Raw genomic sequence first — 1037604 nt, 5'->3', positions numbered from 1 at the left:
TCAGGGAGACCAGGCCGGGCCGAGGATGCAGGTGGAAGGCGGCCGCACTGCACGCCACCCGGGAAGATGGGAGCCGTTCCTCCCCGGACCGGTCATGGAAGGGATGCGATGGAGGAGCACAGGAAAGGCTCCGTGCTCTGTGGGCTTGCAGAGCCCGTGGACGGGAGGAGAAAACATCCCCATTTTCTTGCAGGACACCCTGTGTTTTCATTTTATGCACGCATCACGCTTTGCAATGATCTGTTTACTGGGAGAACTAGAGCAAGGTTGTCTGAAGAGTGAACTCAGATCAGACTGCCTGGCTCTGACTTCTGGGCAACTCGCTTACTTCTGACCAGCTCTGCGATGTAGGGCAAGTCACGCAATCGTTCCCAACTTCAAGTACATTCTCTGAAAACCGGGAGGAATAATAGAATCCACCTCACGGCGTTGTGAGAGTTAAAGGGACTAAGGCACCGTAAAGCACTTAGAATAGTACCTGGCACTTAATTAGAACAGTGTCAGCTGTAATTATTTGTTTAGTATTTGCCTCCCCACTAAATTGTAGGCTCCGGTAGGCAGGGTCTCTGCCTCCCTTGTTCACCAGTGTGTGTATACCCAGCCCCAGACCTCTGTAAATATTTGTGGAATGAACTCCCTGGGGCCCTGGCAGAGGCAGCTACCATCCCTTCCTCTGTCCCCACTGTCAGAATATGGTAGGACCCAGGCACATACTCTCAGCGGTTCTCAACCTGTGGGTCGCGACCCCTTTGGCGGTCAAACGACCCTTTCACAGGGGTCGCCTAAGACCATCCTGCATATCAGATATTTACATGACGATTCATAACAGTAGCAACATTACAGTTATGAAGTAGCAACGAGAATAATGTTATGGTTGGGTCACAACATGAGGAACTGTATTTAAAGGGCCAGAAGGTTGAGAACCATTGGTCTAGGTAGAGGGGAAACTGGCTGGGCAGGTTCCTGACCTGCCGGGACCTTTATACCCCAAGTCAGGGGCCAGCCCCAACTGGGCAGGCAGAGCTCAGCCAACTGCTGCAGCTCAGTCTTGATTACAGCAGGGCGCCCACTGGGAGTCAGGCCTCCTTTGTCAGCAGGCTGGCTGGCCTGCAGAAGGCAGCTGGGAGGCTGAGAGTCCTCCCAGCCTCCTAGGCCACCTCCCTGAGGGGTGGGTAGAGCAAAGCTCCCCAGGAGGGCTCCTATCCTTACCCAACAGTCCTGGGAGCTAGTCCGAAAACCCAGCCTGCCCAGTGGGGAGGGTGAAGCAAACAGGAGAGGGAAACTTTAGCAGATTGCCTGGGAGGAGGGCAGAGAGGACCAAGAAGGAAAGGGTTGAGGTGACAGCACACCATGCCCCACCCCTCCCCAGGCAACAGGAAGTACGGCGCTGGGGAGTAAGGCCACTTCCTCTCCTGAACCCGGGTGAGAGCCTGGTTTCAAGTCCCAGCGCGGGGCAGTGAGAGTGTACGCCTGGGAATGACAGTCAGTCATGAGTTCCTGTCGTTCACGGTAAAGGCAGCGTGCACTCCGAAGCAGGGGCTGCCTGTGGTTAATCGTCAATGTGCCTTTCCCAAGCCTGACCTCCAGATGCTGAAACTTTAGATTCATTATCACCAGGTGGAGTGAAAAGACAGGGAGGTCAGCACAAGCACAGGCACAAGCACAGACTCAGGGCGCCCTGGAGTCCCCGAGGGAACCCTGGGGGGAACCGTCAAGCAGGACCGTATCCTGACCTTCCCCACGCGCCCGCTGTGCGAGGGGATAGCCATGTCAGGTGTTTTAGAGGAACCACATAAAGCGCTTCGCATCGAGTTTCTGGGTAACAGTAAGAGTGGTGAGAAAGATATTGGGGTGGGGCCTCGGTTGCCTCACAGTCATGCGTAAGGAGACCCAGCCTCCTTTCAACACAATTTATCAACTGCCTACTGTGTGCTTGGCACTGCCTCTTTGTGAAACCTCCACATAAAGTGGACAATTAGAATTGACGCAGTTAGAAGGAAACTCAAATCATTCTCTCCTTTTCCCTTCCCAGGACTCCCTCCCTTCTCTCTCCCCCTCTCACTACCTCTCTCAACAGCTCAGACTCCGATGTGGCCGCAGTGGCAATTTACACACAAACACACACCCTCCTTGATCCCCATTGCTATAGCACCCACACAACCTCCAGCTACCCCACAGCAATTAGAGGGAAGATACATTTAAATAATGACGAGTTCACTGGCTCCCTGCGCCTCAGTATCTATGGCAACCTCCTGGGGTCCGGGAGCTGCGCTGTTCCGGTTGCAGCCAGTCCCCTGGGCAGCACCAGCACTCAGGCCGCACCGCAGCGCTGAGCCGGAGCTGGGAATTACACAGGAAATAGATGCCCTGATAATCACTGGAGGGCCCACTGGGTGGACCCTCCGTCATTCTGCCGATCTTTCTCCCTGAAGGCTCAGAAAATTACACCCCGGGACTGCCCTGAATGAGAGGAGCTTCCCTCCCTGATTTTGGAATGCAGTTTTAGAGAATGAAAGTACTTATTCCTCAAACATGAGGAAAATGAGCCGTTGGAAATGAGGTGCTTACATGCAAGGGGGCTGACACTCTTGGAAACAAAGACTAGTCACCTGCTTGTTAGGGGACGTTGTAAAATAAATTTGAAGAGAATTCAGTTTTGTGCCCATGAAGGGTTTTTAAATCCACAGTACACAGCACCCTACAACTGCCCTAGCAGTTGCTCAGCATATATTGGGGTTCCACATAAGATTTTGTTAAGAGTCCCTGACTTAAAAAAAAAAAAAGTCCCTGAGAGAAGTGTGAAACTCATTGGACCAGTGGCTTCTGAGGTGCCCTCCAACTTTAAGATTCTATGACTAATTTTGGAGAATTAGGGATGATGAGGTCATGGCCTCTCTCCAAGGACTCTGAGGAAATCATTTGTGGTGAGGCATTTGAAACGAGTGAGAAATGTTATGACGGGGATAGAAAAGAGCAGGAGCGCGGCTGGCGTGGGTCAGCGGTTGAACATCGACCCATGAGCCAGGTCACGGTTTGATTCCCAGTCAGGGCACATGCCTGGGTTTCCGGCTCAATCCGCAGGAGGCAGCCGATCCATGGTTCTCTCTCATCATTGATGTTTCTATCTCTCTCTCCCTCTCCCTTCATCTCTGAAATCAATAAAAATATACATATTAAAAAAAAGAGAGAGAAGGAAAGACAAATGAAAAAAAATTAAATAAGCAACTCCCAAACTTAGGAGGGGGTGAGAGACGCCCTTCTCTCTCCTGGAAGGCACATCAAATTACCACCACGGAAAAGGTGATATGACCCATCCCCAGTGGGACCTACTCCCCACCAAGTATTGTGGTCCCACGCCTCCCATGTCAAGGAGCTGAGAAAAAGGATTAAGAACCGCAGATTAAATCAATGGCTGCTGTATTCCTTAAAAGAGAAGCTGAGATATGAAGGTGAAGGGCTAAAGGGCTGGGCGTAGGGCATGAGAAATGGGGTGAGAGGCTGAGGATATTTGGGGTGAGGACTGAAGCAGATGGTGTGAGGTGTTTGCATTGATGAAGTTGTCTGAAAAGATTAGCCTCTTGTGGATCTTAACATTTTCAGATTTTCAAGTGACTTGTAGGAGAATGTCATGTGAGGAACTCCCATTTTCCCGCCAAAGAGCAGTGTGGTTCCAGCCTTCCCATCCCCAAGCCCAGGCCAGGGCTCCCTGGCCTCCGACTCTCCACCAAGCCCCTTTAGATTGTGCACGCCTTAAGGGCAGAGGGTATCTGATCGTTCTTGTATCCTCAACACCCAGCATGAAACCTGGCAGGCACGTGGTAGGTGCTCAGTAAATATTTGTGGAATGAATGAAGAATTGGGGCAAGAGGCCAAGATATTTGGGATGGAGAGAGAGCACTGGTGGAGAGGTGACAGAGCTGTCATCAGAGGAAAAGGGAGAGGTACGGAGGCAAGGGGCTGGCTGCCTATACAAGCAGGAAAGAGCAGGCAGGAAGAGCAGTGTGTGGGGCCCCCTGGTGGGCAGACCGGAGGCACACAGGGTGCTGCTAAGGAGCAAAGGGAAAGCAGGAGGTGTGGTGAAGATCCTTAAAACCACGATGGTAGCTAGAGTTTAGGGAGAGCTTGCTACATTCTAGACACTGGCACTGAGCACTTTACGTAGCTATTCCCTTTAATCCTCACCATCACCCTGTGAGAGAAAGGAGCCTCAGCCCCTTTTACAGAAGGAAACTGACGTTTAGAAAGGTGGAGGGCCTTGCCTAAGGGCAAATTGCTCACGGTAGTACGTGGATGACCGATTGACAGGAAGTGAATAAAGAGTAGCAGCGTAGACAGCCTCTGGATCTTTGTTGTAAATGGTGTGGAGGTTCAATTCAGACATGCTTCTACCACCCATGGGATCTAGATTGGAATCTTAAACCCAAAGTGGATTTATCCCAATCTAGTCCCAGTCCCAAATCCAGGCACTCACTTAGAAGTGACTCACTCACTCACTCATTCATTCATTTCATGTCATTTTATTGAGCACCTCCTTTGTTCCAGTCACTTAGGAAACAAGAGAACAATCCTATAAAACGCCTGCCCTCAGAATTTACATTCTTGTAGGCAGGCAATGGGCCCAGAAAGAGGTCATTTTAGACTAGAGTAAATTCTACAGAGAAATAAAATAAAACAATGGGACAGAGAGTTGGGGGTGGGGGCGGGGGGGATACAGACTTACTTTAACTGAAGTTCTCAAACAGGCTGCTCTCAGAAAGTGGCTTTCAAGGGAGATCTAAATGATGACAAGGAGGTAGTCATTTGAAGATCTGGGACAAAAGCATTCCTGGTGGAAGGCACAGCAGCAAAGGCCTGAGATGAGAATAGTCGCGTTGTATTTAAGGGGTGGGAAGAAGGCTGGTATGACAGGAACAGAGTGGGCAAGGCAGGAAGCAGTAGGAGAACAGGACTGAGAGGCCCTAGTAAACCCACTGTCGTTGCACAACCACCTCGGTGCTGACTCCAAACTCCACGGGTCACAGGGCGTCCACAAGGGCAGGCCGCCTCCACGCCCACTAAAGCGTGAGACTAGAGACCCAGCTCACTGCCAAGAGATACCTGTATTAAGGACGGACATCGATCTGGGCCTGGGGCAGGGAACGGTGCTGTCCCTTGGCTAACACAAGGAGGGGAGGGGAGACGGACTCAGGACGACTTCCCAGAGCTCTGGGGACTCCGGGGTGGCGTGCCGAGGGGTTCTGCAGAAACAGCCAGTGCCCCCTTAGTCCTGTTAGACAACCATCTCCCTGCTCTGGGTAAGCTTCAGTCCTAACTCCTATAGGGGAGAGAGAGACACAATTACACAGGTCAGAGAAGCTCAGGCTTGTGTAAGATCCTATGAAATCACATCTTGCCCTGTCTTAAAGGAGCTTTACTCACTGGGGGCAAGAAGACAAGCCTGAAAATAGAACAATGGTACTGTTACCAGCAAGACAGGGACCTCTTGAGGGCAAGATTGCAATCAAGAGACCAAGTGTAGCAAAGCAAGAAATAATTGATTGATGGCAGCAAAATATCATGGGGACCCTTAGAGGTTAGGAGGTACCAGTGAGTGCCAGAGGGGCAAGGAGAGGGGGGAGGGTTTGGGATGGGCATGCTCCCGGAGGGAGAGTGCACTGGGACCTCCATTTTCAGGTTTGTTGTTGTTGTTTTAATTTCAGAGAGAGGGGGAGAGAGCGAGCTAGAAACATCAACGAAGAGGAGAGTCACAGCCCCTCACTGGGGATCAAGCCCACAACCCGGGCATGTGCCCTGACAGGGAATCGAACCCTGACCTCCTGGTTCATGGGTCAACGTTTAGCCACTGAGCCACACTGGCTGGGCCATTTTCAGGGGTTTTAAAGGCTGGGCATTTAGGGGAGATCTTAGGGGCAGATCAATAGAATATTCATCAACTTTTTGCTGATGCGCCAAATTGAGATTTATTCTCTTAATTTATCTGTCCTTGGGTGTGGTTGGCAAGTGGCACTAATTGGATTTCTGCTACCTGTAGGGTGATTGAAGCTAGTTCCCTCTGGTTGGCGAGAAGAAGGGCAAACCATTCACTCTTAAGTACCCTTGGTTTAGGGAAGATAGGATTCACTAGGTGGCTGCAAACTGCTGTTTAACTATCTGTCTTAGTTTCCCCATCCCGTTGGTTCTGGAATTTTCCTAGCTTCTTACAATGCTATGACAGTACAAGACAACAGATTAGTAACATAGACAGTGTCTGGATCTTTGTACAAATGCTGCTTGAATCATACCTCCCTCCCCAGGGCCTCGCCTCCAGTTCTCTGCTCAGGTGTCACTTTCTGATAGCAGCTCTCCCTGGCATACTGACCAGACCAAATCCTTCTAATGACAGCCCTGAAGGTCCCAGTCACCATTGTTTCAAAGCACTGCCCACGAGGATAGGGTCTGCGCCTGCTCACGGTCATGCTGGTATCCTCAGTGTCTAATGTGCTTGGCGCGTAGTAGGTACCGCAGGGGTTCAGAATGGTCACTCCAAGATGTGCTTCTGTGGCATGTGGATCATTCTGAGCCAAAGGCAACTGGGACCCTGCAGGCTCAAGAGAAGCTTCTGTCCCTACCCCTTAACAACCTAGAAGAATCTGAACTAGGGGACTTGCTCATAATAAGAGATGATCAGAGATAACCCTCCCTGACACAGCTACAGGGTAGGGCAAACTTCTCATTCCTGCAATGGCCCTCTAAGCCCCAGGCACCTTACCTCATCGGCAGCTCAGAATGCCATGTGTACCTCATTTTAACTCTCTGTCCCTGCGTGTGGGTGGGGTCTCTGACTCATGTACGTGGGGTTCCCAGATGTATGTCTGTAATTAAATTTGGTAATTTTCTCTTGTTAACGTCTTTTTAAAAATTTAATTACTAGATCGGCAGAGGGAAGCTTCTTCCTCCCCCGCAGGACTCAATTCATGGAAGGTAAGGCAAAGTACGAGGAGAATTTTAAAGGGAGAGCAGTCAGAGAAGTTGGAATAATCTGAAGAGACCTCATGGAGGAAATGGAAGGAGGGGGGATGTTGGCAGTGGAGGTGGAGGTCAGGTAAGGCATTGCTGGTGGAAAGGAGAATGCGAATCAGGCCCTGAAACACAGAGGACTTGGCAGGAAAACTGGGTGCCGAGGGGGGTGGGAAAGGAGGGTGTAGAGAGTGGAGAAACAGGACATGAGCTGGGGACCATCCAGACGTAAATAGTTGTGGGTGCGCTTATAGTCCAGGTGGACCCCAGGACGGACCAATGCCCAACTTTCTGGTTTCCAGAGCTGGTCCAGAGGCTCTTAGATCCCAGACCTGAACTAAAGATATTACCTACTGGATATTCCCACTTGAATGTCCCGTTGTCCCCTCAAATGAAACATGATCCAAATCCAAATGAATCCAATTGAGCGGCAGTATCACAGTGGTTAAGAACACTGAAGCCAAATCCTGGCTCTGCCTCTTACTGACTGTGGGAGCCTGCACGTTTTATAACTTCTCTGTGCCTCAGTTTTCTCATCTGCAAAATAGGGATAATGATAGGACTCATCTCACAGGTTTTTGTTTTTGCTATTTTATTTTTAGAGAGAGAGAGGAAGGGAGAGGCAGAGAGAAAAAGAGAGGAAGAGAGAGAGAGAAACATTGATGTGAAAGCAGAATATTAATCAAGATGGATGGGCTGGGCTGGCTGGTGTGTCTCAGTGGTTGTGCATTGACCCATGAATCAAGAAGTCCCAAGTTCAATTCCTGGTCAGGGCACATGCCCGGTTGTGGGCTCGATTCCCTGTAGGGTGTGTATAGGAGGCAGCCCATTGATGATGTTTCTCTTTCACTGATGTTTCTATCTCTCTATCCCTCTCCTGTCCTCTCTCTCTAAAAATCAATAAAAACATTTTAAAAACTTAAGGGGAAAAAAAAGATTGATTGGCTCGCTGCCCCCTGCACTCACCCCACCAGAGATCAAGCCCGCAACCCCAGCCTGTGCTCTAACCTGGGATTGAACCAGCAACTTTTCAGGGCACAAGATGATACCAGCCAACTGAGCCTCGCTGGCCAGGGCTCACAGGGTTCTAGAAAAAGCAAATTATTAACATGTAAGAAGAGTAAAACAATAAGGGCCCAATAAACATTAATTATTATAATTATTCCCCAAACCACCCTTGACTCGTTTTCTTGTCCAGTTTCTTTTGCTCAGACAGTGACATCATTATCCTGGCAATGACCTAGGTTCAGAATCTGGGAGTCAACTTTGACTCATTCCTTATCTCACTTAGCGGGCAGAGCCGGGTTTGAATTCTGCCACTTACTAGTTGTGTGACTTTCGGCAAGTTACTTAAACTCTATAAACTTCATGTTTATATATATATATATTATTATTTTTTAATTTTTTAAATTTATTTTTTATTGTTTTCAGAGAGGAAGGGAGAGAGAGATAGAAACATCAGTGATGGGAGAGAATCATTGATTGGCTGCCTCCTGCACACCCCCTACTGGGGATTGAGCCCACAACCCAGGCCTGTGCCCTTGACCGGAATCGAACCTGGGACCCTTCAGTCTGCAGGCCAACGCTCTATCCACTGAGCAAAACCAGCTAGGGCAGCTTCATGTTCTTCAATGGGAAAATAAAGATGTCTTAACTTTCACTATAGGGCTGTTAAAACAATTTACTGATAATATTTATAGGTGAATGGCTCAATGACTGATGCTAAATAGATGGTAGTTGTTATTATCATCATCTTGTGTATCATTAGAAACCAATACCAGTATATTTTCTTCTTTAAATGTCTTTGTATTTATTCCATCTTTTCCATTTCCCTCCTACCATCCTAGACTCGGCCTCCTTACCCTCCAGTTACTGCCATAGCCCTCTTAACTTGGCCAACTCCACTTTATATTTCCTTTCCTTTCCCTTCCTTCCTCCCCCTCTCTTCATTGAACACCTACTCTTTTCAGGGCACTGTCTCTGCCCTCAAGAAGCTACCTCCTGTTGAGAGGACAAACTATAAACAAATATTTAATATGTGAGTTGGTGATAAGTGCTATGGAGAAAATTAAAACAGGAAAAGGTGACGGAGGTGCTATGTAATATAGACAGGCCAGGGGAGGCCCCTCTGCTAAGGGGAACATGGAGGCAGAGATCTTCAGGAAATAATATCACTTTCAGTAGGTCACATCTTTGCTGAAATGCTGCTTCCTTCAGAATGAAGTGTGAATGCTCACTCATGTAGAACTGTCTGGATCCTCTGCAATTCTAGTCAATCTTGTGATTCTGTACCACTTCCAGAATGCCCCTGCTTTTGCAGACATGCTCAACATGCTTACGAATGTACATTGTTAGATTAACTGTACTTATCTCTGAGAGTGGTGGTAGTGTGAATTTTGTTCTCTTCCTCAAACAAGCTTTCTAAATATTTAAATAATGAACATAGACTGCTTGAATAACAACAATAATGGGATATTTTCTCCCCATCATCTTACTTTAATCTCCATATAATCCTGCAAGGTAAATTTTATAAACCCCATTTCACAGATGAGAAAACTGAGGCACAGAAAGGTTGTGTTGATCCACTGAGCTCAGCTCTTGTCAGGCTCGCTGTCTGATTTTTTAAAATTTAGTTTTGCCTTCTCAATTAGATCATAGGTTTCTTAAGGGCAGAGCCCTTGTCTTATTTTTGTATCTCCCTTTCCCCTCTCCCCCTAGATTTCATCAGAGTACTATGTACTGTACATAATGGGTGCTCTTTAATGGATTGGTCTGTTGGGTGGCTGCTCTAGTGTTCTATATGGTCCATTATCTTGCTGGTGGTGCCATCTTGTACTCCCTGGGCCCAAGGATGGAGATCCTGGAGGTCCTTGGGGTGAAGAGGTGAGGAAGCTGGACCTCCACCCCCAAAGGGCAGTGATTCCGCTTGTCCACTAGAGGGCGCCGTAGGCCCGGTTTTACAGAGCCAACAGGCTTGTGGCTTACTCAGCTGACTCCCCGCAGGAGTCATTTTCAACCCCAAGACTGCCCTCGAACCCAAGGCCCCAGAGACAGCCTCTCAGTATCCGTGGCTTCAGGTTCTTCCAATAGATCACCAGATCCCCGGACCTGGGATGAGCTAGCGCCAGAATAAAAGTCGCTGATGAGAGCTAGACAGCAGGAGTGTACGGGCAGGTTCCAGATGCCCCTCAATTAGCCAAATCAACAAGCAAGCACAGAGCACCCACTGAGCGCCTGCTGTGTACCACGTGGTGTGTTAAACTCGGGGACGAGCTCAGCGAACAAGACAGACTCTGTTTCTGCCTTCCCAGCTCTCCTGATCTAAGGAAGCATGCAATGAAACAAAAAGTTACCGTATTGTGTGGCAAGCTGCTGACATGATTTCTGACCCAGGTTCTCCTTGGCTCTCATTTCCCTGGGGACTAGCCCCTGGGATAGCTACCTGCTTTAGAGAAATTAAAAGTAAAGGTGAGATGCAGAAAAAAGAGCCTTGCCCACATTCAGAGAATCGCTGCAGAGCCCCCTGCTCTCTGAAACGGAAGGGTTCCCAGAGGCTCCCGCAGACCTGAGGGCATCTGGGGTTGGCGTGGGTGCTGGCAGCAAGGATGTGCCAGGCCACCCCGCACAGCTTCTCTGCTCTCTCTCCAAGTGGTCCCCAGACTTGGGGGTGTGGCCCAGGCTGCTGGCCTCCTCACTGTTTCTCTTTGCCTTCTCCTCTTCGTTGCTCTCTTTTTTCAGATTATCAGTTGATCGAAATACTTATCAAATCTTCCGTTCGAGGCATCCTTTTTATCCTCCCCCCCCCCCTCGCCCCCTAGAAGCATGAGGCCAAGGAAATGACAAGAGTTGAGGAGATAAGATAACTAAAGAGAGGGGTAGAGTGTCAACCCAGGAGGTCACAGGTCAATTCCGGTCAGGGTATATGCCCAGATGCGTGAAAGAGGTAGCCAATCAATGATTCTCTCTCATCATTGGTGTTTCCATCTTTCTCTCCCTCTCCCTTCCTCTCTGAAATCAATAATAATAATAAAAAAGTAATTTTTTTTTAAAGAGAGAGGGGTAGAAACAGATAGACACCCATGAAATGTAGCATTTTGATAAGTGCCAATGGGTTGCTACAGACAGTGGTTGCTGGGGTGGATCCCTGGGTGTGAGGTGGTCTGGGAAGGTTTCCTTCCTGGAGGCGGTGGGCAGGGCCTTCCCTTGGATCTGCCCCTGGTGGGGTTCCTCTGGGAGAAGTATTTTCAGAGAAGAGAGCGGAGGGTGGAACAGCCCCACCCGCAGCTGCTCATTGCACTGTGCCTGGACGAGAGGCTCAGAGGCCCATGTGCTGGACATTCCTGAGAAGCAGCTTCTGAGTCAGAGCCCCAGAAACAGCTGAGGTGGCTTCAGGCTGGAGTCTTGGCTCTCTTTCCTTCTTTTCGTTCCAAAAGCAACTCCCTCCCCAGCCATTTGGCTGTGACCAGAAACCCAAGCAGGGTTCTGGGGTGGGAGCCTGGCTCAGCCAGTCTAGAAAATGTATTTGGTCCCTGCATCCCCTCCTGGGCTGCAGCCCTGAGGTGGAGGCAGGTGCCCGAGGCCACCTCTGCCAGGAAGCCCGAAGGGGAAGGGAGACTCACCTGTGCCTGCAAGCCACAGCTCCCAATGCAGCCATTGTTGGGCTGCCTCTGGGAAGGGGGTCTTCGCTGGGACTTGGCTTGAGTTAAGACAGCAGCATTTCCCGGGCAATCTGCCAGCACCTCTTCACTGCCTGGGCGTGGGGCCCAGGACATGCCAGGGCAATGCCAGAGAGCTGACTCAGGGGGCGGGCGGAGGGAAACAGAAAAACCCTTCGCACCCACTAACGAAGAGGGGAGCTGAAGCTGCCCCAGTGCCCGCTGGGTCGCCCTGGAGTGCCAGACCACCAGCAGGATCTGTGTGTGGGGAGGCCATTCCTCGCCCCTGACCCTTGCAGCCCACATTTCCCGTAGCCACAGCAGAAGCCCAGGGCTGCTCTTCTCTCCCTGTGTGCCCCTCTTCCAACAGAGACTTCTAGATATGCAAGTCCGGGTTTCCACACCCCTGTTGGCAATTGATTCAGTCTCTGCCATTGTCACTTAAGATTGTGACCTTGGGCAAGTCACTTACTTTTGTGTATCTCAGAGTCCTTCTATTTACGATGGGGTGAGTAGTATCTGCTTGCCTGATAGGACTGCGGTGAGGAACAGATGAGGTCATGTCTCTGGAGGTATCTTAGATATCATAAAGCACCTTTATAACAAGCTATTATTATTGTCATGGTTATTCCTGAGACGGGAATTACAGCGCGAGCCCCTGAGCCTCAGATTCCCTCTCTTGGTCTCTCTGGTCTGACAAGTTGCTTGCTCCTAACTCAGTCCCGAGCCTCAGAAGCCTTGATATCAGGCCCTTCTGCCTGGCACTACGGTGCCAACTCGGGGAAGCAGTTCCCAACGCCCCGGCTCTGTTAAACCGGTTCTTTCCCTTCTAATCAATCTCCTCCAGTCCAGTTTGCCTGCAGTGATGACAAAGGAACCGAAAATAGCGCAGGCCCTGCAAACGCTGCTGGAGAAAGCTTGGGCATAAGGCGCTGCCTGTCACCTGTGGGCCTGTCTGGGCATCCCAGCCAGGTGCAGCCCTCCATCCTCCAGGGCCTGGATGACAGGGCCTCCTGTCAGCACTTTGGGTGGCTGAGCTGGATGACTACCTGGAAAACTGGCTTGTCCAGAGGTGTAGGAGGGGGGCTCATGGTCCCCCCTACCAGCTCCTCACACCCACACTCTCAGGGCCTTGCCCTGCACCAAGAGGCCAGGCAAGCTGGGCTAAGGTTGTGCGGAACAGGAGCTCTCTTGTGGGCCCAGGGAGGGCTGTGGACTAGCAACTAGGAGGGTCTGATTTCTAAGACCCTCCGGCCAGCCTGTCCTGGCTTGTCACTCTTGCTGCAGAACCAGTTTGGTGTGGGTGGCTGCTGGGCTTGCCTGGTTCTGATACTTCCTAATGTGACTTACCCTGGTGGGAGTGGTGGCTGCTGAGGCCGGATTCAGAGGAGGAGGAGGAGGAGGCGCTCAGCAGTGAACCATGAGCTGGAACTGCCATTCGAGCAGCAGCATTCATCACTGCTCAGCTGCTCTCTAAGTCTGTGTGTTGCAAGCAGTCATTTCCATGCGGCACGAGTCTCCTCCACTTTTAGAACTTTCTCATGCAAATTTTTCTTAAACACTTTTCTGTAGCCGATGTGTTCCTTTCCTGGTTGATTGCTATAAGGAAGACAGGTGAAGTCTTCATTTACATCTCCTACCAAATAAACGAATGGTCTGTTGGCCAAATCCAGATTTCAAACCTGTTTCGGTTGACACGCACCATTTTAATCGGAAAGTTTTAACATAAAAGGGAATCTAGCCCAGCCAGGGTGGCTCTGTTGGCTGAGTGTCATCCTGTGCACCAAAAAGTTGCTGGCTCAATTCCTGGTCAGGGCACGTACCTGGGTTGTGGGTTTGATCCCCTGTTGGGGCAGGTACAGAGGCAGCTGATCAATGTTTCTCTCTCACATTGATGTTTCTCTCTCTCCCTCCCTCTCACTAAGTATGTCCTCAAGTGAGGATTAAAAAAAAGAAAAAAAAGAAACCTAGATTTCAAATATTTCCTTTTATTATTATTATTTATTTTTAGAGAGAGAGGAAAGGAGAGGGAGAGAGAGAAAACCATCATTGTGAGAGTGAAACATCAGCTGTCTCCAGCATACCCCCTATGAGGGATCAAGCCAGCAACCCCGGCATGTATTGAACCAGGAATTGAACCAGCAACCTTTCAGTTCAAAGCATGATGCTCAACCAATTGAGCCATTCCTGCCAGGGCTCAAATATCTCTTTCTTTCTTTTTCTTTTCTTTTTTTTGTTGTTGTTAATCTACCCCAGGATATTTTTTTCATTGATTTTCTTTTAGAGAGTTTGCAAGGGAGGGAGGGAGGGAGAGAAAGAGAGAAACAACAATGTGAGAGAGACACATTGATTGGTTGGTTGCCTCCCACACATCCCCCAACTTGGGCCAGGGATCAAATCTGTAACCCAAGTATGTGTCCTTGACTGGGAATCGAACCCACGATCCTTCCATGCACAGGCCAATGCTCTAACCACTTAGCAACACTGGCCAGGGCAGGACTCAAATATTTCTTAACATTTTTTGTCCTTAGGTTGGTCTCTCCCAGAAGCAGACCCTGAGACAGGCTGCAGTTGCAATTAGTGGATTTGGTAGGTGACCCTAGGAAACTCCAGTTAGGGAGTGGAGAAGTGGACAGGGAAGAAAAGAGAGGGGGTCATTAGAGTAAGTTGTCAAGAAAGTTACCATATGGGCATCTGGAGCTTAATTCTCCTGGGGATCTTGGGGAAATAGTACTTTGCCTAAGGGCAGACACCACATTTGCCTCCCTCATTGCTGGGTCCTCAGCGTCTAGCGGAGTGCTCACTAGCAAATAGTAAGTATTCAATAGACTTCTGTTGAATGGATGATGCCAGCTGGTGGGTGATGGAGGAGGGATTATGAGAGCTGTGAGAAGCAGTGCTGTGCAGGATGCCACTGGAGGTAGGCTGGTACTTAATGTGGCTTAGCTACCTACCAGGTTGGGGGCGAAGGATGAGGGAAATGAGGTGGCTGAACTGTTGCAATTAGACGGTCTCCCTAAAGGCCTGCACTTCTCCGAGTCTCTCAGGATTTGTTAAGTCTTGCATTCTACTCTCCCTCAAAGCAAGACCTCTGGGTTAGCGCCTATGCCAACAGTGCAGTCACTGCACTGTGAATCACTGCCCAGGACTGCTGTATCCCTCAGGGCTCAGACAGTGCATACCATCCGCTGGGCTTCCTAGCCCAAATCCAAACCGCCACCCAAACCCCTACCATGACCCTGCTCAGGACTCCCTCCCTATCCTAGCCCAAACCTTTGCTTTGGCCCCAATACCAATGCTGATCTTGATCACAATTGCTTTTACAGCCCTGGTGCCAATCCCAACTTTGATTCCCATCCTGACCCTAACCTTAGCCCAGATACATTGAAGCTTCTGATCCGAGTGCATTATACATCTGTATTTTATTGTTGTTGTTATTTATAAATCTTTTATACATGTTATTTTAGTTGTCATTTACAACTCTATGTAATTATTCCCATTTTACAAATGAGAGAACGGAGACTCAACGTGGAAAATGCTCAAGGTCACACAGCTAGTAAATTGGGGAGCCCAGATCAGACTGAGGTCTTGCAGCTCTAAATCCAGGACTATAGGAGTCTGGGTTACTGAAGCCCCAGATTTAGGTCTCCATTGCCCTTGTGGCAAAGTGATCCTAGATAATCAAAGACCTCAGGGTACTAATCATAGCGGTGATAATAATAATGGCCTTAACTACTGGGCAATTTCTTGGTGGCAAGCAAAAATGCTAAGAGTCATTTCATACATTATCTCATCTAATCCCCCCCACAAGGCTACAGAGCTCTGTAGCCCCATTTTACAAATGAGGAAACCATGGCTTATGGAGGTTAAGTAAATTGCCCAAGGTCACACAACGTGTAAGAGGCAAGCCAGAATTTGAACCCAAGTCTCTCTGACTTTAAATGCAGTTCACCTGAACCTTTACAAAGAAATGGCATGGTGACAGGAAGCGGCTAGGAGCATGGGTCTTGCAACCGTGTTCCCACCATACCTTTTGAGCCGTAGTACCAAATTCCAGGGTATGATGCTTGATTACCAAAACTGGGTCAAAAATGAGTCAAGCCTTGGTCGGACTGACTCACGGTGGTGTCTCTTAGCTCTAAAAGGAGACAGGAAGCCGGCTGCCAGCTGACCACTGCGGGGGGATGAAGGTCCCAGAAGCACCCACCACAAGCTCTGTGGCATTGACACATGGAAACCCATGCGCCTGCCAAAGAGAAGGCCCAGCCTTTAGACTCATTTGAGAAATAAGACCTGCCGTTCCTCACTTATTTCTCCGTACTTAGCTCTATCCCCTAACAGGGCTCTATTTTGATCTCAACTTCTCTGTCTTTCATTTCTGACTCTCACACTATCCTTTTCCTTCGTGAATAGGTTTCTTTGTCTCCTCCTAGCCCCCATCCCCATCTCCGCTCATAACTTTTAAAAAAATATGATTTTATTGATTTCAGAGAGGAAGGTTGAGGGAGAGATAGAAACATCAATGATGAGAGAGAATCATTATCGGCTGCCTCCTGCACACCCCCCGCTGGCAATCAAGCCCACAACCTGGGCATGTGCCCTTGACTAGAATTGAACCTGGGACCCTTCAGTCCGCAGGCTGACGCTCTAACCACTGAGCAAAGCCAGCTAGGGCCGCCCGTGACTTTGAATATCTTTGCAGCCACCTTCTCATGCCCAGTGCTTCTGAGTGTCAATCTCAGCGCCTGGTGGATCCCTGGTGTTATGGGATTCCCACACCCTTCCCTTTTTTTGGCAATTATTTTTTTGGGGTAAAATATATACAACATAACATTTACCATTTCAAACATTTAAAAATATTTATTTTTTTATTGTGGTAAAATAGACATAATATAAAATCTACTTTTTAACCATCTTTTTTTACTCCTCATATGGGGATATGTTCACTGATCCTAGAGTCCTAGGGAGGGAGGGAGAGAGAGAGAGAGAGAGAGAGAGAGAGGAACATCGGTTGCCTCCTATACAAGCCCTGACTGGGGATCGAATCTGCAACCTTTTGGTGCACGGGAGTACACTCCAACCCACTGAGCCACACCTTCCAGGGCATACTTTTTAACCATTTTAAGTGTATAGTTAGTTCAGTAGCATTAAGTACATTCACACTGTTATGCAATCATCACCACTATTCATTTCCAGAACTTTTTCATCATTCCAAACGGAAACTCTGTACTCATAAAATATAACTTCCCCCCTCCTCCCCCTCCCCCTCAACTCCTGGTAACCTCTATTCTACTTTCTGTCTGTATGAACTTGCCTGTTGTAGGTTCCTCCTATAAGTGGATCATGTAAAGATCACAGTATGTTAGAGCATGTATCAGACTTGCATTCCTTTTAAAGGTTGAAACATATTCCATTGCACGCATATACCATACTTTGTTTATCCATTCACCTGTCAATGGACGGTTGGGTTGCGTCACCTTTTGGCTATTGTGAAAAATGCTGCCATGCATATGGGTGTACAAGTATCTATTTTCAATTGTTTTGGGCATATACCTAGGAGTGGAATTGCTTGATCATATGTTAGTTCTATTTAACTTTTGAGGATTTGCCAAACTGTTTTCCATAATGGCTGTACCATTTTACATTCCCATTATCAAGCAATGCCCAGGGTTCCAATTTCTCCTCATCCTCACCAATACTTATTTTCCATTTTCTTTTGTAATATCCATCCTAATGGGTGTGAAGTGGCATGTGAGTAATCTTCACCTGAGGATATGTTTATTGATTTTAGAGAGAAGAGGGGGCGGAGGGGGGGGGGCGGGGAGGGAGGGAGAGAGAGAGAGAGAGAGAGAGAGAGAGAGAGAGAGATATTGACCATTTGCCTACTGCATGCGTCCTTGACGGGCTCAAACTTGCAACCTAGGTATGTGCCCTGACCTGAAATTGAACCTGTGACCTTTTGGTTTACAGGATGATGCTCCAACCAACTGAGCCACCCAGGCCAGGCCTGAGATCCCTTTTGAACACAGAGTTCCACAGTCCAAGTGTTCCAGACTTCCAGGGTCTGCTCCTCCCCTGGCTCTGAGGATTGGCATTTCCCTGTGGCAGAGAAGCCACCATGGCTGATCAGCAGCCAACATGCTTCCTCCTCCTGTACCCTCTGGTCTCTGTTTCACGCTCTGAAGAGCTGCTTTTCTCTTCCTTTTGCTTAGGGAAAATTGGACTAAAAAATAATACAGACTCTGGGAGGAATGCAAATTCCATTTCTTTAGTTCTACAATCTTCTGGACTTCTTTTATTTTTAAAAAATATACTTTTATTGACTTCAGAGAGGAAGGGAGAGGGAGAAATTGATAGAAACATCAATGACGAGAGAGAATTATTGATCGCTGCCTCCTGCACTCCCCCTACTGGGGGTCAAGCCCGCATCCTGGGCACGTGCCCTTGGCTGGAATTGAACCCTGGATCCTTGAGTCCGCAGGCCAACGCTCTATCCACTGAGCCAAACCAGCTAGGGCTGGGCTCCTTTTCCATGTAGTCTTCCAGACTAGAGACAACTGTGCTGACTCTAAGGGGACCAAATTTATGGCTTTGACCTGCCACTGACACCAGAACTATAATAGCATCCAGAACCTTGGGCAAAACTTGGCCTCATCAGGACCCAGGGGAACGCTTATATTTTAGCTACAACCCCCACGCTATTTCAATCAAGCTTCCCTCTAGCCCCTTCCTCTGCGGAGGCTCATATTCAGTGGGTTAGGTCTGTAAGAGAGATTCTGCGTGTGTGATTCACCCCTGCATGAGCCTCATGACTCCATGAGGGGAACTCGGAGACCTGGAATTTTGGTCAGGATTCCCTGTTCATATTCCCAGAATCCAGGCTCTCTGGGGCAACATTTGTTTATCTTGTTTAATACTTACATCCTCTCCACGGACTTCTGATGTCAAGAGCATGGTACGTCAAGCTGGCCCCCATGTCCTCAGATATCCTGGGCTTTGTTTCAGCTCAGGCCTCATCCTTTGCTTAAAGGCGTCTGATATAAATTTCTTTTTCTTTTAAAAAAAAATACTAGAAGCCCGTTGCACGAAGATTCACGCAATAGGCCTTCCTTCCCTTGGCTGCTGGCACCAGTTTTCCTCCGGCACCGGGGACCCAGGCCTTTGGTCTGGCCGCAGTGGAGAAGCCAAACCTCTTCAGTCTTCAGTCTTTAGTCTTCAGCCTTCACTCCACGCCTGTGTATGCAAATTAACCGCCATCTTTGTTGGGTTAATTTGCATAGTCGCTCTGATTGGCTGGTGGGTGTAGTGGAGTGACACCAATTTGCATGTTTCTCTTTTTTTAGTGTAGATATATATGCATTTGCTTGAATAAACACACATTATCTCTTTTATTTTTATTTTATTTTTATTGATTTTAGAGAGGAAGGGAGCGGGAAGGGAGAGACAGAAACATCAATAATGAGAGAGAATCATCGATTGGCTACATCCTGCATGTCCCCTACTGGGGATCGAGCCCGCAAACTGGGCATGTGCCTTTGACCAGAATCAAACCCAGAATCCTTCAGTCTGCAGGCTGACGCTCTATCCACTGAGCCAAATCAGCCAAGGCTAAGTTTCTTTTTCTTCAGCCACTTTTGTCTTCTGCAAAAGCAGGTGGAAAAAAGTCCTTCTGCATTCCACATAAGAGAAAACAGAGGCCGACAGAGGGAAGTGATTCACCAAGGTTCACAGATGGAGTCAGCAACCAAACAGGGAATGGGGCTCCATTCTCTGACTCCGAAACCACAGCCCTCACCACGGGCAATCACCTCTTCCTCAAGAAGAAGCTCTCAGCTCATGCTCAGAGATACGGCCTTTGTACTTGACAGGTGCCACTGGGATTGGGCAGTGGAACTCTCTACCCTCAGTCTTCCCACTCTAATCCATGAGACTATTGGCCTTCAAATATGGGTTTCATGGCACAGTCCTTTAATGGAACCTTCTAAGGCTCTTCGTAAAAGCAAAACATCACCCTGAGAGTCTGGGAAAGCAAAGACTCCTAAAGAATAGGAACAAAGACAGCTGTAGGAGTACTTAATCTCTTCCTGTGCATTGCCACTTCCCCTGTGTCTTCTCATTTCAATTCTTACCCCCACTCATGCACCCAGCCCCAGCGGTTTATCATTCCCCCACCCGCTCCAGCTCAAGCCCAAAATATCTTACTCTACTTTACTCACTCTTCTTCTTGTGATGGTGAGATGTGATGGTGTGAGATGATACAAAATCTACATGATGAGATAACGAAGGTGAATGACATGGGCATTGTCATGGAAAGTTAGGCTGCTACTGACCGGACCAGACCGTAAGGGTTACTTGAACACAGGCCCTGTGCTACCTCCACAATCAATCTGATAAGAGGGCTATTAAGAGACTAATAGATGGGTAGCATACACAGCGTGGGGACTCCAGACAAAGGATGATTCCCAACCCAGGTGGGATGAAATGGGACTGCCTGAGATGTCATCATGCTACTCAGAATGGCACATAATTTAAACCTCACGAATTGTGTGTTTTTTCAGGATTTTCCATTTAATGTTTTTGGACCGTGGTTGACAGCAGGTAACTGAAACTGCACACAGGGAAACTGTGGATAAGAGGGGGACTACTGTACTTGGGATGCCTCTGTACCTAAAGCCGCATGTGGCATCAGACACTGTTGGTCTTTTTGTGACTGGGTTATTTCACTGAGCGTGATGTCCTCCGGATTCACCTATGTTGTAGTATGTGACAATCTTTCCTTCCTTTTTAGATGTAATAATATTCCACTGTATGTACAGACCACATTTCACTGAGCCGTGTATCTGTCAATGGATACGGGGGTTGCTCCACCTCTTGGCTATTGCGTATAGTGCTGCTATGACACGAGTGTGCAAATATCTCTTTGACTCTCTTTCAGTTCTGTTGGATATATACTCCGAAGTGGGATTGCTGGGTCATTTGCAAGTTCTACGTTTGTTTGTTTGTTTGTTTATTTATGTATTTTTAGGAACTGCCATCCTGTTTTCCATATTGGTTTGCATCATTTTACATTCCCACCAACAGTACACAAGGGTTCCAACTTATTTTCTGTTGTTTCTTTCCCCCTAAAGTAGCCATCTTGCTTAATGGCTTTTAAAAAAATTATTTTTAATGATTTTCTTTTTTATTGAACTTACTGTGGTGACATTGGTTAATAAAATTATATAGGTTTCAGATATAAAATTCGATAATACGTCATTGTATTGTGTGTTCATCACCCCAAGTCAAGTCTCCTTCCATCACCATAGCTTAATGGCTTTGTAATTGTTTTATGTATAGTCCTTTTGTCTCCTTTATCAGATTTTAAACTTTTTCAGGGCAGGGATCTCAGGGCCTAGCACAGGGCTAGGCATGCCTTAGGTATTTGAAAGTAATTTTTAGTTGATTGAATAAAATTAACTGTTTGAACTGAGCTGAATCCTTTTACTTTTAGAACTTGGGATAGAATTTTCTTTACGAATAGAAGAGGCTGACTGCTGTGAGGCAGACTGTAAACATCTTCGGACACAGTGCATGAGGAGAATGTTACTCTTGCTTTCTTCTTGACTAAAAATGCTAATCGTGGTCATCCCATGAGCAGCTCGGTCCACTGTTGTTGGAGGTCGGTCCCACCCTCCTTGCAAAGGGGTGATGCTCTGGAACTCCAGTTCTACTCAGATGGAAACAGAAGAAACTAGGGAAGAAAGAAGAAGCTTGAGAAGACTTTCTTGAAGCTTGGAAAGGGGCCAGCACAGGAGCTGTGAGGCGCTATCACAGACAGAAAGGTACTAGCAAGTTCGGGTGTTCTCAGTTCTGCTGGGTTCTCACCTCTACTCAGTTTCTCCCAATTTTCCTGAGGTTTTAGGAAGCCAAGCTCTCCTTCACTGCCATGACTTTGAGCGTTATCTGATTCTCCAAACTCAGTCTCCCTATGGAAAAGTCCCTCGGTTAGCTATCCATTTGGCGTTTTAAAAATGAAACGATCGCTAGGATCTAACAAAAGAACAAGTGTAAAGGTGCTGAAGCAATTAACGTTTGGAGATGAGGTGCTTTAGAAAAGCCGCCCCGGGGCGGCTGGGTTGGCACAGGCTCTCAGGCGTACATCCCCGGCTTGATTCATTCCTGTCTGGGAAGCTCTGCCTAAAAGTTGGTCTCCCAGCTCTGGGCCTTTTCCACCGCTGTGTTCACCTCGTGGAGTCATGCGGCTCCTGCAGGGTGGAGTAGACACCCCAATAGAGAGAAAGTTCCTAATGGCATTGGCCATTCCCAGGTGAAAAAATCAACCAACACTCCTTCCATATGCATTGGCTGTGATTTCCCTCACACTTATTTCGTGGTAAGCATCCTGGACCTAATGAACCAGAATTTCTGAGGAAGTAACCTGAAACGCTGTATTTTTTAAACCTTCAAACCAGGTGATTTTTATCATCAGATAAGGCTGAAAAAAATACCATTCGTGAATGTTTCTTATTACAGAATCTGACACCTACTCGACAGGGTACTGTTTTTTCCTCAGGAAGGGGTAAAGCGATAACACTGTCATAGTGATTATCAACACAGCGTGTGGAGTCAGAAACCTGGGTTTGACCATAATCTCTTAGAAACTCAGCTTCCTTACCCATAAAGTGGGGAATGACATTGCATCTCCCTCAAGGAGGATTAAATGAGAAAATGCATCCTGTTACCCAATGCCTGCCCAATAAAATGCATGTTCAATAAGTAGGTGCTGCCCTATCTGGTCCGGCTCAGTGGATGGAGTGTCAGCCTGCAGACTGAAGGGTCCCAGGTTCGATTCTGGCCAAGGGCACCTGCCTGGGTTGCAGGCTCGATCCCCAGTAGGGGGTGTGCAGGGGGCAGCCGATCAATGATTCTCTCTCATCATTGATGTTCCTATCTCTCTCTCCCTCTCCCTTCCTCTCTGAAATCAATAAAGATAAATTTTAAAAAAATAAGTTGGTGCTATTTTTATTTCTCCACAGAAGAACCCTAGGGCATCCCCATCATATAAACAAGGGCGAATAATGGTTGTGAGAAAGGAAGACTAGACATTGACGGTTCCACACAGACATATGAGCATAACCAGAAAACCCAGGGATCACTTCTCTGTCTAGACCCAGCAGACACAACTGTGGCTGGCTATATTAAGCAAAAAGAAGAACGTTTTTCTCAAAGTCTGACTTGAACTGGGCACGCTTTTTTGAAAATATATATATTTTTTATTGATTTCAGAGATGAAGGGAGAGGAAGAGAGAGAGAGAAACATCAATGATGAGAGGGAATCATTGATTGGCTGCCTCCTGCACGCCCCACGCTCAACCACTGATCCATGTCGGCCGGGCTGGGTACGCTTCTTGAGACTCACTCTACGTATGCACTTGTGAATGTCGACAGTGTATTCTCTGGTCACTACCTTGCTGGTGGCAGGACAGGCCTTCTTTTTCTCGCCACTATTCTCTGCAGGGCCCACGTTGGAAAGCAAGCTGGTTATTCTCTTTTTTAGTCCCCGTCACACTTCCCAACAGGAGCCTCCTGGTTAGATGACTTACACCCTATTCCTTCCACTCACTCTGCATACACACCTATCACAGGGCCCCCTGCTGTGTCCTTGCTCCTTGTATCCACAGACGTCCATCTATTTGGTCCTACGGTACCTTCCAAAACTCCTTGAAGAAAAAAGCACCTTCTGCAGGTGGGTAGGAAGCAGGAAGAGACTGGAGGTGGGGATTGAGAGTGACCAGGAAGGGAGGAGTGAGGATTCAGAATAGGAGGAGAGAGGGTGGAAATGTGTCATGAGGTTCTTCAAAATCGGTGAACTCTGATTCTCATCATTTTCAGTGAATGAACTCAGATGATTCACTTCCCTGTATTGGCCCTCTGTTTTCCTCTCAGTGTAATGGAAAGGGAAGTGCTTGCACTTGCTTCTTTTGTTTTATTTTATTTTTAATTTTTATTGATTTCAGAGAGGAAGGGAGAGGGAGAGCTAGAAACATCAATGATGAGAGAGAATCATTGATTGGCTGCCTCCTGCACACCCCCTACTGGGGATCGAGCCTACAAACCCGGGCCTGTGCCCTTGAGGAGAATCGAACCTGGGACCCTTCAGTCCGCAGGCCGACGCTCTATCCATGGAGCCAAACCAGCTAGGGCTGCACTTGTTTTAAAGACAGAGTAGCATATAGAATCCAACTTCGGAGAGCCACGAGCACATGAAATTATACATCATATGGGCTATGAATGTTATGTTGGTTTTCTTATGAACAAGTTTTTTAGAATACTAGCTCCTGGCTGAACATATTTCCTTAAACGTCCTTGACTTCTTGGCACTTTTTGGAAACCCACCAGTTTCTGGTTTCCCATCCTAGCCCTTGGTACCCCCTCTACCTTCCAGTTCAGCAGCCATTGCCATCCAACATGGTAGCCTGGGCTCGGAGCAAAAGTTCCAGGGCCTGGGCCTAGCTTTGGTTCCTGGTGGGGACTTAGAATTCACAAAGTCTGGAAGTCCATGACCAACACTCCTTTAAGGTAACATGTTCCTGACTTAGGGAGTAACTGGGTTTAGGTTAGGGACCAAAAAAAAAAAAAATTTTTGACCAAGTCTCCAAATAATTCGTGCAGAGATCTGGCTAGGAATTGGGTCAGAGATGGTGAGGAAGAGAAGAGTAGGGAGCATGGGCTAAGGCTGGAGGGCTGAGACAGAGCGTAACCTCAGGGAGCAGCCCCTGGGGCTCGCTGCTGTCCATGAGTAAGGAGGCAAGTATGTGGCTTCCCCGCCCCACTCTTTCCACAGGCCACCGGGGGCCTAGCAGCTTCCCTATCGTGTTACAGGCCCAGACCTGGCTTTTAGTGCTGCTGCCAGTGAGAACAGCATCTTCCTCTCAGAACGAAATAAGCAGGGAAAAGGAGTCCCAGACCCCAGGAAGCTGGGTGACCAGCATTCGGTGCCTTCTTCCTAACCGCAGAGGAGTCTGTCTGCCCCAGGTGTAGGGAGGAGAGAGAAGAGCTTCTGGCCAGTGAGAAGGGAGAGGAGAGGCAGGGAGTAGGAGTCGGGGCTGCGGGGGCGAGCAGCACATGCAGCTGGCCAGTTGCTGGGAACTGTTTGCTAAGGACACAGCATCCCCACTTAATCGGAATTCTGAGGTGGACTCCAGAGAATGCCCTGGGTCTTCTGGGTCAGTATAGCCATAATCAGAAAGGTGAGGCAGCAGGCACTCGAGGTAGGAATTACAGTTTATAAAGTCCATCCTTCTATCTCTAGCATCTGGAACTATGCCTGGCACACAGTAGGTTCGTGATAAACATTGAATGAATGAATAAATAAAGGAATGAAGAAATGCTTTCATCACACAAGCCTGATCTCATTTAATCTGCAAAGTAAGGCACCGGCAAGGCAGGCATTGCCTTGTTTTGTGGATGGGGAGCTGAGATCAAGGGTGTAAGGTCATTCATTCTCTGTAGTACCACGCGGAACATTCTTGGTATAGCATCCTGTGACTCCATATGAACTTCCTTTTGGGTCATGCTGGTCAGAAAATAGCCCTTCAGGGGAGGAAGTGGAGGGTATGGGTGGGGAGTGAAAAAAAGAAAAGAAAGACAATAGCCCTTCAGGGGAGGAAGTGGAGGGTATGGGCGGGGAGTGGGAATAAAAAAAAGAAAAGAAGAGAAAAAAAAATAACCCCTCAGGGACCCAGTTTCCTGGACACAGCCTCAGGACTAATTTCTGACATCCTCGCCCTCCTTGAACACCTGGCATCTGCCTGTTCTTTTACGAGCAGCTCTGGGAAAGCGGCCCTTCCGTTAGTCTCTGTGGCCACATCTGACTTAGAAGGTCTGGACCTCTGAGACCCAGGGGACTGGTGGCTTGCCTCTGGGAGTCAGGAACAGAATGAAGTCACACACATTCAGTTCCTTATTCTCTCACTCTTGACAGCAGTGTCAGATAGCCTAGATCACCACGCTAGTCCTGGATCTCAGGCAAGCAACCAACTCGCATTGCACACCACAAGGGCGTCCCGGGAGTCAGAGCCCAGCGTCCCAGGAGTGTTTCTGGAAGGAGCTCTCCCAGGCCAGCAGGAGGGCTCCCCTGAGCTGCAACATCTTTCATCACCTGGCCCTCCCCTGGCGGCATTCTGTCTTGTACCCCTCTCTTCTGGAGGAAGTGAGGTAGAGAGCACAGGAACAAGGATCAAGTTCTAATGATCCTTGCTGGCTTTGCCACTCATCAACTATATATCTCCTCTCCGCCTCATTTTTCTCATCTGCAAAATGGGAATGTTTCCTAATACATCATAAGGCAATTGTGAGCTTAAAGAGGATTTGTTGCAAAGTGCTTTTTAGCACAGGACAGAAACAATGCCAGTATTATTATTTTTTTATGGCAAAAAGAAGAGAGAGGGAGAGAGAGAGAGAGGCAGAAAACTTCCAAAGTGCCCCAGAGCTCTCTGTTTCTACTTGTTCACCAATTCATTCATAAGAAAGCACCTATGTGTACCAGGAATGCACAAACACCGAGGGAGAGACAAAGATAGTTAAGATGTAGTTTCTGTCCTTAAAGAATTGAAAGACTAGCACAGACTGTGCACCAAAAGACGGACACAGGGATTTCAGCGAGCTCAAAGGTCACAGAGTGGAGGGGAAGTTTTGTGAAGAGTTGGAGGCCCCAGGATTGTTCAGCCAGGTGAGGAGGCCGCAGAGGGAAGGAAGGAGTAGAGGGGTGTCATGCTGGCTGCATAACGGTCTCCAAGCCTCTTTGTTGGGGAGGAAATGAAGTCATCCTGCTCTTAAAAATCAGCATGACAGCCTCCAGCCAAGTAATCTGGAGTCATGAGAGCTGCCGGGGAGCTCTGTGAATCATGGCAGTCTGCTGGGAATTTCCTGATCACTAACCTGAGTTTCGGGGTAAGTCCTAGGGCTGCAACATCCCTGTTTACATTTGATCACGTTTATTTACAATTAATGGACTCTAAATCCAAACAGAACATGTCACCGTCTTCTGGAGGAAGTAGTGAGGCCGCTCTGAGACTATTAGCACTCTGACTCAGTCCATTCCCGCCCCCCCCACCCCCCCAGGCTGCTTCGCCCGGTTAGCCGGGCGTGCAGAAGAACTCTCTCTGGAGGACGGTGGGTCACCTGCCTCCCTGTAGCCCAGTGGTTCTCAACCTTCTGGCCCTTTAAATACAGTTCCTCATGTTGTGACCCAACCATAAAATTATTTTTGTTGCTACTTCATAACTGCAATGTTGCTTCTGTTATGAATCGTCATGTAAATATCTGATATGCAGGATGGTCTTAGACGACCCCTGTGAAAAGGTCGTTCGACCACCAAAGGGGTCGCAACCCACAGGTTGAGAACCGCTGCTATAGCTGGATGGTTAACTTACACTTTCTGCAGGCAGAGGCTGGCGCCCTGAGACCTCTGGCTGGAACAGGGCAGAGAGGTCTGGCACTGTCCCTGCCCTCCTCCACCTGTCCCTGCCCTCCAAGTGGACCCAGACTGAAGGTCCAGGTTTGCCAGGCAGCAAAATGCTGCAGGTGTAGCAGGGAGAGAAACCAAGTCTTGGGTGTGGTCTTGGGCCTCTAGTGAGTTTACAGGGACTCAGACCTCTCGTCTCCCATCAGGGGGGACAGTCTTGGTGGGTAGGATCCAAGTGACCCCCAAGCCCAGGTTGGGGGTGTGTGTTGTCGGGGGAGGCGGGTGGTGAATGAACCCCAGAGTCGCCACTGTGCTCCTTCAACTATGCCAGAGGGATATGTACGTGTGCATGTGTCTGTGTACAAAACTCTTTGCCTTGTACAAGAAGAGCAGGCTGAGTCCTTTATACCTGGTCAGTCGTACTGGAGGTCAGTCTTACCTGACAAGCAATTCCTTTATCTTATTAGAAACAATGCCCTGTGATGAAGTAGAACACTAAACAAACATGCATTTGAAAGTCTGTCTTTTTGGGGAATGGATGATACAAAGATGTGTTTTCAAAAACTTACACAGTGTTAAATAAATCTTTTCTTTCTTGCCCTCCAGTTCCCCAATTCCTCTCCTTACAGGTGAAAACGGAACGTCCTACCCCTTTACAGCGCACTGTCTATATCAATAAGACTTTACTATTCCATTGTCTGTGTTAACTAACTGTACGCTGGCCCAGGCATATAAATGGATTGCTCAGTCCCACCGGTGTGGCTCAGTGGTTGAGCTTCCACCAATGAACCTGGAGCTCAGGATTTGATTCCCCATCAGGGCACCTGCCTGGGTTGGGGGCTCCATCCCCTGTAGGGGGTGTGCAGGAGGCAGCGGATCAATGCTTTTCTCAACACTGATGTTTCTATCTCTCTCCTTTCCTCTCTGAAATCAATCAAAATCTATTTAAAACAAAAGAAAATCAATAAATGGATTGTTCATTACAGGAACTTCCTGAAAGACCCATCAACACTTCCACAGAAAGAAAGCATCACCAGTTTGTGCCCTAAGACTTCGTTTTCACACTCCTACAATCTTGTGTCAGGACCCTAATCTAATCCTTATCAAGCCCTCGCTTTCTTTTTTGCTCGATCCCCCGCCAAACAAGCCCTCACTTCCAAAGAATGCCCTTTGACCAAACTGCAAATCCTCAATAAAACCCGACCTCGCCTTCCCCCTTCCTCATGCACTACCAGACTCGCTCCCCAAGGTCTCAGCTTGGTCTTATCCACTGGGTGTGCTGATAATTTTGGGGAGAGCCGGCATTCGACACAAGCAGCCTCTGTTACCAGTGTTTTGTCTGTGTTTTCAGCGAGGACGTGACATATGCACTTGCACCCTGAGAAAAAGACTCCACAGCCCTGAGACCTGCGGACCGTGCCCGGTACCCGGGGTCCTCACGCACCCTCCCGGGCAGGTGGAGGCCCAGGCGGGGCGGCTGGAGAGGAGCTGACCTCGGGGCCTGGGGGGAGGCATCATCGCCCCCCGGCGCCCCTCCTCTCCGCAATCGGGTGTGTGGGTGGGGGGTGGGCTGCCCCGGGCGGGGCCCAGGCCTGGGGATGTAGGTGCCTCCGTATCCATCAGCTCAGACCCGGTGCGTCCCCACCGCCGGGACGCGCTGCTGCTCACGCTCCGTCACCGTCGAGGAAACGTGCAGGGTCAGGGCGGCGGGCGCCCGGGAAGGGAGGGGGGGTGCGGGGGGGGAAGGGAGTGGACGGGACGATCCGGGCCGGGGCGGGGCCAGCGCCTGGGCGGGTCTTAATATACAGCCCGCGCCTCACAGCGGGGAGACCGGAGCCCAGAACCCGGCGAGTAGCACCGCTTCCACCTGTCCGCGCCGCCCGACCCGCGCCGCTGCCGGTGAGTGCAGCCGCCCCCGCCGCGGCCGGAGGATGCGCGCCCCTCTCCTGCGGCGTCCCTTCCCCCCGCCCGCTGCCCCGCTGCGCGCCGTCTCCGCTCCGCGTGTCCACGCGTCCCCTGCGGGTGCCGGTCCCGGCGGTGCCGAGCCCCTGAATCCCAGGGAGGGGAGACCACCGCGGGCTCGCCTCGCAGGTGACCCAGGGGCACCACCCTGCGCTGCCGCGGCCCGCCCGGCGCGCTTCTCGCTCCTCGGCTCCTCCCTGACTTCTCCTTCCCGCGCAGGCCGCTGCCCAGAGCCCCAGCCTCGGCACCATGAGAATCCCGCGGGCGTGCCTGCTGCTCTGCGCTCTGGTCGTGAGCAACTGCGAAGTAAGCGGCGTCCCTGCTTTGACTCATGGCGGTGGGAGGGGGCTTGCACGACCCCCCCCCCCCCCAGAACAGCGCCAGGGGAAGGAAGGGGCTGGTGGGGAGCTGGGCTCTCCCCGCCCCGCCCCCCCCCCCCGCCATTCCACCCACTGCAGGGCCAGACCCTCCGGGTTAAGGGGACAGGTGTGGCCGAGGGGGCCTTGAGAACCAAGGGAGTTGCAGGCTGGAGAGGAAGAAGCCTTTGCAAAGGCCCCAGCCTGTTGTCACCTGATCTGTGAAGCTTGCTTGAGTCAAGCCGCTTCTCTTCTCTGGAAACCCATGATCGGCCTTCCATTGGAGGGCTAGTTAGATAGGACCGGGGTGAGGAGAGAGGCAGCTGTAGGGAAGGATGAGTTTTGGGACTGGGGCCGGTTTATCCACACCCTGAGGCCCCCGGGGTGTGGGGCCTTCGGTGACTGTTCCCCTCCCCTTATCTTTTCCAGGACAGCCATGCAGAATCGGGTGCATGTGAGTATCCGTCCCTTGCACAATATCTGGCTGCACAAACATCTTGGAGAAGCCTCGGGAGACGGCCCTTCCCTGTCCCTGATGCAGGGCTGGCTCCCCACTTACCTCCTCCCTACTCCTTGCGTACTCACCCCCGCCTTTGTGATTTTCAGCAAGCTGTGGCTGTCTGAACGGAGGAACATGTGTGTCCTACAAGTACTTCTCCAACATTCATCGATGCAACTGCCCAAAGAAATTCCAGGGGGAACACTGTGAGATAGGTATGGAGATCCTACTCTTGTCTGGAAGGAGGAGGGGGCACAAGAGATTTGGGGGCAGGGAGAGATGAGTTGGATGCAAGAGCAGGCAAGGGGTAGGAGGTGGAGTGGGGGGGGCATCATCCCTATGCGATGGGATAGACACATTGCATCCTACCAGCACACCTCCCAGGATGACCTCGGACCCTAACGGACCGAGTGATAGACGGCTGCGCCCTCAGCACTGGGAGGTCAGAGTCAAACACGTAAACACACATTGTCTTGTAAGCTGTGGCTGCACACATGTGAAGTGGGAGGGAAGGAGACTTTTTCTAGTGTCTTCTGCCAGGCCTGAAGTCACTGAGGCCTGGCAGGATCTCTGAAATGCCTGCCTGAACCTCCTCCTCTTTCTGATATTCTCTCATCCTCAAATCCTTCCATAGATACGTCGGCCACTTGCTACCAGGGAAATGGTCATTCTTACCGAGGAACGGCCAACACTGGCTTCACGGGCCGGCCTTGCCTGCCCTGGAACTCTGCCAATGTCATTCTGAAAACGTACCATGCCCACAGACCTGATGCCCTCCAGCTGGGCCTGGGGAAACACAATTACTGCAGGTGAGGTGGGGGCAGCAAGCACCTTCCCTATGGCCTCACAGAGCCCTTCTGAACACGCCCTTGTGCTCCCAGAGTGCTGGCCATAACGTGAGAATAGCCAGGCCTCTGGTTGAGTCTTTCTTGGAGGGGAGGATGCAGGAAAGACATTCTGTGTGGAAATGACACCCCTTTCCTGTCTGTGCTGCCAGGAACCCAGACAACCGGAGAAAGCCCTGGTGCTATGTGCAGGTTGGCCGAAATCAGCATATCCAAGAGTGCATGGTGAACGACTGCTCTGCAGGTAAGTGTCACCAACCTGTTTATGATAGTGGGTGAAAGGGGACACATTCATATACCCCCTTATTCCATCACAGGAGGGATGAGGAGGGAGGCTTGCCTGGCCCCCCAAAACTGGCAGGTCAGAGGATGAGGAGAGGGACACTTTATCCTACCTATCTTCCTAAGACACCCCTCTCTTTCTCCTCCAGGAAGAAATCCTCCTGCAAACGCAGGGTTTCAGTGTGGTCAGAAGGCTCTGAGGCCCCGCTTTAAGATTGTGGGGGGAAGATTCACCAACACTGAGGACCAGCCTTGGTTTGCAGCCATCTATAAGAAGCACCGTGGAGGTTCTGTCACCTACGTATGCGGTGGCAGCCTCATCAGTCCTTGCTGGGTGGTCAGCGCCACACACTGCTTCATGTACGTCCCTCTGTCTCTTCTCCCTGGCCCTCCTGCCCTACCCCAGACACATCCCTTTCGCCTTCCCGGCCAAGGATTTCACTTCAATTCTACCCTCTTAAGCCCTTTCTTATGGCCCAGAGCCTTGGGGACGAGTCATGTTCCAAGGTCACTGTGGTGGGAGGGCTCGGAAGTGACAGGACCTCCTTTCCCACAGTAATAACCCAAAGAAGCAGGACTACATTGTCTACCTGGGTCGGTCAAAGCTTAACTCCAACACACGGGGCGAGATGAAGTTCGAGGTGGAAAAGCTCATCTTGCATGAGGACTACAGCGCTGACACTCTTGCTCACCACAATGACATAGGTGAGTGGAAAGCCCTCCTCTGCCATCATGATGATGACCCAGAGAGGAGGGGTTCAAAAAGAGACTCAAGTGGGAGGTTGAGGTTGCAGGGGAACTTGAAGACCCTACTTTACACAACAAAGGGAGCAGTGGGCAAGGGTTAGGGTGCTCCCCTGTAGAGTCCCTGGATTTCCAAACAGGGAGCCCTCCCTGGGTGGCAGTGGCCCTGTGGGCAGTGGCTTAGACTGGGATGCCCCTTCCTTTGTTGGAGGCAGACTCTGTCTCAGGATAGAGAACTCTGATGGAGGATGGGGCTGAATTTCAGCCCATCTACCTCAGTCAGGGCTTTTTGTAGGGAAAAAAACCCAGCACCCTCGTACAGCTGTGTGCAGTAGCCCTGGCTGCCCACGCCTTTGTCCGTGGCTGCAACAAAGCCCATGAGGGATGGGACAAGGGAAACTTGTTTCATCCTACCGGCACACCTCCCGGGATGACCTCTGACCCTAACTGACCGAGGGATGGACAGCCGCTCCCTCAGCATTTGGAGGGCAGAGACGGTGACTGCCTGACCAGGGGGTGACCTTTCCCCTCTGACCTCTTCCCCCTCCCCCAGCCTTGCTGAAGATCATTTCCATCTCGGGCCAGTGCGCACAGCCATCCCGGTCCATACAGACCATCTGCTTGCCCCCAGTGGATGGGGATGCTCGTTCCGGCACAAGCTGTGAGGTCACTGGCTTCGGAAAAGAGAATACCTGTAAGTGACCTTTGGGGCTGGCTGAGGGGTCCTGGGGGAGTGGTGTCAGCTGGAAGTGAGCGCAGCTTGATTAAGGGAGGACTGTGGAGATAGAGAAGGACCATTGTGGAGGTAGCAGGTGGGTCCAGAGATGGAGTGGGGATCACTGTTTAGGGAATGATGACCCATAAAGGTAAATAAGTGGAGGGTGAGGGGCTATAACTGGGCTAAAAACTCGGATTTGGGTGGAAAAAGAATAGGGGCTTTCCCTGGTGGGAATACTTTTTGGTCCCCTCCCTGGCAGAGGGTCCCATTAGAAGGGCTGGGCAGACACGGCTTAACAGAAAAGTCTCCATGTTTCTTCGATCTAGCCGACTATCTCTATCCGGAGCAGCTGAAAATGACTGTGGTGAAACTGGTTTCCCACCGGGAGTGTCAGCAGCCCCACTACTATGGCTCTGAAGTCACCACCAAAATGCTGTGTGCTGCTGACCCAGCGTGGACAACAGATTCTTGCCAGGTGAGAGTTCCAAGCATCTCTCTCCATGATCCCCACCTCTCTCCAGGGCTCCTGAGCCTCTGCAGCCAAAGCCACAAGAAGCCAGAATCAGGGGCTCAAGTTTTAGGTTTAAACCAATTCTTACGTTTTTACCAAACACTTGTCAGCCTGTCTCTGTGCTAGGCACTTCAGGTGGGGGGAGAGAGGAGGACTAAGAAGAAACAGTAGAAAATAATATAGCTCAGTGTTCAGAGTGTGGTGTTAATGATAAATGATCAGATGTTTAGGAGAGGGAGCTGAGTGCCAACTAGATGGTCACGGAGGGGAGGATGTGGCTCAATAGGGATTTGAGGAGGCAGAGGGAAGCCTGGAGAGCATTTCATTTGCAAGATACAGAAATGAGAGTGAGCACAGCATATTCCAGGATGGGAGAGAGATAGGGTCTGGGAATATCGGTGGAATAGTGGCAGATAGTAGGGCTTTGAAAGCCAACCAGAGGATTTTGAACTTGATGTGGTAGGAAATGGGAGTCACTAAGGACTTTGACTTTGGAAAACTCTCCCGTCTATCTTGGGTATGTTTGGGTCGTAGGATCCAATGGCCCCCTTCCAGGGCTTTAGGAAAATCACATTTTATTAATCATTAACTTCTAATTAGTTAATCATTAATTTCCAACTTCTTCCAGGGCTCACTTTTTGTGTTTTTGGCTTAACAGGGAGACTCAGGGGGGCCCCTGGCCTGCCCTATTCAAGACCGCCTGACTCTGACTGGGATTGTGAGCTGGGGCCGCGAATGTGCCATGAAGGACAAGCCGGGTGTCTACACGAGGGTCTCACACTTCCTGTCCTGGATCCGCACTAACACCGGGGAAGAGAATGGCCTAGCCCCCTGAATGGCCTAGCCCTCTGGGGGCCCCCAGGGAGCCAAGGGAGGAGAGGAGCATCACCCACTCCCACGCTGACCGTCATTTTTGCAGTAGCTCCATCTGCACCAGCCACATATAAGGAAGAGACTGAGGAAGATGGGCTCTGCAGAGATGGTTTTGCTTGTGCTGCCCACCAGGGTGAGCAACAATGGCTTTATCCGCAGATTCAGGACTGGGTGCTGGATGCCCAGATCCCCTCTGGCCAGGATGGAGGGGTGGTCCTGGTCCAAGATGGTACTGACCAGTAGTTTGTCTTTTTCTGGATTAAAGCCTTCTGGAGATAAACATGACATCTTCTATGCATGGGAAGGAGAGGTAGCTCCCCCAACAGAGGGCATTCATGAGGCCTATTATTGGGAAATGAATCATTTCCCAATTAGGAAGTGTAACAGAACTGAGGTCTCTTGAGGGAGCTTGGTCAATGTGGGAGCAGTGGTTTGGGGAGCAGGAACATTAATAACTTGAGGGTAGGGCTCTGACATTCCATGAATGTATCAGGAAACATTATCTATGCATGTGTATATTTGCACACTTATGCTCAGGCTGTGAGGAGTCAGAATGAGTAAGAGCTGGTGTTCCTGTGTCTAATTGTAAGTCTAGATATTTCCCTAAACTCTATGGACTGTGATGCCACATAGAATGGCCAGTCAGGAGAGGTCACGGGTCACTCTTGGGGCCTCTGGGTCTCCCATGATGCCTAGGAATGTATCATTCTGGGCATGGCTCGTGACCAGCATTACACTTTCAGTTTCACTCTCACATAAATGTCCCTTTCTTGGACAGTTATCCCTTCTGACCTTTCAGCCAAATGCATCCAATCCTCACTGAGTGGGGTGAGGACCACTCCTGTACACTGAATATTTAATAATTATATTCTGCTATTTTTATTTATATCTATTTTTATAATTTTGAATAAAGATGATTAATAAAATGTGATTTTTCTAAAGACTTTCGTTCTTTCCCGGTGTTGGTATGGGAGGGAGTTGGGGAGCAGAAAATGATCGTGGTGGCATGTACCGCAGAGTTTCTTTGGGGGCTGCATCTCTGGAGTTAATGAGGCTTTGGGAAGTAGCTAGGAGAGTTCTAGGTTAGGCCCTCCATGGCACATAGGTACAAAAGGAGTTGTAAGCCAGGGACCCGCAGTTTGGTCAATGGTGGCAGGCTGGGTATCAACCCCCAATGCCCTCCTTGGCCTGATGCTTTTGCGCAGTGCACGTCTTATACATCTGCAGGGTGATCCTCTTTAGTATTAGTCTCACCACATTCTCTGCACTCTGCCCCCAACAACCCCAGAGCTGACCTCAACCAAGCAGAACACCTGTATGAGTGAAAATTATTGATCCAAAACCCAGCTCAGCTCGAGTCTGTTGGCATTCAGGGAACAGAAAACATAACTGCCCATTCACTGTGTGGAGCTGGTGCTGAGTTTTCTCAATCTGTTCATGGAGCTCATGACCTGCCATTGCAATTCCTACGATCAGGTGGCTCAGAGTCTGACGCTGGTTGGTATCCTAATGGAGGTGAGCATATATTTTGAACCAAACATCAGCTTCTAAAGAACTAGAATATAGAAGGCAGGCTGGGAGATAGGGTTGGATGCCCAAATACTGGAGTTTCCAAGCGGTGTTAATGGGTTTGGCAGTGTTTCTTACCCAAGTCACCTGAGAGCCTTTTAAAAAAATATACGTGCCTATATTCCACCCACAGAGATTGTGATGCAGGTCAGGGCTCGTGCCAGGCTTTGTGGGTTTGAAAAGCTCAGGTGTTTCCGATAAGCACCTGAGTGAATATCTTTTGGGGGCAATTGGCCAGATTATGTGAAGCGCCCAGTAAATTCAAGATGTGGCCAGCGTGTGTTCTCTGCATAAACAGTTTTCTGCGTGGGGTTTGGGGGTGCCAGGTCTCCTGGGCTCCCTAGGGTCCCGGGAGGGCAAGGATCCAGAGTATTCAGCTTTTTGTTTTTGTTTTTGGAAAGTTGGCTGATACCTTTATTGCTTTGGGGGTGGAGGGTGTTCAGGAGCTCTTGGTGGGGCGGCGCTTCCTCCTCACCTTCACGGGCTTCTGGCTGCACAGGGTGCAGCTGGCCCTGTGCATGGCGGCCATGGGCCGATCCGGGCGGTGATTGTTCCTGTGGATCATGTGCCGGGCCCTGAGTTCTTGTCGATGGTGGTCCGCATGTAGGAGGTGCCAGTTTTCACTACCCGATTCTCCACTTCATGACGACCACACCTTTGCCGTGGGCCGCAGGCTCCACGCCCACTGTCTTGTGGTGAATCACCCTGTTGTAGTGAAAGGAGTTGTGGGCTCTCAGATTATTGGGTTCACATCTGCTTGTTCCTCTTGATCCGAAGCTGATGGACCACCCACTGCAGGTGGAAGGAAAGCGCCCAAATATTCAGTCTTTAATCCCCATAATCTAGCATGTTGTCCTATTCAGTAAGATGTAGTGGTTTCAGAGCATGGATTTTGGAGTCAGGTGGCCAGGACTGGAATCCTGGCTCTAACACTAGCTGTGTGATTTAGGAAAGAATCTTAACCTCTCTGTGCCTCTGTTTCCTCATCTGTAAAAGAGGTAATACTATTTCCCTTCTGGGATTATTATAAGGATTCATGAGTTCATAAATCTCTCAGCATAATCCTGGCTCCTAGTAAAGGCACAAAAATAGTGGCTATTATTGCAAAGCCACTTAAATTCTTGGGGAACTGAATGGACCCCACTCCCCTCTACCACCCTAGGATTGCATTGGTGTGTTTTGGGTGAGCTGAAACACACCAATGCAGTGTGAGGAGAGAAAAGGCGTGCTGTGAAGCTAAGGGGCCCAGCCCAGACTGAGTTGCTCTCAATCTCTCTGCATTCCCCCCCAGGGGCCAAGAAGATCCTGTTCCAACATGAGCAGCTCTAGCATCAGGGCTCACAGACACTGAAAACAGGAAGCGTGAGCTCCACTGGCTGGATTGAGCAATGACACTGCTAACTCTCTTCAGACCATTTCCCAGCCACCACCCGACCCCCAGCCAGCTGCTGCCTCTTCCCTGAATTGTGAACGTCACTCAGGGCTGGCAGACATCAGCGACTCCTCCACAACCAGTTTCATGGCTCCAGATACTACCCTGTCCCTCACTGTGGGGACTGCCTCCTTCCAGTGCTCACCATGCGCTGGACGCTGTATTAAGTTCTTCACGTATTGTCTGGTTTAATCCTCACAAAGATCATAGAGGGAAGGTGTTATCCTTGGCCCCATTTTACAGTAGAGAAAATGGAGGCACAGAGAGGTTGAGTGACTTCCTCAAGGCAATGCAGCTGGCAAGTGGCAGAGCCAAGCGGCTGTCTGCAGAGTATCCAGGCCAAGCACTGTGACATCTGACCTGTCAGCAGGGCCCTCTTTCCGAGGTCCCTACTTCAAGGATGTTGGGGGTCCAGGGTAAGTGTATCAGAATTTCAACCCCCTACCTAGATTATAGTTCTTTCCTCTTAAAGGAGACCACACTGAGCCACCAGTTTCAAAGGAAAACCACCTTCTCGAGCTAACCTCAGCCTTTTTTGTTGAAACCTGATTTCATTGAAGTGGTTTCCGTTTTCACCAGAACTCCTCCTTCTGAAATATTCTGTAGCCCATTCCATTATCAGGACTCAACTTGATTTCCACTTACACCCTGCGTTCCTCAAACCAACCCTCCACAACCACCCCATCCCTGCGTGCACCCCTCCAAACTCATCCCCGTGTGTCCACCTTCTTTCCTAGCAGAAAACATTTGAGCCTTCCCTTTGAATCAGGCACAGTGAGAGATGTTGCTGAGCTGTTTTTAAAATAACAGTATTATTTTTTAAATTTAAAAATAAATAATTTTAAAACCACAAAAAAACAGTATTTGCCCTGGCCGGTGTGGCTCAGTTGGTTGAGCATTGTCCCATGTACCATGGGGGTCACTGACTCCATTCCCGGGTTGTGGCCTTGATCCCCAGTAGGAGGCAGCTGATAGATGTTTCTCCCTCTCCCTTCTTCTCTCTCTAAAATCAATACAAACATGTTCCTAGCCGGTTTGGCTCAGTGGACAGAGTATCGGCCTGCAGACTGAAGGGCTCTGGGTTTGATTCCGGTCAAGGGTTGTGGGGGTCCCCAGTAGGGGGCATGTAGGAGGCAGCTGATGTTTCTATCTCTCTCTCCCTCTCCTTCCTCTCTGATATCAATAAAAATATATTTAAAATAAATAAATAAAAATGGTTATATTATATAAAAAAATAAAAATCAATACAAACCTATTTGGGGGGAGAAAGTATGTATAAAGTGCGTGGAATGATGATGAGAAAGCAAATAATTTTGCCTTGGGAAGTCAAGGAGGATTTTACAGAGGAGGTGGTATTTTACCTTGGTCTTCAAAGATTCAAAGGAATTTGCCAAATAAGGAGAAGAAAGGCATTCTAGGCATAGGGCAGATCATGAAGATGTGAAAATGCAAGGAGTTCACAAGAAATGATGAATAAATTGCTGTGGTAGATAAAAGAGATTGGGGAAATGAGCAGGCAGAGAGTGTGTGCGTGTGTGTGGGAGGGTGGGGGGTAAGGCGGGTAGGAGATTGCTGCTAAGGATCCTTAGGCAGGGCTTGTATTCAGTAGTAAGCTCCAGTACTACTCAATCACTGAATAGCAGCTGCCCCAAGGTCCCCTCTATGTTGTCCCCTGCCACCCAGCTTCTCTGCACTTCTTTGGGATCCAGCAATCACAGAGGTAGTGCCTGGCAGGGGGCCTCTGAGACCCCTCTCTCCTCCAGCTGCCATCAAAGTGTTGGTGCTCCGAAGTCCTGCTATTAAAATATTTAGAATATCACCTCTTGCCCTCAGGTACTATTTCAAAATCTAGAAAGTTAATTAATGTTAGGAGTCATAAAAGGGTTTTGTTTTTTTCTTTAAAAATTTCCACTCAATTGTAAAAGTAACTATAAATGCACAATGCTTCCACAGCATTCCACAGTCATTGTTAACATTTTTGGCTTCTTGGGTCTCCTTTGCAATCTCAACCTCCTCTGCTTGATTCTAAATATTGAGTCCCCAAGGTTTGATCCTACACTTTGAGGAAAGAGTGAAGAACAAAATGGAGTCACTATAGTCAAGCTATTAAATTACTAAAATCAAGTAGGCTGAAGCATGAGGAAATTATTCTACTCTTACTTCAACAAGCCTGGAAACTTAAACTTTTAAACTCTCCAATTATGCCTGGAGATGATCTCTCTCTCTCTCTCTATCTCTCTCTCTCTCTCTCTCTCATCTCTATTTGTCTCTGTATCTCTATCTGTACCTATATGTACATCTATATCTATCTCCTATAGATAACCCTCTGATTACCTTTTTCCCCCAACCAAACATCCTATATAATAAAAGGCTAATATGCAAATTGTCCCCTTGGGAGTTTGATCCACCAGGAGTTCAACCGCTCGCTATGACATGTGCTGACCATCAGGGGGCGGCATGAAATGAAGGAAGGCCCCGGCCGGCAGCCAAAAGGCCCCAATCGGCCCTGATTGCCGGCCAGGCTTACGGACCCTACCCATGCATTAATTTCATGCATCGGGCCTCTAGTATCCTATATAATAAAGAGCTAATAAGCTAATTATACAGGACAGCTGAACGACCTTCCAGATGAAGCTGGGGCTGCAAGGGCTGGCTGAGGCAGCCGGGGCTGTGAGGGCTGAGCCCCTTGCACGAATTTCGTGCATCGGGCCTCTCGTTTCATATAAAAACCCATTAACACTAGATTGCCCAAGGAAGTCATTTTGACTGCTTTTTAATTTCAATTAGAAAAACAATTATGTATATAAGGACCCAATGTCTTAGAATTTTGTGACTTTTTGTACAACATATAAATGCGTTTGTTAATAATTGTAGTTACCTCTCCCTCCTTCATTTCCGGTATATATATATGTGTTATACCTATATTGCCCAAAAGCAGTCATTTTGACTGCTTGGGGGGGAAATTTTAAATAATCAAATGACTCTTATTATTGAATTGCGTAATAACAGTTCGGCTCTGTATTGAAATAACAGTTTTCATTTTTTTTTCAATTACCGTCACATGATAACATACAAGTACATGATAAATTGTCGATACTTGATAAGTTGCAGTTGCTCAATAAGCTAAACTAGTACTTGTTATTCGAATCTTTATGCAGTGATACTTGTTCTAATAAGTTGTTTATTTTATTTCTTTTGCGCCCTAAATTCATGAAAGAAATGTCGAATAGAAGTGAGTTATTGGAAAAGCTAAGGAACATAAGTGAAGAGTGCTCCGATATTATTCTTTCACAATGCAGTCATTTTGACTGCTTTTGGGCAATATAGGTATATACTAAATTTCAGTCTTTCTAGTGTTAATATACAAATTGTAATCACCAACAGCATCCACATAGCAGTGAAGGAACAGGGAACATGGCAGAGTATGACAGGGGAAGGAGGTTTTCAGGGTCCCTACTGTTTCCCATGCCTGCAATCTGACTATTACCTGTAAGAGCATGAGGTCTTAGCAGAGGGCAGATCAAGGCAGCCAGAGGCAGTGGGGCCCTGATGCCAACACAGACAGAGCACGGTAAGCTGCTCTACATGCCATCTCTCCATAGTGACAGCCTCCAGGGAAACCCAGATCCAGTAAGGAGGTAACAAGAAGGTGGCTGTGACTGAGAGCAGAGTCAACATCATTCCTCAGCATCTTGCTTATCACACGTTTGGAAACAGAGTTTTCCAGGGGCTGCTGGATTAAAAAAACATAAAAACTGTTCTGGGAAAAGGACAGAAATTGTATCCGAGTTTACCTTCTAACCCAGATTCCTTGTGACTCCAGAAAGCTGGGTAGATCTACTTAGATGTTTGGGAAGGGAAAGAAATGACCGAGCCTTTGGCCCAACGGGGCTGGGACCATTGACCAGGAAAGCCTCAAGGCAGGCCAGGGAGGTCGGTGGGAAGAGCTCTGGGTCAATGGTCCTTATATGGGAGCATGGTGACACAATGGCCTATGTGTGGAAGAGAGAAAAGACACAAGTTAGAGAGAATTAAGAACTAAAGTACCTGCTTTTTATAGGCCTGGGCAGTAAAGGTGAGATAATCCTTCTGGACTGAGGCTGGGAGAGACCTGAGGCCCGATCTTTCCTCAGGGACAAGTTTGACAGGCCTGAATGTAGTTGACAGCCCAAGTCCTCCAGATAGCCCCGCAGGACTCCAGGAGGCCTGACTGCCCACTCCAGATGTGTCGGGAGACTGGCCGTAGTCCTAGCTGGGCTCAGGTAGGGCCTGGAATCCCCCACTTGGACCCCAGTTAGATGCAGCCCATGGAGCTCTCCGGAGGAGGCCACGGATGCAGCCAGGGAGCCCCAGGCCCTTGACAAGGATACAGTTGATGGGGAGGCTGCTGCTTGGGGTGGGGTCCTGGTTCTCTACGGCCTCCAGCCTGTTTGTGTTGTTGTCCCAGTTGATATGGAAACGGGTCACCCAGGGATTCGTGGCCAAGATGTTCCTTTGGAGCTGAGAGAAGTCTGGCTTTGGGGGTGGGTTCTCCCCCAACTCTGGGTCAGAGTACTCGTTGACATAGTAGCCCACACAGGTGAACTCTTGGCCACGGGAGGTGCAGGTGACAAGGGCCACCGTCACACCAATAGCGTCAGTCTCAGGGATGAGGGATGGGTTGGGAGCATCGGCCTGAAAGAGGAAGGTGTCTCCCGGCTGGGATAGGACAACCAGCATGGAGTCTACGATTTGATCAAACTCCTCTCAGCTGAGCCAACATAAGTGATCTTCCACTCTAGGTCTTGGCCATCGCCTTGCCAGGTCCCGGCTCAGCCGAGGCTGGGGCCAAGCCCACATCTGGGTCCTATGGGTCAGCGGACAGCGTTGCCCACGGAACCTCCTGCCGTCTCTGTTGGTGGACTGAAGCCTGATGACCTTTAGAAGGACTTGGGAAACAAGTTCACATGACAGTTATTATCTAGGCCTTCCGGACAACCTGCAAGATTTTCATCCTGGGCCAATTTAGAAGCTAAGAATGCAGGACTGATTCTTCTCAAGAGCGCACCTTTTACTATAAGAACTCTCAGCTTTTCCTTCTTCCTTGGAACACCCTGGGCACTGCCTAGGTGTGCTTTTGGTTTGCAAACACTAAGGCTTTCGAGCAAAAGCCTCCTGACTCTTTTTGTGCTCTGTTGACAACCTTCTCCTCTTTTCACCCTCAACTTCTTCCCACAGTCTCATTCACACCCAGGCTTAAATTACCACCAATACACAAATGCTTATCTCCAGCCAGACTTTTCCTCTAAACTTCAGACTCTTATTTTTCATCGCCTACTTGCCACCCCCTTTTAGCCGTCACACATAAGGCACCTCAAACTCAGCCTGCCCCAAACTGGCCCTGTCTCAGGTGCCAACCTGATGGACTGCTTTCATCACTCTGTCTCAGGTGTTGACAGCACCTCCATTCACATCCAGAAATCTAGGAGTCATTCCGATGCCTCTTTCCGCTCACCTCCTCATTCCATCCATTACCAAGTCCTGACAATTTGCCAAACATCTCTTGACATCATCCATTTCTCTCCATTTTCACTACCACCGTCAACGTTTGTCTGGACTGCCACAACAGCTTCCCAACTGGCCTCTCCCACTGATTTGATCTCTCCTTCCACCCCTCCCCACAGCACCACCAACCCTTTCTTTACACCTGAAATGAAAAATCTTTTGAAAGTGCAAATGTGCTTAATGCCTCCTTGTGCTCCTGGCTGGCTAGCTTGGGTGGGTCTGGCCCCTACTTCTTCTCTAGCTCCACTGGGCATCAAGCTCTCCCAGTCTTGCCCTGCTCAGCTATTCTCTTCCTGGGCAGTCCCCCTCTCACCACAGCGCCCTGGTTCCTGATGTTCCTTTTGTTGGGGACTTTCTTTCTGACGTTCTTTAACTAGCTAAGTTCCTCCTCTTGCTTCAGAAATCATTTCTTCAAGGAAGACTTTCCTAGGTTGCCTGTATCTATATAGAATCCTGCTATTTTGTCTACAGTCTCATTATAGTATAAGACTATTACCTCTTTGACGCTCTGGTCACTGTTGCAATTTTACCTTTGCCGCATCATTACTTGATTAGTGTATGTTTTCCCTCAGCAAATTGTAACCTCAGTGAGGGATAGTGTGTTTTTCACCACTGTATCCCAGCTGATATCTGGGGATGGGGTCTAGAATAAGGCAGGCATCAAGTAAATATTTATTGAAAGAATGCATTCTGATGTATTTCTTTCCATTTGTTTCCTCTATCTGCCTATTTTTACATAGCTGTGTTCACACTTTCTAGATAGTTTTGTATCCTGTCCTTATCCTTTGACTATTTTGTCACAAGTGTTTTCCTATGGTATTGCAAATATCTCCAAGCCTTAGGTACACAACATAGTTAATAATGACACTCATCCAACCTACCTTTCTGAATTGAGGCATCACAGATAAAGCATGCAAACGCTCTTTGTAAAGTATGCGAACGCTCTAGTGCACCTATGAGACACTATTTGCATTTAAAAGAAAATGTGGGTGAAGTTTGTCCCTGGTGCCCTCTCCATCCTTGGGCATTTTTTTCCCAGTGCCCTTGCTCTGCTTGGTCACCTAGTTAAGGTCTAAAATAACTCATTAACTTTAATATGCTACCAGTCCAAGGAGGTTTGCATTTTTTTTAAAGGCTTCTAAAAGAAGGTCACTCATTCCAAGTTGATGAAGTTTGGGGGCTGGGAAAGCACTCAGGATATTAATTTATCATTGATTCACCCTTCACTCAGTCATGTAACAAACACTCATTGAGAGTTGGTCATGGGCCTGGCACTGTGCTGTGTACTGGGTGTGGAGACAAAAGCCCAAGTCTCAGTGGGCTAAAGGTCAAGTGGGGGAACAGATAACTAAGTGATTACGGTGAGAACGTTGCTATGAGGAAGATGTGCAAGATGGTCATGGAGGGCTAAGAGCACATTCTGCACAGAGGAAACAGCATGTGCAAAGGGGTGATGAGGCTGGTGGGATTGGTGAGGCTACAAGGGGCTAGAGGACCTGGAGTGCCACACGAAGGACTGTAGACCTTATTGTGATGGGGAGTCTTTCAAAAGTTTGGGGCGTGTGGCAGCCAAACTTCCCAGGTTAAAGGAAGATTCTCAGGCCTAGATGAGACTATGGGCAGGGAATACCAGTTCAGAAACTACTACAGTTAGCCAGGAGCTGAAGAGTGTCCGAGCCTGGGCACTGGCAGGGAGGTAGAAGGGGAGGGTACAGATATGGGCAGATTTTGTGGAGACAGAATAAACTTGGTGCCAGGCTGAGGGTATAAGGAGAGTATCATTTGGTTTAGCCTCCTGGCTTCAGACAGATATGATACTGCATAATTTCACAGGAGTTTTCACCATAAGTGATTTTCCTAAAGCCATATCTAGTAGGTAGCTGATGAGTCCAGAGTTACTACAGGTGGACTTTCAGGGATCAGTATCTACAGGGCAACCCAGGCCTGCTGAGGACCTCAGTGACTCTATCCACTCAATTGGAGAACTTCCCTGTCACCATAATCACCAAATGACCATGTCATCCAAACCTTCAGGGGTTCATGTTTTTTTTTTTTTTTTAAAACACCAGGTCTGTGACAGTGGTTCTGACTCCAGGAATTTCTCCAAAACCTCCCAGTTCTGCTATATATTGTCAGTAAATTAGTGGATTGGCCTGTGGATGATAAGGGGATTAGCAGGCACTAGATCTGGTTAATTGGCTTCTGGCTTCCTAGACCTGAGAAGTGACTTCCGTATGAAAGTGAAGTGGATTTTGTAAGAACTCTGGTACTGGGGAGTCCAGTCCAATCCCTTCAGCCCCCTTTTCTGTGATCTGCAAATTGACTTTAATTTCTCTTACAAACAAAAACAGTCTCTTTAGCCCTCTCTCCAGAGCATGTGTATAAGCTGGTGTCACTGCGGTTGGTAAGCAGGACACAATAGCTCCAGTTTGGCTTCTCCCAGGATTAGCTTGGTGACAAGGGTCAGCTCCAACCTTGGGTTTTCTCTTATTCCTCACTCACCTGCACACCCTTTAGCAACAGAAGCTGAGAGGCTCAGCCAGGGAAGCTTTAAGCTCTTGAGTGCTGGTGGGTCCTGCTGGGGCTGGATATATATGTGACGCTAACAGCTATTGATCAGATAACTTGTCTTCTCCACTGGAATTTGGCCCTTGTCCCTGGCCTTAGAGGGCTATTAGAATTATGCCAGGATGCCCAGTGGTGAGCTTATCAGTTCTTCTTTGACAGCCCCTTTCTTTTTTTTTTTTTTTAATTGATTGATTTTATTTTTTATTAAAAATATATTTCATTGATTTTTTTACAGAGAGGAAGGGAGAGAGTTAGAAACACCGATGAAAGAGAAACATCGATCAGCTGCCTCCTGCACACTTCCTACTGGAGATGTGCCCGCCACCAAGGTACATGCCCTTGACTGGAATTGAACCCGGGGCCTTTCAGTCCATAGGCCGACGCTCTATCCACTGAGCCAAACCGGTTATGGCAATTGATTGCTTTTAGAGAGGAGGAAGAGGAAGAGAGAGAGAGAGAGAGAGAGAGAGAGAGAGAGAGAGAATTTGTTGTTCTTGTCACTTATGCATTCATCAGTTGATTCTTGTACATATGTGCCCTGACTAGGGATCAAACCTTGGCATGTTGGGACGATGCTCTAACCAACTGAACTACCCGGGCCAGGGCTGACAGCCCCCTCCTTGTAGCTCCTTCAAGTCAGGATTTCCTCAGACACTTACCTCAGCCTTTTCTCCTTGGTTGGACTCCTTCATGGCTAAGAGGATGAGGAAAAAGGATGGAGACACAGGGTGGGATAAATACTTTGTTTAGAACATCAATCGGAAATGGTGATTCTCCAAGTATGTTTCTCCAATCGGCAACTTCAGCATCACCTGGCACTCGTTAGAAGTGCAAATTATCGGGCCCCACGCTAGAATATTAAACAGAAACTCTAGAGATGGGGCCCAGCAATCTCTCTAACAAGCCCTCCAGTGATCCTGTTACGTACTCAAGTTTGAGAACCACTGATCTGAGTTGATTCTCAGGCTTCAGTATAATTCTGAACCACCCGGGAAGCGTCTTAACCATAAACTGGCGAAACCAAGCTGGATTGGTGTCTGGGAAACTGTATTTTTAGCAAGCTCCCTAGGTTGAGAATGATTGATCTAAGGAATTAACCTTATGCCCTAACTGGTTTGGCTCAGTGGATAGAGTGTCGGCCTGCAGACTGAAAGGTCCCAGGTTCGATTCCAGTCAAGAGCATGTACCTTGGCTGTGGGCACATCCCCAGCAGGAGGTGTGCAGGAGGCAGCTGATCGATGTTTCTCTCTCACTGATGTTTCTAACTCTCTATCCCTCTCCCTTCCCCTCTGTAAAAAATCAATAAAAATATATTTTTTTAAAAAAGGAATTCACCTTATCACTTACCTGAGTCAACCGGGGAGGGCTGTGGAGATGTCTCTCCAAGTTCCAAATGCCACCTGTATCTGAACCTCTGGGGAGCTTGTTAGAAAAGCAGGATCTGAGGATCAGATGTATTGAACCCGATTCTCTGGGCCTGAGGCCCTGGCCTCTACAGTCCGAGTTCTCTGGGTGATTCTTACACATGTGAAAGTTTGATAACCTGTGAGCGACAGATTGGCAGGTGTTCTTTTTTTAAAAATTTTTTAATACATTTATTATTGTGCAGCACCAGTTTTCCACTGATAAAAACAACGAAGACATAATATAAAAACAGGTAATGAGTCATAGTGAAATAGATTACATTAAAATCAATAAATTTTACCAATGGAAAATACAAATGGGACAAAGGTTTGTAAGGTGTTCATTGCCTAGAAATAGAAGCAATTCAAATATATTAAGAAAAATTAATACAAATATAGATGTTATAAGTTGAGTCTACCTAGTGTGCAATTATGCCATGAGAAGGGGGTCAACTCTCCGAGTCCAGGGAATGCGATAGGAAAAGCACGAGGAAGCCGAGAGTCACGAATGTGCACACTCGAAAAGCTCACCCAGTCCTACTGGTTCCAGAGCACACGGCCAGGAGGAGCGTGGAGGCTGGGCTGGGTCCTGGGAAAGTTCTGGGCAGCAGCTCTCCAGTGGATCCCCACACCAGCAGCAGCTATTGTGCTCCCAGCCCTGAGAACTGGCAGCGAGGCCACATGAGCCCTACTGGGTGCAGCCAGGACCTCAGAGTAGCCTGAGATTGCTCCCATGTGCGGTGGCCACGAAGGGAGCAGAGCCCAGGCCACCTCCCCAAGGTAGATGCTTAGAGGTGCGCCGACTCTGCACAAGAGCAACTGGCGGCCGAGACGCACTGACCAGCGCTTCTCGCTCGCACCGGCGTGGGCGCACACCCAGGTCCCCTCTGGTCCCGTGGCATCTGCAGGACTTGGTGGGGACAGAATCCCGTAGAGATCCAGTAACTTGTAGAAGTCCTCATCGCTCTCATCCCAAGGCGTGCAGGAGGAAAAGAGGGCCTCGAAAGGGCTTCCGGGTGAACGCAGCGCTGTGTATCCCGGGGTCACAACAGGGTCGGGAAAGAAATTGAAGGTATAGGGGCCCTGAGGCCCAACTGTGTCCTTGGCTGGAGCTGGAGCTGGAGCTGGAGCAGGTGCTGCGAGGACCACGCTTTGGGCACCCTGCTCAGGGTCCCACCAGGCGTGGATGGAGCTGAAGACTCAGGGTTCTGCTGCTGGGAACTCTTGGAAGGTGCTGTCTGGAGGGGGGCTGCAGAAACCTGGGCCAGCGCGGTGCAGGGAAGCGGCGGGGAGCACTGGGCCGGCTTGGAACACAAAGCCGGTGGGGAGCACAAAGCGGGCTGAGAACACTGGCTCCTCAGCGGACACAGGTGAGGAGTGCAGCACAAGCCCGGCAGGAAGCACTTGGCCGGCCAGGAGCACAGAGCGGGCTGGGAGCACTGCGCCGGCAGGAAGCACAGGATTCTCCTGGGGCGCAGGGCCCGCAGGCACAGGCTCAGGTGCGGGCGCGGGCGCAGGCTGCGGGGCGCAGACTCCCGGTTCCTGGGGCGCAGCGTGGGCTCCCTGGTCTTGCTGCCCAGGCAGTCCCTGCAGCCTGCGCTCTTTGGCCCTGCGGTTCTTGAGCCACACCTGCACTTGGTCCTCCCGCAGGTTCAGCTTGGCTGCCAGGGCCTCGCGTTCCTCATAGGTCCCGTAGGGTTTTCTCTCAAAGAATTCCTCCAGGACCCGCAGCTGGTGTGCGCTGAGCACCGTGCGCTGCCGCCGCATCTTCTTCCTCTGGGCGCGCGGGGACAGCCGGGAGCCGGTGGGAAACCTGGGTTCTTGGATCCGGGATGCTGTGGGCCCTCTGTGTTTGAGGCTCGGGCCCCCAGGCCTGTATGTGCCGCCTTAAATTCCTGTTAGTCGATTGGCAGGTGTTCTTCATGATGGCTCACCTGAGGAGTTCTAACAATGACCTCAGACGGGCTGGGGCCCCGCCTTCAGAGAGTCTGATTTAATTGGTCTGGGCTGGGGTCCCAATGTTTTTCACAAATCATCCCCCACCTCCATGCAAGTGATTTTACTGTGCAGCTAGGGTTAACAATCATCAGGTAAAAGGATGATGCGGGTCTGGGAAGGGTCAGGAAACGGGAAAAAGTGAAGGGGTGCCAAGGAAATAATTGGTGGAAGTCTGTGTTAGAAATGTCAAGTTGGAAGTCCAGAGGCGATAGGAGGGGCCCCAGAGGGGAGAATAAGTAGGTTAGCTTGAGTGGTGTGGAGCTGGTGTAGGAACAGGGTTAGTGTATCAGTTCCCTACTGCTGCTATAACAAATCACCACAAACTAAGTGACTTAAAATAACACAAATGTATTGTTTTACAATCCTGGAAGTCCAAAGTGGATTGGCAGGGCTGGGTGCTTCCTAGAGGCTCTAGGAGAGCCGCTGTTTCGTTGCCTCTTCCAGCTTCTAGATTCTAGAATCTAGAAGCCACCCACGTTCTTTTGGCTCATGACCCATATCACTCCAACGTCTGCTTCTATCATTACATCTCCTCTCATTCTCACCCTTCCATTTCCCTCTTATAAGGATCCTCTTATACATCGTGATTACATTGGCCCCACCCAGATAATCTAGGTTAATTTCCCCATCTCCAGATCCTTAACTTAATCACATCTGCAAAGTCCCTTTTGCAATGTAAGCTTAGCATACTCACAGGTTCCAGGAGTTAGGACGTGGCTATTCCTAGGTGTCATTATTGAGCCTACCACAGCCTGCCCTCTGGCCCCCAAATAGTCACATTTATCTCATATGCAAAATACACTCCATTCCAACAGCCCTCTGAATCTCAACCTATCAGAGCATCAACTCAAGGACTAAAATTTCACCTAAATCCCATCAGCTCAAAAGCTCCAAATCTCGCCATCCAAATAATCTAAAGTATGAGGGAGGCATTGTATGTGATCCATCCTGAGGCCCATTGAAAAAAAAAAAAATCCCGCCAAACCGGTTTGGCTCAGTGGATAGAGCATCGACCTGCGCCTGCGGACTGAAAGGTCCCGGGTTCGATTCCAGTCAAGGGCATGTACCTGGGTTGCGGGCACATCCCCAGTAGGAGGTGTGCAGGAGGCGGCTGGTCGATGTTTCTCTCTCATCGATGTTTCTAACTCTCTATCCCTCTCCCTTCCTCTCTGTAAAAAATCAATAAAAAATATATTTAAAAAAAAATCCTCAACCGAGGATGTATTTTTTATTGATTCCACTAGTAGAAAGAGAGGAGTGGGGAGAGAGAGAAACATTATTGTGAGAGCATAACACTGATCTGCTGCCTCCTGAATGCACCCTGACCAGGATGGAACCCACAACCTGGATATGTGCCCTGGTTGGGAATGGCACCTAAGACCCTTCGGTGCACAGGGTAATGGTCTAACAGCTGAGGCAGACTGACCAGCCGGGCCCACTCTCTCTCCATCTGTGAACCTGTGAAATTAAAGAAACAAGTTATCTGCTCCAAGGGACAGGAATCGGATAATAGATCTAGACATTCTCATTCTCATTCAAAAAGGGAGAAAATGGGAGGAAAGAAGAAGTCATTGGTCCCTAGAAATTTCAAAACACAGCTGGGAAAACTCCTTAGGTTTCAAGGCCTGGAATAATCCTCTGAGGCTCTGGGCTTGCCCCCTTTCCTCTCAGAATCACTCTTCCTTTTTCTTGAAGGGTAACTCCTGTTTGCAGTTGAGTAATTTTATCACCCTGCTTCCTGCCGGTATAGAAGGTTGGGAGTCTGACAGCCTTCTTTCACTTTGCCTTCTCTCTGTCCCTTTCAATCCAAGCTGGCAGTGTTTCTACTGCTATAAGATTTTTAAAACCTTGCGGGTCTCCCATGCATGTCACAGGCATTCACTCCCCACAGATTTTTCCTGGATGATCCCATCTTTGTTTCTTGGATTCTGCTGAGATGGCTGTAGGATCCATGAGTCACATGCTGAACCTCTTCTAAGAGCTCTCTGTGTGAATGAATACTCTGCTCTTTTTATCCATACAAGGCATAATCAAAAAGTTGTCCAGCCAGCATGAAGCTCTCTCTCCTCTCCTTTCCTTTCTGTGAAATAAATTAAAAAAACATATTAAAAGAAAAAAGTACCAGGGAGTCAGGGGTGCTGCCCAACAGGACACATCTGTGATTATATTGAGTCCACCTGGATAACCCAGAATAATCTCACTTCAAGATATTTTACTTAATTTCACCTGAAAAATTGCCTTTGCCATGTAAGGTAACATTCATAGATCCCAGGGACTAAGATGTGAACATCTTTGAGAGGCCGTTATTCAGCCTACTATGGTTAGCACAGCTTAATAGGAGTGGAAGTGGTTGCTACAGGACAGTGAAGGTCAAACAGAGGTCAAGACCCCCAATCTAGCCCAGCAGGCATGGCTCAGTGGTTGAGCATGGACCTATGAACCAGGAGGTCACGGTTTGATTCCCAGTCAGGGCACATGTCTGGGTTGCAGGCTTGATCCCCAGAGTGGGGCATGCAGGCGACAGCTGATCAATGATTCTCTCTCATCATTGATGCTTCTATCTCTCTCTCCCTTTCCCTTCCACTCTGAAATCAATAAAAAAAAAATATTTTTTTTAAAAAGATCCTCAATTTAGAGTCCAGCCTCTCTCAGGCCTGGGTTGGCCACCTCTGGCCAGCTTCGGGAAGCCCTTTGTATGGCTGAGATGTTTGGTCATCTCAGTCTGCCTTGGGATCAGCATGCTATTGGTGCTCCTCAGGCCTTGTGCTTTCCCCTCAACTCACAGAGAGGAGATGGGAAATACATTTGTTGAGAGCCCACCAAGTGCCTGGGAATGTGGGGCCTTCAACCAAGCCCTCTGAGGAGGGTTGTGGCTTTGTCTACTGAGTTACTGCGAGATTCAGGCCCAGATGGCTGGTTCCTCATGGGTGGAGAAGGATGAGGAGGAGAAAAGAAAAGCTGTTAGACAAGCAAAGGAGCCCTGCACTCTCAGTTCTTTCCCCAAGGCCTTGTTCTAGGACTGGGACTCCTAGGTCCCTCACAGAGCCTGTGCTTCTTAGCACCCAGGGCCAGGGTGGTGGGCCCTGCACCCCAGTGGCTAACTAACCTCCTTTTGGGGCAGCAGATGTGTCATGTTGGGCAGCACCCCTCACTCCCTGGCACCTAGCTGGTGACTCAGACTCACAGGTAAAGCCCAACCTATGGGAAATGACTAAGCCTTGGGGAGGGAGGAGGAAGCCTGAAGCTGGACCTAACCCCCTCCCCTCCCTTAGATTTCTTAGGGGGCTCTGCAAGTGACAGCGTTACAGGGGTGTCCCACAGCCTCTGCTTTTATTGTGTGTGTGTGTGTGTGTGTGTGTGTGCGCGCGCGCGCACGACATTTGGGGATAGTAGGCATGCTGGGATCTACCAGACTTCCCCCTTGTCATCTCTGTTCTCCACCATCTCCTACTTTGCTGCCTTTTGAAGAGAGCCAGAAGTTTGTTTCCTGCCTCAATGAGTCCATATTCTTCAATATGGGAAGTGGACTTGGGACAATGGGGAGCACTCTGCAGACTGCACAGACTGGAAGCCTGATACTAAATTACAAAGGCTCCATTTAAAATTCACAATTGGTCTATCTTTGGAAGGTTTGATAACTTTAAAAAAACATTTTATTGCTTTTTTATTTTTATTTTACGAGAAAGAGAGAGAGAGAAACATCAGTTTGCTGTTTCACTTAATTGTGTATTCATTGGTTGATTCTTGTGCGGGCCTTGACCGGGGATCGAATCCAAAACCTTGGTCATCCGGGACACACTCTAACCAACTAACTGCGTAACTTGACCAGAGCCTAGTTTGATAACTTTTAAACTTTGTTCCATTTGCAAGTACGATGCAAAGTGAAAGAACACATGGCCACCTGGGAAAGAAGAGAAAAAGAATCCTTTTCCATGTTAGTTCTGAAGCAGTTCCTAAAGTTAGCTGTTGACTGGACAAACGATGGAGTCCCTATTGGACGGGAGGCACTGTGCTAGGTTCCGGAGACCTGGCTTGGAGCAGCACTGTGTCCTTTTAAAACAAGCATTGGAATGACATTGGCTAATAAAATTATGCAGGCTTACTCAGGGAGGCCTGCCTGGACATGGTGCCATCCACGCTGAGGCGTGAAGGGTAAACTGGGAGCTAGCTGGGGGAGGGGAAGAAAATTCCAGGCACAGGGAACATAACAACATGTGCAATGACCGCAGGGGCCATAAAAAACTTGGCTACTTCCCTGGCATTGAAAGCAGTCTCTAGGTTCGGAGTGCTGAGTTTGGTTGGAGTGTTGGAAAAATAAAGTCGGAGAGGTACGGTCGGGTCATTGAGTGTCTTACAAGCAAGTTTAAGGTCAGTTAGTGGTCACTTTGAAAGAAGGTGTAGAGCCCCGGGGGACAGGGATTAATAATAACGCTCAGGTACTGGAATCGCTCTTTTGTGCCAAGCACTGTAATCCTTTTACACGAGTTACCTCACTCAGTCCTCCAACAAGCCTGCGAGAGATTTACTCTCATTTTTCTCCATTTTATGAGTGAGGAAACGGAGGCTCAGAGAGCTTAAATTCAGAGGGAAATGCTGCAGGGTCACGCAGGAAATAGTACAGATGTCTGGGCACACAGCTAGCCCAGGGCAGAGCAGGCTTGGGAGAGACACCTGCTCTGCCCTCAGGGGAAAACGGGTTGTCATGATTGGGAGGATGCTACCGGCATCTAGTGGGTAAACAACATCCCACAGTGCACAGCAAACAACGACCTGGCCCCAAATGCCAATAGTGCCGTGGTTGAGAAATCCTGAGGTAGAGAACAAGCTGAAGAGGCCAGGCACAGGGGGTCGCCGGGGCGTGTGCACGCCCTGTCCTGGGCCCTCATGAGCCATCAAAGTCTTGCCTCACCCTTCCCTCGTCTAGTGTTTTGTCTTCCCCGCAGTCCAAGGCCTGAGAATAAGGAAAAACTGTCCTAGGGCCTAGGATCTAAGGAAGAGCCAGCTTTTCCTACGTCTGTTAGAGTGAAATTCTTTCAACATCCACGTTACCCAAAGTGTCCACACAGACGTTTTGTGAGATGTGAATAGCTGTAAATTGGGACAAAGGGTTTTGTCGCCAAATGCGTTTGGGGACTGCTGTGTGAGGTTAGTTTCTTTCCTGTAACAGGACTTTCCAGAGACCTTGAAGTGCTCTGGACAGGATAAATTTCCAGGGAGGGGGTAACCCCTTGGAGCCAGATGTATTAGTAACCAGATGAACTAGTAACTTTTCAGATTTTAATAAGGTGATATGGTGACTATGCTATTTATTCCATAGCATCCCCAGCAGAGTGAGACAGGCCCTGTAATCATACATTTTCTGCAGCAAAACCTATGAACATTCGCACTAAATAGGTTAAATAAAGAAAATGAACAACTACACATCTATTCAGGTCAGGTTTTGCCCTGCAGTTTATGAAAACAAACAAACAAACAAATGAAAAACACATTGTTTTTAGGACTTTTTAGACTTCAACATTGTGGAGAAAGGATTGTGGACCTGCGTATGATATCCCCCAAATATATTTGACCACAGAACCCCTTTACCAGGGGCATCCAGCAGGACTAGCATTCTGTAATCTCTTTAGGATGCCCTGAGCTAGTAGTCTACAATACAGCCAGCCTTCCCAAGAGTTGGAACGCCCTGCAGTCCTTGCCAGCCACCACATTAGCCTTATCATCTCCCGTGATGAGCAGATGAGATGGGGATTTTGACAGTTGAACAAAGAGGAAGAGGTTGAGAGCACTGAGCACTGACCACAAATAGCAGATCTGGTTGGGGAATCACGATGCTCGCAGGCCTACGTGCAAAAAAGGCCAGAAGGAAAAGAGCACTGTGCTAATGTGGCTTATTGTTTCCTTCTTAGCTTCTTCACACTTCTCAAGTTTGTTTTTTTTTTTTTCCCCTCCTCTATTGTTTTCTACTGGAAGGAGTTGCTGTGGTGAGTGGTGCTGAGGAAGGGAGGCAGGCCCAGGGGTGATGCTCATCCTTGAGGGCAAGACTCCGAGGCCCTGGGCAGGCAGCCTCTGGTCCTGGCCTCGGTGTCCAGCCCAGAGCTGAGGTGGGCTGGGCGGGGCGGGGTGCACGCCCAAGGCCAGTGTCTCCTGGGTCAGGAGGAGGATGTTGAGTTTCTGGAGGACTTCCAGGAGGACTTCCTGCTCTGACAAAAACAACACAAACACAGGAAAACACTCAGGGGCCTACGGGGAGGGAAGATGGACTGAAGGGAGACTCTGGGGATGAGGCTTGTGCAGAGAACAGCCAGGGGCTGAGGCGCCTCCCTCCCACCACCCGGCAAGTTCCTCTGGCCAGCGTGGGAGCATTTCTCCACAACGGGGGTGGGGGGGGGGTGGTTGGGGGGAGGACAGGTTGGGATCTGGAAGGGAGGAGCAGTAACTTTTGAATCCTCCCTCTTCTTCTCCACTCTGCACTTGGTGTAATATTTCTCGGAGGCCTTGTCCACGGAGGGTAAGGGTTGGCAGTGTGGACTAGGAAGGCCATTTGCAAAAGGCCTCAAATACAGACCTTAATGTTTGGGGTTATGTGTCCATCCCAGAACTCCATAGCCTCACTCACGGGACCAGCAGAAGGTATGCCTCTGCAGCTTGTCCCATTACCAGACCATGTGGGCAGAATACAGAATAGAGGGCTATAAGTTATCATTATTTCCATACAGCTTATGAATTGTACCATGATGTTGCATGCTGTTGCAGTGTATGTGTATGTGTATAGCAGAGGGGTGGTGTTACAAGCTTTAACTTACTAAGTATAGACATTTGAAGTAGACCACAGTTTTAGCAACTTTGTTTTGACGTTAAAAAACACAAACACATCAGGACCCTTGAAAAGGAAGCTGTAACATATTTTTTAAAATAATAAAATGAACGTATTCCTGCCCTACCTGCACCTCTAAGGATAAGGGAGCTCCAAGTAGGAGGCCCAGGGAGCCTGTGTCAGCTGGGTGCTTGGACACAGAGCTTCAAGGACAGGTGATCAGGCCTGCGCTGGGCTCTGTGGAAGCCCGATCGTGACTCCGAATAACTCTGGTTTCATATGCATCGCTCTAGCGGCCTCTGCTGGGCTGGGGGTGAAAGGCGATCGAGGATGAAGACCTTGTTGTCAAAAGGGAATCCAAGAAGACAAGCTCAAGGTCATCTAGCCATGCTTTGGGCTTAAGAAATTGTTCTGTTAGTGGTGCTGAGGAAGGGAGACAAGTCCAGGTCTGAGGGCAAGATGGCTGAGCCCAGGGAGAAAAATATATGCTGCTGTTGTGTGGGGATTAATGACCCAGTTTCTTCTCTTCTGCTTCCTGCCTCCATACAGAGGCCATAAAGGGCCTGGCCTCTCCGAGGCGGGCAGTCACCCTCCTCTGCAGCTGGTTGGGTCACGAACTCTCTGAACCAGAGAGAGGGAACAGGAAGGCGTGCTGGGGCCTCCTGTCCACACTCGAGTTCTCTGATCCAGCTTTTACGAGGGAACCTTGTTCCGGGGGCTGCGGGAGCCTTACCCAGACGGGTGATAAAAGTGCTTCTTCTTGCCCATGTGGCCTTTCATCCCTGTGAGGTAGACGGCAGCATTCAGGCCCCCAAACCCTTCTCCGAACAGATTGGTGACCAAATGGGTCCCAGTGACTCTCTGGGATAAAAATAACCCGCGGGAGCCCACAGCCTGGTGCAGCTGCCATGGCCAGTGGTGGGGGCTGGTATCAGGTTATGGGGAGAATAGAACTTTTTGGTCTGGCGAAGGCTCTCTTCAGACAGACAGGTTTTAGTCGTCACGAGGAAAGCAGTTTATGCTCCCACGGCTTGCTTTCCCCCTTCGCCCTTGCACAGTTAAACGGTAGGAAAAGCAGCTTAGTTTCATATAGACTAAGAACACTTGTGTTGTGTTGCCCTGGCCAGGGTTGCTCAATGGTTAGAGTGCTGGCCTGTGCCTCGAAGGGGTGTGGGTTCGATTTCTGGGCCAGGGCATGTACCTGGGTTGCAGGTTCGATCCCAGCCCAGTCGGGGCACGTGCAGGAGGCAACCAATCGATGTGTCTCTCTCACATGGATGTGTGTCTCTCTGTCTCTTTCCCTCCCTTCCACTCTCTCTGAAAAGCAATGGGGAAAATATCCTCGGGTGAGGCGTGACCAAGAAAAAAAAAAGAACATTTCTGGGTGAAGTTTGGGGCCCTTAAGCAGCTAATGGTAGCAGCCTCCCCAAGTTCTGTCCGCTTTCTCTTGTTTTTGATGTTGCCAGGCCTGTGGAGAACTGTGGCAGAGCCAGCCTTGAGCTCCCTGAGGCAGGTGTAGGAGTTCCTGAAGCAGGTCTTCCTCCAGTCCGGTTCCCGGCCAGCCTGGCTGCGTGATTGGCAGGTCCTGGTCATGGTTGTGGATTTCACAGGACAGACATTATGGCTTCACTACAGGAGGGCGGTTGTTTTTTTTCAGTCAACAGTAAAGAGGAAAAGCAGATTTGTAACCATTGGAAAAGCTCGGTCTGTGTTTAGGAATCAGGCTTGCTCCGACGGAGAGAAACTGGATTTGTTTGAAAAACGAGCTTTGGTCTTGCAGTCAGAAGAGTAGCAGAAAAGTAAAAGGGAACTGAGGGGCATACGTTTTTATCTATTTATTGTAAAATAAAATGGAAAACCCCATACAAACAAAACGCATAGCTGACTGATTATTTTAAGGCAAAACTGCCCAGGTTAAGGCATAAATCTTTGCCAGCCTCCCAGAAGCTTTTCCATGTCCCCGTCCCAACCACAACCCCTGCTCTCCTCCCGAAGCAACCTCTAGTCTGAATCAAGATGGATATTTGGGAGGACATGGCGGACAGATAAACCCAAGCTAACTCCTTTTAACAAATGGGATCACAAGTAAGGAGATACTTCAATTGTTCTTGGATCAAGGAGGTGACTAAGGCTGGAGAGATTTATCAGAGGATGAGAGGCTGGATCTCAGCAAGTGAATTGCTTTTTTTTTTTTTGGAGACAGGAAGGGAGAGGGAGAGAGAAACATCGATGTGAGAGAGAAACATGCGCCCTAACCGCGAATTTAACAGGTAACCTCTTAGTGCATGGGACAACGCTCAATCAACTGAGCCACACCGGCTGGGCAAGGGCAGGACTTTTGTTTGTTTTTCCTTTTCTTTCTTAATTGCAGGTGAATTGCTTTGATTCCCTGAGAGTGAGCGCAGACCCAGAAAAGCAGGCTCTCTCCCAAAGAGACCGGGAGGAGATATGTGCAATGTGTGAAGTTAGCAAACGGTTGCTATCTGGAATGTACAGGAAACTCCTGCAGATCAATAAGAAAAAGACCAGATATCCAATGGAAAAGTGAACAATGGAGAGATCAGGAAAACAGAAAGGAAATCAGAATGGCTACCCAGTGTGTAAAGAAAAGCCCAACTCCAGAAGTACTCTGAGCAATGCAGATGAATGCACTCTGTTCATAGGCAAAAGTTAGACAAGTCAGATATTACCTACCAGGCCTCTAGTATATGATACATAAGATGTGTGTGCATACACGTGTTTGATTATATATGTGTGAATTTTAAAGTTTGGAAGAATTTATGCCAACATGTTATTATGTGTGATTGGTTCTCTTTTTTCTTTCATATATTTTTATTGATTTCAGAGAGGAAGGGAGAGGGAGAGAGAGATAGAAACATCAGTGATGAGAGAATCATTGATCGGCTGCCTCCTGCACACCCCACACTGGGGATCGAGCCCAAAACCCCGGTGTGTGCCCTGCCTGAACAGGAATCTAACGTGACCTCCTGGTTCATAGGTCGATGCTCAACCCCTGAGCCACACCGACTGGGCTGTTCTCTTCTGTATACTGCTCGTATTGTCTGACTAGTTCACGATAAAAATGTGTGAGTGTTATAATGATGAGAAGACAAGTCACGGGGGCTGCCTGAAGGAACAGGTGCCAGGCTCAGACGACACCTGACGTCTGGCACAGAGTCCAGCCCCTGCTGGGTCCTAGGCTCATCCTCTCCCAGGGCCCAGCTCAAACCCACTCCTGGAGATGAGCAACTTGCCTCTCCCTCTGCCAGGTCCACAGTCAACAAGAATCTGTGGGCCTGCAGGTGCTCAGGGGCAAGCATGGTGCTGCTATCAGTGGTCAGAGAGCTCTGAGTGTGTTCGCATGTCTGCCGGTTACTGTGCAGGTGTGCAACTGCACAGCATGGACTCTCTGTAACACTGACAGTGTTTATTTTTCCTTTCCTTTTAATTTTTAATATTTCTTAATCACAAAAGTTATTAATATACGTATTTGTACTGTAACAAATACAGAAGATATGAATGTACAAACAAAATATAGAAATCTTCCATATATGGCTCAAGGACTTCAAAAAAATAGACTTTTTTTTTTTTTAAAGAACAGTTTTAAGTTCACAGACAAATTGAGTCGAAGGTACCGAGATTTCCCAATTATTCCCCACCCCCACTCACTCACAGCCTCCCCCGCTATCAACGTCCCACACCAGAGTTGCACATTTGTTACAACTGATGAACTTATACTGACACATCATTATCGCCCAAGTCCTCGGTTTACATTCGGATTCACTCTTGGTGTTGTACATTCTATGAGTTTTGAAAAATGTATAACGTGTATTGATCATTTCCTTATCATACAGAGAAGTTTCACTGCCCTAGAAATCCTTCGTGCTCTGCCCATTCATCCCTCTCTTGTCATTTTTCACATCAGCACTGTATATATATTTGTCATTCTCTTGAATGGTTACATAGTACTCCACTGAACAATGTATTATAATACGGTCATCTGCTAACACAAATGATGCATCCATGAGTGCACTTGAACCTATATCTTAGTGCAGTTATGCTATTTTTGTAGGATAGATTCGTTCAGCAGGATGACTAAGTCACACACAGTATTGCATTTAGCATTTTGATAGAGGTTGCCCTCTAAAAGCATTCATTCATTCAACAAATATTTATTGAATGTTGTCAGACATTTATGAGACCCTGGGAATCCAGCTATGAATAAAACAGACACGGTTCCTAGTGGCGGACATCATCACTAAACAATCACACAAAACAATAAATCATTGCAATTGTGGCGATTTCTCTGAAGGAAAAGAACAGGGTTGTTGGGGAATGTTGTTGGGGAATTCACACTGGGTGTTCAGAGGCAGCCTCCAATAGGCTGGGACTTAAAGAACGAATAGGAATAGGCCAGGAAGACTGGGGTGGGGGAGGGGGGGAAGCGGGGTGGGGGGGGCGGCAGGAGCATGACTGGGAGAGAAGGAGGCTTTCAGACAAAGAGAAGGTGTGTGTGGAGGCCCTGGGCCAGGCTGCCCTTGGCCCTGTGGGCTGCCTGATTTACAGTCTCCCAGAAGAGCAAGGAGGGCTCTATTTCCTGCGCCTGGGAGACCCCCGATACCGAGAGGTGCTTTTCCCCCTCCATTCTATGACTTGGTGACATCCCTTGATTGTGGTCATCCCTTGATTTTCAGTAAAAGCCCTTTTGAGACGTGTGGGGCAGCTCACTTTGAGATGGTCAGATTCAAAATGCACATTACATTTACTTCACAACATTAACCAAATTCCCCAAATCCCCGCGCATCCCGGCGTTTCTTCTATTTTAGGACTTGAAGAATGAGAGAAATTTCCTGTCTCTGCAAAATCAATTTGTTCATCTAAAGCAAAGGGTGCTTGCTCCATTCAGCTCACATTCCGGAAGCTCCCTCTGGGGGTCCTGGGTCCTGCCTTGTTCGACCCAGTGATGTGCAAGGCCTGGGAGGGAGGAAGGAGGGAGAGCGCGGGGCAGCCGGGCTTTCAGATTCATGCTTTCCAGTTCCACCCTCCAGGCTGTGGGTGCTGTCACGCGAGACCAGCCCGCGGTCTGCGTGTCTCGTCGGGGCTCCCACAGTATCTGTGACAAAGCTGTCACCCAGAGCCCCCCACTCTGTTCGATTTTTCCTATTTGTGCTCAATAAGTATTTATCAAATAGACAGTGAATGATTATTAGAAAACATCCAAATTACGGTACATGATTCAGTGGCACGCTCTGAAAGTATCAAAAGAGAACGAGGTAGATATATATGTACTGATATCGCAAAGATATCCATGAGCTGCTAAGTGCAAAAGGCACGTTCCAGAGCACACATAGTAGGGCCCTCTTTTTCTTTTTAAATATTGTATACACACCTATACACATACATGTATGGAAGACAGCTGCCTTTATTTACACGTTTCTGTATGGTCTGAATTTGTTACAGGGCTCAGTGTGTTACTTTTGTAATGAAAATGAGTGAAGAGTGAAGGAACAAGGAACTTCTCAGAGTTCTCAGAGGGGTGAATGGAGAAGGAAATTCAGTTCGTAAGTTCCTTCCTCTGACCTATTTCTCAAGTCTGAGACCTGTTCTTTCAACTTATAATCTAACAACAATAATAAAAACATTCCCCCTAAGACAGTGGTTCTCAACCTTCTGACCCTTTAAATACAGCTCCTCATGTTGTGACCCAACCATAAAATTATTTTCGTTGCTACTTCATAACTGTAATGTTGCCACTGTTATGAATCGTCATGTAAATATCTGATATGCAGGATGGTCTTAGGCGACCCCTGTGAAAGGGTCGTTCGACCGCCAAAGGGGTCACGACCCACAGGTTGAGAACCGCTGCCCTAAGAGTTCCTGGTATAATAAAGAAAAAACAAGCTCAGAACAGGCTGGTCCCATTTTTTTTTTTGGAGGAAAAAGGTCTGAAAGAAAGTGGCTGACGGGCTAACCCTGGGTGTGCGGTGCATTAGGGGAAACCTCTACTTCTGTTGCTTGACTATTTGACAATTTGCATATGTTTCTTTTACTGTCAGACAATAATGAGCGCTTAATTTTATTTTTTACTACTTCCATATGTCCTTTTAATTTCAGATTTATTCATTCGTTTAACAAATGTTTATCGGGCAACAGCTATCAGCCTGACACGACATAGGAGCTTTCCTTAAGGAACTCACAGCCCGGTGGGAAGACTCACAAGACACAATGTGAGGTGAGAGGCCGTATGCCCCAGGGCAGTTCAGGCATGAAGTTATGAGGCATCCCCCTGGCGGAGGAGATGTTGCTTATACCCTGAGTCTTGAAGAATGAGAGGAGTTTGCCATTTGGAAGAGGTGAGGAAGGGCGTTCTGGAGAAAGAGAATACCTCGTATAAAAACACCTTTACTAAAAATAGGGAGGAATAAAAGTCGGTGTGGCAGAAGCAGAGGGGACATGGGGGGAGATGGGCTGGAGAAACAGACATCCTAGAACTAGCAAGAAGCCTTTGAAGAGCCTTGTATGAGATATAAGGCAGGCATTGTTGCCCCAGCTAATAGTTGAAGAAACCGAGTCGCAGAAAGGTTCAACGACTTGCCCCAGGCCGCAGAGGGGATGAGGCCAAGTTGGAAGATAGTTCTAGGGTGTTTATGCTTCTGGACCAGGCCCCATCCTTAAGAGCCTTCTGATGTGCTGGCTTGAACCCCTCCAAGTTGCTAGTAAAGAACAGGGCCATCCTCACAGCAGGCGCTGACCACACTGGCCACACTCCTGGCACACCAGCGCACCAAAACCACAGGGGAGCTTCCTCCAAGAGAGCTTTCCCTAGAGAAGGGCATGCACACACTCAATCTTGACGTTGGTGGGCACCCCTCAGAAATGATGGAAGAGGCAGATTCCTGGCACCCACCTGTCCTGGGGAGCCACTTTCCATTCTTGCGGCCAGCACGTATGTGGTACGTGGGCCACCCAGACAGAGATCCACGGAAGTAGGAGGATCCTACATCTCCCAGAGCTTTATGATGCTGCATAGAGGCTTTGGAATCAGAAAGATGACTCTCAAACTCACTCTAATGGCTAAGATGAAAATACTGACAATCCCATGTGTTGACAAGGATGTGGAGCAACTAGACTGTTTGGCAGTACTTTATAAAGTTAAACATATTTCTACCTAAGAAGAATGTCCAGGGCAGTATTATTCAAAATGGCCTAAAATTGGAAACAACCTAAATAGTTATCAACAAGAGAATGGGTAAATAAGTTGGGTGGTGCCCTAACCGGTTTGCCTCAGTGGATAGAGCATCGGCCTGTGGACTGAAAGGTCCCAGGTTCGATTCCGGTCAAGGGCATGTACCTTGGTTGCGGGCACATCCCCAGTGGGGGGTGTGCAGGAGGCAGCTGATCGATGTTTCTCTCTCATCGATGTTTCTAACTCTCTATCCCTCTCCTTTCCTCTCTGTAAACAATCAATAAAAAATATTTTTTAAAAAATAATAAGTTGGGTGGTATCTTCATAAAATGGAATACTATTCTGCAATAGAAAGAAAAAACTGATACAACCATGTGGATAAATTCTAGATACATTGTATTGAGCAAAAGAAGCCAGATATAAGAGAATGACTCCATTCATAGGAAGTTTAAAAATACGTAAAAAGGATCTATGAGAATAGAAGTCAGAATGTTGGTTACTTTGGGAGTGAAGGGCAGTGAATATTTGCTGGAAAGGGGCATAAGAGAAGCTTTGAGAGTGATGAAAAAGTTATAATCTTGATCTGGGAGGTGGCCATGTGGGTGTATACATATAAAGGGTATATAAGCGATAGCTCAATAAAGAACCCAGTTCTACCATTGTGACACCCCTGGGCAAGTTATTTAACATTCCTGTTCCCCGTGCCTTATCTATAGAACAGAAATAATAGTACCCCTGCCAGGGGTGGCTTTTTAAAAAATATATATTTTTATTGACTTCAGAGAGGAAGGGAGAGTGAGAGAGAAATAGAAACCTCAATGATGAGAGAAAATCATAGATCGACTCCCCCTACATGTCTTACACCAGGGATCAAGCCCACACCCAGGCACGTGCCCTGACTGGGAATCGAACCGCGACTTCCTGTTCATAGGTTGATGCTCAACCACTGAGCCATGGGTAATGGGTAGTTTTTAAATTAAAATTTTATTTTATTGTGGTAAGAACACTTAACATGACACTATGCCCTTAACAGATTTTAAGTGAACAATACAATATTGCTAACTATAGGCACAAAGCAGATTTCTTGAACTGATTCCTTTTGCCTTATTAAAACTCTAAACCTGTTGATTAGCAACTCCTCATTTCTCCCTCCAGCCTGTCCCGGTTCTGCTCTCTGCTTCTACGTGTTTATTTTGTTTTTTGTTAATACTCACCCAAGGATATTTTTTCCGTTGATTTTTAGATAGAGTCTATGGAGGGCAGAGACAGAAAGAAATATCGATGTCAGAGAGACACATCGATTGTGCCCCTCCTAGGGCCGGGGATCAAGCTTGCAACTGAGGTACATGCCCTTGACTGGAATCGAACCCGGGACCCTTCAGTCCGAGGGCCGACACTCTATCCACTGAGCCAAACTTACTAGGGCTATGAGTTTGTTTTAGATACCTCATATAAATAGAGTCATATAGGATTTGTCTTTCTGTGATTGGCTTATTTCCCTTAGCATAATGTCCTCAAGGCTCAACTGTGTTGCTGCATATTTTTAGGATTTTCTTCTTTTTAAAGGCTGAGTAATATTTCATTGTATGTATATAGTATATACTACATACCACATCTTCTTTATCCATTCATCCTTCCATCTACATTTAGGTTGTCTCCACATCTTGACTATTGTGACTAGAGCTGCAATTGAACATAGGAGTGCTACTATCTCTTTGACATCTGATTTCAATCGCTGGATCGTTCGGTGATTCTATGTTCAATTTTTTGAAAAACCGCCACACTGTTTTTGAGAGTGGCTGCACCATTTCTCATTCCCATCAACAGTACACAAGGGTTCCATTCTCTCCATTTCCCCTCCTACACTTGTCTTTGGCGTAAGGTGACTTTAAGTGTCAAATGAGAGAGTGCACCAAAACCTTAGTCCAAGAACCTGAAAAATGCTAAGAGTTTAGTAAAAGTTATTCTCACTGTGGGCGCCTCACCCACCACCTCCTCCACCAGGAGCAGGCCCTTCCCGCCTGCCTCACCCTGAAGGAGCAGCTCCACCTCTGATTGATGTCAGATCTGCAGGCGGCGCCTCCCGGCCCCGCATCACGAAATGCTGGTCACATTCACAGAATCCACAAGACTCGAGTGACTAGAAAGGAGCCTCATAGAATTCTGAACAGGAAGCAGCAGTGGCAGCTGATAATCTGTGACCTGAATATAGCCATCCATTATCTCACTGTGGTCTCTTGTTTCCCTGACAGAGGAAACGCCCACGACTTTCTTGAAGTTATTCTAAACACTCGGTTCCTTGTTTAGCTCTGGCAGGATAATGTTACCCCTGGGCACTCTTGTGCTTTGGGCCGTGGCCTCCCTGCCAGTCTGAGGTTCCCAGCTCAGCAGCCAACGTGTGGGGTAAATGTCCCCTCTACTGGGGGTGGCGGGTGTGTGTGTGTGTGTGTGTGTGTGTGTGTGTGTGTGTGTGTGCAGTGACAGGAGCTTACCAGGAAAGAGGCCACCAGTATCTAGAGCCATTGGAAGAGAGAAGAAAACAAAGCAAGAAACCTTAACGACAACACCCACTTTTTGTTCCTCTTCAAGAAACCAGCCAGGCAGAACTGACATGCTGGAGACAGTGTGTCACCAGTTTTTTCTCATCATCACTCGTCTCTTTTCCACGCCATCTCCAGTTGCTTCTTTTTTGGTTCTATTCTTATCAGGGAAGCAAATCTGTCCTCCTGATGGATCCGCCCTCCAAGCGAGGGGCAGAGTCCTAGGTCCAGGTCTGAGGTTTGAACAGAAACGCCCTTTGACTCCTGGTCTCATAAAAGTCAGGGTCCAGGAGGTCTCAGCCAAACTGCAAATTTGCATTTGGCTGCTTCTCTCCCTGGCCCCTCTCGGCCCAGCCTGCTCTCTTGTGATACCATAGCACTCACCACTGCAGCTGGGCAATCATTCCTTCTGAAAGACTGAGGATCGCATGTGTTAACCTCTCTCGAAATACTTGTATTTTAAAAGAGAATTCTTGAGCTAATAATGCAAAATCGAAGGACTACATCTCTAACTGACATCTGGGGAGCTGTGTTTGGCAGGGAGGAGGCCTCCCGGCTCTCTCTGGCCCTCTGGTGGCCATCACTTCCCTGTCAGTTCTGCAGAGGAAGATGACACAGCATGACTAGTTTTAAAAGACTGTGGTTTGTTTTTTTCTGCAGAGGAACAGAAAGGTGGAACTCCTGCAATTTGGTCCGAACAAAATGGGGAAGATGTCAACGCAGGTGGCTGCAAAGCCCAGGAAATGTGTTCAAAACCCGCTCTCACAGGCTCAGAGCTTGTGCCCAGGGTCACCCAGGGGCTCTGAGACTCAGTCAACGCAATACCAGATGTGCAGGGGCGAAACCAGCCTTCTGAGGGCCCATCTCTGCCACCACCTAGTCGAGTCCTGAGCAGCCTTGAACCTCTCCAGGCCTCATTCCGTTCAGCTGAACCATTCCAGGCAGGAGGAATGCACTTTGAGATGTTGACAGTGGTCCTCTCTGGGTGTGGATTACAGGTGAATTTGGTTTTCTTCTTAGTGCCTGGATCAGTCAGGGTTAATCAGAGAAGCAGAACTGCTAGGAATGACAAAGAGTAAGAGGTTTATTACAGAGATTTTGTTTTTTGTTAATCCTCACCTGAGGATATTTTTTTTTTCCATTGCTTTTCAGAGAAAGTGGAAGTGAGAGAAGGAAGGGGAGAGAGAGAGAAACATTGATGTGAGAGAGACACATTGACCGGTTGCCTCCCCCCCCCCCGCCCCGCCCACTGGGGGCGGGGATCAAACCCGCACCCCGGGTACGTGCCCTCACTGGAATTGAACTCGCAACTCTTCTGTGCGCAGTCCGACGCTCTAAGCACTGAGAAAACCAGCCAGAGCTATTACAGAGATTTGACGTTACACAACTGTGGGAGCTGGTTAAATAGCTTGTGTGACCATTGCTTATGCAAGAATGACTTGGTGTCCTCGAGGGTGCCCTGGGGCCTCCATCAGTCTCCCACTCTCTCCAAAACCTCCAATTTCAAAGATGTGGGTGACCCACAGAAGGTGCTGGGCTCTTTGTCACGTAGGTAAACACACATTTGGTCCAGGAGTTAAAAGCTGAAGGATGAGACCTGAAGGTGGGAACTGAAGGAACTATGCCCAGTTGATGTCTAATGCCAACAACATGAGCCAGCAGATCTGAGACAATGTGTGTGAGTTGCAACTGTACCTGACTCTGAACTGCCTTTCCGAGCATGAACATGACTGTTTTGCTTCTGCCCCCCAAGTCTTCTGCAAAGTTTCTTGTCGCCAACTCTAACCCAGAACCAGACAAGGAAAGGAATTCTGAAAGGCATAGTTCCAGTTTAGCTAAATTGACATAGTATAAATCTACCATGATTCCTTTCTGTATTTGCCAAACATTTTTCAATTAGCATAAATTACATTAATAACCATGAAAAGAACTTTAAAATGTTCCTAGAAGATCCAAATAGCTAATAAACATATGAAAAGGTACTCAATTCATTAATCATCAGAAAAATGCAAATGAAAAGCACAATAGAACATCCCTACACACCCACCAGAATGACTAAAATGAAAAAGGCAGCCCTGACTGGTTTGGCTCAGTGGGTAGAGCGTCGGCCTGCAGACTGAGGGGTCCTGGGTTCGATTCCGTCAAGGGCATGTACGTTGGTTGTGGGCACATCCCCAGTAGGTGGTGTGCAGGAGGCAGCTGATTGATGTTTCTCTCTCATCAATGTTTCTAACTCTCTATCCCTCTCCTTTCCTCTCTGTAAAAAATCAATAAAATATATTTTAAAAAAATAAAATGAAAAAGGCAGACATTAAATGTTGGTGTGGACATGGAGCAACTGGAACTCGCATCTTTGCTAGTGGGAATGTAAATTGGTACAACCACTTTGGAAAACTGTTTGGAAATATCTACCAAGGTTGAACATATGTATACACTGTGATAAGTGATTACATTTCTAGAAAAACATATGTTCACCAAAAGACATTTGCAAGAATGTTCATAGAAGCACTGTTTTTTTTTTTAGAAGCACTATTTGTAATAGCTAAAAACCAGAGACAATTCAAATGTCCACCAACAATAGAATGAACAAATAAATCACGGTGCATTCACACAATGGAGTATTATACAGCAATGGGGTAAATAATCCATAATTATATACAACAATAAGGATGTATATCATCAATAAAATAGCAAATAGAAGAAGGTAGACTCAATAGAGTACATACTTATTATTCCATTTATGTTGAGTTCAAAAATAGGAAAAATTATAATCTATGCTTTTAATCTATGAATAGGGATTACCCCTGAGAGATTAGGGGCTGGGAGGAATCAGGGGGCTTCTGGGGTGTTAGTGATGTTCTGCTTTTTTCTTTTCGGTGTTGGTTACACGGGGGTGTTTGCCTTTTGAAAATTTATGAAGCTATATATGTATGATCTGTGTACTTTTCTGTATATGTTATACTTCTACAAAAAGTTAAAAGAAAAAATTAGTAATCCCTGGTTTAAGGAACTTACAATCACTCATTATATCACAAATTGAGGGGATCAGAGGCAATAATGCACATTACAGGGCTTGGAGGAAAAAAACACAAGGATTATAGGCTGGGGCAGAAGTAGGTTTACAGAGTTTATTCTTGTATAATTATTTATTGCATTATTTTCCATACAAACAACTGTAAACCTACTTGGCCCCATCTTGTATATAGACAGGAATATAGAGAGAGAATAGAGGGGTCTGGGTGCAGGGGGTGAGGGTGGAGGGATTGAGTAAAAAAGAAAAAAAAAAAAGGAAAAAACTCACAGACAGGGACAACAGTGTGGTGATTGCCGGGGGAAGGGTGGTGGGTGGGAGGAGCAGGCGGAGGGTATAGGGGGGTATAAATGGCGATGGACGGAGACTTGATTTGGAGTGGTGAACACACAATCCAATGTACAGATGGCGTATAATAGAATTGTACACCTGAAACCTATATAATTTTATTAACCAACTAGGGGCCCGGTGCACGAAATTCATGCACTGGGTGTGTGTGTGGGGGGGAGAGTGTCCCTCAGCCCAGCCTGCCCCCTCTCACATACTGGGAGCCCTCAGGCGTTGACCCCCATCACCCTCCAATCGCAGGATCAGCCCCTTGCCCAGGCCTGACGCCTCTGACAGAGGCGTCAGGCCTGGGCAGGGTACCCTCATTTCCCCCCATCACTGGTTCTGCCCCCATCCCAGGCCTGATGCCTCTGGCCCAGGCGTCAGGCCTGGGCTGGGGACCCCCAGACACCTCCGATTGCTGGCTCTGCCCCTTGCCCAGGCCTGATGCCTCGGCCAGAGGCGTAGACCCCCATCACCCTCCGATCGCCTGATCGGCCCCTTGCCCAGTCCTGATGCCTCCGCCAGAGGTGTCAGGCTTAGATAGGGGACCCCCATTTCCCCCCAATCACTGGCTCTGACCCCCTCCCAGGCCTGAGGCCTCTGGCCCAGGAATCATACCTGGGCAGGGGACCCCCATCTCCCTCTGATTGCTTGCTCCACCCCCCGCCCAAGCCTGACGCCTCTGACCCAGGCTTCAGGCCTGGGCAAGGGGACCATCATATCCCCCCAATCCCCGGCTCCGCCCCCCCACCCAGGCCTGATGCCTCGGCCAGAGGAGTTGACCCTCATCACCCTCCGATCACCAATCACCGGATCGGCTCCTTGACCAGGCCTGAGGCCTCCGGCAGAGGTGTCAGGCCTGGGCAGGGGATCCCCAGCTCCCCGTGGTTGCAGGCTCTGCCCCTGCCCAGGCCTAATGCCTCTGGCCTAGGCGTCCGGCTCGGACAGTGGGGACCCGCAGCTGCAGCGGCCCCGCAATCGTGGGCTCCGCTTTAGGCCCAGGCAAGGGACCCCTAGCTCCCTGGACTGCCAGCTTCGACTGTGCCCAGCTCCCATCGCTGGCTCCACCCCTACTTCCTGCTATCACTGGCCAGGGCGGCAAAGGCGCCTGATTCTCTGATCATGGCTGGGGGGCAGGGCAAAGGCGTCCCCAGGGCTGCCTTTGCCCTGCCCCCCAGCTCTTAGCTCCCCCCTGGGTTTCCGATCACTGTCAGTGGCAGGGGGCTTCTTCCTGCTTTCCCTTTCGCCTCCCTGCATTGTGCCTACATATGCAAATTAGCCGCCATCTTTGTTGGCAGTTAACTGCCATCTTAGTTGGCAGTTAATTTGCATATAGCCCTGATTAGCCAATGAAAAGGGTAGCACCGTACGCCAATTACCATTTTTCTCTTTTATTAGTGTAGATGTCTCCCCAATATATTCAATAAAAGATTTACCAGTTATCATATCATTTTTTCTTTCTCTTTTTGTTTTAAGAGAATGCATGTGACTGTGTGTATGGCAGGGCAAGTGCTAGTTGGTGGGAGGTGAGAGGAAGGGCAGGTTTCCTGAGTCCCTGTTAGCCTCCGCCACGGTCTGCCTGGAGGGGACAAGCTTTGGCTCTGCTGGCTCTGCTTCTCTCATGACCGCATGACCGAGCAGGGAAATGTTACTGTCCCCCGAGTCCGTCCCTTCATTGGCTGCGGGTGTTTCTCCAGCCCCTGACAGTCTGGCTGCGCCCGATAACAGGAGCTCCTCTGAGCTACAGAAATGCCACTGAGTCCAGCTCCTGCTCTGCTTCCCTGGCTCCCACAACACAGACATTCAGCCTTGCCCGTGACTGTCGCTATCCCCAAAGCTCTCTCCTCATCAGCAGCCGCAAGAAAGACCATGATGACCAATTCAGCAAGGGCTTACCTGGCAGGCGCAGGACAGCAGGAGCCGCATTCATGTCGCTCTTCAGAGTGATGCCCCGTCTGCACTTCTAGGCTCATCGGGGCAGCTGGTTCTTTTTTTGACGCCAACACCTACACTAGCACCAGCTGCAGAGGGGAGGAACCCACCGTTCTTAAACACCCGCACTGGACAGAGGCCCAGGATCACAGCAGAATCTGACCCCGATGATACCACTGGGGAGAGTTAATTGAGTGCCTACTGCGTGCTTGGCATGATGCTCCCAGCAAGACACCCGAGCCTCTTGGAGACTCAGACAGGAGCAGAGGGCTCAGGACTCAGCCAAGGGCAGATTCCCCGAGCTAGACCTTTTCTGGGGAAGAGAAACCCGAATAAATGATGCTGGATGACTCATTCTCGCTCTTCCTAAAAGCCCAGCCAACCCCAGATTTTATTCTACTAAAATCATGGTAAACCACGCACAAGTGTGTACAGAGAAGTCTGGAAGAACAGCAACAGGGGTCATCTTTGAGTGGTGGATTGACGTTGGTAGTTCTCTCTTTCTTGTGCTTTTTAAAGGCAGCATATATTATACTTAACACAGGGTTTTTGAGATCAAACACTTAGGTTCGAACCTCAGGTTTGCCCCAAATGAACTATGTGAGTTTGGGCAGGTTACTTCACCTGTATGAACTTTAATCTCTGAATCTGTGACTTTAATCTTTATCTGCGGATGGAGTTAAACCTACCTCATAGGGATATTAGCAAGTTTGAATAAAAGGAGACACATTAAGTGTTTCAGCACAGTGTCTTATGGGAAGAAAATACTCCATCAATGGGCGCTGTTACTGTTACATTTCTATATTGTTTTATTTTCAAAGAACACATATTTTAAATTAAAAAAAATATATTTTTTTTAAAAAAAGAAAAAATAAGGCCAGCCATGAAGGGAAAGAGAGTTTGAAAGAGGATATGTGGATCGTCAGGGGGATGTGGGCAGGAGGAGGGAGGGACTCAGCCATGGAGTGGCAGCCGAGAAGTGGACAGCGAGCCTTTTATTTCGGGGTGTGGGGGAATCTAGCTGAGAAGCCATTTCTTTAGGCCTTGGGATACTGACCCCAGCACCCCCAGCTAGGACACAAGAGCAATTGTCCCAATTAGCTTTACCCTGGCAACATCCCTAATTCTCAGGGCATCCTCGGGCACACTGGCCACTGAGGGTTTCACCGTGACCTGGGTCCAGGGTGATTTGACCAGCTCAGCACAAGGCTGGAGTCCTTTCCTCTCCTGTTCTGACGCTGCGTCTGCGAGCACCACGCAGAGGCCTCTAACGGGAGGCCCTTGGTGATGTTTCCCTTTAGTCCCTGGTGCTGGGAATGCCTTTTCCTTTCACTGACATTCACTGCCATGACATCATTGAGGTAACTCCAGAAAAGGGACACAGTCCTCAGGGGTGACGGCCTGTCCCCCCCTTTCCGGGGGTTGTTCTTTTTCCTTTAAGAGGATGCTGGCTCAGCTCCCCAAGCCTGGCGCTCAGCACACGCCTTGGGTTTTGCCTTTGGTCACGGCGAGCCTGCCTCCTACCACCGCGGCCGGGGCACACATTCTCCCATATTTGGGAGTAAGCCGGAGGCTCAGCCGCATGTGGGTTTCTGTTTAAAATTCCAAAGCCAGCAGGGCGTTTATTATCCATTTCCTCAAATCCAACTTGCTGTAAAGCATGAGTCAGACTCGGATAAGCTTCTTCCCCGGGGAAGTTGTGTCAGTTGGGTAGGGAATGTAATTAAACAAGGATAATGTTCGCTGGCCTTAGCTTCAGATGAATGCAGAGGGAAACAAAATCTGCATCTTGAGTTTACAACGTTCCTGCCAAGATACAACAACTTCCCCAAGTCTCCCTGCTCAGAGAGAGCACTTCAACATTAATGTCACTCGTGGGGCACAGGGGACCCCTCGATCCACACTCTCCTTCCCCAGGAATGAGTAATGAAGATAGTGGGACTCATGAGGGGAAACGTGTAGATTCTGTTTATGCATAAGGTATTTGTGGGAGAGGGGTTACCTGTTAGCAAATATTAATGAGGGTTATTGTATCTGCTTTAGCCACCATCGCCCAGGCCAGGTGGCTGAGGGGAGAACAGGTAAGATTTGAGAAGTGCTGGGGTGGGTGCCTGGCTTATGGCGCTGTCACACCAGGCGGCCCTTTGGGAGGTGGCTCCAGGGAGCCAGGAAGCAACAGTAAGGCCCCAGCTCAGGAAGGGCTGACGGGGTTAAGGTCCCAGCAAGGAAGTTAGGAAATGAGGGGTGAGTAGAGGGGCATGGGAAACCCACAAATTCTATTGCACACTTTAGCCTAGACAAACCCTTTCCACAATCAGGGAAATCGGAAAATAGGAAGTTAATTCTGGAAAGGCCATTCAGTCCATCCTCTCCTTAGAGGCAAGCAAACTGAGGTCCACCCAGAGAGGTTTAGTGAATTGCCCAGTTCACCCAGCAGTTTAATGGCAGAATTGAGACTACCAAGCCCCTGTCCAGGAATGCCCAGGAATGACAGGACTTAACTCCACTGGCCCTTCCTGCAAACATCTGTGCGGCTGTGCCTTTCAAAAAAAAAAAAATGTGTTGCCCTGACCGGCTTGGCTCAGTGGATAGAGCGTCGGCCTGTGGACTGAAAGGTCCCAGGTTCGATTCCGGTCAAGGGCATGTACGTGGGTTGCGGGCACATTCCCAGTAGGGGGCGTGCAGGAGGCAGCTGATCGATGTTTCTCTCTCATCGATGTTTCTAAGTCTCTATTCCTCTCTGTAAAAAATCAATAAAATATATTTTCCAAAAAAAAAGTGTTGATTGAGTTTAGAGAGAGGAAGGGAATGGGAGAGAGATATAGAAACACCAATGAGAGAAGCACCCACCCGCTGCCTCCTGCACGCCCCCTACTGTGGAAGGAGCCCACAACCCGTGCAAGTGTCCTGACCAGAATCTTGGTTCCTGGGTTGATGCTCAACAACTGAGCCACATCCCCCAGGCTCTGCCTTTTCAAATATGACCTCTGCTCAGGGTGTGAGAAGCAACGCTAAACCATACCTGAGAAAGTACATTCTCCTGTCACTCAGGCCCCTCCCACCTTCAAGAGCACAAATGATTTCAAATGTACATTTTCTTAACTCCAGGAAAGAGCGTGCTCAATTTTATATCACTGAGATTCAAAGCTTATTGCTAACTAGCACCGCTTCTGGGTTAAAGGAAAACAGATTTGCAAATGTTCTTTTAACTCTACAGTGAAGAACACCCCACGCCCCACCCCACCCCTACTATAACCCGACAACCAAGGGGTCCAGGCTGCCTGTCACCACTTGAGCCAATTAAGCAGAGACAGGGTTAAGTCATACATGAGCGTTTATCAAATACCGGCAGCATGAGAGAGCAGCAGGCCATCCACAAAAATCTGCTCTGCCTACCCCCTCCCCATAAGCCAGCTGCTTATATTGGGTAGAAGGGCAAAGCTTATGTGGGAAAGTAGGAATTACAGGAATGGGAAAGTGGGCAAGGTATAATGGTTACAGGCAATAGGGCTGGGGGTTGCAACGGGCAGGTGACTCCGGGACTAGATTCTTTCAGCCAGGAGTTTGTAAATCTTTCCATAATGACAGGCAGTTCTCAGAAACGGAGGATGGACTGCATTCCGATGTTAGCTCCCAGGTCCCAGGGCGTACAACTCCCAGGCAGGTGAGAATGTGCTTTCTCCAGTCAGAACAGAAGCATCACCGTTAACAGAGCAGGATTAATATTTCTTACAATTGTAGCTAGTCCCCAGTATTCTATTTCTGCCCCTGACAATATCACCTTCCCCTTGAGCAAAGTATTTGAAATATGTTTAATTTGGGAAGGGCATTTCTTTGTGTTTTTGTCAAGTGCTCCTTCTGATGTAGGTCAAAGCATTTTGTTTTTCTTAAATGTGAGATTGTATTCTTTCTGCCCAAATAGGATGGAAAGGACTTTTCCAAATAAGGAAGTTCTGCTGGAGTGTGTGTAGCCCAGGCAGCAGCGTTGCTGGAGTCCTAACTTAGTCACACACAGTAGCTCTACTAAGCCTGCAAGCATTTACAGACTCATTAGCCCTCTGCACAGCTAAACCACTGGGGGTCAGGGGGTGCTGCCAGCAAGTAGTTGTGGCAACCAGGGACACACACAAAAATTTGTAGAGAAGGCAAAGTTTGGCTTTGCACACCTCTCCTCTCCCCATTCCCTCCTTCCCAGCCCCCAAGGATCGGCTCTCTCTCCAGGATAGAATGAGGAGGCTCTGATTCTTTGGACTCAGAGAGATCTGAGTTAGAAACCTCAGCTCTCCACACAAAATCTGTGTGACCTTCATTAAGTTACTTAATGTTTTGAGACTTTTTCTTTTTTTAACAAAAACAGATCCAGAGTCAGAGAAGCATCCATCAGACTGTCAAACCTCAGAGGGAAGGTAGGGGAAGGTGGGGGTAAGGGGGAGAGATTAACCAAAGGACTTGTATGCATGCATATAAGCCTAACCAATGGACACAGACATGGGGGGCGGGGTGAGGGTATGAGTGGGGTTTGGGGGCTGGGGGGTAATGGGGGGAGAAAGACACATGTAATACCTTAAGCAATAAAAAAAGTTAAAACAACCATCACGGTTAACAGAGTGTTTATCTCATGGAATTATTAGGAGTAAATGATCTAATAAATATAACGTAGGTAGTATGTTCTAAATTCCCCTTTTTGGGTTCTAAAATTGCTCCTTTTCTATCCCTCTTTCATTATCCCCTCCATTATCAGAACAATTTTGTTAGAAACAGCTGTCCTAACCAGGGGTTAAGAGGAAAGTGTGATATTAAAGTAATTTGTGCTAAGGTATGAGTGACTACAATAAAAATTTATTAGTTCCTATGAACTTCTTACTTACGTAACCAGGATGTTGTAAGCAGGAAGATTTCCTTGTGATAAAAGGGACATATTTTCTTTTTACATTGTCCCTTAATTTATACCACTATGCCTTACTCCACCCGTCACCAGAGCCTACTCAGCTTCTTAGGGTGAGAAGAGGCAAGTGTTCCCTAAGAGTCTATAGAATTCTAGAAACTTGATAAATAAGACCATTCTTTTTCTTTCTAGACAGACGAATGCTAATCATATTATTTTTTTAAAAAGCCTCCCTGAGCATATGCTTTTTATTGATTTTAGAGAGAGAGGAAAGGAAAAAGAGAGAGAAATATCAATCAATTGCCTCGCATATGCGTCCTCACCAGGAATGGAATCTGAAATCTAGGTATGTGCCCCAATCAGGAATCGAACCTGAAAACTTTCGGTGTGCGGGACAATGCTCCAAACCAACTGAGCCACCTGGCCAGGGCTAATCGTGTTATTTTAAAAACTGTTGGAAACACATACTCTCTTAGATTGCTGAATTCGGATCATAATATAGTGAGAATCTTTGACAGAAGTTTCTTACCTGAACGACCAAGTCCTGTCCTCGAGCCCATACCCAAAAAGAACAACACTTAACCCCCAGACCAGGAAGATCTTAGGATAACCTTGATGTGAAATGGTGGCATCACTTTGGAAAACAGTCTGGCAATTTCTCAGAAGGTTAAACATAGGGTTAACATGTAATCCAGTAATTTCACTCCTCGGTAGTACCTAAAAAAAATGAAAACATATGCTCACACAAAAATTTGCACACTAAGGTTCATAGCAGCATTATTTGTACTAGCTAAGAAGTAGAAACAAGGGAGGAGAACCAAGATGGCGGCATAAGTTAACGCCGGAGTTTGCTGCTTTGAACAACTACTTCAAAAGTGAAACTAAAAGACGGAACGGACATCACCCAGAACCACAGGAACGCTGGCTGAGTGGAAGTCCTACAACTAGGAGGAAAGAGAAACGCATACGGACACTCAGAGGAGGCGCAGTGCTGAAGTCAAATTCTGAGGTGCGGAGTGCGCGGAGCAGGCTGGCGGCGGAGGGCGCAGTTGGCGTTTTCAATCGGGAGGGAGTCGCAGACTCTGAGCTCCAGATACAGGCGAGTCTTTAGGGACCCAGACTCAAACGGGAGAAGCGGGACTGTCTGGCTTCGGTCAGAGCGAGTGCAGCTTTCTCTCCGAGCTTTGCAGCGGGTGCTGGGACTCAGAGAGGCAGAGCCCCTGGGGACAGGACTGAGAGCCGCCATAACTGCTCTCTCCGGCCCACGCTGTTGATCCTGTGCGACCCGCCCTGCCCAAGCCCTGCACAGAGGCATTTGCCGGATAGCCTCAGGCAAAGGCTAGATTAGCACCTCCCTAGAGGACAGAAGTTCTCTCACTGCTGACACAGCTGATTCTCATAGCCACTTGGCCTGGAGGTCAAACCCTCCCTGGTATTAGCTACAACAATCAAGGTTTAACTATAAGACTGTGAACAAAGACCACTAGGGGGTGCACCAAGGAAGCATAACAAAATGCGGAGACAAAGAAACAGGACAAAATTGTCAATGGAAGATATAGAGTTCAGAACCACACTTTTAAGGTCTCTCAAGAACTGTTTAGAAGCCGCCAATAAACTTAATGAGATCTACAAGAAAACTAATGAGACCCTCAATGTTATATTGGGGAACCAACTAGAAATTAAGCATACACGGACTGAAATAACGAATATTATCAGACTCCCGACAGCAGACCAGAGGAGCGCAAGAATCAAGTCAATGATTTGAAATGCGAGGAAGCAAAAAACATCCAACCGGAAAAGCAAAATGAAAAAAGAATCCAAAAATGCGAGGATAGTGTAAGGAGCCTCTGGGACAGCTTCAAGCGTACCAACATCCGAATTATAGGGGTGCCAGAAGATGAGAGAGACCAAGATATTGAAAACCTATTTGAAGAAATAATGACAGAAAACTTCCCCCACCTGGTGAAAGAAATGGACTTACAGGTCCAAGAAGCGCGGAGAACCCCAAACAAAAGGAATCCAAAGAGGACCACACCAAGACACATCATAATTAAAATGCCAAGAGCAAAAGATAAAGAGAGAATCTTAAAAACAGCAAGAGAAAGAAACTCAGTTACCTACAAGGGAATACCCATACGACTGTCAGCTGATTTCTCAACAGAAACTTTGCAGGCCAGAAGGGAGTGGCAACAAATATTCAAAATGATGAATACCAAGAACCTACAACCAAGATTACTTTATCCAGCAAAGCTATCATTCAGAATTGAAGGTCAGATAAAGAGCTTCACAGATAAGGAAAAGCTAAAGGAGTTCATCACCACCAATCCAGGATTATATGAAATGCTGAAAGGTATCCTTTAAGAAGAGGAAGAGGAAGAAAAAGGTAAAGATACAAATTATGAACAACAAATATGCATCTATCAACAAGTGAATCTAAGAATCAAGTGAATAAATAATCTGATGAACAGAATGAACTGGTGATTATAATAGAATCAGGGACATAGAAAGGGAATGGACTGACTATTCTTGGGGGGGAAAGGGGTGTGGGAGATGCGGGAAGAGACTGGACAAAAATCGTGCACCTATGGAAGAGGACAGTGGGTGGGGAGTGAGGGTGGAGGGGGTGGGAACTGGGAGGAGGGGAGTTATGGGGGGGAAAAAGAGGAACAACTGTAATAATCTGAACAATAAAGATTTAATTAAAAAAAATTAAAAATAAAAACAATAAAAAAAAAAGAAGTAGAAACAAGCCAAATGTCCATCAACTGATGAATGAATAAGCAAATGTGGTACAATGGAATTTTATTCAGCCATAAAAGGGAATGAGGTACTGATACATGCTACAACATGGATGAACCTTGAGAACATCATACTACATAAAAGAAGTCTGACACAAAAGGCCATATTTATATGATGCTATTTATATGAAATTTCCAGAATAGACAAGTTTATGGAGACAGGAAATAGGACTGAGGAGAAGAGGGGTGCATTGTTAATGAGTATGAGGTTTCTACTTGGGGTGATAAAATGTGCTAACATTGATTGTGGTGATGGCTGCACAACTCTAAATATACTGAAAACCATTGAATATACTGAACGTTTTAAATGGGTGAATTGTATAGTATATCAATAAAGCTGTTACACACACATACATAAAAATAGCCTTGAGTACAGTACTTGTTACCTTGTAGGTACTTACAAGTTGGTTGGTTAAAAGGCCACAGGTCTCCTGAGGTCTGGGAAATGGCTCTGGTATCCCACTTGCAGATCCCAGTGAGGGGCCACTCGTTGAATCCCAATGGGTCAGAGGAGCCAGGGTGAGGACCTCACAAATCCCTCAGTACTCCTCTTCTGACCAGAAACATGAATAGAGCAATAGAAAACAGGCCGGAAATGGCTTCTAGAGTACATTTTAACAATCATTTCTAGCATTGCTGCTGCTTTGTATTAAAAATCTAATTTCTCTGTAAGCTCTATAAATAGAATAAGCCTTCTTGGAGGGATACCATTATTTAAGATTGGAGCCACAAGAGAAACCACGTAATTACTAATTCTACAGGCAATGAATTAAAATGGAATGTTCAAATCAGCTGTAGGGAGATGAAACAGAATCTTTGGCAAGATGCTAGATTATTAAAAAAGTTATTTTGCACTAAAACAAAAAGCCCTACGGGTCAAAAATTTTAGCTAGAATTGTTTTGCTTCAAAGATCCAAATGATCGTCCTGCCCAGTTTGGCTCAGTGGATGGAGCGTCGGCCTGCGGACTGAAGTGTCCCAGGTTCGATTCCAGTCAAGGGCATGTACCTGGGTTGCGGGCACATCCCCAGTCGGGGGTGTGCAGGAGGCAGCTGATCGATGTTTCTCTCTCATCAATGTTTCTAACTCTCTCTCTCTCTCCCATCCTCTCTGTAAAAATCAATAAAATATATTTTTTAAAAAAGATCCAAAATGATCAATGGAATAATAAAGTAACTCTGTGTAGACTAAAAAAATCTAATATTGTTAGTATTTGTTTTAGGATCAATTTTTAAATTTTTTGTATTGATTTCAGAGAGGAAGGGAGAGGGAGAGAAAAATAGAAACATCAATAATGAGAGAGAATCGAGCCCGCAACTCAGGCATGTGCCCTTGACCAGAATTGAACCTGGGACCCTTCAGTCTGCAGGCAGATATGCTCTATCCACTGAGCCAAACCAGCTCGGGCAGGATCAATTTTGGTATAAATGGCGCCACGGTTTTGTGAATTTTGTTGCCCAGGAAATTCTCTCCTGATTTATAAAATAGAAAAGAATAACTATAGCACAATTGAGACCTAAGTCAGGAGTCTCCATTTCCTCAGTTAATCTAAAACACAGACACCATGGAAGCAGGGTCAAATCTCTATTTTCCAACTTAAAGCATGAACTTATAATGTAAGAATACATTTAAAGTAGTAAACACACGAAATTAAGGTTGACTTCAGACATTTTAAATTGTTTTTAAAATTTCAAAAACAGTGTATGTTCATTATCCTATATAATAAAAGGCTAATATGCAAATAGACCGAACAGCAGAATGACCGGTCACTATGACACGCACTGACCACCAGGGGCAGACGCTCAATGCAGGACCTGCCCCCTGGTGGTCAGTGCGCTCCCACAAGGGGAGCGCCGCTCAGCCAGAAGCCGGGCTCATGGCTGGCGAGCACAGCAGCGGTGGCGGCAGCACTAAGGACTTCTTGGCGGACATCCCCCAAGGGGTCCCAGACTGCGAGAGGGTGCAGGCCAGGCTAAGGGACCCTCCAGTGCACGAATGTCATGCACCGGCCTCTAGTAAAAATATTAAAATGCAGCAGTATATCAATCATTAATAATAATTACTAACAATTAATACATATCTACAATGTGCCCAGCAAGAGGTTTAATCCTCACAACAATCTTATGAGGTAGGTAGAATTATATTTTCCTTCATTTTGCAGATAAGTAAACTGAAGCTCAGAGAGGTCAAATAACTTGCCTAAGGTCACACATCTTTTAAGTGGTATAATCAGGATTTTAAATTATGCAGTTACACTTCAATGTCAACGCTCTTAAATTCTTTCATACTTTTTCTTGTTGCTGTTAGTCCTTACCCTCACCGAGGACATTTTTTCCATTGATTTTTTAGAGAAAGTGGAAGGGATGGGGAAAGACAGAGGGAGCGAAACACTGATGTGAAAGAGACACATCAATTGGTTGCCTCCCATACGGCCCTGGAAGGGGGCGGGTGTCGAGCCTGCAACTGAGGTACATGCCCTTGACCGGAATTGAACCTGAGACTCTTCAGTCCACAGGCTGACACTCTATCCACTGAGCCAAACCTGCTAGGGCAAGTTCCTTTATACTTTGAGTAAATTTCCCATCAACTTCTCTTATCCTCTTCACCCAAATTATTATTTTCTGTTCCATACATATTAGAAAGATGAAATTTAATAACTGGAAAATAACTGTTAGCTTTCTTATTAAAAAATTAATGGATCCAGGTATATCACAAAACAAAACAAAATTGGTTAAATGTAGAAGTCTAATTAATTAATCATATAAATTAAATATATAAAATCAATATATTATAAAATATTCGTGGACTCAGATATCAACCCAAGAAATGAAAACACATGCCCATACAAAAATATGTACATAAATATGTATAGCGGCAGTACTTGTAACAGTCAAAGATTGGAATAATTGAAGTGTCCATTGAGCCGCTGATTGATATAATTGATGAAAATGTATGGTATACTCACGCAATGGAATATTATTCAGCAATAGAAAGGAATGAAGTACTGACACAACATGGATAACCATAAAAACACTCATTGAAAGAAGCCAGTCACAAAGGACCTCGTATTGTTTGATTCCATTTATAAAAGAGCTGTCCAGAATACATAAATCAATAGAGCCAAGAAGGTAGATTAGGGATGCCTGGGACTGGGGGTGGTGGTGGTAGAATGGGGAGTGACTGAAAACAGGTAGTAGTTTCTTTTTGGGGTGATGAAAAAATTCTAAAATTGATTGTGGTGATGGTTATACAACTTTGTAAACATATGAATAACCATTGAGTTGTATACTTTAGATGTATGAATTTTGTAGTATTTAAATTATAACTCAATAAAGGTGCTGAAACTTCATGAGAGCGGAAAACATTGTGATAAAAATCCATTTGTTACTTCAACCTAGAGAATTAATAAAAATATAATCAAGAACGCTTTCATAAATTAAGATAGGCTGTTTGCTGCTCACATATGACAAGGTTATAATGAGAAGAGCAAGCAGATTTTTAAAAACATCAAGAAACAACCAGCCACAAAGTTACCTGTTGATCAGATAGAGGGAAGAAGAGATAACTTATACAAGAATCTATAGCACAGCTTTAATCTATTTTGCTTTGCTTCATACTTGGCTTTTAAAGATAACTTATTTCAATATGATTTTAGAATATAACAAATGTCTGGCAGGGAGGCAGGTAAATGAACATTTCCCTCCTTTTTTGTTTTGTTTTGCTTCATTTTAACCAATGGAATACAGTGAAAGTGACATTGGGCAGGTTCTAGATCTAAGCATTAAGAATACTGTAGTTAAGCCCTAACCTGTTTGGCTCAGTGGATAGAGCGTCAGCCTGCGGACTGAAGGGACCCAGGTTCGATTCCGGTCAAGGGCATGTACCTTGGTTGCAGGCACATCCCCAGTGGGGAGTGTGCAGGAGGCAGCTGATAGATGTTTCTCTCTCATCGATGTTTCTAACTCTCTATCCCTCTCCCTTCCCTCTCCCTTCTTCTCTGTAAAATAATCAATAAAATATATTTTAAAAAAAAGAATACTGTAGTTAAGCTTTTGGGGAGTCAACGTTATATACAGATTTTTGACTGTGTCGGGGGCTGGCACTCCAAGCCTTGTGTTATTCAAAGGTTAACGGTAATTGACAAGTTTTGCTTTTGTGCTTTTTTAAAAAAAATATATTTTATTGATTTCTTACAGAGAGGAGGGGAGAAGGATAGAGAGTTAGAAACATCGATCAGCTGCCTCCTGCACACCCCCTACTGGGGATGTGCCCGCAACTAAGGTACGTGCCCTTGACCCGAATCGAACCTGGGACCCTTCAGTCCGCAGGCTGACGCTCTATCCACTGAGCCAAACCGATTAGGGCTGCTTTTGTGTGTTCTGAGAAGAGTCCTGAACTGCCAGGTAAGAAGTCTGGTTGCCTGCTGGGGAGATCACATGGAGAAATGACAGAGAGGCCATGTAGACTGAACGGAGAAAGGTGCCCTGCCATTCCAGCAGCTCACCGGAGCCCAGCCTTCCAGCCGTCCTCACAAAGGCCCCAGACGTGCACGAGTACCATCTTGGATGTTCCAGCCTCGTGGGGCCCCCAAAGGACTGCAGCCCCATCGGATGTCACGTGGTCACATGGAGCAGAACTGCCCAGCAGAGGCCAAACAATGCACAGAATCATGGCAAATACAATGCAGCCACCGAGTGTTGCAGTGGTGTATTATGTAGCCATAAATAACGGAAATGGATATTTTTGTTTTCTCTAAATCTCCTAATCCCGCCGGGGATTGTAGGCTTGTCTGTTCTTAGAGCTCTTCAGGGAAGAAACTGCTACAGTTCTGCATTTTAAAACCTTTTATTTGGATGTAATTTCAAATTTACAGAAAGAGTTGCAAAATAGTACACAGAGCTTCCGTTTACCTTTCACCTTGATCCTACGCTTACCGTTTCTGAATAATTTGAGAATAAATTGTAGACATGATGCCCCATTACCCTTTAATATTTCAGTTTATATTTCTCCAGTGTAAGGTACAGTTCAACAATCAAAATTAGAAAATTAACATTGATCCAATAACATAGCTAATCTACGGTCCCAACTCAAAGCTCACCTGTTGTCTCAGTTATGTTCCTCACAGGTCTGGGAGTCAGTCTGGGATGACGCGTGGTGTTTAGTTGTCACTCCTTAGTCTTCTTCAGTCTGGAATAGTTTCTCATGACCTTGATAGTTTTGAAGATCCCAAGCAAATGGCTTTGAGAACTATCCTCAATAATGGGTTTTTGCCTGATGTTTCTTTAGAATTTATGCATTTTGTCAGGAATATCACAGTAGCCATGCTGTACTAGCCTCCAGGCATCATCTGAGGAGGCACATGATATCAGTTTGATACATGGTGGTAACTTTGATCCCTTGGTTAGGATGGTATCTGCCAGGCTTTCCGTTGTAAAGTAATTAATCATTATTTTGTGGCGAGAATATTTGAGATCATGTAAATATCTTGTTTCTCATCAAACTTTCACCAGTTTTAGCATCCATTAATGATTCTAACCTGAATAAATTATTACTCTGAGATTACCAAATGGGGTTTTCTAATATGATCATTCCTTCTAGATTTATTGGGTAGGATAAAATTTTTATTTCTCCCTAATTAATTAATTAATTAATTAATATCAATATGGACTTAGGATTTCTCTATTACTTACAGGGTTACAATCTATTATTAACATTATTTATTTTGCTCCAGACTTGGCCAGCCCCTTCAAGCTGCTTACTGTGTCTTGTGGACAAGTCCCCATCAGTCTTTGAAAACTTCTTTACTTTCTCATGTTATCAAATGTTACAAACTCATCTTGTATTTTCCCTGTTTCCAGTCTGAAGTCAGTCGTTTCTTTAAGGAGCCATGGGTCTTTTTAGTGGAGAATAATATCTAGAAACAAAGATCTAAATCTACTCATTCCTATAGGACTACCATTGCTTCTAGACCCTCTCAGTGAACAGAGCTAGAACACACACACACACACACACACACACACACACACACACGTGCACAAACTATGTCTGTCTGTCTAATCAGACTATGAGAATGATATCTCCAACTCCTGTGCAAGCCCCAGAGTCTAATATAGACTTCCCAGTTTCTATATTTGTAACTCCTTCATCTGACTGTGAGAAATCTGTACTTATTTATTTACTTAACCCCCTGATATGACTACCTCCACCCCTGCCTGTGTACCAGTAGAAAAGCTCGGCCCCAATGAAAAGGAAGAGAAAAGGGATTTTTTGTTTGTTTGTTTGTTTTTTCAGTGTATCAGAAACGTAAGCAATATATAGCAGACATTTATGTATATTCAACTGTTTTGACCAAGCATTTTCTTAAGTAACAAAAGGGACATGCAAGTTTGCTTAATACTCCATATATTATCATTAACAAAGATTTTAGCAAACTGGATTTCAGGGGCATTTCTGAAAGCAGTGGAAAGGCTTGAGACGGAACTAGAAAGAGCTGGGTTTAATTTCTGTGTCTAAGACTTACAGTTGTGCAGGAACTTTGGGTAAATTTCCTAACTTCTTTGAAATGCAGTTTCCTCTTCTGTAAAATGGAGATGAATGAAAGACATTATTGATTTTAGTATCAAATGAGACAATGTATGTACATTACCATATCAGAGGTAATTATAAGAATCTTTAGAAAATGTAGTAAAATAAAAATAAAACCTTTTTTTTTATTATTAGTTAAGGTATTACAAATGTGTCCTCATCCCCCCCATTAACCCCCAACCTCCCCCCCTCCCCCACCCCGCACACTCATGCTCCCATCCCCCTGTTGTCCATGTCCATTGGTTTGGCTTATATACATGTAATAAAACCTCTTTTTATAAAGCAAAATGTGTAATGGTCACACAATGGAGAGAAAAAAAAAGCTCTCTTGGGAAATATAGCAATACTAGAGGCCCGGGGCACAAAATTCCTTCATTGGGGGCAGGGGTCCCTCACCTGGCCTGCACCCTCTCACAACCCGGGACCACTGGCTCCTAACCGCTTGCCTGCCTGCCTGCCTGCCTGCCTGATGGCCCCTAACCCCTCTGGCTACCTGCCTGATGGCCCCTAACCCCTCTGGCTGCCTGCCTGATTGCCCCTAACCCAGGGGTGGGCAAGCTTTTTGACTCGAGGGCCACAATGGGTTCTTAAACTGGACCGGAGGGCCAGAACAAAAGCATGGATGGAGTGTTTGTGTGAACTAATATAAATTCAAAGTAAACATCATTACATAAAAGGGTATGGTCTTTTTTTTTTTTTAGTTTTATTCATTTCAAATGGGCCGGATCCGGCCCGCGGGCCGTAGTTTGCCCCTGGCTGCTAACCCCTCTGGCTGCCTGCCTGATCACCCCTAACCACTCGCCTGCCTGCCTGATTGCTCCTAACTGCCTCTGCCTTGGCCCCCGTTGCCACGGCTTCATCCAGAAGGATGTCCGGAAGGTCGTTTGGCTGTCCAGTCTAATTAGCATATTATGCTTTTATTACGATAGATAATTATCCACGATACCCCAATACAATACTATGCTGTTCTCAAAATGAGTTTCCAAATAAAAATACTAAATGTGTACCTAATACTGGAGGGTGTGTTTGGGGTTGGTGAAAAAAGAGAAATAACACCCCTCTTCTTTGGGTAATTTAAAAAAAATTGATTTCAGAGAGAGGGAGGGAGAGAGATAGAAATATCAATGATGAGAGATGCCTCCAGCATGCCCTCTTCTGGGAATTGAGCCGAAACCCATGCAACCTGACTAGGAATCGACCATGACCTCCTGGGTCATAGGTCAACGCTCAACCACACTGGCCAGGCTTCTTTGGGTGATTTTAATGCCTTGACCTTCTTCCTAAGCTGGTGCAAATCAGTTAGTATAGTCTTTCTTCCCTCTTCTCAGACCAGGGATATCGATAAGAGAGGGGAATAGCAATCAGGGCTCTTCTGACTGCAGATGGATGAATCCTATTTAACTTAACTTATTGGTTTCTATATTTGGATGGTTGAGGGCAAGCTCTGGCTTTAGGCACAAGTGACTCAGGGGCTCAAACAACAGGCCAAATCTTTCCTGCCTTCCCTTGCTTTGGATCTGGCTTCATTCAGTGGGTTGGCCTCATTTTCTTCCCTAGATAGGCCTCTGGGGGAAATGGCTCCAACAACTCCAATTTCACATCTTTCAAGTTTAGAAACTCTAATAGAGAATCAATCTCTCTCTCTCTCTCTCTCTCTCTCTCTCTCTCTCTCTCTCTCTCTCCATCAATTTCAGGGAAAGAATTTGATTGCCTCTGCTGGGGTTATGTGCCTACTCTTGAATGGTCGACTGTAATTAAAGAGGTGGGATACTATGATTGGTCGATCCTGGGTCATATTCATTCCACTTTGGTTATAGTGAGGGAAATAATTAGAGAAAGAGGTAACAATAATTAAGAGCCCTACAGGTCATATGAAGCAGGAGAGGAATTCTCTAAAGCAAATGGTGTGTATGTTAACAGAAGAATAGAATAAACATGTTGAGCATTCAATGCGGTAGCTCTCAGAAGGTAAAAGGCAGAGCTCAATATAGATTTTTCTACCTTTGGTCTTTTCTGTGTTTCAATTTCTTGGGCTAATAACTACAACTTGCTTAAGCTGGTGATGTTTTTTTTTCTTTAGCCCCAAACGACATGATAACATCCTCTTTATTATATTTTCCTTACAGTATTTGAAGTTACTGCTCTCTTTCCAGACCCCGTTGGGTTAATTTTAAAGCCCTAATCAAGTTTCTTTAACTTTTCTAAGCAGCAGATGGCTTTAACCAAAGTCTACATAGAAAAGAAATAAGAACAAAGGCAATGATTTAGGCTTCTCTTATTGATTTATTCTTCTTGACCTGGAGAACAGAAAAGAGATAGAAAGGAAGGGCGAAAAAGGTAGACAATGCATTTGCTCTCTCTTCTTTGGCCCGCTTAGTATTGATGAAGAAGAGGAGTGCTCCTTGGGTGGTCCAAGAGCTCTAAACATCTTTTGGCCGAAGGGCAGATAATGATAATACTCAGGTAGAGTATTATTGTTATTGTCTTTACTTTTTCATAATAGCCATGCTAACAGATGCGAAGTCGTATCTCTATTTTGAGGTGGCTTGTTTGGATCTGTTATGCAGTCAACAAAGAATAGCCGCAAAGAACAGAATCTTGGGCTACTACAGGTCTCAGATTCACCCAGGGTTGCAGGGGCAGGGGACCTACCCCCTCCAATCTATCCGTGCGATCCGGTCTTTGTGCTTTGGGCCCCTGCCTTAATGAACGGTTGGACCTTACATAATATGACAGATAATTGCTCTCTGGGTTTCATCTCAATTCCTATGGCAACACTGTTAGTAGCTTAATTCAACCACCACTCCTAACTAACCCTTTCTCCTTCCTCCTTCCATTTCAGAGGTTGTAAAAGCAAGCCACTCACTTTATAGCCTCCCAACTCAGCTAAAAGACTTAAGTAGAAGTCTCCCGAGATGCTCCTAGGCAAGTTTTCCCCTCACTGATAGATGAATAGAAACACTTTAAGAAGAAGTCTCCTTGAGGCAATAAACATTAGGATGAAAAGTCCAACTATCAAGTATGGTAGTTTGAAGATTGAAAAGAGCTGGAATCCTTGAAGACCAATCAGCTGAATGAAAGTCACCCACTATCGCTCTCCAACCTTCCTGTGAGCACAGTAAACGCCTATTTGTGTATTCTTCCCCACATATTTCCTATTTATCATTTCTCGGTTTCTGTGAAGGATTGGTTCCAGGACCCCATGGTTACCTAAATCCTCAAGTGTTCAAGTTCTTATATAAAACTAGAGGCCCGGTGCACAAAAATTTGTGCACTCGGGGTTGGGAGAGGAGGTCCCTCAGCCTGGCCTGTGCCCTCTCACAGTCTGGGACCCATCAGGAGATAAGGACCTGCTGGTTTAGGCCTGCTCCCGGGTGGCAGAGGGCAGGCCTAATCCTAGGTGTAACCCCTGGTCGGGCTCAGAGCAGGGCCCATTGGGGAGTTGGGGCCCCGCCTCCTGTCATGCACAGAGCAGGGCGGATTGGGAGGTTGTGATGCCACCCTCAGTCATGCTCAGGGTAGGGCCGATTGGGGGGTTGGGGCACCACCCCCTGTCACACTCAAGGCAGGGTCCATAGGGAGGTTGCAGTGCCACTCCTGTCATGCACAGAGCAGGGCCGATCAGAGGGTTGGGGCTCCGCACCCTGTCACACTGATCCCGGTGCTGGGAAGCCTCGCTGCTCCGCTGATCCCAGGGCCAGGACGCCTCTCGGATCCCCTGATCCCTGGCCCGGAGGCCTCTCGGCTCCGCTGATCGCGGGGCCTCCGACTCCGCTGATCACGGGGCCTGGAGGGCTCTGGGCTCCGCTGATCACCGGGGCTGGGAGGCCTATGGACTCCGCTGATCACCGGGCCGGGAGGGCTCTGGACTCCGCTGATCACCGGGCCGGGAGGGCTCTGGACTCCGCTGATCACCGGGCCGGGAGGCCTCTCGGCTGATCACCGGGCCAGGAGGCCTCTGGACTCCGCTGATCACCGGGCCGGGAGGCCTCTCGGCTGATCACCGGGCCAGGAGGCCTCTGGACTCCGCTGATCACCGGGGCCGGGAGGCCTCTCGGCTCCGCTGATCGTGGGGCCTCCGACTCCGCTGATCACCGGGGCTGGGAGGCCTCTCGGCTCCGCTGATCACCGGGGCCGGGAGGCCTCTCGGCTCCGCTGATCACCGGGGCCCAGAGGCCTCTCGGCTCTGCTGATCTCGGGCCGGGAGGCCTCTCGGCTCCGCTGATCACTGGGGCCGGGAGGCCTCTCGGCTCCGCTGATCACCGGGGCCAGGAGGCCTCTTGGCTCTGCTGATCTCGGGCCGGGAGGCCTCTCGGATCCGCTGATCACCGGGGCCAGGAGGCCTCTCGGCTCTGCTGATCTCGGGCCGGGAGGCCTCTCGGCTCCGCTGATCACTGGGGCTGGGAGGCCTCTCGGCTCCGCTGATCACCGGGGCCAGGAGGCCTCTTGGCTCTGCTGATCTCGGGCCGGGAGGCCTCTCGGCTCCGCTGATCACTGGGGCTGGGAGGCCTCTCGGATCCGCTGATCACCGGGGCCAGGAGGCCTCTTGGCTCTGCTGATCTCGGGCCGGGAGGCCTCTCGGATCCGCTGATCACTGGGGCCGGGAGGCCTCTCGGATCCGCTGATCACCGGGGCCAGGAGGCCTCTCGGCTCCGCTGATCCCAGGCCCTGAGGCCTCTCTGCCCTGCTGCTTCAGGGCTGTTTGGCTTCGCTCTGCTTGGAGCCTGAGTATGCAAATTAACCGCCATCTTTTAGCTTCTATAATTGAAACATTGTATCTTTTGGAGTTGTTGCTTCAGGAGCTCAGAGCCCTGCAGCTGTGGGGATCCTTGACTTTCTCCATCGCTGGGGCAACCAAGCCTCCTATTCTCAGCTGCCTGGCTGCCAGCCGCCATCTTGGCTGACAGTTAATTTGCATATCTCGCTGATTAGCCAATGAAAAAGGTATCGGTTGTACGCCAATTACCATTTTTCTCTTTTATTAGTATAGGATGAGGCATATAAGCTACATAATCCTCCAGTATACTTTAAATAACCTCTAGATTACTTATAATGCCTAACATAATGTAAATGTTACTTATAACGCCTAATACAATATAAATGGTTGTTATACTGTATTGTTTAGAGAATAATGACAAGAAAACAAAATCTGCCCATGTTCAGTACAGACACAACCATTGTAGGCCTGATTACATAGTACATAGCACACATCAGCAACAATGTAACATTCCCCCCCCCCCCAAAAAAATATTTTTAATCCGTGATTGGTTGAATTGGCAGGACTCAGGAGGGCCAACTGTACTCTTTATTCCTTTGCATAGATATAATTTTCATTTTATCTGAATGACTTTTTTTAACATTCCTTGTATGCACATCTACTAGTGAAAACTTTTTCAGCGTTCTATGCCTGAAAAAGTCTTCATTTTGCTTTCATTTTTGAAAGATGTTTTCATTAGGCATAGAATTTGAAGTTGACAGTTTTTCTTTCTTTCAGTATTTTAAAGAGATCACTCTATTAATTTCTGACTTTCATTATTTATAATGAGAAGTCTGATGTTATTCTTATTTTTGTTGCTCTCTATATAAAGTTTTGTTTTTCTCTGGCTGTTTTTTAATTTTTCATTATTTTTCAATAAAAATTCTTTATTGTTGAAAGTATTACATATGCCCTCCTTTTCCACCCATTAACCCCTTCTAGCCCTCCTCACCCCACCCTGCCCTCAGGTCCTCACCACCCCATTTTCTGTGGCCATAGGCCTTGCATATATGCATACAAGGTTCTTAGTTGATTACTTCCCACCCACCCATCTCCCCCCCCCCTTCCCTCCATGCTTCTGTTCCATGCTTCCATGTTTTCTCTGTGGGTTTTTTTTTTTTTTTTTTTTAAGAAAAATGTTTTTATTGATTTCAGGGTAAGAAAGGGAGAAGGGGAGAGGGATAGAAACAGCAATGATGAGAATCATCCATTGGCTGCCTCCTGCACGCCCCCTACTGGGGACTGAGCCCAAAACCTGGGTATGTATCTTGACTGGGAATCAAACTAGGGACCTCCTGGTTCATGGGTTGATGCTCAACCACTGAGCCACACTGACTGGCCAGGCATATTTTTCAACTTTGTAATAATAGCCATCCTAACAGATGTGAAGTGGTATCTCAATGTGGTTTTGACTTGCATTTTCCTGAAGATTAGTGATATTGAACATCTTTTTATGTACCTGTTGACCATTTGGATTTTTTCTTTAGAAAATGCAATCCCACTTCTGGTTATATATCCAAAGGAAATGAAATCTAGATCTTGAAGGGCTATCTGAACTCCCATGTTCATTGAAGCATTATTCACAATAGCCGACATGAAAACAACCTAAGTGTCCATTGAAGGATAAAAAAAATATGTTATATGTATATAGTGGCATATTATTTAGCCTTTTCTTAAAAAAGAAAATTCTGCCATTTGTGACAACATGGATGAACTGGAGGACCTTATGCTAAGTGAAATAAGCCAGACACATGAAGATAAATACTTCATGATCTCTCTTATATGTGGAATCTAAAACAGTCAAACTCATAGAAATAGGCTAGAAGGGTGGTTACCAGCAGATGGGATGGAGGAGTGATGGGAGAAAGGGGGGCATACAGGTCAATCAGGTACAAACAATTATGACATGAATAAATCTGGAGACCTAATGGTACAGCATGGTGATTATAGTGAACTAGAGGCCCAGTGCACACAATTCGTGAACTGGGGGGAGGGGGGGCGCGAGGCAGGTCCCTCAGCCCAGCCTGCACCCTCTCACAGTCCGGGACCCCTCAGGATGTTTGCCTGCCGGCTTAGGCCCGATCCCCCCCAGGGGTCCCCAGCAGGCGGACATCCTCTTGCAGTCCGGGACCCCCTCGCTCCTTACCACCTGCCTGCTCGCTGCTCTTTACTGCTTGACTTGCTGTATCTCCCCCTGGTGGGGAGAGACTGCGGGAAGACTCCAGGGCATGTCCGGCCCATCTCGCTCAGTCCCGATCAGCCAAGCTAACCTACTGGTCAGAGCATCTGCGCCCTGGTGGTCAGTGCACATCATAGCGAGCGGTTGAGTGGCCTTAACATATCATTAGCATGTTATGCTTTGATTGGTGGAACGGTTGACTGGAAGACCAGACACTTAGCATTTTAGGCTTTTATTATATAGGATAATAATGTATTGTATACTTGAAATTTTCTAAGAGTAGATTTTAAGTATGTTCACCACACACCCACAAAAAAATGGTAACTATATGAGGTGATAGATATATTAATTAGTTTGACTGTGGTAATCATTTCACAACATAATATGTTTATAAAAACATCATGTTGTAGCCTGGCTGGTGTGGCTCAATGGTTGAGCATCAACCTATGAATCAGGAGGTCAGGGTTCGATTCCTGGTCAGGGCATATGCCTGGGTTGTGGGCTCAATCCCCAGTAGGGGGCATGCAGGAGGCAGCTGATCAGTGATTCTCTCATCATTGATGTTTCTATCTCTCTCTCCCTCTCCCTTCCTCTCTGAAATCAATAAAAATATATTAAAAATAAATAAATAAATAAATAAATAAATAAATATTTTAAAAAATCATGTTGTAGCCCTAGCTGTTTTGGCTCAGTGGTTGACCATCAGCCTAAGGCAGTGATGGCGAACCTTTTGAGCTAGGCGTGTCAGCATTTTGAAAAACCCTAACTTAACTCTGGTGCCGTGTCACATATAAAAATGTTTTGATATTTGCAACCACAGTAAAACAAAGATTTATATTTTTGATATTTACTTGATATATTTAAATGCCATTTAACAAAGAAAAATCAATAAAAAAAAATGAGTTCGCGTGTCACCTCTGACATGCGTGTCATAGGTTCGCCATCACTGGCCTGAGGACTGAAGGGTCCCAGGTTCAATTCCAGTTAAGGTCACATACCTAGGTTGCAGGCTTGATCCCCAGCCCCAGTAGGGGTGCATGTGGGAGGCAACCAATCAATGTCTCTCTCTGTCAGTCTCTCCCCCTCCCTTCCACTCTGTCTAAAAATCAATGGAAAAATATCCTTGGGTGAGGATTAAAAAAACACCACAAACCCCCCCCCCCCCCACCACCACCACATCATGTTCTGCACCACACACACACGTTTTATTTGTTAATTATACCTCAATAAAGCTGGGGGGCGGGGAAGAAAAGAGAAGAATCACTTTGTTTTCAAAGAGGCGGGGGAAGTGGTTTTGGTTTTGGGTGTGGGTGAAAGGTGGGGTGTTGCACAGGCAGCATTCGTCGAAGGGAAGGAAGAAACGATTGAGCCACTGTGAGGTTCCGATGTGGGGACAGTGTGGGGAAGGGGCTGGTCAGGGGGCCTACGTAGAGAGGAGGCACCTTTGTGGTGAGCTGGGGGAATACAGCCTACCAGCTGTAAGTTCACTGGGCTTCAGGCGCACTGGAGTGTCCTGAGCAGGTGGAAGTCAATCCTTAGACACATAACCAACATATAGCAGCGCGAGAAGTAATCAGGACGAGGGCACAGAAATATGGCGAGAAACAGCCTCCCCCCTAAATACAGAACACGGGTCTTATATCCAGCTCTACCCCGGACTAGCACGTCCACAAACTGTACTCACACTGACAGTTGCTACTATGTCTCAATTTCCCCGTCTGTGCAATAAAAGAGGTTTGCACTTCTCCTTTCCTACCTACCTCAGAGAATTACTGAGGCTGAAAAGATTCTAACGTTTCCCATGTCAGGCGGCATTGTGTAAAATAATGGCCGTTGCCAAAAACCCTTCCCCAGTTATTTCTGACTGAGAAATGCTAAAGTTTTGCGTATCTTACAACGTTCCCTCTTACTAGTGTGTCCTTCAAACTAATCGCTTGACGAAGAGAAGCCTTGAGCTAGCCACACCACGAGCCAAAGCCCCCCAGTCTTCGCCCTCTGCGGGTTATCACCTTGTGGCAGTTTCCCTTTTCGCCCTTGTCGTTGAGTTGCATGAATATTTATTTGTGTCTGACGAATTTAATCAGCGCTCCCACCTCCAGGCATTACTCATTCTGGAATGTCTGCTGTCCTGCCTGCCTAGCCAACTATTATTCTTCCCTCGAGGCCAGACTTAGTTCCGCTGTCCCATGAGCCCCTTCTTACCCTCAAGCCCATGGAACTTGACCGCTTGGGCTCGAACACGGCATTGTGACTTAGTTCCATGATGGTTCTTCGTCTAGTGCCGGCTGTGAAGTGTCCTTTCTCTCTCTGGCAACATTCTCTGGATGCTTATGATGGACTAAGTGCTTTGTATTCAATGAGATAAAAAAAACACCCATTATTATCCTCCGTTTAGAGGTGAGAAAGCCCAAGCTTTGTAACCTGTCACGTGACAAACTGACACCACGTGGCTAAGTGCCCAGCTCTACATCCGAGGTTCCCGTTCTGTGGGGAAAGAGCTGCCCAGGTACTGAGGAACACCCAGCGGTCTCTGTCATAGACAGGGGAGACATGCACGATGGCCACGCAATAGAAGGACAATCGTGGTAAGTGCGATGAAGGAGAAAGAGTTTGTACAAACAGCTCAAGCCTGGGACTTGTGGTGGGAAGACGTACATGACTAGAAGAAGTGGGTCTAGAAGGTTGATGTTTCAGCTTTCTGTTGTTATGCTTCTGCTGCTTAAATGACCTCTCCCTACCCACTTATTATTTTACAATTGTACAGGTCAGAAGTTCTGCAAGGCGTGGCCGGGTTCTCTTGGCATCACAAGGCTGAAATCAAGGTGGCGAATGGACTGAGTTCTGGGGGAAACCTGTTCCCGAGATCATTCTTCTTGTTGGCAGAAGTCAGTTCCCTGCTGCTATGGGAACGAGGTCCATTTTTTCCTGCTGTCCACGATCAGGGGCCACTCTCAGCTCCTAGAGGTGCCTTCATTGCTTGACGGGCGGCCTCCTGCATCTTCACTCCTGCAACAGCTTGTCAAACCCTTCTTGTGCTTCTAACTTGTAACTTCCTCTTCTGTGACCAGCTGGAGAAAACTCTCTGCTTTAAATGGGCTAATGTGGTTAGGTCAGGCCTGGCTGGATACTCTTCCCATCTTAAATTCGATAATGTCATCTAATTACAGAAGCAAAATCCATCACATTCACACTCCAGGGGATTATACCAGGGGTGAGAAATCTAGAGGGATGTCTCAGACTTTCACCTACCACAGCAGATAAGACTTAGACAAGCAGAGAGAGCTTTCCAGTGAGAAAGAATATAGGCAAAGCTCCAAAGTGGAACGCCAACAGGGATTACTGGAGATTGTAAGCACGTCTGTTGGTGACTGCTCCGATGATAATAATAATAGCTCCCTTTACACAGATCCTATGAGAGTCATATGTCACTTTTTAAAAAAATATATTTTATTGATTTTTTACAGAGAGGAAGGGAGAGAGATAGAGAGTTAGAAACATCGATGAGAGAGAAACATCGATGAGAGAGAAACATCGATCAGCTGCCTCCTGCACATCTCCTACTGGGGATGTGCCCGCAACCCAGGTACATGCCCTTGACCGGAATCGAACCTAGGACCTTTCAGTCCGCAGGCCGACGCTCTAGCCACTGAGCCAAACCGGTTTCGGCCATATGTCACTTTTACAAAGAAGTTCAGGCAGAGAGAAGGAAGCCACTTGCCAGAGGCCCAGCCCAATCAAGTTGTAAAGTTGGGATTATGGCTTGAGCTCTGGATAACTCTAGCTCATCTCCTCTGCACGGTTTAACCCACCTGCCTGTGGGTCTGGGTGGGAAGCAGAAGGTAAGGTTGGTCAGAGGTCAGACTGTGACGGGTATTGACGTGACCATGTATAAAGGGTGCCACAGAAGATTTCAGATGGTGCATGTAGGAACGGGGGAGGGGGAGGGAGGGAGGAGCGGGGAAAAGAAGTGGATATGGATATGGATGGAGGGGAACACATGGTCTGGGTGGGCAATGGTGTAGAGTATGTCCTCACTTAACGTCATTGATAGGTTCTTGGTAATTCTGACTTTGTGCAGAAGGACCTATAATGAAACCAATTGCACCATAGGCTACTTGATATAAAGTAGAGTTAAGTTTCCATGGCATATTTCTGGTCACAAAAATGTTCCCAAATTTCTAAATAGAGACCCAAACACCTCTAATATCAAACATTGAAATAAATGTGAGTTCTGCATACATTTAAGAAAGATTAATAAAAACAAGTAAGATAATGATTTTCCCACCCATTCATTCCAGTTTAGGTTGCAGAGGGCCGGAACCTATTCCGGCAGCTCAGGTGCAAAGCAGGTTCCCACCCTGGACAGGACAAGATCCCACCGCAGGGCGCACTCGCGCATACAGCATGCTCACTCAGACCGGGACAACTTAGACCCGGCAAGTCACCTCACTTGCACATTTTTGGGATGTGGGAGGAAAGTGGAGTACCTGGAAAAACCCACACAGACTCGGGGAGAACATGCCAACTCCATACAGACAGTGGCCCTAACTGGAAATTGTCCCCCCCCCCCCCCCGCCCCCATCAATGTTGTAACAGAACAACATTAAATGAAATGATGTCATTCAAGGAGGTTAATATGGCCAGCCAGGAGGAGCCTGGATTAGAAGACTGGATATGTTGCAGTTAAAAATACTATCACATAAGTATATGATCAGCAAAGTGGAGGCAGAGTGAGGATTACAGGGGGAAAAAATCACATACAGTTCCATCATTCAAGTGTTACTCCATTGGTACCCCTTACCCTTGTGTTCTAGGATTGCCAGTGGATGCCTGAAACCATCAATAGTACTGAATCCTCGACTATGTTTTTCTTATACACACCAATGATAAAGTTTTTTTTTTTTTAATATATTTTATTGATTTTTTACAGAGAGGAAGGGAGAGAGATAGAGAGTTACAAACATCGATGAGAGAGAAACATCGATCAGCTGCCTCCTGCACATCTCCTGCTGGGGATGTGCCCGCAACCCAGGTACATGCCCTTGACCGGAATCGAACCTGGGACCTTTCAGTCCGCAGGCCGACGCTCTATCCACTGAGCCAAACCGGTTTTGGCGATAAAGTTTAATTTATAAATTACACAAGATATTAACACTCAGTAATAATAAAATAGAGCAATTATAACAATATGCAGGGTGGGGCAAAAGTAGTTTTACAGTTGTTCGTATGAAAAATAATACAATTCTTGTAAGGATACAAGAATAAACTCTGTATTTCACATCTAACTGTAAAGCTACTTTTGCCCCATCCTGTACTGTAATAAAGTTATGTGGCCTTTCTCTCTCTCTCTCTCTCTCTCTCTCTCAGTATCTTACTGTATTGTACTCACCCTTCTTCTTCTTTTTATTGTTAAAGTATTGCATCTCACTCTTCTTCTTGTAATGATGTGAAATAATGAAATGTACACACCATGAGATGAAGTGAGGGGAATGAGAGGTTATTAAGTAAAATAAGGAGTAGTTGAACTCAAGCACTGTGATACTGTGACAATCCATCTGACAACCTCCACAGCTACTAAGTGACAAAGGAGTTGGTAAGGATACAGCTTGGATACGGTAGACAAAGGGATGACTCACATCTGGGTGGGACAGAGTGAAACATTGAAAGAATTTTTTCACACTGTTCAGAATGGCACACAGTTTAAAACTTACGAATTGTTTATTTTTGGAATTTTTTAAAAGAATAATGTGGACCTGCAGTTGACCTTGGGTAACTGAAACTGTGGAAAGCAAAACGGTGGAGAGGTGGGCGAGACTGTTGTATGTCCATGTGAAACACTGAGCAGAGAAGACAAGGGTGGGAGCCGTGGGAGGACGAGGCAAAATTTCTATTAGTTTTGATGTGGGTCTCCACAAGGAATGGAAGTTCCTAGGTAGCTGCTTAGTAATTAAAAGTCAGTCCCGGTCAGAACTGGGTTACCTGCTATGTCACTAGGGCCAAGTCATGGGTGTGCAATCAGTGTAGTTACGCGGGACCTAGAGCTTCACATTGGGGTCTAAGGCTCTGCAGTCACTGTTTTGATTCTTTATAATTTTATCTTTGAGTATTTTAGAAGTCCAGTGGGATAATGGAACGTGCACTTGGAGCCTCATCTTTTGCTTAGTCCTGTCTCCAATCATCTCCCTTGGATGGGTTTTCAGCTGCTTGCTTGACCCCACCCCTGTCCAGTGACCACTGCTGCCCTCTGTTCTGTCTTGGGGCAGGGTTCCATGTGTGCTACCCATGATGTGTAGGGGTGAGGCAAGAAGGTGGCCATTCTCAACCCAAGCTCTCAATGCCCCAGGATGAGCCTCTTGCCCTCCGTCCCGTGTGGAGGTTGCAATACCTTTGGAAGTCACCTATTTGCTGTGGGTTGGGGAGGCAGGCCTGTCAGGAGGGGAGATGCCTGGCTTGGCCTCTTTGTCCCTAGCAGGGAACCTCATGTCAGTCCAGCAGCTGGCAGGATGGGTCTTCAGGCAACCAGGCATGGGCCACCAAGTTCCTGTGGGGGGTCTGTATTTACCACAAAGGTATTCCCCTGCCCAGGAAGTGCCACATTAAATAGCAAATAAAAAAATACCATAAAAGCCCTGGTCAGTTTGGCTCAGTGGATGGAGTGTCAGCCTGCAGCCTGAACGGTCCTGGGTGCGATTCCGGCCAAGGGCACATGCCCTGGTTGCGGGCTCGATCGCCAGTGGGGAGCGTGTGGGAGGCAGCCAATCAATGATTCTCTCTCATAATTGATGTTTCTCTCTCTCTCTCCCTCTCTCTTCCTCTCTGAAATCAATAAAAGAAATATATTAAAAAAAAACACCATGACAGGTTGAGAGAGAGAATACCAAAGAAAGGAACAAGGTTTATACTGTAGTATCTTTAACAGTACCATTTCCCTGCTTTTTGAACAAGCAATCCACATTTTCATTTCGTACTGGGCCCCACAAATTGAGTAGTTGGTAATCTTTTTTGTTTGTTTGTTTTGCTAATCCTCATCCAAGGATATTTTCCCATTGATTTTTAGAGGCAGAGGAAGGGAGAGGGAGAGATAGAGAGAAACATCAATGTGAGAGAGACACATCAATTGGTTGCCTCCTGCATGCACCCTGACCAGGGCCTGGGAACCTGCAACCAAGACACGTGCCCTTGACTGGAACCAAACCGGGGATCTTTCAGTCTGAGGGCCACCACTTTAACCACTGAGCAACCGGCTAGGGCCAGTAGTTGGTAATCTTAAACAAAGGGTTTATACAGTGCCTAGAATTTAGAAAGTACCAAATAAATGTTATTTTAAAATAGAGTTATAGAAATACGTTGCCTACAAGGACATGAAAGCCGTAACAAAGAGTGAAAATAAAGGAAAGGAGGGCTGGGTTTGGGTGAAAAAGGTAAAGCGGTTAAGCAGTACAAATTGATAGTTATAGAAGAACCACAGAGATGTGGGTTATAGCATAGGGAATATAGTCAATAACACCCTTATGAATATGTGTGGGGCCAGGTGGGCACTTGGGCAGTGGGGGGGGGGGGGGGGGGGACCACTCTGTAGGATATGTGATTTTCTGGCTGCTTTCCTCTACATCTGAAACTGATACAGAGTGATGTTGAATGTGAACTGCAATTTAAAAATTAAAAAATGAATAAAAAGTGAAGGTATTATGAAAAGGAAAAGTACAGGATTTGGCAAATGCACAGCAGAAAAGGGATATATATTACCAGGTAACAATAACTTCAGAAAATACACAGAACAGCTCACACATAGTTTAGCCTTTTGTGAAATGTGGGCTCTTGAGAAATATGTTAATTTGAATTGAGCATCTTCTGCTTGGAGGTATTAGTGAAAGTGTTTCACTTTGGAATGAGGAAGCAGGGGCGGAAGAGAATTTGAGGCGAGGGAGACACTTAGAAGATGTCTTATACACTGTGTGCTGTGAGAGCAACCTGTAATTTGGTTTTATCTATCAAAATGTAAAATGAACATACTTTAGCATTGTCACTTCACTGCTAGGTATCTGTCCTAGATCAATACAACATGTGTATGACATAGAGGCAAGTACAATGGTGGCCATGCAGAATTATTTTGTTTTTTTAAAAAATATTTTTATTGATGTCAGGGAGGAAGGAAGAGGTAGAGAGAGATAGGAACATCCATGAGGAGAGAGAATCACGGATAGGCTGCCTCCTGCACACCCCACACTGGGGATGGAGCCCACAACCTGGGCATGTGCCCTGACTGGGAATCGAACCCTGACCTCCTGGTTCAGAGGTCAACGCTCAGCCCCTGAGCCACGCCGGCCGGGCCAGAATTGTTTTTTAATAGTGAAAAACAGAATCCAACCTAAATGCCAACTACTGGGAAATTGTTTGATTTCATGCAATGAAATACCATGCAAACCCTTAAAAAAAGAATGAGGTAGAAAGATAACCAGGGGATTTTAACTAAGAGGAAAAAAGATCGAGTTCCAGGAAAATGATTAATTCCATTTATTTTGAAAATATATATGTACAAACACATACACACACACACACACACACACACAAATGGACAAAGGTCTACAAAGCGACCCACCAAACTGTTAATAGTATCTTTGAGGAGGAGAGTGGGTGGAGTGTCTGTGAATGAATGGGACGCTCATGTTCCAGTCTGTGCACTTCTGTTGTTTGCATGTTTTTCTAAAAACGTTCCCACGTCCTGCTAAGAGGGAACGGAGTGAGTATTTTGAGGGCCTCTTGTGAAGGGAAGGTTGGGAAGGGGACGAGCAGACAGACCGGTGGCTCCCGGTCTCAGCCCGCTGCAGCCAGCGGGAGGTGAGGCCCCGCCCCCTGAGGTGACTCCGCAGCGGGGCGGAGTTCCGCGGAACCCGGCCGGAGGCGGCCCGGGGCGGGGCCACCGATCCCGCCGCACGCCCGCTCCCACCATGCCCTTATAAGGCGCGCCCGGCGTTAGGGTTTGGGAATCCAGTCGCCATCCCCGCGGCGCAGCCCGATCCCAGGCCCCTCCCTTGGGAATGGGGGCGGGGCTGGGCGGGATCTCGTTGGCGCGGGGCCGGGGGCGGAGCATCCAGAAGTCGGGCCAATAGGAGTGGCAGCCCGGGTCTGAGCGGCGCTGCCATTGGGCGCGACGACGCGATGGGGGGCGGGGCGCCCGTGAGGCTGGTAACGCCGAGGGAAGCCCGGACTCTAGTCGCGGCTCAGAGTCCGTCTGTTCGCGGGTCCCCGGCCCCGCTGTTCCCAGTTAGTTCTCTGTAGCCCGCGGTTCGCCGCCCCGCTCACCGCCGCGATGCCGGTGTTTCACACGCGCACGATTGAGAGCATCCTGGAGCCAGTGGCGCAGCAGATCTCGCACCTGGTGATCATGCACGAGGAAGGCGAGGTGGACGGCAAAGCCATCCCTGACCTCACCGCGCCCGTGGCCGCCGTGCAGGCGGCGGTCAGCAACCTCGTCCGGGTGAGCGCGCTGGGCCTGGGGTGGGGAGCGGAACCGGGCGGGAGACGTTCCCGGTCCGCCTGGAGGCTCCCCTTTGCCCACTCGCAGCCTGTGGCTTTGCACCTGGGCTCTGGAGCCAGACGGCCACGGGTTCGAATCCAGACTCCCGCGCGCTGTGACCTTGAGCATGCCTCTGAGCCTCTCTGGGCCTCAGTTTCCTCATCTGTAAAATGGGGTCAATCATGATAATGCCTGCCTTGGGGGTTCGTTGTGAAGATTCAGCGAGGCGGCATTATAAAGTGCTCAGCACAGCGTAGGAGCCATACCAAGTGCTTAATAAATGGTAGTTATTTGGCTGAGGGATGGCCCCTTTCACGCTGAAGCAGGCTGTCGCCCCTCACGCCGTCCTCTCGGCTCCGTCTTAGGCCTCCCCTGTCTGGCCTAGGGGCTGAGGGGCTCCCCTAACTAATTCTTTCCCTTTCCTTCCTGGGATTCCAGCGCCACGCCGTTCTCCTTTTTAATACTTCTGCCCCTGACCCGGGGACCTGCCTCACCCACCACCCTTCCTTCCCCCGTGCTCCCTGCCGCCGGCCCTTTTGTCCACTTGTCTTCCTGGCTGCTCATCCGTCTGTCTCCTCCTCCCTTCCCGGGCATTCTCCTTCTGCTCACACCCCTGGCACTCTCAGGCCCCGTGTAATTTCTTTACGTAGTAATTCATGGCCACGAACTAATCCCTTTCGCGGAACCCTGCTGCTGCCTTTCATTTCGTACCCGCCCCTGGCGATTTCCACGTAGCTTTACCTGCTGTCAAACGGCTTCCTCCCATTGGGGCCTCTCCCGACTCCGGGCCCTCCTCTCGGCCCCTCCCCCTGGCGGGAAGCAAGATGGAGCTGCTGGGAGAGGCCTGTGGAGTCTGGGACCTGCGGGGCCCCTGCCAGGGAGCAGGACCGGGGTCCCCCCCCCCCCCCCCAGTCCAGCCTCTCCCGGTGGCTGCGTGGCGCTGCAGGGTCTGTAGAGCACAGCTGTGATTCACCGCAGGTGATGCCTGCAGAGGCAGAGCCACCTCCGAAGCAGGAAAAGTGGTGCTGAGACCAGTCCCCTCCTCACACACACCCCTTGGGCCCAGCACCCTTGTCCTTCCCACCCTGGCTGGTGAGTCAGCCTGCTGCTGCTGCCTGCGAACGACGACGACTTGACCGGCTTTGGGAAAAGTTCAGTCTAGGGGTTGAGCTCTGTAAATAGTGTGTCAGCGTGGCTGGGAGGCAACTGCGGGCCTGGGTGGGGCTTGGTTACTTATCTGATTAGAGCACTTGACTGCACTAGAGGCACTTCAGCAGCTGAAAGTCTTCACCAGTTTTCAGGGGCCCCTCATCTGTCCACGGCAGTTGAGGACACGGGGAAGTAGGAAGACCTGGAGGAGACACTGTTGACCAACTTTCTGATCTGCCTTCTGCAGAGATGTAGCAGGATTCTCTGCAGCCAGCATGTGTTCATTCAGAATGTCTAGTTCTACATTGTTCTTTTTTTTTTTTATATATATAGAACCAATTTTAATCTTAAGACTCCAGAGTACATTCCTATGTGGTGTTGTCTAACATGGCTACATTCCAGGCCTCCATTTTTCAACAAATAGGAGACAATGTAAAGAGACAAGGTAATAGTGTCCCTCCAAGGAGTACTTCAGGAAATGAAAGCTTAAAACCATATGTTGCACTTGGAACAGAGCTATTGTAGTCTAGGGGTTGATATCTGGTTAGGCTATTTAGAGAAAAGTTATTTATGAGGTTCAGTGCATGAATTAATAAGAATTGAGTGTCTGCTGTATAGGGAGCATTGTAATAAGTCAGTGGTTCTCAGGTTGGGCTGTGCATCAGAATCCCCCGTGGGGCTTTTTAAAAATAAAGATGTCTGTCCATCTTCCACCCATTCTTACTGAGGAGCTTTCCCAGGGGGTTGGGTAAAGACCTTTGTATTTTAAAGAAGCTCCATAGGTGGGTTGAGATTCACTTTTAGTTAGGAAACACTGTAATAAATACCGTGAGACAAATATGAAGGAATAAGACCCACCAGTTATAAGCTGAAAAAAAATTACATGTATGTAGTTACATACTTCCAAATACGTACAAAATAAAGGACCTGAGATTGGTGGTCGATATGAATTAGAAAGTGGGGAGAATTGTGGTGACAAATAGTCAATCATGAACAAAAGATACTTGTGAGTAAGTCACTTCCAGGTTACACCAAGTAGATTGTCTGGGTTAGCTTCAGAAGCAAGTTGGAGAGAAATTGGAGAGGGTCAGTGCATGACATACGGGCAGTGTAACAGCAGACCTTATCCAGTAAGATGAACAAAGAGTCGGAGAGAGGAGGAGAATAGAGTGAAGGAGATATAGGTTGTGTTCTGGGGAACCAGAGGACCTACCCGTTGCTTGTTATTACCAGTGTCACCTGTGGCCCTTAAGTCTGTGCTGCTGCGTATTGTGATGAGCCGTGTTCATGTGTCAACGTCCCAACTTGATCCCAACTTGATTGTTTCTGGAGAACAGGCCTCATTTGATATTTCTTTATGTGCTCCTCAGTTCTTCCCCACACACAATGGCTTCATAAATATTGTTGAAGGAAAGAAGGAACTGTGGGGAAGGGAGATAAATTAGGAGATTTTAAAAATTGGTTGATCATAAAGAAAATGAGGGCCTGGATTTTTTAGTATGATGGGGAAAATGGAGAAGGAATTAGAAGTGATATCTATTAGAAACATAGAATAAGAGGAATTAATAGACCTTGATAATAGAACTCAGGAAAAAATGTGGTATCACTATAAAATAATGAAACAGATTTTTAAATAAATATTCTGGAATTTATATCATTCAGGTTTCTTTCAGTTACCTTGGGAGATTATGTCCTTATTTCACTGCTTCTGTTTGGGAATTCCTTACGGGTTATATACATAAATATGTCAAATCAGTCTTGTTTTATTTTGGTCATGAAAGTTTTTTCCAAAGTGGGCATTCCTTAGCCCTGCTACTTCATGGACCATTCTTCAGTCTAAATGACTTTCGGATATTTCAAAAATTAATATTTATCAGGTGCAAATGAAATTCTCAATTGTTTAGCAATCATCATCCACTTATTAAATAGGTTATTTATTGAGACCCTTTTTAATGTCAAAGCAATAAGTTGATACTGAGCAGAATAAGTATAATACTGGACTGGAAGTCCAAGGTGGCCCTCCGGAAGTGAAGGACCAAGGAAGTTCAAAGAAATGTGACATTCCTTTTCAGGAGAGCATGTGGAAGGCTTCATGGAAGATGTAACATTTGAACTGGTCTTAAAGTTAGGTGGGATTTGAACATTTAAAGATGTGATAGCAAAGGTGTTGCAAGTAGAAAGAACTACCCAAATTGAGACTCTGAGGACCAAATTTTGACTTAGGGCACCATTAAGGTAACTCTTTCTTTGGGGTAGACTCATTTGGATTTGTAATTTCATGTATATTTGTTAACCAAAAGTAGTCTGGTCACTTTACTAGTAAATGCATATCTATCCCAGCTGCGTCATTACTTTTACTCCATTCTTAGGGAGGGGATAGGATGGGAATATTTTTTACATGTTCCTTTTTCAACTCAGGAGCCTGAACAAGATCATTGTTTAAAGACAATTATATGTAATTCACATAACATATAATTTGCCCATTTAAAGTGTACAATCAGTACAATCTAATTTTAGGACAGTTTTGTCCTCTCAAAAAGAAACCTCATACTCATTAGCAGCCGACCCCATCCCCACCTCTGGACAACCACCAATCTACTTTCTGTCTCTCCATAGACTGTGCCTAGTCTGGCCATTTCATATAAATAGAATCATAAAATGTATGTCCTTTTGTTTCTCACTTATTTCTCTTAACACATTTTCAAGGTTTATCCATGGTGTAGTATGTATCAAAACTTCATTCCTTTTTGTTGCGGAATAATATTCCATTGTATGGAATAAGGCCATTCTAAACACTTGAGAGTGATTCTGATGTACTAATAAAACTATTTTTTTCGTAATACTTTCCCGTTCTAATTTTACAGATGCTGTAGGTCAGAGAAATTAAGTAACTTGCCCATAGTGACACAGCTAGTTAGTGATGAAGTTTAGGCTCAAGAAGAGAAACTCTGTTTCTCTTACTGTGGACCCTGTGCTTTGTTCACTCTACTATTCTACATCCACTTAGAAAAAAGTTGTGAACTATTAGTGGCATTTTTCTACCTAGAATCAGAAGCAAGAGGAATGCTATTGGTGAAAGAGTTTCCATTTGTCTTAGCCCTGGCAAGAGTGTCTGTTTAAAGCCTGGTTTTGGCCTGGCCTGTGTGAATGGGCCTATATGAAAGGAATGATGTGAAGGTAGGGTTCTGTTTCAGCGACATTCAATTTCATAGCATTTCTTTCTTTTTAATTAAGGAATAAGAGTAGGTACAGGTCAGCACAAAAGTATTTATGCCTGCAAAACAGATAAAGGCTTTTTATAGTGCATATTGCTGCTTAGCTTGAAGCCTACTAGAACTAAATAGCATTTAAAGAAGGTTTGTGGAGCCTTTGGGGAGTCATGAAGTTTCATTTGAAAAACTTTGTCTCAAGATCAAAAGAGATATAAGAATGGGACAGATGTGAACTTTGTTTCCATAATACTTAATATTTATTCATGTGATTGATAGAACAGAAGAGTTTTAGAGATTTTATGTTTCTATAACTATGTTTATAATTTAATGGAGCCCTGATTTAAATATTTAATATATCTACACAGTAGAAAGTTGGGCTTTTCTAAAGATGTTTTATTTTATTTTAAGTATGTTTTTATTGATTTCTTAGAGCAGAAGGAGAGGGATAGGAAGATGAAAATATTGATGAGAGAGAAACATTGATCGACTGCCTCCTGCACACCCACTACAGGGGATCAAGCCTGCAACCCGGGCATCGAATAATTGGTGACCTTGGTTCCTGGGCCCATGTCCAACCACTGAGCCACACTGGCCGGACCTAAAGCTATTTTATAAGCAGTACTGGTGTAACACTAAGAGGACAAAATAAAAGAGCAAAAGTCCTAAGTATCAACCATAATAAGTTGGTTTCTTCTGTTACAGTCCAGGAGTAGGGGGAACATGAATGTAAATACTTTCATGGGTTGGGACTTATTTGGATTTTAATATTTCTTATATATTTGTTTAACAAGTAGTCATTTTATATGCTTTTAAAATTACTGGTCATTTATATTTGTATAAGATGCTTATGTTTCATATGTATCACAATTGAGAGGGTCATTATTTTAAAAGACTTCTGACAACTTTCTGGTCTTTTATTGCACGTTTAAGAAGGGGGTAGGGCCGAACCGGTTTGGCTCAGTGGATAGAGTGTCGGCCTGCGGACTCAGGGGTCCCAGGTTCGATTCCGGTTAAGGGCATGTACCTTGGTTGCGGGCACATCCCCACTGGGGGGCGTGCAGGAGGCAGCTGGTCGATCTCTCTCATCGATGTTTCTAACTCTCTATCCCTCTCCCTTCTTCTCTGTAAAAAATCAATAAAATATATTAAAAAAAAAAAAAGAAGGGGGTAAGGTGGGAATATCCTCATCCACAGTCTACAGGCCAGCATACTCTCTTGTGACATTCATCAAACCTGGTCAGCGTTTGTCTTCTCCACTAGATGGTAGGTTCCTCCGTTGCAGGGACCATATCTGTTTTATTCATCCCTCTATTTCCAGTGTCAGGCTGGTCATACGTGTGTGATATAACTCTTTTTTTCTAAATGAATATATAGTATTTATTTTTTAGGTACAAAATGTTGTAATAGGAATTTTTGTGCAACAAATATTTCCTGTCCCCAGCTTTCAAACATCTGGTATAGCTGAATTTGAGCAGTCTCATCAAATTTATAATGGTCTTTGTCTGAAACAAGTAGAATATATACTAAGAGGGAGGAATGAATGGCCGACTGCCCATTGTTTGAGATAACAGAAGTGTCCAGGCTATTCTGGGTTGTGGTTCTCTGTTTCAGAGTCATTTCAGCTATGCAGGCCACTTACTAAATTCATAACATGAGAATATGTTCTTCCTGTCTGAAAGTGTCATTAGGATTTTGTCTTTTTAAATTGGGAGTCTCTTTTTACAGTTTAACCATTAGACCAAGCGTTGATATAGTTAATTGAACCCCTGCTGGTTACAGTGTGGTATCATACTATGAGCCATGAATTCCCCATTAAAAGGCCTTTATTTACTTGAACCCCATGGCAGGAAACAATGATATCATGAAGTTGATCTGCTGCTTTTTTGCTTTCTGGTTGATCTGGGCCCAGCCTTTCCTTTGAACCTTATGTCATGGTCATGACAGTGGGGTATATTTTTACATTGTAAGCCAGCATTAGATCTGTATCGAAAGAAGTAGTAGTTCTTAATGAGCAAATGTCAGAGATTAGCAAGGTTTCTCTCTAAAACAATGGAAGGACTTGCTGAGGAAGGACTTGTTCTATCAGTTCATGTTGCTTTCAAGAAGGTCTGCCCTTAAATCATCCCTATATATAGACAAAACTAGAAGAAAACATAAATGTAAGGCTTTTGTAAGCCGTCAGTGCTATGTAGTATAAATACTTCAGAGTGAGCTTTAAGGAGTAAAGTTCAAATCTGTAATAAGACTCTGAAACACCCAGAGAAGAATTTGATATATTGGTGAAAGGACCTCCTATTGGAGGCTTTCATTTTCCTTGTACTCTAAACCTTCTAGAATTCTTGCAATATAGGGTGTCCTGAAAAATGTTTACACATTTTAACAGCTAATAACTCGCCTAATTTTCACTCCTTTTCAGGTTTAACTGATTTGAAATAATGGATGAAGCCAGAGTAAGCTTTGAACAAAGAAAATTTATTCTAAAGTGCCATTAGACGTTTAAAATATTTTTTTATGGGGAAACATAAAAGATAAAGTTTACAGTACACAACTGGTAACAGTTAATGAATTGAGGGCGCACAAACACTGAATGAAATGATTATTGGTGTTTGTGATTCCATTGCTTCGAGTTATCAGCAGTGCCTAGACCAGAATGGTCATCAATTTGAAAACAGGAATTGACAAAAAAATTATTTATTTCTGTAGATTTTTTTTAAATTTTGAAAATGAACTGTATGTTAATAAACACTGATTTTATAATCTTTCAAAGTGTGTATACATTTTTTTTGGGACACCCTGTATGTGCTTGGGTATATTGGGCCACATAGAAATGATAATATAAGTTTGAATTTAGGTGGCTGCTTCTCTGTTTTATCAGTCATTTTAGTACTTGTTCAGTTTCATTAGGGATGGTTTTGGAGAGTGAGGCTGTCTTACCTGTTTCTTCTTAACAATTTACCAAAAGGTTTATTAGGGAAGGAAGTTGAGATTAATATGTAAGTAGAGAATTTTTGTTCATTTATATTATTACAGTGTTTTATCTTTCATATAATACTATAATGATACTAAAATAATTCAGTATTTTATTTTTGACTATTATAAAAGTTTACTTAACAAAAAGCTCCCTATGAAAATGTATCTGACCTGATTTTTATATTTTAGTAAAACAGGTGATGTGGAGAGGGGGCATGTGGAAGCTGTTGGCTTTTCTGGTGAACACAGCCATTCTTCATAACTCTTTCCAAAGCTTCTAACATGATGATACTGTTTTCTCATATTACCACCCTTTCAATATTGTTCTGTTGGCCATTAGTTGCCATCTCCACAAGATTCATAAAGGGATCATATCTCTTCAATATTTCTTGGGCATGTCTGCCACCATTTAATTTCAATGATAACTTCTTGACCAAAAATATTTTTAACTTGAGAGGGTAAGCTTTGCTTATGGCGTCTATTTAGTAAGCTCAAAGATTCCTCCAAACGCACAGTATTTTATTGAATAGTGTATTGTTAGTAATGACTTTTTGTCGTGCTTAGCCTTCATTGTCTTCCAAAAGAATAAGATTTTACTTGTTACTAAACTATTACATTTTCATTGTTGAAATAAGAGAATCTATTTTTAGGCACAGTCTCAGTGTTTCTCAGTATTTTTCAGTGTGTTTGAAGTTGATTTGTCTTTTACTCTCTTTGTCTTTTCTCTCCAAACCAATCTATGTTTCCTTGGATATAAATCCAAACTTAACTATATACAGATGCACTAGCTTTTATTCTTGTTCACCATTAAATCCCTCCCGACCCTCCCCAAATGGTGGCAAAGTAACACTGACACTCTCCCAGGACCAAACTGGAAATACAACTAAAATACAGAAAAGCCACTGTGAAAAATCAGTTGAAGACTACCTGGAGAGAACCCTGATAACCAAGAATAGAAAGTGGAGATGCATAGAGACTGGTAGGAAGTGGGGAGATGCAAAAGGGGTGGCTGGGCTCAGACAGCAGCTGAAAGTCCGGAGGGATATCTCAGCTGTGGGGGGTTCCCAACTGAGAACTCTGGGGTCTAAATCCCAAGCTGGGCTCCCCAGCCCAGAGCACCAGAGCTGAGAAAGGTGCCCACATAACATCTGGCTGTGAAAAGCATCAGGGTTGCTATCTGCCAGTGAGAGATGGCTGGACATATAGGAGCCCTCTTAAAGGGCCAATGCACAAAAGTTTGTGTGCAGCCACTTACCTTGGGCTCTGGCAGAGGGAAGGCACAGTGAACTGGAGCTGTGTGAGGAGAGTCCCAGGTTTGGGGCTCTGTGGTAGGAGCTCAAAGGACAGTCACCCCAGTTTCCTGTGCTGAGTCATTCCCTCATGCTGCGAGGACATCTTTCTCCTATGGACCTTTGCAATCCAGGCGGTTTTGGCCTGGGGGAAAGGCAGTTGCTACATCCGGTTGGAAGACCTCTTGCTTCACCCTGTGGCCAATAGCCTGAGGCTACCCAGCCAGCATGGCTCAATGGTTGAGCGTTGACCTATGAACCAGGAGGTCAGGGTTCGATTCCCAGTCAGGGCACATGCCCAGGTTTCAGGCTCGATCCCCAGTGTGGTGTGTTCAGGAGGCAGCTGATCAATGATTCTCTCTCATCATTGATGTTTCTATCTCTCTCTCCCTCTCCCTTCTTCTCTGAAATCAGTAAAAAAAATTTAAAAAAAGAGAAAGAATAGCTTGAGGCCAATAAAGGCTGATAACTATCAGACTGCAGGGAGAGGGTCTCTGGAGGCTTTGAGTCTTTGCCTGACCTAATCCCGGGCCCAGGGCTAGGAAAAGACAACCCTGGTCCACATCTTATACTTTCCAAAGGCATCCAGTCCCAGGAGAGGGAACTACAAGCTGTGGATTGCTGATAGCCCCAAATAGGGTACACAGGGACAGGCAGAAACAGCATCTGATTGTCCTGCAGCAGCTTTACCATGTCAATGGCCTGTCCTGGCTCAGGCTTCAGACTTTGCTAAAATCCCTCAAATAAGCAGCAACTGACATCAGTAGCCCAAACTATCAATAAAAGGCCCCAAAATTTATAGCACTACAGGCCTACCTCAAAAACAAAGAAAGAAAAATAAGAAAAATCAACAATAAACTATTTAACCCTACAACTTAAAGAACTAGAAAGAGAACAAGAAAAGCCCAGAGTAAGTAGAAGGAAGGAAATAAAGATTAGAGCATAAATAAATGACATAGAGACTAAAAAAAAAAACCCAACAAAAACAAAATATCAATGAAACCAATAGCTGGTTCTTTGAAATGATAAACAAGATTGATGAACCATTAGCCAAACTCATCAAGAAACAAAAAGGGAGGACCCAAATAAATAAAATCAGAAACAAAATTGGAGAAGTAACAACTGATACCACAGACATTCAAGGGATTGTAAGAAAATACTATGAACTATATGCCAACAATGTGGATGAAATGAACTAACTCCTAGAAAAATACAGTCTCCCAAAACTGAATCAGGAAGAAACAGAAAGCCTGAGTAGGCCAATAACAACTGATGCAATAGAAGCAGTAATCAAAAAACTCCCAGCAAACAAAAGCCCTGGTCTGGATAACTTCACAGGGGAGTTTTACCAAACATTCAAAGAAGAACTAACACCTGTCCTCCTCAAACTATTCCAAAAAAATCCAAGAGGAAGGAACACTTCTAAGCTCTTTATGAGGCCAGCATTATCCTGATTTCAAAACCAGATAAAGACACTACAGTGCAAGAGAATTACAGGTCAATATCCCTGATGAACATAGATGCTAAAATCCTCAACAAAATATTAGTAAGTCAGATCCAGTAATATATTAAAAAGATCATACACCATGACCAAGTGGGATTTATTTCAGGGATGCAACATTGGTACAATATTCATAAATCAATAAATGTGATACATCACATAAAGAAATTGAAAGACAGAAGCTACATGATCATATCAATAGGTGCAGAAAAAGCATTTGACAAAATCCAACACTCATTTTTTAAAAAAAAATATATTTATATTGATTTCAGAGCGGAAGGAAGAGGGAGAGAGGGATAGAAACATCAATGATGAGAGAGAATCATTAATTGGCTGCCTCCTGCACGCCCCAGCCTGGGGATCAAGCCGGCAACCCCAGAATGTGCCCTTAACCGGAATCGAACCTGGGACCCTTTAGTCTGCAGTCCGACGCTCTATCCACTGAGCCAAACCAGCTAGGGCCCAACACTCATTTTTTATAAAATCTCTCAGCAAAGTGGGAATAGAGGGATCATACTTCAACACGATAAAGGCCATATATGACAAACCTACAATGAACATCATACTCAATGGGCAAACACTAAAACCATTTCCCCTAATAATAGGAGCAAAACAGGGATGTCTGCTTTCACCACTCTGGAAATACAATTAAGATACAGAAAAACCACTTGAAAATCAACTGAAGACTACTTGGAGAGAATCGGATAACCAAGAACAGAAACTGGAGACTGCATAGAGTCTGGTAGGAAGTGTGGAGATGCAAAAGAGGTGGCTGGGCTCACACAGACAGCAGCTGAAGGTCCAGAGTACTAGAAGTCCTAACCACAGCGATCAGACAAGAAGAAGAAATAAAAGGAATCCAAATTGGAAAAGGGGAAGTAAAACTCTCATTATTCACAGATGACATGATACTGTATATAGAAAACCCTAAAGACTTCACCAAAAAACCACCTGATTTAATAAATGAATTTGGCAATGTAACAGAATACAAAATTAACACCCAGAAATCGATGGCATTTTTATATACCAAAAATGACTTCTCAGAACAAGAAACTAAACAAACAATCCCATTTCCTATTGCAATAAAAAATTAAGATAATTAGGAATAAACTTAACCAAGGAGATAAAAGACTTATACTTGGAAAACTACAGGACGTTGAAAAAAGAGATAGAGGAAGATATAAACAAGTAGAAGAATATACCGTGTTCATGGATTGGTAGAATTAACAGTATGTCCATACTACCCAAAGCAATTTACAGATTCAATGCAATCCCTATTAAAATACCAATAGCATATTTCACATACCTAGAAAAAATACTTCAAAAATTTATATGGAACCTAAAAGACCATGAATAGCTGCAGCAGTCTTGAGAAAGAAGAACAAAGTTGGAGGGATCATATTACCAAATATACTACAAAGCCACTGTAATCAGAACAGCCTGGTACTGGCACAAGAATATAGATAAATGGAACAGAACAGAGACCCCAGAAATTGACCCAAACCGTAACGCTCAACTAATATTTGACAAAGGAGGCGAGAACATACAATGGAGTCAAGACAGTCTCTTCAATAAATGGTGTTGGGAAAATTGGACAAATACATGCAAAAAAATGAAACTAGACCACCAACTTATATCACATATAAGCATAAACTCAAAATGTATAAAAGACTTAACTGTAAGTGGTGAAACCATAAAAATCGTAGAAGAAACCATAGCAACAAAATCTCAGACATCTTTCTTAGCAATATGTTAGGGATACATCTGCTAAGGCAAAGGAAACTAAAGGGAAAATAAACAAATGGGATTACATTAAACTAAAAAGCTTCTGCACAGCAAAATAAACCATCAGCAAAACAAAAAGGGAGCCTACTGTATGGGAGAACATATTTGGCAATGATACATTTGATAAAGGTTTAATATCTAAAATATATAAGAAACTCATACAACTTAACAAAAGGAAGACAGACAATCCAATTTAAAAAATGGGCAAAGGACCTAAATAGACAATTCTCCAAAGCAGGCATATAGATGGCCAAGAGACATATGAAATAATGCTCAAAGTCACTGATCATCAGAGAGATGTAAAGGACAATGAGATATCACCTCACACCTGTCAGAATGGCTACCATCAACAAATCAACAAATGACAAGTGCTGGCGAGGATATGGAGAAAAGGGAATTCTAATACACTGCTGGTGGGAATGCAGACTGGTGCAGCCACTTTGGAAAACAGTATGGAATTTCTTCAAAAAATTAAAAATGGAGCTGCCATTTGACCCAGTGATCCCACTTCTAGTAATATATCATAAGAAAACTGAAACACCAATCAGAAAAAAATGTATGCACCCCTATGTTCATAGCAGCACAATTTACAATAGCTAAGATCTGAAAACAGCTCAAGTGCCCATCAGTAGGTGAGTGGATAAAAAAGCGGTGGTACATTTACACCATGGAATACTATGCAGCAGTAAAGAAGGGTCTCTTACCCTTTGACACAGCATGGAGGGACCTGGAGAGTATTATGCTAAGTGAAATAAACCAGTCAGAGAAAGACAAGTATCACATGATCTCACTCAGATGTGGAATCTAATGAACAAAATAAACTGATGAACAAAATAGATTCAGAGACACAGAAGCATAGAACAGACTGTGGAATCTCAGAGGGAAGGCAGGGGAGGGTGGGTGAGTGGGAAGAGATCAACCAAAGAACTTGTATGCATATATGCATAATCCATGGACACAGATAAAGGATGGTGAAAGCCTGGGGCAGAGGTTGGGGCTGGGCTGGAAAGGGTCAATTGGGGGAAGAAAGGGGACATATGTAATACTTTCAACAATAAAGATTGAGCCCTAGCTGGTTTGGCTCAGCGGATAGAGTGTCGCGCTGCGGACTCAAGGGTCCCAGGTTCGATTCCAGTCAAGGGCATGTACCTGGGTTGTGGGCACATCCCCAGTAGGGGGCGTGCAAGAGGCACCTGAATCGATGTTTCTCTCTCATCGATGTTTCTAACTTGCTATCCCTCTCCATCTCCCTTCCTCTCTGTAAAAACATCAATAAAATATATTTTTAAAGAAACAATAAAGATTGAATAAAAAAACACACCCAAACTCCCAAACTCTTTAATTCATGTTCCTGCTCAAGAATTGCAAAGAAGCCCTAGCCAGTTTGGCTCAGTGGATAGAGTGTTGGCCTGAGGAACGAAGAGTCCCGGGTTCAATTCCAGTCAAGGGCACATGCCCAGGTTTCAGGCTCGATCCCCAGTAGGGGGTGTGCAGGAGGCAGCCAATCAATGATTCTCTCTCATCATTGATGTTTCTATCTCTCTTCCCTTCCTCTCTGAAATAAAAAGATATATATATATTTTTTTTTTTAAAAAAAGAATTGCAAAGAAAAGTGAGAAAACTCAATCTGTTAAAATACCCCAAGACTTTCTCTGTCATGTGCTGTTTAGGGAGCCGTGGTCTACTTAGCTAATTGCTGTTTTAGTAAGTGTGGAATGAAACAAGCTCAAAATGGGTTAGGTCCTGAAAGAACTTCTAATCTCAACATACTTATTAAAGATATTGGTTTTTTAAGTTGATTAAATCTATTTAACAATGTGCATTATGTGCAGACAAAGGGATAGAGTATGATAAAGTAATAGAGAAAAGAAAGAAACTCGTATAATTACACATAGCAGTTGGGCATTAATTGCCTTCTTTCCAATTCCTTAGTAAGAGCTTAATAGATACTGTGTTTTTGTGTGCTGGATCAACAGTTTGGGAATGATTGACTTGTTTGTGGTTTTTCTTGCCCCTCACTCCCTACTCCCCTAGGTTGTCTCCCTAAGACTTGGTTTCTGGAAGGCAAGGACTGGGTTATATTCTTGATGTTTCCCGTACTGTGCTCATGGAATTCCTTCCACAGGTGTGTTGTGTTTTGCTACTTACCTAACCAGCTAGTCATTCTAGCTGGTTACTAATGTTGCGGGGCCACAACATTAGTAACAAAGAAACAGAATTTCCGGAGGATGAGGCCCAGAAATCAGGATTTTAAAAAGATTCCCAGGTTATTCTAATGTGCAGCCAAGGTTGAGAGCCACTGTTCTAGGCTATTTCATGACAATGAGGCCAGCTCATTAATCTTGCCTCCATTGGAAAGTATGGTGATTATTTTTTCCTGCCCTCAAATGTTACTACTATACACAAATGTCTAAGTGTTGGTTACATACTTGAACTTTTAGATTTCAAAAAATTCTTTGTTACTTCTGTCAGAAGTCAGTTTATTGGATTGATATGACTGTGGGAAATGTGTGTGTGTGTGTGTGTGTAGAGGAAGACGGGTGGTGAATCTTAGAACTAAAAATGTTTTACAGATATTGTAAGTTGCAGAAAATAGAGTCTTTGGCCTTTAGAGAATTTCCCACTGATAAGATTTCCAGTTGAATTAGTTTTAAGGGAAAAGTGGCTGAATTTCATTGCAACTGGCCACAATCCAAGTCAAAGTCATTCCTTCTTTAGAAATAAGCTTGACTTATCCCCACAGTAAGCTTTCTGTGAAGAAAGAGCAATGGCACGTTCGTTCTTAGAGCTGGGGAGTGGGGACCTCTACTTAGCTTGCCTGTCTTTCCAGTCTCTCTCTGTCCTCGTCCCTGCAGACTTGGCTCATCTTTTATTTGTAAAGGGGATAACATGTTTTTATTCATACCATTGAAGTAGATAAGGATATGTGAGTGGGTTAATAAATCTTAACTTGTATGCATGCATATAAGCATAACCAATGGACATAAGACACTGGGGGATAGGGGAGGCCAGGGGATTGTCAAGGGCGGGGGGGGGGGGGGAAGGACACATATGTAATACCCTTTGTAATACTTTAAGCAATAAAAAAAAAATCTTAAATAGAAAAATATCTGGGCAAGTTGCATGTAAATTCTCACCCTACATCTTTTCTCCTCAAATAGTAACATTAGATATTAAACTCTAGCTATGCACATATCTAGATTGATAGTAAGGTATATAAAATATCATTTCTGGCCTCAATTGTTAAAGTACAGATGAAATTTATAATCTTACAATGATTTATGTTATTGATATCCTCTCCACCAATGAAATTATTGCAGAATTTAAATTATTCATTTTATTTTACTTTTTAAAGATTTTGTATTGATTTTTTTTTTGAGAGAGAGAGAGAGAGAGAGAGAGAGAGAGAGAGAGAGAGAGGAAAGGAGAAGGGAGAAAGAGAAATGTGTGTGAGAGCAAAACCTTGATCGGCTGCCTCCTGCATGACCCCTACTGGGGATTGAGCCCAAAATCTGGGCATGTGCCCTGATCAGGAATCAAACCAGTAACCTTTTGGTGCATGGGATGACACCCAACCCTCTGAGCCACACTAGCTAGGGCTAAATTATTCGTTTTATTTTATTTTATTTACTTATTTATTTTAACTTTTTTTTTTTAATTTCAGAGAAGAGGGAAGCGAAAGAGAGAGATGGAAACATCAATGATGAGAGAGAATCATTGATCCGCTGTCTCCTGCATGCCCCCTTACTGGGGAGTAAGCCTGCAACCCAGGCATGTGCCCTGACCAGGAATTGAACCCTGACCTCCTGGTTCATAGATCGAGGCACAGCCACTAAACCACGCCAGTTGGGGTAAATTATTCATTTTAAAGGGTTGTGTACGTGTGCTGTAAATATAGTTCTTATTCCTTGGAGCCATGGAGAAAACGTGAGTGGGTCAGCAGCAGAATGAGCAGGTGGTGGGCCCCATAGTTAGGAAAAGACCTCTGAGGGTTGGCCTCAGCTGCCCTCTTCTTGTGGTACTCCAGGCACATGGAGGGGCAGGGGTAGGGTAGAGGGAGAGGGGAGGGCGTTTCCTTTCCTCCAAAGCACAGAGCTTCTTGTGGGTCTTCACATATGCTATTCCCTCTGCATGAACTACTCTTCTGTACTTATTTACTTGGGTAATTTCTAACACTCTACTTTCATATTAAATGTTAATTTTCTAGGGACACCTCCCTGACTCTACCTCCAAAACTAAGAGAGGTCGCTCTGTCATATGTTTTCTATAAATGTTTTAATTGTGCCTATCACAGTTGTTAGTTATTACTTGCATGATTGTTACTTGACATCTTTCTTCCCACCAGAGCCCCAGGGCCATATATTGGCTCTGCTGTGTTTGCCCCTGAATTTTAAGCACCCATCAAATGCTTGGCACATAGCAGAGTCTTGAGGAATATTTGTTGAATGAACAAATGGGAAGACCATTTGCTGCTTATTTGGAAAATATCTATCATGCTGTGGATGAATTTTGATGAAATCTAATTGCCCATTAGGAAAGTAGCTATAAATCATTGCTTACCACAGGGCATTGCCTGCAGTAGGACTATTCAATTCATGTTTGCTGAATGAATAAATTCTAGGTAGAGTCCTAAGGTACAGATTGGAATAATCCTTCTCAACACAGTATTATGCATAGTATGTAAGTATAAATAAAAATATAATGTGGATTTAGAATTCTCTATTCATTTTGATCCTTTGCAAATAAATGGAATAGCCAACTTTGGCAATATGCATCTAGTGTGAGTTATCAAATAAAGTCTGACTTTAGATATAGATACAAGGTAAATTAGCTTACAAACATGACAAGAGTTTTGGGAAGCAGTAGAATGTAATGGTTAAGAATAAAGACTGTAGAGCTAAACTCCTTGGGTTCAAATCCCACCGTTGATCGACATCTGCAAATTATGTAACATTGGGGAAATCATTCAATCTCTATTTCTCACGGTCCTCCTCTGTAACACAAAGTGAGTCATAGTACCTGGCTCATAGTTGATTATTGTGAGGATTAATGAGTTCATAAAAATGTTTAGAACTATGCCTGACACGTAGTTAAGAGCTCAATCAGTGTTAGACACAATAATATATTTTCCCATGATTTTAAGCCATATTTTAAATGTTAGTCTAATGAAAAGGCAGTGTTGATTTTTAAAAAATGTCTAAGCATAACTTCTAACTTTTATTCAACAAGGCAAAGTGCCAGTGAAAGCTTTCAGTAGGATTCCATATGTTGTGGAATATACAGTTTTACCAACTGCAGGGAAAATATCACTCACAGTTTGGGTGCCTGAGCCTTTGATTGCCAGTTTCTCATGATCAAAATAAGACATTTAATTCTTTATGGATAACTCCTTTGGCATAAAAGTGTATCCTTTTTTTTCTTCTTTTTTTTTCAATTTAGAAGTAAGAATTGGGGACTTAGGATTTTACCCTAAACATTCATTGTTCTATTTTCTAAAAATGAAAAAACCTCCACAAACAAACAAAGCAATAACAGAAAACTGAAGGGGTAGTCACACCACTCACCAATAATAAGAAGATGAAGTCAGCCTTTCAGGTAGAGTTGAGAAGTATGATGCATTTGTGAAATAGAACTCATCTTATTCTGGAACAGCCAAATTAATTGAACACATATTTAATGACTACATACTATGCCTGATCCTGGATGAGCCTGGTATCTCTTGCTTGAAGGAGGGCTAGAATCCCTTTCATGTGTGCTATTTACATAGGAGTAATAGAGTTGAACATGATGGTCAGGTGACTGTACCTACTAGTTTGGAAGGTATACCTATTATTGCTAGCCTTTCAGTGGTTTTCTGGAAATTTTTAACATACATATTGATCTTCAAAGTCTTCAATAAATTAGCATCTTTATTGTCTTCCCCAGTAATACAAAGATTATAAAATATTTCTAAGTCATTGTCCCCTTATATATGTTTGTTTAAGATTTCACTTTTGTCTTGATTCTTTCTTCTTTGAAGTGTAAGAGAAATGACCTTCCTTCTTGGTACATTTCCTTTCTTCCTGGAGTCCATCCTTCATTAGTATCTTTAGTGGGTCTTTGGGGGGTACACACTAAGTTTTGTTTGTCTAAAAATATCTTCATTTTCCCCCTTTTTTTGTAATTTCATTGGATATATAAATATAGGCTGATGGTAATTATTTTTCCAGCACTTTGAAGATATTGTTTCAGTGTTTCTGCATTTAAATCAGCCATCAGTCAAATTGTTGTTTTCCTGTAGATTATGACTTTTCTCCCTGGGATTTTAAAGATGTTATTTATCTATCTTGGGATTTTTTTGGGCTCCCTGATTTTGAGAGTTGACTTTTTTTTTTTCAATCGTAGAAAATTTTTAGCCATTATCTCTTTGAATTTTTGACTCATCATTTTTTTCACTCCCTTTGGAACTCTACTTAGAAAAATCTTGGACTTTCTCACTCTCTCTCTCATTTCTCTTAACAGTTTATATTTTCCATTTGGTAATTTCTTCAGCTCTTCCAGTTTGCTTAAGTATTTTAATTATGCAAACAAACTCACTTTGACATGCAGGGCAGAAGACCTAGAATCCTTATCAAATCTAAAAGATGTCAGCAATGCTGCTCTTGAAGTTGTATGTTAAACAAGTCATACCCATACCTTTTTGATTTCATGTGGAAGAAAGAAAAATTGAATGCAGTGGCTAGTAGTATGGATCTACCAATAGAGATCTTGGAAGAAAACAGAAAAAAAATAGCAAGTTGAAGCAGGAGTTCGAAGGAAGGTCTATAACAGTGGTTCTCAACCTTCTGGTCCTTTAAATACAGTTCCTCATGTTGTGACCCAACCATAAAATTATTTTCGTTGCTACTTCATAACTGTAATGTTGCTACTGTTATGAATCGTAATGTAAATATCTGATATGCAGGATGGTCTTAGGCGACCCCTGTGAAAGGGTCGTTCGACCGCCAGAGGGGTTGCGAGCCACAGGTTGAGAACCACTGGTCTATAAGGAAGGGCTATACTTGCCCTTGAACTCAGGTATGTCAGTGTTTTTTAATCATCCCAATATGTATTCCAAGCTGGAATGAACAGATATCTGTGCTGTTAAGATGTTCTGCAAAAACAGTTGGGGGCTATGTTTAGAATAACCCCATTTTATGTAGTCCTATATGTGAAAGAGCATAAACTAAAATGTGGTGGGGTTGAGTGGTGGGATTTCAGGTTAAGTTTTTTTTTCTTGCCTCAATTCACTTTTTCTCCCTACCAATGAACATGTACTACTTTTTTATTTTTTAAATATAATCTTATTGATTTAAGAGAGGAAGGGAGAGGCAGAGAGAGAGAGAGAAACATCAATGATGAAAGTGGCCTGCTGCACTCCCCCGTTTGGGGATTGAGCCTGTAACTCCGGCATGTGCTCTGACCAGGAATCAAACTGTGACCTCCTGGTTCATAGGTAAATGCTCATCCACTGAGCCACATTGGCCGACCAACATATACTACTTTCGAAGTAGAAAAGATAAGTCCGGTATTTCTCCACATCCTTTTGTTGATATTATGTGCACTATTCTCATAGCTGGAATTACCCGTCCTCTCTTGTTAAAATGGGCCCAGTGCTTCTGTCATCTTCTCAATGAAGCACTTTCCAGGCTGCTCAGGTGCAATTCATCTCTCCCTGTGCTGCGTTTCCATGAGGCTTGACTGTATTTCTTATGAGATATTATCATGACTTAGAGCTACTTGTGTGCATGTCTCTTTGTAGCCCTCTTTCCTCTGACCCCAGCCAGCTTCCAAATTTGAGTTCTGGAAGGCATGCTGTGCTCCCATAGAGTAGGGTTTCTTTTATTTGATAGAGACAGCAATGTTGAACTGCAGCACTGCAGTTTTTCTCTTTGTTAGAGCAAGAAAAGATAGATGTAAATTCTGAGTCACAGTCAGCAGAGTTATTTTAAAATTCTGAGGGCAATGATATATCTATGTATGCCAATGAATACTCTTTCATAATTTGAAAAGGCTGCTGAAAATTCTCTAGGGTAAAAGGAGCCATAAATAAGTAAACATCATCTCTAAAACTGCCCTTTCTATTGCATCTCTAAAACCAAAACAATGAATGCTACATATATACCAGAAAACTCTTCTTTTTGAACTGGAAACTCCAACCTGGGCTGTTTGTTCTAAAGTTTCCATAAAAAGGCAAATTCCTCAATTAGTCTACTGCAGTCATGTACTGTACTGATGGCACTGAGAAATGGGGATGTAAAATAACCGGTCCCCCCTTCTTGTCTGGAAATTGACTTTTTAAAAATTATGTTTGCCAGATGAATAAACCTTTTGTCTTTTGTAAGTCGTGTTCTATTGATCTTTCCTTCCATGTATTCTTTCTTCTCCTTCCTTAAAGCTACTAGATTAGATTAGGCTTTAATATTATCCCTCATTGGTAGTTAACTACTAATCTCTCACTCCCATTCATTGCTGCCAAGTAAAATCTTCTAAGTACAGCTCTGATCTCAACATTTTCCTACTCAGAAACCTGTACCATCTCCCATTGTCTTCTGAATTAATCTAAATTCCATATATTGAATATATTTTACATGTAATATTGTATAAATTTAAGGTATGGTTCTTTGATACATTTATGTATTGTAATATGATTGCCATTGTTGTGATACTTATCATACATAATTATAGTACGATATTGTTGTCTATCTTATTCTAGCTCTTGAGGGCTATCAAATTTTATCCTCTTTCTATTCTTATTTCTCCATGAGTGGAGACATCAGCAGACTATATCTTGTCAAATTTTTTACTGCCTAGGAGCTAAGAATAGTGTTTTCATTTTTAAATGTTTGAAAAAAAATCAAAGGAATGATATTTTGTGACACATGAAATGATATAAAATTAAAGTTTCAATATGCATAAATAAAGCTTTATTGGTACACAGCCATGCCCTTTCATTTACATATTTTCTATGACTGCTTTCGCACTACAATGGTGTTGAGAAGTTGTGACAGATCATATGGACCACAAAGCCTAAAATATCTACTGTTTTCCCCTTTATAGAAAAAGTTTCCAACCCTGGACCTAGAATCGTACATTTATAAAATTGGAAATAGACCTCAGAGATGTTCTTTATTTTTTTTAAAATATATTTTATTGATTTTTTACAGAGAAGAAGGGAGAGGGATAGAGAGGTTAGAAACATCAATGAGAGAGAAACATCTGCCTCCTGCACACCCCCCACTGGGGATGTGCCTGAAACCAAGGTACATGCCCTTGACCAGAATCGAACCTGGGACCCTTGAGTCCGCAGGCCGACGCTCTACCCACTGAGCCAAACCGGTTAGGGCCCTCAGAGATGTTCTGATCCAAATCTCTCATTTAAAAAATGAGAAAATGTATTCTCAGACATTCTCCTCCTTTGGCAATGGAAAAGCCAAAATCAGAGTCCATGGCTGGTCCTACCTCATCATATGGCCCCTCCCACAAAGCCCCATGAGACTGTTTGGTGTTTCACGAACTCTAGTCTGCCTTACTTCTATGCACAAATGCATTTCCTTCTTCTAAGATGCCTTCTTCCCATCAGAAATTTCATTCAGGATTTAAGGCTCAGCTCAAATACTAAAGACTGCCCTTATCTCCAAAACTGGTTGAGCTCTCTGTCCACCAATCCTCATTAGTGCTGCTTTACCTCCCTATTGGCACTCCTCAGAGTCATATATGTAGGCCTGAATCTATTCCAGGCTGTAAACTTCCTAACTGTGCATCTTTGTGTCACCTGCACAGAATTCTCAGGACATAATTTAAAGAATGAGTTCATCTAAAGATGTCAGTATACAAGCGATGCCTTCAAGATCTGTGGTTTACTTTTCTTCTATTAAAAAAGAAAGAGAAATAAAAATACAATACCACTAACATTTTTTGTGTGATCAGCTATACAGAAGAATTCATAGGGAGTTTACCCATACCATACCCACCTAGCAATTGATGAAGTATGTACACCCTGGAGAGAGAACTTGGATTTATCCTAAGGAGGATTACCTAATTGTGTGGTGATTATTTAAGCCTTCACTATATTTATTAATTACTAGGCTTATAGAAACTTGCCTGCTTAGGTAGGAATTCACACTTTAAAATCAAATTCAACAATGAAAACCTTCCACATACTCTCTCAATCTCCAGGGATTCTCTGCTGTTATGTCTTCCATATAAACTCTAAGTTTGGAACTGTTTCCGTTTATGAATCATAGACTTGTGGTGCTCTATAATTAATATTAGGATTTAACTTCATATTTAGTAGGGAGTAAAGACAAAAAGATTGCAATTACAATGTTTAGGTGCTTTGCCAGCATTGTCTTTAATACTTTATTTATTTACTGGAAGCCTGGTGTACAGATTCATGCACCAGTGGGGTCCCTCGGCCTGGCCTTCAGGGATCGGGCCAAAACCAGCTCTCCGACATCCCCTGAGGGGTCCCGGGATTGCAAGAGGGCGCAGGCCAGGTCGAGGGACCCCACCAGTGCACGACTGGGGCTGGGAAGGGACGCAGGAGGTTGGCCAGCCAGAGAGGGACCATGTCCGGCCTGTCCAGGACATGTCCATCCTGTCTAGCCCAGTCCTGATCAGCCAGACCCCAGCAGCAAGCTAACCTACCAGTTTGAGCGTCTGCCCCATGGTGGTCAGTGCGCGTCATAGCTAACGGTGGAACGGTCACTGAGGCTTTTATATATATAAATTTTTAAAAAATATTTTTATTTATTTCAGAGAGGAAGGGAGAGGAAGAGAGGGATACCTGGTAGAAACATCAGTGATGAAAGAGAATCATTGATTGGCTGCCTCCTGCATACCCCCTACTGATGATCGAGCCTACAACCCAGTCATGTGCCCTTGACTGGAATCGAACCCAGGACCCTTCAGTCCACAAGCCAATGCTCTATCCACTGAGCCAAACCAGCTAGGGCTTTAATACTTTCTTTAAAAATAAAATGAATGAACAGAAAACTAGATAGATGAATGGATTCTCTAGTACAGTGATGGCGAACCTATGACACGCGTGTCAGAGGTGACATGTGAACTCTTTTTTGGTTGATTTTTCTTTGTTAAATGGCATTTAAATATATAAAATAAATATCAAAAATATAAATCTTTGTTTTACTATGGTTGCAAATATCAAAAAATTTCTATATGTGACACGGCACCAGAGTTAAGTTAGGGTTTTTCAAAATGCTGACATGCCGAGCTCAAAAGGTTCACCATCACCGCTCTTGTAATTCCTTCAATTCTGATTAATTCTGTTTCTTCTTTTTACCCAACTGGGAGTCGGTTATCTAAGATGGTGGAGCCAGAATTGATTAATGGGTTTAGTTGTCTGTGGCCACTGTTCAACATCTAGGCTGCAGGATTGATATTTTGTATTAGTTAGCAAAGGAAACAAAGGGAAATAAACTTACACTTCTGTAAAAGTCTTTCTCCTGATTATACCAATCCATGTTACATGAAGAGCAGCGATGAAATATAGCCTGTAAAAGGCACATACAACTGGTATTGCTGGGGATGGTTGGTAGCGTTTTGTTTGTTTGTTTGTTTGTTTTCTCTCTACATCTTGGCCAGTTTGGTCTGAATATGCTGCAGCTGTTCTCTTATTTCACTTTCAGCAAGTTTGGAACTGAGTCTGCACTCAGCTCATATGTAGCACATTGAACTGCTTGAAAAGAAAGTTAAAAACATTAAGAAAAGCCTAACCTGCCCTAACCGGTTTGGCTTAGTGGATGGAGCGTCGGCCTGCGGACTGAAGGGTTCCGGGTTCGATTCCGGTCGGGGGCATGTACTTTGGTTGCGGGCACATCCCCAGTCGGGGGCGTGCGGGAGGCAGCTGATCGATGTTTCTCTCTCATTGATGTTTCTAACGCTCTATCTCTCTTCCTTCCTCTCTAAAATATCAATTATATATATATATATATATATATATATATATATATATATATATATATATATATATATATAAAAGCCTAACCTAAGGCAAAACTTTTAGGTCTTATTTAGTATAGGTATCATAAAACAAGAGGTTTTCTTTTCTTTTTTTCCATCTGTGAGCAATTTAATTGGCAGTCTTAATCATTTGACAGGTTAATATTACAGAACATTGAATTTCCATTTCTGTGTTTGATTTTGCTTATAGCCCTAACTTAATGGCTAAAGAGTGTCTATTTACAGCCTGGAGCCAAATTATAGTTACTACGCTGAATAACCTCCAAGTAGTAAGCAGGATGCTTTTAACATTAGTAACAACACTTAAAGACTTTTGCCATTGGGTTACTTCTTCAAGTTTTGACCACACCTATTAAAAAAAGGAAAAGAAAAGTTACGTTGTTGATCATCCTGGTTGGATTTTAAAAGCTAGTTGCCAGTAGTGGCCAGGTCGACTTAGTTGACCATCCCTGAACAATATCAGTTAAGGAACTGAAGCACCTAGAGCCCTAGTGAGCTTATCTGATGCTGACTGGACATCTTCCAGCTTCTGGGAAGGAAAACCAGAACTAGTGGATATCAGTTGGTTAGACTGCGAGCTGGTGGTTTATATTTGCCTTTTGTGAGCTTGAACTTTTTCTTTTCCTTCTTGCCATCTGGCAGTTCCATTGAATTATAGAATCACACAATATTTTAGGACAAACCTTTAGATATCATTGAATCCCTCTCGCCCATATAAAAAAAAAAGATACAGTGAAGTGGTGTAGGATTAGAACATAGTTGTGTGCTGAAGATGACACCACAATGTGAGTGATTTTAGGCAAATCAGTTAATCTCTCTGTGCCACTGTTCTTCATCTTTAAAATGAGATAGTAATGGTACTTATAAGGATTTGCCCCTGACTTTTAGCATGTGCTCAAAACAAACAAACGAACAAACAAACAAACAAAAGGCCAAACCACATTTTTTAAAGGAGGAAGTGGAGTTCACAAATGACTCAATGCATTGCAATGCAGAGGGAAAGGAAAAGGAGCTGCTATTTAGCAATCTTCCTGGCCCAGTTTTAGGTGATTTATATATTTATTACATCGTTTAGTTCTGGGAGAGATTTTACTTTTCCCATTTTACTGATAAGGAAGCTGAGACTCAAAGAGACTAAGTTATTTGCCCAAGGACACAGAGTTTGTAATAGCAGAGCAAGGGACATACATTTCAGAGCCCCACATCTCTTCCCAACACTCCATGTTACCTCCCAGAACAGGATTCAGGTCTCAGTTATCCTAAGATAAAAATGAGTTGCTTTTTAAAATTCATTTACAAATTGGTTTAGAATTATTTTTTCTATAGGGATGATGTTACAAATGGTGGTTACACACACAGGCAAAGCTACATTGTAATTGAAATTCAGCTCATTTGTGAATTAAGACTGTTAAGAGAAAGTGTGTTTGCAATTCTAGCTATTAAAGCAGAGAAACTGGAACAAAAAGAGTACATTTTAAATTCTGTGGCATGATAATGCTTTGAGAAAAGCAGACTTGGTTAGAGGACAGTGAGGAAGAAGATGGAGACTGTTTTGATGCTGGTGGAGTCTTTGGGATACTTTGAGGGACTAAACATTTAAGGTACTTGATAACACTTTGATGGTGTGTCAAGCACATTCGCATGCATTATTTCCTTATATCATGTATGAGATAGATAGGGCAGGTGGTAAAGTTGACCTAATTTTCCTTTGCAATATTTGGCTCCCTTTCCCCCCCCCCCCCACCCATGTTTTTATTCATGACTAGAGGCCCGGTGCACAAAAATTTGTGCACTCGGGGGGTCCCTCAGCCCAGCCTGTGCCCTCTCGCAGTCTGGGACCCCTCGGGGGATGTCCACCTGCTGGCTTAGGCCCGCTCCCTGGGGGATTGGGCCTAAGCTGGCAGTCAGACATCCCTCTGGCAGCCCAGGAGCCCTCAGGGGATGTCCACTGCCAGCGGGGACCAGGCCTAAGCTGCAGTCGGACAACCTTAGTGCTGCTGAGGAGGCGGGAGAGGCTCCCGCCATCACTGCTGTACTGGCAGCCGTCTGCCTGGCTTGTGGCTGAGCAGAGATCCCACCAGGGGGCAGCTCCTGCATTGAATGTCTGCCCCCTGGTGGTCAGTGTGTACCATAGTGACCAGTCATTCCCAGTCATTCTGCTGTTAGGGTCAATTTGCATATTACCCTTTTATTATATGCCTGGTGCATGGGTGGGGGCTGGCTGGTTTGCCCTGAAGGGTGTCCCAGATCAGGGTGGGGGTTCCCCTGGGGTGCCTGGCCAGTCTGGGTGAGGGGCTGAGGGCCATTTTCAGACTGGCCATAGCCCCTTCAGGGTGAGTGTCCCTGCTGGAGTGCCTGGCCAGCCTAGGTGAGGGGCTGAGGGCCGTTTTCAGGCTGGCCACACCCCCTTCAGGGTGGGGGATCCTACTGGGGTGCCTGGCCAGTCTGTGTGAGGGGCTGATGGCTGTTTGTAGGCTGCCAAGCCCCCCAGCAGGGACCCTCACCCCATGAGGGTGTGGCCAGCCTGGGTGAGGGGGTGATGGCTGTTGCAGGCTGGCCATAGCCCCTTCAGGTTGGGTGTCCCTGCTGGGGTGCCTGGCCAGCCTGGGTGAGGGGCTGATGGCTGTTTGCAGGCTGGCCACAGCCCCTTCAGGGTGGGGGTCCCCGCTGGGGTGCCTGCCCAACCTGGGTGAGGGGCTGATGGCTGTTTGCAGGCTGGCCACAGCTCCTTCAGGGTGGGAGTCCCTGCTGGGGTGCCTGGCCAGCTTGGGTGAGGGGCTGATGGATGTTTGAGACTCAGTTGGGGGCATGCAGGAGGCAGCCAATCAATGATTCTCTCTCTCCCTCTCCCTTCCTCTCTGAAATCAATAAAAATATACTAAAAGTAAAAAAAGAAAGAATAAGAATGGAGTATTTAAAGAGTATATGTGGGCAGGTATGAAAATGGTAGAATCAAATGTTAACCTATTTTATTATCTGTATCATTTTACTTATTTCAGTTGGCACTTATTTTCTGAGCATTTCTTATGCGCTTGTCACTGTGTGTCCTGGCTGTGAGGGAAAAAAATAGTTCAGACCCTACACCTAAGGAATTCATTCTCTGCCTGAAGCATCTACTAAAGATTACATTCAGGCCGCTCTCTCTGGAGCACGCCCATGCCTTTCTTCCTCTTTTCTTGGGTGTGAACTTTCTTTTTCCTAAACTCTAAGGATCCCCACAAGACTTGCAACCAGGGAAGCAGCACATCCTGTGCTAACCCCTTGAACCTGTCTCCAAGGCCCCCTATTCTTTGACTTTTCAGTGAGCTCACAGCAGCCCCACCGTGGCTCACTTCTGTCACTGTGACTTCTCAGTGAGTCAACACAGCCCCATGTGACTCACCTCTTTCCTATAATGTTTCTAGAGAGCCAAACAGCACTGCCTAGGCTCTCCCCTGTTGCTTCTTCTATCGTAAGCCCTTCCTTTGTCTCACTGTCCCCAGTTTTAATAAACATACTCTCAAAAAAGAAAAAAAAGAGACTATATTCTGATCATGCAATACTCTTTTCATCTCCACCAGTATTTATGATTATGCAATAGTTATTTAATTATGAAACTAGTGGAACTAATATTGAGTTCCCTTTTAAGTAATCTTTTTAATAACTAAAAAAGTTTTAAAAAGTAAAGGAAATTGAGTGAAAAACAGTTCCTTTATTTTCCCATAATTATTGCTTGAGTTCCTGCCACTGAAGCAGAACTCAAGTATGAAAATTGGGGGACCTCTATGTTCTTTTATGCAGCATTTTCTTATGTATGTTTGAAACGAAAATGGAAATCACTTTAGGGTTTGATATACTGTACACAAATGTAGGACTATTTGTCATTTAACAATGTATTGCTTGCAAGTTAGGAAGTGTACCTGAAAACACAGGAAGGAGAGTCAAGAGGCTTGGATTAAAATGCAAGTTCTGCAACTTTCTTAGAGCAATAACCTCTCTGAGCCTCATTTCGAAAGTGAAGAATTGGGATTCAATTGCCAAATTCTTTTTCACTCTGAAATTCCCTGTGAAATGGAAGGATCCATACCTTGTGCTCCATTGGGGAGAATTGGGGAGAAAGTGGGTGGTGGAGATCAGTTCCCTGTGTTGATGACCTGTTTTGTTGTTAAATTGGTGGCCACTCATAGCACAAGTGTAGGTGGCTGTGAAGTCTACAGAAGAATCCCGAGTTGAGGGAGAGAATGAATATTTGCTAGTTGGAGGCCTGCCTGACTATCTTCATAAACAGGGATCTGGTGAGCAAGGCTGTTCTGCTAATATTTATCTAGCCTTAATTGATACACTCCATCCCATGTTGAGTTAGGATAAACAGCTGCTGCCCGGGCAGTTTAACACTAGTTCTAAGGAAAGTATGTTGCATCAAATGAGCTTACTTGACATTAAAATTTGTCACCGACAAGGTTCATCTGCTGTTCAACCCATTTGATTGTGTTCACATTATTGTACATTTCAATTAAGTTTTAGCAGTTGGTCAAAATTTGAGCATTTTAGGCACTGGTGGTGTCTTATTACTTTACTAGAGGCCTGGTGCACAAAAATTTGTGCCCCCCGGGGGGTGAGGGGGGGTCCCTCAGCCCGGCCTGTGCCCTCTCGCAGTCTGGGACCCCTCGGGAGATAACGACCTGCTGGCTTAGGCCTGCTCCCGGGTGGCAGAGGGCAGGCCCAATCCCTAGGTGTAGCCCCTGGTCGGGCTCAGAGCAGGGCCGATTGGGGAGTTGGGGCGCCGCCCCCTGTCATGCACAGAGCAGGGCGGATCGAGAGGTTGCGATGCCACCCTCAGTCACGCTCAGGGTAGGGCCGATTGGGGAGTTGGGGCACCGCCCCCTGTCACACTCAAGGCAGGGTCGATGGGGAGGTTGCGGCACCACCCCCTGTCACGCACAGAGCAGGGCCAATCAGGGGGTGGGGCGCTGCCCCCTGTCACTCACAGAGCAGGGCCCATCGGGGGGGTTGGGGCTCCGTACCCTGTTACGCACAGAGCAGGGCCCATCAGGGCGTTGGGAAGCTCCCCCCTGTCACTCACAGAGTAGGGCCGATAGGGGAGTTGGGGCACTGCCCCCTGTCACACACAGAGCCGGGTGGATCAGGGGGTTGGGGCGCCGCCCTCTATCACCCACAGAGCAGGGCCGATCAGGGGGTTGGGGCGCCGCCACTCTCACACTCAGGGCAGGGCCGATGGGGAGGTTATGGCTCTACCCCGTCACACACAGAGCAGGGCCCGTGGGGGGGGGTTGGGGTGCCGCCCTCTATCACCCACAGAGCAGGGCTGATCAGGGGGTTGGAGCACCGCCACTGTCACACTCAGGGAAGGGCCGATGGGGAGGTTATGGCTCTACCCCATCACACACAGAGCAGGGCCCGTGGGAGGGGTGGGTTGGGGCACCGCACCCTGTCACACACAGAGTAGGGCCAATCAGGGGGTTGTGGCCCTGCCCCCTGTCACACACAGAGTCGCAGGGCGATCAGGGGGTTTGGGCGCTGCCCCCTGTCACGCTGATCCTGGTACCGGGAGGCCTCTCAGATCCACTGATCCCAGTGCTGGGAGGCCTCGCAGCTCCGCTGATCCCGGTGCTGGGAGGCATATTACCCTTTTACTATATAGGATAGAGGCCTGGTGCATGGGTGGGGGCCGGCTGGTTTGCCCTGAAGGGTGTCCTGGATCAGGGTGGGGGTCCCCACTGGGGTGCCTGGCCAGCCTGGGTGAGGGGATGATGGCTGTTTGCAGCTGGTCACACACCCTTCAGGGTGGGGGTCCCCACTGGGGTGCCTGGCCAGTCTGGGTAAGGGGCTGAGGGCTGTTTTCAGGCTGGCGGGTGACTGAAGCTCCCAACCGCTCCTTTTTTTCTTTTTTCTTTTTTTATTCTGGGCCAGCTTTAGCTCTGGCTCCAGCTCTGAGGCCTCTGCTGCTGAAAGCAGGTATCTGGTTTGTTTGGGTTCTATAATCGAAACACTCTATCAACTCCAGCTCTGAGATCCCGGCGGGCTGAAAGCAGGTTTCTGGGGTTTTGTTTAGCTTCTATATTTGTAACAATGTTTCAAACTGCAAGCTCAGAGGCCGGCAGCGACAGGCAGGGAACGTTGGTTTCCTCCATCACTGAAGCAAGCAAGCCTCATGTTAGCTTCTAGCTGCCTGGCTGCCGGCCGCCATCTTGGCTGGCAGTTAATTTGCATATCACCCGGATTAGCCAATGGGAAGGGTAGCGGACATACACTGATTACCATGTTTCTCTTTTATTAGATAGGATAGATTATTTACCAAGCATATTGTTGATACATTTTATCTATATTTTCCTGATTATGAAGGCAATGTGTACTTATTTCTTTTAAGAATCTGGAAAGTACAGAAAAAGATTAAGAAGAGAATAAAAACTCATCTGAAATTCTATTTTCCATGTTGTATTTCCTTCTAGTTATTTTTTCAATATGTTTAGGGCAGAGTGGGATGTGAAATTATTTTTTATTAGTGAAATAGCTGAGACATAAGTAAAATTTCACATGACACTCAAGATATTGGGGACCTTGCCTAATGTACTGCGCTAATTAGGACCGAATCCTTTTGTTAAATCAGGTGGCACAAACTCAGATACCTGCAGGGCCAAATAGGTAATAAATGATTCAGGCCCATTGTAGGACATTGGGGAGTGGTAGAGACTGTGGAAAATGGAAAAACGCAGGCCCTGATTGAAGAAAAATGCTACTATCTCCAGCTTATTGTTGTCATGTGGAAACAAGGCCTAATGTTATTAGATCATCCTGATATTCATTAAAATCTGGAAATTTTTATTTCTTTTTAATGTGAAATTTTCCATTAAAAAAAATACTGTAGAACCCTGGCCAGTAGGGGGGTGGCACTCAGTTTGTTGAGTGTCGTTCCATGTGCTGAGAGGTCGCTGGTTCGATTCCTGGTCAGGGCACATGCCGGGGTTGTGGGCTCAGTTCCCAGTGGGGGAGTGCAGGAGGTAGCCAGTTGATGTTTCTCTCTCATTGATGTTTCTATATCTCTCCCTCTCCCTTCCTCTTTCAAAATCAATAAAAACATTAAAAAATTAAAGAAAAAATACTGTACAGGTCAAACAAAATAGATGTGGGCACTTGTTCAATGCACTGCCATTTTGTCATTCCTGACATAAATACTTCTAAATCTTTCTCATAGTTCTCACAAGAAGAGCACTTTTATAAGAGAAAACATTTAGAGAGGAGTTGGATAAGGGCTTTTTAAGAGAGGCTTCAGGAACTTTTCATTCTGTATAAACACCGAGGGGGTGGCCTAGTGTAGGAATGATACCCAGACACCCACAGGAACTGGCAGCGACACGAATGAGTGACATGATCTGCATGTGAAGGTTGTAGGGTGTGATGCAGAGAGTATGCAGGGTGGGGCAAAAGTACGTGCACAGTTGTGAGTACTCGAGACAGCGTTTATTCTTGTATCATTACTTATTGTATTATTTTCCATAGGAACAACTGTACACCTATTTTTGCCCCACCCTATATTCCCCCTATGGGACATTTGGGTTCCAGCCAATTGTTTCCTTGTTGGAATGCAGATCTAGTGTGGCCAAATCTTTTGCTATTTCAAGATATGTCAGGAATTTGGATCTCTGTGAAATTTTTTTATTAAAAAAAATAAGAAAGGACGGAGACCAAACAAAAACCACCCTTGGCCCAAATTCTGCACAAAAGCCAAGTTTCCAATTCCTGGCCTAGATCACTGTCTCTCTACGTATGTTGTACAAATTTCATCATAGGTTAATAGTTGTTAAGAAATTAAGAATTCTGGGTCAAATGTATTTAGAAATGGTGGATTAAACAAAATGAAATAGATTTCCTGACTGCAGGTTACCTTAGATCCTTAAAAGTACTAACATGCCCTGTAAATTCCTACGAGAGAGACATAGTTTATAGAGTCGGCAGTTACAGAAGCATCCCTGTCTCCACTCATTGTCCTCACTGCCCCTCTTGTCTCTGAGAAGAGGGGCCTTTCTCCTGGTTAAGGTTAGTCTCTCTACCTGCTCTCCAGACTCTGTCCCTGCCTACCTTCTTCCCTTCAGCCTGTCAACATGCTTGGTTTTCTTCTGTTTAAACAAAATAACCCTTTTCTTATGCCATATGCAGAAATGAACTCCAACTAGATCATGGACCTAAATGTAAGAGTCAAAATGATTAAATTCTTAGAATAAAACACAGGGATAAATCTTCATGATGTTGGGTAGGCAAAGCCTTCTTAGATATTGAGTCCTGTGCCCCATAATGATATTTTTTGGTCAATGATGGACCCATAAGATTAAATTTAATGGTGGTTCCATAAGACTGTAATGGAGCTGAATTGCCTGTAAGAAATGGAAGGATATGTGGTTCAGGAGGAATTTTCTTTTCTGTGGGGCTTGGCAATAGATCGATTCCCTCTCACTCAGCACCTCAATTTTGCATGCACAGATGACATCCCAGTCAGTCAGCCACTGGCCTGTTTCAGACAGAGGAGCCTGTCCCCCGTGCTACGTATTTAGAGGGCGCTACAGCCTCCCAGATCAGCGTGAGGGTCTTCAGAATATAATGCTGTAAATTCTTGGTTGAGGATCTCAGAAGCTAAACAAGGACGCAGGTCCACAGGGGCTGCCTCAGCGAGCATTAAGTGCCACTTTAGTGAAAGCTTTCTGTGGTAGTGTGGAGCTCCTTTGTCCCTGTACTTTGTGGAAGTCTTTGATGTAAAGCACAGATAAGCTTTATTTTGTCCATCAAGTCAATGCCAGACAGGGTCAATGGAACCCAAAATACGTTTCCCAAGTCAAAATATTGAGTTCTCAGTCCCACGCCCTTGCCATGTTAAACGCTCTTTTGATTTTTTATAAATACCATGAAGTTCCTCAACCTAACCATGGCTGCCATATGCAGCAGCCAGAACCACACTGCCATGACACACCCCTGTGTTCCTTATCTCTCCATCTAAACGTCTTATTCCTACTGATCCTCAGGCCACCTTCCACTGCCTCCTGACAGTCACAACTAAGGTGATCTATGCCTTACCCCGTCAGTTTCTCCCCGAGATTTCAGCCCACATCCCTGTTCATGGGGCAGCATTTCCAGCTTTTGATGTTCCATTCTGACCCTGTCGGGAGGAGGCAGGGGGACGTCCACAGTTGTGCACAGTAATGCCCTACCATTTGGCCTAGGTGTCCGCATACGATGAAATCGCCTATGACACATTTCTCGGAAGTATCCCCCTTGCTAAGGGATGCATTAATATAAACCAAAAATTGATAAATTGGACTTCATTAAAATGAGAAACTCCATCAAAGTGAAAAGAGCTCACAGACTAGGAGAAAGTATTTGCAAAAGACAGATAACCTAATTAAACTATGGTTTAAGGATCTGAACAGACATTTCTCCGAAAAAGATATACAAATGGTCAATAAGCACATGAAAAGATGCTTAACATGAGCCCTCAGAGATGTGCAAATCAAAATCACAGTGAGACACCACCGCACTGGAATGGCTATACTGAAAAAAACAACAACACAAAACATAAGAAAGGACAAGTGTTGAGGATGTGGAGAAATTGGAAACCTCCTGCATTGCTGGTGGAAATGTTAAATGGTTTACAGCCTCTATGGAAAACAGTCTGGCAGTTCTTCAAGCTGTTAAACAGATTTACCATATGATCCAGTACTTGTACCCCTAGATATAAACCCGAGAGAAATGAAAACATATATCCACACAAAACCATGTACGGTAATGTTCATAGCAGCAACATTCATAAAAGCCAAACAGTGGAAACAATCCAAATGTCCGTCAACCGATGAATGATGAAGAAAATGTGGTATAACCATACAATGCAATATTGTTTGACAATAAAAACCACTGATGTACTGATGCGTGCTTCAACATGAAGAAGCCAATCACTAAAGATCACATATTGTATGATTATATTTATATCAAATCTATAGAGATATAAAGTAGTTTAGTGGTTTCCTGGGGCTGGATAGGGATGGGGAGAGGTTGGGAATAAATGCGGGGGGTGGGGGGTGGGGACTGCTAATGGGATTCTTTTGGGGGTGATGAAAATGTTAAAAAATTATGATGGTTGCACAGTGCTGTGAATATACTAGAAATAATTAACCTCTCTGGCCTTTGACATTGTTGGCTATTCTTTCACTTTCTTGAAACTCTCTATTCCTTTGGCTTTCATAACAGTTCTACCATTGCTCCTGCCCCTCTCTCAGACATTTCCTTCTCAGCTCTTCTCACCAGCTTGTTCTTCCATCAGCTGCTTATCCATTCGTGTTGTTTGGTTTCCATTTCATTCACTGTCCAAGGCTTTTAGAACTACCTGATTGCTTGTTACTTTTCAATCTGTTTCTTTAGTCCAGGCAAGTAAACTGAGGAACATTTACTTATCTCCATCTAAATATCCCATAGGTCTTAAGTAGTTTGCCTCTGAGATCTGGCTTTCTTTTAAATTTTTTTTTATTGATTTTAGAGAGAGAGGAATGGAGAGGGAGGGAGGGAGGGAGGGAGAGAGAGAGCGAGAGCGAGCAAGCAAGAGAGAAACATTGATGTGAGAAACATCAGTTGCCTCTGGTACACACCCTTCTTGGGACTGAACCTGCAACCTGGGCGTGTGCCCTGACTGGGAATGGAACCAGTGATCTTTCAGTGCACAGGAGGATGCTCAGATCTGGCTTTCTTAAATTACCTGTACTACCAAGTCATTTGAGTCAGAAGCCTGGGAAATCATCTTGATTTCTCCCTCACCCTACATATGGAGTGAATGTCATGTAGATGATCTCTTACATTTGCCCTCATATCCATGTATACTGCCACTTTAGTTCATCTTTAGTTTATCTTTCACTGCCTCTAAGCTCCTTGAAATGAGGGCCCACGTGTGTTTTCTTCATCACTACCTGCAATACCTGGCACGGTATGTTATATAGATACAGGGCGGGGCAAAAGCAGGTTTACAGTTGTGAGTACGCAAAACACGGAGTTTATTCCTATATTATTATTTATTAATTATTGTATTATTTTCCATATGAACAATTATAAACCTACTTTGCCCCACCCTGTATTTGTTCATTGAATAAATGAACTAACAAGTAAACTTGTCCTCCTAGTTATCTTCCCTCTGGTCTGTTCTTGCTGTATATTTCTTATTGAAATGCAAACCTAATAATATCTTTTGCTTAGAACAATTAAATGATTCCCACTGCTCTGAGAATAACACTTAAGCCCCTGGCATACAAAGCCCTCCTTGATGTGGCCCCTTACTGCTTCTCCAATTTTCTCTCCTTTCCTCGCCTCCTCTTTAACCTATACCCAGTGTTCCAGCTACATGGATCTGTCTTCCCTGAACTGGCCATGCTTTCGCATATGCTGCCTTACTCCTGGAAAGCTCTCCGTTCTTTCATGAATCTCATTATTCCTGGAGAGCTCTTTTTAAAAAGTATATATTTTATTGATTTCAGATAGGAAGGGAGTAGGAGAGAGATAGAAACATCAATGGTGAGAGGGAATCATTGATCGGCTGTCTCCTGCATGCACCTTATTGGGGATTGAGCCGCAACCCAGGCATGTTCCCTGACTGGGAATTGAACCGTGACCTCCTGGTTGAGGCTCAACCACTGAGTCATGCCAGCTGGGTGTGGAGAGCTCTTATTACCCTTCCTAGAGTATCTTCTGTGAAACTCCTCCTACCTCACTGATGCAGAGCTGAATCTTGCATGTCACTCTCTTAAGCATGTGTTACATGTGGTGTAACATGATTTGTTTAAGCATTTTCCTGTCTGTGAAGGGCAAGGACTGAGTCTCACTTATTTTTGTATCCCTAATCGCACACAGTGTTGCAAACAGTGCCTACCGCATAGAAAGTACTCAATAAGTGTTTGATTAAGTGAATGAGTTGGAAATCAGAATAGGTTAAGAGTTCTAGTTTTTCTGGATATGTGGCTTTTTAGCACCTGACTTTGGTGTACCATCTGTGAATGATACACGAAAGGTACCAGTGAGGGAGTGGATGGATCACAAATTCATCATCACTGCAGGGCAACATTCAAAAGTGTTGCTGATGGTGGGTCATATACATTATTCTTGTATGTCCCAGGCATGCTACTGGACACAGCTGCATATAAGAATGGCTATTTAGTATAATGGATTGATCAGCCTAATACTTAATGCCATAAGAAACATTAATTTGAGCCAAACTGAGTACAGGCAGATGGGTGACATTCCCTTATCTGGTCACAATCAATTGGCCTTTAGCTTTAACTGTAAGTTAGTCTTACGTTTTCATTATTTGTATCTTCTTGTCCATTAAGAACTTCTGTTGATTACCATCTCCCTGCCACCCATTTAATATAACACTCTATAGTTACCACTTATATGTACAAATTGGTAACACAAGTCCTCCCTGCTGTGTCTTGTCTTCCTGTTTTCTTATACTTAGTCTAGCTAAGGGAGTCATCTATATTAACCTAAATTTTAGTCTGGATTGTGACTTGAACTAGCCAAGCTTTTTTTGCTGGAAAGAAACCAAATCTCTGTACATCACTGAATCAAATCTAGTAGACTGTGATGAAAGGAGTAACAACAACATCAGAAGACAAGAGGCCTCTCACATAGAATTTTGAACTAAAGTCACATATGGAACAAAAGATATTTAAATTAACTACTGAACAAAGTAAGAGCTCTTCAAAGGAAACAGGGCTTTCTGCCAAGCCCCTAAAAATGCCCCAGGCCTGTTATTCATTCACACCATTATTTCAGTTTAATGTCTAAGGATGCTTTATTTTTTATCTCATTCTCTTCCCACCACCTAGTGGACACATAGTTGGCACTTGTCCCTTTATTGAATTGAATGGGATTGGGCGTCATGAATTAGAGGCAATTCTTTGAAGAAGAAAATAAAAGAAATAATTTTAGCAGTGAATAGAACCAAGAAATTTGAGTTTCAGCAATGGAATAAAGCTTGGAAAAAATAAAATATATCTACTATAAAGTCAGATTATTTTGCAAGGGTTATTTTTAAATGCTGACCTGGAAAACTTGCACAGAACTTAGACTATAATTAAGACCTGTATGTCATTCTTTTTTCTGTATGTGTTTTTCTTTTTTAATATATATTTTATTGATTTTTTACAGAGAGGAAGAGAGAGGGACAGAGAGCTAGAAACATCAATGAGAGAGAAACATTGATCAGCTGCCTCCTGCACACCCCCCATTGGGGATGTGCCCGCAACCAAGGCACATGCCCCTGACCGGAATCAAACCTGGGACCCTTCAGTCTGCAGGCCAACGCTCTATCCACTGAGCCAAACCAGTCAGGGCTGTATGTGTGTTTTTTTTCCAAAAAATATTTTTATTGATTTTTTTAGAGAGAGAGAGGAAAGGAGAGGGAGAGAGAGAGAGGAGAGAGAGAGAGAGAGAGAGAGAGAGAGAGAGAGAGAGAGAGAGAGAGAGAGAGAGAAACATCTAGGTGAAAGTGAATCATCAATCAGCTGCCTCCTGCACACACCCCACCAGGATCGAGCCGGCAACCTGGGCATGTACCCTAATGGGGAATGGAATCAGCAACCTTTTGTTGCATGGGACTACATCCAATCAACTGAGCCACACTGGCCAGGGCTGGTATTTTTTGTTTTTGTTTTTAATCCTTTAACATATAACCCCCCCCGCCCCCCCGAGAGAATCAGATTTATTTTAAGGTTCAAAAAATCAGGCACCTACTTCAGTTTAATTTCACATTCATAAAACATATAGATAGAATATATAGGAAGGGAGATCTTTTAAAATTTGTATTTATTAATCATTTTATATGTCTTGTTCCCCAAAAGAATTTGAGGTAGTAAATGAGGACTTAAGGTAGAAAAGATAAATTTATTTATTTAATCCTCAGACCAGGATATGTTGAGAGAGAGAGAGAGAGAGAGAGAGAGAGAGAGAGAGAGAGAGAGAGATGAGAGAGAAATATTGGTTGTTTGCCTCCCATACGTGCCCTCATCAGGGATTAAACCTGAAACATATGTATGTGCCCTTACCAGGAATTGAGCCCCTGTATAGGACTACACTCAAACCAACTGAGCCACACCAGCCAGGGTGAAAAGATAAATTTAAAGGTGTATTTCCTTTGTCAAAGAGCTAAATGAAACTTGGCCCACTCACAGTAGATAAGTGAGACAACACCTAAAGAGATCACATAGGGTAGAAGAAATATTTGAGTAATTAACATGGTTTATTTACAGTCTCATTGCCATTTAGTAGCTTGGCCAGAACTAGAAACCAAGTCACCAAATTCCCATGCATGTGCTCTTAACATGTATGTAGCAAAAACATTTGGCTTAACCAGCCAAGTGTTTTACTTACCTGGTGCTCAACAGGTTTAAGAAGCATTTGTCAGGATTATAACTGACCTGCGCGTTTGCAGAGTTGTAGCCTATTGTAGGGATCATGTCTTCCCCACACTGAGGCTGACCCCCAGGAATAATCTCCTTCCACGAGTCATGAAGATTCCTGCTCTCTAACAAACAGCATTTTGTGAGTTAATCCCTTTTAAAACTGTTCTTTTCCTCTTATTTGGAAGAGATGGGTGCTGTGGGGAGAGCGGAGGACAGTGCGTTTGCTGTGATCTGGCTGGTGGCCGAGAAGCGTGAAGCTTTGTCCCTGGCTCTCCTAGACAGCCTTGCCATCCTTCACAAAAAGGAGAAACTTTTCTGGTCCTGCGTATTTTTAGAAACCTGGCTTATTTGGAAGTTCTTGACTTGATACTTCAGTGCGTGAACACTGATTTGGAAAGAACTAGGACAGAGGATGATAACCTTTGAATAAATGGGCAGGTTAAGTTATATAATTCTCTCTGCCTTGACTTGGCATTCAGCCTCTCATAGGCTGATTCTGCGTGTCCTTCCCAGCCCTGCCCTCTGCGGAAGCCACACCCGCCTGTCTTTCTTGTCAAGTCAATCACATGCTTAAACCACCGGAGCCTTTGCCTGTGTTCCTCTTTCTGCTTGGGCTGTCTGATCTCTCTTCTCTACCTGGCAACTTTTACCTTTCCAGGCCCAGCTCCCCCTGCCCTGCCCTCCCCACCTTTCTTGTGTGTGAAGATACCACATAGCAAAGGCAAAAAAGAAGGATAATCTAGCAGCTGTGTGAAGAGTACATTAGAAGGAGGAGGGGTCTGGAGGCAGGAAGATCAGTTTTAGGAGAAAAGTGCCATAGACCTGAGCTGTACAGTATGGTAGCCTCCAGCCACAAATGGCAATTTAAATTAAAAGTAATTGAAAGAAGCCAATCTGAAAAGGCTCCATACTGTATGATCAATTGTATGACATTCTGAAAAAGGCAAAACGAAGGAGACAGTAAAAATATCATTGGTTGCCAGGGGTTTGGGGGCAGGGAGGGGTGAATAGGCAGAACACAGGATTCTTAGGGAAATTCTCTGTATGAGACCATAACGATGGATACATGTCATTATATATTTGTCAAACACTGGAATATACAATACCAACAGTGAACCGTAATGTTAACTATGAACTTTGATGATGACGTTGTGTTGATGATAGGTTCATCAATTGTAACAAATATCACTCTGGTGGGGGATGTTAATGTGGGAGGCTTTTGATGTATGGGGGCAGAAAGTGTAAGGAAATCTCTGTATCTTCCCTTCACTTTTGCTGTGAACTTAAAACTGCATAAAAGAATGAAGTTTAATTTAAAAAAATTAAAATTAATTAAAATTAAATAATCCAGTTCCACAGTTGTACTAGCCACATTTCAAAGTGTTCAATAGCTAAGTGTGGCTAATGGCTACTGTATTGGGTAGCACAGTTTAAGTAGAACATTTCCATCACAACAGAAAGTTCTGTTGGATAACATTGCCAAAAATTAACTCCCCAAGTGAAATTGGCAGTCATTCTACATAGTCATGTTTTATGTGTTGTGCCTTGAAACCTGGACCAGTCATTGAACCTGACCTATTCTAGACTGAGTATATTGAAGATGAGAGCGTTTGTGGATACTCTCACTGGAAGTATGAATGCAACTTAGAATAGTAAATCAGATTTAGTTTCCATCACTTGAGTATCTTTCTATTATCTATTTCTCTTTCCCACTTACTGTCACTCTTATAAGAGAGACATAAAGTAGTTAAATAAGACTAAAGAACTTATATGCATAACCCATGGACACAGACAATAGTGGGGTGAAGACCTGGGGAGTGGGGTGCAGGGTGGAGGGGGTCAATGGGGGAGAAAAGGGGACATCTGTAATACTTTCAATAATAAAGATAATTTTTTAAAAAGTAATTAAATAAAATTCATTCCTTAGTAATTTCCTTAACTGGGGTCAGAATATTTGTTTTCACAGTTCTGCCTGGTATATGATTGTTTTATCGAGAGCTTTTTATTTCTTTCCCTCAGCCTGCTCCCCAACCCTTACCTCAGTCTGGCCAAGAACAAGTCCTATTAATTCTGTCTGCTTCCCAAAGAAGTAATTCTCCATTTTCACTTTCAAGTCTTGTTTTAAGTCAGTATCGTCTCTCTCCTGGGTGATTGCAATAGCCTCCTAACTGGTCACCCTGCTAAGATCACTTGTCCATACAACAAGAAAAATGACCATTTGAAAAGAAAAATCAGATCATGCCAACCTCTCCTTTAGCACCCCTGCTTCCTGTTGTGCTTAGAAAAGATTCCCAACACCTGAACCTGGCCCAAAAGTCTCTTTGTGCTTTGTGACCTAGCCTTGCCTTCTTACCCAACCTCGTCACCACACCTTCCTCCTCACTGGCCTCCTGTGGTTCCTTGAATATACCCAAACTTTCCTTCCATGGGGCTTTCTTTCCCCCCCCCCCCCCTGGATTGTTCTTTTCAACCTCTTCATGTGTGGTTCCTTCCCAGCTTCAAAGTCTCAACTCCAATGTTACTTCCTCAGAGAAGCCTGCTTTGTCTATTCTTTCTAAGGTAGGCTCCCTCTACTCCGTTCTATCGCATCATCCTTATCATTATCTGGAATGATTTTGTTTATTTATTTATTTACTTTTGTACTTGCTGTCTAATCCTAGTAGAATATCGCTTTTATGAAGGCAGGAAACTTATTTTTATTTCCTATTTATCCCAGTACCCAGTGTATGTTTAATAAAACTGAATAACTGAATACTTTCTAAAGAAGACATAAGAAGGCCCCTATCTGGTTTGGCTCAGTGGATAGAGCATCAGCCTGCAGACTGAAGGGTCTCAGGTTCGATTCCGATCAAGAGCACATGCCCGGATCTCCGGCTCTATTCCCAGTAGGGGCATGCAAGAGGCAGCCAATCAATGATTCTCTCTCATCGTTGATGTTTCTATCTCTCCCTCTCTGAAATCAATAAAAGTATATTAATAAAAAAAGAAGACATTAGAAAAATTCATTCTCTCGCTCTTTCTCCCTCCCCTGTCTCCCTCCCTCTTCCTCCCTCTCTTCCTCTCTCAGTGTATGTGTGTGTCTAAAATAAAAGGACTTTCCATGTATCTAAATGTGAATCTCCTAGGCCCTTTATAGTTAGTATGAGCTAGTGATTATTTCTGAACATCATCTTTTACTTCATGAAATCATGGCCCACAGCTTTTTACTATACTTGATCTTAGCCAAAAGGCAGAGAAGCGATGGTTCACAGCTTTTTGAATGGTTGATTTTAGTTGGGGAATCTAGTGAACAGTACATCTGGAAATATTCTGTCATGTTTTGATCTGAAAAACTCTACCGAACCAGCTGCTGATTTAAAAGGCTTTTATTTGTATACAGATAGTCTATTGTCTACAAAGCACTGGCTCTTACACAGTGTAATGTGTGTTGCTCTTTCTGAGCTATTAACTTGAGAGAAAAAACTTGTATTTATTAACTTAATGCATGACTTGTACTCTCTGAGAATAGTTTATTGTGTTTTTTGCCTTTAGCTGCTTTACTGTGCGTTTAGGGATTTTTCTTTTCATTTTCATCTTTAAACTCAATCAAAAGTAAAATGGTTAGGTAGTAGGTTTGAGATACTTTCCATTCTGAGCTTAGAAAATTTTACAGATTTCTGCATTAAAGTGGGGTTTATATTTATGATTTAACAGTCTTAGGTAGCTTTATATTGATAGATTTGGTGAATTTCACCATTCACTATATTGAACTTTACTTTTATAATACTTTACAGTATATGTGATATAGTGAAAGGGAAATTGACATCTAAGTCTTACATAGGGATAATTTTGAAGAAGGTAAGTATGTGTACCATTTGTGGTATAATAAATACATGTGCACAGACACACAATCTGGTTAGTGTGACTTTTAATATTTCAATATTTTTAAATTTTTTGGCCATTAGCACTTAGAACAGTGGTTCTCAACCTGTGGGTCGCGACCCCTTTGGGGGGTCGAACGACCCTTTCACAGGGGTCACCTAAGACCATCGGAAAACACATATATAATTACATATTGTTTTTGTGATTAATCACTATACTTTAATTATGTTCAATTTGTAACAATGAAAATACATCCTGCATATCAGATATTTACATTACGATTCATAACAGTAGCAAAATTACAGTTATGAAGTAGCAACGAAAATAATTTTATGGTTGGGGTTCACCACAACATGAGGAACTGTATTAACGGGTCGCAGCATTAGGAAGGTTGAGAACCACTGACTTAGAAGATTTAAATAAAATGACACATAAATTCTAAAATTATTAGGTAGAAAATATTTGTATCTAAGAAACCAAGAATAACATTTTAATATTAGTTTAAATTTTTATATGTTTTTAAAAAAATTGATTTGAAAGAGAGAGGAAGGGAGGGGGAGAGAAACATCAATGAGAAAGAAACATTGATCAGCTGCCTTCTGCATGCCCTCCACTGGGGATTGAGCCCAACCCCAGGCATGTGCCCTGGGAACTGAACTGTCAACATCTCTGTGTATGGAACTACACTCAACCAACTGAGCCACACCAGTCAGTGCTTGGTATTAGTTTTTAAACTAAAAAAAGTCTATATTCACATTCCAGAAAATTAGAAAACAGGAAATAGAGATACAAATTCACTCAAAAATTTCACAAGAATTAATAAAACCACTGGTAACAGCATAAATGTTGTTTTATACTCTTTCACTGTTTTTCCTTATACATATGGATTTTTTGGTTTGTTTTGTTCGTAGTATATTATTTTTTATTTTTCCTTTTAAATGAAATATAATGTCAAATTTTCCCATAGTGCTTAGTCTTTATAACCATTGTTTTAATAACCCCACAGTATTCAAGCTAAAAATATATCTTAATTTACTTAAATATTCCTTGTTGTTGGATAAGTTATTTTAAAAACATTTTGGCTTTCATAACTAACATGATAATGAATACTTTTGTGAATATTGTTATTACCATATTTGATATTATTGCTAATAGGGTATATTCTCATAGGTGGAACTCCCAGATATGACATTTTTTATGTTCCTTAACACACACTAACAAATGATTATCTAAAGAGAATATACCAACTTATATTTCCACCAGTAGGGTGTAAAACTATTCCATTGCAGCATTTAGCATTATATATTTTTTCTTTTTAAGTTGATCTTTAAAAAGAATTAGGGGAAAAATATGCTGATTACTAGTGAAGTTGTATACTAGTATTTTCATATGTTTGATTTCTAATTTCAGAGTCATAATTCCATCACATATTTTTCCCAATCCAATAACATCCCCCCCCACCCCCCCTCTATAAACACGTTAGCCTACCCACCTTGATTCAGGTACTTTGTGTGCTTTTTTAGAGACAAAGCAGTTTGTCAGTTAAACACGCACACATCACCCTATATATTTCAATGAATTTTTTTTCTCTGTGCTCAATGATGCCTTCCAAGTAATTACTCTAGAGATGGTTTAATACATTATGTTTGTACTTCAGATTGTTATCCAAGTGTGTTGTGGAAGCATATATGGGAGAAATCTTGATAATTGTAAAATATTCCAAAATTTTCTTTGAATTTAATTACTATAAAGTATATAAATATAGTATAAAGTATACTATACAGTTTTAAATATGGTTTACCAAAAGTTTTTAAAGTCTGAGAATTTATATTTAAATTGTGACTCTCTTTCCTCTCTAGGTTGGGAAAGAGACTGTTCAAACCACTGAGGATCAGATTTTGAAGAGAGATATGCCACCAGCATTTATTAAGTGAGTAATTAAAGTATTCTTTTGTTGCTAAGAAGAATAATCCTCTTCTTAGGAAGAAAAGTAACTGTTCCAGTTATATTTTAAAATATAATACTGTGTTTAAAATTGAAATTTCAATTTTTCATCTTTTAAAACTTAGGTTTCCTACTGCTGATTTTATTCATTTGTGTTAGGCATTTTAAACATTATTATTATTTTTCAAGACCACTGTATTTGATGTTTATTTTTATTTATTTTTATTTTTTGATGTTTATTTTTAATTATTTTTATTTGAGAGATAGATATTTGTTGTTCCACTCATTTATGCTCATTTATGTATTCATTGGTTGACTGTTGTATGTGCCCTGATTGGAGATTGAACCACAGCCTTAGCATATCAGGATAATGCTCTAATCAACTGAGCTACCTGGTTAGGGCAACATAATTATTTTTAATAAAATCATGGCTTCTGCGTGTTGTTTTCCAGAATGAAAAGGATTCAGAAGCATTCTGATCTTAGCATACATAATAAGCCTGAATTATATACTGAACACCTTTGCTTGGAGATAGGGAATAAACGTAAAAACCATTATTATATTTCAATACCATTTTAAATTTGTTATATTTACATATCACCTAATTCTCTTACAAATAATTTTCAGACATTCTGGCCTATCCTGCATAAAAGCAGAGATACTAACTTTTGATTAGTTAAAACTTCCCAGGTTCTTGCTTATATTGGCTTTGATTAATGGCTTTGTTCTAAATGGCAGTCAAGTCCTAAGTAAAAGTAAAGGTTGATGCATAACAGTTATTTTATTTCTTTTTTAAAAGATTTAAAATAAATTTTTAGAGAAAGAGGAAGGGAGAGGGAGAGAAAGGGAAACATTGATGTGAGAGATTGATTGGGTGCCTCCTGCATGCCCCTACCAGGGATCGAGCCCCACAACCTAGGCAGGTACCCTGACTGGGAATTGAACCGGCAACCTTTTGATGTACAGGACAATGCCCAACCAACTGAGCTACACTGGCCAGGGCCCATAACAATTTTTTTAAAAAGTAGAGCCTCTGCGAGTCAATAAGAATGAGATAAGTATTCAGTTATAAAAAAGGAAGTCAGACAATATCCGTTGTTGATGAGGATGTAGAGCAATTGGAACTCCTATATACTGCTCTTGGGAATGTAAATTGGTACAGACACTTTGAGAAAGAAGTTTGGTATTAACAAAGGAGAAGATAGGAAATTCCACTCTCAGGTATGTTCCCTAGAGAAACCCCTGCACACTAAGATCGATATACAAAAATATTGATATTGACAGTGTTCATGATGATCCTTTTGGTCTATCTACAATTGAATGGATAAAAACAATCATGGTGTAGTCACAAATTGGAATATTAATCAGTAATAAAGGAATGGGAATTTTTTTCTTTAAAGTGATTAATATTATGTTTATTTCACCTCAATTAGAATAAAAGAGTAAATGAATCTCAAAAACAATTGAGAGATATGAATGAATTATTGATAGCTAGATAGATAATTAGGTTCCATTTATTTAAAGTTCAGAAACATTGTAGAAATAAACTGGCATGTTAGCGATGTCTGTTTATTTGGTAAAATGATAAAGAGGAGTAAGGAAAAATGATCATAAAAGTCAGAGAACTGGTACCTCTGGGAAGAAGAAAGAGGGTTATACACAGGGAGAAGCACATAGGGGCTTCTAAAATGGTAATAATGTTCTATTTCTTGACTTATAGTATTGAGTTGTTTCAACTTATAGTGTTGAATTGTTTTGGTTTGTAGTGTTGACTTACAGTGTTGGATGGTTGTGTTTTTTTAAAATAATTATTATATTATACATATGTTTTGGGCATTTTTTCTCTATGTATGTTATACATCACAGTTTTAAAGTGAGATGTGTTTATTTTTATCCTCCTTATGTTCTATTATTTTAATTGAACAGATGCAAATTTTCACCCTTATGGATGTCTTCATATTTCTAACTTACTTAAGTGGGTGTTTCTACAGAACTATGTTTCTGTTAATTCTGCAAAATGTTCATGTGTCAAAGGTACCAGAAGCATCTGTTTTTTGTAGAACCTGTTTTGTGGGAGTATCTTTTTTGCGGGGGAGAGGGGTATCTTCTTTTACTTGCTTGTATTGACCTTGGTGACCTCCAGTGTTTCTTCTAGTTCCAACCAATGTGAGTGTACTTTGGTTATGTGCCATTGCATCAGCATAGTAATATTAAGAGGAATCCTATGCTGTCAGTAAACATATTATAATTAAACTTGCGTTTACCTTACCTTAAAAACACAGCCCCAGCTTGTACCCATTTGCCTATCACTCTCTGAAAGGTATAGAGCATGGTGAGGGTGTACAGGGGATTTTAATGTCAGATGGGTGGTTGGATGAGAATCTCAGTGGTCGGCAAACTCATTAGTCAACAGAGCCAAATATCAACAGTACAACAATTGAAATTTCTTTTGAGAGCCAAATTTTTTAAACTTAAACTGTATAGATAGGTACATTGTTATTAACTTAATTAGGGTACTCCTAAGGCTTAGGATGAGCCACACTCAAGGGGCCAAAGAGCCGCACGTGGCTCGCGAGCCACAGTTTGCCAACCACGGGTAGATGATCCCACAGGAAGTTCTTTCAACCTTGATATTCAAATCTGAATATCATTTGATTAGTAAATGAATTTCTTTAGTAAACTCATTTCTGCTCACTCCCAGAGATATACCTGTGAAATATATAGTGTACTCTCATAGGCTTCTTTGGGAACTTAGAAAAATTAAGGTGTGTGCCCTAATTGTGATAACATCTTTTACAAACTAGATAATTTTAAAGCAAAATAAATTGATCACCCTTGATGGTAACTAGGACACCAACCCCTTATGCTGGTAATTGGTAATTTATTTTCTTCTTTCTTTATTTTAAAAAAATCTTTATTATTGAGGGTATTATAGATATCCCACTTTTTTCTCCCATTGCCCCTCTCCACCCAGTCCCAGGACTTCACTATCCTATTGTCTGTGTCCATAGATAATGCATATATGCATGTAAGATCTTTGGCTAATCTTTCCCTGCCCCACTCCTCCCTTCCTTCTGAGATTTGTCAGTCTGTTCCATATTTTCATGCCTCTGATTCTATTTTGTTCACCAGCTTATTTTGGTCATTAGATTTCTTATTCCTTTATTTTATTTTTAAAATTTATTTATTTTTTGTTTATTTTGATTTATAGATTCAATTGTTGATAGATATGTATTTATTGCTTTTTTAATGTTCATATTTTTTATCTTTTTATTCCTTCTTCCTCTTCTTAAAGAATACCCTTCAACATTTCATGTAATACTTGGTTTGGTGGTGATGAACTCCTTTAGCTTTTTCTTTTCTGTGAAGCTCTTTATCTGACCTTCAATTCTAAATGAGAGCTTTGTTGGGTAGAGTAATGTTGGTTGTAATAGGTCCTTGCTATTCATGACTTTGAGTATTTCTTGCCACTCCCTGCTGGCCTACAACGTTTCTGTTGAGAAATCAGCTGACAGTTGTATAGGTGCTCCCTTGTAGGTAACTAACTGCTTTTCTCTTGCTGCTTTTAAGAGTCTCTCTTTGTCTTAACCCTTGGCATTTTAATTATGATGTATCTTGGTGTGGACCTCTTTGGGTTCCTCTTCTATGTTACTCTCTATGCTTCATGAACTTATAAGTATATTTCTTTCAGCAGGTAGGGGAAGTTTTCTGTCATTATTTCTTCAAATAGGTTTTCGATATCTTGTTCTCTCTCTTCTCCTTATGGTACCTCCATAATGTGAATGTTGGTATGCTTAAAGTTGTCCCAGAGGCTCCTTATACTATCTTCATATTTTTGGATTCTTTTTTTCTTTTTGCTCTTCTAATTGGGTGTTTTTTACTTCTTCATGTTCCAAATTGTTTATTTGATTCTCTGAATCCTCTATTGTTGAATCCTTGTAAAATATTCTTTATTTTAGTTAGTGTATACTTAATTTCTGACTGGTCCTTTTTCATGTCTTTGACATTCTCAGTAACATCCTTGAAAGTCTCACTAAGTCCCTTGAAGTTCTCTTTGAATCCCTTAAAGTTCTCATTGAGATTCTTGAGTTACCTTATAATTATTGTTTTGAATTCTGTATCCAGTAGTTTGTTTGCTTCCATTTCTTTCGTTTCTGACATGTTTCTTTGTCTCTGCATTTTGGCTGCTTCCCTGTTTGTTTCTATATTAGGTAGAGCTGCTATGTCTCCTGGAATTGGTAGAGTGGCCCTGTGTAGTAGGTGTTCTGTAAGGCCCAATGGCTCAGCCACCCCAGTCACCTGAGCTGGGCACTCTGCATGTGCTCTTGTGTGGGCTGTGTGCACAGTCTTGAAGTTGAAACTTGGTTGCTGTTGGTGTCACTGGGAGGAATTGATCTCCCGGCCAATTGGCTGTGAGGACCAGCTGCGACTACAGTGGAAGAGCAGCTATGCAGGAGTCACCCCTATAGAGCAGGACTTGCTTCAGTGGGGTTTTGGTGCTCACTGAGTCTGGCCCTTGAATGTGTCGCTTGTGGATGTATAGAGTTGTAATCTGGTATGGCCTGAAGCTTTCCACCAGGTGCACTGGCTCTGGGACCTCCTGGGGGGTGCAAAGCCAGCCACTACCTGGGGCCACCTGGCAGGAGCTACAGAGAGGTTTGCAGATGGCTGCTACTTGTATTGGGCTTGTGAAGTGCCCAGGTGAGGCCCAGTTGAGAAGCAAGGCAGGCTGATATTAGTGCTGGGTCTTGGGCCTTTTATTGATAGTTTGGGCACCCTGATGCCCATTGCTGCTTGTTTGAGAGATTTTTAGTAAAATCTGAAGCCTGAGCCAGGATAGGCCATTCATATGGAAAAGCTGTTGTAAACAGCTTGGGTGGGGCTAAAAACAACTTGGTTGGGGCGAGGTTTCAAGGAATCATCAGAGCAGAGTGAACAGTGTGAGCCAGGCTGATGGAGACTCAGATACTAGTATGGCTGCCAGTCAGCTCTGCAATGGGGGAGGTCCTAGCACCTGAACAGTAACCTCTGTAAGGACCCCCATCTGGAAGAAAGCCCTGAATTCTTGCCGGGATGCTAGACAATCTAGTTCCTCCCTGTATGTCCCTGGGTCCCCCAAAGCCTCCCAGCACTGGAGCTCAGAGTGATTGAGTCCAAGTAAGTTTGTGCACAGGCCTTTTAAGAGGAACACCTAGTCTCCAGCAGCCTCTGCTTCACTCAGCCATAATCCCCGCTGGTTTTTGCAGTCCGAAGTTATGGGTACCTCTCTTCCCAGCTCTGGGAGCCTGGCTGGGGGTCTGGTGTGGGGTTGGGACCCCTTGCTCCTCACGGGGGGTGGGGGCCTCTGCAGCTCAGCTAGCCCTCCCAATTAAAAAAATGGCACATGTGGATGTTGGACCAGCCTGTTCCGTGCCTTCTCCCCTACAACCAGTCTCAGTGTGCTTTCTTTATTTCTCTAGTTGTAGGACTTCCAGTTAGCCAGCTTTCAGCAGTTCTGAACGATGGTTGCTCTTTATTTTAGTTATAATTTTGATGTGGTTGTGGGAGGCGGTGAGTACTGGTGTTTATTTATGCTGCCTTCTTGGTTCGCTGGTAATTGAGAATTTAAAGAAAATAATTAAACATTTATCCTGCTTTTCCAAAGGTTCCTCAAAAAATTAAAAATAAAACTACCATATAATTCAGTAATTTACTCTTGGATATTCATCCAAAGGAAATGAAATCACTGTCTCAAAAAGATATCTGCACCTCCATGTTCATTGCAGCATTATTTATAGTAGCCAAAACGTGGACACAACCTAACTGTGCATTAATGAATGAATGGATAAAAATTTTATATATGTGTAACATATACACTTTATATTATTTGTATATATGTGTAATATTCAACCATATTATTCAACCATATTATTATTCAACCATAAAAGTGAAGGAAACCCTGCTGTTTGCAACTACATAGGTGGACCTTGAGGGCATTATCTTAAGTGAAATCAGAGCGACACATACTGTATGATCTCATTCATTGTGGAATCGTCAAAAAACCAAAAAAACTGAAACTCATAGATACAGAAAATAGATTGGTAGATGCCAGAGGCCCAGGGTTGGGAGTGGATAAAAGGGTAAAGGTGATCAGAAGGTATAGACATCTAGTTATAAGAGAGATGAGTCTTGGGGGTGTAATGTAATGTGTAATACGTGATGTGACTATAGTTAACAGTACTGTATTTTAGATTTGAAAGTTGCTAAAAGATCTTAAAAGCTCTCATCACAAGAAAAAAAATTGTGACTACCCTGCCTTTTCTATACAGACTTTATTTCTCTATAGCCTAGTAGCTCTAATTGATGGAGGAGAATTCTAATCAACAGGTGTGGAAAAAATGACAGAAAGTCATCATTGTACAACTTCTAAGGAGACTATTGGTTTTGGTAAAGATCATTAATGGATGAAACCATTTAGATCAGTGGTTCTCAACCTTGGCTGCACATTAGAATCACTGGGAATCTTTTTAAAATCCTGATTTCTGGGCCTCATCCTCTGGAAATTCTGTTTCTTTGTTATGGGGTGGGGCCACAACATTAGTAACAAAGAAACAGAATTTCCGGAGGATGAGGCCCAGAAATCAGGATTTTAAAAAGATTCCCAAGTGATTCTAATGTGCAGCCATGGTTGAGAACCACTGATTTAGATGCTTTAACCTTTATCATTCCATGGGGAAAACCCTGGTCTCCTTGGGAAAACATTGGAAGGGAAAATTGCGTTATGATAACTGAAAAATTTAAAAATACATAACTTAGTATGCTATACTCTCCAGAGTACAAAAAACGATATGACTGGTTGTTAAACAAAGTTTGGGGCATATAAATATTCTGCAATTTAAAACATGATCATTGTTAATGCTATTCTTGTTTTTCTTTAGAATGCAAAATAAAGCAGAAAATAACTTAAGTAGATGCCGTGACTGGGAGGGGGAGGGGACAGAGAGGGGAAAACAGATGGAAACAATTAATGACATCCTTGGAATTGTTGAGTAGGACATTCTTTTGGACTGTTTGGTTGATGTTTGAAAGTTTCCAGGGCATGATTGACTGAAGCTTCCTCTGTCATCCAGTTTCACAAGGATTTCTAAGTATATGCTTTGGCAACACTATAGAATAAAATAAGCCCTCGCCGGTTTGGCTCAGTGCATAGAGCACCGGCCTGCAAACTGAAGGGCCCCGGGTTCGATTCTGGTCAAGGGCACATGCCCAGGTTGCGGGCTTGATCCCCAGTAGGGGGCATACAGGAGGCAGTCAATCAGTGATTCTCTCTCATCATTGATGTTTCTATCTCTCCCTCTCCCTTCCTCTCTGAAATCTATAAAAAATATTAAACAATTAAATAAAATAAGTTTTAAACATTTATTCTTAGATCAGTCTCTACTCCTAGAATGTTAGAATGTTAGGGCTGGAGAAATCAGAAGACTTGTGCTCTATCGATAAATTTATACCTAAGCAATCTTATATATATTTAGATATTTTTTGGGGAAGGATATGACATTTTCAGAATTTTTGACATTTTCAGGATTTGGGGGGTCCCAAAATCAAATCATGGTCTATTTGTGTGGCTAGCAATTAAGGGAATGTTTGAATGTTGGAGAATGTTTTAGTATCAGTGAAAGATTATATAGCTGAGTTGTAACCATTGACGAGGGACTTCCAGTGCTTGAACAATTCCTTATTGTAAAAGTGAGAGCCATTTTAATATAGAGCAAGATTTGCATTGTCACAGGAAGGTTTCTTGGGGAAGCAAAAGTTGTCTAATTGCTGAGTCCACTGGCAGATAGAGTTTACAATTTACTAATTTTACCCAAGATTGCATTAATAGCCGTACTGTTGCTCAAAAGGTGTAGGGTTGCATGGCAATTGCCATAGAAGTTGCCTCAATCTCCAGACTCTAGGAATACTATACTATTAAAATATTGGCTAAACTTGCCCTATAAGAAGTTGTTTATTTCTTTAGAGACTGTCAGCAGGAGATTCAGCTACTGTACTCCTATTTGCCTTTTGCTCCATTATCGTCTATCATCATCATCAGACAACAGCAGTAATATGTCTGTGCAATTGATTGATTAATGGGCTGGACGCACTAACTGTTTAATTAAATATTTATTGATTAATTTCTGTGTGTTTAGCATGCTAAGTGCTACATATAATAGCAGTTCTTATCTGTATATTATGAAAGATCACTGGTAAGACATATTACAAGTTATTTATTAATAGTAATAAAGGGCCAAAGCTTGTGAATATTTTACTTTTCTGAAAAGTAAATTGAGCATATTCAAAGTCACTTGTATAATACTATCCCTCTCATTTTTGATCTTGAGGTTTTTTCTTTTTTTTTTTTCTTTTAACCTTTCCTGAAGTAAAATATATCACTGGCTTTTATTATGCTTTCTTTAGTGAGAGAGAAATTAGTGGAATTACAGTTATTGTGGTTGGAAATTGTGCATAATCCCAGGTACACTCATGGGGGTATGTCTCATATGTGAGTTTTATTCTTCTATGTATCATAGAGGAACAAAGGTGGAAAACTGCTGCTGTAGAGAGATTACTAAAAAATGCTTTAAGAATGTCAAATGAAAGAGCTGTAATCTAGACTAACTTAGAAAGAGTGCTATCACTGTAGGGAGGAACAGTAGAAAGGGGCTTCATGTAGGAAGTGGGACTTGGGACAATAGGTGTAGGGAAAAGGAAAATGCTTTGTGTGGGACAGTTGTGGGAGAAAGGAAAACACTCCTAGTGGCTTAGCCAGTCATGGGGGCCTGTGAGGGGAGGGACAGCCATGTTGGGAGCATAGGAACTAAGCTTAAATCGGTAGGTAGGTTGGCCAGGTGATGAAGGCTCTTGGAAGCCAGGCAGAGGAATTTGGAATTGGGCAGCAGAAAACCTTTGCAGTTTTGTTGTTGTTAATTCTCACCTGAGGATATTTTTCCATTGTTTTTGTTTGTTTGTTTGTTTTTGTTTTGTTTTGTTTTTTTAGAGAGAGTGGAAGGGAAGGAGGGAGAGAGAGAGAAAAAAACATAGATGTGAGAGAGACACATCGATTGGTTGCCTCTCACACATGCATTGAACAGGGAGCCTGCAACCCAGGTATGTGCTCTTAACCAGTCCTGAAACCCAAGACGCTTCTATAGGGTGTCCCAAAATTCACGCAAGAAGTAATTTTGATAGAAAACACAGGTTTATAATTAAAAATTGTAAATTTTTTATTGATTCATAAAGTATACAGTATAGGGTTATCTATGGAATAGCACATCGGGTAAATGGCCTCCACGGTTTTGCTGGCATATACTCAAAGCCGTGGTCTTCATTGGTCTTCATTGTCCCTGCTCCTGGGCCATAATTGGTACTTGGTAATGCTTATCAAATTGAAGAGATTGAAATCAAAGGGCAACAGATATTAGAATCTGATTCAATAAACCAAGTAAAATTAGGCTTTTATTTTTTGTTGTTGTTGTTAATGCTCACGCAAAATTCAAATCTTGCGTGAATTTTGGGGCACCCTATATGTGCAGGCCGACACTCTGACCACTGAGCAACTCCAGCCAAGGGCGCTTTGCAGTTATTGAGCATTAGAATGACAAGGTGAAAATGGTTTTTCAGGAAGATTCATGGCCAAATACAGGATGAAATAGGTGCTGGTGAAGGAGAGGAGGCCGTATATCAAAACAACCAGATTCATTTTCTGTCGGTGTGGATTTGTGTCAAATTGATTCCTTACAGATAAAAAAATGTTTATGGCAGACTATTTGCCTTGGAAAAATTGCTGTTGCAGTATACAGTGGAATTTTGTTATTTCTGCAGAAATGGATAAGGAAGGCAGTTCTTGGATCTCATCCAAGGGTGTTCAGTATCTGAACATATGAAAAGGCATCACTTGTGAGGTAGTTTTGTGGTATGAACTTTTCAAAAAGGGCATAATGCTCTTTGTATGTTGGCAGGCAAATGACAGTTTCGTTTAGAACTGTGCCTCAGTGCTGCTCTGAACAGTCTGCTTGAAACCATCAGAACTTTGATTGATTCGCCACTTGGACTATTTTTGAAAAATATTGTAATGTCTAGGCCTATTGAATAAAAGAATGTTCTTAAAATACTCCGTGAAAAGGAGTATGTACTATTGGCAAACTACATGATTCTCATTAATCATATTTTCTAGGAAATTACCTTGTTTTAACCTTTAAAACTTTCTTAGTGAAGCGCAGTTACAGCATATATTTGTATGAATTTACCTTGACTGATATTCATGTACGAAAAAGAAATTTGAAAAAGATTAAAACATGTTTATATTTTATTTAGATCTCTTTTGACTTAAACTAGTAGAGCATTTTTAGAGCACCAGTCTTTATATTTAGCTTTTTCTTTGCTTATGATCATTAACGCTCAAAATAATTTGTGATGAAATTTGTATTTTTAGACACTCTTCTCTGTGAAAGTGCCCAGAATATCTTTTTTTAGAATTCATTCTTAGATCATACCCCTCAATGCACTTTGCTTGTCTGGGCCTAATGGGTGATTCTAATGCTTTTGTTTTTTCAACATGAGTTTTTTTGTGTGTGGTCCTTTTCATTGGCTATCTTAAGAGAACTTTGTCTCTTAATGTAGATAAATAAGTTTCTGTGAGACAGTCATTCAGATCTGCCAGCTGACTTGATGCATTTGTGACCTAGAGGAAGCACTCAAAACTTCAGTTAACCTTGAACTTGCCACATTAAACATACTTGGGTACTACTGTTTTTCACAGACTTTCTCAAACAAAAATGATTTGTTAAGTTTGAGTCTTCTGTATAATAAGCTCTGTGTCATTTTATTAACCTGCAGAACGGGTTGGCAGAAATTTAATCCTTAGTTTACTTTGTATACCCTTCATGATTAAGAAATAAACGGATAAAATTTTAAATATGTAATACTTTAGTTTCCATTGTATCTACAGAGTAATCAAAAATCACATTATTAAAAGGACCCTAGGGGTGGGGGCAAAGAGGAGGGAGTGGGGGACATCTGTAATACTGTCAACAACAAAATAGAAAGGAACTCAAGGGTCAAGGGAACTCACATTTATTGAGTAAATATCAGTGGGCCAGGTATTTATATATTTTCATTTTTGCATGCTATTCTGAGAACACCAACTTAAAGGTGTTAATATGTTACATTTTACAGATAAGAAAACTGAGATTCGACAAACTTTAACTCACCCAGAGTCGCTCAGCTTGTAAGTGGCAGGACATGTTTCTTATTGGTGGTCCCCAGGCTTCCAAGTCCATGTTCTTTCCACAGTCTGACCTTTCAAGAAGTCGTGTAGTCCACCCCTCTCTCTGCAGGCAGTACTAACTTTATACCTAGAGGTTAACCGTTTATACTTTCCCTAAGTATTTCCAAAGAAGGAATATCTATAATAATAAAAGCATAATATGCTTATGAGAGCAGATGTCCTTCTGGACAACCTTCCGCACGAAGCCGGGGCTGCGAGGGAAGCCCAGGTCTCGGGTGTCAGAGGGAAGCTGCTGCTGGCAGCCGGGGGAAGGAAGGCCTACTCTTGCACGAATTTCGTGCATCGGGCCTCTAGTTACAGATATACTTAGTGATGTACTGCAGTGTCTTGCAACTCTTAAACTGTAAAGAAGTTAAAATCATAACATTAAAAATTTTTTTAAAAAATTATTGATTTGAGAGAGAGAGAGTGAGAGAGAGGAGAGCAAGAGAAACATTGATTTGTTGTTCCACTCATTTATGCATTCATTGGTTGCTTGTATGTGCCCTGACTGGGAATTGAACCCACAACCTTGGTGTATTATGACGATGCTCTAACCAACTAGGCTACCCTGCCGGGGCCCAAAGTCGTAACATTTTATTTTATTTTCTTAAATGATGGGGTTTTTCTTCTTCTTCTTCTTCTTCTTCTTCTTCTTCTTCTTCTTCTTCTTCTTCTTCTTCTTTAAAAAAAGTATTTTTATTGATTTCAGAGAGGAAGGGAGAAGGAGAGAGAGATAGTAACATAAATGATAAGAGAAAATCTCCTGCATGCCCCTACTGGGGATTGAGCCCACAATGCAGGCATGTGCCCTGACCAGGAATCGAACTGTGACCTCCTGGTTCATAGGTCGATGCTCAACTGCTGAGCCATACCATCCAGGCCAAAGTCATAACATTTTAAAGTGAAAAGGGATTATAGCGATTATTTAATCCAACTGTTTTATTTTATAGATGAACTAGGGGCCCAGTGCACAAATTTGTGCACCTTGAAAGGAACTGTGGGCTGTGAGGTTGTGGTAGGCACAGAGACGTATCTCGGCCCATCCTCCACACCCCCACCTGGTCCCTCCCACCGTGACCCCTGGTCCCCTGTCTGCTGGCAGCCCCGCTCCTGCCGCCGCCGCTCCCACATGCTGGTACTGCCGGCGCAGGACCCACTTGCACATGCTGATGGTGCAGAACGATTGAGGTCGGCACTGTCAGTGGGTGTGAGTGGTGGCTTCTTCCCTGATCGCCCCTCAGGAGGAGGGGGAGGTGGAAAAGTCCTCAGGGGTGATCGGGACTGGCTGCGGGTGCCGGCAGTGGGTGTGAGCAGGGCCATCACCAGCAGTGGATGCGAGAGGCGGCTGCCAGCCCCGATCACCCCTCAGGAACATGGGGAGGTGGAGAGTCCCTGAGGGGCAATTGGGGCCAGCAGCTGCCACTTGCATCCACTGATGGCGCCAAGCTATTGGGGCTGGCCGCAGGTGCAAGCTCTGGGCGGGACCGCGGTGCACAGGAGCAAAGAATTTTCAGTAACCACCAGAGGCTTGCCCCAATGACAGCGACCAGCTCACCTGCTACACCATCCTGCCACGGCTGACGCCCGCCATGTTGCGCACGCGTTTCTTGGTGGTCAGCACGCGTCATAGTGACCGGTTGTTTGGTTGTTCTGCCATTCCATCTATTTGCATATTAGGGTTTTATATATCTAAGATTGAGGTAATTGCTGCCCCAGCCTTACCCTGCAAAAATGAAGAGACACTTAAATTAAACCACAAGTATTTCTTTAATTATTACCTTGACGTAGATCCAGTCCCAAATGAAGAAGTTCTCAAGATTTAAATTTTTTTCACATCTATTGAAAATCTTTACTGTTCTTTCCTTTTTAGAAACAACAAACAAACAAACCAACAAAACCAAAAACTTGTAAAATTAGCTCCATTTCTTGAATACTTTTTATGAGCTGGGTATTTTGCATTGTGTTATTTTATCTACTTTATCTTGGAGATGAGTAAGCTAAGACTCAGAGAAGCTCAGTAACTTGTTAAAAGTTACGCAGTACATAAATGGCAGATGTAGGATTCAAACCTTGAGCTATCTGACTCCCAGGTTGGTGCTCATTCCAGTTGCTAAGACTCTTTTTTCACTCTTTATTATAACAATCTCTTCTTATAACTAGAGGCCCAGGGCACGAAATTCATGCACTCGGGGGGGGGGGGCCCTCAGCCCGGCCTGCGCCCTCTCACAGTTCGGGAGCCCTTAGTGCTGCTACGGAGGTGGGAGAGGCTCCCTCCACAGCCGCTGTGCTTGCCAGCCGTGAGCCTGGCTTCTGGCTTAGCAGCGCTCCCCCTGTGGGAGCTCACTGACCACCAGGGGGCAGCTCCTGCGTTGAGTGTCTGCCCCCTGGTGGTCAGTATGCGTCATGGTGACTGGTTGTTCCACTGTTCAGTTAATTTGCATATTGGCCTTTTATTATATAGGATATTTCAATATTTCAAGCTTTATGTTCAGTCTTTCTTGTTTTTAAATAAATATATTTTAGCGCTAGCTGGTTTGGCTCAGTGGATAGAGCGTTGGCCTGTGGATTAAGGGTCCCAGGTTTGATCCGGTCAAGGGCACATGCCCAAGTTGTGGGCTTGGTCCCCAGTAGGGGGCATGCAGGAGGCAGCCAATCAATGATTCTCTCTCATCATTGATGTTTCTATCTCTTTCCCTCCCTCTCCCTTCCTCTCTGAAATCAATAAAAATATACTTTTAAAAAAACATATATTTTAAGTTCTTAATTTTGCTCTGAATCCTACATGTTTGGAAACAGCTATAAGTAATTTAATAGTTGTTCAGCCCTAAATATTTTTTAATTTTGATTGCAAATTCCTCTTTAACCATATGCATTATTTAGGAGTGTTTTATAAAGATTTCAAAATTATTTTTACTATCTTTTTATTGTTATTCTTCTAATTTAATTGCATTGTGCTCAAAAGGCAATAGTTGGTATAAGAGAAACTCTTGGAAATTACTTTGCAACATAATAAGTTGTCCATTATGATAAATGTTCTATATGTGCTTGAAAAGAAAGTGAAATCTTTTTTGCTTTTGGGTATAGGGTTCTTTTAATATTAATTAGGTCAGCATATAAATATTACTTATCAAGCATTCATAGACTTACCATTTTGGCTGTTTGAACTCTCAGTTTATGATTGACATATATTGAAATCTATAATAATTGTAGATTTGTTCATTTTTCATGTAATTTTCAGTTTTAAACATATTTCAAAGCAATAAGTGGTTATAAGTTTGTGATTTTCCTGGATCCTAAATTGTGTTAATTATTTTGTTGTTTATTATTCTTTTTTTAGAATGACTGACTGTTGATTGATGTTAGCTTACTTGTATCTCCAGATTGTTTTTTTGATCCACATCCTAGTTTTTTATTATTAGTTGATTAAGAATGTTTAAGAACAAAAGATGCAATGAATTTGTAATGTTTTAAAATAAATTTTTATTTTTATTAAGCACAATAGCATCAACATACATTTGAAAAGTACTGGCATCTGTAAAACATGCTTGTTTATATGCTCCTGCTTCTGCTGTAATAATCCTAGCAGGAGGTGGAGGGAGACCATAGTTGCCAATGGACATGTAGGTAGCAGATTGAACCTTTTTCCTTTACAGATGCCAGATTTGAACAGGAGGTAAAGGAAGTAGGAACAAAGACTAGGACTAGTCATTAAGGATTTGAAGGATTCAAAGGTTGTGACTCATACTCTACCTTTCAAATAAGCTGCCTACTAAGACTTGAGGAGCATATAGCTTTGGGCAGCAGTGACACTTTAAACTCTCTCCTTCCCAGCATGCTATTTACCTTTAGGTATCTCTTGGCTCAGGCAGAATCTTGTTTTGTTTCACTGGCTGCATAATCTTCTAACGTCATCTGAAATAAAGAATTTAGTGAGCCTGTATTGTTTGTGTTTGTTTTAGGTTTGTGATCTCAAATGGACATGTCCTAGCATTGCCCTTAAAGGGTTTCGACTGTTTTCAGAATGAGTCATTGTGCTTTTTAATTTTGGTTTTGGGTTTGAAAAGCAGAGTCCTATAGTATCACCGAGTTAGGACAGGGTAAGAAATTATTTGTGGATGAGGCCTGTAGGATCTTAAATCTAGGAACATGGAGTTGGAGCAGCACGTTTTGGTGTTATCACAGTGTGCACATGGAGTTGGTGCTTTGCACTTGCTGCTTGGCACCAGATTAAAGTGGGTCATGGTACTCTGTGTTCCTGACTCCCTCCTAAACACTGTGACTGCTTGTGGCCTTCACTCAGGTTTCTAGGTGACTAATGGCTGAGGATCCTTGGCCTTTTTCAAAATGGCAACACCAGGAGCAAAGCACATTGACCAGCACTGGGATACCACAGAGTGAATTTACTTTAGCTATTTTAAAGTAAAATTTGTGCCAAAAGGCAAGTATATTAAAAAACAACACTTTATTTTTACATATCTCTCTAGTCTTTTGACATCTTCACATATATTGTTATTATTACCTTTTTAATCCCATGTATAAACATGGTAAGATCTGAGGATAGAATGAATGGATTGCACTCTGGGTTCCGGTACTCCCCATAGAGGCAGGACTTCCTGTTAGAGGGAAGCTGGAAAGCAGTTGCTGATGCTGGAAATTTTACTAGAGCTCATTCCTCACGTTAACAATTTAAATACTTAAATACTTAGTGAAGGGAGAATTTTTGAGGCTTCAGGAGTCATTTTCACTTATCAGACCTTTGGCTGATGGTAGATTCTAAGTAAAGGGCAGGTTTGAAGGCCTGCCCTTCCCCTCATCCCCTGGCCTCTCTCAGGCATAATATTTAAGTAGGGCCTGGACTTTAATAAAGTCATAGAGAAAAAGAGTGTCTTGAAAGAAGATGTTTATTATGCCATTAAAATGATTAAATGTAAACACTTATACACACCATCATATTTGCAGTGGTTCTCAACCTTGGCTGCACATTAGAATCACTGGGAATCTTTTTAAAATCCTGATTTCTGGGCCTCATCCTCGGGAAATTCTGTTTGTTATGGGGTGAGGCCACACATTAGTAACAAAGAAACAGAATTTCCAGAGGATGAGGCCCAGAAATCAGGATTTTAAAAAGGTTCCCAGGTGATTCTAATGTGCAGCCAAGGTTGAGAACCACTGATATTTGTGACCTGTTTTGGCACTTCATTTTTTTTAAAGATATGTTTTTATTGATTTCAGAGAGATGAAGGGAAAGGAGAGAGAGATAGAAACATCAATGATGAGAGAGAATCATTGATCGGCTGCCTTCTGCACTCCCCCTACTGGGGATTGAGCCCACAACCTGGGCATATGCCCTGACTGGTAATCAAACTGTGACCTCCTGGTTCATGGGTTGATGCTCAACCATTGAACAACACCAGCTGGGCTTGGCACTTCATTTTTCAATATGATGGGCTTTGCAAACTTGTAAGTGGTCTGGGCTTCTCTTGATCTATGAGAGACCCTGTCCAGATGGGAAGGGAAGTCTCAACAAGGTTATGGAGAGAGCAGGATTAGACCTTACAGTCAAGTTTGCCTGCCCAATAATTATGCCAGGGCCAGCCTGGTTAGAAATGCAGGTGCAGCCCTTGCCTGGTAGCTCAGTTGATTAGAGCATCGTCCTAATAGGCCAACATTACGGTTTGGGTCCCCAGTCAGGGCACATACAAGAATCAACTAATGAATGCATAAATGGGTGGAATAGAAAATTGATGTGCCCCCCCGCCCTCCCCCCCACACCTTCCTCCCTCTCTCTCTTTAAAAACAAACAAACAAAAAAGAGGTAATGGTGCTGGGTTCAGTGGCTACAGTGGGGAAAGCCTCACCTTCCAGCCAATTGGGTTCTCTTTCTTCTTCTGCCTGTTTACTTCCAGTCTCCCAGGTGTTGTCTGGGCCTTGTGTGTAGGATATGCTTGTGGCCTGACCATCTCTCTTGAAATGACAGGTCCCAAGATGTAAACCCCTGCTGCTTTGGGTGTGCTCCAGGGAACCTGATGTCCATGAAATCAGATTTTCAGGTGTTCTATTCCATAGTACACCGGTCTTTCGCTAACAGAATTTTTTTTTTTTTTGTGTGCGTGAGATAGTATTTATAACCCAAATGTCTAGGGTTAGGTTTTATTAATAGAGGGAATTTGATATAGGATAGTTACTCCCACCCCCAACATATTTTGGGGGGTGGGGTGAAAGTATTAACTTGTTGACTGTTTCAGAAAGTTTTTCAGATTGATTGATTGATTGATTGATTAATCCTCATCCGAGGATATTTTTCCATTGATTTTTAGGAAGAGTGGAAAAGAGAAAGACAGAGAGAAACATTGATGTGAGAGAAATACATTGATTGGTTGCCTCCTGCATGCGCCCTGACCAAGGGCCGGGCTGGGGAGGAGCCTGCAACTAAGGTATGTGCTCTTGACCGGAATTGAACCTAGGACCCTTTGGTTCACAGGCTGATGCTCTATCCACTGAGCCAAACTAGCTAGGGCAGCTTTTCAGATTTAAATTATGGAGCAGTATATATCTAAATAGGTCCATGAGACTGTCTCCTTTATATTATTTTGTCCAAAGCTCTCTCCTTTACTTGACTAAATCCGTGAGCTGGGATATGCTGATTGATATTTACAGAAGCAGACTGAGATAGTTTGGCTTCAAGGTGAGTTACCTGTATATTGAGATAGTAGACTACTCTCCTTTGTTAAGCCAGGACCATTACTAATGCATGTGTTACTTTTTTATAGAAAGGACTCTTGTGTTGGGGGGGAAGGTGGGACGGAGGGAGGGAACGGGGCGGGGGGAGAGGTGGGAGGGGAGAGAAAGAGAGAGAAAAAATATTATTCCATTGGAAAAATAACTCAAAGAGATGCTGTGAAGAGAATCATGTTTATAAGTAGGTCTGAGCTTCTGAGGGCAGGAGCAGTGCTCTCTTCACCTTCTCCATCACAGCTTTCCTAATCTTTCAGGTAAAAATACTACTCTCACTTTTATGTTCCTTCAACACATGCTGAATATACTTCTAAATACTAATTTGTATTTGTTTACATGTACGTCTCTGCCTAAGGTGGTAACCCCTTAAAGCTAGGGACCTAAAAAAATCTATTTCCAGGACTCATAACATGTAGTATGTGCTCGATATGTTAGATGAACAAATACATGAAAGGGCCCTAACTGGTTTGGCTCAGTGGATAGAGTGTTAGCCTGCGGACTCAGGGTCCCGGGTTCGATTCTGGTCAAGGGCATGGTTGCGGGCACATCCCCAGTAGGGAGTGTGCAGGAGGCAGCTGATCGATGTTTCTAACTCTCTATCCCTCTCCCTTCCTCTCTGTAAAAAATCAATAGAATATATATTTAAAAAAATATATATGAAAGGATTAAACTAAATGAATTTAAAATTAGTAACTTATTTCTCGATGCAGTCTAGAAGAATGTTTAAAAATGACTTGTGGCGGCCTGGCCAGTATGGCTCAGTGGTTGAGCGTCGACCTACAAACCAGGAGGTCACAGTTGGATTCCCTGTCAGGCCATATGCCCAGGTTGTGGGCTAGAACCCCAGTGTGGGGCATGCAGGAGGTGACTGATTGATGATTCTCTCTCATCATTGATGTTTCTCTCGCTCTCTCCCTCTCCCTTCCTCTCTGAAATCAGTACAGATATATTTTTTAAAAAGACCTGGCTACTTCTTCTGACCTTCTCCTTTTAAAATAAAATGACTTGTGGCAATCTTTATCATCTGTAGATTTGTTTTCTGTTTTTAATTTTTTAAAAAAATATATTTTATTGATTTTTTACAGAGAGGAAGGGAGAGGGATAGAGAGTTAGAAACATCGATGAGAGGGAAACATCGATCAGCTGCCTCCTGCACACCCCCCACTGGGGATATGCCCGAAAGCAAGGTACATGCCCTTGACCGGAATCCAACCCGGGACCCTTCAGTCCGTAGGCCGACGCTATCCACTGAGCCAAACCGGTTACGGCTGTGGATTTGCTTTTCCCCTTGTTTTTCTTAAATAAAAAATTTAGCATAAGGTTGTTTTTTGATGGGTGATCATTGAAGTCACATGGAACTGAATTTGGAACCTTTACATCTCTTAAATTGTATCAAGTTATACCATGTGGTAATTCTTGGAAGAATGGATTAGTGGATTATGAGTGAGCATATTTCGGGTCCCATGAGGCTGTCTTTGGTCCATTGATCTAAACCATAAGAATTTTCTATTAATTTTAGTTGAAGATTCAAAGGCAGAGGGAAGCCTAGTCAAGATATATAATTATTTAGGAAACGGATCTTAGCCCTGCTGTCAGTCTTTAAAATGATTTTTAAAAAATTCAGATTTGTGTTAAAAAGCAGAATATCACTTTAAGAAGTGAGGCAGCTTTAGTGTTTATATAAAATCTCATTTTCCACAGACAACACAGACTCCTTCCTGTTTCTGACTACTGGTTAGTCATGGTGGGATTTGTTTGGCTTTTATGAATGCCATTAAATTTTAATGTACAGATCAGATGTCTTATTATAGGGAAAAAATGGTGCAGTGTCTATTTTGGCCCTATCATTTTATCACACAAGGGAACCATTAGAGGAGAATCAAATTGATTCCTGCAAAGCTTTCATCTTTCTTTGTTGTTTCCTTTCTCTATGATGACTACTTATTTTTTGTTTTTCCCCAAATTTGAAACACTTATGCAGTGACTAGATCAGCCGTGGGCAAACTACGGCCCGCGGGCTGAATCCAGCCCGTTTGAAATGAATAAAACTAAAAAAAAAAAGACTGTACCCTTTTATGTAATGATGTTTACTTTGAATTTATATTAGTTCACACAAACACTCCATCCATGCTTTTGTTCCGGCCCTCCGGTCCAGTTTAAGAACCCATTGTGGCCCTCGAGTCAAAAAGTTTGCCCACCCCTGGACTAGATCCTTACAAATAGGTGTAGTGCAACAGTTGCATTCTATGATGCTTATGTTTGCTATAATTTCATCAAGATTCCTGTTACCTGGAAATAAAATCAAGTTTGTTACTTTTTAAAGTTAATTTCTATGGGCCAGGTGATTTCATGATTGCCTGTAACCGCTGAAAATTCACTCTTTCATTTAAGTATTTATTGAGCATTTATTATGTGTCAGGCATTGTAGTCTATTAAGGAACAAGATAGACAAGGTCCTTGCCCTGCTAAACTTATAGTCTTGTGGGAGATAGTGAAAATTAAACTGAGAGGGTATGATATGTCTCATGAGAGCACATAAGAGAGGTACTCATAGATTTAGGATAGTTTCCTCAAGTATGAGGCCTTTCAAAGTGGAGTCTAAAAGAACAAGTAGGGGTTAGTCAAGTAGAAGAAGGGAGAGAGAGGTGTTTCAGTTGGAATGGCTATAAAAAAACCTTGAAGCAACAGATAAGTGCTCGCCAGCTAGTGGTCTTTAATGAGTGGTTGGCTATTCTTAAAGGACTTTTGAAATGCTTCTCTGGAATATTTTAAAAGTTTTCATTTAAACATTTTTAAATCATAACTTTAGTTATAAAACATATTTTCTGCCATATTGTATACTATAAACATGTGTTAAAAATGTTTTCATGTAAATTTCTCTCATTAATTTATAGAAAACATCTGCCATAATCATTGTCGAAGCCAGTCCTTGAATGCCAAACCGAATTTACTTTTTTAAACTTTATGTTTTTTTTTATTTTTAATTTATTTTATTTTATTTTATTGAGGTTTTACAGAGAGGAAAGGAGAGAGATAGAGAGTTAGAAACATCGATGAGAGAGAAACATCGACCAGCTGCCTCCTGCACACTCCCCACTGGGGATGTGCCCGCAACCAAGGTACATGCCCTTGACCGGAATCGAACCTGGGACCCTTCAGTCCGCAGGCCGACGCTCTATCCACTGAGCCAAACCGGTTTCGGCTAAACTTTATGTTTTTTAAAGTTCTTGCTTCAGTCAATTATCTCTTAAAGATATTTAAAGAGTAAGGAAAAAAAGTATTTTTCTATTTACCCACATAGTTACCACTTTGTGCTCGTTTTTTTTTTTTTTCCTGTAAATCCAAATTTCCATCCGGCATACTTTTTCTTCTTCCTGAAGGACTTCCTTTAACATTTCTTATAGTTCAAGTCTGCTAGTGATGAATTCTTCCAGCTTTTGTATATCTGAAAAAGTTTTTATTTCACATTAAACTTTGAAATATATTTTCTTTGGGTATAGATTTTGACAGAGTTCCTCTTTGAGTACTTTGCTCCACTGTCTTCTGGCTTGCATTATTTTCAAAGAGAAGTTTGTTGTTATTCTTATCTTCATTACTTAATGCAGCAATTTTCAACCTTTTTTTTTTTTTTTAATCTCTTGGCACACATAAATTAATTACTAAAATTCTGTGGCACACCAAAAGAGATATATTTTATTCTTGCTGATCTGACCAAAAAAAAGGTATAATTTTGATTCATTCACACCAGATGACAGTTGTGTTGGCTGTTTTTTGTTTTTGTTTTGTTTTTTTGACAATCTAAGGGAAAAGAGGTCAGTGCCCCTGACTAAATAGTCAGGTATTGCATGTTTTAAAATTCTTGTAGCACACCGGTGTGCTGCAGCATATTGGTTTAAAATCTCTGACTTCATGGGCACAGAGTGTTTTTCTGAGGGGATGAAAAAGTTTTGACACAAGAGAGAGGTGTGGTTATTCAACATTGTGAATACACTCAATGCCACTGACTTGTACCCTTTAAAACGACAAATTATGTGTTATGTGAATTTATATTGAGATTCTATTTTGGTCTTGCATATTGATGAGGATACATTGTTTTTATTACACACTATGTGACTGAAACTGTGAGGAAACAGGCACTCTAATCCACTGTGCTAGGAATGTAAATTAATAACGTCTGTGGATGGCAATATGGCATTTGTCAAAACTAAAAGTCTATACTTTTGACTTAGTGATTCTATTTCTAGACTGTCTACTATAGATCTATATATTTAAAAATGATATGTATTCAAGGAGATTCATTGCAGTAGGCTAACAAATTATGGGCTAGTTATATAGCTGTATAAAAGAATGAGGAGGCTTTTTATGTATTTTTATACAAACATGTCCACTGCAGAGAGTTTGTATAGTATAATATTGTTTGTGTAAAAAAGGTGGGTGCCTATATTTTTGTTTCTGTATGCATAAAGTATCTTTTTTTTGGAGAATACAGAGAAAACTCTTAATATTGGTTGCAAGTAGATGGAATTAGAATGCTTAGGAGATTAGATAGTGGAGGGAAGATTTTTCACTGTATGCCCTTTTATTTTTATATATGTGTTTGTGTTATGTAAACATACCTATTAGGTAATTTAAAATTACTAAACATTTTAATTTAAAAATGAAAGAGGAACAGTAAACAACCAGTTCTCTCTAAAAGTGATTTAAAAGCCACCTCAATTCACTGATCTTTATTACGTACTGCCTCATGGCTCTAATGTTTGTGACTTAGCTTAGTAAAGTATGCATTTTTGAGAGTCAGAATAGTGTTTTTTGTATCTTTAATATGCATACCTATAGAGTCCATAGCTCAATGCTTTTTATTTAAACTGATAAGAACAGATACTACACTTAATCTTAGCCAAAAGGCCGAGAAGCGATCAATGCTTTTTATTTAGTTGACATTCATGTGTTGGTTTAATTTATTATTTTTATACTTGTGGAATTTCATTGATTTCATTTGATCCTCAAGACAACACTGTGAGTGAGCTTTTATTTGCATGTCACATTTTCTATGTTTTCAAATAAGAATGTATAATTTTGCCCTAACCGGTTTGGCTCAGTGGGTAGAGCGTCAACCTGCAGACCAAAGGGTCCCAGGTTTGATTCCGGTCAAGGGCACATGCTCAGGTTGTGAGCTTGATCCCCAGTGGGGAGCGTGCAGGAGGCAGCCAATCAATGATTCTCTCTCATAATGGATGTTTCTATTTCTCTCTCCCTCTTCCATCCTCTCTGAAATTAATAAAAAAATATTTTAAAAAAGGAATGTATAATTTTGACTAAATATTTTAATTTTAAGAGACTTGTTCCATATCTTTTTAAGTTGTAAAATGATAACATAATGGGTTTATTGGATATGAGATTAGAAGAGATGATCTATCAGATCCTTTTCAACTCTGAATGGATGGGTGAATGAATGAATACATTTTAGTAGTACATGAGGGTCAAGGAAAATACTTGGTTTATGTACTTTGGGTTCTTCTTTTAATTGAACCCCTTCTCCCCCCCCCAAAAAACACCCTACGTTTGCCTGATGAGATCATCTATATTATTAAACTATATTAATATTAAGCTATTAAAAACTGGTTCAGGTATTAATGTCAATGACATTTTATTTTATGTTTTAAATATATTTTTATTGATTTCAGAGAGGACGGGAGAGGGAGAGAGAGATAGAAACATCAATAATGAGAGAGAATCATTGATTGGCTGTCTCCTGCATGTCCTCTACTGGGGATCGAGTCCGCAACCTGGCATGTGTTCTTAACCGAATCGAACCTGGGACCCTTTAGTCCACAGGCTGACGCTCTATCCACTGAGCCAAACCAGCTAGGGCAATGACATTTTAATTAACAACATAGTTTTTTAGAACTGTTTTCAAACAGCCCAGTGGATTTGTCAAACAAATCCATATAGCTAGATGAATGAGAAATTTATGCATCGCCTCATAATTTTCCTTTGTGTTTTCTCCTATTCCTTTGCTTTTCTGATTATTAAATTTCACTTAACACAGTGCTTTGAAAAATTTTTTTTAAGATGCTAAATCTGAAACTGTTGTCAAGGATTTCAGCTCTTGGTGCAGTGTCTTTTACTGGCAGTGTGTATAGGTGAGGAATAAGGAAACAAAGGAGATACAGAGATATAGCAACCTGAAGTAAAAGGTCTGAAACATTTTCTCATCATTTTTTGTTGCCAGGAAATATAAAAAACCAGGCTTAATTAGTATAGTGAATAATAAATGAATGATTGTGCTGCACTTAATGTATATGTAAGCTAAAAACTTCTATTATAAAATAGTCTTGGCTATTTTCCAAGTGGAAAAAAAATGTGAATTTATATCCATTTATATTCTTTGTATTTACACGTGATATTCTTCTGTTTCATTCTGACTCCCTATTCCTTCCCACAGGGTTGAAAATGCTTGCACCAAGCTTGTCCAGGCATCCCAGATGCTTCAGTCAGACCCTTACTCAGTGCCTGCTCGAGATTATTTAATTGATGGGTCGAGAGGCATCCTCTCCGGCACATCGGACCTGCTCCTCACCTTCGATGAGGCTGAGGTAGGCAATCTTAGGCTCATGCAGATTTCTTTCAGACAGAAGCCTTGCCTCAAAGATAATAATGGAGGATTGATGCTTGTTTAGAATGAGAAAATGTTGAATGGCTACACATCTGAATGACTATTGTTTTCTACTTAATTGTTCACTCAGTTGACTACTCTGAAATATATTTCCAGGTTCGTAAAATTATTAGAGTTTGCAAAGGAATTTTGGAATATCTTACAGTGGCAGAGGTGGTAGAAACTATGGAAGATTTGGTCACTTACACAAAGAACCTTGGACCAGGTTAGTCATATCCAATTTTTATATTAACATTTTTATGGATTGTCCATGTTTGATCAAGAGGAAAAGGCACTCCACCCTATTTTTTGCAAAAGATAGGTAATGATGCGTTAGGCTTTTAGGTGTCTGTACTTTGTTGTTGGAGTTAATGCTGTGCTTCTATTGAGTAGATATCATTGTCTATGAAAGCTGAATCTGCTTTCTACAAATCCTGGCCCTGTCTAATGAATTAAACTAGACATTGCAGATGTTGCTGGAGAATGTAGGAAATACTTTTCTATGGCTGTAATGCTTAAGGCCACCCTGAACCCTGGCCTCTCAGTTCCACACTACACAGCATTCCTTCACTGTCTGCCAGCTGGCCTGAAGCTCTTTATGACCTCTTAGCTTGCTAATTAGCCCGCCTACTATTATGAATTCATGCCCTAGCCCAAGGCCACATAATGTAATCAGACCTAGAAGGAGAGAAGAGCTACTGTGGCTAAATCTCATTTTGAAATGACTGTTTAGTCATCTGAGAATTGAATATTCAAAATACATGAACAGATACCAGTTTTTGATGTTTTAGACATATAACATGAACTTGAAGGTTCTTGGAATGTGAATGAGACCAATGACAAGACACATCTGATGTTTAACTTGTAAAATTCTTGCATCTTCTATAAAATGATTTTTAAATTTGATTTTAGAGAGAGAGGAAGAGAGTGGGAGAGGGAGAGGGAAAGGGAGAGGGAGAGAGAGAAACATTGATGTGAGAGTAAAACATCGATGGGCTGCCTCCTGCACGCCCCCTACCTGGGATTGAGCCCACAACCTGGGCATGTGCCCTGACTGGGAATCAAACTGGCAACCTTTACGTGTATAAGACGATGCCCAACCAACTGAGCCACACTGGCCAGGGCTGTTAAATAATTTTTAACTAGCAGTATTTGCATGAGGTTCTGGTGCAGTCATTCTGAGAGCTTATGGCAGTTAAAAATTTCTCTGAGCCATCATTGAAAAGATCACCAGGAGATGGCTTTAGAGCAGTCCTCTTTTAACTTTCTCATAGCACCAGAAAAAGGTTTCATTCCTTCAAATTAAATCTTCTGCAGAATCCCAACATATAAAAGACAAAAATGGAGCTACCCTGGATGAAGAAGGGGCTATCCCATCTTTTCCACCCCACCGTTCCCACCTTCCTTTGGTATCCCTTAAAAAGCTGTGAAACTATTTAAGAAATCTTGAGAACAGCTTGAAAAATCAAAGCTTAGAGTCACACCACCTTCAAATAATACCTGAAGTCAACAGAAAGTGCTAGCAGGCTGATTCCAAAACACCAGATGCTTCCAAACGCTGTCATCACTAATATTATTTTTATAATATTTGTATTTCTAATTGTAAAAGTACTACATTCTTATTTTGGACAAATCGGAAAGTACAGAAAAACATAAAGATGAAAACAAAACACATTATTGTAATTCTTAAGATTTTTTTCAGTCACTAGATTCTTAGTACCAGGCTCACATGAGATTCTTACCTACATGGACACACTGGGCAGATGCATGGTGTGAAACCTGCATACGTGGTAGCCAGGCAAACTGGTGACTCTATTTTTTACAAATATATATCTATTCACTGGAATACCTTTTTATATTTGTGAATGTACTTTTGCCAAACGTGAAAATTATGTCACATTTAGTTTTACATTTAATAAACTACTTTTAATGAAAAAAATAAAGTTGCATTAAGTTAGAAGTGTCTTAAAAAATTCTCTACCATAAACGCTAGAGTTCAGCGGTAGTGTCTGTTGTTTAAATAAGTGAGCTTTCATAGTAATTCATAGTGGATTTAGGCTCAGAAAGCCAGACTCTGGGTTGTTTCACTGCTCACCCTGCTTATTCCTTATGCCCCAGGAATGACTAAAATGGCCAAGATGATTGACGAGAGGCAGCAGGAACTGACTCACCAGGAGCACCGAGTGATGCTGGTGAACTCAATGAACACCGTGAAAGAGTTGCTGCCAGTTCTCATTTCAGGTATTTTCTGCCTATACTTTATCTTATGGGGAAAACATTTTATCATATTCTAGACTCTGATGGTTGTTTTCTTTTGCTGCTTATTTGTATGTCCTTCTGCTTGGGGGAGAATGAGACCCGATGGATTGGGTATTACCGGAAGGCTGTAGCTGAGTATTCCTCTTCTCCAATGCCCTTCTTTTCTTCCTTTGTTTGAAACTGCCCTTTCTGTTGCCTAGTTCTGTTCTCCTGAAGCTCTTTTTCTGGGAGGTGGAATCTCCTCTAGAAACTCTAGTCTTGGATGTTTGGATTTTGACATCTTTATTTGTATTACAATAAAGCAGTTAGGAGATGGATTGGATATTATAGAGCACTATACGATAAGGAAGTAAACCAGAGCCTTTTCATTGTTGGCTAACACGGGTTTTTTTGTTTTGTTTTGTTTTTAGTAGAAAGTATTTAACTTTTCTTTACATTAGAGAGCTGGTGGTCTATGCCACCTGGGGCCACCTTCCCATTGGGCAGAGTCCAGAAATGCAACATGGTGACTCTTCTCTAAACTAGCAACAGAGAGCTGTACTTGTCAAGCAGCTAGTACGTAGCAGGTTATGTAAGTTATCTTAGTCAAGTTGTGGGTTAGGTAGTTTAACTTTCAGAGGGCAGCTTTATTTAACATTTTTTATGAGGCATGCCACTGTGACCCCGGGCTACTGCTTTCCTGCTTTGGCATTTCAAGTAGAAGCTAAAAGGGAGATGCGAGCGTAAGAGTTCAAAAGCCCTCACATGAACTAGAAAACAAACCTTTGTAATTAGAGTCTTATAATCTCCATGGAAATATGTTTTTGAGGCCAATAACTGTTTGATGTAGCAGACAGGCTGTTGGGAAGAGGATTTCTAAGCTGGGTAACTCAATAAAGTGTTGATTAGTCTTTGTTTTTACAATTTTAATTGTTTTATAGGAGAAAATGCTTTTCCTCCATTGCTTCCTATTGTTATTATTTCTTCTTCACTGTTGGGGGTTAGAAGGTCTCTGCTATGTGTTGAGAGAAATCCTGGAAGATAAACTGAACTCCCATTAGTATTGGAGGCAGCAGCATTCTCTAGTTACAATTTTAAGTAACTGTTTTCATCTTGTCCCATTAGGTTTGTGTTAGCTGGGGACCGTGCTAGGGCTGGGATGCCAGGTGATTTAGAAGGATGTTGGGTATTTTGTGATTATAGGTCATCAGCATGTGCATGTTAAATTAGTTCCTTGATCAAGTTGTGGTGATGTTTTGTACCTTCAGTTTTCATTATAGTAAAGGTTGTGATATTGGAACTTTATTGGCAGATTTGCAGTGTTTTCTTCCTTCCTTCCTTCCTTCCTTCCTTCCTTCCTTCCTTCCTTCCTTCCTTCCTTCCTTCCTTCCTTCCTTCCTTCCTTCCTTCCTTCCTTCCTTCCTTCCTTCCTTCCTTCCTTTCAGATCTTAGAAGCCCAAAACATGTGTTCAAGGGGTGGAACATTTGTGTGAATATTGTTGTACAGCAAAATTCAATTCCAACCTCAGTTTCTGATCTTTGGTTTATTTTTTACAGCTATGAAGATTTTTGTAACAACTAAAAACTCCAAAAGCCAAGGAATAGAAGAAGCTTTGAAAAATCGCAACTACACTGTAGAAAAGATGAGTGCTGAAATTAATGAGATCATTCGTGTATTACAACTCACTTCTTGGGATGAAGATGCCTGGGCCAGCAAGGTAAGTTTTATTGGAGGAGAAATGAGCAAAAGCCCAAATTCTCCCCTCCTGGGCGTTTGTCTCACATTTTATCTTGTAACTATGTGTAGCATAAGACTACTCAGATATTATGAAAGTAATATCTTCTTCCCTTTTGTTTCATGGGTTACTTGCTGCTTTTGTAAATTTCCTTTGTTCCTAGGTAGAACAATAAATAGGTGTGTGGGGTGAAAGCTGGTTGAAGGCTGAAATAGGTCGCGTTTCCCTCAGGCTAGAGTCCCAGTGATTGGGTTTGTGGAGGATTCTGGTGTGGTGTGTGCTCCCTGGGGTGGGAGCCCTGCCTTTTATGTGGGCGGTTGTTGCTAGGTAACTAAGAGACTTAATACATCTATGACTGGTTTTTATGGAAAACGTTTCCTAAACCAACCTTTGACCCAGAGAAATCTACAGAGAAAACTTGGCATTTCTAGGTGTGCGCCTTCATCATTCCAGTTTTCCTCAGGAAAGCTTAATTAAAAGATTAGTTTTCACATTTGTCAGTTAGTGTGAGGGGTCCCTTCACTCTTTAGGATTTAATCTAGAATTTCTTCTTGGACTCCAAAAGGGTTGGTGGGTTCCCTCCAGAGCCGGGCAGCAGTAGTTTTGCGTGGCTGCTGTCTGGTCTGCCTCTCCCTATCCAGTGACTATTTTGAGGGAACAGAGATACTTGGGTTTACACTTTCCGTGTAGGAACCCAAGAAACACTGTCTCCAGCACCCAGCTTACCCACGTGTGACCCAGATGTGGCCTCCAGGGCCACGGAGCCGGCTGGTAGCCGACTAGGATGGGATTTTGTAGTATGGCTTCCATTTGGTGCCCAGTGGGGCTCTTTGTCCTCCAGGTCACCTATGAGGTAAGGTCAAAACTGGGGCCTCAAACTAGAAAGTGAATCTAGATATGCAGAAGAAACTAGGCAGCTTATCCAAGCTATGGATTTGTTAATAGAGGCACGAAGTTCTTGAACAAGTTCTAAGACTGTATTTTAAATCTGTATGGTAAAATCATTTTAATTTTACTTAATTTTGCATATTTGACAGCTTTCACTTCCCTGTTATGACATCTTTATGCATCTTTTTTGTTTTCTTGTTTGTTTTATTCTTTTTTCTCACGTTTAGAAGGTAAGCTTTTTGTTGTCCTCTAGTTTTCTTCCTTCCTTCCTTCCTTCCTTCCTTCCTTCCTTCCTTCCTTCCTTCCTTCCTTCCTTCCTTCCTTCCTTCCTTCCTTCCTTCCTTCCTTCCTTCCTTCCTTTCTTTCTTTCTTTCTTTCTTTTTTTCACTTAAAAGAGAAAAAGCATGTCTGAGGTTGTTTGTGCTGTGTGCCATGCCTTATTCTGTGTGCCGGTGTGTAACACTGTGCTCGAATATGCGTCAGATTGTGATTTAATATGGGACTCAAGGCTGTGCTGGGCAGACTGTTTGACTCAAGCTCATCTTGAGCGATGTCTTTGGGGAAAGCAAAAGAAAAGGCATTCCTTTGGGAGCCAGGCTTTCTGTGTTCCAGTGAGTGCTTTCATTCTTTGAGCGGGCTTCTGAGAACTGTCCTGGCTTAGTCATTCCCACTGACTTCATTTGAGGGCAGGCTTCCCCATGTAGCGGGGTGACCCCTACGTTACCTGTGGACCCTGATCTTCGGAAACTTCCAGCTGATGTCATCTCTATCATCAGTCTCCTTTGCAGGCTCTGGCATTTTGCTTTTGGAGATGTGCCATTATGGTGCTAAGCCATAATGAAAATGGGTAGGCTAGAGAGTTTAGATGGGGCATCTGTCCTTCACAATAATCCTTGTCTTCAAAATCAAAAGGAGAAAAGGAAGGTGTATCTAAAGTTTTTCCTGACTTCAGTCCATGGCTCAGTGCATGTTCCGCTGTCTGATCTTTGAGTCAGTCATCATTCTCCATGACCTCGTGGTCCCATAACCTAATCTCTTTCCTTATTCTCTCTGCTTTGCTTCCAGCAGATGACAAATAGTAAAAAGGAGGAGCAGGAATTGTAGCCTTAATGCTTATCTGTTTTCAGAGGGGAATAGCCAGCCATCATTTAGTAAATAAGTGTTACTGAGCTTTTTTTGTGTGTGAGTTGTTGAGAGCTACTTCTTTAAAAAAAAAAAGTGGTCAGTTGATTGTTTCAGGATGAGGATTAGACACTTAGGGGGATGGGATGTACAAGGGCAATGGACCTGGGGTCCACCGTGTAGTCTTGTAGCTGCCTCAGTTTATGCTGCTCTGGAAGGAACCAGGCTGTTAGGATGCAAAACCAGCAGAGTGAAAGGAAATAAATAAAATTAGTTCAGCCAAAAGAAGCCCAAGTACATAATAACATCAGAACGAGCAATAAATGTTTATTTGTAATTTCATTTTGTCTTTGTTATACATTTACCTGGTTCAAAAAGCAAAATGCTATAGAATGTTATATATGACCGATCTCACTCATAACCCCATTCCCATTCACTCTACCTCCTCTTTCCCCCTAAGAGTAATCATTTTTATTAGTTACAAGAGTACTTAGGAAAAAGAAATTTTACCTTGAAAATGGAAGTTGGTAACTTGGGTTTGGGGTATGTTTCCGTTTTAGCAGCATTATGCATCTTACATTGCTCTGCTGTAGGCAGTAGATTAATCAGACCTATTGTCTGTCTGCGACCCCTGGCTTCCTATTCTGTTTAATACACACGGTATCTTTTACCTCCTCTTGCCCCTACCAATAAAGAATTAACTTTGTCTTACCATACTTGTTTCATGCTTCCTTATTGGTGCAGCTTTCTCCCGGAAAGTGATGATTCCTCTAGAAAAGTGGGGGAAGAAGTAAGTGGAAAAAGTTCTTGGTAAAAGCACATCTTGCTAAATAAGTTAAGATTTTAATGAGGCAATAGCTGATCATTTTACCTCCATACCTACATTCAAAATGCATATTTACAAACTTAAAAATACCTCGACTTTAAATACTTAATTTTATTGTTGTTTTTATTTTTTAAAATTATGTTCTTATTGACTTGAGAGAGAGAGAAAAGGAGAGGGAGAGAGAGAGAGAAACATCAATGAGAGAGATACATTGATCAGCTGCCTCCTACACGTTCCCCATTGGGGATCAATCCTGCAACCTGGGCATGTGCCCTGACTGGGAATTGAACTGGAGACCTCTTGGTGCATGGGACAATGCTCAACCAATTGAGCCACATCGGCAAGGGCAAAATGCTTCATTTTATTTTGAGAGTAAAAATTTCCCCCTCTTTAAATCAACAATTATCTGATAAGTGATCATTAAAAATTAGTTTAGCATTTTTCCAGGGAATACATTATGAAACACAACAATTTATGAGTTAAACAATTCTAATTCAACCCCTTTAGCAATCTATATCTATATATATATATATATATATGTTTTTGTATTTTTATTACTTGTATCTTGGTGCATGTGGAGAATCAAGAGGAAATGAGAAAAAAATTTAAAACCTTTTTATTGCTAAGAATTTTTGAGCCCACATAGGTACTCCTGCAACTGTGCCTTGGGTCATTAGATGACCCAGCTAATGATACTGTTACTCAGAATTAGTTCCTGTGGTGAGTCTCCTCCCACCGAGGGCCTAGGCTGGTGGCGCTTGAATGACTCAGATGTCATGCACAGATTACTCTGTTCTTCCAAAGAAGGAAACTTGGTTAGAACATGCAATCTTCTAATACTTGCCCTTACTGCAGAGCATTGGGATTTAAGGGTTGATTTTTATTTCGTTTTTGAAAAAATAAGGCTGCATGTGAGCTTTTTATGAGGCTTCTAGTGTTTTATTTTAGGAGCTAATACAACAAAAGATTTATCTCTTGGAGTTGGAGATCAGTAATTCATCCAGGCATTTATGATATTTTGTCCCCTCTCTGTGAACAGGAGAAAAGACCAAAATGTTAAAGGAATTGAAGTTTCCCTTCTGATCCAAGTGATCTCTAGTTGGTATTCTGACTGTGTGCTCATAGATGGCAAAGAGTTTTAGAGCTGGGGAGGTACCAGTAGTCTTAGAGATGGGGAGCTCAAACCTGTGAGGGGAGCTTGCTTGAAGTCTCAGGGCTGGACAGCCTTCTGCCATTGCTTAATGCAGTTTGTAAGATTTTGTTCTACTGCCCAGTCTCTTCTTTCCAGGAACATCTTTGAGTAGGAAGAGTAGGATGGGGAGGTGTTCATGCAAAAAAGGGAGAGTAGGTTGGGCAGTGAAAGAGAGGGGATCCTTAGTCCTGCATTTACAGTTTTCAAGAGCCTGTGATTGCAGGACCGTACTTTCCTACCACAGTTCCTCTTGATTGTCTATAAAAGGAACTCAGTGGTTCTTAGTACTATTCTGTGTTACTTAGTTCTAACTTGAAATTAAATTTCAGGACTGTTTCAGTTCCGGGGAATGTATGTAAGAAGGAGCTCTTTTAGGTTGTTCTTCCACCTCTTGGTATGTGGGAGGAGTGCCAAGGCACTGTGGTTTTTCATTTAAAACATGAACTCATAAGAGTTTTACAGTAAATGGGACCGTGGTGGGAGGGGACCAGCTGTTGCTGAAGCTGCGTGACCAGATCTGGCCGTTTTTACACCCACTCTTAAACAAAAGAACCAAAGAACTCAGAGAAGAGATCATTGGAGACTTTTCTCTTTCCCAAATTTGAGATTTTACAGAGACGATACTCTAATGAAGGTGCCGTTTTTTCTCTTCTGTGTCATACCCAGATTGTATCCTAGATACTTAGATTTACATGACAAGGTCTAACTGAAGGCTTTGGGTACACAGTATGGTTGACCACAAGAGTTATGATTATTTCCATCCTTTATAAATATATCTTTTTAAAAATATATTTTTATTGATTTCAGAGAGGAAGGGAGAAGGAGAGATCGAAACAGCAATGATGAGAGAGAATCATTGATTGGCTGCCTCCTTCATGCCCCCCATTGGGGACTGAGCCCATAACCTTTCAGTCTGAAGGCCGACGCTCTATCCACTGAGCCAAACCAGCTAGGGTTATAAATATATCTTAATAGTGACTTACAGTCCCAATTGTTCAGTAAATTTGCTTCTATCACATCCAGTGTTAACATACTTATGTTGCATATGACAGAATTCTGTCAATCCCACAATAAACACTGCCCTTCAAAAGAAATATATATGAGATTCTGGGAGATTTGAATATTTGTTCCCACAGACATTTTTCTTTTTAATGGCTATGGCATTAAAATGTATTATGTTTAAAATGATGATTTAAAATTTGCCCTATCCTAGAAAGAATTTAAGGTAGCCCTTTTAGTGACTTTTAAATCTCTAAAATTGTCTAAAATTCACGCTACTAAAAATTTTGGTAACTAACTGAAATCCCCACTTTAAAAATGCAGCTTCATTCTAAATTTGCCATTGATTCTTTTTAGGGGGAAATGAGCATCTCTTAATTTTAATTAAAAAATATTTTTATTGATTTCAGGGAGGAAGGGAGAGGGAGAGAGATAGAAACATCAATGATGAGAGAGAATTATTGATCGGCTGCCTCGGCTGCCTCCTGCACGCCTTCTACTGGGGACCAAGCCCTAAACTCGGGCATGTGCCTTGACTGAAAATGGAACTGTGACCTCCTGGTTCATAGGTTGATGCTCAACCACGGAGCCACACCTGCCAGGCTTAACTTTAACTTCTTGATGTCATATCTCCCACTGAGGAGAAAATTACTCACTTCCTGAGAATTAGAGTCTTTCCTTGAAGTGTGGTAGCCATTCACACTTTATTAGGGAGGGGAAAAAAGCAATGATATTTTAGGATAATAGAGCAAGTCCAATTTTTTCCATTGTGTTTGAAATCATTTTTGGGCAATGGAGAATAAAAGCAGTCATTCAGGTTAGTGAGAGTTATTAATTTGATTCTAGAGCTTATTCCCTGGGCAGTACTAACCAAAGTCAAAATCGACAAGGCAAAGATTGCTGAGTATTATAGAAGGTTAGTAGATTCTTTGGCCACTCTCTTTGTTAAAAGAAAAAAAGCCTAGAGCCTTTGAGTGCTCCCAGCCCGTATTTGTGCTAGTGCCTGGTCTTGTTTGAATTGGAAGTGGGGGTGGGGAGATGCTCCTGGTGCCCCCGTGTGGAAAACAGGTGGTACAACACCTTTAAGAACCCAAGTTTTGCAGGACTGAAAATTGAAGTTAGGGATATGGGGTATTGCCTGGAATCTCAGAGGTTAACTCTGTGGCTTGGTGAATGAACGAAAGGGAGATAGGCTGTGTTTTAAAGTGTAAGAGACTTGAGAGATGGTTAGTCTGTCAATTGTGAGGATGGATACATGGGTATTGGTTATATTGTTCTGTGCATTTTTCTATATTTTAAAAACGTTATTAAAATATATGTATATTTTTCAAGTGACTAGTCTGTTGTTTCACCTTCTCATGTTATGTCCTGGGAGATCTTATGCTAATTTTGTTAGTCATTGTGAATCGTGTTGTAAATATCCGTCGAGACCCACTTATTTCATCCTGCCTTTATTCCAGGTCAGGGATGTAAGGGAGCTAAGGATGAGGAGTGGCAGGGAAGGCCGGAAAAATGCTTCTTTCTTGCATTACATTTAGCGGTTTATTTGTGGAATTAAAACTAAATTGCTTGATTAACAATTTTCATTTATTTTCCAACCAGTAATTCCAATTATTTTAGATTAATTTAATATAGTAAAACATTACCCAGTATGTGTGTATTTCAAAACAAGATGTAAAAGACTGTGATTTGTGGCACCACATGCTAATGAAGCTTCCCCTGAGCTGAGCGGGAGGGCCTGGCAGAGCTGCAGTAGGTGAATGTTGACTAGTGGAAAGGCTGATCCTGAGGCATGTGACAACAGGGCTTTTTCCTGCTGCAGACATTAAGCATTTTTTGGCTTGAGCAATCTTACCAGTTTTCACAGTTTAGCACTAGGGAAGTCAGCAAACAATAGAATTAACTGAAGAGTTGCATGCAAGATGCTGCATTTTGACAGAAATAAGCGTTATGGTGTGATGAGAATATTTGTAAGGCTTTGTAGGATTACCTTACCTCTAGTGTCTGTTAATGCTGTCACTTCTCTGTCTTACGTTGTGCCATGGTATCTCAGTTTTTGCAAATGAAATAATTGTGGTATTTCTCTTCGAAAGGACACCGAAGCCATGAAGAGAGCACTGGCCTCCATAGATTCCAAACTGAACCAGGCCAAAGGTTGGCTCCGCGATCCCAGTGCCTCCGCAGGTAACCCTCTGGTTGTGCTTTTCAAGTAGATACAAGAAAAAGCTAAAAACCAAGCAGACAAAAGACAGTAATCTTCCGAGACTCTCACAATCCTGAGATAACTACTGCAACATTTAGGGGCATATACCATTCAATTAGTTTTGACTAATTGAAGCGTTACTAGTCTTAGAAGGATGGAGGACATAAACTAATCAACTCTTATCATGGGGAATAAACCGAGCTGAACTGGGCATTCTTCGAAAAATTCTTGATTCACCACTTCCCTGAATCAGAAAGGTAATTATTTTGAATAAAAGCTCTTCTCTTCTTATTCCCTTAGGGCATATTTCCGTTTATGTCAACAAAGTACTTAATTAAGCAGATTACATAATGATGCCAATAAGAATTGGAAACCAAAGTTAGCTTATATAAAGATAAGCCCCAAATAGTTTATTGAGCTAAGCTTTATGGATTTTCTCATCTAATATTTATTCAGTTTTAGATAAACATTTGAACGAATGTGAAAAGCCTAATGGAGGTTGGAGGTGCTGAGTACAATTAAATGGTTAGAGCCTATTTTCATCATCCATATTCTTACCACAAGCTGCTTTTTATCTCCAGCTGGCTATGGTTCCAAGGATCTTTTTCAGCAGGATCTGTGGTTGTAGGGCACTGCTTGGCGATTAGCTATCAGATGTATTGTCTTCTGTTCATCTTGTCGTTTGAAAGCATCTGTTCTTTCATGAATGAAATGACTTGTAAAGCATCCTCTCTAAATAATTAATGTGTTAACAATGTAGATATTGAATCTCTCTTTATTTTAGGGGATGCTGGTGAGCAGGCCATCAGGCAGATCTTAGATGAAGCTGGAAAAGTTGGTGAACTCTGTGCAGGCAAAGAACGTAGAGAGATCCTGGGAACCTGCAAGATGCTAGGGCAGATGACTGATCAAGTGGCTGACCTCCGAGCCAGGTACAGTTTCTCCGCTCTTACCAGAGTAGTAGTCGGTCATAGATAGTATCTCACTCCTGACAGATGATTCAGAAGCAAGTCTTAATTTCACTGTGTTGTCTTTGGCTAATAAACAAAATGGTCATCATACTCTTAATTCTTTGGAGAGTGATGTGAACTCTTCCTTCTTTAGCTTGGTCATTTCTAGGCTCTTTCAAGTTTCTGTTTTCATCATTATTCATTTGGTTTCTTAATTCTTTCATCCAGCTCAAGTCTTGGCTTTTAGAACTTTTTCTCCTATACATTAAATATATATACTTTGTTATTAAGAAAACTCAGTATAATATGTATGGTTTTTTTGGGGGGAGCTCATACATAGAGTTAATGAAATTCTAAAAGATCCTAATTGTTATGGAATTTTATAGTATGGACATTGGGGGAAAAATTAAGTAACATGAGAAACTAGTATAGATGAAGTTTAATTTTGCTTCAAGAATGTCATGAAATATCTTTTAAAAAAATATCTGTTAATGATTTCAGAGAGGAAGGGAGAGGGAGAGAGAGATAGAAGCATGCATGTCCCTCACTGGAGATTGAGCCCCAAACCCAGGCATATGCCCTGACCACGAATCAAACTGATAGGTCAGGTTGTCATGAAATATCTTGAGATAATTGGAATATGCAGGATTGCCATACAAACAGGCCTCAGAAACACTCTTTGACATATTGCACATCATTACACCCGGTCTCAAATATATTAACATAATAGACTTAAGAATACAGTTCTTAAAGGAGTAGTTCTTAACCTTTTTATGGACCAACATCATTTTTATAATCCAATGAAAGCCATTAATCTCTACCTAAAAAGTGCATGTAAACAATATTACATATACTTTCCAGAGGTTCACGGATCCAGTGTGGCCTGGAAGCTCCAGGGGCTTCAGGTTAAGAGCCTCTACCTTGCAGGGGGTGGGGGAAGAAACAGCATGAATAAAGGTATCATTGAACTCAGTGAGCCCTTTTCTCCTGCTGCGAAGCAGTCCCCCCTGTCACGAGCATGACAAGAACTTCTTAGAAAGGACAAAAAGAAGTTCTGTCCCCATTCGGAGAAATGCCAGCGCATTTGACGAGATTCTGGCTCTTCTGATTTCTCACTGTTGGCTCTTTTGTCTGCAGCCTTTCACAGTGTGGTAGACAGTTTTCACTTGGAATTCTCAAGTACACAGTCGTATGTGCTCAGAGAAAGATGAATTTGAGCAAGAGAATGAGATAGTTGCTCATGGGATCAACCATTAATCTGTTATGGGCCCAATTCACAGTGGAGCCTACAGTAGCCTTTCATGATGAAAGACTAGAAAGCTATCTCCCTGTCATTCTTTCTTAAATATGCCTCACTATTTAACATTTTAATGGCTGAAGCTCAGAGAGTTTCCTCATTCTCTGATTCTGTCACCTAGGGCTTCTAGTTGGTAAGTATATATTTTCCCCCCATGGGGACTCAATAAACTTTTATTTATTTATTTTTGTTAATCCTCACCTGAGCATATTTTTCCATTGATTTTTAAAGAGAGTGGAAGGGAGGGGAAGAGACAGAGAGAGAGAAACATCGATCTGAAAGAGACACATCATTTGGTTGCCTCCCACAGGAGCCCCGACCAGGGACGGGGATCAAGCCTGCAACCGATGTACATATCCTTGACGGGAATCGAACTCGCCCTTCAGTCTGTGGGCTGACGCTCTATCCACTGAGCCAAACCGGCTAGGCTAACCTTTTAATTTTTAATGAAAAAAACGATATAGCCCATAAATATTTTTACTTTTTCAAAGTTGGACTCATACCAAAAAGATTCCTCATCATAAATTACTGGATTTAAAGAAAAGAAGCGAATTAAATCGTGACCAGTATATTCCTAAAAGTCTTGTACTCCTCTGCCATGTAAAGGGAAGCATCACTTATAAATACAAGTAAAAGGTATAAATGCCTTTTATATACCTTGCAATAAATACTGAGTTTATACTTAAAGTATAGGTATAGATGGAAAATAAGATAAATTTATAAAGTGGATAGAAAAATGAGTGGCAGATTCATACTATTATTAAAGGAAGCAAATATGTTTTGGATTTTATCCTAAAATCAGAAACTCAGGTTAGGACAATGAATCATCCCATTCTACCAAATGACAAATTTGTGACCCTAACACTGAGCTTACCAGTCTGGGTAGATTACAAAATCTGAGCTGGTAAAAAGAGGGAAGGTTTTACTGTGTTATGAGTTGGAAAGTGTCTACCAAGGGAAAAGAAGTTTCTATCAACTCAAATAATTTTTTTTTGGTAGTAGTACCATATCACTTCTTAGGAAAATAGCAAAATTAGTTCTTTAGAAACTTGATGGGAAACAGTGGTTTCTCATCACCATGTGCTTTTTTCCCTCAGTACTATTTTTGATATTTATATATTGCATAGGAGTGGAAGGCAGATATTCAAGATTATCATTAGGTTCATTATAATAATAACTAGTGGCCTGGTGCACGAAATTCGTGCAGGGGCGGGGGGGGGAAGGGGTGGCATGTCCCTCAGCCCGGCCTGCACCCACTCCAATCTGGGACCACTTGGGGGATGTCCGACTGCCGGTTTAGGACATCCCTCTCTCAATCCAGGACCTCTGGCTCCTAACCGCTCACCTGCCTGCCTGCCTGATTGCCTCTAACCATGCTGCCTGCCGGCCTGCTCGCCCCCAACTGCCACCCCCGCTGGCCTGATCACCCCCAACTGCCCTCTCCTTCTGGCCTGATCGCTCTAACTGCCTCTTGCTCGGCCCTACCACCATGGCTTTGTCCGGAAGGACGTCCAGAAGGTCTCCTGGTCTAATTAGCATATTACCCTTTTATTAGTATAGATAGAGGCCTGGTGCACGGGGGGGAGCCAGCTGGTTTACCCTGAAGGGGGTCCTGGATCAGGGTGGGAGTCCCCTTGGGGGGTGGGGCTGGCCTGGGTGAGAGGCCTGGGGTGGTTTGCAGGCCAGCCACACCCCCATTGGAGTGGGGGGGGGTCCTCCCTGGGGGGCGTGGCCAGCCTGGGCAAGGGGCTGAGGGCCATTTGGGGGCGGTTTGCAGGCTGGCCAAGCCCCGGCTTTGTCTGGAAGGACGTCCAGAAGGTCTTCAGAAGGTCTCCTGGTCTAATTAGCATATTACTCTTTTATTAGTATAGATGACAATTCAATAATTTAATAGTTATATATGTGCATTGCTCTATTACCAGAATGTTTTCAAATATGTCTTTTTGCTTGAAGCTACTTTGTTTGATAAGCAAGGGCACCCCTCATTTTATAAGTTAGAAAACTGAAGCCTAGAGGTTACACATCACAAACACGATTCCACAGGTACCAGGAGGCAGAATGTGCACACAGTTCTGTTTGGCCCCAGGATGGTGTGCTCTCAGTAACACTACGCATGCTGCCTCCGGAAACAGTTTCAATGTGTGCTTGCCCATAAATAAGACATCTAATGCGCTGTTTATTTCTAAAGCACACATTACTATGGTAACAAAACCCTCCATAGCAATAAGATCGCAGGCACATTTTCCCCCTGAAGTTTAGAGTTGATTATGTAATCCCCACCAAGAGGCGAATCATTACTATCAAAATCTGCAGGCCTGGTCTTTAAAATGGTTATGCAGCTCCACAAAGCTAATGTGCATTTTTAAAACAAAGGAAAAAGTAGATGGTTTGGGTGGGTTGTTTATCTCTGCATTTTCTTGGGCTGTCTCAGACTTACTGAAGAAAAGGAAAAAGACAAGCGTGTTAGCAGAAATGACAGGTCCTGTGTTTTTACTGACATTTTGCTGTTAAGTATCGGAGAGGGTGCCATGACAGCATCTGTCTGTTTTGAGTAGAGGACAAGGAGCCTCGCCCGTGGCCATGCAGAAAGCCCAGCAGGTGTCTCAGGGTCTGGACGTGCTCACAGCCAAAGTGGAGAATGCAGCCCGCAAACTGGAGGCCATGACAAACTCAAAGCAGAGCATTGCCAAGAAGATCGATGCTGCTCAGGTAGTCGTGACGATTTTTAAGAGGGGTGGGAATAAAAGAGAAAGAAATGTACCGTAAATACCCTCTATCTTCCGCCCCCTTCTCCCCTCCCTCCCTCTCTCTCAGTTACTGTGGGTGGATAATGGATGTTTGTAAGTGATGATTAATTTCCAGCAGTTACCAATGATAACACCTCTCCTACTAACACAGGTTTAGACTATTATTTATGTATATTTTGATAAACATCTTAATTTTGAATACTTCAATTAGTTAATAGTAAGCACTCTGAATACCATGAGAATCCCGGTTCCTGGTATAGATGACAGTGTATTGAAACTGTTCCTCTCAGAATTCGCAGCTGTATTTGGTCACAGCAATGTTAAGGGTTAAAGTTTTCTGATACTACTGTGCTGTAAAAAGTTTGCATTTCATAGAGAAACACAAATGTTTGAGAAACCGAAGAATTAATAAGGTGTGACTAATTCAAAGATGAGATAAAGCTTGTAAGGCTATTTTATTCTAATGGCAAAGGGAAAAATTATTTTTTAAAAGATGAGGATTGATTTGATTTTACCTGAGCTAGGAATGTGTGTAAAACGATTATGGTCAGCATTTCAAAAACCATTCCTGGTTGTGATTGCTTGGGAAATGTCTCTGATGGCCTTGCTAAGTGTGCTGTGATGTGGCTTTTGAGTGGGTCACATTGTGCTTCTTTTCCACGTTTGTGTGTGTAGAACTGGCTGGCAGATCCAAACGGTGGACCAGAAGGAGAAGAACAGATTCGAGGGGCTTTGGCTGAAGCTCGAAAAATAGCAGAGTTATGTGATGATCCTAAAGAGAGAGATGACATTCTACGTTCTCTTGGAGAAATCGCTGCTCTGACTTCTAAATTAGCAGACTTACGGAGACAGTATGTATTTAATTGTTTAAGTTGCCCCTTTATCTCTCTCCTTTCCCCCTAAGCACATACACGATGCTCTTTGCTGTGCTCTCATTGATTCTGTGTTATGTGACTAAGTTAGATATCACTCTGTTTTTGCATGGACACCATTGAAGTTTAATGATTTATTGCTGATCACATAGTTTTAAATTAATTAATGATGGTAAGAACTCCTTTTTTGAGATCTATATTTTCCATTTTTAAGGTAGGACTTTTTCTGCTAGATAGTGTTTGTGACATACCTGTTTCCTGGGTATATTAATTATTATATGTAGCTATGGAAATTAATTTTTGTATGTAGCTATGAAAAGTTTCCTGGGGTGAGAGGAGAATGGGGGGAGGTGTATGAAGATTTTTTTCTTCTTTCCTGAGAAATGACATTTCTTAAGTAGCAGTTACAAGAGATCCTTAAATACAGCTTCTGTTAAAGGCTTTCATGGCATCTACTTTTTTAAAAAAAAAGTTAGTTTAAAAATATATAGTTTTATTGATTTTATAGAGAGAGGAAGGGAGAGGGAGTGGGAGAAACATTGATGTGACAGAAATATCGATCAGCTGCCTCCTGCATGGCCCCTCCTGGGGATAGGTCTGAAACCCAGGCATGTGCCCTGACTGGGAGTCGAACCAGTTACCTTTTGGTGCCTGGGACTATGCCCAAGCAACTGAGGCACCTAGCTAGGGCAATGGCACCTACTTTAATTATATAAGAAGAAGTGTTGCTTTTTCCTTTTAATAGATGTTTTACTCTCTTAAAAATAAAACCTGTAGCACATGCTAAAAAAACAGATTCAGTGTCAAAAGTATAAGTTGCTTCTTTCCTATGTCAGCCCTCTAGCCACTTCCCTAGGGATAACCATAGTCCAGTATCTTGTGAGATTCTGTTTTTCATGTTGCATTTCCTGCTTTTCCCTGGGAGCGTGCCTAACCCTTTTCCAGTGAGAGATGCTTTAACATTCTCTCAAGTCTCACACTAACTAAGGGGGCACTGTTGGCTGAGAAAGCAGACTCTTGCCTAGGATCATGAGGTAGGAAGTGGGTGGGATCAGGGTAGACATACTTTAGGCAGGAGGTTGTGATAGAGATCAATTGAGGTAACAGCTGAAATTTGATTGTATATCAAGCCCAGTCATTTGAGGATCTCTTCGTTAGGCCCAAGTTTTGAATTATTTAGGTTAGGAAAATGCATAATTTGACATTTGTAAAATACAATGTCTATACAGTTAGGTCAATGATCATTAAAATTAGCCCATTGTTATAGTCTGTTTACATTAATTAGATTTTAAAATATTCAAAATTGGAGACTCTATTCTTAGCACCCTAACACAAGTCCATATACATACATAACAGGCACTCATTAGTGTTTCTTAATAATAAGGAAAGAGTTAATGGTAATGGTGATACAACAGATCTATTACTATGTCATACATAACATACATATGTGTGTACATATACATACACACACATCAACGTGCCTTTATAGGTAATTCGGTATAGCCTGTTGCTGCTAGGCTACAAGAGTGTACAGCATATCACTATACAAAACAACATGAGATTAAATTAAGCACAAGAGGAAATGATACGATCAAGAGATACGGTACATACGAGATGTATGAGGCTGCTGCCAGCGAAATAAGGCATACTGTTTTATAGCAAACTTTTTTTAATGCTTTAAAAAAAAAAACAACTACTACTAGTTCTATAACTACTTCAACTACTACTACACAACAAGTATGGATACTTGGGCCCACCTAGTTCCTCAGGGAACTAGTGTTTTCAGAGATGACAGGCTGAAGGGATAGTTAATGTAGTGACGCAGTGACGACTGATTGAGCTCAGCTTACCAATGGGTGTTCTTCATTGAGCTAAACTGATCCAAACTTATATTTATTGTCTTAACTGGGACAAAACTATCTGAATTTAGATGATTAATTTCTTATTTAAGGGCCAAATAGATAAACTACTCTTCTTTCAAACCAAGTTCATAATTATTAGCAATTTGACATCTCATTAGCATTTGTATCAGCAATTACATCATCGCAATGTAAATAGTGTCTGTGTGGGACAGAAGGCTGTTTTTTCTCTGCAGGGGGAAAGGAGATTCCCCAGAGGCCCGAGCATTGGCCAAGCAGGTGGCCACTGCCCTACAGAACTTGCAGTCCAAAACCAATAGGACTGTGGCCAATAGCAGACCCGCCAAAGCAGCGGTCCACCTTGAGGGCAAGATCGAGCAAGCACAGCGGTGGATTGATAATCCCACAGTGGACGACCGAGGAGTCGGTAAGGCCATCAGTGCACTTAACCATCTTCAGACTGGGCTCAGTGAAGATAGGCAAGTTGTTGATAGAGATCCTGTATCATCTGTAATTAAGTGCAGAAGGGCTTCTTAGCCACTGGTGAGTGAGTCATTCTACAGTAACTCCATTTCCAATGTAGCTGATAAGATGTCTGTGATTTAATCAAGAAGCATTAGTGAATAAGTAATTTTGCTATGGGCAAATAGAAAGGTCCTCAGATTGGAAGTGCAGTTTTGAACTAATTATTTTCAGTCTATGTATACTTCCATTTTATCCTATTTCTGTTACAAGAGTCCTTAGAAACTACCCAGTTAAATATAATTTTTAAAAATAGTAATACACACTTAACTACCAAGGTTATTTTCAGTTAGGAGGGCTTCTTTATCATATAGTCACTAGTGGAATTAATAACCTGAAATTTTCACTTCTGGGAGATTTTAGGAATGGACTTATAAGAATTTAGGTCATATTATGACAACAAGCACTGCTGAAGCTGAAAGAGCTGTTTACTTCATTTGCTGTATTCATTGGATAAAAATATAAATTTTTAAATTGGCAATTCCCAGTGTTGGGGAATCAGGCAGATATATAATTTATTGGTGAAAGAATAAATTGGTTAATAGCAAAGTTTCTGAATGACAATCTGATATTATGTGTTAAGAGCTTCAAAAAAGTTCATACCCATTGACTCAGCAATTGGACTTCTAGGAATTTACTCTAATTAGAGGTGTTTCTAAGGAGTTACATACAAGAATGTATATAAACAGAGTAAATGTTAAATAATAAGTAAATGGCCAACTAATTATGGTTAGTATTATAAAATATTACATAGATTTTAGATCATGATTTTTGAAGAATATTTAATGAGGTGGATAATGCTCATCTATCCTATCTAATAAAAGAGAAAAATGGTAATTGGCGTACGACGATACCCTTTTCATTGGCTAATCAGGGCTATATGCAAATTAACTGCCAACTAAGATTGGCAGTTAACTGCCAACAAGATGGCGGTTAATTTGCATATGTAGGCACAATGCAGGGAGGCGAAAGGGAAAGCAGGAAGAAGCCCCCTGCCACTGACAGTGATCGGAAACCCAGGGGGGAGCTAAGAGCTGGGGGGCAGGGCAAAGGCGGCCGTGGGGCCGCCTTTGCCCTGCCCCCCAGCCATGATTGGAGAATCAGGTGCCTTTTCCGCCCTGGCCAGTGATAGCAGGAAGTAGGGGTGGAGCCAGCGATGGGAGCTGGGCACGGTCGAAGCTGGCAGTCCCAGGAGCTAGGGGTCCCTTGCCTGGGCCTAAAGCGGAGCCCACGATCCCGGGGCCGCTGCAGCTGCGGGTCCCCGCTGCCCGAGCCGGACGCCTCAGCCAGAGGCGTTAGGCCTGGGCAGGGGCAGAGCCTGCAACCGCGGGGAGCTGGGGGTCCCCTGCCCAGGCCTGACACCTCTGCCGGAGGCCTCAGGCCTGGTCAAGGGGCCGATCCGGTGATTGGTGATTGGAGGGTGATGAGGGTCAACTCCTCTGGCCGAGGCATCAGGCCTGGGCGGGGGGCTGAGCCGGGGATTGGGGGGATATGATGGTCCCCTTGCCCAGGCCTGAAGCCTGGGTCAGAGGCGTCAGGCTTGGGCGGGGGGGTGGAGCAAGTGATCAGAGGGAGATGGGGGTCCCCTGCCCAGGAATGATTCCTGGGCCAGAGGCCTCAGGCCTGGGCGGGGCCCAGAGCCAGTGATCAGGGGGAGATGGGGGTCCCCTGTCCAAGCCTGACACCTCTGGCGGAGGCATCAGGCCTGGGCAAGGGGCCGATCAGGTGATCAGAGGGTGATCGGGGTCTACGCCTCTGGCTGAGGCATCAGGCCTGGGCAAGGGGCAGAGCCAGCAATCGGAGGGGTCTGGGGGTCCCCTGCCCAGGTCTGATGCCTGGGCCAGAGGCATCAGGCCTGGGCTGGGGGCAGAACCAGTGATGGGGGGAAATGAGGGTCCCCTGCCCAGGCCTGACACCTCTGTCAGAGGCGTCAGGCCTGGGCAAGGGGCCGATCCTGCGATTGGAGGGTGATGGGGGTCAACGCCTGAGGGCTCCCAGTATGTGAGAGGGGGCAGGCTGGGCTGAGGGACACTCCCCCCACACACACACACCCAGTGCACGAATTTCGTGCACCGGGCCCCTAGTATATATATAAAAGCCTAAGTGACTGTTAACGACCAAATGATCGGAACGACCAGATGACTTGCCAGTAGCTTTGACGTCCACTGACCCAGACCTTGCTTCTGGGGCCCTGACAGCCCCGAATCTGGTTCACCCACACCCTAGACTCAGACAGGAGGGAAGTGGGTGGAGGGAGCCCGATTCCTCGCAGAATCGGCCGTTGGTTAGCTTGCTGCTGAGGCTAACCTCCCACAGTCCCTCCCCGTGGCAGGCAAGCCCCAATCACCAGCCCCAATCACCAGCCAGGTGGAGGGACCCACCCGTGCACAAATTCATGCACTGGGCCTCTAGTGTTAAATAAAAAGAAGCAGCGAATAAAAGTTAATGTATAGTATGACTTCTGTTTTGTCAAGGAGAAGTGTATGTGAAATGTGTATGTGCAGAGGAACATGCAATGCATTAAAAACACCAGATGGATATGTTCAAATATCTCAATCTGTGAGTGATGGATTATGAGTGGTTTAACTATTATTTATACTTTTCTGTACTTCCCCCATTTTTCCTATTTTTAGAGGGGAAAACTCAATAAATATTATTATTAAAAAATAAACAACTTACCAGACGGCACTGCAGTTGCCCCCTCAGTCTTTGTGAGTTTCAGTGTTTTCCTCTCGGTCCAGGTCAGGCCGCCATCCGAGGGCTCGTGGCCGAAGGGCATCGTCTGGCTAATGTCATGATGGGGCCGTATCGCCAAGATCTTCTTGCAAAGTGTGACAGAGTGGACCAGCTGACCGCCCAGCTGGCTGACCTGGCTGCCAGAGGGGAAGGGGAAAGTCCCCAGGCGAGAGCGCTGGCATCTCAGCTCCAAGACTCCTTAAAGGTAGAACTCAGGAACACAAAGCATTCCCTTTCTTATGCTTACTTACTAAAAAACGAGGGAAGGAGAATTTTTAAAAATATGTAATTCTTTAATCTAGGGAAAGTGAAAAGAGTGTGACCAAGGAAGTAAGGAAATTCAGAGCTTATTAGGAAATAGCTCACCAGTTGCTTCGCGCAGTGGCAGTATCGTAGCTAATGAGGTATATCTGAGGCGCCATTATTGCTCATTAAAAAGCTCACCAGTGGGTGACAGCAACTAAAGTTGTGTTTACCGTTTTACTCAGTCGAGAGCTATTTTGTGATATTTGCTTTATCCATGTGTCACCTGTACTTTTCAGTCAATATTTATCTTCAAAGGGACTCCTTTTTTAAACAAGTAAGTTTATTTAAAAGAAAACTTTTTAATAATCTTGAAATTGTGAGCTTGATGAGCTACTTATATTTTCTCATTCTTTTTTAAAAAATAGGTTTTTATTGATTTTAGAGAGAGAAAAAGGAAGAGAGAGAGAGAGAGAGAGAAACATCAATGAAAGAGAAACATCTCTCCGCTGCCTCCTGCACACCCCCTCCTGGGGATCCAGCCCACAACCTGGGCATGTGCCCTGAGAGGGAATTGAACCAGTGACCTCTTGGTGCATGAAACAACACTCAATCCACTAAGCCACACTGGCCAGGCTTCTCTAATATTCTTTAAAAGAAACACATAATTATTAAAATAAAAATATTATTTTATATAACATTTAAAATTATCTCAGGTATCACCAGCCAGTACATGCCACCCACCTTGAGAAACTGGGGTGATTGAGACTCTTTGGGTAAATATAGAAAACTTAGATTGGACTGAGTGTGATAACTGTGTGAAAAGAGCATTTGATGACTTCTGAGAATTCTGTTCTTTAGAAATGGATACATGCATTGGTTACCGATTATTTCTAGAAACTCAATTGAAAAAAATGTATAAAAATATTCCCATTCTCGATTTCTTTCCTCTTAATGTAAGAAGAGGCTTAGAAATTTGACACTGCCTCCACAAGTCAATCTTTATAGTTACTGCAGTCCTTATCAGGCCCCTGCAGCGTTGGGAATGGTGAGGAATTCTCTCTCTCCCAGGCCTTTGGGCTCAACCCCATCATTCTCAGTACCATTTCTTAGAGGCCACCAAGAAAGGAAGTAAGATTTCTTGATTGGGTAGAACAGTCTCTAGGGAACTGTGGGCCAAGTTTTACCTCTTCTACTATACACTAATTGTTTAGAAGGCAGGATTCATATCTTATACCTGTTTCATGCTAGCTCAGTATAGTTGTTTATTGAATAAAAGACTGAATGAATGTGTCAGTGAAGTGAAGGCATCAGCAGATGTGCTTTTTAGATATTTTTGGAAATTTTGATTTGTAAATAATGTTTTTAAGGATCTGAAAGCCCAGATGCAGGAGGCCATGACTCAGGAGGTGTCAGATGTTTTCAGCGATACCACAACTCCCATCAAGCTGTTGGCTGTGGCGGCCACTGCACCTCCTGATGCACCCAATAGGGAAGAAGTGAGTATCTAAAGTCTTCCATTTCTTCTGTTGCTCAACCACACACACACACACACACACACACACACACACACACACACACACACACTTATTTATTAATGATTTGTTTGTAAAGGTAAAATGTGTTTATATTGTCCATTAGGTTGGGATACTGTATGTGAAGGGTGGAAGGATAGAAAAGGGAAGGTCCTGCCACCTCTTCTTTCAGTCACCAAGTGTATCAGTTAAGAATGTCTTTAGGACATGTCTTTAGTTGTAAGTAGTAGAAAACCTGACCATCAGAGATGCAAACAAATGGGTTTTTATTTTCATCACATAAAAAGAGGCATGGAGGTAGGTAGCATTGGTATTGATTCAGCAGCTTGACACCATGAAAGCTGGTATCTCTGTGATTTTCTTGGGTCTTTTCTTCATGGTGTGAGATTGCTGTTGCAGCCCTAGTCATCATGTTCAAGGCAAGTACGAAATGAGGGATGGGAGTACTCCTGTTGCAACCACCCCTCTCTTAAGGTGCTCTGTTCTCAACACAGAAATCAGGGTGACCTTTTAAATCATTTGATGTCATTCTTCTACTCAAATCCTTCTGATGACTCCTCCCTGACCCAGAATGAGGCCAAAGTCCTTAGAACAGTAAAGTCGGTGATGTGCTGGTAGACTAGTTCTGCAGGAAAAATCCCCCCAAACAAAAAGCTCTGATTTGTAATGTTTGTTGTTCCCATGATGTAATGTTTGCTGTTTCCATCATGGCTGTTGCAATGTGAAGTCGGGAGGCACAGTTGGGAAGAGCTGGGCACATGGTTCTGGTGAGCTGGTGTGAGCCTCAGCACACCACTGCATCTGGTCCCCCTTCTACTCTGACCTTAGGTGGGACCACTCTTCTGCCTCATGCTCTTCTGTCAACATTGAGCTCCTTGCATTGTATTCCAGTATTCCTTGTTTATGTTTACATGTTCTAGCTTTGGGGCCTTTGTATTTGTTCTCTCATCTTCCTACATAGATCACTATCTGGTACACGTATTATTCATTCATTATTTTCAGCTTTCCTCTGGGTCATCACCTACAATGGCAACCCCACGTCCACTCCTGGGGATTTCCTAATCTTCATATCCCACTTTTCCCCTTAGTGTTTATCAGCATTTGACATATTTACCTTATTTTTTGTTTGTCTATCTCCCTCACATTAGCATGAAATTCCATATGGGCAGGGAATGTGTTTTGTTATTACCTTATTCCCAGTCTTAGAACAATGCATGGCACAGAGTTGGGAACAAAATGACTGACTTATTGACTGACTGAATGAATGAAGTAAAGGCTGTCCTAGGAATCTTCCAGGAGACTTTTGCTTAATGTCTCATTGGCTAGAACTCTGTCACATGGCTACCCCAGATGCAAAGGAATCTAGGAAAGCAAGTATTTGGTTCTAGCATCTAGTATTAGCAGCAAAGGAAAAGGGGTTAGGTCAGGCACCCAAGACAATGCAGAACTGGGGGGTGAAGGTTTGTGTTATTATTTGTTAATGACCCCCATTTTTTTCTCCAGGCTAGGTTACTGGACGTTTATAAAGCTCATGGTCCCCTCAGGCTGGGATGATTTATTATTATTTTTATTTCAGACATCTCTGAGTTTTATGCTAGCAGATCTAACTACTGTGCCTGCGGGTCCTCTCCACCTAGATGTTTCATGGGTACCTTAGCATGTTATCCTTCTGTTCTCTCTCTCAGAAATTTGCGAGTCACCATTGACTGTTTCTTTCCCATCATCTTCCCACATCAGTAAATTAAGACAAGCTATTTTGATTTCACAAGTATTTCTTGAATCCTTTCCATTTTCCACTCATGTTGCCACAGCTCTAGTTCTGAACCTTGTCCCCTGCTGCTGTATGGATGGCTGCTCAGCTCTGGTTGGTCTTCCTTGAATCAGTCACTAGGCCACCAATAAAATAAAAATACGGATCTGATCCTGATATTTTCCTGCTTAAACTCTCAGTGGACCTTCCCTTTCACAGAGGAGAAAGCCAGAGCACTATGATCTATATACCGATTTTCTACCAACCCCTGCCTCACAGACCATGCCCCAGCAATGCCTGATTGCTTATAATTTTCTGAATACTCTGTCCTTTCTGCCTTCCATGTCTTTGTTCTTTCTATCTCTCTGCCTAATTATCTTCTTTCTTATTGTTTTTTAGTTAATTCCTATTTATCTTTGATCCCACTATCCTTTACTTCATGGATAGATTAAATGCCTTTCCTTTTACTTCCATGATATCAGTGCTTAGCTTTATTATTACTGCACATGGCACACTCTATTATGAATATCTGCTTATGGGCCTTTTTTACCCCACTGGAATGTGAGCTACTTGAGATGCAGAAATTTTGTTTTATTCATCTTTGTATCTTCAGCACCTACCGTAGTGTCTGGCACATAGTATGTGCTGGGTAAATTTTGATTGAGTGACAAGAACAGCAAGTGAAGCAGTCAGGTTAATCAGAGGGAGCACCAGACATGGGCTGGGGTCGAGATGATCAACCAACGTTGGCAGAAGCCCTGTAGATCTAGGGTGTGGGCGACCAGCCAAGGAAAGAAACAAGGACTGAGGCCAGGTAGGGAGACTAGGAGATCAGAGATTTAGGTAGAGATTTTGAGCGTTAAATGGCAAGAACCCAGGTAGCCGAGTCCATACAAGAGGCCAGAATGGGGAAGAGACTTGATTGGGTAAACCTAGGATGCTGGCAATGAGAAGGGAGCCTGCTACTGAACCAGGAGACCTGTAGATTGCCTGCCAGAACCAGAGCTGCTCTCCAAGTGTGGGCAGGTAGACCCCAGGGAAGGCAAAGAGGAGGACGATTCTGCTAGGCAATTTCTGACATGCTCTGTGCAGTGTAAACCTGACCAACGACAGAAGATCCTTTGTCACTTTAAGTTAAATCATCCCCTTCATAGTATGCAACCTTGCATAATATCTGTGTCAAAAGAGAAGTTGACTTTTTTAAAATGTGAGAGCTGAAAGAACAATTCGGTAGATTGTTTTGCACTTGGGATAATAAAAGTCAGCGTCCTTACCCCTGGGTCAGGCCTGATTGTGAGCCAGCTATCATTTCTCCTGTGGAGGTCAGGGCAGAGTTTTTACAACATTAATGGTAACTGATCTAGGAGGGATGCTGGCCTGAGGCGCTGGAGCTTGGTTTAAGACTCTGTGGATCTTCTTGCCTTTTAATATACCCAGCAACCTGCACTGGAGCCTGGAGTGGGTTTGTCTGTCTTCTTCAAACTAGGATAAGCCTTTTGAGAACAGAGATTATTTAAATCTTTACATTCTGTGAACCCCTCATTACAGACGACATAGAATGTTCTGTTTGTCCTTGGTAAGCACTGATTGAACTGGAGTTCACGGGCGTGTGATGTAGCAAGGCCAGGACTTGGCATTGACTATCGTGTTGCTCACTAGGGTGTGATGTCATCTCTGAAGTCTTTGCTCGAGTAGTTGCTGCCTCTACTTAAAGAGAGACTCTTTCTTAGGCTGCCAGACCCATTTTATTTAAATAAATTTTCTTAATGTCTTTGTTTATTCCTCAAGGTGTTTGACGAGAGGGCAGCGAACTTTGAGAACCATTCAGGAAGGCTTGGTGCCACGGCCGAGAAGGCAGCTGCTGTTGGAACTGCTAATAAGTCAGCCGTGGAAGGCATCCAGGCTTCAGTGAAGACAGCCCGGGAACTCACGCCCCAGGTTGACTTTTGCTCACTTTTCATCATTTCAGTCTCACCTGACAGTACTCAGTAATGCAGGTTAATTACAGGACAGTCTCCATACATTTTGAGCATTTACTGTAAAATGTTATGAAGAAAACACATACCCGCAATATCACAATTGTTTTTGTATTGCTTGAATTTTTTGCAATGATAATAGATTAGTTTTGAAAGTAGAAAAAATTAATAAAGTCCCCCCCCCCTTCCCTACACACACTCATTCACACTTAGAGAAATATTCGGATAATCTCGGGAGCTTACTTTGTTTTGATTTTAGAGCTTATGCCTTTCCCCATATCCCTGGGAGGGACTAAAAGAAAAAGTCATTTGTGTCCATAACTTGTTTTCTTTTTTCTAATTAATCATATAACCAAAATATAGCTAGTATGCTGTAAGCAGTATACTGGAAGAGTGGGAACAAAAGAAAACAAATTGGACAGGAATTAAAGTTCTAACAGGTAATAGGTGTTCTTAAAAATATCAGTTCAGCATCATTTAGTGTGATGTTTGTGTATTTTTCCTTCTAAGCAAATTATAGAAAACTCATTACTAGTTTTTCATTCGTTTACTCAGCAGATATTTGCTGAGTGCCTCTAATGCATTAGGAGCTGGGCTGGGCTTTGGTGCGAACTTACAGGGAGAGACGGGGAAATAAGCACGTCTTTTAATTGTTCAACTTTTGCCCAAATGGCATGTTAACAAGTTTCATTCTCTTGAAAAGTCACACTTCTCCAACTTTTAAAAAACCTCCCATAAAATATGAACGTCTAATTTTCTTTAAAAACTTCCATGAGATATGGAATATAAAGCACAATAGGTTTTCTGTATACAAATAAGATTTCTAAAAAAGAGAAACAGAAAACTAGACTTCAGACACTGACTTTGGAGCAAGGACTTTGGAGACAGATCTGGACATAGAATCTTCTGTGACCTTGAGTTTCCTCATCTGTAAAATGGAGATAATTCCATCCTAATGGATTGTCCGGGGTTTGGGGGGGGGGGGAGGGGAGGGGAGAAGGTGATAAGAGGATGGGTGTGCAGCCTGTAACTTACAACTTACCGCATGCTCAGTAGACGTTAGTCCCTTCCCCCAGTCCCATCAGTGACTGCGTGGGAGCTCTTGAGCCAGTCACTTAAGTTTTCTGAGTCTTGGCTTTTGCAACTATAAAATGAGAAAGTTACCTGTCCTGTCTCTGGCACGAGGTTGTGAGGGTTTAGTAAGATAATAGTTGTGAAAGCACTTTGTTAACTGTAGACAGTTTTTGTGAATCTTCATTAATGAGTTTTGAGTAGTGTTTAGTATCTTTTTCTTTCTTTTTTAAAAAAATGCTTTTATTTATTTATTTAAAATTTTTTTTTTTGTTTTTTTTAATGGATTTTAGAGAGGAAGGGAGAGGGAGATAGAAATATCAATGAAAGAGAAACATCAACATCAACTGGCTGCCTCCTGCATGCCCTCTGTTGGGGATTGAGCATGAAACCCAGGCATGTGCCCTGCCCGGGAATTGAACCAGTGACCTCTGGGTGCACAGGTCAACACTCACCGACTGAGCCACGGTGGCTGGGCAGTATCTTTTTCAATGGTGCTTTTGAAGATGAAGGGCTTAATAGCCCTTTTGTGTATATTTTGAGGTATCAACTGAACACCCATTTACTTTGTCACTTTTTTAATTTCTTAAAATCGGGCGGTGATAGAAAAACCTTTAGCCTGGGGAGCTATTTATGAGACCAAACCTAATGTATTAGTTCAGGCTGAAGAGACCTCCTGATTTTTGGCTTTATAGTGCCACCTGCAGGGAGCGAGGAGAAGGCTTCGCTGAGGGCTCCTGTTGGAGTGGAAAGGTGCTCTGATGTTTAAAGGTGGTTTTGTCATTGCCAGGTCGTCTCCGCTGCTCGCATCCTGCTCAGGAATCCTGGAAACCAAGCTGCTTACGAACATTTTGAGACTATGAAGAACCAGTGGATCGATAATGTTGAAAAAATGACAGGTAGAGTTGTGTGCAGAGTCCTTGTCTAATCCACGGAGTGAGTCCTGAGAAACCTGAGCAGGACCGGCTGTGCTTCTCAGCTGTAATTGGGTAAAGGACGGTCATGTGCCCGACAGTGTACTTGGCCCTGATTAAGGCTGCGCAGCGCGGCTTCTCATTCAAGCCTTGCAACTTTGTCTGAAGAGAGACTCTTTGAGTCCCTTCCATTTTAATGCCGCCCTCCCGGTGTGATGTTCATTGTTGCAGCTCCTATCTTCTCTTTGAATAGTGTCTTTGCTCGGCCTGAGCCCGAGTTCGGTTTCAGAGGCCGGGAGGCGGCGTTTGTGGACAGTAAGTGTCCCTGTCATTTTCAGTGGGTTCACGTTTCAAGGAACCACAATAGCTACCATTTAATACAACTTGTCTCAGAGTTTCCTCCAACTTATCAACTACGTCGTTTTTGAAAAAAGGAGACAGCAACACCTCCAGACCTGCGCCTGCGCTGTGGCCGTGGCACCTCGGAGTCTCCTTTGCTCAGTGGAGGGAGGGATAGGCCAGGTGGGGGGGACGGATGTAGGCTCCCTGCCGCCTGCAGAGCCTGCTGTGACGGGTCCGGGTCCGCAGCAGCCAGAGATGAAAGTGGAGCTGCTGAGGTGCCTGAAGAGAGGTAACAGACACGAGAAGCAGGCTGTGAGGGCTATTGGAGTCCTCCCGTGGCTCAGCTGGGCCACTACACGCTGCCAACAAGCAACAGATGGCTGGGCGTAAGATGGGAGGGAGAAAACATTAGTAACAGATAATGTGGGAAGGTTTCCGACGCAGTCCTTGGTACCTCCCGAAGCCGTCGCAGTTCTGCTGTCTGCGGGAGACGGGAGGCGGCCAGCGACCGCTGCTGTGTGAATGCCGTGGGTCTAGGTGGCGCCTGGGCCGCATCTCTGTGTTTTTACTGTGGTATTCACCTGGAAGCTTTGGATTGGCAAGGAGGACGTTGAGCTGAAGGAGAGGATTCTGGGTATTGTGCTTTCGCATAAGAAACTTGGACAACAGGGTTTGGGAGTCTCAGTTCTTCAAAATAGAAACTAAATTGCATTTCTGTTCTCCTGACAGGGCTGGTGGACGAAGCCATCGATACCAAATCTCTGTTGGATGCTTCCGAAGAAGCCATTAAAAAAGACCTGGACAAGTGCAAAGTGGCCATGGCCAACATTCAGCCTCAGATGCTGGTCGCTGGGGCAACCAGCATTGCTCGCCGGGCCAACCGGATCCTGCTGGTGGCAAAGAGGGAGGTGGAGAACTCTGAGGATCCCAAGTTCCGGGAGGCTGTGAAGGCCGCCTCCGACGAACTGAGCAAAACCATCTCCCCGATGGTGATGGATGCAAAGGCCGTGGCTGGAAACATTTCTGACCCCGGTAAGCAGGGTGCGGCGCGGGCCACTCAGCTGAGAGGTTAGTCGGGAAGCTGACAGGTGGTGAGAGGATGGGGACCTCCCTGCCATCACATACCAAGTCTGGGAGCAACACCTACCGATTCTTAGTCTGAGAATGCTGGGCTAATCCTTTCCTGTCTACAGTAGTACTGGACAGGATACTTTCTGCAATACTGGCAGTTTTTTTGTAAGCTAGTTTCTCTGCACTTGATAATGTTGCCTGACTAACATAGCGCCTGGCCCTGTTTAGTCATTACTTTGGAAATTTCTCAAAAGATACATGATCACCAATCTACCAACTGTTTAGCTTATGTAACTGGCATCATTTCTCTTCTGCTTTTCTTAAAATGCCTTTTCTCTGTAAAAGGTTCTCTATTTCTGTCAAATCTGGAGGGCTTACTTTGACCTTTGGTTCTCCTGGTTCTACACCAAAAAAATCAGGGTTTTCTTTCGTTGAATTACATCATATTTCCATCACTCCTATGAAAGGTGTTACCACTCCTTTGCTTGGAAACATCTGGATTCCTTTCTGTTCCGAGCATCCAGAGTTCCCAGCCTTGTCTGAGTAGAATGTAGTCATCCCTAGCCCAGGCCGAATCCTGCTAGGATCCTCAACCCAACATCACTACAGACACGCTCGGTTTCCTAAGGGAGTTTCTAATAGTTTGAGTAGATTCCTGAATTCCAGGTAACCGGACACAGTTAGTAGTAGCAGCTCAACGTAGGGGTTAATCGGCTGAGTGCCAAGTGCAGCAAAGGAGCAGGGAGAAAGGTGAGAAGTGCTGCTGGGAATGTATGCTCAGTCGGACACTGTTATCTCCCCTCTGAGTGGGGCAGACTTATCTCATAAGAGAAGTGAGGAACGCCAGCTGAGCCCAGTGTTCACGCCCAGGAATGTCCTGAGTGCTTGTTAGCTGTGCAGGCAAGAAGGCGCCCTGAGCTCGACAGGGAACCGCTGTTCACTGTGACCCTCTGGCTGGGAGGCCCAGGTCGTCCGTCTTGCCTCACCTCCCTTCCCCTCAGTTACTGCCTGCAGGGCTTACTGGCAGCTTGACATCCAGCTTTTGTTCATGGAAACCAGTTCTGCTGCTGGACAGACAGTGCTCCCGGGCGCTGACCTGCCCAGCTGAGAGTGAGGGCGTCTTGTGTTTAGGCCTGCAAAAGAGCTTCCTGGACTCGGGATATCGGATCCTGGGAGCTGTGGCCAAGGTCAGAGAAGCCTTCCAACCCCAGGAGCCTGACTTCCCACCTCCTCCGCCAGACCTTGAGCAGCTCCGCGTAAGTAACCTCAGAGACGGGCGGGTTGAGCAGCAGGGTGTGGGGCTGCAGCAAGAGAAAGGCGGATTGTGTTCTGGGGCCTCAGTCACCAGGGGCCTTTGTTTAGCCTTTGCTTGAATCTTAGTGGCACCGCTTGGTTTTCCCTCCTAAATCTAGCGGAGTCCTAACCCAGTGCTCCCGCAGGGTGTGCGTGGGTGGGCGGGACTCCGGGAGTTGGCCTGCTGCGATGGGGCTTTGCAGGGCGTCACGGGAGCCAAGGAGCTGGCTCGGTAGGTGTGGATGTGTTGAGTGAAGAGTTAGGGGGGCAAGTTAGTGGGTGGGGAAATAGCCTGCACCCTCGTGGTGAGGTTTCAGGTGTTCCCAGTTGATAATGGCAAAACTGAGGTGGTTACAATCTTATGTAGGTTCTTCTTCCAGCGGTTCTCAACCTGTGGGTCACGACCCCTGAAAATACATCCTGCATATCAGATATTTACATTACGATTCCTAACAGTAGCAAAATTACAGTTATGAAGTAGCAATGAAAATAGTTTTATGGTTAGGGGTCACCACAACATGAAGAACTGTATTAAAGGGTCGCGGCATTAGGAAGGTTGAGAACCACTGTTACTTGACATTTTTAGTAAAAAAGCAATACAATCCTTTTGTTATTAAAAAAGTTTTACCCTCCCCCCAACTATAATTTAAAATCTTTTGATGTCTCCCAAAGTACAATGAGTTTAGTCCTCTACAGGTAAATGGTCCAGGTAGGAGGAGGTTGGCTGGGCATTATCTTGCAGATGCAAATTCTAAAATCAGAAATAGTGACTATATTAGACATTTACTCTGATGGTATTGAAAATAGCTTGACTTTGGGAATAGCTTATCAGCATTAATTTGATTTACTTTCCCATAGTTAATGTCAGTAAAAGATATAATTTTCTGAGTTGGTTGAGGACAAAATTGGGTCACTGGGCCATAGGTGAGGAATAGTGCTTCCCTGGTCTCCAGTGCTTCATTTAGTCCTTCCAGCTGGCTGTTGGTGGGTGGTTAGGCCAGGGATGGCTTTTTTTATTTTTATTTTTTATTAATTTCAGAGAGAAAGGGAAAGGGAGAGAGATAGAAACATCAATGATGAGAGAGAATCATTGATTGGCTGCCTCCTGCACGCCCCCTAGTGGGGATCAAGCCCATAACCTGGGCATGTGCCCTGACTGGGAATCAAACTGTGACCTCCTGGTCACACTGGCCAGGCTGGGAGGGCTTCTTATGTGATCAATAGAGTCATGACATTTAGAATCAAGAGGTCATTTGGTCTAGCTGCTCCTCATTATCCAAGGAGAAGTTACTTGCCTATGCAGCTTCCCCTCAACAGAGTCAGGGCCAGCTCTTAGAGCTTCCTTGAGAATCCTTAGTCTGACAGTGTTGTGCACACCTCCCTAGGATATGTCCAAAACAGTAGCTGCTAGCTTTTCGTGGAGGAAGAAGAAAGAACATGTGCTTCTGTTGCGATGGAAGCAGGTGGTCGCTGTGCTCAGTGTGGGTGGTCTTATGTGGAATGCCTGTGGGTGGCTTTTCTGGGGATGCTCTTTAGAGGAAAGGAAAGAATTCCAGGGGGGAGTCGTTCCTGGGGCTTTACTTACAGCCTGGCAATTCTTCCTTAGCTGACAGATGAGTTTGCTCCTCCCAAACCACCCCTGCCTGAGGGGGAGGTCCCTCCGCCCAGGCCCCCACCACCAGAGGAGAAGGATGAAGAGTTCCCTGAGCAGAAAGCCGGGGAGGTGATTAACCAGCCAATGATGATGGCTGCCAGGCAGCTCCACGATGAAGCTCGCAAATGGTCCAGCAAGGTAAGTACTGAGGCTTTTCTTGTGTAGAAAGGATGAGGAACTGCGCACAACACCCAGAAGAAGAGTCTGCTTGGAGACTCACCCCCTCTCTGTGTTGGTTCCTGTTGTTGGCCATAGTGTGAGCCTCTTCTTCACTGTAGCTTAGTGAGATGCTCCTGGTGCCTGACGGTTTCTCCTTCTAGCAGCGCAAGGGAGAGCCGGATGCCTGTGGTGGAGAGGACAGTTCTGTGCAGTAGGGTGTCAGGTGCCTCACCCTGGGTATATGGCATCTTTTAAAAATTGCTTTTCTCTCCTGGGATGGCTGAATGTTTTAGATGCTCTTGCTAATGATCATCTCTCCAAACATGAAACTGTCTCCTGTGGGCTCTGCTACAGCTGGATGCAATGTTGACATTTTCCCTGTTTTTTCATAGAAGCAAGTAGATTGTGTCTTAGGAGCCATGTCTCTCTCTCAGAATCCTCTCACCCCTCAACTCAAGACAGCTCCGGGCTAATTCCAGCTCAACCAACAGGAAAGTGCACATATTAATGTGGTTGGTGGAAATGTGGATGTTACAGCAGTCATGCCCCGTGAATAACTTTGGCCTCTTTCCCCCTAAGTGATGAAAAGTGAGTGGTAGCTTTTCTAGATAAGAGCTAAACGTTGTTCTAACCTTGCAGTGACACGTAGTCCTAACTCAGTTCTTAACTCTCCCTAATATGACCCTCGATCTTTATTCCAGCATCCATTTGCCTTGTTCTTTTCACACCCTCAGCCGGCTCAAGTTCTCGTACTGACTGTTGTTCCCCAGGGTCAACGTGCAGCTGATCTTGTTTTTTTCAGGCTGTTATTTAACTCTATTTTTCTGAACTGTTAGCTCTGAGCCCAGGTTCTAAGAAGGAACGACCTTGCGGGTGTTGGACCTGACCTGTGGCATTATTTGTAATTGTATCTCTGCATCTGGGGCATGCACTCCCCTGGGACCACTCACGGGATGTCAGTGCACATGGGAGGGGGTGTGGAGTGACAATGAAGGTTGGTTTTACTCAAAGATTTTAAAGCGAATTTAAATTACATTGCATTAAACCCAGATACATTGTGCAACAGAACACAAAGTATGCATGAACTGTAGAGATAAAAATAAAACTTGGGGCAAACGGCATTGGCTGTCACATGTACTGCGCTTTGCCATTTGTGGCCAGAAATCCTTAGGTCTGGCTGTCTCGGCAGGTTTGGAGCATCAGATCGCTGGCTTTGAGCTGTGTGAAGTCAGGAGCTGCTTGAACTATGTGTGTTTGGGGTGGTGGTATGTGTTTGTGTGTCTGTTTATCTGTCTTTGTTCACGTTGGGACTCTAAGCCCCAGAGCAGTGAGCTGGCCTGTCCTCTAAGACCTGGGGATGGATGCTGGTGGAGACCGAGTTTAGGTGACAGGATTTAGATGGTACCTGAGTCCACGTTTGTCCCGAATCCTCCAACTTTGTCATCACCTATGAGACAGGTTTCCTGTGCAGGATAAGACCTTAGGAGTGATAACAACCTCAAATAAAACTCCACACAGACTCCTTCTTCCTTTTGTGAGAGATGTTTGATGCAATGAATCTGTGCTCACTGTTTTTCATATAAGTGGTTCTGCTTGGTTGAGGCAATTCCTTTTCTTCCCCCAGCCTATTGTCAGCATCGGATCTTTCGGACTCCTCCCCTGGCCCCTCAGAATCCCTGTCCCTGGTAGTAAATTCATCCTCTCCCCCTCCTGGCTTCTGTTCTCTCATGGGCACCAATGGTGGGCTCCTCTGAGCTCAGTCTGGCTCAGTTGCCAAGTCCATATATTGTCTTACCTATGAAATATGTAAATTGAGTGTGGAGTGAGTGAGAAGCCTATTTAGCAACAGGAGAGATATAGGCTGTACCCACAGACCGGCTCTCTGAGTCAGTGCCAGCAATGGACGCATGTGAGATTGCGAGAGCATTGCCTCTGAAGGCCTCGAGGAAATAGAGAGCTGGTCTGGAGGGCGGGCTTTCCCTGTGATGGAAGGCTGGACCAGGTGTCTCTGGACAGTAGGGAACTTGATGCGTCCTTTTCACTCACCACTGTGTTTGTTTTCTTGCCTCTTTCCTGGCTTGCTGTCCATAAAAATCAATTAAAAAATATGTTTTTATTGACTTTTAGAGAGAGAGAAAGGAAGAGGGATAGAAAGATAGAAAAATCGATGAGATAGAAACATCACTGATTGGCTGCCTCCTGCACACCCCCTACTGGGTTTGGTGCCCACAACCCAGGCATGTGCCCTGACTGGGAATCAACCAGCAACTTCTTGGTTCATGGGTCAATGCTCAACCACTGAACCACACAGGCCGGGCTGATGTATCACTTTTAATTCTGGGACTTTTAAAGGAAATATTAACCCGCATCCAGCAGCTGCAGAGCTGATCCCAGTCACTTCCTGTGTCCTGGAAGGTGTTAAACATCACCCATACGGGCCAACAGGGTGTTCACTTCACTCTGCTCCAAGCCACTTGTGTGACTGAATTTACCTTTTCTCTCTGGATTCCTTTTAAAAGCAATGAGCTATTGTTTGTTTGGTTCCTGGAAAATATTCTGACTTGAGAATTATTCTTGGCAAGTTTAATTTCAGTAGTAAGTGTATAAAAAAGGATGCTACTTGCTTTCGTAGTATAACTGTTTCTCTGGAAACCCTTTGCCACTGGTGTGAGTCTCCTTCCTTCACTCATGTGAACAGGGGGCTTGGGCTGGTGCTGGAGGCAGGGATTCCCCCTCCACGAGCGTGGTCCACCTGGCTCCTGGAGAACATGCCGTTTCCTCTCCCGTCCCAGGAAAGCTTTGGTTACTAAACCAGCTGCAGCCAGTTCCCCAAGTCCTGCTCCTCTTACTAACACTGTCCCTGTTTCTCATCCTTCCTGCCATCGACAAAGCCGGGTCCCCCAGCCGCTGAGGTAGGTATAGGTGTTGTAGCTGAGGCAGACGCGGCTGATGCTGTTGGGTTCCCTGTCCCCCCTGACATGGAAGACGATTATGAACCTGAGCTGCTGTTAATGCCATCCAATCAGCCGGTCAACCAGCCCATTCTGGCCGCGGCTCAGTCATTGCATCGGGAAGCTACCAAGTGGTCTAGTAAGGTACTGGTTAGCACCCCCAGTTGGGGCTGCTCCCTATGCATCCGGCCATGTGCAGCCTTGACACATTGCATCACTCGTGATCTGTGCGGTCCTGTGAGTCTGGGCGGGGCCAGCATCTGTCTGTCTGCACCTTGTTAGGACTGGCTTCACAAGTTTGATAGATCTGCTAATGCCAGGTTAAGGGGCTTGCATTTATGTCTGAGGGCTAGAGAGAGCTGGGGCACTTTTTGAAAGGATTCCTTTTTTTTTTTTACCAACCTCCTGGCTACTATGGGAAGATTATAGCCCATGGGCAGCCATGGAAGCGCCTCTCAATGATTTGCAGGTCAGGAGCCATTGTAGACCATTAAGAGGTCACCTGGCATGTCTCCCCCTCCCGCCACTGGCCTTTCACTGTTGCACTGGTGGCTCGGCAGAGGTGGTCACGGTGAGAAGCAGCTTCGTTATGGCAGCTCTCTGGGAGGGCTGCTTGCTGCCCTGCACTTGGCTGAGGGGCCGCTCTGGCCTTAATGGGAACCCACAGGGAAAGGGGCTTTGTTGATTGCTTGACCAGGTTTCAGTGGGAGGGCCTGGAGTGGGGACAGAGAGCGCTCAAGGCTACAGGACAGGTAGCAACAGAGCTTTTGCCTTGGAGACTGAACCAAAGCTAGTGTGGGGTGTGCGGGTGTGAGTGATCACTTTTTTTCTCCTTGAATGTCGCATGTTGCAAGAAAGGGTTTGAAGAGTGATGGGAATAACTAACCCTGGCACTGCACTGTCTTCTAACAAGGTCATGGAGTCTTAGAATGACCCCAGGTCTGCTCGGGAAGAGGTGGGCCCAGGCGGCCTTGTCTAACACCCTGTTCTCAACTTTGCATACCTGCGTTCTCCGACCTCAAGTCCTGCCTGAGATGTTACACACCTTCTGGCATAAGTGCTCCTCCGCGTCATGGTGCCTGTGAGGTCCGGCACGAGCACTGCCGTGGCCTGGTTTGTGTATGCCTCACTGCATCGCATAGCGACGGAAAAGCATGAGGGGAAAAATAAGTACGGCCTGGCCTTTTGGGTAGTTTGAACAGTGCAGTTGTTATTTTTGGTTGTTATTAGCCAAAAGAGAGCCTTTTGAGGACACATAAAATAAATTGGTTACACATTTCTTTACTGACCCATAGGGTTTTAATGAATCAAAATGCCAAATCTGAGATAAACTGCTGTTTAGTTGGAGTGGGGCTTCCATTTACAGCTCGACTCATGATTTTATTTTCCTGATGCCTCCTATGGCATCTTCTTCGCTGAAGTTTTCTTTAGTTGCAGCCACCTACCTGAGGGGATGGAAGAATTGATTATTGGCCTTTCTTAATGTGAAAAGTTAAAATAATATGTTCCCTAGGCCCGTGGTCGGCAAACTGTGGCTCGCGAGCCACATGCGGCTCTTTGGCCCCTTGAGTGTGGCTCTTCCACAAAATACCACATAATGCCACGTGTGGGCACGCATGTACAGTGCGATTGAAACTTCGTGGCCCATGCGCAGAAGTCGGTATTTTGTGGAAGAGCCACACTCAAGGGGCCAAAGAGCCGCAGGTGGCTCGCGTGCAGTTTGCTGAGCCGCAGTTTGCCAACCACTGCCTTAGGCTAACAGGGCAAACAAGAGGCAGTAGAGGGAGGGTAGGAACAGTCTAGGTCACAAAATACATCTTTTTTCATCGTGGCCAATCATGGTTACTGGGTTTTACATTCTGGTTTGGCAGAGACAGCCCTTGGCTGCTCTTTGTAACCAGGGCGAGGATGAAGAGGATGAGTTCAGCATCTGGGATGGCTCCTCTGTATTTTTCCCCTCAGGCCAGTTCTACTGCTTCTCTCCATGGAAAAGGAATGCCTGTTTAACCAACCTCGTGTCCCCGTTCCCATTTCATTGACATGATTAACCTGGAGATGCTGAAGTGCTTGTCTAGTGCTATGCCTGGGGCGCACACGGGGCCCTTTCAGACTAATTCCCAGTTCTTCCCTTTTCAGCCAAGTGGTCTCTCTCCCACTCTCTCTCAAGAGTGCTAGGCTGAGTGCCCTGGCTCGCTCTCTCTGTCTCTCCTGTGCTATCCATGCCCCTCAAGCACAGTCTCTTTATCTTCTTCTCACCTTCCAGAGGACTGCTGGAGCAGCAGGCTCCCTTCTCTTCTCTCTGTGCTCCTACTGCCTTTCCTCACGTGGCCAGAGTGTGGGCTGAGCTCACCCTGTGTATTTGCCTCTCTCTAGGGCAATGACATCATTGCAGCAGCCAAGCGCATGGCTCTGCTGATGGCTGAGATGTCTCGGCTGGTAAGAGGGGGCAGTGGTACCAAGCGGGCATTGATCCAATGTGCCAAGGACATCGCCAAGGCCTCAGATGAGGTGACTCGGTTGGCCAAGGAGGTTGCCAAGCAGTGCACAGATAAGCGGATTAGAACCAACCTCTTACAGGTACTCAGGAGTGTGTGTGTGTGTGTGTGTTGGTGTCAGGGTGGTGGGACGTGGGAGGGAGAAAAGCAGGAAAGAGAAAAGTGGGCGAAGAAGGAGGAGGAGGCACGTCAGAGTGGAAAGATGCGGCAGAAAGGGGAAATACACGTGTGTTTGGGAAAGGCAGATTCAGGGAAGTTTATTCCCTAATCAAATGAAAGAATCTCAATGCTTCCATTTCTGGACAAAGGGACTATACTGATCCTTAGAAGGAAGCAGGTGGAATCCTGCTGCTAATTTATTGAGTGCCTTCGGCACGCCAGCCACTGGGAATACAGAGGTGGACAAGTTTTGTCCTCAAGGAACTTGCAGGCAAGAAAAACACTAACTAAACATCTGTTTTCAGGTGTGCGAGCGGATCCCAACCATAAGCACCCAGCTCAAAATCCTGTCCACAGTGAAGGCCACCATGTTGGGCCGGACCAACATCAGTGACGAGGAGTCTGAGCAGGTACGTGCCTGCTGCTCTGGCTTCTGGCCGGCAGTGTCTGCGCCACTTCTTAGCGATTTAGTTCTGCTCTGGGGAGATTTTACCTGCGAATGGAGTATTCAGTATGTGGGGTGGAGTCTTCACTTCTCGCTGAAGGGCATCTGTGCTGGAGCCACGTCAGAAATTTGGAAAGTAAATGAAGCTCTTGTGCGGCTTTGGTCATTTTACAGGTGGGAGATGGAGGCCTAGGAGGGTTCAGTGTCTGAATCCGTTGCAGTGAGGACTGGACTCATTCTTTTCCTCCCTGGCTCTCCTGAGCCTCCAGTGCCTGTCCACTCTGGCCCCACTGTAACCTTCCGGCTGGAGAGGATATCTGCTCCTGCCTCCCTGGGGTTAAGCACCTCAGGGAGGATGCCTAGTGCAGGCTTGTCAGGGTCCCGTGCTGACCCTGGGATGACAACTCAGAGGAGGTGCTTTTCTTTGACAGATTGAAATAAGGATGGCGGGAGGGTTCCCTGCAGCCATGCTTCTTGTTTGTATCCTGGCAACCACTTCTTGGAGTTGTCCTCCTTCCCTGCCCCCTAGAAATGTGGCCCAGGTCTTTCAGAAAGCCCCCAGTTAACACCTTTTTCTTCCTGTATCTCCTCTCTAGTAGGCTCTGCTGTGAGCCAGATCCCCAGCTTCTTATGATAGATAGCACGTATTTTGTTGAACTGCTCAGGCAAGCTCATCATACACTGGGTGTGTAGGTAGGACTGAATTAGGCACTGTATAGGGTAGTTTCAAAAACAGACACAAGCCCTCCCCTTGGGGAACTCACAGACAGCTTGGGAGACTGCCCCCGACCTCTAGGCCAGAGCCGAGGCGAGGGAGATGTTAGATGAGACAGTGCCAGGATTCTGCCTTCACTACCATGCCTTAACCCCAGCTCTCCCCTATCTCTCTCTTCCCCCAACCATGGAACCAGATCTTCACCCCTAGCTTCCATGTACTCTAGGCAGGTGTGGGCACTGGGCTGTTTCCTCTCGTGTGGTCTCTTCTGCCCCAAGAAAAGGAAGGTGAAAAACCAGGGAAGGATAAGGCTCAGAGTTTCAGCCTTATTTAAATAACCAACAAAAATGTATCTTGGGAATATCTACTGTGTTCTCTTAAGTAGTCCAATAAAGAAAGATAGAAACTGAACGAGGTAGAAAAACACAAGACTGCAAGCTTATCCTGTTGTGTGAGATTGGTTGGCAAGTCTCCGACCGCTCTTGGCCTTAGCCTCTTTGTTGACCAAGTGAAAAGATCAACTTTCAAGAATTGTAGCCTATTTTAGTTATGCCTCTCAGAGCCCACAAACTCTGATTGCATGTACAAATTTTGCAGATGTGAGCATTTTTCATAAAATTGCAGGTTCTGTGGCTCAAAAACAGTTAAGAATTAAAAAAAAGAATTAAGGGCTAATGGATTGGTAAGTTCTCTGACTTGCTATGGTAGAGCACCAGTGTGATTGATCCCAGTCCTGTAAGTTTGTGTATGTAGATGTACTTAACTAGGTTTTCATGGATTTGTAAGGTAGTTGGTTTGTTCATTTAATTTTTTTTTTTCATTCATTAGTTAAATATTTATGAAATACCTCTATGTGACAGGCACTGTCCTAACACAGAAGTACAAGCGTGAACAAAACTGACACAAATTTCTGTCCTCATGGAACTTAACTTTTAGATAAAACAACCTAGGTAAAACGTGCAGTACAGCAGTTAGTGATAATGGGTTCCATGGAGGAAAATGAAGAAAGAATTGGAAGATGAGGACTGTTGGGAGTTGGGAAGGTGATTTAAAATAAGGTGAGCAGGGAAAGCCTCACTAGGGTGACAATCGAGTGGCGTCTGAAGGAGCTGAAGGTGAGCCATGGGAGACCTGGAAGAGCATTTCAGTGGAGGGCACAGCGGGAGCTGGAGGCGGGAGCTTGTTGGAAGGTCAGGAAGGAGTATACACTAGAGCAGGGGTCCTCAAACTACGGCCCGCGGGCCACATGCAAATACAAATATTGTATTTGTTCCCGTTTTGTTTTTTTACTTCAAAATAAGATATGTGCAGTGTGCATAGGAATTTGTTCATAGTTTTTTTTTAAACTATGGTCCGGCCCTCCAACGATCTGAGGGACAGTGAACTGGCCCCGTTTAAAAAGTTTGAGGACCCCTGCACTAGAGGCCTTTGGAGGGTATAGTGCACAGTGAGGGGCCAGTTTTGGAGTCTTTTTGGTGATTCGGCTACACCAACAGTGACGTGACAAGTACGGGGCCTGCCAGGAGCAGGTCAGGGAAACGGCAGTCCACTCCTGGCTTACGCCGGTCCTGGAGGCAGGGCTGCTGCGTCAGGCACTGAGTGATGGAGAGGTCCTCTTCCCTTGCAGGCGACGGAGATGCTGGTTCACAACGCCCAGAACCTCATGCAGTCTGTGAAGGAGACTGTTCGAGAGGCAGAAGCAGCTTCAATCAAAATTCGAACTGATGCTGGATTTACACTGCGCTGGGTTAGAAAGACTCCCTGGTACCAGTAGGCACCCGATTGAACCTGGTTGGCACAGAAACCCCTACTAAACAGTATGAAAATGATCTGAGCTCCAGGAGCCACCCAGAATTGCTGGGGGGTTGAAAGCCACATCCTGGCCTGATATAACAGAAAGGAATGGGGCCTCTTCACATTAGAAAGCATTTATTCTCTTGTCATGGACACTCTGAAATGTGTCTGCATCCTCAAACAGTTATACTCCTGCACATGCTCCCAATAGGCAGACTGGGTTCTAGCCCATGGACTTCACATAAGCTCAGAATCCAAGCGTGAACACTAGCCAGACACCCTGCTCTGTCCTTGTTCCCAGGGTACAATGCCCTGCTTCCTTTCCCTGCTCCCTATTCCGCCCCCAGGCTCCCGAGACCCAGGGCCCAGGCAAGTCAGTTAAGAAGGAATCACTAGGCCTCCAAAATTGGTTTTGGGCTTTCCATGTTGCTGCTGACCTGCTGGTGTTCCCTGGCTGTGCTACCTGGACCCTTCAGAGGGAGCCTCACTGCTGTAGGGGAAGCTGGCCTCTGGGGAGCCTCAGTGTATGGGTCCTGGATTCACTTCCTACCCCTCCACAATTTACTCCTTCTAGTTTCCCACAGGATAAAATCAAACCTCAGTCTGTCGGGAGGAAATCACAGAATCACGATTGTCTTCTCCGTGCTCCTGAGCAATGTCTGTGCTAGGGGAACCCCTCGTCCCTATCCCCCTGCTACGGCCAGCCAAGGCAGCCACCCCATGAACACACTGTGTCCTGGTGCTCTCTGCCGCTGGAGGGGCACTGGTGCCAGGAGTCGCTCTGCCCATCGTCCCAGCAGGGCCACTCCCAGGCGCTTCATGCTTTGTCACTGCCGGCAGAGGTCTGTGCTGAGGCCTTATCATTCACTCTTAACTCGTATTGTTCTGAGCTGAAATGCTGCACTTAATTTTTAACCAAATCATGTCTCCTATCCTTGCTTTTATATTCTTGCCCCACACCCTGCCTAAACAAGATTTTTAAAGATATATGTTTGTTCTTCTGTAATTTCGAAAAGATCCTGTTTATCCTTTTGAAATTCAGTCCTAAGAATTGGTGCTTGCCCCCCAGGAGTGTTTAATGGACAGGCAGTCCTGTCTGAAGGACACTTCTTACCCCAGGGAGAGTGAGTGGTACTTGCAGACTGCAATTCTGGCGCTGTTGGGGATGAATCAATGGGAAATAATCCTCAGTAATTTCTATCTCCCTCAACCAACTACAACCAAGCCCCTTGCATCCTCTGCCCCTCCCAAGTCCTAATGTTCAAGAGAGTAATGGGTAAAGTATTAAATCATCACCGTAAGTTTCCTATTAGCAAATGAGAGAGAAGAGCTTTTCCTCTTTTGCTTTTATTACTGCGGTCTAAGCATCCCCAGCACACGAAAGCATATTTCTCCCCAAAGCCAGAACTGGGTGAGCAGAGGAGGAAGAACCCTTGCCTGAATCCAACGTGGTAGATCCCAACATGGAATGTGTAAGACCTGGTACTGTACACTCAGGCTTCCTCTATTTCCTATTAACTGATGAAGACTATTTTCAAGGCCCTCAGCATATTTGGATAGTTGCTTACCTGATATAAATGCAATATTAATGCCTTTAAAGTATGAATCTATGCCAAAGACCACCTTTTGTTTTACTAAAGATTACCTAGAGGAAATAAAACACTTCCAGTTCTTCCAGTGTTTTGAGACACTCGTTTACCCTTTATGCCAATGTGCTTTTCTCTAATATCAGTGCTCAAGACACAGTGAAGCAAATTAAAAAAACAACAACACGAAACAACAAAAAACCCCCAAATGATTAGACATCACCACTAAAACTACATTTATAAGCTAGGATTTGTTATATGCAAATATTTTCTGCCTTTTCTTTTGTTCTGTTTAAAACAATAAAGTGCATTTGTATAAATAATGCTTTAAATGATATTTTAGCAAGAACTTTTAGGTCAGGTTTCTCCTTAGTTTTGAAAAACAGCCAGTGGAACTAATCCTCAAGCCTAATGTTGTGCTGTAAGTAGTAGAAACCAGCAGTATGTTTACTTAACAAAGATCTGTGCAATGAAGGACACTTTTGGGGATTATATACTAGGAGCAAAAGTGACAGAGGTTAACAAAAGGAGGAAAGCAGCAGGTGATGCGAAGTAGTCTGCCTCATTTTAGACGATTCTAGCTATCCCTGGAGACTATCACCATCCCCTAAGGAGCTGAAGGTGTTACATGTGCAGGACTGTTTGTCATATTACTCCTGCTGGAGGAAGCACTGACCAAGAGTAGGAGACAGGTTCCTGGAGGAGAGCTGGGCCATCACTGTTTTTGTTTGATTTGCTAGGTCTGAAAGGGGTAAATATCATTAAAAGGTTATAGTTAGTGTTGCTTCAGCTTAGAAAAGTTACTGAGTAGGGAGGCAGAGGCTAGCCTGCTTGAGTCCACAGGAAATGTCCAAAGCTACTGAATCAGCTCAGCAGTATCTGAAAACAGTATTCATGGTCTCATTTTTGCAGTTCACCCTGTGTTCATTGGTGCTGCCTTCCTGCTGTATTACAGGTTAGTCATTTTCTCAAATCAGAATACCCCGAGGGCAGTGAGACAAATGTCTTCCAAAGGCTCTTCTCTAGTACCACCTAAGGAACAAACCCATCACATGAATTCCCTTTGAGTAAAAGGATGGTGACTCCCTTACACAGAAAATGAGCATCTACTTCATTTGCTCTTAAGATACACTCCTTTAACAATTTAGAAGCAGAGCCATTCTGGGATTAGCTAGAATTCTGAGCTTGAAAAATAGTCCAATACTACTAAGTATTACTGCATCTTTGTTATTAGTACATGGTGGTAGGGAGAAGCAGCTTTGATCAATCTGTGGCCAAAAGGGTGATGGGTGATGTGTAGAGAACGTATGCGTGACGGTTAACACACCGAGGTTGAGAGAGGAGCCACCTTCACACCGGGTACGACAGAACAAAGTCTCATCAAGCTGTGCTTGCTCTGACACTGCGACCTGCCCCTTGAATGCTCAATCAACAGTCAAGCTAAAAAGTCAATTTGTTGCTTTCATCTTTTTATTGACAGTATAGCCAGAGCTGGAGGAAGGATTTACTGGGTTCCATCAAATCAATAAATACAATAATTTAATTGTAAAAGGAAATAGTCTATTTGGAAATTTTATCAGAAATTGCGAGAGGCAAGGGACTCTTGGTATACAATCTGCTTGTATATAAGAGGAGATAGCACAGAAAGAAAATCGGACACCAGGTACAGATGGCTGATTAGGGATTCGGCAGAAAGAAAGCAAATGAACTGATTGTTCTTTTGAGGTATGAACTTTGTAAAACACTAAAAATAAAAAGTAGTTTAACTGAGTAGCCAACATTAAGCAAAGGGAATCAATATTTGGCAACATCTTGATTTTAGCTGCCAAGCTGATGATGCTACCCGGGAAATTTTGTTGTTGTTAATCCTCACCTGAGGATATTTTTTCCATTGATTATTAGAGAGAGTAAAAGGGAGAAAGAGAGGTGGAGAGAGAGGGAGGGAGGGAGGGAGGAAGGGGGGGTGGAGGGAGAAAGGAGTGGGGGAGAGAAACACTGATTGGTTGCCTCCTGCATGGGGCCGGGGATTGAACCTGCAACCCTCTGATGCTTGGGCTGACTCTCTAACCAACTGAATAACACCAGCCTGGGCTCTAGAAATTTCAAAGTTGCAAAAAGTGACTTTTCCTGCTAGATGAAAGGTAGGCTGGGTGCCCTAGGCAGGCAAAGGTAAGAATGTTGCTGTATATTGGCCTCCCTGCACCAGCACCAAACACTAGTCCTTGACAGCAGAATGGGATGAGTGTCAGGGCTACCTTTAACATAAAGGAAAGGGAGGCATAAGCTGAGAAGAATGGAAAGAATGGAGTCATAAGAAATCTAATAGCATAGGTAAGAACAAGGAGGAAAATATGAAGAACAAGCACTTATATCTTAACTTTTAGCCTTTCTCCATTCTTCATGTCTAATGAGGCAAAATAACTGGGCAAGGACTACTAAGCCAGTGAAGTTGAGTGGAATACAACTGTAGACTGGCAGCCGACCATGATGACCAAACGGTTTAAATGTTACTGAGGATTTTATTTCTGTCTCACTATGTTCTTCTACATGATTTGTCAGTACAGCAGAGACATGTAAGTACTCCAGTGACAATTACAACAATAGTTTCAGGACGGAAGCTATTGACTATAGCTTTGAGAAACACACAATATGAAAAGGGAGTTCCCCTTGAAGACAAGGGACACAGGCAAATTCAACCCTTTAAGAACAACAACACAGACACAGACAACAGTATGGTTATTTCCAAAGGGAAAGGGGGGTGTGGGAAGGAAGAAGTAGGTTTAGAGGGAATAAATGGTGATGGAAGGAGATGTGACTTGGGGTGATGAACACACAATACAATATACAATATACAGATGATGTAATTATAGAATTGTGCACCTGAAACCTATATAAATTTATTAACCAATGTCACTTCAATAAATAAAAAAGTAAAAATAAAAAGATGAAAGACCATAGTGAGGCAGGCATATTTTCCTCCTTTTGCTGATCTACAGCATGAGGCCTTTAGGCTAACTATGGTTTAATTGGTGTTGGATAAGCTTTATGAAACATGAAGATGGCAAAGGTTCACTTACATTCTTATCTTACTACTTTAATTTATTTAAAATCTCAAACACTTGTGCTTGCAATAATTTCCTAAAAGCAGTAGTGTTCCCTTATATTACCTTAATAAAGCATTTGCCCCTTTCATACAAATGATTTTTACTGTGCTAACAGCTGAACCAGTGGTGCAAAACTGAGATGGTACTTACTGCAGCAAGGTCTCTGTAAATTAAAATCTGCGCTTTACATAGAAATCTTATTTATAAAAAATACAATACCAAGTACAGTGAGAATGGAGCGTGGAGCAGCAGTGCTCCTTGCCAGGGCATGTGGAGGTGGCTTCTGCTACAGTGCTTGCTTAATGGCACAAGTGAAAAGCTGAATAAGGCAAACACTTGAAGAGGCAGTTTTTTTTGTAAACTTCTTGGGGTGGAGGGAATTTCCTCTTGGAACAGATGCTGATTTGGGATGGCTAAGATCAGGTGTGATATTTGGCTGCACTTGACACATCACATTACAGATGAAGACAGCTGCTGGCTGAGATCAGTTCACTTGTTTTAGGAGAGAGGTTATCACTGTAGCCTTCTGCCTTTACTGTTACAATGTGCAACCTCCAGCTGGTGCCCCCTATGGAGAAAATCACCCCCAAAATCTTCCTAAGTAAGAGATACAAAACAAGCTAAGTTATTAAAAAATTACCTTAGCTTAAAGCTCCTTAAGAACCCTACATGGAGCACTAAGCAACTCTGTTAGCGGCGTGTAGCTCACACAAATGCTTTAACTAGAATAAGTATTCCCACCCACTTGGTACCTCATAGTAATAAACTATAATGACACTGAGAAAACAAACAGATCTTGAAGGATTTTGGCCTCTTCTCATGTCCTCACTTGGAACTTTCCAGCTTTTGTGACGTATTTGACTCCTTTAAATGGCTTGTATTTCTCCCCATACATGTCCAAGCGGTTTACTTTTAAGCCTGTGTCAAAAAGAACAGGTGGGAAAAGAATAAATTATTATCCTGGTCACATCAACCAATACAGTATTGGTTAACAGTGAGCACTACACAGTAAATCTGACAGTAACCAGTGTCCCTTATACCACTTGGAAACAATATCCCTTCTACCATATACAAATTACAGCACTGTGGGGATATTACTCAGTTCAGATCCCCTGTGGGCAAGGAATGTCTTTTAAGGTTAAGTCTACTTTCTGAATGCAGAACTCCTTTGGTGCTTGAATCAGGGTTGGGGTAAAGGAAAACTGTGTGAAACAGGTGATCTCTAAAATCACTGTCCCTGAGAGGTTGGCCCCATAGCAATGTGAAAGGCAAACTGGAGCTATTCTTTCTAGAGAGGGAGTGTTACCCTTCTAAGCTCCTAGTAGTTGACCTCAGCAAAACTCAATTACCCTTAAACACAAATCAAATTTATCCTTACCTGAAATAGCAAGCTGCTGGATCTTGAACTGTATGTTGAGGCTTGGATTTTCTTCTGGCTTGGGTGCTCCAGACTGTAAATTCACCAGTCCTTTAAGACTTGGGAGCTTTTGTGGAGTAATTTTCCCCACATCCCATGTTAGTACCTTAAAAAGACATGAAAAACAAACAATCTGAACCATTTAATAAAGACAAATGTTCAAAGACACCACAAACTTTTGTACAAAATGAAGCACAGTGTCTTGGAAACAAGAGACCTGGGACCCTCACTGAGTTCACCACTATTTAGTTCTGAGAGTCTGAATGGAGAGTCAATAGAGAACCAACATTAGTTGAACATTGACTTTTGGATATAGCACTGTGCTTAGCACTACCTGTATGTTATCTTATAGAAGCCTGTGATGTAGATTTTGTCTTTTTACAAATGAGGAAATTAAGGCTCAGAGGTAAAATGATTGCTCAAGGTCACACAGCTAGATAGGGACAAGGCTGGGATTTGAACCTAAGGCTATCTGATTTCAAATGCTCTTTCTACTATGTCACATTCACTGTTTCTGTCTGAGCTTCAAGTTTATTTTTGTGTAAAATGAGAAGACTGACCTAAACTGGTATTTTAATCGTTCAGCTGTGGAATCCTTTGTTCAAAGGAAATCTATAGCGTGGAAGCTCAGTAATAGATGAAAAAGAGAAGCTGGTTTGTGAAGGGCCAGGCATCTGAAGCCCCCCTTCGCTTCTCAGGCCTGTGTGGTTCTTCAAAACCTTAGGACTACATTAGATGATCTTTAATATTCTATGATTTTATTTAAAAATATGCCTTTCTGCCTGGCTGGTGTGGCTCAGTTGGTTGAATGTTGCCCCATGCACCAGGTCACCAGTTCAATTCCTGGTCAGGGCACATGCCCAGGTTGTGGGTTTGATCTCGAGTAGAGGGTGTACAGGAGGCAGCCGGTTGATGTTTGTTTCTCTCTCATTGATGTTTCTATCTCTCTTTGTGAAATCAATAAAAACGTATTTTAAAAAAATATGCCTTTCATTTACCAGGCAGTCCAATGACTCTGCTGTTGAAAATAGTATTTTTTTACCCAACAAGGAAGCTGAGAGAAAATCATCTTTTGCAGTTTCTCTGAAGACCCTCTGCTAGAGGCACATTTATGTAGGGTGAGGACGCTGTTTTCCTAGCCAACACCCCCTGTGGAAAAGTATAAAACAATGCTCTTAAATTTAAAAAAAAAAAAAAGAGAAAGATCTAAATGATCAATTTCTACAGTAAATGTAACAATAGCCTATATATCTTCTTATAGCCACACATGTTTTTCTCTTTTTAAAAAGCTTTTATATCTTCTTCCTCATTAGAGAATGAGTGCCTGGATTATCAATGGAGGAGCAAAGGTATGCACACTCTGAAGGGGGACAGAATGAGTCTGTTCTGTTCTGAGCGGCAGACGCAGTATTTCCTTCACAGCCACTGGCAAAAGCACAGCACAGTATGCTCTCTCTGTTTCGTTAGGAACTTTATTTTTAACCAAGACTCTAAGACAGGGGTGGGCAAACTTTTTGACTCCAGGGCCACAATGGGTTCTTAAACTGGACCGGAGGGCCGGAACAAAAGCATGGATGGAGTGTTTGTGTGAACTAATATAAATTCAAAGTAAACATCACTACATAAAAGGGTGCGGTCTTTTTTTTTTTTTTTAGTTTTATTCATTTCAAATGGGCCGGATCCGGCCCGCAGGCCATAGTTTGCCCACGGCTGCTCTAAGACCTTCCTTCTAGCCCCTGCCCCAAATCACAAAGTAAAGATTGCAGAAACACGCTCACTCTTGATTTGAGGTGGTTATACCTTGGTAACTGGATCAAATGTATAGCTGCCTTGTGTTGGCGTCAGGTTCATATTCAGCACAACTTTTGGCATGTGAACTGTCACTGTGATTCCTTCAATAGTTTTTCCCATATTCTGCTTTGGTCCAATTGTAATATCAAATCTGCCACAAGAACTGTTCTCCTTAAAGCTGATGCTGTGTTTCACATACACTGGTATTGCCACTAGACTAAAAAGATAAAGACACAAAAGCACAGACACACATAATTAATGGTATAAGACAGCTCAGGAAGTGACCTTAAAACCTCAGTCCAGGGTATCTACCCTGCCTCTAAGTTCACTATAAGACCTTATACCCCTAGAAGTGCGGATTCTGCATCTGCACTGGGGGTGGGGGTGCAGTGAGTATAGCACATTGTTCTGGTACCACTACACTAGGAATTATACAATTTCTGAGGAGTAAGTATACAAATCAAGATAGAAATCTGAAACTTAATTATAGTATAAACAATTGTGGCAAATAGCCCTAGTTTAAAGAAATGAATTAAGATCTATAGAAAGATAATTTACCATTATGCAAACTAATTAAGCAGTTTGTATGTGGTAAGAGCCAAGAAACAATTCAAATCTCTGCTTTTGAGTCCTGTCCTGATGCTAGCTAAATAACTTCTGATATTTTCTAGGGACAAACTAGCTACAACCCACAACACTAAATCAATCATTTAAACCCCAGTGCAAAATAATTAATTAATTAATTAAAGAAAATAAACCCCAGTGCATAGAAGAGTGACTTAGAGCCAGTTAGTTGGGGAATGTCCTGGGAGCTATAGGTAGGTCTGTCTCCTTCTGTCAGCCATGAAGTGTATAGACCATAGTAAAATTATGGCATGGGTTCATGGTTTTGCTCAAGTTATACAGTCCCAAATGCTTGCTCTCAGGTACATATTTTACTATGGTCTCAATTACTACTAGTCTACGCTTAGATTCAAGGTACACTGATTATTTTAGACACCTATTTTCACCAGTTCTTGGTTCTCCTGGTGAACCATGGCTAAAGGCAGCAACGATGAACTCAAAAATCCAACTATCAAAATGAAAAGTCAATTCTATTCAGCATATTGATATACGATGGCGGTATCTGGTTGATCAACATACTTTTGTGAGCTGACCCGATATGATATGAGTCGGAAATTTCCATCTGGAGGAATAAATGACAAAACTCTTTCAGATTCCCAACGTTTGAACCGGATGCAGGGGTGGAAGCTGACATCATCTAGCAGCCTGGGGTTCTGCCAGGAAAACAGAACACAACCACCATATTCATAGAGCATAAGGAACATGGCAACTCTATTCAGATATGAGAAATTAATATTCTCCCTAAAGATAAAGCAGTCATGTAAGAGTTTGTTATTACGACCACATCATAAGCATAGTTTTACAACGCTCTAAAGTTTGCAAATATTTTATATCATTATTTTACTTGAATCTTAACTATGAAGTAGAAAATCCAAGAGTTTCATTTCCATTTTATAGATGAAAAAACTGAGGTCCAAAGAACTCAAGGTCAGGACAAGTTAGTGGCAGAGACTGAACTGGAACTCAGTTTTCTTGATTGTTCTTAGTGGCATGTCATGCTGAGTCTAAAATGATGCAAAAGATTAATGCCCTTGCATACCAGCAAAACAAATAATAATTCAATGAAATCAATGCTGCAGAATTGCAGAAGCCAGCTAGCCATTTAAGCTACTTCTAGCACACCTAGACAAAGACCTCTCCTCAGCCTTTCCATACAGGCCATGCTCATCAAGTAAGCTAGTGTCCTGGTAAGCTGTGCTAGGATTACTTCTGAGATAATCTTTTACAATCTAAGATACAAGACTGTCTCAGTGTTTATCATTTCATTTAGTGCTGCATATGTATTAAGCATGCAAGGAGCTATAGGACAGGCGAACAAAACCTACCATGAACCCCCCCTCCCCACCCAAAAAAAAACCACACAAAAAAACCTACCATGAAAGAAAGGGAAAGGTCAGGCATTCCGGATAACTTAATGCAAGCATCAATGACCCCCTGAATTTCTGCAAAGACTGTAGATCCTGAAGAAAGAAAAAAGGTGATAACATTATCGGATCTGCGTTTTTATGAGTTATCACTGTGTTGAAGTGATGGAGACACCTCCTGGATGTCAGATACACTGAACCTCTGCACATCTATTATCAGACCAGTGGACAGAGATCCATTACATTCAGCGTCTTCACTGAGTGCCATGGCCCATACCTGACACAGGCTGGAATACGATAATTCTAAGGAAAATCAAACCTGTCTACATCTCTATAGAGTCAAACTTGTAAAACTGCTGGATATGAAGTTAAAATATTTTTCACAGAATTTTAAAATGAGGCAAGTTTCTCATGAAATGGACTAAGCTACCTGTTAACTTTTAAGAAATAGGAGCCATTATTCTGCAATAATACAGCTATTTTCCGTATGATGGAATTTTATAATGAAAAGGGTACTCACTAAAGAAAAGATACTGGTTATAGTTCACAATAACTCAGTTTCATACCAACTAGCTGTGCTACCGTGAGCAGCTTACTTAACCCTTCTGAACTTCAGTTTCCTTAGGTATAAAATGTGAGGGTTGGAGATGTTTAAAATGTTTGTGATCTAATATAGCACTGTTGTTTTGTCTGGGATCTTTACTAGAAATACTGCACAAAAAATAGCAGCAAAAGTATGGTGTATGGTAGAAGTACAATAAACGTTAGAATGAATAAATGGCAAGAGGAGAGGTGTACAGGGTAATAATCAGCTTAATGTAAGACAACATAAGATCTGATTTACAAAGATTGGCTGATCTCAACTAGTGGTTATGAAAATTATATGTAACCTCTGAGCAAAATAAATTTAAACATTAGTCTTTCCACTGAAACCACACTGCCAAGGGATTTCAATTTCCTCTTCAGCTTATGTCAGCTGAACTGTTTTTTCCCAAATAAGACCACATGCACACAATTACCTGATTTATCTATAATTGCATCTATTTCTTCAACGACATCAAAATAGGCTTCATTATTTGTGTACTTTACTCCTGCCCGGCGCCATGGGATGTTGGACAGCTGCCCAGTGGGGAGTGTGTCCCCAACATTACTACTGCCTAGAAACAGGGAAAGAGAAAGCAAAACGAATGCATAAAATGGTCAACAGAAAAGCTATTAATGGGGGGGAAAAAAAAAGGGAATATTTTAGCTGCTTCTTTAATGTTTGGGTTTTTCTTCATTGAAGTTGTGGATGGTTTCTAGAATTGCTGGAGACATATTCATACCAACATGATCAAATTTCTAGAAGACAGAAATAGGCCGTGTGGTCCTCTATCTGCCAAACCAGGTTAAATTCATTTACTTATCTTTTGCTTCCTGTGTGTTAACAGTAACCTAACCTAATTCCAGTGGCTCAACAACAGACTCTCATCCTGCTGCCACTGATAAAAAAAGAGGATGGTTGTTTCAAAACCTTCTGTCGATAAAATGTCTCCACTGAGAATACAGGGCGATAACTAGGTCCTTTGGTATCCAGCTTGGATTCTACAGGAGATGCTGCCAAGCAGGCCTCAGTGGAGTAACTGCAATGAAGAACATACTCTGGCCTTTTTCCATTTTAAGGTCAGCACACCCTTCTGCCTACAATATGGCTAATGTTCAATATCTGGCTAATTTCCTGGTAAACTGACATAGGTTTGAAAATAAATCTGGTTGTCCTAAACATATATCCTTGAACTTTTAAATAGTTACCAATATGGTTAATTTACATTTCCAATTCAAATGTAGTACATGCTTAACAATAACAACATCTTTCATTATGACTATATCACCTACAAAGTATGTGATGAAACTGCTTTTAAAAATCTTATACTGTTATTTGTGTATTTCAATTTTAATTTTTTTTTTCCAGTTCCCTCCCATCCAGAGTATAGGTTTTAGGAAGGAGCACAGACACGCCATCTTATCTTTCCTTGAATTTCTCCTGACAATCAGCCTTGTACAGAGGATGAATAGGAGCTATGGAATGAACGGTTTCTCATAGGCCTCTCTCACCCACTTTAGATTAGTGCACTTGGAGAGGCATTTACAGTGGTGGACAGTAGAGTTGGAATGGCACATAACATTTCATAGAAATCTTTCTCTAGAAGACTTTAATTTTTTTCAAAAGAATATTGTCATCTGAATGTACCTAATTTCTAGCCCTAATGAAGAATTAAATCAAAATTGGAAATTTATAACACAAGTACAAGGTCCACAATGCATGAGATATCACAAATAGACTTAATTTCTTGTCTTTCTGTCTTAACACATCTTTTTCATGTATAAATGAGCTGCCAAAGGGAGCACTTGCATGTATAAAACAAAGACCTGGAGGAGACAGTATATACTCTGTGGTAGCAAGTCTCACATTTTCTATACTTTATTGATTGTAGGGTAGCAGCATATGCCAGTTTTTTAATACTATTTTTATTTTTTTCTGGTTTTATTGAGTTATAATTGACATATAACATTATGTTAAGTTTAAGGTATACGATAGAGTGATTTATGTGTATATATTGCAAAATAACTATCATAGTAAGTTTCATTAACATCCATCATGACATTTGCTTCTTTAGGATTAACTGTGATCATTTATTTAGTCTTATTATTTAGTATTAAATAATAGTAGTATTATTATGGTTTTGTAGAAAAACCTATAATAAAAAGTAATAACAAAGACATTCTTTAGCATTTAAGACTCAGCAAAATAAATAGATTTTTAAACATGAAAGGAAATATACATCCATTTAAAATTCATCAAACTTTAATTCTGGCCAAATTGGACTATCTTAAGGATCTGCCAGATCATAAGAAATGGTGTTGAGTTGTTTATAAGGTTTTAGTTGCTCAGTTCCTAATAAAGTGTATTTTTGCCTCACCTGTAATAGAGTTGACGACAGAACGGAGAATTGTTGGTGGTTTAATCAGTTCTTTCAAAATGTTAGATTCAGTAGCCAGTGGAAATCCATTGTCTAACATTTCTTCCAAGAGCTCATACACTATGACCACATTATCCTTAATTGCAGCCTCTGAACACTCACCAAAGTAGTCCTGATAAAATACCACGGAAGGAATGAAGAAAGGCTTGCTAAATACTTTTTGCTCTGAAGGGTAAACTTACAGTTGCCTAATTCAATGAATATAAAACAAAGGGGGGAAAAAACCCTTTGATAGTTCTATATAATATTTTCTTAAATTTCTGGATTGAATTGAATTTCTATTACATATTATGCCAGAAAGTACAGTGAAGCATTAAACCAGAATGTGAACTATAAACTCCCCTTGTCCCGATTAGGTACCCCAAAACACACAGATTAAAGTATGTGGCATATTCAGTAAAAAGAAAAAAATAAAATGTGAACATCAGATTTCATGACCAATAAAAATATTGGGAACACTCAGAGAACTGTGTGTGGAAAGCACTATTGTTTCCTGATGACATAATTTATAATACATATAAAAAATAAGGGTTCCAGGCCAATGAGAGTTTTCTGTTCTCCTGAAACAGTGAATGGAGCAGCCATGTGTGCTACTGTATACCCTACGTAAAATGGTTTATGCATAGTTGAAGACAGAGAGAGAGACACAGTAGGACAGACAGCACAACAAAAGCTGGATAGTTAAATATAATAATGTGTCCCCCCAACTATCTTGGGTAATTTAAGTTCAAAGATCTAATGAATAACCAACCTGAAAAGTGTCAGCAACTCGATGTAGGAATTCAATTACAAAGAGAGGTGGCACTTCAGTCTGTATGACAGACACAAAGAAGAGCTTATCCCTATAGATACTGATGAGGTAGTGGTGAGGTGTTGAAATGACAGGTGGTACATTTTCAACATCAGCAGCTTTCTCTTGAGCTTCAAAGAAGTAATCACAGACAGACTGGCTCACAACACTCTTCCAGTGCTTCTCTAGAAATATGTCACCGGAACAGTTTATGAGAAATAGACTGTGGATCATTTTCTGGGGGGAAAAAGTTTAAATTTAGTATACATCAAAGGTATCTTTATATTATCCTGACACCAAACCCAGAAAAGGCAATACAAGAAACTATAGACCATTATCATTTAAGAACATGGAAGCAAAACTTCTAAACAAAATACCAGCAACTGAATCCAGCATCATAAAAAAATATTATACTGATATACCTTGACCAAGTGCGATTTGTTCCAAGAATGCACAGATGGTTTCAACATATGAAAATCAATTAACACAATACACAGTATCTATACTAATAAAAGGGTAATAAGCTAATTAGACCAGATGTCTTTCAGATGCCTTCTTGACAAAGCCACGGTGGCAGGGACAGAAGCAGAGACAGTGATGGGTGATCAGGCTGGCAGGGGAGAGCAGTCAGGGGCGATCAGGCTGGCAGGCAGAGTTGGTTAGGGGCGATCAGGTAAGCAGGGGAGCAGTTGGGGCGATCAGGCAGGCAGGGAGGTGAATGGTTAGGAGCCAGTGGTCCCGGATTGCAAGAGGGATGTCCGACTGCCGGTTTAGGAAGCAAAACTCCTAAACAAAATACCAGTGGGATTAGGCCTAAATTGGCAGTCAGACATCCCTGAGGGGTCTTGGATTGGACAGGGTGCAGGCTGGGCAGAGGCGCCCCCCCCCTCCCGTGCACGAATTTCGTGCACGGGGCCTCTAGTTAGAAACATAAAATACCACCCAATAAGATTTCCTGCAATGATGTATATGTCCTGTATCTGTGCTGTCCAATACAGTACCACTAATCACATGTGACTAATGAACACATGAAATTTGGCTAATGCAACTGATGTACTGAAGTTTTAATTTTAATTAAATGTAGTTAGTGGTTACCATATTGGACTGGGCAGCAAATGTGCTGAACTTATAATTAAGAGAAATAGTTGAAGGGTATGCTTCTTGTATAGTTAGAAGCCAAAGTGTGTTCTAATAAATTATTTAGAGCAGAAATTGTATTTAAAGGAGCTGACATATGTTCTCTTCTTCAACCATTTATCTTATAGAAATAATAGTTCACATGTATCTGTGGTACTCCATTGCTTCAATACACCCTAAAAGACTGCTGTTCTTGAAACAAGCGACTTTGAAGTTTTCTTTATTTTTAGAGGCCAGATTCCTACTCATCGTTGTAAGCTGGTGAAAAATTCTTTCCAGGAAAAGTTTCCACCAAAGCGGCTTTCATTGGCAGTAGTTCAGATCTCAGAAGAATACAGCTCGTTAAACTGGCCATCTGGATTTATTGTTATCCTTAGTGCTGAGATGAAAGCATAACACTTCGTAGCTTTCATTAGTGCTTAGCTTAAACACCCATTTTAACCTTCTAATATACGAAGAGAGAGCTTATTTCCTGTATCCATATTATGACCAAGGGCCTAATGCACATAACAATTAAATAAATATCACTTGCAGCCTGTTTCTTCCGCTACTTACTCTTTTAGTAGCTGCACTTAACTTCTTTTATTATTTTTAAAAACCTCCTGGGAAAAGCTACACACACACCACCACCACAACTATCTTTTTGTTCTTAGTGACTTTGAGCCAGAAAACAGAATTCTCCCAGTTATTTTAAAGCCACCTGAGAAACTGTCTTCAGAGGCAGTCCCATCAGAGCTTTGCCTACAGCTTACATACTTCATAAATCCCCTTTACCAAATGTTGGACATACTCATCCTGATGATACATAATCAGTGCAATTACAATAGTCAAAATATCCTTGGAGGAGAAAAAAGAAAATGTATTCCCTCTATACAGAACAGAATAAAGGCATGGAAGGCAAGAGAGGCCAGGAAAGAATCTGGCTCACCTGATTGATTCTCAGCCAATATGTTGACCGTGTATGCACTCAACAGGTAGTTTTGAATGTTTTCTATATAAATAATGGGGAGACAGGGGTGAACAAAATACAGTCCCTGAACTTAAGTGTTTAGAGTTCAACAAAGAAGGCAAAAAACTCAATACAGGAAGATGTAAATCCTATTATGACAGGGGAAATGCAGTGTACTATAGAAATTCGCAAGGCTTTACGGTGAGAGAGAACACAAGATAAAGAAATCCAGTAAAACTTAGCAACTTTAGAAGGTGAGGGGAATGGTGAGATGAAATACGCAGAGATGGGTTCACTTTGTTCTCAGGGCAACGTAAAATCATTTTTATGGTTTTATGCAGGGGATTCATACAATCCCATTTACAGTTTTAGGAAGATTGCACTGTGGCAAATGCATAAAAGGGAAACTGGCTATTGTGAGACCAGTTGAGAGATGAGTTATGGTTGTGGCCTGAACTAGAATGTTGACAGTAGGGATGGAGTAAAATAAAAAGAGAAACATTTTGGTTTGAGCAAAGACTGGGGAGGGAGAAGAGGGGAGTATGAGAGGGAAAATGAGGCATTGAACCCTAGTTCTGTAAGATTAGACCCAATTCTGGTTATATTTGAATCAAATAGACATATGCAAAAGATATATGGGTCTGGTGCTCCCAAGAGAAGCCGAGTTGGAAATAGATTCGTTTAATAATCATTATTTTTGTTAATGGGAATTGCAATTCTAAGGAGAATAAAACTACAAAGAGAGCGTGTGAATTGAAGAGTCTGTGAAAGGAACTCCAACATCTGAGTAGCAGCTGGGTCAAGGAAATGTGCCTAAAAAAGAATATTTGGATGGGCTCTCCCTCCTGGGAGTCAGCCGCACTTTTCCCTTCCCCTTCTTCTTCCCCCACAGGCATTCATCTCCTGAACGCCAAGGGTCCCCATGAGACTTGCAACCAGGAGAGCAATGGGCAGTGGCACCTCATCCCAAGCCAACCCCCAAAACCGTCTCCAAGGCCCCCTCTCTCTGACTTTCCTGTGAGCGGGTGTCAGTTCCGCCTCGGCTCACCTCCTGCCCATCTGTTCTAGAGCCGAAGCAGCCCGCCTAGCCTCTCCTGTTGCTGCTTCTATCCCAAGACCCTCCTTGCTTCCCTGTCCCATTTTAATAAACATACTCTAAAAAAAAAAATATCTGACTGAAAAAGGATAACAAAAAAGCAGAGAAGGTAATGGTTTTTTAGTAACTATAGTGTGTTAGTGTGTTTCCAGAAGAATGGAGTTTTAAACATTGTAAATGGCACAAACAGTTCAAGCTACAAGAACTGAAAGTGTTAAGTTTCTCAACTTTCTTTTCATTATTATCTGCTAAAGGAGCCTTTTCAGACTCCCCTTCTATCATACCCCTCCCCTAGAAAGTTTCAAACCACAAGTATATACTGTATATTTCTTTATGTACTGTTGTGATATCTGTGCTTTATAAAAAGAATATGATTTTTTCCTGTCCCTACTGAGAATATGTAATTTAACACAGAGAGGATGTTGATGATCTTATTAAAAGCAGTTTCAGTGGCAGTTTAATGGAAAACTGGAAACCAGGTATACTGCAAAGGGCTGAGAAATGAGAAATAAGTAGCAAGAAGTGGGAAAAACAGAGATAAGGAGAGCAGATGATACATTCAAGAACTCTAGCTGTGAAGGAAATGAAAAGACAGGCAAATAAATGGGTGTAGTTCATAAAGTTAAGGAAGAATATTTTTAAATTGGAAAGAAAAGGTGTGAGCAGAGGGGGGAAGGCTGATGATGTAGGGGAGAGAATAACTAAAAAAAGAAAGAAAACCCTGTAAAAGTAGGAGAGGATGGCATTGGTCAACTAGGTGAAAGGATGTGTTTTCCATAAGGAGAAGGGACATTTTTTCCTCTTTAAACAAATGGGAAGAAGGTTTACATATTTGGTTGCAGGAAGACGATGGCTTTTATTTTCTCTGTGTAACAGGAAGGGAGGTAATTTGCAGATGGAGAGAGAATTCCTCTTCTTTACAAATACCATTTCCTACCCACGAATTGAGGTACTACTGAGCACCTTACAAGTATCTACCCTGCAGGGAACTCCAATAGGTGAATGCTTCTTAGAAACACTGCAAAAATCCCAAGATTCAATATGAAAAGCTAATCTGATTGCAAAGAGAGCTTTCCTACTAAAGATACGTTAAGTTTTGGATAATTCTTCATTCATCTCATTTCTCCACTTTTCCTATGGTTTCATGTCCTCCCTTCTTTCGAGAACGAACCCTTCCATTTGCCATTTTGAATCGTTAATGTTATACATTGGTTAACTGGTTTTCTGCACCGAAGATAATGATGCAGCCGGGTCAAGGAAATGGTGCCTAAAAAAAAAAGAATATTTGGGCCCAAACCGGTGTGGCTCAGTTGATAGAGCGTCGTCGGCCTGCGGACTGAAGGGTCCCAGGTTCGATTCCGGTCAAGGGCATGTACCTTGGTTGCGGGCACATCCCCAGTAGGGAGTGTGCAGGAGGCAGCTGATCGATGTTTCTAACTCTCTATCCCTCTCCCTTCTTCTCTGAAAAAAAAAAAAAAAAAATCAATAAAATATATATTTTTTAAAAAAGAATATTTGGACGCATTCCTAAAAACAAACAAACCTCAAGCTCTTCAGGAACCTTGCCCACCTCCATAAGCGTCTGTTCCGTGCTCCAAGGGAAGAAGGTCACGTCTGCACCGGCAGTCTCTCCATCCAGTAGCCGACTCTCTAACTTCCTCATCCTCAAACCCAGCCACCCGGTCTGACTCCCACGGGCTCCCTGAAACCCTGGCAGCATCTCTTGTCCCTGATAACATTCCCCCAAACAAAACCAATACTTCTTACCCTATTGCCACACGAAACTCCACCTGCTTTGTTCTCACCTTGGACGTCTCCTTCCGGCTCACTCCCCATGCTTTCTTCCTGTTATCCTTCTATCACCCCTGCCTAAACCACCGTCGCAAACCCGATACATCCCAAGTTCCACAAAACTCCTCCTCCTCGCGCGAGGGCTCCCGATTTTATCGAGGCACCACCTTCTTAACCACGTACGCTCTCAGCTTCGGCTCCAGATCCAAGCCTCATCTACCAAGTGCGAGCAGCCACACTGGCCATCGCTCTCGCGTACTCCTCGCCACCTCCTGCTTAGGTTCCCACCACCTGTCAGTCTTCGGGGCGGCAACACCCTCCTCACTGTATTCCCCGCACCTGGCGCCTCCAGGCGCCACCCTCTATGCTAACAGGATGTGCGCTCAGGTCTGTCCCGGGTTTGGTTCTCCTAAGCAGAAGCCTGGGGCTGAGGTCCGAGTCGTCGGTACTCCAGCTCACGGTGGGTGACAAGACCTTCTTCCCGCGCCGGAGAACGGAGGGGGACCCCAATGAGCCTGAACCGCTCGGGCCTGGAGCCTGCGAACACAGGGCTGTAGGGGCACCGTCCCTTCCGGCCCGGCTGGCAAGAAAGCCCGGAAGGCCAGGAGGGAGATCGCGGCCCCGGCCCGCAGCGCGGGAGACGCTCCCGCAAGCCCAGGATCGTCAGCTTACGCCCCCGTTTTCCAACCGTCCCCAGAACGCAGACTCCCCGCCCCTCACACTCACCCCGACACCTGGGCCTGTCAGTGATTCGGCGCCGGGTCCTCTCCGCACCGAGACTGAGGCAGCGGAGTAGGCTGTGAGGACCCCGCCGTTGGAGTGCCCAGTAGATTGCCTGACTGACAACTTCAAGGAGACCAACGAGGTCTACAGATTTGGAAAGGTTAAGTAAGCGGGAAGGTGTTGAATGAGAAGAAATACATCTCTTGAGTTTTAGGGTTTAGATTCCCCGAGAATTCAGAAGAATGAGGGGGTTTCGCGTTCCTGGACTCAGGCGCTCATCCGCAACCTAACACAATCTGCGGGGGGACGGGTTGGCCCCCTACGAGGAGGGGCGGGACCGGGAAGGGGCGGTACTAGCCGATGGGTGGAGCTGAGGGGTCGAGCCAATGATTGCGGGCGGGAGAGGCGTGAACTGGGAGGAGCCGAGAGGGAGGGGTTTGTAAAAACGGAGGCGGTGTTACGAGGCGGGGGCGGTACCGCAGCGCCGAAGGGGTGGGGCGCACGCTGGATCCTAAGTGGGGTGGGAGCGCGAAGATGGCCACGGCAGAGGAGGAGCCGAAGCCCAAAAAGCTGAAGGTGGAGGCGCCGCGAGCGCTGAGGTGAGCGCTACCTGCGTGGGGTGGAGGGTGGCGGCGCCGGCCTCTAACCGGGGCCTACGTGTGGGTTGCACTGGGTGGTGGCCTGGCTGCCGGCGTGGGGCCAACGCGTGGATGCCGCTCTTCGGGGTGCAGCCCGCATGGCCGCGACCTCTCGCCGCGTGCCCGCCCCGTTTGGCGGAGTCGCCTCCTGTCTGGGAGCGGCTCCAGCCGCCCTTGGCCAATCAGAGCGCCGGCAGCGGGGGCCGAGCCGGCTGTGGGCAGGCTGCGGGCGCCACGTGGGAGTCCTCCCGCCTGGGCTGCTGAGAGTCCGGAGAACCGAACCGGACCAGAGCAAAGTCACATGCCGCCGCCTCCTCTTTCCTGGGGTGTGACGTGGAGGCGGCCCAGCGAGTTCTCTGCCCTGGGGCAAAGACAGAATTGTTGGGGGTTTTTCGTAAAAGGGAGACTTGGCTTTGCTTTTCTTACACACTCTGGATGCTGGCGCTTTTGCAGAGTCTGCCAGCGACCCAGCCCCAGCCTCCGAGGCTTGGTTGCGGGGTGAAGGTTGGGGGTGGGAGCGGCATTTAGCTGAACGGATAGGAAAGGCTGCTTTTCCTTCTTCTTTTTTTTTTTTTTTTTCCTCTCTGCATTTGCTGGCTGTTGGCTTCAGTGAGGACAGTCCTGGGCCTAACACCTGCTTCACATGTGATTGATGTTGCAACTTTTACTTACAAAAAATTGTTAAATATTCCTTCGTATAAAGGGCAGCGTGCACAGCCCTTGGTGATTTTGAAATGTTCATTGGAAGGCAGTGGTTTTTCTAATTAAAAACAACCATATCAAATTGATTTAAAACTATCGGGACAGTCCTCTTTATACAAGAGGAATCTCATTTCTTCCAACATCATTTACTTCTAAAAGAATGGATCATTCGTAATTGAAAAAAGGGCACGCACTGGCCCAAATCGAGGCCAGTGCCTTGTGGAGGAAAGGGGCCACGTGCTAACCTGACAAGCTCAGGGGAAGCCTGCATGGCAGTTTTGCAGACTCAGACTTAAAGTAACCACAAAGGGTGGTCTGAAATTAAACTTCAACTAAAAGCAGTTATGGTGGGCAGTTACGTCCTAGGCCGGTATCTTCACTGACAAGGTCAACCTTTATCTGTCTTTTTGCATCGACTATAATAACATACCCTTTGAAATGTCTGGGTAACTTGTAACTTCCCTTTTTCTGGACCCCTTGGGGCACAACCTAATGTGCTGGGCCCAGGACAGATACCACAAGTTCCTTCATTGTTATCATGTTAATTGTTCCTGTACCCACCTAAGTATGTGTCTATCATTTTACTTTTTATCCAATCCCAGGGGTTTCCCTGCTCTGCTTTCTCCTGCCTCTCTAATTTATCACCAGTGGATTTCAAGTAACCCACCTACATCCCTTTCCTTTGATTGCAGTGTATAAACACAGATGTAACCAGCCCATTCTTCGGAGCATTATCTCAATTCATTGAGGTTCTGCTTCCCGGCTCAAATAAACTCACAAAAATTCTTTACAGGTTTCAATGTTTTTTTTTTGTGTTTTTTTTTTTTTTTTACGTTAACAGCCTTTAATGTATTTCTACTACCTTCAAAGGGTTAGTGTCCCTACCTTGTATGAAGAAAATAAACCTTTAAGAAATCAGGATATTCTTTTTTAAGCTTTCAAACTATAGCGTAAAGCAGCGATTTTCAACCGGTGTGCTGCAAGAAGTTTTAAAACATGCAATACCTGACTATTTAGTCAGGGGCTCTGATCTCTTTTCCCTTTCATTGTCAAATTAAAAAATGACAATAGCCAACACAGCAATAGCCATCTGGGTGTGAATGAATCAAATTTATACTTTTTTGTGTGTGTGTGTGCTGCAGAATTTTAGTGATTAGTTTATGTATGCTATGAGATTGAAAATCTCTGGAGTAAAGAAAGCAAGGGATTTTGAATCGGACCTACCTTGGTTCAAGGCATATGCTTTCTCTATGTGGTCCATTACTAGAGTACTTATTGTCTTAAAAGGCACCTCCTCCACAAAGTTTCCTTTTTCCAAAGTGGAAATTAGATGCAACTTTTCTCTACTATCCTACTAAACATACTGCTTTTAAGTTTTCCCTTACGTGCATCATTTTCGAAGTGCTTTCCTATTTTACAGATGTGGAAATTAATGCCAAATGAAATAGTTAAGGAACTGAAATATGAACCCAGAGCATGTGGGTGCAAGTTTATTGTTGTTTGACTCCACTGTACCTACTTTTATGAGCCACCCAAGGTGCTTATACATCAATAAAACTAATGATAAACAGTGTTTAATACTTGAGTATGTTTGTGCTAGGCACTGTTTAAGCATTTTACCTATTTTTACTCATTCAATCGGCAACAACACTACAAGGTAGTTACCGTAATTATCCCTATTTTACCGAGCAAGCATAGAGAAGTTAAGTAATTTATCAAGTCACCTATCTAATAAGTGATGGGGTTGGGATTTTAATCCAGGTAGTCTCATTCCAAGTCTGTACTCTGTTACCAGGCTATACTTATTAACTTCAAGCAATTTATGCAAAAACCCTAAATTGTTAACTTAGTTTTTGTTTTTCTATTATTTTTGCCCCCCTTTTTTTGTTAGCGTACATAACTTTTTATGTTGTTGAAATAGGTGGGCATATGATACAAAATAATTCTTAAATATATATATATCATTAGTGTCTATTTCAAATTTGTAAAAGTCCTTAGGCAGCTGAAGCTCATTTTATACACTATGTCCTTAGTGCCACCTGTAGACTTGAAGTTAAAATATTAGACACTTGAGTATTGGGACAAATCTCTTAATTTTGTGTGAAGACCTTTTGGGATCGGCTGCTCCTACTTTTTTTGTTTTTTAAATATATTTTATTGATTTTAGAGAGGAAGGGAGAGCGAGAAAGAGAGATAGAGATATCAATGATGAGAGAGAATCATTGATTGGCTGCCTCCTGCACGCCCCCTCCTGGGGATCAAGCCCGCAACCCAGGTATGTGCCCTTGGCTGGAATCGAACCTGGGACCCTTCAGTCTGCAGGCCGATGCTCTTTCCATTGAGCCAAACCGGCTAGGGCTGCTCCTACTCTTATTTTATTAGTTTGGTTTTAAGTGTCACAGTGTGATAAAGCACTGAGTGACTAGGCTGCATGCATTATCTATGATGACTTGTTTGACAGTTCAGGGGCTAGCTGCCACTTTCGGTGGATTTTTAAGGAGAATGATTTATAAAGTTTAAGCATAGTTTAATGTGTAGATCAGTCATTGGGGAACAAATTTATGAGATATATTTTTAGAGATCAGGGAAAGAGGATTTAGGCCTTTGTGAAAATTTCAGTTAGCTCTGAAATAGGGATTTTCAACCAGAGGACATTTGACATTGTATGGAGTCATTTTTGATGGGAGGTGCTACTAGCACATAGTGGGTGGAGTTCCAGGATTTTGTTAAACATCCTATAGCGCACAGAAAGCTCCCTATAACAAAGAATTATCCAGCCCCAATTGACAATAGTGTTGAAATAGAAAAAACTTTGCCCTAGGGAGAACATCTGACAAGTGTAGCCTTTATTTTTCTAAGTTGGGTTGCTTTTCAGGTTATAGCAGCTACCGAAGTTTCAAAGAAATAAACACTCTAACATGATTTCACATTGGGTTTGGGGAACAAAAGGGAACATTAATTGAATGCCAGACAGTATACGAGTGACTTTATGTATACTATCTTAATTGTTCCAGCAACCTGTGAGGTAGGAGTAATGATCCCCATATTACAGCTGAGGTATTTAGGGCTGAAAGAAGTTGAGAAGCATTTTTGGGAACTGCTCTTTAGATGAAGATGTTCCACCAATATTACCTATATTTAGGTCCTCTTAGTTTTCTTTTCTCTACTTTGGAAATCTCATCCAAGTTCACTTCTTTAGCGGTCACCTCTAAGAGGATACAGTTTCTTCCAAGGCTTGTTCAGCACATGCCAAGTCTGTTCTTTGAATCAGTATTTCAAGTGACTGCTATTTTTATCATGGCACTAAACATTAGGGACCTATATATAGAGAGGTAAGACCCAGGTTTCATCCTCCTGGTGGAAATGAGTGGGGTTTGGGAAAATGGTACCTGAGGATAATGAAGGATGACAAAGAGTTAACCAGGTGTGAAGTAGGGTGCCTGGCTTTGTAGGAAAGTTTGTTTTGAGGTAGAAATGGAAGATAGCTGCTCCTTGGGAAGCGACAGATGATTTGGTCTGACTTGTAGCAGAAGGTGTATGGAGTCCCGACATTGTACTAGATGCTTTCACATGTGTGAATATCCTTTAGCTCTCAGACCAATTTTACTATTTGCTAAATACCTCCTTCTGAGTGTCTTGCTGCCACTTCAAAATCATATATGTCAAACTAAATTAATCTGTTGTCTTACATCTGCACCTTCATCCATGGCTCCTGCATCTGTTAATGGCACCACTAACTTGTCTTTCTCCAAAGTTTGGAACCTAGATACTTGATTCATTTTCTAGTCACACAGAATTTTCTAAGTCTTCTTCAATAATGTCTCAGAAATGCCTTTCCTTTTCAATTTCTGCTGCCACAACGAGTTTAGACTTCATCTTGCTTGGACTTTGTATTGGCTTCCTAACTAGTCTCTCTACTTCCAGTCTCAAGTTCTGCCTAATCTTTTTCAGGCACAACTTTACTTACTCATCATCCTATATAATAAAACCCTAATATGCAAATTGACTGAACAGTGGAACGAACTGATCGCTGTGATGCGCACTGAAGTGCTTGGAGCCCAAGGAAAATGGGAAGACCTCTAGGAAAAAGAGAGACATTGAAAGCTGTGTTTCTGCCCTGGCTGGTTTGGCTCAGTTGGTAGAGTGTCAGCCTGCAGACTGAAGGGACCTGGGTTCGATTCCAGTTAAGGGCACATGCCCCGGTTGCAGGCTCGATCTCCAGTAGAGGTCATGCAGGAGACAGCCAATCAATGATTCTCTCTCATCATAGATGTTTCTGTCTCTCCCTTTCTGAAATCAATAAAAAAAATTTTTTTTAAAGAAAAAGAAAATAAAAAAGAAAACTTTCTAATTTTAGGTCTAGGCCTAGACTAAATAAAACATGAGGCTGATATGCTCCTTTTTACCTGGAATATGGCTTTACTTCCCTTTTCATCAATTAAAATCCTGTGTGCAAAATGTTCACAGTTAAGTAGGGGAAAAAAAGAATCAAAATAATAAAGAGCATTCTGGTCAGGATGGAAACCAGCAGAGCAGTGATTTAGAGCATGTCTTTGGAATCTGACATCTGGTTTGACTCTTGGTTTTTATTAACTGGTAATTCTAGGAAGCTTGCTTACTGACCCCATGCCTCTGTTTTCTCACCGATGAAAGGGATATAATAATAGTACCTACCTCAAAAGATTGTTGAGAGGATTTCATGAGGAAATGATTATAAAATTGGCACATAGTAAGTCTTCATACGAAATATCTCAGGAGACTTTTTCCACTTTCCTGTTAGCTGCTATTATGGAGTACTGTTTATTCTGCTTTTGGCTCCCCACTCTGCTCTAAATGCAGCAGTTACAAACTCAAAAGGAAAATGAAAAGATGTAGATATTCTCAAGAACAGGTAAATATCTTCAGGGACTGAAATGGAAAGGAAATTTACAGTTAGACTTTGGGTTCAGAGGCTGGTAGAAATAACTCTGTGCAGGGGAACTGGAGTTAGACATTCTGGATGAAACTGGGAGCTGGGCTGGGTCTGAATGAAAAAAAAGCTGAAGTCTTCCACTTCCAGCTGTTGCTTTAAAAAGCTGTGGACCTGAGGTGGTGACACAGTGGCTGAACTGCCAGATGGCTCGGAGTTGGGAACTGTAATATCTCCACTGTCACCCGGTACAACAGCACCGAGCTTGGAGATAGCGGGCTCTGGAAGAGGGAGGGGTAGCTTACTTCAGGAAAAAGGAAGGGAAAGTTTGAGCTTACAAACATATGAGGAAGACCATTACTTAGACAATAAACACAAACACCAGAAGATAAATTCACTCAAAACCTAACCGAATTACTAGAGCAATTTCAAAATGACTTCAAGTATTTTAAATATCTTTAAAAAGATAAAAGAAGTAATAGCCATTAAGAAACAACATGTTATAAATAAAAAATAGGTAGATATGAAGTAAATGGTGATGTAAAAGAAAAAAAAAGTTACTGAAAATAAAAAAAAGTAAGGTGGTTAAACTTTAGACCAAATATATTTGAAGGGAAAGTTAGCAAATTGAAAGATAGTACTGAATAATTCACCCAGATGTAGCACAGAGGAATAAAGAGAAATTAAGAGATGTGAATGTAAATTGAGAGGCTCCAACTTAATTTAACTGTGGGTTCCAAAAAGAGGAAATAGTGTAAATGGTGGAGTGGTCATATCAAAAGACATGATGACAGAATTTTTCAAAAATTATGAAAGAACAAAGCCCTCATGTTGAAAGGTTATTTTAGGTATATAGGAAGACAAAAACAAAAAATCCACACTAAAACTATAGGGATTTCAATCATAATTATATTAACTAGAGGCCCTGTGCACAAAATTCGTGCATTGGGGTGGAGGGGAGTGTCCCTCAGCCCAGCCTGCACCCTCTCCAATCTGGGACCCCTCAGGGGATGTCCGACTGCCTGTGGGATCGGGCCTAAACCACAGTCGGACATCCCTCTCACAATCCAGAACAGCTGGCTCCCAACCGCTCGCCTGCCTGCCTGCCTGCCTGATTGTCCCGGACTGCTTCTGCCTGCCAGCCTGAGCACCCCCTAACCACTCCCCTGCCAGCCTGATCGATGCCTCACTGCTCCCCTGCTGGCCTGGTCGCCCCCAATTGCCCTCCCATGCTGGCCCAGTTGCCCCCAACTGCCCTCCCCTTCCAGCCCGGTCACCCCCAACTACCCTCCCCTGCAGGCCTGATCGCCCACAACTGCTCTCCCCTGCAGGCCAACTTGTGGCTGTGGTCACTGCCATCTTTGAGGGTGTGACAATGAGCATATTCCCTCCTTATTGGCTGTGGGCACCACCATCTTTGAGGGTGTGACAGTCAATTAGCATATTCCCTCCTTATTGGCTGTGGGTGCCACCATCTTTGAGGGGGGGCAGTAATTAGCACATTCCCTCCTTTTTTTTTTTTAATTAAATCTTTATTGTTCAGATTATTACATTTGTTCCTCTTTTTTTTCCCCCATAACTCCCCTCCTCCCAGTTCCCGCCCCACCCTCCGCCCTCACTCCCCACCCACTGTCCTCATCCATAGGTGCACGATTTTTGTCCAGTCTCTTCCCACATCTCCCACACCCCTTTCCCCCCCAAAAATAGTCAGTCCATTCCCTTTCTATGTCCCCGATTCTATTATAATCAACAGTTCATTCTGTTCATCAGATTATTTATTCACTTGATTCTTAGATTCACTTGTTGATAGATGCATATTTGTTGTTCATAATTTGTATCTTTACCTTTTTCTTCCTCTTCCTCTTCTTAAAGGATACCTTTCAGCATTTCATATAATCCTGGTTTGGTGGTGATGAACTCCTTTAGCTTTTCCTTATCTGTGACGCTCTTTATCTGACCTTCAATTCTGAATGATAGCTTTGCTGGATAAAGTAATCTTGGTTGTAGGTTCTTGGTATTCATCACTTTGAATATTTCTTGCCACTCCCTTCTGGCCTGCAAAGTTTCTGTTGAGAAATCAGCTGACAGTCGTATGGGTATTCCCTTGTAGGTAACTGAGTTACTTTCTCTTGCTGTTTTTAAGATTCTCTCTTTATCTTTTGCTCTTGGCATTTTAATTATGATGTGTCTTGGTGTGGTCCTCTTTGGATTCCTTTTGTTTGGGGTTCTCCGCGCTTCTTGGACCTGTAAGTCCATTTCTTTCACCAGGTGGGGGAAGTTTTCTGTCATTATTTCTTCAAATAGGTTTTCAATATCTTGCTCTCTCTCATCTTCTGGCACCCCTATAATTCTGATGTTGGCACGCTTGAAGCTGTCCCAGAGGCTCCTTACACTATCCTCGCATTTTTGGATTCTTTTTTCATTTTGCTTTTCTGGTTGGATGTTTTTTGCTTCCTCGCATTTCAAATCATTGACTTGATTCTTGCGCTCCTCTGGTCTGCTGTCGGGAGTCTGTATAATATTCGTTATTTCAGTCCGTGTATGCTTAATTTCTAGTTGGTTCCCCAATATAAGATCGAGGGTCTTATTAGTTTTCGTGTAGATCTCATTAAGTTTATCGACGGCTTCTAAACAGTTCTTGAGAGACCTTAAAAGTGTGGTTCTGAACTCTATATCTTCCATTGACAATTTTGTCCTGTTTCTTTGTCTCCGCATTTTGTTATGCTTCCTTGGTGCACCCCCTAGTGGTCTTTGTTCGCAGTCTTATAGTTAAATCTTGATTGTTGTAGCTAATCCCAGGGAGGGTTTGACCTCCAGGCCAAGTGGCTATGAGAATCAGCTGTGTCAGCAGTGAGAGAACTTCTGTCCTCTAGGGAGGTGCTAATCTAGCCTTTGCCTGAGGCTATCCGGCAAATGCCTCTGTGCAGGGCTTGGGCAGGGCGGGTCGCACAGGATCAACAGGGTGGGCCGGAGAGAGCAGTTATGGCGGCTCTCAGTCCTGTCCCCAGGGGCTCTGCCTCTCTGAGTCCCAGCACCGGCTGCAAAGCTGGGAGAGAAAGCTGCACTCGCTCTGACCGAAGCCAGACAGTCCCGCTTCTCCCGTTTGAGTCTGGGTCCCTAAAGACTCGCCCGGATCTGGTGCTCAGAGTCTGCGACTCCCTCCCGATTGAAAACAACAACCGCGCCCTCCGCCGCCAGCCCGCTCCTCGCACTCCGCACCTCAGAATTTGACTTCACCACTGCGCCTCCTCTGAGTGTCCGTATGCGTTTCTCTTTCCTCCTAGTTGTAGGACTTCCACTCAGCCAGCGTTCCTGTGGTTCTGGGTGATGTCCCTTCCTTTTTTTGGTTTCACTTTTGAAGTAGTTGTTCAAAGCAGCAAACTCCGGCGTTAACCTATGCCGCCATCTTGGTTCTCCCACATTCCCTCCTTATTGGCTGTGGGTGCTGCCGTCTTTGTGACGGTGTGAGTGTCAATTAGCATATTCCCTCTTTATTAGATAGGATGTATATAAAAAGAATCTGAAAATTTAGACACCAAAAATTTAATAGTTGCTCTAAATGGAAGGATTGAGGTTATTTTTGTTTTCTTTTTTGTGTGTGTATGTGTTATCCAATTTCTCTACACAGAATATATAGATTAGGGCTCTTGATTTTAAGCTGGAGAAACGTGATATACACTGAATACATAGTTTGGCTGAGTATGAGTGGCTAAATATCATAGTTAACGAATGTACCTCTGAGATACTAAGTAAATCTGGAACTTCGTAAAATAAGTATTATGATTTTGTTATAGGTTGTAATCTTTTCATTTATACATCTGAAATTCCAAAAGCTCTGTAAACTGGACGTTTTTAAAAAAGTGTGAGGTGAATTAATTTGATAGCAAAACTTGAACTGATACAAGGCTCTTTGTAGTATTTGTCTGACACAAATGTATATGTTTTGCTGTAGAAATATTAGTCTGTTAGTGGTATGCAGCATGAAACCCACCTGAGAAGTTTGCAAAATATACAGTATGTGTAGTGTATTACCTTCTTAAAATCAGTAGATTTCTGAATCCCATAAAATTCTAGCCCCAAACACATCTTGCCCCAGTAATTCAACAAAAGGATTGTGGACCTTTATTAAAAATTTAAATAGTCAGCTTTTTAAAGTTTGCTGTTATGCAGGAACAACAATTTTTCGTTAGAGTCAGTTGCTAGTATTTTCCTACAGTTACCATTATACACTTCTGTGATACTAAATAGATGCTTATTTCAAAGAGCTCTTCTGGCTAGCTCTATCATAGTACTTGTACTGGTTATGTCATTGAGTTATTAGGGTTATCTTCCTCTGTAATAGTAACTGACTAAGGGAAAAAGTTCTTTTTAACTCTTGGATTTGAAGATTTGGAAGGCTTATTTCACTAAAGTGGCCTCATAAACTGAAGTTTCACATAGTGTTTGAGATACATTTTAAATATTTTCGAAGGCAGATTCAAAGTTGTTGCCCATAGATGTTTTATTTCTGATGTGTGTGTTTGTACCTTTTTGTACTTGTAGCTTCCCACAATTGCTTTAAAAAATGTGTTGATCTAGAAAGCAGTGAAATTACCAGTAGCTTTCAACATAAGAACATCTGAGTTTTTACTTACATTTTTGTTTTCATTGATTGCCTGCATTATAGTTTCAGCATATTTTCTAAAATAGAATATGAAAATATATGTACAGCAATTATCATGTAAGAAATTCTTACCTTCTCAAGGTACATCAGCAAGCCACATTTAGGTTCTAGTAAGCCCTGCTATTTTGCAATGTTATTTGAATATATAGGATAATAGATATGGAGGTAGCCCCTGTGATTATTGATCACTTATAAAATTAGGGATTATCAGAAATGATACTGAAGTGGTTGTTTGCTATTTGCTTTCTAGAGGCGGAGGTGGTGCATCACTAGTAGAAGCATTTCTAAATTTCTAAGAGTCTCAATTACCAGCATGACTGGGGAGTCCAGCCATATATGACTCATTCTAGAAGTACATATATTGCCTCTATTGCCCTCTGGCATTGGATTCATTTCTCACACAGGCCATCCCAAAGTAACAAGGAAGATGGTATTTCTCAGCCCCAGGCCAAAACTCTCATGAGCACAATAGAAGAGACTTTCTACGTCCAGATACCAGTTTTGAGAATACTCTGGTCCCACATACTCACCATTGAACCAATTATTTTGTCAGGGGTTGGGATTTGGGTCAGACTTAGATATATTGTCATTGCTCATCCCATGTGTGTGTGCATGGCCATTGTGTGGGTGTGGGTGTGGGTGTTGGTGTATGTGTGAGCCAGTGGATATTATGTATATGGGGGAGTGAATAGATGTTGAGGGGGGCACTCTGATCACCAACTCCACTGACACCAGGACCTTACAGAGTGAGGGAGGGGGTGTCATTCCCTCAGCAAGAGAAAAGTCCATTATAGCCTGTATAGGAGATGTTTATGAAAACAGTGTTCCCACTCAAACCCTCATTCCTGAAGGTCCAGCCTAAGTCTATCTTTCCTTATCACTTAGTCTGTAAATGGCTTCTTCTCTGACTGTTTGTACTTTATACTTTGCATTATTGCTACATACAGTATTTGCATGTTGTGTCTCAATTGCTGCTGCTTAAAGCCAAGAAACCAGTTGAATAACTCTTAGAGGCTCAAGTAATAATTACTTTATTGCAACATAACAGGCTCTGAATTTTTGTTACAAGAATGAATTCTTAACTCTTTAAAGATGTTTTAAGGTTGTTTGTAGTACTCCTTGGTTCAAAAAGATTTCATGTATTAGCTGTAAATTTGTTTAAGTTTTTATTGATTTTAGAGAGAGTAAGGGAGAAACATCAATTTGAGGTTCCATTTATTTATGCATTCATTGGTTGATTCTTGTAGGTGCCCTGACTGGGTATCAAACCTGCAACCTTAGTGTATCTGGATGCTGCTCTAACCCACTGAGCCACCCAGCCAGGGCCTAGCTGTAAATTCTTATCAATTCATAAGAGTTGATAGAATCTTATCTGAAAGTACTTCATGGTTCTTGGACCTTCATTTTTCTTGTTATGTGGAGTGAGTGTGTGTGCAAAATAAATCCAGTACTGGAGGACGGTAAAGGCAAAAGATACACTTCTAGATTGCATTTCTGTTCTTGTGAAATAGCTTCTTCTCTCTTTGTACTTTATACTATAGTGAGCATTGCCTATAATAATCGTTTCTTGCATTTGTGTTCTCCAACAGCAAGAGTTCAACCACCTGGCACCAGCAAGCCAAACACTAAACATCAAGAATTGCAGTGAAGAAATATTGGCTATTTTATTATGGACCAGAGGCCTGGTGCACGAATTTGTGCATGGTGGGGTCCATTGGCCTGGCTGGTGATCTGGGCTGATCGGAGCCATCTCGCCTAGTCCTGATGGGGGCTGTCAGGGCCAGTGGGCCAGGAGGAGGGACTGCGGGAGGTTGGCTGACCAGTGAAAGAGACTGCGGGAGGTTGGCCAGCTACGAGGAGGGACTGCGGGAGGTTGGCTAGCTGGGGGTGAGAGACTGCGGGAGGTTGGCCGACCGGGGGTGGGGGGGCAGGTGGAGGGAGGGACCATGGGAGGTTGGCTGGCCACGGGAGGTTGGCTGTGGGAGCACACTGACCACCAGGGGGCAGCTCCTGCTTGAGTGTCTGCCCCCTGGTGGTCAGTGCACGTTATAGCTACTGGCCGATCGTCCATTCGTAATGGTCGCTTAGGCTTTTATATATAGACTGGAGGCTTTGTGCACAAAAATTTGTGCACTCGGGGGGGGAGAGGGGGATCCCTCAGCCCGGCCTGTGCCCTCTTGCAGTCTGGGACCCCTCGGGAGATAACGACCTGCTGGCTTAGGCCTGCTCCCGGGTGGCAGAGGGCAGGCCCAGTCCCTAGGTGCAGCCCTTGGTCAGGCTCAGAGGAGGGCCGATTGGGGAGTTGGGGCGCTGTCCCCTGTCATGCACAGAGCAGGGCGGATAGGGAGGTTGCGATGCCACCCCTAGTCACGCTCAGGGTAGGGCCGATTGGGGGGTTGGGGCACCGCCCCCTGTCACACTCAAGGCAGGGTCCATAGGGAGGTTGCGGCGCCACCCCCTGTCACGCACAGAGCAGGGCCCATCAGGGGGGTTGGGGCTCCGTACCCTGTCACACACAGAGCAGGGCCGATCAGTGGGTTGAGGAGCTCCCCCCTGTCATGCACCGAGCAGGGCCCATCGGGGTTGGGGAGCTCCCCCCTGTCACGCACAGAGTAGGGCCCATCAGGGGGTTGGGGAGCTCCCCCCTGTCACGCACAGAGCAGGGCCGATCAGGGGGTTGAGGAGCTCCCCCCTGTCACTCACAGAGCAGGGCGGATAGGGAGGTTGTGGCCCCGCCCCCTGTAACACACAGAGCCGCAGGGCGATCAGGGGGTTGGGGAGCTCCCCCCTGTCACACACAGAGCAGGGCCGATCAGGGGGTTGGGGCACTGCACCCTGTCACACACAGAGCCGCAGGGCGATCAGGGGGTTGGAGAGCTCCCCCCTATCTGGCACAGAGCAGGGCTGATCAGGGGGTTGGGGTGACTTCCCCTGTCACGAACAGAGCAGGGTGGATAGGAAGGTTGTGACCCCGCCCCCTGTCACTCACAGAGCCGCAGGGCGATCAGGGGTTTTGGACGCTGCCCCCTGTCACGCTGATCCTGGTGCCGGAGGCCTCGCGGCTCTGCTGATCCCGGTGCTGGGAGGCATATTACCCTTTTACTATATAGGATAGAGGCCTGGTGCATGGGTGGGGGCTGGCTGGTTTGCCCTGAAGGGTGTCCTGGATCAGGGTGGGGGTCCCCACTGGGATGCCTGGCCAGTCTGGGTGAGGGGCTGAGGGCTGTTTTCAGGCTGGCGGGTGACTGAAGCTCCCAACTGCTCCTTTTTTTTCTTTTTTTTAATTTATTCTGGGCCAGCTTTAGCTCTGAGGCTTGGCTCCAGCTCTTAGGCCTCGGCTGCTGAAAGCAGGTATCTGGTTTGTTTGGGTTCTATAATCGAAACACTGTTTCAACTCCAGCTCTGAGATCCCGCTGGGCTGAAAGCAGGTTTCTGGGGTTTTGTTTAGCTTCTATATTTGTAACAATGTTTCAAACTGCAAGCTCAGAGGCCGGCAGTGGCAGGCGGGGAATGTTGGAGTTTTCCGTCACTGAAGCAAGCAAGCCTCATGTTCCCTTCAAGCTGCCTGGCTGCCGGCCGCCATCTTGGCTGGCAGTTAATTTGCATATCACCCTGATTAGCCAATGGGTAGGGTAGCAGAGGTACGGCTTATTACCATGCTTCTCTTTCATTAGATAGGAAGATAGTGCTACACAGGAGAACGGAGCTTAATGCTGAAAAGCCCAAACTCCCCTGTGTAGGTTACAGGCTATATAGGGCAAATCACAAGACACTGTAGATTAAGAGTTTCAGGGTCATACTGGGAGCTAATTGGTCAGTGGTAAGGTATCCTTCTGGTCTTGACAGTTTTGAGGTCTGCTCCAGTGTCCTTCTGACTGGTATCATGGGAAAGTAGCCAGGTGTTCATTCCACGTTAAGGCTCTGGAGGTGAAACAACTTAGGTCAATATGTTATCTTTAGCCTTCCAGAGAAGTCCAGTCTTTGTGACCCTTGGTCTGGTCCAGGGTACTGTTTGCTGCTGCCTTGGGGGTTGCTGATTATCCAGGGGAAAAGCTAGATCTCGGAGGGGTATATACAGAGAGACGATTTCTATAGCTAGGCTTTAAAGCTAAATTTAATCAAAGTTAAAAGGATCCTTGGTTTGATTTGACCATGGGAAAATTCCCTCAGGATAAATATACATAAGCAGTAATATTTTATTAAGGCCCCATGGTCAGTATTTTTCCTTTTTTTATAAAAATAATAATAGAATTGCTTATTTTGGGGGGGGTTCTTAAAGGGTGAGTTTACAAAGATCTTAGTGACATATCAGAATAATGAATCTTTTCCCTCTGAGTTAGCAAGTTCTTAATTAGTGAGGCTATTTGATATGTAATTACAACTCCAAAAGCATTAAAAGTTAGTATTACTGGTCTTAATTTTGTAGTATATTGTGTAACACAGTGTACTATGTAAACGATGGGTAATACTATAAAATGGTCTTTAAAGAAATTTGTTTCTATTGACTCATCCAAGAGAGGTCACTTGAAAACAAAATATATCAAAAGAATCAAATTCAGATGGGTTAGGTTTTCTCGAATTCCTTTAAGTTTGATATAGCAAAATAAACTGTGTTTTTTTTTCTCTGAGCCATAGAGCTGAACTTTGATGAACCATGTAATTTTTGACTCAACAAACTGAAATACAAGAAAATTATCTCCTTTAAAAATAAACAGTTAAAATGTTTTATCTTTGAAGTTAACCACATTAGAGGTTTGAACATTTTCTTGTTTTATAGCTATGACTGAGAAAGTCTTAGATTCTTCCTAAAATAGAGTTTTTCAGAAATTGTTTTTCCTGGACAGAGCTGAGATTTAGTTATCGTTTTGAGTTCTTAGTTTTGTTGAGGATTACAGCTGTTAAGCTGTGGAAGTGATGCAGATTTACACCCTTGGTCTGTCTCTGTTCTCACACACTCAGTAAGAACTGATTATATTACATTTTAGCATGTGATAGTATGTTGATAAACATTAAAGTATGCTGACAAAATTCTACTTTGTCTTGTTTGTTTTACTTAGCGCTTGCTTATCCAGATGTATCAAACTGGATTGTTTCATTTTGAAATATTACAATAAAACATAGTTACATTATGAAATTCAAAGTAGTACTAAATTATTGTATTAAAAATAGTATTTTAATAAAAACAATTTGTCTTTTTTTTGTTGGGGAGGATAGGTTCTTCTCTGCATGGTAGGTTTGACTTCTTTGGGTGTATTCATTCCTTTGAATATCATAAGGATGCTCTGTAGAGAAATATATAAATTTCTAGACTTACACTCACAGATCTTAGAATTGGGAGGGATGTTAAGTTACCTTTGCCTAGCCTCCTACATTAGACAGGGATCCCTTTAGTACTCTTCCCCGATTTGTGTAGCATTCCTCCTCTAGAATCAGCACAAATAAGGGAGGAGGAGTACATTTTTCCATCAATGGAAAAAAAACCCACATACCCCACACACATATCTCAGACCTTTGATCTCATTTCGATGTGAAGCTTAAATAAACTACATTCCTGAGAGAATTGTTGGTATCCTACTAACATGTTAGACTTGTTGGTCACATTCAGAGCTTTTAAAATGATTCCTTGTTGGCTAAGATGTTGCTTCTTTATACTCATAAAACAGGTTAAAGTATTCTCTCCTAGCCGTTCCCTTTGAGAAGCTATTTTGGTATTTCCAATGACAGTGAATGCTGGTGGGAGTGGGGGTAGGAGCAGAGATGGGAGGAGATGGCTAAGAGTGTAAATTCACAGGTAGGGTGGGACCTCCCAGAGCTGAGGTTTCCTGCAAATCATGGAGTGAGGGGTATGAAAACAACAGCAAATTTCAGTATCAGCCAGGTGTGGCTTTCTAATGGTAGTTCATAATTTTATAATTTCATGTGATTTTTGAAAACTCTTTGAACATGTTTTAGATTCTTTAGATTGGATTAATGCTTGATTGGATACTAAAAACCAGAATCTAATATTTACATTGCACAATTGAGAAGAGTGAAGGCCAGTGAAGTTAAGTGATATCAATCAGATAACACAGTTACTTAAAGCTATTAGATATCTGAGGTGAGATTTGATCCCAAGTATATAACTTCCTGTTATACTATGCTCTGGAATGAGAAATGAAGTATCAGTTTTATTTTTTTATTAAAGACTAGAGGCCTAGTGCACGGATTCGTGCAATGGTGGGGTCCCTTGGCCTGGCCTGTAGGGATCAGTGGACTTCCACGCCATAGCAGCCTGGCCTTACCTACCACCTCGTTGGGCTCTGGGTCCAGACTGCTGTCCAAGTCTATCCCTCACAGCACAAAGCACAGCACAAAGAAGTGCGTGAAGCAACAGGAGGCCAGGGAGGAGCCTGAGCCCCAGGCACTGTGCCACTCCACTCATTGGGACCCACCCACTGCCACTGCAGCTACCGCCGCTACTCTGCTGCGGTCTGCATGCGCCCATCCTAGGGTGATACCTGCGCCCATCCTAGGGTGATACCGGCGTGCCCAGGAGCGTGCAGCTGCCACTCATCATCACATCCTCGCTCCTCTCCTCCTGTGGCTCTGGAGAAGCAGTTGAGGGCTTGCGCCCAGTCAGTATGCATGCTGGTCCCAATCCAGGTCCCGGTCCAGATGGGGGAGAGGTGCGCAGGGGGAGTGTCTGTGGAGAGGCTCACACCACCACAGCTGCGCTTGCCAACCGTGAGCCCAGTGTCTGGCGCCCGTTGGTCAACTGAGCAGTGCTCCTGCTGTGGGAGTGCACTGACCACCAGACGGCAGCTCCTGCATTGAGAGCCTACCCCCTGGTAGTCAGTGCGTGTCATAGCTGCCGTCTGGTCATCCAGTCGCTTAGGCTTTTATATATATAGACTAGAGGCCCGGTGCACAAAAATTTGTGCACTCGGAGGGGAGGGTGGTCCATCAGCCCGGCCTGTGCCCTCTCGCAGTCTGGGACCCCTCGGGAGATAATGCTTAGGCCTACTCCCGGGTGGCAGAGGGCAGGCCCAATCCCTAGGTGCAGCCCCTGGTCGGGCTCAGAGCAGGGCCGATGGGGGAGTTGGGGCGCCACCCCATCGTGCACAGAGCAGGGCGGTTGCGATGCCACCCTCAGTCACGCTCAGGGTAGGGCCGATTGGGGGTTGGGGCACCGTCCCCTGTCACACTCAAGGCAGGGTCGATGGGGAGGTTGCGGCCCCACCCCCTGTCATACACAGAGCAGGGCCAATCGGGGGGTTGGGGCACTGCCCCCTGTCACTCACAGAGCAGGGCCTATCAGGGGGGTTGGGGCTCTGTACCCTGTCACGCACAGAGCCAAGCCAATCAGGGGGGTTGGGGCGCTGCCCCCTGTCATGCACAGAGCAGGGCCCGTGCGGTGGGAGTTGGGGCACTGCCCTCTATCACCCACAGAGCAGGGCGAATTGGGATTGGGGCGCCGTCACTCTCACAGTCAGGGCAGGGCCGATGGGGAGGTTATGGCTCTACCCCGTCACACACACAGCAGGGCCCGTGGCGGTGGGGGGTGGGGGGTTGGGGCGCCGCACCCTGTCACACACAGAGCCGCAGGGCAATTAGGGGGTTTGGGCGCTGCCCCCTGTCACACTGATCCCGGTGCTGGGAGGCCTCACGGCTCCGCTGATCCCGGTGCTGGGAGGTATATTACCCTTTTACTATATAGGATAGAGGCCTGGTGCATGGGTGGGGGCTGGCTGGTTTGCCCTGAAGGGTGTCCTGGATCAGGGTGAGGGTTCCCACTGGGGTGCCTGGCCAGCCTGGGTGAGGGGATGATGACTGTTTGCAGCTGGTCACACACCCTTCAGGATGGGGGTCCCCACTGGGGTGCCTGGCCAGTCTGGGTGAGGGGCTGAGGGCTGTTTTCAGCTTGGAGGGTGACGGAAGCTCCCAACCGCTCCTTTTTTTCTTTTCTTTTTTTTTTTTTTATTCTGGGCCAGCTTTAGCTTTGAGGCTTGGCTCCAGCTTTTAGGCCTCCGCTGCTGAAAGTGGTTTCTGGCCTTTGTTTACAATGTTGCGATCCTGCTGGCTGAAGCCGGGCGGACTAAAGCGGGTTTCTGGGGTTTTGTTTAGCTTCTATATTTGTTACATAGTTGCTTAGAGTTGCAGGTCAGAGGCCTGCAGCGGCAGGTGGCAGGCGGGGAATGTTGGAGTCCTCTGTCACTGAAGCGAGCAAGCCTCATGTTAGTTTCAAGCTGCCTGGCTGCCAGCCGCCATCTTGGCTGGCAGTTAATTTGCATATCGCCCTGATTAGCCAATGGGAAGGGTAGCGGTTGTACACTAATTACCATGTTTCTCTTTTATTAGATAGGATAAGAATAACATATTTAACAAATATGTCAAGCACTTTAATTACTTCTTCTTATTGATCCTCACAGGCTAGCTTTACCAAAGGAAATAAACCCAGGGAGGTTGTGTCTCTAAGTAGTGAGCTCCCATTTCACACTCTGGACCTCTAACTCACATTTCTTGATGTTTATATTACACTATGAAGATACAAATTGAGAACTTGTCATAGTGAATTTTTTACATGTTAAATTAAGCACACTATTTAAAGAAAATCTTTGGGAATGTGTTTAGTAGTCATGTTTAGAGTTATGTCTTTGATATTCTTTTATTCACACACATGTAGTTTTCTCTCCGAAGAATAAATATTTCCTTGTGGAATATATTTAACTAGAGGCCCAGTGCACAAAAATTTGTCACTGGTGGGGGTGGTGAGGGTGGGGCGTGGTGTCCCTCAGCCCCACTTGTGCCTTATCACAGTCTGGGACCCCTCGGGAGATAACCACCTGCTGGCTTAGGCCCGCTCCCCGGGTGGCAGATGGCAGGCCCGATCCTTAGGTGCCTGCCCCACCTCCCCGGGTCACGCACAGGGCAGGACCAATCAGGGGGTTGGGGCGCTGCCCCCAGTTGCGCACAGGGCAGGGTCGATCGGGGGGTTGGGGCCCCGCCCCGGTCACGCAGAGGGCAGGGCCATTCCTGGGGTTGGGGGCGTGGCCCCTGTCACGCACAGGGCAGGACGGATCCGGGGGTTAGGGCCCCGCCCCGGGTTGCACACGAGACACCTGGGTGGGCTGGCGGATCACTGCTGCCCTGCTTGGCCGCCCCAGGTCCGGTCACACATGTGATCCCCCCGCCCAGGATCGCAGATAACAGGCCTGGATGGCGGCAGGGCAGGCAGGATGGCGCTGTCACACCCTGCCTGCAGTATGCAAATTAGCCGCCATCTTTGTTGGTGGTTAATTTGCATATCATGCTGATTAGCCAATGGGAGGCATAGTGAAGGTACGGTCAATTACCTTGTTTCCCTTTTATTAGATAGGATGGTATGTTTGGTAAATGGGTTAATTTATTGAACTTGAACTTTGAGCAGATTGTGTTTTCTAATTAAAAGCCTTAGGCAACCAACCTAGCTGTTTTGGCTCAGTGGATAGAGCGTCGGCCTGCGGACAGAAGGGTTCTGGGTTTGATTCCAGTCAAGGGTAGTACCTCAGTTGCAGGCTCCTTTGGGCGCATGCAGGAGGCAATCAATCGATGTGTTTTTCTCACATTGATATTTCTCTGTCTTTTCCCTCTTCTACGCTCTCTGAAAATCAAAGGAGAAATATCCTCCGGTGAGGATTAAAATAAAGGAAAGCCTTGGGCAACCAATTTTGCTTATATTTAGGAGTTAAAATGTTCCAGTTAAGAGGATAATTTCTAATAAGCTTTAATTCACTTTGGAGATTTTGTACTTTTCCCTGATATTAATATCTTGAACCTTATGACTTTAGCATTATAATAATTATATGAGATAACCATTACTGTTCAGGGAGTTTAATGTACCCAAGATTACACAGTTAAGTGACAGAGGTAGGAGTCAAACCTGAATCTGTCTTATTTTAAGGTTTGTAATAATTAGCTGCAATGCTCAGGTATTGTATAAAAACAACAGCAACAGGAATCAACAGTGATTTGTATTATTAAAAAAATTTAAGTAGGCCCTTTATTTTAAAAAACATTCCTATGTTATACATGAAACAATTACTAATGATCTTCTATACTATTTGTAATTGAAAATTCCTACAAAAATGTTCTGCCAGATCTGAGATGGCAGAAATGAGAATTTCTTTTTAATTAAAAATGACCTACAGTCACAATTAACCTTGGACCTTATACAAAAATTTTTAAAAAGTAACCTTTTTTTAAAGAAATGATGAAATATTCAGTTAGCCTACTCTTAAGAATAGAACAACAACATTTTATTAAATTCAACTGATATAGGTATCCCCTGCTTTTAAAAAGTTTACTTTATACCACTTTGCTTTTATGAAAGATCACATTAGTGTCTGATTTTTGCTAACTGAAAGAAAGCCAAGAGGATTTTTACTTTTACAAAAACAGGTGAAAAGCAAAAATAGCATTCAGGGTTTGTTTTGCAGTGAGCTGTGATAGAGGCAGCATGTGCTCTGAGCAGTGAAAGTGGCCCTATCAGTGTCCTTCCCAGAAACTACACTTAGCATCTCAGCATCAAGCCACCACAGCTTTGAATCCTGTCTGTGGGCCTCTCTGCTTTCTCTTGATTTATTTTGTACATCCTTTAGCAAGATGTGTCCTAAAGTAATTGCTTCTTCTTTTTAGTCTGTTTCAGCTTATGAAAGATTTCATAGAAACACTCTACTTTTTGGATAGCAGGGAAACCTGTATTTAAAAACCTTACTTTTATAAAACTTGGTAACCACAGGAAAAGGAAGTAGGGGGAGGGAATTATAGATTTGTGAACAGAAATGGGGAGGTAAAAGGAAGTAGTAAAAAGGAAAAGACTCAATTCCTCTTAGCTATTTCTGATTTCTATATAACTTTCAATTTCAGGACATCTCCGCTTTTCAGCTTTTTACTCAGCTCTGAGGTGTGTATGTGAATTTGTTGGAAACTTGTTACTATGAGCTGTAATACCTATGGACTTTTAGTGTGGTATAAGAGAAGAGGTTTAGGTTAGGAATCAGGCCACTTGGGTCCTTTTTAAGTTTTCTGTCTAGATATGTGTATGCACTTGTGATCAGTATAGACTAAAATGCTTTCCAAACTATATCATGAATCAATTTTGGGTGTAGCACAACTGGTATTTTCTAAAAAGAAAGTAGAATAGGAAATATCAGTGCATTACATATGGTGAAGGCAAGAATTGCGTTGTGAAACATTGTTTCAGTTATGTAACAATAGAATATTGGATTACAATGAAAAGGTATTTTTTTTTAAAAATATATTTTATTGATTTTTTACAGAGAGGAAGGGAGAGAGATAGAGAGTTAGAAACATCGATGAGAGAGAAACATCGATCAGCTGCCTCCTGCACATCTCCTACTGGGGATGTGCCCGCAACCCAGGTACATGCCCTTGACTGGAATCGAACCTGGGACCTTTCAGTCCGCAGGCCGACGCTCTATCCACCGAGCCAAACCGGTTTCGGCGAAAAGGTATTTTTCACAGTAATTTTGGTTTTCTATCCAAAAATTTAGTGGCTTCAAATAACCATTTTATTAGCGTTCATAATTTGTGGATCAGGAATTCAGAGGTGGCCTGACCAGTTTATTCTTCTGCTCCCTGTGATGTTGAGGAGGATCACTGGGAGGCATGTAGCTACCAGCAGGCTTAGCTGGAGGGCTAAGGTGTCTTCACTCACCTGCCTGCTGCTTTGGGGAAGATGGCTGAAAAGCTTGGCTCAACTCGCCATGTAGATTGAGGGCCTCCCCACGTGGTTGCTGTAGTTGGACTCTTATATGGAAGCCCAAGGCTCCAAGAGCCCAAAACATGAATTGGCCGAACTCTTAAATGCTAGCCTGCAATCGGGCATAGCATCACTTCCACTATACCTTATTGGTCAAAGGAGTGATAGGCTAGCCTAGATTTAAGGGGAGGGGTCATGGACTCTTGTCTCTAAGAAATTGTGACCATTTTTAAATTCCACAATTATGGCAAAATAATTTTGAAAGAGACCACTGAATTATATATCAAACATTTAATTCTTCAATTAGTCTTTGAAAGATGATTACTTTTTTGAAAATCCTCACTCAAGGATATGCTTTACTAACTCTAGAGAGAGGGGAAGGAAGGAAAGGGAGAAAGAGAGCGAGAGAGAGAGAGAGAGAGCGAGAGCGAGAGAGAGAGAGAGAGAGAGAGAGAGAGAGAAGGAAACATAGATATAGGAGAGAAACATCTATTGGTTGCCTCCCTTAGGTGCCTGCACCCCTAGTGGGGGGATCAAACCCACAATCTAGGTATGTGCCTGACTGGTAATCGAACCCGCAACCTTTTGGTGCATGGGCCTGAGCCACACTAGCCAGGGAGAAAGTTGATTACTTTTAATAATTCCTCTCTCATTGGAAAAGTGTCTATTTTTTAAATTGCATTTATTGGGGACACTGGTTAACAAAATTATACCGGTTTCATTGAGGTGCACAATTCTATAACACATCATCTGTAAAACGTCTGTTTCTGGTTTCAAAGTTCAGTGTTTAATTTAAATATGCATATTTTCCATGAAATATTGAGAGTTTTAGGTTTTTAATGAAAATTATTTAAGGTTTAAAAATTTCTATGGAGTGTTCTGTGGAGTGTTAAGTTTACTACCTAATGCTACCTAGAAAGTTCATTTGGCGTACAAAAGGAACTACGTACCTTCTTACATGTCTGAAGATTACATTTGGATATAATTGCTCTCTTTACATACAAGCAAGCTGAGACTGTTATGTTTATGTTGAAATCTGAAAGAGTAAGAAATCTGCTCCCACCTCCCATCCTGCTTTTCAGTAAAGAAAACAAAAACATTATAAGTTTTTGTTAAAAGTTCTCGTCACAAGAAAAACAATTTTGTAAGTATGTATAGTGACAGATGTTAACTAGACTTATTGTGGTGATCATTTTGCAAAGTGTGCAGATATTGAATCATTACATTGTACATCTGAAAATACATAATGTGATATATTAATTTACCTCAGTTGAAGAAAAAGAATTCATCCACTCTTACAAAATGTATTCCCTGTGATAGAACCACAAGGATTAAAAAAACAATGCCGATTTCTGAATATCTGCCCATATTTGGAATATTAACAGCAATCTCTTAAGATATAAGCAAAAAAGATGTATCTTGTCATACACCGTGGCTATTGAGAATCCCAAAACTTAAAGCAGTATCTCAGTTTAACCTCTGGCTTTCGTTGGGCTGTTTGTTTGACCAGCTGTGCTGCTGAGTAATTCTCCTTTGCCTATGTTTGCGGCAAATGTTCTGTTTGTTAGGTAAACCACATTCATCTTAAATGTTTCTCTATCCCAAGGTGTTTTTCCCCCCTTTGCCTAGGAAGACATGAAGATAGTGAAGTAATAAAAAATTTTGTCCTTAATGTCTTCATGCCTAATTCTCACATATGTAATGAATCATTAGGAAATCTGCATTTCAACCCACTCCAAAGCTAATAATCCTTCTGTTTTCACTAAATACTACATGATCCCATCAAGGAACCACAGAGTAAAGTAATCTCCACTGACAGTACTCCATAATCTTAATTCCACTTGATTTGGATTGTCTGTTGTGCTATCTAAGGAAAGATACTTCAAAGACACATTATCTCAAATACCACAGTTTTGGTAGGCTCTTTGCACATCTTTCCCTCCCATGTTTCCCAGTAAAACAGAGACTACTATCACTACCAGCTCCACTACCATCACCACCACATAAACAGCCTAGTCTTTCAATTTTAAATATCTACTCATTGCAGAAAAACAGTCTACCCTATTTCCTTAGGGCAGGGCTTTGCGCTCTATATGTCACTCTAATTCTTCCTGCATCCAATTTAAGGTCTCTTTAGGCAGATTAGTCAATGCCAGTCTTGGTCCTGTCCCATAGATTTTGAGAGAAGATGGGCCTCAACCAATGTAGTAGAAAGAAGATGTAACCTTCAAATCTAGGTTGATCCTCATAAGTGCTGACTATGGGATTGTTGGTTCCTGTTATTACAATCTTAGAGTAAAAACAAAAATAAAAACATTGAATAAAAAACCTTTTTTAGCCGAAACCAGTTTGGCTCAGTGGATAGAGCGTCGGCCTGCGGACTGAAGGGTCCCAGGTTCGATTCCGGTCAAGGGCATGTACCTGGGTTGCGGGCATATCCCCAGTGGGAGATGTGCAGGAGGCAGTTGATCGATGTTTCTCTCTCATCGATGTTTCTAACTCTCTATCTCTCTCCCTTCCTCTCTGTAAAAAATCAATAAAATATATTTAAAAAAAAAAAACTTTTTTAGAATTAAATCGCATCATTTATAAAACAACCCAGTAGGAATGAATATTTCTTAGGACATTTCTCAGATAAAACTATATTCAATTTGAGAGCATATTTATTTTTACTTCTATTTAGAAAATGATACGTACTAGGAGTTAGAAAAAGAATATACCCAAACACTATATAAGTAATTTGTTATTATATATATACTAGAGGGCCAGTGCACAAAAATTTGTGCACTCGGGGGCGGGGAAGCGGGGTCCCTCAGCCTGGCCTGTGCCCTCTCGCAGTCTGGGACCCCTTGGGAGATAACGACCTGCTGGCTTAGGCCTGCTCCCGGGTGGCAGAGGGCAGGCCCAATCCCTAGGTGCAGCCCCTGGTCGGGCTCAGAGCAGGGCCGATTGGGGAGTTGGGGCGCCGCCCCCTGTCATGCACAGAGCAGGGCGGATTGGGAGGTTGTGATGCCACCCTCAGTCACGCTCAGGGTAGGGCCGATTGGGGGGTTGGGGCACCGCGCCCCCTGTCACACTCAAGGCAGGGTCGATGGGGAGGTTGCGGCGCCACCCCCTGTCACGCACAGAGCAGGGCCAATCAGGGGGTTGGGATGCTGCCCCCTGTCACACACACAGCAGGGCCCATCAGGGGGGTTGGGGCTCTGTACCCTGTCATGCACAGAGCAGGGTCGATCAGGGGGTTGGGGAGCTCCCCCTTGTCACACACAGAGCAGGGCCCATCAGGGGGTTGGGGAGCTCCCCCCTGTCACGCACAGAGCAAGGCCTATCAGGTGGTTGAGGAGCTCCTTCTGTCACTCACAGAGTAGGGCCGATAGGGGAGTTGGGCACCGTCCCCTGTCACACACAGAGCAGGGCGGATCAGCGGGTTGGGGCGCCGCCCTCTATCACCCACAGAACAGGGCCAATCAGGGGGTTGGGGCACCACCACTGTCACACACAGAGCAGGGCCGATCAGGGGGTTTGGGTGCTGCCCCCTGTCACGCTGATCCCAGTGCCGGGAGGCCTCGCGGCTCTGCTGATCCCGGTGCTGGGAGGCATATTACCCTTTTACTATATAGCATAGAGGCCTGGTGCATGGGTGGGGGCCGGCTGGTTTGCCCTGAAGGGTGTCCTGGATCAGGGTGGGGGTCCCCACTGGGGTGCCTGGACAGCCTGGGTGAGGGGATGATGGCTGTTTGCAGCTGGTCACACACCCTTCAGGGTGGGGGTCCCCACTGGGGTGCCTGGCCAGCCTGGGTGAGGGGATGATGGCTGTTTGCAGCTGGTAACACACCCTTCAGTGTGGGGGTCCCCACTGGGGTGCCTGGCCAGCCTGGGTGAGGGGATGATGACTGCAGCTGGTAACACACCCTTCAGGATGGGGGTCCCCACTGGGGTGCCTGGCCAGCCTGGGTGAGGGGATGATGGCTGTTTGCAGCTGGTCACACACCCTTCAGGATGGGGGTCCCCACTGGGGTGCCTGGCCAGTCTGGGTGAGGGGCTGAGGGCTGTTTTCAGGCTGGGGGTGACTGAAGCTCCCAACCGCTCCTTTTTTCCTTTTTTTTTTTTTTTTTTTTTTTTTTATTCTGGGCCAGCTTTAGCTTTGAGGCTTGGCTCCAGCTCTTAGGCCTCCGCTGCTGAAAGTAGGTTTCTGGCCTTTGCTTACAATGTTGTGATCCTGCTGGCTGAAGTCCGAAGGTATTTGTTACATAGTTTCTTAAACTGCAGGCTCAGAGGCCTGCAAGGCAGGCGGGGAACGTTGGTTTCCTTCGTCACTGAGGCAAGCAAGCCTCATGTTAGTTTCAAGGTGCCTGGCTGCCGGCCGCTATCTTGGCTGACAGTTAATTTGCATATCTCGCTGATTAGCCAATGGGAAAGGTAGCGGTCGTACGCCAATTACCATGTTTCTCTTTTATTAGTGTAGATTTTTTACAGTGGAACCTTTTGTGAATATATGTGGTTTCAACTTCTGAGTCTTGAAAGGTCTTGATAAATAGTTTGTAATTTCACTGAAGCCTAAATTTGATTCACACAACTTGAATGGCTGGGGTGTGGGAGGAAATCTCCTTAGCGTGATAGTACATTTAGCCACTTGGTACTTACTCTGTGCTCCTATCTTGCACAGTAGTAAGAAAGATGTGTTTTATTTTCTAGAGCAATAACTTTTTTGATTTTGACAGAAATGAAATGGTTGAAATTTTAAAAAATAAAGGGGTCCAAGAAGTGGTTCTAGGTCATAGGAATCTTAGCTAAATTAAAGGCAATAATGGCAGATTCATTGGCCGATCAGATTTAATCTGTGAATGAGCATATCCTATCTTATATAATAAAAGGCTAATATGCAAATAGACCGAATGGCGGAACTACTGGTCACTGTGATGCACACTGACCATCAGGGGGCAGACGCTCAATGTGGGAACTGCCCCTTGCTGGTCAGTGTGCTCCCACAGGGGGAGCACCGCTCAGCCAGAAGCTTTGAGCTGGGCGCAGCGGTGGTGGTGGGAGCCTCTCCCACCTCTGCAGCAGCACTAAGGATGACCTAAGCCAGCAATCGGACATCTCCTGAGGCTTCCGGACTGCGAGAAGGCTCAGGCTGGGCTGAGGAACCCCCCCCCCTTCCGACAGCATGAATTTTGTGCACTGGTCCTCTAGTATGGAAATAAAAGAAACAATTTCTGAAAGTATTTCATATGGTGCTCCCACCAATCAGAAAGCTGTCACTAAATCATTACATCTTAGTGGGTGGAAGCATAGTGTGGTGTTCTGGAATTTGGATATTTATAAAAGTCTCAGACTTACATCAGGCTATCTTGGACTTACTCTAGTGACACTGTGTATAATGGTAATTAGCCCCAGTTCTGGAGTCAGACTACCAGACTTTAGATTTCTGTTCTGTAATGTATGGCTTTGCAAGTTATTTAACCTCTCTGAGCTTCAATTTTTTCATCTATAAGATGGTGATAATAAAATATCTCCTGATAGGGTTGTTGTAAATTCAAGTGGGGTAGTGCTAGAAAGATATATAGCATGCTGTCTGGCACATATTAGGCATTCAGTAAGTTTTACCTATTTATTCTACTTATATTTGTACCTGCTAGCATCTGACAGCTGAGGTAGAATAGTTTGCTTATTAGGGTGTTGTTCAAAGGAAACTGCATATACATTCTGGACACTCATTTTTAATATATCAGAAAACAGCAGGTATGCCGTAGCCAGGTAGCTCAGTTGGTTAGAGGGTCATCCCGATAAACTAAGATTGCAGGTTCGATTCCCGGTCAGAGCACATACAAGAATAAACTAATGAGTGCATAAATAAATGGAACAACAAATCAGTGTTTCTCTCTCCCTCTTCCTCTCTAAAATCAATAAATAAAATTTAAAAAAATTAAAAAAAAACAGTAGGCACTATAGAGTAAAAAAAACTAGAAAGAAAAACCTGTTTCACAGTGTCTACCTCCATCCCTGACTTCTCTCAGAACTCCAGTCTTCTGAGCCTCTCTGTTGCCTTCTCCATTTACTGCAGTAAGTAGCAGCACCATTTACCCAATTTAGTCCAAAATCTAGGAGTTACTCTTGATTCCTTTCCTTCCTTAGTTCCCCATTTCTATTTCATCAGCAGATCCTGTCATTCTACCTCCAAATGTCCATCTGTTTCTATGTCCATCACTATCTTCATGATTCTAACAGGAGTGTTTGTCATCTGTATTATTACAACAGGCTTCTAATTTAGTCTTTCCGCTTTCATGCTCCTGTATTCCATTCTTCATACTATAACCAGGGTGATCTTTTAAAACAAAATTAAATCATGTCATTCCTTTGTGTAAAACTTAATTATGGTGGATTCTTGTCATGGTTATAATAAAATCAAAATTTCTTAGGCTTATAAAAGCTAAGATGATCTGCTTCTTGCTCTGACCACAAACCTTTCTTCTCTCCCTTGCCTTTTTTCACACTGGCCTTCCACTTACCATTTTAGTGTTGTCTTTTAATGCCCTTCTCCTACCCGGCTCTTGTCATTTAGTTCTCTCTTGCTGGAGGCCTTCCCTGACTACCCAAATCTGAAGGAGAATTTCTCTACTTTGGTCTGCTGGTTTTTATTCTCTGCATAGCACTAATGATCATTTGATGTTCTTATTTGTTTGATTATTCATTTATATCCCTTCAGTAGAATGTAAATTCTATAAGGGCAGTATATTTTAAAAAAATGTTTTTATTGATTTCAGAAAGGAAGAGAGAGGGAGAAAGAGATAGAAACATCAACGATGAAAGAGTTATTGATCGGCTCCCTCCTGCATGTCCCCTACTGGGGGTCGAGCCTGCAACTTGGGCATGTGCCCTGAAGGGGAAATTGAGCTGAGACCTCCTGGTTCATAGGTTGACACTCAACCACTAAGCCAAATCAGCTGGGCTGTTTTTTAATTTTTTAAATCCTCACCTGAGGTTGTGTTTTTATTGATTTTTAGAGAGAGAGGAAGAGAGAGAGAGACAGAGAGAGAGAGAAAGAAGGAGAAAAAGAAACATTGATGTGAGAGAGAAACATCAATTGTTTGCCTCCCGTATGCACCCCTACCAGGGGGATCCATCCTGAAACCTTTTGGTACAAAGGAGATACTCCAACCAACTGAGCCACCCAGCCAGGCAGTACACGTTCTTGATTGTTGTTGAATATCTATCTAGTGTCTTGAGTAGTAGGGTAGATGCTCATTAAATATTTGTTGAGATAATGAGTGAATGATTCTTAAAAGCTTGTTTGTGAAGTACCATAGATCAGCCCTATGGTGAAGTAAAAAGAAGAAAATCTTTTGTATAGAAAACATACTTCATAAGATTACCAACAATATTTTGGGAAGGGAGAGGGAAAAGGAAGGAGAGAGAGAGGGAGGGAGGAAGAGAGAGAAAGAGAGAGAGAGAGAGGAGAGAGAAACATTAATGTGAGAACAAAACATCTATTGCTTACCTCATACACAGTACCTACCAGGGATGGAACCAGCAACCTTTCCATTGCATATGACAATACCCAACCAACTGAACCACACTGGCCAGGGCCCTTCATACATTTTTTTTTATTAAAAAATATATTTTATTGATTTTAGAGAGGAAGGGAGAGGGAGAGAGAGAGAAACATCAATGATGAGAGAGAATCATTGATTGGCTGCCTCCTGCATGCCCCCTACTGGGGATCGAGCCGGTAACCCAGGTATGTGTGCCCTTGGCTGGAATCGAACCTGGGACCCTTCAGTCCACAGGCTGACGCTCTATCCATTGAGCAAAACCAGCTAGGGCCCCTTCATACATTTTTTATGTTAAAACTCGTAGCCTGGTGCATGAAATTCATGCACATTAAAAGGGAATTAGAGGAAATATTTTAATATTGCTATTTGCCCTTTCTCTATAATAGAAATGTGAGAGATGAAATTAATAAAATGTATATGAAAAAATATATAAATTTATTAATAAATAAACAGTAACAAAAGAATATAACAACAGGCATGATATAAAAATGACAAAAACATGATATAAAAACAAAAACATGATATAAAAACAACAGTGATGCAAACAATGACTGATAAAGTGATTAAACTTATTCTAATATCTCCCTGTACACCACATTAAGAGTGAAAACACTTTCAGAGTGCTTGACTAATTTCCCTTGTGCTGATGTATTTAGAACTTTAACTTTAATGTCACATGCTCTTCAAACTCTAGAGAAAGCAACATATAACTGACCATGTGCGAAAATTCGTTCAGGTAGGAATATGCCTACTCTGTCTAGCCTTTGTCCTTGTGATTTATTAATAGTCATCACAAATGCTGGCATCACGGGAAACTGTCATTGAATCAATTTAAATGGGAGGCCAGTGTCAGATGGGGACAAATAAATTCTTGGAACCAGAACAACCTCTCCGTCTGCGGATCCTGTTAATACTTCAGCTTTTTACAGAGAGGAAGGGAGAGAGATAGAGAGTTAGAAACATCGATGAGAGAGAAACATCAATCAGCTGCCTCCTGCACACCCCCTACTGGGGATGTACCCACAACCAAGGTACATGCCCTTGACCGGAATCGAACCTGGGACCCTTCGGTCTGCAGGCTGACGCTCTATCCACTGAGCCAAATCGACTAGGGCAGGTCACATAATCTTTTGATAATAAATCTGGTACCATTACAAAGACCCCATTTACTATTAAGATTTCTCAATAGCATGATTATTGCACCCACTTTCAATTTTAATTTATGACACGGCATTCCCAAAGGAGTAATACTATTAAGAAATTCGATGGGAAAATTTTCCTTTTCAGCATCATCTGTGGAATCAATGGAATCATCAATCAAGTATGTGTGAAAATCTCCATTGAGTATATCCAAAATTTCTTCATTTAATTTTTGAACGTGCTCATTTTTTTAGGACAAAGAATTGCACGTTTAGATATATTTTCAATATTATCTATAGATAATATTCCAAAGGAAGCTTCAATAATAGATCCATTACAAATTATTTCACAGGGGATTTCAATAATATCCATTCCTAAATGATAACTGCTATCAAGTTTGCCATCTCCAAGTTTTACTAACTATTCACTATAAGCAGAATCCTCTGATCTCGTATTTGTTGTAAGAGACAACTTTCTGAAACATCCCCAAACATTGCAGTACTTTACACTCATTTGTACTATGGCCGATCGCATAGCATGCGGTACAATACTGAGACATTGTCGAAAATCTCCTCCAAGGAGGAGAACTTTCCCACCAAATACAACACTCAAATTCATAATTTCTCTTAGTAATCTGTCTATGGCGTTTATAGCATGACTGGATGCCATGATGCATTCATCAATAATGAGAAGTTGGGCATTTTTAATAGTTTTAGCAACTTCACTGTTTATATCTAGTCTAGAAATTGAAGTTTCATTTAATGGAATTGGTCATTTACACTGGGAATGAAAGATTCTTCCATCGAGAAGTAAATTTGCAGCAATTCCTGTAGACGCTGTGGGTACAATAGTACCACCACAACCTCTAATATAATGTATTAAAACTTTATTGTGGGGAACCGCTACAGTATTTTGAACAGGTTCAAGCCTTGGACTGATGAGAGGGCACAGTCCTCTCATTGCCACGTGCAAGTCCCAGCCTGGAGGGCAGGGCCCTCCCAGCACAATTATAGCCAACAGCTATAGTTGTAAGCTTGAACCAATGGTCCAAACACATAGCCCCACGTGCCTGAGTGATGTAGGCTTGATAGAATTCAGGTGCATGTACTTGAGTAGGATCGAAACCCAGGAGAACGTTGTAAACATCTTGGTCACGCCCTTACTTTGCCTCTTAGCATCTGCTATAAAATAAAGACAGGGCTGTGGGCGTGGTCACTGTCTCAGAGAAGCAGTGTCCCACCGAGACCCAGCTTTCATTCTCTTGTCTGTCTTTTCTAAGCCTTTCAGCCACCCCCACTCAGGTTCACCCTTGGCCATGCTGGGGCAGCACACTTTATAAAGATATGCTTCCACGCTCTGAGGGCGAGTTCCTGCCTCAAACCTCGCCCTTACCGGAAACAGCTCCGGGGAGGGTGCAGCCTTTTCCAAGACAACCCCTGCAGGACTAACTTTCTTCCGGTTGGTCGTGCCTCGGGTTGTGATGTTCCACCTAGGGTTTTTATATAAGTAGTTGTCCTTTTGTAAAATAATAGTGATATTCAGTTGTATAATTTAAAAATATGTTCATGGCAGCATGAATAATTGGGAAGCACTGTTATCCTGTACTTTTAGATGGAGGTCTTTGAGTTTCAGAGATTCGTAGTTCACTGCAAATAAAGAAGTACTGTGTAGGTGTTCCTGGGAGGGAGTTTTGCTAAGAATTCTTACTAAATAAAGTTCAGTCAATCAAATATTATATTCTTCAAATTCTCCTGGTAAATAAATTGTCGGGTTCTATTTAAAGATTATATTCTGTTAAAGTGAAATGTGACATAAGTATCCACAGATACTAATTAAAGGAAGTAAAAATAGTAGACCTCTAATAATGTCTTTTGGGGAAAAGAGTTAATACATTGAGCAATGTTTCTGTGAATAACCTTATCCATAATGAAAGCTAACTAAAATTGCATATATTTTATTAACTTAGAATTGATCAACTTTAAAAAGAATCCAATATTTATTAAGATATGAGTGAATGTTTGTTTTTTTCTTTTCTTTTCATTGTCCAGTAAAACTGAAAGAGACCTGAGATGCCACCTTTACAGACTTCCTGTGTTTCAGATAAGGACACCGATGGTCAAAGGGCATAATGTTTTTGGTAGTTTTAGGATTATAATTTCTATCTCCTTATTCCCAGGCTCCTGAAATTCACACTGTAACATACTACTTATTTTAGGGAGATAAGTCTTAAGAAATTTCTCTTTTTGGAGTATGATTTAGGTTGTTTTAAAATATTATTTCAATCAGTATTTTAATTCACATGAAATGAGATATATTTTTAAATACCATGCAGAGAAGAAATTCCACATTCAGTGTTGTGACAGCTGGCCTCTGAAAGGCTGTGTGAAGCTCTAAAAGTGGTATTTATGCTTTTAACTTTTGTCAAGTTAAGATTTAAAATTAACCAAGAAAATAATAGATATTTTATTTTTGTTATTCCTGTCTTAAAGAATCTTTAAACATGAAAAGACGAGACATTTATAAAGTAAGTCTAATTCCTCTAAAGATGATAGTTTTGAAGGTTTTGATTTTTAAAAAAAGTGTTTTAATAAAGAGTAGGAATAATTTGTGTAGTTTTAAATCATTTCATAGAGATAATTAAAGTTTAATAGTAATTACAAAAATTTGTGCTAATAAAACTAATATATAGTGGAAAATTTATAAGCTAGATCAATTTAAATAAGGTAAAAATTGGACATAATTTCAGTTTCTGGAGAAACCAATAATAACATTTTGGTGTGTTTCTTACCAATCTTTTTTGTGTGCAATTATAGTATGTATTTTTTTTTTTTTTTAACAAAGTCAAGATCATTCTCTATATTCCTTTTGTTTGTTTTGCTTTTTTCATTTCATTGTTTTTTTCATTATATCATGAGCATTTTTGTACATTCTTAAAAAGTTTATGGAAAGATTTTATAATAGCTTCATAACATGCTTATGTAATTTATTTAACCGTTCTGTTTTTGGTTATTTAGGTAATAAATTTTTTACTATTAATGCTGAAATGATTAACTGGTTTTACATATCTTTGTTCACATTGTTCTATTTTACTTATGATAGTAGCCTAAAATGGAATTGGTGACATATTGCTGAGAAGCTTTTTAGAAATGTACTAATTTAAACTCCCACATAATATATGAAAATGCTGTTTTATTGCACCCTTAACAACAAATTGGCTGTGTTTGAACAGGACTTTGTTATTATTTGGGGGCTTGAAGCATTTGTTGAAAAGATTAGTATGGTGGGTCCACATTTGTTATGCTATCCAGAGGCACTTAACTTTTCTTAAAAAGTATTTTTTAATTGATTTCAGAGAGGAAGGGAGAGGGAGGGAAGGAGGGAGGGAGGGAAGGAAAGAGAGAGAGAGAGAAACATATATCAATGATGAAAGAAAATCATTGATCGGCTGCCTCCTGCATGCTCCACACTTGGGATGGAGCTGCAACCCAGGCATGTGCCCTGACTGGGAATGGAACCATTCAGTGGTTCTCATCCTTCCTAATGCCATGACCCTTTAATACAGTTCCTCATGTTGTGGTGACCCCCAACCGTAATATTATTTTCGTTGCTACTTCATAACTGTAATTTTGCTACTGTTATGAATCGTAATGTAAATATCTGATATGCAGGATGTATTTTCATTGTTCGCAACCCACAAGTTGAGAACTGCATAGGTCGATGCTCAGTCCTGAGCCACACTGGCTGGGCTAGAGGCACTTAATTGTTGAAATTAGCAACCTATTTGTTTTTATAGCGGCAGACTAACCACACAATTAGGTAAAGTAGATAGAATATTTACTTATCTTCCCAAGAGCAAACTATTCTCTTTGGGTCACACTTATCCTGGTTCAATTATTTAAATTGTAAAAAAGTTAATGATGGATAAAAATTTCAATTGACTGCTTTTCCCTAAACTATAGAGAATAGGGTTGAAGTAAATTGCTTAAAAAATTGATCAAAAGAGTTTAAATAGTAGTTGCTCAGTAGGGTGTGTGTGTGTGTGTGTGTGTGTGTGTGTGTGTGTGTGTGTGTGTGTGTTGGGAAAGACTGGTTGGTAGAGAGGATAGGGAAAGATTAGAAAAAGAACATGACTGAGGAAACAAAGTTGCTGTGAATAAAAAGAACTTCTGCCTTTACCTGGAAAAAATGTCTTTACTTTTGTCTGTATGTGATTGACTCTGAAAGAACAATTAATTACACATGAGCCTGTTTCCTGAAATAACATTCTTATGCCTGTACCTATCAAAATGAACTGGTACCGAAATACATTTTAAATAAACATTCTGCAAGTTGTGTTGATTATGTAAAAAATCACTTATAGTTTTAAGTTAAATGTAAAGTGACCCTTAACAAAAATAAGTTGTTTTTTTTTTTACCACCCAGAGTGGCTCAGTTGGTTGTGCATCATGCTATGCCCTGAAAGATTGCCGATTCTATTCTGGGTCAGGGCACAACTAGGGTTCGATCCCTGGTTGGGGCATGTGCAGAAGGCAACAGATGGATGATTCTCATTCTTTCTCTCTCTCTCTCTCTCTCTCTCTCTCTCTCTCTCATTTCTTCCTCTCTTTAAGCATTTCCTTGGGTGAGGATTAAAAAAAAAATTCTTTTTTAAAACTTTGAATGTGATATGGCTTTCATTTGATCAAATATTTGAATATTGCAGGTCCTTGTCTTCTCTTAATGACATAGACTTTAGTATGTTTGTTAAAAAATAAAGTTTTAAGTCTAGCTGTTTTGGTACAAAAAAACTTTATTGTTAAAAATCAAAGTGGGAGTTATAAAGTATGTTAGATATGAGCAAAGTGCATTTTAATTTTCTCAGGGCCAAGTTCGTGTTAGCTTTCATGTCATGCTTCCCAGAGATGTAATTTTAACTAGTGTGATAATAAGAAAATAATCACACCATGTGCCAAGAACTCTATTAGACACTTTATTAGAATTAAGTTTTAATCTTGGCAGTGCCCTGAAAAGCATGGGTAAACTGAGGACAAAGTTCCAAAACCAGTCTAAGATCATACAGCTAGTAGGAAGTCAAGCAGGGGTTAAAAAACCACATGTCTTGCTACCTTTACAAACTTGCTACATAGCAGGATCCACAGAAAAGAAGCAAATGATGCGATCTGGGTACATAAAGAATTGCAAAATCTTGGGTACATAAAGAATTGCAAAATCTTGGCCACAGAGAACTGCTGCGTCAAACCCTTGTTTTAACAAGATCCCGCATGTGATGTGTATGCATGTTAAAGTTTGAGAAACACCATACTATATCCCCTATTAAAAGTAATGTTGAAGTTTTGAAATCTTTTCTAAGGATTATTCTTGGTTTTACTTTTAGTTCCATGGGTTATCAACATTTTCCACAAGAGGGAGAGGGAAACTGTTGAATTAGTCAGTGTCTCTACCACTACAAATTGCTATCTTTTTTTTTTTTTTTTTTTTTAATTTGATTCAGATCCTGTGGAAATCCAGAGGAGCAATTGACTAATTCTGTTTGTGGACAGTTGGTCAAAGTCTCATCAGCCAAATATAGCTCTGTTTTTAACAGCCATTCCTCATGGGCCCAACGTGGCAGATTTAGAGTCCATGGCTTCATTCTGGGTAGGCATTTCCCAAATTAAAGAGAGAAATGCTTAAAAGAAAGCATTTTTGAAAGAAACTTAAGATCTTTTAGAATGTTTCTTACTTTAGATGATTAGCAGACCATCTATACACTGGTATCTCTACTAATTTCATTTTATGAACATAATTATTTGGTCACAGGGGCAATGATAGGTAAAAAAGGCAAGGGTAATTTAGACAATAGAACAGCACTTTACAGTAGAAACATAATGCAAGATGCATATAATTTTAAATTTTCTAGTAGCTACATTAAAAAAGTAAAAAGAAACACTTTAATCTTAGTAATATATTTTATTTAACCCAGCATAGCAAAATATTATATCAACATGTAATCAGTATTAAAAGATATTTTACATATATTTTGTACTGTCGTGAAAAAATATGGTATGTATTTTACATTTATATTGTCTCAATTTGAGAAATTTTCAAGTTAAAAAGTGAAATGTAGTCCAGTGAAAACCAAATTGTGTTTAATGGGAAAATATTTTACATTGCTTTGGTTTTAAAATGTAAACTAATTAAAATTAAATAGAATAAAAAATTCAGTTCTTCTGGTTACACACAAGGCACATTTCAATATCACATGTTGAGTTGTGGTTCTGATGTAACTAATTTCGGACTATGGAATTGATCACCATCCTAATGGTCAGTGAATGAATGCCATTGGGGGTTGGAGTCTGTTAATATAAATATTATTGGAGAATAAAGAGGGAATCAAGAAAGGCTATTTAGGTCAGAAAGCGTTTACTGAGACCACCTGCCCCCTACCGGCCCGTCCTTCCCGCAGTTGGAATTAATTTAACCTGCCTTTTATTGGTGGTTCAGGATCAGTTTCTGAACCCTTTATCCCCACTAATTGTAAGGTTAGGGCCAGTAGTGAGGGTCTTTAAACTTTTCCTATGGCATCAGAGGGCTGCACACTGTTCAGAAAAGTGAGGTGATCTGACAGTTAAGTGTGGCCAGCAGGATGGTCTGAGTAGGTTGTTTGGTGAAAAGGTTTTAAACTTTATGTGTGTACCTGGATCACCAGGGGACGTTTGTTAAAAATACCAGTGTCCGGGCCTCACCCTCCTCGATCCTAATCACACAGTTTAGGGTCCTGGGCACTTACATGCCTATTACAAAAGCAGCTCTAACTGTTTAAGCCCAAGAGCGCCTGGGGACCATCGCGCTCCGCACTTGGCTCCAAAGGCTGCGAGTTCGAGTTTAACCTACGGCGCGCCGCCTGGCCTTCGATTCCCCGCTGAGCTGTCAGGCGGGCTCTGCGGGCAGGTGACCCACCGCCGAGCCCTGCCCCGCGGCGCCCCGTCTCAGGTCCGTTAGAGCGACCTGCGCCCGCCTAGGTGGACCGCGGCCGTGACTGACACACCGGTGGCCTTTCGGGCAGCCATTTTTGAGGCGCGCACCCGACCTCACGTCCCGTTAGCTGGGAGTGAGGGGTACGCTGTTCCCGGGGCTCAAGATGGCCACGGCGCCCGCGTGCCAACCGAGCGCGGGCGGGCGGCCCGGGCGTCTGGCCCCTCTGCGGCCGCGGGCCCGGGGCGGGGCGTCCCCTGCGGGCGCGGCCAATCAGCGCGAGGGCCCGGCGGGCGGGGGCGGCGCCGGGGTGTGTGAGGACGCGCCGCGGTCGCTGAGTGCCGGAGCAGGAGCAGTTGCTGTGGTACCTGCTGCTGCCGCCGCCGCGGACGCGGAGCATCGGACGCGGGCGCTGCGCGCGGGGCTGGGAGGTGAAGCCATGACGTCCGTCAGGTACGGGGAGGGCGCCGCCCGAGCCGCTCGCCTGCTGGGTGGTGGGACCCCGACTGCCGCCCCTTCGCCCGGGTGGTCCGCCTCGGGTGGGAGGTCCTCTGCACTTTTCATTCGAGCATTTCTGCTTGCCCCAGAAGTTTTGGGGGTCGGCGGCGCTTGGCGGGGTCTGTCAGCCGCCGCCCCCTGGCGTGACCCACGCCCAGATCCCAAGGTTGGAGGCTTGCCTGTGTGTGTAGTGACTTTTCCATGAAAAACGTGGCTCCCTCCCCCACCCCCGGGGAAGCGTGGCGTGCTCCCGTCCGTCCCTGCCTGCAGGTCACGCCTGTGACAGAACTTCATCGCGGCCTTGGGCGGACCTGCAAAGTTGGCCCTTCTCCGGGGCAGGTAGATTGCCCCCAGTGATGAAACCGCGCGTCCCTAACGTGTTTGCTTCTGACGGGAACGAGTGCGCGGGGAGGCGCCATCTGTTTGCCTGCTGGTGGGAGCCGCAGGTGAAACGCGTGTTGTCAGATAGTAGGTCTACATGAAAGGTAAACATCCCCCAGCGGCTCCCCCGGAGCTCCGAGGTTCATTGTTAATGGCGATGGGCTGTCGCCCTGCGTGTATCTTAGGCTGAATGTTTAACTTGTGCTAACGCAACTGTGTCTAAAAGGAGGTAAGTTACGTTATTTACTCAGTGTTCTCACCTCCCTCTTCTAAAGTAGACCCTGGCCTTCACTGTCCCAGAGAAGGGGAGGCCCCAGCACAAAAGTGAAGAGAATAAGTTAGTTTGTTGTTTTTGTTTTTTTTGTCTGAGCTTCCAGCGCCTAAGTCCTGGCGATTTAACAGTTTCTCTTTGCTTATTGTGACTACACAAATGTAAGAGATGACTCGAGAACCTGACCCTCAGGTAAGATAAGGTAGCATTCAACGGTGCTGAACTCGGATGCAGTTTCTCCTTCTTAAATTGCATAATTCGGAACTAACATAGGCAGAGTACTTCATTATGCAGGAGAAATTCAGGTGCTGAAAGGTTTACAGTGCATATGAGGCCAGGTTATAAGGCTAATAGCATTTTAGGATGAGTAAGGGAAGTGCTGTCGAAGCAGATTAATTTCCCCTTTCCACCGCCACGCCCAGCATCGGAAGCTGCTCTTCATTAGGTTGTGGATCAGTGACTTTCTATATTAAGAACCATTTCTTATGTAGACTCAATTGACCATTGTCTTCCTGGCTACTCTTAATTGGAAAAACTCCCAAATATAAAGCGTCTGCCGCTTGGCAAGTGGCAACAGGCTGCACCTTTTAATGAAGGGTTTAATGGTGGTTGTGTTCAAAAGACTGGTTTAAAGGTTGATGCCAGCCTTATTTGACTTGTGAGAGGATAGGCAACTGCTAATAACGTTACATTTATGCTGTTTCTTCAGCTGTTTGCCTGCGTTTTACATAGTGTTGATCTATTCTATAGTGACATGACTTCAAGATTTTCAAGTGTTATCCAAACCACATTTTACAACTGAGGAAACAGACCAAGAATAGTTGAGTGCCGTGTGCAAAATCAGTTAGTGGCAGAGGTAGGAATTGAATCCAAATATCCATGATCTAGTGCAGTGATGGCGAACCTATGTACTCATTTTTTTGGTTGATTTTTCTTTGTTAAATGGCATTTAAATATATAAAATAAATATCAAAAATATAAGTCTTTGTTTTGCTATGGTTGCAAATATCAAAAAATTTCTATATGTGACACAGCACCAGAGTTAAGTTAGGGTTTTTCAAAATGCTGACATGCCGAGCTCAAAAGGTTCGCCATCACTGATCTAGTGCTCCTCATGATGCCTTTATAGACACAATATATTATTTAAATTTTCTGAAAAAGCTGCTTCGATGGACAAAAATATAAAGTATTGTGAGAGACAACTGTAGTACCTCTTTTCTTTCCTCTTGTCTTCTAAGGAGCTTGATGATTTAAGTTCAGGCGTAGGCAGGGAGATTACTGAAGTTGAAGCCACTATGTATGTGGTGACAGTTTTGAATGAGTTGATAATCCCTGCCAGTTCCCAGTGAGAACTGCATTTAATGCAGTTATGTCATACCTTAGTTTTCACACCATGTTAGGCATGTTCCCATTTTATGTCCAGTCTAATAGCCCAACAGATATATGTTATCGACCTGCTTTTACTGGTAAGGAGAGTGAACTAGGTCACAGGTTATCAAAATCTAACTTCATGTTCAGTGTTCTTTTTTACATCACACTTAAAAATAATTGTTGCTAACTATGTGACAGAATATAGAACTGGAAACCATTGAGGACCAGTGTCAACATACCTGGGTTCTGGTTGAGAGCCTTTTCTTGAATTACTGTTTTTTCTCTTTTTTTCTTCTTCTCTGGACATTTGTTTAATGATATACTCAGTGATGCTGACATTAATATGTATCCCACAGTGTTCTTGAGTAGGTATTCAAGTGCTTTTAAATTTTAAGGCATTTTACAAATGCCTCCTTGTTAAAAGCAATTTGAGCTCTTAGAAATGGTGCCATCTGAAAATAAATGTTGAAATCTTAAGGGTGTTTTTTTAAAATATATTTTATTGATTTTTTACAGAGAGGAAGGGAGAGAGATAGAGAGCTAGAAACATCGATGAGAGAGAAACATGGACCAGCCGCCTCCTGCACACCTCCCACTGGGGATGTGTCTGCAACCAAGGTACATGCCCTTGACCGGAATCGAACCTGGGACCCCTCAGTCCGCAGGCCGACTCTCTATCCACTGAGCCAAACCGGTTTGGCGAAATCTTAAGTTTTTAAACATGAAGGACACTTACCTAATTCCCTGACTTTATAGTTGAAGAAACTGAAGCCAAAATTTGTTTGCATTTATACAAAATAATTGCATATATCTAACTAGACCCTAGATCTCTGGACACCTGGTTCAGTGCCCTTTCCAGGGTAGCACTCAACTATTAGGAATTCCTAAACAATGATTTAAAGCAAACGAGTTGTGTGTGTGTGGGTTTTTTTTTTGTTTTTTAAACTTAAGATCTTTGAATGAATTTGGCTGGAGATACAGTCTCTTTGAACTTTTATTTGTATTCTACTTCATCATTACTGATGAAGAGTCCAATTATCATTGAATAACAACTGTTATACTTTGTTATCAGACTCCAACTGGTCTTAATTTGGGAAATGATAGAACATATTTGTAAATTGATGCTTTTGACATTTTTAATTGGCCCAGTAGGAAACTTGATACTTGAGTTAAATTCAGGAGACAGGAAAACGTAGAATGAGAGGATAGAAGAGAATTTCCTAGTTAGGCAGTGGTAGAGCTTAAGATAGAATTTATCAGCCGTGGGCAAACTACGGCCCGTGGGCCGGATCCGGCCCGTTTGAAATGAATAAAACTATTGAAAAAAAAGACCGTACCCTTTTATGTAATGATGTTTACTTTGAATTTATATTAGTTCACACAAACACTCCGTCCATGCTTTTGTTCCGGCCTTCCGGTCCAGTTTAAGAACCCACTGTGGCCCTTGAGTCAAAAAGTTTGCCCACCCCTGATTTAGGCCATTTAGAATTGAAGGTCAGATAAAGAGCTTCCCAGACAAGGAAAAGCTAAAGGAGTTCACCACCACCAAACCAGTATTACATGAAATGTTGAAGAGGAAATAAAAGGTCAAAAATAGGAACAATAAAATGGCAATAAATGCAACAATTGAATCTAAAAATCAAAATAAATGAACAAAGAATCTAATGAACAAAATAAACTGATGAATAAAATAGAACCAGAGGCACAGAAACATGGAACATGGAATCTCAGAGGGAAGGGAGAAGGGAACCAGGAAGAGATTAACCAAAGAATTTACATGTATTACCAATGGACACAGACAATAGGGTGGTGAAGGCCTGGGGTGGCGTGGGAACCAGGTGGAGGGAGGCAATGGGGAAAATAGGAGGAACATCTGTAATCTCAACAATAAAGGTTTAAAAAAAAGATCTTAGCTCAGCTCTTCTGACTCCTACTTTATGCACTTTTCACTGAGCAACACTATTTCAAAACACCCCTATGCATATTGCCCTTTCCCCCCGCCTAACATCAGTGTCTAGACTGGTTTTGGGCATTGCTTACAGCTTGAGTTTGTACCAGGCAAGACTGGGAAAATGAGGTAGGGAGACAGGGAGAGTGTTTGCTCTAGAGCTGAGGAGCCCTATTCTTTGGCCTGCCCAGACAGGTCAGATTTGGTCAAAGACTATTCTGGGACTCGACATTACTGTGTCCTACACGATGATCCTGGAACCACTTCTGTGGGTTGGCCTACATCGGAAAATTTATGTGGGATGTGGGTGGGGTCCTGGGGTATTTTTCTCCTAACACTCAAGACTTTGAGGTGCATCCAACAAGATCTGCCAACCCACTGAGATGGAGAACATTCCTATGAAGACTAAAATTTGGCTAAGATTGAAACTGCCTTTATTGAGCTGTTTCTTTAGCGCCTTTAAAACAGAATTTTCAAGCTCATTTCAGGACTTGTGTCTTTTATTAGAAATGAAAATTTCAATTACTGCACAGACTTTTATGTATAGGACTACTTAGTGAGGCAAATGAACTTTTAAAATAAAATGAAATTGTTTTATTTATGAAATACTGTATTTTGAAGAACTAAAACAGGAATCCTTTTACAGAACTGTGCAATGTTGTCAGCGGTTAATGCTCTTATTTATAAATAGGTCATCTTTGTTTGAAAAGCATACAAGGTTTTCTAACTCCAAATCTTCCCAGCCACAGTATTGCTACATTAAGCAGAACTGTCAAAGATAAAACAGAATCAAAATGATTGTCTAGACTGAATGTTAACCCTTTCCTGTAACATTGGTTAATAATATCTCTTTACCTCTTCATACTTACTTGTTTTAAATTGTTATTGAAAAACCATTATAATACCCTCCTAGGTAGTGAAGAGTTTAAACCATTGATGTTACTTTCTAAATACCCCATGAGGCCTATAACTATATACCTGATTACCTCATGGAAAATTATTTCTGTGCCTGTGAATGGCAGACTCAGTGAACAGACTGTGTTTGGGTTGGGGGTGGCATGCATTAGAAATATTTATCTAAAGTAATTGATTATTATAAATGTCTGTTAGGTAACTTTTATTTATCTGAAATGCTGAACAAAAAATATTCTCTTGAATTTTTAATTTTTTACTAACAATATTATGTTTATCGTGTTATTTTTCTCCTCTTGAATTTTAACATTATTTTTATGGCCATATTCATTTAGATATTTTTCTAGTATGCGTTACATTAACTGCACAATATCTGATCTTATTCTGTGGAATGACTTTTCTTTCCTCTGGTCAATTCCTATAGGTTATAACATTGCTTAGTTAATGGAACACTCTCTTGGTTTCAGGCATTTATTTAGCTTATCAGTCCAGTGATCAGTTTCTAATATTCTAACCATCAATTTTTAGTAGCACCAATATCCAAGTGTATCTGACCAGATTTAGAATTGGGTCTCTCCTGATAACCTTCAGCCTTTAATCTCTTCCCCAAATGTGAAGACTGGCATGATCCTTGGAATCAGAGTGCTCACTAAAAAAATAAATTAAAAAAAATACTGTAATAAACCATAAGCATGGATTCTTATTTTCAAATAGCAAAGCGAGCTTATAAGTTAGATGACCACATGTCCCAGTTTACCCAGAACAATCCTGGATCATACCTGTTACTCTGGCATAATTATAAATAGCTCTTCCTTTACTCTCAAAAGTGTCCTGTTTGGATAATAAATCATCTAGTCACATACTTATATACTATAATCATTTTGTTATAGTAGATTTGGGTTGTTGAAATGTTATTTGAAATAGGACCATAAGACAAAAATATATATACATATACACACATATGTATTTATATATAATATACATATACATACATATAATTATATATCATTGGTCATTTTATTGTATTAAGATAGTTCTGAGTGTCTAAATGTAGTATATTGAATAAGAAAGCACGTGCTTTGAAGTTAGGAATTATTTGTCTTCTGACCTTTGGCAGGTTATAAAACTTTTCTGAACTTTTTATTTCTGTTAAATGAAGATAATAGCAATTCCTAACCAATAGAATTATTGTAAAGATTTAAAGGTGATAACATATAAAAATATTTTATAGCTTCAAATTCCTATGTAATTGTGAGTCATTTTTATGCCACACATGTGCTCCTGAAAATTGGATTTAAGATGAATAATTTTATCTAATTTAGGGGAACTTGCTATCTAACAGAGAATAGACAGTCTTTTAGAAGTGTTTTATTGTAATGGGGAGCAGGACTAAGAGTAGCTGGAGATATATGTGGAATTAAGAGGGGCTGAATTTCAACATATTTGTATGCTGAAAAGAGTGATCCAATAGAAAACAAAAAAATAGATGATGCTGGACAGAGGGACATACTCCTTGAGTATGCAAGAAGGCATATGATCTAGAATACAAATGGAAAGATTGGCCTTACATAATCTAAGGAGCACAAATATGTCTCTAGTCGTTTCACTTAAATTATACTGTTGGCTTTTTTTTTTTTTTTTTTAATGTGTAGTAGTGAAATCACAGATCCCAAGTTCACTGAATTTTGGAAAAAATTTTTGTGTAGATACCACCTAGGTTAGCATACAAAACATGTTCATCTCCCCAGAAAATTCTCTCCTGCCTCTTTTTAATCCATCCCATTCCCTGTCCCACCAGGCAACCATTTTCTTTTTTTAAAAAATTTTCATTTTGAAACTATTATATATGTCCCCCACTGACCCCTTCTAGCCCCCCCCCCCCAATTTTCTCCCCCTACCCCAGGTCTTCACCATCCTATTGTCTTGTCACATGTCTTCATTGCTCCTGGATATATGCTTAGGACTGGAATTGCTGGGTCACATAGTAATATTATGCTTTCTTTTTTGAGGAACTGACAAATTTTTTTCCAAGCCGGCTGCAGCATTTTACGTTTCCAATAGCAGTGTGTGAGGAATACATTTTTGCCTATACTTGTTATTGTCTGCCATTCTTTGCTGAGAGATTCTCTGTACTTGTTGAGGCATATCTTCAACACTCATTCTGCTTACAACTCTGCCTTAGCCTGCATTTCCTGCTTGTGCAGGGCCTCATGCTCAGAAGGTATTGATTAGGGCTTTTTCTGGGCTTGATCGTGCCCATAGTCCTGGGCACATGTACATGGCATTCTAGATAATCAGGAATATGCAGAACTTTTCAAAACCTTTTATGGCAATCTCATGTCCCCACCAAGAAGATGGAGTTTTTAGCAAGATGGTTGTTGATGAGAGAGAAGAATCACACATGAAGCTGAGGTTTCTGGATTTAAAAAGAGAATGGTTAGCCCTAACCGGTTTGGCTCAGCGGATAGAGCTTCGGCCTACGGACTCAAGGGTCCCAGGTTCGATTCCAGTCAAAGGCATGTACCTTGGTTGCGGGCACATCCCCAGTAGGAGGCGTGCAAGAGGCAGCTGATGTTTCTCTCTCATTGATGTTTCTAACTCTCTATCCCTCTCCCCTACTCTCTTTAAAAAATCAATAAAATATATTTAAAAAAAAGAGAATGATTAGTATAAGAGTTAAGGACACTCGTTATAGTATTTCTTCTAGCACCATAAGTATAACTAAACATTTCTACTGTTCAGAGGGCCAATCAATATTAACATATCAATAGATAAGCAATTTCTTTCTCCAGGTCTTTTTTTTGTTTGTTTTTTACATATGCATAACTTTATTTATTCATTTATTTATTGGTATTTTATTTTTTTAATAGCTTAAAGTATTACAAAGGGTATTACATATGTCTCCTCCCCCCCCCCAGGTCTTTTACTCTAATATTTATTTCAGTGTGAAAAATTTGTTAAGTGTCCAAAAAAGTAATACAATATAGGTTTATGTTGGCTGGAGCCCTGAATTATGAGACTTTAAAAAATTACACCTCCTCTCCACAAAATAAAAGTCATTGAGAATCTTTTATGCTAGCATATATTCCAGGAAAAAGGCACTGCTAAGATTTGCAACAAAAATAGTAATTCCAGTATGGCTCAGTCATAGTTTTTGGCCATAGTAGACCCCATGTTGTTCACATCTAGTAAAGCAAGAAAAAAAATAAATGCTTATTATATAGTGCCTTCATCATTTAAGAAGGGTTATACATATTATTTACTGGCCTGGACTCTATATGTGCTTGCATTTAAGAAACTATCCATTTTAAAGAATTAGTGTTTTTAATAGAGTTCATTTGTCATATTACAGTGAAGTCATACAGTAGTTTGTCAATTATGTATAATGATGGAGAGGAAAACATTACATGAGTAGTTTAAAATCATTTGCTTTTATAAATTATTGAGTAGTTTTTACTTAACTGACTGTATGAAGACACCTTTTATGTGCTACTTTAAGTTTAGGCCTTCTTAGACAGCCACTGTCTGCAATAGTTTCTACAGAGGCTTCGAGCCATTGCAGCTTGACAGCATCTCTCTTGCAATGCAGGACAGTAGTTAATGTCTAAACTCTTCTTCTTTTGTCCTTTAGACAAGAAGCTCTGAATCACATTTCATACGGTTTGCTGAAAAGATTGAGCAATAATCATCTAGCAGTATATGTTTCTTATTGTAAATTATAATATCACAGCAAGGTAGGGGTGACATGGGGACATGAACTTTCATGTCCTTGACTGCTCCAGGACTTGCTCCATGCTCCTTAATAACTTTCAGTAGTTGCGTGTCTTACTAGTTAGAGAGAGTTAATTATTATGTCAATTGAGTATAAAACTTTGTTGTAAGAGATCTTTAAAAAATCATTAAAATTAATTAGATTGAATCATTGACTGTTGAGTATTAGGGAAAAAAATCACAGGATCTGGTTTCTTGTTATATTTTATTTCATCTGATTTAAAAGTCATCATGCTTTCTAAATGGCTTTGTGCTACCTCTAAGTTGTCCTGCATGTAATAGGAAAATAAAAGGTTTAATAAACTAGTATGTTAGGTTTATTTTCCATGATGAGGTAAAGATATTTTTATTTGTGTGCATTTTACGCATCACCTTACTTTTAGAATTATTTCTAACTTGTGCTTGTATTTTGTTTTTTAGTGAAAATATTCTCTTTGGAATGGGAAATCCTCTTCTCGACATCACTGCTGTAGTGGATAAGGATTTCCTTGATAAGTAAGTGTTAAACTCTTCATATGTACTGTGTGAAGCATATCTAAAGAGAAACTGCTGAAAACTCTAGAATTGAATTTACTCTGTAACACCTTTAATTGGAGAAAAACTCAGGTAATTTAAATCTGTTTATTGCAGTTGTACTATCATTATTTATTGAGTGTTTGACCACAATTTTCCCTGGGAAAACTTGGTACATTTGTTCATCCCTATTGTTATTTTCATTTAAACTTTATTTTTTTATTCTTTGTGAGGAAGAAGTATATATGATTTATCTAATGATTTAATTTCTGATATTCAAAATTAAAAAAAATTCCCAAAATTTAAAAAATTAATGTTAGTGGAGCATTTCACCCCAAAACAGCAGAATATACGTTCTTTTCAAGTGCACATTGAACATTTTCTAGGATAGACACATGTTAGGATACAAAACAAGTCTGAATAAATTTAAAAAGATTGAAATCATCAAGCATCTTCTCTGACCAAAAGGGTATGAAATTAGAAATTAATCACAAGGAAAAAACTGAAAAACACAAAGACACGGAGACTAAATAACATGTTACTAAACAATGAATGGGATAAGAATGAGATCAAGGAAGAAATCAAAAGCTACCTTGAAACATGAAAATGAGAACACAACAACCCCAAACCTCTGGGACATAGTGAAAGCAGTTTTAATAGTAAAATTCATAGCATTACAGGCATACCTCAAGGATCAAGAAAAATCTCGCTCTAACCGGTTTGGCTCAGTGGATAGAGCGTCGGCCTGTGGACTGAAGGGTCCCAGGTTTGACTCTGGTCAAGGGTATGTACCTTGGTTGTGGGCACATCCCCAGTAGGGGGTATGCAGGAGGCAGCTGATCGATGTTTCTCTCTCATCAGTGTTTCTAACTCTCTACCCCTCTTCCTTCCTCTCTGTAAAAAATCAATAAAATATATTTAAAAAAAAACCTCAAACAATCTAACTTTACACTTAAAGAAACTAGAAAAAATACAACAAATTCCAAAGTGAGTAGAAAGAAGGAAATAATAAAGAATAGAGTAGAAATAAATGAAATAGAGTCCAAAGAAACAATTCAAAAGATCACTGAAACTAAGAGCTGGTTCTTTGAAAAGATAAACAAAATTGGCAAACCTTTAACCAGAGTCATCAAGAAAAATTGAGTGAGGACCCAAATAAATAAAATCAGAAATGAAAGAGGAGCAGTAAAAACTTACACCGCAGAAATACAAAGGATTGTAAGAAAATAACTCCAAACATCTATATGCCAACAAATTGGACAATCTGAATGAAAAGGATAAATTCCTAGAAACATACCATCTTCCAAAACCGAATTAGGAAGAATAAAAGAATCTGAATAGACAGATTACAACCAAGTGAAATTGAAGCGGTAATAAAAAAACTCCCAACAAATGAAAAGTCTTGGACTGGATGGCTTCACAGGCAAATTTTACCAAACATTCAAAGAACTAACTCCTCTCCTTCTCAAACTATTCCAGAAAATTCAAAAGGAGAGAAGACTCCTAAGCTCATTTTACGAGGCCAGCATTATCTTAATTCCAAAACCAGAAAAAAATACGACAAAGAAAAAAATTATAGGCCAATATCCCTGATGAACACAAATTCTAAAATCCTAAACAAAATGCTAACAAATCAGATCCAGCAATACATTAAAAAGATCATACACCATGATCAAGTGATTTATTCTGGGGGTGCAAGGTTGTCACAATATCTGTAAATCAGTAAACATGATATATAAACAAAATGGAGGATAAAAATCACATGATCATATCAATAGATGTAGAAAAAGTATTTGACAAAATCCAGCACCCACTTTTGATAAAAACACTTGGCATAGTGGAAATAGAAGGAACATACATCATTCTCAATTGGCAAAAGCTAAAAGCATTTCCTTTAAGATGAGGAACAAGACAAGGATGTCCACTCTTATTCAACTGATAAATGAATTCAGTAAAGTAACAGGATACAAAATAAATATCCAGAAATTGGTTGCACTTTTAAATACCAATAATGAACTTATCAGAAAGGGAAACTAAGAATTCTATCACACTTGTATAATAAAAACCTAGCAATAAATTTAACCAAGGATATAAAAGACCCATATTCAGAAACTTACAAGACACTGAAGAAAGAAATTATAAAAGATACAAATAAGTGGAAGCATATACTGTGTTCACGGATGGAAAGAATTAACATCATTAAAATGTCCATACTTCCTAAAGCAATCTATAGATTCAACGCAATTCCTCTCAAAATACCAATGGCGTATTTTACAGAATTAGAACAAGTATTCCAAAATTTTATGTGGAACCACAAAAGACCTCAAATAACCACAGCAATCCTGAGAAAGAACAAACTGGAGGAATCGCACTACCTGAAATCCAACTATACTACATGGCCATAGGAATCAAAATAGCATGGTACTTGCATAAAACAGACATATCTACACTAATAAAAGAGAAACATGCAAATTGGTCATCACTCTACACCCAGCAGCAATCAGGGCGAGTGTGCAAATTAACCCAACAAAGATAGCCCCGTCCATAGGGGCCAGACAGTGCTTCGGGCTGCTGGGGGCCAGATGGGAGACACAAACACACAGAGCCCAGCACCCAGCAGCCCCAAGCCCCGCCATCGCGGTGCTGGGGCTGCTGGGGGGATCAGAGACATAAACCCACAGGACTGCCACCCAGCAGACCAAAGGCCAGCCACTGTGGTGCTGGGGCTGCTAGGGGCATGATCAGAGACACAAACCCACAGGCCTGGCACCCAGCAGCCCCAAGTCCCGCCACCTCGGTGCTGGGGCTGCTGGGGGCCAGATTGGAGACACAAACCCACAGGAGCCGAGGCAGAGGTGATTAGAGGCAATCAGGCAGGCAGGGGAGAGCAGTTAGGGTGATCAGGCCGGCAGGTGATCAGTTAGGAGCCAGAGGTCCCGAGGGTTCCCAGATTGGAGAGGGTGCAGGCCAACCTGAGGGGACCCCCCCTTCCCGTGCGCGAATTTCGTGCACCAGGCTTCTAGTCTATATATATAAAAGGCTGAGATCTGCTGGTAGGTATGACGCACACTGACCACCAGGGGGCAGACAATGCAGGAGCTACCAAGCGACAGCAACTTTGCACAGTGCCCTCTTGCACTCTGGAACCCGTTGGGGGATGTCAGACTGCCGGTTTTGGCCTGATACCCGCAGGCCAGGCCGAAGGACCCCACCTGCCCGAGGGACCCCGCTCACTCCACAGATGCCCTTTGAGCCTCGGTGCCGCCCCAGGTGTGGCCGGCCTTGGAGGTACCGCAGGAGGTTGGCTCCAGGGTGTGTCTGGTCCATCTTGCTCAGTCCTGCCCCACCGGCCACCTTCTAATTAATTTACTTTCAATGTGCATGAATCCGCACAGTGGGCCGCTAATAGATTAATAAAACAGAATAGAGAATCCATAAATAAGCCTTATGGTCAATTAATATTTGACAAAGGAGACAAGAACATAAAATGGGGTAAACATAGTCTATTCAAGAAATGATGGAAAAATTGGACAGGTACATATAAGAAAATGAAATTAGACCATCTTCTTACACCATGCACAAGAGTAAACTCAAAATGGATTAAAGAGTTAAATGTAAGACTCAAAACCATAAAAATCCTAGAAGAAAACATAGGCAGTAAAATCTTGGATATTTTTCCTAGCAATATTTTTTCTGATATACCTCCTTAGGCAAGGGAAAAGAAATAAATGGGACTATATCAGAATAAAAAGTTTTTTGCACAGCAAAGAAAACTATCAACTAAAAGAACACACTGAATAGAACATATTCACCAATGATACATATGATAAGGGGATCATATCTAAAAATTATAAAGAACTTATAAAACTCAACACCAAAACCCCCAAACAATCCAATTAAGAAATGGGTAAAGGACCTGAATAGACACTTCTCCAAAGAGGACATAGAGATGGCCAATAGACATATGAGAAGATACTCAACATCACTAATCATCAGAGAAATACAAAATTAAAACCACAGTGAGATATTACCGCGCACTTGTCAGGATGGCTGTTAGCAATAATTCAGCAAACAAGTGTTGGGGATAACATGGTGAAAAGGAAACCTCCATGCACTGTTGGTGGGAATGTAGATTGGTGCAAACACTATCGAAAACAGTATGAAGGTTTCTCAAAAAATTAGAAATGGAACTGCCGCCCTAATTGGTTTGGCTCAGTGAATAGAGCGTCGGCCTGCGGACTCAAGGGTCCCAGGTTCGATTCTGGTCAAGGGCATGTACCTTGGTTGCGGGCACATCCCCAGTAGGGGGTGTGCAAGAGGCAGCTGATCAATGCTTCTCTCTCATCGATGTTTCTAACTCTCTATCCCTCTCCCTTCCTCTCTGTAAAAAATCAATAAAATATATTTTAAAAAAAATGGAACTGCCTTATGACAGAGCAATTCAACTTATGGGTATATATCTGAAGAAATCCAAAACACTAATTCGAAAGAGTATATGCATCCCTATCTATGTTCATTGCAGCATTATTTACATTAGCTAAGGTATGGAAGTAACCCAGGCGCCCATCAATAGATGAGTGAATAAAAAAGCTGTGCTATATATATACACAATGGAATATTACTTGGCCATAAAAAAGAATGAAATATTATCATTTCTGATAGCATGGCTGGAACTGGAGAGCATTATACTATGTGAAATAAGTCAGAGAAAAACAAGTGCTGTGTGATTTCACCTACATGTGGACTGTAAAGAACAAAATAAATGAACAAAACAGAAACTGACTCATAGATACTGAGAACAGACTGATGGTTATCAGCGTGGATGGGATTTGGGGGCCTGGACGAAAAGGTGAAGGGATAAAGAAGTACAAATTGGTAGTTACCGAATAGTCATGGAGATATAAAGTATAGCACAGGAAATACAGTTAATATTGCAATAACTATGTATGGTGTCAGGTGGGTACTTGAAATATCAGGGCATCACTCTAAAAGGATATGATTGTCTAACCATCATTCTGTACACCCGAAACTAAAACAAAATAATATTGAATGTAAACTGTAATTGAAAAATAAAATAAAAAAAGAATGAAGCCATACAAAAAGAATACATAGTGTATGAATCTATTTATGAGACTATATGAAATTCATTTTAATCTATACAGTAATAAAAGAGGTAATTGGTTTCACATGCATTGACCAGGATGTGGTGGAGGGTGGGAAGGAGAGATTGCAAAGGGACAGTTGAAAGCTCTTAGGGGTGTGTTTCTTATCTTGATTTTGTGATGATTTCATGAGTATATACATGTATTAAAACTTGAAATATAAACAGTATATTGTATGTCAGTTTTAACTCAAAGCTTTATAAATAAAATCAATTGAACTTGAGTTCATGGATTTAAAGTTTGCTTAATGTGAGATATTTTTTCCAGCTGCCTCTTGCACACCCCCTCCAGGAAGTCAACTAATGAATAGTCACTATTTTATTTTATTAAAATTACTAGAGGCCCGGTGCATGAATTTGTGCACCAGTGGGGTCTCTCGGTCTGGCCTGTGGGATCGGGCTGAAACCAGGTCTCTGACATCCCGCGAGGGGTCTAGGATTGCAAGAGGGCGCAGGTCAGGCTGAGGGACCCCACTGGTTCACAATCGGGGCCGGGGAGGAACACAGGAGGTTGGCCAGCCAGGGAGGGACTGTGGGAGGGCTCCAGGGTGTGTCCGGCCAGTCTCGCTCAGTCCTGATCAGCCAGACCCCAGCAGCAATCTAACCTACTGGTTGGAGCATCTGCCCCCTGCTTGTCAGTGCATGTCACAGCGACTGGTCGACTGTCTGCCCTCTGGTGGTCAGTGCATGTCATAGTGAGCGGTTGAGCGGCCTTAGCATATTATTAGCATATTGCGCTTTGATTGGTTGAATGGATGACCAGACGATCGGACACTTAGCATATTAGGCTTTTATTGTATAGGATTTATTAAATTTATTCAGGTGACCTTGGTTAATAGGATCATATAAGTTTCAAGTGTACATTTCTGATTCAAGATCTGTATATTGCATTATGTGTCCACCACCCAAAGTCAAACCATCTTTTATCACCATATATTATGCCCTTTCCACCTCTCACCTCCCCACCTCCCACCTCCCCAGCCCTCTGGTAACCACCACACTGCTGTGTCCAGAGTTTTAGTTTTATATACCACATATGAGTGAAATCATATGGTTCTTAGTTTTTCTGACTTATTTCACTTAGCATAATATTCTCAAGGTCCATCCATGTTGTTGCAAGTGGCAGTATTTCGTCTTTTCTTATGGCAAAGTAATATTCCATTATCACATTTTTTGTTGTTGTTAATCCTCACCTGAGAATATTTTCCCATTGATTTTAGAGAATGTAAGGGAGGGGAGAGACACAGAGAGAAAAACATCAATGTGAGAAAGACACATCCGTTGGTTGCCTCCCACATGAGCAGGGCTGGGGATCAAGCCTGCAACTGAGGTACGTGCCCTTTTGACCAGAATAGAACCCGGGACCCTTCAGTTCGCGGGCCAATGTTCTATTTACTGAGCCGAACCAGCTGAGGCTATACCACATTTTTTTTATCCAACCCTCTATTGAAAGATACTTTGGTTGTCTCCATGTCTTGGCCTCCATGAGTAATGCTGCAACTAACTTAGGGGTGCATATATCTTTGTGAATACATGTTTTTGAGTTTTGTTTTGTTTTTAAACTTCACCTGAGGGATATGTTTTTATTGATTTTTAGAGAGAGAGGAAGGAAGAGAGAAAAACACCAATTGGTTGCCTTTCATACGCACCCCGACGGGGGATTAAACCCGCAATCTTTTGGTGAACAGAACGACACTCCAACCAACTGAGCCACCTGGCCAGGGTCATTTTTTTGTGTTTTTCAGGTAGATATTCAGAAGAGGGATTGCTGGGTGATAAAGTAACTCTATTAATTTTTTGAGGAACCACCAGACTGTTTCCCATAGTGGCTGCACTAGTTTACATTCCCACCAGCAGTGAATGAGGGTTCCCTTTTCTCCACAACCTTTGCAACACTTGTTATTACTTGCCTGCTTGATAATAGCAATTCTAACAGGTGTGAGGTGGTATCTCATTGTAGTTTTGATTTGCATTTCCCTAATAGCTAATGTAGTTGATCCTCACCTGAGAATATTTTCCCATTGATTTTACAGAATGTAAGGGAGGGGAGAGACACAGACAGAGAAACATTGATGTGAAAAATATATCTGTTGGCCGTTTGTATGTCTTCTTGGGAGATGTCTGTTTAGGTCCTCTGTCCATTTTAATTGGGTTGTTTGGTGTTGAGTTTTATGAGTTCTTTATATATTTTGGATATTAAACCTTAAAATCAAGTACCATATAAAAATACAAAGAGAAAGTATAAAATTTGAAATATGATGTGTAACTAGTGTTACTATTTTGATAAGATATGCCTTTAGGCATATCTTAGCTTATGTAACCTATTAATATATGTTTGTGTTTATGGGATAATACTATGTTTAGTCTTAGGTAATTTATTTTCATTCTACACTATGGTTTTGGATGTTTGTTTTTAAAAGTTCATGCAAATGTGATCAGAATGATTATGATCTGGCAGCAGTGTGCTAACACTACTGGGCACTTAAATAGTTTCTTTGTTTTATTAGCTGTTGATCCTGAAATGGCCAACTGAAGTTCTATTTTTGTGGGGGGAGGGAAGATTTTTTTTAACTTTTAAGAATGATTTTTACATTTATTACTTGGAGTCTAAAAAGCAAGCTTTTGCATCCTATTCATAAAAGGTAATCCTTAAATTTCTTCCAAAATATGCTTGAAAATATTTCCTATTATTTCAATAAACCATGTTTAGCTTACATTCCAGACCATGTTTAGATAACTGTTTTGCATTTGAAGCCTGTGAATTATCCAGGAATGGTTGCTAGGTATTATAAAAAATGAATTAAATATATGCTTATTAATATCTTACACTATGAGAATGAGTTAACTATCGAAATTCTTCTGAGAAAATATTTATTATTTTGATTCTGATTTTTAATGTATTTGGCATTTCCGATAGAAACTGATCAATATAACACTAGTACTAGTTAAAAAGTAAACTAGTATTAAAGGTTTTTGAAGGAAAAATGTTGGTCCTTTGCTGCATCTTCTGCCTCTGCTTTTGCATTTACCCCATTCCCCATAAGTGCTGTTTTTCCAGAAGAAACCATTTTAAATTTCTATTAGCTATTTTTTCCTGGTATCTATCTATTTCTAGGTAATATACTTAGACATATTGCTATGGTGTGATTTTCATAAAGGTGATTGATTGGAGAGGCAAAGGATAGAGTTCCTTTAGTGTAAGGAAAGGGTACAATAACATGATTCCATTAGGATGACTTCCAGATGAGAGGACAAAATAGCACTTCGTGTCCACACTTGGTCTTCAAGTCCCTATGGGATGAGATCACCTAAACTGGGTAATGATAGAGATAATTCCCCCTGACCTTCTGAGAACTTTAGTTTTGTCATTCTTACAGGGATTTTTATATTCTCTTGATGGTTTTTGAGTTTCTGATTACTTACCTTCTTACTGACCAGGTTCTAGTAACTGGTAAAAACCCCTGATCATTCCTGAATGTTTACTGTGAGATTAGGTGAATTGAAGGTTAATTTTCCATGTCTGCCATCTACCTCACATTCTTAAATGTAGGGGCAGTCTGAGTACTCTATGTAGCTTTTTCTTGGCTTGTCAATTTTAGATCTTATATATTGACTGCCTATTTTGATACCTAAAGATTTAGCTCTTTCACCTACCACCACTTCTTCATCTTCCCCTTCTTCACCTTTCCTATTTATATTTATAAAAGGCTAATATGCTAAGTGTCCAACCATCTGACCAGTCACTATGATGCACACTGACCACTAGGGAGCAGACGCTCAAAACAGGACCTGCCGAGCTGCAGTGACTTGGCAGCGGCGGCTCTCGGGTGACACACCCCGAAACCAGAGCGGAAGGAGCCCGATTCCTTGCAAGGCTGCATGATTCCACCTTTTGTCTGTGGGTTATGTTGTTGCTGGGGCACTGTTGGCCCCGAATCTGGTTTATTGGACACTTGCATTTGTGTTCCACACCCTGTATGACAGCAACTTTGCAGAGTGCCCTCTCACACTCTGGGACTCCTCGGGGGATGTTGGAGAGCCAGTTTCAGCCCGATCCCTGCAGGCCAGGCCGAGGGACCCCACTCACTACACAGATGCTGGGGAGGGACCATGGGAGGTTGGCTCCAGGGTGTGTCCTGCCCGTCTTGTCCAATTCCGCCCCGCTGGACACCTTCTAATTAATTTCCTTTCAATGTGCACGGACCTGTGCACTGGTTTACTAGTATTATTTAGTACATTAAAACAAGTCATTAATCACTGTGAATGAAATTGTGGACTGTGATTACATTGTATATATATATATGTATATATATTTATATATTTTTATATATATATACACACACTAGGGGCCCGGTGCACGAAATTCGTGCACTGGGTGTGTGTGTGTGTGTGTGGGGGGGGGGGGGAGTGTCCCTCAGCCCAGCCTGCCCCCTCTCACATACTGGGAACCCTCAGGCGTTGACCCCCATCACCCTCCAATCGCAGGATCAGCCCCTTGCCCAGGGGACCCTCATTTCCCCCCATCACTGGTTCTGCCCCCAGCCCAGGCCTGATGCCTCGGCCAGAGGCGTAGATGCCCAACACCCTCTGATCGCCTGATCGGCCCCTTGCCCAGGCCTGACGCCTCCGCCAGAGGTGTCAGGCTTGGACAGGGGACCCCCATCTCCCCCTGATCACTGGCTCTGGCCCCCGCCCAGGCCTGAGGCCTCTGGCCCAGGAATCATGCCTTGGCAGGGGACCCCGATCTCCCTCTGATCGCTTGCTCCACCCCCCGCCCAAGCCTGATGCCTCTGACCCAGGCTTCAGGCCTGGGCAAGGGGACCATCATATCCCCCCAATCCCCGGCTCCACCCCCCACCCAGGCCTGATGCCTCGGCCAGAGGAGTTGACCCTCATCACCCTCTGATCACCAATCACCGGATCGGCCCCTTAACCAGGCCTGAGGCCTCTGGCAGAGATGTCAGGCCTGGGCAGGGGACCCCCAGCTCCCCGCGGTTGCAGGCTCCGCCCTTGCCCAGGCCTAACACCTCCGGCCTAGGCGTCCGGCCCGGGCAGCGGGGACCCGCAGTTGCAGCGGCCCCGCGATCGCGGGCTCCTCTTTAGGCCCAGGCAAGGGACCCCTAGCTCCCGGGACTGCCAGCTTCGATCGTGCCCAGCTCCCATCGCTGGCTCCACCCCTACTTCCTGCTATCACTGGCCAGGGCGGAAAAGGCACCTGATTCTCCGATCATGGCTGGGGGGCAGGGCAAAGGCGGCCCCAGGGCCGCCTTTGCCCTGCTCCCCAGCTCTTAGCTCCCCCCTGGGTTTCCGATCACACTCAGTGGCAGGGGGCTTCTTCCTGCTTTCCCTTTCGCCTCCCTGCATTGTGCCTACATATGCAAATTAACTGCCATCTTGTTGGCAGTTAATTTGCATATAGCCCTGATTAGCCAATGAAAAGGGTATCGTCGTACGCCAATTACCATTTTTCTCTTTTATTAGATAGGATTTGTTTTCCTTACAGTTACTTGCATCCTCTGTTCATTTGCACCATTTTCTATATGGGTTCAAATTTTCAAGCCACTCTTTAAACCTTCATTCCCCTTTCTCTGTTCCTCGAAATGATTAAGTCTATCATCCTCTTTTCCTCAGGTGACCTCCCTTCCAGGATTCTCTGTCTTTGTGCTCTAAACTGAATTCTTTGTGCTGTTAGATTTACATCATTCTTCCTGGAACTTTATTTTGACTTTCTCCTGTTTGGATCTCTTGTTTCCTGCGTCTCATAGCTTCTTTACTGGTTTCTTGTTTGTGTGTGTGTAGTATATCCTTCAGTAGCATCCTAAGAAAAAGAGTGCATGAGTACATGTATAGCACATTTTTTTGAATCCTTGTGTATATCTGATGATCCTTTAAAAAATACCCCCTCTCCCCTTGCACACCTTATTGCTTGGTTAGTATAGAGCTTTCTTTGAGAATTTTGAAGGCATGTGTCATTGTCTGCCAGCATGGAACACATCTTGTCACATTGTATATCAACAGTTTTGTTTTGTTTTTTCTCTATAGAAGCTTGTAATAGCTTTTTTTTTTTTTTTTTTTTTTTTTGGTCCTTGCTATTAGTAAGTTATTATGTAACATTTTGTTCTTGTGTTATGAGTGTAGTTTTTTTTCTTTTGTCTGTCTAGACATATTAATCAGAGATAGTTTTGTTTGGTTTTTGAAGGGTTTTCTTCTGTTTCCTACTTTATCTCTTTTCTGTGGATTGCTTTTTTTTGATTGTTTATTGTCGTCTTTCTTGTTCACAATGGAGACTTTCCTCCAATATTTAAGGTGACCTTTGACTTGTCACGTGTAAGGCTAAAACATTAAAAAGTTCATTCCATTTATTTACATAGGAATAATATAAAGTCTAAGAGGATATGTTTTAAACTCTGTCATGAGAGGGTAGGGTGGCTAGAGTGGGTACTTCTATTTCCACATCTATACATATAAAGAGGTAATATGCTAATTGTCCATTACAGTGTCCCAGTAACGACCAATTTGCATATTGACAGACCAGCAGGAGGCTGCACATGCAGCAAGGGGCGGTCGGCTGGAACCAAGTTCCTGGGGGTCTGAAGAGAGTGCCTGGCAGGAGCCCGGACTGCAAAGAAGGAAGAGGGAGTGGCCATGGGGAGCTCTTCCAATCCCCCTGCATAGACACCCTACTTCAGCCCCTGCACCCCAGTGGGGACAGACGGACACCCTACCTCAGCCCCCGTACTCCTGGGGGGACAGGGAGGCTAACCGGACATGGATAAGACCCAGCCTCGGGGGCAGCTGCAGCCCGCACCTCCGACTCCTGATCTCTTCCCCTGCTACCCCCGCCAGGGGCGCCCACAACAATAGCATGCTGGCAACCACCTGTCAGTGCCCCTGAGGTCCCCTGAGGTTCCCTGGGGCCCATGGCCTGCCACTGCCGGGCCCCCTCCGCTGGGGCTGAGGACGCCTCTCCTCCCTACAACTCCAGACTGGGTGGAGGCAGGCCTGAGCGACCCCCTAGGGTCAGACCCTCCCTGCCACCCCCACAGCAGCAGCGCTGTCTTCACAGTGGAAGTGCGCTAAACCTCACTGGGGGCACGGCTAAACCCGCCCTCCTAGCCCGCCTGGCTCCACCCTAGCTGGCCCCCACCCTGCTCCAGGAGATTGGAGCCCCGCCCTGAGCAGGTACAGCTGCAAAACAGCCATGTACAATTTAAAGAATGGCGTCAAGCGGGAAGGTTTGACAGTTACTCCCCCTTCGGCCTCGCTGCCCCCCCTAACGCCCTGCCCCCTGCCAGTGCCTCCAGGGGCTACCACCGCTACAGGGCTGCTGGCCAGAGCCTGCCCCTCCAAGGCCTGCAGAACCCTCTGCAAAGCTTCCATAGCTACAGTCCCAGGAAACAATCATGCCCTCCTCCCCTAATCAGCACCTGCTACCTGCGAGGGTACCGTGAGCTTAAAAATAACAGTCCCTTCCCATTTAGACATCACTTCCTTGATGAAACATTGCTAGGTTTATTGGCTCAAAACCTCCTCATGACAGCCCAGTGAGGTAGGCGGAGAAGAGATTACAGTTCCCATGGTATATGCATATGTATTCAGAAATGAAGCTCAGAGAGGAAAAGTGTCAAGACCACTGGTTCCCAAGGTGCAGCACACGCCCCATGGGGGGGGGGGCAATTTGATTTTAAGTGGGGCAATTCGAGAATGAGTTGACAGTGAATTTGTTTGTATTTCTTATGGTTCTAGGGGGCCTCATCTACAGGGTATCCTACATAATAAAAGGCTAATATGCAAATGACTGAATGGTGGAATGACCGGTCATTATGATTTGCACTGACCACCAGGGGGCAGACACTCAGTGCAGGAGCTGCCCCCTGGTGGTCAGTGTGCTCCCACAGGGGGAGCGCTGCTCAGCCAGAAGCCGGGCTCATGGCTGGTGAGCACAGCAGCAGTGGTGGGAGCCTCTCCTGCCTACATGGCAATGTTAAGGATGTCTGACTGATGGCTTAGGCCCACTAAGCCATCAGTCGGACATCCCCCCAGGGCTCCCGGACTGCGAGAGGGCGCAGGCCAGGCTGAGGGACCCCCCCGCCCCCTGTCAAGTGCATGAATTTTGTGCACCGGGCATCTGGTTTTGTAATATTTAAGATTTTTATAACAATCCTGAATTGCTTTTATAAGTTTTAAAAATGCCTTAATAAAGTTATCACTTACTGTGTAATGATAATTATCTATTGCTGAGTAATGCATTACCTCAAAACTTGGCTGCTGAAAACAACAAACATTTAGTATCTCGCACAGTTCCTGATGATCAAAAAGTTGGGTGTGTGATAGCTGAGTGGTTCTGCTTTAGGGTCTCTAAGTTGCAGCAGTCTGTTGGCCAGGGTGGCGATCATTTCAAGGCTCAACTGTGGCTGATAGATTTGCTTCCCAGCTCACTCATACTGTTTGTTGGCTGGCCTCAGTTTCTCAAGAATTCTTGGACTGAGGTCCTCAGTTTTTTACCTCGTGGCTCCTCTGTGTCCTAAAAACATGACAGCTGTTTGCTGCATTGCCAGTCATTTGAGAGAGTGAAAGAATAATTTTTCCTAGATGGAAGCTGCAGTCATTTTTATAACCAAATCTTGGAGGTGACATGCCATTATTTTTGCCATAGGCTTGCTACTGTTCATATGATGAGGGTGGGCAGTACACATGGATGTGAGAAATGGAGGCAGGGGTCTTTGGGGGCCAGAGGACAGACTGTGATAGCCAACCTTCAAGATAGCTCCCAATGACCCCCTCCTGGTGTTCTCTGCGTAGTCCCCTCCCACATCACACCAAGGCTGATCTACTAGTACATAACCAGTGAGAAATGGCAAAAGTGATGGTATGCTGCTTTAGAGGTTAGGTTGTAAAAGACTGTCTTCCGTCGTGGGTGCTCTTTCACTTGTTCATATACTCGTTCACTCTTTCTCTGTCTCTTTATCGCCTTCTTTTGGGTTACTCGTTCTGGGAGAAGCTAACTGCCATGTGCTCCCTATAGAGAGGACCGAGGCTGGAGATATCAATCAGGCCTCTGGCCTGCAGCCAGTGAGAAACCAAGACTTGCCAATAACCATGAAAGTGAACTTAGAAGTGCATTCTCAATCCTCTGTTGAGCCCTAAAATGATTGCACCAACTACATGAGAGACTGTGAGCCAGAAAACTCAGTTAAGGCACCCCTGAATTCTTGACCATCAGATACTGTGAGATAATGACTATTTGTTAACCTCCTAAGATATGGATGACTTTGTTACAGTGCCAAAGAACATTCATGCATGAATTAAAAGTGGGTTGTTTTTTTTCTTCAAACACATTCACCCATCCCATACCTCCCAATATCTCATTGGAAGGTTGATATGAATGGGTTGGGCTTATTTACTAATGGGAATTAATTGTGGCTTGGTTACACTAAAAGCCCATTTTGTGTGTGTGTGTGTGTTGACCCCTGATATTAGTGTCTGGAAGTTTATTCCCTAAGTCTTTAATTTCTTTATAGAAAAGTCTTCCAGTTTCCTTTCTGAAGGTATTCTGAAGAATAGAGCCTGGCTGTTTTAGGATTAGAGCTGGCCAGGAAAAGGGGCTACAGGTACCATAATTAAATTGGCAGTTTCATCTGTCCCTCCCTACTTCTACTGTTTTGCCTGTTGTTCCTTAGTTCAGAGATCCTTTTGTTTGGTTTCTCAAGAGAATAACCCTGATTTATTTTAGGAATTGTAAGTTGTGATGGTGAGATGGTATGGAGTTCCTCACTTTTAGCTCCATGTCTTATCTGTTATTTTATAACTAAAGCTTTACAATAATTCTTAAAGTTTGATAGGGCAAGTTCTTATACTTTCAATAGTTTTCTTAGTTATTTTTCATTTTTTTGTACATAAATTTTAGAATGAGCTTGTCAGATTCTACAAAAATTCTTTCTATAATTTTGTTTAGAATTGTACTGCATTTATAGATTAATTTAGAAAAGTGGAGATTTTTATCATGAGTTTTAAAAATGTGTATGTATGTCTATATTTCTCCATTATTTTAGGTATTCTTTTATATATTTCCCTAGTGGCCCAGCGTGTGAATTCGCATGCAGTAGGCTGCCCACCACTTCCGCGGGAGCTGGTGGAAGCCACTGTATGCCCACGGGGGTGGCGGGAGCCATGCCACTTCTGTGGGAGAGAGACGGACGGGAGCCGCTCCATGCCCTTGGGAGGCGGAAGGGAGCTGCCGCTGCCTGCGGGTGCCGGGAGGGGGCTGCTGCTGCCCATGGGAACTGGGGAGGGGGAAGGGACTGAGAGGTACTCCATGCATCTCCTGGTGACCGGTCATGCATGCAGCCCCGCCTACTGCGCATGCTTGCTGCGCACGCAGCCTCCTGCTGATCGGTTGTTATGCGTGAGGGCATGATGACTATTTGCATATTAGCCTTTTATTATGTAGGATTAATACATAGGTGCTAAGTGCATTAAACAAAATGGTTAGGTTTTTAAATATTTATATATCTTCTGTAGTGATTATTGCTAAATTTGCTAGCTTCAAAAATTATAAAAACAAATGTTTATTTGAGAAAAATTCAAACCACATAGAAGTGATTAAAGTAAAAACAAAATCTGAGGTTAGTTACTCTATCATCTCTAGTTTTGTACACTAGAATTTTCTGTGATGATAGAAATGTGTATTGTACTGCCCAGTATGGTAACCTAACCAGTAGTCATATTTAGCTTTGAACATTTGAAGTGTGATTGTGCAACTGATGAATTTAAAATTTTTTTTTAATTTTAATTAATTTAAACTTAAATAGTCATATGAGATTAGTGGTTACAATATTAAACAGGGTAGCTTAGGTCTTATTGTATAATTGTTTTCTTCATATATGTACATTTTTTATTGGCTTATTCTAGGTATTATACTATAAAAACAAAATTGTTGCTATAGTGAGTACCATATTTGTTAATAACATTTTCTAGATTATTGCTGGTATTTGGAAACAATACAGAATTTTGAATATTTGCTTTAACTTATCTTGTGACCTGCATTAAAAGAAAGATGGTTGTGGGCTATTTTGATTCTGTCTTTTAGAATACTAGAGTCTTACAGTTTGAAATAAACTGATATTTGATTTTGAATCTTTATATTATTTCACATATTAAATGATTAGTCTTGAGTTGCTCTGAGGCTTCCTCCAATAAGACCTAAATTATGGATACTAAATGATCATAGAGTCATTTATGAAGTCTTTGCTTTGCCCTAGATATAATTAGATGGTGGTCATTATAGATTCTTTGTTATTCAGACCTGACTTTGAATATTAAGAAAAATGGTATTCATAAGGCTTACCTAAACATGGATTTTTTTAAAAACTGATTTTAGAGAGGGAGGGAGGAGAGACATAGGGAGAGAGAAAAATGCATTAATCAGTTGCCTCCTCCTGTATGCAACATGACCGGGCATAAACCTGAAACCTAGGTATGTGTTCTGACCAGGAATCAAACCTGAGACCTTCTGGTGCAACAGACAATACTCCAACCAACTGAGCCACACCACCTAGGGCAACATGGATTCATTTTTAACAGTTCATTTAAGCTTAATACAGATTTTTTTGGAGCACCTGCTTTGTGATAAGCATGTTCCCAAATACTGGAAATACAATGTTGAGTAAATTTCTTGCCTTTAGCATCTAGTAATCTAATTGAGGAGACAGAAGTAGGAAGAAGTCACTTTATTACTGTGGCATTATAGAATAGAGGTTAATGATGAGTGTTCTCTGAAGCCATTTACAGTTGTGTGACCTTGGCTGTGTTTCTTAATCTGTGGAAGCTCAGTTTCCTTTTGAATAAATTAGGAATATTATAATGAGGATATTAGAGTATGAATATTATAATATGAGGAATGAATGAGATAATTTATGGATTTTCCATATGTTAGCTAATATTATTTGGCTACTAAGGAATTAGAATGTTTCTCATGTCCTTGTTACAGGCAGTAGGTTAAAGTAGGGGGATGATATGGTTGGATTCACATTTAGAATTATATAAATCACTGTGTCTCCAATAGGTCAATGGATTTGAGGAGATAGATTAAAGGAAGCTGTAGTGATAGACCTGTTGAGAGATTTTAGGTATGGTAGAATGGTTGGGAGAAAGTTCAGTAATATTTTAGTGTTATAAAGATAAGACTTAATGATTGATTTAATGATCAGAGCAAAGGACTAGGGATGATATTCCAACTTTGGGTTTTAGTGACTCAGTAGATGGTGATACTTACAACTGAGGGATTATGGGTGGAGGACATGTTAAAGGAGATAGAGAAGTTGAGGTTAATTTTGTTCATGCAAGAGATGAATATGTGATATGTAGGTGGGCATGTTTAGATTTTTGATTTATGTTTCAGGTAGATAGAGAATTTGTGGCTGGAGAGATAGACAATAAATAAACATTATATTTGTACTTTTACACAATGCCATTCAATAATGTTAGCTATTATTCCCATCAGCATCAGCATCATTATATAGTTGGTACTTAAAGCAACCAACAAGAGCCTTTCTAAAGAAAGCGTATAAAGTAAAAGGAGAAGTGGACTGGAAGATAGAACATTCAGTAGATGGATAGATGAAGAAGAACTGTGGGAGGAATTGAAGGAGAAATAGTGAGCTATTAGCAGAAGAACTAAGGCAGAGTCTCACGAAGTATAGTGAATATGACAAGAGTACTTAATAATATCAGATGTAATATGATTAATAACTTAAGGACTATTAGAGTCCAGTAGAAATAAATCAACAAACAAGGGTTGGCGAGGAAATGGAGAAAAGAGAACCCTGTGCACTGTTGGTGGAATAGCAAATTGGTGCAGACATTATGGAAAACAGTATGGAAGTTCCTCAAAAAAAAAAAAAAAGAATTATTCACGTCTGGGTATATATTCAAGGACATCCGAAACAATAATTTGAAAATGTAAATGCATCCCTCTGTGCATTGCAGCATTATTTACGATAGCAAAGACATGGAAGCAGTCAAAGTGCCCATCGATGAGTGGGTAAAGATGTGGTACATACATGCAATGGAACATTACTCGGCCACAAAAAGGAATGAAATCTTATCATTTGTGACAGCATGGATGGACCTGGAGAGTATTTTGCTAAGTGAAATAAATCAGACAGAGAAAAACAAATACCATATGATTTCACTTATATGTGAACTGGAAAGAACAAAATAAATGAACAAAACATAAGTAAACTCATAGGTACAGAGAACAAACTGAGGGTTGCCAGATGGGAGAGGTATTGGGGGGGTCTGGGTAAAAAAGGTGAAGGGATAAAGATGTACAACTTGGCACTTACAAAATAGTCACATGATGTAAAGTACAGCATATGGAATACATTCAGTAATATAACAACTATGTATGGTTCCAGGTGTTTACTAGAATTACCAGGGGAATCACTGATTAATTAAATTATACAGTTATCTAACCACTATGTTGTACATCTGAAAATAATATAAAATGACATTGAATGTCAACTGTAATTAAAAATCAAATAAACTAAGTTAAAAATAGATCCTCTAGTCTGCTGTTGGAAGTCTGTATAATATCCTCTATTTCAGTCAGTGTGTGCTTAATTTCCAGTTGGTCCTTTATCATAACATCGAGGGTCTGACTAGATTTCTTGAGGATCTCACTACATTTATCGGCGGTCTCACCAGTCTTTTCGAGGGTCTTACTAAATTTATCGGCGGCTTCTAGAAAGTTCTTGAAAAACTTTAAAAGTGTGGTTTTGAACTCTATATCCAGTAGTTTGCTTTCCTCTATTTCTGTCATTTGTGTCCTGTTTCTTTGTCTCCACATTTTTTATGCTTCCCTGTGTTGATAAAGTGGTTTTCTGTGCTAAGTGTCCTCGAGGGCCCAGTGGTTCAGCCTCCCCAATTACCTGAGGAGGACACTCTTGGTGCACCCCCTTGTGGTGCACAGTCTTGTTGTAGTTAAGCCTTGATTGTTGTAGTTAACACTGGGAGGGAATGACCTCCAGGCCAATTGGCTGTGAGAATCAGCTGTGTCTGCAGTGGGAGAACTTCTGTAAATCAAGTCAACAATTTGAAATACAAAGAAGCAAAAAACACCCAACCGGAAAAGCAAAATGAAAAAAGAATCCAAAAATACGAAGATAGTGTAAGGAGCCTCTGGGACAGCTTCAAGCGTACCAACATCCGAATTATAGGGATGCCAGAAGAAGAGAGAGAGAGCAAGATATTGAAAACCTATTTGAAGAAATAATGACAGAAAACTTCCCCCACCTGGTGAAAGAAATAGACTTACAAGTCCAGGAAGCGCAAAGAACCCCAAACAAAAGGAATCCAAAGAGGACCACATCAAGACACATCATAATTAAAATGCCAAGAGCAAAAGACAAAGAGAGACTCTTAAAAGCAGCAAGAGTAAGAAACTCAGTTACCTACAAGGGAGTACCCATACGACTGTCAGCTGATTTCTCAACAGAAACTTTGCAAGCCAGAAGGGAGTGGCAAGAAATATTCAAAGTGATGAATGCCAAGAACCTACAACCAAGATTACTTTATCCAGCAAAGCTATCATTCAGCATTGAAGGTCAGATAAAGAGCTTCACAGATAAGAAAAAGCTAAAGGAGTTCATCACCACCAAACCAGTATTATATGAAATGCTGAAAGGTATCCTTTAAGAAGAGGAAGAAGAAGAAAAAGGTAAAGATACAAATTATGAACAACAAATACACATCTATCAACAAGTGAATCTAAAAATCAAGTGAATAAATAATCTGATGAACAGAATGAACTGGTGATTATAATAGAATCAGGGGCATAGAAAGGGAATGGACTAACTATTCTTGGGGGAAAAAGGGGTGTGGGGGATGCTGGAAGAGACTGAACAAAAATCATGTACCTATGGATGAGGACAGTGGTTGGGGAATGAGGGCGGAGGGTGGGTTAGGAACTGGGTGGAGGGGAGTTATGTGGGGGAAAAAGAGGAACAAATGTAATAATCTGAACAATAAAGATTTAATTAAAAAAAAAATAGAACAAAACCAACAGTCCAGTGGATTTGACAATAGGATGTCAATATTGACCTCAGCTACGTAAATCTCAGTGAAATGATAGGGACAGAAGCCAGATTAAATTGTATTTAGATTTGCATTTCCCTGATTGCTAGTGAGGTTGAACATCTTTTCATATATCTATTGGCTGTTCTCATGTCTTCTTGGGAGAGGTGTTTGTACAGGTCCTCTGCCCTTTTTTTGATTTGGTTGTTTGTTTGGTATTGAGTTTTATGAGTTCTTGATATATTTCAGATATTAAACCTTCGTCAGAGCTACTGTTTGCAAATATCATCTCCTGTTCGGTTGGCTGTCTTTGTTTTGCAGTCAATTTCTTTCACTGTGCAGAAGCTTTTTAGCTTGATATAGTCCCATTCATTTATTTTTGCCTTTACCTCCCTTGCCTTTGGGGTCAAGCTCATAAAATGTTCTCTATGACCAAGGTCCATAAGTTTGGTACCTATGTTTTCTCCTATGTGACTTTTTGTTTCGGGTTTTATACTTAGGTCTTTGATCCATTTTGAAATAATTTTTGTATCTGGGGACAAACTGTAATCAAGTTTCATTCTTTTGCATGTGGCTTTCCAGTTTTCCCAGCCCCATTTATTGAAGATACTATCTTCATTGTGTGTTTCTGGATCCTTTGTCAAAAATTATCTGCCCATATACATGTGGTTTTATATCTGCACTCTCTATTCTGAACCGTGTGTCTGTTTCTCTGCCAATACCATGCTGTTTGATTATCGTAGCTCTGTAGTATAATTTGAAGTCAGGTAGCATGATACCTCCAGTTTCATTCTTTTTTCTCAGGATTGCTTTGGCTGTTTGGGGGCCTTTTGTGGTTCCATACAAATCTGATGATTTCTAGTTCTATTTCTTTAAAAAAATCGCATTGAGATTTTGATGGGGATTGCATTAAATCTGTATATTGCTTTGAGTAATATGGCCATTTTAATTATGTTGATTCTTCCATAAATACGGGATATTTTTCCATTTTGTTGTGTCATTTTCAATCTCTTTTAATAATGCTTTGTTATTTTTCATATATAGGTTGTTTCACATTCTTTGTTAAATTTATTCTTTTGGTTGCAATTGCAAAAGGAAACTACAATATACCACCCCACACCTGTTAGAGTGGCTTTTATCAACAAGACAAGTAACATCAAGTGTTGGAGAGGTTATGCAGAAAACAGAACCCTCATTCACTGCTGGTGAGAATGTAGACAGGTACAACCACTATGGAAAACAGTTTGGCAATTCCTGAAAAAATTAAGAATAGAGCTACCATATGACCTAGCAATCCCTCTCATGGGTTTACACCAGGGGTGGGCAAACTTTTTGACTCGAGGGCCACAGTGGGTTCTTAAACTGGACCGGAGGGCCGGAACAAAAGCATGGATGGAGTGTTTGTGTGAACTAATATAAACTCAAAGTAAACATCATTACATAAAAGGGTCCGGTCTTTTTTTTCAATAGTTTTATTCATTTCAAACGGGCCAGATCCGGCCCTCGGGCTGTAGTTTGCCCACTGCTGGTTTATACCCTAAAAACCCCCAAACATGTATTTGCAGATATATGCACCCTGTGTTCATTGCAGCATTATTCATGGTAGCCAACCATGAATACAACCCAAGTGTCCTGCGATAGAGCACTGGGTAAAGAAGATGTACATATACACAATAGAATACTACGCAGCCATAAGAAAGGATGAAATACTGCCATTGGCAACAACATGAATGGACCTTGAGAATATTATGCTAAATGAAATAAGTTAGTCAGAAAAAACTAAGAACCATATGTCGTCACTCATATGAGGGATATAAAACAGAAACTTGTGAACACAAACAGCAGTGTGGTTGCCAGAGGAAAGGGGTTGGTGGAAAAGGAGGTTCTAATATATGGTGACAAGAAACGATTTGACTTTGGGTGGTGGGCACATGGTGCAGTATACAGATTTTGTAACATAGAAACCCACACCTAAAACCTCTGTGATCATATTAACTAATGTCACTCCAATAAATTCAATTAAAATGTATTTAGAAATAAATGGGAAGTGTCATATAAAGTGTACTAATTCTCTTCATGTGGTCCAAGAGCCACGCAATGACATCTCACACCTACCAAGTTTTAAAAAATTTCTTTAATGATAATATGTGGCTAGTCATTTGGAGTAATTATCAACTTTTAAAAAATAAAATCATAGGGAAAGAAGAATTTAAGAATACAAGGAGTATAATTCTATTTGTTTAGGTTTAAATCTAGTTTAATTCGTTTTATTCCCAGCTTTCTCTAATTGCGTTTTAATCCTCATCTAGTTTACTAATGAGAATTTAAGATATTATTTTCATAATCCTTGCTATTATTTTCATTTTAACCCTGAGGTTTACTGTTAATCTGTTTCTTTATAAACCTCTTAAATTTTAGCTTCTGTTTGAAACATTGTTGTGGTGATTAACACTTTGGACTCCCTTTTCTTCCTTTTTAGTATGTTTTAATCAACCTTTATTTTTTAATTGCAAAAGCCAATTAAACAAGTTTAAAATTTTACTGTATATATGCTGTCTACCTAATTGATTCTGCCAATTCTGTACAATTTTGCAGAGCACTATTAGGATTCTTGGGACTATGTGTTAATGTTTGTAGATTTCTAGGAATTTTTGTTTAATTCTCTGAAGGCAATCTTAATTGCAGGTATTTATGGAATAATTTTTTTCACCCTATTGTATAGCAAGTTCTAGCTTTGCATTAACTCCCTGTGTGACATTGGGTAGGGCATTTCAATTATGACTGGGCTGTTTCTGGACTTTATAATCTCATAAGGACCTCCAGCTTGAAATTCTGTTACGTTAATCTCCAGGGAAAAACCACGTTTGAATAACTAGTGTTTGTTTCAGTTTCTTATAAAAGGCCCAAACTTTATTTTATTATACTACTAATGTTCTAGCGTATCATAATAGTTATCTATAATGTATTAATACATTTTATATTTGTTTTCTAATATTAAATTGTAAACCTAAATGACAATAGCATTTTCCCATTGCCTGTGGTGGGAATGCCATTACTGAATTTTATTCTTTTTTGCTTTAAGCATGTCTTTCCTAAACAGCCCAGGCAGGGTTAAGGAAAGTACTCCTCTTTGTCCTCTCCTCTCTTCTCCTCTCTCTTCCCCCGCTTCCTTTTCCTGTTGCTGTCAATATTTATTCAATAACATATTTTAAATTAAGTTTATTTTAAGTTTTTATATAAGAAAAGTTTTGAACTACTCCTTGTTGAAGGCTTACATGTTCATTGATAAATGTAAGTGAAAATTATATCCAGATGAGCTGATGGGAGTGTATGTGTTTGCCTTCTGGTAAATTCAGACAGAAAAAAGTTTAAGAATTACCACTATCCCTTTTTGCTGTCTCTGTGTGTTTTTTTTTAGGGACTATGCTCATGTCTGAATCAAAGAAATGGATATAAAAGCAGAACATCTATCTAATCATGTATTTAGGAAACAAAGCCCACCTTAAAAATAGGGTATGCTCTGTATCATTCTGGGAAAGGCACGGTAGAAAATTGAGGTATACCTTTCTACTTTCTGCTAAGTTTAATTTTTCTTTGAAGTTTATGAATATAAAACATCGAATGATCAGAGAGTAAGTTAAAGTGATAAAGGGATTCAAAAGGCTCTATATATTCTGTTCTGCCAGCCAGCAGTAAGGTTGGTATAATAGGACATACTAAATGAAAATGAAAACTATGTATGATTATAAACCCACATTTAAACATTTAACTGTATGTTTCAATGAAAAACAGCTCCATTTCATTAGTAAGGATTATGGTCCTGATGGATATTTACCTTTACACTTGTAATTATAATTTATAGTCTACCTACTTTCAAAATGAACTTTAAGCAGTTGCTTTAGTTTATAGCATAACTACAATTGTAAGTGTGAACTATTTCTGGTGTACATTTTTAAAGGTGTTTGATCAAGTTTTTATTCCTTTACAAATAACCCTCTGTAAATATGGAGATTATTTGTATGAGCTTTGGAAAGGTATTTAAATTGCCTGGAAGAATAAATCACCTCTCTCCAATAGTGCCTTTTTTCTGATTTTCAAACTAAATCAATATTCCATTTTAAAAATTAGAATATTATTCTTTAAGGCAGCAATATAGAACAAACAAACGTACACATAGGCATGTGTAAAGAATTTGGCCTTGCCCAAAGAAAGATGTTGCCTTTGCTTTGGGCTTCTGGGAGGTAATCTATATCGTCCATGTAGAAGCATCTTTTTGTTTAGGGGTTGGCCACACCCAGTAATGTGACCAGTTATGTGAACTGGGGTGAGGCTTTGGGTGATATGGTATCAATCCACCTGGCAACCTAGTTAAACCACTTGGGCAATCAATTGATTAACCATGCTTAGGTAATGAAGCTCCAATAAAAACTGGACACTGACTGAAGTGCAGTGAGCTTCCCTTGTTGGCAGTGCCATATTATCACATATCGACAATATGCCATGTTGATGCCAAGAGAGTCATGCATCCTGGAAGCTTCGTATTTGGAACCGTCCCACACACGGCCCTCCGTGTATGAGTCTCTTCCCTTGGCTGATTTTGATTTGTATCCTTTCCTTGTAACCTGTAACCATGAGTCTAATAGCTAGCTTTCAGTGAGTTCTGTGAGCCCTTCCAGTGAATTATTGAACCCGAGGGTGGTTTTGGGAACCACCTGAACTTGCAGCTGGTGTTAGAAGTGAGAACCGTCTTGATGACTGTGTCCTCAAACCTTGCCATTTTATACAGGCTAGATTTCTATGTGGGCAAGAGTCAAGGTAGAGGTAAGGAAAATAAAATTGAGAAAAACCTAGCAAAGATGAAGAAGAATAAAGGTAATTGAGATCTGATGGAAGGTTACCTGGTTTGGGGTAGGGGGAAATCAGATCAGAGAAAGAAATACTATAGGAAGAGTGACTGCTTGTTTGAGGTTAGAGAGCTAATTTGCCTAGAGAATAGTTCAAAATGTATCTTGGAAATTCACTGTTGAGGACTTGGAGGTATACTGTGTGAATTAGGAGAATAAAATCTTCCTTTTGGTAATTTGATCAAAATCAGGCTATCCTTGCCTGCTTCTTCCCTCTGTGGACCCTTTGTTCAGCCTCCTTCACTATTCCCTTCAACGTCTTATCCTGAAACTTTAAATTGGAAGGCTGTTTATGGGGAAGGAGCCACAAAGGGAGATATTATGGGGGAAGGGAAAGTTGGGGAACAGATAAAAGATGTCCTTTTCTTGACTGACTTATTCCTCTTTTGTATGAACAATATATACTTCAGTTTTTTTTGGAAAACTTAATCACACTGCGAACAGTTATTTTATTTTGATTTGCTTACTGAATTGTGAGGTCTTTAAGCCAGACGTGTTTGCTATTTCTCACTAGCCAGCTAAAGAAAGAAAGAAATGCTGATCGAATTCCTGTTGTATTACGTAAAAATATTTTGATAAAGAAGTACTTTCTGACTCATTAAGTTAATCATTATGACTTTTTATTGTAATGTTAAATAAAACTGACAAATCGCTCTTTTAGTGGACTCTAAATAACATAGTGGGTGTGATACCTATCATCATCCATTTTCAAAAACACATGAATAAGCTTTTTTTTTTAAAGTTTAACAAAATCTTGCTTAAATTATTGGGGTGACATTGGTTAATAGGATCATATAGGTTTCAAGTGTAGATTTCTATGATATAATATCTGTATATTGCACTGTGTTAAATAAAACTCTTCTTTAACATTTAAAATTTTATATTTTTTCTATTTAAATTTGTATTTATGTTATGCTTTTCCTCACCAGATTTTATCCTTATGTAATGTATTTTTATGTAGGAATTATATTTTGCATGTAGTGTATTATGAAAGTAATATATTTTATGCATTAAAGCCTTTATGCGTATTGATCACCCTGCCATGGCTCTTCACTAAAAATAGGTATGTAGATTGAATTTAAAAAATATCTCCTAGTCATTCAATTATAATTAGCATGTAGTTAGTAAAACAACATAAATGTATTAAAATGTTGTTAAGTAATTATGAAACAGAAGAAAATGAAGTTATTGGAAATGCGTCTTTTGAGACATGGGTGAAGCTAATCTTTAATTATTTTTAGTTAACCTTTTGTGGATAAATAGTACACATTGCTGCAATAAGACAATGTTCAGCATCATTTTATTTCCCTTTTTCCATTTAGAGGTATAAGTGCAGAGAAAAAAGTTGACATAATTAGTTAGAGGGTAATAGATTTTTGTTTCAGCTTTATCACTTAATTATTTGAACTCTATCATAAAAATTATTTTTATTTATCAGCTGGTAATTTGATTAGGTTCATCTTCAATTTTGTTGGAAGCAAAGTAGGCCCTCCCTCCCCCAGCTGCCAGCACCGGCTTCCCTCTGGCACCCTTGACCCTGGCTCCCCTCCAACCGCCAGCAGGCACCCAGAACGCGGGCTCCCCTCCGGCCGCTGGCAGGCACCTGGGACCCAGGCTTCCCTCATAGCCCCGGCTTTGTCAGGAAGGTCGTCCGGAAGGATGTCCAGTCTAATTAGAATATTATGCTTTTATTATTATAGATTAGAGGTTGGAAGCAAAGAATTAGAAACCACCTGACTTGGTCATTTATTAGAGTCATTAGAGACATGCAGTTCTGGGATGTTACCAAAATTGGCTTTATTAAGGCTTTTTAAATAACTAGTAATTATGTCTATTGGTTTTTTCCTTATAGTTGTATGCTGACCTTAACAGTTCAGGAGGTGATGGTAAAAGTTAAATATTGTTAATTTCAATATGCCTTTGACAAAAGGATTCTTTTTTGGATAAAATGTTTTTATCAAGTACCTTAAATTTGTTTTAATTAAAGCCATTCATTCAGTTTAAGGCCTTGGAACCTTTTTGGCAAAATTGTTCTTCATTGTCAAACCAATCAGATTTATTTTTATGATAGAAAAGGTCTGGCCTCATTTTTCAGTTCAAATTAATGGCTTGATTCTGTTTCTGTGACAACCATCTTTGATATTTAATCCTCGATAGATAAATGGAAGAGCAAGGAGCCTTTTTTTTTTTTTTGTTTCCTAGAAATAAGGTGACACTTGTCTTTCCTGTTTCTTTTTTTTTTGTTTTTTTGTTTTTTTCCCCCCTGTTTCTTATTGGAAACTGTCTTACAGTTGTTTAACAGGATTCTTTCTGAAAAGTAATACATTCTCTGGTGATGAATATGGGATGAAAGAGAGAAACTGTTTAAATAAAATTGCAACCAACTTCTTCCCCATTCCACTATGTGTCTGCATAGAACACACTATCACAGTTCCCCATTTATAATTTCTGGCTTCATTTTTTATAGAAATAATGTATAAAACAGGAACTTTGTAGTCAGTTTGTGGTATTAAAGAAGGCTTTGTGGACAAAGTATGAATCATTCCTAGCTTAGTACTTCAGAGATTTTTACATGCTATGCAGTGCAATATAGATCAATTCAGGGTGGGTGATAGATATGATATTCTTTTTATTTAGTTGGTAAAAGCACTTGTGAAAGGGGAGGCAAGAAAAGAGAGTCTACATGGTCACTCCACTTGGACCTCTGATCTATTGTCAGATAGGTTAGTTTTAGGAAAGGATGGAATACAAGTGGAAATTCAGAACCTGGGAATTGCTGTCCATTGTTTTTGAACCTATTTCAGTAGCGTACTTCTTAGAAATTCTGTTACCTTCTGCAGTACTTGGAAAGATCCCTGTTCTAATATTTATAGCAACCTCTAATCTATAATAATAAAAGCATAATATTCTAATTAGACTGGACGTCCTTCCGGATGACCTTCCTGACGAAGCCGGGGCTGTGAAGGAAGCCCGGGTCCTAGGTGCCTGCCAGCGGCCGGAGGGGAGCCCGCGTTCTGGGTGCCTGCTGGCGGTTGGAGGGGAGCCAGGGTCAGGGGTGCCAGAGGGAAGCCGGTGCTGGTAGCTGGGGGAGGGAGGGCCTCCTCTTGCACAAATTTTGTGCATTGGGCCTCTAGTTTATAGATAAGGAATTTGAGATGTAAAGGGGAGAAATAATTGCTTATAGTCATTAAGGCAGTAAATGGTTCAATCAGAAACTTCAAAACTTACTTTTTCTCCTGTGTCACACTATCTAGTACATAGTCAGGCATACAGTAGATGTTACTATGTGTTTAATGAATGAGTAACTGCATATTTAAAAATATGTTTTACTGAATTTTTAAAGAGAGAGGAAAGGAGAGAGAGAGAGAGAGAGAGAGAGAGAGAGAGGGAGAGAGAGAGAGAGAGAGAGAAACATTGATAGCTGCCTTCTGCACACCCCCTACAGGGGATTGAGCTCACATGCTGGGCATGTGCCTTGACAAGGAATTGAACCAGCAGCCTCCGGGAGCATGAGACGATGTTCACCCAACAGAGCCACACTAGCCAGGGCGAGTAGCTGCATATTTTTAATGAACTCTTAAATACTTACCATTGTAGTGACTTCTTGAATTTGACCTGCTAGATCAGTAACATTATAGATGATTCACTACAGAAGAATATTGAAGATATCTTGTGTTGTCAAAGCATGGTCAAGTCGATTTCTTCAATTCTTGTGGTGTGTGTGGACGTGACTAATTGAACAGCAAAGAACTTGGGCATTTTTAATGTTTTACAGATTAAGACAGAGATCTATAACAGTGTGATAGTACTTTTTTGATAGGTGTCAACTATTGGTACTATAATTAGATGTCTGTTAGTCAAACATCTTGAATGTTTATATGACCACTATATTTTTGTTCTGTGTTACAGGTATTCTCTTAAAGCAAATGACCAAATCTTGGCTGAAGACAAGCACAAGGAACTGTAAGTGCATTAAACTTGAGATTGTACATAGTTGACCCTGTCAATGGAGTAGATGTATATAAATAATCTGATCTTTAAAATTATATGAACTATAAAGAAATAATTAACACCGTGACTTTAATCCTCATAGGATTAGGATATTTATACTACATAAGGTTAACAGGAAATAATTGTTCCTGTATGCACATTAAAATATGTAGTATTGTATTCCATAATTGGGAAATATGTCATTTCATTTTCTTTCCCTAGATAAAATATTAAATTGTCACTGTTAATTTTTGGCTCTTACTTAATTGACTTCCCCTCCTCATGCTTATGATAGAGAAATATATATTTTTTTCTTTTGTTGCCTTATGAAAAAATGCCTAGTCCTTATTTAGCATAGGTAAAGCATCTTAAAGGTTTGAAATGTGAATAAAATGTTCTTTTTAAAGATTTAATGTTCTTAGGGTTCTGTCTTTCAGATAAAAACAACTTTATATATATATATGATTCTGGGATTTTCCATCTCTATTTTGCTGTCCTACAGTGGTATTTTAAAAATTACTATCTCACAGGAACTGTGAAGTTTTTAATTAAGAATTACTAATTTGGGAGTTCTTTAAATTCACCTTACCTTAACCTTTTTAGTATCATTAGACTGTCTGAGAGGGAAACTAAAAATATTTTGTATGTTTCAATTTTCTAGCTTGGCAACTCAGAAATGAATTGACCCAGTGCTGTAAGAAAATTTCGATAATCTTGTTATGCAGCTACCTCATGTCAAATAATACTATAGAATTAAGAATTTGAGGAATTAGAGGCTAACTCCAGATTGAACCACACTTGATAATACTGTAATCCTACCTTTTCCATGGGGGATACATTATTAGACCCGCAGTGGATGCCTGAAATCACAGATAGTACCAAATGCTATACATACTATGCTTTTTTTCATACACACACACACACACACACACACACACACACACACACACTTATGGTGAAGTTTAATTTATAAATTAGACACAATAAGGTTAAAAATAAAAACTAATAAAATAGAATAATTATGACATACTATAATAAAAGTTATGTGAATGTGGTCTCTTTCTATCTCATTGTACTATACTCACCCTTCTAATGATGATGATGCGAGATAATACAATGCTTATGTGATGAGATGATGTGAGGTGAATGACGGAGGCATTGTGACATAACAGTAGGCTACTATAAGGTTTACTTGAACACAAGCATTGTGATACCGTGACAGTGGGTCTGGTAACCCAGAGAGCTACTAAGTGACTAACGGGTGGGTAGATCTACAGCTTGGGTACATTGGGCCAAGGGAAGATTCACGTCCTGGGTGGGACGGGGCTGGACAGCATGAGATTTTGTCATATAACTCAGAATGACACGACATATAAAACTTATGAATTGTTTATCTGGAATTTCTATTTCAATGACTGGAAAAAAAAATGAAATAAATTCTAAATTCACTAAATTTAAAATGTTAATTTAATATACTTATCTATTACAAGATGAACTTTTTCAACTTTATAGTCATAATGGTGAACTAAGTAAGCAAATATAATGTATGTCTAAAGGTTGAAAGAGCACAATTTTATTTATTATTTTTTTAATCCTTACCCGAGGATATATGTTTTTTAAAAAATTGATTTTATAATAAGAGGGAGAGAGAGAAAGAGAAACATGGATCACTTGCCTCCCATAAGTGCGGTATAGGCCCTGACCAGGAATCTGACCTTCAACCGTTGGTGTATGGCTGATACTCCAATCAACTGAGCCACCTGGCCAGGGCCACAATTTATATATATATATATATATGAGAGAGAAAGAGAGAGAGAAACCTCATGAGAGAGAAACATCGATTGGCTGCCTCTTGCACTCCCTCTACTGGGGATGGAGCCAAAACCCAGGCATGTGCCCTGACCAGGAATCAAACTGGTGACTTATTGGTGCCTGGGCTGATGCTTAACCATTGAGCCATACTGGCCGGGTGAAGTCTTCCTTCTTAATAACTAGTACTTACATAGCAAGGTTCTTATACTTATTAGTATTGTGACTTAATTGATTTAGCATTAGTTGATTATCTTTGTTCTTGTGACTGCTGGCTCTCTGCCTTGTAATTTTTGACCTATACACTAAAGAAAACTTTCAGTTGATTATGCCTGCCACTGCAACACTAGCCCTTCATAAGAGCTACTTATAAATAATCTCATTGTGTCCTTACAATTAAAATAGCCAAGATCTCTTTGTGCTCAAGACTAAGCTTTTTAAAATATCATAAGATGTCTGTATAAATAAAATTTAATTCTCCAGTTACTAATTTCATGCTTTATTTTCATAAAACATTATTGCTTCTAAATGCTAATCTGTTAAAGACAGTCTTGATTCATCATGATATTGCAAAAAATGCAGTGACACCATCACATTAGCTGCCTTTTGAAAATGTACCTTAATTCTATGTGTATCAATAAGACTACAGTAACTCTAATTGTCTTGATAATACTTTATATATTAAATACTAACTGTGTTTTTATTTAAAATATTCTTAGCTTCTGAAACGTGGTGATTCAGATTCCACATACCCTTAGTCACCCTTGCTTTACAAATATACTTGTTATTTGTCTGGGGCAGACGGATGGCATTGTGACATAACAGTAGGCTACTATAAGGTTTACTTGAACACAAGCATTGTGTTACCGTGACAGTGGATCTGGTAACCCAGAGAGCTACTAAGTGACTAACGGGTGGGTAGATCTGCAGTTTGTATACATTGGGCCAAGGGATGATTCACGTCCTGGGTGGGACGGGGCTGGACAGTAACGACAGTGTCAGTTGTCTCTTTAGCAGGAAGGTTTTTCTCAGGTTCTTGTTTTCTAATCTACATACTGATGATCCCGGGGTGATTTTAAGTAGGGAAAGCTAAGCAATTTGTGGTGGGATTAATATGAAACTATGTAATTTATACTTTGCTCTTTATGTGGTCCAGTAATCAACTAATTTCATTAGTCTTCTATAGATTTTCTCAGTCTATTAGAGTTTTAGTTTTTGAATGGAGTAATTTAAAATAAATTAGTAAAACATCACTTTTCATTCAATAAATATTTTCTACCCAGTTACCAGGCGCTATTTAAAGAAAAGATACTGACTTCATTTATAAATGGAGACTAACTCTTCAATTTAATATTGCTTCACATTTAAAAATGTTCATAATTGAAGATTTTGTAATTGTGGGGTCTTCCTATTGGACATATCTACAGTTATGGAACCATTTTGTTTCCATAAATTTCTGTTTGTTTTATGAATAGCTAAATTGTATATTACCTTGAATGAAGATTAAGATAAGGAAAGTTAAAAGTTGGCTGGAGTTAGGGACAAATACCAAATGTAATATAAATAAATTCAGAAGTATCCCTGCCACTTAGCACAGGCTGAGTAACTTGATAGCTGAGGATTTTTTTTTGGTTTGCTGTACTATATAAGGCATGGGGAAGGCCTCTTTAAAAAAGATTCATGTTTATTTACCTGACTTTTTAAGATAGCTGCCAAGATAAAGAATGAATTTTTATAAGCAGTGTACGCTATTGTAGATATGAGGTGTATTTTCTCTTCAGATCTTGAATGAATTCTCTTTTTAAAAAAAAAAAATATATATATATATTTATTGATTTTAGAGAAGAAGGGAGAAGGAGAGAGAGAAACATCAATATAAGAGAGAACCATTGATTGGTTGCCTCCCACACATCCCACACTGGGGATTGAGCCCACAACCTGGGCATGTCCCCCAACCGGGACTCAAACCATGACCTGGTTCATAGGTCGATGCTCAACTGCTGAGCCACGCTGGCCAGGTGAATAAATTATCTTTTTTTAATGTCAGAAAGTAATTATTTTTTTTCAGAATTATCCCTTTAAGGTTTAAAATTTTGTCTTGTATTATATTACATTTCAAAATTTTGGGGTCAATTTATGATTATTAAAAAATGGGAGAAAATAAATGAGTTATGCAAGGGGAATGAATCCTGAGTATTAGAAAGGACACTGTTAGACCTTAATCTTTGGTTCAGTGTAAAAGAATTACAATTTTTTTAGGGAACAGTGCCCAATTTTTAAACTAGCAGGGGAGATTTACAAGTATTTAAGTATGTTAAGAGCAGTTTGGTTTGAGATCATCAGTAACATCTGATATGCTCTTGTATCCATTATTATTAATTTTGTTACTTAGCAGTTCTTTGAAAACCTCAAGATTGTTTTATAAGAATAATATAAGGACTGATTGCTTGTAAAGCTAATAGATTCTGTTGATGGTAAAATGTATTTGCTTAATCAAAAAAGGGGAAAACAATCTGGCAAGCAGAAAGTCAGAATTGAAATAATGAACACCTAGTACCAGCAAGGTTAAATGGTTATTATTTTTCAACTAGAGGTCCAGTGCACGGGCTTATGTGCCCAGCGGGGATCGGCCTGCTGTGGGAGCACCGCTCATCCCAGTCAGGTGAGCGGTGCTCTGACCGTGGGAGTGCACTGACCACCAGGGTACAGCTCCTGCGTTGAGTGTCTGACCAGTGCGCGTCATAGTGACTGGTCAACCAGTCATTCTGCATTCTGGTCATTCCGCCTTTCGGTTGCTGGGTGTATATATGTATATATAAATGAGATACAGTATTCTAAATATCATAACCATTTTTTAATGGTCTCTTTCTTAAAGGCCACTTTTTTCATATCTTTTAAATTACAGAACTTTGAATCTAGAAATGAACTTTAGAACTAATATCTGTAATTTATAGTGAAATTCACAGTAATAAAGTGACTTGTATAGGTTGCACTTTAATGACAAGTGCTGGACCAGAACTCAAGTTTCCTGATTCCCATTTTAGTGCTTTTACTGTTATACCAGCCGTTCCCTAAATATGCAGTGATTTTTAAAAAAAATACTTTTTTCTTTTTTACTCACATTTTCTTGAGCATTCAGAATCTTTATCATTGACATCTTTGTCACCATTAGAACCCTTTCTTCTAGAACACAACAATTTTTTTTTAATCTAAGTTGACTACATGTATGATGTTTTCTTTGGAAATTTAATCCTAAGCTACAAATGCCTTTTATATGAGAAACATTTTTTAATTGATTTTTATATATAGTCTGATCTTACGCTGATCTTTGTAAGATAGCCTTTATATTGCTTTTAAAATTAATCTTTATAAAGCTTTGTATAATAATAATTACCATTTTTACTAGTGAGACTGTGCCTCCAGGAATAAGAACTAAATTTGTGTTTGATTTCTTTGCTTCTTTTTTACTAATACCATTACGTGAGTACTGTGAGAATTCCAAACTAGCATTGATTGAATTCATTTCAGGCTTTTATACATATTCCATAAATGGTTCTCAAGTAACCAGAATTCATCCTTTTTGTTGAACTTTTGACTGTCCTCTCACTTGAAAATTCTAGGATTTCATAGTTTTTTTAATCGGTTATACCTGGATTATAAATCTTCTGAAAGGTTTGCTTCAATATTTTATTGTTTAAAAGAAAAGTATTAACCCTGTCATAAAGGACAAGAACTCATTACAAGAGATAATTTTAGGATTCAACTAGATCTTATATTCATGTATACATGATAGGTGAATGAAAAATATTTGTCATTAGTGGTAAATCTTAAAACCCTTTGAAGAAATTTGTGGTGCCTTGTCTTAGCATTAGAAAAAACTTAGTTTGTGTATGAGTTTTGCCATGGACTATAACCTTGATGTATCTGTTAGGATTCAATTCTGCTATGAGTATTAAGAAATAAGGAATTTATTATAGGAATTAAACCTTTTTCAATTGTGGGAAAAACTAGAGAAGTAAAGGCCCAAAAAGGATCAGAGAAAACTCACTAACCACTTCTGGTGTAGGTTAATGAATTGGAGCTTTTAAGAAGCAGCTATGCATGTCTGCAGGAACTGTGTTACCACCTGTATGGGTTTTCATTGACAATCTGGTGATAGGCCTGGGCCTGATTGGAAAGGTGAGCTGGAGGTAGAGTGGGATAAGTAGGACAAACTGCCCATCCCTTTATGTCTGTCTTTTACTACCTTTGTAGTGAAATGGCAGCTGCTTTACTTGCAACTCCCAAATTGTATACAACTTTCTCCTGTGGCTGATCCTAACCTGAAACCATATAGGGAAGGAAATTCTGGGAAATGTAACACAGTATCAAACTATATTGTTTAGTTTAATCACTTAATCTGAATATAATATCCTTATTTGTAAAATGGTGATACTTCTATTTTATTTCATTAGGGAAAGATTAGATGAAATTATATATATATGAAAAAGTTTTGAACTGTAAAGAATCATGCAAAGATTTGTTGTGATATAGGTGTTTGTGAGTACGATGATGTTTATAAAAACCTCTTGAACTGGCTTCTGCTCTTTGAGAAGATGTCTTTCAAATGTCATTGTGAGATTACATTAGTGCTTTGCTATTTTATTATCCATTTAGCAAATGATTTATTTAATTAGCTGTTTTTCTTTTAGTTAACTCACTAATCCATGTGGGTATAGTTTGAGTTTCTAGCATAAAATTCTTTAGAAACAAAAAAGGATAATGGTCTTATTTGCCCTCTCCCTCTTTGATTTTGTCGGGGAGTGGGAAGGGTAAGGTGTTACCTGGAACTTTATTCAGAGCTTTGCAGTCCATGTGTAGTTCATTGATTTTTTTTTTGCAGTGAACAGTTTACTTGACAGTATTTCACTATGTGATATCTATGGGGTGAATACTCAGTGGGATCAGTATGGGACGGAGAGAACAGAAACTGCTGGTACGTTGACTTATTTTTCTCCTGGTTCTAAAACAAGCAGGAATATTTGGAGACTGAAACTATGACAGAGATCTGCCTGAAAAATAAAGTGAGGGTATGCTAACACTGTCCATATCCCCTGAAAGATTGAATTAGTCTTTTGGAGGATTATCTGGATTTGGGAGTTTGGGGAAAATTTTAGTATCTATTAGCAACTGATCTAATCCTTGAAAATACTTTCTCTACTGAATATAATTATTGATTTCTTTTTGGAAAGTATTGAGCAATTAAATAACACTCATGTATTAAAGAACCAGAGAAGAGAACATTATTTTAATTACTTTCATGCTCTAATTTAATTTTCACAGCAACGTTTTGAGGTACATATATACTTCCATTTTATAGAAAAATTGAGGGTTGGAAAGGACTTTAACTTGTATAGTAGAAAAGGATAGACTGTGATTTAATTTTAGATCTTTTTTGTTGCTTTTTACTTAGACTAAGTTCAGTGACTTTGGAAAGAATATTTTTTACATTTTTGGAGGAATGATATTTAAAACAAATATACCTACCTCACAAAGTGTTTGAAGGTATTTATGATGGATATTACATTTTATAAGCTTTAATATGGTTTACTAGAACTGTGCCCTAGTTTGTAGGTAATACTGTGTTTTTGATGGCTAAGGTAAAATCTTAGAGGATACTCTGAGCTCACGTTGATGAATCCAGTATTTCCAACAGGCTAGGTCTTTTCTTGAAATTCTGTGTTAAAAATTTATTCTTTATGGTGCTAGCTCCCTCTGTAGAACTTCGTTAAGATTGCAACCTGACTTTTTCAGTTATTTAGCAAAGTGATTGAAACATTATCTAGAATAGATTTTAAAATTTTCTTTTAAATTTTGCTTTTATGTCTTAATCACTTTCTAGTGTTTTTCTTATGAAAATATTATCTCTATAAAAGTGTTTCACTTTGTATATACTAAATTTTAATAGCATATATGAAGTTAAACTACTTTCTTCAAACATTCCTACTACTTTAATGCTTTATTTGGGAATATCAGGGAGACTTGTGATTTCTAGGTCTGTAAGTCTGTGTTGGGTAAGACCATAGGAAGTGGAAAAAAAGCCTGATGGAAAATTTCGGGGAAAAATATCCTTTTGCAGGAGTGTGGATGGTTACTTCTTTTACCATTACTTTATCTCTGTTCTTTCTCAAACTATTTTATATTTAAATATTAAATTGTATAATTAGCTCTTCAAAGATGTTTTCCCTACTAGAATGAAGGCAGAGAAAATGTGATAAGGCTTCCTAGATGGAATTTAGAAACATGGGCAAGCTCATGTCAACCATAAAACTAGGGACTATGTACATAACATAATAATGAGGATAGGCAAGAACTAGGACCATGCATGAATAATTTTTTAAACAATTTTGTAGGGTAATTATCTTTAAATCCTTTGTTAATACTAAACATTTATTATATTGTTAAAGTATGATATAGTTTTCATAAGCACTGGCATGCATTATGGTGACACAAAGAATAAGGGTGATTCTTAGTCTTTTTATATTTGTTGACTTTGATACATGAGAATTATTTGAAAGAATGTGATCGAACCATATTTATTAATATAACAAATCCATCCTTTGTTATTTTTAAAACAAATATTATCCTCTTGAAATAGTAATATTGTTTTCCTATATCAGTAAAATGTTTGTATCAATGCATAAGTATTTTGTTGGGAGTTTTTATAGTTTTTATCTTTTAATCAGTTACCTTTTCACAATCTTTAAGGATAACTAGCTCATCTTCCATTAGTCTCAGAAGAAATCTGGTGTGGACTTCCTTTACATTGTTATTGGCTACTTAATTCCATGTCATTTTGAATTTGGTTTAACCTGTGTGTCACATGGATAGTAGTACTTTCCAGTGTTAATACTTTCTTTGTTATTTATTTAAAGTTTTCTTTATGTTAACTTAAAAATTAGCCTCATCTTATTAATAATGAATTTTAAACATTTACTTAATTATAAAAGTATAAAAATAAAAACATGTTTGCCACTTAAAATTTCTCAAATACAAATTGACATCATGTGCTTTCTGATAAAGGACAGACTATCATGTGTGGTATTCCTACCAAAAAAAACAAAAAACAAAACAAAACACGGGTCTGATTGTTAGGGAAAATCAGAAAAACCCAAATTCAATGAAACAGCTGGCCTGTACTCTTTAAAAGAGTCAGTGCTGTGAAATATAAAGACAGAAATATTTCCAGATTAAGAGAAACCAAGGAAAATAACAGGTAAATGTAATCTTGAGGGGAGGGGTGTATTATGAAGGACGTTGCTGGCAAAATTGAATATGGACTATACATTAGGTAATAGTATTGTTGCAATGTTAAATATCCTAATTTGATAAATGTACTGTGGTCATGAAGTGGTCTTATTTTTAGGAAATAACACTCAGGTATTTGGAGGTAAGTGGTGTTAATGTCTGCAACTTACTCAAATGGTTCAGCAATAACTAAGTGTAATAATAAATAGCATCCTATATAATAAAAGGCTAATATGCAAATCGACCCAACAGCAGAATAACTGGTCGCTATGATGCACATTGATCACCAGGGGGCAGATGCTCAGCGCAGGAGCTGCCCCCTGGTGGTCAGTGTGCTCCCACAAGGGGAGTGCTGCTCATGACTGCTGAGCACAGTGGCATTGGCGGGAGCCTCCCCTGACTCCGTGGCAGTGCTAAGAATTGCTGACTGATGGCTCCTGGACTACGAGAGCGCGCAGGCTGGGCTGAGGGATCCCCCGAGTGTACGAATTTTGTGCACCAGGCCTCTAGTATGTGTATAATGAGAGAGATAAGTCAACTTGTATTATAATGCTAACTATTAAGTAAATTTAGGTGAAGAGTATATAGGGATTATTTGTACAATTCTTACAATATCTTTGTAAATTTTAAATAATTTCAAAATAAGTTAACTATGAGTCTGTTAAGTTTGTTCATTTACATTGTTCTTTAGATTTTACATATAATGAAAACATATGGTCAGTTTTATTTTTTTATATCTAAGTTATCTCCTCATAAATATAATAAAATCTCACAGCAGATTCCTTTAAGAAAATCAGCTAGACTCCTAAGTTATAAAACATTGCCTCTTTCATTATTCTTTAATTATTACCAACTTAAGTTTTTTTTTTTTTTTAGCAGAGAACAAAAGGCATTGTTTTTCTCCAACATTTGGGTGGATTTTTTATAAGTGCCTCTAATTCTAGCAGTCTTCTAGTGTTGGTGATAAATTTGGAATAATGTCTGTGACTGCCCTCTTATAGGGGTCTGGATCTGGGAGAAAGTTTGGGTTAATTAGAATTTTTTTTAACATTAATTTTTTTTAAATCCTCACCTGAGGATGTTTTTCTATTGATTTTTAGAGAAAGTGGAAGAGAGAGGGAAATATGGAGAGCAATATCGATGTGAGAGAAACACATCGATTGGTTGCCTCCTGCACATGCCCCAACCAGGGCCCAGCCAGGGAGGAGCCTGCAACTGAAGTATGTGCCCCCCCCCCCTTTTTTTTTAATACATACATACATATATATCCACCTATCAACACTAATAAAAGAGAAAAATGGTAATTGGCGTACTAGCTACCCTTTTCATTGGCTAATCAGGGCTATATGCAAATTAACTGCCAACTAAGATTGGCAGTTAACTGCCAACTAAGATTGGCAGTTAACTGCCAACAAGATGGCGGTTAATTTGCATATGTAGGCACAATGCAGGGAGGAGAAAGGGAAAGCAGGAAGAAGCCCCCTGCCACTGACAGTGATCAGAAACCCAGGGGGGAGCTAAGAGTTGGGGGGCAGGGCAAAGGCGGCCCTGGGGCCGCCTTTGCCCTGCCCCCCAGCCATGATCAGAGAATCAGGTGCCTTTTCCACCCTGGGGCCGCCTTTGCCCTGCCCCCCAGCCATGATCAGAGAATCAGGTGCCTTTTCCGCCCTGGCCAGTGATAGCAGGAAGTAGGGGTGGAGCCAGTGATGGGAGCTGGGCACGGTCGAAGCTGGCAGTCCCAGGAGCTACGGGTCCCTTGCCTGGGCCTAAAGCGAAGCCCACGATCGTGGGGCCGCTGCAGCTGCGGGTCCCCGCTGCCCGGGCCGGATGCCTAGGCCAGAGGCGTCAGGCCTGGGCAAGGGGCCGATCCTGCGATTGGAGGGTGATGGGGGTCAATGCCTGAGGGCTCACAGTATGTGAGAGGGGGCAGGCTGGGCTGAGGGACACTCCCCCCCGCCACCCAGTGCACGAATTTCGTGCACTGGGCCCCTAGTCCTATATAATAAAGGAGAAACATGTAGTGACCATCCCTTCGCTATGCTCACCAGCCAATCAGGAGTGAAAATGCAAATTAACCCGACAAAGATGGTGGGTTAATTTGCATACACAGGTGCCAGGCAGAGAGCAGAAGTGGGAGAGCCGGCAGCTTGGGGGGATGTTGCTCCCTCGGTCGCTCCCTCAGTTGCTCCCTTGGGGGGATGTGGCTCCCTCGGTTGCCGGGCGGAGAGCACAGCAGGAGAGTGGGAGGCTTGGGGGGTCCCTCGGTCGCTCCCAGCGTGGGGAGCACCAGGAATTCTGGGAATAGTAGTTCTGATGGCAGCCCCAGGACTGGAAGCGGAAGCCCAGAGCATGGGGAGCACCAGGAATGCTGGGAATTGTAGTTCTGGTGGCAGACGGCTCTCCTAGAACAAGGGTCCTTAAACTTTTTAAACAGGGGGCCAGTTCACTGTCCCTCAGACCGTTGGAGGGCCGGACTATAGTTTAAAAAAAAACTGTGAACAAATTCCTATGCACACTGCACATATCTTATTTTGAAGTAAAAAAACAAAACGGGAACAAATACAATATTTGTATTTGCATGTGGCCCGTGGGCCGTAGTTTGAGGACCCCTGTCCTAGACACTAGAGCAAAGTGAGCCTGGAGCAAGTTACTGTTGCGGTGGCGGATGGAGGGAAAGCAAAGGTGAGAGACATAAGTAAAATCAGAGTGTCTAGGAAAAATTAAAGGGAAGATATCCTAAAACTTCAGGAAATCTCCACCAATGAAGCAAAGAAAAAAAAATGCCCCTATTATTCTGTGAGCAACAAACCAAACTGGGTTGGGGGTCTCAGACAATTCGCTCATATGATTTCAAAGACAGAAAGAAACTCCCGGATTGGAGAGGGTGCAGGTTGGGCTGAGGAACCCTCTCCCCCCTGCACGAATCTTCGTGCACCGGACCCCTATAAAAGGCTGATATGCTAAGTGTCCTTCCCTCCGTCCAGGTAATGATGTCACATAGCAACACCTGGCTTCCTCTCTCTAGCAACAACTAGCCTCAGGTGGAAAGACTTTACACTGTAACCAAATGTCTGTGAAGCGTTTTCTTGTGCCTCATCTCATTTGATCCTCTCAGAAGTCCTGGAGCAGGTAGATAAGAGACTCAGCGGAATCCTATTTTCTTTTCATTAGCCAGAAAACGGAGATTTAGAAAGCTTAGAAACTTGACCTGACTGAAAAGAAGTAAGAAATGGTGGACCTTGAAAATGACTTCAGGTTTTCTCACTGTGCAGAATATAGTCAAACACTGCTGCAGTTAAATATTTTACACTTTGTTCTCCCTGCGTGATTTACAATAATAATCTGCTTCCTGTTGATATTTACTGTTGTGTTGCTGACAATTACCTGAAAGAGAAGTTGGGGTGTTTCACTGGGCTGGCAAAAGTTTAGCTAAATCAGAAAGCAGGTCTAATTAACACATTGTTTGCGGGTAGTTTTTATCGCGCGCTAACAGGTGGTGCGGGCCATTTTTGCTAATTTTTTGCACAAATGGCAACGTTCAGTAAAATTACGATAACTTTAGTTTACGTATTTATATGTTACCCGCATTCTACCGCTAGTCTATAAAAAACGTATTAATACGTGTCCCGCGCTCTACTACCGGTCAATGTAAAACATATAAGTAAAACGTATAAATACGTTTCCCGCATACAATGTGTTAAGCAAGTTTATTTTATATCTATAAAAGGCTAAGTTGACTCACACATGCGCAATACATATAAAGCTCTTGCTGGCGCCAATCGCACGCGTGTGTTTCGATCTGTCATTGTTGATCGTAAATTTGGTTGGCACTTCTATTATAGGGAAAGGGCAAATAGTGACATTAAAATATTTCTTCTCATTAATTTTCTTATAATGTGCATGAATTTGTGCACTGGGCCACTAGAGACATAGAGAGAGAGCGTATATATATATATATTAGTGGCCTGGTGCACAAAAATTTGTGCACTTGGGGGGGCGTCCCTCAGCCCGGCCTGTGCTCTCTCGCAGTCTGGGACCCCTTGGGGGATGACCACCTGCTGGCTTAGGCCCGCTCCCTGGGGGACCGGGCCCAAGCTGGCAGTCAGACATCACTCTGGCAGCACGGAAACCCTCGGGGGATGTCCACTTGCCAGCGGGGAGCAGGCCTAAGCTGCAGTCGGACATCCTTAGCGCTGCTGAGGAGGCGGGAGAGGCTCCCACCACCACCACTGTACTGGCAGCCGTCTGCCTGGCTTGTGGCTGAGCAGAGCTCCCCCTGTAGGAGCACACTGACCACCAGGGGGCAGTTCCTGCATTGAGCGTCTGCCCCCTGATGGTCAGGATGTGTCATAGTGACCAGTCATTTCCAGTCGTTCTGCTGTTAGGGTGAGTTTGCATATTACCCTTTTATTATATAGGATAGAGATCTGGTGCACAGGTGGGGGCCGGCTGGTTTGCCCTGAAGGGTGTCCTGGATCAGGGTGGGGGTCCCGCTGGGGTGCCTGGCCATCCTGGGTGAGGGGCTGATGGGTATTTGCAGGCTGATCACACCCCCTTCACGGTGGGGGTCCCCACTGGGGTGCCTGGCCAGCCTGGGTGAGGGGCTGATGGCTGTTTGCAGGCTGGTCAAGCCTCCTCCAGTGGGGACCCTCTACCCATGGAGGTTTGGCCAGCCTGGGTGAGGGGCTGATGGCTGTTTTCAGGCTGGCCACACCCCCTTTAGGGTGAGGGGTCCCCACTGGGGTGCCTGGCCAGTCTGGGTGAGGGGCTGAAGGCCATTTTCAGGCTGGCCAAACCCCCCTGATGACGGAAGTTGCCAGCCTCTCCTTTTTTTCTTTTTTATTCTGGGATTTATTTACCTTCTATAATTGAAACTTTGTAGCCTTGAGAGGAGCTCAGAGAGGGCCACGGCAGGCAGGAAGCTTGACTTCCTCCATCACTGGAACAACCAAGCCTCCTGCTCGCTCCAGCTCCATGGCTGCCGGCCGCCATCTTGGTTGGGTTAATTTGCATATAGTTGCTCTGATTGGCTGGTGGGTGTGGCTTAAGGCATAGCAAAGGTATGGTCATTTTGCATGTTTGTCTTGTATTAGATTATATATATATATATTGATTTTTTTTTACAGAGAGGAGGGGAGAGGGATAGAGAGTTAGAAACATCGATGAGAGAGAAACACCCATCAGCTGCTTTCTGCAGACCCCCTACTGGGATCAAGCCCACATCCAAGGTACACCCCCTACTGGGATCAAGCCCACATCCAAGGTACATGCCCTTGACGACAGTTGAACCTGGGATCCTTCAATCCATGGGCTGACGCTCTATCCACTGAGCCAAACCGGTCAGGGCTGAAGTACATGCCCTTGATCAGAGTCGAACCTGGGACCCTATGGTTTGCAGTCCGATGCACTATCCACTGAACCAAACTGGCTAGAGCAGAACTTTTTTATTTTTAAAAAATATGTAGTAGATGAGGGCATAAACTTTCAGAACTAGTCAGGAGATTTATATACTATTTGTATTATGATGCCTTTGTAAGTTATAGACACCCAAAACAAAATGACAGTCTATAAATGGAAAATTTTATTTAGCATAATAAATATGGAGGTGAGGGCTGGTTAATTGGTTGGTTAATTCAGTGCTTCAGGAACATCATCAAGGAACCCTGGGTCTTTATTTTTCTGCTTCCCATTCCCATTGTCTTTTAGGCTGAAACTTTTCATGGTTACAAATGGCTGTTGCTGTTCTTAGAGCTCTGATATAGTTGAGAATATCTAGAGACTTGCAGAAAAATCTTGTGGTCTTTTTTAAGAGCAAGAAGAGCTTCCTCAGAATTACCTCAGCAGATATTTCCTTAATCTATCATTGGCTTCCATTGCATCATATTCCCATTCCTAAACCAGGGACTGGCAAAGAAAATAGAATTATTATGATTTCTAATCAAGCACCATTCCATAGGCTAAAGCACAAAGCCTTCTATTCTAATAACTGAAGAAAATTTGGAGTTCCTTTGGAAAAGGGAAATCGCTGTTGGTTTGGGAACCAACAGTGTAATACACTGTTTAAAATAAAGCATTTTATTTTATTTTAAACATTGTAAGTTCTGTCATACAGATTTCCTTGGAAATACAGCGATCAGGGCCATATCTACAAACTGCCTGAGTGAGAGACTTCCTAAAATTATCTTCTGGTGTAATCTTTATTTCTTATTACTGTGCACATTGAAAAAAATTAAAAAATTTTAAATTAAAAAATTTAAAATTTAAACTCCTTCACTGACAGTAACCAAGATATAAAAATGTGTGAAATTTAGTGAATATTTTTTAAAGCATGGAAGATTTTTGTTCAGATTTGAAAGGGGATATACATACTTAGGTAGCCCCATGGGAAATATTACTTCCTTTTGTCTTGACATAATTTTCAGCTCCTCTTTGATTTTATCCTTAGCAACACAGCAGGGCACTTTTTAAAATAGAATTTTTTACTGTCTCTAAACCAAGGAAGGTAGAAAAATACATTCTGAAAAATTGTATGCAGTATAAACAGCTGCTTTGGTTAATGCTTTGGTATTTAAGAGGAGATGCTGCATATTTTTAGGGGATCACAATGAGGAAGCTGGTCACATTTCTACTGCCTCCTGAAAACATTATGATACAGTCGTGCTCAGCATAACAATAACAAAGATTCCATTGATGATGGACCGCATGCACGATGATGGTTTTATATATCCCATCTAGTAATAGACAAACATGGTAATTGACTGTACCTTCGCTATGCCTCCCATTGGCTAATCAGCACGATATGCAAATTAACTGTCAACAAAGATGGCGGCTAATTTGCATACTGCAGGCAGGGCAGATCAGCGCCATCCCGCCTGCCCCACATCATCTGGGCCTGCTATTTGCCACCCGGGGCAGTGGGGTGGAACAGCGCCATCCCGCCTGCCCTGCCGCCATCCAGGCCTGTTATCTGCGACCCGGGGCGGCTGGGCAGGGTAGCAGCGATCTGCCGGCCCGCCCGGGCGTTCTGTGTGCGACTCGACCCAGGGCAGTGGGGCGGGACAGCGTGGCTCCTCTGCTACCCCAGCTTCCTCATCATAGCTCCCTTGGGGTCCTAAGCCTTTAGTCGGACATCCCCCAAGGGCTCCCTGGCTGCCAGAAGGATGTCTGACTGCAAGCTTAGGCCTGATCCCCTGGGGAGTGGGCCTAAGTTGACAGGTGGACATCCCCCAAGGGGTCCTGGACTGCAAATGGGCACAGGCTGGGCTGAGGGACCCCCCCCCCTCCCGAGTGCACAAATTTTTGTGCACTGGACCTCTAGTATATATATAAAGGCTAATATGCTAAGTGTCCCTCCCACCGTCTGACTGCTCACTATGACGTGCACTGACCACCAGGGGGCAGATGCTCAACACAGGAGCTGCTGAGCTACAGTGATTTGGCAGAGGCAGTTCTCTGGTGACTCACCCTGAAACCAGAGAGGAGAGAGCCCAATTCCTCTTGGGGCTGCACGATTCTACCTTTGGCCATGGGTTATGTTGTTGCTGGGGCACTGTTGGCTCAGAATCTGGTTTACTCCACACCCTGTACTACAGCAACTTTGCAGAATGCCCTCTCGCAGGCCAGGCTGAGAGACTCCACCTGCTGGAGGGATCCCACTCACTCTGCCTTGGTGCCGCCCCAGGTGTGGTCGGCTGGGGAGAGACCGAGGGAATTGGCTCCAGAGCAGTCCCACCCCACCGGCCCCTTCTAATTAATTTCCTTTCAATGTGCATGAATCCATGCACTGAGTCACTAGTAACATTATAATGGAGCTGAAAATTTCTATCACCTGGTAACATTGCAGCCATCTTAACATTGTATAGCACAACACATTATTCATGTGTTTGTGGTGATGCTGGTGCTAAAAAAACCCCACTGTGCTGCCATTCTTATAAAGGTATAACACACATTGCCCTAGCTGGGTTGGCTCAATGCATAGAGCGTTGGCCTGTGGACTGAAGGGTCCTGGGTTTGATTCTAGTCAAGGGCACATGCCCCAGTTGCAGGCTTGATCTCCAGTAGGGGGCATGCAGGAGGCAGCTGATCAATGATTCTTATCATTGATGTTTCTATCTCTCTCCCTTTCCCTCTCTGAAATCAATAAAAATATATTTTAAAAAAATAAAGGTATAGCACATACAACTATGCACGGTACATAATACTTGATAAGATAGTAAACAACTATGGTACTGGCTTATAGTATAGCATTTACTAGACTATACTTCTTTCATTATTTTATAGTATATTCTTTTTACTTATAAAAAGTCTTGTAAAACAGTATGTTGTGTTACACATATTGTGTTTACTGCCTCTCTTGATTATATTGTTTTTATTGTATGTGAAGGTGAGTGGTGTGCCTGTGAGTGCTGATGTAAAGGCAGCTGAAGAATTTTTGCAAACTGTAGATAAGCATATCAGTAAGCACACACTGCCAGTGTACTACAGGAGCAATAAGAAGTTATGGATGACCCAGTTTCTCTTTCAAAATGTCCTCTTGAGTTGCTAGGTCAGTGAAATGGAGAAGTACTGTTGTTAGGTTAATAAGATGCCTTTCAAGATTTTGCTTATTGTTGATAATGCTCCCAGACATCCTCCTTTCCATGATTATCTTCATCCCAATATCAGAGTGGTGTTTCTGCCTCTGACACCACCTCTTTGATCCAACCAATGGATCAGGAGTTAGAGCAGCTTTTAAGCCCTATTATCTGAGGGGGACCTTTGCCCAGGCTGTTGCTGCAATTGAGGAAGAAACTGAATACAATTCTTGAATGATTACAACATCGATGACTGTATACAGAACCTTGCTTGGGCTTGGGATGATGTGACCAAGCAGTGTATGAATGGCATCTGGAAGAAGACACTCAAGAGGTTTGTCCCTGACTTCAAGTGATTTGCCAAGGATGAGCAGTTGCAGAAATCAACGAGGCTTTGGTTGAGATGGCAAACAACTTTAGCCTGGGTGTGGGTGAGGATAACATTGAGGACCTCCTAGAGGTGGCTCCTGAGGAACTAGATAATGAGTTGTTGGAACGGGAGTGATAGCTGAAGAAGAGGCAAGAGGAAAGGAAACAGAAGAAGAAAATGAAGAATAACCTTAAAAAAATTAACAGTGAAGGGTTTAGTAGAGGTTCTTACAGATTTGAAGAAGCTGCTTAAAAAGTTTGAAGTATGGATCCCAACACTGAAAGGTTTTCATTAATAGAGAAATGCTCACGGTGCATTATCTGCTTAAAAACAAATCTATGATGAAAAAAAGAAACAGACACAAATTGTAGTGTGGTAGAAGGTCTGGGATGGGGTAGGAACTGGGTAGAGGGGGGGAAAATGGGAGGTCTCTGTAATACCTTCAACAATAAAAATAAATTAACACCCCACCCAAAAGAAACAAATGAAGCAAACCACATGGACATATTTCTGAAAAGAGTGACACCTCTTCAAGAAGAGCCTGGCAGGAAGAAGGCAGGCATTGTTATCATAGGCGAGCTCCATGCATGTTATTGCCCCTGAAGACCTTCCAGTGGGACGAGATGTGGGGGGACAGGGGGGGATGGGGAAGACAGTGCTATCGATGATCTGTGTAGGCCTAGGCTAATGTGTGTGTGTTAGTTTTTATACATTTTCTATATATTTTTATTGATTTGACTTCCTCGTTCATAGGTCGGTGCTCAACCACTGAGTCACACCCAGCTGGGCTGTGTCTTATTTTTTATTTTTATAAAATATATTTTTATTGATTTTAGAGAGGAAGGGAGAGGGAGAGAGAGATAGAAACATCAATGATGAGAGAGAATCATTGATGGGCTTCCTTCTGCATGCCCGCTACTGGGGATCGAGCCTGCAAACTGGGCATGTGCTCTTGACTGGAATCGAACCTGGGACCGGGCTTAAAAAGTAAAAAATAAATAATTATACAATCAATTATAATTAATATAATTAATGTAAATATTAATCATAATAACGATGCAATTAATTATATAATTAAAATAACTATATAAAAATAGAAAAGATGTTATAGAATAAGGATACAAATAAAGATAATATTATTGTATAGCTCTACAGTGTATTTGTGTTTTAATCTAAATGTTTTACAAAATAGTTGAAACATTTAACAAATTTTAAAGTTTCTGAAGTAAAAAAGTTATAGCAACTTAAGGTTAACTTATTGAAGAAAGAAAAATATTTTTTTATAAATTTAGTGTAGCCTAATGTATCTGTTTATAAAGTATGTGGTGGTGTATGGTACATTCACTCACCACTCACTCACTGATCCATCCAGAAGAACTTCCATTCCTGCAAGCTCCATTCATGGTAAGTGCCCCGTATAGGCGTACCATTCTTTATCTTTTATAACACATTTTTACTGTACTTTTTTATGTTTAGACATGTTTAGATATACTTACCGCTGTTATAACGGCCTGCAGTATTCAGTATACTGGTAGTAACATGCTGTACAGGTTTTTAGCCTAGGAGCAATAGGCTGTACCATATAGCCGGGGTATGTAGTGGCTACCATCCAGGTTTGGAAATATACACTCTGTGATCTTTGCACAATGATGAAATTGCTCAATGACATGTTTCTCAGAATGTATCTCCATTGTAAACAATGCTTGGCTGTATTGTTGTGTTTTGGTTTAAAGTCTTTAATAGTTGGGGGAATTTTATTCCAGACTGTTATAAATTATTACTCAGTTACTTGTTTGGAATTATTTTACTCAGTCACTCAATAACGGTAGCATTAGCTCTTCATAAGATGAAAATATTATCTCCTATCCTAAAAGGTATAGATTAGCAATGGATGAAAGAGATGATTATAGGTCCAGTTCACCTTGAAGAAAGAATAAAAGTAGAATTGAGTAATCTCTGGAAAAAGTAAGATTATAGTAGTGTCTAATTTAAAATATTGCTGGAAAATTGGTAATTTTTAGCCTCTCTTCAGTACTTCCATATTGTTTTTAACTGTTATTGTCTTTCGCATCTTTTTTATTTGTTTTCCTTGTTCATTGTAATTATGCTCTCAGGCATTAGCATAGTCTAAATTTATTGTTTTTCCTATAGGAAATCTCATCAGATATTTAAAAATGATTAAACATTATTTAGGGATAGAAACTGTTATTTGTATTCCTAGTACTTAGTAGGCCTTTATATTTGTTGATCAACTTGAGAGCTTAATTTTACTGTCTTCCATTATAAATGAGGGGACTTTTGTTGTTCTATCTGAAATTTGTGATCTATAAAAAGTATGTTCTAAAATTACATATATATTTTCATAATTGTTTTAACTGGGAAATACACCTACATTGTAAGCTACAGAGAAAATGGGTTTATATCTTTGTATGTTTGTGCTTGCTTTCCATTGTATACATAGCGTAACATAGTATGTGCTTAACCAGTAGTTATTGGAAAAATATAATTTTAATTATAATTGTCGATAAAAGGGCATACAAATATACTTTTTGTTGGCTTCAGTATTTTGATCCTGCTGTTCTTCATTTCACCTTTAAGAATCTGTTGCCGAAACCGGTTTGGCTCAGTGGATAGAGCGTCGGCCTGCAGACTGAAAGGTCCCAGGTTCGATTCCGGTCAAGGGCATGTATCTGGGTTGCGGGCACATCCCCAGTAGAGGGTGTGCAGGAGGCGGCTGATCGATGTTTCTCTCTCATCGATGTTTCTAACTCTCTATCTCTCTCCCTTCCTCTCTGTAAAAAATCAATAAAATATATTAAAAAAAGAGAAAAGAATCTGTTATAAAATTTACCACAATAAATAACCTCACCTTATTTCTAATTTTGTCTTCAGTTTATGTTCCTTTTCATTTGTTACATGTTTACTTAGCTCATAAAATTATGACCTAAATTATGTTTTTATCATTACCAAACACACTATTAGGATTCAGAAAGCTTTTATTGTTAATAAACCTTGGGATCAGTCTTGTTAATCATGGTTGATGATTTAGACACACCTATTGAAAGCAAAATCAACCCTAATGCAAACATGAATAACAGATACTATCTTTTGTGAGGATTATGTTCATATCTCATCCTCTTCATTGAACAGTATTTATAGATGTAGTATATGAAAAATGTTATTTTTGTATTAACAATTCATACTTTTTTAAAGCTAAGACCACAAGGTTAAAGTACTGAGGAGATTTTATCCTTAATGGCATTACAAAAATGGTTAACATCATTGTAATAAAAAAATAAAACAACGCCTGCAACTTTGGTTCAGTTTTCAAGTATACACTTGGCTGCTAATCAAGATAGTTTTCATTATTCATTCATTCTACTTTATAATAAGTCCCTATTGTTGTGCAGTTTTTCATAGATGTACGAATAGGGTAAATGTAGAATATTTTACAACTAAGGTGATACCCACCAGATGGTGCTATTTCACCTGTTTTGTCTGTGAAAATAAGGAGGATAAATGAATATAGAATTTTTAAAAGGCGTATGGAAGATCTCCTTATATATTGGGGGCATAATATTTAGGAGGTGGAGGAGCTCAGTGAAAAGAAATATTCAAATGTAAACTTATATTCAGTACTGTATGTTTATCTTAATAAAGATATTTACCTAAAAGGAATATTGCTAGAGTTAACATGGCAGAAAACCTTCTACTTAGTTTACAAATATTAAACAGATATCATTTCTCAGGTTGACATAATACAAAGCCTATTAACTATCTTAGCATGAAAAATGTAATTATTCATAAAAGGAGATGTGTATTACCAAAATTTATGTTTCAGTTTTCTTTAGATTTTTAAATAAACAATGCTAACATTATTCTCAGAGTTAGTGTTATTTACAGATTAAAGGGAAACAGTTTGATTATTTTATGTGTTTATTTTATTTCTCCCAAATAAAGGAGAAAAAATTAGGCCTGAGTTCATTATTTACACAGGAAAAAGATGATTCTTCTAAATTAATTTGTATATTAAAGAGAAAGCAACTATATGATACGCTATTCATTTATATACTGCAGTTGAGTGACCATCCATTATATAAAATGTCTAGCTAATGAAATATACTTTTTCAGCGAAGTGTGAAAGGTTCAGTCAGAGTTTCTAAGATTTTAATGTACTTACTTTTCTGATCTTATCACTCTGTCAGTTGTGTCTGAGTATGAGATTGAAGAATAAAGGTATTTAGGTACTGTTAAAATTATTTGCCAGAGTCACTGTTAATTCTGCCAACAATGATATTATTGCTATGTGCAAAGTCAGAGGTTAAACTTGCTTTTATTTCTTATATTTGAATTTTTCCTCTGGAAAGGTATGTGTATTACTTTGAATTCAGTTAATGAAACACATCTTTATAGACAAATATATAGAGAATAGATTTTCTTGTATTTATAAATGAATATTTTAATCATAATCATATTAACATTATCCTCATGATACCCTTAAGATTATGAATGACCATATTGCTTTATTCTAATTTATTTCATGGTATTTGCCTTTTTTAAAAAACTTTGTATCATATTTTTAGAGTATATATCAGGTCTCTTCTGTGAGAGTATAAAGTTCTTCCTGCTTTGCACTTAGCATAGTACTTTACATTTAGTAGATGATCTGTATGTGTTATATAAAAGAGTCATTTTTGTCATGCAAAGTGTTATTACTAGTGTTATGATATAAAGGAAATTATTTAGATAGCCTTTTCTCCTTGTAGGAATTTTCATAGTAACAAAGAGTATTCTACATTGTTTTTATCTTATGCTTCTTTCTGAAATGGCTTTTTATAGTTGGTTTAAAAAAGAACATCTCACTGAAATCTCTTAGAATCATAATAGTGGAGCATTCTTCCTGGTGAAGATAAGCATATTTTCAGTTTTTTTAACTTTAAAAATATCTTGTTATCTGTGTGGTTTCATGTGGATATTGAGAATTAGAGCTGGTCTAGTCCAGCAGTGCTCAAAGTGTAGGTCAGGGCCTCTTTGGCAGAGGACGGAGGGGGTGGTGTGTGACTTTTTCAGGGGGTCTGAGTGGGCAGAGCTATTTCAAATTGATACTTAGGCATTGTTCACCCTTCTCTTCATTCTCTCCCAAATGTACGTGGTTTCCAGAGGTTATATGACGTGATAGTTTGACTCCCTAAGCATACAATAATCTGGCTGTCTTCTATTAAGTTAGACATTAAAGAGATTTGCAAAAATTACAAAACAATGTGACTCTTATCACTAATTATTTTTTAGTTTGGAAATACAGTTATTTTTCTAAAATGTTATTTATGTTGACATTTAATGGTTCCATTATTTAAAAATAATAAACATTTAAGATATTATGTTTTAATTTCTAATATGGCAACCAGGGATAGATATAAAAGCTCTTTGAAGTACTCAGTACTTTTTTAAGTATAAAGAGGTCCTGAGATCAAAGCATTTGAGAACTTCTGATCCTAATTCTTTATCTTCATTTAACGGATAAGGGTATTCTGAGGTGGTTTAGTCAAGTACATTCAGCCAGTTTTTGGTTTAGCTGGTACTTGTAGCACTGAGTTCTGACTGCTTTGATTTATTTTACTAGTGTTACACTTTTTAGATATTCTCTACCCTAATACCAACTCCGAGCTCCTTAAACTGTCTTTTAGTTTCATATTTTAGCTATATGAAGTATATGAGTACATTGAGAATATTGACCTGATTTTTCAGCTACAAAAAAATAGTGGTTTTCTTTTTAAAACACACACACATAAAATGTCTAGTATAACCTTGCTATAAAGTATGCACTAATCTAGCAGGAAAAGAGAATTGATACATGAATAGTGTAGTCTGAGGGCCTCTTATATTTTAGAGACTTTTTTTTACTGTCTTCTCTACTTTTTTTTTTCTCCCTCATCAACAATAAAACATTGGTTATAAGCTTCCCTGGACAATTATGGCCGTCTACTCATAGAAGAAAAGGGTATTCTATTCTTAGGTTTCAAAAATTAAGAGGATAACAGTTCCATATTACTCTTTTGGTTGATATGCATTCTCACGTTGAAACTCATGGTTGGTAGGGTGGATGCTAAAACATTCCCTCCTTTTTTATAATTATTGAAGGAATTTAAAAGCATGCCATGGAGAGGCATTGAAAACCTGGATAGTTTTAACTTGAACAAAGAGAATCAGGATATGTATGATAGCTTTCTTCACTTGAAGGGCCTCCTTCATATGGGAATGAAATTAGATTTATTGATTGAGTTGTGAACCGTCAAGGATAGAAGACAAGTAGGTGGATGCCAAAGACTAAATAATTTTAGCTCAGTAAAGGAAAACTTTCTAGTAGTAAAGAAATAAAAAAACAGAATCAGCTTGTTTTGGAGGTATGAGATCCCTTTCTCAAGAAGTGTTAAAGTGTATATCAGATTACTTGGTAGGAATGTTAGGAAATGAATCAATGAGATATGGTTAATTAGACTAGATCAGCGGTTCTCAACCTGTGGGTTGCAACCCTTTTGGCGGTTTGAACGACTCTTTCACAGGGGTCACCTAAGACCATCCTGCATATCAGATATTTATATTATGATTCATAACAGTAACAAAATTACAGTTATGAAGTAGCAATGAAAATTTTATGGTTGGGGGTCACAACATGAGGAATTGTTTTAAAGGGCCAGAAGGTTGAGAACCGCTGGGCTAGATGACCTTTAAGATTTTTTCTATTATTATATACCTGGGTATACTTATTGAAAATAACTTGTTTTACTGATAAGAGTTTATTTTTAAAGGGCAGTGGTTTAGCAGAGATATTTCATTTTTATACCAACTAGTCAATAAACCTGAAGACTTTATGGATCTGCGGACTTGCCATGAGTAGTATAATCGATTCTCCTAGAAGGAGTGTGTGTTTTGTTTGTTCCTTTTCCTGCAAGCCATTTGAAGTGACGATAGATTGGTAGTAGGACTTTGAAGAAAAGGGGATGATACACATTAGTAATGAAAGTATATTTTGAAGTTGTACATTGGATAAATGATATTTTTAACAGAATATTTGCAGAGAAGAGGGGAGGATCTAGTCTAATATTTTAAACTCTTGTTTCTTGGCATGTGAGAGGGAAATACATGTTCTTATTGTTATTACAAGTAAATGGCTTGTAGCAAAATATTGGGATTTATTTTCATTTGCTAGTGGGTGTTTTTTTCTGTGTCTATGCATATATATATATATATATATATACTAGGGGCCCGGTGCACGAAATTCGTGCACTGGGTGTGTGTGGGGAGGGGAGTGTCCCTCAGCCCAGCCTGCCCCCTCTCACATACTGGGAGCCCTCAGGCGTTGACCCCCATCACCCTCCAATAGCAGGATCGGCCCCTTGCCCAGGCCTGACGCCTCCGCCAGAGGCATAGACCCCCATCACCCTCCGATCGCCTGATCGGCCCCTTGCCCAGGCCTGACGCCTCCGCCAGAGGTGTCAGGCTTGGACAGGGGACCCTCATCTCCCCCCGATCACTGGCTCTGGCCCCCGCCCAGGCCTGAGGCCTCTGGCCCAGGAATCATGCCTGGGCAGGGGACCCCCATCTCCCTCTGATCGCTTGCTCCACCCCCCGCCCAAGCCTGACACCTCTGACCCAGGCTTCAGGCCTGGGCAAGGGGACCATCATATCCCCCCAATCCCCGGCTCCGCCCCCCGCCCAGGCCTGAATCCTCGGCCAGAGGAGTTGACCCTCATCACCCTCTGATCACCAATCACCGGATCGGCCCCTTGACCAGGCCTGAGGCCTCCGGCAGAGGTGTCAGGCCTGGGCAGGGGACCCCCAGCTCCCCGCGGTTGCAGGCTCCGCCCCTGCCCAGGCCTAACACCTCTGGCCTAGGTTTCCGGTCCGGGCAGCGGGGACCCGCAGCTGCAGCGGCCCCGCGATCATGGGCTCCGCTTTAGGCCCAGGCAAGGGACCCCTAGCTCCTGGGACTGCCAGCTTCGACCATGCCCAGCTCCCATCGCTGGCTCCACCCCTACTTCCTGCTATCACTGGCCAGGGCAGCAAAGGCGCCTGATTCTCCGATCATGGCTGGGGGGCAGGGCAAAGGCGGCCCCAGGGCCGCCTTTGCCCTGCCTCCCAGCTCTTAGCTCCCCCCTGGGTTTCCCATCACTGTCAGAGGCAGGGGGCTTCTTCCTGCTTTCCCTTTCGCCTCCCTGCTTTGTGCCTACATATGCAAATTAGCTGCCATCTTGTTGGCAGTTAACTGCCAATCATAGTTGGCAGTTAATTTGCATATAGCCCTGATTAGCCAATGAAAAGGGTATCGTCGTACGCCAATTACCATTTTTCTCTTTTATTAGATAGGATATATATATATATATATATATATATATATATATATAATCACTTATATTCTGACTACTTTCAAAAGGATTTGAGCTCTTATAATGTCTTATTGTGTATACACACACACACAGTTTTATTCATCAGATGTTTATTGAAGGCCTGGCATAGGAGTTAAGTTAAATTACTACAGAGTTTAGGTAGGAAATGGATGAGTGAAATGAGCCAAGTTGAAGCAATAGATATGATTAATACATAGATCATACTTCTTTTCAAAATAAGATTCCTGGCACTGTAGACTCTTGCCATCAGATATACAGTGTAAATAAGGTTGCTGTATATAGTAATTGAACCAGAGAACTGAATGAAAGGGCTTCCTGGTTAACCAATTATTAAACAAAATTAACTGATTGCCCCATTCTTCAAGTATGCTGATGTTTTAGTTAGAAATTAATTTAGGTATTTATTCATTTAACTAGAATATTTATTGATATTCTACTCTTAAGGCCTTACTATAGGCATTGGGCTCATAGTGGCAGACAGTAATCTCCTTTCACTCATAGAGTTTACGGTCTAATGGCGAAGACAGATTTGAGGATTAAATTTCTTATTCAGTACATATTTCTAGTAAAATGTAAAGTAAAAAAGCTTAGAACTTGGAGTCTAATAACTTGAGTTCTGATTTTGTCACTATTCTTCCAGTTAATGCTTAATATTAAATATTTATTGTATATACTACACCAGAAATAGATTTTTTTGAAAGTGGACTTCCTTTTCTTTCTTTTACTTGTTTTTATTACTTTTTTGTTAATCCTCACCTGAGGATATGTTTCTAGTGATTTTTTTTTTTTTTTTAAGAGAGAGAGAGTGGAAGGTAGAGGGAGAGACAGAGAGAAACATTGATGTGAGAGGCACACATTGATTGGTTGCCTCCTGCACACACTCCTACCAGGGCTGGGGAACCTGCAACCGAGGTATATGCCCTGGACTGGAATCGAACCCGGGACCCTTCAGTCCGTGGGCTGATGCTCTATCTACTGAGCCAATCCACCTAGGGCAGAAATGTAGAGATTTGTAAGACATAACCCTGCCCTGAAAAAATTCAGTCTCCAGGATTACAGGCAGGCAATAATAGCTAACTGTCATACAGTATGATAACTGCTATGATAGAATTACCTATAAAATCCTACAAGAGCAGTAAATTCCTCTAGTTGTGAGGGATGTAAGAAACTATCTCAAAGAGCTGATTTTAAGCTAGTCCTTGAAGGATGTGAAAAATTAGTTGGGAACAGAGTATGAACGTGAACAAAGGAGGAGTTACTTCTATGTCCCCAAAAGAGAGATCTTCATGGACACAGAGAAGCATGAAGGGATAAGGTGTATTTGGAGAATGATGAGGTATTACTAGTATATGGTTTGGTTAAAACACTACATATGTCATAATAGGAGAGGTAAGAAAAGAAGCTACATGTAAAGGTTGGAGCCAAATTGTCAGAGGTCTTATAAACTAGGCTGAAGTTGTTGGGTTTTTATATAAGCGGTCCTTGGGACCTGTGGAACATTTTTAAGCAGGCAAACATAGTCTGCATTTTACAAAGATATTTGATAGAATACAGGATTAAGTGGAGAGAAGTTGAGGTTGGAGGTGGGTATTTTAGTTTGAAAACTCTTCATAAAAGATATCAATAAATTAATGAGGATCTCTTATAATAATAAAGTAGTAGTGACTATAGAATACAGGGGATTCAAAATATAATTCAGAGGATTTTAACACTAGATTGCCCAAGGAAGTCATTTTGACTGCTTTTTAATTTCAATTAGAAAAACAATTATGTATATAAGGACACAATGTCTTAGAATTTTGTGACTTTTTGTACAACATATAAATGCTTTTATTAATAATTGTAGTTACCTCCCCCTCCTTCATTTCCGGTATATATATATGTGTTATACCTATATTGCCCAAAAGCAGTCATTTTGACTGCTTGGGGGGGAAATTTTAAATAATCAAATGACTCTTATTATTGAATTGAGTAATAACAGTTCGGCTCTGTATTGAAATAAGAGTTTTCATTTTTTTTTCGATTACCGTCACATGATAACATACAAGTACATGATAAATTGTCGATACTTGATAAGTTGCAGTTGCTCAATAAGCTAAACTAGTACTTGTTATTCGAATCTTTATGCAGTGATACTTGTTCTAATAAGTTGTTTATTTTATTTCTTTTGCGCCCTAAATTCATGAAAGAAATGTTGAATAGAAGTGAGTTATTGGAAAAGCTAAGGAACATAAGTGAAGAGTGCTCCGATATTATTCTTTCACAATGCAGTCACTTTGACAGCTTTTGGGCAATATAGGTATATACTAAATTTCAGTCTTTCTAGTGTTAAAAATCCTCACGAGAAGATATGTTTATTGATTTGAGAGATGTGAGAGAAACATCGATCGGTTGCCTCTTGTGAGTGCCCTGACTGGGATTGAACCTACAACCTGGCCAGGGCAAATTGACAGGATTTAGTGACTACAGTGGGGACTTGATTTACAAGTTTAATTCGTTCTAAGACCAAGCTCGTTAACTCAAATTACTCTATCAACTCAATGCAAAAAAATCGGCCAAGAGACAACTGGTATCTCAAAAAACTCGTTAGTCGGGACACTCATAAGTCAAGGCCCCACTGTATTCAGTAATGAGAGAGTACATCCAAAATCCAGGAAGATTTTGAAGTTTTTTCTTTGGAATCTTTATATATAAAGGGTGATGATATTGACTTTGAAAGGAAAAGCAACATTATTGGGGGAAGTCATGAATTTAGTTTTGTGATGTTGAGTTTGAAGGAGTAAATCTAAAGGAATGTTGGAGATATTTATGTTGTAAGTGAAGGAAAGAAGAATTAGGACAGATAGCTGTTAGGTATGTGATTAAATCTCTTAAATTCTCAGCTCATTATTTATAAAATATGGGAAGTGGAATCAATTTTTCTGATTTTGAAATGTTTTAGTTATCACAAATTCTAAATTAGTGGTGCAAAAACCATAATAATTATGGCTATCCTATCTAATAATAGACAAACATGGTAATTAACCGTACCTCCGGCACACTTCCCATTGGCTAATCAGGGAGATATGCAAATTAACTGCCAACCAAGATGGCGGCCGGCAGCCTGGCAGCTGAAGTGAACAGGAGGCTTGCTTGCTCCAGTGAAGGAGGAAGCAAAGGTTCCCTGCCTGCCGCTGCTGGGCTCTGAGCTTGCACTCTAAGAAACAATGTTGCAATTATAGAACCTAAAAAAACCCCATGCTTTCAGCCATTCGGCTGAGCTGGAGTTGCAACAGTGTTTTAATTACAGAAGCCAAAAAACTCCAGATACCTGCTTTCAGCAGCCGAGGTCTCAGAGCTGGAGCCGAGCCTCAGAGCTAAAGCTAGCTCTCAGCTCCAGTGACAGCCATAGAAGGTAAATAAATCCCAGAATAAAGAAAAAAAGGAGAGATTGGGAGCTTCAGTCACCCGCCAGCCTGAAAACGGGCCTCAGCCCCCCACCCAGACTGGCCAGGCACCCCAGTGGGGATCCCCACCCTGAAGGGGGTGTGACCAGCTGCAAACAGCCATCATCCCCTCATCCAGGCTGGCCAGGCACCCAAGCGGGACCCCCACCCTGATCCAGGACACCCTTCAGGGCAAACCAGCTGGCCCCCAGGCCTCTATCCTATATAGTAAAAGGGTAATATGCAAACTGACCCTAACAGCAGAAAGACTGGGAATGACTGGTTACTATGACACACACTGACCACCAGGGGGCAGACGCTCAATGCAGGAGCTGCCCTCTGGTGGTCAGGGCGCTCTCACATGGGAGGAGCTCTGCTCAGCCATAAGCCAGGCTGATGGCTGCCAGTACAGTGGTGGTGGTGGGAGTCTCTCCTGCCTCTTCAGAAGCGCTAAGGATGTCCGAATGCAGTTTAGGCCTGCTCCCCGCTGGCAAGTGGACATCCCCCGAGGGCTGCCGAGCTGCCAGAGGGATGTCTGATTGCCAGTTTAGGCCCAATCCCCCCGGGGAACGGGCCTAAGCCAGCAGGTGGTCATCCCCTGAGGGGTCCCAGACTGTGAGAGGGCACAGGCCGGGCTGAGGGACCTCCCCCTCCCCCCTGAGTCGGGCCTCTAGTTATAGAATAATAATATTAAGATTTATTGAGTGAGTTAAATTTTATGTAGTACTTCTTATGAAGCATTTTGTGTTATCCTATTTAATTCTCATAACAGTATGAGTTAAATTTTATTACTATCCATATTTTCAGTAGAGAGGGTATCTTACCCAAGATTTTACAGCAAATAAGTGGCAGGATGCAAATTCAAACCCAGGTCAGCCTGACTTTAAAACCCAGGCTCTTAACCACTAAGCTGTATGCCTGTCTTATAGAACATGAGAGCTGTAATGGATCTAAAGACATCATTTGCACTGTCTTATAATCACATGTATGTCATAGCTGAGTTAATGTCAAGATTAACTATCCAATTTACTTAGTAAAAAGCTTACACTCCCTCCCACAAAAGCTTACTCCCCCAGCAGCTATTCATTACTGCTATTATCCTTGTAGATCGTGTGTGTGTGTGTGTGTATGTGTGTGTGTGTGTGTGTGTGTGATTATCCCTCTACCATGTGGCTTGAGTAAAATCCTGTGTGTATGTGTGTGAGAGAGAGAGATTACCCCTCTACCATGTTGAGTAATCCTGATCCCAGTGGTCGGCAAACTGCGGCTCGCAAGCCACATGCGGCTCTTTGGCCCGTTGAATGTGGCTCTTCCACAAAATACTGACTTCTGCACATGGGCCACGAATTTTCAATCGCACTGTATGTGCGCGTCCACATGTGGTATTTTGTGGAAGAGCCACACTCAAGGGGCCAAAGAGCCGCATGTGGCTCCCAAGCCGCAGTTTGCCAACCATGGGCTCTAGGCCAATCATGGTTCAATTTTTGTACTAGTAATTAGTTACAACATAGGCATATGGCTTGTATCTGGCCAATGAGATATATAGGGAGATTTAATGAGGGACTTCTAGGAAAGGGTTGGTTTTTATTTTTATATTTCTGGATGTTATCTGTTTTAATGGGTGATATTTTGTAGTCATATATGGGCTAGCAGAGTATAAAATAAAATACTGTATGGCAGAGTAAGAAGATGGCAAGAATGCATCTAATTATCATGTTGAGCTGCCAAATTATCCAATCCTAAATTACTCAGTTCTAGTGTCAGTGTACCTATGTAATTGGGGTAGGAGCTAGAGATGATCATGTTCTAGAAAATAGATGCTATATTTTAAACTAGCAAAGTGTCATTGTTAAGTTAGGGTAGGAACTAGAGATTGCTTTACTTTGTAGTCAGTTAACTTAAGTTTCAGGGATCTCAGTTACAAAGACTCTTCCAAGACCCTGGGAGGATCTCAAGCAATGTGTTTACACAGTTATAGTTGTGTTTTGTGTGTGTTTTTTGTTTTTGTTTTGTAAAATTTGCAAAAGTTAGATATTTTAACCAATTTAAACTGTTGTTCCTTTTCACTTTGACTTTCTATCAAACCCTCATATTGGGTGACATTAGAGTGACCGGAGGCATTTTGGGATCTAGTTAAGGGCAAGTTTATTAAGGGATATATTTAGATGGAATATGTGGCTTGTAGTTGTTTCTATGTGTAGTTATCATTGGTGGCGGAGATGGCACCAGGTGTTAGACCTGTGGAGTCCGACCTGACCTTGGTTCAGCAACCTTAGTACTTTGTACTTGAGTTCTGGCTAAGAAAGAGTTCAGAGGCAAGTTTCAAACTAAAGAGAAAGTTTATTTAGAAAGTCACAGAGGTAGAAGAAGTGAGCTGTAGAGGGAATCAGAGTAGGAAACAAGTTACAGAGGCCAAAGAAGCCCTTGTCGCTTAGGAGAAAGAGAAAAGGAAAACGTGCGGGGGAGGGGGGTTGGAGGGGAGGAGCAACAGGGTGGGGAAAGTTGCAGGTGTGCTCCAAGGAAGAGTTGAGCTGGATTCTCTGCCCTAAGGGCTTTTAAGTGTCGGGATTTTAGAGCAAGTCCTAGGAGCGGATATCAATAGAATATTCATCAGCTTTTCAGGTGTGTCTTTTCAGGGTAATGGTCTCCATTGATTGGTCAGCATCAGAGCAGGTGGCCATTAGTCAATGCAACGGGTTCTGATGTCAGCTGTGGTTTCACTTGTCTGGTTTTGCTGCTTTTCTGGGCCTGGAGCTGAAATATGACTGAAGCCTAGATGTATTTGATGTGGGTCAGAACGTTGTTGTCTTGGGGACTTAATGCTTAAGGGCTGTTCTCTGCCCTCCTTATTTGTTCCCTATATAAGGGGGTATAACCCACATGACTAGCAACATGCCAGGGAATGAAAAGTCAGGGGAGGGTCCAAACTGCATGACCAGTGATATGCTGTGGGGAGAAAAGATCACACTATGGATGAGGTCCCAGTTTTGCCCATTGCTAGGCACCAGAGAGGGGCATCAAATTTAATGTACTGTGACCTTCTGTACCTGGCCCATCGTCCTTGATCTTTTTATGCCTGTGTAACTGCCTACCACAGTTATGACTAGTCATTCAGGCATAGGTATGACTTCTAAGAATAAGCCTACTGTCCACTGTGTCAGTGATTTTGTGATATATAGATGCAGCTCATATATTAAAGAAACTTGATATGGTTTTCCTAAATGTGACAACATTCTTAAGAATGTACATGATCTTAACAAATTGAGAGATAAAAACCACACAGTCATATCAATTGATGCAGAAAAAGCACTTGACAAAATCCAACACCCTTTCTTGATAAAAACTCTCAGCAAAGTGGGAATAGAGGGAGCATACCTCAACATAATAAAAGCCATATATGACAAACCCACAGCCAACATCATACTCAATGGGCAAAAGCTAAAACCATTTCCCCTAAGAACAGGAACAAGACAGGGATGCCCACTCTCACCACTCCTGTTTGACATATACTGGAAGTATTAGGCATTGCGATTAGACAAGAAGAAGAAATAAAAGGCATCTAAATTGGAAAAGAAGAAATAAAACTGTCCTTATTCGCAGATGACATGATATTGTACATAAAAAACCCTAAAGACTCCATCAAAAAATTATTAGACTTAATAAATGAATTCGGCAATGTAGTAGGATACAAAATTAACGCCAAGAAGTCTATGGCATTTCTATACACCAGTGGACACAAGACACTGGGGGGGTGAGATGAGGGCATGTGCCAGGAGGTAGGGGAGGCTGGGGGAAGGTCAATGGGGAAAAAGAGAAGATATAGGTATGACTATTTGTAATACTTTAAACAATAAAATAAATTTTTTTTAAAAGAACGTATATCTTATCAGTAATAACTGTAAAACTTATATAAACTTTTCTAAACTATCTACACTAATAAAAGACAAACATGCAAATTGACCACACCTTCACTATGCCTTAAGCCACACCCACCAGCCAATCAGAGTGACTATATGCAAATTAACCCAACCAAGATGGCAGCTGGCAGCCTCTGAGCTGGAGCAAGCAGGAGGCTTGGTTGCCCCAATGATGGAGGAAGCCAAGCTTCCCGCTTGCTGTGACGAGCTCTGAGCTCCACTCAAAGCAACAAAGTTTCAATTATAGAAGGTAAATAAATCCCAGAATAAAAAGAAAAAAAGGAGAGGCTCGGAGCTTCCGTCGCTGGGGGGCTTGGCCAGCCTGAAAAGGGCCCTCAGCCCCTCACCCAGACTGGCCAGGCACCCCAGTGGGGACCCCCCACCCTAAAGGGGGTGTGGCCAGCCTGAAAACAGCCATCAGCCCCTCACCCAGGTTGGCCAGGCACCCCAGAGGGACCCCCACCGTGAAGGGGGTGTGACCAGCCTGCAAACAGGCATCAGCCCCTCACCCAGGCTGGCCAGGCACCCCCAGCGGGACCCCCACCCTGATCCGGGACACCCTTCAGGGCAGACCAGCTGGCCCCCACCCATGCACCAGGCCTCTATCCTATATAATAAAAGGGTAATATGCAAATTGACCCTAACAGTAGAACGACTGGGAATGACTGGTCACTATGATACACTGATCACCAGGAGGCAGACGCTCAATGTAGGAGCTGCCCCCTGGTGGTCAGTATGCTCCTATAGGGGGGGCTCTGCTCAGCCACAAGCCAGGCTGATGGCTGCCAGCACAGCAGTGATGGCGGGAGCCTCTCCCGCCTCCTCAGCAGCGCTAAGGATGTCCAACTGCAGCTTAGGCCTGCTCCCTGCTGGCAAGTGGACATCCCCCAAGGGCTCCTGGGCTGCCAGAGAGATGTCTGACTGCCAGCTTAGGCCCAATCCCCCGGGGAGCAGGCCTAAGCCAGCAGGTTGTCATCCCCTGAGGGGTCCCAGACTGTGAGAGGGCACAGGCCGGGCTGAGAGACTTGCCTCGAATGCACAAATTTTTGTGCACCTGGCCTCTAGTTAATAAGAAAAAATGATCACATTAGCAGAACCAATGAATTATTTTTATATTTTCTTAATATTACAAAACTGTTATATAAAGAGGCTATGAAAAGTATGCATCCAGAAATAGAGCATTATTGAGATTGGTCAAGCCGTTGATAAAGCTTATAATTGTTATTTATTTTCACATTCTTTTTTTTAAAAAAATATATTTTATTAATTTTTTACAGAGAGGAAGGGAGAGAGATAGAGAGTTAGAAACATCGATGAGAGAGAAACATCGATCAGCTGCCTCCTGCACATCTCCCACTGGGGATGTGCCCGCAACCCAGGTACATGCCCTTGACCGGAATCGAACCTGGGACCCTTCAGTCCGCAGGCCGACGCTCTATCCACTGAGCCAAACCAGTTTCGGCTATTTTCACATTCTAAATAAATATTTGCTTCATACCTAATTTTGTATTCTATTCCTGAAGGAGAGTTCCCTAAATTGTAAAAAATTCTGGCCCACAAAACCTAGTTCAATTCCTCATAGGGAACAAACGCTATGATTTTTTTTTGTGTGTGGAAGTATTGAAATAGGTAAGTCAAATGACAGTGAAGCATTTACCATGGTTCATATTATGGTAGAAGAAGATAGAAATAAAAAATTTTAAATGAACAGGAGGAATTGGAGGGTTTTAGTAGCTATAGAGGGTTTGAGTGATAGTATCTTCCCTTAACACTTTTATCAGATTATTTGTTACATGGCTGTAGTAGTCTTGACTCTATTAATGATAAGTTTCTTCATTAATGTTCTTTAGAAATTTGAATTGTAAAGATTTGATAAGGGGGAAGAAGTGTCAGCCAATGAAGAACAGACAGAATCCCCCTGTTGTATAATAAGGAAGTTAGACTGGTTTCTGTCCTGGATTCCTTATACAGAGTTTCCCAAGTGATGAAAGTATCTTTGTTATTCATGAGCTGTTTGGATCACAGGTGCCATGAGTATCATGCTAAAGAGGTAACTGTTGGTGGATCCTTGAAAGCTTCAGGAGGGGCTGGTCACCCAAGAAGATGAAATTATGTGATTAGAGGGTTGCATTTTGGAGCCAGCTCAACTTCTGGGAAGCAGGCTTGGAGATTTGAGTTCTGTCCATCATTGTAATGAAACCCCAATAAAAACTCTGGACACTGAAGCTCAGCAGGAATGTGTCTTGCTCTGACTCCAGGAGCAGAGAGCATGGAAACTCTGTGCAGACCTCACCTTATCTGTCTCTTCATTTGGCTGTTCTTGAGTTGTATACTTTATAATAAAACCACAAGTATAGCATTTTCCTGAGTTATGTTAGACATTGTAGTGAATTATTGAACCTGAGACGGGTAATGGAAACTCCCATATTTGTAGGCAGTCAGTCAGAAGTGTGGGTGGTATCTGATGTGATAGAGTCATTCTTGTGGGTCTGTGCTAACTCCTGGTTATTAGAGCCAGAATTGAATAGTAGTACACCAGTTGGGTTTTGAAGGGAATACCCCCAGAAAGACAGGTTTTAAAATTAAGTGCTGAATTATTGAACACAATTTAGGACATGGTAGTTTGCAGTGCTAAAACCCAAAACAAAAACATTAACAGACAACTCATATTTGAGACAATAGATGTTCAGCTTCATTCATAAGAGATGGATCATTTCATTTTTTGGCCTTCTATGTGTTGCAGTGTTTCATTATCAGGAAATGTTAGTCACCCATTTACATGTTGGAATTAAATTTGCATACACTAGAAAGTCCAAAATCACAGTGACATAAACAAGGTAGAACTTTATTTTTAAAATTTTATATATTTTTTTTATTGAAGGGAAAAGAGAGAGAGATAGAAACATCAATGATGAGAGAGAATCATTGATTGGCTGCCTCCTGCACTCCCCCCACTGGGGATCGAGCTCGCAACCTGGGCATGTGCCCTTGACCAGAATCGAACCCCAGATCCTTCAGTCCGCAAGCCAACACTCTATCCACTGAGCCAAACCAGCAAGGGCAAAACTTTATTTTCTTTTCATGTAGAAGTTTGGAAGTAGATAGTCCAGGTTGTGTAACAGCTTTACAGGCATTAGGAATCCAAGCTCTATTTTCTCTATGCTGGCTTCCTTTTTCAGGGTCATTTATAGTGACTGTTACTTCAAGACATGTTAGGTCTTGCACTAGGTCCTGTCCTTAGAGCAGTCTATAAAACAGACCCAGTCCCTGACCTTACGGAGTTTATAGTGAGTGAAGAAGCAGCTTGTAAAACTGAAGGTTTGGTAGGCATCAAATACTGGCTTCTCTTAGGGAAGGGTGGAGGCAGCTGAGGAAAAGGATGCTTTCTGAATAGACTAGGAGCAAAGTAATGATAATTATGATGAAAATAATCAGAGAATTGTGAGTGAATTTAAACAAACAGCAGTAAGATAATCATACAGTATGCTAAAGGAAATAAAGGACTCTACCTAAGATACAGAGCTTTCAGATTTCCCGTGTGCTCCTTCTGGATCTCATCCTCCCAAATCCCCTTCAGAGGTAACCATTCTCCTGAATATAGAGCCCTCCCCCCCAAATATTAAAACTTTTTTATCTCTATAGTTTTACCATAAATGTGTTATTTACTTTTGCTTGCTTTTAACCTGTATAAAGTTTTGTATATTTTCTATGACTTATGCTTCTTGGTATGTGTAATTGTCGTTAATTAATGTTCATTGTTGAGTAACCTGCATTCCATTGCATGAGTATACATCATTTTATTTTTCTACTCAGTTGTTGGACATTTATGCCATTTCCAGGTGTTTTTTGATTATGAACATTCTTATATGTGCCTCCTGTTGTACATATGCAAATGCTTACTTAGGGTAGTACTTATCAAAATACTGTCAGCACCATCTCATAGCAATAAATACATTTTACATTGCAGTGCACTCCACGCGCACACATACATACATACACACACACACAACACATACACAAACACATCCACCCCCACAACTGAAACTAAAATTTTATGGAATAGTGCTGAGTCTTACATAGTCTTAATAAAATAAATATATAACAAAGTTAATGACAAGTAAGATTTAAAAGTCTCCAAAATGAAAATAAAAATGAATGTTTTAAAATAATTTGTTTTGGAAAGACATACAATATTAGACATTTTTATGATGGATACTCTTACTATTCATAAATTAAAATCACTGCATACAAGAAGAATGCAACATAAATATTTGATACACTGTTGGCCTATTGTTTTCCTATGTTTTTAAGTAAATCAAGGTTGAAATCCTTGTTCATACTAGTATGTTGTTATCAGTGGTAATATGTCCTTTCAGCTTAGCAATAGAAATTTCTTTCTGGTCCTAATCTAAAAAAATTTTAATCTGTTTGGCCATCAATTTTACTGTAATCATGGATTCAAGGTTAAAAAAATGGATCTTCTAACAATGTTTTGCATTAATATTTCAGATTTCAGAAATTAATCATGAAATGTTTTATACAGAGAAATAAGATTTACAACATATCTCATTTAGTTCAAAACTTTTCATTAATAATGTTCTCTTCAGTAAGCTTGGGAACATATAGTATCTAGGGTGTTTACTTCTAAGTTTTATTTACTATAGCATTAATATCTTTTGGCATCATTGGGTATGTCTGACACATTAAATATACCATTTTTTGTTCTCTATAATTTCACATTTATTTCTTTGAAAGTATTGAAATAATCGATTAAATATGCCTATTGTGTTCCCCAGTTTCAACAGTATTTGCCAGGTGAGATTTCGATTCACTTGAATAAAAAAGGATATCTTGCCAGGCAGGGTCGCTCAGTTGGTTGGAGCCTTGTCTCATACACCAAAAGGGGTTTGGGTTTGGTCCCTGGTCAGGGTGTGTATAAGAGGCAACTGATTGATGTTTCTCTCTGTCTCCCCCTTCCTCTCTCTCTCTCTCTCTCTCAAATCAATAAAAAATATCCCCGGGTGAGGATTTTTAAAAAAGAATATCTTATTCCCACATTTCATACTATCCTGTCTAGTGTTTTCTTAACAAACAATAAATGCACTTTAATATTGTATTTTTTTGTGGGTAGTGTTAGCTCCAATCTCTGAACAAAATATTTTAGAAAGTCGGCTGTTCACTGAGTGTTCTTTCATTACATCAGCAGCTTTTATTACATTTTACCCCTGGGAGTTGGTGGAATTTCTCTGCTAAAGCTTTATTGTATAAAAAAGTGATTCTAACCAACTCTCTGTTTTAGTAGTCTTCTGATTTTTCAGAATAATTCTGCTCTTTTCCAGTCATATTTGCTGCTCCATCATTTATAATAGCTGTAAAATTTTTAGTTTAATTATTGCTTAGAAATGCACTTTATAATTATATAACCATATTTAAACCAGTTATATGAGAGGTTAAAGTTTCAAAAATACAAGAATCTTAAGTTGGTCTTCCCACATGTATCTGACATAAATGGAAATAATTTCTATCAAGTTGGGTCATGAAATTTATGCCAGACTAACAGTGTATTTTACATTGTTACATCTTCTGCAAGAGTATAGATTTTACATAATAGTGTATTATCACTGAAATATATAGCTTTTAATTTATTAGTGCTTTTATTTAAAAAAAATACTCTCAAGAAAATACATTTTCTGTCTCCACAATGCTCAGAGAAAATGTTCAGTGGCTATGTGAGTCATTTTCATTTGCTATGAGTAAGGCAACTAAATGATAACAAGGACTTAAGCAAAGAAAAAAAAACCCCAAACAAACCACCACTCATAAGCCACCGACAACAGTGTGGTGATTACCAGAGAGGCAGCGGGAGGTAGAAACGGGTAAGAAGGATGAATGATAATGGAAGGAGACTTGACTTGGGATGGTGAACACACAGTACAGTGTACAGATGATGTATTATAGAATTGTACACCTGAACACTATATAAATTTATTAACCAATGTCAACCCAATAAATTCAATAAAAATTTTAAAAAAAGAATGACTAAGAATTGAGCTAACTGTATTTTTTCTTGCTCTGAAAATATTTTTAGGAATGGAGAGCATGGTGTTTTCCCAAATCTTTTTACTTTTGAAGGTTTTAATATTTCATTTTCAAAATACCACTACACTGTTGGTGGGAATGCAGATTGATGCAGCCACTGTGGAAAGCAGTATGGAGTTACCTCAAAAATTTTTAAATGGAACTGCCTTATGACCCAACAATTCCACTTTTAGGAATATATCTAAAGAAACTCAAAACACTATTTTGAAAGAATATATGCATCCCTGTGTTCATTGCAGAGTTATTTACAGTAGCCAAATTTTGGAAGCAGCCCAAGTGCCCATTGATAGATGAGTGGGTAAAAAAAGCTGTGGAATACAATGGAATACTACTCAGCCATAAAAGAGAAGGAAAGCTTACCTGTTGCAACAGCATGGATGAACATGGAGAGTATTATGCTAAATAAGCCGGTTAGAGAAAGTCAAGTACCATATGATTTCCAACATATGTGGAATCTAATGAACCAAATAAACTAACAAAGTGGAGACAGACTCATGGATACAGAGAACAGACTAACAGCTGTCAGAAGGGTGGGGGTTAGAGGCTGGATGAGATTGGTGAACAAATAAAGCAAAGAAAAAAAAAGGACTCATGGGCAGACAGTTTAGTGAGTGGCAGAGGGAAGGGAGAATGGGGGGAGGGTAAAGGAGAGATAAATGGTGATGGCAGGAGACTTGACTTAGGGTGGTAAACACACAATACAATATGCAGATAATGTATTGTAGAGTTGTACACCTGAAACCTGTGTAATTTTATTAACCAATGCCACCCCAATAAATTAAACACACACACAAAAACAGAATACCACTACAAATACTTGGGGTTTATAATTTTTATTAAATTTTCGCATAGTATTTTCAATATTTACCCTTACAGATTCAGCAACTGAATTTGAATATGCCTCTTTATTTTTTACTTTCTCATTTAAAATAGATGAATTTATTTAATGTCAGTTTGCTTTTCTTTAATATTAAATTGTTGTGAACTTGAAAAATGTTATTCTATAATGTATTTCAGAAGAAGATTTTTTTAAAAGCAAAACAGTTGACACTTTTAGGCCCAATGGATAATAGTTGTTTCAAACATTTTGTAACTACAATGAATTATGCTAATATAAAATTATAATGTATAGTATTAACCCTTCTATTATAGTGATGATAAAAGTTGTAGGACTTCCTTTTAGCTAGATTTCAGTTGATTCTGAAATATGGTTGTTTTATATTTTAGTTGTAACTTTGATATGGTTGTGGGAGGCGGCAAGTGCTGCATTTACCCATGGAGCCATCTTGACTGGTAATCCAAACTTTTAAAAAAATATATTTCTTTTTATTGATTTCAGAGAGGAAGGGAGAGGAATAGAGATAGAAACATCAATGAAGAGAGAGAATTATTGATCGGCTGCCTCCTGCACACCCCACACTGGAGATCGAGCCCACAACCCAGGCATGTACCCTGACCAGGAATCGAACTGTGACCTCATGATTCATAGGCAGATGCTCAGCCACTGGGCAACACTGGCCGGGCATACTTCTTTATTTTAACACCCTTAATTTGGTACTTTATTTTTCTAGACATTTGTTTATTTGTCACTGAATGTCTGGTGCTAGGATTTCAGAGGAAAGTAAGACAGCTTATGCTTTTGAGAACTCATAATCTAGTGGGCAGTTAATGAACAGTCACAGTGGAGATGTGGAAGCAGTTTTGAGGGAGTAAAAAATTCTTTGGGTCAGGAAAAACCTTCACAGTGGAGATGGACTTAAGCTGATGATGGAAGAAGAGTAAGATTTCATCAAGTAGAAGTGGCAGAAAAAACATTCTGACATGGACACGAAAAAGGCACGGAAGCCTGAGTGCAGCTTATTTATTAGTTTTGTCTCCCTGGAGCATTTTGTAAGTTGTATTGAGTATTCTGAAATGACAGAAAAGCAGGCAAGGGATCACTTCGTGTAGGGTGATACTAAGGAGATTAGAGGATTTTAAGCATGATGCATTCAAGTTTGCAGTTTTGATATTATCCTAGCTGTACTTTTGGCAGATTTGGCATGAGCTGATTATTTTGATATGATAGTGAATTAATAGGAAAAGAAATTTGGAATGTTATTTGTCTTCAAAGACCTTCATGAATATTATCTAACCTTTCTTTATAACCTACTTAGTGAAGAAGTTAAAGTTTTGGAGAAAAAAATAGTTTGTGAAATTATTTTCATTTTCAATTATAGTTTACTGTCAATATTATTTTGTATTGATTTCACAAGTAGAGCTTAGTGTGTTTTTGAAAATTTTAAAAATTTAAATTTTTTTCAAGGTTTAATTTTCTCAGATAATTGGGCAGAAATGAAATCTGGTTTCCTAGGCCGGAGCGTTTTATTTCCAGTGCAAAGACTGTCCAGGGCTGTCTTTCCATCTGCCATGTTGACTGACAGAGGTTGAGATGATGATTGCTGCATGATTTTTGGGTATTGAAATGAACAGATATGGAGAAGAGCCTTTGGATGACCCATGAACAGCTAGCATAAGCTAGAAAAGATCTTATTGTTTTAAGCCACTGAGATTTTGCAGTTTAATGGGACTTTACCTGACCTGCATTCATTGATGCAATCAGCATATCAAAACAGTTTTAGCTTAGAAATAGAATGATTTCAGAAGGAATTGTACAAGTGTAAAAATTTATAGAAAAACATTACCTAATTTAGAGATACTGAAACCACAATAGTTCATGTACATAGTAATGTAAAGTTTTCATACGATATATACATTATGAAATGAGTTATTGCAAGTATCTATAAGAAAGTCATTTTGAAAGAATTTAAAATTACCCTTTTTTTAATTTGTTAACATAAATACAGCTAGTGTGACATTAATCTATTACAAAACTGGGTAAAAATTGAAGACAATTCAATTTCATAGGTCACTGAATTTAATCTTACATTTGACATTATTTTATTTAAGTATTTACATAATACGGAACCTAAGTGGCTCATTTGTACTTTGATAGTCCTAGTTCCAAAGTAACTATATGTACATTTTAAAATAAGTAGTGTGGTGATATTAATACTTATCTGAAAATATGAGTTACTGTAGCAATTAATAATTTATTGATATCAATTAATAGCCAATATCATTATTATCCAATATCATTAGAATAATTATCCTATATAATAAAGAGGTAATATGCAAATCTGAAATCATTTAATTCAAAGTTAGTTGGAAAAACTATAACATTGAGTTCATAATTCAAATTCTTAATTTTGAGGAACACTTTAATCACCACATTGACAAGAATAAAATCATAACAAAAGATCACATTACTAAAAATTTTCAATTTAATTACTCCAACACACAAGATGGCCACCCCCATGTGGTCAAAGATGGCCACCCCATGTGGACATAAGATGGCCAGCAGGAAAGGGCAGTTGTGGGCGATCAGGCTGGCAGGGGAGGGCAATTAGGAGTGACCAGGTCGGCAGGGGAGGGCAGTTAGGGTCAGTCTGGCCGGCAGGGAACAGTTAGGCGTCGATCAGGCTGGCAGGGGAGTGGTTAGGGGGTGATCAGGCTGGCAGGCAGAAGCAGTTAGGGGCAATCAGGCAGGCAGGCAGGCGAGTGGTTGGGAGCCAGCAGTCCTGGATTGTGAGAGGGATGTCCGACTGCTCGTTTAGGCCTGATCCTGGTCCTAAATGGTGCAGGCTGGACTGAGGGACACCCCCACCCCCCGTGCATGAATTTCGTGCACCGGGCCTCTAGTATCACTATAAGTAATTTAATTTTATGACAAGACATTCTCATGGTGTTTTATAATCATAGTTAATTATGGATGAATAAAAATCATACTACAAATATACAAACCAATATATGCTTAAGATTATTATCGTTTACTTATAGTGAATTAGATTTCCACACTAAGTAATCCCTATTTATTTAGGTAATAAATTTAAACTATATAAAAAAATGCAGTGTAACTTGTACTGTAAATAAACTTTTAGCAATGAGTTTCACAGTGAGAGCTGGTAGTATATGAATTATTCACTGCAAACTTATTTTCTATGTATCATTAGCATGTAAGATAATGAACCTAATTACCATGGCTTTAAACTCGGGGGGAGTTAGCAATTTATGTGTAGAACATTCCAGGCTGTAGTTACCACCCACAAGGGTATTGAGAGAACTAAAGGCATTACTTCTTTACTCAGCTTTGTTGCTGTGATAATTTTTCTCCTTACTTGCTTCTTCATTGGTCAGTTTGTTTTTTATTTCTTTTTTATTTTTAGTGTAAGACTTAATGGGATTTTCTTTTCCTTGAATACCTTTTAAAGGAGTTATGAGATATATTTAGTATTTTAATGAGTTATTTTTAGTGTAATTTAGTGTTGTAGGTAGACAAAATATTATTGGGAAGCATTTTTTCATTTACTCATGAGCTAGCATCAACTATTATAGTAGATTACCATAAATAGTCTAATTACTTGAAAAATCTTGGTTAAAAGATTAATAATCAATTTTCTCCTTTTAACGGATCTAGACTAAAATGATTTACTTTCAGAGTACTTGGTATTAGCATATGGTCCTTTCTAATTCATAATACTGCATCTCTGTTCTTATTATAAGGTTTTGATTAACTTCTTGCTTCTGTAGTGTAAAATATCTGTAATCTATTCTAATTAAAGTTGGTAAATCTACAACTGCTTCAATTATGCACTAATCAATTATGCACTAATTTAATTCCACTTAAGCAAGGTATAGTACATCATTAATGGATTTCAGACTTAATACAACAGATTTAGCAATAATCAAAATTTGAAGCATTTTATTTAGCTGGGGAAAAGATAAGGATCATAATGTCAAGTAATTCACATATCAACTCTGATAAACTAAGAGTTTCATCTCTTTAAAAATGAAGGGATACATCTGCCATTTATGTTCATTGTTGAGTGCTGTAAGCTGAGAGATGGTAATTTTAATAATATCTTTAATGTATCAGTATCATAGTCTACATTTTTCTTAAAATGTTTAATTTTTTTAATGTTAAAAACAAAATTTTTATAGCATGGCTGTTCGACATATATCATAAGGACATACCTAAATTCATTGGTTTTCAACCTTTTCCTTGTCATGGCCACACAGAATATTTAGTAGTAGTTTGTTTTGAACATGTAAGTACATGCTCAAGTGCATTTCCCCAGAATTATGTTAAAGAAATAGATTATTACATAAAATTAAATTGAAAATTTTTAGTAATGTGATCTTTTTTTATGATTTTATTCTTGTCGATGTGTTGATTTAAGTGTTCCTCAAAATTAAGAATTTGAATTATGAACTCAATGTTATAGTTTTTTCCAACTAACTTTGAATTAAATGATTTCAGATTAAATTTCATTACTCTCTTTTAATCCATATGCTTATATTATTGGGAATACTGCCCAGCTTTCTTCTGAATAATTTAGTATTTTTTGTATTTCTTTATAATAATGTTCTAGATGGGGTTTTTCTAGGTTGTGAAGACTGTTAAACGCATTTTAACCTTTTGAGAAAGTTATTTTTGGTAATAAGTTTCAGGGTACCCCATGGACCTGTGATCCATTATATTTCAGGGACCCTTTTTAAAAACTCAAAGGTAAGGTATGCACATGGTTAGAAATCAAGTAGAACAGATGGTCTTATAATGAAAAGCAAGAGAAATCCTGCCCCACATTTATTTCCTTTTGCCACTCCCCTAAAGGTGCTCACTTTTTAAAAAATATATATTTTTATTGATTTCAGAGAGGAAGGGAGAGGGAAAGAGAGAGAGATACACCAACAATGAGAGAGAATCATTGATCGGCTGCCTTCTGCACTGGGTATCGAGCCCACAACCTGGGCATGTGCTCCTACTGGAATCGAACCTGGGACCCTTCGTTCCATAGGCCGACACTCCATCCACTGAGCCAAACCAGCCAGGGCAGGTGCTTATTTTTAACTAATTCTGATTTGAATGCTTACTGTGATTATCTCTAGTAACATAGGATTGTTATTTTTTGATATTTCTGCTTTTCTGTCTATAAGTGTCATATGCTAATTAGATCGGGTGTCCTTCCGGACAACCTTCTGGATGAAGCAGTGGCTGCGAGGGAAGCCTGGGTCCTGAGTGCCTGCTGGCATCCGGAGGGAAGCCCGGGACCTGGTGCCAGATGGAAGCTGGTGCCGGCAGTTGTGGGGAAGGAAGGCCTACTCTTGCATGAATTTCGTGCATCAGGCCTCTAGGGTTCTATAATTAGATGAATCTTCATTTCACAAAACCTTTACCTTTTCTTCACCCTTCCTAGTTTTGATTACTGTTTCAGTTCCAAAATTGGTTATTTTGTTTTTCCAAATAATAAAGGGAAACATATATTTCATGTTTTATTACCTGTGTTCTCTACCCTCTCCTAGAAGCAACTACTTTCAACACTATTAGCTTCTTCCTTCTGATATTACCTTATTTGTAAATAATATGCTTATTCAGTTTTTCTTGATTAAACAACTTTAGATGTTATCTATTGACCATTTTTATGGCAATTTGGGGTTCATATTATATATGTAACTCTTGAGTTTTGAAAAGTCTACACTAATAAAAGAGAAACATGGTAATTGGCATACAACCGCTACCCTTTTCATTGGCTAATCAGTGAGATATGCAAATTAACTGTCAGCCAAGATGGCGGCCGGCAGCCAGGCAGCTTGAAACTAACATGAGGCTTGCTTGCCTCAGTGATGGAGGAAACCAACGTTCCCTGCCTGCGGCTGCAGGCCTCTGAGCCGGCAGTTTAAGAAACTCTGTAACAAATACCGCCGGACTTCAGCCAGCAGATTCACAACATTGTATGCAAAGGCCAGAAACCTACTTTCAGGAGCGGAGGCCTAAGAGCTGGAGCCAAGCCTCAAGCTAAAGCTGGCCCAGAATAAAAAAAAAAAATGAAAAAAGGAGGGTTGGGAACTTCAGTCACTCCCAGCCTGAAAACAGCCCTCAGCCCCTCACCCAGACTGGCCAGGCACCCCAGTGGGGACCCCTACCCTGAAGGGTGTGTGACCAGCTGCAAACAGCCATCATCCCCTCACCCAGGCTGGCCAGGCACCCCAGGGGGACCCCCACCCTGATCCAGAACACCCTTCAGGGCAAATGAGCTGGCCCCACCCATGCACCAGGCCTCTACCCTATATAGTCAAAGGGTAATATGCCTCCCAGCACCGGGATCAGCGGAGCCGAGACGCCTCCCGGCACCGGGATCAGCATGACAGGGGGCAGCGCCCCAACCCCCTGATCGTCCCTGCTCTGTGTGTGACAGGGTGCGGCACCCCAACCTGCCCCCCCCCCCCCCGGGCCCTGCTCTGTGTGTGACGGGGTAGAGCCATAACCTCCCCCATCGGCCCTGCCCTGAGTGTGAGAGTGGTGGCGCCCCAACCCCCTGATCGGCCCTGCTCTGTGGGTGATAGAGGGTGGCGCCCCAACCCCTCCTGCCCCCCCATGGGCCCTGCTCTGTGTGTGACGGGGTAGAGCCATAACCTCCCCATCAGCCCTGCCCTGAGTGTGACAGTGGCAGCGCCCCAACCCCCTGATTGGCCCTGCTCTGTGGGTGTTAGAGGGCGGCGCCCCAACCCACTGATCCACCCTGCTCTGTGTGTGACAGGGGGGAGCTCCTCAACCCCCTGATGGGCCCTGCTCTGTGCGTGACAGGGGGCAGTGCCCCAACCCCCAGATTGGCCCTGCTCTGTGCGTGACAGGGGGTCGCACCGCAACCTCCCCATCGACCCTGCCTTGAGTGTGACAGGGGGTGGTGCCCCAACCCCCCAATCGGCCCTGCTCTGAGCCCGACCAGGGGCTGCACCTAGGGATTGGGCCTGCCCTCTGCCACCTGGGAGCAGGCCTAAGCCAGCAGGTCGTTATCTCCCAAGGGGTCCCAGACTGCTAGAGGGCACAGGCCAGGCTGAGGGACCTCCCCTTCCCCCCGAGTGCACAAATTTTTGTGCACCGGGTCTCTAGTTATATAATAATTTTGGTTAAATCTATAAACAATCTATACTCTATTTACATCATAATGACCATCTAAGTATTGAATAACAATGCATTATATTACATTCATTTATTTAAATTTTGTGCCCTCCCTCCCATATTATTAAATGTCTTGCTTATTCATTTGCTTCACTTGCTTATTCATTCTTATGTGCTAAATTGCTAATTTCCCCTTCTGTTTGAACGGATCTCTCAGGTACTGTTCATTAATGTTTTTCAAGTCCTTAAATATAGGTCCAAAAGCTTAATTAATATATTTTTCTTGGAAACTTCTCTCCCTCAACCCTCTATTCTGTCTGTCAGAGTTTTTTGTTTGTTTTTAACTCTCCATAGCTCTGATCCTGTGACTTCTCTTTATTGTTCTTTTGTTGGGTAATTTGCCTTTTTTGTTTGTTTTCCTTCTTAGTTTATTCCCTTGTTTTCCTGAAGCATATCCTCCAGGGATTCTTGAAAAAGAATGGGTGGAAAATAAACTTTACCTAAAATGTCCTTATTCTACCTACACATTAGATTGATATTTCAACTAGGTGTGGAAGTGTAAGTTGAAAATACTTTTTCCTCAAAAGTTTGAAGTGTTTGCTTTATTAGTAGCCAGTGCTGCCCATGAGAAGACTGATGTGCTGATTTTGAACTTTTTTATGTGACCTATTTTTTCTTCTTTGAAAACTCTTAGAAAGAAATCTTCTCTTTACTCCTGGTATTCTGAATTATCTTTATGTGATTTTTCTTGGCTCTTATTTTTACTGTGCTGAGCACATTATTAGCACTTATAATCTGGAGTGTACATTTTTGTTATACAGTTTTGGTAATCTTCTCTCTACAATTTTCTCTGTCTTTTCTAAAACTGGGAATTATTTTTATTAACCAATTTCATATTAATGAACACTTTGAATTTTGCTTGTTTTTCACTACCAAAACTACTCACTTTTACCATCTTTTTACATATACTTTTAAAAAATTATGCTAGAATGAAAAGGAATACACATTTTAATTTTTGAGAGATGCCAACTTTACTTTCACAAAAGTTGTATTAGTTACTTATGATAGGGTATAATAGTGTTTATTTACATAAGTTACCAATGTGATAAGTGGAAATGTGACATTTAGCAGTTCTAATATACTTTCTTTCCCCTGATTATTGCTGAGGTTGAGAACATTTGATTGCACTTCAATCTCATTTGATTGCACTTCACTTTGTTGCATTTCACAGATACTGCATTTTTTTATTTTTTTTTACAAAGTGAAGGTTTGTGACAACCCTGTGTTGAGCAAGTCTATTGGCAACATTTTTCCAATAGCTTTTTCTCACTTTGTCTCTGTGTTACATTTGGTAATTCTTGCAATATTTCAGACTTTCCCATTATTATTGCATTTGTTATTGTGACCTGCCATTAGATCTTTGATATAACTGTTGTAATTGTTTTAGAGTATTACAAACTACATCCATATATGACAGAAAAAAAATCAATAAATGTTGCATGTATTCTGACAGCTCCATCAACCAGCCATTTGCTCTGCTTCTTTTTTTTAAAAATTAAATCTTTATTGTTCAGATTATTACAGTTGTTCCTCCTTTTCCCCCCATAGCTCCCCTCCACCCGGTTCCCACCCCACCATCTGCCCTTACCCCTGCCACCAACTGTTCTCATCCATAGGTGTACAAATTTTGTCCAGTCTCTTCCCACACCCCCACAACTCTTTCCCCCCCAAGAATAGTCAGTCCACTCCCTTTCTATGCCCCTGATTCCATTATAATCACCAGTTTATTCTGTTCATCAGATTATTTATTCACTTGATTTTTGGATTCACTTGTTGATAGATGTGTATTTGTTGTTCATAATTTGTATCTTTACCTTTTTCTTCTTCTTCCTCTTCTTAAAGGATACCTTTCAGCATTTCATATAATACTGGTTTGGTGGTGATGAACTCCTTTAGCTTTTCCTTATCTTTGAAGCTCTTTATCTGACCTTCAATTCTGAATGATAGCTTTGCTGGGTAAAGTAATCTTGGTTGTAGGTTCCTGGCATTCATCACTTTGAATATTTCTTGCCACTCCCTTCTGGCCTGCATAGTTTCTGTTGAGAAATCAGCTGACAGTCGTATGGGTACTCCCTTGTAGGTAACTGACTTTTTTTCTCTTGCTGCTTTTAAGATTCTCTCTTTGTCTTTTGCTCTTGGCATTTTAATTATGATGTGTCTTGGTGTGGTCCTCTTTAGATTCCTTTTGTTTGGGGTTCTCTGCGCTTCCTGGACTTGTAAGTCTATTTCTTTCACCAGGTAGGGGAAGTAAGTTTTCTGTCATTATTTCTTCAAATAGGTTTTCAATATCTTGCTCTCTCTCTTCTTCTGGCACCCCCATAATTCGAATGTTGGTTCGCTTGAAGATGTCCCAGAGGCTCCTTACACTATCTTCTAATTTTTGGATTCTTTTTCTTTTTCTTTTTCCGGTTGGGTGTTTTTTGCTTCTTTGTGTTTCAAATCTTTGACTTGATTCTTGCAATCCTCTAGTCTGCTGTTGGGAGTCTGTATAATATTCTTTATTTCAGTCAGTGTATGTTTAATTTCTAGTTAGTTCTTTTTCATAACCTCAAGGGTCTCACTAAATTTATCGGCGGTTTCTAGAAAATTCTTGAAAAACCTTAAAAGTGTGGTTTTGAACTCTGTATCCAGTAGTTTGCTTTCCTCCATTTCTTTCATTTGTGTCCTGTTTCTTTGTCTCTGCATTTTTTATGCTTCCCTGTGTTGGTAGAGTGGCTTTGTGTGGTAGGTGTCCTATAGGGCCCAATGGCTCAGCCTCCCCAATTACCTGAAGAGGACACTCTTGGAGCACCCCTTTGTGGGCTGTGTGCACAGCTTGATTGTTGTACGTATCACTGGGAGGAATTGACCTCCAGGCCATTGGCTGTGAGAATCAGCTGTGTCCGCAGTGGGAGAACTTCTGTGCTGGAGACACCCTTCTGGGGCAAGACTTGCTTCAGTGGGGCTTTGGTGCTCACTGAGTCTGCCCCCTGAGTGTGTCCCTTATGGATCTGAGGAGTTGTAATCTGGATGGTCCCACTCTGACCACTGGGTACACTGGCTCTTGGATCTCTAAGGAGGTGCTAATTTAGCCTCTACCTGAGGCTACCCAGCAGGAGCTATGGAGTGATCTGCAGATTCCACTTCTTTGTTTGGGATTTGGAGGTGCCCAGATGAGGCCCAGCTATGAAGCAATGCAAGCTGCTGTGGGACCTTGGGCCTTCTTTTGGAAGTCCTGAGTCTCTGACCCAGCTGCAGTTTTTTAGGTAATTTTCAGATTGCAAAGGGCCAGAGCATTCATATGCAAAAGCCTCTTGGCACAGCTTGGGTGGGGCGGGGTCTCAGGGAATCAACAGGGCGGGGCAAACAGCTATGGCTGATCCTCAATCCTACCCTAAGAGACCCCGCGTCTTAGTGGCCCAGTAATCACTGCAAGCACCTCTGAGAGAAAGCCGCCCTCAAGTTCTGCCTGATGCCAGACAGTCCAGTTTCTCCCCATATGAGTCTGGGTCCCCAGAGACTCTCCCTGAACTGGAGTTCAGAGCAGTTGGGAGCTTGAGACTCCCTCCTGATTGAAAAAGACAACCGTGTCCTCAGTTGCCAGCTCTTTTCCACGTGCGCCTCCGTACCTCTGCACTTTACTTCCGTACCTCCTCTGAGTTTCACTGTGCTTTTCTCTTTCCTTCTAGGTGTAGAATTTCCACTCAGCCAGCCTTCCTGTGGTTCTGGATGATGTCCGTTTTGTCTTTTAGTTGTATTTTTGAAGTGGTTGTGCGAGGCAGCAATTTCCGGTGTTTACCTATGCCGCCATTTGGTTTCTCTCCATTTGCTCTGCTTCTACCCCTCTCCTCTGGCCTCCCTCCCTGAGATACAACAGTAAAAATTAGGCTAGTTAAAAATGGCATCTAAGTGTTAAAGGAAAAGTCACATATCTCTCACTTTAAGTAAAAAACTGGAAGTGATTATGCTTATCGAGGAAGGCATGTCAAAAGCTGAGATAGGCCAAAGGCTAGGCTTGAACCATATAGTCAAGTTGTGAATACAAAGTAAAATTCTTGAAGGAAATTAAAAATGCTGCTCCAGTGAGCACATAAAAGGTATGCTGATAAGGACCAAGTTTCAGTGGTCTGGATAGAAGATCAAACCAGCCCCATTTCCTTAAGCCATAGCCTAATCCAAAGCAAGGCCTTTTTAACTTTCTTCAGTTCTGTGAAAGCTGAGAGAGGTGTGGAAGCTGCCATAGAAAAGTTTGAAGCTCGCAGAATTTGGTTTGTGAGGTTTAAGGAAATAAGCCATCCCTGTAACAAGAAAGTGCCAAGATGAAGCAGCAAGTGCTTATGATGTAGAAGCTGCAGCAAGTTATCTAGATCTAGTAAAGATAATTAATGCAGGTAGCTGCACTGAACAACAGATTTTCAATGTAGATGAACAGCCTCATATTGGAAAAAGATGCCACTTAGAGCTTTTCATAGTTTGAGAGAAGTCAAGGCCTGGCTTCAAAGGACAGGCTGACTCTCTTGTTAGGAGCTAATGAAGCTGGTGATTTTAATTTGAAGCCTGTGCTCATTTACCATTCTGGAAATCCTAGGGTCCTTCAGAATTATGCTAAATGTACTCTGCTTGGGTTCTAAAGATGGAACAACAAAGCTTGGGATGATAGCACAGCTGTTTACAACACAGTTTACTGAATATGATAAGCCCATTGTTGAGACCTACTACTCAGAAAACCCCCCAAAACATTCCTTTCTAAATATGACTGCTTATTAACAGTGTGCCTTGTCACTCAAGAGTTCTTTTTTTTTTTTTTAATATATTTTATTGATTTTTTACAGAGAGGAAGGGAGAGAGATAGAGAGTCAGAAACATCAATGAGAGAGAATCATCGATCAGCTGCCTCCTGCACATCTCCTACTGGGGATATGCCCGCAACCCAGGTACATGCCCCTGACCGGAATCGAACCTGGGACTTCTCAGTCCGCAGGCCGACGCTCTATCCACTGAGCCAAACCGGTTTCGGCAAGACTTCTGATGGATATGTAAAACAAGATTAATGTTATTTTCTTTCTTAAAAAAATATTTAGTTTTAGAGTGAGAGGGAGAGGGATAGAGATAGAAGCATCAATGAGAGGGGAACTGATCAACTGACTCCCACACAGTCTCACACCCTCCTCCTTCTCCTCTCCCCCTGCCCCTCCCCGGGATTGAGCCTACAACCCAGGCATGTGCCCTGACAAGGAATCAGCTGGTGACCTCTTGGTGCATGGGTCGATGCTCAACCACTGAGCAACACAGGCTTGGGGGTTAACGTTATTTTCATGCTGCAAATACAATGTCCATTCTGAAGCCCATGGATTAAGGAGTAAATTTGATTTTCAAGCCTTATTGCTTAAGAAATACATTTTGTAAGGATATAACTGCCATAGATAGTGATTTCTCTGATGGATCTAAGCTGTTGCAGAAATTACCAGGTGACTGGAAAACACACAATCAGTACTCGGAAGATTCAGGAAAAACTCTTTATTTGCAGATGCACTAGTGTGTTGACTCATGGGAGTCATTCTCCAGAGCCCGAGTGATGAATATGGAGGAAGCTTTCCCTCAGTTTCTTTGTCTCCCCAAATATGGACCAAGCCTCCAGACTTTTCGCGGGCTTTGCAGTCCCCCATGGGTGGGGTTACTCCCAAAGGCCTGGCCTGGCTGGCGCCAGTGCTACCAACCCCTCCAGAGGTTGTGTATGGTTCATGGTTTATGGCCTCTGTAAAATGGGAGTATTCCGGGAAACAGGTTCTGCAAGGCTGGACCAGCTTTACAGATAAGAATGGGGCTTAATTATACTAGCAAGAATGTGCCTCAGAATACTGGTTATTGGCACAGATTCAGATTGCTAGGCCCCTTTCCCCCCAATCGTCTTATATTCCCCCTCCGGCAAAGTAAGTTGAAAACTTCTGGAAAGGATTTACCATTCTAGATGCCATTATGGACATTTGTGATTCACAGGGAAAGGTCAAAATATCAACATTAATTGGAGTTTGGAAGAATTTGATTCTAAACCTCATGGATGACTTTGAGTGGTTCCAGATATCAGTGCTGGAAGTAATTGCAGATGTGGTGGAAATAGCAAGAAAACTAGAATTAGGAGTGAATCTTAAAGATGTTACTGAATTGCTGCAATCTCTTGATAAAATTTTAATGGATTAGGAGTTGCTTTTTATGAATAAGGAAAGCAAGTGGTGTCTGGATATGGAATCTGCTTCTAGTGACAATGCTGTACAGATTGTTGAAATGACAACAAAGGATTTAGGATATTATATAAATGTAGTTGATAAAGCAGCAGGCGGGTTTGAGGGGAATGACTCCAATTTTGAAAAAAATTCTGCCGTGGGTAAATACTATCAAAACAGCAACTCATGAAATCATTCATGAAAGGAATTATTTGATGCAGCAAACTTCATGGTTGTCTTATTTTAAGAAATTGTCACCCCAACCTTCAGCAACCACTACTCTGATCAGTTAGCAGACATCAACAGTGAGGCGAGATCCTCTACCAGCAAAAAGATTATGACTTGCTTGCTCAGATGATGGTTAACATTTACCAGAAAGTATATTTTTAAGATACAATGTTATTGCATACTTAATAGACTACAGTATAGTATAAACATAACTTTTACATGCAGTGGGAAACCAAAAAATTTGTGTGACTCTTTTACTACAATGGTCTCAAACTGAACCATTACATCTCCAAGATATGCTTGTATAGGCCATTTGTATTCATATATTTTGAAATGGCTCCTTTTGTACTCATTGTACAGGCAGAACTTTTTGGCCATTTTCTCCTACATTCTTACTCTGATATTGGTCTTTACAATCAGCGTTCTAATGGGGAGAGGCAGCATGAGAATCAGTACAAGGGTCAAGGAAATGATCTCTGTTCCTTTCGGCTGAGAATGTCTGGCCGGAACCATTCACTTCAAGCTTTTCTCCTGGTTTTGTCATTTTCAGACAGAAGGATTGTTCTCATGCATAAGTGCACCAACCAAATGGAGCACTGAGAGAAAACCTTGCCATAGACATGAGATTTTAACCTCAAAATCAGGTTTTGACTTTTCACCTTATTGTTCCCTCAGAGAGATAGAGGGTTGGGTGCATAAGGCAGAGGGAGGGAGAAGCTTTGAGATTCTACTACTTGAACTTCAAATTCTGGTATGACACTGCAATATCAAATTAGATTTACTTTTTTGAGAACGTTTATTTCCAGTTTTTATATTATTTTCTCTTACCAAGACATGAAGGATAACAAACCAACATGGAATGCATTTGATACTGATGATAAATAGGTAGTTTCATTCATTGATTATTCATGTATTCATTCATATTGTGTTAGTCTTCGTGGTTATAGTAGTGACACTATACTTGCTCTCATGGAACTTACAGTCCCACAGATTGGTAGGAGTCTAGTTGATAAACCATGTATTTTGTACTTCTCAACAATAGAAGGATTGACTGATTCAGAAAAACTTTTGAATCAGAGACAGGCTTTTAAAAAAATGGAATGTGATATTTGCTTGTTTCTATTTTTATAAACGCATTTATTAGCTTTTGATTTTTAAAAGTAGGAGAGAGCAAAACGTCTTGGCAGAAAGACGTAATATGCCATTCTTATGAGTTCTTCAACTGTTGCAAAACATAAACATTTAATAAGGGGTTTAGCAAAGAAGATTAAATGTTATTTAAAACATATGTTATAATTGACCTCATGGCTAAGTGGCCTGGTTCAGGAATCCATGAATTATTCCAGGGGAAATTCTTATATAGCATAAAGTTTTTTGTTTTGCTTTTTCTTCATGCTGAAATACTTGATTTCCACAAATACTTCACAGGAGAATTGAATAAGAAGTCAAAAAGTCATAAGAAAAAGAGAAACTTTTCCTTTTTACTGTTTTCACTAGGAAGTAGAATACATTTTTAGTGACTGGCTATGCTTTATCATGGAAATACAGTTGGGTAATTTAGGCCATCACAAATTTGATTTCATTCTGTTTAGTGATGGATATTAGTAAACTGAATGAGATGGGGGAAAATTAAATAATAAAAGGAACTTTCAAACTTTCAAGTAGTTGTGTTCTACAGTTTGTAGCAAGGATTTTCTTGTTTTTATATTTTCCTTATGAGATATTTACACATACATATATGTACACATAAATATCCATAATCAATATGAAGGATTGATTTGTAGGTTCTGAAACATTATGTAAATGCTGTTTTACTGTGTCTCTTCTTCATGTTGCTTTTTTTTGGTGCAGTGTTAAATTTTTTGAGATTTATATGTGCTAACTTATTTTTTATGTATGTACATAAATTTATTTTCTGTTGAATAGCACTGTATGAATATGTCACAATTTATTCTGATAAGTTTTTCATTATTAGAACCACTACTACAATTAAAGTTCTTGTAGTCATCTGTTTATGCCTATATGAAAGATACTCTAGGGCTGTTCTGTTCAATACACTAGCTACTAGCCACATGTGGGTATTTAAATTTAAATTAATTAAAAATAATGAAATTCAGTTCCATGCTTGCACTAACCACATGTAACTAGTGGCTAACGTATTGGGTATTGTAGATACAGAATCCTTTTATTATTCTAGAAAGCTTTTTAGAACAATGCTGCCTGGGATTTGTGCCTGTGTGGAATTTTTGGTCATGCACATCTTACGCTTATTGCTGAATTGTTTTTGCTAGCGGTATCTGAGCGTTCTCTTTCTCAATTGTCTTGCTAAGAATTGGTATCAATAGAAATTTTAAGTTATTTCTGTTTTAATAGGTGTGAAACATATCATTGTGGTTTTAACTTGCACTTTAAAAATGTCTGAAGTTTAGCATATTTTTTTATATGTTTATTAGAGGCCTAATGCATGAAATTCGTGCAAGAGTAGGCCTTCCTTTTTCCGGCTGCCGGCACTGGCTTCTCTCCGGCACCCGGGACCCGGGCTTCCCTCCGTCTGCTGTCAGGCACCCAGGACCTGGGCTTCCCTTGCAGCCCTGGCTTCGTCTGGAAGGTTGTCCAGAAGGACGTCTGGTCTAATTAGCATATTATGCTTTTATTATTTTAGATTTTCTTAAAAGCTCCTCTTTTATGATTGCGTCTTCGTATTCTTGCTCATTTTTTTCTATTGAAATAGTTAAAATTACTAATTTATAGAAGTTATTTATATTTTATGGATACTAATTATTTGATTATATTTGTTGCATATATCTGTGCTCTGTGTGACTTATATTTAATTTGTGATGTCTTTTGTTTCATACACATTTTTAAAAATTTGAAGGAATCCAATTTATAAATCTTTTTGTTTATGCTTTATGGTCTTAATGCATTGTTTAAGAAATTCCTTCCTACCCCAGAGTCAAAGAGTTTCCTGTATGTGCTCTATATAGTTCTTTCACTCAATTGAATATAAATAACATTTGTGTATGCTGTGAGGTAGAATTTGAGATTTAGTTTCTTTGCATACAGATAGCCTGCAATGTTTTGAACATCACTGTTGTATATTGAGTTTTCTGTATATGTGTGGGTCTATTTCTGGGCTTTAATGGTTCCATTGGTCTGTTCAGCCCTATACCAATGTTTCATCATATACCAGTTTCCTTAAAATAAAAGAAAGCAATGGTAGTTAGGTCTAAGTCCTCCCCCCAAATTAACTTAACTGATGATAAACTAGAGGAATGTAATTCATAATGAAAAATACTAGAGAATGATATTAGTACAAGAAGCAGAAGTGAACAAGAGCATTTTTTGTGTGTGATGGCATTTGAGGATATCTTGGCTTAATTTTTGAAGAGTGGAAAAAAAAGGATGATAACTTGAAAGTCAGACACTTTCAAGAGGTAGATTGAAACTAAAACTTTTATTTTTTAAATTTTTTAAAATATATTTTATTGATTTTTTTACAGAGAGGAATAAAGGGATAAAGAGTTAGAAACATCAATGAGAGAGAAACATCGATCAGCTGCCTCCTGCATACCCCTTACTGGGGATGTGCTGGTAACGAAGGTACGTGCCCTTGACTGGAATCGAACCTGGGACCCTTCAGTCTGCAGGCCGATGCTCTATCCTCTGAACCAAACCGGTTAGGGTGGGGCTAAAACTTTTAAATCTAATGTTCACTTTAATGGCTTTTGTTTTCTTCTGAGATACAGCTGAATCACTACCAATTTTGTAAATTGGTTTTGTGGTTTGGCCATTGTATGAAAAGAATTATTAGTAGTCATTCTTGTATGAGTAGTAATTAAGCAAGTGGATATTGGAATTGCACGGCCTGCCCAATGATCTGTGATTTGGGGCTTGTGAATAGGATACCCATAGTACCCATCCATAGTAGTAACTTTACAAAGTGCGCTACATAAAGCACTAGGTATCTGGCAAAAATCAAGAGCATAGTATTCCTAAAGTAACTGGACGGTTGTTGAGAGAGGGATGAGAGGAGATGTAGACAATATATATGTACATATGAATAATAAGGAAATGGATTTTGGAAGAATTATTAAAGACAGAACAATGGAAAACTAGCTTGTGTTCATACAGCAGCAAAAGAAAATGGAAAACAGTGTGTCAGATAGTTACCAGTTTAGAACACTAGGTGGTGCCATTAGCCTAGACTGCTTATTTGATATCTGCAGGCTGAGTAGCCTCAGGGTAGAAAGATAGAAAGGCAAGCATAAATTAAAAGATTGGTTAGGAATTGCTTGTGTATTAAAGTAAGAAAGGGTTAGGTTATTTTATTGAGTATATTTCAAATATTATAGTTCTCGATACTTTCTCTTCGTCAATTTTTTAAAAATTTCCTGTTTTAAAGCAGTTTATCAACAAAAATGTTTTAAAACTAACTGTATTTCTGATTTAAAATGAAAAAAAATTGTATTTAGAACCCTGAAGATAACTGAAGTTTTCATGTTAAATGATGCAGTCAGAAGGAACACATTTTAATAAGCTATAGTAGCCTTACCCCGGATCAGTGAATAACTCCATTAAACTTTCTGAAATACTGAAAATAGTGCCTTGATTCCTGTTAATATTTTATTTTTAGATTTCAGATTGAGAATAATTAAGTACATGATTTGATTTTTGAAAATGATTCATGCCATTGAAATTTTACTGATGGGTACATTGAATAAGTGAGAAATCCCCAACTCAAACTAAGTTAAGCAGAATGGATATTATTGGGTCATATAATTAAAAAGATCATGGTTTGGCCCTGGCCTTTGTTGTTTAATGGTTCGAGCATCGCCCGTGGACCGGAGGGTTGTGGGTTTGATTCCCAGCCAAGGGCATGTACCTCAGTTGCAGGTTCATCTCTGGTCCCTATTGGGGCATGTGAGGGAGGCAACCAATGGATGTGTCTCTCTCATGTTGATGTTTCTCTCTCTCTCTCTCTCTCTCCCCCTCCTCCTCCTCTCCCTCCCTTTGTCTCTCTCTAAAAAATTAATGGGAAAAAATCCTTAGGTGAGGATTTAAAAAAAGAAAAAAAAAAAAAAAAGAAAGGTCATGGTATGGCTGATTTCTGGTGAAGCTTGATCCAGTGGCTCAAATGTTATTTGGACCCCTTTCAAGTCTTAACCCAGTTTCTCTTAGTATTGGCTCCTTTTGCAAATAGGTTCTCCTCTCCTGGAGGTAGGGTAGCTGTCAGCAGCTATAGGCTTATATCCTTCTCACTTTTTTGCATCTGTTCTAGTGGCTCAAAGAAAAGTTGTGATATTAGATCATATATTAGGTCTGTTTGGCTTGGCTTGGGCTATATACCCTACCCCTGTAATTGGAGATAGAGTTAGCACTGCTGGAAATTTATGGATTAAGAGTTTTGGAGCGATGGTTCCCCAAAAGCAAATTCATTATGGAAATAAAGAATGGTTGTAAAATGACAGTTGTTTCTTTAAGAAAGTTGTCTTAACACTGTTTAGATTTCTTTGATGTTATTTCACTAAAATTTGTCTTTACTTTAATCTCATCTCTGCTGGTTATTGGTTGTGTGTCTTCTCAGAATTCATTTTCTCATTGGCAAAAGTGGGGACATGACACCTATTGATATAGTATTATGATAATGAAATAAGATAATATATGTCAATAGTTAGTATAGTGCCTGACATATATTAGATATTCCAGAAATGTTAGCTTGCCTCTAAGCATGGGTATTAGCAAGGCACTTTTGAATTTTATCAAACTTGCTGCATGTCCTGTTAGTCTATAATCTCTGAATAAGACAAATTTAGTACCTTTATAATGGTGAAATTTTAAAATTATTAATTTAATTTATTGATTACCACTTTAATTGCTTAAAATGACAGTTGATAAATATTGTCCTATTCATGACATACTGGATTTTTATACTTGCACTGAACGTGCGGATTTAGCTCATGCAAAGTTCTTGTAATTAATCTATGCTAGGAATTATAAATTATATTTAAAGACAGAAATAAATATAGTGAAATTATGATAAATGGTTTTATTGTTTAAGGAAATAATAAAAACTGCTTCATATGTTTGAAGAATAGAAAGAAGTTGGCAGCAAGAAAGAAAGATGAATGATTAAATGTGGTTTAAACTTGTTTTTTAATTAAAGTGCTTCATTGCTATGTACAATATTCAGAAATGTATTTTAAATGTAACATTAATTTTCCAATTACCATTCATCTTTATTAGAAAATACTGCTTATATTTATCATATTTTTCACCAACTATAAGGTTTTTAAATCCATTTAGTTGTGTGTAATATCTAGAAGAGAACCTCCATAATGATTTTTATTTATTATTATTATTTTAAAATATATTTTATTGATTTTTTTACAGAGAAGGGAGAGGAAATAGAGAGTTAGAAACATCGATGAGAGAGAAACATCGATCAGCTGCCTCCTGCACACCCCCTACTGGGGATGTGCCCGCAACCAAGGTATATGCCCTTGACTGGAATCGAATATGGGACCCTTCAGTCCGTAAGCTGATGCTCTATTCACTGAGCCAAACCGGTTAGGGCACCATAATGAGTTTTAAACTGAACATTAGATAGTTGGTAACCCACATTTCCAATAACTAGCAAATCACATGAAACTCTTGATAGTGATGGAATTATTTTCCTTATAAAATAGCATAGTGGTTTAGTAAATCATTATTTGATTAAGGCATGCTTAGATATGGCTAGCTACAAGCAATGATATATTGGTATCTTTTATTCAAAATTGATAAATATAAATGTAAAAGTAATAAGTATTTTTGTTTTTAATAATTTTCACTCTATAAAATTTTGTAAGCAAAAATACATGTATATCATGCCAAAGGATGTTTTAAACTGATTTGGCCCCTCATTTTATTGTTGGTTATTGTATTCATTATTCTGTACTATGTTTGTGTTTTAATTGCAGTCTATTTATTTATTGCAATTTATTTTTAAGAACACTGTATTATGTAGGTGTAAAAGCATTAAGAATATGAAATGCTGATAAGGAGAAAGGTATTAATCTGATGGTGATTAAAAGTAGAGCAATTTTTAAAAAAATTCAAAATGGTGAAAAATTGATATGCAGCAACAGGAATTATTTTGAAGACAAAACCAGTGATTGAACATATGTGCCTCTGCCTGAAAGAGCCATTGCTAGTGGATTACACCTATGCATACTTATCATATAAAAAATTAAAGTGGAGACATTTGAAAATATGTATTAACACATTTAAAGATAATTGCAATAAATATATGCTAGCATAAGTAATATATTTTTTGTGAAAAATAGCTATATTTACCAAACCAAAAAATATAGTGAAAAGAGTGGTATTGTTTTACCTTTTTGCATATCTCTTTAATAGCTGACTTGCTAGAAGGCAGTTGGAGTCTCATCTGCTTCTGCATTCAACCTGTTGCAATATATTGTTCTGATTAAACTATACAAATGCAGAATGGCCTCACTCATATGCGTAGCTTATAGCATGCATAGCTAGTAAAGCACAGTAGAAGTACCAAGGATAAATTTAGTTGATCTCTGAAAACACGTATGTTAATATCCTAGATCTAGTACCATAAAAAATGCTCAAAACAGAAATATACAGGCATTCATTCCATTAGTCACCAGAGTGATGTCATTACATGTTATATAATCTCTGAAAAACTTTGCTGTACAGTTATGCAAGAATAACATTGTAAAGGGCACATAGTTTTAACCTGTGGATTCCCTGAAAGAATTTTAAGGACCCTTGTGAGCTATAGGCCACACTTTGAGGACTGCACAATTGAAAGTAATCATTAAGAGACACTGGTAGAAAGTCTTTTGAATTTATAGCAGAATCTGAGCATCAATATCAGATGTCTGTTCACCTTATGTTAAAAAGTCCAAGAGTTAGAGACTTTGAAGTCTAAATCAATGCGTAGGCACTGTTGATCAAACTTCTCACAGTCAGAGATAGTTCTGCAGGGTAAGGTCCTTTAAATCCACATAATTCCCAAGTAAGTGGCAGGATGGATAACATAGCTGCTAAAAAGTTTCTTATGATTTGTGCAGAGATCATCAAGAAGAGAAATGATCTCTCATGACTCATTTTTAATGTAGAAAAAATGAAAACATCTTAGAGAAAGAATACCAATGGAGTACATGTACCAGTAAGTTAGAAATAGAGAATAGCAATGTAATCTTCTATTCGATAGGACTATGTATATAGGGACTAGACACATTAGATTAAGGAACAAATGGGACGTTACCAGCTTATAAATAGTGGCTTTTGTACTGATAATTTTTCTTAGTATAACATATATTTATCAAGTTGTAGAGGTTTTTGATACCTTCATATTAGCAGTTCAGGTGAGGCATGGAGATAGGACAGACCTTGATTAATAACTTGCAGTAATTTTCATTTTGAATGTTGGAAATTTTAGCTCTAACATTACGGATAAAGCACTTTAGCCATTTATGTTTTCATGCTTTGATATTAAAACAATTACTGTTTTTTAATTTTTATTTAGGCATATTTTAAGGCAATTTTTTGTTTTATAATCTTTTTATTAAATATAGCATATAGGAATTTTTTCTTTCGAATGAATATTAATCTTCAGGATTATTTACTAGAGGCTTGATGCACGAAATTCGTGCAAGGGGTTCGGCCCTTGGAGCTGCGGCGGCTTGCTTCGGCCCTCACAGCCCTGGCTTTGTCCGGAAGGATGTCTGGAAGGTCGTTCAGCTGTCTGGTCTAATTAGCATATTACGCTTTTATTATTATAGACTAGGGGCCCGGTGCATGAAATTCGTGCACTGGGTGTGTGTGGGGGGAGCGGGGGAGTGTCCCTCAGCCCAGCCTGCCCCCTCTCACATACTGGGAGCCCTCAGGCGTTGACCCCCATCACCCTCCAATCGCAGGATCGGCCCCTTGCCCAGGCCTGACTCCTCTGACAGAGGTGTCAGGCCTGGGCAGGGGACCCTCATTTCCCCCCATCACTGGCTCTGGCCCCCGCCCAGGCCTGAGGCCTCTGGCCCAGGAATCATGCCTGGGCAGGGGACCCCCATCTCCCTCTGATCGCTTGCTCCACCCCCCGCCCAAGCCTGACGCCTCTGACCCAGGCTTCAGGCCTGGGCAAGGGGATCATCATATCCCCCCAATCCCCGGCTCAGCCCCCCGCCCAGGCCTGATGCCTCGGCCAGAGGAGTTGACCCTCATCACCCTCCGATCACCAATCACCGGATCGGCCCCTTGACCAGGCCTGAGGCCTCCGGCAGAGGTGTCAGGCCTGGGTAAGGGACCCCCAGCTCCCCGCGGTTGCAGGCTCCGCCCCTGCCCAGGCCTAACGCCTCTGGCTGAGGCGTCCGGCCCGGGCAGCGGGGACCCGCAGCTGCAGCGGCCCCGCGATCGTGGGCTCCGCTTTAGGCCCAGGCAAGGGACCCCTAGCTCCCGGGACTGCCAGCTTCGACTGTGTTCAGCTCCCATCCCTGGCTCCACCCCTACTTCCTGCTATCACTGGCCAGGGCGGCAAAGGCGCCTGATTCTCCGATCATTGCTGGGGGTCAGGGCAAAGGCGGCCCCAGGGCCGCCTTTGCCCTGCCCCCCAGCTCTTAGCTCCCCCCTGGGTTTCCGATCATTGTCAGTGGCAGGGGGCTTCTCCCTGCTTTCCCTTTCGCCTCCCTGCATTGTGCCTACATATGAAAATTAACTGCCATCTTTGTTGGCAGTTAACTGCCAATCATAGTTGGCAGTTAATTTGCATATAGCCCTGATTAGCCAATGAAAAGGGTATCGTCGTACGCCAATTACCATTTTTCTCTTTTATTAGATAGGATTTTATTTTACATTTTTAAATCGTCAAGTACATATAGTTTAGTTTCAGGTGTACAGCATAGTGGTTGGACAATCACTTTACAAAGTGTTCCCCTTGATATTTCCAGCACCCACCTGGCACTATATATAGTTCTTACAGGACTAGTATTATTGACTGTATTTCCTCTGCTGTACTTTATATCCCCATGACTATTCTGTAACTACCAATCTGTACTTCTCAATTCCTTTACCTTTCTTACCTAGTCCCCCAACCCCCTTCCCCTCTGGCAACCATTAGTCTGTTCTCTGTATCTAAGTCTGTCTCTGTTTTGTTAATTTTTTTTTTTTAGATTAACATATATGTGAAATCATATGATATTCGTCTTTCTCTGACTGACTTATTTTACTTAGCACAATGCCCTCTAGGTCCATCCATGCTGTTGCAAATGGTACGGCTTCATTCTTTTTTTTTAGGGCTAAGCAATATTTCATTGTATATATGTACCACAGCTTTTTTATTCACTTGTCTATTGATGGGCACCTGGGTTGTTTCCATATCTTGGCTATTATAAATTATGCTGCAATAAACATAGGGGTCCATATGTCCTCTTGAATTAGTGTTTGGGTTTCTTCAGATAAATTCTCAGAAGTAGAATTCTGGGTCATAAAGCAGTTCCATAGTGGCTGCACAAATCTATTTGCATTCCCACCAACAGTGCATGAGGGTTCCCTTTTTTCCATATCCTTGCCAATACCTGTTTGTTGATTTATCGATGGAAGCAAATCTGACAGGTCTGAGGTGATATCCCATTGTGGTTTTAATTTGCATTTCTCTGATGACTAGTGATGTTGAGCGTCTTTTTATGTCTCTTGGCCATCTGTATGTCCTGTTTGGAGAAGTGTCAATTGATGTCCCTTGCCCATTTTTTAATTGGATTGTGAGTTTTTTGGATGTTGAGTTATATGAGTTCTTTAAAAATTAAGGATATTAACCCCTCATTGGATGTATCATTGGCAAATATCTTCTCCCATTCAGTGAGCTGTCTTTTCATTCTGTTAATGCGCAAAAATATTGTAGTTTGATGTAGTCCCATGTATTCATTTTTTGTTTGTTTCCCTAAGGCAATTTTGTTTTAAATATATCATTTGTTTTTCTTTCTAATAGTGTTTATCAGAATTATAATTATTTGATATGACTAAGACAGTTTGTATTGTCATATTAGCTTAAAGTTCTCTTTATAAGTCCAGCAAAAAAATACTTTTTTTTGTTTTGTCTTTTTTTTTTTTTAGCAGAAACCAACTACACTGCAAATCTATTGATGTTAAATTATTTGCTGAAATTTAACATACAGGGAAGCCTTAATTATTTAGAATATACTTATACTATGATGTGTAGATGATTTGTTTACTGTCTTTAATGTGACTCAGTCAAAATATGTATAGATATTTGTTTAACTGGAAAGTATTGCTAATATCTTTTGCATTTCTGGATGTTACATATAAAATAATTTTCCTTGGATGTGGAAAGTTTTCCATTTCTCTTTTTTATTTCTACAGTTTCTATGAAAAATGCAGATATAATCTTTTTATGACATAAGGGGAGTTGAACAAATGTTATGAAGTAGCATTAGTTATGGGAAAGTGTTTGCTTATCAGCATTTACATAATTTTCCAACAGTAAAGAACAGATTAAATAGGAGGAAAGATGATTGATTCTTACATTGACACTTTAATTCTTACCTCATATAAGAGCCTTCTTGTGCACAATGCTTCCATGACACTGTTCTGCTCATTCCTACCTTGGAACCTTTGCATATGTTGTTTCCTCTTTCTGGAATGTTCTTTCTTATAGTTCTTTTGGACTTCTTTCCATTCTCAGTTCAAATGACACTTCTCAGAGCACTTACTGATCCATATCTGCAGTGACTGTGTCCTTGTTTATTATCTGCCTACTCTAACTGGACTGATAGCTCCTTGAAGGCCGGAGCTTTGTCCTTTGACTTCTGTATCCAGCTCCTAGGAAGTGGTTGGCACACAGTAGGACTTTAAATATTGTTGTATGAAGGAAGGTTATATTTAAACTAGAGGCTTATTGCACGAAAAGATTCGTGCAATAGGCCTTCCTTTCCCTTGGCTGCCGGCACCGGTTTTCCTCCGGCACCTGGGACCTAGGCCTTTGCTCCGGCCAGAGCCGCCTTCAAGCCTTCGCTGCTCTGGCTAGAGCCGCCTTCAGTCTTCCCTCTGCTGCTTCGCGCCTACACATGCAAATTAACTGCCATCTTTGTTGGTGGTTAATTTGCATATCTTGCCATTAGCCAATGGGAGGCGTAGTGAAGGTATGGTCAATTACCATGTTTGTCTATTATTAGATAGGATAGTGTATGATGAAAACACAAAAAATATGCCGCATTTTATAATCCTGATTATAATTAAAAAGATAGTATTATACATGCTTAATGTTATAGCCCTCAAATAGTGATATTTTACTGCTCCTTGTTGTGTTTAATTCCAATCGACTTTGGTAGAAAAGTCTACTACTTACAGAGATTTGCAGTTATATCATTTTGTTAATTATTCCTATGTAATTACTTATTTTATACAGCTTTAGCCAGCAGTTTACAAATAAACTGAGATCAGTAGGGCTTCCTGTTGCTCTGAGTAGGACTTCTTCCACCCATGTCCAACTTTAGTCTGCCCACAGTCTGGAGTGTACCTCTTGTGAGGCCTTCATAGTGTAGATCCTCTCTGCTACAAATTATTGGGCTTTTGCCTTAAGCAAGCACAGTGGTATAATTAGAAGAAGTAGATAGTACAAGAGAGGAGAGGATTTTAAAATGGATGAAACAGGCATGTAAGTGAAAGTGTGGTAGTTATGAAGTTATGCAGCCCAGATCCTCCTTCAAGGAAGAATTACAGCCCAGCTGTGGGGAGGAAGGTCATCGGGAAGCTTTCAGCTTTCAGCACCTTCAGGCTGGCCTCTGCTGCGTAGAGTCTCCTTGCCCAAGGTCCCAACCTTCCCAGGGCAGCTCTCACCTTGCAGTTGATCAAGCTGGAGATATAATGGCCCAGCCATTTTATTCATACCTGAGACAGATTCAGACAAGTAGTGTACCTCCAGCGATCCCTTACAGGTTGCCTGAGGCTTTGTGAGGCCTGTATCAGAATTTGCCTTCCTGCTTTGCAATCCTGCTTTTCCCCCTTTCTTCCATAGGGGCTGATCTCTAATAAGCATCTTGTGCCCAAACTGTTTCAGTGACAGTGATTTCAATGATTTTGATCAACATTCAAATCAAAGCTCTGTTGATTTGGAAGCATTCTCTCTCCGTGACACGGCAGTTATCTCCGTGACAAAGGCCCCTGGAGCTGGTACTACTTTGCTGCTGCAATAGCTCTTGCTTGGAAACTTACAAAAAGTGATGGCTCATATTAAATGAGTAGACATTATAAGACCCGTATGGCAGATAGTGGAGCAAGGGATCAAAGGCTCAGAGAGGTGAGCATGTTAGAATGGATCTACTGTATAAGACACTGTTTATCAGTAATGTGATGAGGAAATGCGATAGTGAGCACCAGCATCATAGAAGAGTCTCAGTAGTGACTGCTTACTGTAGGTAGGGGCTGATGGTCGAAGATGCTTTTATAAAACTGGACTCTATGGTAGCAAAGTGGCTGATAGGACTGTGGAATAGTAAAGGCTCAGGAACAGCATTTATCTGTCAAGCAAGGAGGGTGTACCATATTAGTTTTCTGTTGCTGCTGAACAAATTTGGCAGCTTAAAACAACAATTTATTATCTCATAGTTCTGCAGGTCAGAAGTTGGTACAGTGTGTCTCACTCAGCTGGTTCTCTGCTTCAGGATTCACGAAACTAAAATCAAAACATTGGTAGGACTGCATTTCTGGGGGAGCGGGGGCGGAGCGTGTCCTAAGGATGAATGCTCCTACTCTCATTCAAGTTGTTGGGCTGAATTCAGTTGGAGTTGTAGGGCTGTGGTCTCTGTTTACTTGCTTTTGGTTACATGAGTGTGTTTTAAACAGATCTCTGTTGTACCGTTGCTTTCTGTTTTATAGTTTTGCTCTTATTTCCTTCCTTTTACTTCTTTGGGTTTCTCTATTGTTCCTTTACTGCTATCTTAATATGAACACTTAGCTCACTCATTTATAGCTTTTTTTTTCTTTTCTAATATTTGCAATTAAAGACTATACATTTTTCTCAAAACACCTTTTGTGTTCTACCATCAAGAGTTTGAGAGATAGTGTTATAATTATCATTCATTTCTAAGTATTTAAAATTTTACTTTGGATTTCTTTTTGACCCATTAATTATTTGGAAATTGTTTTAAAATTTGAAATATGGGTTTTTAAAGAGTTATGTTTATTTTGTAAATGTAATTGCACAATGTGGCTAGAGAACAAGTTCCAGGCGATATCTGCACTTAGAAAAATTTGAAATTATGTACCAGTATATAGCTATTTTTGTAACATTTTTATATGTACTTAATAAGAATATACATCTCTAATTGTTGGATGAAGAAGTCCATATTTTCCATATGTCATAATGAGGCATGATGGCAGTCATGCTTGGTGGGAATTGCTGTCTAATATTTTAACCCTGTTGACTTGGCTTCTGTCATTATTTTCTTGATGAAATAATAGAAAAGTTATTTTGATTTTCTGAATTATATAAATCATCCCATTCGATTGAATACCCTATTGATTGTAATTTGAATACCCCATTGGTTGTGGTCATACTAGTTTTAGAAAACACGTTCCTCTGTACCTGGAGGCCAGGACTGCACAATTACTCTAAATTGCCTCAGTGGCTCCAGATAATGTGTTTCCGTTGACTCAGTGGCCCCAAGACCCGAGAGCTCCAGATAATGCGTTCCTGTCGACTCAGTGGTCCCAGGACCCAAAACTATAATTGATCTTTGTAGATAACTAATCGGCTCAATCTAGCTTCAGTAACAAACTGCTTTTTGGCAAACCAGGTTCCTCATTCCAAACCCTGAAATGTAATCAATACCTTTGGAATTTTTGCCTATATATATATATCTGGTGTTGGGGCTATTTAAGTACCATGAGATTTGGAGAGCGAATTGCCCCCTCGTAGTCCCGGCTTTGAAATAAATGTGACTCCTTCATTTGACTTCTTGAGGCGTCCTTGTGTGATTTGCGGGGTACATTACAATAGTATGATTCACACGAGATTTGGCTTGTTAATTACTTCTTGAGTATACTTTTTTGTTTACTTGTATGCTAGTTGTGATGCTAGATTTCTCAGTTGCTCTTTCAGATTTATTTATTTTTGCTTAATATTTTTGAGATTATTTTATTAGGTGCATATACTTTTTAAATTACTATGTATACTGACATATCCTTATATAGTGACCTTTTCTATCTTATTTAATATCTTTTTATTTTAAAATAGATTTTTATTGATTTCAGAGAGAAAGGGAGAGGGAGAGAGATAGAAACATCAATGATGAGAGAGAATCATTGATCGACTCCCCCCACTGTGAACAGGGCATGATGAGGGCGAATGGTGGCCGGATCTCCTTTAGCCTGGGGGACCCAGGGAGGCTTCCCAGGAAGGGATGTTTGAACTGAGATTGCAAGACCGAGTAGGAGTTTGCCAGGCAGAGCCTTCCTCATTTAGTCCCTGTGACCACCCCCTTTGGGTACTATTAGCCTCATGTTCCAGGTGAGGAGACTGAGGTTTCCAGCCGTAAGGAAACTTGCCGGTGAAAATGGATCTGGGAGTTGCCTGAGAGGATCTGTGAAAACAAAGGATAAAAGCAACCAAAAGCAACACAGAGGCCCTGTGTCTTCACACTTGCAGCTCCAGCCATGGAGGCTGCATTACAGTCTCTCGTGCACAGAGATGCAGAAACAAGGATGTCAGCTACAGCTCTGATGCTAACGGGGGGAAAAGGTGGAGTCAAGCTAAATGTCTACAGTGGAAGGAATTGGTTAAAATGGAAGTACATCCTTAAACAGAACGCTATATAAATATTGTTTTTTTAATAAGTGAAGTTGAGGTTCTCTTAAAAACATTTGCTTGCCCGGCCAGCATTGCTCAGTGGTTGAGCGTTGACCTATGAACAAGGAGGTCATGGTTCGATTCCCTGTCAGGGCACATGCCCGGGTTGTGGGCTTGATCCCCAGTGTAGGGCATGCAGGAAGCAGCCGATCAATGATTCTCTCTCATCATTGATGTTTCTCTCTCTCTCTCTCTCTCTCTCTCTCTCTCTCTCCCTCTCCCTCTCCCTCTCCCTCTCCCTTTCCCTTTCTCTCTGAAATAAATAAAAAATATTAAGAAAAAACCCAAAACATTTGCTTTTTTAAAACAGTACAAATCATTTGAAAAAAGGAAACAAAAAAAATTGCTTTTTCTCTTTCTATGAAATGTCTGTTCATATCTTAGTCTTCTGTATCATACTTCCTTTTCTGGGCAGAATGATGTTTTTAGTGATTTTGGGGGAGCGTTTTGTACATTAGGAACATATGCCCTTTGATATATGAGTTGTAAACATTCTTACAAGAGTATAATTTTGATTTTTTTTGGTAATTTCTTTTTTTATTGTTAAATAATAGAATTATTTCTTTAAAGACTTTAAAATTCAGATTTTTACTGTTAAACATTTGATCCATTTATAATTTATCCTCATACACAGTATGGGATGTAGATCCCACAGTATTTTTTTTATAACTGGTTATTCATTTATTCCTCTCACCTTCAAAAATATGTTTTTATAGGTTCTTTTTAATGAATTTCCACCACTGTGTCCTCTTGCCACATTTTTTACTTGCTCTTCCTACTGCATGGCAACTACTCTTGACAGAGCTTACAATCTACATTTATAGTTCTTCCATACCATCATTGATTACTACATCTTTTCTTTATTAATTTGCAGTGTCTGCTGAGTATATTTGTCTTAGAATTTTACTGAAAGTTAAATGCTATTTTCATTTCCCTTAATTTTTGCATGGTTTCCAATAGGAGGAAAAACGTATTTCATGAACATTAGAAGTTATAGTCACAAGTTTCAAACTGAGAGTTGGGAGCATTTTGAATTAAACCATGCCTTCATTTTCCTTTTTCTCTGTATAGAATTGAAATATTTAGAGTTTCTCAGATTTGAGTGATCTTATTCCTCTCTTGGGGTACTGGCTATCATAAAACCAGCCTACTTAAAGCAGACATTTTTGGGTGCAGAGCTATTCTAAGTCTCAGTAGTGTGTTTCATTTTTGTTTTTTGTCAAAATTGCCTTTGTAATTTCAAGGCAATGTTCCATTGTCTTCTAACTTTCAATGTTGCTATGGTGAAATCTGGTGCCATTTTGATTCTTGATCTTTTGTTTTAAACATTTTTTTTTTCTACAAAAAGTTTTAGTCTCTTCATCCTGGTAATGTTTTTGCATGAGTCTATTCTGATCCATTTTGCTATACCCATTGGTGGAGAATTCTTTTGATATGGATCATGTCCTTCAGTTCTGAGAACTTTTCTTAAATTGTGTATTTGATTTTTTCTTATTTTCTTTTCTCTCTTTTTTTTTTTGTGGGGAACTCCAGTTATTTAGATATTGGACATCTTAGATGGGTCCATCTAAGATTTTTTTCTCTTCTACTTTTATACTCTTTTGAAAAAATTTTATTTCTACTGTCATATTCGTAATTTTAAAGGGTTCTTTTTTTATTCTGATACTCTTTTTAGTAGCATTCTTTTTTGTTTCATGGATATAGTATCTTCTCTCATGTTTCTGAGGATAAAAATAATAAGGTATTTTTTTTCTCAAGCTGTTTTCCTGATGCGTGTCTTACTTTCCTCCAAGTTGTCATTTTAAATTTTGGGGGTTTTTGGTTTCTTTTCATAGTAGAGATTTTCTTTAAATGTCTGGCAGTATTTGCCGCTGCTTAATTTTGAGAATGGGAAATTGAAAAACAATAATTGCCTGGGTAGGAGTTGTCAGCTGTTTGTGTCACTATTAAATGATCTTACTGGGCTTTTTGTAGCAGTATTCCATGTTGATATCATTACATTGTTTCTTAGACTAGATCAATTATATAGTTAGGTTTCTTTTCCAGCTTTCTGGATTTTGGAGCCAAGAAGGAGAAGAATATTGGAGGTCTCAAAGTTTAATGTGTCAACTTTCAGTTAATCTTTATGTTTTCAATATGTTTTTCCAACCCTCTTTTTATTTTCTCTAGAAAATGGACCTTTGGTCTTCTGCCTGGATGAGAATGTGCAGACTACAGGGCAGGATCTGGAAGTCTAGCTGCTTCTTTTAAAAAAATATACATATTTTTATTGTAGACAGTATTATAGATGTTCCCCATTTCTAACTGTTGCTTAAATAAACTTTTATGCCCTACTTTTACTCTCAGTCCTAGAGATTCCTAATACCAATCAGCATGGTGTCTTTGGGAATATAATTAGTTGCTTCCCAACTTTGTTCTACCTTTCTCCACTGCTGTTTAGGATTTAACTTTCTTGAGTCTGTTGAGTTAATCATTACTCCTCACTCTCTTTTCCAGTATCCAAATTTTTGTCACTCTTGTGTTTTTTTCCCCCCCTGTCATTTTTGTCTTTGATAGTAGTTTTAGTGGGGTACAGGAGGAATCAGAAGTTCGTGCATGTATTCAATCCTTTGGGTTTTACTGAAAGTCTGAGACATAGTTTGAATTCTTGCTTTTATATTATTTGTGTATCTTTATTTAGATGGTAAGTTATTGCATTCTATAATTATATTTTCTAGTGAGATATTCAGTTGATCAGAATTGAGATATTAAGGGTTACAAGAAGAGTTTGCCGCCTAACTAGTTTGGCTCAGTGGATAGAGCAACGGCCTGCAGACTGAAAGGTCCCAGGTTTGATTCCGGTCAAGGGCATGTACCTTTGTTGCGGGCACATCCCCAGTAGGGAGTGTGCAGGAGGCAGCTGATCGATGTTTCTAACTCTCTATCCCTCTCCCTTCCTCTCTGTAAAAAATCAATAAAATATATTTTTAAAAAAAGAGTTTGCTACATTGGTACATATAATGTTCATTTGAAGCATGTAAAGAAATTTATGACTTGTGTATTTTTGTATGCAGTGCATGAAAATTGTGTTGATTTGATGCTTCACTTTTGATCCAGTTGATATTATACTTTATTTTTTAAATTTTACTATTTTTTTATTGTCTAAAGTTTTACATATGTCTCCTTTTTCCCCAATTGAACCCCCCCACCGCGAACCCTTGAACCATTTGCACCCCGGGCAAGCCCCCACTGCCCTAGTGTCTTGTGTCCATTGGTTATGCTAATTTTATACTTTATTTTTTTAATCACCCATGTGCTTTATGAGAAGCTGGATTCTTCTGCACCTTCATAGGCTGAATCTAAGCCAATCATGGATATTTAATTCCCTTTGCCAGTGATTGATTTAGTAATATGTGTCCAATAACACTGAGAAGTTTGGCGATCTGTCTTCTAATCTTTGGACATTAGATAAAGTGAAACTTTATTGCAGGTATTTTAAATTGTTAAGGAGCAAAAGTCATCACAGTAAGGATGGCACAGGGAAAACCTGGAAAGAAGTCAGGCCCCTGGTGATGTTGAGTCATAAATTAGTTAATCCTCAAGCTGCTGTAGCTCTGAATGTTTTGTGACATGACATAATAACTCCTTTGTCATAGAAAACCAATCAACTTAACCATTACTTGCAGCTAGTTAAAAAAAATCCTAAGTAAATAAACATCCCAAGGCTCAAATTTCATAAATATTAAAGCTTAAAACTGCAGGTTTTTGAGAAGTGATTCTTGTTTTTCACTAAAATCAGCTGAATTGGAAATTTATATCATTTTTTTTTATTGTTGTTGTCTTTGACGGTGACTTGTGTGGATCTGACATTTTAGTTGTTTAGATAAACTGGTCATTTCAATTTTTTGTTTTGGTATGATTCAGGTTGAACTGACATTTTAATAAATCTGGCTCCTAGGACTGATTAAAGAAACAGCTTATTTCTTGAAATCTGTACATTTTCTTCATGAAATAGATTTTTTTTTTTAAATCTGTGGCTTGTCTTGCCAAAGCTTTAAAAGCATATGTTTTTGATATGGTGTTACATTTTTAATTAATATTTTCGATGCAAAGGTGACAGTTTAAAAGGTTGTTTTGTTAGTGGTTTATCCTTAAAAGCAAAGGGCATTTGGTTTTATTTTACAATAGAATTTAATCTTACATGTTTTTTGTTAAAGTAATGTTAACCAAAAAATCTCTTACTGAACTATTTGTGGTGAGCTTTTTAAGGATGTTTAAGATTTCACATGCAGTTTAACTGATCACAGATGAAGTTGTAAATTAATACCTCATGAGTATTTGACTGCAGGGCATTGTTTGTGAATCAAAACTGCTTTGTTCTGTAAACTGTGAAAGAGGTTTAAGCATATGGATTAAAATTGCATGGTGATACCAATGTACTTATGAAAAGACACCATAGTTGGATCATTTAAAATGTACTAAAATATTATGAAGAGCCATCAACTGTAATAATTCCCTTAAGCTTTTAAAGGTTGTAAGATTTATTTTTATTCCTTTGTTGGATTTAATCACCTTAATAAGAAACTGTTTTGTTATTTTTAAAGCTTTATATAGTAATAAGAACAATCATTGACACAGTATGGTTATGAGAATAGCTAAAGTTTCCCAGAAAACATGTATTTTTACCGAAGTGTTCACAGTTGTGTCAAATATATACATAAGCTTTTTTCTTGTTTTACTTTGTCACTCTCTTACTAGAACCTAAAGAATGAATAATTGCTCATTGGTATCTTTTAGTATATGATTATATAAAATTTACGTTGTTTAGTGTAAAATCAGGTTATTTTGCTGTTATTTTTGTTTTACAATATATGAAAGTCACCTGGTGTAGAATGTACTCTTCCAGCCATTATATGTGAGAATTATCTATTGAAACAAAATACCAGATAATAGCTAGGTAAGTCTTGTTCTGGAAGACAGTAAATTAGAGGAAGCAAAAGCAAGCTTGAATTACCTTATTCCATAAGGTGAATACTAGATCATGCTGAAGAAAAGGTTGTTGGGAAGCTTTTGGAATGTCACCCTTTTAAACCTCTTCACATTCTTTGAAAACTTTGGTACCTGTTTTACAAATATTATATTTTCTATCTTCTTAGTTCTCATGCAGAAGACATTTCCAGCACCAGTTTTCACACTTCCTTAAACTCCTCTATTTAACTACCTTTTTCTCCATTCCACTTGAGCAACCATCTTCTCATATTCTGAACCTAGTTCCTGCCCAGAACTACTTTAAATAAAAAGTCTGTATCAGCTTCCTGTTTAGCTCCTTCCTATCGTCCTATTTTCACAGTACTCTCTGAGTGGCATGGTCAGTTATTTCAACTACATTTTACCATTACCTTCAATTCTCTCTTCTTTTTGACCCTGCCAATTTTCTAAATCTGGGTCAGTTTAATTGTGTGCCTTGCTTCATGACTTTTTATCACAGTTAACTTTGTCATACTAGACATTTTCAGCCATCTTTGATCCTGCTCCTTAAACCTTCATAAACCTTCTCCAGCTCTTATTACCATTTGAAATGGATCTCCAATCTCATCCCTCTTTGCTTTCATGTTTGTTGCCTGAATCATCATCTTTTGCATTAAGTACTACAGTCCTCTCTTAATCTGGCTCCATTTCTCCAGTGGTTCTCTCCACCTTCTTCTATCCCAACCACACTAGAGGGATTGGATCTCATCTAACCATCCCCCCTTTATTTAAGAGCAGTTCCCTTCAGTAGTATTTCTCAATTGATGCGCCAAATCTTCAGGGTCTGTGTGTAGCATGTATTTGGTTTTGAAAACACCCCAAATGATTCTTTTCCTTCTTTCGTCCTAAAGGGCCTATTGCAGGAATTCCTAGTTCCATCCTCTATAGTGCTATAGGAGTCATCTTTCCGAAGTGTGCATTCATTCACTTGACAGATGTATAGTCACTTATTTTTTGCCATGGAGTAAGGAAGATGAGTGCTAAGGTATTTGCCTTTGAGAAAAATATTAATGACACAGTACATCTATCACTTACTGGGACTTATTATTAAGTGCTAAGTACTTCCTGTAATTTTCCTTATAGTAGTTCTTCAGTGTGGATACTGTTAGTCCCTGTACAGATAAGTAAAGTGAGTCCCAGAGAATTCTGAGTAGTCACACAGCTAGTAATTTAATGTGATATGTTATGAAAAATACTTGAAAAGGTACCTCTGAGAGCATAGATGAGAGATATCTTAGTTTGAGATTAAAAGATTGACAGTTAAGATAGGCTTCACAGAAGATGATGCCTTAAACTGAATATTTAAAGACAAACTATGAAGTTAGTTAAACAAAGAAAGTGATACACATGTAGGAAGCTTGTTTGTAGCATGGTTATACTTGTGGACAGTCTTTGCAAAAGATGTGCAGGGATGTGAGAAATAATTTTATAAGAACACCAAAATATTACTGAAGTGCATAGTGTGTGAGTTGGGGCATTGAGAGTTATTTTAGTAGATATAAAGGCATTAAACCAGGTTGTATTACATATATGTATATCCTGTTAAGAAGTTTAGATTTTTTTTAGTGGGTGATGGAAATGATTTTAAGTAGGAGAACTAATTGATTAGATGGTGTAGATGATGGAATAGAGCCATTTTGCAAATGACCTGTTAGCCCAAATAGAAATGAGGCCCTGAAATGTGGCAGTGAAATTGAAGGGGAAAGAGGTAGAACTCAAAGCTATTGGGATGTGGAATCAACTAGACCTACTGGTGTAAAAAGTGAATGAGAGAAATGATTTTTCAGGTTACTCAGCTGGAAAGAGTGGATGTATCAATCTGAGATAAAATATATTAATAATGATATAGTACAAAATGTAGGACATCCTTAAGACCTTAATAGGCTCTGAATAAATCTACATAAGCTACTTCTTAAATTGTCTCCTAGATTTTTATCGAAATGTATTGTTTAAATATCTTGACCAACTGTGGGCATTGAGACTTTCATTTATCAGGCCTTAATTGAATGGCCAAGGGCCCACTTACATTCTGGGTCCTGAGAGGAGGTACAGTAGAAGTTCTAGAACTTACCCATCTAGGTGAACCTTTTAGTTTAAACAGTTTCTGAACTTCGAGTTTCCATATTTTCCAGCACTGAAAAAAAACTTTTACTAGAGATTCTGTAAATCTGTATTGGGGCTTAAAAAAGAAAAAGAAAAGGTGACCATGATATATAGAAGTGAACTTTTAAAACTTTACTATAGATTTATTCACCTGAAAGTTGCATTTTTTAAATTTTTGCCTAAATTAAACTAGTATAATTAAACTATTAAAATAGTATAGTGAAGTTGAGCTGTACTAGAGGTAAGTAAAGGTATCTTTACATGCCTTTGTAGTGAAACCTTGATAACTAGAGGTTCCCCTAAAAATGTATGCACACTTTAACAGCTGATAACTCACTTAATTTTCACTCCTTTTCAGGTTTAATAGATTTAAAATAATGGGTGAAGCCAGACTAAGCTTTTAACAAAGAAAATTTATCCTAAAGTGCCACTAGACTTTCTTTTATGGATACATAAAAGATAAAGTTTATGGTACAAAACCAGCAACAGTGGGTGAATCGAGGGTCCAAATACTGAACGAAATTATTCTTGAAGTTTGTGATTCTATTGCTTCACTTTATCTGCAGTGCTGGACCAAAACAGTCATCAGTTTGAAAACCGGGATTGACAAAAAAAAAATTATTCATTTCTGTAGGTTCTTTTAATTTTTAAAAATGAACTTTGTGTTAATAAGCACTGATTTTATATTTTATAATCATTCAAAGTGGGTATACACTTTTTGGGGATACCCTGTATTAATATAGTAGTAAATAGGATCTAAAATGGGTAACATTTCTTTTTTTAAATCCATGGAAGTTATTTTGCCTTAAATTATTGAATAGGTTATTTATATGAAAAGGAAGTTATGTTTTATAAGCATGTGTTGCAACTGATTAGGGGAGGGCGGATACTTTGAAAATTGTCAGTAGGTTGGAAATGAAAATATCAGAGTGAAGCAACACACACTTGATTGTTGAATTGAACCATAATAATGTTGTAGCATAAAGCCTGGATTAAGCCAATTTATTGCAATTCAAACACCACACACACACACACACACACACACACACACACACACTCCCCTATGTAAACAAACATACATTCCCTGAAGTCTTTCTTAAACTGCGTATCATTTTTCTTATGATTCTTGCTTTACATATTGCAGATATTTGTTGAATTGAACTAAATAAACATTGCACCTCTGAAAAGTACATGAAGATTAAGCCTAAGTAAACATGTCTTTTGAACCATGATGGTTGAAATCACTTAAAATGTACACTTATTTAAAAAGTAGCATTATTCTTATTGATTGATGAGACAATACATTAAAATAAAATGAAAAAATACAAAGATCATCCAGTAATTCTATCATGCATAGAATACTCCTGTTATCATTTCTGATTCACTTCCAACTAATTTTTCTGTTAAAATGGCCCTACAGCCTGGCCGGTGTGACTCAGTGGCACATGCCCAGGTTGCAGGCTCGATCCCCAGTAAGGGGTGTGTAAGAGGCAGCCAATGGATGATTCTCTCTCTCATCATTGATGTTTCTATCTCTATCTCCCTCTCCCTTCCTCGCTCTGAAATTAAAAAAAAATATTTTTAAAAAGGTACTATATTTTTTTTTTAAAGAGATGAGTACTTCAGAAAAGTTGCTATCAGTTGACTTAAATTGGTACCTTTCAAAAAAGTTGGCTCTGAAGTGGTCTCCTATAGTGAATCATATTTTGATGACTTTTGAAAGCCTCCTCTCTGCTGAAAATAAAGGAAAGAATATTCTCCTTTGTGGGAAAAGGAGAAAAGTAGAATATATTATGTCATAGTACACCTGAAAATTGATGCATTTCTGTAGATAGATGCACAATTGGTAGTATACACTTTCTTAAAATATTTTTACACTCAGGATTCTTGGTTACATGTGCCAGGAAACCTAAATATCACTGCTTAGACTAAAAAAGGAATTTAATAACTCAAGTCACTAAACTGTACTAGTACACACATACAAGTATGGGTACAGTTGGGCCTTAGGGAATACTAAATCAAATGACTCAAAAGCTGTCAGGCTTTCTTTCTTCAGTTCTTTCCTTTGTCTGTCTCGGAGAGTTATCTTCAGTTCGTCAGACTGCGTTTTTATACTTCTTCCTTGTTTTACTTTGACTTACTGTGCCTGTGATGGTCTTGTGCTAGCTTTTCTTCTTGCTCATTTGAAAAACTATTAGTACTGTTGATTAACTAGTAATTTTAGATGTTTTTTACTTTATTTATATGCAAAATAAATGTCCAGAAAAAGATAGTTTGGTTTAGTATTTTTATAAAATTTACTATGTATTTCACTGTTTTTCCTCATAAGAATAATCTCAAGTGAAACAACCGTGATTTGATTCTCATTTGTTTAATGGGTGAGAACAACTTTTCATTTTACACAAAGGACCTATAGATAAATTTTAATATTTGTGACCAGTATTTGTATCCTACGGTATTAAAATGCATATATGAAAGAGATTAGTGTTTTACCTAGAGAATGAGAAAAAACTACTTTTATGTGATTTACTAAGTTTACCTCATTTTTGCTGAATGCTTTAAAAAAACACTTTACATTGTTCCAGGTTTTTTTTTCTTGCTGATCACTGAATGTGCTAAATGTGTTTTGTTAAGATGACTCTTTACGATTGTTCTTATAGACTAAGAGAGGCACTGAATTTTCTAATATTGTAGAAGAGGTTATATTTAGCTGTTGGTATTTCAAGTTAGAACACTTCATTCTACTGTGCCTTTAGTTAATGAGTCATCTGGAGAAAATGGGCTGCCTCTTGCTTTTAGGAAGAGTGTAGCAAATAGTAAGTTAAACGCTGTGGGAGATTTTCTGCCAAATAAACTTAAAATGGAAAATGTTTTGTAGTACATTTTATTGCTCATATGTAAAATATATGCTAGAGGATATAGAAGCATTGTGCTTATTATTATCTTTAGCTGATAAAAACAAAGAAATAATAATACTGATGTCAGATGTAACAAAAAGAAAGCATTTTCTGTTAAAGCATTCTGTAGATTTTTATGAGTTATAGACAAGTGGGAAGCCAGGGTAATAAGCTCTATGAAATTCTTTTATATACAGTTACAGAAGAGTGGTCAAGTCTTAATGATAATTGTCAGTAACTGAGATAAATATTTTGAGTATTAAAGTATTGATTTTAAAAAAATCAATATTACATCTGCTTAATTTTTTCTCTAATATTTGTTGTAAAATACACATAAAATTTCCCATCTTGACCATTTAACAAAAATTTTGGCCCACTTGTGTGGCTCAGTGGTTGAACGTTGACCTTTGAACCAGGAGGTCACGGTTCAATTCCCGGTCTGGCACATGTCCAGGTTGCGGGCTTGATCCCCATTACGCGGGGTGCAGGAGGAAGCTGGTCAATGATTCTCTCTGGTCATTGGTGTTTCTATCTCTCTCCCTCTCCCTTTCTCTCTGTAATCAATAATAAAAATATTTAAAAAATTTGAAGACCTAATTGGCTTTATTTCATGAATTGAGCAGAATCCCCTCTAGTAACTAGAAGGGCACTCCCCCATCTTAACCATTTTTAAGTGTATAGTTCAGTGGTATTAAATACATACATACTAGTAGTGCTGTGCAACCATCACTGTCATCCATCTCATAACTCTTTTCATCTTGTAAAACTGAATCTCTATACCCATTAAACAGTAGCTCCTCTTCCCCCCTTTTCTTCAGCCCATGGAACCACCACACTACTTTTTTTTATCTACGATTTTGACTACTCTACATATCTCATGGAAGTAGAATTATACAGTATTTGTTTTAATTTTGTGATTGGCTTATTACATTAGCATAATATCCTCAAGGTTCATCCATGTTATAACATATTTCAGAATTACCTTTCTTTTTAAAGCTAAATAATATCCCATTGTATGTATATACCGCATTTTGCATATGCATTCAACCGTCTATGAACACTTGAGTTGCTTCCACATTTTAGCAATTGTCAATAATGCTGCTGTGAACATGGATGTATAAATATCTCTTTGAGACCCTGATTTCAATTCTTTAGAGTATATACCACAAAATAAAATTGCTACATCATATGGTAATTCTATTTTTATTTTATTTTTTTTGAGGAACCACTATACTGTTTTCACAGTGGCTATACCATTTTACATTCCAATCAACCATACTACAAAAGTCCCAATTTTTCCATAGCTTTGCCATCACTTGTTATTTATTTATTTTTTATTGTGTTATTTCCCCTGCCAGGTAAGTATTTCCTTCTTTTTTTGGTTGGTGTGTGTGTGTTTTATAGTAGCCATCCTAATGCTGTGGGTGTGAGATAGTATGTCATTATAATTTTCATTTACATTTTCCTAATGATTAGTGATGTTGAACATTTTTACTTGCGCTTATTGGCCATTTGTATATGTGCTTTGGAGAACTGTTTATTCAAGTCCTTTGCCCATTTTTGAATCAGGCTGTTTGGTTTTTTTGTTATTGTTGTGTTTTAACAGTTCTCTCTATATATTAATTAATGCCTAATGGAGCATGTGGTTGAAGTCCAGTTTATCTATTTTGTTGTTGTTGTCTGTGCTCTTGGTGTCATACCCAAGAAATCATTGCCAAGTCCAAGGTGTTGAAGCTTTTTTTGGCTTATGGTTTCTCCGAAGAGTTTTATAATTTTAGCTCTTAAATTTAGGTCTTTGTCCATTTTGAATTAATTTTTGTATATGCTGTTAGGTTCAAACTTCATGATTTTGTATGTAGATAATCCATTTTCTTCAGTACCATATGTTGAAAAGACTGCCCTTTCCCTATTGGATGGTGTTAGCACTATTGTCAGAAATCTCATTGAGTATCCCACGTGAGGATTCATTGCTGGCTTCTTCCTATAAGTCTGTCTTTATGCCAATGCATACTGTTTTGACTATCATAGCTTTGTAGTAAGTTTTGAAATCAGGAAGTATAAGTCCTCAGCTTTGTTCATTGTTGTTGTTTTTTTTAGTTTGTTTTGGCTATTTGGGGTCCCTTGAAATTCCATATGAATTTTAAGAAAGGTTTTTCTATTTCTGCAAAAAAAAAAAAAAGTCATTGGGATTTTGATAATGTGCTAAATTTTATGATTGTCTCTGTTATTGAGTATATAATTTAGTATGAAAGCTTTACAATATTAGAAATATTTTGATCCATAGTGAAGGATCTGTTGACCTCAAATGGGAACTGTGAGAAGCTACACAACAGAAACAACTCTCTTCCATTCCTCTCAGATCTAACAGAAGCTCATGGGTTAACCTATATGATTTAGAAGGGAGAAAATCTATACCTACTGCTTAATTTGTACTGAGCTTGAACATCATTCACATGCTATATGATGTCGTCATTACTATTGTAAATAATAATATTTATTGACCTGCTGCTGGTAACTCTTCCCTTTAACTTCTAAGAACTTGCACAGTGTAATATCCTCATCAATGAAATTGAGACCCATATATTATTTTCTTCTATTTCTACTTGTACTCCTGACCAGTAAGGTATGAAAATAGCAGTGGGAATTATTTGTATTAGGAAAAATGAATTCTGACTTGTGTAGCATCTTCCTTTATTACCCTGAAAACCTTGCCTTTCTAACTTGGACTGACCAAAGTTAGAAAGGATCCAATGCTTATGGAAGGGTGTGGGAAACCAGTTGGCCACTGTATAGTAGGAAGTGTGGATGGAGAAGAGGGTGGGAAGGGTAGGAGAAAGAGCATAGAGGATACATTGGGATGGTCTCTGTTTTACACATACTGCAGTAAATTTTCCAGGGAATGACTGCATGTACATTAAAGACGGCAGGGTTTGCATTAGGGTGAAGAGACCTGTGTATGGGGTCCAGCAACATCCTGCCCTTCCACCGATGGATAAGGACAGGAAGGCAGAATGACCTGATATCAGTCTAAGAGGAAGGCTGCAGTCCAAGAACCCTAATATCTTTATTTCTCAATCAATTTTTTGTTATCTTTGTCCTCATTTCAAAAAAACAAAACAAAAAACAAATGTAGAAATTATTTGAGAGTTGGCAAAGGATGTGGGAGATACCAATTCTAATTTTGGCTATTTTTTTATATTATATATGTCACAGAGATTGCAGACTTTAATTTTCTCATGTACACAATATTTTGTTCCTCCTTACTTGCAGAAATGAGATGCACTAACATGAAATAAAGTAAATCATACTGAAAAAAATGGGAAATTTTGAAGTCTTAGAGTTCAAATTTTTTATGCAAGATGTCTATTTGAAGTAAACTTGTCAGGTCTTCCTTGGGCACAGAAGACTATATCGCTAGTACCATGAACTGTGGAATTTTTCCTTTTACTCAAATTTATAATAAATAAATTTATTTATTTATTAAACTACCTATCATCTACCTACCTATTGACCTACCTATCTAGAACTATTGTGAGCTTAGTGTTACCTGCTATTCCAAGATACCAGCCCTTTCCTTGTTTTATTCATTTACAAAGATCATATGGAATACTAGAGGCACAGTGCACAAATTCGTGCACAGGTGGGGTCCCTCGGGGTGGCCTGTGGAGATCAGGCCCAAGTTCGCACCTCCAGCCTTGCAGCCCCAGCTCACACCCCCAGCCTCGCACCCCGCTTTGGCCTGGTACCGCCCCCTCACCTGCTCTGCTCCACCATCCCACCTGCGGGGCGATTGATCCGGGTCAGGCCCCCCAACCCTGCTCTGTCAGTGCCTGGGAGCTGAGTGGTGGCCCCACCCCCTGCCAATTGGTGGGGCAATTGGGCTCCTGCTCGCATTGGCCTTGACCTGGCACTGCCTGCTCAACTGCTCCACTATCCCGCTGTGGTCCCGTTCTCATCGGGGCCAGCAGCGCCTCCACTGCCACCTGTTGCCAGCGCCACGTCGCTGAAGCCTGCTGTGTTCCACGCTGCCCCCTGGTGGTCAGCACTCGTCATAGTGAGCGGTCGAATTCCAGGTCGAACTCCCATTCAAACTCCTGGTCAAATGACCGTCAGAGGGGACAATTTGCATATTAGGCTTTTATTATATTGGATATGGGAGGGGAATTTGAGCTTTTTGGTTTTGCCTTAGTAAAGCCTGTATTTTGGTTCTCCCTGCACATGACAGTGAGGATATAGGCCAGTTTCTGCCATGGGAAGATGGCACCTGCTGTGAAGTCTCTGTCTTTTCTGCGAGCCTCAGAGAATCATTTCTTCGCAGAGAAGTGTGTCCTGTGGCATAACTCTGTGTCCTTAATCATAGAAATTTTGGAATATTGGAGAATCAGTCATGTTTGAGAGATTAATTAATTGATCTCTTCATTCAGCATTTATTTAATGAATGTGCTTATATTTTTGATATCTTAAACTCATCAAAACTAAACTCTTAATCTATCCCCCCAAACTTGCTCCATCTGCAGCCTACTCTGTTTCACCTGACAGCAACTTTACCCTTCTGGGTTGTTCAGGCTAAAAAACCTCAGTTATTTTTGATTCTTCTTCTTTTGTCATAGCACATGTTCAGTCTTTCAGACATCTTACTGAACCACCGTTGAAACATACCCTGAATCCAGTAACTTCTTATCTATACTGCTACACTTCTCTGCTCCCCGCTTTGTGCCTTTGCCTGCATTTTTACAGAAGCCTTTTAACTAGTTTCTCTCTTTCCACCTATTATATTCTTTTTAAAACCATCATCCGAGGATATGGTTTTATTGATTTTAGGGAGGGAGGGGGAGATAGAGATGAGAGATGAGAGAGAGAGAGAGAGAGAGAGAGAGAGAGAGAGAGAGAGAGAGAGATGAGTTGCCTCCCATATGCGCCCCAACCGGGGTTGGAACCTGCAGCCCTGGTATGTGCTCTGACCAGGAATTGAACCCGAGACCTTCTGTGTATGGGACATCACTTCAACTAACTGAGCCACACCAGCCAGGGCCCTATGTTATATTCTTAGCACAGCAGGCAGGTTGACTTTTTAAAAACAAGTCGATTATGACTGGTAAAAATAAGTAAGGTACAGATATGGTAAAGAAAGGAAATATTTGCAGTTGGAATGATTGCATTATTGTAAATCTCAAAAAATATCAAGGGAAAATAATTAGAAATAAGAACATTTACTTGGTGGGAAGTTATAGATGATAGAGCCAATGTATTTTTTATACTTTTCTTTGTACAAAGAGTCACAAGTGATAAATCAATAGCAGTATAAACAGAATACAACCATATACCAAGAGGCTAGTACAAGTGGGGCTTATTCCAAAATGAAAGTATAGTTTAGAATTAGGGAGTCTATTAATATGATTTAACATGCTCCCCTCAACTGCTTCCCAGAGGGTTTCTATAGTTTGCTTAGCAACTCCAGACCAGCTAAACTAATGCACTCTCCTATCTGGAGGCTGAACCACACCTTCTCAAATGAGGTCCGATCTTTTATAAGTTCTTCCTTCCTGGGATTCTCTTTAGTCAGCCCTAGAAAACCATATAGAGCTTTCTTATATCTTACAGATATTCTTATCACAGTTAAAAAATTCTTATATGTTAAATTTCTCCTATTTAACTTGCTGTGTGGTTTTAATTTTCTGTTTGGACCCAGACTAATATACCATATTAATAGATTTTTTGATAAATTTTAAATGATTATTTTCATAGATACTATAAATGCATTTACAAAATTCTACATTCATTCTTCTTTTATTAACTTTTTATGAATTGAAGTATAACCATAGAAAAGTATGCAAATCATAAGTGTACAGCTGAAAGAATTATCTCAAAGTAAACATACTTGTTTAACCACCATCCATTTCTAGAAATAGAACTTGGCCAACAGCCCAGAAGTACCCCTGGGCCCCCTTCCCAAAAGGTATCCACTATCTTGACTTTTATAACACCAGTGATTAGCTTTGCAGTTTTTGAACTTTAAATAAATGAAATCATAAGTGTATATTTTTTGTCTCTGGCTTCTCTGGCTCATCTTTGTTTGTGTTACTTATCCACATTATTGCATGTAGTAGTAGTGCTTTGTTCCTTTTTTCTGTGTCCTATTCCATGGTATAGATCTATCACAATTCACTTTTATATTCTACTGTTGATGGATATTTCGGTTGTTTCTAGTTTGGCTTTATTACAAATAATCATAGTAATGAACATTCTTGCATGCATCTTTTGGTGATCATGTGCACACAGTTCTGTTGGAGTTATAGGTAGGAATGGAAATACTGGGTTATTGGGTATGCGTGTCTTAAACTGTCAAAAAAATTTCCAAAGTTTTGTATTCCCATCAGCAGGGCTGAGAATTTCAGTTCCACTGGTTGTATTCAGTTCCATTGATTTTTTTTTTTTTTTTTTTTTTTTTTTTAGGGAGGGAGGGAGGAGAGAGAGAGAGAGAGAGAGAGCGCGAGAGAGAGAAGGGGGAAGGGAAGGGGGAAGGGAAGGGGGAAGGGACGGGAAGATAGATGTGAGAGAGACCCAGGCTAGGGATTGAGCCTGCAACTTAGGTACATGTACTTGAACAGGAATTGAACCCGTGATCCTTTGGTACCCAGGCCGATGCTCTAACCACTGAACAAACCAGCTAGAGCTGGATATACTTTTTTTTTTTTATTTCATGTTTAAATTCTCTTTTCCCATTTTTCAATTGGGTACTTATTTTTTTTTTTTTTTTAGCAATTTATAAGAATTCTGTATATATTCAGGCTGTGATCCATTTTGATTGGTAAATGCCTTCTCTGACACAGAATTCCTTTTTCACTCTCTTAATGGTATATTTTCATGAGTAGATGTTCATTTTAATGTGGATACTCTTTTTGCTGCCCCTATCTGTTTTTACTCTTTGGATAATTTTGTCTATGGTTGGTTTTTATTTCCTTCTTAAATGTTTGATAGAATTCACTAATAATGCTATCTAGACCTGGAGGTTTCTTTGTGAAAATATTTCACTAAAAATAGTTAAAAGGCCCAGCCAGAGTGGCTCAGTTGGTTTAGTGTCCTGTGCACCCAAAAGTTGTTGGTTCTATTCTGGTCAGGGCCCATACCTGGGTTGTGCGTTTGATTCCTGGTCAGGAAGCATAGGGAAAGCAACCAATTAATGTTTCTCTCTTCCTCTCCCTCTCCCTCTTTCTCTCCTTCTCTCCCTCCTCCTCTCCTTCTCTCCCTCTTTCCCTCTTCTTCTTCCTCCCTCCCTTCCTCCAAGCATATCCTCAGGTGAGGATTACAAATAAAAAGGGTTTTTTAGTTTTCCACTTATTCCTTTATCAGCTTTGGTAAGATTTGTCTTTATAAGTATGGGTACATTTTGTCCAAATGTTACAATATATGGGCATACCCTTGTTTATAATATTTTTTGTTATCTTTTAAGATGTATGGATCTATGGAGATGTACTCTTGCATTTCTGCTAATGGTTATTTGTTCCTTTTTTTTTGTAAGGGTTCATCAGTTTTATAGCCTTTTCAAAGAACCAAGTTTGGCTTTGTTGTTCTACTGTAGAACATGCTTATTTTCTATTTCTACATATTTATCTCTTCTCTTTGTTATTTTCTCCTATTTTATTTTGCAGGTTTTTTTGTTTGTTTTTTTACATCCTTGCAATGGATGCTAGACCATATAAAACAAATTTTTGATACATGGCAAGAAAGTTTGCATAAAGTCAGAATCCAATTTACAAATTGATAAAAATAATTGCCAGTTACATCAGAGTCCAAGTCCTCCTTTTTATATGTAAACAGCTTCTAGAAATCAGGAAGAGCAGTGATTACATATTAAGAATGAGCAATGCCTGTGAACCGATGATGGATAGAAAAGTTAATAGTAATGGCACTTAAACATATGAAAGGATGTTTATTCTTTCTCATAAGAGGAATTCAAAATAAACATATTATGATAATTTCTATATATTATATTGAAGAGGTTATAGAGAATAGGTACTTCCATAATATGGGGAGGTAAAAATTGCCACAGTCTCTTTTAAGGAACAGTGTGTATGTTATTTAAATCAAAATCATAAATGCCTTTGATTTATGAATTATATGTATGGGTAAGGATGTCTGTTTTCATATTACCTGTAAAGACAAAACAAAAAAATAGGCAAAACCTAAATGTTTAGACTAGAGATTAGGTTGTAGCTATACAATGAAAACAATGAAGCCACTAGAAAGAGGTAAGCTATAGGTGTTGGTTGTTATGGAATAAGCTTTGAAAAGGATTGTTTGCTGAAACATATATTTTATTAAAATAGTTTGTGGGTAAAATGTTTGTGTTTTGTATATGCACAGTGAATTTCTGAAATGCCTAACTGTATAATGTTTATGGAACTGTGTTTCATCATGTTTATGGGATTGTATTGACTTCTGGTGTTTAACATAGGCTATTGAGCATTTTTGTATTTTCTCACTTATATTGCAAACTCAGAAAATAGAAGATATGGACCATGCCATATACACATTATGTGCTCTATACTGCCTGGCATAGTACACACTGAATGTTGTACAATAAATATTTTATGAATGCAAAATAGAATTAGTTCACATGCATTTGTTTTACAGTTTCAGAATCTGTTGACACATTACCTTTGATAATCTTTTTCATAGTCCCCTATGATAGGTACAATCATTATTTTATTTACATGTTTCAGAAGAGTGAAGTGAGCTCACATGAATAAGTAACTTCTTTTAAGCAGAGGTTGACAAACTATAGTCTGTGGGTCAGATCTTCCCCATCACTTGTTTTTGTATAGTCTATAAGCTAGAATGTTTTTTATATTTTTTAATGATTGGTTAAAAAAATAATATTATTCCATGACATGTAGGTTATACTAAATTTTAATTTCATTGTTTGTAATTAAAGTTTGTTAGAAGACACTCGTGCCTGTTAATGGTGTATTATCTATGGCTGCTTTCCCACTGTGGCAATGTTGAGTAGTTGCTTCATTCACACTGTCGCTTGGCACACTACACATCTCAGTGATACAGTTGTAATTCAATAATGTTTCAAGTGTTGTATGTATTGCTGTGTCATAACACTTTAGATGTTATTACTAATCTATACCTATTATGTCAAAACAGAAAAGGGGACTTTGAATCTCATAGTGTTAAGGGAGAGTGGACCGTGGGTTATTTTATTACGTTCGATGGTAAAACATTTGGCTTAGTATGCTCTATTAAAAGAATACAATAATTGCCATTACCAAGCTAAGCACTTGTAGTATTCCAAATTCACAAACAGCAACTCTCATAAAAATTAGAAAATTTAAAATATACTATCTCATCACAGCAGAATTTTTTTTTCACAAACACAAAAAAAGTGAAAATGAGGCTGCACCCCAAGTGAGGTTTGGGGTGGCCCATTTGTTAGCCCAAAGATAGCCTTTTACCAGTGGTGAGTTAATTATAATGTACTAGAGGCCTAGTGCACAAGATTCATGCACTTGGGGGGTCCCTCAGCCTGGCCTGCACCCTCTCGCAGTCTGGGAGCCCTTGGGGGGTATCTGACAGATGGCCTAGGCCCGCTTCCCGTGGGGAGAGGGCCTGCCGTCAGTCGGACATCCTTAGTGCTGCCACGTAGGCAGGAGAGGCTCCCTCCACTGCCGCTGAGCTCTCGCCAGCCATGAGCCTGGTTCAGGGCTCCTGGCTGATCGATGCTTCCCCTGTGGGAGTGCACTGACCACCAGCGAACAGCTCCTGCGTTGAGCGTCTGCCCCTTGGTGGTCACTTTGCGTCATAGTGACCTGTTGTTCCGCTGTTCAGTCAATTTGCATATTAGCCTTTTATTATAGGATTATATTGTAGTAACTGAAGAAATGTGTTCAGACAATAAATTTGTTTAAGACTATTAGGTTTTAAGAATTGAGAACATTGCTAGCAACAGCAGTAGTCAATTAAAGAAGATAATGACTTTGAGTGATTTTCCTTGGCTCTTGATGAGTCCACAGATGTTTACTGATGCTGCTCAGTTTTCATTTATTCAAAGAGGTAATGCCAAGTTTCAAGTAACTGAAAAATTAGTCTCCATGAAAAGTTTGTAGAAAAACTGCAGGCAATATTATTTTCAAAGAAGTTTAGATAACACTATTTTAACATATGTAGTCTGAAGTTAAGATGTGTTATAACTGATGGTGGTAAAAATGTGTGGAACAAAAAGTTAATTGGACACATTTACTAAGTTTGTGAAAATGTACATTTTAAGCTTATGATTATTGTATTATTACAATTAAAAATTATAGGAAATATTTGTATCTGTTACTTGTTATTCAACTGGTAATATACCAGACGAGATCGGGCGCGTTCAGGGTGGTATGGCCGTAGACTCAACTGGTAATATAAACTGTGAGCTTCATTTGATCTCATGAAGAGATAGTTCCATATGTTTTCATCAAAAATTTGAGCTATTTGGCTTGCTCTATCACTTACCAGTTTATTACAGTTTTTTTGAGCTCATAGTTAAGGTTCAAATTTTTCTAGACAAAAAAAAAAAAAAAAGCTCCAATAACTTTTTTTGAACATCGAATGACTTTGAAAATTACCTTTTGTTCCTGTCTTTATATTGTTTCTTAATGATATAATTAATAGTGTTTCCTAATTGGGAGGAAAAACAGGTGTTATGTGTGAAACTTACACTATGCTAGTCATTTGACAGCAACTAAATGTAGTTTGAATTACAAGTAATATCAAACTACTTTATATATGTCTCATTCTGTCAGAAGTTAAAACAAGAAGTGATCTCTCCCTTCCCACATACATTTGTAACAGATATATATTCCAGGCTGAAACTGCAGTATTTTTCAGACCCTCGTGAAGGTGCAAAGGAAACTTAATTTCAAAATCCTCTAACCAGTGCAGTTGAGGAGCCTCCACCTAACCTGTAATTTACAATGTAGTGACATACTAGAAGGCAAATATCAAGAGACTACTATTGTAGAATTCTATAAATGTCTTCTAAGTGATAATATGCTCAATTAAAATCATATGCATGTGGATTGATATCAGTATTTGGCAGTGCCTATCTGTGTGAAAAGTCATTTTCAGAGTTGAAACATGTAAAATCTTATTACAGATCAATGTTAACAGGTGAACATTTGTATTAATTTTTGATAGGGAACAGTAATTTTGAACACCAATTAAATGAAATGTTATTAACCCCCCAAAGAATTACCCCTCTTATCAACAGACCTGAATTACAAAAAAACCCTCAAAATTATTCAATTATATTTTAATTTCATCAGCAGTTTTTTTTGAAATTTGTTTTCTCTCTTCTTTTATAACTACCTAATATTAACTGCAAAAGATACATTTTCAGTTTTTAAAAAAATATAAATTAAGCCATTTATTCCTTTCAATAGCTTTCTGAGAGTTTATTATTATCTCTGGAGAATTTAAAGCTGGGGAAACATCTTTCATAAAAGTATATTTGTAATCTGAAGCGATCACCCAGTATTCTTCAGTTAAGCAATACATACAAAGGATATTGACAGTTGTTATCTGGTTGCTAATATCTCTAAAACCATTGTAGTCTCATTATTTTAGAATTAAGCTCTATGTTTTTATAATTGAGCCCTAGTGTTTATTTTTTTTTTATTTTTTTTATTCCCTTTATTTTGCTGACTTGGGGCTGCTTTTGTGCTTTGTCTAGTTCTTTACAATGCAATGTTAGGTTATTTACTTGAGATTTCTCTTGTTTCTTGAGATAGGTCTGTAATGATATAAACTTCCCTCTTATTACTACTTTTATTGCAGAGTTTTTTTGTTTTGTTTGTTTTTGTTAATCCTCATCCGAGCATATTTTTTCCCCATTGATTTTTAGAAATAGTGGGAGGGAGGGGGAGAAACAGAGAGAGAAAAACGTCGATGTAAGCAAGAGACATCGATTAGTTGCCTCCTGGACCTGTCCCTACCAGGGTTGCGGATCAAGCATGCAACTGAGGTACATGCCCTTGACCATAATTGAACCCGGGACCCATACAGTCCTCGGGATGATGCTCTAACCACTAGGAAAAATCTGCTATGCCCTAGTGTTTATTTTTGAAGTTTCCTTTTATAGAGCATTTTTGTCTCTTGGCACTTTTGTCCTGAATTATAGTTTCTTTTTTCTTTCTTTTTTAAAAAAGTCTGTTTATATTCAATGGGATTAAAAACACACCTACTTTTAGAGCAGATTTATCATCTGCTCTTCAGGCTGTTCTTTAACATGGAGCTCTTAAAAATGAATATCTTAAGATATTTCCCAGATGTTTTAAACTTCAGCACACTTGTGGTTTTCTTTAGTGTAATCTCTGTTGGTAGTATTCAGAAGATGAAAGAAAACATCTCTGCAGTATCTAAACACTTTTCACATTGATTTCAATGTCTTCTGCTGCAAAGACATACATAAGATAAAACTTTCATACTGACGAATTTTCAAAATCCTTGCTTTTAAAAGATGTTTTTATAGCTGTAACATTTAATTAGTTGCTTAATGGGTTATGCAGTAGATTTTATACATAACTTACTAAAGTAGAGATTGAGAGTGTTTTGCACCAGGTATTTTCCTAAATGTTGGGAAGTTTGAACATAAAGTTTTAAAGATGTCAAGAATGTAGTTTTTCATAAGAGGATAGGTGAATCGATATTCTCTGCAAAATCAGCAACTAACTTATTCCTCTACAATTATAAAAATAGTTGGTAACATTTGAGTGCTTATTGTCTTCAAAGCACTGGCGTAATCCTCACAACAGAGTGGTATTGTCTTGTATTAAGTGAAAGATCAGGAGTTATTAAATGAAAGAGTGAAATAGTAGTGCACTACACACACACACACACACACACACACACACACACGCACGAGTGCACGCACACTCACATCCTTTTTCCTCATCTTGAGCCTATTGTAGGGGAAGCATTTAGGAGCACCTCATCTGATCTCAGTTGTTTAGAAACAATTTGATTTTGTTTTTTACCATGTAATATCATATCTAAGTGTTAACCTAAAATTTATATCTTATAGCTAAGTTTCTAATAACTATATTCTATGTTCTTATTTTTTTTTCAGTTCTTTTGCCTTCGTTTTTTACCTAGTGTTCAGTAGGTATCGAGACATAGGCAAAATCCCAATCAATGTCAAATTCTTTTTAAAGATATTTGAGAAAAACTAAGGATACCTTAGGAAATAAAAACTCAGAAAACCTAATCTCAAATAATTTAAATTACTTGTCCCATGTCAGACCAAACAATTTGGTGAACATGAAATTAGTCAGATCTGTCTTGACACCATTAAGAAATGCTTTCTACTCTGATGGATTGTAATATGAAATCATATTTTGATCATATTAATATCAAATTTGTCTTATATGTCCTTAGTAAGGAATTTGGCAATGCTGGATATTCCTGCCTTCCTTCCTGAAGTCTCATTTTATTCCGGTTCTCCTTTTTTTGGAGGTGGGTGTTTGTTTTCCTTTCTTTCTGCTAGAACCTTTTCCTCTTACATGTTGATATTCCACCCACTTCCACTCTTTGGGTTCTTCTCCTGGGTCTGGGCATGAATTTATTTGGGCTTATTTTATTTGGGGTTTCTGATCTTCTTAAGCCTGTAGAAGTGTGTTTAATCAAATTTGGGAGGTATGAAGACATAATTTCTTCAAAAAAATTTTTTGCAGTTTTTTTTCTGTCTTCTTCTGGTACTATGATGTCATAAATGTTAGATCGTCTAGAGTTATTCCATAGATGTCTAAGTCTTTGGTTCATTTTTTGAAAATCAGTTTTGCCTGTGATGTTCAGATTAAAACTTTTTTATTGATCCGTCTTCAGGTATAGGGTCTTAATTCTGTCTTCTCCATTTTCCTACTAAGCCTATCTAGTGAGTTTTTTGTTTTGTTTTTTTTACTAATTTTTTATTTATTTCTTTTTATTTTTTTAAATTAAATCTTTATTGTTCAGATTATTACAGTTGTTCCTCTTTTTCCCCCCATAGCTCCCCTCCACCCGGTTCCCACCACCCCTCCACCCTTACCACCCCCCCCCCCCCACTGTCCTCATCTATAGGTACACGATTATTGTCCAGTCTCTTCCCGCATCCCCCACTCCCCTTTTCCCCCAAGAATAGTCAGTCCACTCCCTTTCTATGCCCCTGATTCTATTATAATCACCAGTTTATTCTGTTCATCAGATTATTTATTCACTTGATTTTTAGATTCACTTGTTGATAGATGTGTATTTGTTGTTCATAATTTGTATCTTTACCTTTTTCTTCTTCTTCCTCTTCTTAAAGGATACCTTTCAGCATTTCATGTAATCCTGGTTTGGTGGTGATGAACTCCTTTAGCTTTTCCTTATCTGTGAAGCTCTTTATCTGACCTTCAATTCTGAATGATAGCTTTGCTGGATAAAGTAATCTTGGTTGTAGGTTCTTGGCATTCATTACTTTGGATATTTCTTGCCACTTCCTTCTGGCCTGCAAAGTTTCTGTTGAGAAATCAGCTGACAGTTGTATGTGTACTCCCTTGTAGGTAACTGACTTTTTTTCTCCTGCTGCTTTTAAGATTCTCTCTTTGTCTTTTGCTCTTGGCATTTTAAATATGATGTGTCTTGGTGTGGTCCTCTTTGGATTCCTTTTGTTTGGGGTTCTCTGCGCTTCCTGGACTTGTAAGTCTATTTCTTTCACCAGGTAGGGGAAGTTTTCTGTCATTATTTCTTCAAATAGGTTTTCAATATCTTGGTCTCTCTCATCTTCTGGCACCCCTATAATTCTGATGTTGGTACGTTTGAAGCTGTCCCAGAGGCTCCTTACACTATCTTCGTATTTTTGGATTCTTTTTTCATTTTGCTTTTCCAGTTGAGTGTTTTTTGTTTCTTCGTATTTCAAATCTTTGAATTGATTCTTGCAATCCTCTAGTCTGCTATTGGAACTCTGTATAATATTCTTTATTTCAGTCAGTGTATGCTTAATTTCTAGTTGGTCCTTTATCACAACCTCGAGGGTCTCACTAGATTTTTTGAGGGTCTCATTAAGTTTATCGGCGGTTTCTAGAAAATTCTTGAAAAACCTTGTAAGTTTGGTTTTGAACTCTATATCCAGTAGTTTGCTTTCCTCCATTTCTGTCATTTGTGACCTGTTTCTTTGTCTCCACATTTTTTATGCTTCCCTGTGTTGATAGAATGGCTTTCTGTGCTAGGTATCCTATAGGGCCCAGTGGCTCAGCCTCCCCAGTTACCTGAAGAGGACACTCTTGGAGCACCCCTTTGTGGGCTTTGTGCACAGCTTGATTGTTGTAGGTATCACTGGGAGGAATTGACCTCTAGGCCATTGGCTGTGAGAATCAGCTGTGTCTGCAGTGGGAGAACTTTTGTACTGGAGACACCCTTCTGGGGCAAGACTTGCTTCAGTGGGGCTTTGGTGCTCACTGAGTCTGCCCCCTGAGTGTGTCCCTTATGGATCTGAGGAGTTGTAATCTGGATGGTCCCACTCTGACCACTGGGTACACTGGCTCTTGGATCTCTAAGGAGGTGCTAATTTAGCCTCTGCCTGAGGCTACGAAGAAATCTGCAGATTCCCCTTCCTTGTTTGGGGTTTGGAGGTGCCCAAATGAAGCCCAGCTGTGAAGCAATGCAAGCTTCTGTGGGGCCTTGGGCCTTCTCTTGGAAGTTCTGGGTCTGTCTGGCCCAGGTGCAGTTTGTTAGATAATTTTCAGATTGCAAAGGGCCAGGGCATTCATATGCAAAAGCCTCTGCTCACAGCTTGGGTGGAGCGGGGTCTCAGGGGATCAACAGGGCAGAGCAAGCAGCTATGGCTGATCCTCAGCCCTGCCCTAAGGGGCCCCGTGTCTCAGTGTCCCGGTAATTGCTGCAAGCACCTCCGAGAGAAAGCCCCCCTGGAGTTCTGAGTTCTGCCCGCTGCCAGACCGTCCAGGCTCTCCCCACACAAGTCCAGGTCCCCAGAGACTTCCTGGAACCGGAGTTCAGAGCAGTCGGGGGCTTGTGGCTCCTGATTCAAAAAGACAGCGCCGTCCTCAGTTGCCAGCCCTTGCCGCATGCTCCTCCGTACCTCTGCACTCCACCTCCGCAGCTCCTCTGAGTCTTAGTGTGCTTTTTTCTTTCCTTCTAGTTGTAGAATTTCCACTCAGCCAGCCTTCCTGTAGTTCTGGATGATGTCCGTTTTGTATTTTAGTTGTATTTTTGAATTTGTTGTGGGAGGCAGCAATTTCTGGTGTTTACCTCTGCCGCCTTCTTGGTTTCTCTATCTAGTGAGTTTTAAAATTTCGTTCATTCTATTTTTATTTGGTGTTCTCTGTATCTTCTGTTTCTTTGCTGATTCTTTCATTTTTTTTTTCAGATATTTCAAGAGTCCCAGTACTTTGTGATTCCCAGAGTTCTCCTTTTTGGTCCTCTAGCCAGAGAAATGGCACTTTATTTTCCCAGTTCTGCCAAGATTTCCATGACTGAGCCGATGTCTGGCTAAGTAGTGGGAAGATACAGAGAGAATAGTCTAAATTGAAACTTATTCAGTGAATTCTTAAACTCATTTCAAATTATTCAGTTCTAGATGTTTATTTTATTCTTTTTATTATAATTTCAACTCTGTTGAAATTCTTCATTCTTTTATCTAGTTGATGCATCCTTTCCTTTGTTTCCTTAAAAATATTAATTATGATTACTTTGAGATCCCTTTATTTCCAATGTCTGAATCATTTCTGAAACTATTTCTTTTGTTTCGCCCCTTTTTTGTCTAATTATTTTGCCTCTTTGTATAACTATCAGTTGCTTTGCTTGCCAGACACTGTTTATTTAAGAACTGTAGATCCTTCAGATTTCATCTTCTATTAGAGTGTTCACTCTTTTCTTTATGAGGCAAGTAATCAAGGATTAAGGTAGGTCAAATTTGATTTTCAGTTTTGATAGACTCCTACTGTTTGTTTCTAGAACTTGACCCTCTAGGACTTTTAATTGAGATCATCAGGTCTTGTCTCATCAGCTCTGAAACAGTCCACCAGAACAAGGGCACCAGTACTGCTCCAAGAGTTTACAGTTTAGTTCTTTATCCTCCTGCCTGCCCACCTTCAAAATTTGGCAAATATCTCAAGTGGGAGACTGACCTTATGTCAGCATAGGCCCTCAATTTCCAATTTTATCACTTTAGTACGTACTTTGTAATGGCTGAAATCCCTACTTTTTTTTTTTTTTTTTTTTAACCTTGGTCTCCACCCCCATTCTAGTATTCTGCTTATACCAAAATCTGAATTTTCAGCTTCTAGATGTAATCAGTATAGATACATGTCCTCTCTCGGTGCTTAAAGGTAAAGTGTCCATGTATCTACACTTCTGCTAAGACTTTCATTTCTTTCCCATTATGTTTTTAGTTCCTTTTCTCCTGGTTTTTGTTTTGTAATAAGCACTGCTTGACTGGGAGAACGTTCTGCTTTTCAGGTGATTTTGGTTAACCTTCTTAGCTTTCCATCCACTTTCAGAATTGAGCAAATGTGTTATTGGGCAAACCATATGTCAAATGTTTGCAATCCCCGATATGTCAAATTTTGTCTCTCTAACCCCATGTTACTGACTATAAATTTGGACAGGTCAAACAAACAGTTCTGGCCTTCCCTCTAAACAGTTCTCACCTCCCTGGGAATGTATTCATTTGGTCCTTGTTGCTTCCACAGCTCTTTTGTACCTTTAATGATTGTAATTAATATGACTTTTCTAGTTCTTGCAAGCAGGAATTCTGGCTGTGTCCCTCTATATGCTACTCAATATCAAAAATTTCATATGTTATGTTTTGAGAAGATATTTAAAAGTTTTAATGCCTCTGATTGTGATTTTTTTTAGAGGAAAAATAATTGTTGCTTGAATACATTTTCTGCATATCTGTTAGCATATGTTTCTAGAATTTTTCTGTGATCAGAGACACTAAGGCCCCATTATAAACCATGGATTCTGTGATAGGAATAACAGCTGAAATCAAACCAATAATGAAGGAAGGAGATATAACTTAGGTTTTAGAACTATGTACATACAGATGGCATGTTAGATTTACCAGAAGACTACATAGCTCGTTTTGAAAACCCCTGTCTTACAATATTTCTCTTCTACTTATATATGGCTTTTTCCTTTATATTTAAATATAAATGTCAAACAATTTTATTATTTAATGAAAATTTTAAGTTGGTTTAATAAAATTTTGTTGTGTGTTTTTATAATGGGTAGAAACCTAATGCACATATCATGCATCCGAGTTTAGGTATAATTCATTTTATTTTAATAATCTACTAGAGGCCCAGTGCACAAATTTGTGCACGAGTGGGGTTCCTCAGCCTGGCTGGCGATCAAGGCCTATTGGGGTGGGTGGCTGCGGGAAGTTGGCCAGTCATGGGAGGTTGGCTGTGGGAGCGCACTGACCACCAGGGGGCAGTTCCTGCATTGAGCATCTGCCCCCTGGTGGTGAGTGCGCATCATAGTGACTGGCTGACTGGTCATTCTGGTTGTTCCGACATAAGGGTTGCTGAGGCTTTATATATATACAGTGGGGTGGGGCCTTGACTTACGAGTTTAATTCATTCCGAGACCGAGCTCGTTAAGGAGCTCATTAACTCAAATTACTCTGTCAACTCAATGCAAAAAAATCGGCCGAGAGACAGCTGGTATCTCAAAAAACTCGTTAGTCGGGACACTCGTAAGTCAAGGCCCCACCTACTTATATACAAAGTGCTTGTCAACAGTATTTTTTATTGTCTCGTGCAAAAACTTCATTCATTTTCAGTGTTATAAATGGGAACACTTAAACCTTTTAGTCATTTTAGATTTGAATAAGGAGTTATCTAAGTAACACATGCTTAAAACTGCTTTCTTATCAAAGAAAATGAAGTTAGAGGTCGGAGCAATACCTTTAAATTACAACCCTTATGAACTAATAGCTTAACCTCAGTTTTGAATGACTGTTACTTTTTCCATCTTTTAAAAATATGCTTAAATGTAAACACATGTGGGATATGTTCTTTTGGCTTTTATCAAACTGACATTTAAGTGAATTTTTTTTTACTTCACTAAACATTTGTGGTAAAAGATTTCAAAGCTTTGAATCTTACAATTTGCCTATGGATCCCCCACCCCACCCCCGTGTTATTATATTAGCATTTGGTCTTAATAACTATAACCTGTTTAGAATTAACTGATGTTTTTTTCATTTATTATTTGTTTAGATAAGTTCAGGAAAGAACTTCATCAAAAACATGACTTGGCAGTTATGAATGTGTTCTTAAGGGAGTTAATTTTTTTTTCTTTTAGTTTTACTCTAAAAACTTTACTTATGTCTTACCCCTCATATATCTTTCTTTATGAAATGTTCAAAATTGTTGATGTTTGTTTCTGTGCTGTGGTGATGTTAGCACAATGTGAGATATTCTTTATCTACTGATATATCCTGAACTCTAATTTTCTCCCCAAGACTGGAATAGGAAAGGTTTTTAGTTACTGTGAAAGTGGAAAGCAATTGCCCTAAGAATAAACTAGAAATTGTAGAGGGTGGTTTTGCGTACATTTTCCTGTTCATAATGTTTCTTATATCTTATTTATAAGGACTTTTTGATTTAAGAATTATTGGTGCTTAGTTATAGAGTATAATAATAAAATCTTTCTCATTTCAACTAGTATTTACATAATATCAGATAACTAGAAAAATTACCATTATACTTTAAAAAGCTATTTCTGTTCTTTAATTTTCTCCTTTTTTATTCTCCTTTTTTTATTCTCCTTTTCTTATCTTAATGCATCTTCTGAATGCATTAACTTAAAAATTATTAGTCAACAACTCTCTTTTATTAAAAAGTAATTTGTTTAGTTTCAGGCCATAAGGTTTTTATTCTAAATGTTTTTGTTGTATATGTTTTTAACATTGTCTTAATTATTGGCTGGATCTTTTTTAATATGTCCCAAGTCTGCCACTTGTAAAAGGGAAACTCATCAAAAGTCACTTAAACTGGGCTTGGAGAATAATAAATATGAATTTTCTCAACATTCTTGAAACAAGGGACACAAATATAATCACATATAACCTGTACCATTAAAATTGCTAGGAGACAGAATATACTAAGAATTCAAATTTCTTATAAGTAGAGGAAGAAGTATCATATTCCAATAGAACTCTTATTGCTTCTGTATGTCTGTACCTTAGGAGAGTAGAGGTGAATGGGAGGCTTAAGAGACTGTGAAAAAGAAGGGAGATATGGAGAGTGTAGTTCAAGATCAGACACAATCACTCCTGAAAAGAAAAAGTCTAACACACAGGTCTCAGACTTGTGTTTTGGACATAGAGCAGGATCAGGCAAGCCCTCTTTTCAGTATATTGTCCCCAGTCTACTAGTATTCTAGTTAGCCTGTTTTTTGCCCTGTAAGGAGCTTGTCCAGTAGGAGCCCTGAGCTTTGTCCTGTACAGAGCAAGGGATCTCGCTGGAAGAGAGATACATAATGGAAAAGGAGGTGACAAGAAATGAGGTAAGACAATAGCTTTGGATTGTGTTGAATTAATTGAACATATCAATAGTAACCCCCAAATTAAATGATTTCATAGACATAAACTTTATCTTCTGAGAAAATTTTCACGGAAGTATTACAAATAAAAGCATGTTATATATGCAACCTATTCCAAAATGATTTGGAATAACTAAATATTTATGTATCTATAGAAAAATGAAAAACCTGCAAAAATTGGTGATCTTGGCAAAAAGTATACAGGTGTTCTCTTATTCTTGCAGCCTTTTCATACTTTGAAACTAATTTCAAAATACAAAGTTTAGAAATGAGTCACTAAAATTCAAAATTGGTGCCTTTACTTAGAAAATTGGGGTATTTTAGGATTATTTTGAGTTTCAAATGTGGTTTATGTATGTCTCTGTGTGTCCATGTTTATGTCTTTCTGTATAGGTAGAGATGTACATATGTGTATACATAAATGCAGAGAGGGACAGATTGTTCTTTGGAATTTCCTTAATTGGTTACCTAGGTGTGTGTGTGTGTGTGTGTGTGTGTGTATTTAAAAAATAAGATATATTGAGGTATAAGCTATATGGAGTGAAATTTATTTTTTTATGTGTACAATTCATGAGTTTGGACAAGTGCATACAATTAGTGTAACCATCACCAAAATAGAATATTTCCATTGCCCCTCAAATTCACATTTCTTTATAGTCAGTCTCTTCTCTCCCATAAGCTGCTGGCAATCACTACTCTGATTTCTATTCCTGTAGCTTTACCTTACCCAGAATGTCAAATGAATGGGATCATATTTTATGTAGCCCTTTTATGTCTGGCTTTCTTTAACATAGCCTAATATTTCTGGGATTCAGTCATGTTCTTGAATGTATTCGTTGTTTCTTTTCATTGCTTAATAGTATTTCTTGTATGAATGTACTACAATTTGTTTATCCATTCACTAATTGAGGGATATGTGGGTTGTTTGAAGTGTTTGGTGATTATAAATAAGGCTTTTATTACCCGTCATGTGCCTGAGTTGTCTTGTAACTACATGTTTACTTTTTAAAGAGATTGCCAAATTATTTTCTAAAGAGGCTATACCATTTTCATTTTTATTTTAGGAGCATTTCAATTGCTTTACATCCTTTTCAGCACTTAGTATTGTCAGTTTTTTAAGTCATTCTAATAGATACATCTCCATATGGTTTTAATTTGGATTTCCTAATGAGTAATGATATTAAAAATTTATGCTTATTTGCCATCTGTATCTTTTCTTTGTTACTATTAATATTTTGCCCAATTTTTTATTTTGAGAGTTCTTGATAATATTCTGGATAGTATAACCTTCTCAAAGTTAATAATTTTAGTAAAAAGTATTTCTATAACAATAAGTCTATTTTAAAAATAGTTGATCAATTATGTTTAAGTCAGAAATTATGAACTGTGCTTTTGTATCCTTAATCACTAGAATCTCTGTGACATATTCAGACTCTATGTCATAGGATGTCAGACTTGTCAGGGATTAATTTTATGTAATATGAAAAATATCATTGCTGTTAAGTCAGTGTTTTTTAGGAATGTCAGAAAATAAGTTAGTATTTCTAAAATTTTATATTCAATTTCTCACATTTATATAACTTTGCCATTTGTTTTGCTGATTTATGGGTAATTCGTGTAAGGTTTAAAAAGGTATTTTGGAAGAAATTATTTAACCAAAAACCAAATGAAGATAGGAATTCAAAATGCTCTAGATTTTAAAACCTTTAAATCTTAAAAATTGAACTAAACCATACTTGGTCCTCAGATTGGGAGTAAGACTTACTTTTTCATTCAGATCCTTATGTGTGGATCTCAGTCAGTGGAATTAAGAGTCCTCTGATTATTTTTCTAGGGTATGGTAACTATACATGGTTATATTGGCATCTTCCAACAAATACTGTTTTTTCTCTTTTTATTGAATTTATTGGGTGACACTGGTTAACAAAATTATACAGGTTTCAGGTGCGTAATTCCATAACACAACATTTGTACACTGTATTGTGTGTTCACCACAAGTCAAGTCTCCTTCCATCACCATTTATCTCCCCTATTCCTCCTTCTACCTCTCCCCATGTCCCTCCCCCAGGCAATTACCACACTTGGCTGCGTCCATGAGTTTTTTCTCTCATTTTTAAATTTTTTTTTGCTCAACCCTTCTACCTCTGTACTGAATTCCTCCCACCCCCAACCATGGACATCTGTCAGCCTGCTTGCTATCTATGAGTCTGTCTCTATTTTGCTTGTTAGTTCATTTTGTTCATTAGATTCCACATATGAGTGAAATCATATGGTACTTGTCTTTCTCTGACTGGCTTATTTCACTTAGCATAATGCTCTCCAGATCCATCCATGCAATTGCAAAAGGTAAGATTTCCTTCTTTTTTGACCGATTAGTAGTATCCCATTATGCAAATGTACCACAGCTTTTTTATCCACTTACCTACTGATGGACACTTGGGCTGCTTCCAAATCATGGCTATTGTAAATAATGCGGCAATGAGCATAGGGGCACATATATTCTTTCAAGTTAGTATTTCTTTGGGTAAACTCTCAGAAGAAGAATCACTGGGGTCATAAGACAGTTCTATTTTTAATTTCTCGAGGTAAACTCTGTACTGCTTTCCACAGTGGCTGCATCAATCTGCATTCCCACCAACAGTGCACAAGAGTTCCCTTTTCTCCCTGTCCTTGACAATACTTGTTGTTTGTTGATTTAATGATGATAGCTATTCTGATAGATGTGAGGTGATATCTCATTGTGGTTTTAATTTGCATAGCTCTGATCATTAGTGACACTGAGCATTTTTTTCATATGTCTATTGGCCATCTGTATGTCCTCTTTGGAGAAGTGTCTATCCATTGCACATTTTTGATTGGATTAGTTGTTTTTTGTTTGTTTGGTGTGGTTTTTTGGTGTTCGAGTTATATAACTTCTTTATAAATTCTGGATATTAAGCCCTTATCAGATATATCGGTGAATTTATTCTCCCATTCAGTGGGTTGTCCTTTGATTTTGTTTATGGTTTCCTTTCCTGTGCAAAACTTTTTAGTTTAATGTAGTCCATTTGTTTATTTTTATTTATCTTATTTTTTATTTTTGCCTGAAACTATATAACAGAAAAAATAACCCTGGTCAGGTAGCTCAGTTGGATAGAGTATTATTCTAATATGCCAAGGTTGTGGGTTTGATCTCCAATGAGGGCACATACAAGAAGCAACCAATGAATGCATAAATAAGTGGCACAACAAATCCATGTCTGTCTCTCTCTCTCTCTCTCTCTCTCTCTCTCTCTCTCTCTCTCTCTCTCTCTCTCTCTCTCTCTCATCAACCAGTAAAACTTTTGCTATGAGAAATGTCTGAGATTTTACTGCCTGTGTTCTCTTTAGGGTTTTTATGGATTCGAGTCTAACATTTAAGTCTTTAATCTATTTTAAGTTTTTGTGTAGTAAGAAGGTGGTCTAGTTTCATTTTTTTTTTTTTTGCATGTTATCTGTCCAATTTTCCCAGCACCATTTATTGAATAGACTGTCTTTACCCCCTTGTGTGTTTTTGGCTCCATTGTCAAATATTGACATAAAGGCATGGGTTTATTTCTGGGCCCTCTATTCTGTTCCACTGATCTATATATATATTTTTAAATTTATTCCATTTCTTGGGGTGACTGGTTAATAAAATTATCATCTGTATATTGTATTGTGTGTTTAACACCTCCAGTAAAGTCTCCTTCCACCACTATTTATCCTCTCTTCTATGTCTGTTTTTATGCCCGTACCATGCTGTTTTGATTACTATGGCCTTGTATAGTTTGATATCAGGTAGCATAATTTCTCCAACTTTGTTCTTATTTCTCAATATTGCTGTTGCTATTCGTGATCTTTTGTGGTTCCATATAAACTTTTAAAATATTTACTCTAAATCTGTGAAATATGCCATTGGTATCTTGATAGAGATTGCATTGAATCTATAGGTTATTTTGGATAGCATGAACATTTTAATGATTTCAATTTTTCTACCCATTAACTTGGCATATGCTTCCACTTTATTGTGTCTTCTTCGATATTTTCTTCAGTGTCTTATAATTTTTCGAGTGCAGGTCTTTTACGTCCTTGGTTAAATGTATAATTAGGCATTTTATTCCTTTTTGAAGCAATTCAAGGAAATTGAATAGCAAAAAATTCTGAATTAAACTCCAGTGACACTTATTTTTATTTAAAAGTTATCCTTAATAAAAATGGTTTCGTTTTCAAGGGGGGATAAATGGTGATGGAGGGAGACTTGAGTTGGGGTTGTAAACACAATACAGCATACAGATTATGTATTGTAGAATTGTATACCTGAAACCTGTATAATTTTATTAACCAATGTCACTCCAATAAATTGAATTAAAAATTTCTATATTTGATTATTTGATCTGATACCTTTTCTTGTGCACATTACCACTCTGAGGGGGTTACTGTGTCTCCAGAAATTTAATATTAAACTAGGATTAAAGACTAGTATTTAGTCACAGTTTTACCTACCACATTAGTGTTTGAAACCTTCTCTACTTCCCTGTATTTTACTTTTCTTATCAAAAGCAAAGCATAAATATAGATATAGATAGATAGATAGATAGCCATCATATTAATTGTCAGGAATTCTAAATTGTTTATTAGGTATTTAGTAATATGTGATATGAGAGCGGAAAGCATTACTTAGAATTTAAATTCCCCTATACACTATCAGAATAAATTCTAAAACTTCTTTAGAAATATACAGTATATTGTTTTTTGCTTTTTTCCATAAGATTAGTCCGCAAGAAATTCTGAATTAAACCCCAGTGATACTCATTTTTATTTAAAAGTTACCCTTAATAAAAATGCTTTCACTATAAATTGAAATAAGCACATGATCAAATTATAGAAGATTAAAGGGAACAAATCTTGCCTCATTGCAAAAAATTCCCTAAGTGGAAATATTTTTTTGTGTGTTTCTTTAAAAATAATTTTTTTAATTTTAGAGAGGAAGGAAGAGTGAGCGATAGAAATATCAATGATGACAGAGAATCATGGATTGGCTGCCTCCTGCATAGGGATTGAGCCTGCAATCCGGGCATGTGTCCTTGACTGGAATTGAACCCAGGACCCTTTAGCCTGCAGGCCAGTGCTCTCTCCACTGCGCCAAGCCAGCTAGGGCTGGAAATGTTTTTGGTTTGTCAGTCAACCATTTAGGATTTTTCTTTGCTGCATATGATTTTTCTTCTTTCCTGTATCTCCTTTTCAAATACCATCCAACCAGTTATCCAAAGTACAAATCTCAGAATTGTCATTCCTCTGCCATATCTTCCATTTGCAGTTATTTATCACATGCTATGTCTTTAACATCAGAAATGATTCCTTAGCTTGATCACTTTTCTCCAGCTGTTAGCTCAGTATCTGATCTTTGGTATGAACTCTTCTAGTCAGGTGATCTACCTCTTTTTTATTATTTTTTTATATAAGTATAGTAGGTATACACTCTTATATTTGTTATATTAATTTCAGGTTTACAATAGTGAATTGACATACTTCCTTTCTTTAGTCCATCCTGTCCTCCAAACAGTGCTATCATCATTTAAAAACAAACCAGCTGCCTTTCACACTAGTAGTAAACAGATTTTAATAATTCCTAGTTGTCTACTGAATAATGTCTAAATTTATTAGCCTGGCAGAGAGAACAACCTATCTTTTCTTTGTCAGTTTTTACTACTTTTATTTTGACCTACATTTTAGTCTGTGTTTAACCTGATTCTCTGAATATGTCAGGTCTTTTTTATTTACCTTCCTGAATAATTTTTCTTCCTTATCTGTCAAATTCCAGTTCCAGATGTTAAACTTTCCTTGCCTGTTTCATTCAGAATCACTTACTTTTCTGCTTTATGCTTTTTGTTTGACTTTGTTCTATATATATAGTTCTTTTTAAATAATTGTATGGAAAGTTGCTATGTTCTTCCATTATAAAATGAAGTATACTTAAAAATGTTTTTATTACAAAATAGTTTATGTGCTTATTACACATTCAATAAATTTATATAATATTCCTAATTGCTTCTAATTTGGAGCTAACCACTGTTAACACCTTGGTTGTAATCTTCCTGGTTCTTTTTAGTACATGTGTATACTGGGTAATTTTGTTTGCAATATACATATGTATATTGTAATTTTGTTGCATTGTATTGTACAAATATTTTCTCTATGCAATTAAGATTGCAGGTGCTCATCTCTGCATTAAGGCAATTGATCACTCTCTGTTTACTTTGTCATTCTCCCCCTTTCTCCTCCAATCTCTAATATTACTCTTAGCTGTTACCTAGTTAATAAAGTAATTAGAGAACTTCCTGTGATTACCCAAACCACCCACCTACTAGTATATGTATCTGTGTCTCATGTACTTTGCTTTTCTACTGTTATTACATTAGTAGTATTAGTGGTAGATAAATATTGCTGTCAGAGTTCTGAGCAGGTCTGAGCAGGTTTGCTAATTGTGTTCATTGGCATCTCAGGTTTTACAGATGGAACCCCAAGGCAATTTGAATATGCGACTGGCTATAACTCCCTTTTCTCTATCCCAAATCTAACCATCTTTGAATTTATCTTTTTTTATATACATATATTTTAAAGTTCTGTAAAATGTTTCACTTGAATAGCAGGATCTACTACAAGTTTTGAAAATATTTTCAAGTCTGAAATCTTCCTTGAATATTCTACTCACATCCTCGAGACATGTAGTCGGGAATACTGACTTGTGATCCACATTAGTAAATGCCATCTAATGTAACCCTTATTCCAGTCAGTGTCCAAAGTCCCCTGGCTGAGGGTGTGTAATAGGAGGGGTGTACATGGATCCTCTTGTATGAAAAGTTACATGTATATTAACTATGTATATATTTTCCTGAAGAGAAGTTAGCTTTTATCAGATTCCAAAATAATGAGGTATCAAAGCTTAAATCATCTCTCTCTGTGCGTGTATTTGTCAGATACAGAAATTGTCACCAAGCAACTTGCCTATAATCATACAACCCAATGCAGTTTCCTGATTCTTTAAATTATAAACCGTTAGTCCTCATAATATGTAAAACTTTTAAAACTTATTAGAATATACATTTATAAAGACTTTAGGGAGCAACACTTAATGTAGGAAAATATGCATTGCTTATTATGAATTGTTATTTCTAACTTTAGTTTAATGATTAATAATGGAAAGCCTATATATTTTAAATTCTTATAGTTGTACATTTGTATAATAAATTTCTTAAGTATGGGTAGTAGCAAAGTTTTTTATACAATATTTAATTCATTTATGCATCATAATTATATAATTAAAAATTCCACTAATTGCAATTTAATGTGCTTCTAATCAGAAATTTGCATTGTGACAACTGACATATGCTAACTTACTTTTTCTACTGTGGTTTCCTTACAGGTTTAATGAACTTGTAAAAAAATTCAAAGTCGAATATCATGCTGGTGGTTCTACTCAGAATTCAATGAAAGTGGCCCAGGTTGGTTAATTCTTTTTTTTTTTTAAGTTATAAAGAAATAGATTCAAACTGATTCTAGACTTTCGGTCATTGCATAATTTTTCCAATCTATATTTTGTTGCTATTGAATAGTTTTGTTAGTTCTGAATTCGGATTTTATAAGTCATTTTCCATCTAATCAACAAAAATTATTTTAATTGGTATTTTTTTGGTTACGGGTAAGTTTGCACATCTTTAATGTGTTTATTGTTTATTTACATTTTTTCTTTCTTAATTATCAAATTCTTTGATTATTATTTTTTGAATGTTCATGTACTTGTTTGTAGAAATTCCTCATTTGATAGCTTTTTATCCTATAAATTGAAAGGATTATTTGTACTTTAACTCTTCTAGTGGCTTTTACTGTGCTGAAGTGTTTAGTTTTTTTTAATATAATTAAGCTTTATGGCTTCTGCATTTCATATAGTGCTTAGGAAGGACATTTCTACTTTGTGAGCTCAGGTTAACAGAAAAGGGATAATGTATTAGTTCACTCAGGCTGCCATAATAAAATACCACGGACTGGATGGCATAAAGGAGAAATTTATATTCTTATAGTTCTAGACTTTAAGTCCAAGATCAAAGTTCCATCAGGGTTAGTTTTTGGAGAGGTCTCCTTCCTGCCTTGTAGATGGCTGCCTTCTTACTGTATTTTTACATGACCTTTCTTCTGTGCCCACATTGAGACAGACATCTCTTGTGTTTCTTCCTCTTATGTAGACACCAGTCCTATTGGATAAGGGCCCTACCCCTGGGACCTCATTTAACTTAATTATTTTCTGAAAGGCCCTATCTCCAAAGAAGTCACTGGTTTAGCACTTCAACATATGAATTTCAGCGTGGGGACTCAATTCTGTCCATAAGTGATACCTTTTTTAAAGCCTCAGTCTATCAAAAACACATTCTAATACCTCTTCAGTTGTTTCTCTTTCTAGATCTGGGAGACTATTAGCTGTCCACTAATAAATTCTCTCCTTTCTTGAGCATTTTCATCAATCTCTACCTTTCCAAAGTTTATTGCTTACATAATTAATATCATGACCTTATTGGATTTCTGGCTGATATTGTTCTCATTAATAAAATAATCATTGTCCAACAGTTATTATTTTACAATTTTTATAATATTCCATGTGCATTGTAACAGTGTACTCTAGTAATGCTTTATTTATTCCTATCTTTAGCATGGAAGTATATGGAATTCAAAGTTTTGAGTGGCTCATCCAGTATTTTTATCTTATTAGTGATATTTTTGTAGTTGACCTAATTGCCAGACTAGCAGTCTTTCTTTGATATCATAGGGAGAGCATTCAGTTCGGATCAGCTCAGCCAATATGTACAAGAAATGTTCTTTTTTGTTTTTCCCTTTTCTCCCTTTATTTCTTGTCGTTTATTAAATTTCTACTGTGTTCCAGGTAGTCTGTTAGATGTTGGTGATGCAAAAGCTAATAATCTACGTGGCTCACACTGTTGAAGTGTTTATTGTAGTGAAAATGTACCTGGGGATGGGGATATAGGGATGGGGAGAGAGAATTATAAACTATTAAGTATAATATAATGTTGTAGGAGCAACCCTCTTTATCTCTAGAATACAAACAAATTTATAAGAACCAGAATAAAAATATATCTGTACTCACATGATATATATGTGATTTCTTCAGTTTCTGGAAACTTGAAGGCAAAACTGTGTATCTTCCTAAGTACACCTCCAGTGTGATGTTCTATTCCTAGTTGACTCACAATAATTCCCATTTTCTCAGTAGGATTTTTATCTCATGTCCTAGATTTTAGGAAGTTTTACATTTGAACTAGGAAAACAGAGATACCCTGAATAACAGTGTTTCTCTACCCAACTTGAGCCCCACTCCCCATTATAAGACTGGCTTATCAGTCTGTTTCCTAAGATTTTTTTTTTCAAACTTTTTGTGAAACCTTTCAGAGACTGTCATAAGGTGGCAAGGGTAATGTTAGATTTGTTCTAGATTTTTTTGCTTTAAAGTCAAGCAGTTCTCTTTTTTTTCTGTTTTGTATATTAGCTTTTAAAAGTTTTACTGCCCACCACATATCCATTAGGATGGTTTCTATCACATAAACATGAAATACCAAGTGTTGGCAAGGATGTAGAGAAATTGGGAACCTTTATACTATTTGTGGGAATGTGCAGTTGTGTAGCCACTATGGAAACAGTGTGGCTATTTCTCAGACAATTAACAAACAGAATTACTATCTGATCCAGCGATTTCACTTCTGAGTATGTTATGGACTGAATGTTTGTGTCCACATATTGAAGCCCTAACACCCAATATGATCGTATTTGGAGATGAGGCCTTTGAGAGGTTACTATGGCTAAATGAGATCATGAGGGATCCCCTTATAAGAAGAGACACCACAAAGCTTGCTCTCTCTTTGTGTCTCTCCCTCTCCCCCTTTTCCTCCCTTCCTCTCTACCACATGAGGATAGAGTGTTCTCACTAGGGTCTGAACCAACTACACCTTGATCTTGGATTTCTCAAACTCCAGAACTGTGAGGAATAAATTTTCTATTGCTTTAAGTGATCCAGTTTATGATATTTTGTATGGCAGCCTAAGCAGACTAAGACAGGTTACATACTCAAAAGAATTAAAAGCAGTATTATTCACAATAGCCCAAAGTGTTCTTCAGTGGATGAATGAATAAACAAAATGTGTGTGTGTGTACATATACCCATATATGTATGTATACAGTATATAGACACAATGGAATACTATTCAGCCTTAGAAAGGAAAAAAATTCTGACATAATACAGTCCTGTAAGAATCTTAAAGGCATTAATGCTAAGTGAAATAAGCTAGTCATGAAGTACTTAGAGTAGTCAAATTCATAGAGCTGGAAAGTAGAAGGGTGGTTGCCAGGGGGTGGCAGGAAGGGGAAATGCAGAATTACTGCCTAATGGGTAGAGTTTCAGTTTTACAAGATGAAAAGAGTTCTAGAAATCGATAGTAGTGATGGTTGTAAACAATGTGATTCTACCTAATGCCATTGTACTCATATAATTAAAAATGATTAAAAAGGTAAATGTTGTGTTATGTCTGTTTTAGCACAATAAAAAATAAAAAATAGATTCTAGAAATGCTTCAGTAGGGAATGATATCAGCCTGATGCATTTATAGATTTCATTTGCTTATTCAGCAATCAGAGAGGCAACATAACCAGAGTATGGGCTTGATCTTGGGATCATGATAGTTCATTAGAACTGGGTTTAATTTGTCACTTTACTGGCTGGTCAATTTAGTCAACTTTTTGGGGCCTTTCATATTTAAATGTGGGGTTAAAAGCTTACCTCAGATGGAAGTTGTAAGGATTAAAGAGATAATGAATGTTAAAAAAAATTATAGTACTTTCAAAGGAAAGTTTAGAAACCTCTAAGGTTGAAGGTCATCCCCCCCCCCCCATTTTTTCTGAGTTTACTTTAACAAAACTACATTTACCCATTCATGGACAGTACAACCAGGTTTGTGGCTCTCATCCACTTAAAAATATTTACTAGTATTTCAGTCTAGCCCTCAATTGAACATCTTGTTTAACTTTTCAGTTCTTCTAATATTTTGAGAGTACTTTTCCTTTCTATCTGATTGATGAGCCAACTACATAACTGCCAAATTGTAATTTATGACTAGGATAACCACACAGTTTGAAAAATATTCTTTTAGAAGGAGAATTTCTCAGATTTTTCATTGGCAGTCATTAACAGGAAGAACTGATTCCATTGTATGTAAAGCAGATTGTGCATTGTACATTGAGCATCTGCTATGTTTTAGTCATTGTGGTAACCTAAGCTGTCCTGTCTAAATTTTGAGTAAAATCTGAAAAAAGTATTTAGAGCCTTAGAGGCAACAATCCTAAAATAGCCTTGGTTGTATGTGGTGAATGAATGAGGGCATTGAAATTGGCTTAAAGCTGTCCAAAAAGTCTAGGCAAATAAAATAGAAAGGAGTTGACAGGGACAGCCCACCAGGGATGGTGCTGGGTTTTATTAATGTTAGTGTGTTTGATTGGATGTTTTGGGGTCATTGTCTTCTTTTCTTATTCATTTGAATTATCCTTCACCCCAGGAAACAACTGGATTACAGCTTTCCTCTATTACTCTAGATTATTGAAAATTTTATCCAAATATTGGACAAAAATATTAATGCAATAGAAATATACTAGTTGAGTGTCTATGAACTGTATATCTAAAATAGAATAAGATCCATAATAAGAATTCAGTCATCATTCAAGTATTCATATATAATTTAATTCTATAAATTTTGTTGCTATATACCATGTGTAATATGTGTTTTCTGCAATATGTATTTTAAAAATATTAAATTCTTATAGAAAGATAAGAAAAACAAACAGGATGGATGAAATTCATAGATAGTAAATGGGTAGCTTATAAGAATTAGGCAAAACTCACAGGATATTATAAGTATATATAATAAATAAGCAACTAGTTTGAGAAACAGGCAAACTTGACAAGATGTGTTAAATATTAATAGCAAGTAAGTGTGTAACCTTTAAGACTGCTAAAGATAGCACAAAGTAAAACTGTTGTAACAAACAGGATTATTACTCATAGATAGAACAGAATGGAAAGATCATATCATGATCATGTCCCACTGGGCTGACAGTTAGTTATATCACCTTCAAATAGATCACTCATTAGTGACAGTATGTTCTAATTCTGGCCCCACATGCACTGTACCCAGGAAAGGAAATTAAAACCATGTCTATTCAGCAAGCTATTTCCCAAGCTTTAACATACTTGCTTTTGAATCTCCCCCAGAAAGCAAGTGAGTACACTTCTTTGTTCCTAAGCACTAGTCATGTGCCCCCTTCCTCATATTGTGACCCTATTTTCATAACCACACCATCACTATCAGGAAAAGTTGATGAGGTGGAGAAGAGGCAGGACATTTGAACATTCAAGTAGCATAGTCCTTGTAGTACTTGATTGCACCCTAAAGTATTAACTTACCCAGCTCTTTCCTTTGCTTCTTGCTGTGTCTTAAATGGATAAATCTGTGATTTCATATCTTAATTTGGTTGGTAGGCCCTTTCTGTTCTGTGACCTCTAGGATAGCTTGCTTGCTTATGTACATGGAGGCTAACAGGGCTTCAAGGTACTCCAGGATTAGATAGGTTTCTCCTTGTTCAGTAATTTAACAATAACTACATGGTAGCTATGGAAAAATATGCAGAGACATTGAAAGGGAACATTATTTGAAAAAGTCATCATCTTTATGAAATAGGAACTGAAAGTAATACGGAAAGTAAAGGTCAACACTTTACAATGTAAAGCTAATTCTATCAGATCTTACCAACAATCATACTTTGATATATTAAGTGATGTGGCAAATTATGTCAGCAAGAAATTGTTCCCATTAGCTCGTAGATATTTTTGTTTTGTTATTTTTAATGAAACCACAGGCAACATAAAATAAAATATTGTGGATATCACATCCAAATACAATCCTAAACTTTTTTTCATCTGCATATTTGACAGAGTACAAATTTAAATTTTGGCAAATACCATTCAGTGTAAACTTCTTAATGAAATAAAAAGCTATTATCTGCTAAATATCCTGCACACCTTGTATATCACAGTGCGGAAAGGGGATGTGATCTGCTTACCTGTGATATTGATGCTTTCCTAGTGAACGTTTTGGTCACTTTTCAATTTTATCAAAATGTATAGATGTACTTAATGTGATTTTTATTTTAAAGATATGGAGGGAGACAGCCTTCTTGGGCATACGCCTAAACAATGGCTATAGTTGTTGCTGGACTTAGCTAAGATGTCGGCAGTAAAATATTTTTTAAACGTGAGACAAGAAGAATGTCTTTGTCTCATTTGGTAATACATAAAAGATGAAAATGGAGAAAAAGATTACAGTAAAACAAATTTATATGCCATTTCTTCTAAAGTATCGATGACATACATACAACAAACAAATGACTCATTTTTGTGTGTAATATGATTGCTTTATAACTTAAGTGGGGGGAAAGGTTATCACAAAAGGGCGGGCAAGTTAAATAAAACTTTCTCAATTTCTTTACTAGAATTGTAACTTATTTGGAATCCAATTTTGACAGCACAAGTTGAAATTACTAAGGTGCTTCGGAGTGTTTTGAAATGATGTTTATTTTAGAGATGGATAGCATATATAATGAATCTATAAACAGAATCTATAAACATGATTGATAAAAAATTGGATACCAAAACAAGCATTTAGATTCAAGTTAGATGATTATTTTGTAGAGCTAGAAACTAATTCTTATATATCTAAATACCAGCTGTTGCTAATAAGTAAAATCCTAAGTATTCCATGCTTAAATGCTTTGGTTGGAACAAGACTTAGCTTGATGTCATCACATTTGGAGTAAAAGCAAGAATGTAGACTTGATAAGAGCAGAGCTGTAAGTAAAAGTGAAATATACATTTAACTATATTATTTTACCACACATAAAAGAAGGATGTCCTAATGGGTCTAGTCCTAATGGTAATAGTTCAGAGAAATAGTATTGGAAAAGAATCACAAAGAGTAAAAATATTATATTATTATATTACTAGGGGCCCAGTGCACGAAATTCGTGCACTGGGTGTGTGTGGGGGGGAGTGTCCCTCAGCCCAGCCTGCCCCCTCTCACATACTGGGAGCCCTCAGGCGTTGACCCCCATCACCCTCCAATCGCAGGATCGGCCCCTTGCCCAGGCCTGATGCCTCGGCCAGAGGCGTAGACCCCCATCACCCTCCGATCGCCTGATCGGCCCCTTGCCCAGGCCTGACGCCTCTGACAGAGGTGTCAGGCTTGGACAGGGGACCCCCATATCCCCCTGATCACTGGCTCTGGCCCCCGCCCAGGCCTGAGGCCTCTGGCCCAGGAATCATGCCTGGGCAGGGGACCCCCATCTCCCTCTGATCGCTTGCTCCACTCCTCGCCCAAGCCTGACGCCTCTGACCCAGGCTTCAGGCCTGGGCAAGGGGACCATCATATCCCCCCAATCCCCGGCTCCGCCCCCCACCCAGGCCTGATGCCTTGGCCAGAGGAGTTGACCTTCATCACCCTCCGATCACCAATCACCGGATCGGCCCCTTGACCAGGCCTAACGCCTCTGACCTAGGTGTCCAGCCCGGGCAGCGGGGACCCACAGCTGCAGCGGCCCCGCGATCGTGGGCTCCGCTTTAGGCCCAGGCAAGGGACCCCTAGCTCCCGGGACTGCCAGCTTCGACCGTGTCCAGCTCCCATCGCTGGCTCCACCCCTACTTCCTGCTATCACTGGCCAGGGTGGAAAAGGCACCTGATTCTCTGATCATGGCTGGGGGGCAGGGCAAAGGTGGCCCCAGGGCCGCCTTTGCCCTGCCCCCCAGCTCTTAGCTCCCCCCTGGGTTTCCGATCACTGTCAGTGGCAGGGGGCTTCTTCCTGCTTTCCCTTTCGCCTCCCTGCATTGTGCCTACATATGCAAATTAACCGCCATCTTGTTGGCAGTTAACTGCCAATCTTAGTTGGCAGTTAACTGTCAATCATAGTTGGCAGTTAACTGCCAATCATAGTTGGCAGTTAATTTGCATATAGCCCTGATTAGCCAATGAAAAGGGTATCGTCGTACGCCAATTACCATTTTTCTCTTTTATTAGATAGGATTTCAAGGGACAAAAAGAAAAATGTTATTTTTTACTAACCATTGGTAATATCTGTTTAATCAAATTGTACTTACTCTTCTTTTCAAAAATCTTACATTTATATATCTTAAGAAGGTACATATGGCCTATAAAATTTAAATATCCAGTAAAGAGTTAAGTAAATTTCAAATAAGTTGCTGTATGCTGTATGTTTTGTAACAAAAAAACATTAATAACAATTGTTATATTTTCTCATACTTATTTAACACTAGAAAGACTGAAATTTAGTATATACCTATATTGCCCAAAAGCAGTCAAAATGACTGCATTGTGAAAGAATAATATCGGAGCACTCTTCACTTATGTTCCTTAGCTTTTCCAATAACTCACTTCTATTCGACATTTCTTTCATGAATTTAGGGCGCAAAAGAAATAAAATAAACAACTTATTAGAACAAGTATCACTGCATAAAGATTCTAATAACAAGTACTAGTTTAGCTTATTGAGCAACTGCAACTTATCAAGTATCGACAATTTATCATGTACTTGTATGTTATCATGTGATGGTAATCGAAAAAAAATGAAAACTGTTATTTCAATACAGAGCCGAACTGGTCATATAAGAAATTTACTCAATTCAATAATAAGAGTTAAAATTTCCCAAGCAGTCAAAATGACTGCTTTTGGGCAATATAGGTATAACACACACACATATATATATATACCGGAAATGAAGGAGGGGGAGGTAACTACAATTATTAATAAACGCATTTATATGTTGTACAAAAAGTCACAAAATTCTAAGACATTGTGTCCTTATATACATAATTGTTTTTCTAATTGAAATTAAAAAGCAGTCAAAATGACTTCCTTGGGCAATCTAGTGTTAATTAGTCCTACTTTTCATTATTAATAATAACCACTTTATTCATTAATAATAACCACTATTAATGGTTTCTATTGTTTTGTTCAAATAATAGCATTTATGTAACAGAAAAGTAAATAATACAGAATCTATATATATAAAAGCCTAAGTGACAGTTATGACCAGTTGACTGATTGCTATGACAACACACTGACCACCAGGGGCAGAAGCTCAACACAGGAGCTGCTCCTTGGTGGTCAGTGCGCTCCCACAGCCAACCTCCCGCATCCCTCCCCCTGGCTGGCCCCGATAGGCCCCAGTCGGGATTGGGTGAGACAGCCCCGATCATCCCCAATTGCCAGCCGGGCCGAGGGACCCCACCCGTGCATGAATTTGGTGTTGAGCCCAGCTGGCGTGCTTAGTGGTTGAGCATTGACCTATGAACCAGGAGGTGACAGTTCAATTCCCAGTCGGGGCACATGCCCAGGTTGTGGGCTCGATCCCAGTAGGGAGCATGCAGGAGGCAGCTGATCAATGATTTTCTCTTCTTATCATTGATGTTTCTATCTCTCTCCCCCTCTCTTCCTCTCAGAAATAAATAAAAATACATTAAAAAAAAAAGAATCGGTGTTGAGGTGTTAAGTGTATAAAGATGGCATACCATTGCTGTAAATATGAACATTTACAATAATATATTTCCTTAAATAAATCAGATTGCTTTCCAGTTCTGTAACAATAGTATTTATTCATATTTATTGACAACTAGGGATTTAAGTTTTATGTAACATTTTTCAAATTAAAAATTCAAATTAAATCAAATGAAATGTTCATCAGATAGATTTAACAGTGGTTCTCAACCTTCTGGCCCTTTAAATACAGTTCCTCATGTTGTGACCCCCAACCATAAAATTATTTTCGTTTCTACTTCATAACTGTAATTTTGCTACTGTTATGAATTGTAATGTAAATATCTGATATCCAGGATGACCTTAGGCAACCCCTGTGAAAGGGTCCTTCGACCCCCAAAGGGGTCGCAACCCACAGGTTGAGAATTGCTGGATTAACATAATTAGTATAGGAAACTAATATTTGAGAAATTCCAGATATTTAAATATATTGGGTAACCATAAAGTAATTATCTTTGTGAAGCATTTATATGAATATGTCATGTGCCTTAAATAATGAAAAATTTTAAAACTTTAAGTATATAGACTAGTACTTATTTAAATTATTTTAAATGGGTCATTTTCCCTTCTCAAAACTTACAGATGCAATCCTACCCTGAGGAAAATTTTACTAAATGTGAAAGATAATAGTCACTAATAATATAGCCAGTGCTGCATTTTTTTTTAAAAAGCAGTTACTATCAATTCTTAACCATTTCCTTTATGCCCCTAAGGGATGAATCTTAATTTTATAGCAGCATTGGCTACAAGTAATGTACAGGATATGGGACAATGTACAAAGCTTCTGATTTGACAGAGCTTATACTTTTGGAGAGACTGAGTAGCAGGTAGAGAAGCAAACTTTGCTCTTGGACTCTGACACTTAATTAAACCTGACATCTAAGAAGCAGTGGCAGATTTACATTTTATCATCATATTGGAATCAGTAGAACTCCTTACATTTTTTAATCATTTTAATTGTTAAACAAAACACATTAGAAAATTGAAAAATAAAGGGGAAAATGACAATCTCATTTTTGTTTTCTTCCAGTAGTATTTGAGTAAATGTGCATATTTACATAGTTATAGAATTTTATTTTTATTTATTTAAATTTATTGGGGTGACATTGATTAATAAGATTACATAGGTTTCAAGTGTACATTTTTAAATACATATTCTGTATATTGCATTGTGTGCTCACTACCCAAAGTCAAATCATCTTCCATCACCATATACTTGGCCCCTTTTACTACCCCTCACATTCTTCTCTCTGGTACCACGCTGTTGTCTGTGTCTATGAGTTTCAGTTTTATATCCTACATAGGAATGAAATCATATGGTTCTTAGCTTTTTCTGACTGACTTATTTTGCTTAGCACAATTTTCTCAAGGTCCATCCATGTCCCAAATGGTATTATTTCATCTTTTCTTATAGCTGAGTAGTATTCCATTGTATTTATGTACCACATCTTTAATCATTTATCAAAGGACACTTTGGTAGTTTCCATGTCTTAGTCACTGTGAATAATGCTGCAATGAACATGGGGTGGAGGTGCATATATCTTCACAAATAAATGTTTTTAAATTTTTCAGGTAAATACCTAGAAGAGGGATTCCTGGGTCATATGGTAACTCTATTCTTAATTTTTTGAGGAACCTCCATACTGTTTTCCATGGTGTCTATACCAGTTTACATTCCCACCAGCAGTGAATGAGGTTTCCTTTTTTCCACCACCTCTCCAACACTGGTTATTATTTGTCTTGTTTATAATAGCCATTCTACCAGGTGTGAGGTGATATCTCATTGTAGCTGTGATTTGCATTTCCCTAATTGCTAGTGAAGTTGAGCATCTTTTCATATATCTGTTGGCTTTCTTGGGAGAAGTGTTTGTTCAGGTTGTCTGTCCATTTTTTTAATTTTTATTTCTTATTGGGAGAAGTGTTTGTTCAGGTCCTCTGTCCATTATTTTACTGGATTTTTTTGTTTGTTTGTTGTTGAGTTGTATGAGTTCTTTATATAATTTGGATATTAACCCCTTGTTGGAGCTGCTGTTTACAAAATATCTTTTCCCATTCAGTTGGTTGCATTTTTATTTTGTTGGTGAACTCGTTTGCTGTGCAGAAGCTTTTTAGTTTGATATAGCCTCATTCATTTATTTTTGCCCTTACTTCCCAGAACTGCCTTTGAGGTCAAATTCATAAAATTTTCTCTAAGTCCAAGATCCATAAATTTAGTACCTATATTTTTTATATGCAGTTGATTCTTTCAGATCTTATATTTAGGTCTTTCATTCATTTTGAATTAATTTTTGTACATGGGGACAAACTAGTCTAGTTTCTTTCTTTTGCATGTGGCTTTCTAATTTTCAGAGCGCCATTAATTTATTTTAAATATGTTTTTATTTTATTTTAATATATTTTTATTGATTTCAGAGAGGAAGAGAGAGAAATATCAGCGATGAGAGAGAGTCATTGGTCAGCTGCCTCCTGTATGCCTCCCACTAGAGATTAGGCCCACAACCTAGACATGTGCCCTGACTGGTAATGGAACCCTAACCTCCAGGTTCATAGGTTGATACTCAACCGCTGAACCACACCAGCCAGGCTGTGTGGTTTTTATTGATTTTAAAGAGAGATGGAGAAACAGAAACATTAATGTGAAAGGGAAACATTGATTGGTTGCCTTCCATTATACATGTCCACCAGGATCAAACTTGCAACCTGATTATGTGCTCTGACTGGAAATCAAAACTGTGACCCCTTGTTGCATGGGATGATGCTCAGCTGAGTCACACACCATCCAGGGCCCCAGCACCATTTCCTGAAGAGGCTTTCTTTTCTCCATTGTAACTTTTTGGCTCCTTTGTAAAAAAATTATTTGCCCAAACACATGTGGTTTTATTTCTGGGCTCTCAGTTTTGTTCCATTGGTATGTGTATCTGTGTTTCATACCATGCTGTTTTGATTATCGTTGCTCAGTCATGTAGTTTGAAGTCAGGTAGTGTGATAGATCCAGCTTTTTTTGTTTTTTCTTGAGTATTGCTTTCACTATTTGGGGTCTTTTGTGGTTTCATACAAATCTGATAAGTTTTTCTTCTAGTTCTTTAAAAAATGTCATTGGGATGTTGACAGGGATTGCATTAAATCTCTAAATATGGGTAATATGGACATTTTAGCTGTGTTGATTCTTCCATGAGCACGAAATATCTTTCTATTTTATTGTGTCTTTTTCAGTCACTTTTAATAATGCTTTAAAATTTTTACTATATAGGTCCTTCACATCCTTTATTAAGTTTATTCCTAGATATTTTATTCTTTTTGTTCCAGTTGTAAAAGGAATTTTTTCATTTCTTTTTCTGAAATTTTGTTGTGAGTATATAGGAATGCAGTTGATTTTTCTTTGTTGATTTTGTATCCTGCAACTTTATTTCTTTATTGTTTCTAATAGCTTTTCTATATAAAAAATTCTGTCATCTGCAAAAAGTGACAATTTGGATGCCTTTCATTTCTTTCTCTTGCCTGATTGCTCTAGCTAGGACTTCTAGTACTATGTTGAGTAAGAGTGGTGAGAATGGACATCCTTGTCTTGTTCCTGATTTTAGAAGAAAAGCTTTCAGTTTTTCATCATTGAGTATGATATTCGTTGAGGGTTTGTCATATATGACCTTTATTATGTTGAGGTACTTTCATTCTATACCTATTTTATTGAGTGTTTTAATCATAAATGGATGTTGTATCTTACCAACATAGAACTTAACATTTTGCTGCTTTTTTTTTTTTAAGTAAATTCAATTTGCATCATGTAGTTTTACAGATCCACCAAAACACAGTCTTAGGGAAAATAATGTAAAAATAGTATTCCAAATAAAGGGAAATGGACTAAGGATAGTATATTTCTTGAGCACTTGGGTGTGGTGCTCAGTTCTGGGAACGATATATTTTAGAATATATGACTTTGGGCAACTTTGTTTAGTCTTCCTGTGCTTCAGTTTGCTCATTTGTACACTTGTGGGAGTGTGAGGGTAAAGTGTAAAATAAAGATATGAATAGTATGCACTAGTAGGTAAAGTGCTGGCACATAAAAGTGTTATGACAGTGTTATTGGGTTTCAGTGTGATAATTAGCATCATTAAAATTGTGATTTAATTTCTTAGTATTTTAATGAAATTTTTATATGAAGTAGGTGACGCGCATTGCTAAATTGCACTGGCCAATTCCAGTTTCAAAATAGTCCTGTATTTGGATTCCCAAACACTTCTAAAGTTATTTTTAGTTGTATATTTATGAAATTGCTGCTCTGCCTACTGTGTCCTCTCAGAAGCACAGAATTATGGTTGGATTTTAGATATCAGCATATGTTCATCTTGTATTGTCATTTCATACAACTTAAATCTCCCAGTACTCTTCATCATCCTTTTGATTAAAGATGAAAGTATGTCTACCACAGAATTGAGTGAATCTTTTGATTTAATATTATAAAAATATTTTTGTTTTTCAAAATGTAACACACACATTTTGGTTAAAGTATGCCCACAAGTTCTTGGACATTTCTTCATTTAAAAGGTGGAGTCTAATTTCCCTGCTCTTGAAAATGGGTCAAACTTAGTGACTTGCTTCTAACAAATAGAATGTGTGGCAATGATGGTGTGCTGTTTCTGAGGCTAGATCATAAAAGGCATTGTTGCTTCCACACAGTTGTCTTCTGGAACACCCGTGACGGGAACATCTACTGCTGTGTCATAAGGACAGTCAGCCTAGGGAGAGCCCCAAGCGTGGAAGAACTAAAGCTTCCCACCATCCCAGCTACAACAATGCTAGTCATGTGCAGGAGCCAGCTTCAATCAAATCTTCAGATGATTGGAGCCCTGGTCAACTTACTCACTGCAACCTAACCTGGCTCATAAAATCTGCCAGATTATGTTTCTTGTTTTAAGCCACTATGTTTGGCAGCAACAGATAATTAATATGCACTAAGTCCAGAATTTTCAATGTACCAGAGAGTATATAGTGAAAAGTCTGGATTTTTTTCCTGTGCCTATATTCCACTTGCCCAGTTTCTTTTTTTAATTTAAATTTTTTTATTGTTGACACTGTTGCAGATGTCCCTCATTTTTTCCCCTTTGCCCACCTCCACCCAGCCCCCTTCCCACCATCCCCACCCCTGGTCCTCACCTCACTGTTGTCTGTGTCCATGCGCCATGCATGTATATTCTTTAGCCCATCCCTTCACCCTCCTTTATCCAGTCCCTCTTACCCCCCTTCCCTCTGACATTTGTCAGTCTCTTCCATGTATCCATGCCTCTGATACTATTTTGTTCATCAGTTTATTTTGTTCATTAGATTCCTCATATTAGTGAAATCATATGGTATTTGTCTTTCTCTGACTGGCTTATTTTGCTTAGTATAATAATCTCCATGTTCACCCATAGTGTTCTTTTTTACAGTGCATATGGTATAAATGTACCACAGTTTTTTTATCCACTCATCTACTGATGGGCACTTGTGCTGTTTCTAGATCTTGGCTATTATAAATAATTTGGCTGTGAACATATTTTTTCTGATTTGCCAAGTTCATTTTATTAGATGTGATTCCTGTAATGAGTTTCTTGTTCATGCTTTCAGAAATACTCTATCCCTTTACAACTATGTGCATATATATATGCATATCCTAGCTAATAATAGACAAACATGGTAATTGATTGTACCTTCACTACGCCTCCCATTGGCTAATCAGCAAGATATGCAAATTAACCCAACCAAGATGGCAGTCGGCAGCCACGCAGCTGAAGCGAGCAGGAGGCTTGCTTGCTCCAGTGATGGAGGAAGCCAAGGTTCCCCGCCTGCCGCGGCCTAACTCTGAGCTCCAAAAGCAACAAAGTTTCTATTATAGAAGCTAAACAAACCCCAGATACCTGCTTTCAGCAGGCCGTGGCCTCAGAGCTGGAGCGAGCAGGAGCCTGGCTCTCAGCTCCAGTGACGGCAATAAAGTTTCAATTACAGAAGGTAAATAAATCCCAGAATAAAAAAGAAAAAAGAAAAAATGGAGAGGCTGGGAGCTTCAGTCACCGGCCAGCCTGAAAATGGCCCTCAGTCCCTCACCGACTGGCCAGGCACCACAGTGGGAACCCCCACCCTAAAGGGGGTGTGGCCAGCCTGAAAACAGCCATCAGCCCCTCACCCAGGCTGGCCAGGCACCCCAGTGGGGACCCCTACCCTGAAGGGGGTATGACCACCTGCAAACAGCCATCAGCCCCTCACCCAGGCTGGCCAGACACCCCATCGGGACCCCCACCCTGATCTGGGACACCCTTCAGGGCAAACCAGCTGGCCACCACCTGTGCATCAGGCCTCTATCCTATATAGTAAAAGGGTAATATGCAAGCTGACCCTAACAGCAGAAAGACTGGGAATGACTGGTCACTATGACACACACTGACCACCAGGGGGCAGACACTCAATGCAGGAGCTGCCCTCTGGTGGTCAGTGCGCTCCCACATGGGGGAGCTCTGCTCAGCCACAAGTCAGGCCGATGGCTGCCAGTACAGTGGTGGTGGTGGGAGCCTCTCCTGCCTCCTCAGCAGTGCTAAGGATGTCTGACTGCAGCTTAGGTCTGCTCCCCGCTGGCAAGTGGACGTCCCCCGAGGGTTGCCGGGCTGTCAGAGGGATATCTGATTGCCAGCTTAGGCCCAATCCCCCCGGGGAGCAGGCCTAAGCCAGCAGGTGGTCATCCCCCGAGGGGTCCCAGACTGCGAGAGGGCACAGGCGGGGCTGAGGGATCCCTCCTCCCCCCGAGTGCACAAATTTTTGTGCACCGGGCCTCTAGTGTATATATATGTGTGTATATATATGTGTATTAATATATATTTTGTGTATACATATGTTATTCTAATATGCACAGTTTTATATCTTGTATTTATTATATTGTGGAGATTGTTCCATATCAATACAAAATTGATCTGGCTAATTCTTTTTCATGGTTATAATAGTCCATTCTATGACAATATCATTTGCTTAATGAGTCCCCTAATTTTGGACATTTAGATGGCTTACAAAGTTGTTTCAGTGATTATTTTAATATACATGTTATTTTTTGTCTGTGTAAATGTATCTTTATAATTTATTACTAGAAATAGAATTGCTGGCTCAAGGAGCACAGGCATGGCAAATTTTTATAGACGTTTCCAAATTTGTTCACATAAACATTTTACCAATTTTTATTTCCACCAGAACTAATGAATGCAGTTGCTTTAATATATTCTCACTAATTTAGATATCCAGGGTCCTTTACCAATATGACATGTAAGAAATAATATCTCATTTAAAGTTTACATTTATATTTCCCTGGATGCAATAGAATTACTGGGATTAAGTAAACTATTTTGCAATAGAAATAAATTGCCAAATTAGCTGAAAAGAGATAGAACATCTGGGATAATGCTTATACAAGAAATAGAGCATCTTATCAAATGGCTTCCTCTCCTCAAGAATAATAGGCCTAGATGACTGCACTGGGAAAATACTCCAAACCTATGAAGAGCAGATAATTCTAAATCATTCAGCAACATAGAAGAATAAAAGCTTTTTTTTTTTTCAAAGTGGTCTCACATTGATACCATAACCCAACAAGGATAGCAGAAAGAAAAATATATAAGCAAGCATAAAACAAAAAGGAAAAGTATAGAGTAATACTATTCAGGACTATTGTAAAAATCCCAGATAAAATATTTGGAAATAGAATCTAGTACCACTTTAATAATAATTAGTGACAGAGTTGGGAAGTACGGTTAATTCTGCGAATGCAAAGATAGTTCAATATTATAAAATCTATTATTTTGGTCACCTACCAATAAAACAAGAGGGAAATAGATCTTCACTGGAGATGCCAAAAAACCATCCATTCATGATAATATAGGTATATGCTTCCTTTAACATGATAGAACCTATTTCTCCAATGCCAGCATCATATTTTATTGATAAAATATGGAAATAAAGTAACACTGTCTTTGTTGATTCTGTTGTGGAAAATCTCAATAAAATGAAGTGAAAACTGTTATAAACAAAGAAACTATAAATTAGCTGGATTTTAAATTGAAATATTGAGGCACTTAACTTAATAGACTAACCATAAACCTCATTTACATTAAAAAACCAAAAGATAAAATACCTTTTGGACAGATAATTGTTTTTATTCCTGTTTTCTGTAATCTCTGCCCTCTACCCACATTTATATTTTCTGTTTCTATTTAAACTTTCTTTTTTTTTCTATTTAAACTTTCTTTATCTTCCTCTTGTTTTTATTTTTCTGTTGTCTTTCTTTATTCTCCCATTGCCATGTAATTTAATATATTCATTGTTTTGAGCTATCATCATCATCATCATCATCATCATCATCATCATACCAGAAACATTATAGATCACAACATTACAATGAATACAGAAAATACAGCTTATTTTACATATTAATATTGTAGCTTAAATTGAAAAGTACAAAAATAAGCTACTTTTTGGCTTACTTGGGTTTTATACAGATGCAGGAAAATGCTTAAAATTTAATTTTATATACCACAATGTGTTTTAAACAATATAAGAATCATGCTTCTAGATTTAAAAACCATTCTTGATTTTTTTCACAATATGATACTTTTTAAAAAAATATATTTTATTGATTTTTTACAGAGAGGGAGGGAGAGGGATAGAGAGTTAGAAACATCGATGAGAGAGAAACATCGATCAGCTGCCTCCTGCACATCTCCTACTGGGGATGTGCCCGCAACCAAGATACATGCCCCTGACCGGAATCGAACCTGGGACCTTTCAGTCTGCAGGCCAACGCTCAATCCACTGAGCCAAACCAGTTAGGGCACAATATGATACTCTTAAATAAATAGAGTGATAAATGATTATACAAGTCATTTTACTTCAATTGAAATAGCAAGGCCAGCATAATTTGTTTCCCAGAAGAATAACAAAATAAAAATCTTGGCAATTTTGTATAATGTTGACTTATATTTTGATCTCTTTAACTTCAAATCGTTTGTTGCCATTAGCTGGGTCATATTTTTTGTTTTGCTTTGATAGTAATTTTGCTAATGTAAAAACCCTGTACAATGTGATTAGTAATGCTATAGTCCATCAACCTGATGCTGTCTTAAAAATTATTGATAACAACATAAGATGAGGGTTGTGCGTAGTTATGAAAGGCCCTCCTAACATTATATGTCTTTTTATTTAAGTACAGTGTATACTCATGTTGCTTCTATCACCAATTTTTTTTAATGGCATAGCACAAAGAACTGTATTATGATGGTGAGACTATGAAAAGGTAAATTTATGGTTAGTTTCCAGATCTGTTTTAGAGTTTATTGCCATCTGGTCTCTTTGGAGACTATTATAATTATCCATGGGAATGTTTTCAGCACACACAAAAAAGCATGGTTTGTGTATTGGCAGAAAGTAAAAAATACCAGTGGTTTAAACCATATGTAGTTTTCTTAGAGTTAGGCAAGGGAAATGAACTGAAGAACTAATTGAGAATCAACAGTAGTGATGTGGTTTTTCTCAATTTTGTCAGAATCTGTTCATAATGAACAAAATATTGCACAACAAGAAAAACTGAGGGTAATAGAAATCCCTCCATTTGGCATATTTTATTTTCATTTTAATCAGATAAGTCTTGGTGTGAATCTTAGAAACAGAATGAGGAATATATATGTCAAGTTTGAGGACTTTTAGAAACAAAAATATATTCTTATTAAAATAAATCTAGAGTTGGACATTGGAAGAATACAAACATTATTTTAAATAATTTTATGTGTGTCATGGACTTATTTGTATCGCCCTTAAGAGGTAGAAGCAGCCGAAACCGGTTTGGCTCAGTGGATAGAGCGTCGGCCTGTGGACTGAAAGGTCCCAGGTTCGATTCCGGTCAAGGGCATGTACCTGGGTTGCGGGCACATCCCCAGTAGGAGATGTGCAGGAGGCAGCTGATCGATGGTTCTCTCTCATCGATGTTTCTGACTCTCTCTCTCTGTCCCTTCCTCTCTGTAAAAAATCAATAAAAATATATATTTTTTAAAAAAAAAGAGGTAGAAGCAGTTCACAATGTTTCTTAAGCTTAAGTTTATTTAATAGTAAAAGGATATAGACAAATATCTTTTCACTTTCCACCCTAAGAATTGGGGAGAGGTCTATAAAAAATGAGATGATACATAAAAAATTGAAATCACCTATTTTTATTCAGCTGTTTTAAAAGCAAAATGCCTGGAAGGCTGGGAGTTTACAGGAAATTTAAATTTGTGATTGAGAATAAGAAATGCATTTGTGGTTTAAAAAGAAATACCAGCATGTCACATTAAAGTTATGGTATATACAGTATTGTAAAGTTAGCAGGAAAATGTATTACATCAGGGGATATGCTGCACTTTAGAGAGCTAGTGTGGGGATGGGAATGAAGGATAACCCCATGGAAGGCATGAGCATTAATAATCCAGTCAGAAAGGAAGAATTTTGCTGTCTCCCATGTAACATAAAACAGATGTTGCATTCTATTAAAAACCTTCTTAACTAAAATGAATGTTTACATCACTGGTCAATGGGAGAAACATGAACAATGGCAATTTAATGATTTTGAAAATTTATTCTGCTTGTCAGTTAATACTGGTAGTAGGGAGGGTGAAGGGAAGCTTGCCAATTTTTATTATATTTTTTTGATATCTTAATTTAGAAAGCTGAAAGGCAACAGTAAACTATATTAAGTTTTATTTATTATGTTTTACAAATTTAATGTTTTCTTTCTCAAAAGTTATAAAAAGAAAAACCTCACAAACAAAATGATATTTGGAAACTGTGAGTCCTGGTTTAAGTATATCTTAAAGTATAATTAGTTAACTTTAAATGAATGCTAGAAACATTGTTAAGTGATTGGCAACTGAAAGTAGACATGCAGAAAGGGCCACTGGGGGTGTTAACACAAGGTCCTAAATATCTTTTCTTTTTTTTTCTTTTTTTTTACATTTTTATTGATTTCAGAGAGGAAGAGAGAGAGAAAAACATCAATGATGAGAGAGATCCATTGATCAGCTGCCTCCTGCACGCCCCCCACCGGGGATTGAGCTCCCAACCCAGGCATGTGCCCACACTAGGGATCTGCTGGTTCAAAGGTCAATGTTCAACCACTGAGCCAAGCTGGTTAGGCTCTTTTTCTTTGAAGATTTACTTTTTTCAGTATTTTTTCCATTAAAAGATTTAGGTATAATTTACATACAGTTAAATTGACCCTTTGAATGTATAGTTCTGTAAGATATGACATGCACACAGTCATTTAACCAATAGTAGAAACAAGCTAGAATAGTTCCATCCCCCCCAAACTTCCCCACGCCCCTTTGGCATTAGCCTTTCCCCCACCTTAGCTCCTAGCCATCACTGCTGTGTTTTTGTTGGCAGAGACAGTCCTCCTTGCTTGATGTGCCAAGACTGTAAGGCTTCTGACTGTTCTTTTTCCTGGGACATTTCCGTGTGTTATTTATATAGCTTAAGATATGAGGTAACTGCCTCTGCTAAGATAAAAAGCACACTTTGTTACCGTTTGCTATAAAATTTGTGGATTCCCTAAGTTTGATGTTCCTCACCTGCCAATGTAAACCCAGTGCATACATAGCATCTAAGTGAACCGTATCATCTCACCTCCATAGGACATGGGGCAAAGGGAACGCGGACAAATATGCTTATGTTCTTGTGTCTTGCCATGAGTAATACACTCTTTGACCCAGGAGTCTCGTGTCTTCTGTCCTCATCCATGAGTTAGTAACAGACTTTTGTTGTTAGTTTTTAAACAGGGTAATATCAGATCCCACATGTTCTAGTTTTCTGTCTTTATTATTTTGTCTTTTCTTGTGGTTCACATTGAGGAATCTAGCACCTGGCCAAAAATCTATGTGTGATTTTTTTTTTTGTCCAAAGGTTTACTGGGTGGTCTTTATGTAGGAAAGGTGTCTTCCCTACACCAGGGTTGGTGTAAAGCCAAGGCATTTCAGTCTCTGAAAGGAGTTGCAGTCAAGCACTCAGCCCTCCTGGCCAGCCATGCTTTTATTAAACACGTGTATATTCCTAGCCTAAGCATCGTCATGGCTCTGGCCCTTCTACCTTCCTCTGGATCCAGGGTCAAAAAACTGCAATTTTTTATTTTTGTTGGGGGCTTCCTTGGTGGTGAAATAACCCCTACATCTGTGCTGATCCGCCTGATCTTTGACTATTTATTGTGAGGGACCTGTGGAAAAATGGAACTGTGGGGAGCTGTCACTTTTTCTAGTTTAGCCTCTTTCTTATACTGCCACATTTAAGTGTTGACTGTTATTTCATTTTGGCTTGTGTTTTTTAAAAAATTGATTTGAAAGAGAGGGAGGGAAGGGGGAAGAAAAAGAGAGAAAAAAAAGAGAGAGAGAATATGAGAGAGAGAGAGAGAGAGAGAGAGAGAGAGAGAGAGAGAGAGAGAGAGAGAGAGAGAGAATGAATGAGAATATGAATGTGCCCGACTGAGATTGAACCTGCAACCTTTTTGGTGTATGGGTGATGCTACAACCAACTGAGCGACCTGGTCAGAGCCAGTGTAGCTCTTTAATCTAGCTTTTTTTAGTTGCCATAAATGCATATGAGATTCATCCATTTTGTTGTGTATCATTCAGTAGTTCATTCATTTCATGGCTGAGTAGCACTTCATCATATTGATGTAATGCTGCTGTGTCTATCCATCAACAGTAGAGGAATATTTGGAATATCCAGTCTGGGCTATTATGAATAAAGCTGCTATAAATGTTTGTGTGTAAGTTTTTGTATTAAAATACATTTTTATTTCACTAGGATAGGGGTTGATGGGTCATATGGTCAGTGTGTGTTTAACTTCACAAGAAACTGCCCAACTGTTGGCCAAAGTGGCCATGCCATTTTACATTCCCAGCAGCAGTCAGTGAGAGTTTTAGTAGCTCTACATTCTCGTTAGCAGTTGGTATTATCAGATTTTGTAATTTATCCATTACAATAGGGATAGAGTTGTAGCTCATTATTTTAATTTACACTTTTCTAATGATGTTGAATGTGGGGTGATTTGGGGTTGTTTGTTTTGCTATTTGTAAAGCTTCTTTGGAGAAGTTTGTTCAGATGTTTGCTTCTTTGAAAAAATTGAGTTGTTAATTTTCATTATTATTGAGTTTTGAGAATTCTTTATATATTCTGGATAAAAGTCTTTTATCAGACCTGTGATTTGTAAATATTTTCTCCTAGCCTGTTCTTTTCTTATCTTTTCATTTTCTTAACAGTATCTTTCAGTGAGCAGAAGTTCTTAAAAATTTGTTTGTTTTTATTGATTATGCTTTTAGGTGATACCCCAAAACTCTAATCTAGGGTCAGAAAGATTTTATACTGTATTTTTTCTAGAAATTTATGTTTTACTTTTTATATTTTGAGTTAATTTTTGTATATGTAGGGTGAGGTATGGAATAAGGTCTCGCATCCCACTTTGTCTTTGCATATCCAATTATTCCAGCTAGCTCTCTTTCCTGAAGACTTAAATTGCTTTAATTGCCTTTGTACTTTTTTCAAAAATCAATTATATGGCTGTATTTCTGTACTCTGTATTCTGTTCCATTGATTTGTATGTTTGTTTCTCCAATATCATGCTGTCCTGATTAGTGCAGCTGTACAGTAACCCTTGATGTGTTTTTTCTGTTTTTGTTTTTTTTTGTGGTCTTTATAATCATGTTAAATTGAATCTGGAAATGAAATTATTACATTTCACAGGTTGAAAAATGTTTACATTTATAATCATAGACATCTATACATTTTCACAATTGAATTTTGATATAATGTACATGTTAGAAATTATGTATCAGTATGGAGGAAAGTGCTTTTAATTTACAGTTGAGTTTTGAAATAGTAACTAATATGTAGAAAAAGTAAATAGGTGGAAAAAGGAAAGCCTATTCATCTCATTGTCACTACATTTTTCTTTTAAATATTTTTATTTTAATGAGACTTACTCTGTTGTGGTAGGTGGTTTAAATTAAATAGGTCTTCACAGAGAACCTAGGACAAGGATTTTAGAACAAAAGCCTGTTTAGGAGATGTAGGTAACATGGGCAAGGGTGGCAGGGGGTGATTCAGTGAAGACAGTGCAGCTAATAAAAGTCAAGTCATTACCATGATAAGTTACTGGAGCCTAATTAATCTTTTGGGAAAATTTTGAGAAGAATCAGTATCAAATTAGTCTCAGGATTAACTCAGCATAAGTGTGAATTTATTTCCTGTTATTGGTTGTGGATTGCAGTTCAGCGCTCAGGTTGACATAGCAAGTTTCAGCAGTTCAGAGGAAAAGCACCCAGGCTTAGAGAGGAAGATACTAGCTCAGCCGTGGGCAAACTACAGCCCGTGGGCTGGATCCGGCCCGTTTGAAATGAATAAAACTAAAAAAAAAAGACCGTACCCTTTTATGTAATGATGTTTACTTTGAATTTATATTAGTTCACACAAACACTCCATCCATGCTTTTGTTCTGGCCCTCTGGTCCAGTTTAAGAACCCATTGTGGCCCTCGAGTCAAAAAGTTTGCCCACCCCTGCACTAGCTGTTGGTCTAGAGACATACAAACATTGAACCAGACTGTCAAACCTCAGAGGGAAGGCAGGGGGGAAGAGATCAACCAGTGAACTCATATGTGTATATGCATAACCCATAGACACAGACACTAGGGTGGTAAAGACTCAGGGAAGAGGGGGTGGGAGAGGGCAATGGGGAAAAAAAGGGACATACGTAATACTTTCAACAATAAAGATTTATTTTTTAAAAAGATACTAGCTGATGGAAGTAATCTGGAGCAAGGGGAGAAATGGTTAGGCCCACAGGATATGAGAGGGGCACTGACAACATCTGATGCTCTATGACTTTTAAGTGCCTTTCCTGGATTATCCTAAGTAACTTTAATCAAATGTACACTTGAAACTTATATAATCTTAACCGATAAATTTAATAAAAAATTATTCCAGCTATATTTTTAAATAAATCAGATATTTTCTATACTTATGCTTATCTCTACTTTTTAATCATAAAGCTTCTTTAACTTTTTGTATATTTACCCCTGTTGTCATGCTATCTAATTACCTAGATGAGCTTACTAACTGCACACTTGGAAATATTATAGGATATTCCTGCTTTAGATAATGTGTTTTAAAATGTTAAATGAGAAGAGAGGATATATAAGATGGCATATAAGTCTATAAGTCATTTTCAGTATCTTTAGCCATAAGAGAGATGCAAATTAAAATCACGAGAAAAAGCCGAGACCGGTTTGGCTCAGTGGATAGAGCGTCGGCCTGCGGACTGAAGGGTCCCGGGTTCGATTCCGGTCAAGGGCATGTACCTGGGTTGCGGGCACATCCCCGGTGGGAGGTGTGCAGGAGGCAGCTGATCGATGTTTCTATCTCATCGATGTTTCTAGCTCTCTATCTCTCTCCCTTCCTCTCTGTAAAAAATCAATAAAATATATTTAAAAAAAAATAAAATCATGAGAAAACACTGCACATATATTTGAACAGCTAAAATTTAAAAATGCTGACAATAGCAAGTGCTGGTGAGAATGTGGTATGACTGGATCTCTCATACATTGCTGGTGGGAATGTAAAATGACACAGCCACTCTGAAAAATAGTTTGGCTTTCTCATAACATACATTTTTATATGACTCGGCAATCATTTCTGAATGTTTGTTACAGAGAAATTAATACTTAAGTTCCTGCAAAAACCTGCTACACAAATATTTATAGCAGCTTTATGATTGCCCTAAATGGGTCGACGCTCTAACCACTGAGAAACACCAGCCAGGCCATGATATTTTTTTTAAAAAAAAAATAACAAGCAAGGACTTAAAAAACTAATTGCATGAAATAAATTTGTAAGCAATTTCCCCTCTTCATAGAATTCCAGGATTACAAATATAAATAAAATAATTTTATTTTTAAAATGATCCACTTTGTAGACTGAATTAGAGGACTCCTGATTTCTTCAGAATTCTGTTCTATAAATTGATATTTTTGGTAGTCATCCATTTCATTGGCATAAACAATCTCTTCTGCCTATAATGTCCTTTTCCTTCATTTGAACAATTTGTACTCATTTTGCATGTCTCAGCTTAAAAGTCACTTTCTTAGGGCGGTCTTACCTCTGACACTCTTCTTTTCCCCAAATCTGGGTTTTGGTGCGACTCTGATCTGCTACTATGGAGGGTGGGATCAGTTTATAGATGTACAAAGTGACCAAATAATGGACAAGTTAAAAACACAACTGAAGCAGTGTCATTTGGTATATAAAACTTCAAAATACATCCTAGACCTTAAATGTACAATAAATTATTCAAAACATGAGACCACCCAACCTATTCTAGTGATATTTAACAGTGATATATTTGTAACTGGTAGAAGAAGAATCACTCCCTAGGTACAAGATCAATTGCTGTTCATTTTATTCACCTGAAGATAAATCACTTTCACAGATTTTGCAGACTTCTCCTTTTCCTGAAAAAATGATTTATTGAAGTGGAGTTTTCTTTACTATATCAATGCTGGCCTACTCCTTTCATTTATAATATATCTTCTATATTGAAGGAAGCCAGAGGGCAAGAGTAGTTTTGTCTCTTCTGCTTTTTATTTCATTGTTATTTTTAAATCAGTTGATGAAATTTCTGTTCATTTTGAAGGGCCATTTTTCTCTTACATATGAGGGAATTTAAACTATTTGAGCTGGTATTAGGGTTTTCTATTATTATAAATTGTCTTTAGTTTGATTTTAAAATACATACTGATTTATATGCATTTTGTAGAATTTTAGGATTCCACTCAGAATTCAACTCAGAAAAGTAGTGTTTTTGGTGGGTGTGAGGGGAAGGAAGGTACAGAATACTGGCTAAACATCTAAGAAAATGTTTTCAATGTTTAATCATCTATCTGCATTTTGTATCATTTATATACTGTGAGAAAATCTCCGTTCCCTATATTTCCATGTCCTTTCCTACAGTTTGAGTAGTGTGACAGTTTTCATTTTTGTACCTAGAGACTTTTCATTTTAAAAATATTTTCTAAACCAGGTTTCAAATTATGTATTTTGGGAAATCTGAATGATACTATTCAAAACTATAAACAAATAGATCTTGTATGAAAATGAAGGCATATATACCATTTGCTCTGATAAAATGAATAGACTTCTGGACTGTTCTGGAAAATCTAGGATATATAGTTTCAGCATATACATGTAGTATTTGGATCCACAGATAGATCAGAGGATCGGAGTAGTCAAGAAATAGAAATTCAGTAAGAATATATATAAAATTGGGTGAAAACTGAGGAATAGATGCTATTTGTGGGAGAATAGTTTTCCAAACCATGCACTTTCTTATTGTTTTAATCATATGTATAACTTGCTGTGTAGTACCCATTTTAAATAAGTAATTTTGAAAAAGTAAAATGGCTGGCAAGTTTATACAGGAGCAATTTATTTAATGAATATTTAATTATTGTACAATTACAAAATATAATTATACCAGGAATAGTATGACATATAGAACATTGAACCTTGCCTTTCAAATATTTTGTAAGAGAAACTTCCACAAATTACTTCCCTAAGAAATACTTCTTAATGATTGTTAAGACTAATTCTGTTCACTAGACATGTACCCTCTAACCCAGTGATGGCGAACCTTTTGAACTCGGCATGTCAGCATTTTGAAAAACCCTAACTTAACTCTGGTGCCGTGTCACATATAGAAATTTTTTGATATTTGCAACCATAGTAAAACAAAGACTTATATTTTTGATATTTATTTTATATATTTAAATGCCATTTAACAAAGAAAAAGCAACCAAAAAAAATGAGTTCGCGTGTCACCTCTGACAGGCGTGTCATAGGTTCGCCATCACTGCTCTAACCCATGCCCATTCTGGATCTCTTGCAATTTCTTCTGAGTTTTAGAATCAGCTTGTTAATTTCTATAAAGAATACAGCTTGGATTCTGATGGAGATTAATATGGGTAGCATTGGCCATGTTAACAGTGTTAGGTCTAATGATCTATAAACATGGGATATATTTTTCATTTATTTAGATCTTTAAATTTTTCAACAATGATTTGTAGTTTTCAGAATATATGTCTTTCCATGTTAAAAATGTATTCCCAATTATTTTTTCTTTTTGAGGTTATTGTAAATTACATTTTTTTTTAATTTTACTTTTGGATTGTTCATAGTAAGTGTATAGAGAGATACAGTTGATTTTTAAAATATTGATCTGTATTTGCTGTAGCCTCTCTGAACTCATTTAGATGTAATATTTTTCAGTGGATTCGTTAGCATTTTCTAAATATAAAACAGGTCATCTTCAAATGAGGTGGTTTTATTTCTTTTCCCCCCAATTTGAAAGATTTTTATTTATATATTTTTTCTTGCTTAATTGCCTTAACTGACATCTCTAGTATAATGTTGAAGAGAAGTGATAAGAGAAGACATATTTGTCTTGTTTTTCATCTGAGGGCGAAAGCATCCAATTATTCACCATCATGTTTACTGTGGGTTTTTCTTAGATGTCTTTTATCAGATTGAGGAAGTTCCCTTCTGTTCTTAGTTTGTTGACTGTTTTAATTTGAAACTATGTTAGTATTTGCCATATGCTTTTTCTGCATCTGTTGTGATTTTTTCTATTCAATTGATATAATATATTACATTTATTGATTATGAAATTTAAACCAACCTTGCATTACTGGGATAAATCTCACAAGTCATGGTACTTAATCTTTTTATATGTTGCTAGATTAGTTTTTGTTAGTATTTTATTGAGGATTTTCCCATCATATTCATAAGAGATATTGTTCTAGAGTTTGTGATTTCTTGTGATTTCTGTGTCTGGTTTTGATATGGTAATACTGGCCTCATTAAGTGGTTTGGGATGTGTTGTTTTTTTTTCTACTTTTGGGAAGAGTTTGTGGAGAATTTGTATTCATTTTCCTTTAAGTGGTTGTTAGAATTCACTGGTGAAACCACCTGGGTCTGGGCTTTTCTTTATGGGTAGGTTTTTGAGTACTAATCCAATCTCTTCACTTGTCGAACAGGTCTATTCAGATTACCTATTTATTCTTGTGTCAGTTTCAGTAGTTTGTGTCATTCTAGGAATTTTTTTTCCATTTAATCTAACTTACCTAATTTGTTTTCTGTGTCTGTTTAGTTTAATATCAATATAGCTTCTTCAGCTCACTTGTGGTTATTTGCATGATATATCTTTTCCACTCTTACTTTCAATCAATTTGTAACTTTTAATCTAAAATGTGTCTCCTCAAGACAAACATAAATGTCTTCTATGTATAATTAGAATTTTTCATGTAAAAATGTGAAATTTGTCCTATTATCCTGTTTGCATGGGATAAATGTATTATTCCATAAAACGTCATTTACTCATTATGTAAAATCCAGCTTGAGTTTAGTAAGGTCTTTGAGAAAATCAGTTGAATACGCTTAAATTTTATTGCATTCAAAAATTTGTTATCTAATGGGTCAAAAGTTCATGTTTACTTCCCTTACTTTTCTGCCATGGTACATACTACGAAAATAAGTAAAAATAGTGATTTCTAGGTCTATGACTACTTGATTTTAATTGAATAATGGATGTAGTAGTTACGTTTTATAAGTTTATTTTCTGGCATGGGGAAATAAGTATTAAATTTAAACAACTTTTAAATTAAGCTTACATACCACTTAGGTTTTTCTCTGAGATTAAAATGTTATATAGTTTATTGCCATATAGAATTGCATGCCATTAATGATATTGATAAGTGTTTTACAATTATAAAACAGTATAATTATAATATGGGTGGGCCTCATCCAATGTAATTGATTAATTAGCTTGTAATTAATACAAGTTAAGTCTAAATTTTCACTGATTTCCAGTTTCTAATCAGTCTGACTTGAGTTGTTTCTTATATATTTTTTTCTAATAAAACCTCTTAAAAGTGGGAAGGAAGTACTAAAATAACTTAAATGCAAAGTTAAAGTGTTTCATAATGTAAAAAAGAGAAATTTTGGTTTTGAAATGTTCACTTTATTTGGTTGTGTGTGTAGAGTTCTATGGGGACTTAAAAAAAATGTTTTTCTGAATTACAAAGGGGGAAAAAAGCCATAGAACAAAAATAAAGTTTTAAAAATGCTTTAAACCCCAGCCAGTGGTTAGAGTTTTGGTTCGTGCCCCAAAAGGCCCTGGGTTCCATTCCTGGTCAAGGGCATATACCTGGGTTGCAGGTTTGATCCCGCCCTGTCAGGCAGGTGCTGGAGGCAACCAATTGATGTTTCTTTCACATTGACATTTCTCTCCCTCCCTCCCTCTTTTCCTTCCCCCTCCTTCCCTCCCTCCCTTTATTTAATTGATTAAAAATATATATCCTCAGGTGAGGATTGACAACAAAACATGCTTTCAATCCTTCTGCAAGGAAGATTTCTTTTTTAAAGAAATCAATCTTTTAAAATATATATTGTACAAATTGGGGTATAAATTGTAACAAAGGCATCTAAACCTTTGTCTTTGGTTAGCGTCTCTACTGAACGCTAGTATCCACCAGAAGTTTCATACAGGAATAGGAAAAAGTGAACTCATCATTCTCTTGAGCATCTGGAATAAGTTCCAGCCAGAGGCAAGATAGTAATTTTTACCTCCTTATTACTAGCACAAATCGTATGCTGCCCTGAATGGAATCACATGCATAGCCTCATTAACTCTCATAGAAATATTCCAGTATCTATGTGAATTTTTTTTTTCTGGAAAAATTGCATCATTATGACGCCTCTACACAATTCCTTTATAAATGGTAAAAAGCTGTTTCTGTCTTTAGAATGCCTGTTTTTTATTTGTTTCCGTATATACCTGGGAGTTTAATTGCTAGGTCATTGGTAAATCTACATTTAACTTTACAAGGAACCCCAAACTGGTTTCCACAGTGACTACACTCATTTACGTTTTACCCAGCAACGTAGGAGTGTTAAAATTTTTGCTCATCCTTGCCAACTCTTTCCTTCCTTCCTTCCTTCCTTCCTTCCTTCCTTCCTTCCTTCCTTCCTTCCTTCCTTCCTTCCTTCCTCCCTTCCTTCCTTCCTTTTTTAATATGGCCTACTTGCTAGGTATGAAGTAGTATTTCATGTACTTTTGATTTGTATTTTCCTACTGAATAATGATATTGAACATCTTTTTAAATGCTTGGTCCTGTGTGTATTTTCTTTAATTGAAATGTCATTTCAACTTATTTAACCATTTTTTATTTGGTTATTAGTCTTTCTGTTTTTAACCCAGAAATATCTTTTAAATGATCAGATCCAGGATTTTGCTTGATTTAATGGTTATTGAAGCAGAGCCACATTTTGACCTTTGAAGTTCTCTATTATTAGTCTCCTTTCTTATAATTACATGAATATTATCAGCAACTCTGGACTCTCTATAGTTAAAAAGCAGTGTCCTTTTTTAAATCTTTATACTAAACTATACAGTATTTTATGAAGAATTTAATTTAGAACATTTCCACTTAGTTCTTCATACTCCAATATACAATTGCAAAAAAAAAAGTTGAAATTTCCTCAATTGATTAACTAGCTTCATTGGTTAATGCTGAAGTAATTGCTGGTATTTGTTTTCTCTGTTGTTTACTTTTTTCTCTCCTTAAAAAATATTGCTTGCTAGAATTTCACAAACATTTACCGGGTTAATGTGTCAGTTGTAAATTAGATACAAAAGTGTTTCTGACAGTCAAACTTTTTCTTTGAGACTAAAGGGATACAGATTGCAATCAACATTTTTAGGTATTTCAAATGTAGAGAACCAAACAAAACTTAAGGTTGATATAAATCAATGTGCTAGAGGCCTGGTGCATAAAATTTGTGCACTTGGGGGGGGGTCCCCCAGCCTGACCTGTGCCCTCTCTCAGTGCAGGAGCCCCACAGTCGATCACCCCAAAGAGGTAGGCCCCTCCCACCCATCCAGGGCTCCTCGATGGATTGCCCCAAAGATGTAGGCTGGAGCCGGGGGTCCCGCCCGCCTCAATGCCTTGCAGAGCCGCAGGACCCCCAGGACTTGCCGTGTGGAGATGCTGGGCCCCACCTCCTCCATGCCGCGAGAAGTAGCGGGACCTCCAGGCGTCGCCACGTGGAGCCACCAGGACCCCCAGGCCTCGCTGCACAGAGCCACCAGGACCCGCCTCCACGCTGTGCATGCAGCATCAAGTCCCTGCCCACCCATGCGTGCCTCGCCGCTCACGCAGCCTCCTGGTGATAGATTGTGACAGTGTGATGGCATGAGGGCATGACAACCATTTGCATATTAACTCTTTATTACATATAGGATATTGTTTTTCTGCTTAGGTTTTGTAGATTTTTAAAAAATAGTAATTCTGCAAGAAAGGCAAGAAAAATTTGCTCTGGAAAATTTGAAACTGCGTATGCATTTTACCCTTTATTACATTGTATATTCTATAAATTCTAATTGGTAAACCCCTATTATTGTTGTACTAGGCTGTGCGTTCAGAAAATGTACTAAGTTGATAACAGGCACAGCAATTACTATCTGTAAATATGAAGAGTTCAGCAGGAGTTGAAATCTAAAATGGTTATCAAAGAATGCTTTAAAAAGTCTTTGCCTGGAAACTCTAAAGCTGGCATTTTTAAACTGTGGTTCACGAATTATCAGTTGGAATGGAGGGAGGATACATTATCTCAAAAGAATTCAAAACTTAAAAAATAATAAAGAAGCATTGATTTAAAATGTTGATAAAGGCCTCAGGGAATCCCACTACATATACAATTGATCCTCATTATTTGTAGATTTTGTATTTGCAAGTTCACCTACCCTGTAAAAATTTATTTGTAAATCCCAAATCAGTACTCAGAGCATTTTTGCAATTATTCACAGACATACATACGTAGAGCAGCAAAAAAGTTTGAGTTGCCTGATGTGCAGATTACCATCCGAGGTCAAACAAGGCAACACTCTGCCTTTTTGTTTCAGCTCTCATACCATAAACAAGTGTCCTTTGGTGGTGTATTTAGTACCATGCCTTTCTGTATTTTGTGCCTTTTGTGGCCCTCAAGCATAGTGTTGAAATGCTGTCTAGTGCCCCTATAAGGAGCAACACACATAAAACAAAGTTATGAATTGATATTGATTGGTTAACAAAAATCTAACCAAAGGATTACAGGAACTTAATCCTGTATTTTTCTTAGGAGCAGTGGTTCAGTTTCACAAATTCAATGTTCATGGCAACTTTGTGCAACACAAATACCATGATAACGAGAATCAGCTGTAATTGGTAAGAGCCAGAGAAACCAATTCAGTTGACCTTTTGAAGTCTTTTCTATTTAAACGTAATATTTCTTAATTTATATTTTTGTAAACATATACTGACATTAAAATAGGCTAGGCATCTTTTATGTCTTAATATCACATCAGATGCCTCTAACATAACCGTGATAGATGCTATTGATTTAAGTGTTATTCATATTTACACTTTCTAGCTCTGCAAGAGTTCACTGGTCTACTTCACAGTTCTGTCTTAAATGTTGTTATTGTTCATCATACAGTATATTAGAATATAACATCTATGGCAGTGGTTCTCAACCTTGGCTGCACATTAGAATCACCTGGGAATCTTTTTAAAATCCTGATTTATGGGCCTCATCCTCTGGAAATTCTGTTTCTTTGTTATGGGGTGGGGCCACAACATTAGTAACGAAGAAACAGAATTTCCGGAGGATGAGGCCCAGAAATCAGGATTTCAAAAAGATTCCCAGGTGATTCTAAAGTGCAGCAAAGGTTGAGAACCACTGATCTATGGGGTATTGATACCATTTAGACTGAGGTTAGCCATTTTATCTAAGGGCATACTAATTCATAATAGATGAAAAGTTAGAAGCGCGTCTTTTTCTTATAAATATGCATACTTGACTGTATTCATTGAATCAAATCATATTTTTTATTATTCAAAACTAAAGGAATTTGAGGTTCCCTCTTTCTAACAAGATGGAGTAACAATACTGGATTTACTCTCCCATCTCAAAAACCACATGATCATTTATATAGATACAGAAAAGGCATTTGACAAAATCCAACATCTACTTCTTTTTTTTAAATTATTCTTTATTGATTAAGGTATTACATATGTGTCCTTATCCCCCCATCCCCCCACCACCCCTCAGTTTGTACCCTCAGCCCCCCTAGTGTCTGTGTCCATTGGTTATGCTTATATGCATGATATAAGTTCTTGGGTTGATCTCACCTCTTCCCCCCACCCTCCCCTGCCTTCCCTCAGGTTTGACGGTCTAATTCAGGGGTCCTCAAACTACGGCCTGCGGGCCACATGCAAATACAAATATTGTATTTGTTCCCATTTTGTTTTTTTACTTCAAAATAAGATATGTGCAGTGTGCATAGGAATTTGTTCATAGTTTTTTTTAAAACTATAGTCCGGCCCTCCAACGGTCTGAGGGACAGTGAACTGGCCCCCTGTTTAAAAAGTTTGAGGACCCCTGTACTAGACACTGGGTTAAAAATGTGTTTCCACAGTTCATTAGGCGTGTGTTTTAGGAGAACCCAGTAATCTGCAGGCTCATGGTCTACAGATGATGGCCAATTTCCTGTCTGTGCTGGACTCCAAGCTTTGAGCTTCAGGCTCTATGTTGCTTCTCAAGGCTCTCATCCTTCTTAGATCAGATTATGTTCCCATAGAGCAGTGATGGCGAACCTTTTGAGTTCGGCATGTCAGCATTTTGAAAAACCCTAACTTAACTCTGGTGCCGTGTCACATATAGAAATTTTTTGATATTTGCAACCATAGTAAAACAAAGACTTATATTTTTGATATTTATTTTATATATTTAAATGCCATTTAACAAAGAAAAATCAACCAATAAAATGAGTTTGCGTGTCATAGGTTCGCCATCACTGGCTTAGAGGTTTGCCATTTACAAAATAGAAATACGTTCTAGAAAGTTGAAGAATATAATTGATAGGTGAAAACACTATATTTTACACTGCTTGCTTATGGAAATGTGTCCTTTTATTTGTCACCTGAAATGATTAACAATAAACGATGTCAAAGAAATTTTGCAGTAAAAATACTACCTTATGAAACAGAAGACTTTTCTGATATGGGGGACAAAACTTGAAAATATAAAAGCAATTTCATGATTCTGATAATTATATTATTGTTATATAACATATTAACATTAGGGGAAGCTGTTCGAAAGATATATGGGAATTTTCTGTAGTATTTAACTTTTGTATAAGTATAAACTTATTTCAAAATAAAAATCTAAAAATATAAAACAACTAGCTCAATGTTAGTTTTTAAAAATAAACTTTTTATTTGGGATTAGCCAAAGACGGACACAGTGTGGTGATGGCCAGAGAGATGTGGCGTGGAGGAGGTAGGCTGGGTGGAAGTGGGCAAAGGGGCGATTGGGACATCTGTAATAGTGTTAACCATAAAAATAAAGTTAAAAAATAACTTTATTTGGAATAATTTTAGATTTATAGAAAAATTTCAAAGATAGTACAGAATTCCCATATAATATTCATCCAGTTTCCCCCAAGTGTTAGTTTATTAATTAAAAAAAATCATTTTCAGAGTGCATTTAGAAGCACTGAGTATAGTCTTCATGCTAACTCTATTTAAACACAAGTTTTACCATTTAACAATTTTAGTACTTCTTACTTTTGCTTTTATTTTGGAAATTATTTGACTATAGAAATTGAATAAATGGAATTATATATTCTCTTTGGGAAATCATGTCACAAAATATCTTATTAGTATACTGTTTTACATAAAGCATACTTAAAGCTTATATAAAAACTAATTTTTTTCTAGCATTTATATTTTTTATTATCAGAAATTTATTAGGTTTTATACATATTTATTTATTTATTTATTTATTTTTTGGCTGTACCATTTTATTTTTTTTTTTAATTAAATCTTTTTTGTTCAAATTATTACATTTGTTCCTCTTTTTTCCCCCCATAACTCCCCTCCTCCCAGTTCCCGCCCCACCCTACGCCGTCACTCCCCACCCACTGTCCTCTTCCATAGGTGCACGATTTTTGTCCAGTCTCTTTCCGCATGTCCCACACCCCTTCCCCCCCCCAAGAATAGTCAGTCCATTCCCTTTCTATGTCCCTGATTCTATTATAATCAACAGTTCATTCTGTTCATCAGATTATTTATTCACTTGATTCTTAGATTCACTTGTTGATAGATGCATATTTGTTGTTCATAATTTGCATCTTTACCTTTTTCTTCTTCTTCCTCTTCTTAAAGGATACCTTTCAGCATTTCATATAATACTGGTTTGGTGGTGATGAACTCCTTTAGCTTTTCCTTATCTGTGAAGCTCTTTATCTGACCTTCCGTTCTGAATGATAGCTTTGCTGGATAAAGTAATCTTGGTTGTAGGTTCTTGCTATTCATCACTTTGAATATTTCTTGCCATTTCCTTCTGGCCTGCAAAGTTTCTGTTGAGAAATCAGCTGACAGCATATGGGTATTCCCTTGTAGGTAACTGGGTTTCTTTCTCTTGCTGCTTTTAAGATTCTCTCTTTGTCTTTTGCTCTTGGCATTTTAATTATGATGTGTCTTGGTGTGGTCCTCTTTGGATTCCTTTTGTTTGGGGTTCTCTGCACTTCCTGGACCTGTAAGTCTATTTCTTTCACCAGGTGGGGGAAGTTTTCCATCATTATTTCTTCAAATAGGTTTTCAATATCTTGCTCTCTTTCATCTTCTGGCACCCCTATAATTCTGATGTTGGTACGCTTGAAGCTGTCCCAGAGGCTCCTTACACTATCTTCGTATTTTCGGATTCTTTTTTCATTTTGCTTTTCCGGTTGGGTGTTTTTTGCTTCCTCGCATTTCAAATCATTGACTTGATTCTTGCGCTCCTCTGGTCTGCTGTTGGGTGTCTGTATAATATTCTTTATTTCAGTCCGTGTATGCTTAATTTCTAGTTGGTTCTTTATCACAACATCGAGGGGCTCATTAGATTTCTTGAGGATCTCACTACATTTATCGGTGGTCTCACCAGTCTTTTCGAGGGCCTTACTAAGTTTATCGGCAGCTTCTAGACAGTTCTTGAGAGACCTTAAAAGTGTGGTTTTGAGCTCTATATCTTCCATTTCTGACATTTGCGTCCTGTTTCTTTGTCTCCGCATTTTTTTATCTTTTCTTGGTGCACCCCCTAGTGGTCTTTGTGCGCAGTCTTGTAGTTAAGCCTTGATTGTTGTTGGTAATACCAGGGGTGATTTGACCTCCAGGCTAACTGGCCATGAGAGTCAGGTGTGTCTGCAGTGGGAGAGCTTCTGTGCTGGATCTCTAGGGCAGTGCTAATCTAGCGTTTGCCTGAGGCTATCCGGCATATGGCTCTGCGCAGGGCTTGGGCGGGGCGGGTCCTGGGGGATCTACTGGGCGGGCGGAGCGAGCAGTTATAGCTGCTCTCAGTTCCGTCCCTAGGGGCTCTGCCTCTCAGAGTCCCGGCAACTGCTGCAAACCTCGGAGAGAAAGCTGCCTTCGAGTTCCGACCGAAGCCAGACAGTCCCGCTTCTCCCGTTTGAGTCTGGGTCCCCAGAGACTCGCCTGGATCTGGAGCTCAGAGTCTGAAACTCCCTCCCAATTGAAAACAACAACCTCGCCCTCCGCCGCCAGCCCGCTCCGCGCGCACTCCGCAACTGAGTATTTCACTTCAGCACTGCGCCTCCTCTGAGTCTGGGTATGATATTCTCTTTCCTCCTAGTTGTAGAATTTCCACTCAGCCAGCCTTCCTGTGGTTCTGGATGATGTCTGTTCTGTCCTTTAGTTATATCTCTGAAGTGGTTGTTCGAGGCAGCAATCTCCGGCATTAACTTATGCAGCCATCTTGGTTTCTCAGGTTTTATACATATTTATTGAGTTTGTCTATATGCAGGGCATATTTTCTAGGCATTATAAGGGACTCATCATGTCTGCATCTACATTATTTTCAGTTTCTATTCCAATTCTTATTTTCCTTTGTGTTTATTCAGATTTTTCACAATCTCTTATCCTACTTTACCCTAATCTTAGCAAGTGACTTCATATTCTTCTCTGTAAATATAAAGGAAATTATTGGATATCAAGTACTTAACTTCTCTCCCCATTGTCTTGAAACATGTTTACGTAATTTTGCCTTTTTAACTCTATTCCATTTTTTCTTTTCTCTAGAACTTCAAATTTATTATCCTTCCCCACCTTCCCTTCACTTTCAGATGTCTACCGTAGATAGAGTAGAATATATTCATTATTACCAGTGCTGTACCTCCAACTTATTCTTTATTCACTAACTGCCATGTGGAACCTCATCCTTATTTCTCTTTGAAAATATTTTTTGTTGTTGTTGCAAAAGACATTAATAAAATAATTGCCAAATCCAATGGCCATTTAAAAATCTGGGTCCTACTTGATCCAATTAAGGTTGTTTCATCTGTCTATTACTCCCTCAGTTTTGAAACTTTCTTCATTAGCTTTCAGGAGGGATAGCACTTTTTCTTTGTTCTTTTTTTGTTTGTTAACTCTTTGAGTCATCCTTTCTCTATACCCTTCACTGGCTTATCTTTCTCTGTCAATTTCTCATTGTTGTTTTTAATCTCACAAATTTTAAAGATTAAATTACATAAAATGCAAAAAAAAGTGGGTAAAAGACATCATAAACAAAAGGTGAAATGGAAGAAAATATCTGCAAGATATATCAAATATCTGCAAGATATATCAAAGAGTTAATCTCTCTAGTATATAAACAGACTTGACATCATTAAGAAGAAAATGAAAACCCAACTGAAAAAGTAGACAAAGGATATGATGAGTAATGATTTACCATATGACCCAGCAATTCTAGGCATATAGCCCAAGACAAATGAAAACATATGTTTACATAAAAAAACTTGCACATGAATGTTCATAGCAGTATTGTTCGTAATAGCAAAAAAGTGGAAGTAACCCAAATGTCTATCAACTGCTGAATGGATAAACAAATGTAGAGTATTTATATGATAGAATATTGGCAATAAAAAGAAATGAAGTACTGATTCATGCCACAATATAGATGAACCTTGAAAACATTATGCAAAGTGAAAACCTCTCACAAAAGTCCACATATTTTATGATTCCATCTCTGTGAAATGTCCTGAATGTGCATATTTTTAGCTGCAGAAAATACATTAGTGGTGCTTGTGGCAATAGGGGTTTTGGGGTATGATGTCTAAGTGATGAGGGGTTCTTTTAGTGTTGAAAATGTTCTAAAATTGATGTGGTGATGCTTGCACACTCTGAGAATATATTAAATGCCATTGAATTTTAGACTTTAAATGTGAAATGTATGGTATGTGATTTGTATCTCAACAAAACTATTATGTTATAAAATATATATGCACTGATTTGTTTAATTCTTTGAGTGGACCTTTAACCCATATGTGAATTTTACTATAATACATTGGTCGTTTTGCAAACTTTTTGTTAATTAAATTATGCAGATTTTGCAGATGTAAAATTTTATATCACTACTAATCTCAAGAAAATAGTCTTTTATGTATTGGGGATCTCATCATGGTGGATAAGAGTTTTACCCAATTATAATTTTCATTTGAAAGCTCAAATTTTATTATTAGCAATAAATCCTTACAGTTATTTTTGTAAGTGACAGGCTTACTTTTTCATTTTCAGTAAAATGTCTGCCAAATACCCAAGTCTGAATAATTGTCATTTGTCTGTCAGTCATTTCTTTTTTTAAATAAAAATATTTTTTCATTAAAAAAAGCAGTTCATATAAAAACTCAAATGCACAAGTACTTTTCCTCAGGAAACCATTGTATTTCATTCATACTTCCCATTTCCCTACACAGGGTATTTAAAAGATGTGTATTTAAGTGTTATATTTAATAAAAATCAATGATTTTTGCTGCTTAAAAAAATTCTTAAATTGGTATCTTTTTAATTTGAAAGCAAATGTCAACGTAGTGAAAATGCTAATGACATCTTAATATTATTGTGAAAATTAACTTGACTTTGTGGATCCTCTGAAAAGTTCTCAGGACCTTCCAGGGGACTGCAGACCTTTCTGTAAGGTCAATGCTTTTTCTCTATTCATGACCTCTTTCTGGAACTACAAACTTGTATTTCCAGTGTTTCAGTAAATATCTCTAAAGATTTATTTGCAAAATTCCATATGTTCAAACTCAACTCACTGTTCTCTGGCTTTTTACATTGTACTTGCTCCTATGTTCTTAAATTATCTTTCTCTCTTAATGACATAACTATCCATTAGTCATCCAATTACATCATAGTCAGACTAACTTACACTCTCCCTCACCTAGTTAGTCCCAACTATTGTCCTTTTTGCCTCAAAAATTTTTTTCTTGCATATTTCCTCCTTTCCGCAAAATTCTTAAGGTTGAGATCCTTTTCTCTTTTTCTGTAATACCACATGGCCTTTTTCTGTCCTGGTCCTCTTCTTTTTTAAGAAGTATTTTTCAATAACTATGAAGTGTCTTGGATTTCACCCCACTTGCAAACTAACCAACTAGTCTGCCACAGTTTTATAGGTGTTGATAGAAGACTAGAACCTACTGTGTTGGAGATAAAGGAATTTTTTTACTCAGGCACAACAAGCAGCATGCGTTTCACATTCCCAATGGTTCAGATTGCATCCCTATCACTCAGGAGCAACATGGAGGTTGATGCAGGTGGAAGCTGTGCTCACCGAGTTTGCATCACAATTGATGAATCCTGAATCTAGAAAACCTCAATCTTTAAAGGTGGTTTATTGGAAACCTGCCTAACCTTTACAATGAGATTAAGCCAGTATTTTTACCTAAGGATGTTTGATATATAAATATCCTTAAAAAGAGAAAACAAAATCTGATAAAGATTCACAGAGACATCTTAGAACTATGGCAATTTTCTCTCATCAGTTTGTTTGTTTTCTGAACATTTGTGCCAAAGTTATCTTTGTAAAATATATTTTGTCATGTAACTCTCTGATCCCAGCCTGATTTTCAGTATTATGGATTACTTCTCTTTCATAAAATATGCTATTATGGGCTGCATGTTTTACTGATTCCCTCAGTAAGCCAGGGACCCAGTATCCCTCCGTTTTTGCACTGCATATTTATCTGTGTATAATTTACTTTTATTTTTCTTGTTCTCAGCTTGGTAAAATATTTAACCTTCAAGAACTGGCCTATTTGTCATTTTCTCTTTGACTTTTTCATAACTCCCCAAACTTCCTGATGCTCTCAGAATATTTTGTATGTATCTCTATTGTAACACTTATTGAACCTGAATTGTTTCCATGCTGCCTCCTGCACGGACACTGTGAACTCCTCAAGGTCTTATTCAAGATTGTATCCCTCATAGAGTACTTTAGATGTTAAGAAGTTAATATAAGTGTGTTGGATTAACAAGTGTATAATTTTATGGTGGGTGCCCAGTAACATTTTATTTTGATGACATTGTAACTGAGCCACTGATAAGATTATCCTTGAACTCTCTGAATGTAAATCTTTTTTCCTAAAATAATTCTATACATTTTAGAATTATTGGTCTTTTGCAAACTTTTTGTTCTGATGTTACTGTGTAATTATTTTATGTTACTGTGCAAAAAATAAATGTTTATTGTCCATTGCTGTTATTTCATTGTGAGAATAGATACAGGTGGGCTAAGTATGGCCCCATCAGATAAATATTTGACTAGGAAATTGTCCTTTGAGTCACCTGGCCTCACAAACCAGCACTCAGGACTATGATACAGTTGTGACCAGTTACTTACACTTTGTGGATAGGAAAGCTCAAAGCTTAAATAAAGTCTCCTACTAGAGTCAGTTAGGAGGGGCTATAATGGCATAAGCATCTCAGCAGTATGAAGAGAATGACAGGGGGGGGGGGGCTCTTTGAAAGACCTTATGCCATCCTCACTGTGAACAGCCTCAACAATAGCTTCCTTAATGCAAATTTGAAAGCCATTAAAGATTGCTCTTGTATTTGCAAAGTGCTGCTGATTTTCTTTAATAGGTACAGCCCTCTCAGTATTTTAAATTCTTAATTCTTTACTTACATTAAAGGAGTATATGTATGATTGCCTATATCTGTGGACATCACACTATGAAGCATCACATCATTATGACAACCTTGCCCATCTTTTTCTTCAGATTTTTGAGAGTGCTTCATCCATTAAGGATACTGACTTCCCCCAACCCCCTGCCACATGCTCAACTTTTTTCCTGTATAGTGAGTGATCTTAAGTTTATATCTAGTTACAACTATCAGTACTTCCTTTATATTATTTGGCATTCTTGTCATGGTTAGGAAATCTGTTTTAAAGTTATTAAAATAAGCTGAATTTTCTACCTTTCTGAGTGGTTTATTTTTACATTTTTGGTTAAAGTATGAGGGGAAAGAATACTCCCCTCAATGGCTATATACTTATCCCAGTGCACTCTATTCAATAATTCCCTCTTTTGTCATCTCAATGAAGTGTCATCTGTATTCTATACTCTTTTGTCATTGATACTTGGGTCTGTATTTAAACTTTATTTTTTTCTGTTGATTTCATAATACCTGGTAGTAAATCCTTCACTCTCCCCCCATCATTATTATTCACCTTTTTCAGGATGTATTTTCCTATTATCCTCTCAGGTTTAAGGATCATATTGATGTTTTCAAAATATCACATTGGAATTTATAGGTTCATTGAGGAGAAATAATATTTTCATAATCATTTTTTAGGATAAATGTCTTCTTTTTGTCTTACATCAAGATTTTAATTCTCCATTTTGTTTATGTGTGTGTATTTAAATTTTTTATTGTAGAAAATTTCAAATCTAAACAGAAGTAGAAAGAATATTATAATGAACTCCATGTACTAATGATCTAGCTTAAATAATCCTATCTAATAAAAGACAAAAAGGGTAATTAACTGTGCCTCTGCTACGCTTCCCATTGGCTAATCAGTGCCATATGCAAATTAGACACCATCCGGGCTGGGTGCAGCCATGGGCGGCAGGGCTTAGGCAGCACGATCGCATCACCTAAGCCCCGCCAAAGCCGGGACCCCTGTGTGCCACCTAAGCCCCGTGCACCTAAGCCCCGCCCCCAGCCGGGACCCCATTGAGATCCCAGAGCAGGCAAGTGTAGAAGGCGGTGGCCCCCAGATGGGCCTGCTCCTGGGATCGCTATGGCAATCCCAGAGCAGGCAAGTGCAGAGGGCAAGTGGCCCCCAGGTTGGCCTGCTCCTGGGGTGCCATGGTGATCCCAGAGGAGGCAAGTGCAGAGGGCTGTGGGCCCCCAGGTTGGCCTGCTCCTGGGATGCCATGGCGATCCCAGAGCAGGCAAGTGCAGAGGGCTGTGGGCCCCCAGGTTGGCCTGCTCCTGGGATGCCATGGCCATCCCAGAGCAGGCAATTGTGGAGGGTGGCGGGGCCCCAGGTGGGCCTGCTTTTGGGATGCCATGGCGATCCCAAAGCAGGAAAGTTCCCACAGGCAGCACCCAGCAGGGCCTGCCCCGGGTCTCTGAAGTGATCCGGTGATCCATGAGCAGGAAAGCGCAGCCTGCAGGCAGCACCCCACCCTGGCCACAGCAAAAGGGAGAGAAAAGCACACAGTGGAGGTCAGGAGCCTGAGAGATCAACACAGTTAACATCTGTCATCTCATATACATACAATAAATGAAATAGGAAAAGAAGTTTTTCCTTGTGCCCTAGCCGGTTCGGTTCAGTGGTTGGAGTGTTGGTTGACCTGAGAACTGAAAAGTCACAGGTTCGATTCTGTTCAAGGGCACACATGGACCTTGGTTGCAGGCTCAATCCCAGGCCCTGGTTGGGGCACGAGAAGGAGGCAACCAATCTATCTGTCTCTCTCACATCAATGTTTCTCTGTCTCGCTCCCTCCCTTCCACTCTCTCTGAAAATCAATGGAGAAAATATCCTCACCTGAGGATTAACAAAGAAAAAACAGTTTTTCTTTATAATGAAAACTCTTAGCATTTATTCTCAGCAACTTTCATATATATAATCATCATGTTGTATATTACATCTCCGTATTTTTTGTCTAATAAGTTATTATTGGTATATGAGAATGTTCATTTTAGTAACTGAACATCTTACCTAACAATTATTTCTAGTACTTTTTTACTGTATTCCCTCCAGTGACTATTACAGAAGAGTGGTTCAACCTTGGGCTTTTTTTGTAGAATGTCTAGATTTTAAGTCCTGGGTCCTCATTTACCCTTTCTTTGCATCACTTTCTTCATCTGTGAAAGGGAGAGTAAATGAGTTATTTCCCATAATATGCAGAAATTAAGTATGTTTTTTTTAAAAATTCCCATTTCATTTGTAGACTGTGACATTATGTTTTCGCCTTTATAATATTTTTAGTGCTTTATTTAATTGTATACTATAATTATACTGGTCATGCACTGTTTAATAATGGCAGCGATAACATGAATCCTTCAATATTATTAGTAGCTAATATTTATTGAAGTATTATTTTATTCTTGTGTTATTCTGATTTTATTCTTGTTTTACAACAATTAAGTATGTTTTAGGAATATGGTGAATAATCACCAAAATAAATTTTTGGTATCTGTTGATCTCACTTATGAGGTCTATGGGGATGTATTGATATATTAATACAATGCAATTCATTAAATACATACTGTTATCTACTATAGGAGGTCAAGTGCTGGAGATGCATTGATGAGTAAAACATGAAAATCCCTGCTTTCATGGAGCTCATATTTTAGTGGGAGGGAGAAATATAATGAATGTGGTATGTAAACAAATTAGAAGGTGTTAAAGAAAGGGAGTAAAAAGTAGAAGTTTTGTTGTGGTATTGGCAATGTTGGAACAAAAAGAGCATTTTATTTACAATATTACATAGGGTGTGTGGAACAGTTTTGTTGAGAAAATAAGACCTTAAGTAAAGGCTTTCAAGATGAAGGAAGAGCAACAGGGTTTAAGGGGATGTCTAGTATAGTAGAGATGTCAGCATTTCCTAATAGAGCACAGGCTTGGCATGTTTCAAAATTTTGCAAGGAGTTAAGTCTGCTTGGAGCAGAATACGAAGAACAACAGGAAATGAGGTGAGAGAGGCAATAGGCGGTAAAGAAGAGTGGCTTGTTTCTGTAGGGCTTCATAGACCTCATAAGGATTTTTGCTTTTTGCTGAGTGATGTGGAGAGCATTGAGGGTTTTGAGTAAGGGGATGATAAGCTCACTGACTTGCAGTTTAAAGGAAAATGCCAAGGATGGAAGTAAGAAGATTAGGAAGTGATTGCAACAGTCCAGGCAAGAAGTCTTAATAAGTTGAATGGGTGATATTAGTGGAATTACTGAAAAGTGGATGCAAAAAAGGTTAAAATCTGGAAATAATTTTAGGATAGAGCTACTGGACAAGAAATTTTTTTTCTTCTACCCTTCTAGGTTCTTTGGCTGGTCTAATAATTAGATGGTCAAAAAAATAAAAATAAGCTAGATTAACAGAAGAAAAACAAATTTTTAATTCCACATGTATAGGAGCCTTATAAAAATATGAGACCCAAAGGCAAGTCAGGCAGTTGAGGCTTTTGTGCCATCCTGAGCTAAGGAATGGGATAGGGGTCTGATAGAGGTCTGGGGACTTAAAGAGGAGGCGGGTAGTTCACAAGACAATAAGAAGTACAGATGTTTGGTAATTAAATACTTGCCCAGCCATGTAGATAGGTCATTCAGATAACAGCTATCTCTGATAATAGTTCCCTTCCTGAGTCAGGCCCCCTATCTAAATTCTTGTAGGTGGTAGGGAGAGGTAAAAGTTTTTCTTGATTTGCCTGGGTCTTGATTGCCTTCTGCTTAAACTAATCCACATGCCGAAGGGGCACGTTTGGGGTGGTACATTTTGTTACCCTTCAGAGCTAATAGCTTTTTCAAAGGACTGGATGTGTGTGGGGTGAATAATATTTTCCCAACTTATCTCCTTCTTGCTTCTTCTTTATTATACAGAATAAACATACCTTTATGTATAGTAACAAAAGTGATCCATATTTAAATTCAGTAATTTCACTTTCTTGCTTAAAACCCTGCAGTGGCATCCTGTTGCACCCTGAGTAAAAGTTACTCTTCTTACCATACCCAACAAGGTATGCATGATCTGGGACCAGCATATTTTTACAAACTTACTTAGCTACTCTCCATCTTCCTCACAATTCTGTAGCCACACTGATTTTCACATTTTTTAAATATGCCAACCCTCTTAGAATTTTTGCACTCGGCTCTTTCTCTCTTTCTCCAACCACATGCTCGTTCTTTGCATGATTAGCTCATGTGAATATTTTTGTTTGTTAAATATCTTAGGCCTATTCAAAGTAGACTCTGTCCTTGCACCTCTTCACTCCCCACTGTCCTCAGCCATTTGTTTTTTTCTTCATAGTGCTTCTTACAGTTATTTTATTTCTCTGTTTCATGTTTCTGTTTTGTTTGCTTTATATTTTGTTTTGTGTGGAATCTCCATTAGATAGAGACCATGTGTGACTTGTTCAAGACTGTGTTTCAGTGCTAGCATGATTTCTGCTCCATAGAACTATTCATTAAATACATTTAGATTGGATTGACTGACTAAATTAATAAACAAAATATTTACATTATATGCCACAGTAGCAGAGCTGGACATTACATCTTACTTAGATTTCAGTTAAATCTAATTATTCTTATATTCTCCTTCCTTAATCAGTCATTGCATATTGCTTATTGTAAGATGGCCATAAGTGATTCTTTATCACCAGAAAAATATTTCCTCATTGAAATCCATTCAGCTATTAACATCTAGGTAAATTCTTATTTTTAGCAGATTACCTGTATTCATATAGTTATACTACCTGTCATGGAAATGTATCAAAGAAATGTGAAACAGTAGCTTTAAAGATGTCCTCTACCCACACTCTGTTTTTCTCTTAAAGCTATTACCCTAAAGGAAGAAAGGGGGGAAAAAGAGAAATCTATGTTGTGAGTTCAGGTTTACCACAGTAAGTGTTTAAGAAAGGGTCCTATTACCATGACAACTGATGCATGGATTTTAAGTGGAAATTTTTCATCAGATGATAATATTTTGTAGCATCCCTATTCTCTTAGTATAAAATTGTTCTTTGTCAAATTAAAAGAATTCTGAAAACCCCTGTTAAAATTAATTTTTAAATGTTTTTATTGTAAATTTTTCAAGTCACTTATTGATTTGATAATAAACATTAGTTTTCTAATCTGTACTAGATCTTTGCTTAAATGGTAAATAAAGTGATAAACAGTTTAATATATTGGGAGTTTTGGGCAATAGAAAACGACCTGCCATTTTATAGATTCCTTTGCCCTACTAGAAAATGCTTTCTAACTCCAGTGGAGGAAGGCTGTTAAGCTTTAAGTGCTCTGTCATATTTGCAGGCTTTTATAGTAGAAAAGAACAGCAGTGAGCAATGATGATGGAAAATGATGGCAGGTAGACTTAAAACATCATAAAGCACAGACGATTGTATGTAATGCCTTGAATTGAATCCTTTTTTCAATGAAATGATGAACCATATGTGCCACCCTTATGGACCCTGTAAGAAGAGGAGAAGAAATGTGCCCTAATGCTAACTGTGCATGAAATTGCAGTGTTAGGAGATATTGACCAGATGTTTCAATCTCAACAAATAGCTTGTTATGTGACTGAGTGAAAATATCTTTGCTGCTTTGATCACATACACCTTGAAGGAAGGGCTAATTTAATAGACGCTGTCATAGTTTATCATTGTCAATAAACTTTGACTTGACCTTTGCCTTATATTTTTGATGTTGCTTCTAATATGTGTCTATGGGCAGATGTTTACTGCCTTTAAGGGATTTTGCTTTTTATAACACATATGCTAAAAACAGTAAAAGAGAAGGATTTTTTCTCCAATTTTCTCTTGTTCTTTTGTATTTAATAAGCATGCTTCTTTGTAGATTTTGTAGAATTTCTGGGTGAATGCAGCTGAGTGACATACTTACTTCTAAAGACCCACTTTCTTACTATCTTCACCTCTATGTCCCAGTTTAATTTGGCCACAATAACTTATATGGTGATTTTTTTTCTTATTTTATATTCTGTGTTGTTTTTTTTTATAGCTTGAACTGATGGATCTCTTAGAAAATCATCATAATTTCTTGACTTTTACAACTAAGGATAATGATAGCTAGAGAAACGAAGTTACTTATACATGACGACAGTCATATTTGATGATACTCCTTCCAATATGATTTTCTTTATTTCCCTTTCTTTCCTCCTATCTGAAGTAATGATTGAGAATTTACTTTATAAAACCATACAGAGTTGAGCTCTGCCATTGACTTACTTTCCTCACCCGTGAAATTGGAGTAGTGAGTATTTATCTCATGTTTGGTAGTTCAGATTAACTGGGGTAACATAGTAAGTAAAGGACTAGCATAATGCCCAAATTATAGTAAGTACTTGCTAATTTAGCTCCTAATTATATTGTTCTTTCTAACTCATCTTCAGCTAATTATAGTGTTAACTTCGCTGAACCTTTTATTTATATTTAGTTTTAGCACAATTTTTTTCTCAAATTGTCAGGGGGAAATGTCTGGAGTATAATGAAAAAATGATAAAATAATTCTAGAAGTGATTTTGAAATTGTGATAAATATGTGGATTAATCATATGTCCTCTAAACAAGGGCAGCCATTGCTACCAGTAAGTTGAAGTTGCTTGAGGGTATAGGAAAGGAAAGTTTTCCTCGACCCTCTTAGTATCTCTGAAAGATAAACTGACAAAGCATACACATTTGTTTAATGTAAGTTTTATGCAACACAGGAGCCTTCATAAAGAAATGAAGACTCAGAGAAACAATTTGACTTGAGTATTTTTATGCTAGGTTTGATAAAGAGTGGGAAGTCTTGTAGAAACATGATAGGTCAGCGGATGAGTAAAACTGGGTGAACTTTTGTTAGGATTCTCATGTCCCTTTGTCTGTAGGATGAAGATATTCTCTTCCTCCAGGTATTGGGGGGTGGGGGGGGGGAGTACTTCCCACACGAGGATTTTTATGAGCTGCTTCAAGGGAGAAGTAAAGGGGAGGTCAGAGTACCTTCCTGCTTCTGCATTTCCTCAGGTTTTTTTTTTAGCCATTGTGCTATAATTTGGAATAGTGTGTCCTGATCCCCATTAGTATATTCCTTTATATATTACAGCATTTCACTCTGTAAGGCAATTTAACTGTTTCAAATAATGTGAAAATGGTATCTATTAAACTCTATTTCTAAAAACATTTTCTAGAAGGTTGTTTTCTTTTAAAAATAAGATCAGATTTCTCCTTAAGAAAACTCTTTGTATTCCAACCTAAAAGAAAGACTCTTTTTTTGTGCATAGCAAGAAACTAAAAGTTAAAGTTGGCATGATTTTTTTAAAATCTTGGGAGAACATAGAAGAAGAAATAGAAGAAGAATGTATACTATCCATTTTTGACAGAAATCATGTTGCTTAAAGGCTTCTGGTGAAAGTCGGTTTGAATAAAAACCTAAAGCATATTTGGGTGCTATGCTAATTTTTATCATCTAGTTTTGGAGACCTTTGGAAATATATCTAGGCTACTTATTGTAGATAGCTAAGAAACTAATTGTGTAACAATTGCATTTTAAAAACATAACTTACACAGCATTTTTAAATTTGGATAAATACCTTTAGTTTAAATAGTTTTATTGGTTCATTCAGTGCAATCCTATATAACCTGTTAATCTTCTCCTTAAAAGGAAAAAAGGCTTCCTTCCTGGCTATATTAGTGTTCTCCATATATGTGCCTTCTCACCTTTTAGGAATCTGGTGAAATCTATTGAATCCTCTTCTCAGAAAAGTACATCAGAGTTTCCTTATAATTCCAGGGAATTCATGGATTCCCCCGCTTCCTCCCACACATGCCTTGACCTGATAGCAGCCTATGGGTCTCATGCAGACTACAAATCTTCTTAGAAGATAAAATTCAAACTCCTTAGTATTCTAAATATTTAATAGTTTGCCTTAGAAATAACAATAAAATAGTGGTTTTGGTACCCACATAATAATTGCATTAGTGGTAATTATAACAATAGTTAAAATATATTCTGTACCAACTTTATGCCAGGTTCTATACTAAAACTTGAACCTGGGTCATTGGTTATATTATTAATATCTCCAAGTGACATATATTCAGTAAGCATTTATTGTGTGTTTTAGAAAATACTCTATCTTTAGAATACAGATTTAAGGAAGAGATTATAGCATTTTGACACTTTTCTTATTCATCTTCATTCATTGCATTTGTAAGGTACCAAAATCCTGTGTGGAATACTGAATTTACTTTCAGTTCTCTAATTCCAATAGCCTCATTTTTTTGCTTCTGAGCCTCTTTGTCATCCTTCTTCCTCTGAAAATTAACTATCTCGCACAAAATCTACCAGGTCCCTTAGTTTCTACAAGTTTCAGCATGGCCACAGTTTCACATATATTCCTTAGGAAATTTCTTTGGCCACTCCCCAAAGTCTAACATATGTGCTACTCTCATGTGCTGATATATATATCGCACACCCTGGGAATAGATTAGATCAGATCCAGAAAAATTGTGTAGGATGAGAAGAGTGGGCGATCCTTGGATCCAGGCCTATAGAACACTAAGGGATCAATAAAGAAAAGAAGCCTACAAAAGAGCTAGAGAAATGCTGCTCTATCTGGTTTTTTTTTTAAATTTAATGTTTTTAATATATTTCATTGATTTTTTTTACAGAGAGGAAGGGAGAGGGATAGAGAGTTAGAAACATCGATGAGAGAGAAACATCGGTCAGCTGCCTCCTGCACACCTCCTACCGGGGATGTGCCCGCAACCCAGGTACATGCCCTTGACCGGAATCAAACCGGGGACCTTTCAGTCCGCAGCTATCTATTATTTACTACAATAATATTCAACAAATGGTAGATGATCAGAAAATATTTATGCAATGAGTTTAATGAGATTAGACTAAAACGTACTTTATATTTTAGTGCCCTGATATTATCATCATCATCAGTACTCTTTAACAGACACTTTGCATACATTATCTTACTCAATTCTTACAATAATTCTATAAGAAATACAATCTTTAATAGACTATGTAATTTACTATCACAGGACAAGATGAACTATCTGTGTCCTAAAGTTTATCTTTCTACTAGACCAAAATTCCCAAAATCTTTCCTGAAAACTAGATGTGAACAGGTATTTAACAATAAGAATAACAAAAGAACCATTGTTGGTATAATAGTAGGAATCTTGGGAACCAATTTTTATTAATAGTATGTTTGCCAACAGGGGAAATGGAGCAGTTTTGGCAGGAAAGGAGCATAGCATACTAGTTATTGAGGGAGAATGGATTCTTAATAATATTTATAAAAATCTTTGTGTTCCACCGCCTCACTTGGGAGCACAGCAATCCTTTGAAAGAACCAATCCTTTAAGCTATGTGATAGATGCTATTTTCCTAACCAACTACTTCACTTACAATTTCCTCACCACCCTTTGCAATCCGTTTGTTGCTGTTATTACCCAGTTTTGACATTTAATCTCTTTCAGTTGTGCTCCAGTTTTTCTGAAACGCCTCATTGGATTTCTGATATAAAATTTCTTACGTTTGGCTTATCTTGCTATTATTTTAGTATCTAGGTACCATTCTTCAGCATTCTATTATGAATTGAATTAAAGTATATACCATTGCTTTAGAAGTGACTGTCGCTTGAGCATCATTGTCAATTATATTGTTCTAAATATTCCATTTAGGTGACAAAGAGGAAATTCATCTGGCAGATGAAGTTAATATTAATAGAAATCTTTCCATATGTGGTTAAAGACTCTTGATGTGAAGCTTAATAAGATATTTATTTAGCTCCATTTAATTTCAATTATAAATTTTCTTCCTGCCTTCCTTCCTTCCTTCCTTTCTTTCTATATTCTTATTGATTTCAGAGAGGGAGAGGGAGAGATAGAAACAATGATGAGAGAGAATCATTGATTGGCTGCCTTCCTGCATGCCCCCTACTGGGAAACAAGCCTGCACCTCAGGCATGTTCCCGTGACCAGAATCGAACCCTGGACCCTTTAGTCTGCAGGCCAATGTTCTATCCACTGAGCAAACCAGCCAGGCCTCTTCCTGCTTTCTTAATGAGGCCTCATCTCTCATCATCTGACTCCTTTACTCAAAATCCTCATTTGTGCCCGTCTACATACAGAATGCTCCCTAATTTATTAAAGTGTCATTTAATGATCTGGCCTAGATCTACTTTTCACATTAGTCTGTTCCCTCCCACATTGTGCTCTGTCATTATACTCCTAATAGTCCTTTATTTCTCTTTTCATTGTTTTTTGTTAACATTATACTCTTTTACTATTATTCCTCAACTGTGTGCTAAGACCCGTTGGGTGCTTTAGCAAATCCACATGGAGTCTGCAGGTCATTTCAAAATTTCTAGGAAAACATGTGACATCTATTAGGTTCAACATTTGAACCACTAACTGCAGATTTTTCTGTTTTAACATTGCATTGCTACTTTCCTCTTGGTGGTATCAGATACCTTGGAAAACTGGGGTTTGGGTAGCTTCTGTGATTAAAAAAACAAAACAAGTACTACACAAAAATCATTGTGACACAGCAAATAAGAGTGGTGACCAGTCTGATTCCAAGTTTTGAGAATTTTACAGTGCGCAATAGGCTCTCAATTATTAGGAAATAAATACTAGATTGTTTGGAACTAGCTACTTACTAAATAGAATTTATTTTACCTTAAGAACACCATGATAAAATTCCCAACAGGAGAGGAGGCATGTGCTCTGTGCTGTGCCTCTACTTCCAGTTCACAGCCATTTTTGAAAGTTACACCCATCTTTCAGAGACTAGTTGATAATGTCACCCATCTCTGGATGCCTTTTCTGATCTCCCTTCGCTTATATTTAATTGCCCTCCTGAGTGTTTCCTGGTGGTATTCTGCCTTTACTATTGCTTTTAAAATTGAATTCAACTAATTTCATGTATTTATTTTAAGTAATCAATTATTGCTGTAGTTTTCTTATTCATTAAGTTAGGTGTAGTTACTTACAGTGTAGTGAGAACCCTTTCATTCTCTGTATGAAAGTGACCCAATTATAATAATAGGTATCATTTACTGATCTAAAGTACATTTCTTGTTAGTCTATTTCTAATTCTTAAAACATGCTCCCAAGATCATAGGTTGTATTATCAACATTATATTTGAAGAAATTGGGATTTATCACTGTTGGTTTCCAGAACATTGACATACCTCCTAACCTTTAGCTATTCTAGTTCCTTTTTCTTTTACTCTTGAGTATAGAATCAGCTTTTTGGTATCTTCAGAAATCCTGTTGAGATTTTGATTAGTGTTGCAGTGAATCTATGAATAAATTTGGGGAGAATTGCTATCTTAAGAATATTGAGTTTTCTAATTCACGCACATAGTATCACTTTATATAGTTGGTGGTGGGTTTTTTTAGTTTTTTTTTTTGTTTTGTTTTTTGTTTTTGTTTTTTTTTGGTAGTGTTCTGTGTATAGGTCTTACACATGTTTTCTTAAATTGGTCCCATTATGTTTCAATTTTTGATGCTATTGTAAATGACATTGTTTTCCTAATTTTCAACTATTCCTTGATAGTATATAGAATTACATTAGATTTGTGTACAGTGATCTTAAATACTGAGACTTTGATAAAGTCACTTTTTAATCCTAGAAAATTTATGTAGATTCTTACGATTTCCTTAAACACGCACAGATTGGTGTCCTGCCAAAGCCTCAAAAGCTACTTTATATGGATTTCAGCTCATTCCTCTCTGAGACTCTTTTTCACTTTATCTCTGGTCCCTCATTTCAGTGAGAATGCCAGGCTCCGTTTGGTTTCTTCCTCCTGGCACTGTAGCCTGGAAATTGCCTCCTGGCAGACAGCCTGCATGATATCAGGGCTCACCTTGTTTTCTGTCAGAATCATAGTCCTGCCCTGTCCAGTGTCTGAAAATTCTATAGTTGTTTCCTTTTAGTTTTGATTTTTAAGTATACACAACACAAGAGTAATTCTGGACCTTCTTACTCCCTCAGGGCTAGGATAGAAGTTAAAGATGGGTATTTAAAGATGTACTAAACATACCTAAACAAAGAGAGGTTGAACAATTTATTTTGGCTAAAAGAAGGAACATAACAAGAAGCTTTGAGCACGATTGCATCTCTTTCCTGGAGAATTTGAAAATGTGGTTGTGTCTTTGTATTATGGTCACTGTCATTTTCCTCTAGTAGACATGCATTAAGTGTTTATTGATTGGATGTCAGAATGGTCAAAAACAGATTGCTTAGGTGTTGGTAACATATTATGTTGGAGGTAATGTTAGACATGTACTAAAATTTTAACAGAACTATTAGCTGATTAATTTATAAACTTTCAAAAAAGATTTTTTAATCTTTCAACTTTCTTGAAAACACTTTCTCAGCTAGGTTATTAAGTGCTTTCAAGCCATGAGCATGGCTTCTACTTCTTTTATGTGTCTGCTTTGGCTTACTAAACTCTTATTTTAAGTTGACTAACTTTTGAGTAGAAATCACTGATTAAGAGTAAAAGTCTCACATTTTGTCAGTGTCCTAGATATCAAAAATAGCCAGAGTATTTAGACTTTCTACATGAACAAAAGTAATGTGTAGAACAAGACATATTCTTGGCTGTTATGTCTGTAGTTTTCGTATGTCTGGTTTAAAGTATTTAATTTAATTTTCAACAACTTTATGAGGTGTATTTATATATATTTTTAAATTTACAGATGAGGAAAATAAGGCATAGAAATGCCTAAGTGACATTCTTACTCGTACAGCTAGTAAGTGGCAGAGGCAAGATTTGAATCCAGACTGTCTCAATATACTAGGTGTACTGGTTAATAATGCGGATTTTGTAATCAAAGAAAACACGATAATTTCAAGAGAAACATCAGAAGTGCTTTATTCAAAGTAATGTCCATCGCTAGCTACACATTTCCCCCATCTTTCAGGTAATTTGTGGATACCATCCCAATAGAACTTCTCTTATTTTGGGGCAGACCATTCAGAGACCCAATTTTCCACTTCTTCGTATATTTTGAAGTGCTGCCTCAGAAAGTGCATGTGCCATTGATCAGAACAAGTGATAATCTGAAGGAGCAAGGTCTGGTGAATATAGTGGGTGGTTAATACTTCCCAAGCAAGATCTTTTAACGTGTCTTTAACTGGTTTTGAAGTGATGGTGTGTCATCATGAAGCAAAATTATTTTGCGTGTCTTCTGGCACATTCTGATCGGTTCACGATTGAAGCGTGGTTCAAATTGATTATTTGTTGTTGGTAGCCATCAGTTTTAACGGTTTCACCTGGTTTTAGAAGCTCATAATACACCACACCTTCCTGATCCCACCAAACGCAGAGCAGTGTCTTCTTTCTGAAGTGATTTGGCCTTGCAAAGATGTTGATGGTTGACCTGGATCAACCCATGATTTTGTGCATTTGGAATTCTCAAAATAAATCCACTTTTCATCACCAGTCATAATTCGTTGCAAAAAAGACTTTCTTTCATGCCGTTGAAGCAACATTTTACTGGTGACTTTTTGGTTTTTCATTTGTCTTTCATTCATTTGATGTGGCACCCATTTTCCTTCCTTTAAAGTCTTTTCCATTGCTTTTAAATGATCGGAAATGGTTTGCTGAACAACGTTTAATCTTTCTGCAAATTGTTTTTGAGTTTGACAGGCCGATCTTTATCCAATAATGCTTGTAATTGTTGGTCTTCAAACTTTTTTGGTTGACCTGGACGTTCTTTGTCTTTCACATCGAAATCATCACTTTTAAAGCGTTTAAACCAGTGTTCACATGTATCTTGAGATGGAGCATGTTTACCATAAGCTTCCCGAAGTATACGATAACTTTTTCTTTAAAATAAAGCAATGAATTAAAACTTCCCGCAAATGCTCTCTTTTTTTGGCACGAAATTCAACGTTTTTAAGCGTAAAAATATCTATGATGTTAACACCGTCAGCAAATTTGACATATGAAGTTTTGAAGCTTGCTGTCAATACAACAAAATAGCATACGTATCAAATCGCTTATATACCAACATATGTGTAACTCCATCTATTTAAAAAATCCGCATTATGAACTGGTACACCTAGTAGATGCTGGGCTTTTAATGATATTGCTATACTACTTCTATTGGGAATTGCTATTATTTTTCTGTATCAAGCCATCATTGCCCTAAGGTCTATTTGACTTTAGATTCTGAGTTTGTAACCACTGTGCTCTATTTCTCTCCCCAAAAGTAGTATAATAAGATTTTATGTGATTGTTATGTCAAATTTGTTATCATAAATGGTAGTACAGGATTGGAATTCCATTCATAACAGCCACAGTTTCTAATAAGGTATCTCTTTTATGCCACTATCTACAACAGAATACTGAACTATGGTGTACCATTTTCTGACACATTAAAATTATTTATGTTCCTGTTTTTCAGTGGATGATTCAGAAGCCACACAAAGCAGCAACATTTTTTGGTTGCATTGGGACAGATAAATTTGGGGAGATCCTGAAGAGAAAAACTGCCGAAGCGCATGTGGATGCTCATTACTACGAGCAGAATGAGCAGCCAACAGGAACTTGTGCTGCATGCATCACTGGTGGCAACAGGTCAGCGTAATTCCCAGGGAAGCTTATACTAACTGGCTATTGCAATATTGGTAAAATCTGAATTCCAATCTAATTTTGGAATTTAGATCTCTCGTTTATAATTGCTTTTAATGTTTGATAAACTCTTCCTTGTATCATTTTTTCTTTTTCTTTTAAATTGCCCTTGTTGAATCTGCTGTGGTCTTCATGTGGTATAGTGGAATGAAATTTTTGAGGTTATCTAATCTAGCATCTACTCCTTATAATTAGGATCAGAGAAGGAAAACATTTTATTCAATGTCTTATAGCAAGCATTTTGCTAAACTGGGATTAAAAAGAAATGTTCTTTTCACCATATCCTGAGTTTGGATACATGTACATATTCATATGTATTTTTAACATCCTATCTAATAAAAGAGAAAGATGGTAATTGGTGTACGACCGCTACCCTTCCCATTGGCTAATCAGGGAGATATGCAAATTAACTGTCAGCTGAGGCCTCAGAGCTAAAGCTGGCCCAGAATAAAAAAAAAAAGAAAAGAAAAAAAGGAGCGGTTGGGAGCTTCAGTCACCCGTCAGCCTGAAAATGGCCCTCAGCCCCACAGCCAGACTGGCCAGGCACCCCAGTGAGGACTCCCACCCTGATCCAGGACACCCTTCAGGGCAAACCAGCCAGCCCCCACCCGTGTACCAGGCCTCTATTCTATATAGTAAAAGAGTAATATGCCTCCTGACACAGGGATCAGTGGAGCCGCGAGGCCTCCCGGCATCGGGATCAGCGTGACAGGGGGCAGTGCCCAAACCCCCTGATCGCCCTGTGGCTCTGTGTGTGACAGGGTGCAGCGCCCCAACCCCCTGATCAGCCCTGCTCTGTGGGTGATAGAGGGCGGTGCCCCCAACACCCCCCCCCCCATGGGCCCTGCTCTGTGTGTGATGGGGTAGATCCATTAACCTCCCCATCGGCCCTGCCCTGAATGTGACAGTGGTGGCGCCCCAACCACCTGATCGGCCCTGCTCTGTGGGTGATAGAGGGCGGCGCCCCAACACCCCTATTGGCCCTACTCTGTGCGTGACAGGGGGCAGCGCCCCACCCCCCTGATCCACCCTGCTCTGCGTGACAGGGGGTGGCCCCGCAACTTCCCTATCGACCCTGCCTTGAGTGTGACAGGGGACGGTGCCCCAACCCCCCAATCGGCCGTACCCTGAGCGTGACTAGGGGTGGCATCACAACTTCCAAATCTGCCCTGCTCTCTGCATGACAGGGTGCGGTGCCCCAACTCCCCAATCGGCCCTGCTCTGAGCCCGACCAGGGGCTGCACCTAGGGATTGGGCCTGCCCTCTGCCACCCGGGAGCGGGCCTAAGCCAGCAGGTCATTATCTCCCGAGGGGTCACAGACTGCGAGAGGGCACAGGCCGGGCTGAGGGACCCCCTCTCCCCCCGAGTGCACAAATTTTTGTGCACCGGGCCTCTAGTATACAATATAATGTTATATCCAGTCTCATATGAATTAGGTCATCTAAAGCATTTCTGGCAAATAGTCATTCATCCATATTAAACAACTTTAGTCATGGGTAATGTACCACTCAAGAAACAACCCATTGCATTTCTATAAAATTTTACTTATTAAAAATTTTTCTGTAAGTGACCTTTGAATATATACTTCAGGGCCTCCCATGCATTGGTTGTATTTGTGCCTTTTGCAACTACATGGAGGTTTTCTTTCAGTACATTCATACATCGCTGACAATATTGTTACCATATTACTCATCAGCAAGGGAGAAATAAAATAACTTTTCTAACTGTTATATTCTTAGAATCACCAAAGCTGATCTTTTTGAAATAGTGATTCATTGGATATTTTATGTTCCTTATAGCTAGAAGTATTTAGTCTATTCTCTTCCATTTCTTGTCTCCCTTCCTTTCCCACCCTTTTTATTTGCCTCTTTCTCTTCCTTTATTTCTTCCCTTCTCTCTCTTCCCCTTGGTCATTTCCTTTTTTTTTAGTTCCTTTTATTTTTTCTCAGTCTTTGACCTCCAGAAAATGTATGTTAAGTATCTGACACTATTATGGCAGTAATCATTAAATAAATAAAATATAACTTTCAAAAATAGAGTGCCAGAATCTTCCAAACCTTTCTTATAACTATATTTTTTATGTATAAAAAAGTTATGATTTTGCCCTGACCGGTTTGGCTCAGTAGATAGAGCATCGGCCTACAGACGGAAGGGTCCCAGGTTTGATTCCTGTCAAGGACATGTACCTTGGTTGCAGGCTCATCCCCAGTGGGGAGTGTGCAGGAGGCAGCTGATCGATGTTTCTCTCTCATCGATATTTCTAGCTCTCTGTCCCTCTCCCTTCCTCTCTGTAAAAAAATCAATAAAATATATTTTTAAAAAAGTTATGATTTTAAGGTTTCAATGAATAAACCACTATTGTTCAAACATATTTGAAATATACTTATTTAAACCTTTTCGTTTTTTAGTTTTTCTAAAACCAACATTAATATGCAGGTGCAAAGACAGAAATGGGTCAAGTTTTGCCTCTGATACCACTCAAGCTAGAGCAAAATTGAGAAATTATTTTTGTATGCTAAAGAGCAATATGATAATATTAGGTTTCCCAGATGTTAACAGCTTGATTTATATACTGATATTATGGTTATGTTGCTCACTATTGTGCAGATAATTTTGGAAATTTGAAACTGAGGGAAACCCTCCCTATCTAATTCATTATCCAAATTGTGGAACCTAACATATTTGGATAAATTGTTTTAGATAGGGGTGGTAACTCTCAGTACCACTGTCCAACACGCAGGAATCAAAGAGTTTAGATAATGCAATAATTTTCTTAATCCAAGTTCTCATTCTCCAAACTCTGAACCAAACACATTTGGATAGTAAGAATACTTGTATTTTTCTTTTGGAGAAACTGAGTAGTTTCCTATCAAAGAGTAGTTTTATTATCAAAATACAGTTTAGTAATTGATACCACAAGTGTTTGCTTTTATTTAGTAACCATTTTTGTCAAAATTTTGCTAAAGACATGATTACTTAAATATTCTGTATAAATCAGGACTAATTATTCTGATTTTATAATATAGTTATTTACATATAAATATATTGATGCATATTACTCTTATTTTCATTCATCTAATTGAACATAAACAAATATTCTCAGTAGTCAGTTGGCATATGAACAGAAATATGTTTTGGAAGAGAATTGATTTACTTTTTTCTTAACAAGAGGAACCAATCATATTACCACAATCTTAAGTAATGAGATGATATTTCATTTGTGAGGATTTTTGTACCGTAAATACTATTGATTACAAAAGTGGAAAACTGCCAGGCTGGTGTGGTTCATTGGTTGAGCATCAACCTATGAACCAGGAGGTCACAGTTTGATTCCCTGTCAGGGCACATGCCTGGTTTTTGGGCTCTATCCCCAGTAGGAAGCAGCTGATCAATGATTCTCATCACTGATGTTTCTGTCTCTCTCATCCTCACCCATACTTTCTGAAGTCAATTAAATATATATATATACATACACACACACACACACACACACACACACACATATATATTTAAAAATTAACAAATAAAAATGAAAAACTGTCATTATTTTCTAAATTCTGAGGAGGAAAAATATTTTTATTAATTTCATATGTAATGTAAATAATTATTAAGTTTAATTGTTGAGCAATAATAAAAAGCTCTATGAGGCACTTGTAGCAAGATTTTAAATGTAGTATCCTGCTTAGATTTTTCTACTGCAAAACTGGACCAGGGCAGGGAGGTTTCAACTGTAGAAACTAATTTAAATTTATTCCAGTTGTTAACATTTAATGCTTGGCAAATTAATTTCACATAGTAAATATAGTCTTTATATGTATTTTGTAAAATTAATCCCATACTTGGCTTTTAAAGCATTAGGTTAAAGAAGAAATGTATAGTGTATTGATACTTAAAAACTGAAGTTTTTATTTGAATATTTTTTATGCATAATGGCATTATAGCTTTGTTTCGTAACTGCATTTTGAACTATTAAAATGTAGACAGTAGATAATCTTAGCATTTAAATATTAAAAAGAAACTTAAATGCCAGTTTCTCAAAATACCAGGTGGTATTTAGAACAAGGATTAATATCTCTGTTTATCTCACAGGCAACATAGAAGTCTCAGGAGTTCTCAAAACAAAATTCATTTTATTTACATTTATTAAAATCAATATACAACAGTTTTGAAGAAATAAAATATAAGTTGCAAAAAATATTGTTAATTGACTGTATAGAAGTATATGACAAGTTTGCAATAAAAGGAATAAGTTGTATATCTGGGGCAAAAAAACTTACTTTGCTTTTTGTTGTTGTTTTAGGTCCCTTGTAGCTAATCTTGCTGCTGCCAATTGTTATAAAAAAGAAAAACATCTTGATATGGAGAAAAATTGGATGTTAGTAGAAAAGGCAAGAGTTTATTATATAGCAGTAAGTATTTACCTAATTCAAATTTCCGGTACATGTTTACACTATAAATTATAGTTGTTAGCTGATGTAAATTTTTAAATAATTGTCTTTTACTTATCCTGCAAATTACCCATCTCAAAGCATATGTTCACTATTTAACATGCAGAATAGTAATATGATCATTCTATGGTAACATAATTTGTATTATTTACCTTCAAGTCTACCTCTTTTGGGTTACATTATACATAGATATTTCTTAACCAAGTATCAAATTCCTGTAAAATCTGTTTCTTAAGGTCTTTTGAAGTAATTCTGTGAATTTACATTTTATATTTTTAGGCTACTTCTGAATAATGCATGCATTGTATGGAGAAATATTAGTATTCTAAATATTCACTGCAAACAGTTTGAGCTTATTTACCTAAAAAATCCTAATTGCTATTTATTCCATAGTAATTATCATGATACCTTTTAATTTAATATTTCAGAAATATTGATTGTGACAAATCTCTTAAATCTGGGAATAAGGGCAGCATGTAATTAGAATTATTAAGTCTTCTGACATGAAAGTAATTGGTTAAGAATTTATTTCTAAGATAAGACTGATACAAAAATCCTCCTGAATTATTCACCCCACGAATATTTTGTTTTTATATAACCTGAGTTAAATGTGGCTGACCAAAAATAAGTAGATACCTTTGAAAATTAAAAGTACCTTATAAGCATATAATATATGATTTTGATATAACAGCCTCTGCCACTCACTACCTGATCTGTGAAACTGCTGGTAACACGTGTAAAAAATTGATTTTCTAATAGGAACGTGCTTATTGAAAATATAATTATTTCTTTCAGTCTAGTGTTAATGTCTCCTACAGCATGTTTATGTGCACTGCTGTAGGCTTTACAAGGTTGTTATTGATTCCAGTGTATAGCAAACCCTACCCCTTTATAAATGTCAAATAAATGCTTACATTGAGAGGATTATTTAGAGGAAAGACATTTTACCTCTTCTGCCAGTATATGAGAAAAACATTTCAAAACTAAAAAATTTTCTCTGTTAATCATCTTCTATTTCATTTTATTTTGCAAAATGTTCTCTTTTTTTTGTTAATGTCTTGGTAGCATATTTTTGTAGTGAAGGTTTTTAGGGAGATTTATTAAGTATTTCAAACCACCTTACATTTGAAAGTCTGATTTTCAAAGAGTACATGATTTAAATTGTGACATTAATTATGTTATATTATTTATATTGACTATGATATATGACAATATATTATGATGGAAAAGTATTTTAACTGACAGTTACAATTGTCTCTATTAAAATGTATAGTAATTGGACCCCAGATCATGAACCAACTTGGAAACAACTCATGTTTTAACAGTTATGCACATGTAAGCCATATTGCCAAGTTTGAGTGAATGGGGAATTTTTATAGCAGCATGGACCTAACTTGCAAACAACTCATAGTTTTAGCAATTATGTACTATAATGCATCTAGCTGACTTAGGGTGAATGAAATTTTTGTAAGAGTATTAACTGTTTATACAAGTGCTATTTTGTATAAAGTACGGAGTGATTAGTTTTGGACAAGTTAATAAAGAAAATAGAATTATTCTTGAAACATGTGTAGTGTATTAGCCAGAAACAAATATCAGAATGGATTCTGGTTGATATCTCTGATGATAGCTGTTAGCCTTTAGCTTCTATTTTAACAATTTCATAAAAAGAATGCTCTTTTACATTGCCAGGTAAATCTATAAATTTCTCAGAGTTTGGCTATTTTAAAATACTCCTGAAAATAGTAGACATATATTAGATACTTGGGATGCTGTTACTGTTGGTGGACGTTCAACAAATATTTATTTTGCTAACACCTAAGAGCATAATTTTTATTTATTAAAATCTGTGAAATATCTTCTGAAATGTAGTATTATTTTCATGTAGACATTCTGCAGTTCTTTTAAATCTTTAATTCCCATTGAGCACAGAGCATCCAGTTTAGTCTTTTCTTAGCCTATTTTCAAAACAAAAATTTTTAGATTGAGTAGGTGTAGCTGTACTTAATCAAATAGATGGACTCCTTCCTACTTTTAAGTTCCATAGAATCAGCAGTCTTCTCACATCATCATTTTAAACTCCTGAGGTTTTAACAAGTTGAATTTCTGGGAGCCCTTTAATTACAAAAAGTTCTTAATCTAAGGAAGCAACTCAATATGTCTATTCAACAAGTTTCCAAAATTAAGACATCTGTCTGCATTATATAAAACTAGAGGCCTGGTGCACAAAATTCATGTACTCGGGGGAGAGGGTGTACCTCAGCCAGGCCTGCGCCCTCTTGCAGTCCGAGACCCTCAGGGGATGTCCGCCTCCCATCAGTCAGACATCCCTCTTGCAATCTGGGACTCCTGCAGTACAGGACCCCTCACTCCTTACCGCCCACCTGCAGTGGAGGCGAGAGAGGCTCCTGCCACTGCTGCTGGCTCCCCAGCCGTGAGCCCGGCTTCTGGCTGAGCCGTGCTCCCCTTGTGGGAGCACCTGACCACCAGGGAGCAGCGCCTGCATAGCAACCGGTTGTTCACCATTGGGTCGATTTGCATGTTAGGGTTTTATTATATAGGATAAACCAGATCTACATATTCAACAATTCTTCTTCCCACTATTCCAAAAATTAGTAGTGAGCATTAAGATAATTCAAAACCTTAATCATTTTCTTTGTCACATGATGTAGTGAAGCTAAAATGCAGAGTTCACATCAAAAATTTTCCTGATTTTAAAAAAAACTGAAATGGAATGTGCTCCATTCAACATTCTTCTTTGGTTTAAAATAAAGTGTTGGCATCTATTTTTTTTTCCTTTTCTTTTTTTTTTTTTACCTTTATAACAAGTACACTATTTATGGCATGTAAACTCAGTTTTTTTCATGTTTAAACCAAATTCCTTGTTAGTTGGTGATTAAGGATTACTAGTTATGTGATAGCTAATTACATTTTTAAAAATATAAATCTCAAGATACTCTTCATCTGAGCAGCAGATTGGCATATATATATCTATAATTTTCTTGTCTTCCAGGAAATATTTCTTATACCCCCCTAAGACTACGATATTTAGGAAAGTTTTATGAACAAGATAGGAAATTAGAGACATTAATTTTTCTAAACTTTGTGTTTCCTTGTTAAGGCAATATTTATGTGCTATGAAAAACAAGAAAATTAGCCCTGGTTGGTGTGGCTAAGTTGTGCATTGAAAGGTTGCCGGTTTGATTCTCAGTCAGGGCATGTGAATTTCAATCCCTGGTAGGGGGTGTGCAGGAGGTAGCTGATTAATGTTTCATTCTCACCTCGATGTTTCATGTTTCTCTCGCTCCCTCTCCCTTCCTCTCTTTCTAAAAAACAGTAGAAATCTTAAACAAACAAAAAAAAAACATATGAAAATTAGCACTGTGTTTCAACCTCCTCTTGATTTGGAGTAGTTATAATTTTATTTTTGCATTTTCAGTTTTTAAACACTTGCATTCTGTTTTATAACCATAATTCTTACAGCTTCAATTCTACATTTACATGAGTTAAATGCTTTCCAACTAATTACCCCCATTTCTTTATTGTTTATTTTTATTACCCTCAATTAGCTGCATTTTATCATCAGTTTTTCCCTAAGGAAGGACTCAGAGCTCCTGTGTTCCTGAGTTTTTATTTACTTTTTGTTGCTTTTATATAGGAACTAGTGTCCTGGTACATGGATTCATGCACATTGAAAGGAAATTAATTAGAAGAAATATTTTAATATTGCTATTTGCCCTTTCTCTATAATAGAAATGTCAACCAAATTTACAATCAACAATGACAGATTGAAACACACATGTGCAATTGGCACCAGCTAGAGCTTTATATGTATCGCGCATGTGCAAGTCAACTTAGCCTTTTATATCTATAGAATAAATTTGCTTAATTAAACCTGCTTTCTGATTTACCTAAACTTTTTCCAGCCCAGTGAAGCACCCCAACTTCTCTTTCAGGTAATTGTCCACAACACAGAAGTAAATATCCACACGCATCAGATTATTATTGTAGATCATGTAGGGAGAACAAAGGGTAAAATATTTAACTGTAGCAGTGTTTGACTATATTCTGCGCATGGAAAAACCTGAAGTCATTTTCAAGTTCCACCATTTCTTACTTCTTTTCAGTCGGGTCAGGTTTCTAAGTGTTCTAAATCTCCGTTTTCTGTCTAATGAAAAGAAAATAGGATTCCATCGAGTCTCCTATCTACCTACTCCAGGACTTCTGTGAGGATTAAATGAGATGAGGCACAGGAAAACATTTCACAGACATTTGGTTAAAATAAAATGTTTCCACCTGGGTATAAAGCAAGTCAGGTTCCTGGGCTGAAGAAACTACAAGGAGACTAGTCATGGCTAGGGAGAGGAAGCTGGGAGTTGCTATGTGACATCATTACCCGGCACCCACAGCCACCGTTTATGGGTTGGTCTGGCTCTGGGCCATATTTTCTGCCATAGGGTCTTGGCAGCATTGGCTGCGATTTGGTGGGGTGTGGCTCTGGGCTCGTGGTGGGGCCTGTGTCCCACTTGGGAGAAGCCTAGTGTTGGTTTGTCCGTGCCAGATCTGTGGTGATGTTTATTTTTAAATGGCCAGTGCGTGTCATGGCAGCTCCTGCATTGAGCGTCTTCCCCCTGGTGGTCAGTGTGCATCATAGCTACTGGTCGGACGGATGGACACTTAGCCATTTATATACATAGATGACATGTTTGGTGTAATATTTTGTGAAACAAAGTACTCTGTAGACATTGCTTTATTGTCTTCTAGCATGTTTTATGGGAAATCTAAGTCCAGGTTGATTTTTTTCTTTATTAACCCTCTTTTCTGCTTATTTTGGATTTCTTTTGCTCCTCTTTTAATCTTCTTCTTCCTTTGTCTCCCCCACCCCCTGCTATGTGAATTTTATTGAAAAAGGTAAGGTCTCCTTTTTTACCACTGAGTAGTTTTCCTTTTGTAAATGTACCACAGCTTTTTTATCCACTCATCTACTGATGGGCACTTGGGCTGCTTCTAAATCATGGCTATTGTAAATAATTGCAATGAACATAGGGGCGCATATATTCTTTCAAATTAGTGTTTTAGGTTTCTTTGGATATATTTCAAGAAGTGGAATTGCTAGGTCATAAAGCACTTCCATATTTAATTTTTGTGGTGACTCCATACTGCTTCCCATAGTGGCTATACCAATCTGCATTCCCACAAAGAGTGGAGTGCATGAGTATTCCCTTTTCTCCACACCTTTGCCAACACTTACTGTTTGTTGATTTATTAATGACAGTCATTCTGACATCCCAACTTAAAGGTTGACATTGTAACATTTTACAAAATAATAAGATCCAACAATATGTTGCCTATAAGACATGCACACAAATAAACACAAATAAGTTATGGTAAAATAAATACACACATGTTAAAAATAAATACATGTTAAAATAAAAATATTAGTAGGTTTTAAGTAAAAGGGTGGAAAAAGATATACCATAATATCAACAGTAGAATTTTGCATAGAAATCTATGCATTATTTCTAATAATTCTTTTTTTATGAGAAAAAGTTTCCTTACAAGTTTCAACTACACTGTAAAGCACAAATTAGCTTGCAAGTTTAGGCTTATTATAGGAAGAATTTTAAACATTGGAGATTAATCAGATTTTTAAGAAATAGGTTTAACAAAAGCTTTCAGTACCTTGTGACTTATTTTACATAAACTAAGTCAGCTGCATGTGTGTCCTTTCTTATTCATTGAAAAATTAATTACTACACGCCTGAAACCTTTATAATTTTATTAACCAATGTCACCCTAGTAAATTCAATAAAAAGGTAAAAGAAAATGAAATTCCTTGATTTGAGACTTTTCATTTTTACTATAGACTTCTAGTGCTACATAAAGTTTTCTCTAAACATTGATTTGGCTGCCTCCCACAAATTTTGACATTTCATTTTCATTCAGCTTGTAATACTTCCTACTTCCTCTTTGCTTTCTTCTTTGAAGTGTGTTGTTTCTTTTCTAAACATGGAGAACTTCCTCCTATACATTATAAATTTGTATATTCCTTTCACAGTTCTATCAGACTTTTCTTCTTGTGTTTTGAAACTCTGTTAAGTGCATAAAAGTGTGTAGGATTGATTATTTGGCCCATTACCATTTATTTATTCCTGGTAATAGATTTTGTCCCAAAATGTACTCTGTGTGAAACACTGATATTAATATAGCCAGTCCAGCTTTCTTTTGACTATAAATGAAAGACTAGTGAATTATAGTTTGTCAATAATTATCTGAGAATATGGGACTTGGAGTTTGAATTTTCCTTTGGTACCTATGCTTGCTTGCTTCTTTCTGTGATTTTTTTTCAGTTCCCATGGTTTATTGTAGATCTTCTTTTTCTCTGTCTGTATTTATGTTGTAACTCCATCTTGGTTTTATCTCTCCTCAGCCTAAAATCTTACCATTTCAGGGAATATAGTTTTTGTGAGGGTATGGTTTTCAAGTGTTACTAGTGTTTACCTCTGGGATCAAGAAAGGTATGATTATAGGCAGGTGCAGGAATTATAATTTGGAGAAGTATAAAATTTTAGAGGAAAGGAATAGAATTCATACTTGGAAAAAAAGGAGTATTTGTTTATAAAAGACAGGTAGTAATCAGTAATAATTTTTGGGTTTTCTGTCTCTTTGCTCTGGTTTGGTTTTCTACTAAAATTTTTATTGACACCATGAATAATAATTTTTATTAGAACTGTTACTTAGACTCAGTTTCAGTATCTTTATCAGTAATCTGAAAGTAATAACTAAAGTACTTAAAATGAAGTGACATGATAAACTGTAAGAAATCTAATCTAAAAAATCATATACTGGAAATTTTACATGTTAAAAAGGTAAAATGTTGAATAACAAATTGTATCATGAAATATACAATTGCTATTTTTTTGGATTTGTTTACCGGTTCACAATATTTACAAAAAGTTATGCTTACAGCCCAGCTGGGTTGCTTACTTTTTTTGGAGCATCATCCTGTACATCAAAAAGGTTGTGAATTAGATTCCTGGTCAGGGCACATACCTAGGTTGTGGTTCAATCCCAGTCAGTGTGGGTATGGGAAGCAACTGATGGATCTCTCTCTCTCTCTCTCTCTCTCTCTGTCTCTCTTTCTCTCCCCCCCTTCTCCCCTTTCCCTCTCCCCCCTCCACCTTCTCTCTCTAAAATCAACAAACATATCCTAGGATGAGGATTAAGATATGTGCCTGGCTGGTGTGACTCAGTTGTTGAGCATTTACCTATGAACCAGGAGGTCACGGTTTGATTCCCGGTCAGGGCACATGCCTGCATTGCAGGCTCAACCCCCAGTAGAGGGCATACAGGAGGCAGCCAATCAATGATTCTCTCATCATTGATGTTTCTATCTCTCCCTCTCCCTTCCTCTCTGAAATTACTAAAAATATATCTAAAAAGGAAAAAAAATATGTTTACATAAAACTTTATTAGAAATTATGAAAGATTCTTTTGATTATGCTAAAGAATAATGTGTCACCTGGCATTTTTACCTTTGTCATGAAAAGATTTTAAAGGCTTATAGTGAAAGTGGATGAATTTGTCTTAGAATGTTAACCTATTAGAAATTTGGAATACTATAAAAGGAAATGAAAGATAGCAATGACTATATATATTTGAGATTTACTATCCTCCCTCCCAAATTTTTTTTCAGTTAAAGGAATCTTATTAACATATAGACAATTATATAACCTCATTGCCTTAAACCTTATTAGACCATAGAAAAAGCCCTTGTTACATCATCCTTTAAAATTATGCTATTATAATGAATAATAGTGGCCCGGTGCACAGATTCCTGCACATTCAAAGGAAATTAATTAGAAGGTGGCAACAGGGCAGAACTGGGTGAGATGGGCCGGACACACCCTGAAGCCAACCTCCTGCAGTCCCTCCCCAGCCAGCCACACATGGGGCGCACCGTGGCTCAAAGGGCATCTGCGGAGTGAGCAGGGTCCCTCCAGCAGGTGGCTCTGCAACATCCCCTGAAGGGTCCCAGAGTGGGAGAGAGCACTATGCAAAATTGCTATTGCTGAGCAACTCCTGCATTGAGTGTCTGCCCCCTGGTGGTCAGTGCACATTATACCTATCAGCTGGTCGGCCAGTCGCTTAGCCTTTTATATATATACTAGAGGCCCGGTGCACAAAAATTTGTGCCCTCGGGGGGATCCCTCAGCCCGGCCTGTGCCCTCTCGCAGCCTGGGACCTGCTGGCTTAGGCCCGCTCCCCAGGGGATTGGGTGTAAGCTGGCAGTCAGACATCCCTCTGGCAGCCTGGCAGCCCTCGGGGGATGTCTACTTGCCAGCAGGGAGCAGGCCTAAACTGCAGTTGGACATCCTTAGCACTGCTGAGGAGGCAGGAGAGGCTCCCACCACCACTGCTGTACTGGCAGCCATCAGCCTGGCTTGTGGCTGAGCAGAGCTCCCCATGTGAGAGTGCCCTGACCACCAGAGGGCAGCTCCTGCATTGAGAATCTGCCCCCTGGTGGTCAGTGTGTGTCATAGTGACCACTCATTCCCAGTCCTTCTGCTGTTAGGGTCAGTTTGCATATTACCCTTTTACTATATAGGATAGAGGCCTGATGCACAGGTGGTGGCCAGCTGGTTTTCCCTGAAGGGTGTCCCGGATCAGGGTGGGGGTCCCGCTTGGGTGCCTGGCCAGCCTGGATGAGGGGATGATGGCTGTTTGCAGCTGGTCACACCCCCTTCAGTGTGGGGTGCCCCACTGGGGTGCCTGGCCAGTCTGGGTGGGGGGCTGAGGGCCGTTTTCAGGCTGGCGGGTGACTATAGCTCCCAAACTCTCCTTTTTTTCTTTTTTATTCTGGGATTTATTTACCTTCTATGGCTGTCACTGGAACTGAGAGCCGGCTTTAGCTCTGAGGCTCGGCTCCAGCTCTAAGAACTCGGCTGCTGAAAGCAGGTATCTGGGTTTGTTTGGCATCTATAATTGAAACACTGTTGCAGCTCCAGCTCTGAGTCCCAGCTGGCTGAAAGTGGGTTTCTAGGGTTTTTTTAGGTTCTATAATTGCAACATCGTTTCTTAGAGTGCAGCTCAGAGGCCGGCAGCGGCAGGCGGGGAACCTTGGCTTCCTCCATCACTGGAGCAACCAAGCCTCCTGTTCGCTTCAGCTGCCTGGCTGCTGGCCGCCATCTTAGTTGGCAGTTTATTTGCATATCACCCTGATTAGCCAATGGGAAGCATGTTGGAGGTACGGTCAATTACCATGTTTGTCTATTATTAGATAGGATACTAGAGGCCTGGTGCACAAAATTTGTGCACTTGGGGGGGGCTGTCCCTCAGCCCAGCCTGCACCCTCTCCAATCTGAGACCCCTCGGGGGATGTCCGACTGCCAGTTTAGGCCTGATCCCTGTGGAATTGGGCCTAAACCGGCAGTCAGACAATCCGGGAAAGCTGGCTCCCAACCGCTCTACTGCGGTTGCCCCTAACCGCTTCTGCCTGCCAGCCTAATCACCCCCTAACGCAGGGGTGGGCAAACTTTTTGACTCGAGGGCCACAATGGGTTCTTAAACTGGACCGGAGGGCCGGAACAAAAGCATGGATGGAGTGTTTGTGTGAACTAATATAAATTCAAAGTAAACATCATTACATAAAAGGGTATGGTCTTTTTTTTTTTTTAGTTTTATTCATTTCAAACGGGCCGATCCGGCCCACGGGCCGTAGTTTGCCCACGGCTGCCCTAACTGCTCTCCTGCCAGCCTGATTGACACCTCACTGCTCCCCTGCTCACCCAACTGCCCTCCCCTGTTGGTCTGGTCCCCCCTAACTGCCCTCCCCTGCAGGTCTGGTTCCCCCAACTGCCCTCCCCTGCAGTCCTGATCGCTCCCAACTGCTCTCCCCAACAGGCCTGGTTCCTCTCAACTGCCCTCCCTTGCTGACCTGGTCACCCCTTACTGCCCTCCACTCCTGACCTAGCCCCCCCCAACTGCCCTCCCCTGCAGGCCTGATCGCCCACAACTGCCCTCCCTTGCTGCCCATCTTGTGCGCACATGGGTGTGGCCATCTTCTGCAAGGGTGTGATGGTCAATTTGCATATTCCCTCTTTATTAGAAAGGATATATACTTTGTCAGAGAGTATGGAAACTGATGGATTTTTAACCCTTTGCAGTCCAATTTTATTTTTGGAATTCAAACAGTATGGTCCAAATTCATTGATGGGATTGAATGTTGAAGTTATCTGTCTCACTAGACCTCAACTGGACGTTGGACCTGCTCCTAGCACCTGGTCTGTCGAGTCAGCCTCCACGTTGGACCAAAAGGGGTTAAAATATGAGCTATTTTATGAATGATGATTTAAGATGTTACAGTTCTTTATAAGACATTTAGATAGAATTCAAAGCAATTTTGGAATTTCTTAATCTTTATAATATTCTGAGATTATTACATAAAGAGGAGGTAGGATGGTTGAACTTCTTCTGACTTTCCATTTTATCCCTGTTCTAAATTCAATTTTTGAACTCTTGTGTGTTGGAATTCCTATTATGTTGGTCAAATCATTGATCACCATTTGACTTTTTCATGGTATTTTTTGCTCAAGTTTTTGATCATCCTGTTCTGAACTGCTTCAATTAAGGATTACCTGTGAATTGGTAATCCTTCATATGAAAAAGTCCTTGCAAGTGACCTTAACTATTACATTTATAAATTCAAAAAATAAAATGAGAAGAAATATATGATTCTATATATCTGGAGAATTTCATGTTTGTGTATAATTCCTGACACTTCCTGTACACAAGTCTTCATCATGCATGAGTTTAGAATTTTGTGTGCCAATTTGACACCCCTTTAAGTAAAGCCCAAAACTATGTGATAAAGACATCTTTCTTTAACTCGGATATAATATAGAGAGATATAAGAAAAAGACTGTTAATTATGTTTCTTCTTAAATGTTAGCATTAGAGTTCAATTTTTAACTCTAAAAAATTAGCCGTATGTTATTAATGTTCAGTTAGTTACACAAATGAGTATTGTTCTTACTTCTTCCTTTACAGTGACAATCTTTGTTGCTAGAAATTTCTTTAAATGATAGTGCAATTATAGAAATTCTATTTGTATTCATTTCCAATTTGCCTAGAATTGTTTCTTCCCCCCCCCCCCTCCAGGTAAAGTCTAACAGTATCATTTTTTAGTGATACTAATACTCTGTGATTTTTATAGATACTTTATTCAAGTTGAGCAATTTATTCCTATATTTCTGTAATTTTTCTTAAGTCTTATTTTTGGCAGCTATCTAAAGTAAAGCTCTCTACTAAACGGGAGAGATATATGGAATATTAAAGTAAGGTTATTTTTAGTTAAGCAGCATAATCTTTCTACTTACTCAGTATGAGTAAGATAGCATTGGCTAAAGAAGCTTTGAGCTTTAAAGATAAAGATTGGAAGTTTTTGTGTTTTAGACTTATGGCATTATAATGAAGCCTTGGAATTTTATGTGAAGTTGGAAACCACGCTATGTGCTAATTGCCTTAGAATTTTAAGAAAATAAACATATGTATAGCACTTAGTTGTTAAGACAGTAGGCCCTTATACAGAGCCCAAAATGAATTAACAAACCATCTACTGAAATGTTTCCACTTCATTTATGTTATTTATATATTTCAGACCATACAGCAGTTGCTTGGGAAAATGAACTGTTTACTAAATCTCTTTAATAAACATGATTAAGAGAGGGATAATTTATAAATATTTTGACGGCAATGTACATTTTTACATTCTAGTTGTCATATTTTTGAAATTGTATATAAACTGGACATAAACATTCTAGTATCTGCAGAATTGTATCTATTTTCCAACATTTTACTGTACACATTATAGAATCTCTACAGTTTATAGTGGTTTAACCCATATGTTCTGTTGTCCCTATCCTAAGTAAAACTGGATTTAATCTTTTTATAACAGCTTATTGTGATGTCTATTTACCATGAAGTTCACGTGTTTAAAATGTACAATTTAGTGTTTCTCAGATGTTTTCTCTGTATCCCTTGAAAATAGCTTCTTGCAGCTATAGGGAACCTTTTAAACTTCTAGGACATATATTATTATTTTCACTGACATTGTCCTAATATAATTAGGAACATTAGTAAATTCTAAATAGTTGAAGACACTCTGAAAGATAGATTGCTGCTTTTACAAATTACATTCTTCTTCTATACATATTTCTGGCACAAGTTTTTCTTTAGTTGTGAGAACTCTTGAATACTTTTCTCTGTATCTCCCATCTTCCCATATAATACCCTCACCCAAACATCTACTTTTTGCCCAACCTTCCAACCCTGTTAAACTCTGCTGTCCCGACTAGTCATTTTGTGTATTTTCCTAACTATTCCTTTCTTTTTTCATTTTATAAAGAATTTACAATTACTGTGTATTATTATATTACTGTTATAGGAAGTCCCAATCAAATAAAATATAAAATTTAGAATTACCCACCAAATTTTTAATTTGTTTTTTTCCAGAAAGATACACATGTAATAACGTAAAAGAACACTGTATTCCCTTATTAATCCCTCAAAAATAATTATTTTATACATATGTAGCTCCTTGTAAGGTTAACATTTATTTGGCAGCTATAATGGAATAAATTGAATTTAAAATATTATTTTACTTGCAAGTGTCAACTAGCATTTCTCAGGTATATTGATATGCTTAGTCTAATGGGTTTTTTTTAATCTATTCTGAGTTTTATACCCTTCTCACCCCCAAATTTATTTACTAATAAAATTTTCCCAAGTTCATATATTTCAAAAAGCTTTTTGCTTATTCATGGAGTCCAGGTCAAGAACCTCAGTCATATAGTCCTGACTGGTTTGGGTCAGTGGGTAGAGCATCAGCCTGCGGACAGGTTCGATTCCGGCCAAGGGCATGTACCTTGGTTGCGGGCACATCCCCAGTAGGGGGTGTGCAGGAGGCAGCTGATCGATGTTTCTAACTCTCTATCCTTCTCCCTTCCGCTCTTTAAAATATCAATAAAATATATGTGTGTTTTTTAAATCAACAAACTCCTGAAGTTAAAAAAAAAAAAAAAGAACCTCTGTCATATAGTAAATAGCGAATTAAACGGATAACGGATATGTAATTCCAGTTATAGTTCCATATTAGAAATTGTGGAGTTTTTGAAAACCCGTGCTGGATTTTTAAAACTCTTATGATTGTGAATGTACACTTGCTTTCTTATATCAACCAAGAATTGGTTTTTGTAAAAATGTATTAAAGTGAGGAATCAGACTCAATTGTGAAATGATGTGGTTTAGTGCCAACAGCAAGCAGAATTCTATAAAAATGATCTGAATATCTTTAATTCATTTGATTTGTTCTAAAAATATCTGTATATTTTAACTACTTGAACGTAACCAATGATCTCTTAATGCTTAGTGCTCCTTTATAAATATCTCCTAATGTCATTTTTATTTCATTTTGTCAAGGTGGTCATTGTGATGTGTTCAGGTAGACTGTAGCATTTTCACTTCCTAAAATGAGCTGAATTGGGGCTATACTTTGTGGGAAGTTTTTATACAATATGTAGGCATTAGTAAGAATTGGCATGTCCACTGATTTATTAATTTCACAGATGCTTCCATAATACTTAGTGTACTCTTGGGTATATTAAATTATCATATCCTGACAGCTATCCTGAAACATGCCAGTCTTAAAAAGCCATATTCCTGAGAACTAAAGCAAGGTATCAATGAACCGTATCTGACATGCCATGTTAATTTCCATAACTATCATTACTGGGAATGGTGGTATTTCTAAGGCATGGAGAATCTCGATAAATCTACCAAGTAAAAAGTGGCAAAATATCTACTTTGTCACTAAGTTTCCAATTATGAAGTCTGATTTTTTTCAATCTCAATTGAATCATTTCAGAAATAATGATAAGTACCTTTCCCCCCATTATGGATTATAAAATAGTTATTTAAACGTACAGTACATCACAACACAGTATTTTGAATTCTGTTTTCCTCATGTCTAGTGTTCGTGTTGTGAATGAAAACTTCATTCTGCCATTTCATAGAATGTTTACATATGCACATGATTTTTGCCTTACGTAGAAAAGAAACAGCTGACAGATACATGGGTTAATTTGCTTTTTAAAATTGCAGCTAAATGTTCTGTGATTCTTTGTGCATTTGGGGCTATTTTCTAGAGAATGAATTTGTCAAGCAACATTTGAAGGACATTGGCCTTTTGTACCCTTTCCTAAATAAACTTAAACAGAAACCTGTCGACTCAAGAATAAAATATTTCTATGTAAATTCTCACCTGCAAATTATTGATAATGGGAGGAGCACCTTTTTAATCCTTATATCCTCTTTCCCCTCAACACAGCTTTTAGATTGTAGATAAACTTCCCAGCTCAGTAATTAACTGAGCTCAGTCATTGCACCCCATATCATGTGATTTTTTTTTCTTCCGTGGAATACATTATTAGAGCACTTACACAGCCAGTCTAGCTGCAGCAGCCCAGGCGGCAACAGCAGTGCCATTTTTCACAAAGAAAATGTTGAACAGGAGCCAAATGTTTGGTGGCAGTCTGTTGCTAGGAAATCAAGGTCCTGAGGCGATTAATGACAAAGCAAGCAATAACAAGAAGGCAGAATTACAGATTTAAAAGAGAAAAAAGTGGTTGGTGTTATAATTACCCAAAGAAATCCGCACTCATTAAATTGGCTGTTTTTATGATTGACTTTAATTGGAGGTTAGCTCAGATATTTAGCTCCTTTCCCACCCCTTTAAACACACACAGGCACATAATCTGTAGAACTGCAGACTTGTTTTTCTAAGCATTGAGAGGAGCTTGCCCTGTAATTTGATCCCCACTGACAGATGCATTTTCTATGCTGCCATTTTGAATTAACCTATTGTAGAACAATTTTCTTCAGTCCTGTTGAATAAAACATCCAGTCTGATTACCTCGATGGATTTGAGAGTAAAAGAATGTACTTCTTTTTGAAGTAGATTGTTTGCATGGACTCTGCTGATTTTGAACTCTGCCAATAAGCACAATCATTTGTAATAAATTTTCAAAGAAATTTGTGGGGAGAAGGTAATTAGAGTCACCCTTTTATAGTTTAATGTTTGAGCACCTGCATCAAAACAGTATTATTCTTATAAGACAGTGTTATTTTTTCCAATAAGATGTCCATATGCATTAAAAAAAAATTTCTGAATCTTCATTTAGACTTGATATTTTTAAAAATAGAATCTTATCATCAGGTGCTTTAAAGTGACCGTTCTTCCTCCCCACCCACAGTATTTGTATTACAGGACTCAATATAACTCAAAGCACCCTATTGTAAAAACATTTTTAATATATAAAATATTTAACTAAAATTATTTTAAAATTTGCCTGTTTAATCAATCTTTGATGTGGTTTTCAAGGAAAATAGTATTTTATTTGATTTTCCAGGTTTTGATAAAGCATATTAACCAAAAAAGCACTGATTAAGCTTTCCTGTACAATACCTGAGGGAGCATCACAGTTTATTTACCCTTTCAGAAGACTTAAGAATAAAGTTACATAATGCATTGCTCTCCAGATTTCTAATCAAACCTCAGAACAAAAGAGCTAAGCACATTCTATCTGACAATACGCACACACTGCTAATCAGATGCCAATGCCAAGCTGTCTGCTTTGTTAAATACTTAGCTTCCTAGAGGCAGGAAGACAGCTGCTATAAGTATGATGAAATTTGGTAGTTCAATTTATTTTTACTACCCTTGGGCTACAAAGATACTGTTAATTTAGACCACCCCAATTGGTACACTTTAGGGAGTTTTTAAAAGAGTTTGTAATTAAAATGATAAAACATCATTATTACATTGAAGACCTTCTGTAAGTTTTACATTTGGCAGATACCTACTGAGATAACCCCAGCATGTAATTTACAATGATGTAATGGTTATAATTGCATTTTAGACAAAAAAAAAGAGTAACTATAGGAGACAAGTGCTTCTTTTAGAAGAGTTTTGAGATCTGCTTCTATTTCATTTAAATCTACTTCTATCCCAGAATTGCCTACCTATAATTGACTGTAGCAGCCATAAACATTAAGATACTATCCTAGTGGTTTTAAAAATGTTATCAATGCAGACACTACCACCAGGGGGAGAAAGCTAAACTAAAAGTCTTTAACTGCTGGTAATACTTCCACCAAGTAATTGTGCTGCTCAGACCTGTATAGTTAACCGCTTCCCCAGATGACTCTGCCTTTGGGGACATGATTCTCAAATTGTATGTGAAATCTGTACAGACTTAACACACTATTTAAATGTAAATAAAATGAAAACTTCCAAGCCTTCTGTTCTGTTGTTTTTAAAGAGAGAGTGCAAATAAGCAACCTGAAGTATTTTATTCTTCTCTTATCTGTCAATCAATTTGAGGCGCTATCCTTCTGAAATTAAATGCTTTAGAATAGATCTAGGATACTGGACAGCTATATAGCTTAGCTATTAATCACATACTAGATATAGCATGTAAAGATAGTTTTGTAGTTTATTGTCACAACAATGTAGTTTCTGTTTTTTATATTTCTTTAGTAAACCATTAAAAATTCAGTCTATACATTTGTGTGAGCAAAGCTTGCAGCTTCCTTCCTTGGAGAATATTTTTAAATGCTAAAAATAGGTGCTTTCAGAGAGGGGTGTTATAAGACAAACAAGAGGGGGGCACGGCTAGAATAAACCCTGTCCTAGCCGGTTTGACTCAGTGGGTAGAATGTCAGCCTGAGGACAGAAGGGTCCCGGGTTCAATTCTGGTCAAGGGCACATACTTTGGTTGCAGGCTCAATCCCCAGCCCTGGTCAGGGCATGTGGGGAAGCAACCAATTGACGTGTTTCTCTCACATCAATGTTTCTCTCTCTCACTCTCCCTTCCACTCTCTCAAAAAAAGGGGGGGGGCGGGGAATATAAAATATATCCTATTGTAGGCCCTGGATTACAGTTGGAGATAATAGTATAAACTTATGTTTAGTATAATAAGTATAAATGGATAGATGCAGAAATAATTACAGATATATCTGTATAAATATATTAGTATCCATACATCTATTTTCTGTCTTTGTCCACTGAGAAGGCTTAGATCTGGATTTGTAAATACTATTCTCCAGTAAAAAGATCCAGGGATCCTTGGAGAAATGTCTGATTCTATGGCTGGGGCAAGAAAAATACAACATGAGCATGGACTATCTTGTGTTCTTTACCCAAATGTATAGACTCAATCTAATTATAAGGAAAACATCAGACAAATCCAAACTAATGTTCATTCTACAACATACCTAACAAGTATTCCTCAGAACTGTGCCGAGGTCAAGAAAAGCAAGGAAAGACTAAGAACTGGTCGCTGACAGGAAGAGACTAGGAAGACATGGCAACTAAATGCAAAGTGGTTTCCTGGGTTGGATCCAGAACAAAAAAGGACGTTGGTATAAAAATAGGTGAAATCTGAATTACGTTTGGACTTCAGTGAATAGTACTGCACCAAGGTTGCTTTCTTAGCTTGGACATATGTACCATGCTAACATAAAATGTTAAAATTAGGGTAAACTGGGGAGGGGTATATGGAAACTCTCATCATTATGTTTGGAGTTTTTTTCTGTACTTCCAGAAGTATTCCCAAATAATAGCTTTATTTAAAAATAAAATACCTGTGTACCTGTCACCCATATTAAGAAACAGAACATGAGCAGTGTCTTTGAATGTCTGTGTGCCCCTATGATTCCATGTCTCTCTCTACCCCAAAGGCAACCATTTACTTTAATTTTGCAGTTCAGATTTTGATGTCTGTTGTTCTTGCTAGCTCTTACTCCAGCTGCCTTATTTTGTGTGTGTGTGTGAGCTCATTTTCATTATTTCTTGTAATTTCTGAGGCAAAGACGAAGATGGATTTCCAAAGAAAGGATTTCCATTTGAATCTGCCTAAAGCCTGGGGATACAGTCAACCTAGGAACACAGTGAAGTAAATTTTAGACTTAAAGTTTTGTGACCTGCATAGGTAGCATGAGTTCCAGGTCCATAAACTTTCATGAGGATGGGCTTGTAGTTAAATTTTCAGGGAAGATATTTGTATTTCCACCCAGCATCAAGTTTGAAACCGGCAAATTTTCTTGCTGATTCTTTCTCCAGCATAATTCTATTCCACTCTTACCCTAAGTATGCAGTTCTTCAGAATCGCAGTTTTATGTGGAGATCTCTAATTAGACTCCCTATCTTCAGTATACCCAGGGTTTCTCTCAACCTTGGGCTCAGTGATGTGCTGTTAAATACTTTAAAATATTGACTCTCGAGAGCAGAAAAAAAAAATGTCCCAACTTGTAATATTTTCCAATTTCATATTATGGCTGATTTCAGGCTACCAACATGAAGTCACTGAATGTGAATTTGGGAAAAGATGTGTATAGTTGGCTTTTCACAGATCAGCTCTAGCAAACCACTGCCTGCTCGGTACATGGCTGTGAAAAGAGGATAAGTTATAGGGTTGGCACAGCCGTGGGCAAACTACGGCCCGTTTGAAATGAATACAACTAAAAAAAAAAAAAAGACCGTACCCTTTTATGTAATGATGTTTACTTTGAATTTATATTAGTTCACACAAACATTCCATCCATGCTTTTGTTCCGGCCCTCCGGTCCAGTTTAAGAACCCACTGTGGCCCTCGAGTCAAAAAGTTTGCCCACCCCTGTTGGCATCTCCCCTGGAAGACATGTGAGTGTATGCCTACCTCCCCGTATTTCCATTTTTATCATGTTTTAACCAGTGAGTATCCTGTGTCAACCCAATAGATTTCAAAACAAAAAAGACTATAGACTATTTTGTTTTATTTTAACTCATCATTTGTCGTTTTCAGCAAAAGGACAGTATCATGGTGTCTAAGTCAGTTTCACTGCCGGAAATAGAATCCCTCCTTATGGTTTACAAATACACATAATTTGTTTTTATTTTAAACATAATATATGATGATTACATTAAACTTGAGAAATATAAAGAGGTACAGAGAAGAATATTAAAATCCTCATTTTGTGCATATTTGCATCTCTTCGAGTTTTCATGTAATTTGTATCATACTCTATCTTACTATTTCATAATACAATTTTTGTTTCTTAATATTAAATGTTTGCTTAAGTAATTAAATATCCCCCACACTACCCCCACCTAAATATACCTGAGAGTAAAGGTAAAAATCTGCACAGATCAGAGTTATAGTTTATCCAGGAATCCAGTTCTTATGGCATATAAAAATAATTTTGCTAATATTTTTTATTGCAGCATTATTAATAATTGCAAAGTATTAGAAATTATATAAATAACCAGTCATAGGTGTTTTGTTGAATAAACAGATCTGGAGTGATTTCTAGGAGAAAATATATTAAAAAAAGAAAGCACAAAAGAGCATATATAATGCTACCTTTTATGTAATTAAAAGGGAAAAGGAAACATATGCGGGAAGGATAAAGCAGAAAACAAATCAGTAATCTACACAGGTTAGAAAAGAATGTGGGATGGATGAGATACGAAAGGGCATGATGCTTCTTGGAATATAGTTTTTGGGATACCATTTTTGAATTTTGATAGCATGTTAATATCCCACTTATTCAAAAGGTTAAATAAAAACAGTACCAGTACGATAGGGGACTTAAAACTATAAGCAGCCCTAACCGGTTTGGCTTAGTGGATGGAACGTTGGCCTGCGGACTGAAGGGTCCCGGGTTTGATTCTGGTCAAGGGCATGTACCTTGGTTGCAGGCTCATCCCCAGTGGGGGCTGTGCAGGAGGCAGCTGATCGATGTCTCTGACTCTCTATCTCTCTCCTTTCCTCTCTGTAAAAAATCAATAAAATATATTTTTAAAAAAACTATAAGCAGACTGAAACAAATGAACTTTATTGTCAAAAGTAAAAAAAAAATACTACAACTATGCTGAAAATAAAAAAGAAGTGGAGGAAAAAAGGAGGACTAATTCAAGTAATTTATGGACACACTATTGGACTACCCTGTTTGGGGCAGAGTAGGAGAGGAAGAAAGTGTCACAAACAAATCCTGAAGTCTTTTAGTTGGTTTATTTTAGTGGAATGGGAAAACTAATTCTGAAACTATATTGAGCAAATGACCAGTTGGTTGATATTGATAGGAACCCATGTTCTCACTGTGGAAAAAAAGATGTATAAATATAGAATGGGAGAAGACAGGAAAAAACACTGTGGGGATGGATTGGGTTAGACACAGCGGTTCTCAACCTGTGGGTTGTGACCCCTTTGGTGGTCGAACAACCCTTTCACAGGGGTCGCCTAAGACCATCCTGCATATCAGATATTTACATTACAATTCATAACAGTAGCAAAATCACAGTTATGAAGTAGCAATGAAAATAATTTTATGGTTGTGGGTCACAACATGAGGAACTGTTTTAAAGGGCCAGAAGGTTGAGAACCACTGGTTAGAGGTATCTGTGTAAATGTATATGTTTATGTGTATCAGTTGTGTGTGTGTGTGTGTGTGTGTGTGTGTGTGTGTGTATTTAGCTCTATTGCCAAATGAGCAAAGAAGCAGTCATTCAAATAGTAATGACATAGCTAGTACCATTTCCCACTCTGTTAGTTTACCAGGGGTGCCATGACAAATTACCATAAACCTAAAATAAATTCCAGCATAGTTCAGGAGTCCAGAAGTTAAAATGAAGGTGTTGGCAAGGTTGGTTAATTCTTGGAGGGGCAGAGGGAGAATCTGTTCCATGCCTCCCTCTCCTATTTTGTGTTGCCTGTAATCCTTTGTCTTTCTTGGCTATGGCAAATAACTCTTATATCTGCTTCTATTTTCATATGACATTCTCCCTGTGTGTCTGAGCCCAAATTTCTTCTTATAAGACCACCAATAATTGGATTAGGGTCCTCCCTAATCCAGTGTGACCTCATCTTGAATACATCTGCAAAAACCTTACTTCCAAATAAGCCTACATTCACGGATACCAGGGCGTAAGCCTTAAACATACCTTTTTGATTAACAGAATTCAACCTGCAACACCCAGTCAAAGGAACCAAGATTCCTCATTGAAATGGCTGGCTCTGGGTGTAGGGCCAAGTAGATACAAGATAGACATCTTGTAATGTTACAAATGAAGTACTCAAAACAATAATGGGTGGTTTACCATAACTATATGGGAGCTCACTGGAGGGGTTTCCCACTAGCTAAATCTGGAACAGTTTGAGCTTTGAAATAATTAAATACAGCAATGAATTATAGACCATTAGGGGCGGGAAAGCTTTATGAGACTATACCAATAATAGATGGAAGGGAGAGATAAGAGAAGGTATCTGGCTTACAGTAGAATGCCAAAAGTTGATTGGCAAATGTGGAAGTTGTGCTGGAGTTGGAAAAAAAGTAAAAACAAAGAAAAACATTATTTTGCAGCTACCAGGGTAAAGATTAGGTCTGGCAAAAATCATCAGTGGATACATCTAAGAAGACACATTGATGAAGAACGGGATATTTGCATAGTGTCCCCATAGAACGTTAATCAGTTGTAGAGAAACAGCAGTAATGCAGTGGAGAAGTCAGACAACACCTGACCTGGTGATCAAAATTCTCATCATTAATGAAGGTCAGAGGGCGATTTGTGCTTCTTGGCGAGGTTTCTGAAACGGACACAGCACTACCTATGAAGTATTCTGGCTCAGAATGTATAATTTCAATCTAATCACAGGGAAATAGTAGAAAAATACACACATACATAGAGCAAGACAGTACTAGCAAACACAAATAATAAAGCACATGAGATGAAAACGTTAACAGGAAAATCTGTGTAAAGGATGTCTATATATGAGTGTTACCTGTACTATTTTTATTTTGGGGGCTTTTCGTACATTTGAAATTATTTCTTACTAAAAATTTACATAAATTGTCCTTAAGTTGTAAAGGAAAAAATGAGTAGAAAAATCTTAAAATGGACTCAGTCTAAGTGACTGTAATTCAAAATATTTAGTTAGGAAAACGATTTTGTGTTCATTGTGAAATGTCATATTATGTTGCCTTTATGCTCCTTACAGCATTAAATTATCTTATTTAGAGTCACCTTGAGACATAACACCAAATTGCAATTTAATATGTAGTTTACACATTATATATAGTTAATATACATTATAAATAGTTATTTTGGGTAACAGTTCCATGTAGTTTTTAAATGTATAGTTAATATGTAGTTATAACTTGCAACAACAGATCTTAATTCAGTTCTGAACAATTTTTTATATGCATGTAAAAGAATTATTTGAAGCTACCTGCAAAATCTTTACACAAGTCACATTATTACTACAATTCATATGTGTAGTAGAAGTAGGGAAGGAGAGAATAAAAATATATCCATCAGCTTTTCTGATCACTTTGAATGCAATATTAATGGTTTTTAAGCCAAAAAAGGTTTCATTAGACAGGAAGAAAAAGGAGGATAAGGAGAACTCACTAATACAGAGAAAAATTTTTGTGGTCAACCATAATCAATGATACAAAAAGAAAGTTTGACTAGTGGTGTTCTCAAACTTGGAGATTTATAAGAGTGACTTTATTAATACACTAAAAGCAAATACATCTTTTAGGGGCATTCATTTGTTCAACAAATATTAAGAGCTTATCATGTGCCAAATAGTGTTTTAGGCATTCAGTATATAGCTGTGAATAAGGGTCATCCTATATAATAAAAGGGTAATGTGCAAATTGACTGAACGTCGGAACCACTGGCTGCTGTGATGCACACTGACCACCAGAGGGAAGACACTCAATTCAGGAGCTGCCCCCTGGTGGTCAGTGCACTCCCACAGGGGGAGCGCCGCTCAGCCACAAGCCAGGCTGATGGCTGGCAAGCACAGCAGCCCGCCTCCGTGGCAGCGCTAAGGATGTCCAACTGATGGCTTAGGCCTATGGTCAGCAAACTGCGGCTCATGAGCCACATGCAGCTCTTTGGCCCCTTCAGTGTGGCTCTTCCACAAAATACCACGTGCGGGAGCGCATATACAGTGCAATTGAAACTTCGTGGGGGGCAGGGCAAAGAGCTGGGGGGCAGGGCAATTGAAACTTCGTGGGCCCTGCGCAGAAGTCGGTTTTCGGCCTGGGCGAGCCTATTTTGAAGAAGTGGTTCGGAATTGGGGGTGTCGGTCGGGGCGACAGGAGACGCGGCGCAGGCGGGCCGCAGGATACACAGCACAGAGGTGGCGTGTGCGATTTATGCACGAGTTGAGTGAGCCAGTCAGTCAGCAGTGGTTAGTGCTAGTCGCGTCTGCAAATCGCGCGCGGGTGACAAAAGTACCTACTCGAAGCATAAAGTTACCTGTATTTTTCCAACCAGCTGCAAATCCTACAGGTATTTTTGTCATCAATTTAACAATTATAATTATTTTGTGTTGGTGGCTTTATTATTATAAAATGAAACATCTGCTTAGAGGGGTTTAAATGCCTAACCTTGCTAAATAACTTCTCTCGCTTACTATTTATTTCCTTCCTTAGCACTCATGACAACTGCAATTATTTGATGTGACTATTTATTTATTTAAAGTTGATCTTCCTCACTAGAATGTAAGTTCCAGAAGGATGTCATGTTATCTCCAGCCTTAGACACATAATAGGCATTCCATAAATATATTAGTGTATTGAACTCATGTTGTTAATACTAATTACTCAATCCAAAATTATTAATTAAGTTAATAACAATGCACCTATACCTATATAGTTTAAAAAATTTGGCTCTCAAAAGAAATTTCAGTCGTTGTACTGTTGATATTTGGCTCTGCGGACTAATGAGTTTGCTGACCGCTGGGCTAGTCTATGGTACATTTATTTGCTTTTATTTAAGTGGCTTGAAACTGCTGTGTATTTTTGAGTGCATATAGATAGTTTGTAATAATTTTATCACTTCTGGATATGTAAATGTATCATTTTTAAACTCCTTGTTTTCTTATTATTTCTAATTTTTTAGGGTGTGAAAATCTAATTAGGTAGCATTTTTAGAAGAAAAGAGTAAATAAATTGAGTTCTAAATATTTAGACATTTGACTACTCTGGGACCTTTTCAGCTGGTTGTCTCTCTCTTTAAATTGATTTTTTTAGCGAGGCGGCCGGGGGCGGGGGGGGGGGGGGGGGGACAGGGACGGAGAGAGAAAAAGGGAGGGGAAAAGAGAGAAAGAGAGAGAGAGAGAGAGATCAATTTGTTGTCCCACTTGTTTATGCATTCATTGGTTGTTCCTTGTATGTACCCTGTCCGGGGAATAAACCTGCAACCTTGACATAGTGGGACGATGCTCTAACTGGGCCAGGGCCCTGTTTCTCTTTTATACTCTGCATTCCTGACATTTCCTTTCTATACGGTGACTCAGCAATAGCTCCATGTATCTTTCAGTTGGAACTCCTTTGGTTCAATGCAAGCACACTCTGCCCATTAATTAGCAGCCTGACATAGATTAATTCTGCTGATGAGAAAATTAGCAAAATGGATCATTTGTAAGAGTTTATTACTGCAAACAGTGCATCAGAAATGTCATAATCTCATTTCATTAAGAAATTTACATACACATCAGATTTTAGAGTGCTCATTCATGATGAAACTCTACTTCCACACTGTTTGTGTTTGAAAACATTCAATAGCCAGTCTTGAATTAAAAAATTTAATTAAATGCTTAAAGAATTACAAGTGTTCCTTTCCTTAGCTCTAATGCTAACCAGAGTGCTTTTCTAAACTGCTGAGAATGGACTGAAAAATTCTGCTGAGGGCTGTAGATACTTATCTGCCTAATTGAGCCATCATTTGTTGACATGAGAAAAACCACGTGACCCGCTTTAATGCATTTCTCAGTAACAGCAGGAGGTTAGAATGTAGTTCATCCAAGAGTAAAACCGGCAGCAATATTATTAGACATGTGAAAATAGCATTGGTTATGGAATGGTTTTTAGTAAAAGAAAAATAGTAATATAAAAGCATAATCATATTAACAGTATAGGGAGTGACTATTTTTAAAATTATTTTGAGTCAAAATATCTTAATCATTTAAGTTAGTCATTCAATAACTTTATTGATGTTTACAGTTGTTAGGCATGTTTAGGTAACGGTTGACTTGTCAAAATTGATTAGTATAGTATAGGTTAGCGGTAAAATTTGAAATGGATACTATGTCATGGAGTGCTAAAGCAATGAAGTATTACTGACAGTTTTTGAGTAGATAGAAAAGTAATATGATCAAAATTGTGCTGGCCTAGGGTGAGAGAGATTAGTTACAGGGACATTAATTAGGAAAGTGTTAATTCAGTCTAGGTCAAGGTAGGAGAACCTTAACCAAGAAACCAGTAAGAAATCGGGAGAGAAATATACGAGTCTTCGGAAAGGAACGTGTGTGGCAGAGTAAAACAAGTTAGAGGTTACCATCTTGGATGACTTGAGAAAATCAAGGCTCCATTTCCAGAGGAAGAAATGATCGTCTAGGAGCTACACAATGAGTTTGATTTAGGACATGTTGAAATAGAAATGCAACGGAGATACCCACAGGTGATCTAAAATGCAATTATAGTTCCTGGGAAGTGAATCAGAGCTAAAGGTACAGATTTGGAAGTCAGCATATGATGGGTTTGGTAAAGCTTCTAGAGCATTGAGATTACCAAGGAGAAAGAACATACAAAGAATTCCAAAAGCAGCATTTGGGGGAATGCTTCCTAAATGGTGGAGGAAGAAAATAAAATCAAGAGAGGAGATAGAGGATGGTTCTGAAAGGTAAGAGTGCATCACTGAGTGAACCAGCTAATAGACTTGGATATATCACCTGTGACAGTTAAAACAACAAAACACTACAGCAAGATGTGGTCTGGGAAACATTTGATCCCAGTCTTCAATGACTTAAATACTGAAATCTAGAGTAAGTATTTAGAAACTTTTTATCAAGTTGACATTGCTTCCTCTTTGAACAGGGAATTTCAAATGTTGGGAAACATCTGTGGTGAATGTCTTGTGGTACAATTTGTAGACAAGTCTTGGAAAAATAGTACTGTATATGGGTCCATGTTGAACTGAGTTAAAAAAACCAACTTGTCCTTCATGACAGAGAATTTAAGAAGATCTATACCAAAGAGATGGTGATCGTAGGCAGACTACACAGAGTTAAAGAGTGTTGGGCCTGGCTGGCATGGCTCAGTGCTTGAGTGTCAGCCTATGAACCAGGAGGTCATGGTTCAATTCCCGGTCAGGGCATATGCCTGGGTTGCAGGCTTGATCCTCAGTGTGGGCGTGCAGGAGGCAACCGATCAATGATTCTCTCTCATCATTGATGTTTCTATCTCTCTCTGTCCCTCTCCCTTCCTCTCTGAAATCAATAATAATAAGAGTGTTGGATGAGAAAGAAGGTTTGTTTAAAGACATAAGAAATTTTGAGTTATCATAGAACAGAAGAGTCTGATGGTGCAGTATGAAAAAAATGATAACTAATGGAAGGAATGAGATCAAAGGCATATAGATAAAGGCTTTATCCTTGGGGGGAAAGTTTTGCTTAATATTTGTGTGTCGTTTTTACTAGATAGCATGTAATTTGGTCCTCACAGGAATCCAGTGAGCCAGGTGAAGTATAATTGATCCATGTAAGAGACAAAAAAAGTGAAGCATCTTATTCCTAATCACATAGTTAAGAAAATTGAAATATTTTGATGCCTTGTTCTGCACTATAATTATCATGTCTGAAAATAAAGACAGAAAAGATATTTGAAGAAATGATGGTTGAAAACTTCCCAAAGTAATGAAAAACATTAATCTACACATCTCATAATCTCACAGAATGTTAACTAGGATAAATGCAAAAACATATAAAGTCAAAATGTAGAAAGACATCGTGAAAGCAGCAAGGGAAAAAAAGTCATTACGTAATAGGGAACACCAATAAGATTTTTTACTGATTTCTCATCAGAATCAATGGAGATCAGAAGGCAGTGGGATGACACATTTAAAGTGCTGAAAGAAAAAAAAAAATAACAAATAATCTTCTGTCCAACAGAAATATCTCAAAATTGAAGGTGAAATACTTTCCTACACAAACAAATCCAAGATAATTTGTTGCTAACAGATGTGCCTTACAAGAAGTACATCCCTGAACTGTGAGAGGGCACAGGCCGGGCTGAGGGACATTCCCAGTCCCCCACCCCACTCCCCAGTGCACAAATTTCATGCACCGGGCCTCTAGTGTTAAATAAGAAGGTTAATATAACAAATTCTATAAATATATATTTCCTCTCTATTCTCTAAAAGACATAAAATTAGTTAACATAGTCCATATAAAAATGTATTGCTGGGTTTATAACATACATATAGACCCTATGTATAATAATAGAACAAGAGGGAGGAGGCACTAGAGCCTCCTATATGTACATTTTCATACTATATGTAAATGTATAGGAATAACATTTACATATTTTACTGGAATTAAGTTTATGTGAATCTGAAGTAGATTATTATAGATTAGATGTATATTGTACACCTTAGGACAACCAATGAGAAATTAATTAAAAGTTATAGTTTACTGACTTTTGCAAATAGGTTCAACTGATTTGTGCAAGAGGTACAAAACGTTTCAGTGGAGGAAGGATATCATTTTCAAAATGTTGCTTCAGGAATTGGACATCCATGAGTCAAAAAATGAACTCTGACTTAAATCCCATACCTCATACAAAAATCAAATCAAAAGGGATCACAGAATTAAATGTAAAATAAAGTGCACACTATAAATTTTTAGGGATAAAAACATGGAAGAAAATATTTTGGATGTAGAGCTAAGCAATTTCTATTCTACATTGTACTAGAGGTTCTAACCATAGAAATTAACCAAGAAAAATAAAAGGCATCTAGATTAAAAAGGAAGACGTAAAACTGATAAGTAAACGTCTATCTGCTGTAGACTGTGTCCCTACAAATGCATATGTTGAAATCTAATCCTTAATGTTTTGGTATTTGGAGTAGGGACCTTTGGTAAGTGATTAGGTCTTGAGAGTAGAACTCTCAGAAGTGGGATTTGTGCTCCTAAAAAAGATTCTCCAGAGAGATTACTTACCCCTTCTACAACATAAGGACACAGGGAAAGATGGGCATCTCTGAAACCGGAAGTGGGCCCTCACCAAACACTTGATCTCGGTCTTCCCAGACTCCAGAACTGTGAGAAATAAATTCCTATTGTTTACAAATCACCCAGTCTATGGTATTTTTGTTGTAGCAGCCTAACTGGACCAAAACAGTATATTTGCAGTTAAAATTTTGAATATAGAAAATCTTAAAGCATCCATTAAGAATCAAATGAAAGAAGAGAAATGATAAAGATAAGTACAGAAACTAATGAAATAGAAAATGAGAGATTGAAATCTAAAACTTTGCTTTTTAAAAAGATTAAGGAAATAAACTAAGTGCTTGTAATATTCATCAAGTAAAAAAAGAAAAGACATACTAGCATTATTAGAAATGAAAAAAAAAATGTTTACTCAGTAAATAATTCTAGGAAGAAATATAGACCAATAAATTTAAAAGTTTGATACATTCTGGATTTTCTCATTTATTCATTCATTATTGTCATAGTTGATCTTAGCCGTAATCGTGGCTATAAAAATTATTCACAGGGTGATGATTTCCAAATGTACTTTTATAGTACACATCTTTTCTGATCTTCAACTGTAATATTCAACTGGTTACTTGATTATATCCACACAGATGTCTTGATGTACATTGTCGACCCTACTTCTCCCTCATGTCTAACACATCTATGTATATGGCATCGCTGTAGGGTTTGGCTTAGGAATCTCTGGCCAAATTCTAGGAGTCATCCTTGATTATTCCTTTTCCTTCAGGAAGTCTCTAGCTTTACAGTATATCTGGAATCCATTTATTCTTAATTTATAAGCAATTACAATTCTACTTAAGACTATTATTATTATTATTATTATTATTATTAGAAGGCCCAGTGTACGGATTTGTGCACCAATGGGGTCCATTAGCTGGCCTGCACCCTCTCGCAATCCGGGACCCCTCAGATCAGCCAAAACCAGCAGTCCTACATCCCCTGAGGGATATAGTAGTGTGTGAAGTGGCAGGCAGCCAGGGGGAGCCTGTGCTCGCACCACTTCCACTCATCCTGGCCCACTGTGCCTGCCTCCACTGCTTAGTGCTGCCACAGCTGCGCTTGCCAGCTGTGACCTCGGCATCTGCCACCCATTGGTCAGCTGAGCAGTGCTCCCGCTGTGGGAGCGCACTGACCACTAGGGGGAAGCTCCTGCATTGAGTGCCTGCCCCCTGGCGGTCAGTGCGTGTCATAGTGATCGGTCATTTGGTCACTTAGGCTTTTATATAGATAGATTATTATCTTAATCCTCACCGAGGCTATGTTTCCATATATTTTAGAGGAAGAGAGAGAAATATTGATGTGAGAGAGAAACATTGATCTGTTCCCTCCTGCATGCACTCAGACCAGGAATCAAACCGGCAAACTGGTGACTAGGAATCAAACCCACGATCCTTTAGTGCACAGGACAATACTCCAACCAACTAAGACATACTGGCAAGGGCTTATGTTAAGACATTATTTATTTACTCCTGGCCTACTGCAATAACTTGTCTCCTTACTTTTACTTTTTAACTCTTCCCAAGCCATTCTCACCAGAATAACCCCATAGTGACCTTTTTTTCTTCTTTAATTCTCACCTGAGGAGTGAGGATATTTTTTTCATTTGAGAGAGAGTGGAAGGGTGAGGGGAGGAGGAGAGAGAAAGATTGAGAGAGAAACATCAATGTGACAGAGACACATTGATTAGTTGCCTCCCACACATGCCCCAACTGGGGGCAAGGATTAGACCTGCAACCCAGATACGTGCTCTTGACTGGGAATTGAACACATGGACCTCCAGTGTGCAGGCTGACACTCTAAGCCAGGGATCCTCAAACTTTTTAAACAGGGGGCCACTTCACTGTCCCTCAGACCGTTGGAGGGCCGGATTATAGTTTAAAAAAAAACTATGAACAAATTCCTATGCACACTGCACATATCTTATTTTGAAGTAAAAAAACAAATGTTTTCGGCGGGCCACATGTGACCTGCGGGCCGTAGTTTGAGGACCCCTGCTCTAAGCATTGAGACACACCAGCTAGGGCAGGGGTGACCTTTTTATTTTCTTTTTAAAAAATATTTATTGTTGAGCACCTTTAGCCCCCAACCACCCAGATCCCGCCCCATCCCTGGCCTTCACCACCCTATTGTCTGTGTCCATGGGTATATATAGATGCATATAAGTTCTTTGATTAATCTCTTAGGGTTCCCTCCTCCCCAGTTCCCTGTGAAATTCATCAGCTTATTCCATGTTTCCATGCCTCTGGTTCTGTTTCATTCATCAGTTCATTTTGTTCATTAGATTCCTTATTTTTATTTTTAGATTCAATTGTTGATAGATAGTATTTATTGTCATTTTATTGTCTATATTTTAATCTTTTTTCTTCTTAAAGAAGGCCCTTTAATATTTCATGTAATACTGGTTTGGTAGTGTTGAACTCCTTTAGCTTTTTCTTTTCTGGAAAGCTCTTCATCTGACCTTCAATTGTAAATGATAGTTTTGCTGGGTAGAGTAATCTTAGTTGTAGGTACCTGCTTGTTGTCACTTTGAATATTTCTTGCCACTTCCTTCTGGCCTGCAAAGTTTCTATTGAGAAATCAGCTGATAGTGGTATGGGCACTCCCTTGTAGGTAACTAATTGCTTTTCTCTTGATGCTTTTATTATTATTTCTGTCTTTAACATTTGGCATTTTAATTATGATATGTCTTGGTGTGGTCCTCTTTGAGTTCATTTTGTTTGGGATTCTCTGTACTTCCTGAACTTGTATGTCTATTTCTTTCACTAAGTATGAGAAGCTTTCTATCATTTTTTTCAAATAGGTTTTCAATTTCTTGATCCCTCTTCTTCAGGCACCATCATGATGTGAATGTTGGTACTCTTGAAGTTGTCCCAGAGGCTGCTTTCACTGTCTTCATATTTTTTTGTCTTATTTTTCTTTTTGCTGTTCTGATTGGGTGTTTTTTGCTTCCTTATATTACAAATTGCTAATTTGATTCTCAGTATTGTGTACTGTTGATTCTCTGTAAGTTCTTCATTTCAGTTCATGTATCCTTCATTCCTGACTGGTCCTTTTTTATGTTGGTGTTCTCACTAAGTTCCTTGAAGTTCTCAATATGTTCCTTGAAGTTTTCACTAAGTTTCTGGAAGTTCTCATTAAGTTTCTTGAGCATCTTTATAACCATTGTTTTGAGCTCTGTATTTGGTAGTTTGCTTGCTTCCATTTCATTTTATTATTTTTCTGGAGATTTCTTCTTTTCTTTCATTTGAGACCTGTTTCTTTATCTCTGCAATTTGGCTGCTTCCCTGTGCTTATTTCTCTGTTTTAGGTAGAGCTGCTATGTCTCCTGGAATTGGTAGAATGGCCCTGTGTAGTAGGCCTTTCTGTAGGGTCCAGTGGCTCAGCCTCCCCAGTCACCTAACTGGGCACTCTAGGTGTGCCCCCTGTGTGGGCTGTGTTTATTGCCCTATTGTTAATTGAGCCTTGATTGCTCTTGCCATCACTGGGAGAGATTGATTCTCCCAGGGCAGTGGTCAGCAAACTCATTAGTCAACAGAGCCAAATATCAACAGTACAACGATTGAAATTTCTTTTGAGAGCCAAATTTTTTAAACTTAAACTATATAGGTAGGTACATTGTTATTAACTTAATTAGGGTACTCCTAAGGCTTAGGAAGAGCCACACTCAAGAGGCCAAAGAGCCGCATGTGTCTCGCGAGCCGCAGTTTGCCGACCATGGTCCCAGGCCAATCAACTGTGAAGACCAGACTACAGTGGAACAGATGCTGTGCAGGACATGTCCCTATAGAGCAGGACTTGCTTCAGTGGGACTTTGGTGCTCACCAAGTACGCCCCTTGAGTGTGGCAGTGGTCAGGTTGTAAACTGGCGTGGTCTGAAGCTGACTGCCAGGTGCACTAACTCTGTGGCTTCCCAGGAGGTGCAAAGTCAGCTACTGTCTGTGCCCTGCCTGGCTACAGAGTAATTTATAGATGGCGGCTACTTATATTATGTTTAGAGGTGCCCAGGAGAGGCCCAGCTGTTAACCAAGGTAGGCTGCTGCTGCTACCATACCTGGAGCCATTTATCAAGTGGTATGGGGCATGCTGAGGCCAGTTATTGCTTGTTTGAGAGATTTTAGGAAAGTCTGGAGCCAGAGCCAGGACAGCCCATTCATATGGAAAAACAACTGGAAACAGCTTGGGTGGGGCTGCAAATCAGGTGGGGTGGGGTCTCAGGGAATCACCAGGGCAGGATGAACTGTGTGGACCAGGTTGATTGAGACTCAGATATGGTGCCTACCTGTGGGCTTTTTGGGGAGGTCTCAGTAAAGGAACAGAGATCTCGGCCAAGGCTTTTGCCTGCGAGACAGCTTCCCCCCAGTTCTTGCTCTGATACCAGATAATTCAGTTTCTCCCTGTGTGTCCCTGGATCCTTTCAAGCTGCTGCCCCAGTGCTATAGCTCAGAGGGAATTCGTCTGTGTAAGTCTATGCATGGGCCCTATAAGAGGAACTGCCTGGGATTCCAAAAGCCTCCTTGTCACTCAGCCACTATCCCCACTGGTTTTTACAGCCCAAAGTTATGGGGACTTCTCTTGCTAGCACTGGAACCCTGGGCTGAGGGGTCTGGTGTGGGCCTGCGACCCCTTCTCATGGGGGACCTCTGCAGCCAAGATATCCCTCCCAGTTACAACCGAGTCTTCACCCCTCCTACCAGTTTCAGTGTGCTTTCTCCTTTAATTCTCTATTACCGTGGTCGGCAAACTGCAGCTCGCAAACCACATGCCGCTCTTTGGCCCATTGAGTGTGGCTCTTCCACAAAATACCACGTGCGGGCGTGCACGTACAGTGCGATTGAAACTTCGTGGCCCTTCGTGCAGAAGTCGGTATTTTGTGGAAGAGCCAGTATTTTGTGGAAGAGCCACACTCAAGGGGCCAAAGAGCTGCATGTGGCTCGTGAGCCGCGGTTTGCTGACCACTACTCTAGTAGGATTTCCATTCAGCCAGATTACAGGTGGTTCTGAATGCTGGTTATTCTGAATGTAGTTTAGTTATAATTTTGAGGTGCTTGTGGGAGGAGGTGAGTGTGGCATTTACATACGCTGCCATCTTGACCCTCCTCTCAGGAGTGACCTTTTTAAAATGCAAGTCGGCATACAGTACTTTGGTGTTTAAATTCCTTGCAAAACTGCCAGTTGCTCCTAGAATAAAGTCCAAACTTCAAGTAAGACTTTCTGGTCACCTATCTAAAATAGCTTCTCTTGCTTTTCCATGAGCTAGTCTCATTGTATACCTTTCGCCCACTCCCAAGCTGTCATATAATCAAGCTTGTTGACTTAATTATCTTTGCTAATTCCTCCTAGAATGCTAGCTAGATGAGAAAGTCCTTGCCTGTCTTAAAACCATATTATCTCTAGCAATTAGCATAGTGCCTAGTATTTAATGAATGCTCAGTTATGCATCTGTAGAGTCTACTTCTTTTTTGTATCCTCCACCGTGCTGATCACATTGTAAATAGCCAAGTATATATAAATTGATAGATGTTGTATTTCCCTTGATTTTCTTTGTTGTGTTCTTAGTGGGCCTATTTCCTCATTTCTCCTTTCTCTTTTAGATCATATGATGATTATATTTTATTGGCTTTATCTTCAATTTCATGTGAACATGTTCAAATGCAAATCTATAGCCAGTGTGCTTTCTTTTGACCCTCATTATGTGTCTCCTGTATAAAAATTGTCATCTTCATATCATGATCACCTTTTGAAAAACTTTTATATATTGCAAATATTGCCTCATTTAAAAAAAAGTTGGGGGTGGGGGGAATGTTATGTCTGACTACCCAATTGGATGTAGACTGGATTTGCTGCCTTGGTACACATTCTGAACCAAAATTTAATTCTGCACCTTGGTGTCAGCATTTTTCCAAATGTGTTAAACTGTAATCCTTTATAAAATGTTATATGTAAAATAATGAGCAATTTGTATGTACTAAAAGCTGAGAAAGTTATTACTTTAGCTTTCACCAAAATGACTTAAAGAAAGTGTATCAAAAGGGATTATAGAAAGAACAGATTTATAGTAACTGTCTGATATATGAACAAAATCCCCATGTTCAACTAAAACAGACTTGCCGTAGGCTTTCTAGAGCATAATGCCCTTACCAAGTAGCTTTCAACAGCTTTTTCAGGAAGCAATATTTTCCTTCAGTAAAGGGGTCACTGTACTGTTTTTCCTTTTTACTTCTCCTGTCTTATCTTTTGAGTTCAGGAAGTACTTTAAATTTACAGGCAGCTTTGAAGGCATGAAGCAAGTTCAGCCCCAGAAGTATTTCCTGTTATGGCATTAATCTAATTCCATGAAAGTAGAGCTGATTTTTCATCTGTAAAGTAGATAAAATGCCTAGAGCAGCCGACCATTATTCTGGGTTATCATGATAAAGAGGCTTAGTTTTGACACGGAAGAGTTTATCAGCCTAACCAATGGAAGATTTCATTCTTTTTGTTGAAAGATATATTAATGGATTATAATCTGTCTTGGCTTCCAAAAGAAAGTTCGCCTTAATATTGAAAATGTTTACTTAAGTCAGCAAATAAGGGTTTCATATTTATAAAATGTGTGATAGACACTGAGTCAAATAAACATAATAGGGATATCACATAAAATTAAATCACTAATGTTAAACCATTTTATGTTTGTTTAATGTTCCAATTAATGTCCGAAATTGAAATAACACATTTGCTTTCATGTAACCGTATTTATTTGGTATTAATACTTTTATGTTATAGGTCATATAAACTCTTCTGTCCACTTATAATATAAAAATAATTTTATCATAACATATATTTCTTTTAATAGTCAAATATCAAAGTTACTTGGGCTTTTTTGTAGACTTATTTTGAATATAATAATATGTACAAACTAGGGGCCCAGTGCATGAGTTCGTGCACCTTGAAAATAACTGTGGGCCACGAGGCTGCAGTTGGCACAGGGGTGGGTCTCGGCCTATCCTCCGTGCCCCCACCTGGCCCCTCCCACCACAGCCCCCGGTCCCCTGTCTGCTGGCAGCATCGCTCCTGCCTTTACTGCTCCCACACGCTGACAGCGCGGAGCGATTAGGGCCGGCGCTAGCAGCAGGTGCAAGTGGTGGCTGCTGCCCCGATTGCCCCTCAGGAGCAGGGTGAGGTGGAGAAGCCCTCAGGGGCGACCAGGGCCAGCAGCCGCCGCTCGCACCCACTGACAGCACCGAGTGATTGGGACCAGCACCGGGTGCTGGCAGTGGGTGTGAGCAGCAGCTCCGGCACCGGCAGCAGGTGCAAGTGGTAGCTCCAGCACTGGCAGCGGGTGTGAGTAGGGCTGGCACTGGCAGCAGGTGCGAGCATCAGGTCGGACCGCAGCATGTGGGAGCAAAGAATTTTCAGTAACCACCAGAGGCTCGCCCCAATGACAGCTTCTGGCGCCTCCACTCACCTGCTCCACCATCTGACCGCTGCCTAGCCTGTCATGTTCCACGCTCTGCCGCCTGCTGCTGATGCCTGCCATGTTCCACACACGCCCCCTGGTGGTCAGTGCACGTCATAGTGACCGGTTGTTTGGTTGTTCCGCTGTTCGGTCTATTTGCATATTAGGGTTTTATATATATAGATAATATGTAATTCAGAAGATACACATCATCTTTTTCCCATCTCTGTCACCTAGTTCCCCACCAAGCTAAGAAATTGAGATTAATCCTAGTAGCTTGGTATAGGTTAAAGAATTTTTTTATTTGAAAATTGATGCACATTGGTCATACACATTGTGGGCAGATCACGAGAATTCTCGTGTTTTCTGTTCTAAGGCTTGTGGCCAGTCACTTATCTGGTCACTGGTTAAAGCTAGCAATAAAACTACTCGTCCGCAATGTGTTAACAATGTTTCCTTGAGTAATAAAATTTTAATGCATGCTAATACATTGCATATTTAGTCCCATCAATATGCCCTTGAGTTAAATTTTGTTATCCAATCATGTTGAAAAATGCAGAAACTGCCCTAGCCGGTTTGGCTCCCTGGATAGAGCGTCGGCCTGGGGACTGAAGGGTCCCAGGTTCAGTTCCGGTCAGGGAGCATGTACCTTGGTTGCGGGCACATCCCCAGTGGGGGATGTGCAGGAGACAGCTGATTGATGCTTCTCTCTCATCGATGTTTCTAACTCTCTATCCCTCTCCCTTTCTCTCTGTAAAAAAGCAATAAAATATATTTTTTTAAAAATGCGGAAACTAAAGCTCAAAGAGGTTAAATAATTTGCTAAATGTCACCTAAATGTCACTCAAGTAATAGATTTGGGACTGGAACTCAGGCCCTCATTATGGGTTCATCCAGTAAACATTCATTCTCCAGTTTGTCTCTTATATTTAAGAGAAATAAAAACTTCATTAACCACATACTTCACAATTAATGAGGAAATTAATTAAGCTTTACTATATCCTAATGAGAGGATATCTAGTTTCATGTTCACTTTGTTTAACATAATTGAACTACCTATTCATGTTCATATACCAAAGCAAAGACATTGCATTATTGTAGATAGGAATATTTTAAAACTTAGATCATCCAAACTTTAAAAATATCTGTCCTAAGCAAAGACATACTAATTACTAAATTTAGAATTAAGGAAACCTGGAGTTTTGTAATGGTTTTACTAATTCAAAGCATAGTTGTATATGATCATCATTTTTCAAAAGAAGGTTGAATACAGTCTGTCCAATCTATCTGAGTGGAGATGTGTGAAGGTAATATGATATCAGATGTTAAATTTATTAATTTAACTGTCATTCATTTAGCGTACCTAATGTGTGTATCCTATTAATTAATGTGACAGGTACATATCTAAAGAAAACATGGGTGCTGTCTTTATGGAAATGCCAATCTTCTAGAAAGAATAAGATCTATTCCAATATAAATTAGAGTGATAAGTGCTTAGCATTGTGAGGTTTTCCTCAGCTAAGATGTCAAAGTTAACAAGTTAACAGTAATTTCATCACAGTTAATCTTATAGCTTTAAAACTCATGACCTTATATCCACTTTCTGAAAATGCTTACATACACATATACACAAAACAGAGGTGTTAATAAGCACTTGAAAAAATGCTCAACATCATTAGCCATCAGAGAAATGCAAATCAAAACCACAATGAAATTCAACTTCACACTTACTAGGATGGCTATAATCAAAAGAGAGATAACAAGTATTGACAAGGATGTGGATAAAGTAAAACCTGCATGCATGCTGATGGGAATGTTAGCAGCTACTCAAAAGGCTGAGCACAATTACCATATGACCCAGCAGTTTCACTCGTGGGTGTATATATATATATATAAGAAATGAAAGCCTGTGTCTATACAAAAATTTGTATATGAATGTTCATAACAGCTATTATTCATAATAGCGAAAATGTAGAAACAACTAAAATGTCTATCAGCTGATAAATGGATAAATAAAGCTTATTATATCAAAACAATGAGTGTTATTCAGCAATAAAGAGGATGGAGTACTGACACATGTTACAAATGGATAAACCTCGAAAACATTATGATAAACAAATGAAGCCATTTACAAAGGGTGACATATTGTCTAATACCATTTATGTGAAAAGTCCAGAATAATTAATACACAGAGACAGAAGTTACAGTGGTAGTTGCCTAAGGCTGAAACGTTTCTTTTTTTGCAAGGGGCGGGAAGTACGGATGGGTACAAGGTTTCTGTGGGAGTTAGGAAAGTATTATGATATTGATGATGGTGATGATTGCACATCTTTGAATATACGGTACTAAAAACCACTGACGTGCACTTTAAATGTGTGCACTGTATGGTGTGTGAATTCAATCCCAATAAAGCTGTTATTTAAACAATCAGATGGTGTTATAGAACTTTTAGACTTTATAGACCACTTTGCACACCTAAGAACAAAGTATCCAAGAAATTGATATATTTATTTGTAGTATTAAATGCAGATTTATAGAGGGACACCTTGAAGAAATGTATGTAATGTGAAAGTATTATTATTGCTGGTTTACTTATTATTTTCATCAAACACTGGTTTTGTTAGTTTATTCATTCCACTGTAGTCCCTATTGGTTAAATACATTACAGTATTTAGGATGAAACTCAAACGGCAATCCAATGAGGAAGAATCTATATCAGAATGTTATAGATCACCTATCACTTGCCTCTCCATTTCAGGCATATACAACTTACTATCTATTAATATGATCATCTTTTTGGCACTTCATCAGTCCTTTGCCAGTCCATCCAGTGTGAACAAAATGAGCAATATGCCCAAAGTTTATTTGTAATTTAGTTATTTAGAGCTTAAGACATATTTACCCACAGAAATTAGCCCTTTGTACAAATGCTGTTTAATTTCCTACAATATTCCATACACTTCATGTAGCCAAGTTGAAGCATTAATTAGGTAGAAAGTGGTGGACCTTTAATGAAAGAGGTGGAAGAAAGGTCTCTTTCCTGAGGATAAATCCTGGCCTGAGGTTTTGCAATTTTAATGGGCATATTTGTCTGTTTTGTGATAATCGCGTACTTGGGAGTTAGTAGCCTTGTTCATCTTCTGTTTGATCCCGATCAAACAGCTGATATCAACCTTTAAAGAGTAAAATCTTTAAGTTATTCTCTAGCCTTCCATGTTAAAAAAGAAAGGGTTCTCAGTTTCTGGAGTATTTTGAAGTGTTTATTAAAACAAGTAGCAAGGGATGGAGGAAATATACTCTAAGCAGCTTCTCCATCTGACAACAGCTCTCCTATGACTGTACTATAAACATATGATTTATAATATGAAAAAAAAGGAGGTTTGGTCTCTAAAAGAAGCCATTCCATTTAAATAGAGAATTAAGGGTTTTTAGATCCTTTTTCTTCAGCACCCAGCAGTGAGTTCAGGGGTGATGGTCATTAATATCTAGAGCCATCACTTTTCATAAAAAATATGATTTTTTTTCTTGTAATGGTTCATTTGTCTGACTGGTTTATTTCCCACCAGAAATCATGAAATCTATTTCTTGTGACAGTATAATAGTTTTCACAACATCTGATTATAGTGGCACATAAAGAAGATTAAAGATATATGTTAGAAAAGAAGTATAAGAAGACATTGAGAATAAACATCTTAGTAGAATTTATTTTTTAAATCTTATAATCATAAATTTAAAAAAATAAATGCAAACAATGGGTTGTAAATAGTTTGTTCAATATTCTCCTAAAGAATTAATTCATTAGATGAACATTTAGTTTTTACACACTTACCCATAAATTTTTCCAAAAAATGTTTTCTCCCTATTCTGACAGGAAACTTAAAGATGTTGTGCACAACCTCTGTTGAAAGACCTTTTGTTAAAATCAGCTGCCCTTAGCTTGCCACACCTTGAGTAATTAGTGATTAACAAGTTAATCACAAGTGTGAATATTATTAATGTATCTATAATTAATTTCTCTATTAATACCTTACATTTTATTATTCATTTCTCTAAGAGTTTTCAAAATGACAACTAAATGGCAATTATATAATTTTTATTTAATAAAGTAAAACAAAGTGCTGCTGATAATATTGATAATTCTTATATTTACTTATAACATCTTTTCATACTATTCTTTTATACATTTATTTATCTTTATACTATACTTTTTAGATGCCTTTGTGTAAAAGAAAGTGGTTGAAATGTAAAAGAAACTACTTGGAATGTCTATAATATCATGTGTCTTCGTATGTTTACACCTGCTTGAAGGAAAGAGTAAATCATTTCCTGAGAACCCCACAGTTGTGTAGCTAGTTCCACCTCTGATCTGCTCTGAAGCATTTAACCTCTCTTAACCTTGGATTCCTTATTTAGAGGAAGTGGCTGTTGAGCCTTACCTAAATCATAAAGTGAGTGCAAGTAATTGTTTACTGCGAATTCTAAGAAAGGGTAATGGAAAATGTCAAGTGTAAATGAAAGAGTTATAACTGCTCGCCTCTCTAAGGAATTGCAATTCACTCATTGAACTTCTGTCATTTTTAAAACTTCTACCTTTTTTAAAAAAAGGGTGATTTAAATATAAATACATAAATGAATATATATATATAGTGTTTTGATTTGTCACTTTGATAGCAATTTTGAATTAATTGAAGCATACAGCTTAAACATATTTTTTATTACATTTAAATAGTAGGTTAGCCAAAATCCAGTAAATTTGGGAGTAGATTCTGTCAGGTGAATGCTAAAATGGATGTTATGTACTTTAAAGGGGTTAAACTTTTTCGTATATATTGATTCAAGACTTATAATCTCCTTATTCATTCTAACCACTTGAATTTGGCAGGGTGTGTGTGTGGTGGAGAGAAGAGACAATTGTTTCATTAACTACATTTGCTCTAATTTATATATAGATTTTGTAAGCCAAAGTATATATGAAAGCTTCCCATTTCCTCACTTACTGATTTTCATTGAGGAAGCTTTGGGTTTTTGTTTTCTAATGCTTTTCTGAAATCAGATCTTCTATCCTTCCATTAATAATTTCTATCAAACATTCTTTATTATGGTCATGCTGACTATTAAATTTGCATCTATTCTATTTGTATATTTACTTAAACATCCCTTCAGAAGAGGTTAGATTGTCTACAAACTACTCCAGATAGCAGGGTGCTGAATTCAGGTGATTCTTAAGCTTTGACTAATATACTATTACTGTATCAATTTCCCGACTTAGTTCCCTCATCTATGAAATGGGAATTAATGATAGTACTTACCTTGAAGGGTTGTAAAAAGTCAGTAAAAAAAATTAAATAGCCCTGGCCAGATGGCTCACTGGTTGTGGGTTTGATTATCAGTCAGGCACATGCCTAGGTTGTGGGTTTGATCCCCAGTCAGGGTGCGTACAGGAGACAATGAATCAATGTTTCTCTCTCACATTGATGTTTCCCTTTCTCCCTCTTTCCTTCCCCCTCTCTCTGGAATTAGTGAACATGAACTCCAGTGAGGATTGAAGAATGAATGAAGGAATGAATGTGCTTAATTTAGTGGTCTAACACATAGCAAATGTAAAAATATAATGATCTAACATAGACCTTAATATCATTTTCTAATACATGGCAAGTGATCAGTACATGATTCACTGTACTTTTAAGGAATCATTTTCTTCTATAAATCTATAGTGCAGAAGAAAAAGTTGGGGGCTTTACAGTTAGATAAGCTTGTGTTCAAATTCTGATTCTGTCATCTATTATCTATGTAACCTTGGACAACTCTATGTCTCATTTTTCCTATCTGGAAATAGGAATAATAATAATGTTTACTTCACCTTATTAGGAGGCTAGATGAGCAGCATATATGTAATGTCTGGCATATGATAAATATGACATGTCACCACCTCCTCTATATACTTTCTCAGCCTTTTGCCTTGCCTCAGAACATTAAGCAACTTTTGCATAAAACCATGTCCTCTTTTTCCTTGTGATACGCCCCAATGCCTAGTGAATGCTCTGTTCACAAAGAAGACAAAGTATATGTTGACAGACTGTTTAGAACTCCTCTTCAGTTTTTTTCTAGAACTAGGCAACTTTAATTGAAAGCTGAAGTTTAAGCCAAGAGTTGTTAAAATCCCTACTCAGGTTTATACCTGATATCACATTCACCCCAATTCAAACTTGTGTATACACTTTACTCTATATACTCACATACAATAATATATACTAACTTCTATAATTGATAAAATGTCCATTTGTCTAATTATAAAGCAGAGGCACACATTCATTGAAAATGTATTGGTATAATCCTCCTACCTAATAATAGAGAAACATGGCAATTTGCCATACCTCCACTACCCTTCCCATTGGCTAATCAGGGCAATATGCAAATTAACTGCCAACCAAGATGGCGGCTGGCAGCCAGGCAGCTTGAAGCGAACAGGAGGCTTGCTTGCTTCAGTGACAGAGGAAGCCAGTGATGTTCCCCACCTGCTGCTGCCGGCTTCTGAGCAGTTTAAGAAACATTGTTACAAATATAGAAGCTAAACAAAACCCCAGAAACCTGCTTTCAGCCAGCCGGGCTTCAGCCAGCAGGACCGCAACATTGTTTCAATTATAGAACAAACACAGATCGCTGCTTTCAGCCAGCCGGGATCTCAGAGCTGGAGTGAGCAGGACCGCAACAGTGTTAGAATTATAGAACCCAACAAACCAGATACCTGCTTTTAGGAGCCAAGGCCTCAGAGCTGGAGCCAAGCCTCAGAGCTAAAGCTGGCCCAGAATAAAAAAAAAAAGAAAAAAAGGACAGGTTGGGAGCTTCAGTCACCCGCCAGCCTGAAAACAGCCTCAGCCCCTCACCCAAACTGGCCAGCCACCCCAGTGGGGACCCCCACCCTGAAGGGTGTGTGACCAGCTGCAAACAGCCATCATCCTCTCATCCAGGCTGGCCAGGCACCCCAGTGGGGAACCCCACCCTGAAGGGTGTGTGACCAGCTGCAAACAGCCATCATCCTCTCATCCAGGCTGGCCAGGCACCCCAGTGGGGAACCCCACCCTGATCCAGGACACCCTTCAGGGCAAACCAGCCAGCCCCACCCATGCACCAGGCCTCTATCCTATATAGTAAAAGGGTAATATGCCTCCCAGCACCGGAATCAGCAGAGCAGCGAGGCCTCCCAGCACCGGGATCAGCAGAGCCGCAAGGCCTCCCGGCACCGGGATTAGTATGACGGGGCAGCGACCAAACCCCCTGATCGCCCTGTGGCTCCGTGTGTGACAGGGGGTGGGGCCACAACCTCCCTATCCGCCCTGCTCTGTTCGTGACAGGGGAAGGCGCCCCAGCCCTCTGATCAGCCCTGCTCTGTGCCTGATAGGGGGGGAGCTCCCCAACTCCCTGATCGCCCTGCTGCTCTGTGTGTGACAGGGTGTGGCGCCCCAACCCCCTGATCGGCCCTGCTCTGTGTGTGACGGGGTAGAGCCATAACCTCCCCATCGGTCCTGCCCTGAGTGTGACAGTGGCGGTGCCCCAACCCCCTGATCCACCCTGCTCTGTGTGTGACGGGACGGTGCCCCAACTCCCCTATCGGCCCTGCTCTGTGCGTGACAGGGTACAGAGCCCCAACCCCCCTGATGGGCCCTGCTCTGTGCGTGACAGGGGGCTGCGCCCCAACCCCCTGATCAGCCCTGCTCTGTGCATGACGGGATGGTGCCGCAACCTCCCTATCGGCCCTGCCTTAAGTGTGACAGGGGGCGGTGCCCCAACCCAACAATCGGCCCTACCCTGAGCGTGACTAGGGGTGGCATCTCAATCTCCCGATCTGCCCTGCTCTGTGCATGACAGGGGGCGGCGCCCCAACTCCCCATTCGGCCTTGCTCTGAGCCCGACCAGGGGCTGCACCTAGGGATTGAGCCTGCCCTCTGCCACCCAGGAGCAGGCCTAAGCCAGCAGGTCATTATCTCCGAGGGGTCCCAGACTGCGAGAGGGCACAGGCCAGGCCGAGGGACCCCCCTTCCCCCGAGTGCACAAATTTTTGTGCACCGGGCCTCTAGTAATTATATAATTAAAATAATGAGATTGTGTTGGTCTAGGTTCAACCAGAAAAGCAGACCAATAAGTGAGATAGATAGAGACAGAGACAGAGAGATATTAAGAAAGAGTTTAAGAGAGAGATTGAGATTTCAAGGAATTGGCCTACATCATTGTGGAAAATGGCTAAGCAGTCCAAAAACCAGAGGGCATGAAACCAGAAAGGGAAGCTCACCAGCAGGCTTGAACTCCACAGGCATGGGCCAAAGCTATCTCCTACAGATAGAATTTATTCGGTCAGGGAACCCTTGGCTATGGTTTTAAGGCCTTCCAACTGATTCAGTGTGGCCCTCCCCAATTATCCTATACTAGAGGCCCAGTGCACGTATTCGTGCACTTTGGTGTCCCTCGGCCTGGCTGGCAATTAGGGCTGATTGGGGCCACAGGAGGTTGGCTGGGGGCGGGGGGGGGGGGGGGGGCTGAGAGAGCACACTGACCACCAGGGGGCAGCTCCAGCATTCAGCATCTGCCCCCTGGTGGTCAGTGTGCATCATAGTGATCGGTCGACCAGTCTTTCAGTCACTTAGGCTTTTATATGTATAGATAATAAAACCCTAATATGCAAATTGAACGGGGGAACCATCGGTTGCTATGATGTGCACTGACCACCAGGGGGCAGATTGTCAACACAGGAGCTGCCCCCTGGTGGTCAGTGCACTCCCACGGGAGGGCCGCTCAGCCAGAAGCCGGGCTCATGGTTGGCATGTGCAGCGCGGCAGTGGCGGGAGCCTCTCCCACTTCTACTGCAGGCAGGTGGTGAGGAGCAAGAGCCCTGGACTGTGAGAGGGATGTCTGACTGCTGGCTTAGGCCCGATCCCCAGGGGGAGCGGGCCTAAGCCAGCAGGTGGACATCCCCCAAGGGGTTTCAGACTGCGTGAGGGTGCAGGCCATGCTGAGGGCCTCCCTCCCCAGTGGATGAATTTCGTGCACCGGGCCTCTAGTCCAGAATACTTCTTTACTGGATGTCAACTGATTGGGACCTTTACCTACATCTTGAAAATATCTTCACAGCAGCGTCTAAATTAGTGCTTGATCAAGTAACTGGAGCCCGTTAGCCTAGTCAAGTTGTCATGTCAAAACATTATCACAAAGGATAAATTTTTATGAAAGAAATAGATAGCAACTTTTAAGTATTTGGTCTTTATTTTACATGAATTGAAATTTTTAACTTTTAATTTTTTAAGAATCTGTTATGTGCCTAGTATCCTGCTGAGAGTTTAAAGGAAATAGAGGTTTGTCTATAAGTTTTTTTCAAATCTTAATATCTTAGGGTTCAAACACTGCCTGAAATTATTATAAGTATTGATAGAAGATGTAGAACTTGAATTATAAATATGATTTAGATTGACAGAAATGGATTGATCTGTTCCAGTGTATGATTAAGCATAGATTGAGGCATGGATATGTATGGTGACTAAGAGGATAAAAAAATAACAATATGAAGAGTACTAGACTATGAGCTTTCTAAAAGTTGTTATTGTATTATTTATCCCTGCATCCCATGATCTGGCCCAGTACCTGGGGGGAAAAGTATTTAACAACCACTTGTTATTTAAGTGGTTAAGTAATGAACAAAAACATAATTTAAAATCTATCTATGTTATAGTGTGATCCATCATATGCATCCAGATCTGATTGTATTTGGAGTTTTGTAATACATCTCTTTTGAGACTAAGAGAAACCGAAATATTTGAACTATATCATGTAATTGAACAAGGAATAGTAAATGATTTATTTTCAGTGTTCTTGCTTTTTATGTATTTAAAATTTATGTTTAGTTATTTTGTGTTAAAGAATTATAAAATCTTTCTGGTTTGGCACCTTTTTTTTTTCTTTCCCTCCCTTTTTTTAAATCCTCACCCCAGAATATATTTTTTCATTAACTTTTTTAGAGAGCGTGGAAGGGAGGGAGGTAGGGGGAGATAGAGAAAGAGAAACATTAGTGTGAAAGAGACACATGGATTGGTTGCCTCCACACATACCCATCTGGGGTTGGGGATCAAACCTGCAGCCCTTGACCTAGAATCAAATCCTTGACCCTTCTTTGGTGCACAGGCCAGCACTCTATAATCACTTAGTAACACTGGCCAGGGCTGGTTTGGTATCTTTCAGTGAACAAGACATCTTTACAGTTTTTCTGTAGAACAAGGCGCAAAGCAACTGAATATAAAAGAAAATTGCTGCCGTTTTATCCTACAGAGTACAAATATTTGTTTGGGGGATTAAAAGTTTATTAGATAAAGGGTGTAAAGATTAATTAACTGTGTTATATTTTTATCTTCCTATCTCATTTGTAGGCTAGTGGTCTATTAATACATAGAAATTGCTTTATTTCACACTGTTTCCACTTCTAAGTATTAGAAAAATGTCAATGAAACAATTAGACGTCCTTTCTCTTTTATGAGCTTTCCAAAATTTGTAAGAATTTTGGCTCTACTGCTTTTTCTTTTAGTAAAATTAATTTTTCCTGGGATTTTGTGAAAAAAGTAAAATAATAGTTCTAGTTTATGATTTTCTTTTTAATTTGTCCTGATTTTTTAAATATCTAGTCAATTGATGACATGCAGAGATTTCCTTGTGGGGGGTAGAAGGAAGCAAAGAATATCTTACTCTGATGGCTTTTAGTGATTTTATTACTAGAAAAATAAACATTGCTTTATTGTTTATTTTAGTCAGTAAAGTTGTCTGCAAACTAGGTAACAGAAGGCAAAGTAGTGTATTTACTTTTCTACTTTTTCCCAAAGAGACAATAAAAGCAGTGTTCCAGTGGAACATTTTTCTGAGTTTTTTTCTTAGGGAGTACTGGTAACTTTTATCACATGACTAGAGCCCGGTGCACACAACATTCGTACACTGGGGGCGGGGATGGGCCCCTCTCGCAGTCCAGGAACCCTCAGCGGACATCCCCCGTGGGGGTCCTTAGCGCTGCCGCAGAGGCGGGAGCGGCTCCTGCCACCAACACTGTGCTTGCCAGTTGTGAGCCCGACTTCTGGCTGAGCGGTGCTCCCCCTGGTGGTCAGCATGCATGATAGCGACTGGTCATTCCACCGTTGGGTTGATTTGCATATTAGAGTTTTATTATATAGAATTATAGATATAGTGAAAAATATTAAGCTGAAATATAATTGTTGTTCCTTGAAATGTGACTAAAAATTTCAAAATTAAACCTATTTTTCTGAGGTGACATCCAGATTTTCAGTCCATTTTCATTGAGTGGGATCCACTTTTTCCAGCAATTAAGCAAAAAGGGTATGTGGGGGTGTAAGAGCTAATATAATAGCAAAGCTAGTACATTGACTGTTTGAGTATTTCATTCCATCTGTCAAAGCTTATCTGGGATTAAGAACTTGGCACAAATAGATGTAGTTCTTTTTTTGTTTTCTTTACAAAGAAGTAAATTATAGAACAGCACTGTCCTAAAATAAAAGAGTAAAATGTCAGAAAGATGGAAAGGGGAAAAAAATAGTAATTGAACTCAATGTGAAAATAATGATTATATTAATGACTATTCACTTACTTTTTCCTGTCTTCGGTACTTTCTAAAAAGGAACTTGTAAGAACTTGATCAGAACCAATATACTGATTAAACATTTTAATGCCTGTTTTGTTTGTTCATGGTAAGCCAGTTATAACTAATTGCTCAGTGTAGATGTGATGTGTTACACAAAAATTAAGCAACATATAATCATGCATGATTAAAAGAAGGATATACCTTACCTTGAACAAATAATCATTATTTTAGTAAATTTCAACTAATAGACTTGTTGACAAGAAAACATGAAAGATATTTTAGACAAATAAATTTTAAAATTTCAAATTAACCTACAATTATCTGCATTTGGAACATGTCATTCGCTAGAATGTGAAAATAGGCAGTCATTCTACTTATCAACAGCTTCTAAAGTACTGAATTTATGATATAAAAGCTTTGTGGTGCTGCCTTTTTCAGAATTGTTAATGATTTGCTGTTTCTTACAGAATTTTTTAAGTCAGTTCATAATTGATCAACACATAAATGTGGGAAGAAATGAGGTTAGGCACACAAACTTTATTTTTATTTCAACATTATAAAACCATGAATTTATAAATAGATATGAAAACACACTCCTTTGGATATATATCAGGAAATTTATATATGAGAGCTTAATGTTTTTCCAGGACAGTAATAATAATTCTATTCAGGTGTTTTCTAGAACAGTCTCTTGTGGCAAGTTGATTCTGAGAGGACATTTTTATCTTAATTCTAGTGCATGTTATGACTGGCCACAGTTTTAATATGTACATTTGATTTTAACTGCCATATACTATACTTTTAGTGGTTATAATTGAATAGCTCTTAAATAAAAATTTCATTTTGAACAAGTAATAGACAAATTTCTGGTTTGCTTCTTGCCATAGACTATTAAGAACTTTATCCAATTTTTAAGGTTACTATAACTTCTAAAGTTTTCAAAAATGATAGTGGTAATGTCCTCATAAAAAAGGAAGTGTCTAGCCCAGCCGACATGGCTCAATAGTTGAGTGTTGACCTATGAATCAGAAGGTCACAGTTTAGTACCCGGTCAGGGCACATGACCGGGTTGTGGGCTGGAACCTCAGGGCGTGCAGGAGGCAGCCGATCAATGATTCTCTCTCATCATTGATGTTTCTATCTTTCCCTCTCCTTTTCTCTCTGAAATCAATAAAAATACATTTTTTAAAAAGGAAGTGTCTAGATTTTACGATAAATAAAAATTAGAAACACTTTTAAGCCTTGAATTTTAGAGATGTGTATAAATAGATACTTAATAAGATGTACTAATTTTCAAGTTGTCCTCATTTTGCAATTATTTTACTTTGATTAATTGCACTACCATATGGACAGGTGATTAGTCTCATGGTAAAAGAGATATGTTTAACTAAAATTCAAGCATTCTTATAAATCTTTCTGAAAATCACACAAATTAGATGATTTCTTAAAGGGTAAAAAAGTTATTACATTTTAAAAGTATAAACACATGGTATAATTCAGATATTTCATTGAATTTTTTTAAACAAAAAAAGTCTAACAAGCAAATAGCTAATTTGTTCAGCATTTAAGATGCAATTCTATAGGACTAAGAACATGCATCCCATCTCTTTGACTGTGGCTCTAATTACCTCAGTTTGGACTGATCAATATTTGATCTTTTTCCTACTGTGCAAACATGTTACTTTGACTCTGTCTCTTTCTCTTCCTTTTGGATAATTTACAGCTATGTTGGAATGGTTCATTTTGTTTGTTCTCTCTGGCTACAGGCCAGGGGTCTCTTATTAGAATAATGCAGTTCATTGATGTGAATTTGTTGATCTCCTGGGTAGTTTTTCACAAATTTAAGGCAATTAAAAGCTTTTATATGGCATTTCACTTGAAGTTATTAGTGGTCTTTCAGTGATTTTGCTTTTGAAAATTACTTCATCATTTTATGGTTATTTCCTTTCCTTCTCATTTCTCTCCTGTCCCCAACCTGTAAAATCCTAGAAAAAAGGATTGAAACAACCACTTCATTGATTAATTTCATAAAAAATAACAACTTATAAACTTGTAATTTAATAACTTAATAATATTTTAATTAACACAATTTTTATAGGACTAATGAAATTTTGGGGTTTGTTTTTATAATACCTGTTTGCTTTAAGCTTATGGATATTCATAATAGAAGCCATAATGAATTTAGAGAACAAGGACAAGAATTGAATCTAAAAATTAGTAATTGCTATAAAACTTAACATACACACATATATTAGACTTTTGGTTTTTAATGAGGCAGAACTCTTTCTAAATTGGAGCTTTATTAATATCTTAAAATTTTCTCATACCTAGCATATGCCCATATTTTTGTTTTGTTTTTTTAGCTTTTCCAGTGAATGGATCTTTCTTTAACACATCAGAAATACGAATGTTAAATAAAGACTTTGTAAGTCTTAGAAATGCTATAGCATTGATTAAATAAGAAAAAATCTTTTGGCTTCATTTATATATATTGGAAATCATTGGTACCATTTCTCTATTCTTTCCCCATTTTTAAATTGTGTATTGGAGTTGTTTTCCTGGTGTTTGTCAATGGCATAGTTTCTATTGCAGTATTTGATTCAACTTGTTTCATTAGTGTACTTAATTATTGTGAAGAAAAACCATCAGGAGAGTACATTTGTGGTAACTTGGAAACAATTTAAAGCATTGGCAATAAGTTTATGAAATGTCATTCATTTATAGAAAGTCTTAATGTTTTATACTTTTTATTTTTAAATATTTGTGAAAATAGTGTTTATTATGAACTTAACTTCATGCGATGTAAAGGCAAGAATATACCATATTGGTTCAGAGGAAATGTCTTGGAATTGAACTATCAGGATATAAATCCAAGTTTTATTACTAACTAGCTGTGTGATCTTGAGCAAGTTAAATTCTAACTTCACTTTCTTCATTGGCAAAATGGGGATGACAATACCTATCTTGTAAGAATAAAACGAGATAATATATGTAAGTTGCTAGCAAAGTCTGTAGCCCACAAGAAACATTCATCAAATGTTTGCTAAGGAGATATTTTTATTATTTGACAGACTCTATGTTAAATTTATATATGTTTATTCCAAAATTAAGTCAAAGAAATGTCAAAGAGAGAAGCTGAATCCCAATAAAAAATATACATAAAAGAACACATTTAACAAGTTGTTTATTTGGTTCTTTATAGAGACAGTTCTTTATAGTTCTTTGGACTTAGAACTATGTACAATGCAACCTCAGAATTTTGAAAAGGTAGTTAACTCTTGCATTTATGATTGAGTTATATTGAGTAAATAGCACCTGCCTGTTGCTTGGCTGTTCAGGAACACCTTAGGGCAGCGATTTGCAACTGGTGTGCCACAAGAATTTTTAAAACATGCAGTACCTGACTATTTAGTCAGGGGCACTGACCTTTTTTCCCTTGGATTGTCAAGTTAAAAAATGACAACAGCCAATACAACAATAACCATCCAGTGTGAATAAATTAAAATTACACCTATATTTTTGTCAAATTGGCAAAAAATATATGTTTTGGTGTATCACAGAATTTTAGTAATTACTCTGTGTGCCATGAGATAACAAAGGTAGAAAATCACTGCCTTAGAAAGCTGACACATTCTTATTTATACAAGAAGTAAAATGATTTAATTCAAATGATATGATCAGAAGCTCCAGGTTTGATTTTTGTGACTCATAAGTGACTTTTATTCATGTAACATAGGAAATATTTAACTTTCTTTTTGAAAAATATTGCTTCATCTAAATTAAATGAATATTTCTGAGTGATTTTTATTATTGTGCATTGCAATGACCTAGCTCTGAAATGCACAAAACTATTCTCTGCCTCTTCCTCTAAGCAAATCTTTAAGGGAGAATTTAATTTAAAAATCTTTTTTAAGTCCAAAAAAGGCCTTTTCTTATCTAGTTTCTACTTACCTCTTACCTGTCTTTATACAGTGTTCTTTGTGTTCCAAACACACAGGACTTTCAGATTTATTCTCTGCTAGATCAACGCTTTCACATTTCTACCTTCCTTTACTTAGTTATCTCTACTGTTCCACCAGATTTCGTCTATCATCACTTCCTAACTTGGTCAGTTCCATTTAAAATATTCTCTATCCTAAATCCATTTGGCATTTACAGTTTCAACAACAAATATTAAGTGAGTCCATACTATATGCTAGATGCCAGATATACCACAGAATCAGAAAACCTTGTTTCCAGGAAACTGTCATCCTAGAGAGTCAGGGGAATGGGTAGAGCATAATAAACAATCCTATCCTATATAATCCTACATAATAAAAGCATAATATGCAAATCGACCAAACAGCCAAACAGTGGAACGGCCATCTGGACGACCATCCGGGACCACGCTATGACATCCACTGGCGCCAGGCCAGCCAAGGCAGGTATGATGCAATTGGTTGGGGGCCCGGCCATCGCCCCACAGAGGGAGGCCCAGGCCACCGACCGACAGGATGCAGCGGGTGGGTGGGGTCTCCCTCTGCAAGGGAAGCCCGGGTCCTGGGTGCCAGCAGCCAGGGGAAGGAATGTCTACTCTTGCATGAATTTCATGCATCGGGCCTCAAGTTATATATACACTGAGCGGACAGATTATTATGACCACCTGACGTTTGTAGGCAAATTAGCTATAATTTCCCGCTGAAGTTGCTAAAGGGCCAGATCATTATAAACGTCTTAATAGCACAACATACCTAAGTATCGTTGCTGATCAAGTTCATCCTATCCTGTTGATGGCATATCCCAATGGAGATGGCTTCTTCCAACAAGACAATGCACCATGCCACGGTGCTCCTATTGTGCAGGAGTGGCTTCAAGAACATGAGGGAGATTTTACCTTGCTTAGGTGGCCCCCACAGTCACCAGATCTCAATCCAATTGAGCATTTGTGGGATGAAGTTAGAAGAGCCATCAGGCAGCTGGTCCCATAACCGTCAAACCTCACAGAACTGGACAGTGCTATTCATCAGGCATGGTGTCAGATTCCTCGCATCACCTTTCAACATGTCGTGAAGTCAGTAACAAGAAGAATTGCCACAGTATTGAAGGCAAAAGGTGGCCCAACGAAGTACTGATGGGGTGGTCATAATAATCTGGCCGATCATCATAATTTGGCCACTCAGTGTATAGTTCATATATTCAGGTGGAAGTAAGCACTTTATAGAATAATCCAGAGATCGATAAGAGCTTGACTGGCAGGGATTGGGGGTACTCTCTTTTAAACAGGGTACTCTTGGAAGGTCTCTTTATTGAAAGTACTTTTGAGAGACGGAAATTATTTCAGGGGTATATCATGCATATATCATCATGCATGTATCTGAAATAGCACTGTTCTAGGCAGATGAAACAGAGAATACAGCATGCTTGATGTTCAGAGGGGAGGGAATGTTTTGTGGCCCTAAAAACAATGGCTAGCATATAATGTGTGGTCAGTAATTATTTGTTGAATGACAGACTGATATTTGAAACATCGGCCTAGAGCATTGTTTTGTTTTCTTTAAAACAAACTATTTATTGCTATTCTTTTGATTGTCTTAAGCCTCTGCCTTTCAAACTAGCTTTAAAAATATCAGGGATATGTCACATCTTGGATGTAAAATTGTGCAAACTAATTATTAGAGTTTTATCTGAAAACAATTTACTTCAGAAGTCTCATGGTTCTTTAAAATGGATGACCAATAAATTTTAACTTGATTTATCCTCAGACCCCTTGTATTCCCACCACCACCACATCCTAGTTTTGAAGTGACTGCTCTTTTCTGTCATTCAGGAATGGATACTCTGAGACCTGTTCCAAAGAAAAGTTGTATGTTATCATTCAGTTAGGCTTTGGACATTTTATTATTGTCTTATACTCCTACTAAGATGAAGCAGATCCAGTTTGGTATATATACCTGTCCTACCAGCCCCCATTTGTCTCAGCCCCCCAAACAAACAAAAGTAAATAGCTTTCTCTTCCATACTGCTTGCAGAAACACTCATCTACCTCACCTTTATATGCAGCCCACAGACCACCTAGTGGTGCTTCCTTAACTGCAGAGTTCTTCTGATCAGTTAAGACTTAATGTGAGAATTAAAAGAGTTTTTTTTCCTCTTTAAACATACACATATATAGTCTACCTTAACATATTTTATAAAGCAAATTTTCCCAAATTATGTTCCACAGGAAGAGTTTCGTATCCAAATTGCCTAGAAAATGTAAGGACAGGCAATAACTGAACAGATTTTTTGCTGTGGGACAAAACTTCTTTTTCACAGGAATTCTTTTTATATCGGAAAGAACAGAACACAGTTTGGAAAACACTAGTACAAAAAGATCAGCTCTTTGCAGTCAAAAGTGAAACATTTTCACTACTACAATAAGGCACACCTGAAGTCTGCAAGGTTTTTGTTTGTGCCTTTTCCTCTGTGCAGTTGTCCCTTCAGGGTGACATGATGTGATGTGCTTGTTCTTTTAATCCTTTTATTCTAAGAATTACGAACAGCTTTAAAAAAATACTTAAAATAAAACTGTAGTGATTAGTCCTGGTCGTTTCCATTTTACTGAGAATGCCTTTGTCAGAAATTATGTCATCACAATGGACTGTTAGCCAGGAAGTTCTGTCTAGCAGATGAATGAATTAGGAGTAGTGAGTTTCTAATAAAAGACACTATTGTAATATTGAAATACTACTGATGGGGCTGCCAATTTTCTGTCTTTAAATTTATAGAGCATGTTCTGTGATTAAAGTAAGGAATACTTAGAGTAAGTCCTTAGAGTAAACCAACTATAAACTTGAGAACCAGAAATAGAAAATGATATTTCCTTTTAACAATGCCATTTAACGTCCCAATTTCTCTCGGTTCAGCTGCCAGACACTTGTTCCTTTGTCTCAAAAACTGTTAGCAAAAAAACCGAACAATAAATATACTTTACTCAGCTAACATCTGATTTTATCTGCACATTGATTTCATTTTAAAATTTTTCTCACTGTCTTAGCCCTCTATTATTATTGTCAGAACAGAGACTTTGATTTTTTTTATTTTGGGAAGGAAAGAAGTCCTGACAGCACTTCATTTAATAGTTTCTTTCCTATTTAAAATGAGGAATATTTCATATACATTTCAGAGTCCTCCCTCAATACTTTTTTTTTCTTTTGTAATTCCCATTGCAGTAGCATAATGCCTTGGAAACATGTATTCCCTTTATGGCTGGTGTAGAGCTTTACAGATCCACTATAATGAATGATGATTTGGGACTCATACATTGTCTAAGTTAAATATAACTCTCCTGCTGTTTCGTCTACTTTCTTAGCTATTTGAAGTTACTAATCTTCATTACTCTTTATAATTAATAGTAACTTCAGTATGCATTATCTTCTGTAGTAAACATAGAAATGTTTCTGTAATATTTCTCCCCAAGTCTTCGCTTCCTCACTAATAATAAAATATGTTATCTGTACTAGGGTTTTATTGTACAATAATTACAGCATTTTCTTATGCTATGTCATAGCCTGTTAAGTAAAAATAAATGGGTACTTAGAATGGAAAATGAAATTATCCTGTTGCTTGAAATAGCTTAACTCGGGCTTTATTACAGGTTGCATATGGTATCTGTTAGAACTTTAAACCTATCTTGGTTGTTGAATTATTATGTGGATTAACTGTTGCATTTGAAAGTTCTTGACTTTAAAAGGATATGTCTGTTTTAAATCTTACACAAATACATTACAGGTTTTGAGAACAGACTAATCTCTCTGTAGTGTGTCTTTTTTATTTGTTGATTGTATTTTTATACCAAAACTCCAAGTCCTAAGCATCAACAAATTTAAAACATTTCTTAGGATTGTATTATGATATCATTAATATATTTCTTAAATTAGATAAAGTCTGTCTAAATTTTCTTTTAATCCTCACCCAAGGATATGTTTTTTAAATTGATTTTTTAAAACAGAGGAAGGCCTTCGAACCTGAAACTATACCTGAACTCTAATTGAAAAATTTTAAAAAATATTATTAAAGCAAAGAGAGAGAGAGACGGGGGGGAGGATGGGGGAAGGAGGGGGAGGAGAGAGAGAGAGAAACATTGACGTGAGAGAGAAACATCCATCGGCTGCCTCCTGTATGTGCCCTGACTAGGAATGGGACCCAAACCCTAGGTATGTACCTGACCGGGAATTGAACCCATAACCTTTGTTACACAGGATGACATCCAACCAGCTGTGCCATCCAGGCAAGGGTAGTCTGTCTAAATTATTAACCTCTTGTTGGAAACATGAAAAAATGTTTTTGACAATTTGGAAAATTTAGAAGTTATACAGCATATTAAGAAAAATCTCTCTTATTATGGGACTCTCAGGAAAAATAAAACTTTTTTAATAGTACATATGAAGAGCTTTTCTAAAATTCTATAGATCAATCTATAGAGTTTAGGAAAATAAAGTTTTGGAAAAGTGTAGAGAGAACACATTTTCTCTTAACACTACCAAATTTTCTGAAAGTAAATTCAGTAAGTGACATATATTTTATATCTAAGTTCAAAAATCCAAATCATTTTGTATTTTGGCCACCAAGTAGTGTGTTATAGTTAAGTCATACTTGAGTCATCCACTTGAGAATGAATGAACAAGATCGTTTCTTGCCATTCATAAATGTAACTTTCATAGTATGATTCAAATTTGCTATGATCTTAGGTAGTGAATGTGTCTAATCAACCATCTAGCATTCAATGTGAAATATTTAGTGGTTTTTTACAGCTTATGAAATAGTAGTTGCCCTTCTGAAATGATAAGAATTTTTCTTTTTGAAAAATTATTTTTAAGCCCTGACTGGTATGACTAAGTGCTTAGAGCATCGGCCCATGCACCAAAGGGTGGCGGATTCCATTCCTGGTTAAGGGAACATACCTAGGTTGAAGGTTTGATTCCTGGCCCAGGTAGGTTGGAGCAAGTGTGAGAGACAACCAATCGATGTGTCTCTCTCACATTGATGTTTCTCTCTATCTCTCTCTCCTCGCCCCCTCTCTCCCTTTCTCCCTTCCACTCTCTCTAAAATAAAAATCAATGCCAGAACCGGTTTGGCTCAGTGGATAGAGCGTCGGTCTGCAGACTCAAGGGTCCCGGGTTCGATTCCAGTCAAGGGCATGTACCTTGGTTGCGGGCACATCCCCAGTGGGGGGGGGGGTGCAGGAGGTGGCTGATCGGTGTTTCTCTCTCATCGATGTTTCTAACTTTCTATCCCTCTCCCTTCCTCCCTGTAGAAAATCAATAAAAAAAGAAAAATTAAAAAAAAATAAAAATCAATGGAAAAAAATTCCTAAGGAGAGGATTAACAAAAAAAATTTTTTTTAATTGCCTTTAAATGAGAACAGGAGACTAAAACTGATTAACCTTAAGCTTAGAGATAGACATAAAAGAAAGATGATTCCCACATAAAATTTAGGATAAAAACAAGTTTTTATTAGCATATGCATATTTTATGGATTTAAGGATTTGTGATAGTCTCAAAGCTGTCTTTTTTAATTCTAATACAGTGATGACTCAAAATTCATCAAATAAACATGAAAAAGTTGAATAAAAAGTCTTCGGAAATTTCTATCTAATGTGATTATTTTATCTTTGTTTATTTTTATTTTTTTTTTTGTAATGATATTTACTTTGTTGTTGTTGTTTTTTTTTTGTTTTGTTTTTGTTTTTTTTTATTGCTTAAAGTATTACAAAGGGTATTACATATGTATCCATTTTATCCCCCCGCCCTAGACAGTCCCCTAGCCTCCCCTATCACCCAGTGTCTTATGTCCATTGGTTATGCTTATATGCATGCATACAAGTCCTTTAGTTGATCTCTTACCCCCCTACTTCCTGCCCCCCAACCCTCCCCGGCCTTCCCGCTGCAGTTTGACAATCTGTTTGAGGCAGCTCTGCCTCTGTATCTATTATTGTTCAAAAGTTTAGAATGGTCTCTATTGTCCATGAATGAGTGAGATCATGTGGTATTTTTCCTTTATTGACTGGCTTATTTCACTTAGCATAATGCTCTCCAGTTCCATCCATGACGTTGCAAATGGTAAGAGTTCCTTCCTTTTTACAGCAGCATAGTATTCCATCGTGTAGATGTACCACAGTTTTCTAATCCGTTCATCTACTGATGGGCACTTAGGCTGTTTCCAGATCTTAGCTATGGTGAATTGTGCTGCTATGAACATAGGGGTGCATATATCCTTTCTGATTGGTGTTACTGGTTTCTTGGGATATATTCCTAGAAGTGGGATCACAGGGTCAAATGGGAGTTCCATTTTCAGTTTTTTAAGGAAACTCCATACTGTCTTCCATAGTGGCTGCACCAGTCTGCATTCCCACCAGCAGTGCACAAGTGTTCCTTTTTCTCCACATCCTCTCCAGCACTTGTCGTTTGTTGATTTGTTGATGATAGCCAGTCTGACAGGTGTGAGATGGTACCTCATTGCTGTTTTGATTTGCATCTCTCGGATGATTAGTGACTTTGAGCATGTTTTCATATGTCTCTTGGCTTTCTGAATGTCCTCTTTTGAAAGGTGTCTATTTAGGTCCTTTGCCCATTTTTTGATTGGATTGTTTATCTTCCTTTTGTTAAGTTGTATGAGTTCCCTATAAATTTTGGAGATTAGGCCCTTATCAGATATGTCATTGGCAAATATGTTTTCCCACACAGTGGGTTTTCTCGTTGTTTTGTTGATGGTTTCTTTTGCTGTGCAGAAGCTTTTTATTTTGATGTAGTCCCATTTGTTCATTTTTTCTTTAGTTTCAAGTGCCCTAGGAGCTGTATCAGTGAAGAAATTGCTTCGGCATATGTCTGAGATTTTCTTGCCTTTGGATTCTTCTAGAATTTTTATGGTTTCCTGTCGTACATTTAAGTCCTTTATCCATTTTGAGTTTATTTTTGTGTATGGTGTAAGTTGGTGGTCTAGTTTCATTTTCTTGCATATATCTGTCCAATTTTCCCAGCACCATTTATTGAAGAGACTATCTTGGCTCCATTGTATGTTCTTGCCTCCTTTGTCAAATATTAATTGAGCATATTGGTTCGGGCCGATTTCTGGGCTCTCTATTCTATTCCATTGATCTATATGCCTATTCTTGTGCCAGTACCAGGCAGTTTTGAGAACAGTAGCTTTGTAATACAACTTGATATCTGGTATTGAGATCCCACCTACTTTGTTCTTTTTCAGGATTGCTGCAGCTATTCGGGGTCTTTTTTTATTCCAGATGAATTTTTGGAAAGTTCGTTCTAGATCTCTGAACGATGCTGTTGGTACTTTAATGGGAAGTGCGTTGAATTTATAGATTGCTTTGGGTAGTATGGACATTTTAATGATGTTGATTCTACCAATCCATGAACACGGTATGTTCTTCCATCTGTTTATGTCTTCCTCTATGTCTTTTTTCAACATCCTGTAGTTTTCTGAGTAGAGGTCTTTTACCTCTTTAGTTAAGTTTATTCCTAGGTAGCTTAGTTTTTTCGGTGCAATGGTAAACGGGATTGTTTTTATAATCTCTCTTTCTGAAAGTTCACTATTGGTGTATAGAAATGCCTCAGATTTCTTGGGGTTAATTTTGTATCCTGCTACATTGCCAAATTCATGTATTAAGTCTAGTAGCTTTTTGATGGAATCTCTAGGGTTTTGTATGTATAATATCATGTTGTCTGCAAATAAGGACAGTTTTACTTCCTCTTTTCCAATTTGGATGCCTTTTATTTCTTCTTCTTGCCGAATTGCAATGGCTAACACTTCCAGTACTATGTTGAACAGGAGTGGTGAGAGGGGGCATCCCTGTCTTGTTCCTGTTCTTAGGGGAAATGGTGTTAGTTTTTGTCCGTTGAGTATGATGTTGGCTGTGGGCCTGTCATATATGGCTTTTATTATGTTGAGGTATGATCCTTCTACTCCCACCTTGCTGAGAGTTTTTATCAAAAATGGGTGTTGAATTTTGTCAAATGCTTTTTCTGCATCAATTGATATGACCATGTGGTTTTTTTCTTTCAATTTGTTTATGTGATGTATCACGTTTATTGATTTGCGGATATTGTACCATCCTTGCATCCCTGGGATAAATCCTACTTGGTCATGGTGTATGATCTTTCTGATGTACTGCTGGATCCGATTTGCTAAGATTTTGTTGAGGATTTTCGCATCTATGTTCATGAGGGATATTGGCCTGTAATTCTCTTTCATTGTGTTGTCTTTACCTGGTTTTGGTATTAGGGTGATGCTGGCTTCATAGAATGAGCTTGGAAGTGTTCCTTCCTCTTGAATTTTTTGTAGTAGTCTGAGGAGGATAGGCTTTAGTTCTTCCTTGAATGTTTGGTAAAACTCCCCTGTGAAGCCATCTGGTCCTGGGCTTTTGTTTGATGGAAGCTTTTTGATGACTGCTTCAATTTCTTCCATAGTTATTGGCCTGTTGAGATTTTTAGATTCTTCCTGATTGAGTTTTGGAATGCTGTATTTTTCTAGGAATTTGTCCATTTCCTCCAGGTTGTCTAGTTTGTTGGAGTAAAGCTGTCCATAGTATTTTTTAACAATCATTTGTATTTCTGTGGGGTCTGTTGTTATTTCGCCTCTATCGTTTCTGATTTTATTTATTTGGGTCCTCTCTCTCTGCTTCTTGGTGAGTCTGGCTAGAGGTTTATCAATCTTGTTTATCCTTTCAAAGAACCAGCTCTTGGTTTCATTGATTTTCTGTATTGTTTTTTTGGTCTCTATGTCATTTATTTCTGCTCTAAGCTTTATTATCTCCTTCCTTCTGCTCACTCTGGGGTTTTCTTGTTGCTCTCTTTCTAATTCTTTGAGTTGTAGAGTTAGATGATTTACTACCATTTTTTCTTGTTTTTTGAGATAGGCCTGTAGAGCTATAAACTTCCCTCTCAGGACTGCTTTCAATGTGTCCCATAGGTTTTGGATTGTTGTGTTTTCATTGTCATTAGTTTCCAGGATGTTTTTAATTTCTTCTTTGATCTCATTGGTAACCCAATCAATATTTAATAGCATGCTATTCAGCTTCCAGGTGTTTGAGTATTTTGGGTTGTTTTTATTGTAGTTTATTTCTAATATTATGCCATCGTGGTCTGCGAAGACGCTTTTTATGATTTCAATCTTCTTGAATTTGGGGATACTTTGCTTGTGACCCAATATGTGGTCTATTTTTGAATATGTCCCATGAGCACCTGAGAAGAACGTATATTCTCTGGCTTTGGGGTGAAGTGTTCTGAAGATGTCTATTAAGTCCATCTGATCTAGTGAGCCATTTAGGATTGCTGTATCTTTGCTGATTGTTTGTCTATAGGACTTATCCAGTGCTGTCAATGGTGTATTAAAGTCCCCTACTATGATTGTATTGTTGTCGATCTCTCCTTTGATATTTTCCAGGAGTTTTTTTATGAATTTGGGTGCTCCTACATTGGGTGCATATATGTTTACCAGGGTTATATCTTCTTGTTGTATTGATCCCTTTAGTATTATGAAGTGGCCTTCCTTATCTCTTGTTAAGGCCTTCACTTTGAGGTCTATTTTGTCCGATATAAGTATTGCTACCCCAGCTTTCTTTTCCTTTCCATTTGCCTAAAAGATATTTTTCCATCCTTTCACTTTCAGTCTGTGTGAGTCCCTTCTAATGAGGTGGGTTTCTTGTAGACAGCAGATGTATGGGTCATGTTTTTTTATCCATTCAGCCACTCGATGTCTTTTGGTTGGAGCATTTAGTCCGTTTACGTTTAAAGTTATTATTGAAAGGTACTTGTTTGTAGCCATTTCTTTTTTTGTGTGGCTGTTTTCTTTCTGAGCTTTTTATTTCTTCTTTTTATACCAGTCCCTTTAGCATTCCTTGCATTGCTGGCTTGGTGGTGACAAACTCCCTTAGCCTTTTTTTGTCTGTGAAGCTTCTTATTTCCCCTTCAAGTTTGAATGATAGCCTTGCTGGATAGAGTATTCTTGGATTCAGTCCTTTGCTTTGCATCACTTTGTAAATTTCAGTCCATTCTTTTCTGGCCTGATGTGTTTCTGTTGAGAAATCATTTGACAGTCTAATGGGAGATCCCTTGTATGTAACTTTCCGTCTCTCTCTTGCAGCCTGTAAGATTCTCTCTTTGTCCTGAACATTTGCCATGGTGATTATGATGTGTCTTGGTGTGGGTCTTTTCGGGTTCACCTTGTTTGGGACTCTCTGGGCTTGTGTGACTTTTTTCTTCCCCACCTCAGGAAAGTTTTCTGATATTATTTCTTCGAGTAGGTTTTCTAATCCTTGTTCATCTTTCTGTTGTTCTGGTACTCCTATTATTCGTATGTTGTTTCATTTCATGTTGTCCCAAAGCTCCCTTAGGCTCTCCTCCTGTCTTTTAATTTTTTTCTCCAATTGCAGTACATTTTGGGTGTGTTTTGCTTCCTTGTCTTCTAATTCACTAATTCGGTCCTCCGCTTCTCCTAGTCTACTGTTGATACTTTCAATGGAGTTTTTCATTGCAGCTATATCACTCTTCATTTCTTCTTGGGTCTTACTTAGGTTGTTGATTTTTTCATCTGTTTCTTCTAGCTTCTTCCATGTGTTATCGATTTTTTCATCTGTTTCTTCTAGCTTCTTCCATATGTTATCGATTTTTTCATCTGTTTCTTCTTGCTTCTTGCAGAGGTTGTCGATTTTTTCCTCCATCCGGTTTATGCACTCTAGGATCCTTATTCTGAATTCTTTATCTGTCATGTTGCATGCCTCTGTATTACTTAGCTGCTTTTCTGGAGAGTCCTCCTTCTCTTTCCTTTGGGGGTTTCTTTGTCTACCCATGTTTGATCTCACTGACATATCTAGACGTTGAGTTGTTCAGTGGTTGCTCCCTTGGTGGCAGTGACTCCTTGGTCTGTGGTTGCTCTTCGGGCGGTTGCGGTAGCAGCTGCTCTTCAGTTGGCAGCAGCTCCTCTGGTGGGTGCTGTTCACAGCTGTGGTGGCTCTTCCGGCTGGTGGGGTGAGGTTTCACGTACAGCTGCTGTTCCTCAGCAGAGGATGAGGTGCTCAGGAGGTTGCTGTTGCTTGGATCTGCTGCGTTGATTTAAAGGCACAAAATACAACACAACAAGGCACCACGTACCAGGCACTATACACAAATATATTCACGATATTAATAACCCCAATTAAAGGTGACCACCTGAATTAAGAGAATTAGGGGATAAGGAAGAAGGAAGAGAAAAAGATAAAAGAGAAAAAGGGAAAGAAAAGTAGGAACCAAAAAAAGGGAGTGCAAAAATGAAATTGGAAAAAGGAAGGGGGAAAATAAAAGCGAGAAAAGAAAAGAAAAAAAAAAAAAAGAGCGAAAAGAGAGAATGAAGTGGAAGAGGGAAGAGACTTTTTATATGAGGAGAATACTCCTATAGAACAGCCATTAATCCCAACAAATTCCAGCAACAGCTCCCTGGATATGAATGCAAACTAGAAACAACCAATAATATAACGATGAAAATAGAATGGTGAACACTAATCCCAAAATAAAATAAAGAAAAAATAAAATGGCACTTTAAAAAAATGGTAAAATGGTAGCAGTAATAATACTGGTTAAAAATAAGAAGGTAGTAATTAAAAGGGTAAAATCAGGTGATGGAAAAAGAAGAAAAGAAAGAAAAAAAAAAGAAAAAAAAAGAACAGAAAAAAAAAGAATGAAAAAAAAATTGGTTTCTTAGTTAAAAAGTGAAAAAAGAAAAAAAATTGCAGTAGTGAAGGTCCTTCGTTTCTTCTATTCTTCAGTGTGGCTCGCCTTAGACCTTCCAGGTATTCAGGAGAGTGTTGAGTTTCCCTGCGATATACTGTTCCTCTGTGTTGTAAACCACAGTCCTTATTTTAAAGCATGCCGCATTTATTTCCCAGACTGCCTTATTTTGTGTTTAGCAAAGAGTCAGTTTGTGGGTCAGCCTCTGGGTGGCAGTGTTCTGGGGTTGGCCTCTGAGGCTATAGGGCCTCTCTGTCCAGTGGAAGTTCACTGCCCTTAGCTGACTGCGTAATAGTTAGTTACCGGCGCTATGTTGTTGCTGGGATTGAAAATCCCCCTATAGGCCAGACCCTGTTAACTCCCAGGGACTGATCAGGTTATCTTAATCCTTGATCTCGTACAGGGTGGAATCTGGGTGTGGCTGTGCTCCTTGCCTGGGGGCTGGGGGGAGGAGACTCACTCTCAGGAGCGGGTGGCTGCCCCAGTCCCGGGCTCTGGGGTGTCTCAGCACTCAATTCACTACCACCTCTCCCGGCTCCCCCTCTTTCCCCAGTCTCTCCCCAGATTCCACTCCTCAGCACACTCTCCCTCTCTTCAGCACAGGTGAGTGTCTGTATCCGAAATGTCCCATGAACAGGGTTCAGTGAAAACAAACAAACAAATGCCGGCCGCGGAAACGGGGAAGGCTTGGTTTCTGTAAGCTTCTTCTCTTACCGGGGCTGCATGGTCAGGTCAGCTCTTCAGGCTGCCCCCTTTAGGCTCAGTCCTCCGCGGTCACAGAACCCAGCTCTCAATTTCCCTGGCGGCGCCAGGAATCCCGCGGTTCTCCTTTCCCCCGTCAGGGGCTGTGCCTGTCCCAAGGGACGCGGCTGTCTGCCACGCGGTCTCCCTCCGACTCTCTGGGCTCAGAGGTCTGGCAAACTTTCCTGCCCAAATCCCTGGTTTTTTTTTACCTTACCAGGGGAGTTCTGCTCTTCCCGGCTGTAAACCCTCTCACCAGCTGAGCAATTTCGCCAATTCGGTGTGAGTGTTACTAGCTTCAGCTGCTCGCTCCATTTGCTCCGGGACACGACCTGGGACACGTCTGCCTATATCGCCGCCATCTTGGTTCTCCTTTGTTTATTTTTAAACAAAGAATCTCTATCTACTGTTTATCCATATTTGCCGGTCTTTTGTAGGTTTTCAGTTGTATCGGTATATTTTTCCTCCCCTCCCCCCCACGGTTATTAGAAGCCTAAATGCAAATCTCTTTGTGCAGTTTATAGCATACATTTAAGGTTTACTCTGTTTTCTTCTTTACCACTAACTTTCAATCCTGGAATAGTCCTTTTTACATCCTTCTAAACCACCTTAATCCTTAAGGAATTAAGAAAAGCATAAATAAAATACTAATAAAACTCAATGAAATGTTCTTGGAAAGAAATTACATTGTTATTTGAGAACATATAGATCCTAAATGTATTTTAAGAGAAAAATCATAAGCAAAACTTCCTAAAAGGATGTTTGCTGAACTTAAAAGGACTGTTGCTTTTATGATTAATCTGAATTGGAGTATTCATATAGACACCCAAAGATTCTTGTACACATGTATTACTTGGATGCTTCCAAAATTATATACCTAAAGTATTTTTACTAAATGAGCAGTGACTTAAGAAAAATTTAAGGAATATACACAAACTATATTTTATACATGACACTTATCCTGTGTTGTAGTTTTGGGAAATTTTCATCTTGGAAAGAACAGTATGTGAATGTGCATCTGTAAAATAATAATCTACAAGCAGTTTCGGGATTATTATTAAAAGAGTTTTACTGTATATTCGTACCCATCATACATTGAAAGACTATTTCATGAACTTTTAATCATTTTTATGGAGATATATAGAAGAAGTTCAAAAGATAACTTACCTTTAAATAAGTACTTATATTTAAATGTCTTGTATGCTTAATTCATTCCTATTAAAGGTTTAATGTGTGCCTGGTACATTTCTAGGCACTGAAAATACAGCGGTGACCAACAAAATTAAAAAATTAATGTCTCCAAGGAGTTTACATTTTAGTGGGTAAAGACTTTAAACAAAAGATACAGTATACTAGATAATAAGTGTGGAGAAAAATAAATCAGAAAAGGAGATAAGGAAAGCTGGGGCCTGAAAAGAGGGGTTACACTTTCAAATAGGATCATTAGGTAACATTTTAAGTAAAATTTGAAGAAGTTAAAGGAGCCAGAGATTAAGGAGTAAAACAATCTAAACACATGGAATAGATAGTAAGTATAAAGGCTATGCTGGCAGCATAGCATGTTTAAGAAACACGGAGACAGATAGGGCCGGAATGGAGTGAACAATGGGAAAAGTAAGAGATACAGCTAATGAGAAAGAGCTAAGGGGCATATTACATCAGACTTTACAGGTCATTGTGAATACTATTTTTGATTTTTAATCATTCTTTTAATTTTCAATTACAGTTGACATATATTATATATTAGTTTCAGGTGTACACCCCAGTGATTAGACATTACATAATTTACTAAATGATCATCTGGATGTATCTCACGCCCATATGACACCATGCATAGTTATTAGAATATTATCACTATACTAGAGGCCCAGTGCATGAAGTTCGTGTACAGGCAGGGTTCCTAAGCCTGGCCAGCAATCAGGGCCCATCAGGGCCTTCTGACTGCCAGCTGGGGCCTCCCTTCCCTGGCTGCCGGCTGGACCTTTCTTTGTTCTGCACCGTCCCCTGGCGGTCAGCACACGTCATAGCAAGTGATCAATCTCCCGGTTGAACTCCTGTGGGGACAATTTGCATATTAGGCATATATATATTCATATTCCCAATGCTGTGCTTTACATACCCATGACTATTCTGGAACAACCAATTTGTACTTCTTAATCACTTCACCTTTTTATACTCATTTCACCAAACCTCCTCCCATCTGGCAACCATCAAAATGTTCTCTGTGTCTATGACTGTTTCTGTTCTGCTTGTTCATTTATCTTGTTTTTTAGATTCAATTGTTGATAAGTATATATTTATTGCCATTTTATTGTTCATATTTTTTATCTTTTTTTCTTCTTCTTAAGACCTTTTAACATTTCATAAAATTCTGATTTAGTGATGATGAACTCCTTTAGCTTTTTCTTTTCTGGGAAGCTCTTTACCTATCCTTTGATTCTAAATGCTAGCTTTGCTGGGTACAGTAATCTTGGTTGTAGGTCCTTGCTTTTTCATCACTTTGAATATTTCTTACCAATCCTTTCTGCCTGCAAAGTTTCTGTTGAGAAGTCAGCTGACAGTTTTATGGGAACTTCCTTGTAGGTAAATTTTTCTCTTGCTGCTTTTAAGTTTCTCTCTTTGTCTTTAACCTGTTGTATTTTAATGATGCTGTGTCTTGGTGTGGGCCTCTTTGAGTTCTCTTGTTTGGAACTATTTTTTTACCCTGAATGAAAAAAAAGCCTTGTGTAGAGGGGAAATGCAACATAACATTGTAGTAGGGTTATTCTGGCTGCTATGTGAACAAGGAACTTAATGGCTCAAAGATAGAAATAGGGAGATCAAGTTGGAGACCACTGCAATTATTCAGGTGAGAGATATGTTGGCTTGGACTGGGTTATTGGCAGTGGAAGCGGTGTAAAGCAATCAGGTCCTGAACATAGTTTGCAGATAGATATAATAGAATTTGCTGTGGTATTGGAAGTAAGGTATGAGAGAAAGAAATGAGTCAAGGATGGAACTTCCACTAACTGAGATGGGGAAAATGGGGAGAATCTGGTCTAGTTTTATATAAATTATGGAAAGTATCCTATGGCTAATATAGTCTTTTGTCCATAGTGAGTGAGTGGTAGGTATGATTGACTTAATTTAATATTTCTCTTTGTCTCAGCTTGATTTAGATTTAGGTTTTAATAAACTATGTTTATAATGAATGGATTTCTTTTTAAGTTCACTGATTTCATTATTTATGTTTCAAAATGGATTACAAAGCACATTAATGGAAACACAACTTGAAGTTCTTACTAGCATTACAAAAAATAAGCATATATAATGTTTTTTGTCTCACTAACATATTTGTGCACCCTCCCCCTACTTGGCAAACTTGTTTGAAAGTATAGTGTTACACGTTATGTCATGCGTGTACCGGAGCACATGTGTTCAATACAGTTCATAAATGGAAGCAGCTGGTTTCCTGTGCCTTTATGAGATGGTAAGAACACAGTTGAGATCTTCAAACTTCAGAATTCACTGGATTCCGTTTCTATCTTGTTTAATCATGCTGTGACTTCAATTAGTACAAATGTGTAACAAGCTACCTTAGTGGCTTAAAATTTTATTTTGTTTTAACAGTTGAAATGCTAAACCTGGTTAATGTTCTTTCCTCCTGCCTTGTCCCAACTCACCCATCCTACCTCTTAAAAAAGAACATTGCACCTTTGGTCTCAGTTTTATACTTGATTCTGAAAAGGCCTTGGCAAGGGGAAAAAAGTTATCATCTCAAAGGGAAAAGCTGAATTCATACACAGGAACTGCAGGATTACTTTGGCGTTTTACTAGTCCCCTGTAACACTCGCAAGTCCCATAAATACCTAATGGAAAAACACCAGAAAATGAGATCTGCAGCAGCCTTTTGAGATCGAATTTATGTTGCTGAACAGTTTTTTGAGGCTCAGTGTAAAGGTCAAAAGAAAGTGGATAGATTAAAGTTGCTGATTTTTGCAAACGTAAGGCCACATTTAAAGGTTTCTCTTTCTATAGCAAGAAAATTTCAAGATAAATGCCTTTGCTTCGTTAGCTGAAATGTCATGTCTTTATTTTATATCTGTTACATGAGGCATTTAGTGATTTAGTAGTATTTACATGCACTAAGTAAAATCCTCAGTCCAATTTAATAATTCCAGATAAAGAAACTAATTTATGAATTTAAGATCTTCCCAAGAACCACAAGTGTTAACATGAAGTTATGGATTATTTAGATCTTCAGGAATTCCCTTGTATCTATGATTTTACAGTCCAGATTGCTAGTCATTAATACTTAGAATCATGATGTTACTTAGAATCCAAAAGAATAGAATTCACTTATTATATTTAATGCTGCATTGTAATAAAAAAATTTCATGGAAATTACCCAGGTAATTTTATGCTAGAGTAATAACATATTAAATCGATTTTTATGGTAGTTGAGAATTAGTAATAAAACTTAATTTTTATCTCTAGGAAGTGGGATTATGGGCAACTTTTCACTTTCTATTTTATGTTTTTCTCTATTTGAATTATTCATGACAAATATTTATTTCATAAGGACAATATTAATTTTCATTATAAATTTTTGTTTAAAACTTTATGTTAAACATTAACTGATCTTGTATTGCCCCAGGTTCACAATTTATATGACGTTATTGAGTTTGCAGTCTCAATTCATTTCCATTTAATATAACATCTTTATGGAACTAGATATAGGTCACATATCGCAGTCACTGACAGCCAGTTCTCAAACCCAGGTACCCCATCTTTTTTCCTTTATACCACATTTTCTCATTATTTCTTACTACACTGTATAGGCAATTTCCTCCTCTTAAATTTTTGTATTTTATTACACTGTTAAAGTACAACTATACCTCTCTTCTCAACTGCCTTTTTCCATTCAGTACAGTTTGTACTCAAGGTCCCCAAGTGGTCAATGATTCTGATGGGGGAGAGGGAGAAGGTGGTGGTGTAGCTAGTGGTATTAAAAGGCCCTTAGGAAAGTAGTTAGAGGTACAGTGATGACTCTTACAGAGAGCCTTCTCTCACCTTCGCCTCAAGACAAAGGCTGTGCCTTAACTGACTTATTGCCATTTTTATATTTGAGGCTACCCTTTAGGGACATCTTTGGACTATTTTTGATGTTGAGGTGAAGAATGCAAATAAAATAAACTTTTTAGTTGAAAATAAATGCTGTTATCTTCAATTACATTTTAAACAATTTTTCTATTCTATTTTACAACTCTAACTTAAGAACATCATGATGTTACTTAGATTTACATTTTTTTAAAAAATTGTGTAAAATCTGGACTTACTGGAATTTGAAATATTTTGTGGTTTTTTTTGGAGTTAAGACATTCACTTTATATTTTTTTTTTGTTTGCTTGTTTGTTTTTAATCTTTTTAAAAATTAAATCTTTATTGTTCAGATTATTACAGTTGTTCCTCTTTCCCCCCCCCATAGCTCCCCTCCAGCCGGTTCCCACCCCACCCACTGCCCTTACTCTTCCCCCCCCCCCACTGTCCTCATCCATAGGTGTGCGATTTTTGTACAGTCTCTTCCTGCATCCCAAACAGCCCTTCCCCCACACCCCCGAGAATAGTCAATCCTCTCCATTTCTATGCCCCTGATTCTATAATATTCACCAGTTTATTCTGTTCATCAGATTATTTATTCACTTGATTTTTAAATTCACTTGTTGATAGATGTGTATTTCTTGTTCATAATTTGTATCTTTACCTTTTTCTTCTTCCTCTTCTTAAAGGATACCTTTCAACATTTCATATAATACTGGCTTGGTGGTGATGAACTCCTTTAGCTTTTTCTTATCTGTGAAGCTCTTTATCTGACCTTCAATTCTGAATGATAGCTTTGCTGGGTAAAGTAATCTTGGTTGTAGGTTCTTGGTATTCATCACTTTGAATATTTCTTGCCACGCCCTTCTGGCCTGCAAAGTTTCTGTTGAGAAATCAGCTGACAGTTGTATGGGTATTCCCTTGTAGGTAACTGAGTTTCTTTCTCTTGCTGCTTTTAAGATTCTCTCTTTGTCTTTTGCTCTTGGCATTTTAATTATGATGTGTCTTGGTGTGGTCCTCTTTGGATTCCTTTTGTTTGGGGTTCTCTGCGCTTCCTGGACTTGTAAGTCTATTTCTTTCACCAGGTGGGGGAAGTTTTCTGTCATTATTTCTTCAAATAGGTTTTCAATATCTTGCTCTCTTCTTCTGGCACCCCCATAATTCAGATGTTGGTACACTTGAAGTTGTCCCAGAGGCTCCTTACACTATCTTCGTATTTTCGGATTCTTTTTTCTTTTTGTTTTTCAAGTTGGGTATTTTTTGCTTCTTCGTATTTCAAATCTTTGACTTGATTCTTGCAATCCTCTAGTCTGCTATTGGAACTCTGTATAATATTCTTTATTTCAGTCAGTGTATGCTTAATTTCTAGTTGGTCCTTTCTCATATCCTCGAGGGTCTCACTAGATTTCTTGAGGGTCTCGCTAAATTTATTGGCGGTTTCTAGAAAATTCTTGAAAATTCTTGTAAGTTTGGTTTTGAACTCTATATCCAGTAGTTTGCTTTCCTCCATTTCTGTCATTTGTGACCTGTTTCTTTGTCTCCGCATTTTTTATGCTTCCCTGTGTTGATAGAATGGCTTTGTGTGGTAGGTGTCCTATAGGGCCCAGTGGCTCAGCCTCCCCAATTACCTGAGGTGGACACTCTTGGTGCACCCCTTTGTGGGCTTTGTGCACAGCTTGATTGTTGTAGGTATCACTGGGAGGAATTGACCTCTAGGCCATTGGCTGTGAGAATCAGCTGTGTCCGCAGTGGGAGAACTTCTGTACTGGAGACACCCTTCTGGGGCAAGACTTGCTTCAGTGGGGCTTTGGTGCTCACTGAGTCTGCCCCCTGAGTGTGTCCCTTATGGATCTGAGGAGTTGTAATCTGATGGTCCCACTCTGACCACTGGGTACACTGGATCTTGGATCTCTAAAAAGGTGCTAATTTAGCCTCTGCCTGAGGCTACCCCGCAGGAGCTACAGAGAGATCTGCAGATTCCTCTTCTTTGTTTGGGATTTGGAGGTGCCCAGATGAAGCCCAGCTGTGAAGCAGTGCAAGCTGCTGTGGGGCCTTGAGCCTTCTTTTGGATGTTCTGGGTCTGTCTGACCCAGCTGCAGTTTGTTAGGTAATTTTCAGATTGCAAAGGGCCAGGCCTTTCATATGCAAAAGCTTCTGTGCACAGTTCGGGTGGGGCAGGATCCCAGGGAATCAACAGGGCAAAGCAAGCTGCTATGGCTGCTCCCCAGTCCTACCCTAAGAGACCCCGCATCTCAGTGTCCTGGTAATCGCTGCAAGCACCTCTGAGAGAAAGCCGCCCTTGAGTTCCCACCAATGCCAGACAGTCCAGTTTCTTCTCGTATGAGTTTGGGTCCCCAGAGACTCACCCAGCTCCCTCCCGATTGAAAAAGACTACCTCATCCTCAGTTGCCAGTCCTTTCCACGTGCGCCTCCGTACCTCTGCACTTTACCTCCGCACCTCCTCTGAGTCTCAGTATGCTTTTCTCTTTCCTTCTAGTTGTAGAATTTCCACTCAGCCAGCCTTCCTGTGGTTCCGGATGATGTCCGTTTTGTCCTTTAGTTGTATTTTTGAAGTGGTTGTGGGAGGCAGCAATTTCTGGTGTTTACCTGTGCCACCATCTTGGTTTCTCTCAGATTTTGTGTTTTTAAAGAAGTTTGAGGTTTGCAACAAAATTGAGAGGAAGCTTCATGCATATCTTTCCCCATTATGAAAATCCCCCACCAGAGTGGTTCATTCGTTACAATTAATGAACCTACATTGACAAGTCATAATCACCTAAAGTCAATAGTTTATATTAGAATTCACTCTTGGTGTTACATTCTATGGGTTTGATCAAATATGTAACATTATAGTATCATACAGAGTATTTTCACTGCCCCCAAAACCCTGTGTTGATCATTAGTCTACTAATTTATTTTGTTGCTTTCATTATTTCCTCAATTATTTTGCTTACTTTACCCCATCCTGACCTCTATGATGGCTTTGTTTTCAGTTTACATTTCTCCTTTGAACCCAGCTAGTTTATATTTCATCTTCTGTTAATACCTTTATCTTGATTATTCTTGGCTTTTTACTGTTCCATGGAAACATGGCAAACTTTGCCAAAATCTGTTTTGCATTTTAATTGGTCTGTAGATTCAGTGTAATTCTAGTAAAAGTCCCCTAACAAGGGGTGTGTTTATGTGGTTAGATTGATAAACTGGTCCTTAAATGTTTTTGGAAATTCAAGAGATAAATAGTATCCAAGACCCTCTTAAAGACAAACAAGATGGAAGAAGTTAAATGCTTGTATATAAAGTTATAGTAATAAAGATATGGTATTGGTGTGATGATAAGTATGAAAGAAAATAGAGAATCCAAAAACACCAACAGATATGATTCCATTTTGACTAGTGTTTTAAATTAATGATAAAGGTTTTAAACATGTGCTGTTTTCAATAAATGTTTAAAGCTTTATCATACATATATGTATATTCTTTAATCAGAGACAGAGTGATGTGGATTTTTGCTTTGAGGTCAGATCTGAATTTAGGTCCCAGGTCAGTTGTGTACTTACTAGCTATTTGTCTGAAGGCCTGAAGGCAGTTATTTAACCAATCCAGTTCTTAATTTCTTTATCTGTTACATGAAATAATTTTGATGACAATTAGAAATACAAATTTAATCTGCTAGCACATGCTATGCTCTTGTTATTATGAGTCACAGGAACAATAAATATTCTTTATTCTTGATTAGAATTCATGTTTCACAGATCTGGATATACTAATATTTATATTTAAAACTATGAAATTGCATCTTTTGCCATGGTTGCCATTGGATCTTTTTTTATTTATGTGGAATTCCTATTTCAGAATGGCTTCCTAACCATGACAGTTTGTGTGGTTTTCTATAAGCCCTTGTGTCTTGTTTTCGGAGAGTGGTTTTTTAAACATTGATTATCATAGCATTATGAAAAATTAAAAGCCCTCAAAATCATTAATATTCTTTAAAATAATAAAGTTAAGTATATAAAAGGGTTAGCTATAAATATTTTCTAGCAAGTCCTTTTATAGTAATTAAACTAAGTGGTTAGAACCTAATTATTGTGCATGCTAAAGATAATATTTGCTATTAAGAAGTTTGCTCTTATGTAGATTGATGCTTCAATTTAGGCAGGAATGTTAGCTAGAAAAATAGCAAAAATATAGTAGCACTTACTAGATTTTTTTTAATATGAAAAACTTTTACATAATTAAAATGATTTTAGCCCTAAAATCTGTAGCATTCATTTTATTTATTTTTAAATCATTTTTTATTTTTCAATTACAGTTGGCATACAATATTATATTAGTTTCAGGTGTATACCCCTGTGATTAGACATTATGTAACTTACTAAATGATCATCCCAATAAATCTCTCACCCATCTGACACCACACAGTGTCATTAGAATATTATTGACTATGTTCCCTATGCTGTACTTTACATCCCCATGACTTATCTATAACTACCAATTTGTACTTCTTAATCCCTTCACCTTTTTCACCCACCCAATCCCAACCCAGCTCACATCTGGCAATCATCAAAATGTTCTCTGGCCCTGGCCAAGTGGCTCCATTGGTTGGAGTGTCATCCCATACACTAATGGGTTGCAGGTTCAATTCCAAGTCAGGGCACATACCTAGGTTGGGAGTTCAATCCCCAGTCAGGATGTGTTTGGGAAGCAACCAATCTCTCTCACATTGATGTTTCTCTTTCTCTCCCTCTCTCTCTCTCCCTTCTTCTCTCTCTAAAAAAGGAAGAAAAAAAAATGTTCTCTGTATCTAGGAGTTTCTTTTTGTTCTTGTTTGTTGTGTTTTTAGATTCAATTGTTGATTGATATGTACTTATTACCATTTTTATTGTTCATATTTTTTATCTTTTTTCTTCCTTTGCCCCCCCCCCCAAATATATATTTTTTTATTCAGAGAGGAAGGGAGAGGGAGAGAGAAAAAGAAACATCAATGATGAGAAAGAATCATTGATCAGCTGTCTCCTGCATGCCCCCTACTGGGGATTGAGCCTGCAACCCAAGCATGTATCCTTGACCTGAATCAAACCCAGGACCCTTCAGTCCCCAGTCCAACGCTCTATCCACTGAACCAAACCAACTAGGGCTCTTTTTCTTCTCAAAGGAGACCCTTTAACATCTTTACATATAAACGCCTAAGCAACTGTCCGACCGGTAGCTATGATGCGCAATGATCACCAGGGGGCAGATCCTCAATGCAGGAGCTGCCGAGTTGCGGTGACTTGGCAGCTGTGGTTCTCGGGTGACACACCCAGAACCAGAGAGGAGGGAGCCCGATTCCGGGGTGTATCACCGAGAACCATCCTCTCACAATCCGGGACTCCTCGGGGCATGTCGGAGAGCCCTGATCCCTGCAGGCTGAGGAACCCGGGCTGGCTTCCCGCTGGCCCCAGCTTCGTCAGGAAGGACGTCCAGAAGACATCCAGTCTAATTAGCATATTACCCTTTTATTATTATAGATGGGTGGCATGAGATTATGGAACATGTACCAAGTGAAAAGACTCTTTTAGAAAGTACAACCTCAAATTGTCTCCTATTCAACTTTTCTCACCCTACTTTAGAGAATTTATATTGATAGAGGGTCATTTGAGGAACATACAGTCTATCATTTTCTCTAACTCTTTACATTTTGGGTTTGGCCATCAGAAAGCTATTTAGTTGGCCTTTATCCCATCTGCATTACTTTTACTGGGTTGGTTTGATATCAATGTATTAGTTTTTCATTGAAGAATGCTATAATCTATAAACAATAAATACACTGAACTTGCTATTAAGAAGTTGTTCAGGACAGCATAGTCTGTATTAATCAGTGTTCAACATTTTAAGCACCATATGAGAAGTAAATTTTAGAACCAAATATTTCTCATGAAAGTGGTATTTTTCATCTCTTCAAGAATGAAAGCCAGGTAACTGGATGTCTTACTTTTTGCTTTGGCTGTCAAAAAATTTAGAACAAATTTAAAGCTAATTCAAGACCCCCCTGTGCTATGTTTCTTTGTTCTCAAAACTTAACTGATTCTGTTATATTCTTCCTGATCTTTTCTTTCTTTTTTTTGTTTTTTTGTTATCTCATTAATTGGGGAACATTGCAGGGTGTGTATAAACAAATAAGCAGACATACAAGTCAGTGAGCTGGAATTCTAGTGCCTCCTCAAAGCATTAGTTGTGCCCTGACTGGTTTGGCTCAGTGGATAGAGCATCAGCCTGCAGACTCAAGGGTCCCGGGTTCGATTCTGGTCAAGGGCATGTACCTTGGTTGCGGGCACATCCCCAGTAGGGAGTGTGCAGGAGGCAGCTGATCGATGTCTCTCTCTCATTGATGTTTCTAACTCTCTATCCCTCTCCCTTCCTCTCTATAAAAAATCAATAAAATATATATATTAAAAAAAAAGCATTAGTTGTATGACCTTGGGCAAGTAGAGCAGTGATGGTGAACCTATGACATGCGTGTCAGAAGTGAAACGTGAACTCATTTTATTGGTTGATTTTTCTTTGTTAAATGGCATTTAAATATATAAAATAAATATCAAAAATATGTCTTTGTTTTACTATGCAAATATCAAAAAATTTCTATATGTGACACGGCAACAGAGTTAAGTTAGGGTTTTTCAAAATGCTGACAGGACGAGCTCAAAAGGTTCGCCATCACTGAAGTAGAGCAACCTCTCTGTGCTTTCATTTCTTCATCTGCAAAATGTGCTAATAGATCTTCAGTACGCTGTTAACACAGGAAATAACTTGGAAACCCAATATAGAAACCCATAATAGCAGAATGGATGTGTTCACGCCAATGCCATGGTTGCAGGGAAACTAATTCTACTCAAGCATGTCAAACTCGGGCTGTGAGTTTGACATGCATAATCTAGATAGTATTAGAACTAATCTTTTTTTCCTCCACTACAGAAAGGTATTATGTTTTGTAGTGCCCCTCCCCCTTCGAATCTTCATAAAGATTTTGAATTTCCCTATGTTGAATAAAGGTCGTAAGGATAATGAATGGATATTTCATTATTCTACATCAGTGGTTTTCATATTTTAACATGCATCACAATCACCTGGAAGGGTTGTGAAAAAACAGATTGCTGTGTCCCACCCACAGTGTCTGATTCCGTAGTTCTGGTATGGGACCAAAAATTTTTATTTTTAGCAAGTTCCCAGGGACATTGTAGGTGCTGATTCAGGAATTACACTTTCTGAACTATAGCCCGATACAGTGTTAACAATGCAGTTTAGTCAGTTTTCTTACTTTAAAATTATATAAGTTGTAACTTCATATTCAGAAGACAATTAATGTCTAAGTTATATATGATATCTGAAAAATGTAATTAACATTACAAAGCTTCCAATATTGTAAAGGTTTTATATCTATTGTCAAGGGGTATCTGTATCTTTTTGACTCCTTATGCTACTGTTGTGAGCAGATAGATGCTAATCCAGCAATAATCAGGGTTGGCTTCAGCAATAAAGACATTAGTCAAGTGTACAAGCAGTCTTTTCCTTTTGATGTGCTGGCAGCACCTAAGAAGAAAATGTCAAGGTCAATATAAGTGCATTTACTGACAGTTTAGCTCTTTTCTATGACACAGAAAGTGGTTTGAAATTTGGATTTTTATCAAAGTACGAAACATTGACCTCCTAGAATGTTAAAGCAAAAGCTTTCAGTTTAGTCATTTTCCATTTATAAAATGACTTGAGGCCTACTGCACGAAATTCGTGCAAGAGTAGGCCTTCCTGCCCTGACCTGTTTGCCTTGGTGGATAGAGCGTCAGCCTGCGGACTCAAGGGTCCCAGGTTCGATTCCGGTCAAAGGGCATGTACCTTGGTTGTGGGCACATACCCAGTGGGGAGTGTGCAGGAGGCAGCTGATCGATGTTTCTCTCTCATCAGTGTTTCTAACTCTCTATCCCTCTCCCTTCTTCTCTAAAAAATCAGTAAATACATTTTTTAAAAAAAAAAGAGTAGGCCTTCCTTCCCCAGCTGCCAGCACTGGCTTCCCTCCAGCACCCAAGACCCGGGCTTCTCTCCGGCTGCCAGCAGGCACCCAGGACCCGGGCTTCCCTTGCAGCCCTGGCTTCGTCTGGAAGGTCATCCGGAAGGACATCTAGTCTAATTAGCATATTATGCTTTTATTATTATAGATACTTTCATTAAAATAAACAATGCAAACTTCAGAAAGCCAGAACAGTTACTCAGAAAAATAGTTGCATTTTTGTCATTCTTGAACTCGGATTTAAAACAACTGTGTCCACCAGTAGACCGAAGAAGTCACTTTTTTGCATTCCATTAGTTAACTACTTAAAATCACTTCAAGATAAATATGGCAAAAAAGAACAACCATCTCCGTGTAGGTTCTTAAAGAGCACTTGTGTTCCCTATTACTTTGTTTCAGAGCTTGACCCATGTATTTTATAAACTTTGTTAGACTAGAGGCCCAGTGCATGGATTCGTGCACCAGTCGGGTCCCTCAGCCTGGCCTGCACCCTCTTGCAATTCAGGACCCCTTGGGGGATGTCGGACTGCCGGTTTTGAAAGATGTAGTAGTGTGTGAAGCTGCAGGTGGCTGGGGAGGAGCCCAAACCTGGCAGAGCGACGCGCCACTCCCGCTCATCCCAGCCCCACTGCACCTGCTGCCGCTGAGCCCTGCGTCTGGCACCCATTGGTCAGCTGAGATGCGCTCCCACTGTGGGAGCACACTGACCACCAGGGGGCAGCTCCTGCATTGAGCATCTGCCCCCTGGTTGTCAGTGAGCATCATAGCAGCCAGTCAAAGGGTCGACCGTGCTTAGGCTTTTATATATATAGATAGAATTTTGTATTTTTAAAGTTTTTATTAAAACCTCATTGAGTTATATGTATCAGAAGGTGTAGTTAGCTGCATTTCTGGCTCACTAAGATTTATCAATTTATTGATGAAAGGGATTCCCTCCTCAGAATATTCCTTCAAATCGATTTTAAAGTAAACTTTTGATATGTACATGTTTATGTTATTTATTGTTTTTATAAATATTACGCAAAAAAGTCAAGTTCGGAATGTAAGCCAGATGCCCATAACCAGATAGATGGATAAATACATTATGATATATCCATGCAATGGGATATTATTTGACCATAAAAAAGGATATACCACATATTACAACGTGAATGAACTTCAAAAATTTATGCTAAGTAAAAGAAGCCACACATAAAAGATCACATAATGTATCCTTTCAATTATGTGAAATATCCAAAATAGGTAAATCTATAGAAACAGAAAAGAGATTGGTGATTGCTTGGGGCTAGGAGTAATGTGGAGTAACTTCTTAATGGGTACATGTTTCTTTTGGGGGTGGTGAAAATGTTTTGAAACAAGATAGAAGTAATGGTTGTACAATATGTGAATGTATTAAATGACATTTTTTCGTTTTAAAATGGTTAATTCTATATTATAGGAATTTAACCTTAATTTTTAAAAAACAGTTAATTTAAAACCTAACTGGATTCTAGAATTTTTTAGATGAACGTGCCTCTCAAGATCATCCACCCAATCTCCTATCTATTTTTCTTTTAGAGAGAGGAAGGGGAGAGAGATAGAGATAGAAACATCAATTGGTTGCTGCCTGCACGTCCCCTACTGGGGATCAAGCCGGCAATCCGGGCATGTGCCCTAACTGGGAATCGAACCGGTGACCTCTTGGTTCATGGATGGATGCTCAGCCACTGAGCCACAGCAGCTGGGCTCCTGTCTATTTTTCATAAATGAAGAAACTGAAGCTCATTAAGATTAAATATATCATTCACGTTTCAAAGTAGTTGTCTAAAATCTAGATCAGAATATGAATATCTGAATTTCTTATCCATTTTTTCAACTATCACATGCTATTTTTAAATTTTAGGTAAACATGCTACTCCAATTAAAATTTTTAAAATTATCTTCAAGAAAATTGCTTTGCACATTTGACCACTTGACAATTTTTTGTTTCTTCCAACAGACAAGAACACTCAGGATATAAAAGTTAAATAAATGATCCTGTCCTGCTCAGGGAAGCTAGATGATCTGTTTCAACAGTTGTCTTCAGAGGCATCTAGGAAGATGTATTGAGTGGGATTGAGGGGTGGAGATAGAGAGCAGCAACAATTAAAACAAGAAAATATAGTGCCCTCTGGAAATAGGTTGTCATACTAAATGTAAGGGACTTGTGTTGATCTAGTGCTAGTCGCAGAAAATAGTCAGATGTTGTCATTTCAAGAGAAGATACTAGGAAAGTAATTACATAGTTTCCTTCTCTCTAAACCCACATTAACTTTCCATTTCTCCATGCTCTTTGTTATTAAGAGGAAGCTAACTTTCCGTACCATCTTACATTGGATTTTTTGTTAATATCCTCTCCAACATTCTTTTTGTCTGAGTGGTTGTTTTCATTTCCACTAAGTAGTGTGTGCCTTCTTCTGTACCTTTAATTCAGAGCTCAGAAAAATATGTCCAGTGGCCAGATTTGGCTCACTGCCTTTTCTTGCGAATAAAGCTTTAATGGGATACAACCAAGCTAATTCTATAGCTGCTTCAAGTGCTATAACAGCAGAGTTGAGTAGTTGCAATAGAGATCATATGGCCCACAAACCTAAAATATTTGCTTCCAGGCCTTTAACAGAAAACATTTGCCAACCCTTGCTCTTGTTGACTAAGTAGAAGGTGAAGAACAGATTCTAGAGGAGTAAATATCACCAGCAAAGGAAAGGATATAGGCAGATAGAAGATCTGTCTGTACAAGTAGACTAGCTAGAAGCCCTGTGTAGTTAGAGTAAGTTTCATTAAGGTCACAACTCATCAAAGAAAATATAGGAAAGATCAATTACCGTCAGATTTAGAGGATTTTTAGTGCTATGTCAGGATCTTCAGATGGATTGTTTAGGAAATGAGACATTTAATGTTTTTGAGCAGAGTAGCTTTGCCAAAACAGGAAACCGTTCCAATAGTGTTTACAAAGTAACGAGGTTTGTGTTGATGGGAAATTAATACTAATGATGTATTAATAGGGAAGACGGCAGAGTTGCAAGTTACTATAGAGTTAAAATTGATAGGACATTAAACATTGGATTTGGAGATAAAGATAATAGTTCTTAGATTCAAACTTCATTGAGCAGAAAAATTAAAATTACTTAAACATATTTGGAGGTAAAGAGTTCATTTTTATGGAAAGTTTAAGTTACTAGAGAGGGATTATAATACTACATAGGATCGGAAACAAATGAAAATTGATTGCTAGGTATTAGCAGTAGGAAAGTTGTTAGGGCATGCCACTGCCATCATCTGTTCAGCGCCCATCTCTTTATGAAATCCTCGCCCCTCTGCTCTCCAGGTTGCCACTCTCATACTCAGGTTTACTTCTGCTTTCTCATGCAGAGTAAATTACGTCTATTTTTTAAATAAAAGAAACCAAGAAGGGCTTTAGCTTTATCAAATAAAAATGCTTATCGAAGTATTTTCTTCAACTAGATCCACAGTTCCCAACCTGTGTCCTGAGCCACCCAGGTTACCATTCCAAACTCAGAAGAGTGCTGTAGAATACTTTATCTCACCCGAGTAATGCGCCATTTCAGCATTAAGTTGCAATACATTCCTTTGGGATGATGTCCTATCTTTGGGAATGGTTGCTGTGATTTAAAAAGAAGGAGAAGAAGGAGAAGGAGAAGGACAAGGAGAAGAAAGAAAGATGGGAAGGGAGGAGAGAGAAGGAGAAGGGAGGGGAGGGAGGGAAGAAAGAAAAGAAAGATAAGGCCCTAGCTGGGCAGCTTAGTTAGTTAGAGCATCATCCCTATATGCCAAGGTTGTGGCTTTGATCCACTGTCAGGGCACATACAAGAATCAATCAATATGAAGATTTTTTTAAAAAAGAACCAATAAATGCATAAAGTGGTACAACAAACTGATGTCCCTCTCCCTGTCTAAAAATTTAATCAATTGAAAAAACAACAACAACAACAAAAAACAACAAACACTTCAAGGCTCCTGTAAAGCAGGTTGGAACAGGAAACAGGGCCGCACTATTTAATTCAAATCCAAAGCTTGCTGAAACCGGTTTGGCTCAGTGGATAGAGCGTCGGCCTGCGGACTGAAGGGTCCCGGGTTCGATTCCGATCGAGGGCATGTACCTTGGTTGCGGGCCTATCCCCAGTGGGAGATGTGCAGGAGGCAGCTGATCGATGTTTCTCTCTCATCGATGTTTCTAGCTCTCTATCTCTCTCCCTTCCTCTCTGTAAAAAAAATCAATAAAATATATTTAAAAAAAAAAATAAATCCAAAGCTTGAAGATTTGTGCCATGCCTGTTAGCACATCCCATTATTAAATATTGTGGTTATTTTTTTAATGAAATAAATTTTTTAAAATTTATGTGTATTATTTTTAAAAAACGTATTAAATTGTTAAGGTTATAGTACTTACAGGTTGCTTGGACCTGACAAAAAACAGAACTTTTCGGTATTTCTCAGAGCACTATAATAAATTACTTGTACACTAAGTGTGCTATGAACTGAGAAAGTTTCAGATCCTATGCACTAGAGAGTTGACCAACTCTAACATGAATATACTCTTCCTTTAGCATACGAAAATGCAGCAGTCCTGTTGTTTTCATAGCATTTTAGTTACACGGGAATATATCTAGAGTCTGAATACAAATTTAATTTGATTTTTAAAAATTATCGGTACACTGTAGACTGTGCTTTGCGCTAGAGCAAACATAAAAATAAGGAGTCTTGTCCTGAAGGTTACAGTCAGGTTAGGGACTTAAGAGAAATGCAAGTTGCTTATATTATTAAATAAAATGAAATAAATACTTGTGATTATTCATGGCATAATATACATGTTATGTTGTTTCAAAGAGGAATGAGTACATCTGTTGGTGGGAATGCAATAAATCTTTGTGGGATGGAAGTTAGATTTTAAATGGGCCTTGATGGAGGTAAAATTCCAACAAGTAAAAGTAGTGGATATTTCAGATATATAGAACAACATAAAGATTCAGAAGATTTATGTTGGGAGAAGCAAATCATTCTATATGATTGAAGCAAGGACATATGCTGTGGAGTAATAGAGGTTACAGCTGGTTTACTATGTAAGTTGGAATATTGTGGAGAGCTTTGAATGCTAGGGTGTGAGGCATTTGGATTTAATTTACTAGGAAAAGAAGAGTGATTAGGGTGATTAATCTGTCAGCAGGATATAGGATGATTAAATCAAGGAGAGAAAGAGGAGGCAGGGAGAGCTTTTGTAAAGGGAATGATGAATTTTGTTTTATGTATTTGTATTTCAAAGGAAATACCAAACTGTATATTGAAGTTAAAGAACATACTTCAGTTCAGCATTTGTAACTAACAGCTGTAACATAAAACTCACCATTCATGAAAAAAAAAATAAAACTTTCTAATGCTCTTGATATTATTACAGAAAGAAATATTAATAAAATTTTAATATGTATGGAGTTTATATACTATGCCAGGCATTGCATTAAGCACTCATTTATTTCTTATAATTACCTTGAATAGGTATTATTGTTCCCACTTTTCAGATGAGAACAATGAGGCCTAGAGAAGTTAAGTAGCCCAAATTCACATAATTAATAAGGACAACAAGTTTGCCAACCTGACTTTGATAACCATTAAGATAATGTATAAGTCATTTATAATTACAATGTTATATGATATGTACTACTTCATATCAATGACAGCAATAGAATCACAAGGAGAAAATCAGAACAAATACACTAGTGAATGCTGTAATGCTTGAGTAAGGTGGCAAACTTTTAAAAATAAGTGTACTTGTTTGTTTAAACTCTCTGGTGCTGAGAATTAAGTGAATCCTTCTCAAATCTTTTCATATTATTATAATTTGTCTTAGACATGGCTCCTCTTTTGTTGTTTTTCATGTCATTCTTTTTTCTTTTTTTCAGAGAGGTTAGGAGAGGGAGAAAGATAGAAACATCTATGATGAGAGAGACTCACTGATCGGCTGCCTCCCACATGCCCTACCACTAGGGATCGAGCTTGCAACCTGGGCATGTGCCCTGTACCAGAATCAAACCCGGGACCCTTTAGTCCACAGGCCGACGCTCTATCCACTAAGCCAAACCAGCCAAACCGTTCTTAATCTCTGATAGCATTTCTCTCCCACCATGTGTATGCTCCTGAGTTTGATATGAGTCCTATATCCTTTAAAAATGTATCTTGTTAAGAATATGCACTATGTAGGTTGTCCAGTCTAATGTATATATTTCTAATTTATTGCTTTTAAATCTCTAGAATAATGCACATTCACATTTTCCTTATCTTTTCCCCTAGAAAGGGACTTCAAGGATACCTCACACTCCCTTTCACTTTCAGCAAAGCTGTGATAAATATGCTCCTGTGTGTCCCACCTTCTTTCCACTTTGTCTTGCTGCTTCTTACTACATGCCTTAAGGGGGTTATTTCAGATGGGAGAAAAGCTGACTTCTACATTCATGGTATAGTTAAGATTGCAAGTATTTCAGTCCTTAAAAAGATTAAAATATATGTGAAATGAGTAATTTCATTGATGCTTCCAAAAGCAGCCACATAGGCAGGACGATCTAAGTGAATTATTCTATCCCATTGATGCATTACATTCCATCAGTGGTGACACAAGCGTTACAGCATTCACTAGTATATTTGTTCTGATTTTCTCCTTGTGATTCTATTGCTGTCATTGATATGAAGTAGTACATATCATATAACATTGTAATTGTAAATGACTTATACATTATCTTAATGGTTGTCAAAGTCAGTATTTTCCTTACAAGCAAATAGAAACTATGTTTTGTCATAATTCGTATTTTATTCCCACTCCTGCAAAAAAATACATTTTACATTCTCTGGGAGATTTACAAAACATGTAGACCCATTAAGAGGAAGAATAACATGCTATGTGGTGGTGTATTTGTTATTTTTGACTTCTAATTTATTCATTCTCTCAACCTCATTCTCTGAGTGGTGTTACTATAGCACCTTTGTTATGGCATGGAAAACAGACTAATTATGTTCTTCAGAACAGACAACAGTGGTACGTCTCGAGGCACGCCATCTGGTACTTTAATCACTCCCTCATCTGTGCTAGTCTAGGTGTGGTGGGGCTCTCTGGTTGTCCAAATATTTTTTGTTATCACACATTCTTCTTTATTTTCACTTTTGCTTCTATGAATAGTAATTTATATTTACCGAAGTCAGTAATCTCATATTTAGTTTGTTCCTTTTTCAGCCATCTATCTACTTGAAGAATGTAGACTTACTCTCATTAATTTATCTGCTCTTATTCTCACTGTTTATGCATATCTCTTATTTGTGTAGAGATTTCTTTAAGTGAACAAAATAGTTTTATCTTTAAGCAATTTTTATCAGAAGAATAATAGAACCACGTTACTAAAATTTGAAAAATAAAAAATATTTAAATTATCCATAATTTTTAAACTCAAATTTAACCATTTTTACTTTTGGTGCATTCTCTTCTAATTTTTTCCCTATTGATTTGATGTAGTTTATAACCATATGTTGTAAATACTATTTATATATCTTAGGTTTAATTTAACATTGTGTAGCATAAATATTTTCTAGTCTGCAACTTAGTTTTCATAATCAACACTTTCAATATCTTCAAAATATTCTCTTGAGCAGCTAATGGAAATATAATAGAAGCCATGTATACAATTACAAATTTGCTAGTAGCCTAAAAAAAAGTAAAGAGAAACTGGTAAAATTAATGTTAATAATATATTTTATTTAACTTACCATATCTGAAATATTTCTCATTTCAACAAGTATGATTTTTAACATTTTTTAAATTATACTAAGTCTTTGAAATTGTGTCTATCTTACATTTATAACACAGTTCAATCACTAAATTGACAATGATCAAAAAATAAAATGTAGTCCTACCAAAAAAATAAAATTATGTTTAACAAGAAAAATATTTTGCATTGCTTCCTTAAAATTTAAATAAATTAAATTCCTTTTCACGATCATACTAGCCAATTGTATGTGCTTCATTAGCTACATGTGGTTCCTTATATTTAAAGTAGAGTTAAATAAAATTTGAAGTTCAGGTCTTTAACACTAGCCACATTTTAAATGATCAGTAGTTAGATTTAGAGTAGGTTTTTATGCCAGTCCTTACTTGACTATTTATTCTTCTATCATTGAATATTTATATTTTCCCAGATTTTCAGTGAAAAAATAGTATGTTGATACATTCATGAATGTATGTTTTCCCATATTTTGGATTATTTCCTTAAGGTAGACAGATTCTCAGAATTTGTTTATGGTTTCTCATGTGTATTTTCAAATTATTTTCTGAAAAAGCAGTGTCAGTTGCACTCCCACCAATAGTATTAAGTTATTAAGTTCATGAACCTTTCTTCACCATTGAGTACTACCATGATGTTTCTCAAAATGCTAGAGAGGAATATTTGTCTATATATTTATTTGTGTATTTCCCTTTCTCTTTTAATGAAATACTTCTTCATGTTTTTGGCTTATCTATTGGTGTCCTAATATTTGTTTAATTTTTAATCTATTTTTAAAGTTCTTTGTAGGCTAAAGATCTTAATCCTTTGTTATATTTACTATAGTCATTTTTCCTGGTTTTTTTGTTGTTGTTGTTGTTGTTGTTGCTCCCCCCACTCCCACTTGGGACTGGAAGACAACCCACTAAAGGTTTTAATTTTTGTAGAGTAAATCTTGAGATAATTATCCCTCCCTAGGCTTGAAAGTCATTCCCACTCCAGAAGTTTGATATTTACTTCTGTTTTATTACAGATTGTCTATGTTTTTAAAAAAGGAAACTCTTTAATCAAACTGAATTTATGTGGTTCTGTATTCTCAAGGAAAGAAACCAAATTACAAGTTCTTAACCTTCAGTCAAATCCAATGCTTACCCATTATTTATAGATGAGCCTTAAGGGATTACTGACCCACTCCTACTGCCACTGCATGTAAAATTTTATGCAGATATGTGTCTAAATAGACCCAAATAGGTTAAAATCCACTGGTCTGAATGTTTCAAAAATAATTATCTATTTCTGTCCTATTTTATTCTGATTAGAGTTTTTTTTTTAAACAAAAGACTTCCCGCCCACCCCCCACCCCACCCCCACCCAGCCTATATCACTGTGTATTCACAATTGATCATTTTAAGGCATGGTTACTCTACTAGCTTTATTTTTATTTTTGAATTTATATTCTTATACTTCCAAGCTGATAAATATCTAAAATTTATGTAGGTGTTTATGTACACACACATACACATCTATTTTTCAGATAATTGTTAATGGAAATAGTTAAAAAGAGTTTGTGCTCTTAAGTAAGGACAACTAAAATGAACCCTAAATGATCACACAGAATTAAGGTAAACACTGGTGAAGAGCAAAATGATCATCTCTCTCCTATTCTTTTAGTATATTAAACAGCTTAATTTCTTCCATTCTCCCTGATAAATCCTTAGAGTGGTTGAATAACAAATCTCTGTATTTGAGATTTCTAAGCATTAGTCTAGCTCTGCTAAAATGGTTCTTTGGCTCTGCCTTAGTCTTTCTCCATCCCTCCTACTCTTGCCTTTTGTTTTGTTTTGTTTTCTATTTCAATGGGTAAAATTGTCTCTCTTCGTTCTCAATTTTGATTAACATTATTCAACCTCTAAGTGCTAGAATTCACTCTGCTTTTAGTTGCTCATAGGAACAAAGAGTAGCAAGGTTAACTTGTAGACTGAAATCCCTAACTTTAAAATCACTATATTTTCTTGATTATATAGAGTATTTTTCTAAACTATAACCATATAAACTATTGACCTATTTTTATTGCAAATCTGACACTTGGGGGAAAAATTTTATAATGGTGCTGTTTTTATTTTCGGCAGTACTATAGTTTGGAACATGTGGCCTAGCAAAGGATATAAATCTGGGAAGAAAAATTATGGTTGGCATCAATTTTAAGTCTTTGCACTCTAACAGAGCACAAATCTGAAATTGTTTAAATACTAAATATTTACTTAAAGAAAAACAAGAGACCATTCAAAATGGAATTAATTTAAATTGTGATTTTGCCTCATTTAAAATCTTATAGTTTGTGTATATTGTTTATAAAATTTACAAAATGGAAGTTATACTATCCACATCACAATAATCTTGTGTTGCATTTTAAAGTAAAACACACATACAACATGCACACATTTGGAATGAGGCCAAATTTAGACTCCAGGGGCATACTGTTCTGTACCGTAAATTACAATCAGATGTATTTTAGCACAGATCAAATTTTCAGTCTGAAGTTGGTGAGAAGCCTAATTATTTGACCAGGTTACTATTTATGTAGACCATTCTATGGCTGTCTGTGGTTAATCCACAGCTGGCAGAGAGCTAGCTCTGGGAGGTTTTTATTTCATGCTGGAACAGTTTGGGGAGAGATGTGGGGGAGGGAGACTTTAAACTTTCCTCATTAAATGAAAGACTAAAAAGCAAGTACATATTACTATGGAGACAAGATGCTATATAAACTGTTCCTTTTAATTCTCCAAGTGACAGAAATAGCAAAGGAAACAGTTTGGGTGCTCATAGTTTGCAAATGACATGGTAGTTGGTTTAAAAAGTAAGAGGAAAATACTTAAAACATAATGTTACCTAAGACAAAGACTTATTATCTTTTAGAACAATTGGATATTGGTAAGAATTAATGGATTGGTATTTTTTAATGATAATAAAATGTTATGTTATTGTGATAGGAAAATATTTTATTAGAATTTTATTAGCAATACTCTAAAATAATAAAAGACCATTATAGTAATATCTCAGCATGTATAAGGGCAATACACACTTCATTGATAAATCCCAGTACACATGATTCCTGTCACAAAATTAATTTTTAGTATTCGTTTAATATTCAATTTTAAAAATGGAAGTAATAGAAAAACATATTTTTAGAAATATATCCATATTCCTAGAAAAATACAACCTTCCAAAAGTTCAATCAGGAAGAATCAGAAAACCTGAATAGGCCGATAACTACTGATGAAATTGAAGCAGGAATAAAAAAAATTAAAATTAAAAAAAAAACTTCCAGCAAACAAAAGCCCTGCTTCAGACGGATTCACAGGGGAATTTTACCAAATATTCAAAGAAGAACTAATACCTAGTCTCCTCAAACTATTCCAAAAAATTAAAAGGAAGGAACACTTTCAAACTCTATCTATGAGGCCAGCATTACCCTTATTCCAAAACCGGATAAAGACATGACAAAGAAAGAGAACTACAGGTAAATATCCCCGATGAACATAGATGCTAAATTCCTAAACAAAATTGTAGCAAATTAGATCCAGCAATACATTAAAAAGATCATACGTTATGATCAAGTGGGATTTATTCCAGGGATGCAATATTTGCAAATCAATAAATGTGATAAGCACATAAACATATTGCAAGACAGAATCACATGATCATATCAATCAGTGCAGAAAAAAGCATTTGACAAAATCCATCACTCTTTTTTTATAAAAATTCTCAGCAAAATGATAATAGAGGGATCAAACCTCAACATAATAAAGGCCATATATGACAGATCTATAGCCAACACCACACTCGATGGACAAAAACTAAAATCATTTCCACTAAGAACAGGAACAAGTCAGAGATGCCCTCTTTCACCATTCTTGTTCAACATAGTTCTAGAAGTCCTGGCCATAGCGATCAGACAAGAAATAGAAGGCATCCAAATTGGGAAGGAAGAAGGAAACTCATTATTCGCAGATGACATAGAAAACCCTAAAGATTCTATCAAAAAACTAATAGTCTTAATAAATGATTTCAGAAATGTAGCAGGATACAAAATTAACACCCCAAAATCCATAGCCTTTTTATACACCAATAGTGCACTCTCAGAAAGAGAAACTTAAAAAAAATTCCATTTACCAATGCAACAAAAAAAATTAAGTTACCTAGGAATAAACTTAACCAAGGAGGTAAAAGACCTGTTCTCTGAAAACTACATGATGTTGAAAAAAGAGATAGAGAAAGATATAAACAAGTGGAAGAATGTGCCATGTTCACGGATTGGTAGAATCAACGTCATTATAATGTTCATATTCACAAAGCAAGCTACAATGCAATTGCTATTAAAATACCAATGGCATATTTCACAGACCTAGAACAAAAACTCCAAAAATGTTTATGGAATCAAAAAAGACCCCCCAATAGCTGCAGCAATCTTGAAAAAGAAAAAGTTGGAGGAATCACAATACCAGATACAAAGTTATGCTAAAAAGCCACTGTGCTCAAAACAACCCAGTACTGGTCCAAGAACAGGCATATAGATCAATGGAACAGAACAGAGAACCCCGAAATCAACCAAAGCCACTATGCTCAATATTTGACAAAGGACGCAAGAGTATACAATGGAGCAGAGACAGTCTCTTCAATAAATGGTGTTGGGAAAATTGGACAGGTACATGCAAAAAAACCACCAGCTTACACCATTCATAAGAATACAGTCAAAATGGGTAAAAGACTTAAGATGTGAAACCATAAAAGTCCTGGAAGAAAAATCTCAGACATGTCTCCTATCAACATGTTTGCTGATGCTTCTCCTAGGGCCGTGGTCGGCAAACCGCGGTGCGTGAGCCACATGCGGCTCTTTGGCCCCTTGAGTGTGGCTCTTCCACAAATACCACGTGCGGGCGCGCACGTACAGTACAATTGAAACTTCGTGGCCCATGCGCAGAAGTCGGTTTTCGGCCTGAGCAAGTCTGTTTTGAAGAAGTGGCATTAGAAGAAGTGGGAGGTCTTGGTCGGTCGGGCCACGGGAGATGCGGCGCAGGCGGGCCACGGGTTACGCAGCGCGGGGGAGGTGCGCGCAATTCATGCAGAAGTTGAGTGAGCCAGTCAGTCAGCAGTCTCATGTGCAGTGGTTAGTGCTAGTCGCATCAGCAAATCGTGCGCGGGTGACAAAAGTACCTGCTCAAAGCATAAAGTTAACTGTATTTTTCCAACCAGCTGCAAATCCTACAGGTATTTTTGTCGTCAATTTAAGAATTGTACTTATTTTGTGTTGGTGGCTTTATTATAAAATGAAACATTTTTTTAGGTGCCCTGTTTGACATGACTACAAAGAAGAAGCAAAGAAAAACGGAAGATGAAAACCGTGAATTTAAAGTTGAATTTAAAGTTGAATGTACCTACCTATATAGTTTAAGTTTAAAAAATGTGGCTCTCAAAAGAAATTTCAATCGTTGTACTGTTGATATTTGGCACTGTTGACTTATGAGTTTGCCGACCACTGTCCTAGGGCAATGGAAACTAAGGCGAATATAAACAGATGAAACTGCATTAAAATAAAAAGCCTTGCCAAAACCAGTTTGGCTCAGTGGATAGAGCGTTGGCCTGCGGACTGAAAGGTCCCAGGTTCGATTCCGGTCAAGGGCATGTACCTGGATTGCGGGCACATCCCCAATAGGGGGTGTGCAGGAGGCAGCTGATCGATGTTTCTCTCTCATCGATGTTTCTAACTCCCTATCCCTCTCCCTTCCTCTCTGTAAAAAAATCAATAAAATATATAAATAAATAAATAAATAAATAAATAAATAAAATAAAAAGCCTCTGCACTGCCAAAAACAAAACAAAACAAAACAAAAAAACACATCAACAAAATGACAAGAGAGCCCACTACATGGGAGAACATATTTGCCAATGATTGATCCAATAAAGGGTTAATCTCCCAAAAATATAGGAAACTCATACAACTTAGCAAAAGGAAGACAAACAATCCAATTTAAAAAATGGGCAAAGGACCTAAATTGATACTTCTCCAAAGTGAACATATAGAAAGCCAAGAGACATGAAAAAACTAGTGGCCCAGTGCACGAAATTCATGCAATTTAAAAGGGAATTAATTAGAGGAAATATTTTAATATTGCTATTTGCCCTTTCTCTATAATAGAAGTGTCAGAGATGGAAGAAAATTAGTAAAATGTATATGAAAATCTCCCTCCTGTCAGAGTCTGGGGCACGCCGCAGGAATCGCATGAGACCCAGGCCTGGCCAGCCCCACCCCTGTCAAGCCCCGCAGGGTGGAGGGCACAGCCTCAGGTCGCCCAGCCTGGAGCTGGGAGGGGGGCAGCCTCAGGTCCCCTGTCAAGCCCCGCCGGGTGGGGTGCACGGTCTCAGGTCCCCTGGCCCCGGTGCAAGGGCATGACGACCATTTCATATTAGCTCTTTATTATATAGGATGCTCAAATTCACTAATCATCTGAGAGATGCAGATCAAAATCACAATGAGATATCACCTCACACCTATCAGAATGGCTATCATCAACAAAGCAACAAATGACAAGTGTGAGGTTGTGGAGAAAAGGGAACCCTAGTACACTGCTGGTGGGAATGCAGACTGATGCATCCAGTGTGGAAAACAGTATGGAGTTTCCTCAAAAAAATTAAAAATGGAACTGCTATTTGATCTAGTGATCCCACTTCTAAGAATATATCCTAAGAAACCCGAAACACTCATCAGAAAGAATATATGCACCCCTATGTTCATAGCAGTGCAATTTACAGTAGCTAAGACTTGGAAATAGCCTAAGTGCCCATCAGCAGATGAGTGGATAAAAAGCTATGGTACAGTTACACAGTGGAATACTACACGGCAATAAAAAAGGAGGAACTCTTACCATTTGCAACAGCATATATGGACCTGGAGAGTATTATGCTGAGAGAAATAAGCCAGTCAGAGAGATAAATATCACATAGTCTCACTCATATGTGGAATCTATTGAACCAAATAAACTGATAATCAGAAATAGACCCAGAGACATAGAATCATGAACAGACTGTTGAACCTCAGAGGGAAGGCAGGGGAAGGTGGGTGGGAAGAGATCAACCAATGAACTTGTATGCATATATGCATAACCTGTGGACACAGAATGGGGTGGTGAGGGCCTGGGAGGAGGGGGATGGGAGCGGAGAGGTTAATGGGGGCAAAAGGAGGACTTATGTAATACTTTCAACAATAAAGATTTAAAAAATAAATACAAAAAAGAAAAACATCTTTTTTTTCTTTTTAAACTTTCCAAAGTTGGCATGAAAGAAGTGCTTAGTCCCTTAGTTGTAAATGAATATTTCAATAGCTTTGTTGGTAACTTTTAAAATAAGTTTCCTTCACATTTTCTAGGTTACTCTTCAGTTTATAAGCTGCTCTTCTCCCCTCTGGTTCCCTCACTTCCTCTGGTTTCGTGCTCTAACACGTTGTTTGCAGGTAGTTTTTATCGCGCGCTAACAGGTGGCGTGGGCCATTTTTGCAGTTGAATAGATTGATTACCGTTATACCTGGAAGTACATACATAATTCACCATTGTATGTGCTAGATACCCAAATTTTGTCCTTTGGAATTCGTATATCTGCATGTTAGCATCCCTTTAGAGAAATAAAAAAGTATAAAAATAAACATATTTATATGTTACCCACATTCTACCGCTAGTCTATAAAAAACGTATTAATACGTGTCCCGCACTCTACTACCAGTCAACGTAAAACGTATAAATATGTTTCCCGCATACAATGGTCTAATTATTCTCCCTCTCTTGCTTCTTCATTCTTTTTATCAACTAGTTCCTTTTCATTGAAGAGCAAAAATGCTCAAACTTTATTTTGTTTATTTTATAAAAACAACTCTCCCACCCCTTATCCCCACTAAAAATATCTTCCTGCTCTTTTCTTCTCTATTGTCTGTTCAAACTAAGAGCATTATCTTCGCAGTCATTTCAATCCAACCAAGTTCCATCACATATAAACTATGACCTGAGGGTCATTTCTTAACTTTCCTATCTTGCCATCTTTGTTCATAAAATGAGAATAGTAATAGTATCCACCTCGTGGGTTTGATGTAAGGAAAAAATGGTAATAACTGAGTTAATATACATAAAGCTTTTAGTATAGTATTTGGAACAAAATAATTCAGTAAGTTTCAGGTGATTTTATATTATTCACCAATAAATCTCCCAAAATAATTTATAATCCTTACTCTTTACTTTCTCATTCCTTCTTTAACAAGTATCTCTTTGTACCTTCATAACATAAGTACATTCTCCTGTGGCTTTTACATCCAATCCCGTGGCTTTTGCTCAGTCCTTTCTCTACCCATTAATCGCATTGCGTATCTTTAACTCTCTTCTAGAGGTTTCCCTTGTTCGATTTTTCTTTCATCACTTTTACTGTCCTCATTTGTCTCCTTTCCCCCCTTTATTGTCCTCTTGTTCTCTCCTTTAAAAAGCTATGGGGTCCCAGGTCCATATATGCTGTTGCAAATGGTTGCAAATTTTTTCTTCTATCCCCTAATTTTTGTTCTTCTCCATTCTGTGGTTTGTCCTCTTCTTTTTCTCCATTCTCTTCCTTGGTAATTACAACCCTCTTTACTGTCACCTTCCAGAGCCTTTCTCCTGAGTCCAACTTTCTCATATATATTAGGGGGTCCCTTAACACCACAAAGAGAGTATAAACACAACTAAACACTCTTTATTTCCATTTAAACCAGGTCTTATTATGGACATTTTTATTTCTATTAATGGTAGAACCGTATTCAAAATCTCAGTCATCTTCTGACTTTTCCTTTGTCCCTTACATCTTAAACAATTGGAAGTGCAGAATGTTCCCAGGATGATTACCTTTTGCAGAACTAAATGTAGCTTTGATTGACTGTTGCTGAATTTTTGCTGTCCACATTAACATTTCTTTAAATTTTCTTACAAGTTTGTTATTCCATTCTTTCAAGGGAAACTTTATTATCCATGATCCTTTCCCACCCCACCTAACAGACTCCTGATCTGCCCCTCCAGGCCCTTTGTGTTGTCACCTGGCTGGCCTATCCAGCTTTACCATCTATTGTCCGTTACTTATTCCTCCACACACATGTTCCCCTTCAAACCAATTTCCTATATAAGCATCCACGTCTTTGCTTATGCTTTCTTCATCTAAAATGCGTAGATATATTTTAAAGACTTTTACTAATGTGTCAGACATAGATATATAGCATTTTAAAATATAGCTTTCCTGACATGAAATTTTAATTAAAATATGTTTAATTCAGATCTTCCTTTAAAAAATCAGTTTAGATATTAATAAGGTAACAAACTATGATCTTAATAAACTAATCTTTAAATAAATATCATGTTATGTTTACAAGAATATGAAGTGTCTCTAAGAAGTTTGAGGGATCCAATATGCCTTCATTACTATTTCTCTGATTTAAATGTAATTATTGTCTTGAATGAGACCTTTCAAATATTTTTTCTTATGTAGATATCCAGAAGTTCTTTAGTGTTGAGTATACAAATCTAATATGAAATAAGTAATGTTATACTCTGACGTAATGGCACATATCAAACATACAGTGCTCATATAATAAACTTTTCTCCTGATCAAATGCTGCTGTTTTCTGCCTTGCATTTTTTACTATATTTTAAAGTGTGTATTATATGGGCTTTTTGTATTTTATATAGGTTTCTTTTATTCTCACTGAGAGTGACTAGGGAGATTGCATTTCTAATTTTTCCTTCTTTTTTTTATTTACCCAGGGCTTTTTTCTTACCGTTTCACCAGAGTCGGTGTTAAAAGTGGCTCAGCATGCTTCTGCGAACAACAGAATTTTCACTTTGAACCTGTCTGCACCATTTATTAGTCAGTTCTACAAGGAACCATTGATGAAAATTATGCCTTATGTTGACATACTTTTTGGAAATGAGACAGTGAGTTACTCTTTTTCCTTTTTTTAAGTGCCTGTGCTTTTTGGTTTCTGGTTTGTGTATAAGTTTAGAAATTATATAAATAAAAACCAAAACATTTACATACATATATTTGAGAATTATACAATAGAACTGCCTAATTTTGGAACATTAATTCAATATCTCCAGTATTTCCTTCAGTATATGTTAATTTCTTACATAGTAAAAAAACTGTTTTTAAAGGGGTAGGTTATTGAAGTTTATAATTTACATATAGTAAAATTCACTCTTTTTACCATACATTTCTATGAGCTTTTGCAAATGCAATAAATCTGACGTATAACCATGACCACAGTCAAGAGAAAAACCACTTTCATCACTACCCCTTTTAGTCAACTCTTCTCCCCATCCTGAGCCTTTGACATAAACTAATTTGTTTTCTGACCAGTAAAATAATGTTTTCCTCTGAAATTTTCATGGATTAAGGTAAGAGATATCTAGTTTAAAATAAATGTTTTATGAAGTTAAGTAGCTCTTCAAAGTGTGAATCTAATTTAATAAATTATGAGTAAATGTTTATATGTTATACTTTGTATTAAATCTCTTTATTAATAGTATCATTTTTGCTAATATTTATATGTTATATTTGATGGTGATGAATGGAATTGTATTTTAACTTTTGCAGCCTTTTCTTTTTATCAAGAATATACTTTAATTCTAGATTAGTGGAAAATAGTGTTTTTTTTCTCATTTAGATTTAGAGCTTTTGTCTAACCTGTGTACTTTAATAATCCAGGAAATAGGGAAAAAAGAGAACTTTAGTGTATCTTCATTTGACCTGGGCAGTATTACTTAAATTTCATGAATCTTGGGGTCTTTATATGTAAAGTAAACATGTTCTTAATTATACCAGAAGTCTATTCTAATTCTAATTCCATGGTTCTAACATAGTTTGGTTGTATTCACTGATTTTGTATCTAAATGAGATCACTGTGTTGTCTTCCTAGAATAACATCAAATTTAACCTGGAAATAATTAATGAAATCAACCTGGATGATTTCTAGTAAGAATATGGTATGAATATCTTTAAAAGCACTAACAAGTCAAAGGAAATGCTACATTCTTGATGATTTACAAACTAACTTAATGGCAAGAAGTAGTGGTAAAAGCCTTAAATTCCTATTTATCTCCTAGAAGTCTCATTTGACTAAAATATATCTTTTAGATTTTCCTTATTGCCAGTTTTATTTTCTGAAGGGTACAGGAAGTAACTAGAAAAAGCGCTACTCTAGCCCTTTAAATAACATGAAAGAATTGGTCATCAATATGGCAGTCTGAGAATTTGGGGAGAAATTGATGCTTTGACTTCTTTTTTTTTGCTTTCAGAGAGGAAGGGAGAGGAAGAGCGAGATAGAAACATCAATGATGAGAGAGAATCATTAATTGGCTGCCTCCTGCACACCCCCTACTGGGGATCAAGCTGGCAACCCCGGGCACGTGCCCTTGACTGGAATCGAACCTGGGACCCTTCGGTCCGCAGGCCGATGTTCTATCCACTGAGCCAGACCAGCTCATTATAGGCAGAAAAGATCAGACTGGCAATACGTAAATAGATGCTCTAGACTAGAGTCTCTAGAGTCTAGACTTTAAGAAGACAAACTTGTAAAAACCTTTTAAAAAGATAAATATGATTCCAAAGAATCAGACTTCAGATGTAAAGACAACTTGAGAGGTTTGAAAACAATCAAAAATTCAACTCTGACTTTATAATCTCAAATGACCTTAATTAGGAAGAAAATGGGAAGAATCTTAAGAAAACATTACAGAGCACACAGAAAACTTTAATAAGAGCTTCCATTTATTAAACACAGGTAAAAAAAAAAGAAAAAGAAAAGAAAAGATAGAAAGCATTTCTAAAACCAGGAAACAGTGCTAAAAGTTTTACAGAGATATACGAGAATAGAAAAGAATAGAAGCCCCAAAATGATTAGGTTTGCAGAAAATGCTGATGATATAAAAATGGTCTTTACTTAAAAAAAAAAAAAATGACTCCAAATGCACAGACAACAACAGAAAAAGTAATTGGACTTCATCAAAATTAAAATGTTTGTGCATCAGAGGACACTTCCTTTTTATGTTTATATATTTTTATTTATTTCAGAAGGGAAGGGAGAGAGAGAGAAAAAGAGAAAAACATCAATGGTGAGAGAGACTCATTCATCGGCTGTCTCCTGCACGCACCCGACTGGGGATTGAGCCCACAACCCAGGCATTTGTCCTGACCGTGACCTCCTAGTTCATAGGTGATAATGCTGCACCACTGAGCCACACCAGCTGGGCGCAAAGGACACTTTTAAGAAAGTGAAAAAGACAATCCATGGAATGGAAGGAAAGATTTATAAATAATACATCTGATAAGGAATTAATATCCAGAATATATGTCTTAACAACAAGAAAATAGTCAACCCAATTCCAAAATGATCAAAGAACTTAGTAAACATTTCTCCAAAGAAGATATCTAGCAAGCACATAAAAGGTGCTCACCATCACTAATCATTAGAGATATGTATATGAAAGCCAAAAGAAGATACCATTTGGCACCCAGGAGGATGACTAATACCAAAAATATGGAAAAACAAATGTTAACAGGATGTGTAGAAATTAGAACCCTTGTGCATTGATGGCGGGAATTGAAAGGCTGCAGGAAAACAATTTAGTGGTTCCTCAAAAAGTTAAACATAGATTTATTCCATTTGATCCAGCCAGTCCATTTCTACTTTATACCCCAAATACCTGAAAACAGGGGTTCAAATACTAATGTTTATGGCAGCATTGTTCACAATAGTCAAAAGTCAGAAAAAATCCAGATGTTGTTCCTCATTAGATGAATAAACAAAATTTGGTATATACAGTTGATTCTTGAGCAACATGGGTTTGAACTGTGCAGGTCCACTTATATACAGGGGTGTTTTTTTTTTTCAATAAATATGAACAGTGCTGCAAATGTATTTTGTCTTATGATTTTCTTAATAGCATTTTCTTTTCTCTAGCTTCATTTATTGTAAGAATGCAGTATATAAAACATCATATACAAAATATGTGTTAATCAACTGTTACTGTTATCAGTAAAGCTTCTGGTCAACAATGGGCTATTAGTAATTTAGTTAAGTTTTGGGAAGTCAAAAGTTATACAAAGATTTTCAACTGCATGGGGTTTTGGTGCCCCTAACTCCCATGTTATTCAAGAGTTACTGTACATACAATGGAATATATTATCTAACCTTAAAAAGGAATGTAATTGCAATACGTGTTACAGCATGAACAAACCTTGAAAACATTAAGTGAAATAAGCCATAAACAAATAAACAACTATTGGATTTTCCTATGGCGAATCTACTTATAAGTGGTACCTAGAATAGTCAAATTCATACAGACAAACAGTAGAATAATAGTTTTAGGCACTGGGGTAAAGAGGACAATAAAAGTTCTGGAAATAGATAGTAGTGATGGTTGCACAACACTGTAAATGTACTTTATGTACTGAATTTAATACTTAAAATGGTAAAATTATATATATATATACATATATCACATTAAAAAAATGATTGATTCTACAAACTAGAAAAGTTAAAGTTTGACTGGAACTTGATAGATTATATTAGAACTCATTTTTCCCTACCCAGAAGAGAAAGTGGTAAAATTATAAGCTGCTACATGGCTACAAGTCATGTATGTTTAATTTTTTGGTGTGATTAGTATTCATATGAATTCATTTCAACAGATACATAGTGCTTATTTTGGCAAACCAATAAACAGTGGGTGTATAATATATTTGAGACAATCTGTCATAATATGAATTATAGAATAATAAATATTGGATATAGGGCAATTAGATATATTTGGTGTTTTGTTGAACCAGTTTCAGAAAGCCTGCTGATAAATAGATTTTTAGTAATAAGCCTCAAGGTTTACTCGGAGCTTTCATTCGGATAAAGCTGTGTTTACAGATAGTGCAGATTCAGAGAATGCAAATAATGCACCACTTTAACAAATATCAGGTAGGTTCAATGTCAAAATGAGACTTAAAAATTTTAATAGATTGGAAATATCTGTAGAGTGATGAAATTTAATAAGGATAAATAAAAATGTTACTATATTTTATTATAAAAAGCAAGTATAGTATTGTGAGCTTTATCCCTTTAACCTCATCTCTAATCATTCTTCTCCTTGAATACTCTAGTAATAAGGAACTATCCTCAGTTCTCCTGGAAAAAAAGGAACATTTTATTTCTAAAATGCAATGAAGTGTAAAATGTATTTATTAGGGATTACATATAGGATTGTTTAGTCTTTCTCCCCTCTCCCCAATCCACACCCCCTCCCCAAAAATCAAATACATTGTGCTTCATATAAATTTTCAAAATGTCAATATTTAGCTAAAACCAAATATATTGGCTCTTATTTTCTCTCTTTTTTTAATCCTCACCCGAGGATATTTTTCCATTGATTTCTTTTTTAGAGAGAGTGGAAGTGAGGGGGTTGGGGGGAGAGAGAAACATCTATGTGAAAGAGACATCATTTGGTTGCCTCCCACACGCACCCCAACCAGGGCCAAGGATCAAACCTGCAACCCAGGTATGTGCCCTTGATGGGAATCGAACCTGCAACCCTTTGGTGAATGGGCTGATGCTCTGTCCACTGAGCCACACTGGCCAGGGTGGGTTATTTTCTACCTGTTGCCACCTTCCTTTTTTTTAGAGGGTCATAAACTAGTAATGATGCTTTAAAACTCTTTTGATAACCTTTATATTTTTAAAAATGCCTTGTCCACCAAGGCTGTCTCTTCACAGGTAATGAAGGACAGGTAATGTGAGACAAGAAATAAATGAGGTGAGCACTATGATTACCCTATCTTACTGCTTAGAGCTAATTTCCAGGCCATACCACATAGAGGGAACCTTCTTGGGTATCTCTTTGGAATTGAGGCCATAAGCTGGCAGTTTAAGAAATCTAACAGCTAAACAGCCAGAGTTTGCAAGTTAGAGTACCAGATAGGAAACAGCTGCATAGAGAAAGAGAGCACAGATTTGCAGAGTCCCACCTAAATCTTCAGCTGATTACTTATCAGCATGTATTTGAGAGGAAACTGATGAAATTTAATAAGGATAAATAAAAATGTTACTATATTTTATTATAAAAAGCAAGTATAGTATTGTGAGCTTTATCCCTTTAACCTCATGAAGATTGGGAAAAGAACCACCTGAAAAGATTAGAGGGAATAATACTCAGAGTACACATAGGGCCTGTAACCATTCTTGTTTCAGTAGCCAGAGTAGAAAACCTCAAAATTCATGGGGCCTCAAAGTACTTAGAAACTTACAGAGGCAAAATTAGTCTAGAGTAGAAGCTACGTAGTCCTGCCTAACAATATTATTTATATTATATTTTATATAAAGCCTAAGCGACCGGACAACCGGCTGGTAGCCATGACACGCACCAACCACCAGGGGGCAGATGCTCAACACAGGCACTGCCCCCTGGTGGTCAGTGTGCTCCCACAGCCAACCTCCCGTGGCCGGCCAACCTCCCACAGTACCTCCCACTGGCCAGCCGGCTCCTATCGGCCCCAATTGGGACTGGGTGAGATGGCCCCAATTGGCCCAATCGCTGGCCAGGCCGAGGGACCCCCCCCCCCTACCTGTGCATGAATTCGTGCACCAGGCCTCGAGTTCAAATATAATTGACAGCCCTTATGTAATGGACAAATTCCTTGAAAGACATAAAGTACCAAAGCACACTCACATAGAAATAGGGCTATTTGGATTATGTATCAAAGAAATTGAATCATTCCCACAAAGAAAACTCAAGGGCCAGATTACTTCAATGTTGAATTCTACCACTTATTTAAGGAGGAAATAATATCAGTTCTATATGAGTTATCCCACAAAGTTGAAGAGGAAAAAACACTGCCCGAAACAAAGAATTAAAAGGGAACTACTGCCTTAGCAGGTGTTGATCAGTGGTTAGAACATCAGCCCATGGTTCCCAGGGTCAAGGACACATACCTGTGTTGCAGGTTTAATTCTCAGCCCCAGTAGGGACTGTTCAGGAGTCAACTAATCAATGTGTCTCTCTCCTCTCCCTCTCTCCCTCTCTCCCTCTCCCTCTCCCTCTCCCTCTCCCTCTCTCTCTTCCCCGCTTCCTTCCACTCTGTAAAAATCAATGGAAAAAATATCCTTGGGTGAGGATTAACAGACACACACACACACACAAAAAAAAAACTACTGACCCATATCCCTCATAAATATAGATGCAAAAATTCTTAAGATAGTTTTAACAAATCAAACCCAACAATATATAAAAAGAATAATGCAGGGTTGGTTAAACATTTAAAAACCAATTATTATAATTCTCCTTAGTAAAACTAAAAAAGAAAAAATATGCTCAGCTTAATAGACACAGAAAAAACATCTAACAAAATCCAATATCTATTCAGGGTGATAAAACCCTCAGAATACTAGGAATATAAGAAAACTTGTTTAACCCTATAAAAAAAATCCACAAAAATTGTACAGCTAACATTTTACTGAATGATGGAAGACTGAATAGTTTCCTCTAAGATCAGGAACAAAGCAAGGATGTTCACTTTCTTTACTTTTCTTCAGCATTGTACAGTGTGAATAAAGTATGAAAACATCCAGTTTAAGAAAGAAGTAAAAATTTATCAAACACCATGATACTCTGTAAAAAATCCTATGGAATCTACGAAAAGCTATTAGAACTAGAAGTGAGTTTAGCAAGGTTGTGGGGTACAAGAAAAATATACAAAAACCAATTATTTTTCTATATATTAGCAACAAACACTCAGAAATTGAAATTTAAAAATACTATTTTTGATACCATCATAATAAATGACATACTTTGAAAGTAATGGATGCTTTCCTTATCTTGATTGTGGTATGGTTTCAGGACTTTATACATGTGTCATAACTTAATCTAATTAGCCTGGCCGGCATGGCTCAGTGGTTGAAAGTTGAGGTCACAGTTAGATTCCGTGTCAGGGCACATGCCCGGGTTGCAAGCTCCATCCCCGTAGGGGGCATGCAGGAGGCAGCCAATCGATGATTCTCATCATTGGTGTTTCTCTCTCTCTCTCTCCCTCTCCCTTCTTCTCTGAAATCAATAAAAAATATATATTTTTAAAAGCTTATCTAATTAATTATATACTTGTAATTTGGGCAGATTATTACATGTCAGTTACATCACATAAAGCTATTTTTTAAAGTATATGTACTGTGTGATTACATTTATATAGTTTTAAAAATAGGAAAAATTAATCTAGAGTAGTTCTAATAAAAACTTTCAAAGGACCAATGTTAGAATGAAGAAATACCAACTTCCTAAAGTCATAAAGGGTGTCCACAAAAACTGTTATGTAACCTGCACAGCAATTCTGTGGCTGGTTTTCTAAGGCATTTGTAAAGGGTCAGCTTCACTCATAGAAAGTACTCAGTTTTTCTTAGGTGGTGTTAGTAGTGCTATAGGAGTGTTGAGTCCTCTCTTAATTAAGTTCCACTTAACTAACTTGCTTAGATAACATGCAGTCCCATTTGCTTGATAAATATAACAAGTGGGGCCAAGTGAGTGAAGGAAAACTCGTTGCTATTAGGTTATTCTCTGGTATACCACCTTACTTTCCTTCCTACAAAATTGTTTATCAAGCTATCAAAATTGTTTATTTGTTCCTAAGCCTTTTTATGCAATCTGTCTTCCTTATGTAATTATTTAATTATTATGTAATCTGATAAAATGTGAGTGCAAATAGAATGAAAATTAGTTTAGAGAATTAAGTTTGGGAACAAAACTCAATAAATTCATATTGCTTTTTTTTAAGTTGCTCTTGAATTAGATGTGGGCATGAAAAGTATAAAAGATTAAAGGAAGAAAGAAAACTATAACTGTCTCCACTCATGGAGGGCTTCATGTCTTTAGGTTTTTATTCTATTGAAACTGGAATTCATAAACTATGAATTATGGATTTAGTTCTACAAGAAAGACACAAACTAAAAGTCTTGAACTTGCTTTAAATATTAGCAAATGATATATCTATATATTAATAAACGTTTAGATGTTTTCCCTTAATTTAATCAGTTTGCTGGTTTATTAGCCTATACTGTTCCTTCAGTTTCCTTATATGTAAAGTGTGGGATTTGTGTAAAAATACCAGATGATCTTTCAAATTTTTTTTTATAGTTTAAAAATGATTAAAAACAAAAATTCATTTCCTCACATATTCCATTATTCAGTAACACTAACCGATTTTATTATAAATTAACAAAGTCCTTGTTCTGAAGTCTAAAATAATGTATGGCCTAACATATTAATTTTAGATATTTTTTTCATTGTGAGTGTTAGAGACTCAACTGTAGTGCCTTTCAAGCTAGATTTTTCCCATCTCTCACTCCCACTATTTCTTTTCTCTGATTTGCCCAGAGTAAAGGATATTCTTCTCTAAAGAATATTGGAAAATATTTGGTGGGGCACATCCTAAGACAAAATAGAATATCACTCCACACGAATATCATTCTCGCATTAATGTAATAAAAACAAATTATTAAATTACATGATTTACGTTTTTCTTTTTTTTCAATTCTGGTAAAAAAAAAAATACATGCCATAAAATTTACCACTCTTAAGTGTACAATTCAGTGGCATTAACTATACTTACAATATTTTACAACCATCACCATTATCCATTTCCAGAATCTTTTCATCATCCCAAACAGAAGCTCTGTATACATATCCTATCTAATAAAAGAGAAACATGGTAATTGGCGTACGACCACTACCCTTCCCATTGGCTAATCAGGGCAATATGCAAATTAACTGCCAGCCAAGATGGCGGCCGGGAGCCAGGCAGCTTGAAACTAACATGAGGCTTGCTTGCTTCAGTGACGGAGGATTCCAACGTTCCCCTCCTGCCGCTGCAGGCCTCTGAGCTGCAACTCTAGCAACTATGTAACAAATATAGAAGCTAAACAAAACCCCAGAAACCTGCTTTAGTCCGGGCTTCAGCCAGCAGAATCGCAACATTGTAAGCAAAGGCCAGAAACCTACTTTCATCAGCGGAGGCCTAAGAGCTGGAGCCAAGCCTCAAAGCTAAAGCTGACAGGGGGCAGCGCCCAAACACCCTGATCGCCCTGCGGCTCTGTGTGTGACAGGGGGCGGGGCCACAACCTCCCTATCCACCCTGCTCTGTTCGTGACAGGGGAAGGCGCCCCAACCCCCTGATCAGCCCTGCTCTGTGCCTGATAGGGGGGAGCTCCCCAATCCCCTGATTGCCCTGCGGCTCTGTGTGTGACAGGGTGCAGCGCTCCAACCCCCCACCCCCACGGGCCCTGCTCTGTGACGGGGTAGAGCCATAATCTCCCCATCAGCCATGCCCTGAGTGTGAGAGTGGCGGTGCCCCAACCCCCTGATGGGCCCTGCTCTGTGCTTGACAGGGGGCAGTGCCCCAACCCCCTGATTGGCCCTGCTCTGTGCGTGACAGGGTACAGAGCCCCAACCCCCCTGATGGGCCCTGCTCTGTGAGTGACAGGGGGCAGTGCCCCAACCGCCTGATTGGCCCTGCTCTGTGCGTGACGGGGTGGGGCCGCAACCCCCCAATCGGCCCTACCCTGAGCGTGACTGAGGGTGGCATCACAACCTCCCGATCGCCCTGCTCAGTGTGTGACAGGGTACGGAGCCCCAACCCCCCTGATGGGCCCTGCTCTGAGCCCGACCAGGCGCTGCACCTAGGGATTGGGCCTGCCCTCTGCCACCTGGGAGCAGGCCTAAGCCAGCAGGTCGTTATCTCCCGAGGGGTCCCAGACTGCGAGAGGGCACAGGCCGGGCTGAGGGACGCCCCTCCCCTCCGAGTGCACAAATTTTTGTGCACCGGGCCTCTAGTATAATATAATAATAAAAGCGTAATATGCTAATTAGGCCCAATGTCCTTATGAAGCTGGAGCTGCAAGGGCTGAGGCAGCCGCCGCAGTTGCCTCAGGCCGAGGCAAGCCGCCACGGCTGTGAGGGCCGAGCCCCATGCACAAATTTCATGCATTGGGCCACTACTCCTATATAATAAAAGGCTAATATGCAAATTGTCCCCTTGGGAGTTCAACCACTCTCTGATGTGCGCTGACCGCCAGGGGGCAGTGCGGGACGAAGGAAGGCCCCAATCAGCCCTGATCACTGGCCAGGCCTAGGGACCCTACCCATGCACTAATTTCATGCACCAGGCCCCTAGTTCAACAATAATTTCCCATTCCCCACCTTCACAGTGTCCCTGATTACCCCTATTTTATTGTCTGTCTCTATAAATTTGCCTCTTGTGGGTACCTCATATAAGTAGTATCATATAATAGTTGTCTGTGTCTGGCTTATTTCACTTAACATAATGTTTTCAAGGCTCATCCATATTATAGCATATATCAGAATTTCACTGTTTATCCATTCATCTTTTGATAGATATTCAGTTTGTTTCCACCTTTTGGCTTTTGTGAATAATGCTGCTTTGAACACTGATGTGCAAGTATTGTTTGAGTCCCTGCCTTCAGGACTTTAGGGTATATATTTACAAGTGGAATTGTTACTGGCATTGGAGTTCTTGAGTTCCCCAAGATAGAAATCGAGAAGTTTTGAGACAGATTTTATTAAAGTTAATGCTGGAGTATAAGGGAGACGGCACAGAGTAAAGGAAGATCCTCTGATCTGGCTTCAGGGCTGGCTCTGCCTGGCTGCTTTTATATGCTGGGGACAGAGCGAGCTTGCATGAAAAGGTGGGCTTGTGCAGAAAGGAAGGCTTGTGCAAAAAAAGTGAGCTTGTGAAGGGTTCAGGGAGTGGAATTTTCCATGTCAGGATAGGGTTACTTCCTCCTTCTGTCCGGTTGCTTGGCAAATATTTTGCCTAAGCTATGGGGCAAAACGTTGGTGTTGCTTATTACCGCCACTCCAGTAAGGTCGTATAGTGGCCACACCTTGATCATCTCTGTGCATGTGGAACAGTGGTTTTGACATCTTCTGGCCACTTGGCCTTAACTTGGCTTCCTGGCCACCTAGTATTTTTCCATTCTCAGGTTAAAGTTCCTGTACTATCTCAGAATCACTGGAACATCCTACCTAATAAAGAGGGAATATGCTAATTGACCATCATGCCCTCGCAAGATGGCTGTGCCCACAGCCACAAGATGGCGGCGCCCAATCCCCTCAGCCCGGCCTCATCCAGCCTCAGTCCCCCAATCCCCTCAGCCCTGCCTCACCCAATCCCCGCAGCATCCAACTTCATCTAGCCAGAGTCCCCCAGTCCCCTCAGCCCTGCAGGGGAAGGCAGTGGGGGGCGATTGGACCGGCAGGGAAGGGCAGTTGGGGATGATCATGCGGGTAGGGAAGCAGTTAGGCGTCAATCAGGCTGGCAGGGGAGTGGTTTGTGGGTGATCAGGCTGGCAGGCAGAGTGGTTAGGGGCAGTCAGGCAGTCAGGCAAGTGGTTAAGAGCCAGCAGTCCCGGATTGTGAGAGGGATGTCTGACTGCCAGTTTAGGCCCGATCCCCTGAGGGGTCCCAGATTGGAGAGAGTGCAAGCTGGACTGAGGGACACCCTCCCACCCCCGTACACAAATTTCATGCACTGAGCCTCTAGTATGATAATCCTATATAATAAAAGGCTAATATACAAATCAACCAAATGGTGGAACAACTGGTCACCATCATGCGCTCTAGCCACCAGGGGGCAGATGCTCAACACAGGAGCTGCCCCCTGGTGGTCAGTGCCGTTCCCATAGTGGGAGCGCCGCTCAGCCAGAAGCTGGGCTCATGGCTGGGGAGCACAGCAGCAGTGGCAGGAGCCTCTCCTGCCTCTGCAGCAGCACTAAGGACCCCTCGGGGGATGTCTGATTTCTGGCTTAGGCCCGCTCCCCAGAGGCCGGGCTGAGGGAACTCCCCCCTCAGTATGATAATAATTCTATGATTAACTTTTTGAACAACCACCAAATTGTTTTCCACAGCAGCTTCACCATTTACATTTCTACTGGCAATGAAGGAGAGTTCCAATTTCTCTACATCCTTGCTAACACTTGTTATTTTCCTTTTCCTTATAATAGCTGTCCTAATGGGAGTGACATAGCATCTCATTGTGATTTTGATCTGTGTGGTTTACATTTTGTTGTTGTTGTTAAGCCTCATTCGAGGATATATTTTCCATTGACTTTTAGAAAGAGTGAAAGGGAAGGAGGGGGAGCAAGAGAGAGAGAAACATTGATGTGAGAGAGACACATAGATTGTTTCCTCATTCATGTGCCCCACTGGGGCAAGGGATGGAACCTGCAACCCAGGTACATAACCTTGACCAGCAATTAAACTTGCAACCCTTTGGTGCACTGACCAACGCTCTACCACTAAGCCACACTGGCCAGGGTTTACTTTTAACTGAAATGTAGAAATGCATAGAAACATACTTACAGGTTGACCCAATTAAAAATTCTTGGTAACCTGTTACATTGCATTTTGTACTTTTAAACTGCACATCTGAATTTATTGCTTGGCTTGTTAAGGTTATTTTGAAACTACTTTAGTATATAAATTATTTAGATGTTACATTTTATTTTTAATTTGTTTCTGACATCTTCAACGTTTAAAACATTTCATTTTAGCCACAACCATTTGTTAGCTAGACTCACATGTAATCAGCTTAATAAAGGACATTATAGCCCTAACTGGTTTGGCTCAGTGAATAGAGCATCAGCCTGTGGACTCAAGGGTCCCAGGTTCTATTCCAGTCAAGGGCATGTATCTTGGTTGCGGGCACATCCCCAGTGGGGAGTGTGCAGGAGGCTGCTGATCGATGTTTCTCGCTCATCGATGTTTCTAACTCTCTATCCCTCTCCCTTCCTCTCTGTAAAAAATCAATAAAACATATTTTTAAAAAAATAAGGGACATTATACATGCAAGTAATTATATCCATTGATGCCTGCTAATGCAAGCTGCTTTGCAGTCATTACCTGGTAATACATGACTAAAGAACTTGGTTATTCTTCTTGTTTTTCATTTTTATTAAATTACGTTTTTTGAATAGCATCATCTTGCAAATAGGTTCTTACAAATGGTTCTTAAGAGTAATACCTTTCAAGGTTCCATAATGGCTAGATAATTAACCTGCCAGGATTAAGTACACTCAACTTTGCCTCAGGATGCTTAGCTCTCAAATAAGGTCAATTATCTCATGATAATAACTGCTTTGTCTAGAGTTACCACTTAATTGCACAGTGAAACGTCACATCACCAGTACAATGCACTTTAAGATAATTTAAATAGTAAAATACCGCTTGAAAATTAGATAGAAGAATTCAGTTTAATTATTTCATACAGATTAAGAATGATACATTTTAGATAAAACTCCCCCTCATGGACCTAGTATTCTGAATCTCACAGATGATTTCTATTTATAAAGATTATACATCGCTCTGTTTCACTGGTCATTTTGCTGACAATATTCCCACACTGTACATCTTCTTTCAGGGAAATCAGTTTTAAACCTATTGACCCTACAGATGATTTAGTATGTTAAAAATCTCTACTACATTCCAGGAAAATTGAAATTCCTGGTTCCTTCTTGAGTTGTTTTAACTGTTTGAAAAATATTTATTTTATCAATGAATGGATTACAAAACAATGAACAAATTCTGCAGTTTGTTGTTGTGGTCATTTTTGCTGCTGTTGAGGACAGTGATGTACAGTCAAAAACAGGAATGCTACATGAAACATCAGGACATTTTGAAAGAAACATAAAATTGACTTTGGGTATTTGAATCCAAGTTTTCTAAACCTGAATAATGGCTCTATCTCCTTATATGTAAACCCTAATCATCTTTTTTTAAAAAAATATATTTTTATTGATTTCAGAGAGGAAGGGAGAGGGAGAGAGAGAGAGAGAAACATCAATGATGAGAGAGAATCATTGATTGGCTGCCTCCTGCATGCCCCCTACTGGGGATGGAGCCCACAACCTGGGCATGTGCCCTGACTAGGAATTGAACCGTGACCTCCTGGTCGGCACTCAACCACTGAGCCACACTGGCCGGGCCCTAATCATCTTTTTACAAAACCAGATGGAATAGATTAGCTTTTTCTTCTTTTACATGCTTTTCTGGAATGGGAGAGACTTAATTGACATTGGTTGTTTATACTGTTAAATCTTTCTAATAGCCATTGATTATATTTTAAAAGACAGTATAAAAATGAATAATTTGAAAATAGCAACAGTGCTTCTAATTATAAATAATCATTAATAAACTTTTATCTGAAGTAGTTTGTCAGTTTCTGTACATCTGTTTAATGGAAGTCATTTGCTATTTTAGTATGAAAATCTGTGTAAATCTTTAAATTATATGTGCCCAATATGGATTTGTGCTGTACATACATATATCTTCAATTCAGATATTCTCTCTTTAGTTAGGAGAGTTTCTGTTCTTTGTAAGTTATTATATTTAATTTTTGGAAATACTTTTTTCTCAAGTCTATGCACATTTTATCCTCAAAGAAATTCTTTGAATTTTTACATCTTTTTTTCAAATCTAATTCCTTAAGATACATGATTTCTAAACATTTTCAGAGAGCTAGGATCTGTCACTAGATCCATATTCTGACAGAAGAGATGGTTTTTCTTTTCACTGTATTGATACCATTGTAATTAGCTAATCCTAATATATAAAAACCCTGGGGCTGTCAGGAGTCAGGAACGGAAGCTCAGCTAACTGGAAGTCAGTCCTGCAGTCAGCGTTGGGTTGCCGTGGTGACCCAGCATTGACTGCTGAGGGGGCTGCAAATCAGACCCAGAGAGAGGCCTGAAGAGAGAAGCAGAGTCTGATCCATAGCCTCTGTGGCAGCTATTGATCAGCACTTGCCTCTCTCTTTCTCTCTAGCAGCCACGCCTCCATTTCTCTCCAGGCCTCCACCGGGGCTGCTGATCAGCCTCGCCTTTCTGATCAGGCCCCATTGATAGGCCCAGAGATGCTGACTGGCAGAGAAACTGACTAATCAGAACCAAATCTGGTTGAAGTGTGAGGAGCCAATGGCTGCCTAGGAGTCAGAGCTTTTGATGCTGACTAGCATAGAAACCGACCATTCAGAACCAAATTGGCCAGCAGGGGAGGGCAGTTGGGAGTGAGATCAGGCTGGCAGGGGAGGGCAGTTAGGGGTGATCAGGCAGGCAGAAGCGGTTAGGGGCAATCAGGCAGGCAGGCAATCGAGCGGTTAGGAGCCAGCAGTCCCGGATTGTTAGGGATGTCTGACTGCTGGTTTAGGCCCGATCAGACATTGACCGAGGGGTCCCAGATTGGAGAGGGTGCAGGCTGAGTGAGGGACCCCCCCCCCAGTGCACGATTTTCATGCACTGGGCCTCTAGTCCTATATAATAAAAGAGAAACATGCAAATACCATCCTTCCACTACGCTCAAGCCATGCCCACCAGTCACACCCACCAGCCAATGAGGAGTATGCCGATTAACCCAACAAAGATGGCAGGTAATTTGCATACACAGAGCAGAGTGGGAGAGCTGGCAGCTTGTGGAGATGTGGCTTTCTCAGTCGGGGAAAACCCAGAGCGTGGGGAGCACCAGGAATTCTGGGGTTAGTAGTTTTGGTGAGAGCCCCAGGACCAGAAGCAGAAGCCCAGAGTGCAGGGAGCACCAGGAATGCTGGGAATCGTAGTTCTGGTGGCAGACGGATCGCCTAGAGCTAGACACAAGTGAGCCTGGAGCAAGTTACTGTTGCAGTTGGGGATGGAGGGAATGCAAAGGTGAGAGACATAAGTAAAATCAGAGTGTCTAGGAAAAATTAAAGGGAAGATATCCTAAAACTTCCAGGAAATCTCTACCAATGTAGCAAAGAAAAAAAAAGCCTTTATTTTTCTGTGAGCAACAAACCAAACTGGATTGGGGGTCTCAGACAATTCGCTCATATGATTGCAAAGACGGACAGAAAGTCCCAGATTGGAGAGGGCTCCCCTTATTGGAGAGGGTGCAGGTCAGGCTGAGGGTCTCCCCCTCAACCCCCCCCACCCCCCGTGCACGATTTTCATGCACTGGGCCTCTAGTCTATATAATAAAAGTCTAAGCGACCATTAAGGCGGAGCAACCAGAACTACCGGTCGCTATGATGTGCACTGACCACCAGGGGGCAGATGCTCAACTCAGGAGCTGCCCCCTGGTGGTCATGTGCTCCCTCAGGAGCGCTGCTCAACCAGAAGCCAGGCTCACGGCTGGCGAGCCCAGTGGCAGTGGCGAAAGCTTCTCCCGTCTCCGCGGCAGCACTAAGGAGCAGCAAGCCGAGCGGTAAGGAGCAGCAAGCAGGCGGACAGTACGGAGCAAGGGGTCCTGGACTGCGATAGGGTACAGGCTGGGCTGAGGGACCGCCCCTACCCCCACCCTCCTGGTGCACAAATTTCATGCACCAGGCCTCTAGTTAATAATAGGAAAGGGGCAAAAGAGGAGGCCAGACATAATAAGCATGGTCATTTGGTTGGGGCAGCTTCAGCAGGAAGCTGCAATTCCATACTCCCCAGCTCCATTCCTACAGATTACTAGGGGAAAGGACTGAACAAAGGGGAGATGGGCGGTTGAGCAGTGAAGTTGGGGTAAAGGAAGTTGCCTGTCAGTCAAACCTTGGAACAGAGATCATTTTTCAGAGAGGGTGGGCAATGCAAGCTGCCTCGTGGACCCCACCCACAATGGACTGATGGACTAAGACTGGGAACACAAACTAAACTAGCCTGATACTGTGCCCCGACATGGAGCAAAAACTCTGGACAAGAACTTTAGTTCTAGTCCTATTGAAATCACAGCTACACTTCTTCCATGGTGGACAGAGGGAAATGGGACCTTGGGAACTCAGATTTAATTCCATAGAAATAAAGCTTTCTACAATATCTCATCCTCCTGTGCAAGTGTCAAAATTCTTTTTCTCAGGACATCACAAGAAGCCCACTCCCACCAGCAACCTATGGTGGCGAGGAGAGTTTCCTACCGATAACAGTATCAAGATATTCCCAACGTGAATGTGGGGGATAGGGCTCTATCTAAAATGGTAATTCCTCTTTTTTAAAAAATGCCTTGTTTCTTTCATTGAAAAATGGACATCACCTTCCTGATACTGCTCATATAGTCCTTTCCATTTTCTCTTTCTTTGCTATAAGCAGTAAGAGAAGTCTATAATATAGACAGACCTGTTTTCAGAGATGATACATAACCCCTCCAAAGAAATAAAAATAAAAACTATGGCACTCTTATAAAATTCTGGCATATTTGTATTATCTGCTGAGGATAACGAAATTTCACTTATTTTGGGTCAATGGCATCATCGGATTGCTGCTTACCTCCTGGATTCAACTTTCTTCTTAGGATCTTTCTGATATACTTTACAGAGAGAGAGAGAGAGAGAGAGAGAGAGAGAGAGAGAGAGAGAGAGAGAGAGAGAGGAGAGAGAGAGAGAGAGAGAGAGAGAGAGAGAAGAGAGAGAGAGAGAAGAGAGAGAGAGAGAGGAGAGAGAGAGAGAGAGAGAGAGAGAGAGAGAGAGAGAGAGAAGAGAGAGAGAGAGATTGAGAGAGATATTGAGAGAGATATTGAGAGAGATTGATTCACTGTAGCACTAGGGAAGCTTGTAAAGTCAGTGCAATATTGTAAAGATGTGCTGCGGGAAGGATTCTGAGCCAAAGGCTCTTTAACTATGTGCTTTGCATCTCCCTTACTTTCTACTTAACTCTCTTTCTTTCCCTCTTTTTCTCTTCTGATCTTCACCAACATAGCCTTTCTCTCTTACTCCCTTCATGTCCCCCGCCTCCTTACCAACTACATTGCCTCTCTAAAGATGAAAGGTTTTTAAATCATCCCCAAATTACCAACCATGATTGCTAAAAAGCCCTATAATTTGAAATGGTTTAAATTGCTAGGGAGATAATCCTGTGTTATGCAATAATGCCTTTTCACATTATTCAGTATTTCAATTAATCTTTTTATTTATTTGATTGTTTCAGTTACTGTGCTACAAATTTGTGACTATTTTAGTATAATTTGTCTAGTCTGACATGCTATAAAAGTAATGAGTTAATATTTGAAGTTCTTTAATGCACTTAAAAATGTTCTTAATATTGAAATTATTTTATGAATTCGACTAAAACCTGTACATTTACATGATCCTGGAAGGAGCTTTGGTCTATATTTAGAAAATCTGTTTTTTGACTCAGCTCAATTTTTTTCTGTGCTTTTCATCTTTGACATTAGGAGGAAAATTGGCAAAATTTATGTAGGTTCTGTAGATTAGTTAATAGTATTTATCAATGAGTAATTTCTTAGCTTTGTTGATTCTACAATAGTTATATAAAATGTCCACATTTGGAAAACTCCTAATGTTCTTTTTCTGATCCAGATCCAGTGCAGTTATCCTTCTGCCTTAGTTTCTTTAATCAGGAATAATTCCTCAGTTTTTCTGTGTCTTTTATGATTAGACACTTTTGAAGAGTACTGGTCAGTTATTTTGTAGAATGTCCTTCAAGGTAGAATTGACTGATATTTCCTCATAATTAATGTTGTGTTGGCAGGAATATTTATAAAAGCTGTTGCGTCTTTCTTCATATATCAAGATTTCAGTTTACTGGTGATATTATTAACTTTGATCACTGGGTTGAGATGTTGACCCAGTTCGTGCACCTTAAAGGTACTATCTTTTCCTTTGTAATTTAATTAATAAGTATCCTGTGGGGAAATACAAGGGAATGTAATAATTTTGTTCTTTCATTATATTTTTACCCATACTTTTAGCATCTATTGATGATTCTTGCCTCCAATAATTAAAATGGTATTTGCCAAATGGTGATTTTTCTATTTCCATAATTTCTGCTGTGTTTATTAACTGGAATTCTCTTCGAAGAAGAGCTGGCTCTGGCTCACATTCCTTTATTTCCATTAGCACAAATTAGCAGCAAGCTGTATATCTTATATCCCCTTCTTTGTAACATGAACTGTGGCACTATAGGTTCTGTTTGCACCTTAGGTTTTTTTTCTTCTTAAGTATATCTTGGAAATCATTCCACAAAAGCTCATCGAAATCTTCATTTTTTTTATATCTGCATTGTATCCCATTGTGTGAATGTAATATAGTTTATTCAATCACTCTCTTGTATATGGACATTTACGTTGTTTCCATTTATCACCTTTCCTGAGTTTGGAGAATATCATGAAGTATGGCATCCGGGGCTTATTCATCTACATTGGTCCTGGTTTCCACTATGGACAGTAGATTTCCAAATTTTTATCATTTCCACTCAGCCTCTTAAGAGTTAATAGCATACACATTTGTAATACCTTAACTAATAATAAAAAAGAGTTAATAGCATAGATGCATATTAATGCTTTGTCTGTATGCTAGACGTAGTACTCTTTAGTATGATATGGTTATTAAAGTCATGGGACCTCTGATCTGTTAGCCAATTAAGCTGTGTGGCAATGACAAGTCCATTTAACTTGTCTAGCCCTAAATTTTCTCATCTGAAAAGTGGTAATAGGCATACTCTGGTTTGTCAGTATTAAGTAAAATATGTGAATATGATTTCAGAAACACAAAGGCTATATAAAAACAAGGCAGTGATATGATTACTCCAATTTTTATTTACTTTTCTCTGTTATAATGCAAAGCAAGTAAAATAGAATCTATATGATCTTGAGCACAGACATAAATATAAAAGAATAAATGTTCTTCACAATTTTCATAATACCCAAATTGTGTGCTTTGGTAAACTAGTCAACATAAAAACAAAATTATTGGGTGATAGATTTTTAAAAGAATATAACTGAAATTTTATTTTAGCTTTTTCCTTTTAGTTTAAGGTACTGTCTTAGAGATTTAATGTCCTTTAATTTGACAATTTATTTATAGTACATATATGTTGTCAGGCACGGTGCTCTGCACTAGGTATTCTAAAGTTGCCGAGAATGTTAACGTTGCTTTTATATAGTCAGTTATTTATCACAGTCTCTTTCCTCTCAATATTTTCCAGAATAGGAATCTCTAATGTGTTTTTACATATGGAGTTCAGATCCAGACTGGGTATCCCAGCTAATGTGAATAATTTTAAGGGCCTCAATTTTGTGGTAACTTTGTGCTAATTTAATAAACCCAAGGACTTTGGTTTCTACCAAAAGCATTTTCTCAGCCCTCTTCCTCTCTGGCTTCAATACATAGTGTAGAGAAGGAAGACCAAGGGACTTGAGCTCCCTATTATCACATTTTGCTACCTAAGAAACAGAAGACTTAAATCTATCTCCTTTTTCTGTATTCAAGAGCTGATCAAAATTTATTTTTAATCCCTTATTCTTGCAAGGGTATTCTAATGTTCATTTAGCAGTATGACTGCTCATAGGATTTGCGTTATTTTCAAGGCCAAATATATATGGTGTTCCCATTCTAGTTTTATTGCTAAAGCACTATTCCTTTTGAGCTATAATGAGTAATTAATATTGAAGCAATGTATGATTTCAGTAATTGACCTGAACAAAATTATTAAACATGGAGACATTGGTTAATAGAGTGGATAATAATCATAGTTATTTATTCAAATTAAGATATAATTTTTAATTTGATAATTAGAATTACTTTATTATAGCACCAAGCCAACTTGGATTGATAGTTTTTAGAAAATTAATTCCTTACAACATGAGGAAATATACATTCTCTTTCTCTCAGCATAGTATTAATTCAAAAATGACCTCTTCAGTTCGTACCTCTTCTAGGAGGGATATTCTGAATTCACAACTCCATTTACTTCATAAATAAACTTCACATTTTTTATGCTGAAGTCAGTATTTATATTTCTTATATGAAACCCAGAAAAGTACCACAAGGAATACCACAAAATTAACAAAACTTTTTCTTATTGTTGGGGACATTTAGACAGCTACAAAATGGGTAAAAGATGGAAACCTAAGCAATGTTATCAAAACTAAATGGTACTTGGTGCTATTTTTTAAATAACAAGTGGAAGTGGAAGAATTATGAGACTGGGTTGTGTTTAAAAATGTGATTTTAATGTGTTAATTTACTGTGCAGCAAGTGCATGGGAAAGCCTTTTCTAGAAATATTCTCACCTGTTTCTTTAGGTACTCTCACTTAGATATATATGAGCTAAGCTCAGGATTTTCATTTATTTTCCTTTTTTCTTTTAACAATCAGGTAAATACCCATAAGTTGTCACTGATTTCATTATCAAATTCCCTATAACTCTCTGTGTAGTAGGTAATGTGAGAAAGGTTGCTCAGAACTAGATCAATTTCAAGTTAAAGCCTTTAAAAATTACCGATATTATAAGATAATAGAATGTCTTCAATAAAAAGGTAGAAAAGTAGAAGGGTAGATGGACAAACTGATTTGATTACTTACCTATGGTACCTCTAAATCTTAGGAAAGTAACTAAAAATGTATTTAGTCTTTAATTCAGTGGTTTTTAACTGTTTTTTATCTCATGGCACATATAAACTAATTACTAAAATCCTGTGGCACACCAAAAAATATATTTTTGTCAGTCTGACAAAAAAAAAAAATAGGTATGATTTTGATTGATTAAAAAAAAAAAAAGAAAAACAGGAATAAAACAACATAATAGTAATTATCTATTCCTTCTTGTTCCAAAGTGACTTTTTAAAAAATCAGGAGCCTATTCTTGTATATAAAGATTTCTGTTACCAAGAATTAACCAATCAGAGACAACCTTATTATGCGACGTGACCAGTAAGCTGCAACTTTTTTTTATATAATCTATATATTTATTGTTCAAGACAGGGTATTCACACCAGACAGCTATGTGTTGTTTGTTGTCATTTAATTATTTGGCAATCTAGGGAGAAAGAAGTCAGTGCCCCTGACTAAAGAGTTATTGCATGTTTTAAAAGTTCTTGAAGCACACCAGTTGAAAATTATTGTTCTAATTTATTTTATAATGATCATTTAATAAAATGTTAAAAATAATTTATCTTGGAGGTTTATAAGATCTCTATAAATATGGGATATCAAAATAGATAATTTGACAGATTAATGAGTTGTGGATTATGTACTTCAAAGTACCTTTAAGTGATTTAAAAAATTTGTGCAGCTATAATAATAACGCATGCTCATTGTAGAAAATGAAAAATAAACATCAAAGAAAACATTAAAATCAACATATTTTTTTTCTCGCAATTTTTTTCTGTACAGTTTTAACTCTTTATTTTGAAATGATTTCCAACCTAGAGAAGAGTCATAAGAACAGTACAATTAAATTTTTTCCCTATGCTTTGAGCTCTCTCTCTCTCTCTTTCTTTCTCTCCTCCCCCTTTCTCTTCCCTTCCTCCCTCCCTCCCTCCCATATATATGCCTAACCATAGTACATATTCAAATTTTTCTAGTTCTCTCAAGAATGTACTTTCTAGCCCAGGACAGTGTGGCTTAGTTGGTTGAGCATCGTCCCACCCACTGAGAGATCACTGATTGGTTCAATTCCTGATTTGGGCACATGCCTGGGCTGCACCTGGGTTGTGAGCTCAATTCCCAATGGGAGGCATGCAGAAGGCAGCCAATCAATGTTTCTTTCTCTCTAAAAAATCATTAAAAAACATCTTTTAAAAAGAAAAAAAAAAGAATGTCCTTCCTAACTATTTTGTTTTCCTACTCCAAGGTCCAATCCAGGATCATACATTGTCTTTTCTTGTCATAGCTCTGATTTCCTTTCATCTGCAACAGTTCCTTGGTCTTTCTCTTTCATGACAATGGCATTTTTAAAGAACATAGCTAACTGTTCTATATATGTAAAGTTTTAATTAATTGAAATTATTTCTATTATAATTTTATATCCTTTTTCCCCACTCACTATTATATTTTTAACATTTTCTAGTGTCATTAATTGGTCTTCCAATTATCATTTTGGGTGGCTATATAACATCATTCATTTTCATTATTCTTCTATTGTTTAACATTTTTACTCTTTCTAATTTTTTCAGTATTACAATTGCAGTTGGGCAAACCATCTTTGTAAATAAATCTTCATTTTAATTTTAATTTCTGAATCCATATACCAAGTATTTGCTAAGTGCTTACAACATGGAGCAACAAAAATCCTGCTGAAGACAGCCTTGGCCAGATTGCTCAATGGTTAGAGCTTCATCCCCATATGCCAAGGTTGTGGATTCAGTCCTCGGTCAAGGCACATACAAGAATCAACCAATGAATGCATAAATAAGTAGAAAACAAATCAATGTTTCTTTCTCTCTCTCTCTCTCTCTCTCTCTCTACCTTTCTCTAAAAAAAAATCAATAAATAAAAAATATTTAAATTCTACTGAAGAAAATAATTAAGTGTTGATCTCTAATTCTGAATATAATTTAGAATGGAAATTTGGAAAATGAAAAATACCAGATAATGAGATTGACAATTTTAACAAATAGAAATACAGGATATCCATTTAAATTTGAATATTAGATGGGACATGTAGTATTCATATTCTAAAAATTATTCATTGCATATCTGAAATTCAAGTTTGTTTTTTTTTAAAATATATTTTATTGATTTTTTACAGAGAGGAAGGAAGAGAGATAGAGAGTTAGAAACATCGATGAGAGAGAAACATCGATCAGCTGCCTCCTGCACATCTCCTACTGGGGATGTGCCCACAACCCAGGTACATGCCCTTGACCGGAATCGAACCTGGGACCCTTCAGTCCGCAAGCCGACGCCTATCCACTGAGCCAAACCGGTTTTGGCTGAAATTCAAGTTTAACTGGGCATATTATCTTGTATTTTATCTGGCAATCCTACCAGATTGAGTGTTCAGGATAACATGGGAAAGGTGATGCAAAGGAGTAAAAAAGATATCTTACACAGAAGGAATGGCTTCATTATGCCATTGAAGCAAGAATGAGTCTAGACATTGTTGAAAAACCAAGATGGCGGCATAGGTTAACGCAGGAGATTGCTGCCTCAAACAACCACTTCAAAAAACAACTAAAGACGGAACGGACATCATCCAGAACCACAGGAAGGCTGGCTGAGTGGAAATTCTACAACTAGGAGGAAAGAGAATATCATACTCAGACTCAGAGGAGGCGCAGTGCTGAAGTGAAATACTGAGGTGCGGAGTGCACGCGGAGCGGGCTGGCGTCGGAGGGTGCGGTTGTTGTTTTCAATCTGGAGGGAGTTTCAGACTCTGAGCTCCAGATCCAGGCGAGTCTCTAGGGACCCAGACTCAAACGGGAGAAGCAGGACTGTCTGGCTTCGGTCGGAAATCGAAGGCAGCTTTCTCTCCGAGGTTGCTAGGACTCTGTGAGGCAGAGCCCCTAGGGACGGAACTGAGAGCAGCCATAACTGCTTGCTCCGCCCGCCCTGTAGATCCCCGGAACCCGCCCCGCCCAAGCCCTGCACAGAGCCATTTGCCGGATAGCCTCAGGCAAAGGCTAGATTAGCACCGCCCTAGAGATCCAGCACAGAAGCTCTCCCACTGCAAACACAGTGGACTCTCATAGCCAGTTAGCCTGGAGGTCAAATCACCCCCACAATTGCCGACAACCATCAAGGCTTAACTACAACAAGACTGCGCACAAAGACCACTAGGGGAGCACCAAGAAAGCATAAAAAATGCGGAGACAAAGAAACAGGACAAAATTGTCCATGGAGGATATAGAGTTCAGAACCACACTTTTAAGGTCTCTCAAGAACTGTCTAGAAGCCGCCGATAAATGTAGTGAGATCCTCAAGAAATCTAATGAGACCCTCGATGTTGTGATAAAGAACCAACTAGAAATTAAGCATACACTGATGAAATAAAGAATATTATACAGACACCCAACAGCAGACCAGAGGAGCGCAAGAATCAAGTCAAAGATTCGAAATGCGAAGAAGCAAAAAACACCCAACTTGAAAAGCAAAATGAAAAAAGAATCCGAGAATATGAAGATAGTGTAAGGAGCCTCTGGGACAGCTTCAAGCGTACCAACATCAGAATTATAGGGGTGCCAGAAGATGAGAGAGAGCAAGATATTGAAAACCTATTTGAAGAAATAATGACAGAAAACTTACTTCCCCTACCTGGTGAAAGAAATAGACTTAGAGGCCCAGGAAGCGCAGAGAACCCCAAACAAAAGGAATCCAAAGAGGACCACACCAAGACACATCATAATTAAAATGCCAAGAGCAAAAGACAAAGAGAGAATCTTAAAAGCAGCAAGAGAAAGAAACTCAGTTACCTACAAGGGAATACCCATACGACTGTCAGCTGATTTCTCAACAGAAACTTTGCAGGCCAGAAGGAAATGGCAAGAAATATTCAAAGTGATGAATACCAAGAACCTACAACCAAGATTACTTTATCCAGCAAAGCTATCTTTCAGAACTGAAGGTCAGATAAAGAGCTTCACAGATAAGGAAAAGCTAAAGGAGTTCATCACCACCAAACCAGGATTATATGAAATGCTGAAAGGTATCCTTTAAGAAGAGGAAGAGGAAGAAAAAGGTAAAGATACAAACTATGAACAACAAACATGCATCTATCAACAAGTGAATCTAAGAATCAAGTGAATAAATAATCTGGTGATCATAATAGAGTCAGGGACATAAAAGGGAATGGATTGACTATTCTTCGGGGGGAAAGGGGTATGGGAGTTGCGGGAAGAGACTGGACCAAAATCGTGCACCTTTGGATGAGGACAGTGGGTGGGGAGTGAGGGCGGAGGGTGGAGCGGGAACTGGGAGGAGGGGAGTTATGGGGGAAAAAAAGAGGAACAAATGTAATAATCTGAACAGTAAAGATTTAAATAAAAAAAAAGAGGGATACATTGCTAAGGTTTAATTAATAAATACCTTAAATACCAAAAAAAAAAAAAAAAAAAGAATGAGTCTAGTTTGTGTGAGTGTGCTCCATAAGGATAAAGACTTTGTTTCTTATTTGCTGCTATGTCCCCAACCCCTTAAACATTGCCTATTACTACATATGTAGACACTCAGTAATTATATTCTAAATAAATAAATGAATTTGAATTATGAATAAAACCAGGCCTTTTGGAACAAATGTTACCTGTTATAACTAAGTAGATAAATACCAAATTTCCGTGAGCCCGGAAAACTTGGCAGAAGATTTGGACTTTTGCCTTCCTTTATTCATTTATTTCATAATAATTCATTGTGTCTACTATGTGTCAGATGTTGAGGATACTTTAGTGAAAAAGAGCAGACATGGTCCCTACCCTCATGAATTTTAGTGTCTAGTGACAGACATTATTAAGACAGTCATTATTTTATCATAACAAACAGGTGAATAATACTATAAAGAGAAAGTACTTTGTCCTGAAATCATATAAAATCTATAATAATAAAATTGTAATATGCTAATTAGACTGGACAGCCAAACGACCTTCCGGATGTCCTTCCGGACAAAGCCGCTGCGGGGGGGGCCAAGTCAGAGGCGGTTAGGGGCGATCGGGCAGACAGGTGAGCAGTTGGGGCCGATCAAACAGGCAGGCAGGCAGAGGTGGTTAGGGGCGATCAGGCAGGCAGGCAGAGTGGTTAGGGGCAATCAGGTAGGCAGACAGGTGAATACTTCAGAACCAGTGGTCCTGGATTGAGAGAGGGATGTCCGACTGCCAGTTTAGGCCCGATCCCTGCAGACAACCCCCAAGGGGTTCTGGATTGTGAGGGTGTGCAGGATGGGCCGAAGAACCCCCCATATAGTGAGAGTATAATCTTCATAACCAGACTATATGAGGATGGGGTTATGTTGTGTCTTGAGGGATAGATCCAGTTTCCTCTATGAAGTCTTCATTCATTCACCAGTTTTCCTCTGTGTTTATAGAACACTTGTTTCTTATACAGCATTGGTTTTTTATTTTTCACTAGAGGCCTGGTGGATGAATTTGTGCATGGGTGGGGTCCAGCCGGCCTGCCACGATCGGGCCAGGCCAGCCAAGGGGAGGGGATGTAGGAGGTTCCTGGCCAGTCCCGCCCCCAATCGGGGGGTTATTCATGGTCAGGGCTGGCCCGGGAGAGGGGCCAGCCGGGGGGGAGGGGTTGCGGGTGGTTGGCCAACCAGCCCTGCCCCCTGGTCGAACTCCTGGTCAAGGGGTCAATTTGCATATTAGCCTTTTATTATACAGGATGTGGGTGATTTTGTTTATGTAATAGAGTATATATTGTTTGAGAAAGGAGAGATTAGGGTAGGTGTTTAGATTTCCTTTTCTCCCCTGTAGTTTCATGGATATAACAGGTATAAATAATTTATATGTTGACTCATTGAGATTATAATGGAGCTTTTGATAGCTGTAAAAATGCCATGTACATTTAAGAGACTGTTTCTGGATTCTTTGAGCATCTTGAAGAAGTTTATGATGTGTAGTTGTCATTCTTAGTTTATAGACCTTGAGTGGCTATTTTAGGTCAAGGATAAATGTCCAGTGATTTGCAGTCAGCGAGCTTTGATAACCATTGTCACACATTAACTTCAGTCAGGAGTGGCTTTGGAATCTGCCCTCAATTATTGAAAATCTGACTACTACTTACGCCTCACTGCCTTCCTTCTAGTTCATGATGCTGTTGCCACTTGCCTGGTTTATTGCAATAGCTTCATAGTTGCTCTTCCCCCTGGCGTTGCCCCTTTGCAGCAACAAGATATTGGAGATACTAGAGGTTTTTGAGCTGTAGTGGTAACATTACTAGATCTGTGCTTTGGTGGCTACCTTGTGTGTTTAGATTTGAATAGGGGCATAGTAAATGTGGGTTGACTTGTTGTAATAGCTAGTAGAGAATCAGGATAGTCCAGCAATCAGTTCTTAAAGACTCTAACTGCCCTCCCCTGCCTGCCTGAACTCGCTCCCAACTGCCCTCCTCTGCCGGCCAATTTGGTTCTGATTGGTCAGTTTCTATGCCAGTCAGCGTCTCTGGGCCTATCAATGGGGCCTGATCAGAAAGGCGGGGCTGATCAGCAGCCCTGGTGGAGGCCTCGTGAGAAACGGAGGCGCCACTGTTGGCCAGGCCGGGAGAGAAAAAGAGGCAAGTTCTGATCAATGGCTGCCACAGAGGCTACAGATCAGACCCTGCCTCTCTCTCTGCAGGCCTCTCTCCAGGCCTGATTTGCAGCCCCCTAGGCAGTCAGTGGTGGGTCGGGGTGCCCGCAGCGGACCCAGTCAGTGCTGGGCCACCACGGCAACCCAGCACTGACTTCCAGTTTGGTCGAGCCTGGTCGTAATGGTCGTTACGACCCTGGCTCTTTATTATATAGATATAGATTATTGTTATTTTCTATGAAAGTTATTTTCAATCTTATGGCACACACAAACTAGTTGCTAAAATTCTGCGACACACCAGAACATGTATTTTTTTGCCGATCTGACAAAAAGTAGGTACAATTTTTATTTATTCACACTGGACAGCAGTTGTTGTGTTGACTGTTGTCTTTTTTTTTATTTATTTGACAACCTAAGGGAAAAGAGGTCAGTGCCCCTGATTAAATAGTCAGGTATTGCATGTTTTAAAAATTCTTGCGGCACACAGGTTGAAAATCGCTGCTCTATGAAGTAACTGAGACCCTGGGATCAAAGACACTATTCATTTGTTGTCTTGAATGGAGAAGGAATTATGCGGAGTGAAGATTTATTAACCTCATTTTTAAAAAATAGAAGGCATAGAATTTCATTCTAATAAGTGCAGGCAACAAGGAAATTTAAGTTTCTGCAGCTCCAGGACAGCAATTACTTACATATTGACAACTATACATGTTTTACATGCCCGTTTGCTCTCCTGTTCACTACTGAAATGTAGTTACCATAGCAATGAACACATCACATGGTTCCTGTGCTAGTTCTAAAATAGAGAACAGCAATATGCCATATGAGCTGTGCTTATTTTTTACATAAGGACTGCATATACATCTTGAGGCTATTTCATACCCTTCTCGGTACAGATAGCTAATCATTGATTTAGAAAATCTTCAAAGTAAAAAGCAATTGGCAGGAGTATATTTCAAGTCCCAAGCCTCTCATGTACTATATTGTGTGCATTCTTTGCCACTGAGCTAAAAGAACAGCTTCACTAGCTTTGACCAGCAGGGACTCTGCTATTGTATATTTAACCAGATATCTTCTATTGGAAAATCAGTACCACTCAGGAGATTTGGCAAGAGGGCATATATAGCATTCATTAAAACATTTTCTCAGTCTATTGACTGATTCTTAACCAATCTTAGTTTTTCTCCTACTGTCTTCTACGTATCAACTTAAACATATATAGTAGTCTGCTTTAGAATTTGAGTAGAGAGGATGCCAAGCACAGCTGGAGGGATGCTATTAGTTCCTTTTAGAACCATTATTGCTCTGTAAGATTTAAGTGTAGGTTACACAGCAGTGTATCTATAGAAAAAGACTTCACATTTCTGTGACTGGTGCTGTCAGGTCCCTACTTCTGCTCCATCTTGCATTCTTTAGAGTATGTCGTAGACTGTGAGACCACAAGAAATAAAATAGGAGCTCAGTCAGTCCAAGTGCTATGGCATATTAGAGAATGGTGCTACTCTATAACTACTAACATGTATAAAATAAGAAAAATAAACTTCAGTTTGAGCTGCCAGCTACACTACACTTATTGTCACTGGAGCTACAGATTAAAATATCTAAGTATTAACTATAGCATAGAAATAACTATGCTGTAGAACAGGGGTGGGGAACCTTTTTTTGCCAAGTGCCATTTAGATATTTATACCAACATTTGCTTAACATAATTCACTTAATATAAATTTATGTTGCTATGAAAAAAACTCCTGGATTTATTGAGTTTCGAGTCCTGCCTGCGGTTGCCTTGGCTGGCAGGGTCAGACCAAATGATTTCCCACCCCTGCTATAGATAGTGGAGGAACCCGGTGCTTTATTTTCCTCATTACCTTCTGTTCTTAATTCAAGTTTATAAGAGGTGAAGCATAAGTCTTCTAATACAAATTAGTAAATTTAAGACACTAAATAAGTATAGATAGATATTTGACTGGCTACTACTCATGGGCTTACATGTTGACTTACAATATTTGTGTTTGCCTTTTCATGCCCTTTATAATTTGAAAACCACGTACTATAGTATAACAAAGTAGAACAAATGACTAGAGACGCTATTGCTATCTTGTACTTAAACCTAATTTCATTTTTCTTGGTCATTGCTTAAAAATTGGACATTCCAAAAATAGATAATGCAGGAAAAAAATCCTATATAATAAAAGCGTAATATGCAAATAGACCAAACGCAAAATGACCAGTCGCTATGACATGCACTGACCACCAGGGGGCAGACACTCAATGCAGGAACTGCCCCCTGATGGTCAGTATGCTCTCATGAGGGGAGCTCCGCTCAGCCAGAAGCCCTGAGCCAGGCTCACGGCTGGTGAGCGCAGTGGCAGGAGCCACTCCCAGCTCGGGGGAGCAGGCCTAAGCTGTCAGTCTGACATCCCCGAGGTCTCCTGGACTGCAAGAGGGCACAGGCTGGGCTGAGGGACCCTCCCCCCTGCTCCCAAGTGCACAATTTTTGTTTACCAGGCCTCTAGTTCTTCCATAACCCACCATATCTCAGAGTGAGATTACCACTATTATTAGTTTGGGTATGTCCTTCTAGATTATTTTTTATTGTAAGAAGTATTTAAAATATAAATGTTAATAAAATCATATTATAATTCTATTTTGCAGCTTTTTACCTAACAAAATACCTATATCACTTTTCATGTTAGTACAGATTCGTTTTCCTTTTGTTTTATAATAGTTGTGTTATTGTATATTTACACCATAGTTCATTCTCCTACTGAGGGCTATTGTGTTTTCTTCTTTTATTCTTGTTGCAATAAATAGTGCTATAGTCAATATATGTCTGTGTACTTCTGTGCACATTTTCTATAAACTCAATCTCTAGAAGTAGAGCTGCTGATTCTTAGGAAATGAATATTTTAAGTTTTGATAAATTTTGCCAGTTGCTCTCCCAGGCATTTCTATCAAATCTTATTCCCAATGTAAATGTTTTTATTCTTTGCCGAAATGATACATTTTAAATATCTCATTGTTTTAATTTGCATTTCTAGATTTATTGTGGAAGTTCACATGTTTACAAACCATTTGTATTTTTATTTTCTGGTTTTTTTCCTTAATTTTTTGTCCATTGGGGGGGGGGGGGACAGCCGGGGGGTGATTCTGGGTTTTTTCTTCTATGTCTTATGGGGTTTTTTTGTTTGTTTGTTTGTTTATAGGGAAATAAATCCCTGACTGACTTTTTAAAAAAAAGTTTTTGTTTTTCAATTACAATTGACATACAATATTATATTAGTTTCAGGTTTACAACTCAGTGATTAGACATTTATATACCTTATCAAGTGATCGCCTGATAAGTCTAGTACCCATCTGGGACCATACATAATTATTACAGTATTATTGACTACATTCCCTATGACTGTTTTGTAACTACCAATTTGTGCTTCGTAATCCCTTCACCTTTTTCACCCAGTCCCCAAACCCCTTCCCATCTGGCAATTATCAAAATGTTCTTTGAATCTATGAGTCTGTTTCTATTTTTGTTTGTTTATTTATTTTGTTCTTTAGATTCCACATATAAGTGAAATCATGTGATATTTGTCTTTCTCTGTCTGACTTATTTCACTCAGTACAATACCTTCTAGAACCATTCGTATTGTCACCATTGGCAAGATTTCATTCTTTCTTATGACCAAGTAATACTTTATTATATATATATATATATATATATATACATATATATATATATATATATATATATATAGAGAGAGAGAGAGAGAGAGAGAGAGAGAGAGAGAGAGAGAGAGATATTACATCACACATCATATCTTTATTATCCATTCATTTATTGCTGGACACATAGGTTGCTTCCATATCTTGGATATATGAGAGAAACTGAATTGTCTGGCTTCGGGGTGACAGCTGGGTGCAGCTTTCTCTGCCAGCACAGAGGCCGTTGCTGAGCCCTCCCCCCACAGAGCAGCAGGCAAGCACCATATCTGAATCTCTATCAACCTGGCTAGCATTGCAGCCCTGCCCTGGTGATTCTCTGAGACCCAGCTCCACCCAGTTTTCAGGCCTACCCAAGCCACTTCCAGAATATACCGTCTGCTACATGATGGGTCAACTGCATGTACAATCTAAGAATGTAATAATATTTGCAACATTGGTTTCAGACCAAATTCTCTAGAATGGTTAGCAGTTACTAGTTTGAATATTGCCATAAAGTAAAAGCAACATGTAAAGTAAAAAGCTACATGTAACAAACAAGAAATTTGTCCTTTCCTGAAATTTAATTAATTTAGTCTTTTATGTATCTTTATATTTACTATTGATTTTGTGGGAAATATATGGATATCTTTCCAAGTTATGGGATTATTATGAAAAACATAGCTACTAGAATTTCATATAGAACAGAAAAAATTCCTTTCGATAAAAGCCAAATCACAATTTTCCTCATTAGGGTATCCCAAAAAAATGTATACATACACTTTGAATAATTATAAAGGCAGTGTTTATTAAAATACATTTCATTTTCAAAATTGAGCTATCAGCTGTTAAAATGTGTATACATTTGGAGGATCACCCTGTATATACTATTCTACAAATTATCAAATCAACAACTACTCACTGGTTACTTGTTTTATTGCTAAGCTCTTAGAAGAAAAAGAGAGAGTGCTAGAATGGTGTGTGTGTTTTTTTAAGGTACAAATTACTAGTATATCTTCAAAGAGCTTGAGATCTAGCTTAGAATACATGGCATGAGTACATGAACAATTGAAAAATAAAATTAAGGATAGTTACCTAATGATGTGTAAAGACTCTCTCCCAAAACCAAAACAAAACAGAACAAAAAAGTGTCAGTCGCTTCTGTAGCAGTATCATCTGCTAAGGAAATGTTACTGGTAGGGAAGCTTTGGCTGTAATCATTTCTAGAGTGTTAAATGAAGAAATCATTTATAAAAAAAACTGAATGTGGCCAGTTTACAAGAAGGCAGAATAACTGGTCACCTGAGAGTTTGTGAATTTGTCTGCCGGAATATACTTATTTTCTTATTTATTTATTCCACTGTTTTTGCTAGTTATTTCTTTGTGTTGAAGCTTATTAAAGTAGAATCACCTTCTGAAATTTTAGCATACTAAATGTTGTCAAATATTAATAACGGTGTGAATAAGCTCCAGATCCTTTCCTCACCTCAGCTTTGGATGGGGAAGGAAAGAGAGTGTGAGGACACGGAGTCTGAGGTCAAGGGAGATGGTGACCAGTGTGAATGTGGGGATAGGGCAGCAAAGGTAACCTCTGTACACCGCAAAGTTTCATCTGAACATAGACTTTATCTGCCTAATACACATGTGCCTACTCCTCACACCCACTCATTTCATTGGAATTGATTGGGAAACAGTTAACATATTTTAAGATGTTCACTGTTTGTAACTTATATAACATCATATAGAGTTAAACAGAGAAGCAAAACTAAGGCATTGGCTTATATGGTTCAGTCAGGAGGAGATGATCATGAGCAGGCTAAATTCTAGAGGTTTAAGCTGTAGAGCCTCTCAGCTCAGAGAAAGCCTAAGCTCTCTTTTCAAGGGCTCACCTAATTAAATCAGGCCCACCCTGGATAATATCCCTTTCGATTACTTTAGAATCAACTGGTCAGGGACTCTAATTACATCTGCAAATTTCCATCGCTGCAGCAACTAGGTTAGTACATGATTGAATAACTGGGGGAAAGAGTTCATCCACACAATCACTAGGGTAAACAACCAATAGTCCACAGCGTAGGCATTGTGTTAGATGATTTCCCCAGCTGTAGGCTACTGTAAGTGTTCTGAACATGTTTAAGGTAGGCTAAGCTGTGATGTCATGTATATTTTACTTACAATATTTTCAATTTACATTGGGTTTATCTGGACAAGGTTTAAAACAAATTTTTCTGGATAACTAGCCAAGTTGACATACAATAAATAAATAAATAAATAAAAGCCATCACGGAGGATTGGGGGACTGGGTGAAAAAGGCGAAGGGATTAAGAAGTACAAATTGGTAGTTACAGAATAGTCACAGAGATACAAATTACAGCATATGGAATATAGTCAGTAATATCATAATGTATGGGGTAAGGTGGGTACTTGAAATATTATTGGGGACCACGCTATAAAGTATATGGTTATCTAAGCACTATGCTGTACATCTGAAACTGATACAGAATAATATTGAATGTAAATTGAAAAACTAAAAAAAAAAAACATCATAGCCACTTAGAAATAATTTAAAGTTATTCTTTTCTTAACTCTAATTCACAAAAAAATACTTTCCCCTATAAGTGGTAACCCCTCAAATCATTTTCAGTTAATATAATCATATTCCAGTAACCTAGTCACACTCAGAAAATAAGGTTTGTCACTGGTCATAAAATAGGGTTTAGAACTAGAAGGGTCTCCTTAAGAGGCCATCTGAATCTGTCCCTTCATTTTATAGGTCCAAAATCTGAAGCCCAGAAGGTTGTGAAGTTTATTTTTGTTTGTTTTTTATATAGTAAAAGGAAAGCTCTCAATTAGGAATGCATTTTTATTGACTTAGTCTTTCACCTGAGGCCCTATAAGTTTTATCTAAGAAAGTAGGAAAAAAGCTAAAAGTTTTCAAGTTTTAGTTCAATTAAACTAGTTGCCACTTTATACTGCTATTATATATGAGAGATTCGGCTATGTAGAAATGTTTCTATATCCAAAAAGTACTTAAGATATAAAACTAAAAATCTGGATATTTAATGAACTTTGAAGAGCTGGCTTTATGAGAATGAATTTTGTCCTCCTTGGGGGGTTCAAAACATGTTCTAAGAGGCCTCATAAGGATTAGTGACACAGTTTTACTATTTCTCCATTGCCTTGCCTCCCAACTTTACCTTGTAATTTTTTCATAATGGATCCCTAGAGTTTACCCTCTGGTATGGGGCAGAGTTAGATTTAAGTGAAATTTGGTTGTGAGGTTTTTGTGCTTAATTATTTATACTTGGTGCTTGTGAGAATGTGCACAACCTTCTCTCCAGTAAAGGTCCCTAAAAACTGTTTATTACTTAAATGCCAAGCACTTCTCTTGATACATTGGTGAGCAAAATTGTCTAGTAGGAAAGTGAGAGAGGGAAACACTGTCGTTAATTGTGGGAAGTGTAAGGATAGTATTCATATTTTTTTTCTTTATGGCCCCTCGCCTGGCACATAGTAGATGCTAATAAGTGCTTTTTGAATAATGAAGGCAGATCTGTTACTTTTAAAGAAATGTGGGCTTTTAAAAATATTGTCAGTAGGACACTTGGTACAGAACTAGGTTAACTGGGACATGCAGAAAAGCAGTGAAAGTTTCTGATTTGGGGATGGATTCGGGGACTTGAGTATATTGGAGTGAGTGTAACTACACTTTCACTGATTAACGTTTGTGTTTGTTTGTTTGTTTTGTTTATAGATAACCTTATTTTCCTTGTTCCTCACCTTTAACCTCTGTTTGAAATTAGTGCATCAGTTTGGAATTGCCAGTGACCAAGTGAATATGGCAGATCTATAAAAGAATAGAGAAAATGAGGTCCTTATTATGTTGTTGCATCACTAATTCAAACTTTCAGCTACATGCCAGAATATAAATTAGACCCCTTATCAAATGTGGCACATAAAGTTTTAGGATCCTTTTTAGTATAGTGCATGTGTTTTCAATAAATGCCTGCTTTGACAAGAAATTAAGTCAGAGTTCTTTGTGTCAAGTACACTTGCATTATATTTTATGCTTTCTAACTTTAAAACTGTCTTTGTGAACCAGGTCAAGGGAAAATTAAATTTGGTTTCTGGGTATGGTTTTACATTTAAGAAATATCTTTTTTTGTTGTTGCTGTTATGTTGTAGGTATTTGTTTTATTTTGTTTTTTCCCTAACACAATTCAGAATCCATACTGTCCTATTTTCCGTCTTTAAAACCATTGAACTCTTTTTCCTACCCACTTAGGCTCTTTGCACATGGTCTTTCTTCTGCCTTGACCTATATTTACCCTCTTATTTATATTATTCACTCAGCTAACTCTTAATCAGTAAGTCTCAACTTAATATCATTATCTCGGAGGTTCCTTCTTTATCCACATCACCAAATTTCAGTAAGATGCTTCTTAGTCTTTTCTGTATTACCAATATCTAACATAGTCCCTGGAACATAGTAGGTGGTTGGTAAGAGAAAGGATAGTTTAATATATTGAGCACTTAGTATGTTCTAGTCACTATAAAATGCCCTCAGAGAACTTTTTTAAGTCTAATTTTCAAATGGCCATGTTATTTTGTAAATGGTTTCATAGTTTCACTTTAAGGGAGAAATTAGCAATTTTGAATTAAATAAGCATGAAAGATATAAGAATATACATTTATTTATATAAATGTATGTATACATATATCTGTGTGTGGCAAGTTGCAAAGTGAAGTGAATATTTTACTGTGGTTGCTTTCAAGAAATCTTGAAAGCCACTATAACAGCATAATTTCCTACCAAGTATGTCTAGAAAACAACCTGTTTCACTTATTGACTTCTCCCAGCATCTCTCTGCTGTCTACATCTTTGACTTTTAACAGTTCTTTGCTTAGAGTCAAAAGCCAGAATCTCAGAAATCTCCCAGAAAGACCATTTAAATTTAATGAGCCCATCAAGATTCAGAGGAAAGCCACTTGAAAAAAGAAAACATTGTACAGATGGTCCCCAACTTATGGTGATTTGACTTATGATTTTTTGACTTTATGATGGTACAAAAGCAGTATGCATTTGGTAGAAACCATACTTTGAATTTTGATTTTTTTTTTCCTGGGTTAGTGATATGCTGTGCGATATATTCTCTTGGGGTGTTGGGCAGCAGCAGCAAGTCACAGCTCACAGGCAGCCATGTGATCACAAGGCTAAACAACCAATACTCCACAGCAAGCATGTCAAACTCAAAGGCTAACATGGGCCAAATAAACAAGCTTTAAGTTTATGTGGGCCGCAAAAAAACACAAGCTTCAATTTTCATAGAAACGTAGGTTTATTTCGAAAAGTATAATATAAAATAGAACAAGAGCAATGATAAAATTAATGTTTTCTTACATATTGTTATATTGGCTGGGCCGCAAAAATATTCATTGTGGGCCACATGCAGCCCATGGCCGCGAGTTTGACATGCTTTCTCTACAGTGTAGTTATTGTGTTAGATGATTTTGCCCAACTGTAGGCTAATGTAAGTATTCTGAGCATGTTTAAGGTAGGCTAGGCTAAGCTATAATGTTTGGTGGTATAGGTTGATTAAATTTATTTTCTTTAAAAAAATGTCTCCATGGGTAACATTTGGGTAATAAATTTATATAGGTTTCAAGTGTACAATTCCATAATACATCATTTGTATACCGCATTGTGTGCCCACCGCCCAAAGTCTCACATCTCTCTCTCTGTCACCATATATTTAACACACTTTACCCTTTGCTACCTTCTCTACCCCCCCTTTCTCTCTGGTAACACCCATACTGCTGTCTGTGTCTATGAGTGTTTGTTTGTTTGTCTTGTTTGTTCATTTGTTCCTTTCAGTTTTATATCCCACATATGAATGAAATCATATAGTTCTTGACTTTTTACATCTGACTTATTTCACTTCGCACGATATTCTCAAGAGCCATCCATGTTGTCACAAATAGCAGTATTTCATCTCTTCTTATAGCTACGGTAAGTACTATTCTATTGCATATATGTATATCACATTTTCTTATCCAATCATCTACCAAAGACATTTCAGTTGTTTCCTTGGCCACTGTGAATAACGCTGCAATTAACATAGAGATACAAATATCTTTACAAATAAACGTTTTCAGTTTTGGGGGGTAGATACCCAGAAGTAAATGTCCAGGACCAGATGGCTTCACTATGAATTCTATCAAACATTCAAAGAAGATTTAATGCCTTTCCTTCTCAAACTCTTCCAGTAAATTGAAGAGAAACAATACTTTTAACATTTTATGAGATCACATTACCCTAATACCAAAACCTGATAAGGATAGCACAAAAAAAGAAAACTCTGATGAATACAAATGCAAAAATCCTAAACAAAATGCATTTTCAACATTTAAATATCTTCAACTAATGATGGCTTTATCTGGATGTTACCCCATCGTAAGGTGAGGCGCATTTTGGGCAGCAGCAGCAAGTCACAGCTCACAGGCAGCCATGCGATTACAAGGCTAAACAACCAATACTCTACAGCAAGCATGTCAAACTCAAAGGCTAACATGGGCCAAATTTTCAAAACCTGAAAACCTTCTCAAACCCAGGAAAACTAGTAGTATTTCGTCTATTCTCTTTGATAGCCCTGGTGCCCCAGTCCTGTGATTTTTTAGCACCCTGTAATACATTTTGCTTTTATGCTTTTACTCTGTTTTTCTTCCTAGGATGCTCTTTCAAGGTCCAACATACAAATCCTTTTTCTCCAACAAACTTCTCCTGACTGACCTAATCACATTCTTTAAAACTCTGAATTTTCTCACCATTTTGGAATATATTTCTCAACTTTTATATACTATCTTATCATGTACTTGGTCATATGTACATGTATTGGAAGTAGGCTTTTGTGTGTGTTTGTTTTGTTCTTATTCCTTAATTTCATATGTGCCCCACCCATAAAAATCACTTTACTCTTATTTTCCTTAAATTAGATGAAATACACTTTTAAACCTCTTTCCTGCAAAATTAAATATGTCATTATTAGGGTACTTTTCTTTACCTCACCAGGGTTCTTATTGCAAAGTAATACATTCAGGGAATTTCTTCTTCCCAAGACCTTATGTCCACAATGGTCTGCTGCTTCCTGTGGCATGAGAATCTTGTCCAAGGCTGATAGCTTCAATCTAACTTCCTGTGTCGGATATTTTTCTGTTGTCACTTAAAGATTGACTTTTTACTCTTTTCCTTCTCTATTCTGTGCCCAAGTATCCTAAGAAAATTGCTAAGTATTAGTAGCATGGAGAGAAAAAGTATATAGACCTTGGGAGGCCCCATATTATTTTTAAAATCCGGTTTTAAAGCCCTGGGAGCCAGAAGGTTGGGTGAAAGTTAGAATGGGAGAGTTAGAGCCTAGAAAGTCAAATCACAGGTCTTAGAATTCAGCCTAGCGACAGTGCTCCAGAAATATTACTGTGTCCTTAACATGTGCTTGTTGAGTTGATGAAACAATGTTGGCATAACTATTACCTAACAACTAAATGAAAAATTATAACAATTCAATATTTCTGCCTACAATACTGGCAATTTTTAAACAAGTGTATTATCAAGAAAAAGCATAAACCTTGATTTAGCAAGAACAATGTAATTAGACCCTGCTTATAATTCTGTTTTTCAGATTAATGAATATGATTAAAATTAAGATGGAATAAAAATTTTAGAAGACAGTTAAGTAAAATCCAAGTTGGATATGGAATAAAGGCCAATTTGTTATTTTAAGTCATGTGGTGCATATTTCCATATGTTCTAAAAATCCTTAAGAACTTGGCACAAAGTTCTGCTGAAATAATTTCTGCCTTTTAAATGATAGGTGCCTTATCTCTTATTGTACTATTCAGAATCCATCGAGTAAGAAAATGCATAATATAAAAGATAAATTCATAAGCATTTGTCTCCTAGCTTTAGCCATAGAATCATTACCGCAGTACCTTCACTTTCAGCCTAGTTCTATATCCTTCCTCTCTTTCACCTTCTGGCCTCCTTCTGTCTTTATTTCTCCTTTTCATTTTAACCACAATCACTTCTCTATCAGATGGTTCTTGTTTCTACTTCTGAATACATTTAAATGCCATTTATAAAATCATAAATTCTTATTGAATTTATGTTTAAACCTAATGGGATTCAGCAGTAGTTTGAAACTGCAACATATTTATTAAAAGTGGGTTTTAATACCAGTGATGATTCACATTTTCCAACCTCCATATTTTATAATTTGTTTTTCTTGGCAAAGGTTTGTTTTAAGTATCCATGAATAAGGCAAAAGGTTTCTTGAATTTTGGCTTCTAGAAAGAAGGAATGAATCTTTTCCTGTCTCTAAAAAGTTACTTTACCTTTTGCAGAAAGATATAGCAGTAGAAAATAATATACTTAAATCTACTCACTGATTTTAGGCCAGTCATTTTTTTATAAAATCTTTGCATTTTTTTTCTTAAGGGGCCCTCCCTAATAAATAGGCTGTCTGTGGTTGTTAAGGACCTTCCAAAAAATATTTTTTATGGTCACTGAATTTTAGAGTAGAAAGACTTATGAAAGTGAAATAAACCTCTCATTTTCAAGTTTAGGAATCTGAGAGAGTTTGTGTCTTGCCCAAAATCACACTAAAACTGAAATCTGAGTTTCTTGATTCAAAGTCCAGGACTCCATCTTTTTATTTTATTATTTTATGGAACATGGAAAGCAAGCTGATTGTTTGCCTAAAGTTTATTATATTTTGTTTCTATCTTAGGACTTATCATTTGTATAGTACTTTGTTCTTTGAATGAAAATATTTTGTGTTTATCACCTTTTTCTGATCTGCTATCTAAGAATCTTCACCTGTCTTCCTTTTTAAATCCAGTCTGCATACTACTGCTAGATAAATTAATATTTCTAAAGCCTATCCTGATTATGATGCTTCCTTGCTCAAAACACCTTAATATATTTAAGGTTTAGTTAAATGAGTTAAAATCAGTCTCCTAAGTCATTGCAGACTAAATCTACCTTTCAAATCAATCTTAGTGATTTTCAGTCTGCATAAGATATAAACCTTATGATCCAGCCAAATTAGACCAATTGTTCTCAGGACACACTTCCCATTTTCCATATCTCTGTGTCCTTCTTTATGTACACCTTCACCTAAAATTTTACCTATCTTTTTTTTTTTTAAATATATTTTATTGATTTTTTACAGAGAGGAAGGGAGAGAGATAGAGAGTTAGAAACATCGATGAGAGAGAAACATCGATCAGCTGCCTCCTGCACATCTCCTACTGGGGATATGCCCGCAACCATGGTACATGCCCTTGACCGGAATTGAACCTGGAACCTTTCAGTCCGCAGGCCGACGCTCTATCCACTGAGCCAAACCGGTTTCAGCCTATCTTTTTTGATGTATGACAAATTCCACTTCCACCATAAAATATTTTTTGTTGTTGTTTTCTTTTACTTTCAATTGCAACATCCTGTACCCTGACTTTAATTTTGTTTTCATTTAATTCTTTTCTTATTTTTTGATTAATCAGATGAGTCTAGCAGAGTGCCATATAACTGTGGATATAGATGGTATCTAATATGTTCATTGGTTGTTAAAATTCTTGAAGAAGATAGAAGGCAACTATTGGTACTTCCTTTAATCGATTTTTAAAATCTGCCCAGATCATCACAACCAAGAGAAATCCTGCAACTATCATGCCTGTCCAGCACTCAATAGTATCTGACTAATATTATCACAGTGATTACACAATTTAGGCAGTCCCTATGGCAGTCCCTATAGAGGAATATATATATTATTGCTTTGGGGATACTAATAAGAGTGCATATTTTGCCCTGACCGGTTTGGCTCAGCGGATAGAGTGTCAGCCTGCGGACTGAAGGGTCCCAGGTTCAATTCCAGTCAAGGGCATGTACCTTGGTTGCAGGCACATCCCCAGTCGGGGGTGTGCAGGAGGCACCTGATCGATGTTTCTCTCTCATCGATGTTTCTAGCTCTTTATCCCTCTCCCTTCCTCTCTGTAAAAATCAATAAAATATATTTTTTTTTAAAAAGTGCATATTTTTCTTACACAATTACACAGAAAATTGTGCCATTTTCTATGGCAGTTGTGTTTACAGATGTTGTGCCTGATAACACTCTCAGTAGTTTAGGGTACACCTGAAAAACTTTAGATAGACTTGGGACAATTGGCATTGTCTTATATATGTATTCTATATCATTTTCTTCTCCAGGATATACCATTGCTTTCTTGAGACTCTTGACTTTCTTTGCCATCCTTTCAAAATAAAAGTAGATTACCATCACCTATTGATTAGCTGGGGATAATGTGAAGGTAGCAGAGCAAAGAGAAGTTACTGATAACTGAAAAATCTCTATAACAACAAAACCACTATGAAGTGTTTGTTGTCCAGATGAAGGTTGTTGACCATGATAATGTTATAGGGAGTTATTTTGTTTGGAAGTGGAGATGGGAAGCATAGTACACTCCCTTACAGCAACCCACTCCTGTATCCAGACTCCTCGCCTTCTGCCCTACTACTGGTTCTACTGGGTTAGCGAACGCATCTCATGCCCCCATTGTGTCTAAACCATCTCTACTCTGACTAATCAAGTGGCTTTTCTTGTTTGTGAGGTGCAGTGCATGTTAATTAGAGATGTAACTCATTCCTTTTACAACAGGTTCTCAGAAGTGTTACCACTGCTCCTGACTTCTGTTTCCATGAGGTTCCCTAGATAACTCAGGTGGTTACACTTAACACATGAGATTAACCTATTGTATAAAATCAATCTCTCTCTCTCTCTCTCTCTCTCTCTCTCTCTCTCTCTCTCTCTCTCCCCCTCCCTCCCTCCCTCCCTCCCTCCCTCCCTCCCTCCCTCTCTTTGTAATAAGAAAATTTAGTAGTGGGTCTTGAGTTACCCATGTGATGGTGTCTACAGTGTTGTGTACTGCCAGTGAAAAAATGCACACAGAGTACATTGGATATATATTAGCATTTATTTGCTAGAGGCAAAACAAAAGTTGTCATTTTAAAGTTGTGAAAGGACTATACTGGTTATTGCTGGTTATAAGCTCATTTAGACTTATGTTTCTATCTCACATTCAGTAAATTTTCTACTTATCTTGCATGTTAGCAAAGTAAAATAGTAGTACTGGTATGTCATAAAATTGCTCTTCGTTGATAACTTACCAAATCCTCAGAGTCAGGATTTCCTGTTTACCCTGGTATTTCATCGATGTGTAGGGTGTTGTTTTATGGTATTTGTTTAGTTATTTTTTTGTTTGTTTTTGCTATTCTTGCTACTTCTATTGAAAATCTTTTGGCACTTACCCTTGTTATTATGCTATATTCTATTATTTGGTATCCAGTTTTGCCAGTCATGTCTGGACTGTATGTATCTTTGAAAATATAATTTAAAAATTCAGAGTAAAATTCTTCCAGGAAAACGATTTCCATGATTATTTGTGTGATACTTGGAAATGAAACAAATGCCAAAATTCTTTATGGTAACTTCCCAGAGCAAAAATATTCTCACCGAGTACATCAGGCCAGCAGCTTACTAAGTTTTTATCCAAATGTTAGATCTCATTCTTGAAAAACCTCAATACATATAGGTATAAAGATCTTTTACCTTTTTAAATAAAATTCTTTTCAGCTAATTATTTTAACGAATTCATAACGTTTATTTAATTCATACTATTGTGAGACACAGTTCTAGATATGATAGAAAACTTAGTTTTCAAGAAGCTCAGAATCTTGGGGAGAAAGTAAACCAGGCAAATAAATTATAATGCATTGTAAGAAATAGCATAGTAGAGCACTAAGTTAGTTGACTCTAATCCCAAAATTAAAGTATGAACCACAAGAAATCAAGTCATTGTTAATCTAATGCAGCGGTATTTCTTCTTTGCTTAATGAGAGTGTTTTGTCCTTATCATTTGGTATATCAGCCAGGATTTATCATCTTCTATGCAGAAAATATGTTGGATGCTTTGAGGATACAATGTGAAAACTGTGTTTCTGCACTAAGAATTTATCATCTAGTAGTAGTAGGGATAAGCTGTCTATACAAGTAACTATATGTTCATAATTGTGATAAGAGAAACCTTTACAAATTGAGCAAAACTCTTCTGTAATGCAAAAAGCCACTCCTGGAGGTAGGGAAAGAAGAGATCATGAACAATTCAAGAAGGCTTTCGTTAAGCAGAAGATGGCTGAACAAACCCTGGAGGGATTGGTAGGATTTTGATAAGGGTAGTTGAAGGATATTGTAATTCACTTAGTGCCTACCATGTGCAAGGCAGCAGAAAGGCAAAAAGCCTGGGGCATGTTTAGAGAATAGTAAATATTCTAGCTTGAGTGGTATCTCATACATGTATGTATAAATATAAAAGCCTAGCCGGCCAGCATGGTTCAGTGGTTGAGCATCAACCTATGAACCAGGAGGTCACGGGTTCAATTCCCAGTCAGGGCACATGCCCGGGTTGCAGGCTCGATCCTCAGTGTGCGGTGTGCAAGGGGCAGCTGATCAATGATTCTCTCTCATCATTGATGTTTCCATGTCTCTCTCCCTCTCCCTTCCTCTCTGAAATCAATAAAAACATATTACAAAAAAAAAAGCCTAAGCGACCATTCGACCATCTGACCAGTAGCTATGCTGCTCAATGACCACCAGGGGGCAGATGCTTCGACCGGTAGCTATGACACACATTGACCAGCAGGGGGCAAACCCTCAACGCAGGAACTACCAAGCTGCAGCGACTTGGCAGCTGAGGTTCTCGTGTGACGCACCCAGAACCAGAGAGGCGGGAGCCTGATTCCAGGGTGCATCACCTGAGAAACACCCTCTCGCAATCTGGGACCCCTCGGGGGATGTCGGAGAGCCAGTTTTGGTCTGATCCCTGCAGGCCAGTCCAAGGGACCCCACTGGGCATGAATCTGTGCACCGGGCCTCTAGTAAGGAAATAATAAAAGATCAGCCTACAAAGGAAAAGTAGGGGTATATTATGGTGGACCTTTGAAAGTCAGGCTATGGAACTGGAACTTTTATCAAGAAGCAGTAGGTAGCTTTTTGAGCAGAGGCTAATCAGAGTTGATATTTAGGAAGATGAATCTAATGGTCATATACAAGGCTGCGTTCAAACTGAGTGACTGGTATCAGAGACTGGTTAAGAGACTAGAGCAGTAATGGAGGCAACAGGTAGTACAGGACTGACTTAGGTTTGTGTTGGTAAGAATGGAAATAGGCTATCAATGTTATAGGCCTTCTGCTTATAAAATGTCCTTGGTAAAACTTGTAAGCTGTCTAATGCATTAAAAAAAGAAAAGAAAAGAAAGTGTCAAGGTGACTCTGGAAGTGAGGCCAAATATCTGATGAGGACATCAAATGAAAGGAGTAAAGGAAATTATCCCAAAAAATGTAAAGGGAAAAGATTGGAAAGTTGATAACTGAATTTCTAGGGAAACACTATGTTTAGGGAACTTAACAAACGAGAAGATAAACAACAGGGAGGTGAAAGAGAAAGGGAAAGAAGATATGCAATTAAAAAGTAGGGAGGAAAGTTTCAAGGAGGGTGGAAAAATTTGAACTCTGGAACATTAACGAAGTCTAATTTCTCACTTATTATCTGTTGGAATTGGAAGTTCCAAACGAGAGAGCTTGCTGTACAGGAGTTAGTGAAATTGACCAAAGAACTGAAGGAGGAAAAATATTTACAATGGCGAATGATTGGCAATACAAAGAAATTGGGAGAGGGGTTGAAATTGAACCTCTGAAAGAATAGAAGGAAATGAAAACTCATTTTTATATTTTAAAATAATTATTTTTAAATTTAACACTATGCAGAAATCCTTCTCTCCAAAAAGAGATCAAGTCCTATTTAAAAAGGTCAAGAAGAAAGGCTGAGATTGGTAACAAATGAAATAACAATTTCTGATTTGGGTTTAAGTATAAGCTAACTTATGATGCTATGTATACAGTAAGTTAAAATTGTTGTTAACAAAATCCCATTTGTTAGCCCAATCACTTTATAATGTTCAGTACAATAAAAATGCCAGTATTGATTACTCCTTCTGTGCTTCATTACCTTCAGTTCCCAAAATGTTGATAACCAAACTTATCTTTTGTCATGGAGACTATAAAACACCTATGGGCAAGCACTAGGACTGACTGGATAATGTGTTATCTTAGATTCTAACGAGGTTTAAGAGATAGAAAGATAGACATTTCTTGGTTTTAGCTTATAGACTAAGATGATTGGCTCCATTATCAAATGCAGTATGAGCTTTTCAGAAGTATTCACTGTCTTTTCAAATTTATCTCTCTTTCATGCAGCAAGGGGAGGTGAATGATGCTTTCAATTTAACGTTTATTGAGTACCTACCTGTTGGGTGTTTTCTGTCATTCTCTATGATTATTTTTTTAATAGTCTGACTTGTACATTTGGCTGATTTCTTTTTCATGGTCATTAGGTTGTTTTTTATTTGTTTTTTACTTCTTTGTAGTTTCATTGTTTTTGTTTGTTTCTTAAGACACCTGTGTTGATTGTGACTTCCATAGTTGTTCTTGCCACTTCCTTTCCTCTGGATATTGTGAAATTTTAAGTTTGTCTGTATTGGACTTGTTTCTAAATCAGCAGCATTACAACACTGTTCATAATTATTGTGAGTCAACTGTCAAGAAGGAAGAAAATAATACTGGTTACTGGTGATGTTTGGGTAAGATGTGTTATATACATATCCACAGGCTAAAATTCTGACCTGGGAGAAAGTACCCTTTTTTTTCCACTAGAGGTAGGAGACTAGATGCTTCTGTTTTTAATATACTTTGTTATATTAATAAATCACAATATAGACCTGTAAGTTCCTTTTCTAATTTTATTCAGTAACTACTGGCCCACTGCACGAAATTCGGGAGCCCTTGGGGGATGTCTGACTGACAGCTTAGGCCCCGTCAGTCGGACATCCTTAGCACTGCTGCGGAGACAGGAGAGGCTCCTGCCACCGCTGCTGTGCTCACCAGCCGTGAGCCCAGCTCAGGGCTTCTGGCTGAGCGGCTCTCCCCCTGTGGGAGTGCACTGACCACCAGGGGGCAACTCCTGTGTTAAGCATCTGCCCCCTGGTGGTCAGTGCGCGTCATAGTAACCTGTCGTTCTGCCGTTTGGTTGATTTGCATATTTACCTTTTATTATATAGGATATTTTGGACTATAAATGGTACTGGGATTTCCAATTATATTTCCTCTTGTACCTCAAAAGAAGCAGAGACTCAAGAAATAGAGGAGCTTTTGTGATAGGTTCTGAAGTTAGAGTCAAAACAGCTAGAACAGGGGTGGGCAAACTTTTTGACTCGAGGGCCACAATGGGTTCTTAAACTGGACCGGAGAGCCGGAACAAAAGCATGGATGGAGTGTTTGTGTGAACTAATATAAATTCAAAGTAAACATCATTACATAAAAGGGTACGGTCTTTTTTTTTTTTTTTTTTTTTTTTTTTTAGTTTAGTTCATTTCAAATGGTCGGATCCGGCCCGCGGGCCGTAGTTTGCCCACGGCTGAGCTAGAAACTAGTGCTTTCTTTTTAGCATCTGTATTACTCTGCCATATTTCACACCTTATTACCCGTGCCACTTTGCTCACAGCAAAGTTTTTTTTAAAGCAACAACTGTACCGTATGTTTGACCATTTCTGTATTTTACATATTGTCTTCATTTTGTTTTCACCTTATTTTTTTTAAGAGTTAATTTTGCAAAACTTCCAGAACTAGAATAAGTTAGGGCCATGAGAGTGGCCCCGGAAAATAGGATTTATAGTGTTAGTGATTAGCACACTCTAACAAATTGAGAAGCACTACACATGAAATATCGAAAATATAAAGGATATTGCTGCACATTTGAACTGAGAAAGGAATTATTAAAAAGGCACTAAACAAGAATGCTGATCTCCAATGGAATAGAATAGAGACCCCAGAAATCGGCCCGAACCAATATGCTCAATTAATATTTGACAAAGGAGGCAAGAACATACAATGGAGCCAAGATAGTCTCTTCAATAAATGGTGCTGGGAAAATTGGACAGATATATGCAAGAAAATGAAACTAGACCACCAACTTACACCATACACAAAAATAAACACAAAATGGATAAAGGACTTAAATGTACGACGGGAAACCATAAAAATTCTAGAAGAATCCAAAGGCAACAAAATCTCAGACATATGCCGAAGCAATTTCTTCACTGATACAGCTCCTAGGGCACTTGAAACTAAAGAAAAAATGAACAAATGGGACTACATCAAAATAAAAAGCTTCTGCACAGCAAAAGAAACCATCAACAAAACAACGAGAAAACCCACTGTGTGGGAAAACATATTTGCCAACGACATATCTGATAAGGGCCTAATCTCCAAAATTTATAGGGAACTCATACAACTTAACAAAAGAAAGATAAACAATCCAATCAAAAAATGGGCAAAGGACCTAAATAGACACCTTTCAAAAGAGGACATCCAGAAAGCCAAGAGACATATGAAAACATGCTCAAAGTCACTAATCATCCGAGAGATGCAAATCAAAACAGCAATGAGGTACCATCTCACACCTGTCAGACTGGCTATCATCAACAAACGACAAGTGCTGGAGAGGATGTGGAGAAAAAGGAACACTTGTGCACTGCTGGTGGGAATGCAGACTGGTGCAGCCACTATGGAAGACAGTATGGAGTTTCCTTAAAAAACTAAAAATGGAACTCCCATTTGACCCTGTGATCCCACTTCTAGGAATATATCCCAAGAAACCAGAAACACCAATCAGAAAGGATATATGCACCCCTATGTTCATAACAGCACAATTCACCATAGCTAAGATCTGGAAACAGCCTAAATGCCCATCAGTAGATGAATGGATTAGAAAACTGTGGTACATCTACACGATGGAATACTATGCTGCTGTAAAAAGGAAGGAACTCTTACCATTTGCAACGGCATGGATGGAACTGGAGAGCATTATGCTAAGTGAAATAAGCCAGTCAATAAAGGAAAAATACCACATGATCTCACTCATTCATGGACAATAGAGACCATTATAAACTTTTGAACAATAATAGATACAGAGGCAGAGCTGCCTCAAACAGATTGTCAAACTGCAGCGGGAAGGCCGGGGAGGGTTGGGGGGCAGGAGGTAGGGGGGTAAGAGATCAACTAAAGGACTTGTATGCATGCATATAAGCATAACCAATGGACATAAGACACTGGGGGATAGGGGAGGCTAGGGGACTGTCTAGGGCGGGGGGATAAAATGGATACATATGTAATACCCTTTGTAATACTTTAAGCAATAAAAAAAAAAAAAAAAAAAAGAATGCTGATCTCTCTCGCCTACCTGAAGTCTTCTCTTCCTCTTTTTGTCTTATGTTTGGCACTGATCAGTAATGCTGTTCTCATTGTCCCACATAAACATCTACCTAAACTACTACAAATTAGTTCTTTATCTTGTCTTTTATTAATATAAATGATATGGGTGGGGTGTTTGTTTGTTTGTTTTGTCTTGGGGTTGTTTTTTTGCCAGTGAATGAAGGAAGTATGACCCATCAAATGATATACATTTTACTTATCTTAAGACTAGCAGGTTGGAAGGAGTCTGCTCTCCATAGCACCTTTAGTTCTTCATTGGTAACGCCATACAAAAGGAAAAAAGTTTGTTTTGAAACTTATGAACATTCTACTAATACATAACACAGAAGTTGACATCCTTCCATTAGTTTTAAACTTCCTCTGTAAAAGTCCAGAAGTATGATCTCTGTTGAACTATTCAGCTTAAAATAGACAACATATAAATGAATGAGCCTTGGTGTGTCCCAGTAGAATTTTATTTATAAAACCAGGCAGTGAGCTGAATTTGTCCTGCAGGCTGCTGACCCTAGGCATAATGTATTGATCATATTGTAGGAGAGCTTTCTGTTGTTGGAAGTACGGACAAAAAAAAAGGTAAGATTTTATGAGATATCTGGAGCTTTCTGGTTGGTAAGACAAAAGACAAGAAAATGTCAATAATATAGGATATGGAGAGTAAAAGAGGGTTTAGAACTGAGCAGAGTTATTCTTCAGAGGGTTTCAAATATAGATTCCTGGTAAAGTAGAATGTTTATGATTTAGTGCAGCAGCAATGAATAAAGGAACTATATCCTTTATACAATAAGAAATAAAAAGCAGTGTATGGGATGCTTAAGATAAATTGTCAATATTTCTTGTTTTTGGCCTGCTAAGCTTTTTTAAGCTTTAGAGATTGGTTAAATGTGCCAGGATACTTTTGGATCTCTACTTTAAGACAGACTCACACTGAACTTCTGCTAGAAGTAATGTAAGACGGGCCAGATTTATCCTACTTCTTTAAAGAGTGTAAAACCAGACAAAATATATAAAATAGCAGTTTTCTGACATTAGACAACAGGTAGCACAGGACAGTGATCCCTGAGAGAAGGGAAACAGATTAGGGAATCCCTACAATTTTCATAGTATTCTGCTTAAACAGGGTTTCCGGTCTGCAGTGCAGGAAGGGGGATCCTAAACTCAGTGGTCCAACTGAATTGAAACAAAGTTAAAAAATGAAGGAGGCCCAATAAAGAATTACTTTTTTTTTTTTTTTAATGAAGAAGGCCAAGATGGCTATAATTTGCAAGAGAGAGTGCCAGAGAAGAGACAGCACACACTAGATAATCGGCAGAGGATTCCCTAGCCTCTTCTGCTGAATACTCATCAGCACGTGTATGTGAGGAAACTATTGATGGCCAAGGTTAAAACCACAGGAAAAAGCAGGTAGGACATCCCCCAAACTCACACAAGGCTGATAAAGTTTGTATCCCCAATAACTAGAGTGGAGAAACCGCTAATAAATGGGACATTTTATTTAGTACTCAAAAGGTATTATATCAGGAGGAGCACCAGGATAGCGCTCGATTAAGGTAGGCTCTCATCTCACCCAACAAAGCTTAAAAATAGCCTGGAAAGGATCAAACTTTCAGGTAACCTAACTGAATTTCAGAATAAACCTCAAAAATATAAGAAATACAAAAAGGAAAGTTAAAAAATCTAGTACCCCAAAACGTAAGATTTATAAAGCATCCAGTCAGAAGTTATCAGGCATGCAAGGAATCAGAAAGTACAACCCATATGAGAAAAAAAACAATCAATAGAAATATATTTTAAAATGACACAGGTGTTAGAATTATTTGACAGGGATTAGCATTTCTAAACATATTCTGTATTTCCAGAAAGTAAAAGAATGCATAAGCTGGTTAAGGAAAGATATGAAAAATACAAAAAAAAAAAAAATCCTTCAACTTCTAGAGATCAAAAATGTGCTGGATGAGATTAGACACTGAAGAAGAAAAAATAGTAGTAAGTGATCTTGACAACATAGCAGTAAAAGCTATCCAAAAAGTATTGAGGGGGGGGAAACCAGCAAACAATAGGACAGCTTCAAGTGACCTAATATACATATTTGGAGTTTAGGGAAGGGGGTGGGAGAACAGAAAAATATTTAAAGTTGATATCGGCTGCAACTGTTCCAAATTTGATAAAATCTATAAACCCACAAATTCAGATGCTCAATGAACACAAGCAGAAGAAACAAGGAAAAAAACTATATCAGGGAACATCATCAAATTGCATGAAATCAGTGATAAAGAAAAAAATCTTTAAAGCAGTCAGTTTTTTAAAGACACATTATAGGGAAACAAAGAAAAGAATGACAGCAGTTTTCTCATCTAAAACAATGCAAGGTAGAGCACTGAAAGAAAAAACTGTCAACCTATGATGCTATATCCACAAAAAAATACCTTTCAAAACCGAAAATGATATGAAGACTTTTTTAGACATATAAACGCTGAAAGAGTTCATCAGTAGCTGACCAGCATAGACCATTCAAAAACACCTCTGATCCAAATACTAGCTATAATAATTACCTGCTCTGTGGTCTTGGACATACTTTCATTTCTCTGAACCTTTAGATTTTCACCTGTGAAATTAGAAAAGTACCTATTTTATGGGATTTTTATGATCAATAAAATCAAATGAGTTAAAGAAAATAATTGACATTTGTTGAGTGCCTCATGTGTGCCAAGTACATTATTTCATTATAAATTGAAATAAAATACCTAACAAGAGCCCTGCTACCCTGAGAATGTTCTTATGCTGTCATCTCTCTTCTCTTTCTTCAGTAACTGAAAAACTTGGGTTGTTCTAGAAGTAGCCCAAATAGCTAATCAATCAAATTTTGATAGTGCACTTTTCCTAACTTTGTTTTTCTTCCGTAACCACTGTTAAATATGGTTAAAGGTGGGAATGAACAACTCTTCTTGTGAGGATAGACACATCAGCTAATAAATCACTTTATGAAAGGGTTAAGTATATTCTAAACTAAACCAGTTTTTTTGGCTTGTGTTTTGGCTGCTAATGTTTTTTTCCAGTCACGTTTATTGAGGTGTAATTTATATACTGTCTATCTTATTGTTATAGTAAACCTATTGGATACGCTCCATGAGTGTCTTTATAGCTTATACATTGCTCCACAGATTTTTTTGGCACTCAGTAAATGCTAAATAATAATTCTATTCAGCATTCTGCAGACGGGAAGCACATGGTAATAAATGTCACAGCCCAGGTTGAAAATCTCCAAAAACTTATGTTATATTCCTTGGAAAAGCCAGTGTAGATATTTTTGTGAATGAAATTTATTTTTAAAAGCAGTCTTCATTTACTTTACTTACAAGTTAAAACTTTTCTCATCAAAATAGTACAATATTAAAAATAGTATAAAACTAATACAGTCTCCTGAGAAAGTATATAAATAATTTTGTAGATAGCATAAAGAAAAGGTAATTCGTAGTCTGAAGGACAGCATGAGGACATATTTAGAGGTTTAAGCAACATGTCTTCTATGATATATTGTATGAAAAGAAATAAACAGCAGGTAGTTCTTTATGATTAAATATCAGCATGACTTAGAGGTATATCACAGCTAAAGCTGTTGCAGACCTTATAATGATTAGATTTTGACTCAATAATATATTTCTCACCCAGGGATTCTAGCACTACTCAAATATCTTATTCTAATCTCAGTAAGGTAACCATTGCTTTGGCATAACGAAACACATTGTAAATTGAAACTAAACTTGATGCCAACAAAGGAATTTCATGCAAAAGATAACATATCCAAGTTTATTTGTGTTGATGAAATGGTTATCCAAAACCCTTTAGATAATATATATCTAAATATTTTTTTCATATTTTTCTCACCCTATGATTGATCTACTAACCATGCTTGCTTTGATTTGATTTTTATTAAGTATTGTTGTTTTTAAGAATTAACATCTGGATGAGAAAATATCTGAATTTGGCCATGTTACTTAGGCTCCTCATATATAAAATGTGGATAGCGAATCCAGGCACAGCTTAGCTTGACGCCTCTGACTCGAGTCTCTCATAACCACGAGGTCAGCCAGGTCTGCAGTAGTATTGTTGCCGGGAGATGATTCACTTCCAAACCCACTCACAAAGCTATATTCTCACTGTTAGCCATGGGCCTCTCCAGAGGGGTACTCACAGCATGGCAGCTTATTTCCCTCAGAGTGAGCTGAGAGAGTGTGGAAGCAAGAGGATGGTTGAACAAAACATTCCATCACTTTTGCCATATATTTGTTAGAAGCAAGTTACTAGGTCCAGCCTACACTCAAGGCGCAGGAATTGTACAAGGATCTGGATACAGTAGTCGGGGGCCATTGGGAGCTGATTTGGAGGCTGCCTACTATACCTGTGATCTACAGATAGGACAAATCAGTGAAGGTACTCTGGATGCTCTGGAACTCATTTGTTTAAACTACCCAGAGATCTTACCAAGAACTTGAATTCAGTAGGCAAAATGATTTTACAGTTTCACATTAAATATTTTAATTATTCCTAGCAACAGTCCACTGAAATAGGTATTGTTGGCCTTGATTTCATTGATATCCTGAGTGACTTGCTCAAGATTACTTAACAGATGAACTGTAAAATTCATTGTAGTCTTTATTGTAGGTCTTCTGATTCTAAACCATTCTGTACCCTTTCCATCTGCCTGTAACTACCTCCTGACCAGTACTATCTGGCAATTAAAGCCATTCAAAAAGAGCATTATACATCTCGATGTATACACAAACATATAAATTTTATATTACAGAGATATTTTTATACATAGATTTATATGGAGAGAGACAGATAACATTCTTTCTTAAACTCTCATATACATCACGCCATTTAGGATTTACAGTGTTGCTTCAAATTCTTTGAAATTATTCAGTCAAAGTCTAATACCATTATAAGGTCTGTAGTTGTAGCAGAGGTATAACTCTAAGATAATAGTAACTGTTGGACAAAACTATATTTAGTGGGTTAAAAACTTGTTAGGAGGAGAGATGAACAAAGTAAAACAGCAGAACTGTTTTGGTGGCTCCATTATCCATTGGGTTTTCCCAAAGCTCTGGACTTGTACTACTTGAGTGAGGACCATGGGGGCTCCCAGTGAATTTTCTGCTTCTTCTTGTGTTGGAGAAAAAGTAGTTTATTTTGGATGAATATGTTGCTTTCTGCAGATAGAAGTTACCTTTCTTTGGTCCTGAGTGAGACCCTTTTCCCTTTTTATTTCAGTCCATGAAGTTTAGCCTACTCTCAAGACTCCTGATGTCTAAGATTAAAAAGTAGAGTGGTGCCTGACCAGTGTGGCTCAATTGGTTGAGCATCATCCCATGCACCAGGAGGTCACCAGTTCAATTCCTGGTCAGAGCACAAGCCTGGGTTAGGGCCTCAATCCCCAGTACGGGGCATGCAGGAGGCAGCCAATCTGTGTGTCTCCCTCATCAATGTTTCTATCTCTCCCTCTCCCTTCCTCTCTCTGAAATCAATAAAAACATATTTTTAAAAAATAACTGGTAACCAATAATTGGAATTGAAATAAGAATACGGATATTATAGTTATAGTTTAATATTGATTACAAATAATTCTACTTTATATATTATAACTGGGATATAATTGGACAAAATGCAGAGAAAATAGTTTTCAATATAATGCAGTAGCTCCCGAAGAAGCAGAATCAGGTTCGGAGGAAGCCAGAACCGGACCCGGCTGGGCCGGCAACATGGAACCGCTGTACCAGCAAACGCACAAACAGGTCCACCAGATCTAGTCTCATATGGGACGCCGGGAGACAGCAGACAAGCAGTCTGTGCACTTAGTAGAAAACGAAATCCAAGCAAGCATACCAGATATTCAGCAAGCAAGAATGCCTGGAGATTTTGTCCAGTAAGGAGCCGCCCAACAAAAGACAGAATACCAAACTTCGTGTTGACCAGTTAAAGTATGATGTCCAGCACCTGCAGACTGCTCTCAGAAACTTCCAACATCAGCGATATGCAAGGGAGCAGCAGGAGAGACAGCGAGAAGAGCTTCTGTCTCGCAACTTCACCCCCAACGTGGGATGCGGTGCCCCCTGCGAGGCTGCGATGGCCCCTGCGAGGCTATGACGGCCCCTGTGAGGCTGAGACGGCCCCTGGGAGGCTGAGACGGTCCCTGAGAGGCCGAACACAGGGACACATCACGGATGGAAATAGCTACATTTTCCATGTGTATGACAAGGCAACAAAAAACATACACCTATGGATGAGGACGGGGAGGGGTAAGGGCAGAGGGTAGGGTGGGAACTGGGTGGAGGAGAGCTATGGGGGGAAAAAAGGGGAACAACTGTAATAATCTAAACAATAAAGATTTATTTTTAAAAAATGGAGTAGTTCCCTCTTATCGGAGGGGAATATGTTCCAAGACCCCAAGTTGATGCCTGAAATTATGGATAGTACCAAACATGCTTTTCCCTCTCTCTCTCTCTCTCTCTCTGTCTCTCTCCATATATATAACGTACATATGTACTATGTACATATTTTATGTACATATATACTGTTTATGTACTTATATACTACTAGGGGCCCGGTGCACGAAATTCGTGCACTGGGTGTGTAGGGCGGGGGGGAGTGTCCCTCAGCCCAGCCTGCCCCCTCTCACATACTGGGAGCCCTCAGGCGTTGACCCCCATCACCCTCCAATCACAGGATCGGCCCCTTGCCCAGGCCTGACGCCTCTGGCCTAGGCATCCGGCCCGGGCAGCGGGGACCCGCAGCTGTAGCGGCCCCACGATCGTGGGCTTCGCTTTAGGCCCAGGCAAGGGACCCCTAGCTCCTGGGACTGCCAGCTTCGACCGTGCCCAGCTCCCATCGCTGGCTCCACCCCTACTTCCTGCTATCACTGGCCAGGGCGGAAAAGGCACCTGATTCTCCCTCCTATCATGGCTGGGGGGCAGGGCAAAGGCGGCCTCAGGGCCGCCTTTGCCCTGCCCCCCAGCTCTTAGCTCCCCCCTGGGTTTCCAATCACTGTCAGTGGCAGGGGGCTGCTTCCTGCTTTCCCTTTCGCCTCCCTGCATTGTGCCTACATATGCAAATTAACCGCCATCTTGTTGGCAGTTAACTGCCAATCTTAGTTGGCAGTTAACTGCCAATCTTAGTTGGCAGTTAATTTGCATATAGCCCTGATTAGCCAATGAAAAGGGTAGCTCGTACGCCAATTACCATTTTTCTCTTTTATTAGTGTTGATGTACATATATACTATGTGTGTATATATATATATATATATATATACTGTTTTTCCCTATATATACATACTGTGATTAATTTATAAACTAGTTACAGTAAGATATTAACAAGAACTGATAATAAAATAGAACTGTTATAATAATATTACTATAATGAAAGTTATATGAATATAGCATTATTATGTAAAATAAGAGTAACTTGAATATAAGTACCATGATAATGAGGCAGTCGATCTGATAACCAAGAAGGCTGTCAAGCCCCAGCCTGGTGGCTCAGTTGGTTGGAGTGTCATCCCGTACACCAAAAAAAAAAAGGTTGCAGGTTCAATTCCCCGTCAGAGCACATACCTAGGTTGGGGGTTCAATCCTGGCAGGGGTGAATACAGGAAGCAGCTGATTGGTGTTTCTCTCTCTTCCTCTCTCTCTAAAAAAAAAAAAAAAAAAAAAAAATCAATAAACATGTCCTTGGGTGAGCATTGAAAAAAAAAGAAGGCTACCAAGTAACTAATGGTCAGATAGGATGTACACTCTGATAAGCTGGGCAAAGAGTCTGGGCGAGATGGAGCAGGACAGTGCAAGATAGCGTCTTGCTACTCAGAACGTCACTCAGTTTAAAATGAATGCATTGTTTAGTTCTGGAATATTCCATTTAATGTTTTCGACCATATGTAACTGAAACTGCAAAAAGCTACACCATGGATAAGGAGGAACTACTATAAAGGAGATAGTTGTCTTTCATACATACACACGAACAAGCACTTGAGTTTCTCCTTTCTTTCCTGCATAATCTGAGGATTATGCTATTTAATAGTGGCTTGCTAATCCCTTTAAATAGCTCTTAACATAAGTATTCCATAGTTTTCATTAACCATGAATTTTAGATTTTTTTTAAACCTCCATTCAAAAACTGTATTTGGTTGTTTTTTCACTGGAACCCTTTTAGCCTGGTCAGTGAAGCAGCGAGCCTACTGCAAATCCTAAATAGCATGGTGTGATGAGCGTCTAAGACTTTAATTATATGTCATTTTATTCACAACACTCAATTCCAGGAAGGAAAAAATGACTTTGTTGTTGTAAAAGACATATGATGTGAGTATCATTCATTGTAAACCAAAAATGATACTGTATTATAGTATAGACAACAATGGGAACTGATTCTGAAAATGTAACCTGTCTGAGAAGCTGAATAATAGTGAAAGTTATCAAAATGGAAAGAAGTGTTAATGTGAAATGCAGCCTTCTCAGAAATACTCTTTCCTGGCCTGTTTGATTTTGCTTTTGTTGCTTGTCATGCATGAATGAAAGTGCTACACTCTCAGGGGAGCAGGAGAGCCTCTGTGTCGGTTGTTTATTTCCTTAATCCCTCCTCCTTTGTGATTTCTGATGTCAGATCTAAAATGGAAAGCCTGTAAATATAATGATTATCACATGGATAATCACCTGCATTAGGAACCGCCCTGCTTCTCTATTCTAACCTTCCCTGTTCTCCACATGACACATCCACTCTGCCATTGGATTTTAACCTGACTGCTTCATTAGGTTTGTGAAACTCAGTACGTGGCGCCCTGGGGCAGCACAGATGGGGACTTGCTTGTTTTCTTTTCTCACTCTTACTGCAAAGGCACACTACAAAGTCCTTTTCAATTTAGTGTGATCAGTTCACTTGGAATTACTTTTGATATTTGGAATGGGCCTTACTCTTTGCCCACTTCTCCCTCTTCTGACCACTTACTCTTCCATGTCCCCTTTTCTTCCCTACTTTCTGACCTAATGCCTTTTCTTTCTGTCCCTCCATGCAGTGAATCTGAACACTAAAATTCTGCTTAAAATCCTTACTGGGTCAAACTGTTCCCTATGTTGTTTTATTTGTTTTGCTGAGAGGAAAATAATAAATGTTGTTCCATCAATGTATCTGCAGACACCTTCAGATCAGAGGTTAGCTGTGGTGGGAAAGTCGGGGGTGAGATGAGCCATCTGCTTTCTCTAATGGAGTGACTGGGGCACCCGTCCAAGATCAAAGGAAGGTGAGAGGAAGTCAGGAGATAAGATCTTTTTAAGTCATAGAACAAGTGCTTTAGCTTTTCGGTGATAGGGCACAGTTCTGCAAATCTGTGCGAGGGGGACGTGAAGATAGAAAATTGAGTTGACTTTTCTTCAGCATGTCCTTCCTCAGTCAGAAATATGTTAGCACTTGCAATAGTTTACAGATGGACAAGTGTCCTAGTGCCTGGCTCCCTTAAAGAATAATGATCTGACATTTATATGTGTGTCTTGCAATTTGTCAGTTCTACTATACCAAAGCAGGTCACAGTTAATTACTTCTTAGGTTTGTATGAGTAAATTTGGATATTAAAAGAGCAATTTAACTACCATATGTGAACTTTGAGTTTTTGTGTCTTAGTGCAATTTTAGTCATACAGATTCTTCATATTTGTCTTGTAGGTCTTTGGGGTTCTTTCATGTCTCTGAAAGTTGCATATAAATAAGTATTTCTAACAGAGCTTTTCGGATATCTTTTTCTAAATTTTTTTATTTATTGAATTTAGAGAGAAAGAGATCTATTTGTTGTTCTTAGCATGAATTCATTGGTTGCTTTTAGTATGTGCCCTGACTGGGGATGGAGGGGTAGAACCTACAACAAGGGCATATTGGGATGACACTCTAACCAACTGAGTTACCCAGCTAGGACTCAGTTATCGTTTTTATATAAGAATTAGCTTGGTGCTTTGGCTGGTGTGGCTCAGTGCTTAGAGTGTCAGCCGGCTCACTGAATGGTCACGGGTTCAATTCCCAGTAAGGGCACGTATCTGGGTTGCTGTTCGCTCCCCACCCCCAGTTGGGACACCTGTGGGAGGAAACTAGTTGATATGTCTCTCTCACATTTGATGTTCCCCTCCCTCCCTCCTTACCTCCCTTCCTCTCTCTATGAAAAGCAATGGAAAAAGTATCCTCAAATGAGGATTAAAAAAAAAAAAAAAAAAGAATTAGCTGGGTTAATTCTTGGATTGGACAACTTGGAGAAATACTACATTGATATCTTTTGAACTTTATCCTTTTCCTTGATATCTAGGTCAGCAAATATTATTGACTATGTTGTCTACAAAATTCTGTTGTATCATCTACATTACTGAGGCTAAATCGATCACCCTATGCTTCTCTAGTGAACAGCCTGAGGAGTTATACTTTCAGCTTATCACTCACTTCCTATCAACTTCGGTGTTGAGCTGTAATCGTCCATTTCAAACTTTTTAAACCCTCAAAATGGTTCTTTAACTTTATATTTTATTAATATATGGGACCATCCGTGCATACATACTTTTTCCCCAGTGTTTTCCTTAACATGTAGATAGGACCCAAATCTGTGCTGGAGACATTGGCTGTACTTTCTGCCTTACATGGTTTGGTGCAGCGTTGTTTCAGTTGAGTTGGATCTGCTCACTACTTGGACTCAAATCCCATCCTTCTATTAATATCTCTTGGCAGAGATAATTTTGGAGGAATGTAAGTTAAGATGTAGAGGCTCTTGACAGTTGTCTGCAGTTTTTTTCATTTTCAAGAGGGAAGTAGAGTTGAAAAGTGATATTGCCTCCATTTTCTGTACTAGTCCTAACATTAAAATACATGCACAAAGCAGAGTAGAGAAAGGGAGAGGATTTGGTTGCATTGAAGTGTTTTTGTCATTTGATACCCTGTTGCAACAGCATTATGGTGTATAATAATTGTTCATCAGATTGTACCCTAAAGATGTTTAATTCTAGAAAAACATTGTGTATTTTAATTATATATTTTTAATGTTCAACTTTTGTTACCCTGTCATCTTACATCAAAGTAAAATAGGGATTTATTTGGACTGTTTCTTATAATTTTCAAACAGTCAAAAAAGTAGAAATACTTAATACATCTAGATATAATTAATATGTTGCCATTTTGCTTCACTCTAATTTGTTTAAGAATTCTAAAGTAAATTATAAGTATCATGTCATTTCACCCCTAAATACTTCAGGACTAACTGCTAAAAATTAAGGATATTTTTCTTATCAATTTGTTAATTCTTAATATTATCTAATTCTTAAAATATTTAAATTTCTTCAGTTGTCCCCAAAATGTCTTTTATACCTGGTTTATTCAAAACAGAATCCTGTTAAGGTCTGTATAGTATTCTTGGTCATTTTCCCCCTCCCACTTTATCATGAAATTGACTTACTGAAGAGACCAAGCTACTTATCCTGTAAAATGTCCCATCTATGGATTTGTCTGTTTGCTTTCTCAGTGTATCATTGAACTTGTTCTCCTATTCTCTGCATTTCCTATAGGCAGCAAGTTATATAATTAAAGTTTTGATTAATTCATTAAAAAAAATTCATCAGGAAACTGTATAGGTGATCCTGGATACTTCATACTGTCTCATAATAGAATATTAGTGACCCCACTATTAATGATAAGTGATGTGATCAATCACTGGGTTAAGGTTATGACAGCTCGTTCCTTCCATTATAAATTTATAGTTTGCTCCCTGAGATCAACACATAATCTGTGACATTTTAATTCCATGAAATACTCAGTTCCCCATCATCCTTTCACCTAATGAATTTAGCATCCATTGATGATCCTTGCCTGAATAAATTTCATTAGAGATTGCAAAATGGTGATTTCTCTTAATCTATACATTTACTAGCAGACATTCTTCTACAGAAGAGCTTTCTGAAAGATACTGTTTTAATTAAAAACATAAGCACCAGGCGTGTTCCATAGGTTTCAAATAATTGTCTTTCTTTGTTGGGGTCAAAACACCTGAACTCACTGTGACAGCTACAGTAAAAACATTCACTACATCTTCTTTATTCCAACTTGTGAAGTATGTTGACATAATGTTGCCCTTTTTTTTTTTATGCCAAGGGAAAAATAAATCTTTTTTGGTGTAAGAATAAAAATTGAACTATGTGGGTATATTGAGATAATTGTGTAAAAAGAAGACTGTGAATGAGTTTCAAAATGGATTATTTCTTCATTACCTCGCACTTTATAATTAACTGTTCTTTTTTTTTATTTCAGGAAGCTGCCACTTTTGCTAGAGAGCAAGGCTTTGAGGTGAGTTAACCCACAATTGCACACTAAACAGATCCTAAAGGTTTTTTCTAGCTGATAATGAAGTTCTTTTGGACAGTGATTGATGTGCTATTATACTCTCAGAGCCTCTCAGCAGTTGCCATGGAAACTTGGCAGTCGTCATGGTTTCTTTGTTCTGCCAGCACAGTGTTATGACGCACTCTGCTAGGTCTGCACCCAACATCGCCTACAGATGTTATTTATTGAATTTTGAAAAGCCTCTTGGGAAGCCAAGAGGTTGGGCACGGTTTCAAGCTGCCTCTGCAGATATGGGGCCTGTCAGTTCGTTCAGTTAAAAAGCTACCTCATTAGCTGCATTACATTTCATAAGGATTCACTGCTAAAGTAGTGGTGGAGCAAGACTAGATAGTGGCATGTAATGTCGTTTAAATAACTTCAGCCCTACCCTATGTAGATGATCATTATGCAAATTAATTTCCAAAAGATTGTACTTAACAGTTGTTAGGAACTGATTAAGTCCTGCTCATATAAACTTCCTGTTTGAATCTTTTTTCTCCTTTTTTTTTGGGGGGGGGGGAGGGGGCGCTGGGCATAGCTTTAAAACACATATACATTTTTTTGAAACTAAGTATCGATAATTGTCTTTAATTTTCAAGTCCTGACTCTGTTATCTTGACGTAAGTATTATTCTGTCAAGGTTCAAAATTCCATGTGTTTTTTGTTGGCAATATTAAGATAATAGACAAGACCATGTTTTTATCTATAGACTATCCATTTTCCAATCGATGGTTAGAAAAAACTGAACCCAGGTTAATTGACAGAATTTACTGAGTTTATGAGTTTTATGGTTATCATATTTATTGAACCAGAACTATGTAGAATGCTGTGTTCTGTACCACAGCTTGGAATGTTGCACAGTAGTGTAATTTTCAAAAATCTAATCTGACTAGAGCTGGAATATAGAAACTCTTTATTTACATACTCAGTGTTGATTGCTATATTAGTAAGTTCACTTTGAACTCTTTAGAGAAAGGTGTGTGAATTTATGAAGAAACTATTATTTAAATGTACTAAAAGCAGATTCATTACTGAGCAACAAAGTAATACATGAGCATATTATCTATATCATAGGACTTGGCAACCATCCTGCTTTCTCTTCTTGGAGGAAGACAGTGAGCATGTGGTATCAGTAGTATATTCTCAAGATTCTGTGAAAAAACTACATCAGAGTAGGAAACTTCACCTTATGATACCTGATTGCTGGGAACTCCGAAAGTTTATTGCGAATTTGCTTTTTTTGTTTTACTATATGTATTCTCGTGAATATAGGGGTTGAATCACATGTAGAAGAAAGAATAACGATTTCCAAGTATTTATTTATCTCATTTAAGTTTCGCTTTGTAATTTCCCAAACTGCAATTTATATAAAATACTAACTGTAATCAGGAATATTCAATTTAAAAGTCAAATGTTTTAATCATGAGAATATAAGTCAGTGTTTTCAGTCATGTTTTAAAGTTTCACTGATGTTTAATTTTAATAGTAATTAATATTAATTCTCTGTTGTTACATCAAAATTCTCCACTAATGAAAGCTTGTGGAACGTAAATTTATATCTTACTTTCTGTACTAACATAAAAAAATGTATTTTGATTCTAGAAAATAAACAATTTTGTAGTTGCTTACAAAGATAACATGTTACATAACAAATGATCGTGATTCTTTAGTGCCTAGATAATAATTTTTTAAAATAGGTTACTAAGGCTAACTAATTCATACTTTTATTGCCCCCTTGAATTATATGCTTTGAATATGCCTGGTTTAAATTCAGTCCTAGCAACAAACTATTTTTTCTATTTTCTACTAACCAGCACCATATTAACCTTTCCATTAGTTTTTACTTTGATTCTATAATTTTATTTACCATAAATGTGCCATAATTGATTACAACATATAAACCAAGTGATGATGGTTATAATAATATACCTTATTACATCTTGACACAGTAAAACCGCTCTGTTGTTGATGCTGACAGTGACATGTTAGATAAAAAGCACATAGTCTTGATGTGTCCCTTCATGGGTTCTCTAAACTATTAGAAGCTTTGCAGAATATAGTGGAGCCATGAGTAGAAAAACCTCAAGTAAGTATTATCAATAAAATATAACCCAAGTACTGGATGCTATCTAGAGAAATTCAGTTATTTTTAAATGCCATTTTTTTTTATTTTTTTTTTAGTTCATTACACAGTCATATGAATACATGGGTTAAAACTTGGTATTTTTAGAGTCAAAAATAAATCACTTTATCTTAGCAGTTTAATGTCTATGGGAGTATGTCAGTGCACTCAGAAGTCGTGTGACACTAGACAAAGTCTGTATTTTATCACTCCCAGCTTAAATTTTACCTCTAAATTTGGGGCATGAATGAGATGAGAAAACTGAAAAGATTAAAAAGAAAGGAAAGGTGACCATTTTTTTCTTCCCACCAGCTCTGCTGCCTACCCTCATTTTCTATTATAAATCCTAATCAATTCCCAATGCCATTGAGTATTGCCACTGTGATCTGTCTGCCAACTGACCAATCCAAATGCCTCTAAAAATAACCAGTGTTTATTCATAAGTAAGTATCCTTGGCGGCATTGTTTATGGTATTCTGGTTAGCTTCTCTACAAATTTTAGATAATCTTTCTTTAAAAAAAAAATCTTTAATCTTTAAAATGAGTTAGGCATTTTTCAGTAAGAAGAGCCAGCTTAGGAGGGCACTGGAGAATGAGATAAAAAACTGAAGCTGGGCAGAGCACAAAGCAGAAGAGAGCAGAATGAATATATATGATAGAAAAATTGCACAGTGCCTGATTTAAATGACAGACCTGCTAAGAATTTAAAATGACAATTCTTAAGGTAAAAAGTTTCATGAGGCTTTTATTACTCTAAAAAATCAGTTCAGACTGCAGTGTGTTTTTAAATCTATCTTATCTTGAGCTAAACTGATTAAAGGTTTGTATTTTTAGAACCTACATAAAAATAAGGTACTTAAAAGCACGTTTTATTATGAAGCCTTTTAAAAGCTGTATTGAAAATTGGGATTTAAATTAAATAAAGTGGAAAAAACAACTCCAAAACCTAAATACAAATATTTTTTGTATTTTCATTCTCTGTACAACAGAGTATGTGCCAAATGATAAACAGAATTCATACCTTCTCTACTGGATCACTCATTTATTTTTACTCTAGGCAACAAATTTTAATTTCCTTGTTTTACATTTCTAAGATATAATACTTCTGATGGTTGAGGAAACAAAGCAATTATTTTCCCTTTTCCAACTTTCCCCACAGCCCCTGACTCTACCTGGAGGTCCCAGCCAGACTTGCAGGCTTTCTCTGACCAGTAGTGACTGTCGTCTTATACCACCACTGGGAGAGAAAAGTATTGAACTGTGCTATCCAATACAGCATCCGCTAGCCACATGTGGCTATTTAAATTAAAATTAAGTAAAATTTAAAATTCAGTTCCTTAGTCTCACTGCACACATTTTGAGTGAGACTTCCATATTGGACAGTGTAGATATAAACCATATATATCATCACAGAGAGTTCCATTGATCAGTGCTGGATAAGTCCACACAGAGGATTCAGGAGACCTTGATTCCCAAATAATTCTTCAAGATTTTTCTCAGGTTTCTGTGTTTCTCACAAATATGAAGAACACAGTAAATATTACCCAGAGTTTCTGGAAATAAGACACTAAGTCAAGCGCTGCTGGCTAAAGAGTATAGAGCTTCTTTCCTAGGTAACTGAATCCTGTAAGAGGACAGTTTGAAAACAGATTAAGGGAAAGAGATAAGATGATCTTCTAATTCTCTTTAGTTAATCATTTACTCATTCATCGAATATTTTCTGAGCACTAGATACATGCCTAACCCTGAAGGACAAGATAGAAATGACCAGAGAGTGTATTGTGAAGGAGGATGTGGGAGGGGTTTCTATTTTGAATGAGATGGTCATAGAAAGTAAAACTTGAAAAATACAATTATCTAGCCATGACATAAAAAAGCAAAACAAACAGGGAAACAAATTTCAGAGGGAAGAAGAGTACAAAAATTCTCAAACAAGAAAGAGCAGAATGTACTACGTATTGCATTCCAAGAATTGACAGAAGGTCAGTGTCACTGAGCAGAGTGAGTGAGAAGGAAGAGAGTCTGAGATAGACTGGAGAGTGGCAATCATGTGAACACCATAGTTACTATAGGAGTTTCTCTTTGGGAAACAAAACAGAATATGACATGGTTAAGTGAGACAATCTGAGGGTTACCACAATTGGTATTCTGTAGGAATGGGTAGATCATGATAGTATTGTTTAATGTTTGCATTCCCCGCTTGTTAAAAATAGAATGAAGATAGTATATTCTTTCACTTGAAAGACAACGCTAAATTTTTTAAATATATTTTTATTGATTTCAGAGAGGAAAGGAGAGAGACATAACGATAGAAACATTAATGATGAGAATCATTGTTCGGCTGCCTCCTGCACGCCCCACACTGGGGATGGAGTTTGCAACCTGGACATATGCCCTGACCAGGAATCGAACTATGATCTCCTGGTTCATAGGTCGATGCTCAACCACTGAGCCATAGCAGCTGGGCAATGCTAAATTTAAACTGTTAACATAATCACTAGTGAAAATGGAAGCATAATTTAACCAGTTAACTGCCACGCGACCAAAACGGAAACCATCTCCACACGCCATGATATTTTGAAATAATTTTAAAAATCATTTTGCAATGAATATTATAAAAATAAATATATTACTCACAATTTGGGTGTTCTTGAATATTTTCAGCTGAAAATTCTCACGAAAAATTATTTTAAAATTGGTCAGGGCTGCCACTTAGGGAAAACATTTTTTTATATATATATAGACGCACATGGCGTGTTGGGAAAGTCCGCAGCTTGCATATACGAATGCTTATGGCATACAGTGGATTAACATTTATAAAATGCTTCAGCCCTAGCTGATTTGGCTCAGAGAATAGAGCATTGGCCTGCAGACTGAAGGGTTCCGGGTTTGATTCCGGTCAAGGGCACATACCTGGGTTGTGGACTCAATCCCTAGTAGGGAGCATGTAGGAGTCAGCCGATCAATGATTCCCTCTCATCATTGATTTTTCTCTCTCTCCTTCTCTGAAATCAATTAAAAAAATATTTTAAAAAAATGCTTCATAGTTTATAAAACCTTTTCCAACATTTCATTAATACATTTAACATTCACACACACCTTTGAAAGTAGGTAGGACATGTATTGCCATATCAATTTAACAGATAAAAAATAGGCTACATGAATTATATAAGGTGACATAGCTAATACATAATAGGGTTGGAACCAGAGCTCAGCTCTCCAAGTTCCGTACTCTTTACCATATAAACTATACATCTTTCTCATATTCTAATGATTTGGAAGAGATTAGATTTCCAAATGACTTTGGAAAATAAGAAATATATTGAAATTCAAAAGGGAGGGTAGTAGAGGGAACTGGATGAAAGAAGGTGAAGAGATTAGCCAAAGAACATATATGCATAACCCATAGATACAGACAACAGTGTGGTGATGGCCAGAGGGAAGTGGAGATGGAGGCTGGGTGGAAGTAGACAAAAGGAGGGTAGGAATAGGTATGTCTGTTTCAACAATAAAAAAAAAAAAAGAAAAGAAAAGGAAAAGTTATTTGCAAACCAATAAAAAAGGAAATTTATTAGGGTAAAATACAAGCCAAAATAACTAAGAAAAAAATACCAAACTTAAATACAAGATCAGTGATAATTTGTGAATGTGGCAGAAATATGATTTAGGATAAGCCTGCTATATAGTTTTGTGATAACAGAAAGCACATTGCTTAAATTCATGGAAGTAGTATAATCTGTGGATAGCTTGGAGTGGTGATTAGGACTGTAATCCCTGGAGTCTCACTTTGTAAATGCTCAACCTAGGTGCACCACTTAGTATCATTATGACCTTAGGAAATTACTTAACCTCTCTGTGACTCAGTTTCTTCATCTGTAGTAATAGTATCTCCTGCCCAAAGTAACATAACTATTTCTCCAAAGATTTAATGAGTACTTTAGAGCTATATACATGGCTCTTGGTTTCAGCATCTGTAAAATGAGGACACAGTAATACCACTGCCTAGAGAAGTTAAGATTTAATAAGCTCTTTTGGAACTATAAACATGGCTCATAGTTAAATTGTATGAGCTTTCTTCTACCTCTCCTCCCCCCTTTCCTTTTTCTCCTTCCTTATTAGAGAACATAATTGAATTCTCGCTACTCAAATCTTGAGGCCCTTTTTGGAGATTTGGAGGTCAACCTCAGGATGTGACAGTTTGGGAGAGTATTAAAATGATTGTTATTAGAAGAAAGAAATTAATATTTATTAAGTACTTAGCATGTGCTAAATGTTGCATTAACCTCTTTCACCTTATCCTCTTTCATCCTCACAATAGTTATTTTTAACTTTTTATTTTGAAATAATTTTAGGCTTAGAAAAATTGCAAAAATAGTAGTTCCCAGATACCTTTTATTCAGCTTCCCCTAATCTTAATATCTTACATAAGCAAGGCATAATGATCAAATCCAGAAAATTAACATTGATATAATACCAATAACCAAATTTCAGTCTTTATTCTGATTTCACCAGTTTCCTCTAATTTCCTTTTTTTGTTCCAGAATCTAATCCAGGATTGCACAATGCATTTATTGTCATGTCTCCTTAGTCTCTTTTTTTCTGTGACAATTTCTAAGTCTTTCCTTGTTCATGATTTTGATACTTGTGAAGAGTACTCGTCACTCATTTTGTAGAATGTCCCCCAATTTGGGTTGTCTGACATTTTTACATAATTAAGTAGATGTTATGAATGTTTTCCAGAAATATCACAGAAGTGATGGGCCCTTCTCAGTGCATAGTATCAGGGACGTACATGATGTCCCGATGTCTTATTGTTGGTGATGATCACCTTGATCACTGTGTTAAGGCGGTATTTGCAGTGTATCCTCTGTAAAGTTAATATTATCCCATAGTAGTTAATAAACATCTTGAGGGCAATATTTTGGGACTATGCAAATATCCTATTTTGCCCCCTAACTTTAGCATTGCTAAATTTGATCACCAGGGTAAACTTATGTCTGTCAGTTTCTTTCACTGTAACATAACTATTTCTCCTTTTGTAATGAATATATATCTTAAGGGGAGAAATTATGAGAATATGCAAATATCCTGATTATCTCCAAATTTTTACCCACCAATTATAGCATACTTCTCTCCCAACATCTCCTACCATAAATATTTTCTTAGTATGTGCAAGAGGAAATGGAGCCTCAGAGGGGTTTATTTACCTGCTCAAGATGCACAAGTCCAGGTGTGTCATACTCTAAATCCCTTGTAATTTCATCATTTTGTTAAGATATGTTAGCCCACATATAAGGGAAAATAATCTTCTGGCTGTGACAGCAAAATTAGAAATATGTAGCTTTGGAAAGACAGAATTAAGGTTTTAAGAAAAGTTTTTATACTAGATGGGGAGCAACTCCTGAGCGCAAAGCAGTGGCTCCTCGAGGCCTAGAGAGAGTTCAGTTTTGGTGCTCACTGCCAGTTATCCCAGAGCGACAAGGGAGTTTTGTGTGAACTGTGGATGTGGATAGAAATACAGTGTAACCATCTGTAAAGATTTATGTTTTATATTTGGAAAGTTTACTTCAATCTTGAATTGCCAGTTTTATAGGATTTAATTTGAGACATAAGAAAGGTTTCTTTAAAACTCATGGACACAAACAACAGTATGGGGAGTGCCAGAGGGAAGGGGGGGAGAAGAACGGAGAGGGTAAAGGGGGATAAATGATGATGGAAGGAGACTCGACTTGGGGTGGTAAGCACACCATACAGTACACAGATGATGTATTGTAAAAGTATATATCTGAACCCTACATAATTTTATTAACCAATAAATTCAATTTTAAAAACAATAAATAAATAAAAGGTCTCTTTAAGTTAACAAAGCTCCATAAAAAAATTTTTTCCAACATAGTTGGGTAGAAGACAATCATAGAATCTCATTCTTAATTTATTCCTTATACCACCGTGAAGAAAAACCTCTATATAAAAAACATCCAGAACATGCATAAGATGCTGCTCCCAAGATGATAAAGTGAATCTATTCCTGGAGTTTGCCTCTTATCTTTATTAAATATGAACTGTATTCAATCATAAGCAAAAAAACCCTATAGTAGTAAAATATGTGTGTGGCAAGACGATTGGGAGAATATATGTGAGTCATTTTAATTAAATGTATACATTTATTTGAGAGAGTGAAGACATTGTTATATGGCATTTTTTGGTCCTTTCAGCTGTTACTAGTCATTTATAATAGTCTTTTTATAATAGTCTTTCCCCAAAACTGAGGGAATTTCTTTTCTCATCTTATCTGAGTTCAAGCTTAGTTCTGTTCTAAAATAAGCAACCAGAAGTGAAATAGTCAGCATGTTTGAAAGGTCAGCAGCATTGTTATACCTCAAGTGGCTCTTCTTTTCAGAAACAGCCGTCCTCTGGTATTATCATGTTAGGTATAGTAGAAGCCTAACTTTATGTATCATCTGGAATTTCTTAGTATTTAGTGAACAAACAGCATACAGCTATTTTACTAAAGACTGTCATACCTTTAAAAATTCTATGGTTTCTAATGTTGTTTGTAACTATATGACTTGTCTGCCTTGCTTACCTAAATGTTTCCATCCTGTATATCCTAATTAACTTCCTTTATGCCAAGCAAATATCTTTTCCCTCTGGTTGTGTTTCTCTCTCCATACTGTTTGAAACTTTGCACAGCGGTGGAGTATAAACCAACAAATGCAAACCATGGGCTGTTTTAGAGGCTCACTGAATTCAGACATGGATTTTGAAATTATCTGAAATTGTTGAAAGCATGATTCTAAAAATTCTACCTATAGCTTAAGAGTTAGATTTCAGGTCAAGAACATTTAAGTTATAAAACTTCCCCTGGCCAGTGTGGCTCAGTGGTAGAGCATCAGCCTACCAAGGCTCATGGGTTTGATTCCCGGTCAAGAACACATACCTGGGTTGCAGGTTTAATCCCACCCCAGTCACAGTGTGTGCAGGAAGCAACATATCTCTCTCTCTCTCTCTCTCTGACCTCCACCCCAATTCCTCCCTTCCACTCCATCTAAAAAAATCAATAGGAAAAATATCCTCAGGTGAAGATTAACACACATACAAAAAGGTAAAAATGTATGCATGGCTTGTGTGATACGGAAAATAGCATCAGGGTTTCTAGAATTAATTTGTAATTTTTTAAACTTTATCTCTTAAAAAAAATTAAAGTCTGTAGGAAACGGTTAGCACCTCTCTCTCATTTTAATTCTTTGAAAAATTTGGAATTATAGTAACTGTATTATTTCCATAGTCAGCATAATCATGCTCTGTACACCCCTAAAATAGTTTAATATTCTCTCTACAAATTTTTATTAGAAATTTGAAAATTGACTGGATATTTGCTGATACTAAGGGATTAGTGTTTATTTTTTAAATATGATAATAGTTATTTGGTTATGGTTAAGTTGTTATCTTTCAGAGATACATACTAAAACAGTTACAGATGACATTATATAGTCTCTGGAATTTGCTTCAGAATAATATGAAAGGCAGGTAGATGAAAGTATAAATGAATAAATTTTAAATGTTTACAATTTGATGGTGGGCTCCTTGGAGGTTATTATACTATTACTAGAGGCCTGGTGCACGAAAATCATGCATGGGGGGGTGTCCCTCAGCCTGACCTGCACCCTCTCCAATCTGGGAGCCCTCAGGGGATGTCCTACTGATGGCTTAGGCCTGCTCCCCATGGTTCTCTGCTCTCTGCAGGGCCTGCCTGCTCCACACCACAGCGACTGCCAAGTAGGCCATGCTGGGTGCTGCCTGTGGGCCACACTTGTCTGCTCCTGGGTCGCTGCAGCAACGGCCAAGCAGGCCATGCTGGGAGCTGCCTCCTACCTGCTGTCAGTCTCCAGGGAGGCGCCGAGGTTAATTTGCATACTCATTTCTGATTGACTGGTGAGCGTAGCAGAGGGATGATCAATTTACATGTTTCTCTTTTATTATATAGGAGGATGTTTACTTTTGTGTGTGGTTAAAATTTTTAAATGATAACTCATAATAGATGTTTAAGTATCTCATTTTTTAAACTTGAGAGTCTAAATCCTTAATCTTCTAAGAAAGCTTTGTCTGATTGTACTGGTTATGAGAAATTTTTCCTCTTCCTTTCAATTAACAGACTGAAGACATTAAAGAGATAGCCAAAAAGACCCAAGCTCTGCCAAAGGTGAACTCGAAGAGGCAGCGAGTCGTGATTTTCACCCAAGGGAGTGATGACACTATAATGGCTACAGGTACATGTGCAAACTGTATGAGAAAACCATTATTGTGGAGGTTAATCATTTATAACAAAAGTCTATATCCTTTCTAACATATTTAATTCAAAACATGCAAACTGTGTGAGAAAACCAGTATTATGGAGCTTAATCATGTATAACAAAATTTACATTCTTCCTATTATATTTCATTTAAAACACCGTACCTTTTTTTACCACCTTAACTCATTTTGCTTACACAAACACACACTTATGGCAATCATCAATATGTTCTCTGTATCTATGAGTTCAGTTGTTTTTAGGTTCCACATGCAAGTGAGATCATACCTTATTTATCTTTCTCTGTCTGACTGATTTCACTTAGCATATAATGCCTTCAAGGTTCATCCATATTGTTGCAAATGGAAGGATTTCCTTCTCTTTTATGGCTGAATGTAATTTTAATGTCTACATGTATAAAGAAAATGTAGAAGTCTATATACATTTTCTTTATCCCTACATCCATCAAACGGACCACTTAGGTTGTTTCCATGTCTTGGCTATTGTAAAAAATGCTGCAATGAACACGAGGGTACAGATATCATTCCAAATTAGTGTTTTCATGTTCTTCAAATAAATGTCCAGAAGTGTAATTGCTGGATCATATGGTAGTTCTATTTTTAATTTTTTGAGGAAACTCCACACTGTTTTTCATAGTTGCTACACCAATTTACATTTCCAGCAACAGTGCACAAGGGTTCCTTTTTCTCCATTTCCATCCTTACCAACACGTATTTCTTGTCTTTTTGATAACAGCCACTCTAGCAGGTGTGAGGTGGTCTCATTTTGGTATTGATTTAAATTTCCCTGATGATTGATGTTGATCACCTTTTTATGTACCTGTTGGCCATGTGTATGTATGTATGTCTTTTATGGGAAAATATTCAGCTCTTTCAGATTGTGTTTGTTTGATTTTTTTTGTTTGGTTTTGTGTTTGTTTTTTGTTGAGTTGTATAAGGTATATATATTGGATATTAGCTTCTTACCAGGTAAGTGATTTGTAAATATTTTCTCCCATTTTATAGGTTGCCTTTTCATTTTGTTCATGGTTTCTTTTGTTGTGTAGAAGTGTTCTTTGTTTGCTTGTTTGTTTGATTGTGATTTTAGCTTGATGTAGTCCCACTTGCTTATTTTGCTTTTGGTGTCAAATCCAAAAAAAATTGTCACCAAACCAGTGTCAAGGAACTTATCCCCTTTTCTTCTAAGAGTTTTAAGGTTTCAGGTCTTACTTTTAAGTCTTTAATCTTTTGAGGTGATTTTTGTGTAGGTTGTAAGGGAATGCTGCACTTTCATTCTTTTGCATGTGGCCGTCCAATTTTCCAAACACCATTTATTGAAGAGACTATTGTCTCCCCATTGTATGTTCATGGTTCCTTTGTCATAAATTAATTGACCACATATATCCGGGTTTATTTCTGGGCTTTCTATTCTGTTCCATTGACCTATGTGTCTCTGATTTTATACTAGTATCATACTGTTTTGATTACTGTATCCTTGTAATATAGTTTGAAATCAAGAAATGTGATGCCTCCAGCCTTGTTCTTCTTTCTCAAGGTTGTTTTGGCTGTTCTTGGTCTTTTGTGGTTCCATATGAAATTTAGGATTTTTTTGTTCTATTTCTGTGAAAATGTACCTTGTATAGTTTTTTTTATAATTTTAATAAATATATATGTACCTTCTATCTCATTAGAAAATATTTTCAAGAAGATAATTTAAGAAAAATCAGTTGAGTAAGTCTACCTTGATTTTTTTACTGTGATATTTTGGAGATATTGTCAATCTAGAAATGTCTTTCCTGAAAAATATACATTTTAATTACCAAATACCTGTGCTACAATAACATAAATGTATCCAACTATGAACAAATATAACCCAAATATAAGTTACTTCATCAGCTTTAAACTTAAAGAAGAAAACTTCACTTCTGTTTTTACACAGCCATCTATTTTCATAGAAATAAAATAGGAATTTTATCTAGTCAACAAACATTTTATCAAATAAAATGATTAATATTGCCCTGGCTGGTATGGATCAGTGGGTAGAGCATCAGCCTGTGGACTGAAGGGTCCCGGGTTAGATTCTGGTTAAGGTCCCATGCCCGGGTTGTGGGCTCGATCCCCAGTAGGGAACGTGCAGAAAGCAGCCGATCAGTGGTTCTATCTCATCATTGATGTTTCTATCTCTCTCTCCCTCTCTCTTCCTCTCTGAAATCAATAAAAATATTTTTTTTTTTAAAAAAAGAGTTGTGGTAGCTTAAACAATTAAAAAAATGATTAATATTGTCAATAAGATGCTACCTACTACTGAAGCCAAAATACAGACCTTTTCCATTTTGTCTGAACCATTAAGATTAAAATCAATCAGTTAATTAATACTTATTATAAACAGAAGCAATTTTTATCTTAGTGTTTATTCAGTACTCTGCTGAACACTAAAACTTAAGATATGAGATCTAACTCAAATAAAATTAATATACATTGATATATGAATACAAGAAGCTGTAATTACACTTGTTAATTATTGGTAAAAATTATATGGGCTTTTATTGACTCAGAGAAGGAAATCAATAAAGCCTCAATAAAGATTTTATAGTGACTATGAAGTAAACTTTTGTTGAACTAAATAAATATGCCTGAAAAGGTAAAAGAATAAATTATTGTCAAATTTTGGGAAATAGAGACCCCAGAATTAATTCATTTCAACTTTCTTATTTTAGAATTGTCAAAAGCAAGATTCAGATATTTATTTCAAAATAACGCAATACATAGTAAATAATGAAATGGAGTTATAGATGAAGTGAGATTTGCCATGAGTCAATAATTATAATATAATATATGGGGATGGTCATTGTGCAATTACATCCACTTTTATATACACTTAAAATTTTTCATAATTAAAAGTATAAAAAACAGAAGGACAGAAAATTTTTCAAACAAAATTCAGATATATAGTATTAAGTGATTTATTTTCCCCAGATACATTGATATCCTTGCTAAGCCTTGAATTTTAGGAAGTATTTAAGAAAGGAGGGCAATCTAGTCAAAGAGGATCATGTGAGCAAAGACACCACATACTGTATAATCTTTTATTGTTGTGACAGGAAAAGCCATGTTGTTAATTGGTGCAAGAGAGAAAGTAAATAAGTCATGAAAAGATACCCCTGCATTGATAATAACTGCATTGCTGTCTTTTTATACGAGTGGCCTATTCCTGTCTTAGCAGTGAACACCGTTTGGAAAAGTGAAAAGCATACCGACTTTCTTACCTCATAAGAATTGTCATACTGCCTTCAGATTCATAAAATGCTATTTGGTTGCTCTTTATAGAGACATTTATTTTAAGGCTTTATTCCAGAGATACATATTGTACAAGTGTCTTGTGAATTAGCACAAATTTCCAAAAATTGAAACCTTTAAAATTAGCATCCTCTTCCTGTGACTGAATTTGTCAACTCAGTTTGGTCTTATTAAATATATTAAACCCTCTTAGGAATGCTTACCAGCAGGAATTTATTTGAGGACAGACACTGGTAATCTTTGCTGCTTCTAGTATATGAAAATGAACTTAAATTAGAGGGTGTACTATATCTGCAATGCATGATAAATACAAGATGGATAGAGAATCTGTTCAGTGGTGTCAGCTACAAAAGCAAACATGATAAATGTTAATGCAGTTTTGAGCCCTGGGATAAGCTATTCAGTGCACAAGCATAGCTGAATCTCTTTGCTATGTTGTTATTCATGGCAGCCAAATAAATGTCAATAATAAAAGAGAATTAAAGATTTTCATTTCCCAGAGGCAATCCTCTAATACGGCTTGATCTTTCATTTCATTTGTAATTCGTTCTCATGTCAGGATGCAATCATTCGCCAGGCTCTGGGTATCATGTTAAGTCATTTAATAATGATTAAGAACATAAAAATGCTTGGCCTGTGGGGCAATCTACAGAAGAGATGCCAATTTGTTATTGTTTTTCTTCCTTTCCTCTTGAATATGGATCAGTTTTTCCCACCTCCTTGCATTAAAATACTAATGGAAGATGGGGAGGGACAGTAGTTCCTTAATTTACCATAAATGACATTCCAGAATGGTGAACACACTTATTATAACACTAATTAGGAGTCATTGTTCCTTAAACCTCACACTGTAGACTATTTTTAAATGATCACTGCTAAGTTTGTGGCATTTAGCAATAATATAACAAAATTAGGTTCCTTAGTATTTAATTCCAATGACCTTTCTCCTTTTGCGACATGGTGGCTATAAACCACTTTCTATTATTTTATAAAGGTAATTCTCTGAATTCCTCTACTCTAAGTTGCCTGTGAATGTAGTATTTTTTGGCCACCTCTATTACAGTTGGGTATCCATCCTCTATATCCATCCATCCCAGTGGTTTTGTCACATAGCAGTCATTGTTTCATTGCTTGCAGGCTAATTGAGTTCCAAGTTTTGGAAAAGGGGGTAGGGGGAGGGCAAGGTGAAAGGGACACTGAAAAGTAATAAGAGTAAGAAGTTGGGGATGAAAAACAGGAAAGAAAAGATGATTCTGTTCATTTTTATCCCTTAATAAATGTTGAATGAACTTGTTAGGTATGGTGGAAGTCAGGTCAAGGAAATCATTTCTGTATCTATAAAACTTTAGAAAAATTAAGACTACAGATCTTCATTGCCTACTGGACAGCAGGTACTAATAAGGTCTTTGTATATTAACATCTTACTATAGTAAGGATTGTACTGAAAAAAAATGAATATATATATATATATATATATATATATATATATATATATATATACACACACACACACACACATATGTGTATATAGAAAGTATAAATTTCTTCAAGTTCCTGTACTGTACTAAATATATCACTAAAAATTGGGAAAAACAGTAAGACTTTTATTCTAAATTGAAAATAAGGCATTTTATACATTGGCCTTTATGCAGCCATGAAATGGGTCCACTGAAGAATAAATTGTAGGCTTTTCTAAATACTTTCAGAATTCTTTCTAGGTTGTTTGAGTTGTAATATTGCTCAAAGGGAGAAAATAGATTAGGTCAGAGGTTTTCAACTGGAAGACTTGGTGCTACCATATCACAATCACAGAGTGGGCTTTTGGTAACTACAGTCCTGCCTTCTTAAAAAACACCTTCCCCTCAACCTGATATGTCCCTGTGAGGAGCATTTGAATACACATCCTCATTGCCCTAACCAGATTGGCTCAGTGGATAGAGCATCAGCCTGCGGACTCAAGGGTCCCAGGTTCGATTCCAGTCAAGGGCATGTACCTTGGTTGCAGGCACATCCCCAGTAGGGGGTGTGCAGGAGGCAGCTGATCGATGTTTCTCTCTCATCGATGTTTCTAACTATCCCTCTCCCTTCCTCTCTGTAAAAAATCAATAAAAAATATTTTTTTAAAAAATACACATCCTCAAGGAAGAAGTATGAGAAAGGGAGGGATGGAGTCTAGGGGAAGGGGAGTGGAGTATAGGGTTGTTTATTTGTTGAGAAAGCTCACTTATGTGATGTAGCAATGCTGCCTATCCTTAATCTCTCACTTTGAAAAACAATTGTATTAGGTGATCTGATAATGTTGACTTAAGTTCTGTGATCCTATGGTATGATGGAAACAGAACATTTTAGCAGCTAAGCATCTATTACTTCAATAAGTCAGTCTTTGCTGGAGGGTGTTAATGGGGGGGGGGGCAGGAGGACATATATAATATTTTCAACAATAAAGACTTATTTAAAATAAATAAATAAGTCAGGCCTTGGTGAATGCTTCTCTTTCTGGATCAGTCACAAAGTACCAAGGACCCATTCCCCAAAGACAAGTAATCTACATATTACTTTACATAGTCTCCTGCCCTTGAGGAGCTTATAATGTAAGATAATCACTCATCGTGCCCTTAGTGATTTCATTATAAGTAAGTGGGATTTTGGAAGTTACTTGTCTTCATGTTATTACATCCTTAAAGAAACTTGTCATCCCATTTGCTAGTTAAGTTTTCATGTTCTTTGAAAACACTCAGTTCTCTGTAAGGTAAGGTCAATTGTGATTTGCAGTCTGGTAGCACAGAAAGTGAAATAGGAAAATGCCAGCTCTAAAGGAAAACAACCTCAGCAGCTGGAAGAATAATGTCAGCACATCATCACAATTCCTACTGCTACAAACATTATTATAAATCATTTTGAAAATGTTTTCTCTACTATAGCCAAAGCAGCTTTAAATGATGATCTTGTTGGCATAGGCTGGTCATGGTGTGGATAGAACACATTAAGTAGCAATCTTTCAGAATGTCCATGTATGGCATTCATAGAAAAGAATTCTTACCAGCTGAGATTTTAAAGAATATAGATTTCTTAACTATGGATATAAACAGCTAAGTTATTAACTCCTATTCCATTTTTAGATTGTTATAACTGCAAAAGATAAAGTTCTTTCATTAGCCAAGAGGTCGAAAATAATTTAGAACAACATACACAGGACTGTCACATTCCTAACAAAATATTTGTGGGCCATGATTTGTATGGTTTAGTAATCTCAGGCCTGTCAAAAATGAGACTTTTTTCAACTCCCACCTTTCATGTTGCTAGAAAGTAAAATGGAAGACAGCCTACACTAGGCAAATGTTAGCTCTATCATAGCATTTATTTCTGAAAGGACATTTAATTCAGATATTAATTATAGATTACATATAGTAAAATTCACACATATTTTACTAAAAAACAATGAACAACCAACGTAATAAAAATGTAGAACATTTTGCATAATATGTCTTTTGGGTTTTCTATGTATATAATAATATCTGTGAACAATAGCGGTTTCATTGCTTCTTTCCCAATCCTTTACTTTTTTTGCTTTTTTTTTTTACTACACTTAAGTAGCACAATAAGGCTCACTGAATACGAGCACAGTTGAAATGGCTATAGTTTGTAATTTTTTTTCTGCCTAATAACTTCCTTTAGTATTACATGTAGTGTGGGAATTCTCTTGGTTTTTGTTTGTTTAAAAAACGTCTTTATTTTGCCTTTCAGTGAGTATAGAACTCTACATGGAGAGCTATATTCTTAAAGATGATCTTTCATTATGTTTTGGATTCTCTTATTTTTATTAAGTCCACTGTTAGTCTTATTTTTGCCCTTTTGAATATATTATTTTCATTTTCTCTGGCTGGTTTTGAGAATTTTTCTTTGACTTTCACCTTGTACGTGGTTCTTGTTTTTCTTGTGTTTATCCTGCTAGGGTTAATTTTAGTGCTTCTCAAGTTTACGGTTGATGCTCTTATCAGTTCTAGAAAATGTCTCAGCTGTTAATCTCTTTAGATACTGCATGCTCTCTTTCCAATTGAGGTACCGATTACATAGGTTTTATGCCTTTTGTGTGTGTGTGTCCCAAATATCTTTTATACTCTTTCTTGTACTTTTCTTCCTCTCAAACTTCAGCTTGTATATTTTGCACTCACCTACCAGTTAGTTGAATACTTCTTTCTACTTTGTCCAATCTGCATTTCAACACATCTATGAGGTGTTTTGTTTTTTTTTCAGTAATCAAGTTTTTTATTTTCTAAATTATTTGATTCTTTTTTATTGATCCTAGTTCTGTAGTATAATTCTCTACCTTGACACTTACTTTCTTTAAACACAGTGATAATAAATTGCATATCCAAAAATTAAAAGTTTCAGTCATCTGTGGGTCCATTTCTTTCTTTTTCTTTCTTTTTTTTTTTTTTAATTTGGGTCCATTTCTTTTGTCTTTTCTTTTGGGTTTATTTCTAGGTCTGCCTGATAATTTTCATTAAATGCTAAACATTGTTCATAATAAATTACAGTGTTTCTGCTGGTGATATTGTCTTCCTGTAGAAGGCAGCTATTGTGGCTAGTGTGGCTTAGTTGATTGAGCATCATTGCATGTACCAGAAAGTCTCCAGTTTGATTTCTAGTCAGGGCACATGCCCAAGTTCAGATTTAATCCCCACTGTGGGGGGGTGGGGGATAGGGGAGTGTAGGAGGCAGCCAATCGATGTTTCTCTCTCACATTGATGTTTCTCTATCTCTCCCTCTTCCTTCCCCCTCTCTAAAATCAATAAAAACATTTTCACTAAAAAGAAGGCAGCTAGTATAAAGACAGATCAAGGACTGGGCCAACTCAAGCTTGGATTGCACTTTTGAAAGGCTCAATCTACTTCTAATTTATCCCTACTCCTATGCTCTAGCTCTCCTGAAATCTCACCTGAAATCCTAGTGTATGGTTTAGCATCCCTCCTCTTTGGTGGGTTCTGTTTGGTACCATCGAACTGCCAAAAATACTACTCTGCCTATTAGAGGTCTTCTGTTTTATGTCTTGTCCTCTTATCCTGCTACTTTACAAATCTGGCAAATAGCTCAAAAGAGAAAATTGCTGAGTATCAGGTATATTCTAGTGTGTTAAGAGAACTTCAGGATCATGACATCTCAATTCTGACTGCCTTGGCTGCTCCAAATTCCAATTTTTGTCTCTGGAAATTGCCAAAAGTTCTGATGGCTTCTCTGTGTCTTAGTAAGTGCCCATTGTCTATTCTAAATCCTCAACCTTTCACCCAGCACCAAGAATTTACAAATGCCCTGAGGGACTAACTTTTACAATGTCAGCCTAACTCTTTAAAATTTTCTTTCCTCTCAGGGATCTTGTCCCATCAAGTCTTAGCTACCTTGACAGCTCTCTCATACCTTCAATTAATTTTTAAAATATTTTTATTTTGCATATTTTCTAGTTTATGGTGTAGGAGTTGGTTTGTTACAAGCTATGGCAGTATTACCTAAATTAAAATTGTTATTTATTATAAAATAAAAAATATGCAGCCCAGAAAGTTAAGTGGGCTCATCTTTTTATTATATTATATATAGCTGATTTAGCAATACTACCCTCTACCTATTAGAGAACTGCTGGGTTAGATATTTTCTCCAATAACCCAAAGTTAAAGACAAAACAGCTGGGTTAGAACCCAACTTCTTGAATCCCAGTTTAATTTGTTCTATAACATGCTTCCTTATTTACTTACAACAGTGGTTCTCAATGTCGTGAGGAGCAGTTTTCCCCCTCACTTTTGGTTGTCACGTTGGGTAGAGGTGGGGGAATTCCACTGGCTTCTAGTGGACAGAAGCCACAGATGCCAGTACACATCCAATAATGCACAAGACAGCCACCCACAATGAAGAATTTTATGATTCAAACTAGAGGCCCGGTGCACAAATTCATGCACGGGTGGGGTCCCTCACCCTGGCTGGCAATCAGGGTCATCGGGGCTGTCTCGCCCAGTTCGGGGGGGGGGGGGGGGGGGGAAGGACTGCGGGAGGTTGGCTGTGGGAGTGCACTGACCACCAGGGGACAGCTCCTGCATTGAGCATCTGCCCCCTAATGGTCAGTGTGCATCATAGTGACCAGTCAACCAGTCATTTGATCAACCAGTTATAACGGTTGCTTAGGCTTTTATATATATAGATATCAGTCGTGCCAATATTGGAAAAACCAGTGTACCTCAGAATGTATATATTTTTTAAATGTTTTTATTGATTTTAAAGAAAGAGGAAAGAAAAGAGAAAGAGAGAGAGAGAAGCATTGATCGGCTGCCTCCCGCACACACCATGACTAGGGATCAAATCCAAAAACTGGGCATGTGCCCTGATTGAGGATTGCAAGGGTGACCTTTTGGTGCATGGGTTGACACTTAACCAACTGAACCACACCAGCTAGGGCTCAGAATGTATATTTAAAAGATCACTATCTGCTTTCTCATTACACTTAACCTTAAGATCAATACCAATAGACTTTAGTAGGATAAATCTTGTAGGACTACAACCAGAGGCTACATGGTCCAGAGAATGTACATATATGAGCTAGGCCATACTTATTTAACTTTCTCAGAGCTTCTGCCAAATAATCTCCATTCTAACACTTCTCTTTTGTTAGAATTTGTTCAAGCTGGAAAACATTCTGATGTGGAGGTGAATATACATACCTTATAAATGCATTTGTATATGTGCTTGGATATTCAGATGATAGTTACATTTACCCATACATTTATATACATACATTAGAGGCTCAATGCATGAAATTCGTGCAAGGGGCTCAGCCCTCACAGCCCCAACCTCTTCTGGAAGGACGTGTGGAAGGTCATTCGGCTGTTCGGTCTAATTAGCATATTACTCTTATTATTATAGATACTCACACACATTTTCTTAAGTGGTTCTTAGAGAATGTATTCATCTTTTAAAACTCTAATTAATCTCTGTAATTAAAAGCTCTTGAAAATATAAGGGGGTATCCAAAATGGTGACGGGGTAGGAGAAGTTACAGTCACTTCCTCCCAGGATCAAATAGCTCAGCTGCAAAGGTGCCCCCTGACGAGCAAGGAGTCTCAGCGACACACTAGGTCTCCTAGCCCAGAGCACCAGTGCCAAGAAGAGGGGCCCATATAACATATGCCTGTGAAAATCAGTGGGGATTCTGTCTGCCAGGGTGACACCATAGATTGTTAGAAACCCAGGTGCCCTCTTAAAGGGCAAACACATAAAACCTCATTTGTGGGCACTCACCCTTGGGCTCTGGCAGAGGGATTGCACCTCAGAGTGGACTGGAGTTATACAGGGTGAGATTGGATTGTGTGGCTTCTGCAAGAGGGCTGAAGGGGCAGCCACCAGTGACCCTGTGCTGCCTGCCTCTCCCACGCTGCCTCCAGACACCATCTTTCCTGCATCAATCACTCCACTCCATACAACATCAGCCTGGGGGAATGTACTAGCACCACCCTGAGAAGCGCCCACCATACGGAGGAGTCAGCTATCTGCAATCAGCCTGGCCCACGTTGCAGACGTTCTTGGAAGTCTCTTGAGGAATTCAAGGCAGATTCAGGGAGTGTCAAACAAGAGAGAATGACTAGAGTGGCTTTAGGGCAAGAACCATTTTTCCTGAGCACCTGACCAGTGCAGTTCCCTCATAGCATCACCTGAGGAGATGCACTAGTCCCACACTCCCTACTCACTGTGATCCTACTCTGATAAGGGGAGTCTTCTGGCTGTAGCCACCCTGGGCCTGTATTGTCGTCTTTCTCAGAAAGCTCTCAAGGAGGTCCAGACAGGTAAGGTGATGTCAGAGATACCCATGAGAGACTCAGTGGTGTGTCTTTGGGGCAAAGGCCATTTCCCCCGTGTGCCCTAACTGATGCCACTGTTTGTGTGCAGAGCCCTCCTTCCACAAGGCCAAATCTTAATCTGTTTTAGACTAATGAACTCTACTTACCCCACTCTGAGGACTCCCTGAGACCCTGGCCTTGGTATAACCTGAGACTTTTGCTGAATAGCCTCAAACCCAGGACTGGTGCCAAGTTTGAATCTGTATCAACCTGGTGAACACCAATCCCACCTACTAGGTGACTCAGAATCTGCCTCACATAACTTGTATTTCACCAGAGCTCTTTAAGTGGCTGAGCTTAACAGACAACCAGCAGATCTTATGTTGTCTTGGGCCTTTTGTTGACCTGCCCCAGGCTCATCAGGTACTTACTGGTGGAAGGCAGCTTCAGTAAGCATCTTCCCACATGCACCAAGGTCCAGCAGAGGCAGCCACCTACCATGGATCATTTTGCAGCTTCTAACTAGTAGCTCAGGGCCAGTCACAGGGAGCATCTGACATTGACCTGCATCAGAGACCCTCGCAAGAAGCCCAGAACCAACACCTCTAGTAGTTGGCTTCAGACCTCATCAAAGCATACCCAAAGTAAGATCGCTTCAGGGAACAGTTTTCTGGTGAGTTGAATTTCACATTGTGGGGTCAGCCCTCATTCAACAGCTCATGCACTATAGTCAAGGTCAGTCTTCACAGTCAAACAGCCTGAGGACCAACCCCACCCCTGGACAAACCAACAGCAATCAAGACTAAACTATAACAAAAGGGCTCACATAACTATGCACACAGGGATATTCCTGGAGCACCTAGTTCAGGTGATCAAGGAGACTGCACCACTAATCCCACAGGACACCTACAAGGTAAGGTCACACTATGAATACTCAGAAACATAGCAGATCTACCTAAAACATAGAAATAAGTACAGAGAGGCAGCCAAAATGGGGAGACAAAGAAACATTCTCCAAATGAAAGAACAGGAGGAATCCCCAGAATAAAGAACTAAATGAAATGGAGTCAAGGAAACCACCAGATACATAGTTCAAAATAATGGTTATAAGAGTGCCCAAGAAACTTAGTGAGAACTTCAACAAGGAGATAGTAAACATTAAAAAAGGACATAGAAACAATAAAAAAGCCAGTTGGAAATGAAGAATATAATATCTGAAATGAAGAATGCACTAGAAGAAATCAATAGCAGATTAGATGAAGCAGAGGATCAAATCAGTGATTTGGAAGTCGAGGAAGCAGAAAACATCCAGTCAGAGCAGCAAAAAGAAAAAAACAATTTTTTTAAAAATGACAATAGTTTCTGGGACAATATCAAATATAACAACATTCACATCAGAGGGATATGAGGAGAAGAGAGAGCAAGGGATTGAGAAACTATTTGAAAAAATAATGACTGAAAACTTTCCTAACTTGTTGAAGAAAAGAGGTACACAAGTTCAGGAATTACTGACAGTCCCAAACAAGAGGAACCCAAAAAGACCCACACCAAAACACATCATAATTAAAATGGCAAAGGTTAAAGACAAAGAGAGAATCTTCAAAGCAGCAAGAAAAAGGCAGATAGTTACCTACAAAGGAACTCCCATAAGACTGTCAGCTGAATTCTCTTTTCTCAACAGAAACATTTCAGGCCAAAAGGATTGGCACACAATATTCAAAGTGATGAAAAAAAGGACCTACACACAAGATAACTTTACCCAGCAAAGGTATCATGTGGAATTGAATGAAAGATAAAAGAGTATCTCAGACAAGAAAAGAGAAGGGTTCATCACCACCAAACCAGTATTACAAGAAATGTAAAGGAATTTCTTAAAAAGAAGAAAAGAGAGGGAAATTCATGGCAATACAGGCCTACTTCAAGAAACAAGAAAAATCTCGAATAAATGTTCTCACCTTACATCTACAGGAACTAGGAAAAGAAAAGCATACAAAGCACAAGTGAGTAGGAGGAAGGAAATAAAGATTAGAGAGAAAATGTAAAAAAATAGAATTAAAAAAATATAAGATCAATAAAATCAAAAGCTAGTTTTTGAAACAGTAAAGATGATTGTTAAACCATTACTACACTCATCTAAAAAAGGGGGGGCCCAAATAAATAAAATCAGAAATTAAAGGGGAGAAATAACAACTGACACCACAGAAATACAAACAAACAAGTCCTGGACCACATGGCTGCATGGGTGAATTTTACCAAACATTCAAAGAAGAACTAACACCTATCCTTCTCATACTATTCTAAAAATTTCAAGAAGAGGGAAGACTCCCAAGTTCATTTCACAAGGCCAACATTATCCTAATTCCAAAACCAGATAAAGACACTACAAAAAGTCCAGCCCTGTGACTCAATGGTTGAGCATCAACCAGGAAACCGAGAGATCACGGTTTGATTCCTTTCAGGGCTCATGCCCAGGTTGCAGGCTTGATCCCCAGTAGGGGGCATGCAAGAGACAGCCAATCAATGATGTTTCTCTCTCATCGCTTTTTGTCTCTCTATTCCTCTCCCTCTTGCTCTAAAAATTAATTAAAAATAAAAGACACTACAGAGAAAGAAAATTATAGGCCAATATCCCAGATGAACACAGATACTAAAATCCTCAACAAAATATTAGCAAACCAGATCCAGCAATACATTAACAGAGATCATACACCATGATCAAGTTGGATTTATTCTGGGGGTGAAAGATTGGTGCAATATCTGCAGGTCAGTTAACGTGATATACCACATAAACAAAATGAAAATCATATAATCATATCAATAGATGCAGAAAAAGCGTATGACAAAATCCAGCACCATTTATGATTTTTAAAAAGAACTCTCAGCAAAGTGGGAATAGAGGGAACATCACGTAACATAATAAGGGCCACATATGACAAACCCACAGCCAACATCATACTCAACAGGGAAAACCTAAAATCTTTTTCCTTAAGATCAGAATTAAGGGATTTCCACTTTCACCACTATTATTCAACATAGTTTCTGAGTATTCGTAGTGTGACCTTACCTTTAGGTGTCCTGTGGGATTAGTGGTACAGTCTCCTTGATCACCTGAACTAGGTGCTCCAGGAATGTCCCTGTGTGCATAGTTATGTGAGCCCTTTTGTTATAGTTGGTCCTCAGGCTGTTTGACTGTGAAGATTGACCTTGACTATAGTGCATGAGCTGTTGAATGAGGGCTGACCCCACAATGTGAAATCCAACTCACCAGAAAACTGTTCCCTGGAGCGATCTTACTTTGGGTATGCTCTGATGAGGTCTGAAGCCAACTACTAGAGGTGTTGGTTCTGGGCTTCTTGGGAGGGACTCTGGTGCAGATCAATACAAATGGATATTTATCTAAGTGATATATTACCAAATGTTTGTCAGAATAATTATTGTTTGTATATAGTGAGTATTTCTTCTGAAATTTAATCAGGACTCCAAAATTTTCTTTTCAGAGCATTACAACTTGGTGGCAACATTTTATTTTGGCTGAAATACTGCATGCAATTTTTCAGCTCGGATGAAATGTTTGCAAGTGTAGCAGAAAAGTCTGGTTCAGATAATTGAACAGCAAAAATTTTCTTGGTTAAAAGGAATAAAGGATTGCACTTTTGAATATTAAAAAAATCTGTACTTAAATGAGGACATATCTGCTTTGCCTTATTCCTTTTAAGCCTTAGACAAGATGGTTTATCCTAATTAAACTTTTTTAAAAGCTCAGAGCATTTTTGATTCATTGATTTTTAAATTAGCCCAATAGAAGCTAGCATTCCTGAGGATTCCCCCAACCCACCCCTTTGTTTAATCTTGGCCCATAAACTTTATCCAGCTTTTCTCAGCTTCCATTAACCTATTTTAATATGTTTAGAACTTTTCTGGTTTAATAATGTTGCCCTTTGCCATCTAGTTATCTATTTGTCTATATAAATTTTTCCTTTACTCATAATTACTTCATTTAGGTCTAGAACTCTACCTCCTCCCCATCTATAACAAAAGGCAAATTTTTAAAAAATGTTTTGTGAATAGAATTCAAAAGATACAATAATTAGGCTGTTGAGCTGTCTGGTACTTGTGAGGAAGGAAGCAATTTTTTGTTATTAGGATGATCATAAAACTTTTTATCAAAATCCAAATACTTTTGAGAGTGAAAGGGGTGTCATTAATTACACTAGACTCTCCTGGGCAAACCGATCTATATGGTCATGCTAATCATTAAACATATTTAAACAAGCATATTTGGTAAAATGCATTCTTGCATTGGTTGAGGTTTTGGACTATGTTATTTCTAATATTTCTTCCATCTCAAGGAATCTTGATCACTTTCTAAGAATATGCCAGGTAATATTGAAGTTGCAGAAATCTAAGAATCTCTACTCTCAAGCAGGACAAGTTGGAGAGCAAGACACTGATAAATAAAACAGTCAGTTAACAGTACAAATGAATTCAAAACAGTATGGTTTTATTAAGTGCCATGTGTCAGGAATTGTGGTTATAAAGAGAAATAAGACAAAAACTCCTTTTCTTGAAATGTATGAGAGATATAATCCACTAATACAATATGAGAGGTGGTATACAACTTTTATGAACTAATGTTTATAGAACAGAGGGAACAAGAAGTTGGGGAAAGTTTCACAGGGAAGTGATGTTTGAACTAGGCTTTGAAGAATAGTACAATTTTGGCAAGTTAAGATTTCAAAGGAATGTAAGTTAATGGAATAAGATCAAAATGTAAAGAGGCCTTAAACGGTATATGATCTATCACAGATAATGTCAAATATCAGGAGAGAAGTGTGGGTAGGCATGAAATAGTAAGTTGTGATAGCCTGTGTTAGGCAGTACATGATTAAGTGCTTAAAATACCATAAAGAGAAAGGAGAGAACATTGGGGCTGCAAAACATTTTGTGGTCAGTTTATCATAATGCCATAAAAGAAAGGAACTACACTTCTATTTGTATATAAAGCTTCGTTTCAGAGGGATCAACAAATACTAAAGATGGAGATCTTTTTTTAAATTAAATACCAAAGAATTAAAGCTGCAATAACCCCTCTAAAAGATATTAGCAATGAACAATCCCATGGCATTAGAGTGAAACAAATTTGATAAGGTTAGAAAAAATTATAGACAAAAAGCTATATATAAAATGTGGTAAAGAACTAGAGAAAATTAATTAAGACTGACTTGGTTTAAAGATGATAAGTACTAATGCAAAAGGCTAATGAATTCAGCCATGGAGAAAGTTTGTACTAAAGTGTTTTCTAAAAGAATTGCTGCTGGACTGGCTCTTAGTAAGCCTTTCTTCCCCGCGCCCCCACCCCCTTAAATTTAGGGAAACGATTAGTAACCTATTAACAAAATTTGCAGTTAAGCCCTAACTGGTTTGGCTCAGTGGATAGAGCATCAGCCTGCGGACTCAAGGGTCCCAGGTTCAATTCCGGTCAAGGGCATGTACCTTGGTTGCGGGTACATACCCAGTGGGGAGTGTGCAGGAGGTAGCTGATTGATGTTTCTCTCCCATCGATGTTTCTAACTCTCCTTTCCCTTTTCCTTCTTCTCTGTAAAAAATCAATAAAATACATTTTTTTAAAAATTTGCAGTTAATACTAAATTAAGAAATATTATAGTGTTAATAAAATTATAGAAATTCTGGAAGTTTACTGGGTAATACTGGAAGCTAGAAATGGAAGTTTAAAATAGTGTTAAAATAATCCATATTCATCCCATTTTTAAATCCACGTAGAAGTAGCAAATAACATTAGAGAAATGTCTCCATTTCCAGAAGTTATTCTTGGTTTAGGGTTTAAGAGCAGAATGGTAGAGTAACCTAAAATTTAGAGCAATAGGAATATGTCTTCACTAAAGAGTCTACATTTATATTATCTATAATGTGATTAAATTCTGAGTTTCAAAGTGGATTTTTTGTGAAAAAATTCACATAAATCATTATTATTGAATTTTTTATAGAATACTGTTCCTTCTGAGACACATTTTACTAAAGGCACTATTTGTAATTTATCTTATTCCCTGTAGATATTTAAATAATATCTAGGTCTTAAAGAAGTATGGATGAGGAACAATGGGTCTAGTTTCCTGGAATGATTATTTGGATTCCTAGCAAGGTTTATATTTCTGTCTCTGCTGGTTAATGTGACTATGCCCATGAGTCCTAACATGTAAACCACAGCCTTGACTTTCTGAGTCTTGCAGTAGAACTTACCATTTTATTTCTACTATAAATTAGAGATTTTAGCATGATTACTAGGAAAGAGTAACAGTGCTGTTTGTTATGATCAAATTAAATAGTAGTTTTGCAATCAGCTATTCTGGGATCTGTTAAAGCATTTAGACCTTAAGCCCTCAGAGTAAATCCATATAGATTTAAATTTTTTAGAGCCTTGGCTCTAGCTACTTTGAGAGTAACTACAAAGAATAGTCAAAAAAGCTTTCTTTGAAATGCCCTCAGGTTTATCAATTTCTATCTTTATGTTACATTATAAAAGATATCTATGCATATTTCTTTTATTGGGTGTTTTCCAAAGACCAGTTTTGGAAAAAGAGTGAGAAATTCATATATATATATATATATATGATAAAACCTTACTGAACAGTTGGCTGCCATAAGCTTTTAGAAACCTACTTATTGGTATGTCAGCATAAACAGTAGATCATAATGAGGGTCATTAGGTTTCTTTGACACATGATAGGAAGAACCCAACCCAGCATGCTACTTGTAAGCTTATCTACAAAGCATAGAGGTATTTGTCACCATTGACAGTATTGACATTTAATCTGGGATCTGTTTGTAACTCAGCTTTCCATGTGTGTGTTAGTATGTGTTTGGTGGTCTTAATTCAGCTCCAAAGCATAGCTAGCTTTTTCCTTCATATTATTCTGAATTTTACCTAACAGCAAATAGAAATATTAAATAGGTACTTTTGGGATGATAATTTCTCTCCAGCTGAGTTATGCCAACCAAAAGGTTTCTGGGTATTGACCTCTTATGTTGTTTCTATAGTTCACAAGCCAAAGCTGTGATAAATTAGATTAATGGTCTAGGACAGTGGTCAGCAAACTGCGGCTCTTTAGCCACTTGAGTGTGGCTCTTCCACAAAATACCGACTTCTGCACATGGGCCACGAAGTTTCAATCGCACTGTACATGCACGCCCGCACGTGGTATTTTGTGGAAGAGCAACACTCAAGGGGCCAAAGAGCCGCATGTGGCTCGTGAGCCGCAGTTTGCCGACCACTGGTCTAGGAAGGAGGCATAGTGATTTGGTTAAATGGGTAAGTCAGGAAAGCAGAACCAGCAGGGACTGGGGAAAAAAAACACACAACAACAGGTGAGGCAGATGTTGAGATAAGATGTTCTGGATACAATTGTTGGTAGCAATAATTTAGATGCACCAATGGGAATTTTAATTAGAATGGTAAGAAGCTGATGAAAAAGAAAGTAATCAATTATTCATCTCATGTATAGGGATTCAGGATCTATTATTTCCAGGCACTGGGTAAGGTACAGTATACATGGTAGTTTCTATATTCAAGGAACTCACAATATATGAAATACAGATGTAAAGTAATAGTCACAGTTTGTTGTAATAAGAGCTATAATAGATGAAAGTTTAAGATGTTAAAGACCCAAGAAGAGGGAGTGACTAATTGTATTGAGGAGTCTAAGAAGTGCTTTATACAAAATTTAACATTAGGTGGGTATTTGAAGCTTGCAAAACAAAGAAAGCAAGAACAACATTCTAAGCAGAAGAAATAGCATGTGCAAAGGCATAGACAAGAAAGGTGGAGTATCGTGCACTGGGGGACAAAGTTTAGTATGCCAACAAGTGCAAGCTAAGTGTACATTACAGAAAGCTAGAAAAATACAGAAGGATCACCAAAGATAAAAGGCATCATGAAAGAAAGTTTAAGGGTAGCAATACTTATATCTGACAAAATAGACCTCAAAGTGAAGGCCATAACAAGAGATAAGAAAGGCCACTTCATAATACTAAAGGGAGCAATTCAACAAGAGGATATAACTCTGGTAAACATATATGCACCCAATACAGGAGCACCCAAATACATAAAAAAAAAAAAAAACTTCTGGAAAATATCAAGGGAGAGATAGACAGCAATATAGTCATAGTAAGGGACTTCAATACCCCATTGACACCCCTGGATAAATCCTCTAAACAAAATATTAGCAAAGAAACATCAATCCTAATGACTGACTAGATCAGGTGGAATTAATTGACATCTTCAGAACATTTCACCCCAAAGCTACAGAATATACATTCCTAAGTGCACATGGGACATTTTCAAAGATAGACCACATAATGGGACACAGGCAAAGTCTCAAAGTCTTCAGATTCAAGAAGATAGAAATCATATCAAGCACCTTCTCAGATCACAATGGCCTAAAATTAGAAATCAACTACAATAAAAACAATGAAAAAAAATCAAACACTTGGAGGCTAAAAACAGCATCCTGGCAACAAACGACAATGAAAACACAACAATCCAAAATCTATGGGATACAATGAAAGCAGTCTTGAGAGGGAAGTTCATAGCTCTATAGGCCTACCTCAAAAAACAAGGAAAAATGGTAATAAATTAGCTAACCCTACAACTTAAAGAATTAGAAAGAGAGCAAGAAGAAAAGCCCAGAGTAAGCAGAAGGAAGAAAATAATAAAGACCAGAACAGAAATAAATGACATAGAGACCAAAAAAACAATACAAAAGATCAATAAAACCAAGAGCTGGTTCTTTGAAAGGATAAACTAGATTGATGAACCTCTAGCCAGGCTCACCAAGAAACAAAGAGAGAGGACCCAAATAAAATCAGAAATGAAAGAGGTGAAGTAACAACAGACCCCACAGACATACAAAGGATTGTAAATATATATATATATATATATATACACACATACATACATACACATATATATGTAACAAACAACGCTACTCCAACAAACTGGCCAACCTAGACGAAATGGACATATTCTTAGAAAAATACAAGCTTCCAAAACTCAATCAGGAAGAATCAAAAAACCTGAATAGGCTAGTAACTACCAATGAAATTGAAGCAATCATCAAAAATCTTCCAGCAAACAACAGCCCTGGTCTGGATGGTTTTACAGGGCAGTTCTACCAAACATTCAAAGAAGAACTAAAACCTATCTTTTTCAGACAACTACAAAAAATTCAAGAGGAAGGCACACTTCCCAGCTCTTTCTGGCATTACCCTAATTCCAAAACCAGATAAAGATACCACAAAGAAAGAGAACTACAGCCCAATATCCCTCCCTGATGAACATAGATGCCAAAATCTTCAACAAAATTCTCGCAAATCGGATCCAGCATTACATTAGAAAGATCATACACCATGACCAAGTGGGATTTATTCCAAGGATGCGAGGATGTTACCATATCCACAAATCAATAAATGTGAAAAAATTGAGAGACAAAAATCACATAATCATATCAATTGATGCAGAAAAAGCATTTACAAAATCCAACACCCTTTCTTAATAAAATCTCTCAGCAAAGTGGGAATAGAGGGATCATACCTCAACATAACAAAAACTAAAACCATTTCCCCTAAGAACAGGAACAAGACAGGGATGCCCCCTTTCACCACTCCTGTTTGACATAGTACTGGAAGTGCTAGCCATAGTGATCAGACAAGAAGAAGAAATAAAAGGCATCCGAATTGGGAAGGAAGAAGTAAACTCATTATTCACAGATGACATAGAAAACCCTAAAGATTCTATCAAAAAACTACTAGATTTATAATAGCTAAGATTTGGAAATAGCCTAAGTACCCATCTGCAGATGAGTGGATTAAAAAACTGGTACATCTACACAATGGAATATTATGCTGCTATAAAAAAGAAGGAACTTTTACCATTTGTAACAGCATGGATGGACCTGCCGTTAGGCCTGTAGAACATTATGCTAAGCAAAATAAGCCAGTCGGAGAAAGATAAATATCACATGATATCACTCATATGTGGGATATAATGAACAACATAAACTGATGAACAAAAATAGATGCAGAGACTAAGAAACACCAATCAGACCGTCCAACCTCAGAGAGAAGGCGGGGGTGGGGAGGGGTGTTAGAGATCAACCAAAGGACTTGTATGCATGCATATTAGCATAACCAATGTACACAAACATTGGGGTGGTAGGGGCTTGTCCTGGGAGATGTGAATGGCGGGGGTGGGAGGAGGGGAGTGTCAATCAGGGAAAAAGGAGATATATGTAATACAATAAATAATAATAACAAAGTAAAAAAAAGAAAGTTTAATAGGACTTAGTGATTATTAAGGAGACAAATATGACCCTAAGATTTTGAATTTAAGTGACTAGAATAATACAAAGAAATGGAAACTCAGTGTTAAGAATTATATATCAACTATAATTGAAAAATAAAAATTATTAAAAAAAAGAATTATATAGTCTATAAATATGTTACATCTGAGTGCACATAAAATACCTAGCAGGTCTTTTTGTGTATTTGTGAAGAATAGCATTAAATGTGTTTCATTGAAATTCTAAATGTCAAATGTTTATTATAGGCTCTTAAAGCCAGCCAGCAACCTAAAATGGCCATTGACAGTTCTTTCAAAATTACAAACTGTAAAAGAAAAAAATACCACCTGAATGAATTTTTTTCTTAATGCAAAAGAAAAAAAAATCTTTGGATACATATAAGATAACTGAAGAAGAATCAGTATTGCTATGAATGTTCCAAATATTTGGTTCTAAATAACCAAATTAATTACTCTTTTATTTGTTTTAAAATACTGTTGTTTCAAGAACTACCAATTATCAGCTAATGCTGGAAGTCTGTAATTATGTGTTAATATATGACAAGGCTAGCAATCTCCACAGAAGACTGGCATGTAGCAAAATGCTTGAAGCTACTGTTGGTCCAATGCATCTAGCTCAGAAATGTTCCTAGAAACTAACCTTCTGTTTTTCAAATTACATATCCATTTATGGAGACAAAGCCCACTGAGTATAGGCAGTGTTACCTGAATCATTATAGAGTAATTGGTTAGAATGCCAAGTCAAACTTTGATACTGTGGGTGCAGATGAGCGGTTGCCTGGGCACTGGGAGGCAAGAAAAGGTGGGAGTTTATGAAGAAGCACAGGAAATGTTTAGAAGTGGTGGATATCTTCATTATCTTTACTGTGGTGATAGCTTCCTGGGTGTATAAACATTCAAACTTATCAAATTGTACACTTTAAATACATGCAGGTGATTGTGTGCCAATCATGCCTCAATAGAGCTAGCAATAAAAGAAATGAATTTAATCTTAGAATGGTCAGATATGATATCTTGATTCCTGCACTATTGCCCATATTAAAGAGTTAGCCATTTAAAAATGAATATACAACAACTTGAAGTAATCTAGGCTACCTGAGCTATGATGAATTGAGTGTAGTGGTTTTAAACTATAGTCTTAAAGTAATACACTTTATTAAGATACAGATTTGTGTATGTGTGTTTGTGATTCTGGATGATTATTTTTCTTGAGAGTTGAAATCTATGGACTGGACATTAAACTGGTTTTAAGCAGCTTTTAGAATATCAATACCACATTAGTTTGAATATTTTTTCCTTGTGAGAGATGCAGAAAGATCAATGTCTCAACTCCCCCAGGTCATAATAAGTGCTTTTAATAAAATTATTTTAACCTTTGTACACTTTTGCTTTTATTAATGAACTTTTCTTTTAAAATCAGACTATTAATGGCTTTCTGACAGTGTCGTCTTGCCTCTGGTTGAGACCGTGTGAACTCTAATTATTAAAGAGTAATTCTGTAGGTAGAACCTAGAAAGATTAGAAGACATCAAAACTTTTATTTAAAAATTCATATTGGGATATGTAATATAGGAGAATCTTTTTTAAAAATTGCTATTTGCTGCTTGGGTGTGGTCAGTCAGATGCCCTTATGGTATTGTTAGAGTATAAATAGGTGATGGTCTTTATACCCTTTTATATACTAACTGAGGCCCGATGCACAAAATTCACGCAAGGGGCTCAGCCCTCGCAGCCACGGTTTCGTCCAGAAGGTTGTCTGGAAGGATGTCCAGAAGGTTGTTCGGCTGTCTGGTAATTAGCATATTATGCTTTTATTATAGATTTCTCTTCATGGAATTTAATCTAAATAATTAATCAAAATATGGGAGCAACTACATTTGAAGATACTCATGTCATGTTTGTGTATAAAAATAAAAATTTAAAGCAACCATAATGAGTAAAGTATGTTGCTTATCATTACAAATAATGCAGCAGTTTGAGACTATATTTATGTATTGTTAGAAGAAAAATAAACCAACATAATGAGTTTATTCATTTTGTGAAACTTCAATACTTAAAATTTGAAAATGTTTCTATAAGTATTAAAAATCAGAATATAAAGATGCCTATCATTATTATCAAAATAGCAAGAGTGAGTTAGGGGATAAAATGATAAATACTATGTTTTCCATATCTTACTTTCATATTTTAATTATCAATTTTAAAATAACATACTCCTTTTAATTAAGGGTACAAATTTAGCTGCCCTAAAGTAGCATAGACTACTAGTGGCTGAAGCTCTGGGGTTTCATTAGTACAGTGATGACTTAATTAAAAAATCCTCTAAACAAAACCACTTTCCCTAAGACTGGCTTGGTGCAGCAAGCGTGAGGGAAGGATCAGTTTTCTCTGAGCTAGATTGGTGGCAGCAAGGACTAATGAGGCAGGGCCTTGAAAGTGGCTCTCTCTCAGATCTAACTCCTCAGGGGTTGGCTAGAGCTGCTGCTGAGGGCACTGCTGCACTCCTGGGACCTCCACAGCCTGGTTACCCAGGTGTTGAAAAAGCAATTTCTGTGCCAAGACCATATGTGGCTTTTAAGAGACTCAGCAGGACTCTTGCTTTAGGCAGAGCATTCCTAGTGTGGAATGAGCAGCTAGAAAATAGCAGAGGGAATCCCATGTGCTGGGAAGCTTCCACTTGTCTTCTGTGCTCTCAGTTTACTGCTTTTTCCGTTCTCTGGGCTTCATTTTCTTCAACTGTAAAATGAAAGACTGACTAGAAAATCTCTAATGTGCCTTTCAGTTCTAATGGACTATATGTCCGGATCAAGAGTCAGCAGCCTTTCCGTAAATGGCCAAACAGTAAATGGTTTCAGCTTTGCAAGACGTGCATTTCAGTCATAACTGCGCAACTCTGACTCTGTAGTGTGGAAGCATCCATATGTAACAATATGGAAATAAATGGGCATGGCTGTGTTCCAATAAAACTTTATTTACAAAAATAGGCAGCCACCTAGATTTGGCCCACAGGCCATAGTTGGACAAACCCTGGTCTAGATATTGATGTAATGCAAATATCAAAGAATTCTTTGGGGGATAGGATATAAACCTTATTTAAAAGGGATCATTCTCTTAGACTTTTTTTTAAAGATTAGTCAAATATAAAATTACTAGAGGCCTGATGCACAATATTTGTGCCAGGGGCTTGGCTCTCACAGCCCCTCACAGCCTTTCACAGCCTCAGCCAGCCCTCGCAGCCCAGGCTTTGTCGTTCTGCTGTTCATCTAATTAGCATATTAGCTCTTTATTATATAGGACATTTTAATGTCAGGGTTTATACCCAGCCACCATACCATTGTAGTAAATTCTCTGCAATAGGCAAACCCTTTGCCTTTCAATTAAGAAGGAAAATGGTGTCTACAGCACTTGTGACTTTTATGTCTTCAAAACTGAACCTAGTAAGAGTGAAGGTCGGTGGCTTGTTAATTTGTTTCTGATAAAATAGACTAAATCATGCCATTTATGGTAGTGTGTGGGCTGCATTGTGTGTGTGTGTGTGTGTGTGTGTGTGTGTGTGTGTGTGTGTGTGTGTGTGTGTTTTCTCCAAAATGGGTTAACTACCATGCTAGGCAGGCTTCAGATTTCCATCTGTCTTGGGTTGGGCTTGTATCTTGGTCGTAAGTTACCAGGATTCCAATATGGAAATCAGTCTGGCTTCATTTTGGAGACCCTTGTTAGTTCTCCCATGTCAGGTCTCAGCTGGTCTACTTTGTCTAGTGTTTTCATTCATTCATTCATTTTCTCTTTTGCTCAATCCCTCCACCACCCCCCTACCAGAGCTGTCTGCCTGCTCTCTAGGAGTCTGTCTCTATTTTGCTTGTTAGTTCAGTTTGTTTGTCTAATGCATTTATATCAGACTTTATTTTTGTTTGCCATAACAACAAAGCAATCATAGATTGAGATAATTAATTTGGGCCTATTATTGCATAAAGGGATCAACACAGTGGCACTTTATCTGCCTGAAAAGGTCTAAAATATTCTTGTTGGCCAGCTTACTTTCATCTAAGCACTTTTGGTATCTTTATTTTCTAAGCTGCAGAGCATTAACTCTTTATTGGCTTATACCATTAAACACATCTGTGAGCATAGCAGAACTGACATATTCTTGCACTTACAGCTTCTCCAGAGTGAATATGTCAACCATCCCAGCACGGTGACAGCTACGGGGCCCTTTAATGCAGCAGTTTTCAAACTGTGGACCCATTGGAAGTCTCCAAGACTTTCAAGGTGTCTCTTCTATGAAGTCAAAACTATCTCACAATAACACTAAGACATTATTTGCCCTTTAGATTCTCTATTTCAGGAGAGTTTCCAGAGACTTTATAATGTGTGCTATAGCAACAGATTGAATACTGAAGCAATCATGATACTCAGGCTGTCTTTTTAAACCAGATATTAAAGAGATCACTAAAAATGTAAATGCCACTCTTCACTAATATTTTTGTTTAGAATATATCATTATTTTTCATAAAATATGTTAAAATGTAATGGATTTATTAATAAATATTTTTAAGTTCTCTTTTAATTTCTAATAAAGTAAATATAAGTCACATAAACAAAAGCTATTTGGGATCCTCACTTTTAAGAGTATTATAGGTGTCCAACACGTTTGAGAATCCATACTCTAATGTAATATCCTTAGTTGCAATGCTGTGATCACATGATTATAGCATCCTCAACATATTCCCATATATAAAATATCCATTGAAATTCTCCCACTCAGATATAACAAATGTTAACAATTTAGTGATTGTCTTCCAGACATCATTCTACTGAATGCTTGCTTGCATGCATACATTACATTATTTTATATATGTGGGATCTTACTATACTTCCCAAACTTTTTCTCATGAGACACTTCAGTTTAATTTTTCTCCCTGTTAACTCTTAATTCTAATAAAACCCTAAGGATAGGGATCATTTTATCTCAGTCCCAACTCAATTCAATAATCCTTTCTAAAACATTCACTACAAGCTGATCTATTCATTTCAGTTTTATTAACCCTAAATTGTTAGAACGTTTTTCCTTCAGTTGAACAGAAATTTTTCCTTCTTGTAACTTCTGTCCATTGGTCCTCATCCCACTTTAGGAACGATGTAGAATACATCTTCCCATCTTTACTCTGCTTCATTGTGGATATTTTCTTCTGATCTATCTTCCAGTTCACTAATTCTTCTCTAAACTGTCTATGTTTTTGTTAAACTTATACATTGAATTCTTTTTAATTTCCACTTAAACCTATTGAGCTCTTAATTCCATTTTCTATAGTTTTCAGTTCTCTACTATAATTCTCAGTTTAATTTTTAACTCTTGATCAGTAAACATAGTTATTTCAGAGTTTCTGTTTGATAAGTTCAATATCTGGAACCACTTTGGGCTACTTTCTGTTGTATAATTTCTGCTGGTTTTAATTTCTTGCTTGCCTCCTTATGTTACTTTTTTTATTGTGAGCATACATTGTATTTGTAAAATTCCTTCTAAAAATAACTTGAAGCATAGGATGAATCGTGTTTGCTTTTGGGAGGCACAGGAATACTGCCAGACTAGTCATCTTGATCTGAGTTTAGGAATTCAGATGATTGGAAGCTAAGTTAAAGTCCGTTGCCTAGGCGTATATATAGATGTCCTGTTCACCCTTAAGTCTCGGTGCAGCTTTTGGTTCCCAGCCTAAGATGAGGAGGTTTTACCAGGGCCGTCTGTCTTGACAAGCTCTAGGTTCCCAGTGTTGTCCTCCCGGCAGCATCAAACACCAGGCTCACCCCTCTGGTTTTCATCATCTGTTGTATCCTATACTGGTAATTCTTTAATCTTTTGTTAGGCCTCGAATGCCTCAAGCACATTTTTTAAAGCTACATTTTGTCCAGATGTTCTGATTGGTCTTAATGAGACAGTTGGTCTAAATTACCTACTCTGCCATTATCAAAAGCCCCTAGAACCTACTTAAAACTCATATTAATATTTCTCTGTCCTTCTAGCTTGCTTAGAAAGCTGTTAAGGAACAGGGATAATCATGACCAGGGCATCCTCATTGGCACATTTTATCATGTATACCACATTTATCCAGAGGCTCTTTAAGGGCACTTCTTGAATGTTTAATCTAATATTATATTTTGGTTCAGACAAATTGAAGGCATTTTCAAATTCAAATAAGCAGTTATTCTATAGCCTTTATCTCATAATTTTGAATTCTGTTAGGATTAAAAATATACCCCTTTTTATATTCATTAACCAGGTAAGGCTAAACCTAACAAATAACACTCAAAATCTTAATGATTTTCTTTTTTTTAATATTTTTATTGATTTCAGAGAGGAGGGAAGAGGGAGAGAGAGATAGAAAGATCCATGATGAGAGAGAATCATGGATTGGGTGCCTCCTGCAAGTTCCCCACTGGGGATCGAGCCCACAACCCGGGCATGTGCCCTTGACTGGAATTGAACCTGGAACCTTTCGGTTCGCAGGCCGACGCTCTATCCACTGAGCCAAACCTGCCAGGGCTTAATGATTTTCAATAATAAATATTTATTCTTCACTTACAGGCCTGTTCTTCACTGTGTTCACTGAGGCACTACTCCATGTTTTCTTCACTGTAGGACCAACACTGAAGGCAGCCCCAATCAGGAGCATGCTCGTTGTATTAGAGGGGGAAAGACAAGATGAAAGAACTACACAGTAGCTCTTACAGCTGTTGCATCACTTCCTGTCTCATTTCCTTAGCTAAAGTCAAGTCACATGGCCAAGCCTGATATTAATCAGATAGGGAGTACAGTCCTTATTAACAGGTTATAGTTTTCCCACAGGGATGAGCCCAGTAATGAGGGACAGTGAATACAGTGTACGAGGGGCTCTATTTTCCTTAAGTTTATTATTCTGTAATCTTCTTGAAATAAAACTAATGCTCAGAATGAAAGGTCTCATTGTAATTTAAGATTTAAACCAACTGAAAGCAAAAAATCAGACAAACTTTGTTTAAACCTGAATCAAGCTTAGGAGTAGGGTTTGTTTAAAAATGCTCTTGTTGCCCTTCTTTAAAGCATTAATTCTGCGTATGTGCAGTTTCTTTCATCTGTTCTTTTTTTAAATTCCTTTATCCCATCTCTTATCCAGCCAGTCATATGGGAATTTGTTCTTTGGGGAGTTAAATCTTTAATATTGACTCTTAGGTATTACAGGGCAGCCCAATTGTGTTTCCTGTTTTATATTACACCTCCATTAGCATTTCTAGGATTTTTACATGTGTTTTTTTTAACTTTAAGTTACATTCTTCCCATTTATTTGCAGTTCTTCTCCTCCTAATTTTTTAATTGTCCACTCACTAGAGATACATTTGTGATATCTTATCCTTTCATTCATTACATGCCCATAAATCCTATACTCAGACCCAGCCAGCATGGCTCAGTGGTTGAGCATGGACCTATGAACCAGGAGGTCACAGTTCAATTCCCTGTCAGGGCACATGCCGAGGTTGCTTCTCCATCCCCTGTGTGGGGCGTGCAGGAGGCAGCTGATTGATGATTCTCTTTCATCGTTGATGTTTCTCTCTCTCTCTCTCTCTCTCTCTCTCTCTCTCTCTCTCTCTCTCTCTCTTCCTCTCTGAAATCTATAAAAACATTTTTTAAAACAACAATAATTTTTTTAAATCTCTAAATTCAAAGATTCTTCGTTCTCCCTTATAGATATGGTGTTTTTCTCCTATTACTGTTTAAAATGTTTATGGAATGAACTAGGATTTTCTTCAGTGTTTGAGGTTCTCTAGTGTGTTGTTTTATTTTCATACATCAGAGCTATTCCTACTATTCTTGTATAGGGTCTCTTATATGATAATTTTTCTCATGAGTAATGTATAATATTGAGCAATATTGAAGACTTTATTATTTCTAAATCTAAAGTATAATATTTTACAATAATGAGATGGAAATAAAGGTTTTCTAAAGGGAGAACGGTGTTTCTCCATAATTCCTGTGTTAAAAAAGCTCCAAGTGCCACCGTTTTGTGACCCCAAGAATGATGTCTGCTTTCTTTGTACTAAATCTAATAGTAATTGATCCTAGAGAGGATCACAGAATTCCCTATTGTTAGCTTTAGAAATGCATTGACGAATATCATGTTTGTTGGGACAAAAGATTCAATAAGTGATGCCTCCACCTGAGTGTTTAATTTCAAAATATTGTTTGTCTAATACACTGTTGTAGGCACAACCGAACAAGAACTTTTAGAACAGTTGGCCATCCAATAATGGCAAATTTCAAAGCTATGGAAATTGTGCCAGTTCAGCCCAGCTCTTTTCTCTATTATCATATCAATTGAGTCAGTTCATAGTAGACAAAGCAAGGTTATGGGAACCACCTAGAGCATCATGCACCATTTAACATCAATGCAGCATACAGGAACATCTGCAACTTCAGTCTTATTTACAGAGGATAGAATGGAAGGCAGTAAACAGCTTTCTTCATCATTTAATTGCAAAATAGTATTTCCTAATGTTTGCATTGTTTATCAACAGGAACTTCATCAATAACTGTATAATTATGGTTGCCCTCGTGCATCGTGTCATTTATTACAGAGAGGTCTGAATTTAATCTGAATTTGAACACATGATGCAAAACTAATCATATTAAGTCCCCTGAAATGTAAGTTGCATAATTCAGATACTTTGTGTAGTAGGAGAGTGGCAGTTTATGATTCCTCAGTCACTGGGGATTAAGATAACAGGGAAAAGACTGAAAGGCAGTGAAAAATGAGAGGAAGCCACTAGTTAGAGTCAAACATAGACCCATTGAACATGAGAGTCAGTTATGTTCTTTAAAATCAATCATGAGTAATTACATGTTTGCTTTAGGCCAAAATTGGGCTAAATTAAAACAGGATTACTATGCTGAGATCTTCCCCCTCAGTCTCTATATTTAAAGGGAGAAAATGGCAGAAAACTATAAGTATAGTGAGGAGGGAGGGAAAGCTATGGTGGCCAAAGTTGGAAATTCCAAATGCAGAGGAGAAGCTTGACATGTCTGCTCAGCTTTTACCTCTGTTGCTTTTGAAGTCTAATAGCGCTAGTGCTCCTAGCCACGTTAGCATTTACAGTACGCAGCCAAGCTCGCTCTTCGGGCTCTGTGGCAGCAGAGAGTTTGTTTTGGCACACAGTGCAAAATATCCAAGAAAAATGAAGGGAAATAACATAAGCTCAGTAAGAGATAGAGGTGTGGTCAGTGGGAATTGCTTCACAACAGAGCAGGAAAAAGAAAATGTGAAAAATGATGGGTGCATTTATTTAAAGACAGTAGGAACCGGGCTGATCTGAAAAGTTCCTCTCTTTTAAACATGAAAATTATATATTGTGACTGAAATCCATTTTATATTTAAGGAAAATGTAAGGCCTATTCATGAAATTGCATTTGAAATATTTTTATTGGTGGTTAAGATTCCTCCCCCCTCCCACCCCCAACCAAAATTAAAGGCACTAAATTGAACTGGGCTGTTTCTTCCCAGTTGATCAACATAGTCATTTCTTTTAAAAAAACAAAAAAAAAATTCTAGAGTTAGAATATTTTTTCCCATGATTACTCTGTATTTATGTGTTTTTTTTCTTTTTGGCCAGTTCTTTTTCTTTTTTTAATTTATATTCTTTATTGTTCAAAAGTATTGCATATGTCTCCCTTTCTCCCCATTGACCTCTCCCTGCCATTCCCCCGCCCCTGTATTTATGCTTTTAATACTTCTCCATGGATTTTCTAGCAGCAAATTTTCTTACCTTCTCAGATTTTTTTGATTTTTTGATTTTATTGTTTAAAGTATTACAAATAGTAGTACATATGTCTCCTTTTTTCCCATTGACTGACCTCCCCCCTGCCTCCCCTACCCCCCAGCACATGCCCTCACCTCCCCACCCCAACCAATGTTTTGTGTCCATTGGTTAGGCTTATATGCATGAATACAAGTCCTTCAGTTGACCTCTTACTCCCCCGCCCCAACTCTCCCATGCCTTCCCGCTGTAGTTTGACAGTCTGTTCGATGCTTCTTTGCATCTGTATCTATTTTTGTTCATCAGTTTATAATGTTCTTTATATTCCACAAATGAGTGAGATCATGTGGTATTTATCTTTCTTTCTTTTTTTAAATAAATCTTTATTGTTCAGATTATTACAGTTGTTCCTCATTTTTCCCCCCATAGCTCCCCTCCACCCAGGTCCCACCCCACCCTCTGCCCCAACCCCCCACTGTCCTCATCCATAGGTGTACAATCCTTGTCCAGTCTCCTCCTACACCCCCACACCCCTTTCTCCCCCAAGAACTGTCAGTCCACTCCCTTTCTATGCCCCTGATTCCACTACATTCACCAGTTTACTCTGTTCACCAGATTCTTTCTTTATTCACTTGATTTTTAGATTCACTTGTTGATAGATGCATATTTGTTGTTCATAATTTTTATCTTTACCTTTTTCTTCTTCCTCTTCTTAAAGAATGCCTTTCAGCATTTCATATAATGCTGGTTTGGTGGTGATGAACTCCTTTAGCTTTTTCTTATCTGTGAAGCTCTTTATCTGACCTTCAATTCTGATTGATAGCTTTGCTGGATAAAGTAATCTTGGTTGTAGGTTCTTGCTATTCATCACTTTGAATATTTCTTGCCACTCCCTTCTGGCCTGCAAAGTTTCTGTTGAGAAATCAGCTGACAATCATGTGGGTACTCCCTTGTAGGTAACTGTTTTTCTCTTGCTGCTTTTAAGATTCTCTCTTTGTCTTTTGCTCTTGGCATTTTAATTATGATGTGTCTTGGTGTGGTCCTCTTTGGATTCCTTTTGTTTGGGGTTCTCTGCGCTTCCTGGACTTGTAAGTCTATTTCTTTCACCAGGTGGGGGAAGTTTTCTGTCATTATTTCTTCAAATAGGTTTTCAATATCTTGCTCTCTCTCTTCTTCTGGCACCCCTATAATTCGGATGTTGGGACGCTTGAAGTTGTCCCAGAGGCTCCTTACACTATCTTGATATTTTTGGGTTCTTTTTTCTTTTTGCTTTTCCAGTTGGGTTTTTTTTACTTCTTCGTATTTCAAATCTTTGACTTGATTCTTGCGCTCCTCTGGTCTGCTGTTGGGTGTCTGTATAATATTCTTTATTTCAGTCAGTGTATGCTTAATTTCTAGTTGGTCCTTTTTCATATCCTCGAGGGTCTCACTAAATTTATCGGTGGTTTATAGAAAATTCTTGAAAAACCTTAAAAGTGTGGTTTTGAACTCTATATCCAGTCGTTTGCTTTCCTACATTTCTGTCATTTGTGACCTGTTTCTTTGTCTCCGCATTTTTTTATGCTTCCCTGTGTTGATAGAGTGGCTTTCTGTGCTAGGTGTCCTATAGGGGCCAGTGGCTTAGCCTCCCCAATTACCTGGGGTGGACACTCTTGGTGCACCCCTTTGTGGGCTGTGTGCACAGGCTTGTTGTAGTTAAGCCTTGATTGTTGTGGGTATCACTGGGAGGAATTGACCTCCAGGCCAATTGGCTGTGAGAACCAGCTGTCTACAGTGGGAGAACTTCTGTGCTGAAGACCCCCTTATGGGGCAAGACTTGCTTCAGTGGGGCTTTGGTGCTCACTGAGTCTGCCCCCTGAGTGTGTCCCTTATGAATCTGAGGAGTTGTAATCTGGATGGTCCCAATCTGACCACTGGGTACACAGACTCTTGGATCTCTAAGGAGGTGCTAATTTAGCCTCTGCCTGAGGCTACCCAGCAGGAGCTACGAAGAGATCTGCAGATTCCTCTTCCTTGTTTGGGTTTTGGAGGTGCCCAGATGAGGCCCAGCTGTGAAGCAATGCAAGCTGCTGTGGGGCCTTGGGCCTTCTTTTGGATATTCTGGGTCTTTCTGACCCAGCTGCAGTTTGTTAGGTAATTTTAGCTCTCAAAGGGCCAGGGCATTCATATGCAAAAGCCTCTGGGCACAGCTTGTGTGGGGCAGGGTCTCAGGGAATCAACATGGCAGAGCAAACAGCTATGGCTGGTCCTCAGCCCTGCCCTAAGAGGCCCTGGGTCTCAGTGTCCCGCGGTAATCTCTGCAAGCACCTCCGAGAGAAAGCTGCCTTCGAGTTCCGCCCGCTGCCAGACAGTCCAGTTTCTCCCCATATGAGTCTGGGTCCCCAGAGACTCACCAGGAACTGGAGTCAGGGCCATCGGGAGCTTGTGTCTCCCTCCCGATTGCAAAAGACACCTGCGTCCTCCGTTGCCAGCCCCTTTCCGCGCACTCGAGCCTCCATACCTCTGCACTTCCGCACCTCCTCTGAGTCTCATTGTGTTTTTCTCTTTCCTTCTAGTTGTAGAATTTCCACTCAGCCAGCCTTCCTGTGGTTCTGGATGATGTCTGTTTTGTCTTTTAGCTGTATTTTTAAAGTGGTTGTGTGAGGCAGCAATTTCAGGTGTTTACCTATGCCACCACCTTGGTTTCTCCTTGGTATTTATCTTTCACTGACTGGCTTATTTTGCTTAGCATAATGGTCTTCAGGTCCATCCATGCTGTTGCAAATGGTAATAATTCCTTCTTTTTTACAGCAGCATAGTATTCCATTGTGTAGATGTACCACAGTTTTTTAATCCACTCATCTGCTGATGGGCATTTAGGCTGTTTCCAAATCTTAGCTATGGTAAATTGTGCTGCTATGAACATAGGGGTGGATATATCCTTTCTGATTGGTGTTTCTGCTTTCTTGGGATATATTCCTAGAAATGGTATTACTGGGTCAAATGGCAGTTCCATTTTTAATTTTTTTAGGAAATGCCACACTGTTTTCCACAGTGGCTGCACCAGTCTGCATTCCCATCAGCAGTGAAGGAGGCTTCCTTTTTCTCTGCATCCTCTCCAGCACTTGTCATTTGTTGATGATAGCCATTCTGACAGGTGTGAGATGGTACCCCGTTGTTGTTTTGATTTGCATCACTCAGATGATTAGTGACTTTGAGCATGTTTTCATATGTCTCTTGGCTTTCTGTATGTCCTCTTTCGAAAAGTGTATATTTAGGTGCATTTTTTTTATTGGACTGTTTTTCTTCCTTTTGTCAGATTTTTAAAATATAAGGAAGAAAAAAAAAGCTGCTATAGTAAACTATCCACATAATAGAGGAAGATAGAGAGTTTTTGCTCCCTTTTTAGTGATTCTTGGGTCTAATGAACATAGCAGAAAGTTTCTTAACATGCTAGTTAACCTATCATTTCCTCTATCTGAGGGATGCTAAGAATTGGTTAGAGGTAATAGTTTGACCTGTAAATTATTCACTATGCTAAAGATTTTTTTTAAGAAGTAATTATAGCCTCTATACTTAAAACTTGAAAAATTCCTAGCTCTGTGCAGAATGAGATATAAGCATATATATGCCTCTCACCTGAATCTCAGGGAGCACATTTTTCTAGGGTAGGGCTTTGCAATAAATGGGCAATACCAATTCTGATACTTGTACACCTTTCCGTTAAATAATTTATTTGCAAACATTATTCAGGAACCTTTTCTAGGAACTATTTATCCAAACTGCTGTGATGATAACTTTGTCCTAATGCGTCTCAGTCTCTGCTTAGGGAGTAATCGATAAACTACAAATTAATGTTCCATAATTCACATTACAATGCACATGTCATTATTTTGAGATGAGGCAAACCTTATGCATTTAATTTACAGCTGTAATTATGTAAACTCATTTGATGCTAATTAGGTGAGCCTTAAAGGATCATAGGTTTGTGTATTTAATTATGAAAGTACAATCAACAACCAATTTCTTAAAACTTTCCTGTTTTGAGTTCAACACTGGTCTGAGGCCACGCTATAATTTTTTCTTCTTACATCTTCAATAAATTAAAATGCATTGTGAACTGTGGAGAATCTACTTCATGCGTTAGCCTTTTTTGGTAGTTATAATTCTCCAGCTGAAAAAAACAATGGGCCTAGGAATACAGAAGTTCTATATCTGACAAAACTGTCCATCAGAAAGGGAGAAAGTAAGACATTCCTGGCTAAACAAAGGCTAAAGAAATTCATTGCAAGTAGAGGGACCTGCCCTCCGAGAAATGCTCAAGGGAATTCAGGCTGAAATGAAAGGACAATAGACAGTAACTCAGAACCATTTGAAGAAATAAAGAACTTCAGTAAAGGTAACTACACAGGTAAATATAATAGCCAGTATTAATGTATTTTTTGTTTGTAACTCCTCTTTTTGTCATACATGATTTAAAAGACAAATACATTAGAGAATAATTATATGTTTAATGGGCACACATGTATTAAAATGTAATTTGTAACAACAACATAAGAGAGAAGGCGCTGTGGGAGCTGAGGTTTTGAATTCTATTAAGCTAAGTTGGTATCAATTCAAACTAGATTTTTATATACTTAGAATGTTAATTGTAATTCTCAGGGTAACCACTACGAAAATATCTAAGGAATACAGAACTTCTATTTTGTTAAAATAGCATGTAAAAAATAGTTTACCAGAAAATATACTTGATTGCTAGCTTAGGAGTCTTTTAAATTCTACTGACAGTCAGTCACTAAGTATTTATTAAGTACCTAATATAATGGGCTTTCTGCTAGATTTCAATAATTATCCCCATCTCTTCCCACTAACTGTGTAAATGTATAATCAAGAAAATAAGAGTTATCTGATATCTAGTCCAAGACTTCTTAGCCTTGGAATATGCTAGATAAAATGTTCACATTTTCATATTTCCCAGCCACATAATGCTCTAAAGAAAGTCAAAGTTTGTGCTCACCACCTTCCCTGAAAGTGTGAAAGATGTTTCTGTCTCCAGGCCTTTATAACCAAGACACCTGATGTAAGGATTAGAAGGCACCTATGTGGTCCAGTATTTGTTCTCTTCACCCTCCAAGTATTTAGGGTATTCCTATCAATGTCAGAAAATGTGAACTTTACCCTCATATGCTCAAAATAGAGGCTTTAGGAATTAGCTAACCAGATTATGGGTTTTTTTTTCTCTTTGCTTATCAGCAGCCACTATGGTAAAAATAAAAAGTAATTGCTAATACTTATATATTATAGCTCACATAGAACACTTAGTTATATTATCTGAAATGAAGTTTTTAAAATAGATTTTAATGGGGGTATTAGCACAGTTTGTCAGTACATTAAAAATAGAGACTTTTCTTCTTCTTCTTTTTCATTACTTTGTGTTTTCAAAGAATTAACTAGCTCAGCACAAATTTCTTCCGTCCAGATGTAGCCATTGTCAAAACTTCACATACCTTACAATTAATGCCACCAGCCTTGCTGCACTGACTTCAGTGGCCTGATCAGTTTGTATGTTGCCTCTGGGTCATCTGAGGAAGTATACATAGTATTGTGGTCTGTGAATAGGCCTAGACTAGCAGGTGCCATTTACATAGACTTGAATGTATACTCTAAAGCTATACAATGTGATGTTGTTCCTAAATTGAATTATCTCCCATCTTCTGGTCTCATAAACAAAGATACAGATTCTTGTATTGTTTGGTGGAAGAACTATTATTAGTTCAACATAACTGGCAAAGTGTAAGACTTGACCCCTAATGAGCTATTCTTTCTGAGGGTGGGAATTGGTTGGGGGTTTGAGAATTATTTAAAATGCTACTTTGGGGAGGGAAATGGAAGCACCACTTAGGAATCATTACTAGGACCAATTCTAAGAGGAATTACCAGTAATTGGCACAATATTGGATGACAAAGATGACCTGCTCTGGGACAAGTCTTTATCATTTCTTTATTATAGTGTGCCATTCTTCTTAATCTCTGGATAGGCATGAGTATGATCTTTAAATTATTCCTGCAACTTTGTAAAAACTTGATGCTGCAACTTCTATTCATAAAGAATGAGGAGGAGGAATACACCCAAGCTTTAAAAGCAATGCAAAATATTGTACGTGAGTTTTTTTAAGCAGGTAATTAACCATACATTTACACATTTTCATCTACTTTTAAGTGCAAAGAGATTAGCAAACGACTAAAGAAAAGTGTTCTGTTTAAATGGATAAAATGGTTACTCACTAGATTTTATCACTGTATTCCAAGTAGTCAAGTGATCTGTGAATCCAATTCAGTTTCTTGGGCGATAATTAGTACTCACAACTTTTATCTGTGTTTGTCAGGGCACCCATTGAAATTAACTCTATACTTTGGGAAAATTTAAATTTATTGTACAGTATAGAATGCTTAAAAAATCTTTTTCCTTCAGTATAAAACTTTGACATTACCTTGAGGCATTATCATCCCTCCAAACCACTAAACATCAGTGATATTTCAGCCGTGCTTTCTTGTTCTAAAAGTTTTTTCTAATCTGTAAAGAGAAAAAAGGAGACATTGATCCCCCTGATAGTTAATACAACTTTTCCTTTGTAAGCTTCGTAAATGTTTGCCACTGCCACCATCAACAATTCAAACAGAAATCTTACTGAAAGTCTACAGTTAGATGTAGTGGTGGCAATAGTTTCTTCTTTAATAACAAAAGCATCTTTGTATATCTATTATGAAAATCTTTACTGCTATACTCAGAAGGAAATACATGATTTTAAGAAGGGGTACACTTAGAATACCAATAATGTCTAGTATCCTACTGCTGCAGTGATTAGGACTAAACCATAAAAATGTCAAGAAACGTGTTGATCTTTCGTCTCAGTTTTTTCTATAATCATGATGCATTATCTAATAAATGCCTCTTTCTGTTCTTCCAGTCCTAAGAGCCCCTAGTCCAGCCGTGGGCAAACTACGGCCCGCAGAGCCGAAAGAGTGGAGGGTTCTCTTGCTCTCCCCTCCGCTCCACGGGAAACACGGCCGCAGCTCCTTCTTCTGAGTCCAGTTTAAGAACCCATTGTGGCCCTCGAGTCAAAAAGTTTGCCCACCCCTGCTAGTCTCTTTATAAGGAAGGATCACACACCTATTAATATTAGTTGGATTTAAATATAGTGTCCTCATGAGATAAACCCACCTTTGTCACTAGACCCATTTGATTGCCTTGGTTTGGTCCAGTCCGAGTGTTTACTCAAAGTCCCCATATCAGAAAGCAGGATCTGAACCTAGGCTCATTGAGTCATAAAAGTGTCTTCATTTCTGAATGATAGAAAGCAACTTGCTTGAAGGCAACAATCAAATCATATTTTCATTATTTCTACAGGATGTCTTCAGTAGAGTTAGATCTGGAAAGGTTTTTTTAGGGTAATTTGTACAAGATTGAATTTATTCACTGGTGAAACAGCACACTACCCTCTGATTTTCAAGCAGGTGTATGATTTCCTTTCACACAAGCATTTATAAACTAGATTTAATCCTAATAACTCTAAAAAGCTAGATGAAAGAGGGTGGATGAATTAACCAAAAAACGTATATACATAATACAGAGACAACAGAGTGGTGACAGCCAGAGGGAAAGGGGTTTCGGGGATAAAGTGAGGGGAGGAGTGGGGACAGAAAGAGACTGTGCTTAGGGCAATGGGCGCATGGTACAGTGTGCAGATGAGGTTTTATTGAGTTGTACATTTGAAATATGTATGGTTTTGCAAACCAATGTAACCCCAATAAAAAGTTTTTTTTTAAAGTGGGATTATTGACAATTTGAATCTTTAGTTTACTTGGTTTACTAAACTAACCTAGAGAAGTATATTATAGTTATACAACAGTTATTCAAGATTATTTTGAAAATATATGTGAGTTATACTCTGCTAGATGAAACAGAGACCAGTCTTAAGGAATTTAAAATCCAATAGGAATATTCAGTAATAATAAATGTTTATTGAGCACCTACTATGTAGTAGGTACAGAGCTAAGAGATGGGAATAAAATTAAGTCATGATTCCTACCCACAAGGAGTTTGTTGTTTAGTAGAGAAAAATCCTTGCACATAAATAATTATAAGTATGATAAGTATTTTCTTAGAGGTGTGTGAAGGTTATAAATGATGGCATAGAAGAGGAACTAATCAGTTACGCTTCTAACAGAACCCCGAGAGGTCAGGAACTACATCCAAGAAGACAAGACTTACCTGGGACTTGGTAACTTAATAATGAAAAACAATCTGAGCAGTAAACTTGGTATGTACACAGGCATAAAAAACCTTGAAAAATTATTAGTATGACAAGAGAACAGTTACAGGTCAGGAAATGGCAAAAGATGAGGTTTGAACAGCAGGCTGGATTCATGCCCTGGAGTTAAAACTTCAATAGAGAACCATCCAAGGATTTTAACAGAATAACATAATTAGATTTGTATTCATGAAAATCACTCTATTCATTCAATAAATATTTACTGAGCACCTATAATGAGCCAAGCATTTTGTCTGGGTGGTAGAGATCATCAGACAAATTGCCTTTCCCATAGCCCCTTACCTAAGTAGCCATGTTTTGTGCCATGAGCCCTAGCTCTTTTCCTTACGTAACCAATTGGATCGAAGATAGGAACTCAACAGGGTTAGATAGTCCATGGATGGCCAGTGACCTATGAACTAAGCCAGGAGAGGAAACCAGTTTTTATAGATATGAGAATGGAGCAAATGCATAGAAAGAAACAGAACAGTTGAAATGAACTGCTTTCTATAAGATTAAAGTGATATGCTTCATTTAGTGAACCTATTAAAGATATCAGGTGCCTCTTAAAGAATAAATATATACCAAAGGGGAAATAAGGTTTTAGAGCAGTAATGACATCTTTCATTGTTTTCTTGGTCACTTTTCTATGAAAAATATATTCATATTCAAAGCAAACACTCATTTATTCTCTTACCTGTGTACATTCAACACTGAAGACTTTAACTGGCATTTACTTGAAACATTTGTGGAAAATTAAAAGAAAACATGAACAAACTAAAAGACATTATTGCAAATGAGAATAGTGCTCAAGGTCAAAACCATGCCTTCAAAAGCAGCAGTTTTAAGTGAGACATGAATTCCTGTTTCCAAAAGTTTCATTTTAAGGTTAATAATACTCATGTGCATGTATTCATTAAATGCTTACTCTGTGCCAATTTTGCTCTAAGTGCTTTAAGTGCATTAACTGATTTAATGCTCACAAAAAACCCTGTGAGATTACTATTATTGTCCCTTTTTTACACATAAGAAAATTAAGGCACAGAAGGTTTAACTTGGTTACGAGCAAGTAAATGGAAATTGACTAGTAATTGGAACTATGAACCGAAGCAGTCTGGTCCATATTCTTAACGACAATGTTATACTGCCTCTGTTCTCTGTGGGGCATTTATCTACTCAATTTAGTCAAATTTAGTTATCAGTACAGGGCTTGGGAGGGGAATTTAAATGTCAGTTAACTGCTGTATACTGCTTAATCAAAATCTGTTTTTTTCATGATCACCTTTTTTCAGAAAAACGGTCGCTGGAAATTCCAACATTGCTGGAATGGCAGCTTTGGAATCACATTTTACTTCTTTTCTCATTCTTTTTGTTCCAAAGTCCTACTTTGCCACGGGACTCTGGGCAGTTGACAGCCTCTGTGAGCTTCGATGTCTTCATTCATAAAATCAGGTCAATAATACCTAATTCATGGGATTGCAGTGAGAATGCATAAGATGAAGTATATAAAACACTTGGTGCAGTACCTGGGCACACAGTAAGCATTTGAATTTTACTCAAAAATTATAGTTGCATCCCATTGCCTGCCATAGCAAATCCAAACTTTTGTCTGGCTTTCAAAGTCTCCCTAGAGATGGCTGGACCCAACACAAATTGTGTTATTTCTTGCCTTACCTGAAATAATAAACTTTACTCTTTTTCCATGCCTCCTGGGATATACATCCCTTTCTTTTCCTAGCCTCTTCACTAGCCACAGCTTCAATACCTGGCTTAAGTTCAGTTTTCTCCATGAAACCATTTTCAGTTAATTAAATTCACATTGTTCTTTTCCTTCTTGAACTTTTGTTGCAACTATAAGGAGTATTACCTTGTATGCTACTTCACACATTCTTTCACACATGCTAGATTTCTCTTTCTAGCTAGATTCTAAGTTCATTGAGAAGAAGGATCGTGTCTTCATATTTCTCCTGTATATTCCCTAAAGGATCTAACAGACTATAAAGAGCTCATGGCGATTATTCAATGATATTATCATTGCCTGATTGAAGAAAATAAGCTCTTAAAAACACCTTATAAATTTTATAGGGCTTTATGTTTGACAGAGTGCTTTCATAACATTGTTAATACTTAATCCAAATAAAAGTCACAGAAAATAGCTAAAGCAAGTGTAATGCTCATTTTCTAAATAGTAAACCTGAGTTTAAGTTAAGAGTGTGACTTACAGAAGGTCTCCTGGTAATTAGCATCATTCACTGCACTCGCCATCCTTACCATTCAGTCCATTTTCTATAAGACTTCCAGAATAAGCTTTTAAAATTAAAGATGGGATCGTATCTCTCCCTGGTTAAAACCTTCCAATGGTACCCTGGCTGGTATGGCTCAGTGGGTAGAGCTGCAGACTGAACTGTCCGGGTTTGATTCCCCTTCAAGGGCACATGCCCAGGTTGTGGGCTCAATCCCCAGTAGGGGGCGTGCAGGAGGCAGCCGACCAATGATTCTCTCTCATCATTGATGTTTCTATCTCTCTCTCCCTCTCCGTTGCTCTCTGAAATCAATAAAAAATATATTTAAAAACAAATAAACAAAAAAACCTTCTAATGGTTTCACATTTTACTTGGAATGAAATTCTATCAAAACCCACCTCCCTGTCCTTCACCCCCCCCCCTCAACCACACACATACACAGTTGATCTCCTCACATTCACTCTAGAGACCTTCTTAACCTTAAACAGGCTAAGCACCCCACGCTTGTTGCTAGCCCAGGGCCTCTGCACTTGATACTCTAGCCCTGGGTCTTCACACAGCTGTCCTTGCTATGAGAGTCTCAGTTCAAACATCACCTCCTCAGTGAGGAAGTCACACCCGTCTAAATTGTTAACTCCTTTCCTCTGTCATACTTCACTATCTAATCCTGTTTCATTTTCATTGGGGCATTTATTATTATCTCAAATTATCTTGTTCAGCTTTTTGTTACTTGTACATTGTCTTTCCTCACTAGAATGTAGGTCCCATGAGAACAGGGGTTTTTTGTCCTATTCCTATCTGTATTTCAAGTCTCCAATAGAGTGCTTGACACATGATAAGCTCTTAAGTATTTGTTAAATAAGTAGCTGAGCCAAAAGCAGACTAAAATCATGAGTCTTTTGAGTCCTAATCCAGTATACTTGCCACCGTTCCATTTATCCTGCCTTTCATGAAAGCACTTATGCCTTTGGAACTACAATAAGAACTGATGTTCAGAATAATGACATTAACTGTGCTGTAGGATTCTCTATTATCAAAGAAAAATTTCATTCCATTCAATAAACTAAACTAATTAAAGCAGGGATGTCATGGTATATGATTATATTAATACATTTACAAAGATTTCCAACTAAAAAGACTTTCTGCTATTTCTTTAGTTAACCAAAAAATTAAATTAACCCAGAGCTCTTCATTCCCAACAGTCCTTGTTAATTAGGATTGTTCTATAAATCTCTATTATTAGCAGATTTGTCATTTGTTTAACTCCCCAGTTTATTAGGCCAGTCTGAGCAGGGTGTCTTTGCTCACATCCTGGTATGTGTATCCTAGTGAAAAGCAAAGCATTTCCTGGATTCTCATTTTTCCCCTCTTCTTTGACACTGGCATATTTCATGCTATTTGTATAACAACTTCATTTCCTTGTGTCAGTTCCCTATATAAAGTAGGAATTATATTATTGACTTGGCTATTAAGTAAAATAATTAAATTTAGGATTTAAAATAAAAGCATTAGTACTTTGCAACATTGTTTGTGATAACAGAAGATTGAAAACAACCTAAACGGCCATCAGTAAAGGAACGCTTAAATAAAATGAACTATTTATTGGAATGCAGCAATAAAAATGAGGGCATTCTCTGTTTACCAACATAGATCTCCAAATGATAAAACATGGTCCAATACAACCTGCATATTATGATACTTTTTTTTTTTAAGGAGAACAGTAAGAATGTTTTGCTTGTATATGCATAGAGAAATCCTGAAAGGAGATACAGGAAAGCAATAACTGTGATAACCTAATTGGAAAGTAGTAGGACTAGAAACTGGGTGAATGGGAGACAAGAGCTGAGAGGGAGTTTTTATAGCATACCTTTTTATAAATTTACTAGAGGCTCGGTGCACGAATTTGTGCATGGGTGCGGTCCCTCCACCTGGCCGGCAAGTGGGGCCAATCTGGGCAGTGGGAGGTTGACTGGCTGGAGGGAGGGGCCGCGGGAGGTTGGCTGTGGGAGCGCACTGACCACCACAGGGCAGCTCCTGAGTTGAGCATCTGCCTCCTGGTGGTCAGTGCACGTCAGTGACTGGTTGTTCGGTCGTTCAGTCACTTAGGCTTTTATATATATACTAGAGACCCGGTGCACGACATTCGTGCACTGGAGGGGGGGGAGGGGAGGGTCCTTCATCCCAGCCTGTGCCTGCCCTCTTGCATTCTGGGACCCCTCGCTCCTTACTGCCTGCCTACTTGCTGCTTCTTAGCACTGCTGCAGAGGCAGGAGAGGCTCCTGCCACCACCACTGCACTTGCAAGCCATGAGCCCGGCTTCTGGCTAAGTGGTGCTCCCCCTGTAGAAGTGCAGTGACCACCAGGGGGCAGTTCCTGCATTGAGCGTCTACCCCCTGGTGGTCAGTGTGCATCATAGCAACCAGTCATTCTGCTGTTCGGTCTATTTGCATATTAGCCTTTTATTATATAGGACTAGGGGCCCGGTGCACGAAATTCGTGCGCTGGGTGGGGGGCGGGGTGTCCCTCAGCCCAGCCTGCCCCCTCTCACATACTGGGAGCCCTCAGGCGTTGACCCCCATCACCCTCCAATCGCAGGATCGGCCCCTTGCCCAGGCCTGACGCCTCTGGCCTAGGCGTCCGGCCCGAGCAGCGGGAACCTGCAGTGGCAGCGGGGGGCGCCGCGATCGCGCGGGCTCCGCCCCTGCTCCTGCAGGATGCCTCTGACTGAGGCGTCGGCCTGGGCAGCGGGGACCCACAGCTGCAGCGGCCCCGCGATCGTGGGCTCCGCTTTAGGCCCAGGCAAGGGGCCCCTAACTCCCGGGACTGCCAGCTTCGACCATGCCCAGCTCCCATCGCTGGCTCCACCCCTACTTCCTGCTATCACTGGCCAGGGCAGAAAAGGCACCTGATTCTCCGATCATGGCTGGGGGGCAGGGCAAAGGCGGAGCCCCAGGGCCGCCTTTGCCCTGCCCCCCAGCTCTTAGCTCCCCGCTGGGTTTCCGATCACTGTCAGTGGCAGGGGGCTTCTTCCTGCTTTCCCTTTCACCTCCCTGCATTGTGCCTACATATGCAAATTAACCGCCATCTTGTTGGCAGTTAACTGCCAATCTTAGTTGGCAGTTAATTTGCATATAGCCCTGATTAGCCAATGAAAAGGGTATCGCCGTACGCCAATTACCATTTTCCTCTTTTATTAGTGTAGACTAGAGGCCCGGTGCACAAAAATTTGTGCACTCGGTGGGGGGGTCCCTCAGCCCAGCCTGTGCCCTCTCGCAGTCTGGGACCCCTCAGGAGATAACGACCAGGTGGCAGAGGGCAGGCCTAATCCCTAGGTGCAGCCCCTGGTTGGGCTCAGAGCAGGGCCGATTGGGGAGTTGGGGCGCCGCCCCCTGTCATGCACAGAGCAGGGCGGATTGGGAGGTTGCGATGCCACCCTCAGTCACACTCAGGGTAGGGCCGATAGGGGGGATGGGGCACCACCCCGTCACACTCAAGGCAGGGTCGATGGGGAGGTTGCAGTGCCACACCCTGTCACGCACAGAGCAGGGGCAATCAGGGGGTTGGGGCGCTGCCCCCTGTAACGCACAGAGCAGGGCCGATCAGGGCATTGGGGAGCTCCCCCCTGTCACGCACAGAGCAGGGTCAATCAGGGGGTTGGAGAGTTCCCACCTGTCACGCACAGAGCAGGGCCCATCAGGGGGTTGGGGAGCTCCCCCGTCACGCATAGAGCAGGGCCCATCAGGGGGTTGGGGAGCTCCCCCCTGTCACTCACAGAGTAGGGCCGATAGGGGAGTTGGGGCACCGCCCCCTGTCACACACAGAGCAGGGCGGATCAGGGGGTTGGGGCACCGCCCTCTATCACCCACAGAACAGGGCCAATCAGGGGGTTGGGGCGCCACCACTGTCACACTCAGTGCAGGGCCGATGGGGAGGTTATGGCTCTACCCCGTCACACACAGAGTAGGGCCCATGGGGTGGGGGGGTGGGGCACCGCACCCTGTCACACACAGAGCCGCAGGGCAATCAGGGGGTTGGGGTGCTCCCCCCTATCAGGCACAGAGCAGGGCCGATCAGGAGGTTGGGGCACCTTCCCCTGTCAGGAACAGAACAGGGCCGATAGGGAGGTTGTGGCCCCGCCCCCGTCACACACAGAGCCACAGGGCGATCAGGGGGTTTGGGCGCTGCCCCCGTCACGCTGATCCTGGTGCCGGGAGGCCTCACAGCTCCGCTGATCCTGGTGCTGGGAGGCATATTACCCTTTTACTATATAGAATAGAGGCCTGGTGCATGGTGGGGGCTGGCTGGTTTGCCCTGAAGGGTGTCCTGGATCAGGGTGGGGGTCCCCACTGGGGAGCCTGGCCAGCCTGGATGAGGGGATGATGGCTGTTTGCAGCTGGTCACACACCCTTCAGGGTGGGGGGTCCCCACTGGGATGCCTGGCCAGTCTGGGTGAGGGGCTGAGGGCTGTTTTCAGTCTGGGACTAAAGCTCCCAACTGCTCCTTTTTTTCTTTTTCTTTTTTTTTTATTCTGGGCCAGCTTTAGCTCTGAGGCTCCAGCTCTTAGGCCTCCGCTCCTGAAAGCAGGTATCTGGTTTGTTTCGGTTCTATAATCGAAACAATGTATAACTCCAGCTCTGAGATCCCGGCTCGCTGAAAGCAGGTTTCTGGGGTTTTGTTTAGCTTCTATATTTGTTACAATGTTTCTTAAACTGCAAGCTCAGAGGCCGGCAAGGCAGGTGGGGAACATTGCAGTCCTCCATCACTGAAGCAAGCAAGCCTTATGTTCAGTTTAAGCTGCCTGGCTGCCGGCTGCCATCTTGGCTGGCTGTTAATTTGCATATCGCCCTGATTAGCCAATGGGAAGGGTAGCGGCCGTATGCCAATTACCATGTTTCTCTTTTATTAGATAGGATAGATATTTTTTAACTACATGTATACATTCTATATTTACAAGGTTAAATTAAAAATAAATTAGCACAACTAAAAATAATATTTGATTCTAGACTGTACCCTGTACAGGTTAAAAAAAAATCTATATATATAAAAGCCTAACCGACCGTTCAATCATAGCTATGATGTGCACTGACCACCAGGGGGCAGACGTTCAATGCAGGAGCTGCCAAACTGCGGTGACTTGGCAGCTGCAGTTCTCAGGTGACACATCCTGGAACCAGAGAGGTGGGAGCCCAATTCTGGGTGTATCACCGAAAACCGCCCTCCTGCAATCCGGGACCCCTCAGAGGATGTCGGAGAGCCGGTTTCGGCCCAATCCCCACAGGTCAGGCCGAGGGACCCCACCGGTGCACAAATCTGTCTACCGGGCCTCTATGTTTTATATAAAAGACAATTAACAAAATTAGAATGTGGAGTATAGATTAGATACAGTAATAATAGTTGTTTTTTAATTTATCAACTATATTATGGTTATCTAAAAGAATATCCTTGTTCTTAGGAAATACACACTGAATTATTAAGGAATCAAATGTATTATATATGCAGCTTATACTCAAATGGCTTGAAAGAATAAATAATAATATATACATATATATGGGAGGAACGATAAAGAAAATGTGGGGAATTGATAAAAACTGGTAAATTTAGATAAACATTATGTAGTAGTTCTATGGATTATTTTTCTCCACACTTTTCTGGTAGTTTATAATAATCTCCAAATGAAAGGATGATAGAAAACAAGCAAACAAAAACATTAGTATTCTGGAAATTACCTCAGTATAAGGAATGGCCAAGGTACAGGAGCCTCTTTAAAGAATCTTAGGAGTTCTGGGTTTTACCCGGTCATGGTTTTCACGTTCTGGTGGAATTTTTGCCATAATTTTTCTGTCTTTTCCATGCCTTGTGGCAGTGGCAGAGGTGGTGACTGCAGTCTACCTTAAGGTTAAAAATACCTGCCTACGAGCCTCTCATCCTGCTATGTATACTCTTCAATTATATCTTCCCTACAATTTAGAGGTGACATCAACAAAACAGTAACAAGTAATTAACAATTAATTTCCTAAGGATATTAATTATCATGAGGTTGTGTGTCCAAAGTACTAAAATACATAGTTAATTTAGGAGGGATAAGGCTACAGAAACATTCAATCTATCTCTTTGGCACTGAGCAACTGAATTTTTTATTTTATTTTTATTTAGATACTAGGGGCCCGGTGCACAAATTCATGCACGGGAGGGGGGTCCCTCTGCCCGACCTGCACCCTCTCCAATCTGGGAGCCCTCAGGGGATGTCCTACTGACAGCTTAGGCCTGCTCCCCATGGCTCTCTGCTCTCTGCAGACCTGCCTGCTTGATGCCATCACAGGCCCTGGTGTCTGCTCTCTGTGGGAGCCTGCTTGCCCTTCGCCACCAGGGCCAGGGGCAAGCAGGGCCCTGCTGTCTGCTCTCTGTGGGGGCCTGCGGGGGACTGCTTGCCCCTTGCTGCCATGCCAGTGGCAAGCAGCGACCTACTATCTGCTCGCTCGCTGTGGGGGACGTTCCCACCCCGCCCCCGGCCACTTGAATGTACACCAGCTCAGAGCACCTTGGTGCTGGGGATGTTCCTGCCCCCCCCAACCCGGCCACTCTGCGCCTGCAAGCGTAGGCCCAGAGTGGCTGGGGGTGTTCCAGGACCCCAGCTGCTCTGGGCCTACAGGCTCAGAGTGGCCTGGGTCCTGAGGACACCCATCCCCGGGACCCAGGCTGCTTGGCGCCGGCATGTGCACAAGTGGCTGCCCCGCCCCTGGCCATTCAGCACCTACGCATGCAAATTAACCTGCCATCTTTGTTGGGTTAATTTGCATACTCGCTCCTGATTGGCTGGTGGACATCGCAGAGGGACAGTCAATTTGCATCTTTCTCTTTTATTAGTGTAGATCAGTGATGGCAAACCTTTTGAGCTTGGCGTGTCAGCATTTTGAAAAACCCTAACTTAACTCTGGTGCCGTGTCACATACAGAAATTTTTTGATATCTGCAACCATAGTAAAACAAAGATTTATATTTTTGATATTTATTTTATATATTTAAATGCCATTTAACAAAGAAATATCAACCAAAAAAATGAGTTCGTGTGTCACCTCTGACACGCGTGTCATAGGTTCGCCATCACTGGTGTAGATTGTCTACTATAATCTACTAACCATCTCTACTATAATGGGCACAGCATTACAGATGTGTGAGGAGTTTTGATTCTAGCCAGTCTGGCCTCTTAAGCCATTAGAAGTGGAGCTTATGTCGTAGTCAAGTGAAAAGTAAATTATTTGTTTGTATAAACTGTCTGGAAAACATTTGAATTTTACTATTTTGTATTTTAAATAAGCTAAATCTCATTCAAACCCTGAATGTCTTATCTAATAAATGACATCAAACAAATCTGAATTGTTAGTGTTTGTTTCCTGTCTGATTGGGGTAGTTATGATTCATCATGCCCAAACCTTTTTCTTCTCACTTTACAAAAGAGTTTGGTTAGAATTGAGAAACAATGGCTCTGACTTACCTTAATCTCTTAAGTACTTCATCAAAACTGTCATTTTTCTATAATTAGGACAAAAAGATAATTTTGCTACTTGATCCCACAGCTATTTCAGGCCCATTTACTAGTAATACCTAAGAAGCTAAGTCCTAATGAGAGACCTGGGCCTTATTGACTGACTAATGCCCATTCTTATCAGTGTCTCTTAAGATTTAGTGAGGTACTTCATATGCTTATATAGTAAATTGTCTAGAAGGCTATGGAATAGGTCATGCTCATGAATACTATTTGGTTAATTGTGTGAGGTTCTTTTTTGATAGCCCTGTAAACCCACTAACCACATTTCAAAAAAATAAGAATGTACCAGAAATATAATTGAACTTAAATATTATTGAACATTTGCCTAGCTGGCATGGCTCAGTGGTTGAGTATCAACCTATGAACCAGGAGGTCACGATGCGATTTGCGGTCGGGGCACATGCCCACTTTGTGGGCTCGATACCCAGTGTGGGGCATGTGGGCAGCAACTAATCCATGATTCTCTCTCATCATTGATATTTCTATCTCTTTTCCCCTCTCCCTTCCTCTGTGAAATCAATAGAAATATATTTTTAAAGTATATTATTGAACATTGTTTAATCCTTTTTTTAATTATTTAGAACACATTTTAGGATCTTGCAAATGTTCATGGTCATTATTTTGAAAGTTCTCATAATATCACTCTCCAGATACAGAATAATAGAGAGTGGACTGTGTCTATACTGATTTAGGACATCTCTTTTACATTCTTCATATTCTTATATTAGCTTGTATTAATAAAGGAAGAAAATAATTCTACCTTACGTTTCAGGAAATTGAACTTCATATGATCCGTGAAAATAAAGCATCTCAAGGTTCTTCACATACACCCAGGAAAACCCGAGGAGTAACACTGCACTCAGAACTTTCAGTGGTTTAGACCAAGAAGTCATGATTCTAAGAGCAAAGTTTAAAATAATCTCTTTTGGGAATTAGGTTCTATTCAGAAGTAAGGATTTATCCAACCAAAAAGCAATAACTTTTTCAAACAAAGAACTCGAGGAGTTATGTCTAATTGTGGCTTACTTACCATTTATATATAATTATTTTCAAATCTGTAATCCAGTAATTAATTCTTATACTACCTAAAATGTTTTATAGACATGTTATATTATTATGTAATGTAACCCTATTATAAATGGCAATGGTGTTATTAACTTAGCTCGTTTTACTTATTTAGTGCTTGTTTGTTCTTAGTTTATAGTTGTTAATTCCCTTTATAGTATGACTTGTACTTGGAAGTAATAAAACTAGATTTCTTTATAAATATTTATGGTACAGACCTTTTCCTAAATCAGACTTAGCCCTTTCCTAATTATTTCAATAAAGTCTGCTTACATCTTTTTTTCCCTGTGTAACAATATGTCCTGCATGCTCCCTAGAATTTTAATCCTAGGTAACTATGCCTTAACTTCCAATTAATCAAAATCTTGTTAACTGCCATGTAGGTTCTGGTGTTACAGCGTGTGGAAAGTTACTCACTCAGAGTTTAAGTAGGTGCTTCTGGTATGGAGTCTTCTTAGCACCTACTGCCATGTGGTCAAAAGGGACCACTAAGTGAATGAGCCCTTCTTGACTATCAGTCTTTCCAAGAGGATCTTTTTTTGCATTTTCAAATCTATGTTTATCTATTATTGAAAGTATTTATTAGCTGCAGGTACCAGAAGGCAGACAGAACATGGTGTTTGTTTGTTTGTTTGTTTGTTTGTTTGTTTGTTTGTTTGTTTGTGATTTTAAGTTCTTTACTAAGACCTTAAGGTTCTCAAGATCTCCTTTTCCCTTCTCTCTTGATCTTAGGTGAGACTGAAGTTTACAAGTCTTTGACCACATTGTCCCCATAACGGATGCAAATTTGTGATTTCAGAAGTTCCAGCCCCCAATAAAGAGCACTATACAATCTTTTGCAGATGTCCTCTGGGCCAGATTTCATCACAAATAACTTCATTCCATTGTCATGTGCCAAGTTTAAAGTACTGTATTAGGTTACTCTGTAGTCAAATCAACCAAGCCCTGGTCCAGACTGCTGTGAGACAAGAGCCCATTGTGTCCTGGTGGCTCAGTTGGTTGGTTCATTGTCCTGTACACCAAAAAGGTTGCGGGTTCGATTTTGGTCAGGGTACAAACCCATGGTGCAGGTTTGATCCCCAGTCAGGGCACATACAGGAAGTAACCGATTGATATTTCTCTCATTTCAATGTTTCTCTTTCCCTCTCTCTCTAAAACCAATAAACATATCCTTGGGTGAGGATTAAAAAAAGAGAGAGGGGGGAACCCATTGAGTTGTTCTGCCCATACATTCAGTGGCAGCTTTCCCTTTTGCTAGTTGACATATGGTTTAAAGGAAATAGTGACTCCTTACTAAAGCATAACCAGGTTAGGTTATTGTAATAAGCCCCCCAAAAAATCAGTAACCCTTGACCTTGGCACAAAGTATTATAATAGAATAATAGTTGCATTTCTATTGTGCCGTTGTGATTTTCTGTAAAGAAACACCCAAGAGGAATCATTATTTCTACTTTTAAAATTTATAGCCCTTTACTGTATCCAGGATTTCACTTCCCAGAATGCAGTCAAGCTTGAAGCTTTATTAGAGATCCATGATCCAGTCCTTATAAACACTTCCTTTAGCTTATCGTTTCTGTTCAAGTATTTGCACTGTCCATAAAGGTACTGTTACCACGTACAGTCGTCCCCCCAAAATGAACCACCTAGGTATAACGCTGAACAAAAATCCATCTGTATGCTAAAAATTACCCAAAAAGCCATGCTTACAGATGCCTTTGCACCTTGGTTCCTGAGTGCTCACATACAGCCTGGAGCTCATGTCTCTTTGAAAGATGAATGATGAAGGAGCTTCAGCTCTAATGGGTGAGTTTGTATATTGAATATCACAAAGAGAAGTCAGTCTGCCTTTCTCTGGCTCTAATTGCAGAAAGTGAAGTCACCGCTTTTGCTGTCTTGGATCAGGACCAGGAAGAAATTATTGATACCAATGGAGCCGGAGATGCATTTGTTGGAGGTACTGACTCATTTATTTTATACTTATAAGTTAAACATTTCCTTAACCCTTGTCTCTACCAGATAGCCAACATTTATGAATTTAATAGCTTTTAATTTCTTCTTTTAAATAATTAACTCCTAATGTTCTTTCCATATCTACTATCACTGTAAGTATTAAGAAGGTATTTTACTACAGGGAAAATATGTATTTTTGACTTAAATATAATTTACTATTGTGCTATCCCCTAGTCATTTTCACAAGATTAATTGTGTCTGTCAGAATATTGCACAAACAAGCTGCATCAAGTACAGTGTGTGGTGTATTCATAGCCCTTTGGGCTTAAATGTTAACACACTGTTGTTCTTTAAGACAAATTGTGATAAATATTAAACAGTATGCTGTTAATAGCTAAGGATTATATTATTTGGTTAACATGTGTTTCTAACACAATAGTTGGATGTTTATCTTATTAGGAAGAGATAAATTTTTGTCTGGTTCAGGCTTAGCAAGAACTGGGACCATTTATAAGGACCATATTATTTTTGAAATGAGTACTCAAAAACAAGATCAAGATAATTAGGAAATTCTTGGCTTCATTACTTAGATTGACCTAAAATCTGGTTCAAAGGTTCTTTTGATACATCTAAGCTCCTTCTAGTTAAGTGTAGGTAAGCTAGGTTATGGTGTGTGTAAAGCTGTAGATTTTAGAATGATAACCCACAAGAGTCCCTCCTGATCTGTTTACTTCTCATACCATCAAGCATGACAAGGAAAAAAAAAAGGCAAATGGAGCTGACCATTGTCCTTCTTCTCTTGGAAAATAATTTGAATCATGGTAAACATTTAAGATTATATGGTGGTTTTAACTCAGTATCGTTCAAAATACATATATATGTATGTATGTATGTATGTATGTATGTATGTATTTTAATGGTCTTTTGTAGCACCATAAATATTTCATATTTTCTTCTTTGAAGCTATTCATGCTTAGTCTTAAATGAGCAGTTAACCATTAGACTGGTAGCATGCCCCATGCTCTTCTCTTTGCTCTGAAAGGCTTCATCATTGATTGGAGGATTTTGCAGCTATTTTTTTCTATTCCATACTGCTTCAGAGCTGTAACTCCATGCAGGCTAAAAATATCGCATCCAGAATTGGGCCAACTTCTGTAACACATTAAGGAAACACTATTGATTTCCTGGTTAGAAATTGCTTAAAACAGGAATCTTAGTACAGAAACTTTTAAACTTGTCTCCATGTAGCCTTTTTAAGTAAAATATTTAAAACTTTAAGTGTTCTCTATTTTTATATTTAGGAGGGCAAATGATGGTAACCTAATGGGGCTCTGGGCTATCTGGCTCTGCAAAATCAAATTCCCTCCCAGACCCCTGGTTACCTGTAGTGCTTCCAGTATTAGGGAAGAACAGAGACTTTTTGAGGAAGAGAGAAATCATTCTTAGGATACTGATATAGAACAGCTAGCTCCCCATTTGTATTGTGCTTAAGGTGATGCATGGACTGCCTCAGCAAAGCACTTGGGTTCTTTGTTAAGGATTTTCAGCCTCTTTTTTTTTATCTTATTCTACTTGCCTAGCTTCATTATATATTTACTGTCAGGGTACAGTGAGGTAAATAAAGAGGAAAGAGTGCGGAACTTTTTGTAAAGGACCACATAGTGAAAATTTTAGGCTTTGCAAGCCATATACAGGCTGCATTGCATAGTTTTCTTGTTCTATTTGCTTGATTGCTTATTTTCTGTTTTATTTTTTCTTTTTACACTAAAATGTAAAAACCTTCCTTAGCTGTACAAAAACCGGCCACAGGCTGGATTTGGCCTTCAGTCTGTAGTTTGCTAACTCCTTTTAAAGACATGACAGCCTCCTCACTCTATTCACTTTCATCATACCCTGGATCCAAACACTGCATTTCACTACACATTGCTGGAATCAGTACAGACAAAGAAGAAGGCAGGCTGGTACTACTGCTGGTACCTCAATTAGGGAGCCATTTTTCTCCCTTTAACTCTACTCTGATCAGTTCCCATGATAATGAGATCTTGAAAGACTGAGTCATGCAATGAGATGAATATGCTGTCATTTTGGCAATGGAATACTTATGTCAACATGTTCAGCACATTCTATGTAAGTTAAGCTGTATAGTAATAGCAATAGATAAATTTATATAGCATCTATGAGCCAATTCATACCTTAAGCACTTTACATATATTAACTCATGTAATGTTCATAAAAGCTCCTGGCAGTTCATTTTATTGATGAGAAAACCGAGACATATAAGGGTTAGGTAACTTGCCTAAAGTCTCATAGCTAGAAAGTAGCAGAATCAGGATTCACACCACGCATTCTGGCCCCAGACGCAGTGCTCTTACTCACTGCACTGTATTTCTCAGAACTTTTAGGGAAATCTCATTAGGATAGAGAACCACAGACCAGCCCTACTAACAAAAGCTGGTTTTGCCAGAGAGAAACTTCCTCTCATCTGAATAGATGACTTTATTTATTCAACAGGAGCTTTTGTTATCTGATAGGATTCTCAGGACTGTAGGGTAAGATTGTTGCAAAAAAGAGAGGAGAAAGGATAGGGAATCAAAGGACTGTAGTCCCTGGTGAGTTTGAACCAGGAGCTTTTCCTAAGCAATAGAATTGATTGCACTACAGAGATCCAGAAAGCCAGATCATAAACTTGCTTGGTCAGCATACAAGAAGTTATATGAATCATCTGGCCAATGCATCCATCTTACAATAAAGGAGGTATTGTTAGTTTAAAATACAGAAAAATTCATTGGCTAAAAACCCCTACTCCCATCTCTACACCAAGGAACTCCTTTCTGCTAGGATTTGAAATAATCCAGCCGTGGGAGCAAACTCCTCCACCTTGCAAATGAATGGAGAGGCAATGACAAGTTTTACATTTACTGTGTAGTTCCTTTTTCTTTGTTTTCTTGCCTGATTATTAATATACTAGAGGCCCAGTGCATGAAATTCATGCGCAGGTAGGGTCCCTAGGCCTGGCCAGAGATCAGGGCCGATCAGATTCCCTGCCTCCCTGCCTCCTCCTTCCCTCACTCCCTCAGCGCCCCGCCGCCACTGGTTGCCTGCCATGGTCCGTGCCGCCCCCTGGTGGTCAGCACATGTCATAGCAAGCGATCAAACTCCTGGTCTCCTGGTCGAACTCCTGAGGGGACACATTGCATATTAGCCTTTTATATATATATAGATCTCCTTTCTGAGTGACACATTCTATCTTTAGATAGTTAGTATGTGCTCCTATTACTTTCAATTTTTGCTGGCTTAATAATGTTTCTGTCCTTTGTGACTTTGCATAACAATATATCATCCCCAAATTTAACTTCTTGGATAAAGCATCCCCTCACCTACCTTGTGCTAATTACATATCTCAGTACCAGAGTACCATGTGTTCCTATTAGCCACATAAAATATATATGGCTACATCATACGTTTTCACTGTATAATTTAAAAATGAATACCCCAAATGTATATAAGTTGAACTCATAGTTCCATCTCAAGGGTTTAGTGACAGTCACAAATCCCTTCAGCCTCTACGAGCATACCTCCTTGTTCTATCTGTTTAGGGTTCTTAAGCACTTTGTCACATTTGCCCTTTATCTGTCACTAGCCAGCTCTCATGGAACTACCCTTTTCACATTCTCCCTCAAAAGCCCAAGTGCTACAATTGTACCCTTGGAAATGGAGACAGTTCTATAATCTCTAAGTACGATTTCCTAATTTCCCAGGTCAGGAGGAAATGTCTTCCCTTTGTCCTGCTGCGCTTAGTCACAGCAGGTTTGCCCTTTCATTTGGAACCCTCTTTGTCACTGCCATAGTAACAAATGGAAACATTGAGAACATTTTGTGACAGGCACTGTCATTGTTCCTGATGAAATCTCTTCCCCTGTGTCTTCCCAGTAAGTGAAACTGAGGAAAAAAATCATAACAAGTACCATGAAAGGAGACCTAACAATATGTTTCCAGTAGGCTGTCAATATGAACTTATGTTAATCTAATATGATTTAGTCAAATATTTTATGGCAATTGTAAGAATATGGTCTACTCTAGACCTACAAATTATCTTTAGACTAAAAATGAATATGCCTTTGCCAGGCACAGAGATATAACTCTCAGAAAAATGACTAGAGACCTTACCGAAGGACCAACATTCTTAGAATTAAAAAAGCTTCATTAGCCCCACTAGTGTTGCTCAGTGGTTGAGCATCAGCCTATGAACCAGGAGGTTCCCGGTCAGGGCACATGGCCAGATTACAGGCTCGATCTCCAGTACCGGGCATGCAGGAGGCAGCTGATCAATGATTCTCTCTCATCATTGATGTTTCTATCTCTCTCTCCTCTCCCTTCTTCTCTGAAATCAATAGAAATGTGTGGGGTTTTTTAAAGCTTCATTAAATGTGGTTAAGAGCCCTACATAGCTTAGAACAGTTTAGTATTTTGAAGGATGGTAAGGTAACTGTGCTGCCTCTAATACTTTTTATTTTTAAATTTCTCATAACTTTAGCAGAGAAAGTATATTACCCTAAAGATATTACCTACAATATGCATATGACTCTTAAAGCCACTTAGCAATCACAATGTAAGTAATTATCCTATTTCCCATCTAATAAAAGGGAGCACTAATTTCACTTCCTAATTAATGTTCAGAAAAGAATTTTGGTTAAAAAAGAAAAAAAAAGATTTAAGTTTCCAGAACAGGGATGCTATTTCCTTTCCATGTAGCACCTGCCTATACTTCTGGCAGCCACTGTGATTCTTTAAATTATCTTCATATTTCCTGTTCTCACTTTGTTTGTTCCCAAACACTTTTAGCTTACTTTCCCATTCTTCGTAATGGCTGCTTCATTGCGCTATGCAAAGAAGTGATGCAGAATTCTTATGATTTATTTTTCTGCACCACCTTCTTCCTTTGCTGTTAGACTCAGAGGAGTAGAAAATTACATGCTGAGTGTTAAATATATCATTTCTCACACTTCTTTGCTTAAAAAACCAAAACCTTGATATGGCCCACTGTATGTAGAGAACTTACTTGCTGATAACTGAGGTTAGATCTGCACACTCCTACCCCACCCAGAGCAACAATAACCTTTCATCTTTTAACTCTAGTAGGACATCTTGGTGTTTTATTTCCTAAGCAGCACTTTTCCTTAAAACCATCAAATGAAGTATAGAATTGAATTGGTCATTAGGAATATGAAATTTACCACAGACAGTAGCTCAAGTTCATGCAGGGGGAAAGGGAATAGGGGCTCACACCTTACACAGTCATAGGACACTTTATGATGGGCTACTCTAGTGTTACACACTCAGAGATGTAGATAAGCTGACGTTGGAGGAGAACCACATTTCAAGAACCCTGCCTAAGAGTACTTAAGCCCATATTAGTTCAAGAGGCACAGTTGATTCCCAAGCCATGACAGAAAAGAGAAATAACATTGGTTCACCTGGAATACAGGATGATTTTAGGGTGAAGTCTGCAATCTCTCACAAGCATGAAATGTTCTCTCAGAGATCTAGTACCCTGGGTGGCCTCCATCTAGATGCAGTTATAAACAGGTAATGGAATCCAAAGGACTTTATCTTCTGGAGATTTGGATAAGACAGAGACACTAGGTTATCAGACCCCGAAACTCAAATATGAACCTTATGTTCCTATATTTGAATATAATTGAGAAAGTTTATTCTAAGAAAACAGTGTTGATATTTATAAAATTTTATTTATTTGCAGAGGGCCAGAGGAAATGTCATAAGCAAAATTTCTGAAGTTAACTTTCTTAGACATGACAAAATATGTGTGCATCAGTTTTCTGGCCTAGAATATTTGTAAGTCAAATGGAACTAATTATAATCCAATAGTGATCCCAGTTGCTATTATATGGATTGAGTCAGTTTTACCTACCATATCTGTCTGATTCATACAACATGTATCAATTAGCTTTTGCTGCATATCAGCACCCCAAAAACTGTTTATTTAATCTAAAACAACAACTGTTGATTTAGCTTCACAAGTCCGGGATTGGCATCTGGGCCTAGGCTCAGCTGGACAGTTCCTCTGGTCTCAGAGGTTTGAAGATCAAGTAATTTGCCCAAGGTCACAGTGAAAGCCAGGATTCAAACTCAAAGTTTGACCCAAGAGTTCTTACCCCTAATCATTTTTTTATACTGCATTCCATTAGTATATTGAAATAGCCAAAGTGGTTTTTTATTTTTTTGTTTGTTTTTAATATATTTTATTGATTTTTTTTACAGAGAGGAAGGGAGAGGGATAGAGAGTTAGAACCATCAATGAGAGAGAAACATCGATCAGCTGCCTCCTGCACACCCCCTACTGGGGATGTGCCTGCAACCAAGGTACATGCCCTTGACCGCAATCGAACCTGGGACCCTTCAGTCCGCAGGCCGACGCTCTATCCACTGAGCCAAACCGGTTAGGGCCAAAGTGGTTTTTTAAACACTGATGTGTAGACTGGTACCAATCTCTGACCTAACAAATTTAATCAATCATTAATAGCAAAATGAAAATAGGTAGCAATATAGTAAGTTTTCATAAAGCTAAATGTATTCAAGTTTAATTTTGTCTAAGTGATGTTTAAATTTGTTATAGTAGCCCTAACCGGTTTGGCTCAGTGGATAGAGCGTCGGCCTGTGGACTGAAAGGTACCAGGTTCGATTGCGGTCAAGGGCATGTACCTTGGTTGCGGTCACATCCCCAGTTGGGGGTGTGCAGGAGGCAGCTGATCGATGTTTCTCTCTCATCAATGTTTCTAACTCTCTATCCCAGTCTCTTCCTCTCTGTGAATAATCAATAAAATATATTTTAAAAATAAATAAATAAATAAATAAATAAACAAACAAACATTTGTTATAGTATATCTTTATTGGCTTTGTAATTCATGTAATCAAAAAATAAAATCACATGTTGGTAATGCTGATGCATAGCCTGGCCAACCTTGGGACCTAGCAGAGTCTTAGCTATGATAAGTAGTCATTAGAAACAATTTTCAAAACTACATACAAATTTGTATGAGATGTAACTTCTGATGTTGTAAGGCTGCTTGCTATCAACAGAGGTCTAAATAAAACAAATGAAAATTAGCAACATGATTACTAAATTCATACCTATTTTCACTTCAGATATATGAATTCCCAAATCTGGGGCGTAAACACAGGCTCTTAATTTATTTTGCCTTTAATTATCCAGCTATCATTGACATTTTATAGAGTTAAGATGTGTATATTTTATTTCCAGTCCATGAAATAGATGACAAATTAAAATCAGTTTCTGTCATCAAATGCTCTTAAAATTTTAGAACCACCCTGCTGTCAGGAGTTGTCAGTTGATAAAATACAGGCTTTTGAATTGAGATAAATATTAACAAAATTTGTTATCTTGCTAATGAATTAGGACATAAATAAGCTCACATAAATAAGCTTACTATCATCTCCTTTATCCAGCAGCTAAGACTTTGCATCGATGGGTCTTTAACATATTGCTTAAAATGTCATTGCCGAAAGTGAGTATTTTTAAAGATCATATTTTCAGTTTTTCACGTTTTCAGACTGTTTTCAGTAATGAAACTGTGTTCAAATGAGGTCTTATCTGAATCAGCATGAAAATGAGATTAAACAAATCCCCATATGGCCGTATTCACATTTTATTTGATGGCTCATGAAGCGACTCCTGGGATGGGTTAATGTTAGGCATGAAACCACACTCTGTTAAAAAGCCCCATTTGATAGATGAGGAAAGCGAGGCCCAGAGAATGAGAGCCAATGGCAAATACTCCATAGGAGAAGCCAGATCTCCCGGCTCATTAATTCATGAGCCAGTAATTACACATGTTCATAACCCAAATGAAGGTTGTCAGTTAAGCAATCTTTTATATAGGCCTCTTGGAATTATATAAGTCAAGAGTCAATATCCCAAATGGATAAAAGCCTTTGATGTAGTTTTTCTTGACATGTGGGTATCCAAGAGGTTTTGCTTTAACAATAAACAGAAGCATATGCTAAAATTTTATTTTGGGAACCACATCAAGAGATCACACATTAGGTTTAAAATCAGAATGCTAACCTGATTTTGTACAGTTTTGTTCCACGAGGAGGAATGATCTTTACAGCAGTATTTTGGAAGGAGTTGGGGTAGAAGGAAACCTTATCTCTATGAGTAAAACCGTGCTTATGGATACTCTGCAAGAGCTTCTTTCCTGAATTAGGGGCATTTAAAAGATTCTTTGATTTTTTTTTTTTTAATTCAAATGCAATGCCAAGTTAATAGAATTTGACAGGTTTCCATTTTCAACCCCAGAAAGAGGAAATAAGTTATCCTCATAGTTATCGCACTGAGCACCTACCTACACCAGTACTTTACACCGTGTGGCTCAGTTGCTCACTTTGTGTGGGAGGTGTGTTGGGCTGAGCTGTTATTGCAGAGGAACCTTTGCTCTGAATTGACTTCCTGTCCATGTCAGTCACTGCACCATCTGACACCACTTAGGCTTTGGTTTTCATTATGCAAATGCCTGCTAGGTCAGACCTTACCCTGGCAGGCACAGTAGCTTTTTAAGTTATCTCAGAATTTAATGTTTGTTGATTTCCTTTTTCCAGAAAATCTGTGTTGTTTAACATATGGGTCATGAGTTGTTACTTGAAATTCATGACTTGTTGGTAGTCAATATGAAACGAAACAAAACAAAGTTTTACTAACTAGACTACATAGGATGTGAAAAACAAGTTTACATCTGAGAACTTTTCAGCAGGGGGAATGGGGGGAGACCATTACTTTGTCACATCTGGGTAGTCTAAGCTAGCCAAATTGAAGTGGGAATTTCCTGCCAGATGTTAGTTCTTTGAGCAACCTGTGAACATCTAAAGGCGGGTATATGAGTTCTTATTTGGTAGAGCTATAGACACCATGGAGGTTTGCTCCTAATAGGTAGCAGGTATTTTTATGTACTACCACTAGTCAGGAGGTTGTGCAGCCTGTCTGAAGCTAACAGTTTGCTCTTGTAAAATGCTTCAGTATGGAAGGCGAGTTTGGAATATACAACATCAGGTCTCACAGCTATTATAGCAAGAGTGAACAGTGCATTGAAATGACCTCCCACTGCAGATGACAAAGTGTTTTGTTTCATTAATAAAAGCAGGTAAGATTGAACCACCACAAGCATTCCAGATAATTTGAATAAGGTCATTTTATAAAGTCAGTGAAGACCAACATAAGCCTCTAAATATGAAGGAAAATAATCTGAAATGGCAGGAAACATAGCAAGTATTTACACCAGCTTCCTGTTCCAGATGCACATGGGAATTAGGAAGCAAAAATTTCACTCAGAAGAATTGTGCACAAAAAGTAAAAATGCTTTATCCAGTGAAACAAGAAACATTTTTAAGAGGAAAAAAGACTTTGTACATGATCTCACTGTTTTTGTCATCCTCTGTAAGGGAAAATATTGACATTTACCAGACTGTTTGCTCCAGCTTTCTGATCTCCTGCAGTTTATTTTTATAACAACCTTATCGATGGGCCTCTTACCCAGCTCTCTAGGTTTAACTGAGTTGAGTCGATTTGTTACCACAGCTTCAAGTAGCTGTTACAGAACAAGCAAGACATCCTAATAAAGCTGTAAACGTGTTTACTCAAACAGAGTATTGATTTTACTTGGAGAGGGAGAAGCCGGTGGTTAGCAGTGTCAGGGTGGATGAATTTCGCTGCAGTTTTTCACTGTCATCTGTCATGGTTGTGAAACACTAAGTAAAGCCATCAGGGATAATTAGAAGTACCAGAAATTTAGCCCCTAAAATCAGTTAACCACTTGGGAGTTTTGTAGCTTAATTAGCTTTTATTAAAAATTTCCTCTAGTTATAATAGTCAAGCACTTTTAATGGTGCTTTCAGGTAGAGCAAGATTTCAAGGTTGTGACTTGTTAAGTATATGAATTTATGGGTAAAGGCTTTTCAGACTCTCACTCAGTAATTAGGCCAACACTAAAACACCAGGTAAAGAGACGGTGATCTTATACTCGTACCAGCAGCAGTACATGCTTTTTCTGAAAAATCAATTTCAGGGAAGTAGTAAAGCAATTATAAAATATTTAAAACACGTCTTTGTAGAAAAAAAATCTGGTAAACATCTTTTTTCTTTTTTAATTCTCACTTGAGGATGTGTTTTCATAAATTTTGAGAGAGAGAGAGAGAGAGAAACATCGATCAGTTGCCTCCAAAACATGCCCCAGTGGGGGATCGAACCCACAACAGCTAGGTATGTGCTCTGACTGGAATCTAACCCAAAACCTTTTGGTGAATTGGATGACATTCTAATCAGCTGAGCCACCCAACAAGGGCTGGTTAGCATCTTTATTAAACTTAAATATTTTTGTAACACAACAGGATCCAAACACATAAAAGTGTCACTGCCACCCTTGTTTTTAAATACCTTCCTTCATTAAAGAAGAATCTAAAATACTCTAAAATTCTGCTATAAATTAGTCATCAAAGTACAGATAAAAGTGAATGCACAGCCGTGCAAAAGATAAGGGTTCGGACAGGTGAGTTGCTCACCTTCTACAGAAACTGACTTCTCTAATGACCTTGACAAAAGGTATTCAAATAAACACTATCTGCCCTCTTGCAAATGGCTAGAAAAACGTCACGTTTGAAAATAAAATCACTCACCCATGATGATGAACGCAAAACTGAAAATTTATTAAAAATAAGTTTGATCATTATATTTAAAATTAGTCTTCTCATATCTTCTCAAAGTTAAGTGAAACCTAGGACTAAAATCAAGAATATAACCTTGTAAACAATATTTATTCAGTGCCTAGTGCCTTACAGTAAACTTCTTTTGCCTTCTTGCACTACTGCCCCAGCCCCTGCCTTAATGACTAATAAAAATAACGATATCTGAAGGATGACCAGTTCTACAGCCTATGAGTAACAGACTGTTAAAAAGGACAGTGAAAGATATTGGAGGGTTTTCTTTGCCTTTCAAATGCCATGTAAGCCAAGCAAGTTGTAAAATTTTGTTATGTAAGAGGGAACCACCAGAGCTTTTTCTTTTAATTTTTCAGCAAGTAAAGGAGGAAATTGTTTTTTTCACAGTAGTATTTGGATCTTTATTCTATATTAAAATATTCAAAGACAGTCAGAGGTAAAAGAAAGGATATGGATCTATTATTATAATACTAGAGGTCCAGTGCACGAATTTATGCAGCGGTGGGGTCCCTTGGCCTGGCCTGCGCCCTCTCACAATCCGGAACCCCTCAGAGGATGTCAGAGAGCCGGTTTTGGCCCGATTCCCGCAGGCCAGGCAGAGGGACCCACTGGTGCATGAATCCCTGCACCGAGCCCCTAGTATGTATATAAGCTCTTTGGTTAGTCTCTTTCCACCCTTCCCCCTTCCCTCTGCAATTCATCAGTCTGTGCCATGTTCCCATGCCTCTGCATTGAGCATCTGCCCCCTGGTGGTCAGTGCACGTCATAGCTACCAGTTGAATGGTCGCTTAGGCTTTTATATATATAGACATCATACTATTTTTATATGCACATTTCAAAATCCCCCACAATACAATAATTTATTTTGTTCTCTTCAATTTTCTTAAGAATGACAAATAATGTGAAGGAGCTGTTGGCATGGAAGGCAGGGTAAGATATAATAGGGCAGTCATGCTTTGGCTTTAAGGGACTTTTCTTCTGACTCCTTTGGTCAAAAGGAACAGAAACCCATTTCATCTAGCTTATAAGGATTTTTTGTTTTTAAGGAAGCACAAAGCATTAAGGGAAACAGTGGGTCAAAAGTCATGGGTTTGAGCCCTGGTACTATCATTAACTAGTTGTGGGACTATGGACCATTAACATCTCTAAGCCTCAGTTTCCTCACCTATAAAAATGAGGATGCCTAGCCGTGTGGTTCTGGTTGATCATCAACCCATGAACCAGAAAGTCACAACTCGATTCCCAGTCAGGGCACATGCCCATGTTGTGGACTCGATCCCCAGTAGGGGGCATGCAGGAGGCAGCCAATCAATGATTCTCTCTCATCATTGATGTTTCTATCCCTCTATCTCTCTCTCCTCTCTCTGAAATCAATAAAAACATTTATTTAAGTAAAAATGAGGGTAATGAGTACCTACCTCATTTGGGTTATTATGAAAGTTAAATGAAATAATGTTTCACAGTAAGGATTCATTATTATAAAAGAAATCTCAAACAACAGCCAAACTAAACAAGTTTTCACTGAGAGTGGAGACAGATGGTAATTCTAGATTGGAATCAGTTCTAGAGACCTCAACAGCAGACATTCATGGATTTTCATTCCAGTACTTACACATTAATGTTACTCAGCTGCATTGCATGTCTGCTTCTTCCTACTTCACAATCAGTTTCCTGGTCTTTGCTTTCCATTCTGGCTCCTGAAAGAGAATACGAGGCTAGCTTAATTAATAAGTAGGATCCTGGAAGAACTTTAAGTTGTTTGCTCTTGGGTCAGATGCCTTCCCTTTGGTCCAATTAGTTATAAAGGTTGATTTATAGGACAAAACACATCTACCGACTCCTCAGCAATACTGGAGGTGAAGTAATTATTTTTCAAAAGAGTAATTGATGGCTGGGCTCTACAAACATGTATGTTTTCATGCCATGTCTACACCCTTTTTATATGTTCCCTGCAGCATGACACAATACACAGAACATCAAACACCCTATATCTCAAGCTAGAAACCTAGGAGTCATTCTTGATGGCTTCCTTTTCCTCTGATCAGTCTTCAGTGAGTTCTTTTGACTCAATTTTAAGGTCTAATTCATCTACTTTCTTGCCAGGACTTTAGTTCAGGCCTGTTTTCTACTTTCTACAATAGCTTCCTAGCTGATCTCCATACTTTACTTTCTCATTTCTATACTGTAGTCAAAATAATCACTTTAATCCTTATAAGTGCATTTCATGCCACTCTACCTTTGCTTGGGTCCTCTGGCTGTACTGATCTTCTTTCAGGCCTTAGATACTTTTATACACAGAGATCCCTTTGCCTAGAATGTTCTCCATCTACTCTTTACATGGCTATCTCTTTCTCTAGCCTCAACTTAAAAGTTACCTCTTCTCTAATCATCGTAAATAACATGGATCCTTTCACTGTTATTTTCTACTGCTACATATAGTCTTTTTCCTTAATAGCACTTAATACTCTCTGGAATTATCTTACTTATTATTTTAATTACTAATTTATTATGTGTTTTTATCTCCCCAATTAAAATATAAGCTTCAAGAGAGTAGTATGTGTCTTAATCACTAGTGTATCCCCAGAACCCAACATGGTGCCTGGCATAGAGTTGCTACTGAGTAAATGTCAGTCATATGGATGAATAAATAAATCACATTACCAGCTGCAAACAAATTTGCCCCCTACCATTAAATAAAAACCATTCTAGTCAGTATAGCTAAGACAGTGGTTTTTGACGGATTTTATCAAAAAGAATGAAGTGAGTCAGGAAATTGCAGGGTAGGCCATACTTTAGTATCAAGTCATTTGATTTAAAATTAATCCATGCTAGCATGTATATGTGACTAATCCAGTGACAGAGAAACAACTGATCACAGCTACCTTTTTCTTACTGTTACTTAAAATAGAGATAAATATGGGGAGAACACATCTTAGGAAAGGAGGTAGAATCTAATATCCATTGTCCTAAGTACCTGTAGTAAAAATATGAAAACTAATTCTCAATATCATAATACTGAACATCAGTTTCTACTGTAATAAACAGTGGCAAGCAGGTCAGAGGCTCCAATCAATATTTCACAGAATATATTGAAGTTATCCAGTGGATATCTAAATTTAGTTTGCCAAGAGTAATTTATCAGATATAGAGGTCAAAGTAGTGATTATAAAGATGATTGGAACATAGAACTACAACAGCATGAAAACGAACCAGTCAGAAATGAAGACTACCATATCTGACATCAAAAATACACTGGAAGGAATAAAAAGTAGGTTGGATGAAGCAGAAGATAAAGTCAGCAATTTGGAAGACAGGTAGGAAAAACACCCAATCAGAGAAGCAAAAAGAGAAAAGAATTTAAAAGAATGGGGAGCCTGGCAGGTGTGGCTCAGTTGGTTGAGCATCATCCCATGCAACAGGAGGTCACCGGTTCGATTTGCAGTCAGGGCACATGCCCGAATTACAGGTAGGGGGTGTGCAGGAGACAGCAATCAATGTTTCTCTCTCATAGATGTTTCTATCTCTCCTTCTCCTTTCTTCTCTCTCTAAAATCAACAAAAACATTTTTTTTTTTAATGTGGATTGTGAAAGCGAACTTTGGGACAGCATGAAGCATAACAATATCCATATCATAGGGATATAAGAAGGAGAAGAGAGAGAGCCAGGGATTAAGAACCTATTTGGAGAAATGATGACCAAAATCTTTCCTAACCCAGTGAAGGAAACATACGTATAAGTCCAGGAGGTGCAGAGAGTCCCAAACAAGAGGAACCCAAAGAGACCTACACCAAGACACATCATAATTAAAATGGCAAAAATTAAAGACAGAGACTCTGAAAAGCAGAGAGAGAAAAGCAGTAAGTTACCTACAAATGAGCTCTCATAAAACTGTCAGCAGATTTCTCAACAGAAACATTTCAGGCCAGAAGGAATTGGCATGAAATATGCAAAGTGATGAAAAGCAAGGACCTACAACCAAGACTACTTTACCCAGCAAGGCTATCATATAAAATTGAGGGAGAAATAAAGAGCTTTGCAGACAAGAAAAAGCTAAAAGAGTTTGTTACCACCAAACCAGTATTATAAGAAATTTTAAAGGGCCTGATTTAGAAGTAAAAGGAGAAAAACAGGAATATAGTTAAAAGAACAAAATGACAATTAATATGTGCTTATCAATAATCACTTTAAATGTAAATGGCTTAAATGCTCCAATCAAAAGACATAAGGTAGCTGAATGGTTAAGAAAGCAAGACCCATGGCTGGCATGGCTCAGTGGATGAGTGTCAACCTGTGAACCAAGAGGGCACAGTTAGATGCCCCAGATGTGGGCTTGATCCCCGGTGTGGGGCGTGCAGGAGGCAGGTGGTCAATGATTTTCTCTCATCATTGATGTTTCTATCTCTCTCTCCCTTTCCCTTCCTCTCTGAAATCAATAAAAATATATTTTTAAAAAATCAAGATCCATATATATATATGCTGTCTATGAGAGACCCATATCAGAATGAAAGATACACAGAAACTAAAAGTGACGGGATAGAAAAAGATATTTCATGCAAATAGAAATGAAAGAAGAGCTGTGGTAGCAATACTTATATTTGACAAAATATACTTTAAAACCAAGGCTATAGTACAAGACAAAGAAGGATACTGCATAATGATAAAGGGATTGATCCAATAAAAGGATATAACCCTGTAAACATTTATGCACCCAACATAGGAGCACCTAAATATGTAAAGCAAATCTTGATGGACATAAAGGGACAGATTGACAGTAATACGTCATAGTAGGGGGTTTTAACACCCATTGACATCAATGGATAGATCTTCCAGACAAAACCAACAAGGGAATGGTGGCCTTAAGTGATACACTCAATCAGATGGATTTAATATTTTCAGAGCATTTCACACCAAAGCAGCAGAATATATATTCTTTGCAAGTGCACATGAACATTTTATAGAATAGACCACATGTTCATACACAAAACATGTCTCAATAAATTTAAGAAGATTGAAATCATATCAAGCATCTTCTGTGACCATAAACTGGAAATCAATCACAAGATAGAAACTACAAAACACACAAAGACATGGATGCTAAATAACATGTTACTAAACAATGAATGGGTTGACAATGAGATCAAGGAAGAAATCAAAAGATACCTTGAAACAAATAAAAATGAAAACACAACAACCCAAAAATCTGTGGGACACACTGCAAGAAGTCCTAAGAGGGAAATTCATAGCATTTCCGACCTACCTTAAGAAACAACAAAAATCACAAATAAACAATCTAAGTTTACACTTAAAGGAACTGGTAAAAGAACAATAGACAAAGCCCAAAGTGAGTAGAAGTAAGGAAATAATGAAGATCAGAGCAGAAATAAATTAAATGGAGTCTAAAGAAAACAATACAAAAGATCAATGAAACAAAGAACTGGTTCTTCGAAAACATAAATTAGACTGACAAACCATACTCATCAAGAAAAAAGAGAGAAGACCCAAATGCTAGTAATTAAAATCAAAAATGAAAGAGGAGAAGTAACAATTGACACCAAAGAAATACAAAGGATTGCAAGAGAATATTACACCATACATAATAAGTTCAAAATGGATTAAAGACTTAAATGTTAGACTCAAAACCATAAAAATCCTAGAAGAAAACATAGGCAGTGAAATCTGAGACATTTCTCATAGCAATATTTATTCCTGATATAGTGCCTCAGACAGGGGAAACAAACAAAATAAACAAATGGGATTATATCAAACTAAAAATTTTTTGCACAACAAAGAAACCATCAATAAAAGACAACACACTGAATGGGGGAACATATTCGCTAATACATCTGATAAGGCTTACTATCCAAAATTTATAAGGAACTTATAAAACTTAACACACACACACAAATAATCCAATTAAGAAATGGGCAAAGGACCTGAACACCTGTATAGACACTTTCCAAAGGGGACCTACAGATGACCAATAGACATGAAATGATGCTCAACGTCACTAATCATCAGAGAAATGCAAATTAAAACCACAATGAGAGATCACCTCACACCTGTCAGAATGGCTATAATCAATAATTCTACAAACAACAAGTGCTGGCAAGGATGAGGAGAAAAAGGAACCCTTGGGCACTGTTGGTGGGAATGCAGATTGGTACAGCCTCTGTGGAAAGCATTATGGAATTACTTCAAAAAATTAACAATGGAGAAACTAAGATGGCGGCATAGATAAACACCAGGAAATTGCCGCCTCCCACAACAACTTCAAAAAAACAACATAAAGACAAAACGGACATCATCCAGAACTACAGGAAAGCTGGCTGAGTGGAAATTCTACAACTAGAAGGAAAGAAAAGCACGCTGAGAGCCAGAGGAGCTGCGGAAGTAAAGTGCAGAGGTACGGAGGCTCGCGCGCGCAGAAAGGGGCTGGTACCTGAGTACGCGGCTGTCTTTTTGAATCGGGAGGGAGTCACAAGCTCCCGACTGCTCTGAACTCCAGTTCCGGGAAGTCTCTAGGGACCCAGGACTCATACAGGGAGAAACTGAACTGTCTGGCAGGGGGCAGAACTCGGAACTTGAGTTCGGCTTTCCCTCAGAGGTGCTTGCAGCAATTACCGGGACACTGAGAAGCACGGCCCCTTAGGGCAGGGCTGAGGATCCGCCATAGCTGCTTGCTCTGCCCTTTGATTCCCTGAGACCCCGCCCCACCCAGGCTGTGGCAGAGGCTTTTGCATATGAATGCCCCAGCCCTTTGCAACCTGAAAATTACCTAACTGCAGCTGGGCCAGACAGACCCAGAACTTCCAAGAGAAGGCCCAAGGCCCAAGGCCCCACAGCAGCTTGCATTGCTTCACAGCTGGGCCTCATCAGGGTACCTCCAAACTCCAAAAAAGGAAGGGGAATCTGCAGTTCTCTTCGTAGCTCCTACTGTGTAACCTCAGGCAGAGGCTAAATTAGCACCTCCTTAGATTCAAGAGCCAGTGTACCCAGTGGTCAGAGGGGGACCATCCAGATTACAACTCCTCAGATCCATAAGGGACACACTCAGGGTGCAGACTCAGTGAGCACCAAAACCCCACTGAAGCAAGTCTTGCCCCAGAAGGGTGTCTTCAGCACAGAAGTTCTCCCACTGCAGACACAGCTGATTCTCACTGCCAATTGGCCTGGAGGTCAATTCCTCCCAGTGATCCTACAACAATCAAGGCATAACTACAATAAGACTGTGCAAAAAGCCCACAAGGGGGTACACCAAGAGTGTCCACCTCAGGTAACTGGGGAGGCTGAGCCACTGGGCCCTACAGGACACCTAGCACACAAAACCACTCTACCAACACAGGGAAACATAAAAAATGCGGAGACAAAGAAACAGGTCACAAATGACAGAAATGGAGGAAAGCAAATGACTGGATATAGAGTCCAAGGCCACGTTTATAAGGTTTTTCAAGAATTTTATGGAAACCGCCGATAAATTTAGTGAGACCCTCAAGAAATCTAGTGAGACTCTCGAGGATATGATAAAGGACCAACTAGAAATTAAGCATACACTGACTGAAATAAAGAATAATATACAGAGATCCAACAGCAGACAAGAGGATCCCAAGAATCAAGTCAAAGATTTGAAATACGAAGAAACAAAAAAGACCCAACCGAAAAAGAAAAAAGATTCCAAAAATATGAAGATAGTGTAAGGAGCCTCTGGGACAACCTCAAGCGTACCAACATCAGAATTATAGGGGTACCAGAAGAAGAGAAAGGGCAAGATATTGAAAACCTATTTGAAGAAATAATGACAGAAAACTTCCCCTACCTGGTGAAAGAAATAGACTTACAAGTCCAGGAAGCACAGAGAACCCCAAACAAAAGGAACCCAAAGAGGACCACACCAAGACACATCATAATTAAAATGGCAAGAGCAAAAGACAAAGAGAGAATCTTAAAAGCAGCAAGAGAAAGACAATCAGTTACCTACAAGGGAGTACCCATACGACTGTCAGCTGATTTCTCAACAGAAACCATGCAAGCCAGAAGAGAGTGGCAAGAAATATTCAAAGTGATGAATGCCAAGAACCTACAACCAAGAGAGCTTTATCCAGCAAAGCTCTCATTCAGAATAGAAGGTCAGGTAAAGAGCTTCACAGATAAGAAAACGCTAAAGGAGTTCATCACCACCAAACCAGCATTATATGAAATGCTGAAAGGTATTCTTTAAGAAGAGGAAGAAGAAAAAGGAACTCTTAGCATTTGTCACAGCATGGATGGAACTGGAGAGCGGATAAATACCACATGATCTCACTCATTTGTGGAATATAATGAACAACATAAACTGATGAACGAGGACTGATCCAGAGACGGAGAGGCATTGATTGGACTGTCGGGCCTTGGAGGGAAGGTAGGGGAGGGGAGGGGTAAGGGGGAAAGATCAACCAAAGGACTTATATGCAAGCATATAGGCCTAACCAATGGACACGGACAACGGGGGGGTGAGGGCATGAGCGGGGGGGGGGGTAGAGGGTAACGTGGGGATAAGGGCACATATGTAATATCTTAATCAATAAAAAATATATTAAAAAAAATTAACAATGGAACTTTCTAATGACCCAGCAATTCTACTTCTTGGGAATATTTCCAAAGAAACCCAGAACACTAATTTGAAAGAATATATGCACCCCTGTGTTCACTGCAGCATTATTTACAATAGCCAGGATTTGGAAGCAGCTCAAGTGCCTATCAGTAGAAGAGTGGATAAAAAAGCTATGGTACATTTACACAATGGACTACTACTCAGCTGTAAAAAAGAATAAGGAAATCTTACTCTTTGCCACAGCATAGATGTACCTGGACATTATTATGCTAAGTGAAATAAGCCAGTCAGAGAAAGACAAGTACATATGTTTTCACTTACCTGTAGCTCTAATGAGCAAAATAAACTAACAAACGAAGTGGAAACAGACTCATGGATACCGAGAACACACTGACAACTGTCAGAAGGGAGGGGATTGGGGGCTGGGTGAGAAGGGTGAAGGGATTAAGCAAAGAAAAAACAACGATGAGGGGGGAGGAAGAAGAAGGGAAAGGAGGGATAAATGAAGGAAGACTTGACTTTGAGTAGTAAACACACAATACAATATACAGATGATGTATCGTAGAATTGTATACCTAAAACCTGTATAAATTTTAACCGATGTCACCTCAATAAATTCAATTCAAAAATAATGATAAATTTGGCTTGCCATAATGCCCCGTGGAAAATCCAGTGCATCAAACAACAGCACCTTTGTCCTGTCCTATCTAGAATTTTACTGCTATTCCTCCACTGGCAGGTGGAGTGGGGTAAAAAGTTGCTCCTCCACAGAGAAGCAATTAGAATCTTGGTGAAGAGCACTTGGTGTGAACTGAGCCTGGGACATATTCTATGTTTCATTTCCCACAGTTTCCTAAGCTTTACGCCACAGAATTGTTCTTAAGTGTGTGTGTGTGTGTGTGTTTGTGTGTGTGTGTGTGTGTGTGTGTGTTTTAAATATATTTTATTGATTTTTTTACAGAGAGGAAGGGAGAGGGATAGAGAGTTTGAAACATCGATGACAGAGAAACATCTATCAGCCGCCTCCTGCACACCCCTCACTGGGGATGTGCCTGCAACCAAGGTACATGCCCTTGACCGGAATCGAACCTGGGACCTTTCAGTCCGCAGGCTCTATCCACTGAGCCAAACCAGTTAGGGCAGAATTGCTCTTAAGTTTTTAACTTTGATCAGCACCCATGTCAAATCACTAAGTCTGCTTATTCTCTTTGCTAAACTTATTACCCGTCACCTACAACATTGTTTTTCAAACTTGAGAATGCATCAGAATCACCTGAGGGCTTGTCAAAAGACACATTGGTAGGCCCTGTCCTCAAAGCTCCTGGTTTGTTAGGCCTGAGTTGGGCTTAGGAGATGCGACAGCAAGTTGCTGGTTCAGGGAGCACACTTTGAGAAACACTCCTAGAACATTGTCGTCGCCTCTTCTTTGATCTCTGCCAAGTCTTTCCTAGTAAGTTCATGCTGCACACTTCTGCCAGGACTGTTTTTAAAGTATTGATGTAACTTTCTCTTCTAAAACTATAAAATCCTCAAGGTCAAACACTATCTTTTATCTATCTTTGAATCCTTTTATGTCTATAGCGCAGCACCTAGTGATGGTAGGCATTCAATAACTGTTGGTTGATTGAATTAAAGTACTTAGCATTCTAGGTTTTTAGGGTTTTTTTCATTTGCTACTTATAGTAAAAGTCAAGTATAGGAGTGGTAGTGGCATGAGTCTAGTAAATTCAGGATTCAGATTAGTCAAATTTTTAATTTATATCTTATTTTCTTACCTCAAGTAGCTGCAGGTAATAAAAAAAATGCAGCTTTTAAGTTGACTGTTTCATGTGCCATGTGGCAGCATGTACCTGGTAACAATTGGTATAAAACATACATATAGCAGGCCAGTCTTAGAGAGCACATAAATCATCACTAATGTGTAGATATCTAAGGAAGATGTGAAAATGAACAAAGAACTGAAAAATCAAATTGACCCACAAATTACTGAGAGCAAATTTATTAGAGGGAGCAGGACAGCAGGAATATCTAATTCAGCACTGTTAGTTGCTGCAAAATATTATATCCGGCTTGCTTTAATTACATGGCAATGCCTCTGAGAACAAAGGTAATTACGTGATAACTTATGTTACTACTCACACATTATCTCTTAATAACTATGTAATTAACTTGTCACCACTGTAACAGTGTATAGTTTGATATTACTCAAGTATAAAGAACATTGATAACTTAAATGAATGATCTGGGGCGGAGCAAGGAATAGAGACAGTAGGGAAATCATAGTATTACGACAATCAGGAATGCCAATGATTCATTAGATCATGGACCCACTCTGTTAGGATCTGAGCCAAAGCCATGGAGAATACCAACAGAGTCTGAGATGAATCATGTAGCTCTCTGAAGACAACCAACATACAATAAATAACTTTACCAAGCAGTGGAATAGATAAGTGACTTGGGGACATGATGCTTTTTAAAAAAAAAAAATCCACACCCAAGTATATGTTTTTATTAATTTTAGAGAGAGGAAGGGAGGAGAGAGAAACATCGATTCTAGAGAGAAACACTGATCAATTGCCTCCTGCCCCAACCGGGGATCAAACCCACTACTGGGTATGTACCAAGACTGGGGATCGAACCTTTGACCCTTTGCTGCCTGGGACAATACTCCAACCAACTGAGCCAGACTAGCCAGGGCGATGCATACATATACTTTTAAGCAGTTCATTTTGTTTGGGGAGTTTTCCTTTAAGTAAATATTAAGAATTATTTTAAAAATGGAAAAACTATTCTTTCGTCCATATCATTTTACCAATATCTTGAGTTTGTATGTGTGGCCTATGTGGTGAGTAGGTGCAGCACCAGGAACTCTCATTCATTGCTGGTGGGAATGCAAAATGGTCCAGCTACTTTGGAAAACAGTTTGGCAGTTTCTTAGAAAACACTCTTACCTAGATGAGTTGAAAACTTATGTTCACATAAAAACCTTCATACAATGTGTATAGCAGCTTTTCATAACTGACAAAATTTGACCAAGATGTCTTTCAATAGGTGACTGATTGAACAAACTGGTACATCTATGCAATGAAATATTATTCAGCCATGAAAAGAAATGAGCTGTGAAGCCCTGAAAAGACACAGTGGAGCCCAGCTGATGTGGCTCAGTGGTTGAGCATCAACCTATGAACAGGAGGTCACAGTTTGATTCCCAGTCAGAGGACATGCCTGGGTTTTGGGCTTGATCCCCAGTAGGGGGCCTGCAGGAGACAGCCAGTCAATGATTCTCTCTCATCATTGATGTTTCTCTCTCTCCTTCTCCCTTCCTCTCTGAAATAAATAAAAACATATTTTTAAAAAGACACAATGGAAACATACACACATAGTGCTGTATGAAAGAAACCAATCTGAAAAGGCTACACACTGTATTATTCCAACCATCAGTGGTTGTCAAAGGCTCAGGGTGAGAGGTAGGGAAGGATGAATAGATGAAGTATAAGGAATTTTTAGGGGAGGGAAACTATTCTGTATGATACTGTAATCATAGATAACAGATAATTATAATTTTCATATCCTATATAATGAACAACACAAAGAGTGAACCCTGATGTAAACAGTGGACTTCAGTTGTTAATAATGAATCAATATTAGCTTATCAATTGTAACAAATGTGCCATAATAATGCAAGATGTTAATGATAGGGGAAACGGTGATGGGGAGGATGAGAAACTATATGGGAACTCTGTACTTCCTGTTCAATTTTTCTGTAAGCCCAAAACTGCTCCAAAAAAAGTCTATTAATTTTTAAAAAGCCAAAGTAGAAAAACCTTTTTCTACCAATTTCTTCAGTTGGTGTTGGAGCCCTATATTTCCCAGCTTTGTCATTACAGGTACTATGGCTTAGACCTGTGTCCTACGTTTTTACCAAAAAGTTTGTTTCATTGATATCACATAATAGACACTCTAAGTACACTGATCCTTTTTGCTTAATTCGGTCAGGAATTCTCCCAGCGATCTCTGCTAGGAAAGCATTGGTCCTTGAGTGGCCATTCCACTGGTGCAGACTGATTTATTTGGCATATAGATAGCTTCTATAGATGAAGCCTTCCCTTGGGGAAGACTGTGCTAACGCTGCCCCAGAAGCTCTCTCATATGGTGCTTCTCATATCGCCTATGTTTCCCTAAGCCTAAGAGTAGAAACAGTAGTGGAGATCTTTATGACCTTGAGGAATCGTTTAGAAGACTGACCAGTATCAGTGTATTTACACTGATATTTATACTGATTTTACATGGTGGAAGGCTCTGTTCCCAAGTGGTTACAATTATTAATGAACTCTAAAGGCATGAGTGGGAAACTGTTTGGAACAAAACATCACTTAGCTGAAATTTTTGAATGAGTTATTCTTAACCATTTTTCTGAACAGTTAAATGTCCCCACATTATTCCTTAAAATAATGCTTATTGGCTTTTTCATTATAAAAGTAAAGTGCTTGCTGCCACTCGGCTGCCTAGGGCCACAGCAGGCCTCCTGTTCCCCAAGCCCCCAGCACCCTGGGTGCCCATCTGCCCCCAGCGGGCAGCCCTGGGCATAGGTGCAGGAGACAGGTGTGAGCACCAAGACGGAACACAAGCAGCCTTCAGGTCTGTTACTGGGACTAATATCCCAGGGGCAGATGTAGAAGTAAAACGTGAAGAGGTAAAAAAAATGTGCTTATTGTAGAATATTTAGGAGAAAAGAAAACCAAACAAAATAAAAATCATCTCTGAAATCTGGAAATAATAAGATTTTTTTTTTAGATACACACAAAATTTTTGGTTTTTTACTATTTTGAATAAATATGTTTCTAAAATGTATTGCATGGACCTGACCAAAGACTAAAAGTGGAAGGAAACACATGCAGGAATTTACTAAAGCAGGGTTTGAAATCTTGGATACAGAAGCACACTGTTCTATCTGTGCAACTCTTCTATACATCTAAAATTATTTCAAAATAAAATATTATAACACAATAGGAACAGGATGGATTAATTAGATATGGCAGTGGAACAAAAATACAACTATATGAGGAAAATGAAGGTTGATCACTACTAATCATCATACTCAAATTCTAGATAAAGAGTTAAATGACCATAAATAAACTAAAAGAAATATAGGCTAATACTTATCTCATGGTACTAAAGACCTTTCTCAGCCTAAATTCAATGGAAATTTATTTTTAAAAAGATAAATATATCACCCATCAACCTATGAACCAAGGAGGTCATGGTTCGATTCCCAGTCAGGGTATATGCCCTGGTTGCGGGCTCCATCCCCAGTGGGGGGCATACAGTAGGCAGCCGTTCAATGATTCTGTCTTATTGACGTTTCTATATCTCACCCCCTCCCCTTTCTCTCTGTAATCAATAAAAATATTTTTAAAAATAAATAAAAGGCAAATGACATAGTAAGGGAAAATATGTGCAACAGATATATTCTTTACTTCCTTCTAAAAGTCTTACAGTTTTCCCACTCATCATTCCTTGATATATCTGAAATTTTATTTTTAATATGAAATGAGGTAATTTTATTTTTTTAAGTCAAAACTAGTTGCCTAAACACGATTTTCTAGTAAACCTCCCTTTCCCTATGGATTTACAGTGCTAACTCAGTTGTAGCTCAGTTTTCCACATTTTTATAGGTATGTTTTGGGAGTATCTTTTTTTCTTTCTTTTAAATCTATATCTATTTATCTACATGCCAATACTGTACTGTGTTGTTTTATGATGTGTTGAATCTGGTAAAGCAAGTCTTTCCTACCTTGTTTTTCTTGAGTAGGAGTGTTTGACTATTCTTGATCCTTCGCTTTTTTATACAGATTTTAGAATCAACTTGTCAAGTTCCCCAAAACCTTATTGAGATTTTGATTGAATTTCATTAATGAATCTTTTTATCCAAGAACCTGGTATATCTCTCTATTTATTTAGGTCCTTTAGATAGTCTTTCAATAAGGTTTTACAATCCTCTTCATCAGAGACTGTCATACTGTGTTGCTTTTGTATCTTTTTTCAAAATACTGTCATTTTAATGTTGCTGTTATACACATGTGTACTAGTATATTAAAAATATTATGTGAAGTCCTAACCAGTTTGGCTCAGTGGATAGAGCGTCGGCCTTTGGACTGAAGGGTCCCAGGTTCGATTCTGGTCAAGGGCATGTGCCTTGGTTGAAGGCACATCCCCAGAAGCAGGTGTGCAGAAGGCAGCTGATCGATGTTTCTAACTCTCTATCCCTCTCCCTTCCTCTCTGTAAAAAATCAGTAAAATATATAAAAAATAAAAATATATGTAAGTAAGTTTGTATATTTCTCTTATATCTTTCCAAGCTCTCCAATAATGCAATCCATGCAAAGAATCTATGCAAAGTCCAGCAATGAATAGATTCATTGGAGTTTTCTATATACAATCCTCTTAACTAAAAATAATGACAAGTTTTCTTCTTCCTTTATACTTCTGAAATTTTTTTGTTTTAGTCTAGTCTCACTGCTCTTGTTAGGATCCCGTGCTGTATTAAATAGCATTGGTTATTCTCTGTAATAGACTGCGTGTGCTTTATTTACTTCTTAATTCTACTGGTTTTAACACTTCTGATACAGATGCTAGGTATTTCTTTTGCAATCAGAAAAAAATTTCCCCTTGCTTTCTTAAACATAAACTAAATAGGCTCTTAGTGAAGGCCCGGGAGGTCATCGTAGGTGTAATGTGCATGACCATGAAAGCTGCCATTGCTTCAGGTCTCGTATGTGACATATTGCTCTATTTCACAGTGTTACTTTCCTCTGACCTTTAAATTACACACTTAAAATCCATTTTACAACACATATACATGTGTACAGATTGTACAAAGTGCTGTACTACCAAAATATATAATGACTAAGATTTAGCATAAAATGAGACTTTAAAAGCAAATATATGTATATATGTTTTAAAATGTTTGACTCTACACATATATATTGTGGTGTACTGTATACTAAAGTTCTTTGGAGACTATGTAAGAAATAAAGACTTAGTCACTGGTGTATACTTATGGCAGGATCATTGGGAAAACAATTTGAGAATAGCAAGATGCTAACATTTGTAAAAAGTAAATCATTAAAACTTCATTCTTCCCAGTTCATAAGTCAGTGTGGCACAGCTTTCTTATTTGATGACAACCAGAAAAGCTGTCATCCTTTTGCTGTGAATGTTGAATGAACATAATGGAACCTAAAAGTTTTCAGCCACCCACCATGAAAACTTTCCATTAAGTAACCATATATGGAAAAGGAAAAATTGTCCTACAGATTTGTTCATTTCCTTCGAAAGTATCCCTAGCTCTTAAGTGTCTCCATTAAGGTTTCCATACCTGACAATATTTCTCAGTTCTCTGTAAATAACACCAAGGAAATTCTAGACATAGTATTTCTTCCACTGTACTCTATGGAACGGGCAACCTAAGTTAGAAAATCCCAGTGCCTTTTGCCCACTCCAAGCATTCCACCTCTGTGGTTTGTGGGAACTACTTTAGCACCTCCTCCTCCGCCTCTCTGCACAGTTTAAATATGTTTCAGGCCTCATCTCAAACACTGGATTTAGTTATGCTAAAATCAGTCACTCTCTGTAACATCAGTAAAAGAAAAATCCAAATGAACTTAACAAGATAATAAGCTGTACCAATTGTTAATGGACAGAGGTTTATTCTAAGAATTCTGGACCTGTTATTATTCCAAGATTCAGAGTCAGCCAAATTTAGTGCCAGTGAGAAGACTTCATCCATCTATGCCTCATCTGCTAGAGACCTAAGGTCCTTGACATGGTCTTAGGTTGGGAAAAGTCTGAGAGGCCCTACGATAAGCCTATCTATCAGAGAATCAGAGAGAAGTTAGAGGTCACAGAGAGAAGGAACCTAAGTAGAAAGGCATGCCCAGCTAGCGTGACTCAGTGGTTGAGCATGGACCTATGAACCCGAAGGTCACGGTTCAATTCCCAGTCAGGGCATATGCCTGGCTTGCACGCTTGATCCCCAGTGTGGGGCGTGTAGGAGGCAGCCAGTCAATGATTCTCTCTCATCATTGATGTTTCTCTCTCACTCTCCCTCCCTTCCTCTCTGAAATCAATAAAAATATTTTTTTTAAAGGCAACAACTGCCTCAACATATGAGTTCTTGATTTGGAAACCTGTGTTGATGGTTCTTGTTCTCCCATGTTATGCTTCCTATTCCTGTTCTCTTGGCATCTGTGCAGAGCTTTACCGTTCATTTTCAAGATGATGTACTGACAAGGACTACAAGGTAATGGCACCAGCAAAAAGGACTCCTAAGAATTGTTTTCATATTGAGCATATATGCCAAGTCAGTTATTTAAGATTTTGCTTCTTAAATTCTTGGTTGGCCCAAAATCTTTTTAAAAATATATCTGCAAGCCACCTTTATTTCCTATGGTGTTTTCCAGCCATACTTTTTATAATTCACCACAGTGAATGAAAGAAGTATGAATAAGCACTTCGTTTACTTGTTGGTATATATAAATTTATATATATTAACATATTGTCGGTATTTTTTCTTACCTAAAAAAAATGCTTTTTTGGAATAATATCCCCAAAATGCAAAGAAGTTTTAAAAATGGGTAGTAGACCAAAAATCCTATTTAAAAAATAAGTAGAAGAACAAACAATTCACAGAAAGAGATTGGTTCTTTAAATATAAAAATATGTTCAGCCCTAGATGGTTTGGCTCAGTGGATAGACCACTGGCATATGGACTAAAGGGTCCTGGGTTCAATTCTGGTCTAGGGCACATGCCTGGTTCTGGGCTCAATCCCCAGTAGGGTGCGTGCAGGAGGCAACTGATCAAAGATTCCCTCTCATCATTGATGTTTCTCTCTCCCCCTCTCCCTGCCTCTCTGAAATCAATAAAAATATATTTTTAAAAAACAACCTTCTTCCCTTTTAAATAAATAATATGTTCAGCCTCACTCATAATAAGAGAAATACAAATTAAAATTACACTGAAGTATCATTTCTAACCCATCAGGTTGACAAAAATTCAAATGCTTGCCAGCACACTTTATTGGTGTGGTTATAGGGAAGCAAACACGCTTAAATATTACTGGTGGAAATACAAAATGGTTTGACTCCTATGAAATGGAATTTGGCAATATCTAACAGAACTACTTATGTATTTAACCTTCAACCCAGAAATTCTTAGAAGAAATGTGCCCCAAAGATTTATACCCAGCAACACAAACATACATAGGCAAAAGGTTATTCATTGCAGCATTATTTGAAATTGCAAAGCATTGGAAAGTATATGAACATCCGCACATAGGAGATGGGTGAGTAAACTACTGCTGTGTCCATACAATCAGGTACTATGTGGCTGTCAAAAAGAATGGAGGAGATCTCTGTGATTGATACACAGTGATTCCCAGGAGATACTTTTTAAATATATTTTTATTGATTTCAGAGAGAGGGAGAGAGAGATAGAAACATGAATGATGAGAGAGAATCATTGATAGACTGCCTCCTGCATGCCCCCTACTGGGGATCCAGCCTGCAACCCAGGCGTGTGCCCTGACCAGGAATTGAACCGTGACCCACTGGTTCATAGTTCAACACTCAACCACTGAGCCACACCTTCCAGGCTCCAGGAGATATTTTTAAGGGAAAAAAGCGAAGTGCAAAAATTATATATACAGTGCTACCTCCTTCTATGTAAAGAAAGAAGAGGAAATAAGAACATGCACATATATTTGCTTACCTTTAAAAAGAAACAGGAAAACAAACCAGAAAATAGTGAAATTGGGGCATGAGGGTATAGGGTAAAAGGAAGTAACACTTCTCTGAATATATTGTTGTAGAGATTTACTTTTGGAAACATGTTAATATTCTACATACTTTTTAAAAAATTAACAAGGATAGAAGGGGGAGTACTTAAACTGGAAGTAAACCAAAACCCAACATTTTTTCAACCTTAAGTAAAATGAGCCACCCCAACGTGGGGTGGAAAAGAGAATTAATCTAAGTAACATTCTAAAGACACTAGTTGAGTACATAGGAAACAGCAAACCCAATCAACTCTTTTTAGTAGATTTTGTTTTTTTAGAAATAGGGTAAAGCAATTTTGAAGCAGTTTTAGGTGTGTTAAAACTGAGCAAATAAGTAAATGTGTTGACTTGTTGGAGCTAAAATTCTCACTGTAGAAGAAATTTAATAATGACGATGGGATGGAGGAAGGTAAGAAAGGATCCTATGGGAATGGATTGGAATTGGAAGTACTAGTGTCAACTAACTTTCTAAAATAGGTCTGTGTATACACATATGTACCCTCTAATGTATATAAGGGAGTGTGTGTCTCTGTGTGTGTCCGTGCATACGTCCAGCTCTATTCGCTGACAGGGTCCAGAAACAAAGCATGCACCTACCACCACCATCTTGGTCTCTAATACCATTCTACCCTAATAGGAACCAAGTATTTTTAGAGAAAATGACTGATTCCAGGGTTGGGGTAGAATGCATATGCGATGAGCCTGGAACATTGTGCCAGAAAGTAAGTGTTCAAAGATAGTGCAAAGGCATGTCCAAGGACACCAGAGCCAGCATGAGGTTGAGAAAAGGTTTTGCTCCTGCCAGCAAAAACTGGGACATTTTGAGCACGAAATTAATTAGAGACTGTAATGAATTATGCACCATTGATGAAGAAAGAATCCATGCCTCCTTCCTGATCATAAATAGATTAACACTAATCAATGTGAGTGGGCTAAGCTCTTGCACATAGGAGGTAGCCAAGAGCTGGCTGGTAAATGTGAAAGGAGCGCTGGAGTTGGAAAGTCACCACAGTCATAAGTTGCTTCTGTTAAGAATCATGAATGGGCACTAAATCTGGGATAGAGTGGGGGCTTTTGATGAAGAACAGAATATTTGCATAGTCTCAAAGTATCTATCAACAGACTGCTTGTTACATGCAAGGGAAAAAATAACTATAGAATGGAGATAAGACAACTCCATCATCAAGTGATCAAAATTAACATCACCAGTGAACAGCAGCTGGACACAACGTGCCTCTAAATATGGTGTCCTGAAAAGGACACACATAATTTTTCCAGTTTCAGAATCTTCCTTCTTATTGATGATGGAATGCATAATCTAGAGGAAAATTGAATTTAATCAAGAGGAAATATCTGACAAACCCAAAATGAGAATCACTCTATTAAATAGGAGTAGAGAGACTGTATTCTTCAAAAATGTCCCTGTCAGAAAGTCAAAGACTGAGGAAATGTTCAAGATTAAAGAAGACTAAAAATATGATAAATCCTAGACTAGATTCTATCCTGGAAGGAAAAGTGCTCTAAAGGATATGACTGGTCATTTGCAATATGGACAGTAGATGAGATAACGGTACAGATGTTTTACATAAATGGATGACTGGTTATGTAAGAGAGTAACTTTCAGGAGACACACTGACGTATTTAAAGGTAAAGAGACATGATAAATGCAACCTGCTCTCAATAGTTAAGGGAAAAATATGTAGAAAGAGAATATATGCGCACAAAAGGAGTAATGTGTTAATAATAAGAACATCTGGATAAAAGATATATGGGTGCTTTTTCTATTTTTTTATTCTTGCAACTTTTTTCTGAATTTGAAATATTTCCAAATAAAGTGTTTTTAACACTTTAGACCAGCTAGAAATAAAAAATGTAAACTTAAAAAATTATGTTGGGAAACATGCTAAACGAAATACTAGTAAGCCAGACACAAAAGGACAAGTATGGTATGGTCCTACTCATATGCGGTCCCTGGAATAGACAAGCTCATAGAGCTAGAAATTGGAAGAGTAGTTACCAGAGGGCAGAGGAGAGGGGGATGGAGAGTTATTATTTAATGAGTATAGTATTTCTGTTGGAGTGAAGAAAAGTTCTGGAAATGGATAGAGGTCATAGTTACACAACACTGCATGGTATGACTTGTACACTTTAAATGGTAATTTTTAGGTTATTTATATCTTACACAATAAAAACTATCTTGGGGTGTTTATTCATATTATAAAAGGTTCTCTCTGAGTCTTTATACACTCCCGATGCTTAACCATTTCACACAGCTCTTGGATTCACATCAGCGACAGGTCCACTTATAATTGATTATATAACATCTGTAGTTCATCTCAGTTGGTTTTTGAAAATAGGTTATTGAAAAACTAATACTCAGTTGGGACAAAGGTCTTAGCTTTTCTCTGCATCCAGGTTTCCACTTGTCAAAGCAAATGCCTCTGCAGAGTCCTCCACGTCAGTCCTCACTAGCTGCCCTCTTAGCAAGAGGATGTTGGTGCTTATGCTTCACAAAAATATTTCAACAACTTGAGCTTCTCTCTTTCTCACAAGGATTATACCAGGAGGAATGAGGAAAACAGATGTTGCTCATAAGGCTCCTAATAGACGTGTTTCCATTGTAAGCTGATCTGACTCTGAATTTGGCATCTGCTCCATTCGCTGTGGTGGGCTGAGCGTTTAGCCTCACAGTTTGGCTGAAAGTGAATAGTGACCTTTGACTGTTACCTGAAAACTCAATGATAAAATGCTCTCACTAAACCTCTCGAGAGGGTGACTTCACATTCTAAGCACATGTCTTCAAAACACATCACTCCATTTACTAAGTTAATTTTATCCTCTGGTTGGGAATACTTACTTTATCTGATACAGAGCATTCCCCAAATCTAACGGGAAAAGCCTGTGTGGTCAGAATGGCAGAGGAGAAAGGACATAAATCTCATATAAGGCTCCCTACAGGTCATTGTACCACAGCTTCTCAATTAACCTTCATCCGCCCCCACGCCCCAGACTGCCGGGGCCTAGGTGGGAATCCTGGAAGTCTGGCTAGGAACAGTTTCTCATTATCGTCTGTTCTTCTGAGGATTTGAGAACCACTACAGCAGCTCAGGTTTCCCCTAGAGGGGAAGGAGCCCCAGGCCCCACCTAATACGATGTAGCTTATTTGTAACTACAACACTCATTTTGTTTTATAGTTTTATGGCAGTATAATTGACATACAGAAAACTACACATATTTAATGTGTACAATTTTACAAATGTTGACATATGTGTACTCCTGTGAACCCATCACTATGGACACAGCCATTACTAGTGTATCCACCCTCTTTTGTAACCCTGCCCTCCTGTCTGTCCCTTCTTATTCCCATTTGGATTGTTTCCAGTTTGGGGCTATTACAAATAAAGCTGCAGCATTTATTTACAATTATTTGTGTGGATATATGCTTTCATTTACCTTGGGCTAAATACCCAGTAATAGAATAACTGGGTCATATGATAGATGTATGTTTAACTTTTTAAGACACTGACAAATGGTTTTCCCAAGTATCTTATCATTTTATATTCCAATAATCAATATATTAGTGTTCCTGTTGACCCACACCCCTTGTCAACACTTGGAATGGTCCGTCTTTTTTCATTTTAGCCATTCTAGTGGGTGGGCAATGGTATCTAATTATGGTTCTAATTTGCAGTTTTCTAATCACTATGATGTCAAACATCTTTTCATGGGCTAATTTGGCATCTTTTTATCTTCTTTAGTTTATTCAATACTTTTGCCCATTTTTTTGTTGGGTTGTTTCTTGTTTTATTTTTTTATTAATTTTTATAGGATGAAAAGAGAGAGAGAAAAACATCAATTTTTTCCACTTATTTATACATTTATATGTGCCCTAACCGGGGATCAAACCCATAACCTGGGCATCTCAGGACACTAACCAGCTGAGCTACCCTGCCAAGACGGTTGGTTGTTTCTTGTTATCGATGTATGAAAATGTTTAATTTGGCAAAGTCTAAATTATATTTTCTTTTATAAAAGATTGTACTTTTTATGTCTTAAGAGATCTTTGGCAAATTCAAAAGCACTAAAATGTTTTTCCAATTTTTTTCTGAGTTTTATAGTTTTAGTTCTTATATTTAGATCTGTAATCCATTTCAAATTAATTTTTGTAGATGATGTGCAGTAAGAGTTGAAGTTTTTGTTTGCTTTACATATGGCTGATCTAAGACCGTTTGTTTAAAACACTGTCCTTTCTCCATTGAATTGCTGATATCTTTGTCAAAAATCAATTGACCATATAGAAGTAGATTTATATCTGGACTCTTTGTTCAGTTTCACTAATGTATTTATCTAGCTTTGTGCCAATACCATAGCATCTCCATTATTTTAGTTCTATAAGTTTTTTAATCAAGTAGTCTTCTTTTTCAAATTTGTATTTTGACTAATCTAAGTCCTTTGCATTTCCACATAAATTTTAGAATCAACTTACCCGTTTCTGTAAGAAAATCCTGCTGGAATTTTTATTGGCATTTGAATCAATAGAAAAATTTCTGCTTAGCTAATAACAATATTGAGTTCTCTGATCTATGAGCACTCTGTGTCCCTTTAATTATTTAGATTTCTTTTATTTCGGCATATTTTGTCATTTGCAGTGTGCAAGTCTTACACCACTTTTGTTAGATTTATCCCTAGATTTTTCACACATTTGATGGTATGGTAAATAGTATTTTAATATCATTTTCTAATTGTTCATTGCTAGTATATACAATTGCTTGTATATTCACACATTACTAGTATGGAAATTCAGTTGGTTTTTATATAATGATCTTGTATCCTGCAACTTGACCAAACTCACTTAGTAATTGTAATAACTTTTTTCTAGAACTTTTTTCTCATAAGATTTTCTACATAGGATTTTTCCAATTTTTAAATTTATTGAGGTGACATTGGTCAACATGAACATACAGATTTCAGGTGTGGGTTTCTATGTTATAAGATCTGTATATTGCACCATGTGCCAACCATCCAAAGTCAAATCTCCAGTCACCATATACTAGTACCCCCTTTCGCCCCTCCCCCTTCACTCTGGCAACCACCACACTGCTGTTTGTGTTCACAAGTTTCAGTTTTATATCCCACATAAGAGTGAAATCATACGGTTCTTCGCTTTTTCTGACTTATTTCACTTAGCATAATGTTCTCAAGGTCCATCCATGTTGTTGTAAATGGCACTATTTCATCCTTTCTTATGGCTGAGTAGCATTCCATTGTGTATAGGTACCACATCTTCTTGATCCTTCAATCTTAACATTATTGATATTATAGGATATTTAGCAGCATCCCTGGACTCTAAATGCCAGAAGCACCCCCACCCTAGTTATAATAAACAAAATTGTCTCCAAACATTGCCCCATGTCCCCTGGGGGGCAAAATTGCCTACTATCGAGAACCATAGACACAGACAATCTTGCCATCTGCATGTAAAGACAGTCTTCTTTTTCAGTCTTGATGCCTTTTATGTATTTCTTTTGTTTGCCTGTTGCACTGGCTGGAGTCTCAAGAACAGTGTTTAAGAGCAAACATCCTTGCCTTGTTCTTTATCCTAAGGGGAAAGCATTGAGTCATCAACTTTAAGAATGATATTAACTGCAAGTTTTTCGTAAGGTCCTTTATCAGGTTGAGGAAATTTCCTTCTATTCCTGGTTTGCTGAAAGTTTCTATTAGTGGATGTTAAATTTTGTGAAATGCTTTTTCTGCATCACTAAGATGATCTTATGGCTTTCGTAGTTAATATGGTAAATTATACTGATTTTTTTTTAATGTTAAACAAACTTGCATTCTTAGGATAAACTCCTCCTGATCATAATTTATTATCTTTTTAAATATACTGTTGGGTTGGATTTGCTAACATTTTCTTCAGAATATTTGCATCATTTCTGAATATGTTATCAGAATAATTCTGGCTTATGGAATGAATTGGAAATATTCCCTCCATTTCCGTTTTCTAAAGTATTTGTATAGCATTGATATTATTTTTTTCCTTAAATATTTGTGACACAATTTGGACCTGGAATTTTCTTTATGGGAAACTTCTTAACTACAAAATCAATATATTTTCCTTATTATCCTTTTAGGTATAGATTCTATAGTGATATCACCTCTCTTATTCCCAATATTGGTGGTTTATGTCTTGTCTCTTTTTTTCCTGACCAGTCCGCCTAGATATTTAATTACGTCCCATTTGGACTCCCACTTCCATCTTCTCAGTTCAGTGAGACTGTCGAGCGCTGCCTGGTGGTTCTCCTTGTGTCGTGGCCTGGTGCCCCCAGGCATGAGCTGGAGCTGTTGTACGGCTTTCCTTGTATGTCCTTTGGTGGATCATTTGTGGCTGATGTGCAATATTTGAAAAACTTTTTTTCATGTATATTGTCTTTATCTTAGTTTTTCTGGAGAAAGGTAAATCTGGTTCCTTTCATTTCATTTGGGTCAGAAGCAGAAGTCCTCAAAACTGTTTTCCACTCTATTCTATTTATTTTGTTATCAGCTGATCCATGGTACTTAACTATAGAAATGATCTTGCTCTTACTTTGGGGATGAAAGGGAGATGTAGGGTCCTTCCTAACTGGTCAACTCTCAAACTTGTACTTAGAGAGACATCCAGATGGTGGGATTTCGTCCAAAACAATATGCTAGGAATAAAAGCACAGAGGAAATCCAGGGAGGCCGGGAGGAGGATAAATAATTAACAACACCTCAGCTATAAAGACCCAAGAAAATATTATTTGGCCAGTATTTCTTACTCACAGTCACCTCAAAGCTAAAGGAAAGAGTGATAGTTTAGGCTTAGAAAGTTAGTTGCCATCCCACCTCGAGCTCTTTAAAAGAAATATCAGGGGCAGCTCATGATGCTTGGGGGAAGACCTCCCCACCAGGCTGGAGAAGGGTGTAGGTGTCTAGACTGTTTTCTGGTCTGACCCAGTGACATTCTGATGCTGTTGCCTGGTACTCACGGTCTTCCCCTTGGTCTGTGTTTCAGGTTTCCTGTCTCAACTGGTGTATGACAAGCCGCTGACCGAGTGCATCCGCGCTGGCCACTATGCAGCAAGCGTCATAATCAGGCGCACTGGCTGCACCTTCCCCGAGAAGCCCGACTTCCACTGAGGAGGCGCAGGAAGCCCAGGCCAGGGGCGCAGACACTGCCGACGCTTCCTGAGAATCCCCAGCGTGACAGAAGGAAATGATCTGCCACCTTTTCCTACATAATAATGGTCAATCGTAACTTAGAATGTGTAGTAATGCTCAGTAGAATCTTTATTCTCTCAACAAACTCAAAAATGATTGTTTATTTCCATAGTGTGATAGTGCCACTTAAATGTCAATTAAACAGGAATATAACATTTCAATAGAAATTTTTATTTCATTTTCAATTACTTTGTAAATTCATGTGTATTTAGCAAATTGATCAGGTTTTTTTACCTTTCTGCTTTGAATGCAGGTGCAATTTAATATAATAGATATTTTTAAAGGAATTAACCCTAACACATCAATCTTTAGCTTTTTATACAAGTATATTTAATTTAGGGGTGTGTGTGTGTGTGTGTGTATGTGTGTGTGTGTACACACATTCATACATATATGTACCACATATACACACAATAAATAGCCAAATAAGGTACAGAAATATTTACCTTGCCAAGTTATGCCAAATCATCTCTTCAGTGTATAATCAAATATATCATAAACTTTGGATAATTAAATAACTTGCCAAATTATAAATTATATTATAATATTCAAATCATAATCTTATATTTACTTATGGTACTCTGTAATTTGATACAAATAAAAGCTTGTGATATGGGAATTTTTTCTGTCTTTGCTCTGTGCTCAACAAACTGAGAAAGAAAAATCATTATTTAATATTGATCCCTGAAATGATATCGAATTTGTTACTGGAGATAGAAGAACAATATAACACATTGAAAAACAATAATAGTGGAGACCAAAACATCACTGTTTTAAGGAAGATGAAATGGTACAATAGAACCTCAGGAGTCAGACTTACCTTCCCATGATCTTGGGAAAATTACTCAGCCTCTTTCAGCTTCGATTTCTTTTCTGTAAAATGGGATAATAGCACCAATGTACAAGGTTACTGAGGTGATTTGAGAGAGAAAACAAAGTATAAAATGCTTGGTACAATGCCTGATAAGTGCTTAATAACTACTTACTATTTTTATAATGATTATTGTTGAAGAAAAAAGGATAATATTTATAAAACTGAATTAAATCATAGAAAAAGGTTCAAGTTTTTGTTTCATGTTTAGGTAAACTCTAAGGTCTCCAATGCCTGCTTGTCCTTTTGTAGTATTATTGAGATAATTAATGTACCAGAGAACCTTCCATTTTAAAGGATACAAATCAGTGGTTTTAGTATATTCACAAAATTGTGCAGCCATCACTGTATCTAAACCAAGCACATTTTCATCACCCCAAGAAAGAAACCCTGTACGTCCCAATTCACCCCATTCTCATCCCCTGGCAACTACTAGTCTGTCATCTGCCTGTGTAGATTTGCCTGTTTTGGACATTCATACAAATGGAGTCATATAATGCGTGTTCTTTGTGTCTGGCTTCTTTCACTTGGCTTGTTTTTAAAGTTTATCCATTTTGTAGCCATGTATCAGTACCTCATTTCATTTTTTTCTTTTTGCCAACTAACATTCCATTGCATGGATATACATTTTGTTTATTCATTCATCAGTTGATGGAAATTTGGGTTAACACTTTTTGCCTATTATGAATACTACTGCTATGAACATTCACGGACAAATTTTTTTCAATTTTGGGGGGTATATACCTAAGAATAGAGTTGCTGGGTCACATGATAACCTTATGTTTAAATTTTTGAGAAACCGCCAAACTTTTTTCCATTCTCACCAGCAAGGTTTGAGGGTTCCAATTTCTTTCTGTCTTTGCCAGTCTTGATATTATCTGTTTGATTATAGCCATCTTAGTGAGTGTGAAGTGATATCTCATTGTGGTTTTGATTTGCGTTTCCCTAATGACTAATGACATAGAGCATCTTTTCATGAGCTTTTTGGCCATGTATATTTTCCTTTAGAGAAATGTCTATTCAGATCCCTTGCCCATTTTTTAATTGTGTGATTTGTCCTTTTATTATTGAGTTGTAAACACCCTTTACATATTGTAGATATGTCTTTTACTAGATATACAAGAGACCCTATGCACGAAATTTGTGCAAGAGTAGGCCTTTACAGACCCGGCTGCCTCGGCCCTCACAGCCCCGGCTTCATCTGGAAGGACATCAGGACAGTCCTTCTGCTGTAAGCCATTCGGCCGATTTACATATTACGCTTTTATTATTATAGATGATTTACAAATAATTTGCTTCCATTCTTTGGGTTGTGTTTTTACTCTCTTGATAGTATCCTTTGAAGCACAAATGTTTTGATTTGTTTGAAGTTCAATTTATTTTTTTGTCAACTGGGCTTATGGTTTCATATCTAAGAAATCATTGTTTTATCCAAGGTCACAAAGAAAACAACCTATGTTGTCTTCTAAGAGTTTTTGTTCTTACGGTACATTTAAGTCTTCAATCCATTTTTAGTTTACTTTGTATGTGTGTAAACTAAGTATCTTGCATGGGAATGTTCAGTTGTCCCTGCACTCTATTGTAAAGATTATTTTCTCCACTATTGAATTGTCTTGGAACCATTGTCAAAAATGAATTCACCATAATGTATGGTTTTGCTTCTGGAATCTTGGTTCTATTCCACTGGTCTACATGTCTACTTTAGGCCAGTCCAGGCCATCCTGATTACTGTAGCTTTGACCAGTGTTGAAATCAGGAAGTGTGAGTCCTCCAACTTTGTCTCATGAAAAATTAGTTCAAGCCTTAGCTGGTCTGGCTCAGTGGATAGAGTGTCGGCCTGGGGACCACAGGGTCCGGGTTTGATTCCCATCAAGGACATGTCCCTCGATTGCAGGCTCCTCCCTGGCCCATGCCCTGGTCGGGGCTCGGGGAGGCAACCAATCAATGTGTTTCTCTCACATTGGTATATCAATGTGTTTCTCTCACATTGGTATATCAATGTGTTTCTCTCACATTGGTATATCAATGTGTTTCTCTCACATTGGTATTTCTCTGTCTTTCTCTCTAGAAATCAATGGAAAAATACCCTTGGGTGAGGATTAAAAAAAAAAATTCGAGTGCTAGGGTATCTTTATCATATTAAAACTACTACAGAATGTATTTCTCTTAGATAACTAAGATGGACACTGAGAAACCTTTTCCTAGTTGTTTTTTTCTTTTTTTAAGAGATCTTACCCCAAGACTATTGATCAAGTACACTCACCAACTAGGCTTTTCAAATAGTCACTATTTTTAGAAGTCCAAACAACCTTGGCTAGAAGCTATTATTCTTACCCAATTTGGGGGAGCAAACATTGTAATTTTTCACTCTTTCAAACCAGAAGTGCATAATATAAAGATTGTTTTTGGACATACACAAGCCTGCAAGAGAGGCATGTGTTTGGCTGATAGTCTAAAAATACTGCCAGTGTTGAAATAAAAATATGCTCATTTAATAATATTTCCACTGGATAAAATAGGTTTAAAATGTTAAGTCTTTTATGATTCAGTAGTAGTTCTGTGTTCAAGGCCTTGGCTTTGTGTCCTGGACAAGCCCCTGACCTGCTCTGAGTCTTGGTTTTCTCAACTGGAAAACATATCCAACCCCAGTGATATATGAGGGGATGTTAAGAGAATGTATGAATAAAAACAGTTTATATGAATAGTAAAATAAATTTAAATATGAAGTAGTTTGATGTTTTACGAAGGCACCGAAGCAATCTAATAGGAGGAAGTCTTTTCAATAGACAGTGCTATATAACAACTTGATATCTCTACGGGGGGTGGGTGTGGGGGACAAATTAGACATGGGTCTGGCCATAACATAACAGCGAAACTATTTTGCTTCCAGAACAAAGCATGGGAGAATATTTTCACAGCTTGGGGGTAGGCAAAAGTTCCTTAGAGACGAATTTGATACACTAACCATAAAAGGAAAAATATTGATGAATTGAACTCCAAAAAAACAAGCTGCAGTCCAGGATAACATACTCCCAACACATATCTGATAAAGAGCTGACATCCAGAACGTACAGCAAATCCTCTGTTGTTGAGAGCTTCCTGAAAACGGCGACGCTAACCAATTTTGCCATGGGTTAACTGGTGCACAGACGTGTACCTTACTTAAATCAGTCAGTCTTTGGTAAAATTGTTAGTGTGGCAGTTTCCAAGAACCTATCAACAATGTTAAGTGAGAACTTAACTGTATTAAAAACTCTTACAACTCAATAATGAAAAGACAGATGACCTTACAAAGGAAAATACATGAATGGCCAATAAGCATGTGATAAAGTATTCAACATCATCAGTCACAGAGAAACGGGATATTACTGCGCTAGAATGACTAAGAGAAGTGACAACACCAAATGTTAGAGAGGATGTGAAGCAACATTGCTAGTGGACGTGTAAGATGGAACGAGCTTTGGAAGAAGGCCTGGAAGTTTCTTATAAAATTAAGCCCATCTATTCTTTGATCCAACCATTCGGCTCCTGCTATTCACCCAAAAAAATGAAAGCACATGCCCACTGAAAGACTTGCATTAGACTATGGAGCAGGGCTCTTCACTGTTGCCCCAAACTGGAAACAGTGCAGCTAACAGTAGGAATAGAGATTAAAACTGTGGTACAATCAAACAATGGAATAATACTCAGCAAAAGAAATTACCGATGAAATGATCTCAAAAACATTTTACTGAGTGAAAGAAGCCAGATATGAAAAAGTGCAGGCCACAAGATTCCATATATAAAGTTCTAGAACAAGCAACACCAGCCTATAATGAAAAAAATCAGAACAAGGGTTGACTTTGTGGGAGAGGGAGGAGTGGAAAGTGACTGGAAGGGAAATGGGACTTGGAGTTGATGGTGATGTTCCAGCCACAATAGGGCTTACACAGATGTATGAATTTGTCAAAACTCGGGGAATATTTCACTCAAGTTGCGTGATTTTTTTAATCTGACGCACACATAATTGAATTCTAAGCAAATAATTGAATTCTAGTTAATGATATGCACACTGGTAAAGTGTATTTATGTTTTAAACTTACAGTAAAGGGCATCAAAAAATGAATGGAATGATGAGAAGATAAAGAGCAAAATGTGCCAAAATCGGTTTGGCTCAGTGGATAGAGCGTCGGCCTGTAGACTGAAAGGTCCCAGGTTCGATTCCGGTCAAGGGCATGTACCTGGGTTGCGGGCACATCCCCAGTAGGAGATGTGCAGGAGGCAGCTGATAGATGTTTCTCTCTCATCGATGTTTCTAACTCTCTCTCTCTCTCTCCCTTCCTCTCTGTAAAAAATCAATAAAATATAGTTTTAAAAAAAAGAGCAAAATGTTAATTGTAGAAAGGTAGTCAATAGATGGATGTTTGCTACATAATATTTTTCAACATTTCTGTCTGCTTAAAGTTTCCCCAATGTTGGAAAAATATGAAGTACTTAATTAGAAAAACCTATTAAACTTGACTGATAGCATCTCACGAAGAAAATAAAACAGTAGATAACAAAACCGTATGTATTATTTACTTCAACATGTAACTTTGTTCATGAGTTCCAACACAAAACTAGCCAGCCTTGTGCTGCTGCAGGGTCTCTTGGGGCCACCACATCTCCAGGCTCCTGTCTGAGCATGGGACACCTTCTCCTCATCCCTAGTCTACCTGGCAGTTGGAACATTCGTGAACCACCCCTGCAAACACCAACCAGACATCTCCCAATCCAGACCCTGAACTCACTGACCACAGGAAAACTTCGATTGTCAAATCCAATAACCGGTTTTCAGTCGTTACCCGACCTCACCTTTTCTCAGCATCTGACTTAGAGGAAGGACCACACTCTCTTGAAACTTCTCATTCCTTTGACTTCGACACTCCTCCTCCTCCTCTTGCCACCTTTGCAGCCTCTTTGGTTTAGGACCCCTCCTTTGTCCTCCTCCGTTGACACTCTACACCCACAAGCCTTTTCTCTCCATATGCTCCTCCTAGGTGACCAATTTGACTTCTACGAATTCACCTCTCACTTGATAACTCTCAAATCTGTTTCTGACCCTAATTCCCTCCTGAGGTTTAGGCTTGAAACTCACAGGTCAGCCCCTGGGGATATTCCGCAGGCCCACTGATTGTCAAAACAGAACTCGCCTTCTCCTGAACACCCAGGTCCAGTAAATTCCTCCTTTTTCTATCTCCATTAATAGAAATAATTCTGACTTTCTCCCTTTCTCACTCACACAGCTAATTCATCACCACGTTCTCTCAGTTCTCTTAAATCTCTCCTGCCTCTTCATCCCCTCAGGTATCATTTAGACCTTCATCACGGATAATTTCCCCAACTCTGGCTCTTCCCCTTCATTAGGCAGTCCCCCACAGCATGGTGTGCCTTGCTAAAATAGAAACACAATCAGTTCCCTGGTCTTTCAATTCCTCAACATTCCACTCCCAAACAGCCTTCCTACTGCCATACTCCTTATAACCCTGCACTCTGGCCCAAACAAACCTAACTTATAACCATGTTCATGCCTCCATCTAGAGAACTTTTCCTTCTACAACTACTCATGTTTAAAGATTCAATTCAAAGTCAAGCCCTTTAAAAAGTTTTCTCTAAACTTCCCAGGAAGTTAGTTGCTGCTCCATCCTTTTCTCTCTCAAAATACATTGCACATTTCCTCGTTGTAATTTATACAATCAGAATGTATCACATAATTGTTTATTGGGGTATATGCTTTCTCTTAGGAGATGCTGAATGAATGTTGACTCAATGAAGTCCGTTCACACTCCTCCAGTTCTCTGCAGTGAGTCAGACTTAGGAAGGGCAGGTGACCAAGGATCGTAGCTGCCACAACAGCTATAATTGCTCATATTGTCTGAACTCTTCCTTCTCCATTCTTGGAAGTCAGTCCCCGAAGTGGGCAAGAGAAAAGGGTACCCAGGTTGCCACAGCTGGGCCCTTACATTCCCCGTCTCTAATCACATAATCTACATGCAAAGAAATGAAATGTGATCATGTGGTATGGTGTAAGCTTTTATCCTTTGTGACCTTGATCCTTTTTCAGCTCAGGAAAAGCTATAGTGTAGGGGACTGGACTTTGAAGATTGAGTTTTTAATCACTGAACTAACCTCTCAAGGGGGAACATGACTCCATCACTCTGAGCGTCAGTTCCTCCTCTTTAACATGACTTGGGCCTGGCCTGCGTGGCTCAGCTGTTGAGTGAACACCTATGAACCAGGAGGTCACAGTTATTCAATTACCAGTCAGGGCTCATGCCAGGGTTGTGTGCTTGATCCCCAGTGGGGAGCGTACAGGAAGCAGCCAATCAATGATTCTCATCATTGATGTTTCTATCTCTCTCTCCCTCTCCCTTCCTCTCTGAAATCAGTAAAAAAAAAACACAAAATTTAAAAAAAATGACTTAGCATGCCCTGGCCAGTGTTGCTAGCTGGTTAGAGCATCGTCCTGGGCACCAAAGAGTCGGGGGTTTGATTGCCGGTCAAGGGTGCGTACCCGGGTTGCATAATCCATTCCCCACCCTGTTCTTTCTGTCTGTCTGTCTGTCTCTCTCCCCACCTCGCCCTCTCCCTCTCCCTCTTTTCCTTCTTCCCTTCCACTCTCTCTCTTAAAAATCAATGGAATAAATATCCTTGGGTGAGGAACTATAATAATAAAAGTGTAATATGCTAATTAGACCGGACAGCCTAACAACCTTCCGGACGACCTTCCGGACGAAGCCCGGGCTGCGAGGGCCGAGCCCCTTGCACGAATGTCGTGCATCGGGCCCCTAGTTAATAAATAAAGACTTGGAATGAGACCTTCGTAAAGACCTAGCACAGTGGCCCTGGCCGAGTAGCTCAGCTGGTTAGAGCAGCATCCCTAAAGACCAAGGTTATAGGTTCCATCTCCAGCCAGGGCACATACAAAAATCAAGCAATGAATACATAAATAAGTGGAATAACAAAATTGATGTTTCTCTCTCCCCCCTTCCTCTCTCTCTAAAATCAATAAATTTTTTAAAAGACCTAGTACAATGTGTAAATATGTATCAGTCATTCATTTACTCAACAAATATTCACTGACTGCTTATAAGTGCCAAGTAATGTGCTACATAAAGGTGCATAGCACTCACTAAAAATGTGTTTGCTTTCTTGCAAGTGTGCTTTGGACTTTCTAATGTTTTTAGTGTTATACATAGGGCTGTTTCCCTCCCCCTCCCCCCACCCCACCGGCCCTCGCCTCCGTTCTCCCTGAGCCAACATAATTTTTCTCTGAGTTTCTCCTGTAAGGACTGCTAAGTAGCATGTAGTGATGGTTAACAGCCTGGTTTTAAAACCAGACTTTCAAGGTTTAAGTCCTGGCTGTGCAACTTTTTAGCTGTGAAACATTGGGTCAGTTGCTTAACTTCTGGATACTTTGTTTTCTGCATTTTTAAAACACAAGAATACCTGCCCCATTAGTTTGTTGTAAAGAATAAAAATGCTGCCGAAACCGGTTTGGCTCAGTGGATAGAGCGTCGGCCTGCGGACTGAAGGGTCCCGGGTTCGATTCCGGTCAAGGGCATGTACCTGAGTTGCGGGCACATCCCCAGTAGGAGATGTGCAGGAGGCAGCTGATCGATGTTTCTCTCTCATCGATGTTTCTAGCTCTCTATCTCTCTCCCTTCCTCTCTGTAAAAAATCAATAAAATATATTTTTTAAAAAAAATTTAAAAAAAAGAATAAACATGCTAATTCATGTAAATCTTATAATGTTGCCTGGCATTAAGTGCTTGAGAAGTGGTGGATTTGATACCTACAGTTAGTTCATAGACTACTTAACCTTGCCATGAAAATCAATTCTAGCCCAAGTACAAGAAAGCCATTAGATTAGATACTTCGTTTCTCATTTATGTTCATTTAAATAACTGCTTGGATTTTTTTTTCTTTTTAGAGAGAGAGAGAGAGATGGTAGCTACTAACCCCCTGTGGCTACTGAGTACTTGAACTGTGGCTAATTGGAAGAGTAGTATTGTATGTATAAAGTAAACCAGCTTTTAAAGACATTAGTGAAAATTACAAAGTAAGGAACACCAAAGTGTGCCCCTCTAAAAAAGCAACTGAAAACTGGCAAAATCTGTTAGAACCAATTTTTTCAGAATTCTTGTCAGTAATCAAAAGCTTAAAGCAACTTGGGAAGCATTTTTTTTTTTAAGAGAAACAGCTGCATCTTGAGGAGATTAGTGAACTTTGTGACACTTTAACTTACCCTAATGCCATCCCCACACTCCAAGGAATGCAAGCAACAAGAAAGCATGGCCCAACCTGGAGGAAAAAAGAGCAACAATTAGAAAACTGTCCATGAGGAAGCCCAGTCATCGGACTTACTAGACAAAGACTATAAAGCAACCATTTTAAGTATGTTCAACAGCTAACCGAAAACATGTCTAAAGAACTAAGGGACTCTAGAAAAATAAAAAAGAGAATGAACTCATGGGCATGTATAACAGTGTGGTGATTGCTGGAGTGGGGGGCCAGCAGGTGGAGGAGGATATGGAGGAATAAATGGTGATGGATAGAGACTTGACTTGGCATGGTGAACACACAATAGAGTGTGCAGATGATGTGTTGTAGAATCGTGCACCTGAAACCTATATAATTTTGTTAACCAATGTCACCCCAATAAATTCAATTTTTAAAAAAGAACTAAGGGAAAGCATTTTGTCTCACCAAATAGAGGATATCAATAAGAAAAAATATTTTTTAAAAAACAGATACACTGGAATTGAAAATTATATTAACTCAAATGAAAATATTCATTAGAGGGGATCAGCAGCAGATTTGAACCAGCAGAAGAAAGAATATGAGACCATGAAAATAGATCAATGGAAATTATCTAATCTGAGGAACAGGGAAAATAAGAATGAAGACAAATGAACAGAGCCTAAGAGAGCTATGAGATACCATCAAGCATACCAATATACACATAAGAGAAATTCCAGAGGGAGAGAAGAGAGAGAAAGAAGCAGAAATATTATGTAAATAAATAACTGCTGAGAATGGCCCAAGTTTGATGACAAATATTAAACTACACATCCAATAAGATCAACAAACCCCAAGTAGGATAATCTCAAAGAGATTCAGACTGAAACACATTAAATCAAACTGTCAAAAGACATAGAATCTGAAAGCAGCAAGAGAGAAGCAACTCATCACCTACAAGGACTCCTCAATGCGATTACCAGCCCATCTCTGGTCAACAGAAAACAAGCCATGGGCTGAGAGAAAATATTTGCAAAAAATACATCTGATAAAGTATTGTTATCAAAAAATATACACAGAAATCTCAAAACTTGAAAATAAGAAATCAATTTGATTTTCTTAAATGGGCCAAAGACCTGAACAGACACTTCACCAAAGAAGCTATACAATTGAAAAAAATAATTGTATGCTCAATGTTATATGTCATTAGAGAATTTCAAATTAAGACAATAACTTCACACCTGTTACAATGGCCAAAATTTAGAACATAAAATGCTGGGGAGGATGTGGAGCAACAGGAACTCTCATTGCTGATGGGAATACAAACTGGTACAGCCACCCACTTTGGAAGACAGTTTGGCAGTTTCTCAGAAGACTAAACATACTCTTACCATGTGATCCAACAATCACATTCCCTGTATTTACACAAAGGCGTTGAAAACTTATATCCACACAGACAGATGTTTATAGCAGCTTTATTCATAATTGCCAAAACTTGAAAATGACCAAGATGTCCTTCATAGGTAAATGGATAAATAAACTGTGGTCCATCCAGATAATGGAATATTATTCAGTGCTAAAAAGAAACGTGCTATCAAGCCATGAAACGACATGAAGGAACCTAAAATGCATATTACTTAGTGAAAGAAATCAATCTGAAAAGTCTGTATACCATATGATTCTAAATATATAACATTCTGGAAAAGGAAAAACTATGGAGACAGTAAAAGTTCAGTGGTTGCCACAGACCTATATGGCTTCACTCATGAGTCCTATCAACCTTTAAAGAAGTATAGTATATAAGTGCTCCATTTCAAAGACAGAGTGGTCAGTGTTGCTAAGTGGTTAGAGCATCAGCTTGTACACTGGAGGTTCGCAGGTTTGATTCCTGGTCAGGGGCACGTATCTGGGTTGCAGGTTCAATCCTCAGTCCCAGTCAGGGTGCATGCAGGAGGCAACCAATTGATGGGTCTCACTTACATTGATGTTTCTCTCTCTCTCCCTCTCTCCCTCCTTCCCTTTCACTCTGTCTAAAAAACAAATCAATGGAAAAAATATCCTCAGGTGAGGATTAACAACAAGGACAGAAAAGACATAGGGTGGCTGAACGGATTTAAAAAACAAGCCTACATGATACTCACTTCAGGTCAAAAGACACACACAGATGGAAAGTAAGTGGATGGATGGGAAAAGATATTCCATGAAAATTGAAGTGAAAAGAAAAAGCTGGGATAACAATACTTATAACAAGAGACAAAGACCCAGCAATTCCACTTCTGGACGCTTACCTGGAGGAAACGAAACACTAAATCAAAGAGATATGCACCTCTATGTTCATTGCAGCATTACTTACAATAGCCATGATATGGAAGCAACCTAGTGTCCATTGATAGATAAATGGATAAAGAAGTGGTACACACACACACACACACACACACACACAGAGGCACACACACACAATGGAATATTAGTCATGAAAAAAAAATGAAAGCTTGCCATTTGCGACAACATGGATAAACCTAGAGGGTATTATTATGCTAAGTGAAATAAGTCCATAAAAGACAAATACTATATTATTTCACTTATATGTGGAATCTATAAAACTAAACATATGAACAAACAAAACAAGACAAACACAGTCATAGATATAGAAAACCAACTGAGGTTTCCAGAGCGTTGGGCAGTAGGAAGATGGCCAAAAAGATGAAGGGGATTAAGAGATACAAACTTATCAGTAAGTAATGGGAACGTAAAGTACAGCACAGGGAATACAGCCACTGTTACCGCCGTAACTCAGTGGGGACAGACGGTGACTCTCATGGTGACCACTTTGTAAGGTCTGTAAATGTCCAGTCTATGTTGTACTCCTGAAACTACTATAATATTGTATGTCAACTATACTTTCATTAAAAAGAGCTTTACATTCCAGAATGGGGAAAAAGTATAGTATAGTAAATAAATCAGAAACATAGGCATTTATTATCATTAGCAGGTATTATGTACTGTACATCACTGTATGCGCTGTGCTTTTATACGAGTGGCAGCACCGTAGGTTCATTTACTAGGTGTACCAGTTAATAATGCGAATTTTTTTTCAATAGATGGAGTTACACATATGTTGATATATAAGCGATTTGATATGTATGCTATTTTGTTGTATTGACAGCAAGCTTCAAAACTTCATATGTCAAATTTGCTGAAGGTGTTAACATCATAGATATTTTTACACTTAAAAATGTCGAATTTTGTGCCAAAAAAAAGAGCATTTGCGGGAAGCTATAATTCATTATTTTATTTTGAAGATAAGTGCTGCTGAATCATGCTGCATCTCAAGATACTTGTAAACGCTGGTTTAAACGCTTTAAAAGTGATGATTTCGCCCTGAACTGTTTCACTCAGTGGATAGAGCGTCGGCCTGCAGACTGAAGGGTCCCAGGTTCGATTCCAGTCAAGGGCATGTACCTGGGTTGCGGGCACATCCCCAGTAGCAGGTGTGCAGGAGGAAGCGGATCGATGTTTCTAACTCTCTATCCCTCTCCCTTCTTCTCTGTAAAAAATCAATAAAAAAATATTTTTTTTTAAAAAGTGATGATTTCGATGTGAAAGACAAAGAACGTCCAGGTCAACCAAAAAAGTTTGAAGACCAACAATTACAAGCATTATTGGATGAAGATGCCTGTCAAACTCAAAAACAACTTGCAGAAAGATTAAACGTTGCTCAGCAAACAATTTCCGATCGTTTACAAGCAATGGGAAAGATTTTAAAGGAAGGGAAATGGGTGCCACATCAACTGAATGAAAGACAAATGGAAAACCAAAAAGTCATCAGTAAAATGTTGCTTCAACGGCACGAATAAAAGTCTTTTTTGCATCAAATTGTGACTGGCGATGAAAAGTGGATTTATTTTGAGAATCCCAAATGCACAAACCATGGGTTGATCCAGGTCAACCATCAACATCGGCTACAAGGCCAAATCGCTTTGGAAAGAAGACAATGCTCTGCGTTTGGTGGGATCAGGAAGGTGTGGTGTATTATGAGCTTCTAAAACCAGGTGAAACCGTTAATACTGATGGCTACCGACAACAAATAATCAATTTGAACCATGCTTTGATCGTGAACCGACCAGAATGTGCCAGAAGACACAGCAAAGTAATTTTGCTTCATGGCGATGCACCATCGCACACTTCAAAACCAGTTAAAGACACGTTAAAAGATCTTGCCTGGGAAGTAGTAACCCACCCGCTGTATCCACCAGACCTTGCTCCTTCAGATTACCACTTGTTCCTATGGATGGCACATGCACTTTCTGAGCAGCACTTCAAAACATATGAAGAAGTGGAAAATTGGGTCTCTGAATGGTTTGCCTCAAAACAAGAAAAGTTCTACTGGGACGGTATCCACAAATTACCTGAAAGATGGGGGAAATGTGTAGCTAGAGTTGGACATTACTTTGAGTAAAGCACTTGTGATGTTTCTCTTGAAATTATTGTGTTTTCTTGGATTACAAAATCCGCATTATTAACCAGTACACCTGGTACCCCAGCATCACCACAAACAGGTGAGCAGCGCACTGTGTGATGACAGTAGGAGGGCTATGACATCACCTGGCGATACGACTTTTCCAGTTTCATTAAAATGTTATGGGACCACCATCCTCGATGTGTTCTGTTGTTGACCAAAATGTCATTATGTGGTACATGACTGTGACTTTAACAAGGTTGAAGGATACAAGATCAACATACAAAAAATAATTGTATTTCTATATTCTAACAGTAAAAATTAGAAAATGCCATTTGTTGAAGCATTAAAATATCAAATACTTAGGGATAAAATGTGACAAAAAAAATATGTGAAAGTCCTTTACACTGGAAACTAGAAAACACTGCTGAGAGAAATTTTAGAAGTTGTAAATAAATAAATAGCTACACCTTCTTCGTGGGTCAGAAGACAACAATGTTAAGATATACATTGTCCCCAAATGGGTCTATAGATGGATGCGATCCCAATGAAAACACCAGTGGTGAATACTGACAAGCTGATTCTAAAACCCATATGGAAGGTTTACGTTACCTGATTCAAGGCATACTATAAAGCCACAGTAATTAAAATAATGTGGCCTTGACATACAGATAGATAAGCGGAACAGACCAGCATGTCCAGAAATAGACCCATATATATTTTGACAAGTGACTCTTTTTTTAAATAAAATCTTAATTGTTGAAAGTATTACATATGTCCCCCTCCCCCCATTGACCTCTTCCAGCCCACCCCGACCGACCTCAGGCCTTCACCACCCTATGTCTGTGCCCATGGGTTATGCATGGGTTATGCATACAAGCTTTTTGGCTGATTTCTTGCCACCCACCCACGGTCTGCTCCATGCTTCTATGTCTCTGGATCTATTTTTGTTCATCAGTTTATTTTGTTCCATAGATTCGACAATGAGTAAGATCATGTGATACTTATCTGTCTCTAACTGGCTTATTTTGCTTAGCATAATGCCCTCCAGGCTGTTGCAAATGGTAAGAGTTCTTTCTTTTTTATAGCTGTGTAGTATTGCATTGTGTAAATCTACCACAGCTTTTTTTTCTCACTCATCTGCTGATGGGCACTTGGGCTGTTTCCAAATCTTAGCTATTGTAAATTGTGCTGCTATGAACATAGGAGTGCATATATCCTTTCTGACTGGTGGTTCTGATTTCTTAGGATATACCAGTATTCCTAGAAGTGGACCACTGGGTCAAATGGGAGTTCCATTTTTAATTTTTTTAGGAAACCCCATACTGTTTTCCATAGTGGCTGCACCAGTCTACATTCCCACCAGCAGTGTCGTATGGTTCACTTTTCTCCACAGATAAGTGATTCTTTAACAGCTTTGTAAAACTGACAGGCCATACAATTCACCTACTTAAAATGAACAATTCAGAATTGGAAGATGGTGGCATAGGTAAACGCCTATACTCGCCACCTCCCGCAACCATCAAAATTACAACTAAAATACAGAACAGCCACCATCCAGGGTCACCGGGAAGCCGACTGAATGGAAGTCCGACAACCAGAGAGGGAAAAAGAAAGCACACTGAGCCTGGTGTGCAACACCAGGGGGGGAAACAGGCTGGACCGGCGCCCACGTGCGGCTTTTTTAATTGGAAGGGAGATCGTCTCTGCGAGGCCTCCCAGAAGAGCAAGGGGTCCCGGCCCCGCACCAGACCCCCAGCCCAGGCTCCCAGAGCTGGGAAGAGAAGTCCCCGTAACTTTGGGCTGGAAAACCAGCAGGGATTGGGACTGCGTGACAAGGAGGCTCCTGGAATCCCAGATGTTCCTCTTAACGGCTCGCGCACAAACTTACAAGATCCTCTCGCTCCAAGTTCCAGCGCTGGGGGACCCACACACATATGGGGAGGAACTGGACTGTCTGGCATCAAGGCAGGAACTTGGGGTATCTTTCTCCCAGAGGGGGGTTCTCACAAGGGTCATTGTTCCTGTGCTGGGACCTCCCCTGTCGCAGGACTGACTGGCAGCCTGATCTGAGACTCAGTCTGGAGCGCGCTGCTTCCCTGAGACCCGGCCCCATTCAATTTGCAGCTCCACCCAACCTGTTTGCAGCAGCTTTCCCATATTAATGGCCTGCCCTGGCTTCAGACTTCGCTGAAATCTCTCAAAAAGCTGCAGGTGGTGATGGCGTGTCCCAAGCCTGTCAATAAAAGGCTCAAGACCCAGCACTAGCACCAGCCTGCCTTGCTTCACACCTGGGCCTCGCCTCCTGTACAGCAGCTCTCCCGCTTTAGCCACAGCTGGTCCTCACAGCCAATTGGCCTGGAGGTCAACTCCTCCCAGAGACGTCAACAGCAATCAAGGCTCAACTACCTAAAGACTGTGCACACAGCCCACACAAGGGCACACCTAGAGTGTCCAACTCAAGTGACTGGAGAGGCTGGGCCACTGGGCCCTACAGGACACCTGCGACACAAGGCCACTCTACAACTCCAGGGGACATAGCAGCTCTACCCAATACACAGAAACAAACACAGGGAAGCAGCCAAAATGTGGTGACAAAGAAACACGTCACAAATGAAAGAAACAGAAGCACAAAAACTACTGGAAATAGAGTTCAAAACCGTGCTTATAAGGTCACTCAAGGATCTTCCTGAAACTTTCAAGGATCTTAGTGAGAAAGTCAAAGACGTGAAAAAGGACCAGTCAGATATTAAGCATACACTAACTGAAATAAAGAATAATTTACAAGGATTCAACAGTACAGGAGAGGATTCTGAGAATCAAATCAATGATTTGGAATATGAGGGAGCACAAAACAGCCAATCAGGAGAGCAAAGAAAAAAGAATCCAAAAATATGAAGATAGTGTAAGGAGCCTCTGGGACAGCTTCAAATGTTCCAACATTCCCATTTTGGGGGTGCCAGAAGGAGATGAGAGGGAGTAAGGTATTGAAAACCTACTTGAAGAAATAATGACAGAAAACTTCCCCCACCTGGTGAGAGAAATACATTTACAAGTTCAGGAAGCGCAGAGTCCCAAACAAGAGGAGTCCAAAGAGGCCCACGCCAAGACACATCATCATTAAAATGCCAAGGAGAAGAGAAGGAGGAGGAGGAAAAATAAAAAATATAAACAATAAAATGGGAACAAATACATATCTATCAATGATTGAATCTAAAAATCAAAACAAACAAGAAATGTAATGAACAAAATAAACTGGTGAATAAAATAGAATCAGAGGCATGGAGCAGACTGACGAATCTCAGAGGGAAGTGGGGAGAGAGCATGGGAACAGATTAACCGCAGATCTTATCTATGGACACAGACAATAGAGTGGTGAGGCCTGGGGTCGGGTGGGAACCAGGTGGAGGAGGCCAATGGGGGGTGGGGGGGAACATGTATGATACTCTCAACAATATTTTTTTTTTTTAAAAAAAAAATTTTTAAGCCCTAACCGGTTTGGCTCAGTGGATAGAGCGTCGGCCTGTGGACTGAAAGGTCCCAAGTTCGATTCTGGTCAAGGGCATGTACCTTGGTTGCAGGCACATCCCCAGTGGGAGGTGTGCAGGAGGCAGCTGATCGATGTTTCTAACTCTCTATCCCTCTCCCTTCCTCTCTGTAAAAAATCAATAAAATTAGAAAAACATTTTAAAGAGAAAAAAATGAAAATTAATACAAAGGCTATTGGAAAGAGTTTTAAGAGCCCTTTGTGCTTTTAAGGTTTTTAGTCAAAACAGATAAGGGGAAGGATGCTTATATTTAAAAATTGGGCCCAGCCAGGTGTGGCTCAGCGCTTGTGTTGACTCAGGAACCAAGAGGTCACCTGTTCAATTCCTGATCAGGGCACATGCCTGATCCCTAGTAGAGGGTGTGCAGGAGGCAGCCAATTGATGATTCTATCTCATCATTGATGTTTTTATCTCCCTCTCCCTCCCTCTCTGAAATCAATATATATATATATATATATATATATATATATATATATATATATATATATATATATATATGTATTTACTTATTTTGGAAAAATTGGAAGACACATTAAGGAATATAAACAAAGACATTATGAGGAGGATTATATCACAGAACCAGGGCTTTGGACTCACAGGTGAGCCCTGACATTGGACTGTGCAGCAGGCAGGGAACTGGCCCTGGTAGATTTAGCTTCCATTGTACAAATTCAGAAAGAAGCACAGGAAGAAGGCAAGAAGTGGGAGACACTGACTCTTATTTGTGTCGGATGTCGGCAGGTCCTATGGGAAATGATGCTGCTGTTTGCTCCCCACTTAACGTCACCTCATCCAAAGCCACTCAGGCACCCCTGCCTCAAAGCATTCGTCCCGTCTTATACTGGCCAAGAGCACAGAACAGGTCTAGGGTGAGGGTGTGCCCCCTAGAAAAAGAGCCAGGCCTTTCAAAGTGAACATATAAGGCTGCTATTTCCCCGGAGAGGGAATAGGACCAAAAAAAGAAATACATTCCTTGTCATCTGGCTTATTGTTGTATAAATCTCCATTCTGTTCCATTTCCATAAATTCTTTCAAAGGTCTGAGATCCAGGAAACCTGGGGCCTTTTCCCAGTTCTAGTTTGAACTTATGATTTAATGTGATTGTCAAGGAATAAGAATGAAACACTTAATTCCAATGCTATACAAACTATAGAAAAATGGCAAGGTTTCCAATTTATTTTACAAAGCTAACATAAACACACATGTGCACACGTGCCAGGCCAAACTAGTCTCACTCAAGCTATTTGTGTGCAGTTTGTAAACAGACATTGTAAATAGAATAGAACCAAATCTAACCTACCCGAACAATATCTTAAAATAATATTCCATTACCAAACAGGGCCTGGGCCAGAAATGCAAGAATGTCCAATATTTTAGAGTTTATTAACACTAGAAAGACTGAAATTTAGTATATACCTATATTGCCCAAAAGCAGTCAAAATGACTGCATTGTGAAAGAATAATATCAGAGCACTCTTCACTTATGTTCCTTAGCTTTTCCAATAACTCACTTCTATTCGACATTTCTTTCATGAATTTAGGGCGCAAAAGAAATAAAATAAACAACTTATTAGAACAAGTATCACTGCATAAAGATTCGAATAACAAGTACTAGTTTAGCTTATTGAGCAACTGCAACTTATCAAGTATCGACAATTTATCATGTACTTGTGTGTTATCATGTGACGGTAATCGAAAAAAAATGAAAACTGTTATTTCTTTTTTTTTTTAATATATTTTATTGATTTTTTACAGAGAAGAAGGGAGAGAGATAGAGAGTTAGAAACATCGATGAGAGAGAAACATCGATCAGCTGCCTCCTGCACACCTCCCACTGGGGATGTGCCCGCAACCCAGGTACATGCCCTTGACCGGAATCGAACCTGGGACCCTTCAGTCCGCAGGCCGACGCTCTATCCACTGAGCCAAACCGGTTTCGGCGAAAACTGTTATTTCAATACAGAGCCGAACTGGTCATATAAGAAATTTACTCAATTCAATAATGAGAGTTAAAATTGCCCAAGCAGTCAAAATGACTGCTTTTGGGCAATATAGGTATAACACATATATATATACCAGAAATGAAGGAGGGGGAGGTAACTACAATTATTAATAAACGCATTTATATGTTGTACAAAAAGTCACAAAATTCTAAGACATTGTGTCCTTATATACATAATTGTTTTTCTAATTGAAATTAAAAAGCAGTCAAAATGACTTCCTTGGGCAATCTAGTGTTAATACTCTATACGGACTGTGCCTGTTTGGTACACTAACACAGTCCTGATCCTCACACAGTAAATAAGTACGTGCTGGATGACTAAATGAATATTCACTGTCAATATTCCATTTGAAAATAAAATGAGGAGAAAAAGATCCCATTCAAGTGGCAATTATAGCAATTTTATTTAAGTATATAAAAATGTGAATGTGTGTGTGTGTGTGTGTGTGTGTGTGTGTGTGTACAAGTATATATATTCCCCAGGAATAAATCTTTACAAATGTATGAAGATCCACATGAAGGAAAGAGCAAAATTTTACCAAGGTATATAAAAGGTAAATACATGTACAACAATGTAACTACAGGTAACAGTACTATTTCATATACTTAAAATTTACTAAGAAAGTAAATTATACATGTTTTCACCACAAAAAAAGAAAAGAAAAAATAAATATGTGAAGTGATGGGCATGTTAATTACCTTGATTGTGGTGATTATTTCACAATGTATATGCATAGCAAGTCATCAGGGTGTACACCTTAAATATATGCCATTTTAATTGTCAATTCTATTTCAGTAAGGCTGGAAAAATAAAAGAACATTTTTCTAAAATGTTCCTGAAAACAAAATAAAATACATTGTGTTTTTTTGTTTGTTTTTTAAGGTAAACATTCCTGCATTAACAACAAAACAAAACATGAAGGTCAAGATGGCAGTGTAGGTAACAGCAGTGCTCACCTCCCCCCACAACCACATCAAAATTACAACTGAACAACAGGACAACCCCACTGAGAGCCGCCTGAGGTCCAGCCGAACGGAAGTCCTATAACCCAGGGCAGAATGAAGCAGCCACGTGGAGACTGGCAGGAGGGGCAGAGATGCTCAACAGGCTGGTCCCACACCCTTGGGTGGAGGTTAAAAATGGGAAGGATGCCTCCGCTGCGGAGGTGCCCCTTGAAGATCCAGGGTTCCCAGCCCCACACCGGGCTCCCCAGCCCAGGGCTCCAGTGCTGGGAAGTGAAGTCCCCGCACTCCTGACTGTGAAACCAGTGGGGACGGTGGCTCAGTGAGACGGAGCGCTGCTGGAGTCCCGGGCATTCCTCTTCAAGGGTCCCACATGGACTTACTTGGACTTGCTCCTCAGAGCTCCAGCCTGAGCTCCAGAGCTGGGGCAGCAGCCAGAAAGGTGCCAGGGACACACAGGAAGGCGCTGAATTGTCTGGCCTCAGGGTGAGGGCTAGGGGGGCAGCTTTCTATCAGACAGAGAGCTGGCAGAAGCCATTGTTTCCTGTTGAGTCTGTGCCCCACCCAGCACAGGCAAGCGCCATATCTGAGTCTCCATCAACCTGGTTAACACTGTTCACCCCACCCCAGGGGTTCCTGAGACTCCATCCCAACCAAGCCATTTCCAGTGGCTTTTCCATACAAATGGCACAAGTGGCAACCATATACCTATGGATCACTTTGTAGTTCATACCAAGTGGCTGACCTTGGCCTGCACCAGAGCTCCTCCCAAGAGGCACCAGAACCAACATATGCAGTAGCCAGCTTCTGACCACATCAGGGCATCACCCAACCACTCCCACAAACAGCACGCCCACCGGGTGGACTCGGAGGCACCAGAGTCCCACTAAAGCAAATCCTGCCCTGTGGGGTCAACCCCTGCGCAACAGCTCCTCCACCGCAGTCTCAGCCAGCCCTCCTACCAATCAGCCCGAGTGTCAATCCCTCCCAGTGATGTGCCAACAGCAGTCAAGGCTCAACTACAACAGGAGGGCACACAACCTACACAAGGGACACACCTGGAGAGCCTAGCTCAGGTGGCCAGGAGACTGCGCCATTGAGTCCCACAGGACACCTGCCACACAAGGCCACTCTAACAAGACCGGGAGCTGTAGCAGCTCTACCTAAATAATGCATAGAAACAAACACAGGGAAGCAGCCAAAATGAGAAGACAAAGAAATATGCCCCAAATGAAAACAAGAAAAGAAAAAGAACAAAACTCCAGAAAAAGAACTAAACAAAATGGAGACAAGCAATCTACCAGATGCAGAGTTCAAAACACTGGTGTAAGGATGCTCAATAACCCATCTCTTCCCAGATTTAAGTCATAGGACAACCTCTTTAACCTCTCTGTACCTCAGTTCCCACACCTGCCATGTAAAGTTGCTGTGGGGATTAATCAATCAAATCATTTTATATGAAGTGCTTATAAATAGTGTCTGGCATTCAATGAACATTCACCGCTCTTTTTTGTAGTATGATTGGACTCTAAATCTTAAAGCCAGTGATGCTGGCATACAAAAGACATTTAATAAGCATCTTTAAATAAAGAAAATATGATGACTATGATGAGGAATTTAACTGAGAGGTTTAGGTAAAAAAGATGTGACTATAAAGCAATGAAACCTTGGGTTTCTATGGCTTAATTGAAGAACTCGGGAGGAAATGCCAAAAGAGAGTTTTTAAAAGTATCTTGAACAAAGCAGAACACTGAAATAAATGCCTCAAAAGGTGAATTATTTGAAAGATAAGACTCATTTAGATGTAAATATGCTGTTAAAGTGTATGTTGTTCTTTATGCTATAATTTTTTTAAATTATCTTTATTGATGAAAGATTACAGGTGTCCCCTTTTATCCCCACAATGACCCCCTCCATCCTGCTCCCACCTCCACGCAGGCCTTCTCCACACTATTGTCTGTCCATGGGCTATGCATTTATGCATATAAGTTCTTTGATTAATCTCTTCCTGCTTCCCTTTTCCCTCTGAAATACATCAGTCTGTTGCATGCTTCAATGTCTCTAGATCTATTTTGTTCATCAGCCACTATCTACATGGTCCACCTTAAAGCACCCTCCTACTCCAGTCACTCAATGAATACTTTCTGAGCACCTAGTATGGGCTGAGACTGCGCAGGCTCAAGGTCTTTGCCCTCGGCGAGTGTTTTATTGTGGTCGGATGGTGTAGCCATACCTTCCCCAGGGCACTGCGGAAGGTTCCCCAGTGCTCTAGGGGCCTGGTGCTCAGTGCCCCTGGAACACCCCAGGCTTAGGTCCTAGGGAATGGGGCTCTGCCTGCCACATATCCAGCTGTGTGACCCTGGGCAACTACGAGGTGACTGTGGACCTCAACCTCTTCACCCACAAAATGAGTGTTAGAGGAATGTCTTCCATACTTTTTAAAATAAATACAGTACTACAAGCAGAAACACACACACACACACACACACACACACACACACACAATGTCAAGGCCATGTCCGGCTCTGAAACTTCTGTTTTCCTAGTGCAGTGATGGCAAACCTTTTGAGCTCGGCGTGTCAGCATTTTGAAAAACCCTAACTTAACTCTGGTGCCATGTCACATATAGAAATTTTTTTATATTTGCAACCATAGTAAAACAAAGACTTATATTTTTGATATTTATTTTATATATTTAAATGCCATTTAACAAAGAAAAATCAACCAAAAAAATGAGTTCGCGTGTCACCTCTGGCACGCGTGTCATAGGTTCGCCATCACTGCCCTAGTGGGAGCAAGGTCTGGCAAGGAAGCCAAAGCCCTGGTTGCTGGTGGCTGCCAACCTTTTGGGATCTTAGGCAAATTCCTTGGCCTCTTCAGGCCCTTCTTTATGAGATCAGTTTCTCGGCCTAGCCCATCTTTGAAGTCCCTCCATTTCTAAAGTCCAGTTTTGTAACCATTTCATTTTATTCAACAGTCATCACTGAGCACCCCGGGCCAGGCACCTGCTAGGCCCAGGACGACTCATAGACACCACCACTGGAGGACCGACTGTGTCGCTGAGTGGGACAGGCTCTGCAGCACAGAGACAGACATGGGATGGGGTGCACGCTGTCCCAGAGGTCACTGATAACATGCTCGCAGGCCCTTAGTAAAAGGCCACGATCTCTGCCCGTCTCTCACCTGGGCCTCAGCTAGTTCTGTAGTCCAGTAAACGGGCAATGACTACACAGGGAGTCACCGAACACACACTTGCACATTTCGACCCCCTGAGGGAAAGGGTTTCCCAGGGGAGAGCCTCAGTCTGCTCTCTGAGGCCAGAGGCAGCTGTGGCAGCTCTGGTGACAAGGACAAACGCTGCATGTGCCGCACGTTATGAAAGACAAGTGCAGAGCAGCATGTAGCTAATTGCTGAGTTACCTTACTGGAGTCAAAATGTTCTCTTTCCCCCTCCAGCCCCCCTCCCTGTGAGTTGTTTGCTTTTATCAGTTGGAGTTTTTAAATCAATGTCACGCAAAAGCATAATTATATTCATGGCAATCCAAAAATGTTCTCTCCTTGAAGACCCACGGCCATACCCCTCTGACCACTTTCCATCAGAAGATACTGTGAACTGTCAGCTCAAAAGCTCCCCCTGCCCAACGAGGCCAAATGCCAACACAAAAGCCCTCCAAGCCAGCCGTTTCTTTCCAATGCCAAGCGCCGCTTTGAAAGACAGGTTTCGACAGCACGTGAACCGCTGGTGACTAATTGCTTCAACAGGATCAGCCCTTTAAGGGCCAAAGGAGCAAACATGATCTTCCACGAGAATAACGTGCCACGGCTGAGCGTAGAGGAGACATGGCACAGGCTCCCCTCCAGCGGCGCAGGCAGAAGGAGCCGCTGTCCTTGCCTGAGTGTGAAAGCCCATCGGTAAACAGCCTGAACAGCTCTGCGGGGCCAGACAATTGGGCCATTGAAACGGGACAGGTAAGTGCTCCCCATTTCCAGGGGTTATTCTGCGCGGGCAGGAGAAGTGGGCGCTTTGTTCCGCTTCCCCTTTCTGTGAGTAAATGTCTTGTTCCTCTGCAGGCCCGGCTCCTGTTCCCAGTCTCTTGCTGTTATTGTTTAACCTTCGCAGCAGGAGAAGGCAAAAGGCAGAGGAGCCGCACACAGAACCGCCACCCCAAGGCCAGGAGGGCAGCGTTCTCGCTCAAGCAACAGCCATTTGGCTGAAACCCATGACTCCGAGTGACCTCGGGGTGGTCTGGGACGTCGTTTTCCTGGGAAGCCAGAGAGCCATTGGGACTCAAAAGTATCCATGGTGACTTACCTTCGCCCGCCGATCCCAGGCCCGGGGGAGAGGCCGGCTTCCACCACCACGTCCCTGCTCCCAACGAGGCAGGAGTGGTGGTAATTACATGGCGTGTCAGGTGGAGCTCAGCAAGGAGATCACGCAGGACCCGGGAAGAGGCGGCCCTGGTGGGGCTGCTCGGGAAGCTTCCTCTGAGAAGGCAACAGTCCAATGGAGAGGCTGAATGAGGCACATCTGAGGCAAGAGAGCTTCAGGCGGAAGAAACCAGCAAAAAGAGCCCGGGTGGGGGCCTGCTTGGCACATGTGAGGACCCACAGGGGGCGCTTCTGAGGAGCCTCTGACAGGAGAGAGTGGGTTCAAGGTGAATAAGGGGCTTCCTCCTACAATTGCTGCTGATTTCTCAGTTTGAATGGAGGCAGAGCCTGCCCCAATGGGAGCTCGTATCTTCCAACCTCTCCATCCAGTCCCCTCAACATGTGTTTTTTTAAAGGGTCAAAGGCTGAAATCCAAGCAGTTTCACAGGCAAAAGCCACAGCAGGATAAAAAATAATTGTCTGGCCCTAGCTGGTTGGGCTCAGTGGATAGAGCATCGGCCTGCAGACGGAAGGGTCCTGAGTTCAATACCAGTCAAGGGCACATGCCCAGGTTGCGGGCTCCATCCGCAGCAGGGGGTGGGCAGGAAGCAGCCTATCAATGATTCTCTCTCATCATTGATGTTTCTTTCTCCTCTTCCTCTCCTTCTCCCTTCCTCTCTGAATTTAATAAAAATATATTTTAAAAATAATAATAATTGTCTGGTCTTAAAAATAATTGTAAAAAACGAAGTCTTGGGTTCTTTTCTGTTGATCATTTATTAAGTTATAAATACATTGCCTATTGTCTTGTATGTTGGTGTGATTATCCTCAGTCTACACATTAGTAGCCTGGATCAGCATTTTAACGCAGGCTGGCTGACTCAGAGCCCATATTCTTTCCCCCCACAGAGCGTCTCTCTCTCTCTCTCTCTCTCTCTCTCTCTCTCTCTCTCACACACACACACACACACACACACACACACACACAGTGTGCTGGGATCACGTGCACCGCATACTCCTGACCCACTGCTCACCCAGCAGTTACTCAGTGTGGCCAAGGAGCAGGCCTCAAGATTTGGCTTGAGACCTCACAGAGACCCCAGTAAATGCAAGCTGTTTGTATATACTGGCTGTCACGCAATTCCTCAGAGCCCGTGCTTCTCCTGAATGACTGCCATGTCTCCACTGAAAAGCTGGCAACACCACAAGCCTAGGAGGTGGAGCAAAATGCCATCTTCAGCCCAACCCACGTCTGGAGCACCATGGGGGGCCCTCAGAGGGTGAGACTAGGACAGAGTTCCCAGCTTTCAGAGCTAGTGTCACCAGAGGCTTTCATGGTTAAGCAGTGCTTGCTCCCAAACTAAGGCTGTATGTGTAGCTCTCACACAGGAAATACTCATTTCCCTCTCTCCAAAGAGATTTCAGTGCATGGAATCCTGGAGGGGGGGGTGTCAACATGGACCTGAGGTCCTTTAAGACCAATCACCCTCTGATCGTTCCCGTCTACTGCTGGGGTCCAACCCCAGCAGGTCCAGGGGTCCCCAAAGGTGTGGATGGAGTCAGCGAAGAGGGAAAGACTCAGAGGCAGCGTTCAGTTGATCAGCATGGTTGGGTTCTCTAGCCAGGATCTCCAGCCAAGTTCTGTTCAGGATCTCCAGCGAAGTTCTGGTTTGGATCTCTAGCCAAGTTCTGGTTCGGTTCTCTTGCTAGGTTCTTCAGCCAGGTTCTCCAGGTTCTCCAGCCAGGTTCTGTAGCCATGTTCCCTCGCTAGGTTCTCCAGCCAGGTTCTGTCACCAGGTTCTAGTCAGGTTCTCTTGCCATGTTCTATCCAGGTTCTGTAGCCAGGTTCTGTCTCTAGGTTCTTCAGCCAGGTTCAGTCACCAGGTTCTAGTCAGGTTCTCCAGCCAGGTTCAGTCACCAGGTTCTAGTCAGGTTCTCTTGCCATGTTCTATCCAGGTTCTGTAGCCAGGTTCTGTCTCTAGGTTCTGTTGCCAGGTTCTGTCCAGGATCTTTTGCCATGTTCAGTCTCTAGGTTCTGTGTCTAGGTTCTGTGTCTAGGTTCTGTGTCTCGTCTTGTTACATCTGTATTTATACCAGTTGATTCCAATCCTATCAATCTCTATTCCAAAGGTTAGGGCGTTTCTTATCTCCATTCCAGGGAGTAAAGATTATGTAGCTTAAGCATGATTGTTCGTAAAGTGATTAATTACCCGCCTGGCACTTAGTTAAGGGGTTTTATTCCCTCCCTAACTTCAGGGGAAAATCCCTACCTGGGGAAACAACCTTTCTCAGAGAGGTGACCTTGGTTAAAACACATAGTGCCAAGAAGGTGAGCAAACATATTAAGAACAGTATGCCATATATGCCAGGTCCCTTGAAACAGCAAGGATGGACCGGCTCCCGGCAGTCTACCCCTCCACCTTTTCTGCCAAGGGGTCATCCTGCTTCCAGGGAACACATACCTCGTGTCCCCGTGCAGCTCTGGGCAGCTTCCTTACGCTGTGCCAATGTCTGTCCTCCCTCAGACTCTACCCTGGAAATTAATCCCTACTTTTCCTGGAGGTAATGCAGTATACCTCTAATCCAGGGGTGGGGAACGTCTGGCCAGCAGGCCGTAGAAGGCCCGCGAAATCATCTGGTCTGGCCCTGCCAAGCATTAGGGGTGAGTTCATTAATTGTCTGATCAAATATAACAGGCTAATTTTTAAGTTGATAATTTTGTATGGCCTGCAAATGATGTTATAAATATCTAAATGGCCCCACCCCTGCCAAGGAAGCAAAATGCTTGCTATTTACTTGTGTTAATATAGCCTAAAGTCACAGCTTTTTTGACATTCACAACGTACTGTTGATTTATATTGAGGTTTGCATCAAATAAAACTTGTGTGGGAGGGTGTTTATTACTTTTAAGCCATATCTCTGTATCCTCAATTGATTTAATGAACAATTACAAGACTTTACATTTATCTCTATTAAACTTTTACTAATTGCATATCTGTTGACTAGATCTTTCTGAATCTTGATGTTATCCATTTTCTTGCTATTCCTCTCACTTTCACTTCACCTGTGATTGTTAGGGGAAGCATCTGTCAACAGAGTCTCAGAATCAAATACCTCTAGAGACCAATAGGTAACATGAACGGATCAATGGGGCTGGATGTAAGTGCACACTTCGAGTGAGTGATGAGGGTCTGTGAACAGGGGAGCAAAAGCCCTTTGGCATGGGGGCAGCTGCCACTTACTCCAGCTGCCTGTTGCTCGGAAGGAATGCAAACGCATTATTGACATATCTAGCTTCTGAAAGGGTCTGGAATTCTGGTTTTTTAAAAATCACCTGCTTTTAAACACTGACTTTATGTTTTCTTTAATAGCATGCGGGACAAAAATATGGGACAAAAATGTCAGAGCCCGAGACTTACACTAGACACCTGGAAACCACTTCATGAGGCTTTCTGAGTTCATTCTCCAACGCCCTCTGGATGTGGCCCTCCAACCGCCTACCAGTGACATCCAGCCTCCACGGGAGCTGCTCCATAGAGGAAGCGCCCGGTCTCAGAAGGGGGGATATACAGGGGAAAAGGGCAAAGCTCTGGAGTCCCCGTGCTGGGCTCTCATCTTCCCCCCGCTACTTCCTGGTTGTGTGACCTTCATTCTCCGTGCTTTCGTTTTCTCATCCATAAAATGGGGATAATCACAGTATCTATTTCATAGAATTGATGTAAGTATTTTACAAAATCATACATGTAGAGTGCTTAGCTCCGGGTCTAGCACATACTCAGTAAATGTTACCTATACTTGATACTTTTGTGATTATTATGATTACTAGAGGCCCAATGCACGAAATTCATGCAAGGGGCTCAGCTCTCACAGCCCCTCATAGCCTCTCACAGCCTCGGCCAGTCCTTGCAGCCCCCACAGTGCAGGCTTTGTCTGGAAGGTCGTCCGGACGGTCGTTCTGCTGTTCGGTCTACTTAGCATATTAGCTCTTTATTATATAGGATTATGAATCACATCATTATCTCTCACATCTACTGCAGATGGTAACTGTTTCCAGAACAGCCCACTGAGCACCCAGCAAGCACAGAAGAGATGATCTTGGGAACACACCCAACCTTCTTTCTTCACTCATGACCCCTCAGCCTGGCAACGTAGGCACTTCGATAAAACTCTTAGAGAAAACACCTCCTACGGTGAGAAGGGAAAGCCCAGTGTTGCCTTCAGTGATACGAACCAGATCACACCACTCCTCTCCTTTAAAACTTTGCACAAGGTTCCTGTTTCAGATTCCCTTGCCCGTCATTCAAGGTCCTCTCCTATGTGGCCTCTGCCCACACATTCAGCTCTTCTCTCAGAAGAACCTCCCCAACAGCCTGCATTTGAGGAACTCCATACCTACGACTTCCCTGGATCTGTCCTAGGCCCTTTTGTATCCATCCTGTGAGCTCTCATCCTGTGAGCTCTCATCCCAGGTGAGGTGCCCTCATCTTGCTTTTCACCGACTAAGTCCCATTCATCCTTCAAACTCTTATGAAATTCAAGGCCACTATGAGAAGTTCTTCCTTTGAAATTCTTTAGCATTTTCTCTTTCTACTTATTTAGCAGGTTCTGCTTTCTATTGTTGCTTGACTGATAAGCTACAGAATAGGGCCTGGGTCTTGTTTTTTTGTGACTCTCCCCTCAACACATCTACACACACACTACACACACACACACACACACACACACACACACACACACTCACACACCACATAGCACAGGGCTGAGAACACTGAGAATGCTCAATAAAGAAACATTTTTGGCCTGACTGAATGGCCTGGAGGACTGTTCCTTTCAACAATTATGGCCCAATAAATTATACCGGCATTGCCTCCTGGAGGGAAAGGCCATACCACGGCTCCCACAGATGGGGAAACTTCCCTGTCTGCCAAAACCCAGATGCAGGGCAGCCTTGGCCCTCGTGACTGTCTACCTGAATCTGGGTTTAACAACTTGGCCTGCAGTTTTACAGCCTGAGTCACCAGGATCAGCACAACAGCATGAGTTCTTTGTCCACATGCTGGTGCCAGGTGTGAAGGGAACTGGTATGATGGCTCACCGGCCTGGAGACCTACAGGTAGGGGGGAGGGGTGCCTGCGCCCCAAACTGTGAGGCCAGAGGACTTGTCTGCAAAAGGAGCCTTCATCTGAACCTTAAACAAGAAAAAAGAAATGAGCAAAGTTTACAGCATGAGGATTCTGGGCTGGATGCTGCAGGGGGATGTGCAGTGGGTTGGAGGTTGAGGGGAAGGAGGGCGAGACATAGAACAACCTTGAAGGTCATGACCGAAATGGACCAAGCTGAGAAAGAGGGCCTGCACTCAGGTTTTATTCCCATGGTTACGAGAGATGCATGGTCCTAAGAAGGTGAAAGAACGCAGAAATCCATCAAAGTTAAGTCTTTAGCGTTGCAGTTATATATCTTAAGGGCCAAAGAAATACAGAATCCAAACAAGTGATATAAGGATTGAATACTTCTGTGAGTAGAGGTTAGAAGGGTCTCTGGCTATGTAAACATTCCCTTTTGGGTGATGAAGTCACTGGTATAGCAATTATAAACAGGGGTCATGGCAGTGGTGTGCTGGTTAAGGTCAAAAAGCTCTGACTTGTAGCATTTGCAGATTTCCTTGGTGTAAATACACCCACCAAGCCAATTTCAAATTACTACTCTGAATCCCAGAATGTTGGATTGGGAAGAGATTGCACAGCTGGCTCTTGTGAGCCTGTGTGAATGGATCTGGCCCCGAATCCTGGCAAGGTCACCACCAAGAATCCTAGGCAGCCCACTCCTCTGGTAGACTTGCAACCTTGAGTAAGTCAATGAGGCAACTTTAAAAATTATATGAGAAGATAACTCCAAGAATTGTGTGAGATAATCTAATAATTCATTAATGGTTAGGTATCTTTCTAATGTGTTTTGCTTTAGAATTTAACATTGTGACTTCAATTTTTTAAAATTAAATGTATTGGGGTAACATTGGTTAATAACATTATATAAGTTTCAGGTGTGCAATTCTATAATACATCATCTGCATATTGCACTGTGTCTCACCACCCAAAGTCTCATCTGCTTCTGTCATCATATATTTGAACCCCTTCTCTCTTTTCATCCTCCCTCTAACCCCTTCCCCCGTGGTAACCACCACACTGTTGTCTGTGTCTATGAGTTTGTTTGTTTTGTCAGTTCATTTGTTGTTTTCTGTTTTATACCCTACATATGAGTGACATCATGGGGTTCTTGTCTTTTCATGTCTGATTTATTTCACTTAGCGTGATACTCTCCAGATCCATCCACTGTGACCTCGGTTTCGAATGTGCAGTCAACCACCTCCTCTCTCTTCCCTTCCCTTCCCTTTCCATCCTGGTCCATTCAAAAGCCATTATATGAGGCAGAGCAGAGGAGATTCAGTCCTTATCATTTGTGGATTCCACATTTGCAAATCCTCCTACTAACTAACATTTGTTAGGAAATCCAAAATCAATACCCATGACACCTTGCTCATTCACGGACATGCACCAAGCAGCAAAAAAACTGAGTCCCCCAAGTGCCCCTTCCTGCGGAGGCTGCACAAGGTGATGCTCTGCCCTCTTGTTGCAGCTCCCATACTGTAAACAGGTGTCCCGTTCTTGGTCTATTTAGTGCCATTTTTCACCTTTTTGTCCTTTTTGTTAATGATTTTGCCACTGAAATGGCTCCAAGTGTAGTCCTGAAGTGCTGCCTGCTGTTCTAAGTGGAACAAGGCTGCGACGTGCCTTATGGAGAAAACATGTGTATAAGATGAGCTTCACCGAGGCATGGGCTGTAGTGCTGCTGGCTGTGAGGTCAGTGTTAGTGAATCAACAGTACCTGTTCAATAAGGTGCTTTGAACAGAAATGCACATAAAGCAAGGTACGTGCTGTGGTGATTGCTTGACAAAAATGTTGTGACCAGAGGCTCTTAGGAAACCAGGTGGACCATCTAGCAGGGGCAGAGGACAGACGACTCAGTGTTAACTTCCTGGCCTTAGTGGCTGTGTTGTGGTTATATAGGAGAAATTAGTTTCACCACATCTGTATGTTTAATTTATTAGATTTATAAAAATTACTTGAGTACTTGGAAGGGTTTGCCAGACAATTGAAGTACTTTGAAAAGGAAATATATTACATTTCAAATGGTTGAGGGTATTTAACTGAATCTGTAAATGGGACCAAATTGTTATTCAAAAAGTCCTTTAAAATAATTGCTAAAGTTTTCTAGACTTAGAATAGAGCTTTCAACTGAACCAGCGTAAATGCAAATAGTTTTTTCTGAGTAATACAGATTCAACAATTAACTAGCATTCCTTCAGCACTAGTTTTGTGCCTAGAGCAGCCGCTAGGATAATGAAGAAATGGAAAACAACCTCTTACCTGCTAAGGAGATCACTGCTAATGAATGATGTGAGATCAACAAGAGAAGACGATAATGTCTAAAACAACATGGCCGGCCTGGCTGGCGTGGCTCAGTGGTTGAGCATGAACCCATGAACCAGGAGGTTAAGGTTCAATTTCCGGTCAGGGCACATACCTGGGTTGCAGGCTCTATCCCCAGTGTGGGTTGTGCAGGAGGCAGACAATCAATGATTCTCTGTCATCATTGGTGTTTCTATCTCTCTCTCTCCCTCTCCTATCCTCTCTGAAATCAATAAAATATATATATATTTTTTAAAAACACAACATGGCAAGTGTTGGAAACTGAGATTATGTGGCATATCCTTGTGTATAACCCTAGAAGGCAGAACTCCAATCACGAGGAAAATAAATGAAGGCAATTATAATATTCAGCTTTAATACTCAGGGTGTACACTAAGAGAACAAACCAAACTTGAACTCTCAGAGGCTTAACACATAAAAGTGTGTACCTTGCTCATGCAAAGTTAAATGTATGCCAGGGCAGCTATATGCCATGCTGTGACTTAGGGATCCAGGCACCTTTCATCTTGTAGCTCACCATCTCCAACCATTACTTCCATGGTTGCTGCAACAGCGGAAAGGAGAATGGGGAACTCACACTTGCTCTTAAAGCCTCAGCCTGGACGTTCCACTCACAGACAATTGGCTGGAAATCGTAATGTAATCTCATGTAATCACAAAGGTGCTGGAAACCTGGTCCTCCTGTGTGTCTAGAGAGGAGAAGGGAACCAAATCTGTTTCTCTACCACAGAGCATATTTGGAAAGGGTGTGGTAGCCCTAATCGGTTTGGCTCAGCGGATAGAGCGTCGGCCCGGGGACTGAAGGGTCCCAGGTTCGATTACGGTCAAGGGCAATATACCTTGGTTGCGGGCACATCCCCAGTAGGAGGTGTGCAGGAAGCAGCTGATCGATGTTTCTAACTCTCTATCCCTCTCCCTCTCTGTAAAAAATCAATAAAATATATTTCTTGAAAAAAAGAAAGGGTGTGGCAATTAGAAACACAGGCATTAGAGCCCAATAGACCTGGTTTAAACCTAGATCCACACAGTTAAATTAACAGTATGTGACTGAACAAATAACTTTCCCTGTGCATCTCTAAAGTAGATGAATGATAACTATCTCAGATGGTTGCTGTAAGAATTCAAAGGAGATGATATCTCTAACCACAATATAAGGGCTCAAAAAAAAAGTGGTAAAAATGGTTGTTGTTGTTGTTGTCATTATTATTACCAAACCATCTACTAATTGATCTTACTGCTTAGAAAGTAGTGAGTTACTCTTACTCAGAGGTATCTAAAGAGAGAGAGGGCAGCAATTTAGCCAGGATCCTGTGGGAAAGATTCAAGCTTCAGAAAGTGGGTCAGCTACTCTGGTCATGTGGCCCCAAAGGAAAATGGAGCCAGAGCCTTAGCTGAAGAAGCTCTCTTCTGCCTCTTTCAATGTAACATTAGCTCCTTCATTAAGATTCTGTGTGTTGCCCAGTCAGCGTGGCTCAGTGGTTGAGCATTGACCTATGAACCAGAAGGTCACGGTTTGATTCCTGGTCAGGACACATGCCTGGGTTGTGGACTTTATCCCCTGTGTGGGGCGGGCAAGAGGCAGCTGATCAATGACTCTCTGTCATTGATGTTTCTATCTCTCTCTCCCTCTCCCTTCCTGTTTGAAATCAGTAAAAAATATATGTATTTTTTAAAAGTTAAACATAGTTACCATGTATGACCCAACAATTACACTCTTAGGTATATAACCAAGAGAAATAAAATAAATCATATGTCCACACAAAAACTTGTACACAAATGTCCACAGCCACATTATTCAAAACAGCCAAAAAGTGGAAACAACCCCAATGGTCACCAACTGGTGAGTGAATAAACAAAATATAGTGCACCCCTACAAAGGGATATTATGTGGCCATTAAAGAAACAAAGTATTGATAAAAGCTACAACATGGATGAACCTTAAAAATGTATGCTAAATGAAAGAAGCCAGTCACAAAAGATCATGTATTATATGACCCCACTTACATGCATTGTCCAGAATAGACAAATATGTAGAAACAGAAAGTGAATTAGTTGTTGTTAGAGCTGAGGGGTTGGAGGAAATGGGGAGTGACTGCTAATAGCCATGGGTTTCTTTTCGAGGTGATGAAAATGTTCTCAGATTGATTGTGGTTACATTTGCACAATTCTAAATATACTAAACATCATTGATTTATACACTTTAAAAGGGTGAATTGGCCTGGGCACATGGCTCAGTGGTTGAGTGTCCATCTATGAACCAGGAGGTCATGGTTCCATTCCAGTCAGGGCATGTGCCCGAGTTGTGGGCTCAATCTCTAGTGTGGGGCATGTGGGAGGCAGACGATCGATGATTCTCTATCATCATTGATGTTTCTATCTCTCTCTCCCTCTCCCTTCCTCTCTGAAAAAAATATTAAAAATAAATAAATAAAATTAAAGGTGAATTATATAGTGTGTGAATTATATCTCAATAAATCTGTTATATTTTAAACCATTGCAAAACACATACCTGATAAAGGAAATATATCCAGAATATACAAAGAGCTCTTAAAACTCAACAATAAGAAAACAAAAACCCAGCTTAAAAATGGGCAAAAGATCTGAACAGACCTTCACCAAAGAGCTTATGCAAATGACAAATAAGCATATTAAAAGATGCCCTAATTACATACTTGGGAATCCCAAATGAAACAACTACACACCCATTAGAATGATTCAACCCCCAAAAATGAAAAAATACCAAATGCTAGCAAGGATGTGGAGCAACAAGAACTCTGGCCATCGCTGGTGGGAATGCAAATGGCACAGCCACTTTGGAATACAATTTGTCAGTTTCTTACAAAGCTGAACATCGTCTAAGCATCCAATGCACATGGGGCTCCAAGGTATCTACCCAATTTATGCCCACACAGAAACCTGCATATGAATGTTTATAACACCTTTACTCACAATTGCTATAAACTAGAAGTCACCAAGATGTCCTTCAAAAGATGAATGGGTAAACAAATTGTCATACCCATACAATGAAATTTTATCCAAGGATAAAAAGAAATCTATCAAGCCATGAAAATACATAAAGGAACCTTAAATGCATAGTGCTTAGTAAAGAAGTCAGTTGGGGAAGGCTACCTATATATATAAAAGCCTAATACAGTAGGTCCTTGGGTTACATCGGAGATCTGTTCCTACGGCATGACATAACACGATTTTCACCATAAGTCAGAACCCACCTACATAAGCACCTACGTCACTCACATGGAGCACATACACAGCAGTAATGAAGTGAAACAGTAAAAAAAAATTTAAAAGAAAGATAACAATTTCTCACCTTTACTTGTGGTAAATAAATAATAAAAAACATAAAGCACATATGTACATACATTGAAATGACGGAACTTTTTTTTTATAAATAAATGGGAGATGGCAATGTAACCACGAAACAATGTACGTCAAGTCTGACGTAACCTGAGGACTGTCTGTATGCAAACAGACTGAACGGCAGAACAACCAAACAACCAGTCACTATGATGTGCACTGACCACCAAGGGGTGCACGTGGAACATGGCGGGCATCTGCTGCGGCAGGATGGTGGACCAGGTGAGCATGGGTGCCAGACCAAGGTGGGGTTCCGGTTGCTGTCCTCAGGGCAAGCCTCTGGTGGTTACTGAAAATTATTTGCTCCCATGTGCCGCGGTCCTGCCTGGCACTCACACCTGCTGCCGGCGCCCCACTCGCACCCGCTGCTGGCACCAGAGCTGCTGCTCACACCCATTGCTGGTGCCCAGCACTGGCACTGATCACTCAGCGCCGGCAGCAGGTGCAAGCAGCGGCTACTGGCCCTGATCACCCCTGAGGGCTTCTCCACCTCCCCCTGCTCCTGAGGGGCGATCAGGGCAGCAGCTGCAGCTTGCACCTGCTAACGGCGCCAGCCCCAATCGCTCCGCACTGTCAGCGGGTGTGAGTGGGGCTGTGGGAGCGGGGCTGCCAGCAGACAGGGGACTGGGGGCTGTGGTGGGAGGGGCTGGACTGGGGTGTGGAGGATGTGCCAAGACCTGACCCTGTGCCCACCACAGCCTCACAGTGCACAGTTCCTTTCAAGGTGCACGAATTTGTGCACTGGGCCCTGGTATACTATATGATTCCAACTACAAGACATTCTGGAAGAGGCAAAACTATAGAGTAAAAAGATCAGTGGTTGCCAGGAGTTTGAGGGAAGGAGAGAGAGATGACTAGGGGGAGTATGACAGATTTTTAAAGCAGTGAAACTATTCTGTAAAATACTGCACTGGTAGATACATGACATTATGCATTTTTCAAAACTCATAGAAATTATACAACACAAAGAGTAAACCCTAATGTAAATTATGGACTTTAGTTAATAATAACATATCAATATTGGTTTATCAGTTTTAACAAATGTGCCACAATGATGCAAGCTGTTAATAACAGGGGAAATTGTGTTTTGGGCGGACATATATGGGAACTCTCCCTACTCTCTGCTCAATTTAGTGTAAACCAAAAATTGCTCTAAAAATAATCTACTGATTAAAAAAATTTGAAGGAAAAGAATATAGCAAACAAAAGGCTGATAAAAAATGTATAAGACTGTAACACAAATTGGGGGAAAAATTATGAACAAATGGTTCTCTTTATTGTTTTTTAATTGACTTTAGAGAGAGAGAAACAACGATGTGAGAGAGAAGCATTCATCAGCAGCCTCCTGCATGCCCCCTACTAGGGATCAAGCCCACAACCTTAGCACGTGTCCCGACCAGGAATCAAACTGGCGACCTCTTGGTGCATGGGACAATGCTCAACCAACCGAGCCACACCAGCCAGGGCAACACATGATATTCTTTAAATAAAAATAATGTTTTAAAACATTTACGAGTAAGTGTGCTTGCCAACTATGATGTGTCCTCTCTTGCAAAGAACAAATGAAGCCATGTCACTGAGTCTGCCGGTGGCCACTCCAGTGGTCAGAACAAGACCGGAGGCATCCAGATGCTCTCCTGGCGGCCACAGAGAGCCTGGGAGACCTCTACTCCAAAGATGTAATTTGAGAAAAAAAGTGTCCTCCACTCCAATCCCAAATTTAATAGGCCCTAAAAATTATTCTGTATCACCATGATTGGTTTTTCAGCATGTGTCCACTTAGAATATGAGCACTTAGAGAAGCAGCCGCCATGGGCTCACACAGGAACCAGCCCCCTTCCTTGCTCTGTCACGGCTGTGGGGATGCTGCGCCTGACAGGAGTAACGCAGAGCACACTGGGTCACTTAGGTCCACGCAGAGAGAAAGATCTACACACCCCACCAGTGACCCCGGGACTTGGGGGCAGTGGCTCTCCACCAGGCTCTGCTTGGAATCACTTGGGAGCCTGTCAAACCACAGAAGCCTGGCCGCACCCTATTCATTCATTCAATAAATATTTATTAAGTCTCTTTTCGTGCCAGGCACTGTTTACGTGGGACACAAGACTGAGACAAAAAGGGACAAAATTCCCTGTTTTTGTGGAGCTCGCGTTCTAGTGGAAAGAAAATCAATAAACACAATAACCGAGTAAAGGAAAAGGATGTTACAAGGAGTGAAGTGCTACGGAGGCAAGACATGCAGCAAGGAAGACAGGGTGTTAAGGAGCTGGTGGCAATTTTAAATGTAAAGGGCACAGTAGACCTTAGAATAGAGACCTGATGGTGGGGAGTTAGCCACCCACCTCCTGGCAGAGGGAGCAGAGTTTGAGGCTGAGGGAGTGAGGCCTGGTCTATTGTAGGGTCTGTAAGGACTGGCATTGGCGGGAAGCCAGGTGTCTGTCCTCTGCACTTCTAGTTGGTCCCACCTGGCTTCCTTTCAGAGGTGTGTGTGCATGACATCTGGGGGCTCTTTCTAACCTGAAACGCTGGTGGCAGGTTGAAACAGGGATGAGAAAGATCAGAGGGTTGGACACCAGTAGAAACACCATTCTAGACTTTTCAAAGGGAGTGCCAGTGGAATCAAAGGGGCTCCAGAAAGCCATGTGCTGGGTCCTGCGGACACAGAGTCAAAACTGAGTGGGTGGATGGAGTGTGTGGTGACGACAGAAGCAGCTGTGGTGTGAGGTGAACTCAAGGGTAAGTGTGGTCCCTGCCCAACTCATTAAGCTAGAACCTGCTCTGACTTCACAAAAGTTAGGTTTGTGTAAAATAATGCAATATCAACGTGTATACATTTTCAAGCAATGTTTAAAGAGAAACCTATTGTTTTGGTGAATTTTATCTACAAAGGTCATGGAAATAGATATGTCAGCTATTTACTTCTAAGGATCCAATGCAGGTTTGAAATACGAAAGGAGCTAAATATGACTTCACTTCACACTAGCAGGGTGCTAGTCAGGATAAGATACAGTGCAAAGAACCCAAACCTTATGGTTTATAACTGTTAACAAAAGCTTATTTCTCACTCGAGCTCTGTGTCTGTCCAGAGCCAGACGTGGCCACCGCTCCACGTCTCCTCATTCTGGGACCCAGGTTGAGGAAACAGCTGTCATTTCAAACATTGCCAGTCACCATGACAAAGGAAAAGAGCTCCCCGAAAAGCCTTGCACTCGCAATTAAATGCTGCAGCCTAAGCATAGCACTTCCACTCAGGACTCATGAGCTGGAACGAGTTATGTGGCCTCACCCAACCACAAGACGGCAAGAAATGCAAGTCTGCCATGTCCTGGGAAGGCAGATAGCTGGAAGTACTTGGTGAATAGTAGGGATGACCACCCTAAATTATCAGGGTTGACTACTATTCAGACAACTGACCACAAACCCAGCCAATCAGAGCTCAACCACAGCACCCCCTTGTGGTTGATGTGAGAAGTAAACCAGGGCTACTTCTTGGGGTAGCATGATAGAAACAATTACCTGTGAATAGAGGCAAATAATAAAATAATGTGGCTCTGCTTGTTACAAAAGAACATCTCTAGACGGGCGAGAACAGGACCAGAATAAACTTTGTCTCATGTGATTGAAAAAGACAAAAGCAAGTGACAGCCAAGCTCCTATGGGCGCTGAGGGCGGCCATGACCACCTCAATGTCTCAGGAGGGGGAACTCAGAAGAAAAACACCCGTTCTGTTTTGCATGTGACAAATTTTGAGGAAACAGTGGAATGTCTATAGAAGGCTGGATCCAGTAGGCAGGTAGCAATGTACCTCAGGTGAAAAGATGGGGCTTAGAGACACACTGAATAGTCATTGGCATCAAGGTGAGAGCCAAACCAGGAAGGACAAGGAAAAGGTCAAGAACAAAACCTTGCCAATGCAGCTGCATGCTGGGAAATGTGAGGGCCAGGAGGGCGGGCCATCTTGAGAGCTGAGAGAGAAGACCACCTCCAAGGGAAAGGCTTGGAGGGGAGGGGAGCCACGTGGAGTTGGTCCCAAGGGTTAAGGGGGCACATCCAGGCAGAGGGAATATATATGCGCAAACGCCAGCGGGCTCAATTGGACATCGCAGCCCTGGAAAGCCTCTGACTTCCCTAAACCCCATCCACAGCTCGCCTGGTGGCCTGCCCTTCCCTCTTCCCTGCCCTCCCCTTGGACCTCCGGCTTCTGGGCACCTGGGACAGTGTTTTATTGACTGTGACCTCCCAGTCCAGTGCCTGGCGCTTGGAAGGCACACCCTGAATGTTTGTTCAACAAATGAAGCGTTGAATGATTAGAAAGAGATGGTAGATCCAGAAACGAGTGAAGGATGAAGCTAAGGGTTCAAATGGGAGGAAATATAGATAATAAGGCAGCAAAGGTGGATTCCGTTTGCTTTCGTTCAATAAATAATGTGCTCAACCCTGCTGGGGCGTTTGGGCGGGTGGGGGAGGGGAGATACAGATGGTCAAATGTCAAAGGTCCTGTTTTCAAGATGCACCAGACCACAGGCCACACCTACCTCTCACAGCACAGAGCGAGGGAAGGTTCTAGAAGAAATGCACGAGTGCTGTGGGAGTCTGAAGCAGGGAGAAATGGACCAGCCACCTGGGCGAGATGACATTGTGGGACCGGCTTTCCAGGTAGCAGGTGAAACAGAATGACAAAAGCAAGCTCTCCAGCCCAACATGTGGGCAGCTGAGTTGAGAGAAGGGGACTCACTGGGGTGTTAGCAAGCGGAGAGCGACTTCTTCGTGGGAATCATTGTGTGTGAACTCGGACATGAGAGCACAGGGGGATGACTCAGACCGAAAGCAGAGTCTCTGTGTCCTTTGTGTGGTCGCTGAGCTGCTGTCACCGAGGAACAGAAATACTCAAAAGGACAAATCGAAACAGAAGGTGTCAAGAGGCACCTTCCTCTCCACACCCACTCGAGGGGGCCTACCCAGGGAGGCAAAAACCACCTCGTCCTTGACTGCACGGCAGCCGGAAGAGAAAAGCTCTTCTGGCTGCTATTCTTTCAGAGTCTGGGTGGGATTTGCAGACTTTGTATTTCAAAATGTGTGACTCTGACTTATTTGCCACAGTCACTGGTCAGTTTAGGACAATGGCAACATAACCAGCCACAGAGATGAGCCAGAGGACCTGTCCCTCTCACAAGCACCTTGACAGTCCTTCCAACCAAAGTCTGCAGGAGGCGAGGACCAAGGGTGCTGACACTCCTGGTTACTTCATGCCAGAGCTGAGCTGTGGTGCCCACAGCCAGGGAGCAGGGCCGAGCCAGGCGGGAGCTCGGGGGCCTTATGCACAGGACAATGGGCGCCCAGGTCTCTGTCACTGCGGCTCTCAGCATCCCAGGAGAGGGGCTTCCAGCTTCAGTCATACTTCCCTCCCATGTGAACGAAGGCAAACTCTCCAGTTTCTTCTTGTAAAACAGCTTTCTATAGCTGTGCGAAGTGGCAGGACCCAAAAGTGACTGTACCCTCTCCAAAAACAGACCGAAATCCCTCCTCGATCTAAATAAAGTGCTTTAACAAGTTTTCACTTAATTTAGAGAGCGGATTTGCATCCAATTCAACAATCTACCTGCCAAGAAGGCGCTTTATGGAACTAAAGCAGAGTTATGAAACCTCTCAGCAAACTTGTTTATAATGGAAATCACAAATCAGCAGCTAGGATACAATTATGAAGGATATTTTATAAGAAAGAAAATTCTCCTAGCATGTTTAGAGGCACTTTACGTTCCATCACATAAAATACGAATCCTGGGCTCATCGAAAACAACAGCATGGTATGTAATAATGAATGACACCTTTCTTTTTCCTGGCGGGTCTAAGTATCCGCCTGGACCCTTCTCCTGATCTTCCTGGATAATCAGATTAACAAATCATAAAACTCTAATGCCTGTGCTCAGAGGCAGGTCATGCCGGCCTCCCCCAAGGTGGGCACGGAACGAATGCAATAAAACAAGAACAATCAAGGACCAAGCCCTCGGGCAGCAGAGGGCACACTTGGCATCAAAGCCTGATGGGCCCTGCTGGACCATCCTGAGTTGACCCCAAGTAAATTCAAAGTAAGTGAAAGCAAAGAAATCACTGCTTTCTCAATTGCTTTCCAGAGCACCTCAGCTGTGTCCTCTGGAAGGGAAGGGACAGGGGAAAATTAGAAATTCCCACATGTCAAGTAAATGACCAGGGTATTATGTGGGGAAAGTGCTGAATGAAGAGTCGTTTCCTGCCCTTGCTGGTGGCTCAGTGGTAGAGTATCAGCCTGAGCACTATAGGGTTGTGGGTTTGATTCCTGGTCAGGGCATGTACCTGGATTGCAGGTTTGATCCGCAGCACCAGTTGGGGTGTGTGCAGGAAGAAACCAATCAGTGTGCCTCTCTCACATAGATGTTTCTCTCTCTCTCTCTCTCTCTCTCTCTCTCTCCCTCCCTCCCTCCCTCCCTTCCACTCTCTCTAAAAATCAATAGCCTCAGATAGGATTAACAAAACAAAATAGTAGTTTCCCAAAGTATGGTACCCAAGATCACTTTAGGGCAGTGGTTCTCAACCTGTGGGTCGCGACCCCTTTGGGGGTCAAACGACCCTTTCACAGGGGTCGCCTAAGACCATCAGAAAACACATATATAATTACATATTGTTTTTGTGATTAATCACTATGCTTTATTATGTTCAATTTGTAACAATGAAAATACATCCTGCATATCAGATATTTACATTATGATTCATAACAGTAGCAAAATTACAGTTATGAAGTAGCAACGAAAATAATTTTATGGTTGGGGGTCACCACAACATGAGGAACTGTATTAAAGGGTCGTGGCATTAGGAAGGTTGAGAACCACTGCTTTAGGGGATATGCAAAGGAATCTTCTTTAAATTTGGAACATTAATATGTATATGTTAATGGATAAAAGACAAGTGATACTGGTTTTCCTACTTATGATATTGATATAAAATTGCCCTTTTTGCCCTGACTGGTTTGGCTCAGTGGATAGAGCTTCAGCCTGAGGACTGAAAGGTCCCAGGTTCGATTCCGTTCAAGGGCATGTACCTTGGTTGCAGGCACATCCCCAGTGGGGGTTGTGCAGGAGGTAGCTGATCGATGTTTCTCTCTTACCGATGTTTCTAGCTCTCTATCCCTCTCCCTTCCTCTCTGTAAAAAAATCAATAAAATATATTTTTAAAAAATAAATAAAATTGCCCTTTTGACCATGTTTCAGTAAAACAGCAAGTTCATGTAAATAAAACTTTTCATAAATAATAGCACAGTCTGCCCTCAGGTAATGGTAAAACAATGATCCTGATACCTCACTGTGTGGTTAGGGACACACTGAGCAGAGAAGGTGTCCCTGGCCTCTGGGCACTTCTTTCTGTCCCAGAGTGGGACCTTCTTTCCTTCCTTCCTTTCTTCCTTCCTTCCTTCCTTCCTTCCTTCCTTCCTTCCTTCCTTCCTTCCTTCCTTCCTTCCTTCCTTCCTTCTACTTCCAGTGAATGTCCAAGGCCCTGGTATCTGACGGTGAGTGAGACATGGCCTTGCCCTTGAGGAGCTACACATTAGCAGGAGAAACAGACCACTAAAGAGACAGGGACTGTATGCCACAGTAATTAAATCTTGTTATCTTCACGCCGTAACCGGTTTGGCTCAGTGGGTAGAGTGTTGGCCTGCAGACTGAAAGGTCCCAGGTTTGATTCCAGTCAAGGGCATGTATGTTGATTGTGAGCACATCCCCAGTGGGAGGTGTGCAGGAGGTGGCTGATCGATGTTTCTCTCTCATCAATGTTTCTGGCGCTCTATCTCTCTCCCTTCCTCTCTGTAAAAAATCAATAAAATATATATTTAAAAAAAAAGTTATCTTCACAAGAAAAAGAATTCTGTACCTATGGATGGTAACATATGTTAACTAGACTTACTGTGGGGGTCATTTTGTTACTAATGGAAACATTATATCAGGTTGTACACCTGAAACTAATATGCCTCAATTTAAAAAAATTTCATCTTGAAAAAAAAGAAATGAGAAAAAGAGCAAACTAAACCGTAAGCAAGCAGAAAATAAAAATTAGAGCAGAAATAAAATAAAGAATAGAAAAATAATAGAGAAAATGAACAACTCAATAGTTGGTTTTTTAAAAATAAATCAACAAAGTTGACAAACATTTTGCTAGACCAATCAAGAAAAAAAAAAGAAATGTTACTCAAATTATTAAAATCAGGAATGAAAGGTAGGATATCATTATTAATTGTATAAAAAAGAGTGTTCTGTGAGCAGCTGCATATCAATAAATCAGGAACCTAGATGAAATCAACACATTGCTAGGAAAAATAAATCACTGAATCTGATTCAAGAAGAAACAGAAAATCTGAATAGACATAACAAATACCGTAAAGAGATGTAATCAGTCATCAAAAACCTCCTAACAAGGAAAAGCCCAAGACCAGATGGTTTCACTGGTGAATTCTCCCAATCCTTCCCAAGCTCTTCCAAAAACCGGAAGAGGAGGGATTACTTCCCAGCTCATTCTATGAGATGTACCCTCTACCAAAACCAGACATAAAGGTAACTACAGACCAAAATGTCCCTTAAAAACAAATGCAAAAGTCCTCCACAAAATACCAGGATATCAAATTTAGTGACATATCCGAAGGATTATACTCCACAACTAAGTAGGGTTTTTCTAGGAATCTAATGTTGGCTTTACAACATATTTATAGCCTAAAGGACAAAAAACAAATGATGATCTCAATAGATGCAGAAAAAGCATGTGACGATATCTGCCTTCCTTTCATGATACAAATACTCACCAAACTAGAACTTCCTCAACCTGACTAAGGGCACCTATGAGGGTCTCAGAGCTAACATCATGCTTGGTAGTAAAAGACTGAAAGCTTTCCCTCTTGCATCAGGAATAAGACAAAGATGTATGTTCTGGCCACTTGTATGCAACACTGTATTGGAGGTTTTAGACAGGACAATTAAGCAATAAAAGAAATAGGAGGCATCCAGATTTGGAAAGGAAGAAGTAAAACTAGATTTTCACAGATGACATGATCTTGTATATTGAAAAATCCTATAGAATTCCTCAAAACACAATTAGAACTAATAAACAAGTTCAGCAAAGTTTCAGGATACAAGATCAAGATACTAAAATAATTGTATTTCTATACACTGGCACTGACCGATCCAAAAATGAACTTCAGAAAACAATTAAATTTACAACTTACAATTTTATTTAAAAAGAATAAAATACTTAAGAATAAATTAACAAAAGTACAACCCTGATACATTAAAAACTACCAAATACTGTTGACTTAGTGAAAATATAAATAACCTAATTAAAAATGAGCAAAGTCGCCCTGGCCGGTTTTGCTCAGTGGGTAGAGCGTCGGCCTGCGACTGAAGGGTCCTGGGTTCAATTCCAGTCAAGGGCACATGCCCAGGTTGCAGGCTCAATCCCCAGTAGGGGGCATGAAGGAGGCAGCCAATCCATGATTCTCTCTCATCATTGATGTTTCTATCTCTCTCCCTCTCCCCTCCTCTCTGAAATCAATAAAAAATATATTTTTTAAAAAGTTAAAAAAAATGAGCAAAGTATCTAAATAGACATTTCTCCAAAGAAGATATACAAATGGCAAGTAAACACATGACATTAGCCATCAGGGAAATGTGAATCAAAACCTCAGTGAGATACCACTTTATACTTACTAGGATGGCTCTAATAAAAAAGGCAGACAATAACAAATGTTAGAATGTGGAGCCGGCCGGGTAGCTCAGTTGGTTGTGTCGTCCCGTACTCCAAAAAGGCTTTGTATTCAATCCCTGGTCAGGGATCATACGGGAAGCGACCAATCAATGTTTCTCTCTCACATCGATGTTTCTTTTTTTCTCTCTCTCCCTTATTCTCTCTCTCAAATCAATAAACATATCCCCAGGTGAAGATTTTTTTAAAAAAGGAAAAGAATGTGGAGATATTGGAACTCTTGTACATTGTTGATGGGAATGTAAATGACACAGACACTTTAGAAAACGGTTACCATATAACACAGCCACTCCTAGGCAGATATCAAGAGAAATGAGAACATACATTCACGTAAAAAACTTGCATATGAACTTATAACAGCATTCTTCCTTATAGCCTAAAGCCAGTTAATGTATTCAGTGTACAAAACAGTGTCCTTTAGGTGAGTGTTTCATTAGCACTGCCTATAGAATAAGTCTGTAAGCCCATAAATGCGGTACCATGTCTGATTTTGCTCATTATTTTATGTCCTGCATGAAGCAGAGGGCTCAACATAGGGGAGACAGTCGATGAGTAGTTGTTGAATTAATGAATGAATGATATGCAAAGAAAAGAACACCCAAATAATATGGCTAGCACTTTCTCTCCCTTAAGAAACTTAATCCTATCAACAAGTGAATCTAAGAATCAAGTGAATAAATAATCTGATGAACAGAATGAACTGGTGATTATAATAGAATCAGGGACATAGAAAGGGAATGGACTGACTATTCTTGGGGGGAAAGGGGTGTGGGGGATGCGCGAAGAGACTGGACAAAAATTGTGCACCTATGGATGAGGACAGTGGGTGGGGAGTGAGGGCGGAGGGTGGGGTGGGAACTGGGAGGAGGGGAGTTATGGGGGGGAAAAAGAGGAACAAATGTAATAATCTGAACAATAAAGATTTAATTTAAAAAAAAAAAAGAAAGAAAGAAACTTAATCCTGGCCTAACTGGTTTGGCTCAGTGGATAGAGCATCGGCCTGCGGACTGAAGGGTCCCAGGTTCGATTCCGGTCAAGGGCATGTACCTTGGTTGCAGGCACATTCCCAGTAGGGGGTGTGCAGGAGGCAGCTGATCGATGTTTCCCTCTCATCAATGTTTCTAACTCTCTATCCCTCTCCCTTCTCTGTAAAAAAATCAATTAAATATATTTAAAAAAATAGAAAAGAAACTTAATCCTATTTGGAGAGTTGGTTGGTGGAATAGGAACAAGGGAAGTTAGTTATAGAAATCAGATATTGCCCTAACTGGTTGGGCATAGAGCGTCGGCCTGCGGACTGAAGGGTCCCAGTTTCGATTCCGGTCAAGGGCATGTACCTTGGTTGCGGGCATATCCCCAGTAGGGGGTGTGCAGGAGGCAGCTGATTGATGTTTCTCTCTATCCTCCTCCCTTCCTCTCTGTAAAAAATCAATAAAATATATATATTTTAAAAAATCAGATATTCTATTGAAAAATTTTAAAGTGACATATGACATATATACAGGATTCTCCTTGACAGAGTGTAAACTAAAGTTGGAACAAGATGGAGATTAGCATCATCCCTGTTAAACTCAAGGAACATACATACCAGTGTCCCAGTGCATATAAATGTGAAATGTATCTCAATGCATTGTCACAAAGCGAGCATAACCTTGGGAATCCATGACCCCTCCCAGTGACTACCTTCTCCCTCCACCCCAACCAAACACTTTCATGGCTTCGAACACAGCTTTATTTTGCTGGGTTTAAATGTATTTAAATGAAATCATGCAGTAATTTTTTTTAGTGTCTGGCTTTTTTGGTTCAGCATTTATCTGTGATTCAAGTGGAGCTGTAGTTTATTTATTTCATTGCCATATAGTACTCCAACATGAATACCCTGTAGTGTATGTATCTGTTCTTCTCTTGATGGGCATTTGGCTCGTATCCAGTTTGGAGCTATTATGAATAATGCTGCTATAAATATTCCTGTACATGGCTTCTGAGGTCTCTGTCCCTGAGCGTGGAACTGCAGCGTTTCAGGACACGCTCTGTTCAGGTTGAATAATACTGACAGACAGTTTTCAGCCTGTATGAGAATGCCAATCACTCCACATCCTCCCCAGCACTCAGTGGCCTTTAGTGGCTCCATATTTAGTAGCTGATGTCTCCCTTTCAGATAGGAGGGTCTTAGCTACAGGAATGGCAATGGTTTCCTGCTTGGACAGCTCCTCTCCAGCACTCGTCCGTGTATAGCTCAGCCTAGCCAACCTAACTTTTTGGGGTTCATTTCTTTCTTCTGATGTTATGAAATATTACAAGGCTACACAAAGAACAGAAAATAATAGAATTGATGCCATATCTCACCTCTCACATTTGCCAAGTCTCAAGATTTTGTCATTTGTTTCACTTTTTAAAAACAAAACATTACAAAACAATTGCAATCATCCCTTCACCCCCAAAACAGATGTAATTACTGTCCTAAATTTATCTCTTTTAGTTGTTATAATTTTACTATATATGTATGTATATATAAACAATATATAGTATTGTTTTACATGTCTTAAAACTTTATAGATGCCCTGGCCAGTGTGTTCAGTGATTAGAGCATCAGACATGCACCAAAATGTCATAGTTTAATTCCTGGTCAAAGGCACATACCTGGGTTGTGGGTTCGCTCCCTGCCCCCAGTCAGGGCGCATGTGGGAGGCAACCAGTCCATGTGTCTTTCTCACATCAATGTTTCTCTCTTTCTCTTCTCCTCCCTCTCTCCTTTCTACTCTCTCTGAAAAGCAATGGAAAAATATCCTCAGATGAGGATTAAGAAAAAACTTTATAGATGATATCATCCCGTAAGTGTCCTTCTGCATCATGATGTTATTGGTTAATGTGATTTTGAGATTTGGCCATGTTTACTCATTCTTGGTGTTTGGGATATACTAGTAAACAAAGCTCACAAAATCTCTGCCCTTGTGAGACTTATATTCTAGCAGGGAAAGACAGTAAACATTAAATATATGTAAATTATACCGTATGTTTGAAGGGAGATCATGCTGGAGAGAAAAGCAGAGCAGGGCAGCTGGGCTCAGGAGCATCAAGGGGAGAGGCACTTATGATTGTAATTTGTAAACTGAGTCGTTGAGGAGGGCCTCATATTGAAGGTGATACCTGAGCCTAGACTTTTATTATTATTACTAGGGGCCCAGTGCATGAATTTGTGCACCTTGAAAGGAACTGTGTGCCGCGAGGCTGCAGTAGGTACAGGGGTGGGTCTCAGCCCATCCTCTGCGCCCCCACCTGATCCCTCCTGCTGCAGCCCCTTGGCCCCCTGTCTGCCAGCAGCCCCGTTCCTGCTGCCACTGCTCCCACGCACTGAAGGCACCGGCCCCGCTTGCACCCACTGACAACGTGGAACGATTGGGGCCGGTGCCAGCAACAGGTGCAACAGGGGCCGGCTCCATCAGTGGGTGCAAGCGGCAGCTGCTGCCCCTATCGTCCCTCAGGAGCAGGGGGAAGGGGAGAAGCCCTCAGGGGAGATCAGGGCCAGCAGCCGCCACTCACACCCGCTGATGGCACCGAGCAATTGGGACTGGTGCCGGGCACCTGCAGCGGGTGCAAGCGGTGGCTCTAGCGCTGGCTGCAGTGCAAGTGGGGCCCAAGCTGGCAGTGGGTGTGAGCGGGGCTGGGGCTGGCACCGGCAGCAGGTGTAAGCACCGAGCGGGACTGTGGCATGCGGGAGCAAAGAATTTTCAGTAACCACCAGAGACTCACCCTGATGACAGTGACCAGTGCCCTGCCTTGGTCTGGTGCCCCTGCTCACCTCCTCCACCATCCCGCCGTGGCCAACGCCCACCATGTTCTGTGCATTCCCCCTGGTGGTCAGCACACGTCATAGCAACCAGTTATTCAGTTGTTCGGTTCTTCCAGTTGTTCCACTGTTCAGTCCATTTGCATATTAGCCTTTTATTATATAGGATTATTTTTAATGCTTACCTGAGGATATTTTTTCCATTGATTTCTAGAGAGATTGGAAGGGAAGGAGGATGGGAGGAGGATGTGGAGGGGGAAAAGGAGGAGGAGGAGGAGAAGGAGGAGGAGGAGAAGGAGCAGGAGGAGGAGAGGAGGAGGAGGAGGAGGAGGAGGGGGGGGGGAGAGGGAAAGAGAAACATCAATTGGTTGCCTCCTGCACACGCTCCAAAAGGGGCTGGGGAACCTGCAACTGACTTACGTGCCCTTGATAGAGATTTGAACCCTTGACCCTTTGGTCCGCAGGCCAATGCTCTAATAACTGAGAAAAAGTGGCCAGGGCTGAGCCTCGACTTAATGAAGGCAAAGGAGAGAGCCAGAGAGAGCACTCTAGGTAATGTCAGAAAAATAACAGGTGGGATGGAGGATGCCAATAAAGGAGGAACTTATAGTCCATTGTAAGGACTTTGTCTTCATTGGAATGAAATGGGGAGCCATTGGAAACTTACTTTTTAAATGTTGATACATGTAACTCTGCTTCATTTTTTAAACTTTGGCATAGTGTTCTATTGTATGATCATACATTTATTTATTTATTCTCCTACTAGTGGACATTTAAGTTGTCTTCATTTTTATTATATACAATGCTGCAGTGGACATTCTTGTATTTGTTCCTTGGAGCACATGTGAGAGAATTTTTCTAGGAGGGAATTACTGGGTTGTGAGGTATTTTCCTCTTAAATGTTATTAGCTATAGCCAAATTACTCTGCAAAGAGTATGTTCCATTTATACTGAGAAGTTTCATTTGCTGCACAGCCTCACCAGTCCTTGAAATGTCTCTTTGTGGTTTTAAATTTTTAAATTAATTTTAGAGAGAGAGAGGAGGGGAGGGGAGAGAGAGATAAAACATCCACTTTTGTTGTTCCACCTATTCATGCATTCATTGGTTGGTTCTTGTATGTGCCCTGAGCAGGGATGGAACCAACTGAGCTACCTGGCCAGGGCTCTCTTTGTGGTTTTAATTTGCATTTCCCCATTCCTGGTAAGGTTGAACACCTTTTCATATGTTTATTTGTGGTTTGGGCTTTTCTTCTAATTGCTTATTCATGTCCTTTGATCATTATCCAATGGAGATAGTTCTTATTTTAAGTTAATTTTTAGGAGTTCCTTATACTTTATTCTAGATCAGGGGTGGGCAAACTTTTTGACTCAAGGGCCACAATGGGTTCTTAAACTGGACTCAGAAAAAGGAGAGGCGGGCTTCGCTCCCTTCTCTGCTGCCTGGCTTCCTCCCTTCGCCGCTTTACCCTCGGCTCCCTCCCTTCCCCGCTGCCTTGGCTCCCTCCTGTGTCCTCTGCTTCACCTCCCTCCTGTGTCCGCCACCTCGCTCCCTCCCTTCTCTGCCACTTCACTCCCTCCCATGTCTGCTACCTCAACTCTGCTCCCGTCTCTGCTACCTCCGATCTGTTCCCTTCTCCGCCACTTGGCTTTCTTCTACACTGTCTTCAGTCTTCCCTGGGCGCCTGTGTATGCAAATTAACTGCCATCTTTGTTGGATTAATTTGCATACTCTTCTGATTGGCTGGTGGGCGTAGCAAAGGTATGGTCAATTAGCATCTTTGTCTTTTATTGGTGTAGATGCAAATATCTTCTCTCCTTTTGTGGCTTGTCTTCATTTTTAAAAGGGCATCTTTATTGTACAGAAGTTTTAAATTTTTATATAGTTGAATATTGGAATCCTTTTAAGGCTTGTGCTTTTTGCATCTTATTTTAAAAACTAGAGGCCTGGTGCATGAAAGTTCATGCACCTGAGGGGAGGTCCCTCAGCCCTGCCTGCCACCTCTCACAGTCCGTGAGCCCTCAGGGGCGGGAGGCAACCCCGCGATCAGGGGAAGGCGATGACCCATCACACCTCTGCTGCTGCCACTGCCAGCAGCGCAAGCCTTGGCCGAATCTAGTTACCTGTGCATAGGGCGGCCCTGGGCAGCTGCCATCCAAGGCTTGCCTGTACCTCGGGCCAACCCTGGGCAGCTGGGGGGCAGAGGGACTGGGGGACTCCAGAGGCAGGGCTGAGGGGACTGGGCGCCACCAACTTGTGGCTGTGGGCGCTGCCATCTTTGAGGGCGTGGCAGTTGTATGCATATTCCCTCCTTACTGGATGTGGGCATCACCATATTTGAGGGCAGGGCAGTCAATTAGCATATCCCCTCCTTACTGGCTGTGGGCACCACCATCTTTGCGATGGTGTGAGGGTCAATTAGCATATTCCCTCTTTATTAGAATTAGATAGGATGCTCCTCCATGCCAAAGTCATAACATTGTCTTCTATTCATTCTTCTTTTATATTTGCTAATACCATCAGTTTGGTTAGTGATAAGAGGAAAGGGGAAGACTGATCTTCCCTTTAATGGTGGCATATCTTGCCTGTCTTCTTTAATATTTTTAAATTCTTTAATGCTGATTTCATGGTTTAACTCTCTGTGGGCACGTGTATTTTCCTTATTTCCAGGTTCCAGAGAAAGCTTTACTAAAACTTCCAAATCCTAAGCAGATATTCATTTAATGGGACTAATGGGACTGGGGTGGGGCCTGGAATCTGCATTTTGATACAAAACTCAGGTGATTTTGATGCAAGAGGTCACCTTTTAAACTACTAGGTAGTGTTTAATCATCCTTCCAGGTGCTTGCCCGCTTGCAAGTAAACCCACATTTGCTAGGTGATGATTTAGTTGCAGTCTGCCTCTGGTTCCTCTTTGATGAAAGTTCCTCCCTGGAAGAGTCCTTTCCCCCCTCGCCCCCAAGTAGTAGTGAAGTCCATGGTGAGTCCCAGGTATAAAGGCTTCGCTCAGGCCTGGCATGTGGTAGGGCTCTAAATGGAGGATGTTCATTAACCCTGAAGGTCTCAGCTCTGGGGTGACCCCTGCCTCCCTTCTGGACTCATTTCCTGCCATGCTCCCCTTCTTGGGCAAGTCATTAATTCCTCAGCGCCTCAATTTCTCCTCTGTAAACTGGTGTTAATAATCTCTGCTTTACAAGGTTGTTGTAAGGATTAGAAATGGCGTATAGAACGCCCAGGACAGTGCCGGCATGTGGTGCTGTGACAGGGTCTGTGCGAGCTGAGCAGCTATGTTTTTAATTCTGGGGGAGTTGAAACTTGAACTTCAGAAGCGGTTCTCACGGGGAGCTATGGCCCCAGGCTAGTCTCCTTGTTCTCTCCCAGTGCATAGAACAACCATGGACCAACAGGCTTTCAGTGAAGGTTTGATAAATTAATGTTTCTTTCAGTGTAATACACAATTCTTATATTTCATTATCACCTCCAATGAAGCCACAAAACTGGAAAACATTTTTTATTATTTCACTTAACAGGTTCTTATACAGAGCTTACAATATGTCAGGCCCTGTTCTAAGTGCTTCATTGTAATTAACTCATTTAATCTTCTAACGATCCTATGAGGTAGATACTATTATTAGTCTCATTTTATAGATGGGGAAGCTGATCTAAGGAGCAGCCCTATACAGAGTGAGCGGAGCCCTCCGAGTGTGCTGCATTCAGCATCCTGGGACTCCATACATGGAAAAAAGTAATTCAACTGCTGGTCCTTCCCGAAGCTTCTGCCTCTGATTGCAGTGGTTTAGTATGGGGCAAAGAACCCTTTAAATGGAAAATCATATATCCTTGAGCAATATTAATTGTATATAAATTTTGTATTTTAAAACCCATCCTACCACTTCACACCCATTAAGATGGTTACTATAAAAACAAAACAACGAACAACATAAGTGTAGTCAAGGATGTGGAGAAATTGGAACCATTGTGGTACGCTGTTGGTGAAAGTAAAATAGTGAAGTTAGTATGAAAAACAGTATAGCAGTTCCTCAAAATATTAAGAATAGAATTACCTTATGATCCAGCAACCCCTCTTCTGAGTATGTACCCAAAGACTTGAAAGCAGGGATTCAAAGAATATTTGTACACCCATGTTCATAGCAGCATTACTACAAGAGCCAAAAGGTGGAAGCAACCCAAGACAATATGGTGCATATAGTTGACCCTTGAACTACACTGACCGCCCCCCCACACACACACGCACAGTTGAAAATCTGCATATAACTTTTAATCCCCCCAAAACTTTACTAATAACCTACTGTTGACTGGAAGCCTTATTGATAACATAAATGATTTTATGTTATATGCAATATGTACTATATACTTACAATAAAGTAAGCTAGAAAAAAGAAAATGTTATTAGGAAAATCATGCCGTGGCCGGTGTGGCTCAGTTGGTTGGGCATGCACCAAAAGGTTGCTGGTTCCATTCCTGGTCAGGACATATGCCTGAGTTGTGGGCTCAATCCCCAGTAGGGGCGTGCAGAAGGCAGCCAATCCATGTTTCGCTCCCGCATCCATGTTTCTCTCCTTCTTGCTTCCTCTCTCTCTCTCAAAATCAATTTTAAAAATCTTTGAAAAGAAAATCATAAGGAAGAGAAAATACATCTAGAGTACTGTATGTATTTATTGAAAAAAATCCACATATAAGTGGACCCGTTCAGTTCAAACCTGTGTTGCTCAAAGGTCAACTATACATACAATGGAATATTAACTCTGCCTTAAAAAGGAAGGAAATTCTGACACATGTTACAACATGGATGAACCTTGAGGACAATATGCTAAGTGAAATAAGCCAGGCACAAAAAGACACATACTGTATGATTCCACTTATATGAGATACCTAGGGTAATCAATTTAGAGACAGGATGAATAATGGTTGCCAGGGGCTGGGAAAGGGGTAGAACAGGAAGTTATTATTTCATAGGTACAGTTTCAGTCTCACAAGATACAAATGTAATTATTTCTATAAAACTGTACACTTAAAAATGGTTAGGAGGATAAATTTTGTTATATGCATTCTGCCACAATGAAAAAATATTTTAAAGGAAAAAACAAAAAAACATAGCTATTTATATGATGGTGGAAGAATGAACTATATATAGGCTTTAGGAAACCAGTCATCTGTCTATTCTATTCATTATTGTGTGTACTCAAACAATGTGTGGGCTTATTGTAGGTACTTGAAGATATTGGGTGAATAAGTGAACATACTGGTAAATTAAAAATCCTCCTGCTAACTCCTAAGGCCAAATAGAGAATCAATCCTACAAGAAATGGAAAATGGTGTTGGGAGGAACAGAGGAAAAAGAGGTAGAAGTCATTGTCCAAGCCTAGTTGACTAGGCACAAGCCAGCGAAAAGGCAACCACAGAAATCTGAGGTGGAAACCATTGGAATGTGGCGCCGCTCAGGAATCTTGATCTCTGTCTGGGCTGAGAGTGGCTACACCAGCCTCCCAGGTCCTCTGAAGAAGGACGAGATGTTATCTGGGACTCCTCTCTCACCTCCCCACTACCCAGAAGTTGACATGACTTTTGCATGAGACCTCCATCCCACCTCTAACTGACCCCTGCTCTCTACCTAACTGCTACTGACCTTAGGAGGAGGATTTCCAGTTGGTCTCACCCCTGTTAACAAATCCAAAAGGCACTGGAGCAAGGAAGAGTTTGCAAACCAAGCAGACATAAGCTTGGACAGAAGCCGAAAGTATGTTTGGCCAAGACAAAGACAAGGTCACCTTTTAGAGTTCCCATTTTGGCTGGTTTCATATGAATGAGGTTTCCAAATTGGTCTAAATCATGCAGTTCTGATTGGTCAGTATAGATGCAAACAAGGATATAATTTGCATAGTTCTGACTGGACAGTGCATGTCTCAGTCCATTAGTCAAAAGACAAAATCAGCACTTCCCTACAGTGGTTGACTCAGACAGCACAAACCTGCAGGACACAGTGCAGGAAGCAGGGTTCAGTCTGAGATTCTTCCTGGTGTACAGAGTACGGGAGGGGCCCCTGCCAGCAAATGGCCATGTGGCTCTTATGTATACAATCTGGTGAGTCCATCCCAACAGATAAATTCCTGCTCGAGGTTCACATCAAATGAATGTTCTTGGGATCCACATTCTACTTCTTCTCTCTTCCAACCCAAATTATACAAAGTAATCTTTCTAAAAATCAGTTTTCATACTTGTAAGAAGTCCATAATGAGCCTCATTCTCTACCTACTACAATCTATACTTAGAAGTTTAAAGAATCCAAAGTATTCTGTCCTCTCACAACTGACATACAGACTGTGTTTGCTCTTCCCCTACATGTCCTAGGTTTTATTATACTTTGTTTTTTTGTTTTTACATATTATTATGAAATAATATATACAAAAATAGAGACTACAAGGGACCCCTATGTACTCCTTCCATAGCTGAGAGAGAGAAAAACATCAATGTTAGAGAGAGACAGAAACATCAATGTTAGAGAGAGACACATTGATTGGTTGCCTCCTGGCACGCGCCCTGACCAGAGTCAGGCATAAACCTGCAACCCAGGTACATGCCCTTGACTGGGAATCGAACCCATGACCCTTTGGTGCACATGCTTATGCTGTAACCACTTAGCAGCACTGGCCAGGGGAACATATGGTTGATCTTTTAAAAAAAAAATAAATTTGCCCTGGCTGGTGTGGGCAAAAATATATATTTTTAAATTGATTTCAGAGAGGATGGGAGAGGGAGAGAGAGAAAGAAACATCCATGATGAGAGAGAATCATTGATCGGCTGCCTCCTGCACACCCTCTGTTGGGGATGGAACCTGCAACCCAGGTACGTGCCCTTAATCTGAATCAAACCTGGGACCCTTCAGTCCGCAGTCCGACGCTTTATCCACTGAGCCAAACTAACTAGGGCTCATATGGTGTATCTTGCTGCATCTGGACACCCACCAACTCCCTGACCCCACACATACTATTTTTTAAATTATGTTAGCCACTAAATCCACTCATTGAGTCAACCACTGTTTCCTGAAGGTTTCCTGAGGATTACCAGGTAGTGTTGCTAGAAACAGATACAGAGGTGAACAAGAGAGACTTGGTCCAGAGAAAAATACATTTTTATTTCAGAATAAACTGTTAATATCCAAATATTATAAACAGAATCAAAAGAACAGACCTGGACTGGCAACAGAGACTCCCTGATTTGTGTTCAAAAGAATAAACACTAAATGCAAAAAATTATTTTACCATGTTTACAGATGACCAAAGGAGATAGTATTAGAAAGTAGCTGCAAAAGAATGTGAACTAAAGAAAAAAATCTGTTTCAAAATATGACTCATTTGATCATTTAGTTATAATATACAGGAATCCTGAGCAATTGAAAGTACTTTTACCAAAAATGCATAATCTGAATCTAATCATGAGGAAACATCAGACAAACCCAAACTAAAGAAATTCTACAAAACAACTGGCCTGTAATCTTTAAAAACATCAAGTCATAAAGGCCAGAATGAGGGAGGGCCCAGAGCACTATCCCTCTGCCTCCACCTTTCCCTTCCTTTTCTCTTCCCCCACCCTCTCCCCTCAGGCTTCCTCATTCTCAAGCTCCAAGGGCCTTCCTTTACCTCTATGGTATGTTTCCTAAGCCCATTTCTCCTAGGAATTACAGTTTGGGTCTTGGCTCTGAATTCTTTCCTAGCCAGAACTCCAGTACCAAAGTTGCTGAATCCAGGCCCAGACTGACCCCCCAGGTCTAACACCCATTGCAGTGCCTCGACCCAGATTGTTCTTCCTGTGACTCAGATTGTTTCATCACTAGCTACAAGCCCTACTTGCACTCACCCATACCATCTCTAGACACCATCGCCACCTCCTTCTGTGCCCAGGCCTCATCATCCCTCAGACAGAGAGCAAGGATCTCTTGGCTCTGAAGAAAAACATCACCCCGCTTTAGCAGGAAACAGCTACAGAAGAGACCTGTACTCCTTTCCTCTGCAAGAATTCAGAGCCGAGAGCCTTGAGGGGGGATGTGGTAGGCAGTTAGACAGACGTGAGCAGAGCAAAGATGATGGGCCAGGTACAGAAGGTCACCAGGGTGGAAAGCCCCAGGTGCCTAGCAAGGGACAACTATAGGATGGAACCTCGCCTCCAGGATGACCTTTTATCCCCTAGCAATATCGCTGGTGATGCAGTTTGGACCTCCTGACCTTTCCTACCTAGAGATAACATCTAGGCCTCGGATGTATTTCAGCTCCAGGCCCAGAAAAGCAACAAAACCAGACCAGCGAGGCCATGGCTGCCCTCTGGACCAGCTGCATTGAGTAATGACCTCTGCCCTGGCACTGACCAATCCAATCAGTGGAGACCAAGACCCTGAAAGGACACACCTAGAAAACTGCTGAATATTCTATTGAGATCTTCCCCTGGGACCGCCCCTAAAATGCACCCTCAAAACCCTTAGGGCGGAGGACCCAGAGCGCTCTATCTCCCAGAAGCACCCCAGCCTTTCTCTTTCCCTCCCCCACACCCTGCCCCCAGGAGGATTACCATTAGCTTCTTCACTCCCAAACTCCAAGGGCCCTTCCTTTACCTCTATAACTTGTTTCCTAAACCCACTTCTTCTAGGAATTGTTTATTCTATCCCTGTGATTTACCAAATCTTACAAAAAAAAAAAATAGATTGAGGAACTCTTTCTGATGAAAGGAAATTAAAAAGACAAAACAACTTAATGGTTAGATCCTAATCTGGAAAAGAAAGCTTATAAAGGGATTTATTGAGGTAATTAGTGAGATTTGAATATGAACTACAAATTAGATAACAATAATGTAATAATATGACATTTTCTGAATTTGATCATATTTTATAATTTTTAAAGAGGATTCTTTAATGTTAGCAGCAAAAATGGAAATATTTGGGGGTAAAAGTCTACAATTTGCTCTCAAATAGTTCATTAAAAAGGTAATGGGCGAGCATACAATGGAGTCAAGACAGTCTCTTCAATAAATGGTGTTGGGAAAATTGGACAGATATATGCAAAAAAATTAAACTAGACCACCAACTTATACCATACAAAAAAATAAACTCAAAATGGATAAAAGACTTAAACATAAGATAGGAAACCATAAAAATCTTAGAAGAATCCATAGGTAGCAAAATATCAGACACATGTCGTAGCAATATCTTTACCGGTACAGCTCCTAAGGCAATGGAAACTAAGGAGATGAACAAGTGGGACTACGTCAAAATAAAAAGCTTCTGCACAGCAAAAGAAACCATCAACAGAACAAGAGAGCCCACTGCGTGGGAGAACATATTTGCCAATGTTACATCAAATAAGGGTTTAATCTCCAAAATTATAGGGAACTCATACAAAAGGAAGATGAACAATCCAATCAAAAAATGGGCAAAAGACCTAAATAGACACTTTTCGAAAGCCAATATATAGAAGGCCAAGAGACATATGAAAAAATGCTCAAAGTCACTAACCATCAGAGAGATGCAAATCAAAACGACAATGAGGTACCATCTCACAGCTGTCAGAATGGCTATCATCAACAAATCATCAACCGACAAGTGCTGGCGAGGATGTGGAGAAAAAGGAACTCTCGTATACTGCTGGTGGGAATGTAGACTGGTGCGCCACTGTGAAAGACAGTATGGAGTTCCCTTAAAAAATTAAAAATGGGCCTTAGCCAATTTGGCTCACTGGATAGAGGGTCGGGCTGGGGACTGAAGGGTCCCAGGTTCGATTCCGGTCAAAGGCATGTACCTTGGTTGCAGGCACATCCCCAGTAGGGGGTGTGCAGAAGGCAGCTGATCGATGCTTCTCTCTCATCGATGTTTCTAACTCTCCATCCCTCTCCCTTCCTCTCTGTAAAAAATCAATAAAATATATTTTAAAAAAAATTAAAAATGGAACTCCCATTTGACCCAGTAATCCCACTTCTAAGAATATATCCCCAAAAATCAGAAACACCAATCAGAAAGAATATATGCACCCCTATGTTTGTAGCAGCATAATTTACAATATGCTAGAAACAGCCTAAGTGTCCATCCGCAGATGAGTGGTAAATCTACACAATGGAATACTACACTAGTGTAAAAAAGAAGAATGCTTACCATTTGTAACAGAAGCGAAATAAGCTAGTCAGAGTTAGATAAATATCACATGATCTCACTCATTTGTGGAATATAACCAACATAAACTGATGAACAAAAATAGATCCACAGACATAGAAGCATTGAACAGACTGTCATACCTCAGAGGGAAGGCAGGGAAGGGGGGGTGGGGGGGGATTTAAGAGATCAACCAAAAGAACTTGTATCCATGCATATGAGCATGACCAATGGACACAGACAGTAGCGGGGTGAGGGAATGTGTTGGGGGGCGGGGGCGGGTGGGGAGAGGTCAATGAGGGGGAAAGGAGACTTATGTAATACTTTCAACAATAAAGAATTTTTTAAATAAAGGTAATAGGCCTGGCCAGTGTAGCTTAGTTGGTTGGAGTGTCATCCAGTGAACCAAAGTTCGTTATTGCTGGCCCCAGGACAGGTCATCAGATATGGCCTGGGGACCCCCAACACCTGGGGGCCTTCCTGTAAGCCCACGAAAGGGGGCAGAACCATATCTGCAAGACAAAGACCCCAGAAGGTTATAAAAAGTGAACCCCTCTGCGTGTTACTTGCTCTGATTTGGAAATGATTCCCGGAGTCCACTAGTGTTAATAAACGTTCCTTTCTTTAGGAAGCATGCTTGGCATTTCTTTGGTCTTCTGTAACACCACAAGCAAATTGTTTTTGACACTTTTCTGTAAATCTTATGTTTTTCAACATAAAAAGTTGAAAATAAGAAAAGCCTTGAAGATATATAGACTGTCGACGGAAGAACACCCAGCCTAGAAAAGGGCCGTATGAGTTTGTTTGAACCAAACTGACAACCGTGGGAAGCAATCTCAACAGACTGAGAAAATGCTCTGGAGAATGGCAGTTCTGCAATTTATCTTATACATTATAATCAAAGAAGGAAACGTAAGAGTGGGGGGTGGGTGTTACATGAAATTCATTGATAGTAAACTAGGAAGGCGGGAGAAAGCAAAGTGGGGGGAAATCTCTGAGATTGGGTAAAAATTAAAACCCAGAGACACATACTTCCTTTACATAGGTAGCTAAAGATAGTTAACATTTACAGTACATAGAGATTATATATGGGCAACAAGATACCAATATAGTCTCTTGTTCTGATGATGGTGGTTGTGCCTTCAAGGGGTCTGGAGAAGAAAGTTACTCTGATTTCAAAGGTATGTTATCTTATATTCATAAAGACAACAGACAATTTCAAAGGTAAAGGTTTACCTTTGTCATGGAAGGCGCAGGTCAAGGGTGTGACTACCCACCATGACCCGCTTTTAGTTAGGAATTTTTACTTTCAGACCACCCTGTGTGGTTACTTTGATTTGTATGGCTCACTGAGCTTGTCAGGGTTAATATGTGGCCCCTTTTTCTTTCTTTTTAAAAAAATATATTTTATTGATTTTTTTACAGAGAAGAAAGGGAGAGGGATAGAGAGTTAGAAACATTGATGAGAGAGAAACATCGATCAGCTGCCTCCTGCACACCCCCTACTGGGGATGTGCCCGCAACCAAGGTACATGCCCTTGACCGGAATCGAACCTGGGACCTTTCAGTCCGCAGGCCGACGCTCTATCCACTGAGCCAAACCGGTTAGGGCTGTGGCCCCCTTTTTCATCCACAATCTCTCTGATGTCTGGTGTGTCTGGAGTCATTGTCCAGAGTGGCTCCATCATGCTTTCTGGGAAGAGTAGAGCAGTACTGGATGCTGAACACAGCCCTCCTACTGTCATATCGCCTTCCCTTGCTCATGGAATGTGGCTCTTAGGAAAGATTTACCAATGACTAAGCTCCAAAATGAAATCAGCTTTGGGGACAAGGTTTAACTTTGTATTACTGCCCAATTTTGCCCCTGAACAGCAAGCAATATATGAGATCCTGATAACAAAAGCTATACTGGCCCATCTCGCTAAAGGCTGGAAGTTGTTCTGTACTCTCTTCTTTTTCCTTTTTTAAATTTGAATATTCTTGCCTCTTCCTGGTGAGGCCAGGAATGCTCTGAAGTTCCCATCCATTAGAGTTAGTCATTTGCATGACACAATCTGGGCCATCCTATACCTCGCTGTTAGAAAGGAACTTTTCATTTCCTTTTAGGCCCCTGAGCAGACAAGTTGAGGATCTTCTGAAGCTGCCCTCACCCTGTGGATGGGAGTTTGCCCGTCGGCCTGCTGAATGGGGAGCCAGAGCACAGTGAGTCTATGAGGGGCCGAGAGGGTGTGTCAGACGTGGAGCTGGAGGGGGACTTGGCAGGTGGGAGGTTGGATGAAGGTGGTTTTCTTGACCCTCACATGCCCTTGAATGTTGAAACTGCTGACTTCTGAGGCTGGGATAATACCTTGAAATCCACTACATTTTTGTCACAGTTGAAATGACTGTTTTGTAGCAGAAGTTGATAGAACTCGAAAATGTTTTTTCCTTGTTTACTATGCACATTTACCTACGAGGCCACAGGTTTGTGGCATTCACTCGCAGAATGGAGCTAATCACTGAACTATTGGGTGCTTCCTGGGAGTTCAAGTAGTGAACTAGATAGTCAAAGTCCCTGCCCTCTAGGATCTCAGAGAGCAATATAACTAGTGTGTCACAACACAGGAAGAGCAGTTGCCTAGAACCTAGATAATATGTTTTTGTTTTTTAAGTTGAATGGCAACACCACCAAAAAAGTTAGAAGATGAGTGGTAAACTGGAGAGGGAAAATTTGCATGTGTATCAACTGAAAGGCTAAATCAATGCAAAAAAACAAAACAAAAAAAACCACTACCACACAATAGAAATGGAGGCCAGAGGGACTTGAGCAGATAATTCAGTGAAAAGGAAACACAAATGGCTCTTAAACATATGAAAAGGTGCCCACCCTCCCTCACAATAAGAGAAATGCAAAATGAAATTTCAATGGGATACCACTTCAACTTGGCCAAGAACAAAAGGTTGATAGCACTGTTACAGATAGCTGGGGAAACAGACTCTCCTGAGCTATCTCTTAGGAGGAGTGTGCATTGGAATAATGACCCTGTGGGACAAGTTGGCCTGAGCTGTAGATATTTAAAATGCATATCCTGTGACCCAACAATCCTAATGCTGGGCACTAATCCTGCAGACACACTTAAAACTTGCAAAATGGCATACTGTTAAGTGAAAAGAGCAAGGTACAGAACAGTGCATACTGTATGCTATCAATTGAGTTTAAATATAAAACATGTGGCAGTACGATAATTTCCTTAACTTTCCCTCTGACGCTGGCTTTGTTGTTTCCCTGTTTTATGATTAGAAGTAATGCTAGATAGACATCTTTTGTGCATGAATCTTTGTCCATCTCTCAGGTGATTTCCCTGTGACAGTCCAGATTATTAGGTCAAGAGACTAGGGTAACAATCACTGCAGCGACTCTCACCATTTGTTAAGCAGACTATTTTTTCTCTTCATCCTCACAACAGCTCTGTGAGGTGGGAGAAAGACCCCCCATTCTCCTCGTACTTGGAGAAAGGGGCTTAAAGAAGGCTTAGTGACTTGTTCTGGGACACACAGCTGGGATGAGGGGGTCAGAACTCACATCTACTTGGCTCCTGAGCCTCTGCTTTAGAGCCCACTCATCTGCATGGGGCATTTTTAAAGCTCTTGTCAAATTACTTTCGTGGATGAAAAAAAAGGGGGCATATGGAGAGTAACCTCACAGGGTGATCTGATCATAAATTCCTAACTGGGCACGTCATGGTGGGCAGTCATGCCCAAGCACCAAGTATATACCTTTTTTTTTTTTTTAATGGAGAGAGAGCAAGGGAGGGAGAGAGCTGAGAGAGACAGAGACATCTCTGCAGGCACCTTAACCAGGGATTGAACCTGCAACCCCAGTATGTGCCCTGAACAGGAACCAAACCCCTCACCTCTAGGTGCACGGGACAACACTCCAACCAACTGAGCCACAGGAGCCAGGGCAAGCATATAACTTTTTAGTAAAAGGTTTATCTTTGCTCTAAGCAAGCCCTGTACATTGTTTCTGTACATGTAAATTAACACACCTTTGAAATGTCCCCTTGCCGACACCTCCTTTATTACCTGTTCACCCTTTCAGCCTTCTCCTTCTAAAGCTTGAATCTACTGTCCTGTGATCCAATCCCTGCCTTGCTTTCCCCACTTTCATGTAATCTTCCTCATAGTCCCTCCTCAATCTCAAATGCAAGGAAAGAAACTGTAAAACTGTTTTGTTTTTTTTCTGGATCATTTAAGATCTTGCTCCCCAAAATATGTCATCAGTTTGGCTCAAATAAACTTATAAAAATTCTTTACAGATTTAGACGTTTCTTACATCGACACTTTCCAGAAACCTCATCAGTTTACACTCCTCTCCCCCACAAAAGTGCCAAACTTGACCACTCTGGGGGAATTCCATATTTTCATCTTCCTTATTTGGAAGGGAAAAAAATAGCAACTTACTACCTGCCCATAACTAGTGAATCTGAACATTTTTCATATGTTTATTTAGCTGTTTGTACTTTTCTTCTTTTGGGCTGTATGTATTTTTAAATATATAAAACTTTCTTTTCAAGAAAACAAACAAATATACAAATAAAAAAACTTTCTTAAAAATGTAACCTGTCGCCCTGGCTGGTGTGGCTCAGCTGGTTGGAGCGTGGACCCATACACCGACAGGCTGCGGTTTCGATTCCTTGTCAGGGCACATGGTTCCAGTTTGGGGCACGAATGAGAGGCAACCAATTGATATATGTCTCTCACATTGATGTCTCTCTCTCTCTCCCTTCCCCTCGCTGGAATCAATTAAAAAACTTTTTTATTTTATTTTAATGTCAATTCGTATCTAGTCTCAGTAAAGCCACTGGCTCATGTGGACAAAAGCAGCAGCCCAGGCAACCAGATGGGTTGTTCTGGCTGGTGTGTCCTTGGCTGGGACTGCAGGGAGAAATCAGGGTCATTTACTGAGAAAAAGTGGGAGCAAGGGGTTGGGTGTGATGCCTAAACAAAACCAACAAGAAGGTGTATTGCTCTGTGCTAGAGCAACAGATGTCTGGGCCCTCCTCATTGGAGTGGCCCTTTCCTTCTGCTGGTTGGTGACATCAGGCTGCTGGCTGGGGCAGCCAGAGACAGGCGCATTTCCAGTGCCCCGCAGAGCTCCTGGGAGCGAGCCTGCCATTTCCAGGTTCTTCTGCCTGATTCTGGCTTCCCTCCTCGCAGGCCGCGGGTGTCAAGCCCCGACAAGAGGAGCCAAGGGAGCAGGCTCCCGACGCCAGAGCGCTGAGGCTGCCGGGGCCCACTGGTTGGCAGTGAGCCAGAGCCGCCCGAGGCCAGGGTTCCGGGAGGCAGGCCCGGGAGAACCTGGCGGGGGAGGGTGAGCAGGAGGCCGCTGTCAGAGGCCGCTGCTCACTGCCAGTTCTGTGCGCCGGCCGCGGCCCTTCAGCAAGGTGAATGGTTTCAGAAAGGGTCTCATTCACACACTGCCAAGACGTCCACGACCTATTCTTGAATTCACAGAAATTAAAAGCAGAACAACAGCCGGGCTAATTTAGCTGCTTGCGAGATGCAGCTGGTGCTCCTTTGCGCACAGAACCCGCCGGGCCTTCCGCCCCCGCCCGGCCTGCGGAGGTCTCCTCGGAGTTATTTTGTACCCTGCAGCTCCAGGCCTGACTGTGACAGCTGAGTGACTTAGCTGGCACCGTGGGATGCGGAATGACAAAGGCGCAGAGCATAGCCGGGTGGCAGGGGATGGCGAGGGCTGGCGGGGGAGGACGCTGGGGTGCCAGGTTTGCCCTGCTCCACAGCTGCCTGGGGGAGCGATCGTGTTCTTCCATCCCTCTCTCTATAAAATATTCTCGTAGCAATTAAGTGAGAGGTTTAGCAAGCCAAAAAGTGCTTTTTCCGGTGTCCTCGCAGCCTGGAAGTGGTGGGGCCTCAGTCGTCCCCAAATCTGTCACTGCCTCGGAGGTCGCTTCGCCCTCCCTGGGCTGCCTTCCTGCTTTCCGGTCCTGGGTGGCGGCACCTCCTCTGGGGCCAGGGCGCCAGGGTGAGGTCCTGGGCGCTGTGGGGTTGCTTCTGGCCCACAGACACCATCTGGGCAAGGGTGAGGATGGCAGGATTGGACTCCTGAACAGCCCCAGGGGCCACCGTCAAGGAGCAGTGGCTTTAGGCCTGGGCTTGGGTTCAGATCTCATTGAGGGGCAGGTAAAGGGTAATGATGAAGTTGGGTGGAAATTCTGACCTGTGGCCTACGGCCCAACACCTCAGGGCCCCAGTTTCCTTGTAGGAAAATGGGGGATAAGAACAGTCTTTACTAGTATAAGGATTTTTGTAAGAATCAAATGAGCCAATTAAGGGAAATCACTTGGCATTGTAAGTACTACATAAGTGGAAGCTATTATTAATAATGCTGCTACACCAGCACTCCAAAGCCATGTTCAGCAAACATGCTCCCTTAGTCCACTTCAACATCCTGACTTCCCACACTATTTATTCTTAGAGGTTTTGAGTGGAGCTACAGAATTACACAACATGCACAACATGAGTCCCCTAGTCTTTTAATTGACAAGAATAAAACACTTCTCCTAGCCACCTTGCAGATCAGCGCCTAGGTCATTTGTCATTTCTTAGAGCTCCATGATGAGGCTGAGAAGCTGCAAAGAGGACACTGAATGGACTGGGGCAGAATCTTTCTTTCTTTCTTTCTTTCTTTCTTTCTTTCTTTCTTTCTTTCTTTCTTTCTTTCCTTCTCTCTCTCTCTCTCTCTCTCTCTCTCTCTCTCTCTCTCTCTCTCTCTCTCCTTCCTTCCGTCCTTCCTTCCTCCTTCCCGCTCTCCCTCCCTCCCTCCCTTCCTTCCTTCCTTCCTTCCTTCCTTCCTTCCTTCCTTCCTTCCTTCCTTCCTTCCTTCCTTCCTTCCACATATATTTATTGATTTTAGCGAGGAAGGAGAAAGAGATAGAAGCATCAATGATGAGAGAGAATCATTGATCAGCTGCCTCCTGCACATTCCACACTGGGAATCGAGCCCCAAACCCAGGCATGTACCCTGACCAGAATCAAACCGTGACCTCCTGGTTCATAGGTCAGTGCTCAACCACTGAGCCATACTGGCTGGGCCAGAATTGCTTTCTTTTAAGAAGCAGCCGTATTTCCAAGAAACACCCATTAATTCCAAAATATAATATTCTTGTAGCAATTAAATAAGAGGTGAGAAAGTTAATTATTTGGAAGCCAACAAAGTCATGATGAAGTACTAAGGTGATTCTGACTTGCTTTTCTCCCCTTTCAGGGCAAAGGACAGTCGATTCTAGCCTGAGAATGACACTGTTGCCCCAGGCTTTCACAACTTTTATTCACATGGAGAAACTGATTCACTTTTTAATTCTCCCCATCCCATCAACAGTTTTACCAAGGTACTATAGGGAAAGTTCCAACATAACATGCTATCTATACTAATAAAAGAGTAATATACTAATTAGAACGGGAGACCTTCTGGAGACCTTCCAGACGTCCTTCCGGACAAAGCTGGGGGCTTGGACAGCCTGCAAACCACCCCCAAATGGCCCTCTGCCCCTCACCCAGGCCAGCCACACCCCCCAGAGGGGACCCTCACCCCGATGGAGGCGTGGCCAGCCTGCAAACGGCCATCAGCCCCTCGCCCAGGCCGGCTCCACCCCCCAAGGGGACCGCCTTCAGGGCAGACCAGCTGGTCCCCCCGCCATGCACCAGGCCTTTATCTTCTATACTACTAAAAGGGTAATATGCTAATTAGACCAGGAGACCTTCTGGACATCCTTCTGGACAAAGCCATGGTGGCGGGGCTGAGGCAGAAGCAGTTAGGGGCGATCAGGCCAGGAGGGGAGGGCAGTTGGGGGTGATCAGACTGGCAGGGGGGGGCAGTTGGGGGCAAGCAGGCTGGAAGGGGGGGCCAGTTGGGGGCAAGCAAGCTGGTGGGGGGGCAGTTGGGGGCAAGCAGGCTGGCAGGCAGAGTGGTTAGGGGCGATCAGGCTGGCTGACAGGTGAGCGGTTAGGAGCCAGCAGTCCTGGATTGCGAGAGGGATTGGGCCTAAACTGGCAGTCGGACATCCCCCAAGGGGTTCCAGTTTGGAGAGGGTGCAGGCTGGGCTGAGGGACACCCCCTCCTCCAACCATGCATGAATTTTGTGCACTGGGCCACTAGTATCTGATAGATCCATGGCAGCATTGGCCAAAGGGTGGTCAGCTAGGGAGCTTGGAGAAAAGGGTTAGTGGGGAGGGAGGTGCTTTTACCTCATGATATAGTCACTGAGATTTTAAAAAATATTTAGGAAATATATTATTTTAGGTTATGCAACACTACTATCTACTGTAGTAGGCAAATTTCAATATCTCTTTGGCGTAACACATCAGAAGTTATTTCTCCTGTTATATGTCAAAGCAGGTGGCAGGTGGGAGGAGTCTGCTCCATTCAGTCACTCAGGGGTCCAGTCTAATAGTGGCTCTGCCAGCTGTAGTTCCTCATCTGGAACACATGGCTTCTGAGATGCTTTGGAAAAGAAAGGGATGGAGAATAACCACCCTGTTTCTTTACTTCCTTAAATTAGAAGTAATATGTACTATTTTTTTAAAAATATATTTTATTGATTTTTTACAGAGAGGAAGGGAGAGGGATAGAGAGTTAGAAACATCAATGAGAGAGAAACATCGATCAGCTGCCTCCTGCACACCCCCCACTGGTACCGAGGTACATGCCCTTGACTGGAATCGAACCCAGGACCCTCCAGTCCGCAAGCCGATGCTCTATCCACTGAGCCAAATCTGTCAGGGCAACATACTATTTCTGATCATTGTCTGTTGGCTGAAACTAGCCACATGGTTCTAATGAAAGGAAGGTTATGAAATGTAGGGGAGGTAAACACTAATCTTCCTCCCACAGACTAAGATACTACAATAAACTGAACTTGGAGCTGTTATTTTAGGTTATCAATTATGTAGGAAACAAAGTCTAGGAGCCATTATAAACTTTTAAAAAAATTATTGATTCATTGATTGATTTGAGAGAGACAGAGAAAGAGAAACATCAGTTTATTGTTCCATTTATTTATGCATTCGTTGGTTGATTCTTGTATGTGCCCTGACTGAGGATTGAACTGTAACCTTGGTGTATGGGACAATGCTTTAACCAATTGAGCTACCCAGCCAGGGCTATAGACTATTTGCTAAAGGTTATCACTTGATTGTAGCATTGCAATCAAAAGAAAACAGCCCTGGTTCGGGTGGCTCAGTTGGTTGGAGCACTGTCCCGTGCACTAAAAGGTCACAGGTTCGATTCCTGGTCAGGGCACATGCCTAGGTTGTGGGTTTGATTCTTGGTAGAGGTAAGGGCTTGAGGCAGTGAATCGATGTTTCTCTCTCACATTGATGTTTCTCTCCCCCTCTCCCTCTCTTTCTAAAATCAATAAAAACATATATAATAAATAATGATATAAAAAAAGAAAGAAAACAGAACACCTCAGTACCAGCTAGTATACATGCCAAGTCACATCAGCCACTGAAGTGAGGCACATGGAGCAAATTAATAGGCCACAAACTCCAAAGGGGCAGCTGAAACAGCTATGGGAGGAGAGAGGAGCTCCTAGAAAAGTATGGTACTCTTGATCTTACATAGAAAAACAGATGGGAGTGGTTCCAAGTGTATGTATATACATATATACACAGTAGGAAAGAAATAACAAATGGATATAGTAAATAAAAGACACCCATTGGTCAAATGCTAAAATGTTAAATGTTTTAAAGACACTCCCCAACAAGCATACATAGTCTAGAAAAGTGGTTTTAGAATGGATAACAGGAAGTACTATGTTACAGTGGTTAGGAAATGTATTTATCATGCCTTCATCATATTTCATGAATGCCTATAATATATAAGACACTATATAAGAAATCTTTAAGCTATGAGGTTTACAGTCTAATTTATGACTTTTAAAAGGTAGGCGTTATATAAGTAGATAGTTAACCTTTTATTTTACTCAGCATCATTTACTGCTACCGTGTTCAAGGCGATTTGCAGCATATAAAAATGAACCAAACCTAATTCCAACCCTAAGGAGTTTTTGGACAAAGTTGTTATGATCAAGCTCAACCATGTTCTCCCACCAGCCATGCTTACTTACTAATACCAGGAAAGGTATCAAGCTGGTAAAACGGCTCACCAGGCTGGTCCGCTGGCCTTCTTTGGGTTGTTTTAGACTTGCTAATTTGAATGATGGATGTTGATGGCATTGAGCATCTTATAGCTGGAAAGGTTAATTGAGGCCCTCTTTCTGCAATTCTGTTGAAAAATTGAAAAATTTTCAGAAATGGAATAATTATGATACATGCAAATCTTCTAAGTTCTAGTGTTATTTTTTTTTTAATATTCTAGCTTCCTTAGCTGAAAGTTTTATCTCAACCTTCAGTCATAATAGAAATATTGACTGAGATTAAAAAACAAAGTTGATGAAGATTAAAAAAAAACCCAAAAAACAAAATTGACTGAAAAATACAGTATGTGCCAAAATATTACCTTTTAGTGTCAGGATCTACAGCTAATTTTTCTCCTTTCCCCCTTTTTCTTTATTATACACACTTCCTATGACAAATATAATTAAAGAACGCATTAGGGAAAAATAAGTTCATTCCGAAGTTCCTCTCTTTCATCAATTCTTTATTATTTATATACAAGAATGATGATTATTTGGGAAACACAGAGAGATTTGTAGTTTACTATTTAAATAAACTGTAGGATTTGGAGCTTGGCTAAGGCTTTATTGATGATGTAAAACAACTCTCCGGATTTAATCTATTCATTGATTTAACAAATGTTTACTGAGCATCTACTATGTACCAGGCTCTGTGTTAGGCTCTGAGGACCTAGCTGCCCATGTGGGCTTACTGTCTCATAGAAAAATCCAAGTTTTGAGACAATGCCACTCTGTGACTTGCCCAGGGGTACACATGAGTTGGCAGCAGAGATGTGCCGGGAGCCGGCATATATGGCATACGGTTCTTGATATGTTTGCTCACCTTCTTGGCGCTGTGTTTTAACCAAAGTCACCTCTCCGAGAAAGGTTGAATCCCCAGGTAGGGATTTTCCCCTGAAGTTAGGGAGGGAATAAAACCCCTCAACTAAGTGCCAGGCGGGTAATTAATCCCTTTAACTACGAACAATCATGCTTAAACTACATGATCTTTTCTCCCTGGAATGGAGATAAGAAACGCCCTAACCTTTGTAATAGAGATTGATAGGATTGAATCAACTGGTATAAATACAGTTGTAACAAGACAGAAAGACTCAGAACTCAGGAGACAGAATTCAGAAGACAGAACCTACACGGAGCCTAGAGACAGAAGAACTTCGCTGGCGAGAGCATGCCAGAGGATCCTGGACCGGGACTGGCCTCGGAGCCTAGAGACAGAGCCTAGCGGGAGAACATGGCAAGGGATCCTGGACTGAACCTGACTACAGAGATTGGCAGGAGAACCTGACTAGAACCTGGTGACTGAACCTGACTGGAGTACCTGTACAGAACCTGGCTGGAGACCCTGACAAGCGAACCCGGCTATGATGATCAACTGAACGCTATCTCTGTATCGTTCCTTCTTCGCCGACTCCGTCCACACCTTTGGGGACCCCTGGACCCGCTGGGGCAGGACCCTGGCATATGGCGCCCGAACAGGGTTCCCATAGGTAAGCCCCCCCCCCATTGAGAACCCCACACTCGGGACGGATAGGACTCCACCATAGGAAAAGGGTGGATAGTCTTCGCCGACTCCGTCCACACCTTTGGGAACCCCTGGAACAGGATTCCCATAGGTAAGCCCCCCCCATTGAGAACCCCACACTCGGGACGGATAGGACTCCACCAGGGTACTGCAGACCCCCCTATAGAGGGTAAGAAGGTGGATAGTACAGAACTTAGATTGAGAAGATGTGCCATACTGAGTCCAAAGAAAGAAGACTCTGTATTGATCTTTAGATTAAGAAGATGTGCCATACTGAGTCTAAAGAAAAAAGACTCCGTATTGATCTTTTAACATATATGCTTGTTAGCAGAGGAATTAAGGTTACTCCCAGTCAGACAGAACATTTTATACAAGAAATACGTCCATGCTTTTCTGAGGAAGGAAAGGTGCCGGAAAGGTAAATGTAGAGGCATGGGAGAAGGTAGGCCCAAGGAGCCTTATCCTTAACCCCACTGCAGCCTTTCCACCCCGGGAAAGTGCAGGATTGGCAAGCTCTCCCTGGGGTGATAGATCAGGACTCAGGTAATAGCAGAAAGCGCCAATCCTACTCTTAAAATGGATACAAGAGAGCGTTTCAGGTTTTTCCTTTTAATGCTTGCTTTTAAAAAATAAAAAAGGGGGAATTTGCCGGGAGCCGGTCCATCCTTGCTGTTTCAAGGGACCTGGCATATATGGCATACGGTTCTTAATATGTTTGCTCACCTTCTTGGCGCTGTGTTTTAACCAAGGTCTCTGAGAAAGGTTGTTTCCCCAGGTAGGGATTTTCCCCTGAAGTTAGGGAGGGAATAAAACCCCTCAACTAAGTGCCAGGTGGGTAATTAATCCCTTTAACTACGAACAATCATGCTTAAACTACATAATCTTTTCTCCCTGGAATGGAGATAAGAAACGCCCTAACCTTTGTAATAGAGATTGATAGGATTGAATCAACTGGTATAAATACAGTTGTAACAAGACAGAAACACTCAGAACTTAGAACACAGAACTCATGAGACAGAATTCAAAAGTCAGCAAGAGACAGAATTCAGAAGACAGAACTTCAGACACAGAACTGAGAACACAGGGCTTGGAAGACAGGACAAAGAGAGACAGAGCCTAGGCACAGAACCTACACAGAACGTTCTCTAGAGACAGAAGAACTTCGCTGGCGAGAGCATGCCGGAGGATCCTGGACAGGGACTGGCCTCGGAGCCTGGAGGCAGAGCCTGGCAAGAGATCAACTGAACACTGTCTCCATGCCCTTCCTTCTTCGCCGACTCCGTCCACACCTTTGGGGACCCCTGGACCCGCTGGGGTTGGACCCCGGCAGAGATGTATGAAAATCTGGTGTCCTACTTTTTCTTTTTTAAGGCATCCCCTTATTAGAGGTTTTTGTTTTGTTTTATGAGTGTTTTCTTTTAATATGTTTTTATTGATTTCAGAGAGAGAGGGAGAAAGAGAGAGAGGGATGGAAACATCAATGATGAGAGAGACTCATTAATCAGCTGCCTCCTGCATACCCCCTACTGGGGATTGAGCCTGCAACCTGGGCATGTGCCCTGACCGGGAATCAAACCACTTAGCAACACAGGCCAGGCTGGTGTCCTACTTTTAATTTGGGCTCTCTTCAATATTTATTTGCCACTGACCTTCTTAGCTATATATTATCTTTCTGTAGTGAAGACAGAATAAGAGAAAGCCATCTTTGATTAGCTGAGCACCTGAGGGAATACTGGAGAAACTTTCAGTGGTTAGTTGGAACATAATCTACACTTCCTTAATCCTGGAAAAGTATAAAATAGTCCAGTGGTTCCCAAATGTACTCTGATCAGGTAGCCAAACTTATAGATGAAGTTTCACTGTCTGCATTAAAATAAAATAAAAAAGAGGGAGAAAGATAATGTACATGTTGATGTAAAGTCTCCCACTTTCCTTTTGTGGGAGGGGCTATCCTTTATGCAGAGAGTATATTCTTACTATTTTGGGAGTTAAAATGTCCTTTCTTCTTGAAATAATTCAGATAGTGGGTGGCAGTTAGTGCTTTCTTAAAATGTCCTTATCATCAAAATTTGAAGTTGACATCTCTGTCAGTTTCTCCCAAATTTAAAAATCCAAAGGACTGAATCACTAAATTAAATATTGGGGTAGTTCAAATTTTCTTCGGGATAGCCTGGTGCTAGCAACTGACTCTTAATACTCTCTTATGACAATTAGTGAAAGGCCACCACACCTTTGAGTCTCAAAACAAAAACAAAAAGATCTCTAAGAACTCTGATCTCTCAGCAACATTTTTGCTAGTTTTATGATCTTTTACTACCTTCCTTTGTTCAGAATTTTTCTCTTGATGCTGAGGCATCCTCTTGATTTATATAAATCAATGGCTTCTCTATTCTGCACAGGGTACTTTAAACAATACTGATGAATGGGCTCTGCTCCCAGATATTCTTATTTAAGTGGCTTCAGGTGGGAATTAAGTGCTAGGATGGTTCAAAAGTGCCTTTGGTGATTTTAATGTGTGGCCTGGTAGGGATGGTGTTCCTTTATTAAACAGCTTCTATGTGTCAGGCACTAGGACAGTTACACAGATGAATAAGCTGGTCTATGCAGTAGACAAGCTAATTAGGAAAACAGACAGGCAAAATGTGACAACACAGTGTGGTAAGTGCTTTTATTTATTCTGTAATTCAACCACTATTAACAAGTGCCATGGTGGAGTAAAGGTATGCCCAAATCCTGTGGGCTCCCTGCAAAGACCCGGGGAACTTCACAGAGAAGGCAGCAGCCAGGCAAGGATTTGGAGGAATCCTTCTCCCAAGTCTTCATCAGATAAGGTTAAAAGGGCAGGCAGCGCTGCTGTGGGAACAGTGTGTGCCCGGCCTGGAGGATGTGGTGGGCTGGCAGAAGCTAGAGATGAGATACTGGTTGGGTACAGATGTGCACAACCTTATAGGTAGACTGAGGAGTTTGCATTTAAAAGACATTAAAGGTTTTTCTGCAGGAAAGCACAAGTGGGGTGTAGGTGCAGAATACCTGCACTTAAGATAATACTGGCTGTTCATACACAAAGCTATCGCTTGGATTTGCTACCCTGTTTAAAATGAATGATTTGGCCCTTGCCGGTTTGGCTCAGTGGATAGAGAGCCTGCAGACTGAAGGGTCCGGGTTCAATTCTGGTCTAGGGCATATGCCTGGGTTTCGGGCTTGGTCCCCAGTAGGGGGCATGCAGGAAGCAGCTGATCAGTGATTCTCTCTCATCATTGATGTTTCTATCTCTCTCTCCCTCTTCCTCTCTGAAATTAATAAAAATATATTTTTAAAAAAACAAACAAATGGTTTGGCTTATAATCTCCACCACCTCTGCCATTGACTGATGCAACCAAACTGTAACCTTGAGAGAATAATTTCCATCAATGAAGAGAGAGGAGTCCATGTGGCAGTTGGAAAGGGGACGGGAGGGTGGGGTGGAGGGGGAGGTGTAGACTGATGTTTCTTAAGTGACTCATTGTACATAACTTATCATGGACTGAGGCCTGAACAAATCACTCAGGGTCCCTATCTGCTGCTTCCCTACTGAAATTATTCTTCAGAAGGACTTGTTAGCACATCTGTGGACGTGATACCCCTTATCAGGCTGTTCTTGACTTGCTTCAGAGCAAATGAAAAAACCCAAAAGATCAAACCCTCCAGGTTCCTTCAGCTCCTAAAGCTACTCTGGTTCACAGGTCAGCACTCAACCACAGAGCCACGCCTCAGGCTGCATTTTTTTTTTTTTTTTTTTTTTTTATCCGTACTCAGGACTAAGGACAAATAGGTCAGACCATAGAGTCATCCCAGTGCCAGGAACTAAAACCTTCTGGCTAAAACACTCACAGAAGAAACATTCCTTTCCAGTTGTGGAAGAAGAGGATTCAGCCAAGCCCAGTGCTTCTCAAATTCAGTGACAATAAGTTTCAAGTAAAATCAAGGACTGAGAAATGTAGATTTGGGAGCCCCACTCCAGACCTACTGAATCAGAATCTCTGGGGTTAGACCAAAGAAACTGTTGAAAGCACTCATTCCCAGATCGTTCTGATGCCAGAGATCCGTGAACCACACCAAGCAGTATAACTGTAGTTGTCAGTAGTTCTGGCCAGTGGTGGACATTGGCAGATGTTTTGGGGGAGGGAGCAGGACTGGTCAGATAAGTCCCTGAATTCATAATCCTTCAGCACAGACAGCTTGCAAATTATGCATGATGCTTGGTTTTCAATTCAAGTTATTTCTAGGTTACCTTCTTAATTGAGCTGTTTGGCTCAGCAGAGGACTTGTGATACCACAGATAAGAGAGAGGTTTAGGAGTAAGCATTAAGTATCTCTGGCTGTGTCTCTGTTATCTTTTCCAGTCCCACTTATCTGAAGAGCCAGGATTTCTCAAAGGACAAGTAACCTTAGAGGGGAGTATCAATGGGAAAGCAACACACTCCCTTTCCTTGCCATGCCCGTTAGAGAACTTTATTTATTAAGAAAAGAATGTCAGAAAACACATCCAGATATTAGATAAAGATATCTCTGTCTTCTGTGTTGGCTAGGTCCCGAGGTTACAGGAGCACAAGTTCAGGCAAACGAGTCCCATTTCTCTCCAAGGTGTCTGTCTCTTCTTCATGCACTGGAAATCCATGTGGCTAACTCATTAGTGATAACGAGTATTAGATGCTCATAAATCTCCCACAATTCATTGGCTGAAGACATCTTAAATGTGGACTTTTTCGTTTTTATTGTCTCTGGTTGCTTCTTTAGCATGCTTTAGTTTGAGTGTACAGATTTGGGGTTTTGAAACTTGTTTTTAATTAAGGCATGGCTTATTTTCAGTGCTTGAGATAAAATGCAGTCTGGGGGACTCAAACCTATGCTACAAAATAAAGTGCATCTGGGCAGACCATGGGAGTGGGGGAGGGAAGAACATAAAGGCTAAAGTGTCTGCCAGGATTCTTAAGTTTACTTAGTAACTTCTTGGAAAATAAAAGTTCCAGCACCTGCACTATAAAAAAAGCACACCTTATAAATGTCCGTCTCTTTGAAATATCTAAATGAACTAGAATGAATTATGAACTAATGGCTTGTAAAAATTCACCTTGAGCCAGCTACTGAAGATACTAAATAAAAGAGGTAGAGAGAGGCTGTGAGGAAACCCAACCTGCTGTTTGTTTGTTTTATCAGTAATGTAACTCAAAAGTAGCCAAGCCCATGGCGGGAGGGGGATCTTTCCCTGTGTTTTGTTTCCCTGAACTGAGCCTGTGAATGCCAAGATTTAATCTAAAGAGGTTTGTGTTTTAAAAACTAACAACCAAGTAATAAAACACCTATAAAAGGGGTTTATAATGAACCCGGTGACAGTTTTCAGTGTACTATTACCACTCTATCCTTTCATCCAACTCTGTGCCCTTTGTCTCAGCTCCTTTCTCACCTTGCTGCCAAGAAGCAAAGAAGTGGGGGCCGCTCACTCCCCGAAGGAGCAGCCCATCTTCAGCAAGTGATGTGTGCCTTGTTGCTCTGCATCTGAGGACCGGGCCGTGCTGCTTGCTTTGTCTGTCTGAGATCATTGGTCCTAACAGAGAACCTACCTACCTAGTTGGTGCAGTGGTTCCTAATGGGGAGTGGAAGGTGCTAGGGCTGCAGGGGCAGTGGCATCAGGATTCCAAGATGTCAACCAGGGCAGGAAGCCGGGGCCCATTCTCCCTGGCACCTGGCATCACCCCGCCAAGGCTCAAGCTGCCCTTGACTCCGGGGACGGACTTGGGTCAACAGGTGGTTTCCCACCCAGTCCACCATGCCTGAGACCTGGTCCTGTCACAAAGCCATCCTTCTCCTCCTCCTCCTCTCAAAGAAATGGCGCCTGGGAAGGGAAACTTCGTACTCCAAACTCTAAGAGGCATTGCTCGAGTCCACTTTTCCTATTTTCTTAAGTCTCCCCTGCCAGCATCCCACCCATCTCCCGGTGAGAAGTCTTCGGAGTCTGGAGGGCGCTGGGAGGCATGCGGGCAGCGTCAGTGGCCCAGCTCGGGCGGCCAGAGGAGCCCCCCGCCCCGCTCCTGTGGCCTCAGGAACTCGGGGGGCCCAGGGGAAGTCTGGAAAACCGAACTTCGCCATCAGCTCTCCTCCGAGCGCCGGCTACAGGAGCCGGGGGGAAGGGCCCCCCGCGGTCCCCCACCCCCCAGCACCCCTGCCATCCGGCCACACCGCCCTAGAAAGCGCTCGGACCGCAGCTCAGCTCCCTGCGCCCCGCAGGCCGGGAGGGCATCTAGGGGGGCAGTTCCCCTCGCCAGCCCGCCTCTGACATCCCCACTCCCCCCAAGGATGCCGCGGCCGTGCCCTGTCCGCAGTCGCTGAATGTCACTGCTCCCTCTTCCCGATCAGGGTAGACACCGCTCCCGAGGCATCCCCCACCCCAAAACTGTCGCGACCGCCCGAGGGGGCCAGGCCCAGGCGGAGGACGAAGTTTGGGGCCCACGGCGGCGGGAGGGGGGCGGCTTGGCGAGGACCGCACCTCTCAGTCCCCGTCCGGCCGTGCACACTCCCCGCCCCAAACGGCCCAGCCGTCCCCATCCTCCCGCGGACACCGGCATCCCTGCTCTCCCCCGAGGGCGGCGAGCGGAGCCCCCCGGGGCGGAGGCAGGTACCCCCGGGGCGGGGACTGGGGCGGGCGGGGTCCCGGCTGCGCCCCCGGCCGGGCCGGGCGGGCTAGCTGGCGGCGCGGGGGGAGCGGGGCTGGGCGGCGCTGCCTCGGGCTCTGTGCGCTGCAGCCCGGAGCCGAGGAGGAGGAGGCGGAGGAGGAGAAGGAGGCGGCGGCGGTGGGTCCCGGGCGGGGGGAGCGCGGCGCTGCGGACCCGGGCGGCTGGCAAAGGACGAGGCGGAGGCTGAGGAAGGCAGCGGGGAGACCCAGGCTGCAGCAACAAAGAGCAGCCAACGATTGGCCGGGCTGCAGGCGAGGTTAGTCGGGGACCCGGGTGGCTGGAGGCAGCGGCGAACGGTACACGTGCTTGCAGACACGGGCGAGTGTGGAGCCGGGGGGTGCACGCCCGGCGGGGTAGGTGCTTGCTCCCCCTCGGCATGGGATGGGAAGGAGGCTGCAGTGACATCGTCCTGCCTGCACTCGGCCTGGGACTTGCAGGTTAGGGGGTGTGTGGGGGGGAAGGATGCGAGCCAGGGGGCGGGCGAGTAGTCGCCCGGGACGGGACGGGGTAGGGTGGAGGAGGGGGCGGGATGGAACGCTCCGGGCGGCGCGCCCGTCCGCGCGCTCCACCGCGGGAGTTGACGATGGAGAACCTCGAATTTTAACTTCGCGTGCCCGCCCGCGCGCGCCCGCCCGCGCCCACCCCTAAATCCTGCGGCGGCCGCCAGCGATCAGCTCTCACACAAACTTTAGCTGCGGGGCTAGGGGGTTTGGGGTTGAGTGGGGGAGGGGAGAGGGAAAAAGGCCCTCTGATTGGCGTTGCTTGCAGCCAATAAGGCCAAGCGCCTTTCCTGCGAGTAGACCCAATCCATTTCTAGAGGTAGAGGGGGCGGGGAGGTGGAAGTAGAGGTGGCGCGGCGTCTGGGAGAGAGAAAAGGGCTGGACCAATAGGTGCTCAGAAGAGGCGGGCCCAGAGGTCTGTCGATTGGTACTGGCAGTGAACCCTCCCCCGGGGTGGTGCCGGAGGGGGGATGCTGGGTCGAGGGGTGTGTTTATGCGGAGCCAAGATGACCGGCAGGAACCTGCCCCAATGGGCTGCAGCCTGGTTAGTGTGTGGGTGACGGACAGATCTGTAGGCCAACGAGTGGCCCTAAGTGTCTGCGGTCTTGCCCAATGGAGCAGCGCTGGGGCGGGGCCGCGGCTCGGGTTTAATGAGACTCCATTGGGCTGTAATCAGTGTCATGTCGGATTCATGTCAACGACAACAACAGGGGGACACAAAATGGCGGCGGCTTAGCTCCTACCCCTGGCGGCGGCGGCAACGGTGGCGGCGGCGACGGCACCTCCTCCAGGCGGCAGCCGCGGCTTCTTTCTCAGGCAGCGCCAGCGCCCAAGGCAGGCGCGGTGGCGGTGGCGCGCGGCCAGGTCTGTCACCCACTCCGCGCGTTCCCAGGGGGTGGAGACTGAGCGGGAGGGGGGCGGAAGGGGGACAGGGGGCTTGTTAGGCCCCTCCCACAGGCCTCTGCGCGAGGGTCACCGCGGGGCCGCTTGGGGTCGGGCTGCCCCTGAGCGTGACGGTAGGGGGCGGGGAAACGGGAGGAAGGACAGTCCCCGCCCCTCAGCGGGGCCTCCAGGGCAAGGGGCGGGACTAGGAGTGCAGGGGGCGGGGCGACCTAGGAGTGGGTGGGGCTCGGGTGGTCGGGAGGCGGGGGCTTGGAGTGGGTTTCAGAGTGGGAGGGACTTGGCAGGACAGGAGTGGTGGGGGGGCGCTGGTGTCTGTGGAGGACTGGTGAGGACTGGTGAGGGCGTGGATGGGAGGGGGAATGAGGTGTGCAAACTGGTGCAGATGGGAGAGTAGGAAGAGATGCAATATTGGAGATGTGAAGGGGGACCAAGGGGTATGTGAGGGCAGGTGAAAGGCTGCAGAAGGGTGAACTGTTGCAGGAGGGTGAGATTGCAGTGACCTGGGGCCAGAGTGGGTTTGGGTGTGGTGGATGTGGAGTAGAGTCGAGAAAGCGGTGCAGAGTAGATGTTGGATTGGGGCAAGTATTGGGGGAATGTGAAGAGCAGGTGCAGTTGTGGGAAGGAGGTATGGGGATGAATCGGCACGTTGGAATAGGAAGGTTTGCTAGCTGAGGGGTCTATGAAGCATTAAACATGGGAGGATGGTATGGATATGCTTGGGAGAGTCTCAGAAAGATGGTAAGATGGCAGAGCTGACATAATTGTAAAGGGAGGCTACTTAGAAGTTGTAAAATATACCTATGGCAGAAAATCTCATGGGGATAGAGGGTTCAGGAGGGTGGAAAGAGGCAGGTGTGAAGAAAGATGGGTGGGGCTGGGCACTAGTCTGGGGGAATGTGATTTGGTGGACTGCCTAAGGAGTTAGGATGGGGCAAAGGAAGGTGTTGGCTTGGGAGGCAGGGTTGTTTGATAGGCTGGATTTCTTGGGTGAAATGTGAGCTGGAGTCTTCAGTGTGGGGCAGGAGAAGGGGAACAAGGTGTCTGTCTCAGGAAGACTGCTGTGGGCAGAGTGCAAGGAGTTGTGGGAGCCTAGGGGCAAGGCAGAAGAGGGGCTACAAATCCCCCATGAAGGAGCTTAAACCCTGCAGTTGGGAGAGGGTGTTGGGATATGCTAAAGAAACCAGTGAACCAAGAATGTTTGGGGTGGAGGTACCAGAAAAGTCAAGGTACAGAGTATATGAACACTCTTTCATATGGACAGGAGATGAGAGTATAGCATATGGGAATTAGTTATGGTGGGGTAGAGTTCTGTGGTCCTCAAAAAAAAATGGTGTGTGTGTGTGGTTTGTTTGTTTTTGATGTGATTATGAGTAAAGTACATTCTGCCGGTTTTACTTGTGTACCCTAGATTTTCTGGGATAGCCCTGAAATAAAACACTCTATTATTTTGCTATTCATAAATTCTTCAAACATGTATCAAAATGGATTGGGACAATCCTTTTATGTTTTTGAGAAGGAAAGATTGCATGTTTCAGTAAAGGATAAGATTCTTACCTGAGATCTACTTAGGGTTGAAAGTTGGAGAGGCAAAGTGATGGTTAAAAAAAGAAGAAAAAAACAGAAGCAGAGGGAGGTTTTAACATTAAAAGAGGAACTTAGGGGAATGACTGGCTGGTGGTAATGACAAATTTTGCCTACTAGCCATACCCAGGCCTCCGAGTAGCATGGATGTTGTGTCATTGCCGTTATACCAAATGTTTCTGTCATGCGCTGCTTGTGAAGATAAGGTGGAAACTGTCAGGTGTAATGCATAAGATGAAGGAAAGCAAAATAGGGTGAGTGTTGGAAGGTAGTTGAGGAAGTTTGATAATTTTAATGTACTTAAGGAACTTTCATATACTGGTTAGAAGATTTAATTTAACTAACTGATCTGGTTTTGTTAAATGCCAGGATTCCTAACAGGAGACTTTTTAGTCTCTTAGTTCCCTGCAAAATACCTTCAGTTTTTCTGGATATAGATGCCTGTATTTGTACAAGGTGAGAGAAAAGGAAATTGTTTTATGAAAGTAGGGATGTGTGAGCTGTAGTGATCATTTCTTTGCTTGCAGAATAGGAAATGACACGTGGATGGGAGAAGTGTGATGAAGGGCTATTTCTTCCCTATAATGCTTTTTTCAAAAAATTAATTTTATTTTTTAATCCTCACCTGAGGATATTTTTCCATTGATTTTTTAGAGAGAGTGGAAGAGAGAGGGAAAGACAGAGAAATATCGATGTGAGAGATACACATCGATTGATTGCCTCCTGCAGGAGCCCTGACCAGGGCCCAGGCTGAGGAGGAGGTACGTGCCTTTGACCGGAATCGAACCTGGGACCCTTTGGTCCCCAGGCTGAACTCTATCCACTGAGCCAGACTGTCTAGAGCTCTTTCCTATAATGTTTTAATTCGCATTTCCAAAGCACCTTTAAGCACCTTTATATATAGGACTCCCACAATCCTCCACAACTTTTGTATTATCCTTTCCACCTTGTGAGATGTTTAAGTTGTTTCTGGTCTGGGGAAATTGTGAACAAAGCTGCTATGAGTGTTCTACCATCATCTGGTGCACATGTGTACATGTTTCTCTAAGGTGTACACCTAGGAATGAAATTGCTTGTTCATAGGTGACCATTTATCATGCCTTATGCCTGTTGTCCCTCTGTAATCAGTATAACACCCTTATTTCTCAAAAATGTCTGGATTTGGATGATGAGTTGTACAGTCTTCCTAGTCATGGGGTTATGCTTGTCTTCAACTTGACTAGGTGCCAAACTGTTTTCCAAAGTGTTATATCAGGTTACACTCCTTCCACGGATATATGAAAGTTCCCATTGCCTCTCCAACTCTGTCTTGTTAGCTTTTCAAATTAGCCAATCTGGTAAACTTTGCATTTACCTGATATTAATCAGGTTGAACAGCTTTTTGTAGGCTGTTTGGATTTCTTCATTTATAAGGTTCCTGTTCAAGTCTGTTCCCTATTTTTTTTTTAAATTCTTTATTTACTCTGGAATCAAAGCCTTTTCGTGTGTATGTTGCAAAATGCTTTCGTCCATTCTGTGGTTTGCCTTTTCACTCTCTTTATGGTGTCTTTAAATGAACCAAAGTTCTTAATTTTAATGGAGTCAAATTTATTGGTCTTTTCTTTATGATTAGTGCTTTTTGTGTCTTGTTTTAAGACTCTTTTCCTACCCTTAGGTCAAGTAGATATTCTATATAGTATTATCTTCTAACAGCTTTATCGACCTTAAAAGATGTGTGATTATAAGTAAAATAGTCTTCTTGATCCCATCCTCACCTTTATAAATCTGTTTTTATTTTTCCTCTCTTTCTTCCGTTTTCTGTCTTGACTTTTTACTTCTCTGCAGCTATAACTAAGAACCAGGTGCTGACTTCTCCTGTCTCTTAGGAGAAAGTGGTCATATAGACAAGTTCAGCCAGATTAGATTTTATAGGTCTCCAGCTAACTGTATTGCCCTTTTTCCTTTTATGAGCTAGCATTTTATTGTGTTCCTGCTATGTGTCTGTCACTATCCTTGGTTCTTTCATATTTGTTATCTCAAGTATTCCTCTTTACAGTTCTACAAAAAAGAGATGAGAAAACTTAAGACTTAGACTGATTAAGTAACATGTCCAGTATCCCCCAGCTTCAGTAGCTAGCAAAGTGAGGACTTGATTCCTGAACTCTCTAGATACATCCCATCATAGCACACCTTATTTAATAAGATTTCAGAAGCATATTTGATAATATCTCAAAATGATGAGAATAACATTACTTTTTTTTTTGAATATATTTTATTGATTTTTTACAGAGAAGAAGGGAGCGAGAGAGAGAGTCAGAAACATCGATGAGAGAGAAACATCGATCAGCTGCCTCCTGCACACCTCCTACTGGGGATGTGCCTGCAACCCAGGTACATGCCCTTGACCGGAATCGAACCTGGGACCTTTCAGTCTGCAGGCCGACGCTCTATCCACTGAGCCAAACCGGTTTCGGCGAGAATAACATTACTTTTAACATCATCCTAACTATTGCATATAGAGACAATTATTGTGAAACTAGATAAAATTATTGACTTCTGTGTATAAAAAATAAAATTTAGAATAGGTAAAGTTAGAGCAGACAGTGGACCTTAAGGGGTCCTTGGATGGGCAATAGAGGTTTCTCTGAAAGCCCTTGAATTTGTATGCAAATGTCTGTATGTACAAGTATTCATTTAAAAAAAGAGATCTTTAATTTTCTTGAGATTCTCAGAGGGGAACCCTACTTTGTTTCCAGGCTACCCTGGATATCCTGTTTGAAGACATATAGTGATAAAGTTAAGTGGTCTGTGTTTTCAAGATAATCTTTTACAAATTTAGATGGCAGATTTTTTTTCTTGTCATTAAAATACGCTGAAGCTAATTTGTAATCATGAAGAAATCTAGGATTGAATAGAAAATTTTTAAAGGCCAAGAAAAAGACACTCTAGATTCAGTTGATTATTTCTAAGTGAAAGTGCTTAGTTATATACATCATTACTAATCAGTGTATCCTGGCTCCAAAGGCCCCACGACTTCAAGTGACTTTGCATCTTGTCTCCAAAATCCTGTTTTACAAGGGATCAGATTTCCTACGAGGCTCTTTGCAGTGTGATTAAAGTTCAGAGACCGAAACTATTGAGCACTTCAGTGCAGGGGTGACTGTGCAAACCCAATTCATGGGCTTCACCAGGAGATTTGGGACATGTCTCTACTAATTGATGATGATGATGTTGAAACTAATCTTTGCGAGGGATTATGGAAGCCATAATAATTTATTGATGGTTCAGTTATTGTTTGTTGAAGCAGATTTACACAATTATAGTTTAATGACATAACAAGGATATTGTCAACTAGGAGAGCATGGCATGAAATATTAAACTTCTAATTAATATAATATTAGTTGAAAAGATAATTTTTATGGTGATTTAGCCTCTTAGAAATACTTGGAAAACATTATTAGCTTAAGAATTAAAATCTCTCTATGTTAATGAGTAGTGAGAAAGAATTTAGTAGTAGTATTCTAAAAAGATGGGGAATTAAATATTCAATTAAACTAACATGTATCGAGTACTTACTCTGGGCTTGCTGCGTAGTTAGATATATAAATATAAGTTGAACCAGATTGATGTTTGGAGAAATGAAATACTCCATTGCTTTTGTTTGTCCCTTCAGTCATCCTTCCCTCCAACCTGTACTGGATGGATACTGTTCCCAGAGTGATTCAAACATTTAACAATGTGTGCGTGCACAAGTTCGAGTGTATGTGTGAGCTTTTAGAGCAGCGCTTCTCAACCTGTGGGTCGCAACCCTTTTGGCGGTCAAACGACCCTTTCACAGGGGTCGCCTAAGACCATCCTGCATATCAGATATTTACATTACGATTTATAACAGTAGCAACATTACAGTTATGAAGTAGCAATGAAAATAATTTTTTGGTTGGGTCACAACATGAGGAACTGTATTTAAAGGGCCAGAAGGTTGAGAACCACTGTTTTAGAGAGAGTGGAAAAGAGAGGGAAAGACAGAGAAATATCAGTGTGAGAGAAACACATCAATTAGTTGCCTTCTTTTTTTTTTTTTTTTTTTTTTACTTTTTGTTTTTGTTTTTGTTTTGTTTTTTTTTTTTTTTAAATTAAATCTTTATTGTTCATATTATTACATTTGTTCCTTTTTTTCCCCCCCCATAACTCCCCTCCTCCCAGTTCCCGCCCCACCCTCCGCCCTCACTCCCCACCCACTGTCCTCATCCATAGGTGCACGATTTTTGTCCAGTCTCTTCCCACATCTCCCACACCCCTTTCCCCCCCAAGAATAATCAGTCCATTCCCTTTCTATGTCCCTGATTCTATTATAATCAACAGTCCATTCTGTTCATCAGATTATTTATTCACTTGATTCTTAGATTCACTTGTTGATAGATGCATATTTGTTGTTCTTAATTTGTATCTTTACCTTTTTCTTCCTCTTCCTCTTCTTAAAGGATACCTTTCAGCATTTCATATAATCCTGGTTTGGTGGTGATGAACTCCTTTAGCTTTTCCTTATCTGTGAAGCTCTTTATCTGACCTTCAATTCTGAATGATAGCTTTGCTGGATAAAGTAATCTTGGTTGTAGGTTCTTGGTATTCATCACTTTGAATATTTCTTGCCACTCCCTTCTGGCCTGCAAAGTTTCTGTTGAGAAATCAGCTGACAGTCGTATGGGTATTCCCTTGTAGGTAACTGAGTTACTTTCTCTTGCTGTTTTTAAGATTCTCTCTTTATCTTTTGCTCTTGGCATTTTAATTATGATGTGTCTTGGTGTGGTCCTCTTTGGATTCCTTTTGTTTGGGGTTCTCTGAGCTTCTTGGACCTGTAAGTCCATTTCTTTCACCAGGTGGGGGAAGTTTTCTGTCATTATTTCTTCAAATAGGTTTTCAATATCTTGCTCTCTCTCATCTTCTGGCACCCCTATAATTCTGATGTTGGTACGCTTGAAGCTGTCCCAGAGGCTCCTTACACTATCCTCGCATTTTTGGATTCTTTTTTCATTTTGCTTTTCCGGTTGGATGTTTTTTGCTTCCTCGCATTTCAAATCATTGACTTGATTCTTGCGCTCCTCTGGTCTGCTGTCGGGCGTCTGTATAATATTCGTTATTTCAGTCTGTGTGTGCTTAATTTCTAGTTGGTTCCCCAATATAAGATCGAGGGTCTTATTAGTTTTCGTGTAGATCTCATTAAGTTTATCAGCAGCTTCTAAACAGTTCTTGAGAGACCTTAAAAGTGTGGTTCTGAACTCTATTTCTTCCATTGACAATTTTGTCCTGTTTCTTTGTCTCCGCATTTTGTTATGCTTCCTTGGTGCACCCCCTAGTGGTCTTTGTTCACAGTCTTATAGATAAATCTTGATTGTTGTAGCTAATTCCAGGGAGGGTTTGACCTCCAGGCCAAGTGGCTATGAGAATCAGCTGTGTCAGCTGTGAGAGAACTTCTGTCCTCTAGGGAGGTGCTAATCTAGCCTTTGCCTGAGGCTATCCGGCAAAGGCCTCTGTGCAGGGCTTGGGCGGGGCGGGTCGCACAGGATCAACAGGGTGGGCCGGAGAGAGCAGTTATGGCGGCTCTCAGTCCTGTCCCAAGGGGCTCTGCCTCTCCGAGTCCCAGCACCCGCTGCAAAGCTCGGAGAGAAAGCTGCACTCGCTCTGACCGAAGCCAGACAGTCCCGCCTCTCCCGTTTGAGTCTGGGTCCCCAAAGACTCGCCCGGATCTGGTGCTCAGAGTCTGCGACTCCCTCCCGATTGAAAACAACAACCGCACCCTCCGCCGCCAGCCCGCTCCGCGCACTCCGCACCTCAGAATTTGACTTCAGCACTGCGCCTCCTCTGAGTGTCCGTATGCGTTTCTCTTTCCTCCTAGTTGTAGGACTTCCACTCAGCCAGCGTTCCTGTGGCTCTGGGTGATGTCCCTTCCGTTTTTTGGTTTCACTTTTGAAGTAGTTGTTCAAAGCAGCAAACTCCGGCGTTAACCTATGCCGCCATCTTGGTTCTCCAATTAGTTGCCTTCTAAATGAACCCCAACCAGGACCCAGGCTGGGGAGGAGCCTGCAACCAAGGTATGTGCCCTTGACCTGAATCGAACTTGGAACCCTTTGGTCTGCAGGCCGACGCTCTATCCACTGAGCCAAACCAGCCAGGGCTCCACTTTGTCTTATAGGGTCACTATTCCTGCAGTGGCTTCCCATTACTTCATCTGTCATGTTCACATGTCTCAGCCTTGCTTTTGTCACAGCCAACTTTATTTCTAAATATATATGTATATATAATTTTATTGATTTTTTTTTTTACAGAGAGGAAGGGAGAGGGATAGAGAGTTAGAAACATCGATGAGAGAGAAACATCGATCAGCTGCCTCCTGCACACCTCCTACTGGGGATGTGCCTGCAACCAAGGTACATGCCCTTGACCGGAATCGAACCTGGGACCCTTCAGTCCGCAGGCTGATGCTCTGTCCACTGAGCCAAACCGGTCAGGGCCCAACTTTATTTCTTATTCCTCTTTAACACACACTCTCTAGCCATGCACATGGACTTGGTGTCACTTTGTCTGACAGCTCATTCTCAGCTTCTGTGCTTTCTAGATTACCTTCATTCATTCACTGATGCATTCATTTAACAAATAGAAATTGAACCCCTCTTATGTTCAAGTTGTGGTCTTGGGAAATCCATGAATCCTGTTATTGTTTTGTTAATCCTCACCAGAGGATATTTTTTCCATTGATTTTTAGAGTGGAAGCGAGGGAAAGGTGGAAGAAAGAGAGAGAAACATCAATGTCAGAAAGACCCATTGATTGGTTGCCTCCTGCTTGTGCCCCAATCAGGGCTGGGAAGAACCTGCAATCCAGGTATGTACCTTTGATGGATTTCGAACCTGAGACCCGGTGGTGTGCAGGCCAACGCTTTAACCATTGAGCACATAAGCCAGGCTGAATCCTGTTTTTATTTTTTTTTAATGGTTTTTTTATTGATTTCAGAGGGAGGGTTAGAAAAATCAATGATAAGAGAGAGAATCATTAATCAGCTGCCTCCTGCATGCCCCCTACTGGGGATTGAGCCTATAACTCAGGCATGTGCTCTGACCGGGAATTGAACCTTGGGTTCCTGGTTCATGGGTCGAAGCTCAACCACTGAGCCACTCCGGCCCAACTGAATCCTGTTCTTAAGAATGTTATAATCTAGTAAGGGAGAAGGGGTCAGTACACAAATAAGCATAATGCAAAATAGAAAATGAATGCCAAAATAGTAAGAAAGCAAAAAGCTTTCCTGTTAGACAAAGAACAGTATGGCTTCTAAGGATTTGAATTTGGGTGAAGAGACCAGGCAGTGGTCCAAGTTCTTCAAGGTCCAGTTAAGGCCCATCCATCCAAGGGTTGTTCTACCTGTCCACATTACGCAAGGTATAGTCACAGTTTTTTCCAGACTTCTTTTCTTCTGTAATCAGGGGAAACCTTTTAAGTGAATCTTATATATGGAGCAGTTAAGGTGGAGGTGCTTTTTTTGGTGCAAGCGGGTGGTGGCCCTAGTGTTTAACACACAAGGGGCAGGTGATATTCAAGGCACTTTTTCACAAGAGATCCAGGGAGCCCAGTTTGAAAACCAGTGGAGGGAGGGGAAATGTTTTGGATTTAGCATCTGAATTAAAATCCTTCTTGATTTAGTGGTCTGAGGTCTTGACCAGATCAGGTCTCAGTTTTTCTTTGGCTACGCTACAGGGTTGTTTTAAGGTTTACAGATAATCTGTGTAAAGTGCCGGGCCCATAGTACTTGTCAAAAAATGGTTGGTATTATTATAGTTTAGTGCTTTGTTTCTTTCAAAAAAATAATTTATTGAGGCAAAATTCATATAACATAAAACTAACCAGTTTAAAGTGAACAATTCAGTGACATTTAGTATATTCACAGTGTTATGTGGCCACCACCTCTACCTAGTTCCAAAACATTTTCATCAATCCAAAATACCCCGCCCCTCCACAGGCCCCACCGATCCATGTTCCGTCTATGGATTTATCTATTCTGGATGTGTCATGTAAATAGAATGATATGATATGTAACCTGTTGTGTCTGGCTTCTTTCACAACATGTTTTTAATTTTTTTAAAAATATGTATTTATTTTAGAGAGAGAGGAAGCAGGGGGGCGGACATCAAGGTGACTGAGAAACATCAACTGGTTGCCTCCTGCACCTGCCCCAACCAGGATCGAACCCACAGCCTGGGTATGTCTCCTGACCAGGAATGGAACTGGCAACCTTTTGATGCGTGGGACAACACTTAACCAACCAAGTTATACTGACCAGGGCCACAAGATGTTTTTGAGGTTCATCCACATTGTACATTGTAGCATGCATTAGTACCTCATTCTTTTTTTTAAATTGACCACAGAGAGAAGGGAGGGGAGGGGGGCGGGAAGAGAGAGAAAGAGAGAAAGAAACATGGATTGGTTGCCTCCTCCATGCATTCATTCCTTTTTATGACTGAATAATAGTCCAGTGTAAGGATAGATACCACATTTTGTTGATCCATTCTTTGGTTGGTGGACATTGAGCTGTTTTGGATTTTTGGCTGTTGTGACTAGTGCTGTCAGGAATTTGTAGATGTTTTCTATTTGAGTACCTACTTTAATTTCTTTGGGGTATATACCTTCATGGTATATACCCCATTAAGTGTAATGGTAGGGCCATATGGTAATTTCATGTTTAACATTTTGAGGCACCACCAAAGAGTGCTTAATTGCCTCTTACCCCATAGCACCTACCATAGAACACCACCTCCATTAACCCCTAGAGTGCCGGGGAGCGCGATTGCGCTCCTCCTGTCTTTCGCCAAAAGTGCCGGGAGCGCTATCAAAGCTTCGAAATGGCGTCCAGTTCTAAGTCTGCTTTTATTAGTGATGATGATATTGCTAAATATGTCAGTATAGTAAAGGTTTCCTTAAGTTTTTGAATATGTAACTTCATTTACTTGCGATTCATAATTTTTTTCCTAAACTGCTGTAAAATCAGCAAAAATGCCTTGGCAATTTTAGCATAGTTGCTAGGATATTGGTTGGCACTCAAAGGGTTAAGTATTTGTTGGTTGTTCTTTGATTAGTATTTTTTTAAAATTTTTTTATTGATTAAGATATTACATGTGTCCTTATCCCCACGTTACCCCCTATCCCCCCATTCATGCCCTCACCCCCCTGTTGTCCGTGTCCATTGGTTAGGCCTATATGCTTGCATATAAGTTCTTTGGTTGATCTCTCTTTGATTAGTATTTATAATCTTACCTCCCAATTCCTATGTTTTGGGCCTCAAGCAGTAATTTTAGGGAACATAGTTGCATCCAGGACTTGAAAGTTAACAAATATCACCATATGGATGATGTTGGATGTTGTCAGACAGCAGATATTTGTTAACCGAGGACACTATTTTGAGCAGCTCTGCCAAAAGTCTGTTCTGGATGGTTATAGAAGAAAAGAAGTTCATGTCCCTTCCCTTAAGCAGTGTTATGTTCCGTTTCAGAAGATACTGTTAAGATTTGTGGATCCTTGTTCAGTTACATAATAGGCCATGAAAAATTCCAGGAGCATATAAAAGTGAGAGCTAAAAATAACTTAGCAAGTAAAACTCTAGATGACAAAAGAGTAAACTCTATTATTAATCTTTATTTTTTTCTACCACTGTTTTTGGCTCATCTATAATCTCATGACTCCAGTGTTATGACATTGATTTTTGAAACAACACACAGCTTTAGTAAAAGCTTGGAGGAAGCTTCACATAATACTTAGGATCCAGGGTATTTTGACTCCTCTTATGCTGACATGAATATTTCTGAACAGTGCTGATATTTATATAATACTAATGAAGCCAAACACTCAGCGTTGGATTAAGCATTTCTCTAGATCTGTTTAGAATAGTTTGTGATGAGTTGATGCAAAGTGTTTTAGTATGATTGTATGATACAACCATATAATTTACTGATATTATTTTGTAGTTAAAAATAAAGAGATTCAAAGCCTCAGAAAGTAGAATAATTTAATTTGATGTAGCAGGAGTCTCTAAAATTAATTTGAAATGATTCAGTCCTGTTTTGATAGCCTTTTAGTCCAACTTTCAAGTTTTTATAGAAAAAAATGAAAAGAGAATAATGATTTTTAGGGTTGAACTGATAGTGCATATAAAACAAATCCTAGTGCTCTGAAAAAGAGAAGTGGTATGGGTAATTCCAGATCAGGAGGGGAAAAAAGCATTTCTATTTGGCTTTTGAATGAATTATGCATTTTCTTTGCTATGGATTTGTATTTCTAGTTAGATACTGCTTAGACTTAAATTGATTTTCAATCTGTTCTCTTAGGGTATACCAATTTATAGTGGGGCCAGTGGAATCAAACAAACCAGCCTAAAATTAAAAAATTTCCTGTGGATAATATACAAAGTGGATAATATACATGTGTTTAGTCAAGAATTGGCTACAGATAAGAGACTTCTGATTTTGCTCCTCTCCTAGCTATGTGTGTGTTAAAAAAACACTGATTCGGCTTGTAGCGAAGAGCTGCTGAGTTACATCTGCTTCTGCGTAATTAACTCTGTTGGTTGGTGTCAGATGAGAGCTAATTTTGAGATTAAATTGAGGAGCCGGGTGTGTATCTGTGGCTGGGGGAGGGGTAAGGGGGACCTAAGGTTCCTTGGTTGTTTGTATAAGATGCAGTTATTCACAGTGTTGTTTTAAATTTATTTTTTGTCTTTGAAGTAAAAATGATCAATACTGTCCTAAAATATGACCTGTGTAAACACATCCTTACTATCGTGGAAACTTGTACATCCCTCTGAGGTGCAGTTAATAGGCCTGATCTTGATATCAATCAGTGCCAAGATGCCAGGTGACCTTTGGGACAAATAGTGAAAATTGCCTGGGATGAGTTTTAAACAATGTTTGATTCTTTTATATTTTTCCCCCCAGAGGAAAAAAACGTTATACCTGCCTGGCTGTTAGAGTAATAGAATTTTTTTTCCTTCCTTGATGAGATTATTCCCTATCACATACCTGATTTTTTAACATTTGGAGAACAGGTGTGACTTTAAAGAAGAGCAAAATTTACCTTTTTAGTCACTTGCTTTAGGACTTCTTTCCTGTCCCGAATCCTCTGTTCTTAAATACTCGTTAGTGATGTGAAAGAGTGAATGCATCACCAAAGGTAGTGTACTAATTACTTAACTCACTGCAGCTGTGTGTATTGAATAGTGAGGAGAGTCTTAGCTGGTTGCTGAATTTAAGGGCTGTCCTCGTGCCCAAATTAACATTTACTTTTTTTCTTTTGGCAGATTTGCCTGAAGATCTGGACAATCTTCTTTTTTTGTCATGGACTATTAAAACATTCGGAGTCCCAATTCTGGTATTTTCCCTTATTATATTTTTAAGATATAAAAAGTCAGTCTTAGTGAAATGTGTTGGTAATAGGTATGAATGATTCTCTTGATTGTGGGTAAGGACTGTGATAACAGCTTGTCATGAAGGTATATTTAGGGCATTTATTAGTTATGAAATACGTTTTGTTTTAAAAATGTATGCTCGTCTGCTTGTGTAATCACGATGCCTGAAAGCAACTTTGCAGTATTGGATACTTTTCTGTGGTCTCTTTTCCTGCTTTCTGCATTTATACTTTGTGGAATCAAATTAAGTTAGTTGATTCATCTTGAATAAATGATGAAAGATGAAATAATTACTTGGACACAGTAAAATGTCTTCTAATGAAATTTTGCCCCAAACCATTTTACTTTGGAAAGGTCAGCTTCCTGTTCTAAACTTCCTAACACAGAACGATTCTTGTGTTCTATCGTGAAAATGGTTGCACTATGATTGCATTCTTACATACACCATGTTACAAGTCTTAACATTTTTGTCAAAGATTTATATAATGACACAGAGGGACATGCTTATTAGATTTGCAGATGACAGATGACAGAATCAAGCAAAGCAGTCTTTAATAGGTTGGAAGATAGCCTCAAACCAATATGATTAACTTGAACTATAGTGAAATTTAAATCTCAGCATTTAATTTTGCACAAAAAAGGGCATGGAGATTCAGCTTGAGAGCATTTTTGAAAGAAGATTTGAGATTTTTCGTTGGCCTGCATGCTTAGCATAGCCGGTGTGTGGCACAGCTGCTAAGAAAGTTCACATAACCTTGGATTGCATTTACAATTGGATAATGCCCAGACTGCCAGTGAGCAGTAAAGAAGGAGGTGCTTGGAAACCATGTGATATGTGGAGGTGTTCAGGCACTGGGATATGAATGGTCTAAAGTGGGGCTGGAGGTAGAATGGGGTTTGATTGCAGTGGTTTTCAGTGTTCAAACATTAGAAATCCTGTCTTATTAAAGAATTAATAAGACTTTCTTGAGATTGTTCCAGGGACAGTAGGACTAGTATGTTAGAAATTATGGTGAGGCAGAATTTGGCCCCTTTGAATAAGAAATAGGTTACAGTTAGATCTGTTCAGTGGCGTGAGCTGCCTCAAAAAGTGACAAATTCTCGGCCTAAATGGTTTGGTTCAGTGGATAGAGTGCCCACCTGTGGACTGAAGGGTCCCAGGTTTGATTCTAGCCAAGGGCACATGCCCAGGTTGCAGGCTTGATCCCCAGTAGGGGGTGTGCAGGAAGCAGCCGATTAATGATTCTCTCACATAATTGATGTTTCTATCTCTCCCAACCTCTCTGAAATCAATAAAAATATATTTTTTGAAAAAGTGACAAATTTCAATTACCAGAAGTATTTTGAGACTTATGGCCCATGTGTTAGGATATTAAACAAGGGACCTTTTACTGGATAACTTGAAGTTGGACTGGATGACCTCTAAGGTTCCTTCAGCTACACGTTTCTGAATCTGAGGGGGGAAATGGAGTGAACATACAGTTTACTGATTGCAAAGAGGACAGTTTTTTTTTTTTTTTTAACTCCTCACCTAAGGGTATTTTTTTCCTACTGATTTTTAGAGAGAGTGGAAGGGAGGGAGGAAGGGGAGGGGAGAGAAACATTGATGTGAGAGAGACACATTGATTGATTGCCTCGCATGTGGCCCGACTGGGCAGGGGATTGAACCTGCATCCTAGATACGTGCCCTTGACCAGGAATCGAACCCACAACCCTTAGGTTCTTGGACCGATGCTCCAACCACTTAGCCTGCAAGCCAGGCATATGCCCTGTCCAGGAATCGAACTGTGACCTCCTGGTTTATGGGCTGCAATTCCACTACTGAGCCACACCAGCTAGGCGAAATTTTCTTATGTGTGAGGCTTGAGAAATAGAATATCTAGCTGAAATAGAAGAATCAGGATTATTGCTTTTTTTTAAGTGTAAGATTTCTTAAAGTAAGTTTAATGTACTTCCATCAGATTTTTTGTGAGGACAATCCTTTTTCAAGTGTCTCTTTCAAGCTGACTAAATAAGTATAGGTCACTGGCCCAACTGTTTTCAGCAACAGAATCTTTGAAAGCAAATGTTATATTTTCCAGGATATCTGGATAAAGTTTTGAGGAAAACATTAATTTCCTTTTTTTAGGTACACTAAATCTTTTTTAGGTACATTAAAACTTTAATTTTGTATTTTATGAGACATTTTTCAGCGTGTAGACATCACATTTGGTGGAAGTGATGACTATATATTGAATATTAAGTAATGTGTTCACTTAGTTCTCTCAATAATTCTGTGAGGGATATATTATTAGTGCCCTAAAAATAAAGTGACTGCAACTGAAGTCAGTTTCCCAGGGTTTCTCTGCTAGACATTGGTGTAGCTGGCACTCATACCATGGGCCTGACTGCAGAGGCAGAACTAACTGGAGCGGGCAGTTACGGCCCAGGTGAAGGTAGTGCTGGACTAAGATGTTAGAATGTGGCGTTTGAGCCTTAAGTTTACTATTGACTATTACCTTGAGTGAGCCCGATCTTCCCCTGAACATCAGCTCCATCTTCCCCTGAACCCACAGTTATCCTAGAGAATGACAAGTTATATGTGAGCACAGTCTTAAACTTAGAACTATAAAAAGAGTTAAGATGTGGATATTATCAGTGCAGAAGTAAGATAGAGGCCAGATTTGACCCAACTCCTAGGCCAGGAGATCTTTGCAGGTGTAATTAATACCAGATTAGAGGTTCAGGGTGATTTTTGTACACCAGGAGGAACTCAGAGAGCAATACATACCACTGTCTCCCTGCAGTCAGATTTGTATGATCCTTCCTTTTATTGAACAGTTTCATGAGTTAACTGGGTAGTAAGATACTTAGAATGCTACATTATTTAAAAGATAAAGGGTTATGCTACTGTATTATTATTTTTTTTATTGACTTTAGAGAGAGGAAGGGAGGGGGATAGAGAGCTAGAAACATCAATGATGAGAGAGAATCATTGATTGGCTTCCTCCTGCACATCCACTACTGGGGACCGAGCCTGCAACCCAGGCATATGCGCTGTCCAGGAAATCGAACTGTGACCGCCTGGTTTATGGGCTGACATTCCACTACTGAGCCACACCAGCTGGGCGAAATTTTCTTATGTGTGAGGCTTGAAAAATATAATATCTAGCTGAAATAGAAGAATCAGGATTATTGCTTTTTTTTAAGCGTAAGATTTCTTAAAGTAAGTTTAATGTACTTCCATCAGATTTTTTGTATCATAGACTTATTCTTTGATGTTGATTTTATGATTATGATAGACATATATCTTGAACCACTTTCATGTATTTTTATTACTTTCAATAAAGGTTATCCATTAAATATATAACTTAGATGTGATCTCTTAAATGCCCCGTAAGTGACCTCATTAAATAATAAGTGAAAAATTCCAAAAAAAAGAAAATTATTTCTCAGACTGAGACCCAATTTCTGGTTGGAAAATATAGTCACTGAGACTTTGTTAGATAATACTTTCCTGTTATTACTTTTGGGATCATTTTGCATTGGAAAAAGTAATACTAAAGAGTCTTTTAATTTATTTTTAGAAGTTCTTTATTAAGAGCCTTCCCCCTTTTTATCCTTCAAGGTCTTGACTTCCTACATAAAGATGTTTTTCGCCCGAATGCAGTCTTTCCTGTTGGTTAAATAAGACATCTATCAACATTTCCTGTTGGTCCTCTTTTTAATCAATTAAGGATGGATGTTTGTAAGATGTTGCTTAATATGTTTTGGAGTACTCTACCCATTTGTTGAATTGTAAATGACTTTTAAATGTGCAAGTTCTGTTAAATACAAGGAGAACCTCTATGGGTAACTCTTGTATTGAAGAAGTCATTTGTCAACCATGGTAAAACTTGCAAACCCACTTTATACAGAGTGGATTCTTGAAGCTATACAGAAAATAAAAAAGCAAAAGCAAAGGCCCTCTGAAGAGAGAATCTGCCATGCAGTCAGTACTTCCCATGGGTTGGATAAGAAGACAGTCTCTGAACAGCTGGAGCTCAGTGTTCAGGATGGCTCCGTTCTCAAAGTCACCAACAAAGGCCTTGCCTCCTATAAGGACCCAGACAACCCTGGGCGCTTCTCAGCAGTTAAACCAGGCACTTTTCCTAAGTCAACCAAGGGGTCTAGAGGAACATGTAATGATCTTCGCAATGTGGATTGGAACAAACTTTTAAGGAGAGCAATTGAAGGACTTGAGGAGCCAAATGGCTCCTCCCTGAAGAACATAGAGAAGTATCTCAGAAATCAAAGTGATCTCACAAGCACCACCAACAACCCAGCCTTTCAGCAGCGGCTGCGGCTGGGGGCCAAGCGCGCAGTGAACAATGGGAGGTTACTGAAAGATGGACCGCAGTACAGGGTCAATTATGGAAGCTCAGATGGCAAAGGGGCTCCCAAATACCCCAGTGCTTTCCCATCCTCGCTTCCACCTGTCAGCCTTCTACCCCATGAGAAAGACCAGGTAAGTGAAGAGAGAATGTTAATGCATTCTACATATTGCCCGTTCAACTTGTATAGTTTCAGTTAAATTTTTTAAGGACAAAAGTTCTGAGTCAAGTTTGAATGTTTTGCCTTAGAGCAGGCTTTTATATTTTAAAATGTATATACTGTCTTACAATATAAGTGTTCTGTATTGTTTTACAATGTATTGAGGGCTTTCTTGTTGGTTGATTAAGAATTTAATGTGGTGATTTTGTGATGTGTGTGTGTGTTTTTTAAATATGTTTTTATTTATTTCAGAGAGGAAGGGAGAGGGAGAGATATAGAAACATGAATGATGAGAGAGATTCATTGATTTGCTGCCTCCTGCACACCCCCTATTGGGGATCAAGCCCGCAACCCGGGCATGTGCCCTGCTGGGAGTTGAACCTGGGACCTCTTGGTCCATGGGACGACGCTCAATCCACTGAGCCACCACAGCCAGGCTGTGATTTGTTTTTTAAACTCTAATTGTTAACCTGCTAACTGGTGAGCTCTTGAAGGGACCAGGATAGATAACTTTAATCCTCCTTCCTCAAGTCAGGATCATATATATATTTAAAAAACCTAAGAAAGGCCACTGTATATTTTTCTCTTTTTATTATTTATTATTTATTATTTATCTTTAGTTTTGGCTTTATTGAGGCATAATTGACATTTTCCTCTTATTATTTTCAGAGAAGAAGAATTTATAGACCAATTATTTTAATACTGATAGTCTATGCATTCCTAGAATTGTTTTAATATGTGACCTAAGTCCCGCCTATTTCAATTTGAAGTCATTTATTATTGCCTTCTTCTTAGAGATTGAAAATGAAAATTTTGTCTCATAAAGTTTCTTACACTCTTTGGTTTCTCTGGGCCTTATGTTATTTCTGTAGTATTTATACATATATGGCAGATTTCTTCTTAGTTACTGCTATACTCCTGCTCTTAGATTGAGTGGGATTTTTCTTTGTTTTGTTTCAAAGCAACTGAAATTACTCCCCAAAATAAACCAAAATAGAGCAATAGCAAAATTGTCTATAATAATCCAGGCCCTCCAGTTTTCAGGCTTGTTGTCTGCCCTTTGGGCAAGTGGATGCATTTGTATCAGTTGACTTTACATCTTATAAAACTTTAACCATTGGATAGAAAGGGTGGCTGTAAATGTTAACGACATTTTTAGAAGTGGTGGAAATAGTACTGCTAGGAAACATTGTGCTCCTGGTGGGTATTTTTTCTCTTTGGCTACTGCCAACCCTTACGATTGACCTTGCTGCCCTCAGTGCTTTAAGCTGATAGGGACCCAGCTCTAGAAACTGGGCAGGACCAGGTGGTTTGCCTTTCCATGGACCAATATGAGCCCTAGAGTTTATATCTTAACTATATTTTTATTTTATTAGTTTTCCTCAACATTTATTTTACGCTTTGCTGGTATTTGTGTTTGTGTAACCAACTCTCAGTTCTTTGTGACAGAATGTGGACATAAAGAAAGAAGTAAACCTAGGGAATTTTCTTTTAAATAACACTTGTTTAAAAAAATTACAGCAAGTGACTCAAATCCTAATTCCTGTGTCTGACACAGCCACACTAAGCACTTCTGTTTCTCATTAAATATTTTTATAAAAGCTTATCCCTTGAGGAGATTCCTCAAGGGAATATAGAGCCATTTCTTGATGGACTTGAATCTCTTTGGTTTTAAAATATATACATCACCCTAAGGTATATTAAGGTTTTATAATGATCAGGTATGTGGACTAATTCAGGTAGCTTTAGGCAATTTAATATGTTTCAATAATTTTGTGATCCAGAGGATATTTTTACTTGTGATAGAGAAATGACTTCAAATTTTCCACAGTCCCTTTCCTTCTCTTTCACCTTGCCCACCATTTCTTGCTAACCTTATCGTATTTTTTTTTTTTTTACAGCATCTGTACTGAAGTATTTTTAGTCTAAAGGAAAATTCATGTCTGAAAGTGTCTAGGATTGAGAGCAATTTATTGCTTAGCATGCAATTGTTACTGCTTTTTTTGTGATGCTGATCTTTAAATTGTCCAGTTGGCACCGTCATATAATAAGGAAAGCTGAGAAAATGTGTCCTAGAATTTTTGCTTGATGAGATTTGGAGATCAGTTGTATTCAGTAATTATAATCTAGTTCTTAAAAAACACACAGACAAATAAGTGAAAATCAGGTCAAGTCATTTTGGCCACAATGTATTATATTGTTTGTGTTGTGTATTACAATAGCATAATAAAAACTGCATCACAATTGCCCTTTGAGATTGCTAGTGGTAAATAGTTTAAAACCATGTAAACTTGCTAAGTAAGTGTAATAGAAATTCTTAACCTGGGTCCATGAATGAGTATGGGGAAGGTATACCACTAATCCCCTGAAACGGAACAGTTATGTTTATCCACATGTTTTTCTAGGGTCAGGGTCTAGAGTTGTTGTTTTTTGTGTTTTTTTAAAATATATTTTTATATATTATGTATTATTTTTTAAAAAGATTTTTCTTATTGATTACAGAGAGGAAGGGAGAGGGAGAGAGAGAGATAGAAACATCAGTGATGAGAATCATAGATTGGCTGCCTCCTGCAAGCCCCCCACTGGGGATCGAGCCCACAACCTGGGCATGTGCCCTTGACCGGAATCGAACCTGGGACCCTTCAGTTTGCAGGCCGATGCTCTATCCACTGAGCCAAACCGGCCAGGGCAGGGGTCTATAGTTTTTATCAGATTCTCAGAGGGATCCAAAATATCAAATAGCTAATGTGGACAGTTTTTGTACTGTAGAAAATATTTTGAGTTTCTTACCTAAAAGAAACTAATGCTAATATTTTTCTTGCTTCAGCTGCTGAACTTGGATCTCTATTAGTTGTACTGTAGTTTCTTGTATATGGGGCTTTTAAAAAATATATTTGAAAGACAGATTATCACTGTTCTTGTGCTAGAAGTCTGTAGAGTTTGCATTGTGGGAGGACATTTCTGATATAAATAGCAACTGTTTGTACAGAGAGAAAGTAATCTCAATTACAGTTTAGTCAACTGATGTCTTTCAAAGAAGCTGTTATTCTAGTTACTTTTGCTGAGCAGTTTCATTTAACTGTAAAAAAATAAAATTAAAAAATAGTAAAAATAGTAACTAAAAATTCTTAAGGGTTAAATGCTGGTACTATTCCAGGTGCTGTGCATTTATTATCTCCTATCACAATAACTGTGAGGGCTATAGGTTTTAATCCTTACTGGACAGATGAAAAACTGAGGCTCAAAGCCTACGTAATTTGTCCAAGGTCACTCATAGAGCGGATGAGAGGTGAAGCCAAGATTCTAACAGCCAGTCTGACTCCAGACCTCTTTACTGCTGGGCTGTCTGTTGGTCCACAGCAGTGACCTTTCATTAACAGTAAAAGTATCTCTTCCAAGTTCTGCAGCTACTAGAAGCCATTTTCCCCCAACAAATAGATTTCTGGCATTTTAAATTTGGTAGTTGCAATGAACCTATTACAGTTTTTAAAGCACATGCTATTTATAATATTAGCAATATGGGAAAGCAGTAGGGAAAACAGTAAATCTGTGTCTAATTAGATTTAACATCATCATTCCTATGCATGTCTGCTAGGGAGAGTACAATGCAAGTTAAAATAGAAGGGCTCCTTTCCTTTCTGAAATGTAATTGCACATCTTCTGATAGTCTAGAATTCAAATTGGATATTACCTCACTGGCTTCTTAGCATGACTTCTTTGTGTTTATTTAAGAAAGCTCTCTTTGGTGAGGTGGTATGGAAATGAATTAAACCACTGAAGATAACACTTTATCTTTGACTTGGTGAGGGAACTCCTAAAGTATAGTATTAGTGTTTCTCATTAAAAGTGGTAAAGCTCAATTAGGTCAGATTATGAGGACTTTGGAAAGTCAAATATTCTCAGAGAGACTTCGGTTATCACCACAGACTTTGTAGCATTAAGATTCCTTTTAACATTTGGGCTTTAGCATTTTTATAAAATCAGCTTAGTTCAATTTTAAACAGAGTCCTTGGTATTTCACTTTATTGGGAATAACTTCCTAAACTTATTAAGGACCAAATCTTGGTATATTTCTAGTATTGTACATAATATCTGGGACCCCTCATTCTGGGCTACATGGTTGGAAAGGGAGCTCTTCTAATATCAGGTAGGGTTTTGATTTTTTTTTTTAAGCAATGAAATGACTATTAGAATCTTACAAAAATAGTCAAATATAACTACAAAACAGTAATGCTGTCAATGAGAAAATGAGTTTTAAAAGGAGCACACATGATCAGAAGTATGGTCTTGGCTTGTTCAGTTTATTCTAGTATTCCCCCCCCCCCCCCCCTTAGGGAGGTATTTTGTTAGGGGTTTTTGGCAGTGATACTAGTATGAAATATTTACATAAATAGAAGATTAATGTACATCATACATCAGTTTCTTGTGTTGTATAAATGTCATAAGTTAAAGAACTTTATTTTTAGATTTTCTTTTCTTCACTTTTCTCCATTCTGTTCTCTAATCTCCCGGCCCATTATCTTTGCCTAGAGGACCCTCCTCATCTCTCTGGGACTTTTCCAATCGCCTGTCCTTTGTGAAGCAACATTCACTTGTCCACATTGTTCTAGATGGGGCAGGCTTCCAGAAGTCTCTCAGCCCTAGGGGAATCGTTCATAGTCTCAGACAAGTCTGCCTCTTTTTTGGCAGAAGTATGTGTATTTTTTATCTGCTAATTATGTAGAGTCCAAATGTCCTCCTCTCTGTTGTCCTTCCTAGTTTTCCTTTGAATTTGTCTCCTTTGTATTGCAGATGTCACATTTCTCAAAAAATGCTTAGCTAAGTGTATTCAACTGAAAGTTGGATAAAGCTCTAAATATTACAAAATATGCTCTTCCATATAACCTGAATTTTGGAATTGGTATGGATGAAAGTCAGCTATAGAATGAGTAAAGTCAGACAGAAACCTTTTATAATGTGAAAGAATAGATGAATCAAAACTTGCTGTTCCAGGGTCAGGGCAGGAAAAAGACTGTAGTTCATATTGTTAATTAATCTTCTGAAGTTCTTCGAAATTAGAGATCTGAGGACAACTTTTGTGAGCAGTTAGTACTAGTTGTTGAGGTATTGTTGAGAGAGCACTTGGATTGTCTCAAACTAGTTAGTTGGGATAAATGAAAGATAAAATGAAGAGTGAATGGGTCTTTCTATTGCACTCCGGGGCATGACAGCTTGTTCCACTTTAGAGCTTTTATCAAGATGGGACTTGTCCAGAGTTCTAATGAAATAGGCTTCAGGTTAAGGGGGAAACAATATCAGAGAATTTTTTACTCTTAAAATGAGTGTTAAATATTCTTTTTTATTCTTTAGATCTTAGCTGTATTTGATACTTCCAGCTGCCTTTTCTAAGCATGTGAGCCTGACATGAATGACATAGATCAGTATTTTCTGATTTCCTAATGGTATTTTCTTCCAAGTGTTAAGGATGTGAAGGATATGGTTTCCTGACTAACTTTGGATATTTTCAGGAATTTACTCTTGTATTCTGTATGCCTGATTACTGCAGCTGTATTTGTTATACTTTCAGTGCTAAGAACATCTCTACTATATAGCTTTGACGTTATGTAACAGTTAAGTGCTATTTGCTAGTTTATTCTGATTGGATTTTGGGTGGCAAAGATGTTTATTCTTTAAAAATTTATTTCATAAATAGTATATTTAATGTTTCTTAGAATGAAAGTGCGTTCTTTTTATGTATTTTAACTTTGCACGTAATAATGTATGAGGGATACGTGAGAAAATGTGATTGTTTTATCATTGCAATAGCAAACTTAAGTTGTAGTAACATTTATGACTTTTTGTTTTGTTTATACACTTAATTTTCTTGGCCTCTACATTAGACTACAGTAGATTTGATGGAAACTGTTCTTCTCTGGTTACACCAGTATTTAAAATGTGAATCTGCGTCTTCTCAGGTACTTTGATCTCTGCAATCTATTAATGTTTCTATGTACGTAAACATCAATTAGCTCACTAAATTAAAGTTAGCAAATGAGTCAGCTATATAATTTGTGACATTTTGAGTTAGAAGGGCCATGAAGAATATGTTTTTATTTGTATGTGGGTGCTCTTATCTCATTGTCTTCACGTGATGGGGACTTTATACATTAAGACAAGGAGGTATGGCAGTGCACATTGTGAAATGCTAATCACTGTTATTATGCTGCTGCTTGGGACTGGACTACTTTCCCAAAGAAGTCTCCAGGAGTTGCAAAATGTATACTGTTGTTTTTCCTTTTAAGTGAACCTTTTAATTAGCAGGATGTTAATGTCGACTGTAATGTCGACTGTAACTTTTTGGATTTGTTTTATGAAAGGTAATATTTTGAAAAATCTGCAAAATGAACTATATAGACAAAGTTCTGGAGTGAGTGAAATTCGATTTAAACTGTGAGGCTGGGCTCTACAAAGCTATAAAATAAATACTAATCAATGGTCTAAGTAAAATCCAGGAAGGATTTGTGTTAATTTGACAAATGGGTTTAGAATTCTTTAGCCATTATTTTTTAGAAACCAGCTTTGTTCATACATCCTTTCTCTAATTTGCTTCACTTTTGATCTTTGATAAAACCAGCTGCAATTTTGTTTCATTAACAAACTTAACTGGTTAACAGATGTTTGTTTTGGCTTGATTGTGTCCTTTCTATTAGAAACAGCATAAGCATACATAGAAACCATGCTGGGCCTTTTCCTGTCTGCAGTTACACTGGTGTTTCAGAAGGGCAACTTAATTTTATTTACAGGTTCAATTTTTGTTCCTCTGTACTATTATTGTAGGTATATTGTCGGTATATATATGCAAACATTTTAGCTCTTGTTTCCCCTGTCAGGGAGGTCTTTTGTTCTTAATCCTCCATCTGTTAGTTTAGTATACCCCTCCCCCTCTTTTTCTAGCATTGCAGAATCTTAGCATGCAGCGAAAAGGTATTGCAGAAGAGGTAATTGAGATATCAATGACTCTTCCACAGTTCTATGGGACCAGCCTGGTGAATTTAGATAATTTCTTCCATCTTCTTTGATGTCGGTACACTACCATATGGAAAGCAGTGAGGCCTACAGGAAGAAGGTGAGCCTTGGTCTGGGCTGCCTGTGATACTCAGAGTGATGTGGGCTGGGAGCCAGAGGCAGCACTTGAATGTTTCTGTAATAGTTCCTGATGCGGCTGGTCCTGTTTTTCGTCCACGGTTTACTGCCATGCTTTGTGACGTGACCCTCTCAGATCATGAATGGGAATGATGAAGTTCAAAAAACAGAGGAAACATTATATGGGGTAAGAGAAAAACAATAGTAAGAGAAGCAAAGAATGCCCAAGTTAAAATCAGTATTAAGGGCATTAAATGATGATTCCTGTTTGATATTTGATCCACTTGTTCCCCAAATTGGTATTTTAATACCATGGAGGAGCTTCTACCTTATATCAAAACCCAACCCTAACTGTTGAGCTTTGAGATGTGAGTAAAGCAGCCCAAAACAGTATCTGCTAGTAGAAGAGTGTGGGCTATTTGAGGAACATAAGCTATTTCATCTAATTAGGCTGCTGGCAGGATGTGAGGAGACTGGGAAAGGCAGGCGATGGAAGGAGCCAGGAAGATGTTCCCCCCCTAACTTTGTAATTTAAAAGATTGTAATATGTCCAAAAGTTGAAAGGGTAGTACAATTAGTGCTGTATTTCTTTCTCCTAGATTCACCAATTGTTAACATTTTGCCACATTTCTTTTCTTCCCTGGATATATGTGTATATGTTTTTATATGTGTATATATTTACACATAAGCATGCACACACTCAATTTGTGGCTGAACTGTTGTGTTATAGTTCTGTGGTCTGAAGTCCAACATGGGGCTCATTGGGTTTAAATCTAGGAGAGAATCTGTTTCCTCACCTTTTCCAGCTTCTACAGGCTGCCTGCATTCTTTGGTTCATGGCCTCTTTCCTCCACCTTCAAAGACAGCAACATTGCATCTGTCTAGTTTTTCATAGTCACATTTTTCTCTGACCATGGCCTGGACAGCTTTTAAATGATTCATGTGATTAGATGGGGCCAACTTACATCATCCAGGATAATCTCCCATCTCAAAGTTCTTAACTTAATCACAGCTGTAAGGCGGCAGATTTACAGGTTCTGGACATTTGTGTGTGTGTAGGGGGAAGGGGAGTGATATTTTGTCTGCCACACAATGGTTTCAGTATCCTCACCTAAATTATTATTATTATTTTTGCATTGGAGGTTGCAAATCTTTGACGCTTTGGTGTACACTAAGTCTGCTTAGAAAGGAATGAATCACAGTTTATGGGAGTAATGCTAATTGAAGGCTGGGAGTCAAGAGAACTGAGTTTTAGCTCTGATGGTGCACCCTGAATCATTTCCATAGGGGCAGACGCAGGACTGCCTTCTGCTTCCATTTCGTGTTTATTTACTCACCAGTCGAATAACTGAAAAAGGGATTTGGCAGTAATTGCTTGAGAGTCTTTAACAATTGGAGATTGGATATCCAAAATGTTTTCTGAGAAGTGCACTTAAAGAGTAGAGGAGGGTCTTTCATTTAAAATGCCCATAGATGCATGAAAAGATATAAGTCAAAATATATATATATATTCACCAAGATAGGCTCTTTGGTGACATTTTAAAGATTAAGGAACATTTGGAGAATTTTGTTTTCTTAACCTCACCTCACCTGAGGATTTTTCCATTAATTTTTTTAGAGAAGAGTTAGAGAGCCACATCAATTGGTTGCCTCCCTCACGTGCCCTGTCTAGTGGCAGGGATCGAGCCTGCAATTGAGGTACAGGCCCTTGATTGGAATCACACTTACGAGAAGTGCCTTTAGTCCGAGGGCTGATACTCTATCCACTGAGCAAAACTGGCTAGGGCAACATTTAGAGAATTTTATGTCTATTATTTAAATGTGAATCTTCATTAGAGAACTCTAGATAGGCTGAAAAGTAAAAACTTACTTAAAAAAGAACAATATCATGCTTGCAATGCATATGTCAATTATCCTATATAATAAAAGCTTAATATGCTAAGTGTCTGACTGTTAGATCGACTGTTCGACCAGTCACTATGACACGCACTGACCACCCAGGGGCAGACACTCCGACTGGTAGGTTAGCTTGCTGCTGGGGTTCGGCCGATCAGGACTGGGTGAGACGGGCCGAACACGCCCTGGAACCCTCCTGCGGTCCGGTCCCTCTCCGGCTGGCCCACCTCCCACTGTCCCTCCCCGGCTTCTAAAAATTTCTTCTAATTAAGTTCCTTTCAATATGCACTAATCTGTGCACCGGGCCTCTAGTATCTTAATAAAGCTGGGCAAAAACATGCAGGTGGATGTATATTCTTTCAGGTCTTCGTAAACACTCAGAAAACAGTAATCAAGATTCACAAAGGCAGTTAACCTTAGGAATCCTCCATTTCCTTTCATTTTACAGTATTTTAGTAGAATCTTTTGCAGTAGCTGCAGTTAGTTGGAATGCTTTGGAAATACTGACTGTTACAATTGTTAAAGAATAACTGTTTAGTTATCAGCCTATAAACGTGCTTTCTAGGGCTGATAAAAAAGATGATCTTCTCATCTGATGAGTTCTGATCCTCTGTAAACCTTCCACCTTATCTCATTTTCCACCAGCTACTGAAATATAACAAGATGCCAACAATTACATCCTCACAAAGCATTTATACCAACTTATAAAATCACCTCTTTATTGGAAAATTGTGTAACATCTTGATTTCAATTTAACGTGACATGTTGGTTAGCAATAAATCTTGTTTGGGTATGAACACAAGCCTGCAGGCAATTTGCAGAACATTGATCAGGTGCAAATTGTATGTATTTTTCTAGCTTCTAAAGATTTCAGAGCAAAATGCAATGAATTGTTATCATTGAGACCATTACTTTTTAGGTCGTTTTAAAATCTGACATCATAGAATATCACCATGTATCTTATGAGAAGTGCTTTGACTCTCCTGAAATCCATGATTTGTGTTTTGACCATTGAAGTGCCTCATTTCCTCTTTTGTCATATCAGGTGATATGATATACAACAACAGCAAAAGAACATGGTTAAAATATGTACTTGTGCCTTGTAAATATGCATAATAAACAGCTCTACATAAAACATGCAAGCAGAGAGATTAGTATCCTCTTAACTTAGTGCTTCCTATATATCAGGTAATGGTCTAAGTATTTAATATGTACTAAATAATGTTACATGAACCCTGAAAGATAGTACTGTTATCAGTGGGATTTTACAGGTGGAGAGACAGGCCAGGTAAGGTACCTGGGCCAGGAGTACACAGCCCAGGAGCTGTGTTTCACTCCTGGCACACTGGTTGGAGTTCAGCCACTTCACCCCCACCTAGGTGTCTCATTTACTTGGATGAAACCAGCACGTATCTATTGAGTTCTTGTAACATATAAAGCACTGTACTGAGCACTCTAGAAGTTACAGAATATACACCATATTCAAGTGGTCATTAAAATTACCAGCTGAAAAATGCCAAGACACAGGGCTATGTGATTCCTCCTCCAGTGAGCAGTGCAGTGATCTTTTTCAGAGTGATTGCAGTGTTCTTTTCTTTAGCAATGAATAAGAACAGCCAGTATTTACATATTGCTTACGGCGAGTCAGGCACTACTTAAAGTGCTCTGAATATGATAACGTGCCTGTGAGGAAGTACTTCTTTTCACTGTTAGTTTGCAAAGGAGGGATCTGAGGCACATGAGGTAAAAGGACTTGTCCAAAGTGACATAGTTATTGTGTGGTAGAGCCAGAATTCAAACCTAGGTATCTTGGTTCCATAGTCTGTACACTTAACCATTATATTATGCGGCCTCTTACTTTCCTCATGAAGAAAAACTTTTGTTACACACAGGTTCTTATAAACCCGGACCTCTAAGTGACTAAAAAGTGTTTATAATAGGAGTAACTGAAAAAAACTTGTTAAAATTCATTTCAGGTGGCTTTTCCTAATCTATGTTCTGAGGTAGAAGGAAGTACAGTATTCTTTAAGATGTTAATGGTGCCCATAATGTTCTGAGATTTAAAGTCCCTGAGAAGTTCTGAAATTTATTGCTTAGCCCTCAGTTTCCCAAGATGATTCGATGATGGGCCTTCCTCTCCTCTCCTTTTCTCACAATAGCCATTCACTTGTCTGGAAATTTTTGCATTTGGTAACATAGTTTGAATAGTGCTGATGTAAGGTTATATACTGCTAATCCCTTTCCTCCACATACACATCCTGAAGAAAACCAGTGAAGAACTGAACTTGGAGTTTGTGTTTCAGAATAGAAAACCAAAAGTCAATCAAAATCATTCCTTGTCTCTGCCCTAACTGGTTTGGCTCAGTGGATAGAGCGGCGGCCTGCGGACTCAAGGGTCCCAGGTTCGATTCCGGTCAAGGGCATGTACCTTGGCTGTGGGCACATCCCCAGTGGGGAGTGTGCAGGAGGCTGCTGATTGATGTTTCTCGCTCTTCGATGTTTCTAACTCTCTATCCCTCTCCCTTCCTCTCTGAAAAAATCAATAAAATATATTTAAAAAAATTCATTCCTTGTCTCTAATGAATTATTTTATTTTTTTAAAGTATATTTTTATTGATTTCAGAGAGGAAGGGAGAGGGAGAGAGAAATAGAAACGTCAATGATGAGAGTATCATTGTTCGGCTGCCTCCTGCACGCCCCTCACTGGGGATTGGGCCTGCAACCCCGGCATATGCCTTGACCAGGAATCGAACGGTGATCTCCTGGTTCATAGGTTGATGCTCAACCACTGAGCCATGCTGGCCAGGCATGAATTAATTTAGTAAAACTGTTGTGTAATAATTTTTTAACTGTTGAATAACATTTTAGAGTTGCAGGCAATTGTTAAGATCACTACATTCAGGGATTTTTAATTGAGGTCCAAGGACTCCTCTCAGGGGTTAGTGAACCCCTTAAATTGTATGCAAAATTCTGGGCTCATATATGAGTATTTTTCTGGAGCCTCTCGCCTTTCCCCTCCTTCAACAGGTCATTTGACTACTCAGGCCAGGGGTTCCCAGACTTTGCTGCACATTTGAATCACCTGAAGAGCTTTTGAAAATTCCGATTCCCAGATCACCCTCACACCTATTAAAGCAGAATGTTGGGGGTGGGAGCCAAGTATTAGAAGTTTTGAAGATCTCTGGTAATGCCACTGTGCAGCAAAAGTTTGGGAATCACTGCCTGGGGCTAACTTTCTTCTTTTATAGGTGAGTAAACAGGGTCTGCTTATGTGGTCCAGGAAACAGTCTAGATGTGTTAATTGGGCAGGGCCTAGTTCTTACTAAAAGAGATCTTAGAGGTCATTGTGAAGGAGTCTTATGAGGAAATAGGTCTGGAGCCAGAATTCTTAGGTTGAAATCCTGACTTTTCCACTGGGCAAGTATAGCCTATGCCTCGGTTTGCTCAGCTGACAGACACATGGAGATAACAATAGCACAGACCACATAGGGATGGTTTGCTACAACCACATGGCCCTGGGATAGAGAGTAGTGAGCCTTTCCTGGGCCCTGATAGGAAGGGCAGCTGAGCAGAGTCCAGGGCGCCGGGAGGGGCAGTAGCCCCTGGCACCCCTCCTTGGCCACCCTGCTCTTGAGGGAAAAGTGTCAGTTGATGTCCTTATCACCTTCTAATGAAGACCTCCTCTCCAATTGGAGACTTGCTCTAGTCAGAGTCCATGAATGGCTAAAATCTACATTTCTGTGCTTTTTCCCCCCTCCATTATTTAAATGGTCAGTAAAAGAATCTGTTTTCAGAGTAATACATGCTCATTGTACAGACTTTCACAAATACAGAAAGGTTCAGGAATGACACACTATGCAAATTTCACTCTAAAGATAAATACTGTTAGAAGTTTGTATTTTCTTCCAGGCTTTCCCCCTACATGTATATACCTATATTAGTTATATTTAAATAAGAGGAATATCTTAGCTATATAATTTTGCTTTCTACATTTGTATTTTGCTTTCTACATTTAAAACCTGTTGTAAGCCTTTTTTCATATTCTTGATTATTCTTTGAAGTGTGACATTAAATGGCTGGTAGTTATTTCTCATATTTTTGTTTAACATTTAGGATGTTTCTACTTTTTTTTTATTAAGCTATTACAAATAATACTGCTACTAAAAATTTGTGTATGCATGGGTAATTATTTCTTCTAGGGTAGATTATTAGAGGAGTTATACTGGGGCATAAACATGAGTTCTTTTTCTAGGAACATATTGTCAAAAAGTGGTCCAAAAGGAAGTACCAATTTATACTCTTGGGCAGAGTATGAGAGCCTTGGTCATCTACTTGCTTCCTAGCCCTTACTCCCCCCCCCCCTCCTTTTTTTTTTTACATTAAAAATCATTCAGCTTTATTAATAAAAATAAAGTTCACACATAGACTAAAGAAAGCATTGAAAACTAACTGTATGGTTCATGGACAAAATACAGATTATAAGCAGGTAAGAAGCATTCTGATTCTTTTGAGATAATGATATTAGAGCTCTGTTTTATGGGATTTAAGACTGAGGCTAATGTAGAGTTTTGTATTATTTATTTATTTATTTATTTATTTATTTATTTATTTATTTATTGTTAAGCCTCACCTGAGGATATTTTTTCCATTGATTTTTAGAGAGAGCGGAAGGGAGGAAGGCACGAGGCAAGTGACCTAAATGGTACAGCATTCCTATTCCCAAGGATTTATGGAATGTCTAGATCACTTGAAATCATTTGCCCCTAAATTCTGTGGGTCTCTGGACAGTCTTACCCAGCTCTATAGGTCAGCCTGTGTTGCACTAAGTTCTTATCATTTTGTGAACCTGAGGGTTCAGAAAAGGGTTCATTTGAGCTGATTAGCTATTGCTTTAATGACATAAAAGTGCATTTGTGAGCGAGCCTTGCTGTATTAAATCTGACACAGTTGGAAGAGAGCGGGTTACCTTTTGGGCATGCCTTAAGCTGCTGCCCATCAGACTTTGGCTTCTACTCTGTTATCTGACCTCTCCAGCCACCTCGCTGTCATCAGTATTGCCCAAAGGTTTACACTGGGCTATGAATGTCCTAAATTTACTTCTGTTACTGATTTCTAATTTCCCTCCATTGTGGTCAGAGAACAAAGTTTGTATGATTTCATTCTTTTTCCATTTATTGAGGCTTGCTTTGTGGCCTAACATACGGTCTATCCTGAAAAGTGTTTCATGTTTATTCTGTTGTTGGCTGGAGATATCTATAGATGTTTGTTAGGTCAGTTGGTTTGCAATGCCATTCAAAATTTCTATTTTCTTTCTTTTTTTAAAAAAAATATTTTTTTATTGATTTCAGAGAGGAAGGGAGAAGGAGAGAGAGATAGAAACATCAATGAAGAGAGAGAATCATTGAGAAACATCAATGATGAGAATCATTGATCGGCTGCCTCCTGCACGCCCCACACTGGGGATTGAGCCCGCAACCTAGGCATGTGCCCTGATTGGGAATCAACCATGACCTCCTCGTTCATAGGTCGACACTCAACCACTGAGTCATGATGTCTGGGCTATGAAACTCCCTAACTGCTTTCAAATGTGGCTGAACCATTTTATATTCCTATCAGCAATGTACTAGGGTTCTAACTTCTCCATGTTCTCACCAACATTTGTTTCCTTCCCTTACCTTTTTTAGTAGACTAATGCTCCCTTGTTTTCTTTTTCAGAATCTTTTTGGCTAATTGTGCTTGCTTGTTTTTTCACATAGATGTTAGAGTCAGATGATTAGTAATCAAATGATCTTATGATTTGATTGGAGTTTTCAGTGTATAGAATGGTATTCTTAAAATAGTGAGTCATATATTGGAGAACAGGTATATCTTTCCACTTTTTAGTCTATTCTTTTACTTACATTTCTTTATTGTGGAACATTTTAAACATATGTAAAAATCAAGAGCAATGCTTACCTTTACCAGCTATGACAATAATTACCTCGTGACCAGTCAGTCTCCTTTCAGTTATATCCCTACCCACTCCCCCAGCCCCTGCCACTACTGAATTATTTTGAAGCAAATCCCAGACATTATCTCATTTTATCTATAAATATTTCTGTAATATAACTATTATCATCCATTAAAGTCTTTTGTATGTGAGTACAGGTGTGTATAGAGTGTGGGTAATGTGTACTGAAGGATTTTAACTCTCTGTTAAGTTAATTCCTAGGTATGTTTTTTTTGGATTGCTCTTGTAAATGGAATCTTCCATTACACTTTTAATTGGCTCTTTTTTTTAATACAGGAAAGTTACTGATTTTTATATATTAATTTTGTACCTAGCCACCTTAATGAATTCTCGTTTTTTTTTAATATATAATACATTTTAGTTTATTATCTTGGGTTTTCCAGGTATATAATGCTATGATCTGCAGATAATGATCATTTAAATTTTACTTTTTCCTTCCTTATTTATATACCTTAAATCTTTCTCTTGTCTGAGTTTTATCAGTTCTAGTACCTCCTTAATGATGTTAAAGGATACTGGATATATTTTGGGGGAGTTCCTTAATATCTCCCCATTAAACATGATGCTGGCTTGTGTATTTATCATGTAAAGAAGTTTCATCAGGTTTGGAATTTTAATTTTATCAAATGTCTTTTCATCATTTATGGAAATATTATTTTTCTCCTTTGCCCTTTAATATGATTGATTATAGTAACTGATTTCTTTTTTTTTTTAATATATTTTATTGATTTTTTTACAGAGAGGAAGGGAGAGGGATAGAGAGTTAGAAACATCAACCAGCTGCCTCCTGTACACTCCCCACTGGGGATGTGCCCGCAACCAAGGTACATGCCCTTGACCGGAATCGAACCTGGGACCTTTCAGTCCGCAGGCCGACGCTCTATCCACTGAGCTAAACCGGTTTCGGCAACTGATTTCTTAATATTTAACCATATTTACTTTCTGAATTTGAATCCCACATGTTCATGGTGTATTATTTATTTAATGAATGACATTCCTTTGAATAACAAATTTCCCTAGCATATTTAAAAAACTGTAGTCTTAATAAATTCACCTACAACATTTTAGAAGCATGTCTATTCAGTAAAGAAGTATTCTTATTAGTGAGTAATAAGAATTAGAAATAAGCTTATTTCTTGTTGCCCATCTTTTTGTTATGCTCATCACATTGGGAATCCGTGTGTGTGTGTGTGTGTGTGTGTGTGTGTGTGTGTGAGAGAGAGAGAGAGAGAGAGAGAGAGAGAGAGAGAGAGAAGGGAAAAGAGAAAGGAGAGAGAAGAGAGAGGGGAAGGAGGGAAATAGAATACAACTTTGTGCAAACAAGATAAGACACATTATTGGGTTTTAGGAGTATGATGTAGTACATTATAGTGCATAGTGTACCCAAATTTTTATTGTGACAAATTATAATAAAATGAATTTTTATTAAAACAATTTAAATTAAATATTTTTTACCATTAAATTAAAACCAGATATGTTGAATGAATGATAGTACCTGAAATATACTGGTAGCAGCATAGAATGATTGAAAGAATATTGGCACTTTAAATTTTAAATTTCCATTTTTTAAAATTCTTTATTAGTTAAGGTATTACAAATGTGTCCTTATCCCCCCACTAACCCTCCCTCCCCACTCATGTTCTCATCCCCCTGTTGTCCATGTCCATTGTAAATTTGCATTTTTGGTTTTTTTAAGAAGTTATAAGTCATACATACCTAATGTCAAAAATTTAAACATATAAAGTGAAAAGCATAAGTTGTTCCTCAATAGCCCTGCATGTTCGTCCCCTAAAACAGCTTTCCAAAGACAGTTACATTAGAGATTTGTATGTATTCTCCCAAGCCCCTTTAAAGCAATCCTATATAATATAATAAAATAATAAAAGGCTATATGCAAATAGACCAAACGACGGAATGACCCGTTGCTATGACATGCACTGACAACCTGGGGGCAGACGCTCAACGCAGGAGCTGCCCCCTGGTGGTCAGTGTGCTCCCACAGGGGGAGTGCCGCTCAGCCAGAAGCCCTGAGTTGGGCTCACGGCTAGCGATCGCAGCGGTGGTGGTGGTGGTGGGAGCCTCTCTCGCCTCCATGGCAGTCAGACTTCCCCCAAGGGCCTCCAGACTGCGATAGAGCACAGTCCAGGCTGAGGGAATTTCGTGCACCAGGCCTCTAGTTGTAAATAAATATCATACAAATATTTGTAAACTTTAAAAAAAAAACATTTAATCACCTTTATTTATTTGTTTTTGTTAATCCTCACCCAAGGATATTTTTCCATTGATTTTTAGAGAAAATGGAAGAGAGAGGGAAAGACAGAAACATCGATGGGAGAGAAACACATCGATTGGTTGCCTCCTGCAGGAGCCCTGACCAGGGCCCGGGCTGGAGAGGAGCCTGCAACCAAGGTATATGCCCTTTACCAGAATTGAACCCAGGACCCTTTGGCCCGCAGGCTGATGCTCTGTCCACTGAGCCAAACCGGCCAGGGCTGAACATATTTTAACGAAGAAGAGATTTATACTTTTGGTACTTTTTGTTCTTTTGAAATTAATTTTTTTAGACATAAAAGAAATATATGAGTACATTCTTGAAAAAGTTCTAATGGAAAGAAAACAAAGGCTCATTTAAAATACTTGAGCCTCAATCATCTCATCTGTAAAATAGGAATAATAAAATATTCTTCACAGGGCTATTAATTAGGATTTAATGAGAAAATGCATTTAAGCACTTTAACACAGAGCCTATTTAATAAAATAGATGGGCTAGTTAAACACTGACGCATGCTTTGGCATGTATCTATATGGCCTGACAGTGATCTTTGACTTACTCCATCCTCTTTCAAGGCACTATGAGTATTTCCTTCATACTTTGTGTGCTATAAATATGAGTTTAATAGCAGACACTTTTTCTTCTTTTCTTTGTTAATTATTTAGATTATTTCCCCTTACTTCCTTCAAACCTTTGGTTAGTTTGTTTTTTTTTTCAAACAAAAGTGTGCCTCCCTCACAATTTTTGTCAGTTTCATATAATCTCTGTATTATTTTCTTTCAGAATATTCTACTAAAAAGGCATAACAACCAAATGTCATGCATGAACCTTGGTTGGATTCTGTACCAGAAATTGGGGGATAATTAGGTACATTTGAATTTGGACCAGATCTTAGGGGAAATTAAAGCATTAATGTTAATGTTTTTCGTATGATGATGGCATTTTGGTTACCTATGAGTATGTCCTTGTGAGTTAGGAAATGCCTTTGGAAGTACTGAATGGTGAAGTGTCATGCTGCTGCAGCTTGCTTTCCGATGGTTCAACAAGCATGACCAAAGTGTGTATATGAATAGATACAGATTGATACAGGTGTAAAGATAGGAGGCAGAAGTGTGAACAATTGGTAGAGCTAGGTGAAGAGTTTATATGCATTCATTGTACTACTTCCGCTTTTCTGTAGGCTTAAAATTTTTTCAAAATGTAAATTAATTAGACTACTGTACATTTTGTAAATGTAATTAGACAACTCATTAAAAATTAAATTGCCTCACTTTCTTTAATAGATCTACCGAAAGGAAACTATATCAGTACCATAAGTGGGAAACAAGTATCCCTTGTCATAAATAGAAGGTATCTGTAGAGGTTATTTTTAAAAAGCTGTATTAAAATGTGGCTGGACACTGTTATCTGCCAAGTTTTGAGCCCGAGGCCTGCTCTCTCAAAGGAAGATTAACAAACATTAGAGGGGTGTTAAGGACATGTCAGTTCCAAACTGAGACTCTCCTTGACTTAATGGGAGGGTCTGAGAGGAAATTGAAAAGAGATCAGCTTTCTTACTCGCTTATTCAGATCACCTCAAATATCTCACGTCTCACGTCAAAGCTTCTTGAATCCCACACTTTGGGAAATAGCTGCATCTGTTGATTTAAGTGTAATGTGTTAGCAAGAAAATAAAATTCTATAGTGCATTTTTTAATAGTGCCCATTATGGTTTTTTTTTAACCTTCTATGTTGAATTATCATGATCATCATTATTATTATTTGGTAGTTTGATCAGTGCAGATGCATGTTTAGCGGAATGATATCCTGGCCTAAGGCAGATGCCAGATTTTCCGGTGTAAGTTGTTATTCCTTTCTTGCTCTGAAGTAGCTCTTATAGTTGGGTTTTTGCTGTTGTTTTTTCCCACCCTTTCTCTTTTCTTTTCTGCTACATTGTTCCGGCTGTTATTTGGAAGCCACTAGGTCACTTTGCCTCTTGAACAATGAAAGGATCCAGATCATGTCTGTCTCACGTTTTATTATCCCAGAACAAGACTCAATTGAATAAAACATATAACCCATCTGGCCTGGAAATCTCAGTGGCACTAAAAATAACCTACTAACAAGTTGTTGGATCAGGATATCTTGAAATTTTTTGAAAGTTCAGCTTCTTTTTAGCTGTTGCTAAGAGAGAAATTTCATTGACATGAGGGACATTTCATTGACATGAGGGACGCGAGGACATGTCTGTATGCTGCCAGTTTTATAGGCATTTGGCTCTGCCGCCTTGCAGATGGTTAGACTCTGGGTGGTGGGTAAATGTGTGCTGATTATCTTATTGAATTAAGGTAACCTTTTGTCGTTTGGTGAATTCTGCAGACCAGTTGGTCAGTGAGCAGCTGCTCCAAGTGGCTTCGTTTGGGTTTTGAAGTACACAAAGACTGTCTTAAAGGGTGGTCAGTCTAATCCAGGTATTCAACAAAGCAGTAGTGACAGCCTCCTTCCTCTTTTGATACTGTTTTCTGTTCTGATGGAACTGAGTTAACAAAAACGTTTTTACTTTTTGCTCACTCAACTAAATGATTTAAAGGAGTGATTTATTGACTATAGATGAATGCTTGATTTTTTTTTTTTACCTAATGTTTTAAGTTGAAGAAAATATCCTATCATAAAATTCACATTTTAAAGCAGAGTCTGTGTTTGAAGCTGTAAGATAGACTATTGAAGTTGTTTTCTTAGTTTATTTTTTTATAAATACTCTGGAAACTAAAAGCATGCGTTAGTGATATGACCTCTTGGCAAATTTCAGCTGTATAATTTTTGTTTGTAGGGCTATTTTGTTTTGAATCTGTCATATTTTTATATGGATTCTATCTCAGTTCCTGGAAACTGTTTCAGGAGACTTTATTTTTAATAAAGGGATTCTTAATTGTTTTCAGTAAATTGCCAAAATTGTGTGGCTCACTCCTCCTTTAGCAGAATTGTTCTTGGGCTGATCTTTTTGGTTTTACTCTTGGTACAGTGTAGGTGGCCTCAGAGAAAATGACTGTAGCCACCAGTTGATTTGCTTATTGTGAAGAAATCATTTAACAATGATTGATGAGGAGCCATCTGATTTCTCTAGTTTGGTCATCTGTTTGTCTCAGGAGACTTTTGATTCAAAGCCCATTTTTTTTATCCGGATTTATATGCTGGCAATGATCAAATGTTTACTTAAAGTTATTAAGCACATATTCTGTGCTGGCAACTGGATTTGGCCCTTCACATATGTTCTTTCATTTTATCCTCACAACAACTTTATGAGGCAAGTCTTATTAGCTGCGTCTCAGAGATGATAAAACAGCCTCCCACGTTGGGTAAGTAGCTTGTCCAATATCACACAGCTAATTAGTGCCTGGGCTGTATTGGAGCCCAGGGCTCTCGGTCTCTAAAGCTCATGCTCCGTTTTGCCGCGCTGTTATTTTAATGAAGATCAGCCTTGTTACTAAGCCACAGTTCTTTAGTCAAGCTTACGAGTAAACTGAAAGTTAAGGGGTTCAGATTCTATGTCTGTGCTTGTCTTAATTGGAGTAAAAATAACATAACAGGCAGTTGGCTTCCTTGTACACCTGATTTACTTTAGATCTTCCTGATAATCAATATACATCTCATGGAGTTATGTATGATACACACTCTCTTAATCAAACTCTAGCCCAAGACATCAGATTCTATGTCTATGCTTATCTTAATTATGGTAAAAAATACTATAACAACGTTAAAGAAAAAATTTGAAGTGTGACCAACACTGTTCATAATTTTACCACCTTAACAACTGTTTTGTTTTTGTTTTTCTCTTCCAGATCTGTCTGTGTGCATGTCCTTTATATTAACTATAGTCTATAAAGCATACAGATTAAAGCATAAAATATATAACTGAAAGCATATCTGTAGCTATACATTCTGCTTTTTAAAAAGCACACTATTTCCTTTTTTAAGAAAATATATTTTTATTGATTTCAGAGAAGGGAGAAGGAGGAAGAGAGAGAGAAAGAAACATCAATGATGAGAATCATTGATCAGCTGCCTCCTGCACGACTCAGGGGGCTTGAGCCCACAACCCAGGCATGTGCCCCAACTGGGAATCCAACCATGACTTCCTGGTTCATAGGTCCATGCTCAACCACTGAATCACACCTGCCAGGCAAAAGCACACTATCCTCCTATATAATAAAAGTGTAGTATGCAAATTGTCCCCTCGACTGGAGTTGTCCGGGAGTTCGACCAGGGGGCAGGGCCGGCTGGGAAGAGAGGGAGGCCCCGGCAGGCAGCCGGCAGCCGCTAGGGACTCTACCAGTGCATGAATTTCTTGGTGTCTTTGCACTGGGCCTCTAGTTATTTCATAAATATTTTCCATTTTAAATGTGATTCTTCAAAAAGGCTTTTCCTACTCTCCTTGAATCTTCCAATCTAAATGATGCCCCTTTAGTAATTCCACAAAATACCCTATACTTTTTCTTATTAGCACTTATTATAGCCTATAATTATATATTTTTTATCTGGTTATCTTTTAACTTTCTTTGTCCCTTCTAGCTGGAAATCCCCCACAAAGACAGAGAGATCTTATCCCTTTGCTCACATCTGTTGAATTAGTGCAAGTAGTTATGTTATTTATTAGCTAAAATTAAGTTTTCATTTGTTACTCCATTGCAGAAACACACACTCTGTCCAGAAACCACTGGACAGATTTTCACCAAACTTGGAGAATTTGTGGATGATCATATGTTTTCTGATCCTGTGTCAGAGGTAATGTACAGAGATTTTAAGCATGAGGCTGAAGTTGAATGTCCTAAGGACAGGTTCTTGAAATTCAGACCTTGGTTTGCATTTTGGAGTTGTGTAAGCTTGGGCTATTCCATATCTGGATCTAGGATGAGTGGCAGCAGGATCTACTTAATGATGACTGGTGAATCTCCCACTAGTTACCAGCTAACTTCAAATGGATCAGTGGTTCTCAACCTTCTGGCCCTTTAAATACAGTTCCTCATGTTGTGACCCAACCATAAAATTATTTTCGTTGCTACTTCATAACTGTAATGTTGCTACTGTTATGAATCGTAATGTAAATATCTGATATGCAAGATGGCCTTAGGTGACCCCTGTGAAAGTGTCGTTCAACTGCCAAGGGGGTCGCGACCCACAGGTTGAGAACTGCTGAAATAGATCCACTTGATCTTCTCATTTTGCTTGTTTAAACATAAATTATCTATTGAAATATCGTTTTGATTGCTCTTTCTCTTCTGTGAAATACTTTTGTGAGCTAATTAAACAAATTAAACTGCAAATGTTTGTAGTATAAGAGATGATATATCGATGTCTTAGGCTAGAATTTGGTTAAAAGGAGAGGCAGTGTGTTATATATAACCCTGTGATATATATATATAGTGATTATTAGGATTATATATTATTATTATACAAATCAGAAACTTTAGGTGTATAAGAAAGCCAACTGCCTGGTATTATAAAAATCTTACTAAGATAATCTGTAGACATCTGCAATGGAAAAAGGTAAAAAGAATCAAATAAAAGCCCAATTTGTTTTTAATCTATGACATTTTAAAAACTAATTTTGCACTTAGGGTTAGGTGATTTGCCTTTGAGTCCTTGGAGAGCAAATGGAAACTGGATTTAATCCCCCAGTCATTCCCCTTATTAATTCTGCAGCCTTTGGTCTGCGTGCACTCTGCTCCTGGAGCCTGCTTGCTTCTCCTGTAGGCTCACCTCTCTCCTCCAGCTCTCATGAGGGATTCTTCCACAGTCCTTCTTGGGGTCTTTGCGCTGCCCCATGTTATCTTGCTCTGTGTAGCAAAATTTTGCCAGTAGCCACCTGCTTTTGGAGCCTGTGGTGGATGTTGAAGCAGTAATTAGATGGGCCTCCTGTCCTGGAGATGTCAGTTCATGGCTGTGTGTAAGTTGAGGCCAGAACCAGCAGCATGAGAAAAGTACCACAGCGTTAATTTGCAGAGGATACACTCTTCAAGTAGCCATGTTATGTGGCCTTCACATCCTAGCGCAGTGGTCGACAAACTGCAGCTTGGCAAACCGCGGCTCTTTGGCCCCTTGAGTGTGGCTCTTCCACAAAATACCGGCTCCCCCACAGAATACCGACTTCTGCGCATGGGCCACGAAGTTTCAATCACACTGTACGTGTGCGCCCGCACGTGATATTTTGTGGAAGAGCCACACTCAAGGGGCCAAAGAGCCGCATGTGGCTCGTGAGCCGCAGTTTGCTGACCACGGTCCTAGCAGACTTTTCACCTCTTTGACAGTCTCTTGGCCTCTGTCAGTTGCTCCTCCTCTGAACCGCTACAGCATTATGATCCTTAGTTGGTGCGATCTGCAATTCTTCAGTTCTGTGGGTCTTGACAATCTAGGCTGCTTTTAAGTTTCTATGTCGTAAAGTTATTTATATCATCTACACTGCCCACTACAGGGACATACTTAATTCAGTTAAAAAAATTATAGAATCTCAGAGTTGAAAGAGACCTTATGGGTCACGAAGCTGAGCCCGTGCTTGAATCGCTTCTGTGGAACCCTCACAGTGGTTGTGCAGCCTCTCCCTCAGCCGCCGCAAGGTGGGAGCCTGTGTGCCCAGAAGCAGCTGTGTCTTTGGGTTCTGGTAGCAGTTACTTGCATATTTGAGCTGCTCTCTGCTCTGGGTCCAAATAGGGCTGACCAGGAGTGAGAAGGGAACTGTAGAGTACCTGGTCTGTGCCAGACATGATGCCTGGCATTTTGCTTAGGTTTCAGTTAACAAAAAATGATGGGCTGTTGCTCAGTTGGATGCCATCATTTATCTCCTCCTCACTTCTATTAGGATCCTGTGTTTCTTTCTGTTCTAAAGGGCCTGTCACCACTCTCTTTCTTACAGCAGTCTCCCCTCAGATGGGTTAAGGAGTAGGCATTATCCTTACAAAACAGATGAGGAAATTGAGGCCCAGGAGAGTTAGGGGCATACAGATGGGAGTCAGTTCTTTATTATACTGTGGACCTCCCCTTCTGAGCTGAGGTGCGTGTCTTTCAGGCACTCTAACCCACCTTGCTTGGCATGCTAACCATCTTGTTCTTATTTGTTTGCTGTAGCCTTCACTGTGCTTACTTCAGGGTGAGTGTTAATGTTGAATGCCCCGGTTGTGACTGTCCTGTGGCGGTGACGGGTCTTACTGACTTGTACCTGTCACTCTGCAGCCTTATACAGTGATGTCATTGACATGGCCACTTTTTGTCTTTACCAGTTTATTTATTTACAGATTATTTCACTTATTCATTCATAAACATTTATTGAGTGCCTGCTCTGAGCCAAGCACTATTCTAAGAGATACCCCTGCTTTCATGGAATTTATATTCCACTGGGAGAGATAATGATAAATGAATAAACCAACAAGGTAATTATAGACTGTGTTAAGTGACATGAAGGAAATCAGGAGTAAAGTAAGAGAGAGAAAAACCAAGGAGTGGACTATATACACTGTGCTCTGGAAAATTCCTGAGGAGAGATAAAAGGAGAAGGGGTCAGCTGTGGGAAGAGCTGAAGGACTCAGGGAGGAAGGGCTATAGCAGAGAGAGCCAGGGAAGAGCAGCAGAAAGCTTAAAGCTGGGGAACAGCACAGTCTGATTTGTGTTTTTTATTTTTTGTTTATTTTTTTTTAAACTTCCAAGTGGTATATTGCCCTGTGATTAACCTTTATTTAATTGGTCCTAATTTACTTTTCTCTCCCTCTTTTTTTAATCCTCACCCGAGGATATTTTCCCTTTGACTTCAGAGAGAGTGAAAGAGAGAGGGAAAGACTGAGAGAAACATATCAATTGGTTGCCTCCTGCACGAACCTTGACCCTGAACCTCCCAGGCTGGGGAGGAGCCTGCAACCCAATGAAGTACATGCCCTTGACCGGAATCAAACCCGGGACCCTTTGGTCTGCAGGCTGATGCTCTATCCACTGAGCCAAACCTGCTAGGGCGATTTGTGCTTTTTAAATCACAGACATGACAGTTAAAGGAAATGTCTGATCCTGTATTGGGAAAATAAAAAAGTTGCTATAAAGAACAGTATTAGGATAGATGGCAGAATTTGAATATGGACCGAGTATTACATAATCGTATTGTATTCGTGTTACATTCCTGAATTGATAACCCCTTGTGGTTATGAAAAGATTGCCCTTTTTCTTAAGAGGAGTGAAGGCTCAGGATTTTTGCAGCTTCTCAAATGGTGCAGAAAAAAGAGAGAAGAATAGAAATTGGCAAATTGTTGACGGCATATGGGTGTTAATTGTAAATTCTTGCAACTTTTCAATAGGTTTGAAATTTTTTCAGAATAAAACTTTCAAGGTCACTGAGGCTGCTGTGTGGGAGGGACTGGAGAGAGCCTTTGGGAGGAGGCTTTTGTCCCCGCTGTTGCTTCTGCTTGGGACACTCTTCCCTGAAGCAGAGCTGCATCTTCCGTTTCACTCAGGTCTGAACCCTAACGTCACTGTTTCAGAGAGACCTTCCCAGCCCAGCTCTTTAGAGCACCTATCACTTAATGAACTGAAGGAATCCTATGGTTTCACTTGGTAACATGTTTAAATGTAAGCTGTTTGAGGGTCATGTCTGTTCTACTCGCTGCTGTTGCCTCAAACAATGCCTGGCACGCAGGAGGCATTCAGTGTCTTGTCGACTGAAGTCAACTAAGAAAACCTTGACCAATAGCCCATCAATCATTAAAGAAATAAAGAACACAGGACAGCCCACAGTAGCCACCCAAGTGAGTTTATCTTTCGCTTTCTTATTCCCATGGGGACTGCAAGACCTCTGTTTATAATAATCCTGTGCACACATGTTTTTCCAACTTTTGATGGTAATTCAAAATAAATAATACATTTTATTTTATTGTTGTTATTATTTTTAATCCTCACCCGAGGATATTTTTCCATTGAATTTTAGAGTAGAAGAGACAATGAAAGACAGAGAAATGTCGATGTGAAAGAAGCACATCGATTGGTTGCCTCCTGCACGAGCCCCGACCAGGGCCAGGGCCAGGGCCAGGGCCAGGGCAGAGCCTGCAACCGAGGTATATGCCCTTGACTGGAATCAAACCTGGGACCCTTTGGTCTGCAGGCTGACACTCCTATCCACTGAGCCAAACCAGCTAGGGCTAAATAATACATTTACATCATGACCTGGAATATACATATGTACATATTTAACTAAAACAGAAGTTTCATGTAGAGTTGACTCTCTACTTTTGAGTCCTGAACCTACCAGTAGTAAGTGAAGTTACTTATCTTGAGAACTTACTTCTCTCTGTGCAATATATGTGCTTTAATTTTTCTATTTGATAAAATGAGAATATTAGTACTCATTTCACAGAGCTGTTTGATACATTAAATTAGTCAATACACATAGAGTGTTTTGAACAGTCCCTGGCACATAAGAACTCAATAACTGTTATGTTTGTGGTAGTGGTAGTTATTACAAGAAATCAATTCAGGCTTAGGTTATAGATTCCAAATTAGTATAGAAGTAACCAGTAGCAGTGGCTGTTCCTCTGTATGTGCTATGTGATGATCAGTTTTAACTAGTTGTCTGAACAGTATATTAAAACAATGAGGGGAACTTGTTACTAGCTTGCCATTATGGTGATCATCAAGTGACCCTAAAATCAAAGTAATGAGAAATTGCCTTCCTTTTTCTCAAACATTTAATTTGCTGTTTCTTCATCATATATCATCCTTCCTTTCACAGTCAGGGGGTGGTACTAACTTTTACTATAGTGCTACGTCTTCACACAAATTACCATCTGAAGGAGCTTCTTAAATTGGATAAGTGAAATCTCTTTTCCTTCCCAGTGGGAACTTGTTAAACCAACAAATTCAAAATTCTAATACCCATTCTTTTCTGGAATGCACCATTTTATTAATCTTGAATGAACATACAACCTCAAGCATCCTACAAGGCAAATAGACTCATTTTTAATCAGTGGCTCTATATACAGAATTTTATCATCATGAAACTTATAAACCAAGGAGGGAACAAATATTTGCACTTGCAACTTCATGTCAACATTGCCCACTATTTGAAGAGCTCTGTAAATGTATATCACATTTTTTTATGATGGCAGTAGAAAAATAGTCTTCAACTTCTTAGGATCACATCTGCTCTGTTATGTATGGAATGTGGAAGATAAGTGTTCTTTCTTTGTGACATGACTTTTTTTCATGAAAAGACTTGTTTTTGAAAAGCTAGCCTTCATTTTTTGTGTGTGCTTTTTGTGGTACCATTTCTAAGGCATCTCCAAGTTCTAACGCAAAGTTTTATTTTGAGGAGTTACTGCTTTGGTAGTTATCATACAGAATTATTTCTCAATTTATGTAGACCTTTCATTCCAAGGCAAAATCTAGCCAACCACAAGAGTGTCTGGGAGCAGAATAATGTAGAGTTAAAGTTTTGTGTGTCCATGTGGGCAATCTATAATGCTTTACAAAAGAAATTTTTTTTAAAAGATTTTTAATGATGCTTAAATATGTGATGCTTTAAAGATCCCAATTGAAATAAAAAGCTCATTAAACTCCATTGAAATAATTTAGAAAAGGAGGAGGATTTGGCCATGAGTGGGAGATACATACATTTTTTTCAAGGCTTTACTGCTGTTTTGGTGCTGCCAAAAGTGGCTCTCTCTAATTTCAGCCACCAGAAGTGGTTATACTGTGTCTGCATCAAAAATGCTTTCAGGCTACTTAGGTTATTAGAATATACTTAATATAATACTCATTTTTTCCAAAGCAACAATAATAATTAAGATGAAAGCACACATAAACTCTATGTCTGGAATGAATAATTTAGTTCTAAACATCATAAAAGCCAAGGAGAAAAGAGAAAGTTTGGTTTATAAGATTCTCATTGTTAGCCCTGGCCGGTTTGGCTCAGTGGATAGGGCGTCAGCCTGCGGACTCAAGGGTCCCGGGTTCGATCCGGTCAAGGGCATGTACCTTGGTTGCAGGCACATTCCCCAGTGGGGGGCGTGCAGGAGGCAGCTGATCAATGTTTCTCTCCCATCGATGTTTCTGGCTCTCTATCCCTCTCCTTTCCTCTCTGTAAAAAAATCAATAAACTATATTTTAAAAAAAAAAAGATTCTCATTGTTAGATATAGAAACATAGATGTTTCAGGAGAGAGGATTTTTTTTTTTTTAAAAGAGAAAGCATTTATTGATTCAAAATGGAGTATCTCCAAGAAAGCTACATGAGATTTTAAGAGGCCATTTTAATGTTGTAGACTTGACAGTCGCAACTATTCCCCATTTTGGAAAACAAACTATTAACCTTTCACCTATTAAAAGATAACCTAGTTGTATATCCAGCAACACCCATTCCATATCTGCCCCAAGTTTTACTCCATCCTTGAGCTTTTATTTTATTTTTTTGTAAAATACATATACCTGCTATAAAAAAGTACTTTAAAAAATGAGAACAATTTACCCTCTTTAAGTTGTTTCCCATGACTAGCTTTAAGCCTGGAGTGGCCTGCTGGCCCTTTCTTAAGATGTTTCACAGATAATATGAGGGCTACGTTCAGATAATAGAGCGCTTCAGTGGCGATGGAACATAGGGGTTCCTTGTTTCTGGCAGCAGTCTGGGGTAGGGTAGGCTCTCCAGGGCTGGTGTGGCCAGCTGCCCATGGTGCCACAGTGCCATCAGGACTCAGCGTCTCTGCATCTTTTTGCTTCACCATCCTTAGCACAGAATGCTCTTCTCATTCTCACAATATCGCTTCTTCATGTCTAGGCATCATGTCTTTTTTCCAGGAGGGAAAAGAGGGAACCCGCTGTGGGTGGGCAAAAGCCTTCTGGTAACGCCTTTTCTTTCCTTTTTTAAATTTTAAAATGTTTTTTGTTGTGATAGTATTCCAGATATCTCCTCCCCCTCCTCTCAGCCCCTACCCAGCCCCCAGGTCTTCGGTACCCTATTGCCTGTGCCCAGGGGCTATGCATATAAGTATGTAAGTTCTTTGGTTTATCTTTTTTTCAGGAAATGAGGCAGCTCCATTCTCCCAGGGGCTTCTGCTTATGTTTCATTGCCTTGAGCTGGGTCACATGGACTCACTGGCTGCTAGTAATCTGAGAGGCCAAGAATTTAGTTTTGCAGTCTCTTTGGTTAGGAGACAAAGGAGAATGTGGTGGGAATGGGTTTGTATCAGTCAGTGTCTACGCTTGTTAAGGCACCATCTTGGTGTAGTTACCAACTTCGTGGTCTGATCTCGGATGACCAACTGTCTCAGTTTGTTTGCAACTGTGAGCCTTCCTGGATGCAGGGCTTTCGTGCTCTAACCCGGACAGTCTTCTCTCCTTTCAAAACAAAAATCTGGTGCCATTCACCACTTCTTTTGATTGAGTGATTATACTAAAATCAATTGTATGTTATCTCAGAATTTACATGTTGAACCCTATGTTGCTAGCATGACTAGTGGCACACAGGTGGGGGTGGAGTTTTACAGAGTCCCTCCTGTCACAGCAGGCTTCCTGCTGAGGAAGCAGTCTTGACCTTGAAAGCAGTCTTGATGCAGACCCGTGACGTGGGATGGCATGGGATGGGAGAACAGGGTCAGAAAGAACCTTCTCTCTCCTCCCCGCTCCTTTGCCTGAAGCTGAGACCTGGGCTGTGGGAATCAGGATCCTCCTCTGCACTTCACTTAGAGCCCGGAGCCCTGTCCCTTCTTCCAGATTGCCTCTTCTGACCCCATTTCCCTTTTTGAACAGAGATTCCTCTTAGTTCTCTTCTTTCTGTTAAATTAACCTGGCTCACTGCCTCTTTTCCTTAACCTCATCCTAAAGCTGTCTGATGCATATTTTATATTTTCTTGCATGTTTGACTTTCAGTTAATATTTAACAGTAATTGCATTCTGCAGCTATCCTCTTATCTGATACCCTGAAACTCATCCCTCTGCCTCTCAATTCTAGTCTCTGATAATTAAGTTTTGTAAAAAAAGAAAAAGAAGAAGAAGAAGAAGTGCGATATTTGGACATATTCTCTTATTAGTAAAGGTATTTCTGAATATGAAACTAAAGCTGTGCATCTATAACAAGTTGTTCCACTTTGTGAATACTAATGTAATTTAGAAAGAAACCTTTCTTTGTTAAAGATTTTTTTTCCTACCTGGGCCACATGTTTCCAGACCTATTTCATAGTGATTTGTGGGTTTTTAGGTATGTCAATAGAGATGCTGTAGCCAGTATGCCTGGATTCTGTTAGATAAACATTTTGTAAGATTGCTTACTTTAAAAAATTATCTTTGTTTAAAAAGTTTTTCTTTTTAATGTCCTGGTAAAGAATTTTTTAGTAAAACCAATAAATTCTAGTTAAAACATTTTGTTTTTAATGTTTTAAATCTTTTAACCTCTTTTCTGAGGATTGATATATTAATGCTTTTTTGGTTCACATACTTTCTTCTGAATTTTAAGAAATCTGTACCAGAATCTATAACATGCTGATAGTACCTTTTGATGATCATATGGGTTTTCTTTATTGCAAACAGCTAAATGAAAATTTCAATGAATTATAGAGTGCATATGGAAATGCATTCCTCGTCATTTAAATGCTATTGAGAATGACTAAAGCACTGCTTTCTTTTGAGTTCCCGAGAGTTTATTAAAAAACACAACAATAAGCAATTGGCGATGGAATTGAATGTGTGAATAATAAATGTGTAAAATGGGAGGGAACAGTTTTCTTATTTGTTCTTCTTATCTTGATGAAAGTTTTACCACTTAACGTTTTCTAGTAAAGTCAAAGTCAGTATGTGAGCCCATATGATTCTGTATACTATGCTCTAAGGGTTTCCTGTCTTATCACAAAACATGTGTGTTCCAGAAGGAGAAAATACAGTTTGGTTTCATGATGATAAATAGCTCTTCAAGGACACTGGAGTCAGGTATAAAGAGATGTTCATTGTTTTAGAACTATGAGATAGTGTGGAGGGGTATAGGATGACATCACCGAGCTCCCAGTCGTTGGCCGCTCCTAATATTCCAGCGCCCTCCTGGTGGTTTGTAGGGATGTATTTTCTTTGACCTTTTCATTAGCGGGAAGTCTTGGGCTTTAGGATTCAGCAGAAAACAGCCTAAACAAAATAGAGTTGTGTGTGACCCACTTGAATATCTGCCTGAATAGGTATAGCACATCTCAGTAAGAACTGGTGAATGACTGCAGTAAGCAGGTTATTAAAGCTTAACTTTTTAGAAGTGTGGCGGATAGACCAATTAGAAAGAACATCACAGATACCAAAATGTGTAAAATTCAGATCTTAATGCACTATTTTATACCTTGACACCCCTGGATAAGTTATCTTTATCTTTTACCTCCAGGTTTCTCCTCCGTTCATCATCTACCTGGGTTATTTATTTATTTTTTATTGTGTACTTATTGTCCCTCTCATTGCCTCACTGTTGGGGAGGAAAACTTTTCTATTGCAGTGCTGGAATTTTACTATGTGGTACTTTCTTTTTTAAAACATATTTTTATTGATTTTAGAGAGAGGGGAAGGGAGAGGAAGAGAGAAACATTGATGTGAGAGAAAAACATCAGTTGACTGCCTCCTGCACACACGCCTACTGGGTGTCAAACCCAAAACTTGGGCATCTGCCCTGACTGGCAAATTGAACCGGCAACCTTTTGATGCATGGGATCATGTTCCAAATAACTGAGCCACACCAGCCAAGGCCTGCCTGGGACTTACACCTTGAAGTCTCACTGTTCCTAGAAGTCTATAATAGAATAGAAAAATCCCTTTTCTCTAACTTCTATGAGTGTGTTTTATCTGTTAAGGAATGTTGGCATTTATTGAGGAGGGAGGGGATGTCCCACATAGAGGTTTCCTTGTTCTCATTTACATACTTAATATATTCATTGCAACCCTTCTAGCTTCAAATTCTGAACTTTTAGAAGACTTAGTTAGATGTTTTGGTTTTGTGTGCATACATTTTGAAATCCCTGGGTTGAAAAGTTTCTAGATGTTTACACATGCAATTTAAGGGTTGTATAACAGTTCCCTGAATGACAGTTAACCAGAAATTTTATTTGTCCAGAAAGAGGATCCATGCAGCTACAAGTATGCATTGCCTTCTGCAAAGCATATTGATTTTAGTGACCAGCGATAGACCAGAGAATTATGCTGCATTTAAATTTTTCATTGTGGTGAGACAAATCTATAAAAGCTCTACTCATCTGTGAGAGTGTTTCCTTTGTTGTTTTAAGTAAAGGAGTAGTGCATTTTTAAATTTAATTATGGCACTTGGATGATCTTATATTTACTGGCTGCAAGGTAAGAATTTTGGGGGTTTTGAAGATTTATAATGCTCCTCAAGCACTGCTGACCAAAAGAATGATGGAAATGTTCCATATCTATACTGCCCAATATGGCAGCCACATGTGGCTGTTGAGTACTTACATGTGGCTAGTCGGGGAATTAAATTTTAAATTTTCTTTAAAATAAACATTTAAATAGTTACATGTGGTTAATGGTTACTATATTGGATAGCACAGATCTAGAGCATGTAGAAAATCTCCACATACTGTAATGGCATTGTGGGCTCTCAAGGTTTCTTGTTTTGGGCTGGGAAGTTGAGGCTGGTTAAATTTGAAGTAGATAGCGGATAGTATTGCTGTTAGCCATAGGGAGAAACTTTTTAAATGGAGATGTAAGTTTATCAGACTGAAACATATTAGAAATGAACTTCTTTGAGAAGGCAAGTATTCATTCCAAAAATAATTCCAGTATAATTTGTTGAACAAATATTTAGAAAACGTTTCCTATGTGTAAAGAACTGTACTAAATGTGGAGGCCAGAGGTGAATGGAGCTTAGGTTGTCCCTCAAGGAGCTTTCTATTTGCTTCTTCCTTGGGGTGCTTTGATAGTCCATGGGGCGAGCTCTGTCCCAGGGGGTACCTTCTAGAACACAGAATGCTGAGTGGGGAATTAGCATCAGGCTGTTTTGGGGTTGTTTTATTTTGGGGGGGAAGTGGGGGTCCCTCAGCCCATCCTGCGCGCTATTGCATTTCCGGAGCACTCGGGGGATGTCCACCTGCCGGCTTAGGCCCGCTCCCCCAGGTGATCGGGCCATCTCTAAGCTGGCAGTCAGACATCCCACTGGCAGCCCAGGAGCCCTTGAGGGATGTCCACCTGCTGGCTTAGGCCCGCTTAAGCAGTCAGTCGGCTTAAGCCATCAGTCGGACATCCTTAGCACTGCCGTGGAGGCAGGAGATGCTTCCTTCACCGCCACTGTGCTTGCAGCCATCAGCCCAGCCTGTGGCTGAGTGGAGCTCCCCCTGTGGGGGCACACTGACCACCAGGGGGCACCTCCTGCGTTATACGGGTGGTCAGTGCATGTCATAGTGACAGGTCATTCCAGGTCGTTCTGTTGTTATGGTCAATTTGTATATTACCCTTTTATTATGTAGGATGTTTTTATTGATTTTAGAGAGAGAGGAAGGGAGAGGGATAGAAACATCATTGATTGGTTGCCTTCTACACACTCCCTACTAGGGATTAAGCCCACAACCCGGGCATGTACCCTGTCCAGGAATTGAACTGGTGACCTCTTGGTTCATGGGTTGACACTCAACCACTCATTCACACCAGCCAGGCCTGGGGTTTGGTTTTGCCAGGTTGGAGATGCAGTTCCAAAGGCAGTGTGTTGCATCCAAAACTGAGGAAGGCAGGGGGATGATTGGCAATCTTCACACAAGGTGTCCAGACACTTATGACTCAGGATCTCAGCCAAGGGTTATGGCATGCTTGCCTCTCAGTGTGCCTGGTCCTCGGTCTCTGGTCTTGGGCCACGATGTCATGCTGACCAGGCTGGTTGTTATACCTAGCTTGGAATGGATTAGGCTTCTGCCCAAGACAATAAGGAGGGAACTGGCTAGTCCTTTTTTAACCACAAATGTGAATTTTTTTGAATTTCTTTTTTTCCCCATCAAAAAGGTATCTGAGGCCCTAGCTGGTTTGGCTCAGTGGATAGAGCATCAGCCTGCAGACTGAAAGGTCCCAGGTTCGGTTCTGGTCAAGGGCACGAGCCCAGGTTGTGGGCTCGATCTTCAGTTGGGGATGTGCAGGAGGCAGCCGATCAATGATTCCCTCTCATCATTGATGTTTCTATCTCTCTCCCTCTTCCTTCCTATATGAAATCAATAAAAAAATATATTTTTTTAAAAAAAGGTATCTGAGAGGGGAAAAGGTATCCGGGAAAGTTTCCCATATCAGTTGCATATAGATCTACCACCCTTTTTAGGTACTGTACAATATTTCATATGCTGACTGTACCATTGTGCATTTAGTTATCGCAATTTACCATTACTACAAATGTTGGAATAAGTGTTAGTAATTATATTCACTTGTTGTGTAATGAAAATTTATCTGTCTGTCTGTCTATCTATCTATCTGTCTCTGAGGAGAGAGTTGCCCTGACATCTGTATCATCTGAACCATTTCTCTCCCTCTGCTATTATACTTGACTAGAGGCCTGGTGCATGGATTTGTGCACATTGAAAGGAACTTAATTAGAAGAAATATTTTAATATTGCTATTTGCCCTTTATTTATAATAGAAGTGTAAACCAAATTCATGATTGACAATGAAAGATTGAAACATACGCATGCGATTTGTGCCAGTGAGAGCTTTATATGTATTGCGCATGTGCAAGTTAACTTAGCCTATTATATATATAAAATAGTAGCCTGGTGCACGAAATTCGTGCACATTAAAAGGGAATTAATTGCCCTAACCTGTTTGGCTCAGTGGATAGAGCATCGGCATGGGGACTCAAGCGTCCCAGATTCGATTCCGGTCAAGGGCATGTACCTTGGTTGTGGGCATATCCCCAGTGGGGAGTGTGCAGGAGGCAGCTGATCGATGTTTCTCTCTCATCGATGTTTCTAACTATCCCTCTCCCTTCCTCTCTGTAAAAAATCAATAAAATATATATTTTTTTAAAGGGAATTAATTAGCAGAGATATTTTAATATTGCTATTTGCCCTTTCTCTATAATAGAAGTGTGAGAGATGAAGGAAATTAGTAAAATGTATATGAAAATAATATATAAATTTATTAATAAATAAACAGTAACAAAAGGATATAACAACAGAAGCATGATATAAAAATGACAAAAACATGATATGAAAACAACAAAAATATGATATAAAAACAACAGTGATGCAAACAATGACTGATAAAGTGATTAAACTTATCCTAATATCTCCCTGTATACCACATTAAGAGTGAAAACACTTTCACAGTGCTTGACTAATTTCCCTTGTGATGAAGTATTTAGAACTTTAACTGTAACATCACGTGCTCTTCAAACTCGAGAGAAAGCAACATATAACTGACCATGTGCAAAAACGGGTTCAGGTAGGAACATGCCTACTTTGTCTAGCGCTTGTTCTTGTGATTTATTAACAGTCATCACAAATGCTGGCATCACGGGAAACTGTCGTCGAATCAATTTAAATGGGAGGCCAGTGTCAGATGGGGACAAATTAATTCTTGGAATCAGAACAGCCTCTCCCTCTGCAGATCCTGTTAATACTTCAGCTTCGATAATGTTGTGTCGTAATCTTTTGATAATAAATCTGGTACCATTACAAAGACCCCATTTACTATTTCTCAATAGCATGAAGATTGCACCTACTTTCAATTTTAATTTATGACACGGCATTCCTGAAGGAATAAAACTATTAAGAAATTCGATGGGAAAATTTTCCTTTTCAGCATCATCTGTGGAATCAATGGAATCATCACTCAAATATGTGTGAAAATCTCCATCAAGTATATCCAAATTTTCTTCATTTAATTTTTGAACATGCTCATTTTTTGGACAAAGAATTTCACATTTAGATATATTTTTAATATTATCTATAGCAGTGGTTCTCAAACTTAGCTGCACATTAGAATCACCTGGGAATCTTTTTAAAATCCTGATTCCTGGGCCTCATCCTCTGGAAATTGTTTCTTTGTTATGGGGTGGGGCCACAACATTAGTAACAAAGAAACAGAATTTCCGGAGGATGAGGCCCAGAAATCAGGATTTTATAAAGATTCCCAGGTGATTCTAATGTGCAGCCAAGGTTGAGAACCACTGATCTATAGATATAGTATTTCCAAAGTTAGCTTCAATAATAGATCTATTACAAATCATTTCACTTCCATCCTCCGTTCCAAGGGCGGGTTCCTGCCTGAACCTCGCCCTCCAGGAAACAACTGGGGGAGGGTGCAGCCATTTCCAAGACAACCCCTGCAGGACTGACTTCCTTCCACTTGGTGGCCAGACCGGTCGTGATGTTACACCACCCAGGGTTTTTATATAAGTAGACTAGAAGCCCAGTGCGCGAAATTGCGTGGCCCTGCCCACCCACATGCGCCCTGCACACCCGCCCACTGAGCTCGCAACCCCGTTCACCTGTACTGGTCTTTGGTTGTTACGGTGTTAGGGCCACAGGCTTTCTATATATATAGGTAGAATAAACTTGCTTAATTATATGTGCTTTCTGATGTAGCTAAACTTTTTCCAGCCCAGTGAAGCATCCCAACTTCTCTTTCAGATAATTGTCAGCAACACAGCTGTAAATATCAACATGAAGCAGATTATTATTGTAGATCACGCAGGGAGAACAAAGGGTAAAATATTTAACTGCAGCAGTGTTTAACTATATTCTGCACAGTGAAAAAACCTGAAGTCATTTTTAAGTCCACCATTTCTTATTTCTTTTCAGTCAAGTCAAGTTTCTAAACTTTCTAAATCTCTGTTTTTTGGGGGTTTTGTTTGTTTGTTTTTAAAATATATTTCTTTATTGGTTTCAGAGAGGAAGGGAGAAGGAGAGAGAGATAGAAACATCAGTGATGAGAGAGAATCATTGATCGGCTGCCTCCTGCACACCCCCACTGAAGATTGAGCCCGCAACCCAGGCATGTGCCCTTGGCCGGAATCGAACCTGGGACCCTTCAGTCCGCAGGGCGATGCTCTGTCCACTGAGCCAAGCCGGCTAGGGCTAAATCTCTGTTTTATGGCTAATGAAAAGTAAATAGGATTCCATTAAGACTCCTATCTACCTACTCCAGGACTTCTGTGAGGATCAAATGAGATGAGGCATGGGAAAATGCTTCACAGACATTTGGTTAAAGTGTAAAATATTTGCACTTGGCTATAAAGCAAGTCATGTTCCTGGGCTGAAGAAACTCCAAGGAGGCTAGTTGCTAAGGTGAGGAAGCCAGGAGTTGCTACGTGACATCATTACTCGGTGCCCACAGTGACCATTTCTGGGCTGGGCTGGGCTGTGGGCTGCACTTTGTGCCATGGGTCTCAGCAGCGATTTGGTGGGATGTTGCTCCAGGGTGGTGGTGGGACCTGTGTCCCACTTGGGGGAAGTCAAGTGTTGCTTTGCTGGCGCCAGGTCTGCGGTGCCGTTTCTTTGTAAATGGCCAGTGCGCATCACAGCAGCTCCCGCATTGAGTGTCTGCCCCCTGGTGGTCAGTGTGCATCATAGTGACCAGTCGAATGGTTGGAAGGACACTTAGTGTATTAGCCTTCTATATATGTATACTCAGCTTTGTCTGAGAACTTCAGAGCCTGGATGACTGAGAGATTGTTTAGCTCCATGAAGAAGTTAAGTAGCTGTGAAGCTTCAGTGGGAGAGAATTGATTGCTGAGGCCCAGGTAAAGGGGGAGTGGGATTCTAGACCCCAGGGCCAGTTGCTCCATCATTCACTGTCTGTGTGAAGAGCTTGAAGGGCTCAGTCAACAAGGGGGCACCAGGTCAGCCAGGGGTAAGTACTGCAGGTTTACCAATGCACCAACTTGGTGTTGTCCCTTCAACTGTTGGGATAAGGGAATTACATGGTGAGGCAGAAGATAGATCCAATCAAGTAGCATTACCCAATGCCATTAAGAGTAAAGCGCGTCATTGTCTGGGTAGAGAACTAAGTCCAAAGGAATAGATGAGCTTTTAAATCTGAGGGCTTTACCAAGGCAGGTAGGAGATGACCTGCCTTAGGTTGGAGACTGGGTCTGCTTTGCTGTGAGGCTTGACCAGGAGATTCCTGTATGTAAACAGGGCCCAGTGTGGGTGTGTCTCCATAAGTAAGAGTGCACTGTGAAGGTAAACATGGAGCGTTTACTAGTGATGGTATAAACAAGGATAACTATTAAAAAGGTACAGGGTTTAGCTTATTGTAAGAGGACTGCCAGGTCTGTGGGAGGCAGAGGAAGGAGAGAGCACTTCTTGGGAAACCCAGGAAGAGTTCTTGACTAATGTCATTGGGAGAATAGAATTTGGACCTGTAATTTTTAAGGAGGCAATGGAAGGAAAGGAAGGAGAATTCACCTGTGAACAAAGGCACAAAGGACTGTATGAGGAACTGTGAGCAGTACAGGCAGATAAGCAGGTTTCTAGAACAGATGTAGAAAAGAGAAGTATGATTTAAAGAGGTGGCCTTAACCGGTTTGGCTCAGTGGATAGAGCGTCGGCCTGTGGACTGAAGGGTCCCAGGTTCGATTCCGGTCAAGGACATGTACCTGGGTTGCGGGCACATCCCCAGTAGGGAGTGTGCAGGAGGCAGCTGATTGATGTTTCTAACTCTCTATCCCTCTCCCTTCCTCTCTGTAAAAAATCAATAAAATGTATTAAAAAAATAAAATAAAGAGGTGGGTTATGGTCAGACCACGAAGAGCTGAGAATATCAGGTTTAGGATTTGACTTTGATTCAGTAGACTCATGTTTTGTGTTTAATCACTTGGTCACCAAGTATTTTTGTGCCATCATTAGTTTGATTTATTTTCAATTTGTCACATCAAGTTTATTTTCTATGATATACTAGTTTTTATGATATACTAGTGGCCCAGTGCACGGATTCATGCACATTGAAAGGGAATCTGGTGTGGGTGAACCAGATTTGGGGCTGACAGGGCCCCAGCAGCAACCTAACCTACAGGTCAGAGCGTCTACTCCCTGTTGGTCATTGCACGTCATAGCTACTGTTCGAACGGTCACTCAGGCTTTTATATATATATATATATATATATATATATATATATATATATATATATATGTAGATATTCAAATCTTTTGTTAAGTATATAAGGCACAAGGTGGTTGCTGTGTGTGGGTGTGTTTTTTTGGCATATAAATGTTTGAATTTCAAAATTACATTTGTGCTACAAACTTTGTTTTTACTGTTTGCCTGCCAGCATTTGCAAATAACTACTTCTCTTTCAGAGGAGATCAGTAGGAGGTCCTAGTACTTATCCCCATTCAATGAATGTAAAGAACAGAGCCTGGTATGAAGAGGTGTAATTGAACATGAAAGATTTACTGAGTAAGATTAGTGGGAGGTGAAATGGGTGAATTGTTTAGGGAAAGCTGTGATCCTTTTACATTTTACAGTAGACTTGGACCAGCTTTTCTTGCCTCGCCATTCCTCACAGCCTTGCTTTTAAACCAGGCCACCTTTCATTGCCAGCTCAACCTCAGTGTGAGCTGGGGCCTGAGTGCTGCCTTTGGCTGGGAGCCTCCAGTCAGCTTCTAAATTCTGGTTTGGCTCCCCAGGTGCCTTGCTGAGCTGAGCTGACCTTAGGACTCTAAAATGTGGAGGGTCAGTTTGGGATATGGAAATGTGGCAATTCCTGCCTTTTCTGTCATGATGTAACTTTGCAAATCCTCTTGTTTTTCCCTAAATGGTACGAGGGATTCCACTGAAATGGTTATGCAACTGTGTCTTGTGATGCTTTAAGATATAATAATTTCGCTAATATGTCACAACAAGTATTATTTATTTTTTAGTAAGTGTATTTTTAGACAAGTAACTTACAGATTTAAACATGACAATTAACATGATTTGACATAAAGAAATTAAATAATCTCCTGGCGTCTGTCATCAGCATTGCATTAATGATTTTAGTCCTTCTGGGAGCTTTCATTTTCTTTTGTTGATTCTGACTGATGATGGCAGATTATGGTGGTGATATGCCTTTATAAATTATTTTTTAGTTGGGATGATATTGACATGTAATGTGGACTGGCAGAAATAACATTGTTTATCATTGTCAGTATTGTTTTGGCCTATATTCTGAGTTCTTTATGGGAGATGATAGAGAATGTCTACAAAGGGACATTTGCTGTTCACTGTGGGTTGTCCACTGGTGGGCCGTGGTGGAGTCTGCCTTCTTGTTGGAAGTTGGTAGGTCAAGTGGGCATTTCTTGCTCTTGCCTCCTAGGCTTGGGCTCTACTTAGCTCAGCTTGATGACTGCTTTCACTCTGGAATTTGAATCTGGAGAGGATTTTAAATGCAGGAACAGTTAGTAGTGGCAGTAGGGTTACTAAAATTACCAAGATTTCTTTCTTGGGTAGTCCTCGTTACACACACCAATATTAATACAGCTGGGCTTAGCCTTTCCTTTTGTGCATTTTAATTTTACACTTACACCCCTAAGCACCTTTTGTGCACATAATCAGATCTTTAAGCACTGAGTGACAGAAACTTCAAGCTATTACATGGTGATGCTGCCTGCCCACCAACAGTTTGGGTTCAGCAGTGTTGACACTTTTCCTGTCAGGGCTTATTTGTGCAGTTATTTAAATACCAGAGGCCCGATGTACGAAATTCGCACAAGAGTAGGCCCTCCTTCCCCCGGCTGCCGGCACCGGCTTCCCTCTGGCACCCGGGACCCGGGCTTCCCTTGCAGCCCCGGCTTCATCCTCCGGAAGGCCTCGTCCAGAAGGCCGTCTTGTCTAATTAGCATATTATGCTTTTATTATTATAGATTAAATGGAATTGAATTTCAAATGAGCCTCTGAGGAATTTTAGACGTTATGGAGGTAGCTTGGGCACCTGATAACAGTTTGATATAGTCCTCATTATTTTTCTGGGAGTTTTCCTGTTGTCTGAAAGTTTGACCATGTCCCAAAGCTCAGGACAATAGGTGGTAAGTACACACCCAGTCTGAAGAGAGGTTCTAGAAGCATCTATTGCAGGGCTTGTCAAGAGGTAGCCACAAGAGGAAGGTCTAACAACTATTACACCTTCCACCCTATAATCAATCTGTATCAGGAGAACTAGAAATGGATTCCATGCAGGGAATTCCTAGCAGTAGAGCGTGCTCTTCCCTTAGGGAAGTAAGAGTGCCCCCCCCCCCCAATCCTTTGAGAAAGGCTTCAAGAGAATGACACATAGATTGGGATTGATCGCGAGAGGAGAATGACATCTTTTTGAACCGCAGTCACCAGCCAGGTGCTGCTATGGTGGGATTAGAATGGAATCCTGAGAACGAGTTCTCGAGCGTGTAGTGTGTCACTTCTGGAGCCTGGCCATGTCTGTGCACACAGAGACTGGTGTCTGTCTCTCACCTAAAAGCAGCTGTGTGGTTGCGTGGGGCGGGGGCGGGGGGGGGGAATTGTGTGGAGAGGGGGCAGCAAATGTTTGACATTTCCTGCCGGCCAGCAGGTCTGCCTGGAGGGCAGCAGCTGTGGATCATCTTGACTTTCCCTGCCTCTGGGGACTGGCAGCCAGGTGTAGGACTCCAGCAGAAAGAGGCTGTGGGTGAGGCAGGAGCTGAGAGGAGGCTGTGAGACCAGCCAGAGGGCCTGCAGCAGGCAGAGGGGAGGTCCCAGTGAAGGGGACTCACCAGAGAGAGCCAGCTATTGGACACCTGTAATTGGCAGATGTTTTACCCGCCAGAGGACCAGACAGGTGGATAGTCTTTTCTGTTTCCTTTGCCTCACATTTGCCTCTTTTTATACTCTGGCCCCTCAGCCTGTCTTCATTTTTGGTCTCATGGGGGAAGTTTCACATTGGATGAAATTAGTTTTGATATGGGCTTAACAAAATTTTATTTTATTTTATTGAGAGGGAGGAAAAAAGGAGGGAGAGGGAGAGAGTGGAAGAGAGGGGGAGGTGGGGGAGAAAGAAAGAAACATTGATTGGTTGCCTCCCGCACACACCCTGAACAGAGATTGACCCCACAACCTCGGTATGTGCCCTGACTGGGTATCGAACCCACCACCTTTTGGTGTATGGGACAATGTTCCAACTAACTGAGCCATACTGGCCAGAGCATTGATATAGACATCTTTAATACCTGAAAGTTTGGCTTTATTTATTTAAGATAATTTTTTAAAAACCTCTAGCTACTTATGAGTAGTTCCAAGTTACTGAACCCTGAAAAATCCATGATCAGCAATCTCAGCACCAGTAGGTTAGAGCTAGTTTTTTTTTTTTTTTTTTAATACTTTATTGATTTTTTTACAGAGAGGAAGGGAGAGGGATAGAGAGTTAGAAACATCAATGAGAGAGAAACATCTATCAGCTGCCTCCTGCACATCCCCCACTGGGGATGTGCCCACAACCAAGGTATATGCCCTTGACTGGAATTGAACCTGGGACCCTTCAGTCTGCAGGCCGACACTCTATCCACTGAGCCAACCAGTTAGGGCTAGAGCTGGGTTTTATAATTAAGTGCAGTTTCACTTATTTTGTATCCTGCAGATTTCAAGTATACAACTTGCCGGCAATTACTATGTTCACAGAAAACGGAAATTTCACTATAAACTGAACACTGTAAATTTGCTAACTCAGTATACAGCTAATACAGGTCATGTATCCATATTGGCATTAGGGGCCTCTTATGAATTAGCCTGAAACTTTGCAACTTTTCATTGTAATTTTTTGGTTTTGTTGTTAGCGGTTTGTTTATTTATTTTGAGAACAGAATTTACTGTCTTAACCTTTGTTAAGTGTGAAGTACATGGCACAGGACATGCTAAAGTGTACAGTACAGTAGTGCTAACTGTGCACATTGTTGTTTCTCCATTCCCTCTTCCCATCCCCCAAACTCCTAGCAACCACCATTCTACTCTCTTTTTCTAAGAGTTTGATTACTTTAGATACCTCAAATTAAGTGGAATCATGCAGTATTTGTTTTTTTGTGTGATTGGTATATTTCAGTTAGCATAATATCCTCATGGTTTATCCATATGGTAGCACAGGACATGATTCCTTCTTTGTTTAAGGCTGAATAACATTTCATGTATGTATACATAACATTTTCTTTACTCATTTTTATCTATTAATGGACATTTGGGTTGCTGCTACCTCTTGTAAATAATGCTGCAGTGAAGTGTGCAAATATCTGTTTGAGATTCTGCTTTTAGTTCTTTTAGATGTATTCCCAGAAGTGGAATTGCTGGGTCATGTGATAATTCTATTTATAATTTTTTGAGGCCCCCACAATGTTTTCCATAGTGGCTGTACCATTTTTCATTCCCACTAACAATGTACAAGGATTCTAATTTCTCCACATCCTCACCAACACCTACTAGTTTCTGTTCTTTTTGATAGTGGCCATCCTGATGGGTGATTTTTCATTGTAGTTTTGATTTGCATTCCTCTTAGGATTAGTGACGTTGACCTTATTTTCACATGCTTGTTCACCATTTGTATGTCCTCTTTGAAAAAACATCTATTAAAGTCCTTTGCTCATTTTTCAATCGGACTTGTTGTTGTTTAGTTGTAGCAGTTCTTTAAATATTCTGGTTAACCCCTTATCAAATACATGGTTTGAAAATATTTTCTCTCATTTGTAGGTTGTTGCCTTTTTACTCTATCTTTTAATGTATTTTTTATGTTAAAACATGAATTGTAATTATCAAATACTTTGAAATACTGAAAAGTCTAGGAAATAATATGACAAATTTTGATCAGGTTTACAATATCTTCCCAGTAGGCTCTGTTGTATAAAGCATAAAGCTTAAATTAATTCCATAGTGTGACTGAAATGTTATTCCACAATCTAATTCCCATAAACCTTTCTAGCTTTATGTACCCCATCATCATTCCTCCTTGTGCACCCCCCACCCCTCTTCTGCATAAAGACTCCCTATTTTGTTTCATTCCCTTGTACTCTTTCACACACTGTTGGTGTCTTTATTTATATATTTGTTTGTTTGCTTGTTGATCCTTACCGAAGAATATTTTTTCTATTTATTTATTTATTTATTTATTTATTTATTTATTTATTTATTTCTTTATTTATTTATTCATTCATTCATTCATTCATTCATTCATTCATTCATTCATTTTGAGAGAGTGGAAGGAAGGAGGAGGGAGGGAGGGAAGGAGAGAAACATCAATGTGAGAGAGACACATCAATCGGTTGCCTCCTGAATTCACCCCAACTGGGGCCAGGGATTGAAGAACCTGTAACCCAGGTATGTGTCCTTGACTGGGAACTGAACCCTCAACCCTTCTGTGGCAGTGGTTCTCAACCTTCTGGCCCTTTAAATACAGTTCCTCATGTTGTGACCCAACCATAAAATTATTTTCGTTGCTACTTCATAACTGTCATGTTGCTACTGTGATGAATCGTCATGTAAATATCTAATATGCAGGATGGTCTTAGGCGACCCCCGTGACAGGGTCGTTCGACCGCCAAAGGAGTCGCGACCCACAGGTTGAGAACCGCTGTAATCTGTGTGCTATGGAATGCCTTATTTTCCCTCTTGCTTTACCTTGTTTTTCAGCCTCACTCTCCTTCTTCTTTAGAAGACTCAGTTCAGGTGTGAACATTTTCCAGTCAGCCAGCAGCTTCTTTCTCCCATAGCTTCTCACTGCCAGCCAGGTTAGACCTCATGTCTGGAGGTATTGTGAGGATTTTTATAACCCTCTTCTCCTCCACCCCAGCACTGTAAGCTTCTGGTGCACCCAGCTTGGTCTTCTCTTTTTATCCCTTCATTTCTGTGGACCTACCACAATATCTGGCCCATAGTGTTTGTCTACTTTAAGTAATTATGGCTAGAAAGGAAGAGCAAGTGCCTTTTTAGAATAACAGAACTTTTTTTTTCTTTTTTTCCAGTTGTGCTCCTAAATATCCTTTCTCTTCTAATTTTATCGGCTGAGATTTTGGCAGCTAATTGTAGATTTTATGAACTTACATTGGGTTGCATTTGTCTTCTGTTATAAAAGCAATAATTAGAGGAAATGATCCTTTTGAGAGGTTGCTTAGTGAATTCTGCTTCTTTTAAATGTGCCGCTTTAAATCTTATTTCAAGTAAACTGTACTAATGCCCAAATAATTTCATGGTGGATCAGTATTGAACCAAAGTATTATGATGATTAATTTTCTTCTATTAAATTCCTTATAGTCTTTTCTTTGGTTGTGGTGGTGGGGCGGGGGGCTCAACAATCAAAAAAGAATTTATTGACTTTACATTTAGTATGATCTACTCTACTTAATTATATTATTCAAACGTGAATTTGTATGTAGTATAAGATTGTGCAGTATTGGCATTCTATTTTCTGTTAAACAAATTGCTTTGGGTTTTATTAACTACTGGTGTTTAAATTTAATGGTTTAGGATTTCAAAAGCCTTTTTTCATAAGTATTGAAATGCTTTTATTATAATCCTGCAGCCTAACCTTCTGGTTTTACTGCATCTTTCTCCACCCTTGAAACAAGCCCAGGCACAGACATACGCTCTGGCACGCACCCCAGTGAGCCTTTCCTTCCTCCCCCTACTCCTCACCCAACATGACATGAAATTTCTGTCCCAGAAATAATCTCCTCACCCCAACTTGACATGAAATATCTGTCCCAGAAATAATCTGATGTGTACCTGGTGTATTGCACCTACAGTTGTGGCCCAAGTCTATTAGCCGTTGTGTTCAGCTGCCCTCCACACTGTGGTGGCCCAAAGGCATACGCTTATCCCTTAGTCCCACTAGGTTGACTAGTTACTTTTACTTACATTAATCCTTGTGGGCGGGGGAAGTCCAGTAAGACATGACTCCCTAGAGCAGTGGTTCTCAACCTTCCTAATGCCGCGACCCTTTAATACAGTTCCTCATGTTGTGGTGACCCCCAATTTCATTGTTACAAATTGAACATAATGAAAGCATAGTGATTAATCACAAAACAATATGTAATTATATATGTGTTTTCCGATGGTCTTAGGCAACGCCTGTGATAGGGTCATTCAACCCCCAAAGGGGTCACGACCCACAGGTTGACAACCTCTGCCCTAGAAACTTTTTTTGTTTCGTTGACAACTAAATAAGGCATATGCTTGCCTCCTACAGAATTTAAAAGATGGGGCTGCCTGGTCAGTGTGGCTCAGGGGTTGAGTGTCGACTTATGAACCAGGAGGTCACAGTTCAATTCCTGAACAGGGCACATGCCTGGGTTGCAGGCTCAATCCCCAGTGGGGGGTGTGCAGGAGACAGCCAATCAATGATTCTCTCTCATCATTGATGTTTCTATCTCTCTCTCCCTCTCTCTTCCTCTCTGAAATCAATAATAATAATAAAAAAAAAATTAGCCAAACCGGTTTGGCTCAGTGGATAGAGCATAGGCCTGTGGGTCCCAGGTTCGATTCGGGTCAGGGGCATGTACCTTGGTTGCGAGCACATCCCCAGTAGTGGGTGTGCAGGAGGCAGCTGATGGATGTTTCTCTCTCATCGATGTTTCTAACTCTCTATCCCTCTCCCCTCCTCTGTAAAAATCAATAAAATATATATTTTAAAAAAAAAGATGGAGCTAGCATCTATTTTGTGTCTAGTAATCTTCATCCAAGATGGAATTGATTTTTAAGTGATTTCAGCTTGCATCATAATCTAAATCACAAGTCAGGAAGTTTCAGCTTTTCTATTAAAAAAAAAAAAAACTTATTTAAAATTTAAATGTGCCCTGGCCAGTGTGTCTCAGTTAGTTGGGTGTCACCCCGGCCACCAAAAGGTTGCTGGTTCGATTCCCAGTCAGGGCACATGCCCAGGTTTTGGGCTTAAATCCTGGTTGGAGTGCATGCAGGAGGCAGCTGATCAATGTTCTGTTCTCATGTTGACGTTTCTCTTTCTCCCTCTTCCCTTCTTCTCTTTCTAAAAATCAATAAAATATTTTTTTTAATTTTAATGTAATCATCACAGTTTACATTCAGTAAATGAACACTATAAATCTATAAGCAGGGATCTATGTTGCTATTTTGATACTAAATATTGAAAATTTGGGGGCTATTTTGTTTCTTAGAACTTGAAAACTCCATAGGAAGTGCACTATAATTCAATTGCAGATATTTTTGCCATGTTAAATTAGGATTTTAACTGTACCAAGCATAGCAGACAGACACTTTAAAATTATTTTGCTCAACAAAAACAATAACCCCTTATGTATCTTTGCTGGACTTTTTCTTTATCAATAATAAATCTGTATGTTTAGTCAAAAAAGAACAACAATATAAAGTGCTTATAATAGAACTTTTATCTTTTTAACAAATGTAAAATGCATTTGTAAAAAAGGCAAAGTCACTTAGAGTTTTTATCCTCATGAATCAGTGTGTAGCTCCTTGTCCTTTAGTCACTGGAGTCCAAGGTTGTGACGGGAAGACTGGGGTGTGGACTGACCTGCTTCTTGTGCCTGCTCTGTGACTTTGTGTGTTAGCTTTAACCCATTTGAGCTTTGTTTTCTCATTTATAAGACTGGAAGATTAAAGAACATGCTTATACACAGTGCCTGATATTGACTAATTTATTTTCTCTAGACAGCAACTTGTGTATTGCTTTTAAATGATGTAATTTTTTAAAAACTCATCTCATTGGGTCTTTACTACCCACTTATATGGTGGGTAAGGCAGGCATTGCTCTCGTTGTGCAGCTAAGAAACAGGTTCAATCCCTAAGCCGGTTTGGCTCAGTGGATAAAGCCTTGGCCTGACCCCCAAAGGGTCCCGGGTTTCATTCTGGTCAGGTGCACCTACCTTGGTTGCAGGCTCCTCCCCGGCCCGGGCCCTGGTTAGGGCTCATGCAGGAGGCAACCAAACCATGTGTTTCTCTCACATCGATGTTTCTCTCTGTCTTTTCCTCTCTCTCCCACTCGGGTGAGGATTAACAACAACAACAAAAGAAAACAGGTTCAAGAGAAGTTTTCTGCCTTGTCTGTTTTATCTTCACATGGCCAGTCACTGACAGAGCAAGGTCTCCAGCTTGAGTTTCCTGGCCCTGTATCCCAGGGCTTTCTCACCGAAATGCTATTTAATGCTGCACTGTGGCGAGAAAGAAACATAAAACAGTTTTTCTGCTTATAATCACCTTCATTTTCCAATGTAATTGTATCTTTGGGGGAAAAATGAGCCTTTGATTTTTCACCTCTGAAATTATTCCTTTATTTATAGTCAATTAATCCAAAGAAAACGTTTTAATATATTCGTGGAAGCAACTGCTATTTCTATGAAAAATTAGATAATATATTGCCATTCTAAGTGGATTTTAATAACTTCATAATCCAACAAATGGTTCTTGAGTAATTTTTCCTCGGTCTGAAGTATATAAGTTTGATCATGAAGGTTTTATCCCTTGGGTCTGTGCACTGTAATCACACTTCTTTGGGTGTGAAATTGACCTCTAATCCTGAGTGAGTGATCATTTCTTTTCTAGAACATAAACCTGATTATATGAGTTATGGCAGTATTGCAATGAAACAGACTCCACAAGTAACACATCCATACCAGCAGTGATTATTTGTGGTCAAATACTGCATAGCTAGAATTTATCATCCTTATTCTGGTTACATTGAACTAATTAAAAATATCTTAGATTTAAGCTGCCTTTATATTATTTTTAGTATGTAGCAACATGAGATTTAAATCTTTAACTCAGTTATACATATGAAATAGTAGAAGCCTATGGAAGATAAAAATCTCTAAGTAATGGAGAAGTTGAAGTTCTGTAGAACTTCAGAAACTAGACATCAGTTGGATCCTTAGAGGAAATAGGAGTTTAGTTGCACCTCCTATTGCCTTATTGCTAATATCTAACCACAGATAAGTCTGACATTAACTAATGTTAATATTATGTAGAGATACATAATGCTCACAACCGAAAGTAGAGGTGGATTAGGCTCAATTGGCTCCACTTGCTCAGAGGCTGTGGTCAGGGCTGTTTTTCTGCACCTTGAGCTCTGCTCCTCCTCTGTATATGAGGTTGGTTGAGATATTGGCTTGTCCCTTGAGAATGGGAAAACGGCTGCCCATACAGCCTGCTAAGTGAGCAATGCCAGCCCCCAAAGAATTTTTTTCTCCCTACCAGCGTATAGAAACAGCCTGCTGGGGGCATGTGCCCACCCCCTAGACCAGCCACTGTCACGAGAGGCCTGGGGTCTGTGGTTTGGCGGATGTGCCCATCCGTCTGGCTAGGGAACAGGGCACTGTTATTGACATTTCTCCAAGACCAGAAGAAAGGGGGTGATGTACCAAAGGAAGAATTGAAATGTGTTCAACGGCCTCCAAAAATAGCTATCACAGCCTGTAACACAGATAGTATCGCCAAAACAGTTTTTAAATTGTTCACTGGGTTCAGGTATTGGGGCGTTAAACACAGAGCAATGCTCTTAAGTAATTCTAGATTGCTTGTCCAGGTATCATTCCCTGTTATAGGAGTTTTTAAAGTACCAAATTTTTAACTACTCTTTTACCTAATATACCATGAAAGTATATATTCTGAGTGTCCCAAGTGTTTGGGCTTTGAAAGACTTACATGTAACTTTTATATTTGTGCTTTTGTAAGTAAAAAGAAAATGCAATCACTGTGGCCATCTATTTCGATGTGACAACCCTCCATTTTATAAAGTAATTACTGTTGAATCAAAATTTTTGCTCAAAGTGTGATATCAAGTTACCTATCAAAGCCAGCTGAATGAATGATTAAAAGGTTCGGATCAAAAGCAACTGGCTCAACTTCATGAAGGTTTTCATCCTTTAATTTAAAACGTGTCTGTGTCTAACTGATTATCTCTCACATCTTATAAAGAAATATTGACGTCCTGTAAAGTGTGCAGTGACCTCACTTCTGGCGGTGTGGGCAGCCTTCACTGCAGGCCTCTGAAGCATTGATATTCTTGTAACCTTTGAGGCAAGATGTGTGTACAGTGTATTAATGAGCTGGTTGGAGTGATGTACAGTCATTTCATCCTTGGGTAAAAACAGATGTGAAAGATTCTGTTTTAATATTTAATCAGCCTCCAAGCCTCTGTTGGCTTGTTTAAGTTGACCTGACAGCATTATACCTGGAAACACTTTGAATTAAACCCTTAAGTGCTTGACCTTGTTCAAACAGTTGTAATTTAATAAGGCTGCTGTCTTGGTGGAGATAGCGTGGCTAATAGGCAAATCCTTTCTGCCTAGGATTGTTCTGTTTGTGAATGCTAGAGGTGGGAAGATTTCCAGATTCCCACCAGCTTTGGGGAGGAACTAGATCTGAGGAAGGAAAATGAAAAATCTAAATTAAGAAATCACCTTTTAGAAGAAGACCCTTAAAAACCTGTCTTTCATTTTAATTTTTAGCCTTATTAAAGTAATGTCTTTAATGTCATTTTAGTTGGGCCCATTTTGATCAAAAGGAATGAAAAATTATTTATTAAAAATGGGGGCTGGAAAATTATCAGAAATCAGAGGAGCCCTAGGAGATACTAGCTCTGGCTCTTTGTCCATTTATTCCTCCATTCACTCTTCTGCCTGCTAACCAACCAGCCCATCCACCCATCTACTCATCCACTCTCCTCTTAGCCCTTCTGGACTCTCTGTCTTTGCCTCCTCAGCTCTCTGTGCTCATTTGTGGCTTCCTTACTCTCCATGTCTTCTCTTCTCCCCCATTGCTGCTGTAAACTGATAAATTCTGTTCTCTCATGCCATCAGTTTGTTGTAGCCCTTATTAGTTTCATCTTTCTTGTTTCTGCTGTTAACAATTTGTTTCCTTGTTCAGATTCCGGATAGCAGGGTCTTTACTAATCATTTTTTGTGCCATGTCAACATTGCCTGTGTTTTCTTCGGCAAGGGGCTGTTTGTGCACAGAACAGGTTTTGGTTTGACGGAAAGGTTAGTTGTCCCCATACCATGACTTGCCTAATAGGAATGCATATGCATCTGTATAATTATTTTTCTGGTTATAAAAGTACTACATGCTTATTGGAAAACTTGAGAAATGTTTAGAGTTAATAAGAATGTAATTAAAGTCTCCTGTAATTCCACTAGTCAAATAGCTAACCACTTGGGTATATTTTATCTTATATTTTTTCTTATTTACACATAAAAATATATATGCATTAAACACCTCCAAAACTAAAAAACATATTGGTAATACTTTCGTGTCTACTTTGGCTTTGAGACTTGAATTAAAAGCTGTGCCGTTTGGTGTGAATATTTTATTAATTCTTGGCCTTCTGACTAATATTAAGTATGGTATCATTACTCATTTTATATTATCTTCTCTTTGACTTGCATTATTTATCAATCCTTTCGAGAGTTGACTTGTATATATTTCCATCTTTCACAGTGCTTAACACAGTGCCTCATACTAAGTAGATGTCCAGTAAATATTTGATCTATGCTTTTTTTTTTTTAAATATATTTTATTGATTTTTTACAGAGAGGAAGGGAGAGAGATAGAGAGCTAGAAACATCGATGAGAGAGAAACATCGATCAGCTGCCTCCTGCACATCTCCTACTGGGGATGTGCCCGCAACCCAGGTACATGCCCCTGACCGGAATCGAACCTGGGACCCTTCAGTCCGCAGGCCGACGCTCTATCCACTGAGCCAAACCGGTTTCGGCTGATCTATGCTTTTTAAAAACAATTAAATCTTTAATGAAAGTATTACATATGTCCCCATTTTCCTCTAGTAAGCCCTTCTAGCCCGCCCCCACCCCCCGCCCCAGGCCTTCACCACTCTATTGTCTGTGTCTTTGTGCTCTATGCTTGTTGCTTAATTTTTATGAAACCTAATTTTTATGCACTCAGAATACATTGATAAGGTTCCAGCTTAGGAGAAATAAAAAAGTAACAATATGTAGCTTAAGGATATGGAAAGAAATAGGGACATATCCTAATTGCTTTAAAACTAATGTGAATTTTGACAGGCTATGTGGTATATGAGTGTCTCCTGTAGGAAGCTGGCTGGTTCTTCTCTTTCAGGAGCCCTTCCCGGGTAGCACTCATTATCTTTTTGTGTATGTCATGTCCGTGCGGTAGGCAGAATTCTGAGAATGACCTCCGATGGATCCTTGTGCCTTGTACCAGTATATAACCTCCCTCCCCTTTGAGTATGTGTGGAGCCTGCGAATATGTTGAGACAGTACTCACTCCCATGATGATATTACCTTGTATGGCTAAAGGGGGTGTCCAGATGGGCTAATCTAACCATACAAGCCCATTAAAAACAGATTTTTTTGCTGCCTAGTGGCAAGAGAGATTCAAAGTATGCGTCAGATTCGACTCAATGTATTATTGCTGGCTTTGAAGATGGAGGGGGGACCGTGTGCCAAGGAATGCAGACAGTTTCTAGAACTGAGTGTGGCCCCAGCTGACCACCATCAAAGAAATGGGGACCTTAGTTCTATAACCACTAGGTACTGAATTTTGCCAACAACCTAAATGAGCTTGGGAGTAGATTCTTCCCAAGAACCTCCCTATAAGAGCCCAGCCTGGCCAACACTTTTCATTTTGGCTCTTCAAGACTTTAAACAAAGGATGCAGTCAGGCCTGCTTGGACTGCTGACCTGCAGAACTGTGAGCTAATAAATGGGTGTTTTTTTTAGCCACTGTGTGTGGCAACAGAAAACTGATACAGTCCAGGGTTGGGCTGATTCGTAGCTTGATCAGATTTTATCCTGGTTTCCTCTGGATTCAAGGGCAGAGCTCCCTCAAACGGACAGTGTCACATCTGCTTAGCTAAAGAAACTTGATGTATGAAGTCAGGGGACCAGTATATTTATTTGTTTATTTGCCTGAGAAGTAATTATCCCAGGGACTGAGATCATCAGTTTGAATGGTCAGTGTAACGTCTCCCTGAAGGCAGACCAAGGTAGAAAGCGAAGTTTATATTAGTGAGGCCGGCATCTTAACAAAGAAAGTTAGGTGATAACAGTTTTTCTGGCTCTGAACAGGAATGGCCTTCCCTATGTCCTGGACAGTGTTTAGACTCAGTCTCCAGATATACTGTATTAGTTTTCAATTGTGGTGTTAACAAATTACCATAATTTAACAGCTTAAAACAACACATTATCTCGAAGTTAACGGTGGGTGAGCAGCTTAGTCTGAGACCGCTGGGTTAGTTGAGTCCCCTGCTCATGACTTCATCAGGCTGAAATCACGATGTCGGCTGGGGCTGTGCTCTCATCTGAGAGTTGGGGTCCTCTTCCAAGCTCTCTGGCTGTGGACAGAGTTCAGTTCCTTGTGGTTGGAGGACTGAGGCCTTCTGACCTTAGAGGCAGACCTGCCACTTGGCCCTCTGCACAACATAGCTTTTTGCTTCTTGAGAATCTCATACATTTTCCATCTTTCCAATCTCTGATCCTTTTAAAAGCCTCCATCTGATTAAGTTTGTTCCACCCTGGATGATCTCCCGTTTAATGGGTTCAAAATTAATGGATTTGGGAACATTTATATCAGTAAAATCTTAACTTTGTCAGATAACCTAATCATGGGAGTAAAGCCCCATATTCTAGGTCCTGCCACATTCTAGGGGAGAGAATTATATACTAGTGGTCATCTTAGAATTCTGCCTACTGTGCTCACCTTAGTCCCTGCAGCCATTACTGACCATGCTCTCTGACACCTTCCTTAGCTGTGTTAATACATCCAGCATTTGGAAGTCCAGGCTTGGAAGCTGTTTTGCATCTCTGTAGTGACTATAGTTCTACCCACATTTTCAGTATGTGTTGATTTTAAAGTTTCAGTTTTGAAGGCAATTTTATTTTTCCCATCTTTCCCCCTTTAGTAGTTGGGGGATGGAAATGTCTTCACAGTGGTTTGCAAGGTCCTGACAGCAGTGGCCTCTGTTTATAGTTTTATGGTCTAAAGATTTTAGATTATGAGAGAAATTCTACCCTCACTGAACTTTTGAAGATTGTAACAACATTCTACTTAATAGATGGAGAAAGTGAGCAGAGGAAATGAGTTGTTTGCACAGTTGAATTATTAACCATGGAAGAAATGCACTTGTTTCTTACTTATTTATATCCCGCATTCTCTCAGTATGACTTTCAGTAAAAAGCATAGCCTAAAATTAAAGCAATTAAGAAAAAATCTTAGATTATGGGGATTTTGACAGTACATAAACATACATGTCCTTGCTCATTAAATTGAATGCTAAGGAGTCCAGACTGTCTTTATAAGGTAGATTTTACCTTTGCCCATCTCTTGTGAGAGATTGTTGCCTCAGGCCACAGTGGCCAAGGATGTGGCAGAGTTAACCTGCCCCGCTCTCTAGGGAAACTGTCAGGAAGGAGGCAATGAATTAATAAGTAAAAAGTGTTCTCTGAGCTATAGGCAGTCAGTTGTTGATTGACTGATGGAAGAGGTAGGAGGTAGGCTAATGGAGGATGACATTCAAACTCAGCTGTTGACTCTCTCAGTTGAGCTGAACTGGGGCTTTCTGCTGCCTTTTGCTCATTTTCCTTGAGTGGTAGTAGCTTGTAGATTAAACATGCACACCTGGGAATCAGGCTGCCTGGGGTAAGTCCTCATTCTCCCATTTACCTTAGTCTCCCGAGCCTCTCTTTTCCTGTCTGTAAAAGGAGGGTTAAAGGGAGGAGAGTCTCTGTAAAACACTTAATATAGTGCTGGGCGCTAGTACCAGTGGTGGACCAAGGAGAGGTGGCTGTGATGGGAGCCATCAGCCTCAGCAGGGAGGAGTTAGAATTGTTTAGAATTGCCACTGCAGAGGGATAATAAAAAGCAGACTGACTTTTAGTCGGTTTATTACTGTTTTTAAATTCTCTGCAAACAAGGTACCCCCTTATTGCCTGCACCCTGGGTGGACCTCTCCTTCTATCCCGTGAAATGCCACTGCCTTGCATGTAAGTGCTCAAAAACGTATGCTGTTATTGCTCACATTTGAGCTGAGGTGTATGTTTTCATTGGAGAGGAAATACTAGGTGAACTTGGTCTAATAACATTTGTGATAAAGTGTGTAGAAAAATTGGCATAATAAAAATAACAAGACATTTTTAGCATGGTTTGTACAATGTAGCAAAATCTGACCTGAAAAATAGAAAAATGAAGCAACACTGATAAAATTAAAAATGTTTTTTGCTTTTTTCTTTGTCTGGATCCTAAACATTGTGATATTTCAAACACGTACATGAATACTTCACTTACTTCAGTTTTTTATTTTGTCTATAACTACTCTTGAAAGACCATAGTGAACAAACTTACAGTGTAAACCTGAGCTGGATAATCAAGATGATTCCCAGCCTTGGCCTCAGCCCACTTTCCCTGACTCATCACCCAGAACCCTCTGTTCCAGCTAAATTGATTGTCTCCAGCTCCTGCTGGCCCTCATCCCTGGAGTGCTCTCCACTCTGCCTGTTCCAGACTGCCCACCCAAACCTACCTGGTCGAAGTTCTGCAATTTAAGTCCCTCTAGCTCAGTGAAGCCTTTCATTCTGGACCCCTTGAGTGCATTTGAGCGGTGCTAGATCCTTCCTTTGACTGCACAGCACTTACACGTAGGGCCCATACTGCCTCCTGCTGGCTGAGATTTCACTGTGATCAAGGCAGGGGGATCTCTAGATTCTGCAGAGAGAGGGGGGGCTGAAAGTGGCAGAAATGCTCATTTTTTTTTCTTTTTTGCCTTCCTGACTTTCTCTTGTCCCATTCTCTTTTCAAAATACATTTCTTTCATATCTACTTATCTTATTTACGGACAGACTCAAGCCCACTAGAATCTGCTTAGGCTAAGTGGTCAAGAACTTTCAGGATATTTTAGAAGGGGATCTTAGAGACCACTCACTGCAAAAATCTTTTGAGAAGGGATTACCCTGTTTGGTTTGCACACCCCCAGTTCCCATGTTGGCTGCCCTGTTTTTCAGAGGTGCATCCTTTGCATTGAGCCTAAAACTTCTCTTCCTTCTGGTGTTTTCAGTTCAGTAACACCGAGTCAGCCAGTCTTTTCCAGTGCAGAACACTAATAGTTACTCATTTGAACCTTATAAAATTGCCACATTCGATGGTTTTTGACCTACAAAAATGGCAAGTTTACGTGGGTCAACCTAATATATTCCTCTTGATTTTTCTCTGCTAGTTTACATATTCTTTTAGTTTCAGTAACCTTATTACATAAATCATTAATAAAAGTTGTTAGTTCCATATATATATATATATTTTTTTTAAATTTATTTATTATTATAATATGTTTATCTTTACCCTGGTAGGCCCAAGGGACTTGACCCTCTGCAGCTCAAACTCTGCTGTGCCTCCGTTTCCCCAAATCATCTGTGAATTCTTCCCCAACTTCTCTCCTGTGTGGACTCTGATCCACGGTTTCTTAATCACCGGATGGACAAGTATATGCAAATGAGGTTGTATGTTTGGGGGGTAGGGTGGGGGAGTGAATGATGGAGACATGAGAAATCTGAAAAGTAGCAGAAGATGGTCATCTTGGCCTTTTTAATGTAAATATTCTCTAAAATCAGTTTTAGAGTTTGTCCTCTTGAATGTGCAGAAGGATTGTTCCCTGTCCATCTGTTTCTTGGCTGGGCACCTGGCTGAAGTACTCAGATTTGAGTTAGCCTCACACCAGAACTGCATTCCCATGTCTGTCCAGGACAATCCTGTCTCACCTCCTGTCATGTGCGATTGTGTGCTTCTTCTTTTTCTTGAAACATCAATGATGAGAGAATTATTGATTGGCTGCCTCCTGCACACCCCACACTGGGGATGGAGCCTACAACCCGGGCATGTGCCCTGACCGGGAATCAAACCGTGACCTCCTGGTTCATAGGTTGACGTTGAACTACTGAGCCACGCCATCTGGGTGATTGTGTGCTCCTTTAGCTGTCTTGGTTTCTGTATGGATACTGGCTTCTGGGTGAGAATGGGGTTCTATGGCCAGGAGTGCTTTTTGACTTGAGTTTAGGCCAGCTTGGGTCTGCAGCAGACCCTAAGTTCTTTGCATATTTCATGGAGTGCTCCATGCTCTTTACCTGTTCTTTGTTTTGTAGGAAATTTTGTGTAGTATTTTTAGGATGAGCAGAATGCCCAGTTTTTAAGCCTTACCCCAAACCACTTATATCCCAAACTACTTTAAAGGAGGAGGTTATTATTCTTTTCTTTCCTAATGTTCTCAGTATTTTACTCTCCTGCTTTATTGAGGTCATGTATCTGTTGGTTAGAGTGGGACAGAAGAAAGACCTTCCATTATTATTGCTCTATTAATTCCTCTACTCTGGTTATACTGTAGTTTTTAGTAAATTAGTGAATTCACCTGTCTTTAAACTAATTTTTCTCTCTTCTCCATAATTATAGTATGAGAAGAATTTGTTACCTTCCTTTTTTTGTCTATGGCATTTTCTGTGACTAAGTGTCCAACAACCTTATCAAGAAGAGAATAAGCGTAGTTTTTGAGGTTTAGTGCTTGGTGACTCCATCTTGGCTTCTAAAAATAATTCACTTGTGGGTACTCAGAAATAATCTTTAATATTTTTTTCTAAAGTTTTTGCGGAGGGTAAGTGCAGTATTGTCTATTATTTTCTGAATTTTCTTTCTTTACTTTTGTGTGTGTGTGTGTGTGTGGCATTCAGACTTCTCAGCCACTCTCCCTGACTTTTCAGACTTGATCTGTAGATCTGCAACCTCCCTGGAAAGTCCTATTGGGTTTAAGAGGAAGTTTGTGTAGGCCTGGAAGCTTGAACTTGTATAAGACAGATATCACCACTTATCTTTTATGGACAAAGGCAGGGAGTACATACATATAAGTAGACACAGAAGTGATGTCCTCTCTTACCATTTCTCCTTGATCTTGGGCTTGAGTTGTTTATATTGTCTAGCCTACCCATTGCCATTTCCAGGATCCTTTTTTCTTTGACTCTTGTTGGAGGATCTTGTGTATTTTCCTTCATTCTTGAAATATATTTTTTAAAATAGATTTTGAGATTGGGTACTTTCCTCTAAAATCTTTAAAGTGACTTTATTTTCCTTTGCTTTTTGTGGGTAGTCCAGCAGAGTATGGTATATATAGGATATTTGATAAACACTGCATTCTTCTAGGGTTCTTTTGTAGTGAGAGAATATATGTGTATGTGACTGTGTAGTCATGTGAACATATTTTTAAATTTATTGAACATAATTTTTAACTTTTTTCACTTATTTAGACTCTATTCCACCTGCTGTTCCATGCCTTTTTTATAGAACCATATCATTGGTTTCTCTTGATACCATTCCTGTCTTCTCATTATGATTTTTATTATTTTGTAATATTTGAAATTCTTACACCCACTTAAAATTAGCTTTCCTTTAAAGAGATTCTGATACATTTTCTAGAATGACCGTCTATTATGTCCATAATCTGGGGAAAAACACATTAAGTGTTTTAAAAGCATATTCTGTTTTCCAAAATTATATTTCCTTTTATATTACAAAGTGTTTCTAGACTGGTTTCTTTCTAAGCATATGTTTAGTAGCTATTGAGTTCAGCCTACAAATATGCTAATTTCTAGGCTGTTTGAGTGTGTTACTCAACTATATTGCATACATGTGTGATAGTTAAAGGTTGAAGGGGTTAGGGTTGGAGGAAGAGTTCCAACTTCTAGTAGTCTTTCTATTAAGTAGTCATACAGATATGAAACTCCTATATTGTGAATCTATTTATGCATAAAGTTCAGCCATGTGTCTTGTATTTAGCTCTCTGTCTGTATTGAAAGGTTATTTTTTATGTGAGCACTTTGCTTTCTCCTATTTCTCTTGAACAGCAGTTATAATAGCTGTGAATGCAGTTTATAATATGGCCAGCCATATCCAATTGTTAGGCTTTCAAAATTCCAAGTACAAAGGAAGCTATGATATATTGTTCTGTATTTATACACACATAGGGACGCTGTCCTTCATTTCTGATTCTGTGGTAGTGCCTAATTACAGTCAAGTTCATTAATGACCCATGTAATTTAGTGTTCTACCTGATATCCGTGTCTCTGTGATGGAGCAGAGTGCTCTTGTCACATTGGGCCAGCCTGGCAGAGCTCTACCATGGTTCCCCAACATCATCCCCAGGGGAGCCAGCAGCTGGGGCAGCTGTCTGCTTATGACAGCGGAGTGTCCTTGTTGCTATTGATTGGGTTGTTCAGTCAAGTGGGAAAATATAGGTCTAACCATAATGGTAGTTATATGATAATCCTGGAGATAAATAAGTGTCATGTGAAGTATTACTTGAATTTGGGGTGAAGAGAGGGAAAGAGATAGGCGAGTAGTTGGAGGGAGAGGTTTGGATTAATAAGCTGTTCAGTGTAGTCTGTATGTTAGGGAGCTCTGCAGATATTTTTGTTAGGGAAATCTGAAGTTAAGCATCTCCCTGGTAAACTTTGAAATAGGCTTTTAAATATTCTCATAAATGTTAATTGCTTCTAGAATTCACAAGGATTGAATTACACTGGGATCTTGCTAAAGAAGCACATTACCTGACATTAGTCAAGCAACAGCTTGTATTTTAGAAATAGCCCTTTGGAGAGAGAGTGCACAAAGCTGAAAGAAAACGTGTACGCCCAAGGCCCACTAAGAGATCTGCTTCCGCAGACGTGAAGCAGCCTGACCTGCAGGAATCTCTCAGGGCTTTCCCAGCAGAGAGCTGCACCCAGTGCCTGCACCTCCTGCTCATCCAGGTCTCTTGGCGGAGCGAGTACAGTCGGCCGGTCCTCAAGCCAAGCAAGAACTTTAAGTGTTATTTATTTAGCAAGTCTGTAGCATTTTATTCACATAGTGGATATCACTGTGCTTCCTCAAAGTATGATTAGTTAATCCAGAAATTAAGTCTTGTGACAGAAAACAGATGCTGTTCTCAACAACAAAAAATGAGAAATAAAATTCAATCAGATTTATTATTTGAATGAATTATTTTTAAATTGAAGACTTGTTATGTGGGTAGCTTTCAGCATAATTTTCTCAGTATTTGATGCTTAGAACTAATTTGACTTTAGTTAATTTTATATTTATGGTGTTTAATTCTTGTTTACTGCAAAGGTTAAAGTAATTTATTTCTTCTGGAAATTTTTAGGATCTTCTGAGTAAGGGACTTAAGCCAGCTGCTTGAAAAGGTTGCCAATTTTGGCTAAAGAAATTAGGAATTTTTTAAATAAGGAACCGTCCTTTTAAATTCAACACTTTAAAAGGCCTGCATAACTAGTTAGGTTATGATTCCAGTGTACACACGGTGCAAATTGATTTTTTTTTCTGTTGACACATTCTATTTTGTTTTCATAGTCTAGTTTATACAGTTTCCTTAAAAGTAAGAAAAACGGCCTTTAATAATACAGTTTTGCATTAAAATAGTAGTAGTCACAATGGTAAACTATTGTTATGTGTGATCTAAGGGAATAATTGTTTAAAGCATCCATGTAAGTCTGTATGTTTTAAGGATCATGCTACAGGCTGATAAATGCCTACTCTACCCATCCCACTGTAGCCTAGCATTCGGAATTTTCCTCACTTCCTTGAATATGCCATGTTCCATGTACTTTCAGATCTTGTCGCATATGGTATATCACCTACCTAGGGTCCAACTCTACACCTCCACTCCCCTTTTCTAGCTCACTGTCTCCCTCATCATTTAGATGTCAGTGAATGGGAGGAGAATCTGGGAGGTCTTCCCTGACTCAGCTCTGCGCTTGCATTACCTCCTGTTTTCACTCACATAACATCATCACATTTATTGGTATTGTCTCAATGTAAAACCCCAATAAGGTGTCTTTCTGTGGGCATGACCATAGTGCCTGACAGACATATTAAGTTGCAGTGAGCATCTGTAGAATGAGTGTTTCCTCATAGTCTTTCAGATAAAGAATTATCTAGTTATCTTTATCTTAAATTGAAACAATTCAATGTGCTGATGGATCAATTCAAATCCACCCCTCCAGTATGGTTGTGCGTTGTCACTATTATCGATGTTCCAAAGATGATTTAAAATTCACTAATATTGCTTATAATGGTGGTATTTAAAATCTATAATTTTTTATACAGGTATTGCCATTGTAGTGACTCTGCGAGACATCATAATGGCCAATGGTAACTTTTTATTTTGTAGATCACTTTTACACTTTTCACTTATATCTATAATTCTGAATTTTTTATTATATTTTTACATGGTTTTATTGATTTCAGAGAGAGGAAGGGAGAGGGAAAGATAGAAACATCAATGATGAGACAGAGTCATTGATCAGCTGCCTCCTGCACGCCCCCTACTGGGGGTTGAGTCTGAAACCCCGGGCATGTGCCCTGACTGGGAATCGAACTGTGACCTTCTGGTTCATGGGTTGGCATTCAGCCTCTGAGTCATACTGGTTGAGCTGTGTTCGAAATGCTTTATTGGATGGTGCTTTCTTTAAAATTCATATTTTTTCTAAGTTAAACTGACCTCTCACATTTGTATTTTTACAATCTCAACAGTTCTATCAGGGACATATTTTTCTATTCTATTCTGTAACATGTCACAGTGCTTTATATAGAGCTTGATTTCATGTGCAGTGATGTGTCAGAATGAAATACTTGCCCAATAGCATATTGGATTTCATGTATTATGATTTACACATTCTTGTGTGTATCACCAAATTTTATATTATCAAGAGAACACGTATAGTGGTGGCTCAGAGCCTTGTGTCTTTATTGACTACTTTGGCCATAGGTGCATTTGCAGGTATATTAAATTTGCTTTGTACTCTTCACATAATTTATTTTCTTGGCTTTGTTTTTTAATTATACTTGATACATGTGTACATGAATTCATTCTTGGTAAAAATCATATTCCTTTGTCTCATTATTTATTTCATTGTGTATCTAAGCACTTCATATAACACTGAACATTTCTTTGTGATGTTTCTACAATTTGATAAAATAATTCAATCTAAGCATGTTTTAAAAATAGTAACATTACGTACTTTTTACTCAGCTTCTCCTACATTTATCCACTTAACCATAGTACAGAAGTTAGAAACCAGAAATTCATTAGTACAATTATTTATTAAACTATAGTCCTTACTTGAATTTTACCAGTTTTTCACCCACTGTATTTTTTTCTTTCCCAGGATATAATCCATGATCCCACATTGCCTTTAGTTGTTTCTTTTCTATTTCCTACAGTCTGTTATACTTCCTCATTCTTTCTTTGTCTTTCATCATATTAGCCAACAGGTTTGGATATTTACTATGTTCCAAACATCACTAAGATTGGTGCTTAAGGGTAGGGAGATAAAAGAGTGGAAGACATGGCCCTTAACTTCTAGCTCTAATGAGGTAGACAACTTATATATAAAGAATGTTAACACAATGGTGATACATTCTGTAAAAGTCCTTTTAATATCTGAGTAGAGAGGAGAGTGTTACTAACTCACTGGGTGACAGTGTTGAGGCAGCCTTTACAGAAGAAATGACATTTTATCTGGCTTTTAAAGAATGAGAGATTTAGTTTTTTGAGAACTGGGGTGGAAGAGCAGGACACTCAACAGAGGGGCCTTGACTTACGAGTTTAATTCGTTCTGTGACGGAGCTCGTAACTCAAATTACTCGTATGTCAAATCAAAAAGTGAACGAGTGAGACACGTGATCCTGGGCTGATGTTGTGATGTTCACTGTGACGTTCGCTGCGCCAACTAGCGGTGGGGTATCTGAAGCTGGCTCGTAAGCCGAATTTTAGCTCGCAACTCTCAGCAAAAAATTGGCTGAGAGACGGCTCGTATCTCGAAAATCTCGTCAGTCAGGACACTCGTAAGTCAAGGCCCCAATGTACCAGTATTTGGCATGAAAGCATGAAAAACTGGTGACATTATAGAGTGGCCAGTTGCTTAATAGGAATGGAGAGCATAGTGAGAGATAAAACTAGAAATGTCGTTAGAAATCACATTCACTCATTGCTTTTTATAAATACATCCTCATATTTATGAGTTATGTTTGTTTAGTTTCAAGTTAACCATACTTGTGAGCATTTAATTTGTATTGTTTCTAATTTTAGAATGTACAACATTAAGATTTTATTGTCTTTTTGAAGAAACAAAGGGAATAATTATGTTCAACTGTTATAGTAGCATCTAATGGCTTTTTAAAATTCTGTTGATAATAATGAGAATATGAATTTATTTTATAATATCTATTGAGTACTTGTTATATGACAGACACTGTTTAGTTGTGGTACAAAGCAGCAAAGAAAACAGAAAAATTCCTGCTCTTATTCTAAAACATTCTAGTTGTAAATATATAGGGTGTCCCCCCCAAAAAAGTATACACACACTTTGAATAATTATAAAGGCAGCGTTTATTAAAATATATTCAGAAGGAAGGTGAGGGTAGGTGGGTGGAAAGGGGTCAACCAAAGAACTTGTATGCATATATCCATAACCCATGGATGGACACAGACAATAGTGTGGTGAAACTGGAGCTGAGGCAGGAGCGGGCTAGAGGGGTCAATGGGGAAAAAAGGGACTTATGTAATACTTTCAACAATACAGATTTTAAAAAATAAATAAAATACATTTCACTTCCAAGGTTGCGCTATCAGCTTATTGTAGAAAACCAAAGAAACCCAAGCGACGCTTAGAGAAATGGAGTTACACAGCTTTATTACACCAGTGGTCTCAGAGGAGTTGCCTCCAGAGTCTGAACAAACCAATATGGTGGAAGCCCTCCCTTTATACCCCTTTGGTTTCTTTGTCCCCCAAATGTGTGTTGGGACTTCCGGACCTTTCGTGGGCTTTGCAAAAAGCCCCGTTGGTTGGGATGGGGGTCTTGAGATCATATCTAAGGGCCTGGCCTGGTGCCAGCGCTGATAACCTCCTCTGGGTGTTCATGGTTTATGGCCTCTGTAAATGTGAGCATTTAGGTAACAGGTCCTGCAAGACCAGATTGTGGAGGAAAGAGGCAGTGACTTAATTATAGGTTTCAAGAATGTGCATTAGGTTACCGGCACAGATTCAGATTGCTGGCCCCCCGAACATCAGGGTTACACTGGAATTAGCCCTTTAGCCTTCTCAAGCTGTTACAGTGTGTCTGCGTTTCTGGGAAGACACCCTGTATTTGTGCTAACATGGCAATTCAGTTCAGTAAGCATTGTATCTAGGTGCTCAGGGGATAAAAAAAATGAATAAATATATGACTGGATCTTGAAGGAGGAAAAGAATTTCATTGAGTACAAGTTTGCTTGCAAAAATTTATCTTTATTTCATATTCATGTTTGAGGATTATTTTTGCTAGATATTGAATTCTGGGTGGTTAGTTTCTCTGAACACATTGAAGATACTTCATTGTCTTCTGATTTCATTTATCAGTCTAAGGCAACTGCCTCCGGCAGCTTTTTAAATTATTTTCTTTGGTTTTTATTTTTGAAGTTTGCTATGTTATATTTAAATATGGATTATCTTTTTATTTATTCTGTGAGGGAACTGAGAATTGGTATCTTTCATTAGTTCAGGAAAATCCTGAGTCCTTATTTCTTCACCTATTATTTCTGCTTTATCCTCTTCTCTCGTTTTGGGTTCCCACCTAAATATATGTTATAATTTCTCACTGTTTGCCTTATGCCTCTTACCCTCTCTTCTGTATTTTTTATCTTTTTCTCTCTCTGAGCTATACTCAGAATAATTTCTTCTCAGTTGTAGTTTACTAATTTTCTCTTCAGCTATATCTAATCTGCCATTAAATTCATTCATTGAATTTCTAATTTCAGTTATTGAATTTTTATTTAGGTACTTTTCAAATTTGTCACATTTTTTTTTAATTAAATCTTTATTGTTCAGATTATTACAGTTGTTCCTCTTTTCCCCCCCATAGCTCCCCTCCACCCGGTTCCCATCCCACCCTCTCCCCTTACTCCCTGCCACTGTCCTCATCCATAAAATTTGTCACATTTTAGTTGACAGTGTCTTGCCAAATCTGTAAGCTTGTTTTATTTTTTAAAAATCTCTGAATATAGTAAACATGATTTTAAAAAAATCTGTGCCTATATTTTCTTTTTGTTGTTGTTTGTTTGTTTGTTTGTTAATACTCACCCAAGGATATTTTTCCACTCATTTTTAGAGAGAGTGGAAAGGAGGGGGAGAGAGAGAGAGACCATCAGTTGTTGCCTCCTGCACACACCCCAACCAGGGCCGGGGAGCCAGCCTGCAACAGAGATAGATGCCCTTGACCGGAATTGAACCCGACATTCTTCAGTCCACAGGCCGACACTCTATTCACTGAGCCAAACTGGCTAGGTCATCTTTTCCTATATTTTCAATATCTGAAATTTCTGTTGGTTTGATTCTGTTGCTTATTATTTCTGCAACTTTTGACTCAATGTCTTTTCATGCGACTATATGTTGGATATTGTTTTTTAAAAAATATTTATAGAAATAATTTAAGGTCTAGAATTTTCATGTGCTTCTTTCTGTCTTCTGCTTAGTTGAGTAGCGTAAAGCCTCTCCAAGCTGGTTCATAATTCAGGTGTTGTGAGTTGGGCTGCAAGTCCATGTTACTTCCTACTTTATGTGAGGGCCATTTTATAGTAGGAATTGGCTTACTAGAGGGCCCAGTTTATTAGGTCACAGAGGCCACCAAAATTTCAGCTCATCTTCTCTTCCTGGGGTATTAAATAACCTCAGGAAAGATGTGGCTCTGAGTGTTAGACTTACCTCTCGGGCCTCTGTCTTCACTAGTCTACAACAGATGATTGAGCCCTATCTCATTAGCTCTTTGGTGCTTGAGTGGAGATAGGCTCAGCGGTCAACAACCGGTGGTCAGCGGACCACTGGTGGTCCATGAGGTCCTAAAGGTTGGCGACCACTGGTTTATATTGTCAGCCTTTTACCATGTTCCACCCCATGGTGGGAGATCCCCATTCAAACTACCCACTAAAACCCTAGCATAAAGTGGTACCCAGGGAACGTTCCTTAATATTAATGTGTGTATATTCTAAAAGGAAAGATTATTTGGATGCTTTAGAAATCCAAAATTTTGGTAATGAAAATATTTATATGATTTATTTTGAGCTTGATTTGCTGTGTATTTATTTTTGTGTTTTTTTCATTATGCCTTAAGATTAAATGGCTTTCTAACGTAAATGGATTGTCAGCTAAGTATTTTTATAGTGTAATTTCCTAAAGTTTTTAAAAAACAGTTTTTAAAAGGGATTCCCAAGCACAAACTGCCACTTGCTCTTTTCTAAGGTGCATCTATCAAGTGTGTTCTCATCACTGAATACGAAAGGTATCACCTAGGAAGTTGTAAATGTGCTTCTCTTCTTTTATCTTTTGTTAATGCACTGACTGCCTGATATATTAAAAATGGAGTTTCTTATTATGTTCTTGCTTTGCAGGGCATGGGGGTAGGGGTCCTCCAAAGGACCGCAGGACCCTTATAATCCTCCTCACTATTGGTTCTTATGTATTTTTGGCAATTCTCTAGTGGCTGCTTGAACTACTGGTTGTCAGACTGACCTGATTTGTTTCACTCGTAAACAAAATGGCCAAAGCCACTGTTGATTTTTGTGGCGGCTCAGTTGCTTGGAGCAAGGTGCTAATGAGACACGGGTCATAGGTCCAGGCTCTGAGTGGGTTGGTAAGCTTTGCTCTGGCCCATGGCCACAGACCCTGACTCCCCCTTGCCAGCTGTCATGCACATTTATGCCACGGCTCATTGTGGGGACAGAGCAGGGGGTGTAGATAAGACACGGCAAATCTATCATCTCTGCCAGAGAAGACAATTCCTACTGATAGGTCAGTAACCTTTGCGTTGGAAGAACAGCACATTAGTATTAGCTTGTGTAGATGTGTCCATCTGAGTCTTTAAAAACAACAAACCAACAACCTCCTACAGTTAGTTTAGAATACTGCTCACATTTTAAAACATGTTTGAATATACTGATGGCCTTTTAGTTTATGAAAGATCATTATTCTTAGAGAGTCTTAAATCATTCTCTAAAATAGAAAAGTAAGCTTTAGAGGTCAGATTTGATAAATAGAAATAAACTGCAAAATTGCTATTATGAAGAAAGCTATCATGTTTAAGAAATGTTTCCCAGGCCCCTTCACCCCAGCCAACCCTCTCTTAAAAGAAAGGAAAGAATAAAAGGGAGGGAAGGTGGAAAGACTATAGATAGATTATAGATAGATATAGATATAGATATAGATATAGATATAGATATAGATATACACAGATGGAATGGTGCTCAAAAAAAGAACTTTTCTAGAGCACACAAGTTTGCTTTTTACCGTAGCATTTTAGCTGATAATATCTTGCAAAAGAACCCAAAGAGAATTGAACAGATTTTTTCCTTTAAGAGCTTAGTTTTGGTGGTCTGATGGGAGATATCTGTAATACTATCAACAATAAAATATATATTTAAAAAATTGATCTGACCAAGAATTTAGAAATTTCTTATCAAACCTTTTGAGTTCACAGGGGATCTGATTCAATTGTGACTTGAATTCCTAACTTACATGGTGTAAAGCAAAGTGTGTGTGTGTGTGTGTGTGTGTGTGTGTGTGTGTGTTACTTTGCAGGCCCCATGGTAAACTTTTTGGCTTATATCAATCAGTGAATCCTTGGGCAGGGTATTATACCACTGGTGGATTATGCGAAAACATTTCATTTCTATAGTCATGCTTGTATTTTAATACTTATTAGGGGGGAAATGACCACTTCTAACCTTTCATTTCATGGCTATTAATGCTTAAGCTGAATTTTTTAAAAGAACAAATATGAGCCAAAAAATTACTTAAAAAATAATAGCACAGATTAAGCAAAATTGCTGAGGATGGTCTGGGAATGATTGAGGATTGGGAAACACTATCTTAATTGTACACTGTGGCCAGAGAAACTACAGGCCTTCAGAGGCAGGCAGAGATTATTGGAAAGATTTAGCTAGAAGTTAAGCTGACTTCGTAAGTTCCTGTTTACTTATGGGTGCGGGCTCAGGTAGGATAATAGGAGTTATGTTTAAAACAGATCTTTGAAATATAAATTCAATACAGTTTTACTGATGGGTCATGGGCAAATAATTCTATTGTTAGCAATAGTATGGAGAAAGAGAGAAAGATGTGGAAAGGAGAAGTATGGCATTCATTCATTTATTTATTCATTAATTCAATCAATATTTCCTGAGCCCTTGCTGTATGTCAGGCACTGTTGTAGGCATGGGAGATATAGCAGGGAACAAAACAGACAAGTCTCTGCTCTTATGAAATGAATTTACATTTTATTGGGAGGAGACAGATAATAAACAAGTGAATATATAGCATATATTCACTGGTGATAAATGCTGGAAGGTAAAGCAGAGTCAGGGAGTGACAGGGTGGGGGAAGCAAGGTTGCTATTTTAAATAGCTGGATTAGGAAAGGCCTCCTTGAGAAAGTGACATTTGGTCCTGAAGGAAGTGAGGAAGCATGCCGTGCATGGGGAAGGAGTGTCATTATGTGAGGACAAAGACCTGATGGATGAGAGTGTGCTCTGAGATGGTTGAGAAGCAGGAGGCCAGTGTGGCTGGAGTGGAGTGAGAGGGGAGAGTGTAAGAGGCGAGGGCAGGGATGGGAAGGAAGGCCCCCACTCCTGCAGGACCTCAGGAGCCAGTATAAGGTCTCTGGCTTTGCTGGGAATAAGATGAGAAGTCTTAGGGAAGGTTTTGACCAGATGACGGACATGAGCTGACTGACGTAAGTTTCAACAAGATGTTCTGGCTGCCTTGTTGAAAATAAACTGTAGGGCGGCACCAAGGAGGCCAACAAAGGAGGGTGTTGCTATAAATCAAGCAAGAGATGTGATGACTTAGTGCGACAAGTGGACAGATTCTGGATATATTTTGAGGTAGAACCAACAGAACTTAGAGATATACTTTGATGTACAGTGTTAGAAAAAAAATACTTCCAAGGTTATTGGCCTGAGTAACTGGAAGGATGAAATTATTCTTTACTCAGGTCAACAGAGAGAGTAATAGGAGAGTAAGGGGAGAGATGGCTTGGTAGGAGGGGAACTGTAGCTTATATTTCAAGTAGCCCAGTCCCCTGCTCCAGTGCACACAAAGGAGCTGTACTTGCTTTTATTCTGAATTTGTTACTGTCGATTTCCTGGAATACTTTTTTAAAAACTATAAATAAAGTAGTCATAATATAGCCCATTTTGCTCAGGTTTTTCTTTTTTAAACTTCCTTTATAAGCGTGGCTTCCAAATAGCAGTGTATTCTGCCAGTTTGGTGACTAATTGGGTTATAGGTTAATAATAAGACATTCTTATAAATATCAATAGGAGTGGTGAAAGCTTGTATTAGGCAAAGAGTCAAAGAATGAGAATGACTAAAAAACTTATTCTAAGCCAAGGGAATATTAAGAGTTTTAATTTTGAAAGGAAGGGACATTACCCTTGGAAATAATTTTCTTAATTGGATATTTTCTACTTAAGTCTCATGATTGGTTTTTAAAAATGAAAAGGTATCATTACCATCAAAACATTACTTCTTAACCATGAAATTGACATTTAAAAACTAGAAATTCTATGACTTGCTTCCTACTGTGTTGATTTATTCCTCCTTTTGCCAAAGAAATAGAAAGTTGGATTTTGTGCCTTCCAGCCTAGGGAACCCTCTTGTATTTCTTCATCAGCCGATTAAGTGCTTCCTACTGCTCTGTGATGAAATCAGATGATGGAGTCTGCCAGTTTACTGTATTGAATTATTATTTTGTTCAACTTGTTTTAATTGAGCCTTTGGGGCATCAACTATTTCTAAACATCTGAAAGTTAAAGGTCTAATGTTGGAATTTGTGGGATGCTAGAGGAGATCTTGTAGCCTCTGTATTCCAATCAAAATGTAAAATTTCTGTGTTATTGTGGGAGAATCATCCCACACTTCCTCTCTCCCTTAGCATCCCCTCTCTCCCCACCCATGAAACTTTCAATGAAGAGGATTTCCTAAGAAGGTCTAGGATTAGTCTTATCCTAGCCTTCCTTTATAATAACACTAGAGGCCTGGTGCATGAATTTGTGTGCTGGTGGGATCCCTCGGTCTGGCCTGCGGGGATCAGGCCAAAACTGGCCCTCCGACATTTCCTGAGGGGTCCCAGGTTGTGAGGGTGCAGGCTAGGCAGAGGGACCCCACCGGTGCAGGATCAGGGCTAGGGAGGGACCGTGAGAAGGCTCCAGGGCGTGTCCGGCCCATTTTTCCCAGTCCCGATCGGCCGGACCCAAGCAGCAAGCTAACCTACCGGTTGGAGCATCTACCCCCTGGTGGTCAGTGCACATCATAGCGACTGGACCAACGGTTGAACGAACAGTCAGACATTTAGCATATTAGGCTTTTATTATATAGGATGTCTTTTTTTGTAATCCTTACAAAGTCACTAGTAATCACAGTGATTGGCAAAGAATAAAGTATTTTGTGAAACCTTATTTTGAAATTGAGTCAGTTTTATTGCTTAAATTTCCTTCGCAGAATAACAGGTTCTGTTGGATGAGTATTGTTATAAAAACAATTAGTAAGGGGTAGAAACTGTCTATATAACGAGATGTGTAAGAATGTATCTGAACTGGATTATTTGCTCCTTTGTACTTTCATTGCTCTTTAACAGTAACTCTTACAACACTCATTATGTGGTATTATTATTAATTTTTAGGTGTCATTTTATTCTGTAGAGTGGGAATTTTTTTATAACACAGTGCCTGATATAGTACATTCATGTAGTCATTGAAAGAATGTTTTGAGTGTTCATCATGTGCTGGGCACAGACATGGTGTATGTGCACGAGATAGAACGGTAAGCAGAACAGATGCAGCTCTTACCACATGGACCTTATAGCTCAAGGCAGGGTGGAGGGCAGGGGAGCCAAAAAACAATAATCACACAGATAACCATGCAATTACAGTGGCCATGGGTGCAGGGCACAGTGAGTAACTGGGTATCTAATATGCATATTAATATGTATTTTGTGAACACTCAATCAATAATTATTAAATTTGATTTTGAAATTGGATAGGCATGTGATGTTTTAGACTAGTCAAACATGAAATGTGTGTTTTTTTAAATTATTGTATCGATATTGCCTGTAGAGATCATGTTGACTACTTGTTTTATTTATATATTTTTAATAACCTGGCCCAGGTCCTTTCCTGGGTCCATGTCTCCATACATATTGCACTTTTTCTAGTTCTCCACCTAGCAACACCCACTCACTCTTCAAGACCCAGCTTAAATGCCACCATGTTCCTTCCATGTCATCTCACAGAGCTTGGTCCACCACTTCGCATGGAGGCATCAGGCAGAAGTTTGTTTAGTGAACGAATAAATGTATCTGTTTGTAACCTTCCTCAGTACACACTGGAGAGACCTCTGGTGTGGCTTTCCTAGGAAGGAGTGACCTCGTCAAGTCAGTCCTGTGTCCCATTCCTTCATTTTGGGGTATTTATTCTTCCTCTTCTCATATAGGATTGTAAGGAACAGATGTTAAACTGAAGTAAGAGTTAAGCATATTCAATAAATGTAAGGCGGTGGAATCACCATAATCATTACGATACTACTATTGTTCCTTAGAATACACAGTCCAGAAGTACAATCACAAAATCTGACTGGAGGATGCTACTGTTCCTAGGTTTGACCTAGATGTTGATGTAATGAGCAATTCCCTACCAATTAGTGTGATGGCCCAGTATAGGTGCTTGACAAGGCCCCTTTCAGGCTTCTGTATATCGCTTCCCCCACACACTCCACAGGTATAGACTGCTAATGATTAATAGTCACATCTGTCTACAGCAAGGGACTGCCTGGAGCAGATCCCTGGAAGCAGACCTCACTGGGGTCTAAAGAAAACCTCTCAGGAGAGCCCGAATGATTCAGGCAATCTAACTGGAGAGCCAGGGGCTCAGCAGGGGGCACCTTTCCTCGGCCGACTGCAGCCTGCTGTAGTAAAAACTATTTGGGGGGTCTTTAATGGACTTGTTGGGGAAATGGAAAATCTCCTTTGTATGAAGCAGATCATTTAAAATTCTGATTCAGAATATCTGGTGGGAATGGGGAAGGGGGAAGTCTCAGGGAGCGCTGGATTCATTCAGTAGCCCATCTCCCTAGCCTCAAATCTCTCACCCTTCCTCAGGTGTCTTTCTCATGACTTGGAGTGGGTGCTGCTTCTCCTACCCACTTGCCTTTGTTGATGTCCTTTGCCATTTACAAGCATCCAGCACCACTGCAGTGCTGTCAGAAAACTGTCGACTTCCGCAGTGATCTTTGCCTTTGGATGCTATGCTGTCCAGCCTAGGAAGTGTGCAGACCATGCACTGCTTTCCATGCTGGTAGCTAGAGGAGACCCTCTTAGCTGTCCTACACTTGGGAGGATGCCACAGGCTTATGCAGGCTAACTCAGGTCATGAGTCAGACACCTGAACGTATCAACAAAGAGTGCTCTAGGAAAAAGGAATGGTCTACCTGGCATTTTATTATTTGGAAATTTCTCTTCATTGGCAGTTCTCTTTTTCATCAAGTGTAAGGATGTACAGTGCAAAATTCAAGGAAAAGCAAATTGTTTTTTGTATAGCTGTAGTATCAGATTTTTTACTCTGCTCACAATTTGTGAAATTGTTAATCCTGTTCTATGAACAAGGATATTTGAATAAAGCAAGTATTGGTTGTCTGTGCCAGGTGAGAGGGTTTACTTTCTCTGGTTAAATGATCACTTCACTTGATAAATAAGTAATTCTTTGAAGGTCTCTCAAAGCCCATTGGTACATTAGACCATAAAGAGGGTATAAAAAAGTGTAAGAACTTCTCTCAAGAAACTAGTGGTGTGATTGAATGGTTAAGACTTACGCATGTGAAACAGAGAATGCTAGATATTTTGAGGAGTAAACAAGTATAATAATAAGATTTCAGTTTCAAGTGCTATGCATGTAGGAAAGTAGATAGATGAAAATAAATATTACTTAGTAAAATCCACTATTACAGAAGAAATATGTTTGCAATATTTTCTATTCTGTCAAGAGGAAAAACTCGAATCACTGATTTAATCTCTGGAGGAGAGCCTGTATTTATTTTATATTTTAAAATTCTTAGTTCATTTATGTCACCTTTTTGGAGAATGAAAACATAGTTGTTAAATTTTTAAAGGTTTCATAGCTCTTTTCTTGAAAAATTAAGACATCAAGTCAACAAGTATTTATTGAGCACACTGACCTGGGACCAGTGCATGCACATTTTTTCGTTTTTAGACAACAGTAAAGTAACCCTGGAATAATGCCTCTTAAGATGACTTTGATAAGTACAAGATGGTGAGCTGAGCTTTTAGCCAAAAACCTTTTTTCCCCCCTTGATGAATAATTTTCTCCTTTGTTGTGTAGTTTAGAGTTAGAAATATTCAGACGGTCTAAGCTGCATTTTCATCACTGTCAGGATTTGTTTAGTGGTTTATAATTAATTGCATAAAAATTTGCAAAGCTTTTTGGGGCTCTATAATGGGTAATGCTACATAGTATGAGGTAGTGGTTGTTTGGGTCTCATCTCTTATATCTGATTTGTCTTTCACGATTTTATTCCTGTATCTCTATCACGCAGAGATTCTTTCCTCTTAATGGAATTTGAAAGTAATCATTTATCTTGAATGAAATTGGTTTCTTCTACCTATTGCTGGGGAATTTAGTTTTCTAACCAGAATGTCTGATCTATTTTATGTGCCTGCCAAAAAAATCCCCAAATGCTGGCCGCCTGAGTTCTGGCTAATGTTTCCAGGCGCTCTGTTTTGAAAACATTCCGTTTCTACCCTGTGTTACAGATGCTCTTGCATACAATGAAATCCTGTGATAAATATTTTTCAGTGAACATAAAGTATGTGAAAAATAAACGAATGGCAGTGTTATCATTAGTCATACATTGACTGAGCGCCACCAGTGTATTCATCATGTACGGGACATAGTCCAACACACAGTCCCTATTTAGTGGTTTTATAGCCTAATTATTTGTGAAATGGTCATGTCAGAAAAACCAAGGAGACATCAGTTGGGCAAATTGTTTGCAATTATGATTAATAACCTGCTCTGGGTAATTAATGGGAAGATACAGGTGGCTTCTACTGGACTGCTAGTTTCAGATATTTAAACAGTAAGTGTGTATTCAAAATAATTCACAGTAAATAAAGTAAGTCTTACTAATACATCCTAGGTTCAGTTCTTACCTATGTTTTAACCCAGTTGAGAAAAAAATGAGCATAAATAAGTTTTATTTACCATTTTTTATACTATTATTTAGGTCTTAAAATTGGTCAGTAGTGACTTATTTAGAAAATGATTGAAGTTTTGTGGGCAAAATAACAAATTTTACATTTACCTTTTATTTTGACTCATAGACTTAGCTGAAATGAAACATAGTAAATATAGATATTAAAATTTATGTATTTGAACATGTATTTTCCACCTGTATGCAGGTGTAGTTTTTAGTCCTTCTGTTCAAGAATGATTAAGTCCACATGATTTTATTATAGTAGAAGCTTTTTTATTTTACGTGATAAGAATTGATTAATTTTTTAAGAATTGATTAATTTTTTAAAGTTGCTTAAAAGTAAGGAATAAAAATGACATAAATTTTTTTTAATATTTTAACTTATAAGATATATAACATGCATATACATGCCAGTTGTTTGTTGGAAGCTCTATGATTTTTTTTTTTTTATTTAGCATGGATTGGAGTTTCTCATCATTTTTCTTAACAATTTTCAGTCTCAGTTTCTTAAAGGTACTTGTGAAACATTTGGAATGCAGAATTTTTCTAGGTTGTAATTTCTCCAAATCTTGTATAGTAGTTGTTTTTTTACTATTAGTCAAGACTGTCTACTAGTAAAAGCATCTGACTAACTGTCCATAGAGACTGCAACTCTTTTTGTACACATTTTATTGGATGTTGGATAACAGTACAGTATTTAATTAAGGTACTTAATTATAGTAACAGGCATAACTGACATAAACAGTTTAGAAAACAAACACAATTAAGCACAGAACTCAACAGGTGGAAGCAGAAGTTCCCCGGGCGTCCTAGGCAGTAGCTTATTAGCTACTAGTGGTAAGCATTTTGTAGGGGAATAAAGAGCTCTGGACTGGTGAGGGGTTTGTTGCCTGCTGGTCAGCTAGGAGAGCCTTGTTCTTTTTTTAATTTGAGGCTTTTGCCAAGTTGGCTCTCCATCTAAAGGACCTTCGTTCTTTTCCTGTTCCTGCAGGAATCCCTGCTCGAGTCCATATATTTTAATGGTCATAGTCACCACCCCTCCCCTTCCCCCTCATGCCTATTGCCCTTAACCTATGTTGTTTGTTTCTAATTGAAATCTCACTCATCTTTCATTTTGAAATTTGCACCAAAATTTACTCTTATGGCAGCCATATGGATTGACTACCCAACTTTTATACGTCTGTCCATACTTTATGGTCTAATTATACAGCTTTAAGGAAATAAAACTTCAAAAAACCCAAATTTTAGTATTTAATATAGCATCCCTGTATATAAGTGCTCATATTTTTTAGCCATATGAAATCATAAAAGAAAATAAGACAGTTCTTTTTTTCCCCATTTTGAGATGTAATTGACATTTGACAATTCTTGAGACGTTTAATTTTCAGAACTGTTCACCATATCCTTCTTTTAAAGGGGGTAGAGGAACTGGTATTTTAGAATGTGAGTTGCCAACTTTTCACAGAATATGCTGTTGAAGAAAGCAAGTAACACAAGTGCTTATGGGATTCATTATGTTGTCTGAAACTATATTCTTGAATTGTATGTGTATACTCTGTCCTCATGTAATTTGTAAACTCTTCAAGGCATGGGTCATATGCTCTCATTCTTTGAATCTTCCATGGCGTAGTGGATAGTGAGTCTGTGAAATAAGTAGTAGGTGCTCAAAGAAATGTTGATTGGCCAAAATATCTACATCAAATACAACAATAACTCAGAGCTGCTAACCTGTTTGTGTTTTTCTAAAGAAAATATTTTATTGATTTCAGAGAGGAAGGGAGATGGGGAGAGAGAGATAGAAACATCAATGATGAGAAAGAATCATTGATCAGCTGCCTCCTGCACTCCTCACACTGGGGATAAGCCTGCAACCCGGGCATGTGCCCTGACCTGGAATCGAACCGTGATCTCCTAGTTCATGGGTCATTGCTCAACCACTGAGCCATGCCAGCCGGGCTGCTAACCTCTTTTAGCTGTTACTACATGTTAGATATAGTCTCAAGTGCTTTAGGTATGTGATCTCATGTAATTTGCACAACTATTATTATTCCCATTTTACAGATATAGAAACTAAACGAGGAGTCAAAGCATGACTAAGGCTACACAACTAGAAAATGGTAAAGCTAGGAACCAGACCCAGGAAGTCAGATTCCAGATTCTGTCCCTTAATTTCTTTATTGCTGCAGTTGAGTCAACAACCTTTTGGCAACTTTCTGTAACAAGTTCTGGAAACTTAGATGAAATATGAATTTTCTCTTCATCAAACTAAAAGGAAAACTAAAAAATAATCCTTAGGCTAAGTAGATTTATGCTAAACAGGAAGCCTTCGGAAGGCCTCATTAGAAAGTGAGAGAGAGATCAGGAGACCAGCAGACCAGCATGGTATTGTCTGCTACTCAATGAGAAGAATACCTACTTATGCTGTGAACCCTGCATTTTATGCAGGTAACACCTGAATGCGAATGGTACATTTATCAGGCTCTCACATCGCATTGCTGGGCGACATCAGGGAGCTCTTTTTTTCCGGATGGCTGTCCATCTGTTCTCCTCCAGGAACTCCTGGATCTGTGCCACTGCCACTTGGCTGCTGGCTTCGAGAGAGCCCAAATCATGAGCTGCTCACACCAGGGAGAACAAACAGGCTCTTCTCCTTAAAGTGTCTGTAATTATATGACCGTAATTAGAAATAAAACCTTCTTTATATAACTTGCCGCTCACGAGGAAAGACTTTCTGCTTACACACCATTTTCCCCACTATTGTTTCACATGTTGATCGGAAACCACTTACTTGGAGTAACAATGGACCATTGAATCCAGTGGAGAGATCCAGAGTCCCACACCCCCTAGTTTTGCTTTTGGGCCTTGGACTTAACCCCTGTCCTTTCTCTGCTTTTGGGTCGTGTATGATATGGCTAAAAAAACAATACAGGAAGTGTATGTGACAACCTTAATTCCTGCTATTAGTGCCTTGGGAAAAAGAGATAACCTAGAAATAAATAACTTGTGAATAGAGACACTGGTTTTGGTGCTTGTGGTTAGGGTTTGAGTTTGTCGTCCTCGTGAATGATAACATTGTTTGGGTGGTTCTACAATGTCCAAAGAGATGTAGGTCACTGTTGATTTTTGCCTGGTGGTTTGAGATTGAGTAGATGTTGATTAATTCATGAGCCCCAACTGCAAGGTAGATGTTCATTACTGACTAGACACATCCCCCTGGTTGTACACTATTTAAAAGGATTCAGTTGTGAAATGCTCCTAAAGCTAAATCAATAAAGAAGCTACTAAAGTTGGTTTTCCCCCATAAATGTTTTTATTTTATCTCTTTAAATAAATGAGAAGGGCTGTTAATAATTTCTGTGATCTGAATTGTTAAGAAAACTAGCTGTATCTTTGGACAGTATGCTCATATGTTAACCATTCCAGGTGAGTATAAATTATTCATTGTACCCTTTAGCTGATTCATATGTACATCTTGGCTTAATGAAGGAGAGTAAGTTTCCTTTCGAAAAGTATCATCTTTATTTTGGTGATATAGGTAGAGAACTTTGCTTAGAACATGCCCAAATACTGATAAAAATTGCACGGGTTTTGAGATATAGTTCCTTACAATATAAGAGTTTTAAAAATGGCTACAATTTCTGTTATGATCATGGCCAGTAATTGCTAAGCAATTAGCTGTACTGGCAGAGTCACTAGGAAGTTTTCTGCCTTGGCAATTTTTTCTGAAGACTTTATTGAATTTAGGGCAATTTCTGGCTTTTCTCCCTTAACATACAGACTTGCCCAGAATAACATTAGCCTTTATGAAATCCACTAAATTCAGTAGCTTCTGGGCCTGTTATTTTCCTCTCCTTGTATTCTCTTCCAAGGTCCGAATGGGCTGTTGCCTCCTGCTGTGTGGACTTCCTGACCATGCCACCCCCTTCCGTAAATCTTTACAGTGCTTTCTCATTTCCTTTTGCATCTACTCTAGCTGTTCACCCCATACATCAAAGCCAGTCACCAGCAGGCTCTGGATTATCTCATTTCCCTCATCTGCTGCTTAGATCCCCTGCTAGCATATTTCTCTCTCTCTCTCTCTCTCTCTCTCTCTCTCTCTCTCTCTCTCTCTCTCTCTCTCCCTCTCTCTCTCTCTCTCTCTCTCTCTCTCTCTCTCTCTCCAGTCGTTTTAAGTTCCTCTAGGTAGCACCTTCCTTTTGAGCCATCTCCCAAGCACTATCATTTTCTTAGGCTCTCTTCTCAACAAACTGTCCTTTTTTCTTCTGTTCCAAATCCCTTCTGAAATCCCATCTTCTGTGAAAGTCATTTTGAATTAATTATTAAGCAGAGACTTGCTGATGGTCTTCTCTTCATGTACTCTGACATAATAGACCTCCCATCGCTTCTTCCTCTCATATCCTCCCGTTATAAACTCACCACTTCCCACTTCCAAAATGACCCTTGCCCTAGACTTACGTGTAATAAGAGTATACCCCATCCTGTTCTAGTTACTGTCCCTAATTTAGAGACCCACACGGGGGTAAAGAAGCAGGTTCTGAGGTCAGTCTTTCAACTTGGAATCTGAGTTCTGCCACTTGCAGCTATGCCCCTTTGGGCCCATTATGTAACCTGTGTCACAGTTTCCTCCCTCATGAGACTCGGACAATAATAACACCTACCTGAGATTGTCAAAATAATTCAAGCACTTCATACAGTACCTGGCACATAGTAAGCATGCAGTAAATATTAGCTGTTATTATGGGGGGGAGAGAATGAAATTCAAACTCATATTTTATATATATACACACATACATATAGATATACACAAACATGAGCACTCACATCTGTATATACATAGTTTGGAAAAACATTCATAATTGTGATATTTCTTTTTTAGAAAATGAAAAAAATGTATATCATTAAATGCAAAACAGTAAAGTTGAACAAAATCCTGGCTATTGAAGCAAGGGTTTAAACAAAGCTGGGAAGTAATGAACCAGTTGTTTCTACATACTTACTAAAGATCTGGCACTAGTGGCTTGGTCTTTGTTTCAAAGCACCAAAGCCCCATATGTAGGTACAGGTACTAGCATGCTTTGGGATGATAGTGATTAGGGCAACCAATTTTTCTTAGGAAAGTTTTAAAAACAAGCAGTTGTCCACCCAATTTAAGTAAATGAAAGAGAAATTTTTTCAAAAGGGTAGTGTGAAGAATGACTGTAGAAGGGAAACTACCCAGATAAATCTGTCGTGAGTGCGTACCCCCTTTAAAGTCTGATCTATCTTCAGTACAGCATGAGGATAATTAATTGCTTTTGTTTTTCTAGTTTTTTTTTTTTTTGCTTGCAAATATTTTGCTTGTTAAGGAATTTTATATACATGTTGAAGGTAATCCTTGGCTGATGAGTTTGTTTTATAAATAGAATACTTACCAGGTTTATTTTGATTATTTATATTTAAAAATGTTGACTATAGATATTGGTGGATTGTTTCAAATTAGTCACTTATTCCTGATTTCCCAGGGATGTGTCAGAGTAACATTTATCTAGAAAACAGAAAAAAATTTAGGTAGGAAATGAAATCATTTAAAAATAATAAGTGACTTAATATACCAATGGTTTTTTTTGTTTGTTTGTTTTTATACCAGTGGTTTTTGTGTGTGTGATATTAGAGGACCCAGAAGTATGCAGCGTGCGTGTGACTTTATTTCTTACTAGAGACCTGGTGCACAAAATTGATGCACTCGAGGTGGGGGAGGGAGTCCCCTCAGCCCAGCCTGCGCCCTCTCAGTCCAGGAGCCCTTGGGGGATGTTTGACGGCTTAGGCCTGCGGACATCCTTAGCACTGCCTCAGAGGTGGGAGAGGCTCCCGCCACTGCCGCTGAGCTTGCCAGCTGTGACCCCGGCTTCTGGCTGAATGGCGCTCCCCCTGTGGGAGTGTACTAACCACCAGAGGGCAGCCCCTGCGTTGAGTATCTGCCCCCTGGTGGTCAGTGTGCATCATAGCAACCGGTCATTCCACTGTTCAGTCAATTTGCATATTAGCCTTTTATTATATAGGATATTTTTAGTGCCATTAATCATATCTTAGAGGTTGCTACTCTGGTAAATGTGAAAAGTACTTGGGTTTTTCCTTTTTTTCATTTATTTATGTAATTTAACAGCTTATATTATTTTAGGTTGTTTTACTGATGCCAGTTTTGTAAAATAAAGTTATTTGAAATTATAAGGGAGGGTGGCATGAAATAGGTGACTAGCGTTATACTGTTTTATGTTTGTAACTTTCATTTCTTTTCGAGTGTAGATTTATTCCTAGTGATATAAATTGCTGTTTTCTTTGGCAGGCATTAGAAGCAAGTCTATGTGAAATTATGTAATGTCTGAAAAGTTATATTCATGATTAATTGGCCTATCCTAGAATGGTATTTGTATGTGTGGAATAAGGCGATCATGCTTTTTATTTGGCAGTGAGTTAAAGTGCCCCTGCTCGGATCAGGTTACTCTACAGGGCTTTTTGACTGAGAACTGTGTATTTAGCTTGATCTCTAAAAAGCATAAAATGTAGCCTCGAAGCCAAATACATTGGAATTAATATTGTAACCAAACGTAGTCTTCAGATAACTTCAAAAGCAGGCTATTCTACTCTAACACACCTTAGTTAATAAATAAAGCCAAGAGATTTATAACAACAACTTTTCTGTGGCCTCTGAACACACACAGGTCCTGATTAGCTAAGGGTAGATTGTTTGTAGTGTCAAATAATATTAAATTCTGCCTGACCTTGACCCAGACTGATCAGTTACAGTGGTCTGTCTATTTATCTAAGCGGGATTTACAGGAGCTAGAAAATAAGGCTTCTAAACAATTACCCCTCCTATGTGTCATTGAAAAATGATGACATCAATTAGTACAAACACTACAGTGATAGTGAACTTGATAAGCAGAGAAAGAAAGGGTGCACCAGTGGTCCTGGAGCCTAATGTTTTCGGAAAGTTAACCCCAGTTTTCTCATCTGTAATGTGAAGATAATAGTAACTACCTTCTGGCATTTTAATGGTTAATTAAGTTCTTACTTGAATATCATAATAAGTGCTCTTCAAATGTTTGCTGTTACTACAACTACTAACTATTAGAACTGTTAGCACACTACTCTTAATCTGGTAACAGCTCTTCCTGCAGGGCATTGATCCCAGGGTTTTGCTCTTTGGTAAATCATCATATTAAAATTGTAAAGCATATCCCAAAGTTGAATATGGGTGATTTGGGGATTACTTTTTTTTTTTTAAGAGAATACAGTTTTGTTTTGTTTTTTAAAATATGTTTTTACTAATTTCAGAGAGAGGCAGGGAGAGGGAGAGAAATAGAAACATCAGTGATGAGAGAGAATCATTGATCAGCTGACTCCTGCACGCCCTCCCACCAGGGATCATGCCCCCAACCTGGGCATGTGCCCTGACCAGGATTTGACTGGTGACCTTTTTGTGCATGAGATGACACTCAACCTACTGAGCACACCAGCGAGGGCCATCTGTACATTTTTGTAGAAGCAAAAGCGTGGCAATAACCTCAGTATCTATTAGAATGAAAATGGTTTAGTGTACCTGAATTTGTTTTTTTAAAAGGTGTAGTATGTTTATATGTACCAGGTCTATCAATGAAAATTTTCAACGAACTTTTGGGAAGGGGATTTGAGTGTCCAGGAATTATACATAGAAGGGAGACTTATTTTCCATTTGGTATATCTTTGTACTATTAGATTTTTTTTAAAAAAAACATGTATATATTATTACTTTAAAATCAACAAAATAGCCCTTGCATTGAAGAGATTTAAGCCATGTCTTTTACACTCATGTTGTTTTTTCTTCTTCTCACTTTTAAAGTATATTTATGCATGGGGTATCTCAAAAAAATGTATACACATACTTGGAATAATTATGAAGTCAGTGTTTATCAAAATACATTTCAATTTCAAAATTGATCTATCAGCTGTTTAAAGTGTGAATACATTTTTGGGGGCTACCCTGTATGTAAACTCACTTGTGTCTCTGGAGCCCTCAGCCCCATGGTTACTAAGAGTATGCAACAAGTTTCTTTAAAATGCTCACTGCTCTGTATTTACTCTCTTTCTTCTCAGACTCTCCTAAGCATAAACTGCTTGATGTCCTAATTACTCACAGCTATGATTCTCAACATGGGGTACCATCAGAATGTCCTTGAGGTGTTAGAAACATTAAGGTGCCTAGCCAATTCCAGATCTATTGAATCAAAATCTGTGGGTGTGACTTAGGCATGTCATTTAAAAATAGGTGATTCTGATGTTTATACCTGATTAAGAACCACTGTGTAGAGAGCAGTCCTTCGTAGGCGTCTTTTACTAAAATATCAGCCATTACTCCCGCCCTGCCCCCAGGCCCCAGGAGTGATATAGATATGGCACCAGAGTAGATTTTGGACCCTATAGTCCACATCAAAGGAATAGTGTCACTCTGAATAGCCATATTGGCTGTTGTATTAGAAAAATAATAATGATAGTGATGATGGTAACAAATCAGGTTTCTGCATCAGAATGAACATTTTCTGTAAATGAAGAACGTTGAAAGTAAATAGGGGAGATCAAGAGCCAGTTCTTTGAAAACTTCAGTACAATTCAGAAATCTTTAGCTAGACTGATTTAAAAAGGGGGGAAACCAAAATTACTAATACTAGGAATTGGAGAAGAAATAGCATTGAACACATAAAAAGAATAATAAGGAAATATTATGGCAATTTTATGCCAATAAGGTGGGTAATTAAGATGAAATGGAAAAATTCCTTGAATGCTCAAATTATCACAACTGACACACACAAGATAATCTGAATAGCTCTATATCTTCTAAAGAAACTGAATTCATAATTTAAAATTGTGCTTACAAAGAAAACTCCAGGCTCAGGTAGCAGACAACTTTAATGATGAAATCTATCAAAAACTTTCTAATACAAATGTTAGATAAATTGTTTGAGAAAGAGGAGGAAACACATCCCAATTCCAAAATTAACCAAAGATATTGTAAAAAAGGGAAACTATGGAGCAATATTTCTCCTGAATATAAGCATAAAAATCTTTTAAAATATTATCAAGTCCAGAAACAGTATAAAAAGAATCATATATTGCAAGTTTATCCAGAGAGGGGTTTATCTAGAAATGCAAGCAAGATTGGTTTAATTGTTTTGTTGTTGTTAATCCTCACCCGAGGGTATTTTTCCATTGATTTTTTGATAGTGGAATGGAGGAGGAGAGACACAGAGAGAGAGACACCAATGTGAGAGACACATCAATTGGTTGCCTCCTGTACTTCCCCCCACCAGGGATGCTAGGGATGCTAGGGATCGAGCCTGCAACCTATACACTCCCTTGATCAGATCGAACCCAGGACACTTCAGTCCACAGTCCGACACTCTATCCATTGAGTCAAACTGAGTAGAACAATTTTTTTTAATTGATTTTTTAGAGAGAGACATCAATTTATTGTTCCACTTATTTATGCATTCATTGCTTACATCTTGTATCTGCCTAGGGATCGAACCTGCAACCTTAGCGTAGTGGGACAATGCTCTAACCAACTGATGATATACCCAGCCAGGGCAGCATTTTAATACTTTTTTATTTTATATTTATCTAGCTAGAGGTTTCTAATAAAGTTACACCTCTATTTACCTTATGACCCAGCAGTTCCACTCCCAGGTAATTTACTCAAACAAGATGTGGAAACACATATCCAAAAAAAACTTCTACAAGAATGTATAAAACAGTTTTAATTTTAGCCCTAAACTGAAAACAGCTTAAATGCTGATGAACTATAGAGGGAATAAACAAACATTTGCATATTTTACAATCAAATACTGCTCTAATCAAAATAAATGAATTATTGATATACGTGACAATATGAATGACTATGACAACATGACGAGTGAAAGAAGCCCTACACAAAAGAAATCAGTGTCTGATTCCATTGATGAAATTTTAGAACAGACAAACCCAAGTACTAGTATGGTGGCAGAAATGAGAGTGGTTACGTGGGAAGAGAGTGAGCTCTCTTGACTGGGAAAGGCAGGAGAGAACTTTCTGGTTATGGAAGAGATGTGGGTTACGTGAGTATATGCATTTATTCAAAACTCTTTAAAATATACTTTAACTTAGTGTATAACAGTGTGAATGTATTTAGTGCCGCTGAACTTTACACTTAAAAAAATGGTTAAAATGCTGGTACAGTTTATGTTTATATATATTTTATAATTTAAGAAATGTAAGTAGGCAAACTAAATGGGCAAACATTTAAAGTGTTTATTTCCCCCTTAACCATATGGTGTTCTATTATTATCTTTTTATTTACCATTTATATACTTAGAATGTAATTTAGAAAATGATGAGAGAGTACCAAGCATGAGGAAATAATATTACATTTATATATTCAACAAATATTTATCAAACATTTAAGGTCTGTGCAGTTCTTTATTATGTGTGGTAAAGATGAACCAAACAAGTATCTCCTTCAAAGAGCTCACAGTGTACTAAGCTTTGATTTAGAATATGCCCCCCAAAATTGATTTCATGAAAATAAAGAGCTTTCTTTCACCTTCTGTATATGCGTTAGTAGGCTTCTGTAGACTCTGAAAGCTCTGGGAAATTGAGCTTAAAAACCCTTGCCGTGGGGGGAAAGCATGTCACATCTGGTGTTTCCCTCCCTGCCCTGCTGTAGCTGGCATTGCACTGGTCGGGGCAGGGCTGGTGTTTGTGCAGTCCCTGCGCTGCCTGCAGTGATGCTGGAGCACCCGAGAGCAGTGGCACCAGTGAGGTTCATTTCAGTGCTGGGAGGGTGCCTGGCCTAAAGCATTCATGGATCTAGAATTGCCATCACAAAGAGGTTTAGGGCAGAGTCCAAACAACAAGGTCATAGCTCTTGACATTCTGGTCTTAATTATCCAAGCAATCCTCTTTTCCTAATGCTTATGACTATTTTAATTGAAAGGGTCAAAGGTACTCTGAAAGGGAGGAAAACAAAAGCAGACATATCAAGGGCATGGAGATTCTGTACATAATTGCCCACAGGGCAATTGCGAATTGGGAGTGGTAATGGAATTATACTACTTTTGTTGGTTCTGGGAGGACAAGCACCTGGAGTACCAATTATATTCTACTTGGCATCCTTGGGAGCCAAGTAAATATTAGTGACTAATCTAATAGTGCAGAGCATTTCAGCTGCCATGTAGATCTCAGTGAATGCTGTCAGGGGTGGTGGTGGTGATATTACTGAGAAAGTGACTAATATATGACTTTTCTAACTTGTTAATATCCACCTACCTACGTCTCAACGCTTTATATTCTACTTCTATGTTTGGATCTAATTGCAATCAATTCAGTTACCTGTGTCTTCTCTGAACAGTTAATGCAGGTTTCTCTTGGTGGAGTTGGTGATGAGAATGTCTAGGTGGGGTTGCAGGCACCACGTTTAGATCAAACAAATGCCTCGGGGCAACCAGGGAAGCCAGCTGTCTGATCACAAGTATATGACTTTCTGGAAAAGGCAAAACCCATGGATACAGTATAAAAAGGCCAGTGGTAACCAGGGGTTCGAAGGGGAGGGAGAGATGAATGGTGGAGCACTGGGATTTTTGTAGGGTAGTGAAAAATGTGTCCATCATCAATTTGTCCAAACCCATAGACTGTACAGTGCCAAGAGAGAACCCTAATGTAAACTGTGGACTTTGGGTGTCAGTGTAGGCTCATCATTTCTAACACATGTACCACTGGTGAGAGATGTTTGACAGTGGAGGAGGCTCTGCATGTGTTGGGGGAGGGGGTAGTAGTATATGGGAAATTTCTGTACCTTTCTCTCAATTTTGCTGCGAACCTAAAACTACTCTAAAAATAGAAGAAAGGAAAAAACAAACTATTACAGATTTGTGACACTTGGATATGAATTACTTTACAATTTTTATTTTTCAAAATCTAGAGTAAGGTTTATATTATTTGCTAATATTGTGACATGCTTGCCAAAGAGAATAGTTGGTAAATCCTAAACAGACTTACTGTAACCATGTGTTGAATTTCCAGCTGTGTTGAATCAGACTTTGATCCCTCTTAAGAAGATAAATGCAGTATCTGCAATTTCAAATAGTAGGGGTGGAGGAGAGATTTTCAAATGAAATCTTAAAAAGCCACGTCCCTGTCCAGATAAGAAATTAAAGACCCTGGGAAGGTAGTTTTGTTTCATTATCTCTTTTCCCCCTCCCCCTCACCAAAAAGACAAATGAGACACTATTGTTAAATGCAGTGAACAGGCTTAGATTTGTTTCCTTCCAAAAGCAGAAGCGCTTTCCTTAATCGGCACTCGTAAATGGCACACCTGCCTAATGAGAACAAGTTCTAGACCACAGGACACAATCTGAGCATTTCAATTAGCTCCACACAATTGATATCTGTGTGGCTGATGTTCTCGGAAAGTCTTCCTCCTCTTCTTATTCCTTTGTGGCTAAGCTTTTATTATTTGGTACCTCTGAACCAGCCTTTGATTGTGGGAATTTCCCAGTAGGTGGTCATTGATACTGATTTTGCTTCCAAGTTATTTTTTAAATGAAAAAAAGATTATGGAGATGGATAGGGATGCTTTTAAATATTTTTATTTTATTATATTTAATTTACTTGTTGTCACTCTTAAAATACAGAGAACTCTCTTCACTATGACAGGTGGTAAAATACAGCGGTCACACTCAAGATCTCCATACATCAGCAACAGTAAATCCTTTTGCCCAGAGTAATACAGAAACTCAGTCCCGAGCCAGTGGGAATGATGTAGTGCGCGCTCCCTCACAGAACCAATTACCCACAGAGAAGTATAATGAGCAGCGGAGGTGATACAATAAAAATCTATATGGCGAGAGTAAAATTAGTGTAAAATTGTTGCTTGTGAAAAGCCTTATAATAAGTATACATCTCCAGTTATCTTCTGGGAGAAATTATTTTGGCATCTATTTAGGTCAAAATTCACGACAGGATTGTAAGACTAGCCTCAGAATAAAATGAAAGGGTACGTGAGTGTAGAAAAAATGGCGATGGGCATGCAGTGAACAGTCTGCTGTGCCCTGAAGGGCCTGCGGGAGCCCTGGTGCTGCTGCGCGGGCACCAGACCTTCCTGGGAGGGGTGACTGCACTGACCACAGTCACAGCTCACACCGATGGGAGCAAGATAACGCTTTCAAAAAACAAGACCACTTAGATCATCACAGGAAGTCTCTGCTTTTAAAGTTAGTGTATTTCCAAAGACCACATCTGAGCAGATTGCTATAAAGGAAAACCTGAGTGTGATCTGTGTCCTCATTAGGAGCCTGCTTGGTCTGTGCAGACTGACAGCAGTTGAATAAGTGGGTTAAGTGGCAAGAAATGAAGTCTGGTTCTTTATTAGATAAGTGTCAAGTAGAGTGCTGAAGTGGCAAAAACACACACAAAGTGTGTTACCCTAAAACAACACGAACAGTTTTCAACCTCTGTTGTCCCACTGGTGTCAGTTGTGCAGTTTGTGGAAAATATTCATTGCTAATAAAGCACTAAAGTTCATGAGATATTAAAAAAAAATAGATTTAGCCCTAACTGGTTTGGCTCAGTGGATAGAGCATCGGCCTGCGGACTGAAAGGTCCCAGGCTCGATTCCGGTCAAGGGCATGTACCTTGGTTGTGGGCACATCCCCAGTAAGGGGTGTGCAGGAGGCAGCTGATCGATGTTTCTCTCTCATCGATGTTTCTAACTCTCTATCCCTCTCCCTTCCTCTCTGTAAAAAATCAATAAAATATTAGAAAAGGTTTAACAGATTCACGCTCTTGTTATCATTTTGCTACTCTCACTGCAGTGTATTTATCTTCCTTGACTTTTATTTTTTTTACTTGTAGAATTCTGTCGTGAGAGGGAAAGAAGGGGGTCACAATTAGGTACTGGCAACTGGGCGTGGCCCCAAATCTGCCTTCCCTGCAGCCTACAGTGGCTATTACTGACTGAGCCTTAATAGTTAGTACTTAATAGGTCAGATAATTTTCCTCCCAGCTGATTTAAAGTTTTTTGTTCTGTTTTGTCAGATTATACCCAGGGAAGGACAATTATTTCCAGTGTCAATCATTATGAATAGCCAGAATAGAACAAAGGCCTTCAGATTAGACAGTGATGGAACCCACCGTGCCATCAGTGGTTGCTTCGCATGCTATCGTGTAGTCATCGAGGCCATATATTAAAGTAAAGAAAGTAGTCACTATTTTGGGACCTGTTGAACCAGAGGAACCAGTTGCTAACCTGAAAACAGTCAGTTTGTTCATTTGTTCATTCATTTATTCAATGTGTACTTTGAGGCTGCAGCTACAGCAGTGATCAAAGTCTCTGCCCTCCTAATGGAGCTTTTATAGTTTAATTAAGTGAAATAAAATAAGACAAATAAATGACACATAATATGTTAGATAGTGATGATTGTAGTGCAGAAAAATAAAGCAAGGCCTGGAGGACCCAGAAGGGCCCTGGTGGAATGCAATTTCAGAGAGAGTAGTCTGGGATAGCCTCTCTGATAATGTGATATCTGAATCAAGCTGCAAACAACATGAGGGACCAACCAGCGGGGGAGTGAAAGAGCAAAGGGCTAGGAGTCAGCAGGCTTAATAGCCGTGTGACCCTATGGAGGCATTTCACTTACCTGTAAAACGGAGACAGAGCCACCAACCCTGGCTCACAGGGTTTGTGTTCAGCACAAGTGAGACACTTGAGAAAAGCATTTCAGTAAATGGCAAAGCATTACTTAAACTTCAGATTTAAGTACAGAATGACAAAGGGGTGCAAATTAAAGAGAGACATAGAGAAGAGTCTTAAAACAGCCCTTTCATATAAGTCGTTTTGGAGTCATTGAATGAGTTGTCTGAGCACAAGTGTAGGGCACACTCTCCAAAGATGAACTGTCTGATACTCGGATTTATAAATCCTTTGTTCGTTTTGTGGTATTGTTCATTTACGATTTTATATTTGTTGGTGCTTTTCTTCCTTTGACACCTTTTTCTTTCCTTTTACATTGAGCTTTCCTTTTATTAAATCAGTTACAGGCCTCTTGGTTCTCATGGAGGCACTTTATACCCTGCTCCTGTACTGCCTGATTAATTCATTAAAAAGAAAAGGCCCTCTAAGATTAATATTTATCATGGGAGCTCACAGAATCAAAGACTTTTATGGGGTAATTCTAAACTCCAGAACAATTCATTTGTGCTGATCTTTATTTGTTATGGACTTGAAGTTGTTTGCACTTTTTGTTTTTATAGCTAAAGTGAATTTTGCAATAATCATAACAATATTTGAATAGAATTTTATAGTTTACAGAGCACTTCACACACACTCACCTTTGAACTTCAGCAGCCCTGAAGCTAAACAACATGGATACTAACTATTGTGGCCTTTTACAAATGAGGAGACCTGAGTCTAGGAGTACAGAACTTAAATCTAGGTCTTTCCATGATACAGGAATGAATAGATGAATGAAAAAATGCTGAATTATTTCTAACACTTACAAAGACTAAAATGGTATGTTTTATGAGTAGATTCAAGAAAGCTGTAGATGACTTGAGGAGATGAATCTGTAGGGAGGACTATGGAAAGAAGGGGCGATATCCCTGATCATTGTGAATAGAGACCAAACCCCTGTTTTGTGTGTTTGTTAGAAAGAGAATGTGAGCCTGGATACCCTGGCTCTGATTGAGTGCAGGAGCTTTCATTTAATTTTGTCCAATTACTTAGATTAACAAGACTAACAAACATGTTTCCTTCATGGCAGAAACAAAAGTAACCTTAAGCAAATGTAAAACTTCTTAAAAATGCCTTGTCTTGAAAGGCTATTTAATTTTGTGGTCAAGGGTCCTGAAGACTCTTAAAATGTCTTTTAAGTATAATAGAATCAATAAAAAATTACAGCTGAGCTGGGAAAGGCCGTAGAGATTATCCAGCCATGAAACCATTAAAATGTTTAATCTGGAAAGGACCTTTGAAGGGTCCAGATCCCCCGTTTGTGTGAGGCTCCTTGGCTGTGGCATCCTCACCGTCCTGCAGAGCCATTTCAGCCTCTTCTTGGTCTTCTGATTACTGGGGCCTCCAGCTGCCTCAAGATAATCATTCCACAAAGACAGTATGATTTCACTTAAAGGAGGCACCTAAAGGAATCAAACTTAGAGACAGGAAATAGAAGGGTGGTTGCCTAGGACTTGAGGGGAGGAGGGAAGGGGAGTTAGTGTTTAATGGGGACAAGGTGACAGTTTGGGAAGATGAAAAAGTACTGGAGATCGGTGGTGATGATAGTTGTACAATAAGGCGAATGTGCGTAATGCCACTGAACTGTGTACTTAACAGGGGTGAAGGGGGTAGCTTTTATGTTATCTATATTTTGGCTGCAATTTAAAAAATGAAATAAAAAATACATTAATAAAGGCAACAGAAAAAAATCTACACAATCTTTTCTATTGCTGGCCAACTCTTGAAAATTTAACTCTCTGCAATCACCCCTGTTGGTCCAAATTTTGTGCTCATAGAAAACAAATCTGAGCCTCTCCCCTGCGTGAAGACACCCAGCTGCCCCTCCCAACAGGTTCTTCCAGGCTAACTAGCCCCAGGTCCTTCAGCAGGTGATGCAATTTTGTTTAGTTTTACAATTTACTTTGTAAAAAATCATGATCAAGATAAGGAACATACGTTGTGATTGGCTGAAAAGCCTTGCTTACTCACTGTCTCCCTTTTAATTTCTTCGTTGATGAAACTGAGTCATTTGTCCTGGAGAGTTTGGGTACTTGCATCCCTCTGCTATATACTAGATCGACACCTTCCTCTGTCCTCTGTATTTCCTGTGACTTGGTTATTAGATCGATAGATTTTATTTTATAAATGCATGTAGTCCAACTGTATAATAATTTATTCTAGATCTTTTTTTGAGAATGGAGGGGGTATTCTTTCCCCTTCAACTTTTTGTTGAGAAAATTGCAAGCATGCAGAAAAATGGAAAGAATGCTATAATGAAGACACCCAAGTACCCTTTACGGAGTCACCAACTGTTGACATTGCGCCATGTTTGCTTTCTCTCTCCCTCTCTGCATGCACACACACACACACACACACACACACACACAAATAGGTTTTCCCCTGCGTCATTTGAACTGAAATTGTAACCATTATGGCACTTTAAAGTATTTTAGCACACAACTCCTTTAAGAATGCTATAGGATGCTCTCCTATATTATCACAATTCTGTTGACTCAATATTGTTATATCTAGCTTATATATTGTTTACTATTTAGTGCATATTTCCATAATTATCCAAATTATGTCCTTTATAGCTGTGGGTATTTTTAAAATTCAGAATCCAAGCAAGGATCATGAATTGTATTTGGTTTTCTTGCCACTTTAGTTGCCTACATTGGTTCTGCCCTTTTTTGGGTCTTATATGACATCGCCATTTTTTGAAAAGTCCTGGCTTTGTAGAATGTCCCTAAGTTTGGAATTGCCTGATGGTTTCCTTATGATTAGATTCAGGGCAAGTGTTTCCAGGGAGAAGACTGCATAATGCAGGCAGTGCTGTGTCCTTCAGCGAAATGCTCGGGAGGCACATGGTGTCTGTCCCATATTGGTGATGGGTTCAGTCACTGGGTTAAGGCAATGTCTGTCAGATCTCTCCATTGTAAAGGTATCTTTCTCCGTTGTAATTAATAATCTACTGCATGTTAATGGTTGCTTTTTAAATCGTTTCCAAACCCCCCGTGGTCGGCAAACTGCGGCTCGCGAGCCACATGCGGCTCTTTGGCCCCTTGAGTGTGGCTCTTCCTAAGCCTTAGGAGTACCCTAATTAAGTGAATAACAATGTACCTACCTATATAGTTTAAGTTTAAAAAATTTGGCTCTCAAAAGAAATTTCAATCGTTGTACTGTTGATATTTGGTTCTGTTGACTAATGAGTTTGCCGACCACTGCCTATGCCATTGGTAATGGAAGAAATTAAAAGGAAAAGGTTTTGAGCATATTTATAAAGAGTTATTGCCGCTGATGGAAAGATAATATCTGTTTTCCTGAGAGGAGAAAAGGGGGAGTGGAGTGATGGGTAGTACAGGTGAGGAATGGCCTTGAGAAAAGATAGATTTGTGTTTAAATCCCAGCTCCACAGTTGAACCTGTACAACTTTAGAAAAGTTACCTAACTTCTCAGATCCTCAATTTCCTGCCTAAAATGAGTGTGCAATAATATACATTCATGGCAGGGTTGTTAAGATGATTAAATGAGATAGTGTGTGAGTGGCCTCTACCCTCGCCGCTTCCCCATGGCCATTACGTGAGAGATACAGAGGACGTGCTTCCTAAGCAGTCTGCAGAGTTTAAGCCTTTTCATGGGTGTTAATTCTCGAGTTCAGCTTGAACTATTCAGGCATGTTGATAAGAAAATGTGATCAACAGGTTAGGCAACATTGTGACATTTCAAAGAAAGGAATTAAGAATTGGGAGATATTTTCAGGTTTCTTAAATATGATTTGCCTGCAGTGGACTTGTATAGAATCGAGTTCCTTGTATTCAGACCTCTTTCTGATTGCAGTTCATTTTAATCTATTACCAGGGATTATTTTTGAAACAGTTTATATGTAGTCTGATTGAGAATAGTGAATCATAATAATTCTGTGACCCATTTACATGTATTACTGTAAAAGTTTCATTTCATACAAGTGACAATTTTTTAAAGTTAATTAGACTTGGCTATACTGAGGTTAGCAAAAAGTGCTTTGAATTATCAATAATTCAGCAGGGCAGACATTTCTGTATAATGCAGTGGTTTTATAGAGTATTGTGAGATAGTTATCCCTAAAATAAATGGTGGTGAGCATTCATCAGCATGGTGGGTTCGCTTGAATGTAGCGTGAAGTGATAGCATCTATGCTTTCTATTATTGGGCAGAGTGTGGGACATCAGTCTTTCTGGCCATGAACTACTAGCAACCTTTGTCCTTTGTGTTACCTTTAGTTAAAAACGAAAAATGAGCATGAATGCTGGCTGATGGCCATGTCTTTCTTGCAGCTAAAAATTCATCTGGGAAAGAAAAATGGGATGGCAGGTTTGGATTTGTTTCATTGCATGAATGATATGTGACATTTTGTAAATTATTTATCACTGCAAGGATGGCAGCAATGGCTTGAGCATTGTTATATCAAATGAAAGCAGGAATCCCATTAGTACAAGGACTGGGTTTTAGCTAGAATCTATCAGGGGAATGTTGTCATTTTAAAACCAGATTGTTCTTTTAATTGCTATTTAAAGGAACAAAAGTGTTCCCAAGGTACTGCAGTTGAGCAGTTGCAAGTAATAACTATGGAACCATAATTATGCAGTGCTGATTATCTGGCCTTTAAAAATTTGTGGCTAGAGTCAGTGACCAATTTATTGTAGCTTGTCTTTTTTTCTTTTTCTAATACAAACTGTTTTATACTCTTTTTTAACTAGGGCCTCAAAGACACATTTGCATAGCTACCTCAGAAAGTAAAGCCTGTGCATATTAAAAGAACACATTAAACTGAAAATAAGGGCAAAATGATGAACACTGATATTGTAAGATAAAATTAACAGTCATATTCAACAATTTTGTAGATGCTTGGTTATAAGATGGATTCTGGTTTTTGAAGACATGTTGTCACAGTGAACCAGGACATTTGTTGGAATCATTGTAAGCATTTGAAATATTTTCTTTGAGATGAGCGTTGTTTTTTTGTCAAAGTAAAATATGTTTCTTTCATTTATTCAGTTAGCAAATATTTTTTGAGTGCCTACCGTGCATCAGGCAATGTATTAAGGCATTTGGGATAGAGTAGCTGAACAAATGATGTTTATTTTATGCTGATGTATATTTAGAAAGACCTAGCAAAATCTTGTTTTAAATTTACATTAAAAATTTTGTGATTATACTAAGTTTTCTTGCCTTGAATCTTTGATTCAAGAGATTTAAATATAAATACATTATAGTTGCATTCAGATGGCTGACACACATGTGTGAAGGCTTGGAATATGCAAAAAATAATTTTAGTTTTCATACAATTTTGGTTGTTCAAAATAAATGTGACCAGATCTGTAGGCACAGTCAACTATTCATATGGATGGGAATAATAGCATTGCTGGTAGTCATAAATAACAATGGAGACACAAAATGTATGCAGATTTATACATTGTTCAAAGCATTTTCCTTAGTGAGAGTTAAAGGGTGCTAGGGGGTTAGACAAATGTTTTGTTATTTCTTATGTTAAAGTGGGAATGTCATAGACTGAGAGTTTATTTCCTTTATGTGGCATTATGTAGTTTACTTTTTAAAAATTGATTGAGTTTAGGGGGAGAGAGAGAGAGAAGAGAGAAGAGAGAGAGAATAAGAGTAACCTGCACTAAAACATTTGATAAAGTTCAGCTTAATAGTCAGACCTAAATACATGATATTTGTAATCTCGGATACTGAGTACATAGATGAATCAACTTATTATAGGCATGTAGGTTATGGGAACCATACAAGATTTCAAATGAATCCTCAATGTTCGTTAGTGGAAAGTTATATGACATATTAGAGGTCCAGTGCACGAATTTGCGCACGAATTCGTGCACGGGTAGGGTCCCTTGTGGGGAGGGACTGCAGGAGGTTGGCTGTGGGAGTGTACTGACCACCCGGCTGGCGGTGGGGAGGAACCGTGGGAGGTTGGCCAGCCATGGGAGGTTGGCTGTGGGAATGCACTGACCACCAGGGGGCAGCTCCTACATTGAGTGTCTGCCCCCTGGTGGTCAGTGCATGTCATAGCGACCGGTCGTTTGGTCGTAGCGGTCGCTCAGGCTTTTATAAATATAGATAATTTCATTGGTTTAATAAAAATTACTTCTAAATCTTATGTATTACACTTAAAAACATTCAGGCAGTAAATTCTTTAGTATCAGATAATTTTAAAGATTTATTTTATTAGCAGAAAATGCTGATTTGGACACCTTATTGAGCAGTTTTTCTTTGTTAAAGAAATATGTAAGCAGCTTTTGACTTTAATGTGTTGTTCTTAATTTTTAAATGGAAGACTAACAATATTTTTCCATTTTAATTGTTATAGCCCCGTGCTGATCCCATTCCAATATGTAGCTTCTGTTTGGGGACTAAAGAATCAAATCGTGAAAAGAAACCAGAAGAACTCCTTTCTTGTGCAGATTGTGGCAGTAGTGGTAAGTTGGTGTTTTTTTTGTATATGTATAATGACTCCCCATTATAGCTACATACTATTTATCTCTTTCAAAACTGTATTTATTCCTTAAAATAATATTTTTTTATTTATTCCAGAGAGGGAGGGAGAGGGAGAGAGAGATAGAAACATCAATGATGAGAGAGAATCTTTGATCAGTTGCCTCCTGCATGCCCCCTACTGGGGATCGAGCCCCGCAACCCGAGCATGTGCCCTGACCTGGAATTGAACTGTGAACTCCTGGTTCATAGGTTGCTGCTCAGTCACTGAGCCACACTGACCAGGCAAAACTGTATTTGTTATTTAAAGCAATTATTTGGTAATAGCATACATTTAAAAATTTTATGAGTAATTACAGGTGGAGGGGAGAAAAGTGTGAATATATTAGCATTGACATAAAGTTATATATATTTATATAATTTACCTAGTATGTTAATATTTATAATTAAGCTTTGAATTCATACCAGCATTGGTAATTCAATGTAAAGTATTCTACTTTGCAGGCAGATTCAACGAGGAGAATTCTAAGTTTTCAAGCTGGATACAAATAGAAGCAAGTGTTTTCTATAACCTGAAGTCTCAATTAAGAGATATTTGAGTTAGGATATCTAGTATTTCAGTTCATGACACCTACTGGTGAAATATAGTATTACATCACAGCTCTGTGTGACTGAAAGGGACAGTATTCTGGAAATTGCAATGATAGACTCAAGAAATCAGGCATGAAAGAAATTAAAATTGCCTAGAATTAGGTAGGAAAAGAATGGTCTTTGTAGAAGGTGATGTTGAAATCAAGGAATGCTGGGCAGGGACGTGGATCTCTGGCAAATTGCAGGACCTCCATCTGCTTTCAAGATAACTGTCACTTCTGCCTTTTTCTCAACATTTGAAGACCATATCTCTAGTTTCATAATAAAAACTAAAAGTCAGATTGCTTACATTAAAATAATTTGTCTTACATTAAAAGCCAGTCTTCCTTCTTCAGCAGGTGACGGTTGTCTAACTGAGATATGTATATGCTTATATGTTATGTATTCACATATGCACATACTTAAACACATGTACATACATATCAATAGGTTGAGTGACATTTATTAGATTTTGAAAATTAATCCTTGTGTTAATCTTTAAATTTTCTTCCAGCTTACTGAAACTCCCCCTCCCAAAGTGTTATTTTAAAATTCATAACCAACTACTATTTCTGAAGTTATAGTTATCTTTAAAAACAACAAACACCATAGCATGTTTTCTTTTAGGAAGTCAGTGTCATGTAGTGGTTAAGAGCAAACTGGAGAGCCAGCAGTAACCTATCTCCTCTTCTTTGAGGTAATTCCTCAACCATTCTGAGGCTCAGTGTCCTCGTTAGAAAATCGGGTAATATTAGCACCTACCTCTTGGGTTTTGTGGGAATTAAAGGAAAGGACACAAGTAAACAGTCTAGCAGAGGGCCTACAACGACTCTGGTAAGTGTGCTATAAATGGCTGCCATTGTTATAATTGGGCATATTTGATATTGTTGTCCTTAATTGCTGCAAGTAATTCAAAATCTCATCACCGCTTTTGGCAGCTGCTCGATGCTTGGATGGAGGAAGTGTTTCACACCAAGGCATGGCAGTGTTGTGCAGTGATGCTTCTTCCCCTTATGAAGGTTGAACTTGATGGGCTCGATGTGATTCAGCAGCTTCAGGACCTCACCAGGAGGGAGAGCCTTGGAAATAAGACATTTCAAACTCTGCTTGAGAAATGCATTCTGACAGTCTTTTTGATGGGCTCTACAGATTCATTAAATCCTTTTACTGCCCATGTTATCATGGATAGTGACAAAGGGCAGGGAAACATTATCTGTATGTTCAGTTTAATAAATTTCAACCCTACAATCTCTCTGTTTTAGCCTGGTGAGGTAGTGCCTCACTCATCAGTTCAGACTCTTTAGTTATCTTTTGGGTTTCACATGAGGCTCATTCTGAATGAATTATTCTTTTGTTTCACTGCCTGATCAATTCAGTGGTGTTCACTTGTCTAGGGTCTACCCTTTGTGGTTTTTAAGGTGGTACTTTAACAGTACCCTTCACTATTTTATTTCATGAGTATGTATTTGTCTGGGCGTCTAGACAGATTAAAGACGCACTTAAGTGTGGGAAGAAAAGTTCCCTTCATATATTTCCTTACCCCTGGTGATACACTTACTTGAGTTGATAAGGAATTTGAGATCATTATCTTCTAGATCATAACTTCAAGGCCTCCTTCACAGGGTATAAAGGTGTAATTCTAAACAGGCAGATCTTAGATTTTCTGATGTAATCAATCTCCCTTCGTGTTTCCCAGATTGAAGACCTGCCAAAGAGAGTTTTGATCTCCTTTATACTTTGAGGTCACTGAAATTTTTTTCCTCCAAAGCTTCTTACTTTTCCAGGGTGTGTGGGTATAGTGTTGTTTTCTTTTTTCAAAAATACTCTCTTGTTTTCTCTTTTAACACACGGAGAAGAATGAATTGAGGATACTGTCTAGAAGGCTTATATAGTTAGAGTCATTTTGTGCACCAGTCTTTCCCCCTCCCTTCAGGTAGACAGAGCCAGAGGCTTTGGAGTGGAGGTATGGGTCATGGCAGAAATTCAAGCCCTGGGGTCATCATGTTCCTTTGTTTAGGACAGAGGATGGCTCAGAGTGCTTCTCTGGACTCTGCAATGGGATCCGGCTCTACTGTTGAGGTTCACTTAATCTTCCCTTGAGTATTGTGCCAGTCTGGAGACAGCTATGTTGGTCAAAAGAACCATTGTTCCTAATTCGGGGAGATGCATTGTAGGCATTTACTTCAGCTGGTAGATCAGATGAGTGGACTTTGTTATTTGCTAGTCTTCAAATTGAAGGCTCAAAATAAAATATGGCTCTTCTTAGAGAGTTTGGGAGGACGGGATCTTGTAGTTATAATGCCCTGTTGGGACCCCTTGATTATTATAGGGGGAAAAAGAATAAAGCCAGCTGACATGGCTCAACAGTGCCCTATGATAATGGTGGGAGCCCCTCTATCACAGTCCAGTTTCTTGAGTGGGAATTACAGATTGGTGGTACCCCTCGTTGGTCTCATGGAAATGGCCACTGTTTCACACTCAGTTGAGTCCATTGGTTCTAGGATTGAATTGAGACCATTTGTAGTGTTCAAAGGAATCACTAATGTAAGATGTTTATGTGAAAAAAATACCCATAGCAGTATAAAACCAGGAAAAGGAAATGTAGATGGCAGCCCATATGGAGGATCGTTCTGAAATGTTTCCCACATGTGCATGTTAGTTTTTAGCTGCCTCTATCTGAAGTACCATTTGTATGATGTCACATTTAAACTCTGCTTAGATTTCATAGACATGAGTAATAAATGTTTCCTTCTGCTTACATCATCAAGACAATTAGAAATTTTTCTCTATTTAATATGATGCAATATCACAAATGGCCAGTATTTTCTTTAACTATGTTTCTTTTTTTTTTTTTAATTTTTTATTAAATCTTTATTGTTCAGATTATTACATTTGTTCCTCTTTTTTCCCCCCATAACTCCCCTCCTTCCAGTTCCCACCCCACCCTCCGCCCTCACTCCCCACCCACTGTCCTCATCCATAGGTGCATGATTTTTGTCCAGTCTCTTCCCGCATCTCCCACACCCCTTTCCCCCCCAAGAATAGTCAGTCCATTCCCTTTCTATGTCCCTGATTCTATTATAATCAACAGTTCATTCTGTTCATCAGATTATTTATTCACTTGATTCTTAGATTCACTTGTTGATAGATGCATATTTGTTGTTCATAATTTGTATCTTTACCTTTTTCTTCCTCTTCCTCTTCTTAAAGGATACCTTTCAGCATTTCATATAATCCTGGTTTGGTGGTGATGAACTCCTTTAGCTTTTCCTTATCTGTGAAGCTCTTTATCTGACCTTCAATTCTGAATGATAGCTTTGCTGGATAAAGTAATCTTGGTTGTAGGTTCTTGGTATTCATCACTTTGAATATTTCTTGCCACTCCCTTCTGGCCTGCAAAGTTTCTGTTGAGAAATCAGCTGACAGTCGTATGGGTATTCCCTTGTAGGTAACTGAGTTTCTTTCTCTTGCTGTTTTTAAGATTCTCTCTTTATCTTTTGCTCTTGGCATTTTAATTATGATGTGTCTTGGTGTGGTCCTCTTTGGATTCCTTTTGTTTGGGGTTCTCCACGCTTCTTGGACCTGTAAGTCCATTTCTTTAACCAGGTGGGGGAAGTTTTCTGTCATTATTTCTTCAAATAGGTTTTCAATATCTTGCTCTCTCTCATCTTCCGGCACCCCTATAATTCTGATGTTGGTACGCTTGAAGCTGTCCCAGAGGCTCCTTACACTATCCTTGCATTTTTGGATTCTTTTTTCATTTTGCTTTTCCGGTTGGATGTTTTTTGCTTCCTCGCATTTCAAATCATTGACTTGATTCTTGCGCTCCTCTGGTCTGCTGTCGGGCGTCTGTATAATATTCGTTATTTCAGTCCGTGTGTGCTTCATTTCTAGTTGGTTCCCCAATATAAGATCGAGGGTCTTATTAGTTTTCGTGTAGATCTCATTAAGTTTATCGGCAGCTTCTAAACAGTTCTTGAGAGACCTTAAAAGTGTGGTTCTGAACTCTATTTCTTCCATTGACAATTTTGTCCTGTTTCTTTGTCTCTGCATTTTGTTATGCTTCCTTGGTGCACCCCCTAGTGGTCTTTGTTTGCAGTCTTATAGGTAAATCTTGATTGTTGTAGCTAATTCCAGGGAGGGTTTGACCTCCAGGCCAAGTGGCTATGAGAATCAGCTGTGTCAGCAGTGAGAGAACTTCTGTCCTCTAGGGAGGTGCTAATCTAGCCTTTGCCTGAGGCTATCCGGCAAATGCCTCTGTGCAGGGCTTGGGCAGGGCGGGTCGCACAGGATCAACAGGGTGGGCCGGAGAGAGCAGTTATGGCGGCTCTCAGTCCTGTCCCCAGGGGCTCTGCCTCTCTGAGTCCCAGCACCCGCTGCAAAGCTCCGAGAGAAAGCTGCCCTTGCTCTGACCGAAGCCAGACAGTTCCGCTTCTCCCGTTTGAGTCTGGGTCCCTAAAGACTCGCCCGGATCTGGTGCTCAGAGTCTGAAAACAACAACCGCGCCCTCCGCCGCCAGCCCGCTCCGCGCACTCTGCTCCTCAGAATTTGACTTCAGCACTGCGCCTCCTCTGAGTGTCCGTATGCGTTTCTCTTTCCTCCTAGTTGTAGGACTTCCACTCAGCCAGCGTTCCTGTGGTTCTGGGTGATGTCCCTTCCGTTTTTTGGTTTCACTTTTGAAGTAGTTGTTCAAAGCAGCAAACTCCGGTGTTAACCTATGCCGCCATCTTGGTTCGACTGACTTTAACTATGTTTCTTTCTGCTTAAAGTTCTTTTGAAAAAATGATTTGGGTTTGCAGGTAGTAAAAATGTGAGGTGGCCCAGCCAGCGTAGCTCAGTGGTTGAGTGTCATCTTATGAACCAGGAGGTCACGGTCTGATTCCCGGTCAGGGCATATGCCTGGGTTGCGGGTTCGATCCCCAGTTTGTAGTGTGCAGGAGGCAGCCAATCAATGATTCTCTCTCATCATTGAAGTCTCTATTTCTCTCTCTCCCTCTCCCTTCCTCTCTGAAATTAATAAGAATATTAAAACAAACAAACAAACAAACAAAAAAAGACATGAGGTGACATATATAGTGCAAGGAGCCCCAGATGTGGTCTTCCAGTTCTCTTCTGCTTACCAGCTGTGCAACTGCAGTTTTCCATATCTGTAAAATGCAGAAGGGGACATCTGTACCCTATATCCATAGGGCTGTTGTGAGGATTTAGTGAGAATGATATGAAAATTATCAGTGACTATAAAACATTCCACAAATGTGAAGGATCATTGTAACCACTGGTAGGAATGTGGGAATCATCCGAGAGTCTTCATGTCTAGGAAATGTTGGGACTAGAAAGTGATTTTACTTGACTTTCATGGATCAGCCTACTTTGAAATTAACACTGTTATATTCTCTTTGCCTCATTAAGACCAAATTATCTTTAATTAGCTTCACATAAGTATTAGATATTATACCAAATGAAATTTTGTGTCTGCTGCTCAGATTGCTGGGTGGTTAAATCTTACTTACAGATGAGTTGTGTGCATGTGTGTTTTCAAATTAGCAAATCTAAGATAAGTGTACAGTTCAAAATTACAGCATCATTCTAAGTGGAAGCTCATTGAAACTAGACCCAGAGAAAGGCTGCTGTGACGTAGCTGGGAGAGTAAGAAAATCACCTTTGTACAGTAAGGGGGTCGAATATCAGCCCCCCTCTCAGGAGACCTGAAATCCCTCCTGGGTTTGTTGCCTCCATGTAGTGAAAATCTGAAGGTCACTTTTCAGTCTTTGTCAAAATCTAACGGACATCTTTCAGTCCACACCGAATACTCCTCTCAGCCATGTTCGACCTGTTGAGAGCCTTTTTCCTTGAAGTGTTTTCTTTCTTTGGCTTCTGTGATATCATATTCTCTGTATTCTCTCCCTGCCACTTCCTTTCACGTCTTTTGTCAGCGCCTTGGCCTCTCTCCATCCTCTAAGTGTTTCTCCAGACTTCTGACTTGGGCCCTGTGTTTTTCCCTTTGCTTCATAGTGTCTCCTCAGCTCCAGACCCTTAGATACAAATGCTTCCAGAACCTCTCCATTTGGAGGCCCCACAGGCTTCTCAAAGTTAATGTCCAAAACAGCTTATCAGCCTTGCCCTGCTCCCTCCACCCAAAAACAACACGCATAACAATAACAACAGAAATATCAACAAACACCCACATCTTAATTCGCCTACCATTTTAGCCAATGGTGTACCTCTGGCTGGCTACTCCTTCAGTTCCACAGCCTGAATTTGGAGTCATGCTGTTCTCTCACACCAACAAATCCAAAATTCTATTGATTCTGTGTCTTAATATATATCCTACATCCTCAATATGTCACCACACCCACGAAACCAACTCAGATCTGCTATTATAATAATTACATCTAATCTGGACCTTCTTTCCCCTCCTCCATTTTTTATACTGCAGTTTAAGTTACTTTTTAAAATTGTAAATCTAATCACAGAATTTTTCAGTGACTACCAATGATCACTAGGAAAAAAACCCAAAATTTAAAAAATAGCCCAAAAATCTCTCCTGGATTGGGCTCTTAACTGTATTCTACATCACCATCACTTTCATGTTACGTGCACCTCCTTCCTCCCCTTGAATGTATCATGTTCTCCTCTCCCTCTGCACATGCTAGCTTCTCCCACCCTGCCCCTCCTGTGGTCCCATCTAATCTCACTCATCCTTTGGGTCTCTTCCTTAGGAAGGCCTTTGTCTAACCCCCTGCTAGATTCTTTCATGTCTCTGAGCCACCCCATTGTCATGTGTTACCCTAATTCTTGTTTAATACTTGTCTATCTTTCCTGCTAAACTATATGATCAGAAATGTCTGTCCTTTTCCTCACTGTCTCAAATCGACAGGTGGTTGGTCAGAGAGCCAGTCCAAGGGACCCAGTGTCTGAGTTTATTATTAGTTTTCTATTTCTGCTACCGCAAATTCCCACAGGGTTGTTGGTAGGATTCAGTTCCTTGTGTTTGTAGGACTGAGATCCTCCCTACGCCCCCCCCCTTTTTTTTTTGCTGTCTGTCAGGTAAATGGCATTTCCTGCTTCGAAAGGCCACCTATATTTCTTGTCTTGTGCCCCCACCCTCCTTCCATCTTCAAAGCTGTCAAAGTTTGGTGGAGTCCTTCTCCCACTTTGAACCTTTCCTCCTCCTCCTTTCATCTCATCTTATTAACCCAGCTGGAAAAGATCCTCTGCTTTTAAGCACTCATGATTAGATTTCGCCTTCCCAGATAATCCAGGATAATCTCCCTATCTCAAGTCCTGGACCCTTAGTCTCATGTACAGAGTCCCTTTTGCCATGCCAGGCCCTGTGTTCACAAGTTACAGGGATTATGGTATAGACATCATTGGAGGCCATTATTCTGTCTACTGCAGAGCCCAGTTTTTCTGCCACAGTACTTCCTCCAAAAATCATTTCTACTGGTTTGTGGTCTCTTTGGTACTTATTCCTTTGGTTTTGCTAGATAAAACTACTATAAGCTATTAGTGCTTAATATGTGTTCGTAATAAGAATGTTGAGTGAATGAATGTATATTATGATCTCAAACCTGATAAATTGTAAACCACAGAAGCAAACCAGATTCCAGAAAGACAAACCACCATGAACTGTGTCAGCAGAGAGAGCCTGAATTTTAGAGGAAATTATTGAGAGGAATGGCTATATGGGAGGTAGGGAATTACATTGCTGTCTTTTATCTAATTACTATAGATTGTATATTAGTATATCAGGACTCCATTACAGTCTTTTGTGTTATTTTAAAATTGGCCACGAGAAAATAAAGTGGAAATATTTCTTTGTCCCTCAGCATTCTTTTCCAGAATCATAGAAATTTAGAGCCAGCAGGGATCTATGGCCAATTCTCTTGAGCTAAATAAAAGTTAGATTGCTGCCTAAGGGAAAGATAGGCTGAAGATTTTAGCATTTGAGTAGCTTAAATGGTAGTAATTGAGAAATATTGCTTAAAGTGAGTGCAAGTGATAAAAGGGAGAATATTCTGTACTCTTGATTGAAAGTAGCTGAAATCCATTAATTTTCAAAATATATAATTTTATTATTAAAAAGTATTTTTCATAGGATATCTGTGAGAATAGTAAGCTATAAAATGATGTGAATTACCTTAGTTGCTGAATATTAAGCTACAAAGAACAAAAGCGGATTTTAATGTAGAAAAAAATTTTGTTCATGAAATTGAGGTCATATGTGCTAGTGATGTATGACTTACAGGAAGTAATAAAAAGGGGGGGGGGAGAAGTAAATGGTATACTTTTAAACTGATGGGACCCATTTTAAGGGTGGAATTTAAATTGCTGTTCTTTAAAACGTGAGTTTTTACCCCACTATATAAGGTGGGGGAGGACGGACGTTGATCAAAGTAGACCCCTTCCCTCCCCCTTCAGAGTATACTTCTTAAAGTCGAAGAGCAAGCTGTCTTTGTTTGCTGTTGCTGCAGAAAGTGGTGATTGATGCCATTTTTATATATTTAAACTTTCCCCCCACGTTTATTTGAATGAGAGAAGCCCTTGTAAAAGAATGGTGTCAGAGGTTAAATGCATCTGCCCGGGTGTCTCTCCTGCCTGAGGTCATTCTCCTATGACAACATTTTATTTGCTCAACATCTTAAATACAGATGTTTAGATTTTTTTTTTTTAAAGCTCAGGAATAGTGTGCTTTTATTAACAGTATTGATGATTGATTTTGAATGTTTTTACTTCAAAAAGCCAAATCTCCTGGTGGGTGGAATTTTATGAAGCACCTGTTAAGCTTTAGGGAGGAGGACCTTTTTGGCAGCGACCCAAAATACATATTTAAACAATGAGCCTGCCAGAGTCAGGAAATTATAAAACAGTTTTGAAATTGCAGAATCTGCTTCTTTTTTTTTTATTTTTTTTTTATTACTCTTCAGGTTTCTCTTGCAGCTTGGTTATAAGTTCTTTCACATGGGATTTACTAATGTTCTTACTATTTTTAGACCAGATTTAGAAAAATAAAATCAAGCTTGGAGATCTCAGGTTTATATGAATAAAGACCATCAGATTTTAAACTGAATTGCCTTCTCCAGAATATGGGCTCCCACTCCCCAAACCTTGTGGTGGAATCTATTATTGATGGTTGAGCGCAGCCCGGCTGGCCTCCTTGAGTGGTGCTGCCCCTTGGGGTCTCAGGTTTTCCTCTGTGAAGTGAGAGCTGCTAGGTAAAAAGTGTGCCCAAAAGAGTGTGGAAAAGCTGAACACGCACGAAAATGGGGAGACCTGTTGAGGGTATGCTTCTTGGTGAATTCCATTTGACCTTGATCTTTCAACATTCTAACTCTCAAATTTACTATTTCTGTTCCTACTTCTAGAATTTAAATTCAGAGACTCGGTGTCAGGATGGCCACAGTTATCTTTTTTGTATATTCCAGCAATGGGATATTCTTTGTATACTACTGGATTTTTTTGGGGGGGGGGGGGGCAAGAAGGAGGCATTTGTAGTTGTATTATTTTAAGCAGCCCCAGTTTTTTAGTTAGCTAACTATTGCTTTATGTTTTATGATTTCATTACACACATAGAGTAGGAATTGTGTGAACTTTGGCACTGCCGTCACGGTTCGGCAAACCAGAAAACGTTGGGTAAATGATGGTTTATGATGATGGTGAGGGCAGGAGGTTTACCAGAAGGCACAGGAATAATCTAAGTATCTATCATCTTCAAGTTCTCCAAGACTTGTGATTAGAATTGGTATAAAATTAACCAGTTTCTCTTAGGGAAAACATTTGTACAGTCACTCTGTTACATACAGGGGTAAAAGGCAGAAAAACAAAGTATAATTTGCATTCTTTGATATTTTTGTATTTTCAAGTTCTTAAGGATCTTTGGCATTATCACTATTTTAAGTATTAGGGAATGGGAGTTTAAAAACATCTAAGGCACCATTCCTATAAAACAATTTACTTTTTATTCTTATAGGACACCCATCTTGTTTGAAATTTTGCCCTGAACTAACAACAAATGTAAAGGCCTTAAGGTGGCAGTGCATCGAATGCAAGACGTGCAGTGCGTGTAGAATCCAAGGCAAAAATGCAGTAAGTACTGCTCTCCATGCTCCATCTCCAGGAAAAGTGTTAGTTTCCCATGTCTAGGTTCTTATTTTCTGTAGACCGTTGCTATATTCCTTTAAATAAACAGATGTCAGGTTTCAGCATTGATCATGGAGCTCCTTTATTATATTTTCTTACTGTTAATTGGATAACATACGAATTTGTGGCCTTTTACAGTTGTTTTCAGTCTCAATTAGTCTCTAATATGTTGCATTACAGGATAATATGCTTTTTTGTGACTCCTGTGATAGAGGATTCCATATGGAGTGCTGTGACCCTCCACTTTCCAGAATGCCAAAAGGTGAATTTTTAAACCATATTTAAGATGTGTTTTATTACATGCTCATTAGCCTTGTCCTGCTGTCTGACAGCTCAGAGGTTTACAGGTTCCTTAAGCATTTTTTCATCTCTCATCTTCCAGTACTTACGGGTTTGGCACAGACTATGACCAGAGGAATGTAACAGATTAGTTTGAGGGTAATGTATATAATAAAGACTCTAATTCAGATATAGGGATAAAAAGACTTCCTCTCCTGAAACTATTTCTTTACTAGAATAAGTTTAGATTAGATAGGTCAAAAGTTCCAAACCACTCTCCCTATTATTCAGTACTATGTTCAGAGGCAAGAAATTACCTATTTTTGAGATGATGGTGATAATGATGACTCAAAGATCCTGCAACAGGAGCCATCACCATTTTCTTGGCCATTAGTTGATATTTTGAACAGGAGCATCTGAACTTTTATATGGTTATATCCTTACGGGGTAAGGTTTTCCATCTCTATTTATTGTATAAGTAAAGCCTAGCTCAGTATCCTTTTTCTCATTTTTTTTGTTAAACATTAAAATAACTTTGCCTTCTTATTACAAAATTTGTACATTTTCATTGTGAAAGATTTAGAAAACACAGGTTGATAAAAAGAAAAATCAATTAGAAATTCCTTCTTGCCCCACATACAGTTTTAAAAAGAAATGGAACATTCTATATATAATTTGTAACTTTATGTTTTTTCCCACCTTAACAATAGATCCTAGCATTTCCACATCATTAAATGTTCTCCTAACATAGTTTTTAACAAGTGTGTAGAACTCCATAATATGTAGGGCAGAGACTACAGACCTGGTGATTGTGGGCCACAGATATGCTTTGTTGGCGATATATAAGTATGTATAAATATTTACAACTTCTCTAAATGCATTACAGAAGAGCTGCTACAATATTTTTAAAATTTTTAATTTGAGTTCTTTAGGTAGAGTATGCATGCTCCAATTTACCCCAGTCTCACTAGTCCCTGTTGTGTTACATTCCAGCTTGCTTCAGTCACATGTATTATACCTGGGTGGTTCCTGAACATATTTGATTTTGCAACCCCTTGTATAAAAAAACCCATAACTTATTTAACCAGTCCCCTATGGTGGACATTACAAATGTTTCCAATTTTTTCCATCCACAATTATTGCCTTAAGATAAATTCCTAGGGGAGGAATTGCTGGATCAAAGGCTATGTACATGAAAGGTTGTATCGGTTTTCAGACCAACCACCTATGTATGAGAATACCTTCTTCCCTGTATTATGACCGGCACTCACCATTACTTTATTACATTGAATCTAAGGCACACTTTTTTAAAAAACAAACAAACATTTTAACATCTTTGAAATCAGATGCATCTTTTAGTCAGCAGTGTATTACAGTCAATGAAATACAGTGTCCTTATTTTAAACTTTTACCGATTTGATAAAAGAAAAAAGATGTCTGATAATTATTTTCTTTAAGTAGTGAGATCAAACATTTTTTGTGTGTTTGATTATTGGCTGTTTGTACATAATCTTTGTAAAGTGCCTGTTTTATCTATTAATCAGTTTTCTATTGGGATTTTCACCTTTTTTTCTGATTTGCAGAAGCTCATATTTTTATGCAGTTAAATCCATGAGTCTTTTATGGCTTCAGTCTTAAATGTCAGTAATGCTTAGATTATACAAATATCCATGGATTTTTCCTGGTACTTGTAATATTTTATTTTGTCATATTATAATATTTACCTACCTAGAATTTATTTTGTAAAGGATAGGGAATAATTTTTTTCCTACCAGTTAGATAGCTATTTGTTCCATTACCACCTATTGAGTCATTTTATCTGATAACTCGCCACTGATTTGAAATAAAACGTGTTTAATATGCTAAACTTTTCTCTAGCTTGCGGTATTCTGGCTTTTCAGTTCTTATCCTTGACCTAGTTCCCTATGCCAGGTGTATAGTTTTAATAATTGTAGCTCCATAGTACTTAAACATTTTAAGTTTTAATTTAAAAATTATATTTTGTACTGATAGTTTTTTTAGTGTGGAAAATTTCCAGAAAGAGATGATAAAATAAATATTTTTGTCTAGATGTTCCAAAAACTGATTGACTTGAAAATATCTTCCTCAAATCAAAAGACATATAGTATCTGACAGGCTCGGGTTGTCCTGTGTGTGTATGTGGAGGAGGGAGGCGTGGTGACATGTTGGGAAAGCCTTATGGAAAGGCTCTGAGACAGGGGCTGCCCTCTGCTCTCACCACCTTGACGGGGAAATTGACCTTTAACAATGGCTTCCTGAAGAGACTGACAGAAGGGAATGAGCCACCTTTCGGAGTCACGTTCTGAATGCAGGCATCCTTACAGCTACAGTTTATATTTAATGTCTCTCCTAAAATGAAACATTAAAATGTTTTTTCCATATATGTATTAATTCAGGGATGTGGATTTGCCAAGTCTGCAGACCAAAGAAAAAGGGAAGAAAACTACTTCATGAGAAAGCTGCACAAATAAAACGTCGATATGCAAAACCCATTGGACGACCGAAAAATAAATTAAAGCAACGATTGTTGTAGGTTGAGATCTTATCAAAAAGAAATCTTTTATGTTGTGCTTTAAAATATCGATGATTATAACCCCCTTACGTCCCATTGACTTTTTACCATCGTTTTTGCAAACTCAAGGGATGGGGTATATTTCTCCTTTTATATAAGCTGTGGAAGTTTTTTGAAAATAACATTTTTTAATTACAGTTGGCATTTTGGGGTCTTCTGTTGGCAGGATCTGTGATGCTAAGTGACATTTTTCAAGCAGCAGGATGGAAGCAGAATGTCAGCACAGGAAACAGTCCTTCGGCCTACTTTGTTACTAGCTGAGCATTGGAAGACCTTAATTATACAATAGTTATGTGGGAATATTAAAACATGAGGGATTTGTCTCTAGTGAATCTATTTTGTCACTCCAGATAACATTTTAAAAAAATACTTATTTTTTCTGGTGCTAATTTAGTATTGTAACTTTTCAAGATCCCTTTAATGAAATATGACCATCCGAGGAACCTGCAAATGGCTGTCCTCATGTTTGCCTCCAAAGAGTTAGACAGGACTATTTGGTATGTGCAGACCTATAGTACATACAGAATAACAATTCGCTGTGGCCTCCAGATCTACTATGAGAAACCCATTTCTACTACCTTTGCCATATGGTTGCATTAAAGCCCAGTAGAACATTTGCAGGAATTACTTGGAAAAGTAGAGAAAAGATAAGAAGTGGAATGCATGTAGTTTTTAAAACCTGTATAGAGTAGGGATTTGATTCTGAGTATTAAGTAAGGTGTTTAGAAATAAAAGCAGCAGACTTGCATATCTGAAGCAGTTCTATTAATAAGCCCATTGTCTAGTTCCTGAAATGGTCACTGTGATGTAAAAATGAATAAGTGCGCTCTACACACACCCTGAACAAACACCAAGTATCTGACTTGCTTACTCTTTTTGCCTAATTTTATCTGAAGCAATTCACTATATTACCTGCTTTCAGAAAAAGTGTCCTTCTGCACCTGTATCCATCTCTCAGAGGAGAAATAGAAAATGTGTGATCTTTTCTAGAGTTTTCTGTGACTCTTTATGAAAACCCTTTAACTGGTAGACATTTTTAAATGGAATTTTTGTTAATTTCTGGAGGCAAACATAAAATAAAAATAAAATCTTTCATATTAGCATCAGCTGAAGTAGAAATTATGTTTTTGCATTCATCCTGTGTAAGCATTGTTCTTGAAATGGGACTGTATCCTCAGGGCCCAATTAAAAAAACCAAATTAGGATATAAACTTTCTAAACAAAGGACGCAGCTGAAAATTGCATCTGGCACCAATCCTAACTTTTTGTTTGTCCAAAATTGTCCTTTGAGCTTAGGAATTTTTAAGACAGTCTAGGGAGTTTTCCTTTGTACATGCTTTATAAGCATATTATCCTTTCTGGGCAATCGATTCCAGATACAGTCCAAATGCGCGTGCTAATGCGAAGCATTGAGCCTGGATGAGTTGTTTATTGGTAGCCCTCACCGTGACACTAGAGATCTCCAGCGTTAACCTGATTTGGCTGAATAGGTGGCGCCAGGCACAAGCTGGGGTGGGTGAGCCGCCCTAGATGAGCTTGTAGCTGCCCCGTTGGTCTGCACCAGCTCCCCTTCTGCTGACTGCTGAAATTGTTCATCATGTCTTTATGTACAAAATGACCCCCCAAATGTGATCTTCTACTTGTGATTACTTAAAATATTTTTGTAATTCTATATCATACCATTTTCAGGCTTCCATTTCTTCATTATTATCCTTCAGCTAAATTGATAATTTTTAAAGTGCATTCTTGGGCCCCAGCGCAGCCATAATTCACATGCAAATGTTTCCATTGTATGAAATTCTGCTGCAAAATGGGTAGCTTTCCAAGCCCTAACCTGAGGTGAAGGCAGACAGCTGCCCTTCCTGTGCGCAGCTGTGTTAATGGAGTGACCTCCAGTCTCTGTTGACCACACAGCTGTATAGGCGAAACCACCAAATGAACCGCAATAGCAGTCAGAACCCGTGTACAGAGATTCTGACGCCAAGTGTCTGATAACGACCATGGTAAATGTGCTGCTGCTTCACCAGACTTTCCATGTCATGTCTGACCTGCCGTAGCTTTTCTTTAATCATTCCTTCGGTTTTTTGCTATTGTTGTCATTTTTTCAGCAATATTTTATGCTGTAATTAATTGTCTCCTTTACTTAGAGAGTATTATTGGTTATCTTGTCATCCTAAGCATAAACTGCTGAGAGGAAAAGGGTATCTTTTAGTATTTTCTTTAAAAACAAACAAGAACACCACACATAAAAACCTACTAATTTATAGACATAACCCAAATTCTATTTATATAAATTTTCCATTTGAGTTAAAATTGCTTCTAACTAGAAATTAGATAAGCTTATTCTTTTGCTTCTAGATAATATGACTTATTTCCTTTAATATTTTAGAAAAGACATATCAGGAAATCATAATTACTCGGTGACAACACAAGGGTAACATTTTAATTTAATTATAATGAAAGCATTGGGTTTTCTCAGTCTCTTCAAAAATTTTCTTACTTACATTGATTGCCCTTGGGTGCACATGGCTTCTTCCAGCACCTGTTGGATGGGCCCTGGGAGAATCGTGACACACAGGTGTAGTTGCTGCTAACTTTCAACAGAGAAACATCTAGGTGGAGGCACACACATAAAAACAGTCCTTAGGGTTGCAATTCAGCTTCTGAAGTTTAAGCACATTGAATGCAACTGGTTGCTATAAATTTGTTTTGGATACCTTTATAATTCTATTATCAAATGCTGATACTATTCTCTAAATTTTTGCCTAGGTCTGTAACCAGTGATGAAGGATCCATGAATGCATTCACAGGAAGGGGGTCACCTGGTAGGGGTCAAAAGACTAAAGTCTGTACCACACCTTCATCTGGTCATGCTGCATCTGGGAAGGACTCAAGCAGCAGATTGGCTGTTACAGACCCCACTCGGCCTGGTGCCACCACCAAAATCACCACCACCTCCACCTACATTTCTGCCTCTACACTTAAAGTTAACAAGAAAACCAAAGGGCTCATTGATGGCCTTACTAAGTTTTTTACACCATCACCTGATGGTCGCAGATCACGAGGTGAAATAATAGACTTTTCAAAGCACTATCGTCCAAGGAAAAAGGTCTCTCAGAAACAGTCATGCACTTCTCATGTGTTGGCTACAGGTACCACACAAAAGCTAAAACCTCCACCTTCTTCACTTCCACCCCGAGCCCCCATCTCTGGTCAGAGCCCCAGTTCACAAAAGTCCAGCACGTCCACTTCTTCTACCTCTCCCCAGAGTTCCTCCAGCCAGTCCAGTGTGCCCTCCCTGAGCAGTCTCACTAGTAACAGCCAGCTGAAGGCACTCTTTGATGGACTCTCTCATATCTATACCGCTCAGGGACAGTCTCGAAAGAAGGGACACCCAAGTTATGCACCACCCCAGCGTATGCGTCGTAAAACTGAATTCTCTTCCACAGCAAAGTCTAAAGCCCATTTCTTTGGAAAAAGAGATATTAGAAGTAGGTTTATGGCTCACTCCTCCTCCTCTAGCTGGGGGATGGCTAGAGGACGTATTTTTAAAGCAATTGCTCACTTCAAGCGAACAACTTTCCTTAAAAAGCACAGGATGCTAGGCAGATTAAAATATAAAGTGACCCCTCAGATGGGGACCCCCTCACCAGGGAAGGGGAGCTTGACAGACGGAAGGATTAAACCTGATCAGGATGATGGTAAGCAAAAGGTCAAAGCTCCAACCAAACCTGCGTCCCGTCCCTTTCTCCCCAACCCCCCAAAAATCAATCAGTCAACTCCTATTTGTCACATAGGTCTTAGCTATTTCTCTTGTTCTCACTTCACTTTCATACAGAAACAGTGAAACTTTGACCTTTTTCTAATGCTGACTAAACTTCCAAAATGTTGTGTTTCCAACTAATACTCTCCTACCTTTTATTATGTATTTCCATTCGTAGTGACACTAGGACCCCCCCAGATGCCTTCATAGCGTTGCTTATGGCTTTGTAGTCCCGCATGAGTAGCCACTGTCACGCTTCTGCCATGTCCTTTCCCGTGCGGCCTCTTCAGCCACAGTGCTGTTCGGTCGCACGCTGTCAGCGCCTCCAGCGGGGTTTTCAGCTCCCCACTCCCCTCTGCTCCATTGCTTTCTCATGACCAAGTTCATCCTGCTTCCTTCTCAACAAACTGATCTATGGTTCTGTGAGGTGTGCTTTTGGGTGTGAGTGTGTCTGTGTGTGTATTCACCTTAGGGAGAAAACTGATTTCAGAATTTCATTTAACAAATTGGCCCGTTACATGTGCTACCCTTTATAAAAACAAAAACAAAAAAATGTGTCATTTGGACATAGTGGTAGATTTTACTGTCTCAAAAGTGGTAATGGGAATTCTATAACTAGACTTCTAATCTTGGTTGAAAAATCTGATTTTGTTTTGTGTTGCTCTTACTTTCCCTCATTTAAGTACTGAAGCTATAAGAAGATGACAGTGATTATTCAAATAAAAATTGGGGTACAGCAGGGGAAGGGTACTGCTGGATCTTTGAGCAGTGCTTAGCTGTAAACGTTTATAAAGCTTTACAGAAAATCCCGATTTGCCCACTATGCTAATTTGGTACCATTTTGGTAATATACGGTGGTCACTAGTGATTCAAGTCAGTGAAGACACTTTCTGCTGGTTTTAAATGACAGATACTGAAATCAAAATAAGCATCAAACAAGAAAGTACAGATATAAATGTGATTGGGAACAAAGATACTGTCACCGAAGAGGACTTGGATGTGTTTAAGCAGGCCCAGGAACTCTCATGGGAGGTAAGGCCCCGCTACCATTATTACAACAAGGGTAACATGTGACTTCTTAAGTTATGACTATTATGAAATGACTGCTTTGATTTTATAGAAACTCCCCCTCAAAATCCTCTGTGGTTCTTTAACTATGACCAGATTATTTTTGTTGCCTGTCCATTCAAAGGCAATGATGTAGAGGTATCTCCACTCTTAAAAGTTGGCAATGCTCAGCTGGTCTCACAAAATAGACCAGAGTAGCAGTGGTTGAGTCTGATTTTGAAAAACGCCTAGTTTTAAAGGAATAGAATTCTAATTTTTTTTTCTTCTCAAATATAGAAGATAGCAATTTTAAATCATTAACAAAAAGGAAGAACGTTGCTTTTAAGTTTACCAATGCTGCTGCCAACACAGATGGCCGGCCATATGAAAAATGTCTCACAGCCTTAACTCTTTGGCATTGATAAAGGCAATATTATGTTGTATGATCAGTTATAGTCCCTTTTCTTTTTATTGTCCAGGAATTTTTTTATATTATTCCACTTAAAATGTTAACTCTACTTAGCTTATTGTCACCAAAACATTGGAAGATAAAGCTATTGGACTTCTCAAAGACAAATTTGTTATGGATTGTGACTTTTTTATGTCAGTAGACCACATTCAGTTGGCACAACACTCACGGATAAGCTCCCTAACCCAGCTCACTTCCTTTTTGAGGGGGAGGAGGCTATCTATAGGCTCTTAAACTTTATTTTCAGTAGCAGTCACTTGGGCTAAATACTTTGATGGTTTCTACTTTAGGGGCTATTGGATATTTCCATTTGTCATTCTGCCCCAGCAGTATGCTTTGTGTTGTTTTTCCTTTGGCTAAGATAAATGTCAAAATTTCCCCCAGTCTTTGCAATTTGAAGTCCTTAAATATTATAATTTCTTTAGCCTATTTCTGGCATTCATAGATAAACAGAATGAAAGCAGGCATTGTCTGAAAGATACTGTTAAGTCTAAAGCCCTTTCTTTCCAACATGCTAACACTGGCTTTTTCTATCAAGAACATTTCTTGTCTGTGTCAGGCACCGTGCTAGACGCTGAGAATGCCACAGTGAATCAGGCAGACAATGTTCTTAACCTTGTGTATCCTACCACCGCACAGGAGTAAGGGGAGTAGGAGGAGACTTCATAATTGATTATCCTATCGAATAAAAAAACATGCAAGTTGACCATACCCCCAAACGCTTCCCATTGGATAATCAGGGTGATATGCAAATTAACTGCCAACCAAGATGGCGGCCGGCAGCCAGGCAGCTGAAGCAAACAGGAAGCTTGCTTGCTCCAGTGATGGAGGAAGCCAACATTCCCCGCCTGCCGCTGCCGGCCTCTGAGCTGCAGTCTAAGAAATAATGTTGCGATTATAGCTAAGCAAGCTCCAGATAGCTGCTTTCAGCCAGCTGGCCTCGGAGCTTAGAGCGGCAGTGATGGCAACAGTGTTTCAATTATAGAAGCTAAACAAAGCCCAGATACCTGCTTTCAGCAGCCGAGGCCTCAAGCTGGAGCCGGCCTCAGAGCTAAAGCCAGCTCTCAGTTCCAGTGACAGCCATAGAAAGTAAATAAATCCCAGAATTAAAAAGAAAAAAAGGAGAGGCTGGGAGCTTCAGTCACTTGCCAGCCTGAAAATGGCCTCAGCCCCTCACCCAGACTGGCCAGGCACCCCAGTGGGGACCCCCAACCTGAAGGGGGTGTGACCAGCTACAAACAGCCATCATCCCCTCATCCAGGCTGGCCAGGCACCCCAGTGGGGACCCCCACCCTGATCCGGGACACCCTTCAGGGCAAACCAGCTGGCCCTCACCCGTGCACCAGGCCTCTATCCTATATAGTAAAAGGGTAATGTGCAAACTGACCCTAACTGCAGAAGGACTTGGAATGACTGATCACTATGACACACACTGACCACCAGGGGGCAGATGCTCAATGCAGGAGTTGCCCTCTGGTGGTCAGGGTGCTCTCACACGGAGGAGCTCTGCTCAGCCACAAGCCAGGCTGATGGCTGCCAGTATAGCAGTGGTCGTGGGAGCCTCTCCTGCCTCCTCAGCAGCACTAAGGATGTCCGACTGCAGTTTAGGCCTGCTCCCGCTGGCAAGTGGACATCCCCCGAGGGCTGCCGGGCTGCCAGAGGGATGTCTGATTGCCATCTTAGGCCCTATCCCCCGGGGAGCGGTCTTAAGCCAGCAGGTGGTTATCCCCTGAGGGGTCCCAGACTGAGAGCCGGCACAGGCCGGGCTGAGGGACTCCCCCCCTACCTCCCGAGTGCACAAATTTTTGTGCACTGGGCCTCTAGTTTAATTATAATTGAGATAAATGTTACTTTATGGAAGAAAGGGGACTGAAAGAGTCTGTATAATAGCCTCATCATCTTTTAATTTCTTCAGTTTAAATACATTGCAACAGATCATTGAATTCAGTTCAATAGACATTTGTATTTATATCATGCTCATCCTATCTTGGTGATACTGTTTTTTAGAGTATTAGTTTGTTTATATATAAACCTTATACAAAGTTGATTATTATTTCAAGGCCTATACTGTTTTTTCAACAACATGAAAATTTACAATTAAGATTAGGGTTCTGGTTTGATAGGTTTTCATATCCACCAGTGAAAGAACCAAGATGTAAGTGCAAAAATCTCTTTCTAATACTTGTGTTTTATTTCTTTTCTTTCTCTCTGACAGAAAATAGAGTGTGAGAGTGGAGTGGAAGACTGTGGCCGGTACCCTTCTGTAATAGAATTTGGGAAATATGAAATACAAACCTGGTACTCCTCACCTTACCCACAGGAATATGCAAGGTAATGGAATAAGCCTGCAGGTATATAACTTTAATGTCATATATGTGAGGAAGGAAAAATCTTGATTCTAAAGCAGGAATATATTATTTTCAGGACATAAATTTTGATGGTAGATTTTAAGTGCTTCCAAAACTATTACTTTTGCCGGTATCTTTTTATAGTACTTAATGTCCTATTTAAGCTCCTAACGCTCCTTAGTTACACAGGCATCATAAATTTTGCCTTTTAGCTTCTAGATCATGCTTTTTCTCTTTGGTTAATTGGGTAAATGTTATTTGTATATGAAACCAACTCAGGAAAAAAATAGCCATTATAAAGTATTTGGTAGTTTCTTCTACGTTGCCTTTTTCCTAGTTAGTTTAGGAAACTAATTCGTTAGTCTCATCTCTGATTGCTAGCAATTTATTTCAAGTTTTTTACTGAAATGTATCAAAAGAAGGAAAAATGGGGGAATGTAGGTCAGAGAGGGTAGCCTTAAAGACCTTTTCCCAAATATTTACCTTAAAGCCATCTGTGACTAACTTGTTAAAAGTGAAGAGAAAATAATAGTACTAGAGGTTTCATTTGTCTTGTACTAAGATTAACTGAGATTGTCTTGAACTAATATATTTTAAAACGGGTACCTTGTGAGCAGATATCTTCCTTCAGGTACCTCAGGGTATGCTTTATTAGTATCTTCTCAACTTTTTTAGCCTGCAAAGTGTCTAATTAATCACACACTTGTTTTTTGTCTACAATAAACATTGTCCTTTTCTCTACCGTGTGAGTGTCTGGCCAGTCATCTAACTGGAGAGGGTGGGGAGGGTTCTAGTTCAGTAGCAAACTATCGGGAGTCTTGGTTTCTCTTCCCAGGTTGTATCACTTGGCTCTGTGTTCTTAAACAACTTTTTAAAAACACCAATGAGCTTTAATTTGTATGGGTAATCACAAGTCATGTATTCAGAGAGCTTTGAATAAAATTTGCATATCAGTTCAAGATTTGAAATTACTATTATCTGAGTCTGTACCTAACTCTCCTCAAAATATTTCTCCCCTTTTTTTTAATTTTTATTTTTAATGAATGAATGAAGTTGGTTTTTTGTGGGGTTTTTAAAATTATTGTTATGATTTCAGGGAGGAAGGGAGAGAGAGAGAGAGAGAGAGAGAGAGAGAGAGAGAGAGAGAGAGAGAGAGAGACAGAAACATCAATGATGAGAGAGAATAATTGACTAGCTGCCTCCTGCATGCCCCTCACTGGGGGTCGAGCCCACAACCCAGGCATGTGCCCCGAACTGTGACCTCTTGGTTCTTAGGTTGACGCTCAACCACTGAGCCTCGCTGGCTGGGCAATTTATTTTTTATTGTTGACAGTATTACAGATGTCCCCCACTGCCCCCCCCCACTTTGCCCCTTCCACCCAGCCCTGCTCCACCCTAACCTCCCCAATTCTTATACCCCAAAGACCTTGAAAGTGCTTGTGAACATTTGTTACGTAAATGCTAGCAATGCCCATTTAAGTGTGACTGAGTACAATAAAATAAGGTGGAGGAAAAGTCAGCAGGGAAGAGAAAGCTGTTTGTCTAGTGTTACTCAAAAGAGTGAGTGGAATTGGTAGAAACAAACCAGATCTTTTGACTTTCTTACACTTAGCGCTTTAGACCATATGTAACTATGATAGTAACTTTAAAGTCATCTCACCCCTAACTACAAGAGGAAACAATTATATTCTAGGGCTCTTCAGCCTTATAAGTATGCAGATGATTTTTTAAAATAATGAATTCACTTCTTTCTGAGTAAAAGATCATTATAATTACACCACTGACCACATATACTATTGAAACTATGACATTAAATGAAATTTGAAAAATATACATGGTTACATGACAGGATGCTGTCCTTATTGTTGATTTTTAGAATAGTGGTTCCAGTTCTGAAAACCTTTCTTTCTTTAGGGCATTTCTAAGAAAAGAAATGATTTATTCATAGATAAGGCAACAAATATTATGTGGAAAAGTAATGTAAGGTTTGTCAGTTCTCTTTCCTACTGGCTTGTTGTTTTGCTTTTTTTTTGAAACTACTTTTTTGAAATGCAACAACCTTGATATGATTTAGAGATCATTGAACAATATTTATTCTTTCCCCCTAAACAGTATAATCAATCTGATTCTTTGATTTTAAAATTTTAACAGATTACCAAAGCTTTACCTGTGTGAATTCTGTCTTAAATATATGAAAAGTAAAAACATTTTGTTGAGACACTCAAAGAAATGTGGATGGTTTCATCCTCCAGCAAATGAAATTTACCGAAGGAAAGACCTTTCAGTATTTGAGGTAAGCATGTGTAAATAAAAAACTCAGCTTTTGAAACTTAGCATTTTCAATTGTTGACTATGTATTGAATTGTTTGTAGACATTGTAAAGTCTACTCAATTTTGGCATTGAAATTCAGACTGCTCTTTAAAATATCTCCATGTTTTGGAATGTTTATCTAACCATATTAAGTAACCATTTAGATTGATAATGAATTCCTACTTCATCATATTAACTTTTTTTCTTGCCCCAAGTCCCTGTCTGCACCAGATATGTTCACCAGTGAATTTATGATCTCCTCAGCTCTTTGTAAATTCTCCTTTCTTTGGCAGCAGAAATGAGCTTTGTTCAGCAGCTCCAGCCAATGTCTGGCAGGTGCTCACTCTTCCAGGGAATTGAGCAGCTGTACATATCTCCTCAATACACAACCACCTGTGTTTCCATCCATTTCTTGGCAGAGTTGATAATCCTTTTGGTGAGCCCCCAGCAGATGTTGGGACTCCCCCCCCATCTGGGAGGATGACCACCCCTGGAGAACTCTGCAATTCACAGGAACCCCTTGTGGCTCTGTCTGTCATTGTGGGTTCTTGAAGATATTTTGTGTTTTCAGAATTGATTTAGTAGCAAAAGGTCTTTGCCTCTATATCATTTCATTGTTTATTCATGTTCTACTGTCAGTTTCAGGGATCCAGCTTAGCTGAGGCAGCTGTACCTTGAGGAAACCATGCTTTTTTTTCATGTTGTTGCCTTTTCACAGGGTTTCTTTCTGTCCTTTATTCTCCCTATTCCAGTTGAGCACTTCAATTGCCCTGCCTTATTTTCCTCTCTGTTACCCATTTTGGTTCATTATTTTTTGGTCCTGGGTACTCAGTAGATGTGATATTTTCTCTCTGAAATACAGTTTTACTTTGGATACTTTTTTCTGAATTGTTCAGACTGGAATGTATTGTTCTGCCCCACATTTCTCTTTAGCTCTGGTCTATAATGTCTTGCATTGTATTTGACACAGGGAGGGTCATACATAGGTTTCTGGCATGGGTCAGTCTTCCCCTCTCAGACTAGCGGGGCCCACTACTTTTTCCCAAGGCTGAGCAGAGAACACCGGTAATTCCAGCTGTGTCTTAGGAATTTTTAAAGCCCCTCTCCCTGGGTCTATTAGGCTCTTTTGGCAAGCTTGACGGAAGAAGGGTTGTGTTGCTGAGAAGACTGGATGCTAGTTATTACTAAGAGTAGGCACAGGGTTTCTCTACCTGGGCACTATTCACATTTCAAGCTGGATATTCTTTGTTGCAAGAGGCTGTCCTGTGCATTGTAGGAGGTTTAGCAGCATCCCTGGCCTCTACCAACTAAATGCCAGTAATACCACCATCCCTCCTGTTGTAACAACCAAAAATGTCTGCAGGTATAGCCCATGTCCTCTGGGGGCAAAATCACACCCAGAGGGAAAGCTGAATGCAAGCTCTTGTCCTTCCTGCTGTTAGTCTTGGGATGCGACCCAGCCAGCCCCTGCCAGATTGAGACAGCAAAGCTGTCCTCACTTGAGGCTTAACTAATGTCACAAGTTCAACTTTCCTTTTGGCTCCTTCCTTGGTGCCTTGTTCCTTTCTTTTAACTAAAATAAAGTGAAATCACTGTCTCACTGTTTCCAGAAGGGCAGAACACATTGTTGGCTTTTAAGTAATTGTTAAATAAATCAGCATGAATCCGCCTGTGGGGCTGAAGCTTTGGTAAATCCAGGGGCTTCCTTAAGGATAAGAGAGTCAGTGTTTCCAGTTGCTAGCTGGTAAGAGTGGTCTGCTGTTTCAGGGCAGATGCTTTGGGACTGCACAGAGATGAGAGAGGAAAAGTCAGAAGCAGATTTGTAAAGTTTATTCATAAAAATAATTGAAAAAATTGCATTGGATAAGGACCAAGGTCCCTATTCTAGAATCTGAGTTAATACTTAGAGTATAGCACGTCGGAAATTTCTCTGAGCAGTTTCCTAAGTATCTTGAAAATAAATAAAGAATAATCACAGATGACTACTTTCCTGTCTTCTCTATCACTCTTGAGAGCATGCCACATCAGACCTTTCACATCTGGTAAGATTTGGCTTCGGCATTGTCATCTCTGTTTTTCTGGTTCACAGATGCACTTTTGTCTGTCCTTTTTGTAATGTACCACCATTTCCAACAGGACTACATTCCCAAATACATAAAAACTTACTTTAATTAAAGAGAGAATTGTAGCCTCTGTACCCGTTGCCCATATTTGATTATGTTGCTATGTGTGGGACCTAGGTTTCATCCAAGGGAAATAGTTATATGAAGTCTAAAAATAATTTGTGCAATATGAGAACCTGTATGGTCCACAGGAGACTCAAGAACAGTGAAGTTCATTGTTAAAGAGCTCTGGTTAGCAAATATCCATTTCCCCTAAGAGAAGTGCTGGGGAAATTTTTCTTGAATCTGCTGTGATTTCTGTTTTCAACAAGTAACTACATTTGATCAAAGAAATTGGCATCTGTGCTTAGCCTCCTGTCTATAGCCATCAGTATCACAGCTTGATTCTTTTATTTTGAAGGGAAATAGACTGTAATCATTGTACTTATTGTAGGTTGAAATTCATCTCACTTTCTCTGTAAGTATTCCCAACATAGAAATTTTATCTTTTCCAATTATACTTAAAATGATGCTTGGGATAAAACCAAAATGGAAGCCTCTTTTGCTAATCCTCACTTCTGAAGAATCAGAGTAATACAGTTCATTTATTTTATTTTTATGTGAAGCCCTTTTGTAAACAACATAAAGTTTAACTTACTTGAACAGTATTTTGATCTGTTTACATTTCTTTAGTTCAGGTTTACATGCTTCAAACAGAGAGGACATGCCTGATCATTTTTTACTCGTAATAAAATGCAAATAAAAATTACTCCTTTGTTAGTGGTTTGGCCTTTCTTCGGGTAGCTTGAAGAGAAATTTAAGCAATCTTATACCATAATTTAAGAGAAAAGGTGGAATTCTGATTTGCCAAGTGACACTTATATTCTGTTTAACTTTATACTTGTTTAATGGAGTGTTTTAATCTCTCAATTTGGGATTTGGAAATAAAACTATGTACTTTTTGAAACACCATATAAAAGAAACAATTTTATATTGAGTGGTATTTTTATGATAAATAATGTTGTCTGTTTCTCTTTGCTAGGTTGATGGGAATATGAGCAAAATTTATTGCCAAAACCTTTGCTTGTTAGCCAAGCTCTTCCTGGACCACAAAACGTTGTATTATGATGTCGAGCCATTCCTTTTTTATGTCCTTACAAAAAATGATGAAAAGGGCTGTCATCTGGTTGGATACTTCTCTAAGGTAAAAACAAGAGCCAGTATGACCTTCATTTTCTTTTTCAGAATGTTTTTGGTAGAGCCCAGTTCTTTGAACAGGGCTTTTTTATCACTATAATTTGAATAAGTGACACATGTTTCTGAAAAGCTCAGGTTCTTGTTCATAGCTCATTTAAAAAAACAACAAAAACAATCAACATCATGCCTAGGACGTGTGTAAAGGACCTCAGCCCTGCTTGCTGTCCTGATTATCAGCATCCACGTAACATCATAATTGCAGCTGTAGACCACCTCACATCTTTAATTTTCTGAATGTTACGCTTATTTTCTTTTTCCCTCTAAGTGGTGTCAACATGAAGATTTCAGTGTAATTAATGTAGCATTTAAGAGATAATTCTCATCTCTTTTCATTGCATTCCGTCTGTGGTTATCAGTATCTCTGTGAATGGGAACATTGGCATTTGGATAGTCACGCTGATGCAATGACTGGTGGCACTCTTTCATCTCTTGTTCTCTGTACTATTGTTTTAAGATCTAAAACAGTGTCGCCTTTAAAAGGCCCGAGTAACTCCAGTTGTTAACATAGGGAAGCCTTGCTCTATTGAGTGGATGTCATTTGTCTTTTTCACTCATTCAGAATGGGTTTCTCACATTCTTCTTCCCAAAGACTTCTGAGAAACAATAAAGGAAACTGAGTTTGGAGATATTTACCAGGCACTGACCTGAACTATTCTTAGGCACCTCTGAAATAGTTTAATGTGCCAGGATGGTAATATGAGACTTCCAGCCAGAAGCTATAAATGATCAAGACCCTGTGTTTTTTTTTTCTTTATGATATATTTTTTCATATTAGGTGATAAGTGAATTTTAATGACTCTGCTCTTATATAAGTGGAATCCTTTATAGAAATGTTATTTTCATGGAAGATAGAATATATATAAAGGTCCTTTACAAACTGTAGATTTTCTAAATTTAAGAATCAGTATAAAGACTATAAACAAAAATGCTAGTAAATGACAGCACTCATGGGAAACTGCCTTGATGTCTTCATCCACATATTTGGTAAAGCTCTAAAATGAAAAAGAAGGAAGTTCATTTGTGCATTACAGATTCAAAAGATGACAGAATCAACACAGAACTTAAAATAGGAAATATATTTTTATAATTTCTAAAACATCCTATCTTTTCTATAGGTAAGTAAAGATCTTTTTCTCTGAAAAGTTAAAAAGAATAGTGGTGATGATTGTCCTTCCTATAGAACAGCGGTTCTCAACCTGTGGGGCGCGACCCATTTGGGGGTCGAACGACCCTTTCACAGGGGTCCCCTAAGACCATCGGAAAACACATATATAATTACATATTGTTTTTGTGATTACTCACTATGTTTTAATTATGTTCCATTTGTAACAATGAAAATACATCCTGCATATCAGATATTTACATTATGATTCATAACAATAGCAAAATTACAGTTATGAAGTAGCAACGAAAATAATTTTATGGTTGGGGGTCACCACAACATGAGGAACTGTATTAAACGGTCACAGCATTAGGAAGGCTGAGAACCACTGCTATAGAACATGGTGTTCTTTCAGTATATTTGTTTAAACGTAGATGCTTAATGTTGCCTGTTGCCCCTGTCCTGCCTTGTCACAGACGGGCCTCTGGATCTACGGTTGGGGGTGACTCTTATTGTTTGAGTCTCTGCCTCTTCCTCCAGGGCCCTACGTTTTACTCAGAACAAACTAAACTTTTCGCATTTTGTCACAGTTTCTGTTATAGTATAGCAGCAACTACTGTCATTTCTTACCATCTTTGGAATACTGCTATTTCCAGCAGTGTAGTGAAACAAAAATTCATCTAACAATAACCATGTTGCCCGGCCAGTGTGGCTCAATGGTTGAGCATCGACCCATGTACCAGGAGGTCATGGTTGGATTCCCGGTCAGGGCACATGCCCTGATTGCAGGCTTGATCCCCAGTAGGGGGCATACAGGAGGCAGCCGATCAATGATTCTCTCTCATCATTGATGTTTCTCTCTCTCTCCCCCCCCCCCCCCTCTCTCTGAACCTTAAAAGACTAGCTACAAATCAAACCATATTCTAATGTGTCACTGGAATGTGAAGGACTATGGCCCTTTGGAGTTATACTTAAACCAAATTTCAGAGGTTATAGCCACAGAATGGCCAAGATGACCTAGAGAAGTTCAGGGTAAATTATTACGTGCATGTGACTATCCAAGCACCTAACAGATGGCTCTAAACAGGAGAGAACAGAGGTGCAGTTATTTTATCTAAAGATTAGGATTTAGGTGTACTAACAAGTATTGGGGTGTGGGGATTATTCTTGAGCTGGACTTCAAGAAGTCTGCTAGGAATAGGAAGGAATCCAGCATAAAGAGAAGAATGAGATCAAGGGTAAATTCTTTTAATCCAGTGTACATCTCTTTTTAGATAGAATGACCCATTTGTCTAACTTTGCAAAATAGACTAATTATTTGAATCTTTGCCATTGATGTTCACATTCAGAGATGGACAATTCTGCTTCTTAGGAAAACTGACACATATTATTTCTTCCTCCTCCTTTCTTAGACTCCACAGACAGCTACAAACGTGCAAAAGTTGGAAGCACATCTTTTTCACAAAGAAAACTTTAATTCTGCCCTGTAGGGGTTTTTCCACAACCATTTCCTGTGATCTTTCAAACAGGTTCATTAAAGATCTGGGTGTTCTGAAGCAATTCTTTGATGTGGTTAGTACCATTTGTGGTCAGTCTTATTTGTGGCTCATATTTGGCCAGAGCATTCACAGCCTCAAAAGCCTTTTCCAGATCTTCTCTGTGTAGGTCTTGGCGGCTTCGGTGTATGTACTCTGCGTAAAATACTGCCGCACTGAGGCCACATCCCGTGAAAACTGCAAAGCCCTCCTTAGCTATAAACATACTCTTCCCAATCTTGCTTTCGGTTTCAGGCCTTTGGTGATATTTTGCCCTCATTTTGTTTGGAGGCTTTGGGGTTTCTTGGTGCTGCTATCGCTTTTGTTTTATATTTCTGGTTTGAAATGCAGATTAATTCTTTCTCTAACGTCTTTGACTTGTTATTCAAAGGAGAAATGTATTTGTGCAAACCTACCCACACACATACTATTTCAGTTTCACTGGGGCATTTGCTCAAAGGCATGAGACGTATTGCTGTTGCGGAACTGTTCATTAGTTAGCAAGCTGCCTGGCTAAGTCCTGGCTGACCGCGCCGGCTGACTGTGGATTCCCCCCCCATCTTCCAAGTTGTTTTGAGCAAGGAAAGCATTTCTTCCATACTGTCTGTGTCATTTCATTTGGCTCATATTTCCTTGGATTCTTTATTCACATTTTATGGTGCTGGCTTCCAAGAATAAAGACATGATTGAGAAACGCGCCTGGAGTTGATGGTTTGTCGTTAGTTGATGATTTGGTTGAGTAACAGTAGGATTATTCTGCTTGATCCTCACCTAACACTTCGGCTCACCTTCATGGACTGTTGTACAAGGCCGGTGGCAGGTGCAGGGAATGGCCCACTTCAGCAGAGTCTGACATACTCGCTCTGTTCCTCCCTCCCTCCCGCAGGAGAAGCTTTGCCAGCAGAAGTATAATGTCTCCTGCATAATGATCATGCCCCAGCACCAGAGGCAAGGATTTGGACGGTTTCTCATCGATTTCAGTAAGTGAAGTGCTTTCTTTACTTTCATGACCCAGCGAGCTGATGGCTGTTAAAGGAAGAGTAACATAAAACTTTGTTTAACCTTCGTTGTTTTTATCAATAGATAATGGGTTTTCTATTTATATTTACATAGGTTAGAAAAATCTTCCTCAAGTGAAAAATTTACTGCTGCTCACTTATTGTACTCCAGGAAATTGAGACTAGATCTCTCAGCAGTGCCGCCCGCTCACAAAGCCATTACCCCGAATGAACCGGCAGAATTGCATTCCATTCCATGGTGTTCATGCTCATTAGCACCAAAAGAGGCAATTATTTGCGATTAAAGCTGAAGAAAGTGTTATTTAAAAGGATATTGAGCTTTCTAAAATTTTGCCTATAATCTTGTACAGTACAGAGCAGGGGAGGAATATTTCTCTTAAGAAAAACAATTCTTTAGGTAGTCTGTTCTTTGAGCCTCCCTAGTAGAAATAACGATCTTGTTTTGTTCACTTCTCTTTTCTGTTAGGGAAATTATTACAGTGTTTGTATCTAGAAGTTGCCCAAGAAATATTTTTTATACACATTCGTATCTTTTGAGTCCCCTCAATTAAAACTGCAAAAATATATAAAATTGTGCACAGGATGATGTAAGAAAAATGTAGTGTTTTTCTCTTTCATATTATGTTGCTTGTGTAAATGTGGTGTTAAGGCTACACTTGGTGAAATGATTCAAAATATCCAGATAACACAAAGGCCAGGGATGCCGTGATGAAGTTATTTCTGACAGCGTAAAAATTGGCCATGGCAACTGTGTGCTGCTTCTTTACCAGATTGCAGTCTGTCTGATTTTGAACTGAAAGAAGAAAATTTCAGGAAATTGTATAATCTTCATAAAGTACATCAGATGCAAAAACCACAGTGTAAATGTGCTCAAGAAAAATTAGGGAGAGAGATAGGTTGAATATATATCTACATTATTAGATATTGATGGCCTAACCAGTTTGGCTCAGTGGATAGAGCATCGGCCTGTGGACTCAAGGGTCCCAGGTTCGATTCCGGTCAAGGGCATGTACCTTGGTTGCGGGCACATCCCCAGTGGGGAGTGTGCAGGAGGCAGCTGATCGATGTTTCTCTCTCATCGATGTTTCTAACTCTCTATCCCTCTCCCTTCCTCTCTGTAAAAAATCAATAAAATATATTTAAAAAAATAGATATTGAAATATTAAAGTTTGGGTGTAAAATAATGGTAGAGCAGTTTTGAACTGATTGTGTGATGTATTGACATTGAAGGATATTTTTTGAAGTATTTTTCATTGATTGTCTTTTTATTTTGGGGTAACATTTCTGGTTATTAATTCATTACCTTCGTCTTATCTATTCTTTCCTGATCTAGTCTTCCCAGGAGTTCACATGTTCATTTCACAGAGTCCTAGCTGTAAGCAGTTCAGAGAGTAAACCCAATGGTCCAGCATCCATAAGTTGTTCATAAATATTAGAATTTCTGCCGAAACCGGTTTGGCTCAGTGGATAGAGCGTCGGCCTGCGGACTGAAGGGTCCCAGGTTCGATTCCGGTCAAGGGCACGTACCTGGGTTGCGGGCATATCCCCAGTGGGAGATGTGCAGGAGGCAGCTGATCGATGTTTCTCTCTCATCGATGTTTCTAACTCTCTCTCTCTCTCCCTTCCTCTCTGTAAAAAATCAATAAAATATATTTAAAAAAAAATATTAGAATTTCTGGTATGCGTAGCAGCCATTCAAGACTTAAACTGTTGATAGTCTGCGTGCCTAGCGAATAAGGCAACTCCTTAGTTCAGTGTTCAAGGTCTTCCGGCAGCTAGTCGCAGCCAGGGGCTTTTCGTCTACTCCCTGGCTCCTCGAGTGTTCTCAGACTCTCCCTCTTCGTCTCTGCAGTCCCTTCCCTGGAATGAGCGCGGCCACCCTGAGAGCCTTTTCCTTTTGACCCCACCTCCTAGTTTCATCTCATCGCCTCCTGGTTCCTGGCTATAGTATGGCCCTTAGATGCAGCCCACCCTTTTGTCCTAATTGTGGATGGGTTATCCTTCCAGTTTTCTGTGAACTCCTAGAATACCTTCTTCTTTGTCTCCAGTAGGACAGTGTACACAATCATCTGCATTAGTTTTTGGATGCTTGTTGATTTGAATTAGATCTCAAAGTGATAGAGTCACTGCCCACAATAATTTTCTACCTAAAATTGAAAAGGGACTGGGGCTTACCAGGTAAACATGCACGTCTCCAGACACAGAAGCATCTTATTTGTACAACATGGTCTGCTATCAAGGCCTTCTACATAAGGAAACAACCCAGGAAAAAAGACATTACTGTCAACTACTAGATCTCTATGTCAGCCATTTTTGTGAAAACTCTATTAGAGCTTACCCTGTATTTTTAAATGTGAACTGTGAAACACAATAGAACCTTCCTGAGTGGCTCGGGGCCAGCATGATGAATGCCATCCGTTAGGGCGTGTCCAAGCAGTGCAGTGCTGAGGGTCTAATTTTAGATTTTCTCTTTTCTATGCCGTTGGCATTGCCCCTATGCTGGAGTGGATTAAGGAGTGTGGTGAATGATTTGAATAACGTTGAGAGAGGATTTTATAACATTCAAAGAAAATTGGAAGTAGTGTAAAGCCAATAGAAATCTAATTTAAAACAAAACAAAATGCCTTGCCTACTAAGGTTTTAAAGAAGATAAAGTAGGCTGCTGAAAAAATGGATAGCATCGCGAGCTTTGGAGTTTCTTAAAATAATAGTAGATAAATATCTTCCTGGAACAATTTAGATTCAGTCTTTTGCAGAAGAAGGAGTTAAACCCCATGACCTCCCATAATCCTTGTCAGCCTCATAATTCGGAAATCAGGGCAAAACAGATTAACAGGGATTACGGGTTTTCTAAAATCTGCTGTTAAGGGACCTTTTAATGGTTATATTTATTTTATTTCTACTTTGTACATAAGCCTGAGGGTCTGTGATCAGGGGATGTGTTTTCAGTAATTCAATAAAAGTTGTAAGGCAGGAAAAATCTTATTTTGCCTATAACAGCTGCTAGTTCAGGAAGCTGAACTTGCCCACTTGCACACTGACTCAAATGCTCTGTGTGTCCATAAAGAGCTGTGAATCCCTGGCTTTGAACACTTCTCCAGGCCAGTCAAAGAGGTGGAATGGTCATCTGCCAGTCCAAGTGCTGCCCTTGGGATAAGTTGTCTCTCTCTTCCTAAGACAGCTTTTCCCGGATTTGCAGAGTTTGGCCAGAGTGACTAGAGGACACCAACTCCCAGCCTGCTCAAACCACCTCATGGGTTTTGTGACTCTTTGCCCAAAACTTAAGTGGGTTGAGGAAGGTGTGACTGTCGTGGGTCGAAGCTGATATCACATCTCTTTCTCCTGGATCCAGAGAGTCCCTCTTTCTCAGTCAGAAATTTTTAAGGTTCTCCCGTATCTGTTTTCACACGCTCACACACGCCATGCATGTACACATACGTATACCCTACCTTTCATCCCCAGCAGAGAAGACTCCTTCCCACGAAACCTGTGGTCCCTACTTCGAAGTCTCCCAAAGCCAAGTAGCTGTCCTACTGCTGGGTACTGGGCTGCCAGCGTGCTCCCTGCTGAGCTGCCCAGCAATGCCTTCTCCAGCTCACTAATTTTCCCTTTAATTTTGAAATAATTTAATACAGACAGACGTTACAAAAACAGTACCAAGAATTCCCAAATACTCTGCATCCAGATTTCTCAGATGTTACCATTTTATCATATCTGCTTTCTGCTTTATTATTCTCAACCTCCCTCCCTCTCATTCCCCATCTCCTACATCATTTAAAACACACACACATAAACACACACACACACACACACATTCTTTATCTGAATCATTTGAGAGTAATCAGCAGACCTGTTGCACCTTTAGGCCTAAATGTTGTTATAAAAACAGAGATGATGGTGTCATGCAAAACCACAAATTATCAAAATCAAGACATTAATGTTGACTCAGCACTATTATCTAATCTTCTTCAAATTTCAAATTGACCAGTTTTCATGAATGCCCTTTCAAGGAAAAAAAACGTTTCTGCATCTAGGCACATGTTGAGTTTCATTATCAGTTGTTAAGTCTCTTGAGTACTCTGGAATAGCAAGGCAGTCATTTTTGGGCGGATTTTGTGGTAGTGGGTTGTTGTTTTTTTACCTTGACATTGTTACCTTGACTTATTTTCTACAATGTCCCTCAGTTTGGTCGTCTGATATTTCCATGATTAGATTCAAATTACACATTTTTGGGCAGGAATGCCACAAAAGTGATGCTGTGTCCTCAGTGTGTCTTAGCAAGGTCACATAATTTATTTGTCCCATTACTGCCTTAAGCTGGTACCTGTTAGGGTTCCTCATTATAAAATAACCTTTTTCTCTTTGTAATTAGTAAATGGTTGGTAAGAAGACACATTGGAATTTACTATGGTAGTTGCCAAATGGTGACTTTCAAATTCCACTGTTTCTTCTACTTACTAGTTGACATTTACTGCAAGGAAGAGCTTTCTTCATTAATTTTTTAATTCAATAACTACTTTATTTGATCATTTATTTATATAATTATAGACTCATGGATTTTTTACTTTATTCTAAGGTTTATAACTTGTTGCTGCCATTATTTATTTTGATATTCAGATTGTTGCAGATTTATTCAGTAGGAACTGCTTCGAGCTGCCTCCTGTGTCCCTGACCTCTGGGTACTTCCTTACTTTGCAGTGCAGCATGATGTTCCGGATCATCTTGTTCTTTTCCTGACCGAGCCGTGGAATCACCCATTTCTCCTAAAGGCCTTGGTTTTTTATTGTAGAAAACAACATAGAAACCAAGATCTGGGCATTTAGATGTGTTTATTGCTATTGCCGTGTCACTATGTATAGGCCTTCTTAAGGGACAAAAGTAGGAAATTGTGTGTGTGTGTGTGTGTGTACACACGTGTGTGCTTACACATGTACATATACACACAAACACACACTCACACCTATCATAAGTTAATACTGTAATGCTGTATTCCAGACTAACGCCACCACAAGGTTTTATTCTATTCTCTCCTGATCCCATATTTGTAACTCTGATAGTGAGAAACCCAGCTTCCGTTATCCACAGTCTATTTACATGCATGCTCAACCCTAAAATACAACATTAAGTCTTTCCAGAATTGGTAACTCATACCGCTGCAAAAAACAAACCTCCTAACTAACTACTGGTCAGCATTTCTATACAGATGGTCTCCGACATAGTGATGGTTCAACTTAGGATTTTTCGACTTGACGGTAGCGGGAAAGCAGTCTGCATTCAGTAGAAAACATACTTTGAATTTAGATCTTTTCCAGGGCTAGCCATATGCTTGCTGAATGATACTCATGATGCTGGAAAGCAGCAGCGAGCTGCAGCTCCCAGTCACCCACACAGTCAGAAGGGCATGCAATCGATATTCCACAGTGAGTGGGTTGCCAGCATCTTTTTTTGGATATTATGTTCTGAGCACATGTAAGATAGGGCTAAGCTGTGGTGTTCAGCAGGTTAGGTATATTAAATGCACTTTCAATTTATGATATTTTTAATTTACGATGAATTTATTGGGACGTAGCCCCATTGTAAATGCAGGAGCATCTGTAAGTTCTTTTTTACTTTACCCTGTTTGTATTTAGTCAAAATAACTGTGTTCAAATGTTACTTGGAGTAGTTCTTTTTATTTTTAATATAACCCCTTTTCAGTGTGCTTAGTATTCATTTGAAATACAGTTAGGCTTATTTGTTTCTGTTTGTTGTCCATTTTAGTTTTTTCTCTATCCTTGTTGCTTTTTTTTAGAGTATAACACATTAACATGATTTTCCAAAGTTACAACTATATTGAAGACTATACTTAGAGAAGGGTCATCCCCTCCTCCATTTCCCCCACCCAGGGCCGTTCCCTGCTCCTTCGTGCAGGTTGCCAGCCTGCTTGGTTGCGTCTGTGTGTAGATGTGCATTTTCTAATTCTCTTTCTGTCCTGCACAAAAGGGTAGCATGCTGTAGATAGTGTTTTACATTTTGCTTTTTTCCACTTAACAATATATCCTGGAAATCACTCCATAGTACTTTATAGAGATCTTCTTTTCTTCTACAGCTGCATAATACTCCATTGTGTGATGCTCATATTTACTCACTTACTCTCCCAAGTATAGGCATATGGTTTGTTTCTAATATTTCACACTTTTAGAATTAGAAGTGCTGTAGTGAGTAGTCTTGGGCATATGTTGACTGATATATACTTAGGGAGCAGTTATAGTCTGCTTGGCTGGGCAGTGGGTGAGCAGATAATGAATTGTTTTTTTACCAAAGCCTGCAAAGCCAGAAATCTGCCCGAAGAGGAGGGTGAAAAACCCATCCTCCATGGCTGATCCAGGGGACACCCAGGAGAGGCAGCTGATTGAGCAGTAGGCTACAGAACACTGCCAGGTCGTGGTGAAAGAGGCTGGCATCATCACTAACTTGTGAGTTTTTGTAGATGCATTTATCCAATTCTAAAGGAGATAATGCAGGAATATGAGAATAGTTACTTCATTCGTTTTTTTACCTTTTCATCCAACCTTTGTTGATTGGAGCACCCTCATCTACACTCTGCTAAGCACCAGTGACAAAAATGAAGGAGACACAGCTCTTGCTGGGTGGTCAAGTTCACTGGCAAGTCAACACTTGCTGGACAGGATGTTGTCACAGGAAGGTGAAGCGAAGACATTCCAGGGTGAGGGAACCAGTGTGACCATGTGAGGAAAGATGTCAGGCACATAGTAGAAAGTTACTGCAAAAGTAACTCCAGGTAATTTAAATGCTTAGATATTAACAAAAAATAAACACATAAGACATTTAAAAAGTAGAAAAGATCTACAATTATTTATCTGATCTTTGGATGGTCACATCCTAAGCATTCAAAGCAATGAAAGAAATCACAAAAGAATATACAGATGGACTTGACTACATAAAAATGTAAAACTTCTATGTAGTATAAAGTATTAATACGTAAAAGCAAATATGATGGGAAAGATGTTTGCAACACATATGCCAGGCAAAGGTTTGATATCTGCAGTATTTAAACAAATATAAAAGGAAAGATCTGATAGTGTTAAAACAAATCCTAATAGAAAAATGAGTAGAGGGCGTGAACGCAGAATATGCAGAAAAGAAAATCATTGATGGCAGCAACATTGCTGGCATTTCCTGCGTGCCTGATATGTGCCAGCCACTTCACTGAGAGTCGTGCCGACTCCCTCAATCCTCCCAGTAGTGGTGGAGAAACTGAGTCACAGTTACCTAATAACAAGTAGCTTGGCGGCAGCTGAATCCCGAGCACTTGGACTCTTAGCTACAACACTAAAGTCTTTCAACTACAAATGGCTAATTAAAATGTAAAAACATGATTGGTGATTTAAAAATGCAGATTCACATGATTGCAGGATTACAATTTTTTGCCTACCAAATTAGCCTACCAAAGACTTTAAAATTTACCCAGATCTAACCAAACTGACGTAGATAGGCACTGCTATATTTATACTAGAGAAAGTATAAATTGGTAGAACTTCAACAGTCTGTATCAAAAATGCTTAACACTTATTTTTGAAAAGAATTTATTCTTTAATCAGTAATCATACTTAGTATAACAACACTGTTTTGCATATTTATTTTTTTAAATAGTGGACTTTCCTTCCTCCCCTCCCCCAGTTATAGCAATATAAGCTCATAGTGGAAAGTTAGAGAAACATAGCTATAATACCAAGAGAAAATGAAATCTCCCAAGTGCTGCCACTCAAGAGTTAATGTTTTGTTCTTCAGTATCATTAGTTACAATTTAAGAAAAAATTGAGACAGCCTCAGTGTTCAAAGGTAAGAGAAAACCACTCCCCTGAGAAAATTATGGTATCTCTATATAATGTAACATTATTAGCCATTAAGAATTACATTCTGAAGGATTTTTAATAAAATAGGAAAATGCTTATGATAAATAAATGGCCCACAAAATTGTATATATAATATGTCCTCAATTATATAAAAAGTATATGCAAAGAAAGGAAGGGAATACATTTCCAGATTATCTGTAGAATTAGAATTACAGGCAATTTTTATTTTCTTCTCATTCATACTTTTTGCTATAACTTGAAAGAAATTGAATTTAAGAAGCAAGAGTCTATGAAGGCCTGGCCCAGGGCAGAGGCGGTAACAATGCATGGAAATAGGAACGTGTTTCCTGTTGTTCTGCGGCAGGGAGAGCTCTGCCTGGTGCTCAGTGAGCTCTGGTTACAGAAATGAATGAACTGAGCGAGGAAAGGTAGTGAGTGCAGCTTTGGTCACGTTGCCTTCACTGATTTTAGACACCACCATGCAGCTTTCAGTGGAGGTCAGAGCTCAGCCGGGGTCTGAATTGGAGGGAGCTACTGGGAGTCATGGCATGCAGTGGTGATCAAAACCACAGGTGGGTGAGGACAGCCCAGGGATAGTGTAGGGAAACAGCGCTAAGAATGGAGAGCTTGGAATTCCAGTGTTCAAGGGAGTAATAGAGGAGGAGGAAGTCACCAAGGAAATTGGAAAGTCACCAAGGAAGTAGGAAGAGAATCAGGAGAGAACTGTGTCGGGGAAGCAGTTGTGTCAGGGAAGCTAAAAGGCCATCATTTCAATAATAGTTATAGTCATAGCAAACATTTCTACAGCACTTGCTGTGCGTCAGGCACTGGTCACCTGAATTATACACATTAACTCACTTAATTGTCTCAAGGACCTTGGAAGTAGGTTATTGTTAATCATCTGGAGTGGAGGGGCACAGAGACTTTAAGAGACTTGTCTAAGATTACCCCCCAGCCAGTGTTCAGGGCCTCGGAGAAGAAAGTTAAGATAAGATGTGAGCAGTATATTTTGGAGGAACTATGGTTTAAGTGGAATTTAAAGAATTGAGTTCAAAAAGCTCCACCAACCAGATATGGTTGTTTTTGTTTTAAAGCTAGAGAAACTGGAACATTGGTGGAAAGAAGAGAGGAAAGTAGTGATGGAGAATGATTAAGGAGAAAACAAAAAGTTATATCCACATGGTATTACAAATTCCGAAAAGGCATTTGATGAAATTCCTCATTCCATCCTAATGTAAAATAATCAAATATACTACCTAGATTTATAAGAATTCTAAATCTTATATTAACTTTTTCTTCTTTGTTCCAGTCTTCGATTAATCTTGGATAGATGACAATAGGTCCAAAAGTCTACAAACTCACAACTCTAGTTTTTTGTGACTAGCATGCAAACAACAAGCTTACCAATTACATAAAATGTCCAGTTAACTGTACATTCAGGCATTTTAAAAATTAGTGCCTATTTATTTGTAAACAAATCATAACATTTTGTAAGCAGCTTCTTAAATTCAGTATTAAAATGTTGTGCAGTGTCTGGGGTTGTCCTTCCTGGAGAGCTACTGGAGGAAGTAGGAGTAATTGCATGAATTAGGCACTCGTTTCAGGCATTGCCTTTGTACACGTTTCCTGTGACCTCATGTTGAGGGGTTTCACCTTGGCTTTCATGAGGTCTGTTACTGCTTGAAACTTGAGTTTGTAATTAGTGTGTGCTGCTAGGTGGGTGCACATGGCTCAGTGTTGTGCCTACAAGTTATGAACTTGGTCATGTCCTAAGTGTGGTTAGCAGTGTCCTTCCATTTTGTTCTCTTTTCTTAAAAATGATTCATGTGCGCACAACTGCATTTAAGAAAAGTAAGATATACAATAAACTTTTAAAGAAAGATGCTTCTGGGTACAATTTAACATCGTAGTTCCTTTCTCAATGAGAAGTAGTAACTGGTCTAATTTTCAGCACCTTCATTCTTCCCCCCTTCTGGTTCTAATGACTAATTTAATGCCTTCCCCTTAGCCTCTTCATAGCTCTTGGCTGATTTCCTGAGGAAACACCACTTAGAAAGAGAAAGCATCTTCTCTCTGGTGCCTGTCCCCTTCTTCTCTGCCTTTTTAGGTCCATCAGGCAGAATTAGAAGGAATGCCTCATATGTCATCTCTGCCTAGAACAGTGGTTCTCAACCTTCTGGCTCTTTAAATACAGTTCCTCATGTTGTGACCCAACCATAAAATTATTTTCGTTGCTACTTCATAACTGTAATGTTGCTACTGTTATGAATCGTCATGTAAATATCTGATATGCAGGATGGTCTTAGGCGACCCCTGTGAAAGGGTCGTTCGACCGCCAAAGGGGTCGCGACCCACAGGTTGAGAACCGCTGACCTAGAAGGCTGTGATGTTGAGAGGCTCACTGTGTCCATTCTCTCAGAGCGAAGACTTCTTCCTCCTGTCTTAGATGCTAGGCACTGGTGCCATGATGATATCTACATAGAGGGGTACACTTCACAGTTGTTCAGGTGGCTAGCTAGCAACTTCCAGTTTTAACAGTCTCCATTCAATAGACAACTTTAAAAGAGCTTCCACCTACAAACTTTTCAAAACATAATTTAAGTAAAACTTAAGAATACTTATCTGAGCCCTGGCCGGTTTGGCTCAGTGGATAGAGTGTCAGCCTGGGGACCAAAGAGTCCCTGGTTTGATTCCAGTCAAGGGCACATGCCCAGGTTGAGGGCTCATTCCCCAGTAGCGGGCATGTTGGAGGCAGCTGATCAATGATTCTCTCCCATCATTAATGTTTCTATCTATCTCTCTCCCTTCCTCTCTTTTAATATATATTAAAAGAATACTTATTTGAAAAAAAATTTTAAATAAATATTTGATACTGACTAGCCTGACTGCTATAGAAAGAAGGAGTTTTAATTTAGGGATTGGATTGGTCGGGTCCAACAAGCCATGTTTTTCTTGTTGGTAAACCAAGGCTACAGGAATCACTAGCTTCTCGCAGAGGGCAAGTTGTTTATAAATAATATCTGGGTAAGCAGATTCTTCCAGGAGCTGGGTCCCAGCCTGACAGGCCCTGGGGAGACACCCCATTTCTCTGGCCAGGGTCTCTGGGCATCTCTGCACTGTTGTGGTTGACTTAGGGCTGCACTTCCAACGGGTGACTCAAGAATGGGTGCAGGTGGGCCTAGATTATGCCACCTTCAGCCCCAGGGTGGCCAGAACTCTGGTGCCTGTCGCCCTGAGCAGCCTCATGCTTTTACCCCAGCAGGGCGTGTGAATTCTGCCTGACCCCTGATGGAGTGGATGCAGGATGTCCTCACGTAGGGCATAAACTCCCTCTTTGGGTGAGCTGCAGGATACATGTTTCCCCACTTATGAGCCCCATAAGCCAAGCATCACAGGTGTGTTTTGAGGACATGCCACCTATACTCCCATGAGGAGCTAAGCAAATTGAATGAAGCCATACATTTGACGTGAGGTATTTACCTCCTTGTGCAATTTTTATTTAATAGTTTTGTCTTTTTCCAGTGGCACTGATCATAAAAATAATGCTCTGGACTGAGAAAATGCTAAGTCATTTAGAAAGTGGCTCATGTCGTTTATATATGTATTGTTCCCTGTCCACCTCCATCTCCAAAAAAGAGCTTCCTGGGGTAGAGACTTTGTTCTCTGCTTCAGGCTCACTTCCCGGAAAAGTTTGCACTTAATAGGTTCTTATTATTTGTTGAACAAATATTAAATGAATTACCATGGGAAGAGCTTTCTTAATGTACTCTCTCTTCTCACATGTGCTTCTTAGGAAAAAGAATTTTATTTTCTTAGAATATAACCACTGAGCTGGGGTTTGCTTCCTTCCAAATGAAGCCGGGTGTGCCTGCCTTCTTTACAGGTCTGGCATTTTTGCTCACGTGCAGCCTCTGTCCCAGGATCAGTTAAGTCGCAATCAGGAGGAAGGTTGTCATTTTCCACACCCCTCGGGCAGAGAAAGGAGAGCTGTGACAGAATTCACATTTACACACTCGGTTGAAGAGACACTTACTTACCTTTTCCTAGTTTTATCAGACAGTTCATTTCCTCATGCATTTATTTGGGAAGGAAAATTCTAGCTTCAGTCTTAAGGAACTGTCAAGGAAGCTGCTCCCTGCATAGCTTTCCCAGCAGCTATTCTCTGGGTGAGCGCAGCCGAGGCAATCATTAAAGAATAATGAGCTCCGCTTTGGAAATGGTGCTGGAGTCCTTCACAGGCTTTTCTGCTCTCGGAGCCCCTCCCCCAGCGCCACCATGACACTTGTTGGAAGATGGACTGGCAGCTGTATCCTCAGACTTTCGCCGGGTATTGGAAGACATGTTTTGACCTGTGTAATCAAGTGTAATGATGACATATATTTTAATAGAATTCTAGTTTAATATAATAAGGAAACTGGCTATTTTTCCTTATTTTCTCATTATAATATGTTGTACTAAAAGCCTTGTCATCGCTGTTTTATTACATTGGACTGAAAAACAATATATTTTAATATGATAAAGATAACATCAAGTTGAAAATTGAGCGTTCAGTGATTTATTCAGAGGTTGACTGTTACTGAATGCATTGAAGTGAGTTATATGAGGCAGTGCGGCTAACGATTTATTCATGTGTCTTCTTTTTTAACTAAGCTTGTCATAAATAAGAGCAAATAATAGCTCTTATAGTATAGTTTGTATTCATCGCTTCAATGAAATCGTAACTCTGAAACATACAGTCTGCTGCTACAGCTCTGCCTTGCATAGCTCAGAATTTTTTCACATTTTGGGATGCAAGTGGACTTACACCCCCCCCCCCACACACACACACACACACCTTTTGTCTGCTTGGATTTCTAACACTGACCAGAATTTGCAATGAGCCATTTTTAAACCCACTACTGGGCAAATTTCATTCATGCAATTGGTCTGAGAAAACCTAATCTTCAGCATTAAATGGAACCTTAACAAGGCCGTCATGAGGGCCGGGTGTTCACTGCTGAACTCCAAGCCCTGAGCATGGTGCCAGGCATGTAGTGGGTGTGCCCAAAAAAGGTTTGGGGCGGGAGTAAATGAGTCCCAAATCTAGTCAGTCCTCTTGTTTGTATCACTGACAACACCTACCAGGTTCATCCCAACCAGTTTATGGCAGAATTGGTGCCAGATCCCAGATCTCATCTGCCTTCATTTATTTATTCCTTTGCCCCTTCCTTTAGTAAACACAGTCTGTGCCAGGGTCAGCCTAGGGGATGAGACCACAAGGATACACGGTCCAGTCCTTGCCCACAGGCTAGTGGACAAACACAGAGGATTCCTTGGTGAGCGGGACACACAGGGCTCTGCCAGTGCAGAGGAGGGAATGCTCCCAACTCTCTCCCCTTTTCCTGGGCAGGAAAGCGTTTTCCCATTATCAAAACAAGATCAAGAAAGGCTTGTTCTGATTGGTGGAATTAGTGCAATACCTGGTTTGGGAACTATTCCCCTTCAACATATTTCCAGCTTATTCTGAAGTAGAATATTCTAAGATAAAAACCTCCTCTCACGATGGCATTTCTGAACACGTATAGAATTTCAGCTAGTTGTAAGGTTTTTAAAAAATATTTTGTTTGGGTAAAGCAAAAGATTTTCTTCAGTTTGTTTAGAATTATGTCAGGAATACTAGTTAGGAATCTGACTCTTTCATTCCCACAGGTTTATGGTTAACATACTTTTACTCTACTATTAGTGCTACATTTTCATGTTTACCAATATAGAAACCTCTGTTTTGTAATTATTTATATTGAGTGTTGCTCTGGATTAACATCATATAGGAGCTCCTTTTTCAATAAAATTGTTTTAAATGAATGTTTATAAAGTACTTAAAACAGTTGAGTGGATTAAAGGCAACTCAGTTATGCATGTAACCCATTTGTCCATATTGAAAAAAAATATGCAGTGTGATTATACAGTAAAAAGTATTTTTTGGGGGGGAGATAATAATGGCAGGTCAATTTTTATTGTATGCTTACTAAGTGCCAAGTACTATTCTAAAGTGATTTATATGTAGTAATTCACTTAACTCTCATAATAAACATCTGAGGTATAGAAACTTGAGACACAAGGAGATTATGCAGTTTGCCTGTCAGAGATTATGCAGTTTGTATCCCAGCAGACCGGGGAATTCAGGTCCCAGGGCTTAACATTTATGGGGACACTTATGTAGAGGGGACGTAAGACTGGAACTAATAAACCAGTTGTAATGCTATTGCAATATTCAGGCAAGATGTGATAGTGGTCTGAACCGGGCAGGTGTCATAGGGCAGGGAGGCAGGGCAGTGATCACTTCATTCTGCTCTTAATTAATACGGTAGTCGTATACAGTAGAAAGTATTGGAAAAAGTGTTGTTGAAATCTTGAGAAAATGTAATACAGGTAGGTCTCACTTTACACAATATATTTGCATATGCCCTTTGAGAGGCAGGAATTAAATTATTTAAAATGAAGTAGCGAACTTGTTCAGTAAAAAGGTGCATTTCTTTTCATACTAGGCAGCAAAGAGGCAAAAATGATTAGGGTCTTGTCAAAAGGATTCAGGATTCAACTTGAAGAGGCTCCCACTGGACAATAAACATAATAATTAGATAAGAATTACAATTGATTAAAACTCATCAAATTTTTAAACTCACATTTTCATAATGATATTTAAAGACAAATTTATGGGATGATAGGAACCAATTCATTACCCTGAAAACTGGTAAATGAACCATTTAAGCTGCCTTTCCTGTATGGACTGTACCACTAGGTAATCAAATAATCAATGAGGGGAGGTGTTTTAAAATAAATGTATTCCAGCTAACAAATGAAATCAAAATGATAGAAGTAAAACATCACCATATTGTAATTCTGCCAATGAATTAATGGATCTAGAGCAGGGGTGGGCAAACTTTTTGACTCGAGGGCCACAATGGGTTCTTAAACTGGACCGGAGGGCCAGAACAAAAGCATGGATGGAGTGTTTGTGTGAACTAATATAAATTCAAAGTAAACATCATTACATAAAAGGGTACGGTCTTTTTTTTTTTTTTTTTTTTTTTTTTTTTTTTAGTTTTATTCATTTCAAACGGGCCGGATCCCGCCTGCGGGCCGTAGTTTGCCCACGGCTGATCTAGAGTCTAGACATTGAGCATCAATAGCAGCAAACATTGCAAAAAGGGGACAGCCCAGAATTGTGTGCTTCCTGGTGAAGGAGCGTACCACAACTGTAGTCTTGCCAAAGGATCAACCCGAGTCTGGTTAAGCCTCTGGATCCAGCAGCTGTTTTGCAGGAACACAGAGGGAAAGGGAACACATTGCACTGCATTGTGAGCATGCAATCAGCACATCCAGACTGTGGAAATGCTATATGTCAAATGGCCCTCGTTCATCAGCAGAGAAATTATAAGGAAAAGAAAGGGGTGGAGGGGAACCCATAGGTGAAAAGAGATTTAAAAGATATATACTGTAGTGCCTGAAGATATTTTGATGAAAAAAGTCAGGATAGTGGTTACTTATGAAAGAGAAAGGAGGGGTGATTGGGATGGGACAAATGGAGGGTTTTCGGGGTAGGTAGATGGCAAACTTCTATGTCTTGATCATGGATGGTGATTATAGGATAGTTGCTTTATAATAATTAAGCTGTACATGTATATGTTTAGTGTAGTTTTCTGCATCTGTGTTTTATTTTTATTGTGCGTGGGTTTTTTTTTTTAACAAAATGGTGGTCACACCCTATGTTATCTGACTTAGAACTTAGATTTTTGTAACTCTTAAAACTGGAAAATTTTGACTCATTGGTGGTATTATATTATATTATTAAAATTCATGCACTCGGGGGGTCCCTCAGCCCGGCCTGCACCCTCTCACAGTCCGGGAGCCCTCAGGGGATGTACTACTGAGGGCTTAGGCCAGCTCCCCACAGCCTCAGTCTGGCCTGCTTCAGTAGAAGGCGACCAGGTGGGCCGATCATGGGACGGCGCCCCCCCCCCCCCCATTGCCGTCCCCTCCCTCTGCCCACTGGCACATGTTTTGGCTGGCCTGGCACTGCCTGGTCACTGGCCCCGCCCTCCGCCTACCGGTCATTCTGCCGTTCGGTTGATTTGCATATTATGCTTTTATTATATAGGATTATATTATATTATTTAAACAACACAAATTTAGTCTCTTACAGTCTGCACACTAGAATTCTAAAATGGATCAGCAGGGCTAGTTCCTTCTGGAGGCTCTAGGGGAGAATCTATTTCCATGCCTTTTTCAGCTCCTAGAGGCTGCCAGCATTCCGTGGCTCACGGCCACTTCCTCTATCACTCCATCTTCTTGCTTCTATGGTCACATCACCTACTGCTGACTCTGACCCTCCTGTCTCCTCTTGGGAGGACCCTTGTGATTACCTTGGGCCCACCTAGATCTTCCAGGATAGCCTCCCCATCACAGAGTCCTGAACCACATCTGCAAAGTCCCGTTTCCCATAAAAGGTAACATATTTATGGATTCTGGAGATTAGAAGCCGTTCTGTGAAGGCATGCAAGTAAAGAAAGGACTGTTTTGTTGTTGCTTAAAATATATTTTATTGATTCAGAGAGGAAAGGAGAGGGGGGGAGAGAGATAGAAACATCAATGATGAGAGAGAATCACTGATCGGCTGCCTCCTGCACACCCCCTACTGGGGATCAAGCCCGCAACCCCAGCATGTATCTTGACCGGGAATCAAACCATGATTTCCTGGTTCATGGGTCAGTGCTCAACCACTGAGCCATACAGCCAGCAGGAAAGGACTATTAATTCTCCCTATACCCTCTCACGGGGATTTTCACCTCCAGGAATGGGGAAAAGTTAGGCAGGGACCTTTTTCATATGCAAAAGATGGTTTTTTCCTCTGCCCCTTCCACCACAATATCTACACGCTGGCCTTACATCTGGGCCTGGAAGATCCCACCTCAATGACATCAGGACAGGCATGGGAGGGAGAGGAGCTACATATGCCTACTTGGCTGTTGTTGGGGACGAATAGAGCAACCACAGAGGGCTTCGTGATGACCCCAGTTCCACCGAGTGCTTTGGCCTCCACACCCCTCTCAGAGCTATTTAAAGAGCTCTTGTCTTTGTAATTTACAAACACACCTAAGCATCTTCAGACACCTGCTTTAAGATCAAATGTGAGTACATGGATATTTGATATACTGGCACCAACTCCAGGTCAGACTTTGCAGAACCAATTCTATGTGAAGGAAATGTACTGAAACTTACTAGAATCATATCCTTTCAAGTGTTGAGTCTAGTCCATTAGAAAATGGCATTCCTGCAAATTCTGTGTCTACTCCTAAACCTAGAGAAACATAATTGAAAGGTTGTATGTTGACAGAATGGCAATAAATTAGAGGATTCCGACAAGGATTGTTCATGCAGAATTGAGGTGGACTGAAGAGAAAATACAAACAGAGGCCAAAGAGATAAAGAAAAAATGCTGCAATATTGGCACTTTTCTTGTTTGTTTTCCCCTTCCTTCCTTCCTCCCTCCCTTCCTCCTTCCCTTCCTTCCTTCCTTCCTTCCTTCCTTCCTTCCTTCCTTCCTTCCTTCCTTCCTTCCTTCCTTCCATCCATCCTTAATGAGAGAAAGCAAAACTGGCAGATACTGTAAGTGTAGGAAATTGCCCTTCCTTCTTCCTAGAATGGTGAATATTCAGTTCTGATATTTGGAATAGATCGTTAGGCACTAAAAACAATGCTTATAGAAAAGATGGTAGAAGTTAGATTTTAAGAAAGGGAAAGAAAAAGTATAGAGTGTCTTGGAATATGCTGAACTGAGATTCTGCTGATTATTTATTGCAAAATAGGCTTCCTTCTGCTTAAGATGATTCTCTGTTCATAGATTAGAAGTCCTATCCTGCGGTTTGCCCAGTGTTGGAGCTTTCCCCCCGAATTTAAAGAATTTAATGAGATTTTCCCCTACCAAAGCAGAAGATGCATTGGAAGTCTCTGACAGCTCCTACACCCGCAGCTTTTCCATTGCATCCAGTTACAAACTTGCAGGCCCATAATGAATGTTTCTAGAGAGGAAATAAAGTGAATGACGCCTGTGAATTTGTTTTAAATGTTGTTTATTTTACCAAATAATTTAGGTAAATCATTCTTGACAAATAAGAGGACTCATCAGTTTTTGTTAATACTTCGGAGCTTTTCAGAGGATTACTTTGAAATAGCCCCCTGCCAACTTTTCATAAATTAGGCATAACCTTTCTTTGACCTCATCACACATAATTAAATAGCTGTTGAAGGTTTAGGACCAACTAAAAAGCGACTCTGTATCTCGTTCTCCATTCTCTTGCAAAATTATACAGGAAGTTTCTTTTGGTTCTCAAGCAGGGTAATTACAAGAGACAGTTACATAATTTACAGTTTCAATCTGCTCATCCATAATCACACACTTCCACTGAGTGGTATTTGCCCCCATGAGTATCTGCGTTGTACTTTGATTTGTAAATGATGATTACAGTGTGATTGATTGCTTGCATGTAGCATATTGAATTGATTCTTAAAAAATGAACTTTAGCTGTTAACATGTCTATTTGAGTTCCTGTTATTTACGTAGTTTGTGGTTCTTGTGTTTAGCAGTTGCATACTAGTTAACAAATTAAACTCCCAGAGCTTTTTTTCTTATTAAATTTGGAAAATAGAGTGTGTGTGTGTATATATATATATATGTGTGTGTGTGTGTGTGTGTGTGTGTATACATACACACACACACACACACACAACCTAACTAAAAAAGTACCTATAACAGGGTAGGCACTCAACTGTAGAACACATTACTAAACCATTGCAATCCTTTGAAAGTTGAATGCAGATTCTTTGACTAACAGTGACCACACAGTAAGAAAGCTCACGGGGATAATGTTAGTATATGGTGACAAAAGCTGTACTAATATTAATGTATCGTTACTGAAGTCTCAACTCTAAATACTGCCAGTATTAGGGAGCCTGTCTAAATAGTGGACTTCGAGAAAGGTACAGTATCACCTACTAACTGAAAGGGAGGTAATTGATACTTTTAATATTTGCTAGTGGTGAACCTTTATGTGATTTTGTTTTCCCAACAGCTAACATCTAACTGTAGCCAATTGGGACCTTAAGATTCCTGCAGGATTCAAGGCTAGGTACTCACACCTCTGTAGCTAGTCACTACAGTGAATGCCTCATTTCACCCAGCCTGCACGTGTGCTGCACGTCCGTCAAAGTGGCCTCATCGGCAGCCCTGTGGGGACAGCACCGTTTACTGCCAGAGGCTTTTTGCCTCAAATCCTGCTTGAAAGCTTATGGGAGATAAATAAAAAATAAGTGAAAAGAGAAGTTTTCTATTTCTGCAGATAAGTGGAATAGGACTGTTTGTCTAGATGACCCGAGGACAACTAGAGGTAGTTTCTCTACCTTATATTTTCAACATTAGTTGATCAATCAGATTGGGTGATGGGGCTGTTCTTTGATTTTAGAAAGTTATGTCAAACACTGACAAATTTCCTTTTAAATTGTACTTTGAAAACAAAGAAAAATCTTAGATTTCTATTTCTCCCTTTTTCTGTCTTCAGCCTTGCCATGTGAAAGCTCATCACCAGAATTGGAATGACAGCGTACTTTGTCCTATGTTTGAAAATCATAGCTGGTACACACACACACACACACACACACACACACGGGACTTGGGTGGGGGGGAGTACATGGAAAGGCAAGTTGCTCTTCTAACCGTCTTGTCTTACAAAGCTTGGTTCTGAGGTCTGAGGCAGTGTCCACGCTGACGGCCACACTCCTGCTCCCGCTCTCCCGGGTGGGGTTAGACCAGGGGTGGGCAAACTTTTTGACTCGAGGGCCACAATGGGTTCTTAAACTGGACCGGAGGGCCGGAACAAAAGCATGGATGGAGTGTTTGTGTGAACTAATATAAATTCAAAATAAACATCATTACATAAAAGGGTATGGTCTTTTTGTTTTTTTTTAGTTTTATTCATTTCAAACGGGCTGGATCCGGCCCGCGGGCTGTAGTTTGCCCACAGCTGGGTTAGACCCAATGATGAGGTATTAGAGTGAACTGTCTCAATTACCCCCACAGAACCTCAGACCTATAAAACTGGGCAAAAGAAACTCCAGTTTTTGCTCTTAGTAGTTCATTTAAGGAGAAGGTTGGTTGCATTGTTTCAGCAATAGGAGAATAGTCTTCCAGGTGAAGCATGGTAAGAGCACGCAGCTAATTGCTTGGAGCAGATGCTTTATTTGAAGTGTGTATGTGTTTACTGCAGTGTTTGAACTCTTATAACTTTTTAATGGTTAATTCTTATTACCAGGATTTTGTAACTTAAATGTGAAATTTTATCCAGGTTTCAACTTGGGAAAATTAAATTAGTTTCTGAAATAGCGTTTCAGATGGAATCTTCAATATTTATAAGAGAGAGAATAATTGTAAAATGCCACATTACTTCATCTTAAAACATTTTTTTGGTACATTTGTTTTTCCTAAAGTTTTCCAGAATTTAAAAGTGGCTTGAATTGCGGAAAATCAAAAAAGGTAAAAGCAGAGGGCATTATTCTGACATGTTTTTCTAACTTCTGTCACTTCGAAGGCCTTGGGAGTGATGTTTTCCCATCCATTTCCTAATTAGGAGCCCCTCTGAGTGAGTCAGAGCTCTGCTTAGCTTTGCAATAGGCAGTGGGCTTCATGAAGAATCTTGGTTACTTTGCGAGTATATGTGAGGAAGATATTTTTTAAAGTTCTTGCCTTCCCCAAATGATTTTAGTTCGGGGATAAGTGCTGTTGACAGAGTATAACATCTCTCATTCCACAATCATTTTATCCTTGTCAGAGGTGCTTCATTCTTCTAACAAGAAAATTGTGAGAGACCAAATCTATTTTTTACGTGGTCATCTTCATAGAAAGAAAAATGCTATTCCTCTACTACACCAGACCAGGACTTGGCTGGTGTGGTGACATGCCACACATAAACAAATAGTCCTTCATTAAATGTTTAAATAAACCTCTGTGATGTCTATTATAGAGCTGTTTTCTGAGTGACCACGTCCTCCCCAGCCTCAGCTCTTAGACCTCTCCATTTCCCCCAGGACTCACCTTCTACTTGCATCTTTCATGAGCACCACTGCTACCACCACAGCCCTTTGGGGTGGCCGAAATGGAGAAGTGGGATTAGTGTTGCAACCCCACTTAACATTCTGGCCAAGGTATAGTCCCCAAGACCCTTTGCTTGATATAACCCATAATAAATCTGAACCCAAACTGGCCTGAGATAGGCAAGAGTTGAGAGTGGGTGGGATACAGACATCCACAGTTTTTAAAGGCCCCTAACTGATTTGAATGTGCAGCCAGGGCTGAGAACCATTGGGCTAGACTAGAGGATAGAAAAACAGAGAAATAAAGGGGCATTCTCATCAGTTAATTATAATGATAAAAATACCATTGATTCATCTTTGGCCTGTGGTGTCTCACAGGGGTCTGTCTCTGGCCCTGGTCACTGCCAACTCAGGAGGAGATCATATACAGATGTTCACTCTCCTCAACACAAGGTTGCCACCGAGCGGGGAGAGCCCTTTCCTGCCACTTGAGGCGCTATTTGTGAATTCATTTTTATGAGTTCATATGAGCACCTACCTTTTCTCTAGGTGACTAACACACAGCATGACCACCCCCTTCAAGGGAGTCCACACCCATTCACAGAATCATGAATCTATCTGGTAAATACCGGTGTGGTCTGTAGGCTTGTCAATATAAATATATATCCCACAGGGGAGTCATGCCCCTGCCATTCATCTTGTGGGGAGGTAAAAGAATATCATTCCTCTCCAGAGAGGACTTAGGGGTGGGCGTGAGAGGATGGAGGAGTGGAAATTCAGTAAGAAAGACCAGTGGCCCCTGCACATAATTGAGGAAGAGCTCAACACTGGAGCGAGGAGCTCATGGGATCTTTGAGAAGGAAGATCTTGAAAATGAAAAGAGGCTTAGAGAAACAGACGGGATGTGATCCAGGGCAGCCAGCCTTCCTGCCCCAAAGACCACTGTCTCCACTCTCCGGGTTTGACTGGCGCAGGCCTTACACATTTGGGTCCTCTAGAACATTTGGGTCTTTGTTTCATCTGTCCTGGGACTGTCTCTGGTTCTGCTGAAGCCCTCAGGCAGTCATTGTTATTGTGGTTTGACGGGCTTGCTGTTTCCCGGGGACAGTCCTTGAAGTTAAGGACTTAAGGACCAAAGGGAATTTGTGGGGCACAGAACTGTGCTTGCTGGGAACTTTGTCGCCAGTTTGTTGAGCTCATTCCTGAGGCACTATATATGTATAATTTTTTTCTTTAATTAAATTTATACTTGGGTGGTTAGCTGGGGGTTGGGGGATGAAGAGAACTATCTGAGGCAGTGGAGTGAGTGGAGTGGTTTTCAGGTGCCTCAGGCAAAAGTAAGAAAAGCAAGGTAGCTCTTTTCAATCAAACTCTGTAGAGCGTCTGCCTCTTTTCTTCTGTCCAAATTTTATTTCTTTCCCATACATAAAAGATATATAGTCACCCAAATGATCACCTTGAGATTTCATTATTCAATATGTTGAATAATCATACCTATCTCTTAGGGTTGTTGTATTAAATAAATCAAGACAGAGCTTGAACAATGCTTTGCATATTATAGAAACTTTATACACTTATGCAAAGCACTGTTCACGCTCTGTATTGATTCATTTAATACAACAACCCTAAGAGATAGGTATGATTATTCTCCACATTTTATGGATGAGGGATCTGAAGCACAGAGAGGTTAAAAAACTTGCCCAAGCCCTAACCGGTTTGGCTCAGTGGATAGAGCGTCGGCCTGCGGACTGAAGGGTCCCAGGTTCAACTCCGGTCAAGGGCATGTACCTTGGTTGCGGGCACATTCCCAGTAGTGGGTGTGCAGGAGGCAGCTGATGGATGTTTTTCTCTCATCGATGTTTCTAACTCTCTATCCCTCTCCCCTCCTCTGTAAAAATCAATAAAATATATATTTAAAAAAAAAAAAACTTGCCCCAGGTCACACAGATGGCACATGGTGGACCCTGGATTCCATTCCAAGCAGTCCAGCTCTGGAACCCTGCTCTTAACCAACTTATAGCGCCTCTGATCTGCCATACTCTATTCAGTAAATGCCATATTGTTTCATAATACCCATGGCCTTGTTGTCCAACTTTTAAATATTATCCTTATGTTTTATTTAATGCAGATAATCTTAGAGTATGGTCCAGGGACCCGTGGATATCCCCAAGGCCCTTTCAGGGAGTCTGCAAAGTCACAACTATTTTCAAAGTAATACTGGGATACTTACTCTTTGTCCTTTTCATTCTCATCCTCTCATGAGTGTGCAATGGAGTTTTCAGGAAATTTCATGACCTGTGATATCACAACAGACTGAGTACCAAAGCAGATGTGAGAATGTAGCTGTTTTCTGTTAAGCCAGATATTAAAGAGATTCCCGATCAGGACGCAGGCCTGGGTTGCAGGCCCGATGCCTGGTAGGGGGCGTGCAGGAGGCAGCCCATTGATGTTTTTCTCTCTCCTTTTCCCTCCCCCTCTAAAATCAGTAAAACCTTTTTTTTTTTTTTTTTTTTTTTTAAGAAGAAAAGCAATGGGAAAGCTAAGGTTCAGCTTCCTTTTTAAACCAATTGCAAAATCACCACAAAACTTCAGCAAGGAGACATAAATCGCTGTGAAGTTCATTTATCACTACTTAAACTGATGACATGCCATTCATCCACTTGGTCACAGAGCCAGATACTAGTAACAGATGAGTGCAGACCAGTGAATTTCCATCCCCAATCATGAGATACATGGTTAGAGCTATTGGATTTCCTCTGGTCAAGAGCTGCCATAAATCCCTGGCTTGGTGTCAGTTCCCAGGCTTGCAAATCCACTGCTGTCTACTGATACGAACCTTTCAGCAGGGTTTGCTGAGCTAAACAGGTGTCTGATGAAAGGTGTGTAATCCTTGAAGATTATCTTCCTCCTAAAAGCAGCTAGTTAGCCCAAACACAATTCAGACAGATGGGAGTTGGGAGTCGCTTGCCAAAGTCTACACTTTTGTATTTGAGGAAGTTCATCTGGTTTGGTTCCAGATGGTAGAAGATGAAGGTGTGCAAGGCTGAGGGGGTGGCTGCCTTTGTGGGGGTAAATCCTTATCCATGTCCACACCTTGCCTATGAACATTATTTCACTTCTGGTCCAGTCCACATTTTTGAAATCTTACTAGTTTAAAAGGAAGGAATGTTTCATATTTTAGGAGGGTTAACCTTGCAGCTAATATGCTGGGAGTTCAATTAATTTGGGAACTTAGGTCTGCAAAAAACTGATCTTGACCTTGTCTAGATAGTTCCTTCCTTATCTTAATGGATCTAAGGGAAGGCAACACTCTACCACTGTTTTTCTCTCTCTAGGAGGGAGTTAACCATTTCAAACACAAGGGGTCGGGGCTAGTTAACATGATAATTGATTCTCTTACTACAAGTATGTCAGCCTTAACAGAGGTGAGGTGAATGTGGGTCCCCTGTGGTAAAGCTGAGAAATGCTTACCTTCTGCAGACATCCCATTGTTCTTACCTATCCTTCATGCAAACACCCTGATAACCTTTTGAATTCAGTGTGTGGTCCATGCACGAAAACTGACCTCACCTTCCACTGGAACAAAAGGGGAAGCCAGCTTTCACTAGTATCCAGATAGCTGCTGGGGGTGAGGCGTTTCTGGGCCAGTCGGCTTGCAATTACAAGTCTCCAGATTGCAGAGTAAGTGCTGCTCACCAGCACCTCTGGCTCACAGACAATTTAAAGGGAATAATTTCACCAGCGATTAATTATACTGCAGCTACTGGGGTTTATCCTTCAAACATCATTTTGCTTTCAGTCTGAACAGCCAGGCTCCCCCAGGGGGAGCCCGGGTTTTCGCATTGAACTACCCTGAGTTAAGGAAAGGTGTTAGAGCACCATGGGAATCTATTCACCAGGGTGTATTGTACTTGTTTCAGATGCTTCAGGATAACACACCCACTTCCAAGATAAGTGCTTTTTATTTCCCTGCATCTTAGACCAATTTTTTGGAATCTTTTTGGTAAGTTAAATTTAAGAGCTGTAACTTAAACCACAGCATCTCTGTAATTCCTTAATAAATAAACATTCTTACCAAAAATTATTCTATCCGTGCGCCAGCTATGTAGTAATTATGATTTGAGAAGCCAAGAAAAGTAGAAGGAAACAAAAGATGGCAAGAAATTCTGTAAAACATTCCATGAAGGTCAAAGTGGTGGAGTGCCACCACCAGCTACAGCTTTTTTAAGGAAAAGTGCCTGTCGTGGGTAAAATTTAAATTACATATTACATCAGCGAGTGCACAGATGGAGTAGACATGACACAACTTTTTCTTCTCAACTGTGCAGTTCAGCGAATTACAAGTGATTTCACTTACCTCGTCAGAAATGTATCCTTCGTCTTTCTGGTTGTGGAACTATTCCGTTTAAACCCAAAGTCTCTCCTTCAGGAGGAGATTTTGTGGACTTGCAAATGGCTCTTGGTATAAGTTCCTTTCATTGTCGCAAGCTCCTGGAGAGCTTCACGAGGTCAGAGAGGAGAAGGAAGGGCTAACTATAGGCCACGCCGTGAGGTCGGTCGTGTGGTCCTAACGTTGGTGTCAGTCACCCCTGACAACCTGCTGATGCTTTTGCTGGTGCAGATGGAGGTGTTTGCTCTGAGTGCTGTGCACTCAGCGGGCTGCTGCCTCCTCGGCCCCCAAGGGCCAGGACTCTGCAGACTGTGTCCAAGGGAGTGTCCCCCAAGACAGCCACTCGTGGTGGGAGTAGCAGGTGCTGGCAGGTTTATGCCTAAAGGCTCTCCACAGACCCCAAGTAACACTCGTCAGCCCAGGCCCTGGCTCCGTGCATCTGTACTGCTCAGGGTGTAGAAGCATGAACAGCCGTGTGAAATGTATTTTAGGGAGGTTTGGGCTGCTTCCTCTTGTCCTAGAGAATAGACTGTGGGAAGAGAAGACAGAACAAAGAGGTTGCTCTTTTGTGGGGTAAGGTTGCTCGTGGTGGGGGATATACCACCTTGTGACCATTTGCATTATACAGAAATCTTTCTGCTAGGCTGGGGGGTGGGGAGGGGGTTCTCTCCCCAACTCTGGGGTTCAGCTAAGAATCAGTGAGGGGCTAGGGAATTTGGCAGTCACTGCAGGGGACTTTTAATTGTGGGATCTCATAGACAAAAGGGGGATAGTTCCATATCCATGGCTCTGTGGTTCTCTCCCTCCAGGAGCACAGAGTACCTCCAGCTGACTGAGTAAATTTCCCAGCATGTTCCAAGCACTTAGGAGGCAGGTGACGGATGTGCCAATTATCTGTGTTCTGTGATTCCGGAACCCTTTGTACTCTGGCAACAGAGAGCTTTTCTCCATATTGACAGGGCACGAACGATAGGGGCGGGACGGACCGGCACAGTGGCCGCACTGTTAGCATTCCTGACGCTGCTCCCAAAGCCTGTGCGGAGCCGCAGGATGTGTGATCGGCGGTCTGACTGTGAAACTGTGTGGTGCTTGTTTGCATTCAATCAAATTCTTTGCACTTAAACATGTGTTAAAGAGACAAAGTCAAAATACTGGAGCCAGACCTAAAGTTAAATATATGCCTGTTCTTTATAACGGCATTCAGATTAAAACCATCAAAATGCAAAATGCTATATGTGTTACACCCCTCTAGGCTCAGGTTGGATTTCTTGTTCTGTAATTTCTCAGAGTCAGGAAAATGCATCAGAAGCTGACCTCATTGTAACAAAACAAAACAAAACAAAATCCCAAGTCGAGAAAATTCTTGAGAATGCAGCCATTTTGGAAATGTAGATAAAGAAGAAAAATGCTGAAGATTTTGGGTGGTTTACAGAGACTAGCATGGTTTTGTAATTGCTGCCACCTACTGTATGTGGTTGATGTTTGTTTAAATGTAGGAAGTTCATGAAGGTGAGGCTGTTGAAACAGATAATTAGAGCAAGGTAGACACCATTAGTTTTTAGCATTTCTTCTCTCCTCCATAAGTGGCTCTTAATTACCGAGACAGCCACCAGCTTTCATTCATTACCTTCAAGTGGATTTAAAGTTTTTCTCATTTAAAGTTCCTTTGCCAGTGAACCTTCACAGTAATGCTGTGAAATGCACACTCAAAAGCTCGCCCTGCTCAGGGATTTTCTGAGTATGCACAAAGCAGTTTGCTTTAAGCGAGTTGTTTTGTTTTAATTCAAAGGAATAACGTTCTGGATTTGGATTATAAATTAATTTGCATGAAAGAGGTGAAATTAGAGCTGGTGCAGCTCATGTGAGTTGTAGCAGTTGACTTAAAAGACATTCTTTCATTAGTCTTAAAACAAAGCTTCAGATCAGCCGGCTAGTTAAATGTAACAAGCAATATAGCATCTGAGTCCACAGAGGCCCTGCTCTTTTATTAAGACCCAGCTGTCAAAGGGTCATTAGGTCCTTCCTGCGGAAAACAACTTCCCATTAATGTTTGGGGTCGTCCCTCGACGGGATTTCTGAGTAAGTGCCTGACATTTACTTTCTGAAAGAATCTAAAGCTGGTGTGAGACTGGACTGTTGAGACTTCGCAGGAGCAATGACTTCAGCCCTTGGTGTTGTTAAACATGCTGCAGTGTGTTTGGAATGCTCCCGCTCGCTGTATGAGTTGACGTACAGTGCCAGCAGAAAAGATTCAGAAGCATAATTCAGGGAGACCAAACCACTGAAACTTGAGGGAGGAGACTACATACGTAAACTTCGTGCACTTCTCATGGGTGTTTGTACCTTGTTGCTACTTACGTTATTTCAAGTGGCCCCTGTTCCGATGTCTGAAAACACCACCGTGAGGTTGACTTTGCCTTTTCTGCCCCAGGCTATTTGCTTTCTAGAAGAGAAGGCCAAGCAGGGTCTCCTGAAAAGCCGCTCTCTGACCTGGGCCGCCTCTCCTACCTGGCCTATTGGAAGAGCGTCATCTTAGAATATCTCTTCCACCACCACGAGAGGCACATCAGCATCAAGGCCATCAGCAGAGCTACGGGCATGTGCCCACATGACATCGCCACCACGCTGCAGCACCTCCACATGATTGACAAGAGGGATGGCAGGTGGGTCCTGGTGCCTTGGGCAACCCCAGCTGCCTCTCAAGCATCTTGCACCAGGAAGGACCCCTGGAGTCAGGCAGATTCATTCCAGTTAAAGGTTCCCCCACAGTATCATTAAAACCTTTCTTTTAAAAACAAAACAGGAAATGATACTTTTTTGCGGGTCAAATTTCAATCTACCGTACCTTTGCATTGATGAGCTTTCTGATTTTTCCTCACCCCGGTAATATTAGTGCTAGCATATGTCATTACATGAAGGTGAAATGAAATTTCAGCTTTTGATTGCACTTTGTTCTGCCTCATCACATTACAGATTTGTTATCATTAGAAGGGAAAAGTTAATACTGAGCCACATGGAAAAGCTGAAAACCTGTTCCCGGTCCAATGAACTTGATCCAGAGAGTCTGAGGTGGACCCCAATTTTAATTTCTAATGCCGCAGTTTCTGAAGAAGAGCGGGAAGCTGAAAAAGAGGTAATGATTGGCTTCATCAACCTGAGTTGTGTAATTTCAATCTTGGAGCATTCTTAAACTAAGAAAGTCATTAACATCATTGTCAAAAGCTTGGTTATGTAGAGAGAGCTTGTGAAATGATATGGCACTAATTTATCTAACTGAGGTTGCATGGTAAGACATGATAATTTTATTGAATTGAGTATGAAAAATGAAACATTTATCATTGATCACAAAGCAGCATTTTTCACTACTGACAGCATGTAATCAGATCAAATTTGGTGCTGAGCTCCAAGGCTGCAGTGTCAATCGATTCTTTGTGTTTATGAACTTGCTTAAAGTGCTCCATGCCAGTGAGCATGTAATGTACTGATAAAGGACTCAAATCAATTCGCTGCATCATTAATACTGCTAAATATCCCATGAAACCCAATCTCCTTTGATTTGTTATCCTAACTGATGTCAGAGTCCTGAGATGATGCAGCTGGAATGTTGCTTGGCTGGCTGACTGTCCTGAGCAGAAATGACTTAGCTTCGCCTTTGATCCATAGAGGCTCTGCCTGCCTAACTGCCCTCTCACCGGCCTGCCATTTCCACCCCCTCTCCCCTCTTAGGCTGAGCGGCTAATGGAACAAGCTACCTGCTGGGAAAAGGAGGAGCAAGAAATCCTGTCGTCTAGGACTAACAGTAGGCAATCACCTGCAAAAGTACAATCGAAAAATAAATATTTGCATTCCCCGGAGAGCCGGCCAGTGGCAGGGGACCGAGGGCAGCTGATGGAGCTGTCCAGAGAGAGCAGTGAAGAAGAGGAGGAGGAAGAGGAGGAGGAGGAAGAAGAGGAGGAAGAAGAGGAAGAGGAGGAGGAGGAGGAGGAGGAAGAAGAAGAAGAAGAAGAGGAAGAAGAAAATATTCAAAACTCTCCTCCAAGATTAACTAAACCACAGTCAGTTGCCATAAAGAGAAAGGTATGTGTCTGTTTAGATTTTCAGTCTGTGAGTCAGCTTCAGTCAAATCCGGGCATTGCAAACATTCTGTTAGTATTTGTTTCATTCTCCATTCTTTAGATGTAGTGTGTTTGTATCCAGCCCCACTTATCATGTGTCATCATCGTTTATCTTACGGTCATGATTGTGTTTACTTTTTGAGGTTTGTTAGTGCTGTGACAGGAAACCAGCAGCAGCCTGGCTTTCTAGTCTAGTGGTTACTGCCACCTGCTGGTGTGTGGGGCTAGAGTAAGTCAGCCTGAGGGAACAGAAAAGGACCTTCAGCAAATTTTGATAAAAATACCAAGGCTTCAAGAGGCCAGGAGATTTGTCCAAGGTCACACAATTCATCAGAGATGGAGCCAGAACCAGGTGAGTGCCCGACTCCAGCCCAGCGCTCCCGATGCTATTTCTTGTTCTAGTTCTTGGCATAGAATTTTTAGAAGCTATTTTAGGCCGTTCATTTGGATGCTGGTATTTTGCATTTGTGGCCAAGCACACATTACTGAAACTTCTCATATCTTAGTGGCCTGGTGGTTTCTCTACCTGCACCTGGGCAGAGGTAAAAAACTGATTTTGTCCTTAGACTCAACCTGGATCTGATATCTTTGTCTTCAATCTCCGTCTGTGACATAGAGAGGGGCCGGATAATGTTAGTGTAGCCAAGACCAATAGAGATAACACAGTACAAGTTAAGACACCGCCCCAAGGCCAACCTGTGTGGTGTTTGTCAAAGAACCTGCTGTTCTAACTCTCAGCTCAAACCGGCCATCTTCCCATGGAAAGGCAGCCGTGGGGAGGAGGTGGAGGGAGCACCCCTTAAAGTGGACTTCAGACTTATGAAATGTTTTGGTTTCTTACAAGGAAAATGTTCTCATGTGTTATGTATATAAACAAAATTGTTTTAAAAACTGCAAAAACCAGAATCATCCAGGCACAATATGGACTGCCATTATATAAGTGGACTCAAACGAAGAAAAACAGCTCTTTCTACTAGCTCTCCCCTTAATGGGAAAATTCTAGTGGATTAGGGAGGGCTGGCCACTTGGGAAATTAATAACCATAAATGTTAAATTATAGGATATGATTATCAGACTTATATGTGCATTTTGGTGAACATTCAAAGAGTTAAAAATGTAAGACACAATAATTCTTGGGTACTGGTTACCTAGAGTTTGAATTTTAACCATGCATATTGAACCCTTCTTTGCAATGTATTTTCAATAATTTTTTGGACCCATTACTGACAGATTTACATTTTAGCAGCCAATCTTTTTGTTATTCCTATTTTTAAATTTTGTATCATTAAATTCTTTTTGCTTGAGAAACTATGTTTTATGATTGCAGTTACAGGGAGTCATTTGTGCCGATCTTTAGTGCAGTTAGAAAAAAAAAAAGTTTGTATCTTATATAAATAAGACAGATCTCATGTCTTTTTTTAGACTTTTCTATATTAAAATATTTTATAAAATTATCAGTTGCTGACATCCCTGCAGCCACCAATAAATGACTCTATTAACATTTTAATCCTCTCTTTAAGGACCCTCTTCATTGTTCCTGAAGTTATGAAATGGAACAAGGGGGCTAGTCTTGTGCACCATCCTATTTCCTAGGGTGCTTTGAATGTAGTAGGCACTCCCTGAGCAGTTATCACAGTTATCAAGTATTCAGTGAGTGACCCAGTGACTAGTTAATTATTGCAATATTTATATGAAACTGGTATCCACAGTGCCTTAAGAGCTATGATGTACAGGATATGTGAAGCCAGCAAACACCATTGGAAAATATGTGCTAGAAAAACAAACCTTAGCTTTTAAAATCTACAGTTAAGCTTCTAGGATGTTCTCTTCTCAAAGCTTCTGCTTGAGTAAACAACTGTTTTATTTGGAAAACACTTGCCTGTGTAGTTGGAGCCCGAGAGGGATGTTAAACATCAAATGGAAGGTTAACTACAAAGGCAGCACAGAAGCCTTTATGTGTGAGAGTCTTAGACTCGCGTGTTTGCTGCATATCGACTCAACCATTTAATTTCTCATGAGCTCTATGTATTCTGTTTGGAATTCATTTCAGAGGCCTTTTGTGCTAAAGAAGAAAAGAGGTCGTAAACGCAGGAGGATCAACAGCAGTGTAACAACTGAGACCATTTCCGAGACGACAGAAGTGCTGAATGAGCCCTTTGACAACTCGGATGAAGAGAGGCCAATGCCGCAGCTGGAGCCTACCTGTGAGGTTGAAGTGGAGGAGGACGGCGGGAGGCCGGTCCCCAGGAAAGCCTTCCAGCATCCGCCCGGGAAGAAGAGACAGACAGAGGAAGGGGGCGGAAGAGACAATCATTGCTTTAAGAGTGCTGACCCTTATAGAAGTAAGTGGAGGGATTATAAAAAGCTTGCTCTTGTGACTCTGTCCATTACTGCCAAAAAGCAGGCACCTGGGGGCCTGCCCCAGGGCATCCCTGAGGATGTGTGGACCCACCGGACCTAAGTGCCCACCTGTCCTTTCTCACTCATAAAGGGTTCTGGCTCCTCTTCCTGGAATTGGGTTTTATGTTAAACAACTTTTAAGACCCAACATTCCTATAGATGGGTTTGTCAGTTTGAAGTATGTCAGTAAGAAACACACTGCATTTCCGGATTCTAATATGTACTTTTCCCACATTTAATATTTCCGAAATCAGGGCATATATTATATCACTGTGAACACTGAACTCAGTAGCTTTCTTTTTTTCCTGGGAAACAAATATTAGTAGATTGATGATGCATCTTATAATCAGTGGTGTCTTATATTATCAAGAATCAGCTAAACTTACACCATCACTAGTAGCTTTGATAACACAGGATAATGTCGAAATCAGGACACTGTCTTGCCTTTTAAATTATTGTTTTACAATTGCTACTGCCAGGGACACTCCACCCCATCCTCTAAAAAAAGCACCCTAAAAGTGATGTCCTGTTTAAAAGCAACCATTCCTTGCCTGTGGGTCCCAGCCAAGTCATGAGGGTCTGTGGGACAGGCTCTCTACTACTGAACTATTCAAAAACTCACTCCCCTCTAGGGAACAGGCCATCTCGTGTCCCTGGGCACCACAGGCTGTCACTCTAGCGTTTGAAAAGCCACAATTTTAAGACTATGACCAAGCATCTTCTTGACTTTCTGAATTAACAGGATACAATATTTTGCTGAGAGAATGGCATCATACCCTGGGTATAGAGAAACCAAGCCTTGTTCTTAAGTTTCTTTAAACAAACAAACATGTAAACAACAGCAGCAGCACGCTGCAGCAAGTGATCATTTTTGTGTGGAAACTGAGCCTATTGCCAGTTGTCAACTGTCTTCTCAGGAGCTTGTAAATGAATGGACACTGACTCCATTCTCCACTTGGTGCAATTTGCCTTAGAAATGCTAAGTGGCCTGGTCACACCTGATTCCTTTCAGAATCTCCTTTCTTAAAAAATGATTATGAGAAAACTCATCTTCTGATTTAGAGAGGTCTTCTATAAAAGCCGGTAGGCCCAGTAGCACGTGGAATAAGAATGTAGAAACCAGGGCACTGGCGTGGCGCTCACCTGCCCGTGTGAATAGAAATGAAACCGTTTAAACATCTTGAGACGTCTGTTAACTAGGTCTTGTACTTTGCGCTTCTGAAGGATCTGTCCACATCGCATATGTGTTCTCTTCAGCTAGCCAGTTTGAATGTAGTACTTGCAGGTAAGTTTATGTGTAACTTTTTTATAATATAAATGATCTAGAAGTTCACCCTGCTCTGCACGGATTGGATTAGAAATCACTCCCTTCTGGCAAAAGGGATCTCTGTTCCACGTAGGTTGTTAGATCTTAATTTTGGTCCCCAAAATAAGCTCTCCCAAGTTTGTTCTCCTAATGATGCTGTTTCTCTTTGTAAAGTTTTTTCTTTACGTTGACCAGAAGATCAGCATGATCTGTAATTTTCTAAGACTTGGGTGTTTTATATCTATATTTATTCATTTGCTATGTTTTCTTGTTTGCTTATATCTATAAAAATATACTTACATATTTATATTCATGTGCATGCAGGTACAGTAAAAATAAAATCAGCTGAACTAAAATGAACTTGACAATTATGGTTTGTTTTTTATTTACTTTAGTATTCAAACCACACATTTGAGCAGCAGATTGATCCAAAATACAGTCTGGACAGAATTAGTGATAAAAGGAATACCTGTGCTTTAAATGCTCAATAATTTTATGCTAAATACATTATAGTTTATGTCATGCAAAAATGATGATCCTATAGTAGATTACAGATGTGTTTAGTTATTTATTCATTTGTTTCAGAGGTACACAGTTTATTTTTATGTCAGAGAGAACATTTAAGTCAAAGTAAATAATGTCATCTGAGATCATTTAAATTCACTAATTGTCCACAAACCTAAGTTCACTTTCTTAGGACGGATATGTGAAGGAGGCTTCTCTTTCATTTCTTTAGTGCACTGAGGATGTGGACATGGGCTGGCATTAACCCATTCCCCTGTATTTCCTAGTTTGTAAATGTCCCAGTGAATTGTGTACAGTGTGCAATTCCGGGCATCAGAGAATATTTTGTTTGTTAAATCAAATAAGTTTATTATTGTTGCCTTTATCCATGTGCTTCCTATAACAAGCACAGCTTTGCTGAGAGAGAATGCACATGTCTGTGTATGGCATATATTATTTTCCCAGACCTGGGTGATTTACTCAGCTTATACCACAGTATTATTCTGTATTAGTCTTGATTATGTCTTTACCATTAAGTCTTAAAATGCTAAATTGAAAGCAGTGCTTGCTAATTAATTTAGAGAATGAACTCAAGTTGTTTGTGGTTATGCTTTCTAAGACTTTGTTTTTCTTCCTCCCCTTTGTCTCCTCGATAAGACAATATGGATGATGCAAATAACTTGAAAGAAGGCAGTAGAGACAATCCTGAACCTCTAAAGTGCAAACAAGTGTGGCCAAAAGGATCAAAGCGTGGCCTCTCTAAGTGGCGGCCAAGCAAAGAAAGGAAGACGGGATTTAAACTGAACTTGTACACCCCTCCAGAAACACCCATGGAGCCTGATGACCAGGTGACAGTGGAAGAACAGAAGGAGGCGCTGGGAGACAAAGGCAGCCCCAGTCCCACCAGGACTGAGGAGGAAGTCCAGGAAGCTGTGGACCCCCTGCTGCCTCAGGACGAAAACGGAAAGGAGGACACATGTGCACCTGTAAGTCCAACGAAATCGCCAGGCGGAACACTGGAAGACGATCCGGTCAGACCTGAGGAGGAGGAGGAGGACGAGGAGGAAGAGGAGGAGGAGGAGGACGACGACGAGGAGGAAGAAGAAGAAGGAAATGTAGAAAAAGACCCAAGTGGTACTAAAAGTCAGGAAAAGGAGGAACCAGAAGTCTGCCTGGACAAAGAGGACCCTGAGCGTTTGGATGATCATGAAGAGGAGGAGGAGGAGGAGGAGCCGTCTCACAACGAGGGTCATGATGCTGATGATGAAGACGACAGCCACACGGAGTCAGCAGAGGCGGAGAAGGAAGAGCGCCCCAGGGAAGCTTTCAGAGAAGTACTGGAAAACCAGGAGGCTTTTTTAGACCTTAGTGTCCCGCCTAGTCATTCAAACCCAGAGGTCTTAATGGACTGTGGTGTTGACCTTGCAGCTGCGTGTAACAGTGAACCCAAGGAGCTTACTGCGGACACGGAAACTGCGCCTGAGTCCGATGAGGAGCCACCTGACGAACAGGCACAGAAACAGGACCAAACGAACAGCGAAGAAGCAGATTCTGAGTTCAAAGAGGCAAGTACAGCCGCCATGGAAATCGACTCTGAGACCGTCCAGGCCGTGCAGTCTTTGACCCAGGAGAACAGCGAACAGGAGGACACCTTTCAGGACTGTGCCGAGACTCAAGAGGCCTGTAGAAGCCTACAGAACTACACCCATTCAGACCAAAGTCCACAGATTGCTGCCACTCTGGACGATTGCCAACAGTCAGACCACAGTAGTCCTGTTTCATCCGTCCATTCCCACCCTGGCCAGTCCGTGCGTTCCGTCAGCAGTCCAAGCGTCCCTGCCCTGGAGAACAGCTATGCCCAAATCAGCCCAGATCAAAGTGCCATCTCAGTGCCATCTTTGCAGAACATGGAAACCAGTCCAATGATGGATGTCCCGTCGGTTTCAGATCACTCACAACAGGTCGTTGACAGCGGATTTAGTGACCTGGGCAGCATCGAGAGCACAACGGAGAATTACGAAAACCCAAGCAGCTATGATTCCACGATGGGCGGCAGCATTTGTGGCAACGGCTCCTCACAGAACAGCTGCTCCTATAGCAACCTGACCTCGAGCAATCTGACGCAGAGCAGCTGTGCTGTCACCCAGCAGATGTCCAACATCAGCGGGAGCTGCAGCATGCTGCAGCAGACCAGCATCAGTTCCCCCCCGACCTGCAGCGTCAAGTCTCCGCAAGGCTGCGTGGTGGAGCGGCCTCCAAGCGGCAGCCAGCAGCTGGCCCAGTGCAGCATGGCCGCCAACTTCACCCCGCCCATGCAGCTGGCCGAGATCCCCGAGACCGGCAACGCCAACATCGGCCTCTACGAACGAATGGGTCAAAGTGATTTTGGGGCCGGGCACTACCCACAGCCGTCAGCCACCTTCAGCCTTGCCAAACTACAGCAGTTAACTAATACACTTATTGATCATTCATTGCCTTACAGCCATTCCGCTGCTGTAACTTCCTATGCAAACAGTGCCTCTTTGTCCACACCATTAAGTAACACAGGGCTTGTTCAGCTTTCTCAGTCTCCACACTCCGTCCCTGGGGGACCGCAAGCACAAGCTACCATGACCCCACCCCCCAACCTGACTCCTCCTCCGATGAATCTGCCACCGCCTCTTTTGCAACGGAACATGGCTGCGTCGAACATTGGCATCTCCCACAGCCAAAGACTGCAAACCCAGATTGCCAGCAAGGGCCACGTCTCCATGAGAACCAAATCGGCATCTCTGTCACCAGCCGCTGCCACCCACCAGTCGCAGATCTATGGGCGCTCTCAGACCGTAGCCATGCAGGGTCCTGCACGGACTTTAACCATGCAGAGAGGCATGAACATGAGTGTGAACCTGATGCCAGCCCCAGCCTACAACGTCAACTCCGTGAACATGAACATGAACACTCTCAATGCCATGAATGGGTACAGCATGTCCCAGCCCATGATGAACAGTGGCTACCACAGCAATCATGGCTACATGAACCAAACGCCCCAGTACCCGATGCAGATGCAGATGGGCATGATGGGGACCCAGCCATATCCCCAGCAGCCCATGCAGACCCCACCCCATGGTAACATGATGTACACAGCCCCCGGGCACCATGGCTACATGAACACAGGCATGTCCAAACAATCTCTCAATGGGTCCTACATGAGAAGGTAGGCAACATAGGCAGTCACAAACCCCTGGGCGTCACTATCGGATTGATCTGCACAAATACCTTCGAAGAGTACGATTTCAAAACCAGCAAATTGGTGTGAATGCAAAAATATTTGTTGGCACCATTTATTTAAAAAAAAAAAAAGCTGTATGCAGCAGAAAGCCTTATACAAGTTGTTTTTCTTTTTTTCCTTTTTCTTTTTTGGTACCTTTGTTTCTGTTCCTTTTATATGAAGTTCTCTGCAGAGGAAGGCCTCTCTCTGGACTACACTGGAGGCAGCCACTTGTTGTGCCTGCTTCCATTAAACAATGTGGATATCAAGCCCCGCACTCCCGAGTTATCTGTTTTAATACAGAACCTAGAGCTTTTTTTCCTTCCCTGTCCACTCCATGTAAATGCCTTTAGCATTTCAGTTCTTGTATATTTTGTTTAAGGTGACACTTCCGCATGCCGCTAATGTCTTTGTTAGTGACAGTGCATTTTGTAGTACTGTACAAGTGTTGTGCTAACAGTAAGCCATTTCTTAAGTTTTTTGCCTTGATTAGGGTGCCCTAATTTGAGGGTTTTAAAAAAAACTATATTTTTGTTAATTATAAAACTGTAAAGAGCTATAAAAGCTATTACCATTTGGTTAGTCAAAAGGGTTTTATTGCTAAATGTTTGGTGTAAAGTTGAGACCCTTTTCCATTTTGGTGACAGATTTCTTTGGGGGAAAAAGGCAGCTTTCTGTTTTATAAATGCAGACTTCTGTTTATTGAATGAAGCATATCTCAGTGTTTATCTGTCAGGTTTTGAAACATTTCATATATGTCCAAATACTTGGCAGGATTTAAAAAAAAATAGTGAATTTGGTGTAAAGTTGCTATTTTATGGAAATGCCTCTAACTTTACATTTTCATTCCATCTGTAGATTTTTCTATCTTTATAAAATATTGGAGTTATTTTTTAAGGAAAAATAGAGAAGTAGCTTGTGAATAGCTCAAACTAAGCTTACAAATCGCATGTAAAAAAGCAAAAAAGTTATTTGTGTCTGTTTATATTGCTTCCTTTTTTGTAGCCTTTGTACCTGTACAGGTGACTGTAAGGGCCAAGCAGGAGAGGCGCAACCCTTGTATAAAATAGCAGCCAGCGACACTCTTGGATTTATCTGTTCTCTTTTTAGTCAGTCACTTCAAAAAAAACCACAAAAAATAAAAAAAAGCTGTACATTTTAACATAAAATAAATTATGATGAGCCATTTTTAGCCTCTTGTGTCCTGTCATATTATGATTGATAGAGAATGACCAATGGAACTGTATCATGTGTCACATCTCAGAACACATACACATTTTGGGAAAATAAATTATTTAGTGTACATTGGAGTTAAGAGATTTTCTGATTTGTTTTGACTTTGGGGGAGGGGGTTGGCAATAAATAAGAGTAATATCTAATAAAACCATCACATATACCAAATACCTATTTAATAAGTTAATTTATAATGGATTTTAATGCTTTACATGAAAGTTTATTTTATGCTAGTGCATACCTTCTGTATGCCAATCATTGTCTTTAAAATAAAGTGAATTTGTTTTTTTCTTTTTGACTTTGATCTTCATTTGCAAAGGGATCCTGCACAAATACCAGTTACCTCAGTGGTTCTGTCTGTGTCAACTCCCCTCAGGGGTGCAGTCGTGGCCAACTTCGTTCCTTAAAAGAATAATACAAAAAAGAACCAGTTTGGGAATGTATGTTCGAAGAACCATTTTCTTAAAAAAAAAAAAAAAAGTGTGAAAGTTTTGCTCTGTGGTGAATGAGTGATTGGATGTTTTATTTAATGTCTGAAGTTCAGACAAGAAATGTTTTCAAATATTATTTTATGGAATCCAGAGAAAGTTGTGTCTTTTGAAACAGTATTCAGCTAACAAGCCTAGAAATGTATGCGTGGCTTGGCACCCATGTGGAACTGGCCCAGGAAGCTCTCCACGTGTGTAAACGGGTGCTCACCACTCCTGTGAGGCCAGTCACGGTCAGGCCTCTCGGAGGGAGAACGTTGCTTTTCCACCAGTGGCTCAACCCACACAAAAACCAGGCATTGTACCGATCAGACACTAACTTTCAAGTCGAAGCAGAACAGAACTCTGAAAAGGCAAGATGGCGCACAGCCCCGGGATCACGCCCTCCAGAGGGAGGCTGCCCGCGGGGTCTGCCGAGTACTCTCGCCCGTGGGTTTTTCTCGCTCATAGTTACAGAGCTTCAGGGCTGAGTGTCAGGAGTGTATGTTTTGGCCCCTTCCATCCACACCTGCACAGTCAGTGGGGGAAAGTCTGTAGTAGCTGAGGGAGGGTTTCCAAAACCACTCTGCAGGGGCTGTCATCACAGAGGGAGGAGAGAACCTTCCAGATGCTGTGCTGGTTGGTGGGAAGGACACCAAGTCTGCCTGCAGAGTGGGGGGGCGGGGGGGGGTGACTGTGCTGCTTGTTTGACTCAGCTGCTGTGTCATTTCAGGAGCAGCTCAAGGGTCCACCAGAGCCTGCCTGAGCCCGGGAGATGGGGGGTGGCGGGGGGGGGGGGGGGGCTGCTAACAACCTGATGGAAGCCACACAGAGCTTCCCACAGGCCTCACCTTGAAACCTTCACTCATTTGGTGTCTTTCCTCTCGTGCTAAGATTGTTTGGGGACAGATTTGCCCTCTGTGTTCCCTTAGGCAGTGGTTTGTTAATCACACCCTACGGTCTGTGGATACCCAGGTTCCATCACCCCCCACCCCCACCCCCCCGCCTACACACACAGACACACATCCTGCCTGCCTCACAGTCCGCCAGGGAGCTTGTCCACAAGTCCCAGACCTGCCCGACCCGAATCTAAGAACAGGACCGGGACTCCGTGTGCATCCCAGGCTCCCCAGGGACTGCAGCGTAGCCAAGTACGGGAGCCCCCTGCTGGCCCAAGGCCCTGGGTTCATCAACAAACAGAGGGTCTCAGCGTAGGTCAACTGCTGACCCGAGGTGGTCCCGGGACACCCTGCACGCTCCTCACTGGCCCCTCTCACTAGAAAAGTCAACTCGGACCTCAGTGTGACCCCAGGGCGCCTGGAAAACGGGAACTTGGATTTGTCAGGACTGAAATGTCACAATCTGGTTGAGATCCGTGAACAGGCTGCAGCTTTTAAACCCAGTAATGTTCTTTCCTTATAAGAGTTTTAACAAGTGGTTGTCAGTTCCCAACCTTTACTTTTTAATGAGTCCAGTGGTGCCTGCCCATGTGTGAAGGCTTCGGACCTCCTTGCCAACAGTCTGTTTCAGAAATAGTGACTCACGATCTTGTTCCAAAGCTTTCACCACAGTCCTCCCACATACCCCACGCACACCCTGCGCAGGAAACGGGCCAGCAGAGGGGCTCCTCAATTTACAGATGAGATTGAGGCTCAACAAACAGTTCTCTCAGAAACTCAGCTTTTCCTACAGTATTTTACTCTGTGAAAAGACCGTCACTTGTCGAATAAGCATACGCTTTAAAAGCTGTTAAGTGATGTGTAAGTACAGTTTACCCTGTTACAAGCAAGTGTTGGTCTACAGTCGATACGCAGAGTCCAAGTACAGTTACAGTTACATTATGAAGCAGTGCCTTCTATTTCTTTGTACCCAGGCTTCCATAATTCCGCACTCCAGCTTCCTTCTCCCTTCCTTCTTCCTGTCTCCTTTCCTGGGGTTCCTCTCTCATCTCACTCAGTACAACTTCAAATTCCACCTCTATACAGATAACATCCACAATTTTTAAAAAATATCTGTTTATTGATTTCAGAGAGGAAGGGAGAGGGGGAAAGAGAGAGAGAGAGGAGAGAGAGAGAGAGAGAGAAATCAATGATGAGAGAGAATCATTGGTTGGCTGCCTCCTGCATGCCCCCTTCTGGGGACTGAGCTGAAAACCCCAGGCATATGCCCTGACCGGGAATCACACCGTGACCTGGTTCATAGGTCAACGCTCAACCACTGAGCCACACCAGCTGGGCAACATTCACAATTATATCTCCAGTCAGAGCTCTCTCTATATTCAAGGTCAAAGGACATGGGACACCTCTTATTTGTCTTAACAGACGTAAGGCAATCTTCAGCCCCCTGGCCCCATTTCCACCCCGTCGACCTCATCTCAGTATTAAGGCACTGCCATTGCCTTAATACTGAGGTGGAATTGATACCTTCCATTTCTCCCTCCCTCAAAGTTCTGTGGTTTCTCCAGGATAATCGTTTCCCGGCACTGCCTCATCCAGGCCACCTTCTCTTTCCTAGCAGCAGTTCCAACAGCCTCCTACCTGGTCTTCTCGCCTGCTTTTTAAACTCCCTACAATCCAATTTCCACACTGCAGCCAGTGGTATTTCCCCCAGAGTGAGTTCCTGAGAACACAGGTAAGACCATCTCCTGCTTAAAAACCTTCAATGTTTTCCTTTGCACTTAGAATAAAATCTAGCCTCTCTACCTCTCTCCTGCTACTCCCCACCTCAGCCACGAACCCTGGCTTCACTGATGGGCAGTTCCACAAACACGTACCTTGGGGATGTTTCCTTAAAAACACTTCATTGCCAGCTCAGAGCCTCCGCCTGTGTGTTCCCTCCTCATTTGGAAGGTGTGCTCCTTCAGGACTCAGCTCACCTGGCCTCCAGAGAGAGGCCGTCTTCACCACCCTTCTAAAGTGGGTTTCTCCCCGATCCTGTCCCTGGCCGGTCACCTTACTCCTGTTTCTCTCATGGCACCTGATCACAGCATGCAGTTTTGTTTTTACTTGTGGCCTCTGAACCCCACTTTTTGGCAGGTGGTAGGTTCTCAAATACTTGTTGACTGCATGAATATTTTACTTCTGTAGACTTGAAACGCTTCTGCAAAAACTTCTGATCCTCCTTTCTTCTACCTCTAGCTCCCAGGAACCATCTTGACGAGACCAGACTCCAACGTTAAAGTTCTCTGCTGTCCTCAGCAGGACTCAGCCCCCAAGAGGTGGGGCATGTAGGGAAGGTGCAGGGACCCAAGAACACCAGCAGTGGGACTCAGGGGTTCCATACTTTCTGCATATGGACTCATTGAAAAGTATATATTTTATTGAAGTGGAAATGCTGAATTCTCTCTGGACAAGGAATAGATCAGACCGAGGAGGTAAATGTGTTTCTAGGGAATTATGAGGCTCCTGTGATGGAAAAGTCTATGTAGGGGCCACTATGGTCATAGAGTCCTTTTTGGTATCTCTTTTCCAAGAGCCTGTGTATAGCTCCCCTCACACCCCAATCTGGGTCATTATGAGGACCTGATTCCTCTTAGGCCAGTGGTCGGCAAACTGCGGCTCGCAAGCCACATGCGGCTCTTTGGCCCCTTGAGTGTGGCTCTTCCTAAACCTTAGGAGTACCCTAATTAAGTTAATAACAGTGTACCTACCTATATAGTTTAAGTTTTAAAAAATTGGCTCTCAAAAGAAATTTCAATCATTGTACTGTTGATATTTGGCTCTGTTGACTAATGAGTTTGCCGACCACTATCTTAGGCCAACCTCACGCAACCAGAGCAGACCGTGGGCAGTTCCAGGAAGGCTAACTGGCCACCGAGCCCAGTCCACAAGTCCTCCCCTCTGGTACAAAGCAGGGCAGCTCGCCAGAGCTCACAGGGTTACCCTTGGGTAGCTTTTCACATTGTCCTTCCTCCATCAAGGACTACCTCTTTCATTCTGCTGAAAACCACAACCAGATTGGAGAACTGGGCCCCTTTTCACATTTCCCCCAAGGCCTTTATCACACTCTGCTCTCTCTAGGCAGCTGGGCTTCTATCAGTATCTCTCTTTGGGTTCTGTCTGGTTTATGGTGCCTGGTTCCAGATGCCATCTCTACCTGCTGGGTGCCTGCTGCTGTTGTCTTCTCCGGAATGAAAATCTGAGAGTGATGGTGACTGGCTTAACCCTCTAGGAAGGGAACTCACCACCTGAACCTGCATGCCTGTGCTCCCATTCCAGAGCAAACACATTTGCAAATACGTCCTGGTGTGACTGAACAAAAATCGAAATGAAAGGGGCTCGCCCTAACTGGTTTGGCTCAGTGGATAGAGCATCAGCCTGCGGACTGAAGGGCCCCAGGTTCGATTCCAGTCAAGGCCATGTACCTTGGTTTTGGGCACATCCCCGGTAGGGAGTGTACAGGAGGCAGCTGAATCGATGTTTTTCTCTCCTCGATATTTCTAACTCTCTATCCCTCTCCCTTCCTCTCTGTAAAAAATCAATAAAATATATCTTTTTAAAAAAATGAAAGGGGCTTCCTTGAGTTCTTGTTCCCTAAGAGTGTCTCCTCCCTCTTTTCCAAAATTATAAAGTCAAACTCTTGCGCAAATTTACCACAATTTATTGAATTTTTCTGGGTAGTGGCAGCTCTGGCTAAACATTTGAAGAGCCCTGGCTCCCTGAGGAAGGTGGGGGAGCCCAAAGCAGGGCCTCTGTACAGGGGCTCAGGATCCCCCCCCCCAACCCCCACCAAGTGAGCGGCAGCATCTCTAGGGGACCTGAGTCTAGGGATCCCGTGGAGAAGAGGATGCGGGAGGCAGTAAGGAAATACACCTCAGAAGGGGACTCACTCCCGGGCACGTTCTGTGGTTAGAAAATATATTTCTATTTTAAAATTATTTTTTAAGAATGTGACTTTCAGACCAAGCCAAACATTTAATCACAGCACAATGCCTACACATTTTTAAATCCTTTTCTTCTCCCATCTTACAAAAAATAAATAAAAAATATAGGCGCCTTTATGTAGAACGGTGTGTCCATCTGTAACCAATTCTGCTGGGAGGCCTGTCGGCCCAGTTCCGCTGCGAAGCCAAATACTGGAGTCCGGGAGGCAGCCCTGCATCCTCCCTGTTCATCGCATGCACCCGGGAAGGTTCAGATGACTTGGAAGAAGTCAAGCTTCGGTTGCACGGTCCCTTCTCCAGAACAAACGGAGTCACGGACCAGAGCCCGATCAGCCTTCTCTCTCCCTTCCCAAGGGGCGCCCTACAGCTCCTTCTCACTGGCCTTCTCGCCGCCGTCGTCGCTGTGTGGGGCCTGTTGCCTCTGCTGCACTAGCTCCTTGTCCAGTTCCCGGAGCTGCTTCAGAAAGCCCCAGTTGGGGAGGACACAGCGGTTCTTGGCCACTTGTTGAATGGCGTCCACCAGGGTCATGTTCCTGTGGATCATCAGGTAGGCCAGGACCAGGGTCGCCGAGCGGCTGCGGCCCATGACGCAGTGAACCAGGATCTTATCTGAAATGGAGTGGGGACAAGAGGCAGCAAACTAGCTAGTCATCATGGCATTCTTCACCACCAGGCACCCGGGGGGGGGGGCAGGGGGGGGTGGGCGGGGAGAGCTAGTTTCACTTAAGAATATCCCTGATGGGCCGTACAAATTAATTTATCAAATTTCAGCCCTTGGTTACACTTCTTAATATTCTGTGTGATGAACTGGGAAGCACACATACAGCACTTGGCCTGCATGCCGAAGCGCGATAGTTATCGTGGGAGAAGCACCAGGGAGACCGAGTTGCAAGCTGAATTGGCCACTGTTTCATAAGACACCCTTTTACTTAAAAGAATGGATGACAGGAAAACCATGGCCATTTAAACTTGGGTATTTGGCAGACTTTGGCTCAAAAGCGAACACAGTCAGTCTGCCACATCACAGAAAACAACGGATGGTCTTTATTGCCAGTGATAAAATGCAAGCTTTTGAGCAAATATTAAGAGTTTTGGAAAACTTGTATCTATCACCGTGAAGCTGATGGTTTCCCAATACTTTGAAGATTTTTGTTAGGATGAGTGATGAAGTTAACAAATGTGTTTTTGATAACGTCTAGTGGAAAGTGTCAACATTTGGAGGATCTGCATAACTGAGTAAACCAAATGACCAAATACAAGATTTTACAGAATCATGCATAGGTAAAACATCCATTCAAAGACAGACCAGTGGATTTTCATGTAACTGAGTATGAAGTTTATTGATACGGCTTCAGATTCCACATCACAGCTAGCCTTTAAGAAGCTATCATTTGCCCGGTCGGTGTGACTTGGGGGTTGAGAGCGTCGACCCATGAACCAAGAGGTCACCAGTATAGTTCCTGGTCCAAGCACATGCCTGGGTTGTGGGCTCGATCCCTAGTAGGGGATGTGCAGAAGGCAGCCAATTGATGTTTCTCTCTCATTGATGTTTCTATGTCTCTATCCCTCTCCCTCTCTCTCTAAAAAAAATAAACAAAATCATATACTTTTTAAAAAAAGAAGCTATCATTTGTCAAGTGTGGGTGTAGTATCGAAGAAGAATACCCACAATTACCTGAAAAGGCGATTAGAGCAGCCCTCCCTTCTCCAGCTACACTGCTGCTGATGAGGCTGGATTTTCTTCATCCGTGCCAACCAAAACAATGTACCACAACAGATTGAATGCAGAAGCTAATCAGATTCCAACTGGATTCTAATAAGCCTCGCATTGAAGAGATTTGCAACAATGTAAATTAATACCACTCTTCTCCCTAACTGTATTGGAAAATATAATTTTTCATAAAAATGTTATGTCAATATCCAATAGTGTGTTTCATCCTTTTAAAATGAGTATTCAACTTTTCAGTTTTTCTTTCCAATAGGGTAAGTGCTGATAGATACAACCTGCGTAAACAAAACTCGCTTTGGCCACTGCCATGGCAGTGTCTGGGCCCCGCTGCGAAGCCTTGACATGAAGCTGTTGCCTCTAGAGCTCACGTAGTGAGTGTCCACCGTGTTATTCCTTAATACAGCCTTCAGGGTTCCAGTATCATCCTCCCTGTTTTACAGAGAGGGAAAGGACTTGTCAGAGGTCACTCAGGAACCTGGTGCCAGCACAAGAAATAGTTCAAAACAACGTGTTATTGAGGCCATACTGTGTGCTGGACACTGGCCATCATGCTCTTGAGACAGAGAAAATACTGAGATTAGGATCTCTGGCTGTACCCACTACTGCTAGGCCAGTGGCCACCCTCCCTGGTTGTGCGATCGCTCTGCTGGCGTCAAGCTGGCTGAGGCAGCTCAAGCTGTGGGACCCCAGTGCTGTCCCTGTTCCTGAGTCTCGGGCCTGAGGCCGGGAAAGATGACCAAGAAGACATTCATGGACATCCACGGGTCTCTGGAGCATCGCCAGGACATGAGAACAGCTTGGAAAGAACACTTCTGAATGGACATGGCTCTCCCTGTGTCCCTCCCATCTTCCTCAGGGGACCATGTCCAGGACAGTGGGAATGGCCAGCAGCCATGGCAGCATGAGGACTCCAAGAGGGTTGAACCCCAGGCGCCAGGATCCCCATCCCACACCCCCACCTGGTCAGAGAGGCCGGCACACCCTGCCTGACAGTAAGGACTCTACTGATGGCCTCTCCACACATCGTGGGGATAGGGAGAGGTGTTCCATGAAGAGCCATTCACTTTATCACCGTCCATTTCCACGGATCCCCACAAGCTAACCCGGCGGCCTCCGGTCCCAGCCTTCATGCTGCTGAGCTACACGAGCCTGGCCTCACCGCCCCTGCCTTGTGCGCCTTGGCCTGAAAGGAGGGCGAGAAGCAGGGCCACGCCCTTCCTGCAGCCGGGTTTGGGGAACTGGCCCTGAGGGACGGCTGGAGTGGCATGTCTACCTCTGGCATCCTAATCCCCACACCCTGTTCCAGAGGCTGCTGGCCCCCCGCCAGCCGGCTGATAACTAAAGCGTTTCTTCCTCTCCTGGCAAAAAGGGTAATTCTTTCTGTCATGACTAAATGCTCCGAACAGACGAAAGCTGTAGTTCATTAAGCCTTTTGGGAGCCTGAAGTCTGCTGAGTGGGAGGAGGGGGTGGGAGAGGAAGGAGAGGGGGTTTGGTGGGGGTGCAGTGGGGGTGGTGCTCAGCCCCAGCAGGAGCTCCTGGAACTAAATTTGTTTTTGTGACGGTGGCATTAATGCCACCAGCCATGTGAGCGTGGTAGGTCCCCCTGGAGTCAAGGGCCGGCCCCAGTCCCTCAGGGCCCTGCTCCCTCTTTGCTCTGGGGCTCTGCTAAGCACCACCCGTTGGGGCCCAGCATGGGGTGGTGAGAAACTGCTGTCAGGAGGGAGAGAAGGCCAGGAAGGCTGGCCTGTTCCCAGCAGGGCCCTGGCCAGAGAGAGCAGGGGGCTCTCTGGGAGTTAGATACCAGCTGGGGTCAGGCCCTGGGCGGAGGCAGCATTGTCAGGGTTTGGCACTTTCTGGGTCAGCAGCTTTCAAACCCTTTGGTGTGGCTCCCAGAAACAGTATTTACAATTCATCGCTAACATGAACATAGCCTCAGCTCACGCCACATCTTCCAAGTATGTTGTTATGTATTCTTACTGTAGCCAATCCTCACAAGCTGATGAGGCCGGTGAAAGGCCGTCCCCGTTTTTCAGAGGAAGCAGCTGAAGTGCAGAGAAGGGACTCCAAGCCGCCCAGCTAGGAAGTGGCTGAAGTGTGTGTGGTTCGGACCCAGCACCTGCCGCCAGGGTTGAAGCTCTTAAACGCTAAGGGGGGAATCGGAATCACCAGCGTGCGTGTCAGACGAAAGTTTCACAAAGTAATAAGCACTTTTCCCACGCACAATGCCTGCTGCTATTTTCTATTCTAATCTATTCCATTTTTTAAAAAAGAAATGCTGGTTGTACCCACACTATAGGTCACAATCTTAATGTTTGGGGGAAAATGGTGATTTCAGTGAAATATTTCCCCTTAGGCCTTTACCAAAACTTGAATTCCCAAAAGTTGAATCTTATGAAGAAAACCCAAATCCAGAATCTCTGCGGCTTCCCAATTGCGTATTTCCCTTCTGACCAGGAGGTAGGCCTCTGTCACTCAAATCAGACATACAGGCCAAGCCCCCAACCCCGCACCCCCTCACCTGCACCACCGTACCCCCACCAGGTGTGCACTCCCTAAACACCTCCTGTCTGGGTTTGGGGGATGCCCTTGGCCTGTCTCTCGCTCAGACCTTGCCTCCTCAGCGGCGTGCAAAGCCAGAGTTCATACTTCTTCCCGAACCGGTCAGGCTCGCGGACGTCCTCGGATAAAGGGGGCACGGCGGGTTCTGAGCTGCCAAGGGGCAGGCCCGAGTGAGCCGCAGAGGGAAGACTCTCACAGCACCTGAGAGTCGGCCCTGCCTCCAGCTCAGAGGCACCAGGGATCCGCCTCCTGCTCAGATGCAGCCTTCCTTTACTGACTCACTGCCCACCTTAGCCACAATGGCCTTTAAGCTGGTGTGAAAGCAGGCCGTGGACCATCCGTTAAAGAAAAAGAAGGAAGGAAAGGAGAGCGGTGATACTAAGACCCGATCTTTAGAGCCTCCTGGTGTCTGCCCTGGGATTTTTCCGATGATTTCCTTAAATTAAAACCGCCCCAAGTCGCGCCAGGAGCGGTGAAGGCAGCCCAAGCGGGGTCCCCATGGCAGGCTTTTGTCAGGACTTGTTTTTCTGATGAGGAATGACAGGTTCCGTTGTTTCAGATCCCATCACCAGCTGCCCTGCCTCACGTGCCGTAATATTTGGTGACTTGTTACACAGCAAAGTCACCGGATGCTCAAAATACGGGCGGAGGATTCTCCCGTGAGGCCTGAGTGACAGGCGTTCCCACCAGGGGCCTCCCATGTGCTCCATGGCCCTGGGCACCTCCCTTGGCTCCTCTGGGCCGCTGGGTCCCCAGCTCCTGGGGCGGGACACTGGGCTAGATGATCTCTAAGATTTTTCCAGGGGGACAGATTGCCTGCAGGGTTCTCTCAGAAAGAGTAGTCAGGGAGGGTTGGTGGGAGTGGGCGCCCTGGGCTGACTCCCCAGCTCCACGAGCAGTGCTTTTCAAAAAGAGGGAGCGAGACGCGCTGTGGGCAGCAGAGGGAAGCCGTGTGCCCTTGGCAGACACTAGCCAAGGAAGAAGAGGAAAGATAAGAGGAAAGAGAGACGCCTTGCCTTTTGGCCAGACTGTCCATCAACACCTCTTACATCAAGAGTATAATAAGAAACATGCGCCTGGGCCTGGCTCTGACATGCTGTAGTCGTGTCCCTTGGTTTCCCAAAGCCCGACGAGGCCGGCAGGCCGGGCCCAGGCACAGCCACTGCGGGGAGTCCGTGGCAATGCCGCTGCCCAGCTGGCCAGCCTTTTATTGTGTTCCTGTGACTCCTGGGGGCACAGGTTACCCACTGACAGCCGGTGGGTTTCTTTTGTTTGGCCTTCACAGCATTTTAAGAAATTTTCAATGTGTTGCCAACACTTAAAAATCGAGTGATTTTACATTAAATCCCAGATTGGAGACATTTCCTGAAAAGTCGGATCTACCACATTTGCGCTGGTTATCACAAAACAAACGTTGGCTGGGACTGGGCAGCAGCTGCCCCCTGGGAAGGAGTATGAGCTCTGCACTTGGCCACAAGCACCCCAACCACACCCCACAGCGTACATACAGCCAGCTCCGTTCACTCCTGCACACTGCCTGGTCCTGAGCAGGTAGGACTTTGAGCCTTCAACTCAAGGAAATCTTTAAATATGTAAGCACACAGTCCTGGCCGGTGTGCCCAGTGGTTAGAGCATTGGCCTGCACACCAAAGGGTCACATGTTCAATTACCGGTCAAGGGCACATACCTGGGCTACAGGTTTGATACTGTGGGCCCCAGTCCTGGTGGGTGTGGGAGGCAATCAATTGATGTTTTTCTCTCTCTCCCTTCTCCCTCCCTCCCTCTCTTACACTCTCTCTACAAAAAAATCAATGGAAAATATCCCCTTGGGTGAGGATTAACAACAACAAAAAATGTAAGTGCACAAGGTACTGAGAAGGGAGCCCAGCCTCCCACCTGGCAATGCAGCCATGCCCTGGTCCCCATCCCCAGCCAACAGTCTAGTCCCCACCCTTGCATGCTCTCTGGCTTTGGTATATACTTTTCCCTTCCCTTTTTTTTTTTTTTAAAGAGACTGTTTTTTGTTTTTGTTTTAAATGATGTTTTATTGATTTTTAGAAAGGAAGGGAGAGGGAGAGATAGAAACATTAATGATGAGAGAGAATCATCGATCTGTTGCCTCCTGCATGCCCCACACTGAGGATGGAGCCCACAAGCCAGGCATGTGCCCTGAGGGGGAATTGAACTGTGGCCCCTGGTTCCTAGGTTGATGCTCAACCACCGAGCCACGCCAGATGGGCATATACTTTTCCCACTTGACCCTTTCTTTGCGAGGTGCTTTCGACTGTCTGGTCTACCAGTCACTATCCACACCAGCCTGACCTCTCCGCATCGAAGCTCTGTGATCTGCCCAGGCCCAAACAGGACTTGAGGGTCCCATTCTCTCCTGACTCCGCAGTGTGGGCTGACTCCAAACTCATGTGCCGGGAACCAAAAACAAGCTGTCGTATGAGCATATCATACTAGTTCAAAGTTGGAATGTCTTTTTTTCTTTGGGGATTGGAAACTTTATGATGATGATGTGCATGTGCTGGTGTGGCTGTGTGTTTCACGGTGCATGACCTCTCTCTATCAAACACATCTGAGAGCCTGCTGCGCACCAGGTTCTGTGCTAAGTGCTTTATGTCGGTTGCTGCGGAGCCTCATTATAATCTTTCAAGGTAAATATTTTTACCACCAGATGCAGAAACTAAGGCTCAGAGAAATCACATTGTTACTAAGCTGTGATCTGAACCCAGCCCTGTCTTCTCCAAAGCCTGCCAGCCCCCTCCCGTTAAGGGGAAGGCAAAAGATAGAGTCATGGCAAGTGAACTGAAGGATTGGGTGGTGGTACTGTAGCTTTTTGTTGTTGTTGTTGTTGTTTTTTCATGTCAAATATGTCTTCAGTTAACTTCAAATATTCCGAGGCGAATTTTACCTCATGGTGATGAGTCAGAGTCCAGTTGCTTTTTGATCCTGCTTGGAAACCCAGATTGTGCACAACCCAAAAGGTGGCCCATAAATAGACTCATAAAAGAGTGACTTTGAAATGAAGCATCCCCGAATACAAGCACTTCAGTGCCATGAGTTTCTTTTTCATCATGACATTGCTGTGAACCAAAATAACGACCAATTGTTGGTGCCTATGGCCGGCTGGGGGGCCAGGTTCACCTTGGGACGGCCGTCAAGGCCTGGGACTGCAGCAGGCATGGCCCCGGCCCGGCCACAGGTTGCAAGTTCCTGAAGCAGGCCACTTGGTCAGGCGGTGAGCCTTGTGCTCCCAACCTCTTGTGCTAAGAAAGCGTTCAGTACAGTAGTCCCCCTTATCCGTGGAGGATGTGTTCCCAAACCCCCAGTGGATACCTGAAACCACAGGTAGTTACTGAACCTAAGCAACTTCTTCAACTCTGCCGGAAATGTGGCAGCAGCTGTTTTATTGGCAGACGCAGCCTCTCCAGTAATTTTATTATTTTTCAGTCCAACCTACTCCTGAATCTGTGCAACCATCCCTTACAAATGGCTTGGTGGCACCCATTTCAGGGGATCCCTTGCTGAAATCATTGTATAGGCTCCATGCTTTCTGGTGCAACAGGTTGCATCAATCACGACCCATTTTCTGTTCTGTCTTCCACCTACCAATGTAATGCTTTGTCTATCTTAACTAAACTTGTCATGCGCTGTGGCCATAATTTTTGCAGTTTAAGGTGAGACAGCAAAACTAGCACGAATTTCTTTTTCCTTCTTCACAATTTCGCGGATAGAAGATTCCTTTACCGTAAGATCTTAGCAACCTCAGCAAACAATTTTTTTCTTTCCTATTAATTCAAGAACTTTCACCTATTCACTTAGTTTCTCTTCGGTGTATCTGAATTGCCAGCATCACTACTCTTGCACTTTGGGACCATTAAGTAACGTAGGGGAACTTGAACTCCAGCTCTGCGATACTGAGGCAGTCGATCTGGTAACCGAGATGGCTACTACGTGACTAATAGGCAGGGAGCATATACAGCGTGGACATGCTGAACAAAGGGATGATTCCTATCCCTGACGAGATGGATCAAGACGCGGCGAGATTTCATTACGCTACGCAGATTGGCGTGCAATTTAAAACTTATGAATTGTTTATTTCTGGAAATTTTCATTTAATATGTTCAGACTGTGGTTGACTGGAGGTAACTGAAACTAGGGAAAGTGAAACTGCAAATGAGGAGGGGCTACTGTCACTGGTTACCCCAAATTATGTGATGGTCCCATAAAGGGTTGTGACACATGCGGCTGAAGTCAGAACAGAAATTAGGGCCGTGAGGTCCCTGTGGCCTCTATGGAATGCCACCCTGCAGCCGTAACTGCATATTGTCTTACCTGACGCATTCCTGAAGTGTGCCCTTCTCTCCAAAATAGCCTGGTAGCCTTTCCCTGGATTAGGGCAGCTGAAACTGCAAGGACCAGCACCGTGCTTTCAAATTAACCCCGGGAAACTCGGACATCACAGGTGCAAAGCTCAGTCTCAAATATAGTTTGCCACTTATAAAGGCTAGGTGGTCACTAGACTGAGTGTTACTGGACTTAGGGAGGGTCGGGTGGATGAGGGGGTAGGGAGGCTGTGGGCTTGGTTGGTTGGCAGGAGAATTTGCCATCTTTCCACAGATTTTCCACTCAAGTCAGCTGCCTGAGGGCTTTCTGGCCTCAAACCTTTGACTATCCTTTGGGTTTGGGCACAGGCACAATTGCATCCCAGCTGTGAGGGTTCCCAGACCCCCCCTCCTTTGGGAGGATGGAGGAGGTGCCTTAGGGAGGAGAGCTTCAGGCCAAAGGCCTCCCCTCCGAACCCTCCCCAGGCCGATGCCATCAAAGCCGGAACTCCACCAGCAGGCTGACAGCCTCCGGGGGCTCAGCCTTTTCCAGCTCATCCGCATGGAACCCCCGCGGGGTCGGCTTTGAGAGGGGAGCCGACGCCCAGAGCATAGAACCCTCTTCCCACGGGGCGGGGGCGGGGCCGTTAGGGGCGCGGGGCTCTTACTGTGATCAGAGTGGAGCGCCCCGTCAATGAAGGCGGCCGCCGAGTAGAAGAAGACGCTGAGGTCGAAGGTGGGCACGTCGTCGGCCTCGACTCCGTGGTACTCAATGTCCATGCCGCGGTAGTAGTCGGGCCCCGTGTCCACGTTCCGGCGGCCGTGGGCAGCGTTCAGCACGTGCGTGAAGCCCGCCTTTTGCAGCCTATAGCGGTCCAGCGCCGTGGCCCTGAGCGCACAGGAGAGAGGCCGTGTGGGCTGTGGGCTCCTTAGCCTGGAACTGGGGCGCGGGGTGGGGGGGGGGGGGCGGAGCTAGGAGGCAGCCCACTGGTGTCTGCAGGGGATCCTGGCTTCCAAAATAAGGCCTCGTCATTGAAATGCAGGACTTCCTTAGTCCAAAGCCCTGCTCTCATGGACCCTTGGACACCTGTGCCATTTCTCGTTTCTGGTTAGGATGCTTCGAGAAGGGAAGGGGACTATTCATTGGTGCGTTCATTCTCCCAGCACTCACCAAATGCAGAAGAGCTTGGTGCGGACATCGGTGGTCCGGGAGTGCGCTGTCACCAGCCCTCCCTCCCAGGTCCCTGGATAACCGTTCATCCAGCAGAGCTGTGTGGGGCAGAGGCCACCTCGCACAGCCTGGGGAGGCCCTTTAAAGCGGCCTCTTCTCTGAACCCTCGGCTGCTTATAGGGTTTGGAGGTTGGGGCTCGAAGGAATGGCTTAAGACGGGGCTTTTAGTGGAGGATCTGATTGGGATGGTACTGATGCTCACGGGATTGGTGAACACAATGCGAAGCCCTCGGTTTGATAAGGAGTCATTGCCTAGTTGGGCAAAGCACTGTTCCGAGGAGAGATACTTGAGCAGTCTGGTGTTTGAATTGATTTGGGGAAGTGCCTGAGGCCCACGGTGAAGTTATTTTCTGGTTTATAGCTTTCTCTTTCTCGGCAAGAAGTTCCAGGACCAGGGTAAAATCATGGTGAAGTAGGTGGCCTTGGAACATGGGGCAGGGGACACAGGGGTCACTTCTGCTTAGAGCAGTGATGGCGAACCTTTTGAGCTCGGTGTGTCAGCATTTTGAAAAACCCTAACTTAACTCTGGTCCCGTGTCACATATAGAAATTTTTTGATATTTGCAACCATAGTAAAACAAAGACTTATATTTTTGATATTTATTTTATATATTTAAATGCCATTTAACAAAGAAACATCAACCGGAGGAACCAAGATGGTGGCATAGGTTAACGCCAGAGTTTGCTGCTTTGAACAACTACTTCAAAAGTGAAACTAAAACACGGAACGGACATCACCCAGAACCACAGGAACGCTGGCTGAGTGGAAGTCCTACAACTAGGAGGAAAGAGAAACACATACGGACACTCAGAGGAGGCGCAGTGCTGAAGTCAAATTCTGAGGTGCGGAGTGCGCGGAGCGGGCTGGCGGCGGAGGGCGCGATTGTTGTTTTCAATCGGGAGGGAGTCGCAGACTCTGAGCTCCAGATACAGGCGAGTCTTTAGGGACCCAGGCTCAAACGGGAGAAGCGGACTGTCGGGCTTCGGTCAGAGCGAGTGCAGCTTTCTCTCCAAGCTTTGCAGCGGGTGCTGGGACTCAGAGAGGCAGAGCCCCTGGGGACAGGACTGAGAGCCGCCATAACTGCTCTCTCCGGCCCACCCTGTTGATCCTGTGCGACCCGCCCTACCCAAGCCCTGCACAGAGGCATTTGCCGGATAGCCTCAGGCAAAGGCTAGATTAGCACCTCCCTAGAGGACAGAAGTTCTCTCACTGCTGACACAGCTGATTCTCATAGCCACTTGGCCTGGAGGTCAAACCCTCCCTGGAATTAGCTACAACAATCAAGATTTATCTATAAGACTGTGAACAAAGACCACTAGGGGGTGCACCAAAGAAGCATAACAAAATGCGGAGACAAAGAAACAGGACAAAATTGTCAATGGAAGAAATAGAGTTCAGAACCACACTTTTAAGGTCTCTCAAGAACTGTTTAGAAGCTGCTGATAAACTTAATGAGATCTACACGAAAACTAATAAGACCCTCGATCTTATATTGGGAAACCAACTAGAAATTAAGCACACACGGACTGAAATAACGAATATTATACAGACGCCCGACAGCAGACCAGAGGAGCGCAAGAATCAAGTCAATGATTTGAAATGCGAGGAAGCAAAAAACATCCAACCGGAAAAGCAAAATGAAAAAAGAATCCAAAAATGCGAGGATAGTGTAAGGAGCCTCTGGGACAGCTTCAAGCGTACCAACATCAGAATTATAGGGGTGCCAGAAGATGAGAGAGAGCAAGATATTGAAAACCTATTTGAAGAAATAATGACAGAAAACAAAGAAACATCAACCAAAAAAATGAGTTCGCATGTCACAGGTTCACCATCACTGGCTTAGAGCGTTCAGGGGAGACTCTGGGAAGGGGCTTTTGAACCCGCCTGACTTCACACGTCGATCGTAGGCCATGGAGGGGTAGAAGGAGGCAAGGGCAAGCCAAGCCAAGAAGACAGCACAATATGAGGAATGGAAGCTGGAGATAATGAAGGCCTTTCAGGAAGTGTTTGTTATTTCTTGTATCCAATCATTTATCCCCAAATAATGATTTAGATTCTATAATGGCCATGCATTGTCCTGGGTACTGATGCTGCAGCAATGAACAGATTAAAAAAGGTCCCGTAGGAAGCTTAGATTCCCCTGGGGAGAACAAATTAACAACAAAGGAATAAACAAGGTAATTCCAGATAGCAGTAAGAGCAGCATGAACCACTGTGGTCCTGCTCCAGGTATGGTGGTCAGGGACGGCCTCTGCAGGGAGGTGGCGTTTCAGCGAAGACTGAGGGATGAGAAGCTGGTAGGGGAAGAGTATTCCATCCAGGTAGAGGGAACAGCAAGTGCCACAAACAGGAGGCAAGCTAGTGTGGCTGTGGTAATGAGGGAAGTGGTGGTGCAAGAGGAATTTGGAAAGGTGGGCTGGGACATGGTGGGCCCTGTAGGCCGCAGGAGAAAGAGTTTGGATTTTATTTTAAGTGTGATAGAATGACACATGCCACAGAGGATCTTAAGGAAGGGGTGAGCATTGTTTACTTTTTTAAAGATCAGTTTGACTGATGTGCGGAGAAGGATTGGAGAGGGGCAAAAAATGAGAAGCGGGGACCTCTCTTGGAGGCGGTCACAGTTGTACAGCCACGAGAGGACGGTGGCTTGGACTAGGCTGTTGTCACAGGAGACTTGCTGTTGGGTTGGGAATGGGGACAGGGAGGAGGGGACTGGTTTGACCAGAGCATAGGATGTGAGAGAACTTTTGGAGAGGGAGTGTGGGATTTGATCATGGAGGTGCTTGGCTGCCAGGGTCTGTATTTGAGGGTCAGGGAGAGCTTTTGATAGTATTTGAGAAGGGGGGGAATCCCATCCGGGCTTTAAGAGGACATCTCTCTCAATAGGACAGAGACCAGTTCCACAGCTCAGGGAAGAGGTGACGAGGGCCTGGAACCATAACAGTAAGAGGCCGAAAGTGGCATTGTGCTCCAGGTGAGGGCTCATCTCGAGGCCACTGGTAAAAGGAGGTGGACAGACATGGCCATAATGGATGCCAACGTGGATCAACACCCTTGGCCGCGAGGAGCCCTGCAGGAGAAGCACGTGCCATGGCCCCTCGCTGAGGCCCCTCACCAATCGCTGGCTTCCTGGAGCTTCTTTGTTTGCCGTGAGAGGAGCTATGGTGGAGTTCAGTGTTTGGGAAAGAGGGAGCTAAACACAGGCATTAGCTTTTAGGAACATTTGCCAATAGCCCATTAGAAGTGAGGCGTAGGGAGGTGGGGACTGCAAGTAAGCCCCCCCCCTCCACCCCCCGCCCCCTGCCCCCAGCTGGCCTTTGTGCTGCCATCCTGATTAGGGAACACATTCTGCTTTCAATTTTTTCCTTACAAAGGTCTGCTTTTCATTTTTCCTCTTGTCTCAAAGTATGTATACAGCAAACATTATGCTTTTGGGATATAGATCTGCGCTCAATTAAAGGCTCCACTAATGCAGTCCATCTTGCTGAGTAGCAATCAACCTCACTTTGAGGTTGAGCTCAGTGGAAAAATGAAAATTAACTGTCCTTGACAGGAAGTTTCTATCCACGGTAAAGACTGTTCTCTCTGGGTTCAGCAGCTGGGTTTCAATATAATCGAATGGCAGTTTGAATAAATAACTCTTTGCACTTTGCTGCCTTGGGGGTCGAGGATCTGGGTACAGATGCAACAAGACTCACTGCATGCCATCTCTACCTTCACCCCAAAGAGCTGGCTTTGCCTGGTGTCCAAGAGGGAGGAAAGGGTCGGCGGGAGGGTTAGCCCTGGTGGGTGTGTGAGGCCCACGGCAGGTTTTCGGGGCTCTGTGGCTGCCTGGGCCGGGAAGCGGAGGTGGTGTCCTCACACACCGCTCTGGGGATTTCCCCCTAGCGTGGTGCACTCAGAGTCCAATCAAGGGTTCAGAAGAGTACCAGTGGCAGAAGGGAGACCTACAAACCATCAGAGTGAGTCAGGAGACAGCGGCTGTGATGGAGGCAGATCCCCACTTGGCCGGGATGCCTCGCTCAGCAATTACTGGGAGTGGAGGTAGGGGGTGAGAGAGAGTGCGGTCTGGCATTATATTGTTTTCTGTTTTGTTTTGTTTTTGGTTTTGTTTTGTGTTAAGGCCACCTGCTCAGATATGTGGTGTGGGAAAGAGACTAAGAAATGTGCCTCTGTTGAAGGAGAAAATCTCAGAAGAAAAACAGACCTAGTCACTTACTTCCAGAATCTAGATGCTGCCAGAGCCTTTGTTTCTGGTTGTTTTAGAAAAATCCTAGATGTCAGCAATCTGTTCACTTAAAAACGAATGTTATCTAATTACAAAAATAATACATGATCAATGCAGAATGTGGGAAACATACCCCCTCGTGTGCGCACACGCACAAAATCGCCGGTGCTTCTAACCCCCAAAGATAAAGATTATTTGCTGTTTGATACACTACCCTCCAGTTGTTCTCCTAGGCATAGATTTGTATAGAGATTTGCCTGGGGGTATAACACTATATACAGTTTACCCCCTTTGACATGGTGATATATTGTAAACATCTTGCTAAGTCAACTTATGAGCTTCAATAGCTCTGTGCTGTTCCATTCTATAGGTAAATCTCAATTCTATCTCACCAAGCCCCTATTTTGGACTTTGTCTTCCCTCTTTCTCTCCCTCTCCCTCTCCCTCTCCCTCTCCCTCTCCCACTCCTTCTCTCTCCCCATCTCCATCTCCATCTCTATCTCTATCACTATTCTGGAAGGGGTTTGGTGGGTATTATAAGAAACACACTATGAATGAACAACTTTGCTCTGTTTCTTTGAGCACATCTCTGATTATATCCTTAAAAGAGATTTTTTAAAATGGCATTGCTGGGTCAATGGGTATGAGCATTTTTAATACATGTAATACTCACTACTAAATTATCCTCTAGGAAGATTGCTCAAATGATTCCCATTTTTATCTTTTGCTATTTGCTAATTTCAAAAACAAAACACCACTAACAAAATGGTGCCTTGTTTTCATTCATTTATTTTGCACATGAGGTTGGACATTTTCTCACTCATCGGACTCAGGCAGTGCCTTTGTGAGGTTGTTGTCATATCCTGTTTTTGACCCATTTCTCTAACCTGGCCTACCTCTGGATTCTGATACCAGATGGGCAGGGGCCGAGGAAGTGACTCCCTTCTTGCAAAGCCCAATTGCCTCCGTCAGAGACCTTCCCTTCCTCCCTCCTTCCTTAGCCTGGCCCAGCTTCCTTCCAGCCCCTCTGGGGATCCTCTGGGAAGCTTGCTTCAACCCCCTACCTTCTAAGAGCACTTTAACATGGGGCAGTCTCCTTGGGCAGCACTCCCGTCATCCCACCTTTTCAGACCCCTTGGTGCTCTCTGATTCCCAGCCTACATACCTCAGCACCTGCCTGAAAGCCCATTTTCCCCAGGTGTTTGCTCTCGCACAGAAGGGAGGCAGGACATGCGTGTACATAGCTGTACACGCCCGCCACCAGCTTCCTGGCAGGAGAAACCAGCTGGTCCCTTGTTGCCAGGATTCTGCTATGAGCATCAAAGAAAGTCCACTAATAATCGGGTGGTTCTCCCCACCCTCCTGTCTGTGAGGCCCACTGATTTCTTTCTTGTTTAAAAAATATATTTTTATTGATTTCAGAGAGAAAGGGAGAGTGAGAGAGTGATAGAAACATCAATGCTGAGAGAGAATCACTGATTGGTGCCTCCTGTGTGCCCTCTACTGGGGATCAAGCCCACAACCCAGGCATGTGCCCTTGACCAGAATTGAACCTGGGACCCTTCAGTCCACAGGCCCATGCTCTATGCACTGAGCCAAACTGGCTAGGGTAGGCCCACTGATTTCTTGCACCTAATTATGGACTCCTATCTGCTTATGGCCTGTATCCTGCAATCTGATTCTGATGCATGCAACACTGTTGTGGTCTCACATCATTTCATGGACGTGACCTTGTGGTGATATTCTCCTTGACCACGCCTGTTCCTTGCAGGTGGATTTAATACACCAGGCATATTCCCAGCTTTTCACTTCAGTCAGTTCACCTGATGTGAACTGACAGTCAGTGGTTTTCTAGTTCTTGGGTGCTCTTATTATTTGCTGATGATGAAGCTGTTCAGTTTTGAGGCCCCTCAGAGAATACAGGCCTGGCCGGTGTTGCGTATAAGCTTAAACTGCTGCATGAACGGAAACAACCGAAGCTTTGGACCCTCAGTTTTCTCTTTTTGTTAAATAGAATGAATTACACTGGAAGCCCTTTCCTTAAAAGAGTTTCGTCAAGTCTAGTGATGCACTATTCAATAGGAAAGGTTAAATGATACATGAGGGGAAATGAGGGGAAAGAGCAATAGGTAATGTACAGCAACACGTGATCCATGGTTGTCTCTGGGTAACGAGATTATGGGTAATGGAAACGTTAATTGCCTTCTTTTTTCTCTCTCTGTTTTGTAAACTTTCCGTGATGAAGCTGTCATATATTCACTTGATAATGTAAATGTTTACCATGATTTTTATTGATGTTATTTCCTTAGTTCTCAGGAGTGACGGGCTCTTGCAGAGACTTCAGGTGGCCTTGGCCTTCTTAACTCTTGTTAGAAATCTCTCCCCACTCACCGTGCCCGAGGCTGGTGCCCAGTCTCACCTAGGTCACCTTCTGCATTTGGAGGTTCCAAGTCCAGGTTTCCTAGTTCTTCTGGGTAACATTCAGGACATAAGGGGTGAGTTGAGGCTGTGTTTTGGCTGCACTCCATACTAGCCATGGCCCCCCCTGGAAGCAAGTCGAATCTCAGCCCTACTTGGTGCCTTGAGGCTGCATTAGTTCCTTCTTTGCGGGGAGAGAGGCTATGGCTGTCCCGGCATCCCAGTGAGAGGCCTTGTCTCAGGCTGAGGACTGTCTCAGCTGATGGATTTGCCTTCACTTCACTTCCTGACCTTCTCGGGGACAAACCAGCCCTGGAGATGCCTCGGGTTTTTTTTGAGGGAGTTGGTCTGGTTGGGAGCAGAAAAGCAAGAAGAGCAAGAGAGACACCTGGGAAGCAAGCTCAGGGTGGTGGGGGCTGGCCACAGGCATGTGAGGGGTCAGGCTTTATGCGGAGGGGCAGCTGTAGATGCTGATAACCCTCAAAGCCAGACCTTGGCAGCAACTGGAGTTTTAAGAAAAACGGGGAGCTGCTTTTGGCCCCCACCGTTCAGGCCGCAGAGCAGCTGAACAGCGCCACAGTGTTGATGAGAGGGAAGGGATTTCTCAATTATGGTGTTTCAGCCAGGCTCTGCTACCAGAGGCTGCCCTGCCTGAGAATTTGCAATCACTTTGACAGTAGCCAGGATATTTTCCCTCCTGCTGACTACGGGGGAAAAAAGAAAAAAGGTTTTGCTAAGCAAATGAAAGATGTCAATGAGATTAAAGTGAGAATATTTAAATTACAGAAATTTAGTGCTTTCAAGCATACTTAAGCACTGCGGAAGCTCCAACGTAGGGACTGCTGATTGATAAGAGGTGATGAATTATTCTTATCTCATCATTGACGCCAGTCCCTGGCTCTCTGGAGGGCAACACTTGGTTAGCCTAATTTGAATCTAATTTAAATGGCTTAAAAGTAATACAACATGTATGTGCTTGAATCTAATAAAGCCTAATTTATTTAATAGGACATTTCTTAAAGAATTTTATCTTAGCGCTGAAAGGGGCCTTTGAAATCATCCCTTTATTTTACAAGTAAAGAAACTGAGTCCCAGAACAGGAAGATGTTTGAACTCTGGGCCCTGAATCCTGCTTGATGGCTTCTGCTCTCCTCCATGCTGACCTTGCAGCTCTTACTTGTGACAGATTCAGACTCCCACCAAGTTTTGGGAAATGTGTGGGGAGAGGGGAGCTGTGGCTTGGCCGAGATAGACTTCCCCACGAGAACATCCGAAAGGTGACTGGTTGGCTTGGACCCATCCCCTCTACTGGCCCAGCACCCTGAACTCCAACCACTTCCCCTCCTATCCGTGGCCTCTTCTTACTGGGTTGTGGTGGTGGAGCTGGTGAGCCATGGGGACTTGGAGTCACCAGGCACCCCACTTGCCGAGTCCCCTTGGAATAAGCTGGGATTGAGAAAATGCTTTAGAAATTCTGAAGCTCATAGGCCCAGAGGGCTTTGCTGAGGCCATGCCTCCTTGGGCCTTAGGTCGCCTGGGTCCCTGGAAGGCCAGGACAGTGTCTGTGGGGTGAGTGGGCGCATGGACTGGAGAAGGCTCATTAGGAGGGACCTTCCTTCCAGCCTGGCCTTGGATTCATGATAGCATCTCATGGGAAAATTTAACCAGGGGGTTTTCTTAGCACAGAGGGACCTTTAGTGGCAAAACATAGTAACCGTTTACCTTCCTCTCACACTGTGACTCAAATGACCAGAACTTACCTGATCTATAGTAGTTATTGGGTGTGTCAGGCATGCACTAAATGTCATATGTATGAGCTCATGGAATCCACATATTAGAGGTGAAGAAATTGAAGCTCAGAAAGTTTGAGTGACTTGCTCAAGGCCACGTGGAAACCAGTATTTGACCCAGATATTGTGGCTCCGGAGCAGATGCTCAGCCATCTGCCTCTCTCCAGAAAGAAGCCCTTGAGGAGAGAGGACGGGGAAAGAGTGGGCTGCTTTGTGGGAGTAAGTCTGGTCCCTAGCGGGTTCCAGGCATCACTGGTCTAGGTTCCAGAAACAGCCGGAGGCTCTGGCTGCCCTGGGATGTCCATCCTCACTCCCGGTCCTGACCACCCTAACTTCCAGAGCTTGGCACTCAGCTTTCAAAAACCTTGGGTGCTTTAGGGGAAGGAAGAACTCAACCTAAGCGCAAATATCAAATTGAAACTGGGGCTTTGTGCATGAGGAGCCAGCGCTGAGCTTTCCCCTGGTTCGAGCAACACCTATAAAGAGACCAAGGAGCACAGGCTGCCATGCCTGCCCTCAGCTGGGCTGTAACCTCCCTGTGGTGGCCTTGGCAGTGGAATCAACCGCTCTCTCACTAAGCACCTGGGAGTCTCATTCAGCTTGTTAAGTGGGCATCTGGGCGGGGCCCTGAACAGAGATGGACAAGACCAGTCGTGCTGACTTTGGCTCCTCCCCACGCGTGCACGCAGGTCACACACTGACTGTGGAGCTTGCCCAGCCTGTGCATGCGCGTCTGGGGCTCAGTTAGGCAGAGCTGGATTGAACTAAAGGGCAGTGACATTTTCTTGGTGGAAGGAGGAAGCGTATCTTATGGCATCAAAGCCAACTGTCTGGCACTGTATTGACTAGAACACATCTGTCCTGCTCAGACGCTCAATTTAACTTCCTGCAGAAAGCACTGTGGCTGGCCTTCAGCCTGCCACAGGCTGGCCCTGACCTATCTTCCCAGGTTTCTTTCTCACTAAGTAATAGTAATAGTAATTTTTTCATCTGTCTAGTACTTTATAATTTATAAAATGCTTTCATAGTCCATATTTCTTGGACTCTTCTCAGTAACCATTTAAAAAAAATTTTTTCAGTCGGCTACATCCTGCACACCCCCTACTGGGGATCAAGCCGACAAGCCGGGCATGTGCCCTGACCGGGAATTGCACCAGTGACTGCTTGATGCATGGGTGGACACTCAACCATTGAGCCACACCGCCAGGCTCAGTAACCATTTTTAGAGATGAGGACATAGGCTCAGAAAGGTAAAAGGACCTGCCCAAAGCCACCGCCCCTGCAGTAGCCTGTGGCTGTGGTAGATGGTGTGCTATCCTTTAGAATATTTGCTGCCCCTCCCTAGGGGAAGGTGACACTTTTCTGCCCTGTTGATGTGAGGCTTTGGCACGGACTTGCTTTGGCCAATGAAATGTGGACATCAGCCTGGGTCCCGAGTCCCAGAGTAAAGTGGACATGCAGCACCGTTAGGACCTGCCCACCGTGGATATGACATGTGAGTGAGACATAAGCCATCATTGTGTGGGCCACTGAGCTGTTGGGGTGGCCTGTTATTGCAGCACGGCTGTCTTAGCTGACCACACAGTGGTAGGATTTGGTTTCATCCCAGGTCTTCTGAAAGTGCCCTTTCTACCATATCCATCCCCTAAATTCCAGATAAATTACCTTATTTCTCCTTACCTCTATGTCTCTTCTCATCCTGACCCATCTGCCTAGAATTCTGTTGAAATACGACCCATCTTCCAGAGACAAGCCTGGAATTGACCTCTTCTGTGATGCTTACTCAGACCCATGATGTAGGCACTTAGTGAGCATTTGCTATGTGCCAGCTGCTACTCTAGCACTTCATTTGTTTTCACTCATTTAATCTTCACCCTGTGAAAAATGTTATGGACTGTGAATTATACCTTAATAAGGCTGTTATTTGAAAAAAGAAAACAGCCTGGCCAGTGGGCCAAGTGGTTAGAGCATTGGCCCATACACTGAAGGGTCATGGGTTTAATTCCCAGTCAAGAGCGTGTACTTGGGTTGCGTGTTTGATCTCTGGCCCAGTCGGGGTGTGTGCGGGGGGCTTGCACTCTCTCTTCTAAAAATCAATGGAAAAAATACCACTGGGTGAAGATTAACAAACTAACAACAACAAGAAAAGAAAACAGTATAGAGTCCCTGTATACCTCTCACTTAGGTTCCCCTAATATTCTGGGAAATGATTGGATAAATTGTGGTGCAACTATACTATGGAATATTAAAATGCAGAATAATGTATATATAATATGATTCTTTTTTTTCTAAAAAAATTGTTGAAAGAAACAAAAACCCTTTCTATGTGTGTATATGTTTGCTTATGTTTGCAATTGTATACATAAAGTAGTAGATGTATGCAAGTAAATGTAATACTGGTTACTCCATGGTAGGATTAAGAGAAACAAAGGGTGATTATGCAGTTTATTTTTATAACCCTCCATTTAATTTAATTTAGTACAGAAGGGCATGTAATTTTTGTAACTTTTTCAATTTAAAAATATTACGAAAAACCAGACAAGGGAGGCTGTCCCTGGAGTTTCCCTGACTAGACGGTTATCTCGAAGTTTTAAGCAGCATGATGTGTGTGTGTGTGTGTGTGTGTGTGTGTGTGTGTGTGTAAATCACACATGCAGAGGCCCTGCACCATCTGCTCCTTGGAGAGATGGAGCATGAGCCGGAATCCTGGGGGTGGAGGGAGGATTTAAGATGGAAACTTCTGGATTGGGCAAAACTGCATTCGAATCCCAGTTCTCTGTTGCCTACGGGGCTGTGGACCTTGAGAGAGTTAATGAACTGCTCTGACCCTCAGTTTCCTTATCTTTGAAATGGGATAAGTAGATGACCTCTTTCATTGGGCTTTAGTGAAAATAAAGTGAGGTAGTATATGCAAGATGCTTAGCACAATGCCTGGCACAAAGTATTTAGTAAGTCATAGGCATTATTATTATTAATACTAGTGGCCCAGTGCATGGATTCTTGCATATTGAAATTAATTAGAAAGTGGCCAGTGGGGCGGGACCTGGGGCGGCGCCACAGCACGAAGGGCACCTGCGAAGTGAACGGGGGTCCCTCCAGTAGGCGGGGTCCCTCAGCCTGGCCTGTGGGGATCGGGCTAAAACCGGCTCTCCAACATCCCCCAAGGGGTCCCAGCGTGTGAGAGGGCACTCTGCAAAGTTGCTGTTGTACAGGGTGTGGAACATAAACGCAAGTGTGCAGTAAACCAGATTCAGGGATGACAGTGCCCCACCAACAACATAACCCACGGCTGAAGGTGGAATCATGCTCCCTCCTCTCTGGTTTCGGGGTGCGTCACCCAAGAATTGCCGCTGCCAAGTCACTGCAGCTCAGCAGCTCCTGCGTTGAACATCTGCCCCCTGGTGGACAGTGCACATCATACCTACTGGATGGTTGGATGGTCGGTATATATAGCCTTTTATATATATTGATTATATACAGTATGAGCTTCCCAATTGTTTAAGGAATGGGGAATGGTGGCTATAAAAATATAGAGAAAGGGACAGCAACCTGAACTTTGCTAGGCTTACCTTTTTCTTCTCCACACATAGGTTGATGTGCCTCTTGTGGGTGTTATACCCAGCTAAAATCAAAGACTACATTTCCCAGCCTCCCTTGCAGCTAGGGGCAGGGGAAGTCTTGGGTGGGACTTCTGTTTGGAAAGACACCCTTTTGCTTTTACTTTCCCTCTACCTCCCTGCAGCCTGGATCCTACAGATGATGACTGGAGCCCTATCAGCAATCTCAGCCCATGCAGCAACCTTGAAGAACAAAGCCTTACCCTCAGGATGGTACAGCAGACACACAGGAGCCTGAGTCCCCAATGATCCTAGAGACCCATGCCAGTCCCAGCTTGCCTTCCTCTGAACATTGTTCATGTGAAAGCAAAATCAACCTCCATCTCACCTGGCCAGCTTGGCTCAGTGGTTGAGCATCAACCTATGAACCAAGAGGTCACGGTTCGATCCCCAGTCAGGGCACATGCCCAGGTGACGGACGGGCTCCATCCCCAGTGTGGGGCGTGCAGGAGGCAGCCGATCAATGATTCTCACTCATCATTGATGTTTCTATCTCTCTATATTCTCCCTTCCTCTCTGAAATCAATAAAAATATATATTTTAAAAATCTACCTTAATCTTGCTTAAGCCCCTTTTCTGAGTTTTCTGTAATATGAAGAAAAACCCAGCCCTAACTATTAGAGTCACAGAACAACCAACCTTAAAAGCAAAATGTCCTGGCCTGGAGGTGGCAAGGGGTGTGACCTGGGGAAGGGCCTGCTACCTTCTCCTGGGCTTGGCCAGGTACTTACTCATCCCCGATGTAGAGCTTGGGCCAGACCTCGTTGACGTGGGTGTACTGGGGGCTGCCCTTCCAGAAGAGGCGCTCCAGCTCGAAGGCTCCGGGCGTGCAGTAGTCCTCGGCCTCCAGCTCCTCCGCCTTAGGCAGCAGAGTCTTGGCAGATGAGTAGGCACTCTTGAGGCTCGTCCTTGGTTGTCGGGATGTCATCTCGGAGCCAGTGGAGGCTCTCCTTTCTGCAGCTGGTTATGAGAGGAGGTCAGGATGGGGATTAGCAGGGGACAGAGGTAGGGAATGGGCTTCACGAAAAGAGGTGGGAATAAGCTGATGCTGAGATTCGGCAGGTATTTCCCAGGCCTGCTGTGCTTCTGCTTCCTTTTCCCAGGCCCCAAAGGCAGGCACAGTGGCAACAACACGTCCCTCATTCCAGCCTCTCCAGGGCAAGCGTGCTGGGGGCCTCCAACCCAGGCTGAGGGGGGTGCAGCAGACCCGGGTCAGCAATCCCTGCAGGCTGCCAGCCCCTGGTCTCCTTTCCTTTCCGGTGGTTCTCAACCTTCTGGCCCTTTAAATACAGTTCCTCAGGTTGTGACCCAACCATAAAATTATTTTCGTTGCTACTTCATCACTGTCATGTTGCTACTGCTATGAATCGTCATGTAAATATCTGATATGCAGGATGGTCTTAGGCGACCCCTGTGAAAGGGTCATGCGACCGCCAAAGGGGTCGCGACCCACAGGTTGAGAACCGCTGCTTTAGACGTTATCCCTTCTCTGGGGCCTCCTTTTTCCTTTATCTGCCCGGAATCTGCTGACTTGGGCCATTTTGAACTCGAATAGGAAGGCCCAGAAGGCCCTTGGCATTCCAGGCTGTGGTGCCCACATCAGCAGGGAGCCGGTGCCCGTGGAAAGGGCACACCTGTCCATCCGGAGCCTGTGTCGCCTGGGCAGCCAAGCACATTCTCGGGGCCTCAGGAGCCGGCGGGTGGAAGGAAACGTGGCTGCGTGAGTGTTCGTCGACTTGTTAGGACAGCTGCAGTCAATGTTTGCAGCTCTGACGCTAGGACGCTGGCAGGGTGCTAACTGACCAGGGCGTCAGGAGAGATGCTCCTGGCTGGAGAGCTGGGGGCGCAGGCTGCACCATGTATTTGGAGAGCTTGTCGGGCTCTGCGAGTGGAGTGCTGGAGGCGAGTGCCCGTCCCCAAGGAAAGGCGTTCACTGTGGATCCCTGAGCTGAGTGACTGATGCCCCTACACTCAGCCTGGGGAGGGCACCTCCAGCTCTGAGGCTGGAGGGAAGGAGGAAAAGGCGGAGTGGCTGAGAGACGTGGAGGTGTGTGAGGGCGAGGGGATGTTATTTATTAACAAATACGTATCTAGCACTCATTTTCTGTCAGGCACTGTTCCCGGTGCTTTCTGATTATTAAGTCATTTAATCTTAAGTCAATTCACAGCCCTATGAGGTAGGCGCTGTTATTAGCTCCATTTTACAGATGAGAAAAACTAAATTGAGAATGTTTATAACATGGGGTCTTAGTCTTCTGAGAAAAATAATCGCAGAATTCAGTGAGAGGAGGGGCAGGCCAGGGGTTTGAAGAATGCAAGAAAGGGTTGGTAGCTTCAAAGACCACCGGCTCTGTCCAAAGGACTCAGCACACCACTGGAAGAAGCTCCTACTTGTCAAAGTGGGACAATTTGAACATGAAAAAATAACTGCAGTGGATTGAAACACGTCGAACATTCATTTTTTTAAAGTTTATCTTTGTTGTTGATAGTATTACAGATACCCCCTTCCCCCCCCACCCATTGACCCCCTCTATCCTGCACGCCCCTGCCCCAGGCCTTCACCACACTATCATCTGTGTCCACGGGCTTGGCATATATGCATATGAATTCCCTGGTTTAATCTCTCCCCATCACCCATTTACCCACCCTCCCCTGCCTTCCCACTGAGATTTGTCAGTCTGTTCCATGCTTCTATGTCTCTGGGTCTATTTTGTTCATCAGCTTATTTTGTTCATTCGATTCCACAAATGAGTGAGGTCATGTGATATCTGTCTTTCTCTGACTGAATAATTTTGCTTAGCATAATGCTCTCCAGGTCCCTCCATGCTGCTTCAAAGGGTAAGAGACCCTTCTTTTATACTGCTGCATAATATTTCATGGTATAAATGTGCCACCACTTTTTTATCCACTCATGTACTGATGGGCACTTGGGCTGTTTCCAGATCGTAGCTATTGCAAATGGTGCTGCTATGAACATAGGGGTGCATATATTCTTTCTGATTGGTGTTTCAGGTTCCATAGGATATAGTCCTAGAAGTGGGAACACTGGGTCAAATGGCAGTTCCAATTTTAATTTTTTGAAGAAACTCCATAATGTTTTCCATAATTACTGCACCAGTCTGCATTCCCACCAGCAGTGGACTAGGGTTCGCTTTTCTCCACATCCTCCCCAGCACTTGTCATTGGTTGATTTGTTGATGATAGCCATTCTGACAGGTGTGAGGTGATACCTCATTGTCGTTTTAATTTGCATCTCTCTAATGATTAGTGACTTTAAGCATTTTTTCATATGTCTCTTGGCCATCTGTATATCCACTTTGGAGAAGTGTCTATTTAGGTCCTTTGCCCATTTTTTTAAACTGGATTGTCTTCCTTTTGTTAAGTTGTATGAGTTCCTTTTTTTTTTAACCCCTTAGCAGATGTATCATTGACAAATATGTTCTCCCATACAGTGGGCTCCCTTTTTATTTTGTTGATGGTTTCTTTTGCTGTGCAGAAGCTTTTTAGTTTGATGTAGTGCCATTTGTTTATTTTCTCCTTAGTTTCCTTTGCCTTAGGAGTTGTATCAGTAAACATATTGCTATGGGAGATGTCTGAGATTTTGCTGCCTATGGTTTCTTCTAAGATCTTCATAGTTTCACAACTTACATTTAAGTCTTTTATCCATTTTGAGTTTATTCTTGTGTAAGTTGGTGGTCTGGTTTTTCTTTCTTCTTTCTTTCTTTCTTTCTTTCTTTCTTTCTTTCTTTCTTTCTTTCTTTCTTTCTTTCTTTCTTCCTCTGCATGTACCTGTCCAATTTTCACCATTTATTGAAAAGACTGTCTTTACTCCACTGTATGCTCTTGCCTCCTTTGTCCAATATTAATTGAGCACGATGGCTTGGGTTTGCATCAAACATTTGATACACAAAACAATTCTTCACTGTTGGAAGGTGCTAGGGAACCAGCTCATTATTTTGAAGACAGATGAGTAAAGGGAAAGAATCTAGCATTATTTATTGTACCTTTCTGATATAAACTGTACTACTGGGCCTCTTTTATAAAATATTCTAGATAATAAAAAAAGAAGGAAGCACCATTTTACAACATCTGATGAGCTAATGGTTGTTGGCAGTGACCAGTGACTGCCAGCAACATAAGGAGAGACGATCAGCCATTATGGGCCTTTGGATGGAAGAATATGCCACCACCACGCAAGCCGTCTCGCCAAAGGAAAACGTGAGTCTTTGACCAGAGTCCTCAGAGTCTAGATCTAACACGCAATTTGTAGGAGATTCAGAGGACAGTTAAATTACACCACAGGGCTTTGTCTGAGAAGCACAAATGAAATATTCACAGACATAATATAACATCTGAGATTTACTTCAAAAATAATATAGTTGGAAAAATAGAATCATCTGTTGAGTGTGGGATGGAGGGTGAAGGTGGGGGTGTGATGAGGCAGGATTGGCCATGAATGTTGGTGGTTGGGTTGGATCATGGCTGCAAGGCAGTTACTGTTTTTCTTTATGTGTGTTTGAATTTTCCATTTTACAAAGTTTTAAAAATAAAAGGAAAGATCTGAAACCACTGCTCTGGGAAATTTGATTCACCCCATTTTATAGCAGATGAATTTAAAGGGTCGCGAGCTAGCAGGGCGTGTCTTTGGGGATCACAGGAGGCCAGAATCTGTGACTTTCTCCTGCAAAATCCTGAGTTAGGGGATAGGGGCAATGGACAGCAGAGGTGACCCTTCTTTGGAGTCTGTCAAAGTGAGATCTAAAGGCCGTCTCCCTCAGAATCCTTTGTCACTTGCTAAAAATACAGATCCCTGGCATGCACCCTGACCAGAGGGAGGGGGCCTAGGAGTCTGGACTTTAACACGCTCCCAAGTGAGTCTGATGCTCAGCGAAGTTTGATAATAATTGCCCAAGAGTGTGGCTCAAGAGTCCAGGGGGTGTTGCGTCAGGAGAAGGGCCGTAAGGGTGCTCAGTGCGTTTTCCATCTTCTCACTGCAGTGGAGGGCGGGTCTTAGACCACAATTAGGGTGCAGGGCTGGGAGGAGAGCGGGGCTGAACCTTACTCTGGGCTCCTTCGTGGTATTTATCTCTGTAGCCTTGTTGTCTGACATGGAGGAGGCGCTCAGGAAGTATCTGCTGAATGAGGAACTGGCTTAGTGAGTGAATGAATGACTCAGGGGGTGAATTAATAAAGGCCCGTGAGGCCTGTGCTGGGGACTCAGCCAAAGCTGAGGAGGCAGGGCCGAGCCTCTGGGCTCATTTGGAGGAGGAGTGAAGGTGAGCAAAGTGCAGACCACAGGGTGGACAGACCCCGCAGCGGCTGGTAGCTCAGGCCTGAACTCCACCTGGGGCCGGCCTGCTGGCATTCCCAGTCACCAACGAAGGAGTTGTTCGTGGGATGGCCAGAAACTTCTGTGGCGGAACCGGCAGACGCCTCCGTCTCTAAGAGTGGAGTTCTTGCTCTCTTTGCTTCAGGCCCGCAGGCCGCTTACTTTGGGGAGGTCTGGGGCACAGCCCATCCATGGCACCGACTCTTCTTATTTCAAAGTGAACACAAGAAGCCGGGTACCATATACCTAAATTTGGAGGTGCAGGCTGTTTTGAACCCTGCTTGCCACTCAAGGAGGCTTCAGCAGAGGTGGTTTCGGGGAGACGCTGGAGAAAACGGCATTCCGAAATTCCTGCCTGCTCCTTTGATCACTGGGGCTGCCCTCCCCCCGGTGGAGGCCCTTCCTCCAGCCTCCAGCGTCCCGTGGAAGGAGCCATCCCATCCCCATCTCCGCGCTGAAAGCCTCGGCTGGGTTTCCAGACAGAAGAGGAAGTGGTGCGGTCTACCCAGAGCAGCTTGGCACGCAGAGGAGCTCTGGGATCTATTATCCTCCCGCGTGCAGATTTGATGGGGGAAGAGAACAAAGCGCGGAGCCAGCCAGAAACCACAGACCTGTAATCTTTCCAAATCCTGAAGGCGGCTTGTGTGCATCCCTCTCTGCGTGGCGCCCAAATCTCCGAATCTCAGAGCGGCCGGGGGCGCCTGTTTCCCAGATCACAGCCGGGGTGGAAAGGGAAGACAAATCTGTTCTGTTTGGTTTCCATAGAATCGACCCGGAGATTAACTGCCAAGGTCTCAGTGACACACAATATCCATCACCGGCTAAATGTCATAACGAGAGCTGGGCAGGTTGTCAAGAGAGGCCTCCAGGTTGCTCTTACAGCTTCATATTTAAAGGTTTGGTCCCAGGAAACCGAGCGCCAAGTTGACGGCTACTTGGCCCACGTGCAACATCAGCCCTTCTCTTCCCCGGGTACCAAACCCGGCTCCTCCCTGGGGGGCCGGCCAGGTTACAGAGAGGGGGACATGGGTTGTGTGTTCAAGACACACACACACACACACACACACACACACACACAAACATCTAACTGTTAACCTCAGGTAAGAGATGAAGGGAGTAGTGGGGACGGTGGCACACTGGAGAGCGAGTGCCCGCTCTTGCATGCCCATGTGGTTTTCAAATGTAGGGGCTACAGCAGATGCTCTCCTTGCCCTGTCCCAGTCCTCGGCTCAGATCACCGCAATGTAAATGGACAGTGCCCTTCCCCGCTCAGGCCCCTGTATCCTCCTGCTTGAGGGTATTTTCTGGCATTTGCACTGGTCAGGCCTAACACAGGGAGAGTTACTCCCAGAAGTCATTGGAATGAGGGGCAGGAGTTGGTGGATAAACACCCCAGCTTCTTCCTCCCTGAGAGGGACCATTGTGAAGTCTGTTCTACACCGTCTCCTGGAGGCTCGAGCCCCCCCACCCCCAACTCGCCCCCTCCCACCCACCCACCCACTCTCACCCCCCCATCCCCTCCACCCCCCCACCCTCCCCCACCCCTGTTCCACCCCCGATCTGCCCAGAGTGGCAACCTGCTCGCTCACACGTCCTTTGCTGGCTCCCTCCCCTCCCAATCTCACGTGTCCATTTCTTGCTGTGCTTCTGGAGCACCTCTCAAATAGACCACCTGCACCAAACCCTGGTCTCAGGCCCTGCCTTCAAGGGAACCTAAACGAAGATACTGTTAATTCTAACACATTTAAAGACACTGTGACAGCAGAGAGTGCAGAGGCCCAGTGTATTGGACCACTAAGGCCTGGAGTGCCATTTCCCCTGGGAAACGGTGGCCTTGCCTTCGAGGCGTTATTTCCAGGAATAACACAGGGACCCCTCGTTAATTCTGAGCCCCTTTCAGAATTTTCAATGGTACAGCTTGCATTTGGTTAAAGGCTTCCCTTGCCCAGTGAGGAAAGGTTTTGATCTGAATTCAAAATGATAATTTCAACACCATGGTAAAAACAAACAAACAAACAAAAACACCTTATATAGTTTTAATTTTTTAACTAGGAAAAAAATCCACCCAAATGTCAATACTGTGGGCAAGTGTCAGGACTCAGATTTTTTTTCCTGTTTTCTGTTTGGGGATTTTTAAAATAAATAATTATAATTTGTAATGAATAACCATGTCTTGTTTTTTAACTGTGCTAGCCACACAGAACAGTGTGGGCAGGAAGCTGCTGTGACTTCTGAGGTGAGATTTCCACTCTGTCGTCCTTGCTCCTGGGACCTGGTGCTTTCTTGGGGCTCCTCCCCCTCCGTCCCTCTCTCCCTACATTCATGGTCTCACGGTCCTTCTCTGCTCTCACAGCCCCAGCCATCACTGAGGACTCCCAGGTCTACGCGTCTCATCCTCCCCCAGCTTCGCTTGCTTTTTGATAACATGGCGCTACCACGAGAGGGATGCCGGTGCTCTTCCAAACCCAGCCTGAACCTTTTGCTGGGTGGAGAGATGCATCATTCATTTCAGTGGGACAATTAAATCGCTAAGTGGACCCCTTGAGCCTGCAGAGACCGGCCAGGTAGTAGCCACCCCCAGGAATGTGAACACAGAACAGGCCTCCTGCTTAGTCAAAAATCTCCTTTGAAGATACTTTTGATGAGGAAAAGGTAAGTCCTGAAGCATGACTCAGAAAAGAGGAGGGGAACGCAGGGAGCTAAGCTTCTGTATAAGAAAGCAAGGCCAGTTCTGAGTCTGCTAGGCTCAGGGGTAGGAGGGGTCCGGCTGCGGGTGGAGGAGGGAGGCCTTGAGGCCAGAGACAGCCAGGTGAGGAGAGTCCAGGGGACACAGCCACAGACCAGGAGGCACAGAAATTCCCAATACTCAGCTTTGCAGTGCCCCCCAGCTATGTCAGCGCTCTCTCTGTCACCCTAGTCCTTGGGTGAAACTGCTAAACATGACAGACAGCCCTGTTTATGGTGGTTTTGAGAAATCAACGGGAAAGAAGCCTGTGCCAGTGGAGAGAAGAAGAAACTAGAAATATATGAAGCAGCGTGTACAGTATGCTTCTGTTCTTATACAAAAATCCATTTCGCCAGAATAGTAACACTGCCTATAAGTAACACTTATTTCAAGATGATGACATTACATGTGGTTTTTCTTCTTCTTCTTAAGGAACTCTCTTCTAAAATTTCTGTGATGGACAGATATTGAGCAGATGGAGGGGGAAACGAGGCTGCGGAAGTTCTACTTCAGGATTGTTCTGGCCACGGCAGATGCTCACCCTCAACCTGTGGGCTGAGGCAGAGGAAGGTGGCCTTCAGGACAAGGCCTGACCGGTGGTCCTTCGGTCTTGAGAGGCACTGAGAACTCTCCCAATGAGTGTGCGCTCCCTGAGGGCAGAGATGCGTCCTCCTTGCGGTCTCTGATGGCAGCAGCCAGGCCCAAGTCATGTCAGAAGGCCCCGCTAGTCCCTCAAGACTCCCAGGAAACCAGAGGAATCAGGTTTTGTGGGGCCTGAAGCTTCCACGGTATCTTTAAGAGAAAGAAAACCAAGAAGCCACTGGGACGTGAAAACCCAGAAAGAGGCCAGCACAGGTGCAGGGTCCGGAAACTTCAGGGTGAATCCATGTCTGAGGGTAACTCTCTTCCCCTTTGTGTCAGAGGAAGAGGGCGGGGCTCCTCCTGTCCCCCGTGATGTCAGAGCCGGGGTCCATGTCCTTGACTTGCCTTAGCCTGGCCTTAGGCTACCTCAGCCAGCATCGGGTGCTGTGGTGGGTCACGAGTGGGGGTGATGGGCAGTGGCCTCGGTTTCTCTTTGACTTCACCTTAGAAGTTTGGTCCACCCCCAAGTTCTGCTCACACTTCCCTCCGTTAAGAGATAGAGATGGGCTAAGCCAGAGAGGTCTCTGTCTTCTAGAAGTTTTTGGTCTAGTAGAATCATTTATAATCTAATCTTTTGAAGCATTCTCCTCTTCCTTGAAGGCATTCTGTGTCTGTGCACATGTGAACACTGTATGTTAATGTCCATAGTGCATTGGGGTCACAGGGGAATGTCCGTCTGTGTTTAAATGCATGCATATTGTGTTTCTTCCATGACACCACCCCAGGTGGGCTTGCAACATGCCTGGAACGGAGGGGGACTAAGAATGTTATTGTGGTTGGGTCAATTACTCTATTAGGAGAGCGATGCCTACTGCCAGGGTCGGTGAGGAATGGAATTTGGCAGCAGTGTACAATACAAAAAAAAGACATATTTTTAATTCACTACAAGTCAATGCTTGTCTTTCACATCTTAAATCTATAGAAATGATCCCAACCAGGAAATAAAAGTTGTGGAATTTTTAAAAATTAAAACTTGGACGTGAAAACCCAGGAATTTTTTTGTTGCCTATAATTTAATTCTTAATGTATCAGACATAATCCAAGTTTAACAGATTTTTTTTTTTTTTGGATTCTGGCAAATATGTTAACAGGAGGCAATTATGTGAATTAATATAAACTTCTTTTATTAAAAAAACAAAAGCCCTCATTTAAGGAGGTAATTTAATATTCCTTCTACGATGGTGTTGATGTCATTAACTTGTTTGATTAACTCTTCAAATGGTTTCAAAGTGCTTCAGGGTGGTAATTTATGAAGTCCTAATTGATGTCCCCAATCTTGGTTTGGCAGGGTTGGGCCTCCCGGAAACCGAGAGGAGGTTGGAGGCCCACACTCGGCTTCCTTCGCAGACAAGGCCCGGCAGGCCGGCTGGGATGGGCTGTACCTCTGTGCCGGGCCAGGGGGGGCGGGGGGCTCTGGCACAGGAGCTGAGAGGCTCTGACGTCCGAGCGGACCAGTTGTGGTTCCTGCCGCCCGAGCCCCTGAGCCCTGGCTTCCTCTGAAGATGTGTGGGAACGCTGCGGCAGTTTCACAGCGTGTGAATGCAGGGCTAGACGGCCTTGGGTTCAAGTCTCTCAAGAACCATTTCCCGCTGTGCATCGCCTCAGAGCATTAGGCTCTTTTGTGCCAGGGAAGATGGAGGCGGGGAGAGGACGCAGTGCCGCCCTCGCCATGGGCCCACCACCCGTCCCGTCCCGTCCAGGCCACTGTTCCTCACTAGGCCAGCCTCCTGATGCTGCACGGAGGCGGCTCTGGGCCTTGGGCAGGCTGGGGGCCAAGTGCCCACCTCTTAAAGCAGCCACAAAAGTTCACTGCGAAATCCAGGGCCTGGCAGGACTCAGAGAAACGATCATATGCTTGGTTACTTTTACCTTGTGCCCGGCGATTGTCTACTCTCAAAACCTCTAGACAGGGAACAGCTGCCCCCACTTTACAGCTGAGAAAATGAGGGTCAGGGAGGTTGTTAGTAACACGACACCAGGCTAGAGAGTGGTGAGGCGGGGACTCCACCCCAGCAGCCAAGCGTCCTAAGCCATGTCAGTGGATGGGTCCCTCTATTCTTGGTCACAAAGGGTATGCTCCTGAGGGCAGGCCCGGGCCTCTCGGTGTGTGTCCGTCCTGGTGTGCAGCACAGAGTGTGTGACGTCTTGGAAAGACTCTCACTGCCTCAGAGTCTCATGTACCTGGGCTTTAGCTTCCTCATCCGTAAGTGGGGATAATGGCCGCCTTTCTGGTGTTGAGTTAAATGAGACGATACAAGTGCTTCGCACATTGACATAGGCTCAGAGAATGTTTCATGGAGGGGAACAAAGAGGCAGGGTCAGGGGTTGGGGGGGGGGGGTGAATTCCCAGCTGGGCTGGGAGCTAGATTCTGAGTCGAGTGGGAAAGAGCGAGAAGAGCAGTTTGACTGGGGCCAAGTGTCTCCGGGGGTAGTTGTGGCAAACGGATGGGCGTGAAGAAGCCTGAACTGTCTTGGGTGATGGGCTCAGTTGCCCTGTATGATCAGCAAGGCTTCAGGAGGAGGAGAAAGGACTCTCTCCAGAGTGTGAACATCTGCTGGCCGTGCCAGGCTGTAAGACTTGCCCCGTTAGTGACTGTGGAATCGGTGGGCCTAAAACCATCAAGGTCACCAGAAGTGAACATTCCATCACCATCTGCTCAGGAATCGGGCTGCAGAGGGCAAACGGAACCCTTTCCTGGCCCGGAGCTGACTGACCTCCCCGACTCCTCAGACCCTATCTCCCATCGCACCCCTCTCCCCCTTGCCCAAGGCTCTTTCCTTGGACAGGACTTAGCAGCCCTTCAAGTGTTGTTTCTAAATGTCATCTGACGGGACCACAATGATTTTGCCTTGAAGAGAACCAAGACGGGGCCACGGGGGAAAAGTCAGGGCAATAGAAGAAGCTCCCTCACTGCTGAGGCCTTGAGGGAGGCGCCTCTGTACGCGCTCCCATCATGCCCCCTTCCTTCTTCTCCGAGTGTTTCCCTTGGAATGTTTTCCGCTTTCCTGAACAGTCAGAGCCGCCCACTCCCAGCATCTCTTGGGTCCCAGGCCCATGAGGCGCCTCTGGGGCCACAGGACCAGGCACCAAGGTTTAATGGGAGACCCCTGGTCTCAGACACAGGATACCGTCCCACCCTCCGACCCACAGGTGCGGCTGTCTCGGGCCAGTGGTTCTGTCCTTCCGTGAGTCAGTCTCCCCATATTTGCCAGGGCGTCATCCCAACCTCATCCCCCTTCCTCGCCACCAGGAATGGGAAAAGCTTTAACAATAGTCCCTCTGTCCAGATGGTGCCAGCATTATTCCCAGGACACAGGGAGAATTCTCAGCCGTGGGCTCTGAGTCCTTCCTTGTGATTTGTGTTGCTCGACACATGATGTGGGTCACTCTGGTGTCTCCAGCTACCCCTCCCGCTGAGATCTTTCCCCTCCACTGGCTAAATGGACAAACGCAGCCTTGCTGGAATGTGATACAATGCCTCCAGTGCCGCCGGGGGGCCGCGGAGCTTTAACCCGCCCCATCTCCTTTAGAAACAGGCATTGAACTGGAAGCACAGATTTGGAGGGAGGGGAGTGGAGAAAATTCCAGGGAGTCTCTAGAGAAAGATGGGTAACAAGAAGCCTTTCACACTAAAAGGATGTCAGCTGTTCTCCGTCTCTCCAGAAAGAGGGTGGAGAGGGGGTTTCTAATCCCTACACCCAGGCCCCCAAAGGACATTTGACGGGACCCAAGAGATGTCAGCCCCGCCACCCCAGGGCCTTACCTGTGCGCTGGGGCCTGGCTGGGTCAGAGGGTGCTTGTCCGTGAGGTGTGCGGTGCCACACACCCGGCCACCCAGACTGGCATCCGAGAGCCTATTTTTAGGGTCAGATCTGCTGACGCTGACCTTGTGTGCCACGCAGTCTGAGAAGAAACCCGAGGCGTCTGCTTCGCCAGTGTGACCTGAAACCCCTGACTGTGGGAGTCCTGTACCTGGAGCCCACACGCCTGCCCCTGGCTCCACCACAGAGGCGGGTCACGTGGCTGCGGCGGTGGGGTCGGGGCACAGGCCAGGGAAGTGCCCGGCTTTGTTTTCTTGGGATGGACGAGGCCAGGTGTCTGCGGAGCCCTGCCCGGCTCTGTCCTGGAACGGGAAGAACAGAGGAGGTTTGCGTGCTGGCCCCGGGCCTGTGGGAGCCTCCAGAAGGGCTCTCCATTCCACTCTTTTCTGGGAGTTTGTGGAGCTACCTCTGGGGAGTGGATGCCATGGATGCCATGGACGCTGCATCACGGGAGGCAATCAGTGACTTGCCCCCAAGAAGGACTGTAGGCTTGCTCCGTTTTCAGGGTTGCTTCCTTTGAGACCTCCGGCAAGTGTCCAACCCCTCTCGGCTTCAGTGGGGAAAATAATCATAATGCCATCCTCTGATGTTGTTTTGTTGTTAGGGTTAAATGACATAAAGGAGGAAAAGCACCCAGTGCCTGGCACGGGCTGAACATTTTAACATGCTAGATGGTATTAGGATGCCAAAAATATCTCCAATTCAAGTCATTCCCAGGTCTCTCTGTCCTTGGCAGCTCCTTCTCTCCATCTCCCGCCTCTTTGGCTCCAGCTTTCTTTCCTCCATGATTCCCCACCAAGCCCTACTGCTGCGGCCTCCTTGTCAGTGTTGTGTGCTGTAGACCTACCCAGGCTTCCCTAATTTTTTAGTAAAATCTTTCCAAGGCTTCCTACACTTCTTTCTAATGAGTGATGAGGTTTTCGGCCCTTCCCCATCCTCGTCACCCCCCTTGTGGAATACACTGATGTGTGAAGGACTGGAGGGCATGGGGATGGAGTCACCAGTCTCCCCTCATTCTTCACTTTACAGGGTCTTCTTGAGTCGGGTCATTATATTGTCCTCTGCAATTTTGTTTTCAAAGAAACCAAAGATCTTCCTCATACTTTGCTTGGTTAGCCTCTGCCCGTTTTATTTAGAGTGATTATTTCTACTAGTATTTTTCATTGTGAAACTGTTCAGAGCCTTGGATTTTATTGACTTCTTGGCACAAAGAATATTCACAAGGCAGATTCTCAGGATCTAAGTGAACAAGGAGGTCAAAGTGTCAGGGCCATGTGTCGTGCTGTCCATGCTGGAGTGAGAGCAGCAGGTCAAAGGCCCTTCTGCAGTTACCCCGAGAAGTAAAGGAGTCCGAGCTGCTGGAACTGACAAAGCCCGAAGAAAGATTCCCATCGAGGTGGGAACCCAGCCCCATCCCAACTCCAGGCCTAAGGGGGCAAGAGGGGCCTCTGAAGATGTTGGTTCAGCAGGGGGCCAAAAGCAAATATCTAAAGACATCTGAGATAGTAGTAGATAGATGATTGACAAGAAAGGGAGATAGTCTTTCACCACACTGTCTGGGAGGATATTCAAGTAACGAAAGCCAGTAAAAGCCTTGGGTGGGTGCTGGATGATCACTTCTATTAGAGCAGACCCTAAATGTGGTTGACCAGAAGACTGGCGAGCCCCTCTCCACATCCTCCGATCCTTCACACAAGGATGGGGAAGGCTGGAAAACCATATCATTAATTATGAGGAACTGTAGGAAGCCCTGGAAGACTTTATTAGAAAGAGTAGTGGTGGTGACATGAGACTCCTGGTCTGTTTTCTAGCAGCTGAAGGGCTGTGGGTAGGTACCCAAGAGCTTCCTTGTGTGACCACAGCGAACGCACCATTGTGTCAGGATGGGGGTGAACCAGGTAACCATAGGCTGTGCTCAGAGTATCTCCAGTTATTTCAGACTCCAAGGATAGCCCACCAGGACTCCGTGCAACAGCAGGCTGCACTAGTGCAGGTAAAGAATGATCTGCAGAAACAGCTGCTGTTTTCATCTTGGCTTGTGTGGAACTTACCTGTAGCAGCATTTCACAGTTTTTCTCCCTCCCGCCACCACGTCTCTGACCCATGTTATTTCCATTAGCAAAGTCCTTCCCCCCAGAATCTCCCTCTACTTTTCCCATTTTCGGATGCAGGTGGAGATTATGTGGATGCTGAGTCTGGCTGGAGCCCAGGAGAGAGGGTGCCCTCCCAGATGGAACCCAGAGGGCCGAGGCCACATCTCTGGCAGAATGTGTAGTCCGATGGCTGTAAGTCCTCTTCACTCCTAGAGGTCTCTCTTTTCTTTCATATTAAAAAAAAAAAAAAAAAAAAAAAAAAAAAAAAAAAGCAAATGGAGGCCCTTGTTCTGCAGGAAGCCCCAAGCTCTCTGACATATGTCGAAGGACTGTTTGTGGGAGAGGGGTAGGCAGGGTGCCTCTCATTTCTCCCGAGTCTGTTCTGATATAGTCTTTATGCCTCTTCACCCTCGAGGAAGCCCTTGGACCTCTCACTCCTCCAGCTTCACCGCAAGCTGGACACTACCCTCTTCTGTTCTTCCTCCAAAACTCACCCACCTAATGCCACAGCACAGAGCAGGAGACAACTCCAAATCCAATGTCTCACCTCCCTCTTCTTAGAAAATTATTGGATGGACCTCACGCCTGGAGAATTTCTTCATCCAGAGACGTCTGTCTCTGTACCCACCACATTCACCAAGCTCCTCTCTGTCTGTACAATCATCACCTCTTCCCTTTATCTACACCCTAGGCCTCCCCCCCTCTCCTCCAGAGCTGAGTCCCTCAAGAGGCTCTGGATTCCTCTTCCCCTCTGATTCTGTGGAGCAGGTCACTCTCTCTTAGTCTCTGCCTCCCAAGCACACTGAAGCCAGGGCCTCCCTTTCTTATCAAAAAAGCCCACCAAAGACTACATCAAACCAATGAGGTTTTGCCCAGCAAAGGGAACCATCAACAAAACAAAAGAACATCCTGCTGAGTCGGAGGAGATAGTCACCAGTGATACATCCCTTAAGGGGTTATATTCAAACTATACAATTTAATACCACACACACACACACACACACACACACACACACACTTCAATTAAAAAGTGGGCAGAGGACCAAAATAGACATTTCTCCAAAGAGAACATAGAGATGGCCATTAGGCATATGCAAAGATGCTCAACATTACTAATTATCAGGGAAATCAAGTTAAAAACACAATGAGGTATCACCTTACACCTCTCAAAAGGGCTACCATTAATAAATCAACAAACAGCAAGTGTCAGTGAGGATCTGGAGGAAAGGAAACCCTCGTGCACTGCTGCTGGGATTGCAAATTGGTGCAGCACTATGGAGAACAGTATGGAGGTGCCTTAAAAAGTTACAAATAGAACTACCATATGGCCCAGCAATTCCACTTCTGGGTATTTATCCAAAGAAATCCAAAACACTAATTTAAAAAAGACATATGCACCCCTATGTTTCTTGCAGCATTATTTACAATAGCCAAGATTTGGAAGCAACCTAAGTGTCCAGTGATAGAAAAATGGATAAAGGAGATTATATATATATTACTCAGCCAAAACCAAAAAAAAAGAATAAAAATCTTGCCATTAGCAACAACATGAATGGACCTAGAGAATACCATGCTAAGTAAAATAAGTTAGGCAAAGAAAGACAAATACCATATGATTTCACTTACATGTGGAATCTA

The 1037604-nt window shown here is 40.6% G+C and overlaps 6 protein-coding genes and 3 pseudogenes across 18 annotated transcripts; 4 read left to right on the top strand and 5 right to left on the bottom strand.

Annotated features, from left to right (window-relative positions):
- The first annotated feature begins 28866 nt into the window (after nt 1-28866).
- Nucleotides 28867-34827, top strand: PLAU (plasminogen activator, urokinase). 2 transcript variants are annotated; one of them, XM_059662310.1, is made up of 11 exons: nt 28867-28995; nt 29278-29364; nt 29844-29868; nt 30021-30128; nt 30548-30722; nt 30911-31002; nt 31190-31400; nt 31597-31745; nt 32338-32478; nt 32829-32977; nt 33672-34827. In XM_059662310.1, exons 2-11 carry the CDS (start codon nt 29308-29310, stop codon nt 33846-33848), a joined length of 1284 nt encoding a protein of 427 aa, XP_059518293.1. In that variant the 5' UTR covers nt 28867-28995; nt 29278-29307; the 3' UTR covers nt 33849-34827. The 2 variants fall into 2 exon arrangements, with proteins under 2 accessions (XP_059518293.1, XP_059518294.1); XM_059662311.1 differs by having other exon boundaries at nt 33642-33770.
- A 1067-nt stretch (nt 34828-35894) lies between these two features.
- Nucleotides 35895-40386, bottom strand: LOC132214644 (large ribosomal subunit protein eL28-like; annotated as a pseudogene).
- A 60224-nt stretch (nt 40387-100610) lies between these two features.
- On the top strand, nt 100611-214435 carry VCL (vinculin). 2 transcript variants are annotated; one of them, XM_059662303.1, is made up of 22 exons: nt 100611-100913; nt 145008-145078; nt 169563-169713; nt 169890-169998; nt 171891-172013; nt 173568-173728; nt 180867-180957; nt 181761-181908; nt 185779-185932; nt 186646-186821; nt 188938-189128; nt 191965-192164; nt 193573-193701; nt 197276-197425; nt 199325-199433; nt 200520-200822; nt 201993-202117; nt 203761-203946; nt 206859-207062; nt 209292-209495; nt 209878-209982; nt 212360-214435. In XM_059662303.1, exons 1-22 carry the CDS (start codon nt 100746-100748, stop codon nt 212504-212506), a joined length of 3405 nt encoding a protein of 1134 aa, XP_059518286.1. In that variant the 5' UTR covers nt 100611-100745; the 3' UTR covers nt 212507-214435. The 2 variants fall into 2 exon arrangements, with proteins under 2 accessions (XP_059518286.1, XP_059518287.1); XM_059662304.1 differs by lacking the exon at nt 206859-207062 and having other exon boundaries at nt 100615-100913.
- Nucleotides 108469-110265, bottom strand: LOC132214598 (small nuclear ribonucleoprotein G-like; annotated as a pseudogene).
- LOC132215063 (U2 spliceosomal RNA) lies at nt 167917-168034 on the bottom strand (annotated as a pseudogene).
- A 2176-nt stretch (nt 214436-216611) lies between the features above and the next one.
- On the bottom strand, nt 216612-232187 carry AP3M1 (adaptor related protein complex 3 subunit mu 1). 2 transcript variants are annotated; one of them, XM_059662306.1, is made up of 9 exons: nt 231922-232187; nt 226184-226459; nt 225373-225544; nt 223432-223569; nt 222423-222508; nt 221568-221701; nt 220434-220641; nt 218595-218739; nt 216612-218134 (listed from the first exon to the last, which is right to left on the bottom strand). In XM_059662306.1, exons 2-9 carry the CDS (start codon nt 226454-226456, stop codon nt 218034-218036), a joined length of 1257 nt encoding a protein of 418 aa, XP_059518289.1. In that variant the 5' UTR covers nt 226457-226459; nt 231922-232187; the 3' UTR covers nt 216612-218033. The 2 variants fall into 2 exon arrangements, with proteins under 2 accessions (XP_059518289.1, XP_059518288.1); XM_059662305.1 differs by lacking the exon at nt 231922-232187 and adding an exon at nt 230975-231189.
- Nucleotides 232188-232369: 182 nt separating this feature from the next.
- Nucleotides 232370-733804, top strand: ADK (adenosine kinase). 2 transcript variants are annotated; one of them, XM_059662309.1, is made up of 11 exons: nt 232370-232517; nt 279790-279864; nt 308932-308985; nt 417260-417338; nt 473156-473328; nt 477684-477792; nt 572249-572419; nt 633934-633969; nt 644283-644397; nt 696695-696781; nt 732980-733804. In XM_059662309.1, exons 1-11 carry the CDS (start codon nt 232453-232455, stop codon nt 733102-733104), a joined length of 1089 nt encoding a protein of 362 aa, XP_059518292.1. In that variant the 5' UTR covers nt 232370-232452; the 3' UTR covers nt 733105-733804. The 2 variants fall into 2 exon arrangements, with proteins under 2 accessions (XP_059518292.1, XP_059518290.1); XM_059662307.1 differs by lacking the exon at nt 232370-232517 and adding an exon at nt 270518-270670.
- Nucleotides 733805-810771: 76967 nt separating this feature from the next.
- Nucleotides 810772-994392, top strand: KAT6B (lysine acetyltransferase 6B). 9 transcript variants are annotated; one of them, XM_059662295.1, is made up of 19 exons: nt 810772-810918; nt 824959-825029; nt 828674-829552; nt 851547-851639; nt 925206-925314; nt 935931-936046; nt 936281-936362; nt 938797-938929; nt 941742-942673; nt 943646-943767; nt 946467-946582; nt 948751-948892; nt 952055-952216; nt 955793-955886; nt 983725-983956; nt 984267-984426; nt 985020-985370; nt 987459-987750; nt 990276-994392. In XM_059662295.1, exons 3-19 carry the CDS (start codon nt 828932-828934, stop codon nt 992816-992818), a joined length of 6300 nt encoding a protein of 2099 aa, XP_059518278.1. In that variant the 5' UTR covers nt 810772-810918; nt 824959-825029; nt 828674-828931; the 3' UTR covers nt 992819-994392. The 9 variants fall into 9 exon arrangements, with proteins under 9 accessions (XP_059518278.1, XP_059518277.1, XP_059518279.1 ...); XM_059662294.1 differs by lacking the exon at nt 810772-810918 and adding an exon at nt 811707-812026; XM_059662298.1 differs by lacking the exon at nt 810772-810918 and adding an exon at nt 811709-812026 and having other exon boundaries at nt 941742-942124.
- A 4786-nt stretch (nt 994393-999178) lies between these two features.
- On the bottom strand, nt 999179-1022308 carry DUSP29 (dual specificity phosphatase 29). The gene is made up of 3 exons (XM_059661905.1): nt 1022087-1022308; nt 1008739-1008959; nt 999179-1000059 (listed from the first exon to the last, which is right to left on the bottom strand). Exons 1-3 carry the CDS (start codon nt 1022281-1022283, stop codon nt 999812-999814), a joined length of 666 nt encoding a protein of 221 aa, XP_059517888.1. The 5' UTR covers nt 1022284-1022308; the 3' UTR covers nt 999179-999811.
- Nucleotides 1022309-1037604: the final 15296 nt, after the last annotated feature.

Source organism: Myotis daubentonii, chromosome 13 (genome assembly GCF_963259705.1).
Source record: "Myotis daubentonii chromosome 13, mMyoDau2.1, whole genome shotgun sequence".
NCBI classification, from domain to species: Eukaryota; Metazoa; Chordata; class Mammalia; order Chiroptera; family Vespertilionidae; genus Myotis; species Myotis daubentonii.
This window is presented reverse-complemented; position numbering and strand designations above follow the sequence as displayed.

What these genes read in the sequence shown, in the direction of transcription:
- VCL (XM_059662303.1), top strand. Translation starts at nt 100,746, where the DNA reads ATGCCGGTGTTTCACACGCGCACGATTGAGAGCATCCTGGAGCCAGTG. An exon ending in GTGGCTGACCTCCGAGCCAG is followed by an intron (nt 181,909 to 185,778) that starts GTACAGTTTCTC and finishes TGTTTTGAGTAG; the next exon opens with AGGACAAGGAGCCTCGCCCG. An exon ending in GTGACGAGGAGTCTGAGCAG is followed by an intron (nt 209,983 to 212,359) that starts GTACGTGCCTGC and finishes CTTCCCTTGCAG; the next exon opens with GCGACGGAGATGCTGGTTCA.
- AP3M1 (XM_059662305.1), bottom strand. Translation starts at nt 231,124, where the DNA reads ATGCTGCCAGGGTTTCAGGGAGCCCGTGGGAGTCAGACCGGGTGGCTG. An exon ending in CATTTGATCCAGTTACCAAG is followed by an intron (nt 218,740 to 220,433) that starts GTATAACCACCT and finishes TGTCTTTTTAAG; the next exon opens with GTACTAACATGGGATGTGGG. An exon ending in CCAGCAGCTTGCTATTTCAG is followed by an intron (nt 218,135 to 218,594) that starts GTAAGGATAAAT and finishes TTTTTGACACAG; the next exon opens with GCTTAAAAGTAAACCGCTTG.
- KAT6B (XM_059662295.1), top strand. Translation starts at nt 828,932, where the DNA reads ATGGTAAAACTTGCAAACCCACTTTATACAGAGTGGATTCTTGAAGCT. An exon ending in ACTTTCCAGAATGCCAAAAG is followed by an intron (nt 936,363 to 938,796) that starts GTGAATTTTTAA and finishes GTATTAATTCAG; the next exon opens with GGATGTGGATTTGCCAAGTC. An exon ending in AGCGGGAAGCTGAAAAAGAG is followed by an intron (nt 984,427 to 985,019) that starts GTAATGATTGGC and finishes CTCCCCTCTTAG; the next exon opens with GCTGAGCGGCTAATGGAACA.
- PLAU (XM_059662310.1), top strand. Translation starts at nt 29,308, where the DNA reads ATGAGAATCCCGCGGGCGTGCCTGCTGCTCTGCGCTCTGGTCGTGAGC. An exon ending in GGGAAACACAATTACTGCAG is followed by an intron (nt 30,723 to 30,910) that starts GTGAGGTGGGGG and finishes CTGTGCTGCCAG; the next exon opens with GAACCCAGACAACCGGAGAA. An exon ending in GGACAACAGATTCTTGCCAG is followed by an intron (nt 32,978 to 33,671) that starts GTGAGAGTTCCA and finishes TTGGCTTAACAG; the next exon opens with GGAGACTCAGGGGGGCCCCT.
- DUSP29 (XM_059661905.1), bottom strand. Translation starts at nt 1,022,283, where the DNA reads ATGACATCCCGACAACCAAGGACGAGCCTCAAGAGTGCCTACTCATCT. An exon ending in AAGCTCTACATCGGGGATGA is followed by an intron (nt 1,008,960 to 1,022,086) that starts GTAAGTACCTGG and finishes CTGTGCGCTCAG; the next exon opens with GGCCACGGCGCTGGACCGCT. An exon ending in GGCGCTCCACTCTGATCACA is followed by an intron (nt 1,000,060 to 1,008,738) that starts GTAAGAGCCCCG and finishes ACTCCATTTCAG; the next exon opens with ATAAGATCCTGGTTCACTGC.
- ADK (XM_059662309.1), top strand. Translation starts at nt 232,453, where the DNA reads ATGGCCACGGCAGAGGAGGAGCCGAAGCCCAAAAAGCTGAAGGTGGAG. An exon ending in GAGGCGCCGCGAGCGCTGAG is followed by an intron (nt 232,518 to 279,789) that starts GTGAGCGCTACC and finishes TTTGTTTTTTAG; the next exon opens with TGAAAATATTCTCTTTGGAA. An exon ending in GAAGACAAGCACAAGGAACT is followed by an intron (nt 308,986 to 417,259) that starts GTAAGTGCATTA and finishes GTTTCCTTACAG; the next exon opens with GTTTAATGAACTTGTAAAAA.